The sequence below is a fragment of the Panthera leo genome, chromosome B3 (genome assembly GCF_018350215.1).
Source record: "Panthera leo isolate Ple1 chromosome B3, P.leo_Ple1_pat1.1, whole genome shotgun sequence".
Classification (NCBI taxonomy): domain Eukaryota; kingdom Metazoa; phylum Chordata; class Mammalia; order Carnivora; family Felidae; genus Panthera; species Panthera leo.
Window position 1 is genome coordinate 111,649,141 of NC_056684.1, and position 1,153,433 is coordinate 112,802,573.

The 1,153,433-nt window shown below is 37.0% G+C and overlaps 7 protein-coding genes, 3 long non-coding RNA genes, 1 other non-coding gene and 1 pseudogene across 36 annotated transcripts; 7 read left to right on the forward strand and 5 right to left on the reverse strand.

Annotated features, from left to right (window-relative positions):
• Nucleotides 1–32,467: 32,467 nt before the first annotated feature.
• LOC122221369 lies at nucleotides 32,468–112,045 on the reverse strand. The gene is made up of 5 exons (XR_006203171.1): nucleotides 111,976–112,045; nucleotides 97,626–97,693; nucleotides 45,079–45,203; nucleotides 35,062–35,113; nucleotides 32,468–32,700 (listed from the first exon to the last, which is right to left on the reverse strand). It is a non-coding gene; the product is annotated as an uncharacterized LOC122221369 (long non-coding RNA).
• Nucleotides 112,046–293,414: 181,369 nt separating this feature from the next.
• CCDC196 (coiled-coil domain containing 196) lies at nucleotides 293,415–308,265 on the forward strand. 8 transcript variants are annotated; one of them, XR_006203172.1, is made up of 11 exons: nucleotides 293,415–293,478; nucleotides 295,288–295,491; nucleotides 295,590–295,742; nucleotides 297,016–297,112; nucleotides 297,806–297,856; nucleotides 299,772–299,873; nucleotides 300,080–300,163; nucleotides 300,664–300,742; nucleotides 301,127–301,268; nucleotides 307,826–307,884; nucleotides 308,066–308,094. XR_006203172.1 is itself a non-coding variant. In XM_042940652.1 (10 exons), exons 2-10 carry the CDS (start codon nucleotides 295,442–295,444, stop codon nucleotides 308,183–308,185), a joined length of 795 nt encoding a protein of 264 aa, XP_042796586.1. In that variant the 5' UTR covers nucleotides 293,415–293,478; nucleotides 295,288–295,441; the 3' UTR covers nucleotides 308,186–308,265. The 8 variants fall into 8 exon arrangements, 5 of the variants coding, with proteins under 5 accessions (XP_042796586.1, XP_042796587.1, XP_042796589.1 ...); XR_006203173.1 differs by having other exon boundaries at nucleotides 300,683–300,742; XR_006203174.1 differs by lacking the exon at nucleotides 301,127–301,268 and having other exon boundaries at nucleotides 300,683–300,742; nucleotides 308,066–308,106.
• Nucleotides 308,266–325,024: 16,759 nt separating this feature from the next.
• GPHN (gephyrin) lies at nucleotides 325,025–936,949 on the forward strand. Of its 3 annotated transcripts, XM_042943540.1 has the most exons (24): nucleotides 325,025–325,625; nucleotides 476,777–476,855; nucleotides 582,679–582,736; nucleotides 615,429–615,521; nucleotides 653,627–653,721; nucleotides 697,632–697,698; nucleotides 703,607–703,879; nucleotides 726,773–726,907; nucleotides 741,601–741,657; nucleotides 750,378–750,419; nucleotides 781,194–781,236; nucleotides 826,167–826,304; nucleotides 845,882–845,974; nucleotides 855,595–855,650; nucleotides 860,890–861,009; nucleotides 862,791–862,849; nucleotides 863,909–864,062; nucleotides 880,213–880,334; nucleotides 903,960–904,047; nucleotides 915,439–915,512; nucleotides 919,989–920,053; nucleotides 923,599–923,702; nucleotides 934,757–934,853; nucleotides 935,954–936,949. In XM_042943540.1, the coding sequence occupies exons 1-24, from the start codon at nucleotides 325,562–325,564 to the stop codon at nucleotides 936,085–936,087; spliced, it is 2,310 nt and encodes a 769-aa protein (XP_042799474.1). In that variant the 5' UTR covers nucleotides 325,025–325,561; the 3' UTR covers nucleotides 936,088–936,949. The 3 variants fall into 3 exon arrangements, with proteins under 3 accessions (XP_042799474.1, XP_042799473.1, XP_042799475.1); XM_042943539.1 differs by lacking the exons at nucleotides 741,601–741,657; nucleotides 750,378–750,419 and adding an exon at nucleotides 705,212–705,319; XM_042943541.1 differs by lacking the exons at nucleotides 741,601–741,657; nucleotides 750,378–750,419.
• On the forward strand, nucleotides 496,594–515,464 carry LOC122221355 (annotated as a pseudogene).
• Nucleotides 936,950–944,139: 7,190 nt separating the features above from the next.
• FAM71D (family with sequence similarity 71 member D) lies at nucleotides 944,140–978,512 on the forward strand. Of its 10 annotated transcripts, none has more exons than XR_006203909.1 (10): nucleotides 944,140–944,298; nucleotides 953,777–953,864; nucleotides 957,044–957,206; nucleotides 959,514–959,713; nucleotides 960,637–961,171; nucleotides 964,224–964,474; nucleotides 972,970–972,998; nucleotides 974,560–974,658; nucleotides 976,566–976,643; nucleotides 978,394–978,512. XR_006203909.1 is itself a non-coding variant. In XM_042943546.1 (10 exons), exons 4-10 carry the CDS (start codon nucleotides 957,048–957,050, stop codon nucleotides 978,414–978,416), a joined length of 1,296 nt encoding a protein of 431 aa, XP_042799480.1. In that variant the 5' UTR covers nucleotides 944,140–944,298; nucleotides 953,777–953,864; nucleotides 954,032–954,082; nucleotides 957,040–957,047; the 3' UTR covers nucleotides 978,417–978,512. The 10 variants fall into 10 exon arrangements, 6 of the variants coding, with proteins under 6 accessions (XP_042799480.1, XP_042799478.1, XP_042799479.1 ...); XM_042943546.1 differs by lacking the exon at nucleotides 976,566–976,643 and adding an exon at nucleotides 954,032–954,082 and having other exon boundaries at nucleotides 957,040–957,206; XM_042943544.1 differs by lacking the exon at nucleotides 976,566–976,643 and adding an exon at nucleotides 954,032–954,082.
• Nucleotides 978,513–985,867: 7,355 nt separating this feature from the next.
• On the forward strand, nucleotides 985,868–1,085,792 carry PALS1 (protein associated with LIN7 1, MAGUK family member). 6 transcript variants are annotated; one of them, XM_042943555.1, is made up of 15 exons: nucleotides 985,868–985,932; nucleotides 1,023,243–1,023,530; nucleotides 1,036,696–1,036,904; nucleotides 1,044,278–1,044,355; nucleotides 1,045,443–1,045,589; nucleotides 1,047,083–1,047,244; nucleotides 1,048,918–1,048,995; nucleotides 1,059,646–1,059,829; nucleotides 1,063,502–1,063,573; nucleotides 1,063,925–1,063,996; nucleotides 1,066,193–1,066,360; nucleotides 1,067,279–1,067,481; nucleotides 1,068,745–1,068,855; nucleotides 1,075,605–1,075,777; nucleotides 1,085,316–1,085,792. In XM_042943555.1, exons 2-15 carry the CDS (start codon nucleotides 1,023,266–1,023,268, stop codon nucleotides 1,085,368–1,085,370), a joined length of 1,977 nt encoding a protein of 658 aa, XP_042799489.1. In that variant the 5' UTR covers nucleotides 985,868–985,932; nucleotides 1,023,243–1,023,265; the 3' UTR covers nucleotides 1,085,371–1,085,792. The 6 variants fall into 6 exon arrangements, with proteins under 6 accessions (XP_042799489.1, XP_042799483.1, XP_042799488.1 ...); XM_042943549.1 differs by having other exon boundaries at nucleotides 985,876–985,932; nucleotides 1,023,001–1,023,530; XM_042943551.1 differs by lacking the exon at nucleotides 985,868–985,932 and adding an exon at nucleotides 985,976–986,054 and having other exon boundaries at nucleotides 1,023,001–1,023,530.
• LOC122222849 lies at nucleotides 1,058,890–1,067,867 on the reverse strand. Its single transcript, XR_006203915.1, has 3 exons — nucleotides 1,067,827–1,067,867; nucleotides 1,067,261–1,067,365; nucleotides 1,058,890–1,059,779 (listed from the first exon to the last, which is right to left on the reverse strand). It is a non-coding gene; the product is annotated as an uncharacterized LOC122222849 (long non-coding RNA).
• On the reverse strand, nucleotides 1,068,791–1,079,459 carry LOC122222848. Of its 2 annotated transcripts, none has more exons than XR_006203913.1 (3): nucleotides 1,079,376–1,079,459; nucleotides 1,069,214–1,069,335; nucleotides 1,068,791–1,068,877 (listed from the first exon to the last, which is right to left on the reverse strand). It is a non-coding gene; the product is annotated as an uncharacterized LOC122222848 (long non-coding RNA). The 2 variants fall into 2 exon arrangements; XR_006203914.1 differs by lacking the exon at nucleotides 1,079,376–1,079,459 and adding an exon at nucleotides 1,071,479–1,071,558.
• On the forward strand, nucleotides 1,070,311–1,070,417 carry LOC122223258. The gene has a single exon (XR_006204144.1). It is a non-coding gene; the product is annotated as a U6 spliceosomal RNA (small nuclear RNA).
• On the reverse strand, nucleotides 1,080,261–1,102,011 carry ATP6V1D (ATPase H+ transporting V1 subunit D). The gene is made up of 9 exons (XM_042943559.1): nucleotides 1,101,801–1,102,011; nucleotides 1,097,056–1,097,173; nucleotides 1,088,019–1,088,098; nucleotides 1,086,162–1,086,229; nucleotides 1,085,184–1,085,228; nucleotides 1,083,952–1,084,055; nucleotides 1,083,293–1,083,359; nucleotides 1,081,874–1,081,952; nucleotides 1,080,261–1,080,927 (listed from the first exon to the last, which is right to left on the reverse strand). The coding sequence occupies exons 1-9, from the start codon at nucleotides 1,101,839–1,101,841 to the stop codon at nucleotides 1,080,786–1,080,788; spliced, it is 744 nt and encodes a 247-aa protein (XP_042799493.1). The 5' UTR covers nucleotides 1,101,842–1,102,011; the 3' UTR covers nucleotides 1,080,261–1,080,785.
• A 147-nt stretch (nucleotides 1,102,012–1,102,158) lies between these two features.
• EIF2S1 (eukaryotic translation initiation factor 2 subunit alpha) lies at nucleotides 1,102,159–1,121,851 on the forward strand. Its single transcript, XM_042943558.1, has 8 exons — nucleotides 1,102,159–1,102,611; nucleotides 1,106,559–1,106,800; nucleotides 1,110,860–1,110,939; nucleotides 1,113,799–1,113,950; nucleotides 1,117,567–1,117,673; nucleotides 1,119,017–1,119,114; nucleotides 1,120,018–1,120,161; nucleotides 1,121,302–1,121,851. The coding sequence occupies exons 2-8, from the start codon at nucleotides 1,106,560–1,106,562 to the stop codon at nucleotides 1,121,425–1,121,427; spliced, it is 948 nt and encodes a 315-aa protein (XP_042799492.1). The 5' UTR covers nucleotides 1,102,159–1,102,611; nucleotide 1,106,559; the 3' UTR covers nucleotides 1,121,428–1,121,851.
• A 2,312-nt stretch (nucleotides 1,121,852–1,124,163) lies between these two features.
• PLEK2 (pleckstrin 2) lies at nucleotides 1,124,164–1,143,739 on the reverse strand. Of its 2 annotated transcripts, XM_042943557.1 has the most exons (10): nucleotides 1,143,716–1,143,739; nucleotides 1,134,193–1,134,357; nucleotides 1,133,697–1,133,751; nucleotides 1,130,570–1,130,751; nucleotides 1,129,223–1,129,314; nucleotides 1,128,777–1,128,964; nucleotides 1,128,442–1,128,543; nucleotides 1,126,942–1,127,025; nucleotides 1,125,975–1,126,053; nucleotides 1,124,165–1,125,272 (listed from the first exon to the last, which is right to left on the reverse strand). In XM_042943557.1, exons 2-10 carry the CDS (start codon nucleotides 1,134,237–1,134,239, stop codon nucleotides 1,125,145–1,125,147), a joined length of 957 nt encoding a protein of 318 aa, XP_042799491.1. In that variant the 5' UTR covers nucleotides 1,134,240–1,134,357; nucleotides 1,143,716–1,143,739; the 3' UTR covers nucleotides 1,124,165–1,125,144. The 2 variants fall into 2 exon arrangements, with proteins under 2 accessions (XP_042799490.1, XP_042799491.1); XM_042943556.1 differs by lacking the exons at nucleotides 1,133,697–1,133,751; nucleotides 1,143,716–1,143,739 and adding an exon at nucleotides 1,143,210–1,143,279 and having other exon boundaries at nucleotides 1,124,164–1,125,272.
• Between the last annotated feature and the right edge of the window lie 9,694 nt (nucleotides 1,143,740–1,153,433).

A 1,153,433-nucleotide genomic window follows, 5' to 3' on the forward strand; every position in this document is an offset into this window, starting at 1 on the left:
ACAGGATTTTGAAGAGATATGCGCACCCTCATATTTACTGCAGCATTATTCACAATAGTCAAGATATTAAAACAACCTAAATGCCCATCAGTGCATGAAGGGATTACAAAGACGTGGTAAATAGATACAATGGAATATCGTTCAACCATGAAAAAGGAAGGTATCTTGCTGCTTGCGGCAACATGGATAGACCTTGAGCACATTGTGAAATAATGTCAGATAAGTCAGAAAGAGAAAGACAAGTACTATATGATACCAGTTTTGTGTGGAATCTAAGAAAGTCAAATTCAGGAAAAAACAGAGAGCAAAATGATAGTTACCAGGGGAGGGGGGTGGGGGAATAAAATTGATATTGTTGAAGGGTACAAACTTGCAATGAATAGTAAATTAGCCATAGAGATCTAATGGACAGTATAACAAATACAGATAACGATATGGTATTATAATTATGTAATGTGATAAATATTGCTATAACAAGAATCATATTACCGCACCCAGGGCTGGCTCCGCTTCTCCCCAGGTGCGTGAACAGGGAGCTGGCCCCAGTCTGAAAAAAGCCCTGCAGGAAAAAACCCCTCTGACCTCAGCCGCAGCAATTTCTTACTTGACACATCTCCAAAGGTAAGGGAATTAAAAGCAAAAATGAACTACTGGGACCTCATCAAGACAAAAAGCTTCTGCACTGCAAAGGAAACAATCAGCAAAACTAAAAGGCAACTGATGGAATGGGAAAAGGTATTTGCAAATGACATATTGGACAAAGGGTTAGTATCCAAAATCTATAAAGAACACACCAAACTCCACACACGAAAAACAAATAATCCAGTGAAGAAATGGGCAGAAGACTTGAGTAGACATTTCTCTAAAGAAGACATCCAGATGGCCAACAGACACATGAAAAGATGCTCAATGTCATTTCCTTGTCAGGGAAATACAAATCAAAACCACACTGAGATATCAACTCACACCAGTCAGAGTGGCTAAAATGAACATCTCAGGAAACAACAGATGCTGAAGAAAATGTGGAGAAGTGGGAACCCTCTTGCACTGTTGGTGGGAATGCAAACTGGTGCAGCCGTTCTGAAAACAGTGTGGAGATTCCTCAAAAAGTTAAAAATAGATCTACCCTATGACCCAGCAATAGCACTGTTAGGAATTTACCCAAGGGATAGAGGACTGCTGATGCATAGGGGCACTTGTACTCCAATGTTTATAGCAGCACTTTCAACAATAGCCAAATTATGGAAAGAGCCTAAATGTCTATCAACTGATGAATGCATAAAGAAGTTGTGGTTTATATATACAATGGAATACTACATGGCAATGAGAAAGAATAAAATATGGCCTTTTGTAGCAACGTGGATGGAACTGGAGAGTGTTATGCTAAGTGAAATAAGTCAGGCAGAGAAAGACAGATACCGTATGTTTTCACTCTTATGTGGATCTGGAGAAACTTAACAGAAGATCATGGGGGAGGGGAAGGGGAAAAAGAAAAAAGTTACAGAGAGGGGAGGAGGCAAACCATAAGAGACTCTTAAAAACTGAGAACAAACTGAGGGTTGATGGGGGGTGGGAGGGAAAGGAGGGTGGGTGATGGGCATTGAGGAGGGCACCTGTTGGGATGAGCACTGGGTGTTGTATGGAAACCAACTTGACAATAAATTTCATATTAAAAAAAAGAATCATATTAAAATATAGAAATAAAGTAAACGTTGTACAGCTTAAATTTATACAATGGTATATGTCAAAGTACGAAAGAAAGAAAGAAAGAAAGAAAGAAAGAAAGAAAGAAAGAAAGAAGAAAGAAAGAGAGAATGAAGGAAAGAATGAAAGAAAGAATGAAAGCAAGCAAGCCTTTTTCAAAAAAACAATGCCCAGGTACAATGTAGTGTGTGTGTGTGTGTGTGTGTGTGTGTGCGTGCTTCCTCTCTATACTCTGCTGACACAACACTGAAGTTAGCAGTTAGTGAGTTTCTGGTGCCCACATAGGTGGGTGTCTGGAAACATTGGTCTTTCTTTGCCCCTTGCCACTTCTTTGTCATTTGGTGGGGAGCAGGGAACTAGTAAAATCTAGCTTAATGGAGGCAATAATGGGAGTGTTGAGAACAAACTCACCATAACTGAGGGAGAATTATGCACTAATGAGCTAAACTCAATGCTGGGGCCTGATGTCAGAAGTGGTAGTGGTTCTTGGTGATGTACAACAATTACCATGAGAATCTGTCCTGAATCACGTGCCTGCCTTGTGATAGAGAGGCTGTATAAGTGAACCTACTCTGAGGAATCTGCATAACTGAGAAAAAATATTTCTTCAGAGAAAGGATAAAAGATCCTTGGCCTTGAATCCTGTAGAACTATCGGAGTTTGAGTGTGTAGTATTTATATTCATCCAGTCCTGCTAGCTATTAATAAATGGGAGCCAGATATGTACAAATGTAAGAAGCAACTCTGGGTTTCTAAACCTATTTGAGGAAAATAAATTTGGAAAATATTGAGATTCCAGCAGCAAGAAGAGGGACTCAGAGCCATGAAGATTTGGATCTTACTGTGACTACATCTGTATTCTCAAGCTGACAAAGCCAGAGATACCTGGGATATGCAGGCCTGCCACTCTTGCCCACCACAACAAATATTTTCTCTCTGTAAGGTATTGATTTCTCATGTCTTTGTTGATTTCTTTTTCCTATCTAAAGTCAATCCTTCTACATGTGACTACTAGAGACTAGATCCCAAACTCTTCATTTACCCAAAGATTTTGCTACAGCAATTCTCTTCCTTCTCTTACATCATCAGTTTTTCTTCTCCCATTGTGTCATCACCATGAGCGTACAAGCATGCTATTATTTCTGTTACCTTTAAAACAAACAAACAAACAAACAAACAAACAAACATTCTTTTAATCTTACTTTCCCCACTAGCTCCAGCCCCATTTCTTTGCTCTCCTTTACATCAAACTCCTCAAAAGTGTTATGTATACTAGTTAAGCACTCTCCTCCCATTCTGTCTTGAATAATCAGGTTCTTGCTCCCCAAATTGCTCTTATCAAGGTTACTGGTTACTTACACATTCCTAAGTCTAATGACTTTTAGCTCTTATCTCACTTATCTACCAGCAGCACTTGGCATGATTTGTCATGCCTTCCTTCTGGACTCACTGTTCACTGGCTTCCTGGAAAAAACACTGTCTCTTTCTTACTCCTCCTACCTCAGTGGCTTCACTTACAACTTCCTTTGCTCTTTTTTCTTTTCCCCCAAACTTTTAATGTTGGTATCAGTCTTTTCTCTATGACTCTCATTCCCTTGATGATCTGATCCAATCATTGTTTTAGACCCCAAGCTTATGTCTTCAAACAGACCTTTCTTCTTTAGTCTAGGCTCATATATCCAACTGTCCACTGGAAACCACTAAATTTTCGCTTGACATATCCAAAGCTTAACCCCCAAACTTTACCCCCGAACCTATTTCATGTGCATCCTTTCCTATCTCAGTTGATGGCAACTCTATTTTTCCAGTTACCCGACACAAAAACTTTGAGTTCATTATTGGATCCAGTGTTTTCCTCACACTCTTCATATAAAATATGTCTGAAATTCCTATATTTCAACATATATGTAGAATTTGACCACTCCTTACTACTTCCTTTTCTACCACACTGGTCTGGACCACCATTCTCTTTCTTCTGGATGACCATAACAATCCCTTAGCAGCTCTCCCTGTTTCTATTTGTGGCCTCTCTCAGTCTGTTTTCAACCTAATAGAGTAATCCTTTTTAAAAGTGAGCAAGTTGTTTAACATTTGAAAATCCATCAATGTGATTTATCAGTTTAACAGAATGAGAAAAACCACAGGATATTTTCAATAGATGGCAAAAAAAGCATTTGATAAAATTCAAAACCAGTTTTTGATTTTAAAAAAATGTCTCAGTAACCTAGGAATAGAAAGGAACTTCCTTAAAATATCTATAAAACCAAGAGTATCTTCAAAAACAAACAAAAAACCCTGCAACTAACACCATACTCAATGGTGTTATACTGAAATTTTTTCTCCCCTGAAGTCAGAAATAAGATAAGGATGTCCACTATCACCATTTCTTTCCAGCACAGTACTGGAGGCCCTAGCCAGTGCACTGAAGCAAGAATAAGATATATAAGGTTTATTGATTAGAAAGGAATAAGTAAGACTCTTTAATTCAAGGATGACATAATAGTATGTTAAAATTACAGAAGAATCTATAAACTATTAGAATTAATAAGTGAATTGGCAAGATTTCATTCCTTTTTATGACTGAATAACATATACATATACATACTCCTAACTATAGAGAACAAACTGATAGTTACCAGAGGGGGATGTAGGTGAGGGGTTGGGTGACAATGGTCAAGGGGATTAAGAGTACACATGATGAGCACTGAGTAATATATGGAATTATTGAATCACTATATTGTACATCTACAACTGATATAACACTGCTTATTAACTACACTGGAATTAAAATAAAATAAGAATAATTTAAAAATAGTCAAAGTCATAGAAAAAAAGAATTAATAAGTGAATTGAACAAGGTTGCTAGTTACGAAGTGAATATACAAACAATTAATTATATTTCTGTATACTTGCAAAAAACAATTGGACAAGTAAGTGAAAAAATACCATTTATAACAGTATCAAAATGATCGAACACCTAATAAAAATATAACAAACGATATGCAAGATCTCTGCACTAAATACCACTGAATATTGCTGAAAGAAATCAAAGATCTAAATCAAGAGATAAATATTACATGTATATTAATGGAAGACTCAGTATTGTTACAATGCCAGTTTTTGCCAAATTGATCTATAGGTTGAATTCATTCCCAATCAAAATCATAGCGAGATTGTTTTCTGGAAACTGAAAAAGTCATTCTAAAATTTATGAAAATACAAAGAACCTAAAAAGCAAAGATAATGTTGAAGAACAATAACCAAGTTGGAAAATCGCACACTATTAAATTTTAAGACTTATGAAGGTACAGCAATTAGGGCAGTGTGGAATGAGTGTAAATGTAGACAAATAGATCAACAGAAAAAGATCAGAAAAGACCCACATCTATGTGGTGATTACTTGATTTACCGAAGGGAAAAAAAAGCCAGTGCAATTCAATGGAAAAATAATTGTCTTTCCAAAAACGGATGCTGCAGCCCCCAGATACCTGGTGAAAAAAAATTAACTCTAACATCTACCTCACACCATACACATAAAATAATTCAAAGTAGATCACATACCTAAAAGTGAAATCCAGACCATAGTGTAAAAGGAAAAACACGATGAATTAGATTTTAGTAAAATTAAGAATGTTTGCTGATCAAATCTCATTCACTAAGAAAGTTTACAGGCAAGGGACGCCTGAGTGCCTCAGTAGGTTCAGTGTCCGACTTCCGCTCAGGTCATGATCTCATGGTTTGTGGGTTCCAGCCCTGAGTCGGGCTCTGCGCTGACAGCTTCTAGCCTGGAGACTGCTTCTGATTCTGTATCTTCCTCTCTCACTGCCCCTCCCCTGCTCACGCTCTGTCTCTCTCTGTCTCTCAAAAATAAATAAATATTAAAAATTTTTTTTTTAAAAAGAAAGTTTACAGGCAAGCTACAGACTGGAAGGAGATATTGACAATACAAATACCTAAGGTCTTGTATTCAAACTATATAAAAGAATTCTAAAAAACAATAAGAAAACAAACTTTTTTTTAATGAATAAAATGCTCAGGGGGTGCCTGGGTGGCTCGGTTGATCAAGCGTCTGACTTCGGCTTGAGTCATGATCTCACGGTTCATGGATTTGAGCCTTGTGTTGGGTTCACTGCTGTCAGTACAGAGCCCACTTCAGATTCTCTGCCCCTCCCACCCAAACTCTTTTGCTCAGAAATAAATAAACATTAAAGAATAAATAAGTAATTAAATAAGTAAATAAGTATGTAATAAATAAATAAATAAAATGCTCTAACAGGCACTTTATAAAAGGTGAATTCAAATGGACAGTAAGTATAGGAAAAAGATACTCAATAATAGTACTCATTAGGAAATTGGACACTCCCATGCCCACCAGAATGGTTAAAATTTTAAAACTGACAGTGAAAGTTTTGGTGAGTATGTGGAGCGACTGGAACTCTTACACATTACAGGGGAGAGTGAAATCATTTCAACGGTATCGGAGATATCTGCTAAAGTTAAATACTTGCCTACCCCATGCAATTGTACTCCCGGATGCAATAACTCTTAGATATGTATCTAAGAGATATAAATGTATGTGTCTACATACAGAAGAATGTTGACAGTAACCAAAAATTAAAAACAAAGCAAATGTGAACAGGAGAATTGATAAATTGTGTTATATCCATATAATGAAATACATCAATTAAAAATAACAAACTTCTACTACTCCCAACCCATCAATGAATCTCACAAACAAAATGGTAAACTAAAATAGCCAGACACAGAGACTACATACTGTAAGATTCTATTATAGGAAATTCAAGAACAGGCAAAATAAATCTGTGCTAATAGAGGTCAGAAGAGTGGCTACCTTAAATGGTGGCGGGGGGCGGCGTTTATGGATTTGGAAGTTGACAAAAGAACCTGGGTACTAGAAATATTTTATATCTTGATCTGGATGGTTGTTACAAAACTATATATACATGAAAATATTCATGTAGCTGCACTTTACTATAAATTATACCTCAAAAATACATTATGTAACTGAAATATTTACTGGTTAAATGATATTATATCTGGATTTAGAAAGGAAGGGAAGTGAATAGAGGTATTTATTATTTTTTAATGTAATTTATTGTCAAGCTAGCTAACATACAGTGTATACAGTGTGCTTTTGGATTCATCACTTACATACAACACTCAGTGCTCCTCCCAACAAGTGCCCTCCTCAATACCCATCACCCATTTTCCCCTCTCCCCTGCCCCCCTCATCAACCCTCAGTTTGTTCTCTGTATTTAAGAGCTCCTGGGGTGCCTGGTTGGCTCAGTCGGTTGAGCGTCCGACTTCAGCTCAGGTCACGATCTCACGGTTAGTGAGTTCGAGCCCCGCGTCAGGCTCTGGGCTGATGGCTCAGAGTCTGGAGCCTGCTTCCGATTCTGTGTCTCCCTCTCTCTCTGCCCCTCCCCCATTCATGCTCTGTCTCTCTGTCTCAAAAATAAATAAACATTAAAAAAAAAATTTAAGAGCTCTTTATGGTTTGCCTCCTTGGTCAAAACTGTTTGTCACCTTCCCTTCCCCCATGGTCTTCGTTAAGTTTCTCAAGTTCCACATATGAGTGAGAATATATGATATCCATCTTTCTCTGATTGACTTATTTCACTTAGCATAACACTCTCTAGTTCCATTCACATTGCTACAAAAGGCCATATTTCATTCTTTCTCATTGCCAGGTAGTATTCCATTGTACATATAAACCACAACTTCTTTATCCATTCGTCAGTTGATGGACATTTAGGCTCTTTCCATAATTTGGTTATTGTTGAAAGTGCTGCTATAAACATTGGGGTACAAGTGCCCCTATGCATCAGCACTCCAGTATTCCTTGGGTAAATTCCTAGCGGTGCTATTGCTGGGTCATAGGGTAGACCTATTTTTAACTTTTTGAGGAACCTCCACACTGTTTTCAGAGCAGCTGCACCAGTTTGCATTCCCACCAACAGTGCAAGAGGGTTCCCATTTCTCCACATCCTCTCCAGAATCTAGTCTCCTGAGTTGTTCATTTTAGCCACTCTGACTGGTGTGAGGTGATATCTCAGTGTGGTTTTGATTTGTATTTCCCTGATGAGGAGTGACATTGAGCATCTTTTCATGTGTCTGTTGGTCATCCGGATGTCTTCTTTAGAGAAGTGTCTATTCATGCTCATTTCTTTAAAAAAATTTTTTTTAAATGTTTTATTTATTTTTGAGACAGAGAGAGACAAAGCATGAGCAGGGGAGGGGCAGAGAGAGAGGGAGATATAGAATCTGAAGCAGGTTACAGGCTCTGAGCTGTCAGCACAGAGCCCAACGCAGGGCTCGAACCCACAAACTGTGAGATCATGACCTGAGCCGAAGTTGGACACTTAACCAACTGAGCCACCCAGGTGCCCCTCTTCTTCCCATTTCTTCACTGGATTGTTTTTTGGGTGTTGAGTTTGGTAAGTTATTTACAGATTTTGGATACTAACCCTTTACCTGATATGTCATTTGCAAATATCTTCTCCCAGTGAATGGGGGTATTTAAAAGATTGACAAGTTGGTAATTTTATAATTGAGTGATGGCTACAGAGGGTTTATTATACTATTCTGCCTGCTTTTGTTTAAAATTTCCATAATAAAAAGTTTAAAACAAACAAAAGATCAATGAAAAAATAAGTCAGATCTTGTCATCTCTCCCCTTATAATCTTGCCTTGATTTCCATCTTATGCAGAGTAAAATGCCAATGTCTTCATAAATGGCTACAAGGCCCACCCATATGCTTGTTGTCCTTATAGCCTCTGCTACTACTGTGACCTCATTCACTCATCCCATTAACACTGGCATCTCTCAGGGCCTTTGTTTAGACTGTGCTCTCTGCCTAGAATGCTCTTTCTCCACACATCTAAAACTCCTTCAATCTTTGCTCAAATGTCATCTCAGTTAGACCATACTAACCACCATATTTAAAATTGTAACCCACTTCCTTGGTATTCTGTACCTTCTTTACTCTGACATACGTTCCCCCTTTCCCTTTAAAGAACTAATACCTTTCCAACACACTGCATAATTTCCTTATTTATTTTATTATTCCATACCTACCTTCCTCTCTATCCTAAAATACTCTCTATCTTAAAATACTAGCTCCTCAAAAACATGTATCTTTGCCTGTTTTACTCACCAAAGTATCCCAAGCATTTAAAATAGTAACAAAGCCCCCAAAGAGTACCTGGTACATAATATGTGCTCAATAAATGCTTGTTTAATGAATCAACGAATGAAAAACAGTGCAATAAAAGAAGGCTGATTCTGTCTTGACTTCCCATGCATCCTAATTACAGAAAAAGAAGGGGCTACCCATGCCACCATAATTGCTTCTGGACCATGTAAGAGTTGTGTTTTTGTTAAAATGACAGATGTCAATCTTCGGTGGTATAATAAATGCTAAGCAATGTACCTGTTATTCTCATTGTCCTGCTTATTTTAATGTGGAAGATCTTCAGAGCCCTCGAGGGGGAAGATCTAGGAGCCTGTCTTAGTTAGTTTGGGCTGCTATCACAAAGTAGCACTGACTGAGTGGCTTATAAACAATTTATTTCTCACAGTTCTAGAGGCTGGAAGTCCAAGATCAGGGTGCCAGCATGGTCAGCTAAGCCTCTCTTCTGGGTCATCCTCACATCATGGAAGGAGCAAGGGATCTCTCTGGGGTCTCTCTTAGAAGGGCACTAATTCCACTCATGAGGCTCCATTCTGATAACCTAATCACCTCCCAAAGCCCCATCTCCTAATACCATCATCTTGGGGGGGTAGGATTTCAACATATGAATTTGGGGGGACATATTCTGACCATAGCTGAACCTGGCTGACTTGGCTTCCTCAGCTCCAGTCAGTTTGACTGGACACAGTCACAGGACACAGGAGAAGCCATGCCACTGGCAGACCAGGACAAATCTGACCAGTCACCTTTCATCTTTCAAGAATTGGGACCATGAAACAAGAAACCAGTCAGTGCAGTAGATACTTGACTTAATAGATTGGGTCCTGCACAGGCAGAGAGTATGGCATTTGAGGAACAAGAGAACAGACTCTGTCCTGACTCTAGTCCCACTTAGAGTCCCTGTTCCCACATGGTCCAACAGGACTCTCTCCTGGCCTTGGATGCCTCACTAAATTCTTAAAATAAACCCTCTTTACTCAAGTTTCAGTGATTCTGTGTTCATTGAAAAGGCATCCTCAGACCAAGGTACCCAAGCTCTGATATGCCTGATCCTTGGGGGCATTCAAATGAAGGCAGATCCAGCCAGCCTCCCCTTCCATCAGTGCATCCCAGAACACTGGTCCAACATGACTAGTACAGATTCCTGGGCTGAATTCTCAGAAATATGGATTCATATGTAAATGGTAGGATATAAGGACTGATAATATGTGTTGTTAAGACCTCCCTAAAATATTCTAATTTGCAAAACAGTTGAGAAATCACTATAGGCTGCCAATTCCACATACAGACCCTTAACTCATTTCTACAGTGTGCACGTAGTTCTTTTTATAATTTTGGACAAAGTTTGCACTGCAAATACAATAAGGCAGATCTTAGTACATACACCTGTATCATCTCCTACCCTCATTTAAGATATATTAAAGGTACAAAACCCAATCCTGATAACCCTTAGGTTTCCCTGAGAAGTGAGCTCCCTTTTCTGGCAGCATTACCATATACAAGTTCACATAAATGAAAAAGAGTGAAGCTCCTCCCCCAGTAAGCAGCCACCCCGGTTCTTGTTTCCCAGAGGTCGCTGAGTCCTACATCAGGGTCACACTGACAGAGGGGTGGATGGGGTGGGACACAAGTAAATTTTATGACCTGTAATAACAGTCCCAGTGATGCAGCAGAGATAAAAGCGCTAATCAAATTTCATGCTTCAAGGGGTGAGCTGATTACTGCTGGGCAAAGAGGGGATTTATTCCCAGTGGTTCTGACAGGCACAGGGGGCCAGGTGCACTCTGAGATGACTCAGAAACTACTGACCACTTCCAAAAAGGAGGACCCATGAGTCAGGCAGTCTAATGCCGACTGGCTGGGTTTCTGTGGTTTCACAGATCCATCACAGAGGGATGCCATAAGAGAATCTTCACAAGCAAAAAAATTTACAGAGAAAAAGGGACAGAAAGAACTGCAGTGTGAAATGCACCTGGAGAAAACCTAAAGAACTTGTATACCAGGTTATGGTCCAACCTAGGAAGAAAGGAGAATCCCGATGACCTCTGTCTTTTCTGTTTGGTGTCTTAACTTCTGTAAGAATCAGTTTCACCCTCTGTGCCATCCAGATAATGATAGTACCATCTCTTGAGGTGGTTGTGAGAATGAAGGTGGGAAAGATTGGATTATGGGATAGGATTACAGGTAGTACCCCAAAACTATTAAGCTGACAACTGGGAGACACCAGAGCACAGGCCATGGCTGCAAGACAGCATTTCTTCTGCCTAAGAGCTCTGTGTAGTTAAGATCTTTGGCTCTGGAACAGAGGCATACAGACAGACTAAAAGTCTAATGTTTTTGGTAAAGCCAAAGAAACCATAAACCCAGTAATTATTCAACTCCTAGGGCAATTCTCAGGCCTCAGAACTGGCACCAACAGAATGGAGGCTATCAACACTGTTTAACATCCAAAACCTTTGTGCTTATCTAGAATACGGTCACAGACGACAACCAACTAGGAAGATCCTTCCAGGAGCAAACCTTGGCATTGAGTGGTGACCCAAGCACTGGGATAACAGTCATAATTCTTTCCTGTTCTCAGGACTTTTGCAGCCCTTAAGGAACCTCTCAATTGGAACTGAGATGAGGCTAAGCTACACTTCCAAATGCACCCTGCAAGTCCACTCCAGGATGCTGGATATCAAACCAGTCCCCTCGCAGATAGGCTGGTCTCTCTTTCCTCTTCCACATTCCTTCCACTTGTTCTTCAGATCTTAGATAAAATCAGCCCACCTCTACCCAGAGTATTCTTTAACCATTCATGCCACAGAACTTTCCTTCTTTCAGGATTCCTTATAACTCTTTTTACTAAGCATCAGTTTTATGCATAGCGATAATCTCTATCCTAACTAAAACAAACAAATATAAAGGTAATATATTCCAAAAGAAAGAACTCTGGCTTTGGGAACAGGCCCTGGTTTCATCTTTGTTAACTGAGTGAGTTGTGGAAAGTTCCTTGCCTTCTCTGACTCGGGGTTCTCATCAGTTAAATGCAGATAATCATACTTTGTAGGGTAATTTCAAAGAGTATAGTATACTTTGTAGGGTAATTTCAAAAGACATATGTAAATCACCTGGCATACAGTGGGCATTTAGTACTTGTATCACTTACTTCTATTAAGTAATTATTATTATCATTTACTTTTTCATGTGTTCCAGGTTCATATATATAATTAAAATTTAAGCTATTTAAGGATAGAGTTGAGCCTTGCACATTTTCATATTCTTCATAGGTTGATGTCCACAATAAGTGTCATGAAATATTTCTTATAAGGACTAAAGTAACTTTTGAAGTAAGGCCATTTTCTTCCCTTTGGTGTTTGCAAAGTACTAGCCTACAGAGATAGAAGCTAAGTTTGTGTCCATAGCAAATGCAGTGTCCTTTTTCTAATAGTTTTGGAAGCAGATGATCAGTGGAGCAACTGGAGATTTCAGTTGAGGATCCAGACCCAAACATCCAGATATTGAGAATCCAGGGATAGAGTTTACGTGGCAAGAAGAAAAATGTAGTAAAAATAGAAATATGGGATAGAAGTCCTGCTATTTCCCAATGGAAGTGATATGAGAGTGGGTGGAATCTGGATAATAGGTTCAAGAATCAGAGACCCAGGGCGCCTGGGTGGCTCAGTCAGTTAAGTGTCCGACTTCGGCTCAGGTCATGACCTCATGCCTCGTGAGTTCGTCAGGCTCTGTGCTAACAATTCAGAGCCTGGAGCCTGCTTCGGATTCTGTGTCTCCCTTTCTGTCTGCCCCTCCCCTGCTCACACTCTGCGTGTGTCTCTCTCTCTCTCAAAAATAAATAAACATTAAAAAAAAAAAAAAAAAGAATCAGAGACCCATAAGAAGGCCTTTATAACAGAATCAGGTCTTCTAACTCAGACTCCAAGTTTTACGTGTTATCTGTAGAGTCAGGCATCAATTCTGGTCTGATTCCAGGCTATGCAGGAACCAGGAGCCACCTGACTGAGATGTGTTCCCAAAGCTCCCTTCAGGCAGATAATAACACACCTCTCTCTTTAAAACTAAACAAGAAAAAATGTTTTCCAAAGAATATACTCTGATTTATTTTTTATATTCTCCAAGAGCAATCATGTTCTCTTTATATATTCCTTAAAAAAGGCAGAGAAAATCTTCTAGAACATAAACATAAAGAAAGGGACTGCCACTAGTGGGTGGTGGCTAGAAATCAGGCAACTTGATCATTCCACATTTGCATCCCAGAAAAAAAAATACAACCACCTTCCATTCACCATCAACTTCCACGTGATCCTTGCATCATTCCCTTCTTGCTCTCTCAGTGGCTTAATGATCTTTCTTGAAAGACTTCTGTGTGTTCCACAGGAAAACATGCCTTTCCAGGTCAAGTCTAGCTCTCCCATGTCTGGGGTGGTCTCCCTGATTCACCACTGGAGCTCCTCACATTTCCCCACCTTGACTTCCTCCTTTGCCATCAGGCATTGCACCACCATCTGCCTTGGAAAAGCTTCATAACTCAGGATGACAATATAAAAACCATTAAGCCTACATACATCAGCAAAACTGCCTCACTGCTGTCTCTGCTGCAGGTTATAAAGATATGTCACAACACACACAGGCCCCTCGAGCACTGGACTTGATGTGTTGTGCTCAGAAGACCACTTCTAAGACCAAAGCCATTTTTCACTCAAGGACTCTGTCAAAGGGGGGCTCCAAATGCTGCACAAATGCTGATAGTGATAGCTCTGGGGTATTACCCAGGCATGGCCCATTACTCAGATATCAAAGCTGGTGATCAGATCAAAATATATACTCATTCATACACATTACACTGAAACATGAATATCAATTCCTCTTACTCCTGACAGGGGAAAACCCACCACCTACTGTTTAAGAATCCACTCACTAGGTGAATGGAAGAAATGATCAGGGTGGTAAAAATCCAAGATCTCTAAATCAAGTCTAATAATCCCCCAATTTCTATAGCTAGGAAAAATTTCTGCACCCTCATAGAGAAGAGATTTTTCCTTAGTGCCCATAAAATATGAGCTCTACTGAGACTACCAAATTTCAATGGCTCTTGGTCTAGAAGCTGCCTTCTGAGACTCCTCAGCTTCCCCTTCTCAGTCCCACATCCCAACTTTGACCTCTAGGCAGATTAGCAAAAGTTGATGGGTGACAGTGTCAAAAACCCAGCGATGATTTAAAAGCAAGTGACAAAGTCAAAAACACACATATCAACCTTCACAAATGTGTATGACATTTGCCCAGAAATCTGTTTTCTGTGGCACTATGACTGAAGGCTATAAGATGGTGCAATCTTGTCTCTTGTCCCTCTCTAGAGGCTTCGTAACATCTTGATTGTGAAATGTTATATAGCTGTACAAACTCAACTTCAAGACCTTAATTTAATGTACACTGGAGTTTGTTTAGAATTAGGCTCTCCTTCATTTTCATATCAGATCCTTACCAGTTTACTTGTTTTTTATAGCATTCCCATTTTTTTAATTTTATTTTTATTTTTTATCTAATTATATAATTCATATAATTTTGTATAATTTATATAATTGGCTAACATACAGTGAGTAAAGTGTGCTCTTGGTTTTGGGGGTAGATTCCCATGATTCATCGCTTACATACAACACCCAGTGCTCATCCTAACAAGTGCCCTCCTCAATGCCCATCACCCATTTTCCCCTCTCCTCCATCCCTCCATCCACCCTCAGTTTGTTCTCTTTATTTAAGAGTCTCTTATGGTTTGCCTCCCTCCCTCTCTGTTTGTAACTATTTTTCCCCCTTCCCTTCCCCCATTGTCTTCTGTTAAGTTTCTCAAGTTCCACATGTGAGTGAAAACAAGATATCTGTCTTTCTCTGACTGACTTATTTCACTTAGCATAGTACCTTCCAGCTCCATCCACGTTGCTGCAAATGGCATGATTTCATTCTTTCTCATTGCCAAGTAGTATTCCATTGTATATATAAACCACATCTTCTTTATCCATTCATCAGTCGATGGACATTTAGGCTCTTGCAGCTGCTCTGGAAAACAGTGGGGAGGTTCCTCAAAAAATTAAAAATAGAACTACCCTACAACCCGGCAATAGCACTACTAGGAATTTACCCAAAGGATACAGGAGTGCTGATTCATAGGGGCACATGTACCCCACTGTTTATAGCAGCGCTTTCAACAATAGCCAAATTATAGATCCCTACCAGTTTAAACTTCTCACAGCACCATCCATCCAAATCAACACTGTCTGATGCAACTTTTGCAATGATGGAAATGTTTTGTCCAATAAAGAAGCAACTAGCCACATGTGGCTATGGAGTACCTGAGTGTAAATACTCTCACTATGGCCAATTTCCAGTTACCAGTCTGGAGTCCCTGAACATGCAGTCAGGAATGGATATGCACAATTAGCTTCATGAGGTGGTATGGGCCAGCTCCAGAACACCATGGGGCGGACCACCAGTGAGCCAGGGGCTACTGGGATGTGGCTTGCCCAGGGAATGGAGGGCACTCTCCACAGTGCAAGACGTGTGTGTGAGAGGTCCCCAGTGATGACCATGTCTACAGAGCCCAGGAGAAAGAAGGAGTTTGACTATTTTCCATACAGAGAGCAAAAATTACCCAGTCAAGGCAGAGCTTACCTTTCCTCTTACATCTGTTCTCTCCTCTCTATCCCTTCACCCTTGCAGGGTATAAAAGCAGTTGGGGAGGCTGTGAGCTTAAATTTAAACCTGGATGATATCTCTTGGGCCTAAAGAAACTGTCTCATTGTCATCAAAATCCAGCCTGATGACCAGGGGAGAGTTTCATAACTTTCACATCAAAGTCAACAACTGTCCCTCTTGAAAACCCCTTCCTTCAATGTCTTTGCATGAAGCTTTTCCTTCCAGATCTCCTATGGTGAAACAAATAAAGGAAACAAGAATGTAGGTATCTCCTGCTATGACATGAGATAAACATGAATCCATATCCATTCTTTTCCTCCAGTCACAGATGCTTACTCTAGACATTTTTCCTTATCTGCCAGCTATGTACATTTAGGGCATGCATGTTGTCTCGTCTAAATCCTGTGCAGAAGACAATCACCAAGTTGAGGACTTAGGAAGAAGAGCAAGATTTGCTAATGTTTGGTGAGCACCCAAAGGTGCCAATCTGGAGATAATGGCACAATTTGGTCTGAAAAGCAGCCTTTTTCTCCCTGCCTGAAGGCAGAGGCAACAGAAGGTGCCATGCAGAATGCTGCTGCTTCCTCCTGCGCGTTCATGGCAGGTACCACCTTGAACCCTCTACTTTCTCCCTCTAGCTTTCTGATTTTAAGCAGAAACTCAAATGATTCTTCACCCTTTCTGGGTCTTGGAACTATTTAAGAATTGCCAAAGTACTGGGATCCCCAGAATCAGAGTCAGTAGACCCGATTCTAGGGATTTGAGGCTCAGAAGCCCTGTTTGAAGGCAGGTACTCTGGCGCTTGTGCCCTCCGAGAGCACCACCCTGAGTGATCCTCATCCCCCCAGCACCTTCCCACTTTCTCCAGCTGGCCAGGTTTCAGCATAAGACTGCTTGCCCATTGAACTGACACCATGAACTTCTCAACAGTAGTTTCCTGGGTCTAGAGAAAACAGCCAGATTCCTTTAAGCAAATCGTGTCTTTGTTATTGATTTTCTCAACTTGAAGGCTTGAGAATCCCTGATTAGATCATAAACTGCTGCATCAGCCATCCGCTGCTTCAGTCTCTTGAACACAACTTCAATTTCTCTGGGGCACTTCAGCTCAAATGCAGCAAGTTCTGGATGTATATACATTGTGTTTTCACTCATTTAAACACTAACATTTATTGAGCATATATTAAGAGCCAGGCACTAGTCTAGGGACGGGATATAGCATGAACAAAACAGGTCTCATCTTAATTTATCCTTTTCCCAAAGGGCAATTCTAACTATTGTTTCTTTCAAAACAATGTGAAAACTGAACCAAAATTCAACTAAGTATTTTGCCCAAGCAAGGAGAGGCAAAGACAAGATGTAACAACATACAGTTTGACTAAACTACTTTAGATTCAACATCTAAAAACAAAATTAGACCATGCAACACCACTGAATTGTGAACAGATGTCTCACAAAAAAATTATTCTGGAAATGTGCATATATTTAAGTAAACCTGAAGGTTAACTGTGGTGGCCAAAAGGCTTGAAGTCAGCATGAATATAATCAGAGGGTGCTGACGACTTGGTTAACCAGAGATGGTTTGGCGATCCTAGAAAAATGTAGAATGTGTGTAGTTGGCAATGCAGGGCTAAAGCTTACTAGAGTTGAATAGGCAGCCAAAGGACAGACAAGCTAAAAGTTATTTAAAAGTATGTTTTATATATATCTATATATCTATATCTATATCTATAGATATATATAAAACACAGATATAGATATAGATATATAGATATCTCTCTCTCTCTCTATATATATATATAGATATATAGATATAGATATAGATATATAGATATATATATCACACATATGATATTTAAACTCATTATGGACAGAAGAGATTATAGTCCTAAGGGAATAGCTGGAGAAAGTAGAGTGAGTACTAAAAGGACATACTATTCTTTTTTTTTCTTTTTAATTTTTTTTAACGTTTATTTATTTTTGAGACAGAGAGAGAGACAGAGCATGAACGGGGGAGGGGCAGAGAGAGAGGGAGACACAGAATCGGAAGCAGGCTCCAGGCTCTGAGCTGTCGCACAGAGCCCGACGCGGGGCTCGAACCCACGGACCGCGAGGTCATGACCTGAGCTGAGGTCAGACGGTTAACCGACTGAGCCACCCAGGCGCCCCAAGGACATACTATTCTTAAGAAAATATTTTAAAATAGCAGTTTACTATATCCATAGCTTCCAAAGATCCCAGTTAGTGCTAATAGACATTCAAATGAAATTTGAGACTGGGAATATATGAGACCAGTAGTCTCTACACAGGGGCGAGTCCATATTTTGCAGCGTCTGATGGTTCTACAATTTGGGTGATCGTAAAAAAAAAATTCTAATACCAAATTAGGTCCAGAGCCCTGGAAAGGACCCTAAAGCTTCAACCACATTAACTTCACAGCAAATCCATCTCTACCCAAGTGAATATGAGAAACACATACTTCCTTAGTGTTAGGATCACAGTGACTGAGATAAGATTGGAAGCCCAATTTGGAGAATTTTGTAATCAGAGAACAATTACTTAAAGGTGCTTTGATAAGGAGACGCAAGATAATAGTGAAGGTGGTGTGAAGGGAGGCTTTTGGCGATCCAAACCACTGAAATAGACATCCAATGTAAATTTAAACGAGATACTGATTTTTCCTATCAATTTGTCGACTTAAAATAAAAATCATACTGTTAAATCAGCCTCAAGAGAGCACGTACAGCATCTACATATGATTTACAAAAAGACCCCACCTAGGCAGACAAGGTGAAAAGACAAGTCCCCTTTGATCAGGTAGAGCCCCCATAGGTGAATGGTATAACAATCAATGGAGCTTTGGGGCAAGGTAAAAAACCAATTCTTTTCGCTATGTGGTACCCCACTTGCAGGATGCCGGGCTGGGCAAAGGAAATGCAGACTGGATTTCAGCCCTAATTCAACCTCTCAGCTGGGCACCTTTGTGCAGTGTTCCAACTATACAACGAAACATGGCAGTCCAGTATCTAGAGAAATAGTGATTTTAACAGTATGCCTAAAAAGACTTAAAAATGTGTACTTCTCTAGCTCAGGAATGTCTACTTCTTGGAATTTATCTTAAGAAAATTATCAGTAAATAGGACAACAATTTATGTAAAATCAAGCATGTAGATGTAGTATTTATTTGTATAGCAAAAAGTTGCAAACAGCCTGTATATCCAGTAATAGAAAACTGGTTAACTAACTTGTGATTTCACCTTACAAGAGAATACTGACCATCCATTAAATGACTTTTCATCACAGGAGGAAATATTCTTGACACAATTAAAAAGCAAGAAAGGAAACTATGCAGATTTTTAAAATTTGTGTGTCTCTTTAAAAAAGACTACAAAGTTTTCCAAACATTAAAAAGTAGTTACGTATGGGTAGTGGGATTACAGGTGATCTTTATTTTCTTCTTCACATTTTTCCATTATTAAAAAAAATTATTTTACTTTGCAAATGTCATCATAACCCTCACTGCAAACACACATCTTTAAATGGTATCCAGATTTGCAGGGCAGAGACAAAGTGGGAGAAGGGAATAAATGTTGCCTTGACCTCACGGATGTATTGTCTGAGCCTCATTGATTTCCACCTCTCATTGAGTCCCTGCCCCAGGTTGCCTGGCTGCACTTGGCTTCATTGTCCTCTCTGACTTACTGTGATGGGGGTTCATCAAAGGAACATGATGTGTCCCTATGACTGTCACCACCTTTCAAAGCCCTAGGAGTGTGCCTGTGTGCTTGAGCATTATGACATAACAGCTTAGGGTCACTAAAGATACTTGCCCATAGAAGGGGAAGGTATTGTGAACCAGGCTGGAGCAGCTAATTGACTTAGCTATTTGCTTCCAGATTTATAAGACACCACTGCTGAGTAATTAAACTTACTGAGCTATTTCCACAAGATATTAACTTTATGTAATCCTCACTAAACATAAATTGAGAGCTGGGTTTGGATTTTGTTTTGCTGTTTTCCATTTTGGAATCAGTAATTAAAGATTATTCAATTATGATAATGTGTTTCTTTTAGGGATGGTCTTTGTAGCTGAAGCCTGCTGAATACCATGCAGCTTGGAAGATAATGATTTTAAAAACTCTCCTGTAAAGTTCCAAGTGGAGGAGACATGCTTTCTCACTTTTTATAGGCTAGTTGTTCTCTAAACTTCATGCCAGAACCATCTTTAACACAAGGCAGATGTTCTCCCCAGGGTTAAATAAAGATGGACAGGGTTAGGCAGTGCGTGTTAATGACTTGGAGCCCAGGCACACCTGGCACCCTGGGGATCACGTTAGTACATTGTGGGCAGCAAGGGGAAAGGGCTCCAGGTCTAAGTCATGGCATAGAGTGGCCAGAAAGAAGAGCTTAGGGCTCTAGGCTGGCCCACAAATCTCTAAGGTCAACAGGAAAGGCCCCACTCAGGCTATGCTGGCAGGTAGGGCTGCACAGCTTGGACTGGTTGCTTCTCTGCAAACCAGCTCTTGCCCAGGCTTCCCCAGCAGATGTTTACTGAGAGCTAGATGTTGATGCGCATGTAATCAACACTCCTGGTGAGCATGTAGTCAGCACTCCTTCCTGTGAGCACCTATCAGCCACTAGAGCAGAAGGCACATCCAGGTACAAAAGACCAACAAGTAGGCTCCTGGCTCAGCTCCTGGCTCAGCGGGATGCAGATCTCTCTCCTTGGTCCAACCTGTCTCTCTGGCGACCAGGCAGAAATAGTAGAGGCTTCTGAATAAGGCTAAACTTAGGTTTTAAGTCTTTCTAACTTGGCCAAGTTTGTTTTGCTAAATCTCGTTTCCTCTTCTGCAAGGTAGGGATGATATCTGTAAAGTCAGCGTGACACCATGACACTGGATAGAAGTGTGTAACATGGTTACTGACAGGTAACTGACACCCCAGGGCTGGCAGGTTATCCATTTCCTTCCACAGCTCCCAGTGCCTCACAGCCTCAGTGCCTCCTCTCATTCAATCCATTATACCAGTGGCTACACTTTAGAGTCACCTAGAAAACTTGTAAAAACTACAAATGCTTGAGCCCTATATTAATTATCTATTGCTGTGTAGCAAATCACTCCAAGCTTAGAGGCTTAAAAATCATAAATGTAGTGGGGCGCCTGGGTAGCTCAGGTGGTTAAGCGTTTGACTTTGGCTCAGGTCATGATCTTGTGGTTGGTGAGTTCAAGCTCTGGATCAGGCTCTGTGCTGACAGCTCAGAGCCTGGAGCCTGCTTTGGATTCTGTGTCTCCCTCTCTCTCTGCCCCTCCCCTGCTCATGTGCACTTGCACATTCTCCCTCTCTCAAAAATAAACATTTAAAAAAATTTTTTTAAATCATAAATGTAGTATCTCACGGTTTCTGTAGGTCTGGAATCTGGACACAGCTTAGCCAGGTGGTTCTGGTTCTGGTTTAGAGTCTCTCATGGTGCTGTAATCAAGGTGCCAGCTGGGGCTGCAGTGACCTGGGGGTTGGCCTAGGAAGGAGAATACACCTCTAAATTTGGCCACATGGCTGTTGGCCAAAGTTCTTCACCCCCTTCCATGGGGCTACTCATCACATGACATTTTGGCTCTCCCCAACGCAAGTGATCTGAGAGAGGCAGAAAGCAATGCCACACTGTCTTCTAGGACCTGGTCTACAAGTCACATACTTTCACTTCCATCTTGTTCTGTTCATCAGAAGAAAGCCACAAAGTCCTGCCCACATTCCGTGGGAGGGAATACCCGGGGAAAGGATCACGGTTGGCAGTCGTGTTGGCTGGCCACCACAGGTCCCAATCCCAGATTTCAACATAAGTGGTTTGGGACTCAAGCATCTTTTTTTTTCCTCTTAACTCTCTAGGTAACTCCAATATACCACCAAGGTCAAAGACCACATTCTATACAGTCTCTCCTAAGTTACCTTCTCTCTGGCACAACATGGTCAATTTAATCCCTCCCCTCAGTATGTCCTTAATTGTCTCATTACCTCCTGCTGCTAAATTCTCTCAAGTCCTACACAATCAAGCCAGAAGCAGGGCCCTTCAGAAAGCAGATAGCAGTAGCAGAGAAGTCAACGTCCAGATAAGAAAATAGCATCCAAATTAACATGATATCAACACTGGAAGGCCTTTGAGTTCTGGAGCAAGTAGTTAGGCAAGGAGCCAGGCTAAGTCAGAAATCAGGAACGGTGAAGGGGCTGTGCATGCAGCCAGCAGGCCAGGAGACAGTGACATGTGACCAAAGCAAAGGGACTCTCTCCCCCACCAGCCAAAGCAGTCTGCTGGCTCAGCCCTAGCTGCCTTACTGCTCTTTACTCTCATGAAAGCCAATTCCAAAACATCTCCCTCAAGTGCCACAGGTGATGCCAGCCAGAAGCAGCCTGGAGTGTGAATCCCAAAGAGAACAGACAGTCCCAGCTTCCTGGCAGAGGCAGTTCCCCTAACACAAGCAGCCCTCAACCCCTCTTCCAGTAAGCAAGCTTTCCTGGCTCATTATAATGTTGGCATTGCCATCCACAGATGAAAGTCGCCTACAACAAAAATAAACATGAAATGATTATGACATCCACATCAGTGGGGAGTGAGGTGTCCATCATCACAGATGGCTTATTCATCTTTGTGTAATGAAACCCAAATTGTAATTGTATATTTCCAGCCTGTTCTCTCTCTCTGCTAAGTAAAGAGGTATCTTTGTCTCTCTGATCAATTGCTGCCTGCTCTGGCCCCCTGGTCCTCTGTTCTTTTGTAGCACAGAACCGGGAGGAGAGGGAGGAATGGAAGGAAGAGGGATGAGAGCCAGGGCTTGGGGAGGGCTAAGCAGGAGTAGCTCTGAAGAGAGATGGGGAGTGTTTGCAGTATGGGAGGGAAACGGATGAAAGAGAAAAGAGTTGAAAAAAAGAAACATTTCCCAGGATTAAGTCCTTGAAAAATGTCCAAAAATAGCTATTTTTTTTTTTTTTAGTTTATTTATTGATTTTGAGACAGAGAGAGCACACACAAGTGAGTGCAGGAACAGGGGAGAGGCAGAGAGAGAGGGAGAGAGAGAGAATCCCAAGCAGGCTCCATGCTGCCAGCGCAGAGCCCAACCCAGGGCTCAAACTTACAAACTGTGAGATGATGACCAGAGCCGAAATCAAGAGTTTACACTTAACCAACGGAGCCACCCAGGTGCCCCAAGATTAGCAATTAAAAAAGACTTAGTTATTTGGAAATTTCTTTTTAATTGGTGGACTATGATTTTTGATCATGATCATGTTTTGAGATTGGACCATGAAGGCCCCCGCTTGAATGAGATTACATTAGTATCCATATAGAAGTGAAGAGATATGGAGAGGTCATGGCACAACACTTAGGCACTGTGACTGACCTGGGGGTGTAGACAGGGGGCCACATCACACACAACATTTTGTGCCTTCCCACTGTATCCTGTGAACAGTGGGGAGCCAGCCAAGAATTACAAACAAAGGAGTCACAGGATTGGGTCTGGGTGTGCAGGTGATGGGATGCAGGCCAACTGGTTAGCAGGTGTCAGTCCAGGTGAGAAATGATAAAGGCCTGTGCTAAGATAGTAGTTGGCGGGGGGTGGGGGACAGGGGGTACGGGGAGGAAGAACTAGATATGAGGGACACTTAAGTGATGAAATCAGTCAGACTTAGTGCTTTAGTAGTTCTTTGATGGGAAAGGGAGCCAGGGGTACTCTGGAGAAGGAGAAGTCAAGGCTGACCCTAAGGGTCCAGCTTTGGTGTCTGGGGTAGGAGGTCATGACAGACTTCATGAACATAGAGAATTCAGAAGGGGAGCAAGCACTGAACTCTGGCTATAGGCAAGATGGACGGGAAAGGACCTGATCACACACAGTGATGATACATTATTCTTATGGCTCTCATTACTAGTAGTCTTCAGCTTTTACAACAGGTGTCTCTCAAACTTTACGGAGATGTAATATTTATCTAACTTTTTTTTTCAATTACTAGGTTCTGCTATTCTAGGTACTAGGGATACCTCCATCACCCACAGCTCCCAGATATAATCCTGGGACTCCTTTGTTTGAAACTCTTCACTGGCTCCCCACTGTTTACAGGCTACAGTTCAAAGGCATAAAAGGTTATTTGTGATGTAGCCTCCTGTCTACCCCCCAGTTCAGTCATGGTGCCTACGTGGAGTGCTGTGAACTCTCCATACCTTTCCACCTTTGTGCATTTACTCGGGCTCTTTGTGCCATTGGATTGCCATTCTGTCCCCACAACGTGCATCCCAAGCCCGCGTCTGGAGGGCATCTACTGTGTCTGTACTGCATCAGTTCAATTATCACCCATCCTGGACGCAATTAATTCCCTCTTTATTTTCCCCACTGTGCCCCATAGATAATTCCATCCCAGTGTTTATAACCTCGATGCACCTATTATTTTGAATATCTGCCTCACTCAATGAGGTTGAAAGCTTCTTAAGGGCAGGACCTTACCCTGATAGTATGTAATAACTATAGTGTTATTGTCATGAATATGGACGTGACCATTTCTTGAGCACCTAGTATGTGGCAGAGCCAGTGCTCTTTGTAACACCATGCTGCCTTTTTCTTTTTGTCATTTTTATTGCCAATGCCTAGCAAAGTATAGCACATTGGGAGGCACTCAGTAAACATTTTTAAACAAATGAATGGGCATCTATTTTTTGAGAAAAAGCAACAGGAAGTTTGAGTTTGTCTTGTTATTTCTCTTCTCTGGCACATATGAGGCCTATAAGCTGCTATCCTACTTCTAACCCCCAAAAGTAAGTTTGCAGGAATAAATAAATAAAGCAAATGTAACTAAACTTTAATATACATTTATATGCTTGTTTTTATATGAAAATTTCTAGGTCAATAACAGATGATTAGGGAATTACTTTTAACAGTATTTCAATGAGAGGGAGGAAATACAAATGTGAATATGAACTTTTAATCAAGTATAATCTATTATATAAATGTACCAACCTCGTAATTATTTCTTCATTTTTTGTGTGTGATTTGATCCCTGAAGTTTTGGGCACCGTTGCAAGTTCTTCATGGTGCAATTCTTAATAATAATAAGTCTGAGGGGCACCTGGGTGGCTCAGTCAGTTAAACGTCTGACTTTGGCTCAGGTCATGATCTCACAGTCTGTGAGTTCAAGCCCCATGTCAAGCTCTGTGCTGATGGCTCAGAGCCTGGAGGCTTCTTCAGATTCTGTGTCTCCCCCTCTCTCTGCCCATCTCCTGCTCATGCTCTGTCTCTCAATAATAAATAAACATTAAAAAAACTTTTTAAAATAATTTTAAGTCTGATTTATGGGCATATGAAGCTTTATTTTACTATTTTCTCTATTTTTGAGTCTGTTTGAAAGTTATTGTTGTAAAAAGATGGAAACTTTTTTTTTTCTTTTTTTACATTTATTCATTTTTGAGAGACAGAGAGAGACTGAGCACGAGTGGAGGAGGGGCAGAGAGAGAGGGGGACACAGAATCCGAAGTAGGCTCCAGGCTCTAAGCTGTCAGCACAGAGCCCGGCCCGGGGCTTGAACTTACAAACCGTGAGATCATGACCTGAGCCGAAGTCAGACACTTAACCAACTGAGCCAACCAGGCACCCCTGGAAGCTTTTGTGAATGCAGCATTGTTTTAGGATCTCTCCTTAGTAGATTCAACAGTAAGTTCATAGTGGTTCCCTTTTCCTCCACTAAGCCCTCCCTTTTCCTAATAAGCAAGCAGACCACTCTCAGAGAGGTCGCTTTGGTGAGTGAGTGCTAGATCAACTGTGACACATTATGTATTTTATCTGGTGAAATCACTCCAACATGTGCAATGAATTCGCTTGATCTGATTTGCCTGGGTGATGTATGCAGCAGTGATTCAGGCCTAAACAGTCACCTGGAGAGGCAATCCTTCTTCAGGGGACAGCCCAGGGAATATGAGATGTGGTCAGTGACAAGCATGATGACAGCCAGATTTATCTGTCAGTTGGGGGCATGGTTAGTGATGTTCCTCAGCTTCAGGACAGGCTCCAGACTAAGCAGCAAGGCTGCTCAAAGTCTGCAGCCTGGAGCAAATAAGGATTTTCCTTAGTCTCTGAAAAACCTCAGCCAGACCTCTGAGTCTGGGAGAGTTACAGCTTAAAGCCCAGCAAGGCATTAACCAAGCTGTCATGGGAAGAGTAGATGTGCAAATAAATTTGATAAAGCCTCAAACTTTCCAAATTCTCAAGGGAGCAAAATTGGGTTCAGATTATTTTGTTAAGCTTTTAATGAGAGGCAGAAAACTAACATGGAAATAAAAATAAGTTTTAGAGTCAGATATAGATTCTGATACCAGAAAAGCCACCACTGGTTTGTAACCGTAAGACTGTTGAAGCAGCCCGAGTTTCCACTGTCTTAGGTAAAAGATAGTGATAATATCACAGAAATAATATATGTAAAGAACCAGCATGATGCCTGGAACATAGTTAGTTCTTAACAACTGATAGATGTATTGTCCTGGAAGATTTTTGACTGCAAGATTCCTAGAGGCACACAAGAGAGAAAATAAGTGTTGGTTTTATAGATTAGAAAGAACACACCGAGGAGAGCAAGAAAATCATAAATTATGTGAAGCCAGGTGAAGAAGAGATCAGAGAAATTACTGGGCAGCCAACAGGAAGAGGAAAATAGGGACAGCTAAGTTGTTTTTTTTTTTTTTTTTATGTAGATCTCAGTTTTTCAGGACTTGCTTCTGGTTTTACACGACATTAAATTATTAAAATTGAGCCAAAGTCTCCTGAACATTCAAAATCATGCTGTGTTGGTTTGGAAGCTTTTAGCACTGACACATGCCATTCCCACAGAGACGCACAAGCACTGGGACAGTGTTGGCCTGAATGGACCACAATGCCCACTGTTCATAAAAAGAAGCAGAAAGACAGTAGCTTAAGGGCTGCTAAACCAAGCCATTCAGTTACACTCCCTCCATTTCCCCCATCTCCATAAAAACTTTATAATTCATTAATTTTGTGGGATTTCAGGATCCCAAGTCTGTAATTCTTGGTTAGTGCTGTCCCATATGCTCTCATAGAGAAGATGAGCAGAGCAAACATGGTTCCCAGCTACACATCAGTGGGGACCCTGGGCTCAAACCTAGAGATGCAGCTTCAACTTGGATGTTTAACATCTGCCTGATTTATGGTCCCTTGATTTACGAAGAGAGCTGGTAAAAGCTGTCAGGGAGCATTTTGATGCCACTTGTGTTCATTTTCAGCAATAAATTTTAATGGTGTTGCAAGAGCAAATGTATCAGACAGCCAGAGTCTATTATGGTGTAAGGCCAGCAGCATCCTGGGAAAATCACAATATATATGGGATGCAAAATCTACCTTTAAGTATCATTTGGGGCATATTTTTAAAGACACAAAAATTAGGAATATAGGCATTCAGGTTCCCACAGCCATACTAATAGAGCCACATGATTGTCTAACCATCAGGTTGGGTATGGCATCGAGTAGGGCAGACATGTGTCATAATTAGACCCAAAAGTCATTCAGCCATCTGCAGTGTGGAATTGTCAACCCTAATGGTCTGATTATACTTTGTGTTTGTACTATGACATTTTACATGGCTTGTGCATTTTCTCCTAACTTGTTAAATAGTGTTATAGTAATTTACATCTCTCCCTTTCTCTCTTTGCCCTGGGTCTTTCCTAGTTCAGGAAACTTCACTTATTTTCACCCCAAAGCTTCACACAATTCTTCCTCGCATCAGTCACTCCCCCAGCCAATCTCTCCTATAACTTATGTCCATCAATCCTTCTAAAGCTCCATTCTACTCATATCATATTCATTCTCTTCATATCATTTCTTTGGTGCTCAAAAACCACCAATGGACTTTCACATCTTTTAAAACACAGTCGTGACACATTTCACAACTAATGGGCTATATGGATCTGGTCTTCAGAGGGACCTTCCCCAGCTCCCCAACTGTAGTTGTTTTTTTGTCTCCCTCATTTGACATTAAAGTCTCTGACAGCAGAGATAGCGCCGGAATATAATAGGTTCTCATTAAATATTTGCTGAATTCCTAAATGAATGAATCTGCTCACACATAGTGTCTGACAATATGAACTACTAAAAGTTCTCCTGGAAAATAATCTGCAAATATCAACCTTCATTAAAATATTAATAATTTTTGACCTTGAAATAATATTTGTGAGAATATGTTCTAAGGCAACCATTCAATGGGAAAATGATGTCTACAAGCAATATGAGGTATTGCTTATAATAATGAAATGTCAGAATGAATTTAAAGCAATACAAGGATAGTTAAGTAAATTAAGGTAAATCCATTCAAATGAATATTAATATTATAAAGTCAATAAAAATTACTATGAAAACTAGTCAGTGACATGAACCATTTTTATTTTCTGTGTCTTCTTTGAAAAATATTGAAAATTAAAACTGTATCTATCTAGTTTGAGCCACTTACCTAACAAGGATGGTAAAAAAAAAAAAAATACTTAGAAGTAAAAATGGTAGTACTATAGAAAAAAATTTCTTTCTTTGGATTTCAGTTAGTGTTATAGTGCAAGTAAAAAGATCGTCTTCCTGCCTAACAAAGGAGCACTTTAATGCCTCCCTAGATCCTATGGAATAAAATCCAGATCCAGCCTAGCATTCCACACATTGAACACTCTATTTTTTTATTTTATTTTATTTTATTTTATTTTATTTTATTTTATTTTATTTATTTTGAATAGTCTCTTTTTAAATCTATATTTATAGGCTTATTTCTTTTTCATTTTTGCTGGTGAGCTGTAATATATACAAAAAGCACAGAAATCAAAATGGGGTAGCTCAATGATCCTCCACGAAGTGAGGTTCCATGTGACCACCGCCTCCAGTAAGAAGAGAACATTCAGAATTCCCTCCTAATCCCTATCCTTAGCACCTCACAAGGGAAACTACCGTCTTGACTTTTATTGTAACCATTCCTGTGCTTGCTTCCGCAGCACATACATTGTAACCATTCCTTTTGTTTCTTTATAGTTTTATCACATGAACATTATCCCTGAGTATCATATTACAATTTGCTTTGAACTAATTTAAATGGTATCATATATTTAAAATTGTTGGCTTCTTTTCATTCAATATTATATTGCTTATGCATTTTGCTATGTATGGCTATATTTTGTTCATTTTATTGACTGTCTGGCATTACATCACATGACTACACAGCATTCATTTATCCATTCTCTTGTTGATGGATATTAGGGTTCTTTTCGATTTGAGATGATCATAAATAATGATAAATAATGTAATACCTGCACACATTTCTTGGAACTCAGGTGTATATATTGCTGTTGATATATACATAGGAGTGGAACTGCTGGATCTTAATGTATGTGTATTTATAATGTAAGTACATAATGTTCAATTTCCTAAAGTATTTGTGCCAATTTCCATTCCCACCTGCAATGTATAGGAATTTGGATTGTTCCATATCCTTTCCAAAACTTAATATTATCAGTCTTAGGTTTTAGCCTATTCTAATTAGTATGAAGTGTTATCTCATTGTGGTTTAATTTTGCATTTCCCATGATTAATTAAATTTTTTATATGTTCATTGCTTATTCAAATATTCTCTTTTATAAAATACCTGTTCAGATCACTTGCCCATTTTTCCATTGGGTTTGTCTGTTATTTTCTTATGGTTTTATAGAAGTTACTTGTATATTCTAGATGTAAGTTCCTTATTACATGTGTTGCAAATATCTTCACCACTGTGTTGTTTGCCTTTTAATGCTCTTAATTATATCTATTGAAGAACAGAGATTTTTAATTCCAGTAAAGTCCAATTTGTCACTTCTCCTTTATGATTATATGTTTACTGTCCTGTTTGGAGAGCCTTTTCCCATCCAGAGGTCCTATTTTATAGAAGTTTCATTTTTGGCTACTGATGTTTAGATCTACAGTCTACAACGAGGAAATAATTTGGAGGTAGGTTTTGTGATGGAGCTGTTTCTTTTCTTTTGCCTCATTCTGCTCTTCCCCACCATTTCGTATAGCCTGTCTTTCATTCTACATACTGTGCTCTCACCTTCTTCCCCAACTCTACCTGCCTTTTCTATCACTAGCTGTCTAGGCTCTACCCACCCACCAAGATCTAGCTGATATGCAATCCCAACCCCAGTGCCGAGTGCCCAGAATTATTTCTATGCTCACTATCTCTCCCACCACATACTCCCAAAGCATGTTTTCAGAATCTTTTATTTATCTTTTAACATACCTGTACACTGAAGACATGTAAAAATGATGTATCATCAGTAAATCTAATCAAATTTTGTAAACAGTAAGTTCCCTAAGAAAAGTATCTATTTCATTTTTGAATCATCCATGAATAATAAAGACTTGATATTTCCTACCAACCAGGAGCAAGGAGCCTCAAACAGATTCAAATTAATCAGGGGAAATAAAGGAATGTGATCGTTCTTTCATCAGAGCTGTGGGTTAAGAGGCACACCCCCTCAGTGGTCTTATTTTGCCCTTAGAATGTTTTAAGGGCCCACCAAAAACCAAAAGTTCTTCAACTGCAAGATTCAGTGTGGTTAAGGGGATGCCTAGAATGGCAGAGTTTGTAGAAGGTGTCCAAATACCTGCTAACTGATAACTGATAAAATGCTAGAAGGTATTTCAAGAAACAAAGAACCAGTCAATTTTTTGAGATAGCAAATCTGGATTATTGAGGAGGCGTTTCTTTACATTTATTCGACAAGTATTTATTTAGCATGTTCTAGGCACATGTGTAGCTGCTATGTATATAGCAGAAAATAAAACAGACCAAGTCCCAGCCATCTTATAGCTGGCAACCTAGTGAAGAGAAACAGATACCAAACTAATGAAATATAGGCATTGATATGTGCTATGATGCAAAGAAAGCAGGGAGAGGAACTAGAGGGGAAGGCAGAATAGGGGTTACTGTTTCAACCGGGGAGCCAGAGATTTAGATGACATGGCCAAATGGCTAAAGTGAAGAGCAGGCATAGCAGGCAGGATTTCCATCCCCATGGTCTCCATCCCTACTGTCATTCTCCTGAGTATGTTACTGTCTTGTGTTATATGGCAAAGGGACTAATTAAGAGTACTAATTAATTGACCTTAGAATACTGAGATTATCCAGGAATATGGGGGTCAATCCAATGTCATGTCCTGAGTCCTTGAAAGCAAAAAGCAAGAGTAGAAAGGAAGTCAGTGTGTTTCAAAGCGGGTGGATACAGCACACACTGTCACTGGCTTGAAGATGGAGGGGTCACGTGAGAACGACTGTGGGATGGACTGTCGGCTGCCTCTGGAAGCGGAGAGGCAGAGGGATGGAGACCTCAGTCTTGCAGCCACAAGCAGCCAAATTCTGGCACCAACCCAAATAAGCATGGAAGTGGATTCTTTCCCTGAACCTCCGGAAAAGAGCCCAGCAGCTGATACCTTGACTTCAACTTTGGGAGAGCCCAAGCAGAACACCCAGCCCCATCATGCCAGACTTCTGGCCAGAGAAATGAGAGATAATGAGTGGGGGGTTATTTTAAGATGCTAAATTTGTGGTGATCTGTTACTCCTGCAGCAATAGCGAATGATTACAATGGGTCATCTACTCTCAGGGAACCACAAGGTACTGGCCCTGAGCTGGGAACACACTTGGCATGTGCTAAGAACAGCTCAGCCAGTGTGGCTGGAGCAGGGTGATGCAGAGTGGTGCGAGATGAGGTCAAAGACACAGTGAGAGCTGGACCACGAGGGACCTGATGGCTTTTACATTTTTACAGGAAGCTATTGGAGAGGTTTGGGCAGGAGAATGATGTAATAAGATTTACAGTTTAAAAGGATTTTAAAAGGATAACTCTTGCTGTCATGTAGTAATTCACTACAGGAAGGAAAGTATAGATGTAGGAACCATCAGGAATCTATTGTCCTAGTAGATGAGAGATCATTATGTCTGGGAGGTGAGATGAAGTTAAATACCAAATATATTTGAAGATACAGCCACCATGATTAGCTGGTGGGGTGGAGGTGGAGTAAGAGAGGGTGAGATGTGGGGATGCGAGGAGGTAGTTGGATGCATAGGTCCAGAGACACGTACAAGGAACTGACAGCAGATAGAGGTGATTTAAAGCCAGGAGACTGGAGATTTCTTAGAGAGCGAACATAATTAGAAAAGGGGACTTCTCTTGAGTCAGGCCATCTTTAGAAATCTGGAAGAGGCCTGGCAAGCAACAGAGGTGTGAGGAAAATCAGAAGGGTGGTGTCCCAGGAGCAGGAGGATGTGAGAAGCGAGGGGTGACTGGTGTCACGCACTGCCAGGAGGAGAGGAGAGAAGGACAGGACTGAACCAGTGGATTTGCACAGTAAGGTTGCTGGTGACCTTAATCAGGCTGGTTTTGTAGAGTAGTGAGGATAAAAGACCATTTGGGGCCATCTCAAGGGGAAATGGAAGAAATGGAGAGAGTGAGTACAGACACCTTTTTTTTTTAAACCTTTTACTGCAGAGAGGAACAGAGAAATGAGGCTTTAGCAGGAGAGAAATACAGGGTCAAGAGAGGATAACTTTTCTCTAAGCTGGGAGTTATTATAGCATGTGTTTGATGTTGATGGGAATGACCTGGTGGAGAACAGGGATTCCTGCAGGAGTAAAATGCCAGAATAGGGATCCAGGCCCTGGGAAAGGAGACAGCAAGGATGAGTTCAGAGGTCAGCAGGTTGGAACATACACTGGGGGGATGTGGGTGTGTCCTATGGAAATAACAGTAACCACCAGGAACACACACATGGCATTCGACACTTTACAGAGAAGTGCCCCTTCATCGCCTCACGGAGATAGTTTTATTTCACGCACAAAGACAATTGTATCTCAAAGAAGGTAAGTAACTTGTGTCTGGTCACCCATTGGTAGGGTCAGAGTCAGATGGCAGGTTTTTGGGACCAGCTTCAGAGAGAGAACCAATCATGGAAGTTTTGGTCAGTTGATTTTCTCAGTCCATGGGGGTGATTCCTGCTTAGGACAACTGGAGATTACCTGAAGTAAGTCAGGCCTGCATGGCAGGTAGAGCTGTGAAAAATCAAGGTGAAAGATATCTTGTTGTCTTGTGAACTGAAGAGGTAAGACAACATATATTAGCCAGGCTAGAGGTATGTAGAAAAGACAGATAAAACGAGGAAGAAAAAGCTAGAAAATTCTAATAAGGACAAGATTTTATACCTGAACATTATCTATTTGTATAGGGTTTGTTTCCAGAGATCTCACCCACTCTAACAAAGTCTCTGGTGCTTGGGCTCCAAATGTTACCTCGATCATGTTGCAATGGTTCCAAGGCCCCCACCCATGCTGAAACTTGGCTACCATCGCCATTTTATATGGGATGCTTACATATGCCCACAGAACAGTCTGTCAGCTTTGGAATTCCTGCTTCTGCCTTGCTCTTTTCAGGCTCCAGTCCCTACTTGTGCATAGCCACAACAATGCTGTGTCCCTCCCCATGGCTTCTACCACTTGTGTCCACTGCAGGATGCCCTAGTTGGGCCAGGGACTGGCTTCTCTTCCTGGCCTTGGGTAGGTGATTGGTGTAGGGTCCTGTGCAGAATCAGGGAGAACATCTTACTGCCCAACCTGGGCCACATTCCTTGTGGTGGTGTGGGGCCCAGAGCTTCGGTGTTTCATAACCTTCTGTGAGTCCCTGGCTTCACCCCTAACTCTGTCTTCCACAGAGACAGTTTTTCCATTTTTGACCTCATTTTCCATTTTTGAGTCAAGCCCAGGTCAAAGGAATGAACAAGGAATGGATGCTACACCTTTTCACCACCTGTTCTTCTTTCCTTCTCATCACCAGCCCCCAACCCAAACCCCTCCTTTCTTACCATTTGAATCAAGGTTATCAACATCTGGGGAAGAAGTAGAGGCACTCTGCATGCCAACAACTCTGAACCCCACATCAGCTCCAATCTGCTTCCTCTGTCCTCTCCCTTGCTAACCAAGGGCTGACCGGCTGCAGGTGCCTCTTCAGAGTGAGAGAACAGGAGGGGAAGAAGGGAGAGCCTAGTGATTGGTGGAGAATATCTCACCATCCTCTTCAAGCCTCTTCTATGAGGGGGCCAAAGATTTCCCTAGGTCTGTTTATGCAGAACCAGTGAACAAAGAAAAACAGGTTCCACTGGGCTCTCTGTACCTTACTAGGGAGCAGATTGCTGATACTGACTTCCTTTTAGGCTGTAGGGTGTAAGGGCAAGGATTATGTTTTGTTCAACCTGGCAGAGTGCTTCAGACAGACAGACAGACAGACAGACAGAAACACTCAAGTAAACTGCACACAACTTGAGGGCAACAAATGTGCCTGATACTTTTGTTACTCCCACAGAGCCCCAGGAATATTAGTCTCCTATTAAAATCTCATCATATGGGGTGATGAGCCAAGGTGGCTCAGTCGGTTAAGTGTCCGATTCTTGACTTCAGCTCAGTCACAACCTCACAGTTTTGTGGGTTTGAGCCCTGCATCAGACTCTGCACACTGACAGCCCAGAGCCTGCTTGGGATTCTCTCTCTCCCTCTCTCTCTGCCCCTCCCCCACTCACACTCTGTCTCTCTTAAAATAAACTTTAATAAATAAACAAATAAATAAATAAAATAAATGCTCATCATATGCCTACTGACTACATTGAGAAGCAATTCAAGTATCAGGCCAAGAGTGCAGGCATGGGAAACAGAAGAGCTGGCTTCCGGTTCTGGCTCTGCTCTATGACCCTGAGCAAATCCCTCCACCTCCTTGACCCCCATTTTTCATCTTTCTGAATAAAGAACACCACTGGCATGTCACAGGACTCCGTGAGATGAAATAGTGCATGTGGAATTCCTGACTACACTAGACTTGAAGTACTGGACAAAGAGAAGGCATTCTTACACTGCTCTTTCCTCTCTCCTACCACAAGGCACACAAGCACATTGTAGAAAACCTTGAAATCGATGAGCCAGACCCTTCCGCGTAGAGGGGACACGTCTACGGTTTCAAGGCTGTTAGCAAAACAACAAAGAAAAACACAGAAAGAGGAAGCCACTTCTATGCACTCTGGAAGACAGACAAGGGGCGCTTAGTAGAGAAGCTCAGGAACCCAGACAGAAAACTCATCCCCAAGTCCAGGGTCACTCGGTGACCCAGAGTCAGGGCTAACTGGGCAGCAAATGAGTGGCAACAAGAGACTTTAAGGAGACATTGGCAGTTTCTACTTTTCCTGCAACCAGATATGTTGGAAATAAAGCCTCATTTGGGGTCTCCCCCAAGTTAATGAGACTGAGCTCACAGTTCATTGACTTGCTTCACAGAATTTATTTTATGAGTCTCTCTAATCCACACTTTTCCTCTTCGCTTTGGGACTCAACCAAGGGAAACTTGAGAAATCCCACTGGCTTATTTATACTTACCATGAGGCCTCAGACGCAGCGTGCATTCAATCAACAGAATTATTATTCCATCCTAAGAGAGAAAACATTATTTTGGAGATGATTTTAATTCACATACGTATACACACACATGCCCACATATACACTCACGTGTGTGTGTGTGTGTGTGTGTGTGTGTGTGCATGTGTTTGTCTGTCTGTCTGTCTGTCTGCCTGTCTGAATGCTCAAGTTACAGTTGTAAATTTCCCCCAGGTACTGGGCTTCCTGTTAAACCTAGAATCCAGATGAATTTTACAGGGGAAGTCTCTCCCCAACTGAAGTCAAAATTTCTCCAACTGGCTCAGGAGAGAAAGAGAAAGATCTTGAACAACTGTTCTTTTTCAAGACTATGTCCCCAAGCAAAAACCAGACCTCAGAGGGAACACCTACATCCACACTCAGGGAAAGGGGTCCTAGGCCTGGGTTTTCAGCCACAGTGAAGATTCTGATGTCCCAAATGTCGTGTGGGAGGCGTGGATGATGGACATGTGCATTGATGACCAAGGTCGTCCCCTACCCTCTGCCCCACTTGGGACATAGAGCTTCAAGAACGGCTGACATTAAATTTCCTCCTGGCTCAGTGAAACAGGGACTTAGGGTCAAATTAGGTAAATCAGAGATTATAAAAGTAAGAATTGTGCACTCTGAGTTTATGGATAAGATCCATTATCAATTCTGATGGGAAAATGATTTATTACCTAAATGAACACAGTTGGTTTGCTAGATTCAATCTTTGCAAAACAGTGTCTATGGAGCAAAATCAAAGTGGTTTTTTAGAAAGGAGAGAGTCCTTGGCAGCAAAGACATTGGAAATTGAGTTTGTGCCATAATCTACGGGCACACAGCACTCTCTCCTCACTGGCCTTCCTTGCTGTTTCCTGGACACCCATGAGAGAACCTGCCTGGGCATACTGCTCTCAGGCTTTTGGGGGCAGAGCTGACTTGCTCTGCTTCAGATCAGCTTTTCATCATGTCAGTTACTTCATCACCTGCCCAGGAAAGCAATCTAAAAAGGGTGTGCCCAACTAGAAAGACAGGGTAAGCAGAGTGCATATTTAGTCAGGGTCTTTGGGCTGTGAAGAACAGAGGCCCATTCATGTTAGTTTGCATTTTGGGAATCATAAGGACATGCATGAGAGCAGAGGGGTGCCATGAAATCTAGAAACATCTGCATACCAGGCCTCGAGCAAATACAGGAACCTACTTCAGACATTCTCAGCCAAGGAATTTTATCAATCCCTACTGTGAACTCCACCGCTAACATTCACAAAGGTCCCTTCTAACTCTGCTTCTGTGTCCCCAGGAGCCACGTCAGCCTCTGCTCTAGCAACTCCCCTCTACCTCCTAACTTGTATGCTCATGGTCAGTACGTCCTCCTGGACTCTTCTATATCATACCTGTGTCCTGCCTTCTCTCAAGGCGCTGGTCTATCTCTGCTTCTCCTACAAACTAACCAATTCTGTCCCTAATTCCAGTCCGGATTTCTAAGGAAGACTCATGATATCCCTGTTTGGCAGAGCTTCCATGTCATGTGATGTCAGAGGCCACCAGCAGCCAGGCTATGGATTTCCTAATCCACACATCAGACACCTTCTACTGGCCTGATTGGTTTAAGCCACAGCAGTGAGGTTCCACTACAGAGACCTCAGCCACTATTTGCATAATCACAAAGCAGTGCATGAGAATTTCTTACTATGAGGCTGCGGTCATGGCAGGCTTTTCGAAACTTAGCCTATTTGGAACAATTAGGATGTCAGAGAGCCATTGTCAATTAGCTGAGCGTAGTTTTGTGTTATCTCTTGGGTTGTATTAAATAAACCGTTTTTTAAACCCTAATTTACAGAAGCTCGTCTTCTCCATTTTAAGCAAGTTCACCATAGACATTTGACCAACTTTCCATTTTATTTTTTTTAATGTTTATTTATTTTTGAGAGAGAGAGAGAGAGAGAGCATGAGCAGGGGTGGGGGACAGGGCGGAGGCAGAGAGAGGGGAACATAGGATCTGAAGTGGGCTCTGTGCAGACAGCAGTAAGCCCGATGTGGGGCTTGAACTCATGAATGGCGAGATTATGAGCTGAGCTGAAGTTGGACACTTAACTGACTGAGCCACCCAGGTACCCAACCCACTTTCTACTTTAAAATAGAAGATACAGGCAGGCAGAAAAGGGGGCTTAGATGCCTGACAAGAGTCCCAGTTCAAGGGCCTCCTATTCAGCATGTCAGGAGCTTCTCAGTGTCCCTCAATGGGGACATGGCTCCTCCCTCATAACAAAGGCTCATGTTTCTAGGACAGTTCTGAAAAAAACCCACCCAAGAAGGACTGTCTTTGCCACTCATTTCATTCCACTGTCTCATCCACCGGCAAACAGAGCAAGGACCTGGGTCTGAAGCTGTCACCTGCCTTAACACAAGATACGTGCCCCAACAGGCATCCTCTGGCACCCCACTCTCGGGTGCTGGCTCAGCAGAGCAGGTCATCTTGGTCACTGGCAGCTGAGAGGTTGCCTCTGTGGCCTCTAGGGGCCTGTGGATGGGAACTGCTGCCTCCAACCCCATGTCCCCAGCAAGGGCCACTTGAGTGGAGCGTAAAGAGGCTGCTGCAATCAAACAAGCCAGCAAAACGAGCGCACTCGTGCTCGGTGGTGCATCAGGAAATTGGCCTTCTTTGCTTTTAACAGGTCATTTCTCCAGCAGTGTTATGATTACCAAAGACAATCAGGGCAGTTGGAAACCTGGAATATTTGTACCCTTTATTCTGTTTGGGCCTCAAGCACCAAACATATTAAGTCCATGCCCTGGAGGGCCCCTCCCCTTCAGAGAAAATGTTTAGTAATTGAAAGGCACTCATTAATTGTTTCCAATTCCCCAGTCAATATTCTAACAATTAACATGATTATTTACTACTTAGTGATGTGCTGAAGATATTACAGTCTTTCTTCTACCTCCTTCTGTTTTCCATCAGGAATGAGTAGCAACATTCAACTATTCATAATATCTGCTGGCAGTCAGTATAGTTTTAAATAATATACATATACATCTATTTTTTTGTGGTGCCATCAACTTTTGGCAGTATTTCTTGACCACCACCTACCACTCTGAGGATCTTACTGTTCCTAACCTACTTCTCTTGTTTTCTTACCCATACTTCTGTTGTTATCCATATTTGCTTTTACATCAAACTATGTAAATTGTGTTTACAGGGTGAGTCTAAAGTTAACAAGCCAATAAGTACCTTTTTTGTTGTAATTACTATCTAAATATTAATCACTACAGAGCCAAATGGTATCATATAATTATTTTTCTTTCTCTGTAGGTAAAATATCATGACCCTTGGGACATTTGGAAAAGAATGTTGTTAGTGTCAAGGTCAAATAGATGATTTGTCCTGACACTCAGCCAATGCTCCAATTAGGTCACAATATAATAAACATTTACATGTCACCCATGACTTTGTTATAAAACTATTTTTTCCAAGATATCTAATTGCCTTTTGTTTTTCTTGTTGAAAGAAGATAATAAACTGTTAAAATATCCTCAATTTTTTTCTGCCTCTCAATGTTAGTGTTTCATGGAATCCCTATTTTATCCAAAGACAACCTCCAAGGGCCTTCTCTCCCTGCAGATCAGTTGTTCTCCAGGCCTGATGCAGTTGCCATGCTAGGACTTTCCTTTACCACACTGTCCAGTTAGAACACTCTTCCTTACTCATGGCTTTCTTTCTCCCTGCTTTTGCTAGACTTACTCCCTTATTTTGCCAAGTAGATATTTTCTGAGTCCCTGTGTATCTAAAAAGGTATTTCACTGCCCTACCCACCCCACCCCCACACACTTGATTGACAGTTTGGTAGGATGCAAAATTCTAGATCAAATTAAACACAGTTCAAAATAATTTTCCCTTAGAACTTCGTGGCATGAACTTACCATCCAGTGTTGTTGATGCCACTGATTTTTGTTTCAAAGCAGGCTAATTGATTTGCTAGTTTGCTTCACCCTGAAAACTTTGAGGGTCTTCTCTTTATTCTGACCTTTCTGAGTTTGGTCAAATTATTTATGTGTGGATCTTTTTCCTTTTATACTGCTCAGCAGTTGATGAGCCCTGTCAGACTGAAGACTTGTACTTGTCTTCAACTCTTAGAAATTTTCCTCACGATTAAAAAAAAAAAATACCACCCTGTATTTTATAGTTTAAATTCTGGAACTACTACTGGTCATGTGTTGAATTCTGGATTGATTTTTCCTTTTCATTTTTTTCCCCTCATGTTTTCTGCCTACCTTTTAGCTCTATAGTTTGGAATATTGCTTTGTTTTTATTGTGAACACTTGCTACTAATTTTTAAAGTTTTTAGCATGATTTTTTTACTACAAGAGTTCATTCTTTGACCATTTATTATATTATTCACCCTATTCTTGTCTTGGATACAATGTCTTCTCAGTTGTCTATGAAGGCATAATCGGATTTTTTAAAGTTATCGTTTCCTGAAATAGCTCCTCCAGAGTCCATTATAATTATTTTGGTCCTTCTTTTACATACTGCTCTTCTTCCTCTTGTTTACTACTCATTCATATTCTACAATAAGAAACAAGGCTGATTATTCTAAGTAGTTGGTGATAAAATGAAGGAAAATTTCAGATTTTCATGTTTGTGGGCCCTACTCTCAGGTTCCTAAGGAAGCTACACTCTAGCATTTACTAAGGTCAAAGTTACTTGGCAAAAATTCAAAGCATGGGGTCTATTTATGCCCCCAGAACACATTATACATCTTCTTTTGTTTTAAAAAAAAAAACAATAATAACCAGAAAGAAGCATTCCAAACATAAAGATAAGAAAAAATTTTAAAAACTGCTTGATTCCCATGATATTAAAGTCATACAACCTCGAACATATTAAAAACACAAGATAAAGTCTGCAACTTTCTGGAATGTCCTTCATCATGGTGGTTGGTAACTCTTTTAAATATTTTTTAAGTTTATTTATTTATTTTGAGAGTGAGCTTGGGCAGGGAAGGGGCAGAGATAGAAAGAATCCCAAAGAGGATCCACACTGTCAGCACAGAGCCCAACACGGGACTCAAACTCAAAAACCATGAAATCATGATCTGAGCCAAAATCAAGAGTCAGATGTTTAACCAATGGAGTCACCCAGGTGCCCTGGTGATTTTTAACTCTTTATGTGAAAGGAAAACAAACAAACAAAAAAAACCTCTGTACCAAATGTTCTTTCCCTCAAGCACTGTCTTCCTTATGAAGATTGTGTATCCTAGGCAGCTGTCCTAACTTGGGCTCAAGTAAACTCTTTTCTTTTTCCTTCAAAATTAAAAAAAAAATTTAAACATTTATTTATTTGTGAGAGATAGAAAGAGTCAGAGCATGAGTGGGATAGGGGCAGAGAGAGAGAGGGAGACAGAATCCGAAGCAGGCTCCAGGCTCTGAGCTGTCAGCACAGAGCCCGACACAGGGCTCAAACTCACGAACCGTGGGATCATGACCTGAGCTGAAGTCGGATGCTTAATGAACTGAGGCACCCAGGCGCCCCTTTCCTTAAAAATTTTTAAAAAGTCTTCTTCATTTTGCATTGATATTGGTATGATTTCTTTCTGCTACTTTATAGGACTATATAATTATTTTCCCAACAGACCTCTGTCCTGAATTGTAAGGCTGATGGTAACTGTTGTGTATCTGAATAGGATATATTTAATAGAAGGCTTTTCTTTAGGGTGATCAGTGAGGAATAAGCTACCTAAATTCCAGAAGAAAAAATGCTTGGTTCTGGGGCAGCAATAATCCCCAAGAGTCCTCACTCTCTGTAGGTTGCTTGTTCTCTTTATTTAGAGAAAGAGCAGAGTTCTCAGTTTGGGTTTGTTTTGCTTTTTGTTTAAGTTTTTGTTTATTTGCTTTTTAGTCTTGGTGCAAATTCAAGCTACTAGTTGTTCTATAAAGGGAGGCCAAAGAGAAGGGGAGTAGGGGGTGGACTTCTCTCAGCTTCAATCAGTCCTTCTCTCTGCAGCTCCCTCTCACCACTGCCCTCCATATGTATTAACTCAGAGTCCAGAACCTCTTCAAGGTTTTATGGGATCAGCTTCCACCTCTCCTCAAGCCCCGTGGTAGCTTTCTCTGCTTCACTCACCAATCAACACATTCCAATCTTCCCTATTCCGAGAATTTCTTGAAATCATTTATTTATTCACCAGTGATTTCTCCTTCCACACTCTTTACCATCATAAATCTATTCCTTTTTGTGTTTCTCTAAATCCTGAATTTCAGCTGGGACTCAGGGAATAAAGGGAGTCCATGAGTGAGTAGTTTTCACACCCTAAATCAGAAGCCCCCAACCCTTCCTTTGGGTGTTTAGACAAGGGGAGAGGGGAGCAGTATTTCCCCTCCCCCAGAGCCAGAGCAGGGGCATCAGTGGACATTGCCCATGGAGGACAGTTGTACCAAACAGAATGGCTCTCTCACAAGAGTCATGAGCCACAGAGGCTATGTGTCAGCAGGGCAAAGAGGACAGACTAGAAGCCCTTGAGAGACAATGGTGAGTCAATTGTCTGAATCAGACAACTGTGAGTCTGTGAGTCAATTGTCTGCAGAATCTGATAAATAATTAGGGGTCACTTTAAGAGGGTAGAAAAGAAGGGGTTAATTTCTAAAACTGGGCAAGCAGAAGTTCATTTCAACATATGTTGGGGATAAGAAAGGAAGTGTGTAACCTTATATTATAGCCTGAGTTGCTCTTTATAAATTTGCTTCCACAGAAGTGTTAGTAAAGTTCAAGTAAAGATCAATTTTTTACAATATAGAAGTTCACCTCCAGGGACAATTTTTGTTTGGCACAAGTAATTTGCCTGTTATATAATGTTTGACCCAAAGTGAGGCTAGGATCTTAATATTTATTAAGATTCTAATACATGTTATGAATGTTACATATCTTATTTCATTCAATACTCACAAGAACTCCATGAGATTCACTCATTCCTTCAATCAAGTAAATTTAATGAGAAGCCTACGTATGTATGTCCTGTGCTTGGATGGGGAGTACAATGGTGTATGAAAACCATTGTATCATTGGCCACCACCACTGGCTCACTGTGTTTCCAGTCTAGTGGAGGATGCATACTTAATTAAATAATTACCTAGTTATAAATGTAAAATTATAACTACAAGTTCTATAAAGTACTATGTGATGTCTATCAGAATGCACAAATGAGAAACCTGACCTTTAATGAGAGAGGACCAAGCAAGGCATCTCTAAGAAAATGACACTTGATCTGAAAACAAACAAACAAACAAACAAACAAAACAGAGTTAACCAGTTGAAAAGGAGGAAGAGGCTATTCTGAGTAGAATACATAACATGCAAAGGCGCTGGGGTGGAGCGAACATGGCATTTTTAGGTGTATGAAAGAAGAACCATTTGGCAACCACTCTAGTAATAATTATTTCATGCAGTAATCATCATTGGATTCTAATATCAGATGAAATGTTTGATAAGGAACAGGTCTACCTAGTCTCAAAGTATCTCTCATAAGATTTTTTTATTACAAAGGGAAAAATAGTAACATTTCAATGGAGGAACTTGATAGACATCACTTTAACTAAATGACCAAAGTTAATATCACATCAGCAGTAACAGAATACACTGATATCACATGCCTCCTGACATAATGCACTAAGAACACTAAGCGACTTCTATGATATTCCTCCCCCAAATGTATAACCTGTATCTAATTATGAGGAACCATCAGGTAACCCAAAATGAGAGACATTCTAAAGCAGGACTCTAAAAACACCAGTGTCATAAAAGACAAAGAGAGACTGAGGAAGTATTCCAGATTAAGGAGTTGGAAGAGAAATGGAATTTATGTAGAATGTGTGATCTTGAATACTTGAGAAGAAAACATTATTTGCTTTAGCTATAAGTGACATTAATGGGATAACTAGTGAAATTTGAAAGAGGTTTGTAAATTAGAAAACAGGATGATATTTAATTTTTTTTGATGCCCTAAAAAGTACAGAAGAATATAGAAAGAATGATAAATATAGTAAAATGTAACATTAGAGGAATATGCATGAAGGGTAAACAAGAATTCTTTGTACTATTTTTGCAGTCTTACTTTAAGTCTGAAATTATGTCAGCGTAAAAGATTAAAACAACAGGGGCACCTGGCTGGCTTAGTAGAGCAGGCAACTCTTGATCTTGGGGCTGTGAGTTCAAGCCCCATGTTAGGCCTAGAGCTTACTTAAAAAAAAAAAGTTAAAACAGCAAAAATATGTGACAGGAGACCCTGACAAGTGGAGCTCAATGAACAAAGAATGTGAGACCACATGCAGTCCTTGATAATTGTGTTAAGATGTTGGTCTTTATCCTGAAAGTGATGGGAAGCCACTGAAAGGCATAGGCAGGTAAATGATATGATCACATCAGCATTTTGTAAAGATCAATCTGGTTTCAGGGCAGAGGAGGAGACTGTAGAGGACCAGAATAATTCATTATAGGGAGGTCAGTTAGATGGGAATGTCATGGTAAAGTGCAACAGAGTGGTGGCAGTGGGCTGGAACACAGCGGGATGGATTAAAGAGCTACTTGGTGGTTGACACTGACAGTGGTTGGGATGGGTTGGAAGCAGGAGAGCAGGGTGAGCAGAGAGGGTGGGAGGAACTGAAATGAACTCCCCGGTTTCTGGTTTACACAATTGGATCGGTGACAGAGACCTTCTCTCAGATCGGGAAGATGGGAAGACCGGGTTCAGGGAAGTCAGGAGTTTAGTTGTGGGTGTGTTGAGGTTCAGTTCCCTCTGGGACACCTAGGTACAGCTGTCAGGCAGGCAGCTGCACCTATACAGGTTTGGAATGGAGGGTAAGGATGAGGCTGAGCTCCCTGAGAGAGCAGGGAGCAGGTACAGAGAGGAGAGTGAGCAGGGCCGGGGGTGGGGGCGCGCCTTGAACACCTCTGTCTGGTGTATCTGTCTGTGTTCTTTCCCTCTTCCATAGGTGACAAATAAGTCTTACAACTGGTAAGTGACAGAAGAAGGACTGAAGTGGAGTCTGACTTCCAACCTGTGCCTTCCCCAGTAAGTTCTCAAAAAAGTGCAAGATGTAGCCTTGCTTTTGGTCTTTTTCCAATTTTATGTAAAATCAGCCTGAAGAAATCAAAATGTGCTAAGAAAGAGGCGACACGGAAGAAGAGATTTCCATACCCTCCTGTGTCTGGATGCCCAGTTAACAAGGTTGTTGTTTTTTGTTTGTTTGTTTTGCTTTGTTTTGTTTGTTTGTTTTTTTCACCACTTAGGAAAAATAAAAAGCCAGGATTTCCCGAACAGGTTTCAAAGTTTGCTTCAAGTTTACCTTCAGAAGCACATTGGAAAGGTGTTCTCCTTTTTAAGTGAATCCTTTGGTGTAAAGAGTAAGAAAAATCTATCCCAGCTTTGGGCACACATTTTGGTGGCTAGGCTTCACTGAGATGCTTCCTCCCTGAACTTTAACATTTGTCTCTTGTCAACATGTAAGAAATGGAGAGAATTGGAGCCAGAAGCAGCCAGCTTAGCTAGGACCCAACATAAACCTGTAGTAATCCTACTTCTTCCTCTACTTCCTCATCTCAGGCCACAGCTGTATAGTTGGAGTGAGGAATTTCACGTATTATTTAGAGATTTCGTGTGTTACCCAGAAATTTCATGTCTAGGATTCCATTGACCTTTTCTCAGTAAAGCAAAGCAAACTCACAACTGTCCTTTGGACATCTCACGAGGAAGTCTATGATAACTCCTGATTTATGAGGTTGGCTGCCAGTGAATCCCTAGGATGGGATGGTGGAATGTGAGAGACCAGCCCTAGAACCCAGTGAACAGAAGTGTCTAGAGTGACGGACTAAAGATAAGAAGCACAATGATATGAGGCACTGAGATAAGTCAGAAGCCCACCTGGGTTTTTAGACAGTTTTTAACCTTCATAAGAACGTTCCCACATCTATTTGATCTTTCACTGTGCTTTACCAACAGCAAGTACCTGCATATCCATACTTTAGTGTAGTTCTGACCCGAGGTCCAGGACATCTTGCCTAAACTCACAGTTATCTTCTGAAGGAGCAGTGTATTTCTTCGACAAGCAGATAAATCCAGTGTTCATATATGCTGTTAACATAAGGGGAAGCTGGGTGAAAGGTAGACAGAAACTCCATGTACCACTTTTGTGACTTTTCTGTATGTCTAAAATTATTCCAAAATAAAAAGTTTTTTTTAAAAGATGGCATTCCACTATATTCTGGTTTCTATCATTTCTGATGAAAGGAGAATGACAATTCACATCATTTTTCTTCTGTTATGTCACTTTTATGATACGTCATTTCTCTGGCTGTTTTCAATATTTTTTCTTTATTTTTGGTGTTAGGAATTTGTCTTTGATGCACCTCGGCATAACCTTTTTGTATTTAACCTTGGTGTCCCTCTTCTTTCTGGGACTGTGCTTATATAGATTTCACAGTGAGATTTCTTTCTTTTAACTTATTGCAAAAATATTTTCCTTCATTGACAATATTTATAATGGCCATTTATCTTTAAATCTTTGTATGCTAACTCCAAGGATTGATCTGAAATTTCTCTGGGTTTTATTCTGTTTTCTCTCTTTTAAGACTGGGGAACATTTCTTGGTTCTTCACATGTCCAGTAATTTTGAATTGAATTAACCTTGTTAGTGCTATATTGTAGGGATATTGGATTCATTTTTTATTCCTTCAAAGAATGCTGATGTTTTGTTTTAGTGGTCAGTGAAATTGAGTGGACTTAAACTGTGAACTCTGTCTCTTGGACTCAAATCTCACATCTGAGGCACTGGCTTTCTCTGTGGTGCTTGGAGTGCGTCCCTGACGTGCATGGCTCATAGACCAACCACAAACTTGGGCAGAGTTTATACACAGAATTTGGGGCTCCTATGCTCTCCTTTCTCACTCTCCAGTCATTGTGGATCTGTGTCCTCTGATTCTTTGGGACAGAAAGACAGAAGGACAGATCTTGTATCAGAGTTTTGTCATCTCATACACACTAACTTCAGTCTGCCATCAGGCTAAAAGTTATTAAAATGGGGATTTCCTCCTTATTTGTCCCTTCTTGAAGGTTTTACCTCCCCTCAGACTTTGCCTTGCCCCCTTCTAGAAGATTGTAGTTATTTTCTGTGGGATGGTGGGATCCAGTAGGAGCCTAATCAGGCATGCTCTTGGTTGCTGCTTCCTGATTGATTCTTGTCTCTCTAGGCCAGTGCCACTTACTACTTAGCAAATGCATCAAAGAGAAGCAACTCAGACTCTTGGGCTGATTTCTCTGCACTTCCCTTTGCAGCAACATCTTCAAGCCCTTGCTTACTCAGTACCCTTGAACTTCAACTATCATTTCTCAAGCACCATAACACAGCTGAAAACTGCTCAACCTCTCTCTCTTCACAGGTGCCTTTTCTCTTACCCTCAGTCCCTCTTCCCAGACCACTCAGAAATTGGCAAATGCCCCAGTTAAAAATTAGCACAGATTGTCCAGCTTACCTTGATGAGTTTCCCTTCTCTCCTGGCCATCCTGTCCTGGCTGCTTTAGTAGCCACCCTCCCCCCCCCCCCCCCCACCCAAGTCTCAAACATGGAATTTTGTTTTGTTATTATTCATGTTTTCTGGTTACTCACAACAGTAGGTTTGGTCTTCCATGTGCTAGCTTGCCAGGAATGGAAATGGAACGTGAGCATCCAAGTTTTTAAAATTAACCTACATGATTCACGTAAGCGTATGGCAACAATAAGGCAATTTGGGTAAAATATTTATATAAGGCAAAAGTAGTTGTAAAAGTCAGAGTTTTAAAGGTGTAATTCAAGTCAGTGAACTCCATGAAGCATAGTGGATAAGAGCATTTGCTTTGCAGTAGCCAGATCTTCACTCAAATCCTACTCTGCTGGCTCCTAGACAAATTACTTAAGTTCAGGTTTTTCACCTATAAAAGGCAGATAATAGTTCTTACCTCCTCCTAACTAATAGTAGTACCTTAATAGTAATTATGAGAGAACGAAATGAATTACTATTTATAAAACCCTTAGTATAAATATCCATGAGGTATAGATACACTATATATATCCATACACACACACACACACACACACACACACACACACACACACAAGAATACATACTTAGATAGATAGAGGATAGACAAATAGAACAGTAATGCAAACAATACAAAATTGTATGGATGAAAAAGAAGAGAATGCAAAAGCCACAGTATATTATGTATGTATTAGTTTCCTATTGCTGTTATAATGCATTACCACAAACTCAGTGGCTTAAAAAATGCAAATTTATTATCTTACAGTTCTGCAAGTCAGAAGTCCAAAATAGGTTGACAGAACTGTGTTCCTTCTAAAAGCTCTGGGAGAAAACCCCTGCTTTGCCTTTTTTAGATTCTGGAGGCTACCTGTATTCTCTGACATGGGGTCCCACACCCACTTCTGGATGTTGGCCTCCACTTCTGTTGTTGCAGCTCCTTCTCTGACTCTGACACACTTTCTTCCCTCTTCTAAGGGCCTGTGTGATTACACTGGACCCACCCATATACTCCAGGATAATCTTTTTTTTTTTTTTTTAGAAGAGAATGTTTTTTTAAATTTTTTTTTTAATGTTTATTTATTTTTGAGAGAGAGACAGAATGCGAGTGGGTTGGGGCAGAGAGAGAGGGAGACACAGAATCCGAAGCAGGCTCCAGGCTCCAAGCTATCAGCACAGAGCCTGACGCGGGGCTTGAACTCATGAGCTGTGAGATCATCGCCTGAGCTGAAGTCAGATGTTCAACCGACGGAACCACCCAGGCGCCCCACAAGGATAATCTTCTCATCTCGAGATCCTTAATTTAAGGACATCTGCAAAATTCCTATTATCATGTAAGGAAACATACTCACAAATTTTGGGGACTAGCATGTGGAAATTTGGGGAGGGGAACATTATTCCACAATATACTACAATGTACCACTGCTATGAATTTAATGCCATTCTTCTTACAACTGAGCTAAGAGTAATCAGATACACTGGCTTTTAGATGACTTTGAGCATCTACTTAAGTTTCATCTTTATCATTGTTAATATGGTCTAAAATCCTTTTAAAAATGGCTTTTTAAACTTCAAGGTAGCTACACATCAGATTCTGAATTGCAAGAGGCAATCATGTCTTAGAGCCATCATTTCAGATATCATTCCTATCAGTTACCCAGGCTTTGCTCTTGACTGAATGGTTTTGAAAGAATTCCTATTGTCCTGCAAGTGTTGGAGAGATGATAAAATAAGAATCATTTGGCCATTACCTCCCTACTTTTTCTAAAAGTGCTGGATAGCTCATTTTTTTCCAGGTAATTTTTTTTTCTCGGACAGACATCTTGGGGTCAAGCAATCAACCACTCTGGTAATTATGCTATTATCTTTTCCTTGCTAGTCTATCCCCCTTTCTATGCTACCCTCTTCCTTCTATACATGCATCCTCTTCCCCAGGGGTCCCATTAGCCCTTTGCCCACTTGAAACACCATTGTAACAGCTATCTTCCTTTACCATCATTATCCAAGGACTTATAGCCTCTTCCTTTATAATATAAGTGCACTGGACAGGTAAACTAACCGTTGTAACCATCTGTCACAAAATCAGAGTGGATTAATTCAATAAATGCTATATCACCCTCATATCACATTCCAATGCAGGTTGGTAGGATGTGTGGGGGAGCCCTATGTTTTACACAGTTATTCAGGCACCCAGGCTCCTTCCACCTTGAGGACTTATGCTCCTCTGACTCTGTGGAGATAATAGTTGGAGAAAGAGAGAGAAGGTTCACACATGGGAGGGTTTCATGGACCAGTTCTAGAAGTGGCATATGTCACTTCTGCCCCACATCTGACTAGTCAGACTCTAGTCATTTGGCCACACATAATTAATTGCAAGAGAGTCTGGGAAAAGAGTCCCCAGGAGGGAAAGAAAAATATTTGGTGAACAAGTAGCCAGTTTATACAACAACAAATATTATACTATGTTGTATAGTAGAATATATGACAGAGGATATCATATAATGATATCAATGATATAAATATTGTATATCATCTATATTCCTGGGTAGATTTTGATATCTTTTAGGATAAAGAGTTTATATCACTTTTTCTGCAGCAGTATCTAACACAGTAGTTGCCCAATAAATGTTTGATGAATGAATCATAGTGTATTGAAGCTAAGAGTCCATGGAGATTTTCTAATCTAAACCCTTCATTTTAAATGTGACGAATCAGAAATCTAGAGATGCTAAGCACTTTGCCCATGTTCACTGGCAGGGCCGGGACCCATTTATCTCACATCCCAGATCAAATGAGACAATCTTTTAAACCAACTTATCTTGTTTCCCAGACCAAATGAGACTCTCTTTTTAACCGACTTATCAGAACTCACACATCTAAACAAGTATTATTTGCCCCTAAGAACTCTCCTTGGGAGTTTTTATACCAGTCAAATACTATTGCCATTTGAAAAATTTATGGAGCTTCTTCGTAGGAATTACTTTCATAGCCTATGACATTTTCTTTAGAATTCCATTAATAGTAGCTGATAAATATTCATCCTTTAAGGATACATTTTATTTTGAGAAACCCAAGTTGTTTGGAGCCCATTTTTATAGATAAAGGTAAGTAGAGGTGATCTGGTCATGTGATACTGGAAAATAAATACAGGTCTTGACCCCAAAAATGGTAAAAGACTGTGTGCCATTTTGTGACAGGCTCTCCTGTATGATTTGCCAACGAGCTTGGAGAGAACTGCAGAAGAGGAGATGTGTGGGCATTTTGAGCAATGGCATCATTGTTGAAAGCAGTGCATGGAGTCCTAAGGCGATGAGTGTGAACAGAACAGTGGCCTGAAATGTACATTCTAATTTGTGTGACACGCCCCCCCCATGTCAGAAATACCTGTGTTGCCAAATGCCCATGTTAACTCTTCTAGCACCTTTAATATTCTACTAGGAAACTTAGATAATTTTTAGTCCATCCTAGATCCTTATTCAGAAATCTGCCACAAGATGTGAGGAGAAAGGATTGATAGAAGAATGGGGATGGGCACCTGGATGGCTCAGTCTGTTAGGCACCTGACTCTTGATTTTTGGCTCAGGTCATGATCTAGTGGTTCGTGGGTTTGAGTCCTATGTCAGGCTCAGACCTGGTGGTGCAGACCCTGCTTGAGATTCTCTCTCTCTCTCTCTCTCTCAAAGTAAATAAATAAACTTAAAAAAAAAAAAAAAAGAAGAATGGGGGAAATGATTTCTAGATAAAACAGAAGTTGGTAACCTGATCCACTCTTGTCATGGGAAATACTCAGAAAAATATAAAAACAAAAGACTGCAAAATGCTAGCAAGTTGACTATGCACTCCAGTCAACCCTCCAGTTCAGGAGCTGAGAGGATTCTAAAAGCAGTCACATGCCCAGGGAAGATGTAAGAAGGAAACTGTTGCCCTCTCCATCAATGAGCCCCAGATCAGAGAGAACTTTCCTCCTTAGGGATGATAAACAAACAACCAAGAAGTAACAGGACCTTCAAGGAGAGTTTGCAACACAAAATAGAGCCCTGCTCCAGTGAAAAGCATCCAGGGCTCTGCCTCAATTACACTACGTTAAGCTGGGGAAGAAGGAAGTCAGAGTTCAGAATCGTTGCTTTTGTTTTGTGCACTATATAAAAATGTTAGCATCAGTCTTATTCCTTTCCACTCACACCTGCCTTGTTTTGAGTAGCTTCCCAGCATTTCCCTGAATGATCCAATTTAAAGACTTTTTCAGTTGCATAATTACACTCTTTTGGTAAATTTTGAGCAAGGGCCTGCGCGGAACAGAACTGTTGGGTGCGTACTTCCGGGGCAAGTGCTGTTACAGTAAAGGGGATCTTTTCTAAAGTAAACATTCATTTTGGGAAATAGAAACAGGCGAACAGGTGGCCGTGACATAATTATCCAACAATTCAACAAAGACCCCAACCTAGAAAGTCTTCCGCTGGCCTCCTCCGCCCACACAACCACACATAACAAGAAAGCACCATGGTTCCATGTCCCGGCCACCGTTTCCTCAGGCTGAGCTCTAATGTCTCTTGGAAGCGGTGCTGACGAGAAAAGGGAGGCATGGGCATACGCCGATGGACAGCCTGTCCAACCACAACCCCATGGCCCGACCTGTCCTTCTGCCTCACCCCAACAGCTGATCCTCTTGAAACATGTTTCCCCTTAGACCTTTAGATCATACCTAGCTGAGGAAGTGCTGAGCCTGGCTGCACACTCCTGAAAGGGCAGTAAGTCACAGACACCACGACTGGGCCTTTCACTTTTCACCTCCCCGAAATCACCTCCAGATTAAATGGTCCTCAGTGAACAGTCAAAAGCTGACTCCTCTATCTGCCGGTCCTGTGGCTCCACCTGGGATGAGGGGCCCAGCTGTGCTCTTTTCTGCCTCTCACATCTTCAGAAGTAACAAAGCCTCAGCAGTTGGAAGTTAGCTGTCAATGTTGCTGATGAGGCAGCAGGAAAATTAGAAACCATTTCCCAGCCGATAGCTGTGTTGGACCCAACAAATGCTAACTGGAGCAAAAAGTTGTGGCTGCACACTTAAGTTAGCAGCCAGGACCAAGGCTTGAGGAGCCGGCACATTGACTGAGAAAGGGGCATTTTAAAATAGTCATTATGTTGCCCCAAACTCCTACTTTAAAGGAGGCTTCTCTGATAATTGAGGGTTGTTTAAAATCTGATCTCCTCTGTTAAAACAAAACAAACAACTTAGAAATGCATCAAGCAGATTCCCTAGAGACCAATATAACCCAGAAAATGTAATAATGCAAAGCCTAGGCAGCTGAGTTTTTATTTGTGCCTAGCTTCAGAAAGCCAGACCCCTAAGGGTTCTGAACCCAAGGTTCATTTATTCTTAATAAGCTCAGTTCCAGGGGTGCTGTCAGCCTCCAGCTAATGACACCACCACCAGCAGCTGGGGTAGCTGGATTCCAAAGAAGAGGGAGAATCTAATTGAGATAAGAAATATAAGCATGACTCATGTCAGCATTCGTTAATGTCCAGACCCCACATCTTCTGGTTTTTGTTTTTTTGTTTTTTTTTTTTTTTTTTTTTTAACGTTTATTTTTGAGACAGAGAGAGACAGAGCATGAACGGGGGAGGGTCACAGAGAGAGGGAGACACAGAATCTGAAGCAGGCTCCAGGCTCTGAGCCGTCGGCACAGAGCCCGACGCGGGGCTCGAACTCACGGACCGTGAGATCATGACCTGAGCCAAAGTCGGCCGCTTAACCGACTGAGCCACCCAGGCGCCCCCACATCTTCTGTTTTTAACAGCTCATTCAGCAGGAATTCTCCAGCTCCCTAAGAGAGAGCACTTCTTGGTGCTAATCAAGATCGCACTGGAGACAGAGGCAGCAATGGGCCTCTCAGTCCCCCGTCCACCGATCTAGTCCCATAGCTGCTTGGAAAAGCTGGTCACCAAACACAGAGGGGGTCTGTCCAGGGTTACACTCCAAACTGGCTGTCTCCTGGTCACGAGAGTCTTCAACCTAGATAATACATCATGAACTCACATTTCATTCCCTTCCCAGGGATGTGTTTCCTTCCTAATGTATCCAATGCTGCTAGAGCCTTGTGGAATGAAGGATCTGGGGGAACAACTTAGATGTTACTCTAGTCAGCTTGGTCTTGGAAAGCAACTGTCCTAACACAGGCCTTACTCAGATCACCTTCCCTGGGCTGCCAGACTCAGTAACTCGAGTGATCCTCCCTATCCTCTTGGTCAGCCCGATCGGTAAGAAAAGCAAGGCATTTCCAAAATTGTGTCAGCAAAGGAACAAAGAGAAGTTAACTGGCCCACAAGGGAATTGTTCTAGATTGGCCTGGGTTGTGTTTCCCTAACAGAACATGAAGAAGGGTTTCCTATCTGAGGATATGCTAAAACAGACAGAGGGATATTCTTGGTAGAAATACCAGGATAGAAATGCTAAATCTAGGAGGCTTCTCTGATTTCTGTTCCCACCTATGTTCAGTCTAGTCCAAGTTCAGAGCTATATGCTCCAGGAAGACCTGGAGTTTTGCTTTTCATTGATCTCGGGATTTTGTAGCTTGACTCACAGATTCAAATCTCTTGTTTGGACATCTCCTTGGGTCTGGGTCTGCAGAACCACTGCCTATCCAACATGTCCACTTAAACATTTCAAATGATCATTGAATTTAACCCAGCCTCAGTGAAATTTGTGATATTTTCTCCAAACCAGGCTCTCTTCCTATGACATCTCCATGGGTATCCCCATCAGCCTCAGAGTAAATTTAGACAGAAATGAGCACTTGTCTTTGGCATATTCCTCTCCATCACCAGCCTTCACATCCGATTGATCATGGAGTCCTGTCTAGTTATTTCCCAAATGACTCTCAAATATGCCCCCCTCTCCATCTCTCCAGCCACTCTCTCTCTAGCCCAAGAATCTCTCTCTCCCAGTCTTCTGCCAATGACTCCTCTTTGGTCTTCCTACTTTCACCCTTGCCCCTCTGCCTGCAATTCTCCACACAGTATCCAGAATGACCTCATCGTAATACAAATCTGATATGACATTACCATATTTATATCATCCACTTGCTTCCCATGGTTCTCAGGACAAACGTAAAATCCCTAGCATGGCTTGTAAGACTTTCCATAGCCCAGCTCCTACCTCCCTTTCCAGCACCTCTTTCTGCTCTCTAAACACATCAGCTTTTCTTCAGTTCCTCACGGGTGCCATGAGGTACCCTACCGCAAGAGCTTTACACTTAGAGCTCACTCTCCCTGAAGTGCTCTTCTCCTTCTGCTTCATGGCCACTTCTTGAGGGACTCCTCTCTGACCTCCTGACCAGGGCAGTTCTCCTGTTACATGCTGTCATGAGTCTCATGTACCTTCCTTTCAAAGCCTTACCACAGTTATTTGTTGTTGTTGTTTTTGTTTGTATGATTTTTTTTCTTTTAAATACAATTTATTGTCAAATTGGTTTCCATAAGACACCCGGTGCTCATCCCACCAAGTGCCCTCTTCCATGCCCATCACCCACCTTCCCCTCTCCCCCACACCATCAATCCTCAGTTTGTTCCCAGTCCTTAAGAGTCTCTTATGGTTTGTTTGTATGATTAGTTGATTAATGTCTCTCTCTTCCAGCTTGCTGTAAGCTCTGTGAAGTCCATTTCTGCTCATTAGGTGTCTCCTATACAATGATGCATAGTTGTTACTCAAAAATCATTGAAGAAATTTATTAAATTAAGTGCCAGGAGGCAATAAAATAATGTCTAAAGAATCTTGAAGGAAAAATGTTATGACTTTTTTCCTTGCTTTAAGTTTTAATTTTACTTGCTTTAAAAAATTAAAATCTTACAGTTAACGCTAACAGGGTCTTTGACCACTAACCACACACACACACACACACACACACACAGTCAAAATACCCATTCCTTACTTAGCAGAGATTTTAAACGTGGATAGGTTGTCATTCACTAGGAAGACAAAACATTTCCAGATATACAAGCACTAAAAATATTATCACTCATATATCCTCAAAAAAAAAGCTTTTAGAAAATTATTTTACCCAAGGAAAAATAAAAATTATGACAACAAAAGATTCATGGGTCATCTCTACATAGTTTAGACTGAGAGTTGTATTGTATGTTTTAAGATAAGGTCTGTGGTCAGAGGCAAGCTTTCCTTACAATGTTTCAAATTATTTTTAAAAAACAATGTTTCAAATTATTTTTAAAAAACAATGTTTCAAATTATTTTTCTCTGTTTCCATACCTTCCAGTATGCCAGGAAACTGGGTCTTGAGCCATATCTCTCATTCCCCAGTGATTGCTAATTCTGTTTGATAACATCAGAAAACAATAATAATGCTGTTCTAGTCCTTGCTAATTATGATCAAACTCCATGTGGATAGGATGCTGTCCCAGGAGAATTGCTAGAAAAAAATATCTTTTTTCATTTCTCCACAAAAGCATAGCTGTAGGAAGAACATATTGTTCATTTTATTGCCAAGGAAATTGAGATAAGATTAGCTACTTTAAAACTCATACAGTTTTTTTTAAGTGGTAAAGAATAACAAGCCAGATGCTCTCTGTTATTGCACTTTCTTTTTTATCATTTTCATCCAGTATCTACGAAGGTATCTATGTTATTGGTGCTTAAGAGTAGATATACAAATGAACTATGTTGTAAAATACATATAAAAATAAATACACCAAAATGTTAACAACTGTTATATCTGAATTTAATTATTCATTTAAGTAAATATTCCTTGAGGCCATACTGTATGACAGGTACACAGGATGGAACAATGGACAAAACAAAGATTAGTCAAATTTTATGTATCTTATCTATAATTTTTACTTTATAATAACTTATACTTTCTACAAGTTTGAACATTTATCATACTTTTAGGTTCATTACCATTAAGCTATATGTAATATTCCTTTGTAATATTCTTAAACCTGTCTTCCTTGGCACAAAAACAGACACATAGACCAATGGAATAGAATAGAAACCCCAGAACTAGACCCACAAACGTATGGCCAACTCATCTTTGACAAAGCAGGAAAGAACATCCAATGGAAAAAAGACAGTCTCTTTAACAAATGGTGCTGGGAGAACTGGACAGCAACATGCAGAAGGTTGAAACTAGACCACTTTCTCACACCATTCACAAAAATAAACTCAAAATGGATAAAGGACCTGAATGTGAGACAGGAAACCATCAAAACCCTAGAGGAGAAAGCAGGAAAAGACCTCTCTGACCTCAGCCGTAGCAATCTCTTACTGGACACATCCCCAAAGGCAAGGGAATTAAAAGCAAAAGTGAATTACTGGGACCTTATGAAGATAAAAAGCTTCTGCACAGCAAAGGAAACAACCAACAAAACTAAAAGGCAACCAACGGAATGAGAAAAGATATTTGCAAATGACATATCGGACAAAGGGCTAGTATCCAAAATCTATAAAGAGCTCACCAAACTCCACACCCGAAAAACAAATAACCCAGTGAAGAAATGGGCAGAAAACATGAATAGACATTTCTCTAAAGAAGATATCCGGATGGCCAACAGGCACATGAAAAGATGCTCAACGTCGCTCCTCATCAGGGAAATACAAATCAAAACCACACTCAGATATCACCTCACGCCAGTCAGAGTGGCCAAAATGAACAAATCAGGAGACTATAGATGCTGGCGAGGATGCGGACAAACGGGAACCCTCTTGCACTGTTGGTGGGAATGCAAATTGGTGCAGCCACTCTGGAAAGCAGTGTGGAGGTTCCTCAGAAAATTAAAAATAGACCTACCCTATGACCCAGCAATAGCACTGCTAGGAATTTACCCAAGGGATACAGGAGTACTGATGCATAGGGGCACTTGTACCCCAATGTTTATAGCAGCACTCTCAACAATAGCCAAATTATGGAAAGAGCCTAAATGTCCATCAACTGATGAATGGATAAAGAAACTGTGGTTTCTATACACAATGGAGTACTACATGGCAATGAGAAAGAACGAAATATGGCCCTTTGTATTGGATGGAACATGGAGAGTGTGATGCTAAGTGAAATAAGCCATACAGAGAAAGACAGATACCATATGGTTTCACTCTTATGTGGATCCTGAGAAACTTAACAGAAACCATGGGGGAGGGGAAGGAGAAAAAAAAAAAAAAAGAGGTTAGAGTGGGAGAGAGCCAAAGCATAAGAGACTGTTAAAAACTGAGAACAAACTGATGGTTGATGGGGGGTGGGAGGGAGGGGAGGGTGGGTGATGGGTATTGAGGAGGGCACCTTTTGGGATGAGCACTGGGTGTTGTATGGAAACCAATTTGACAATAAATTTCATATATTGAAAAAAAAAAAAAAAGAAGAGAGGGAAGGAGGGAGGAAAGGAAAAAAAAATTACAGCAAGACATTGTTTTCAACAAAACTATCAGCTCCTTGGAAGTGACCAGGGACTAAATTTTGTATGGCATTGCTTTTGAATCTTTTACAGCAGTGGGCACAAGGTAAGCATCCAACAATACATGCCTGCAAATATACAAGATATATGGGAGATTTTTGTTTGTTTTCAAACAAAGGGGGAAAAAAAACTTCCTAAGCTATTTAAAAGAAAAAACGTATTTCTCACAAAGTTGCACAATCTACAGCATAAGGGGGTCACATTTTTTCCAATGAGCTGGTTCCATTTTATGCTATACAGCTTCATCAGCTGGCTGTTATTCTGCCAAACTCAGGCAACTCAAAGGTCAAGCTGTTGAGGGGAGACCTTCAGGAGCTGGAACAATTAATAAAAGATGTGAATGACTTTAAAAAAAAAAAAAAACCTGTCTTCTTCAGTTTTGTTCTTGTTTCATTCTTGATATTATTACTTTGTGGCTTCTGCCTTTTTTTTCCTTAAGTATTCCTGCCAGAGATTTGTCAATTTTTTAAAGCTTTTCAAAGAAAAACTCTCAGTTTTGTTGATCACGCTAGTGTAACTCTTTTTCCTAGATCAATAATTTGTCTTTTGTTGGTAATTTTCTTTTGTCTGTGTTTTAAGAAGTTTATTCTATTCTTTTTAACTTCATAATTTTGATGCTAAGCTTATTTATTTCCAGGCTTCTCTTCTAATATGAGCATAATCAGCTATACATCTCCCTGTAAGTACCACATATATTTGACTATAAATTTCCCTCTGAGAACCACTAACTAGCGCACATTTTAATATGTAGTCATTCTTTGTTGTTCAGTTCTAAATGCAAAAGAATCCTGTAAGTAATACCTACAATCTGTACGATGCTAGCAGTTTGCAACGGCTACAACCTGTCACAGTCTATACCGGATCTAAATTTTCCCATAATTCCCAAACAAGAGGCCATGGAGTACTAATTAGCATTGAGAGCATTATGAATAAGTACTAATCTGAGCATAAACTCTTGTCTTTAAGGTCTGAATACAAAGACTGGCCAAACAGGCCAAGACCACATAGTAGTTTTTTCCCCATGAGGGTGTCAATCCATTAACTTGGTAAACAACCTGATCTTATTTTATCTCATCCTGAATTAAAATTCTTCCCCAAGTATCCTTGGGAAGTCATTTTCCTGACTGTAGATCATGTAAACATCTATACATCTGTTTACGTGTACAAGTCCTTAATAACAATTTAGCTAGTACTCAATTCAGTTCCTGCTTTTTGCTTGTTTTTTCAATATTGTTCAATTCCCGTTACTTCTGACATATGGATTATTTAGAAGTGTCAAAGGTGACAAATGTGGTTTTAAGTTAGTTATTTATTTATTTATTTATTTATTTATTTATTTATGTATTTATTTTTTGGTTTCTAATTTCTAGAATGCTAATTTCTAGAATTAGCATTTCTAGAATGCTAATTTGTTAGCATTGCAGTCATTGAATATGATCTGAGTAATACCAAGTCTTTAAAATTTGTAAAAACTTGCTTAATGACCTAGAATAAATTTTTATAAATGTTCATGAAAACTTAATAGAAATGTATCTTTCCAAGCTGTTGGATGAAGAGCTCTACATGCCTATTAAAACAGTGTTGTTATTTGTATTGTTCAAACCCTCTATGTTCATATTGATCTCTTCTTTTATCTGCTTGATCTATCAATTATTGAGAAGTGTGTATTAAAATCTCCCACTTTGAGGGGCGCCTGGGTGGCGCAGTCGGTTAAGCATCCGACTTCAGCCAGGTCACGATCTCGCGGTCCGTGAGTTCGAGCCCCGCGTCGGGCTCTGCGCTGATGGCTCGGAGCCTGGAGCCTGCTTCGGATTCTGTGTCTCCCTCTCTTTCTTCCCCTCCCCTGCTCATGCTGTGTCTCTCTCTGTCTCAAAAATAAATAAAAACATTTAAAAAAATAAAATAAAAAAAAAATAAAATCTCCCACTTTGATTGCAGATTTGTCTATTCCTCCTTGGAGTTTCAGCAATTAAAAACTATGTAATTAGGTGCATCCAAGATTAAAACTGTTGTATCTTCCTGGTGAATTGAAACTTTAGTATTTAGACACCTTCTTTATCTCTAGTAAAGCATTTTGCCTTAAAGTCTATTTGTCTGACAATAATATAATAACATAATAATATAATATATCATATATAATAATAATAATAATAATAATAATAATAATAATAATATAACACTGGTTTTCTTTTGGTGACTATTTGCATATATTTTTTCTCATGCCTTTACTCTCAACCCTTGTATGTTCTTTTTTTTTTTAAGTTTATTTATTTCTTTTGAGGGAGAGAGAGAGCATAAACCGGGGGGGGGGGGGGGGGGGGTAGAAAGAGAAGGAGAGAGAGAATCCCAAGCAGGCTCCATGCTGTCAGTGCAGAGCCCAAAGTGGAGACACTGGTATGCTCTTCTATTTTGGTGCATTTCAGAAAAAGTCATTGGATGGATATTTTTAATTCAGTGTGAAAAGCTTTGTCTTTTAACCAAGGAGTTGAACTTTTTTTGTTTATGAGTACCAAAAAATTTAGATTCATTTCCAACATCTTATTTTGTGCTTTCTATTCATTCTTCTTATTCTAGTCTTCTTCTCTTTGATTGAATTTTACCACATTTCCATTTCATTTTTCCCCTCTAGTAGTTTGTAAATTGTACCTTTTATTCTATTCCTTTAGTGCTCACACTGGACAGATTAATTAAATATGTGTTTTAACATAAAATCTAAAATTAGTTATTTTGAATCCTTTTTAACAATACTCAAATATTAAAACATTAATTCTTCCCTCCTACCCTCCCTCCCTCTCTCATATGCACTCATCATGAATTAATGAATTGTATGCAATTCTTACATAGAATTCGAGTTTTCTTTTGATATTTCAGCTTCTCAAGTTAGAAATTATTGTTGGGGTGCCTGGGTGGCTCAGTCGGTTAAGCATCCAACTTCAGCCCAGGTCATGATCTCACAGCTTGTGAGTTCAAGCCCTGAGTCAGGCTCTGTGCTGACAGCTCAGAGCCTGGAGCCTGCTTAGGATTCTGTTTCTCTCTCCCTCGCTCCCTCCCCACTCACTCGTGTGTGCTCGCTCTCTCTCTCTCTCTCTCTCTCTCTCAAAATAAATAAACTTAAAGCAAAATTATTGTTGGGGTGCCTGGGTGGCTCAGTTGGTTGAGCGTCCAACTTTAGCTCAGGTCATGATCTCACAGCTTGTGAGTTCAAGCCCCTCATCAGGCTCTGTGCTGACAGCTCAGAGCCTGGAGCCTGCTTCAGATTCTGTGTCTCCCTCTCTCTCTTTGCCCCCCCCCCCCACTCGCACTCTCTCTCTCTCAAAAATAAATAAACATTTAAAAAAAAATTTAAAGAAATTATTGTCATGACTTTACAAATGTTTGCTTATATTTATAAATATAAATTACGATTTTATTTCCTCATCATTCCTTCTTGAATCTCAAACCTTCCTTCCAGAACAATTTTATTTTTATTTGAAGCACAATGTTTAGGAATTCTTTTAGTGAGAATCTGTGGGCAGTAAATCATTTGTTTCAGTTAGCCAGAAAATGACCTTATTTACCTTCTTTTTGGAAGATCGTTTCATTCAGTGTACAATATGAGATTGCTTATTATTTTCTCTTGGCTCTTCAAAGATTTTCCACTTCTGTCTGGATTCTACTGTTGCTCTTGAAAGTCAGTTGTGCCTTCTCTGTAGGCAATCTATCTCTTCTCTCACTGTTTTTAAGATCTTTTCTTTGACTATTGTGTTCTGCCCTATTATAACATCAGATGCACGTCAGTGCAGACACAGTGATATGTGTAAGTGTGGGTTTTCTTTTCATTATTATGCCTGTGATCCTCTGAGTGTAATGTCTCTAGGATTGATGCCCTCTATTAATTCTGAAATATTCTCAGCTTTTATACATTCTAATATTGTCTCTCCTCCATTCTTTCCTTTCTTTCTTTTTTTATTTTAGAGAGAGAGAGTGCAAGCAGAGGAGAGGGGAAGAAGGAGAAAGAGAAAGAATCTTAGGCTCCACGCTCAGTATGGAACCCAAGGTGGGGCTTGATCCCATGACCCTGGGATCATGACCTGAGCCAAAATCAAGAGTCAGACACTCAGCCGACTGAGCCACCCAGGCACCTGTCTCCTCCATGCTTTCAACTCTCTCCTTCTGAGACTCTGATTAGACTTATATTGGAACTTCTCTTTCTATTATCCATTTCCCTTAACTTCTCTTTTATATTTGCCATCTTCATGTCTCCCTGCAATGAATTCTAGAAAATTTATTTGGATCTTTCAGCTTACTAAACCTCAACTCAACTGTGTAAGTCTGCTGTTTAACCAATACATTTATTTTCTAATTTTCATCATTATATTTGTCGGGCAAGTATTACCTTAAGGTCACTACAGATAAGGTCACTACAAGAAATGAAAAGTACCAACCAATATCCCTGATGAATATAGATGGAAAAATTCTAGCAAACAAAATCTATTAGGACATTAAAAAATCATGCAAGTGAGATTATTCATCAAGTGAGATTATTCATCCCTAAGATTTAAGGATGGTTCAAAATATGCAAATCAATAAATGTGATATAATCCACTAATAGAATGAAAAAAAAATCATATGATCATCTCAATAGATGCAGAAAAAGCATTTGACAAAATTCAATATCCATTCATGATAAAAAAAATCTCTCAACAAATTGCATATAGAAGGAACATATCTAAACATAATAAAGTCCATATAAAACAAGCACACAACTAACATCATACTCAGGACAAGACAAGGGTAGCTATTCTCACCATTCCTGTTCAACAGAGTACTGTACTTCTTTCCACCTAGATAAGTGAAGTAAGAAAAAGAAATAAAAGGCATCCAAACTGGAAAGGAAGAAGCAAAATTCTCTCTTTGAAAATTACATGATATTGGGCGCCTGGGTGGCTCAGTTGGTTAAGTGACCAACTTCAGCTCAGGTCATGATCTCACAGCTCATGAGTTCAAGCCCTGTGTCGGGCTCTGTGCTGACAGCTCCGAGCCTGGAGCCTGCTTCAGATTCTGTGTCTCCCTCTCTCTCTGCCCCTCCCCTCCTTGCACTCTGTCTCTGTCTCTCTCTCTCAAAAATAAATAAACATTGAAAAAATTTTTAAATAAACTTACATGATATTATATCTGGAAAGCCCTAAAAACTCTACTAGAAACTGCTAGCACTAATAAACAAATTTAATAAAGTTGCAGTATCTGAAATCAACATACAAAAACCAGTTGTGTCTCTATACACTAATAAAATACTAACTGAAAAAGAAATAAAGAAAGCAATCTCATTTATAGTAGCATTAAAAACAATAAAATACTTAGGAACAAATCTATACACTGAAAATTATAAGACATTGATGAAAGAAATTGAAGGAGATACATATAAATGGAAAGATGTGCTATATTCATGTATCAAAAGAATTAATATTGTTAAAATGTGCATACTACTCAAAGCCTTGCATTGATTCAATGCAATCTCTATCAAAATTCCAACAATATTTTTTACATAAATAGAAAAAACAGTCCTAAAATTTGTATAAAACCACAAAAGACCAAAAGCCAAAGCAATCTTGAGAAAGAACAAAGCTATTGGCATTACACTTCCTGATTTCAAACTATATAAATTTTACTTTATACTTTAAAGTTTATTATATAATCAAATTAGTACTATACTGGCATAAAAAAAAACCCAGATTGACCAGTGGCGTAGAATCAAAAGCCCAGATATAGTGGTGCCTGGGTGGCTCAGTTGGTTAAGTGTCTGAGTCTTCATTTCGGCTCAGGTCATGATCTCATGGTTTATGAGTTCGAGCCCCACATCGGGGGCTGTCAGCACAGAACCTGCCTGGGATTCTCCCTGTCTCCCTGTCTCCCTTTCTCTCCGCCACCCCCAATGCTCACATGTGCATTCTCTCTCGTGCGCGCTCTCTCTCAATACATAAATACGTAAACTTAAAATTAAAAAAAGAATCAAAAGCCCAGAGATAAACCCATACACATATAGTCAACCAATATTTGACAAGGGAGTCAAGAATACTCAATGGGAAAAACATAGTCTCTTCAATATACAATATTGGTAAAACTGGATATTTACATGCAAAAGAATGAAACTTGATCCCTATCTTACACCATTCACAAAAAATTAACTTGAAATGGATTAAAGGCTTAAGTGTAACACCTGAAATCATGAAACTTCTAGAAGAAAACATAGGGTGTAAATTCCTTGACATCAGTCATGGCAATGATTTTTTGGATTGACACCGCAAGAAGCACAAGGTATAAAAGCAAAAATCAACATGTGGGACTACACCTCACTAAAATGCTTCTGCACAGCAAAAGAAATGATTAACAAAATGAAAAGACAACCTACAGAATGGAAGAAAATATTTATAACTCATATATCTGATAAATGGTTAATATCCAAAATTGATAAGGAACTCATATAACTCAATAGCAAAAGAAAAAAAGTAAGAGAAGAAAGGATACAATTTAAAAATAAGCAAAGGACTACAATAGACATTTTTCCAAAGATAATATTCAAATGGCCAACAGGCACAGGCAAAGGTGCTCATCATTACTGATCATTGGGGAAATAGAAGTCAAAGCCACAAGCAGATATTACTTTACAACTGTTAGAATGGTTGTTATCAAAATACAACAGATGAGAAGTGCTGGTGAACAGAGAACTCTGTGCATTGTTGGTGAGAATGTAGTTTGGTATAGCCATTATGGAAAACAATATGAAGGTTCCTCAAAACTTAAAAATTAAAAGAACTACCGTGTGATCCAGCAATCCCATTTCTGTGTATAGATCCAGAGGAAGTGAAATCACTATCTTGAAGAGAGCTGCACTCCCATGTTAACTGCAGCATTATTTATAGTGGTCAAGACATGGAAATAACCTAAGTGTCCACTGACAGATGAGTGGATAAAGAAACTCTGTGTGTGTGCGCATGCATGCATATGTGTATATACATACACAACACAGTGGAATGTTATTTAGTGGTAAAAAAAAGGAAGAAATCCTGCCATTTGCAACAACGTGGATAAATTTTAACGTCATTATGCTAAATAGGTCAGACATAGAAAGGCAAATGCAAATGATCTCACTTAGATATGGAATCTAAAATAATAACTGTAAAAAACCTCATAGAAGCAGATGAAAAAAAAAAAAAAAGGAACATATTTGTGGTTGCCAGGGATGGAGAGTTGGGGGTGGGGCATAGTTGAAGGTGGCCAAAGGGTACAAACTTCCAGTTATAAGATAAGTTCTGGGGATCTAATGACAGCATGATGATATCACACTACTGTATTGTATACTTGAAAATTGCCAAGAGGGTAAATCTAAAGAGTTTTCATCCCCTTCCTCCACACACACACACACATAGATGCTAACTATGTGAGGTGACAGATGTGTTAATTAACCTTATTGTGGTAATCATGTGGAAATATATTCTAACATCACATTGTATACCTTAAACTTACTCGATGTTACATTACAATTATATCTCAATAAAGCTAGGGGAAAAAGCATACCCCATGTTGCTCCATATTGACATGGGGCTAGCTAGAACTTTATGATTTTTCCTGAGCAATTCGCCATGTACTTATGTATTTCTGAACATTGAAAGGGTCTGATTGGTATATATTTACCCACTATCTATCTTTCTTTCTGCTCACCTGACTCCCTCCTCACTTGCTCCCCTACTATTACCTGTCATTGGCTGGTTCCCTTTGGTCTGTTCCTTAGACCTGCCACTCAGTTCAGGGGGTCCTTATCTTCATATTAAATGTGTAGGGCCTAACACAGTGCCTGAGCCATAGAAGACCTTCAATAAATGCCTGGTGGAGGGTAGAAGGGCCATCCCATGGTTATATGAACAATGGCCTTTGGTGGTACAAATGGAAGACTGTTTCCCCTTCATATACATACACAAAAATTCCCCAGTGAAACTAGGCATAAAGACTCACACTCGATCATTACAGGAACTTGCTTTTTAATTTTTTTTAATTTATTATTATTTTTTAATTTTTATTTTTTTAAATATAATTTATTGACAAATTGGTTTCCATACAACACCCAGTGCTCAGCTCAACAAATGCCCTCCTCAATGCCCATCACTCACTTTCCCCTCTCCCTCACCCCCCATCAACCCTCAGTTTGTTCTCGGTATCCAAGAGTCTCTTATGGTTTGTCTCCCTCCCTCTTCATTTGTAACTTTTTTTTCCCCCTTTCCTTCCCCCATGGTCTTCTGTTAAGTTTCTCAAGATCCCCCTATGAGTGAAAATATATGGTATCTGTCTTTCTCTGACTGACTTATTTCACTTAGCATAATACCTTCAAGTTCCATCCACGTTGCTACAAAAAGCCATATTTCATTCTTTCTCATTGCCAAGTAGTATTCCATTGTATATATAAACCACATCGTCTTTATCCATTCATCAGTTGATGGACATCTAGGCTCTTTCCATAATTTGGCTATTGTTGAAAATGCTGCTATAAACATTGGAGTACATGTGCTCCTATGCATCAGCAGTCCTCTATCCCTTGGGTAAATTCCTAGCAGTGCTATTGCTGGGTCATAGGGTAGATCTATTTTTAATTTTTTTTTTTTTGAGGAACCTCCACACTGTTTTCCAGAGTGGCTGCACCAGTTTGCTTTCCCACCAACAGTGCAAGAAGGTTCCCTTTCTCCACATCCTCGCCAGCATCTGTTGTTTCCTGAATTGTTCATTTTAGCTACTCTGACTGGTGTGAGGTGGTATCTCAGTGTGGTTTTGATTTGTATTTCCCTGATGAGGAGTGACATTGAGCATCATCTCAAGTGTCTGTTAGCCATCTGGATGTCTTCTTTAGAAAAGTATCTATTCATGTCTTTTGCCCTTTTCTTCACTGGATTATTTGTTTTTCGGGTGTGTTGTTTGGTGAGTTCTTTATAGGTTTCAGATACTAGCCCTTTATCTGATATGTCATTTGCAAATATCTTCTCCCATTCCATCAGTTGCCTTTTAGTTTTGATTGTTTCCTTTGCAGTGCAGAAGCTTTTTATCTTGATGAGGTCCCAATAGTTCATTTTTGCTTTTAATTCCCTTGCCTTTGGAGATGTGTCGAGAAAGAAATTGCTGAGGCTGAGGTCAAAGAGGTTTTTCCCTGCTTTCTCCTCTAGGGTTTTGATGGTCTCCTGTCTCACATTCAGGTCCTTTATCCATTTTGAGTAGGAACCTGCTTTTTTAAAAATTCCTGTTGTTTAGAACTTTATTAAAAACAAAATGCAAGAAGTCCAGTAGCCCTGATCGGAGCAACAAATCAATTTGTTTTCACTCATGGCTGCTTTACCGTTAATGACTTAAGCTAATTAGACAGACAACTGAGAGAGAATTATGAACCTGAATTCAATTCACGACAGTCCAAACAAGTGCTTGAGACTGTTTTCTGGGCAGTGGGAGAAAGCAGAAATCAGCCAGTTAAAGCCTAAAGGCAGATTCAGGTAGAGTAACAGGCAGGAGGGAACGGTCTTAACCTGGAGGGCCTGCATCTGTCTAGAAAGTTGTTTGAGCTTCAAGTGACACAAAATACACAAAAGTCTTGATGAATTAAAAAGCCGTAAGCAAATCTTGGGGGTTATTATTATTGCATAAGAAAATGTTTGTGAACTGCAGGCAAGACTATCAGCTCGTTCAGGATTCAGGCTGGAGCTGGCCCTGTTCAGCTATGGGTAGAGGGAAAGAAGGGTGTGTTTGAGAGGCTTCAGACTTTGCTGATCCAGGCTGCCATGTTCCTGGTTAGCAACGGACAGAAATAGACTGCTTGTGTAAATTACATCATGGGGCATGACTCTGATAAATTCCACAAGTACTTTCAGGGAAGGATATTGAGTCAGTTGGGTTGTGTTTCCTTCACCCTGGGGAGTTTCCTCTGAGAAACCTGAGCACCAAGCAGCTGAATCCCCAGGAATCCACCCCCACAACCTCTTGCCCTTCTCCTTCCTTTTAAACACATTTTAAGAAGCAATACTCCAGCAGTCAGCCCTTCAGAAGGGCCCAAGGACAGCTCCACTTTGAAATGCTAAGCCAGCACACCAGGGTAGGGGGGACACTTTAGGCACAAAACCTGCCCCTTTAGCAGACTTGCTCTGGGAATTCTCCTCTCAGCCTCACAGTCTCCCTCCCTTAAAACTCTTAGCTAAATTTTAGGACAAAACCAAAACAGACGATTCCTTAATATCCAATGCTTTATTTGTTCAACATGAATATAGGGGTTTAGCGTAGTTTGAAGGAATTCAACAAAGAGGCTTGCATTGGTATCCATCCATTTGATGGACTGAATCCCAATTTGAGTTCAAAAACAGTTGGGGGATAAGGACCATGAGGGCAAACAGAATGAGAGGTCCAACCTTCTAAATAATCAGTCTTTGCTTGGAGACACATATTCAGGCGATTCTAAACAAGAATTTCAAATTCTGAACATTGAAAATTTTGTAAAGGTCCTTTTCCCCTTGTCTGCAAAAACTGCATCCCTGTTGCCATAAGCCTCTCTCCGAAGGACAAGAACAGACCAGACGTATTTTAGTGGAAGAAGGAACCACCCAAAAACAGAAGTTAAAAAGATATGTATGGAGATGAAAGATAGCAGGCTGGCAAGGATGACAGCTTTGTGACGGCCCAGGCTCCTTCCTCACACTACTTATCCTTCTACACACTTGTCCTTGTCCTGCAGCTGAACCTCCATCACCGATGTTGTCATAACTCAAAGAAAGCCCAAGGACTTTTGTTTGGCTTTCAAGTGCCTCCTGGGCTCAGTCTTGTACCTATTTTTCTAGCCTCTTCTCACATGGACTCTGGAACCAGACCACCTGGTGCTGAATCCTACCTCTGTCATTTACTAGTGGGTGACCTTGGGCAAGTCCCTCAGTGTCTCTGTGCCTCAGAAGAATATATTTCACAAGTGCTATCCTGATCCAGTTTTGAGATCATTGCTAAAAACTTTCAATTCCCCTTTGCAGACAGTTTGCTAAACCCACACCCCCACCGTTTTCCTTACGAGGCTCTAAGACTCTGGGGATTAAACATACATACCCAACTGCCATGAGGCAGTGATATCAAATGTCGAAAGACAGCCCCTTCTTCCTTGCACTTGGAGAATCATTAAAAGTACCCAATCCACCAAAGTCCTGTGAAACATAGCTGACTTCACCTGACCTGCCATATACAAGCCACCTACTACGGTTCGGTTTGCTGTTCCCTTCCCCCAGGTAATACACCCCCCCCTTCCCCCCCACCGCCATGTGGCTCTATGTGGCGGCATTCTTTCTTTGGGAGCTGTAAATAATAAAGAGTTCTGCCTTTTATCTTTCTAGGGATCATTGTCTTATGTTCTGCCTTTATCAGAGTCTAACAAATATTAGGTTAAATATTTGTTACTGAAACACTCAGTTTCCTCATCTATAAAATGAATATAACTAGTATTTTTGGTTATAATTACCTCATGGCAATGTTATGAGAATCAAAGGATTTATTATTTGTAAAGCCCTAGGAGGTTTTATCGTACTAGTGAGTAGAGGTTTAACCAGTACTTGTCAGATAAAGGAAAGAAGTGGTCAAATCTAACTACAGGAGGCTGCCTGGATTTGGTATCCATATTCCATCTCCGTGACTTTATCTCAACTTCTGCTTCCTGCAAGATGACTATTTTTTCTCATCCATGCTTTTTTTTTGTCCAAATATTTCCTATTCTTTAAGTCCTGCTTTAAATGCCATATCTTTTATATCAGTTGGGTTGTGCTCCTCTTGCTCTGCATAGTTTATTCTAAGAAACCTGAGCACCAAACAGGTGAGTCTCCAGCAATCCAATCCACCTTCCTTTTAAGGATATCTTAAGAAGCAATTGCACCAACAAGGATGAACCTTCATTCCCACAACCAAAGTAACCTGTCCCTCCATTTCACTCTGGTAGCATCCAGTTCTTAGTTGTATAAAAGCAAAGACCTTTAAAGCTGGAAGAAAGCCAAGTGTCAACACATGTCAGGTAGAAGCTCGATCTACAACATTCCCAACATGTGGCCTTCCAGCCTCTCAGCTCAAGAAGTTCAGGCATTTGATGGGGTGCTTGAGTGGTTCAGTCAGTTCAGCATCCAACTTCAGCTCAGGTCATGATCTCCTGGTTCATGGGTTTGAGCCCTGCGTCAGGTTCTGTGCTGATAGCTCACAGCCTGGAGCCTGCTTCAGATTCTGTGTCTCCCTCCCTGTCTGCATCTCCCCTGATCGTGTTCTGTCTATCTCTGTCTCTCAAAAGTGAATTTTAAAAAAAGAGAAAAAAAAAAGAACTTCAGGCATTTGAGTCTGGCCTTTTGTAGCTCTGACTATGGAGGAAGTCTGGCTCTCCAGAACATCACCCAATCCCTTCGGAAACTTCAGGAGGTCTAATGCTTTGCTCTTCTCTTTTCCCAGATCTTGGTTCTACCTTCACTCATACAGTTCTAGAGTACAGGTTGCAAAATGTCAGCTTATGGTGCCAAATCTATGTTTCATTTATCCTAGGTAGAGATTTTCTTCTTTATACTTCACAGTACTTGTAACATTAATTGCCAGTATTTAAAACCAGAAAGATTTTATATAAACCTCTGGATTTCTGGCTCCTTTTTAAAAATTGAAAGATTTGGTCATGTTGAACCTGCAATTCCAAGAAGCAATAATCACCTGGGGCTGAATAGGAGCTGCCTCTAAGAAGGGTCATGTGCCCTTCACAGTTCTTGCCTGACCTAGGGCACTTCAGGTTACCTGCATGTTTCCTATGGAAATCTGAGTTTGCAACTCTTCTGCATAGCTGTACAATTTTCCCAGCATCTTTTATTGAAAAGACTGTCTTTTCGTCATTATATATATTTTGCCGCCTTTGTCATAGATTAATTGATCATAAAAGTGTGGGGGTTTTCTGGGCTTTCTATTCTGTTTCATTGATCTATGTGAATTTTTTGCGCCTAGCACCACACTGTTTTGATTACTAGATGCTATTACTATATGATTACTTTGAAGTGTAGGTAGAAATCTGGAATTATGATAAATCCAGCTTTGTTCTTTCTCAAGATTGCTTTGGCTATTTGGAGTCTTTTGTGGTTTCACATGAATTTTAGGATTATCCATTCTAGTTCTGTAAAAAGTACCATTGATATTTTGATAGGGATTGTATTGAATCTGTGGATTACTTTGGTTAACAGAAGGGAAGGGGTTGGGTGATGGGTGAAATAGGTGAAGGCAATTAAAAGGTACAAACTTCCAGTTATAAAATAAATAATCACAGGGACAAAAAGTACTGAATAGGGAATACAGTCAATAACATTGAGTAACTTTGTATGGTGGCAGATGTTAACTACACGTATTATGGTGAGTGATATGTAATGCATAGAATTGTTGAATCACTATGTTGTACACCTGAAACTTATATAACATTGTATGTCAACTATACTGCAATTAAAAGGAAGGAAGGAAGGAAGGAAGGAAGGAAGGAAGGAAGGAAGGAAGGAAAAAAGAAAGAAACCCCTGATCTTGAGAGTCTGGCTAGTATACACCACATCTACTTACACATTCAATCTAAACCGTAATCCTGGGAGTGTTACATGTGTGAGAAGAACATGTTTCTTCTTCCTTTGTTGCTAAAAATGTTGCATTCAAAATGGAGAAAACTGCAAGGACACTGTTGAAACTTCTAAGTTCTAGGAACTGGGGGTAATGTTTTGATGGAGCCATAAAGAAGAACCCAGAAATACTCAAGCCCTGCCCAGGTGATCATCCTAAACCCTTCCTTGCCCTGTCCAGCCCCTCTTCAGGGATCTCACAACTACACAGTATTAAGTGGAAAAATAGGACAATGGGATTAGAGACGTAGGTTGTAGGGGAATTGTAATAAAAATCTCATCTTCATGTTGTCTCCTATCTGCGTTACAATTAAACAAATGTAATGAATTTTGTGCTTTAGCCAGAAACACATGCAGATTAAGCTTTCTGGAACAGAGTCTAATTGCATTAGAAAGAAAGATGAGGATGTAATTTGGAAGATAGTAAAAAAAAAAAAAAAAGATTTGAACTCAAGGGGGAAAATAAACTATTCACAAACTTAAAATGGGAGTTGGGGGAAACCAGTGACTTCACAAGACACCAGAGCAAAGCATCTGAGAACATGACCTCTAGAATCACCCTTCTGGATCAGACACAACACTTCAAATATTCCATTGCTACAAATTCCACATACAGTTATGGGTGCAAATCCTGATGCTCTGACATACTCATTTTGAGAATTTGAATACGACTTCTCTAAGCCTTGATTTCTTCATTTATGATATTACCACCTAATAGGGCAGTTGTGAAGGTCTTACACACTGTATCTAGCCATTTGCACTCAATAAATATTGGCTGGTAATTATAATTATTATTGCTAGTGTTATCAGGAACTGTAGCACTGTTTGCATCAAAGGGAGTTGCTTTTTTCTTATCTTACAATTTAAAGCTATATTTTCATCTATTCTCTGCATCAACAAGTTCACAATCATAACATCAGGGTCTCTCTATTTGTACTCTGACCTTTCCCTCAACTGACCTGTTACGTAGATCTGTTTACTGTTGATGGTCCAAGATCGTTGTTTCAGCCACGTGTCTGCTGAGCTTCTGCTATCTATCTATTTAGAAAATAAAAGGTGGGAGATAAAGACCTAAATGTTTGGGGTTTTTAGGAATGGGAAGGAGTGGCCCTAAAGTGTATGGAGGACACCCACTCCAAGGTGGATCTCCATTGCATCTGCCTGTGTGAGCATCTTTTCCAATGTGGTTTGAGAATGTTCCTATATTAAACACCGTTGCTTTGTCAAAAAAAAAAAGGTCTTTTGAAGTTTCTTTTTTGAAGTTTTTTAAGCTCTTTGAATCTATCTCTCTAAGGACTTCTGAGAAATAGTATAGGACGTTCTAGTCTGGCTTCAGAATAAAGAACTTTTTTGAGGTCAGCTATAAAGCACTGTTACTCTTAATGTAATGCTTGCACTGCATTTTTAATGTCTGTCCTGTTAAACATACCGTATGAGCACCAGTCTTAAAAAGAATATCCTTGCTCTTCAGTGGGGTTCTGTTAGCATAGTTCACTGAGAACAGAATCACTTACTTGGAGCTGGAAATGATCCTAGAGACTACAGATTTAATAATTTTTAAAAGTAAGACCCAGTGAGGTCATGGAAAGTAAGATCCACCTATCTTATCAAGGGCAAAGCCTAGAACCAAATTTCCTCATTTGGGGCTCAAGGCTCTTTCCGGTATACACATCCAGATAGAGGATGATCACAATTTCCCATTCTCACCAAATACCCATTTACTTCCAGTTTGCTCACAAGTTCCTTGGAGGCAACCCTTGGCCATAACTGCCAAAGCTCTGTGGTGGCAAGAGGAGTCCAGTGACTTCTCCAGGCAGCAACTACTCTTTTCCCTTTGTTACACTGGCACTGGTATTTCCAGAGAGTCAACAGTTCTCCAGTCCCACATTATTCCTCAAAATGTAAATGGACAATTTGTATTGTGACCCCCACAAGGAAGGTTAAAAGACCTGATGGCCTATTTTCCCTGGTCTCTTCAGGGTGCTAATCAGCAAACAGCCTTTGAACTGCAACGGTTTGGATCCCCACAGGCCTCTGCCACCAGCTGTGGCTATAGATGCTTTGAAGTAAAGAAAACTACCTGATTTTTCATCTAAAAAGCAGGAATCCCCAGAAATAGGGAGCCTTTTTCCTGAGGAGACTGTGCTCCTGATTGTCTTCTGAGAGGAAATAGAGAAGCTCTCTCACTGAGAGAAGAACAAAAAAAATGGAGAGGGACAATAACCAAAAAAACAAAACAAACAAACAAAAAACTTGAGAAATTGATACTAAGAGGCACAGGAGAAAAGAGAGGAAGAAAACAGCCACATAAAAACAGCAAGAAATGAGAAAGCTGAAAAGGAGAATTGGGAGCCAGTGAGGCTCATGTGGAAGAAAGAGCATCAGGGACAAAGATGACAGCTGTTCCATACAATCACCCATCAGTAACATCATGGATGTGAAGTATAGCAAACTAGATCACCTCAAAACATGGAACTTCAGCATAAGGATTATACTGAATGAAGGCAATTGAGAGGAAACAGATATAAGAAAAGTTCTCTGTCCTCCCACTATTTGTCTAAAAGCAGGACACATTTTGTAAAAGGGTCGGCCCTCCCCTCTCTACCAAGAAGGATGGACGTTAGTCACCAGAGAGAACTCTATGCCTTTATCAGCCCACACATGGCACCAGAGGAATCTACATAACAAACTTTGCTAACTAGCCATTATCTTCCATTAGTTTCCTTATATATTTACCTTCACACAATTTGTCACCCTCAAAACTCAAGGTCCTTTCTTTTCTTTGTCCCTTCTCTAAAAATATGTTGTTCTTTGGTTAAGATGCTTTATAAGCCCAAGTTCTAACCACTCCTTTGAGTTACTCATTACTAAGTGTTCCCATGTTTATTGGGATCAATGCAGATGCCAATAATCTTCTGCTTGTTTTTCTCTTGTTAATCTGTCCTTTGTCAGTCTAAATTTACAAGGCCCCAGCCAATGAAGCTAACATGGTGCTACAGACTGAAAGTTCGTGTTCCCCACAAAATTCATATGTTGAAACCTAGCCCGGAGTGCATTGGTATTAGGAAGTGGAGGCCTTTGTGTGGTGATTAGCATATGAGGGTGGAGCCTCATGAATGGGATTAGTGCCTCTATAAAGAGACCGTAGAGAGATCTCTCACCCTTCTGCCATGTGAGGACACAGCAAAAGGCAGCCATCACCAGACACTGAATCTCCTATTGCGTTGATCTTAAACTTCCCAGCCTCCAGAACTGTGGGAAATATTTTTGTTCTCATAAGCCACCCAGACTATGGTATTCTCTTACAGCAGCCTGAATGAACTAGGACAGATGGGTAAAGAGAGAAAGAGTTTTTCTCTTCCTACGGGTCACATTAGCAAGAGATGATGGTCCAGCCTTCAAGACAGAGAGGAGTTGCTCATCTAGACTTTCATGGTTCGACAGTTCATACCACTTCCCCAGATGAGGAGGGATGGATAGTGCAAGACATGTAGGTTTGGTTCTAGATAACTAAATAATAACATTCAGTGAATCATCATTAAACTCCCACCCAAATATCAAATGTCATTTGAGACATGTGGGGGGATGCTAGGCTAATGCTATTGAACCTGTTCTCAAAGAAAAGCCAACTATATGTATCCCTGATCCATTCATAGAAAGCAGCAGCAAGGATCACAGAATAGAAATTTGGATGTAGAGGACTTCAGTGACACACATCAATGGGATTGAGTTGTTATGTTCCCAAAGTAAAGGGCAAAGTACTCCACATAACAGGCAAGGCTTTCCAGAGCATTACCTAGGAATGTATGGCTCACACATCTGGGCCTGTTTCCCTATCAAAAAGAATAGACAATCTAAGAGAAAAAGCACAAAAGCATAACCCTCCTGGATCAAACACAACACTTCAAATATTTCATTGGTACAAATTCCACCTACATCACAAATGCCTCTAGCTGTCAGATTTTCAGATTCAATTTTACTCCTTAAATAAATAGATAGATAGATAGATAGATAGATAAAGTTCCTTCCATGTATAAACTCAAGTTCCTGGATTTTTCTTTCCAAACAATTTTGCAAGCCTGGGGGATTTTATGAACTTGGAACTCTGGTTCCTAATCATGCCAGTAGCAGATTGGGTTTTTATATTTAAGGTCAATATTTTGCAGCCTTGCCATTACACTTGTAATTAGCTGCATATACCTAATCTAATTGTCTTTAAAATCTTAAATAAAAGTTTATCTATGGTACTAAGTGAAGAAATTCTTGTTAGGATTCCCATTTGAAACTCACTAAGGGATAAAGTATAGTATGGCAGATATAGACTGGCTGTCCCCAAACCACTGGGAGATCCCTCCCCCCTTGCTCTCCTCTGAGAAAGAGTACAAAAAGCCAGAATACTCCTCTTCCCAGTCTCCCTTACAGGGGGGTAGCCATATAATCCCTGAGGGAGTTTTTCCTTCCCAAATATGAAGAGAAAATCTCAAAAGGAGATTTTCTTTCTACCTGAAACTCAGAAAGAACTGCCTGGAGGCACAGCAGCCATCTCGAACCCATGGAGATGAAACTAAGGGTGGAAAGCAGGAGATAGGAGACTGGGTTTAATGCCTCTATAAACCACTGCACCAGCTTAGGACTTCTTATCTACACGTCTCTTAGTACATGAGAAAAATAAATACCTTGCTGGTTTAAGCCACAGTAGGGTAAAGTGAAAAAAACATTGAAAGACTTTAAAATGGACCAATTGTCTTCAAAGGAAAACTAGGCATTGTCTAATGCTCTCTTCCAGGTTATCTGATTCTATGGGGTCTCTGCACATTTCAGTGTCGTTGAGCTATTTTACAACTCTGTAAATTACATGGAACTGCCAGAAATGCAAATGATTTTTGTCCATAAACATGCAAATGAATCTTGTCTGGCAGAGGTGTGACTGATCTCCCACAGTTTTGCTCTCCTAAGCAAATTCATTTTGGTATTCCCGATTGCCTACATATGTCTCCACTTTTTGGACTTTACTTTGAATTGATTGTAATATCTTACTAATGTCCTCCTTAAGTAATTAGAGTTCAATACAATCATTGGCATGTGTTTATTTGTATGAAAGTCATACTTTTACCTTTTTAAAAAAGACATATGCTTTACCAGGTGTTTTATATTACTTGCAGCCTTACTAAACCAATCTAAACTGATGCATATACTTAGCATGACCATACCCAAGTAACCTAGTACCTAGGTGAGAGCTGAAGCCACCACCACCACCACCACAGAAAAGCAGAGCCAGAGAAATAACTCATTCTCGTAGACTCTGATCAAACCTGTGTTATCTGGACTCACCACACATGGTAATTATCCTATTCATCACTCCCCACAGCAGAGAATGAGCAGGGGCAGTTGTTCAAAAAGAGTTGACATTCCCTGCAAATTCCTGAGGTATTTTGGCAGGAGAGGAAATTGGCTGTAAGAAGGTCTGGAAGAGCCTGTGTGGTTTTTACTAATCTTGTAGGCCCTGGCAATTGAAAGTTTGATTTCCAGGTGAGTGTGTACATACTAGGAAAGGAACAATTACTCCTGTTCCGTCCATCCTTCCTCTACCCACAGCCAAAGAGCCCATAAGGGAGAAGAAAGGTTAATCAGGGTTCAGTCTTTCTGGTCTCTGACATACAAAAAAATGTTAAAGTGCTCTTCTCCTTCTCCTCTGTATTATTTGTCTGGTCCTCTATGGCCTCAGAATGTGTCATATCTTTCCTTGATGGAAATTCCTTGAGGGCTGGGGCATGTCTTCATGATGGATCTCATAAAGCATCCAGCACACTGGGGGCATTTCATTTGAATAAAGAGCATACTGGCAATTGGAATAAGAAATTAACATTTTTCTTTCTCCCAGGGATTCCTCTGCAACAGTCCCTGGAGATGCTCTAAGTTACATCCTAATAAGCATGGGGACATTTTGCATGAGATTATTAGACCATGTCATATTCCATCTGACCTTCAGGAGGCTCTGTGGGAAATTGAATTCTACTGTCTGTGTTTAAAGATGTACTCTCTTGTGTATTAGCATGTTAAAAGTTGGTGGCGGGCCAGAAAGCACATTCTAGAGACTTGAGTAAACAAGGGACCAGAGTTTGAAACAGAATATCTTAACATTTGAAAGATCATATTCTAACAATGATGCAGTTTAAGCCTAGGCATACTTGATCTAAAGGACAATCAAAAAAACTCCCTTGGGATAAAGAATGCTTAAAAGCTGTCCTTCCACAAAGATGTGGATTCTAAAATAACCCTCAACTGACTGGGTCTGAAGTATTTTCCTTGGAAAGTAAACTAGGCATTTATGATGCTAGTATTTGAGTGATTTAAATGGTCAGGGACAGGGCTTTGGAGTCAAACAGACCTGGGTTGTTGTCACATTGAATCAGATACATAGGGAGCTTGACACAAGATGCCTGGCACATGGCAGGAGTAGGTGGTCACATCGATGAGGCCAGCGGAAGTGTACCTGGCTTACCTGACCTCACCTTTGAGGGCCTGTGGCCTGGATTTAGCCAGTGAAGTTAATCATATGAAAGACAAGAGAGGCTACTAAGACAAAAGGTACTGGAATCAATTAGAAATACAAGGAGTGTAAGAACTTTGCCTTATATACACTGTGTCTCCAGTGCCCAGAGAGGGCCAGGCACATAGAAAGAGGTCAGTAGATATTTGTTAACTCCATGAAAGATCCAACAGGTCCAGCTCCCTCCCAGGGCTTCTGAGCACTCCAGGGAGACAAGGATTCTGGTCTCTCTGTGTTGTCACTCCTGCCCTCTGAGCTCCAGTCCGCTCTGGCCCAAACCCTCTCCTGAGTCTTGCTTGCCATGTGTGGACATATGGACACTGGCCCCCTTTCTCTTTTAGTCCCCCTAACATTGCTGGTATAGGTTAGTGTGTGAAGTCCACTTTTCTCAATGGCAGACAAAGACCGTAGCACTGTTCGGAACGCGCTCCCTTGGGAGTCAGGTGGACATCACTGCTCCTCCACCCTGTGTACCATTCCTGCCACAGCAGACACATTTTGGACCAGGCTTTCCCAAGCTCTGACATCCCATTGGGAGCTTGGACTGGTTCTCCCATCTCTGTTCTCCCTGGAGAGACTCCCAGTGTTGGCTCCACACTGACAGATTGGGGTGGCAGAGGTGGGTGGGGGTGCTCAATAATTCTGCCTGACAAAGCAGCTAGACCCCTTTTGTCATAATCTCTTTCTTTTAAACTACACCAAAATCTTGTCTTTCAGAATCAAAAAGGCTGTCTGCCAGTTTCTGAAAATAATCATTCCTCTCTTTTTTTGTCTCCCCTAATATACTCTTACCCCACCCCAACCCCAAGTTGAGGGGCAAACACTTTCAACTCTCTTAATTTTTTTTCTGGTATTTACTTCCATATTTTTTAACATAATGCTTACATGGTTATTTCTTGATTTGTTAATTGTAGACATTATTAATTGACTTCTATACCAGACTCCATAAACCTATGCCGGATAATCCAATAGAAGGAAATTTAATATAGAATATTAGTTAGAAAGTGTTAGAATTGCTGAAAAAGCAGAGATCAATAATTCTCGTTCCTGCCTCCCCCAGGACTAGAGGGGCAAGGAGAAGGAGGTGTTCTTGGGTGCCCAACAGAAGGGGGAACCGCTGCGGCTACCCGGCAGATTATGTAAGTATTATTCACTGTTGAGTCAGTACTATAATCACATTTTCTTTCTCATACAATTTTTTTGCTTTTCTTGAAATAATTTCATTTGTTGTGATTTGCTTAGTTTACTATATAACCAGTGCTAGGTGTTCCCAAACACTTAACAGCCTACGAAACCTCTCAATGCTCTCCTCCACTTGGTCCAACACAGTTGAAGGGGTTTGGAACATGCCACCCCAAAATATGCTACTTTGGCATATTGATAATTTTGAGCCAAAGGTACTTGAGAAACAGCAGATGAAGGAAAGGCTCTCCCAGCTCCCTTTATCTACCTAACAGCAGATCATAAAATTCCCCATAACAAATGTGCCCTTCCTATACCAGGAAGAGAAGAAAAATCCTATCATGAGAGTCTGGGAGTTGATGCCAGAATGCACCTGCACAAACAAACCTACTAAAGTAACCCATGATCCCCCCCCCCCATATATTCCCTAGTCACTGTCCCACAATTTACTGCCCTTAGCCCAAGCCCCCTTGTCTTGCCACATCTCCATAATTTATCATTATTTATGTAAAAAGGTAAATAAAGCTTTTGGGCCTAATGGCTCCTTTGGGTCTTCATTTACCTTTTGAAATCTCTCAGATGCACATAAAAATATTAAATAAATTTGTATGTTTTTTTTTTTTCCTGTTACTCTGTCTTATGTTAGTTTCAGTCTTTGGCCAGCCACAGAACCTAAGGAGGCAGGAGGAGGTCTGCCTCCTCTGCGTAGACAAGCCAACAGTTCCATGTACTTTCCCTGAAGAATCTCCCTCCCATCCCCCTGCTCCTGCCTGGGCCTGGAACATAGCTGTCACCCCAGTATCTCCCATCACTGTCCTGCACAGAGGACTCCATAGCTTCCTCTTTCTTGGCTTACTCTCTTACTGTGTAAAACATATCCTCTACAGAAGACAAAAAGTACCACTTTTGAGTCATGGCTATCTGAAAACACATTTACCCTATCCTTACTCCAGATTAAATTCTAAGTTGAAAGTTGTTTCTCCCATAGTATTTTAAAGGCATCACTCTACTTTCTTGTAATCTTCACAGTTGCTTTTGAGTTCAGTCCCATTCTGGTTTCTGACCTCTGTTTCTCTCTCGGATGTCTTAGGATTTTCTCTTTATCTCTAATGTTCTATGACCACACAGTAATGTCCTTGGTTGGGGTCTTTTGTATTCATTCATTGTATTGGTTAATCCAAGGATCTTTTGATTCCAGACCAGAAATCAGCTAACTTTTTCTGTAAAGAACAAGATACTAAATATTTTAAGTTTTGTGGAACATATGGTCTCTGTCACAACTTCTCAACTCTTTCATTGTAGCAAAGCAGCCATGGACAACATGTAAACAAAGAAGCATAGCTGTGTTACAATAAAACTTTATATATAAAACATGGCAACAGGCCAGATTTGATCCATGGACCATTGTTTGCCAACCCCTGCTCTAGATTCTACATACTCACGGCCCTCAGTTTGGGGGACATGTTTTTGTGTTATTTCTTTAATAATATCATCCCCTCCATTTTCTCTATCCTCCCTTTTTTAGATCTTCTATTAGTTAGGTGCTGGTCTTTTTAAACTGAGTCTCTAATATTCTCATTTTTTCTTTCTTATTGCCCACATCTGTCTTTTTGTTTTCTAAGATCTTTCTTGTTCTCTGATTCTTTTTTGTCATTGTTGTTCTGATTGTTTTTCTTTCATTCTTTCTTAAAAAACAGTAGCTGACTTTTGTTTTGTAGGTGAAATATCTTTGTCTTTCTAAGAACGAAGAGTTTATTTTTTAATTTTTTTCTGCTCTGGGCAATTTCTTTGTCTCCTCTGAGCATGCCCCTCTCCAACATTCCCCCCATTTTGGGGGAGGGAGAACTAATTCTGCTTCTTTTTTATTGTTGGATGCTCTCCTCACACTTCTGCTGATTCTTACCTATCCATTCATTTTTTTTTTTAATTTTTAATGTTTATTTATTTTTGACAGAGAGACAGAGAGAGACAGAGCATGCGTGGGGGAGGGGCAGAAAGCGAGGGAGACACAGAATCTGAAGCAGGCTCCAGGCTCTGAACTGTCAACACAGAGCCCGACGCGGGGCTTGAACTCACAGCCCGCAAGATCATGACCTGAGCCGAAGTCGGACGCTCAACCAACTGAGCCACCCAGGCGCCCCCCCCCCCACTCATTCATATTTAAAATAAGGTGGAGGGGCTCCTGGGTGACCCATTCAGTTGAGCATTTGATTTTTCATATTGGTTCAAGTTGTGATTTAGCAGTCATGGGATTGAGCTCCATGCTGGACTCTGCGCTGAGTGTGGAACCTGCTTGGGATTTTCTCTCCCCCTTTCTCTCTGTCCCTCCCCCCCACAAAATAAATGAACTTTTAAAAAAGTAAGATGGAATAAAGTAATGGGAGAATAAAAGTTACCAAAAAGTAATAGCTACCAAAACATAGTTTCCATTAGCTCTCATCAGACCAGGACGGCAGATTTTGTTCACTATAAATCCTGAACAAAATATTAAAAAAAACAGCTATCAGAAGGCATTGAAGAGTGACCCAAAGTAGCCAGATGTTGGAGAAGAGTTAACACCGGGTCATTTCTCACTCTGTTTACAGCTTCTAGCCTGAGAACAAGTTCCATGGAGTGGCAGGCAAAATGGTAAAAATTCTAATAGAGACCCCCAGGCTTACTGGCTTAAAGAATCAGAGTCCCAGGCAATGATAAAGTAAGGGACAATCTGGAAAGGAGAGATTCAGACAGCAGAAGCCCCAAACTTTGTGTACAAACTCCCACGTGTCTCTGGCTGCTGCCCATGTGCAGGCAGACCCTAAGCAGCTCAGCTGAGGCTGAAACACAGGACTGTGAATTCACCTGCTGCCCAACATGGGAAAAATCGAGTCTTCAGTCTGAGTTCGCGTAAGTTCACTTCGGGATAATCTTTTCAAATAAACAATTAAGTAGTTAGAAGAAACAAATATAGATAGAAGTGATACGAAGTTCGGAATGTGTAGGCCAGGCTTATGAACTTCTAAGGTTTAAGGGGGTCCTCAAACATGAGGATCTGTAAGCATTTCTTGTTCAGTTTCCCCAGAGAAGCAGCAGCCTGTCCCATGAGGGCCTGGTGGTCAGCATTTGAAGGGCAGGACAGGGAGGGTGGCTGGAGGGCCCCCTCATTCAGAATGTGGGCATGTCATTGACTCCCATATTCATCCTGTATGTTACCTCCATCACCCATGGTGCACGATGCTCTTGAGACCTGAGCCTCTCCAGCATCAGTTTCTAAAGGGAGAAGGTGTGAGCCTTGGAGAGGAAGGTTTGGTTATCACCTCTCTGCAGGAACTGGGGAGGGACCTTGGGCTCCAACACAACTTAGGCAGATTTTTAATCAACCCTTTGGCTCAGCCCATGTATCAGGCTCCTTGCACCTGTCTGGGGCTATGGGGTTGCTTCTCCTCTACAGGCACCGAAGCCATAGCTGTCCGCTCTCTGGGGGGCCAGTCACCATTCTTTCATGTGCTTTCTCTGCTTCAAGAATGCACTGATATCTTTCCTAGTTTCCCACGTTTCCTCTATCCTGTGCTTCATAACATTTTATTCTATGGGAGTCACTTTAGGGAGCTCTCAGGAGGAAGAAGAGCTGCCAGCCTGGGCCCATCTGCCATGTTTAGTCCGGAGGAACTAGCATTTGGGAATATGCTGAGCACCCAGCACCTACCATCCCGGCATCGGGTGGCCCAGGACAGAACGTGACAAGAGTCTGACCAGCCCAGCAATGACTGCCCTGGAAAGGCAGGCACAGACAGAGGGAGATTTAAAGAACCACCTTCAGGGGTCCAGAGCTGTCCTTTATATCTGTTTGAAGGAGGTAGCAGCAGGGGCTCGGGTTTTCAGCTCTAAAGTGTCTGATTTGTAGGCAAAGGAAAAGGAAACATAACCCATTTTCCTGGCAGGTTGTCGATGGATTAAAGCCGAGAGTGTCCTAATGTTCTAGCTGAACCTGCCCTCCTTTCCTGGCGTCCGCGTGATTTATGCCAGGGCCTCTCTCAGGTGACAGCTGCCTCTCTGTTCACCTGGGCAGAGCTTCTGGCTGCTTCCAGACTCCTTCTGAGGAAAGACAAAACAGCGTTTTTCACAGAACATGAGGGGCCACCTTGGGTCCAAATTTCTTTCCCAATTAAACTGCTAGAGAGAAAGCCGGCAGCCTCCCTCCCATCTGGATCTTTGGCAGTTTTCACAGATCTGGAAATGGAGCCAAACCTGCCTCACAGGTGTGTGAAGGCACAGAGATCTGCCAGGAACTGGGGCTGGCATATAGTGGGCAGCAAACCCAGACAGTGAGACGAGTGTTGGCTGGAACTGACAGCAGGAGTGAACTCCTGTGCTCACCTCTTCTTCCCCACAGACACACCACAGTGTCTGGTGTGCATAGTACAAGCTCAATAAAATTTTTTTTAAATAGGACAGTGAATAAGAAGAGATTAAGTACCCAACCAAGTCCACCCAGCCGGTACCTGAGGGGAACTGGAAGCCAGGGCTGTCTGACTCCCACACTCCACCCATATCTGACCCAATCCCAACCTGGATGAGCCTCCCCACGGCTTCCTTAGCTAGCCAATTGTGAAGAGTTTTTCTACAACTTGAGCAGACTGACTGCGATGAATCGATACTCTTGGATCAAAGACTGCCACCTTCCATCTTCAGGAAGACTGCCTTCCGACAGTAAAAGAAATCAATCCCTTCTGTAGTTACCTTACCCGGTCCCTGGAGAGGATAAGGTGGCAGCCCCTGCCCAGATTCAGGTATTTCATCCAGCAGAAGACAGGGAGAGCATCTGCCTGGAGGCCTCAGGTGGGGCCTCCAGGGCACTTTCTGGAAGAAACAGAAACTGGAAGCCACTGAAGGATGGAAAACCCCTCCAGACATGAGCTGTGCCCACTCCAGCCTCTATGTGCCTGCAATTCTACCGGATGTCTTCATGTCATGATCAACAAACCACCCGACATGATGCCCCTGTGAGGGACATCTCTCATTCTGTCCTCACTTGGGAGCCAGAGAGGACCTTCCTTCCCTCAGCAACCCATCTCTACTTTCCCTGACAACGAACAACAGCCGCCAGCCCCAAGCAACCCAAGCAACGCTTGGAAACCTTTGGAAGTGGGGAGAAGAGCATTAGTCAGTAACATCCTTTCAAAAGAAAGGCTGGAAATCGCCTTCTCTTCAGCATCAGAAAAGATTCGTCTACCTCTCTTGTCCCTTTCCTTCCTACTCTTTCTCCTGCTGGCAGGCCATGTCTAATTGCTCCCAGGGAAAGGTCTCTTTATCATTAATCCGTTAAAGCACAGGATTGTTCTTCTGCTATTTCAGATGCCTGGAAAGCCTGACTCTAACTTTGTGGGGGGGGGGGGGAATTCCCAAGGAGCAAAGTAATCATGCAATACAGACATAAAATAGGATTTATAGGGGGAAAGCTTACAAGCAGAAAAGCAGCTGAGCACATGTAACCCCTGGACTTCTCACCATCCCACGGCTCATGCCAAGTATAGACAGTCCACATGCTCCACACAAAATTCCCATCAAAGGGGCCCATCCCTAGAATGCTCTGTGCATTTGGAGGGGGCAGGGAATAGCTTTGTGACTGTAGCACAAGCAAAGCTCCCTGGTGACCTTGTAAGGGATGGGACCTTGATGCCCAGTGGCCTGTCCATCTGTTGAGTTTATTCACAACCGCTGAACCAGCACCTGCCAAATTGCCAGGAAGAGGAGAGAATGAGCTTCTGGGCCATCTATATTTGTCTCTGAAATCTTCGACTGGACACAGGGCCCAGGCACTACCAGTCTCCCAACAAAGGGTCACTCAAAAGATGAAAATGATCTCTTTCAAAATCAAGGGGCAGCAGAGTCCCTCTCAGCTGCAACTGGGGAGCAAAGTCTTCAGCTTCCCTCATGGCCCACCTCTCTGCTCCATCCCTGTTTTTAGCACATCTGCCATCTGTGTCCCACCTCCTCCCTGGAAAGGAACTCAGTAACTTATTAAAATCTTACAATTAGCTGTGATATGTATCTTTTGCATAGCACCTTAGTGTCCATTCTCATTTTCCATGCACAGTAATTATTTAATATATGCCTGGCAGGTACCAAGCACTACATGAAAGGTGGGAGTCCCTAGAAGAATAGAACTTAAATGTCGCCCAAGTGTCCATTCCCTGTATGTCCCGAATTATCTAGGTCACCCTTCCCTTCAGTTTGAAAAATGAAATGAATTGACTGTCCTTCCCTCACTCCATTACACTGTAGGGTTTCTATGTGTTTCTGAAAGGGCTCATGTGCTCACGATCATCCCTCTATCTGACTTCCCTTCACCACTAAAGTCTCGGTCTCCTCTGAGAGCTTCCCTCTCCAAGCCACTGCTCCCTCAGTGCTCCCAGTCCCATTCTCACAAGATTGTTTGGCAGTACTTTCCCATTAGAACAAAGTCCAAGAGATAGTCCACAATTTTCTTTAGGACAAATTTTCCCCTCATTGAATACTGCTCATTGATACAAATAGGCCATTGGGAATCACTGGGATGTAGAGACTTGCATTGCAGTGGCATTTGCTATATGGGACTGCACCCATGTTTGAAATTTTCCATTGGCTTCAAATTGAATTTCTTTCCCCTGACCTTACAGAGAGTGAAACGCAATTGCCACAAAACATCATGACAATTTTTAATGATGTGGAGCTATCCACCTCCTCCTCCAAAAAAAAAAAAAAAAACAACCTGTCGTAGGGTTCCAGGAAAATCTGGTGAAGACAGAAATTTATCTGGCATGTGCAATATTAGGAAAATGTACTGGCCTCATGATGCACGTTGGCATCTCAGAAATAGCCAGTATAACATCTCAAGCCTACCTCACAGTAGTAAATTTTGTCCCCAAATATATATGGGTCAGGTTCTTCCCCACATATTTTTGGTAATTCCCACCTCATTCCACATTTCCCCAACTTCCAAAACAACATTCTATAAAAAGCAGTAGCTGTGTTATTAAAAAAGATAGAAGAACAAGGCTTCAGATGCAGTTTGTACTTGATTCAAGAGTGCTTGTCTTCAGGCATAGTATCTGATGTTGTTATTGAAAAGTTCTTGGTCTCTTATGAGAATCTGTTGCCCACAGGAAAGGTCCTCAAAATGTTCACAAGCATTACCAACGTGCTGGATACCAAGGTTATCATTATATGTCCTTCCCACCACACATACACACACATACACACACACACACACACACACACACACACACACACACATACACACACACACTCCAATAAATTGTCCAACAAATGCCAAGTTCACACAAATCCTAAGAATCATATTTCAGACAATCTAGTACACTGAAGTCACAAAATGAGTCTATAAAACTCTCTAAGTAATCTACAGGGCAATGCAGAAAGTCACTGGGGCAAGGAATTGCCTACCCCAAAAGCATTTATGCAAAGGAAATAAAAGGAAAGAGAATTATGGGCCAAAGCATGTATAAAACGTGTACTCAATTTGCTCCTGAAGCTTGGCATTTAGTATAATTTACCTGAATTAAGTTTGAGCATCTCACCTTTTAAGACGCTACAACCCATGTCACCTAACTTTGAGACGGCCAACTACCCCTGAGTTCAGTCACCATCAAGAGCCTGATCATAAGAATCCAGCTCGTGCTGGCGGATAGCACGTGAGCAACTGCCAGTGTATGAGTCTGTGTGCGTGGGGTGCCTTCAAATCCATTTCAATTGGGCAGCTGCTTATCAAGACTTTTCCCCAGAAACCGATTTAGCCTAATGATTGTGAGTAGCAATGACTTTTGCTTAATTAGTACAGTAATCAGTGCAAATTCCCCCTAAATGGTAGAGACCCATTTGGCAGGTGCCAAGTGATATTTAAGCAGGTGCTAAATAGGTGTGAAAGCCCCAGTTCTGGTCTTTCCCAGCTAGTTGCCAAATACATAAAGATGAAATGGGGTTCTAAGTATGCCTGGATGGATGAGTTGTCTAAAACTTCCCTCTAATTGCTGGTAAGAGCCACCCTATCATCATCCCTTCCCCCAGTGAATCTTTGTGAAGGCAGAGACAAGACCAGAAGCAGAATAGAGCAAAAATAAAGTCAGTAACACTTTGTTGTCTCTGCCTCTGATTCCCAGTGCCTCCTCTTTCCCAGCCCCCACTCAGAATTCCTTTCCTGGTCATGTGTCCTAACTTCTGTACTTAACAGTGGAGCTGCTCCCATGTACCAAACAAGCCCAGGGCTACATCCCAGTCTGTACTGGGCAGTGAATTTGTATCCCTGACTGAAGGAGGGAGTGAAGACAAACCTTAAAGAGAAAGGATGTTCCACATATAGTCAGGTGTGTACGTGTGATTGACCCAAAAACTGTTCTCTTCATTATTAGGAAAAGTAACTTTTATGGAGTGCTAGACATAAGCCAGACATAAGCCCATGGGTTTACTACTTAATGCTTCCCAACACCCAGTCCACCCCATGCTAAGACAACCTTGCATGGCATTTGGCTGCTGGCTATTGGTCCATGGGTGGGAGTGTGTCCTAAGAGGGTCCAGACAGATGGGATGGAAGTGCATGTATTCAACTCTGGGGAAGAGCTTTTTCTCTCCTGGCACTGGATGTGAGCAAGAAAGTATGTTGCCCTAGTTGCTGTTGATGACCCTCTTGTCAACACAAAAGGAGCCAGTCTGACAACAAAGCTGACAGTCAGAAGAGGACAGAGACCAGAGAACTGGAGGAAAGTTGAACTTGGTCCCAATTACATTCTATCTGGAGTCCTCTTTACCTCTGGACTTCTCCCTATGTGAGCCAATAAATTCCTTCATTGTTTAAGCACATTTGAGCTGACTTTTCTGTTATTTGCTGCTGAAAGCATCCTAATTAAAACTCCAACACTCTGGGGAAGGAATTGTAATATCCATTTTACAGCTGAAGGACCTAAGTGCATTGGGGTTAAGTAACTTGGCCAAAGAATTGGTTGAATCAGGGTTCAAACTCAGGACTGCCTGGTATCTGGGTTGTCCAAATCATCTCCCCAGGAGTAAGAGGAGCCCGAGAATACCCTCAGGAGTGGCACTTCCCTGTGATGGTTGATTTTACCTGTCAACCTGACTGGTCAAGGGGTGCCCAGATACTTGACTAAACTTCATTTCTGGATGTCTGTGAGGATGTTCCAGATGAGATCAGCATGTGAATTGGTGGGCTCAGTAAAGCAGATTGCCCTCCCCACTGTGGGTGGGCATCATTCAATCCAACGAGGGACTGAACAGAACAAAAAACTGATGAAGGGAGAATTTGTCCCTTTCTGTCTGTCTGTCGTCTTCTACCCTCAGACTGGGATTTACACCATCAGCTCCACTGGTTCTCAGGCTTTCAGATTTGAACTGAACTATACTACTGGCTTTCCTAGGATATATCCCTAGGATGTATATGTCCTGTTAATTCTGTTTCTCTGGAGAACCCTGACTAACATAATTTCTCACAGTTATTATTTTTAAATAGGTAAATGATTTACTTGGAGCCAAGCTTGGAAAGTCAGATGAGCGGTCAGACAAAGAAATGACATCCTTGAGTAAAGTTAGGGGACCTTTCCTGTGTGGCTGAAAACAGTCCTGAAGGAAGACTTTCCAGTACTTTTAATGGTAGTATTGTCGTGAGAAGACAAAAATCTCCCAAGATGGCTACTTTGAAGGACTTGCTTGTTTAGATGCACATATTCTGGTATGTTTAAGAAATCATGGAGAAATCATTATCATTATCATAATCCTATCTCCCTCACATTCAAGGGCTAGGCTTGAATCTCTGGAAACATCTGAATCCTCCCTTTCTCTCTACCTTTACTCACACATGAAGTCCAGAACAGTCTCATCCCATCAATCCATCTTGGGAATTCATCTTTTCCTTTCCACTCACCTCTACTTTCACCACAATCCCCTTTCTCATTTTTCTCCTCACACAGCAGCCACTTCACCGTTGGCCTATTGTGATAGCTCCTCTACCTCCAGACTTTCCGCTCTGACCTCCTCACCTCCCCAAACAACTCCCATTATTCCAGCCTCTAAAAAGGCTCAGAAACCTGCCATGTAGCATTGTACAAAAAAATGAAGGCTTTGTCAGACAGACATGGGGCCAAATCTTGGTTGTGCTGTTAACTAGCTCTGTGACTTTGTAGAAGTTACTTAACTCTATTCAGCCTCATTTTTTTTTTTTTTTGTCTTTAAATGTAAGTAATAATAAGCAGCTCACTAGATTGTGTTAAAGTGTATAATGGGCAATGAATACTTACTGATTTAAAGAGAGTAGGTGAGATGGCATATTAAACATCAATGGCAGGACCAGGTAACTATTAGACATTCAACACTGGCACCAGTCATCATTCATATTGTATTTACCATCCGTAATCACCATACCATATATGGTGACTGTCGCAGGAATCTAATTTCTTGGCTTGGCATTTAAGCTTTACCTGGATTCCTAGGCTTATGTTTCTGCCCTCTCTTACATCAACACTTCACTCCAGTCATATTTTGTTTGTTGTCTTCTAAATATAATTCATGCATTCCTAGCTCTAAATACTAGTTCCCTCTGTTACCCCTCCCAGAGTATTCTTCCCATGCACTGCTACTCATCTAAATAGTATCCCTCATTAAAGGTCTTTAAATCACCCTATCTCCTAAGTCATCTCTGACTGTACCAGACCAGAGCAATTTCCCCATCCACTAAGCTTTTTCTCCACGACAAGCATCCACCACTTAGCCTAAGCGTGTCTTCCCAACTTGAGTACAAACCACTTGCGGGCATAGAGCGAGCTCACCCTATACCTCTTGGATCCACAGTGCTTAGCAAAGATTCCAGCACATAGTAGGAACCAAATAAATCTTAACCATTATCATTAACCACTACAATGCAGTGAGGCTACAACAACTTTTTTTAAAAATCATTACCTGATGCTATCAAGTAGGTATCAAGCAAAAATCTTCTATCCCAGATTTTTGAGTTTCTGGGTATGGGCATACATTTCCTAAGTTAGAATTATGATTCCATGAGCAGTTCATGTAAGTAGACCTTGAGAGAATTGGTATCCATAGAAGTTTGTCTTAGCATCACTTCTTCCACCTTCACATCTCTCTCTCTCTCTCTCTCAATATAGATATATTGATGTAGATATATATAGAGAGAGGTTTCAGTCATTCACAGGTGACAGTCCTGGAACCTTTGGGTGTATCAGTAACAGCAGAGCTGGCTCCTGTTTATTGACGATAAATCAGTATGGAGCAAAACTGCTGGGTTTCCACTCCAGGGAAAGGGCCACAGGAAAAATAAATTAATAAAGGTGAAAATACTTTGTCCACTGTAAAACAGTAGCCTATGGATGAGTATTACAATTGTCATCACCATTGTTATCACCTCCTGATAATACTTAAATCACAGGAATTCTCTTATGGGCAAGAGTTGGTCTTCTACTTCTTGGAATCCCCCCTACCACCTAAACTGAGTTTATTTTATTTTTTTAATTTTTTAAATTTTTTTTTAACGTTTATTGATTTTTGAGACAGAGAGAGACAGAGCATGAACGGGGGAGGGTCAGAGAGAGAGGGAGACACAGAATCTGAAACAGGCTCCAGGCTCTGAGCTGTCAGCACAGAGCCCAATGCGGGGCTCGAACTCACGGGCCGCGAGATCATGACCTGAGCCGAAGTCGGCCGCTTAACCAACTGAGCCACCCAGGCGCCCCAACTGAGTTTATTTTAAAATAGCTCACACTCTAGCACTTCTTTATTCGTAGTGAACAACTAGAAAAAAAAAAACTTTGAAAAGTTTCGTTTATTAATAATACTCTCATGGAAAAAAATATATGAGAGCTTAGCTGTGAGTGAATAAATGTGTGTGTTATCAATGACCCAAATTTCTCTAGAAATACCTGGAAGGGACCCCCCCCCCCCCTCCTCTGACAGTGTCATTAACAAGCTGTGTGCACTCCTTGTCTCCATCCATGGAGCTCCCCACCGTTGTGCAGGAATCTGGGATCTAGGACGAGCAGTTCCACCAAGCACAGATTTTAATGAGGGACTCTGCAATGGGACACCATAGCTGCTGCTGCTTTCTACATTACTAGGGGCTGCTGATTGACACCACGGAGGCTTGCCAAGGTCTTGGGGCATGTGAAAGGGAGCGGGAGCTCTGTGCAGAGACTTTTTACATGTCGCTGACAGCCAGTGGGCGCAAGCTACACAAACACAGTTCCAGGCCACACAAAGTTTGCAAAAATTAAACTTATCTGGGTAGACAATACAAAATTAAACTTAATTTCATTCAGCTGCATGCTATTGCATTTCAGGAAAACAACAACAACAACAACAAAACCTGTTTGTTCATCCAAACCTCTCTTCCCCCAAGCCAAAATTCTTCTAAATAAACTAACCAGATCCAAGATTTGGAGTCAGAAGTTCAGGGTTTAAATCCCAGCTCTGTATCTTACTTATTAGTTGTGTGGTCATCAGGAAATCACTTAAATTCTAGAGCTGTCGGTTTCTTCATTTATCATGAGAACAATAAAAGTCATCTTTCAAAAATTTAATTCTCCAAGAGAAGCTGTGAGAATTCAATGAGATAATGTTATCTTAGGTCAGGTCTTCCAGAAGTAGAACCCAAGACAGGATTCCTAGGCAGGTGAGTCAGCACAAAATGCTCCCAGGAGAAACAGGCAAGGCAGTGGAAAGTCGAACAGGAAGAGGAAGAAACCAAGCTGGGGTGCAATTTCAGGCAAAGTTCCATCGACAGTTACCTCTGTCTGATCCTACGAGCAAACTCAGGAGTATAAAGTATGCATGCGCTTGTCCCAACTGGACCTTAAACTCTGTGTGTGGGAGGAGAGGCACTCCAGGGGCTGGGAGCAGTCTTCAGAGAAGGGAAGCAGGGGCGGCCTGATGGGAACAAACTTGCACCAAAGCTGGGAGAAAAGTTTATATGTACTGATAGCGAAAAGGAGTCAAGAGCAGACCCCTGCCTGGCACACAGTGTGGATGGATCTCAACCTACCAGTGGCAAAAGGTGCCTTATCTATTTCAGCTCACAAGATGGAATATTCTATGCAACTAAATATCTAGAAGCCTGAAGGATTTTCTGAACTCTTGGCCCTGCCCAAAAGCTGCACATCCAAAGCTCTAGAGAGCCTCAAAACGGCTTCTTGGGAAACGATCAATATTTCTTCCTCATTGCCAGCCAGGCTGTAAGTGAGAAACCAAGATGAGGTTGACATTACAATAATGAACAGGAAGCAATTCAGGGGAAATGAACTCAATTCTTCTTGAACTTTTGGAGATTTTTGGCAGAAGATGGAAAGGGGTCAGGAAATGATTCCAACCTTGTTAATAGACAAACCCCCAGAGTTGACTCTTGGGACAAATTTCACAAATCCTTAGCAAAGTCCTCTCCAGCCACACTCCTGAGGCCAAATCAGCTTCAAACAACACCTAGGAAAGGCTCATCAGGCATCCCCCCACGGACATCTCACTCCATTGTCAGCATTTCCTGTGGGGCATTTAATCTTTAAGGGACAGGAAGAGCCAAAACTGCAAAAATGAAAGAAGCTTAGATACAACTTTTGATTTCATCAATCTCTGAAATCAGAATACCCCCCCAACCCCAGGGATCCTGGCATTTTCTCTCTCATGAGGCACTAAATTCGGAGACTTAGCGAGCTGATGAAAATGTGACCCCTCCTGCCTGAATGAATGACTTTCCAACCATGTTAGTTGTTTCTTTCTCCAGGCAGAGTCACGTGACAATGCCAAAACTATTCAGTCTTCCTGGAGACGAACAAAGAGAGAAGGCTGAAGCAGAACCCTGAAGCTCCACTTACAGCCCCATATTATTATTCTGGTTAACAGGTATTTATGGAGTTGCCACTGTACCCTGGGCTCCCTACTACATGCCAGGGGGCAAAACAAAGCTGGTTGAGGTGGGTCCTGCACTAAGTTCACTAGGGAGACCTGCACTGCACTGGTCCCTCCGTCCCTGGAGAGCTTACTGTCTTTGGATGCAATGTGTTTCAAGGAGGGGTGGCCTGAGGGAGGAATCCCAGAGCTGAGGAGGAGAGCAAGGATGGAGAAAATCAGAGGGATTCTGAGCAGGGTTAGAAGACAGCAGGCATGGACGAGTGAACCATGAAGCAGCAGCAGCAGCAGCAGCAGCAGCAGCAGCAAAAATTCTTAGAGCAAAACGATTTCTCTCAGCATTCTTACCTCTAACCTCTTACTCAGCATTCTTACTAGAGAAATATCTGCCTTTGGGGGAGCACTTGGGAAAAGAGCTTCTGAGCTTCATTCCCTCCCCTCCTCACTCCCCCACAAGGCAGAAGAAGAGTCTCACCCAAGAGGCAAACCACACCCCAAGCCCCTAAGGACGATCACAAAGATGGCTCACGATAAATGTGGAAGCAGATAAAAAGGAGAGACTGAAAGAGCAACTGAAACAAGAACTATGTCAAGTCAAGAATCAAGGTGTAAAGGTGGGGAGGGGGTAGCAGAAATGGTGGTGACAACGCGTCCAAGATTTCTCAGGGCTGTGCTGGTTGTGCCTGTGGTCCTGACTTCATTCTTAATCATAGCCCCGTGACTCTCAGTATTGTCCCTGTTTGGACAATAAGTGATACAGTCACAATAAAGGAAATGGGATCAAGCACCTAGAAGGGAGAGTAGTGTGTTTTGATAGAAAAACATCTACTCCTCAGACAAAAGAAGAAGGAAAAGATGGAGATTTACAAATGAGAAGTTAATACAAGTGACCAAAAGAACAGATAATTATATGAACCCAAGAAGCTAGGTTACATTATTTCCAAGGCCTCTTCCTAAGCTCTATAATTCTATGATCCGCCCCCCCTTCAACCAATAAGGGATGAGAGGAATATTGGGGGCTTAAATGGGTTGCTTGTTTGATAGAGTTACCAAGAGATAATTATCTTCTGATTTCCTCTACCTCGTATCTCATCTGCAGGCTTCTAACTCCTGCCTACCCCCTTGGGGGAAAAAACCCAAACACCCTAAATGAAGGCGTTTTAATCTCTGAGAAATGACTTGGAACCCAATTAATTGTACAGAAGGTTGTGTGAAAATTTAGTGAGAGGAAGTGGTCTTTCTTTCATGGAAGTGGGAAGTGGTCAACTTTCAAGGAGTCAAGACAAATAGAGACCAAACAATAAGAATTTATTGGCACATCTTTAGTACTGCCAAGAGGATGATGTGTCCTTTTTATGAGCTTGTACTTAACAAAAAACTTTTAAATTATAACTTGTGGATTTACCTACACAGAGGGAAGGAGCCAAGCAGTCAATTCAGATTAACATACACATAAATACATATTTACTCCACACCACCCCAATAGTTATATATTCTCATTAGAAGCAAGTAACTGGGGTTTTCTACTTATACATCAAGCTCATGTGAGTTTGGTGAGTGTGAGTCAATTTCCTTAGCCTGGCTTTCTCAGAACACACTCATGTTTCTGAAACCAAAAAGCTAAATAGGTGACTCCAGCTGGGCAAGGTCCCATGAGGTCCCAAATGAGCTGCCAGCCCACTTCTCTTTTGGATAACTCTGTCTATTCTTTCTTCAACATTAATACCTAGGAACTTGGAACAGCTATGAAGCCTCTGGGGTCCCTCTGCTGTGGGTAATGACTGAATAACTCAAGGAGGCTCTGTGGTGGGACCGGAGCTCTGATTCTTCCTCTCTGCATCCCTGGAGTATCAATGGACTCATCCTGGATTGTTCATCTAAGTCGTCTCTTAGCTCCATTCTCTTTGGGACCAACTTCCCAGAGTATACAGACCAGCAACTCTACCCTCCAGGATGCTTTCTATCCTTGAAGAGCCTCCTCAGGCCAATATAAGTTTTCATCAAAGCAGTATGAACTTCTTTCTTAATTTCTTGTCTTTGCCAACCCACCTGACTTAGCTATTCTCCAACCCCAGCCAGGCAGATGTGGCCACCCCCTGTTCTCACCAGTACTCAGGTCCTTCTCCTACGGTATTTTCTCTCTTCCTTCCAGACCCAGCCTTTTTCATAAACTGGTTCACTTTTCTAACCTCCAAGAGTTCTCTAATCATCAGACCAAACATCTAGCACCTGCTGACACCCCAGCATCAAGAAAGAAGCTAGAATAAAGGAATTGAGCACAGTCAGGGAAGCCTAGAGCCCAGGACATAATCTAGTTGGAGCTGTGTCATTTGAGGCCACCTACGAGCCAATGGCCACTTTAGATTTTTAGCCATGCTGAAAGTGATGTTTTATTAAGGAGAAGAACATTTTCAATAATACACTGGCATGGGATGCTGTTAGTGCAGAAAGCAGGCAGGAAATGCCTACTCGTTAGTATGCCTCTGCGTCGCTGCATCTTTCAAGCTTGATTAATACTTAATGTGATTGTCTTTGAAATCTGTCACTGCTTGGCAGTGATCAGATGAGTACCAGTGACAGAAGCACAAATATTTGTATTAGGGCTATGCCGTCTGCTAGGGTTGTATGATTAATAAATTTTGCCTGGTCACCCACAGAGATTTTGTTTTCTAATTTAACTGCAGTGGTATTAACCAAAAATGCTGGAACGAGTGTGGGGGAAAGAAAAGAGAGGAAGGGCAGGTTGTTAATAGCTTTGGGGTTTCTCCTTTAATTATTGAAAGGGTAGCCCATTGCTTAAAGGAACTGGCTGACAAATTTAAAAGTCCTCAAAATCCTGCTGGAACCAGAGCAGACACTCTTGAAACCTGAATTTCATCAAGGCAGATATAGCCTGAAGAGAGGAGAATGTGCCAAAGAAATGCTTTAAAATTAAAAAGCGGGTGGGGAGGGTGGGCACAGAGAGAGACAGAGATTTTACCCCAGGGAGGACAATAAGACTCACCCCTTTTTTTTTAATTTCAGAGAAAATGCACACAAAATACCAGATGCTGTAACTTCAACAATTCAAATACAGCCACACTAAATATTTCCGAGCCAGAAAGAATGTTCTGAAAGGAGACGGAAGAGAGAAATGCCCAGGCTCACACTGTCTTGAGAACAGCTGTGAAGTGATTATTACCAAAGGCTCTGCCTGCTCCAGGCAGATCCTAAGATCTGCCTTTAACTCCTCAGTGGTCACAACATAGTCACATGGGACACCATGTTCTAGTTTTTCTGATTTCAGGTGGGAGGAAAGGCCCTCGGGTATTTCTCCAGGCCTTTCTGACTATGTGATCAAGCCAACTCTTCAGAATTGCAGCATCCTGCGGGGTGGGATTGGGGGGCTCCAAGCATGGGTTTCAGTCACTCAGACCGGGGTTTGAATCATTATCTCTGTCACTTTATTAAGTATGTGATATAGGGCAAGTTACTTAACCTTTCTGGGCTCAGGTCTGCTGCTGGCTTACCTGGATACTCACCTCTATGACACACACAATCATCTTTCAAGTTGTAGTACAAGGACATTGATCCAAACAAATGAAGACAGCAGTCCCTACAGGATACAATACTAACGGAAGGTGTCTAGTTCAATCATCACTATATTATTGCCATCATCATCATTAATTAGGAGTCTGCTGTGTGCTAGTTTTATAAAAGATGACTAGCCACCTGTGTCCTATAGAATAAGACCAATAAATTGCTGGCAAGGCCAAATTACTCTATGCCAAAAGCCAAATAATACACAAGGTAGGGAGAATGTAGAAGGGAGAAACCCACAGAGGAGAGGGATTTGGGCTCAATGGCCAACTCTGAAAGTTGACAATTGTATGAAAGGAAGCTAACCCAGAATACATGGCTAAGCCTGCAGAGTTTTCCATTTTTATTGAGATGTAACTGACATATAACATTGTGTAAGTTTAAGGTGCACAAGGTGATGATGTGATACACACATATATTGAATGTGAAAATGATTACGACAATAAGGTTAGTTAACACATCTATCACCTCACTTTTGTGGGAGGTGGGGTGAGTAGTGAGAATTAAGACCTACTCTCTCAGCAACTTTCAAGTACACAGTACAGTATTGTTAACCATTATCACTATGCTGTTCATTAGATCCCCAGAACTGCTTCATCTTATAACTCAAAGTTTGTATCCTTTGACTCATTTCCTCCACCCTCCATGACCACAACCTGGAAACCATGAATCTACTCTCTGTGTCTATGAGTTTAGTTCTTTTTAGATTCTACAAGAAGGAGATTATATATATATATATTATAAATTATATTATATATTATATATTATATATATTCAATATATTATATATTATATATAAATTATATTATATATAAATTATATATATTATATTTATATTATATTATATAAAATATATATATAATTTTCTTATATTATATTATATTATATAAAAAATATATATATATAATTTTCTTTGTTCATTCATCCATCAGTGGGCACATAGTCAGTTTCCATGTCTTCACTATTGTAAATAATGCTGCAATAAACATGGGAACACAAGTATCTCTTCAAGATGGCGATTTCACTTCCTTTGGATATGTACCCAAAAGTGGGATGGCTGGATCATTCTGCTGCCTTGAAATAGTCAGTGACAGACCCACAAAAGAATCACACCCACCACCTATCTCTACATTGAAAATTCAAATTTTGAACATGAAGCCCCAACATATATAAATGCAAATGTAATTACATACACGTAGATTCAGATATGTTCTAACCATCTGAGCCTTCAGCCCCTTCAGTAAGGAGTGTTCATTCAAGGATGAACCAGCCAGACCCAATCCTGGCGCTCACAGTGCCCACAGGCTAGTGGGAGAAAACCACAAGAAACAGACCTTGTCAGCAGAATGTTGGAAGTTTGCCCTTGGGCACTTAGCGCAGCCTAGCAAGGAAGAGAGAGCAATGCCTCCAGGAGCACACCTAAACCTGGTCGTGAAGCATGAGGAGGAATCAGGGATCCAAGGACAGTGATCAATTGAATGACTACAAATTTGTTTCCATGTAGCCTTCCAAAAAACACATAGTGTAAAGGGGAGCACTGGTTAATGGAACCAGAAAAACTGAGGATTAAAACCTAAAAAGAATACAAAAAGGCATTTGTAACATGTCTTGACCTATGAATAATTAATTTGGAATTACACTAAATCTAAAAGCCAAAAGCTTGGCATCCCATTCCTACCTTGCCAGCCAAATCCCTGAGGAACAGAAAGCAGAGCATTTACGGCTTCTTGAACTCCATGATCCGATCTATAAAATGAAGTGGCAACAGATCACTTACTAACTGTAGAAAATACTTTAATCATTAAACATGCAGAAATCCCTTGTAAATGTAAAAACATGCTATTTTGAAGCTTCCAGATCTAATCTCATTCCTTGTCTAAGTATCAATTAGCAGAGTTTTAACTACCCCAGTGAGCTAGGACTAATTTTCAAGGGCAGAAACTGAGACACCAGAGTGGCAAGAGCCTATCTCCTTTGGCACTGCTGAAGCCTGTCTTAGTATCAAGTCCTCCACCCATCCATACTGCTACTGCCCCATGGGTTCTGCCTTAGGCCCTCTTCTCCACTCTACCCTCTTCCTGGTGACCTCAGCACTCCCATGAAGGTTCTGGGAGCTCCCATATCTTTACCTGTAACCTTGACCTCTTTTATGAGCTCCCTGCCTATGTATACAACTGCCTCCTGACCATTGCGCCATTGGATGTCCCAACTGAAATGTCCAATCTGAACATATTATTTTCCCTTGATAAACCTGACCCTCTTCCTGGGTTTCTTAGATGGTAGGACTATCTACCAGATTCCCTCAGCCAGAATTAGGGAGTTATTCACGCCTCCCATTTCTCATCCATCAATCACCCAGGACAATAGACTTCATCTGCTAACCAGCTCTCAAACCTCAAATCTCCCACATCTCTCCATCCCTATGGCCACTACCCCACTGAGCTTTCCTGAAATAGTGTTCTTCCCTTCCAATCCATTTTAAAATGAAACATTATCATGGCATTCTCTTCCTTAAAATCTTTCATGGTTTTCTACTGCCTTTAGTATACAATCCAAACACCTTACCATGGCTTATACGGTGCTTTGGGACCCGGCTCTGCCTATATCTCCAGCTTCGTTTCCCACCTTCTCCCTGTTCACCCTCTATGTCCCAGGCATGCTGAATTCTTTCTGTTCTGTAAATGTACTGTGCCCTTTCTCACTACCAGCTTTCATATATAGTTCCTCTGCTTGGAATACTCCTCCTTCTTTACTTGGCTAATTCCTACTTATTTTTCAAACAATCTTCCTCCAGGAACTCTTTCCTCGACCTCTAAATTAACTGGTTAGCCCTGCAATAATATTCCCAATTCCATCTGTACTAGACAAGAAAATATGGGCTACACTTTGGCAACAATAGACTCTAACAGCTTAGTGACTTAGTAACATTTTATTTTTTAGCACTTAATTTGGAAATAATTTCAAACTTACAAAAAGTTGCAAAACTAAAAACAGTACAAGGGACATCCATATACCTTTTACCCAAATTTGCCTGTTGTTAACATTTTACCCCCATTTACATCTGTATTTAAGGGTAAGTTACATAACATATGGCTCTTGTCCCTAAATACTTCAGTGTATATTTCCTAACAATAGAAAGGTCTCTTACATAACTACAGTACAACTGTCATCTTCACAGGTTTAGACTAATACAAAACTTTTAAAAATCTAATCTAATATTTGCATTTTAACTTTGTCAGTTGATCTAATAATATTCTTTGTAGCATTTTCCCCTTTCCCCATTCATTCTAGAGGTAGATACTGCATTTGTTAGTTGCCTCCTTTAATTTAGAATATTTCCAGAGTCTTTCTTTGTCTTTTATGACACTGACATTAAAAGTCTATTTCTCATTCACATCACATGTCTGAAGCAGACTGGCCTACACTCCTCCATCTTATAGCTATGTTCTCTGGAATATGAGGCCTCCAAAGTTATCAAGGTAAGAGTGAGCATGGAGAGAGTGTACCCTGGATGAAAGTGACACATCACTTCCACTCACATGGCTTTGGTGACAATCACACAATGCTATCAAATGCAAGGGGCTGAGAAATGTAGAAATGTAGATAGATGAGTGAGGGCTAACAGTCTCTGCCAGGCTTCCTACACTTCTGCTATCATGAAACTTATCCTGTCCCATTGTAAATGCACATGGAATTATCACACACAGATTTTTGATATGTCATAGCAGAGTTTGCCTTTGTCGCTGCCATCTCCCCAGTACCTAGTTAATGCCTGGAACATAGTCAGGGCTTGTTAAATATGTGTTGAATGAATGAATGCCCACCTTTGCTCAGTTTACATATCGTTTCAAATTTCATTCACCCTCTGGGCATTGAGGAGGCACCTGTTGGGACGAGAACCTGTTGGGTGTTGTATGGAAACCAATTTGACAATAAATTTCATATTAAAAAAAAAAACAACACAAATTTCATTCACCCTCAAGAACCATAACAACTTTAGAAAGCTCAGAATAGAATCTACACATTGAGTGTGGTCAAAGAATTTTCCCTAAATTCCCAGGTCAGTTCTAGAAACAAAACACAAGCCTTACTAGTGATCATAAATAAAGCCAGGAAATAGTTAATAGCTACTTAATTGTGATTTAGAAATTGTTTCTTCAATAGCCACAAATTCTAAGATACAGCACCTCCTGCTGGAGAGGATATATAAATTAAAGAGAAGCAAATATTCCATTTAAGTCATATAAATGTTGGTCCCATCTCCAAATGAGATCTCTCTGAAGCCTTTAGCAAGTTGTTAGAGAAGATTCTCTGTCTCTTCCTTAAAGACCTTGGACAAAACTTAATGCATATATGGAGGTCACTAAGAATAGTATGTAAGACCTTAAAAACCTACAGCCCACAGGGGTACTCATTCAATATCACAAAACTGGCAAGTGACAAGGCCAACATTAGAACTGAGATTTCTGATTCTATTGTTTATGCTAACCTTCCCTCTCCTTCCCTCTTATCAACACCCTCCCACCCTTCCCCCACCCCCAGTAATCTGGTCAAGTCCTAGCTCTGCAAAACTGTTGCCACCTCATGTCAGTTGTTTCTGTCTCATCATCCAAATTCATCACTCAGTTAATGTTTTGCCCCCACAGTGCTTATATTCAGACTCAGGCTTAGAAATTTCTACTTGTATTTGGGAAAGGCTACTTCTATGTCTGTTTCTCACCTATAGCTCTGGGAGATAGGTCTCTGTTTCTTTCACTTACATTTTCCCCAAGCTGGCATGTTAATTGGCCGAAATTGTTACAGATCTGATGGTATCTTACACTGTTCCATGGTTTCTAGTCAGAAATCTAAGCTTTGAACTACCCTGAAATTGGAGCTGGGACATCGAAGCAGATGTGATATGGCAGGCAAAGGCTAAGGAAATATATGCATCATCCTGGCTCCGGTAATGGTGGCTTTCATCATATTTCTCTCCTTTAACACAGCACAGTTAGCTCTTTTGTAAAGGCTTTACCTTGAACATCTCTTACTAATTAAGCCCATTCCTTCCTGGCAGTCTCTTTGTACTGCAAATGGGATTCAGCACTGGCTGCTGTGTGATTTGCAGCCACAAGAGTTACAAAGGTGCAGGGTGCCCAGAGAGCACTCTGGAAGAGGTGGGAGAGCAGGGGAGGGGGTGAGGGGAGTGATAAATGGGCTATTTGTTCTAAGTAAAAATTGCATATCCCCTGCTGGACTTTCCTACTATGCCCTGAATTGTTTTATTACCTAGCACTGAAAAGAGCCATGAAATAAGTACTAGACATGTAGAAAAACCTACTTTAAAGGATTAGTTCATTTGGCAAATAATATGAAACAGTACTTTGTTCAGGTTTCCATTCTCTTAGCCAGCATACATATAGTGATTACTTCATGCCAGGTGTTTTTTAAGTAGTTAATGTATACTAATTCTTAAATCTTTACATAAGCATCCTAAAGTAGATGCCATTATTATGTCCATTTTACAGATGGGGAAACTGAGGCAGTGGGCTCTTGAGTGTAGCCAGGTCTTACAATACTAAATGGCAGAGCTAGGATTTGAACTTGGTTGTTTGACTTCAGAGTCAATGTGCCCTAAACTCCATACCAAAACTTCACAGAGAAAAGAAAACTGTCGCTAAATTTCCTCACTTGGTTAGTGTTCTATGAGGCTAATAGTATCTATCCACCTTGCCAGTTGGATAGGATTCATGGCAATGGCTATAAAGCTCCTATGACAGAAAGCCACAGCGTGTACTCCATAACAGTATCTATTATCTTTGTCATTCTTGATACATCAGCAGGGACTCCACAATAGTTCCTTATGTAAACAGAATCATCATGTAAAAGTGTACTCATTAAACCCAAGCCCAGAGACACTGAACAGTTTTCGGTATTGAAAATCTGACCTCAAGTAAACAAATGTCATAGATCCAAATACCTAGCAGAACTTTCCTGAAATCTCCTCTCTCTCCCTGTGGCTCTTTGGGCTCTGATCAGTCCCCAGGGCCGGTCTCAGCCTGAGGAGTCTTTGGGCAGCCAGGTCAAGTCCAGGCCCTCTGGGCCAGAGGGCCCACTCAGGGTGTTGGTTCAGGGGCCCCCCTGGAGTATACTTCGTTCCAGAGTTCAGTCCCAGAAGCCCTCCAGGCTCCCAAGAGCTCTCCAGTTTGGGTGTGGCCTAGGCTAACCACTTGGAGAAGGTCCAGAATGAAAGAGCTCCCCTGGGGTGGAGGAAGAGGCAGATGAAAAAAAGAAAATATTCCATGGCCCTCAGAGTTTCCCAGGCCCAGATTAGTAAACCTTGCACCAAGCAGAAGCCTAGTGGAGCTCAAAAGTGCCTTTCAGCAGCCCTGCAAACTTCTGTCCTGGAAGAAAAAAAGCCATAAAACGCACAGCTTCCTGCCAGGGCCTTGTGACCACAACAGGTTTCCAGCCTCAGGATGGAAGCCCAGAGGAAATACAGGCTGAGACAAGGGAGATTAAAGGGAGTGTAGCCCCTTGGAAGCTCAGCCACAGGGAGGATGTCCCTGAAGAACAGTGGAAGAGGGTCATACAAGGGTGTCTGTCCTGCCTGTGGCCCACTGAGGCAGAGGGTGAACCTCAGAAGTTCCGGAGAGCCCCATTCTCTCAACATGGGAGGTCGAGGAGTGGTGCTGCAGCTGGTGCTTTGAGAGGCGGACTTGAAAGGGGCAATCCCGGTGTGCGGTTTTGTCAGAATAGGATCAAAACCATCACTAGAGAAAGAATATTGCTCATGAAAGGACAGGAGCCTTTCTTGTCTACTCAGAAGACTGAAAGAAAATGCATCTGCTCAGCTGCTGAACTTGGCTTGAAAGGCACAGAAAAACCTGTATGAACGAGGGAAACTAACAATACCTCTGCTCAGGGCAAGGATTTGTGGTAATATTAAAACTTCAATTTGAAGAAATTGTTAAAATCCCCAGACATGAAATTAATATAATTAGGTAATAGCTCCTGAACTTAGATCTTTCAGCAAGCTGCGAGAGGGAAAAGGCAGCTAGACCCGACCTCATTAAAAACTAAATGAACAAACGCCAGCTTCCAAAAAAAAAAAAAAAAGCTAAGGGGGGAAAAAAAACCCCACGCAGGGAGTGAAGCTCAGGAAGAGGCAGATGCAGAGGGTTCCAGGTCTACACTGGGGGTCAGGAAACCCGGGTCTGCGTCCCTCTGGCTGCTGCATGACCTTGCACAAATGGCTCAAGAGCATGAATCAGAATCCTCTGAATGGCTGCTTAACATGCAGATTGCTGGGCCCCACCCCCAGAGTTTCAGAGTCCCTAGGGGTCAGGTGAGAGCTGACTGAGAACCTGCATTTCCAGAAAGTTCCTGGGGAGGCTGATGCTGCTGGTCTGAGGGTCATACTTCCAGACCCACTAGGCCTACCTGGACCTTAGTTTCCCAGTCAATAAAATGAAACAGGAAACCAGGTGATCTCTAAGGCCTGGTCTAAAATTTGTGAGATGAACGACATGAGAAGGCAGGGTGGTGGTAAGAGAATTACTCTACACAACTGAGAATGGCTTATGCGCTGTGTGGACTCCCGGGATAGGACACACAGATGTGCTGCCAGAGGAACCACACAGAAGCTGACTGACCGCAGACACTGATTGACTGTAGACCCTCCAACAGGGCAGGGCTGGGAGCTATGCATCCCAAGGCTGCAGCAGCAAATGCTTTCTCCCCACCTGCTAGAAAATGGAAAAAGTGAGTAGCACAAGAAACACCAGAAATACCTCATTAAAATGATGCAACTTTAGTAAGAGTCCCAGTCAATTTTTGAAGGGACAGCCACAAGTGACTAAGGAAAGATATTTTATTTTGGGATTCCAAGGACAAGAGAACTATTTGAAAAGATATACATTATCCTATTTTAAAGGCAAAGTCAATTGTCAGGCTTTGTCACCCTTGACCACTTTCCTATGTTTCTGTATGAACATACTAGCTTTTGGTAGGAAAAATAAAACAACTAAAAAAAAATTACACTAAACTCCAGAGCTCACTCAAGGGTCTAAGAGCCCTGTGTTCATTTCATACTTGTTAGTTTATGTAAGTAAATAAAGCAATAAACTTTGAGTCTTCGATATTCCTTGACTACTCTGGTCTATTCCCCCTACATTTATGAATAAATATATATCTCTTGCAACCCTAACATGTACATACAGTGTGTAAAACTGATATGGCTAAGGACTACTAACCAAATTCATGGAAATAGATTTTTATTCATATTAACAATTAGTTGAATTTTTATATATGCATTATATATATATATATATATATATATATATATATATATATATATATATATGTAATTTAACCTATGTAAGTGTTTTGGAAAAATTTATATAATTTAACATATAATATTTATATACTATCTCTTCCACAATGTCTCCCGCATCCCAAAAAATTAGTTGCATTTAGCAAAACAATCTTGCTTTCAGATGAGAGCCTTATTTAATAATCAATATATATATCAATATGTGTATATTCAATTACTTCTGTGGTTAATAATATGACTTTGGAGTAAAGCCACCCTAAGTTTGAATTTGGACTCCACCATTTGGTGGCTAAGAGATGTTGGGCAAGTAACTTAACCTACAAGGAAAATGGAGGAAATAAATGCCTCATAGGGTTATATGAGGATTCTATGAGTTAATGTATAATAAAGCGCCACATTTATAAAATGTTAGCTAGTCTTATAAAACAATGTGACATGTTTTTTCATTAAAATGTTTAATAAATTATGTATGGGAGCTTTAATGAATATTAAATTAACATAATCAGTTTTTAACTTTAAAATTAGGTCTCTATTTCCAAGGTTAACTTCAAAAATACTGTGGAACCTGCCAGATATATGCCAAGAGGAGAGACGTTGATCAATGTGGTAACCTAGCAAGCAGTAACCATGTCCTAAGGGAAACAGAATCATTTAATGAATTTGCTAGTTGGTCTTTCCTAGTTAGATTTGTAGCTCTGAATTATAGCCAACATTCCATATTTGAAAGACTCTTTTTTGCCCATATCTCTGACCTTAACTACTAGTTCTTTATATTCCCTTACCATCATTTTCTGCATGACCTGCCACTGCCTATTTGCTATTTCTGCACACATCCCTCTTCTCTATTATCTTCCTGGCATCATCCAGTCACACTTGCAGATTGCTCAAGGCAATGAATTCACCTACTGTGTGCAAAGTAGGCAAAAAAGACCCAGGCTTTGCTTAAGCTGCAGTTCTTATCTAAGGTCTCCAATTTTAGGCTTGGTCAATAATAAGTTATGTTTATTTACTTTTTAAAAATTTTTAATATTTATTTATTTATTTATTTATTTAAATGTTTATTATTTTTGAGAGAGAGAGACAGCAAGCAGGAAAGGGGCAGAGAGAGATGGAGACACAGAATCTAAAGCAAACTCCAGGCTCTGAGCTGTCAGCACAGAGCCTGACGCGGGGCTCGAATTCACAGACCACGAGATCATGACGTGATCTGTAGTCGACAGCCCAACCGACTGAGCCACCCAGGCACCCCAATGTTTATTTATTTTTGAGATAGAGAAAGAGTGCAAGCATGGGAAGGGTAGGGAGAGAGGGAGACAGAATCCAAAGCCGGCTCCCGGCTCTGAGCTGGCAGCACAGAGTCCAACACAGGGCTCAAAGTGAGATCATGGCCTGAGCTGAAGTCAGACGCTTAACTGAGCCACCCAGGCACCCCTAAATTATGTTTATTAAATCAGCAAGCATCTAGAGAACAGACAAGACTCCGGGCTGAGCACTCGGGGTGGAAGAGGTGCCTATCTGGGGGCAAAAGCATGATTTTAGGGTCTAACAGGAGACATTATATCTAAATGCACATAACTATCACAGGTAGAAAGCAGAATGCAAATGAGTATCAGAAAGAGCTCCAAATGAACACATGCAGTTCAGAAGACAAAATCCTTCCTATTAGGAGAGGTCTGGGAGGGCAGCGTGGAGAAAAGGATGTTGAGAAGTTTTGAAGTTTTGTATTTCTCTAGAACAGCGGAAGTTGAGAGAGGAAATTCCAGGATGACAGGATGATATTTATAAAGATATTGACATATAAAGGTGGGGTTTCCTTTGGCCACAGTAACATCGGAAGTGTAAGGGAATGGACAACAATCATTAATATTGACCAAATTTGCTGAGCCGCTGCTGGATTTTATTTTTGCACTTTATGTACTTTTGTCCATTATTTTATTGAATCTTCATAACAACCTTATGAGGTAAATATTAATGGAAACTTTCCTATCCCTAGAAACAATAGTAGGACCAGGCAAAAATAGTTGAGCTACTTGTTCCTGAAATACTTACTCCTGGAAGATAAGACTGTGAAGTCCCTAAAAGAGCTCACTTTGGGACCTCTGCCTCAGTGCCCACTAATCCAGAGCTGTTGTTCTAAACTGAAATTCCAACCTCTTCCGCTCTTCAAGACCCACTTACAGTCCTACAGTCCAGGCTCTAAAACCCTGTACATATCTTCTTCTGACTTATTCCATCTGAGACACTACAGACTTTGGAAAATGGTGATCCCACCTTTACTGAATTTAGTAAACTGAGCTGTGCTTGATCAATGGAGTTTTTAGCTGTCTTTTGAGGAGTTAACTATTGATAGACTAATATTATATCCCCCATTTTATAGGTAAAAAGCTGAGGCACAGAAAGGTGAACTAACTTGTTCAGTGTTTCAAAATTAAGTGGCAGAGCTGGAGTAAAACACAGATATTTCTGATGCTGAAGTTAGCTCCTAACCAGACAGTGGAGGCTATAACTGGTAACTTGAGAGTTTGGATATTTTCAGTACTCAAAGAAATGTTCCAAGGATTCTCCTCCTAAAGCCTCCCTGCTCTCTGCCCTGCTTAGGAATGCCCTCTACAACATGACTAGCAAGGGGCCATGTAGCTTCTGTTTCAACATTTTCAGATATAGGTCTTGCTGACTCAGAAGATAGCCCCTTTCATGACTCAACAGAAGTAAGCACTCTTTAGCACTGGGCATTTATAAAAAAAAAAAAAAAGAAGCCCACTTATTAGGAGCATGGACCTACCCCATATTCCTTCACCTGTGTCCCAAGAGTAGAAGATGCTCCAGTGCCCTTCTCCTTGCTATGCAGTGGGCTATGGTGTTATGACTTTAATCACTCCATCTAAACCATGGTTCAACTTAGCAGGCCCCTTGACTTTCATTCTGGAGTACCCACGGGAGTAGAGTTGGGCCTTCAGACACAACCACAACACTTCCAGTTAGAGCTCAGGGCTCACACATTTATGCAGAATTTCCAAACTTCTGTTCATCAGAGCACAGACAACCTCTCACTGATCCTTTTCCCCAAGGCTATTTCTTCAGAAGTAGGAGCAGAGTAGGGACTGGGGAAGTATACAGGACAGTATAATTCATTAACTTATTTCCTCTAAAACTCAGGCAGAGGATTTAGGATCTAGTTTCTATTTGGTCACTTCTTTTTTAAATGTAATAAGTAAGAACATCCTTCTGGCTGAGTGGTACTGACTGGTACAAAGTTAACTTTTAATACATGAACAATTCTGAGCTGAAATATAATTAGAAACTCTTAGCTTCTATCTTTTCTTGAGGGGATAAACATATACAGAGGAGATTTATCACACGGAGGACCATATCTCATTTGTCTTTTTTCATTCCAAACTCAAGTTTAGAAAAGTAGCCAGGGAATTTAAAAAATTCACTACTTTAAAGATACCAGCTTAGTGCCCAAATTCATATCAACCACAAATTTGAGCATCAAGTCTTCCACCAAAATCAGTGATTTTTTAAAGGAAAGGTGAGAGCAATAACAGGTTCCTGGAACATCTTTATAAACCTTTTTTCAAATTTAAGTGAATTCATTTAATAACTTAATACACCAAACCATACCATCATCCAGACCACACTGTTCCAACTTCTCCATAAGAATTTTGTTCAAACTGATCAAAATGCTAGCTGAACTACAGATAAACTGAACCTCTATCTACCATTGATCTTCATCTCTAATGACTGGGGTTTTTTTTTATTTTTTTAACGTTTATTTATTTCTGAGACAGAGAGAGACAGAGCATGAGCGTGGGAGGGGCAGAGAGAGAGGGAGACACAGAATCTGAAGCAGACTCCAGGCTCTGAGCTGTCAGCACAGAGCCCGATGCAGGGCTCAAACTCACAAACTATGAGATCATGACGTGAGCTGAAGTCGGTCGCTCAACCGACTGAGCCACCCAGGTGTCCCATCTAATGACTGTTAAAAGAGGAAAAAACAAGACCAATCTAAGATGATTTGTTCAGAGCAAACCCAGGTTCATCTCATCTACTTACTAATAAGTTTAAAATTTTTTTAAGATATAGATATCAAACTCACTAGACTACAGAATATAGAACTTCCTACCTTCTTTTTTTTTAATTCAGAAGTCTACCTATCTTCAATCCCTCAGCACCTTTCCAAATCACTACCATGCCTTAAAAAGTCAGCCAATTACTCAGCAGTTATAGCTATATCTTCTCAGCTTCCTGGAATGAAATTCACCGTGGCCCAAAGATTTGAGCTCTTTCAGAAACTACATATACTCTCGTTATATTCTCCCAAGTCTTGTGCTTCAACACTTTCCTTAATAATTCCCAACTAGAATTGTTTTTCCTTTCTAAGAAATTAATATTTCCCTCCTCTATACACATAGAACAGTTTATTGGTACTTCCATCCCAGAACTTCTTCCCTGTCCTAGTCCATAGCTCATTATAAGCAGCTTAAATGCAGGGACAAGATATTATTCATTTCTGGGTCCCTTCAGTGCCTATCACAGTGTGAATAGGAGCCCCATCAATGTTGAGTTGTTGCTGAATGGAGCCTATGAAAATGACATTCTGGGGGCACCTGGGTGGCTCAGTTGGTTGAGCGTCCGACTTCAGCTCAGGTCATGATTTAACAGTTTGTGAGTTTGAGTCCTGCATCGGGCTCTGTGCTGATAGCTCAGAGCCTGGAGCCTGCTTTGGATTCTGTGTCTCCCTCTCTCTCTTCCCCTCCCCCACTCACACTCTGTCTCTCTCTCAAAATTAAACAAACATTAAGAAATGTTTTAGAAAAAGAAAATGACATTCTGAAAAAGTAGTTCAGGATGATTAATCTGGCTGTGGCATGTGGGAGACATGGGGAAATGTGGAAAATAGAAGCAAGGAAATCACTTAAGGGTGATAGTATCTTAGGATGAGATTAGAAGGGACTGAATTAGGGTGGTGGCAATGGAAATGGAAGTAGAGAACCAATACAAGAGAAAACTTAGAGAGAGAATAGGCATGATCCGCCAAGTGATTGAAAGTGGGATGAATAAGTGTGGCCAAATGACTAGCTGATGGCCAAAAATTTATGTTTCCCTAAGGTATTGTCAAGAAGCAACTGCCCAGCCAGGTACTGCATTTCTCTACACACCTTATGCCTAGATGGGGCCACACAAGTAGTTTTTGCCATTCAAATGTAAAAGGAAATGATGGCATGTTGCTTAGGTCTCAAAGCAGGTGAAAAACCTTCATGATCTTTTGCCTCATCTACCACCCAGAAGGAGAATTCCAAGGTCCTGGAAGAGGAAGGAGATATTCTTGAAGAAGCCTGTGTCCTTGAATAACCATGTGGTTCTCAGTTCTCTACCAACTGAGAACTGAAAACACTGATAGTGTACTTTACATGAGTGAAAAATAAATTGCTATTGTGTTAAGCCACTGAGTTTTTAGTTTATCTCTTATAGCAGCTAGTGTTATCTTAATTAAAATAGAAAGGGGCAGGAAAAGTTTTGGATGCTTTGAGATCTCTGGTGGTAACCAGTACTTTGGAAAATGGTGGCATTGTCTTAATACAATAAGAGGTATCAAGAGGAGAACCATTTAAGAGGGAAACATCAATACCCAGTTGAATGATGTCATGTAAGGAAAGTGCCAAAGCAAAGTCAGAAGGCTCAGCTTTAGACTCATCTGTTTCCCTTAAAAAGTATGCCCTGGGAGGCTCAGTTGGTTAAACGTCTGTCTGACTCTTAGTTTCAGCTCAGGTCATGATCTCACGGTTCATGAGATCGAGCCCTGCATTGGGCTCTGCACTGTCAGTGCTTGGGATTCTCTTTCTCTCTCTGCTCCTCCCTTGCTTGTGTGTGTGTGTGTGTGCATTCTCTCTCTCTCTCTCTCTCTCTCTCTCTCTCTCTCTCTCTCCCCCCCCCAAAATAAATAAATAAACTTCAAGAAAAATATGAAATTAAAAAAATTTTTTAAAGTATGTCCTTAAGTCCTCTTTTCTGCCTCAATTTCCTCATGCAGAGGCTAATATATGGAGACAGGTCTTATAAACAAGAGTTAATGCCATGTAAAATGGCACTATTATACTCTTATCACCCCCTTTTAAAAGTACAAAGAACCTTAGAGATTGTCTGAGAAAACCACTAAATCTCAGATAGCGGTTACTATAACTGGGCACTGCATTAACTTACACCATTTTCATGACATAGATACTATTATTACCATCACCAATTTATAGATGAAAAAATTTGAAACACAGGTTAAGTAATTTTCCCATGGTCATACCCCCGGTAAGTGAAGTAGAGATCAAAACTCAAGCAGCCTGGCTCTCAAAATCTGTGCTCTTAACCACCACAAGATGTCCTCTCTAGGTACAGCTTCTTCATTTTAAGTGTGAAAACTCAGGTCATGTCACACAGGTGGTTATGCACCAAATATAGACTACAGTGACAGAGAAGGCAATTTTCTCCCCAGGAAAATTCTAGTTTCTCATAAAAGGCTGCTTCTGCAGAAAATCACTGAGCTGAGAATGCATAAATTACTAAAGAAACTGAACCAGATATTTGAGTAGAATTTATGTTGATAGGAGAAAAAAACAAAATGAGCCTTATCCTTGCCATATCTTTCAAATATGGAACAGGAAGAATAAGCAGATGGATTTATGCAAATGTTCTGCAGGCAAAGTTCTCTTATGGTTCTAAGACATATCAAGGTCCCTAGAGGAGTGAACCCCAATCCCTTGAACCTCTTCCAAAGCAGTGCAGAGAAATGGCCCCAAGGTGACCATGAGGCCAGACCAAGCTCAACTGTGCTTCTGAGAGCACTTAGGGTAGTCCAAATCTGGGGAGCTGCCAGGATAGCCCACAACACATCACAACCCTCCTTGGGTCTCCTGAGATAGCTCACCCCTGAAGAACCTGAACATCCAAGCCAAATGCCTCACAGGGGTTGATGCCAACTGAAACTGTTTCCCGACAAAGTCACCTGTGAACAAGATGCCATCTGAAGTCTCCACAAGAAAGAAGGGCTTCTCCTGGTGTGAGACCATTCACACCTGCTTACCTCCATATCAGAGAAAATCTCAAGTATCTGAAAGCCCCAGGGGCAATATGCATCTACCTTGGGACCAGCAGACCCACATGTCTTACTCATTCCTACTAATTCTCTTTATGTAATGTCACATTCTCTTAAGACACAGATGGAACATCTCAGATGAATTTCCAGATGGCTAATCTGCCCCTTTCCATTTCCCACACTTAGAGAGACACCAGTCCAGTGGCTGCTACAGAACTGCAAAGACACTTGTGAGTATGTTTATCACCCCATATGGACTGTTTATTTCTAACCATGCATTGACCTTGAATTATTTAGGAAGACCCCAAAACCAAGACACATTGACAAAGATCTTAGTTGTGAACATCATCACATGACACGATAAAACCAAGAAGAAACATCAGGAAATGAGAAGATAAAACCAAGAAGAAAAATCATTAAAAAAGAGAAGGCAAAGTAGGGGGGCTGGGAGTCTGTAGATGATGAAAAGAGAGAGGCCAATTCCCACATAGACTTTTTCTTTCCAGTCCCAAAGCCAGGGCTCTTGAAATTCAGATATACCTGCCCTTTCAGATGCAAAAAGGCTGGAAAATAGTTATTCCATACCTTTGGATGTCATCTACTTACAAACCCTCTCCCATGTTTTACCTATTTGGTCCTCACAGCAGCACGTTTTATGAGAACTGTGGCCAATTTGTTTTAAGTAATTTTCTCAAGGTCACAGAGTTCTGAACAAAACATGTCTACAAATTCCAGCCCTGGCCTCTTTGTCCCACCCTGTGCTCCCTCTTGCATCACAATGTGAATTCTGAAAGAATACAGGTTCTACCATCAACCAGCTGTATAATCAAGGATGAATTACAACTTCTTTATGGCTCAGTGTCTTCACTTGGAAAATGAAGTTACACTAGAATGGATGGTCTACAGTTCTGAAAGTCTAGGAACACAGAAGTCTACATCCATGAATTTTAACAAATCACTATTTTTTAATTGCCAGTTATGACTTATTAATGGATCATGAAATTAATTTAGTGGGTAGCCAACATTCCCTCTTTTTCTAAAAAATGAAATGGAATGGAAAAGGTTTGAATGGAGTAAGGTGGGGTTTGGTAGGAAAAAATGGAGTGGGACAGGACAGAAAAAAATGTCAGCAGGCATTGAACCGATGGTGAATGTTGTTTGTAAAACTGGGTATGTAAACTAAGTCACAACAAAATTTATTTCTTACTATATGACACAGTCAAAAATGATTAAAACTTAGATTTAAATTATAAATTCACATGATAATTATAAAAACAGCTTTACTATATTCCTCAAATATGTACACACTTTTTTTTTTGTGGTTCATTTTGGCTCTGGTTTGACTTTCTCTTTCCCCTTTGGCATCTTTTCCCCTGGACCAGGAGTTCTCATCCCCTCTCTCCCTTTCTCACTTGCTCAGCACCCACCCTCCTTGGGGAGGCTTCTAGCTGCTGCTGGAAAGGAAAGTTCCAAAGGAAAGGAAGGCATCAAGGTGTCAGATAGAATTGCAGGTTCTGCTAAGCTCAGGACATCTGGTTTCCTGAAAGGGGGAAACACAAAGGATGAAGACAGTCTAGTTGGGAAGATACTGAAGGCCCTGGAGATTCTGGACAATAGTGTCATTGTCTGGGAGGGACGGGGCTACAATTAACTACATCTCTGGCTCTTCTGCCCCTTCTTTGCAGGGAGGCAATTAATACAAATGTGTCCCGAGTCTTCACATAAAGGTGTTTCAGAAAGGGCTTATGTGAAGGGAGGCAGAAGTTGTATCTGCTTTCCCAAGGCTGGCTGCCCAAGAGAAATTGTCTAAATTTATATAAGAAATGAAAATTTGGGGAGGGAATTGAAGACAAGGGCTTCCAGTCTATTGCTCAAAAACATTCTCCCCCAAAAAGGATTTCCCCCTCTAGTTCAAGTTTAAGCAGGTGAGACAGGAGCTCCGTGGGGCTGGATTGGAGTTCTATGACCCTGGAGCCTTCCACAGGATATTTCCAATCACTAGCCTTTCCTGGAGCCTCTCAGGTATAAAAATTCTGGTTTCCTGTGTAATTCGAAATTTGAAGTCAAGGTCAGGAGCTAGAGAATAAAACCCCCTGTGCTAGCAGATTCTTAGTCATCCAATGTCTGAGATGAAGGTCAGAAAAAACATTTGAAAGAGACCTTTAATTCTAAATCATCTGGGTGGAAACTCAAGATGTGATATCCTAATTCTTCCTATCAGTCTGGTCTCAAGGACAGTTTGGTTTGCAATAATGTCCAGGAAATTATTAATAATGAGAAAACATCATTCCTAGAAGCCACAGTCTATTAAAGGGATGTGAAAGGTAAGTGAGATCTCATAGGTTCTGCACAAATATTCTCTTTTGGTCTTTTAATGACAACATCAGTGTTTCCTTCAAGGGGTTGCAGATGGAGGTGAGATGAGGGTGGCCCTAGTATCTAATTGGCTCCCTGTGCTGAGCTCTGAGCAGAGGATCACAGTGTCCATTTCACATCTGTCTGGCAATGATGCCTTGTCAAGTGCCACTGTGTTAAGCAGCCCCTGTGGCTTTATAAAACAGTTGACCTGCTATTGACCTGTTCTGTGTCACTGGAGCTCAAGAGCAGTCTCTTTGGTTAAATACTTATGGGCCCCATGATAGATTATAATAAAGATTATAAAGGCACAGCCAAGCTTAATGGCTCCCAACTGGCCCACAGTACAAGGAGCAGTTCCTGTTAGAGGAGCGTGGGTGAGCTCCTTCAGGGAGACCAGGTCAGCAACAATGACTCCAAAGTTGCTCCATGACAACCCCTTCCCAACTCCTAGCCCTCCAAAGAAAAACAAATGGTCCATCAGGGCCAACTCTACATTTTTTTCAGAAAACAAACCTTTCCTTAATTAATTCCCAGACCCAAAGGTGGCTGTTACAAATTTCCACAGGTAAAACCTCATTTTTATCATCCAAAATGACTTGCCAGGAATTATCATTCTTTTTTTTTTTTTTTTAATCATTCTATGCTTGCAACTGGGCAAGGGAGGTTAAGCATCACTGCTGCCCTGGACATAGTCAAATAAGTTAAGCACTTGTAGACAAGAGAACCAAAGCTCTAAAGAGACATTTAGATTGGATTAAATCAACATCCAACATCACATGTAGGATAGGAAGTTCACCAAAGATGATAGGAGAGGCCCCTGGTGGTGTACATTTGGACAAGGTAGGAAAGGTTGCTAATATTTTTAAGTGCCTACTATGTATCACACATGTGTTAGGTATTATATATCTTTCATGCCATTTAACCTTTATCAGACCCTTAGAGGGAAGGTATTATTTCTCCTTTTAACAAATGAGAGAAGTGATGCTTAGTGAGCTTTAGTTTTGGTTTGGTTTGGCTTTTTTTGTTTTTGTTTTTGTTTTCCCAGCTTTATTAAGGTATAATTGACAATTAAAAACTGTATACATTCAATGTGTACAACTTGACGATTTGTTATATGTATGCATTGTGAAATACCACAATCCAACTAATTAGCATACCAATCACCTCACATAGTTACCATTTTCTTTTTGTGTCTGGTATTAGTGAGTTTTAAGTAACTTTCTTCAATATCAATTTCCTTTGGTATGTGAAGATTAAATGAGATTATGCAGGTATGTTCTTATAACTCTTGATATAATGCTCAGTATATGCTATTTTGTGAGTGCCTAGGTTTTTCACAGCTTGAGAAGTCTGTGACTATTATCATTAGCTCTTAGGAAGAGACCTAATGGGATGGTCAAGACAGAAGCCTGGGTCTTGAAACTAAGCCCCAGAGACCCAGAGACCTAATGGAACAGTCAAGACAGGAGCCTGGGTCTTGGAACTAAGCCCCATTGCTCTCTCCAGCATGTTTTTTTTTTTGTCTGTTTGTTTATACTAATCTTTGAAATATTATGAAGTGGCTCACAGGAAACAGATGCATATTTAACATTCAGGATCAAGAAGAATAAGAATAGGACACAGGCCAGGAACACAAAGATGGAGACCATCAGGAGCTGGGCAGCCACTGTAGCCAAACCTTGATTTACTGAGAACTGAGTTTTCTGGGCACCAACGCAGAGGGAGATGTGATGAGTTACCCATGTTTTTTTGTTCAGGAGGAAGGAAGTATGCCAATTCCTTAGAGGAAATAAAGTGTGTCCTTAAATTTTTCACTAAAATCTATTTCTCACATGAAGCATCATATTAGAAGCACCGCATGGATAATGTCCTCACCAACCTAAAATGCAGTCACAACTTCATTGTGGCTCTTGTAATTTCTCTTAGTCAAAGCCAGCAGGGTAACAAAGCACAGCTCAGGGAAAGCAGCCTGCTGAAAGTCAAGCAAGATGGTCTGATTGCATCTTTCCTATGGTCTGTTCTGATCAAAGAATGACAAACAGAACATCTGAAGAAATTAAGGGACTTGTCAACATTCCTTCATAAAGACTACTTTCTTAATGGGAAATACTAGAGGGCTCACTCATGATCTGTCTCACTCTCCAACTCTCCCTCTTCTAAAGAATCTGCTGCACCTCACTGCACTAAACACAGGTGCTTAGAACAGGGCAGGCATTTCATCAGATGGCCAGACACTTGTGAGACCTGGCTTAAAAGATAAGCAGAACCAAGCAGATTGTTCCCCAGGAATTTGGATACAAAGCCCCATTTGGAATCAGGAATGTTCTAAGGGCAGGAGTGGGAGAGAACGTGATGGCTAAGTACTAAGGCTGAGCAGGAAGGAAGTAGATAGCATATGTATTCAGGGAAAGCTAGCTGGTAAAGAGTAAGGACAAAGCACATCTACACAGAGAGACCATGCAACTCCTGAAAGAGGGACTGTGATCATGGACTTTCCCCAAAGGCTGCCCTGGATCCAAAACCACCTCCCATTTCCAGACCTGGTCATGATGAGAATCTTATTTTTGAATTCCTGGGAGAGCCCTCAATTCTTATAATAAACTCTATTTTTCTTGGGTGAGGTTGAATGGGTCTTTGTTCCTTGCAAATAAGTGAGCCTAAAAAGAACACAGGCTTATAGTAAGAGCTGAACAACAGACAGTATAACATTCCAGTCTCTAGATTGCAGGCACAGTGGTGTTGATCCAATACACAGGAGATCAAGAGCAGGTGGTATAATACACAGAAACTTGGATGATTCCAAAGGCATTATGCTGGGTGAAAAAAGCCAGTCACAAAAGGTCACACACTATATGACTCCATTTAGATGTCACTCCTGACAAGACAAAATGATAGTGATGGAGAACAGGTCAGTGGTTCCCAGGGGCAGCGAGAGGGGAGAGTGTGACTATAAAGGGATAGCATAAAGGAGTTTTGGGGGTGACAAAGCTGGTCCATATTCTAATTGTAGCAGTGACTACACAAATCTATACTTCAGTTTTAAAACAGAGAACTATAAAAAGAAAAGGAAAAAGGAAGAAATGAATGAAGATAGGAAGGAAGGAAGGAAGGAAGGAAGGAAGGAAGGAAGGCAGGCAGAAAGGGAGGGTGTCTCTTGAGTAAACCAACAGAAACTCAGTCACTAAACAGAAACTCAGACAGATCAGAAGGCGAGCCAACTCTCAGTAAAATTGTCTTGGCATAGGCTGTCCCCATGCTCTTAGCCTTATGTTTTTATCCCTCAATACCTCCTTGTCTTTCTTCTGGCTGGCACTGCCTTCATAGCAAAGTCAAGTCAAAGAAATGAGCAATGATGATGGAATTTCAGGTATCAGCCAAGAGATGAGGGAGGTTGTGATAGCTAGAATCAGAAGGTCTTGCTATCTTCACACTGTAAACACAGAAAATCCTCTATTCTTCCAGCAGATGATCTTGTATAGGAAGAAGCACGATAACCTAGAAGCAGCACTAAAACTTCTGAGAGATAAAGAAAGAAAAATCCCTAAGCAGAAAACAAACTGAATATGAGGATAGGGAGAATTAAGGCAAAAGCAGCTTTTGTTCTAATCAGGATGATTAGGTCTAAGATTTGAAGTTGGAGATGTGAGAAGAGAGCAAATGTCTTTACCTGCTCTGGCTTAAGCTACTTAGGGCTTCCCAGTGAGGCAAGAGAGTGCCCTCCACATGGTCCAGCACAGTTTCCTGGTCTTGGCCAACAATGGCATCTTGCTTTGCATCCATTCCCCAAATGTTTATTTCCTTCAGAAACTTTTCAGGGAAGGGTAGCTCAGTCAGCAGAGTATGGACACTCCTGGGTTCCCTGACCAAGTAGCATCAAAATACTATCACAACCTTACCCCAATGTGTTATTTCTAACAATGGTGTCTGTTGCTCTCGAGACCTGGTGTTTAGCATACAGCAAGTAACACACATTTATTGAGTGAGTGAGTGAGTGAGTGAAAAAGAGGCAAATAGAAAGAGAATGGGAGCAAAGGAGAGGGGGGAGGGGAGAAGGAGAAACATGCGTACCCTAAGGCTCACTCCCTCAGGGAACATGCTGTATGAACATGACAGTCACTCAGTCAACACACATTTATTGAGTGCTATGCTGGAAATCTTCCTTTCACCTCCACAGATGGACTCTCTACCTTTGTCCACCTGCTGTGAACTCCAGGAGGCCAAATGTATATAGGCTGCACCAACAGTGCGCCCTTGCGTGCAGGTGGTTTCAGTCACTGGGGAGCACCTGCAGGAGATGAAGGAGGGAGGAGAGTAAGATCAGAGAACTGATTTCCTGGCTCCCTCTCTAAGGGGTTGCCATGGGCAGGCTGCAGCCCTAGATTAAAATGGCTGTTCACACAGATTTTGGTGTCCCCGGTGTCAACTGTCCCTCTCTCACCTTCAGACTTGGGGTGGTAATGACTCCCCACAGCTTCTTAACTCAGGGTGCTACACTATATCTTCTGGTTTCCTACCTCCTACTCACACCTTTGTAAATAATCATTTTAGTAAACTTGGAGTTATTTCTATCTGGGAGCACCAATTGCTTTCTGCCAGTTCCCTGACTGATACAAGCACCACCTATGTGCCAGGCACTGTGCGAATCTCCTGGGATACAAGTATGGATTAGACACAGCTCCTCCAGGAGTTTGTGATGCAGTAGGCAACAGACGCATAACAGCAAATTCTAATGCAGACTCCAGTGTGCAATGAGGGAGCTATGCACAGGGTAGTGCTTTCCAAGCCAATTTCTGAAAATTAAGCTGAGATCTGCCTCTCAGCAAAGCAGTGGAGAGCTCCCACTGTGCACTGCAGAAAATCCAGAGATAATGCTTCCAAGAGCTCATCTTGTCGGTTTTTTACTGATCCCTGGAAGAGTAAGGAATGACTTGTTTGAGACTTTCAATTTGTAGTTGCAGAAACAAAAGCGAAGTTTAACATGGAATCTTGCTATTCAATCAAATCTATAAATACAGAGAACAAATTGATGGCTGCCAGTGGGGGGATGGGCAGAATAGGTGAAAAGACTTCCAGTTATGGAATGAATAAGTCATGGGAGTTAAAAGCACAACACTGGGAATATAGTCAATGATATTGTAAAAGCGTTGTATGGTGACAGATGGTAGCTACATTTGTGAGCATAGCATAAGGTATAGAGAAGTTAAATAACTACGTTGTACACCCAAAACTAATGTGATGTTGTGTGCCAACAGTACTCAAATGAAAAAATAATGAGAAAGAAAGAAAGAAAGAAAGAAAGAAAGAAAGAGGAAGGAATAAAGGAAAGAAGGAAGGAAAGAAGGAAGCAAGGAAGGAAGAAAGGAGGGAGGGAGGAAGGAGGGAAGGAAGAAGGGAAGGAAAAGAAAGAAACCTAGTTGTATAACTAACTGACAGGATTCTTCAGATTCTCCCACTAGCTAACCACAGCCCTTTGAATCAGTTATTAGTTTCTGTAAGTGATTTTTTTTGCTAATTTCTTCACTTTTTGACATAAGAAATATCATAGTACTTTTTTGGTAAACAAATGGGGTTTTATTTTTCTCATCGGACAAGAAGGTTTGAGATGGGCTGTTGCTGATCTTATTTCAGTGGCTCAACAGTGCTATTGAGGATCTGGATTCCTTCTGTTTCTGTTCCACCAATGGTAGCATTGTTAGCTTTTCCTCCTCATGTGCCTCTTGGTCACAAGGTGACAGCCATACTCCAGGCATCGTAGGCAAGTTCAAGGAGAGAAGAAGGCCATAAGTAAGCTCTCCTCTCCTGCCTGTACCTCTTATCAGGAAAGCAGAGCATTTTCAGATACCAAAGCAGACTTTCCCTTGCATCTTACTGGCCAGGAATAGCTCACGTGATCACCTCCAGCTATAAGCAGTGCTGGGAAATTTGGTATCTGGCTTTCATTTTTGTGCTTGGTTGTCCTCTTTTCCTGTTTCAATCATTACCAAGTTCATTTTTTTCCTTCTCTTTTGCACCTAGCACAGTCTCCTTTTACTTGTTCAGGAAGTCACCCTTTTAGCTCACTAGAGATACTACTACATGCTATTTTCTCTGAACATACTATCCAGAGGAAAAACTTGTACTGGCAGCTCCCAGTTGTCTTTTAACTTTCCTCTTTATTGGGAGATATGGTATTTCCTGACCAATAGCAAAAACTTTAGCTGTAATAACTCTGCGGAATAAAAGAAAACCTGTGTTGGTGTATGCCAAATAGTAAAGATCAGATCCTGGCAGATCTAAAATGGAACTTGAACAGGATCTTCAGATAAGTTGCAACAAAGACTATCATGTCATAATTTTTTAAAGAGGGTTGGAAGGTAATGCTTCAGGTCAGACAGGACTCAAAAACAATGGCAAAGAAGAGTGAGAAAACCACATGCACCAAGGCTGACCATCCACCAGCCATCGGCCATCTGCTGTGGTCATTATCCTCCCAGCCACAATGGCAGAAATGTCAAAAGCAGGGGCTCTGGAGCCACGCCATGATCTTTGGCAAGTTCCTTAAGCAAGCTTCCTCAGAACTGATAATAGTATGGGGCGCCTGGGTGGTTCAGTTGGTTAAGTGTCCAACCTCAGCTCAGGTCATGATCTCATGGTTTGTGGGTTCAAGCCCTGCCTTGGGCTCTGTGCTGACAGTTCAGAGCCCAGAGCCTGCTTAGGATTCTTTGTCTCCTTCTCTCTCTGCCTCTCTCCCCTTCATGCTCTGTCTCTGTCTCTCAAAAATGAATACATGCTAAGAAAAAAATTTTTTAAAAGAAATGATAATAGGATCTACCTCATATTGGTGTGAAGATGAAATGAAATACACCTATAAAACATTTAACAGTATCTGGTTCAATATATCATGTTCCTCCCTCCCCAATGCATGCACAAGCACACACACACACACACACACACACACACACACACACACACCATTGTTACAAAGTTATTCTAGGGGGTCAGGTGGAACGCTTACATTGTCCACTGCACATAAGTATTCAAAAGTACTAGTTCTCATGAGGATATGCCTGACAATGAGCCACCCCTGCTCCTCAGGAGGAGAGTCAAACTGAATGAATTAGAAGACATTCTCCATGAGAAGATTTACATCAGTAAGACAGGGAGCAGTAAATAAAGGCAACAGATTAGTGCAATATTACTAAATCCCATCATTTAAGTTCCCGCCTGGCAGATTTAATAAATGAGATCTATCTCTTCTTGGTGGATGCACTAGCATAAGTACCATCTAAATCAGTTCTGCAGAGAATCAAGTGACCTGATGGATATATATCTTTTAGCTCAATAGCAGAAATGCATGGAGGATTTGGAGGGATTTGTGCCAGGAATCAGAGAATGTAATGTTTGTCTTGAATTAACTAATTTTTGTAACCAATGGACTGTGAGTGATATTCTCTTGCCAAAGTAGATTTGTGATCTGCCTGAAGTACCAACTATGTTCCAATTTATACAGTAAATCTATTTGGTAATATGAGGTGTTGCAGCAATTTTAACACATCAGTAAAGATGGAAATCAATTTATTTTCCTTAGTATTTGACAACAAGTTTTGTAAATAAAATAAGAAAATAAGGGGGTTTCTGGGACCAGGCCAGCATTTTGTTTCAACCTTTTCTACTTTGTGGCTGCTGGTTGAGGGCAGTTTTTTCCCCCTAGAGATATCGCTCTGACCCAAGACCAAGCCCACTCCCCTGGGGCCACAAACCTCTTCAGTTGCTAGGAAGAGTGAGCACTTCTTCAGGACAGGCCCACTGCTGGGTTGATGGGCAGGAAGTGACCTTTAAAAGTGTGTCAGGGGTGCCTGGGTGGCTCAGTTAGCTGAGTGTCTGACTCTTGATTTCAGGTCAGGTCATGATTTCACATGATCCATGCTTGGGACTCTCTCTCTCTCTCTCTCTCTCTCTCTCCCTTTCTCTCTCTCTCTCTCTGCCCGTCCCCCACTTGCTCTCTCTCTCTTTCTCTCTCTCAAAATAAACTTAAAAAAAATAAATGAAAGTGTTTTGGGTATTGCCACACACCCTATCTCACCTGGCAAAGGAGATTAGGCAGATATTGGCATCCCTACTTTACAAATAAGGAAACTGAGGCTCAAATACAAGGGATCTGCTGAGGACGAAGGTGAGACTCAAATTCTAGGTCTTTTGACAATAAATCCTGATTTTTGTTTATGAATCCACAAAGTAATTTAATGGTTTAATCTCTATGTAAACCTTCTCCTGTCTCCTGAGAAGATGAGGACATGAGGTCACGGAGACAGGTAGGAGGTCGTGAAGGCAAAGGAAGGGGACCTCAGACAGAGTGGCAACATGTGCAAAAGCAGAGAGGGCTGGGTAAGACTTCCAGTCTCTGCATCAGATGGGGAAAGCTAGAAAGAGAAATCCTCCTACACTTACAAAAAATCATTTTACAAGGCCAGACAAATAGCACATGCAACACTTTTCTTGAGACCATTAAGGAGTTCAGGTGATAGGACTACCAACTAACCTAAAACTTGAGGAACAGGCACCTGCAAGGAGAGATGAGTCATGAGCTCTTGCTTACTTCGGGCTGCTGGAGATTGAAGAACTTAGTAAAACTGTCAGCAAGCTGGCAGAGGCCAAGGATGAGCTAGCAAAAGTATTTAGAACCCATTGAAGGAAGTGGATCTACAGGAAATTCATGCCCACTTGCAGTTTCTTCTTCATAGATCTCACTGGGCATTCATAGAAAAGTCCAGCATGCATCCTAAGAAAGGGACCCTTGTGCTACAGGCATATAGGAAGGAAATGGCAGCTTCTGCAGGAAATACAAGAAACCTAACCCAGATCCTACTGCTCTCTCTCCCCCCAACAGAACAAAAGCTTTAAACCATTAGTGGGTTAGTGGGCGAGCTACACACACTATCACCCTTAGGGCATGGAAGAAAACCAACTACAGCTGAAGGAGGAAAACAGAAAAGAACCCTCTATTCCAGGGTGAGGTGGGAATACCTGCTGAGCCAGAACTACCTCTGGGAGGGGCAGAAGCACTGAAAGCACCCTGGTCCTGGGGCCCAGGAATATAAGACCTGTGTGAGACTGTCCAATTAAGTGGACAAGGAACACCTCTCCACTCCCCACCACTTCCCATGACTAGGCTAACAAGCAGCAAATGACAAATAACAACCGAATATTGATGAGAGACTTATACAAATGTGGAGAGGGGCACATCTCAAAGAGAATATTAAAACCTGAGGATGGAGAAAACGTTAAGAAAAACCTTCTGACAAACTAGCCCCCATTCTAAACACCAGGCAATGCCACAGGCATTTTAAACCCATAGTGCACTGCGGCTAACCATGGCAACAACAAAACCCAACCCAATTAATTAGCAGAAGGAAAGATGTGCTCATTCCAGGCACAAAAAAAAATTTACAGATCATACTATGTTGTCTGCTATCTAAATGGTCACCTTCTAAAAAAAAAGAGAGAGAGAACAACTAGATATATCATATTAAAAATGCTTAAAACACAAGACAAATTTTTAAAATCTTTAAGAGAGCCAGGGGAAAAAGATACATTATATACAAGGGAACAAAGATAAGGTTTACAGGAGACTTCTTGTCAGAAACCAAGTAAACTAGAAGACAATGGAGTGACATATTTAAAGTGCTAAAAGGAAAAAAAAAACAGCAAAATAACAGCAAAAACATCTTTCAAAAATGAAGAAGAAATACTTTCGCAAAAAAATAAAAACTAGGAGAATTCATTGCCGGTAGGACTGCACTATCAGAAACATCAATGGAAAATTTTCAGGCAATATGGTACTAGACAGAAACACGGATCCACACAAAGAAATGACAAGTACTTGAAATGGAATAAATGAATGTAAAGATAAAATTCATTTTTTCTTATTTTTAATGGCTCTAAAAGCAGCGGATTGTCTAACATAAAGAGTACCAATGCATTGTGTTTATATCATGTGCAAAATAAAATATACAACAAAAATAGCACCTAGAAAATGAAAGAAAATAGTATATTGGGAATATACTGTTTAAGTTATAATGTTATTTGAAGAAGGGCTCTAAGTAAATACAGGTGTATTAAGCTATACATTGCAAATATATTGGCAGTCACTAAAAAATTAGAAAGGAAATGTATAGAGAATAAGCCAATGGTAGTGATAAAATGGAATCATAGAATATATTTAATTCCCAAGGTAAAAAAAAAGGAATTTTTTTTTCATTTTAGAGAGAGAGAGAGAGAGAGAGAGAGAGACTCTTAAGCAGGCTCCATGCTCAGTGCAGAACCCGATATAGGGCTTGATCCCATGACCTTGGGATAGTGACCTGAGCCAAAATCAAGAGTCAGATGCTCAACTGACTGAGCTACCCAGACACCCCAGAGAGGAAAAGTTTTTTAAACAGATGGAAAAAATTGAAAACAACTAACTATCTAGATGGTAGATTTTAAAGCAACGGTATCATATGGTTTCACTCTTATGTGGATCCTGAGAAACGTAACAGAAACCCATGGGGGAGGGGAAGGAAAAAAAAAAGAGGTTAGAGTGGGAGAGAGCCAAAGCATAAGAGACTGTTAAAAACTGAGAACAAACTGAGGGTTGATGGGGGGTGAGAGGGAGGGGAGGGTGGGTGATGGGTATTGAGGAGGGCACCTTTTGGGATGAGCACTGGGTGTTGTATGGAAACCAATTTGACAATAAATTTCATGAAAAAAAAAAATAAAGCAATGGTATCAGTAGCCACACTAATTAGAAATGGTCTAAATTCACCAATTAAAATGCAGACATTGGCCAATTGTACAAAAAAGCAAGACCAACTATAAGCAAAAAATAGTCAAACTGAAGGAAGAAATAAACTCACAATTATAATTGGAGGCTTCAACACTCCTCTATCAGTGATTAATAAAATAAGAAGATAGAAAAATCAGTAAGAACCAGCACTGTCAACCAGCTTAAGCTAATTGGCATTTCTAGAATGCTTCACTTAACAAAAGTAGAAAACATTCTTTTCAAATTAACATAGACTATTCACTAAGACGGACCATGTTCTGGACCACAAAACAAACCTTAACAAATTTTAAGGAAGATAAGTCATACAAAATATGTTCTGTAACCATAGTGGTATTAGACTAAAATTTGTGAAATAAGGGTCCCCAACAGAGTTTAACTAGAAACTTGGGACACCAGGTTGGGAGGAGTGTCAGTGAGCTTCTATGCATCCATTGCACATGCAAATACAGGCAAAAGCTTTACAATTCACCTGAAGTTAATACACATAGTAGGAAAACTATTTTTGGTTGTCACATTCCTTCCCACCTAATGGGAAATACCTATATTTGCTTTGACTTGAGATGTATATACAAAGAAAGGCCGCGAAATATAGGCTGATATCTGGGAATCCAAATCTAGGGCCTACTGCTCCTCATGCCCTGCTCTTTCCCTTTCTCTATCAGATCACAAGGTGTAAGCAACACAGTGTGACAATTTAGCCCTCAGGCGTAAGGACCTAGAGAGCAAGACTCAATACTTACTCCACTGCTCACTAGCTACGTAATTGTGGGTATATTACTTAATCTCTCTGAACTTCATTTGCTCATCTATCAAGTGGAGAGTAGCAACTGTGTCTATCTCAGTTTTTGTGAAACTTAAATGGAGATGATATATGAAAGTACTTAGCACAGGGTATATAGACCATAGTAAGCTCTCAATAAGGATAGCTAATGCCATTATCATCCATTATCATTATTCCTAGGGAAGAAATTCTCCAGGGAAGCTTTCCATAGGGCCAAAGCATTTGTACTGTTTAGAGATTATTTAAACTTAGGAACTGGCAAGAGGCATAAAATCTATAGGTATGAAGAAATTAAATCGGCTGTGCTCTCCTGTCTTCTTCCTGGGAAAGTCAGGGAAATAAAATGGAGCCAAAATTTTGGGCTGCCCTTATATAGAGTCTCTCTTAGGAAGACCCTGTCTCATCCCAAACTCTCTAAGTTGTTTTCCCTACCTGATTGTTGGTGCTTGGAATTCCTTTAACTGGAACCAAACACTGTCGTTTCACAGAAATTTGACTTAAATATATATAGTGCCAGGATGGGTGATACATTGTATTATATTCTTATTAGGGTAGAAAAGCATGTTTTATATAAGAGGAAAGAAGGCTTTGTTTACATGAAGAATGGGGAATTAGGAGGTCCTCACTGAAAGGGAAGATGGTGCATTCTAAAGACCCTCCTGAACCCAAAGAAAAAAGGCAAACAAATAAAACCAGAAGGATCTCAGGGGACACAGAGACCAGAAATCTACAAACATCAGGCCTTAGATCCATTTGTTAGAATCACTTAAAGCATTTGTTAGACATACTGACTCCTAAGCTCCACCCTAGACCTACTGAATCTGAACCGGTTGGGGCAGGATGATAGGATTTTAACAAGTGGGAAGAGCCAGATATAGGAATCATGCATCAATACCAACTTTTTACTTTACAGAGGATGAAACTTGAACCTAGGATAATGCAGTAAGCTTGTCCAGGGTCATTTCACAGCTGTCTTCAATAAGCTTGGCTCAGTTCTAACTTTGGGAATGAGAAAGCAATGTGAGCACACAATGCTAGTCACTGTCCTGCCTGCCCATAATGGTCCACCCAAGCATTCAACATGTGGACAGCATTGTCTTCCTGTAATCCCAGTGTCTCTATGCTACTACCCATGGTGACACCTCTATCAGGAGGGCTGAGCTAAGCCCAAGCTCTTCTGTAAGTTCAGCTTCTTGATTACACCCTCAACTTGTCTCCCCACATTGAAACTGTCAAAAGTGGAAATGTCACATTTGGTCAATAGCTGGCTGTCATGATTGGAGCTGTACACACTAACAAGAGGAAGTCGCAAGAGGCCAAAAATGAATCTAAAGGGAACAAAGTGACCTCTAACCAACAAGAAAACACAGACCAAAAAATGGAGAAAATCGATGAGGTGAAAATGGTCTGCTCAGGAAAATCAATAAGGTGCAAATCAGCTGCATTCAGCCCTGTGGCCTTGCACCTGACTCCGACCCCAAAGTTGAACCAAATCATTTCTGCTTCCCTAAGACAGCTCTTTACTCCTACCTCAACCTCCTCCTCCCAGCATCTGCCTATTTACCCAAATGTATATTTCTCCCTGAAATGCCCTAAATTTTGTCACCACATGAAAAGGCCCTTTCTCCATCCTCCCATGTCCATCACTCTTGCCTAGGACCTCAACATTTCACATCCAGATTATTTCCAGAACCTGCTCCCGCTGCCTTCATTCTGTCCCTGTTACACCTGGCATGCAAACCTCAAAATAACCTGCCTCCTATTTTTCCCTTATATGAATCCTCTGCCAACCAAGCACGTCTCCTCTTTATCCCTCCCTGAAACTTGAAGCTTTTGTTCAGACTGGTCTTGAGAAGACCTGTTCTCTTCTCTCCCTAAATATTCAGATCTTCCACCCACTTTGGGTTTGGACAAAGTGTCTCTGGCTCTATCAGGCCTTCCTGGAACACCACCAGCTCCCAAAGATCTCCTCCTTCTCTCAGCACCCATGGAACTTTCCATCTGAAGATGTGCCCTCATTTCTACATTAAGCACATGCCTGCTTTCACTGTTACAATGCTGGGGGTTGGGGGTGAGCTGTGTCATCCCTACAATATTCTAACTCCTGGAGGAAGGCAGCAAAGAGTGGAAGGCACAGTGGGATGAGAGCTGGGGGTTGGTGCCTCTAGTCATGAAGGGCCTTGGGCAAGTGATCAAACCTCTCCAGCTTTTCTATAACATGAGATGGTTGTATGGGAGATGTCTAAGTCTCCTCATTCTAACATTCTAGAATTCTAAGGCATGGATTATCTCTTTTTTGATATCCACCATAACACTTATTAGCTCTTTGCTTTTCATTTTCTTTAACCTCTTAAGATTCTCTTGCCTCATTTGTTAAATGGGATTGATAATACCTTCTTCACAGAATCTTTGAGGGGATCAAGTAAGATACTTGCACCAAGAAGGGTTTTATAAATTTTGTTATTATTGTTAAAGAAATACAAGGAGCACATTAAATATCTGTTGAATAGACGAATAAAAAGAACCTTTTAAAAAGAACAACTATTGTTTGAGGCACACACACACACACACACACACACATGCACACACACACACATAACATTTAATGCTCTTCAAATAATAAAGCATGTTATCTTTCCCTTTAAAACAGAAAGTATTTTCCTTTCCTTTCCCTGAGCTAGAAATCCCGTGTATAACTGCCCTTCTGCATTTGTGTCGAAATCAGAAGCTCAAAGCTATTTCTGCAGCCCACTGTGCTACACAGTGTGTCCCAGGTAGGCCATGGAAATGTCCTTGCCTACCCACGATGGCACTCCTGAAAGACAAAGAGCCTGCCCCTCCTGAATAGAAAGGAAGCAGGTGGACCAAATGTTCCTTTTAGAGAAGCTATAGTCACTCTAACCTGAGACATGAAGATGATAGTCCTAGAGAATAAAATGAGGAGAGGCTGCAATTCAGAAGCCCTTGGTCCCTGGCTGATAGAGTGTTAAAGGTCAGTGAGCTCATTGAATGAATCTTGTTCGTTCTCAGAGCAGATCCACTTGATGATGTTTCTCTCTGAGTCAGAAGGTAGAGAAATCTCACCCACGTGGTGCTCAGACGGACAAATCCAAAGCAGAGGTCTCAGACAGACCCCTGAGAATGAATGATCACACCCTGAGCTAGCCACCTGGGAGGGAGAGTCTCAGCTCAGCCAATTGGAGGGTCTCAGGAAGAACCATGACGAGGCCAGAGCCCCCAGTGACCAAAAGGCAAGATAGTTCTGCCATAAAATACTCAGGGAAATGGAGTTAGGCTGCCTGGAGCAGATTAGGAAGCCAGAATACACGCATTCCAGAATTCAAGCAACCCAGACAATATTTAAAGAGTGTGATAACGCCCTTCTAGGAAACATAACAACTTATTAAGTCCATAGATAAAAGAGCTTCACACAATAAAAACATTTTTACAACTGCCTAAGATTCCAAATTTTAAAGTATTGCTTCAAGGGCCACCAAAAAAAAAGAAAGAAAGAAAAGAAAAAGAAAAAAGAAAAAACTAATATGCTTCCTTTCCTTTGATGGAATTTCACTGGGGCCAGAAGGCAGGTTTGAATGTAAGATGTACAGGGAGATTGAAAAAGAAATGAACATTTTCGAAAATGCATTACTCAGTAACCAGATTATAGATGAACAACTAGTCAAAACCAATACGTAAATGAACTGTCACACTATTTCTATAATCTTACAAATGCTCAGTATGCACCCCCTCATTCCATAGGACACACATCAGTCCTGAAGTCTAATCCATTTCAGACCTTCTGTAGGTGGATGGTTGAAATGGCAGCCACAATGCCTTCCTTCTGGCTCACAGGGAAGGAGGAACAGACACAAGATTCTTGCAGTCTCTGCCAGAAATCAGATGGTGTGGTATCTGGGGATCAGGTTAACCACTGTTCAACTGGGTTTTTTTTTAATTACCATGTGTTTTTGTAGGGTATGTGTATGATATCAAACATATAAAGAACATTTGGGAATTTGACCAAAATTATGTGGTGACAAGGAAGATAATGCTGAAAGTATATGCAGCCTATCAAGGTGAAGTCTGCAGGAAAACAAGTGAGAAGGAGAAAAAAATGTTGTAAGGGAAGTCCCATAGCATAAAAGGATTAAAATTAGGGCCAAAATAATGGAAACATGTCATTGCCCTTCCTCTTACCAGCTGTAAGATCTCACATAAGTCCTTCATGTTCTGTCAGCCTCAGCTTCATCATCTAAAAAATTGAGAAAACAGTAAATGACCCTTGTGAAATCAAAACATTTAGTTTTTTTTTTCTTTCAGGACCTCAAGGAACAAAGTATGAAGACAAATCAGTGACAGACCCATAATCCTGACATTGAACAGATTTCTGAATCTGTTTTGAAGACTTGTCGTTTGTGTCAGTATTTTGTGGTCTCAAGGTGGCCCACATGGTACTGGGCCAGTACCTTGAATCCCTGCTGAGCCAGGAAGGACCCACAGTACAGTGAAAAACCAACATAGAACTTCTGCCATGGAAACTGGGGCTGAATACATGGGTACTCATGTCTTTGGCTAGTAAGGTACATGTGCAAGAATTCATTTTTATTCTTATACAGAAAACTCCATGGCCTGGTCCTCTGAATGTTTTTCATATTCCAAAAGGAAGAAGATTAACTCAATAGGTTAATCCTGCTTCCGTAACAGAAACACCCTCAACAGGGTACTATGTTATGTTCTGCCACAGTCTCTGAGTTCACACACGCATGAGCCAGTGTGTATGTATGCATGCAAGTCAACTGCAGTAGAAGTACCTTGGGTCTAGAAGGATCCTGACTCTCTGAAGGAGAAAAGCCAAAGTGACAAGCTCACTCCTAGTGCCTAAGACGATTCCATTCCTGACCAATAATGATGGTCTTTGAGTCAGCCTCAAAAGTGTTTTCAGCAAGCCCGGTATCCCTGCCCTCCCCTCAGTGTCCAGTCCCTCTGTTGTGCCAAGGCTGCCAGCCAAAGGACCAATTAGTGCCAACTGTGATGTCAACACTTGCCTGGTGAGTCCCACATCCAGCCACATCTTCTTAACGAAGCTATGAGCTATTTAATTAGGAGCTGCTCTGACAAATTCCGTCCTTGTCACATCAGCAATAGATTGGAACACAAGGGAGAACATTTCCATTGAACCCGTGCCACAGCATTTGCTCTGTAAATTGAGACGAGTGGGATGCATTCACCTTGCTGATGCACAGAAATAAGAGGTAATGCAGTTTCTCACCAGATCATGTGGGAAGGTACAAAGACACAGCCATTCACAAAACAGGGAATGTCTGTTTTTTTGCCCTGAGTTGTTTGCTCAACATCTCTTCTTTAGGAGACATGTGTGTGCTGTCTTTAAGGATATTGCCTTTAGAGTCACTGGGACCTGAGTTTTTATTTCTGCTCTGGACTTTATGAACCACCTGACCTTGGGCTAGATTCTTCATTTCCCTGAGGCTCAGTTTTCCTAACTGTCAAATGGGAATAATTATGCTGTAACAACTCTGAAGTTGTTATAATGATTAAAACAAACAAACAAACAAACAAAAATGAATATAAACCACTAAGCACAAGAACTAAATATTTAATCAAAGATACTTCTTCTTACTGGTACATCTCAGTGCCCTGTGTTCTAAATTAAAAGATGAACTCGGGGTGCCTGGGTGGCTCAGTCGGTTAAGTGTCCGACTTCAGCTCAGGTCATGATCTCTCGGTTTGTGGGTTAGAGCCCCGCATCAGGCTCTGTGCTGACAGCTCAGAGCCAGAGGTCTGCTTCGGATTCTGTGTCTCCCTCTCTCTCTGCCCCTCCCCTGCTCATGGTCTGTCTCTCTCTGTCTCTCAATAATAAATACACGTTTAAAAAAAAAAAAAAAAAGATGAACTCTACACTGTGATAAGTATAGCATTGTCTCTATGTTCCTCTCCACTATTTACACTCCAGACCCTTCTCTCTTCCAACCCAGTCACTTCACCAGTCCTTATATAATGTAGGTTTCAGCCACCTCAACACCTGCATTGGCCTCCTCTATAAATCCAGTTTGTAGGTAATTTTCAAAAAGAATGGCTCTCAGGGTGCCTGGGTGGCTCAGTCGGTTGAGCATCCGACTTCCACTCAGGTCATGATCTCACAGTTCATGACTTGGAGCCCCAAGTCGGGCTCTGAGCTGGCAGCTCGGAGCCTGGAGCCTGCTTCAGATTCTGTGTCCCTCTCTCTCTCCGCCCCACCCCTGTTTGTGCTCTATCTTTCAAAAATGAATAAACATTAAAAAAAAGTATGGCTCTCAAGTCTGAACCCCAAGCTTACTATTACAAAGTACAATGGAATGGAACTTTTATTTCCTTTGAACTGGATAACTTGCTTGCTAATTCAGTCTTAAGTCCCATTAACTTTTTGGCAGCCTTTCCACACGAGGATGGGAAAGGGCCTTTCTAGCCCAAGGGCCAAGAAAAGGTGATTTACTTGGAGGGAACCACCTAACTCCACCCATTTAAGTCCTTATTAAATGGAGAAGAAATGAGATCTTGAGTTATATTATTGATTTGTGATTATTACATTCTTTGAAAAGGTTAAGGTGCATACCACAAAATATAAAACAGTAATCTGCATCTTTACTGCTGATATTTCAAGAAAGAGATTTGGAAATTTTGGAAGGCAAACATTCCACTAGAGTCTTGGGAGACAAAAAGGGTATTTGGGATGGACTCTGACAATCAAGGAAAATAAAGAAAAAGAGTAAAATTGATCCACAATTTCACAGTTTCTCCTATCCAGTTCAAAAGAAAATGTAGGCCTTTTCAAAAGCTAAAACTACCTTTAAAAACCAAGTATGATAGACTTCTTTCTTTTTTTAAGCCAATATTTTTAAACACTGCCCTTTTACCCTTGAAACCAACACTCCTCCTCCCTGAAGATGGCCAGCCAGGGCACATTGCCCATCAGCAGAGAAGGGACATTCCAGCAAGAAGGCCTGCAATTATCATGTGATCAAAGCACAAGAAATTAACTGGGAGCAAGATCCATTTAGAATTTGTTTTTCCTCATTCAATTTGTAGCCAGGTCAATAATGATTTTTTTTTTTTAATCTGGCAGGGATTTCCATGTCCCATGCCATCCAAATGTATCTGGCACATCTGCAAAGCCATTACTTCCCTCCAGAGCCAGGCAGAGAAAAAAGAAGGAAGAGTGGCTTCACCAGGCTGAGTTTTGTAGTTCACCAGGCTGAGAACAATAGTAACCTGTGGCAGAAACAGAACCTTATGATAACAAGGATGGGAAGTCAAAACTTTCATACACTAACAAAGGGGCATTTTCACTGACAAGTAAGAGGAAAACAAGAGTTCCTTAACTCTTGCATGAAGAGATCAAACCAAGAAAGAAAGTAAAATCATCTGTCCCCTCAACCTGTACGCGGAACCAGAAATAGAGAGGTCCAAGTACTCTAGGCCAGGATCTCTCTTTAGGAGATATAACAGGCAGGCAAAGAATGAATGATACAGAGAGACAGGCTGAGGGAGCAGATATGGAGAAATGAGACAAAGAAGATATGATTCAAGGAAGGCAAAGGAGAAAAAGTGAGGGGGAGAGAGAAATGTAGGAGGCCCCAACTGAGGGGGAAAGAAAAGTGGCAAAAGGAAATGAAATCAATAGCAGGATGAAAGAGAAAAGGCATTTGATGGGCAAGAAATAATGGGAATCAAAATGAAAGGGAAAGGGAAGCAGAGTAATGAATGCGGGGTGGGCTGCAGAGACCCTGAGAACTGGATAAGACACTGAAGCTGTGTTCTTTATGCATTTCTTCGGGGGACTTAACAATTGCAAAGCATAGTCCACAGTGATTAATGTTTGCTCTCCAAGCACTGACATGGGGGTCAGGCCAGTCTTGATCCAGATCTTTGAACCTGACACTTAACTTTTTGAGTTTCAGTTTGTGCACCTGCAAAACGGGGGTAATAACCTGCTTCATTGGATTGTTGTGAAGATTAAATAAAGTATATAAAATCCCACCACAATATATGATTCATAATGGATGCCTAATGAGTGTTAGTTTTCCCTCTTTCCCCATATTAGGCATTCTATACTAGTCTTTTTTTATCATTAATAATGCACTGTCTCCCCACCCCACCCTGTGGATCTGGCATTTGACTGTTTAAGTTCTTTAAGGGCAGAACCTGTGTCTGGTTCACCAGAGAAACCTCAGCATCTTGCACAGTATTGGCACAAATCCAATAGAAGCAAGAGAAGAAACAGGAAGGGATAAGAGATAAACATAACTATTCTATGGCATTGATGTTCTAGCATTGCTCCAGTTGAAACATATGGGTCCATAATCAGACTTCATGAACATTTTTGGGTTTATAAAACTATCTCACATCATATACAGAAGAACAGAATTCACCCAATTCCCCAAATATCATTTCTTCTATGATTTCATCCATCTAGAAGACAGCCAGCATTCTAGAAAGAAATTATAGTAATTGAGACTGGCAAATGTTTCCTTAGAATCTTGAAAACATTCCCATCTGTTGCATAGAGGAGGCATGTTTTCCAAACCGACTTCTGAATGAATCATAAGCTGCAGCAGCTGTGAGAATGGGCCTCCCAAACTTCCAACTGCAAGAAATGTAACTGACCAAGGGCCCCAAGCTTCTGCTGGCTCTGACACCCATTAAAATTTGTCATGCTATGGTGCCAAGGCCACTCTTCCCACTGGCTGCTCCCAGGCAATGACTCAGCACAGCAAGGAGTCTAAGGCTGTCTCTCCTGGGAGACATGAGTGACTTTGGCCCAAGGACTTCCCTGGAGCTTTGCCAAACATCCTCTAGAACTTACCTTAACCCTCTCAGCAGTCTGAGGTGCTTCCACCCAACATTTATTTCCTCTCTCCTTCACTCAAGGCCAGGCTTGCACCCTGATCTGATGGCTCTGGCAGACTCTTGCCTCCCTCTCACTTTCTCTGACATTTTGCTAGACATTCCCTTAATAAAATCCTGTCTTGGCATCTCCTTTCTGGAGGACCTGAACTGTCACATGAGCCATCCTAAGCATGTCAATGAACAGGGAGGGAGACACGAAAGAGGTAGGGACAAGAGGATCATTACAAGACCATCCAGAGCAGTCTTCTTACATAAGCAATGGAACCATATCATATATATATATATATATATATATATGTATATATACAGTCTAATGAGATTGCAGTCATGAGAGAGGAGGAAGTCCCAGAAGAACCAGGAAGGACTAAGAGATATACATGACTACTCTAGATTTTAAGTTCGCAAGAGTGTTCTAATTCAAATATTCTGGACCACCACCAGACCCTGTCTTGGAGCATGTAAAACATGTTCACATCAGAAACAGAAGAATAGAATTCACCCCAGTTCCTAAATATCATGTATACATATATACACGTGTGTGTGTACGTGTGTGTGTGTGTTTATTTAGGAGCAGCAACATTTAAAGAAGGACATTTTGCATTGTTAATCTTTGTAAAAAAAAAACAACAATCTCCATTCTTGAATAGATAAAATAATTAAAATGTTTTAAAGCTTTCTTCTCCTGCCTGTATTCAGGCAAAATTTTCTTTCCTTTTGATGAGTTTTTATTCTTAAGAGTTCAGTTCTTTTGTTTAAACTGTAATTGAATCAAAGTTTTCCTTGATTATTTCTAGTGTACTCTTTGTTAGAATAGATAATAGATGATAGTCAGATAGATGTATAGATAGATAGATAGACCTCACAATTTTAGAAGTCTAGTCTGTAATCTTCACATCAGTATAATTCAAGACTGTAACATTAGACCCTCTCATAATGCTGAGCATATAGACAGCACTTGAAAAAATTTTGTTGATAAAGTCTTAACCTTGATCCTCATGAAGGCTGATTTCATACAAACAACTCCCAAAAGATTCTCTTTGCATTTCTTTCCCAGCATTTGCTAACCCCTTAAACAAGGCATATCTAGAAGGACTGAATTTAAAGCTGACTGGCACAATCCAGATCATGTGAAGTATGGAAAGGGATTGTCAAATGCCCACATGGGAACTTCAGTTAGTTACTGGTTAACCCTAAATAAAGTCCATCCAAATACAGTGATTCAAAGTCCTTTGCAACCACCCTTGGAGATCATTAAAATGTGAAATGTTCAAGGATACCCAACACTCTCTGAGCAGTCTGAGAGGTTCTGGGATTGCTCCTGCACCATTGTTTTGGCTCCAGAAGATAAACCTGGAAGCAGAAATTGCTTGCTACCCAACTGACATTCAGATTCATTGAGTTTACATACCCAGGGTTCCCTTGGCCAATAGGGTTCAACTCTAAATGAAACAAGAACTTGGAGTCTGGCCAAAATGATCCCATGACCTAATTATTAATACCTTTCCAACATAACCTTGATGATCATATAGGCTGAGAATACCATTTTTCAGTAGCCTAGATTTTGAAAAAGAACAAATATTTTTGAAGAACAAAGATAAACCTTGATATGATGAGTTTGTTTCTTTTGTTGTGATTTTTTTTCTTTGTCTCTCCCACCGTTTTTCCTACCACTCTGGATCCTACCCTTAGCCAACCAGGCACAACTATGAAGTAGGAAAATTTTGACCCTCATGAATTCATTAAAAAATTGCTTATTGAGAACATACTGTATTTCAGTCCTAAAGTTATATTCTGAGAAGACCATGATGAAAAAAATCAGCATACTTTCTGCCATCATTAGGGCTTTAAGTTTGGGAGGGATATGGCCAATAATAAAGTAACTCCACAAATCAATACCTAATTTTAAACTATTAAGTGTGCTACAAAGAGCAGGATGCTATGGAGAATCCCAGAGAAAGTAACAGAGGGAGTAAGTTGTGAAACATGAGGAAGCGTTGACTCAGAAGAGAGGAGTAGACCGGGTAGAAGGAATATCTCCAGGCAAGTGGAAAAGCAGGAAGAAACACAGAGCATTTCAAGAACTAGAAGAAGGCTACAATGGCTGAGCCCCAAGCCCCTAGTGCAGTGAGATGAGACCACAGAAGGAGGCCACAGCCAGACCAGCAGGCCCTCACACATGCCACAGCTCTGAAGATTTTCTCTCCTTAGACTTTTTCTAATCCCCTCGCCCCAGAGCCCTGTGTCCTCAGAGTTTTCTCAAGCTGGGATCTGACTCTGCTTTGCACACTCTCCTCATGCATTTCAATATCCTCTCTCACCTGTTTTCTTCCCCATGAAAACACCCAGGCTTTCATCCTGGGCCAGCCTGCAATAACACAATTGTAGAGACCCTGTCCCTTCCTGCTATTAGCGCTGCCTGAATTGCCCTGCTGCTTTTTCAGTGTGAGTGTCTTGTTTCTTTTTCTCTCTTTTAGCTCAGATTTATGCTCATATCCTCTCCACTTTGTTGCTGTATAAAAACCTGCCTAGAGCCCACTCTATAGTCCTTCACAAAGATGTTAGACATTAAAAGAGAAAGCAAGGCCTATCTGCTTTAACCAACAACAAGGAGTCCCAGTCACGGTTTCCAGATCTTTCATGGTGGGAAGACACTGTGGGCACCACATTGCTGGGACTCCTTTAACCTACACATAAGCAGCCACTATTTTTCCCAAATTGTACATATCTAGCTTCTAGAAGAAATATATGAGAGAAGGTCATTCACAGCTGTGTTCAATAAACCCGTGGTTCTCAACTGGAGGTGGGGATTATTTTGGCTCCCAGGAGACTTACAGCAATGTCTGAAGACTTTGTTGATTGTCACGTTGGAGTTGGCAGGTGACGGTACCAGCAGCTAGAAGCTGAGGATGCTGCTAACATCCTGAACATCCTCCAATGCACAGAACAACCCCCACAACAAAGAATTATTTGGCCCAAAATGTTAATAATGCTGAGATTGAAAAACCCTACAATAAACTTCTCCAACTTTGAAGTGACAGTTCAAGGTCTATACCTCCTATCCCAGATTAATATCATTAATTTGCTATAATTAACATCATTCAGTGGCTAACCACCTCCACAATGCATTCACATAATTACTAGCTATATTTGTATGTATTTTTGTTGATTGCACTTTCCTCCTTCTTGTCTCTCCAACTTAGATGTTTCGGGCCTTGAAATAGATGATACTTTAATATACTTGGTGCACATAGTAACGCAGCAAGACCTGAGCAGCTGGCATCCAGCAACGTTGTCCTGTGTTGGAAGAGAAGATTAGATTGTTGAAAAGTACCAGGTTTCCCTTTTGCTTTGCATATTCTCTTTAGGTAGGGGACCACTGCAGTGGAACCCAGGGCTGCCCTGTGTAGAGGCAGACAAGGATCTTTAATATTCAAGATAGGAGTGAACACGTTATAGTGACAAAAATATATCACTGCTGTCACCCTCCTTTCATGAGGACACCAGTTATGTCAGATCAGGGCCCCACTCTTATGATTTCATTTAACTCTAATTACTTCCTTAAAGGCCCCATCTCCAAATACAGTCACATTGGGGGTCAGGGCTTCAACGTGTGAATGAGGAGGCACACAATTCAGTCTATAACAGTGGGCAAGTTTGGTGGCAGGCCAGTCAGAGAGGTGAAAGGTACAGCAGAAATCCAAGAAGAAAATGATGAGGCCTGCACTGAGTTAGTGGGCATAGGGATGAAGAAAAGGGGAAGTATCTGAAAAACAGAAAGTTGGTAGGACTGATGAGACATAGTAACTGGTTAATTGTGGAATGACTTCAGTAACTGAGTACGAGATAATCATGTGCTGAGGTGGAGGAAAAGCAGAATGTGGGAAAAAAATGAAGAGCTCAGTTCTTCACTCTTGGTGTTGAGGTTTCTGGGGGATATACCAATGGAGAGATTAAACATGTGGTAGGATGTTTAATCCTACCTGGATTAGGATCCAGCCTAATCAGGCCTGGATCAGGAAAGAAATGTAGGCTGAAAAATAAGATTTGGGAATTGCCGGCATGGGTAGGGGCTGGCTGAGAACATGAGAATGGATGAAATCACCTAAGAAAAGTAAGTAGAGTGAAAAGAAAAGGTGGCCAAAATCCAAACCTCAGAAAGAAACCATTTAAAGAGTGGGTGGAATAAAAGTTGCTTGTGAAGGTGCCGGAGAAAAAAGAACTAGGAAAGTAATTGAAAAATCAAGAGCATTTGAGGTCACGGAAGCCGGGGAGGAGAGTTCAGGAAAGGCCTGGTCAGCAGGGCCAAATGCCACCCAAACATGAACAGTGTGACTTAAAAATGGATGCAGCAGGCAGATAGGAGGGCCCCCCATGGGAAGAGATCTAGCACTGCACAAGAGGCAGGAGCCACGCTTGGGGGTTGGAATGGGGGCACAAGAAGGGGTGACATTGAGTAAATTAATCCTGTCAATTTACCGTGTGAAGGAAATGACAAGGGAAGAATGCAAACAAAGGGGAATGTAGAAGCAAATTAAGGACCTGTTGTTCACATAAGAGGCTTAAACACATTTATGTGCTGAAGGGGATGTGCCAGTAAACAGTAGATTGGAAATACAACCAAGTGTAGAACACTGAGGGCATAAGGATTCCAAGGAAGCAGGGAGTGCAATTCAGGGTCCAGATGGAAGGAACACATCGGGCATAAGAACCTTTTGAATGGATAGATTATAGCCCTGAAGTCAAAAAACTCAACATGCCAAGGCTCCTACTTCTCCCTCTCCCATCTTCATGTTACCACTTCTGCTTTACTAGAGCCTTTGCCCTGTTCAGACATCTCCTTATTTTTCAGGACAAACACATTTTTCCAGTTGGGCTATCATAAGCTAGCCATCTGGGACTTAACACAGTCCCAGGGGCCTAGTAGTTTCAATAAATATTTGTTGAATAAAAACCTAGGGGTGGGGCCTTAGCTTGTTCAATGCAGACCTTGTACCTTCTCATGGTCACCAGACAATGGACCATAAAGAAAAGGCAGACCTACTTTCAGGGAAGGTGTCTGGGAAAGATTCATTATTCATTCTACAAACATTAACTGAGTGCATGGTACTGCCTTTAGCCACCGAACAGATGGCCCAAGGCAGCTGATTCATAAGGACTCCTCCAAACTGGAGGATTCCCTTCTCCCCACAAATGACAACTCAGTGGCATCTACACGCACCCATCTGCCACAAACTGGAGCCCAAATATTCTCTCTGAATCCCTGGCATTGAGAAGCAGATCACTATCAATTTTTCTTTCTGTCAACAGGAGCTGAGGAATAATTATGTCCAATTGACATAAGCAACTCCAATTGCCTTCAGAATTTGGCCTGAAGCCCAATTATATTTCTCTAGCTTGTGCCACAGTATATGAACAGTACAATTTGTCTTATTTCTTTCTCCCACTTTTTAGAATATTCAGGAAAATTTGGCTCACTGAACCCAACCAAGCATGTTCTTTAAGAATAATTTTGAGCACGATCCATAAGCCAAGTTAATATGATATATATTCTGAGAGAAATTCAGTTGAAAGCATCTAGATATATTATTTTTAAATTATATGCACATGAGTAAAGTATATTTCACACAAATAATTTTAAAATGCTGTTGCTAGGTTGAATATAAATTAAGGTTGTAAATGTGTACATTCAGGGGTGCGCATGTGCACGCACACACACACAGTCTCAAATTCACCCCTGAGCTGTTTTGTAAAAATTATTTTCTAAGCTGGTTGTTTGAAATTTAGATTGTACATTTCCACAGAAAATGCCATGAATGCTGGGCAGCTTCCCAGGGTTATCTCTAAAAACCAACTTTACTTATAATTAGATGAACTAGGTAGGACTGGTCTGATTCTTGGGAACAGTGAAGTGCCTATGTGTTCAATAGGGAAGGAAAAAGAGGTCAGGGGACCATTGGATAGGAAAAGAAAATCAGCTCCAGCTAAAATTTTGCATTCTCCCCTCTCCAAGCGCCCCCCCACCCCACCCCTGCATGCTGCACTAAGTCTTATGTTCTGGAATCCTTTTCCCAAGCTCAGACCTTCACTTGATGTCTAAGTCTCCATGTACCAACTGTGCTTATCCCTGCCCATCACCAAAATCTGTATTCCCTCAGAAGCACAAATCTTACCCCATGAACAGACCAGCCCTGCCCAAGCACTTGTCCTCAGGAACCCACTGGTGATACCAAGACCAAAGGAGGGTTTGTTTGGCTCATTCAGTATAGGCTTGCTGAGTCTTGTTTTCTTTTTTTTTTCAAACTGCATTAAGTACTAATATTCTAAAATCAAGAGTAGAGAACAGATACTACTAACACTCACCAATATCCACTTATCTTCTTCTGAGCACACTTCCCAGCCCCTTTGTAGTCGGCAGGGCCACATGACTGCCTCGGGCCAACGGACTATAAGCAAAAAGGGCATGTGTCTTTGAGGCTGAGGCAGGGAAAAGCTCCTGTGTGTGTCCCAGTCTTTCTGTTTCTCTGTGTGTTAGTTTCCTAGGGCTGCTATAACAACATACCAAAAACCAAGTGGGTTAAACAACAGAAATTACCGTCTCAGAGTTCTGGAGGTCTAGAAGCTTGAGATCAAGGGATTGGCCAGGCCATACTCTCTCCAAAGGCCCTAGGGAAGGATCTGTTCCAGGACTCCATCTTTGCCTCTGCCAGTGCCTTGGCTTGAGACCACATGACTCCACATCCTTACATGGCATTCTCCCTGTGTCTGTGTCTCTGTGTCCAAAATTTCCCATTTTTAGAAGCACAACAGCCATATCGGATTGGGGCCTACCTGATGACCTCACTTCAACATGATTACTTCTGTAAAGACCCTGTCTCTAAATAAGGTAACATTCTCAGGTTAAACCTCCAACATATCTTTTTAAGGGGATTAGGTTCAGCCCATAATACAACACAATTCAACCCACTAGGAACATGGAGACCTGGTGTTGACATAGCAGAGCCTGGATTGCTGCCTCCCAGACTCTGAGAGGACTTCACATGAGGAAGAAATAAATTTTTGTTAAGCCACTGGAATTTGGGGGTTGTTTGCTATCACAGCATAGGCCAGCCTAACCACCTAATGATGCAGGAATATTTCATGTAAAAATCCAGATTTCTTCCCTGGAAGATCTAGCCTTCTAGATTTACACCTCAGTGGCAACCACCAGCAGGCAACTGAAGAGTAGCAGTTTCCCTCAGACTGAACCAAATACTGCTCCCCAGGCCTCAGTTCACTACAACCCCCACTACTCCCTATCATCACCCCTCAACCACTTTCCCTTCCATGTGTGTTCTTGTTTTCCTTAATCTCCATGCTTTATATGATTATATTACCTGCCTAGCCTCTTTAAGCTTGTGAACCCACCAAGTCTACTCCGCACTGGTCCTCTTGTTCATGGCTGTCTCCTTATTTCCCTTTCTGAACTTTTAAATTATAATTTGTGTGTGTGTTCTCAGTAGCTCCATAGATAGCTACAGGTTATATTGGTGGAGTAAGTCCCTTCTAGCTCAGAGTTCATAATTACCTATTTGCCTGTTCACTTTTAATGTAGAGGCATATTATCATCTGTTTATCAATGAAGAAACTTAAGAGTAACAAATTAGGTGATATACCCACTGTCCCAGAATGGGAGATTGGTGAAGACAGAGTTTGCAGTCCCTAAGACTGAAAAGCTGTGTTCTTTCGAACCTCTGGGTCTCCATTTCCTCACAGAAAAGTGAAGCTATTAGACAAGAAGTAGGAGTTTCCAAATTTAAGTTTAGTTGTGGAAGTTTTATTCTAGTCAAAGCTCGACATGGAGCAGCCACAAGTAGGTAAGTGGCTCTGGCTGACCTAGAGGTGAACTCCCAAGTCAGATAAGTGACATGTTGAGACCAGCATATGTTTTGACCAAGAAACATTTTAACTCAGGAGAAAATACAATCAATTAAACTTCTGACTTTAAAAAAATAATTTCCAGTTTTCTCTTTTAATTACCAAATGTAGTAGATATATCCACATCAAAAAGATATATCCACATCCTAATCCCAGAATTTATGAATATTACCTTATATGGTAAAAGACTGAATGTTGCCTTATTTGGAAAAAGGATCTTTGCAGATATAATTAAGTTACTTAAATTATGGAGCTTGAGATGAGGATGTGATTCTGGATTATCTGGGTGGACCCTAAATCCCATGACAACTATCTTTATAAGAAACAGAAGACACAGACACAGACAGGAAAAGACCATATGAAAACATAGGCAGAGATTGGATTTCTGCAGTCACACACCAAGAAATACCCAGATCCATCTTCTGGAAAGGAAAGATTCAGGGAAAGATTCTCCCCTAGAGACTTCAGAAGAAGCACAGCCCTGCTGACACTTGATTTTGGATTTATGGCCTCCAGAACCATGAGAGAATAAATTTCTGTTATTTTAAGCTGCCAAGTATGTGGGAATTTGTTACAGCAGCCAGGAAACTAATACATCAAGTAATGTGGAAAACTAGTAAGTCCATACTACACCTGAGCTTTACCATACTGCCAACACCATTCCATGGTGGAAAAGTAGAGATGAGATCAAGTTGAAGGATATAGTGAGGGTGGATGAGGTTCAGAGACAGAGTGAGGCTCAAGAATTCTCTGAGTATTTCTTACACCTTGGCTGGCCTGTGTCTTGAATTCATTCTTCCATCAGAGTTAAAGACACTTTGTGTTCAGCTATTTAGCCCTTTATTCTCAGCTGCAGACAGCACAGGAAATTGCCAGTTATATTTCTAGCGGTTCTCTCAGAACTTTTGATAATATACGTTTTCATTTCATAGTATTTCTATGTAATGCTGGTTTGTGGAGATAAGCCTCATGGTCCTTAGAACCTATCCCAGTTTAATCAGACTTCTAAGAAATATCTTCAATATTTTTCTGAGTAAAAATAATAAATATGCATAAAAACTCAAACAATAGGTCAGTGAATAAAATAGAAAATGAAAATCACTATAACAGGAATAGGGGCTAGGGTAGAATAAAAACCAAGAGTAGCTATTGCACACATTATTGATGATAACAACCCATGATTTTATGGTTTATAGGGTCATTTTGTGCAGCCATGCCATGCCATGATATCTACGTCAAAATGATTGAGCCAAGATGAATGTTGTATCAAGACAGCCTTATCAAAGTGCCCTGCTTCTCGCATTGAACTATATATTCTCCCTGTCCTTACAACACCCAGAAAGTCCTGTAAGAGATTTCCAGAAACTCCTAAGAGGTCTTTGTGCCACAGTTTGAAAAATGTTGGGTGAGATGCTCTTAAAGTGTCTCTCAGCTATAACATTCAATAAATGTGTGTAGATGTGGATGTGCTTAATAGGCAGTCATAAAATAACACAATACAACAGTTATTGGAATGGATACCCATAAACCAGTAAATGCCTGCCAGCAATCAGATGACTAGTAGTTTCTGCCTCTATTGATACTTGTGATTGCAACTTAATGATGTTTTTACTTAACTGATGGCAGCTGTCTCCATGAGAAGCTATTAGCACATTAGGTCTTTATTAAGACTGGCAAAGTAATAAATAATGTTTGTGACTTCTCCTTTGTTCACAAGGTTAATTGTTGTTTAATAATATTCCCATGATGTGTTAAGAGCTCCCAAGGAATTATGTATGTAAACCACTTAGCTAAAAAAAGAAGTCTTAACAATCTACTAATTTTCAAGTTGTTGATAGACTCGAGACATACCTGGTGGTAAAGTACTGGGTATTATCACGATCGCCCAGGATTTTTCATTTATTCTAATTTTTTTTGTTTAAATCAACAAATATTTATCTAGCAAAATACTAAGCTGCAAACTCTGGGAGGTACAAAGAAATATAAGAAACCACCAATGTTCTCAAGAAATGTTTGATGTGGTCGAGGAAGAAACTATACACATGATAAGTCCATTATTCAAATGAGCTATAGTAAGAGAAAACTAGTTCAGCTTGTCTATAATATATAATCTTTTTATACATTGCTGGATTTTGGTGTGCTAAAATTTGTTTAGAAAAATTTTTAAGTCTGTGCCATTTGTTCAAGCCACTGTTACCTGGTTACTTTGCTACTCACTGCCAAACACATCCTAACTTACCTATGCGTGCTGCCTTAGATTCCACTCTCCTCTAAGCAGGAAAGAAACGGAGAGATAATTAATTTTGATCTCTCTATCCTACCAAAGAGGAGGGCAGAGCCCAAAGAGATGAAGGGATTGGCCCAAATAATGTGGTGGCAGCAAAGCCTGGACCAACCAGGACTCAGGTCACCCAATTGCTCATTTCCTGAGGCCTTAAACAATGGTCTCAGCTGTGCCAATTCTGCCCTTCACAGTTTGCCCAGTTTGGACATATCATCTCAAATCTCAGCACAGAAATTAGACACACAGGCAGAAAGGAAAGAAATATGGTGATAGTGTTGCTTGATGGTAGTGGTAAAAGCAGTGGTGATGATGAATGAGAGGAAGGAGATGAGGATAAAAGAGCAATTTAGTGAGAGCTTAAGATGGACTACGTGCTTTACAAACACATCTATTGTAACCTTTACAGTGTCTCTCCAAGGTAGTGACTAAAAGTATTCTAACTCGACAGGTGAGGAAACAGTGGCATTAAACCTCTGAGGTTGTGCAGTAAGTGGCTGCTAATGAATGTGAAATCCCAGACTGGGTTGACGTCAGAGCCCAGATGCTAAACCACAACACATGTATCACAATGGGCTATGTGACTTCTAGAGAAGCTGCCCAACCTAGGAGTCTGAGAGGGACCAAACAGGGTCATGGGATAGTCCTTCCGGGTGGTGGCTGAGAGAGCTCTGAGAAAAGCTGATTGCTAAAGCAGCCCCAAATGGCATTTCTGTGTTCTTGCCCTCCGTGGTACATTCAGTTACCAAGACAATCATCTCAAATAGGAATTCCAACGAAGCTCAGAGCAAGTTAATTAGCCGTGCTGCAGACACATTAAAACTCTGGGAGCAGTTACCATAGTAGGTAACCTTGCATGTTTTACAAAGTGTGGCATTTTCATTTCAGCTCATGTTGAATAATGAATAATTTTCCCTGCCCCCTGCTAGACAGTGAACGATGAGAAGCGCTTTGGTAATTCAGTGATATTGAATAAATCTGATGGTAGAATATCCATAACTTTCCCTAGGCCACCATCCCCTTATTCTGTCTCTCCCTTTTCCCCTCTCCCTCCCCAACAAATCCTATCCCAGACCTTGAGAGAAGATGGTTGCTGAGGCAGCACCTGCCAGGCTTCCTGTGTGGGAATGTGGATGGGAGGGTATGGGGGGCTACCAGGCATTCCTGGCAACCCAGATGGGGTGGTACTACCCAGAAGTCTCTGTTCTGCCTATCCTGAACCCATCTTGCCTGTCCAAGGAAGACAATTGCAACAGCCTGTGTCATTCTCCAGCACCTATGTTATCTGTCTTTTAAAAAGTTCTATGTTTAGTTGCTTTTAATTTTATTTCTCTCCACTGAATGTAAACACCATGATAGTAGAGACTTTGTTTTGGGGAGATGGAACCTAGAACAGTGCCGAGAACATAGGAGGAATGCAATAATATTAGCTAAATGGATGAATGAGTACCAGAAGCATTTGCCAGTAATGTCAATTTTACTGAAGATTTCCTGGGGAGGCAGAGGAAAGAATGAAACCCCATCCCATGTAGCAAGACTTTACCCAGTTGCCTACTGGACATCTTTCTTCTGATGTACTTTACCCACCCAGCCTCCACAAATGCCCTTCAACTGTCCCAACAATCTAGGAGATACCTGCCATCAAAACAAAGCCCAGAGTTTGTATGCATGCTCCCCACCTCCATCTCAGAAATCAGTTCATCTAAAGACAAAACAATCCAACCATCAAGAGAGAACTGACTAAATAAATTATGGTACATTCATAAAACAGGATACTATGCAGCCATTACAAAGAGTTTGGCCAATGATAGATAGATAGATAGAACAAATAATAACTAAGAAATATTATTTAATGAAAAAAGCAAGACATTGGACCACATGTATAGTATGATTATATATGTGAAAGAGAGAGAGAAATACATATATATTAATATTGACTTAATAGATCTTTGGAAAGACAAAAAAAAGCCAATGGTTTTAGTCTGGAACAGAACTAAGAAATTATGTGGAAGGAGACTTTTTTAAGGGTTTTTTTGGTACTGTTTTAAGTTTTAGTTTTTGGAGTGTTGCTTTTTGTGTTTTTTCTTTTGGAGTGTTTTAATTTTTTATGTACAGCAAATAAACATAATTATAAACTAAAGGAAAGAAAGAGTACACTCTTGATTATTGAAATGAACTATATTCAGGGGATACAAAGAAAAAAACCGTTCAGCTTGGTTATAATATATAGTCTTCTTTACACATTCCTGGATTTAGTTTGCTAAAATTTGTTTAGAAAAATTTTTTAAGTCTATGCCATTTGTTTAAACCACTGTTACTTGGTTATGTGGCCAAGGAGACCATCAATCAATTTCATCATGCCCCTGAAAGAATTCACCCAACCAAATAGGAATATCATGCTCTGGGGATGTCTGCTGAGAACATAGACTTGAATCTTCACTCTTCCATTCTCTGCAAGAATAAAGTCTTAACGTACATAATGCACCTGTTGGATCCCAAGGCCAAAGAAACTCATTGAACTGACAACTTATATGCATTTGCTTCAGAGATGCTATTTAAGTATAACTATGGGGTTGGTCTACCCAGAACTTTTAACTCCCTCAGCCATTCTTTCCATGGAAAATAATTTTTTAAATCAGAATAAATTAGCTTTGTGATAACAATAGAACATATGAGTGTTTAGAAACATGTTGTATTTATAAAAAAAAAAACAACTTTCCAATCACCTCAGCTTGGCTTTCTGGAATGTATTCCTCACTGAATTATTTATTATCTGCTGGTCTTTTTGCCTGTATCCACCACTTGCTAATATGTCCTATACAGGTCAATTGTCCTATATAGGTCTAATATGTCCTATATAGTTCAATTGTTGGAGTAAGAGAGAAAACAAGAGCAAGGATTTTCTGGGTTTTTTTTTTTTTGTGTGAACCCCATGAGAGAAATCCTACCTGCCCTTTGATGTGTACTGTAAACTCTCTTAAGGGGTGAGGGTGTCGGCTCTTTGCCAGGGAGAACCCATGGCAGTTCACAACCACATTTAGTGGCTGAACAAACCATGCTCCAGAGCCACTGAGAGACAGTAGGGAATTAAGTCAGAATCTAAGAAACATTCAGTCTAGGCGATCTTCACCTCCCATGGATTCTTCCAATCCTATGTCTATGTCTATGCCAGTACCTACACCTATACCCATGCTTATACATATACCTCACCTGTACCAAGATATCTATACCCTTTCTCTTTGACTGAGTTAGACAAAGACTGAGTGAGACCGAGCATAGATAAGGAAAGGGAAGGCTGGTGAATTTCATTCTTGAAAGAAGAAGGGGAAACCCTTCTCTTAGTGATTCTGTACTTTTTGGTACCATCAAGGAGATCATGGTAGAAAGAGCAGTTCCTTTTTGATTATCAAGGAACAAACAGGATTGGATTTTATACTTTCAAGTCAACTAAAGAGAGGGGTTGTGGCAAGGGTTGAAGAGCAAGCCCCACACTATCAAATCCTGGGTAAGTCAGATGATATTTCCAGTGCAAATGAAGATGATATAAGCATAGCAAAGAACCCTAGGTTCATATATTCATAACTTTCTGTTTTGCATCTTCCTGGAATTAAAGAAAAATTGCTAATGTGATCAGCAAATTCCTAGATCACTGACAATTGTAGAGGATAAATGAACACAGTGGCATTTTAATTTAGGGGCTGATTAGCTAATAAAAGAAGAGCCATTTAGAACTGGATGATCCATATTTCTAGCCTTAGAGTTTCACTCATCTAATTTAAGGCCTTGACAACCACTTACAAATCACTGAAGACAGAGCCGATTTTAAACCCTTACCAGTCATTCACACCTAAATGTGAATTAATCTATTTTATATCTCCCCTTAAGAATAATTTTCAACAGGAGGAAGAGGAACAGAACATGGTCCCAAGTGTTTGAAGGAGTTGGAAAGGATACCACTATCAAATGGAGTAACTGGAAGAAAAAGATGGGGAGGACAGAATCATCACCAAAGACAAATTTCAGTACTTTTCTTAAGGAGCAGAGCTCAAGCACAAGAGAGCTTTGTTACCTCACGCGCCTCCATGATGTGTCCAGCGGCAGAGAACATGGTGGTTTCCTGGCATCTCCTGATTCATATGTTATGTACAGAGGAGCCTCATCCAAGGGTATCTGTCAGCTGCCTGAGCTATGGTTGTTCTTGGACCATTCCTGTAACAAGCAGCAGAATAGCATAACCTTATTCTGAAGTTTCATAGGAACCATTCTCTGCTTAGAGGGTATCACCTCTGCCTGGCCATTCCATCTCCTTCATAACCACAGCCATATGCACCTTGAACACCCTCATTATACAATAAACATAGAACTCATAATGGTTTATGAATTCATCTGTGTGGTCTAGTATTGAAAACTTGAGAAATTTTAAACATGGCTTTATTAAGAAAGTTATTTGACTAGATTCTAGGTGGTTCCCATAGCCAGAGACCTAACACATAGGGAAAACTGAACCTCACTGTTGGGGGTTAAATTGTGTCCCCCACAATTCACATATTGAAGTCTTAAACCTAGTACTAGAATGTGGCTGCATTTAGAAACACTATTTGCAGATGATCAAGTTAAAATAAAGTCATTAGGGTGGGCCCTAAGCCAATATGACAGTCTCCTTATAAAAAGGACAAATTTGGACATAAACACACACACATGCACACAGGAAGAATGCCACATGAACATGAAGGTAGAGATCAGGATGATACATCTGTAAGCCAAGAAACAACAAAAATTACCAGCAAGCCATCAGAAGCTCAGGGAGAGACATGGAACAGATTATCCCTCAGAGCTCTCAGAAGAAGCCAACCCTGCCAACATCTTAATGTCAGACTTCTAACCACCAGAACTGTTTAAACTACCCAGTCTGTTGTACTTTGTTATAGCAGCCCAAGCAAACTTCAGTAATTACAGTAAACTTCAAAGCCATGGCTCAAGATCCCTTGGCTTAATGCTAATAGCTAAAAATGTCCCTTTCTCTACTTTGCCTAATATCCAGGAATCATTCTTCAGTAAAATAGCTCTAAACTGAGATGGGTCTTGAGTTTCCAATTGGGTATGGGGGTGGAGGTAGGTGGGGAACTGGTTTTAGTCTTGGTTCACTATTTGCATGACACTGAACAAGTTATTTTCAATCCCTATGTCACAATTACCTGATTGTCATATGAGGAGGTTAAATAAAATTCTGGCGGCAAATAGATTTCATCTCCTGTGTCTATTCTAAGTGACTTGTGGCAGCAACCTAGAGTACTGTCTTGACCACTTGATGTGGATCAATTCTCGGCATCCCTGAGCCTGACCCACCAGCTCTGCTCATCTCATCAGATGAGAATCAGGTAATTTAGCAAGTTATAGCCATCCCTTTCATATACTGTTCCAATGGCTCTAGGTAAGACTCTTCACAATCCTGTAGAGCAAGTACTTCAGCTTTGGGAATCACTCCTTGCCTTGCCATGCAGATGCCCTAAGTAGAAAGAGTACAATGAATGATCAGCAATGTCTGCTGCAAACATGAGATGGGGAATTTGCCTCTCCCTCATGTACTTGCCATTCTTGGACTACATGGTCTCTGAGACCTTCCAAATTTAAAAACCTTAAAATTTCTTTCTCCACTGATCTAGGGCTTCTTATTATCCCTCATCATCACTTTTAGTTGTTGCTGCTATTTTATGCTACTCTCTTGAACCATCTGTTCTTTCTCTTTTTTCTCTCATATCTCTTTGCCAATTGTTATGGTTAATTTTGTGTGTCAACTTGACTGATTCTAAGGGAATGCCCAGATAGCTAGCAAAACATTATTTCTGGGTGTGTCTGTGAGAGTATTTCTGGAAGACGGTACCATTTGAATAGGTAAACTGAATAAAGTAGATTGTCTTCATCAGTGTAGGTGGGCATCATCATATAAAGGGCATGAGTAGAACAAAAAACAGAGGAAAAATAAATTTGCTCTCTGGTTGAGCCAAGACATCCATCTTCTCCTGTCCTTGGACATTGGTGCTTATTGTTCTCAGGCCTTTGGATTCCAACCAGGACTTACACCATTGGCTTTCCTGGTTCTCAGGGCTTTTGGCTCTAAATGAATTACACCACCAGAATTCTTGGTTCTTCAGCTTGCAGGAGGCAGATCATGGGATCTCTTGACTTCTGTAATCATGTAAGTCACTTTCTATAATAAATAGAAGATAGGTAGATAGATGATAGATAGGTAGGTAGGTGGATAGATAGATATGAGGACATATGTATATATCCAATTGATTTTGTTTCTCTGGAGAACCCTATGATACACCAACCTTTTTCTGCTCTCTTCTCCTGTGCTTTACAGCATTGGTGGTGACAGAATTATCTATTATAATCATTACCAGCCAATGAAAATGCACATTTCCTTCTAGCTGGATAAAATGACCAATCACAAGACCAAAGACAAGACATTGTGTATGACCTTTTCAACTTAAGCTCTTGGCTATTTTCCCTCAATGCTTATAGTAGTCTTTTTTTTTTTTTTTAAGTCTCCTAAGGGTTTATGGTAGTCCTGGAGGTTATGAGTGCTGGATGCTAATAAACTGGAGCAGTGTTGTGACATGACAGAAAGCCTTCGAACACTCGATAATTGACAAGACAAAGCCACAGCCACAATGTCTGAAGAGGAAGCTATTGCATTACAGCAAACGAAGCCCTATCTTTACCTACAGCTTTCCATACATCATCCTGTTTGATCTTCACAATCTTGTGATGCAGGCAGGGCAAAAACTCTGTTATTCCCACATTACATTTAGGGCTCAAAATCAGACTCAGTGACTTAATTGCATAGAATTAAAACATTTCAGGTTGTGTCCTCTCACCAATCACGCAACAAATTATTTAATCTCACTCATAGGGATATTATCATATATGAGTAGATCCTCTTTAATAACCATCAAGATCCACCAAATAAATAGGGTTAAATTTGGCTGAGATTGCACTGATTAAAAACCACATTTAATGAGGCTTTAAACTATGTCCAAACAGCTTTTCCCCAAAGCAGCAGAATGGCTTCTCTCTGACACATTCTCCCTTTTGAATGAACCAGTTTGCTATATAATTTCATGCCTCACTCAAAGCTCTGATTGCCTCATCAGGTGTGAATCAGATAAATTAAAGAAATATCTAAATTCATTTTGCACATGGTTCCAAGTTAATAGGCTCAGAGTGAGGGCCAGTATTTTACTCCACATTTATCCCACAAGAGTAATGGGCTTTGGGGTCACTGTTTTCCTTACTATGAATGCTCCTTTCACTATAGTCTAGATGCCATCAGTGTGTCTAGTAGTCAGACTCACCATAAATATACGAACACATGCCCAAGTGTTTCCACAGAGAAGCAACCAAGCTTTAATGTTTTCTAGGAAAGTGAGGAAATTCTAGTGTATCGTATGTTCTATATTACTGCCACTTTTTCCAATCCCTGAATCTGGACTTTCCTGAAATACTGGCAAATAGAAGCAACAGGTTCCCCTTTAGCCTAAATTTTCCTCTGAACCAGAGTCTAAAGAACATTATACTGAGAGCTCAAAATAGAAAAGGCTTGCTGTGAAAAAGTACATATCTCTAGGAGGAGAAATCAGCATCTCCTCTGCCTCCTGGTACTGGTGTGGCATCCAGTGTTAGAGGAGTTCTGTGGGGGCGAGCAATGAAAACTCACCTCAGGAGGTGCAGCTGTGTCTAGGTTTAGAGCAAGAACTAAAGGTTTGCTCCCCGAAGAGCTAGTAAGTATTGGGAAGAAGTAGGAATAAAACTATCCTTCTTTGCTCTTGACAGGTATTACCCAAGCCATTTGCCAAAAGGACAGAACACAGGTTTCAAATAAGTCTTTCAGGTTGAGATAGCATGGAGCTCATTACCAGATTAGAGATTGAAAGCCACCAGGGTGATGGCTGTGGGGTGGGCCTCCCAAAGTCCTGAATCACTCTTCCCAGGGCTGTCCACCCACACTGCTTCAGGAATATGGTCATCTGTCAAGTATCTCTGGTATATCTGCAAAGCTCAAATACTCAGGTAATTTTTAGGCCTTATTTTATCAGACTTTTCAACAGATATGTGATTATTCTCTACCTCTTTAAATCTTCTTTTTCCTGCTTCTCTGACACTACACTGTCATAGATTTTCTCCAATCCCTCTGGCAACCTCTCCGTAGTGCTTCCCTCATACCTCCTGCTCTCACTTCCAAATGTTGGCGTTCCCAAAGCGCATTCCCAGTCCCTATTCTTTATTCTTTTCTCTATCCAGACTTCCTTTTAGGTGTCATATCCATTTCACCCTATTTAGTGGTATCTGCATATGACTGTTACTAAAATTTTTCTCCAGACATTCCTCTTCCAGACTTCTGGACTTGTTTACCCAGCTGCTTTTCTGTTATCTTACTGTGGATGTTTCAAAAGCATAACTGAAGCCTTGATTCAAAAAAGGTCTCACATGTGCCCCTATGAATCAGCACTCCTGTACCTTTTGGATAAATTCCTAGTAGCACTATTGCTGGGTCATAGGGTAGTTCTATTTTTAATTTTTTGAGGAACCTCCACACTGTTTACCAGAGTGGCTGCACCAGTTTGCATTCCTACCAACAGTGCAAGAGGGTTCCCTTTTCTCCACATCCTCACCAGCATCTGTTGTTTCCTAAGTTGTTAATTTTAGCCACTCTGACTGGTGTGAGGTAGTATCTCATTGTGGTTTTTGTTTGTATTTCCCTGATGATGAGTGAAGTTGAATATCTTTTCATGTGGCCATCTGGATGTTTTCTTTGGAAAAGTGTCTCTTCATGTCTTCTGCCCATTTCTTCACTGGATTATTTGCTTTTTGGGTGTTGAGTTTGGTAAGTTCTTTGTAGATCTCAAATACTAACCCTTTATCTGATATGTCATTTGCAAATATCTTCTCCCATTCCATCCGTTGGCTTTTAGTTTTGTTGATTGTCTCCTTTGCAGTGCAGAAGCTTTTTATCTTGATGAAGCCCCAATAGTTCATTTTTGCTTTTAATTCCCTTGCCTTTGGAGATGTGTTGAGCAAGAAATTGCTGCAGCTGAGGTCAAAGAGGTTGTTACCTGATTTCTCCTCTAGTTTTGATGGTTTCCTGTCTTACATTTAGGTCTTTCCTCCATTTTGAGTTTATTTTTGTGTATGATGTAAGAAAGTGGTCTAGTTTATAGCAGCACTTTCAAATTATGGAAATAGCCAAATTATGGAAAGAGCCTAAGTGTCCATCAACTGATGAATGGATAAAGAAGATGTGATTTATGTAGATAATGGAATACTACTTGGCAATGAGAAAGAATGAAATCATGCCATTTGCAGTAACATGGATGGAACTGGAAGGTATTATTCTAAATGAAATAAGTCAGTCAGAGAAAGACAGATATCATATATTTTCACTCATGTGGATCTTGAGAAACTTAACAGAAGACCACGGGGAAGGGAAGGGGGAAAATAGTTACCAACAGAGGGAGGGAGGCAAACAATAATAAACTCTTAAATACAGAGGTAGCAGCCAAGATGGCAGAAGAGCATGGAATTTTTTTGTGTGTCTCGCATCCATGAAATACAGCCAGATCAATACTAAACCATCCTGCACATCTAGAAAACTGATTTGAGGATTAACACAACAATCTGCACAACCTGAACCACAGAATTCAGCAGGTACGCAGCGTGGAAAGGTGAACTGGGAAGAGAGAAGCTGTGGAGGGCAGAGAGCTGTTTTTACTTGTGGAGAGAGGACAGAGACGGGGGGGGGGGGGGCGGATTGGAGGGGAAGTACAGGAAAAGCACCCCCCCAAAAAAAACACCTGGAGAGAAAGTAGAAAAGTGGAAACAGCCACAGGGACTGAACTAAAAAGGGATAAAGGAGAAAGGAGAGGGTTTAACTTCCATTAAGACTCTATAAACAGGGGGAACGCAGAGTCTGAAACTCCACAGGATGATACCTGGTGGTGCTCTGGTGAGAAGGGCAAATCCCCAGGAGCAGAGTGAAATCTGGGCATCTTCAGCCACACAGGAAGAGGCGGTTTCCCTGCTGGGAGGACATCTGGTATAGGCTGTGTGGCTCCCCCCAAAGGCAAAGGTCCCAGTGGACCCAGGAGAACAACCACATTCACTGGTGCTGGAACAAGGTCGTTGAGGGTGAAGCCTGGTGCCAGATGTGTGTTGTGATTTTCCATAATCCCTGAAATGTTGCTGCTACACGATCACATGAACTTTTTCTGGGGTGGGCTGGTACCCAGCTGCAGTCTCTGGGCATCGGCAGCAGCACAGTCACACACGTTCCTGGGTGCAGCCGGCACCCAGCCACTGCTTGGTGAGATCATCCTGCAGAGGGGCAGAACAGGTCAAAGACGCAGTCCCTCAGAAATAAGAGGTCAGGAAAAACAGCGGTATCTGAGATAAAACTTAGGAGGGAGGTGCTGCCTGAGGCTTGGTCACAGACAGTGTAAAAGTGGGGAATGGATGGAAGCCAAAGACAAAGGACAGGTGTGCGATTGCTGATTGGGGAGAACAGATTTCCAATACTAGAGACTAGGTAGCTGGGTGACGCCATTTTCACCACTCCCATGCATGCGCATACGCACCTACCAGCGCCACAACAATCCACCCCAGTAGGCTAGCAGCGCCATCTAGTGGAGAACCAAGTCGTTACATTAAGCCCCGCCCAACTGGGTCAACCTCGCTCTTCAAGAACACAAGTCTCACCGCCTGCTTAGTTTCTGGACTAGAAAGCACTTCATAGTCTGACTTCTAGGGGAAAACAAAGTAATATCAGTTGTATTTCAATCTGTTAGCTGGTCCATCTATTCAATTTTCTTTTTTTTTTCTTTTTCACTTCTTTTCTTTTTCTTGAATACAGAAAGAGAAAAAAATCAGTTTTATTTTCACTTTTTATTAAAAATATTTTTCTTTAATTTTTTTTACTTTATTTTATTCTTTTTTGTTAATTTTTTCAAATTCTATTTTACTTTCATCATTTTATTTTAGTCTACTTCAGTGTATGCACTTTTTCAAATTTTTGAACAATTTCCTTTTTTCCTTTTTCTTTTTTCTCTTTTTCATTTCTTTTCTTTTTCTTGAATAAAGAAAGAGAAAAACTTCATTTTTACTTTCAATTTCTATTAAAATATTTTCTTTATTTTTTTACTATATTTTTTACTTTTATGTAATTTTTTTCAAATTCTATTTTACGTCCATCACTTTATTTTAGTCTACTTCAGTGTATTCACTTTTTCAAATTTTCAAATGATTTTTCTTTTTTCTTCTTTTTTCTCTTGTTTCTTTTCTTTTTCTTGAATACAGAAAGAGAAAAAATTCATTTTTATTTTCAATTTTTATTAAAAATATTTTTCTTTAATTGTTTTCTACCATATTCTTTACCTTTATGTAAATTTTTTCAAGTTCTATTTTACTTCCATCATTTCATTTTAGTCTACTTCAGTGTATTTGTTTTTTTCAAATTCTCAAATGATTTCCTTCCCCCCCCCCCCCCCTTTTCTCTAATCTATCAAACCACTTTCAATACCCAGATGAAAACACACCTAGGATCTACCATCATTTATTCGGTTTTGGGTGTGTGTGTGTGTGTGTGTGTGTGTGTGTGTTTAATTTTTTAATTTTAACATTTTATTAATTTTAATTTTTTTTAGTTTTAATTTTTCTACCTCATTAATTCCTTTTCTCCCTTCAAAATGATGAAACGAAGGGATTCACCCCAAAAGAAAGAACACAGAGAAATGACAGCCAGGGATTTAATCAACACAGATACAAGCGTTTGAACCAGAATTTAGAATAACGATAATAAGAATACTAGCTGAAGTCAAAAATAGACTAGAATCCTTTTCTGTGGAGATAAAAGAAGTAAAAACTAGTCAGGATGAAACAGAAAATGCTATAACTGAGCTGCAATCATGGATGGATGCCATGGAGGCAAGGATGGATGAGGCAGAACACAGAATCAGTAATATAGAGACAAACTTAAAGAGAATAATGGAGCAGAAAAAAGGAGGGAGATTAAGGCAAAAGAGCATGATTTAAGAATTAGAGAAATCAGTGACTCATTAAAAAGGAACGACATCAGAATCATAGGGGTCCCAGAAGAGGAAGAGAGAGAAATAGCGGTAGAAGGGTCATGTGAGCAAATCATAGAAGAAAATTTTCCTAACCTGGGGAAAGACACAGACATCAAAATCCAGGAAGCACAGAGGACCCCCATTAGAATCAACAAAAACCAACCATCAATAAGGCACAACATAGTCAAATTCAGAAAATACTCAGGCAAGGAGAGAATCATGAAAGCAGCAAGGGAAAAAAAGTCCCTAACCTACAAGGGAAGACAGATCAGGTTTGCAGCAGACCTATCCACAGAAACTTGGCAGGCCAAAAAGGAGTGGCAGGATGTATTCAATGTGCTGAATCAGGTTTGCAGCAGACCTATCCACAGAAACTTGACAGGTCAGAAAGGAGTGGCAGAATATATTAAACGTGCTGAATCAGAAAAATATGCAGCCAAGAATTCTTTATCCAGCAAGTCTGTCATTCAAAATAGAAGGAGAGATTAAAAGTTTCCCAGACAAACAAAAATTAAAGGAGTTTGTGACCACTAAACCAGCCCTGCAAGAAATTTTAAGAGGGACTCTCTGAGGGGAGAAAAGATGAAAATATACATACACACATGCATACATACATACCAAAAGCAACAAAGATTAGAAAGGACCAGAAAACACCACCAGAAACTCCAACTCTACAAGCATCATAATGGCAATAAATTCATATCTTTCAGTACTCACTGTAAATGTCAATGGACTAAATGTTCCAATTAAAAGACATAGGGTAACAGAATGGGTAAGAAAACAAGATCCATCTATAAACTGTTTACAAGAGACCCACTTTAGACCTAAAGACACCTTCAGATTGAAAGTAAGGGGATGAAGAACCATCTATCATGCTAATGGTCAACAAAAGAAAGCCAGAGTAGCCATACTTATATCAGACAATCTAGACTTTAAAATAAAGACTGTATCAAGAGATGAGGAAGGGCATTATATCATAATCAAGGGGTAAAACCACCAAGAAGACCTAACAATTGTAAACATTTATGCACCAAATGTGAAAGCACCCAAATATATAAATCAAATAATCACAAACATAAAGAAACTCATTGATAATAATACCATAATAATAGGAGACTTCAACACCCCACTCACAGCAATAAACAGATCATCTAATTAAAATATTAACAAGGAAACAATGGCTTTGAATGACACACTGGACCAGATGGACTTAACAGATATATTCAGAACATTTCATCTGAAAGCAAAAAATATACATTCTTCTCCAGTGCACATGGAATATTCTCCAGAATAGACCATATATTGGGACACAAATAAGCCCTCAGCAACTACAAAAAGTCGAGATCATACCATGCATATTTTCAGACCACAATGCTATGAAACTCGAAATCAACCACAAGAAAAAATTTGGAAAGGTAACAAATACTTGGAGACTAAAAAACATACTACTAAAGAATGAATGGGCTAACCAAGAAGTTAAAGAGGAAATTAAAGAGTTCATGGAAGTCAATGAAAATAATAACACCACAACCCAAAACCTCTGGGACCCAGCAAAAGCAGTCATAAGAGGAAAGTACCAGGCCTTCCTAAAGAAGAAAGAAACATCTCAGATACACAACCTAACCTTACGCCTTAAAGAGCTGGACAAAGAACAGCAAATACAGCAGAAAACCAGCAGAAGACAAGACATAATAAAGATTAGAGCAGAAATTAATGCTATCAAAACCAAAAAAACAGCAGAACAGATCAATGAAACCAGAAGCTGGTTCTTTGAAAGAATTAACAAAATTGATAAACCACTAGCCAGTTTGATCAAAAAGAAAAAGGAAAGGACCCAAATAAATAAGATCAACAATGAAAGAGGAGAGATCACAACCGACACAGCAGAAATACAAACAATAATAAGAGAATATTATGAGCAATTATATGCCAATAAAATAGGTAATCTGGAAGAAATGGACAAATTCCTAGAAACATATACACTACCAAAACTGAAACAGGAAGAAATAGAAAATTTGAACAGACCCATAAGCAGTAAGGAAATCAAATTAGTAATCAAAAATCTCCCAAAAAACAAGAGTCCAGGGCCAGATGGATTTCCAGGGGAATTCTGCCAACATTTAAGGAAGAGTTAACACCTATTCTCTTGAAGCTGTTCCAAAAAAATAGAAATGGAAGGAAAACTTCCAAACTCTTTATATGAAGCCAGCATTACCTTGATTCCAAAACCAGACAGAGACCTGACTAGAAAGGAGAACTATAGACCAATTTCCCTGATGAACATGGATACAAAAATCCTCAACAAGATATTAGCAAAAACGCTCAACAAGATATCTTCAAAGATATCCTCAAGATACACCCAAAAACAAATAATCCAGTGACAAAATGGGCAACAGATCCAACAATACATTAAAAAAATTATTCACCACGACCAAGTGGGATTTATACCTGGGATGCAGGGCTGGTTGAATATCTGCAAGACAATTAACATGACTCATCACATCAATAAAAGCAAGGACAAGAACCATATGATCCTCTCAATAGATGCAGAGAAAGCATTTGACAAAATACAGCATCCTTTCTTGATAAAAACCCTCAAGAAACTAAGGATAGAAGGAGCATACCTCAAGATCATAAAAGCCATATATGAAAGACCCAACGTTAATATCATCCTCAATGGGGAAAAACTGAGAGCTTTCCCCCTAAGGTCAGGAACAACACAGGGATGTCCATTCTTGCCACCATGTCCATTCTTGTTATTTAACGTAGTATTGGAAGTCTTAGCCTCAGCAATCAGACAACACAAAGAAATAAAAGGCATCCAAGTCAGCCAGGAGGAGGCCAAACTTTCACTCTTCACAGATGACATGATACTCTATATGGAAAACCCAAAAGATTCCACCAAAAACTGCTAGAACAGATCTATGAATTCAGCAAAATTGCAGGATACAAAATCAATGCACAGAAATTGGTTGCATTCATATACACCAACAATGAAGCAACAGAAAGAGAAATCAAGGAATTGGTCCCATTTACAATTGTACCAAAAAACATAAAATACCCAGGAATAAATCTAACCAAAAAGGTGAAAAATCTATATACTGAAAACTATAGAAAGCTTATGAAAGAAATTGAAGAAGACACAAAAAAATGGAAAAAGATTCCATGCTCCTGGATAGGAAGAACAAATATTGTTAAAATGTCGGTACTACCCAAAGCAATCTACATATTCAATGCAATCCCTATCAAAATAACACCAGCATTCTTCACAGAACTAGAACAAACAATCCTAAAATTTGTATGGAACCAGAAAAGACCCCGAATAGCCAAAGAAATCTTTAAAAAGAAAACCAAAGCAGGAGGCATCACAATCCTGGACTTCAAGCTATACTACAAAGCTGTAATCATCAATACAGTATGGTACTGGTACAAGAACAGACACTTGGATTAATTTAACAGAATAGAGACCCCAGAAATGGATGGCCAACTAATCTTTGACAAAGCAGGAAAGAATATCCAATGGAATAAAGGCCGTCTCTTCAGCAAGTGGTGCTGGGAAAACTGGACAGCAACATGCAGAAGAATGAACCTGGACCACTTTCTTACAACATACACAAATATAAACTCTAAATGGATGAGACCTAAATGTAAAACAGGAAGCCATCAAAATCCTCGAGGAGAAAGCAGGCAAAAACCTCCTTGACCTTGTCCATAGCAACTTCTTACTCAACACGTCTCCAGAGGAAAGGGAAACAAAAGCAAAAATGAACTACTGGGACCTCATCAAAAAAAAAAAAAATTATGCGCAGAGAAGGAAACAATCAACAAAACTAAAAGGCAACCGACAGAATAGGAGAAGATATTTGCAGATTATATATCAGATAAAGGGTTAGTATCCGAAATCTATAAAGAAGTTATCAAACTCTACACCCAAAAACAAATAATCCAGTGATGAAATGGGCAAAAGACATGACCAGGCACTTTTCCAAAGAAGACATCCAGATGGCCAACCAACACATGAAAAAATGCTCAACATCACTCATCATCAGGGAAATACAAATCAAAACCACAATGAGATACTACCTTACACCTGTCAGAATGGCTAACATTAACAACTCAGGCAACAATAGATGTTAGCAAGGATGTGGAGAGAGAGGATCTCTTTCGCACTTCTGGTGAGAATGCAAACTGGTGCAGCCACTCTGGAAAACAGTATGGAGGTTCCTCAAAAAATTAAAAATAGAACTACCCTATAAGCCAGCAATTGTACTACTAGGTATTTATCCAAGGGATACAGGTACACTGTTTTGAAAGGGCACATGAACCCCAACATTTGTTGGCTTGGTTTTTGGTTTGTTTGGCTGTCAACAATAGCCAAAGTATGGAAAGAGCCCAAATGTCCATTGATGGATGGATGCATAAAGATGTGATATATGTGTACAATGGAGTAATACTCAGCTATAAAGGAATGAAATCTTGCCATTTGCAGCTACATGGATGGAACTAAAGAGTATTATGCTAAGCAAAATTAGTCAGAGAAAGACAAATATCATGACTTCACTCATATGAGGACTTTAAGACACAGAACAGATGAACAAAGGGAAGGGAAGCAAAAATAATATAAAACAGGGAGGGGAACAAAACAAAAGAGACTCTTAAATAAGGAGAACAAACAGAGGATTACTGGAGAGGTTGTGGGAGGGGGGATGGACTAAATGGGTAAGGGGCATTAAGGAATCTACTCCTGAAATCATTGTTGCACTATGTGCTAACTTGGATGTAAATTTAAAAGAGAGAGAGAGAGAGAGAGAGAGAGAAAGAGAGACTCTTAAATACAGAGAATAATCTGAGGGTTGATGGGGGACTGGGGGAGAGGAGAAAATGGGTGATGGGCATTGAGGAGGGCACTTGTTGGGATGAGCACTGGGTGTTGTATGTAAGCAATGAACCGTGGGAATTGACCCCAAAAACCAAGAGCACACTTTACACACTGTATGTTAGCCAATTTGACAATATATTTTTAAAAAAAGAAAAAGAAAGGTCTGACACTTCTCGTACAGATTTTGATCAAAAAGGACAGTCACCAGTGACAGGAGAATCACTTCTGGTAATAACAGGCCAGCTAAGTCAGTCCAGCTTTCCCACTGAGAACAACTAGAAAATCTGGGAATATAGTTCCACATCTGTTTGAGGGCACCAGAGAATGAACATGGCAATGAAAATTATGAGGCCAAGACCCGAGAAAAGGTGGAAAGCCAGAGAAATAAGCACAGCTTTAGGGACCATTTTTCCCCTAGAGAGATCTTCCAAGGCATGTAGAGGTGGCAGAGAGGCAGAGAAACTGAATAAAGCTTTCAACAAACTTCTAAGGCAAGGAGACAAAAAAGAGAATTTGGGGCCTTTCAAGGAAAGAACACCTGTAATCTCCCCAGGGTTTGGTTTGGGACCCTGCGTTCATCAGGGTTCCAGGGTTCTCCAGAGAAACAGAAAATAGGATGTATGTATATGTGTATATGTACATGTGAGAGATAGCTTGAGAGGGAGAGAGGAATTTATTTTAAGGAATTGGCTCATGTGATTGTGGAGGCTGGCAAGTCCGAAATCTGCACTGCGAGCTGGCTGGCTAGAGATTTAGGGAACAGTTGATGTTGCAGTTTGAGTCCAAAGGCAATCTGGAGGCAGACTTCCTTCTTCCTCAGAGGACTCCAGTCTTTTGTTTTGTTTTGTTTTTAAGGCCTTCAACTGATTGAGTGAGTACCACCCACATTGTGGAAGATAATCTGCTTTATCCAAAGTCTACTGATTTTTTTAAAAAATGGCTTTATAAATGTCTACAGTTGATCTCATCTAAAAAAAAAAAATACCTTTACATTGACTTCTAGACTGGTGTTCGACCACATACTATGGCCTAGCCAAGTTGACTCATAAAGTTAAGCATCATAGATTACATACCACTGCTGATCCAAAAACCACACATTGATTAACAGTAGTCTTCAGATTTTCACATTATTTGGTATAAGGACAAAGTACTAATTTATATTAGACTTTGGAAAACCAAGATGTATAATATAATCTCTAAGATAACCAATATAAAAAAGAATAAAACAATGTTTAACTTGAGATAATAGAAAGTAATCCAAAAAAAAAAAAGGAGAGATAACCAAATAAAAATTAAATGGTAAAATGATAGATATAGGCCCAGGTATATCAGAAATTATCTCCTATGTAAATGAACTAATATTTCAATTAACAATTAAAGGATGTATTTGAAAAAAAACTATACACTGCTTAAAGAAATACATTTGAATATAATACAGAATGGCTAAAGGCAAGATGATAAAATATATATATATATATATATATTCACACACCATGAAACCACTAACCAAAAAAAATCTATGGTAGCTATACTGCTATCAATTAAATAATACTTCAGGACAAGAAACATTATCAGATTTAAAGAAGACCATTGCATAATAAAAATGTCAATATACCAGGAAGATACAACAATCCCACATTTGCTTATACCTTACAACATAGCTTCAAAACATATACAGCAAAAAATATACAAAGAGAAATGTTCAAATCCACTATTCTAGTGGAAGATTTTAACTGATTTCTCATAACTAGAAATCAGTAAGGGGTGCCTGGTTGTCTCAGTCGATTAAGGTTAAGGATCCAACTCTTGGTTTTAGCTCAGGTCATGATCTCACGGTCATGAGATCCAAGCGCTCATGGGGCTCCGTGTTGAGTATAGAACCTGCTTGGGATTCTCTCTTTCTCTTTCTCTCTCTGTCCCTCTCCTGCTTGTGTGCAAATGTGCTCTCTCTCTCTCTCAAAATAAATAAATAGACATTTAAAAAATCAGTAAGGATACAGATGATCTAAACAACACAAATATAATAAACGTTTCCTGGTGGACATATATATAGAACAATACACCTAGTGACTACAGAATATATATTCTTTCCAAGAACACACAGCACATTTACCAAAACTGCCATATTCAGAGCCCTATGGCAAATCTGAACATATTTCAAAAAATCAAAATCACGTCAGAGTATGTTCTTCACTTTTAATGGGATTAAGCTGAATAATTGGAAAATACATATCAAGAAAACTAAGAAGTAAACTGCTAAATACCTATGGTCCAAAGAAAAAAATCACAAAGGAAATTATAGAACCAATATTAACCCAATAATTTAAAAAACACATATTTAAACCATGATTATATGAAATTTATAGCCTTAAAAGAATATAGCAAAAAAGAAAGAGGCTAGGGGACCTGGCTGGCTCAGCTGGTAGAGCACGCAACTCTTGATCTCAGGGTTGTGAGTTCAAGCCCCATGTTGGATGCAGAGATTACTTAAAATTAAGATCTTTAAAAAAGCAGAAAAGAAGGAAGCTGAAAATCAATGCACTAAGTATCCCCTTTAAGAAGTTAGAAAAAGAATAGAAAGTTCATTCCAAAGAAACAAGAAGGAAGGAAATAATAAAGATAGGAGCTTACATTAATGAAAAAGAAAACATATATGATAAAAGGATAATCAAAGAAAATAGTAGTTTTGTTTAAAAGATTAATATAGTGATAAACTCTCCCCAAAAAGGCACAAATAATCAATGTCAGAAATGAAAAAAGGAAAGGGATATCACTATACATTCCACAAACATTGAACAGATAATAAAAAATATTATTTTTTTAAAAACTACATGCCAATAAATTTGAAAATTTAAATGAATTAGACATAATCCATAAAACATGCATACAATTTAGCAAAACCAAATTTAATTTTTAAATTAATTCATACTTAAAAACTTTCCAACACAGAAAATTATAGGCCTAAATGGCTTCACTGTGAATTCTACAAAATATTTCAAGAAAAACTAATGCCAATTTTCCCATATGTTCTTCCACAGGAGACAAAAGGAAAGATCTCTTTAACTCATTGTTTAAGACCAGCATAATCCTGATATAAAAACTGGAATTACAAGGACATTACAAGAAAGGAACATTAGAGGTCCATCTCTCTTATGACATTGATCTTTTTAAATTCTAAACAAATTCTAGGAAATACAACCTAGCATTGTGAAAAAAAAAATTATACAGCACAATCAAACCAAAGTTATTTCAAAAATGCAATTGGCTTAACAGTAAAAAAAATCATTCAATGCAATCTGCTTCATTAATAAAATAAAGGAGATGAATTCTATGATCATCTCAGTAGATGCAGAAAAAGCAACTCATAAAATGCAAAATACATTTAAAAAAATCTTGTAGCACACTGAAAATAGAAAGTAACATCCTTCGTTTGATAAAGGGTGTTTACAAAACACCTAAAATAAAACTGAAGTTCTTAATTATCTGCTCCAAATCTACTCTTCTCCTGGTCTTCGCCACCTCACCTCAGTAAAATGACACCTTTATCCATCCATTTGCTAAAGCTGAATACCTGATTTAGAGTTCAGTCTCTCTGTCTCCAACCAGCCTCACACTCAATCCATTTGCAATGTTTTGATTCTACTTCCAAATATTTCCAGAGTTCATCCACTGTTTTCCATCTCTTTCATTACTACTCTGGGCTACCGCCATCTCTCACCTGCATTACTACCATAGACTTATAATAGATCTCCCAATTTCTATGCTTACCCCCTCCAAAGCATTATCCAAAACCACTTAGCAGACAAAGTGATAATCTTAAGACATTAATCATATAATATCACTGCCTGTTTAACAACTCCCCAATGTCCTTGGCGGGGGGGTAGGGGGAGGGAGGAGAGTCCCAAATTCTAATGCTATTTTCCCTTCGCCCACTACATCATAGTGGCCTCTTTCAGTTCTTTGAATCTGCCAAGCTAGTCCTCTCCCCAGCACTGCTTCTGTATGTGCAAGTTTCTTTTTCCCCCTTCGCAATGGCCAACTCTTACTCGATCTACAGGATTTTACTTAAATGATACCTCTGCACACTTTCTCACTGCCCTATCCTTCCCTTTCTCAGAACTCTATACTTTTCCTTCAGAATTCCTATCAGAAATCTACATTATCTTATACTTTTACTTTTTAAACTCCTGTCTTCTTGACTATGCTGTATACTCCACAAAGGCAAGAGTCATGACTCTTTTGTTGTTTTCTGTTTCATCTTTATCTGTCCTGATGTCTAGTAATAATAAACATTCAACAAATCATTGTTGAGATAACAAATGAATGAATACTTCATATATTCCAAATATATTAAAAGTGTATACAGCTGTTTTAGATTCCTTCCAGCATGCACATTTTGAGCCACCATTGTTAGTAGGTGTGACTATAAGCAGTTTCAGGCATATAACCTTGAGCTTTTAGACAAACCTTGAAGCAAATGAGCACTGTGTTTCTCTTAGACCCATGCAATTAATTCTAGCTCCTAAAAACTCTTATCTCCTGTCATTAAGGTTTGCTACACATGGATCTTATGGGAAGTTATTACAAATGGGCATAAAAGCAACTAAAGGCAACATATTAAGAGTTAAACATTTTTATTCAGCTACAAATAGTTTTCTGGCTGAGCAGACTTCAAAGTCAAGTTAAAAACCTTCATTTTCGTGGTAAGCAAATAATGTTCCTAAAATAAAACAAATTGCCCAGCCAGTAATATTTATTTACAAATGCCCTTTGACCACCTTCTAGAAATGCTAAATGATGGTAAAATTTCAAAAGGCAGCAGTACAACCAACGCAATCTTTTTGTTAAAAATATTATCACCTTAAGGTGATAATCCCAGCAAAACAATCTTTATTAGTGTTGCAACCCATCTCTAACTCCAGAGTGATGCAAGATTAATTTGGTTATGCCTTTGTATTTCATTTGTTCTACCTGCAAAAAGTGGTTGCTATGCTATGCGAAAATAGAATCTGTAGAAGCCCTACGTTGCTAATAAACTTTAATGATGGGATCAACTCCCTTAATATCCCAGAAAGAGAAGAAATAAGATTTTCATTTTTATTCATAGAAATAATTTATTTCTTTCAATGAAATAAATCATTTATTTCATTGAAAGACATGGCCAGACTTTGTGCCATGATTAGAACCAGTTCTTTCTGGGATTAAACTGAAATCAAAATCACCAGCTAATAATCTGATACCAAAAGGTAGTTAACTCACAAAGGGGAGGAGAAACACCCACTGTCTAAACCCTTACTTAAAGAAAGAGTCTAAGTAATTAAAAAGAGTCTAAGTAATTATCAAGCTGTGGACCCAAGATCATTTAAGGGCTACTGGTAAGGGCAACAAGGGCTTTGTTGGTGGTGAGTTCAAACTCCAGCTCTTTCGCATACAAGTTGGGTGACCCTAGGCAAGTTACCAAACATCACAAAGCTTCTATTTATCCAATTATAGAAAGAGGATAACAATGCCCCCTCAAAAGTTTCCTGTGAGAAATTAAAGATTATCCACAGAAAGTACTTGGCACACAGTAGGAGTTCAATAAATGGTATTTAGTGGAATAGACATTGGCCTTTTTTTTTTCTATTCCTCCTTTGGTAAAAATAGATGAAGAAAAGGAGAATGGGAACTAGCAAAAAAAAATTTTCTTAAATACTAACATTCCTCCCGGGGATGTTTAATATTGCAAGGAAACCTAAAACCCATCGAAAAAGGAATGTGAACTAGATAGAAACATAATTGGTCTCCAGGACTTTGTTATCTCATGTCCCCAAATTAACATTATCTAATAAACTGACACCAAATTTGTATTACATTGAGAATAATTTTTGGAATCCCATGGGTGAGAGATAGTAAGGAAGGGAGGAGAGGAAGAAAATGGGAGAAAAAGGGAAGGGAAGACACAGAAAGAAAGAGAAGAAAGACAGAAAGAAACCAACCAGCTCCATCCAGATTCAAGTTTGCTTATAAGCAGAAGGATATGAGACTCTCTTCTTCCCTCTGCTATATTCCTCATGAAGGCAAAGACCACAGCCACTCTGTTCACTTCTATATACCCAGTAGCTAGCACAGTGCCTGGAACATCATAGATATTTAATAAATAATTGTAGAGTGTGCAAATGAATAAATGAATGAGTGCTGCATATGTCCCTGGAGTCATTCATCCTGCAACCAAGAACTTGAAAACACAAAGGACTGATTTTATGCATTGACTCTAGGTATTTGGAAATGGAATTCCAGATATAGGTGTCCCCAGGTTTGTACCTAGTAGTTGTTTCTTAACCATCTCTCTGGCCCTGCAGAATGGCCTTTTCAAATAAAGATTCGAGGATCTTGCAGGGTGGCCTCAATTTCAGCTCTCACTCTGCCAGTGTTCTCAGTTGCCTTATATTACAATTTCTGGCGCTAGATATTAAAATTCAGAAAGAACTGTTTAGAGATTCTAGGTTGTACACACAAAAAAAATCAAAGATAGAGCTGAGCAGTTAGAAATCAGTCAATACAGTGTCTGCTCTTATTACCGAGAGATGCTTAATCTCATTATTCAGTTTCGGGAGAGAACAGGAGGCACATAGTGAAATTCAATACAGACAAAATATATAGCTTCAAGTTAGCAACAGATAAGGTAATGTTGCAATTACCAATTTCAACATAAGTTTATCTGTCAATAATTACAGCTATTTAATCAAAACATTATAAGAATATTTTTTGGTATATTGTGTATTAACATTTCTTATTCTATTAAAAATGAGTCAAATGCCCCCATCAAATATATAAAGGCTACATAAATTTCACCTGGTTGATATGAACCACTAGATTTATGTTTTGAGACATTTTCTAAAACAATTCATAGGAACCTACTGCTACCATAACACAGAGCTGTGAGGATTAAATTTAATTGTGTATGTAGAAGTGCTTTATAAATATTTGGCGTATGTATGGTGACATTGTTTCTTGCTCAGCCTGTTATCATGTAATGTGTAATGAAGTCACTTTCCATCCCTACCTGCCTTTCTGGTAGAGGCAAGATTTTTCTTCTCTTTCCTTTTTAAACTAATGAGACTGTGAAAAAGCAATCTAAACCTCTCAGAAGCCACCATATTTCAGAAATGAAGTGATTTATGGGTAGTAATTACATTACAAAAAGTTTATACATCGTTTGGGCATCATTCAGGGAAAAAGGTATAGTATGTTACTGCCATTATTAAACCCCAAAGACTCATTGATCAAGAATATAAAGATCAGCCACTTGTTTTGTTAAGTAATTAACTTAACTCTTCCCCATAGCTCCCATTCAGCCTTAGAATGATCCCGTTTCTCATTGGTAATGAGGGTCCCCAACAATATATTGAAAAGGGCTACTGAAAGGTGATACCAGTTAATTGCCAAAAGTAATTGTCATTTGTAATCACATTATTATCTAATTTGCTGCCACTAGATCATTAAAGTGCCAATTATGCATCTCTGCTTTAATGTATTAATAAAAACGGCAATCATTCATTTACTGCCTTTATAATTCCTGAGATAATTATACAACAGGCTGAAGATATATTTCTTCTCTGACTCAGCAAACTCTGCTGCCATATTGAAGGCTCCAAAGGTTAGGAAATTAACATACCAAAACTGACTGTAAGAGGTAAAACCAAACTTTCTCAGTCACTTCCTTCAAAGTGCCATAGGGCTGTTCATTCCATGGAATGGTGTGGTAAGGAAGAGCTTGCCTCAGTAAAATGGTCTGTTCCCTTTTTCTCCATTATTTCCCAAAGGAAAATATGAGTCAAGGAGAAAGAAAACCTTGTTCAGGAACAAGAAGGTGCTTTTCAGTTTGGTTTATAGGCCATGTTCTCTTGAGTGGGCATGTGGTTCAGGACAGGTTGCATTTCTAGGCCACAAAGGAAGATTTTTCATCTTGGAAAGTCTCATCTTGCCTGAGGAGACATTTAAGCATCTCTGCAGCACAGAGAAGGAGGCCAGGGGGGGTCAAGTGATAGTCTAGAGACTATGTGTTCAGGGTTTGGTTACATTATTGTGCTTGCAATTCTGTCAATTCCCACATCATAAGCCTGTATCATAAACAGATACAAAAATCCATTCTGCAGATAAATAGAAATCATTTAAGGAGTCTCAATTTTGGATTATCTGTCCTAACTTTTAATATAAATAATTGAGCTTCAACTCGGTTCAAGTGTCAATCTTTCTTATCAAAAAAGTTACGAGAAAAATAAGTTCTGCTGTCGCATGTCTTTTTGTCCACTCTTCTCTGTATTTGCCACATTTGAGACTGCAGTAGTCGCATTAAGTGCTCCCTGGAGCTACATATAGCAGGATTCTTCAAGATATTGTGGAAGCCACTGCCTTCTCCCAAAAAGGATTCTGTCCAAGTGCTTCTCCAGATGTCAGAGTCCCACTGACATCCCTTTATTCATTCCATACATTGTTCTGGTGCAGAGGTCATCAAACTACAGTGGCAGGCGAATCCAGCCCACCCTCTGTTTTTGTAAATGAAGTTTTACTGAAACATAACCATGCCCATTTGTTTACATATTGTCTCAGTCCCTTTCACTCGACAACAGAGTTGAATAGTTGCAACAGAGGTTGCATGACTCACAGAACCTAAAATATTTACTATCTGAAACTTTACAGAAAAATTGCCAATCCCTGTTCTACTGGGGTTTTTTCATTGTCTGTTACAGAATCTCCTTCCTTACAAATGATGATCTTTGCTCTTACCTTGCTTGATGTTTCACTTTTCTTTTTTCTGGATTATTCTTCTAAATGATAACATCTTTTTCAACTTCTGAAATTTAACTCTCTGTTGCACTTCATCCACCTACTCCTCTGTGATTTTGATAACAGTTCCCCCAAGGAACTGTTGCTCAAAGATGCATGACAATTTCTCCTCTTGATCTATAGCCTGATAAGGAATCACCCTCTAAGTGGATCTAAAAAGATGATTCGTTCCATCAAATGTCCCAAGTAGACATTTGATGAAGGTCCTTGCTATGCATCAGGCATTGATGCTGATAATAAGGCACTGATTCCATAAATAAAACACAGCCTTGACCTACCTAGAAACTCACAGTCTGGCAGGAAAGCCCTCATACACTACACTTGGAATTGTTGTTTATTTTAACACTTTCTTAGTTTACATGCCAAGAACTGTGTTAAGGGCTTTACATATATTAACTCATTTAATCTTCACAATAATCCTATGAGGAAGATGCTATTACTATCATTTTAAAGATTAAGAAAAAAAACTCAGGCATGAATAAAGGAATAGACATAAGTTAGGATCATAGCAAAAGTTTAGTGACTAAGGTCACACATTTATTAGCAAATTTACACATTTAGTAGCAAAGCTGGAGGGCTCCTGGGTGGGTCAGGTGGTTGAGCATTAGAGTCTTGATTGGGGCTCAGGTCATGATCTCATGGTTAGTGGGATTGAGCCCCACATTGGGCTCTGTGTTGACAACGTGGAGCCTTCTTGGGATTCTCTCTCTCCCTCTCTCACTGCCCTTCCCCCACTTGCACATGTGCACTTTCTCTCTCTCTCTCTCTCTCTCTCTCTCAAAATAAAATAAATAAATATTTTTTAACAATTTAGCAAACCTGGGATTTGAACCCAAGCAGTTTGGCTCCAGAATCAAAACTCTTACCAATTTGTCAATACTAGCTTTTGTCTTTCCTTTCTGTGACCTGAGAAAAGACACTGCTTGCACATGGGACATCCCTGAATTCCCTGTCACATAACATGCAGTGGATCTGAGTTACACTGTGCAGATACATACTCACTCCCCAGAATCAACCTGCTTCACTTTGTGGGGAGATAGGTGGGTGCTGGCACATTCATACTCCCAGCCATCTGGGGACACCCTATTTCTCAGATAATGATTATCTTATCAGACTAGAGCCTTTCAAAAAAGAAAAAAGGTGGTTTTAACTCCCCTGTAGTGGGAGGGGAGAAACTATCATCTTATAGCAAAACTGAAGGCAGCTATTTCTGACTACCAGGGAGAGGCAAATTCCCCTTCAGGGGAGACAATTCTTTACTTTAGGAAAAATATTTTGCTCTATCTTAATAGGGTACTTTTATTTGGAACTTAGTTTGGGTTTATTTTTTAATTTTTGCAATTATTGTAAAAAGCCCCTGAGCACAGATGGAGAGGAGTTTGTGACAACAAAGAGAGTTGAACTGCTCTACATAATCGAGTGAAGAAAAAAATGTTTAAGCTTATTTATTTATTATTTATTTTGGGAGAAGAGAGACCCCAAGCCAGGGAAGGGCAGCGGGAGGGAGGGAGAGAGAGAGAAAGAAAGAGATAGACAGAGGGAGGGAGAATCCCAAGTGGTCTCTGTGCTAATAGCTAATAGCACAGAGCCTGGCATGGGACTTGATCTCACAGACTGAGAGACCATGACCTCAGTGGATATCAAGAGTCAGATGCTTAACCAACTGAGCTACCCAGGCACCCCTAAGTGAAGAAAATTTTAAGGGCACCCCAAAGAAAGAAGATAAGAAGCTTGGGATATATGAAAATGGAAGAAGTATAAAAAGTAAATATAAAAAACACCTAAAGAGAGAAGGAGGCCCCCAAAAATGTCCATGTGGTGGGGACATAGTTAGAGAAAATTGGCCAGGAGAAATCCTCTGTATGAAGACAATTAGTGGCCTTTAGGACTGCAATGCCTGATACCAAGTTTAAAGTTCATTGCTGTGCTGTGTGATCCTGGGAAGGGTGGCAACTCCAGAGGAGATGGGGGAGGGGACATTGTGGGAGCAATATTGGTCATAAAAACAGCCACCTAATAAAAAGCACAGTCACAACTAGAAAGGAAAAAGTAAACCTATCCCTATTCACAGATGCTATGAAAATAGCTGTATATGCTATATAGAAAATCCTAAGGAATCCACAATAAAACTATCTGAACTAATAAAAAAATCTCAACAAGTTTGCGAGACATAAGATCAATACATAAAACTCAATTGTATTTCTATACACTAGCAATGAACAATCCAAAGATGAAATTAAGGAAATGATTCCATTTTCAGGAACATCAAAACAAATTAAATACCTAGGAATAAGTTTAACAAAAAAAAGTGTAAGACCTATATACTAAAACCAACATACCATTATGGAGAAAATTAAAGACTTAAATGGAAAAACTTCCTATGTGCTTGGATAAGGACACTTAATATTGCTAAGATGATGGGTTGCCTGGATGGTTCAGTCAGTTAAGCATCAGACTTTGGCTCAGGTCATGATCATATGGTTCGTGAGTTCAAGCCCCACATCAAGCTGGGTTCTGTGCTGACACCTCAGAGCCTGGAGCCTGCTCTGGATTCTGTGTCTCCCTCTCTGCCCCTCCCTCGCTTGTTCTCACTCTCTCTCTCCTTCTCTCTCTCTCTCTCAAAAATAAACATTAAATATATATATTTACTTAAGATGACAATTTGCCCCAAATTGATCCAGATTCAATGCAATCCCTTAAAAAAAAAAAAAAAAGTCCTTCTGCCTTTTTCACAGAAATTGACAAGCTGATCCTAAATTCATTTAGAAATTCCAGAGACTCGGGGTGCCTGGGTGGCTCAGTCCGACTTAGCTCAGGTCATGATCTCACATTCCGTGAGTTTGAGCCCTGCGTCGGGCTCTGTGCTGACAGCTCAGAGCCTGGAGCCTGTTTCAGATTCCGTGTCTCCCTCTCTCTCTCTGCCCCTCCCCTGCTCACACTCTGTCTCTGAAAAATGAATAAACCTTAAAAGAAAGAAAGAAAGAAAAAAAGAAAGAAAGAAAGAAAGAAAGAAAGAAAGAAAGAAAGAAAGAAGAAAGAAAGAAATTCCAGAGACTCACAATAGCCAAAGCAATTTTGAAAAATAACAAAGTTGGAAGACTTGTACTTCCTAATCTCAAAACTCACTACAAAGCTACAGTAATCAAGACAGTGTGCCTGCTGACTTAAGGATAGACATATAGAACAATAGAATAGAATCAAGAGACCAGAAATAAACTCATATACCTATGGTCAATTGATTTTCAATAGGGGAGAGGGTTAAATAGGGGAGAATAATCATTAAGCAAATGGTACTAACACATGCAAAAGAATGAATTTGGATCCTATCTTACACCATACACAAAAATTCACTTCAAATGGACCAAAGACCCAAATGTAATACCCAAAACTACAAAACTCTTGAAAGAAAACATAGGTATACATATTTATGATTTGGGATAAGGCAATGGTTTCTTAGACACAACACCAAAACAGCAAGCAAGAAAAGGAAAAATAGAGACATCAAATTTCATTAAAATTAAAAACTTTCATGCTTCAAAGATCAGCATCAAGAAAGTGAAAGATAAACCACCAGAACGGGAGAAAAATTTTGCAAATCGTGTATATGACAAGGGAGTTATATAAAGAATAAATTTTTTTTAAATGCTTATAACTCAGCAATGAAAAGCCAATGCAGTTGAAAAATGGTCAAAGAATTTTGACATTTCTTCAAAAAAAAATACACAAATGACTAACCAGACCATGAAAAGATGTCCAACAACATTGGTCATTAGGGAAAAAAAAATAGAAATGACAATGGTACAATTCATACCTACTAGGATAGTAATAATTAAAAAGATGAACAGTAGAGAGTGCTAGGGCAGATGTAGAGAAACTGGAACCTTCATATATGGCTAGTGGGAATTTAAAATGGTGCAGCCATTTTAGAGAACACTATAACAGTTCCTTAAAAGTTTGAACACAAAGGTACGGTATGATCTTGCAATTCTATCCTACATATATGTCCAAGAGAGTTGGAATCATATGTCCACGAATATGATTGCTCATGAATGTTCATAGCAGCGCTATTGATTTTATCCAAAAAGTAGAAATAACCAAATATCCATCAGCTAATGGATAAATAAAATGTGATATATCCAAACAATGGAATATTATCCATCAATAAGAAGGAATAAAGTACTAATACATGTTACAATATGGATGAACCTTAAAACCTTATGCTGAGTTAAAGAAGCCAGGTACAAAAGGCCACACATTGTGTGATTCCATCTATGTGAAATTTCCAGAGCAGGCAAACCCATAGGGACAGAAAGTGGAATGGTGATTCCCAGAGGCTGGGGGCAGTGGGTGATGAGAAATGATTGCTAATGAATATGAAATTTCCTTTTTAGAAGAATTAAGATGTTTTGGAATTATAGTGATGGTTGCACAACTTTGTGAAATACTAAAACCACTGAATTGTACAACTTTAAAAGCATGAATTATATGATATGCAAATTATGCCTAATGTTTTTTAAAAACCTCCTTTTCAGCAAATACAATCAAAAGAAGGTGACCTTGAAAAGGGAAGGAAATAGTTGGCAGAGGAGGACATCCCCTCATTCCTAGAGAAAGACCATAGAAAAAGAGTATATTCCCTCTCTCTCTCTCTCTCTCTCTCTCTCTGTCTTTTTAATTCAAGAGAATTAAATGTGGTTTCTAAGGCATTCATGTTTGAAGTAATGCACCAAATAGCAATTTCATCTAATCTAGAAAGTGGTTTCAGACAGTTCTGATTGAAAAGAAAGGGAAAAGAGATTTCCAAACTGACGTGCTGTGGGCAGATGTTTTTTGCTTTTTAAAGTGGCAGGAATTCAAAGGAAGTGTGTGTAGGATTCTCTGGCTGCAGTAAAGGCTTCAATCTCAGAAGACTAGGAACGTTCTCTGAAAAGCAAGCTGAGAGTGAACTTGTGGCCTGAAAGCCAGCCCCAGCTGGGCGCCACCCCAGTGCAAGGAGTGAGGGCACACAGCAGGGCAGGCCAGGAGATCTGTAGCAGAATTAACTGGGCCCTTACCCCAACACAACCTTCTAAGGGGCCTGTGCTGGGGCTTGTGGGTTCAGGGCTGCTTCAGGCCACACAGGTCTCTCCATGAGACTATGACCAAGCCCATTTCTGTGACCTGGTTGGTAACTTGAACAAATGGAAGAAAAAAAGTGCTCCTCCAAGTTCTGTCCCTCAACCCCCTAGTTTGTATTCTCTTTTTACTCGAATTTGTTTTCCATAATGTAATAAACACCTGCATTCGTCAAAATTGGCTGTTAACCTTATAAGATCAGTCAAGGCCCCATGAGACTTGGGACTTAATTCTTCCTGGAGGGTCACGTGGATACTGGAGGAGCAGGGAGCTAAAGGAAGAAGGTTGTGGCCAATGGGGCAGAGGTAGAATATGTGGGATATCCTAGAAGACCTGAGAAGCATCCCATGGTAAAACCCAACCACTCACTCTACTGCTACCCAAGGCGCAGACTAAAGACCTCTTTCCCCATAAAGACAAAGTAGGAGGTAGCTAGCACACAGGCAAAACACCAGCACCGCCCAGGATCTGAAAGCCCATCAGGAGAAAAGTAGTATCACCTCTTCCTGCCTCATCATCAGGGAACAGCAACATTCACCATGGACAGCCCAGAGCACGGACCCTTCTCTGCAGCTCAGCCAGAAACAGTGGGGCCCCTGTCTCTAGTTTCCTCTGCAGAAGAGACCAGCCACCATTCAACAAGAAGTGAAGGGGTCTACCATGCAGGTTCCAGCCCCCTATACCTGGGCATCTCCAAAACCACCTCCTGTTAATGTTGTGGGCTTTAGCTGCAGTTCTGAAATTGGATGGCCCCAAATTCAAATTTCACCTCTTCTACTAACAAGCGAAGTGATCTTGAATAAGTTATCTTTCAAAAACATCTAAGAAAAATTGTTAGGTTTGGAGCTGAGGGAATTAAGCCAAAGGTATAAACTTGAACGTTTATTGGAAGTAATTAAAGCTGTGGCTTAGTTGAGATGGCCCAGAGAGACGACAGAATGGTTAGAAGGCTCAGGACTGTCAGGGAAAATTATCAAAACCTTGGTAATGGACAACAGAGGTGACTGGGCTCTACACATTGTCTAGTGGACCCTCCAGGGATTATCTTATTTTGTGGAGCTGTGCACGTTTGATTGCCTTCCTATTGGCAGGCTATTTTACAACCCTCTTAAGGGTAGAAGTTAATTTGTAGAAAACTGATAGTAATGCAAATGATTGTTGTCCATAGCACTGTGACGAATTTTGTCCCAATAGAGATACAATTGATTTTTACTCTGTAGAAGGATGACCCCAAGCATTATATTTTATTGTTCTATAGAATATTAACCATCTTGAATCCATTAGCAGATTCATTTCAGCATTCCTGAATATATATGCATGTGTTCTTCAACTTCTCCTTTGACCTGATTTTAATACCTTAGTGGTTTCTTTATTAATTAATCATTACATAAAAGCTTTGATGTGTTCTCTTACATTTGTGTGAGAGCCCTGGATTTCACCTTTTTGAAAATGATGCTTTCGCAGGACCAAGCCCTTAAGGAAAGCCAACAGATGGTGGAGGGGCATGACCTTGCAAAGGAAGGAAAGAAAACATAGCCAACGAAGCAAGGAAAGAAACAGGAGTGTCTGGGCACAAAAGTCAAGGTAAGACAAGTGTTCTGAAAACAGGGAGTGAGCAACTAAATCCAAGGGGCATTTAATTAATTTTCATCTTACTTAACTACCCAGTTGCATTCAACCCCCAGCCCTCCTTACTGCCTCTCTGCACCACTAGTCCCTCCCACAGATGTGAAGCAACCTTTTCTAAACCACACAAAGCACAGGACGTCTTGTTACTCCCTTCTCCTGAGACCAGAGACCTACTCGTCTGACATTTATATAACCAAGGGAGCCTACTCAAGCGTTCTTTGTAGAGTGAGGAACATTTACTTCAAGGTGATTTTCTGTTCCCAACTTGACTGAATCACATAGCACAAAAAAAAAAAAAAAAGAAAGAAAGAAAGAAAAGAAAGAGAAGGAAAAAAAACAATTTAACCTATCCTCGCACCTCTTTAAATAAAGTGTGTATACCTTACACATCCTTAAAGGTTGTCCCACCACACTAGCATCCTTGGAAGACAATCCGTTGGCAAATTTGATCCCTCCCTTCATTTCAACCACAGACGGGAGCACTGAAAAGAATTATGTGGCTGTGTCTGAACACATATAAGTTGCCCAGCTGCTACTTCTTACGTGACCTTGGGATCTCAGTAAGCCCCAATTTCCCCCTCTTTTTCCCTGCTCTGACTTCCAGATAGATTGCATTTACCACAGCAACAATCTTCCCTGTCATTTTCCAATTCCAACAACCTGTAAAAGGCAGGAGCAAGATGTAGAAAAATCATTGAAACCCAACCAATAGTTTTTAAAAAGCAACCAGCACTGTGTCCCACACTTCCCCCCACCCATGTTCTCTAACCTTAAAAAAGCAAAAGCCACAAGGAGCAGCTTGAAGATGGTCTCATTTTTCTCATCCCCATTTGTCCAGGTTGCAGGAAAATCCCCCAACTGCCAGCAGGCATCGTTACTTTTCATTTGTTAAGCACCCAATGGATGGATCAGCCTTTAGTATTGGGTGCCCTACTGCACCACCTGCTATGATCTCTCCAGGTGTGCCCGCAAATGACACATAGCTAACGAGCCTGAAGATTTTCCTGCTCATCTGAAGGGCACTTTAAGAAATTACCCAAGTGTCTAGAATTAGAGGTGGCTGCAGTCACTGGCATCCCAGATGGTACCACTTTTCAGCATTACAGATTCTAAGGGAGGGGGAACCTGACAGCACAGTAGATCTCCCCCTCCAACGTCTACCTTCTCACTTGCTTCCCAAAGGTAAGATGTCAAAGATGCCCTAGTGGTCATTTTCAAACTTTAGAGTTCTTGGTACCTATTCATATGGCACTTATGAGGGCAAGCCAGTGATACCTCTGGTAAATTTCAACAGTTCCCATTCTTGAACTGTACCAAATGTTGGGTAATTCTACTGAGTAGCCACTAGATGGCAGGCTTCAACCTCCTAAAGGCTCTCCAACATTTCCAGTCTTTGCTGCCTGCAGGGTTCGGGGGACACTGGAATGACAAGCTGTGGGCAGAGGCGTCTTGTCTCTTCCATTTATTAATATTCCTAAGCACAGCTTGAGAAGCTCTCACTTCAATTTAGAGAGCTTATTTGTTTGGGCATTCATTTGGTTTAAGAAGAATAATTCACTAATCATGTGTCAGGTGACATGCTTTTACATTTTAGCTCCTGTCTTTATAGAAAAAATGTCTACCTGAAAGATTCATGACAAGAGGATGTGCATATGTGAAGAATATTCACCTGCATGTTAACAGAGCACCAGGGGTTCCAGGGAATAAAGAATTTACCCACTGGCAAAATAAATGTAGATCTATATTACTGGAGCACACATACACAATCAGAATGAAAAATCATATTAGCAATAGCTTACAAATACCGTTTCAAGTTCCAACCATAATTATAACATTCACTATCAATCCTACTTGTTCTTTCTGACTTTTAATGACTCAGTCACCTACTCAAAGATGAGAAAATAAAGGTGCAAGAATCTGCATTTTAAGGTGTCAGTCACAGCTTCAAAAAGCAGAAAAGAGAAAATCTGTTCCAACTTGTTTGGAAAGAGAGAATTATGCACTTGTACCCATGGGGAATCTCCCAGTTGGGGAGAGGGCTGCTGGGGAGGGAAGGCAGGGAACAAATGAGGACAGGGATCCACACTGGGGACAGTGGTTATACAAACAGAAATAATCTAGGTTCTCTTGGAAAAAATGAGGAGGTAATTTAGTTGCAGCTGGATCAGGAAGATTTCAGAGCAATGAGAATCAGGTAAGGGCAGCAGAGACAGTTAATAGAGGACATTTTAGACTCACAATAAAGAAATAATTTCCTTAGGGCCTTAAAAATAACAATAGCTTCCAGAAGGTAGTTAGCATGCAGACTTGGAGATTACTTCTGCTCATTCTGTTCATAAAGACACACACATGGGTCCATCCACAAGCGCCAGTAATTAGATTCCACCACTCTCTGTCCCAAGCAGTCTTGCACAGTGACCATTAACCCCCTGCCTCAGAGGTGGGAGAAGTGATCTGAGAACACTGTCTGCACAGGCCAGGGCTCGTAATGACAGCAGCTGTTACCCTTCCTCTAAGCGTGTGTCTGCCTCTGGGAGGGCCAGTGCACTTGGCACATTAAAGAGCATTTATAAACAGTAGGTTAGAAGAGCTCAGGGGAAGAAGAAGAAGCATGTAATGAGTGATGGTTATTAATGACCATTATTATCTTTGTCCTGACCTAAGAACTATTCCTCCAAGAGTGTTTACTTAGCATGCAGGACTGGAACTGAGTCAAACATGAGGTGCCCTGAAACTCTGCTATTAATCTACCAATTTTTATACAGAGAGGAGATTGCTTCATGAAGTGAAGTTCTCCTCTTAAAAAATAATACATATAAATGAAAATTTTAGAGCCCCCCATGTTCCACCAGAAGAGAAACGGATCGATTCTCTGTGTGGTGAGTCACGTAATAGGGGGCATTCGGGCAGGTTTAACATGAATAAGGTATTGATTTCCCCTTGTTACTTGATTCAACTTTATTCCTTTTGGATTGCCAAAGGCCTCTGTGATGGCAGAGGCTGCAGTCCAGGGGGCAATTGGGAGCTGTATTTTCTGGTCCTTTATTTATTCATTAAACTTTCGCACTAACAACATCTGAGTAAAAGAGAGGATTCAGTTAAAGCCAAAAAATATGTCTAATTCTTTCCACATTTAATAAAGAGAGTGACCAGTTTACTGTAGAGGCACTAAGAAACCGGGTGGGTGGGCCATTCTCAGTATGATTCATGATATCTGGGGGTGGGGGCATTGGTTTATCTTTTTACTTATTTACTTTTTACTTTTTACTTATGAAATTTTTTTCATAATCCATTTGTACAGTCCTGTTAATATTTTACATTATACAAAATGATTTTGAGGCAAAGTGAACATCTTCTTTTGCATACCTACCCACTCTCCCAATCCATGCATTTCCTGTTGGTAATACTGTAAGTACTTAGATAATGTATCTATCCAGGATTTTCTGTGCATTTGCATCTATAAACACATAGTAGTTTTGTTTCCACAGAAATGGAATCACGCCATATGTATTGTTCTAGAATATAATGTCTTGGAAATCTTTCCATGTGAGGGTAAAGAGCACTCCCTCACACTTTTTAATATCTGCATGGTATTCCCTAATTTTGATACTGTTTCACTTATTCAATCTTTCCACTGATGGGCTTTCAGAATGTTTCCAGTTTCTTTTTTTTTTTTTTTTTTTTAATGTTTGAGAGAGAGAGAACACAAGCAGGGGAGGGGCAGAGAGAGAGAGGGAGAGAGAGAATCCACATAGTGCAGAGCCTGACACAGGGCTTGAACTCATGAACCATGAGATCATGACCTGAGCCAAAATCAAGAGTCGGACACTTAACCAACTAAGCCACTCAGGTGCCCCCGAATGTTTCTAGTTTCTAGTTGCTGAGTAATGCTACAGAGCTCACACAACTTGGCCTCACAGAAGGTCCCTTGACACATGGGCAGCCAGATGAGAGGCAAAGTGGTTAGGCTAGGTCTGGGATGGCAGAAGTGTGTCCTAGGACCACCACCTCCCTGCTCTGGTAGCCCATGGCCCTAGAGATAAGCTTAGGACAGCATCTGAAAGGTGCCTCCATCCCTGCCTGAACCTACCTCACCCCCATGTTGTTCAGGCAAGTGTAGATGAGACTGAAAATGAGCTGGCAGAACTGGCTAAGCCCTCAGTTAAGATGCAAATGTTGAAGCTGAGTAAACTGGTTGGATCCAATGACCTGATACCAGACGGAATGTGAGGAGCAAACATGTCAGCAATGGACACAGAACATTTAAAGTCAACACAACAAAGACAGAGACATATCAGCAGACTACAGAGAAGATGGACATCTCTACCTCAGGCCACAACCTAGAGAGAAGGGCAGGAAAGGAGAAAACAATCTGAATTTCCCCTGTCTTTGTTCAAAAGAGACTGTGTTCAGCTGAAGGTTCCCAAATTTGCTTGAATTGACAAGATCAAGTTTATCACCATTACTGAAAAAGATTTGAATATTATGTTAGTTTGCTAGGGCTGCTGTAACAGAGCACTACAAACTGAATGGCTAAAACAGCAGAAATTTACTCTCTGACAATTCTTTAAATTCTTAACACTTGAAATCCGAGATCAAGGTCTTAACATGATTGCTTCTTCTGAGGGCCGAGTAAAAAGCCATCCCATGCCTCACCCTAGATTCTGGTAGTTTGCTGGCAATCTTGGCCTTCCATGGCTTATCGAAGCATCACTTTGACCTCTGCCTCTTTCTTCACATGTTGTTCTCCCTGTGTGTATGTCTGTGTCCAAATTTCCCCTTGGTGTAAGGACACTTATCATATTGGATTACAGCCATTCCCAGCAATGGCACTTGAAATTGATGACCTCTCTAATCTAAAGACTCCATCTCCAAATAAGGTCATATTCTTAGGTACTGGGAGTTAGAACTCCAACATATCTTTCTGGGGGGAGGGGGACAAAATTTAAACCATAACAAGTGTTAAGTTCAGTTAAAGAGAAATAAAGCTCTACTTTTGCTCACTTGAATCACTTGATTGAAATGTGAACCCTCAAAACTATTTCACTTGCATCAAGAAATAGGAGAACTAAGGGAGATGTCTGTCCTTGAAGATGCTTGACCTACAACTTAGAAAATGTTTTCTCACAAGTTTGTCTCTAAATTTCACAGAATTTACAGATAATCCCCTGAAAATCCATTGTCTCACCCCTGCGGAAGAAAGACCCTCAAGTCTCTGGAAAAGACCCCACTGGCCACCAAGTCTATCAGAGAATCAGCCCTAGGAGGCAGCAGGTGAAGTTACCATGTGGTGGGTCCTGAACTGCACCAGAAGAGATACTTAAGACCAACCCAGGTCATCCAGGCAGAGCGTAGATGCCTAGGGCAGGAAGGAGGAGAGAAGCCAGGAAGCTCAGGTGATGGCTCCCTTGGGCATGCAGGCTTCCCAGGACCTTTCTCATGATTCACTTTCCTGTTCATCCCAGGAAGAACCAGACAGTGGCCTCAGGAGGTGGACTTTAGGCATGAGCCCCAAGGGGTGGCCCAGGTGTCCATGCCAGCATTTTGAATGGTCAGCTAGAAAGCAGGCAGGATTTATCCCAGACTCAGAGAGGAAGAGACTTGTCAGAAGCCAATTCACTCTCAACTAGTTAATACCTAAAGTGAGGTTAGCAACTTGGCAGCAGCAAGCATTATGTGGAGCTTCTGAACCTGCCATTCTCTCTTGACAGTTTCTATTAAGACATCCAGTTAGGGAGTTGGTTATGGAGCTTTGTTGGAGACTGTTGTTTTCTCGTGTATGTCAGAGGTTGACTGTTCTTTGTGGAGGGGAGGTTGGGGAGGGGGGTTGTCGGCACAGCACGTGGTGGGACTGCCAGAGACTGCAGCATGCCATTGTACCTGAGAGGGAGCTTAAAAAACCTCTGTGACAAAAGCCACAAAAAACCCAGAGACACACCACAGGGAGTTGGTGAGTGGCTCACACCTAACTGATAGATTGGATTTACTCCAAAAAGCACAAATAGCATATCATGTACACCACAGGCTGGAAGTGTGAGAAAAGCAGACTCAAATGATAGCTGATGAAATGCGGTAAACAAATACCAGCTCCCTCACTCCAACTGGAAGAGCTCTCGATCTCTTTTCTGTGCTGGCTATAGGGTTCCCCAGGAGCATAAACTCCAGTCGCCCACATGGGTGCTTATAACACTCCTTTGCTGGTTGCCTCCCTTCCCCCTTCCTCTATGGGTGTTTCCTGGCATCACTTCCCAAATATACTCTTGGTCCCCAAATCCTTGTCTCTGGGAAGACCCAATCAGGACAAACACTTGCTCAGTTGGGTTGTTCCTATTTCACCAAGATGTAAATCAAGGTCTGAACATGGATTTGCTGAAAAACTTACCCTGTTCAGCACAGTATGGGCTGAAGGGACACGCCATGTAAGCAGAAGACAACCTCTGGGACAACGGCAAGTGAGAAGGTATGAAGAAAAGTAAATGTCACTGAGAAAGACAGGGTGGCTGTGGAGGAGCTCTTTTTTTCCTCCTATGTCTGCAGCACATCTTAAAATAAGAACTTATGCCCTCTCGCCATCTTCTCCATTTTCTTTCTCTCTCATCTACTGATACAGCAAAGTGTCCTGAGCACATGACTAGCTCTCGCTGGCCCTCTTTTGGATCCAGCCTGTCCAAGGACTGAACAATGACTTAAAGTCTACCTTTACCCCTGTGGAATTTAGCTTCCCTGGCTGTGATGGGGCCATATGTTCAATTCAGACAAGACTATGAAGTCCATGGCGCCCTGACATCCAAGCCCCGTCCTCCCGGGACTGGCATAAGGCAGGTGCAACTGAGCCCTGTGGACTCCTATGCCTACTTCTCAACTGGTTCAAAATCCAGAGGACAGATGACATGAGTAATTGGCACGTTTAAATACCAATAGTCACCAAATATGCTACTCTCATGATGGAACATCAGGAAGATGACACTTTCCCTTGCTTTGTTGGCAGAAAGAGTGTTTCACTGGTTCATTTTGTGGACAAAAGGTCAAATGATCAACCTGGGAACAAATTGGCAGCAGCAGGTGGCAGAAGTCACACAGCCCAATTCCAGCTGCAAACATCTGGCTTCATTCTGACTCATTTATGGAAGATTAGTTCTCTTTACCTCTTCAAACCAGCTGCTCTGGAAAACAGATCTGCCTGTTTTAGTGGCACAGAAAAGACTCATGTCCTTAGCCAAGTCACTTCACCTCTCAGGGCCACAAAGAACTGCTCTCTTTTCTCCTGCCTTCTTCCCAAGTTTCACATTGCTTGATCTCCTTGAACAAATATGTTCTCCTCTGCCATATCTTTGCCTCCCCCTTGGTCCCGTGCTGCAGCCAGACTCCAAGGTGTCTCATACCCAAACCCATCTCCAGTGACACTAGGAGTCCTAACACCTCTTCCAGCTTTAGGACTCCATGGTTCTGTGTGCCCAGAATCCCCCATACATAGAACTTCCTAACACTTCAATTCCCCCAGCCTGGGAATCACTGCCCCACCCTACCTGGAAGTTGTGTAACTAACTGTAAATAATCTCCTGAGAATCCACTGCAGAGGTGATACCCTCAAGACTCCAAGGAAAAACCCACTGACCACAAATTCCACTGGAGAAGAGACCCTAGGAGAACACAGGGTAAGGTATCATGTGGTGGGTCTTGCACTGCAAAGAACAGGGAGCCATGCACTGTGTCACCCAGGCATGGGATAGAGAGGCAGAGGCAAAGGTGGAGGCAGGCTGATGTTCTCCAGGTAGACTCTACTTCTGTACTCAGCAGAAAGTCATTTTTAAATGAGAATATGGAGTAAGAAGGATGTTCCATCACAGTGAGATCATGTGAAACAACTATTTCTAAGCCCCAGGCATTGACCTACATAACCCAAGTGAGGCTGATTTGTGTTAACACCAAGGGAGCTAGACAGTCATGGGGAGTTCACTGTAATAGGATTTGATCAGAAAAATGTTCTCCCTCCTCCTGGACTCTCGTCTATAACCTGACACTCCAGGAAGGCCACCAGGCTTTCCACTGGGGCAGACCATGAGGGAGGGCCTACACCAGAGCAGAAAGATCAGAATAACTGGAGAAATTCTGGGCTAGGAGAAAGGACACCAACCAGTTTCCCTTCCTCTGTGAAACAGACACAATTCAGATCAACACAGCAGATGTTTTACCTCCAAAGTAAACATCTGAAGTATCATTTTTGTTCTTCAGTACAAATGCCTTTTCACAGTGATATCCCCCTGGCCTGGGATCTTTGACTCCTCTGCTACACTTTCCACCAGGTAGGGCATTGAAACTCAGTTCTATACTTAGACTATCATTCTCTGCCTCAAGTGTAGTTATTTGGGCTCAGATCTCACCTCTGGCCAGTGGTGAGAACCCGGGGCTGGGAGTGAGGAACCCTGGTTTGGTCTCAGCACTGAAAAGCTACAGATCAAGGGAAAATCTTTTACCTGTTTTAAATCCCATTTCCCCACTTTAGAAAATAGATGGATAAACCAAGAAATCTCTAAGGTTCCTTCCATCTCCTAAAATATCTCTCCTTTTATTCAATTTAAAGATACACAATGGTTTCATTGCTTGTATAGGCCATATTCAGGAAGGGGGTAAGAGAGGCAGATGGTTGAGAATAACACCTTTTCAAGACACCATTAAAAAGTAATTTATATTTCAAGACTCCCATTCTGTCTTTTTGGAAAGCCTGAAAGAAACTCCTTTTATCCGGTTGCCAGACAACCTTTCTTTGAGGCTTTCGTTTCCCTTTTTTTTTTAAAAGAAATATAAATCTGGCTTTGGATACCTGGTTAAGAGCGAGAGCTGACTTTAGGTGTCCCTCAGCAAGAACATGAATTATGGTTGCCTACCAGTAATGTGACTGAAACTAAAAGAATTTAAGGAAAATGCTTTAAGACAGCTGATGAAACTAAAAATGGCTTGTAGATACTGGAGGCTCGAAAAAGCTATAGAAAAGATTGATAATTAAATAGTATATTGTATTTCAAGATTCTCTATTTTGCAAAAATGTCTTTCCCAAGTAGTATTTTATCTTCACATTAGCCTTTTGAGGAAGAAGAATAGATAGTTCCTTTTTTAACTGACGAGCAACTACACCCAAAAGAATAAATGACTTGTCTTAATTTTCCTGTCTAACTAATGACAGAGCCCAGGTTTCCAGCCTCTAGCTTGGCCCTTGACTTCTGGATGAGTATCTACAGAAGACAAAGAAAGGTTATTTTCCTCAATCAGCTTCCCTCAGACCAGCAACCCAAGAAGGGCCAAGACAGAGAAAAATGAGAAAACAGCAGGTAGGTCAGGCAGTGAAATTCTAGGCAGGAAAATCCAGGGTTACTTTTGTAGGGGGCAGGAAGAATCACACTTCTCTTATCTCAAGTCCCCACCCAGCCCCTGGGCAACCAGGGTGCCCCCACTTGTCAGGAGTCAGTACAAAGTTTTAGAAGGAAACAGAAAGAAAAAGATTCTAAAATTAAGGTAACAGCCAAACTCGACAGAGCTAATTGTTTTGTTTCAGGTTCCCAGCACCACCCTGCCAGTCTGCAGAAATAAAGACTACTTGTCATAAAGCAATATATTTATTTATCTGTCTGCTTTCCTATCTGACTGTGCATCCACTGAAGGCACAGACTGATGAATCATTCAATTAGGTTTAATTTGGCAGTAAGAAACCACGCCCCCTTAATCTGTAAGGTTATGTGCCTGATATATTTGGTCAAGAATGTTAGAAGCTTAAAAGCACTGAAACGAAAGTCTGGAGGTAGTGGTTTAAATATTGCATACCTACTAGAGTTAGAGACTCATTCTTTCACTTAGTTGTGGCAACTAAAATCATAGTGAAAAATTCTCAAGAGATTTTCTCTGCCAAGACCAGTTGTTGTCAAAATCAAATGCCAATTTTGTTTACCATCATAAGATTAAGAGTGGGGACTTCAGAAGTATGTCAGGGTTATATTATTGTATTGTTAAAATAACTAGTGTTATTCCTAAGTGGTATTGCTATCATGTAGATTCCTTCCAAATACAGTAGCTATTGTTGTATCTTAAGTAAATAAATTAACAAATAAATAATTCATTGGTCATGAGAATTTTAAGGAAATTTTATGTAACTCACCATAAAAGATATGTAAAAGGTAATGAATAAGAATACCGAACTACTTACTATCAAGACTTAAGTGGCTTGATGCTTTCATGAGTTGTACTTCACACAAACGTTAAAAATGAGAAAATATCTTATAAAGACAAATAATTATACAATAAATGGTATTAAAATATAGGGGGGAAAATAATGAAAGAATGCTGGAACGAGGGAGGCAGTCACCCAGAGCAGAAGCAGAGGAAGCCATTGTTAGCAGCTTCCTATGGTGCTAGAGCACCTGAGGGTCTGGGTGTCCTGAGGCTACTCAAACCTAATCCCTTCATACCTGGAGCTTGCATCACTATTCAAGAATGTTTGCAAACAGTTCATGCCTTTGATAGGAAATATTTCTGGGTACCCATCATCCTTTTGGTTCTTAAATCAGACTCAGCATCAGCAAGGCCACACCCAGAAGTAGAAGTGAGGGGAGATGGGAGGGCCAGAAGTAAAGGCAAGTATTCCATTTTTCCTGAATAATACTCTTGCTTCCAGTTCCCCAGCAGTTGAGACAGTCCATTTGCCTGTCATGTCTCATTCCTGGTGTTCTCCAGTGTCTATATAATGTCTAGTTCACGGTTTACACTTTACATGCATTTTTTAATTGACTACCATAATTGTCTCTTAGCTCGGTTTCCATCTAAACACCTTTTTTCTCCCATTCTAACTGCACAAATATGAGCTTTGGAGACCTTCATTAACTTGAATGTTGACCTCGCTAATAGTGGCATAACTCAGGTCTACAAGCATTGATTCAATCTCTTTTTCTATTATACCACATAACTCCTCTCCTAAAAACCCACAGTTCTGTGTGGCTTACTTGGCACATCAAATTTAGGTGTTTCTTCTGCTCAGCTTTCTCACTCAAATGCCTCCTATCTTTTCCCATCTTTATCCCCCATTCACAGATTCTCTTTGCTAATCAGGCATTCCTGCCGGTTATCTCCTCATTCTTGCCTTCTCAGAAACCCTTGGCCAATCTTTAAAGTATTCCCCTGTCTCCTTCTACAAATGCATGTCTCTTTTCCTTCCTTGGAAACGTGTATCAGACCACACCTTTTCCAGGAAGCCCACCTAAACTAGTACTACTTCACTCCATTCCACTCTGACTATTCCCCCATCAGCATTCCTGAAGTGCTTATCTTCTCTTCAGGTTCATACCGGCTGACACACAGCAGGCACTGAATAAAAAGTTGTTGAGTAAATGAATAGATTCTATTGATTCAGCCTCTGAGCCATCTCTCAGATATGTCCCTTCCTCTCTATTTCCACTGTCACAGTCCCACAAATGGCTCTCACCATTGTTCCCATGGACCATCAAAATAGTCTTCTAAGAGCTTTCTTTCCCTTCCCTTCTTCATCTATTCAGACTCCACAGTGCCATCGGTGTGAACTTTCTGGAAGCAATCTGATCACATCTCCTATTCTTGATCCTATTCTGATCACATCTCCAAAGCCTTGGGGATAAAAATCAAAAGATCTTAGCAGCACTTTCAAGACTCTTCACAATCAAGTATCAAATAATTCCTCTGGTCTCCTTTACTTTCCACTATTGACATGTCCATGTTTGAGTTAACCCTTCAGTGCAGTGTGTACATCTTGTCAGTGCTGCCACTTTTGCCGGAGGCCTCCTCCCCTCTTCTCTACCTGACAATCTTTTGTTTATGTTTTGGAGCCTATCACAGATATCAGCACCACAGCCTGGATGGCTGCCCCACCCAACCTTGGGACTAGCCCTGCTCTCCTCTGGATCCCCACCAATTTCATCTGGGGGTGGGGTGGGGAAGGGCAGGGCGCACTGAGCATAGTGCCCTATAATTGCTAGTTTGTGAACCTCTTGAAAGCAAGACCAAATGTTCCTATTTTTTCCATCCACAGCCCCATTAGAGAGTGCTTAGCTCCTAGGATGTTCTTAGTATTGTTGATAAATGAACAAAGCATTTTGTTCACACCGCGTTAATTTGCATTCACTTGGAACCATACACTTTTAGAGCTGAAAGGGATATTAGAAAATATCTCTTCTAACCTGCTTATTTTTCACACGAAGAAACTTCAGCCTATAAGGATTTAAGTAATTTGCCTAAGATCATGAAGAGGCAGCAAGGGGCATCGACCCTGCTCATCTGCAGGTGATTTATACCATCTTCTGCTTATTGTACATATGAAGTCATGATGCCAAAAGACAGAGTAAGTGCCCCTAGTGAGGGAAAGCATCTTTTTTCTTTTGCATTTTCAGGAGGGCTATTTACTCTCATTTGAATTCAACAAATGTGACTGAATGACATTTACAGACCTGAAGCTCTGCTACACAATTGTGCAATTATCCCTTGATATCATCTTGGAGCACATTTTAGTGAATCTATTCCGTTGCCTTGAAATTTCAAAAATTCTTCAGATCTTTGGGGCACCTGAGTGGCTCAGTCTATTAAGTATCCTCCTCTTGATTTTGACCCACGTCATGATCTCACGGTTGTGGGAATGAACCCCGCATCGGGCTCTAAGCTGAAGGTGGAGCCTGCTTGGGATTCTCTCTCTCTCTCTCTCTCTCTCTCTCTCTCTCTCTGTCTCTCCCCCACTCGTACTTTCTCTCTCTCTCAAAATAAATAAACATAAAAAATAAAAATAAATAAAAATTCTTCAGATCCATTGAAATTCTTCAAAACCCCTCTTAAGATGATGTATATTAAAAGATTTAAGTTAAATAATTATGGCTACTGACTTCGTCTAATACTCAAGATCAAATTACAAAGTTCCCAATTTATTCAATTAATCTAGACAAACACCAATGTCCAGCTCTTCCTATTTAGATGTCGCTATCACAATACAATGCTGAGGACAATTTTCACTTGTCAAATGGGAAAAAGGTGATAATAGTGACGATCATGGTAATAACAGACATGTGGAAAGCCAAAGGAAATGACACTGTCAGTCAATGGGAAAATAGGACACTCAGATCCTTCTATCTTTTCAATATTCTCCTATACTCTAACACAAAGAGAAACGCTCCTTTTCAGAAAAAAAAAATTAGATGAATTCATACTTTACTCTTTTCAGCTATGGAAAGCAATGTGCTCTCTGAATTCATCACTACCTCCTATCTGTTGACACTATCAGTCATGAGTCTGTAGCCTTCTAACAACAGCGAGAGAGCAGCTTAAAAGGTTCCAAGAAATTTGTGCAAGTAAATACACAACAAAGATTTTTCAATCATTTGCCATAGAAAGGGAACTGCCCACTTTAGAGAGGTTTAGCAGCTTTTAACAGTACATTCGTACACTAATGTATGCACAGCCTGTAAGCGAGGAGGTTATCTTTATGCTCTTACTAACACACTCCATCTCCACTCCTTTGTCCTGCCTACAGTTAAAACAGGCTTCAATAGTCACATTACTGTCATTTTGTGCTATCTCAAAGTTAAATCATAATGAGCTTTGAGATTGTTAGTTGTTTCTCTCTTGTTTCTGCAGAAATGCAGGCTCCTTTTCCATTTTGGAGGATCTAAGCCTCCAGGTTTCTATGATTGCCTCTCACGCCTTCTCTCTTCTTTTATTCTCTTCCCTTCTTTGGCTCAAAAAGCAAACTCATTACCAAACCAAATGTATAAGCCTCCCACACAGAATCTGGAGGAGAAAGACATCCCATTTAATTCAGAGGAGCCATTTCCAAGGCTAGCTGTGGTCCACGGCTTCACCGGCATACAGGACATGGCAGGTATAACCTGACTAAATACAGGACTGTCTATTCGGGGACTGCATCTGAACAAAGTCACTGACCCGGAAAAGCAGCTACTTTTCCACTGGAGTACCCCAATCCCAAACAGTCTACAATTTAAAAATTAAAATGAGTATAATAATAACAATAGTAATAATAACAAACTCTTATATAAGCATTAATATGTGCCAGGTACTCATCAAAGCACTTAACATGTACTATCTCACTTAATCCTCACAACCCTGTGAGGTAGATGCTCTCATTAACTTTGTTTTACAGACAAGTAAAGTGAGGCTCAGAAAGGTTAGTAACTTGCCCAAGGTCACACAGCTAGAGGGCAGTAGATGCAGACTCCACTTTATATGCTCTGGTTCTGAGTTCCTGCTCTTTGCACTATGCTATGCTGCCTCAAATTATAGGATAAATGTATCCATTAATAAGATTCCTCTCATCAAAAGTGTCATAGAATCCACCTGGAAACCCAGAATTTTATAATAAAGATAATAAAAGTAACAAGAACAATAAAGGTAACAAGAAACATTTACTGAGGGCTTACCATGTGCCACATACAGGTGTTATCATTATTTCTCATTTTGGGGGTTAGGTAGTTGCCCCAAAATCCAAGAGCTTAGTAACTGTAAGTCAGGAACTGAACAGATGCACCCTGACTCCTAAGTCATCTTGGTCTATTTCTCCATCTTACTTCCACAAACATGAGGAACATGAGGCACAGAGGGGTGTAGTATGTTATGCAATAAAATAACCTGATTTAACTATTTTCAGAGGTAGTTTTTGAAAAGCTCACACCAAACTCCAAGTCTTCTGATCTCTCAGCCATGTGCTTCTTAAGGTAGCTGCCCCTCCTATGTTCCTTTTCAGTGAATGCCACCCCTCCATCACAGAAGTCCAAGTTCAACACCTAAAATCATTCCTAGCTCCTCTGTGATGCTCAGCCCTGCAGCCAATGTGTCATTATAGCCCATTGAGTCTGCCACCAAACTCTTCTTGAATCTATACCCTTTGCCTATGGGATAAAGTCTACTGCTTCCTAGAGCCACCTAAGGCCCTTCACCATCTCACCTCAACTTTCTTTGCCAATATCGCACCACCACCACGACTGACCCTCACACACATACACTGTGCATTGTTCTGTAGTCATGCTAAGCCACATAAAAGCCATGCTTCTTCACACCAATAGCTTTTGCAAACACTGTTCTCTTTGCAGGCAATACCCTTTCCCAAACTCTCCATTTTGTAAATTTCTATAAACCTTTAAAGCCTTCTTTGTTTAATCAGGGAGTCAGTCACTGTTTCCTTGGTACTCCCATGTCATTTTTATAGTATTTATCAGTCTGTGTTGTCATGTCTTATCAAACTATAAAATCTAGGAGGGTGAGAATTTTGTCTTCAATGACTTTGCATCTCTAACACCTAGTACCATGTTGCCTCATACTAATGATTTAATAACAGAAATTTGAATTAAATTGAACTTCTCCCACACAACAGCTAACCCTATAGGTCTACTCAAAGTGGGATCCAACATTTAGGCTCTATGTGACTAGTATTTGAATAATATTTTAAATGAATCTCCTTTGTGTTTGGTGATTATTTACAATAATGTGGAACTTACTTTCCTTTCCCACCTAACCAATATAACGAAAGTCAACTCTACCAATCTTCTAAAATCTGTGGGAGTTCAGAGATACAAAAAATTTTGCAACCACGTGTTATTTATTTAGGCATGCCCAACATGGAGATACTATATTAAGGTAATTTTACCCTCTTGGCATAAAACAGATAATCCATGAAAAATCAGAGTCACATTGAGTAGTATAAAGAAAAAAATGTAAAATTCTTTTTCAACAATTATAATGGAAGTATAAATACTCCAGTATGAAAGTTTAAATTGGCCTTGGAATTCCAAATAAATTAATACATACATTAAAAAAAAACGGGATGTATTTCCTTATCAGTTTACAGAAGATAAATAGCAGAAGGAGTTGATAGTGTTTCACATTTAGAGATGTTAAGGCCCTAAACATTTTTTTAACTCATCTTTCCTCCCAATTCTGGGTGTCAAGATCATATAGCTACCTATTCATTTTATTTTATTTTATTTTATTTTATTTTATTTTATTTTAATATTTAATTACTTTTGAGAGACAGAGAGAGACAGAGCACAAGCAGGGGAGAGGCAGAGAGAGAGGGAGACCAGAATCCAGAGCAGGTTCCAGGCTCTGACCTGTCTGCACAGAGCCCAACATGGGCTCGAACTCAGAAGCCATGAAATCATGACCTGAACCAAAGTCAAACGCTTAACCAACTGAGCCACCCAGGTGCCCCTGCAGTAATCGTTTATGAGGGCTTACTGTGTGACAGACAAAATGCTAAGCATTTATTTGAATTATCTCAGCCCTCATATCAGTACCATGAAGTGGGTGTTATCCTGTTTCCTCAACTGAGCTCTTCTTCTTTTTTTTTTTTTTTTTACATTTTAACATCTCTAAAATGGGTGAATTTTGCAATCACTGTTGTGTCACAGTTTGATTAGAAGCATTTTTTCTTCCTTAGTTGTATATAAAATAATGGTGGCATCCTAGATCTAAGAAAATACACTTTCAGCCCCATTTCTACAGGTGAGGAAACTTAAACTCAGAGAAGGAGCTTGTCTAAGATCAAAAAGCTAGTGAATGGCAGGGCCAGGATTTGAACCCAGACAGTTTAACGCTAAACTCACATGCTCATGCTCAACTATCCACAGTACCACCTTGACGTAATCTGCACTCACAGAATCTGACTTGCCAGTGTGGTAACGGATGTTCTACGTTGGCCCTAGAAGACAGCAGTCTCTTTGGTTGCCAGGGCCACTGGGAAGAATGATGTATGATGAGTGAATGAAAAATCGAGTTTCCCTTAACAAGTGGCCTTTGATTTCTCTGGGGCTCCTGCAGTGATACAAAGCATCTATCAGTAGGAAAGGCCTGTGGGAAATGCTCATTCTTCCTAGAAGCTGAAGTTGGGTTGCAACATCCTCTAGGGGTGCCCTGGGGTCATCCCCCTGTTCTGCATCTCCCTCTTACACAGGCAGCGGTGTGAGAACTCACCTCTGATTAGATCGTCACCTGCTGTGAACTTATTCTATTTCCTAACATAAAGCCTGATTTTTCTCTAAATTGTGAAAACCCTTCTAAGACCGTAATTAAGTTTCCATTATTGGTTGTATTCTAAAAAACAAGTTTGGCAAGGCTTAGACTTGACAATAACAACATAGATATGTATTTTTCATTAATGAGAATCAGAATGAAGTTGTATGCAAGAATTGGAATGTGTCAGCTGCTGAGAGAGAGAGACAGTTGATTTGGAGAGCAGTGTGACTAATTAGGTTTTCTTTTGTGAAGGAATTAGTTTGTATTGATTCATTTATGTCTGATGTAACTCAGTAGTCCTCCCCTTGCTGGGGGGCGGGGTGGGGTATGCCTGCCTGGACTAGTAAGTGATAAGAAGCTGGCAGAGCAGCTCCGCTATTTGGGGCTGTGTGTACCTCTCAGCTGAATCAACTGTGCAGGGCCAGGATGACCAGGTCACCCTCATGGGTGTCCATTCCCTGCTTAGACACAGGCCAACCCTGTAAACTATCCCTGCTGGCTGGATATGAAAGCCCTAGCACCAGGTTGCCCTGGAAAATCACTAGACAGAGCCCAGACTCTAAGCGATAGGAGCTTTTACTTTCTTGTTTCAATAAACCAAACAAAACAGGGACCTGTCCTATTTCTCATGCAGGAAAAAGCTCACTCCCCCTCTGTATTCAGGCCTTTACTATCATTTCCATCTCATGTGGGATAGTCTCTCTAGTGAACTTGGCACTAGAGTTAATGGATCAAACAAACAAACAAACAAACAAACAATACCATGCAGGCAAAGCATCCAGGGCAACTTTCAGCAGGGATAGTATTTTTCAGAGAGAAAGTACTATGAATTTCAGATACGGTTTTGTAACTAGCTAGCTATAGGTGCTTGGTCAAGTGACTGAACTTCTCTGGGCCAATGTTTCTTTATTTGTGAAATTTCCTATATAAAATTACACCAGTAAATTTATCATCCCCAGAGCCCATGCAGAGCATTTCTCCCAAGAGACTAATAGTTTGCACTAAGTTATCCACATTCTTTTGCCCAGAAACCTGTCTCCAATACACACCAATACCAATACATAGACAGCAGTCTGAATTTCTACAGCCATAAAAATCCTTTATTTAAAAAAAAAAAATGGGGCGCCTGGGTGGCTCAGTGAGTTAAACATCCGACTTTGGCTCAGGTCACGCTCTCACGGTTTGTGAGTTTGAGCCCCACATCAGGCTCCACATTGACAGCTCAGAGCCTGCTCTATCACCCTCTCTCTCTCTCTCTGCCCCTCCACCACTCATGCTCACTCTCTCTCACTCTCTCTCTCTCTACGTCTCTCAAAAAATAAATAAATAATTTTTTTTAAAAGGCAGGCCTGGAGAGATTAGGTATAGTCGCATGTAAGTAGTGGAAGTAAGATCAGCCAAGCCAGGTCTGCCCCAATCCCAGATTCACCTCATAGCCTGGAGGCGATGGACCTGGGAGGGAGGGGTTCATGAAATAGTGAATCCCCCAGGACAGAAGAATGGAAACCATATTTGGGCATCCCATGGGATTTGTGGAGAAATGGGGAGACATTTAGAGAAACTACCAGACACAGAAAGTGTAAACTTTCTAGTGCCAGATCATGTGGTAGACCAGGGGCAGCTTAAGGAAGCTGTCCTGGGAATGGAATGTCCAAAGAAGGCCAACCCTAGGTTGAAGTAACCAGAATGGCAGAGCATAGGAAAGGCTCTCAGTTCAGGTTCAAGTGAGCACCAAAAGAACAAATTCATGCCAACACTCAGGGAGCAGTCTTAGGACTCAAACAGAAAGGCCTCTGTCATCTCACTGACTACCACTCTGCTCTTGGCCATTGTAATTTCAAATAAGTAAGGATCTGTATCAATTAAAGTTCTTTGGTTGCAAACAACATAAACTGATTCAAGCTACTTTGAACAATAAAAAAGAAATTTGGGGAAGCACATGGGCAAATCCACAAAAATTAAAGAAAAGCTGAACCTTAGACATTAGAACAGTCAGAAATAAGAATAGCCGGGCAATCTCAATAGCAAGATTGTTGGATGGTTACCTCAGGTCACTCCTCCAACCACTTCCCATCCTTGGGTCAATCTGCTTAAGATTTAAATTCCTGAAGAGAGTATCTGATTGGCCTACTTTTTCATGTGCTACGTGCACACAGGCACAAGTGCACCCAGGCATGCACATATGAAGAGAGAACCAATTTTAATTGGAAGTCTTAGCAAGTGTCACTTGCATTGTGGGAGGAGTCATTATTACCAGCAGGCAGAAACAGCAGATGTCCACTGAAGGGTTGTCCTGCAACAAGTCTAAGGGGGCAGATTCCTTTCTGGGAACTACCTGGAAAGTTTGCAGGAGCTACAGGTTATTCAGAGCTGAAAAGAAACCCATGCAAGCAAGTAAGTGCTCAGGAATGAGAGAGGCTCATGAATCAGATATTCAGAACAGGACGGATAGATATCAAGCCTGGACAGTGTGACAAAATTTCACCTCAGTCAAAATTATCTTAAATATTGTTTGTTTTCGTGAGGTTCATCCAGAACCTGAGTTAGCCTGGTGCCTCCAGAGAGAGAAATACAGTGAATATGAGCTGTTTAGGAGTTGGGTAATTGAAAATAACAGTAAGCCTTGCCAATGATAAGATAAAAAGCTGAACAATTAGTTCTGTCCTTGGAGGGTAGGTGGGTCCACAGCCAAACAGGACTGGAAGTATCTCTAGGAGCCTCTGGTTGTGCCCCAAACACAGTAACAGTTTCAAACACACACACACACACACACACACACACACACACACACACACACCGCACCAGGGGTAAAACCAGGGAATAGATGTTGTTGCCTTCGGTCTCTCCCTACCTCTCTTCAAGGACTTAGATTAGTGTCTTTGGCTTTCAAACTGTCCTCCATTCTTCTTTTATATATTAACAAATTCACACACAATGTGGTACACTTTTGCATTTTAAAATCTATTATCTTTTAGTCCCACTATGGAATAAAATATATTAAAACATCATGAAAAGAGCTTTACTTAGTGTCAGGAGACTTGGGTTCATGAATCTAGGCGGGACACACATTAAGCTGGTCTCATTTTCACTCCCCATTACCACAGGCAACGTGCAGGGCAAGGAACAGTGTTTGCTCATCTTTCCCTCTCCTGGGCCATTCTCCTCCCTTAGGTTCAATACTGGTCCTAAGTTGCTCTACCTTACAACTAAATCACATCCATCTTTCACATCTGGCCCAAGTGAAGGCAGTGAGACATGAAAGAAAGGATCAAATTGCCCCAGTTCAAACCCCAGCTCTACCAGTGATGAACTGGAAACCCTTAGACAAATTACTTCTCTGATGTTCTGTTTCATGATCTGTAAAATGAAAGTAATTGTACATCTCTTTCAAGAAGATCATGAAATAGTTTATGTAGAAAGAAACGCCCACAATAGGCACCTGACAGCTATTATCATTACTTCTTCCATAAAGCCTTCCCTGACCGGCCCTTTCCAGAGCATATTCTTGTTTTTCTCCATACCTTTGGTGCAAATTCCCTGTATCATTTAGATAGTCATCAAGTGCTCTGAGATGTTAAAATGGTACCTTTCTTCTAACACCTATATCAAAAATGTCCTCAATATACTCTTTCTTTTTTAAGTTTATTTATTTATTTTGAGAAAGAGAGGACATGAGTGGGGGAGGGGCAGAGAGAGAGGTAGAAAGAGAATCCCAAGCAGGTTCCATGCTGTCAGCACGAAGCCCGACTCAGGGGTCTCAAACTCACAAACACGGAGATCATGACCTAAGCTGAACTCAAGAGTCAGACACTTAACCGACTGACCACCCAGGGTCCCTCCCCAATGCCCTTTTAAAAACAAAACAAAACAAAAAACCACCACCACCAACAACAACAAAATACACCTTATTTGACAACGTATGATCTCGTGTACTCCTTTTCCAGGAAATGTCCTACTAACTCAACTCCCCATCATCATTAAGTCCTATGACTTAGCAGCATGAATAAGATATTCAAAAAAAGACTATTTTGAGTAAGAAGTTTATAACTATATCCAAATATATCCAAATCTGTGCTCATTTTCCTTTCCAATTTAACCCAGAAATGTTTTTCATGCAGATATGCTTAATTTCTGAACCTCAGAACGAGCCCTTATTTCCCTACCCTTAGAGCTAGTCACTTCTTTTTCCTGCTATTAATCCTACCTGCACCATCCACAGCCTGGCAGTCTTTGTCCTAGTTGTTCACGTCATCCTCTCTGTCTCAGTTGTGCTCAGCATCAGGATCTGTTAACCTAGGAAAAACACAGACGTGGGTGGGAATAAGAGCCAGGCTTTGTTAGAAACTCTGCCCACTCTTCCCCTTTCACACCTCCCCAGGCACCATAGCCCTCTAAGGAGCTACTGAATTTGGGTCTCATGTCTTTCAATTTCATCAAAAGTCCAGCAACAGCTGCTTCATTTGAGTAAAAGTTCAGAGAATGAGAAAGTTGAGAGCACTAATATCAATTCAGCAAGCTCAAGCCAGAGACACAATCTAGCTTTAGTGGAAGAGATAAAAGGGCATGGCTGATGGCTTCCCTGGGTGGGAGAGAAATAAAGTCTGAAGGCTGTTTTTGCTGAGTGTGCTGGTTGTCAGGTGTCTGCAAACAAATCCCTAAAAATTGAGCAAGATCAAAGGACTCATCAAAGACCCATTCATCAAAGCTGGAACTCCACGCAGTCTGGGTTACAAACCATGTCTTCTATCCACACCCAAGAGAATCTGCACAGGAGATAGCCTTCAGCCCTGCTTATTGGTGTAAATCAAATAATACTGAAAATGGGGAAGGGAGAAAAAGATAAATGCCAGGAAAATCAAGGTCTCTAAGAATTTTATGGCCTTTTGAGACTCTTAAGAAAATCTCTACCTCCTTATTCCTTCTTTTCCTAGCAAGACTCTTGCTAGCACCAAAAACAGATTTATAGTTCTTACTATTTGTAAGAGGTAACACATTGAATGCCAACAACGACAATGTACGATGTACAACTAAATCCAAACACTGTTCTGTGGGCTTACATTCAGAAGAGAGAAACCACTGAAATATCAATGAGAAAAAAGACACAAATGGCCCTCAGGAGCAAGCAAATGTGAGTGTATTTACAGATATTTTCTTACTTTCCCCACCAGCTGTGGGAGAGTATGAACTCTGTACCCAAGAGAGTGCCTTGCTTGTAGTAGGCACACGAAGAATTGGAAGAATTGCACTTTGTTTTAGCTACTTTTGAATGTTGGGTGTAAACAGACAGAGTTTGCCCTGGTCACAGATGATAAACAAATAGGCAGAAAGGAAATGCCAGAAGCTACTCCTATTCATGAGGAAGGACAAAACCATGAATGGCAAACAAACTTCACGCTGCATTTTCTTGCAAAGCAGAATGCGTGCTATGAAGGATCAGGTTGCATACAGACGCATAGAAGATTCAGTATTGCAATTAAAGTTCATGGCTTTTTCCATATCGTCTCCAAGGCCAAGTGCCAAGTGGAAAGGAACAATAGATGAAATGTTTCTCCCTAAAAGATCTTGGTGAAACAACAGATGATGACTTTTATAGACTCAAGGTTATGAACCCAGATGTATTTTCCAGTTAGAACAGAAAAATAGAAATCAGTTTTGGACATTGCCAAGCATTGTGATGCCATTGCCAGATAAGTCTTGTCTTAATTTTAAAAGCATTTGAGAAATGGGATGCTTCTCTACAGTGTGGTTTCCTAGAACTTTTCATAGAACAAAACCAAATGTTGCAGAATTTGAAAGAACCAAAAAATCATACAGTCCAATTAAGGTTTCAAGTGAGAACTGTGTTCTCTCAAATGAAGTCTTTTCGTGAGGAACCAGGATCCTCATCTCCTACAATATTTGGGTCTTGGCTACTATTATCCTTGCTCTCCCATGTGGTTTCTGACCCTTTTCCAGGAAGTAACAGCTGAATGCAAAATTAGGATGAGAGTTTACTGTGGGGGCAGTCACACCTGGAAGACTGTTCCAGGGGGTAGTCCCTCCAGGAAATAAATCCACACACTTCAGTGACAACAGTGGGAAATGTTTTCAACAGACTTGCTACCTGGCCACCATTGGGGTAGGCTGGGGGTGTCACTGCCTGTCAGAGACAGAGCTTTTACTTTGGTTTCTTAGGAAAATAGTACATGCCCTTTCTGCTTCCCACTGAGAGTGAATTATTCTTGCCTGTGCTCAAGCAGAGAGAGGCTGACTGGGCTGGGAGCACTCAGCTACAGCCTATTAAACTGAAGTTGCCTTTAAAGTTGGTTAATGACAAGAAAAACTGTGTTTCCATCTATGTATATATCCAAGCTCAGACACAGGAGAAAAAACTTTGTGTGGAAAAATGCCTTCATTTTACAAATCTGAATGTTCCTGACTTGACATCTAAAAACTCTTAAAAATAAAAACATCTTGAAAATTATTAAATCTATATTCTATGATAATTCAAATGCACGCCTGCTTGCTCACACACCCACAAACAAAATGACTTTCCTGAAGGTCAAACTCCACACAATAAAGTTAGGCAAAGAAGACAATATACCTTTCCTCCCTCTCTTTATCATTATCATGGGTGGTTAGCATTTACACGGCACTGTGCTCTTGGCTGTTTTTTATAAGCATTCCTATCAGCTGGCCCTCGGCAGTAACCTTCCTTTAGAAGTCAGGTCAGAGAATGCTAGTTTGCAAATGAGACACAGAAGCCGAAGTATTTGCCTAGCATGTCAGATCAAGAAACAATGTCTGAGTACAGCCATCATATTCCCAATCCCAGGTGTGAATCACCTAGGTCGTTTATTCCAAAAAAATTTTCAGGCCAAATTTGTAGCAATTTTATTACTCGATTTCTGATATCTTTCTCTTTATTCTCTATTGCAATCAGCTTTAGGTACTTCTAAGACAAATTTTCTGATATAAAATAACATTAATATAAAAAGACTACATACTTGGAATTACCCTCCTATCTCTCAGTCTTACAAAGCCTGGTTTTGTTCTTTATTTGTTTTAATGTTCAAAGACTATATCCATCCCTTAATTGTCCAAGTCAACTGACCTAATTATTGCTGTCATAGTTTTAACCACTGTTTAAGTATGTTGAATAACCAAGAGTTGGTAATTGTATATGTCCCTGTCACAGTTTTAAAAGACAAAAGAACAATTTCAACTTTCAATAATTTCTTATTAGCTTTCAATGGAAAGTAGAAACAGTGAAGAAAATGCAAAGCAAACTCAACATCATGTGCCATGATTGGTCAACTGTAACACACCATACAAATCTCTGTTGATGTTGATGATGAAGGGAATGGGGCAGGGAGGAGAAGAAGGAGGCAATTGTCATTTCCATAAAGAAGTACCAAGCGTCATTTCTGGTCCTTAGTTTCAATCACATAGACAATCAGCATTGGCTAATTCCAAACTGGTTTTGAAAAGGTTAGAGTTACAACATGGCTGGTAGCCTGATCTGGAAGTCTAAATTTCTGATGGAATATAAGCTGACCACATAACACATTTATTTTGTCGGAGTGATAGGATCTCAGTCACTTACCTAGTTTTTGATCTTGGAACTTATCAAATGGCAGATAGATACATAATGCCATAAAATCAAACTGGAAATAACCTGGGACTAACGTGTTCTTTTCTCAAGCAAAGGACGCTAAAAACATTTGGTTCCTTTTCAAAACCAGAACATTCAATAACCTGCAGTGATTTTAACTAGGTACAAAATGTGATCATTTTGAACTCAGATTCTAATCCATTAAAGATTTCCTATTTGAAATTCTACAGCAACCATAAAAATAAGCACTAACATATATTTTGGGCCTACAGAAAATCATACAATAAACTACAAATAGCTAACTCTGGTTTCTTTGTGTTATTCCCGGGTATATCTGCACAGATAGGCTGTAAGTAGCATGAATGGGGTACCTTCATCCCATTCAGATGCCTTCCTTTCTGGTGCAACACCCATCCTACCATTACCTCCAAGTATTTCCTTAACTCATGCTGCTATCTCCCCTGTATGCACCACCACCACTGCTCATGGTCTTTGCTATCTAGCTCAAGTCAGTGACTCTGAATTATTTGAAAACTGATCAACCAGCCACTTCTGAAACATTGGTAGTAAGGCTGTGTAGTATGCTGCAAGGGCCACAGTCTCTGGAGCCAGACTGCCTGGGTTCAATCTCCCTTTGCCAGTTTCTTTTTCTTTTTTAATGTTTATTTCTTCATTTTGAGAAAGGGTGTGTGTGTGAGCAGGGGAGAGGCAGAGAGAGGGAGAAAGCACAGAGCCCAACGTGGGGTTCATTCTCACAAACCAAACCATGAGACCATGACCTGAGCTGAAATCAAGAGTTGGATGCTTACTTGACTGAGCCACCCACATGGCCCTCACCTTTGCCAGTTTCTAGCTATTTAACCTTGGGTAAGTTATTAAACTCTGTGTCTCAGTTTCCTCTGTAAAACAGGCATGATAAAATTGCCTCCCCACAGGCTGTTACAAGAATTGAATGCATGAATATATATAAAATGTGTGGAGTATTACCTAGAATACAGTAAGATTTATACAAATTTCATTGTTAAGGGCAAATTTTGAAAAACCTCACTGTTGTCCTATTATAGTCTGAAAAAACCTCTGCCTCTCTCTGGTCTGACTGGTAGTTCTCTCAACACCCTGTGTCCCTGACAATTCTCTAACCCTCCTTACACACTACAGATAGGACAACAGTCACCAGGCCCTCTAGTGCAAGCACTCCCTGGATTCTACCCATCCACCTGTCACTCATATATCACCCAACCAATCCCTTAGGCCACCACCACTCACTCACAAGTGTCCCCGTAATGGTTAGAGATCCAGGTGAAATTTTGTTGGACAATAAAGGAATAGGATTGTTAATGTCAGTAAGAGAACTAAAGCAATGCTTCTTGTCCGTATCCTGCTTGAATACTCCAGAGAGGAAATACCCTAGAACTAGACCTGCCATGTTTACTATTTATTCCTGGCTGCTATCTTCCTTCTGGCTCCTTCTAAGGAAAGAACACAAGCAGCAAATGTGATGTGAGCACCCTCAGAAACAGGCTCTTTTCCCAGAAATACTTCCCCGTCAGCTCCTTCCATTGGAGGATTCCACATAGACATCCTACCCTCTCCTCCACCTTGGCAGAAACATCCATCCAGTTCTTCTCTAGCCAAACCCTGCTATTTACTTAGCTGCTGGATCTCCACTATTCCCTTTAAGGCTTTTACCTTCTCTGAAAAGCCCTAAATGGGCCCACTTCTTCCCAACATTTCCTGCAGGTAGAAATTTAAAGCCACATAGGAGTGGGAAGAAGCAGTTGCCAGCAGAGAAATTCTCTTGGGCAAGGTGGATTCTCACTTCACCTTACATTTCTGACCAGCCTGTTTCTGAGGGTGCTCACATCACATTTGCTGGGTGTGCTCTTTCCTTACAAGGAGCCAGAAGGAAGATAGCAGCCGGGAATAGTAAACATGGCAGGTCTAGTTTGAAAACTGACTTCAAGATGACGTTTTTTTGTTTTTTTCCAATGGCAAAGATTGGAGACCAGATACCAGCATGCAAAGTGCTAGCCCTTTACCACTTATAAAAAATTTAGTAACAGGGGCGCCTGGGTAGCTTAGTCGGTTGAGCGTCCGACTTTGGCTCAGGTCATGGTCTCGCAGTTTGTGGGCTCGAGCTCCACGTCAGGCTCTGTGCTGAAGCTCAGAGCCTGGAGCCTGCTTCAGATTCTGTGTCTCCCGGTCTCTCTGCCCTTCCCCCACTCACACTCTGTCTCTCACTCCTTCAAAAATAAATAAACATTAAAAAAATTTTCTTAATTTAATAACAGGCTGCAAACCAATAACCTATCCTATAATATAGAATAGATTATGTTCTACCATGAGGAGGAAGTAGTAAATTATTATGTTTGACAATAAGATCTTGGGACCCTCTAAGATCCACAAAGTACCACACTGTAATTGTTTTTTTAATGTTGTGACTTCACAGCAATTACATATTCAAAAAAATAATGTAAGCATTGCCACATACCGAATGTCTATATTCCTCCTAAATTCATATGTTTAAACCTAAGCCCTAATGTGATGCTGTTTAGAAATGGGGCCTTTAGGTGGTGATTAAGTCATGAGGGTGGAGACCTCATGGATGGGATTAGTTCCCTTATAAAAAAGGCTCCAGAGAGCTACCTCACCCTTCTGCCATGTGAGGGCACAGCACAAAGAAGTCAGCCCTCACTAGAAACTAAATCTATTGGAGCCCTGATCTTGGACTTTTCAGCCTTCAGAACCATGAGAAATAAATGTTTGTTGTTTATAAGCCATTCAGTCTATGGTATTTTGTTACAGCAAGCCAAAAGGACTAAGACAAGCATATTCTAAATCACAGGCTTCTAATATCTCAAAATCCACTAAAGATTGAGAAATCCGCAAAAACAGTTCACTCTTGAACAAAACATATGGAAAAATGTATAAAGTAAATTCTAAGTTAATAGATACAGATAAGCCAAGATGAAAGTGTCTTTGAATTTGTTCTCACAATCTTTCTATGAAAATTCTCAAATTTTTTTTGACAGTGTCACTTTCCTGAGTTCTATCCATAATTTTTATGGGAAAGACATGTTTCCCAACTCAGCCAACTTAGGTGATTCTGATAAGAACCAATTTTCAAGGTCTTACCTCTCTTATTTTTTTTTAATTTTATTTTTTTTAATTCACATCCAAATTAGTTAGCATAGTGCAACAATGATTTCAGGAGTAGATTCCTTAGTGCCCCTTACCCATTTAGCCCATCCCCCCTCCCATAACCCCTCCAGTAACCTTCTGTTTGTTCTCCATATTTGTCTCTTATGTTTTGTCCACCTCCCTGTTTTTATATTTTTTTTGTTTCCTTTCCATTATGTTCATCTGTTTTGTCTCTTAAAGTCCTCATATGAGTGAAGTCACATGATTTTTGTCTTTCTCTGACTAATTTCCCTTAGCATAATACCCTCCAGTTCCATCCACGTAGTTGCAAATGGCAAGATTTCATTCTTTTTGATTGCTGAGTAATACTCCATTGGGTGTGTATGTATGTGTATGTATGTGTGTGTGTATGTGTATATATACACATACACACACACATACATACACATATATACCACATCTTCTTTATCCATTCATCCATCAATGGACATTTGGGCTCTTTCCATACTTTGGCTATTATTGATAGTGCTGCTATAAACATTGGGGTGCATATGTCCCTTCGAAATAGCACACCTGTATCCCTTGGATAAATACCTAGTAGTGTAATTGCTGAGTCATAGGGTAGTTCTATTTTTAGTTTTTTGAGGAACTTCCACACTGTTTTCCAGCGTGGCTACACCACCAGCTTGCATTCCCAACCTCTTTGTTTTATTGAGCTGAACTGAGCCTGATAACCCAGACTCAGGTAGTTACTCCACCTATAATCTACCTTGTAAGCCCTCTGAGATTCAGCTTCCCTCTTGTGAAATGGAGATGATGATAGGAAATAAAAGCTCTTTGCAAACTCTAAGGTAATACCTATATTCTAACACAATGCATCATTCCAGGGGCATGTATATTTTCTGAAAAGGCTGCAAGAGCAAATACTCAACTTTTTGTACTTACTTTTGGTTTGAGGCTCCCCAATCCTGAGCCCTTAAATTATTTTAGTGAAAGATGCATCCCTCTTTCTGCTCAAATCCGTATAAATAATGGAAGGTTTTTAGTGATTTCTCAAGAGAAGGAACAGCTATTCCCACTTACACATTTTGCAAAGCTGAAAAGTTAAGCTGACAAAAAGAAAGATGTCTAGGTTATAAGTGGAATTAAGATACAGAACAAAAAGAAAGGTGATGGTTTCTTTCACCACAACCACCAAAAAATAAATCTCTTCTCTTTTATTCATTAATTTACTCAATCATTTGTTCAACAAATATGAGCAATCATGGTCAGAAGCACTATTCCTGGCCCCAGATAGCCAGCAGTGACAAAATCAAGGCCCTGCTCTCATGGAGTTTACACTCTACTTGTGGGAAAGGGTGGAAACAGACAATAAATAAACTTGCCAAGTGGTGCTAAGTAGTATGAAGGAAGCTTAAGGAACAGAGTGAAGGGAAGGAAAAATTCTTCTCTAGCCTCCAGGTCTTCCAGCTAGACTAAGAATTAAATTTACATGAGACAGATTAACAGGAAAAAAAGCCAAAATTTTATTATGTGTGCATGGAGGCCCAGTACTGAAATTGAGACCTAAAGAAATAACCAAAGTGGGCAGTTTTTATACTCTTTAGGCACAGGGACAATAAATCTGTGAGGAATTGACAAGACAAAAAAAAAAAAAAAAAAAAAAAGCTTAACTTTGGGAGCTTCAATTAGTAAGAAATTCTAAACAGAATTTGGTGTGGAGTAGTAAAGCAGTAAAAAGTAACAAGGGTTGTTTATACAGCCTTCTGGGGTCTAAACTTCCCATATCCAGTGATAAGGATGTCTACCTCCTGGTACAGAGAAGGTGCCTTTCACATGGAGATTAACTTCTTGCTCTCAGAGAGACAGAGGGGGGTCTGAGTGTCCTTGCATAGGCTGTCTTTCAAGTAACTTTTACTTAAAATAATCAATACACCAAAGTGGCACATTTGGGGGCGAGCTGCCCATGGCCCTTACAAGAGCATGATGGAGGGAGAATGTGTCCAATGGGGTGGTTGTTATGCCTTTCTCATCAGGTGACATTGCAGCTGAAGCTGGAATAGAGGAAGGTGGCCAGTCATTCAGATACACAGGGACAGCATATCCCAACCAGGGGAACAGTAATGAAACCCTAGAGGCTAGAGTGTGCTTTACTGCCCAGCTGCTTGTACTCACTGACCCTTGTCCCACATTTTTCTTTAAGCTCTTCTTTCCAGCTTATCTCTTAACTCGGGAGCGGGCGGGGGGTGGGGAGGGAAGGAAAGTGAAATCACTCCTCCAGGGATACCAGCTTCCCTGACAAGACCACCAGCAGCCCAGACAACCCAGACCAGTTTGAGCTTAACCTCAGACTCACACCTGCACAGAAGGACCATGGAGTGGCCTCTAGAATGACCAACAACTACCTTTACATCATTATACTATTAAAACCTCAGGGGCACCTGGGTGGCTCAGTCGGTTAAGCGGCCGACTTCGGCCCAGGTCACGATCTCGCAGTCCGTGAGTTCGAGCCCCGCGTCAGGCTCTGTGCTGACAGCTCAGAGCCTGGAGCCTATTTCAGATTCTGTGTCTCCCTCTCTCTCTGACCCTCCCCCGTTCATGCTCTGTCTCTCTCTGTCTCACAAATAAACGTTAAAAAAAAAAAAATTAAAAAAACAAAACAAAACAAAAAAAAACCTCAGCCCAAGAAGGAGCACGAGCCTCCTCTACATAACATACAATGCGTGTATAGCCATGTTTCCTTCAGACTCATGCAATACCTTGTGCCCGCCTCTATCTGCAATGCCAAGGCTTCCCTATGTAAAATTCATCCTAACCCTAAGTAAAGTGAACACATCCACCCTTGCTTGGAGGAGTCACAGCTTTGGAAGCCATTCCCCGTGATCTCCTTATATGCTGCAAATAAAGTTTTCTTTGTGCAATCACTCAACCTGGTGCAGTTTCTGACTCACGAAGAAGCAAACTCATGTTGGTTTGGTTACAGGAGCAAGGGTGCCGGTGATGGCCCATGAGGTCAGAGAGGTGCAGAGGGACAGATGGTATGCAGTCTGCAGGTCATGGTAAGGATTTTGCATTCTACTCAGAGAAGAGAAGACATTATAGGTTTTAGTGCAGAGGAGTGATATGATCTGGTTTATGTTTTTAACAAATTTCTCTGTGGAGTGTATATTGGGTTAGAAGGCTGCTGGGATCCGCATGGTAGCAGTGCAGGTGGCAGAAGTGAGAATTCTGATTATATTCTGAAGATAACTGTCTCTGGGGGTTGCTAATGGATGGGATGTGCAGCAAGTGAGAAAAGGGGGTCAAAGACCAGTACATCAACTGGAAGAATAGATGCCATTGTCTGAGAGGGGGAAGTCTACAAGAGGAGTAACTTTGATGGGAGGAAGGAGAATCAAGATTTGTTTTGAACATCGTAAGCTTGAGCTGCCTGTTAGAAATCTAAGTGGAGATATTGGGGCTATTAAATATCCAAGATTCAGTTTTGCCATTTATAAGAAGTTCAGGAGAGCCATTTGGGCTAGAGAGAGAAATTTGGGAGTCATTAGCATAAGTTTGCCAGATTTAGAAAATAAAGTTACAGGACTAAATATTATTGGTTATGTATCTAAAATTCAAATTTAACTGGGAATCCTGTATTTTATCTGTCATCCCTGTGGGTGGGGCTAGCTGAGATCACAAAGAAGGTTAGTGTGAAAAGAGGAGAGAGAAGTGGCCCAAGGATTGGGCCCTGGGGCACTGTGATGTTAAAAGATCAGAAAGAGGAGCAGGAGCCATCGAAGGGACCAGAAGGAAAACCAGAAAGTATGGTGTTCTAGAAACCAAGAGAAGAAAGCGTCATAAAAAGGAAAGAGTGATCACCTGTTCCAGTTGCAACTAATATCACTGGATTTGACAATGCAGACGGCAGGGGGGAAGAAATGTTAGACTGGGTTTCAGGAAAAAAAAAATGGGAAAAGATACACAGTGAGAACAAGAACATACACAATTACTTTTTGTAATGGGGAGCATAAAAATGGGCAACAGCTGGAGGATAATTAGGGGTCCAAGGAGGTATTTTTTAAAGATGAGGTAGTGGTCAGCAGCCATGACAGCTGAGTGAAGTGGCATCCTGTCCCCAGAGTGGAGTTAAAAAGAAAAACACAGGCCCAAAATGGCATTACTTTGGCCAGGCCAAGTCACCAAACCAGGCCTTAATACCTAACCTAATTGCAGCTTTTATCTTCCCCTCAGAAATGTAGTCTTAACCTGCCAATCGGAAAGTAGCAAGGAGATAATCTATCACAAGGGCCTTCTCCATTCCCCCCCCCCACAACCAAAAAAGGAAGAATGAGGTAATCTGCATAATAAGACTTTCTGCCCTTCCCCCTGAGGGAAGGTGATCTTGCCTGAAACAATACTTTCTTTTCTTTTGCCTATAACTCTTGCCCCACCAACCTTCTTATAAAAACCTTCCATTTTGTGCAACTTCTGAGAGCTTCCCTCTGTTTGCTAGATGGGATAATGCCCCATTCATGAATCATTTAATAAACCTAATTAGATCTTCAAATTTACTCAGTTGAATTTTGTTTTTTAACAGTAGCTATGCACTTGACACTGAGAAGCTGGTACTTGCCTAGTATTCAGGCACAGAGCTTTGGCACCTAGGTTGGTGGGGAAGAGCCACAACGGGTCCTGGATCAGGAATATCCAAGATGTGCTTAGTGTGACACCATATTTAACTTTATCCCCCCCAAAATGCTACTATCTCTGGGGTGGGAAGTGCTTCTACATGTCAATCCTTTGCCCTGGGGATTTGGGGTACACCTCGTGTGGCTCAGCACCAAGGATGTTACTACCTATGACTTCTGGAAAATCAGACATGTGAAACAGTGGTTTATCTTATTTTCAGCAAACATAGGTCTCGTTTCTGGATAGAAACAGACATTTTGCAACTGAAATTGCAAATATTTCTACTGTTCAGATGCTTAGGGCTTCAGAGAGCCAACACAAGATGGCAGGCATGTCCTTGCAGTATTCAGTGACAGGGCAGAGAACGTGACCCAATTGAAGGTGCAGCTGGGGGAGACTGGAAGTCCAACAGAAGAAGGTAGCAGGGCTGGCAGCCATTCACCAGTCAGCCAGATGTCTCCCAGAATCACAGGCCCTCATACTCCAGCAGTGTGAGATGAGAGGCACCAGTGAGTCTACTGACCTGGACTGACCGCCAATCTGGCACTGTATACCTGGCCCCTGTATACTCACAGGTGATAAATCCTTTCAGTACTGAGAACTACAATTCAACCATTTGGAGAAGCAGAAGTGTTCAGATTCCTTAGGTGATATGTTGAGTTTATTAATGCATTAAGCAGCTTCACATTTAAGGATTGTATATTATCTCCCTGGTACTTTGTTAGGAGTGGGAAAGTCTAAGCCATACCACTCCTAAACTAATTTTAACATTATCTGTATCAAAGTTACATGACTTCCTAAGTTCACTAGGAATTGGTGGCCCATAAACATTCATTTATTCCTCCACAAAACCTGATAACTCCTGTTTCTGCTTTATGTTAGAGTCTTTCCATTTTCAAATATGACAATTAACAAGTTTACTTTAGCATATGTTATAGAATGTCTACTTACTGTGTCACTAATTTTGAGCTTTGAAAAAAATGCTTTATGCTCCACTAAAAGAAAAGATCCAGTTTCATGTTCGTACCTTTTCACATAATGTTTTCCCTCATTAAAATGACCAGACAGGGGCACATGGGTGGCTGTCGGTTGAGTGTCAGACTCTTGATTTTGGCCCAGGGTCCTGGGATCAAGCCCCACATTGGACTCTGTGCTGAGGGTAAAGTCTGCTTAAGATTCTCTCTCTCCCTCTGCCCCTCTGTCCACCTCATGTGCTCTCCCTCTCTCTCTAAAATAAAAAATACAATACAATACAATACAATACAATACAATACAATACAATACAATAAAATGACCGGACAGAAATTTGTTTATAAAGCTTACAATTAATGCCTCTATTGAAAATTTTTTAAGGATGAGATATTGTAGAACCCTTGTATGCTGATGGTAATGATTAAGTAAGGAGAAGGAGACTGATCATGCAAGAGAGAATACAAAATTGCAGAAGTGTTGCCCTTGAGTAAGCAGCAAGGTTGGGGAATATGCAAAATCTAGCACACACGTGCAAGGACTGCCCTACAGGGGTACAGGGATAGTTTGCCCCCTACATCAACAGCTGAAGGCTGGCTTGTGAGCACAGATGCACCTAGGTTATGAGTTTTGGTGATGAAAGCATGAGGAATTTCTTTTCTGGTTGCTTGTATCCTCTCAGTGAAATAAACAATCAGGTCATGAGCTGAGAGTGAGGAGTAGGGAGGGGCGTTGGAGGTTGGAGGGGAGAGGAGAAAGGATCAGATGATGGTCGAGGAGAGAGGGAATGAATTCAGGGAAATGCTTCAAGATTGGCTGGCTACCTGATCCACTTTAGGTTTGTGGTAATTAATTCAGAGTAGGGTGATGGAGGCAGAAAGGGGCAGGGGAATTAAATATGTACACAAGGGAATTAAATCATGCAGTAAAGACTTGAGGGGAGGTAATGATCAGCAAGAAGGTGATGGGGTCAATGGATTGGAGGAGAGGTGGAACAGCTACTAGAGCCCAAGGACTGGAGGGAATGAGCTGGAAAAATAGGAAATGGTGTAGGATATCAGAAGGTTTGAAACTGAGATTATGAAGGGGTGTTTTTCCATAAACATTCCCACTGCCTGCCATTGTTTCTAAGTTTCAATAAAAGTCAGTTTGATGTTGCCTAAGAATAGTGCATGCAAGCCAATGAATGTGGTTCAGAAACTTCCCCCTCCTTCCCCTTGCTTCCTCTCCCTCTCCACCTTGGCTGCCCTCCCTCCCCAACCCCCAATAATTCTGAAATGGAATAAAACTACTCAAATGTGAATTTAACCAAAACAGGTTAAAACTGATGCCTGATGAAAGAGCATCTTTCCATCACACTAAAGATGTAGAGAAAACATAAAAAGAACATGTTGCTGACAGAAGCTGAGAGGAAGAACACAAGAAATAGTTGTCTCTGACATTTAAGCAAGCCCAATGCTGGGTGGTTTTAGATTTATATGACTGATAAATAATACAAGATTCCCTGTAGAGGACAAATCCAAGTGAAAAATAACCAATTGAGAAAAGAGGTATGTGGTTAGTAAACTCAACAAGAAAAGGCTGAGCTATTCTGAAATCCAAGATATCAAATGATGATTTTTCACTTGCAAAATTGTATCATCGGCATTAGGAAAGAAAAATTTAAATTACCTTTTATGGTTAATCCTGGATTGTTCTTTTACTTAGAACATTTTTTGCCTATTTTTCAAAACCTTTCTATTTTCCTTCTCATTCAAACATTACGGCAAAATTCTTCTCAGCATCCTGGCATCTGGCATTTCCAAGCAGTGGAGTGTTTCTTCGAGAAGGGAGGTGGGGCACGAATTACTATGCTTTTCCCTGGGAGTAATGTGATTTCAAAAGTGAAAAAAAAAAATTCCATCCACTTTTTTTTACACTGAAATTAAATATTTTGACATTCATATTTAGCAGAAAAATGCAAATGATTAATAAAATATAAAAAGATGTTCAATATCACCAACATTTATTTAACTCATATAGTGTTCATTATGTGCCAGGCACTGCTCTAAGCAGTAACCAGGTACTATTCTAAATTTTTACAAATATTAACTCAATTTATCCCAATAATAGTCTTATTTGGCAGGCACTATTATTTTTCCTATTGTCAATGGGAATAATGAAACTGAGTCACAGGGAAGTTGCTAAGGTCACATAGGTAGTAGGCAACACAATCAGGCAGCTGGACTAGAGATCCATGCCTTTAGACACTATGCCACGTGATCTTGCTGGGAAAATGCAAGTTTAATCAAGATGCCATTTTCTATCCAGCAGATTGGCAAAAAAAATTTTTTTAATTGGTAACATCAAATGCTGGTAAGAATGTAGGCAAATGACAATCAAATATTGTTATACCCTTCTTAGAGGGCAATCTGGCAGTATTCACTAAAAGTCTGCAGGACACAAAACTCTTCTATATAACATTCCACTTTGAGGACTTTGGCCAACAGAAATAAAAACATCAGTTTTTATAGTATTCCATATTCCATATGCTATGCAGCTATTATATATGATTTCACTCTATTGATCCACAGAAAGCTGCAGTAATGTGTACAGAAAGATCCTACCTTCTTGTTAAGTATTTTTATGAGCATATTTAACAGTCGCCTCAGGAAGGAAGATAGGGAAGAGAGGATTATTAACTTTTTCTACATATATTTCTGAATTATTGGAAATTTTATATAAGCTAGTATTGCCTCTGCAATTTAAAATCTAAGTTAGAAATAATTATGAATGTAAATGTGATTATCAGCCTACATGTTTTATATTTTCAACCCCACAAAGGAAATTATATAAATAATACAGCTTTTCCATTCAGATGTGAAAGACTCAGAGTCATATTTACGGATACCTCTTATGTCCAGGCATTGTACATACTTCTCAGAAATTACAGAATAGACATTAGTTTTCTTTAATGGGCATTTGTAGCAATAGAAAGCAAAAGGAATAGTTTGCTCATTCTTTGTCTAATAGTATAACTAGCCTGTGGAGAGTAATATCATTTTAAAAATCAGTGTATGATCGACAATCTCCATTTCTATTCCTTCCGTTTCACACTCAGGTTGGAGAGAGAACCCACATTTAAGAGGGAAATGGAGGGGCTGGGGTGTTGAAAGTTTTTAAATTCTTTTCTTAAAGAATTTAAGGGAATTAGACAGACATTTCTTGGGCTTTACTTCCTTCTGTCCATGCTGTACGCTGTGTGGGACTTGAAGCGGTAAAGTTGGAATCTGGAATAGTGGCTGGAAATGGTCAGGGCACAAGGACTACAATAAGGATTCTGCCAGCGTCTTTTGATTTCTGGTTGTGTGAACCACAGGCCCTTCCTGGCTGGTGAAATTTGAAGTGCTGCTGCCATCTGCAGGGGTTCCCCATTGTCATATGTGAGTAGAGTCACAAGTGCATCAGATCCAGTCTCCTAACCCTCTGCAGGAGTTCTGAGTCGCAGCTAGTAAACAGACACCCCAGGTGCCTGCTAAAATGAAGGTAATTTGTCATAAAACTTAAGATGGTTACCCAATAAGGCAGCTTTTCAGTGCGTATGTTTAATGTTATAGAATAGTGAATTTGTCCCTTTAAGAGGAAATATGCATTAAGATGTAGGGTCCAAGAGAGAATGTGACTGAGAAGTAAGCCACATCTTTTAAAAAAAATGGAGGAGGGGAGTAAGTTATAGCATTTTAGATGCACCTGGTGTCTCTGAAGACCATCAAGTCAATCTCCCTGAGGACTACAGGCTCAGTTTCCACTGCTAACAACAAGTTTGGAGAACGTTTGGTCAAGAACCTGGGCTTCCATTTTTACCTGTTCTATTGAGTGGTTTGTTCACTAATTCTGAGCCTATCTCTCTCCTCTGGTTTCTTAACTTATGGATAATTGATAGGAAACGCCAACTGCCTACTAGCATGAAACTCCAATACTTCTTTCCCAGAAATAATTCTACTTCACTACGATGTGAAGAAAAATTAATTAAGCCCTAAAATGAAAGTAGATCCATTATACAGTCTTTCTTCATGATGGTTCGAGGTGTCTGCAAATGGTCTGGCAAGTCCAGGAGAACATGAATATCCCTGGTGGCTCCAATGGGGGCAGTGGCCCAATCTTCAGGTCATTATACCACAATACTGTCTGCCAATTCTGAGATACTGAAGTTTTCATACAGCTCACTTCGCACTTTTATTGTTTCCTCATCATTTTAAGCAATCCTAAGCTCTCATGGAAAGTCAAAACGTACCTTATAGAGTCCACTTTTGCCTTTGGTTGACATTATTAAAAGCAGAGAGTAAATTCCTTTCAATTTACCTTTAGAAAAATTTCACATCATTTTAGGAGACATCCAAGTTCCCCTTCACCACAAATCTGGCAGTTAAAAAATGTGTACAGAAAGAGAGGATTATAACACAAAGCTAGCACCCTAATAGATGTTAGATCATCAGCTTGACACTTCAGAAACTTTGCTGTATCTGGAGAAATGTCCTTGTCTTACGAAATTTTGCCGTGGAGTTATTGATTTCTGTGGCAAATACTTTGTAAGGGCTCATTCGTATGCTCAGTATTCTGCCAGGCACTTTTTATATGTTACCCCTTCATTCTTCACGATGATTCTGTGAAGGTCATACATTCCCATTTAGCAGATAAGGAAACTGGGATACGATAGTTCAACTAACTTGCCTAGAGAGATGTAGGATTGGAGGCCGAATGTGCCTTACTTTTTACGCCTATGCTGTTTGCGCGATCGCATCACAAAAGCAGGATTTGCTGAGCTTTTTCCTGCACACTACGATTATGAAACAGTCATTCAATGAACATTTGACTCTTTGCTACATTCAAGGCATTGTGAATTTTATTAATATAGCACTAAGAGGAAAAAATAAGTCATGCCTAAAATTAGACCATAAAACAAGCAAAAGTTATAAAAATGGAAACTATGACTCAAAGCATATTGAGCTATTTGTGTTCACTGCCACTGGGGGCATTGCTGACTTCCGAGTAGAAGAACAAGAGATCAGATTACACACAGGAGAAATCTTATAACCTTAAGATAATTTTGAACCCATCCCCGACACCACATAGGAAAAAGAAAATTGGGGTTAAAACTTAAGACATATCAAAATATACCTAAGCATGATTTGGCAGCTGGGCCAAGCTAAAGATTACAATTTTTATTTCTACTTTCCTTCCTATCCCTATTACATCTGACCACTCAAGCCTTGAAATGAAAAAACAAATGATCCCCTGCAAAATTTACCCCATCTTGTTTTATGGGTTATGTTGTTACTATTTCTGAATCTCAGTGCCTATAGCATTAATTCAATGTTAGGGCAAATCTGGCCACGTTCAATTTCACTGCACTCGCTACTCTGTCTGTTCTTCCTACAGAGCTCTAAATGTCCCAGAGTCAGGATTTAAACAGTGAAGCCACCATCTCAGCCTGGTGCCCTCAGAAGCCTCTGGTGCCATGATGCAGATGCTTACAGCTTAATGAACCACTGTTTAGTGTGCTGCTAAATGAGGTTGCAAAGAGTGAACCACCCCTAATGCATCAGCCTTTCACTTGAGGAAAGGGGTTCTTCTCATCACTTACCAGACTTCACCTGAAGGGCAAATGCACCGCCAGATCTTCACATTTGGGTAAACTGAGAGCGCTTAAAGAAGCAGATCTGACTCTGCCTGCTGATCTGATTTTCTGCTCTAACAGTCATCATTAATATTAATGCTAAATTGGAAGAAGAGACATAGAGGTCCTCAGGCAGAAAGTCAGCACAAAAGGCTAAATGTGAATTATCCAGGATGCTTGGGCCACACTTAGTGCTAATAATGATGAAAACTTTACAGACAAATGCTACCCAGATTCAGCCTAAAAGCAGCGATATCACTGGTCCTGTAATGAAAGGTACTACAAACGAAAAGTTGAGAAAATCATTTGGATTTCTGTCTGGGGATGTACCCCATACTCAAAGAGAGCTTCTAGCCTAGAGCTGATAAGGACATTTGTCTTGATATAAACTACCCCAGACATTATTATGAGTGTTCACTTTTTCCTACCACCTCAACCTCAATATGTCTAGAATATCATCTATGGCACCTGTAGCCTCCTCCTAAGATCACTCGATACTTCAACTATCCCAGTGTCTCTAGCTTCAAACAGTAGAATCTCCCACAGCCCCTCTCTTGCCTCTACATTCAATGTCTTCAGGTCATTCTTAGTGAGGTTCATCTCACCATCTTTCCATCTGCCTTTCCCCTTGTCCAGACTCTCATTGTTGCACTTCCCACACGACTTAACCCTGAAGGGTAGCAGAAAATGCCACCTCAAATCTGTCACTTTGGTATATCGATTTTTTTGAGATGCAGGCACTAGAAAACCAGCAGATGCAAGGAGAGACTCACTCTAAACTCCTGTCATCCTCCAAAAGGAACTCACTTATCATCAATCCTCTCCCCAGGAGTTATAGCAACCAGGGAAGATGGACTCTTACCACAGGAGAGGAGACTAAAGTTCACACCACACCCAGACAAACTTTGTCACAAACTATCATACCTTCCATCTATTCTTCTAAAGGCCCATTCATCTCCCTTTACTCTCCCCTAAGAGACCTCCAACCCCCACCCTGCTTTCCCTTTTAAGATGTTGTGTAGTCCTGGAGTCTAAGCCACCTTGGGGAGTCACTCAGTTTTCCCTTCATGTGTACATGAGGTGAACATGGTAATAGGCTTCTATCTGTTTTTCTCCTGTAAATCTGCCTTTTATTGCAGGCATCTCAGGTAGGAACCCAAAAGGGTAGAGAGAAAATTATTTCCATCCCCTATGACCTCTGGCCAGACTCCTGGCCCTTGCAACATCCTTCACCCTTGCAGCAGAGATTAATTTTCCTGATGTGCCACACTCCCCCATGCAAACCCAAGCAGCTCCCAAGTCTTCAGAGTAAAGTTCTGACTCCTCAGCTCCATGATCATCCCAGCATGGGATTCAAATACTTCCCTTTTGTGCCCACTCTGCTTCAATCAGACCAGCCTCTCCTCTTCCCTGTAACAGGCTACATGCACTATGATTTTAGCCACCCTGTCTGCCTCTTCTATCATATAAATCCTACTTCTTTTTTTATAAAAATTCAGGTTACATGAATCACCACCACCTTCCCTGTAGGCCTCCCCAGTTTATCTTTCTGTGTTCTTTTCTTCTCTATTTCTTCCACTTTTCACTCTCTGTTCTTTTCACTATTTCTTTATTTATACCACTATTTCCCAGCTAATTCCTGCAGAGATTACTGAGTATGTCATTCATTTACCATTTTCCATAATAATAGTAGGTAACACTTATAGTGCTTACTAATTCCAGGCTCTGTATAGTGCTTTACATATATGAAGCTATTTAAAACTCACAACAACCCTATGAGGCAGGTGCTGTTATTATCCCCATTTTACAAGTCAGACACTGAGAGCTTACACAACTTACCCAAGGTTTTAGGCTAAAGAACTACACTGCCAGGATGTTGACCCAGGCAATCAAGTTCTAGAAACGGTTTTCTACCTTCTTATAGATAATCTTTTATTATTCATTAATTTTTTACATCTGCTGTTATGTTCCCAACCAGATTCTTGAGGAGAAGAGTTAGTTCTTTACAGTTTGCTGACCTCATCTGCCTTAAAGCAGTCTTAAATTATTTCTGGAAATAAAAGGTGGAATGTAAACAAATAAGTTTTCTTACACACCAGTCTCTCTGAAAAATCTATGACCAAACCTTATAAAGACCTCTGTAATCTTCTTTGAATCATGTATGAGTCTGAAAAATCCAACTGTATAGAATGTATGAATTGTATTTAACAAGGACTATAAAGTGAAGTCATACCCCACCTCCTCATGAACACACCAATTTCTAATATATTAAAAAGTATTTTCACAGGGGAAACAATTCCCAAGAAAATAATTCCCAAATGCATTAAATACAAAATAATTGTGGAAGAAATTTTGCGGAGTGTAGTCAGACTACTGAAATGCTGCTTGCAATGTCATCCTGAAAGAAGTTTGTGCAGCACTTAGATCCTTAGAATTTGTCATTCTAAATGTAGAATTGCTTATGAGGTCAGAACCATCACATTGATATTGTCCAAGCACCTCACATAATCATACCCATATTAGGTCTTTAAAAATTCTCTGGATTTGTTCCTTAACTTTGGGGTTATCTTACTGTCACTGATTGCTTTTCTTGTATTTCCCTGAAATATATCACTTTCTCCAAACTAATGGATTCCCCTCCTCAGCCCTTCTATCTCAAGCAGCTTCTCTTTGTTCGTCTTTTTCTGGGCCATTACCTTGTCTACTAGAGTTAGCCTGTAATATCATATTTGCCAGCAGGGGCTGCCATTTGCCACAGGATTTGCTAATTTTCAAAATTCCCTAGATCTGAGACTCCAGATTGTATAAAATAGTACAGTGCCTAATTTATCAACTTGGCAGGTTTGAAATGCTATAAAATCAGTTACTTAAAATGAGTGATGCTTGTAATGTGCTGCACAGTTTTAATGAGCAGAGCGCCACTGCTCCATTAAGACAACGGGAGACCACATTGGGAAACAAGCAGCAACAATGTGAGGTTAAGAGAATAGCAGGAAAACCTGCTTCTTGCCCACAAGATCCCAGTGGGGACAATATGTTCAATAAACAATTGACTTTCTCATTGGCAAACAAAAGGGACTATTCTTAGTGTCTTTCATCATCTGTCCATCCTCTCCCTTTCCATACAAGGTCAGCCCTATGTTACCTCTTATAAAAATTATACCAATAGCCTTATATCCTTTCTCCTGCCCCAGACTCTTCCAACTAAAAACTATTCGGTGAAGTGCTGGAATAGTCTTTCTAAAATGATACTTTCTTAAAAATTGTGATGTCCATAATCAAGGCAAGCCCTCCTCAAAGTGACATACCACACCTTATAAGCCAGTCTGAAGTTATCTGTCCAATGGTACTTTCTACTCCCTGATTCTCCACTTTGACAAGACAGGGGCTTTTATTCTTCCCCACAGATTAAGCTCATTTCCATCTTGATACGTTTGTGCCTGTTAATCCACTAATCCACACACCTGAAATGCCCTCCTTCTTCTCTTAACTCCTTAGTCAACACTATTGCTATATTAATTTCCCAGGAGTGATTAAATGCATGGAATATTGCTAGTTAACATAATTCCTTCTCCCAGCATCCCTGGGAGCACCTGAAATATAAGACAAGCACTCTACACCAGAGCAATATTAATGAAATACAATACTGTAACACTTGCATACAGCATTAAGTGAGCAGACAACATACAGATAACTCCTAGGGGACCTCAGCCAGCACAAGCTCTTCCATTTGCCCATGGTGATTTTGCATTCTCAGCTGAAATGTGATTTTGAAGGAGCCTCCTCACCTTCACAGGACTTGTTTTGACTGCATGAGTAAATTCTCTGGGAGAACCCACTGCTGTATTTTAAGTACCATCTTTCCTCTCTGCCCATAATTTCTTACTCTCCTGCCTTCCTGAAAGTCATGTTATTGTCTGCCCAGACCACTCTGGACTTAAGACACACAAATCATGACATCTGCTGAGATCACCAGAAGAAAGGCTGGCACCATAATGTTCCCCTTTTCAATATTTTCCTATGTTGGCCAGAGTCACTTCTTAACCACAGTCAGTCCTCCAAGGGCTTCTCTGCCCACTCAGTCAGCTAACAAACGTCATTTCTATAATACACCTCTAATTTACTGTTTGGGGATGAAATATGGTCTATTTAGAATCAGAAATCAAAGGTTTATGAATTTTTTTTAATTTATTTTAGAGAGAGAGAGTACGAGTGGGGGAGGGGGCAGGGGGACAGAACGAGAGAATCTTAAGCAGGTTCCATGCTCAGCACAGAGCCCGACATGGGGCTCGATCCCATGACCTGAGCCAAAATCAAGAGTCAGACACTCAACCGACTGGGCTACCCAGGCACCCCCAGAAATCAAAGGTTTAGATTCACATTCTGGCTCTGTTACTTTCTAGCTGATATATTTGAACCTCTTACCTCAGAGGTGAAATGGAAATGATAATTTCTACAAGTCAAGAAGTGAGCTCAAAGGAAAGAACATACGTCGAAGCACATTGAACACTATATAGCGCTATACACAAGTAAAATGTCATATCTTTATGCATTAACTCAGTAGGAGTCCCAAACATAGTTCACCCCATGAGGCAGAGACAATAAGAACAAAGCTAAAAATCCTGGCAGGAAGGAGGAGCTCTCCAGTTCATTTTTTCTTAGCATCAATAAGCTATAGAAATAAGAATTTGTCTACCATCTCTATCTGAATGCCATCTAGTGGACATAAAGTTCTTGTAATAACAGGAGAACTACAATTACAGGTGATGGTTCCTAAGGCATGAGCCACTGCCAGCATTGTCAATACACAAGGTAAGTCTTAGCCTTAACGGGGGACAAATTAAGGACCACCTATGATGTACAATGTAAAAAATTCTGAATAAGGCCCTGGTTCTTAGTGACTCTCCCCTTAACCCCTAAATCCCCCAAAATTTCATCATTAGAGCTTCATTTTTTCAAGCATTGGAGGGTGTTTAGTCTTCAAACATCCTTTATTACAATTAAAAGACCTATGAGCAATAACCCTTTCAATATTTTTCAGCTCACACCTTAGCAGAGTTTAGTTGAAGGTAAAGAAGAAGTAAAGTCTAGAAGAAGTAAAGTAGAGAAGTAAAGGTTGTACTAGAAATCAAGAAGGGCAGGGAAGAGTTGAGGCCTTGGAGAGTCATGAGTGTCAAAAAGGAGACCAGAGGGACCAAAGATAAACTCCATACTCACCCTACTTTTGCTTTAGCCAGGCCTTGTTAATGCATGTTGTTTGCTTGATTTTTTTTTTTCTTTTTGTATCCTGCAGCTTACAATTAGCCTCAATGAATGACGAAGCCTACAGTCAAGCAAAAGTGGAAAGAATATATATATTTTAAGATTTAAATATATCTCTGAAGCCACCTCTGCACACAGTCAGGCCAGGAAGGGAGGATGGTGGGGGCAGGCAAGAGGGAGACCCGCCTTGTTGTTTGAGTCCAAAGCTTATGGGGCTTCCCACCGACAGCCCTCGTTTGGCAGCATGGCACTGGAGGTGTGCCTCTTTGGACACATATTGGAGTCCTGCTTAGCTGTGTCTGCTCCTCCTCAACATGCTTCCTTTTCTATCTGCAGTATTTAGAAAGATGAGAGACAACGCTGAGAAGAACACAAAGGCTTTTGCAAACCGTCTCTGACTTCATATCCAAAGCTGTCGCTATCGGGGTTGGATTTAGCAACTTGGCATTCGTTTCATAGGACCACCCCTGTTGGTGGCCATCTGGAGTCTTTTGGAGAATTTTTAAAGAGGCACGCTGCTTGGAGAGCATTTTGTAGTAGAGAAAGCACTGGTGTTCAATTCAGGAAGCCTCTGTTTGAACCCACCCAGCAGCAGCTAAGTGACCTTGGGCAACCCAGCGCACTTCCTTGAACCTCTGTTTCTTCGTCAGTTAAGTGAATTGACAATTCCTTGCAAGATTTAATAGTCTAGGGCAGAGCTTCCCAAAGTGTGGTCTCTACACCAGCAGCATCAGCATCACCTGGAAACTTAGTAGAAATGCATACTCTTATCCCCCACCTAGGCCTCCTGAAACAGAAAGACTGGGAGTCGAGTCCAGCAATCTGTGTTTAAGAAACCCTCCAGGTAATTCTGACATGCAGTCAACTGTGAGAACCACTGCTATAGGGTTCTATTATTCTCCTTCCCTTTCCTCTCTAGGTGTGCCTGGGCAACACTGATTTGCAGTTGGTCAAAGTGTATTGGAGGCCAAGGGAAGCATTCACTTGCATAAGTAGGTTGACCAGGCAGCTGAAGAGGTCCCAATCAGGGAGTGGACAGGGATGAAAGGGGAGAGCCTTTCATCACTTACCCAGACCCTTCCATGGACAAAGTTCCAGAGAACTCTGAGACCATCTACAAAACAGACATCTTTTTGGCCATGTTCTTGCAGCACATTTCGACAACGTCAAAAGTAGCAAGAGCAAAAACAGTTTTTGTTAACGATGCCAACCTCTCTTTTGATTATTTTTGTCTCTAATCCCTGTAGATACATGTCATTAGTGCCGAGAAAGGAAAATTACTTTCTTCATTTTAGTTTTTTTGTTTTTCCCTCTACCTTTTCTGACAGCTTTTCTTTTCCTCTAAGTTATCAGGGACAACCTGCAAGTGTTGTGCTGGGTTCCACCAGGGAATTGTGGTTTCCTAGCAACAGCCAGGGCCTGCTGGGCCATTCTCTGAGTCACCAGCTCCGGGCAGCTCCTGATAAGCGGTGCTGCTTGCAGAGGAATGCTCTATGGACCCTACACGGGAGCCTGCCTGCACATGCCTCCTTCACAGGAGAACAGAATCTATAGAGAATAGACCATCAATAGGACCTAAAGAATGGCATAAACATGGCACTCTTTTTTCTGAGCTAAATGGATCTTGCTTCTTGATTATTCTATGGGGTGCTGAAGAAGGAAAGAAAAGGAGGAGGGAAGTAAGAGCAGAGAGAGAAAGAAAGGAAGGGAGGGAGGGAGGACAGAAGAAATTTTTTCAATGAACATCTCTGAGCATCTGCAATGTATCCTGTAGCTACATACTGGAGATGCAAAATCAAATAAGATGTAGTCCTTGACCTCAGAAAGCTTATGGTCTCACAGGGGAGACAGTTCAGTATGCCGTCCTGATAGATGTAATACAGAAGACTACTATTTCTAGGAGACTGAGTATAACTGCAGGGTCTCACAAGTCATAAGACCTCTCTCAATTTTGTAATGTTTCCATTTCCCTGTAAAAGTATTCTTGAGATTTTCAAATGTATTAGGATTAACTCACATGCAGTATGGCTCTTACAATGTGTTTACTCTCTGTATCTGTGATTGTATTAACTTTCTTATTCTTAATGTTATGCATTTGGGTCTTTCCTCATTTTTGTGTGTGTTTGTTAAATCCAAGAGTTTGTCTCTTTTGTTGATCTTTTTGAAATAGGCTCTTGGTAAATTTATTGATTCTACTTTTCTTTTTAAATGTATTGATTTCTGTTTGTGTTTTTATTGATTCCTTTCTCTCACTTTCCTAAAGTTATATTTGTTTTTTTTATGTTCTCTTGAGTTGAAGCCATAATTGAATCCATTTATTTTCATTTTTCTTGTTTATTAATAAAAGCACTTAAAGCTGTGAATATCTCTGATTTCAGGTTTGGCTGCTGCCATATGTCTTAATATGAGCTCTTGTTGAATGTGCTTATTTACTTTTGTCTGCTTGATCTATCACAAGGACTAAAGTCCCCTCTATGATTATGGTTCTCACTGTATTTCTAAGAGGGTATTTATAAGAGGTTTTGATATATATATTTGATGCCATGCTGTTTAGCACTTAGTTTCAACAATTCCTTCATATTTGTTATGGATTGCACCCGTCAGCAATAAAAAAGAAAGAAAGAAAGAAAGAAAGAAAGAAAGAAAGAAAGAAAGAAAGAAAGAAAGAAAGAAAGAAAGAAAACAAAAGAAAGGAAAGGAAGGAAGGAAAGAAGGAAAACACTTCATCTCATTTAACGGCCTGAGCCTTGAATTCTGCAACATCTGATATTATTTTTGTCATCCCTGATTTACTTTTATCATCTATACCTTCCTTTACTTTAACATAGAAGGGTGTCTCGTATTTTGACTCGGTGTGCTTGGTCCTGGGCCTGTTTTCCCTCCAGTTTATTTCTCTTTCTCTTACTCAGCTCTGCATCACAGTGTGGATCCTATAGACTGTCAGCTGGCTCCCAGCTGCATTTGGCCAATAGTAGAAACCAGTGGGAAAAAGAGATAAGCAACGTATTCCTCCCCCACTGCCTCTCATGTGTTGTTTTCTGCAATAGCTCCAGTTCCCCTCTGGCTCCAGTTCCTGCTGAATGGGTCTGTCCTGGTTCTAGCTTCCACCAAGTGACCCTAGTAATTCTGCCTTCTCCCTTTGTCTTCTAACCAAGAGTGGATAGGAGCTTCCTGAGGTTGCTAATCTCTGGGTTGCCTCACTGTCCCCTATTTAACTTTACTCTTCTATCTACTCTGTAACCAATTTTTTTTTTTTTTTGCATTAAATTCCTTCTCTGGTAAATATTTAGAGTGGTTTCTATTTTCTTGAATGAGCTTTGATATACCCATTCTTTATTTTAGTATTAAATTTAACCTATTCATTTTTGCAGCAAATATTGTGGTTGACTTCCTAACACCCATTCCAAATCCCTTTGTCCTTGCCTTCTTCTGGTATAAAGGCTACAAAGCTCTCCTGCAGCAAGCAAAACCATGTGGTACAATGAGACATAAATAGAATATACTGAAGATTTAAGGGAAAGTCTTATTTTCCTCCAAATACCTATATTTGGTATTTAGTACAGGCGTTGCCCATTCTTTCTCTAGCCCTTCTTTATTCCTGTCTGGACAGGATTTGAGGGCTGGAGCTTTAGCAGCCATTGTGAAACTATCAGGAAAAACAAATAGAAACAGAGTGAACTGAGCCCTGACACCCTTGAGCCACGGAACATATATCAGCAACCTTCACAATTCCTGTTACAAAAGAAAACGAAGGGGCGCCTGGGTGGCTCAGTTGGTTAAGCATCCGACTTCAGCTCAGGTCACGACCTCATGGTTTGTGGGTTTGTCTCTGTCTCTCTCAAAAATAAATAAACATTAAAAAAAGAAAAGAAAAATGATTATTTGCTGAAACTATTAATTACAGGATTTTCTGTCATTCTCAGTAGGATGCAACTTCTAACTCAATATTTCCCAGAAGAATGTAATTGGCATTTGGGGCTAGCCAATTCTTTTTGTGTAGGTGTAGACTTGCAAATCGCAAAATATTTAGCATGCTTGGCCCCAGATGCTAAAAGCCTGTAACACTAGTCAAGTATTATGCAAATCAAAGTCTTCTGTCATACATTTCCAAATACCTTTGGAAGTGATAGAGTTGCATCCTCTCCAAAAACAAAACAAAACAAAACAAAACAATGCACATACACATCACACACATAAAGCTTTCTGTCATTTTTTAAATCATTACAGAAGTTACATGGATCCACTCCCTCCCCATGCCCCCCACCCCCCACTAGAAACTCATCAGTCTTCTGATGGAATCATTGTTGTAAGGATATGAGGTTAGATACTTATTACACTTTTGGGGGAGTGTGAAAGATTTTTAAAATAAAGTACAAGAATATTATAACAAACACCCATCCACTTTTGAGAATTAACAAATGTTAACATTCTGTCACTTTGCTTCAGACTTTTTTGAATAAGAGAAGTAAAAACATTATGAAATTGAAGTCCTTTATTCCAATCCACAATCTCAATCTCAAAACTCCCCTGCTCTTCTTCCCCAGAGATAATGACTATTGTGAATTTGGCACATTTCCACTTAGTCCTTGCTTCTCACTGTCTATGTAAGCATACACAATTTGTAGTAATGTGGGTGTAGCTTTGAGGACTTGTTAAATGTACACGAATGCTAGCATGCTATCCATACCATTCTGGAATTTGCTCTTTGACTAAATTTAAGTTTTTGATATTTAGTTAAAACACAAATGTAGTTCACTAATTTTATGTGATGTATATTATTCAATTGTATGAGTTGATCACAGTACATTTATCTATTCCATTTTGATGGACTTTTAGGTTGCTTTTAATTTTTCACTATTAAAAACAATACCTAATGAACATCCTTGCAGGAGTTCATGGGGGGTATATTTACAAGAGCTTCCTTGGGGTATGTGCCTAGTAGTGGAACAGCTAAATCCTAGAGTGTGCACATCTTCAACTTTGCTTGATATTTCCAAATTCTCCAAAGCATTACTACTAAAGTCCCACCAATAGAGTAAGAGAGTTCCTGTTTCCTCATATGCTCACCAACATTTGGTATGTCAGAGTATTGATCTTTGGCAATTAGATGGATGGATGGGAATTGGTATGTCTTGTTATTTTAATTTGCAATTTTCCTAATTATTCGTTAGATGAAGCATCTTTTGGGGAGGGGACATTTGCCCTTTATTTTCTTCAAGTTGCTGTAAGTTGTGTTTGTGTTTCATCTTTCTCTCCAATAGTCTTTTTACTATTGATGCATGGGAGTTATAAATTCTGAGTTTAGAGATTTAGCAGACTTTTCATTCATTTGCTAAGTACCTACAATATACCAGACACTATTCTAAGCCTGGGGATAAATAGTAAACAAATCAGACAAAATTCATATACTCACAGAGCTATTTATTTCCTCCTTTTTCCTCCACATTCCCAAGTTTTTATCTAAATAAGCTATGTTTTTGGATCCACATTATTATCATTTGTAATATCTTTGCTAAATTTCATATGTTAACAGCAATTATTTAAACACTGATAGCAAATTTTACTGGTTTCATCTCTTGCAAAAAGTTCTATGATGCTGTGGCTTCGTCCAATTTGGATTCCTTATTTTGATTTTTTTTTCTTGAATTGCTATAGGACTTCTTCTCAGGAAGAAGCTATAGGAGTTTTCTCAGGAAGAGGAATATTTTATGAGTTCTTGAATGTCTGAGAATAGATTTTTCTATTGCCCTCACATATAAACCAAATAAGAAACTCTTGCATAATAATATTTTCCCTCAAAACTCGACATATGTTATTCCCTGTCTTTCAACAATTAGTATCATGGAAAAGTAGTATACTGACATTCTTCTTTTCCCTTTCTAGATAATTTGTTTTGTTTTGTTTGTTGCTTTACCTAACTGCAAGAAGGAACCTGCATTGAGTTCTATCTCAGTGTGGGAGTCTGAACACTAAGTTTGCCTGATTCTTGGTAGATACTTTCAGTCTAAAACTGAAATTTTTTCGTATTTTTTTCCTATTATTTCTTTATTGTTACCATTTCTCTAATTGCTCTCTCCTTTTGGTATTTTTATTATACCTATGTTGGATTTGTTGGATTTATCCCCTGTACATCGTTCCTTTATATGCTTTATGGTTAAATTTGTACATTTTCCTCTGCATTCTAGGAGAATTTCTCAACCTGATCATTTAATTCACCAATTTACTTCAGGATTCAATTTTCTCTATGCTCCCTTTATTTAACATTTAAATTTAAGGATTATATTTCTGATCTTATGGCAATATTTTCTAACCTCAGATTGTTCAGTTTTCATAAACAGAGTGTCCTCTCCAATCTTGTACTGAAATATTAAAAGGAACTGGTGATTCACCTAAGTCTTTTCTTTTTCTGGTTTCTTGGAATAAGTCCATTCAGAGGTGTCTGATTGCTCTGACTGGTCTCCCTTGTTTGAATAATTTGAATAATTGTTGAATAATTTCTCAGCCCCAGTGGTTTTTCCCTGTTTACCCATTCTTGTCACTCTTTGATTGCCTCATGCTCTCTTTTGTCTTGCCTCCAGATCTTTGCATGTGATGCAAAATCTCTGAATGAAACTCTCATTCTAGCATAATGTCTGGCACATAGTAAGTGTTCAACAAAAATTTGAATTTAACAAATGAATGTCTACATTTTTCCTGTTTGGGGATTTGAAAAATGGCTTATCAGAAACTGTACAGATCCCAAACTATTCAGTTTCAGACAAAGGAGGAAGGGGAATTTTCCTATTTTTGTAGCTTTATTTTTATAAGACTGGCAGTCTAGGTTATACCCAGAAGTTAGAAAAGAGCATATGCAAGAGAATTCATTTGCTTAGTCCATCATGCTTAGCACATGCTTTTCTGTGTTTGGTGTGATCCCCAAGTCAACCCTTTCTCCCATCAGCACAGCTTCCTCAGGACAAACCTGGTCTGATGATGCCTCCACTTTACTTGACATGGCAGATCATAGCAAGGGTGGAGTCAAGCTCCAATTTCCCGAGGTCATTTATAGGGTTCACATGTAACCCACATATTTTTGAGTCCCTCTTGGTCTGAGCTTGGTGATTATCTGGGACTCTGCTGAGGGAGTCTACTCACTTACTTTCCAGGTGAGTCTTTCCTTTATTGCATCTGGGTCAATACTTCCCTAAATCCATTTTTAAAGTTTTCAGTCAAGCTCATATTCGTTTCCTAAGGCTGTCGTAACAAATTGTCACAAACTGGGTGACTTAAAATAATAGAAGCTTATTCTCTCACAGTTCTGGAGGCTAGAAGTCCGAAATTAAGGTTTTGACAGGGTCATGATCCCTCTGAAGGCTCTAGGGAAGAAGCCTTCCTTGCCTCCCTCTAGCTTCTGCCTGTTGCCAGAAATCCTTGGCATTCCTTGGCTGGCAACTGTACTGCTCAAGTCTCTGCCTCCATCATTCCATGACCTTCTTTCCTGCATATTCTGTTCCAAATATCCCTCTTCTTATAAATGCACAATCATTGGATTAGAGCCCACCCTAATCCATTATAACTTCATCTTAGTTTGACCACATCTAAAAAGACCCTCTTTTCAAATACAGTCTCATTTGTAAGTGCTGAGGGTTAGGGCTGGAACAGATCATTTTGAGGGATACAACTAAACTCCCAACAAAGCGTTTAAAAACAATTCATAAAATAAGAGCCTCTCATTACCATACAGTAAAGCCTAAATCTAGTTCTATATAAACAGTATTTTATAGAAATTTCTTAAAATTTCTGGCCTCAGTATGCTTCATTTTCTGTTTTCTAGCTCTGCTATGAATGTTTTCTAATATTTCTTTGGTCATTTCAAATGGAATTTGGGAGGAAAGGAGAGTTAGATGTGCAGATTCAAATTAGTATCTTAAAGTGAAATAATGTGATCTCACAAACTTTATCAACATTCATTTATTGATAACTATTAAGTGATATTAGTAATGAGAACTAGGAAGTATAGCAGTGCGATGGCTTTCAGCTATTAGGGAAATACAGACAAAATGACCAATGACATCAAAACCTCTACTCTGATAGCATCCTGAGCAATGGCTCAAGGCAAAATCCTTCCCTCAACTAAAGAGTAGTTTTCCTCCAAAGATCATGCTCAGGTGCCTAACTTAGAAATATCTAAGGGTGTTTCTCAAAAATTTTCTAATGTCAGTAGAAATGGAAAGATAATGCGCAGTGACATTTTCTCATTCTTCTTGCTGAAACAAGAAGGGAAGCCCCGAGGCACAGGTTGAACTTTGGGAGCCCTGCAGAGTGGACATCATTGATGAGACAGATGACTGGAGGTGGAGAGAGATGAGGCCCCTTCTCTGTGCCCACACCTGACCAGGCACTACTGGTAGACTAATTCATTTAATCTTTGCACGAGTCTGGAAGGTGAGTAGTATTAATTCTGTTTTTACAGCTGAAGGACCAGGTTCAAAGGGATTAATGTGCCAAGGTCATATAAGTTAAGTGGCAGAAACAAGGGAAAAGGGATGGGTTGTTAATGTGGAAGTAAATGCTGGGTGGAACAGTGAGGCGGGGATCACATACCTTAGACACAGCTTTGAAATCAGACACACTGCTTCCAGTCTTGCCTCTGCTGAGTACCAATGAACTGAGCAACTTTGAGCAGGTCACTTATCTTCTCTTAGCCTAAGCCAACTCATACACAAAATGGGAATAATGTCTACCTTGATGGGGTTACACGAGACAAAATATGTGATACCCGTTTCCAAAGAATATATGTTCTCTTCTCCCACTTTTTCCAACTTAGAAAGGAAATGCCCCCAAGGGAATTCTAACTTGTCTAACTTTGTTGTATTAACAATATGTTTTCTTTTCCTTTTAAAATGCTTTCACATGCATTATCCTACTTGATCTTGGTTAGGAAAGTCTAACACCCATTCTACTGCCCTGCCAAGTGAAGAAACAGTCACAGAAACATTGAGAAATCCTCCCAAGGTCACAGAGCTCCAGCTGGGCTGGAGATCACCTGACTTCTAGTTACAGCTCTACCTAATGGTGCAGTCCCACAGCATCACATTTGCTGAATTACAAACTGCTGTAGCTGTACATCAAAGCCAAAAGCTATAATAAGGTGCTATAACAGCAATTTCAGGTTGAGTTTCTATTGACCTGTTAGCTGCCCACCCTGACTGAGGCATCCGCTATCTCACCCATTCTGTGTACAATGTGGGGCTTCAATAAAGAGCCAGGTGGGGACCATCCATCAGTGTCATCTGCTGTATCTGGAGGTCCTTTGGGAGGCAGGAGTGGGGGAGAAGCAATACTGTCCATAGTCTGAGAGCTGGGTAGCAGGTTCACATAACATTTATATTGCTATGCCATGGGGACTCAGCCACCTAACTCTACCTTTTAGATACAGCCTTATCTAGGAAATAGAAATAAAGATCCCTGTCCCTTAACCCTTCAAATAGTATGAAAAATGATTGTAAATTATCATAAATAATATGGAGTAAATAAAAGTTATCTGAAAGGCTTTCTATCTATCATTATTTACCTTCCACTTTCAGATTTCTACATCTACTACATACCTCTACTACATACACACACACACACACACACACACACACACACACACACACACAGAGTCTACCTCAGGTTCAAGTTGCTGGTGTATATTTATTTTGACTTTCACAGAAAACAAGGCAAATGTTAAATCTTTCTCCCCATTGGGATCCAAATCAATAATTTTTGAGAGTCTTAACACTAGGAGACAAGATCCAGAGTAATGCTCAGTTAAAATGCTGCACAACCAGCCTCATTTCCATTGCAATATCTTAAGCTCCTGATTGTTAAACCTTCTGTGGTGGGAATCCTTTGCTTACTATTCCCCTCATGTGCAGTCTGCACGATTAGCTGCTCAAACGTGAGCCATGCCTTATGCCAAGGTGATCTCAGGCTATTGCACACATTAGGCAGACTTTGCATATAAGTGGAATAAATCTCAATGACCCTAAAATCTTTCCCTCATAATCAGTTTTCTTTCCTATAACTGCATCCCTCTGAGGACTGTCTGGGGTTTTACTGCAACAAATAAGTTAATGTAGGAGAGGAAACAGATGGGCTTGCTGCATTCTGGGATTTTTATAAAGCAACTCATTTTGGAAAGTGTAAGTGAGATTTTGCCTACAAATTCCCCAAAGACATGAATAAAGAATGGGATTTTGGATCCCAAAATAACAAGGAAGGACAATAATTATGGTTTCAACCCACAAGTGGCCTGAGAACCCAATCAGCAGCACTGAGGTTCCAAATGCTAATTCCAGGATGGTTGCTAACTCACTTCATGATCTTGCACACGTCAGTTAACAGTTCCACATTGAGTTAGAGTTTTCATTTGCCTCACAGATTTGATATAAGAAATATCCATTCTAAGTGAACATGTTACCCTTTATGAGCCACTAAAGAGTTGTGTACTGTATCTTAAAGAAAAGTTCAAGGCTCAGTTCAATTTAAAAATAGTGAATTGTCATCAACTGACCACTTCCATGATTCAGGACTATTCACGGTGGTATGCTGGGGGGTGAGGTGGGATTAGATAGGAGAGGAGAACTATCAAAAGTACCAGACCGGGGCTCCTGGGTAGCTCAGTTGGTTGAGTGCCCAACTTCAGCTCAGGTCATCTCACAGTGTGTGAGTTTAAGCCTGGTGTCAGGCTCTGTGCTGACAGCTCAGAGCCTGAAGCCTGCTTCAGATTCTGTATCTCCCTCTCTCTTTGCCCCACCCCCCCCCCCCACTCATGCCATCTCTCTGTCTCTGTCTCACTCTCTCTCAAAAATAAATAAACATTAAGAAAAAAAAAGTACCAGACAATCCCTTCTTTTCTGAGAACTGTGCTGCAATGAGCCTCTGCATGGCTGTACCATGTGACCCCATTCTGCTCCCACACTCTACTGCCCACCTCATCCTGAGCCACATTGAACAGAGTAGAAACCTGCCCCAAAGGGAACCCATCCCAAAATGGAGATGGGGTAACCAGAAGCTTCTTGTGGAAATTTGAAACTGAAAGGCAATGGGCTTCACCATACACTGCTGGTAGGAATGTGAAATGATGCGGCCACTGTGGAAAGCAGTATAGAACTTCCTCAAAAAGTTGAACATGGAATTTCTGTAGGCCCCAGCAATTCTACTCATCAGGAGAATTGAAAACATGTTTCCACCAAAACTTGTATACAAATGTTCATAGCAGCAGTATTGATAATAGTCAAAAAGTAGAAACAACCCAAATGTCCATCAGCAGCATTATTCTAAGTGAAAGAAACCAGATGCAAAAGGCCATATATTATATGATGGCATTTATATGCAATGTCCAGAATAGGCGAATCCATGGAGACAGAAAGTAAACTAGTGGTTGGTAGAGAATGGAGAGAGGGGACTAGCTGGGACTAGCTTTGGGACTAGCTCCTAATAGGTATGGGGTTTCTTTCTGAGGTGATGGAAATGTTCTGGAATTAGATAGCAGTGATGGTTGTACAACATAAAGAATATACTGAAAACCACTGAAATGTACACTGTTAAATGATGAATCTTACATTATATGCACTTGTTTAAAAAATACTTATTCCACTCATCACCCCACCAAGAACTTAGAAGCACTTTCTATGTTTCCTAGGGTATCACATGAAAATGGAAATACTCTCAAGTACAAAATACCTGATTTTGCCAAAGGAAAAAAAAAGTTCATTTTTACTTAGTTGGCACACTTGAAAAACCATGAGGCCCAAGCATAGCAGGAACTTAGAGTAACAAACATCTCACCCAATGAACAGAAGGCATGGAGGGCATAGCAAATGCTGTGCTCACCTGACCCCTTAATCAGTATCTGAAGGAAGACCCCTCTTCCGAGCAACTGCAAACTACCCCGAGAGCTCCTCTCAAGTTTTCTTCCTCCATCCTGCCTACTCTGAGGGTATCCTTATTTCCCACTAAAGGCCTAAATGGTAAATGCTGGGGAGGACACTCGGTCAAATATAGTAGAGAAGGTTGGGCCATTCCAAAGCCTGTCTTTCTTTTTTTGAAATCAGCTACATAAGAATTTAGCTTTTCTCCCAAAGTATAAAATAATGTGATATATGATAGGAGACAGCCTTGGTGAACACCCTTCCTAATAGCATCCATGAAAATTAACTTTCATTGATTTGCTATTAAAATTCTACATCCATAACTACTTTGTATAATGATTTACTGGGTAAGGCTGATTTTGAGTCATGAGCTGGCAGGTGCATAGGTACAAATATAGCAGAGAATGCAATCCTTTTAAGGATGCTGGGAGGTGCCTAAACTCAGCATCACTGTTAACCCCAATGCTCCTGAAGATTGGAATCTCTACGTCTTCCAGAGATGCAGCTTATAGAAACTAGTGCTTGCAAAATCAGGATCTTGCCTGTGAGGTCATTGGACCTTGGCCTAAATCTAATTTGAATAATTACATTTTGTTCCACCCTGAGTCAGGAGAGGCCCCTGATTAATAATCAGCATTTGGTACATGCCAGTGAAGTGTTTGCTGCTATAAATAGGCAGAGTTAACAATCTAATTAACTATAGGAACTGGCAAGATGAACACTCCATTCAGGGAGAAAGATAGATGACAATATTTTTAAAGTCTGTGAGCACTGAGCCATCCCTGACCCTAATCCATTAGCAGTTACTGTCAAAGGTCACTCTGTTAACCCTCATTTAAAAAAACAAAACAAAACAAAACAAAAAAACCCAAAACCTTCCAAAAGCTGCCCCCCTGCGTGGAGGCAGGCATTTCAGCAATAAATGTTCTATAATGATATGAAAGAAACTTGAGGCACCTAAAGATAAAATGTGGCTGGAGAAGCATGTCACTGTCATTTTATTTATTTATTTATTTATTTATTTATTTATTTATTTATTTATTTTTAGTTTATTTATTTTGAGTGAGAGAGAGAGAGAGAATGCACAAGTAGGGGAGAGAGAGAATCCCAAGCAGGCTCTGAGCCTGATGCAGGGCTTGAATCACGAACCATGAGATCATGACCTGAGCCAAAACCAAGAGTCAGACACTCAACCAACTGAGCCATTCACCCAGCTGCCCCTGTCATTCCACAACTTCTACCCACTGACAGTCCACAGCCATTGGACTTGCTGTCCTCAGTGATCAGGCTCCTACCTCTGATGGCCAGGCAGGAACAATTATGCCATTGTCTTCTGCACATTAGTATTTGGCTCTTGTAGAATTTCTTTGAGGCTTTCTTCTACCCGGTTGTAATAAAATCAAATCCAGTGTAGGGTCTCCTGGGAAAAGAGTGTGTTCTATTAAACGATTTATAATCTGAAGTTCACAGTCTGATTTCCATCTGGGAGTATCCAAATTTGGTCTACTATTGAATTAAAATGAGCATTTTACTGACAGTAGCATTTCTATCTTTTTTTTTTCTCTCATATTTTATTAATGATGCTGTGCTTCCCTGACTTGTTCTGATCCCCAACAGAGGATACCTGAGCCCTAGAGTACCAAGCCAGCTAAGCTGTGATCTCACTGTTGAGCCAATCTCTGGAATTTACAGAGGGTCTTAAAGATAGGATCTGGGTCGTTCACACATTATCTAAATGTAGATAGCATCCTAGTAGCCTTAGCCCAAGGCCTGGGGTCCATCTCCATATTTGACCTTAGATTTTATATTTCTCTCCGTTCTTACTATCAGACCTCTCTACTGGGTGGTGCTTATCTATTGTGTTGGGCCTCTGCCTTCACTGCTATGTCAAATGCCGTCAAGGGTGTCCTAATGACAAAATCTCATTTCCATCATTGTTGAAGCATCTGCTACCACCCAATATCTTTTACATCCCATCTTTACATTCTGTCTAATTCTCTCTTTCCTTAGCTCAATTAACATTCTTTTTGGTTTCCTTCAATCTTGGTGATAGGTTTGCCAGATTTAGCAAATAAAACGATAGGACATCCAGTTAACTTTGATCTCAGATAAATATGCATGGGACATATTTATACTGAAATGTTCTTTGTTGTTTATCTGAAATTCAAATCTAACTGAGCATCCTGTATTTTATCTGGCAACTCTACTTGGTGATGATATTTCTCTGCCACTTTCTCTCTGGGCTTTAGTCTTTGTTCTTATTATTTCCTTTATCTTCACTTACCCTTCTCTGAATTTATCTATTCTATGAGGCTCAACCATCATATCACTTCTGATCACCTCTCTCCTTCCTCTGAACTCCTTAAATATATCCAGCATCTTAATACGCTTTCTTGTCACATATATCTCTTCTATTATCTTAAATTATTATTTGAATTTTTCATGTGTTTATTATTTATCTCTGACACCTGGTTTTAAATTCTTGGAGGTCAGAATTCTTCTCTGTATCCCAAGGCCTGGAGCATAGCTTCCATGGCTGGGCTGTCAACAAATGTGTAAAATTTCTGGCCTTTGGCTTCTACTCATCAAATTAATCCTTTTCATTTTTATGTGAGGCTGCCTGGAAATCTTACCACTATGTTTCCTTAGTCTGTTCACTCTCCCACTCTCCTGGGCTGTCACATCTCTTCATAATTCCAGCTCTTCCCCCTCACTCCTAGCTGATGGCCTTGCTTTCTACAATGCAGAAAAAAGATAAGCATTCAAAGAAAACTTCCACATGCTCTCCCGTGTAACAAACAACCACTGGTGTGTGTGCCCATATAGCCTTCCTTCCCTCCTGTGACACTGAATCTGTTCTCTGCTCCTTTCCAAAGCTAACTCCTCCCTTGTTCAGTGCATCTCATCTCCCCCACTGACTCAAGGACATCACCTCAGCAATGCCCCCTTCTCTCCCCTGCATAATCAAAGTGCTCCTTTATATAGGGTCATTACCATTAGCATGCACTAGTATTTTCCCTCTTAGCAAGCAAACAAACAAACCTCTCTCCCTTGACATCAAATTACTCTCCAGCTACCACAATACTTTTCTGCCCCCTTTCCAGCAAAACTCTTCCAATGGGTCTATATTTTTGTCTCCACTTCCTCTCCCATCATTTTGTCCTGAAACCACTGCAATAAGGATTTGGTTCCACTTACACATAAACTGTTTTGTCAAGGTTACCTATTAATTGCTTCCAAATTATCATATTAAATGAAAGCAACTTAGTTTCACCTAACTCAACCAGGCAGCAGTATGTGAATTGAGTTCACTGCTTTAGCAATTGTCCCTCTCTTTTCTGTGTAATTGGTTTTAAAATGTTCTTGAAACAGCACCTTCCCTCAGCTTTCCTATCACCCCTCCCTTTTGGTTTTCCTCCCACCTGACTGGCTGGACCTCTTCCCTCAACTCCAGACTCATTTGTGTATACAACATCTCTACTTAGAAGTTTACAATGAAACTCAAATTAAAATGTCCAAAACTAAACTGGTTTCCCCACTCTTGCTCCAAAACTGTTTCTCCCACAGAATTCACTATCTTTTTTTTTCAGTGTTTATTTTTTTTTTTATTTTTTTTTTAACATTTATTTATTTTTGAGACAGAGAGAGACAGAGCGTGAATGGGGGAGGGTCAGAGAGAGAGGGAGACACAGAATCGGAAACAAGCTCCAGGCTCTGAGCTGTCAGCACAGAGCCCAATGCGGGGCTCGAACTCACAGACTGCAAGATCATGACCTGAGCTGAAGTTGGACCCTTAACCGACTGAGCCACCCAGGCACCCCTTCATTGTTTATTTTTAAGAGACAGAGTGAGTGGCTGAAGGGGAAAAAGACAGGGAGACACAGAATTCGAAGTAGGGTACAGGCTCTGAGCTGTCAGCACAGAGCCCAATGCAGGGTTCAAACTCATGAACTGTGAGATCATGACCTGAGCCAAAGTCAGATGCTTAACCAACTGAGCCACCCAGGCACCCCAGAATTCACCATCTTAATAATTCTGAAATCCATTCTCATTGGATTTCAGTTTGCTCATATCAAAAAACTTGGAGTCATCCTTGACACATCACTGTCTCCCACATTCCACATCCAATCAACTACAACATTCTGTGATGTCTACCCTCAAAATATTTTCAGATGTGGGCCATTCTCACTACCTCCACCTCTTGCCTACAGTATTTCCCTTGGTAAACATTCATCAAAATTTTTGTGTGCATAAATGAATGAATGGAACTGTATATTGTATACTTTAATACATTAACCTTCTCCCAGCCGCAGTGTTCTAAAAGAACTGCATGTTTGGGGCGCCTGAGTGGCGCAGTCTGTTAAGTGTCTAGCTTCAGCTCAGGTCATGATCTCCTGGTTCATGGGTTCAAGCCCCATGTTGGGATCTGTGCTGACAGCTCAGAGCCTGGAGCCTGCTTCAGATTCTGTGTCTCCCTCTCTCTCTGCCCCTCCCCCCGCTCATGTGCTGCCTCTTTCTCTGTCAGAAATAAACAAACTTTAAAAATAAAATGAAATGAACTGAAATAAAAGAAAAGAACTGCATGTTTAAGTGTCCAAAAATAAAGGTTTAGTCATTCCTTTATTCATTCAATGAATATATATTGGCCATTCACTACGAACCAAGTGTTTTCCTAAGCACTACCGAGTGCAGCGTATAGGGTAGAGAACAAAAAACTCTGTCCCTGGTATTTACTTCCTTTGGCAAGTAAACAGCTTCCCTAAATTTTGCATTGATCTGCAACATGAGATCAAAAACTTATCCACCTTGTAGGGTGATTGGGAAGAACAAATAAGTAATGTTTTTACCTGCTTGTGCTTTGTAAGCATCCTAGTGCTATGTAAATGGAAATCCTTACTGATCCTTATAACAACTTTATGAAGCAGGTAGGGCAGTTTTTTTTATAATCATCCTATTTCCTTAATTAAAAAAAATTATAAAACCTCAGTGATTTTCTTCCAAATCAGAGCTGGTTAGAAGTGGAGCTAGAGCTGTATCTCAGGTCTTCTGGCCTGTGATCTAGCTCTATGTTCATAGTACTCTTCCTTCCAGACAATTCATGTTGTGGGGATTAATGGAATTATGTTTACAAAATCCTTCAAAAGTCTTTGGCAAAGGGTCTAGAGAAGTATCTGCATTCATTTCCTAGGGCTGCCGTACCTATCACAAATTCAGTGGCTTTAAACAACAGAAATGTATTCTCTCACAGTTCTGGACTGAAATCAAGGTGTCAGCAGGCCATACTTCCTCTGAAGGCTCCAGGGAAGAATCTTGCCACCATGTTTGCCTGCAATCTTAGGCTTTCCTGGGTTTGTAGAAGCATCACTCCAGTCTCTTCCTCCATGGTCACATGACTTTCACCCTAACTGTATGTTTGATTCCAAATTCCCTCTTTTCATAAGGACACCAGTCTTTGGATTAGGGCCCACCCTAATTCAGCAGGATTTCATCATAACTTGATTACATCTGCAAATGTAAGCAATATTACATTTTCAAATAAGGCCACTTACTTACCCTTGTACTAGGGGTTAAGATTTGAACATCTTTTGGGGGAACACGATTCAACCTACAACAGTACTTCAAGGGCCTAGAAACGTCTTTCAAAGAGGAACTTAACATCATTGGAAGGTATGCATGCCCAAAGACAGTCCAGCTGTGCATGGATCAGACACACGCCGGCGTTTCTCTTACAACTGACAAACAAACACAAAGAGAATCAACCTAAAGGCATAAAATTATTATCCTGGTGGGAAGGGGTTTGGCAAAATGCCCTTGTTTTTCTGAGAGGAGGATTGATTCATAAAGTAATCTACCTTAATCAGCATTATATAATCCCACAAAAGGACATACAATGAAAGCAATGAGGCAAGGAGGGCAGAGCTCAGGGAGAAATCTTGCCCTACATTGTTACACGGTACCATTGCGCAGCTGGCACACCTTTCAGCCTCCTCTGCCTCTAGCACCTTGCCCAGCAACTAACCCAGTTTAGTCAAACCTTCCAATGTTAAGGGAGGTTCTATATTTAGACAATGTTCCCTGCCTGAGGATGAACTGGACTGACTCCGGTGTCACACCTTAACATAGTTCTGTTCCTGCCCTTTGTGTTTTTGGGGGAACAAGCAGCCTTCTCTGACATATAACCTTAGGGTATTTTTAAGGCTAGAGAGACCCTGGAAGCTCCTTTAATTTAACTCTTTCTTTTCACAGCATTCAAGTGCAGACTTTGGATCCACTACCTGGGTTTGAATCAGAGTCCCAACTACCTCTAGATGTGTGCCTTTACACCCGTTCCTTAATTTCTCTGTGCCTCATTTTTCTCATCTGTAAAATGCAGGAAATTGTAGTAGTATTTACCTGAACAGGCTATTGGACGGATAAACAGGTCTATGTAAAATACTTAAAGCAGTGCCTGGCACATGGTAACTACAAAAGAAATTTTAACCATTACTATTTTTATTGTTTCAGACAAGCACACTAAGGCTCAGAGATGTAATGTGAGCTGCCCAGGTTGCCCAGCAATCTAGTACATAGTCAAGGCTGGAATCGGTCTGCTGGGGCAATACTCTCTTATTTGGTCCACAGTTAGCACACTTCAAGGAGCTCCTCTGAGATGGATGATAAAGGTAGAAACCACACCTCAGCAGCTCTATGGCTCTGACTTTAATTTGTCTCCTGGATTACCTGTTTGTCACTGTGAAAATCAGGAGAAGGGCCTAAGGGGATGAGATAATAACAGTAATAGCAAATTAGGATGTAAGGCTGTGAGATTAAAGGCAAGGAAAACACTCCGTGACCATTACAGTAGTCCAGCTGATAAATAAATGGGAAGGGAAGAAAGAATGGGAAAATGAAGTTTATTTAAAAATCATAATAAACTAAGTTTATCACCAACAAAAGTACAAATGAAAAAATGAGTGTCTTCCTGGAGAAAACCATGATGGTAGATTCCAGGCAAGTGAGGCTGGTTTGGTAAAAGCATGTGATCACTTCGGCCAGTTAGCAGTTGGAGAGGTACCCAGGTGGAATCATATCCGGTTTCAGTAACTGTTTGAATTATTTGAGGAATGCAAGGGGGAAACTATAGGAGTTTTCCCTCACTCTGCATCCAAACAACTGAGGGCTGACAAGCCAAGAAAACACCCGGATCTTCACAGCATAGGAAAGCCTTCCATGACACCAAAAAGCAGGGTATCTTGGGGAAAGGGACAGATGAACTTTCCTCAGGAAAAGAAAACTAATATTTTTTTAAAAATCTCTGAGCTCCAGACATGTCAATTCATCTAATCAAATTATAGGGCCCTGCGTCAGATCTCAAATGGTAAAGGGATGAAGCGAGCTTATTCCCACCTTACAGGGAGGAGGAAGTATTGATAGAAACTGGAAGATAATTGGATGTAGAGTTAAAAGGAAAATGTTGCCTTGAGGATGAAGCCCAGATGGAGGGCACTTTCCTGAGTTTGGAATTAACAAAAGCACTCCCATGTTCACTCCTCATTTTTCCACAGTACCTTAAAAGACTGGTAATTACAATAGCAAGTATTTGTTTTTCATACCTACTCTCTTATTTAATCTTTGAAATGTCCCTAGTAGGTAAAATTATTCTTGTCTTTATTTTACATATAAAAGAATCAGGATCCGAACATCACAAAACTCTGGTTTTCTGATAACACATTACAAGAATTTCAAGTCTGTCAGGGTGATGACCTTGTGGAAAAGGAGAACCAAACATGACAATAACTGAGGAAGCCAAAATTCAGACCCTTTGGCTTCAAAATGCCATATCCAACTAGCATGACCAGGAGAACATTGTAACTTCACTCTGTTCATAGTTTGTCTAGGTTTGGAGCCCTCAGAATGTGGGCCTTTGGAAAATCCTGGAGCAAATTCATCCATCCATCCATCCATCCATCCATCCATTCATCCATCCAACCATCCACTCATTTACACATTAAAGATTTTTTTGAGTGTCTCCTATGGCCAATCTGGTCCTGTTCAAAATGCTGGAGATACAGTCAAGGACAACACAGACAAGGTCCTAGTGCTTTGGTGCCTAAATGGGGAGACAGATAATGAACAAGTAAAGAAGATATCTTCAGACAGTGCTATAAAAAAGTAAATCTGAGGTAACTGGTACAGGGGTTCTAAGTGGGTATTCAGCATCATGAGTTGGGTGGGTCAGGGAATACCTCCTCATCTACACAGCTTCTGAAAGTCTTGTGCAGGAAAGTTGTCAGCTTTGCTGAGACTGGGGCAAAGCACCTTCCAGGCAAAGAGAAGAGCAGATACAAGACCTGAGGCCATCTTAAGTCAAAGCTAAAGGAGCATAGTAGGAGATGAGGCTGGAGAGGTAGGCAGGGAAAGTCTATGTAGGCATGCTCAGAAGTTTAGATTTTATTCCAATTTCAAAGGAAAACCAGTATAGGGTTTTAGGCAAAAGAGTGATGGTATTTAATTTATGTTTTTAAAAGATTCTTCTAGCTGCCATGTGTAGAATAGATCAAAAGGCAGCATGAGTGACAGCTGGGAGATCAGTTAGGAGAATATTCTATAGCCTACAACGAGAGATGATGTGGCATGGATTAGGGTAAAGGCAGTGGAAATGGAGAGAAGTGGGCAGATATGGTATGTCCCATATTTTGAGCAGAAAGCTAATGGACTAGATGCAGAGAGTGGACTAAAAAAGGGACTCAGGCAAGGATAATTCATAGAGCTAAGTTCTTGATGTGTATTCTGGTGAAAGAGAACATCTTTAAGCCTAGGCCATGAATATAATAAATCAAGGCAACTGAGGCAATACACAGAATTAGGAAAAACTCAGGCTTTGGCGGCAAAACTATATTCAACTTCTGGTTTCACCACTAATAACTGTGTAACACTGGACAAATTTCCCTACGTCTTTGAGCATACATTTCCTCATCTATAGAATGGTCATAATAGTGCCTACGTCCTAAAATCATTACTAAATAATTTATGGAAAACACTTAACACAATAGTAGCATACATTAAGTGCTCAATAAATGTTAGACTACCATTTTTACCCTTTATCATTAAGAACTATTTACAGGGAAACCAAGTGTCACTTTTTTGTTCTGCTCTGTGCTTACCTTCTGGGTCTCTTGCTTTTTATCACGCACCTAATCACACCATCCTCTTGGATCTGAAAGTAGTATCTCTTTGAGTTGGTGACACAAAAGAAAGGCACCTGATCACTCATTCTCTGGGTTTTCACCTCATGCCAACAGGCACAAGGTTTCTGAGTCTTCTCAGGCATCCTTGCCAGGCATATCTGGCAGGTTGGACATTTTCACAGGCCACCCCTGGCCAACTCTCCTCAAGCCAACTAGGATTTCCTTGAATATACTTGGCATACTCAGAAGCACAACACAAGTCTTAACACTACATAATACATTCCGAAGCTTGATTATTCATGAATGGAGGCATATTGCGATATAGTTGCATTAGTCATCTGCCTAGACCGGCATCTTAAAAACACTTTTTTCACCATGACCTATAGTTAGAAATACATCATGACCCAGTAAACAGTGTGTGATGGAAACAAACCATCATGAAACAGCCTTTATTTTGCCACACATGGTGCATTCTGAATATTTCCTGTTTTGTACCCCTGCCCCCTCCCCCCCCCCCCCCCCCACACACACCACCTTTTGTTTAAAATTCTGGTCACAATCCATTAAATGATTTCATGACCTATTAATGGGTCATGACTCACAGTTTGAAAAACTGTGCTGGAAGGTCACAGCAAAATCGTTTTATACCTGAGTATATATTTATTTCTCTAAACCTCCTTTCTCAGAAAGTTTCTGTTTCTCTAGCCTCACCCTGTGTAGTTTGCTATGATTTGCATGTGTTTGAACTCTCTACATCTGTAAAAGGCATTCATTGCTTGTAATTTTTCAAAGGGTGCTTCTAACTCAAGAGTTAGCCCATCTGTTAAGACCTATTTATTGCTTTTTAAAAGAAAAAAATTAAAGGCAAATTAGGAATTCCAGGCTTACACTAACCAGGATTTTTTTTTCCTTTTGTAAAAGCCTTCCATCTGTCTGCCCTCTTTTGGACACAACTCAAATAGGAGCATGCATCTCATCAAATCAAATGTGGGTGCTGTCAAAAAGCTGCCAAAATATCGTGCCAGTTGCTTAATTTTCTTAAAGAGAATTAAAATCAGATTTAACATAATGAGTTGTTTGTTTTGTTGCTTTTCTTTCCGTCCATTGTAGAAACATGGAGCTCAATTTACTGCATTTAAGTTTATGCGGTAGCCTTCCAGGGACAGTCCCAAGGTACACTAAGATAAATCTGGAGAACACAGTTCCACTGGGGCAGATCAGTGGTGGAGAAACAAACCTTTGTGGGGGTTGGGTACCAAGAGCTTTAACTCTGAACCCATTTAGACCCAGGGTAAGGATAATTACCCCACCTGAGTTGTTTTTCTCTTTCTCACTGGGCCTAATTCAGAGGAGCCAAATACCTTCAAAATCCATTCTCAGCAAGTCATTTAATTTTTTTTAATGTAAGCTCTACACCCCACGTGGGGTTGAACTCATGACACCCAAGATCAAGAGTCACATGCTTTACCAACTGAGTCAACTAGGTGCCCCTAGTCATTTAATCTTTAACCAGTTCTCTTTCATGACCTAACCTTGAGATTAAAAATAATAGCTCTCAGGGCTCCTGGAGGGCTCAGTCAGTTGAGCATCCAACTCCTGATTTTGGCTCAGATCATGATCTCACAGTTTGTGAAATTGAGCCCTACACAGGGATCTGTGCTGACAGTGTGGGGCCTGCTCGAGATTCCCTCTCTCCCTCTCTCTGCCCCTCCCCTACTTGTGCTCTCTCTCTCTCTCTCTCTCTCAATAAATACACATTAAAATAATAATAATAATAATAATAATAATAATAATAATAATATCTATCTACTCCTCCAAAGATCTTCTAAGAATATGCAGGAACTAAAGAGTTATGTATAAGTAGATAAAGGGACCAAACAGTTACTGCTCAGTTATCAGATGACAGAGCCTGAGGTCTCTTGGAGAGCCCTCCCTCCCTCCACAAGTCAGTGGTCTTAGGACTGTGGCCTCAGGACACTGCCTACCACTACCAAAGGATGTCACACCTGAAGGGGAGGCTAAAGCCACGCAACTGTTAGGAGCAAAGACTCTGAAGTCAAGCGACCCTTATGTTCAGTTTCTGGCTTTACTATTTAGATCAAATCACCAATCTCTCTAAACCTCAGTTTTCTCCTTGTTGGGGGATTAAATGAGAATAAATCATATGGAGCACTTAGCACACTCTCTAGCAAAAAACAAAGGCCACAAATGGTTGATGCTATTATTATTGGTTTTGTTATTGTTATGAAAAAAAGGAACTTACTCCAGTATCTTGTAGGTATAGAGCAATCAAAATATAAAGAAGTCTATAAAAAAGAAGGAAGGTGGCCTGCTTCAGATGAATATGACGATGAAACCAAATGCTTGTATTTGAAAAACAATGACACAGTACAAAATAAAACACTGATGAAGATGAAGAAGTAAAGCTGGGAAAAAAATGTTTAACGGGGTATTTAGGAAGAATTACTTTTCAGAATCAGGGGTTGGGCCCTATTTAATCCTGCATATATCTTCTTACCTAATCATAGAGGTTTATTAAAGCAGAAGCTTATTTTTCAATTTCCCTTCATGTCATTTTCATCTCTACGTGTCATCTTCTCATTCTGAAGAATCCTCTACAGGAAAGCTAATCTTTGTTTATGCAAAATATGTTTGTTATGGACTCTATCCCATCTCCACTAATTCTTTATTATTGTCCTGTGATGTTAAATCACCTTCTGCCATTCTAATCAATGTACCCCATGAATTTTCAAGTTTGAAGAGCTTGATAGAGTGAAAATAACTGTGGCAACATTTTGGATGGGTTTTAGCAGCATTTCTTTGTTTATAGCATTTAGCATAATCTATTTATTTATCTTCCCATTTCATGGAATAAGAATCTTGTCTCCAGTTTTCAGTTCTGTTCAATGACTCTCCTCATAACATCTAACAGAGTTCTTTTTAATGCATGACTTCTAAAATACATCTCCTGGGGCGCCTGGGTAGGGCTCAGTGGGCTAAATATCTGACTCTTAGCTCAGCTCACATCTTGATCTCAGGATTGTGTGTTCAAGCCCTGCATTGGGCTCTGCCCTGGGCATGAAGCCTACTTAAAAAAAAAAAAAAAAAAAAAAAAGTCTCCTAACTACCTAGGCAAGGAGATCTTTCCAACCTAACTCAATTCACTTCTAAGGTACATGTATTTGTGGAAAATGAAATATGTTTAGCTGTACTTCCCAGGTGATTTATTTTATTATTCCAGAAAGTCTTTATCCTTATTTCTGATTGATCAGCATTTGGCTATGGTCCCTCAGACTCTCCATCAAGTAACTAATGACCAATAAACAGAATGTGCCAAGGAAATCATAATTTAAAGAAATCCTGATTTTTAAGAAAATGAGTTTGTAAAGTGAGTATTACTTTATAATGTAAATAAGTTTCCAATTTACCCAGGCTTACATTGAGATTTCTGTACAGCACTTTTCTTAAAGGGGAACCTTAAGATTGTATTGTAAAGGAAAAACAAACCCATATTAAAATCCCAGAAATGTTTCTTCTGTGCAGTCTTGAGCAAGGTATTTATTTAGCTTCTCAGAACCTCAGTTTCCTTATCTGTTAATGGTGGTGATAATATCCACCTTAAGTGTTGTAAGGATTAAAAACGGTAATATTCCTGGTACACAGTAGGCACTTAATAAAGTCTAGCTAGTATTATAACCAGAGTTTCTAATAGAAAATAAAAGATAGAGGAAGCTGAAGAATAAGTCAAACTGGAAAATTATTTTTAAATAGAGTAATCAGGAAGAACTACTCTCATGAATCGATTGAATGTCCCTTTAGTGCTAAGTCATTCATACTAAGCAGCCATCCACTGTCTGTCCACTGGTGTGGCCCTTTGGGAGAAACCCTAAATGCTTAGACTTTTGCCTTTGCCACCATGCTGATTTCCTTCTGTGTCATTTATTAATCAACCTTGCTTGATTTGCCCAAGCATGATGGGTCTGGTCCTTTACTGGAGGCTAGAGCTGACATTTGTTAATGTGATGGCCAAGCAGGATTAAATGAGATAATGCAGGGCTAGCATCTTAAGTGCTCCTTTAATATTGTTACTATTTCCTAACTGGTAAAAGTGGCTAGACAACATGACCCCTGAATTCTATTTTATTTTTAAATATTTCATGACTTCAACCCAAAAGACACTAACATGATTCGCTGAAAACGATGCAGTCTTATCTACAATTGCAAAATATGAAGTGCTCTTAAAACTGAAAGTTTTTTTCATTACTCATTCATCTGCAAATCTAACCTGAATGGCTAGGAGGCTATTTATAGTTCTTACATATTTCACTGCAGAAATATTCATTCATTTGATTACAGGGTACAGGCCCTGCTGTCTGTGTTATATAATATATACAGATTGTGTAATTCCTTTACAGTGGCCTGCAAATACTGTAATCCAGGATCATATCTGGGAATCCTGAGATTTACCATCACCAGCTCTTTTTCTACAGAGAGCTCAGCACAGTACCTTGCCTAAGGCAACCTTCTCCATTCAACTGATTAAATTCTTGTGAAGTATGTTTCTGCCTTACAATTCTTCCTGCAAATCAGGTTTCAGTCATTTGACTCCACAAAGGTATAGATGGGAAAGAAAAAGGAACCAAAATCAAATCAGTAATTTTGCCTAATTATCAGCTGTGAAGAAAATTTTTGATTAAGAAAGAAACTATTGAAATTTTTAGTAAAAAATGAGACTTAGTTATCATGTGGAGATTTCACATGGTATCACATCCTTCTAAGACTATAGCACCAGTATCAAAAGACATTTAGCTAAGTGTTTTCCAAAGATCTTCCACATATTATTTTCCCCAAAGTACCGATTATAGAAAATATTATACCCATTTTTACAAATGAGAAAACTGAAACCCAGCATACTTTTCTTTTTTTTTTTTTTAACGTTTATTTATTTTTGAGACAGAGAGACAGAGCATGAACGGGGGAGGGGGCAGAGAGAGAGGGAGACACAGAATCGGAAGCAGGCTCCAGGCTCTGAGCCATCAGCCCAGAGCCCGATGCGGGGCTCGAACTCACGGACCGCGAGATCGTGACCTGAGCTGAAGTCGGCCGCTTAACCGACTGAGCCACCCAGGCGCCCTGCAGCATACTTTTCTAATTACTATGCATAACATCAACAACAAAGATGTTTTTGTGTAAAAACTAGTAAGTACACCCTATATACTTAACACCAATTTTCAGAAATAAAAGTCATCTCCAGACCTTGAGGTACCAAAAATGCACCTCAGAATTTAATTATTCCAGGAATAGCCCCTTCCAGCCATTGTCTTATAAAATTTCAAAAACCTTCAATCCTGTTTCTAATTGTCCATCCATACAGTGACTTTAAGTCACACCAGAGGAATTCTTTTTGCATATAAATATTTCATTGTTCCAGCATATTTGTTGTAAAGATTATATTTTCTAGTTATTGCCTTGGCATTTTTGTCAAGAATCAGTTGACCATATATATATTAAGATATATTTTAGACCCTGTTCTGTTGGCCTATTTTCTACCTTTAGGCCAAAATCACATTATCTTGATCATTTTACAGTAAGTCTTAAAATCACATACCATAAGTCCTCCAACTTTGTTCTTTATTTCCAAAATTGATTTGTCTATATTAAGTCTTTTGTGTTTCCATATAAATTTTAGCATCAGCTTATCTATTTCTACAAAAAAGAAGACTGCTAGGATTTCGACATCTTAAGGACAGCGAGTTATGCAATTAATGAACATGGTATAGCTCTCCATTTATATAGGTCTTTAATTTCCCACAATAATATGTATGTTTTCAATATACAGCTCTAGGATGTTTTATTAAATTTATTCCTAAATATTACATACTTTTGATGCTATTGAAAGTGGTATTTTTTATTGAAATTTCCAGTTGTTGCAAGTACTATCGATCTCATTTTTTGCAGTACTTGTTTTATGAAGTTACCAAAAACACTAAATTAGTGAATCCTGAACCTTTGCTCCTAGGGGAAATACAGGATTAGGCTCTTGTGAATCTCTTTTCACAACATTGTCATCAAATGATCAAAACATAGCCTTGTTTTTTTGTCTATTTCTGTTTAAAGACACCTTATTTAATATATATTGTAGTCTCATTAATGTTGAACTCACAGTTGACAGCACTGAAACTCATGCCTGAATGAACCAAACCAAGTCAGGCACATCACAGCTTTCTTGCACTTTGGAACATTATTCAGCATTTCAGCACTATACTTGGGTATAGCACACTCATCAATACTTTGAAATAGCATACTCATCAACAAAAAGCACAAAATGCAAAAAAAAAAAAAAAAGTGACACTGGCATGCAAAAAGGATACTTGTTAATGATATGAGATCTGAAACAAGAAAGCAGAGCACCACTTTGTTCAAGTGTATCTGAGAATATGAGTGTTGGGTAACTCAAATTTTTCTCTGCTCTTGTACATGTGCACAAATGACATGAAAGGACTGTAAGCATTGATTTGGGCATTACAAATAAATTTGAGTAAGCAAATTTGCAAATATAAAATCCACAAATAATGAATTTTATATATAAATATAACTGATTTCTCAAGTTGGTTACACAATTGATATTTACCTCCTATCCTGTGACTGTTAAACTCATTTATAAGTTCCAGTAGTTTTTTAGAGGTTCTTTAGGATTTTCCACATTGAAAACCATGTAAAGTCTTCCATATCCTTACTAATTTTCTCTCTCCGTTTACCATCATCTCTGAGAGAGGAATATTGAAATATGATTATAATTATGATTTCTATTTCTCCTTTAATTTCCATCAGTTTTGGCATTATGTATTTTGAGCGTCTGTTATTATATGCATTCATATTTAGAATTGTTATGTTCTCTTGATAAATTGACCCATTTATCATTACCCATGGTAATATTCCTTTTTCTGAAATTTACTTTATGATATCAATATAATCACTCCAACTTTCTTTAAATTAGTATTTGTATAGTATATCTTTACCCTTTTATTTTTAATTTATCTGTATATTTAGAATTCAAAACTGGTTTCCTATAGATAACGTAAAATTGGGACTTGATTTTTAATAATCCCTGCCTTTTACTTGGGTTGTTTAGGCTTTTTACATCTAATGTGATTTCGATGTGGTTGGCTTTATAGCTAACATCTTGTTATTTGTTTTCTATTTTCCTCTCCTGTCTTCTGTTGGAATAATTGAATATCGTTTATGGTTCCATTTTATCTTCATTTTTGGCCTATTGGCTATACTTTTTGGTCTTGCAGATTGCTTTAGGGTTTGTCAAGAGAAGAGGAGACCACTGATGTGATGTGGGTTAGTCAAGAAAGAATTCTTGAGAAGTTTTCAATACAAAATAGTGTTTTTACTAAAGCACAGGGACAAGACCCATGGGCAGAAAGAGCTACACTGTGATTGTGAGGAGCATTTGATCATATACTTTTAAGTAGAGGAGTAGAAATAGTTTCTAAAGGGATTTTCATATGTTAAAGAAGACTTACAGGATCCTGGGGATCTGGCTATTGGCAAGCTAAGGTTGCTTTTTTGCCTCTGGCAAAACATTAACATTAAGGCAGTTGTGAATTCCTTGAGGAATGTCTTACTTTGCCTGTCTCAGGTATTTATCAATGGGCTATCAGTTGTAAGGAAATTTAATTTTATCTACATTTCTTTTGCCTTTGTTCTCCTCATCAACTACCACTTAATACTTGAAATAAAAAAGCAATAGAAAAGAAGAGCTATGCTGATCAGGCAGAGTATCTCAGAGCAAAGCAGATTACTGATTTTTATATTTGGTTTTGGAAATGTGGAGTTCAGGAATTGATGGACTTTGAGAGGTGTAAGTGAAAGTGTGATGACTCAGGTAAAATGACTGTTGACTGGTTGACACTCAGTGGCATGTTTATGGAAGTGAGTGCATCCTGGATTGATTCACTTCAGTAGTGAAGGGCTGTCACTGATCTGCTGACTTGCAAAGGCATGTTCACTGATGTGAGTTGTTGGTTGGTTAAACAGCTTCAAAGGCAGTTCTAGTGGCTACTTTTCACCATCGCCAAAGCCTGAACATCTTATTCTCAGATTTAAAACCTACATCTGTAACTTATTATAGTCTAGTTTCAAATAATATTATACCACTTCATGTATATTGTGGGAATCTTACCACAATATGCTTCAATTTCTCCCCTTTCATCCATTGTGCTATGCTGGCATATTTTATCTTTACATTTATTATTAATCCCAAGATACATTGTTATTATTTTTAAATAATCATCTTTTGAATTTTTTAATAATAAAAGAAATTTTTTATATCTTCTTATATATTTGCCATTTCCAGTTCCTTTCATTCTTCTCTATAGATCCAAATTTTCATCTAGTTTTATTTTCCATCTGTTTAAAGAGCTTCCTTTTACATTTCTTGCAGTATAGGCTGCTGGTGATAAATTCTACTTTTGCTTTTCTGTTTTAAGAAAATGTCTTTTTTTTGCTTTTATTTTTTGAAAAATATTTTTGTTGGTTATGTAATCTTAGTGTGTGTGTGTGTGTGTGTGTGTGTGTGTGTGTAGTGTGTGTGTATATACACACATACACATGTATATATTTTTTTCCCCTTCCATACTATAAAGACATCAGTCCATTGTCTTTCATGGTTTTTAGCAAGAAGTCTATTATCCTTTCTTTGTCCCTCTTTATGAACTATGTCTTTTGTCTCTAGCTGCTTTAATATTTTGTCTTCATTATTGGATTTCAGCAATTTTATTATGATACGTTTTGTGTGGTTTTCTTCTGTTTCTTCTACTTGAGGTACATTGAACTTCCTAGATCTGTGGGCTTATAGTGTTCATCAAATTTGGAAATTTTTTTACTATTATTTCCTCAAATATTTTTCTGTCTCTCCTTGTTTTCTCCTTCTGGGGCTTCAATTGCATGTGCATTAGACTACCTGATAGTGTCCCACAAAGCACTGATTTACTTGTCATTGATTTTTTTTCCTCCGTTTCATTTTAGATAGTTTGTACTGTGACATCTTTAAATTCATTGATCATTTTTTCTGCAGAGTTATAATTAACCATTAATTCCATTCGATTATTTTTCATTTCTGATATATATTTTTTTATTTTTCGAAGTTCAATTGGGATGTTTTTGTATCTTCCCTTTCTTCATTTTTTTATTTCCTCTCCTTTCTCAAACATATGGAAACAGGAGTTTTAATGTCTCTCAGATAATTCCATCTTATCTGTCATTTCTAGATATGCTTCTATTGATTTTTCTCCTAATTATAGATGATATCTTGCTTCTTTGGATGCTTGATAATTTTTCATAGATGTGGAACATCTTTAGTTGTATACTGTCATGTGCTAGATTTTGTTGTATTCCTTTATTGCTAAACTTTGTTCTGGAATGCAGTTCAATTAATTATAATAAGTTTGATCACTTCAAAGTTTCCTCTTATACTTTGTTAGTGTAGATTTAGGGCAGCCTTTAATCTGAGATTAATTTGGCCAGCTAGTGAGAACACCAACAATTCCCCCCCTGTAAAATCTACCTACTTTCCAGGGTTCTTCCTAAAACCTCAGGTAATTTTCTCACATGCATGAGCAGATAATTACTTAGACAAAGACTCAAAGAATTCCTTCGACAGATTTGCAAAGATCTCTGTCTATGAAATTCTCCCCTGGCCCTTATTTTTATCTGAAAATTCTAGCCATCTAGGTCTGCTTAAATTTCAAACTGTCTCCTCAATTCAACATGATGGCTAGTGTCTGTTTGGGGTCCCCTTTCCTGTATTGCCATCTGGAAACTCTCTCCAGATAAGCTATTATGATTGTAGGGCTCACCTCATTTGTTCCCTTGTCTCAGGAATCATTGTTCTGTGCTGTCTGTTTACCATCATCTGAACCCCATTGTTGCATCTATTTTGCCCAGGTTTATAGTTGTTTAAAGAAGGTGAATAAATATGGTCCTAGTTACTCCATCATAGCCACAAGTTCCCTAAGGGGTTCTTTTAGTGTGAGACGTTTCAGAGACATATGAAAAGATTAATTAAAAATAAATGGGGTGTCTGGGTGGCTCAGTCGGTTGAGCGACTGACTTCGGCTCAGGTCATGATCTCATGGTTTGGGAGTTTGAGCCCCGCGTTGGACTCTGTGCTGACAGCTCAGAGCCTGGAGCCTGCTTTGGATTCTGTGTCTCCCTCTCTCTCTGCCCCTCCCTCACTCATGCTCTGTCTCTCTCTGTCTCAGAAATAAATAAACATAAAAAAATTTTTTAAGAATAATTGAGGGGCGCCTGAGTGGCTCAGTCAGTTGAGCGCCCGACTTCAGCTCAGGTCATGAATTCATGGTTCATGAGTTTGAGCCCCTTATTGAGCTCTGTGCTGACAGCTCAGAACCTGGAACTTGCTTCAGATTCCATGTGTCTCTCTTTCTGTTCCTCCCCCGCTCACACTCTGCCTGTCTCTCTCTCAAAAATAAATAAAGAATTAAAAAATAAAAATAAATAATTGAACTGCTTTTTTTGAAAACAGGTGTTTTGTTTTGTCAGGTTAATAAACAACTGAGACATAAGTTAATATTTGATCATGCACAGCAGTTAAGTGCATGGACTCTGGAATCATGTTGCCTCAGTCTCAGGGCTGTCATCTACAAGCTGTATGAGACGGGTCCATGTACTCATTCCCTCTTTCCCTTTGTTTCCCTATCTGTGGAAGGAAAGTGATAATACTACCTATTCCATGGGGTTTTAGTGAATATCAAGTGAGCCATATGTATATAAGGCACTACAGCCATTATCTATTGCTGTATAATAAACTTGTATAACAAAATACTCTAAAATTTTGTGGCTTAAAACAAAAACAACTTATTTAGCTCACAATTGCGTAGGTAACAATTTCGTCTGGGCTTTTCTGGGGTTCAGTTCTTTGTTGGCTCTGATGATGGGGATAAGTGGACCACATGTCCCTTTTCCTCCCACATGGTAGCCTGGGTTTATTCACACAATTGTTCAGGATTCTAAGAGCAGCAACACTGCAAGTTTCATTACTCAAGCATTTTCCAAGTCTCTCCCTTAGTCACATTTTCTATTTTTCCATTTACCAATATAAGCCATACGGCCTAGCCCAGAGTCAGTGTAGGAGGGCATCATCAGTGGTATGGATACAGAGAAGGGACAAAATTATGGCCATTTTTTGCAATCTATCATAGGCACTGAGCAACATCGTGACTGTTTAGTACTTGCACACTATTTTTTCTTTATTTTATTGTAATACAAACTCAACGGGCATATAGTAGTTATTATTTATAAGTGATAGACAGTAATAAGAACCAGGTAGCTGAGGTGTTAACTATTAACTCTATCTCATCAGTATATTGTTACAGCTAAAATAAATGTGCTTGTCTTGGCTCAGCTGATCTTTTCACTCTGCTTCTGTGCAATCATTACAACTTCAGGGGACATCTCTTGTCTCCAATCCCACAATTACGTTCTGCTGCAAAATTCCTTCTCTCTGCACTCTTCAGTGAGAACAGTTGTATAAATCACCCAGAATGTTGGCAAGAAAAGAGCAACTTCTGGGCTGAGTGCTTTTTGAAAAAAGTCTTCCCTGCTACCCAGAAGTCATTTACATAGGTTAATTCCTGGAGTTTAAAATCCACAGTACCCCTTTGCTGTAGCAACTGTGAAACTGTCTTTTTTACAGCATCACAGAGGGGTTACTGGTTAAGCATTTTATGCACACATATGTGGGCACTTGACAACAGAAATACTATTTATTGTTCCTGTGCACTTAAGACTGAAGAACTCTCTCTCTCTCTCTCTCTCTCTGGATATGTTGCTCTCCTGACACCAAATGCCACAATTACTGTCCCAATGAAGTATTACCTGAATTGTCCTGTATCAAGCACCCATCTGCAATTCGTTGCTCAATCATTCTCTGGTCCTACACTCCTAAGCTTGATTCAATCATAGATAGTATGTGCATATCCCACAAGTCTTCATTGAACCTCAGTAACCTACAGGTCATCCACTTCTCTGTGGCAGGATGACTCATTGAGATATTAATGTTAACTTTGTTCTTGCTGCAGTAGGAGAATACATAGAATAAAAGGGAAAGTTTCCTTACCCTACCTCCCTTCCAAGAATAATCATGTCTCTGTGATCAGCCTCCTTTGCCCTGTGGGAATTATTTTAGTAGATTTTTGTGCTTCAGAAGAGACCCTGAAAGTAACTCTCCACTCACTCCCCCAACCTCATACCCAGATCTGTGTTTAGGAGGAAGCTAGTGCTTGGAAAACAGGGATTAATGGCCTGAACTCTGGTGAAAGAGATACCGGTAGAGCAGAAATTTGGGGAAGAGGAAGGGAGACATTTTTTGTTTCAGGTATAGATAGAAGACTTAGACCTCACTCCCATGCAGTGGCCCACAAGTTGTCAACATGGATGGCCCATGATGTGACAACACATGGATACCAGGTACCATGGCCTTTGGAACCATGACCAAGTTTGGTGCAAGAGAGTGTTCATATTTATATGGACCAAAGTGGCTTGGAGAATGAACATCTTAGCAGCAACTATGAGAGAATAAAGACTGAGGCCCTCTGTCCAAGTTTCCTATATTGTGTAAGTTCTGATAGGGAAACAGACCTGTCGCCTCTCCCCTGACCCATGTGCCTGCAGTCAGGTTTCCTGCTAGCTCTGGTATGACCAAGTCAGAACAAAAAGCAGGTGTCACCTTTTTCACACCCTAGTCCAGGTGCAAAATTACACTGATTTACTTGTAAAAATAAAATCTTTATCAACAAGTTCCTAGGAGCTAATCTTCTAAGCTAATTTCCATCCTTGCATTTTTTTTTGGATTTCAAGCTAGTCACCAGAAATACCAGGGATAATAAGATACAGGAGTTGGTAGGAGTCTCATGTGTCAGTGCTAAAATCCCTTCTGGATCTGGTGCACGATAACTAGCTGACTGGCACCAGTAAGTCTGTTAGCAGGTGTGAGATAAAGAGGATTCAAATCCTACCATGGCCCAAAAAGCAATTACACAGAAATGTTGCTGCAGGACTTAACACTAAAAACTCTCCATCCTTTCTAGTTGGCTCTATCCACTAGTCCAAAGGCAATTTCCTCCCAAACTTTCAGCATTATAGATTCCCTCTTTCCCCTTGAACCTGAAAATCCAGCTGTGTTCTCTCGCCTCTGACATCAGCATTACTGGCTTTGATACAGCCAACCATCTGGTTGATGAGGCATGAGGCAGAATGGAATCCAGCTCACTATTCCCTGCTGTTTCCACATGAACACTACAAACTCACTGGCGTCAACATGGATGGTGAGCTATGACTCAGACTCACAAGGGATTATCATATTAAACACTATGGGCCATAATTTCTGACGACCATCATTGACATTTGCAGGTTGAGATTGAGGTGGCTGTTTTTGTGGATATCACAGAATTTTGAGGGGATATTTTTAAGTCAGGTGGTCTCTCCCAAGAAGTTTACGAGATGATGTGAAATCTTCAGTATAGGCAGTAGCATAGACATTTAGAATATTGAGAAAGGGAGTTAACATTTTTAGCTATTTCATTGTTTCAAGTATGTAATGTATCTGTTCATTTACTGTTTGAATTCATACTTCTAAAGCTGCTCTTTATTTTTTTTCCTACTTCATTTCAACACATTATCTGTAAGTAGAAAAGTTCTACCCATCAGTGTTAACCATTTTCTTCACCTCCCACCCACAAAACCTCACTCCCTCAGCTTTCCTGTCATTTCTAAATTGGAGAATTTTAAAGGGGAAAAGAAACACAACAACAATCACAAAAGGAGGAGTAGGAGGAGTGCCTGACTGGCTCAGTTGGTTCAGTGTCCGACTCGCTTTTGGCTCAGGTCACTATCTCACAATTTGTGAGTTCGAGCCCCACGTCGAGCTCCGCACTGCAGGTGTGAAGCCTGCTTGGGATTCTCTCTCTCTCCCTGATTCTGCCCCTCCCCCTGCTCTCACTCTCTCTCAAAATAAATGAATAAAATTAAAAAAAAAAAAAAAAAAGGAATGAGGACCCTGGGTGGCTCAGTCGGTTGAGCTTCCAACTTCGGCTCGGGTCATGATCTCATGGTTCAGTTCATGAGTTTGAGCTCCATATCAGGCTTGCTGCTATCAGCACAGAGCCTGCTTTGGATCCTCTGTCTCCCTCTCTCTCTGCCTCTCCTCTGCTGGCGTTCTCTCTCTCAAAAAGAAATAAAACACTTTTTTAAGTAAAAATAAAATTAAAGAAGGAATAAGAGTAATAAGAGGCAGTATGATGATAGGAACAGATTTTATAATCAGAGACTTGAATTTAGTCATCATTCTGCTACTTAATAAATGAGTGATCTTGTGCAACATCATTTGAACTCTCTGCACCTCAATTTCTAATCTGTAAATTAGGAAAATATTAGTAAATAAGGTAGGGTGTGGTCTGTGTAAACTAGCGGGCCTTTATAGATACTATTTATTAAAGGAAAAGTGAGAAAAAGATTTTGAACTTCATATTAGACCAAAAGTAGAACCACTAAAATGAAAGCTGCTAAGGAAAACTAGTTTCTCCTTCTCATTTTCCCCTTGAGCACTGAAATAGGGACTATCCTTGTTTGGTTTAGTGCTTTCATTATGGAGATGAATTCTCGGAATAGATTTTCCCTGGCAGAATGAGAATCTCCCTCCTCTCTCTCTTTCTCTCTCTCTCCCCCCTCCCCCACCCCCTGCCTCAGGGAATAGAAATTTAGGATTTAGAAAGGAATACCAAGCCTTCCACTTATATATCTGCCTGTGTCCTCTGGACTGTCCAGTCACCCTTCTCCAGCTCTCCTTTTAAACTGAAATGTAAAAAGCAAAATGCCATCTACAGCCTTGCTCAATGTGACTGTGCAAACCTATTCCATTCTTATTTTGTATTCAGGACACACACGCTCCTCCTCCTGTAGTATTTGCTGATATACTTTGCACTCCAGCTGCTGCAATATTTAAATCAGTGATTCAGTACACAGACCACACGATGTGCCACTACACTCCAACAAGCAAGGTCTGTCTCTCCATGGGGACAGAGGATCTAAGCATCTGTCATTCTCCTCCTGTCGCTTATAATTAACCACACACCCCTTTACACACATAAATATTTATGTGCAAAAATAAAACTCCCTGGTGCTTTAAACCAATCTTTCTTCTCCTTGGTGAGCTTCAGATGTTGCCAAAATGAATTTTTTACTTAATTCAGGACTCTATAAGAAACTCTTTGGTGTGAAGAACTTACAACACATAATTATATTCCCAGAAAATAATTTTAAAACCTCAGGGTTAGAAGTAGATACATGTGTCCTTCTAGAATGTAAGCTCCATGAGGGAGCAATCTTTGTTCATTTCACAGATATATCTCAAGTGTTTAGAACAGTCCCTGTTACATAGTGTGAACTTGAGAAATATTTTTTGAATGTTGAATAAATGAATGCACACTGACCCCAACTATTAAACATGACTCTGTTGTTTAATATGAAGAGTTTAGATATAGAACTTCTGGGTGAACATAGTAGAACCTGAAAATACTATGATACTAAGGGAGAATAAACCAGCATGAGAAATAATGATGAGATGTAAAAGTTCAACAAGTAATTCATTCACTTAACAAATGATCATTAATGATTGTCAAGCATCATCACCTTAAAGTCCTTAAAGTGATGATAAAAAATAGTCATCCTCAACTTCAAGGAACTCGGCTTGTGTGTGATTCTCAAAAGATGGTCCATGGATCTCTTATCAGTATCTGTTAAAATTGCAGAATCTCCGGTCACAACCCAAACTTACTGAATCAGAATCACCAAGGACAATCTGAGAAATCTGTATTTTCACCTTGCTAGCCAGGTACTTATGAACACTAATGTTTGAGAAGCTGGTCTACTGGAATTCATGTTATTTGGCCATTTCTTGGCAGATAGTTGGTCTCTGCTACCATTCAAGTAATGCTTACATTGTCACAGCCAAACACTCTTATTGAACTGATAGAATAGTAATATTAAAATAAATGATGATTTTTGACTTGTTTTTTAGCATCCTGTTGATTCAAGTCTACAAAACAGTCCTCTTTTAAACTAATCCTTACAGGGACTAGTGATTTGAGATGAATTTAAAAGATTAATATTTAGTATATGTAGACTTTCAGAAAAAGCCTAACCAAATTCCTTGCATGTCCATGAGTTCCTAAACTTCTTCAAATAGTATTTGAAACTTGCCTCAGGCCTCATCAATTTCAAATATCCCAGCACCTCCATTAACCTGTCCTGCTCAGCACTAACTCCAGCACTAACACCTGCACACTTCCTTGAAAAGAATAATTAGGTCCTTAGTGCCCAAGGTGTAGTCAGAATCAACTACCATCTGGCTCAGGATGGTACGGCCTTAACATTCTGAATGTTTAGCTTTAATTATGTGTTTGTGCAATTTAATGCATCTTTCTGTGGACTACTGACATAGCTCATTTTTCAACAACTTTGCTGACCCCCTATGGATTGTAAAATTCATTTCTTCGTTCTTCTTTCCCATCAGAATATCTCCTCTGACCTGAATTCCACAAGAAGAACCTTTCCCATCTTTTATTTTGCTATTGTCTTACGTGCTTCTACTCTTTTAACTCTGTGATTTCAACCAGCTTGTGAACCTTGTCCTGTATGGATCCTGCTGCCTCTACTAACCCTTCTCTCTGTTTGAACATTCTTGCCAACTCTTCTTTAATTCTTCACCAATTCTTTTTGAAATGATTTGTAAAAGTTTAATATTTAACTATTTTCCTTGTTCTATGCCTCAGAGCTGTGTTTACCATTTCACTAAGCAGAGAGTACAAACTGAGAGTTTGATCACATACTAATGTTATTATTCACACATTTTTTTATGCTCTTTTTCTCTGTGGAAAAGGTATATTAAATTCAATGCAGGCCAGAAAAAAAATGAAAATGCTTTGGGAATTGCAAACATTGGTCACTGAGCTAGCTGCAAACACCTCCTTAACATTTTGGGGAAAAAAAAAAAACAGATTAAGAGTGATTTGAGATAACACCATTTAATGTCTTAACATTAAACTGCATATTTACTGTTAATCAAAACAATTTTTTCAACTCAAAGTGATGGTACTTAGTGTTCTGTTAATTATGCAAGGAGCTAATCAATTTGTCCCTTAAATGGATGTTCAACTGATTAAGAGAAGCTAATCATCAGTTATGAAATCCATACGGCACAGATGAGTCAGGGATAAAATGCTTTTTGCTAACTTGGGGCCAATAATTCTGTCTCCTTAAATTACCTCTTATTTCAGTTGGAAGAGGTTATTTTCTTTCCTTAAATGTGTAAGAGTTATACTTTTATCTGTAGATTGAAAATTAAAGCCTAGGTTAGCCTATAGTTTAGGAGTCAAACCAAGGACCATGCTATATAGTAGTTCAATTTCTTATGTAATCCCTAAAGGTCAATAATTAGGCAAAGGAATTATAATTTAATGTTAAGAATTGCTATGAATAAAATAAGGTTATTTATAAATTTAACTCCTTTCAATGTCATAAAGAGGACTTAGGTATGTTGTTTGGTACCCTAAAAAGATCATTTTATCTGATAATATTCATCCATTCAACAAATAGTTATTGAGCATATATTAAATGTCTGGTCTAGACACCAAAAAAATGTAAGTAAGGGCATATAAGACACAGTTACTGACTTTAAAAGGCCAAAAAGAAACAAAGATGCATTAAATTGCACAAACACATAATTAAGAAAAAAATTATAACTATGTATCATGATGGAGACCAACTAGACTTACTGAGGTAATCATTTTGCTATATACATAAATATCAGATCATTATGTTTTACACTTGAAACAAATATAATGGTATATGTCAGTTGTACCTCAATAAAATAAAAAATTTTAAACTATCATGATAGATAATAAGATACATTTTTACTAGTCAGAGTCACTCAAAATTAAACAAGTTAAAAAGATAGAGAAGCAGAGTCATATAGCAACATGCTATAGTTTATGCATCAGAGATTGGACAAAAGTTACCAATGTCAGAAAAAAATGACTCAATGACTCTAAATTCAGTGGACTGGCAGTGAGGATGACTGCCCTCTAATTCTTAGCTTGTAGCTATCACTAATGTCCTGTTTGACTTTGGGAGTACTTAAATTTTCTCTGTATTTAAAATTTCTCATCTGCAAAAGAGCAGTAATAGAGGTAATGTAGTAGTAGAGGTCAATTTCCGATCATTTGGAGGAAAACCAAGACATCCTCAAGGCCTTCTGTACTTGGAATCCAAATGCAAAGTGCATTAGTCGATCAATCATTCAGTCAGTAAGTATCTATTGATTATCTACTGAGTGCTCTCCAGGGTGCCAGGCCCTATGGGGGACACACAGAAAAGGGAATAAAATTATCATTTTCTTTATTAACTGTCAACAATGTTGGGTAGAAAACAATTAATATGCAATAATAATGAGGAAGGAAATGAATTAATTAATACTTAATGGTTGGCTACTATATGCCAGACACTGTTACGCTTTTTAGACTGTAAGGCTTTTTTTGCATGTTATGTTATTTGAAAAGTGAGCAAGTGCATATAATCAAAAGCTAGACTATAGTCCTTTAAGAGCTATAGAGTGTTGGATTATAGAGATATCAATGAAGCTACATTTAGGGATGGCTGCACTGAAGTTAGAGAATGTGAACTGAGCCAAAGTTGAACTGTTTTGGAGCAGATGAAGTTGAATATAAAGCAACACATTCTAGAGGGAAAAGATCAAGCCCAAAAGAGGCAAGGGACAGAGCAAGCTGATCATGGTGCATTTATGGGCATATGCTTTCACTAAAACAGAGGTCTTACAGATGTACAATGGGAAGGTAGAGCTGGGCTTTGAAGTCCTCATTTAAAATTTACAGGAATGTCAATTTGGAAGAAAGCGTGTAGGAAAAAAGAAAATATTTGAAATAGGAAGAGGATGAAATTTCTAGAGTAGGGAACTCATGATAAAAGAGGTTGAAGAGAGATGGGTCTGAGTATAGTATATTGATTAGGTTTTAGGGTGCAGCAACTGGACCATTAGATCAGCTCCTTCTGACCCCATAATTCTGATTTCTGCAACACCCAGATCACAGATTTTTCTCTTATCATTTGTAGAATAACATGTCCCTTAGAGATTTTAGATCTGCCATTTGATTTCCTGAACCTGCAGTGACAGATGGCTTATGCAATATAAAGTGCTAATCCTACTTTGTCCAACTTGAGATTTGTCATGCAGAGATTTTCTCGAAAAGAGAACAGTTGTTTATTTGCCCAACCTTTATTTCTCCATTGTCTTCCATCTACCTTTTGGTTCAGGGTTGAGTTGAAACAAAGTCAGCAAAATAATGCCATTAATCCTTTTCCTTCCTTCAATTTCTGGGAACAGTGAGTGCCTGGCAAAGGTGAAATAGGGCCATGAGTCTTGCAGGGTCTTCAAAGCTTTTCCTAGGATAAGAAGTTTGAGACCAAAGACAGAAAGAATCAAAATGAGAGCTGCTATCGCAACTTCCTTCTCTGCACAACTGTTGGAGAGAGATGGAAAAAGGGAGAAGGAGTCAATGGAAAAAAGAAAAGTGGAGACAAAGTGGGTGCTATGAGGTCATGATCTCAACTCAGAAGGAAACCTATTTTCAAATCTAGGAGAGGAGCCATGGGGCCAGTTCAAGACACACACTTGGTTCTGCCATTGCCTACAGCATCTAAGTAGATCCCTGGGTAGCACCCCTGGCAAAAGCTTTTGCCTTCTTCCTTCTTCCTCTGTCCCCCTTCTATTTTTCCATCCCACAACCCTATTCCTCCACCAGAAACCTGTCCTTTTTTATCCAGACCCACTGCAACTGTTCAAAGGCCAAAAGATGGGAGTTCTTGTGGCTCCACACAGGAAGGGCTATAACATATCATTTTTACAGAGAGTACATTTTTTCAAGTTACATTTCAGGCCTGCATATGTATTATGTGTGGATGTATATATGTCTGTCTGTCTGTCTGTCTACCTATCTATATCAGCTATCTAAATATATATTAACCAGATATGTTTCTATAAGCAGGGCCATGGGGGTCTTGATTTCCAGGCCTATCTGGAACCTCACAAATGTCCCTTACTGCCATATTTTGCCCCTTCCTTTTTATCCCTATCCCTTTCACCTTGACTTTGCTCTCCTCACTATCTTCTCCTCTTTTCCCACTCATGGCAGAAAAACACACAAAGCAAGGAAAAATATGGGGACTTCCCTGAAGAAATATTGTCTCTAATAGAGGAGATGTTCTAGAAGGTGGAGTGTGCAGGGCAAACCCCCAAAAAGCACACACTTTTTTCTTCATTAGTTTTGTCCATGGCCTAAAGACTTCCTTCTTCCTACACTGGGATGTGAAATTGGGTCACTTTAAAGAGGGCACTACTCATCAAGGTTCAAGGTATCATTGCGCTGCAGCCCTCATGCTCCTTTCTTGCCTCTCATCAGAGCTGCAGTAGGGATGAAGTAACCTCACCTCTACCAGAAGAGCTAATCACTCTCAGGCCTAAGCTTGGGGCACTGAACACAAGACAGAAATGTTGAGATGCCCCTCTGTGCTGGAGAGTTAGAGGAAAAGATCGTCTAGTCTAGAATCTGGATGGAACTTTCTGAATCTGTTCAAGATTCTGCTTTTTTGAATTCTGATATCAGGCATACACCATCATTTCTACTTGTTCTCCTCCTTCCCTCTCTCTGCACTCTCCCTTACACACACACACACACACACACACACACACACACCCTCTTTATTCTGTTTTACAGCAAAGAAGTCCTATCTAGTTCCCTGTATTTTCCTCTATTTCAATTGCATGTAAAAACATTAGCAATGATTCTAAAGCCATAAAGTTTATGATTTGGAAATAGTATACTCCAATTAGGTAACAGTGCACAGAGCATCTGTACACTGTTTCAGACAAAGTTCTGAATCCTCCATTTCCACAGTGCCCTAACCCCACTCTGTGGTCAATTTCATAATAGGAAATGGCTGTTTTAATAAATATTATTCAAGTTCATCAAGTTCACCCATTCTGAACTGGTCTCCAGATTGCTTGTCCGTCCCTAGCTTTTTTTTTTTTTTTTAATTTTTTTTTTTTAACGTTTATTTATTTTTGAGACAGAGAGAGACACAGCATGAACGGGGGTGGGGCAGAGAGAGAGGGAGACACAGAATCGGAAGCAAGCTCCAGGCTCTGAGCCATCAGCCCAGAGCCCGACGCGGGGCTCAAACTCACTGACTGCAAGATCGTGACCTGAGCTGAAGTCGGACGCTTAACCAACTGAGCCACCCAGGCGCCCCCGTCCCTAGCTTTTCAATCATGAGTGCCCTGAAGTAATAATTCTCCATTAGCTAATCAATGAGCTTCCTTGTGGGAGCTTTGACATATATCTGAGTATTAAATAGAGGAATGGGATGGAGTAGACACCAACATTGATTTTTTTATATGCTAAGCACCGTAGCAGACACTCACAAATTTAAATCTTAACCTGGTTGTGATAAGCTGAAAACAGAACAGGACACTTAGAGCCAAGGATTTAATAGTTTAAAAATATACTGGTTCCATTTGTTCTACAAGTCTGACAAAGATATATTTCCATGCTTTTTCTTCTAATGCAGTAATATAGTATCTTACCTGTTATATTAAATAATCTCATTCTTTTTAACCTATTTAAAATTCATTTTTAAAATTAAAAAACTTTTTGATCCCTCTTGCTCAGAATGTTTCAGACACATGCTGCTACATCAGACACATTGTACACCCACATTAATCAAAGCATAGAGAAATGATTACTAAAGATGTGAGATTGATAACACCGTCTCTTTAGACATCCAGAGCAAATACCATACCACACAGAAGATAATATTAAACCCACACCCCATCTGTCCTCCCTCAACCTCTCAACAGACCCCTACTAGAAGTTCTTATTTGTAAGCCAAATAAGCCACCACTCAAGATGAGAGAATTTTTTAAAATCTTGTTTACAAGCAGATCTACTTTTGAGTGTTTTGAGTAAACAAACCAAACAAGCAAAAAGAATAATCAACGGCAGATATGTTTGTAGAAACTGCCCAGTGGAAAAGCAAGGAGAATAGAAGTCATCCTTCCCTTGAAAGCCATATTGGTCTCCACCAGCAGTGATGTTGCCATTCACTTTTATGGAGCTCATTCGTATCAAGGCTCAGCAGTGTTTTTGGTTTTTTTTTTTTCTTTAATTTTCTTGAAAGCTCATTACTTATTCATTCAAGAAATATTTATTTATTATCTAGTATGTCCCATACAAATTCAAAGTATTGGGGATATAAGATTCCTCTTCTCTTGGAGCTTATGTTCTAGGGCAGTACTATATGATACAACTTTCTGCAGTGATGAAGATGTTCTAAATCTATGCTGTCTAATATGGTAGCCACTAGCTACATGTGATTATTGAGAACTTGAAATGCGGCTATCATCATTTAGAAACAATATTTAAACCTTGTTTTAAATTTGTTTTAGTGTTTTTATTTATTTTTGAGAGCAAGACAGAGCATGACCAAGGGAGGGGCAGAGAGAGAGGAAGACACAGAATCTGAAGCAAGCTCCAAGCTCTGAGTTGTCAGCACAGAGGCCGAAGTGAAGCTCAAACTCATGAACCGTGAGATCATGACCTGAGCTGAAGTCAGACGCTCAACAGACTGAGCCACCCAGATGCCCCAAAAATAATATTTTAAAATTTATTTAATTTTAGTTTAAATTTATATTTAAATAGTCACATGTGGCTAGTGGCTACTATATTAGTACAGGTTAGTGATTTCAAGTGGGAGGTGTGTGCGTGCGTGTGTGTGTGTGTGTGTGTGTGTGTATTGAGAGGGCAGAGACACACATGAATACATACACGAATAACAAAGCAGACAATTAAAATCACACAATTAACATAGGGTGATGCTATATGGAGAGTTTGAGAGGCTACTTTAGAAATGATGGTTGAGGGAGGAGCCAAGATGGTGGAACAGCATGGAAGCTTTTTGTGTGTCTCGCGTCCATGAAATACAGCCAGACCGACACTGAACCATCCTACACACCTAGAAAACCAATTGGAAGATTAACACAACAATCTGCACAACCTGAACCACAGAATTCAGCAGGTACGTGACACGAAGAGCTGAACTTGGGGAGCAAGAAGCCCCAAAAGGTAGGGAACCTCTTTTGTGGGCAGAGAGGATGGAGACTGGGGAGGGGGGAAAGCATATGGGAAAAAGCACCCCTCCCCAAAAGCAGCTGGAGAGAAAGTGGAAAATTGGAAACAGCCGCAGGGGCTAAACTAAAAAGAGAGAAAGGAGAAAGGAGAAGGTTTAAATTCCATTAAGGCTGTAAACAAGGGGAGCGCAAAGGCTGCAACTCTGCAGCTCGATACCTGGAGGTGCTCTGGTGGGAAGGGTGAATCCCCAGGAACAGAATGGGGGCAGCGAGGTCCTCGGGCCACATGGGGAAAAACGGTTCCACTGCTGGAAGGACATTTGGTAGAGACTGTTGAAGCCACCTGGTTCCAGCAGACCACAGAAGGCAGCCACATTCGCTGGTGCTGGGGCAAGGTTGTTGAGGGTAAAGCCTGGTGCCAGATGTGTGTTGTGATTTTCCATAAACCCTGAAAAGCTGCTGCGCCACTATCTCGCGAACTTTTTGCGGGGCGGGTGGCACCTGGCCACAGTCTCGGGGCACCGGCAATAGCAGGGTCCAGTGGGCGTTCCTGGGTGCAGCTGACATTCGGCCATTGCTCATTCGGCCATTGCTCGGTGAGACCATTCCGCAGAGGAGCGGAGCAGGTCAAAGCCGCAGTCCTTCAGAAGTAAGGGGCCGGGGAAGACAACCGCATTTGAGGCAAAACTCGGGAGAGAGGTACTGCCTGGGGCCTGGTCACGGAGAGTGGAAAAGCGGGGAGTGCACGAGAACCGAAGACGGAGGATCGGTGCACAATTGCTGATCCAGGAGAACAGACTGGGTGGCTGGGTGGTGCCATATTTCACCACTCCCGCGCATGCTCTTGCGCACCGACGAGCACCGCAAGAATCCACCCCAATAGGCTAGCAGCGCCATCTAGGGGAGAACAGAGCTGTTACAGCGAGCCCTGCCCAACTGGGCCAACTTCGCTCTTCAAGATCACAAACCTCACTGCCAGCTTAATTTGTGGACTATAAAGAGCTACATGGACTGACCTCTAGGGGAAAATGAAGCAATTTCAGTCCTACTTCAATCTGTTAGCAGGTTCATCTATTCAATTTTCTTTTCTCTCTCTTTTTCCTTTTTCTCTTTTACAATTCTTTCTCTTGAATACAGAAAGAGAAAAAACTCATTTTTATTTTCAATTTTTATTAAAAATATCTGTCTTGAATTTTTATTACTATATTTTTTACTTTTGTGTAAATTTTTTCAAATTCTACTTTAGTTCCATCATTTAATTTTAGTCTACTTCAGTGTACTCACCTTTTCAAATTTTCAATTTCCTTTTTGTTCTTTCTTTTTCTTTTCTTCTCTTTTTCGTTTCTTTTCTTTTTCTTGAATGCACAAAGAGAAAAACTTCATTTTTACTTTCAATTTCTTTTTAAAATATTTTTATTTAATTTTTATTACTATATTTTTGCTTTTATGTAAATTTTTTCAAATTCTATCTTACTCCCATCATTTTATTTCAGTCTACTACAATGTATTTACTTTTTCAAATTTTCAACGATTTCTTTTTTTGTCTTTTCTTTTTTTATCTTTTTTCTCTTTTTCGTTTCTTTTCTTTTTTCTTAAATACAGAAAATGAAAAAATTCATATTTTTTCTTTTTAATTTTTATTAAAAATAATTTTATATAATTTTTTTCTACTATATTCTCTACTTTTGTGTATTTTAGTCTACTTTAGTGTATTCATTTTCTCAAATTCTCAAACGATTTCTTTTTCTTTCTCTCCCCCCACTTTTTTTTTGTTTCTCTAATCTGTCAAACCACTTTCTACACCCAGACCAAAACATACCTATGATCTAGCATCATCTATTCGATTTGTGTGTGTGTGTGTGTGTGTTTTTAATTTTTAATTTTAATATTTTTTTAATTTTAATTTTTTAAATTTCAATTTTTCTACCTCATTAATTCCTTTTCTCCCTTCAAAATGACAAAACTAAGGAATTCGCCCCAAAAGAAAGAGCACAAAGAAACGACAGCCAGGGATTTAACCAACAAAGACACGAGCAAGATGTCTGAACCAGAATTTAGAATCACGATAATAAGAATACTAGCTGGAGTTGAAAATAGATTAGAATCCCTTTCTGCAGAGATAAAAGAAGTAAAAAATAGCCAGAATGAAATTAAAAATGCTATAACTGAGCTGCAATCACGGATGGATGCAGCAGCGGCAAGGATGGACGAGGCAGGACAGAGAATCAGCGATATAGAGGACAAACTTACAGAGAATAATGAAGCAGAAAAAAAGAAGGAGATTAAAGCAAAAGAGCATGATTTAAGAATTGGAGAAATCAGTGACTCATTAAAAAGGAACGACATCAGGGGTGCCTGGGTGGCTCAGTCAGTTAAGCATCCGACTTCGGCTCAGGTCATGATCTCACAGTTCGTGAGTCCAAGCCCCACGTTGGGCTCTGTGCTGACAGCTCAGAGCCTAGAGCCTGTTTCAGATTCTGTGTCTCCCTCTCTCTCTCTGACCCTCCCCCGTTCATGCTCTGTCTCTCTCTGTCTCAAAAATAAATAAACGTTAAAAAAAAACATTAAAAAAAAAAAAGGAACGACATCAGAATCATAGGGGTCCCAGAGGAGGAAGAGAGAGAAATAGGGGTAGAAGGGTTATGTGAGCAAATCATAGTGGAAAACTTTCCTAACCTGGGAAAGACACAGACATCAAAATCCAGGAAGCACAGAGGATTCCCATTAGATTCAACAAAAACTGACCATCAACAAGGCATATCATAGTCAAATTCAGAAAATACTCAGGCAAGGAGAGAATCATGAAAGCAGCAAGGGAAAAAAAGTTCCTAACCTACAAAGGAAGACAGATCAGGTTTGCAGCAGACCTATCCACAGAAACTTGGCAGGCCACAAAGGAGTGATGGGATATATTCAGTGTGCTGAATCAGAAAAATATGCAGCCAAGAATTCTTTATCCAGCAAGTCTGTCATTCAAAATAGAAGGAGAGATTAAAAGTTTCCCAGACAAACAAAAATTAAAGGAGTTTGTGGCCACTAAACCAGCCCTGCAAGAAATTTTAAGGGGGACTCTCTGAGGGGAGAAAAGATGAAAATATACATACATACATGCATACATACATACCAAAAGCAACAAAGATTAGAAAGGACCAGAGAACACCACCAGAAACTCCAACTCTACAAGCGTCATAATGGCAATAAATTCATATCTTTCAGACTCACTCTAAACGTCAATGGACTCAATGCTCCAATCAAAAGACATAGGGTAACAGAATGGATAAGAAAACAAGATCCATCTATATGCTGTTTACAAGAGACCCACTTTCGACAAAGACACCTACAGATTGAAAATAAGGGGATGGAGAACCATCTATCATGCTAATGGTCAACAAAAGAAAGCTGGAGTAGCCATACTTATATCAGACAATCTATACTTTAAAATAAAGACTGTATCAAGAGATGAGGAAAGGCATTATATCATAATCAAGGGGTCTATAGACCAAGAAGACCAACATAAAGAAACTCATTGATAGTAATACCATAATAGTAGGAGATGTTAACACCCCACTCACAGCAATGGACAGATCATCTAATCAAAAAATCAACAAGGAAACAATGGCTTTGAATGACACATTGGACCAGATGCACTTAACAGATATATTCAGAACATTTCATCCTAAAGCAGCGGAATATCCATTCTTCTCCAGTGCACATGGAACGTTCTCCAGAATAGACCATATATTGGGACACAAATAAGCCCTCAGCAACTACAAAAAGTTGAGATCATACCATGCATATTTTCAGACCACAATGCTATGAAACTCGAAATCAAACACAAGAAAAAATTTGGAAAGGTAACAAATACTTGGAGACTGAAGAACATCCTACTGAAGAATGAATGGACTAACCAAGCAGTTAAAGAAGAAATTAAAAAGTATATGGAAGTCAATGAAAATGATAGCACCACAACCCAAAACCTGTAGGATGCAGCAAAGGCAGTCATAGGAGGGAAGTATATAGCAATCCAGGCCTTCCTAAAGAAGGAAGAAAGATCTCAGATACACAACCTAACCTTACGCCTTAAGGAGCTGGAAAAAGAACAGCAAATAAAACCCAAAACCAGCAGAACACAGGAAATAATAAAGATTAGAGCAGAAATTAATGCTATCAAAACCAAAAACAAACAAACAAATGAAAAAAAAAAACAGTAGTACAGATCAATGAAACCACAAGCTGGTTCTTTGAAAGAATTAACAAAATTGATAAACCACTAGCCAGTTTGATCAAGAAGAAAAAGGAAAGGACCCAAATAAGTAAAATCAAGAATGAAAGGGAAAAATCACAACCAACACAACAGAAATAAAAACAATAATAAGAGAATATTATGAGCAATTATATGCCAATAAATTGGGCAATCTGGAAGAAATGGACAAATTCCTAGAAACATATACACTACCAAAACTGAAACAGGAAGAAATAGAAAATTTGAACAGACCCACATCCAGTAAGGGAATCGAATTAGTAATAACAAATCTCCCAAAAAACAAGAGTCCAGGGCCAGATGGCTTTCCAGGGGAATTCTTCCAAACATTTAAAGAAGAGTTAACACCTATTCTCTTGAAACTGTTCCAAAAAATAGAAATCCAAACTCTTTCTATGAAGCCAGCATTACCCTGATTCCAAAACCAGACAGAGACCCCACTAAAAAGGAGAACTATAGACCAATTTCCCTGATGAACATGGATGCAAAAATCCTCAACAAGATCTCAGCCAACCGGATCCATCAATACATTAAAAAAATCATTCACCACAACTAAGTGGGATTTATACCTGGGATACAGGGCTGGTTCAATATCTGCAAAACAATTAATGTGATTCATCACATCAATAAAACAAAGGACAAGAACTACATGATCCTCTCAATAGATGCAGAGAAAGCATTTGACAAAATACAGCATCCTTTCTTGATAAAAACCCTCAAGAAACTAGGTATAGAAGGATCATATCTCCAGATGATAAAAGCCATATACGAGCAATCCAACGTTAATATCATCCTCAATGGGGAAAAACTAAGAGCTTTCCCCCTAAGGTCAGGAACAAGACAGGGATGTCCACTCTCACCACTGTTATTTGACATAGTATTGGAAGTCTTAGCATCTGCAATCAGACAACACAAAGAAATAAAAAGCATCCAAATCAGCCAGGAGGAGGTCAAACTTTCACTCTTCACAGATGACATGATACTCTATATGGAAAACCCAAAAGATTCCACCAAAAAACTGCTAGAACTGATTTATGAATTCAGCAAAATTGCAGGATACAAAATCAATGCACAGAAATCGGTTGCATTCGTATACACCAACAATGAAGCAACAGAAAGAGAAATTAAGGAATCGATCCCATTTACAGTTGCACCAAAAGACATAAGATACCTAGGAATAAATCTTACCAAAGAGGTGAAAAATCTATACACTGAAAACTATAGAAAGCTTATGAAAGAAATTGAAGAAGACACAAAGAAATGAAAAAAGATTCCATGCTCCTGTATAGGAAGAACAAATATTGTTAAAATGTCAGTACTACCCAAAGCAATCTACATATTCAACGCGATCCCTATCAAAGTAACACCAGCATTCTTCACAGAGCTAGAACAAATAATCCTAAAATTTGTGTGGAACCAGAAAAGACCCCAAATAGCCAAAGCAATCTTGAAAAAGAAAACCAAAGCAGGAGGCATCACAATCCCGGACTTCAAGCTATACTACAAAGTTGTAATCATCAAGACAGTATGGTACTGGCACAAGAACAGACACTCAGATCCATGGAATAGAATAGAGAACCCAGAAAGGATCCACAAAAGTATGGGCAACTAATCTTTGACAAAGCAGGAAAGAATATCCAATGGAATAAAGACAGTCTCTTCAGCAAGTGGTGCTGGGAAAACTGGACAGCGACATGCAGAAGAATGAACCTGGACCACTTTCTTACACCATACACAAAAATAAACTCAAAGTGGATGAAAGACCTCAATGTAAGACAGGAAGCCATCAAAATCCTCGAAGAGAAAGCAGGCAAAAACCTCTTTGATCTTGGCTGCAGCAATTTCTTACTCAACACGTCTCTGGAGGCAAGGGAAACAAAAGCAAAAATGAACTACTGAGACCTCATCAAAATAAAAAGCTTCTGCACAATGAAGGAAACAATCAGCAAAACTAAAAGGCAACTGACAGAATGGGAGAAGATATTTGCAAATGACATATCAGATAAAGGGTTAGTATCGAAAATCTACAAAAACTTATCAAACTCAACACCCAAAAAACAAATAATCCAGTGAAGAAATGGGCAAAAGACATGAATAGACTCTTCTCCAAAGAAGACATCCAGATAGCCAACCGACACATGAAAAAATGCTCAACATCACTCATCATCAGGGAAATACAAATCAAAACCGCAATGAGATACCACCTTACACCTGTCAGAATGGCCAACATTAACAACTCAGGCAACAATAGATGTTGGCGAGGATGCGGAGAAAGAGGATCTCTTTTGCATTGTCGGTGGCAATGCAAGCTGATGTAGCCACTCTGGAAAACAGTATGGAGGTTTCTCAAAAAACTAAAAATAGAACTACCCTATGACCCAGCAATTGCACTAGTAGGCATTTATCCAACGGATACAGGTGTGCTGTTTGGAAGGGACATATGTGCCTCCATGTTTATAGCAGCACTATCAATAATAGCCACAGAATGGAAAGAGCCCAAATGTCCATCGATGGATGAATGGATAAAGAAAATGTGATATATATATACAATGGAGTATTACTCGGCAATCAAAAAGAATGAAATCTTGCCATTTGCAACTACGTGGATGGAACTGGAGGGTATCATGCTAAGTGAAATTAGTCAGAGAAAGACAAAAGTCATATGACTTCACTCATATGAGGACTTTAAGAGGCAAAACAGATGAACATAAGAGAAGGGAAACAAAAATCATATAAAAACAGGGAGGGGGACAAAACAAAAGAGACTCATAAATACGGAGAACAAACTGAGGGTTGCTGGAGGGGATGTTGGAGGGGGGATGGGCTAAATGGGTAAGGGGCATTAAGGAATCTACTCCTGAAATCATTGCTTCACTATATACTAACTAATTTGGATGTAAATTTTAAAAAATAAAAAATTAAGTTAAATTACAAAAAAAAAAAAAGAAATGATGGTTGAGCTGGGAATCTCTGATAGGGTGACATTTTAGCTGAGAGCTGAACGATAAGAAGATTCCAAGCAAAGATCAGGGATAAGCATTCCCACGTAAAGGGAACAGCTAGTGAAAAGCCCTGAAGCGGGAACAAGCTTGATATTCTAACACCAAGGACAGAGAGAGACCAGTGTGACTGGAGGGTAGAGGGCAAGGGGAGAGCAATCAAGTTGAAGCTGGAGAGGTATAAATGCACCTGTATTAGTTTCCTAAAGCTGTCATAACAAAATACCACAAACTTGATGGCTTAAAAAAACAAATTATATTCTCACACAGTTTTGGAGGCAAAGGGGGTCTGAAATCAAGGTGTCAGCAGGACCTACTTCCTCCAAAGACTCTAGGTTCTAGGGGAGAATATTTCCTTACCTCTTCTTAGTTTCTGGTGTCTCTCAGCAATTCTGAGTATTCTTGTGGAGAATGTAGAGTATCACATTGTCTTATCACTCCAATCTCTGTCTTTGTCCTCATGTGGTCTTCCTCAGTATGTCCTCTCTCTGCGCCCTTTCTTCTTCTTATAAGGACACCAGCCATTGGATTTGGGGCACACCCTAATCCAGTATGACCTCATCTTAATTTCATCTGCAAAACCCTATTTCCAAATAAGGTCACATTCTAAGTTTCCAGGTACACGTGAATTTGGGGGAGGACACCCTTTCACCCACAACACCACTGATTTTTCAGACTTTGAAAGCTAAATTAAGGAGTTTGGCTTTTATTCTAAAGGTAATGAGATGCCACTGGGGGATATGGAGTAAGAGGGTGACTATATGACTTATGATTTTAAAAAATCATTCTGGCTATAAGAAGATTAGATTTTGGAGAAGTAACAGGGGAAGAATAGAGACTAGAAAAGAAAACATTGCAGGAGCCCAGACATGAGATAACAATAGCCTGGAGAAGGTAGTGCTGGTAGAAATGGAAGAAGTGGGAAGATTGGAGATATGTCTTGGAGGTAAAGGGGATAGAATTGATTGATTAGGTATGGAAATGAGAGGGAAAGAAGAATCAAGGAAACTCTTAGATTTGCGTTTTGAGTGGTGTTGCCATTTACATGCCAGGGCAGAGTAGGAATGAGGCAGGTCCTCTTTGGTGATGTTAAGTTTGAGATACCTTTTAGACAGTCATGTTGAGAGAGAAGCTGGGCAATTCACACAAAACTGCAATTCTTAGGAGGTCTCAAGTCTGGAGACGTAAGTTTGGAGTTTCAGGTGAAGAAACTAAGACACAGAGAAGCTAAGGAAGTTACCCAGATCACACAGCTAGTAAGCGGCAGAGCTAGGATTGGAAACTGGGTATTCTGGCTCCAGAACCCATAATTTTAACCACTGTGCTATATTACTTGATAATACTTAAAAGGAACTGAGGATTTTGAAGAAGGAAGGAGGAAGCAGCAGCAACAGGGGCAAGGAAAACATCTTTTCCAGCTGATAATTGTACCTGAATATAAACACAATCCTCTTTTAGTCATTCAAGGGTGCTTTGAGGAACTCTTTAATTTCAATGTGTACATATCTCTGGCCATTTTATTTATTTATTTTTTTTAACGTTTATTCATTTTTGAGAGACCGAGCGCAAACAGGGGAGGGGCAGAGAGAGAGAGGGAGACACAGAATCCAAAGCAGGCTCCAGGCTCTGAGTTGTCAGCACAGAGCCAGATGTGGGGCTCGAACTCACTGATCGTGAGATCATGACCTGAGCCAAAGTCAGATGCTTAACTGACTGAGCCACCCAGGCACCCCTATCTTCAGCCATTTTAAAGGAGGTGACAGTGTTATGAGAGCCCATGTTTTGTGAAGAACATGTTGACTTGGACGTTTTCAGATATTTATTTAGAATAAAATATGTATGGGGGCACCTGGGTGGCTCAGTTGGTTAAGCGTCCAACTTTGGCTCAGGTCATGATCTCGGGGTTCGTGAGTTCGAGCCCCTCATCAGGTTCTGTGCTGATGGATCAGAGCCTGGAGCCTACTTCAGATTCTGTGTCTCCCTCTTTCTCTACCCCTCCCCACCCCACCTTCTCTCTCAGAAATAAAATAAACATTAAAAAATAAAAATAAAAACAATATATACTGTGTGAAAATCAAAACCTAACCAGCATTACTTCCTGGAAAAGACAATTACTGTATCTTCCTTGTTGTGTCTGTGTATCCCTGATTGGCTTTCAACGTAATTGGAATATAAAGAATACATCCAATGAGAATTCTGCAATGTCCTGATCAAGTACAATCATACAAAAAGAATTGGTTATTTATACCAACTATCAGAATTTAGTAATTAAACTGCAGCAATAGTTGATGCACTTATAATTAATATAGATCAATTTTTTAAATGACTTATTGCATGACTAGTGACAAATACTAAAATATTTAAGTTTATCATCATTGTACTTACTACCAAAAGAGAATGTGGCATTGGTGGAGAATTCTAACTTCTGAAAAAGAGAAAAGTAGGAGATTTTAGAAAGATGTAGTGTGCATCGTGGACTTTTATTTGGGGACTTTCCTAGCTTGTCTGCCTAAGCAGCCAGCATATTGGACAGGAGGCAAGAATGCACAGTTGTTAAAGGCATACAAGGTTCTGTGCTCTGCCACATACTAGATATGAGACCCTGGGAAAGTCATTTAACTTCTCTTGCCTCTATTCTTACCTACTTCTCTGAGTTATGGTAGGAATAGAGTGAGATAATACACAGAAATTGCTTATAGCACTGTTTGGCACATAATAAATACAATTTTCAATTGTCTTACCCTGTCTTTCTGGCCTGAGCTTGAATTAATTGTCTAAGCGTGAGGTCGCAAATATGTGTTCTGTATTTCTAAACGAGTTCATCTAGACTCCGTTCAGAAGCTCCCCCAGTATGAGAGGGTTCACCCTATGGCCTGACTTTTCTCTCTTCCTTATCTCTGCTCTTGGGAGCTAACTGTTCCCTCCGGAAAATTATTCAAAATCCCTATCGTCAACCAGGAAATTCCACTTCTAGAATTTGCTAAATTTCCCCTGAAAAAGAATTAAGAATTTATGCTCAGATTTAGCTGCCATGTTGTTAATACCAGTGAAGAAATGAATTCAGAAAAACAGTGAACAACAACAGAGGATTGTGTGGACATACTGTGGAGTACCACACACACAACAGAATTTTAAGCAACTCTAAAAAGAATATTGTATAAAAATAGTGAATGACAGGAATGGAGTTCATAACATAAATACTTTTTAATTTTTAGAAAGCAAGCTATAATGCAGCATGTATTATCTGGTACTATTGTTTTTAATGTAGAAATAAATATAAGCATAGACAATGTCTGGAAAGTTTTGCGGTCACCAAAATGTAGTGCCTCACATACTCCTCCCACTAACGTTGGAATGGTCTACTAGCAAGTCTGGATAACCAGCCATTCTCGTGTAAACTTAGCCTAACCCTTCTCTTGCTAAACAGAGGCTGGGAGAAGAAAGGAGATGCATTGGCTTATAACTCGAAGGTGGTAATAGCACTCTGCACCTGTCTAATTCTCCTCCCTTTTTTTTAATGTTTATTTGTTGAGAGAGAGACAGAGACAAGGAGAGAGAGACAAAGACAAGGAGAGAGACAGCATGAACAGGGGAGGGCAGAGAAAGAGGGAGACACAGAATCCGAAGCAAGCTCTAGGCTATCAGCATAGAGCATGACATGGGGATCAAACACACAAACCATGAGATCATGACGTAAGCTGAAGTCGGATGCTTAACTGACTGAGCCACCCAGGTGCTCCTAATTCTCCCCTTTATACCTCTCAGTTTTATAGGTTTTCACTTGGGGGTTTCTCTCGTGACAGTGTCCACAGGTAGCTAAAGGAGTCATGGATGACAACAGAAGCAAAGCATTGTTCTATTTCCTGGGTAAGACTTTGCCCATGTCACTGCTTTGGCTCTGGGGCCATTGTCCTAGCCCTGACCTAGACCATTCAAATCATTATGATCACTTAGGGACTTAAAATTATTTAAATAATGAATGATCAAAATTAATTTCCCTGTCTTTTATCATTATTGGCAATATTTTTGAAAAATATTATGTCCACTTTATTATGATACTTTTAATTATGAAATACATGAATTTCTCATCCTTTTTTTAACCATAATAATTGAGAGTGCTTGTTTTAACTTCAGAAATGGAAGGGACTGCTACGTGTTAAGGTAATCAATATTTAAGGTCATTAAATCTTCTTACAATACATTCAGATGCTCATTCCACAGCCTGTGGTAGGAGATTTGTGATTAACCATAAAATTTAGTAGTAAAAGTGTCAGCTTCACGTATTTTAATGAAGATGCTGTAATATTTGTTCCAATTTTTGAGATCACTTTCAGTCCTTGGCATTTGGAAGCAAAGAAGAGCCCTTTCAATGAACACTGCATTTTTTCCAAGGTTCAATGTTTCCATCACTTGAAACTCTAGGCATAAACTAGGCAGTAATTTGTAAATTACTAGGGCACCTGGGTGGCTCAGTTAGTTAAGTGTCTGAGTCAGTTTTGGCTCAGGTCATGATCTCATGGTTCAAGAATTCAAGCCCCGCATCAGGCTCTGTGCTGACAGAGCGCCACCCGCTTGGGATTCTCTCTCTCCCTCTCTCTCTGCCCTTCCCCAGCTCATGCTCTCTCTGCCTCTCAAAATAGATAAATAAACTTTATAAAAAAATATAAATTACTAAGATCAAATTTTAAAAACTAAGATCAAACCATATGAAATTGCCAATTTTGACAAAAGACAGTTTCATATGGTTCATCCTCATATGGAAATAAACATATATAAATGATTTTTAAATAAAACCTAAAACTATTTTTAAAACCTAAAACTATTTTTAAACAATTGTTTTTGGGGTGCCTGGGTGGCTCAGTTGGTAAGCGTCCAACTTCAGCTCAGGTCATGATCTCACGGTCCATGAGTTCGAGCCCCATGTCGGTCTCTGTGCTGACAGCTCAGAGCCTGGAGCCTGCTTCAGATTCTGTGTCTCCCTCTCTCTGCTCCTCTCCCACTCACACTGTCTCAAAAATAAATAAACATTAAAAAAAATTTTTTTAAACAATTGTTTTTACTCAGATGTATTAGTTACAGCAATAGGTTTTTATGTTGTTTGTTTTTAATCTGCAATTTACCAAGTTTTATAATCACACTGGTTCAATTTATGTTCTAAAGGAACTGGGAACCCGGAAACATTAAGTATAAATTATGTAACTTGCTCTAGAGAGTAAACAGGTTAAATGGGCAACTAAGAAAAGAGGCCCAGAGCTGAAATAATCTTTTTATCCATTCAACAAATATTTGTTGAATGCATACTAAGTGCCAGGCACTATGCCAAGTGCTGAGGAATACCAGTGAGCAATATCCTCCTGGAAATTGTGGTCCAGCTTTTTACCTAATTCTATGTAAATATTCTCATGAATATATTTCTGGTTTAGATTTTATGGGACAATTAACTCCAATTTATACGGTTTGTTTCACACAAATAAAATATTATTTTCTATTTTGTGTAAAATTATGACACCAAAAATATTATTTTTTGCAATGCATGAGTTTATATTCTTACTTATGTCCCATTGTGACCTCTGATATGTTTTATTTTTAATTAAAATACATGTGAAATACATGTAACATGTAACATAAAATGTGCTATTTTAGTGATTCTGATAATATGTTTTTTGTCATTATATGGGTAAGCAAAGTGTTAAGTTTGTGTGTACTTAATACTGTGGATCTATGTGCATTGGACACTATAAATCTGTCTAATGAAGTAGCAAAAGTTCAAAAAGTAGAAAACCAAATCAAGAAGACCAGCGTACCCGTTGGGAAACTTGGGAATCAGAACGTGGTTATCGACTTGGCAGCAAGTACTTGATTACTATCTCCCAAACAGATTTGATCTCATTATAACATGATGATGAAAAATCACCACAAACTCATAAAATATAATAGGCATCTGGATTAAAGCAGACAGTAAAATATGGTTTCAAAGAAAATGTAACTTCTGTTAGACTGAAGCAAAATTTTATCCATATCACAAATATGCATAATATAGGCTGAAGATCATGAAAGAGTCAACATGTATTAATGTTTACATTACATTGGTAAAATAGTCAATTTTGACTCCGTATTAACGAATAAATTGAGCACCTTGTCAGTTACCCTTCAGGTGACATATGCAACTTCCTTTGTTCTTAGGATTGTCCACCATTTCTTATAGACAGATACTGCACAATAAGAAGAACAGAAATGTACTCAGTATTTTCCTTACATTTATTTTTGAAATGCATTTTTGAAGAAATATTGCTAACACCAGGCTTTAGGGTTTTGTTTTGTTTTGTTTTTGCTGAACCTATTAATATCTTAGGACAGTTTGGGAACATTATTCTATATGCCATGCAAAGCTATGCAGATTAATAAAAAGGATTTTGGCCATTTGTGGCACCTCACCTTATTTTTTTTTTTAATTATATGAACACTGAGAGTATCTTGCCATCTATGTGGCTATGAGTGATCTCCTCCACTTCTTATAGATTGGGACACTGAATAGAAAGCTCAAATGACCAGTTAATTAATTCAGGGTTTTCCTTCTTTAGATTATCAACTCTAAGAGACAAGGATAAACTATTTATTTATATCCCTATTGATTTATATCCCTAAATCACCTATCACAGTACATAGCATTTAATTTCCATCTGTGGAAAAGAGGCAGGATGGCCTAGTCAAACATACCTGGATTCAAATTCTAACTCTACCTCTTACCAGCTAAACAACCATGGGAAAATTTGTTAATCTCAGAATTATTAATCCTGTATTAAATGATGATGGTAACTTGTTCCACAATTACTATGAAAATTAAGTGAGGTAATAAATATCATGTATCCAGTACAAAGCATGGGCACATGATAAAGACTCAATGAATGTTAGATCCTTCCCCTTACTTCATATATTCTTCATACCGGGGTGAATCCTGGAACTAATTATCAAGTGAAGTCCCCCCTTCCCCTTCCCCTTTCAGTACCTAAAAATATTGCCACTAGTGGTGGGTTGCTTTTTTAGTGGAGGTACTACTTCCGGAGGTTCGAGTTCCCTCTTTTGTCAGTATAGACACTTTGAAAAACTTGGTGACCTTTGAGGTTTCTTTCAGCTCAGGAGTTCTTTCAGCTCATCATTCCCCTCCTCTCCTCTCTACCAAATTTCAACTTAACCTGATAAACTAGGCATCAGGGAAAACCGACTTCATATTGCCCAAGGCTTCCAGAGGCAATTTTCTGGGCACAAGCAATTAGCTGCCCTAGGCAAAATTGCACAGTAGACAAAGCTTTCCTCCTCCCTCTCCTGCAGTACCCACCCCCATACCTGCAGGGTTCCTCAGCTGCCTTCAGCCTGCCAGAGCACTCACACCCACCTACAATTCTGACTTTACCCAAGCCTCAAAAATTTTCCCCCTCTCTCTCCATATATAATCTTCTATTCTGTTTTGGGGGGTTAAGCTCAGCTAGGTCATACGAGGTAATCTAATCTAAAATTTTCTGACTGACACCTGCATTTTAAAGAATGTGTTAGCATAAATAGTGAAATATTTATGGGGTATTTCTAAACCCTTGAACTTTAAAATGTCCTTTGCTTACTCTGGGCTACTAGATCTTTCTCTACCAGTTTTATCTTTTCAAAAGATTAGAGGTCATTTCTTATACCTTTGCTTCTGAAATATTATCAATCCCTGTGATAAATTCATCAATGCCAGTAGAGTTCTTAGATAATGTGCATGTGATGGTGTTTTGTTTTTTCTTTTTTTCATATTTACTCTTTCACTCTGTAGTGCCTCACTACCCGTCCTCCATCTATGTAAATCGGGTCTCAAACCAGTGGCCTAGGATTTCTCTAGGGCTCTGGATATGTGCTGCTTTTGGTTATTTCATTGGGCCTATAATAGATACTAAAGCACATATTATTCTTAGCCAGCAACACAAGCAGTTTAGCACTTCTCTAGCCTACGTCACATATTTGTGTTAACTGTCCCAAGGCACTTGAGTTTGTGAGCCCCTACTCATCCCTTAAGACCTCCCATCCAAAAGTCATCTTTTCTATGAAACTTTGAGAACCAATCTTTTGCACACTTACAGCAAGTTAGTTGCCCGTTGTTCTGAGGAGCACCTAGTCTTACACACAGGGCTCCGAATAGAATGGTTGACTGCAAATGCAAAGTAATGGAGTAGGTCTCAGGGCAGAGACTACAGACTGGGGCAGCCAGGAAGCAAGAGCTGTTATGAGATTGACTGGGTTTTATGGGTGTGCCCTTAAATTGCCCAGTTTAGGATGGTAACTCCTTTACATCTAGGAATGTCTAACACAGCCTTGTACCTTCTAGTGCCTCCTAAGGCAGTATTTTCCCTTATATACACAGTGTCAATATTTACATAAACTTCATTCCCATTATGCAACATCATTTCCGCTCCCCCTCTCCCCCCACCCCCACATGTAAACTGAGCTGTTTGGTTCATTTGGACTACAGCCAGGACCCACTCCTTTGTTGTCTTTTCCCTCCTCATGAGCAAAATAAGCAAAGGCAACTCATCTTGCCCTCAATTCCCTCCATTATCATGACTGCCACAAGAGGTTGAACATAATGACAGCAATCATCATTAATAAAAAGGCATAAATTTAGTGTTTGGATCTTTGCTGTGAGCCTACCATGTAGGATCATTCTTCTGGTATTTTGGTAACTGAACCTCCCTGGACTGAAGGTTGAAAGGAGAATATTATTCTAAATCTTATTCCTTTGCAAACAGCATAATGGCAAGATTCCAGCATAATAATACTGGACATTTACATAATGCCCTTTTTCACGGGCATTCATAGCATTTTGCAAAATTTCTTATGTGTCTTTTTCGATATTAGGTAAGAAGAGAGGAGGGGCGCCTGGGTGGCTCGGTCGGTTAAGCGTCCGACTTGGGCTCAGGTCATGATCTCACAGTCCGTGAGTTCGAGCCCCGCGTCGGGCTCTGTGCTGACTGCTCAGAGCTTGGAGCCTGTTTCAGATTCTGTGTCTCCCTCTCTCTCTCTGCCCCTCCCCTGTTCACGCTCTGTCTCTCTCTGTCTCAAAAATAAACGTTAAAAAAAATTAAAAAAAAAAAAAAAAAAAGAGAGGAGGAGATGATTGATTCTAGTTGGGGAAAGTGAGATAGGTAAAGTCTGAATCAAAGAAAGAAAGAAGGAAAGACGGAAAGAAAGAAAGAAAGAAAGAAAGAAAGAAAGAAAGAAAGAAAGAAAAAGAAAGAAAGAAGGAGGAAGAGAGAGAAAAGAAAGATATCATAAAAGTGGATTCCTACTTCTGAACCTAATGTTTGCTCTTTCCACTGTCCTTCTGATAGCAAAGCGTTTTTCCTTGCCTTGATTCTGCTGTCCAATAGCATCAAGTGAATATTGAAATGCAAAAGAACATTAAAATGGCCTTTAAAATGGGATTCAGTCAAAAGACATGTTTAGGATGTCAGGGTTTATTAAAAATGGATTCCTAATAAACCTGTTTTTAAAAGTTAAGAAACCGATATCAAAGCAAAATTAGGGGAAAATATTAAATGACCACAAAATGAGCTGCATGCTTCTGTTTCCTATTGATAGAAGATATAGGAAATTGTTAGCTAAAAAAAGACCAGACTATCCTTAAATAACCTAGAGGCAAGCAGTAATAAATTGTAATTCATCTGATAAATTTCTCAAAACAAAAATACATCCAGCTTGGACTCACTAGGGATTTTCAGAATACTAGATTTAGAAGAGAAAAAAAAGTACTTTGAAAAAGAAAAGTGGGAAAGGGCGGGGAGTAATATATAGAGTGATTAAAGTCTGAGTCTGATGTTTAAAAAGGCAGTAAAAAGAAGTAGTGATATAATAATAGCCCCAGGGATTTAAAAAAGAATTTCCTCAAATATATCTGAGGGATAAGAAATACTGGAGAGAAAATAGGCCCATTAATAAATGACAAATGAGATGAAATGAGATTTTGAAACAGTTGAGCTACTGAACTGCTTTTTTTTTTTTAATAGATCTTTTAACAAGAAAACAAAAAAGGAGCTAAGGACAGAGAAGGAACAAGGCTTGTCAGCAGAATGCTGATAAATAACAAGCAAAGGAATTCAGTCCTTGCAAAAACTAAGGATTTTCCAAATCAGCAGACTTGGGGGATATGCCTTCTACTGGGGATGAGAAGGAACTGAGTAATTTATATTCTGAACCACATTTTCCCTTGCATCTTCATCTGGCTGAGATGATCAAACCATATCATGAACCCCAGAAACTGCTTTAACTTCAATCACCTGCCATTGCATCCTCACCCCTAACATCCTCAGATAATCTCATGTGCTTTCACAAACATCATCCCCTAGCGCCAAGCACTATACCAGGTACTATGAATACAAAGAATGAAACATTAGCACCTTTTCTAAATCCTCTTTTCTTTTTCCCTTAAATCGTGTCTAATCCTTTACCTTGGGCCCCTCAGTTTCTGTTCAGGAAACCCACCAGTTCTTTTCAACAAGCACAGGTATAGGCGCACACAGTTACCTTGAAGCATACAAGTTAATATATTTTTCCTTTACATGACATTTACCTATCTTCTTTCCTAAATTAAAGACCTCGAAATTAAATTCCCATGACCTTAAACACAAGCCAATCATTTCCCTGAAGTTTTCAGAAGGTCAATCAACATTCTTCTAAGAAAACATGAGCAACTTTAACTGAAAAAATAATTAATGCATATGGTTAACATTTCAAACTGTCAAAGGATGGATATACAATTAAAAGTAAGTATTCCTCTCATCTTAAATCACCATTCCCCTTTCCTAGAATCACTATTGAATTATTTATGTGGTCTCTCATATACTTTCCATGTACAAACATAGGTTTATGAATATCTTTTTTCTTTTTTTGAAGAAAACATAAACAAGAGCTGATTTTAAATCCTGTTCTGCATTTTTCTTTCTTTTTTTTTTTTTTAAGTTGACACTGTATTTTGGACAACTTTCCATATCAGCACATGGAGATCTTTAGAATAGCTACATAAAAAAAATAGCTACATAATATAGTATTTTATTGCACAGATTGCTATAATTTACTTAACAAGTCTCCTATATTGCACATATTGATTGCTTCCTCTCTTTTGCTATTACAATGAGCTGTGCTATTTATGCATCTGAACAAAGGAGATAATAATATACTTTTGTGCAGAGTTAATGCAAAAATTAAATGAGATTTATGTGAAAGCATCTAGAATGCCTGGCACATGTTAGATATTTTTGGTACATGTTAGCTAAATAAATGAATTGAATGAGGGCCCAAATAAACTAACAGTGCTTCCAATTTTGTTTCATGTCTGATGTCTCCACCCCTAGAATGAAAGCCTCATGAAAGTAGGGATCAATCTTGTCTGTCTTCTTTCACTGCTGAATCCCTAGAGCCTAGAAAGTGCCTGCATACAGTAAATGTTGAAATGTATAATTGGTTAATTAATGACTAAATATCATCAGTCATCATTCTTAGTTTACTCTGACCCCCCATTTTAATTTCAAGGTAAAAGGGCCTATTTAAGATAAAAGAGCAGGCCTCTTTCAAGTGACGTTATTCATAATTTGATTCTGAGAAAAGTCAAAGAGCAAGGCCTCTCCCAGATGGGTGTGGAACCCGGGCAACTCAGCCTGTCCTGCCTGTCCAAGCTAATCTCACTTGAAAGGAGGCTGCATGGTCAGCAAGTTTCATAAACCTCTTGGGATATCATTAAAGGCAGAAATTTTGAAAGCGATTTTAATTATATTCAGAAAGTAGGAATAGGTGTAATACCTACATGGCCCTCCCTCCAAGCGTAAGACCGGCGGTGGCTACCCTATCTACCCTAAGGATGAGCTTGTTAAAGACAACCATCATTTGTGAAATAATCACTATTTTCAAATAAAGATCACAGTACAGTCAAGGATTTCTTTATAATAACATTACACTCATTAGCATTGCCTTCTTAGTTTGGAGAGAATTAGAGACATGTCTCTTAACCCTAGGTGCACCATGGGAATATGTTCCATAAGGGAATGTCATCTTTCCTACGCGTTGCATGAGGGAAAAAAGTTGGCAAACACTGGTCTAAACTAGGGTTTTCAGGTCAGGTTTCTAGAGCCTGTGGTTGCATATCTGGGATAACCAAGGTCTTAAACTTGAGGGTGACCGTATAACTGAAATAAATTGTGTTGGGCCTCACTTGGCTCATTCTCAACTTGTTCTCTTATTAGGAGACACACAGTTGGGAAATCACACAGTAATTATTAGCACTATAATCTCTTCACTCTTCATTTCTTGAGTGGAGAAATATGCACCCCAGCGTAGAGAGTGCATTCTGAATGCAGAGCAAGAATCTTTTAAGTCCTTTCTTTGCCTATTGTTGCCTCTCTCAGCCTCACACCAACACAGTTGCTCCTGAAAAAATTCACTCTCAATCACCACCTTCTCCCAACCTCAAACATCCAGCCCGAGGGTCTATCTCTTATCCCCCATCTCCCTGATGGCATTAACCATTAATCTGCTTACTCAGATGTATGCTCTGGGTGCAGTTTTCCCTTCTGGACTTCAGTGCTGATTAAGACAGATACCCTTCATTATCAGAAGTATCTGCAAGTAACATGAAGGTTTTTGTTTGTTCTGTTTTTTATTTTGTTATTATTTTTTCTAAGTATAGACGTTTCAATATTTTCTTTTTCTCCATACTTTCTATTAAGTTAGCATGTATTGATTTTATAAGAAAAAAGTCTTTAATTTTAAAAGTTTCTACACGCGTATTAGAGAAACTTTGGAAAATCCAGAAAATAAAGGACAAACAATCACTGAGAACACCTTGGTTTTAGTGCATCTTCTTCAGTCTTCTCTAAATGACACACAGACACAAACACATACTATACTGTTCTCTATTATTTGATTTTGTGTTTTGAGTATTTTCTCTTTTTATTAAATATCTTTCAAAATATGATCTTAATGGTTCCTTTGCATTTTTATTGTATGGACATATTATAATGTATTCACCCATTCTCCAGTTGTTAGAAATTTGGATTGTTTCCAATTTTTTTACTACTTTATAATAAATGGTCATTAATCTTTTATATATGATATTTCCTTAAAATGGATCAATAAAAATTAGAATTCCTGAGCCAAATCCTATATACATTTCCTAAAATTTTGTGAAAAATTCCAACTGTACCCCAAAATAGAGAGACTGGTATAATGAACTCACCTGTATGTATCACCACATGCTCAACATTATATCAAAATTATGCAACATCTTTATGTTTGCAGTTATTGATATGCAGGATACTGCCTAATTGCTTTCCAAAAACGTACCAGTTTTCATGCACACCAGCACTGTGAAGCCCCCACAAGTACTCCAACCAGTACTGAGTGTTTTCAATATCTAATCTCTGCTGGCTACTTTGGTCAGCTATTTCAAACCTAAGTTGTCAGAATCTGCCATTCCATTGCCCCACTGTCCATTCCAGATCCTCTGTGAATTCCTTTTATCCCACAATATAGTTTCTGTCTTTCAAGATGGTCTGCCTCTCCTCAATCCAGCAGAGGAGCTCAGGCTTCAGCTGACAGTCCTTCAGCCTCTGGAGAATGGACGTGGCAGCAGCTCCCTCTCTGCGCGAGTATTCTTGGTGAACCCGGGGCAGCACAGGCCCAGCTGATCATCCTATTACTTGTCGGGACTTACTGTGAGTAATGATTGAAGGTTGTTGGCAGCTTTTAATCTCATGCTAACAGCTTCCATATGTCAGCCTTCTTTAAGGTCTGCATCTTTGCTGAGTAGACTAAAATTTAGAATATATATATATATATATATATATATATTTAAACATGGCTTTTTATATGCATTATCAAAGCTAGGTTGGTCTATTTATAGATAAATTGAATATCTCAGCAGCTTAGTATTTTTATTTGAGGCTAGATGTTCATAGGCAAAGAATTATTTATTATTATTACTATTATTATTGTATAAGTAATATAATGGCTCTATGGTGTACTGGAAAGATTACTAAGATGGGAATAAAGAGTCAAAATGTAGGCTTGACTCTGTTATTAACTAGTTATGTAATGCTAGGTTAGTTTTAAAATCACTCAAGATTTAATTTTGCCTTCTTAAATTTTCTAAAATCCCTTCCAGTTCTAAAACTCCACAACTTAAAAATGTCTTGATATAATCTATTACCCATTTTCTATTAAAAATGCACTTTAAAAGATGATAAATAGGGGCGCCTGGCTGGCTCAGTCAGTGGAGCAACTCTTGATCTCTGGGTTGTAAATTCAAGCCCATGTCGACTGTAGAGACTGCTTAAAAATAAAATCTTACCAAAAATAAATAAATAAATAAATAAAAAGATGATAAATAGCTTAGTAGCTGTTATTATATTACCTGTGAGGAGTAAGGTAAGTTGCCCAGTGGTGGGCAGCTGATAAATGTTTAACAACCAGTTCTCGAGGGGAAAAAGCCCTGATAAATATCGTTGGCCTAGTTCCTTCCATAGTATAAATACTCCCACCATAGGTTATTTAAAGCTACCAACTCCAAGCCACTGAGAGTAGAATTGGGAAGAGATAGACACAATTGTCTCACAAGCCTGTGTGAGCTGGTTCTGACACACCACTAGCCCTGCATTTATGTGGTATTCCAGGTAGAATCCTTTACACTGCAAGTAACAGAAAATCTTGTTATCCATGGTTTAAACAATAGGGCACTTAATTTTTTCATGTGACAAGAAGTCTGAAGGTAAGTGGTTCAAAAGTCATTTCAGCAGCTCTACCACATCAGGGGGCTGGGTTCCTTTCTTTGTAATTCTCTTGGCCTTCCGCCTCCTTGTAAAATGCCTACAGTACCTCCGAATTTTCTGCCCTAAGAGGACAGTGTCCAAAGTAGGAAAGGAAAGATAGAACGTAAATATACTTTTTTCTTTCTTTTTTTTTTTCCTCCTTTTATTAGAGAAGAAACATTCTGCCTGGAAACCCCAGCAGTCTTCCCCTTATGTTTCCCTAGCCAGGACTGACTCTATGTCCATTCTTAGACCTATCACTGGCAAAGAGGATCTGAATTGTCATGACTGCTTCAGACCAACTGTGATTCCAACCCTGGCCTAGACACAAGGCAGAAAGAGGAAGTAGCACTGATATAGGCAGGCAACAGTGTCTGCTACGTATGAAAGGGTTTCAAGCTGAAAAATGCTGATACTTTTAACTATCAAGTTCAATTCAATTTGGTAAATATTGAATCTGTTCAATGAGCAAGAGAAAGAACGTATCTGTCCCTCTTTCACCATGATCATATGCCCAAGAGTGGTTTTATAGAGGACTTCCTAGGTGCACCTGGGTGGCTCAGTCGGTTGAGTATCTGACTCCGGCTCAGGTCATGATCTCGCGGTTCCTGAGTTTGAGTCCTGCAAAACGCTGCTTGAATTATCTGTATTTAAATGCCTCTTTAAAAATGATAATTTAAGTACAGGAAAAAAAACAAACAAAAACAAAAACAAAAAATCTTAGCCCAGAAAAAAAAATGGATGGATTTATCTTGAATTGAGGTTCCAAATTGGTACTCTAGAAGCCAAATGAAATCCACAGATATGTTGTTTGGTCCATGCAGCATTTAAAAGTCAAGAGATCAAGGGGCACCTGGGAGGCTCAGTTGGTTGAGCATCCTACTTCTTGATTACGGCTGAGGTCATTATCCCAGGATCATGGGATCGAGGCCTGCGTTAGGCTCTCACTGAGCATGGATCTTGCTTAGGATTCTGTCTCTTTCTCCCCCTCTGCCCCTCTCCCCTGCTCTCTCTCTTAAAAAAAAATGTCAAGAGGTCACATAAAAATAGAGATTTCTACTTTCTTTTGGGGTCAATAATTGGCAGAAATGTGTTTGAATTTTTGTCTTGAGCTGAGTGGTGGCCCCCCACCCCACTATAGACTGGGCCTCTGCTGCCCTTTCTCCCCCTCTCCCTGCCAAGGCTTATACCTGAGGTACCTTATGGCCAAAAACATACATTTTTTTCTAAATTATGGAAAGAGACTCATAACAGCCCTTGCAAAAAGTAAGAATGTTATCCTGTTTGTTTCATTTGACTCTAATCCTGAGGCTGGGCAGGTCTATAATAGGATTTTTAGAATATATGACAAATAAATGATTCTTGTATACATACATACATACATACATACATAGACTACATATTTCTATCTTCTACCCTCTACTAAACATTATTTTCAAGGACAGTCAAAAAATTTAAGGTATCTTTGGAAGAACATTGGCATCTTTATAGATACCAGCCCATAGGATCTGGACCTCCCTTAAGGTGAATTCTGTGAGCCTTGGATCTCCTTATTAGACTTTTCCATTTTAAGAGATTCTACTTTTCCTATTTGCAACATACTACAATCCCCACATGGAACTGAAGCCTGGGTACTCTACCAGCCCCCCAAGTCCACCTAGTCTGTCCTAACTTCCATTTATCCAGTTGTGCACCTGAAAACCCAATATGCCTTACAAATGAGTACACCCAACATGTAACAGTAAATTCCATCAATCCATTCTCTACATCCACAAGCAAACTTCCTTTACAGATGGATGCACACACACACATACACACATGCACACACATAAACACAAAGATGAATAAAACTAGAAAATGCTTTTGGTTCCAAATATTTTATCCATATATTTAACAAATACATAGAAACAGAATAATTTTGCCAATTTGTTTCCTTATTTATACTTCTCTAGAAAGGATTTGGAGGTAATTTATTAAAATCATAAAAAAGAGGTGGTTCAGTCAGTTAAGTGTCTTGACTTCGGCCTAGGTCATGATCTCACTGTTCCCTAGTCTGAGCACTGCATTGGACTCTGTGCTGACAGCTCAGAGCCTGGAGCCTGTTTTAGGTTCTGTGTCTCCCTCTCTCTCTCTGCCCCTCCCCCAGTCATGCTCTGTCTCTATCTCTCAAAAATAAATAAACATTAAAAAAATTAAAATCATTTAAAAAAAAGAAAAACTTATTAAAAAATCAAGACCAAGAAAATTTTAATTAGGTTAGAAGGTCATAAGCAGAGGTTAGGATCCAAATGTCCAAGGTCACAAAATTATCTGAGATTCTTAGCAAACCAAAAGAAAAGAAAAACAAAACTAGTTTACTGATATATCTCTAAGAAAAATTCATGCCAGTATTTTCCTAAAGAAGCAACACTTTCTTTAGTACCAAATTCTGAAAGAAATTTATGGTTTGTAGTCACCTGTGGGAAGTGCTGGTGACTGGGAGAGGTGGTGATGGAATGATGTCTTGGGTGATTTTCTTTACAAATGCAGGTAGCCTTCATAAAATTTTCTCAGGACATCTCAAGCAAAAGGTGAAGGTGTGACACAAAATATGACTCAGAGGAGGCAGTTCTACAGATGGCCCAGGGAAAAAAAAAAAAAAAACAAACTCAAGTAAGCAGCTTTCTGCTGATGCACTGTGATCAGAGAAGAAAGCTTGAAGTGATATTTCTCAAAGGTCAGTCCACAGACCACACATCAGAATCACCTAGGAGTGCTTATTAAAACCATATGTTTTGCAGATCTACAGAGTAGCAATCTCTGGGGGTGAGCCTGGAAATCTGCAGATTTTACGAGTTTCCCGGGGGATTCTTAAATACATCAGAGCCTAGAACCAACTGCAAGAGTGCTGGTCTTTAATTCTTTTTTTTTTTGCTTGTATGTTCTAAAAGAATTTTCACACGTTTTATATCATTTCACATGTTTTTAGGTTGGATTCTAAAATTTATTATTTTAAGTTAAATAGCTACAAAAAACATTTCTGGTGTATTGACATACTGACATTTTCAAATAAATCTTTTATATCACTTTAAAATGTATGCAATTAATCTTAAAAACCCATATCCAATAACATCTAAAAGTGTGAATAAGCCCTTCTTTAGCAGTCAAAATTTTTATATTTTTCTCCTTTTTTTCTTTGAACTCACATTTCCATCCCATTTCCCCACAGAATTTTTTATTCAAATGCAACATATTGTATGCTTGGAAGACTTTTTTTATCACCTTATCATACTTCTCTGCAAAATATGTATGTAACATTGAAATTTTATTTTTTATTTCCTGTGACCTTAAGGGTCTAAATGTTAACATTTCTTTAGAGTTGCATTAGCGTTATAATTATTAGCAGTACACAATTTTTGTCATAAATGTTTTTTAAGTATAAAAAGTTATTTTGGAAATGCTTGTATTAATTGATGGGTAGACTGTCCCCTCCCCCGATTTAGTTCACATATTTACAGGTGAATATTATTTTATCTATATTTTACCTATATTATTCTAGTCTAGAATAATATAGACTTCAGCATCAATTTTATTTATATTATTTACTTTATATACAATACTGAGAAAACTTGTTTACACAAATAAATAGATAGGAATGAAAGGTATTTTGTTACAACAGTGTCACTGAAATCTTTGAACTCTTTCTGAATGATAAGCCAAAACCCATATAGTAATTTATCATCAAATCTCATTTGTAATAAATTTAAGCTGACAATTTTATTAGGTCATCCTTCAATTTTGTTGAAAGCAAAGAATGGGAAACCACCTGACCTGCAAAATAATTTGTAATCCAGTCATTAACAATCTTTCCCTCTCTTTAACCCCAACACCAGCATTTTGAACTGTGGTTAGTTTAATGCCCTAGAAGTTTTTAAACCCATCCCCTGAGCAAATCTCTAAAGTAAGATAAACAAGTCGCTGAAGTAAGACTTCAGATGGTTGAAAGGTATTTCGTTTTAACAAAGGGGAAAAATGTGATTAAGGAAAGGAAGATGGGGAAAGTGGCCAAGGGGCATTTGCAGGCAAATCCATTTTAGTGAAGAGTGCTTGTGGAAATTGAGGATCCAGCAAAAGACTCACTGAAAACCAACCTCATTTCCACCTTTCCTGAAATGCTTTTGTGAAAGTTCACCTGCCTCAGTGTGAAGACCATTGTACTAAGTATCTGGACACACTGAGAAAATGCATTACTTTCAAAAAGACCTCAACTGTAACACAGGGAATTCAAGACTCCTGAAATATAACTCAATCCTCAAAACTACCCGGATTCACTCCAAATGTAGATGCTACCTAGCTTGGGACAGCTATAAAGAGGTAAAACAGACAACAAAGTGGTCCTAACAAACAGCACAAGGAGAGGTGGGTGATCTTTAAGAACCTAATGTCTATGATTTTTCCAGCACTTCTCTACTTATTGGAAATCTTATAATGTCTTCAAGGTTGAACTGGCTCTGGGTCAGAAAGGACCAGAAGGTCTTCATGTTTCCTCCCTCAGGAATTTTGTGGCCACAACCAAAACTGAGGGAGGGGAGAATAGAAAAACTTCTTTGTCTCGTGCACACTCTTACTTTTTTTCCCCCTTAATATGAAAATAATTGCCTCTATTATTGGAAACCTGGCTTAATTAGACTAATCTGATTCTTTACTGGTAAAACTAACACTAAAATGTTACTGCTCTGAGTTCTCTAATTATAGAGCATTCACGCTTTTTCTTAACAGATACTAAAATCAAATGCTATAATGTTGGATGAGGTCATTGTAAATAGCTTGTTATAAGGCCTATTTTGAGGTACCATATGAATTTCAGTGGATATTATGCAGTGACAAAGAAACACAATGTTTACTGCAGAAAAAAAATATGATTTGCTACTATAATTTATCTAAACATTGGTGAGGTCCTACAAGTTATTTCATAAGAAGTATGTTCGCTGACCATAACCTCCTGTTCCTCTACCTTAGACCCCTTAAACTCAACCGCTCCCTGGTTTCTCCTCTTAACCACCCGCTCTTCAGTTTCTTCCCTGCACAGTCTGAATACCATGATCAACTCTCTCTTTTATGGATACTCTTACCAGACTGCTCAGCCCCCTTACTCCTTGAACTTCTGCTTATATATTCTGCCAAATCGCAGCTCAGAGTCAACCAACCATCTGTTCTTCCTACTATTGCTTCTATCTTGCCAAGTACTGCTGGAGAAATTGTATAACTGCTGATTCATGCCATGACAATCTGCAACTCCCAAACTCACCTTGACCTTTAGCACTACTTGGCGATCCTTTCACTCTTGCCTGGTTGGCTTCCTTTTCCATGGTGCAGGTGCTATTCCAAACCTCAAGTCATTGCTCTTCCCAAGTTTCCTACCATGCTTCCTCAATCAACAGATGATTTAACTTTCTACTGCAGGAAAAATCAGTGTTCAACTTCCCTCCTTTCAATTTCTAATGGTCATCTATAGCTTCACCCTCCCTACCTCTGTCCCAGAGTTAATGTAGTCTATCAATTATCCATTCAATACTAGTTTTTGATTTTAAGCTCTTTTAATGTATACATTATTACAAGACAAATATTCTTCTTGAAGTCAGATTACAAGTTGGAGAAATGGGCATCGGAATGTTAGGGAATAAAATGTGCTGATTGGCCACTGAAAAGAACATATTCTGATGTCAGAATAGCAAATGTTCTTCCCTGTTCAATCATTTGCAAGCAAGGACACAAAGGAAGGTGAGTTGGATGCTGCCTGTCCATTAAGTGTTTTAAAATTCTAACATTATTCTGCCAACCAAACATTAAGACATGAAATTTAAAGAGGCTCTGCTTTAGTATCAATGCCATTATTGTTCTCTACTATTTGATACCACCTACATCTACAGTCTAAAAAAACTATTAGTAATTAGTCCACTTAGTTCCTTCTTTTAGCTAGTTTGTTCACCCTCATTAAATCCAAACTTTTCATGGGAATTCTTAAGACAACCAGTGTGAATTACATTGTGCTTCATCTGATATGACTGTTCTAATTTAATGTCATATTATACTAGCTATCATATAAAACGTACAAGTGGCACATATTTGCTTTAGAAAATGTATTTGTAGAGACTGCCTAAGAAGGTTTGCTGTAGAAGATCCTGATAGGAAATATTTATCAGATCCAACCAGGGGCAGATCCAGGTTTTTTGGGACCCTGAAGTATACATAACTTGGAGATTTCCCTCTTTCTAAAAAAAGAATACAAAATTATGGATATAAAATGAGGTATGGAGCCTTTGAGAGAAGTTTGTAAAGATAAAGGGCTCTGAAGTTTAAGTTTCATCAGCCTCATATAAATCAGCCTTTTTTGTACTTTGTATTGCTTAGGGCATTAAACAATCCCCAAACCCATAACAACCAAAAACACATGAAAAAGTAAACACCTGACATGAGCCAGGAACTTCATATAATATTATATTTAATTCTCACTCAAACCTTTTGCCATTCTCATTTTTACAAAAATGGGACCCGAGGCTCAGAGAATTTGGTAACTTGCTCACAGTCAGCTCACTTCTCACAGTGAAGCCAAGATTCAAACCAAGATCGACGAACTGAATCTTGCGTTATTTCCACTACAATATCCTGCCTTTAAGGTTTCCCAAAACACAAAGAGGTTAAGTTACTCTGGAGGATGCCCATAGAAGATGCCCAGAAATGCTCAGTCAATACTTGAAATTGACATGACTTAATTCATATTTGAGAACATCACTAAAAATATTGCCCTAAAGCTGTGTTTAAAGGGCTTGAAGAAAAAAATAAAAAATAAAAAAAAATAAATAAAGGGCTTGAAGAAACAAATGTGTGACTCTTTGGGTTATTTTCTGCTCACTAAGTTACATAGATGAAGACAGAAAATCTTAGTCTAGGAGAAATGTGGTTCTAGCAAGGGAAGAAAAATGGAGGCCGAATCAGAATCTGGAAGTAAGTGTAAATTTGCAGTCTCTCAGGAAAAAGCCTGGCTGTGGAAGGACATACCGATAGTATGGATTTTTCACAAATTATGTCTCTTGCTATGTGTCCAGTATTATTCTCTCTTGCCCTGTAGTATATCAAGTTTTGAAGATAGGAAAATAATGATAGTTAGCTCATATATTGCTCACTATTATATCCATAGCTTATATTTGCCAGTTTGGCCTTTATTTTTCAAAAATGTCTCTTAGAGGTTTTTCTCTTCTCCTAAGAACCTCAGAAGGTAGATGCTCTGTATTTATATTTTCCTTACTCACAGAATCTGGACAGTATGTAGTAGACATTTAATGGAGGTTACTTGGCATGGAAGGTGGTGTTAGTGAGTTATTTTTGACCAGCCACTGTTTTCTAGGAATTCCATAATATAGATGTGTTCTGATTCTCTGCCCCATTCAATCAAAGACTTCAGGATAAAACTTTGGGCATTGGTTAAACCTAAGGAAAGAATTGATCAGATGTATCTAACAGTATTTTCAGTCAACAAGCTGTCTCTGATGTTGGAGTTACTTAAAAGACCTGTTGATTCTGTGGTCTTAGGGCCATTGTGACTCAAGCTGCAGCTAAAACCAGTCCAATGCAACAGACGTTTCAAGAACAGCAGCAGAAAAATGATGACCTAACTGAATGGAACAAGAAGGCACGTATTTTCAAGAAGACATCTCTATTCTTAGAGTAGAAATTTCCCTTCAAGATGACAAGTGGTTCAAACCCTTCAGGATCTTACTTGCCCTCAAAAGTAAGGTGAGCCTTGAACAGATGCCAAGTGGTAACTATCCAGAAGGGAAAGGAGAGTCTCTATTATTAACCTAGGCTAAAGACAGATATTATTCTTCCCACAGATGTTCCAAAATAGATGACAACTACTTGAAGGAATTGAATGAGGACTTAAAGCTAAGGAAGCAGGAACTGCTAGAGATCCTAAAACCTCTTGAAGATAAGAACAATCTCTTATTTCAGAAGTTGATGTCTAACTTGGAAGAAAAACAGAGAAGGTAAGGGCTCCCTACTCAGGATTTCCTAGAGGGGAAAAAGCTGGAGAACTTTAATCCGTAGGATTAACAATGATTATTTACATTTTTAAAAAGGTTTAGACATTTAGCTATAATAGATAAAGAATTTGTAACCACAAATCAGTGGCAAGTAATCTTTTATTTACTTTTAGTAAAATTACATATGACTCAGCCCTCATCTCAAGGAGCTACAGTTATCACCCTTCTTCCCTAGGATGCCCACCCGAGAAACAGAGAAGAGCCTTTAGTATCGTCAGTCTACCATGGTTACACTGATAGCTCCTTATACATGTTTGTGGAATCACTTTAGGGTAGATGACTCTGCTCTTCCCATGCAAAGCAGGGAAACAGAAAAATTTTCTGGGCCTAGGAGTCTTCTGGAGGTCTGGCCTCTTTAATATGCCAGGCAGATAAGGTCTCAACTCTTAACTAGAGCACTCACTGTTCTTGGGACCCACCAACTTTGTTTCCTTTCCAGTCTCAAAGAATCTCACCTTAATGGATCTACCTTCATTCTCTACCCTTACAGTAAGCATCTCAGGGAGCCCCGACTTTTGGAGAGCAAAAGCCAGGCAGAAAGTTGTGATCAAGCACCAGCTGCTTACAATGCAGAAATAAACGTCTCTCAGGGCAAGAGAACACAAAGGCTTGCTTCGCTGCTTATAATTAAGGAGGAAAAAGTACCATAAACATAAGCATAAATTAATGTTTTTAAAGAATAGAGAGTCTTTGACTCACTTGGTATTGATTCAGATTTTGTTAGAAACTTCTTGATGGCTTGGATTCTCTGAGAGCTACCATAAGGATATAAGTGGTTTCCCCAACTAACTCAAATGTCTTTCACATGGAGAAACAATACCAACAGAGATGGGGTAGGACATAATTCTTGGATTTATGCTGAAGACAACAGATTCTATGAACTCCTTCTTCACAGGGGTAAAACACCCTTTCTACCCCAAAAGCCATACACCAAAATATTTTTCTGAAGGAGTAAAGAAGAGTCTCACTGGCTGTTGGAGGCCTAAGTTTTGAGCATTGTTGAACACAGAATTCATTTTAGAGCACATAGCTGAGGCCAATGTCGACTGGGAATAAAATCATCCTATAGAGAACTACTATGTCCAGAAGGAATTCTGTAATTCCTATGACTTCGGCACCCATCTCTCTCCCTTGACAGAACGCTTTCTGACTGCTTGCAGAGTATTAATACTACCCTTTAGGAAGTATTATGTTTTGGGACGTCTTTCCATTCTAGTCTACAGATCATGAGGCAGATCATGGCAGGCAAGGGGAGTGAAGAATCCTCAATCATGGAGCTCATTAAGGAAGCAGAGGAGATGAAGCAGAATCTGGTAAGAGTTTGGTGGGCATTTCAGGGAATTGCCTCCTGAACAGGGCTCAACTCAATTACTACCATCAGATGTGGAAGGAAAGACAGTTCATCTCTAGCATCTGAGGCTCCAATACTCCTATCTCCTTCATTTAGAAAGGGGTCAGATGAAACGTTGGGCAAATTCAAGACTTGGTAGCAAAAATTCTATTTCTTTTTGACTCTTAAAAACTTTTCATTTAAGGGTTAGTAATACAAGCATATTAACCCTTCACATTTCAGAAAGAATAGAAAATACCAAAGTAAAATAAAAGAAATAGTTTGCTTCAGGAGACTCATAAGAGTTTAAAAAACCAACAAGGTAAAGGATCTTAAAAATTATAAATTAGTGGTCTAAGCCCCAGAGAAACTTATGTATGATCAAAACATCTTAAGTGTTGTGTGAGGAACACGTTTCTGTTGATATCATACTATTATTACCATAATTAGAGTTATTATTAAAAATCATTATTATTTTTTTATTATCATCATCATCAAACTCATCTCTCATGTTCCTGGATTTTGAGCTAGGTCTATTTATTGCCTTCCTTTATGGTTTGTTTTATACCTGTGTCCCCATCCCTTTCCCCTCATTATTTATAATTTCTTCCAATTTCACTTTAATGACTGGACAAACACGTTTCTGTTTGTTTGGTTTCCTCCCCACCCCCAACAGGAAAGGAAAAACAAGATGCTTCGGAAGGAAATGGAGATGCTATGGAACAAGGTGTGCCTCTAAGGATCTCTTGTTAGAATTGTCTTACAGACCCTAATGCAAAGAATTTCCTTCTCCTCTGTCTCCTCTGTCTCCATTTTGTCACGTCCAGCTTCCATCCTTGCCTCCTTCCAATCCATCCTTCGCACAGCAGCCAGAGTGATATTTTTGAAATAATCAAATCACGTCGTTATTCTTATGGAAACCATTTATAGCTGCTCCTTATTGTGGCATAATGTGGCTGTTGCCTGCCTCTCTCTTCTCATAGAAGTCTTCCCCTTACTTTCTATGCAACCCACACGGGCCTCCTTATGGATTCTCAAACATGCCCAGACTCTTCCTATCTCAAGGCTTTTGCTTTACCCTGGCCTATAATACTATTTCTTTTGGTTGGCTCATATTCATGCTTCGGGTCTCTGCTTAAATGTCACCTCCTCAGGGAGGTCCTCCTTGTTCACTCTATCTAAAATAGGGCACCCCAGGGCGCCTGGGTGGCTCGGTCGGTTGGGGGTCCGACTTTGGCTCAGGTCATGATCCCGTGGTCCCTGAGTTCCAGCCCTGCGTCGGGCTCTGTGCTGACAGCTTGAAGCCTGGAGCCTGCTTCAGATTCTGTGTCTCCCTCTCTCTGGCCCTTCCTCCCTCTCTCTCTCTCTCTCTCTCAAAAATAAACATTAAAAAAAATTTTTTTTAATAAATAAATAAAATAGGGCACCCCTTCCTCACTTTCTATTATATAACTCTATTCATGTCCTCCATAGCACTTTTTATAATTAAACTTATTATTTTTATTTTATTATTATTATTATTATTATTATTAATTATGATTATACTTGTTTCTTATCTCCCTGACCCCCTCTGGAATACAAGCTCCTCCAGTTTCTTGATTGCTTTGTTCATCTCTGAATCCTTAGCATGTAGCACAATGCTTAGAACATAGTAGACAATAAATGTAAGTTGGATGGATGAATGAATGAATAAATACCTAATTCTAATTCTCCTATGATTTTGCAACAATCACGGCATTGCCTAATATATAATAGTAGGGCCTTTTGCTGGGAAACCAGGTGGGAGTGGATGTTCCTTTGTAGTCTAAGTCGTTGGGATTTGAGTGCTTTTTCACAGACTAGAAGACTAGAAGAATAGATTGTGTCTTGTGATATAAACAGTGTGTAGTGTGATCTCTGACTGCTTTTTTCATATTAACTTTCCACAAATAATCAGGATACCATCAAGTCTTGCATCTTGACCTGAGATCTGCTCCTACTTCTCAGAGGTAGCTACAAATCAGTTCTGTGAATTGTCAGTTTTAGTTCTTCTGTTTTTGAGTCCTTGTGATAAGAACTATGCCAGCACAATTCGTCTATGAAAACCCAGCTTCTTCAAAGCTCCCAAAAGATTTTAAAAGGGATGTCCCTGTATGTTAGCTTGTGACTGGCTTTCCCTACCCATAGTTTTAGACAGCAGAAAGTGGAGAGAGAAAAACAGTATGGTCAGGGGTTAAGAACATAAGCTTCAGGGTTCACAAGATCTGCTTCAAATTCCAGCTCTGTACTTTTGTAGCTGTGTGACCCTAAACAAATGACTTAGCCTCTTCAAATATCTTTTCCTCATTGGAAAAGGTAGAAGTAAAAATAGTCCTGTGAGGCTTAAATGAGAATGTTTGTAATGTAGTAGCATATTGTAAATAAGTAAAGACATGTGCAAGTAGCTTATAGTACTGATGGCTTATAATAAGGGTACAGTTAATAGGTTTTATTGTTATAAGTTACACTAAAGAGACCAAATAGAAGGACTTGTTCCATTCTGAACCCCATTTGGTAGTACACTTTTCTGGTCGAACCCTGACAGTTTCCTGACTGGCAGAAACCAAACAACCTTGACCTATATTGGTTTTCCACTTCCCTCACTAATTCCCACTAATTTAAAGCTTTGCCAAAACGTCTCTCTACAGACATTCGACACAGAAGAACTTGGTGATCAACAAAAAGCACCGCAGATAAAAAACAAAGCAGACTTGCAGGATGGGAAGGCAAGTGGACTACGTGTTACTTAGAATTTCAGGGTTGTTGATGCCACACTGCTGGAAACAGCCTGTTGACAATCAGGGCTAATTTGGGCAGGCAAATAGGCAGGATCTGGGTCTTGAGCATATGTGTGTTGGATTTACTGTTGGCTGAGACATTGTACTTCTTTCCCGGGACCTTCTCTTCCTTTAGCTCTCTTCTTTTATCCCAGGTTCCCAAAACCCCCTCCTCACCTAGGAAGACCAAGAATGAACTGGAGACATCATGTGCAGAGAAAGTGAAAGAGAAAAAGAAGGTAGTGTGATCTTTCTGAATGGTAGGGGCTTTTAGAGGTGATAGAATGGAGATTTTTAATAATGTATTAGTATGCTCCTGAAACTGATACAAGTTTTATAGGAGATGTGGTTCCTTTGGGATATTATATTTGAATCAGAGTGGCAATCCAAGTTTAGGGGAAATAACGTTAACGAGGGCAAAGTGGGAGAAACTATACCAACAATGTAACTCCACAATAACTATGTGATGTCAAAACAATAGCTAATTTGTTTTTGAACATTTATTTAGGGATATTATGCTTGTATCTAATCTTCTCACAACAAATTTATTCATAAAAATTGATTCTATTCATTTAGCTTTTAGCTTTTAGAGCATGGATTGTACCGATGAGGGCTACTAGAAGGACTGTGCAGTTGAAACCAATTTATTAGTGAATCTATGACAGCATACTTTGGCTATGAAGTCTTTGCAGCATTTTGAGAACGCTGGTTTCTGATCTCAATTTATTTTGTCACCCAGAAGCTCTTTCTTCCACCAGGAAAAGCCACAGAGGAAAATGGAATGGGTCAGGTATCAGGAACAAGCCAACATCCTTCAGGTACTAAGATCTTCCAAGGTTGGACATGGGATACAGTTTCACTCAAGTAATACAACGTCTTTTAGTTTCATAATAGTAATCCCTATGCCCTCCTCTGGATTACCAATTATCCTGCTAAAAGAAATGTTCCATGGCGAGATTGCTGTGGAAACCTATCTCCAGCTTCGCCTTGAATAACTTAAGATAAATACATTTTTTTTCCTTTAGTCTTGATTTTGTTCTATTTGAAATGGGGGTGGGGGGAATCACAAATACTTTCTGCCCAACTTTAAAGACTGAACATGATGGGATCATTTTAAACTTCTGAGTAAAAAGGTTTCAAGTAACAGGTGGTTTAGAGAAGCCAATACTATATGTGTAGCTCTGAAAAATGTTCTCCTGTAGAATGGCTTTAATGGCAAAACGATGTAGTTGAGAATTGAAGCCTTGAAGAACTACCAGAAGGCCAATGACCTGAAATTATCACTGAACTTACAGCAGAATTTGGAGCCAAAGCAAGCATATTTTACTCTTCCTGGGTCTTGAGGTAGGTAAAGTATCGGTATACATGTGGAGGTTTTATTTTATTTTACATTGAAAATTCCATTCCTTGCAAAGTGATTACCACAATGCCTGGCACACAGTAAATTAAATGTTAGTAGTGACATAATAAGTTTTATAACTATCATTATTTCTCAGAAGCTCTGATAAAGTAAGGATTCCTCTGGAGAAAATGAATTTTCTTTTGTAAAGACTAAATTACATATTATGTACTTAGTATATGTAGCTGATACATAGTTGACACCTGATAAAATTAGTTTCCTCCCTACTTCCTCCATTTTCCTAGGAATTATTGTAGTTTGATCTCATGAAGGCCAAAGAGATAGCCATTTGACAATGGGTGTGAGTTTTGCCAATTCAGATTTTTCTCTGAGATTTTCAGTGTTTCCTCCCCCCTCCCAAAGAATTTATGGCATCATTAGAGAAAACAGTATATTTTACCATAAAAAAAAAAAAAGAAAAAGAAAAGAATAGGGGCGGCTGGGTGGCTCAGTCAGTTAATTGTCCAACTTCAGCTCCAGTCATATCTCATGGTTTGTGAGTTCGAGCCCCGTGTTGGGCTCTGTCCTGACAGCTCAGAGCCTGGAGCCTGCTTCAGATTCTGTGTCTCCCTCTCAATCTCTCTACCCCTCCCCTGCTCGTGCTCTGTCTCTCTCTCTCAAAAGGGAATACACTTAAAAAAATTTTTTTAATGAAAATAAAAGAATAGCTTTTGAGGGACAGGAGAAAAGGTTCTTAAATTTTCAGGGATCTATGAATCTGAACTCTATTTTTTAATTTAAATTATTTTTATAATTTAAATTATATATTTTTTAATTAATTACATATAACATGTAATATATACAAAAGAATGTACGGAATATATGTAATTGTGAAACAAGATAATAAAATTACCCCCCATGAATATACCAGTCTACTTAAGAATGGGAAAATACTTAGTACAGATGCTCCTGTGTGGAATCTGAATTCTATTTTAAAAAAGACACATGCAGTGAGAAATCATGGTTAGGGGATGACAATGTTTTATTAGTATTGGTATCAGTATGTATATCTCTAATTTCTTCTCAATCTTATTCTATTAAGGGCTTGAACAGCTGATAAAATCACAGAGCACATAAGATTAAATAAATATATGAGTAAATCAAATCAGAGAGAAAATAAGTTGAAGCCAGGTAAATACATGAAAATACATGATGAAAGTATTATATATAGTTGGTAGAAGCAGGCTTCAAACTTGGTTCTGGATTTCCCAGAAAAAGAAACATGGGTTTACATTGTCCACAAAATAATAATAAACCAATTGCTCAGGAGAAATATAGATTTTACTAGAACTGAGACCAGAGAGAAATTTCTCTTCCATGGAGATGGGATACTCTACATATGTTATAGTAGCTAATGTCCTCAACAATATTTCTAAGGTGAATTCAGAATCTAAATTTCCTAGCCTGTTTCTTATCTTTGTTGGCACAATATAATAAAAAAAATTATCAATCTGAAATTTTTAAAAAGCAATGGGTCAGTTCAAGATGATTTGGTCCATGTGCACAGCACACTATTAGTCTGACTTGGCCCATAGATAAAATTTACAAAATCTAGATGGCTGGATCTACTACCCATCCTTTAACCTGTGTTCTACTTATATTTTTTCTTTTAACTATTGCTTGATAAGAATTGGAAAACAGAAAGCTTGAGATTTTCTTCTCCAATAAGAACCTAGAATACAATCAGAAGCAATATAAAGTCATCAAGGTATAAATTTAAAAGATGGAGGAGAAGAGGGTATGAGAAGGACAGATTCTTGTTTTACTTTAAAATTAGCTGAAGGTCATTTCAAAGGATCTTAGAGTAAGGAGTTTAAAATCTTTTAGCTCCAGATTCAAATCAAGTCAAGATTAGTAAATAGTGAAGGGTTCCATTTGATTCAATCACCCTATGGAAATTTTTTTTTTTCCTTCCTTGCAGAACGTTGAATCTTTGAACTTTGGACTAGGGCAGCCCACAGATCGTACCCTCTTTTCTCTTATCTCCTCTTTATGCTTCTGGAGAATTAAGTGATAGGGCACTAAATTTCCAGTTACTACAAATGAAAGTAGCTACAGGCATGTGTGACCCATTACTGCTCTGTCTTATTGATTGTGCATTCACTGAACACTGATTATAGGCCAGTTTCATTTTCTAACACCCACATAACACAAAATCTTTGGGTTTATTTGAGCCTAAGTGGATCTGAAATCTGAGTCCTAGATTTTGTTTATGTTGACTTCTTTGTTTGATTATTGAAAAAAGAACAAAAGAAGCATTAGTTTTCTTCGTAGAGGGATTTTTAAAGTAATTATGTTAAGATAACATTATCAACAGTGATATGATACGGTTTAGTCATGCTCAGTGTTTCCCAACTTCCCTTAGTCTATTTTTTATTCAGTATGTTCTGTTTAGATTGACTTCCTTAATTTCCTAATGCATTCCTGGAAAATAAAGTTAATATTACTGTTTTATTATTTTTTTAAGTTTATTTATTTAAGAGAGTGCATGCATGCATAGAGTGGAGGAGGCAGGGAAGGGAGAGGGGAAAGGGGAGTGACAGAGAAAGAATCCCAAGCAGACTCTTCGCTGCCAGCACGGAACCTGGCCCTACACCGAAACTACAAGCCACAAGTTTATGACCTGAGTTGTAAATCAAGAGTCCGAGGCTCAACCTACTGAACCATCTAAGCGCCCCAAAATTCCTATTTTAAGTGGAAAACCAATAATAGTTTTCCATAATAGAAAGTAAACTTAATAAGTATACTGAAAACAAGATTTTAATGTTCTAACCAGATGCTAAAGCCTGAGGTCCGTTTTATCTTTATTAGGAAGTGAGATTAGCATGGTGTAGGGAGTTTTAAAGCAAACCTGCACCAAACCGAAAATTTCTCCTTGATGCAATCGAGTTTGAAGAATTGAAAAGGGAGTAATTTTTTCACTGTGATTTATATAGCATTTAATGCTGTGTTCTAGAACCTCCTAAATTTATTTCAGTTGCCACTCAAAATCATCTCACCATCAAATTCTGGAAACAGTACTTTAATAGAAAAGCTCTGGTTTTACAGTCAGATATATGAGCCACAGGCCTTATTCTGAGGCTAAACAGTTAAATAACCCAGGCAAGTCATTTAGTTTCAGTTTTTTCTTTGCCTAAGACAGTAAAAACATATTATAGAGCATATTGAAAACATGTGGTTTTGGGTAATGCTCACAATAAAACTAGTTCAGAAAAGCCAGGCTTCTGACTCCTTCTCCAAAGTTCATCTCCTAGAATGCGCAGAAAATGCCAGTGTTAAAGCATATGATATCTCATGACCCTTCCACATCTAAAAGCTATGATTTAAATCTGAATTTATCAACTTTTTAATATGTAATCGTCCCAATGAAGACTCATACTCCTAAGGGTAATTTGTTTAGTAGTAAAGGAAACTGTTCAAAATGGGTTCACAGTTTGTAATTCTGCATTTAGCCCAGTAGGTGGCACCAATCACATCCAGGCTTCTAGTCCACAAATAGTGGTAATTCAGGAAACCTGAAATATCGTCAGAGAGATTGGCCTTCTATTACTCTTAGGACAAAATGTGCTACATTTATATATCAAATGAAAAACAAAACTATTGATGTTTTCTTCCATGCTCTGCACTGAGGTGTATTACTGGCAGCCTTGATTAGACCTTAATAAACTCCATATTCTGCTGTGCAATCCTTACCTATTATTCTATGCCTTGAACTAGAGTTCCCTCCATTCCAAATACATCCACTGTCCACTTCCTCCACAATACCTATCTAATACTGTTTCTTTCCACCACAGAAAAGTCAGGTAATTGGGACACTGAATTATAAAATGAGTTGGGCAATTGTACACGGTGTTGATTTTTTGAAGTTTAAGTCCTTAATACTGTTCCTAGATACAGTTCATTTTCCTCTAGTTCCAAAAGATTTGAATTTCACAAACCTGTCTTAAAGGATGAAGTGTCATTTTGGACACACCTCCCAGCAAATCAGGGTATAGGCCCTTCTGTTCTAGGCATTTCCAAATAGAAAAAAGGTTTCTCCCACTACTCTTGGCCAAGAATCCCTCCTCCCACACAAACCGTCCTGTGTGCTGGTTGGCTGTGTTGCAGTGGTGTGATCTATTTGGTTGGCAAGATACAATCTTGTGTTAATATTAGTTTGTTATACTTTACGCAATCCATACTTGCAAACCCTCTTGAGGCCCTGGTTATATATAGCATTACCTTTGTCAATCTAATCTGTTTGGCATTCCGCCTCGCCTAGGCTTATAGAAGAGAAAAACATTTTAGACCGAGTGAAGTCCTTATGGACATGGGTCACATGTAAAGGGATTTTCTTTCCCACCAGTGTAAAATTACAATTTGACCCAGGCTATGGAACAGTCCTTCCCCAGCCTCTGTAGAGTCAAGAGAACAGTTCGTGGTCTTTGGCAGCCATGTATCTTAGAGAGCACAGGCATGAAATAATCTTTCAATTCAGCTGAATTTTCCATCATGCCTGCTGGTAGTTTAAAGAGGAAGTTTATCTTCGGCAATAATATAACTGACGATAAGACATTTGATTCTGACAGACTTCTTTTCTCTCCTCCCCTCCACCTCCTCTCCCCACTGAACTCATACTCTTGGCATTTCCTTGAGTTCTTTTGAGAAGAGGCTGAAGGTTGGATGTGAATATTTTGCTACACTTATAAATTCAGATGAAAGCCCAGTGAGGTGGGAAATGAATACTCTCGAGACCTTATTTATTCTATAACTCTCTCTGTTCTTAAAGCAAGTCATTCTTCCTGGCTTTAACCTTTACTTCACTTTAGTATTACTCTTCCTGATGGCTGACATATACTCCAGTAAGTGCTGCCAAATAATGTTAAGCTAAAATGCTAGAAAACAGGGTCAGAAACCCACAGTTAGCTCAAATCTGGGTCCCTGATAAATATGTTTTTAGGTTTGTTTATTTATTTTAAGAAAGAGAGAGAGCGTAAGCAAGGTAGAGGCAGAGAGAGAGGGATATAGAGAGAATTCCAAGCAGGCTCCATGCTGTGAGTGCAGAACCTGACGTTGGGCTCGAACTCAGGAGCCATGAGATATTGACTGAGCCAACCTCAAAAGTCGGAAGGAAGCTTAACCAACTGAGCCAACCAGGCACCCCTAAATATGGGCTTTTTAAAGCTTTGAGGCAACTTGAACCTTTTGTGGATTTTGTTATTTTATTTTATTTTATTTTATTTTGTTTTGTTTTGTTTTGTTTTATAGAGAGGACTCACGCAAGTGGGGGAGAGGGGCAGAGGTAGAGTGAGAGAGAGAATCTTAAGTAGGCTACATGCTCAGCATGAGCCCAACTCAGGGCTCAATCCCATGACCCTGGGATCATGACCTGAGCCAAAATCAAGGGTCAGACATTTAACTTACTGAGCCACCCAGGCAACCCAACTCGAACTTTGAATGTCAAAGTTAGGTTTCTGTTATAGTAGTACTACATAGTAGTTACTATAGTTACTACTACTACCTATAGTAGGTTATGAAGTTAATTTTGAATCGAAGTCATTTTTTCACTTCCTATAAAACCCCACAGAAGTCCAGGGGAGAATAAAATTCTTTCTTCCTAAAAATAAATTTTGAAGGTTGAAAAAAATAAACTGTACCTTTATTAATATTATGATTATTTCAATGAGTGACAATAGCTTCCAAACTTTGTAATATCACACACTTAGGAAACTCAGCAGGATTATTAGGATAGGGTTGTCATATTTAGCAAATAGAGGATGTTCAGTTAAGTTTGAATAGCAGATAAATAATTAATGTTTTAGTATAAGCATGTTCCAAATATTTCATGGAACATGCTTATACTAAAAATTATTTAGTGTTTATTGAAATCCAAACTTAACTGGGTATCCTGGCAACCCTAACCTAGGACAGACTCACTACAGAGCCTACTTAAACGCCCCACAATTCTCCCCCCCCCCTTTTATTGGCTCTCTTCTTCTTCATCTCAGCCTATGCCTGTCATTCTGTCTGCCTCCTTTTTTTGTCCCCTCGCCCACCTTTATCTTTTTTGTTCTCTACTGTCCACAGTTGGCCACTTTTATGGAATATGTATCTGGGTTATCTGAAATATATATATGTATATATATATATATATATATATATATATATAATTTATCATCCCATTTCTTCATGTAAAAGTTATATTAAACATATGCTTTGTAGGCTCTCAAAATTATTTCTACTTGCATATAATCCTCAAATGATTTTCTTCCCTCCGTGGGACATGGGCCCTCAGCAGGGAAGGGTTTGCCACTTGAACTCTAAAAATACTGTTTGAAGTTATTTTCTAACACAATTACAAAATCCACATTAATGCTAATGCCAGAGTCATTCTACAGTGATGCAATGATATGTGATGTGTGATGAATGTTAGTAGCCTTACAACTCAAAATAAAACCAGGTTTTGTTTTGTTGGGTTTTTTTCCTCAAAGAAAGCTCCCATTTTCCTAATGTTTCCCACCAGGTACTGTGAACACTACAACTACCAGCAGATTAACTACCAGCAAAAACGAATCTAATGTAGTAAGAACTACTTTCATTTTCAAAATTATTTTAAAGGCTTGCATAGTGTAGATTTTTAGAATTTATTTGTTGAAGTACATTCTAATTTAATATTTTTAGGAGATTTGTAAAGTGGGTGCCAGGGCACTTGATGTTTTAACTGTTTTTTGGGTTCCCCTCACCCCGCCCTTCTATGTTGTAGAGAATTCTGGGATCAAAAACCTACACAGAACAACAAAGAGCTAAAGGAAGTCAGTTTGATGATGTAGGAGGGAGGATCTTTTTTCTGAGGTCACTGCCAGACGAAGCTCTGAAGGATTAGAAGGCTTTCACTCCGTTTGCTTTGGACAGATTTAAAGACGAGGCACAGCCATTTGTGTTAATTAAAATCTCTCAAACCTTTGTTTTAGTGCAGTTTATTCTGTCCCCACTAAATTGGGTGGAAATGCTAGTTAGATGTTTGACCTTAAGCATGTCAGGAATTTAGTCATTTAGGGATTGTAAAATGGTCCCTGATTATTTTGATAGCTTTTGATTTTGAAATGACTAGGTTCAAACCACATTGTATGTTGTTAACAAGTCCATGAAAGGCTGTTCCTCTCCACCTCTGAAATGTTTCATTCTGCACAGATCCATCACTAACATATGAGCAAAAGTACATACAAAATAAGGAAAATTATAAGCCTTACAGTTTTTTTACTCTCTTGTCTATCATGTCCAACTGTCCTAGTTTGCCTCCTAGTTATCTGCCTCCATTCTGCCTCCTCGTTATCTTTTCCTTTAATATCTCCTACCTTCCTATCTTCTACCTAACTGTTTTAGTTCAGGCCCTTTTTCCTGCCTAGATTAGCACGGCTCTTAATTGGTTTCCCCTCTCTAGTCCCTCTATTCTATCTTCCACAGCACCTGAAGCTGTCTCTTCTAAAAGAGGAATGAGCTCATGTCTCTTTCCTACTGGTTTTCCATTGACTTTAGTATAAAGTCCAAACTCCTTCATAGACCATATAATGATTTACCTTCTGCCTATGTCTCTAGTCTCCTTTTTCACTGTATCTACCTTTCTTCATATATTGAGCTCAACAGACCTATTTGCAATTCCCCTGATGTGCCATGAGGTCTATTACCTCCATGCCTTTGCATAAAGTTGATTCTTCTCTCCTTGTCTATTTGCCCATTAACATTTGTCCATAGGGCTGAGTTTGGTGCCCTTCTCCCATCCCAGCAATTCTCAATTTTAACTATTGTATTAGAATCTCCCTGGGAGCTTTTAAAAATACCAATTCACTTGGTGAGGGGCCAAGATGGTGGAACAGCATGGAAGTTTTTTTGTGTCTTACATTCATGGAATACAGCCAGATCAACACTAAACCATCCCGTACACATAGAAAACTGATTTGAGGATTAACACAACAATCTGCACAACCTGAACCACAGAATTCCACAGGTATGCAGCCCGCAGGGGTGAACTTGGGGAGAGAGAAGCCACCGAGGTCAGGGAGCTGTTTTTGCTTGTGGAGAGAGGACAGGGGTGGAGGGGGGGTTCAGGAAAAGCACCCCCCCCAAAAAAAAACACCTGGAGAGAAAGTGGAAAAGTGGAAACAGTGCAGGGACTGAACTAAAAAGGGAGAAAGGAAAAAGGAGAGGGTTCAAATTCCATTAAGCTCTATAAACAGGGGGAGTGTAGAGTCTGAAATGCCACAGCTCAATACCTGGTGGTGCCCTGGTGAGAAGGGCGAATCCCCAGGAGCAGAGTGAAGTTGAGGGTCTTTGGGCCACACAGGGAGAGGCCGTTCCCCTGCTGGGAGGACATCTGGTAGAGGCTGTGTGGCTCCCCCAAAGGCCCCAGTGGACCCGGGAGAAAAACCACATTCACGGGTGCTGGAACAAGGTCATTGGGAGTGAAGCCTGGTGCCAGCTGTGTGGTGTGATTTTCCATAATCTCTGAAACATGGCTGCCACATGATCGCGTGAACTTTTTCTGGGGTAGGCTAGCACTCAGCTGCAGTCTCTGGGCATCAGCAGCAGCATGGTCCCTTGAACGTTCCTGGGAGCAGCCGGCACCCAGTCATTGCTGGGTGAGACCCTCCCACAGAGGAGCAGAACGGGTCAAAGCTGCAGTCCCTCAGAAGTAAGGGGTTGGGAAACACAGCTGCATCTGAGATAAAACTCAGGAGGGAGGTGCTACCTGGGGCTTGGTCACAGACAGCGTAAAAGCGGGGAGTGGATGGAAGCCGAGGACAAAGGACGGGTGAGCGATTACTGGTCGGGGAGAGCACACAGTTCGATACTAGAGACTGGGTAGCTGGGTGATGCCATTTTCACTGTTCCCCTGCATGCGCATAGGCACCTACGAGCACCGCAACACTCCACCCCAGTAGGCTAGCAACGCCATCTAGTGGAGAATGGAGATGTTACACTAAGCCCTGCCCAACTGGGCCAACCTCACTCTTCAGGAACACAAATCCGCTTGTTTAGCTGAAGGACTATAAAGCTCTTCATAGTTTGACTTCTAGGGGAAAATGAAGTAATTTCAATCATATTTCAGTGTGTTCATTGGTCCATCTTTTCAATTTTCTTTTTTTTCTCTTTTTTTGTTTCTTTTCTTTTTCTTGAATACAGAAAGAGTAAAAATTTATTTTTATTTTCAATTTTTATTAAAAATATTTTTCTTTGTTTTTTACACTATATGGTTTACATTTTTGTGAATTTTTCAAATTCTATTTTGCTTCCATAATTTCAGTTTTAAAAGATTGTTTATTTAATTTATTTTTTAATTTACATCCAAGTTGGTTACCATATAGTGCAACAATGATTTCAGGATTAGATTCCTTAATGCCCCTTACCCATTTAGCCCATCCGCCCTCCAACAACCCTTCCAGTAACCCTCTGTTTGTTCTCCATATTTAAGAGTCTCTTATGTTAGGTCCCCCTCCCTGTTTTCATATTATTTATGTTTTCCTTCCCTTATGTTCATCTGTTTTGTATCTTAAAGTCCTCATATGAGTGAAGTCATATGATATTTGTGTTTCTCTAATTTCGCTTAGCATAATATGACTAGTTCCATCCACATAGTTGTAAAAGATTTCAAGATGGAAAGATTTCATTCCTTTTGTCCATCATTTCATTTTATTGTTTCATTGTATTCATTTTTTTTTCAAATTTTCAAATGTTTTCCTTCCCCCTGCTTTTTTCGCCTTTTTTTTTTTTTTTTTTTTTTTTTTGGTTTTCAACAACAAGACCAAACACACCTACAATCTAGCATCATTTATTTGATTTGTGTGTGTGTGTGTTTTTAATTTTTTAATTTTAATTTTTGTTACCGTATTAATTCATTTTCTTCCTTCAAAATGACAAAATGAAGGAATTCACCCCAAAAGAAAGAGCAGGAAGAAATGACAGCCAGGGACTTAATCAACACAGATACCAGCAAGATGTCTGAATGAGAATTTAGAATCACAATAATAAGAATACTAGCTGGGGTTGAAAATAGATTAGAATCCCTTTCTGCAGAGATAAAAGAAGTAAAAGCTAGTCAGGATGAAATAAGAAATGCTACAACTGAACTGCAATGTCGAAAGGATGCCATGGCAGATGTTAAGGATGGATAAGGCAGAGCAGCAAATCAGCAATATAGAGGACAAACTTGTGAAGAATAATGAAGCAGAAAAAAAGAGGGAGACTAAGCCAAAAGAGCACGATTGAAGAATTAGAGAAATCAGTGACTCACTAAAAAGGAAGAACATCAGAATCATAGGAGTCCCAGAAGATGAAGAGAAAGAAAAAAAGGTAGAAGTGTTATGTGAGCAAATCATAGCAGAAAACTTTCCTAACCTGGGGAAAGACACAGACATCAAAATCCAGGAAGCACAGAGGACTCCCATAAGATTAAAAAAACTGACCATCAACAAAGCATATGATAGTCATATTCATAAAATACTCAGACAAGGAAAGAATCATGAAAGCAGCAAGGGAAAAAGAGTCCTTAACCTACAAGGGAAGACAGATCAGGTTTGCAGCAGACCTATGCACAGAAACTTTGCAGGCCAGAAGGGAGTGGCAGGATATATTTAATGTGCTGAAGTGGAAAAATATGCAGCCAAGAATACTTTATCCAGCAAGGCTGTCATTCAAAATAGAAGGAGAGATAAAGAGTTCCCCCAGACAAACAAAAACTAAAGGTGTTCCTGACAACTAAACCAGTCCTGCAAGAAATTTTAAGGGGAACTCTCTCTGAGGGTAGAAAAAAATGAAGAAAAAAAGAAAAAAGGCCAAAAGCAACAAAGACTAGAAAGGGCCAGGGAACACCACCAGAAACTCTAACTCTACAAGCAACATAATGGCAATAAATTTATATTTTTCAGTACTCACTCTAAACATCAGTGGACTCAATGCTCCAATCAAAAGACATAGGGTAACAGAATAGATAAGAACAAGATCAATCTATATGCTGTTTACAAGAGACCCACTATAGACCTAAAGGCACCTTCAGATTTAAAGTAAGGGGATGGAGAACCATTTATCATACTAATGGTTGACAAAAGAAAGCTGGGGTAGCCATACTTATACCAGACAATGTAGACTTTAAAATAAAGACTGTATCAAGAGATGAAAAATGGTATTATATCATAAAGGGTCTTTCCACCAAGAAGACTTAACAATTGTAAACATTTATGTGTCAAATGTAAAAGCACCCAAATATATAAATCAATTAATTACAAACATAAGGAAACTCATTGATAATAATACCTTAATAGTAGGGGACTTCAACATCCCACTTACAACAATGAATAGATCGTCAAAACAGAAAATCAACAAGGAAACAATGGCTTTGAATGACACACTGGACCGGATGGACTTAACAGATATATTCAGAACATTTCACCCTAAAGCAGCAGAATACACATTCTTCTCCAGCACACATGGAATGTTTCTAGAACAGATCACATACTGGGACACAAAAAAGCCCTCAACATGTACAAAAAGATCGAGATCATACCATGCATATTTTCAGACCACAACACTATGAAACTCGAAATCAACCACAAGAAAAAATGTGGGAAGATAACAAATACCTGGAGACTAAAGAACATCTTACCAAAGAGTGAATGGGCTAACCAAGAAGTTAAAGAGGAAATTGAAAAGTACATGGAAGCCAATGAAAATGATAACAATACAACCCAAAACCTCTGGGATGCAGCAAAGGCTATCACAAGAGGGAAGTATATAGCAATCCAGGCCTTCCTAAAGAAAGAAGAAAGGTCTCAGATACACAACATAATCTTATACCTAAAAGAGCTGGAAAAAGAACAGCAAATAAAACCCAAAACCAGCAGAAGACTGGAAATAATAAGGATTAGAGTAGAAATCAATGCTATCAAAACCAAAAAAAAAAAAAACCAAAAAAAAAACAAAAAAAAAAACAAAAAAAAACCAAAAACCAACCCCAAACAAACAAACAAACAAACAAGAACAACAACAAAAGAACAGATCAATGAAACCAGAAGCTGGTTCTTTGAAAGAATTAACAAAATTGATAAACCACTAGCCAGTTTGATCAAAAAGGAAAAAGGAAAGAACCCAAATAAATAAAATCAAGAATGAAAGAGGAGAGATCACAACCAACACAGCAGAAATACAAACAATAATAAGAGAATATTATGAGCAATTATACGCCAATAAAATGGGCAATATGGAAGAAATAGACAAATTCCTAGAAACATATACACTACCAAAACTGAAATAGGAAGACATACAATTTTGAACAGACCCATAACCAGTAAAGAACTCAAATTAGTAGTCAAAAATCTCCCAAAAAAACAAGAGTCCAGGGCCAGATGACTTTCCAGGGGAATTCTACCAAACATTTAAAGAAGAGTTAACACCTATTCTCTTGAAGTTGTTACAAAAAATAGAAATGGAAGGAAAACTTCCAAACTCTTTCTCTGAAGCCAGCATTACCTTGATTCCAAAACCAGACAAAGACCCCACTAAAAAAGAACTATAGACCAATTTCCCTGATGAACATGGATGCGAAAATCCTCAACAATATATTAGCCAAACAGATCCAACAATACATTTAAAATAAATTATTCACCACGACCAAGTGGGATTTATACCTGGGATGCAGGGCTGGTTCGATATACACAAAAGAATCAATGTGATTCATCACATCAATAAAAGAAAGGACAAGAACCATATGATCCTCTCAATAGATGCAGAGAAAGCATTTGACAAAATACAGCATCTTTTCTTGATAAAACCCTCAAGAAAGTAAGGACAGAAGGATCATACCTTGAGATCATAAAAGCCATATATGAAAGACCCAATGCTAATACCCTCAATGGGGAAAAATTGAGAGCTTTCCCCCTAAGGTCAGGAACAAGACAGGGATGTCCACTCTCACCACTGTTATTTGACATAGTATTGGAAGTAGCCTCAGCAATCAGACAACACAAAGAAATAAAAGGCATCCAAATAGGCAAGGAGGTCAAACTTTCACTTGTTACAGATGACATGATACTCTATATGGAAAACCCAAAAGATTCCACCAAAAAACTGCTAGAACTGATCCATGAATTCAGCAAAGTTGCAGGATATAAAATCAATGCACAGAAATTGGTTGCATTCCTATACACCAACAATGAAGCAACAGAAAGAGAAATCAAGGAATCGATCTCATTTACAATTGCACCAAAAACCATAAAATACCCAGGAATAAATCTAACCAAAGAGGTGAAAAATCTATACACTGAAAACTATAGAAAGCTTATGAAAGAAATGGAAGAGGACACAAAAAAATGGAAAAAGATTCCGTGGTCCTGGATAAGAAGAACAAATATTGTTAAAATGTCAATAGTACCCAAAGCAATCTACATATTCAATGTAATACCTATCAAATAACACCATCATTCTCTACAGAACTAGAACAAATAATCCTAAAATTTGTATGGAACCAGAAAAGACCTTGAATAGCCAGCGCAATCTTGAAAAAGAAAACCAAAGCTGGAAGCATCATAATCCCACACTTCAAGCTGTATTACAAAGCTGTAATCATTAAGAGAGTATGGTACTGGCACAGGAACAGACAAATCAATGGAACAGAATAGAGAACTCAGAAATGGACCCACAAACATATGGCCAACTAATCTTTGACAAAGCAGGAAAGAATGTCCAATGGATTAAAGACAGTCTCTTCAGCAAGTGGTGCTGGGAATACTGGACAGCGACATGCAGAAGAATGAACCTGGACTACTTTCTTATATATATATATATACACACACACAAATATATGTATACACACACACACACACACACACACACATACACAATGGAGTATTACTCGGCAATCAAAAAGAAAGAAATCTTGCCATTTGCAACTACATGGATGGAACTAGAGAGTATTATGCTAAGCGAAATTAGTCAGAGAAAGACAAATATCCTATGACTTCACTCATATGAGGATTTTAAGACAAAGAACAGATGAACTCAAGGGAAGGGAAGCAAAAATAATATAAAAATAGGGAGGGGGACAAAACAAGAGACTCTTAAATATGGAGAACACACAGAGTGCTATTGGAGGGATTATGGGAGGAGGGGATAGGCTAAGTGGATAAGGGGCATTAAGGAATCTACTCCTGAATCATTGTTGCACTATATGCTAACTAACTTGGATGTAAATTTAAAAAATAAATTTAAAATAAATTTAATATTAATATTTAAAAAACCCAATTCACTGGACCCCTCTGTTAGACAATTAAGTCATGATCTTTCAAAGATAGGGCAAGAGCATCCGTATTTTTTTTAATTTTTATTTATTTATTTATTTATTCATTCATTCATTTATTTATTTAAATATGAAATTTATTGTCAATTGGTTTCCATACAACACCCAGTGCTCATCCCAACAGGTGCCCTCCTCAATGCCCATTACCCACCCTCCCCTCCCTCCCACCCCCCACCCCCAGAGCATCTGTATTTTTTAAAAGTTCCTTTGGAAATTCTTATGCGAAACTGGGTTTGAGAATCACTGTTCCAGGTCTTTTTGCCTTTATCATAACATTTAATGAATTATATTGGAAGTGTTTGTTTCTCCAACTATCTCTCTCTCTCACCAGATTGTGAACTCTTTGAGGCCCAGGACTATGTCTTGTTTATCTTTTCATTTTGACCACCTAACACAGTACCTGAGAGTAGATAGAAGCTCAGATATTGCATAATGCCTCAGACAGTTAATTGTAAAGTCCCAGGTCTCTTGATACCTTGTCTTGTGTCATTTTGGATCATACTGCTGTCCAAGATTTTCAGATCTTTTGTTTACACTAAGTGGTCATTAATTTCCAGAATCCTGTCAATAGGGAGAAAGTTTATTTGTTACAAAACATGTCTTAGTCTGTAGGAATCCCTTGTTATATTCTGGTATGAGCAAAGTAAGCCGTCTGATTAAAAATTTTCTTTCCCCCAAGGTTAATTTAAATCTGTAAAGGTGTATTTAAAAATGTGATTTTGGGGGCACCTGGGTGGCTCAGTCAGGTAAGCGTCCAACTTTGGCTGAGGTCATGACACATGACATGATCATGATCTCATGGTTTGTGAATTTGAGCCCTATTTAGGGCTCTGTGCTGACTGTGGGGAGCCTGACTGAGATTTTCTCTCTCGCTCTCTCTGCCCCTCTCCCAGTTGCTCTCTCTTTCTTTCAAAATAAATAAATAAACTTTTAAAAAAATTTAATTTTAGACTTGAAAATGTTTATATGTAATCACAGAATTTGGGTATTAGAAGGAACTTTAAATGAGTATGATGTTCCTTCATTTTATAGAAGAGGAAACTGGAGTTCAGCTTTGTTGAAAGAGTGTCCAAAGTCCCACAGTTAATTGGGGATGTTAACAGTTAGGATAGTTACCAGAGCTCAGGTTTTCTTAGTACCAGTTCATATTCCAATCTAATTCATATCTTTCCTCTCTTGACCACATAAATAACAGGTTCGGCAACCCAGAGATAGTTTCATGTTCTCCCAACTGAGTAAAATGAATATGTAATCCATATTCTGTTTCAAGAAAGCCACCTCTGTACTTATCTAGTCCTTGTATGCTTCAGCAGTCCTGAGAGACTTCCCAAGTCAATTGGATTAGACAGAGCAATGAGAGCTGAAGTCAAGAATATAAAATCTGACTGTACACTGACTACTTAAATAAGTAATTTAATTTCAGGGTCTTAGATTCCCAATTTTAAAATTGGATTAAAAGAGCACCATTCAAATGTTTTAAAAATCATATGCACATTTTTTGTTTGTCATTCAATAGGTTTAGATGAGTATCTGACCTTTCCCCCCTTTTTTCTTCATTAACTAAGGCATGAAATAAACTAGTTGTTGGGAAAGATTTATCCCTTCTTACACAATGAATCATTTGCCATCACCAAAGTGTCAAAATTGTATGTTTACTATCAGTCACACTTACCACCTTTCCTTCAAATCCTCCAAATTTTTCAGTTTCTTCAAAACACAAAACGGAAATATCAAAGCCTTTTATCTTACTTTGTAAAACTTCACATTGGCCTCTGATTTGCACTTCTATGGCAGTACAAAGTTATCATTTGGGTTGGCTGGATATTTGTGAGTATCTGCATTTTGATAAATCCAGAATATAGATCTTACCTTTGTAGGTACAAATTTATTTGATCAACTTACCCAACAGATCAGCAGCTCATCCAAACTCCTCAAACTCCCAAGAGAATCACTGATAAATGCAATCAATTTAAATTACAATGATGGCTGGGGCGCCTGGGTGGCGCAGTCGGTTAAGCGTCCGACTTCAGCCAGGTCACGATCTCGCGGCCCGTGAGTTCGAGCCCCGCGTCAGGCTCTGGGCTGATGGCTCGGAGCCTGGAGCCTGTTTCCGATTCTGTGTCTCCCTCTCTCTCTGCCCCTCCCCCGTTCATGCTGTGTCTCTCTCTGTCCCAAAAATAAATAAAAAACGTTGAAAAAAAAAATAAATTACAATGATGGCTATACCTTCCAAGGTGGTTGGAATATGTCTATATTTAGGGCATTCCCATTTAAGAATTAAGTTATTAGGGAAACTGAATTAGCAATCAGAAAGTATTGATGGAATTGAAACATTATTACAGTTTTATGTACACTCATAATATTTCAGCTATGTTTCTCTGAGAATAAAACCTCTGATTCTTGACTGTACTTGGGAGATACTTCTCAGTTTTAACCTCAGCTGAGGAAAACTTTGTCCCGTTAGTAATACATTTACAAACCATAATGTTGGATAGTACTATTTTTGTAGCTTATTTATTTTACCTTGACTTTTGAGCTATTCAGGGAATATTTGCTAACATTTCACTTCCAAAAGTTGCCTTTTTGCAATGACCACAAAGTGATTAGAAATGCTTGTTACACTTCTTTCCTAAATGAAATAAGGCCAACAACAGGATGATACTTTCATCTTTAGTCTAGAATTGCAATCATCAAAAGGACATGTGGCAGTATGCAAGCATATTGCCTTACACTTTTAGATCCAGGTAGAAAATCCAGCTTTAGTATGGTCTATGGTCACTTGACTATGGTCGCCTTGTGTGGTGTCTTCTTTTATAGGCAGAGGTTTCTGAAATCTGTCACATGCCAAGGCAAATTTCTAACAGCCCCTCTGGCACATTGGGAGGGGCTTGTATTGTTCACAATTCAAAGTCTCTATTACTTCATATGTTCTGTATTTAATCATCAACTATTAGGAGTTGTAAAAGAACCAGTTTCCATGTTAGAAAAGGATACTTGCTCTGTAACCAATCAATCCCACAGCAGGAGATCCACAGAAATATAAATGTGAAATGTAATTACTATATGGTAAAAATGAGTGGTCATCAGCTCTACTTCCTTCACATATTCACTTATGCTTTATAACATTTCAAACTTTAAGAATCATTTTAAGCCAAAACACTGTTTAAATATTCCTATATATCACATTTCCTCCAATTATTAGTCAATCTAGGATAGAATGAGGTTATTTAGGCTAACAAAATAATTTTCTTTCTTTTTAAAAATAATTTTCTCATTAAATGTGGTATGTATATACAATGGAGTATTACTCAGCAATCAAAAAGAATGAAATCTTGCCACTTGCAACTACGTGGATGGAACTGGAGGGTATTATGCTAAGTGAGATTAGTCAGTCAGAGAAAGACAAAAATCATATGACTTCACTCATATGAGGACTTTAAGAGACAAAACAGATGAACAAAAGGGAAGGGAAACAAAAATAATATATAAACAGGGAGGGGGACAAAGCAAAAGAGACTCATAAATAATGGAGAACAAACAGGGTTGCTGGAGGGTATGGAATCTACTGAAATCATTGCCTCACTATATGCTAACTAATTTGGATGTAAATTTTTAAAAATAAAAAATAAAGTTAAATCACAAAGTTAAAAATAATAATAATTTTCTTATTGTATATTGCTTTTATAGAGACAAATATATTTACCTAGAATAGCTGGGCTTTAAGCTAAGTTTGATATCATGGAAACCAATTAATTATAATAATTTAGGAAAAGCATGATGTTTTTCGTTTTTTTAAAAGTATAAAATTTAAACTCAAACCATGTCAGTTTTCAAGCTTCGGACTATTTTTTCTTGGCTTGTGTATACTGAATCCTAAAACCTGAAGGCCTTATAGACAGAGTGCTTTTGAGAAATCAAGTAGTTTCTAGGAACCTAATGTTACTTTTGATTTAACAATCTCTCTTTCCTTTCTCTTACCTGATAATTCCTTCTTCTTCTTCTAGCAAATACTGTCCTCCTCTTCTATAGTCTACCCTTTATTTGAATTAAGGAAGGAGAAAAAGCAGTGTTTTCTGTAGAAATCTGACTTTTCCCCTCCTTGTTTCCTTCTTTTATAGATAAGCAGACATAAATAAGTGATGATTGTGTGTAAGTTGTCATGACATACCAGGAAAAGCTTCTCTATCTTCTGAATGATAACAGGAGATAATGTGGGTGGTATTAAACATACAAATTAGTGTCCTCAGAAAAGAATAAAATCTATAGTAACGGTGGAGAGAGATAGGAGTCTGTAAGAAGAGTTGAACTAACTGTGAACCTATCGAGGCACTAGCCTTACCTATGGTACCTTGATCCCCCCTCCCTTGGTCTTAGCCATTTGGTAGGGGTCAGCTGATCCTCATCCTCTGGGTGAGTACATAACTGAGGCCTAACCAATCGGGTTAACTTGCTTTAGTGTAAGTACTTTGGGGGTGGGGATATGACCTAGTTCTATGGTTCTCAAGATTTTTGGTTTTAGGACCCCTTTACACCCTTAAAAATTATTGAGGACTCCAAAGAACTTTTAAGTAGGTTACATGTATAAATATTTACCATATTAAAACAATTTTTAAATATAGAAATATACAAACACATTTCATTAGCTGTCAGGGTGATGATATCATTGCATATCATGTAGCCTCTGGAAAAATTCCACTGTATCTAAAGAGAAAATGAGATTGGAAAGACAAATAATGCCTTGGTATTAAGTATGAAAATCTTTTTGACCTTAAAGACCCTCCAAAAGGGTCCTGGGTTCTCCAGGTGTCCCCAGAAAAACTTGATAACTACCGATCTAAATTATTGCTTACAAAAGACAATACCAATTTTGCCACTACATAGGAAGAGCCAATATGAGAAGTAAGTCAACAAAGGAGAAAGCATAGCTGAAAGATGGCATTTTTATGACATGGTTTCAGATTCTGAATCTAGCCAACCCTGAAGCTATATACATGTATGGAATTCATAACTGCATGAGCCTTTTGACTTAAACTAGGATCAGTCACTTGTAGCCAAAATGTTCTTATACATTTGGAGTAAGAAAAATATGAAGGACCTAGGCACAAAAGTATTCAAGCAGAAATCTGGGCAGCAGAAATACAATATCAAAAGCCCAAGGAAAAGTTCGAATTTGTTTTTATAAACATGGAAGACATTGGAAAACAGTGTCCTAATTGTTCTCGAATAAGCCCCATCAAACTCCATGGACACAGTTGTCCATGGACATGATAAATGGCTCACCTTCACTTCACTAAAAAATAACAAAGGCATCAAAAAAAGCAAAATGTCAATTTCATTAGTAGGAGTGTATAAACTTATCTCACCTGACTTTGGAAAATTCTAACTAGAATTTTTGTACTGGGTTGAATAGTTTCCCCCCAATTTCACATCCACCCAGAATCTCACAATGTGACCTATTTGGAAATAGGGTCTTTGCAGATGTAATTTGTTAAGTTGGGGTCATACTGGATGATAGTGGGCCCTAAATCCAATGACTGATATCCTTACAATAAGGGCAAGTGAAAATAAATATAGGCAAGAAAGCCATGGTGGCAAAGACTGGAATGATGCAGCTACAAGCCAAGGAATGCCAAGGACTGCCAGCAACCACTAGAAGCTAGAAAGAGGCAGGGAAGAATTTTTGTTTTTAAATAGTATTTATTTATTTTTGAAAGAGAGAATGAGCAGACGAGGGTCAGAGAGAGAGGGACAGAGGATCTCAAGTGGGCTCTGTGCTGACAGCAGAGAAGCCGATGTGGGGCTTGAACTCACGAATTGTGAGATCACCACCTGAGCCGAAGTCAGACACTCAACTGACTGAGGCACCCAGGCGCCCCCCCCCCCTTTTTTTGTTATAGAAGCATATTTATTGATATGGAAAGATAATCACACTATACAGTTAGAGAAAAATCAATCAGGAGAGAAAATGGCTTTGCTTTGATTTTAACTTCTGGGCTCCAGAACTTTAAGAAAATAAATTTCTATTGTTTTAAGCCACCCAGTTCATGGTACTTAGTTATGACATCCTAACTTAGGAACTAATACACTGCCTAACTCAGCCCGTCTAAAATTCATCTTGACTATAATCAAGCATCCTTTGGGGAAAATAATAGGTTAAAATCAACCAGAGTTTCACCTTGTACCAATTTTTGTTGTTGCTGTGCTAAATACATACAACAAAATTTACTAGTTTAATCATTTTAAAATGTGCAATTCAATGGCATTAAAAAAATTCAATTATGTTGCACCCATTTTTAATTGACTGTTTTTTTTTAAATGTTTATTTATTTTTGACAGAGACAGATACAGAATGCGAGTGGGTTAGGGGCAGAAAGAGAAGGGAGACACAGAAGCAGAAGCAGGCTCCAGGCTCCGAGCTGTCAGCACAGAGCCCGACATGGGGCTCGAACCCATGAGCTGTGAGATCATGCCCTGAGCGGAAATCGGACGTGCAACCGACTGAGCCACCCAGGTGCCCCTAATTGACTGTTTTAATTGTGGTCATTAGCCTATCAGGAAAGAGGGCAAGAATCGAATAAGCCTTACAAGGAGAATAATCCATTGCCAAATTTGTTCTTTCTCATATCTAACATCAATGAGGAGAGTCTGACCCCAGAAAAGCCAGTAAGCTTTTGCCTTATACTGAAATTGTAATTAACTATAGGAAAACTCAAGTACCAGGAGGGCTAAGTGTAAACACACTTTAAGTGTTACACTAAATGGAAACACAACTTTTATTCATTTAGTAACTCATTTGTCTTTCATCTTCAAAATGAAAATCATTATGAAAGTCAGATGCTTATCTTTTGTTAATTTTTAGTAAATGTAAACCCCTGTTGTTTTCATTACTAAAACCTTAATAGAGACAGTGAATCCTTGGGCCCTTCTAATTCTTTAGATACAAACTTTTTTTCACTTTTTGTTTCCCCTTTCCCCTCAGTATATTCCTGAGACATCTGTCAAAATTTGGAAATGCTACTCTCTTCTTACCAGAAAATTTTTTTGTTATAGCGCTTGTTTCCAGGGTGAACTTTGAAGAAATGCCATACTATATAGCAAGAGTAAAAAAGCATGTGCATACTGCAATGTTCATTCAATAAGCAGCAGTAAAAGAAAAGTCACATTAGGGACACCTGAGTAAGGATGTCTGTCAGTTAAGCCTCGGACCTCAACTCAGGACAAGATCTCGCGGTTCACGGGTTCAAGACCTGTGTCGGGCTCTGTGCTCACAGCTGGGACCCTGAAGCCTGCTTTGGATTCTATGTCTCCCTCCCTTTCTGCCCCCTCCCCTGCTTGCGCTCTGCCTTTCTCTCTCTCAAAAATAAACATTGCAGGGTGCCCCAGTGGCTCAGTCGGTAGAGCATCTGACTTCGGCTCAGGTCATGAACACATGGTTTGTGGGTCGGAGCCCTGTGTTGGGGCTCTGTGCTGACAGCTCAGAACCTGGAGTCTGCTTTGGATTCTCTCTCCCTCTCTCTCTGCCCCTCCTCCGCTTACACTCTGCCTCTCTCTCTTTCTCTCAAAAATAAATAAAGATAAAAAAAACATTAAAAAAGTCACATTAGACAGTAAAGTCAGTGAGTTCTTCCTGTGCAAATTTTGTTACAGTTTGCTAAATTTAGCAGAGATGAATACACTTGAGGAAAACTGTTGGAAGACAAGCACATATTATAGTTGTCTAGTTTAGTTCTATTAATACTAGTTTTTTTCAGCAATTTTAGTAGTTTCAGCAAACAAACCTCCATATATGTTAGGGTTAATTAAATTTTAATGAATTTCACCCTTATTACTTTTATAGATACAGGAAGTCCCTTGTTTTCTGTTATTTATTGTGAAAGGAAAATACCAGTTTCTTTCCACAGATAATTATAGAATATTCTAAGTTCAGAGGGTGCTTATTTAGTCTGCAACCTTAAAAACCCCAAACTTAGTTTAAGGTCATAGAACCTATTAGTAGGCAGGGTTAGAATTTCTCTAAAAATTCAAGACATTTTACAACTATTTCAAATTTGAGGGAGCCGTGGGGAATAAAGATTGCAAAGGCAAAAGATTGCAATATAGACTGCAAAGGCAGCAACGTAACCATTTTCTTGGAGGTATTTTCACATATATCTCTCTCACTTGAAACTAGTTTAGAATCTGTTGGCCACCAGGCTCTATGGTGATAGATTATTAAAGTGGCTTTATGATCTGCCTTCCATTTTTTATCTACCATAAAAAATACTAGCAATGCACATACTCAAAAGAAATTTTACTATTTTATCTCACCTCAGTTTCATCCATCATCTACTTTGTATTCCCATTACTTAAAATGAAATACAAAACAATAGGAATCTTCAGTTAGAGGATAAGTCCATGTTTCAATGGCACAAAAAAACATAACCATCAAATTGAGATTTTAATTGCGTACAAACGTTGATTATACATTTTTGACAATTTGCTTTTCATTCTTACGCTCCCCAAGTTTTTTATCATGGCTGAGAACATTAGGGAAAAAAAAAATGTGTGTATTATTTTTTTAATTCCCAAATTGAAAAGGCTAGAAAACAACAACAAGAAGCCAAGGTGAAATTGCCAAAGGTGATTAGTAATACATTTATGAAAGGTACATGAAAATAAGTGACAACAAAAACTATTTTTATGGTAATCTCACATCCTACAAATGATGAAATGAAACTCAATTGTCACGGCCTGGCTTCTACTTCCAATCTTTCGATCGTGGTTCAGGGGCGAGGAACACGTTGTTCTCATTCTCTGAGATTGGTGCTTTTCATCTAAAAGCAGAGACCGTGGTGGTGATGGAGCGTAAGGCCACGAAACCACGGGACACCGGGAGGAAGAAAAGCCAGGTATCCCCATTCAGGATGCTCTGCTTCGCTTGTGAGGACCGTCCTGTGGGTACACACTTGGAAACGGGATCCTAAAGCAGAGAAGAAATGGAAATCCTCCGGCAGGGCGAGCCGACTGACGAAGCAAGCGGGAAGGTGAGGCGGGACAGGATAACTCCTTCACTACGGCGGGCTCTCGGTTTCAGTGGCCACCGTTCTGCCACCCACGTAGCTTTCTAAGCCACTTGCAGGTTTCCTGGCGCTTTCATGGGGTCGAGCGGCTGCACGAAGAAGCCCCGTATGCTGAGTCCTTTTCTCCTCCCCTTGGGAGAGCGGCTCCGCGGCCCGGAGAGCTGGCCCGCGGCTAACGACGACGCGCTGGCTCGGCAGGGGATTGCTTCTGTCTGGGGCTCGGCTGAGGCGGCGTTCGCGTCCCGCGCGCACCCGCTCCGCGTTCTCCAGCCAATCCGCCGCTACTCGCGCGCCCAGGAGCGTTCCTCCGTCCTTCTCGGGCTGGGCCGCCTCCTTCCCGCTCCCAGTACTCTGCAACCCGAGCTCTCACACCTCCCCTCACTCTCCACGAGTTCCACGCCTCGCGGAGTAGCTCCGCCCCTGTCCCCGAGTCCGCCCCCGCAACCCTCCGAGCGTGTGCACTCCTTTCCCTTCACTCTCCTGCTATCTAGCCGGTCTCGGGCTCGCTCTCCGCAGAGCGGTCTGGGTCTCAGCGGCCTCGTCGGACGCCTCCGCGCGCTCTCCCCCTGCGGCCCGCCCCCCGACCCCTCTACCGCAGCTAGCCTCCTCCGACCTGGACGCGGAGTCGCGCGCTCTGACTCCGCCCCCCCCACCGCGGACTCGCGCACTCCCGGCCGGGCCTCTCCCCCGCGCAGGCCGCGGAGCGCCCGGCCGCCTCCCCCTCCTTGCCCGGTCGCCGCGAGCTCCCCGGGCGCTCTCGCTCTCGCGCTCTCCGAGGCGAGCGCGCTCCCGGCCCGCGCGCTCCGGGCTCCGGCTTCTCCCGGCTCCTGTCAGTGCGGTGACTGCGCTGGGAAACATGGCGACCGAGGGAATGATCCTCACTAACCACGACCATCAAATCCGTGTCGGAGTCCTCACAGGTAACCGGGGGAGGAGGTCCGGGGCCGTCGCGGCCGCTGTCCCCGACTAGTCTCAGGCTTCTCGTCTGTGGTGACTCTTCTCTGCGGCCTCGGGAGGAGGGAAGACTGAGGAGGGGGACGGGGGGGCGCGTTTTACAACCGCTGAGAGCCGCCGGAGGTTGGGGTGTTCCCGCGGGCTCCCCAGGAACTGGGGCCGGCCCGTGGGACATCAGGCCCCAGTGCCTTCGCAGCCGAAGTCCCCGGCCCCCGGGGACTGAGGGGCTGGTGCGGCGGGCGCTGCGGGGCTCCTTGCTGCCGGTGCAGGCGGCGGGATCCCGGCTCCGCAGCCTGAAGCACGCCGCTCTGACTGGCCGGCGCGCTTCCTCCGCCAGTGCTCGTCTTAGAGAGGGGGGATTCCCGTTTCCACCCCCTCCCTCCCCTCCCCCCTCCGCTGGCGGCCCGGCGCTGCTGTAGCTGTGCTTGCCCCGGGCACCGGCCGGACACCACACTGGGGAATATCAGGCGAAACTCTGCTCTGCCTCAGGCTACCCGTCGCCAGTCGGGCATCCCCTCAACCACCCGTGGGACACCCCTTGTCTGTCCCGAGAGGTGGGGGATCGCTTGCACCCAGACCTCGGAAAGTGTCTGCATTCCGCCTTCCCCAGCAAAGGGCCCTCTCTCTGCCCGCCTCTTGGTTTTCTTAGAGGGACGGGCTGCACCCTGCGGCCGGGGCTTTTTATTTGAGAGGGTAGGATTCCCCGACTTGGGCTTCTCTGTCCCCCTCCTTTCTGGGAACCCCCCTCTCCGGTTGGTCCCAAGGCTTGTGAGCAGCGCACTTTTCCTGGGTCTCGTTTCCCTCCCTCGCAGAAGCTGTGTGTGCTCTGCATGTCTGATTCCGTTGCGTTGTATTTGGGTAATATCCCTCAGTTCGGCGGTAGGCAGTTGCTGCAGGGCATGACTTCCGAGATGAATAGCAAGCCAATTTGTTGGGGGTTCTGCTGTGGTTCTGTAATTGGCAAGGTTTGTGTGTAATTCAGTGGCGAAGTGGGGGTTAAAGAACTATATTTGGAATCTGAGGGCTTAGTTTGGAGTGAAGGAAATCCAAGGCACACTTGCTGTGATTTTGGAAAAAGAAGAGATGTAGACGGGAATCCTTGTGTCTCCCTAGTCCCCCGCCCCTCACTTCTTATTTTTTTTTTTTTTCTCTTGTCAAATTCTGACAGGTTGAGACGGTGCTCGAGAAGGGACTAAATTGAATGAGACTTGCTTTTATTAGGTAGAAAAAAAAAATCTCTGTCGGTAGATATTGAGTGGTAAGCTTATTTGGCTGCTGAGTTTTATGAAAAGGAGATATCGGTGGCACCCCTTCCTCTCTTTTAAGTAAAAGGGTTGCCTTGCCGTGGTATTCTTTCCAGATGTTAATGCTGGTTGGTTGAATTCTCCTAATGGAAAGCCCCTGGGATAGAGAAACTAGTGTAAGCCAGTTGAGGGGAAGGGACCCCCCCGCCAAAGCAGATGATGCGCTGTTCTCTTCTTTTGGTGCTGAAACTGTTGCCTTGTGTGAAGATTCAGTTGTATCAGAATTCTTAGAGTTGACACTGCTGATTTTCAAAGAATCTAATCACGGGTGTAAAAATGTACAGCCTCTATCAGCCTTCAACTTGCTCTTTACAGTCCAGCCGGTTTTGAAAAATGATAGAGTAGTAAGAGTGAAGCTTAATAGAATCCAAAGTATTTCAGCTGTCCATGGAAACGAAAGGTCAAAGCTGTTTTCAAGTTAAACCATAGCGTTAAAAAAAAAAAAACAAAACGTATTTTTTTGTTGTTGTTAATTTAAGCTTTCCCTAATAGTTTTATTTAGTGAATCTTCTTACCTGGGTAAAGTGACACAGTAGATAGGTGTACAGAATGCTTTGAAAGATAACAGCCCTTATCTCTATCCCTACAGTACAATAGGGATAATACTGGTATGGAAACAACTAAAGAAACAATGTATGTAATTATTGTGCTACTATTTAAATAAATTACGGTGTGTTTGAGGGCTAAATGTAAAAGGAATTCCATTCCCAGATGAATTAGGAGCAAATGTGACTATCTGAAGGGAGAATTTGGTTCATTTACTAAAGGTAAGAAGAAACTGGCATTTCAAAGGGGAGTTGAAAGTCAGTGGCAACCTTATAAATGAATATATTGTGAGGATGAGGTTCTTGAGCAGAATAAAAATGAAATGCAAAGACCTTGAAAAGCTTAGGTGGAATAGGTAGGTGGCACAGGCAAGATGTCAAGGAGAAAACTTTGGCAGTGGAATTAACAGTAATCTGGAGAAGCTGTCTCATGAAAATGAGGTACAGTAGTTTAGGGGGAAAAGTCTAGGGTCAAGAATAAGGATATAGCTGAAGGAACGAAAAAGAAGTTTCAGAATTGGAAGAAATGGTAATGGAGGACAATAGTATGCGATGATAAAATGGACATGTGAAGTCAGAAATAACTTATGTTTTTACTTGAAAAGTTATACTCAACTTCGACAGAGCCTGGAAACAGAAGAATCAGAGGAAAGAACACAAGTTCTCAGTCTGCAAATAGAGGATTTTTATTACAGACAGCTTAAAATTTGTGGTCTTGATATTCCATGTGATTTTGTGCAAGAAAAAACCCTACAAAAATGAACCTATGTTGTGTGATTTTGTGTCTTATATAACTTAAAGTTTTGCAGTTTTACTGTGTAAAAGTTTTCTTTATTGAACTTAGTACTATGACTTCATACTTAAGAAAAATTGAATTAAGAGGCCACACTTAAAACTGTGATTTTTATGAGTTATAATTTGTGGCTCTCTTAAAGGCGGAGAGCTTGTTTTAGAAAATATCTTCTACATGCTTCATGATAATGATGTTAAGTATTTTATCTATTTTAAAGAGGTGATTGAAAGTATTGTCTACCTATGCACACATTTTACAATGTGTTTGTATTTTGGTGAAATTGTGTTGTCATTTCTCAAGTCTTTAATTGACTTTCATTGTGACATTTTTTTATTATCTGTTAAAATCATATGTATACTTTGAAACTTCTCATCCTCTGTATTTTTTTTAGTCTTCATCTTGGCTATGAATTTTGCAAATAGATGTAGTATGCAGTCTGTTGAAATTCTCATCAAATATTAGAGTTTTGAAACAGTGGTAGGAAAATATTTAGCAGAGGCATTTCTTTTTGCTTAATGGTCTTGAATCATTTTGGACTTGAAAATTAGATTATAATAATGAGTGTGACATGGCTATTTTAGTTATGCTGATTATTATCAGGAAAATGGGAACATTTAGGTACATAAAAATTGGTTATCACGGAAACATTTTAGGTTTATAGCAAACTCATTATATATTAATGTGTCACTTTTCACCTACTTTTTTCTATTTCTAAATAAACTCTTTATCCAGGGAGCACACTAGTTCTCTGTTAAAGCTTCACAGAAACATCAGGAAACTAATGAATGCATGCATTTATATAATATAGAGAATGAGAATAGAGATCTGTAATCAGTTGAAGATATTAGAACAAATATAAGACTAGATAATAGAGATTAAAAACTACTTGTAAAGTAGAACACCAAATATATTACATATAGGCAGTATTTTAGTCGTTCATAAATAAAGTCATTCAAAATATTTAACAGATTCTAAACCGAGGAGATTATAATCATGTAAGTCTAGAATTGTTGAAGCATTTATTTCATTCCTCAAGTTTATCCTTGTATATTTTCTGTAAAGCTTATTTATTGATGTTTATATATCTTTGTTTTGAGAATCGGTGTTGTCATTAACTAGGCAAATTAGTATTGCAAACTAAACTTAAATTCTACCGAATGGAATTTTGTGTTCAGGCAAACATACCAATATTGATCTGTATGACCATTGTTAAAAAGAATCCTATTCCTCAAACTTGGTCATTCTTCCACGAATTTTTGGTTGAAATCAACGTATTAGAGAATTAAATGTTTAGCTAAAGTAGGAAATCATTAATTTCTAACGAATATACTATCATCACTGGCTAACAACCTTATAAGCTAGCAGTACCTATGTTGTTATATATTAAGAGTTTTAAGTATATTAAAATCGTGTATGACTATTTGACATTAACTGAGGTGTGGAGAATCAGCAGTATGTTGCTGGGGAAGAAACAATGAATAAGAGTCTAATTTTATTCTTACTGGTGATACATTCGTATTTAAGGTGAATAAAGTACTTTGTGAAACACTCAGTAAAATAGACAAAACTTATACTTTCCTCCTGTAAATAGGATTGAAGAACAAGGAAACATATTTGGAATTTGAGCTGTTAAAAAAAAGATCCTAAAAAAGAAGCAATAAAACCACAAGAGATTTTTTTCCTTCACATCTGGGCAGAGAAGATAAATACCACAGAAGAAGAAAAGATTATTTAACCTGCTCAAAAGTATTTGGGACTGTAGTTAGTATGGATAGCATGCAGTCTTGTTTAATTTTTGAGCAACCACCCCAAAAGCAAAAGTCTAATGAAGTATCTTCATGTAGAAGTTCTATCCAGGTTGTTCAATGAATTCATAAGTGAATTTGTGTTCAATATATTAATTTTAATTAAACTTTCTTAAATTTTATAATTAAACAATCCAGTTATTTTTACAGTTTTTCCAGTAAGTATGCATTTTGAAAGAATGGAATTAAACTTACTATATGCTTTAAAAAAAATTCCTAATTTGAAAAATAAGGGGGCAAGGAAATGAGATGTGGTAAAAAGGGGCATTATACAATTTGTGTCCTGCTTTTCATATTGGGTACATGATATTGTGTCAAGGGATACTCTTTAAGGATTCTAAGTCTTAGAATCAATTTTAGTCTTACTAAGTCTTAGTATCAATTTTACTTGACAATGTATAATTTAAACCGCTTTAAGTATGTGTAAATTAGGAACAGAATGTAGAATTCACATGAATTGTTAAGATAAAATTAGAAACTTCAAAGAAATTTCAAGTCAACCCATTTTATAGCTCCAGACCTCATCAATCTTCTCTGTTATTGGTCCTTTGACACCAAAAATTTAAGGAGCACTGGGTCATGGGAAGAACACTAGAAGACTGGCTTTCTGATGCTAGATTGGCCAGTAAAGTTTTGTAATATTACTTAACTCTTAGCTTTTCTTACCACTAACCAGAAGGAGTCATTCTCTAAGATCACTTTAAACTCTCATGGCAATGTTTCTATACTTTAGCATCTTGAACAACTGGAAAGAGAAATATTGGATATCAGACTTAGTTAATATTTTTTGTCTCCATAATGAAAATCATGATGGGAGGGGTTAGAAAAATGCAAGAGAATAAGAAACAGAAGAAAAGATAAAATTTTAGAGGTTAAGTCCTGTCAGTATAAACTGAAGGAAAAATATTTAGATTTTTTTTCATTTGGAAATTTTTGTGTTGGGGCACCTGGGTGGCTCGGTTGAACTTCAGACTCTTGATTTCTGCCACATGTCATGATCAATCTCATGACTCGTGAGATTGAGCCCCACGTTGTAGGACTCTGCCGATAGTGTGGAGCCTGCTTGGTTTTCTCTCTCTTCCTCTCTCTCTGCCTCTCCCCCTCTCATGCTCTGTCTCTCTCAAAGTAAATAAACATTGAAAAATTTTTGTGACATTGATAATCCTCTGTTATCAGTAGTTTCAGTCTTATACTTAATTTCAGACTTAGCTCAAGCATTACTTCCTCAACAAAATCCTAGAAATTATTCTCTACAATGATGTCTTTGTTTTCCTGCAGTATTTATAAATGTTGTCTATACCCTGTAATCATGTATATGTGGGAGGCTACAAGGTATAGTTTTAAAAAAAGACAAAAGTACTTTAGAGTCAAACAAACTTAGATTTCAGACCCAGATTTGGTCTTTATTTTGGGAAGTCATTTAATCTCTCTGAATTTCAGTTTCCCTCTCCAAAATGAGGATGGCAATACTTATTTCACAGAGTTGTAAGAACTGAGATAATGTATGTGAAAATGCCTACCATGTATGTCTAACTTGGAGTGTATATTTAATAATCTTCCTTTTCTCATCATATGTTGCTTTGATGCAGTTTGGTAATGTCTTCATGTATAAACATCTTAGTCAAAGTAGGTTTTAAAGTTCTTAAAACAGAAGATTGTGTGCTTTACATCTTTTGTGTCCTTTTGTTGTAGCACCTACTAATGAAGTAATGGCGTAGGAGATGTATAATAAAAAAATTGGGTGGTGTGACATTTATATAGTGGCTTAGGAAGCAGCTACCCAAAAACACTTAGGTTAACCAGAACTTCACTGTTGCTAGTAAGAAGACGGTTCAGGGGTTTAGTATTTTTCTATATATTGCTAGTAAGAGGATGATATTAATAATGTGTATTTGAAACATTTTTATACTATCAGGTTTGATATCTTAGTTGCTTCTTAGTTGATGGGCAAGTCTTATGAGGATTACTTTAGAGTAATTTTATAGTAATTTTTAAAAATGTCATCTTAAAAAACGAAAAATTTATAGGTTGAAGAAATTCTGAAAATGTTATTTTGAAGGTCAGTTCTGATGGTCAAAATAGCATAAAATAGGAATCAAAAGTTCTACGTCTTCTATGACTTTCAAGACACTTAACTGCATTTTACCTCTGTTTCCTTAGCTTTGAGTGGGGGTAATTGTGCTTACTTAATAGAGTTAATGTGGCGAACAAAGGAAATAATGTATTCAGTATTCAACATCTATGTGCTAGGGTCTGTGCTAAAGTGAGGGATACAATAGTGAATGAGACAAATACAGTCCTAGTCCTCTTGGAGCTTCTATTTTAGCATTAATAGGAACACGCTATTTAGTCAACTTGGATATTGACAAATTCATGCTTCATTTATGTTGCATTTCAAGGAATAAAGTGCTTCTATATTTTCTTTTTGATGTAGATTACTTAAGTATAAACATCAAAACTTTTCGTGTAAAGCCATCTGTGACACAAATTTTTAAACCATTACATATTTCCTACTTTCTAACAGAAGATGTTGAACATAATTTATTTTTGTTCAATCAGGTTTAAGTAATTATAGCTAACAATTATCAGGCCTATATACATGGTATAAACATGTTCAATTTGTTCTAAGCATTTGGCGCATGTTATTTAATCCTTATGGCCTTTATAAGTTGCCCTTCACCTTCTAGTTTCTAATCTATACCCTTGGGAAGCACACAAACTACCTTGCTAAGAATTAAATATGGTAGCATATCCATTTAGACTTGCAGGTCTAAAGAATGATTGTTTTCACTTTTGGGTTGAGGGCATTAGAGAAGGAATGGTTATTACTATAAGACTAAAAGAAATTTACATATTTCTTTGTACTTTGACATTTCAGGATCACGGCTAATTGTGTCTGCCTGATGCTGAAAATGTTAATAAAAATGCAGAAACTCATGAAAGGAAGAGACCAGCTTGAGTGCTAAGTGGAAATGTACTGTTAAGTTCTTTTTTTTTTTTTTTTTTTTTTTTTACAAACAGTAAGAAAAAAGTATACTTAGAATTAATGATCTTTAAAGTCTAATTCAGGTTAAGAACTTTTGGATATCTTGGACACAAGAAATTGAATAGGGTAAATACTATTTTCAGACACAAAAAGGATGAAACATTAAAAATGTGATCACCTTTCCTCCCTTCCACTTAAGAGTCAATAGTGAATTTTGATCCTAATGCAAATTTAAAAAATTATGCTATGATAGCATTGATGTCTCCATGATAGTAGTTACATTTGAATTTAGTTGCAAATGGGATAGCTTCTGAATACTTAGCATGTTGTTAATGAATTTTAAAAACTTATGGAGTATGTTTGTGTTATTGTAAAATATGTAACAGTTCAGAAAGGTAAAGTGTAAAATTAAGCCCTACCACTCTACTTTCCCAGTCTCTTTCTCTCTAGTGTTAATCATTTTTAAGATTTTTAATTTTGGGGTGCCTGAGTGGCTCAGTTGGTTAAGCATCTGACTTCAGCTCAGGTCATGATCTCATGGTTCATGAGTTCAAGCCCCCCATGGGAATCTCTACTGTCAGTGCAGAGCCTGCTTCAGATCCTCTGTCTCCCCCTCTCTGCCCCTCCCCCACTCACTCGCTCTCAAAAATAAACATTTAAAAATAAGAAAAAGATTTTTATTTTTGTTCTTCTGTATACAAGCATATGTTTATTACATCAGAGTTTGCAAATTGGCAGACCAATGGCCATAACTGACCAATACACATGATTCATTAGGCCCCGGCTGTGTTTTTACAAAAAAAGTGTGTTTCTAATATTTTAAAAATATATTTCATATAAACCCATATTTTTAACTTTTTAAGATTCAGCAACATGGCAACCTCTTTTTCATATGACAATAATTGGTTAAGTGGTTGTCCCCTGGAAATAGAGCATGTGTTCTCCAGTTTCTCTCAATTCCCACTGAACCTATTTATATTCTTTACCTAGCTCTGTCATTTGAATTTGTGATCTTTGCTCATACGTAGTATTCTGCACCTACCACCCTTTCCAGCATGTCTTGGACATGTTTTCATATTAGTGAAAATAATAATAGTTAACTTTTTTGAGAGCTTACCAAATGTAAAATGCTTTTTAGAGCCTGTCATAGAGCCTATTAATTTAATCCTCATAATAGTATCACTGTTTTACAGTTGAGGAAATTATAGCAGAGAAAGATTAAGTAATTTGCTCAAATTATTTTGATGGGCAAAATTTAAAGGCCAAGCTGCAAGTCAAACCCATGTAGTCTCTTCCTAGAGTGTAAGCTCTTAACACATTATACTTCTTGGCATGTAACAATTAGTTCATATAGATATAAATTTTTCTTTTTATGCTGTATTTAATCATCACTCATAGGTTATTCTGTATTTAATCATCAATCCTCAATTGATGAACCTTGAGATTTCTAATTTTTCACTGTGACAAATGTTGTAGACAGTAACATTGTACATTTATCATTGCATATTTGTGAGTTTTTTTAAATGTGAGATTAATTACTCTAGACTTTTTGGGTCATTGGTATATGAATTTTAAAATTTTGATAGAAATTAGAAACTTGCCTTCCAAAAATAATGTACTAATTATAATTAATATTCTCCTCTTCATTTGGTATGATCTTTTTTGTTACTTAACTGGTTCTTTTGAGATCTCTTTCTTGAATTACATATGTGGATTAGTACCCTTTTACTGCAAATGACAGGTACCTAGCTCAAAATTAAGTGAAAATGGGAAGTTACTAATTTACGTAGCTATGTAGGAGTATAGAGGAAGAATTGATTTTAGGATTTCAAGCAGTGTGATCAGGGAATTAATATAATCATGAACTCTTACTCTTCATTTCAGTGCTTTGTTTTCCTGAGTATGATGCAAGTTGCTCCTTTGTCCTTCTTTGAACCAATCATTATGACTAGGAGAGTGAGTACTTTTTTTCCCTAAGAATATAGTCTATTACATCTTTTCCTTTTTCTCCTGCTTTCTCCTTTTCCTCTTTCTCCTGCTTCTTCCATGAAAAGGGTTCTCTGGCAGATAGTTATAAATTCAAACTGGAGCAAGTTAAGTTGTGAGAATTAGTGGGCTAAACTCAGGACCCCTTAATATCAATAGTGGCTAATTGATTTGTCAGTTAACTATGACTGACTTCCACTTCTTCATGCTGTGTTTAAGAATGCTTATGTAATGACATTTTAGAATAGTAATATACGTGTAATAGTAAGATTTTACTGGTTTTTACAACAGCCTTTTTACGTTACTTTATTTTACACTTATGATCAGTTATAGGTCTTTAGTCTTTTTTTCCTATGAACAATCTCTCCCAGTGTTTTCTAAATTTTGTTCTAGCAACACTTCTCTGGGAGATATTACAATAGGTATGGTGTGAAGAGGTTTTTCTTTTCTTTTTTTTTTTTAATTTTTTTTAATGTTTATTCATTTTTGAGAGACAGAGAGAGACAGATAGGAGTGGGGAATGGGCAGAGAGAGAGGGAGACACAGAATCTGAAGCAGGTTCCAGGCTCTGGGCTGTCAGCACAGAGCCCGACGCGGGGCTTGAACTTACGAACTACGAGATCATGAACTGAGCCGAAGTCTGACGCTCAACTGACTGAGCCGCCCAGGCGCCCCAAGAGGTTTTTATTTTCAAATAAATTTGAAAAAAAGTGCTGTATAACATCCCTTTTTTTGGAGATTCATAGTATATTAAAGCATATTAGCATATTAAAGACATGAGTGATATTATGGTTGTGGATCCTGTTGAACTTTAGTGTTTCTAAAACTTTTTGAGAATGGAACACTTTCTCAAGGCACACCAGAATTCAATACTTCTTTGGGAAATTGTGTTTTTTTCCCCCTATAAATGGTCTTCTGGAAGTCCGTGTAAGACCCTTATATTTATTCTTTTAGCTTTTTGCTGTAGAAATAGTGGTTACCTATAATAATCTCCACCATGAAGATTCTTTTAGTTTGGATTTGTGTATATATATATATATATATATATATATATATATGTATGTATATATACGTGTGTATATACACACACACACACACACACACACACACACATATTCAATTGCTTACCAATTCCCATTTCTTTTTTTTTGTATTAAAATATTGACTGAATATATTATTCAGAAAATCTGTGATAGCGAAAACTAGAAAGAGCAATCTTGTTTTGTTATTATTATTACATGAGAGAGAACATTGGATCAAATTGTTTCGGATTTTTCCAGTGGGAGTTTGGTATCATTATCTGTGAAGTGTGAAGTTGAAGAGATGCTCTCTAAAATCTCCTTCAGCTCTAAAATCTTATTAATCTCAAACTCAGAACATGCCTCATATTTACCATTCTATTATTGCTTGTATTCATGTTATGTACAATCTGTTACTGACAGCACAATTATTGATCTGAAATGCCTTCCTTACTTCAAATAGGAAAAATTGCTAGACATCGACACTGACATTCATACCAAATATAAATGGAAATAAATGTCTGTTACTTCCACTGCATAATATGTGCAATTTATTTCCTTCAATATCACATGCTACAGAGTTCAAATCACAAAGTGCTTAAGATTTGGAATAAACATTACATACATGTAAGTGTAATAACTGTCAAGCTTAGAAGAATTAACATGATTTGTGTGATTTGGATGTATTGAAGTATTACATTTTTCTTCTTTAATTAACAGATATATATCAAGATCTGGAAAGCCAAGATTAGTACTCCTCCCCTGCAAAAAGTTGTAAATATTTCGCTTACATATTTAAAATAAAGCTGTTGTAAAAATAAGACCTATAATTCTAATGAACACTATTGTTTTAGGATCACACAGATACTTGGAATAGTGGGTTCTGGATTAGACCACCTGGGTTTATACCTAAATTAAATGAAGTTAAATTTTTAGAGTTACTTAACTTTTCTAAGCTATGGTTTTCTCATCTGAAAAATGGGGAGTAATACCAATGCCCTCCCTAGAGGGTTGTTGTGATAAGTGAGATAACTGTAAACATTTAATGAACGTGCCCACATAATAAGTACTCATTAAATGTTTGTTTATTGTAATAACTTTGAATGTAATTACCTTTATAAACATGGTAATGGAAATCCATAAATATAACTGCTATTATTATTATTATTTTATTATTATTTTTAAGTAAGCGCTTTGTGTGATGTGAGGCTTGACTCATGACCCTGAGATTAAGAGTTGCATGCTCTACTGACTGAGCCAGTCTGCTACCCCACTAATACATCTTTTAGATAACTGATCTAGTCATGGTTTATCTTCATGCTGTTTTTCCACTATTTCGTATTATCTTCTTTTAGGAGCAGCATTAAAGATTATTATTATACTGGGGTTGTCTTGATCTAAATTCTTATTTTCTATCTTAAATTTTGGGCTGTTAGGGTAAGAAGATGGTATTTGTAGTGTAATAACTAATGACAATTTGAGATTTTTGATATATACATTTAAAGTAAAGTATAGATGGGAAACTGTTTCTGATATTCTTTAAGTCTTATTAAGATCTGTGGAGAAAACTGCCTCTACCTATGTGGGTAATTTAATGGAGTTCTATTCTATAGTAAAGAAAGTAGAAAAGTTTTAAATATTATACAAATGATGCAGTAATACAGGGTGGTAAAGCAATAGTAAAATAAAACTACATAGATGATTGTTGATTTGTAGAAGAGAGATTTTTAATTGGTAGATGAGGAAAAGAGTAAGCCCCAGGGATAAGGAGCCAAGACTTGGGCCTGATTGTGCTTGGATTGAAGTAACAATTAGTTGGGGTATAAGGCAAAGGAATATTATGTATAAAAAGGGGGAAATGCTTATGAAATATCAGATGCCAAAAGAAAATCTGTAGAATTTACAGCATTGTGCAGATCGGTCTGTGAAGTATTATTAGGTGGAAAAAAACCCTGTCAACTATACATTGTGGTGAAACATTCATGCTTTTCTGATTTTTAATGCAATTCAGAAGTGGGTCATATCTAATATATGAGAAACTTGAAATGGAGATCCCCTACCCGCATAGTAGGAACTGATAAGCAAAATAATTATGGATCTGATTTTATTACTCTGTTGTTTTCCTGCCCATGATTAATATATTAGTCTGACTGTAGTCTGACTTGTTAACAAACAATACAGACCAGTTCAATATTGTCTTAGTCCTTTTGGGTTGCTCTAATAAAGTACCATAGACTGGGTGGCTTATAAACAACAGAAATTTATTTTTCATGTTTCTAGAGGCTGGCAAATCTTAGATCAAGGTACCAGCAGCTGATCTGATGTCCAGTGAGGGTCCACTTCCTGGTTGATAGACAGCTATCTTCTCTTTGTCTTCTCACATGGCAAAAGTGGGAGGGGAAGTCCCTGGGTCTCTTTTTTAAGGGCACTAATTCCATCCTTATGACCCCATCACCTCCCAAAGGCCTCACCTTCAAACATCATCCCACTGATTTTAACATAATGAATTTTCGGAGGACACAAACATTCAGCATGTGGCAAGCATGTGATTTGCTTCACATTATGTGAGGCTAAAACCACTAAATATTTATAGTGTCATCCATCCTTTGAGTATGAGGAGTTAGTTGTAAAGTAGGTTTACATTTTAAGTCATTTATATGTTAAAAACACTTGCCAAGTACTGTATGATAGAATTTACCAAACTTTTTCTGTAAAAGGCCAGATAGTAAATATTTTGGGCTTTCTGGACTATATGATTTCTGTCACAGCTATTCAGGTCTGCCTTTGTAGCATGAAAGTAGTCATAAACAATATGTAAATGCATGAGCACAACTGTATTCCAATAAAACTTTATTTATAAAAATGGATTGTGGGCCAGAGTTGGCACAAGAGCCATAGTTTGCTAAACCATGCTCCAAGACATAGTCTGTGTTAGAAAAGTATAATTCCAAATTACTTGTATGTGAATTGAACTTTTATGTTAGTTAAAATTTGCATTTATAAACCATCACAAAACTTAGTGGCTTAAAACTACAGTTTAATGCCTCTCACATTTCTACAAGTTAACTCAGTGGTTCTGCTGTAGGTGGCATTAGTTGGGGTTCTGGTATAGCTGCAGTCGTCTGGAGGCTTAAATGGGACTGTTGTCCAGGGCCTTGGTTCTCCTACATGTGGATTTATCCACATGGCTGATTCATTAGCCTCATGGTGTGATGGCTGGGTTCCAAGAAGCATTCCAAGAGCAAGCATTATGAGAGGGAGGAAGCAGAAGCTGCCAGCCCAATTAAGGAATAGGCCTGAAACTGGCACAGCTTCATTTTCACCATTTTTTATTGGTCACAGCACTAGCCCAGAGTCACCGTGGGAAGAGACTAGGAATACTAGGAAGAGTGGTTAGTTGGGGGTCGTCAAAGTAACTGTCTATCGCAGAATTGTTCAAATTGAACTAGCTTTAGTAAAGAGGAAATTTGTTATAAGAATAATGGGGTGTCTAATCTCATAAAACCTAAGTATAGGATGAAGCCTTAGGAATATTGGATCTAGGGTTTGAAGGTCCTCAGGACTGTTTTTCATTTTTGCTTTGTTCTGTAAGTTTTATTTTGTTTCACCACAGATTTGCCTTTTTCACAATGGAAAAAACAGTGCCATCAACAGTTTCTATATTATTTATATCTTCCCATTTCAGCCATCCAGAGAAGGACTGACTTTATTTTCACAGTTGTGTTTCTAAAATTTTTGAGGAAGAACTTTGTCCTGGACCAGTCATTTGTGATCAAAGGATAGAGGTTATGCTGTACCAACCATGTGGACAGGAGCAGGGTCAGTTAACAGAAAAATGATGCTGAATATGTAATCCTAAAATAGTTTACTTATTTCTTCCCTAACCATCTGTTTATTAAGATAAAATAATTTCATAAATAATTTGTTTCCCCACTGCAGGACTAACTTACTTCTTTCTTCAGCTATCTGCCTACAGATATTTCATTTTTTGGAGAGTAGACTAAAGTAAGGACTGGGATTAGTTCAGTATCTTGAATATTCATAATAATCTCTTACTGCTTTGAGTAGGGGACAGCAGCATTTAGTATATACTATCTCACTTTGCCACTGTTAATATAGAATCAAATATGAAAGTTATCTTACTGTGCTGTTACTCATTGATTTCCAGGATTGATTTGGCTGATCTAGCTGGCTAAGTGAGTATATTTTTCCTTTGGAAAGGGTCTACTTACATACATGAAAGCAAGTAACTGTAAGGGATACCTGGTTGGCTCATTCAGTTAAGTGTCCGACTTCAGCTCAGGTCGTGATCTCGTGGTCCCTGAGTTCAAACCCCGTGTCAGGCTCTGCACTAACAGCTCAGAGCATGGAGCTGGCTTTGGATTCTGTGTCTCCCTCTCCTTCTACCCCTCCTTTGCTTGCACTCTCTCTCTCGAAAATAAATAAACATTAAAAAACAAGTAAGTATAAGACAGAGTGAAGAGCCATAATAGAAGTATAAGCAACATACTGTGGGTGCACAGAGGAAGGAACAATGAATTTAGAGTGAATGGCTGTAGGAGGGATGGTATTTTATTTTATTTTATTTTATTTTATTTTATTTTTTATTTTATTATTTTATTTTTATTTTTATTTTTTATTTTATTTTAATTTAATTTAATTTAATTTTATTTTTTTATTTTATTTTATTTTATTTTATTTTATTTTTATTTCTATAATTTATTTTTTATAATTTGCATCCAAGTTAGCATATGGAGGAGGGATGGTATTTTAGAGAAGGTAGTGTTTGAGTGGGGCCTGGAAGAATGAATAACCCATCCTGGGAAAAGCAAGGAAAGTTAATCTGGCTGTCAGGTTTTTTTGGCTGCTGAAGGGGTGGCACTAGAATGTCTTGGCTAAAGTAGATGAACTTAAATATAGGTATAGGAAATTCAGTATGAACAGCTGCATGACTTATCTGATTTAACCTTCCTTAATTAGAATTACAAGAGCTAACTTGGTTTTGCTACATTCAGGCCTTAGGTGACTGTGTGGTAGTTTGAAGTTTAAGAATTAGATTTTTTTTTTAAATTTTTTTTTTAACATTTATTTATTTTTGAGACAGAGAGAGACAGAGCATGAACAGGGGAGGGGCAGAGAGAGAGGGAGACACAGAATCTGAAACAGGCTCCAGGCTCTGAGCTGTCAGCACAGAGCTGGACACGGGGCTCGAACTCACGGACCGCGAGATTGTGACCTGAGCCGAAGTCGGACGCTCAACCGACCAAGCCACCCAGGTGCCCCAAGAATTAGATTTTTTAATTAAGTAGTTTATCTCAAAGACTCAGATTTTTAGATACAGAACTTTAAGGATTATCTGGGCAAACCCATTCTACTAGGTAAAGAAACTAAGACCCAGTTAAATGACTTATTTAGGGTTACATGATAAAGTATGGGGCTAAAACCCAGGGCACCTTACTCGTAGTCTTGGGTATTAAAAACATTATACAGTGTATCCTTTGTAGTAAGATGATTTACCCCAGTATACACCCATTTGAATTTCCTGCTGTAACATTTTTAAAATGTGAGATATAACATGCATACAGTAAAATGCACAAATGTTAATTGCACAGCATGATGAATTTTTCATGTATATAGACTCTTGTAAGTACCACCCAAGATCAAGATATGGAGCATTTCCAGCACTCCAGAATCTTCCTTCATGCCTTTTCCTAGTCAATATCCATTTCCCATGCCACGCCCAAGTAATCACTATTCTGATTCTTGTTCTCAGGGATTACTTTTGCCTATTCTTGAACTTTGTATAAATAGAATGACTTCTGTCACTCATCATTATGTCTATGATATTCATCCATGTTGTGTGTAGCAGTTGTTCATTTTATTGCTATGTAGTATTCCACTGAATGAATGGATCATTATTCTTCTGTTAATAGACATTTGAATTATTGCTAGTTTTGACTATTGTTAATAAAGCTATTATGAATATGATTTTGTATGTCTTTTGATGAGTAAATTGCCTCATAGGTGTAGAATTGCTGGGTTGTCATTTCCCAAAAAAGTTTTACCATTTTCTATCCCCACCAGCAAAGGAAGATAGTTTCAGTGTTCTGCATTCTTGTCAAAATTTGGTGTTGTCAATCTTTTTACTTTTAGCTGTCCTGGTCAGTGTATAGTGGCTTCTGATTTACATTTCCCAGATGAGTAATGATGTTGAGCACCTTTTAATATATTGAGATATATTAAATATTTAATATTTTAAATACATTTTTTAATAGGGCTGTCTTACAGATTTGTAGGAATTCTTTATAATTCTGAATGTAAGTATTTTGGGCATATATGTGGCAAATATCTCCTTCCAGTCTGGCTAGTCTTTTCATTCTCTTAATAGTGTCTTTTAATAAATAAAATTCTTAGTATTAATGAAGTTTCATTTATTAAAATTTATGTGTAGTGGGTTTTTTGTGTGTGTGTGTGCATGTATAAGATATCTTTGCTTACTATAAGATGATGAACATATTCTCCAAAATTTTCTTCTAGAAGCTTTATTGCTTTCCCCTATACTGGAACTTTTTTGGTGCATTTCAGATTAATTTGTATGAATGAGGCAAGGTAGAAATCAATAGCTTTTTTTTTTTTTTTTTTAACAGCCTATGGATATCCATTTGCTCCTACTCGATTGTAGGGTACCTTTGATATAAATCAGACGGCTCTGTTTCTAGAGTGTATATTGTGTTCCACTGGTCTGTTTGTGTATCTTCACACCAGTATTATCCTGTCTTAGTTACTAGGAATTTATACTGAGTCTTGATACCTGGTGGTATAGGTTTTCCAATTTTTTTTCTCCTTCAGTGTTTTTCCTTTTGAGGGGAGCTATACTTCATATACTAATACTAAATACATATGCATCTAGAATCATTACAATACAAAAATCGATTGGTATTACATTTGGGATTGCATTGAAGCTATACATCAATTTGGACAGAATTGGCATCTTTAACAGTATAGAATCTTCCATTCTATAAACCTGTAAACATGGATGGATATCTATCTGTTTACTTGGATAATTTTTAAAAAAATGTTTTATTTTGGAGAGACAGAGCATGAGCTGGGGAGGGGCAGAGAGAGAGGGAGACATAGAATCCAAAGAAGGCTCCAGGCTCTGAGCCGTCAGCACAGAGCCCAACACAGGACTCGAACTCACGAAGTGTGAGATCATGACCTGAGCCGAAGTTGGACGCTTAACTGACTGAGCCACCCAGGTGACCCTTTATTTACTTGGATCTTTAAGTTCTCTCAGCAGTGTTTTATGATATTCAGATAATTCTATTTTATTTTTTTAATCTATTTTTTTTTTTTTTTTTTTTTTTTTTTTTTTGAGAGAGAGAGAGAGAGTGTGTGTGTGGGAGGGGTAGGGGCAGAGAGAGAAGGAGACACAGAATCCAAAGCAGGCACCAGTCTCCAAGCTGTCAGCCCAGAGCTCAATGTGGGGCTTGAACTCCAGAATCATGAGATCATGACCTGAGCCGAGCTTAACCGACTGAGCCATCCAGGTACCCCTTTGGTATTCAGTTTAGATGTCTCATACATCTTTGGTTTATGGCTAGATATTTGATGTTTCAAAGATGCTGTTGTAAATGATATAGTTTATTTAAATTTCATTTTCCAATTGTTTCATATTAATACATAGAAATACCACTGATTTTCTGTATTTTCATCTGTAAACCACAACCTTCCTAATCACTTTAATATTTCATAGTGTGTAGATTTTTTTTTTTGTATTTTCTATGCAGCAATATCATCTGGGAGTAATGATATTACTTACTCCTTTCCAATCTTTGTACATTTTTTCTTTGTTCCTTATTGCAGTGGCCAAGACTTTCAGAACAATGGTAATAGAAATAGTGATAGTTTTATTCCTAAACTTAGGGGAGAAAATATTTAGTATTTCAATATCAATTATTTTGTTGGCTGTAGGTTTTTGTAGGTATCTTTATCAGATTAAAGAAGTTCCCATGCATTTCTAGTTCTCTGAATCATTAATGGCTGTAAGTTTTATCAAATGGTTTTCTGCTTTTATTGAGATAATCTGGTTTGTGTTTTTAAGTATATAATATGATGAATTACACTGATTGATTTCAGTGTTAAACTATCCTGTTACTCCTAGGATAAATCCAACTTTGTCATGATGTATAATTGGATTCAATTTGTTAATATTTTATTTAGGATTTTTACATCTATTGATAAGAAATATTAGCCTATATTTTCCTTTCTTGTAAAATTTTTGTCAGGTTTTGATATGAAGATTTGCTGACCTCATAAAAACTATTGGGAAGTGTTCTTTTTGTCTCCCTTTTCAGTCCTCAGAAGGAGTTTGTGTTAGATTGGTATATTTCATCTGTACTAGGAAAGAATGTTTATTCTGAAGTTTGTTGATGTTAGTGTTAATTGAGTTGTTGATGTTAGTGTTAATTGAGTTCTTCAAATCTTTTAAAGACTTTTTTTCCCTGTTTTTATCAGTATGACGAAAGAATCTTAAAATCACCAACTATGATCGTATCTCTTTTCCTTTCAGTTTTTTTCAGCCTTTCCTTTATATATTCTGGAACTCTTATTAGGTATATAAAAAGTTAGAATTGTTACAATTTATGGTTGAACCATTATGTCATTATGAAATGTCCTTCTTTATCTCTAGTAGTATTTCTTGCTTTGAGGTCTACTTTGAACTTCTGTTAACATAGTCACTCAGTATTTTCATCAGTAATTCTGTGGTTTACTTTTTTCCTTCCTTTTATTTCAACCTATCTTATTCTTATATTTCAGACACTTATATTTAAGTGTCTTTTGGAAATAGCATATTATTCAGTCATGTTTGTTTAATCCAGTTTGACAGTCTGTGTTTTAACTGGAATGTTTATTCTGTTTATATTTAATGTAATTACTAATAATTGGATAGAAATCTATCATTTTTCTTGTTCTTTTCTATCTCATATTCTTTCTTTTTTTGTTCTTTAAAATTTTTCTATTTTTTGATTTGCCAAGTTTTCTAAATTTCATTTTTATTAGCTTTTTGTTTAGAGCTTCCATAATTATAATTTTTTAGTTATCATAGAGATTTTAATATTTTATTAGTATCCGTACTTTTACCACTTGTTGAACAATGGAAAACTTAACACAGTTTAATTTCATTTACTCCTTCTCTGCTGTTTGTTTATATGTTTTACTTCAACGTGTGTTATAAACCACATAGACATTTTTTAAACAATCAGTGTTCTTTTGTATTTATCCATATATATACCCTTTCTAGTGCCCTTCATTTACTTTTGGAGTTCTTTGCTACCATCTGGGATAATTTCCCTTTTCCCTGAAGAAATTCCTTTAATATTTCATCTAGTGCTGATCTGCTAAATGCAGATTTTCTTAGCTTTTGTCTGTGAATGTCTCTATTTTGACTTTTTGAAGAAAAATTTTCCTCATGCTGAATTCTAGGTTGGTATCTTTTATTCTTTCAACACTACAAATACTCCTTTTCTGGCTACCATAATTTTTGTTGAAAGTCAGCCATCAGTCTTATTGTTGCTCCTTTAAAAGTAATGTGCATTTTTTGACTGCTTTAACAAATTTTTTTTTTTGTAGTTTATAACAGTTTGTGTACTGTCTAAGCATGATTTTATTTGCATTCATCTTTTGCAGGAAAAATTTCAAATAAATATTTTAAGTGTTGTTTCCACCCTAATCTCTCTCCTCTCTCCTCAACTTGTTAGATGTTTTGTCATCATTAGATGTCATATGTCTGTTCTGCCTATTCTTTTCTTTCTATGAGTTAGGTATTTCTACTGTTTTTTGTTTTTTTTTTTTTTGTTTTTTTTTTAAGGATATTTATTTATTTTGAGAGAGAGAGAGAGAGAATGCAGGAGAGGGGCAGAGAGAGGTAAAGAGAATCCCAAGCAGGCTCTGCACTGTTAGCACAGAGCCTGATGCAGGAATTGATCCTATGAACTGTGAGATCATGACCTGAGCCAATATCAAGAGTCAGATGCCTAACTGATTGAGCCACCCAGGCGCCCCATCTACTAACTTGTTTTTTAAGCTTACTAGTTCTCTCGTTTGCTGTGCCCAGACAAATATTAAATCCATCAGTGAATTTAAGTTAATTTATCTTATTTTTTCAATTCTAAGAAGTCTGTATGATTCTTTTTTAATAGATTTCCATTTTTTTTTGTTGACTGTCTTCATACTTTTATATATTTTGTCTACTTTTTTCTGTTTATGAACATATTAATAATTGCTTGAAGTCTTTGCTTATTCCACTACCTGCATCATTTCTGACTGCTTCTGTTTTCTGCTTTTTGTCTTGATTACAGGTCATATTTTCTTGTCTCTTCACATATGTTGTTAAGGAAGGAAAAAATATACCATGAATAATAATGAAAAGTAGAGTAGTTATATGAATAGATGTTCATTTTTTTAAAGTTGTATAGTAAACAATATATAATTTAACTAGATAGAGGCTGAAAAAAATCTCTTCCTCCAGAGATGGTTTTCCTTTTCTTTTCTTTTTTTTTTTTCCATTTTTTATTTTTTAAAATTTTCATCCAAATTAGCATATAGTTCAACAATGATTTCAGGAGTAGATTCCTTAGTGCCCCATTTAGCCCATCCCCTCTCCCACAACCCCTCCAGTAACCCTCAGTTTGTTCTCCATATTTGAGTCTCTTCTGTTTTGTCCCTCTCCCTGTTTTTATATTATTTTTGTTTCCCTTCCCTTATGTTCATCTGTTTTGTCTCTTAAAGTCCTCATATGAGTGAAAGCATATGATTTTTGTCTTTCTCTGACTGACCCATTTCACTCGCATAATATCCTCCATTTCCATCCACGTAGTTGCAAATGGCAAGATTTCATTCTTTTTGATTGCCAAGTAATATTCCGTTGTATGTATATGTGTGTGTGTGTGTGTGTGTGTGTGTGTGTGTATACATGTATACATACACACCACATCTTCATCCATTCATCCATCAATGGACATTTGGGCTCTTTCCATACTTTGGCTATTGTTGATAGTGCTGCTATAAACATGGGGGTGCATGTGTCCCTTCGAAATAGCACGCCTGTATCCCGTGGATAAATGTCTAGTAGTGCAATTGCTGGGTTGTAGGCTAGTTCTATTTTTAGTTTTTTGAGGAACCTCCATACTGTTTTCCAGAGTGGCTGCACCAGCTTGCATTCTCAGAGATGGTTTTCCTTTTCAACTGTTGAGCCAATTGGCTGTGGTGCTGACACTACAGTTTAATTAAGAATTGAACTAAATTTAATTAGGGTCAGTCTGGATTGAAGTTTTAGTAAGATTTAGTTAGTCATGTCTCTTTTGCCAATCTTGAGCTACTAGGTTTTTGACTGAGAAACTGTCAGGTTGTTTCTTTACCATCTAGAAGATTACAGGAGATTCAAGTCTGTTCTTTGGAAGTTTTGAGGTTGGACTTTTCATCTCTTGCTTCACACTGCTTCAAATTCAGGCAAATATTGAAAACCTGCTTATGGTTATTTCCCTTTTCTAGCAGGTTTTCTGCTAAGTACCATGAGACTGAGGGAGATTTCACTCTGCCATTCTAGCTCATTCTCCCAGCGTCCTGCATCACCATAGAACTCAGCAAATATCCCTTTTAGCCTTGCATTTGGCACTTTCTAATTTTTAGTCCACCACTCTAAAAAGCTCTGCTGCTTTCTGTTTTTACCAGTCCTTCTGCCTGGATCAATCTCCATTCTCAGTCAGTGCCCAGAATGTTTAAATGCTCCTGGGAAAGAAATAGCAGGTGATTGTCAACTCAGCTAGCAAGGGCTCTTCTCTTTTGGAATTTTAGTTTATCTACTTCTTACTTCATAAGCTCTCTGATATCTTAAGAATAGGATTTCATGGGGCACCTGGGTGGCTCAGTTGGTTAAGTGGCCGACTTCAGCTCAGGTCATGATCTCACGGTCCGTGAGTTCGAGCCCCGCGTCGGGCTCTGTGCTGACAGCTCAGAGCCTGGAGCCTGTTTCAGATTCTGTGTCTCCCTCTCTCTGACCCTCCCCCGTTCATGTTCTGTCTCTCTCTGTCTCAAAAATAAATAAACGTTAAAAAAAAATTAAAAAAAAAAAAAAAAAGAATAGGATTTCATGGGGCACCTGGGTGGCTCAGTCGGTTAAGCGGCCGACTTCGGCTCAGGTCATGATCTCACAGTCTGTGAGTTTGAGCCCCGCGTCGGGCTCTGTGCTAACAGCTCAGAACCTGGAGCCTGTTTCAGATTCTGTGTCTCCCTCTCTCTGACCCTCCCCCGTTCATGCTCTGTCTCTCTCTGTCTCAAAAATAAATAAACGTTAAAAAAAAAAATAAAAAAAAAAGAATAGGATTTCATTCATTTTTTGCTTTCGAGATATCACAGTAACTGATGTCTTTAAAGATTGAAGCAGTGAACTGTATTTTTTTCTGGTTATAAAAGTAATACATGCTGTATTAACTTTTGCTGAGTTAGGCTGCATAACAGATTACAATACTTCAGTATTTCATTGGCTTACAACAGCAAAGGTTTGTTTTGCTCTTGCTACGTGTTAGCTAAGGCTGGCAGTAGCTTTGCTCTTGCTTCATGTGTCTTATGATTCTGAGATCCAGGCTGGAGAACAACTTCTATTTGGGACATGCTGTTCTTATAACAGGGAAAAAAAGAAAGAAATCTGGCCGAAATACACAGTGGCTCTTGAAACTTCTGGTTGGATGTTTGTTTATATGTCATTGGCCAAAGCAAATCAATAGCCAAAGTCAATGGGGCAGAGATGTTTACTTCTCTATAAGAGTACTGTCAGCTACTTAGGAACAGGTGGAGAGGATTATCTTTTTGAAGGAAGGTGGAAAGAATAATTACAAATTATAATAAAATTTACCACACATACAAACTGAAAATAAATACAGAGATGTGTAGTATTTCTAGTAGAATTCTACCTTCTGCCCTCTAAGGTCATCAGTGATGATACTTTGGTGTATATTCAGGATTGAAACCTTACTGTTATGCTAATCTGATAGTTCTTTGAAAATGATAATCTTGACATAAATTAGAAATAAGATTTTGTCTTTTTAACTATTTACTCATAATTACAGAAGAGCCCTTAAACTGGTTACATTTAGTTCTTCCTTTGCCAGGTAGTCCCCGACTTACTATAATTAATTTTCAATTTACTTATTTATTACTTTCAATTTACTTCAATTTATAATATTTCAGTTTCTAAATATAAAACATCTTTAACCAAAGTTTGGGTCTGATCCATGACATGTAGTATCATCAGTTTCTTACTCTCTGAGAGAAGATAAAATTCAGAATTGTGGAATTATGTAAAGGGTATATTTTTTAAGGGAAAGAGTGCTAGAAATAATAAAAGTTAACAAAAAATTCTTGGTCCAGCTCAACTATTTCTACCTAATATATTTCACAGTAAGTTTAAAATGGGTCAAACAGACACCCTGTTAGAATGAGACTACCCATGAAGAAGGTTAGGTTTATTTAGTCATTTATAGATATTTTCATATTGAGAGCAATTTTTAGTGCTTCAGATTTTCATGAAGGGGTTTCATTGGCAGGGACAAGTGCAAGTAACTTTATACAAATTGGGGAGGACAAGACTCATGTGTGCATTTGGACTCTGAAAGGCTCTTAGCATTTGGGCCATAGAAGAAGAGGTGAAAGAGGGCTGGGAAAAATGGTGTAATGTGTAATTTTGCCTTAGGTCCAACCCAATGGAGTTTGGCATGCCAATGAAAATTAAATTTACAAGACAGGTTGGTGTTGTTGGTACCATGGAAGAGTGACTTGAATGAGGCACATTTGGATTCAGATTCTTTTCTAGTTGTGTGACTAAAATGCTGTGTGATTTGGGCAGTTTATTTAAGTTGTATTTATAAAATAGAAATAATAATTGATTTATTGATCCAATCTTTAAATTGTCCCTCTGTTCCTTCAGTCATCACTTCCTCTTTTATCTAACTTAAATTTTATAGGTTTTTTATTATCTGTAGCATGCATTCTCAGCTCCCTGGCATTTACCCCTTAACTTTCTTGTCTGACTCTAAGTTGGTCATACTCAGAAAAAGTATAACCCAGGTGGCATTCAGTCTTCTTTTAAATTCAATCTGTACCTGTGGACCTCTATGTCTAGAGGAAAATGCAAAATCGTGCTGACGAGTTTTGTTTTTTTATTTTTTAATGTTTATTTATTTTTGAGACAGAGAAAGACAGAGCATGAAGGGGGAGGGTCAGAGAGAGAGGGAGACACAGACTCTGAAACAGGCTCCAGGCTCTGAGCTGTCAGCACAGAGCATGACACGGGGCTCGAACTCACAGACCGTGAGATCATGACCTGAGCCGAAGTTGGAAGCTCAACCGACTGAGCCACCCAGGTGCCCCAGTTTTACTTTAAATTAATGGTCATAAACATCAAGTGAGTCCTTTATATTATCTGGCATTCATACTATATTTTCCTAGGGCATTTATTTTTTTATTCTCTTACATGGCTTATTTCATGTTTTCTCTCATCAGACTTCCTGACAGTATCTTTTCCCCAATCTTGTCCTCAGCTGATGATTTTGCTTATGTCACTGAAAAAAAATTGAAGCAATCAGAAGGGAACTTGCACGGACTCCTTTTATCACATCCATCTACCTACCAAAATATCTAATTCCTATACTCTATATTCTCACCTATTACTTTCAACTTTTCTAAAGCCAGTATCTCTGTTGTGCATTATATTCATTTATTTATGCATCCTCAATAATATTGTTTCATCAATTCTCTACTCTCACTAAAGTTTTCTCAGTACTGCATCACTGCCATAAAAAGACAAAAGATGTTTTATTTTTATAACATCTTTTATTTGGCCGTCCTTCCCTTACCAGGTAATACTTTATTTGCTCTCCATTTACAACAAACTACTTGAAAGAGTTGTCCATGCTCACTGTGTCCAATTACATTTTTTTCTATTTCCTTTTAAATCCAGTACAGTTATTTTTTATCATTGCATTGAAACTACTCTCAATAAAGTTACCAATAACTTTTATATTGCCAAATCTCAAGTTAATTTCTCAATACACATCTCCCTTGATTTAGCAGCAGCATTTGATAACAGTTGATTATTGTCTCTTGCCTATCCCTTCTTGGCTTCCAGGAAATTATACTTTAAAAGATCTTTCTTCCTGTATCATTTTTCCTTCTTCTCAGTCTCTTAAAAGTTGGGGTATCTGTCTTTGGTTCTCTTCTCTGTCTACACTCACTCCCTTGTGACCATGGCTCTAAATACCAACTATATACTGACAACTGCCAAATTTATATTTATATCTCCATTTAAGACCCCTCTCTTGAATTCCACACTTCTATATCTATATGTCTGTCAAGTAGGGGATATATATTTGTGTATATACTACTTGACATTGCCATTTGGATGTCTAATTAACATTGTGTAATTAATATGTCTCTATCCAAATTATTGATTTCCTGCTCAAAACTTGCTCTTGCCACAATATTTTTCAGCTCTGTAAATGTCTACTACATTTTTTCCAGTTGGAGCCACCATTGATTTCTTCTCTTTCTTACTCCCACAACCAATTTGTAATCAAAAGCTTGTCAATCCATACTTTGAAAATATGAAAATGTATTTAAAATACATCAATTTCTTACTATTTCCACTGCTATTACCCTGGTCCAAATCATTTTATCTCACCTGGATTACTGCAGTAATCTGGTAATTTGTCTCTCCATTGCACTTTTACACTCCCTCTTATAGTCTTTTCTTAACACAGTAGCCAAGTGATCCCCTTCCAAAAGTAAGTAAAATGTTTCACTTCCCTGCTCAGAGTTGTCTCCTGGCTCCCAGGAACCACAGGACCAACTTCCTTAAATGCCACTTTCTCAAACTCTCTTTTTCACATATATTCCTCCCTTGTATACTCCTAATTTCCCTTACCTGCTCTATTTTTTTTCTATAGCATTTATTGCCATTTAACATATTTTTTAATTTACATGTTGAGATGTTTATTGTCTTTTCCCTTTGTTAGAATAAGCTTCACTAGGGCCGGGATCTTCATCTATTTGTTTTATTTACTGACACATTCTTAGTAACTGAAACAGTGCCTAGCATGTAATAAGTGCCCAGTAAATATTTTTTGAGTGAAATAAGAATGCCTGTTCCTCAAGATTGTATAGATATTAACTGTGACAGTATACTTGAAGTCCAGACGATAACAGGCAAGCTATACATGCTTAGTAGTTTTGTTATTTTTCTTCCCGTTTCTTAGTTACTCAGGAAGTGTTGGGAGTTCTGTGTTTATTTCATTATCCCTGATGTAGTCTTTGCATCTGAACCAGCTTTTCCTCATTCTTCTTTATGTTCTCTCCCTCTTTCTAACAGAGAAGGGGGAAGGAGTTAAAATTAAAGGAGTAGAAATATAGAGGAGGAAAAAGATCTCTCAGCTTCTTGTAGGTGGAAAAAAATTTATCAGACATCAGACTACTACTTTTAATGATGTTTCTCCCATTTTAGGAAATATCTTCTTTTTCTCCATATATTATTTTCTGGTTCACAGTTCCTGGCGTGTAGTTGATGCTCGACAAATTTTTGGGTTACCATGTTAGTTTGGTTCAGTGGAATTTACTTTTCCAAACATAGAAGATCTAAAAGGAGCAAAAGAGTCTGAGAACTAATTCAGAACAGTGAGTAAAAACTGATACAATCTTATGCTACTACATTGGCCAAGGGGAGAAAATATAATTATGCGATGAATCAGACATAGACAGGTGTTGGCAACAACAAGGTGTTGAAAAAGAGTATAGCTCCTTATTTTATGAAACATATTTTTGTTGTTGTTGTTTTATTCTTACAAACCTTTTTGTTATCCCAGTGTTATAAATGTGGAAACTGAGGTTCAGAGTGGTGATATATCCTGTACAAAGTCAAACAGTAAGTATCAGAGTTGGTGCTCAAAATTAAGTCTTCTCAATAACTAACTTCATGCTCATTCTAGTAAGATAGGGAAAGTAAGGAATAAATACTAAAAATTAAAATATTAAAACAATATTTTGAGGTGTTTATCCTAGTTTTATATTCTGGTTTTGCATGTTATGAGTCACATCACATTCTTTCTGAGTGTGATAACCTTTTACAGAGTGATGCTTATGAGACTTAAATGGAAGAATGTTGTAAAAATGTTGTGCTTATTGGTGTTCTTATTCCCTCATAGTGTGGCAAACCACAGCTAGACTGGGTTATAGGAAATGGTCTGAGTAGAGACAAGTAAGAATTTAATTGTATCAAGCCCCTAGGAAGATATCAGCAGAGACAAGTAAGAAAAAAATGGGACTGGTGAATCTAAAGAAAATTAGTTAAATATTAAAATGAATGAAAGTAAATGAGATGGGAGAAAGAAAGAATTTCAGAATGAGCAGGGGAAAGAGATGAAATGAGCTCCTAATTTAATGAGAAAGAGAAGTAGCTGTGAATTTTCTCCTTGATGTTACAGCATAATGAGAGATTCTCATACTGAAAGAGGGCTTAGAGTCCACCATTTTATCGGTAAGGAAGTGGAGGAGGCTCATAGAAGTTAAGTAAATTGCTCAGAGATGTAACAAGTGGGAGAATCGACATATAAGCCCCAATCCAGGGCTTTTTCTATGTAACAAGAGAACATCATCATCATCATCATCATCACTAACCCATATGTTTACTATATATCAGGCTCTGTACTGAGCACTTTTATATATGTTTAACTCAGTTAAAGTTAATAAGCTGATGAGATAGTGTGACCTGTTTTCCCAATGTTACATATGTGGAAACTAAGGCACAGAGAATTGGAGTGATATGTCACATAGATTACTGGTGGAGCTGGAATTTCAGCCTGGGTAGTCTGGCTTGTACATGTTGTTAACCCCACTACATTATATTACACTACAACTTTATTTCAATGAAGTAAATGACTTAGGGGTGCCTAGGTGGCTCAATCAGTTAAGCGTCTGACTTTGGCTCAGGTCATGATCTCGCGGTTCATAGGGCTCTGTGCTGACAGCTCAGAGCCTGGAGCCTGCTTTGGATTCTGTGTCTCTCTCTGTCCCTCCCCTGCTCATGCTGCATCTCTCTCTGTCTCTCAAAAAATAAACAAACATTAAAAAAATAAAAATAAAAAATAAAGAACTTAAAGGTAACCTAGTTTTTGAATGAGGGAGTTTAAAAAAGGGATTTCAAAATCTCACATTCAGTGATAGCTACTTAATAGACTTAGTAAAGTGGAATCCTTGTTTGTACTTTTCAAAAGAATGCTGAATTATTCAGGTATCTAGTTTTTAAGTTACCATATTCAGTTAATATAAAGCTGTTAACTTGTGATTTTTGATTTATTTATGACCAGCTGATGCCAATTTTAAATGTTTTAGTGTAACTGAAAGGAAGATGGCATTGAAATATCTTTTCCAGTGAATCCTTTGAAGTTACTCACCTTTCTAAAACAAGCGTTATCAATTTGAATTAATGTAAAAGATATATCACTGAAAAATTTATTCATACAAAATAATGCTAAGGTAAGATATTTCCAAGTGTGCTAATATTAATAAGTCATCCAGTCAACTTTGGTAGCATTTTGAGAAGTCCTTAAGTTATATTAACTTAGGTTTAAAAATATATAGTTTTTTTTTGTTTTTTGTTTGTTTTTTTTTTAATGTCATTTTAGGCAACCCCATTTAGGCTTTTTCATAGTGATTGTTTCAGTAGTAAGGATACGTAATATGCCATTTCCATGACCCTCTTGTCTTTTAAAGAAATTCTCATTATCTTGGCTTCTAAGTTTCTTTGGTGGTTATTTGGTACCTATTTTACAGTTCTCTGCATCCTGTGTACTTCACATGTTCCAATGACCATCAACTCATTGGTTTCACTGTTAGTAAACTGCCTCTTTTCTGTGTCTTTTCTTTATTAAACATACTGTGGTAAATTGCAAAAATGGGCACAGTTTTTGGATTCTCCTTCCATTGTGAGGGCCTTTTGTCTCACCCTTGTGTTACTTTTTTTGGCCAAATGAATAAGGTTAAGGGCTATTTTGCAGGTCCTGATCCTACATCTCAAGAGATCTTGCAGCTTTCTCTTGTTTTTTGGAGTTTTCCCACTCCTGCTCTGTAGAAGCCTGAATTAGCTTCTAGTATGTTAAGATACATATATGACCCAGTCACCTCTGTTGCCCCAATTGACAACTTATCCGTATATCTTCCACATAATCACCAACACAAGAATATTTCTGTTTCCTTGGAAAGTTACCTCACATTTAACCTTTCCTACATCTCTCTGTTGATGTCTCATTTTCCACTTGACTCGCCCTTCTTCCTTGTTCCAACTTCCAGTGTAAGACCTTACAACAGTATGATTCCATTTTATTGCCCCTTTTTGGATGTAATTTTTGTTATATATTTTACTTCTATGTATGTTATAAACTTCACCTTACAGTGTTGTATTTTGCCTTGAATAGTTATTTGACTTTTAAGCAAAATGAGAAGAAAGAAAACATAGTCTTTGTATTTTACCAACTTATTTACCATTTCTGGTGTTCTTTGTTCCTTCCTGTAAGTCTAAGTATCCATTTGGTATCCTTTCTCTTTGGCCTATAGGACATGCTTTAGTATTTCATATTGTGTATATAGGCTGGCAAGGAATCTCTCAGTTTTTATTTAGCTGAAAATGCCTACCTCATTTTTGAAGAATATTTTTGCTGAATACAAAATTTTACGTGCTTCTACCCTCCCCCCTCCTCACCCTCATACTTTAAAGACATCATTTTAGGGACGCTTGTGTGGCTCAGTCAGTTAAGCATCCAACTTCAGTTCAGGTCATGATCTCACAGCTTGTGAGTTCAAGCCCCGCTTCAGGCTCTGCTGACAGTTTAGAGCCTGGAGCCTGCTTCAGATTCAGTGTCTGTCTTTCTTCCCCGCCCCCATTTAATACATTATATTAAATGTATATAAATAAACATCTAAAAAATTAAAAAAAAAAAGACACCGTTGTATTGCCTTCTGATCTCCAATGAGAAGTTAGTAGTCATCCTTGTTTGTCTTATACATGAAGTCTTTTTTCCTTCTTTTTTCCATCTCTGACTGCATTCGATCGGTATTTTTCTTTATCTTTGGTTTTTATCAGTGTGACTATGATATGCCCAGATGTGGTTCTCTTTGTATTTATTCCTCTTGGGATTGGCTACACTGCTTGAAACTTGGTGTTTTTCTTCATATGTGGGAAGTTCTAGGCCATTATTTTTTAAATATTTCTTCTGCCCCAGTCTCATTCTTTTTTCCTCTAGCAACACAATTACACATATTTTAGATCATCTCATATTGGTTCTCAGGTCCCTGAAGGTTTATTCATTTTTCTTCAGTCCCTTTTCTCTCTGCAAAGTTGAATAATTTTAATTGATTGGTTTTCAAATTCACTTTCTTTTACCATCTCCAGTATATTGTTAAATGCTTCCACTAAAGTTTTAATTTCAAATAGAGTACTTTTAAGAACTCATTTGGTTCTTTTTCATAGTTTATATTTAATTTCTCATTTAATCTAAATTACTGGTTTTCAATATGAATTTTAATTTCTTGGCTTCTTTATCTTCCTTTTTAATTTTATTAAAAAGCCTTGTTATTTCATCTTGATTGTGAAATGGTATTAGATATAATTTAGTACAAATTAAAAGTCTTAGGCTACTTATCTAAAAGTTTACATTTTAGGATATTTTATTTTCCTGGACTTTCTGGGTTTTTAATGTTTGAAAACCACATGGACTTAGGATTTATGCTAGGATGGATGTGTAATCAAGGGTAGAGATGAGGACAGAAATAAACTTAAGGCCAGGTTCTGTAGGATGGCCAATTCAACAATGGGACTAATGACATTTTAAATTAAGTACAGAACCTGTTAGGTGATTGGATTTTATGTATGCTTTGCTCTTATACTGTAAATTATATAGTCAGGGAATCAGACTTTCAGAGCCACAACAGACTTTAGAAATGATCCTAATTACCTCATTTTCATTCTGTTAAAATGAGTGTGTAAGGACTTCATTCCTACTAAGTTGAATTTTTCTAGTGCAAATTATGGCAAGAATAGAATCATACATACATGGTACAATATAAAGGTTTTGATAGTTCTCAGCCAATATATGACAGATAATATATTTTTATTAATGTTTTTATGTAAGTATAATTAATATAGTGTTCTATTAGTTTTAGTTGTACAATATAGTGATTCAACAGTTCCATTCATCACCTGATGCTCATCACAACAAGTGCACTCCATAGTCTCCATCATCTATTTAACCCATACCCCCACCCACTTCCCTTCTGGTAACCATCAGTTTCTTCACTATAGTTTTTTTTTTTTTTTTTTTTTTTTTTTTCAATTCCCGTTAGTTAACATACAGTGTAATATTAGTTTCAGGTATACAATAAAGTGATTGAACACTTCCATACACCACCTAGTGCTCATCACAACAAGTGCGCTCCTTAATCCTCATCACCTTTTCTCTATGGTTAAGAATGTGTTGTTTGGTTTGCTTCCCTCTCTTTTTCCCCCCTTTGCTTGTTTGTTTTGTTTGTTAAATTCCACATATGAGTGAAATCATATGGTATTTGTCTTTCTTTGACTTACTTATTTCACTTAGTATAATACTATCTAGCTCCATCCATGTCATTGCAAATGTCAAGGTCTCATTATTATGGCTGAGTAATATTTCAGTGTGTGTGTATAAATATATACCACATCTTCTTTATCCATTCATGAATTGACGGACACTTGGACTGTTTCCATAATTTGGCTATTGTAGATTAGATAATGCTGCTATAAACATTGGGAATACATGTATCCCTTTGAGTTAGTGTTTTTGTATTCTTTGGGTAAATATCTAGTTGTGTGATTGCTGGATCATAGGGTAGTTCTATTTTTCACTTTTTGAGGAACTTCCATACTGTTTTTCCAGAGTGGCCACACTAGCTTGCATTCCCACCAGTAATGCAAGGGTTTCCCTTTTCTCCACGTCCTTGCTATCACCTGTTGTTTTTTGTGTTGTTGATTTTAGCCATTCTGACAGGTGTGAGGTGGTATCTCATTGTAGTTTTGTGTGTATTTCCCTGATGGTAAGTGATGTTGAGCATCTTTTCATAGTGTCTGTTGGCCATCTGTGTGTCTTCTTTGGAAAAATGTCTATTCATTTGTGACAGGTAATGTTAATGTATAGATTTAAAATATTGGAACAAAAGTGGATTCAGAATTTGAAGGATAAACAAGTTACTAGTTTAAAAACAGAAAACAAAAAACAGAAAATGGTAGTAGCATGAGCACTCAGTGATTATTTATTGTGTCACAAAATAAAATCTCTGTAGCAGATCCTGAACATATGGTAGATTACATGGAATGGTATATTACACATATGGTATATCAAATATATATGTACATCTATGTACACACATTTGTTTAAGTTCTATCAAGTTCTATATTACCAAGTGATAATTTTCATTTTCCTTCCTAAATTGATTGATATAGTATTCATAAATATTTATCAAAAGGGGAATGAAGTGGCTATTTTATAAATGTCTCTATTGTTTATCACTCTGTCTCCCTAGCATCTATGACAGTGTCTGGCATAAAGCAGATGCTTAATAAATATTTATTGAACAAGTAAATGAATCATCCTGTTTTTTAAAAGAATCATTCTTTTGAAAGAGTGCACAGAGAGATGGATTCCATTTTATATTGACTGTACTACCAAATGCATCATAAAAAGTTTAAGAATAAACTTACACAAAATCTTCTGAAATAGAGTTGTTATCCTAAAAAAATAGGGTTTGTCTTAGTATTTGGGATTTCTCCCGAGTTTGCTTTTTTTTTTTTTTTTTTTGATGTTTATTTATTTTGAGTGGGGAGGGAGGAGCAGAGAGAGAGAGAGGGAGAGAGTGAATCCTAAGCAGGCTCCTAACTGTCAGCTCAGAGCCCAGTGTGGGGCTCGATCATATGAATCGTGAGATCATGATCTGAGCTGAAATCAAGAGTCAGACAATTAACCTACTGAGCCACCCAGGTGCCCTTCCTGAGTCTGCTTTGATGAACGTGAACTTACCGGTTAATGAATGGGTAACTACTACAACATTTTTATGTGATGAGTATCTAAAATTATTGTAAGACTTTTTTTCAAACCCTTACTTTTCAGTGGTTTCTATTCATTTTGGCATTTAATCACATTCTACCTTATATTTGTTATTTAAGTGTTTCATGTATATGAATATTATCCAACTAGATTGCGTACTTCCTAAGTATGGGGACCCTCTTTTACACAATTATTTGCCATATGGCATAATATTATTCATGTATAGTTGATAGTCAGTATATATTGAATGATTTAAGAGGAGGTTGCAGAGCACAAGTATTAATTTTTGAGACTCTGTTGGCCTTTAAGCCTAGACTCTAAAGTGATTGCTTTTCCACCCGCATATCTTTCTGAGGGATATCGCTTCTATAATACTGGCCTCTGCATAAGAAGTATACCCAGGCAGGTGTGCATTTTCTATCTCTTGATACTGTTCTTTCCAACCATAGCCATTTGGACTTAGGAGAGGGAACCAGGTTTAAGAGAACTCCAGTAAATAGAGTGACCGGCAATCTTTTTATCTTTTTGTGTATAAAAATGATTTCATCTAATCTGATTGGAACTAGGAAAATGAATGATTTAGCAGAACAGCTGAACTAAGATTTCATTAGGTTGAATTAGCTTATGTTAAGTTGAATCTTTTACCAGCTGAATTCATAGGAAGCAGGAAAGAGAAAGGATAGAAGGTAAAGTAGCTTATTATTAGATCAGAGCAACAGCTATATGAATACTGAAGTACTATGAGACATAAACTGGCTTCACATGAATTAGCTGTTTTAAATCCATACAATAGGAACATAAGTATTTGAAGGCTTACACTTAAAACGGGCATGATATTTTGATGTAAAATATTTACATGTCTGTTTTATGAATTATTTTTGTGATCTTGTTTTAGGCTTTGTTAGGATTGAGCTATTTCACTTTTGTTCTTATTTGATGTTGGGGCCTTTAGTCCTAAACCCAGGCCATTCTGAAGTCTCAGCTCAAAGGCCAGGTTATTTTATCAAGGTCCTTTTAAATTGCCAGGCCTTAAATTGTAATCTCTTCAGTTGTGAGGTTACTGAAATCTCAGCTCAGATCTTTAACTTCCCAGCTGTCCTTTTCTTTTGGCATTCTTAGAGTTTTGCCTTATATATATGCAGTTTAGGAGTAAGTCAACAACTTGAGGGGAATAATATCTTTGCAGGTTTTTGGGCTCCTTCTCTGCAATTCCTTTAAAGCCTTAGTCTCAGTAGTATTTTGACAGTAGTTTTATTTTTTCCTCCCTCATCCTTCTTTCCAGAGACTAGGGTTGTAGTGTAAGTTCAAGCAGTGAGTCTAGCTGTGGTCTTTGCTAGAGCTAGCAAACTTTAGTTCCTATTACCCTACAGGAACTGAAAATCTGCTACTGCTTTCTTCTGTACAAAGGAGCTCAATAGGTTTGTAGCTTTAGCTCTGCTCACCACTTTACATTTTTATTTTATTTCTGGACCACAAGATAGCAATGTGGGGAATAAATATAAATATTTAAATACTATTTATGTAATTATTAAAATATGTAAATATAGATTTAATTCTTAATTTTTTTTTAAGTTCAGTTATTTTTTAAAGTTTATTTTGGGGGAGAGAGAGAATGAGCATGGGTACACGCACTGGGGAGGGGTGGGGAGAGAGGGAAAGAGAGAATATCCTGAGCAGAGCCTGATGCAGGGCTCAAACTCATCAACTATGAGATCATGACCTGAGTTGAAGTTGGCCACTTAACCAACTGAGCCACCCAGGCCCCCTAATTTTATTTTAATTCTAATGTAGTTAACATACAGCATAATATTAGTTTCATGTGTGCAAGATAGTGATTCAGCAATTCCAGATATTACTCAGTGCTCATCAAGATAAGTGTGCACTTAATTCCCTTCACTTATTGCATCCCCCTTCCTTTTTTGGCATAGTTGTATGAATTTTAACACATGTATAGGTGCAGGTCTCCATGACCATAAAATAATCCCAATGAAACCAAAACTTCTCATGTGCTATTTCATTTTAGTTATGCCTTCCTTTACTTATAACCTCTGGCAACCACTGTTTTGTTCTTCATCACTGTAGTTTTATCTTTTTAAGAATGTTGTATCAGTGGAATTATACATTATTTAGCCTTAGGTGAGACTGGTTTCCTTCATTCTGCATAATGTTTTTGAGATTCAACCAAGTTGCATGTATCAATAGTTCATTCCTTTTTATTGCTGAGTAGTATTTTGTTGTACAAATGTGCCACAGTTCATCCACTCACCAGTTGAAGGACAGTTAGGACATCTGGGTGTTTTTGTTTTTGTTTTTTGTTTTTGTTTTTTTTTTTTGGAGCATTTGAGCAGAGCTGCTGTAAACATTCATGTACAGGTTTTTGTGTGAACATATGTTTTCGTTTCTCTAGGGTAAATACCTAGATTGCTGGGATTGCTGGGTCCTATGGTAAGTGTATGTTTAACTTTTAAGAAACTGCCAAACTGCTTTCTTGAGTAGCTGTGCCATTTTGCATCCCCCAACAATGTGTGAGAATTCTAATTGCTCCACATACTTGCTAGCATTTGTTATTGTATTTTTATTTTAGTCATTCTAGTAGGTATGTACTGATACCTCATTGTGATTTGCATTTCTCTATTGGTTAATGATGTTGAACATATTTACATGTGCTTATTTGCCATCCATATATCCTATTTGGTGAAATGTCTGTTCAGGTCTTTTGCCCATTTTTTAGTTGAATTGTTGTTGTTTTTTAAGGCTAGCTAAATATCTCCCCATCCCCATCCCCCATCCCCCTCAGTTTTCTTCTTTTCTCTTTTGTCATTACCATGTGTTTGGAGCTGTTATAGGGTCAGTCTAAATATAAACTCACTATGCCATCTTGATAGGAAGTTCAAGGCAGGATATTTTTGAAGTCAGAATTATTTATGTGAAAGGATTGCAAAAAACAATAGAAATGGAAGGGCATAATTAGAAAGATTTAAATAATCCCACTAGATATTCCTTTTTAGGTATGTATTCTGATGTAGAAAATGAAATGAAACTAGTTTATATTCAGAGCAACTGATTTTGAGAGATTAGCCTAACTTTGGGCCCCAAATTATAAATGCCTCCATTTAAAAACTAGTTTTAAAAACCTAATTATACAGTCTTATATTAAATGAGTTCATTTAATTTAATTCTTATATTATTGAGTTCATTGAAGATTTACAGACATGTTTTCTTTCATTGCCGTTTTAAATCGATGATCCTTCATGGCAATTGTAATAGCATCTTTGGGTACTAGAATATACAAAGACTTCTACTTCAAGCATTTGTTACATGTTCTAATTAAAAAAACAAATTGATAATGTTTATTGAGTACTAAGATTTTAAAATATTTTCCCAAGCTTTGTCAAGAACGTAATGATAAAATGATGGCTTAATAGAAAGCAACTTGTAATTACCACTTTTAAATAAAAGGCAAGGCAACACTGATTTAAGTGAACAAAGACTGAGATGTTTGGCATTTATAAATAGAAATGACTGCTTATATAAATTACATCTTTAGAAATTTGTCTATAATTATATTGGCAGAATTATGTTTTCTAAGGGAAATATTCTAGGAGAAAGAAGATACTTTTTTTAACATTAAGTCATAAGGTAGAACATGCTATGTGGTTTTTGAAGGTACTGTGTAATTTTATTCTTAAAGCTTCCATGTTTTTCTCATAAACCAAAGTATTAAATTACAAGAAAGGTAGTTGTGGTTTCACTGTCATTATTTATATGTTCCCTTCTGAACCCACTGGATTCTGTGATTTAAGTGTGTTTAAACAAGGCTGTCGTCAAAAATCATCTTGACTGTTAAAAAGTGTGTGCTAATATATTTTCCAAGGGATAGTTTTCTTCCCCTTCTAGAGGTTTCCAGGACAATCTTATTGTTCCCATTCGTTCTGTCTGCCTTCCATTCATTTTGTGTAACACAGGATTCAATATTAATAATACAAGATATTTGTAGCATCCTCTGTCAGATATGTTGTATAAGAAAACACCCCAAAACTTAGGAATCTAAAACAATAACAATTTATTTATAACAGTTCTGTTGGTAGCCTGGTCAGTTATGCTGGCTTCACCTGGACTTAGTCTGGTCATCTGGTTGCATGTAGCTGATAGATCATCAGGGCACCAGGCTCAGCTAGAGTGACTGGAATGCCTGGGTTTCTCATTTCATGTGATGTTTCATTTTCAGGGAGGCCAGTTCAGGTTTTTTCACCTCATACTGGTACATATTAGTAGGAGAAAGTCCTATGCACAAACCCAAATCAAGCTTCTGATTGATTCATGTTTGCTAGTGTTCCATTGGTCAAAACAAGTCACATGACCATATCTAGAGTCAGTGAGGAAAGGGACAACCAAGGATAGATATAGGAAGTGAGATTTATTGAGGGACATTAATGTAACAATTCACCACAAACACAAATGTTCACAGCACTTTTAGGATTTAACATATTATGCCTTGTAACTTTATGTTTCCTTATAATTAGCTTTAGTGGGAATCTCTGTTGCTATAAAACTTTACTTAGCATATAATACTAGAAGAGTTTTATGAAAAAGGACCGGGTATTGGGTAAGAATACAAAAACTGAAATTAAAAATTTCTGGTTTACATAGATCTGCTAATATTTGAATAATATTTTCTATTAGCTATTATCTTAATGATGAATATCTCAAAATATCCACCTGGCTCTGCCCATGCTATATTCATAGTGGCTTAAATAAAATAGATTATGTATCTTTTTATTCTTTGAGAATCTGAACAAGTAGCCTTTTTTTTTTTTTTTAATTTCAAGTTTTTGTTTAAATTCTAGTTGGTTAATATATATGGTAAAATTGGTTTTGGTTGTGGAGTTTGGTGATTCATCACTTATATGTGGCATCCAGTGCTCATCACTAGTGCTGTCCTTGATGCTCATCACCCATTTGACCCACCCACCATCCACTTCCCTCCATCAACCCTGAGTTTTTGTTCTCTATAGTTAGGAGTCTCTTTGGGTTTGCCTCCCTCTTTTTTTTTTCTTTCCCTTCCCCTATGTTTGTCTATTTTATTTCTTAGATTCCACAAATGAGTGAAATTGTGTGGTATTTGTCTTTCTCTGTCTGACTTATTTTGCTTAACATAATACACTCTGGCTCTATCCGCGTTGTTGCAAATGGCAAGATTTGATTCTTTTTAATGGCTGAGTAATATTACATTGTATGTATACCGTATCTTCTTTATCCATTCTTCATTCAGTGGCCATTTGGACTGTTTCCACAGTTTGGCTGTTTTCGATAGTGCTGCTGTAAATATCAGGGAGCATATATGCCTCTTTGGTTCAGTATTTTTGTCTCCTTTGGGTTAATACCTAGTGTTGCAGTTGCTAGGTCATAGGGTATTTCGAATTTTGACTTTTTGAGGAACCTCTGTACTGTTTTCCACAGTGGCTGCACCAGTTTGTATTCCTACCCACAGTATACACGGGTTCTCCTTTCTCCGCATACTTGCCAACATCTGTTTTTTCCTGTGTTGTTAATTGAACAAGTAGCTTTTTAAAGGCAATATTGAGTTTATTTATTTTAATTCTTCAGAATGTAGGAATTTCAAAGCCTAAGAGATAACAGTATCATTTTATCTGTATAAATGTCTTTTTTTTTTTTTTTAAAGATTGCTTTTAAATTTTTTTTTTTTTACATTTCTTTTTGAGAGACAGAGACAGCATGAGCAGGGAAGGGGCAGAGAGAGAGGGAGACACAGAATCAGAAGCAGGCTACAGGCTCCGAGCTTTCAACACAGAGCCCGATGCGGGGCTCGAACTCACAAACCGTGAAATATGACCTGAGCTGAAGTCAGACGCTTAACTGACTGAGCCACCCAGGCACTCCTGTATAAATGTCTTAAAAATATTTTTGATAAATTAATTTGCCCAGACATGTGTTTTAAGACAAACTTGCTCCCAATTAGATAAAACACATATGTCTGGGAACCAAGAGTAGAAGTGGGGCTGCCCATTGACACCTGGGCTCTGTTGCATTCAAGATTTTAGAATCCAAGTGGGCAGTGCTCCTATAGGGCTATAATGGTTCTATTAAAATTAAAGCTGAGACTTGATACCTGGCCACTTGCAGCTCTAGATACTACTGGACAAAGAGGCAAGGGGGAGGGGGGTCTGGTGGTTGTTAATAGGTTGTTAGAAGTTATTGATTTTGGCTATCAGGGGCATGTAAGGTTGTTGCTATGTAATGCAGACAAGGAGAAGTATGGATGGAACCTAAGTTATTTATCTGCCAAGCTGCAAAAAGTTAATGAAGACAACTACATCGTTATATGGGAAGGGCCCCCAAAACCAAACCCTGGCCAACTAAGATGCTGTCTGAAAGGAAAGGGAAGATGAAGTAGGGAGTGAGAAAAGAAAGTCACATGCACCACATATCGTAAATATCTTGTGAAAAATTATAGATGTGACTGCTGTTGTTTTGTATTTACTTCTTTATTTTGCCATGTATTTCACTTAATCTCCCTTTCTTTCACACTATTGTGTATTGTGTTATGTTGGTGGTTTGCTTTACAGTTTAGACCGTAGTTACATTATATAAAGATAGGATTATATCATCACTAGAGGAGGAATAAAATATCACAAAGAATAAAATATTCAATTTGGAGCTGACTGCAGAGACTATTGAGACATTGGGTCATTTCCCTTTGGGAAGATGAGTACATTTTCTATTCTGTGATGGGTCATTGTTTTTAGGCAAGAGGATTTATTTTATTTAATTTTTAAAATTTTTATTTATTTTTGATAGAGCACGAGTGGGGGAGGGACAGAGAAAGGGAGACACAGAATCTGAAGCAGGCTCCAGGCTCTGAGCTATCAGCACAGACCTCAACATGGGGCTTGAACCCATGGACTGCAAGACCATGACCTGAGCTGAAGTCGGACTCCTAACTGAGTTACCCAGACACTGTAGGAGGATTTATTTTAATGTAGAGATTTTTTTTTTAATTTAAAAAAAAAATTATTTATTTTTGAGAGAGAGTGAGCAGGGGAGGGACAGAGAGGGAGGGAGAGAGAATCCCAAGCAGGCTCCGCACTGTCAGCACAGAGCCCTATATGGGGCTTGAACCCACAAACCATGAAATCATGACCCGAGCCGAAACCAAGAGTCAGACACCTAACCAACTGAGCCACCCAGGCACCCCTAGATTTTTGTTTTAACATAAAGGACGAGTGGTGCATATGGATGTTAGGAAAGCAAAGTGGTAGACAGCAGTGAGTCTTGCCATTTTGTTGGCTGTCCAACATCTGAATCTTCTTTCCATTTCAAACCTTGTTCACCAATGAATCAGTTTTGGTGGGGACAGAGTTCTGCCTACCCTTGTTAGAGTCACGGGACATACATTCCATTTCTTACTTGGCAGCAAGGAGTGAGCACATGACCTAGCTTTGTCCCAACACAAACTCTACTGGAACTTTGAATCTGGAGAGTTATGCAGTGATGCAGGAAACAAAGATTATTTCCTGGGGTGGTAGTAAGTGTCCAGGGGCTAATGTCCAACTGTCCCAGTACTAGTGCAGGAGGTTTTCACAGCATAATCTTAATCAGTATTTCTGAGCCAAGACTCTTCTGCTTATATTTCCTTGATTCCTTACCATTTTCCAAATCTGGTTCTCCATATTTCTTAGATTCAGTAGGTTAGCTGTTAATTTCCTTTCTGTTTAAATATGCCAGAATCAGCTTCTGTCATCCACAACAGGATCTCTGAACAGTGTAAAACAAAAAAGTACCCATCACAGGGCTTTGTAGATGCACACTTAATGGTGATGTCTTTGCCTTCTTCCTTTCCTTCTTGCTCCCTTCCCAGTTGCATTAAAAGATCTTTAGACACCTATTTCTCTTCACTACCCTCCCTCACCTCCCCCCGAAAGGGTGCTTAGTATGTTGCCTTATACAAAGAGTAGTTAATGTTGACTTATGCCTAACCTGCACACTTAGCAAAGTAGAATTCATCACTAATTCCTCAAAGGTTCTAGATAGCATGTATGAAAATACAAAAATGCCCTGGCAAGCGAACTGAAAACATAATTGGTGATACAGTTTTGGCTAGCTTCTTTGGTTACAGCATTTATAATGCTTAAATGGTAGGAAGAGTTCAATATGTTTACTTTTACCTAACAAACAATATGGGAGTTCCTTCTTGAAATTTGCTTGGGCCATAAATTTCTAGGAATGACTGATTAAAAGTGGTACTCCTACACACAAAAGAGGAGAAAAATAATAAACTGTGGTAAATTTTAACAAAAAAAAAATGTGTGCTACTTCAGAATTATGTGTGGATTAAATCCCTTAAAACAGAGTTATTTTTTTCAGTTATTTGAGTTATAAATATATCTAGTAGTTGTGGAATTCCATATTTTGATTTGGGATTTCCTCTTGCCCTTGATTTTCATTTTGGTTTGAAAATGTTTCTTTGATCTGGCTGGAATTTATAGTAAATGGCACTGATTACTGTCTGCCAGAGATTTGATAGTCTTAACATATTCATTATTTTAGGAGTAGTTTAGTAATTCATTTGAAAAATTATTTAAAATTATTTTCTGTTTAAATCTTGAAAAAGTGACATTTTTCCCACTTAAATCCTTCAAACCAAAGTTAGGTAGGTTTCCAGTTGAGGAGTTTAGTAATCTTTATCATGATGTATTAACAAGTATCACTGTAGAAGACTGATGGTTTATTAGCTTCATGAAGAACTATAGCATTCTGATAGTATATACTCTCAGAATTTATTTTAGGAAATGACATAAATACCTTGTTATAATTGATCTTTTTTACAATATTTTGTATATAATCATCAGACCCATATATTTTTTATATCGTAGACTTTAAAGAAATCTTTGTTTTTTCCAGCCTTGAAATGTGGTTCTTCTGTTAAGGGCTTTGGTACACATTTGAAGTCATTCTTCTTTTATTTTTTATTTATTTATTAAAATTTTTTTAATGTTTATTCTTGAGAGAAAGAGCATGAGTAGAGGAGGGCAGAGAGAGAGAGGGAGACACAGATCTGAAGCAGGCTCCAGGCTCTGAGCTGTCAGTACAGAGCCTGACTTGGGGTTTGAACCCATGAACTGCGAGCTCATGACCTGAGCTGAGGTTGGACGCTTAACTGACTGAGCCACCCAGGTGCTCCAAGTCATTCTTCTTTTAATTGTTCATATCATTTAGTATAGAATTCACTGTTATAAATGGAATTAATAATGCAATGCTATTATTAATATAATCTTGAATTAATAGATATTTCTATACTCTGTTTAATCCTGAGATTTCTTGAGTCTAAGATAGCATTGACTATAATTGCTGTTTTGACTTATTTCATAACCATTGCTTTATAGAATCATGTTATGGATGGAGAAATTGGTGTCCATATGACAAAGAAATAGTTTACCCAGGGTCAGACAGATATTTAGTTGTCAGACTAACTGGAATATAAATTATCTTATTTTTAGTCTAGTGTTTTTGTCTATATGTATGTTTGTGTCTTATTTCGTGTGTGTGTATTGTTTATAAAATTGGGCTGAGTAAATTGAAGTTAATATCTTAATTTGTAAACCTAGTTACTTGCAGAATATGTACTGCATTAATTTTCTATTTCTAGAACATATTGTTATTTCTATAACAAATTACCATAAACTAGGTAGCTTAAGCAATACAAATTTGTTATCTTATAATTTTGTAGAATCTCCTTGGGCTAACACCAGGGTGTCAACAGTGCTGCCTTCTTTTCTGTAGGCTGTAGAGGAGAATGCGATGATACCTTGCCCTTTTTGCTGCTGGCTTTCTTTGGCTTGTGGGTACCTCTTTTCATTTTCAAAGCCAGTAATACTGGGTCTAGTCCTTCTGACATTGCCATCTGTTCTGTTCTCTTTCTTTGAAAACAACTGAGAAAGGTTCTTTTTTTTTTTTTTTTTAAAAGACTCAAGGTATTATTATAGTGGGCCAAACCAGATAATCCAGGATAATCTATCTCATGGCCCATAATCTTAATTACATTTGCAAACGCCCTTTTGCCATGTAAGATAATAAAATCTGGGGATTAAGATGTTAACAGCTTTTAATAAGGAGGCACATAAATAATTTTTTATTCTTAAGGGATTTTATTGATTTAAATATATAATCTGTGAAGAACTTTTTATTAAACAGTATGTAAAGCTCTAGACTTCTTTAAGAATTACAATCATTTAATCATAAAACTCATAAACTTAAGTTTCTTTAATGCTAGAAATGTAATTGTAAAGAATAGTATAGGATGTAATATCTGGCACAGGTAATTTTGTACACAACAAATTAAGATGGAATTTAAACCTCATACTGCATGTATAGGGTTTGCAATTTAGTGGGTTTATTATATATGTATCTAATTCTTTGTTGATGGTTTCACTTTTGTTTCAAAGGCAGAGAAATAAAAAGTTCTTTCTGTATTCTGAATACTAGACTTCATTTAAATGACCTTGCTGCTTTTCATTTAGTTCTCTAAATTTTTCATCTGACACTTTTTAATGCTCATTTGAAAGTTCAGCTAGACCTTAGTATAGGACCAACCTCTTTCTAGTTTAAAGGAAATGTTCATTACTAAGTTAGTAATGAAACTAGCTGCTATATTCTTATTTTTACATATCAGTTTCAGTATATTTGTTTCTGTTTATGATAACCAAATACTTTTTTCAGTACTTTGGTTCTAGTATTAGGTATCCTGTCTAATTCATTGCCATCTCTTTTTAGAGAAAGGACATTTGCTCCTAAAACCTAGACCCTATGGCTGTTTATTTATTTTGCCAACTCATCTTGGTAATTTTGTTTGACTGCTTGCATTTCTGTTCACTGGACATGTGTATGACTTTCTGATACCAAGTACTGGTAATTTCTAGTCTGAGTTTTCTTGCCCACTGACAAGCCCTTGGTTCTGCTATTCAGTTTAAGTGAGACCATAGCAAGTTTTTATTATCTTAAATGTTTTACATACTGACATGGTAGATACACAATAGGTACTTGATGAATAAAATAATTGCATCTTCCATTTGAAGCATTCAGAGGGCATGAACATATATTCTAAATGATTTCCTAATGATTTCTGAAGTCCTGTTCATCCTTAAACCTCCAGGGATATAGATAGCTATTTCTATGTAAATGTGGCTCCTTATTAAATTACAAGGAGATTTAAACCTTCCATTGGACTCAAAAATAACTATGCTTAGCATTTACCATAGTGGGTCCTACATTTTTGGATTTCATGGACTAGTAAAATGTATTAAAAAAGTGTGGAAGATGGACAAAGAAGTGACAACTTTTTATTTTTCTAAGAGCATAATAAAATACAACTGTTATTAGCTGTTGCTGTTGTATCATAAATATCAAAAAAGTGGGAAGGACAAAAATCATTGAATAAAAAAGGCCTCTAAATTCAGTAAAGTTAGCTTTATAGAAAAACTTAATACATTATCATTCAGTTGTTTCAATTTACTGAGAATGACTAAAATTCATTTAAAAAAATTGATCTTGGGTACCACTAATGTAGTTCTAGCCTTTTATTTTATTTAGGTGGGGCTCGAGACTCTGTAGGTGGCTTTTTTTAAATCCTAAAGCTAGCCAGTGGTTGAAAGTAGGAGGAATTTAGAAGTAGTAGTATTTTTCTTAAGGTGACTTCTTTTGATCACAAATCCAACATTTTGGTGTGGTAAATAGCAATTTATCCTTTCTGCCCACGGCTATACTCCATTTCCTACAAAAATACCACATTCTCTCCACTTAAAGGGTATTTAGTACTATCTAATCCTGTTTTCCATGCCCTTGAACCTTAATTTTGTTGTTGTGGCAACCTAACACTTCTTTTCTCATGGTCTACTTAGTACTTTATTTATGATTATTTGTATTTGAAAAATTAAAATATATACACATGATATATTCAGCATATTATATTTGTTTAAAATGAAAGATATTTCTTGACCTCAACCCCTTGTCTTTTTCTTTAAAGGTAATCACTATAAATTTCTAGTGTAACCTTTTTAAAAAACATTTTATACATGTACTGGTAGCTGGCTTTATTTAGATATGTCTTCTAATGTATACAGCTATTAAAACAGACACATATGGGTTTACACTAATGGTACATTTTTAGCCTTATTTCAGGTTTTACTTTGGCCTCACTGTTGTGTTTTGTTTTGTTTTTGTATTTAAGAGCACATGTTTAATTTATGCTCTCTCTCATTTTTTTTTTTTTTTTTTTTTTTTTTTTAGTATACTTGTACTTGAAATTCTTCCTGGTACAAGTAAGGATAGAAAAAGAAATAGTACTTTGTTTTATTTTTAGTATGCTACAATTAAATCTAGATTGATAATTATAAGTTACTTCTTTACAAGTGTTAATATAATTGTAAGCCAAGAATTTTTTAACACTGGAAAGTATTAGAAAATGTTATTCCTTGCCGTGGATATCATTAAATCTTTTCCTCGAATTTTATGGCAAAGTTTTTGTAATTAGTAAAGTTTGCTATGTCTAGTTAGTGTTTATGTTGGATGATTCATCTATAAAATGGGAGGAAGATAAGGGGGTTACGTGTGTATGTCAGATTTTGTTTAATTTACAAAGGTGGTATTAAAAGAAATTACCACAAGGAAAGGGTTATTGTATGCCACTATTTATGCCCATTCATAAAAATTCAGTTTATTATAGCAGTCACAGTTTAATGGATTTGGTAGAACCTGTGATGGTAAATATATTGTCCATTCCATTTGCTGATCTTTTATGGCTGAGTGTTGTGTACTTCTTTAATTGCACTTCTCTTTCATACTGAAAAATACTATTGTTTTGGGCAAATTATTGAACTGTGGGCTGAGAGTCCTTCTCTTTGATGACAGTGGACATCTTTCAGAAAAAAGTGGTGCTTTGAACATCATAAGTTAGTTTTACCTGGACTTGACACATTTCTTAGTGAATGTGGTGTCTTGACAAAAGAAATCTGCTAAACTGGTGTAGGATACATGCATTTTTTTGGTCATGCTGTTTCTTATTGTGTTTAACTTAGATATGCCGTTTATATAATAAAAGGTACTTCTTAGAAGCAACTAGTAAGTAACCCAATAATGCTGGGTGTTTGACCTTTCAAAATTAAGTAACTTTATGTGAAAACCTTCTCGTATAACGAACAAGATAAACCTAATGATTATACAACCCATAATTCTGAAAGAGTTGGTTGCATTGTGTGATTCACAAATTTGGAAAACTATTTCTCACTTTTAGGCCTTGCTTGATGTACTTTACATATAAACTTAAATGTATGAGTATAAATATGTTTGCCAAGGTTATTTAGCTTGAAAACTGGTTGTCAAATTTCTTTTGTTTTCTGAAGTTCTGATTTGTCTCCATACCATACCAAAAATCAATGTTGTAATGATGGTAGTAATGACTATTAATATGTTTAAAGTGACATGTAGTTTGAGTTTGCTATATCCAAAGTTAGGAAGGAATTTCTGCTTTGTAGGGTATGGGAAACTGTTAGTTTATTATCAGGGAATAGTATTTAAATAATACTAGTTTTTTTGTTTTTGCTTTTGAGCCTAAACTTTCTAAAAAATTTTTTTTAACGAGCTAGCAAGTTTGGTTATTGTATTCATCAACTAAGAACTGAGTAAACTTGGGTTTCAGTTCCAACTCTGCCATTTATTTAGTTGTATGACCTTGGGAAAAACCCTGTGGCATTAGTTTTTTTTACTTTTTAAATAGTGGAGTTGAATTCCTAGTTTATGTCTGAAATCCAGTCTGCTTCTAAAATATTTGGTGACATTTTATGATTCCCACCCCCGCCCCGGCCAAAATATTTTGACTTGTACTTAAATATACCTCTTTCTATACATAAATATCATTTAGGACTCAGAAATTGGTAGGGTGCAAGTTTTAAATCAGACAGAATCTTATTAATAATCCTTTTGCTTCAAGAAACAAGAAAAATCTCAATCTGACCTTATACCTAAAGGAACTAGAAAAAGAAGAATGAAGTCAAAAATTAGTAGAAGGAAGGGAATAACAAAGATCAGAGTGAAAGTAAATGAAATAGAGACTAAAAAAACCCAATAGAACAGGTAAATGAAACTAAGAGCTGGTTCTTTGAAAAGATAAACAAAATTGATAAACCTTTAGCCAGACTCATCAAGGAAAAGGTGAAAGGCTCAAATGAAACCAAAAATGAAAGAGAAGTAATAATGCATTCCACAGATACACAAGGGATTATAGTAGACTACTATGAAAAATTATATGCCAGCAAATTGGACAACCTAGAAGTGGTTAAATTCCTAGAAACACGCAATTTTCTAAAACTGAGGAGGAAATAGAAAATTTGAACAGATCTATTACTAGTAACAAAATTGAATTGATAATCAATAACCTCCCAACAGACATGGTCTAGGACCAGATGGCTTCACAGATTAATTCTACCAAACAGCTAATTCTACCTATTCTTCTCAAATTGTTGTAAAAACTACAAGAGGAAGGAAACCTTCCAAGTTTATGAGTCCAGCATTATCCTCATACCAAAACCAAAGACACTAAATAAAGAAAACTATAGGCCAATATCTCTGAAGAACATAGATGCAAAAATACTTAAAATATTGGCAAACAAAATTCAACATTACAAGAATTATTCATGATGATCAAGTAGGATTTATTCCAGCAGTGCAGAGACGGTTCAAAATCCACACATCAATGTGATACCTCCCATTAAGGAAATGAAGGATAAGAGCTGTACAATCATCTTCATAAATTAAGGAAAAGCATTTGATGAAATTCAACATCCATTCAGGATAAAAACTCTCAACAAAGTGGCATAGGGGCACCTGGGTGGCTCAGTATGTTAAGTGTCTGACTCTCGATTTTGGTTCAGGTGATGATCTCGTGGTTTGTGAGATCAAGCCCTGCATTGGGCTCTGCACTGACAGTGCAAAGCCTGCTTGGGATTCTCTCTCTCCTTCTCTCTCTGCCCCTCCATCCCCTGTCAGAATAAATAAATAAGCATTTTAAAAAAAGCACCATGGATTTAGAGGGAATATATCTCAACATAATAAAGGCCTTATATAACAAACCCACAGCTAACATCATACTTAATGGTGAAAAGCTGAAAGCTTTCCCTTCAAAAAAAATGTTTAATATTTATTCATTTCTGAGACAGAGCGTGAATGGGAGAGGGGCAGAGAGAGAGAAGGAGACACAGAATCTGAAACATGCTTCGGGCTCTGAGCTATCAGCACAGAACCCAAGGCAGGGCTCAAACTCGGAAACGATGAGATCATGACCTAGGCTAAAGTCGTACACTTAACCCACTGAGCCACCCAGGCGCCCCTGAAAGCTTTTCCTTTCAGATCAGGAACAAGACAAGGATGTATATTCTCACTGCTATTATGCAACATAGTACTGGAAGTCCTAGCCATAGCAATCAAAGAAGAAAAATAAAAAGCATCCAAATTGGTAAGGAGTAAGTAAAACTGCCACTCTTTGCATGTGACATATTATATATAGAAAAGCAAAAAAGACTCCACCAAAAAACTGTTAGAACTAATAACTGAATTTAGTAAAGTTGCAAGGCTCTGTATTAATGTACAGAAGTCTGTTGCATTTTTGTTTTTAGAAATCTGTTGCATTTTTATACACCAATAACAAAGTAGCAAAAAGAGAAATTAAGGAAATAATCCCATTTATAATTGCACCAAAAAGAATAAAGTACCTAGGAATAAATTTAACCAAGAAAGACCTGTAAAGTGAAAACAAAGCAATGTTGATGAAAGAAATCAAAGATAGACTTGAAAAAAAAGAAAGATGTACCATGCTTCTGGATTGAAAGAATTAATATTGTCAAAATGTCCAAACTATACAAAGCAATATACCTATTCAGAGCAATGCCTATCAAAATAACAACAGGATTTTTTACAGAAGTAGAACAAATAACCCTAAAAGATGTATGGAACCACAATAGACTTTGAATAGCCAAAGCAGTCTTGAGAAAAAAAAAAACAAAAACAAAGCTAGAGGTATTACAATCTCAGATTTCTTTTTTTTTCTTTTTCTTTTTTTTTTTTTTTTTAACGTTTATTGATTTTTGAGACAGAGACAGAGCATGAACAGGGGTGGGTCAGAGAGAGAGAGGGAGACACAGAATATGAAACAGGCTCCAGGCTCTGAGCTGTCAGCACAGAGCCTGATGTGGGGCTCAAACCCACAAACTGTGAGATCATGACCTGAGCTGCAGTCGGACACTTAACTGACTGAGCCACCCAGGCGCCCCTACAATCTCAGATTTCAAACTAAACTACAAAGCTGTAGTATGGTACTGATGCAAAAATAGATACGTATATCAATGGAATAGAATTGGGAATTTAAATATATACATGCTTATATGGTCAATTGATCTATGACAGAGGAGTCAAGAATACACAATGGGAAAAAGACAGTCTTTTCAGTAAATGGTGCTGGGAAAACTGGGCAGCTACATGCAAAAACATGAAACTGGGCTAGTTTCTTCTACCATATACAAAAATAAACTCAAAAATGGATTAAACACCTACATGTAAGACCTGAGACCATCAAACTCCTAAAAGAAAGCATAGGTAATCTCTTGGACATTGGCCTTAACATATTTATGAATATGTTTCCTCAGGCAGGGGAAACAAGCAAAAACAAACTTTTGGGACCACACCAAAAGAAAACGCTTTTGCACAGTAAAGAAAGCCATCAGTAAAATAAAAAGGCAGCCTACAGAATGGGAGAGGATATTTGCAAATGATAAATCCAATAAGGTGTTAATATACAAGATATGTAAAGTGCTACCACTCAATACCACAAAAACCCAATTCAATTAAAAAATGGGCAGAAAACCTGAATACACTTTTTTTCCAAAAAATACATGCCAATGGCCAATAGACACATAAAAAGATACTCAGTAATCATCAGGGAAATTCTAATCAAAACCACAATGAAATAACACCTTACCCCCAGACAGAATGGCGAATTTCAGAAAGACAAGAAATAACAAGTGTTGGTGAGGATGTGGAGAAAAAGGAACTCTTATGCACTGTTGGTGGGAGTATAAATTGGTGTAGCCACTGTAGAAAACAGTATGGGACATTACTCAAGAAATTAAAAATAGAAATACTATATGGTCTAGTGATTCCAGTTCTGGGTGTTTCTCTAAGTAAACAAAAACACTAATTTGGAAGGATATGCACCCCTCTGTTCATTGCAGTATTATTTACAATGAGTTGGATATGGAAGTAGCTGAAGTGTCCATGAATAGAGGAATGCATAAAGATGTGTCATGCACACAGTCTCTCTTCCCCCCACCACACACACATACATACGATGGAATATTATTCAGCCATAAAAAAGAATGAGATCTTGCCATTTGTGACAACATGGATTGTCCTCGTGGGTATTAGGCTAAATGAAGTAAGTCAGAGAAAGACAACTACCATACTATTTCACTTATTTGTGGATTCTGAAAAACAAAACAGAGAAACAACCAAAAGATGGAAATTCACTGGTAAATACAGAGGACGAATTGGTAGTTTCGAGAGGGGAAGGGAGTGGGGGTATGAGCAAAATAAGTGAACAGGATTAAGAGGTACAAATTTCCAGTTATGAAATAAATAAGTTACAGAGATGAAAATTGCAGCATAGGGAATATAGTCAATAATATTGTAACAATGTCATATGATGACAGATGGTAATTATGCTTACTGTGTTGAGCGTTGCATAATGTATAGAAATGTGGAATCACTGTTTTATGTACTTGAAACTAATATAACATTCTATGTCAACTATACTTCAATAATAAAAATTAAAAAACAATCATTTTGTTGACTGCAATATGTGACCTAATGAAGGAATTAAAGAAAACGGGGTTCTAGACTAATGTGGGAATAATTCTTTGTGAGTGTGTGTGTGTTTGGTGGTGGTGGTGGTGTGTGTGTGTGTCTGTTTGTGGTTGAACGTATGTATGTATGGGTTCATGTAAGTGTACATACACTCTCCTACTATTGTGATGTTAACATTAAGTCTCGATTTTAGGCAGGTGTTTTGAACCTGGATATTGAGATTAAGGCCTTTACAAGTATATCTGTTCCTTTTTCAGTTGTAATGCTGAGACCAGCATGTATTCCTACTTTTCCTCTAAGGGTAGACCAACCCCGCACCCCTCACCATGTTTTCTTCTCACAGCTGTAGTGTTTCCAGGAAGGTGTGGTTTTGATGCACCTCTTCCTGAATATTGAAGATTTTGCTCAGGGGAGATAACCAAATAGTTGTAGTCAAAGTTTCTGACCTGGGTTGAATAGAATTGCATTAGTGCCCTCCAGTACAGGTTTGCTGCAGATTAAGGTTTTGTTTTGTAAGGGAGGTAAGCTAGATGGTTCCAGGTGGAGTGGCAGCATTGTTTACTGTTCTCCTTTAGCCAGCAATGGGGAGCTTATTCAGAATTCTCCCTCAGCTTTTCTGTGTTCCCAGTCAGGTTCCAGGAGGAAGAGTGTGCAAGAAGGAATGTGTAAAGGAAAAACACTCCTGTATGTGTCCTCGACTTTCAACATTCTGCTTGGCTCAGAACACTCAACTTTACAACACTTGTGGATTTTCCACATACCCAACAGTTCTATGACATCATCTGGGTGTCCTGCAATTTAACTCAATTCTGACATTATCTACCTGGAGTTAGCATCAGATCCCACCAGTTAGGGGTTTAGTCCTATAAGACTTCTCCCTCCCAACTTCAGATGCTGTTCTCAAGTCCAGGTTGTTAAATTACCTAAGTTCAGGTTGTTACCTACACTTCTGACCAAAGTCGCAGAAATCAGAGATTCCCATCTTCCTCTTTGGATTCAATTAGTTTGCTAGAGTGGCTCACAGAACTCAGGAGAACAGATTACTTATTAGATTACTGGTTTATTATAAAAAGATATTTTTCAGGAACAGCCAGATGGAAGAGTTGCATAGGCCAAATTATGTGGGAAGAGCCAAGGGGTTTCCTTGCTCTCTCCAGATGCTACCCTCTCAGCATTTCCACATGTTCACCAACATGTAAGTGAAGGATATTGGGGTTAATCTCTAATCAGTTGGTTGGTTTTCCTGACAACCGGTCCCCATCCTTAGGTTATCATGTGGCTTTTCAAAAGTCACCTCATTAACATAAACTCAGGTGTAGTTGAAATGCACTTGTTATGAATAACAGAAGATACCTTTATCCCTCCTATCACTTTGGAAATTACAAGGGTTTTAGGAACTCTGCTAGGAAAAGGGAAGAAGAACAAATTTATATTTCTTATTATAAATCAGGATGTCACAGTGTACATACAACCTTCTCCCCACCCCCATCCTCCTGTTTGTGGCCCCCAGGATTTTACACTCTCTTGATAGCTCCTGGTCAGCCTTTACTAGTTTAATTTTCTTGGTAGTTTATATAGTGTTCAGTGGCAACTGTCCTGGGTTAGGAAAGGCTCATGTCTTATTTTACTCTCTAGGTGACTGATGACTGTCTTTTGAAGAAAGACCTGTGGCCTTAGTTCTCTGATGGGCTCAGGAGGAGTTGATAATTTGGTGTTGTAACAGTTTTTTGTTGTTGTCTGGTTTTTTGTTTTTTTTTTTTTTTTGTATTAGTGTGAGTGACACTTTTTCTAGCTCTTTACACCTTCTGTCTTGAACTGGAAATCCTTTTGCTTTTTTGTTTTTTAAAGTTTATTATTTTGAGAGAGAGAGAGAGAGCAGGGGCGGTGCAGAGAGAGAGAGGGAGAGAGAGAATCCCAAGTAGGCTTCGCACCATCAGCACCCACCCTGATGCAGGGCTCGAACTCATAAACTGTGAGATCATGACCTGAGATCAAGAGTCGGACACTCAACTGACTTCACCACCCCGGTGCTCCCTTGTGCTTTTAAAAAAAAGTTGGTTTCGTGTTGCTGTTCTCTATGAACTCATTGTCTTTTTTTCCCTTTGAGTCATAAAAATATTTATATAAAGCTAAAGTTTTTGTATACTCCCATCTATATTCAGTTTTTTATTGTTATGGGTCATGTTTTCCAAAGTCTTTGAATTTCCAAGTAATTTTTATTGTACAATTATATATTGTATAGTTTTAATTGTGTATTATATCATATAATGTATGTTCTTTTGTCAGTTTGATCTTTTCGAAATTTTGTTACACACGTCTAGAGTAAATGTACTAAGTAGTAGCCTTTCTGGGATCTTCTTTGAATGTCTGGAGCGTTCAGTGAATTTACTGTGGCTGGTCAGGACTCCTAAATAGTGCAGCACTAGGATTTCTGAAATATCAGTAACACAGGCTTCCTAGTACTATAGTGTGCAGATTTCATAGACTCTCACTCTGTGCATGCAATAGAATTTGTCAGAGCTGTAGACCTTATTGTATATTCTGGAGTTCCTTTTCTGTAAAACTGCCTACTTTTTGGTAAACTGCTCTGCAAATTCCATCTACATTAGGGTCCCTAAACTCTTTATCTGCATCTTTAGCTCATTGTGCTCTGCTTGGGCTCTACCTCCCTGAAGGGTAGTTTGGACCATGTTTCCAGGCAGAAAGCCTTGGCTGTTGTGGGGCTTATTTACTGTGTATTTTCCTTACTTCTCTTAGGGATCTCTGTCTTGGGCTCTTTTGTCTAACATCTGAAAATAGATATTGTTCTATCCGTTGCTTCAGTTTTATAGTTGGATATGGTGAAAGAGGTGATCAGATACCAGTTACTCTGTCATGGAAACAAGTGGAAGTTCTGTTATTATTATTTTTTCCGTTGAGTAAATTTTATGTGCCAGTCATCATAAACTCTTCCATTTAAACTCTTTATATCTCATTTAGCCCTTGTTTAATTTTTATGAAAACCATATTTTATTATAATTATTTGTAACAACTAATAATTATTTATCACCATTTTACATATGAAAAATCTAGAGAGGGTCAGCAATCTCCTAGTGGAATAAATCCTAGTAATTAAGTGGTATAGACGTATACTAATTAAATAGTGTAAGCATGTCTCTGTGTCTTGTTATGTAAAATTATTGGATTTTTAAACTGTATTAAAAATTTAGCTATTTTTAAAATTTATTATTTGATTTTGAGAGTTGATACCCAATCAGTTACAGTAGAGGTTGGCACAGTTTTTTGTTCAGAGCCACATGATAAATATTTTAGACTTGAGGATCATACAGACTCTTGATACTCAGCTCTGCTATCATGGCTCAACAGTAGGCAGAGGCAATTCATAAACAAATTGGTATGGCTGTGTTTCAGTAAAACTTTATTAAAACAGAAGACCAGTTTGTGGGGCCATAGTTTGCTGACTGCTGAATTAGATTGAGGGTTCCTGTGGTTTTGATCTTTGGCATTTTCATGTTTTCTTTTCTTTTACATTATTGTTCAGAAAACTTGGCATTTAGTGATAAAGATCATCTCCAAACTTGTTTTAAAATAAAAAGCAAGAAAGTGCTTAAGTGATGAATTGCTTCATCTCTGTAGCCAAGTCCTAATTCCTATATGTTGTCCTCTCTGAAATAGGATGTATATTTTTTCTGAGAGTTGAACTTCTACTTTAAGTAGATGGATTCCTTGGTAACAGTTAAATTATAGGCAGCAGGCTATTTTCGCAGTTGCTATATCCTTAGTGGCTAGCATGATACCTGGCATATAGTAGATAGTCATCAAAAGGTTTTGAATGAATTGTTGTAAAACAAAAAAATACATTCTTATATTTTATTGTAAAGAATGTCAATGAGGAAGAAAGTTGTGTAATCAGGATAACCTAGTATTTTAGCGTTTTAATTACATATTAAATTAAAAAATAATTACGCACTGTTCAAATTGTTAGGCAAAACAATTTAAATGAAGGTGGTTTGCTTCTTTATGAAAGTAAGATTATAATAATCCTTTTTGACATATTTAATAGGAAGTTAAATTAATGCATGTTAGCATATAAAACCCATTGTCATGGGTTTATGGAGAGAAAAGCAGTTACTTAGAATGGCAACTTAGAATATGTCCATATAAAAGAACCTAAGGAAGGAAAGCCAAGAAAATGAAAGTGAAATGAATGGTCAGAGTTGTTAGAAGAAAGTAAGAAGGGACTGTATTGGGGTCAGAGTTCAGAAAGAGGGAGTAGTGTGTGGAGGAAACAAAGCAAAACCTGAAAACTGACAAAAAAACGGGCAAATAATATAAAAAATATACTTGGAATGTAAGTTCTAGTAGTGTGTTCTGAGAAGACTAGAAACACGATTCTAATAAACCTATGAAGTTTTTCAGAACCAATCTACACAAAAGTGACTGAAATTGATTACTCAGAAGAATGAAAACAAATAGTTGTTTAGTTCTAGAATGTTTGGCAGAGGTGAAAAGAGATATAAAAATGAGCTCAGTTTCATAGGTGATTTTGGAGAATGGATAAATATTTTGATGTCAATAAAAGAACTAGAAAAAATGATGAATTAGGAAATAAAACCAGAATCTTCTGCTTTTAAGTGTCTTTCTTTACTAATTTAAAATAAAAATTTCAATATTCTTTGCTCATAATCCATCAGAACTTTGACTTGTAAAACCTCTAAAGCAGTTACTTTCAATGCTGTATTTAAGCCACTTTTAATTAGCAGTTTTATTCCAACTTGTGTTTGGACTACTGAATTATTTTTTGGCCTATTAAACTCTTTATTCTGTGGGTTAATGTTGAATCATTTTTTCTAGGAACTGACAGTTTCAGGGATGCTAGAACTGCCTTCTCTGGTCTAGTTGTACTTTGATTTTTTTAAATTACAATGAGATGAAAATTTCAGTACACTAGGAAACATAAACCTATCAAAAGGGTTTCTCCCACACTTTATTTCTTGTCCAATGGAGTGCAAATAATACCTGTACTTTTCCGTATCTCCACTTGAAGGTAGGGCTCTTCAATTGTTTAAAAAGTCCTTGTACTCAGAACTAGTTTAGTTAGCTGAAAAATTGTAGTTGGGCAATAGAAGTTTTACCTCCAAACTTTGTTCAGGCCTCCATACATACCAGCACATGAGTGTTCTAGAAAAAATGTAAGTGTTCTGATCCTTCATATTACTTTCTCTATGGCAGAAATTGTGAGGTTCAGTCACAGCTTCTTTTTTGCCTTGCTTGGAAAACTAGTGACAGGTTTGTCCTTAATTTGTTTATGGGGACAAACATATCAAACGTGAAAAATGGCAATAGATCTTTAAACAGGGAATTTGCATAAGTTATTCATTTTCTCTCAGGGAAAAAAATGTAATGCATCTTGTGAGAAAGGGTACAGTGACTTTTTATACCTTGTCTAGGTATAAGGGTTATGATTTGTTTTCATTTGTTTTCACAAGGACAAATTGTTACATGATGGCATAAGGAATCTTAGATTCCATTTGGAGTTGATTATTTCTTATAATAATGTCATCTTTATTTGATTGCTGTGGTATGGTAGGAAAATGGGATTGGTACTAGATACCTATATTTAACTTTAGGATTCACATTCCTTCAAACAAGAGGCATCTTCTTTTAGCCTAATTTCCTTATCAAGAAAATGAAGTTTTCTTCAAGATTACCAGAGTTGTTTTGAACATTAATAGCTGGTATGGCAAAAATTTGCGAATCATATTGCTATACAAATGTAAATGCATTTTCTTTTAAAACTCTTAAAATTACTGAAGCTTTAAAGTCAAGAAAAAGAGTATGACAGTTCATGGAAATGAATAGTTATCATCTGACCAAAAATTAATCAATTAGAAGTATTATTTGTTAATTAATGTAAAACTAGAGAGCTAAAATATTTTAAAAAGAATAATTTTGTCTAAATTTTTAGAATGTGAATAAGAGGACCTAACAATTTGTTTTCTTCCATTCATTTGGCAAAGGAAAAATGATTAAGAAAGAAGAAATGTTTCTCTTAATTTTTACAGTTACAATTATATAACTTCTGATTAAGACTTGGTCCAAACTGTGTAGTCTGAGAGGGACAGAACACTAATATAAGTTGTTAAATCACCTTATGACTAATAGGTTAACAGTTTTACAATTAAAAGTGTGTCTTATGTTTGAAAGCATAAGGTAAATTTTGCCTGGAAATTGTAACACATGTTCTTACCTATAATTTATTGATGTTTAATTGTAGACAACTAGGCTTTGTTCCTTTTAAGTATACGATATATGACCATTGGATGTATGAATCTAAGGTTTTATTTTGTTTTTTTCGTGTTTAAAAAAATTTTTGTAATGTCTGTTTATTTTTGAAAGAGAACGCATGCATGTGCACAGAGGAGGGGCAGAGAGAGAGGGAGACACAGAATCCAAAGCAGGTACCAGGCTTTGAGCTCTCAGCACAGAGGCTGATGCGGGGCTTAAACCCACAAACTGTAAGATCATGACCTGAGCCAAAGTTGGACACTGAACCGACTGAGACATCAGCTACCCCCTGGTTTTGTTTTGTTTTAATAGAAGATAAGGAAGGCACTGCTTTTGTTCTCTTTCTGTCTGTTTCATCAGTTACCAAAAGTCCACTCTTCTAGTCCAGATACAACTTTATTTAAACTAAATGCTGTGGGCAATAAGCTTAGGAATTTCCTGAGCTTGTGCTTATGGTTTAACAAGGCATAAAGAAATAGGAAGCCACAGGACAAAAGCATCCAAGATTAGGTAAACAAGATTAGGTAAACAGGGCAAAGCACCCCCAGTATAGAACAAAGGTATAGGAATAGGAAACCTCAGAATAAAAGCATCCAAGATTACATAAACAAGATTAGGTGTTCAGGGTGGAAATGCTCCCCTAAAATTTAGTACAGTAGCAGAAAGCTGCTTTCACAGGCAGGAAGGACAAAACAGGCAAACAGGACTATGGACCAAAGCAGGGAAAAGTTGCTGGGACCGGAGCTAATTAGTAAAAGAAAGGTGCCTTGTTGACTCTGAGGTACGTGCTCTGTTTTATCCCCTAGGCAAGTTTAGGTAAACCAGAAGTGGTGCCTCGTGTCTGCTGTAAACAACCATTTGTCCGGCATCAAGATTTTGTTTTGTATTGACCCAAATCCGTAACACCACATATCTTCAAAACCCCCTTTCCCTCACACCCATGAGTTAATGTTCATGGTTTCATTGTCTCTTTGTGCACGTCCATCATGCTTGTAAGCCTTCTGATACTAATAAAAACAGAGCAGGGACCCTTACTTGGGCTCTTGTCTCCTCCCGGACATTAGCCTCTCTCGCATTTTAATCCTGCATCCTCTCTCTTGCTGGACGAGAGAAAACTCCAGACCCAGAGTCTATGACAAAATGCCACAAAGTGAGTATTGCCAATGCAAGAAAAATAGCATATACTGAACTCTGATATGCCATTTTTAGTACTGAGTGCCAAAGGCTAAGCAAGGGCTTGAAGCCAACAATACAGTAATAAAGTGTTAGGACTTAGAAGGGTTTTAGAGGTTATTAATTCTAACTCCTCTTTTCAAATTCTGGTGTTTGGATAAATTAGCCATTTGAGACTTGATTTACTTTCATATAATTTGATAATAGACTTGTTGAACCTTAATGTGAATGTTAGGATTATACTAATGTAAAAAAATATTATAAAATGTTAATGATTATTAACAACTTATTAACGATTGTTAACAATTATTACTATTGTGATCAAACTTATTCCCATATTTTCAAAAATCAACTAAAAGCACTAACAAAAGATATATATAAAAATACAAAACATAAGTAATGCTTAAAGTGAAAAATTTGATGCTAAACCCCTGCCTTTGTGTGTGGACTAACAGATACTAATTTATACTTTTGTGTTTTTAATTTTATTTTTGATATTTTAACACACTGCTACATGAATAATCAGATTTAAAATAGGTAAGGAGATACTTGAAAACATGAAACTAAAAGGTTGTGTCAGATCTGCAAAATTCTTTCAAGACTTTCAGGATAAAAGGAAGCAATGTAAGAAAACAAAAGCAAAAAGAATATACATCTTTCTGTTTCCTATTTATTTTAGGATCTTTTTTTTTTTTTTTTTTTTTTTTTTTTTTAAGAGAGAAATATTGAGAGAGACAGACAGAACATGAGAGGGGCAGGAGAGAGAATCTTAAGCAGGTTCCATGCGCAGCATGGAGCTGGACACAGGATTCCATCCCATGACCCTAGGATCATGACTTGAGGTAAAATAGACAATCAACTGAGCCACCCAGGTGCACCAGGATCTTCTATTTTATTTTTATACCATCCATTTCTCACTTCAAAAGATGATGATTCTTGTCTTCATTAGGAGTGGTAATAATTTTAACATCTACTGAACTCCTATCATCTTATATTATTTTTTTTAAGGTCTCCCTCTATCCTCTACCTTTAACTTTCATATTACTGGGAATTTAGTTAATTCATTTTCTTGCCTTAAAGAACCTTAAACTTTAAGTATTTTTGACATTTGACTATCAGTAACCTACTTTAAAAACTCTCTGGAGAAAGAGATTACACCATTTCACTGTAATCCATTCAGGTATTTAATAGTCCTCCTCGAAGAGATACTTCCATTTAATCAGGTAGGCATACTAGAGATGTAAATCCTTGTGTCTTGAGTATTTTCTTAATTCTGCAGCCGACTTTAGAAGATAGCTAGGCAGTTTTATGAAGGAATAAAGATACTAAGGAATGGTATTATGTCTTTGACATATAGTAGGCAACTAGTAAATATTTTTTTGTCTACTTTTTTCCCAGTCTTTGTTGTAAGTGTTCCTAAACTACTCTCACTGTTAACTTAATGTAAGTCTTTTAACCCCATTTGACTGAGCCTCTTGAGGGAAATAATTTTTTCTTCATCATCTGTAAGATCTTTGATAATCAGACCTAGTAATGGGAGGTAATTAGTTTTTGTTTGTTTGTCTTCTGAACTGGAGATATTTTGAGTTTTAGTAACCAACTTATGAGTGTTATAGACTCCTAAATATTTTGTAGCATAAAGCTGAGGACATCACATTTTGTGACAAATGACAAGGTTTCTCTTGGCAACACAGAGCTGTTGACAGTTAAGAAGTCTGGGACTTAATAGACACTTAGCCTCTTTGGAACCTTGTACAATAGATTTGGCTGTAGATGCTGACTTTGGAAATTAAACTGAATAGGTAAAAGAGTAACCAAAAGGTGTGGCACTCTAGGTTGTCTTCACAATAATGTTGTTGATACTAACTTTTCAAGTGGAGCTAGTGTAAATCAGGCAGGGCATATCAGGAAATTCAGTTATAGGTAATCATCATGAACAGATGTAATATCTTGGAGCCAAATTTTGCTATTCAGCAGAGGCCTGGAACATGGCTTCAGATCCCCAGATACAGAACTGGTAAGAAAATAGAGAAGCAGATACTGAAGCAAATTCCAACCCTGGAATCTTGAACATATTGGGTGAGGGAAAGCTGAGACGCCAGAGCAGACATGAGAGCCTAGAGGTGGTATTTGATTTGTTTAGTAGCCTACGGTACTTGGGATGGTAATATTGCTTTGGCAGTAGTGGGTCTATGTCAGTACTTGGTCTGGAAGGGTGACTAGTGCTAAGCCCTAACAGATAAGTAGATAACTCTATTTAATAATGAATTGCTTTCATCTGGAATCTTCCAAGGGCCCGACTCTTCAGATATGGAGCAAGAAAATGAGAGAAGTGTGGGATGCAAAACTTGATAGATCTAGGAGGATTACCTTGATGCCTGTTAAAATCTCCAGGGATTTGTTTGTTTCTTGGACTGTGAGGTCCTATAGTACATTGCAGGTGCTCAGAAGATACTTGTTGAATGATAACTAAATGAAGATGGTCATTCAGATATTGTAGTGCCATTAATACAACCTAGTTTAAGTATGTGGATTATTTCCCTTTTATGATTATGGGAATAATAAACTCATTACTTCAGAACTCAAATACACAATTTCCAGATTAAATTATCAGTCTGGGTAATAGGTTATAGGTGTCACTTAAAAAAAAATTTTTTTTTTGTTTTTTAACGTCTATTCATTTTTTGAGAGCACAAGCAGGGGAGGGGGCAGAGAGAGGGGGAGACACAGAATCTGAAGCAGGCTCCAGGCTCTGAGCTGTCAGCACAGAGCCCGATGTGGGGCTTGAACTCATGAAACGCGAGATCATGACCTGAGCTGAAGTTGGATGCTTAACCTACTGAGCCACCCAGGGGCCCCTAGGTGTCACTTCTGTTGCTTTTGTTCACTATATACCCCACTCAGTAAATAATTATTGAATATATTTTTTGCTGAATATTATGTTTCGTGATCAACTTTATTTTGTGTCTTTTTTATGTAGATATTTTTCAAGGGTCACTATGAGTATCTTCATGTACTATGCACTGAGAGATCTATAAAGTGTTAAGATGTACTCTCTGCCAGCAAGAAGCTTAAATTAGGGTAGCTAACTCAGAAAGGTAGGTAAGTATGCCTTTCAGTAAATGAAGAGTGCAATGATGTTTAAGAAGAAAATATTTATAACTATACATTGAAAACTGGATAATGACAGCCTAGTTAGTATTTTGAAAACATATTCTCTAATATTCTCTTAGTTTTAACGAGGAACTGTTAAAGAACTGTTATTTCACATTTTTATCAGCTGGAAGAGAACCAATTTATTTTTCAAGTGAGGTGTTACTAGATAATTCATTGATATTTCCAAAAGAAAATTTATAGAATTCTAGTTAAGCTGCAGTAGGAAAGAAAGACATGTTCTGTAAATTATTAACCATATTTAAGGAGGAGCAGAGAGAAAGGGTAATGGAGGATTTGAAGCTCCACTATGCTGACAGCAGAGAGCCTGATGCAGGGCTTGAACTTAGGAACCATGAGATCATGACCTGAGTCGAACTTGGACACTTAACTGACTGAACCAGCCAGGTGTCCAAGAGCACACTTATTTTGATGAGCACTGAGTAATATATGGAACTGTTGAATCTATTGTACACTTAATACTAAGATAACTCTGTTAACTACACTATAATTAAAATACAAAAGAAGTGAACAAACCAAAAATCATGTCATGCCAGTTGGATTATAATAAAAATCCAAGTGAATTCAAATTAAAGTGGATAATGTAGAATTTTTGAACTGTGTTCTATTTTTAAGAATGGATGAGAGAACAAAAGTTCTTATTAAATTAACAAAAAAAACTTAAGTCACATTTGCAAACAAAATCACTTTATTTTTCATACATAGTAGTGTTGCTAGTTCATTTTTTAAGCTTATCTGCTATGGATGCTAACTCTACTTTAGTCCTCAAATTTACATCTTTTTTTTTTTTTTTTTCCTGTGGACTAGAAAAGGCCTTACATTTTCTAAGTTTTGAACTAAATTTTTAGTTCAAGTGTTACTTGTGTTCTGTGTTTTTATTGCTACTCTTCTTACAGTCTTGAACATATACTTGTAATGAATTCAGGAATGAAGGTGGGGAGTTGGGAGGAAGCCAGTAGAGTCAACAAATGTTTGAGATTCCAGGCTTGGGACAATTCTTTCGTGATAAAATTTAGAAAATTCTCACTAAGGCAGATTTTGGACACAGCCACCTTCTTAAGAGGATCCTTTGCTTTACTTTTATTACCCTTTAACCTGGAGAATCTTAAACATGTAGTAGAATTCTGACTGGAAATCTTTGCTAGCCTAAGATTTCTCCTACTTCTTATGGAGCATTTTTGAGCATCTTATTTCTCTGAATGTATATGACCCTTCCCTTCTTCCTTCCTTCCAATCTAATGTCCTTCTGACCTTAAATAAAACGTCACCAGATTTCACTTTCCTTAAGCAATTCATTTGACTTCTACCTTCATAGAGTTCTTAGGATGAGAACTAAGAAATCTCAGTGTCACTAAAAACAAGTCTGAATATTAGGCTAGTCATGAAGTCTTTGGTCCTTAATGTTCATATCTTTAATTGAGTAAGTTGGACTAGTAGGTGATCTTATGAGTCTTTACAGCTCCAAGAATGTAACAATTCTAAGTAAATTGCCTGGTTCGATGACATGTTTTTTCAGTTTACTGAAACATGTGATGAAGTGCCTGTCTACTGTGTACCAGTTATAGGACTAGGTGCTCTAGAAATTAAATATAAGATCATTTCTTATTGATAGAATTTTAAGCTCTTGTGGGGATTATCAGAGAGAAATATAAATTATGAAACAACATGGTGTGGTGTAGTGTTTTTCAAAATGTGTCACATTCAGATGCTTGGTATGATGTTAGAGATGTTACAGATAAAGCATTAAGTAACATTAAATTTCTTTTAAAAAGTTTTTCCCTTTTTAATTCTCTTTCAGTCCTTTTCACTATCTTAAACATAAGCCTTTAACACCTGGAACACTTAGTATTCTCCCTTTTCAACAAAGAGGGGCTGAGGCTCAGAACATTCTGTGGGCAACATTCTCTATTAGAGTTTAATGAAATATCTATTTACTGTCATCCTTTCTTTATGGCTAGTCATACCTTTTTCTCAGTGTGACAGTGACATAAAGGTTTTATTTGTAAGTTTTTGTTTAAAAAGTGAGTTGATTAAAAATGCTAACATTGGAAAAAGCTGGTATATTGTTTTAAGAATTGCCGAAATTAGTGATGTCTTCCTTCTTTTCCCTGGACTGTTTTATTATAAGTCACAAAAAATTAGAAATTTTAGGAGAGATGGGTCAAAGATACTGTTTAGTCTTTGTTATTGCGGTGTCTTAACAATATGTATGTGCTCTACTTTCAGTCTGTTGGGTCAAAGTGGGACTCTTCACTTTTCCAAAGGGTGTTGGTTTCAGACATGATATTGTTCCTTCTGTGACTAGGGGCAGAGGAGTACAGAAGAATTGTATGTAATTTTTGCTGGGACACACATTGTGGGTCCTATGGTAAAATTTAGTTATACTTTTGTCCATAGTGAAATCTCACTAGTCTTGTGGAGATGGGGATAATCCCTTTAGTTCTTTCCTTTGCTTTATCTGGTAATCAATCAAATGGAGACTTGACTTCTCTCTCTCAAAAATCTTAGAATGAGATTGGTCAAAACAGAACAGAATTTCTTAATACCAGAAGGAAGATTTGCATGTATTATTCATTTTTCCTTAGTGTAGATGTACAGGTACTATTTAGACCTTGATTGGCAAATCTTGGCCATAATTGAATAATACCCTGGGTTATTTGAAAAAGGAACAATTGTATCATGGCACATTCTAGGGATTTCTAGGCTCCCTGTATTGATTTACATGAGTATGCTCCATAATTATACACACATAACCGAAGTATGAGAAGCACTGGTGTGGTGCAAAATGCATGGAACCTGTAGTTAGGATAACTTGGATTTTCTCTGGCTCTACTAGTAACTACTGAGTATCCTTACCTAAGACCCTTAAATTCTGTTTTATTGTCCTTATCATTAAAGCAGAAGGGTATACTTGATTTTGGATGGATTACAAATTTTGTAAAGTCCCTTCATCTCTAATTTTATTTATTTATTAAAAATTTTTTTAATGTTTATTTTTAAGAGAGAGAGAGCACACAGGTGGGGGAGAGGCAGAGAGAGAGGGAGACACAGAATCTGAAGTAAGCTCCAGGCCCCAAGCTGTCAGCACAGAGCCCAGTGTGGGATTCGAACCCCTGTGATATCATGACCTGAGCTAAAGTCGAATGCTCAACTGACTGAGCCACCCACGTGCCCCTCTAATTTTATAATAACCCAGTATATACCCTGTTTTAGTCCCTTGCTACTTGAAGTTTGGTCTGTGTACTAGTAACAGCATCATCTGAAAGTTTGTTAGAAATGTAGTCTCATACTTTAACCCTAGACCTACTGAATCAGATTTTTCCAGATTTCCTGGGTGACTACATCAGAATGAAAGTTTGAGAGGCACTGCTTTAGACTGCTTCTTTATTTCATTTGTCACTTGAATGTCCAATCGCTTATCAGAACAAAGGGGAAAGTATATTAGAAGGCATAGGAATTGGTTTGAAAAAAGGGAATTGTGGTGATTCATGTCCCTCAAGATTAGCATAACTGAAGAACAATTAAACCTAATAATGCTATTTCAAATTATGAATTATTTAAATGGTGAGAACTCATTTTTAGAAAAGGGGGATTTTAAAATCATTTACCTCTTTAAGTCGTTTAATACATGAGAGAAAGATGATAGCTAGCATTTATTAAGAATATATACTAGTCTTTATTACATGGATATAGTCTGTTGGCAGCACTAAGGGATTGACATTAGGGTATTTTAGCTTTTCCTGTTATTTCCACCACTAATTTCCACCCCCACCAAATCCCCCAAATAAACTTAGGTTGTGTATAGTATGTTTGCCATGGAAATTTAAGATAAATCTCTTAGATTTCTGTGCTTGTAGGCAGATTGCTATCCTGAAGCCCTTATATAGATATCACTGGTATTGTTAAACATATTTTCACAATGGAAAAACAGGTTGTAGAGAGGTTTAGTAAATTGACTAAGGTCTCTCAATTAATAACTGGCTGAGCCATGATTGATATATCTTTGGATGATTGAGTTCAGTTCTCCTTCTGTTTATACCATACCATTTCTCACTTGAAAAAAGAAAAGTTCAGATTTATTACAAAATAGCTAAAGACTGAACATTTCCTATAGAAAAGAATTATGCTTCCTTTAAAAACCTTTAGAAGAGGATCCTGGGAAGATGGCAGCGTAGGAAAACGATGGGCTCACCGCGCGTCCTGCTGATCACTTAGATTCCACTTACACCTGCCTAAATAACCCAGAAAACTGCCAGAAGACTAGCAGAATGGAGTCTCCAGAGCCAAGCGCAGACGAAAGGCCCACGGAAGAGGGTCCCCTCCCGAAGCAGATCTCCGAAGGAAAAGCCAGCTGAGCCTGCCCCTCCTGCCCCGGTGCACCTTGCCGATCCACCCCAGCTAATACGCCACATCCCCAGCACCACAAGCCTGGCAGTGTGCAAGTAGCCCAGATGGGCCACGACACCCCACAGTGAATCCCGCCCCTAGGAGAGGGGAAGAGAAGGCGCACACCAGTCTGACTGTGGCCCCAGCAGCGGTGGGCTGGGGGGCAGACATCAGGTCTGACTGCGGCCCCGCCCACCAACACAAGTTATTCAAGACACCACAGGGGAAGTGCCCCACAGTCCCGCACGACTCCAGGTTCTATCCAAAATGACGAAACAGAAGAGCCTCTCAGAAAAATGTCCAGGAAATAACAACAGCTAACGAACTGATCAAGAATGATTTAAACAATATAACAGAAAGTGAATTTAGAATGATAGTCATAAAATTAATCGCTGGGCTTGAAAACAGTATAAAGGACAGCAGAAAATCTCTTGCTACAGAGATCAAGGGACTCAGGAACAGCCAGGTAGAGGTAAAAAATGCTATCAATGAGTTGCAAAATAAAATGGAGACAACTACGGCTTGGATTGAAGAGGCAGAGGAGAGAATAGGTGAACTAGAAGATAAAATTATGGAAAAAGAAGAAGCTGAGAAAAAAGATAAAAAAATCCAGGAGTATGAGGGGAAAATTACAGAACTAAGTGATGCACTAAAGAGAAATAATGTACGCATAATTGGTATTCCAGAGGAGGAAGAGAGAGGGAAAGGTGCTGAAGGTGTACTTGAAGAAATAATAGCTGGGAACTTCCCGGATCTGGGGAAGGAAAAAGGCATTGAAATCCAAGAGGCACAGAGAACTCCCTTCAGACGTAACTTGAATCGATCTTCTGCACGACATATCATAGTGAAACTGGCAAAATACAAGGATAAAGAGAAAATTCTGAAAGCAGCTAGAGATAAACGTGCTCTAACATATAAGGGGAGACCTATAAGACTCATGACCGATCTGTCTGACACTTGGCAGGCCAGAAAGGAATGGCAGGAGATCTTCAATGTGATGAACAGAAAAAAAAAATATGCAGCCGAGAATCCTTTATCCAGCAAGTCTGTCATTTAGAATAGAAGGAGAGATAAAGGTCTTCCCAAACAAACAAAAACTGAAGGAATTCGTCACCACTAAACCAGCCCTACAAGAGATCCTAAGGGGGATCCTGTGAGACAAAGTACCAGAGACATGGCTACAAGCATGAAACCTACGGACATCACAATGACTCTAAACCCGTATCTTTCTATAATAACACTGAATGTAAATGGACTAAATGCGCCCAAAAGACATGGGGCATCAGAATGGATAAAAAAACAAGACCCATCTATTTGCTGTCTACAAGAGACTCATTTTAGACCTGAGGACACCTTTAGATTGAGAGTGAGGGGATGGAGAACTATTTATCATGCCACTAGAAGTCAAAAGAAAGCTGGAGTAGCCATACTTGTATCAGACAAACTAGACTTTAAATTAAAGGCCGTAACAAGAGATGAAGAAGGGCATTATACAATAATCACAGGGTCTATCCATCAGGAAGAGCTAACAATTATAAATGTCTATGTGCCGAATACAGGAGCCCCCAAATATGTAAAACAATTACTCACAAACATAAGCAACCTTATTGATAAGAATGTGGTCATTGCAGGGGACTTTAACACTCCACTTACAGAAATGGATAGATCATCTAGACACACGGTCAATAAAGAAACAAGGGCCCTGAATGATACACTGGATCAGATGGACTTGACAGATGTATTTAGAACTCTGCATTCCAAAGCAACAGAATATACTTTCTTCTCGAGTGCACATGGAACATTCTCCAAGATAGATCACATACTGGGTCATAAAACAGCCCTTCATAAGTATACAGTAATTGAAATCATACCATGCATACTTTCAGACCACAATGCTATGAAGCTTGAAATCAACCACAGGAAAAAGTCTGGAAAACCTCCAAAAGCATGGAGGTTAAAGAACACCCTACTAACGAATGAGTGGGTCAACCAGGCAATTAGAGAAGAAATTAAAACATATATGGAAACAAATGAAAATGAAAATACAACAATCCAAACGCTTTGGGATGCAGCGAAGGCAGTCCTGAGAGGAAAATACATTGCAATCCAGGCCTATCTCAAGAAACAAGAAAAATCCCAAACACAAAATCTAACAGCACACCTAAAGGAAATGGAAGCAGAACAGCAAAGACACCCCAAACCCAGCAGAAGAAGAGAAATAATAAAGATCAGAGCAGAAATAAACAATATAGAATCTAAAAAAACTGTAGAGCAGATCAACGAAACCAAGAGTTGGTTTTTTGAAAAAATAAACAAAATTGATAAACCTCTAGCCAGGCTTCTCAAAAAGAAAAGGGAGATGACCCAAATAGATAAAATCATGAATGAAAATGGAATGATTACAACCAATCCCTCAGAGATACAAACAATTATCAGGGAATACTATGAAAAATTATATGCCAACAAACTGCACAACCTGGAAGAAATGGACAAATTCCTAAACACCCACATGCTTCCAAAACTCAATCAGGAGGAAATAGAAAGCTTGAACAGACCCATAACCAGCGAAGAAATTGAATCAGTCATCAAAAATCTCCCAGCAAATAAGAGTCCAGGACCAGATGGCTTCCCAGGGGAGTTCTACCAGATGTTTAAAGCAGAGATAATACCTATCCTTCTCAAGCTATTCCAAGAAATAGAAAGGGAAGGAAAACTTCCAGACTCATTCTATGAAGCCAGTATTACTTTGATTCCTAAACCAGACAAAGACTCATTAAAAAAAGAGAACTACAGGCCAATATCCCTGATGAATATGGATGCAGAAATTCTCAATAAGATACTAGCAAATCGAATTCAACAGCATATAAAAAGAATTATTCACCATGATCAAGTGGGATTCATTCCTGGGATGCAGGGCTGGTTCAACATTCGCAAATCAATCAATGTGATACATCACATTAATAAAAGGAAAGATAAGAACCATATGATCCTGTCAATCGATGCAGAAAAGGCCTTTGACAAAATTCAGCAACGTTTCTTAATAAAAACCCTCGACAAAGTTGGGATAGAAGGAACATACTTAAACATCATAAAAGCCATTTATGAAAAGCCCACAGCTAACATCATCCTGAATGGGGAAAAACTGAGAGCTTTTTCCCTGAGATCAGGAACACGACAGGGATGCCCACTCTCACCACTGTTGTTTAACATAGTGTTGGAAGTGCTAGCATCAGCAATCAGACAACAAAAGGAAATCAAAGGCATCCAAATTGGCAAAGATGAAGTCAAGCTTTCGCTTTTTGCAGATGACATGATATTATACATGGAAAATCTGATAGACTCCACCAGAAGTCTGCTAGAACTGATACATGAATTCAGCAAAGTTGCAGGATACAAAGTCAATGTATAGAAATCAGTTGCATTCTTATACACTAACAATGAAGCAACAGAAAGACAAATAAAGAAACTGATCCCATTCACATGCACCAAGAAGCATAAAATATCTAGGAATAAATCTAACCAAAGATGTAAAAGATCTGTATGCTGAAAACTATGAAATATGAAAGCTTATGAAGGAAATTGAAGAAGATATAAAGAAATGGTAAAACATTCCATGCTCATGGATTGGAAGAATAAATATTGTCAAAATATCAATACTACCCAAAGCTATCTACACATTCAATGCAATCCCAATCAAAATTGAACCAGCATTCTTCTTGAAACTAGAACAAGCAATCCTAAAATTCATATGGAACCACAAAAGGCCCCGAATAGCCAAAGTAATTTTGAAGAAGAAGACCAAAGCAGGAGGCATCACAATCCCAGACTTTAGCCTCTACTACAAAGCTGTAATCATCAAGACAGCATGGTATTGGCACAAAAACAGACACATAGACCAATGGAATAGAATAGAAACCCCAGAACTAGACCCACAAACGTATGGCCAACTCATCTTTGACAAAGCAGGAAAGAACATCCAACGGAAAAAAGACAGTCTCTGTAACAAATGGTGCTGGGAGAACTGGACAGCAACATGCAGAAGGTTGAAACTAGACCACTTTCTCACACCATTCACAAAAATAAACTCAAAATGGATAAAGGACCTGAATGTGAGACAGGAAACCATCAAAACCCTAGAGGAGAAAGCAGGAAAAGACCTCTCTGACCTCAGCCGTAGCAATCTCTTACTCGACACATCCCCAAAGGCAAGGGAATTAAAAGCAAAAATGAATTACTGGGACCTTATGAAGATAAAAAGCTTCTGCACAGCAAAGGAAACAACCAACAAAACTAAAAGGCAACCAACGGAATTGATTGGGAAAAGATATTTGCAAATGACATATCGGACAAAGGGCTAGTATCCAAAATCTATAAAGAGCTCACCAAACTCCACACCCGAAAAACAAATAACCCAGTGAAGACATGGGCAGAAAACATGAATAGACACTTCTCTAAAGAAGACATCCGGATGGCCAACAGGCACATGAAAAGATGTTCAACGTTGCTCATCAGGGAAATACAAATCAAAACCACACTCAGATATCACCTCACGCCAGTCAGAGTGGCCAAAATGAACAAATCAGGAGACTATAGATGCTGGAGAGGATGTGGAGAAACGGGAACCCTCTTGCACTGTTGGTGGGAATGCAAATTGGTGCAGCCACTCTGGAAAACAGTGTGGAGGTTCCTCAAAAAATTAAAAATAGACCTACCCTATGACCTAGCAATAGCACTGCTAGGAATTTATCCAACGGATACAGGAGTACTGATGCATGGGGGCACTTGTACCCCAATGTTTATAGCAGCACTCTCAAGAATAGCCAAATTATGGAAAGAGCCGAAATGTCCATGAGAAAAAATGAAATATTGGCCTTTTGTAGCAAAGTGGATGGAACTGGAGAGTGTGATGCTAAGTGAAATAAGCCATACAGAGAAAGACAGATACATATGGTTTCACTCTTATGTGGATCCTAAGAAACTTAACAGAAACCCATGGGGGAAGGGAAGGAAAAAAAAAAAAAAAAGAGGTTAGAGTGGGAGAGAGCCAAAGCATAAGAGACTGTTTAAAACTGAGAACAAACTGAGGGTTGATGGAGGGTTGAGGAGGGCACCTTTTGGGATGAGCACTGGGTGTTGTATGGAAACCAATTTGACAATAAACTTCATATATTGAAAAAAAAATAAAAATAAAAAAACAAAAACAAAAAAAATAAAAACCTTTAGAAGGATTTCATAATCTTTTGTAAAACACAGATGACTTGCAAAATTTTAATTTTTTTGTAACTTTTAGAGACACAGGTAATCGGATAAGTATACTTGTGTTATGGGTCAGAGTTCAGTCAAGGAAACAGCCACTATGATTGTTATGAAATCATGAATTTATTATGGCTGTATTAAACCTTATACAGTTATGGGAGCAACTGGAAAGTAAGAATCCTAAAGGAAGAGTTGGAAGTATAGAGAAAAGGCACCAGTCACTTCTGCAGAGACACTATTGTGGGGTGGAGCTTACAAGGGAATATGGGAAACCAGGCATTTGAAATCTTTATAGGGAGTTCACGAAGAATTAACTAGTGGATAAGTCTGTAGAAGGCTGTTGCCTCTGTTCACCACATCTAACCATGTTGATCTTCAGATGGCTGCTGCTTGATTTCCCCCTTCCATGTCTCATGCACATTACTCTGGATTACCTTGGAACTAATCAGAGAAGGGGATTCTGGGGAAACATAGTTCTGGCTTATCCAAGTGGATATTATAAAACCACCACAATATGACTTATGACTTAAGACTAAAAAAAATGCTAAGCAATTGGTTGATGTATATATTTACTATTAGTAAGGAATATATTGACACAAAAAGAATACACATATTCTTTTCATTAATCATTCATTGTGGGGTTTTGGGTGAAATATCAGGACTTTGGGGACTTTGGATTCCAATCATATTTTGGACTTTTGGCCAAGTTGCTTAATTGTAGTCATGTTCTCTTCTATAAAAACAAAGAGCCAGCTTTATTTGGTAAATATTAGGAAAATGGAAATTCCTATACTTTTCCTCAACATTTTATTATGAAAATATTCTGACATAGCAAAGGTGAAATAATTATACTTTGAATATCCACTTAGGAACCACCTAGATTTTGCTGTTAATATTTAACCAACTGAGCAACCCAGGCATCCCTACTGGTGTTAATATTATTTATTCATTCACTCATTTTTATTTTTTTAATGTTTATTTCGAGAGAGAGAGAGCATACAAGCCAGGGAGGGGCAGAGAGCGAGAGAGAGAGAGCGAGAATCCAAGCAGGCTCCTTGCTCAAACTCATGAACCATGAGGCCAGCTCGGGCTTGAATTCAGGAACCATGAGATCATAACCTGAGCTGAAATCAAGAGTCAGATGTTTAACCAACTGAGTCACCGAGGCACCCCCCATTTATTTATTTTTGGAGCAGGGGAGAGGGGCAGAGAGAGAGAGAGAGAGAGAGAAGACTATTAAGCAGGGTCCACACTCAGTGTGGAGCCTGATGCAGGGTTTGGTCCCACGACCCTGGGATCATTACCTGAGTCGAAATCAAGAGTGGTAAGCTCAACTGACTGAGCCAGCCAGGTACCCCAATATTTTATTATTCATGCTTCATCATACATATCTTAACCACCTGTCTGTTCTACATTCCATCTATTAATGCATTTTATTTTTGGTGCAAAGTAAATTTCAGACATTGGTATAGTTCTCCCTAAATACTTCAGCATGCATATTATTAATTAGTATTCAGTATTGATTTACACTTTTTTATTTTGATTGAAAATTTGCATATAGTGAAATAAAAAGTCTACTTTTCCTGAGTTTTGACAAGTGCATGTAACTATTGTAATCAAAATCCATATTTCTATAGACTGAATATTTGCATTCCCCTAAAACTCATATGTTGAGACTTAATCCTTAATGTGATGGTATTTGGAAGTGGGGTCTTTGGGAGGTGATAAGGTCATGAGGGTGGAGCCCTCATGAATGAAATTAAGTGCCATAACAAAAGAGATTCCAGAAAGCTCTCTTGTGCCTTCCACCATGTGGGGACACAGTAAAAAAATGGCAGTCTGTGAGCTAGGAAGTGGGTTTTGCCAGATGCCAAATCTACTAGTGATTTGGTCTTGGACTTCTCAGCCTCTAGAATTGTGGGAAATACATTTCTGGTGTTTATAAGCCACCCAGTCTATAGTATTTTTCTTATAGCAGCTCAGCCTAAGACATATCATGCCCTTTTTAACATGCCAAATAGTCCATTCATGCTCCTTCCCTGTCAGCACTAACTGCTACCCTCAAGAGGCAACCACTATTATTTCTACTGTAGATTAGCTTTGTCTGTGCTTGAATTTCATTCATGTGGAATAATGCAGAATAGTTTTCATGTGAAGCTTCTCTCAGCTTAATGATTTTGAAATTCATTCATGTTTTTGTATATGTCACTAATTTTTGTTCTTTTTATTTCTGAATAATATCCCATTGCATGTGATATCAGTTTTTCTGTTTCATTAATGGACACCTGCTATGTTTCCAGATTCTAGCTTTATGAACATTCTTGTACAGTTCTTTCTGTGAAGGTATGTTTTTATTTCTTTTGTGTAGTTAGGAATGGAATTCCTGGAACAAAGTGATTGTACCATTCCCACCAATGATGTATAAAAGTTCCTGTTGTTCCATAATCTTGCCAACAGTTTTTGTAATTTTCACCATTCTAGTGGGTGTGTAGTAGTAATTCATTGTAGTTTTAACTTGCATTTTTCTTATGATTAATGAAATTGAATACTTTTTCATGTGTTTACTAGTCATTTATCTTTTATAAAATGCCTGCTTAATAATTTTCAAAAAATAGCTAACTGGATTCAACAACACATTAAAAGGATTGTGTACTATGACCAAGTAAGATTTATCCCTAGAATGCAAAGATGGTTTAACATATGCAAATCAATAAAGGTGGTAGACCACCTTAATAGACTGAAAGGTAAAAATCATATGATCATCTCAATAGATGCAGAAAAAGCACTTGACAGGGTTCAACATCTTTTCTTTGTTAAAAACCATCAATAAATTGGGTAAAGAAGGAACATACTTTAACATAATAAAGACCGTATATGGCAGACCTGCAACTAATATCATACCCAACCATGAAAGATGGAAAGCTTGATGGAAAGCTTTTCCCCTAAGATCAGGAATAAGGCATGGGTACCCACTGTTACCACTCTTATTTAAGGTAGTACTGTGTGTTAGAACGTTTATGTAAGACAAAGAAATATGCAATTCAGAAAGGGAGAAGTAAAATAGTTTTATTTGCAGGCAATATGATCTTATATATAGAAAAATCCTAAAGACTTAAATAAAAACCTGTTGAAATAACAAATTCAGTAAATTTTCAAGATATAAATTCAACATAAATAAATCAGTGCCATTTCTATACACAGACAACAAGATATCTGAAAAAGAAATAAAGACTATTCCATTCACAATAGCATCAAAAACAATAAAATACTTAGGTGTAAATTTAACCAAGGAAGTAAAAGTATGTACAATGAAAACTGTAAGAGTTTGATGAAAGAAATGGAAAGATATCCTATGTTCATAGATTGGAATAATAGTTAAAATATCCATACTTCCCAAACCCACCTATAAATTCAATGTATTCCCTATTGAAATTCCAGTGGAATTTTTCACAGAAATAGAAAAAAATCCTAAAATACATATGAAACCACACAAGACCCCAGATGGCCAAAGCAATCCTGAGAAAGAAGAGAAAGCTAAAGATACCACATTTCCTGATTTCAACTGTACTACAAAGCTATAATATTAAAACAGTGTCATACTGACATAAAAATAGATATATAGACCAATGGGACAGAATAGGGAGCCCCAAACTAACTCCCTGCATATATGGTCCACTGATATTTCACAGGGGAGCCAAGAACACTCAGTGGGAAAGGATAGTCTCTTCAATAAATGATGCTGGGAAAACTAGATAACCACATGCAGAAAAATGAAATTGGACCCATGTCTTAACACCACTCACTAAAATTAACTTGAAATGGATTAAAAACCTAAACATAAGACCTGATTCTGTAAAACTCCTAGAAGAAAGCATATAGAAGAAGCTCATATTATAATACATGGATGTATCAAATCAACATGTTGTACACCTTAAACTTACAGTGTTATGTGTCAATTATATCTCAGTAAAAATAAAAAAAAAAAAGTTTTAATGAAATTATTAAATATTTGGAAATTTAAATAAAGTTGGGTTGTTTGTTTATATTTGGGTTATAGGAGCTCTATGTATATATACCCTGGAAGATAAATCCTTTGATATGGTTTACATGTATTATCTCATAGCCTCTGGCTTGCTAATTCTTTTTCTTAGTGGTGTCTTTTGATAAACTGATTTTTTTTTTTTTTTTACTTTGATGATCTAAATCAACTGTTTCTTTTATGCTTATTGCTTTTTATGATCTAAGAAAAATGTCTCCATCTGTAAGGCACAAATATATGTTTTCTTGTAAGTGTTTTATGCCTATATTTCAAATTACTTTTTGTGTATGATGTGAGGTAGAAGAAGTCCCTATACCCCATACTGCATTGGATCAGTGAATGGAAATCACTATGGATTATATTTTACCCAAGTCTACCAGGTTTTATTTTCCCAAATATGACAACAGGGGTAATCGAGGTGTTATATGTTTAATGTGTTTCTAGAATTAAAAAAAATAGATTTGAGAGTGTAAGTGATCACAAATTATATGACAAGGTCTTTATAGCTGCCTCTAAGGTGACATTACAAAATCAGAACCACTCTGGAAAGGGAAATCCACAGGTCATAAGTGATTTTATAAGAGAAAGGGCTGATAATGATAAATGACCTAATGCAGTTCTGGTATAAAAATACTAGTTGGTTTGAAGGGCTCCATTCTAATCTGCTGTCACATACAGATGGAATGCCTGCTATTAATGTGACCAATTATAATTATGTGTTGAGATGTACTTTTCTTATATACTTAATTTTTTATTTTATTTTTATTTTTAAAAATTTTATTTAAATTCTAGTTAACATATACTGTAATATTATTTTTAGGAGTAGAATTTAGTGATTCATCACTTGCATATAACAGCCAGTGCTCAACAGAAGTGCCTTCCTTAATATCCATCACCCATTTCAGCTCATTCCTCACCATCCCCTGCCCTCCATCAACATTCAGTTCTTTATAGTTAAGAGTCTTTTATAGTTTACTTTCCTCTCTTTTTTTTCCTTTCCCCTGTGTTCATCCATTTTGTTTTTTAAATTCTGCATGTAAGTGAAATCATATGGTATTTGTCTAGCTCCATCCACGTTGTTGCAAATAGCAAGACTTCATTCTTTTTTATGGCTGAGTAATATTCTATCGTACATATATAACATATCTTCTTTATCCATTCATCATTTGATGGACATTTGGGCTCTTTCCATAATTTGGCTATTGTAGGTAATGCTGCTATGAACATTGATGTGTATGTGTCCTTTTGAATCAGTATCTTTGTATCATTTGTGTAAATACCTAGTAGTGCAATTGCTGGTTGGTAGGATAGTTTTCTTTTTAACTTTTTGAGGAACCTCCATACTGTTTTCCAGAGTGGCTGCACCAGTTTGCATTCCCACCAACAGTGTAAGATGATTCCTCTTTCTCCACATCCTCGCCAACATCTGTTTACTTAGTTGTTGATTTTAACCATTCTGACTGGTGTGAGGTGGTGTCTCATTATGGTTTTGATTTGTATTTCCCTGATTATGAATGATACTGAACATCTTTTCATGTGTCTTTTGGCTGTCTGGATGAGTTCTTTGGAAAAATGTCTATTCATCTCTTCTGCCCTTTTTCTTTTTTTCTTTTTGAGAGGGTGTGTGCACTAGCAAGTGAGGGAGGGGCAGAGGAAGAGGGGGAGAGAGACTCTTAAGCAGCCTCCATGTCCAGCATGGAGCTCAAGACACGGCTCCATCCCACGACCACGATCATGACTTCAGCCGAAATCAAGAGTCGGTTGCTTAACCGACTGAGCCACCCATGCACCCCATCTTCTGTCCATTTCTTAATGCGATTATTTGTTTTTTGGGTGTTGAGTTTGATAAGTTCTTTATATATTTTGGACTCCAACCACTTATCTGATATGTCATTTGCAAATACCTTCTCTCATTCCGTAGGCTGCCTTATGGTTTTGTTGATTGTTGATTGTTTCACTGGGCAGAAGTTGCTTTTTATCTTGATGAAGTACCAGTAGTTCATTTTTTACTTTTGTTTTCCTTGCCTCTGCAGATGTGTCTGGTAAGAAGTTGCCATGGCCAGGGTCAAAGAGTTTGCTGCCTGTGTTCTCTAGGATTTTGATGGTTCCCTGTCTCACATTTAGGTCTTTCCATTTTGAATTTATTTTTGTGTATGGTGTAAGAAAGTAGTCCAATTTCATTGGTTTGCATATAACTGTCCAATTTTCCCAACACCATTTGTTGAAGAGACTGTCTTCTTTCCTTGGATTTTCTTTCCTGCTTTGTTGAAGATTAGTGGCCATGCATTTATGGATCCATTTCTGAATTTTCTATTCTGTTCCATTGATCTATGTGTCTGTTTTTGTGCCAGTACCATACTGTCTTGAAGACTGCAGCTTTGTAATATAGCTTGAAGTCTGGAATTGTGATGCCTCCAGCTTTTCTTTTCTTTTTCAAGATTGCTTTGGCTATCCAGGGTCTTTTGTGGTTCCATACAAATTGTAGGATATTTTGTTTTAGTTCTGTGAAGAATGCTGGTGGTATTTTGATAGGGATTGCATTAAATATGTAGATTGTTTTGGGTAGTATGGACATTTAACAATACCTGTTCTTCCATTCCATGAACATGGAATGTTTTTCCATTTTTCTTTTGGCTCTGCTCTAACTCTGTCCACAACTTGACATATTGTATTTTGATTTTCATTTAGTTCTGTGTATTTTTCTTAGTTACTTTGAGACTTCTTTGACCCCTGAGTTATTTAGGAGTATGTTGTTTTATTTCCATGATTTGGAGATTTTTTTTTTTTTTGTTCTTATGTTACTGATTTCAAGTTTGACTCAATTGTAGTCAGAGAGCATACTTTGTATGATTTCAGTTCTTTTAATTTGTGGGGTTTGGTTTATAATCCAGAATATGGTCTATCTTGATTGTTCCTAGGGAACTTGAAAAAAATGTTTATTCTGCTGTTTTAAATGGAGTTTATAAATGTCATTTAGATCCTGTTGCCTGGTAATATAATTTAGTTCTTTTGTGTCTTTGCTGACTTTTTGTGTGATAGTTCTAACATATGCTGCAAATGGAATGCTGACGTGATCAAATATCATTGTGGCTATGTTCATCTCTCCTTTCAGTTCTTAGTTTTTGTTTTATGTATTTTGAAGCTCTGTCCTTTAGTTCATACCATTTAGGATTCCTGTGTCTTCGTGGTCAGTTGACCCTGTTATCATTTTTTAGGATCCCACTTTGTCACTAGTAATTATTGTAGATATAAAGTCTGCTTTATCTGATAATAATACATCCACTTTTGACTTTTTTATTGTTAATGTTTGCAGAATATATGTTTTTATATCCTTTTGTTTTAACCTACTTATGTTGTTATGCTTGAAATGAGTTTCTTATAGACAGCATGTAGTTAGGTTGTGTTTTTTTTTTTTATCTACTTTGTTAATTTGTCTTTATTTTTTATTTTATTTTTTTGTGGCTGTGTATTTAGAGTGTTTGAAGTAATTATTGATATGTAAGGGCTCAAGTCTGCCATTTCATTATTTATTTTTGATCCCTTTTTTTCAATGTTTTATTTCTGTTTTCATGGCTTACTTATGGATTACTTGAACAATTTTTAGAATTTAATTTTAATGATTGTGTCCTTTACTCTATCTCTTTGTATACTTTTCTTAATGGTTGTTAGGGGTATTACAATAAACATATATAATTCATCATAGTCACCATTTTACCATTTCAAGTAAAGTGTGGAAAACTGTCTTTTGTTTAGGTCACTTTGCCTTTATGTTTATATTTAAAATATAGTTCTTGTAAGTATTTCCTTTACTTAATTGAGCACACTAGATGATGTTATAATTTTTGCTTCTATCATCAAATATGATTTTAAAAATTCATAAGGATAGTTTATTATATTTATCTTTATTACCTTCCATTTCATTGGTGTCTTTTCCTCTCTGAACTTCTGAGACTTCTTTTATTATTTTCTGTTAGAGAACTTACTTTAGCTATTCTTTAAAGTATGTGTGATACCAGAAGGGAGGTCGGAAGGAATGAGTGAAATAGGTGATGAGGTATTAAGGTTGTACTTGTTGGGATGGGCACTGAGTGGAATTGTTGGATGGAATTGTTGAATTGTTGAATTCCAATATGGAATTGTTGAATCATTACATTGTACACCTGAAACTAATACAACCCTGTATGTTAACTGCACTGGAATTAAAATAAAATTAAAATTATTTTTAAAATGTTATGTGTACTATTGTGTAATTTGAGACTTTTTTTAATATCCCATTTATGAAGGTTATTTTTGCTGAATATAGAATTTGTGGTTGATGGTTTTTTTCTTTAAGTATTTGGAAAATGTTACACTGCTTTTTCAGGCTTCCATGATGTCAGGTGAGAAATCCACTGTCATGGGTACTATTCCCCTATAAGTAGTGTATTGTTTCTTTCTAATTTCTTTTAAAGTTTTTTCCTTTGACTTTCATTTTTAGAAGTTTAGTTATGATATGGCTTGGCGTGGATTTTTGGGGGGCTATCCTGATATGACTTGGCATGGAATTTTGGGAGGTTAGCTCTCTATGTTTGTGTCTTTATTAAACAGACGTAATTTGTTAACAGCCATTTGTTAACCCTTATTTCTGTAAATTCTTTTTAGCTCTATTCTCTCTCTCTTCTGGCTCTCTAGTAATAGGAATTTAGATCTTTTGATATTGTTCTATGGTTTCCTCAGTTTCTGTGTTGTGTGTGTGTGTGTGTGTGTGTGTGTGTTTTAGAGTCTGTTGCTCTATTGTTCAGAGAGCTTAATTTCTGTTGTCCTATCTTAAGTTCACTAATTCTTTCCATTCTGATGTTCATTTTATTATCAACTCTATCCAATGAGTTTTAAATTTTGGTTATTATATATTTGAGTTCTATAATTTTTATTTGGTTCTTTATGTCTTACATTTAGTGAGATTTTTCAGAGTATTTGTAATTGCTTTTTGAAGCATTTTTATGATAACTAGTTTAAAAATCTAGTTCTAACATCTCATTCCTGTGTTTGTGGATTTTCTTTTATCATTAGTTTTGATTTTTCTTGATCTTGGTGTGAGCAGTGTTTTTTTGGTTGCAATCTGCAAATGGGAGATACTGTTATTGATTATATTTGTCATATTTTAGCAAGTAGTCACACTGTATCAGTTTATTGTATAGGTCTTGGTCTACTTTTAGGGGCTGTAGTTCCAGTGATAATTTAGTGCTGAGAGCTTTTGTAGTGCTGTTAAGGTCTTCTTTCACCTGGTATTGGTAGGAATCCCATTTGGTCCTTAATGCTGACATCCTCAAGTGTGAAATGAATGTCCTTGGTCTGGTTCTGCTAGGTCAGGGGTGAGATGTCAGCACTTCAGGAACAGAAAGCTTTTTTCCTTGGCCTCCTGCTGCTGGAAGGACTCCCCTGCCACCCCAGTTGATGCTATTAGTAGGATGGAAGATACTCCTTAATCTACCTGAGCTGCCTTTGTGCCTTTGAGTGTGGGGTCAGATGACACTAAGCCTGGTGTGCCTTTTCTTTCTTTCTTTTTAAAAAAAAAAAATTTTTTTTTTTAATGTTTGTTTTTGAGAGAGAGAGAGAGAGAGAGACAGAGTGTGAGTGGGGAGGGACAGAGCGAGAGGGAGACACAGAATCTGAAGCAGATTGCGGGCTCTGAGCTCTCAGCACAGAGCCTAACATGGGGCTCAAACTCATGAACCATGAGATCATGACCTGAGCCAAAGTCAGACACTTAACCGACTGAGCCACCCAGGAGCCCTGGAGTGCCTCTTCTTTAATTGGGTGGTGAATTGGGCAATGTTGAGCTGCTGTGTTGTTATTCAAATCCTGGGGTCCCTAGCTGGTTGCCTTCCTTTTTCCCATCTTTCAGAGGTCTCCTATGACAGTCTGGTGTTATTTCCGGGGTTTTTCATTGTTCTTTGCATGGAGGAGAATGGAGAGATGAGTCTATCACATTGTTCCTCACACTGAAAATCCTAATGCTTTTTTTAAAAATAAAGAAATGATAAAAGTACTATACATGAGGATTTAAGAGGTATTATTTAATGAATGTATGTTTAGCAGTATTGGCCATGAGATTTCATTTTTCCACTTTTTAAAATTTCCTTTTGTTTTTAACCAAGTGCAGAAGTGTTTTTGTTTTTGTTTTTTTTTTAGCTGCAAAGAATCAAAAACAAACTCAATTTTTGTGTAGCACCATTTTAGCCATGTTATAGAGAGAGTAACATTAAAGCAAATTATTCTGAAATCAGACAAACATTTAGCTGTTAATTTATTTCTGCATCTTATATTCTGTATCTTGTCAGCCATCTGTATATTTCTCTTGTACCTTATTATAGAACCTGAAGTGTGTTTGATACTGGATTAGCAAAAAACTCCAAAGTGGACCTAATAAAAGATATTGGTAATGTTATAATTGAAGAATAAAACCTCTTATTAATATATTCATTGAGTGAGATGCCATTTGTTTCTGGGAAGCAACAAAAGTTTTTGACAAGTAGAATGAAAGTAATGTGATGACATGGTAACAATGTCTTTTGGTATTATCTGTTGATTTTGTGTTGAGTAGATTTTCTACTTGAATAAATATAAAGGTAACTTTTCTATTGGTTTGTTTATGTTTATTTTTAAAGTACAGAATTCAGTGATATATAGTATATTGACAAAGTGGAAAAATTACCACTGTCTGCCTCTGGAACATTTTTATCACCCCATAAATCTTGTACCTAGTAGCAGTCACTCCCATTTCCCCCTTCCACTCACTCCCTAGCAACCACTAATCTATTTTCTCTCTGTATTGTTTGACTGTTCTGGACACTGCATATAAAAGAAATCATACATGGTTTTTGTTTTGTTTTGTTTTTTCTTTTGTATCTGGCTTCTTTCATTTAGCATCATAATTTTAGGACTTATCCATGTTGTAGCATATATCAATACTTCATTTCTTTTAATTGCCAAATAACATTACATTTTATGAATATACCCCTTTGGTTTATCCATTGATCAGTTGATAGACATTTGGGTTTCTACTTTTTGGGTATTATAAACAGTGCTGGTATGAACAGTGATATACAAGTTTTTCTATGGACACATGATTTCATTTCTCATGAGTAAATACCTAATAGTAGAGTTGCTGTGTCATATTATAACTTTATGTTTAACTCTTTAAGGAACTGCCAAACATTCCGAAGTAGCTGCATCATTTGACATTTTCACCAGTGATGTATGTGGGTCCTAATTTCTCTGTGTCCTCATAAAAACTTGCTATATTTGTCTTTTTTATTTTATTTATCCTTTGGTATCTCATTGTGGTTTTGATTTGTATTTCCCTAATGATGAACAATGTGTAGCATCATGTCATGTGCTTCTTGGCCATTTTTATATCCTTTTGGAGAAATGTCTATACAGATCCTCTGCTCACTTTTTTTTAAATAGACTTTGTTTTTTAGAGCAACTTTATGCTCACAGCAAAATTGAGAAGGTACAGAGATTTCCTATATTTCTTCTGCCCCTACATATGCATAGCTTCCTCCATTATCAAAATTCTGCACCAGAATGGTACATTTGTTACAATTGATGAACCCATATATACACATCATTATCATCCAAAGTCCATAGTTTATGTTAGGATTCACTCTTGGTATAGCACGTTCTATGGGTTTTGACAAATGTATCTACCATTATTCAATCATAGAGTAGTTTCACTGTCCTAAAAATCCTGTATGCTCTGCCTATTCATTATTTCTTCCTCTAATCTCTGGCAATCAGTGATCCTTTCACTGTCACCATAGTTTTGCCTTTTCCAGAGCGTCAGGTAATTGGAATCATAGAGGGGATGGCTTTTTCAGTTGGCTTCTTTCACCTTTTAATATGCATTTTAGGTTCTCCATGTCTTTTCATGGGTTGGTAGGTCCTTTACTTTAGCACTAAGTAAAATTCCATTATCTGGATGTGCCACAGTTTATTTGTCCCTTCACCTGCTGAAGATATCTTGGTTGCATCAAAGTTTTGACAATTATGAATAAAGCTAATATAAACATTGACATGTAGATTTCTGTGTGGATATAAGTTTTCAACTCATTTGGCTAAAAACTAGTGAGCACAATTGCTGGATTGTATGGTAAGAGTATTTTAAGAAACTACTAAACTGACTTCCAAACTGGCTGTGCTATTTTGCATTCCCACCAGTAATGAATGAGAGTTCCTGTTGTTCCATATCCTTGTCAACATTTGGTAGTGTCATTGTTTTAGATTTTGGCCATTCTAATAGGTGTGTGGTAGTGTCTCTGTTTTGTTTCAGTTGGCAGTTCCCTAATGACGTATAATGATGAACATATTTTCACATGCCTCTAAATCTTTTTGGTGAGGTGTCCAGTAAGGTCTTTTGCCCATATTTGAATGAGTTAGATTTCTTTCTTATTTTTGAGTTTTAAAAGTTCTTTATGTATTTTGGATAAAAGTCCTTTATATGTCTTTTGCAAATATTTTCTCCCAGGCTGTGACTTGTCTTCTCATACACTTGACAGTGTGTTTTGCAGAGCAGAAGTTTTTTATCTTAATGAAGTCCAACTTATTAATTTTTTTTCCTTTCATGGATCATGCCTTTCATGTTGTATGTTAAAAGTCATTGCCACATTCAAAGTCGTTTAGATTTACTCTTCTGTTATAAGAGTTTTATAGTTCTGTGGTTTACATTTAGATATACAATCAAGTTAATCCTCTGCTATTCTTAAATTGGGTTGCCTTTTTTGTTGTTGAGTTGTAAGAATTCATATCCCTAATCACACACACAATTTGCAAAAATCTTCTTTCAGTCTATAGGTTGTCTTTATTTTCTTGAGGTTGTCTTTTGAAACGTAATTTAAAAATTTTTTGATGATATCCTGTTTATATATGTTTTTATAGCTTATACTTCTATTTAAGTAACCATTTCCTCACACAAAGTCAAAAAGGTTTACTCCTATGTTTTCTTCTAACAGTTTGGAGCCTTATCTACCTATAATTTGGTGTGTGATCCATTTAGAGTTAATTTTTGTATATAATATGAGGTAGGGGTCCAACTTCATTCTTTGGCTTATGGATATCTAGTTGTCATAGTATGATTTGTTGAAGAGAGTATTGTTTCCCTATTGAATGGTTTGGCAGCATTTGATCGTGACATGGTAACAGAATGTATAGATGTATTGATTTATTTCTGAACTCTCAATTCTTTTTTTTTTTTAATATTCATTAAATTTTTTTAATGTTTATTTTTGAGAGAGAGAGAGAGTGCGAGTGGGCATGAGTAGGGGAAGGGGCCGAGAGAGAGGGAGACACAGAATCTTAAGCAGGCTCCAGTCTCTGAGCTGTCAACACAGAGCCTGACACAGGGCTCAAACCCACGAACCATGAGATCATGACCTGAGCTGAAGTCAGATGCTTAGCCAACTGAGCCACAACAGTTGCCCCTTAAATATTCATTTTTGAGAGAGAGAAAGACCGTGAGTGGGGGAGGGTTAGAGAGAGAGGGACAGAGGATTGGAAGTAGGTTCTGTGCTGACAGCAGCAAACCTGATGTGGAGTTCAAACTCACAAACTCTGAGATCATGACCTGAGCTGAAGTCGGTCACAACCAACTGAGCCACCCAAGCACCCCTGAACTATCAATTCTGTTCCCTATGTCTTTATGTTTATTCTTATGCCAGTAACACACTGTTTGATTATAATAGCTTTCTAGTATGTTTGAAATTAGAAAGTATGAGACCTCCAACTTTGTTCATCTTTTTTTTTTTTTTTTTTTTAATTTTTTAAGTTTATTTATTTTGAGAGGGAGTGAGCAGGGGAGCAGCTGAGAGAGGAAAAGAGAATCCCAAGCAGGCTCCACACTGTCAGTGCAGAGCCCGATGTGGGGCTTGAACCCAAGAACAGTGAGCCCATGAGCAGAGCTGAAACCAAGAGTCAGACGCTTAACTGACTGAGCCACCCCAGTGCCCCAACTTTGTTCATGTTTTTAAAGATTGTTTTTGACAATTCAGGGTCTTTGCAATTCTGTTTGAACTTTAGGATCAGTTTTTACATTTCTGTAATGAAGGCCTTTGGGATTTTGATAGGGATTGCATTGCATCCCTAGAACATTTGTGTTATATTACCATTTTAACAATAGCGATTCTTCCAATTCATGATCATGCAGTATCTTTCCATGTATCTACATCTTATTTAATTTCTTTAAAAAATGTTTTGTAGTTTTTAGTGTATAATTATTATATTTAAAGAAAATTTCCTAAGTATTTTTTTGATACTATTAATATAATTGTTTATTAAATCTCATTTTTGAATTGTTCATTGCTAGTGTATAGAAATACAATAGAATTTTGTATATTGATCTTGTATCCAGTAATCTTGATGAACTTGTTATTTCTAAAAACTTTATTGTGTATTCCTTTATATTTTCTGTGTAAATGATCATGTTTCTGCAAATATAGTTAGTAGTAGTTTTTCCTTTCCAGTAGAGATGCCTTTTATTTATTATTATTATTATTTTTTGAGCCTACTTGCTGTGGCTCAAACTTCTAGTGCAATGTTTAATATAGGTGGTTAAAAGGCATTCTTGTTCTTGCAGAGAAAGCTTTAATCCTTTTATTGTTGAGAATAATGTAACTATATTTTTTATAAACGCCATTTTTCATTTTGGGTATGTTCCTTTATATTCTTAGTTTGTTGAATTTGTTTATCATAAAAGAGTTTTGGATTTTGTGAAATGCTTTTATTGCATCAATATGATGATTGTGTCTTTTAAAAATTAATGTGGCTTATTATATTAGATTTGATTTTTAGCTACATTTATTTATCCTTTTCAGCTTGAGTTTTCTATAGTATTTCATTCTTTAATAAAAAAAAAAATTTTGTTTTTAACACTTGTGAGCTGGCACTGTCCTGAACCTGCATTCTCTATTTTTGTTCAGTTTTAAAATTCTTTTATGTATACCTTAAAGTAGACATTATAACTGTTGTTTTATATTGTTTACCTTTACCCATATATTAATCAAGTTATTTGATCACCATGTTCACTCACTTCTTAACAGCTTTTAAGGAAATATTCCCTCTTGTTTGGCATGCGTCATTAAGAAATTCTTTTTGAAAGCTTGACAAACTCCTTTATTATTTATCTGAAAATGTCTTTGTTTTGGCTTGCTCTTGGGGAGTAATTTCCCCTTTCTCTCAAGGTATACCATTACCATTTAGGTGAGTAGTTATTTTCTCTTAGCATTTTGAAGGTATTATCTTCCAGCTTCATTTGAGCTATTGAGCAGTCATCTATCAATCTAAATGTCATTTCTTTGTAAGTGATCTATCCTTTTACTTGGGTAGTTTTTAACACCTCTTTCTCTTCTTGTACTTCAGTTTCAGTATAATATATCTGGATTATATTATATATAGTATGGATTTCTGTTTATTTTCATTTGTTTCTTGTATCTGTGGATTCAAGTCCTTGATCTATTGTGGAAAACTATTAACCATATATATACATTTGATTGTTATTTCTTTTTCATTCTTTCTAGCCTTTCATTATTGTGCCAAGTTCTAAGCTAAATAATTTGCTTATATTGTCTCATTTAATTCTCACAAGTGCACTTTTTACATATGAGAATACGGAAACTCTGAGAAAGACATTAATTAACTTGCTCATGGTTATCTGCTTAGTGAACCTAACAGTCTTGTTTTGAGTGATTGTTCTTTTTTTTAAGTTTATTTATTTTGAGAGAGAGAGAGAGAGAGGGAGGAAGGAAGGGAGGGAGGGGGGATAGAGAGAGAGGGAGAGAGAGAGAATCCCAAGCAGGCTGTGTCCTGTTTCACAGAGCCCCATGTGGAGCTCCATCTCTTGAACTGTGAGATCATGACCTGAGCTGAAATCAAGAGTCGGACGCTCAACTGACTATGCCACCCAGGCACCCCTGGATGATTGCTCTTAACCAAAGAATACAGTGCCCTCTTCCCTACCACCACCCCTAAAAGCCAAAAGCAAAATAACGAAATGGAAAGAAACTCAGTGGTTATCTCATCTAACCCTGTAGGTTATGTAGTCTTTAAACACTGTAGTAGTTTAAGAGAGAAGGCCATTAATATAATTTTGAATACATTGAAATTAAGAAACTTTGGAGGCATATATCTGTGATAGTTAGCTTACTCTCAGTTATAACAAACATATCCTTGGTTCATTTTGTGCATTTTCTTTCTTTACCTAGAAGAAGTGACTTTCAGTTGATAGTGGTATTAGGGAGTTTAATCTCCCAGAGGTGTTCATTGCTATCTTGTTATTATTGTTTTTAAGCTCTTTCATTGAATCGAAGTAGGAAAAGATTGAGCCCATGTCGGGCTCTGTGCTTGTCAGCACAGATCCTGTGTGGGATTCTCTCTCTCCCTCTCTCCATGCCCTTCCCCACTCAAAATAAATAAATAAATATACAATTATAAAAATAAAGAAACTGCATGATTTCTTATTAGGGAAAAAGGAGAAACACTAATTGAAAGTAACTGGTTTTTCTACAGTAAGACTGCAAAGAGTGGGTGTTTTGTGGCAGTTAAAAAAAATCAAATACTGTTAAGAATTTTTAAAATATAGAAGCTTTTTATCCTCTCATATAAGACTTTTGTATTATACTCATCATCATTTTCAGCTACATTTCATTAAACCATACCTTTCAGCTGCATCATAAAAACCAGAAAATTAAGAGTTTTTTGGGCTCTATTTCAAATGTAATATTTTAATTTGAATAGGCAAAATTATAATTACTTTCTTAGAGTTGGGCTGTTATTGAATTGATTTATAATAGTATATACATAATATAAGTCTATTAGAGTATAAGCTAGTTGGGGCAAACATTGTGGCTTTTAATTGTCTACATTCCTAATGCCTACCAAAGTTCCTGTTACATAGGAAACCCATAGGAAATGTTTTATTTACTAAATGACTACTCCAAAACCCTTTGTGACTGATATAATTACAAGTGACACATAACTAGATATGTGAATATTAGTCATGTTTGTTCATATTAAAGGATTCAGTTTTATAAAGTTATATAGATTTTTATAAAATCTTAATCTTAGTGAAGGAACTTTAGAGATTATTTAGTCCAATTCCATGTTAATGCCTATAGTAATTAATTAATAAATACTGATTTTGGATAAAATGATTTGATTTTTGTAAAAGGTAGAATTCAAGGTAGAAAGAGAAATTACTACCAAAATAAAGAAAATAGAATTTTAATGTAACTTACAAGCTTCTTGAACTCACATATTTTGGGGAGAGAAGTAGAAGACAAAATTTAAGCATCACAAAGGCTTCAATCAAAGGCCAATAAAATTGAGCATTTTGAAATAGGAGTTATAGATAGTTTAGCATTTGTTATTAGTCAAGTTTTTTTGTCTCCCAAGAAATTAATTTTTAATCTAATGTTCAATACTGATTCTTTCTTTTACACATAGCAGCTTTATGAAGCTGAAATGGGGATTATTTAGCATGTATTTCATTAAAGAAAATTGAAGAAATTTTCTTCTTAAGCATGGGATCACATTGTCAGTGCCCTCTGTAGGCTATGAAATCCTAGTGGTAGGAAATATATATGTGGGTAAATGTTAAAAGAATAACATTTCTAATTTCCAAAAAATCTAAACTTTTTTTTTTTTTTTTTTTTTTTTTGTAGAGAGGGAGAGAGAGAATTTTAAGCAGTCTTCACACCCAGCACAGAGCTGACACAGGGCTCCATTCCACAAACCATGAGATCATGACCTGAGCTGAAATCAAGAGTCAGACGCTTAACCTGCTGAACCACCCAGGGGCCCCAATAATCTAACCTTTTAATAATAAAATAATAAAATTTGGGAACTGCAAAAACACAAAGAAGAAAATAAAAAATTTCTGCATCCCTTCCATTTATAAATAATCATAACATTTTGCTGTAATTCCTTCAGTTTTGTTTTCTCTCTGCTTATATGTGCACGTATGTAAATATTTTACAAACCTTGGATCATACTGTAAGAAGTCTTTTCTTCATTGCCTTTTCCAACTTTATGAATATTTTCCCCATGCCATTTAAATGGTTATACAATTTTCTGTTGAATGCCCGTATCATAAAATATGACTAATCTCCAACAGTTGGCCATTAGTTATATACGATTATATCATGAGTAGTGTTATGCTGAGCATCATTTTGTGTAAATTTTTCTACATGATTACTATTTTTTAGGATAAAGAGAATGGGATTTTAAGTCATATATTGATTGTGGTACTTGCACAATCAGCTGTACTTTTATCTTGCAGCTATACTTCTGCAGCTATACTTCTATTTTATCTTAAATATTACCAAATTATATCTTTAAATAAATATTTATCTTGGTGATAAGATTTAATGCAAGGTTTAATGTAAAGAAGGAAGCTTGTATTTCTTCATAACTAAAAATTTGATTACATATGTTATCATTAATGTTAAGATTCCCTGAGGAGAATATTCTAGTACAGAGGAACAGAAGCTGTACAGTCAGCTGTACATTGCCCACTGTGATAAAATATGACTCTGTGCTACCTTTTAAATATATTATTTGTCATGGCCTTAGAGTATAAACAATTGGGTTTATAGTATTAGTCTATGTGTCAGACTAAGCACCTTAATTAGATTATCTCATTTAATTTTTACAGTGTTGTATGAACTATAGTATTTTTTTAAACATTTTTTTTAATGTTTGTTTATTTTTGAGAGACAGAGACAGAGTACGAGTGGGGGAGAGGTGGAGGGAGGTAGATAAAGAATCCAAAGCAGGCTGCAGACTCTGAGTTCTTAACACAGAGCCTGACATGGGGCTCAAACCCACGAACCGTGAGATCATGACCTGAGCCAAAGTTGGATGCTTAACCAGCTGAGCCACCCAGGTGCCCTAGTATTTTATTTTATAAATGAGGAATTCTGATTGTTAGAAATTTTGCCAGAGTTCATACAAAGTATAAGGGGTAAAACCTCTATTGGAATGTAGGAACTCTGGCTCTAATATCTGCATTTGTAAACATGTACAATGGGAATGTATGTTGCTTAATACTACTCTCTTCCTTACTCTTAAAGTTTATTTTCTGATGTTTATCTCCTTTCATGGATTATCTTCATTAGCAAAAGGTGACAAGTTTACTATGTGTAATATATATATGCATACACATGTGTGTATGTATTCAGATGTGAATATATACCTGCAAGCACAATTTAATATTAAACTTTTGATATTAAAATAATGGGGCACCTGGGTGGCTCAGTCAGTTACATGTCTGACTTCGGCTCAGGTCATGATCTTGCGGTTCGTGAGTTCGAGCCCCGTGTCAGGCTCTGTGCCTGGAGCCTGCTTCAGATTTTGTGTCTGCCCTTCCCCTGCTAATGCTCTGTCTCTCTCTGTCTCTCAATAATAAATAAACATTAAAAAACTTAAAAAAATACTAAAATAGTTACTTTGTAGATTCTAGGTTATAGAATGATATTTATTGAATGAAATCTTGTTTCTGGCTATAATTGAAGTATAATTAAAATACAAATTTAGGGGCACCTGGGTGGCTCAGTGGGTTAGGTGTCTGACTGTTGGTTTCAACTGAGGTCATAATCTCACAGTTTGTAAGTTTGAGCCCCACATCGGGCTCTGCACTGAGGTGTGTGGAGCCTGCTTGGGATTCTCTCTCTCTCTCTGCCCCCCTACCCTGCTAGTGCTCGGGCGTGCATGCGCGCTCTCTCTCTCTCTCTCTCTCTCTCAAAATAAATAAACTTTTTAACAATACAAATTGAGCTGTCTCTCTCTCTAAAACTATTTTAGTAAAACAGATTTTGTTATTTCTTCATAAGATTAATATGCAACTGTATTATACTAGAAGTATTTATGTGTAATCTAAAATTATTCTTTAAAGACAGTATTTTTATTATTGTTAAGATGGACAATAATTTGTCCTTATAAAGCCTTTCAAAGAATAAAAGCTTTAATTGTGAATTTATCTTGAGTAGAAATATTCCAGATAAGAAACTAATATAGTTCAGGGATATATGTAGGGTAGTTTTTACTAGTAATTTAGTAATGTGTTTCTTTTTTTTTCTTCTTTAGCAGTTACAAGAAGGGCAGTGGTGATTTCTCTTGACTAAGGTTTATTCCTTTGAATATAAAACATTATTTTCAGGACTACAGCCATAGGTTTTGGTGGTGGTGGTAGGGTTTTGATAGACATTTGCTGGATAAGATGCTCTTGACACCAGTATAAATCCATTTTGTTTTAACATTTCTATAAGGGCAACAGAGTATAGAAAATATACTCATTGCTATTTGGAGTACATTGTGACAAATCTGGAATCTTTGCTTATGCTTTTATGTAGTTCCATAACAAGGTTATTTTTAAAACAGCATATAAAACTGAAATTCCAACATTAATTGGATTGACACTTTTAGTTGTAATTTAACACCTCCAGTTGTAAATCTTGAGGAAATTGGCATTAGACTTCAACATATCCTGTTTTCGGTAGGTTAGTGTTCTCAGTATTATATCGTATTGAAGAAAAGGAAAAGTATTTAGTGTTCAAATCTCTTCAGGGCTACATAACTTGATCATTGCTCTCTTGAAAATCTTAGCCATCAATTACCAATTCAAATGTCTGTGCCCTTGGCTCTGTAATCTCCCTGGCATTGTTGTGTTAGAGCATTGTTATCTTTTACAGGGACATTGTAATGCTTCCACACTATCCTTCACATTACTGCTAGATTAAAATTTCTACAGGTTAGCTCTGATCCTGCCATTGCCAAACTTCAGTGTACAGAATGATTTCCAGTTGCCCGGTGTGTTTTCTTTGGCCTAACATTCCAGTCATGTTTTGGTGATTTCATCTTCTGTCTAGTTTTTCAGGTTTATCTCCCATTCTTTTTTTTTTTAATTCCCATTATTCATTTCTTGGCATTACACTAAGCCAAAATGTTCCTTAAATAGTCCAACGTTAATAGTACTTTTACAATTTTGTTTACACTGTTTTCTTTTTCTGAAATGGCCTCTCCTTCATATTCAAAATCTATCAAATATTCTCAGTTCTAATGACTTTTCCATGAAGGCCTTCAAACCAAGTTTCACTTTGTTTCTTTTTTATAAAGCTCATTTTCTCTCTTGTAGTTCCTCTACATATTTGTTACTCCTTCTATTTTTTAACTTTTCATTTTGGAAAATTTAAGGAATACAAAGTAAACAGTATGATGTACCCTCATGTGCCCATCACCCAGATACAGCAGGTATCATTATGACATTCTTGTTTCATTTATATCTCCCTCTACTGTCCAACGTCTGCTCAGTTATTGTTAATTCTTTGAGGTAAAATTTACATACATTAAAATTCGTAAGTGTTAGCCCTATAGTGTTGGCAATTAAGCACACACATGAACTTCCCTTTACTTCCATAATACAGAATATTTCTGTCTCTAGAAAGTTTTTCATGCTTCTTTCCAGTCAGTCTTCCTACTCTGAGGGAAGCACTGTGTAATTTTTTTCACCATATATTTGTATCTTTCTTATTCTTCCAGTGTAAATGGAATTATGCATGCTCTTTGTGTAAGGCTTCATTTGCTCAGCATAATGTTTCTGATATTTATCCCTTGTTATTGCTTGTTATTCCCATTTTATTTCTGAGTACTATTGCCTTGTATGATTATTCTACAATTTATCTGTTTAGTTAATGGACATTTGTGGTTATTTTCAGTTTTTTGGCTACTGTCAATACAGCTGCTGTGGATATTTGCATATGTCTTTTTGTGGATACAGTTGATTCTCATTATATGCATTAGTTATGTTCTCTAAAGTCACTGTGAACATTGAATTAGCTAATACAGAACCATTTCTTCTAGAGGAAATATAAGATTAGGTTCCTTTGAGCCTCTGGTCAGTGTATTTTTGTCAAATGATCAAAAAGTAACCTTATTTCATGTGTGTTTCTGTTTAAAGCCACCTTATTCAATATATATATTGTTGATTAACACTGAATTCATGTCCAACAGCACTACACCTCATGTATATACATGAAGCTTATCTAAAATGTATTTTTCCTTAAGGCATATCATAGCCTTCTAGCACTTTGGAATATAGTAGACTTGGATTGCGAGTAACTTGTTTTGCAAGACAAGCAAACATCTCTAATAAATTTTAACTTGTTAACAAGTGATGTTTTGTAATACGAGTAGTACGTGATGCTGAATGTCACGTGGTCACAGTTGAGCCAATGGTTCTTTTCTCTCTCTCTCTCTCTCTCTCTCTCTCGCTATGGAATTGTGGGTGATTATCTGCCATGCTTGGATGCTTGATCTCAGGTCGCAGTGTTTGGCGGCAATCGATTTTTCAGAACACAGGAAGGTGCCCACAACCGGCACTTGTGTGTTTTTTGTCATTTCAAAGCACCTATGGACAGTTCTTTGCTTTTCCATACAGGAGTAAGTTTAGGAATGCTTTGCTTCATTCTAGGTCAGGCTGCCTGCAGATATAGACCCTTTCCTCTGCTGCCTTATTGCCAGTTACATTAAATACAATATACGACAAGAATTTATTAATACCGTAATGTAGTCAACATCCATGTGAGTGTATACGATGGCCCCCGTGCAGAAAAAAATTGAAAAGAAAGGCAGTAAGAAGAAGGAGATGATTACAGTGGAAGTTAAGAAGGAAATAATATTTCATGAGAAATATGAACAATGTATGTGAGTGGCTGAAATTGGAAGATTTTGTAAGAAGTCTACATTGACCATTTGCACAATATTAAAGTAGAAGAAATCAGAGGGCTAGATGCAGCAAAAGGAGTCACGAGAATATCAAAGCAATGGCTACATGTTCTGGAAGATGTAGAAAAGTTGCTTCTGGTTTGGATAAATTAGAAGTAAGTAGCAGGTGATACTGTGACCAAGAACTTTATCTGTGAGAAGGCAAAGGCCTCATACACCAACCGTGTAAGTAAACTGCCAGGTACGTCAACAGAAAACAAAGAAGGATTCAAGGCAAGTAGGGGATGGTTTGATAACTTTAAGAGGAGAAGTGGCATCCATACTGTTGTGAAGCACAGAGAGGCTGAGAGTTCAGATGCTAAGGCAGCTGAGGCGTTTGCTGCCGAGTTCCAGTAGCTCGTGGTTTCTGAGTGTTACCTGTTGGAGTAAGTTTTTAACTGTAATGAAGACAGGGATTTTCTGGAAAGAGATGCCAAAGAGAACCTACATTACAGGAGAAGATAATGAAATGCCAGGTCACAAGCCCACGAAAGACCATCTCACCCTCTTGTTTTGTGCTAATGCAAGCAGGGATTTCAAAGTCAAACCCCTGCTCATGTATCATTCTGAGAATCCGCAAGCCCTCAAGAAACGCAAGGTACAGAGGAGCCAGTTAAACATTATGTGGAGGTCCAACAGCAAGGCTTGGGTCACTTGTATCTTGTTTGTTGAGTGGATCAACGAGGTTTTTGGTCCTGCCACTTAAAGCTTTGCTGGTTATGAATAATGCTCCTGCTCATCCTCCAGCCTTTGAGGATGACTTACTGGAGGAATTTGAGTTCATTAAGGTCAATTTCCTTCCTCCCAACACCACACCAACCCTCCATCCCATGGATCAGCAGGTCATTTCGAACTTTAAAAAACTTTATACCAAAGCACTATTTCAGCAATGCTTTGAGGTGACCTAAGGAACAAACCTTACTCTCCAAGAGTTTTAGAAAAATCATTTCCACATTGTGAACTGCTTCAAGATTATTGATAAAAGCTAGGATGGGGTCACCAAGAGAACCTTTAATTCTGCTTGGAGAAAACTGTGGCCTGATTGTGTTTTTGGACATGACTTAGAGGGGCTTGCTTATGAACAGGCGCCGCCAGTTGTCTGAAATTGTGTCCTTGGGGAAGACCATGGGAGGTGAATGAGGATGCCATTCAAGAACTGGTGGAGGAACATGGCCAGGAGCTGACAACTGACAAACTGATGGATCTGCATTGTGAGCAACAGCAAGTGGTTATGGAGGAGATCTCCTGTGCAGAGGAGGAGAAAAAATGGTGAAGTGGAGGAATCCCTCACTTCACATGAGATTAGGGAGTTGTGTAAAATGTGGGAAACTGCAAAATTTTATAAAAAACACCACCGAATAAGGCTGTAGTAGCGCGAGTGATTAATCTGGTTAATGACAATGCAATGTCACATTTCCACAAAATCCTCAAAAGGAGGCAAAAGCAAATGTCACTGGATAGGTTCCTTGTTAAAGTTGCATGAAGGAAAAAGATTCCATCAAGCCAACAGATAGCAGTAATTCCATTAGTGAGAGTGAAAATTGTCCTACATGATAACCCTCTTCTCTCTCATCTCCCTCACACTAGCCATGAAGGTTTTCAAAGGTAAGTACAGGTTAATTTGTTTATTTTTCTTTATATTTTGTATTTTCTTTATTATTTTGTATTACATTACAGTATTGTGATCATTTTTATATGAATATTTTTGGGTTGTGGAATGAATCATCTGAGTTTCCATTATTTCTTATGGGGAAATTCTCTTTGATATACAGTGCTTTGGATTACAAGCATGTTTCTGGAATGAATTATGCTCGCAAACCAAGGTTTTACTGTAGTTGATAGCAGTTCAGTACTGTAATAGGGGCCATTCTAAACAGAAGTATCCCCAACACAAAGCACAATAACACAAAAAACATGGCACTAAAGAAACTACAACAGGGATACTCATTTACAATATGAGATTTAAAACAGGGCAGTGTGTTACCTTATTCAACTTCAGATGAGAATGTTGAGCAACTAAAAATTTTCTTTATTGTGCATGTCCATAAATTATTGTGAAATATTGCCAATATTATTGGGTTACAAATGAATTTTAGTGAGTAGGCAAATTCACAAACATGGATTCTTTGAATACTGAAGATTGTATGTTTTCATTGGTCATGGATACATATAAACAGAATTATTGGTCAAATAGTATTTTTAACTTTATATGATACTCCCAAACCTTTTTCCAAAGTAGTTGTATGATTTTTAATTCCCAACAGCAATGAATAAAAGTTCTAGTTGTTTCATGTGCTCACAAGTATCTGGTATTATCATTACTTAATTTTAATTATTGTATTGCTCATTTAATATTTACCGGCTGTAATTATTTGTGTCCTGTCTTTTCCTCCATCTCCCTACTGAAAGCTTTTTTTTTTTTTAATGTTTATTTATTTTTGAGAGTGCACAAGTTGGGGAGAGGCAGAGGGACAGAGATGGACAGAGCATCCAAAGCAGGCTCTGTGCTGACAGCAGCAAGCCCAGTGTGGGCTCAAACTCAAGAATCTTGAGATATGACATGAGCTGAAGTCAGACGCTCAACTGACTGAGCCACCCAGGCACCCCAAAGCTTTTTGATGACAGCATATAATTCACCTTTGTTTTTGCCACTCTGATATTTTTGAGAGGTTCTATATAGCCTTGTTGCTAAGTGTGCAAACGTTGGACCCAGCTCGCCTACGTTCAAAGCTCAGCTCTTCACCAATTAAAAGTTTTTGAGATCTTGACAATAAGAATAACATAGTAGTAAATGAACTTTTCATGATTAATTAATTGGGTTTCCCAACAAACAATTAAATTTAGAAATCAAGCTTCTTTTGGGTTGATCAACTTGTCCCAGATCAAACAAGTAGGAAGTAGTAGAAAACGATTTCAACCTAGGCTTAACTAATGCCAAAGCCTATATGCTCTTAACTACCATACAACATAGTACTGCCACCTGAATCCCACTTTAAAACCTACTGTATGTCATTAAATTTATTTACTATTCTTAAGATGTAAAGGAATGAAGATACATCTTTAAATATTGAGCTTTGTGATTCATGAATTTGATGTTTCTTTCCATTTAGTTATTTTAATTTTTTCTGAATAAAAGTGCATAATTTTCAATCTGGAGATTTTACATATCTTTCATTAGACATAATGAAATGAAAGGTTATGAATGGTTATGTGATATCTTTTGATGCTTTTGTAAGTGGTATCATTTTGAAAATCTTCATTTCTAATTGTTTGTTGCTATTAATTTTTTACGTTAACCTTATACCCTTTAATTTTGCTAAATTCACTTGTTAATTCTCATGGTTTGGGTATTTTTTGCATATATTCTTTATTGTACTGCCTAGCACCACCTGTTCATTTTTGTATAGAAATAATTGTGGATATTTTTGTTTCATTCCTAATTTGAAAGGGGAAGTTTTTAACAATTCACCATTAAGTGTAATGTTTGCTTTAGGGTTTTTGTAGGTATCCTTTGTAGATACCAGATAAGGAAGTTTCCTTCTATTAGTAGTGGACTCAGAGTAGTTAACATGAATGGATGTTGAATTTAATTAATTTTTTTGTTACAAATATGAGGTGTTAATATGTTTTTCTCCTCTAAAAGAAAAAATATTAAATAAATTGTCTGCATTGGCTTTTAAAATACTAAACCAACTTTATATTCCAATAAACTTGACTGGTATGTATTTTGTAATCACTGGATTTAATGTGCTAATATTGTGTTGAGGATTTTTGTATATATGATTATGAGTGAGGTTGTCTTATAATTTTTTTTTTGTTTAATGTTATCAGGGTTATATTGGAAGGGCTCACTCTTTTTTCTGGAAGAGTTTACATAAGACTGGTAGTTCTTTCTTTCTGTTCTTTATTACTCTTGTTTTTCTTGTGTTGTTGCAGTGGCTGGGATCTCAGCTGTTCACAGTATTGAACAGAAGTGGTCAGAGTGAATATCCTTCCTTTGTTGCCAGTTATTAGTGGGAACACCTTCAGTACACCTTCAGTACTTAAGCATTTTAAGCTTTTGGTTTTATTTATTTTTACTAGATGCCCTATACTAGATTGAGGAAGTTTACTTGTATCCTTAGCTTAAAGAGAGTTAAAATTTTTTTTAAATGTTTATTAATTTTGAGAGAGAGAGCATGGGCAGGGGGTGAGGGGCAGAGAGACAAGGAGAGAGAATCCTAAGCAGACTCCACACTGTCAGTGCAGAGTCAATGTGGGGTTCAGACTCACGAAATGTGAGATCACAACCTGAGCCGAGATTAAGAATTTGACACTTAACTGAATGAGCCACCCAGGCGCTTGTGATTTTTTTAAATCATGAATTTGGGTTGAATTTTTTCAAATGCTTTTTCAGTATCTATTGGGAAGGTTCTATTGTTTTATGCATTGGTCTGTGTAGAGGTTTTAAAATGTTAATCCAATTTTGCATTTGTGGGATAAACCCAACTTGGTCTTGAAGTATTAGCCTTTTTATATATTTCTGTGTTCCATTTTCTACTTTTTAAAAAGGATTTTTGCATCTACACTCATGATAGGTACTGGTCTGGGTTTGTAATTTTGTTTACTTGTGAAATCCTTGATCATTTTGGTCAGGATTATGCTGGCCTCATAAAATAAATTAAGTTAAATATCTGATAGAATTTTTCAATAAAATCATCAGAATCTGGGATTGGAGGATATCTATATCTATATCTACCTATATCTATCTATCTATCTATATATGTATACACACACACACACACACATACACACACATATATACACACACATATATTTTAAAGATAGGGTTAGGAGGTGGAGGTTTCTTAATTAGGGAAAATACCATTCTAATTTTATGTTTTTTCTTATGTGAATCTTGGTAAGTTGTAGTTTTTCAAGGAATCATCCATTTTATCTAAATTTTGAAATATATTAGCAAGCAATAGGTCATAATATCCCCTTATACTTTTAATGTCTGTATAATCTTTTATGATGTATATCAGATCTTTTAATCTTGATATGGTCGGGGGGGGTGTGTGTGTGTGTTTCTGTCTTGCCACAAACTTATCAATTTTATTAAGGTTTTCAAAGACCCAATTATTGATGTGATTTTTCTCTATTGTTTGTCTATTTTTTATTTTAATGATTTCTATTCTTTATCATTTCCTTTTACTCAGTTTACTTTGGAATTGGTTACCTCTCCCTGCCTTCCTTCCCCCACCCACCCCAACCTGGCCCAAGATTCTTAAGGTAGAAACTTAGATCTTTGATTTTAAACTTTCTTCTTTTATAATATGGGCTTTTAAAACTGTAATTTTCCCTACAAAATGCTTTATCGGCCTCTTGAAATTTTTGATGTGTTGGGTTTTGTTATTTGTTTGAAGTATTTTTTGTTTTCTCTTGTGATTTCTTCTATGGCATATGGTTATTAAGAAATACATTTCCTAAATTTCCTATTGCTTGTGAAATTTTCTCGTTGTTTTTATTGAGTTTTTACGGTAATGTTCTTGAGGTCAGAAAACATACTTTGTATAATTGCAGTCTTTTAGAATTTATTGAGACATAGTTCAGCACAAGATCTGTTTGGCAAATGTTTGTGTACCCGTAAGTATCTGTTTTTCTTGTGTGTCATGCCTTGTAATTTTTTTTCTTTAAAAAAAATTTTTTTAAACATTTATTCATTTTTGAGAGGCAGAGAGAGACATAGCGTGAGCAGGGGAGGGGCAAAGAGAGAAAGACACACACAGAATCCGAAGCAGGCTCCAGGCCCTAAATTGTCAGCATAGAGCCCGATGTGGGGGTTGAACCCACAAACCATGAGATCATGACCTGAACTGAAGTCAGATGCTTAACTGACAGAGCCACCCAGGCGCCCCATTTTTTTTTTTCTTTTTTAGTTTCAGGTATACAATGTAATGATTTAACAATTCTATATATTAGTGCTCATCAAGATTAGTGTACTCTTAATTTCCTTTATCTATCTTAATTTCCTTTATATTAGCACCCATTCTTCTACCCACCTACCATCTGGCAACCACCAGTTTGTTCTCTATATTTGAGTCTGGTGTTTTGTTTTTGTTTTTGTCTCTGTTCATTTGTTTCTTAAATTTCACATGAGTGAAATCATCAGTACGTGTCTTTTTAAACTGACTGATTTATTTCACTTAGCATTATACCTTCTAGGTCCATCCATGTTGTTGCATACAGTAAGATCTCATTCTTTTTAATGGCCAACTAATACTTCAGTGTGTGTGTGTGTGTGTGTGTGTGTGTGTGTCTTAATAAAACCTTATCTTCTTTCTCTGTTCATCTGTCACTGGACACTTGGTTTGCTTATATTGTCTATTGTAAATAATGTTGCACATAGGGGTGCATATATCTTTTCAAATTAGTGTTTTTATTTTCTTTGGGTAAATACCCAGTGGTGGAATTACTGGACCATATGGTACTTCTATTTTTAATTTTTTGAGGTACCTCCATACTGTTTTCTACAGAGATTACACCAATTTGCATTCCCACCAACAAGTACAAGGGTTTCTTTTTCTCCACATCCTTTCAAACACTTGTTATTTCTTGTATTTTTCATTTTAGTCATTCTGACAGGTATAAAGTGATATCTCTTTGTAGTTTTGATTAGCATTTCCTTAATGATGAATGATGTTGAACATATTGTCATGTGTCTGTTGGCCATCTATATGTTGTCTTTGGAAAAATTGTCTGTTCAGGTCTTCTGCCCATTTTTAATTGGATTATTTGTGGTTTTTTCATGTTGAATTGTATAAGTTCTTTATATATTTTGGATATTAACTCCTTATCAGATACATCATTTGCAAATATCTTCTCTCATTCAGTAGGTTGCCTTCTTGTTTTATTGATGGTTTTCTTTGATGTACAAAAGCTTTTTATTTCTGTAGAGACCCAAAAGTTTATTTTTCTTTGTTTCTCTTGCCTAAGGAGACATATCCATAAATATGTCACTAAGACTGATGTCCTAGAGATTATTACCTTTGTTTGCTCTTAGCAGTTTTCTGGTCTCAGGTCTCACATTTAGGTCTTTAATCCATTTTGAATTAATTTTTCTGTATGGTGTAAGAAAGTGGTCTGATTTCATTCTTTGGCATGTAGCTGTCCCATTTTCCCAGCACCATTTATTAAAGAGACTATCTTTTCCCCATTATATATTCTTGCCTCCTTTGTTGTAGATTAATTGATCATGTAAGTGTGGGTTTATTTCTGGGCTCTCTATTGTTGCGTTGATTTATGTCTGTTTTTGTGTTAGCACTGTACTGTTTTGATTACTATAGCTTTGTCATGTGTCTTGAAATCTGGGATTGTGATACCTCTGGCTTTGTTCTTCTTTCTCAAGATTGCTTTGGCTGTTATTAATGTTTATGTGAAAGAAGTTGATAATGTTCAAATCTTCTATATACTTGCTGATTAATTTTTTTACTTGTTCTATTACTGATTAAATTAGATTAAAATATCTAATGTATCTAATGGTTATAGATTAATAAATTCTTTCAGCTCTGTCAATTCTTTATTCACCTATTTGGAGATTTGTTGCAATATGTTATGTCTATTAGACAAATTGACCTTTTTAACCATTAAGAAAATCCCTTTATTCTCTTTGTTTTTAAACATTCTTTGTTTGATACTGATATAACCATACTAGTTTTATTATTATTATTATAGTTAAATACATGTAACATGAAAGTTACCTTCTTAACCATTTTTAAGTGTGCAGTTCAGTGATTTTAAATACGTTCAGAGTTGTGCCACCATCACCACCATCCATTCCTATAACTATTTTTATCTTGTAAAATGGAAACTCTATACCTATTTAACAAGAATTCTCCATCGTCCCCTTTAAGTCTCCATATTTTTTCCAATTTTTACTTTCTACCTGTTTGTTTCTATCTTTGGAAAATTATATTTTTAAATAAATAACATACAGTTGGGTCTTGCTATTTTTCCCTTGGCTTGATACTTTCTTCTAATTTTGGTGTTGATTCCATTTATTTTTTTATTCTTTTAAAGTTTTATTTATTTTCAGAGAGTGCTAGAGCAAGTGTGAGCAGAGAAGGGGCAGAGAGAGAGAGAGAGAGGGAGAGAGAGAGAATCCCAAGCAGGCTCCACACTGTCAGCACAGAGCCCGATACGGAGCTCAACCCCATGAACTGTGAGATGATGACCTAAGCTGACATCAAGAGTTGGCCACTTAACTGACTGAGCCACCCAGGCGCCCCTCCATTTATTTTTAAAACAGCTTTATTGAGGCATAATTGACATACAATAAACTGTACATTTAAAATACATGGTTTTAGGGGTGCCTGGGTGCCTCAGTCGGTTGAGCACCTGACTTCCCCTCAGGTCATGATATCACGGTTCATGGGTTAGAGTGCTGTGTAGGGCTCTGTGCTGATAGCTCAGAGCCTGGAGGCTGCTTTAGATGGTGTGTCTCCCCCTCTCTCTGCCCCTCCCCTGCTCGCACTTTGTCTCTTTCTTTCTCCAAAATAAATAATGAAAAACATTAAAAAATTTAGATACATGATTTTGTACATTTTGATGAATATATTTATTGTGAAACTGTCACCGTAATCAGGAGGGTATATCTATACATTATCCTCCAAGAATTACAAGAAGTTGCCATGTTCTCCTTTGTAATCTTTTTCTTCTGCTCCACTCTACCTCCATTGATCTCTGAGCTGTTTTCTATCACAATGATTTGTTTCCTTTACCTAGAATTTTATATAAATGGAATCATATAGTATATTGTCAGGTTTCTTACTCCTTTCACTCAGCACAGTTATTTTGAAGTTGCTCTTATTAATATCCCTTTTTATTGCCTACTCATATTCCTTTGTATGGATATACTAGAAAATGTTTACCTATTTACCTCCTCATAGACACTTTGTTGTTTCTGATTTTAGGTTATTACAAATAAAGCTGCTATAAATGTACATATATAAGTGTTAGTATGGACATATTTTTTTATTCATTTGGGTAAATTTACAGGAGTGGAATGGCTGGATCATTTGGTAGATATGTGTTTAACTTTTTTATTTTTAATTTTAGAGAGAGAAAGCATGTGCACGAGCAGGGGGGAGGGGTAGAAGGAGAAAGAGAATCTTAAGCAGGCACCTTGTTCAGTGTGGAGCCCAACATGGGGCTCTATCCCACGACCCTGGGATAATGACCTGAGCCAAAATCAAGAGTCAGACACTCAACTGACTCAGCCACCCAGACACCCTGGTATATGTTTAGCTTTTAGGAAACTACCAAGTTGTTTTACAGTATAGTTGTTTCCACTAGCAGTGTGTTAATTCCATCACCAGTTGCTTCATATTCTCACCTATATATGGTCAGTCTTTTTAATTTTACCTGTTCTAATAGGTATTTAGTTGTATGTGGTTTTAATTTGCATTTCCTTAGCGACTAATAATAATAATGTTTAACATCTTTTTAAGTGGGATTTTTTGGCTTTATTCTTTATTTAATTATTTATTTTTACCATACATATATCTTCTTTGGTGAAATGTTCAAATCTTTTGTTTATTGAGTTTTTCTTTTTCATTGAGATTTGAGCAAATATTTGAAGGCAAGTCAGATATATATTTTGCAAATATTTACTCACAGTCTGTGACTTTTCATTTTTTACTAGTGTCTTTCGAAGAGCAGAAATTTTAAATTATGATTAATAGCATAACTTTTTTATTTAATTTTTTTCTTTTTTTAAATGTTTATTGTTAGAGAAAATGTGAGTCGGGGAGTGGGGGAGAGCGAGAGAGAGAGAGAGAGAGAGAGAGAAAGAGAGAGAGAATCTGAAGCAGCCTCAGGTTCTGAGCTGTCAGTACAGAGCCCAACATGGGGCTCAAACCCATGAACGATGAGATCATGACCTGAGCTGAGTCAGACATTTTAACTGACTGAGCCACCCAGGTGCCCCAATAGCATAACTTTTAAAAGACACATATGAGAACATCTTTGTTTTCTCAGAGTCAATGAAGAGTTCTGAGATATCATACCATAAGCGTAAGCCGTAAAAGAAAAATACATAAGTTAGACTTCATCAAAACCAAAAACTGTTGTATTGTAAAAGACTCTGTTAAAAGGATGGAAAGAAAAACTATAGATTGGAGAAAATATTTGCAAAACTCGTATCTGACAAAGACTGACAGAGAAGGAGAGGAAGAACTCAAATTTTTATGGCACTGTTGAATACAGGTGCTCAAGTCACCAGTTTCTTTAGTCCCATGTGAGGAGGGAAAGCTGGGTGCCAGAGGTGCTGAAGTACCAAAGTTTGTAGGGAAAAGATGCAGTGATATGCAGGTTCTCTGAACTTGGGTGCTTTTCAGATATCAGAAGTTATATGCGAGAGTAAGTAATTGTGGTCTAGCCCCAAACCTTAAGTGAGCAGCCAAAAGAGAGAAAAAGCCTGCTGCTTTCTAGTGTCCCTACTGTCTTTTTCCTCTCTTACTGCATTTTGCCCTTGTGTTCTCCCTGGCAATATCATAATCATATATCATAATTTATGCTATAGTTCCTGATGTGTGCCTGTTAGACATCTTGGTCATATTCTGGTAGGAGAAAAAGTACCTGAGTTCAACTGATAGATTTTTTTAAAATTTTTTTTAATGTTTATTTATTTTTGAGACAGAGCATGAACAGGGGAGGGGCAGAGAGAGAGGGAGACACAGAATCTGAAACAGGCTCCAGGCTCCGAGCTGTCAGCACAGAGCCCGACGCGGGGCTCGAACTCACGGACTGCGAGATCATGACCTGAGCTGAAGTTGGACGCCCAACCGACCAAGCCACCCAGGCGCCCCTCAACTGATAGATTTAAACAAAGTTCGCAGTAGGGAAGTAATGTTAAACTGACCTTGTGGGTAAATCCCGTGGATTTATCATGTACAGTTTACCTGAAGTGTTTAGGCCTGGTTCACTGATGGTTCAGCTAAGTGTCCACAGGGTGGCAGCCACCCTCCAGCTCCAAGGACAACTCTAGAGGACTAATCGTGGTAAGGATTGATTCACACAATAGGCTGAATTGAAAGTTGTTTTCTTTGCCTTAGACTATGGGTTGGCAAACTTCAGCCTGTGTGCCAAATCTGGTTGTAGCCTATATTTATACTGCTTTTAATCTGGAAATTGTTTTTACATTTTTTAAACATTAGGAATAAAAAGAATACATGCTGGAGACTGTATGTGGCTTACAAAGCTTAAAATATTTACTGTTTGCCCTTTTTAAGAAAGGCCAAGTCCTGCCTTAACAGTACTCTGAAGGATCAAGTAAGTTCTGTTTTTCCTGAGTGTTGGGCTATTGTCAAAGGCCTCACTTGGGTAAAATTAGAGAATAGCAGATTAAAGGCACATCCTTCATGTGGGCTACAAACTGAGGAAACAAATCATAGCTGCTCTTTGGAAGGTCTTGGTCACTCATGTTGATGCTTAGAGTCAGGAGCTGTTTTTAAATGAGATTGACTGGAATCAAATGGCTGATCAGACCCACACTCCCAGATCACCACCCTGGCCACTTAGATCCATCATTGTACTGGTTATGGCAGTATACCCACCATCATAGACCGGGTCAACAATAGAGTAAGTACTGTATGCTTATGATGTGGAAGCTGTCACTTCTTGCCAAACCTATTACTCCTGATAGAAGTCTTCCCCTTTTTATCATGGTGAAGGACCATTTGACTCCATCTTGGGTCTACTGTTGGTGCTTCATTCCATCTTGAGTCTACTCCTGGTGCCTCATATAACTTTTTCAGTTAATGGTAGTGTTGTCCAGGCAGATGTTGTTACCAGTCAGGCCATCACTGACTGGCCATACCATTGTGGCCCCTGAAACTAATGTGACATGTATTTTGGCCTTCTGAACTATTTATATTCTGACAATGGTGTTCTTTTTGTCACAAAGGCCAAACTCAGTGGGCCAATAGTCAAACTATTTGATGGAAGTTCCATGTCTTATACCATCCACAGGTATCTGAATTGGCCTTGAGCACTGGATTGGCCTCCTCTAACATCAGCTCAGGAAGATTTCTAACTCTGTTCTTAACTGCTTCTGGTATACATACCTTGGTAAGGCAATTTGATGCTAAATTTGGTCATCCTCAGAAAGAGATCATCTCTTGACTGCTTCCTTACTAATGATAAGGGCTAAAGGGATAGGAGATTATGTAGATCTATTCTGAAAATATGGGATTTTTGCTCTGACCATTCCTGGGTATGATGCTTCTTTCTTTTTCTGGCTAGTTTGGTTGGTTACATCCTCAGTGTGTCAGCTTAGCCAGAAAGGGGAAAGTTGGCTAGCAAGTACAGACTCTCTTTGTGGCCAGGGTTCTAGAGATTTTAGTCATCATGCTAGCCCAGCCTTATCTTTAAATAGTCATTTAGATGTTTCTAGTTCTTCTAATCCCCATCTTCCTGCTACAGTTACTCTACCAAGGATGAAAGTAGCTCTTCTCTTCTTCCATTTTCTGGATTTTAGTTCTTTTAGGTTTCTTTGCCTCTTAGTTCTGTGACAGGTTTTTTTTTTTTTTAATGTTTTTGTTACTATTATTTAGCAAGTAGTTATTTTTTAAGATTAGAGTGACATTCTCTTGTGACTATAATTTAGGTAGAAGTCCCTAGGGAACAGCTTTTAAATGATATTATAAAGCACAGAAAGCACTTCGGTGTGAGATATACAGGAATCATTCAATAAATAGCTTTTATTTATTTGTATTTTGCTATCCCTCATGTTACTTTATCTCAAAGGAATAGATTATGCAAATTTCTTTTATTTTAATCCTCTCTGTGATTCAAACATTGTAGCTAGGCAGAATCAGGGAAGTAACTATGGAACAATAATTATTTAAAATCAGATAGAGGAAGTGAATATCAATTAAAATTATTTTTTCTTGGGTTTTCTCTTTCGAATCAAGGAGTTGCATTGGTATTCAGTATTAAATGGAAAGATGTGTCACAAAGATTCAGAGTAAAAGAAAACACGCGTTTTGTTACTTAAAAATGCATTGTAGCTGCTGCTGGTAAGATATGGCAACATTTTAATAGAGTACAAGGTAATATTATAGAATGGAAATCAGAGAGCACATTACCAAGTTTTTTGATACTTCAGGAGGAAACTCAAAGGCACAGAAATTTGACTTTATGTGGAATGTCAGCATGTTAAGAGTTAATTCCTCAGACAACACATCTAATCAGAACTTCAGTACTTATGTGATATTCATGTGCAGTTTTTGCTAGAATATATTTTAAAATTCATGCTAACCTATTTGATTATTACCCACATGGATATTAAACATTATAAATAAAACCTTTTGGATCCCAAATTTATTAATCTATGAATAATTAATAACAAATTTGATTCTCTGCTTCAGGTTAGATTTACAGCGTACCTTATTTGTGGTGTTTATCTTCTTGAAAGTTTTGCTACTTCTGATTAATGAAGGAGTTTCTTCTTTGACCTGCCTGAAGTAAAGAAAAGCAGTATCTATTAACTTGACTTGATCTCCATTCAAGTAAGATATCTAAGAAAACATCTGTCTGATAAACCTGGGCATGTGACGATTTTCCATTTGGAGTAACATTCTGTTATCAATCTCAATGATTATTTCAAAACACACATTCTAGGATCATTAGCAAGTTCTCCTAAAGAAACATTGACCCTTCTTTGGTTATGAAAATTATAGATTTTTAAAGGTAAATAAGGCATATATTGTTTAGTACTATACATTAAGCTTGTTATCAGATATCATCAATTTAACACACAGATTTAAAAGCACTCTGAATTTGAATAGCATGTTAAACATTGTTGAAACAACTGTTATGGCATAGTTGACATTGCCCATGTATGTACAAATTTGGCAATAGCTTTTAATAGTCTTACTTCAGTTGAGTTATATACATTATTGGCACCACACATTTTCAATTTAACTGCCATTTAAAATGTCTTTTAATGTTGTTTCCTTTGAGACTAATTTAGCTGCTGGTGATTCAGAAAATCTGATCAGTGTGTTTTTTCAGAAACAAAATTCTGAAAAAAGCCTTGTGCAATGTTCATGGGAATGTAACGTGTAGCCACCATGGAAAACAGCATGCATGTTCCTCAAAAGACTAAAAATAGAAATATACAATCCAGGTATTTACCCAAGGAAAATGAAAACACTAGTTAAAAAAGATCTATACATCCTTGTCTTTATTGCTGTATTATTTACACTAGCCAAGATATGGAAGCAACTTGTGTTCTTTGATAGACTAACAGATAAAGAAGATGTGGTATATGTGCACAATGGAATACTGCTTAGCCATAATAAAGAATGAGATCTTGCTATTTGCAGCAACATGGATGGATCTAGAGGGTATTATGCTAAGTGAATTATGTCAGACAGAGACAGATGCCATGTGATTTCACTTTTATGTGGAATCCAAAAAGTGAACAAACAACAACAAATGAAAAAAATAGACTCATAAATATAGAGAACAAACTAGTGTCTGCCAGAGGGGAGGACAATTGGAGGCATAGGCAAATAGGTGACAGAGATTGAGAGGTACAAATTTCATTATAAAATAAATGTTACAGGTGTAAAAAGTACAGCATAAGGAGTTAGTCAATAATATTGTAACAGCTTTGTCTGGTGACAGATGGTAGCTACATTTATCATGATAAGCATTTTGTAATATATAAAATTGTTGAATCGTTATGTTGTACACCTGAAACTAATATAATGTCTATAATATTGTACTTTGGTTAAAAAGTAAAAAAAAAAAAAAAAAAGTCTGAAAAAATGGCCATTTTCTTGCTCCAAACTGCAAAACATTTTCAGTTTTAGATTTAGAGCACCACTTACAATGACCAGACAATGACTTATTTTCATTTCTACACCATCCATTTCCTTCCTATCACCTGTGTACGCTTACCTTCAGTTTTTGTTCCACTTTACAAGCCACATCCAATACATTTTAGCACAAAATCATAAAAGATGAAAAAAAAGTATCACATGTGCTTTTAGCAAAATGGGATGACCCAGGTTTTTGTTGCAAAACATAGTGATGGAGTCCTTCCTGTTGGACTAACTGGATGAGAATATGATTATTTGCTTTTTGTTCTCAGAAATTATTTTCTCAATTATTCTTGAGAAAATGCATCTAGCATAGTGTGTCATCTGAAGATTGTTAGAATTTGCTTGTAAGATCAACTTTAGCATCAACATCGGTTTACAGTACTGCTGTACAGGCATTCATTTTGACTTGGCTGGTAATCGTGAAAGTCTCCTTTGCCAAGTTTTGTATCTTTTCCATTAGGGGCAGAAAATAAAAAGTTCTGAATTCTCAGTTGTGTTCAATGAAAGCTAAAAGCAGACCACAAGTATGGGTTCCTGGCCTTTTATATTTTTTGAAAAATGATGCAACACTTTGGGCAACTTGGTAAGAAAAGTAAAGGATGATGCAGTAGTGACTATTGATTAAACTATTGCATCGCCTTTTTAGTTAATTGCATTAGTCTTCCATTTTGTTATTAATTTAATTTTTTAAGGATAGTTGGAAATGGACTGATGAAAGGACTGATGAAAATGATGAAATAATTCAAAGAAATTCAAAATAGAGGAAAAATAAGAACTCTGTGATACCAATATTCATCTTAGATTTATAAAGGGACCCAACAGATCTATATGGTAATCACAAAGTTAAAATGATTTTTTTAAATACAAATCTGGTTATTCAATATATAGTGTAATAATGATTTTAGGAATAGAATTTAGTGATTCATCACTTACATATAACACCCAGTGTTCATCCCAACAAGCACCTCCTTAATGCCTCTTGTCCATTTAGCCCATCTCCTCACCCAACACCCTGCCAACAACCCTCAGTTTGTTCTCTGTATTTAAGAGTTTCTTATGGTTTGTCTCCCTCTGTTTTTATGTTATTTTCTTCCTTTCCCTTATGTTCACCTGTTTTGTTTCTTAAATTTCACATGAGTAAAATCATATATTTGTCTTTCTCTGACTTATTTTGCTTAGCATAATACACTGTAGTTCCATCCATGTTGTTGCAAATGGCAAGATTTCATTCTTTTGGGTTGCCGAGTAATATTACATTACACACACACACACACACACACACACACACACACGCACCACATCTTCTTTATCCATTCATCCATCGATGGGCATTTGGGCTCTTTCCATACTTTGGCTATTGTTGATAGTGCTGCTATTATGTGCCCCTTCGAATCAGCACTCCTGTATCCTTTGGATAAATACCTAATAGTGCAATTGCTGGGTTGTAGGGTAGTTCTCTTTTTAATTTTTTGAGAAACTACTGTTTTCCAGAGTGTCTTCACCAGTTTGCATTCCCACCAGCAGTGCAAAAGGGTTCCTCTCTTTCTCCGCATCCTTGCCAACATCTGTTGTTGCCTGAGTTGTTAATTTTAGCCATTCTGACAGGTGTGAGGTGCTATCTTGTGGTTTTTGATTGGTATTTCCCTGATGATGACTAATGTTGTGCATACTTCCATGTGTCTGTTAGTCATCTGGATGTCTTCTTTGGAAAAGTGTCTATTTATCTATTTTGCCTATTTCTTCACTGCATTATTTCTTTTTTGGGTGGTGACTTTGATAAGTTCTTTATATATTTTGGATTCCAGCCCTTTATTTGGTATGTCATTTGCAAATATCTTCTCTCATTCCATTGGTTGCCTTTAGTTTTGGTGATTGTTTCCTTTGCTGTGTAGAAGCTTTTTATCTTGATGAGGTCCCAATAATTCATGTTGGCTTTTGTTTCCCTTGCCTCTGGAGACATATCAAGTATGCACTTGCTGTGGCCGAGGTCAAAGAGATTGTTGCCTGTTTTCTCCTTGAGGATTTTGATGGCTTCCTGTCTTATGTTTAGGTCTTTCATCCATTTTGAGTTTATTTTGGTGTATGGTGTAAGAAAGTGGTCCAGGTTCATTCTTCTGTGTGTTGTCCAGTTTTCCCAAAAGAGACTGTCTTTATTCCATTGGGTATTCTTTCCTGCTTTGTCAAAGATTGGTTGGCCATACATATATGAATCCATTTCTGGGTTCTCTGTTCCACTGATCTATGTGTCTGTTTTTGTGTCAGTACCAGACTGTCGTAATGATTACAGCTTTGTAAAACAGCTTGAAGTTGGGAATTGTGATACCTCCAGCTTTGGTTTTCTTTTTCAGGTTTGCTTTGGCTATTCAAGGTCTTTTCTGGTTCTGTACAAATTTTAGGATTGTTTGTGCTAGCTCTGTAGAGAATGCTCTTGTTATTTTGATAGGGAATGCTTGGAATATGTAGATTGTTTTGGGTGGTATTGACATTCAAAAAATATTTTTTAATGTATATATATTTTTGAGAGAGAGAGAGAGAGAGAGTGAGAGCACGCACGCGAGCGAGCATGAGCAAGCAGGGGAGGGGCAGAGAGAGAAGGAGACACAGAATCCACGGCAGGTTCCAGGCTCTGAGCCGTCAGAACAGAGCCTGATGTGGGGCTCGAACTCATGAACTGTGAGATCATGACCTGAACTGAAGCCAGAGGCTTAACTGACTGAGCAACCAGGTGCCCCATCAACATCTTAACATTTGTTCTTCCAGTCCATGAGCATGAAATGTTTTTTCCAGTTTTTTGTGTCTTCTTCAGTTTCTTTCATAAGCTTTCTGTAGTTTCCCATGGATAGATTTTTCACCTGTTTGGCTAGGTTTATTCCTAGGTATTTTATGGGTTTTGGTGAAATTATAAATGGATTGATTCCTTGATTTCTCTTTCTGCTGCCTTATTGTTGGTATATACAAATGCAATTGATTTCTATACATTGATTTTATATCCTGCGACTTTGCTGAAATCATGTATCAGTTCTAGCATTTTCTTTTGGTGGAGTCTTTTGGGTTTTCCACATGGAGTGTCATGTCATCTGCAAGGAGCGAAAGTTTGACTTCCTCCTTGCTAGTTTGGATGCCATTTATTTCTTTGTGTTGTCTGACTGCTGAGGCTAAGACTTCCAACAGTATGTTGAATAACATTGGTGAGAGTGGACATCCTTGTTGTGTTCCTGACCTTAGGAGAAAAGCTCTCATTTTTTTCCCATTGAGGATGATATTAGCAGTGGGTCTTTTATATATGGCCTTTATGATCTTGAGGTCTGATCCACCTATCCCTACTTTCTTGAGAGTACTTATCAAGAAATGATGCTGTATTTTGTCAAATGCTTTTTCACCATTTATTGAGAGTATCATGTGTTTCTTATCCTTTCTTTTATTAGCGTGATGCATCACATTGATTGACTTAGGATATTGAATCAGCCATGCATGCATCCTAGGACTAAATCCCACTGATTGTAAATAATCCCTTTAATGTATTGTTGGATCCAGTTTGTTAGTATCTTGTTGAGGATTTTTACATCCATGTTCATCAGGGAAATTTGTAGTTCTCCTTTTGGGTGGGGTCTTTGTCTGGTTTTGGAATTAAGGCAATGCTGGCCTCCTACAATGATTTTGGAAGTTTTCCTTCTGTTTCTACTTTTTGGAACAGCTTCAACTAAATAGGTATTAACTCTTCTTTAAATGTTTGGTAGAATTCCTGTGGGAAGCCATTTGGCCCTGGACTCTTGTTTGTTCAGAGATTTTTTATTACTAATTCAATTTTTCTTTACTGGTTATGGGTCTGTCCAAATTTTCTATTTCTTTCTGTTACAGATTTTGTAGTTTATATATTTCTAGGAATTTGTCATTTCTTCCAGATTGACAATTTGTCGGCATATAATTGCTCATAAAATTCCCTTATTATTGTTTGTATTTCTGTGGTTTTGGTTGTCATCTCTCCTGTTTCATTCATATGTTTATTTGGGTCCTTTCCTCTTTCTTTTTGATCAAACTGGCTAGGGATTTATCAATTTTGTTAATTCTCTCAACGAACCAGCCCTGGTTTCATTGATCTATTGGATGGATGGATGGATGGATGGATGGAAGGATGCATCGATGGATATCATTGATTTTTGTTCTAATCTTTATTATTTCCCTTCTCCTGCTGGTTTGGGATTTTTTGTTGTTCTTTTTCCAGCTCTTTTAGGTGTAATGTTAGGTTGTGTATCTGAGACCTTTCTTCCTTCTTTAGAAAGGCCTGGATTGCTACATACTTTCCTCTTATGACCACCTTTGCTGCATCCCAGAGATTTTGGCCTGTGTGGTTTCATTTTGATTGGCCTCCATGTAAATTTTTAATTTCCTCTTTAATTTCTTGGTTAACCCATTAATTCTTTAGTAGGGTGCTCTTTAATCTCCAAGTATTCATGGTCTTTTCACATTTTTTCTTGTGGTTGATTTTGAGTTTCATAGCGTTGGGGTTTGAAAATAGGCAATGTACGATCTTGATCTTTTGTACTTGGGCTGATTTGTGACTCATAGAGAGAGAGAGAGAGAGGGAGGGAGAGAATATATATCTATAGATATAGATATCTAGGTATCTATATATATATATAGATATCTAGATATCTATATCTATAGATATCTATAGATATAGATATCTATAGGTATCTATATATAGAGAGAGATTGCATGTGTATGCAATCTGATATTGTATATATCAATTTATTATTTCAGCTTATATTGATATATAAATATTTTCTCAAGATGATGATAAAAAAGGGGTGCTTGGGTGGCTCAGTTGGTTAAGCATCTGGTTTCGGCTCAGGTCATGATCTTGTGGTTCGTGAGTTCAAACCTTGTGTCAGGCTCTTTGCTGACAGCTTGGAGCCTGGAGCCTGCTTCGGATTCTGTGTCTACCTGTCTTTCTGCTCTCCCCTGTTCACACTCTGTCTCTGTCTGTCTCAAAAATAAACAAAAGATGATAAAAAGGAAAGATGGGAACACATTATAGAAAGCTTCATATGACAACAAAGGATTGGATTTTACTTAAAACCACTGTTTACCATTGGGGCAATTTTATATTTAAGAGTAAGTAGTACTTTTCATATTTTTCTTTAGATGGGTAACTCAGAGTCTCTTGGAGGTTAAGAAATGGTCTTTTAGAAGAAAAGATTAAATATAGCGTTTTAATGAGGTATTAGGGATAACATGGATTGGAACAAAGTATTGGTGATGAGATAAAATGCCTAGGTGGAATGGATCTTATTATTTTGTTTATTCCTAGTTAATATGTATGATAATCTTTTTTGTAAAAGAAATTGGGAAGGTATCTATAGTAATTGTTTTCCTTGGTCATATTAAAAATTAGTATAAAATTAGTTACTTTAGACATTTTTTTTTGTCCTATGGAATTTTTAAAAGTGTACCACTATCTTATTATTATACTGTAAAATGTCAGCAGTGCTGCTGGAATGTGTGTAAAGATTATTCAGTGACTAAGTTTGACTTTGCACGTCATTTTGCACTTAATATAGGCTTTCAAGTAATATTTGATGATGTAAAAAGCTAAGTGTTGAGGCTTTGCTTCTGAGTGGAATGGAGTAATGGGGGAATCAAATTAGCTTTCTTTGTCTATAACAAGTAGAAAAACAAGATAGAGACATCACCATTCTGTAGCTTAGTTTATCTCAGAAACATATTCCATTTCTCAGTTGCAGTTGTGGTAAAGTTCAGTCTAGCTCGGTTTTGTCCTAATCGTATTGGCAATTACATAAAATATAAATAGACTAACATTACAGTTGAAATACTAATCTTGTCAGACTGTGTAAAACAAAACCGAACCCAATTGTATACTGCATTCAAGAACCACATCTTAAATATAAAGAACAAGGAGGATGACATAAAAGGATAGAAGATAGATTGCCATGCAATCACTTAAAGGAAATCTAATGTAGCTCTACTAATGTCAGACAAAGTAGACTTTAAGATCAAGACTAGGTATAAGATAGATGTTTACAATGACAAAAGGGTCCGTATATCAGGAAATTATCATAATCATGGATCTATATGTACATAATGAGTTAGTTTTAAACTATATAAAGAAATATTTGTATAAACAGAATAACTGGACAAATCCCAGTTATACTGGGGGAATTTTTGATACTCCTCTCAATAGCTGATAGAAGTGGGTGACCCCAAAATAAAGGAAATTGAGTAATCAGTGACCTAGTTAACAACTCTGGAATAGGTAACTGGAAAATGATAGAATTTACATTCTTTTGAAATTCATATAAAACATTAACCAAAATTGACCATATGGATCATATAGATTTATAGCTATAAAGATTAGTGTAATTTCAGTTAAAATGTCAGGTAAGTTTTTTGTGTTTTTGAAAATTAATGATCTAGTCTAAAATTTGTTTGGAAATTCACAGAACTAAGGTAGTCAAGGGAATCTTAAGGAGTAACAAAATCAGTGCAAGACTCTAGTACCAGACATTAAGACTTAGTATAACACTAGAATTATTAAGGCTGTGGTATTGGTGCAAGGATAAATCAATGGAACAGAATAGAGTATCCATTTTTGTAAAGAGTATAATGGCCTCCAGACATGTCCAACCCAATCCCTGGGACCTGTAATATATCATATTACCTAGCCAAAGGAACTTTTCAAATGTAATTAAGGCTAGAGATAATAAGATAGATGATCCTGAGTTATCTTGTGTGTTTCCAGTCTAATTGTAGGAGTCCTCGAAAGCAGAGAGAGAATTTACTCTTGACTGAAAGCAGAAGAGACATGCAATAGAAGGGGCATTCAGAGAGATTTCAAGTGTCAGAAGGATCCTATGCACTATTATTAATGACACTGTTATTTAGGCATGTATAAGGGCTAGAGAAGCCTCTAGTTGCAAAGAGCAAAGCCTCTAGCTGAAAAGAGGAATCCCCAGCTACAGCCAGCAAGGAAACAGAACGCTGGTCCTGACACTGAAGGACCTGGATTCTGTGAACTTCAATGAGCTTGGAAGTGGAGTCTTTCCAGAGCTTCATAATGAGAGCTGACAGACCCTTCGATTTTGGTTTTGTGAAACCTGGAGCAGAAAAATCAGGCAAACCAATTCAGTCTGAGTTGTGAGATAGTAAATTTGTGTTGTCTTAAGCTGCTTACTTAAATTGTGTAATTTGTTATAGTACAACAGAAAATTATTAACATCCATGAAAAGATTTACACAAATACTATCATCTGATTTATAAGAAAGATAACATTGCAATACAATGGGGAAAATAATTTTTTTCTCTTAGGGTATTCTTACAGGAAAGAAGATCATCGACCTCTTCAAATCATACACGAAGATCGATTTCAGATACATCGATAGATTGAACTGTGAAAGATAAGAAATAAAGCTTGTAGATGAAATCATGAGAGAATATCTTCATGACCCTGGGTTAGGCAAGGATTTCTTAAACAGTAACCAGTAAAATTGATAAATTGGATCACATTATAAGTCAGAACTTTAGGAACGATAGTATAAAAGAAACAGAATAAAAGAAGATATTTGTAATACATGTATTCAACAAAAGACTCATCTATAACAACCGAATTTACAAAATGATCAAAAGAACTGGAAAGATATTTCACAAACAGTATGTGGTCAATAGGAACATATAAAGTTGTTCAATATCAGTAATCATTAGATAAATGTGAGTTAAAACTACCACAAAATATCTTTACACTTCACCAGAGTGTCTGGATGAAAAGGTGACATGTCCAAGAGTTAGTGAGGAAGTTATACAATCAGATAACTAATACACAAATAGGTACTACCAGTTTGGGAAGCTGAACAGTGCCTACCGATCCTGAACATACATATTTCCTATGCCCCAAGAATTACACTCATAGGTATGTATCTAACAGAAATATTTGCTTATGTTCACCAAAAGACTTGTGCTGGAGTATTTATAGCAGTACTATTTGTAACATCCTAAATTGGAAACAACCCAGATGTCTATATAATAAATGGATAAATCATTGTATAATTTTATACCATGGAATACTATATAATGAGAATGAACAACATAAAATTAAATTGAAAAACAAAGAAGAATCTCATAAACATAAAGTTCAGCAAAGGGCACCAGATACAAAAAGAATGATTTATGTAAAGGTATGATTTATGTAAAGTTCAGAAACAGGCAAAACTAGTGTATAGTTTTAGAAGTCAGATAGTAATTCCTACTATTGTGGGTGGAGTAGTGACTGGAAGAAAGCATGAAGGGAGTTTTGTTTTTTTTAGGAAAATAAAGATTTACACACTACTTTCAAGCCTTATCTATGTTTATTTGATATTAGAGGAAGTGGCTTTTTTACTCCTTTTCTATATAATAATCATGGTTTATTTCCTGTTTCATTTTTATCATTTAATGGTACTGATTTTTACAGTTTTATTTTGAGTCTTATACCTGTGCCAAAGCACGGAGATAGGAATGTACATGAACAGTCAATGTAACCAATTGAGGTTTATTCAAAAGTGATGGCTTAATTCTACTGTGATTAAAATTTCTTGTTTTATGTTTATTCATTTTTGAGAGGCAGAGTAGAGTTGGGGAGGAGCAGAGAGAGAGGGAGACACAGAATCCAAAGCAGCCTCCAGGCTATGACCTGTTAGTACAGAGCCCAATGCAGGACTGGAAACCACAAATCATGAGATCATGACCTGAGCCTAAGTCAGACGCTTAACCAGCTGAGCCACCCTGAGTGGCACCCTCAGGTGCCACTCTGAGATTTTAATTGCATCTTTTAATTTTTTTTTTTGACTTCGTGTATACTCATTGGACTTTACCTCTAAAGCTGTCTGTACTTTATTGAAATTTGGATTTCTGTACTTAATTACTTAGATTTTTGATTAGTTCTGTAAAATTCCCAGTAAAACTTGAGCTATATTTGTGAGTTTGGGAAGAAGTGATTACAAGTATATATTAAGGTTCTGAAAAAATCTGTATAGTGCAGGAACCATCCTTTTTAAATTTGTGTAAGTCTATCTAAATTACAGTGTAAGAGGGTGATTTGGTATACTTTTTTAGATATTTATGATATTTTCTAAGACTGATTTTGTTCTCTGCCCACATTGGTATTTTTTCTGATTGCTTTGATAATTATATAAACCTTCAACAATGCCACCTGCCATCAAAAATGCTTCACTTTTTGGGGCGCCTGGGTGGCTTGGTCGGTTGAGCGTCCGACTTTGGCTCAGATCATGATCTCACGGTCCGTGAGTTCGAGCCCCGCGTCGGGCTCTGTGCTGACAGCTCAGAGCCTGGAGCCTGTTTCGGATTCTGTGTCTCCCTCTCTCTCTGCCCCTCCCCTGTTCATGCTCTGTCTCTGTCTCAAAAAAAAAAATAAACGTTAAAAAAAAAAATTAAAAAAAAATGCTTCCATTTTGTTTCATCCTTTTAAGGGAATTTATCACTAAGCCAAAGCAGAAATAATAGTAGTAATTATAGCAATAGAAGTAATAGCAGCATACATTTATAATGTGTCAAGCAATGTTCTAATTACTTTATATGTACTGATTTATTTAATGTAACAGTTCTGAAAGAAGTGCTATTCTTCATTTTATTTTTTTATTTTTTATTAAAAAAAATTTTAAGTTTATTCTTGAGACAGAGAGAGACAGAGCATGAATGGGGGATGGTCAGAGAGAGAGGGAGACACAGAATCTGAAGCAGGCTCCAGGCTCTGAGCTGTCAGCACAGAGCCCGACTCGGGGCTCGAACTCACGGACCTTGAGATCATGACCTGAGCCGAAGTCGGACGCTTAACCGGCTGAGCCACCCAGGTGCCCCTCTTAGCTTCATTTTAAACATGAAAAGTTCAAGGAATAGTGAGGTTAACTATCTTGCTGAAGGTCACATCTATTAAATAGATGCACTTGGGTCAAATCCTCTTTGTCTAAGGTCAGAGTCTGGGTTCTTAACCTCTATACCAGCACAAGACAGATAAGGAGATTGTAAAAACTGAAAATCAGTTACTAAGTAAACAAATTAAGGTTTTACAAGTTTTTCAAAATTGTAAAATGGTTAGTGATTGTTCTTAAATAATAGTGATTAATTCTGAAGTGGAGATTTTTGTAATTTTATATAAATTTATATTTGTATATATTTAGATATTATATTTATAAACATAAATGTATAATTTAAGATACTAATTTAAACTTTTCATTAAGACATGAAAATGTTTACTATACTTATTTCATGTTTGGAAAGGTTTCTGTATTTATCTTTTCTTTGCTGAAAGATACGAAAAAAATAATTCATGATCTGTCCTAAGCAAGAGTGGCTGGTTGTTCTATTCCTCTGTGTAGTAGTATATCTTCATGTGATGAAGTTGATACAGAATTTTTAACTTGCTCCTTGGGAATTCCTGAATATTTTAGGAACTTCATAAAAGTATTCTGGAAGCAAGCATTAAATGGAGAAGTTGGTGCTTAAAAACCTATGAAGCAAATGAAAACTAGAAAAGACAGTTGAAATGAATGATAAGATTAGAATTTAGATGAGAATTATGCTCATCTAAAACATATTTGTTTGATTCCATTTGTCTGAGTTTTTCTGAATTGCTTATAATATATCCCAATAACATCACAGTCTCTTTCCTGGATGGTACATCTTTTTAAAAAATATTTTTGTTTATTTTAATTCCACTACAGTTTAACATACAGTGTTATATTAGTTTTAGGCATACAATATAGTGACTCAGCAATTCCATACATCAACCAGTGATCAAAACAAGTACACTCCTTAATCCCTGTCACCTATTTCACCCATCCTCCCATGCACCTCCCTTCTGGTAACCATCAGTTTTGTTCTCTATCACTAACAGTCTGGTCTATTTCTTGGTTTGTCTTTCTCTCTCTTTTTTCCCTTGCTCATTTGGTTCTTAAATTCCACATGAGTGAAATCCTATGGCAGTTGTCTTTTTCCTTTTTTTAAAATTGTATTTAAACCCAGGTTACTTAACATATAGTGTAATAATGATTTTCAGAGTAGAGTTTAGTGATTCATCACTTGCGTGTAACACCCAGTGTTCATCCCAACAAATGCCCTCCTTAATGCCCATCACCCATTTAGCCCATCCTCCCACCATCACCCCTCCAGCAACCTGTTTGTTCTCTGTACTTAAGGGTCTTTTGTGGTTTGCCTCCCTCTCTGTTTTTATCTTATTTTTCCTTCCTCTCTGTTCATCTGTTTTGTTTCTTAAATTTGTTTCTTAAATTCCACGTAAGAGTGAGATATGATATTTATCTTTCTCTGACTTATTTTGCTTAGCATAATACAATCTAGCTCCATCCTCGTTGTTGCAAATGGCAAGATTTCATTCTTTTTGATCACTAAGTAATATTCCATTTTTTTGTACACACACCACATCTTCTTTATCCATTCATTAGTTGATAGACATTTGGGCTCTTTCCATAATTTGGCTATTGGTGATAGTACTACTATAAGCATTTGGGTGCATGTGCCCCTTGAATCGACATTTTTGTATCTTTGGATACATACCTAGTAGTGCAATTGCTGAGTTGTAAGTTAATTATATTTTTAATTTTTTGAGGAATCTCCATAATGTTTTCCAGAGTGGCTGCACCAGTTTTCATTCCCACCAACAGTGCAAAAGGGTTCCCCTTTTTCCACATCTTTGTCAACATCTGTTGTTGCCTGAGTTAATTATAGCCATTCTGACAGGTGTGAGGTGGTATCTCATTGTGGTTTTGATTTGTATTTCCCTGATAATGAGTGATGTTGAGCATTTTTTCATGTGTCTGTTAGCCATCTGGATGTCTTCTTTCAAAAAGTGTCTGTTCTTCTGTCCATTTCTTCAAGCTGTATTACAAAGCTGTAATCATCAGGACAGTATGGTACTGGCACAAAAACAGACACATAGATCAACGAAACAGAATAGAGAACCTAGAAATGGACCCACAAACGTATGGCCAACTAATCTTTGACAAAGCAGGAAAGAATATCCAATGGAAAAAAGACAGTCTCTTCAGCAAATGGTGTTGGGAAAACTGAACCACTTTCTTACACCGTACACAAAAATAAACTCAAAAGGGATGAAATAAGTAAATGCAAGACAGGAAACCACCAAAACCCTAGAGGATAAAACAGGTAACAACCTCTTTGACCTCGGCCACAGTAACTTCTTATCAGACATGTCTCTGGCAGCAAGGGAAACAAGGCAAGAATGAACTTTTGGGATCTTATCAAGTTAAAAAGGGTTTGCACAGCAAAGGAGACAATCAGCAAAACTAAGAGGCAGCTGAGGCAATGGGAGAAGATATTTGCAAATGACATATTGGATAAAGGATTAGTATCCAAAATCTGTGAAGAACTTATAAAACTCAACACCAAAAAAATAGTTATTTGTCTTTTTCTGACAGACTTATTTCACTTAGCAATATTCTCTAGCTCAATCCATTTTGTTGCAAATGGCAATAAATTTCACTCTTTATGGCAGAATAATATTCCATTCCGTGTATATGTGTTTGCATGTGTGTATGTGTTTGCATTTTTGTGTGTGTATGTGTGTGTATCCCATATCTTCTTTATTTATTCATCTGTATTGATGGACACTTGGGTTGCTTCCATAATTTGGCCATTGTAAGTAATGCTGCTATAAACAAAAAGGTGCATGTATGTATCCCTTTGAGTTAATGTTTTTGTATTTTTTGTGTAAATACCCATTAGTGTGATTATTGGATCATATGGTAGTTATATTTTTAACTTTTGGAGGAAACTCCATACTATATTCCACAGTGGCTGTACACTTTGCATTCCCACCAACAGTGCATGAAGGGTTCCTTTTTTTCACATCCTCATCAATCCTTGTTGTTTCTTGTGTTTTTGATTTTAGCCATTCTGACAGGTGTGAGGTAATACCACATTGTAGTTTTGATTTGCATTTCCATGATGACAAGTGATGGTGACCATCTTTTCATGTGCCTGTTGGCCGTCTATATGTCTTCTTTGTCATATCTTCTGCCCATTTTGAAATTGCATTATTTGTTTTTTGGTTGTGGAGTTTTTAAGTTTTTTTATATTTTGAGTACTAACTCTTTATTGGATATGTCATTTGCAAATATATTTTCCCGTTCTGTTGGTTGCCTTTTAATTTTGCTGATTGTTTCCTTTGCTGTGCAGAGCTTTTTATTTTGGTGTAGTCCCAAATGTTTATTTTTGCTTTTATTTCCCTTGCCTCAGGAGACATATCTAGAAAATGCTGCTATTGCTGATGTCAGAGACCTTACTACCTGTGCTTTTATAGGATTTTGATGGTTTCCTATCTGACATTTAGGTCTTTAATCCATTTTGAGTTTATTTTTGTGTGTGGTATAAGAAATAGTCCAGTTTCATCTTTTTGCACGTAGCTAACCAGTTTTCCCATTACCATTTATTGAACATACTTTTTCCCATTGGATGTTCTTTCCTGCTTTGTCAAAGATTAATTGACCATATAATTGGGGTTTGTTTCTGGATTTCCTATTCTGTTCCATTCATCCCTGTGCCTCCTTTGTGCCAGTACCATACTATTTTGATTACTATAGCTTTGTAATATAGCTTGAAGTCTGGAATTGTGATGCCTACTGCTTTTGTTTTCCAAAATTGCTTTGGCTATTTGGAGTCATTTGTGGTACTGGATGAATTTTAGAATTGTTCTAGTTCTGTGAAAAATGCTTTGGTATTTTGATAGGGATTGCATTAAATCTGTATATTGCTTTGGGTAGTGTAGTCATTTTAATAATACTAATTCTTCCAACCCCTGAGCATGGAATGTCTTTCCATTTCTTTGTGTCACTTCAGTTGCTTTCATCAATGTTTTATTTTAGTTGTCAGAGTGCAGGTCTTTCACCTCTTTGGTTCGATTTATTCCTAGCTATCTTATTATTTTTGTTGCAATTGTGAATGGGATTGATTCCTTAATTTCTTTCTGCTGCTTATCAGCGTATAGAAAGCAACAGATTTCTGTATGCTGATTTTGTATTCTGCCACTTTACTGAATTCATTTATCAGTTTTAGGAGTTTTTTGGTGAAGTCTTTATGGTTTTCTATATACAATATCATGTCATCTGCAGGTAGTGAAAGTTTTACTTCTTCCTTACCAATCTGGATGCCTTTTTTATTTCTTTTTGTTGTCTGACTGCTGTGGCTAGGACTTCCATGACTATGTCGAATAAAAGTCACGAGAACTGACATCCTTGTCTTGTTCCTGATCTTAGAGGAAAAGTTCTCAGTGTTTCCCCATTGAGCATGATGTTAGCTGTGGGGTTTTCATATAAGGCCTTTTGTATGTTGAGGTATGTTCCCTATAAACCTCCTTTGTTGAGAATTTTTATCATGACTGGGTGTTGTGCTTTGTCAAGTGTTTTCTCTGTGTCCACTGAAATGATCATATGGTTTTGACCCTTTCTCTCACAGATGTGATATATCACATCGATTGATTTGTGAATATTGAACCACCCTTGCATCCCGGGAATAAATCCCACTTGATCATGGTGAATGATTTTTTTGGTGGATTGTTGGATACAGTTTGCCAATACTGTATTCTGTTGAGGATTTCTGCATCTGTGTTCATCAGAGATATTGGCCTACAGTTCTCTTTGTTTTCGGTGATGTCTTTATCTGGTTTTGGTATCAGGGTAATGCTGGCCTCATCGAATAAACTTGGTAGTCTTCCTTCCTCTTCTGTTTTTTGGAGAAGTTTGAAAATAACAGATATCAACTCTTCTTAAAACGTTTTATAGAATTTGCCTGTGAAGCTGTCACCTGTGGTCCTGGATTTTTAATCATGGGGAGTTTTTTGATTATTGATTCAGTTCATTGCAGGTAGTCAGTGTGTTCAAACTTTATATTTCTTCCTGCTTCAGTTTTGGTAGGTTATATGCTTCTAGGAATTTTCCCATTTCTTCTAGATTGTCCAATTTGGTAATATATAATTTTCCATAGTATTCTCTTACAGTCCTTTGTATATCTGTGTTGTTGGTTGTTATTACTGCTCTTTCATATGATTTTATTTGAGTCCTTTCTCCCGCACTCTCTCTCTTTTTCTTTTGCTGAGTTTGGCTAGAGGTTTATGAATTTTGTTGATCTTTTCAAAGAACTTGCTCCCGGTTTCATGGTGTGTCTGTTGTGTTTTTAGTTTCAGTATCATTTATTTCTCCTCTTATCTGTATTATTTCCTTCTTTCTACTAGTTTTGGGTTTTGTTTGCTCTTTGTCTAGCTCCTGTGAGTGTAAGTTTAGGTTGTTTATTTGAGATTTTCCTGCTTCAAGAGGTAGGCCTATATAAACTTCCCTCTTGGAACTGCTTTGGCTGCATCTCAGAGGTTTTTGGACCATGGTGTTTTCATTTTTGTTTGTTTCTATGTACGTTTTGATTTCTTCTTTGATTTATTTGACTGATTCATTGTTTAGTAGCGTGTTATTTAACCTCCACCTCCACGTATTTGTGCTCTTTCCAGATTTTTTTTCTCTTGGTTGATTTCTAGTTTCATACAACTGTGGTCAGAACAGATGCAAGCATGACTTCAATCTTTCCAAATTTGTTGAAGCTTGTTTTGTGGTCTAATATGTGATCTGTTCTGAAGACTGTTTCATGTGCACTTGAATGTGTATTCTGTTTTAGGATGGAATATTATCTGCTGAATCCAGCTGGTAGTGTGTCATTCAAAGACACTATTTCCTCATTGGTTTTCTGTTTGGATGATCTGTCCATTGATGTAAGTGGGATGTTAAAGTCTCCTACTATTATTTGTTAAAGTCTCCAACTAGTTCCTTTATGTGTGTTATAAGCTGTTTTATGTAATTGGGTGCTTCCATGTTGGGTTCATAAATATTTCCAGTTGTTTTATCTTCTTGTTGGATTGACCCCTTTCTTATTATATAGTGTCCTTCTTTATCTCTTGTCACAGTGTTTGTTTTAAAGTCTCTTATGTCTGATATAAGCATTGCTACCCTGGTTTTCTTTTCACATCCATAAATATTTCTCCATTTCCTCACTTTCAATCTGCAGGTGTTTTTGGTCTGAAATGAGTCCTTTTTAGGTAGCATGTATGTTGATCTTGTTTTTTTATACATTTCATCTTCCTCTGTTTTTTGATTGGAGTGTGTAGTCCATTTACAATTAAAGTAATTATTTATAAGTATGTATTCATTAAGATTTGTTACTTGTTTCATGGTGATTTTTGTAGTTTGTCTCTGATCTTCTCTTTCATGGTTTGTTGGGGTTTTTTTGGTTGGTCTTTGTGCGGTTTTTTTGGTTGTTGTTATATACTTGAGTTCCTTTCTCTTTATTCTTTTCATGTTTATTAGTGGTGTTTGATATGTGGGTACAACTAGGTTTGTTTATAACATCTTCTGCATATAGCAGTCCTCATTAAGTTGATGGTTGCTTAAATTCAAACCCTTTATTTAGCTCTAGCCCCCCATATTTTAGGTATATGGTGTCATATTTTATATTCTTTTTTGGCATCAATCCTTTGGCCAGTTTTTTACAGAAATACTTATTTTTACTGCTTTTGTCTTTTTAAATTTTCATACTCTCACTAATGGTCTTTCCTTTCCACTCAGAAACTCCCCTTTAACTTTTCTTGTAGGGCTAGCGGCTTGTAGTCATTAACTTCTTTAGTTTTTGTTTGAGAAACTCTTTATTTCTCCTTTTATTCTGAATTATAGCCTTAGTATATAGAGAATTCTTAGCTGTAGGTTTTTGTCTTTCAGCACTTTGAATATATCATATCACTTCCTTCTGGCCTGACAAGTTTCTGCTTAAAAGTCCATGACAGCCTCATGGGGTTTCCCTTGTATTTTAATGTTTTTATTTTTCTTGCTGATATAAAATTCTTTTCCACTACTGTTTGCCATTTTGATTACTGTGTGTCTTCTTGTGGACTTCTTTGGTTGATTTTGTTGGGGATCTCTCTGTTTCGTGGATTTGGGTAACTGTTTCCTTCTGTAGATTTGGGAAATTCAGCTATTATTTCTGCAAGTAAATTTCTTCCCCCTTCTCTCTCTCTTCTTCTGTGATACCTCTAATGCAAATTTTACTATGCTTGATGGAGTCACTGATTTCCTTAAGTCTATTGTTGGTTTTCTTAATCCCCCCCCCCCTCACATTTTCAGTGTGGGTAGTTTCCATTACTCTGTCTTCCAGTTCATTAATTCATTCCTCAGCTTCTTCTGGCCTGATACTTTTTCCATCAACTGTATTCTTAATTTCAAGTATTTTGTTCTTCATCTCTGTTTCCTTTTTAACTCTGTGTTAAGTGTCTCACTGATGTCCTCTTCTCTTTTCTCAAATCCAATGAATATCTTTATGATCATTATTTTAAGTTCTCTATCAGGTATGTTACTTATGTCTATTTAGCTTAGGTCTCTTGCTGTGGTTTTGTCTTGTTCTTTTATTTGCGGCATATTCTTCTGTTTACTCATTTTGACTAAGTGTCTGTTTTTATGTGTTAGGAAAGTATTTTGGGTTTATATTAGTATTGAATTATAGTTTTAATTTGCATTCCCCTAATGACTAACGATGTTGACCCACCACCTGTCTCTTCTCCTCCTCCTCCAGTAAGACCTGTGAGCTTATTGGTCATTTTTGTAGCTTCATTTGTGAAGCCTGTGTTCATATATTTTATTTATTTTTCATTTGTAAGTGTTCCTTCTGTATTCTGGATAGCTGTTCCTCATCAGATATATACTTTGTTGATATTTTCTCACAATTTTTGATTTGCCTATTCATTTTCTTCATGGTATCATTTTGATGACCAGTTTTAAATTTTGATGGTCTATTTTATCAACTTTTTTTCCTGTGACTATACTTTTCTTTGTACAGTGTAAAATCATTGCCTATTTCAAAGTTGAAAAGATGTTTTAACATGGTTTCTTATAGAAGCCTTATGTTGAGATCTATGACTTACCATCACCATTGTTATTTTTAATCTAAGGTTTAATTAATGGTCATATATTACTTTTATTTGTCTAGATTCTTTAGTCCAATAGAACAGTTCTGGGGCGCCTGGGTGATTCAGTCATTTAAGAGCCCAACTTCAGCTCAGGTCATGATCTCACAGTTCATGAGTTTGAGCCCCGCGTTGGGCTCTCTGCTGACAGCTCAGAGCCTGGAGCTGGCTTCAGATTTTGTATCACCCTCTGTCTCTGTGCTTCTCCCCTGCTCATGCTCTGTCTCCCTCTCTCAAAAATAAATATTAAAAAAATTTTTTTAATTAAGAAAAATAAAATGGAACTGTTCTTCACTTTTTTTTTTGATTATTGAAGTATAATTGGCATACATCATTATTTTAGTTTCAGGAATAAAGCATTAATTTGACAATTCAATACATTACTCAGTGCTCACCAAAATAAGTGTAGTCACCATCTGTCACTATACAACATTATTGCAACATTATTGACTATATTCATGTGCTGTACTGTTCATCTCTGTGACTTATACCTGGAAATTTGTTCCTCTTAATCCCCTTTATCTAGTTTGCTCATCTCCCACCCACCTCCTTCCTCTCTGGCAACTGCCAGTTTGTTCTCTGTATTTAAGGGTCTCTTTGTTTGTTTTGGGTTTTTGTTGTTGTTGTTGCACATATAATGAGACGGATGGTATTTGGCTTTCTCTAACTTACTTTTTTTCATTTTTTTGATTGTTTCAAGTTTTTATTTAAATTCCAGTTACTTAACATGTAGTGTAATATTAATTTTAGGTGTTGAATTTAGTGATTCATCACTTACATATTAACACTCAGTGCTCATAGGAACAAGTGCCCTCCTTAATACCCATCACACATTTAACCTGTCCACCTGCCCATCTCCCCTCCAATAACCCTTAGTTTTTGTGTACAGTTAGGACTGTTTTATGGTTTGCCTCTTTCTTTTTTTTCTCTGTATATTCTTCTGTTTTTTTTCTTAAGTTCCATATATGAGTGAAATCAAACGGTATTTGTCTTTCTCTGACTGACTTATTTCCCCCAGTATTATATCTTCCAACTCCATTCACATCACTTCAAATGGCAAGATTTCATTCTTCACCACATGTTCTTTATCCATTCATCATTCGTTGGACATTTGGGGTTTTTCCATAATTTTGCTGTTGTTGATTGGAGTATGTGTCCTTTCGAATCAGTATTTTTGTATGCTTTGGTTAAATGCCTGGTAGTGCAATTGCTGGATCATAGAGTGGTTCTATTTTTAACTTTTTTAGGAACCTCGATACTGTTTTCCAGAGTGGTTGTAACTGTTTGCATTCCCACCAACAGTGTAAGGGATGTTCCCCTTACTCTGCATTGTTGCCAACATTTGTTGTTTTCTGAATTGTCACTTTTAACCATTCTGAAAGATGTGAGGTGATATCTCATTGTAGTTTTGATTTGTATATCCCTGATAATGAGTGGTGCTGAGCATCTTTTCTTGTGTCTGCTAGCCATCCGGATGTTTGGGGAAAATGGCTCTTCATGTGTTCTTCCTATGTCTTAACTGGATTATTTGTTTTATGGGTATTGAGTTTGGTAAGTTTTGTATATATTTTGAATATTAATATTAACCCTTTATCAGATATGTCATCTGCAAATATCTTCTCCCAATCCGTTACAAGTTATTCATGAATTATTCGTGGGGTAATGTTTTGAGAATGTCAGTTCCTTTACAACATTTTATCCAATGTTTTAACATCCACTGACAATTCTTTCCTACATCTGTTATTACTCTGGAGGTTGTTAACTGATAATTGTCTAATTCTATTATTATTTCTACAGGTATTATTCACATTCCCCTATAAAGGAGAGATTTTTGTTTTGCCCAGTCTCTCCTTTGTTTCTTTTTTTAAGTTAGATATTTCATACTCTGTTATATCATTGTTCATTCTGATGTTTAAATAATTCCAAATTTGTCATTGGGCAGTTCTTCACATTGGCTCCTGTATCATTTTGACATGTTCTCTGTTGTGCTTGACCACTTTTAAACTTTTTATCACAAGATGATATTTCAGTTTCATTTAATGTTTCTTTCTTTGCTTTGTGTTGTTTTTCTGCCCTAGACCTGGAATTAGACATACCCTCCAGGGTGCTAGATGTCCTCATTGTTACTGTGTGTCATGAACTCTTGGCCTTTTCAGTAGACACAGCTTGAAAAAAAAAAATTTAAATTAAAAAGTATGAGCATCATGAATTCCTACTGAAACCTAAAATACAATCCATAATCTCATGGTTTTTCTCTTGTTACCCTCTTCTGTATTTGCATCTCCTTTCTTCCATAGAGAATCCTGGGTCTTATTTTTCTTTAGTGCTGTTAGGTTATTAATTTGAGTTATGGTTGGGTTAATCTGGTGCATATATTTTTATTTTTTCATCTTCATTTATTTTAACATTTTGAATATACAACATGAATATGGTTCAAATATAAAAATTATATCAAAAAGTATACTTAGAGACCTCTCAATCCTTTCCCTATCCATTCTACCCTGTTCTTTTACTCTGTAGGGATCCAATTTCATTTTTTGGTGAATCTTTCATGTTTCTTCTTTACAGAGGTAGATAACTTATATAGTCTCTAAATTTACCTTCTTTCTTATTTGAAAATAGCATCAATAATGTTATGCAATTTGCTTATTTCACATATTAATATTAATTTCACATATTAATATCCTGGAAATTATCAATCACTTACAGAGATCTTTTATGTATTTTACAGTTATATAATATTACATTGTGTGGAAGTGTGATAATTATTCTACCCAATATTTTATGTATGAGTATTTATGAACATTCAGTGTTTTCTGCTCCCAGTTTGTTGCTTTCACAAATAAGTGAATAATCTTATATAAACTTTTTTTCTTCTCTATTGTTCAAAATGCATCTTCTGTGTAAATTCCCAGAAGTGGAATTCTTGAGTCAAAAAGCAAATGCTTATAAACTTTTCTTATATATGCTTAAATCCTCCATTACAAGAGTTGTAACATTCTGCCCTGCCCCCAGCAATGAAGGAGAGTAAGTTCTTTCCCCACATCCTATTGAGCAAAGTAACATTGCCAAGCATTAGAATTTTTGCCAGTTTGATAGGTGAATGATAGTATCTCAATTTAGGTTTAATTTGCATTTATCTTTTGTAAGTAAAGTTGAACATTGTTTCATATGTTAAGGTGCTATTTGAATATCTTGTTTTAAATGTTTATTTTTGAGAGAGAGAGAGAGGGTGGGGGAGCAGCAGAGAGAGAGGGGGACAAAGGATCTGAAGGCCTCTGTGCTAACAGCAGAGAGCCCAATGTAGGGCTCCATCTCATGAACCATGTAATCATGACCTGAGCCAAAATCAGATGCTCAACTGACTGAGCCATGCAGGCACCCCTTAATATCTTTTATTCTGAACACTCTGGTCAGTTTTTTAGTTGTTTTTTTTTTTTCATTTTTGATTTTTAAGTATAACTTATACATTAGGGATATTAGCACTTACTGTATAACATGTGTTTAGAATAATATTTTCTAATTTGTTATTTGTCTTTTGAATCCATTCTTGGAGTACTTTGGCTTCACAAAACTTCTTTTTTTTAACTAGTTGAATATACTCATCTTTTATTACTTCTGGATTTTCAATTATCTTTATAAACTTCTTCTGATACCCAGGTCATAAAGGAATTCATCTTTGTATTTTTTACCAGCTTTATTTATATATAATGTACGTATCATAAAATTCTTCCATGTAAAGTGTATTTTAATACATTCAGTGGTTTGTAGCATACTCAGTGTTCAGTATATAACAAAGTCATAATACCATCAATACTGTCAATTTTAGAGTATCTTCACACTCCAGAGAAAAACCCTGTGCTCATTAATAGTAACTCCTTATTTTCTCTCCTCTCCTAAGCCATAGTCCATTATGGATCTACATTCTGTCTGTGTATATTTGTCTGCTCTAGACATTGCATATAAAAGGAATCAGTGTAATATGTGGCCTTTCTTTGTCAGGCTTCTTTCATTTAGTATAGTCTTGTTCAGAGTTTATCCATGTTGTGTGATTTATCAGTACTTTATTTCTCTTTATTGCCATATAATAACTCCTTTATTAGCATTGCATGCTTTGTTTATCCAGTCATCATTTGATGAACATTGAAGTTGTTTCTTTTTTTGCCATTTTGAATAATACTGCTATGAATATTTGCATAGATGTTTTTGCATGTACATATGTACACGTTTTCACTTCTGTTGTGTATATACATGGGTGTGAAATTATTGAGGTATACAGTCACAGTCTAACTTTTTTGAGGAACTGCTGATTTGTTTTCCAAAGTGGCTGCATGTTTTAATTTTCCACCAGCAATGTATGAGGGTTTCAAATTCTCTGCATTCTCACTGACACTTACCTGATTTTTCAATTGTAGCCATTCTGTTTGGTGTAAAGTTTTATCTCATTTTGATTTTCATTTTCATTTTCTTAATGACTAATGATGTTGGACAGCTTTTCTGTATTATTGACTCATCATCCTTTAGTCATTGTTTAATTTGGTTGTCTTTCAAACATTTTTTTATTTTAAATTCTAGTATAGTTAACATACATTGTTATATTACTTTCAGTTGTACGATAGAGTGATTCAACAATTCCGTACATCACTTGGGCTGTCTTTTTATTGTTGAATTGTAAGAATCTTTATATATCCTGGATACTGCTTTATCAGATAGATGATTTACAAATATTGTCTCACATTCTGTGGGTTTGTCCTTTCATTTTCTTAGTGTTCTTACCAGCAAAAATTATTAATTTTTATGATATCCATTTTTTTCTATTCTTTTGTTGCTTTTGATATCATACCAAAGAAGCCATTACTTAATCCAAAGTCACAAAGATTTACTCTTGTGTTGTCTTTCAGGACATGAAACATGAGTTTTAGCCTCATATGTTAAGGTTTTTTTAAATCCATTTTGAATTAATTTTAGTATGTGGTTTAAAGTAGTATTCCACCTTTTTGCATGTGGATATCTAGTCGTCACATCAACATTTGTTGAAAAGACTCTTCTTTCCTCTATGGAGTTGTGTTGGCACCTTTACTGAAAATTAATTGACCTTAACTGTCAGGGTTTATTTCTGTACTTTCAATTTAATTCTGTTGATCTATATGTCTGTATGCCAGTACCATATTGACTTGATTTACCATAGCATTGTAATAACTTTTGAAAATGTAATGTGTGAGTCTGCCAAGTTTTTTATTTCTCAAGTGTGTGACTGTTGAGGATCCCTCTAATGTCTATATGATCAGTTTGACAGTTTGTGCAAAATAGCCTACTGAGATTTTAGTAAGATATGTTGAATATATAGATCAAGAGGAGTAATGCTATCTTAATAATTAAATCTTCTAACTCAGGAAAATAGGGTGTTTATTTAGATATTTTTAAGTGATATTTTTTAGTTTTCAATATGTAAGTCTTACACTTGTTTTGTTAAATTTACTTGGAAGTATTCATTCTTTTGATGCTATTTTAAATGGAATTGTTTTCTTCATTTTATTTTCAAATTGTTTATTGATGGTATATAAAAATGTAATAGACTTTTTAAATTAAAATTTTTATTTTGGGATAATTGTAGATTCACATTTCATTATAAGATTTAATACAGAGAGATCCTCTGTAACCTCTATCCAGTTTCTCCAAAAGGTAATATTTTACAAATTAGTACAATGTGATAACCAAGACGTTGATGTTGATCCAGTGAAGATATTTAGAATTTCTATCAACACGGTGATCCCTCATGTTGCCCATTTATAAAACACCCACATATCTCCTACTATTACCCCACTGGAACCCTAGCAACCACTAATTTGTTCTTCATTTTTACGATATTGTTACTGCAAGAAAGTTATATAAATGGAATCCTACTGCATGTAATGTTATGGGTTACTTTATTTTCTATGGATTCATCGAAATTGTGGTATATATTTGTAGTTTGTTCCTTTGTATAACAAAGTAATATTCTTTGGTATGATAGTGTCATGGTTTAATGTTCACTCATTGAAGGACATCTGAGATGTTTCCAGTTTGGGCCAAATACAAAGCTGCTATAAACATTCCACTATAGTTGAATGGAAACCAATTTGACATTAAACTTCATATATTGAAAAAAAAAACATTCCAATATAAGTTTTGGTGTGAACATAGTTTTCATTCCTCTGGCATAAATGCTTAAGAGTACAGTTTCTAGGTTGCATGAATATTGCATGCTTTTTTTTTTAATGTTTATTTTAAGAGAGTCTGAGTGGAGGAGGGGCAGAGAAAGAGGAAGAATCCAAAGCAGGCTCTGGGCTCTGAGCTGTCAGCACAGAGCCCGATGCAGGACTCAAACTCATGAACTGCTTGATCATGATCTGAGCCAAAGTTGGATGCTTAATCGAATGAGCCACCCAGGCACTTCTGCACACTTAGTTTTTAAAGTAATTGCCAAACTGTATTGCTGAATAGCTATACCCTTGTGCATTCCCACTAGCTAGGAATGAGTTATCCAGTTCCTTTACAACCTAAGATTTTCTTTTTTTTCCTTTCTAAAATTTTTATAGTTTTACATTTCACATTTTAGTCCATGATCCATTTTGAGTTAATTTTTATATAAGGTGTAAAACAGGTGGAGGTTACAGTTTTGCCTAAGGATGTCCACTTGCTTCAGCACCATTTGTACGGGTCTGTCTTTTATTGAATTGCTTTTGCACTTTTGTCAAAACTGAGTTGAGCATATTTATGTGAGTCTATTTCTGGGTTCTCTGATCTGATTCAATGATCCATGTGTATATCCTTTTGCTAATACCACACAGTCATGATAACTGTTATCTGTATAAGTCTTGAAATTTAGAAGAATGATTTCTCACATTAGGTGCTTTTTTAAAAATAGCTTTAGCTGTTCTAGTTCATTTGCCTTTCCATATCAATTTTAGAATAATAATACCTGTATTTCCATAAAATGTGACAGACTTTGAGTCTGGAGTTCTCTCTTGTCCAGTAAGAGAGTGGATGCAGAATTGAATACAAGAGAGGCTAATGTCCAGGAGGAGACAAGAGCCCTGAGTAAGGGTCCTTGCTCCGTATTTATTAGGATTGGAAGGCTTAAATGCATGATGGATGTGCAGAAAGAGACAATAAAACAGTAATCATTAACTCATATGTGTGAGAGAAAAGGGGTTTCAAAGATATGCGGTGTTAGGGGGTAGGGTGAATACAAATCAAAGTCCCAGAGCCGAGCAGACAGCCATTTACTGTCTGTTTATCTTAACTTTTCTAGGGGCTAAGACAAATAGAGCATGCTACCTCAGGGTTCACAAGGCATTTTTCTTGCTAATTAGCTCTGGGTGTTTCCGCCCTGGCGGTGGCGTTCTACCTCTACCTGTTCTCCAACACTTTTGTCCTGTGGAAGTGGCTTTCCACTCTGTGCTTTCTTCTGTGCTGGGTGCTTTTGTCCTGTGGTGGCTTTCTGCCCTAAGCCTTGTTAATCCATTGGTGAAAGCTCAGAGGATTCTTAAACTTATTCCCCACAACAAAACTCACCGAGATTTTAAAAAGAAGCATGCTAAATCTGTGTATCAATTTGGGAAGAATTGTCATCTTTACTGTGTTCAGTCTTCAAATCCATGAACATCATATGGTTTTCCATTTATTGGGTCTTATATTTCTTTCACCAGTAGTTTGTAATTTTCAGTATAGAAGTTTTATACATGACTTGTTGTATATGCATATGAGTATTTAATTTTCTTTTGAATAGTTGCCAATGGTATTATGTTCTTAACTTCACCATTCATGTTTTCATGGCTAGTTATAGAAATAGACTTTTGTGTATTGATCTTCTATCCCAAGATCTCGATGAACTCATTTATCAGTTTTAGTGGTATTTTGTAGATTTTCTATTTTGCCAGTCATGTCATCTACAGTAATGGACAGTTTACTTCCTTCTTTCCAGTCTTTTATTTCCTTTTATTTCCTTCTTTCACTGGCTAAATCTTCCATTATTTCATTGAATAAGAGTGAAGAGAGTCAACATCTTTGTTTTGTTCCTGACCTCCAGTGGAAAGCGTTCAGTCTTTTTACTGTTAAGAATGGAGTTAGCTGAAGATTGTTTATAAGTGCTGTTTATCAAGTTGAGGAATTTTCCTTTATTGCTTTTTTATTTTTGAGAATTTTTGCATAGAGGAGTATTGAACAACACTTTTTCTGCTTCAGTTGTGTGATCATGTGATTGTACTTGTTTAGCCTGTTTATATGTTGGATTACATTGGTTGTTTTTCAAATGTTGAACCAGCCTTGTGACCCTGGAATGAACCCCATTTGGTCGTGGTGTACAATTACATTTTTATATTGCTGAATTCTATTTGCCAACATTTTTTAAGGGTCTTTTTTTTTTTTAAGTTTATTTAATTTGAGAGAGAAAGAGCAGGGGAAGGGCAGAGAAAGAGGGATAGAGAGAATCCCAAGGAGGCTTTGCACTGTTAGTACAGAGCCTGACATGGGGCTCAGACTCATGAACTGCAAGATCATGACCAGAGCCAAAATCAAGAGTCAGATGCTTAACCAACTGAGCCACCCAGGCACCCCTTGTTTTTTTTTTTTAAATATGAAACTTACTGTCAAATTGGCTTCCATACAACACCCAGTGCTCATCCCAACAGGTGCCTCCCTCAGTGCCAACACCCACTTTCCCCTCCCTCCCACCCCCCATCAACCCTCAAGTTTATTCTCAGTTTTTAAGAGTCTCTTATGGTTTGCCTCCCTCCCTTTTTTTTTTCCTTCCCCTCCCCCATGGGTTCCTGTTAAGTTTCTTAGGATCCACATAAGAGTGAAAACATATGGTATCTGTCTTTCTCTGTATGGCTTATTTCACTTAGCATAACACTCTACAGTTCATCCACATTGCTACAAAAGGCCATATTTCATTCTTTCTCACTGCCAAGTAGTATTCCATTGTGTATATAAACCACAATTTTTTTATCCATTCATCAGTTGATGGACATTTAGGCTCTTTCCATAATTTGGCTATTATTGAAAGCACTGCTATAAACATTGGGGTACCAGTGCCCCCATGCATCAGCACTCCTGTATCCCTTGGGGAAATTCCTAGCAGTGCTATTGCTAGGTCATAGGGTAGGTCTATTTTTAATTTTTTGAGGAACCTCCACACTGTTTTCAGAGTGGCTTCACCAGTTGCATTCCCACCAACAGTGCAAGAGGGTTCCCATTTCTCCACATCCTCTCCATCATCTACAGTCTCCTGATTTGTTCATTTTGGCCACTCTGGCGTGAGGTGATATCTCAGTGTGGTTTTGATTTGTATTTCTCTGATGAGGAATGACAATGAGCATCTTTTCATGTGTCTGTTGGCCACCTGGGTGCCTTTTTTGGAAAAGTGTCTGTTCATGTTTTCTGCCCATTTCTTCACTGGATTATTTGTTTCTCGGGTGTGGAGTTTGGTGAGCTCATTATAGATTTTGGATACTAGCCCCTTGTCCGATATGTCATTTTGCAAATATCTTTTCCATTCCATTGGTTGCCTTTTAGTTTTGTTGATTGTTTCCTTTGTAGTACAGAAACTTTTTATCTTGATGAGGTCCCAATAGTTCATGTTTGCTTTTAATTTCCTTGCCTTTGGAGATGTGTCAAGTAAGAAATTGCTGTGGCTGAGGTCAGAGAGGTTTTTTTCCTCCTTTCTCCTCTAGGGTTTTGATGGTTTCCTGTCTCACATTCAGGTTGTTTATCCATTTTGGTTTTATTTTTGTGTATGGTGTAAGAAAGTGGTCTAGTTTCATTCTTCTGAATGTTGTTGTCCAGTTTTCCCAGCACCATTTGTTAAAGAGAATGTTTTTGTTTTTTTTTTTTTTTACCAGTGGATACTCTTTGCTGCTTTGTCAAAGATTAGTTGGCCATACATTTGTGGGTCCGATTCTGGGTTCTATGGTCTATTCCATTGGTCTATGTGTCTGTTTTTGTGCCAATACCATGGTGTATTGATGATTACAGCTTCGTAGTAGAGGCTAAAATCTGGGATTGTGATGCTTTCCGTTTTGGTTTTCTTATTCAATATTACTTTGGCTATTCGGGGTCGTCTGTGGTTCCATACAAATTTTAGAATTGCTTGTTCTAGCTTCAAGAAGAATGCTGGTGCAATTTTGATTGGGATTTCATTGAATGTGTAGATTGCTTTGGGTACTTTGACATTTTAACAATATTTATTCTTCCAATCCATGAGAATGGAAAATTTTTCCATTTCTTTGTGTTTTCTTCAGTTTTCTTCATAAGCTTTCTATAGTTTTCAGCATACAGATCTTTTCCATCTTTGGTTAGGTTTGTTCCTAGGTATTTTATGGTTCTTGGTGCAGTTGTGAATGGGATCAGTTTCTTTATTTCTTTCTCTTGCTTCATTATTGGTGTATAAAAATGCAACCGATTTCTGTACATTGATTTTGTACCCTGTGACTTTGCTGAGGTCATGTATCAGTTCTAGCAGACTTTTGGTGGAATCTGTAGTTTTCCATGTAGAGTATCATGTCGTCTGTGAAAAGTGAAAGTTTGACTTCATCTTTTCCAATTTTGATGCCTTTGATTTCATTTAATTGTCTGATGATGCTAGGACTTCCAACACTATGTTAAACAACAGTGGTGAGCGTGGACATCCCTGTCGTGTTTCTGGTCTCAGGGGGAAAGCTCTTAGTTTTCCCCATTGGTGATGATATTAGCTGTGGGCTTTTCATAAATGGCTTTTACGATGTTTAAATATGTTATTTCTATCCCGACTGTCTTGAGGGTTTTTATTCAAAAAGGATGCTGAATTTTGTCAAATGCTTTTTCTGCAGCTATTGACAGGATCATATGGTTCTTATCTTTTCTTTTATTAATATAATGAATCATATTGATTGATTTGCGAATATTGAACCAGCCCTGCAGGCCAGGAATGAATCGCACTTGATCATGGTGAATAATTCTTTTTATATGCTGATGATTTTGATTTGCTAGTATCTTGTTGATAATTTTTGCATCCATATTCATCAGGGTTATTGGCCTGTAGTTCTCTTTTTTTGGTGGGTCTCTATCTGGTTTGGGAATCAAAGTAATGCTAGCTTCATAGAATGAGTCTGTAAGTTTTCCTTTCATTTCTATTTTTTCGAACAGCTTGAGAAAGAGTATTCACTTTGCTTTAAACGTCCAGTAGAATTCTCCAGGGAAGTCCTCTGGTCCAGGACTCTTATTTGTTGGGAGATTTTTGATAACTGATACTATTTCTTCACTAGTTATGGGTCTGTTTAAATTTTCTGTTTCTTCCCATTTGAGTTTTGGTAGTGTGTGGATGTTTAGGAATTTGTCCATTTCTTCCAGGTTGTCCATTTTGTTGGTATATAATTTTTCATAGTATTCCCTGATAATTGCTTGCATTTCTGAGGGATTGGTTGTAATAAATCCATTTTCACTCATGATTTTATGTATTTGAGTCCTCTCTCTCTCTTTCTTTCTTTCTTTTTTTTTTTTTTTTTTTTGAGAAGCCTGGCTAGAGGTTTATCAATTTTATTTTTTCAAAAAACCAACTCTTGGTTTCATTGATCTGTTTTTTTTGGATTCTATATCGTTTATTTCTGCTCTGATCTTTATTATTTCTCTTCTTCTTCTGGCTTTGGGGTGTCTTTGCTGTTCTACTTCTAGTTCTTTTAGGTATGCTATTAGATTTTGTATTTTGGATTTTTCTTGTTTCTTGAGATAGGCCTGGATTGTAATGTATTTTCCTCTTAGGATTCCCTTTGCTGCATCCCAAAGGGTTTGGATTGTTGTATTTTCATCTTCATTTGTTTCCATATATTTTTAAATTTTTCTCTAATTGCCTGGTTGACTCATTCATTCTTTAGTAGGGTATTCTTTAACCTCCATGCTTTTGGAGGTTTTCCAGACTTTTTCCTGTGGTTGATTTCAAGTTTCATAGCATTGTGATCTGAAAGTGTGTATGGTATGATCTCAATTCTGTTATATTTATTGAGGGATGTTTTGTGGCCCAGTATGTGATCTATCTTGGAGAATGTTCCATGTGCACTCAAGAAGAAAGTATATTTTGCTGCTTTGGAATGTAGAGCTCTAAATATATCTGTCAAGTCCATCTGGTCCAATGTATTGTTCAGGGCCATTGTTTCTTTACCGATTGTCTGTCTAGATGATTTGTCCATTGCTGTAAGTGGAGTATTAAAGTCCACATTCTTACCACATTCTTATAAGTAAGATTGCTTATGTTTGTGATTGTTTTATATATTTGGGTGCTACCGAATTTAGTGCATAGAAATTTATAATTGTGTAGCTCTTCCTGATGGATAGACCCTGTAATTATCATATAATGCCTTCCTTCATCTCTTATTCAGACTTTAATTTAAAGTCTAGTTTGTATAAGTTTGGCTACTCCAGCTTTCTTTTGACTTCCAGTAGCATGATAGCCAGTTCTCCATCCCCTCACTTTCAATCTGAAGGTGTCCACAGGTCTAAAATGAGTCTCCTGTAGACAGTAAATAGATGGATCTTGGGTTTTTTTTTTGTTTGTTTTTTATTCATTGTGATACCCTATGTCTTTTGATTGGAACAGTTAGTCCATTTATATTCAGTGTTATTATTGAAAGATGGGTTTAGAGTCATTGTGTTATCTGTAGGTTTCATGCTTGCAGTGATGTCTCTGGTACTTTGTGGTCCTTGGAACATTTCACTGACAGAGTCCCCTTTGGGATCTCTTGTAGTGCTGGTTTAGTGGTAATGAATTTCTTCAGTTTTTGTTTGTTTGGGAAAACCTTCATTTCTCCTTCTATTCTGAATGACAGGCTTGCCAGTTAAAGGATTCTTGGCTGCATATTTTTCCTGTTCATCGCATTGAAGATTTCCTGCCTTTCCTTTCTGGCCTGCCAAGTTTCAGTAGATAGGTCTGCTGCTACCCTTTTGTTTCTACCTTTGTTAAGGCCCGTTTTTCCCTAGCTGCTTTCAGAATTCTCTCTTTATCCTTGTATTTTGCCATTTTCACTATGATATGTCATGCAGAATATCGATTCTAGTTATGTTTGAAGGGAGTTCTCTGTGCCTCTTGGATTTCAGTGACTGTTTCTTTCCCTAGATTGGGAAAGTTCTCAGCTATGATTTGTTCAAGTATACCTTCAGCCCCTTTCTCTCGCTCTCTTCTTCTTCTGGAAATCCAATATATATATGGATATTGTTCAGTTTGCTTGAATCACTTAGTTCTCTAATTCTCCTCTCATGATCCTGGATTTTTTTTTTTTTTTAATTTTTTTTTTCCCAACGTTTTTTATTTATTTTTGGGACAGAGAGAGACAGAGCATGAACGGAGGAGGGGCAGAGAGAGAGGGAGACACAGAATCGGAAACAGGCTCCAGGCTCCGAGCCATCAGCCCAGAGCCTGATGCGGGGCTCGAACTCACGGACCGCGAGATCGTGACCTGGCTGAAGTCGGACGCTTAACCGACTGCGCCACCCAGGCGCCCCGATCCTGGATTTTTTAAAATCTTTCTCAGCTTCCCCTTTTTCCATAATTTCATCTTCCAGTTCACTTATTTTCTCCTCTGTCTCTTCAGTCCACACTGTGGCTGCCTCCATTTTATTTGCACCTCATTTATAGCATTTTTACATTCATCACGACTATGTTTTAGTCCCTTGATGTCTGTAGCAATAGATTCTCTGCTGTCTTCTATGCATTTTCAAGCCCAGTGATTAATTTTATGACTGTTATTCTAAGTTCTTGTTCAGTTATGTTGCTTATATCTATTTCGATCAATTCTTTAGCTGTTACTTCTTCCTGATATTTCTTTTGAGGAGAATTCTTCTGTTTCATCATTTTGGCTAGTTTTCTGTCCATTTTGAATTTTTAAAGCTTGTTATGTGCTCTGCACCTGTGAGCACTGCTATATTTATAAAGGGGGCTCATATACTGTCCATGGCCTGGCCCTTCAGGAGGTGTTTTTTGGAAAGTGTTATTTGCTGTCATTGTGACTTTGGTTATTTTATTTCCCTACTCATAGTTATGTTTTGGACCTTCCACCGGGTGTGCTTTGATTTGTTCCTTGAAGTAGCTCTGGAAAGGAAAACAGACAAACAGGAAACAAAAACATGCAAACACACAAACAAATAAACAAAAACAAAAAAACTAAAAGCTAAAAACAATCCAAAAGCAAAAAAATCAGAAACACCAGCTAGAAGCAAAGAACAGGGTGGATGTGGTGCTGATGGAAGAGCACATACAAAGAGAAATGACAAGGGTGGAGAAAAAGAAAAAATAAACATTGACCAGGCAGAGAGACTAAAAGGCTTAATCAAGAGAGAGAGAGAGAGAGAGAGAGAGAGGAAAATAAGGAAGGGAAAAAGAAATTTAGATAAAGTTACTGAGAGAAACTATACTGCTTGATTATTCCAAAGAGAGAGAGAAAGGAATATAAAGAAGGAGGTGTAGAGCATGTATCAAGAGAATGGATTAAATGTGTCTGTTCAAACAAACCAATAACCAGAGTAACCAGCCTAGTGGAGGGAGAGTTAAGAAGCAAAATGGAATGGACAATATATCCATATAACAAGAATTGTCCTAGAATTAATCCAGGCAATTCATCAGCGCTGGTCTGGAGGAGGGGTCTGTTTCGGCATTGTCTATCCCGCTCCAGAAGACATGCAGTTACCCAGGACTGAGGGGCGTGGTTTGGTATAGGCTGGTCTCGCCTCCACTGTGGGTCCCATGGACCAATCCCTGAGGCCCCACCTTGGTGGTGGTGAGGAGGAAAATGGCCACCCCTCAGTCACTTCTCCATTACCCGTTGGGCCAGATCACTCCTTTGGAGCCATCCTCACTGTGTCGTGGCGCAGATGAAGCTGTCTCACTCCCCCGACTCCTTAACTCCCGCTCCATGAGTCCGGGTACTTGGGAAGCACCTCCCGATATGTAGTCCCTGCTGGTTTTGTCCTATGCCACAGTACTTCAGGGGAGGGGACCAGTTCCTGCTGTGGACTGCGCCCCTGATCTACCACCAAACCCAGAGTTTGGTCCCCTCCTCCCCAGGTGTGCACAGGACAGCTTGCCCCAGTTCGAAAATGGGATCTGCAGTTAGAAATCCTCTAACCTGTAGTTAGAGATGGGACCCCTCTCCGTCCTGGTCCGAAGTTTTTTTCTGTTGTCCAGATATAGGCCTACACTTCCCCAGCTGCTCTTTCTCTTCCCTTTGTCTCTCTGCAGAAGGGGATTCCTCCCCTCCATGTCTATGTTGCCCATTTTATTTTCCCCAGTTTGCAACCACCCACCTATGGCCCATCAGGTTGTCCCAGTTTCTCCCTGGTAGACTCAGTGTCTTTTCCTCTCAGACTCTGGGTTCAAAGTCCTTTGGCTTCAGCCCTTCTTTGTTTGAGAGATGTGGGAAGTACCGATCTCCCTACTTCTCCACCATGTTGGTCCCTCTCCCAGTGTTTATTTATTTTTGAGAGAGAGATAGAGCACAAGCATGGGGGTGGGGGGGGGCAGGGAGAGAGGAAAACACAGAATCTGAAACAGGTTCCAGGCTTTGAGCTGTCAGCACAGACCCTGACCCTGGGGCTCGAACCCACCAACTGTGAAATCATGACCTGAGCCGAAGTCAGATGCTTAACCGACTGAGCCACCCAGGTGCCCCAAAATTATTTAAAATTAAAGAAATGATAGTTGTGAAATGATTATAGTATAATATCTTTTGCAAAAAAGCATTGTTTTGGCTTATAATTTTGGGTTGAATACATTAAGAAAATTACCAAAATTCAATCACTATTATTTATTGTAGTTTGTTGTTCATTTACATCATTCAGTTTGTTTGGTAATAGTACTTTGTGCTTAGTTTACCTTTTTTTTTTTTTTTTTTTTAAGAAGAATTCAGGGAAATTTTAGTGGGTAGGAAATCATAGGACTTAGGCATGGAAGAAAATTTAGAGTAGTGTCTCAGGATTGATAATTGGTTATAGGAAAATCTGTTTTGAAATGAGTCTGCTTAAAATAAGGATCAGAATTTGGTGTAAAGTATGGATCAGAATACTAATATTCATATAGAATTGAAAGGAATTATGAGTCACCAAAAATATCTTGAAAAAGAAAAAACAAAGTTGGTGAACTCACAGCTCCCAATTTAATAACTCACTACAAACCATAGTAATCAGAACAGTGTGATATCGGCATAAGAGAAGACAAATAGATCAAAAAAATATAATGTACTCCAGAATAGCCCATATGTGTATAGGTAATTGATTTTTCAAAGAGAGCCAATATCATTCAATAGGGAAAGAACTGCCTCTTGAACAAATGGTGCTTGAACAACTAGGTAAATACTTGTTTGTCAAAGAAAGAAGTCAGACTCTTACCCTCACACAATGTACAAACATTAGCCCAAAATGGATAAAAGACCTAAAGAGTTGAAAGTATAAAATACTTAACAAGAAAGCATATGGGAAATTCCTCATGATCGTGGATTTGGTAATGGTTTCTTAAATATGACACCAAATAAAAAATAGACAAATTGAAATTCATCAAAATTGAAAACTTTTGTACATTCGAGGACACTATCAAGAGGACATAATGACAACCCACAGAATGGGATAAAAAACTTGCAAATCATACATGTGATAAGGGTCTAGTATCCAGAGTATATAAATACATCTTACAAGTCAACAACAGAAAGATCAACCACTGAATTTAAAAGTATACAAAGGGCTTGAATAGACATTTTTCCCAAGAAGATATACAAATAGCCATTAGCACATGGAAAGATGCTCAACACCATTTATCATTAGGAAAATGTAATCACAACCACAATGAGATGATACTTTACACCCCACTATTATGACTGAGTTAAAATGACTGTAATGGCTGGTGGTGAAATGGGACCCTCTTACATTGCTGGTGGAATGTAAAATAGTGCAAGTGCTTTGGAAAACAATTTTATAGTTCTTCAAACAAATTAAACATGAAATTATCATCTGATCAGCAATTCAGTTTCTTGATATATACCCCCCAAAATTGAAAACAAGTGCAAAATAAGTACTTGTATATACATGCTCATTCAGCACTATTCACAATAGCCAAAAAGTGGAATCAGCCCAAATGGCCAAAAGGGTGATTGGATAGACAAAAGTGGTACTTACATATCATGGAAGTAGGTGGAATATTATCCAGCCAATGGAATATTATCTAACCATTCAGAGGAATGAAGTAATGCAACATGCTACAGCATAGGTGAAGCTTGAAAATATTATGCTACATGAAATAATCTAGACACAAAAAAAATCACATATGCTTCCATTTGTATGAAATATCCAGAATAATTAAATCCACAGGGATAGAAAGTAGATTGGTGGTTGCCAGGGATTAGGGGAAGGGAGGAATAGGGACTTGCTGCTTAATGGGTAGCAGGTTTTCTCTTAGGATGATGAAAATGATTTTGGAAATAGAGGTAGTGGTTGCAAAACATTGTGAATGTACTAAATGTCACTGAACGTTACACTTTAAAATGGTTAATTTTGAAAAATAAATAGTTAATTTTGTATTATATGAATTTCACCTTAATAACTAAAACAAAATAGATTTATCTTGAAAAATATGGGGCATCTGGGTGGCTCAATTGGTTAAGTGCTGGAGTTCAGCTTCAGGTCAGGTCATGATGTCACGGTTCGTGGGTTTGAGACCCATGTAAGGCTCTGTGCTGACAGCTCGGAGCCTGGAGCCTGCTTCAAATTCTGTGTCTCCCTCTCGCTCTGCCCCTCTCCCACTCACACTCTGTCTGTCTCTCTCTCTCTCTCTCAAAAATAAATAAATGTTAAAAAAATTAAAAAAAAAAATGTGACTAAGATTTATGCAGTCTCATTTTTCTTATGTCAGCTGTTAATTACATATGTTTCGAATAAACAACATGCTGAATTTTTGGTGGTATTTTAAAATCATAACATATTGACGTTTTCCACTAAACATTAACTTTCACACTATGATTATAGAAGGGGACAATTTTTAGAAAGGTATGTGGTGTTTCCAAGAACCAGATCTTAAGTTTTTGATACTCAAGTATTTATTTTTTGAAGCACTTATATCAATATCTTTATCTTATTCTGTGATTGTAAACTATTGTTGAATTTGTTCAGTCTAACTTTGAATAAATTAATTAGAATCTCTAGATAGTATAAACTTACATTTTATTTTAATTTTCAGTTGTTTTCACAGAGCCATTTCTTTGGGATTTTATTTCACTTGGGTATTTTGAAACTATGGAATGAATGAGTTTTAAATTGGATCTGTTTTTACTGTCAACTTAGCAATTTTCAAGTGGTACCTTATTTTCACATTCTTAAACATGGACAATACAATAGGTTAAATAAATACTGAATTCTTACCAAGCTGTATTTTAAACAAGAATTTTTGGTGATAGAAATACTTTTGTTATAGGAAAATTCTTCCTGACGAGAACAAGATAGAATATAAATGTCATCCTGAAAGAAAGAAATGACTAGATCTTTCACACTATAGCTTCTAGTAATCAGATGGAATAATCCATAATAGTAGGACTCAGAAAATACATTATAAAGATTTTATCAAAGATCATATTGATTATACATAATACTTGTAAGTAGGAAAATGAACATGAAGTGTTCAGCACATAATGTCAACTATTACTTTGATTGTAAATCATAAAAAAATGACTATATACAAAAATAACGCATTTATAATTAGCCGAGAACCTCGTTAGGATCCATTTCATAAATATTTCTAAGTATATACTGAGTTTGAATGCTGACTCTTGCTGACCGTAGGCAAACTGTGATTCTCACCTATAAAATACTGATGAGTAGAACTAATACTCTTCTGAGGTGTGTGTATGTATGTGTTTCAGCCTCTATAAAAATTTCTTCAGCATTTTTTTAAAATATAAATACAGCTCTTTAGCTTAAAGTGGAAATGGATGTCCTTGATCTGAGATACCTCCATAAAACCCATGAGATATGACACGTGGTTAACTAACCACTTAACTAGATGATCCGTAATGTTTTATTCTACTTTAAAAGCCGTAATTCTTTAATGCTTTGGGTTGAAATTTAGTGTCTTATAATGAATTTTAGTTGTATAACTTTTATGTGTTTTGAAGTTATGGAAATGTAGGAGAATCCAGAATATGTGAGTGATTGGCAAGAACTATGGTCTCTATATGGTATAGTGGTTAAGAGTAGAAGGTCTAGAGTTACAGCATCTAGATTTTCCCAGTACTTCTATTTATTAGCTATATGATTGATAGGATGTTTAATCTCCCCATGCTTCACTATCTTCATCTGTAAAATAGTAACACAGATAGGCTTATCACTGGATGATAAAGAAGATTAAGTGAAATAATAAATATGAAATTCTTAACATATAACAAGTACCAATTATTTTCTTGATTATAGATCCAAAAGTTTAACATTTTCAGGGAAAAATGCATATGATTGGACAAGAACTCTGCTAGAGTCCATTTTACAAATATTTCTTTCTTTAAAAAAAAAATGTTTATTTTGAGAGAGAGAGAGAGAGAGTGAGTGAGCAGAGGAGGGGCAGAGAGAGAGAGGAACACAGAGAATCCCAAGCAGAATCTGCACTGACAGCACAGAGCCCAATGCGGAGCTAGAACTGCAAGATCATGACCTGAGCCAAAATCAAGAGTTGATTTCCCAGGCGCTCCAATTTTACGAGTATTTCTAATTTTTCTTTGTGTCCTTCCAAGTTAATTATTGTATCAATTTAAAACAGATTGAAGTTCAAGTTTATAATTTTCATGTTAGTACCATAAAGTTTGACCACGTTTCTATTATAATTTCTTCCATTTTATCTGATATTTGTGATGACATGTTGAAAACATTTTATTAGTCTGTGGAATGAAGAGTGTAGTAGTTCCTGTAATCATATACTGTGGGAAAAGAAAGAGTAAATTATGGTGATCCAAAATGATTGATTTTAATGTGTTTACATACAAAAAAATCATGTTCATTTTCTTCTTAAAAAGTACTATATTCTTATTTACAATTAAAAAAACAAAATTTGTTGTGTTGGTAAAAAATAAAACTTTAAATATGATATACGTTGTTCGGCACCTAAAGTTTTAGAATTTTTGTTAACAGACTATTTTAGGTTTCTTCCTCTGTTTTTAACTTAAAATTTGGATGGGACATGAATTTTAGAAAAGTCCCTTTAGCAAAAACTCATTTCACAGGTAGCTGACTAGCAGGCCTTTAAAGGAGCAAAGGTTTATTCCATTTTAATTAAGCCTCCAAAACTTTCAGGCTCTTGAAGTTTATAAATAAGCTCTCATATTTGCCAAATTAGGCAAGAAACTTTATGAGAACAAATTTTATGATATATTATGGCTTCAATTTTAGTTCAGCTCAGCAGGAAACCACTTTCTTTACACTGTGTCAACATTTTATTTTTTTCCTTTGGCTCTATTCAGGCAATGGTGTAATAAAGAGCATTTGTATTAAAATTACAAAAAGGAAATTTGTAAATCAACAGGTTGATCAGTGTCTGTTAAATATGGAATGAAAATTATATATTAATGAAAATCATTTCACTCGTGGCAGAAAAAAAAGTGGGGAATATCTTTTTGGATTTAATAAAAAAATCCAAACTTTTTTCAACTTCAAATATTTTTAAAGCATCAATGTTTATAGGTATTATCATTAAATTCAGAGAGAGATACATATGTATAATTTTCAGGGACTTATAAAAAAGGGAATATAAAATCCAAATAAAATATTAGGTACTGAATCTTTGAAAGGAATCAAGCGAATGTCATATTATCTTTGATCCTTCTGTAGGTTAGAAATGACTAAGTTATATATAATAAAATTGTTAAATTGAAATAGAAAATAATACTTAATATTTATGCTACAAATACAAAAATATAAGTAAAGTTTTATTTTGCCTTTAATTTGGGGATGGATATTTTATCAAGGTATATACTTTTAGATTTCCAGTTTTCCCTCAGGATATTAATATCTTTCCATTGTCTTCTGGATTCCATAGTTTATGTTGAATAATCAGCTGCAAGGTTTATTGTTTTTTCCCTTGAAAGTGATGGGTCCTTTCTCTCCTCTTGGCTGTTTTTAAGATTTTCTTACCATCTTTTATTTTCAGTAGTTTGACTGCTGGGTGTTGTGTTATTTTACTTTTTCCAACGTGGGGTTTGATGTTCCTCCTGAGTCAGTGAATTAGTGTGTTGTATCAGTTTTGGAATATTCTCAGCTGTTTTCTGAAAATATTGCTTTGCCCTATTCTCGCAACCAAAGCTGGAGTCATATACTCAACAACAATTACATTGGGCTGTTTGATTTCCACATGTTTCTTTTCCTCTGATCTTTTCTCGTTCCCCCTCCCCCCATTGCTTCTGTTTGGATATTTTCTACTGATCTCTTCATGTTCACAAATCCCGTGTTTTCTGTGTTGAGTCAGCTCAACCACTGATTTCTTAATTTCAGATATTGTGTTTTTCAATTCTAAAATTACTATTTAATTCTTTTTCATAGATTTTAATTCTTTGCTGAAATTTTACTTCTTTCATCAAGTGTGAATATTTTTCCGTATCTTCAACTTCTGTTAAATAGGTTTTTTTGAAAGTTTAAGTTTTTGTAAAGTCCTTATCTTCTGATTCTGTATCATCTGTGTGTCACTGTAGACACACACACACAGACACACACACACATATAATTTTTTCTTTTTGTTATTGGTCACATTTTGTAATTTCTGTAATATACCAAATACTATTTATTATAAGATCATAGAAATTAATGTAAATGTTATTTAGTGTTAAGTGCCAATCACTTTAACTCAACTTCAAATTGAGATGGATAGAGTGAAAACTTTAGATATATACTTAGTCTACCTCGGGTTTTAAATGTCTTTAAGGGCAAAACCTGTTGTGTGCCATATTTCCGATGTGACTTTGTACTTAAGTACTGTGAAATTATGAGAAATTTTACTTTATCTTTTGAGTTCTGTCCCCTTTTCACCCCCTCCCCACATCCCATCTCCTACCTTGCTTGTGGTTGAGAGTAAATTATTCTTAGGGGAGATCTGAAGTGGTAGGCTCCACCTACTGTAATATGACTTTGACTCCTAATCACCACAGTACTATAGAAAACATTATTTGCCCTCTGACCCATTTTTTCCTCCTCATTCCAAGTCATCTTGTGCAGTCCTGGCTCTCAGCAAATCTCCAGCAGAAAACTGTCTATGTTTTAGAGTTCCAATGGATTTCAGTCTGTCATGCCAGCCTATGAACCATCAACAACTATGCTGGTTTCTCTTTTCCCTAGTAGTGTTCCTCTTTCTGACTCTTAGGTTATAAGTGGCAAATCTTCCTAGAAATGAAAATAATTAGGAAGCTTGACTCACCTAAGAAGTGATACCACTTTTCTCCTCATTTATCCTTATTAGTTCACATTGTTGTCTAATATCTTTAAAAATATAACTTGGAGGGACAACTTACCTTTTTTCCCCCTAGTTATTGTGGAATCAGTGATTTGCCACTATATGCTGGTAATTTAGTCTTATAAAAGTAAGAACAAAATTTAGACCTATGTGTTTAGTCTTTTCTGTGTTGTATTTTTTTATTATTTTAATTTTTAAATTTTTTTTAAACCCCAGTTAGTTAAAATACAGTGTAATAATGATTTCTGGAGTAGAATTTAGTGATTCATCACTTACATAGAACACCCAGTGCTCATCTCAACAAGTGCCCTCTTTATTGCCCATCATCCATTTAGCCCATCCCCCCACCTAACACCCCACCAGCAACCCTCAGTTTGTTCTCTGTATTTAAGAGTTTATGATTTGCCTCTCTGTTTTTATCTTATTTTTCCTTCCCTTCTGTGTTCATCTGTTTTGTTTCTTAAATTCCACATATGAGTGAAATCATATGATATTTATCTTTCTCTGACTTATTCCACTCAATATATACTCCAGTTCCATCCATGTTGTTGCAAATGGCAAGATTTCATTTTCTTTGATTGCTGAGTAATATTTCATTTGTGTGTGTGTGTTTGTGTGTGTGTGTGTATACACCCACATATATATAAAACATCTTTATCCATTTGTTAGTTGATGGACATTTGGGTTCTTTCCATAATTTGGCTATTGTTGATAGTGCTTCTATAAACGTTGAGGTGCATGTGCCCCTTGAATCAGCACTTTTGTATTCTTTGGATAAATGCCTAGTAGGGTAATTGCTGGGTCATAAGGTAATTCTATGTTTAATTTTTTGAGGAATCTCCATACTGTTTTCCAGACTGGCCCTAGCTGTATGTGTTATATTTATATAAAGTTTGTATGCTTAGATTATTGGTTTGTTATTGAATATTAATATTTGTTGCAAAATCTACTAGGTCCAGAAATTGATCAACATTACTGTTTGGAAAAATGCCATCCAGAGAGCCAGTTTTAATTTAAAATTCCGTTTTGTCAGTAGTAATTGAAATAAAATGTAAACAAAAATTAATTTTCTTTTTCTCTCTCCCTCTCTTGTTTAGTGAGTGATAGTTGCTTCAGGAATCTTGCAGAAGATCGCAGTGGGATAAATCTCAAAGATCTCGTACAAGATCCTTCTTTGTGAGTATTTCGTTTTCATTACTAAGCATAATTGAAAACTTCATGGTTGGTGTGACTTTTTTCAAAAGAACTGCAACTAAGAACTGATTTGAGGTTGAGTAGTTTTTCTTTTCTTTTTTTTTTTAAAGTTTATTTATTTATTTTGAGAGTAAGAGAGGGGCAGAGAGAGGGAGAGAGAGAATCCCAAGCAGTCTCTGCACTGACAGATCATTGCAGGGCTGTCTCACAAGTTGTGAGATTATGACCTGAGCTGAAATCAAGAGTCAGATGCTTAACCAACTGAGCTACCCAGGCACACCAACTTTTTCTTTTCTAACAATTTGAGTTACATATAGTGGAGTACATCCAATAGTTTCAGTAGAAGTGAAGATATAGAATAGTTTCTTTTTAGAAATAGGTAGTAGAAGAAGACACAGCATTATGATTAACAGTGGACTTTCAAGCAGTCTTACTAACGGTTGATCATATCTTGCCAGTGTGGCAGTAGCTACTGAGCAGGGAAATGATGCGTAATTTATTTGCTGGAGAAGGTGCAATTGAATTTGGTCACATTAATTTTAAGTTCATAATCATTTATAATACTTGTAAGAACAATTAAAAATATAAAATAATTATTTATAAATAATATATTTGAATATTTAGAATATATTTATAATATTTTATATTAGAAAGCTTTATAAGGAAATAATTTTTGAAGAGTTTTATAGGTTTCAATTTTTAATGTTCTTACTAGTGTCTATTTTTTATGAATTTTTGTAATTTTATATTTACTATAAAATATGCATATTATCTTCTGTATGAACATACCTAGATGATCTTACCTCTGGATAAGATCACCTTTTATTTAAAAAAAATAAAGACTAGTTAAGCCTTTGGCAATAGAGAAAAGAAAATGGAATGCTGGCAGGTGCTTTTTTTAATGATGTGTAATGCATTCAGCAAAATATATTGTAACAGGAAATCAGTCATTCACATCACATATAATCTATATTCCCACAAGTTTTACTAGTAATTCATTGAGTATTTTGTGATGAATGAAACACAAGCATGTGTTGAATCTGAAGGATATTGATTCTTTAATGATTTTCCAGTTATTTAAAAAAATACAGTCATAAGACACAGAATCTTGAAAATGACTGAATCTTGAAGTTTATAATGTAATGAATTTACAAATGAGTTTCCAGACTCAAGTCTCTCAGTTGTTTCCTATTATTCTGTTTCTCTTTTCCTTACTCAAAAGGAATCCATATTCTTTCTCCATGATTTTTATTCCAGTGAAGACTGACATTTGTCCTTTCAGTCTATAAATATTTAATCAAGAATATAACTATTTTATGTGGCTGTAAATATTCTGAGTAAATTAATGTTGATAACGTTTATTTGCATGAAGAGTTCTGTTTTCCATATGGATATGGGAGGAAACTTTATAATTTTTCTGAAAGATTTCATCCATTTGAATGAATAATTTAAATTGTTCCATTATTGTACTATTTGTAAGGCATATTTTTGGTCACAGTAGTAGCATTTGTGTAATGTAGTCTTTGTGGAAAAGATGTGTTCCTGTAGACTTCAATAATATAAAAGCCATGGAGAATTATACTTGAATAATTGATTATAACAATGAGTTATAGCGTTCTGAGAGAATTTGATACTTCTTCCCAGAGTACAGAATGATATTCATCATGCACTAAATTTTACGTTCAATCTTAGTATTCTTAGAAGAATTTATCTCAGATTACTACTGTATGGGCTGAACAAAATTATTCTAAGTCTCTGGTTTTAAATAGCATATATCTTAATTTAGCATCATTCTTTTAACTTGGCATTAGTCTTGAATGTAAGAATTTAGTGAGAATTTGTTCTTGCCTTTGCCACTTGGATTTGGAAAGAACTTTTTTTATGAAGAATTGTCAAAATGTACTATTAATGAGTCAATTCATATTTTAGAGACATATTTGTTCCTTAGCAAAGCTCTTTAAGGAAGGAAGTGTCCTGTGTAGAAAAATGATGTATTTTTTTCAGTTGTTACTATGGGAAATATTTTATTCTGAGTTATCATTCTATAGCAGTATTCACTTAATAGGTACCTCATGGGTAAGGATTTTTCTTTTTGTTAAAGCCATTTACTTCTCTTCTGTCCTAAACTCCTGACAGAAGTCTTTACTATTTGTTCATTGATTCATGTACACTACATAGTTCTATAGAAGTTGAATTGTTTATGTTGCATCATTGAGTTGAAAATATGTGGAAATGTTTTTACAAAACCTCCTCCTTATAAAAATAGTTTGATGAGACCTCCACACTAGTATAAGGTTTGTTAAAATTGCATACATATGTGATTTTAATAAATGCTCCAAATAAAAAATATTACAGTATGATATGTGTATTTAATGAGTGCTTTATGTATTTACCTATTTGGTAGACTTATGACTTACCTACTTGAGCTGCTGATGCTGAAAGTAGGTGATGTGCAAAGAATAATTAAGTCTTCCAATCACTAAGGCTGTTATAAGGAAAACAGAAGAAAGAAAGAAGGAAAAATTAAGCTGAAGAGAACCCATGGTGTCTGGTTAATATTGACACATGGAGCAGTATGTAGTTTGTCGTAATTGGATAAATGAGCAAGTATGGAATTTCTGTGGACAAAGCACAAATATCAAATCAAATCAAGTGTGTGTGTGTGTGTGTGTGTGTGTGTGTGTGTGTGTCTATAAATGGATGAGTGAAGTTTTAAGGGTTTACTGCTTCAGAGGAGAATGAAAAGGCAGAAAAGGAAGTGACAAAGTATGAAGTACTTTCAAAGTATGAAAGTATGCTAAATCATACTTTCAAATCCGTGTCAGGGCAGTGGAATAATGTGATAGGTCCTCTGTAATTTATCTAGGCTGTGTATAATACACTCCCCAAGATTTTGCTTCCATTGTATAGTAAAACTAATTATTGGACTTGAATGAACTGAGTGAGCTATGATACAAGAACATGATGGTGGGATGCTCTGGGAGAAAAAGTTGAGAAGGTTGTGAATCCCTAAGAAAAACTTTCTGGACTTATTACTAACTTCTGATCTGCTTTAATAATGAGAACAGAATGTAACTTTTGGCAAAATTGAAGTAAAGGGGATGGATACTTGAGAAATTCTCTTTTTGATAGTTATTCTGAGAATATTTGTTTCTATCAGTCTTGCAGGGGTTAAATATAAGACCAAGTAGAAGAACTTGACATTCTTTTCTAATGAATGTGTTTAAGTATTTGTTTGAAGTAGTAACTTTCCTGCATGTCGAATTTTGAAATAAACAATTTAACTGTTTTAATAGCTCATCTTATATTTAGGATTATAGGTGTTTTAAGATGGATTTCTTAACTCTGTGTGTATAATGTATTGAGTTGTGTTATAAGACCTCTTGTTTTAGTTGGGGTCTCTCAATGGCACATTGAAAAGCATTGTCAAATTTAAGTTGACGTTTCAACATATTAGAAACATATCCAATGTGATATACTTTTAATATATATAAGAAGTTATTCTTAGCATGATATAATTAATTTTTGTTTCAAGTGGAGGGATGCATGCTATTTACATTATAAAAAATCATTTATGCTACTTGCAATCTATGCTAGAGATATGACATTACATGCAAATGAAACACTGCATATAATGTTCTTTAAGTTATGTTTAGTTGTATTCTTTATAGAGGTAACTCAAAAATACTTTTAAATCTCTATTGACTATGTGCTGAAGATGAAAGATAAAACATATTACCATATTTATACCTTAGATTTCCTATTACTTAATTATAATCTATTTAACACAAATAATTATTTGAACTCAGATTCATTTATAGAAATTATTAAAGCTGTTTAAGAATCACAAGAGGAAAAATAACTTAAGAATGAAAAGGGCTAACAGAATTGGACATCTGTTTGTAAATTCATTGTGTTGATGGTGATTATGTTTGTGGGTATGGTGGGTATGTGTTGTTTTATTTAATTTGAAGAAGCTTTTAAAAATTTAGGACCATCCTATGTGTGTTATGTAAGGTAATTATAGGAACAGTTGTTTAATTCATAGCAGAATTGGCCATCTCGTGACACTATAAATATGATTCATAATGTAGGATAGTAATAATTTTCCTTACAAATAGGGAAAGTTTATATTCTTTGAGAATTTTGCACAACATGACAAATATGTCAGTCTTTGGGTTTTTTTTTTTTTTCTTTAAGGTACTCAGAGTATATTTTCAATTGTTTCAGTAATACCAAGATTTTGAAAAAAAGATATTACCAATTTATAATCTCTTATGATTAATAAAAAAGGATGATTCAGTAGAATAGACCTTAATTCTGAATTCTGGGTAAATTATATTATGAATGAATAAATACCTTTTCTTATCAATGTTCTAGGTTATTTCTTTTAATTGTCACGAAATAAACATAATATTTACCATCCCAACCAATTTTAAATGTAAAGGTCAGTAATGTTAAATATATACACACTGTTATACAACCAATCCTAGAAGTTTTTCATCCTTCAGAACTGCAACTCTATACTACCATTAAACAATAACTCCCCATCCCCCCAACCCCCAGCCTCTGGCAACTCATGTTGTACTTTCTGTTCCTATGATTTTGACTATTGTAGAAATCTCATATAAGTGGAATCATGCAATATTTGTCTTTTTGTGACTGGCTTATTTCACTTGACATAATAATCCCAAGGGAATTCTACCATGTTGTAGCATGTGTCAGAGTTTCCTTCCTTTTTAAGGAAGAATAATATTCCATTGGATATATGTACACCACATTTTGTTCATGTTCATCCATCAGTGAACACAGGGTTGCTTCTATCTTTTGTTTATTGTGGATAATACTGCTATGAACATAGATGTGCAAATTATCTCTTTAAGATTCTGCTTTCAATTCTTTGGTTGTATACCCAGGAGCAGAGTTGCTGTATCATATGGTAATTCTGTGTTTAATTTTTGAAGAACTGCCATACTGTTTTTTTCCATAGCGACTGCACCATTTTATATTCTCACCAACAGTGTACAAGGGTTCCAATTTCTCTACTTCCTCACCAACACCCATTATTTTCTGTTTGTTCTGTTTTGTTGTTGTTGTTGATAGTACCATCCTAATGGGTGTGAGGTGATATGTTCTTGGTATTTTTTTAATTTTTTTTTTTAACATTTATTTATTTTTGAGAGACAGAGAGAGAGCATGAGTGGGAGAGGGGCAGAGAGAGAGAAGGAGACACAGAATCTGAAGCAGGCTGCAGGCTCTGAGCAAGCTGTCAGCACAGAGCCTGATGCGAGGCTCGAACCCACAAACTGTGAGATCATGACCTGCGCTGAAGTCGGATGCTCAACCGACTGAGCCACCCAGGTGCCCCTGTTCTTGGTATTTTTAATTGAACTTCATTCCTTTACATTTTGTCTTTTTAATGATTTCAGTGTAACTCATTTAGACATTAAAGAAAAATGTTTGTTGTGATACTCTGGTATATTGTGCAGTAAACTGTATAAAACTATTTTACTTCCTTTCATTATCATAATGAAGATTATAAAGTGTAAATATGTAATTTCATAACAATAGCATTTTAATGAATTCATTTCCCTTATTTTGTATTGTATCACTTGCCTTGTATTACTGCAATTCCTGTTACACCTCATCTGTAAGGATTACTTTTATGTAAAAAAAAAAAATTTTTTTTTTAGTTAAATGATACCAGATTGGAAATGCAGTATACTAATTAAAAAATAATAACAATGTGCTAGTAAAAATGTATTTTGATATTATAGATTATTAGTGGTTAATGATGGCATTTCATAGATAAAATTGAATAAAATAGTTGTATCTGATTATAAATTCCTTAGACATGAAAATTTTATTTATTTTAATGTACTTCTTTACAAATCTTACCATCAGGTGAAAACGTCTTTTCATGGTTCTGAAACATAACTTTATCCCCCTGAGTATGTTTGACTTCACACTACAATCTGACTGAGTGATATTTTGGTCCTTTGGATCATGGCATTAAATGTGAAGGAAAAGCAGGATTGCCGTCTGGAAAGCAATCATATCTAAATATAGCCTGTACTTATCTGCTGGTGTTAAGACAGGTTGCTATGGTGAACTGAATTTCTTAAAAATGCCAGTCAGCAGAGGATAAACAGTAGTTTTTGAAGTGGTTATTTTCCATAGAGCTGTACATTCTCATACCGCATGTTCAGATAAATGAATTTAGTTAATGTTTTTTATGGTCTATTTGCTAAATTTAAGTTTTAGAGTGTCTTTGAGACCTTTAATTTTATTAAACAAAATACAAGAATCTTTATAATGTTATCCTTTGTTTCTCTGATGATAAATTGATTTGACATGAAGATGGATTTTTTAATGGCAGCTGTTTAAACATTATTGATCATTCATTTTGTTCTGCTTCCAACAGTTCTGCTAAATCTAAGACAGCTACCAAAGTTGTCTTTGTAATATTACCTCTAAATGTAAGTTTTTATCATTTTTAATCAGGTTCTTTTTTGGGTTATCTATTTATTGGTTTATACAGTATATATTGGAACAATACAGGTTAATTTAGGTTGGTACTATAGTATTATAGTACTATGTTCTGTGTCAGAACTGCACATCCAAAGACTTTGGATTTTACTTTCCTTTTAGAAGACTTTCTCTCATTTCTGTCCTTCCATACATTCCTGAGAATGTATATTTTGTGTGGATTTATTTGTTTTAGAATTTAATAGAAAAGCACTAGTAGATGCTTGTATTAAGTTCTTCAGAACTAGGTTTAACAGACATTGTTTTTGTAGTCAAGGACCATATGATTGAGGATGGACGATATTTGAGTTGAGTTGGCCACCTAAGGCGTATGGTGACCAATACAGTATTAGAGTTTTTAAATGAAATAATGCATCATTTTAATAAGTGGGCTCTTTTATTTTTATAGTACAGAAACCTGAATCAAACTAGCTTAAAATGGAAAATGGGATTTTATTGGCTTAAAGTGTACTTCTCATGGAATCTTGAAAGCCTAGAAACCAGATCAGGTGTGGAAACCCCAAAGAATAGATTGAGGGAGTTTGTGCAAATGAGTTTGTTTCTTATCCTCTGCCATCATCTATTCTGGTCTTTCTTGGCATTAGTCTCACTTATGACAGTCAGACTTTCTCCATGAAACCAGGAAGATGGCTGCTACTCTAATTTCCTTGCTTCTAGCTCCATGCTGTCTCCTTACTTCCAGCTCTGAAATGTAAAATCTCATGGAAGAGTTCTGAACTCGTTACTCTGGTTAATTTGGTCATTTGACATCAGCCAGTCACTGTTGCAGTCTGTCTTGGTTGATCAGTCATAGGACAGATACTTGTGGCCAGAATGATGGGATACTCAAATTAAATTTCTCTCAGAAAAAGGGAGTAGGTAAACTAAGAGAGATCTACTGTATTCATTTTCAGTTGTTAATTTAAAGAAGAATGTATACATTGTCAAAAATTGTTAATTCTTTAAAATAGAACATTTTGTTTACCTGCACAAAGTATCTCAATTAGATACTGGTAGTGTATCTGCAATAATTTTAAAGGATATGGTTCAATTAATTGATAATAGTTCCATATTTGCTGATATTATTAACTATTTATATCATATGCACAAATGTGAAATGACTCAGGTGAATTTATTACTTTAGTTACAACTGGCTAGACAGCAGGTGGAATAGTGACAGGTTGTTTCTGTTTTTTCATACTTTCTTCTTTCTTAAATAGAAGAATTTCACCACTATAAATCAAAAAGGAAAAGAGTCAAAGATTCTCATTTACCATTCCATTATAATATCTTAACTCAGGAGTGTCATTATAGAGGCATATAAAAGTTTAATGGAACAGTGATGAAGTATTTCAAGGAGAGGTGATCCTTGAAATGAAGCATTTGTTTAAAAAGAAAAAGTGAAGGAAAGAAGGAAGGTAGGGAGATGGAGAGGCAGGAAGAGACTAGGGGACTGAGAAAGAGAAGAAAGAAAGAAAAAGAGGGCAGAGAGAGAGAGAAAGGGGAAAGACTGATTATGAGAAAGAATGGAAACTGTGTATGTTATCCTGTTTAGAAATGCAGTTTGGGTTAAGTGGATGAGAGTCTAGAAGGTTAAAACTAATGATTAAAACAAAGTTTTGATATCCATGTATTTAATTTATCCAGAATACATCGACACATCTGACATTAATGGTCAGAGTGAACAAATGGATGATTGCACTGTCTACTTATATTACTTTTATATTGCTGTGTGATAAATTACCACAAACTTGCTGGCTTAAAAAAAAACCCACACATTTATTATCTCACAGCACCATGAGTCAGGATTTTGAACAGAGTTTAGCTGGATCCTGTCCTCAGGGTTTCCAAAGATTGTAACCTAGGAATTGATTGGGTTGCATTTTCATTTGGAGGCTTGACTAGGGAAGAATTGCTCCAAACTAATTCAGGTTGTTGGCAGAATTCACATCCTTGTTTTATACGGCTGAATGCTCTGCTTTTTTCTGGGTGTTGACTATTTTCCATCCACAGCTCCCATCATCTTTGCCAAATAAGGTTGCCTAACAGTGATATAGTGTCACCTTTCCAATATTCTTTTGGTTAGAAGGAAGTCCCAAGTTCCACCCATGCAGGGGAGGGGATTACACAAAAGTATGAATACCAGGAGATGGAATCAGTGGAGATCACCTTAGGTTCACACTACTTTTGAAATTTTCTTTCCTACATGGAGTCATATTCAATAAGTTTAATTCTGTTAATGTAGACATATAAAAACCAAAACTCAACTGATTTGTGATTTATGTCAGCTCATAGAACTGCATAGTGATAGGCCGCCTGACAACCAGATATTGTGCTCTTTCAACTTCCAGCTTTAGTTTTTACTGTTTTGGTTTTGTTATCAGTTAAAATTTTTTTTTCTGTTTTATTGAGAGAAAATTGACACATAGTCTGTAATTTTAAGGTGTGTAGCACAATGACTTGACTTGGCATTTGACTTTAATTTGTGTTCTAAGTTTACAAAATATATGACTACATCTTGGCACTGACATTAAAATATTTGAAAATATTTTTTCTGCATGGTCTGTAGGTATATAATTTTTGACCATTTAATTGTTCTCTCACAATTAAGTTTTCTATCATCTGTATATCTATTTTTCTCCTCAATTTTGCTTTGGAGGAGGAGGAACAGAACTTTTGTTTCTCTTGGTTTGGACTTAGGTTGGCCAAATCTGAGGAGCAAGACTATAGAGACTAAAAGTGAGACTGAGAGTGAGGTTTAACACCTACAAAGGAAAAGCATCAATGGAATAATGGCAATTGAGTCCACTGTATGACCTCCTCTGTGAGTTTTTCAGTGGGAGATTGCTGGCTGTGGGATGGGAAGACAATCAAATAGGGAGGTCAAGAAGCTTGCTAATAAAAAGTCGGCATAAGTATGTTACCCTAATGGGTTTCCATATCTGCTTGTGACTCAGCCCAAATTAGGAAGAAAATGACAAAAGGAAAACTAGGAGATATGAGTTGTTTCTTCTTTTTTTTTTTTTAAACATTTTTTTTTAACGTTTATTTATTTTTGAGACAGAGAGACAGAGCTTGAATGGGGGAGGGTTAGAGAGAGAGGGAGACACAGAATCCGAAACAGGCTCTGGGCTCTGTGGGGCTCAAACTCACGGACCACAAGATCATGACCTGAGCTGAAGTCAGACGCTTAACCGATTGAGCCACCCAGGCACCCGGAGTCGTTTCTTTTAGAGATCTTTTGAGATTATTCTTTGAGAGATTACAGAGAATCAAATTACCTCTACCCAGCTGGGAAATTTTCCCTAATACTGGACTTTGGGCAGCAATTTCAAGGAGGCCAGCCCTTGCTGCCTTTTCTACTCTTACTTAAACAGCATAGTAAATTATAAGTACGCTAGTATTTTTTTGCCCTTCGAGAGAAATTAAAGTTTAGAGAAAGTCTAATTATTTATTATTTATTTTTTAATTAAAAAAATTTTTTTAAGTTTATTTATTTTGAGAGAAACAGAGATAGCATGCGTGGGGGAGGGGCAGAGAGAGAGGGAGGGAGAGAATCCCAAACAGGCTTCCTGCTGCCAGCACCGAGCCCCATCCAAAGCAGGCTCCAGGCTCTTAGCTATCAGCACAGAGCCCAATATGGGCCTCGAACCCACAAACCATGAAATCATGACCTGAACCACCCAGGCAACCCTGAACACAGTGTTTTAGATTTGACCTGGCTGTCACTGAGGAGATCAGACTTGCTGAAATCATGTTTGTTATACTTCCTCTAATTCTTTGTGAATATACTTTAACTTTCTTGGGGAGGTGGGGGGCAAAGTAGGTAGGAAACCTAATTAGATACATGACTTCCGTTTCTTAGGGATCTTTTTAACTTTTAAAGAGCTTAAATTTCACTCAAGGTGTAAATCACATACCATACAATTCACCCATTTAAATAATAACCTAGGTGGTTTTTAGTATATTCCAGAATTGTGTAGGCATTATCACTATCAAATTTTTAGAATATTTTCATCTCCTCAGAAACCACTCCCCATTCTCCCTTTCCTAGACAACTATTAATCTACTTGTTGTCTCTATATAGTTGCCTGTTTGGGATATTTTGCATGAATGAATAAGTATGTTCTTTGTGACTGGATTTTTTCACTAAGCGTAGTATTTTTCAAGTTCATCCACCTTATAGCATATATCATTATTTTTATTGCCAGGTAATATTCCATTGTATGGATATATCATATTTTGTTTATCCATTTATCAGTTCATAGGCTTTGGGGTTTTCCCACTTTTTGCTTTTATGAATAATATTGTTATAAACATTCATGTGAAGTTTTTGTTTCGAAGTATGTTTTCTGTTTGATATATAGCAAGGTATGGAATTGCTAGTTCATATGGTAACTTCATGTTTAATATTTTAAAGAAGTGTCAAAATGTTTTCTGAAGTAGTTGGCCTCCCTTATCCCTCAATTTTTTTAAAAGTGGCAAAATATACATAATAAAATTTTCCATCTTAATAATTTTTAAGTGAGTAGTTCAGTAGTATTAAGTACATTCATATTGTGGTCAGTTAACATCATCTATCTCCATAATGTTTTCATCTTTTCCAAATGAAACTTTGTACTCATTAAACAATAATTCCCATTCTGTGCTTCCCTCCAATTCTTAGGAATTGCTGTTGGCAACCAGTAGTCTACTTTCCATCTCTATGAATTTGGCTACTCCAGAAACTTCCTATAAGTAGAATCATACAATATTTGTTCTTTTATGATTGGCTTATTTCACTTAGTATAATGTCTTCAGAGTTCATTCATGTCATAACATATGTCAAAATTTTATTTCTTTTTAGGTCAAGTAATATTCCATTGTATGCATATATCACATTTATTGATTCATCTGTCAGTGCACACTTGGGTTATTTCCACATTTTAACTGTTATGAATAATGGTGCTATGAACATTGGTATACAAATATCTCTTCAAGATCTTGGTTTTAATTCTTTTGTATATATAACCAGCAGTGAAAATGGATGATACTTTGATAATTCTATTTTTAATGTTTTGAGGAACTGCCATACTATTTTCCACAGTGGGTGTATCATTTAAAATTTGCCCAAATAGCACACATGGGTTCCAGTTTCTCCACATTCCCTCTACACTTGTTATTTTCCTTTTTTGATTGTAGCCATCCAAATGGATGTGAGGTGGTATCTCATTGATTTGATTTGCATTTCCCTATTAGTGATTAGTGATGTTAAACATCTTTTCATGTGCTTCTTCATCATTTGTGTATCTTCTTTGGAGAAGTATCTGTTCAAGTCCTTTGCCCACTTTTTTTTTTTTTTAATTTTTTTTTTTCAACGTTTTTTATTTATTTTTGGGACAGAGAGAGACAGAGCATGAACGGGGGAGGGGCAGAGAGAGAGGGAGACACAGAATCGGAAACAGGCTCCAGGCTCCGAGCCATCAGCCCAGAGCCTGACGCGGGGCTCGAACTCACAGACCGCGAGATCGTGACCTGGCTAAAGTTGGACGCTTAACCGACTGCGCCACCCAGGCGCCCCTCCTTTGCCCACTTTTGAATTGGGTTGTTTATTTGTAGGTGAGTTTTAGACATTCTTTGTATATTCTGGATATTAATCCCTTATTAGATATATGATTTGAAAATATTTTCTTCCATTCTGTGTGTTGCCGTTAAATTCTTTTGACATCATCTTTTGATACAGAATTGTTTAAAAAACAATTTTAGCTCTATTTCCTCCCTTATTTTTACAGTTATTACACATATTTCCTCTACATGTGTTTTGCCATCCCAACATTATAGGTGACCTTTGAACAACATGAGGGTTAGGGATGCTGAACACATGTGCAGTCAAAAATCCATTTTGCTCGCACTCTCAACAATAGCCAAATTATGGAAAGAGCCTAAATGTCCATCAACTGATGAATGGATAAAAAAAATTGTGGTTTATATACACAATGGAGTACTATGTGCCAATGAGAAAGAATGAAATATGGCCCTTTGTAGCAACATGGATGGAACTGGAGAGTGTGATGCTAAGTGAAATAAGCCATACAGAGAAAGACAGATACCATATGGTTTCACTCTTATGTGGATCCTGAGAAGCTTAACAGAAACCCATGGGGGAGGGGAAGGGAAAAAAAAAAAAAGAGGTTAGAGTGGGAGAGAGCCAAAGCATAAGAGACTCTTAAAAACTGAGAACAAACTGAGGGTTGATGGGGGGTGGGAGGGAGGGGAGGGTGGGTGATGGGTATTGAGGAGGGCACCTTTTGGGATGAGCACTGGGTGTTGTATGGAAACCAATTTGACAATAAACTTCATATATTGAAAAAAAATCCACTTTGCTCAAAAACTTTACTAATAGTCTGTTGTTTACCAGAAGCCTTTCTGACAACATAGTCAATTAACATATATTTGATATGTTATATGTATTATATACCATATTCTTACAATAAAGTAAGCTAGGGAAAAGGAAATAAAATCATAAGGAAGAGAAAATACATTTATAGTACCTTCCTTCCTTCCTTCTTTCCTTCCTTTCTTCCTTCCTTCCTTCCTCCCTCCCTCCCTCCCTCCCTCCCTCCCTCCCTCTCTCTGTCTGTCTTTATTATTTAGAGAGAGAGAGAGAAAAAAAAATGAACCAGTAGAGGAGGGGCAGAGAGAGAGGGAGACAGAGGATCTGAAGTGGACTTCTTGCTGAGAGCAGAGAGCCTGATATGGGGCTCAAACCCATGAACCATGAGATCATGACCTTAGCCAAAGTTGGACACTTAACTGACTGAGCCACCCAGACTCCCTGGTAGTTCTATTTTTAATATTTTGAGCAAACTCCATACTGTTCTCTCTAGTGGTTGCACCAATTTATATTCCTACTAAAAGTGCACATGGGTTTCCTTTTCTCCAGATCTTCACTAACACTTGTTACCTCTTTTTGATGGCAGCCATTCTAACAGGTGTGAGATGATATCTCACTGAGGTTGTGATTTGCATTTCCCTGATGTTTAGTGATGTTTAGCATATTGTCATGTACCCATTGGCAATTTGTATGTTGTCTTTGGAAAAGTTATCTATTCAGTTCCCTTGTCTATGTATTAATTGGATTTTTTTTTTTTTTTTTTTTTTTTTTTTTTTTTTTTTTTTTTTTTTTTTTTGCTATTTTGAAGTAATAGGACTTCTTTATATTTTGGATATTAACCCCTTATCACATAGATATATGGTTTGCAAATATTTTCTCTCATTTCATACATTTCCTTTTCATTTTGTTCATGGTTACATTTGCTGTACAGAAGCTTTCAGTTTGATCTAGTCCCACTTATTTATTTTTTCTTTTGTTGCCTGTGCTTTTGGTGTCAAGTCTAAACAAAAAATCATTGTCATGACTGATGTGAAGGAACTTACTGCCTTTATATTCAAGTCTTTAATCCGTTTTGAGTTAATTTTTCTGTATATGTAAGATAGTGTGATCCAGTTTCTTTCTTATGCATGTTGCTGTCCAATTTTCCCAACACCATTTGTTAAAGAGACTGTCCTTTCCCCGTTGTATATTTCTGGCCCCTTTGTTGTAAATTAATTGACCATATATGCATGAATTCATTTCTGGGTTGTCTGTTCTGTTCTTTTGATTTATGTGACTGTTTTATACTGTTTTAATTACTAAAGCTTTTTAGTATAGTTTGAGATGAGGGACCATGATGCCTCCAGCTTTGTTCTTCTTTCTCAGTTTCATTTGGCTCTTCAAGGTCTTTTGTGGTTCCATACAAATGTTAGGATTGTTAATTCTATTTCTGTGAAAAATGCCATTAATTTTGATAGGGATTGATTGCATTGTATCTGTAGATTGCTTTGCTTAGTATGGATGGTATAACTATATAGTCTTTTAATCCGTGAGCATGGAATATCTCTCCATTTATTTTTGTTTTCAGTTTCTTTCATTAATGTCATAGTTTTCAGTATACAGGTCTTTTATCTCTTTCATTTAATTTATTCCTAGGTATTTTCTTCTTTGTGATGCAATTATAAATAGGATTGCTCTCTTAATTCCTCATTCTGATAGCTTACAATTACTAAACAGAAATGCAATATATTGTGTATTGATTTTTTTTATCCTGCAACTTTACTGATTTTGTTTTAATTTTAACAGCTTTTTGGTGAAGTCTTTGGGGTTTTCTATAATATGTCATCTGCAAGTAGTAACAATTTTATGACTGCAAGTAGTTACAGTTTTACTTGTTTCTTTCCAATTTGGATGCTTTTCATTTCTTTTCCTTGCTTAATTGCTCTGGCTACTATATCTAACAGTCTGTTGAATGAAAGTAGTGAGTGAGGGCATATTTTTATTTTTTGTTTCTGATTCTAAAAGAAAAGCTTTTACCTTTTCACTATTGAGTTTGACACTAGCTGTTATAAATGGCCTTTATTATGTTGAGGTACATTCCCTTTATATCTGCTTTGTTGAGAGTTTTTATCATAAATGAAGGTCGAATTTTGTCAGATGCATCTTCTGCATCTATTGAAATGATCGTATTATTTTTATCCTTATTTTGTTAATGTGGTGTATCACGTTGACTAATTTGTAGATGTTGAACCACCTTTCATCCCTGAAGTCAGTCCCCACCTGATCATGGTATCGGATCCTTTTTAATGTATTTTTTAATTTGATTTGCTAATATTTGGTTGAGGACTTTTGCATATATGCTAATCAGAGATTTTAGCCTGTTCTTTTCTTGTGACATTCTTGTCTAGTTTTGGTATTGTGATATCGTTGGCCTTGAGAAATGAGTTTGAAAGTGTTCCCTCCTCTTCTGCTTTTTGGAAGAATTTGAAAGGATTGATACTAATTATTCTTTGAACATTGGGTAGAATTTGTCAATGAAGCCATCTTGTCCTGCACTTTTGCTTTTTGGGATGATTTTGATTACTGATTCAATGTCCTTCCTTATACTTGGTCTGTTAATAATGAAGTTTTGGGGTGATGGTGGAGTGGTCCAGTGCCGATGGCCAAGAAAGAATTCTTGAAGATGTCTTTGGGGCAAAAAGGTGATTTCATTAAAGCCTGGGGACAGGACCCATGGGCAGGAAGAATTGCAGCGGGGTTGTGACAGGTAGCTTATTATATACCCTTAGGTTGGGAGGGGGTCAGGAATAGAATAGTCTCCAAGGTATTTTGGAAGCAAGGTTTCCAGGACCTTGAAGGGCTAGCTGTTGCTAGGGAAGCACCACTTATTACCATTTAATAGAACCTCAGTCATGAGACCCTTCAGATATATATATTGGGGAGGCCATAAGCTTGGAGTATGATTGCCAGAATATATCTTGGGGCAGTTGAAATACAGGAAGTAGACTTATAGAATCCTTGAGGTTGGGATAATGTTAAGACAAGGTTCCCTTTTGCCCTTAGCAAAGTGTCATCCTTGAGGCAGCTGAGGTGCTAGAGGAGGTCACTCTGCAGGTTTTAAGGACTTGTCAGTGGGCTGTAGGCAGTAAGGGAATTTAATTTTTCATTTGCCTTAGTTTCCCACGTTACCATGGCAAGCACTTAAACCCCTTTCCTTTCTTCTTGGGTAGGTAGAAGTGTCTGAGGAGTATCACACATATTCCACTGGGCAGGGGTGGGGAGGGCTGGGATGTGCCAGCCTGTATTTTGCCCTCAGCTTTTCCCAAGCTCCCTCATCAGTTAAGATTTCTGTTTAATCATGATTTAGTCTTGGTAGTTTGTGTTTCTAAGAATTAATCCATTTCTTCTAGTGATTTCAATTCACTGAAAAATTTCAAAAGCTGAGATTTTGGTGCTCTCTCTTGAGTACTTTGATGCAAGATTTTCAACTGTTTATGGAAAACATGCACTCAAATTTAGATGATAATTATAAAAGTACTTAATAACATTGTAAGGTACTTAACTTGATTTGTAAAATAAAGCTTAAGCTAGTTTGTTCTCTTTTAGTTTAGAAGCATCTCAAAGCTTCATACCTTTATTTAGCAAACAGCCCAACAGACTGTTTACCCTTCTTACCTGTCTTTTCACCTTCCTTCTTTGCCTTCAAACAATGGGAGTTAACAGAATTAGAGAAAAAGGAGAGAAAAGCCTGCAATGGTGTTCAATATCTTGGTTGAAGTTTTGGAAATATTTTGAAAGGGCATACAGTAAGTGAAATGTTACTTCGTTATATATCTGAAAATTCTTCTATCAGTATAACACCTCCTGCCTGGAGTTCATAAGAATTGAGCCACATTCAGACAGTATCAACCTTTCCTTGGGAATTTATTTACAAAGGAAAATAACTCACTTTAAAACAAATAGGTATTTTGTATGTTTAATGTTTTTAATTGGCTACAAAACATAAGAAAATATAGAGATTATAAGACTAAGTCTATGGCCTTAATTTACTGTCTTGGGGAGGAGAAACTTTTCCGCTATCCTCTTAATTTAATCCTTGGTTGCCTGCAAATTAAAATTACAAAGAAATAAACTTAATCACATATGTGTATACCAGAGTTCACAAAGAAATGTGACTCAAACATGTATTAGAATTTGGGCCTTATATACCATCTTAATAGGGAAATGGAAGGAGAAGAAGAGCACTTTTAGGGAAACAAGTCACTTTTTAGAAGGGCAGGAAAAAGATCACTAATGATATGATAAATGACTTTGGACAGATAAACGTGTCTTTAGGAAAACAGATGAGAGATATGATAGTTTTATGGTTGTGTCTCTGTTGGTGTGCTGTTTACTTTTCATCTGAGGAGATTAGAGTTCTTCCCTGGGAGGGTATTTATGACAATTGAGTTCTTTTGGAATGCTCTACTTTTAGGTAAAGAAATAATTTCAGATACTCAAATGCCTTTAGTTCAAAATAATTTTTGTGTAACAGTGTCATATTATGGATCCTTTCAAATGAGTCTGAGAGATTGCCAGATTTTCTTGGATTTGCCTGCTCTTCATTATTAGAAGAAAGCTAGAGTATTATCATATTATATATTTTTAAATGTTAAATAAACAGATCTACATAAGTAGTTTTCATGTAACAGTATGGTGCTGTTCTTACTGTAAACTACATACATGGTCAGCCTGTTTTTCTTCCAGTAGAATTTAGTAGAAAAGTCCCTATCACCAATACTTTATGCTGAGAAAGCCTTTCTAATGATTTTAAGTTAGTGAAAGCTGAACATGTGAAGGACTTTTAATAATCTTTTAGACACAGAGATCAAAACATAAAGTAATTTATAAAATGGATCCAAACATAGGAACAGAATACAGACTTATAATGTGTCATGAGATTATCACTTTAATGATGTGATTTGATGTGGGGTTCAGGAGCAAATGGTCAAGAAAGAAATCTTGAGATATTTTCGGTGCAAAAAAAAAGGTGGTTTTATTAAAGCATGGTGAATGTGGGTCCTGAGAAACTTAACAGAAGACCATGGGGGAGGGGAGGGGAAAAAAAAGTTAGGGAGGGAGGCAAACCATAAGAGACTCTTAAAAACTGAGAATAAATTGAGGGCTGATGGGGGGTGGCAGGGAGGGGAAGGTGGTTAAAAAAAAAACAGCAAAACAAAAAAATCATGGTTGCAGGACTGGTGGGCAGAAAGAGCTGCACTGGAATTGTGAGGAGTGATTGATTATACTGATTGATTATATACTTTTAAGTTGGGAAGGGTAGAGACAAAGGAAGTTTCCAAAAGGATTTTCATATGCTAAAGAAGACTTACAGGATCTTGGAGGTCTAGTTGTTGTCAAGGTAAGGTTGTTTTTTCCTCTAGCAAGGCATTAACATTAAGAGGTTGGAAGTTCATGGCCTAATGCCATACTCTGCCTATCTCAAGTATTTGTCAATGGGCTGCCAAATGGCTGTCAAAGTTATAAGGAAATTTAATTTTATCTACATTTCCTTTTGCCTTTGTTCTCCACAGCATTCTCCCCTGAACAATTTTAACCCTTAAATCTTTAAGGTTGTTGAGGGTGGAAGGTTTTATCTTTTGTAACTTCTTCCTGCTGAACAGGGGCATAGAGATGTCCCTACCTATGGGCCAACATTGATCAGTTGGAGGAATTTATATATAGGAATTAACAAAGGCAGAGGCAGCCGAACTCAGGGTAGCATAAATGAGCTCCCTTGAGTAGAAAGGATCATCTGTTGGCAGTGAAGGAGTCTTGGCACCAGGCAGGGAAACTCCAGAAAAGACAATAAAATAGACAGAATTATTATGAGAAAAAGAAGCCCAATAAAAAAGGCCTTTGATAGTCGACCAAAACCTTCCTCCAGTCCAGGAGTTTAACCAATCACTAAAAGAAAAATATAAGTTAATGGTTGCAGCAAATTACAAACCCTATGTCTTGAGTCTCAAGTGCTTAAAATCTAATATCTACAAAGATGGGTTATCAAAACAGATTTTTGCTCTATAATCACGCTCATTTTTATTAAAGATAACCAAATGAAGACTAACTCATTTGAAAAACCAAATTTTAACAAATTTGGCCTAATTATTTACATAAGCTTAGCAAGAACAGTGATTGATCTTGTAGCTCTTTTAAAATCTGCTTTGCTGAACTATAAGAGACTCTTAAATACAGAGAACAAACTGAGGGTTGCTGGAGGGGAGTTTGGTGGGGAGATGGGCCAAATGGGTCATGGGCATTAAGGAGGACACTTGCTGAGATGAGCACTGGGTGTTATGTGTAAGTGATGAATCACTAAATTCAACTCCTGAAACCATTATTATACTATATGTTAACTAACTTGGATTTAAATTAAAAAGGAAGGAAGGAAGGACAGAAGGAAGGTAAGAAAGAAAGGAAGAAAAGGAAGGAAGGGAAAGAAAGAGAAAGAAAGATCAATCAATCAATCAGTCTGCTTTCCTGGAACTTTTATAAGGAATCTGAATTGAACTTTTATTTTTTAATTTTTTTTAAACTTTTTAACATTTATTTATTATTGAGAGACAGACAGAGCATGAGCTTGGGAGGGGAAGAGAGAGGAGGAGACACAGAATCTGAAGCTGGCTCCAAGTTTTGAGCTGTTAGCACAGAGCCCGATGCAGGGCTTGAACTCAAAAACTGCAAGATCGTGATCTGAGCTGAAGTCGGACGTTTAACCAACTGAGCCACCCAGGTGCCCCTCGATTGAACTTTTAGTAGCCTCTCTAGGCCAGAAGCCAAGCCAAGTGCTTGCCATCAGACATGTCTGCAATACCTGTAGATGTGGGCAAATTCCTCTTCCGGAGGTCCCCAAAATACCAAGGTTCCTGCGTCCAACAAGAAGTGACATTCTTTACTCACCTGGTAAGGCTGTTGGGAACTCTATAATCAAGGTTATTATCAGGTCAGCATTTCCAAGGGGCTCTTTTGGCTTCATTCTTCATACAGTCAACCTTAGTTCCTTAAAACTGTATGGTCATATCTGAGTCTATGCATGTCTCTCAAATATGACATTCTAGTCAAAGCCTTGATAAAATAACCAATATTTTCAATGGTGTCCTGTTACAAGAACAGATTCTTACTGAACTTATACAAGTAACTATGATTGCCAAGATGAAAGAAAGAGTATTCACTGAGAGTGTCGGTATTTCAGAGGGTTCAGGTAGAGGGTTTAAATGCTTCAAGCTGTTCATAAAGGAATGTTTTTTCATATTTATGTGGTCATGGATATTTTAAGAGAATGTTTCCCTAAACTGGAAGAGCAAACATTAGAGAATCAGGTTTCAAATAAGAGTCACAAAAACTGTAATCATCTTCCTCAGTTGATTCAGTTCCATGTTACTAATTCTTGTTCAGTTTGAATGCAGCTTTTAATTAGTTCCAGAATTCTTAACAATTTTAGTTTTATGATTTTAAAGATAACAAAAACCTGTATCATCAGAAGCCCTTTTTTATGAATCTCCTTTAAGGTGAAATACATTTTGCAAGAGAATAAAAACTCAAGAGTTGAGTTGAGATGACTCATTACCCATGTTTGGTGCCAAAATGGTATGATTTGATCTGGGATCTGGAAATGAATGGTCAAGAAAGAATTCTTTAGACATTTTTGGTGAAAAGGTGGTTTTATTAATGCACAGGGACAGGACCTATGGGCACAAAGAGCTGCACTGGGATTGTGAGGAGCGATTGATTATATACTTTTCAGTTGGAAGGGGTAGAGACAAAGGAAGTTTCCAAAAGGATTCTGATGTGGTAAAGAAGACATACAGGATTCTGGAGGTCTAGCTAAGGTTGTTTTTTTTTCCTCTAACAAGGCATTAACATTAAGATGGTTGGGAGTTCCTGGAGGAAAGCCATACTCTTCTGTCTCAAGTATTTGTCAGTGGGCTGCAAATTATACAGAGATTTAATTTTATCTACATTTCCTTGTTTTGTTTTGTTTTTAGAATTTTTGGTAAATATATGACCCCTTTATTTAATTTTTTAATTTTTTTTTAAATATAATTTATTATCAAGTTAGCTAACATGCAGTGTATACAGTGTGCTCTTCAGTTTGGGAGTAGATTCCCATAATTCATCACTTACATACAACACCCAGTGCTCATTCCAACAAGTGCCCTCCTTAATGCCCTTCACCCATTTCCCCTCTCTTCCTGCTGTCCCCCTATCAATCCTCAATTTGTTCTCTGTATTTAAGAGTCTCTTATGGTTTGCCTCCCTCTTTGTTTGACCTATTTTTTCCTCTTCCCTTCCCCCATGGTCTTCTGTTAAGTTTCTCCAGTTCTACATATGAGTGAGAACAAATGATATCTGTCTTTCTCTGCCTACTTATTTCACTTAGTGTTAATACCCTCTGTGTATTACCCTCCATCCATGTTGTTGCAAATGGCAAGATTTCATTCTTATTGCCAAGTACTGTTCCATTGTATATATAAGCCACATCTTTATCCATTCATCAGTTGATGGACATTTGAGCTCTTTCCATAACATGGCTATTGTTGAAAGAGCTACTATAAACTTTGGGGTTCATGTGCACCTATGAATCAGCACTCCTATATCCTTTGGATTAATTCCCAGTAGTGCTATTGCTGGGTAGTAGGGTAATTCTATTTTTAATTTTTTGAGGAATCTCCACACTGTTTTCCAGAGCAGCTGCACCAGTTTGCATTCCCACCAACAGTGCAAGAGGATTCCCATTTCTCCAAATCCTCGCCAACATCTGTTTCCCGAGTTGCTAATTTTAGCCACTCTGACCGGTGTGAGGTAGTATCTCAGTGTGGTTTTGATTTGTATTTCCCTGATGATGAGCAATGTTGAGCATCTTTTCATGTGTCTGTTGGCCATCTGGGTGTCTTTTTTGGAAAAGTATCTGTTCGTATCTTTTGCCCATTTCTTCACTGGATTATTTGTTTTTCAGGTGTTGGGTTTGGTAAGTTCTTTATAAATTTTGGATACTAACCCTTTATCTGATATTTCATGTGCAAATATATTCTCGGTTGCCTTTTAGTTGATTGTTTCTTTTGCAGTGCAGAAGCTTTTTATCTTGATGAGGTCCCAATAGTTCATTTTGGCTTTTGTTTCCCTTGCCTTTGGAGACGTGTCGAATAAGAAGTTGCTGCAGCTGAGGTCGAAGAGGTTGTTGCCTGTTTTCTCCTCTAGGGTTTTGATGGTTTCCTGTCTCACGTTTAGGTCTTTAATCTCTTTTGAGTTTATTTTGTGTATGGTGTAAGAAAGTGGTCCAGTTTCATTCTTCTGCATGTTGCTGTCCAGTTCTCCCAGAACCATTTGCTAAAGAGACTGTCTTTTTTCCATTGGATACTCTTTCCTGCTTTGTCAAAGATTAGTTGGCCATACGCTTGTGGATCCAATTCTGGGTTCTCTATTCCATTTCATTGGTCTGTGTCTGTTTTTGTGGCAGTAGGAACTCTGTCTGGTTTGGGAATCAAGGTAATGCTGGCTTCATAGAGTCTGAAGCTTTCTTCCCATTTCTATTTTTTGGAGCACCTTGAGAAGAATAAGTATTAACTCTGCTTTAAATGTCTTGTAGAATTCCTCTGGGAAGCCATCTGGCCCAGGACTCTTACTTGTTGGGAGATTTTTGATAACTGATTCAATTTGTTTGCTAGTTAAGGGTCTGTTCAAATTTTCTATTTCTTCCCATTTGAGTTTTGTTAGTGTGTGGGTGTCTAGGAATTTGTCCATTTCTTCCAGGTTGTCCAGTTTGTTGGCATATAATTTTTCATAATATTCTCTAATAATTGTTTGTATTTCTATGGTGTTGGTTGTGATCTATCCTCTTTCATTTATGATTTGTCTATTTGGGTTCTCTGTCTTTTCTTTTTGAGAAGTCTGGTAGGGGTTTATCAATTTGGTTTATTTTTTCAAAAAACCATCTTTTAGATTCATTGATCTGTCCTGGTTTTTTTTTTTTTTTTTTTTTTTTGGATTCTCTATTGTTTATTTCTGCTCCAATCTTTATTATTTCTCTTATTTTTCTGGCTTTGGGGTTTCTTTGCTGTTTTGCTTCTCGTTCTTTTAGGTGTGCAGTTAGGTTTTGTATTTCAGATTTTTCTTGTTTCTTGAGATAGGCATGGATTGCAATGTATTTTCCTCTTAGGATTGCCTTTGCTGCATCCCAAAGGGTTTTCATTTTCATTTGTGTGTTTTCATTTTCATTTGCTTCCATTCATTTTTAAATTTCTTCTTTAATTTCCTGGTTGACCCATTCATTCTTTAGTAGGGTGTTCTTTAACCTCCATGCTTTTGGAAGCTTTCTAATATTTTCTTGTGGTTGATTGCAAATTTCATAGTGTTGTGCTCTGAAAATATGCATGGTATGATCTCAATTCTTTTATATTTATTGAGGGCTATTTTGTGACCAGGTATGTGATCTATCTTGGAGAATGTTCCGTGTGCACTTGAGAAGAATGTATTCTGCTGCTTTTGGATGAAAAGTTCTGAATATATATGTCAAGTCCATCTGGTCCAGTGTATCCTTCAAGGCCATTGTTTCTTTATTGATTTTCTGCCTAGATGATCTGTCTGTTGTTGTAAATGGAGTATTAAAGTCCCCTGCATTAGTGTATTCTTATCAATAAGATTGCTTATGTTTGTAACTAATTGATTAATGTATTTGGGTGCTTCTAAGTTGGGGACATAAACATTTACAATTGTTAGCTCTTCTTGATGGATAGACTCCATAATTATGACATAATGCCCTTCTTCATCTGTTATTATAGCCTTTAGTTTAAAATCTAGTTTGTCTGATGTAAGTATGGCAACTCTAGCTTTCATTTGACTTCCCATAGCATGATAGATGGTTCTCCATCCCCTCAATTTCAATCTGAAGGTGTCCTCAGGTCTTAAATGAGTCTTTTGTAGACAGCATATAGATGGATCTTGTTTTTGTATCCATTCTGATAGCCTATGTCTTTTGATTGGGGCGTTTAGTCCATTTACATTCAGAGTGATTATTAAAAGATACAGATTTGTGTCATTGTGTTATCTGTAGGTTTTATGCTTGTGGTGATATCTCTGGTCCTTTGTATTCTTTGGAGCATTCCACTGACAGAGTCCCCCTTAGGATCTCTTGCATGGCTGGTTTAGTGGTCATGAACTCTATTTTTTGTTTGTCTGGGAAAGCCTTTATCTCTCCTTCTATTCTGAATGACAGCTTTGCTGGATAAAGAATTCTTGGCTGCATATTTTTCCTAGTCAGCACATTGAATGTTTCCTGCCATTCCCTTTGGGCCTGCCAGGTTTCAGTGGACAGGTCTGTTACTACCCTTATGCATCTACCCTTGTCAGTTAAGGTCCGTTTGTCCCTAGCTGCTTTCAGAATTCTCTTTATCATTGTATTTTGTGAGTTTCACTATTAGGTGCCATGGTGAAGACCTATTCTTGTTGAATCTGAAGGGAGTTCTCTGTCTGGATTTAATGTCTGCTTCCTTCCCCGGATTAGGGTAATTCTCAGCTATAATTTCTTCAAGTAAACCTTCTGCCCCTTTCTCTCTTCTTCTGAAACTCCTATGATACGGATATTATTACATTTCATTGAATCACTTAGTTCTCTAATTCTCCCCTCATGGTCTAGTATTTTCTTATGTCTCTTTTTCTCAGCTTCATAATTTTATCTTCTATTTCACTTATTCTCCCCCTCTGCTTCCTCCATCTTTTCTGTCACTGTATCTAGTTTATTTTGTTCCTCATTTACAGCATTTCTTAATTCATCATGACTGTTTCTTAGTTTCTTGATCTACAGCAATAGATTTTCTGCTGCCTTCTATGCTTTTTGCAAGCCCAGCTATTAGTCTCATGACTATTATTCTAAATTCTTGATTAGATATATTGTTTATATCTCTTTTGAGCAATTCTTTGTCATTTCTTCCTGAAATTTCTTTTGTGGGGAATTCTTCCATTTCACTATTTTTGCTAGTTTTCTGTCCTTTATGTGTTTTAAAAGCTTGTTATGTGTCCTGTACCAGCAAGCACTACTATATCAAAGAGGGGTCATATGCTGTCCAAGGCCTGGCCCTTCAGGAGGTGTTTTTGGAGTGTGCTGTGTGCTCTCTTTTGTTGTGACTCTGGTTGCTTTATCTCCCTACTCGTAGTGGTGGTTTGGACCTTCCATCAGGTATCCTTTGATTTGTTCATTGAGGTAACCTGGAAAAAATTTAAAAAGAGGGGTGGTTATGGAAGAAGCCTATCCCATACAAAGAGAAATGATAGGAGTGGGGATAAAGAAAAGAATCAGAGAAACTATACAGCTTAATCGAGAGAGAGAGAGAGAGAGAGAGAGAGAGAGAGAGAGGAAAATAAGAAGGAGATACAGAAGTGGTATAAAAAGAATAGGTTAAAAATGTCTGCTTAAACAAACCAACAACCAGAATAGAGAAGGGAAAAAATAAGAGGAAGAAAAGGAAGAAAATATATATATATATATGTATTTACAAAATAGGAATTGACCAGGAATCAGATCAGAAAACGCAAAACTGCTGGGTTCCTTGGAACTGGTGGCTGTGTTGGTCTGGAGGAGGGGCTGTCTGTTTCCATCATTGTCAAGCTTGCTTGGGTAGATAGACAGTTACCAGGCACAGAGGAGTGCAGTTTGCTGTAGGCAGGTCCTTCTCCACTGTAGGCCTGCAGTCCCTTCCCTGAACCTCCATCTTGTTGGTGATGGGAAAAAAAATGGTGACACCCCAATGTCTTCTCCCCGAACCGGGTGTTCCAGACCACTTTTTTTCAGGCCTTCCTCATAATGCCATGTGGGCGCAAGTGGGCTGGTTTGTCCTGCTTCACAGTCTCCTGGGGCACCCAGGTGCTACACTGGGATTCAAAACCAGATGTCTTAAAGGATCTGTGCTCCACACGCCCTGGTTCCAGGGTAGTGTCACTCTATACAGCCAGCCAACACAGAGCCTCTGGGTGGCAGGCACCTGCATGGTCTTTTGTCCTTAAAGCCGCTAATACCTTCTTCCCACAGCACTTAAGGAAGGGGACTGCTTTTTCCTACTGTGCCTCTGAACTAGCTACTGTGCCCGGGGCTGGCTCCACTCCCCTCCACCCGCCCCGTGCTTGTACTGGGCAACAGGCCCTGTTCCACAGAAATCCCCGCAACTCTGGATCAAGTTAGAATTAGTTCTTTCTCTGCTTTTTCCATTCCCCAGTCCATGGTTTTTCTCTTGTCCAAATACAATCCTATACTTCCTTCCATAGCCTCTCTTTCTCTTCCTGATGTCTCTCCACAGAGGGGGATCCCTCCCCTCCATGCCTACCCTATCTGTTTCATCTCTCCCAATTCACAATTACACACCTATGGCCTGCCAGGTTGTCCCTCTGGGCCCCTGGAGATGTTTCTATCACTCTGTAGTCTGGATTCTTGGAATTGTAAATCTTCTGGCCTCAATACTGCTGTTTGAAGAATGATGGAACTTCGGGTCCCCCTACTTCTCTTCCCTGTTGACTCTTCCCTATGTTTTCCTTTGCTTTTGTTCTCCACATCATTTGTTTATTTCTCAACTAATTTGTATAGGAAGATATTATATAATGCCTCATTGTATCAGTAAAGTTCATGTTGTGGCCCTATTGTCTGAACGTCTTCCTACAGATTTAGATTAATGAAAGATTAGCAGGATTTTGTAAACAACTATTCTTTAAAATATAAAAGAAAATAACAATAAAAACAGGAGTGAAAGCACTTGAGGGGAGGAACTTCATCAGTTACATTCAGTTTGTTTCTTCATTGCTTGTCAGTCTCTCATACTTAGTAATTTTCTTAAATAAGAATACCTAATTTAAAATTTTGGCTTTCCCACTTACATGTCATCAGAAAGTATAAAGTATTTTAAAGAGAGTGTATCTCCTTTTCAACAGAGCCTTCATTTAGGAGAGAGTATTTGAGTGTCAATATCCAGAGATAAGCTGCATTACAGGGGCACCCTTGTGGCTATAAAAAAAGAATATGAATTGTTTGGGGAACAATGAATGTTCAGAGCATTATGTGTATAAAGGAAAGTAATGGGAAGCTATGTTGGAGGAAGAGACTTGAATGACAAAGGGAAGGAAAGTTTGAGCAAGAAATGCATGTTTACAGTATTCATTATAAGGATCATTAACTGACAGTAGTGTGCATGCTCCCGGACTGGTTCTGGGAGCACATGGAGATTATGAATGCTATTGTACATACTTTACATACTACTCCCATAAGTCATCATTCGTTCTAAGTTATTCAAATTTCAAAAGTTCATTGATATTTTTATATTAAGCTGTTGAAATACTAGAATTGCTTCTACAAATGCCATATAATTTCTAGTTATCAATCGTATAGTATCTTGCTCCTCTTTGTTTATAATTCCCAGAATGTGTTCAGGGATTTGGAATCTTAGAAGTCTATTTTCCAAAATACTTTCTGTGTCATATGAGTTATGTTAAAGTGAATCTAATCTTAGTCTGTGCATCATCACCTTTCAGAAGCTGCAAGTTAACCAGGTCGTGATATATCTTTTTTACACATATATGGATATAAAAATAGCACTACATGTATAAAATTTCTTTTTTATGAGCTTGAGAAATATTATTTCTCTCTGTATTTTATACTCACATTATTTAAACTCCCTACGTTGTATTTTCTCCCTTTGTTTTATGCTGCTTTTATTTTCTGTAGCCAATTTAATCAGATCTGATGCCTTGCCCACAAGTAGAATATCTGTTAAGGGAATGAACAGGGGGTGCCTGGGTAGCTCAGTTGGTTATGTGTGTGACTCTTGATTTCAGCTCAGGTCATGATCTCAAGGTTCCTGGGATCAAGCCCTGCCTTGGGCTCTGAGCTGATAGTGTGGAGCCTGCTAGAGATTCTATTCTCTCTCCCTCTATTTCTGCCCCTCCTCTGCTGGCATTCGTGCTCTCTCTCTCTCTCTCTCTCAAAATAAATAAGCATTAATTTTTTTTTTAAAGGGAATGAATGAGTTCTGGTGGAGTAGTATCTGGTAAAATAATTGACATAAAAAAAGCAGTATAGCACAACAGTTAAGAGCTTGATAACTTGGATTGAAATAGTGTGCTTTTCACTTAGCATTGCTTTTTTAACCCCTGAGCCTCAGTTTCCATACCTTCAAAATTGGGTACTAATCTTACCCACTATATAGGATTATTGTGAGGACAAAATGAGATAATAAGTGAAAGCTCTTAGAATAGATTTTGCTAAGTGGAAAGTGTTGAATAGATGCTATCTCTCAATCATTACTTTTTTAACTTGAGTTACTTATGTTATCTGAGAAAGCAATAAAGATAATTTACTAGAATAGTTCTCAAACTTTATTGGGCAAATTTTATTGTACAAATGGTAAGAATTTATTAAATTGTATATTACTAGGTAATAGGTGAGAGATTCTGATTTATGAGAATAGGGGTAACCCCCCAAAATTTGCAATTTTAGGAAGCATCAAAGGTAAGCCTGTTATAGGATATGTTTTCAGAAATTTTCCTTGAATTTCAGAAAATGTTAACAGTTTCACTACTGTGGTAAAAAAATCAATGTATTGGATATTGCTACTCGCCATGTAAGCCACACAATTTTAGAAACAAATGTGGCATTTCTAAATTTTTTTTAATGTTTATTTATTTTTGAGAGAGAGAGAGAACATGTGAGTGGGTAAGGGGCAGAGAGAGAGGGAGACACAGAATCAGAAGCAGGCTCTAGGCTCTTATCTGTCAGCATAGAGCCTGACTCAGGGCTTGAACCCACAGACCGTGAGATCATGACCTGAGCTGAAGTCGAATGCTTAACCAGCTGAGCCACCCAGGTGCCCCACTGCAGGTTTTTTAAGAGAAATTATTTCATTTTATAATATTCAGCATAGAATCACAGGATGGTTATGCAGTTCATACATGGCACTTAATAGATCAGTAAAGTCCTTCTGATAACTAAGTATCAAAATTGCTACTTTACTTTAATATTTATAATGTACCATGTTCATAAATCTGGTGCTTCGCATCGCAATTACTATTATTGTAATCAGCTCTAAATCAGCTCTTTCAACTGAAAGACATACAAGTAACAGCTACTGCTAATAAGTCCTTTTAAAATTAGAAAGTGTAAATTATCAAGTAGTGCCACAAATTAAACACTTCTTTGGAAGACACATCAAATATGCCTTGTTATTCACTGTTAAATTAATAAAAAGACACTATTCTTAAACATGTACTACAGTGCTTTCTTTTTAGCTTTATGCCAGAAAAAATTTGGAATAATTAACACTCCCAAGCTCTCAGGAGGCTATCTGTCAGTAGAAGTGTAACAGCAGAAGTAAAAGAATTTTGAAATTCATAAAAGGCAGAGCTTAATTAAATTCACAACAAATTCTAATTAGAAGATGGTAGTGTTGTAAAGTTGAGTTCCGGTGAATACTTAGTATATTTTTTACTATTAGTGATGAGTAAATCAACCCAGTAATGAATCCCTTTTTATATTTTCCTACACCTAATTGCACTTGCTAGACAATCTTTTTTCAAAGATACTATGAAATCTCTTAATTTTTATTGGTTGGTAAATGAACAAAGTGCTAGTTGACAATATGATGATTTTGTGTTATAACTAGTTTGCATTTATATAGTGTATTTCTCTTACGAGTGAGGTCGGATATTTCATAAAAGGTTTTATCAGAAAATCCCTATGAACAAAACAGAAATTCATATACTTAAGAGACAAATCCTTACTTGCTCACAAACCACTAGAAACAATATATTGATCCATCTTTAAAAATATGTACAAATATCTGATTTATGTGTAGAAAGTTGCAGTTTTAAAAACCAAAAAAAGTTGAATAAATTATATAATATAAAAATTATGAAAATATTCTGTAATGTAATTTATGGTGGCAGAAATCTGAAAGTAATTGCCTAGGGGAGAGGAAGTTTACTGAAAAAGGGTCATGTTGAAACTTTCTGGGGTGATGAGAATATCCTGTATCTTGTTTGGATGGCAGTGTCATAAGTATATAAAATTGTCAAAACTTATCAAACACAACACCCAAGGTCTTTGCATTTTATTGTATGATAACCTCATATGAGCATTTGAGTAGGGGTATAATATGATTAAATTTGCATTTAAAATCAATTTAGCAATGTTGAAGAAAATGGAATGTATGGAAAATAAAAGTTATGTCTTCTGTAGGCCCTAATAGTTAATGGTTTCTCAGAAAGAAAAGTGGCAATTATCTTTGTTTTGTTTTTGTTTTGTTTTTGTATAGAACAAGAGAGTCTTAGGAAATTTTTTTCTTATCTGCTGTAATCCTGGTGTGATCTCCCACCAAGATTGTAAAAGCATTGGAAGCCTTTTGAATTTTTGTTGGGACTGTAATTCATGAAAGCCCACCAGCTAGCTGTCGCCAAGACTGTCATGTGCTATATCACTCCTGGTGAAGTTAATTAAAAAAAAAAAAACTTTATGTAATATTGATAAGCATATTGATTGCTGCAGCAAAGAAGGATGAACGCCAGAAGAACTGGGATGCTGTTTTAGAGGGACTTAATAGGGATTTATCATAGGAGTTAGGCTTGTGCCTAAATGTGGTTCCCTTGCACTCAGTCTCCTCAATGCAGAGTCTGCTCGGCTCCACCTGGATTTCTTCTATTCCAGCAACCTGGTTATTCTCTCAAGACTTTCAACTGGAGATGATCAGAAGCCCATCTCTCTGGGATCACCGTCCTTCACTGCCTGAGTTTCACTGTTTGAATACCATAGTTTTATATATTTTGCCTGAATTTTTTTAGTTGTTTTAGGCAGTACAGAAAATCCAGTCTCTGTTATGCCATCTTAGTCAGAAGTCAAAATTCTGGAATTGTTTTTAAAAGAAAATATTGGGGGAGGATAATGTGTGGGCAGACAAAAAAAAAAAAATGTTAGTATGCCAAGGCTTATTTGGAAGACATGAAAGGCCACAAAGCTTAAATGACAGAACAAAAGTAATATTAAAATATTCACAAGTAGTTTTGTAAAACTAGTTTCAGGAATAGATTTTGATCTGTGGAAAGAGATGCATTTTAGCTAAGTTGTACTCAGTAATATTGATTAATATGCACTAAATAATTATTCCAAGGTTTAGAAAAAGTGCAGGGCTCAACAGGTGCACCCATCCATTAGTAATTGTGGTTACTTAATAATGAAAGTAAAATATTATTTTTCTTTACATTTTTGTGGTTTTAAAATATAGCTAGTAAGTTGTTAGGACATAAAAATGTGTTGTTTAGAACTTCTTAATAAACAGAACTCTATTTCTTTTGACTTGGGAATGTCATAAAAGATGATTGAGACACTAAGGGCATCCTGAACTGAGAAAGTTTGGGACTCTGTCATGTAGCCAATTTTTGTTTTTTTTTAATTGCTTCAAGTGTGATTTCAGTCATTTTTGATGGCATTTTCCTGGAGATCTTGTCTTTGGCAGTCAGTATAGATACGTTTTTGTTGGTAACTGATGTATAGAGTACTATGGAAGTACAGAGAATGAGAAGTATTATTTTCTGGGTGCTTACTGTGCTGTAGGCATTATTTTTTAATCTCATCTAACACTTGGCAACAATCCTGAGTTGAGTGTTATTCCCATTTAATAGGTAAGGAACCAAAGATCAAAGAAATTAATTATTTTGCTGAAGGCTACACATCTAAATGGGTGAAACTTGCATTTAAATCCAGTTCCAAAGCTTGTGCAGTTTTCATTGTGGAGGTCACATGATTTTCCTATTTATGGCAACCCTGTAATGAAGGCTTCTTGAAGTGATACTGAAGGTATTATTTTCAACTTAGGGAAGTTAATTAGATGGAGGATCAAGGGAACAAAAATTACTATGTGTTAGATTTGAGGATTGGAAGTAAACACTAAAGATTAGATTTTTATGTTAATTCTTAGTCCCTATTGTACATGCTGGCTTTTTTTGCATCATTTGATGGATTATTAGATTTTTTAGTATTTTCAGTAACCTTATTTCCATAGTAGACAATAGTGAGAATTGTTATAGTGTACACATAGTTATGTTTAGTCATCTACAGTTTATAGTCCATAGAAGTCTCATTATACAGAGTTAGTTTTTCACTGTGAATTTTTCATTTTGAATGTGTTCTTACCTTTGTGCTTCTAGAACATAAAGACATTTCTTGATCCAATAAAAGGCCTTTTATTATTTGTTATTCATTATCTCCTTCTGGAACTTTTACAGTATTTGGAATTATGTCAACCATTCTCCATATCTCTTTACCTCTGTTTTGAGTTTTCTATATTTTTGCCTCTTTTTGTTGCAGTCTGTGTCATTTCTTAAGACTTGTCTTCCAGTTTATAAATTCTCTTTTCAACTATGTCTAATCTCCTTCCATCTTCTTTTTCACCAAATCCTAAAATATTATTAGATGTTTTATTCATGGATGTCCTGGCTGGTTATTTTCAAATCTGCTTAGATAGATTTCTTATATTTAGTGCTTTCTGTAGGCACATTAAGTACATTAATGTTCTTTATCTCATAATTCTAATACAGTATTTTCAGGTCAGATTCTGTAGTTTGATTTTTCTACATATACTTCCTATGGTAGTTTTTTGTTTGTTTTGGAGACTTTTGAATGTGTGAATTCATCCCTTTGCAGGAAATGTGATTCTCCCATGCATGTGGAGGTAGTACCAACTCTGGAACTACCAGATTTTTGAGTGGTATGAATTTAGGCCATAAACCTACATAAGTGTTGGTTTGTGGTTATTAATTCTCAAAGGAGTCTTTTTTTCTCCTTTCATATCTTTCTATTCTACCTAGTTCCCAGGAGACAGGCATATATATCTGTAACCTCCCTGTTTGGGGTTTTGTTTATATTATGTTTATTTGTTTATTTTTCATAGTTTATGATTTACAGAGTCTTGAATGCGGATTTTAAATAATATGACTTCACATCCAGATTGAGCTCTAAATTCTGGGCCCTTAAAAATAGGACTCTTAATGACCAAACTGTAGGCCACACATCAGCAGATGCCACCAAGGTTCAGCAAATACTAGCCTTAGAATTCTTAACTATCTGGATTTCTGCCCCCTTTTTTCTTATAGTCTTTTATAAATTCTTTAGTTTTCAGTGAGCCCAGCCACTGAATAAATAAGCTTTTAAATAAGTTTTTAAAAACATATTTTACTCAACTTTATTAGATATGCTATACAAGGGGGGGAGTTAACTAAATATCTTGGTCTGTCATTGTACATAAAGACAGCTCATTTGATTTTCTGTAATCTGTACTCATGGGAGTCTTCAGAAGCAAGTTACAAACTTTAGAACTCTTTCATGTGGATTTGCTGTTAACTTTACACAGAGGTGGAATTAGATAGAACTCTTTTCCCTGGCCATATATAACCAAGTTACTCTTGATTTTCCAAGGAACATTTAAAATCACAAAATATGTATGAAAAGGTATACTGATATGGTAGTGGTGTTAGGAAACCAGTTGTTACCTATTTTATATTCATTCTTGAATTTTATCTCAAAACAGTAACATGAAATTAAAGTTAGAAATTGAAGCAATGTTAATTCAAAACTCTTTTCTGTTTTATTTTAAACTGTTAAACTAAAACAGATATTCTTCCTACCCCAAAATAGTTACATTAAGAACAGTCTGTTGTCAACAGAAGTCATTCTATTATAGTTATTCTATTATAAAGGGTATCGTTTCTATTTAAAATGCTAAGCTACAAATATTTAGCCTTTTGAGCCATCTGCTCTGCTAAATACCCATAAGTATTTTAGACTAAAATCTGAAAAATGGAAATACTTCAAAACCTTTACATTGTTGACTTTTGATTTTGTACAGCATGTCTTATTTTGAGTAGAAATAGAATGATGTAGAAAGTTTACTTGCAAAATATTCCATTATCCTCATTAAAAAAAATAGAGTTTTAAACTCTCGTATAGAAAGGACCCTCTATATCTGGATGAAATTATTTTGTTAAAAATACCTAATTCTTTAAATAAATATAAACAAAAACTCTACTCAGTATATTTATTCCAACAATAAATATATTTGGCTCCTTAAATTTAGAGTTCTGTTAGGTAAATTTATGTTTAAAATCATTACCTTGATTAAGAATCTTCTGTTACAAATGTTTAGGAAAGTTTGCTCCCCACCTTGTAATGAAATTTTAATAATTGTCTTTATAACTCCAGGAAATTAATTAATGTCTTCAATTAGCCATTTTTATGAGTTACATGTTTTATTGAATACTTTATATTTCCTTTTTTTTTTAAGTTTATTTCTTATGAAAGAAGGAGAGTGCACAAAGGAGGGTCAGAGAAAGGAGAGGGAGAGAGAGAATCCCATGCTGGCTCTGCACTGTCAATGCATTGCCTCACGTGGGGCTCAATCTCAGGAACCATGAGATCATGACATGAGCTGCAATCAAAAGTCAGATGTTTAACTGAGTCACCTATGTGCCCCTATATTTCCTTTTTTAAAAAAAATTTTTTTTAAATATTTTTTTGAGAGAGAGAGAGAGAGAGAGAGAGACAATGTGAGCAGGGGAGGGGCAGAGAGAGAGGGAGACAGAATCTGAAGCAGGCTCCAGGCTCTGAGCTGTCAGCACAGAGCCCGACATGGGGCTCGAACTCACGAGCTGTGAGATCATGCCCTGACCCGAAGTCGGACGCTTAACCGACTGAGCCACCCGGGTGCCCCTATTTCCTTTTTAAATAGCATTCTATTAAACTGTTAAACATGTGGAGAAAGCTTAGTCACCCTTACACTCCCTCCACCATCACTCATACAAAAACACTCAACTCCCATTCCCAGAGGACTGGAAACAGGGAAGAATGAAGCATTACAGCTGGACAAAACAGGAGTTGAAGAAAATTGCGTGAGAAGTAACTATGAACTGATTTTAGAATGAATTTATAATTCAAATTCAAATATCACTTGTACAAAAAACCTTAAATATGTGAATTTTGTTTATTGTAGGCCATGACTTCAGGTGCTTCTGAGCACCTGACAGAAAGAAATGTAAATTCTCTGGTGAATATACTTTACTTTTAAATTAAAAGAAATACCACAAATTATTTCCCAATGAATCTGAAAAGCCCAATGAATATGAATATGAAAGGAAATAAGGTGCCATGAATGAGAATTAGCAGAAACATTAGACAGGTTTGTGCCATTTCATTGTGATTTCTATTCCATTTGGACATGATTGAATATGCCACTGAATCTGTATAATACTTACTGCAGAAATTCATTGTGCGTGTGTGTGTGTGTGTATGCGTATGTTTATAATGTCCCAGTCCCTATTAGGATTCATTTCTGGAAGCACTGGTAGTAAGAACCAAGAGCCATGGCCTGAGGTTGAAGAAATATGTGGTGGAGTTCAAGCCATGCTTGTATTCTTGGTTGGAAGTTTCCTTTCAGGACTTTGAAAATGCCATGCTACTCTCTTCTGTCCTACAAAGTTTCTAATAAAAATCAGCTGAGGAAATCGTATGTGAGTTCTCTCATATGTAACAAGTTGATTTTCTTTTGCTGCTTTTAAGATTTTCTTTATATCTTTAATTTTTTAAGTGTTTATTTTAATTCTAGTTAGTTAACATATAGTGTAGTATTAGTTTCAGGTGTAAAATATAGTGATTCAACATTTCTATATAATACCTGGTGCTCATCACAAAGGTACTCCTTAATCTCATCACCTATTTTACCCATCCCCCCACCCACCTTCCCTTTGGTAACCATCAGTTTGCTCTTTATAATTAAAAATTTATTTCTTAGTTTATCTCTCTCCCTATTTTGCCCTTTGCTCATTTGTTTTGTTTCTTACGTTTTACATATGAGTGAGATCATATGGTATTTATCTTTCTCTGACTGACTTATTTTGCTTAGCATAATACTCTCTGGCTCCATCACATTGTTTCAAATGGCAAGAGTTCATTCTTTTTGATGGCCGAGTAATATTTCATTGTATGGATATGCTACATCTTCTTTGTCCATTCATCAGTCAATGGACACTTGGGCTAGTTCCATAATTTGACTATTATAGATCATGCTGCTATAAAGATCAGGCTACACATATCCCTTTGAATCAATATTTTTGTATCCTTTGGGGAAATACCTAGTAGTGCGATTGCTAGATCATAGGGTAGTTCTATTTTTAACTTTTTGAAGAACCTTCATACTGTTACTACAGTGGCTGCACCAGTTTGCATTCCCACCAGCAATGCAAGAGGGTTCCTCTTTGTATCCTTGCCAACACCTGTTGTTTCTTGTGTTATGACTTTAGCCATTCTGACAGGTATGAGGTGGTACTTCATTGTAGTTTTGATTTGCATTTCCCTGATGATGAGTGATGTCAAGCATCTTTTCATGTGTCTGTTGGCCATTGATATATCTTCTTTGGAATAATATCTATTCATGTCTTCTGACCATGTTTTAATTGGATTATTAGTTTTTTGGATGTTGAATTTTGTAAGTCCTTTATATATTTTGGATACTAACCCTTTATCTGATATGCAGATTGCAAATATCTTCTCCCATTCCGTAGGTTGCCTTTTAGTTTTGTTGATTGTTTCCTCCACTGTACAGAAGCTTTGTATTTTAATGAAGTTCCAATAGTTTATTTTTGCTTTTGTTTCCCTTGCCTCAGGGGATATATCTACAAAGAAGTTGCTATAGCCGACTAACCAAAGAGGATATTGCCTGTGTTCTTTTCTAGGATTTTTATGGTTTCAAGTCTCACATTTAGGTCTTTAATCCATTTTGAGTTTATATTTGTGTATGGTGTAAGAAAGTGGTCCAGTTTCATTCTTTCTTCATTTGTGTTGCTCTCCAGTTTAGCCAACACGATTTGTTGAGACTGTCTTTTTCTCATTGGATATTCCTTCCTGCTTTGTCAAAGATTAATTGACCATATAGATGTGGGTTCATTTATAAGTTTTCTATGTTGTTTAATTGATCTGTGTGTCTGTTTTTGTGCCAATACCATACCAGTCCCTAAGAGGCTACATTAATCATGTTTTTTTCCTAAATCAGTATTTTAGATGTAGAATTGATAAAGCAGATATTGAACCTGAAATTAACTATCATTAGCTATAGATTTAAAGAGTATTTTAGATTTGTCACATGTAATGTATTACTGATGTTTTGAATTGTAATATGCTAAAATTTAAGTGAAATGATGAGTTTGGAATTGGTGACTTTGGCTAAGAACATTCGTCATGGCCTGCAATAGTTACCACCATTTCCAAGGGCCATTTTCCTTAGTATCACTTCTCCACTATACTTTATGGTATCTACTACTCAGAATGTAGCCCCCCATATTTCTGACTTAAGGAATTTCTTAATATAAGGACACTTCTGTTTCATAGAACAAGATATGGATATTCTAACTTCTATTTTGTAAGGGAAAACTTGTGATAAATGTAGACAATATGATGAGTTATTGAGAGATCTCACCTCTTTTATTCTTGAAATAAGCATATGTAAAGCTCTTCCTGTTCACAGGCGTATTTCTAGGTTTTGGAGTAGGAAAAAATTGTTCCTGATCTTAAAAAACTTTATGTGGAAAGGTATAAAGCCATGATAATAAAATGGATCAAATAAAATAAATGCCAAAATATAAACAATACAAGATATTATACATCCACATTTAACTGATGTCCCCTTAATCAATTCACTAGCTTAACCTGTCTTCTCAATTGCTTATGTAAAACACACTGACAGATGTTCAAAATACAGTAGACCCTTGAACAACATGGGAGTTAGGAGCACTGACCCATTCGATTGAAAATCTGCATGCAACTTTTGACTCATCCTACATTTGCTAATAGACTACTGTTAACCAGAAGCCTTAATGATAACATAGTTGATTAACATGTATTTTCTATGTTATATGTATTATATGCTATATTCTTACAACAAAGTAAGCTACAGAAATGAAAATCTTACTAAGAAAATCATAAGGAAGGAAGCCAGAGCTGCTATGTGGGACTCTAGCTATCACCAGCCAATACCATATGCACATCCTGGGAAGTCTGGCACTATGCTCATTCCATGCATGAGTTGTCAGCCAAGGACATCAAGGGGAGCATAATTAAACTGAACAAGCACCGGGACTTCATGTGTATCATCACCTTTGTGGCCTCACAATGAGTCAAAACAGATATAAATTATACTCAGCTGGTTGCCCTGCACACCCTATAGTCTAAGTGATGTTTATAGATCTTGGTCTTCTCTTGCAAGTAGTTCAGGAGGCAAAAACCAGGTAGTACTGTAGAGACCATCAATTTGCTGCTGGGTATAACATCACACTTCGTATGTACAACATGTATGTGAATGGAGACAATGACCACCTGCTAGAAGTGTATGAAAGTACAGCCCAAGGGGAGAAGAATCCTAGAACATGTCACCAAGTGGAACTTCAAGTTCTCTTGATAAGAACAGCTGTGTTGTTAAGTGGTATGGTCTCATGGAAGAGCCTCTGGTAATAGAGAAGGACTTGCCCTCCCACTTCTTGCTCTACAAGTGTGCACCCCCCACCAAAGCGCACCAACACCACCTGGAGTGTTCCACCTGGCAACCATGAGGGTTTGCCTGAAAACTAGCCTGAGCTTCCTGCTGGAGGAAGGTCACTTACCCTGCCTGGTGGCTTAGTGCCCCCCTCACCCCTAGGTCTCTTGTGGGAATACACAAGACAAATAGGGAAATGCAAATTCCCAATACAAATAAGAAATTAGGAAGAGAAAATACGTTTACAATAATGTAAGTAAAAAGTTGTTATTTAAGTGGATCCACATAGTTTAAACCCATGTTGTTCAAGGATCAACTGTATACTAAACATTTGCCATTAGAGTGCTAGGCTACTCTCTAGAATAATTCCCAGCAGTTGACATTTATACTTCTAAGAATCAGTTGTATTTATCCAAAACCATTTTATGCCAGTAGATCTTTTCATTGTAATTGCTGAGTTAAATGTTAAAAGTTTTTAAATAAGTGAAAAATTTATTTCTGTTTCTATAAACTTGGGGAAGATTATAAAGTTGAGTTACTAAATATTGTTTTTAAATTAGATATGGTTAGATTATATATGAGGTAAAATCAGAAATCTATTCTAATGATTGTTTCAAAAGAACTTATAATTACTTAGTCTAGGTGTGGCTAATGAAAGAAACCTTGTGCTACCTCCAATCAGAAGGCCCATACTCAGGGCAGATCCTAGTTCCATATCAAAATATTGGTCAATAGATAATCATTTATATGTTTTAAGGTAAAATAAACCATGTAATTTATTGTTTTTATGATTCCTCACCTTAACTAATTTTATTGGTTAGTCAACTAGCACACCCATGTTGAAATAGCTTTCATAGTCAATGAAACAAATAATGAATTCTGTATTTTCTAATGACTTTTGCTTCATTGTTGTATGAAGGATCATCAGAAAAGAGTTTGGCTATTAAAGAAGTGTGAGACTTTTCTTTACCAGTCCTGTCATTTTTCTTTTCTTCCCCTTAGTTTATGTCTGCTTAGTCCATATGCCTTTCTATTCACTGAATGCTAGTACTTTTTGTGGCCAGTTTGGCAATTACTTCCTATAATAATAGTAATCATTAACATATACATATAACAAGAACATCTACTTTGTTCGTTTTGTTATAGACAATTTATGGCAAGTTAAAAAATATGCCCAGTATTATCTCTTAAATTTGATATCTAGTCTACATTTTATCTAACAAGATAACAAAAGCATCATGTTCAAGTAGAATACTGGAATAAAAGCCAAGAGATATGATTTCTGTGCCTCTATGCAGTGTTATCTGGGATAATCTTGGACAAGGCACTTATATTTTTTATTTTAAAATGGAGAATTAAACTAAATTACTTCAGAAATCTTTTTTTTATAAAGCTTAAATAAAATAACCCAAACAAATCCAATATACTTTTTATAGATTATGAGATTTTTCAGAAGGGATTTCTTGGTTGGGTTTCACTTTTTTGACACTATTGTGATACTAAAATCAGACATAATAGCTGTTTTCTGAATCTGCAAATATAAAAAGGACTAACACAAAGGTGATGGCTATAGTTTCATTGGTCCAGAAGGAAGGAAATTAATTTGGGAGGAGTAGAGAAGTGCTTTTTATTTCTCTTTTTTTTCATTGTTTTCATTTTTTTCTTTCTTTTTTTTTTTTAAACAGAGGTAACAAAGGGGCATTAGGGTGGCTCAGTCGGTTAGGTATCCTAATTGACTTCCACTCAGGTCATGATCTTGTGGTTCAGGAGTTTGAACCCCACCTTGGGCTCTGTGCGGATTGGAGCCTGGAACCTGCTTCAGATTCTGTGTCTCCCTCTCTCTCTGCCCCTTCCCTGCTTGTGCTCTGTCTCTCTTTCAAAAATATATAAGCATTAAAAAAAATTAACAGAGGTAACACATTGGCTTATAATAAAGTCAGTGTACACTTTTTTTGGTAGGAACAAAATAAAGTTTAACATGTCTCAGTAAAATTCTAAAAGTCATTGACCTTTTTATATTTTATCTATGTGGAAAATCTGATGATTAAGTCCACAATTTAATGAATTTGAGGTAGACTGAACATGTTCTAAGACTTCATCATTTTGATCCTTCTGTATTACTTCCCCATGTTACTATTACTCCTAATTGTGCAACATAGCTTTGGCTAGATTCCAGCAAGCCAGGCGAGCTGAAACAGTTGTCCTAAAAATAAAATTTTTGTGGTTGTGGCGAGTCATTTGTCTGATTTTCTAATTTGGTTGAATTTGGATCATAATTCATTATGTGTTACTTTGATATCAATGTCAGATAAATAGCAGAAGAACAGTAGATAATATTGAAAATTTTGTGGCACTCACATTTTGGTCATGAACTTCTGAAGGCTCCTAAAAGAAGCATTGTCCTATAGTAGATTTGTCTTATAACACCTATCCTTTCATTTTTTTTTTTTCATACTAGAAATGCACTCTGGTTAGAGGAGAGATTAGGGCACCTTCCGCCTTTTGCAAACATGTGGGTGTTTATGAATCACAATTTGAGAACTAGAGGTCTATAGCAGTGTTTTTGTAAGTATGCTCTTGTACTGTCTGCATCAAAATCACCTAGAAAGCTTGTTTAAAATGGGTATTTCTGGCCTTCATCTAAAGCCTTTTGAATCAGAATCTCCAGGAATGAGATTCAGGAAATCTAGATTTTAACAAGCTCTCATGTGGCTCATATGCCCACTTAATGTAGAGTATCTTGCCTTAAGTATATTTTGTATCTTGAAATATTATCTAATGATTATAGTATATGCATATACAGTTGACAGGTGTTTGAATTGTGTGGGTTTGTTTCTTTTTTGATTAAATTAAATTTAACTTAATATATTTTTTAAAGTTTATTTATTTTGAGAGAGAGAGAGAATGAGTTGGGGAGAGGGGCAGAGAGGAGGAGAGAGAGAGAGAATCCTAAACAGGTTCCATGCTCAGCATGCAGCCTGATGCGGGCCTTGATCCCATGACCCTAGGACCATGACCTGAGTTGAAATCAAGAGTCAGACACTCAACCGACTGAACCACCCAGGTGTCCCTGTGCAGGTTCCCTCATATTTAGCTTTTTTTTCAGTGAATATTTGGAAATATTTTGGATATTTGTGACAATTTAGAAAAAGTTACAAACTGTGTAGCTTAGAAATATTGAAAATTTTAAAGAAAGTTGGGTGTGGGGCGCTTGGGTGGTTCAGTCAGTTAAGCATCCAACTTTAGCTCAGGTCATGATCTCATGGTCCGTGAGTTTGAGCCCTGCATCGGTATCTGTGCTGGCAGCTCAGAGCCTGGAGCCTGCTTTGGATTCTGTGTCTCCCACTCTCTCTGCCCCTTCCCCACTCACGCTCTGTCTCTCTCACTCTCAAGATGAATAAATGTTAAAAATAAAAAAAGAAAAACATGTTTCACAAGTATGTAAAATATATAGACAATAGTTTCTTTTATAATATACTACCGTAAGTATATTATTATTATACTAATCTATTATTAACTTTTTATTAAAACTTATCAATACTTATACACACACTTACAGACTGTACATGGCAATATTTGTAGTTGAGAGAAATATAGACAAACGTAAAGTTGCAGTATTAAATAAATCATAATTGCACATAACCACTACATACTGTAGTACTGTAATAGTTTCATCACCACCTCATTGCTATGGCGGTGACCTCAAGTATTGTGAGTTTCCGCTTAAAGTACCATGTGATGCTAACCATCTAGAGAGCTTACCCAATGAAAGGCTTATCACACTAAAAAGTGGTCTCTTGTAGTTCTCACATATTTTTATTTTTTATTTTTATATGTAGAGAGAAAGAGTGTCAGCAGGGGAGGGGGGGGTGGGTAGAGAGAAAGAGAGAGAGAAGCCCCAAGCAGGCTCCATGCTCAGCGTCAAGGTAATGGGATAACAGGAGAAGCAGCTTCTTCCAACCAAAAGGCATCAGACAAGTTCCCAGGTGCCATTAAGAAAATCATTTGAGGAGAAAGCATATTTGCCTGAACAGGCTTTTATTGAAGACAAAATTGTGCTATTTTGGAAAAAAAAAAAAAATGTCACAAAGGACATTTGTTAGTAAGGTAGAGAAGTGAGCACCAGGATTTAAGGCAGGAAGAGATAGGCTAATTCTGTTCTGTGCAACTGCAGTTCAGTTTATGATCTGGACTGCCCTTATCTCTAAAGCTGCCAACCCCCAAGCCTTGAGGGAAAAGATAAACACCAGCTGCCAGTCTTTTGGTTGTTATCCAAGAAGGCCTAGATAACAAGAACTCTTATTCTGGATTAGTTCCATCAATGCTTTGTCACTGAAATCAGGAAACATCTTTCTAGTAAGGGACTGCTTTTTTAAAGTGCTTTTGATACTGGACAATGCCCCCTGGTGACCCAGAACCCCATGAATTCAGCTACAAAAGATGTTGAAGTGGTCTCTTTGCCCCCAAATATGACGTCTCTAATTTAGCCTCTGTATCAGGGGGTCATAATGACCTTTAAATGTTATTACACAGTACTGTATGTAAAGAATTGTCCACACCATGGAAGAGAACCCTGATAGAACATCACGAAAGTCTGGAAGAATTATACCATTGAAGATGCCATCATTGGTACAGAAGAAGTTGTGGAAGCCATCAAGCCTGAAACCATAAATTCCTCCTAAGAAAACTCTCCAGATGTTGTGCATAACTTCACAGGATTTACGATAGAGCTAATCAAGGAAATAATGAAAGAGAATGTGGATATGGGGGAAAAGGCAGGTTGTGAAGGGTTTCAAAATGTAGATCTTGAAGAAACCCAAGAGCTAATAGACAACACACCAGAGAAATTAACAGAAGATGACTTGATAAGTGCTTCCAAAACAGTGTCAGATCATGAGGAACAAGACGTAGAAGAAGTGCCAGAAAATAAAATGACTTTAGACAATCTAGCAGAAGGGTTCAGATTATTCAAGACTGACTTTGACTTCTTTAATGACACGGACTTTGGTATGAGCACTGAAACTAAAGCAAATGGTGGATGAAGGATCAGTACTATATAGAAACATTTTTCGATAAATGAAAAAGCAAAAATGTTGGACAGAAATGATAATGTATTTCCATAAAGTTACACTATTCAGTGTATCTTCTTCTCCCACCTCCTCTACTTTTTCCACCTCTGCCATCCCCAAGATAGCATGGCCAACCTCTCATCTTCCTCCCTCTCCTCAGCCTACTCAATGTGAAGACAAGGGTGAAGACGTTTATGATGATCCACTTTCACTTAATGAATAATAAATAATCATCATGGTGTAGAGTCAATAAACTTATCTGTTGTGTATGCAAGTGTCTTCATGTGAAAGTCTAATAACTATACAGCAAGAATTATATGAGATACTTTTGTGTCATTATAATCCTCATCATTGCCTAAGTATTCATCATGTACAACACTGTGTGCAAGTCTTATATGGAAGTAGATGGCCTATCCTTATTTAGGCATTAAGTGAGTGATTTTTAATACTGCATAAAATTATGATGTGTTCTTTTACTGTTTTATGACTTTGCTTCCAAAGAATTACATTACCGTATAATATGCCTATCTCACATAATTGGAGAAACTGTACATCAGCCTATCATAGGTAAGTGTTTTTTTAAAAAAAACTAATGTTTCCAATATCATGAATATGACTAATACTGTATGCCATAAAATTTTTATAACCATTCATTAGTGTATAGACTAGGCTGCCATAAGCAGTCATATTTGATTACACTAAGATACCACAAAGCAATCATATTGCTGCTTCTTTGTTTTCAATGCAGGAATCATTATACCTGTAAATAAATAGGAATTTCTTTTTCACATTATCTTTTCATTTTATTAAAGTTTATTTATTTATTTTGAAAGAGCGAGAGAGAGCTCATGCACAAGCAAAGGAGAGGCAGAGAGAGAGGGAAAGAGAGAATCCCAAGCAAGCTCCTTGCCGACAGCCACATTGAGGGGCTCTAACTCAGGAACCATGTGATCATAATCTGAGCTGAAATCAAGAGTTGGTGCTTAACTGATTGAGTCACCCAGGAACCCCTTATCTTTTCATTTTTGATGTTTAGTGTGAGTAATACAACATCTACAGTGCCTTTTATCCTATCATATTGCTGTAGGTACTGATATGATACATCTTGCAAACAGATGCAAACTTATGGTATTGATAAATACAGTATAGTACTGTAAATGTATTTTCTCTTCCTTATGATGTTTGTAATAACATTTTCTTTTGTCTAGGTTACTTTATTGTAAGAATACAGTAGTATATACTACATATAACATACAAAATATGTGTTTATTGACTATGTTATCAGTAAGGCTTCTAGTCAACAGTAGGCTATAAATAGTTAAGTTTGTGGGGAGTCAGAAGTTATACATGGATATTTGTGTTGCAGGGCAGGTCAGCACCCCTAATCCTGCATTGGTCAAGGGTAAGCAATAATTTATACATAAATGTACACAGAAAAACTGGAAATGCATGCTAACAATTTTTACAGATGGGATGTTCAATCAAAAAAACTTTGGAGAACATTGAGATATACACCATTCAGTATGGTAGCCGACTAGCCACATGTTGCTGTTGAGTAGTTGGAAAGTGGCTAGTCTAGACTGGGATCTAATTATAAAATACACATCAGATTTTAACAACTTATATGGATGTAAAATATCTCCTTAATAATTATTTAATTGACCACTTGTTGAGATGATATATTTTGTTATATGGAATCAAGTAAAATATATTAAAATTAATTTTACCCATTTCTCTTTACTTTTTTTTTCCAATGTGGCTTCTAGAAAGTTTAAAATTATGGGGCGCCTGGGTGGCTCAGTTGGTTAAGCGGCTGACTTTGGCTCAGGTCATGATCTTGCGGTTCGTGGGTTCGAGACCCACATCAGTCTCTGTATGACAGCTCATAGCCTGGAACCTGCTTCAGATTCTGTCTCCCCTCTCTCTCTGCCGCTCCCCCCCTCACGCTCTGTCTCCATCTCTCAAAAACTGAATAAACATTAAATTTTTTTATTAGAAAAAGAAAGTTTAAAATTATAGTGTGGTTATTAGCATAGATTTCTATTGGACTGCACTGGTCTACAGCTTACAAACATTGACTAGGGAATTAGAGGCTCTTAATTTCTTCACAGTTCTTATTTATTCCTTTACTCATCTGAATAATGAAGATGGTAGATATTTTATTTATAATTAGTATATAGCTAAAGTCTAAACCGACAATTGTTATGTCATTGGGAGAGATTAAGAGATTAACATATATTAATGAGATTAATGGGAAGATCAGTGTCAATTTTAGGAGCCTGCTAAGAAATTCTTAGGAGCTACTGAACTTAAGTATCTCTTTTCTCCGTCTATAAGTATAACTGCAAAATCATTACCAACCAATTGGACCTTAAATTTGGAGTTTTACCAAATATTTGTGATATTGTCAAATTAAAGTCTTAGAGGATTACTTAACACTTGAATAATCTGACTGTAATAACATCCCTGAATAATTGCTTTTAAAAAAATTATAGTTCAATAGTTCTGTGGGAGTTTTAAATATAATATTTGTCTAAATTTAATATCATGTGTCACTGTTGTGTCTGATCAGTGGGGTTTACTGATATGTCACAAATTTAGATGAATTCATATATAAGTTAACTTTTTACTTGGATACAGGCACAACCTAAGTTTTTAAAAAGTGATTTTATTGGTTTTACCAATTATATGTTTTATATCTTCATGCATTTTTGGTAGGGATATACTTTTAAAAGAAAAGTACTGGGTTTGTCTTAATTTCCTGCTGAATCTCAAATTGTAAAATTTCTTACAGTAATCATGAATGAGCTTATAAAATGAGAAGTTAATTTCTGTTGTCTATTCAAGATGTAGTCCTTGGTCCAGTGTCTTTGACATCATCTAGGACTTCTTTTTTTTTTTTTTTAATTTTTTAAATGTTTATTTATTTTTTAGAGAGACAGAGACGGAACGCGAGTGGGTTAGGAGCAGAGAGAGAGGGAGGCACAGAATCTGAAGCAGGCTCCAGGCTCCAAGCTGTCAGCACAGAGCCCAACCTGGGGCTCAAACTCACGAGCCGTGAGATCATGACCTGAGCCGAAGTCAGTCGCTCAACCGACTGAGCCACCCAGGCGCCCCAGATCATCTAGGACTTCTTAAGTAACGCAGTATTTAAGGTCCCACACTAGATCTACTCCATCAGAATTCAAATGTTTAAGTGTAAGATGTGCTGGTGTTGGTTGTCACCTGCATGTCTAGATTTCTGCTTAGACTGCCATCTAGTGACAGGTTTACAAAATTTATGCAACTAAGAAATCTATTTTTCTGTTTTTCTTCTCAAAGTAGTAAAATAATTTATATATTAAAAAACCATAAATTTAAAAGGAAGATATTACTTTTTCCACATGTAGTCCTATACCAGTTCCCTAGAGACACTTTTAACTATTTCAGATTTTAGTTGTTTTCATATTTACCATCATAACTAAAAATGACAGTCTGATTCCTTTTTCTAAGTCTTCAAATGTAAAGAATATTTATGGACTTCCTGCTCTAAAAGGTGAGGAATTGACTCACATCATCACATCTTTCCCTGTCCCCCCTTTTGATACTTATGTCGATTTAGTTCTTTGATGGGATTAGTTTTTTACTTCACCTAATATGCATCCATTTCTTTCAATGTAAAGTTTAAACACCCTCTCTTTACTTCACTTTCTATACACTGAGGAAATCAATATCCCATTTTTTTCTTTATTTTTCTTCTTTTGTTTCCCAGATTCTGTCAACTTTGCCATTACTTTCATATTGTGAAAATCTCTACCCTTTATATTACTTTTTTAAAAAAATTAAACATTTTTAAAATTTACATCCAAGTCAGTTAGCATATAGTGCAACAGTGATTTCAGGAGTAGATTCCTTAATACTCCTTACCCATTTAACCCGTCTCCCCCCACCCCACCCCTCCAGCAACCCTCTGTTTATTCTCTATGTTTAAGAGTCCTTTATGTTTTGTCCCCCTCCTTGTTTTTATATTATTTTTGCTTCCCTTCCCTTATGTTCATCTGTTTTTTATCTTAAAGTCCTCATATGAGTGAAGTCATATAATATTTGTCTTTCTCTTGTCTCTTGTCTTTGGAGTTGCAAATGGCAAGATTTCATTATTTTTGATTGCCGAGTGATACTCCAGCGTGTGTGTGTGTGTGTGTGTGTGTGTGTGTGTGTGTGTGTGTGTGTATACACACCACATCTTCTTTATCCATTCATCCATTGATGGACATTAGGACTCTTTCCATACTTTGGCTATTGTTGATAGCACTGCTATAAACATTGGGGTGCATGTGCCCCTTGAAAACAGTACACCTGTATCCCTTGGATGAATACCTAGTAGTGCAATTTCTGGGTCGTAGGGTAGTTCTATTTTTAATTTTTTGAGGAACCTCCATAGTGGTTTTGATTTGTATTTCCCTGATGATGAGTGAATTGAGCATTTTTTCGTGTCAGTTGGCCATCTGGATGTCTTCTTTGGAGAAGTGTCTATTCATGTCTTTTGCCCATTTCTTCACTGGATTATTTGTTTTTTGGGTGTTGATTTTGATAAGTTCTTTATATATTTTGGATACTAACCCTTTATCTGATATGCTATTTGCAAATATCTTCTCCCATTACATCAGTTGCCTTTTAAGCTGCCTTTTAGTTTTGCTTACATTACTTTTTAGAGCCATATTAAATCATTCATTGCATACATTTTGGCTGATTGCTTTTGAAGTAACAGATACCTTATTAGGTGGTGTGGACGCTGTGGTGAACATTTAACTACGTAATATCTGCCTTCATGGGGCTTATAATCTAGTCTTCCATGCTTTGTTAAGCATTGATTCTAAAAATTGTAATCTAATAAATTGTATGTAAATGTTTATAATTTTTACATATTCTTCATTGCAGAACCAGGTGATATAACAAGCTTAATAGATAAGGAATTGTAATACTACGTCCCCTAACCCTCTGCTACTCAAAGAAGAATGTCAAGATTAAATGCATTCTCTCTTCCTATACTCCATGAGTTCAAAATAATGACTCATTTGTATTTGTTTTATATTTGGATTGTGACTTTTTAATAGTTTTTTTAGAGGCTTCTAATTGCCTTCCCCCCCCCCCCCATAGTGTATGCTGTTACCCTATCATTAAGTTTCTCATTTTCTCATGTATTACTCTGGTGCACATTTTCATCTTTATCCTCCCAGAACACTCTGATTTTGTCCAGAGACCGTTTGCTCTCTAGACCTACTACACAGCTATTGCCATTTGCTTTATTTTCATTACACTCCTGAGACAGCTGTTGATTCTTGAATTCAGTTTTAGTCTTAGTGGATTATATCTTCAAGGTAGTACTTAATAAATGAATTAATGTATGTAGGAGGTAAAGTATCTGAGTTCCGGTATCATTGAAAAAAGGTTTTATTTTCCCTATTCTTAGCTGATACTATGGTTGGTTGTAGAATTCCAGATTCGAAATCAATTGCCCTCAAAACTTTAAAGCAATTCTCCATTGTTGTCTAGTGTTGCTGGATTTCTTATTTTCCTTCTCTTAACCATTTATTTTTCTAACTCTGAGAGATCTTTTCTTATCTGAAATTTTATAAAATTGCATTTAATAACATGTTTAGTTATGGCTCTTTTTTTGTTCATCCTGTTTGGCACTTGATAAGTCATTTCAATTGAAAGATTTGTCTTTCTGCTTTTGGAAATTTTCCTCTTTTGTTGAATTGTTTTCACTTGCTATGTATTTCTCTTCTTTTTCTAGAACTCCTACTCAACAGATGTAGTATTATCTTTTCTATGCATTCTGTAGTTGCTGGCTTGCCTTTACTCTGTTTTCAATGTTTCCATCTCTTTAGGAGTGTTATTGGCCTATAATTCATCTTTGTCTACTTTTCCTGCCTGGTTTTTGTTTTCATATCAAGGTTTTACTGCTTATAATTAAATGAATTTGAGATTGTTTTATTTCCTTACTTCCTTGTTATTTTTGTCATTGTACACTTGTATAACACTAAAAGCATTCATTCTGTGAAAGTTGGGCCTTATGCTTTGTTAAGATATTTAACTACTGATTCAGTTTTGAATGGTGTTAGTACTACTGAGACTCTCTCTTTCATCTTGAGTATGTTGTAAAAGGTTATTGTGGAGTACCTGGGTGGCTCAGTCAGTTAAGTGTTTGACTGTTGATCTTGGCGTTGGCCATGATCTCACAGTTTGTGAGATCAAGCCCCACATTGGGCTGTGTGCTGACAGCACAGAGCCTGCTTGGGACTCTCTCCCTCTCTCTCTACCCCTCCCCTGCTCACTCGTGCTCTCTCTCAAAATAAATAAATACAATTTAAAAAATAAAAGGTTACATTGTTACTGGAATGTGTCCACTTTGTTACTGTTCAAATTTATTATGCTAAAATTGTTCATACTAACCCCTTGTGTTTTGAAAGCTGGCTAGATTGGTAGTTCTGTTTCTTTTTTATTACAAATATTACTTATTTGTATCTTTTCAAAGTTTTTTTTTGGTGTGTTGGGTATTTCATCAGAGTTTGTCTATTAGTCTTTGAAGGATCATAGTTTTTTACTTTAACTGATCTTTCTCTGTTCTATATTTTTTATTAAATTTTGCTTTTATATTTTATCATCTCTTCTACTTTCAATTTATTCTTTTTTATTTATTAAATTTCACATTAGTCTTCTTAATTTTCTTCCATTCTCTTTTCTATTGCACAGTTTTATAACTTTGAATTTCAGCTTACAGAATTTGATATGCAGCCTTTCCATTAGTTTTGTTTTTGTTTAGTCACAAGACTTATTAGAAGAATGTGTTTATATTTCCAAATATATGTGACTTTTGTGTTTATCATATTATTGTTGACTTGTATTTAATAATACTGTGTTTTGAGAACTTAGTTTGTATCCTTCTGATTCTTTGAAATTTGTGGAGCCTGTTTTATATACCCAGCACCTAACGTTAATGGTTGGTACCTAAAGGCATTTAACATCTGTTTAGTGAATTAACTAAATCCTTTAAGGATGAATCACATAATATGTCATCTTTTTCTTTTTGAAATCTTATTGTTGAAGGAGATTGGTTGCTAATCTTAGCTGTACATGTAGTACATTTTTTCTTTTTTTCATCATCTACTTCATATGTCATAACATATAAGGAGATATGTAGTTTAAATAATATCCAGAAAGTTGGGTTAATATGCCAGAAAATTAGAAGAGTACCTTGAGATTTCACTGGCCAGCTTTGACCCAGGGGAATAAATACAGTTTTAGTGAAAATGATATTTCTGTGTATTTCTCAGATATGCCCATTGTGTATACCATTTATTAAGCCTGAAGTTTCAATATAATACTCAGAGTGTGCTTTATATCTCACTCAAATAAAGTATTTGAGGTTGCAAATGAGCAAGTACTACAGTCACATACTTTTGCCAAAAAGCCATAGCCAAAAATGTTACTTTCTCCTTCTTTGAGGGCCAAGATATTATCCCAAGCATTTTTTAGGAAGAATACTATACACACAAATCAGTTAATCTTATATGAGTGGCCAATCTGTCCCCCATCTTGAAGAATGTTATTAATTTCTGTTCTTACATATTATTATCTCCTTTTTTCTACTTTCTTTGAATTTATTCTATTCTTTTTTATGTCTTCAGTTGCACTTAAGCTCCTTAATTTTCATCATGGCTTTCATTAATTCAAACAGTGAATTAAATGGTCAAATCCAAAGTTATAAGGCAAGAAAGTCTGCCTCACCCACAATTCCTTGCCTTATAACTGGATTTGATGAGCTCACTTGCTGTTACTAATGCAATGAGACTCCATGTATTTGCTTTCTCTCTTACATATCCACCATCCACTGAGAACCTACTGTGACAGTTTGTCTCAAGAGAACAAGAAACTCTAAGGACAGCCACCCCTCAGCCAAGCCCTCTCTGAATCAGATAACATGCCAGTTAGCCACATATTCGTGAATGAATCCAGTTGAGCCCAGCCTAGAAAAGGTATTATTCAGCCAGACCACAGATTTAGGGGAAACAATAATTTATGCTTGGTTTAAGCCTCTGAGTTTTAAGGTGACTATTGTATATTATATTTTATATTATATTATATTATATTATATTATATTATATATTGTATAATATAAGCAATAGCTGATACAAATATGTCTGTTCTGCTGAAAAAATGTTTTAAGGCAAGTTCTATTCTGATTTTTTCTTATATCATTAATTGATAATGGAAACAAAAGATACATCTCTATCTGTTGGTCCAACAGGAAAATAGACTATTACATTATTGGTGTTATTCATTAGACCATGTTAGCAGAAGCAATCATACCAAGGTAAAAAACTAAACTAGCATTATGTTTTTAAAAATGTTATCAAAATATACTTTACATAAAATTGACCCATTTTTTAAAAATCTATGTAATTCACTAGTTTTCAGTATTTTTAGAGTTTTGCAACAGTCACCACAATCTAATTTTGAACTTTCCTGTCACCCCCAAAGAAATCTTTGTGCCTATTACCAGACACTTCTCTCCTCACCTCCCCAGTCCTATTCTATGCAACCACAGATCTACTTCTTATCTGTAGAGATTTGCCTATTCTGGACTTTTTATATGAATTGAACTATACAACATGTGGAGTTTTTTGTGCGTGATTTTTTTTTTCATTTAGCATGTTTTGAGGTTAATTTATGTTGCAACATGTATCAATACTTAGGTTCTTTTTATTCCTGAATGGTATTCTATTATATGGACGTACAAGGTTTATTTCATCAGTTAATGGAAATTTGGGTTATTTCCATTTGGGGCTCTTATTAATAAGGTTGCTATTTGTATGGACGTATGTTTTCATTTCTCTTAGGTAAATACCTAGGAGTAGAGTTGTTGGGTCGTGGTACCTCTATGTTTAATAGTTTTGAGGAACTGTTTTCCAAAGTCATTGAACCATTTTACGTTCTCACCAAAAATTTATGAGGGAAAACTAGTAGCAATTTTAATTGTATTCAATATTTATTTGTGCTCTTAGAGAGTTTAATGTCATAACAGAGTGATAATAACTATTTCTGATTACTATCTTTTATATATAAACTGTTCTAGGTTTTAAAACCAAGAATAATAACATCCAGAATAATAACACCCTTTGTAACTACAGTTGTTTTTCCTTCTACTTGTAATTCAAGTATTCATGACAGTTTGGCTTCCTTTTTTCTTTTTCTCTTGATATAGAATTGTTTTCTTAGTCTAATCTGATCTATCTCTATAGTATGAGTATATATATAATGGATATGTGTATATAATGGAATGGATAAATTACAACTGTAGATTCCATTATTAAGGTGAACCTTATATCTTCCTTTTGGGAAATTGGATATATTTGGTTGGCAGTTGGTACCTGAGAACTAGGATTGGGGTCTTCAGTGTAAAATCAAAAAAGCTCTTTCTCTCAGCTCACTCCATGCCAGGTTGCAGGGGCTTTCTTGCAACCCTTCTCCACGTCCATACAGCTACTACTCTTACATTGTAGTTACTGCTAATTCCCTTTATGTCTTTATTGCTGGGTGTAATGGCTTACCATCATTGCTAGCTGTGTGGTATTACCCTATTGCTTGGTGGTTTCCCTGAGCCTAGTTTATAACTTTATTAAACTCTCTTCCTTTACTGAGTTTGAATATGCCATCTATTTCCTGCCAGTGCCTTTAATTAATAAGAGCACAATCGAAACCTTTAAGATAATCTGATGATTGGGTAATGTTTCTTCCATAGTTTAGGAAATTGACTGGTCTGATTTATCTAACTTGTATATTATTTAACATGTAATGAGATGATAATGGAAACTCTCAATATGTTTAGTATAGTATATGGTTGATAGTTTTCATTGGAAGTTCTCATATTGTTCCATAAGGTACAGAATGTGATGCCAATAAGACTTTAATTTAAAATTGATAACTTAAAATTTTGCTAAATGTATTTCTCTGTACATTGACTAGTATGTATAACTTATGCAATAGTATAAGAAATGTGTGAGATGGGCCTTTTAAAATATGGTCTTAAATCTTTTCATGGTTTTTAAAAGTAATAAAATAATATAAATAAGATCTTATTTTCTACCACAAATCTATAAAATTGTTTAAGAACTACATGTTATTTTATACAGTAATTTTGTTTTACCGAGACTCATTTTGTGTCCATGGAGAAATTAAATTACAATAATTTATTTCCTTCATTAAAAAATTAAAATATATTTGACCTTTGAGGACTGTCATATTTAGAGAAGTTGTCATATCTCAGGTGTAGCTGTGGCAAAGTGCACTTTCCTATGAATCAATTATAAAATCTAAGTGGATGTTTTTATATCTGTTTTTCTTGTATTTTTTTGTAGAAATGTTTGAAATACATTATCAGTCAATGTAAGGAAACATTTAGCCATATTTGGACAGTATATTGACCTATAGCGCTATATGAAGAAAGCCTGCAGCCAAATAATGCATTTGTCACTGGAGGTTAAGTAAAAAAAAAATGTAACTGGTAATTTTGTAGTCTTTCAATTTTAGTAGAAATTAGAAATCTTTGTCTCTGATTTTGTCTAAAACAATGCTATTGGTTTGTGACATCAATTTCTAAGAATATGAAGTTATAGAGGTATAGAATATCAGGGAGAGTTTCATGCAAGTAGGGTACTTTTAAAATTTCAATGATATTTCCCAGTAGAGATTAAATGTAGTAATTAGCTTGATATTACTGACTATATTTGCTCAATATAAATCTATTACAATAAAACTGAATCATAAGGGTTTTAAATGAGGTTTGCTGCTAAACTAAACTTTCAACACTGATCTAGCTTTGGGCAACTTTTCAAGCCTGTCTCAGTGCTTGAAGCCTCATGAAAGTGATCAAGTGGCTCATGAATAGTAGACATTTTTCTAAGAAGCTATTCAAGGTACCCTCCTGTTATTGGCATAGTTTCCATGTATTCCTAGCTCTTTGGGTAGTAGGCTTTATAGAGCTGTTTGACTGTTATTTTCTGGTGATCTTTTTCAGATCTCTTTCTGTGTGAATTACGATTCTGCAAAATGTTACATTTGTATATGGCTAGAATCGTTTAGTCACATTATGGAATATAAAAAATTTCTGTGACCTGTGAGCATTATCAACCAATGTAGAGATACAGAATATATCTCTACCCAAATTAACGTACTTTTCTTTCTTACATGTTAAGTGTGAGTCAAGAATATAAAGGTACTAATTTAAATACTGTGTACTGTTAGGCTCTAAAACAGGTAAAAGGAAAAGGGTAGTTAAAAAGAGAGTCTACTAGAATGTTTGGGCTGGTGAATGAGCCAAAGTAATACATGCCAGAGTTTACCTCTTCATACCAACTTATCACAATTAGAATTAATTTTTCTTTGTACAATTATCTGTTTAATGTCTCCCCTTTATTATAAATTGTATGAGCACAAAGATTGTCTAATTTTCTCCTTTATCTCCTGTCATAGCACATTGTCTGGCATATAGTAGTAGTTGCTCAAAAAAGTATATTTATGATTTTGAATGTTTAACTCACAAGTTAACTTAAAAATATTTGTAGAGTTTGTCAATTTACTCTGCATATGATATGAATGTTCATTGCATATTGACATGGAAATATCTAATAGCTACCAGTTACTTAGTTTTATTTAAAATTTACAAAATGGCTTCACACTTTTTTATTATTTGTTGTCGTAGTAACCCTGTGAGGTAGATGATGGTATTATTTCTGTTTTATAACCATGCAATACGGAGTTTAGAAAGAGTAGATTATTTGCTGCGAGGACACAAAGATTTATAACTGACAGATCCTAAACTTGAACCATTTGTTTTTATTATCTCTTAGATTCTTATGTTTACTTTTATCATATACCCAGTTCTTCATTAACTATGGGATGGTTGCAAAATTAATACATATAATTATCATTAGGATATACAAATAAGTAAATGAGTACCTTTGATTATTTCACATGTTCTGAGAATAGTAGTCATCACTGATAATGAACATGAAATTTCATAAATCTAGGTTGTGTTTATTTAAATCCGAATCACATAAAACAAGACAGAACAGCAATATTTCCAAATTGTGCAAAGCAGGAATAGAAATATATGGCAATTAATGAAGAAATAGCATATAGTGGTCTTTGAATTACCTAAAATAGTTATTTTTCTTGTCTATACATGCTTGAGTTCAACTCATTAAATTTCCTCTCATTTTTTTAAAAACCAGTATAATCAGCAGTAATACAAAGGGTGAAAGGAAATAAAAACCAAGTGGACACAAGATATGTTAGTTGAGAGTGAGTGTGTGTGACATGGGTGTGGAGAATCTAGCAAAAGCCATACTATATGAAAAAATAAAATTTAGTGGTATATTTTATTTGAACTGAAAGAATCTCTAAGAACTAGAGATATTCACTCTAAGATCATCTTTTTTGGAAGATTATGTAAACATTATCATGAATATTGAATAATAAAGTATGCAGTAGTGAGTATACCTATGTAAAAGGATCCATATGCATATGTGTGTGTATTTACATACACAATTGTTTTTATATGCCTAGAGGAGCATCATAGAGGAAACTAGTATATCAAGGTAAGGAAGAATTTTTACTATACTTTTCCTAACTTTGGAATTTTTTACCATATGAACAATTATTTATTCCCAAAAAAATAAAAAATAATGATTGCTTAAACAACAGGTTAATTTTCTTTTTTTTTAATATGAAATTTATTGTCAAATTGGTTTCCATACAACACCCAGTGCTCATCCCAACAGGTGCCCTCCTCAATGCCCATCACCCACTTCCCCTTCCTCCCACCCCCCATCAACCCTCAGTTTATTCTGTTTTTAAGGGTCTCTCTTATGGTTTGCCTCCCTTTCCCCCCCTTCCCCTCCCCCATGGTCTTCTGTTAAGTTTTTCAGGATCCACATAAGAGTGAAAACATACAGTATCTGTCTTTCTCTGTATGACTTATTTCACTTAACATAACACTCTCCAGTTCCATCCACATTGCTACAAAAGGCCATATTTCATTCTTTCTCATTGCCAAGTATTATTCCATTGTATATATAAAGCACAACTTCTTTATCCATTCATCAGTTGTTGGACATTTAGGCTCTTTCCATAATTTGGTTGAAAGTGCTGCTAAAAACATTGGGGTACAAGTGCCCCTATGCATCAGCACTCCTGTATCCCTTGATATTCCTCTATTGAATTCTTCAGTTAGTGTATTTTTTCAACTTTAGGATTTGTTTGTTTTTGTGTTAGTTTTTGTCAAACTTCTAATTTTGTTCATGTATTGTCTTCTTCATTGTCTGTTTTCTTATAGTTAACTAAACTTTTGTGAGACGATTATTCTGAATTCTTTATCTCATAGTTCATAGATCTCTATTTCTTTAGGGTCAGTTATTGGAGCTTTATTAGTTTCCTTTGGTGATATCTTCATTTTTCATGATCCTTGATTCCTTACATTGGTGTCTGCACTTTTGACTAATGGGACTTCTCTTCCAGAGCTCACAGATTTTGCTTTGTTAGCAATGGTTCATCAGTCAGCTTAGTTTGGGTTTCTGGGTACATTTACAGATAATGTCATTGGGCAATTATGCCTGCTACTGTGGTTTATTTTGAGGGAAGATGCCTCCTTGAGCTTGAGGACATGGATGGGGCTGAGGCTGTGCCATTGTCTGAGAGCAATGGGGTAGGACTTCTGGCTTGGCTTCTTACCTAATTGAGGCTATAGAATGTACTGCACTATTGCATGAATTCACTGGCCAGGTTTTCTAGATTATGGAAACTGAGTACTGTAATCTTTAGTATATGGGCTTATGAATTAGATTCCATGCCCAGGCAGGCCAGTGCCCATGGCCTATACAAATTGTTTGGGGGCCCAAATCAGTCCTGACTGTGAACTGAATTCCAGACAGGGGAAGCCATGGGTTTTGCTCTCAGCTCAAGTGTCTTTGGGCTTTTGAATTGGTTAAACAGTTTTCATGTGTTCTCGTTGGTTTCCTTGGTCAGATGGGCTGAAGGCTGTATTCAACAATGAGCCAGACCGGGAATTAGATATTTTTGCCTGGACCCAAGGGGAGAAGCAGTTTAAAAACAGGTGAAAATCTTTTTTAAAAAAATGTTGTTTATTTTTGAGAGGCACAGCATGAGCAGGGGAGGGGCAGAGAGAGAGGGAGACACAGAATCTGAAGCAGGCTCCAAGCTCTGAGGTGTCAGCACAGAGTCTGATGCAGGACTCGAACCCATGGACCGTGAGATCATGACCTGAGCCAAAGTCAGACTCTAAACTGAGCACCTAGGCACCCCCCCACCTTTTTTTTTTAATGTTTATTTACTTTTGAGAGAGAAAGAGTGTGTGTGCAGGGAGGGGCAAAAAGAGAGGGGGACAGACGACCCTAAGTGGTCTCCACACTGAGAACAGAGAGCCCAGTGCAGGTCTCTAACACGCAAACCAAGATCGTGACCTGAGCCGAAGTTGGATGATTACCTGACTGAGCCACCCACGGATCCCTAAAACAGGTGAAGTTTTGTTTGTTGTCTTAACTGAAGCCATTCTGCCCTCTAAGTTCCCTGGCCAAACAGGGCCGTTTGCTTTTCTTTACAAACTATCAACTCTGCCCTTTTCTTGGCTTGAGCACTGCTGGGTCACACAGCTTTCCGGCTTTGTCATCAGCCTTCTAGTCAGATGGGGTTGGAAGACACTTTCTACAGGGGAGCTATGTCCCAGCCCCCTTGCCTGAGCAGGAGTGGGAGGAGCTGCTCTAGGCTAGCTGCAATTTCTGAAATAGGCTCTCTGGTTGGGAGGGGCTGGGATCTGTCCTCAACCTTAGCTATGAATTAATTCTTCTGTGTTTGAGTATCATGGCAGGTACCCCTCACCCAATATTGCATTCTAGTTTGTACAAACTGTTTTCATCTTAGTCAGAAGTCCATACTGTGTTCCAGTGCTTCCATAATTTATCATCCATATATGTGTGTGTTTATATGTATATTATAAATATATATTAATATATAAATATTAATATATAAATTAATATATAAATATATATATAAAATCTCCTTACTTTCTACTAGATTTCAGCACAGTTTTCCTTATTTTGCTGCCTCTGTCTTCTATGTGTACAATTCTGATTTCTACCTTCTTTGCTTTTGTTCATAATTTCCTATTTTTCAGAATTATCATCTGCTTTCTCTTCATCTACTCATATGTGATAGGGACATAAATATATTCTCACAACATGTTATACCTTTAATACCTTTCAACTCCCTTTCTGGATAACTGTTAGAGTGGCATATTGAAGAAGCCAAAAGTGGATATACTAGATTCTTTCACATCATAAAGAGGTGACCAGAGAAGGAGGAATTGAAAGGATAAAGAAAGGTTAAGGTAAGAGGGGAGTTTTGAATGAGTTTAGAGAGAAAGTAGGGAAATTGCAATTAGATGAGATATAAGACCTTTGTTTGAGAAATGGACAAAAAGCTTTTGAGACATTTGGTTAAGTGTAGGGAGTATGCATGTAATTTTCTTGTTCACATGTTTTATATTTAAAACAGCTTTTCCTCATATTTTCCCATATATGTCATATAAGATAACATATTTTCACATATATATCTAATATGAGAAAATGTGAGGGATGATATATAAAATGTGATGTGAAAATGCTGGGGTTTGGGAGTGAATGGTTAAGAAAGAATTCCTGAGGCATCTTTGGTGCAAAAAAGTGGTTTTATTAAAGCACAGGGACAGGACCTGTGGGCAAAAAGAGCTGCAATGGGGTTATGAGGAGTGACTAATTATATACTTTTAAGTTGGGAGGGGATGGTGGATAATGTGAGTCTCTCAGGAATTTGGAAGCAAGGTTTCCAGAACTTTGAGGGACTAGCTGTTGCTAGGAAAAGGTCATTTACTACTTTCTTGTAAAACCTTAGTCATGAGACCCTTCAGATGTATATCAGTGGGCCATATGCTTGGAGGTTGATTGTTAACATATCTGGAGGAGGAGGGTGGGTAGAGATAAAGAAATTTTCAAAGGAATTTTTATATGTTAAAGGGGACACAGGATCCTGGAGGTCAGGCTAATGTTAAACTAAGGTGGCCTTTTGCCCTTAGCAAAGTATTAATATCTAGGCAGTTGAATTCCTAGAGGAAGGAAGGCCACTCTGCCTGTCTCAGAGACCTGTCAATAGGCTGTCAAGTTGTAAGGCAATTTAATTTTTTTCTTTTGCCGTTGTTCTCCACATTAAAATATATATTGTTACCATAGGTTATATATTATATTTAAATAAATATATACATTTATATTATGTGACATGTATCTATATTATATGGCATATATGCTATACATATATATACTATTCATATATATACATATGCTATATTTATTTATTTATATGTGTTTTACTTTTTCATCAAGATTATAACCTTCTTCAAGCCAAACCCATCAATTTGTATTCTACACATTACCCTGAATATTGCTAAAGTGAGTTTCCACTGCATATTCCCTTAATCTTTGTATTCTGCCCATTGAATATTTCTCAATTAAAAACCTGTTGCTTATTTATTTCATATAACAAATGACTATTCTGTAGTTTCACATGCTAGGCAGTTAAATGAATACAACGCCATGTGCCCAGAAAATTACTTTAAAACCAAGCCTTCAGAAATGAATTATATATGAGCATCTTGAAGTAGAAACTTATTAAAGTTCTTTATTTGAATTTTAGTTTTAACAGCAGGAAAATGCATAACTATAAATCACACGTAAAAGCGAATAAGTTTTGAATTTTTGTTTTTAAATCTATTACAAGGAAATAAAACGATTCCTAAAGAGTAAAATAGTTAAGAGGAGAATGTTTGTACTGCAGGAATGCTGTCGGTTGACAACACCTACCTTTTCCTTTCCAAATAACAGCTGGACATTGTGGCGCTGTTGCAGGTTTATTTTTGCAGTTGTAGCAGATGGTTACCATTATTCTTACTTAAAACAGTAAAAGAGAAGATTAGACATGAGTGGTAATATTATTGAATGATACCCTTATAGGTTTTTGTTTCAGTGAAGACTAGTGAAAACATAAGATTTCTAAATTTTTTTTTAACGTTTATTTATTTTTGAGACAGAGAGAGACAGAGCATGAATGGGGGAGGGTCAGAGAGAGAGGGAGACACAGAATCTGAAGCAGGCTCCAGGCTCTGAGCTGTCAGCACAGAGCCCAACGCGGGGCTCAAACTCACGGACCGCGAGATCATGACCTGAGCCGAAGTCGACCGCTCAAACCAACTGAGCCACCCAGGCACCCCGAGACTTCTGACTAATGAGGGGAAAAGTCCATTTCTATTGTGTTATATAATTTAAATGTCTGGGGCCAGATAAACAATATCCTTTCTTAAATAGTGTTTTTGAAAGAATCTTAGTAACTCTCTGAGATTGCTTACAGTTTTAACTATAGAAACTCATTTTTCATTTTCCAAATTAAATTTTCTCTTTCTTGTTGGTGTAATTTTCTTTTTTTTAATTGTCTTTTTCTCTCTCTTTAGTACTTTGGAGAAGTTTAGGTTGGTGTTAGTTTTTCTAGCTTTTTGAGTAGGTCACTGTGTCAATCAAGATTCAATCAGAAAAATAAGAATCACTCTACCTTTTATTTATTTATTTAAAATTAATTTTTAAGTTTCTTTATTTTGAGAGAGAGCACATGAGCAGGGGAGAGGTAGAGAGAGGGAAAGAGAGAGAGAGAGAGAGAGAGAGAGAATCCCAAGCTTTAAGTGCAGAGATTGATGTATGGCTCAAACTCACAAACCGTGGGATCATGACCTGAGCCAAAGCTAGGAGTCAAATGCTTAACCAACTGGTGCCCCCATTCTACTTTTTTAAAGCAGAAAGGGATTTACTTCAGGGAATTAGCAGTTTCTAAAACTTGTGGAAAGGCTAGAGGAATGAAGGTCAAGTAAGACCTTTGCTGGACTTCAGTTTTACTGCTCACATTTAGAGATTCCGGAAGTTGAAGCAACTTAAAGAATTGTATACATATGATTATGGCTGCCTCCAGTTCCAAATGGGTAATATGTAGGAAAACACCTAGAAGGAAAATGATACTGAGTTAGTAGCAGAAAATCTGGTATTGGTGTAAAATATAGAAGGAGCATATGGTTAAAGTAAGCTCTATAAATTCTGTGAAAGGCATAGGCTAACATTTTTTTTTTTTTTAATGCGTCAATTTCTATGTGGGTATTTGTCACCTTTTTCTTACTAAGCCTGTAAGTACTGACTGTGTTGAAAGTCATCAGCTTCTTGCTGTCTTCTGTTACTGAATTTTTTTAAAGCAAGAAGTTATAGAAGATAAGCCAAATATGCCACATTTAAAAGTATGGAACTATTGAATGTCCATGAAAAGGAAAACTTTTTTCGCAGGTAACAAATTCAATTATTAGTAGAGTAAAAATAAAGGAGAATTTCATCAGATTCTTATGTTACATTCAAAATTACTATCTTGTCTGTCAACATTGTTTCCTGCTGGACTACAGAAAGAAAAAGGTAGTTTTGTACATAATTTAGAAAAGTGCAAGTATTCACAATTTCAAAAAAAATCATTAATTATGAAGGCAAAGTAACCATCCTATATCAGTTATAGTATGAGTTAGTGACACATAAACCTTTCCATAGAAATCCTAGAATTCCTCTTGTAGGGTATTTACTATCTTTATATTTTAACCTCAGGTAAGATTCTCTATAGGAATAAAGATTTATCTCATTTCATTGCTGCATGCCTGATAATTCTAAGTATTCAAGTGCTATAAAGATAAATGCCTAAGCAGTGTTTCTGCGCATTAATAGCGACCAACAATTTAATTAATCATGATAATGAGGGAAGAGAGAACAAGAAATGGGCTACAACTTCTTTTAGTCAGATTGTGAACATATTACCAAAATCCAAGTTCAGCTGCCAATACTAAAGAGACTAGTTTTCATTAAAAAGGAACTTGAGGGGCGCCTGGGTGGCTCAGTCGGTTAAGCATCCGACTTCAGCTCAAGTCATGACCTCACAGCTCGTGAGTTTGAGCCTCACGTCTGGCTCTGTGCTGACAGCTCAGAGCCTAGAGCCTGCTTCAGATTCTGTGTCTCCCTCTCTCTCTGCCCTTCCCTCGTTCACACTCTATCAAAAATATATAAATACAAAATTTAAAAAAAAAAAAAAAGGAATTTGAGCTTTATTCAGGAGGCTGGCCATCTGGGAGCAAGGCAGACTCTTGTCCAAAAGCCAACTTCAAGGTTTCTGCTTGGCCCAGAGAATTTTTACAGGGGTTAGGGCAATTTATCAGGTAAGGGAGTGTAGTAGTGTGTGACATTTCTTGATTATGTGCAGACGGATGGTGTCAGCTACAGACATTATCGTGGTACTTGGAGGTTGTGCAGAAGGGTCTGGTTCCTCAGTGCCGAGGGTGGTGCCAAAGAGCCTGGTGACATGTAGAAGTGCTCTGTTCTTTGTAGGAAGGAATGCATAATCTATAGATATACAGAGAAAGGTTTTGTTAATCTCACTGGCTAAGAGTACTTACTAAAGCCTAAAGAATACTAGGTAGGCTGGAGGGTCCAAGGCAGCTTCAAACAGAACCAAACATTGAGAAAAGCATTAGAACTCCAAGGTGCTTTTGACCATGAAGGGCAAAACAATGACATTATTTGTGAATTTGAAAACCTAATTTGCATTTCTAATTATCTGGATATTAATTAGTTTGTCTTTTACTGGAAGTCAACACCCATTTATTTGCCCATTGAAAAAGATTGCAGATAAAAATGCCTTTTCTTCAAAACCACAATATGTCTTGATTCTAAAGATGCCAAAATCGATCTAAAAGGGAATTTCAAAATTTATTTCTACTCTGAAATTTTGTTATAACAAAAAGCTATGAAAATCATTAATCCTTATTAAAATGGGAGCAAATAAGAATAGTAATAGACACTAGCTTTTCTACCCTCACTTATTTGTTCTCAATATAGTAAGTCTGGGGGCACCTGGGTGGCTCAGCTGGTTAAGCGAGCGACTTCGGCTCAGGTCATGATCTCAAGGTTCATGAGTTCGAGCCCCACGTCGGGCTCTGTGCTGACAGCTCAGAGCCTGGAGCCTGCTTCAGATTCTGTGTCTCCCTCTCTCTCTGCCCCTCCACTGCTTGTCTGTCTCAAAAATAAATAAACATTCAAAAAATATATATAGTAAGTCTGCCTCAGGACTATTTTCTTTGATACTTTTATATTAAGCATATATTATATTAAATTTTACCTGTATAATAAGAAAGATCTGTTGATGGAATATGCTCCTATTGAATGAAAGAGGTGAAATTTATGCTTGCCAACCTAAAAAAGTTGGTTTAGGAGACCCAAATTAGATGAGGGTGTCAAAGTATTTCTTAACCTCTATCTGCCATATCAAATAATACTTTCATTAATCCTTCCTGAATAGTTTTACATCAAATTGACAAGTAAATGTTTCCATTTGCTTCAGGTCCTAAATCAGTAGTTACAAACGCACGTGCCTACAGGTGTATATTAGAGTGGCTCTTCGCAATATTACTTTCTGTGAAGTTGGGAATATTCTATCTGTATTGTCCAGCACTGTAACCACTAACTTTATGTGGCTATTGAGCACTTAAAATGGGCTAGTATAACTGAGGAGTAAAAAATATTTTAATAAAGGTAAATAACCATGTGTAGCTAATAACACTAGATACAACACAAACGCAAAATTTCATTGATTTAAACCCAAGAGAAGTTTTATTTACTTTTTATGTAATAATCCAATGTGAATATTTCTGTATGCCTGGGGCACATCTTACTTCATCATCTTGTGGCTTCATCATCTGTTAAGGTCTTGGAGACATTTGTTTCCAGATGGCAAAGGGGAGAAAAGCACACTTCTTAAAATCTTGGCCTGAAAGTCAGATCACTCTGCTGACAGTAAGAACTAGTCATGTGGCCACATCTGGAGCCAAGTAACTGAAAAAATGTGGTCCCTGACCAGGCAACCACTATCCAGCAATAAACTTGACACTGGTAGGAGACACACATATTTTTGATAGTTCTGCCATAAAAGACCAGGCAAGTAACATACAAAAATGAAATGGGCCAGATCAATGCATATGCATTAACTGTAAGAGGTGGGGGCAAAGCTATGGCATGCCCTAAACATAGAGAAGTTACTATTCTTCACCAGCCAGTGTTGCCCTCTTTTAAGGTGGAACCTATGTTGTCAGATCATTTAGGGTTTGGGGGTTTAGAGGTTTTTAAAATGAAAATCTGAAACCTATGTTTTTATGTGAAATATCACTTGTTTTAAAAGTTTATGAATAAAACTGCTACCAACATTTATGTACAAGTATTTCTATGAGTATTATGTATAATTTTTAAGAGCTTGCCAACTTATTTTCCTGAATTTCTGTAACATCCCACCAACATATATGAGAGTTCCCGTTGCTCCACATTCAGAACTTGGTATTGTTGGTATTATTTTATGTTATTTTATAATTTTAATTTTTATTTGAGGGAGCGAATGAGCATGCATAACCGGGGGAGATGGGTAAAGAGAGAAAGAGAATCTTAAGCAGGCTCCATGCTCAGCCTGGAGCCCAACACCAGGCTCCATCCCATGACCCTGGGATCCTGACCTGAGCTGAAAACAAGAGTCAGCTCAACCAACTAAGCCACCCAGGAGCCCCAGTATTTTTTTATTTTAGCCATTCTGGTAGGTATGTAGTAGTATCTCAAAATTGTTTTAATTTTTTAAAAAATTTTTATTTAAATTCCAGTTAGTTAACATACAGTGTAATATTAGTTTCACATGTATGGTATAGCGATTCAACACTTGCATACAACACCCAGTACTCATCACTACAAGTGAATGGTTTTAATTTCAATTTCTTATTGGCTAATGGTGTTGAACATCTCTTCATTTGCTTATCTGCCATCTGTAAATCATTGTCGATCAAGTGTTTATTCAAATCTTTTGTCCATTTTTGAATAGGTTGTTTGCTTTCTTACTGTTGAGTTTTGAGAGTTCTTTACATATCCTTTGTGGAGATATATACAAGCCTTTTGTTGGATGTGTGATTTGCTAATATTTGTTTCCAATCTGTAATTTGTCTTTTCATTTTCTTCAGTGTCTTTCACAGAGCAAAAGTTCTCAATTTTCATGAACCGTTTGAGTAACTGCTATGGAGGCCCCAAAGATTTTTTTCCTGTGTTTTCTTAAAAATTGTTGATTTTACATTTAGATACAAGATCAATATGAGTTCATTTTTGTGTGAGGTTTAGATCAAGATTCATTTGATGGCATATTGATATCTAATTGTTCCAACACAACTTGTAAAGAACTAAAAGAGCTGTTTTCTAGGCCTCCAGGAGGGAATAAGCAAAGGAAAAGATATTTCTTCAATATTCTCACTATGAGATTTCCTATAGGGCTTCATCTTCCCCATTGGATAACAAGTTCATTTGCTTTAATGTGTTGACAGTCTTTGAAAATTGCCTAATTTTAATCAAGAACATATTCATTTACTAAATGCTTACTATAGCAAATTCTAACTACACTATTCCTTTACCATATCATTAGATTAAGAGTGTAAGGCTGTAACCAAATGCCTAGAGTTTATCTCCTAGCCAACATGGGAATAAGCCCAATGAAAATAGAATTTAGAAACAAATGGGTTTAATATTCTAAATGTGTAAACTATATCGTCATTTTGGTCATTACATGCGTGATTGTACTAACACAAATTTGCTTTAAAATCTCCCTAAAATCACTCAAAAATCAATAAACCAACAAATATTTATTAAACACTTATTTTGTAGGATTTGTTAGGTTCTGCAGAAGGTAAAAAACATAATACATAGCTTTATGTTCTCAGAAATTGTACACTCAAGTTGACATATAGTAAAACTTGGAGTTACAAAATCAAATGTCCTCAGTTGCAACACAAGTATTATAAAAATGCCAAGTGTTGTTATAAGACAACAGGGAGAGTTAGGACCTATGTTAGCCTAGAGAGCCCAGTCACTGATTAGAGGAATGCACATAAACAAACATACATATGTCGAAAGAAATTACCTTAAAACATTGAATTAACATGGCCCATGAGTTTACAACACAACCTCTAATATTGCAGATTAACCTTTAGGTGTCTGAAGGGACTCTAAACTTGAAAGGAGTGCCTTCACAAAAAGATATCCGCAAGTGCAGACACAGCTTTCTTTGCTGAAAAAGCAGATTTTTCAAATTACTCATTAGGCTTGTTTCTAGTTAGTGGGTATGCATGTATATATAGGTATGTGCATGTATATTTCCTATAGCGAACATAGCCCCTTTTTTCTCTTTTACATTTTCTAATAGGTCATTATTAGTGTTTTGATTTTTGTTTATTAATCTCATGTCCACCCAATATATTGAACTCTTATTTGTTCTGATAAGGCCTGAAGTATGGATTGAATTAAAACTGAAGGTACTGTGATTTCCAGACTTGTTCCTGTTTTAGTGAAAATGTTTCTAATATTTCACCATTTAGTACTATGTTACTTTTGATTTCTTATATATCCCCTTTATCAGGTTGAGGAATTTTCCTTCTATTCCTAGTTTATTTGAAGCTTTAGTTTTTGTTTATTTGAATCAGGAGCGAATTAGAATGTTATCAAGTACTTTTTCAATATCTATTGAGGGGCGTCTGTGTGGTTCAGTCAGTTAAGTGTCCGACTTTTGGTTTGGGCTCAGATCATGATCTCACAGTTTGTGAGTTCCAGCCGGCTGTGGGCCTCTGTGCTGACAGTGCAGAGCCTGCTTGGGATCGTCTCCCTCTCTCTCGACCCCTCCCCGGCTTGCTCTCTCTCTCAAAAATACATAAATAAACATTAAAAACAATGTTTACTAAAAACATCAGTATCTATTGAGATGGTCTTCTGTTTTTTCATTTATATTGAACCCTATTCCAGAGATAAACCTTACTTGGACATTATATGGTTTTATTTTAATACACTGCTACAGTCTATTAAGATTTTTGCATCTACATTTTTAAAAGATATTAACCTAGTTTTGGCATCAAATTAATGCTAGTTTATCAAATATTTTTAATGCTGTACAATTGTTTGTATAAGATAGACACTATCTATTGATTCACTGTGTTATGAGACTCATGAACTGAGCCGAAATCGAGACTTGGACACTTAGACACTTAACCAACTGAGCCACCCAGGTGTACCTTGTCTGCCTTTTAAGTCTCTTCTTGGTGGTTGGCCCTTTTTTTTTTTTTTTACTTTTAAACATCATCTTATTTCAATTTTTATAATTCATGTTCTCTTAGGAAATCTTCCTTTAGCATTTTCAAATTTGTGAGCATAATATTGCATACAGAATTATAGAATAGATTCATATATTCTTTTTCTTTGAAAATTCAAAAGAAATTTATTTCTTTGAATAATTCTCTTTCTTTGAAAGAATTCATATATTCTTTCTTTGATTCATATATTCTTTTTCTCTAAATTCTTTGAATTCAAAGAATTTTGATAATTTGATAAATTGATAAAATTTGATAATTTGACAAAAATTGCATAATTTTTAGACATTTAGGTTGTTTCCAATTGATTAGGTAATAACTCAAGTTCATATGATAACTAGAAATAAAACCCAGCAGACTTGATTTCTAAGTAAGTACTCTTATCATTATAGTATTTTATACTATCTGTTTTGTATAAATCCATAAGAAAATACATGTAATTGAAAGTCATTTTTGTATTCAGAAAGTCATATAACAGTTGGACTATCAAAATGGAGAAAATAAATTACAGTTAAGCAAAATAAAACCGTGTAAAAAACCTGGAGTTAGAGTTTTAGTTTTTAATCATTTAAAATAAAAATTATGTAATTTTTACTCATTTTAAGACAATCATATCTTAGTAAGCCCTGTATTTATTATAGTCATAAGTAAAACTGTTCCAGTTTTTCTTACTTTGAATAATAATTATATTCTGTAGCATTTAGACTTTATAAAGTATATTCATATGTACTATTTAATTTGTTACTGGCAAAAAATTTATGAGGGAGAAAGTTGGTCATAATTTTGCCTATTTTATTGATAAAATCTGGCTCTTTGGGAGATTAAGCAGTTTACCTAAAGTCTTATAACTCTTTGTCAGAAATAAAGCTATTATCAAGCTAAGGTTTTTTAATTCTCTATCTGGTGTTTTGCAGATCTATGTGAAATACACTTTCCAAACTTTCTTAAACTGTTAGGTGCAAAATATTTAGTCTTCTTTAAAAAAGAAAATCTGACTGTTCTTCTTTAATTTTCCCTACTGCTCTTTAGTCTGTTTTTTTCTTCTAAATCAGATTCTTATTATCACATACATAAATTATTACAATTATCCCTTTTCTGATGTTTCTGTCACCTCATGCTACAATACTGCTTCCAAAGTAATCTTCCAATTATGGTTAATTGTATGTGTCAACTTGATTGGCCTATGGAATGCCTAGATATCTGGTAAAACATTATTTCTGGGTGTGTCTATGAGGGTATTTTGGGCAGAGATTAGCATTTGATTCAGTAGACTGAGTAAAAACTATCCCCCTCACCAATATGGACAGGCATCATCTAATCCACTGGGTGCCAGAAAGAACAAAAACGCCAACAAAGGGCAAATTATCTCTCTGCTTTTGATCTTTAAGATCAATATGTACAAATTGGACCATTTATCTTCTGCCCTTGGACACTGGCTCCCTGGTTCTCAGACTTTCAGACTTGGACTGAATTATAACCACCTGCTTTCCTGGTTTTCCAGCTTGCAGATGGCTGATTGTTGGACTTCTTGGCCTCCATGACAATGTGACCCAATTCTTAATATCTTCAGTCTGCATCTACGTCTATATCTATATTTGTATCCACGTTTATATCTGTATATATATTTGTATCTATATCTCTATTTCTGTATCTATTTACATGAATATCCATATCTAATTATTCTGTTTCTCTGGAGAACTCTAATATACTTTTTTTAATTGTTGAATTCAGTTGCAAGACTACTTTTATTTTTTTATTTATTTAAATCCAAGTTAGTTAACATATAGTGTAATAATGATTTCAGGAGTAGAATTTAGTGACTCAAACTTACATAGAACACCCAGTTGTCTATCTTAACAAGTGCCCTTCTTAATGCTCATCACCCATTTAGCCCATCGCCCCCACCCAACATCCCTCTAGCAACCCTCAGTTTGTTCTCTGTATTTAAGAGTCTCTTATGGTTTGCTTCCCTCTGTTTTTATCTTATTTTATTTTTCCTTCCTTCCCCTATGTTCATCTGTTTTGTTTCTTAAATTCCACATATGAGTGAAATCATATAGTATTTGCCTTTCTCTGACTGACTTATTTCACTTAGCATAATACACTCTAGTTCATCCAAGTTGTTACAAATGGCAAGATTTGCCGAGTAATATTCTAGTGTGTCTGTGTGTGTGTGTGTATGCATACACACACATACACACCATATCTTCTTCAGTCATCAGTCGATGGACATTTGGGCTGTTTCCATAATTTGGCTATTGTTGATAGTGCTGCTATAAACATTGGGGTGAATGTGCCCCCATTTGAATCAGTACTTTTGTATCCTTTCAATAAATACCTCGTAGTACACTTGCATGGTCATAGGTTAGTTCTATTTTTAACTTTTTGAGCTACCTCCATACTGTTTTCCAGAGTGACTGCACTAGTTTGCATTCCCACCAGCAGTGCAAAAGGGTTCCTCTTTCTCCTCATTTTTGCCAACATCTGTTGTTTCCTCAGTTGTTAATTTTAGCCATTCAGACTGGTGTGAGGTGGTATCTCATTGTGGTGTTTATTTCCCTGATAATAAGGGATGTTGAGCATCTTTTCATGTGTCTGTTAGCCATCTGAATGTCTTCTTTGGAAAAGTGTCTATTTATGTCTTTTGGCCATTTCTTCACTTGATTATTTGTTTTTTGGGTGTTGTTTGGTAAGTTCTTTATAGATCTTGGATATGAATCCTTTATCCAATGTCATTTGCAAATGACATTCTTCTCCCATTCTGTCAGTTGCCTTTTAGTTTTGCTGATTGTTTCCTTCACTGTGCAGAAGCTCTTTATCTTGATGAGGTCCCAATAGTTCATTTTGGCTTTTGTTTCCTTTGCCTCCAGGTACATGTCAAGTAAAAAGTTGCTGCGTGCAAAGTCAAAGAGGTTGTTGCCTGTTTTCTCCTCTAGGATTTTGATGACTTCCTGTCTTTCCTTTAGGTCTTTCATCCATTTTGAGTTTATTTTTGTGCATGGCATAAGAAAGTGGTTCAGGTTCATTCTTCATGTCACTGTCCAGTTTTCCCAATACTATTTGCTGAAGAGCCTTTTTTTCCATTGGATAGTCTTTCCTGCTTTGTGAAAGATTAGTTGGCCATATGTTTGCGGGTCTATTTCTTAGTTCTCTATTCTGTTCCATTGATCTATGTGTCTGTTTTTGTGCCAGTACCATACTGTCTTGATGATTACAGTTTTGTAAAACAGCTTGAAGTCTGGAATTGTGATTCCTCCAGGTTTGGTTTTCTTTTTCAGGATTGCTTTGGCTATTGGGGTCTTTTCTTGTTCCATACAAATTTTAGGATTGTTTGTACTAGCTCTGTGAAGAATGCTGGTGTTATTTTGATAGGGATTACATTGAATATGTAGATTGCTTTGGGCAGTATTGACATTTTAACAATATTTGTTCTTCCAATCTATGAGCATGGAATGTTTTTCCGTTTGTGTCTTTTTCAATTTCTTTCATAAGCTTTCTATAGTTTTTAGTGTATAGATCTTTTACCTCTTTGGTTAGGTTTATTTCTAGGTATTTGACTAACACACTAATGAAATCTTTCGTATGTTATTTCACTCATCAGAGAAATGTCATTTGCTCCTCAGTGACTTTATAATAACAGCATTATTCAGCCTAACATTTAAGACTTCCTTGGCCCTGCCCCCTGTCTTTCCAACTCTAGACTACTTCATTTGAACATCCAACTTGTGCTATAGGTAATCAGTGTAGATCTTTACTATCTTAACTCACTATACTTTTCACATGAAGTACTTTTTTCCTTTATCTTTATCTAAATTTAATCCCCTTTAGGCCATAAATAAATTCCATTTTCTTTGTCAGGTCATAAGTAGCCACTCTAGCCCACTCTGATTTTTATATTCTGTACTCTACTATTTGATCATTATTATTATCTGTATCATTCATTTTAAGCTTAATTACATGTTGCTGTACTTAATTATATCACATTTTTCTAACTGTATTGTCAGTTCTTGATAGACATGGATGATGACTTAAACTTTGTGCTCTAAATTTTTTTCTTTATATTCTTTTCAGCACATAGCACAACACTTTGCTGTGACATTATAGGTGCTTATTAAATTATTTGAGTTAATAAACAAAACTGTATATTTATTGTTACTGTTAAATTCGTATGTTGGAAAGCTCTGTATCAGAAGCCATGAAAAATATATTGTGAATTCTTCTAAAAAAATGTTTTCTCATTTTCTAGTTAGTTCTTCATTCCTTTAATGCAGCATTTCTCAGTTTTAGCACTGTTCACATTTTGGAACAAATAATTGTTGTGAGAAGCCTTACTGTGCATTGTAGGATGCTAAGCAGTATTACTGGCCTCTACACACTGCATGCTAGTAGCATCATCCATGCTGTCACTAATTAAAATGTGTGCAGACATTGCCAAATGACCCATGGGAGCAAAATTGCTGGCAGTTACAAACTATTCTGGTGGTTTTAGCAGATTTTTTTTTTCAACAGAACATAAGTATGTAGATAAAGCAATTAAATTATAATCTTATTAAAAGTACCTTTGGTTCTTTTTTAGTGTTTTATTGAATTCCCATGCTATTGCAAGTTCATGTTGTTGGGCTATAAAGAATGCTATAGAGATATGCTCCTTCAGTGCTATTCAAATTTATAACTTCAGTAGCTTATAATGTCTAAGGTAAATTGTCAGAATGTTGAATTAGGTTTGGCAGGAAGCCTAGTTGAACCACTTAGTAGGGAACAGGGAAGACTTAGTTATAGGAGTAAAAAAGAAGAGAATGAACAAGGTATATCTTTAATTATTCATCTTTCTCAATGTAAAAACATCTTCATATTTATTTAAGAGTTATATATAAAGTGCCTTATGTATGCATATAAGAATGCTAAACACTCAATAATATATCTTTTAAAAAAGGTAAGAACTGTTCCTGCTTTCTAATAATTTATAATGCAATGTGAAAAGAAAACACACACGCACACACACACATCAGAAACAATAACAAAACAAGACAGCATGTGTGATTACATGACAAATGAATTGAGATAACCACTTCCTATTAAAAGCCTGTAGAAAAAGAATATCATTTTGTTTTAGAACAGTCCTTTTCCAAGCAGTTTTCACTAGAAGCATCTTGCCTTTGCGCTTTCTCTAAAAATCATGGTATCTTTGTATTGTTATACGCCTCTTTCAGATTTTTACCAGAGTTGATTTCATAGACCTGAAGTTGAGATATTCTCCATCCACATTTCCCTCTACCTTCAAATTTCCCGTCAGTAATATGGGGTAATGTAATACTATGAGTTCCACTAACCTCTCTTCAATTCACTTGCAAATAAAAATAAACTGTTTTACTGCTGACAGTCATGATAAGCAAACCTTTTTTCCTGCTAGTCCTTTTGTTGATAGTGTTAGTGTGTGAGAAGGAAGAATTGATAATGTTTGAGGTGAGGAGAACAGAAAAGTTTGAAAGATAATTGCTGGCTAGAGGTAAAAATAAAAACAGTGAAAAGATCAGCTACAACTTAGCTTCACTGAATCCTCTACTCTTACTCCAGGCAAACATTAGAAGAGCAATCCGGTTTTTCCACCGTAGAAACAACCTCCTTAGTTTGTTGGGTTTTTCTTTAAAACTTAAGTCTTATTTTTCATTGAAGTAATCTTTCGTGTTTAAAAAAATCAAATGATGCAAAATAGCTCATACAATAATAAAAACTAGTAATCTGGGTTTTCCCCCTGCTGCTTCCATAACCAAACACTTTCTTTTAGTTTTGATACTTATATATATGTTTCATACCATGTCCTTTGTGGTATCAGTTTTAGACACTGTATGTTGACTTCTATATTAGTTTTTTATGGCTACCACAACAAATTATCACAAACTTAATGGCTTAAAATAACACAAATTTGTTGTCTTGCAATTCAGTACTTCAGAAATCCTATTCAGGATCTCATTTAAGTTAAGATCAAGATGTAGTTGGCAAGGCTGTCTTCCTTTCTGGAGGCTTTAGGTAAGAATCTGTTTCCTTGTTTTTTCCAGCATCTAGTGGCCACCTTCTTTCCTGGGCTCATAGCTCCCCTCCCCACCTCAAAGTGAACAGTGAGGCACCCTCTTCACAGTGCTATCTCTCTGATTCTCTCTTCTACTTTTAAGACTCTTGTAATTACGTTGGGAACACCAAGATAATCCTAAATAAACTTCCTATTTTAGTTCCTGTTTTAAAATTCCAGCAAGTAAGAGACAAATAACCAGGAAGTAAATAAAAGTCAGTGAGATAAGAGCAATTGTAACGTTATATTATATATCTTGACTCTACTATTCAGGTATGGTCCACACAGTTCAAGGGTCTATATGCAGCATTTCCTGGAGATGATTCTTTAACTTGGGATTTTGAGAATGACTGAACCTACACTGTAATGAAAAAGCAATCAAATTTATTACCTGTGTACATACAGTTATCTTTTTACAATGAAATATATATCTCAGTAATTAATTTCAGTTGATATGCAGTAGTTCTTCACATTAATCTTTCTCATTCAAGCAATGATGAGACTCCTATTCCAGCAGTAATGGAGTAACTTGTATTGGGTAGCCCTTTCACTGAAAACAACAACGAAAACTGAATAAAACATCCAAAACAATGGTTTGAAGGAATTGGAGAACAACCAATTTACATACTACTTAGAGTATGATATTTGAGAGAATAGAAGCACTGGTGAGCTCCACATTCATCCTGGCTTTTCCCTGAGGGCATTTTTCTGTTCCTGGTGTAGAATATGAGCACCCCAGTGGAAAATGAGTCTTAACTGTCATTAGCCAACTTTAACCAACTCCTAAGATCTATATGTACATTTTGAAATTCCAGGAGATTCATCAAAAAGCAATCTATAAGCCTGAAGAGGTTAGCAGAGATTTCAGCAGCTGCATGGGCCTGAAGGAAAGGTTCAATTTAAGCCCTGCCAACATGGGAGAGCCTTGGTAAACAATACAGACTTAGCTGAGACCCCAGAAGGACCACATTTTAGGAGAAGACACAATACTAAAATATATCAACCCCAACAAAGACTAAAATCACTGGTACTCAGTCTGCCTGACAGAAGAAAACTGTTATAACCTTTTTTAAGGAAGATTAACAGCATCCAGAGCCTACAATATTTCTCAACCTTAATGTCAGTCATCTCATTAGAAATTTATCATGTGCAAACACCTCCAAGTAATTAAAACCAAGAGAAAAAACAGACCCACAGGTGATTATGACACCGAAATTATCAGATATTTTAAAATAACTGCAATTAATATCTTCATAAAAATAAAAGATGGAAAAATCTAAAACCTTGTTTTTGGTTTTTTTTTTTAAGAGTCAAATGGAAAGTATAGAAGTGAAAGGTGCTTTAAATGAAATGAAGAATTGATTAGATATGTATAATGGAAGATTAAGCGCAGAAAAAGAAAATAAATGAACAATGAGAGAGTTCAGTTGACAATAGCCACATTGGAACACACAAAAAACAAAGCTCAAACCAAAATAGATCCTAAGACACATATAGCACATGGTAAAAATGTCTAGCATTTAAAGAGAGAATGATATTGAAGCAATATTTTAAAAAATACTGAGAATTTTATAAAAATTGAAAGCATTTGCACATTCAAGAACCAAAAAAATTTTCTATGTACACACATATGTACACATACAGCTAGGCATATTGTATCAAGCTGCTGAAAACAAAGACAAATAGAAAATTTCATTAATTTTGCTTTCTGCTCAGCCAGCCTTTCAGAATAATGAATGACTTTAGCAACTGTACTTTTCCTGTTTTCTGCCATTTTAGGAAAGCTCAGGAAGCCTGTCAGTAGCTTCCAACATAGTTAGCTTCTCAATCTTGATTCTAATCTTCTTCTCCAACTCCATTATTCTTTATAATAGAGTCACAGCATACAAGCTTTTAACTTATGAATATCAAATCATATGTTCAAAAAGAAAAGAATTATTTAAATATTTTGGATGTTCAGTAGGCATTGTACTCAATGTGTTTATCCCTTGGAGTGAGTATGAGACAAGAGACTTGAATTTATAATCCATTTAGCTGGTTCGATGTCACTACTTACAATTTGAGCATCTGGCCAAACTGACTAAATTTCTGGTATCTAAAAACACAGGGGTGCCTGGGTGGCTCAGTCAGTAAGGCATCCGACTTTAGCTCTGGTCATGGTCTTGAAGTCCATAGGTTTGAGCCCTGCATCAGGCTCTGTGCTGACAGCTCAGAGCCTGGAGCCTGCTTTGGATTCTGTGTCTTCCTCTCTCTCTGCCCCTCCCCCACTCACACTGTGTTTCTGAAAAATAAATAAACATTTAAAACATTTTTAAAATAAGAATTTGGGGGGCCTGGGTGGCTCAGCTGGTTGGCATCTGACTTCTGCCTGCAGGTCATGATCCCACACTTTGTGGGTTCAGTCCCAATGTCAGGCTCTGTGCTGACAGCTTGGAGCCTGGAACCTGCTTCAGATTCTGTGCTTCCCTCTCTCTCTGCCCCTCCCCTGCTTTCTCTCTGTCTCCCAAAAATAAATAAAGATAGATAGATAGATAGATAGATAAATAAAGTAAGTAAAAATAAAAACACATATTGTTGATACAACACAGCCTCTAAAACTCAAACCAGTTAATTCATTGTTGGCACAAAGAAACAATAGTCTGTTCTGATTCTGAAAGGGAAACTATGTCTGTTAGAGTTATAATATTGAGGAAGACAGTATATAAATTTCCAATGTTGAGTAGTTGTAATGGTCTTTCAAGTGCATTGTTGACCCATTTTTTGCCTTCTGTACTGATTTAAAGTAATGTGATTTACATAGTTTAAATCTTTATACCCTCAGGATATTAACTTTTGGAATTTTTTTCTGACCACATCATCTTTGGTTCTTCCTCCAATTTTGTTATTCTCAGAAAAATGTTCTGTCTTATCATGATTGCCAGTTCCTTTATTCTTTACAACTTCTTCAGTTTTTATACTGGCTTTGTTATCCGCCCAAACCCCGGGATCAGCCATTTTAACAGTACATTTAGTGGCACAGTGGGCCTCCTTCCCAAGGATTTTTTCATTTTCATATTTCTACTCACTAGCTTAGGCTGTTTTTCCCTAGTACGCTCAATTTCTAGTCTGGACTATGAAGTTCTGGAGAGATTATCATTCTATAGATTTCCATTGCTGATTCACCTTCCACCCTGCCCCCCCATAAAGGAAAAAAGAGAAGAATAAATTCTGGGATCAAGCATACAAAAATAGAATTTATCAGTAACTTCTGTGTTTTTAAAAGAAGGAAAATTTATCTGGTAAAAGGAAGAGATAGGCATGTGTTAAAAGTTCGGGCAAAAGTGGAAATTTAGAATAATTGCTATCATATACACAGAATGGCCATTGAGCAGCAATTATATCTAAGCTGCAGTTAACTAGCATAAATTGATAATGAATAAATTCTACCACTGTTTATTGTGTGTTTCCTGGTAGCATATAACAATATTTGTACATAGTAGGTGCTCAAAGGATTATTAAATAGAAATACTTGTCAATAATATATCTGAGATTGACTAGAGAAGAGATACTTACATAGATCAGGAACATATTTAATTGTTTTACCAAATAAGGCATTATAAATTGATAATAAAGTTTTAAAACAGTATAAATAAGGGTACACAAATGATGAAAATTGTTCATTAATTTAGAATATGGATCTAGTTGAGGAATTTGGAGATAATTCAGAGAAGAACCACAAGAATATTCAAGGATTTAGAAAATCAAATTTATAAGAATTTTCTTTACTGGAAAATTTTAAGTTACTAAAGAGAAAGCTGAGTAATGACTTGGCCATCTAGCGCACAGACTTGATATATATAGAAATGTGACTATATGTTTGGTATATATACTAAAAGGAGAACAAAAGAATATCAATATGAATTGCAAAATGAGTGATTTTTATTATTCTACAGGAAAAAGTACACAAAATGGGGCATTGGAATATAGTTCTATAGGAGATTGTGTAATCTTCTATGTTATTGAAAATTAAAATAGATTTTATTTTAAAAACACATTTATTTCTCACCTATTCTATATATCAGGCCAAGTTTTGTAATATAGAAACAGTCTCTGACTTTTGCAGTAAGTTTTAAAGAGGGGCATATTACATTGATAAAAGGGTCAATCCATCAGAAAGAATTAACAAGCACAAACACACATCCATCTAAGAGTCTCAGAGTACAAGAAGCAAAAAGTGACAATTGGAAGGACAAATAGACTGTTCAACAATAACAGCTAGAGAGTTCAATACCCCACTTTTAGTAATGAGTAGAACAACTATGCAGAACAGTACATTATACTATTAGATTTATAAAGTAAAACAATAGAAATAGGTACACAGTATAGATAGAAAAGAGGTGTTGATGTTTAACCATACAAGAGGGAAGGACTAATGAAGGGGTGAGAGAGAGGAATGTCCAAAATAATTTTCCAGAAAATTTGACTTTTCACTTAGGTTTTAAAAGACATATAGCTGTCTGCCAGAAGGATCAATCAGAGAACACTGTACAGAAAGGTGTGGATATGTGAAAAGATACGGATCTTTGGGCATCTATATGTGATTTTAAATTGTTTGAAATTTAGTAAGTGCATTGTGGTGGAGTAAGGGAAGCAGTAATACTGGGAGATGAGGCTGAAGAGGTGTTAGGCTGTCTCAAGACAGCGAAGAATATAGATAATGTATAGGTATTTATTGACAGTATTTTAAGAAAATTACTGAGCATCTATGAAATGTACATAAATTGAGTTAAGAAACCAAATTTTAATTCTTATTGTTCCTTTGCTTCCTGAAGAATATGCTAGTTATGATCTTATTTCTGGTATATTTTGGAAAATTAATTAATTAATTATCTATTTAAGAGGTGGGGAGAGACAGAGGGGGGGGGAGAGAGAGAGAGAGAGAGAGAGAGAGAGAGAGAGAGAGAATGAATCCCAAGCAGGCTCTGCGCTGAGTTTCAGGCTCAATCCCATGACCCTGGGATCATGACCTGAGCTGAAATAGTTGGCCGCTCAACTGTCTGAACCACCCAGGCACCCTGAAAAATAATTTTTTTAATTAATTTATTTTTGAGAGGCAGAGAAGGGGAGTACACCTGGGGGAGGGCAGAAAGAGAGAGAGGGAGACACAGAATCCAAAGTAGGCTCCAGGCTCTGAGTTGTCAGTGCACAGCCTGACATGGGGTTCCAAATCACTAACTGTAAGGTCATGACCTGAGCCAAAGTCGGTCACTTAACTGACTGAGCCACCTAGGCGCCCCCAAAATAATTAAAATATTTGATCCCATGTAGGGTTTTCTTTATGTATTACCTTTAGTATTGATTAAACCTGTAAACCCTGAAAGCTGTTCTGCAGAGAATTAGAGCAAAAATTTATTCCAGCCTTTCTTCTACAGTGCATTAAGTCCTATGCAGTTATCACATCTTTCTAGGGTTAATAGTAACTAAGATGTATGTATTTGTTAATTCTGCATTGTTATCTTATATTCTATAAAACACTGGTATTCCAAAAACATTAATAAAAGTTTAAAACAGAAGGAATAAAAGGATTCTCAGACTCTCAGTTCCTTTGCCACCTTTCATCCAGTGCTGTCATTCATTCTTCTTGAGTCACTGGATCTAGTGGTCATACCCTAAACTATTACATTGCTAACAATTACAACCCTTCTATAATTTTTACTTCAGTCATCCCTCTCTCTAGTCACCACTTCTTTCTCTAACTCCTTCTTGTAACTCAACTGCAGTTGATCTCAGTGGGACCTCTGATTCATTGACTTTTGATTAGCTCTTTATCCCTTTCATTTCCCTCTTTACCCAGCTTATATCCTATGGTCAATCTTTACAATTACTCCCTTCAACACATCTTTAATTTTCCTGTCCCTCTCTTGTTTCATTGAGTTTGTTTAGCTGAATAATAGTGACCCAAAATGAATTCCTGGAACTCTAAATGTTACCTTATAATGAAAGCATGTATTTGCAGTTTATGATTAAGTTAAGGATTTTGAAATGGGAAATTTTTTTGGATTATCAGGGTGAGCTCTAAATCCAATCACAAGTGTCCTTATTAGAGACAGAAAAATTTCATACAGGCAAAAAGAGAAGACATACAGAGGAGAAGGCAATGTGAACAGGAAACAGATTATAGTTATGGGCCACAAACCAAGGCATAGAAGCTGCAAGAGGCAAGGAGCAGATTGTCCCCTAGAACCTTTGTAGAGAATGTGGCCCTGTTGACACCTTGACTTCAGTGATTATTTTCAGTCAGCACTAGTGATTTCAGATTTCTCTCCTACAGACCTATGAGAGAATACATTGTTTTCAGCTACCAAGTTTGTGGTGATTTGTTACAATAGCCATAAGAAACAATACACTTGGGTAAACCATAAAGTTGATTAAATCCCAACTTTCCATCTATTTTGGATCTGCTTCCATGCAGCTGGAGATAAACATATAACCAAATGACTCCTTTGTGCTTAAATTCATGATCATTAACTTCATATTGGTCTATCACGTAGCGTTATGATTTATTTCTCTAGCCCAGGAGTTGGCATACTTTTTCTGTAAAGGGCCAGGTAATAAGATTTTTATACTGTGACCCATATGGTCTCTGTCATAACTATTCAACTCTGCTATTATAGCACAAAAGTAGCCATACACATAATACATAAACAGATGAATGTGGCTGTGTTCCATAAAGCTGTATTTAGAAAAACAGACAGCAGACCAGATTTTCCTAAGCCCTGTACTAATACATTTTCTCTTTCACCATATTAGATGGTAGTTGTACCTTTCTGTATGTCTTCAAATCTCCCAACACCTCCTCCTCAGTCTCCTCCTCTTTATTTATGACCTTGCTTCTTGTGTCATGGAGAAAAGATCAAAAGAGAATTTCCCTATGTTCTTATTACAACTATATACCTTCCTGCATCTGAATTCAAACAATTTGTCTTTTCATGTGTTATCAGTGATGAATATACGTGAAAGAACCATGCGGACTTATAAGCAAAGGTCAAGTCATACATTTGTGTTCTAAATCCTATCCCTTTTTATCCATCCGAAGATATAGTTACCAACATTTTCCAGTCTCCTGAATTTTTACTTTTCTCTTTTCACTTGACTTTTCTTATCAGCATAAAAACGTGCTGTTATTTTCCTATCCTTTAAAAGTATATTTGCTTAAAGATATCTCCTTCTGATTATTGACCTATTTACCTTTTTCCCTTTGTAATAAAGCTTCCCTTTATAGTATGGAATATTTCTCTACTCCCTATCTACAATTCCTCTCCTCCCATTTTTTTTCTCATTTTTAAACCTTACCATGTAAAAATTGAAACATACATAAAAGAGAGAATAGTATAATAAACCCCCCGTACCATTACACTGCTTCAACATTTAATCATTCATAGCCAAACTTATTTCATCTCTACTTCCACTCTCCCCATACACTACTGAATTATTTCCAAGGAAATTTCTGTTATCAAATAATTATATCCACAGATATTTCAGTACGTGTCTCTCAAAGGCAGAAACACTTTCGTTTTTTTAAATGACAATAATACCGTTATCATACCTTAAAAACTCAATGTTAATAGCAAATACCCAGTATATGTTCAGGTGTTCCTGATTTGTCTTATAATTCTTTTTCATTTTTACTTTTCATTTTTCAGGCTCAGTATCCAAACAAACTTGTTTTGACTTGATGTATTTCTTAAATATTTTTTAATCTATAAGTTACCCCTTTTTCACCCTTTCCCCCAAAATTATTTGTTAAAAAGTCCAGTTTTTCCAACATCATTTGTTGAAGAGCCTATCCTTTACCCATTGTGTATTCTTGGTACCTTTGTCAAGAGCAGTTGACAGTTTATGTGTGGGTTTATTTCTGGATGCTATTCTTTTCCATTGGTGTATATGTCTGTCTTTATGCCAGTACTGTATTGTTTTAATTGCTGTAGCTTTGTAATATATTTTGAAATCAGAAAGTGTTCTTTGTCAAAATTGTTTTGAGTATTTGAGGTCTTCTATGGTTTTATATTAATTTTAAGATTTGTTTATTTCCATTAAAAATGCCATTGGAATTTTGATAAGGATTGCACTGAATCTGTTGATGGCTTTGGGAAATATGGACAGGTTTTTTGGTTTTTTTCATTTTCTCTTTTTTTTATAGAAAACTTTCAGACATTTATTACTTTTATATTGGTATCTGGAAACTGAGTTCTCTGAAGTTTATTAGGATTTGATCCTTGTTAATTTTTTTCCCAGATTCATTGCATTCAGAAGCTCTGTCTCCATTATAAATACCTTGGTAATTATTAAAAATAAAGTCTTCACAAAAGGCCTTCTTCCTAAGTTCATTACACATAAAATGTTGCTCCAAATTATGTCTGTGATAACTTTTGAACGGTGAGGTGGGATAAAGACTCTCCTATGTTTATAAAAATTAGGTGACTTTGGAACAAGAAGGGATTATTTGTTGTAGAAGAATAATGAACCCTCAGAAAAGGACTTTTCAAACTGATTACAATTACAATTTTTATATTCATTTTTAAATTTCTAATTTTCAGAAATGTTTGAAGTGATTTAAATCATTGGTTTCTGCATGGAATAGATGACTTTCCAGATTTTCCAAATTTCTTTTCAGAGAATATGTATGTTTAAAAAATGGAGTTGATTCTTTCTGTTTATAAGACATTGTTCTGCAAACCTAACTGGAGTTTTCCCCAAAATGTTTTATATTCTCTATCTCTTTTGGCAGTAAGGATTCAATTAAGGGTAATTGTCTCAGTTTAGTTATATCCATAATAACATTCTTTCTGCCCTTCACTTCCTTCCATCACCTTCTCAGTCTTTCATGAACTGTGAATTCTCAAAGCCAAGCTTCCATATCTTCCCAATAGCACTTTATGGAATAACTCTTCTTTGCTTGTCTTTGTCAACAATCCCAGGGTGTCATAAGAAGACGTAACTGGATGTAAGGCTACTGTCTCCTTTCTCTTCACATTTCAGGGTTCCTCTTTTGTTCCAAAAGGATGACCAGGTCTGGCTTTGACACAATGAGACCCAAGAGGAGTTTTCCATAGTTCTCTAACATCACATTCCTGTACAATTCCCGCTGAATGTGGTTCAGGCATCCCCACTCCTCCTGAGAGAATTCTTTGACCACATCACTGAAGGTCAGCAGTCCCTGAAAGCTGTCTATTTCCTCTTCTTTAACCTAATCCTCTAGATTTCTTTCTCAGAAGATGTTTGAGAGTAGTATGGACATTTTTTAACAATGTTAAGTCTTCTAGTCCATGAACACAGGATGTCTCTCCATTTATTTGTGTCTTTTAAATATCTTTTAGTAATGTTCTCATAGTTTTCAGTATACAAGTCTTTTGCCTCCTTCATTAAGTTTATTTCTAAGTATTTTTTTCTTTTTTGTTGCTATTGTAAATGGGATTTTTTTCCTTATTTGGGGGTAGTTAGTGCATAGAATGCAGTTGAATTTTGTATATTACTTTGATAATATGCAACTTTACTGAATTTATTCATTAGTTTCTTGCAGTTTTTTTGGTGTTGTATTGATGGTTTTCTATGCACAAGGTCATGTGATCTGAAAGCAGAGAAAATGATACATTTTTCTCTCTAATTTCTATGCCTTTTATTTATTTTTCTTGCCTTATTTCTCTGGTTAGGAATTCTAGTGGTATGTTTAATAGAAGAGGTGAGAGTGAGCATCTTTGTCTTATTCCTGATTGTAGAGGAAAAGTTTGAGTATGAGTTAGCTGTGGACTTTCATGTATGGCTTTATTATGATGAGCTGCATTCTTTCTATACCTAATGTGTTGAAATTTTTTATCATAGGAGTGTTGGATTTTATCAAGTGCTTTTTCTACATCTGTTGAGATGATCATGTGATTTTTGTCCTTTGTTCTGAAAATGTAGCGTATCACATTAATTGACTTGGATATATTGAACCATTCTTGCATCCAAGGGATAAATTACACTTGGTCATGGTGTCTGACCTTTTAATGTGCTGCTGAATTTGGTTTACTATTATTTTATTGAGGATTTTTACATCTGTGTTCATCAGGGTTATTGACCTATAGTTTTTGGTCTTTTGTAGTGTCTTTTTTGGCTTTGATGTCAGTGTAGTCCTGGCATCATAAAATATGTTTGGAAGTGTGCCCTATCCTTCAGTTGTGTGGGGTTTTTTGGTTTGTTTTGTTTTTTGTTGTTGGTTTTTGTTTTTTGTTTTTTTTAGTTTAAAAAGGATTAGTGTCAAATTTTTTAACAAGAATTTTTTAAATTTAAATTCAAGTTAGTTAACCTATAGTGTAGCATTGGTTTCAGGAGTAGATTTTAGTGATTTATTACTTACATATAATACCCAGTTGTCCATCTTAACAAATGCCCTCCTTAATGCCTCTCGCCCATTTAGTCAATGCCCCACCAACCTCCCCTTCAGCAACCCTCAGTTCTCTATATTTAGGAGTCTCGTATGGTTTGCCTCCTCTGTTTTTATCTTATTTCATTTTTCCTTCCCTTCCCCTATGTTCATCTATTTTGTTTCTTAAATTCCACATATGAATGAAATCAGATGATATTTGTCTTTCACTGACTTACTTTGCTTAGCATTATACACTCTAGTTCCATCCATGTTGTTCCAAATGGCAAGATTTCATTCTTTTTGGTTGCTGAGTAATACTCTGTTGTACGTATATACCACATCTTCTTTATCCATTCGTCAGTTGATGGACTTTTGGGCTGTTTCCATAATGTGGCTATTGTTGATAGTGCTGCTATAAACATTGGGGTGAATGTGCTCCATTTGAATCAGTATTTTTGTATCCTTTCGATAAATACCTAGTAGTACACTTGCGTGGTCATAGGTTAGTTCTATTTTTAACTTTTTGAGCTACCTCCACACTCTTTTCCAGAGTGACTGCACTAGTTTGCATTCCTATCAGCAGTGCAAATGGGTTCCCCTTTCTCCTTATTTTTGCCAACATCTGTTGTTTCCTCAGTTGTCAATTTTAGCCATTCAGACTGGTGTGAAGTGGTATCTCATTGTGGTTTTTATTTGTATTTCCCTAATAATAAGGGATGTTGAACATCTTTTCATGTGTCTGTTAGCCATCTGAATGTCTTCTTTGGAAAAGTGTCTATTTAGGTCTTTTGACCATTTCTTCACTGGATTATTTGTTTTTTGGGTGTTGAGTTTGGTAAGTTCTTTATAGATTTTGGATACTAACCCTTTATCTGATATGTTATTTACAAATATCTTCTCCTATTCTGTTGGTTACCTTTTAGTTTTGCTGATTGTTTCCTTCACTATGCAGAAAGTTTTTATCTTAATGAGGTCCCAATAGTTCATTTTGGCTTTTGTTTCCCTTGCCTCTGGAAACATGTCAAGTAAGAAGTTGCTGCACCCAAGGTCAAAGAGGTTGTTGCCTGTTTTCTCTTCAAGGATTTTGATGGTTTCCTGTCTTACCTTTAGGTCTTTCATCCATTTTGAGTTTATTTTTGTGCATGGCGTAAGAAAGTGGTCCAGGTTCATTCTTCATGTCGCTGTCCACTTTTCCCAACACCATTTGCTGAAGAGACTTTTTTTCCATTGGATATTCTTTCCTGTTTTGTCAAAGATTAGTCGGCCATGCATTTGTGGGTCCATATCTGTGTTCTCTGTTTCTCCCATTGATTTGTATGTCTGTTTTTGTGCCAGTACCATACTGTCTTAATGAATCAAGCTTTGTAAAACAACTTGAAGTCTGTGATATCTCCAGCTTTGATTTTCTTTTTCAACATTACTTGCTTATTTGGGGTCTTTTCTGGTTCCATACAAATTTTAGAATTCTTTGTACTTGTTCAACCCCAACTTATAATCTTACAATTATGGTTTTAAAGTCTAGTTCAGACATCTTACTTATATCTGTATTGACTAAATCCCTGGCCATCATTTCTTGCTGTTCTTTTTTTTGGGGTGAATTCCCCCATCTTTTCATTTTTGAGGAAGAAAAAAAATTAATAAAAAATTTCAAATTAAAACATTAAAAAATATAAAATAGAATAAATGAAATTAATAAAAAATTTGCTCTTTCCAAGGGAGAAAAAAAAACAACATAAAAACAGAAGCAAAGAAAACAAACATGAACAATCAAAAACACACCCAAATGAGTCTAGACCGAATTTCCTCTAAATCTGAAACTTTGCAGCATACTATGATCCATAGACTAAGCGGGTGGAAAGGATTTGTGCTGGTCTTCTTGGGTAGGGGCCTGCTTCTCTGTTTCTCAGGCCAACTTGCCCTACTAGAGATGTGCCAGGAGGATGCAGGTAGTCAGGCCTTGGTGTAAAGGTTCCATTCTCCCCTTGGTGGTGCTGCTTAGTTCATGGGGGTCCATCAGTGCAGGTGTGCTAGTAGTAAAAATGGCTTCACCCCTCTCTCTAGTCTCTAGAGCAGAAATTTCATGGCCTCAGAGATGCACAATCAGTCACCCTTCCTTTGTCTCAGCCTTTCCTTCACTCCCTGCCTTTACTCTGTGTCCAGGCTGTCTGCCTGCCAGGCAGTGCCTCCTTCCATAGCTTTATCTCAAATAGGGCTGTTTGAAAACCCCAGACACCCCCATGGTTCATACCTGCACTGATCCTCTGGGGGATGGTCTTGTGAAGCAATGGCCAGCTACCAACTTGTCCCAGAAAACATTTGTGCAACTATGCAGTGGCAGAGACTTTGAGTATGGTAAATGGCAACACATAACTGGTACCAGGGTTTGCTGCCCTCAGCCAGCATCTTTGTTCCTGTACCAATAAACATGGCAGCTCTCTGGGGCCTGCCAGGACTTTTGCCCACAGGCCATCTAGCCTCTACCAAATGCACTCTTAAGCAGAGAAACCACTCTCCCCATGTGGCATAGGGGCCCCTCAGACTGCACTGCCCATTCCTGGAATTTGCCAGGCTTCCTCATCAGAGCATCTCCAGGCACTGAGCTCAAAAGTTCAGACAAGACTGTGCTCCGCTGTTTACAACAAACTGGCCGTATTGAAACCCACTCCTTTTTCCAGTGGTTTTGTGGAACAGATTTCTTCTTCAGTCCTCTGCGAGTGGTTTCACTCTTTCTCTCTAGCTCTTTTCAGGGAGAGTGCTTTTCTTGCACAATCCCAGCATGCTGCACTCTGTCCCCCCTTTCTCTTTCTCTCTTTGTCCTCTCTGCTCAAAAACAGCTCCCTATCCTCTGGCACTGCAAGTTTTCTCCCCCCAAATCACCCCTCTTCACTGCATACCTGCCAAGATCTGTCGCTCAAATTTTGCAGATTGTTGTGTTAATCCTCAAATCAACTTTCTAGGTGTTCAGAATGATTTGATGTTGATCTAGGGACGAGAAAAGCTCAGGGCGCCTCTACTACTCTTCCATCTTAACTCCTCCTCTAGTGTTAATTATTTTTTAAAGGTTTGGTAGAATTCACCAGTGAAGTCATCTGGTCTGGGCTTTTTTTCTTAGGAGATTTTTCACTTATGATTCAATCAGCATAGGTCTGTTCAGGTTTTCTAATCTTCATGATTCAGATTTGGTAGACTGTACCTTTCTAGGAATTTATGTGTTTCTTCTATATTACCCAATTTGTTGGCATATAAATGTACCTAATAGTTTCTTATGTTTCTTTTTGTTTCTGTAGCATCAGTGATAATGTCTTTTCTTAAATTTTTATTTTACTTGAGTCTTCTGTCTCTTTTTAGTCTGGCTAAGAGTTTGTCAGTTCTAGTTTGTCTAGTTCTGTGAAGAATGCTGTTGGTATTTTGATAGGGATTGCACTGAATGTGTACATTGCTTTCAGTAATATAGACATTTTAATTATTCTTCCAGTCTATGAGCATGAAATGTTTATTTATTTTTGTGAGAGAGAGAGAGAGAGAGCAAGAGAGTGAGCGAGCACACAAGCAGGGGAGGGACAGAGAGAGAGAGAGGGAGACACAGAATCCGAAGGAGGCTCCAGGCTCCAAGCTATCAGCACAGACCATGACTCGGGGCTCGAACCCATAGACCATAAGACCATGAGACCATGAGACCATGACCTGAGCCAAAGTCATTCAACTGACTGAGCAACACAAGAGCCCTTAGACATTTTTATAATATGAATTTAATTTTTTGTACCTATATATTTTTTCCTTTAAAAAAAATCAGGTAGCAGAATGGACTGTCTGGAGCCAAGCGTAGACGCCCATGGTTGAGGGTAGGAAGGGCAGAGAGGCACTGCACGCTACACTGACTGGTGGGAGGGAGCCGGGGCGGTGGAGGGGCAGCCCGCCCAGCAAGGGAGAGCCCCCGGGTCTGGCTTGCAAAAGCGGAGGGGCTGGACTGTGTGAGTTCTGACAGCCAGAGGGACTTAACATCTGGAATGTTATAAGTTAACAGCTCTGCTCGGAGAGCGGGAGGGCGAGAGGACAACAGGAGGGAGAGGTGTTGAGCCCCAGAAGACAGAGTTCAGCTTGACAGGGAACAAAGGCGCTGGCATTCCTCTCCCATCCCCTAGCCGAAATCCCAAAGGGAACCAGTTTCTGTCACCGTAGTTGCTTGCACTGTGCAAACACCAATGCTGTGCTTCTGTGGATCAATCCCTCTGATGGGTCTGCCTGCCCCCCTCCCGGTGCTGCAGGGCCCCTCCCTCAGGGGACCACCCACAGCAAAGTGAGCCAAGCCTGCCCTTCCCACACCTGTGCACCTTGCAGATCCACCCTGGCTAATACGCCAGATCCCATAGAAGCAGCACCACAAGCCTGGCAGTGTGCAAGTAGCCCTACCACTCCACGGTGAGTTCTGCCCCTGGGAGAGGGGAAGATAAGGTACACACCAGTCTGACTGTGGCCCCAGCGGTGGGCTGGGGGCAGACATCAAGTCTGACTGCGGCCCCGCCCACCGAAACAAGTTACTCCAGACAGCACAGGGGAAGTGCCCTGTAGTTCCGCCCCACTCTAGAGACTATCCAAAATGACGTAATGGAAGAATTATCCTCAAAAGAAACTCCAGGAAGTAGCGACAACTAACAAATTGATCAAAAATGCTTTAAGCAATATAATGGAACAAGAATTTAGAATAATAGTCATAAAATTAATCACTGGGCTTGAAACAAGTATAGAGGACAGCAGAGAATCTATTGCTACAGAGATCAAGGGACTAAGAAACAGTCGGGAGGAGCTAAAAAATGCTACAAATGAGGTGCAAAATAAAATACGGGCGACCACAGCTCAGATTGAACAGGCAGAGGAGAGAATATGTGAATTAGAAGATAAAATTATGGAAAAAGAGGAAGCTGAGAAAAAGATAAAAAAATCCAGGAGTATGAGGGAAAAATTAGAGAACCAAGTGATGCAATGAAATGCAACAATATCCATATAATAGGGATTCCAGAGGAGGAAGGGAGAGACAAAGGGGCTGAAGGTGTACTTGAACAAATCATAGCTGAGAACTTCCCTGATCTGGGGAAGGAAAAAGGCATTGAAATCCAAGAGGCACAGAGAACTCCCTTCAGATGTAACTTGAATTGATCTTCTGTACAACATATCGTAGTGAAACTGGCAAAATACAAGGATAAAGAGAAAATTCTGAAAGCAGCTAGGGAAAAATGCACTCTAACATACAAAGGGAAACCGGTAAGACTAGTGACAGATCTATCTACTGAAACTTGGCAGGCCAGACAGGAATGCAAGGAAATCTTCAATGTGATGAACAGAAAAAAAAATATGCAGCCAAGAATCCTTTATCCAGCAAGTTTGTCATTCAGAATAGAAAGAAAGATAAAGGTCTTCCCAAACAAACAACAACTGAAGGAATTCATCACCACTAAACCAGCCCTACAAGACATCCTAAGGGGGATTCTGTGAGTGAAATGTTGCAAGGACTACAAAGTACCAGAGACATCACTACAAGCATGAAACCTACAGATCACAATGACTCTAAACCCATATCTTTCAAATAACACTGAATGCAAATGGACTAAATGTTCCAAGCAAAAGACATAGAGTATCAGAATGGATAAAAATCAAAACCCATCTATTTGCTGTCTACAAGAGACTCATTTTAGACCTGGGGACACCATCAGGTTGAAAGTGAGGGGATGGAGAACTAGCTTTCATGCTACTGGAAGTCAAAAGAAAGCTGGAGTAGCCATATTTATATCAGACAAACTAGACTATAAATTAAAGGCTGTAACGAGATGAACAAGGGCATTATATAATATTACAGGGTCTATCCATCAGGAAGAGCTAATAATTCTGAATGTCTATGCGCTGAATACGGGAGCCCCCAAATATATAAAAACAATCACAAACATAAGCAACCTTATTGATAAGAATGTGGTAATTGCAGGGACTTTAATACTCCACTTACAACAATGGATAGATCATCTAGACACAGATTCAATAAAGAAACAAGGGCCCTGAATGATACATTGGATCAGATGGACTTGACAGATACATTTAGAACTCTGCATCCCAAAGCAACAGAATATACTTTCTTCTCGAGTGCACATGGAACATTCTCCAAGATAGATCACATAATGGGTCATAAAACAGCCCTTCATAAGTATACAAGAATTGAGATCATACCATGCACACTTTCGGACCACAATGCTATGAAGCTTGAAATCAACCACAGGAAAAAGTCTGGAAAACCTCCAAAGCATGGAGGTTAAAGAACACCCTACTAAAGAATGAATGGGCCAACCAGGCAATTAGAGAAGAAATTTAAAAAAATACATGGAAACAAATGAAAATGAAAATACAACAATCCAAACCTTGTGGGATGCAGCAAAGGCAGTCCTGAGAGGAAAATACATTGCAATGCAGGCCTATCTCAAGAAACAAGAAAAATCCCAAACACAAAATCTAACAGCACACCTAAAGGAAATGGAAGCAGAACAGCAAAGACACCCCAAACCCAGCAGAAGAAGAGAAATAATAAAGATCAGAGCAGAAATAAACAATATAGAATCTAAAAAAACTGTAGAGCAGATCAATGAAACCAAGAGTTGGTTTTTTGAAAAAATAAACAAAATTGATAAACCACTAGACAGGCTTCTCAAAAAGAAAAGGGAGATGACCCAAATAGATAAAATCATGAATGAAAATGGAATTATTACAGCCAATACCCCAGAAATACAAGCAATTATCAGAGAATACTATGAAAAATTATATGCCCACAGACTGGACAACCTGGAAGAAATGAACAAATTCCTAAACATCCACACACTACCAAAACTCAAACGGGAAGAAACAGAAAATTTAAACGGATCCATAACTAGGGAAGAAATAGTATCAGTTATCAAATCTCCCAACAAATAAGAGTCCTGGACCAGAGGACTTCCCTGGAGAATTCTACTGGACATTTAAAGCAGAGTTAATACCTATCTTTCTCAACTGTTCCAAAAAATAGAAATGAAAGGAAAACTTACAGACTCATTCTGTGAAGCTAGCATTACTTTGATTCCCAAATCAGACAGAGACCCAGCAAAAAAAGAGAACTACAGGCCAATATCCCTGATGAATATGGATGCAAAAATTCTCAATAAGATACTAGCAAATCGAATTCAACAGCATATTAAAAGAATTATGCCCCATGATCAAGTGGGATTCATTCCTGGGATGCAGGGCTAGTTCAACATTCGCAAATCAATCAATGTGATACATCACATTAATAAAAGGAAAGATAAGAACCATATGATCCTGTCAATAGCTGCAGAAAAAGCATTTGACAAAATTTAGCACCCTTTCTTAATAATAATCCTCGAAAAAGTCGAGATAGAAGGAACATACTTAAACATCATAAAAGCCATTAATGAAAAACCCACAGCTAATATCATCATCAATGGGGAAAAACTGAGAGCTTTCTCCCTGAGTTCAGGAACACGACAGGGATGTCCACTCTCACTGCTGTTGTTTAACATAGTGTTGGAAGTGCTAGCATCAGTAATTAGACAACAAAAGGAAATCAAAGGCATCCAAATTGGCAATGATGAAGTCAAGCTTTCACTTTTTGCGGATGACATAATATTACACGTGGAAAACCTGATAGACTGCACCAAAAATCTGCTAGAACTGATACATGAATTCAGCAAAGTCACGGGATACAAAATCAATTTACAGAAATCAGTTGCATTCCTATACACTAATAATGAAGCATCAGAAAGACAAATAAAGAAACTGATCCCATTCACAATTGCACCAAGAAGCATAAAATACCTAGGAATAAACCTAACCAAAAATGTAAAAGATCAGTATGCTGAAAACTATAGAAACCTTATGGAGGAAATTGAAGAAGATATAAAGAAATGGAAAAACATTCCATGCTCATGGATTGGAAGTATAAATATTGTTAAAATGTCAATACTACCCAAAGCTATGTACACATTCAATGCAATCCCAATCAAAATTGCACCAGCATTCTTCTCGGAGCTAGAACAAGCAATCCTAAAATTTGTATGGAACCACAAAAGACCCTGAATAGCCAAAGTAATTTTGAAGAAGAAGACTAAAGCGGGAGGCATCACAATCCCAGACTTTAGCCTCTACTACAAAGCTATAATCATCAAGACAGCATGGTAGTGGCACAAAAACAGACACATAGACCAATGGAATAGAATAGAAACCCCAGAACTAGACCCACAAACGTATGGCCAACTCATCTTTGACAAAGCAGGAAAGAACATCCAATGGAAAAAAGACAGTCTCTTTAACAAATGGTGCTGGGAGAACTGGACAGCAACATGCAGAAGGTTGAAACTAGACCACTTTCTCACACCATTCACAAAAATAAACTCAAAATGGATAAAGGACCTGAATGTGAGACAGGAAACCATCAAAACCCTATAGGAGAAAGCAGGAAAAAACCTCTCTGACCTCAGCCGCAGCAACTTCTTACTTGACACATCCCCAAAGGCAAAGGAATTAAAAGCAAAAGTGAACTATTGGGACCTCATGAAGATAAAAAGCTCTGCACTGCCAAGGAAACAATCAACAAAACTAAAAGGCAACCAACAGAATGGGAAAAGATATTTGCAAATGACATATCGGACAAAGGGCTAGTATCCAAAATCTATAAAGAGCTCACCAAACTCCACACCCAAAAAGCAAATAATCCAGTGAAGAAATGGGCAGAAAACATGAATAGACACTTCTCTAAAGAAGACATCCGGATGGCCAACAGGCACCTGAAAAGATGCTCAATGTCACTCCTCATCAGGGAAATACAAATCAAAACCATACTCAGATATAACCTCACGCCAGTCAGAGTGGCTAAAAGGAGCAAATCAGGAGACTATAGATGCTGGCGAGGATGTGGATAAACCGGAACCCTCTTCCGCTGTTGGTGGGAATGCAAACTGGTGCAGCCGCTCTGGAAAACAGTGTGGAGGTTCCTCAAAAAATTAAAAATAGGTCTACCCTATGACCCAGCAATAGCACTGCTAGGAATTTCCCCAGGGGATACAGGAGTGCTGATGCATAGAGGCACTTGTGCCCCAATGTTTATAGCAGCACTTTCAACAATAGCCAAATTATGGAAAGAGCCTAAATGTCCATCAACTGATGAATGGATAAAGAAATTGTGGTTTATATACACAATGGAATACTACTTGGCAATGAGAAAGAATGAAATATGGCCTTTTGTAGCAACGTGGATGGAACTGGAGAGTGTTATACTAAGTGAAATAAGTCATAAAGAGAAAGACAGATACCATATGTTTTCACTCTTATGTGGATCCTGAGAAACTTAACAAAAGACCATGGGGGAGGGGGAGAAAAAAAGAAAAAAAAAAAAGAGGTTAGAGAGGGAGGGAGCCAAAACATAAGAGACTCTTAAAAATTGAAAACAAACTGAGGGTTGATGGGGGGGTGGGAGGGAGGGGAGGGTGGGTGATGGGTATTGAGGAGGGCACCTGTTGGGATGAGCACTGGGTGTTGTATGGAAACCAATTTGACAATAAATTTCATATTTTAAAAAAATGAAAAAAAAGTCAGGTATTCCAGATGTACCATACAATGAGATATTTAGTCAATTATTTGATACTCACATGGGAATTTTCAAAGTTATTGAACACAATTTTACCTAACCTAACTTTTATTTCTATCTGCTTGATTTAATATTTGCTTTACATAGTTATGTTATTGTTCAAATAAGAGCAGACCAGAGTTCCTTCCTTTGTGCTGTTAGCATGCATCCACTTTCCAGGTTGGTTTTTGTCTTCCTCTATTTGACAGCATATTGAGAAATTTAGCTGTATTTCAAAATGACACAAAGTATACTTCTTTAGAGTCTATGAAAATTTGAAAGATGGTTTGCTTCTATACTGTTGTATTTCCAGATCTGCTCAGATATTACACCTTTTTCTTAAAGCATGCCTTTTCTCTGAATGTCACTGAAATTGTGATATTAAAACCTAAAACTTCTTCCCCTAATGGAATAAAATTTAGAGAACTGTTGATTTATGGGGCTTCTCTCCCAAGAAACCATAATTTGAAAGATTGATGCATATAGTAGCATTTTACATTATGTGTGACTGATTATAGTTAGACCTAGACACTGTTTAATACTTTCCTTTTTAGAGGAGTGTGGGTTTTTTTGTGTTTTTTAATTAAAAAATTGCACTTTATTTGAGGCACCTGGTGATTTTATATTTATATTATTTATATTTATTTGAGGCATATGGTGATTTATAGCATTTAAGATAACTTTAAGAAATCAAAAAGTATTATGAGAAAGAAAAAATTGTTGAATGAAACATTTATGACAAATCAGTGGCAGAAATATAATTGAATGAAGGGACATCCAGTTTCTTGATTTGATAATTTTACCATTTTTTGTCTTAACACTGTAAATCTTAAAATAAACCAGTGATAAGCCACATTATTAGGAGATATAATTTCCTGTAACAATTTTAGATTTGAATTTTAATTAGAGCTGGTGCTAGGACTTTATTGAGTACCACAGGGCCTTAAGCATAGGATAAAAATAGACTAAAATAACCACTTGTGGAATTTGTTGGATATGCGTGTATGTTACATAAGTCTAGTAGTCTCCTTTTATATCTGATAGAAGTTTTCTAATGGGATCATAATCTTTAGCATCATTTAGATAACATGATCGCCCTGGGAGGAAAAAAGATTAACCTTACTTAATGTTTAAGTGACATCTGATAACTTCTAAAATAGAGAGAACCAAGCCCTATGCACAGATATTTTTAGAATATTGTCTACGTAAGGCTAATTCATTAATATTAACGTATGAAGCAATAGTTTGGCTTCTTATAAAATCACTGAACATTTCCTACTTCTTCTGTCAAGTTGAAAGCTCTGAGAGTAGAATACTGCTCAAACTAAGACATCTAAGAATTATTTTATAAAAGAAGTCAGTTTACACCACATTGTGTGTACCAAAAATGTATGATAAAAATTATTAAAATGGAGATACTGCTTTTAACAAAGGATTCCCTGAAGAGTGTGGTTAACATTTTCATCATTCATTAATTTACTGAACATTTTTACCAAGCTTTAAGTGACCACTGTGTGTCAGTTACAAAACTAACTCAAAATGTAATCTGTACCTTCCTAATCTAATGGGAAATATAGGTCTCTGGGTAAATAATAAATATAACAACAACAACAACAACAACAATAAATCCCAGAATGCAGGTAAGAGTAAGGTACTACTTATAGTAGAAAAAGAGCATATCTCTGATTCTAGAATCTAGATAAATCCTGTAAAAGTGATATTTTGCTCCTGAAGGATGATTAGGAGTTTCAGGGATGCAGAAGGGCTTTCAGCTTAGGGGTAATACAAAGACAAAGAGGCAAGGGAATGCCTAATGCATTAATGAAACTACTGATAATTGTGCATGGCTAGAATGAAGAGGCTGTGAGAGTGTAACAGGAAATGAGAAAAAAAAAGGAGTCAAACATTGGGTTACAAAGGGAGTTGTTTCATCAAACTTAAGATATTAAATATAAAATAAGGATGCAACATGACAAAAATTACATTTTAGAAAGGTCTGACTGGTGCATCTATGATAAGAATACTGTTAAAACTGTGGTTAGAAATTATAAACTCTTAAATAACAATCTGGAAGTAGAGGAATAAGTATTTTCAAGATAAATTAAGCTAAGTAGAAATATGACTCAGTTACTAATTGTTGTAGGGGCTAAGAGGAAGACATCCAAGAATATTTCCACAATTCTGACATGGACTTCTGGATGAAGTAATATTTACTACAGCAAAAATTGGGGAAAAGTAAAGGAGAAGCAGATTTTAGGTAGGGACAGAAAATTAAAATATTTCAGAGCAACTCTGAATTACCTTTAAACATCACTATTACCAATAAATTTGGACCTTTTTTTTTTTTTTCTGGAATGGTTTCACTTATGGCAATAACCACTATCTACATATTTCTTTATTTTATTACATAGGTAGTAGACTATTTCATTCAGAAAAGTCATATAATTAAAACTTTTAAAAGAAATCTGTATTAAGAAAATTAATGAATTATCATACTTAATACTTAAAGTAAGTTAGGAAAGCCAGGCATAGTTATGCTTCAATAGGCAATTGTTGACAACATACAAAAAGAGATATGGAACACTTTACATAATAAAGCAAATGTTAGGCTACCAAAAGGTGTCTCAGTAAATTTAAAAAGATTAAAATCATATAAAGTATCTTCTCTGACCACAATGGGATGAAGCTAGAAATTAACAAAGGGGGGAAACTAGAAAATTGACAGTATATGAAAATTAAGTAATTCATTCTTAACCAGTGGTTCAAAAAGTAGTCATTAGTAAAATATTTTGAGACAGATAAAAACAAAACACAACATACCAGATTTCATGAGATGCTGTGAAAGCACTGTTCAGAGGGATATTTATAGCTAGAAATGCCATCATTAGAAAGGAAGAAATATCTTCAATGAATGAGCTAACTTTATACCTTGAAGAACTGGAAAAGAAGTGACAACTAAACCCCAAACTAGCAAACACAGTTGTGACAACAACATAAGAGTGGGAGGAGGATAGAGGTATAGAGTAGCAGAGGTTTTTTTTTTTTTTATGCTATTGAAGTTATCAATTCAACCAGATGGTTATAAATTTAGGAAGTTAAATATATTCCTCATGAAAGCCACGAAGAAAATATCTAAAAGATACATAACAGAAAATGACAAAGGAATCAAAATACAGTAAAACCTTGGTTTCCAAACATAATTTGTTGTGGAGACATGCTTGTATATCAAAGCAAATTTCAAGAACCATTGCCTCAGTTGTGATCATGTGACATTCAGTATCATATACTACTCATAAGACATCACTCATTTATTAATTTGAAATTTATTAGAAATGTTTGCTCATCTTGCAGAACACTCACAGAACATGTTATTTGCAATCAAGCTTTTACTGTAATTCATTACAAAGAAAAAGAAAAAAATCAGCTAAACACAAGATAAGACAATAATGCAAGGATAGAAAGAGGGAAAAAGAAAAGGGAGAAAGGAAGAAAATGATAAGGATTTGGATGGAGACAAATGAAATACAGAAGAATAGAAAACCAACAGAGAAAATGAAACCAAAAGTTTGTTCTTTGAAAAGATTAAGAAAATCTTAGCTAGATTGACTAAGAAAAAAGAGAAGATACAAAAGCTAGTCAGAGATGAAGGTGGGAATATTACTACCAACTTTCAAAAATAAAAGGATTATAAAGAATACTGTGAACAATTGTATGCCCACAAATGGATGACCTAGATGAATAGACAGATTCCAAGAAACATGTGAATTACCTCAACTGACAGAAGAAATAGGAAATATCAGCAGATCTATAACAAATAAAGAGATTGAACAGTAATCAAAAACCTCCCAACAAAGAAACATCTAGGACCAGATGGCTTCATTTGTGAATGAAACCAAACACTTAAAGAAGAATTAACACCAGTGCTTCTCGACATCTTCCAAAAAATTCAAGAGGATAGAACATCTGTAATGAGGCCAGCATAACCTTGATACGAAAGCCAGAAAAAGACATCACATCATATGTATCCATTATGAATACATATAGGTACAAAAAATACTAGGAAACTGAATTCAACAACATATCAAAAGGATTATACACCATGACCAAATAAGATTATCACAAGAATTCAAGAATAGTTCAATATAATAAAATCACTGTAATACAATACATTAAAGAATGGAAAAAAAAAAAAAAACCCACATCATCATCTCATTTGACACAAAATGCATTTAACAAAAATTTAAAATCTAACACCCTTTTTTGATGAAAATACTTTGAAAACTAGGAGTAGAAGGGCACTTCCTTAACATGACAAAAGACATGAAAAACACATCTAACATGCTCAGTGGTGAAAAACGGAAAAACTTTTCTTTTAAATCCAGGAACAAGACAAGAGTGTTTATTTTCACCACTGATATTGAACACTGCATTGGAAGTTCTAGCCAAAGCAATTAGACATGGAAAAGAAATAAAAGACATCCATACTGTTCAGGAAAATGTAAATCTATTGCTATTCACAGTTAACTCTGATTCTATATATAGAATATCCTATGGAATGCAAAAAAAAGTTATAGCCAACAAAAGAGCCCACTAAAATTGCAGGGTAGAAGAACACAAAAATTATGCAGTTCTATATACCAGCATAAACAATCTGAAAAGGAAATTAAAAGCAATTCCTTTTAAAATGCCGTCTGAAAAGTAAAATGTCTAGGAATAAATTTAACCTAGGAAATAAAAGACTCGTGCAGTGAAAAATTACAAAAGCTGCTGAAAAAAACTGAAGATTAGCTAAAGAAATGAAAAGTCATCCCATGTTCATGGATTGGAGGACTTCATATTATTAAGATGTCAGTACTAGTCAATGTGATCTACAGATTCAGTGTAAACCCTATCAAAATTCAAACAGCCTTTTATAAATAGAAATGAGAAAACCATACCTGAAATTATGAAATTACAAGGGGCCACAAACAGCCAAAACAATTATATAAAAGAAGAACAAAATTGGAGAATGTTTCCCAATTTCAAAACTCACTACAAAGGTTACCAAAATCAAAACAGTGTGGCACTGTTATAAAATAGACCTATAGACCAGTGGAATAGAATTGAGGAACCAGAACTAAATCCATACATCTATGGGAAATTGATTTTAGACAAGGATGCTAAGTCAAAGTTGTAACAACAGCTTTGGGAAAGAAAAGTCTCTTTAACAAATACTGCTAGAACAGCTGGATGATCTTGGATTTGGCAACGGATGTTTGTTTTTCATCATGTTAAGTGTACTCTTTAATCCCCATCACCTATTTCACCACCACCCCCAACCTCCCCTCTAGTAAACCTCAGTTCTCGATGGTTAAGAGTCTATTTCTTGGTTTATCTCTTTTTTCTCCTTTGTTCATTTATTTTAGTTCTTAAATTCTACACTTGAGTGAGATCATATGGTATTTGTCTTTCTCTGACTTATTTCTCTTAGCAGTATATTCTCTAGCTCTATTTATGCTGTTGTGAATGGCATTCTTTTTTATGGCTGAATAATATTCCATTGTATATATAACACATCTTTATCCATTTATCTTCGATGGACATGTGGGCTGCTTCCATAATTTGGCTGTTGTAAATAATGCTTCAGTAAACATAGGGATGCATGTATCCTTTTGAATTACTGTTTCTGTGATAATGGATTTTTATATACGATACCAATAACATTAGCAACGACAACAAAAAAAAAAAGATAAATTGGACTTAACCAAAATTAAAAGCCTTAGTACATCAACAGACATTATCAAGATAGAAAATGAACTGGGTGTTGTATGGAAACCAATTTGACAATAAATTTCATATTAAAAAAAAAGAAAATGAAAGAGATAAAATATTTGGAAATCATATATTAGATAGCATTTAATATCCAGAATATGTAAAGAACTACAACTAAATAACAAAAAGACAACCCAATGTGAATGAAAATGGCCAGAGGACCTGAATAGAGATACTTCTCCAAAGAAGATAAACAAATGGCCAGCAAACATCTGAAAAGATGCTCTACATCACTAGTTGTTATGGAAATACAAGTCAAAACTACAAAGAATTACCAGTTTATACTTATTAGGGTGGCCATTAAAAAAAAACACACACACACTGGGGCGCCTGGGTGGTTCAGTCGGTTGAGTGTCCGACTTCGGCTCAGGTCATGATCTCACAGTCTGTGAGTTCAAGCCCTGCGTTGGGCTCTGTGCTGACAGCTCAGAGCCTGGAGCCTGCTTCGGATTCTGTGTCTCCCTCTCTCTCTGCCCTTCCCCCGCTCATGCTTTGTCTCTCTCTGTCTCTCTCTCTGTCTCTCTCTCTCTCTCTGTCAAAAATAAATAAACATTTGAAAAATAAATTAAAAAAACACACAACGATAAAAATAACAAGTGTTGGTAAGCATGAATTAGAACCCTCACACATTGCTGGTGGTGACGTAAAATGGTATAGCCACTGTGAAAAACTGTTTGGCAGTGCTTGAGTGCTAAACTTAGAGTTACCATATGACTGAGCATTTCCACCTCCTAGGTATATACCTAAAAGAATTAAAAAGAGAGACTCAGATACTTATATTCCAATGTTGGTTGCAGCATTATTCATAATAACAAAAAAATGGGAACAATTTTAAGTGTTCACTAACAGATGAATAGATAAAATGTAGTGTATATGCATCATGAGATATTATTCAGTCATTAAAAGGAATAAAGTGGTACTTGATACATGCTACAATGTGGATGCAGCTTGAAAACACTATGCGGAGTGAAATTAGCCACACACAAAAGGACAGATATTTTATGATTCCACTTATATGAGGTTCTTAAAGTAGTCGAATTCATAAAGAAAAAATCTGGAGAAAATGGGACATCAATTACTTAATAGTTATAGATTTTCTGCTTATGTGATAGAAAGCTTGGAAATAGTAATGACAGTTGCATATCACTGTGAATGTAATTGACATCACTGAATCATACATGTTAAAATGCAAATTTATTACATGTATTTTCCATGGCAAAATAAAAAGGAAAACAAAAACCAGTTGACCATAAATGTGACTTTAATTTATGGACTTTTAGTTGTACTCTGTTGCTATATGTCTGTCCTTATACCAGTACCACTTTGTATTGATTCCTGTAGCCTTCTAGTAACTTGAAATCAGCAAGTGGGAATCCTCGAACTTTCTTCTTTTCGTGATTGACTATTGTGTGTCTCTTGAATTTTCATATGAGTTTTACAATCTTCTTATGAATTTTAGAACTCGGTTCTTAAGCCAAGCTCTGCCATTACTAGTTCTGGGAATTTCAAAAAAATTGCTTGTCTCATTTTTTTCATAATCATCATAGGTTATAGGAGTTAAATGAGAAAATACATGTAAATACATGTAAATGCTCAATATACTAATACTAGTAGTATTGGTACTATTATTACCTCTGTCACTGTCAGTGTAATACCATTTTTATATATTGACTAGAGTAAATTAGAACTCTACTAGTGTGTAGTCTTTCTTCAACAATGAGAAGTGTATTGTAATGGAAAGAACATGAAAATTGGAAAGATTCTGCCTTGAGTGCAGTAACAATGGAATATTGATAGTATGTTAAATTTATAAGTATTTTAAATCTGGCTATGTTTCTTGATGCCACAAAAATAGAAATGTATCTTCAGTAATCAGTTCATGGGACAAAATTGATGGTGAAGTTACCGTAATTTGGTTTTAGTTGTGGAATAGGAAAAAAAGATAGTTTGAAGTAAGTTTATTCTTGAAATTTCTTTTTTTTTATTTTTAAAATTTTTTAATGTTTTTATTTATTTTTGAGACAGAGAGAGAGCATTAGCAGGGGAGGTGCAGAGAGAGAGGGAGACACAATCTGAAGCAGGCTTCAGGCTCTGAGCTCTCAGCACAAAGCCCAACGTGGGGCTCAAACTCATGGAGTGTGAGATCATGACCTGAGCTGAAGTCGGACACTTACCGACTGAGCCACCCAGGCACCCCCTGAACTTTCTTTGTTTAAACTCACTTATGACTCAGTTTTTTTGTTTGTTTGTTTCTTTTTTTTTTTTCATTACTTCTAGATTGTTTCTTTTTATGAGATTTTTTTTTCCTGATGTTGTATCAGCTTAAATTTTTTTTTACTCTATGTTATGTATAATACAGGGGCCCTCCAAGTCTCCTTTGTTTTAGAATACAATTATCCTACTGTTTTGTCAGCATACTATTCATATGCATATTATTTGTATCTCCCATATCCATTTTAATCCAAGTAGGTTCATATTAAATCATATTTTACTTGCCTTTTTTTAACAGTTAAAACCAGAGATGGCTGGGTGGCTCAGTCAGTTGAATATCCAACCCTTGATTTCAACTCAGTCCATGATCATAGGGTCATGGGATCAAGCCCCTCATAAGGCTCTTTGCTGAGCATGGAGCTTAAGATTCTCTCTCTCCCTCTGCCCCTCTTCCCCACTCACTCACTCACTCAATCTCTCTCTCTCTCTCTCTCTCTCTCTCTCTCTCTCTCTCTGTCTCTCTCTCAAATAAAAAATAAATTAATTAAATTAAAACATTTAAGACCATTATGATTGAGGGGTGCCTGGGTGGTTCAGTCGGTTAAGCGTCCAACTCTTGCTTTCAGCTCAGGTCATGATCTCACAGTTTGTGAGTTCAAGCCTCATGTTGGGCTCTGTGCTGACAGTGTGGAGCCTACTTGGGATTTCTCTCTTCTTTCTCTCTGTCCTTCCCCAGCTTGTTCTCTCTCTCTGTCTCAATATATAAATAAACTTAAAAAAAAAAAAAAAGACCATTATAATTGATTTGAGCTGATGTAGGAATACTAATCTGGAAGTTTACCTTCCCTAGGTTGGGATTTCAGGAAAGGCAGTATTTGAGTACTGTTAGTCAACATTAATCAAGAGAAAATGAGTTGTTTATTGAAGTTTATCATAGCAACTTTTAAATTTTTCTTCCAGAAGTCAACTGTTATCAACACTGCATCTTTGAATCATAATTGTACTAACAAATCAAAAGTATTTCTGTAATAGCCATTTATTTAAAAGTTGTTGTAGGCTGCTTGTGTTATTATCAGTTTATTTTACAATGATAGGTATTTTTTTAAAAACTCTTTTTTTGAAATAATTTCAAACTTTCAACTTCTGCCTAGTTCTATTGGGACACTTTACTGCTTTATATTGCAGATACTTGTTTACTCAATCTGCTTCCATACAAGACTGTGATTTCTTTGCATCCTCATTCCCTTGGTTGTATCTATTACATAACATAAACTCAAAGAATAAAATTATTAACCCATTATTTGCAAGACTCTAAATTGAAGTCCTTGAGTTTTCAATAGTTTTTTTGCTCTAATTTCTTCATTGATATCCCAACAATCTCAACTGTTAATTTAAAAACTTAAATAATTGACAGTGAAAACATTTTTTAAATGCCTACTTCAAACATCTTACAGATGGTTATATAGGGGCATCTGGGTGGCTCAGTCACTTGAGTGTCTGACTCTTGATTTCAGCTGAGGTCATAATCCCAGGGTTTTGGGATTGAGCCCCAGATCAGGCTCTATGCTGAGCATGGAGCCTGCTTGAGATTCATTTTCTGTCTCTTCTCTCTCTCTCTCTCTCTCTCTCTCTCTCTCTCTCCCTCCCTCCCTCCCTCTCCTTGCTCCTCGCTCATCTCTCTCTTCTCTCTCCTCTCTCCTCTCTCCTCTCTCCTCTCTCCTCTCTCCTCTCTCCTCTCTCCTCTCTCCTCTCTCCTCTCTCCTCTCTCTCTTCTCCCCCTGTGCCCCTGTCCCTGACTCACATTCTCTCTAAAAAAAATTTAAAAATGGTTATATAATTTTTCATTTTAGTAGCTATGTTCTCTTGCTAGTTACTTATTATGGTCTTCTTTGGTATATCACTTATATATATTGTATAATATGAATTAAGTTAAATGTCATGAGTGTTTTCATCATTCAGTTGTGGCACTTTAAATCTAGGAAGTAATTCTCAAATCAAGATATGAACCCTATTTCCATTAGCAAGTATAAATAGTAATATTAAAGAGTTTAAATGTAGACTTTTCAATAAAATTCATTTGGCCAGATAAAGTTATTTTTTAATGGAAACCAGAATGTCATTTTTATACGTTTATTTATTTATTTTGAGAGAGAAAGAGAGTACATAAGCAAGCACGCATGAGTGGAGGAGGGGCAGAGAGAAAGAGAAAAAGAGAATTCCAAGCAAGCTCCATGCTGTCAGCACAGAGCCTGACTTGAGGCTTAAACCCATGAAGCATGAGATCATGAGCTCAGCCAAACTCAAGAGTTAGACACTTAATCACCAGCAGCCCCAAAAATGTCATTTATTAATTTACTTTTGAGACAGGAGATGATATCCTAAAGTATCTAAAGTGTGTAAATGCCTTATTTGTGATTCTCTCTTTTCTAAAATTGAGATACTTATAAAGTCAAATAAGTAATCAGAAAGTTCCTTTTTAAGCACTGAATCTGAGTAATGATAGGTAAATAATCTTGGAGTTTAAGAACTTAGAGTTCCTATTTGATGGATATATGATAATCGCCAAGAAATGCAAGCTATCTTTAATTTAAAAATTTTAGTAGTGACTTTTTAAAAACTGAAAAGAAGTAGATGGTGTTAACTTTAATAACATAATTTAACTCAATATATCCATCATATTGTTTTAAAATGTACTCAGTTGTTTTAAATTAGTCTTTTTTGTATCAAGTATTTGAAATCTGTTATATATTTTACAATTAATGTGCATCTCAGTTGCCTCCTTCAATTGTGAAAATTACTGGATCACTCTGTGTCTCAATTTCCCCATTTTTACAATGATAACAGTTATAAGAATTAGATGATACATCACATGCCTGGCAAATGATAACCATTACATAAATCTTAGCTACTTTCCAAAAAAAAAAAATTTCAAACAGGTGAACATGGCATATAATAACCTCACTCCCTCAAGACAAAGATTATATTTTAGGAATTAAATTGTAATCCTCAAAACACTCATCTCTTTCCTTTGGACAATGCTGGACACACCTCTCTGACTCTTGTTTAAATTATTTTTTTTAATGTTTATTTTTGAGAAAGTAAAAGCGCTAGTGGGAGAGGGGCAGAGAGAGAGGGAGACACAGGGCTCCATGCTAACACCAAAGATCCAAGATGTTGGGCTCCTACCCATGAGCCATGATATCATGTCCTGAGCCGAAGTCAGATGCTTTACCAACTGAGTCACCCAGGCACTCCATACATTATTTTTAAAAAGAAGCAAAATCATTATTGGTTCATTAATTGTGACTCATGTACAACACTAAGATATTAATAACAAGGAAAACTGTGATGGGAAATCTGGGAAATAAATCTCTTTACTTTCTACTCAGTGTTTTTTGTAAATTCAGAAGTACTCTAAAAAGTAAATTCTGTTAATTAAAAACAAACCAATAAGGAAACTACTGTGTCTGCTATTAGTGCTTCATACATCTTAGTTGTGACAGAATCCGTCAGTAAAAGTGGTAGCATCATTAAAAGTATTAATGAGAGAAGTTTACTTATAGTTAAAAATATAACTTAATATTTCCTCTTTTTGTAGTCATTCATTATCTACCACTTTTTAAGTAATATATGGAAAACCTAAGCATAAAATGTTGTTTTTACGTCATGGTTACTGGGGTGGGCAATGGGCAATTACTGGTGGCATTTTGATGCTAATGGAAGAAATAGTCCATATATTTTTTACACTATTGCTGGTTTTGAGAATATTTTCTTTTCCTAATTTCAGGTTGGGTGGGACTATATCAGCATACAAGATAGTACCAGATGAAATAGAAGAAATCAAGGTATAGTATGGCATTTTTCACCTCTACAAAGACTTAATATCTTGACAGGTCAGGGAAGTGGGGGGAAGGATTGCTTTTTCTTTGTACTATTGAATCTTTGGGTATGTTAGGATATCATTTATTTCACAGTTATTCTATTTTAATTAATATATATATATATCAGATAGATTTCAATTACCATTATCAATGCATTTCTATGAAAAATATTTGGAAAATCAAAAAAGAACCCTTTCCTATAAACTACGTTAAAAATCTACTTAAGAAACACTGTATAAAAGCATTAGAATGCATAACAGATTATCTTTCTATTTTGTTTTAATTTATTTTCCCTGTAAGCTTTCACTAACTATAAATAGTACCAGTCTTCTAGAAAATATTTCCTGGTTCCATTGAAAACACAGTATGCAAACTGCGACTTAAAATTTGTAGTACATTAAATGAAAAATTGATCTTATTCTTTGAAAATCACATCATTATTGCATTCTTCTGTTTTTAACATTTTACTAAGTCCTATGGATTATTAGTCTTCTAGCATAACATGTGGCATAACATGCTCTGTAAAAGCAATTTACAATCCAATAAGAATTGAACTTACTATCTGTTACATAAATAAAATTTAACAACTGAGTAGCAATAGTCAAGGGTAACAGTACTGAGTTAAATTCTTAACAATGACATGTAAAGATCTCAACAAATCATTAAGCTTGATTTAATCAAACTTTCCAAAATTGAGTTCAATAAACTCAAATCTTAGTAAATTATTTTTTAATTTGCTTGCATTATTTTTAAATCCGTTAATGTAATTGGTCTCTATTAAATAATATACTATTAGTTATAACATGTCAGGTGTTCTGTATAGCCAATATCAGGAACTAATTCAATAATTACATTCTAGCATAAAAAAGTGTCAAATGACTCATTCGAACTTGATATAAATTCATAAAATAGTTTGGTTTGGAGGAACCTTAGGTCTAATCCAGCTTATGTTACTGAAAGAGGAGATATAAGGAATAAATTTGAGAGAAAAGAGGAATAATTTTGGACTTAATAATTTGAAATCTCTCTCAGATAACCAAATACTCATTAAATCACTGGATAAATCAGCCTGAAATTCAGAAGGAAGATAATTTTATCTTTCTGTTGATAATGGGATTTGTCCTTATCCAAGAATTGCTTGAGGCCATGCTAGTAAATGGAATCACCTAAAAGGATATATGAGGTAATAACAGTGAACCAAAACTGTTGACCCATTTAAGAGCTAGAGGATTCATGTATTTTTTATTAGCTTAATTAATTAGCAAAAACATTGCCAATTTTTTAATATTTTCCTCTAAAGAAGTAATTTTTCATTGTATTTTTTGAAATTTTAGAGTTATAGGAGTTATCCCTCAAGAAATTCCTTCAAAAAAACATAATTCATGGATGACATTAATATATGATTTTTTAAATTAATTGATGGCATTATATCTAAAACAGCTTCAGAGAGTTTGAGGCTTGAGGCATAAAAACATATGAAATTGCTTCCTGCTTTTTAAGGTGTCAGAAGAAAACCTTTTATAAAATATTTCATCAACTTTTATTTGATGGCACCAGTAGCATTTTCAACTGAAATCAGATATAATCTTTTTTGTTTGAATTGCAGGAAATGTGAAATACCTAGTTGTAATGTTCATTTTAGTTGGCAAATAACAGAGTAATTTTAAATATCTAAATAGTACAATTGCATTTAAATTTGAAATATATCCACAATATAACATGTATAAGTAAATATATATGTGTATGTTTATTAGTAAATTATAATTGATTAATGAGGGGCACCTGGGTGGCTCAATTGGTTGAGCGTCCGATTTCTGCTCAGGTCGTGATCTCCTTTGCCCGCGAGTTCGAGCCCCACTTTGAGCTCTGTGCTGACAGCTCAGAGCCTGGGCCTGCTTCAGATTCTGTGTCTCCCTCTCTGTCTGCCCCTCCTCCCACTCATGTTCTGTCTCTCTCTCTCGGTGTCAAAAATAAATAAACATTAAAATATAATTGATTAATGAAACAATTCAATTTTTATAAGGTATGGTAATCTTTCACAATTTTTCTAGCACCAGAAATTATTATTTAGTTCATGCATAGTTTGAATTAAGCATGTATTTATTAATTACAATATATCACCTCATAGTCAATGGATGCTTGGCCAAAGGCTTAAGGGATAAAGTGCAAATACATTCCTGGCCCAGTTATGCCCATGTGTTCCACTCAATACCCTGAGTTTTTATTGTTTTCCATTCCTTGCTTTTATTTAGTTTTCCTTTATATACATCCCTAAATATTATAATATATTTGTATTTCTCTTTGAATTTTAAATGAATTATTTTGTGCCTTACTTTTTTGGTTCAACACTATGAGATTTATTCATAGTGTTTTCTTTCGCTAAGATTTTGGAGGGTTTTGTTTTTGTTCTTTTTGTTTTTGTTTTTTTGCTGTAAAATACTCCATTGTACCACAAATTATTGAGACTTCCCCTTCGCAGTGGGCATTCAGCTTGCTTCCATTTGGAGCTATTATGAGATATGATGTTATAAAATTCTTATAAAAGCATCCTGTGTAAAGTTTGTCTGAGGTATATACTAAGGAATGGAATTTCTGGGTTTTAAGTAATGTGTATTTTCAGCTTTTCTATATGAAGTCAAACTGTTTTCTAAGGTAATTATACCAGTTATACTACCACCTTGGGTGTATTTATTTTAAATAGAAATATTTAAATATTCTTTAACTGTAATTTATATCGGTATAAATTTTTATATATGGGATGACTAAACTTACAAAATATTTTCAAATATATTTTTATTTTCCCAGCCCAATTTATTGCAAAAGCCATCTTGTCCACTACTTGTTTGAGTTGCCTCATTTATCATATACTAAATTTTCATATGCCTGGGTACATACATATACATACACAAGTCTGTCTTTTCCTGAACTTTTGTTTCATCCATCTATTTACCAGTTTCACTGCTAGCACCACACTGTTGTGGTTATAGTGCTTTTAAAACATAATAGGAAATGTTTGTGGATGGGGAGGGGTGTTTGTTATTCTGTTGGTTCATGTATTAATTACTCCAGATAATATTACCGTAAGTTTATCAAATTTCAAAGGTATTCCTACTGACGAGACTTCTGGTTCTAGCCAAGATATAGTAGCCCTATTCTTCCCAGATGTTTTCTTTTATAACTAAAAACCCCTGGACATTACAAAATAAACAAGCATAGAAAGACTCTCAAGGGTAGGAAGAAGAAATCAGACTTTATAAGGACTTCAGGACTTGAGGAATGACACAGCAGTGAGTTAGCTGGGTTTCCTTTTTGCCTCCTATTTAAACTGAACAGAACACTGATGAAGCCTCTAACCTGGAAATACCCACAGGTACAGACAAAACAACAAAAAACTACAAAGGTCTGTCTCCTCAAGCCAAAGGACCCAGGACAAGGGTGGACTAACAGAACAAAACCCTTTGTTAATACTCAGCCTACTCCAGCCAAACACTAGTGGGGAAACTACTTAGTTCCCCCATGGTTTTAGCAGAGCCAAGCAGGAAGCTGATCTTCCTCACCCCCTGCTACCCCTAAAAGCAGATGGCAAAGCTTTGAATTTCTCCCCTGGTAGTGTTTGTTGGCAGGGCTGAGACGTTCAGTCTTCCACATGACAGAACAGATAGTGCTCTGATTTACCTGCCAGTATATTGTAGGTGAGGCCAAGTGGGTAGTTGATTTTCCATCAGCCCAGCGGAAACAGGCTGTGTTCTGCTTCCTACAGCAGGGTATTGTTAGTGGAGTCCAATGATGAGCCAAGTCTCCACCCCCACCCAGCAGCAATAAGACTAAAGAGACAGCACAAGGTGGAACTACTCATCACTCTGCTTTACCTTCCCTTTCCTGTGTCACTGAGGCCTATAAGAGAAATGTAACTCCATCCCTGTCTGCATCAATAAGACTGAATGAGATGGAAATAATTGATACTTCATTCTCAGTACAAGTTAATCTTCTACTCGCCCTTTTGGTATCAGCAGGGCCCAGCAGGGAGCTGAACATATAACTCTACTTTCAGTAATGTGGAGGAAGGTGATGCCCCACTTTGGCCAGAAAGGTTTCAGCAGGGCCAAGAGAGGACCTAAACTTCTACCCTACTGTCTTTAATGAAGCAGTATGAAGCAGTGCCTCAATTTTGCCAGAGAGGTGTCAGTGGGACCCAGCAAGAAGCTGAACATATATATTCATATAGCCCTCATACCACGCTACAACAAAGAGACATCTGCTTAAAAAAAAAAAAAAAGATTAAATAAGATGTAGAGTCTCATAATTTCCAGAATGCCCTGGGTATAGTAAAAAAATCACTCATCATACCAAGAGCAGGAAAAATCACAACCTCAGTGGAAAAAAATAGTCAATAGACACCAACACAAAGATGAATCAGACCTTAGAATTATCTGACAAAGATTTCAAAGCATTTATCATAAAAATGCTTCAACAAGCAATTACTAATTTTCTTGAAACAAATAAAATAGAAATGACAAAAAGGAACAAAATGTTAATTACGGAACTGAAAAGTACAATCACTAATATGAATGGCTGATTGGAGGAGGGAGGCAGGGAGCAGTTGTGCCAGAAGGAAGTGGAACATTTTTCAAGTGCTGAAAGAAAGAACTAACAATCACAAACTCCATATACAGTGAAGTTATTCTTCAGAAATGAAAGGGAAATAAGGACACAGTCAGACAAAAGAAAACTTAAGGAATTTGTCACTAGATAAAGTACCCTGTAAAAATGGCTAAATAAAATCTCTAAAGAGAATTAGAAAAGAAATGAAAAAAAGGAAATGAAAAAACTTAAAAAAGAGAGGAAAAGGAAATGACAGAAAAAGGCTTGCAATTTTTAAAAAAGGAAAGAACAGCCGAATGGATAAATATAGCAAGCTATCTTATAGTTTTCTTAAATCATATGTGAAGATTGAAGCAAAAATTTTAAAACTATATGATGTGCACAGTGCATGTAGAGTAAATGAATACAATCATATTTAAATGTGGGAAGGTAAAGGGAGACTAAGTGGAAGTAAATTTTGTGCATTTCATTTCAAATGATAAATGTCAATACCAGTAAATTGAGATAAGTTATATTTGTTTATTATAACATACAAAACATCCACTCAAACCAACCACTAAAAAGCAATGTACAAAACACTGTACTCAAATACACTGTAAATTAAGATAGAATCTTAAAGTTTGTTCAAGTAATCCCCAATAAGGTATGAGAAAGAAGACAAATAATAAAATGGCACATTTTGGTACTAAGATGTAATTACCTTAAATATAAATAATTTAAATATACCAATGAAAAAGGTAGAAATTGATATATGGATTTCTAGAAATCCAATATATGTTATCCTCAAGAAATTCATTTGAAAAACAATGACATAGGTAGGTTGAAAATAAAAAGTTAGAAAAAGATATACCATGAATGCATTAATTTTTACAGAAGAGGAAATTTCTAAAGTCCATAATCCATGTTTCTTTCTCAAAAAAAAACTAGAAAAAGATAAGCCAAATATTGTCAAAGCAAGAAGACAGAAAATACTCAAGAATTCTTAACAGTGAAATGGAAAACAGTAAAACAATGGAGAAAAATCAACAGAATAAAGAGTTCTTTTAAAAGCTCAATAAAGTTGATACACAGTGGACTAACAAAGATAAAACTGATACCAGGATTGAACAAAGACTACCACTACAAATCTTCCATCAATTAAGTGGATAATTAGAGAATACTGTGAAAAACTTTATACTTATAAATTGGGCATCTTAGCAGAAATAGACCACTTCCTCAAAACCCACAAACTACCAACATGAAGAAAGATGAATAGACAATCTTTGTAGTCTTACAACCATTAATGAAATGAAATTCACAATGAAAAATCTAAAAAAGAAATATCCAGGTCAAGATATTTCACTGGAGAGCTTTACCAAATATTAAAGAAGAATTGACATCAATTTTAGTCTTTTCCAGAAAATAGAAGGGGAGGAAATACTTCCCACCTTATTTTATGAGGCTAGTATTTTCCTGATAACAAAATCAGGAAAACAGTGCAAAAAATGAACTACAGACCAATATCTATCATGAACTTAAAATCTACCAAATATTAGCAAACAAATCCAATAATGTATAAAAAAATTATAGATCACTACCAAATGAGATTTATTTGAGGTATGCAAAACTTGTTCAACACTGGAAAAGCAATCAATCTAATCCACCATATCAACAAGCTAAAGAAAGATTATATGATTATATATATTGATGCAAAAAAAAGTGATAAAATGTAAAATCCATTCCTGATAAAAACTTTCAGCAAACTAAGAGTAGAGGGAAACTTCTGAACTTGATAAATAGCATCTACAAAAAAACTTACCACTTAACAACATACTTAATGGTGAAAAAAAAAAAAAATGCTCTCCTCCTGGAACAAAAAGCAAAGTTGTCAACTCTCGCTACTTTTTTCAACTGAGTATTAGAAGTTCTAAGCAGCACAATAAGGCAAGAAAAGTATTAAAAGGGACAAAGATTGGAAAGTAAGAAACAACACTCTCTTTTAGCAAATTGTATGATTGTCTACATAGAAAAAGGTATCTACAGAAAAATTCCTACAACTGTAATAAGTCAATTCAGTTAATTTGAGGAATGTAAGATCAACAGTCACACACACACAAAAACCCCAATCAACACACATATGTTAATCTGTATGCTGAAAACTACAAAACGTTAACAAAATAAAGGGACACTTAAAGAAATGGACAGACATGCCATGTTCATGGGTTGGGAGACTGAACACACTAAAGATGTCATTTCTCCCCATATTGATATACAGGTTTATGCAATTCCTATCAAAAACCCAACAAGGTTTTTTTGTAGACATACAATTATATAAGTTTATTCTAAAATTATACAGAAAAACCTAGGTCCTAGAACAGTTAAAATAATTTTGCAAAAGGACGAAGTGGAAGGACTAGCTCTATCCAATGGTAAAGTTTACTGTTAGTTACAGTAATCAAGACAGTGTAGTGTTGGCCGAAAAAAAAATACATGAAACAGAATAGACAACCCATAAGTAGACTAACACAAATATGTTCAACAGATTTTTAATAAATCTGCAAAACCAGTTCAATGAATAACCTTTTCAAGAAATGATGCTGGAACAATTGGAATCCATAACTGCTCCCCACCCTCCAAAAAAACACCTCAACCTAAATCTCACACCTTATACAAAAATTAACTCAATTTTAGCCTTTCTGACAGGGTTGAGGTAATATCTCATTATGGTTTTGATTTGTATTTCCCTGAAGATGAGTGGTGTTGAGTATCTTTTCATGTGTCTGTTAGCCATCTGTATGTAGTCTTTGGAAAAATATCTATCCCTGTCTTCTGCCCATTTTTTAACTGGATTATTTGTTTCTTTGGTGTTGACTTTTATAATTTCTTTATATATTTTAGATACCATCCATTTATCAGATATGTCATTTGCAAATATCTTCTCCCATTGTGCAGGTTGCCTTTTAGTTTTATTGTTTCCTTTGCTGTGCAGAAGCTTTTCATCTTGATGAAGTGCTACTAGTTCATTTTGCTTTTGTTTCCCTTGCCTTAGGAGACATGTATAGTAAGAAGTTGCTACAGCTGATGTCAAAGAGGTTACTGCCTGTTTTCTCCTCTAGGATGTTTATGGATTCCTGTCTCCCATTTAGTAATGTCTTGATTACTACAGCTTTGCTTTTCTTTTTCAAGATTGCTTTGGCGATTCAGGGTCTTTTGTGGTTCCATACATGTTTTAGGATTGTTTGGTGTAGCTTTGTGAAAAATGCTGTTGGTATTTTGATAGGGATTGCATTAAATGTGAAGATTGCTTTGGATAGTACAGACATCTTAACAATATTTGTTCTTCCAGTCAACGAGCATGGGATATTTTTCCATTTCTTTGTGACTTGTTCAGTTTCTTTCATCAGTTTCTTCTGTTTGTCAGTTTGAAGGTCTTTCACTTCTTCGGGTAAATTTATTCCTAGGTATTTTATTCTTTTGACTGGAACTGTATGGGAATTCTTTTCTTGATTTCTCTTTGTGATAATTCATTATTAGAGTTTAGGAATTTAACAGATTTTTACATAATAATTTCATATCCTATGGCTTTACCGAATTTTTTCTAATAATTTTTTGGTGCAGTATTTAGGGTTTCTATCTATATAGTACTATGTCATATGAAAATAGTGATAGTTCTGCTTCTTTTCAATTTGGGTGCCTTTTATTTCTTTTCTTACCTAATTGCTATGGCTAAGACTTCTAATACTATATTGAATAAAACTGGTGAGAGTGGACATCTTTCTCTTGATCTTAGATAAAATGTTTTCAGCTTTTCACTGTTGAGTATGATATTAGCTATGAGTGTGACCTATATGGCCTTTATTATGTTGAGGTATGTTCCCTTTATACCCACTTTGTTCAAGAGTTTTCATCATAACTGAAGATTGTATTTTATTAAATGCTTTTTCTACATCTATTGAGATGATCTTATGATTTTTATCTTTCATTTTGTTAATGTGCTGATAATGTTGATTGATTTGTGAATATTGAATTATTCTTGCATCCCTTGAATAAAGCCTTCTTGATCGTGGTGTATGATCTTTTTAATGCATTTCTGAATTCAGTTTGCTAATACTTTGTTGAAGATTTTTGCATTTCTGTTTATCAAGGATATTGGGATATATATATACATATACATATACATATACATATACATATACATATACATACATATATATATATATATATTTTTTTTTTTTTGGGTAGTGTCCTTGTCTGGTTTTTGTGTCAGGGTAATTACTCCCAGCCTTGTAAAATGAGTTTGGAAGGTTTTCTTCCTGTTCAGTTTTTTGAAGGTGTTTGAGAAAGATAGATATTAAATCATTTTTGAATGTTTGATAGAATTCACTAGTGAAACTATATGGTCTTAAACTTTTATTTGGGGGGATGTTTTTGACTACTGATTCAATCTCCTTTCTAGTAATTACTTTATTTATGTTTTCTTTTTCTTGCTGATTCAGTCTTACAAGATTGTATATATGTAGGCATTTATCATTTTTATCCAGTTTGTTGGCATGTAATTTTTTGCAGTAGTCTCTTATGATCCTGTCTGGTTCTGCAGTATCAGTTGTAACTTCTCTTCTTCATTTCTGATTTTATTTATTTGAGCCCACTCTCTTTTGAGTGAATCTAGCTAAAATTTTATCAGTTTTTTTTATCTTTTCAAAAAAACACCTCTTAATTTCATTGATCTTTTCTATTGTCTTTTTAGTCTTCATTTATCTCAATCTGATATATATTATATCCTTACTCCTACTACCTTTGGGCTTGGTTTGTTCTTCTTTATTTAGTTTATGTGTAAATTTAGATTGTTTGAGATTTTTCTTGTTTTCTCAGGTAGGATTGTATTGCTATATTAAGGTCTCTCTTACAACTGGTTTTGCTGCATGCAGTAGATTTTGGTATTTAATATTTATGTTTTCATTTTTCTAGGTTTTTTTCATTTCTTTTGATTTCTTTGATGATCCATTGGTTGTTTAGTACTATGTTGTTTAATCTCCATGTATTTATGATTTTTCTCCAAGTTCCTTCTTGTAATTGATTTCTGGTTTCATATCATTCTGGGAGGAAAAGATGCTTTGTATGATTTCAGTCTTCTTGAATTTATTGAGATTTGTTTTCTGACCTAACATGTAGAGTATACTGGAGAATGTTTTATGTGCACTTGAGAAGATTGTGTATTTGCTACTTTTAGATGGAGCGTTCTATATATAACCATTAAGTCCATCTGATCTATGTTGTTTAAGGCTGATGCTTCCTTATGATTTTCTGTCGGGGTGACTTGTCTATAGAGATAAGTAGGGTGTTAAAAGTCCTCTACTATTATCGCATTGCTGTTGATTTCCCCCTTTAGGTCTGCTAATAATGCTATATTATTTTGGTGCTTCTGTGCTGGGTGCTTATATATTTATAAATGTTATATCTACTTGCTGCATTATCACTATGTAATGCCCTTCTTTGTCTTTTAAAATTTAAATGTTTTTTAAAATTTAAATTTTTTTTTAAATTTAAAATTAAAATTTTAAATGTCTATTTAAAATCTATTTTGTCTGAAATAAATATAGCTACATTATTTTCATTTGCATTTTCATAAAATATCTTTTTCCATCCCTTCACTTTCAGTCAGTGTGTGTCCTTACTTCTGAAAGGAGTGTCTTGTAGGAAGAAGTATGTACATGAGTCTATTTTTTGTCCATTCAGTCACTCTTTGTCTTTTGATGGGAGCATTTAGTCCATTTACACTTAATTATTGATAGATGTATACTTAATGCCAGTTTATTCATTGTCTTCTGGCTGTTTTTGTAGTTCCTCTCTGTTTCTTCTTTCTTTTGGTATGTTGTCTTTCTTTAGTGTTATGTTTAGATTTATTTTATATTATCTTTTGTGTATTTACTATAAAGTTTTGCTTTGTGGTTACTGTGAGGTTCACATATAACATCCTATGAATAGAACTGTCTATTTAGCAACTTAAATTTGAACACATTATAAAACTACATTTTTACAACTTCCCCCTATGTTTTATGGTTCTGAGGTTACATTTTAGCTCTTTATCTCTTAACTAATTATTGCAGTTTAATTTTACTACATTTGTTTTTTAGCCGTCATAGTAACTTCATTAGTGAATTATCTACCATCTTTGCTATATAGTTACCTTTTCTGGTGAGATTTGTACTTTCATATGTTTCTTGTTATTATTTAGTGCCATTTCTTTTCCTTTTAAAAAAGTCCCTTTAATCTTTCTTGTAAGGCCAGTGTATTGGTGATGAACTCCTTTAGCTTTTGCTTATCTGAAAAATTCTTTATCTCCCCTTCAATTCTGAATGATAATCTTGCAAGGTGGAGGTTTCTTAGTTGGAATTTTTCCTGTCAGGACTTCGAATACATCATGCCACTTTCTTCTGGCCTGCAAAATTTTGCCTGCAAAAATTGCTGATAGCTTTATTGGGTGTCCCCTGTATTTAAGCTGCTTTTCTCTTGCTGCTTTTAAGATTCTCTCTTTATCTTTAACTTTTATATTTTAATATTTCTTGGTGTGGATCTCTTTGGGTCCTTTTTTTTTTTTAACTCTCTGGACTTACTGGACATGGATGTCTGTTTCCTTCTCCACATTAGAGAAGTTTTCAGCAACTATTTCTTCAAATCTGTATTCTGCCCCTTTCTCTCTTTCTCTCTGTTCTCTTTCACAAATGTTATTATGCTTAATGTTGTTGTACCAGTCTCTTAAGTTATCTTCATTTTATAAAATTCCTTTTTCTTTTGTTCTTCTTTGCCTGGTTGAGTGCTAATGCTTTGTCTTCCAGCTCACTAATCCTTTCTTCATTTCATTCAGTTGGCTGTTGAGTTCCTCTTATGTATTTTTCACTTCAGTTACTATATTCTTCAGTTCTGTGTCTTCTGTTTGCTGCTTTCATATATTTTTATTATATAGGTCTTTATTAAAGTTTTCACTATGCCCTTCCATTCTTCTCCTGAGAGTTAAGTGAGCATCTTTGTGACTATTATTTTGATTTCTTTATTAGATAATTTATCTCTATATCATTAAGGCCTTTTCTTGAGATTTTGTATTGTTCTCATGTTTGGAAAATATTTTTCTGTTCATTTTGCTTACCTCTCTGTTTCTATGTATTAGGCAAAACAGCTACGTTCTCTCAGTCTTGAAGGTATGGCCTTGTGTAGATGATGAGCCTTTTCATTCACCCTTGCACTTGTTCTTGGTTATCTTTTGAACCTTTGTGATTGTCTAAATATACTGGTTTATTTTTTATATGCCCTCATTGTTGAGGATCTTTCAATACCTGTCAGTGTTCCAAGAGGAGGAATCGCATTTAGCACCTAGTTTCAGGCAAAGCAGAAGCCAGACCCTCAAGCAGCAGCTTTTAAAGCATGCAATATATACAGTCTGGGAGAGCCACAATAATAAACTCTGCTCACCTCCATACCAAAAGATCTGGAGGTGTACTCTGAGCAACTGTTGCAACAATCAGGGTAATTGTAGAGCTCCTTTCTGAGAAATCTCCTCAAACTGTAGTGAGACTGGGGGCTACACAGGATGGTGTCTCCTTGTTTACACTCCTTGAAAGTGCCTTCATAGCTCATAGATGTGTGGGAAACCTGGAGCCTGTCCTTTAGGCTAAACATTCAATATAAGTATATAGGCCTTTTTCACAAGAAGATGGGGGTATGTTTCAATCTGTTGTCTGTGGAGTGCTCTAGGGATGTTTTCTTGTTGAGAACTGTTTTTCTAATTGCTGTTGTGCCTCTGAGCTCAGGAACACCAACCCCCTTGACTACCAGGGCCAGATGAACAAGGGGCATTTCCTTTGTGCTTTGTGTGCACCCACTGGCTTTAGCAGGGCAGTTGAGAGTATAAGATATGGGGCACACACTCCAGCTTCTGAAAAGCAGTGGGAAAATATCTTGACTGAGTATGCCTGTGGCCTTCGGCAGTGCTGCAGGAGAGTGCCCTATCTGTGCATACACCATGGCCCTGGGTTGGCGGTGGGAGAGTGACATGACCATTTACTCATCAACCTGCTGGGGTATGAGCGAGTGTTGCCACCACCTGTGATCATTGACTTTGTTAGTAAGGGGGCCAGAGAATGCTGTGACCATTCACACTTTTCACACTTGCCTGCCTCAGTCAGGAAGTGGGGGATCACTGCAACCCCTGTGGTAGGCAGTGGAAGGGTGCCACATCTGAGTGCACCTACCTATGCTAACAGGGTAGGTTTTAGAGTGCACAAATGGCATTTGCCCATGCCTTAGTCTCCAGAGAGAATCCCAACTGTCCTTTGCCTCAGAATACCCCCAGATCAGCAAGGCCTGATTGTTCACATATAATGTAGGTACTTTTCAAGTTGGTGCTTTTATGCTGGATCCTGGGTAAGTGAGACTATACACAAGCCCATTAAAAAGAGAATTTCCATTTCCTATAGCCAGTTAAGTACCTTGATATCTGCCCTTTTGGTGTTCTAAGCAGATGTTTTGGGGAACTCATCTTTCTGGTGCAGATCCCAAGAGTTGTGGTGCCTGATGTGGGGCACCAGCCCCTTACTCCTCTGAGAGAAATACCAGACTGACGAGATCCCTCCTTTTGTGTGTCACCATACCTGTGGTGGGATTTTTAGCCAGATCATGTCTCTGCCTCTCCTACCTGTCTGAGTGTTGTCCTTTTACCCTTTGTTGTGGAGAAGCAGTTCATCTAGTTTTCAGAATCTTTAGGTGATTCATATGTAGCTGTAGGTTTGGTATGTCCATGGGAGAGGTGACTTCATGATCTTCATATGCTACCATCTTGGTCTGGCTTCTTTCCAGCATGTTCATTTTTTAACTTAGATTGCAAGACGTGCAAAGAATAGGAGATTGTGAAACAAAGCAGACAACTGCCTGTGAGAAGCTGTAGATATTGAATTTAACAGATTTCTAAATATGCTAAAAAAAAAAAAAAGAAAACTTATAGGAAACCATACTGAAAGAAAAAAAGCCATGATGACAATATTTCATCAAATAGAGACTATCAATAGAAATATAAAGTTTATTTTTTAAAAGGCTAAGGCAAATTCTAGAACTGCAAGTATAATAACTGAAACGGAGGATTCTCCAGTGGGGTTTGCGCAACAATAGCACTGAGTTGGCAGAAGAAAGAATCAGCAGACTTAAAGATAGATCAGTAGGGATTATACAAGCTGAAGACCAGAGAGAAAAAAGAATGAAGAAAAATGAACAGTCTCAGAGAACTGCAGAACATCATTAAGCATACCAGCATATAGGTAACGGGAATAAAAGAACAGAAAAGAGCACCAAAAAAAACCTTACAAGAAATAATGGCTGAAAACTTGCCAAATTTGGTTACAAACATTATACATCCAAGAAACTCCTTCAATTCCAGATAGGATAAACTCAAAGATATCCACACCTAGACACATGATTTTAGTCAGTGTAAGCTGCTATAGCATAGTACCATAGACTGGGTGGCTCATAAACAGTAGAATGTTTTTTCTCGCATTTCTGGAGGCTGGAAGTCTGAAATCAGTATGCCAGCATGGTCAGGTTCTTGTGAGGACCCTCAGTGGGTTGCAGACAGCTGACTTATAGTATCCTCACATGCCACACAAAAAAAAGCTAGTTAGTTCCCTGGCCTCTTCTTCTAAGGGCACTAGTCTCATTCGTAAAGACTCCACCCTCATGACCTAATCACCTCCTAAAGGACCCACTTGCAAATACCATCACATTGGGATTATGGTTTCAAATTATGAATTTTTGTAGGACACAAACATTTATTTCACACCATATATCATGGTGAAAGTGCTAAAAGACAAAAACTTTTAAAGCAATATAAACAAAATGACTCATCACATACAAGTGAGCCCCAATAAAATTAACATCTGACTTATCATCAATAAAAGAAGGCAGAAGGCAGTAGGATGACATATTCAAATTAGTGAAAGAAAAAAACTGTCAACAAACCAAGATGTTATATCCAGGGAAACTATCTCTTACAATTGAAGATGAAAGAAACACATTCCCAGAGGAACAAAAACTGTGAGAGGATTTGTTGCTAGCAGATCCATCTTATAAGAAATACTAAAGAAAATTCTTCAGGCTTAAAAAGCAAGTGACCATGGACAGCAATTTAAATCCATACACTCAATAAAAGAGCACTGGTAAAAGTAATTATGTATTTATAAAAGACAGTATAAATACGTATTTCTTGTCCTTTCCTCTCAACTAATTATTTGTAATTATTTTAATGTTTATTTATTTTTGAGAGAGAGAGCGTGAACAGGGGAGGGTCAGAGAGAGAGGGAGACACAGAATCCAAAGTAGCCTCCAAGCTCTGAGCTATCAGCACAGAGCCCTATGTGGGGCTCAAACCCATTAACCATGAGATCGTGACCTGAGCCAAAGTCAGGTGCTTAACTGACTGAGCCACCCAGGCACCCCTCAACTAATTTTAAGAGCAGTTGTATAAAAGAATACATAGGTAACTTTTGTTGAGTCTATAATGTAGAAATGTAATATATTTGACAATAACAGCACAAAGAAAGTGGTTTGAAGCAAAGCTGCACTGAAGTAAGTATTTAATACCAAATGGTATCTCAAATCCACAAGAACAAAATTGAAGAATCAAAAATAACAAATAAGAATGTTAATACAACAAACTCTTGTCTACATGTACTTGTCCACTTTCTTTTCTCAGCTTTTCTAATAGACATAAACTATGCAACATATTAATTATACCAGTGTATTGTTGGATTTTATATATGTATGTGTATGTATATCTTTTTGTTCACACAAAAATATATGGGGCGGGGGGCGCACCTGGGTGGCTCAGTCAGTTAAGCATCTGACTTTGGCTCAGGTCATGGTCTCACAGTTTGTGAGTTTGAGCCCCGGATCAGGCTCTGTGCTGACAGCTCAGAGCCTGGAGCCTGCTTTGGATTCTGTGTCTCCTTTCTCTCTCTGCCCACTCTCTTGCTTGCATACATGCGCTCTCTCTCTCTCTCTCTCAAAAATAAATAAACGGTAAAAAAAAAAAAAATTAAAAAATATATATATGGGTAACATGGATAAGAATAATAGCACAAAAAAGAAGAGACAACAGAACTGTATAGAAGTAATGTTTCTGTGCTACTATAAATCAGAAGTTGATTTGGTAAGATATGCAGTGTAAACCCTAGAACAACCACTAAGAAAATAGCTCCAAAAATAAATCATTAAAAAAAATCATTAAAGGAATTAAAATGTCACATTGGAATATATTGATTTCATGCAAAAGAAAAGAGTAAGGGGGTAATAGAAGAATAAATAAGAGATAAGAGACACATAGAATGCATAAAGTAAAATGGCAGATGTATATACAGCTATATCAATAATATTAAGTGTGAATGGATTTATTAATCCAGTCAAAAGGCATATACTGTCAAACTATTAAATTATTAAAGACCCAACTATAATACTATGTACACCAGACATGTTATATATTGAAAGGTGCCATAGAGGTTAAAATTAAAAGGATAGCAAACATATGTCATGCAAATAACAACCCAAAGGAATGGCAGAATTAAATTCTTTTGTTAGTTAGAATACATTTTTAAAGAGATGCTTTCCCTTATCTACTATATAGTTATGCAGTGATACAGTTTATACCGAAAAAGCAGGTTAAGTGCTTGATTCTTTCCCTTCCTATGATTTCAGTTTTTTAAAATTTTCTGAAGCTTGCTTTGTGGTCCAATGTATTGTCTATTTTGGTAATTGTTACCTTTGCGTTGAAAAAGTCTGTACCTTCTGTAGTGATTGGGTTTCACGTTGTATATAAATAACTATGATGGAGATTTGTGTATTTCTCCTGTTAATTCTGTCAAATTCTGCCTTATATTTTTTGTAGCTATGTTACTGGTTGTTTATAAAATATTTTTTGTATTTGCTTATTGAATTGATTCTTTTATCAATGTAAAATATTCTTCATCTAACATTTCTTGCCTCTTAGCTCTACTTGGTTTGCTATAATATTGCTACAACTTTACTTTGGGTGATGTTCGCATGACATTTCTTTTTCTATCAGGTATTTATGTCTCCTTTCTTGTTACTTTATTTAAAATGTAAATGTCTCTTATAAGCATCTTTGTATTTTTTTCTGAAACATCTTTTTTTCGCTTACAGCATATATACGATTTACATTTATTATAATTATTAATATTGTACTTATTGTTTGTTTCCTATTTGTCTCATCAGTTTGTCTCCTCTCCTTGTCTTCTTTTAGATTAATAGAGTAGCTTTTAATCAGTTTTTTCTTTTATTAATTTTTTAGTTATATATAGTTTGATTGTAGTTTGGTATTTTGTTGGGTTTTTGTTTTGTTTTCTGCTAGTTTTGTGTGTGTGTGTATGCATATGTGTGTGATTTATCCCAGGGCTCATTACAACATGCATATGTTACTTTTTTTTTAATACTAATCATTATTTTTGTCATTTCTAATAGTAATTTGGAAGATTTCTAAACATTGCTTTTGACTATTGTTTCTTCCCATTCTGTCTTTCTTCTCTTTCCGGGGTTTAATTATACATGCTTTAGACCTCGTGAGTATGTATCACATATGTGTTTTGTCCTATTCTGTTTATTAATTCTTTCTGTGTATCATTTTGTACCTTTTTTGTTGATTTGTCTTTAATATTCTTGCATTCTGCTGCATTTTTTCTTTTTACCTGAGTTTACATTCTTTAATCCTGATAAACCTGCCCATTTAGATCTGAGTTCCAGATATTGTAATTTATGTGCTAGTGCATCCATTTAATTTTTTTATAGATTCCAATTTCTGCTGAAATTATCTATTGTTTCCTTTCTTTTTTTAAAAAAATACTTTATTTTCTTGAATGTATTAATTTTAGATTATTTTAAATTTTTTTTTTTCAACGTTTTTTATTTATTTTTGGGACAGAGAGAGACAGAGCATGAACGGGGGAGGGGCAGAGAGAGAGGGAGACACAGAATCGGAAACAGGCTCCAGGCTCCGAGCCATCAGCCCAGAGCCTGACGCGGGGCTCGAACTCACGGACCGCAAGATCATGACCTGGCTGAAGTCGGACGCTTAACCGACTGCGCCACCCAGGCGCCCCAATTTTAGATTATTTTAAAGATGGCTACACACTCCCCTTGCATCTGTTGTGGGATTTTTCATCTTTTTTTTTTTTTATCTTAGTATTAGATTCTATTTTCTTGCATGCCAAGTAATTTTTATAAATTTATATGTTAAAGGATCATATTGTTTGTAGATGATTTATCACCCATCATAGAATGTCTCCCTTTCTCCTGATAGACAGAAAGTATGAGAAACTGATCAATCCAGTCTAATCAGGAATTGATGTGGATTAGAACTGGGTTGAGAATAGTTGGTTTACATCCCTTTATTCCTGAACAATAACAGCAGATTTAGCTCTGCTGGTCATAGTTTGCAGCCTAGCTGTCTTGCCTGCAGCCTAACTAATATGTGCCTCAAAAACTGGCAAACATCCTGAAGGGAAAACTGGCATTGTTCCATGGTTAGTCTTATGTCCCTAACAGGTCTTGGTTTTTTAAGCACTATGAAGATTTTACTCTGTCTTTAATAAGCTTGTTGTCTAGCTTTACAGCCTTGTGTACAGCACCACAATCTACAGTTGTTTTAAGGAGAAAAGCTGCCATGGGCTCAAGTATATTCAAATTTCTAATTCCTAAATGTCTAAAAGTTTTCTGGTTTATTTTCCTCCCATTAGAGACTCTTTGCCTAGAAAAGCTGATTGTCAGCCCTATGACCTCAATCATCAAATACCCTCAGTGGGGATGGGTTGGCGGATGGATGGGAAAAGCTAGAGAGTATCAGTTTAACTCAGGAATGTTTCCACATTTCTGGAATTGTATTTATCCAATTTATTGTTTCTGTTTCTCCTGTGTCTTTAAAAGTAGGAATTTGTAATTATCTGATTGTGTTTACTTATTATTATATAAGTATTGACCTGCTGTGACCTACTGCATTCTACCCCAAAGCAGAACTCCTTTATTATATTTTTTGAACTCACTATTGCTAGGATACAGAAAAGCTGTTTGTTTTATGTATAAATCCTTTAATTATTTATGAAACACTTTTATTATATCTAGTAGTTTATCAGTCGATTAAGCTTTGGTAAAGTGAAATTATAAAGTAAAATCCTTTTGCCTGGATTCTGGTCTGTTTGTTTAATGTTTGATGAATGAAGCACTGTTGCAAGTGCTTTAAAAATGCTAACTGTGGGCGCCTGGGGGGCTCAGTCAGTTAAGCCTCTGACTTCAGCTTAGCTCAGGTCATGATCTCATGGTTCGTGAGTTCGAGCCCCACTATGGGCTCTGTGCTGACAGCTCAGAGTCTGGAGCCTGCTTGGAATTCTGTGTCTCCCTCTCTCTGCCCATCCCCCACTCTCTCTCGCACCCACATGCGCGCGCTCTCTCTCTCTCTCTCTCTCTCTCTCTCTCAAAAATAAACATTAAAAAAAAATTTAAATGCTAACTTGTTTTAATTTTCATGACAAACATGAGGTGGGTATTATTCATTTTTTTTGGTGCATATATGTATGCACACCCAATAGATATCCACCTAATAGACTAGATATGACCTGGAAATACTGGTACATAGAGTATGGAAATGAATAATTTTACTAGATTCTGCAAATAGTTTTCCCAGGTAGATGTTTACTTTTACAGTAACATCATTTTATGAGAACTCCTGTTTGCTTCACATTATCATCAACATTTAGTATTATCAGTCTTTTTTCATTTTAATCATTTCATAATAGTAATACCAAAATTTGTTTTCAATTTGTATTTCCCCAATGACTAATGATATTGAACATCTTTTTATATATTTACTGGCCATTTGAATATCTTCTTTTATGAAGTGACTGTTCATGTCTTCCACTTTTAAAATATTAGGTTAACTGTATTTTTATTATTTATTAATAGGTATTCCTTAGATGTTCCTTTGTTTGATGTATCGCACATTATCTCTGCTGCTTCCCTGTTTTCTTAAAAATGTCTTTGATGAATAGAAATACCTTAATTTTAATATAGGTTAGCTTGCCAATCTTTTCACTTACAGTTAATGAATAATTATTTGTTGTTTAAATGATCCTGAAGACATTCATCGTCTAGAAGAGACTATTTTATTATAAAATGTAATTTCTTTTTTTTTTTATTTTTTTAACGTTTTTTATTTATTTTTGAGACAGAGAGAGACAGAGCATGAACGGGGGAGGGGCAGAGAGAGAGGGAGACACAGAATCGGAAGCAGGCTCCAGGCTCTGAGCCATCAGCCCAGAGCCCGACGCGGGGCTCGAACTCATGGACCGTGAGATCATGACCTGAGCTGAAGTCGGACGCTTAACCGACTGAGCCACCCAGGCGCCCCTATAAAATGTAATTTCTATATTAAATATATGTATAAAAGTTTTTTGTAGTACGGAGGAGACAATGACTAACTCTGGCTACGGGGACAAGAAATTCATGGAGAATATTATGGAAGGGGCTTCTAAAACAAAACAAAACAAAATATTAACAAAGACACTAAACATGAGTAAACAGTGTTTTGGGGAAGTGCAAATTGGCTGAAGTCAAGGGGTTGTTAATAATTGCAGAAAATGAGGCTAAAGTTAGGTTGGAGTCACACTGTAAATGATTTGGATGCCTTAGGGAGGGGAGCTTCTAGAAATTTTGAAGCAAAGACATTTCCAGATTTATTTCAGAGGATGTATTGTCCTTACCAAAATGAATTTGAAGGGGGAATAGAGGCAGAACACTTAGCTTTATACCAATCTGGATGAATGATGATAAAGACAAGGTTCAAGTCAGTAGCAATAGTAATGGAAAATATGGGAGGTATGTCACAATGTTAATAAAACAGGCTCTGCATCTAAATTGGATTGTGACCTTGTGTGTATTTTAACCGTTCTGTGTTTTCCTAGAAATAAAAGCCTACCTTTGTTGAATTACAAGACCTACCTACTATTGTTGTGAGAAGTAAATGTTTGTTTAGCCAAGTACCTAATATATAGTAATCACATGACAGCTGTGTGACATGATCTAAATAGAGTTGAGAAATGAGGAATAGAAATAGAGATTAATTCAGGTATTTAGCTTAGACAACTTCATGAAAAATAATGCCAATCCCTGAACTAAGAAATTTGGAGGAACAGTTCTATTTGGAGGGAATAATGAATGTTGGTGGTATTTGTGTATTTATTTATTTTTTTGCTTATTTATTTATTATTTTAGAAATCAAGTATATATGCATGTATGTATGTATTTATATTCTCAAGTTATCTAACATACAGTGTAGTCTTGGCTTCAGAATTAGATTCCCATGATTATTCTCTTACATACAATACCCAGTGCTCTTCCCAACAAGTGGCCTCCTCAATGCCCATCATCCATTTTCCCCTCTCCCATCAATCTTCAGTTCTCTGTATTTAAGAGTCTCTTATGGTGTACCTCCCTCTCTGTTTTTATCTTATTTTTCCTTCCCTTCCCCTATGGTCATCTGTTAAGTTTCTTAGATCCCATATATAAGTGAAATCATATGGTATCTGTCTTTCTCTGATTATTTTGCTTAGCATAATACCCTCCAGTTCTATCCACATTGCTGCAAATGACAAGAGTTCATTCTTTTACATCCCTGAGTACTATTCCAGTGTGTGTGTGTGTGTGTGTGTACACACATACCACATCTTCTTTATTCATCAGTTGATGGACATTTGGGCTCTTTCCATACATTGGCTATTGTTGATAGTACAGCAAAAAACATTGGAGTGTATGTGCCCCTTCAAATCAGCATTTTTGTATCCTTTGGATAAATTCCTAGTAGTGCTATTGCTGGGTCATAGAGTAGTTCTATTTTTAATTTTTTGAGGGACCTCCATACTGTTTTCCAGAGTGGCTGCCCCAGTTTGCATTCCCTTTCTCCTCATCCTCGCCAACATCTGTTGTTGCCTGAGTTGTTAATTTTAGCCATTCTGACTGATGTGAGGTAGTATCTCTTTGTGGTTTTGGTTTGTATTTCCCTGATGATGAGCAATGTTGAGCATCTTGTCATGTGTCTGTTAGCCATCTGGATGTCTTCTTTGGAAAAGTGTCTATTTATGTCTTCTGCCTATTTCTTCACTGTTTCACTGGATTATTTAGTTTTTGGGTGTTGAGTTTGGTAAGTTATTTATAGATTTTGGATACTAACCCGTTATTGGATGTCATTTGCAAATATCTTCTCCCATTCCATCAGTTGCCTTTTAGTTTTGTTGATTGTTTCCTTTGCTGTGTAGAAACTTTTTATGTTGATAAAGTCCCAAAAGTTAATTTTTGCTTTTATTTCCTTTGCCTTTGGAGACATGTCAAGTAAGAAATGGCTATGGCTGAGGTCAAAGAGGTTGCTGCCTATGTTCTCCTCTAGGATTTAATGGTTTCGTGTCTCAAATTTTAGGTCTTTCTTCCATTTTGAATTTATTTTTGTGTATGGTGTAAGAAAGTGGTCCAGTTTCATTCTTCTGCATATTGCCATCCAGATTTCCTAATATCATTTGTTGAAGGGACTTTTTTCCATTGGATACTCTTCCCTGCTTTGTCGAAAATATGTGGACATACATTTGTGGGTCCATTTCTGGGTTCTCTATTTCATTGGTCTTTGTGTCTGTTTTTGTGTCAATACCATACTGTCTTGATGATTACAGCTTTGTAATACACGTTAAGGTCTCGGATTGAGATGCCTCCAGCTTTGGTTTTCTTTTTCAACATTACTTTCGCTATTCGGGGTCTTTTGTGGTTGCTTACAAATTTTAGGATTGTTTATTCTAGCTCTATGAAGAATGCTGGTGCTATTTTGGGATTGCAGTGAATGTGTAGATTGCTTTGGATAGTATCGACATTTTAACAATATTTATTCTTCCAGTCCATGAGTGTGGAATGGTTTTCCATTTCTTTGTGTCTTCTTCAATTTCTTTCATAAGTTTTCTATAGTTTTCAGCATACGGATCTTTTACTTTGGATAGGTTTATTCCTAGCTATTTTATGGTTCTTGGTGCAATTGTATTTGGGATTGATTCCTTGATGTCTCTTTCTGTTGCTTTATTATTGGTGTATAGAAATGCATATAGGATGTTGATTTTATATCCTGGACTTTGCTGAATTCATCTATCAAGTCTAGCAGTTTTTTGGTGGAGTCTTTCAGAGTTTCCATGTAGAGTATCTTGTCATCTGCAAGGAGTGAAAGTTTGACTTCTTCTTTGTCAATTTGGATGCCTTTTATTTCACTTTGTTGTCTTGATTGCTGAGGTTAGGACTTCCAACACTTTGTTAAACAACAGTGGTAAGAGTGGACATCCCTGTCATGTTCCTAATCTCAGGGGGAGTGTTCTCAATTTTTTTTTCCGTTGAGGATATTAGCTATGGGCCTTTCATTTATGGCTTTTATGATGTTTAAGTATGTTCCTTCTCTCCCGGCTTTCTTGAGGGTTTTTATTAAGAAAGCATGCTGTATTCTGTCAAATATTTTTTCTGCATCTTTGACAGGATCATATGGTTCTTATCCTTTCTTATATTAATGTGCTGTGTCACACTGATTGATTTGTGAATACTGAACTGGACCTGCAGCCCAGGAATGAATCCCACTTGATCATGGTGAATAATTCTTTTAATATGCTATTGAATTTTATTTGCTCATATCTTGTTAAGAATTTTTGCACCCATGTTCATCAGGGATATTGGCCTGTAATTCTTCTTTTAGTGCAGTCTTTGGTTTGGGAATCAAGGTAATGGTGGCTTCATAGAATGAGTCCAGAAGGTTTCCTTTCATTTCTATTTTTTGGAACAGCTGTAGAAAGATAGGTATTAACTCTACTTTAAATGTCTGGTGGAGGGGCGCCTGGGTGGCTCAGTCGGTTAAACGTCCAACTTTGGCTCAGAACCAACTTCGGCTCAGGTCATGATATGATTCATGAGTTCGAGCCCCGCATTGGGCTCTGTGCTCACAACTCAGAGCCTGCAGCCTGCTTCGGATTCTGTGATCTCCCCAAATTCGCATACATGCACCTCTGTCCCACCAAGCTGTCTGTCTCTACCTGTGAAGATCTTTCTGTCACTCCGCAGGTTGATTTCCTAGGTGTTTTAAGTGTTCTGACCTCAATACAGCTGTGTTTGAGGGATGAAGGAAATCCCAGTCCACGTACATCTCCACCATCTTCACTCCTCCGCTACTGGTCTTTAAAGCATATAAGATCCTGTATCAGGAAATTTATTCACTCCCCTAACCAAATAATTTAGTGCTTTTGTTTGATTTCACTGTTGGTGGTTTTCATCTCTCTTTTTTCTTACTGGTACTATTCATGTCATTGAGAGTTCCTTTTCCTATGCTGTCTTCTCACAGTAAGAGAACGTCAGAGGAATGATGGAAAAAATACATAGTTTTCAAGTATAATAAATTTTGTATTAATACAGGTTTTCTCTCTACTACATTTCTGAGCATTTAGTCCATGCCCCTCCTTTTTTTTTCACCCACAACTTATGATTACCCATTGTATAACGTGGAATCATAATTTTCCTGATGACATTAGGACAATTTGATCTCTAGTTCTTGGCCCTCTTTGAAAAGATAGTTTAAGCCTACCTGTATTTTTGCTATTTTTTGCTGCCTATAAATAGATCAATGTTCTATTGTTCCTCTTACTAATTATTATGTAATAATTTATACAAAAATATTGGCTAAAATTCCACCAGAATACTATACTTTCTTTAACCTTACAAAAATGAATTTCCTCTATTTTTTTACTAATAGACATTAAAATTACATTGTAACACCTTAAGGATTTTTTTCCACTAATATTCTAACAAAAAACTGAACCACGGTGACAGTTATTACTGAGTCACTGTAAATCAGACCTTTTATATTCCACAAAGCACTAAATATCAATGAATGCAACTATTTCCAGATGGTTTTTGTTAAGGAGATTTTTAAGTAGAATTAAATTAATTATACAATATATGTTATCCATGCCTAATTATTTATCTGGTTTAACTCAGCCTGGAATAAAATGTTCAAAGATAAAGCCATATCATATACAAAACTTTGTCACAATTATATTACCGATATTTGAGAGAAGGTGATAGAATTTTGACAGAAATTTTTCTATTTCCTTTTCATTGTATAATTTCAACATGAAGATATATGCTCACATCACATTCTCACACTGGTATATACAGAAGCTGGTAATAAATAATATGGTTTGACCAATATCTTTGCTTCCTTAAGAAGTTTCATAATGTGCATGAATGTACACATGTGTGCATACAAACAGACATTTATTTTTTAAGTTTTTATTCTGTACCCAGAATGATAGTAGATGCTTTTCATGTTCTTGTTTACGTTATTGTTTTTAACAGTGACCCAAGTTTCAAAGAGTTTTAGTATCTTGTCTATGGAACCAAAGGTAGTTAGTCAACTGGAACTGGAAGAACAGACACCCAGGTCTGTCTTGCCCCAATCTTGTTCCCTTTCTGTTACCTTCTTCTACCCCAGTGCCTCACAGCTAGAAAATTTATAAAGGTAAACGTTGTTGTTTATAGATGAGAAAAACTAAAAGCAGAGTAAATATCAGTAGGGTTTTCAAATTAAAATATGCAGACTGTTGTGTAGACTTAGAATTCATTATAGTGAGCTTACTCATGACGTGTTGTCGAAATGAAAAAAAAAAAAAACAAGTTAAAAATACCTGTGTGTGCATTGTGCATCTCTGTAAATGCATGTGTGTTTATTTATTTATAGAAATTTGTGTGAAAGGATGATTCACATAAATTTAAAATGGGCTATCTCTGCTAAATTTTTAATGACTTTCAATTCATTATACCTTTTATGTTGATTGAGTTATTTTTGTCTTTTTAATAAGCATGTTTTTTAGAATTATAAAAAAATCACAAAGAATATTCTCGTGGGGCCAAAAAATTAAAAATGGAATAAAAAATAGGAATAGGTTGAAATATAAAACATTTTTTTCACCAAATATCATTTCTAGAACCTACTTTACAATTATAAAACAGATGATATATTTAATCAAATTTCTTTCACATAGCCACTCATTTTGTTTTCATATTGCCTATTCTACAACAGTGAGTAGAATGGCTTTAAATGCCAAACTCATAGAGGTGGTACTAAATTTTATTGATAAATAAAATACCTAGTGCTTTAAGGGGAAGCTCTAGTCCAGTATAGCTCAGTAGCTCCTATCGAAAGACTCATCTGTTATCACAAATAGCAGTTATAAACTCTGAACTAAACAAAAAATAACCATCTGAAAACACTGGGTAGCAACCAAATGCAAGAAGATTCTGTCATTTGGAAGAAGGCTCTTGTTGAATACCCCATTTGTATAACTTTTATCCTGACAGTAGGTCCCGGTCTGGCGTATTTGGCAGCTAAAACCTACAAGCTTACTGGCTAGAAGAACAGAGTTTGGGACAAGCACAGATGCTTTAAACTGATGGAGGGGTGGGGATATCTTGGAAGGGAGAGAGCCAAAGAGAAGATCTTCAAATTCTATAAATAAGCCCCTTAGGTCTCTGGCTGACCTCTGAACCATGATAGTGCTGGGTAAACTACAAACACTGCAATTGGGACTAAAGGAACTTAACTGAATTTTGAATTGCCATCACTGTAGAGCAGACAGAGATTGCAGTTGAGTCTACCCAAGTCATCTGCTTACTAAAATAAAAACAAATCAACATTCCTCAAAGCAATATAACAAAACCTAGTGTTTCTTCAACATATCATTCAGCATGTCCAGAATACAGTCCAGAATTATTTAACGCATAAAGAAACAAAATGTGATCCATTCTCAAAAAAGATAATCAACTGACACGAACCCCAAGATGGCCCAGTTATTTCAATTAACAACGATTTTTAAAGCAGCTCTATAATCAGGCTCAAGGAGTAAAGGAAAATATGCTTGTAATGAATGAAGAGATATAAAATCTTTGCAGAAAAAATAGAAACAAAAAGAACCAAGTGAAAATTGTAGAACTGAAAAATACAATTGCTTTAAAGAGTTTTGAAAGTACCTTTTTATCTTTAATTTCAGGGTCCCACATGAACCAGTTTAAGATTAATGACAGTGCAATCATGTAATAAATGTATAGTTATTAAATAAAACTTTAAAGCATGTTGGATTAGCTTTTAAACCAGTAAGATTCATGCCTAGTTATTTGTGTTTGGAAAGTTTTGGTATTGTTTATTAGTGGAACTATACTGTAGGAATTATATGTAGAATAAGGGGAAAATGAAAATATTAATAATTGTTATTCAAAAAATAATCTTTGGGTACAGGATAGTGACCATACTAATGGTAATGTACTGTTTTTCCTTGGCAAATTTCTTAAGAAAGATTATCTATTGATTTAGAATTAATAATGGACAGTAGAATAGCTAGTTTTGGAGTTCAAAGCTCCCATTCCTCCATAGAAACACTGTGAAACAAACAGAAATTGTTAAAACCAACTTTTTCAGCACTCCATTTCAGAAAATAAAGTTTTATAATAACCAAGCCAACCCTGAATTAAGAATATTGATTTGTTTGGGGTGATAAAAGTTTTCAAAAATAGATAGTGGTGCCAATTGCACTATATTGTGAATGTAATGTGTAATGTCACTGAACTGTACGCTTAAAAATGGTTAAGATACAAGTTTTATTATATAACTTTTTTACCATGATAAACATTGTTTGAAAAAAAAATGCATGATGTACTGGTAAATGTTACAACATGTATGAAACTTGAAAACGTTATGCTAAGTAAAAGAAGCCAGTTACAAAAGACCACATATTGTATGAATTCAATTTTGTGAATATCTAGAATAGGCAAATCCATAGAGACAGAAAGTAAATTTGTGGTTTCCTGGGCCCTCTCAGAGGTGTAGTGACTGCTAATATTTACCAGGTTTCTAATATTGCATTTCTCACATTTGGTGGATTCCTGAGGATTCCTATCAGAGTCATAGTCATAATGTGCTTGATTTATTATTCTATGGCTTTAATTACTTATTCCCAATTCTTCAGAGGTCCAGTCAATCTTGGACCAAGTGTTATGTCAGTAGAACCATCACCATTTATTCAGGTCACCTATTATATTAATCACTGAAGAATATCAATATGCATAAAATTTGGCTCTTAAGTTCAGGGAAGGCCTTAGGGAAAATAGAATAAAAAGGCCAAAAGAGTATCTCTTCAATCCATTTAGCTCTGTAAATCATTTAATTATTCTGTTTTACAGAATCTTCCCTTTTAAAATATTTCAATTTTTGGCCTCTCAGAGTTAGTGATAAAAGGAGTACCATGAACCCTGACTCTACTTGGGTCTTCTAAGGTGATTAAAGTGGTGAAGAAGCTCACACTTAGGCCACTGTAACTCTGGCATAAATAATGTTGAAAAAATAACAAAAGAAACCATTTATTTACCAGTTACTATGTGTTAAGTACTCTGCCAAGTGTTTAATTTGCACCAGTGAGATTCCATCAATAGGAGCAAATCCTTGGTATTCTGTGAAGGAATTGAGTTTAGGTCCTCATCACAATACATTGTTCACATGCTATTGTGATGAGTACAAAATGTGGACCTGAGTTACACACTTCATTCAGAACAATATACTAGAGATACTTAAGCACAAAATAATTATTTTTGAATAAGTAGGCATGTGATGTAGTTACATCTACTTATTCCTATTTATTTCAAAAGTGAGAGGATTAATATATTGTTATCTAGTAAAGCTGAGAAAATTGTATTGATAAAAAGCATTTATAAAGTACAGAAAAAGCATTATCTGGAATAATAGTAATCTGCTATTCAAAACCATTTGACACAATAACTTGAGGATCTTTGCATTAATTAAGGTAAACAATAAATAGAACTCCAATCATTCACATTCTCTAAAATAACTTTATAAGCAGTACACACAGTATTTGAATAATATAGTATTTGATGTTTAAATGAATAGAATTAAACTGAAATTGGTTTAAAGATTAAGCTGTCAGTCCACTTGAGTAAAAGAGAAGCCCTGTTTCTCAGGAGGAAAATTATAAAATTAGCCTGAAAAGGCATTCTGGGTTGACACTTTTGGTGGTGTGAGAATAACAAAGAGTAACTTGAAATGCAACAAAATCCTGATTTGGGGATCTTCTCTAGATAGGAAGTGTTCTAAGGATTATATAAACATGACATGTACATTTTAAGAACATATGTTATAAATACATGTAATGTTTATATAAATGCAAATATAAAATAAGAATGTATGAAAAATAATGCATGGATACTCCTTGGATGAAAACACCTATTTACCTTGTTTCTACAATCCCCAGATATCCCAGGAACCCTTATACTTCTCATTTAAGTAATCACTTGCTAAGTGTGTTACTCTAGTAAATGATAACTATTGTTTGAGTTTGTTTTTTGAAGGTTTTGGTGAAAGCTTCAACTACATTAACAAATATTTGGGAAATAGGTTGATATTGTCTTAATGGAAAAAAATAGGTTTGGGGGAAGGTTTTAAAGAAATCTATTTTTAGAATGCTAATTTTAAAGTGATTTGGAGTAGATTCTCAAAGCCAGAAAGGACCAGAGAGGGAGATTTCTAGTTCAGATAACATAATTGAAGATGAGATAACAGACAAGGGATGGGAGAATCTGCCTAGAAAAATAAGTGAGAAGTTAAGCTAATTTAGTAGACAATTTTGGGGAAAAGACATGAAAGAAGATCTTAGGAAAATTTTCCTAAAATATAAAAGCATGCTTAAGTTAAGATACTTAGATAACTTAAAACTGCTTGCATTATGTTATTTTGTTAATGGAAATGGTATTTCTGTCATTTATGAAAACTAATAACTGCACACTTAAAAACTAGGAAACAATATCCCTATCCATTTAAAAATGTTCCCTTAGAAAAGTTTTAGTGGATTTTTGAACACATTTGTTAAATATATTTTAATTTTTTTTGATGTTTATTTAATTTTGAGAGAAGACAGAACTCAAGTGGGGGAGGGGCAGAGAGAGAGGGTGAGGCGCAGAATCTGAAGCAGTCTCCATGCTCTGAGCTGTCAGCACAGAGCCCAATGTGAGGCTCAAACTCAAGATCTGTGAGATCATGACCTGAGCTGAAGTCAGACGCTTAACCAACTGAGCCACACAGTCGCCCCAAAACAAAAGCTATTTTAAATATTATGTCATCTTTAAATATCTTTTTGTGTGGCATGCTGAATATTTTTTAGCATAACATTCAGAATTTGCTTTACGTATACAGATATATGATCAGAATTTTGGAGATCACTTTTATAGAGGAGGAGGCATGTAAACAAGTAAATTTCAGTAAAATATGAAGAGTGCTATCCCAAAGGGATGCCTGGTAATACAAGGAATAAATTGCCTGGAGGAGTCAGTGGAGACTACTGACATGTCCTAAAGCTGTGTCTCATTAAGTATAGATAGGAATTTCTTAGGTGGTTATATCAGATTCTTTAATAAACCAAAGAAAATATAACATTTCTCAAATGGTTTTATATTGGTGAGGTCTACTTAATTCAGTGATTCATGTTTCCATCAATAAATGTAGAGAAAAGAAAAAATATCTATTGTAATAGATGAGTATGAGACTCTAGGTAGATGTCCGAATGGTGGCTCTATTGTCCCATTTTTCTCTTTTGGGGGTTCTCTAGTCTTGGGCAAGAGAAAAATATTGCTTAAAATCTCTGTAATGATGGTTTTCATTCTGGTCACGGTAAAGAAAATGTTATATATTCATAAATACCTGTAATATCTGTAAAACAGTTTTCTTAAGATGATCATACCTCTTTCATAGCACTAACCATGATATGTTGATGTGCCATATTGTTCATACCTCTGAGATCTTTGACATCAAGGCCATTTGTCTTACATTTTTTTTCATTCTCACATTTTCCTGGCCCATACTAGGCATTGTTATGTTTCTTAAACTGAATGATTAAAATTGAGTCTTCATGGCAATTTATTTAAACCTAATTCACATCAGGTTTACTTTCAAAGCTGTTTTGAAGATTCTTGTAAAGGATGTGTAGACTTATGACTAATAAAATACAATAAAATATAAATTGAAAACAGCAGGAGGATGCAAAGATGCTAACTAGGAAAGTAATTTTATATGTACTGTATTGTTCCATTGAAACCACCACAAGACTTTGTGTCTTACAACAATGATTTATTATTTCTCACAAATCTGTGGGTTTGCTGGGCTTAGCTGAGTGTATCTTTTTCTGGTCTTACTTGGGGGTCATTCATGTGGCTGAAATAATTGGTCGACTCAACTGAGGCTCACTTAGGTGTCTCACTCAGATGGCCTCACTCGGGTGTCTGGGCCCTTGGTGCTTTCTATTCTGCTAAGCTTTCTCTCTACATGTTTTCTCTTCATTCCATTATTTAGACTGGACTTCCTTTCATGGTAAGAGAAGTTTACCAAAAGAGTGAAGGTAGAGGATTTGAGGCCTTTTGAGACCTAACCTTCAGAACTCATATACCATAATTTCTGCCCTGATCAGAGGTACAAGTCTGGCCCAGATGCAGAATTGGTGAAAATAGACTCTACCTCTTGACAGGAGGATTTATAAAGAATATGTGGTTATATTTAACCTACCACAGTATAGAATATGTATAGTTGTTGAGTATAAAATTTATTTCTGAGCTGGCTGAAAATTGAGGAAAAAATGAGACATTAAGGTTCTGGCTATCTAAATAAAGAACAAATACCAGAAAGTTCAATTTGTAAAATTCTTTTATTTTTTAATAATACATACAGATTTTAAAGAATTTGAAAATTCAAAAGAAAATAAAAAGGAATTAAAATGTACTTCACATCTATCCAGAAATAACCATTATTAAAGTTGTAAAACATTTCATCTATCAATGCCTATGTTATAGATAGAAGAATGGATAGATGTTTAACTGAAAGTGAAAGAAACAGCTATGCAAAACCAGGATAGTACTCTCAAGCTAATACAGAGGCATTTTATTTCGTTTAAATAGAAAAAAAAGTGAATGTCAGAGCATAAGAGATACTACATGCTAAACAGAGATCTTTCTCTAACGTTTAAAAATAAGGAAAATTATTAAGTTACAGTCCTATTTTTTACCCTTTTTTAATTTTTTTTAACTTTTTTAATGTTTATTTTGAGAGAGAGACAGAGAGTGAGCAGGGGAGGGACAGAGAAGGGGGGAGACACAGAATCCAAAGTAGGCTCCAGGCTCTGAGCTGCCAGCACAGAGCCCAACGCAGGGCTTGAACCCACAAACTGTCAGATTGTGACCTGGGCCCAAAGTTGGATGCTTAACCGACTGAGCCACCCAGGCACCCCTACTCTCTTCTTAAACCTTAGACACAGTTGGTTGAACCACTGCTCAGAAAGATCAGGATATTAGCACTATTATATTACCTATCCTCTTCATACCTCCAAGTGTCTGGTTATTATATAGTTATAAAAACAAAATCTTGATCGAACAATATCCAACCTTCACACCAAACTTATTTCACAAACCATTGCAGATATGTGGAAAGAAAGATAAAGTTATTCCAGACTATCAGATCTGAACAGACTTAAACAGAGAAAAATGGAAAAATCAAAAAACCAGAGTCCATTTATAATGTTTATTGGAATGCTCTGTTTTTCCCTCTGAGATTTTATCAAATATCCAACATTAGGCTTTTTTATAAGCTCTTAATTTCTGATATTTCCTGTGTTTCATTTTTTCTTCATTTATTTTAAAAATTTGATGCTTCCTTTATTTTTATACTGCATAAAATAAATACAGAAATAGCAATGTGTTTTGATCAATAGTAAATATGTTCCATGAACTGTGCTTCAGAATTTCGTGTTGATTGCTGAGCTAAATGTGTGTTTCTTCACGGGTATATAAAGTATTTGAGTATGTGGATGTTTTGAGTGGGCAGGTAAGTTCTTCTGCATGTGACAATACTATTGTTTTCTTTCAGGAAACCCTGATAGATTGGTGTGATGAAAAGGAACTTAATTTGATATTAACAACTGGAGGAACAGGGTTTGCACCACGAGATGTCACTCCAGAGGTGAGATAGTCTGTACCTTTCTTTTTTCAAGGAGTAGGCTATTCATTTTATTTTTCATCTTTTTTTACTATGTTTTATATTACTTTTATAATGTTGCTAGGCAGAACAGAAGACTTGTGGTTCTAAGAATGTAAAAACTGTTCTGTGGAAGCATTGTTATATAAAAAATGTTTTTTGACTACTTTTCTTTGGACTTATACTAGACATGATATAAAATGAGGAAGATTGAACTGGTCCAGAAAGTAATTTTGCATTTGTTCAGTGGACTGTGATATAAGCTGAACTTCAGACATATTGCCAAAGGAGGTGATAGCAGAACTCTGATTCTTAGCATGGCATCTGGTCTAATGTGTTTTATTAATGTAATTCAAAATGTATCTGATATCTCTGTTCTTCAGATACCCTTGTCATTGGTCTCAAAGCACAGGAAATTGTGATAGAATACATATACCAAATTTATAGTACTTTCGAAGAGAAAGGGTTCCATATTCCATAATTTTAATATGAATTTAAATGCAGAATTTAATAAGCCAAAGCAGAATTAATATCTAGGCTTTATGCCACAAGAATCACCTTACACCTTTGCATAAGTAGAAAAATTAAGGGAGAAAATGAAGAGTAGGCAGTGCTCAGTGATACAGTAGAAAGAGTCTTTTTTCTTTTTAAGGAAGCCATAAACCTCAGAGTCATATGCAAACTTATATCACCACTTGTGATATTGTTTTCTTTACCTCCCAAAAAAATGTTTGCTGACTGAATTTCAACTTAATATTAAGTACGTCCTTCTATTTTCAAACCAGAATACAATTTTATCTACTGTTTACTTAACAGCAAGATACTTTTACTCTGCATCTATTAAATATTTACTGTCCTTCTTACTCTACTGTAGTGGTTTTCAAACTTTAGCCTGCACCACAGTCAAGCTGAGGATTTATCAAAACAGATTATTGGACCCACCCACAGAGTTTCTGATTTAGTAAATCTGCAGTGGGTCCCAAGAATTTGTATTTCTAACAAGGTGATGCAGATGTTGCTGGTCTACAGACCATACTTTCAGACTTTGAAAACCACTGTTCTAGGATATGAAAATGGACATTTTTTTAAACAAAGTGTAAAATATTTACTGTTCTATGTAAAAATCATGACAGAATTTTTTGGATATTATTCTAATTTTAGACTTATAAATATAAAATGGTTTGCTTTTAAAGCAATCAGAATAGAGTTATATTGGGAAGTTGTTAATTTCAAGTGCTCAGAAAAGAAATCATTCTTACATAATTAGTTTAGCTTCTGAATCTTATGGGGAAATGGTCCTTTGGCCAATTTTTACATTTCTTTTAAACTGTGAGACTAACTTAAAAAGTACAATTGAAGGGAAACCATCTCCTATAGAGGTGTGTCTGTGTTTTGTTTGTAAGAAAATTGCATACATATGTGAAGACCTTGATTTTTGGAGTTTGTTGTGTTAAGTATTTGAAGTAAATGGCCTTGGGTTTATATGTCCCTGTTATTTGTGTGATGGTTTGAGATTTTCATACTATTTATTTTTATTACAGAAAAAAAACAGAAAAAAGTTACTATAGAATTTATATCAGATAACAACATTGTTTTTAATTGGGAGGGAATGCTTTGCACACAAAGTTAAGTATTTTGTTTTCTGTGGAGTGTCAAGTTAATACCAAAATGCTAGGTTGAAAATGTAAACCTTTGAATTTTGGCTCTGCTACTAACAGGGTGACCATAGACTAATTACTGAACTACTCTGTGCCTCAGTTTCCTATAAAGTGAGGTAAACGAAAGTACCTACCTACTGGGAGATGTGAGGATCCAGTGAGAACTATTTCTGGCATTTTAGTAAGTGCTGTATATGCAAGGATTAACTTATAAGGGTTAATTTTTTAATTATTATTATTAGTTGCTACCTAAACACTAAGTGGACAAATTTGGTAGTATTTTTTTGTATGTAACTACCAAAAGGACGAAAACAGTGTTATGGTAGATTTAAAGTGTATCGATGAAATCTTTATAATCTTGTTAAATTATTTTTTGAATTTTGATATAGTAAGCTTCATATTTTATCTTTCTCATCTTCATGTGAAATAGAGGTTTAAAATTCTACCATTTTAATATCTGTCTATCCCATCCATTTTTTTTAGTGCCATTAATTGACAAGAGTCTCTTTCCCTGACCTTGTATGTCTCATTATATCTGAAATTAAGAAACCTTTATCCCTAAATGAAGTCTTTTTTTTTTTAACATTTATTTATTTTTGAGACAGAGAGAGAGAGCATGAACAGGGGAGGGTCAGAGAAAGAGGGAGACACAGAATCTGAAACAGGCTCCAGGCTCTGAGCTGTCAGCACAGAGCCGGACGCAAGGCTCGAACCCAGGGACCGCGAGATCATGACCTGAGCCGAAGTCAGACGCTTAACCGACTGAGCCACCCAGGCGCCCCTTAAATGAAGTCTTTTAGTTAACTGAAAATCTTAGAGATGTTTTTTAAATATATTTTTAATATTTATTTATTTTGAGAGAGAGAGAGAGCGCGCATGTGCACACACATGCATGCGTGACCAGGAGAGGCGCTGAGAGAGAGGGAGAGAGACTCATAGCTGACAGCTGTCAGCACAGAACCCACATCAGGTCTCAATCTCACAAACCGTCAGACCATGACCTGAGCTAAAATCAAGAGTCAGTTTCTTAACGAAGTGAGTCATCCAGGTGCCCCTTAGAGGTGCTCTTAAATTCTTATATGTGCCTATAACAACTACCTGTGTAGAACTGTATTAGGGTGGTTTTTTTTTAATGAGTTAAAAATATACATAAATAAGTCTTTTTGATATCTTTTTTTTGAGAGTAGGTAACTTAGCTGATTGTAAATATCTTGATTCTTAATAGGTTCACTTTACTACATATCTTTTTTACATATACGTATGGTATGATTATCTACAGCAAAGTCCTTAGAACTGTTATGCCTTTGAAAAATAAACAAACATGAAAGCAATGTAAGGCCAACCAGAAATAATTCTACTGATTTCCCATTTTCTCTACACACTTTAATACTTGCCATTCTTCTGATATCTAAAATACAACACAGGGATATCTTCTAGGAATCCATAAATATAATTTGAGTTCTGTCATAATACAGTTATTTGTCTTTAACATGTCTTAGATAGTTGTGCCTGAAAAATGAAGTAACTATTTCTAGACTACATTTAACTATGTACAGTTTACAGTTGCAAAACTTTTTAAATAGTGAGAAGTTATAGAAAACACAAATATTAATTATTAAGGTAAAATAATAAAACTTCTCTATTAAGGTACTAATGTTTTATAGTCGGTAATTGACAATTGGCTTAATCTACAAACACAAAGGACAAGTGTTTGTGGAATATGTGTGTTAGGGAAAAAACTGGATTCCTCCAAAACTGGATAAATGAAATAAAGCAATCTAAACTTAGTGTCAGTGGGTATGAACCCAAGAGAACATGAAGTTTATAGACTTGGGTTTCTTTCCAAGTATATTAAAAGAAAAGTGGAATAGCAAGTTCAGTAAAGTATGTCCTGTTTCCTTTGTTCATATATAGAAATAAGAATTGATTTTCCTAAATTATGAGATTGTTTCTATTTTTAGGCCCTGTGGCTTAGAATATGATTCATCTGATATTTACATGCCGGCTGACCTGCTCCCTGCCTCTAATAAATATGAGATACTATCAAAGCTTATATATAATAGCGTAATAATCTACTCCCTTCAACTTTTTAGACTTTTATTTTGATATGAAAATCTTCATTTTTTAAGAATAATTTTTATTTTCTCTGATCTGACAAAGGTTGGATAATCTGTTGGCATTGGTGAATGCTAGTAATTATAAAATTCCATAGAACTTAAGAATTCAGGGTTGCCTGGGTGACTCAGTCAGTTAAAGCGTCAACCCTTGGTTTTGGCTCAGGTCATGATCTCACGGTTTGTGAGTTTCAGCCCCACATTAGACTCTGCGCTGGTAGCATGGAACCTGCTTGGGATTCTCTCCCTCACCCCCTCCCTCTCACTCTCCTTCTCTCTCTGCCACTCCCCCACTTGTGAGCATGAGTACATGCTCTTCCCCCACTCACTAAATAAATAAACATTTTTTAAAAGAACATAAGAATTCATTACTGTGTAAAGTATTATCTCATCATGTCCCATTATCAGTTGAAAACAACTTATGTCCAAAATAGAAATTGTTATTTATTTTTATTTTTTTTATTATTATTTTTTTGAAATTGTTATTTAAAGAATCTTATTATTCGTAAAAAGTATAATTAAGGACATATTACTGAGGTCAAGCCCTTTTTTACACATAAATTCTAGAAGAGAATAAAAGATCGAGAAGCACTAAAAAATGTGTATGTATAATTAACAAGCAATTTTTGATGACATGTTATGGTAAATTAGAAAATGTTAAATTATTTAATATAATTTAAGTATATATAAATATATATATTTAAACAGAAGCCCAGCATACATCTTAGTTCTCATTCATTCATCACTTTTTATTTTTAATCCTTAATATGTATGCATTGCCATACTTGCTGGGTGCTGGAGTTAAAAAATGAATAAGGCATGGTCCTTATTCTTAAGAATTCTAAATATGTTACAGGAGTCAGCAAATGAGGCATATAGGCCAAATCCAGCCTGCCTTTTTGTTTTGGTTTGATTTGGTTTGGTTTTTGTATGTGGCTTGTAAGCTAAGAATGGATTTTGTATTTTTAAATGGCTGAAAAAATCAAAAGGAGAATAGTATTTTGTGGCACATGAAAATTATTTGAAGTTTAAGTTTCAGTGTCCTTTATAAATGAAGTTTTTTTGGAACACAGCTACGCTCATTCCTTTGTGTATTGCTTGTGGCTACAGCAACAGAGTTAAAATTTGCAACCAAAACCTTATAGCCTGCAAAGCCTGAAATATTTACCATCTGACCTTTTGCAGAAAAAGTTTGTTGACCCCTGGTCTATTGGATGACAATGTCTTCTTTACTCACATATTTTAGGAACTTTGTTAAAAATTGATTTTTATCTTTTTCTCTTTAGTAATCTGAAATGATAACTGGGTTTCATTTCTTAAATGTTTAATTTTAGAAGGAGCAAAGAAAAATGCTTTTCTGCCATAATGAAGTATATTGCCACATTGTCTCAATATACAGTATAACATAAGTAAAAGATCCCTTATTCTAAAAGTATATAAAATTTTGAACTTCTAAACTGATCAAAGTAATGGATTTATTATACATTAAATAAAATCTCACTCTTAAAAATTTTCGAACTGTTGTTCTTAGCAGTACCTTCTAACAAGTGTCCTGATATAATTGGGCATGATGAAATAATCAAGCAAAAGGAGAAATAGCAAAAATTTCAGGAAACTGTAAATTTTGATATAAGGGATATTCATTTAAAAGGATTCTTATGGTTCATTATGGAATTGAAGAAGCATCTGACAAAATGACCAATGCTAAAGGGAACAGAATACTGAAAATTTGGTACAAAGGATGTTTTTCTAGGAAAAGGTTATGAATTCTAGAAGGCATATTCTGTTTATAGTCTATAGTATTTATATTTTTTTGGAACAAATTACTATCTAATCCTTTCTACAAATATTTTCCATTTAAGTTATTGGAAATTTTTTCACAAAAATCTCAAATCAAAGAAAATTTTTTTTATTTTATAAAATTTGTTTTATAATCAATTTGTCAGAATTCATGTATTTCATCATTTTAGGTGTGAGTGTATTGTAAGCCAGGTATCATTTTATGCAGTCATTAGCCATTTTTCTTTCTTGATTATAATGCTTCAAAAATAACAATACTCTGTAAGTAAAATGAAGGAGACATCCTTGACCTGAGTTACTGACTATATACATTAATGATTCTCAATTTGTGACTTGTGAAAATCAGTGAGAACTGACATTTAACAGCTTCACCTAAAACTTAACATCAGACATTTTGACAGAAAAATTCCTGTATTATACCAAAAAATATCATATCTAATAATTTCTGTTTTCGAAAGAAAATTTAATCACTAACACAGGTTGATTAAATTATATCGTTTTCAAGTATATATGATACTCTTCAGGAAACATGGATTCTTTCCCTGGAAAAATATCATATACTGATATTCTAAAACTCTATGAATATTAGGGTTTATTTTGTAGTGCTATGATTGTTTTTTACTAAAATAAAATACCTGTCGTATGTGCTAAAGCTAAATATAACTGTATTGAACTAGGATTTTTTTGAACTAAAATTGTTCTGTATCAATAGGGTAACTGAACAATATGAAATTGATAAAGCAGAATATCAGAAACCCTTGCACTTGAAACATTTCAAACTAGATTGAATAAAATATATCACTCTTCTGTGGTCAGATATGGCTGTAATTTATGCCATTTTAATCTCTTCCTTTAATTTTTATGAAATAGCCCAGGACATAAGAAATATGTTTCCATGTCTTTGTCTTAACATGTTGGGATACACTAACACCATAGAGTCAGATAGACCTGAATTTAAATCCCAACTCTACCACTGTGAAATTAAGGCAAATTAACATGTTCAAACTTCACTTTTTTCATTTACTAAATTAGCTAATGCCTACCTCTCAAGGTTGTTGTTTCTAGTGGTTGAGATAATAAAGGTAGCCAATAATAATAACTAACATTTATATATAGCACTTACTATGTGTTAGCAGCTGTTTTAAGCATATGTTAATTAATTTAGTCTTCAAAATAACCATACGAGGTATGTGGTTTACATCTATTTTATAGGTGGAGAAACTGAGACACAGATCAATTAATTGACTTGTCCAGGGTTATCCAAACTAGTGACAATAATGCATGTAAAATGATCTAGTATAAAACCTGGCACCTTTGTAGATGTTTGGTAAATGTTTATTTTTTTTCTTACCTTTTTCTTCCTCATTTAATTAATATTATCTATTACTTCCAATTAGATTTGACACCCCCAAATATTTCTCCTACTAACCCTTGTACCTCAGGTATCTATTGTTAGCTACTAACATATCTCATGGATAGTCTAAAAAATAAAGATATCAGTCAACATTTCCCCACTACTACTTTCAGGCATGAGACAAAGGAATAAGATTAAGAATTTTTATAGTGTAAATGATATGAGGAATGTGGAGTATTAGTGCAGTTGCATTAAGTACCTCTTTATATCCTACCTGAACCTGTTTATTTTCTTTAGGTCCCTAATTCCTCTGTAGTTTAAACTTCTTGGAATTTGGCTTGGAAAAGCTGAGATATATGAGATTCAGGGTAGCTTTTTCATAATAGCTCACTTTATTCTGGGGTTTATAATTATTTTGCAGTATCCATTAAAAAGCAGTATATGTCTCAGAGCATAGGCACATTTAGGAGCTACCAGTTTGCTAAAAATTAAAGCGTTTATAGTTTTTCTTAGTTTAACAAGTATTATTTTAACAAGTAATAGTTTAACAAGTATTTATCAAGCACCTTGAGCTTCACTGAGTGAGTGCTAATGTACATGCACTCCCCAAATAGTCACCTGACAAATCAAGACACTATAAATCTAGTATCAGAAATGTTCAGCCAGAAGATTTCTTTAAAGAGGACGATTAAGAGAAAGCTAATTAATCAGTAAAAATTTTGTACAAGTAGAATTTAAGCTAAAATTGAAGGAGAGAAATAGGATTCAGATTAGGAAAGAAGAGGACATTACTAATGGGAGTAAAGAAGAAAGGGAAATGTGCGATCAAACTACAGAGAAAGATAAAATTAAGAAAATCTTCCTGGCTAGAGAAGAGGATTCATTTTACATAGAAGGATGGATAAACTAGACTTATGTTATTTTAATCTCTTTCTTAGAACATCTAGAGTAGCACCATCTGTAGAGATTAAAAACAGCAACTGTCCTTATGCCAAGATTCCTTAGAAGCCAGAATTCATAAGTCTACTATGAAGCAGTACACACAGTAAAATCATGACATCAAGGCTCTCTAAAAGTAGACCCTTTTGAGATGTCATTTATTCAAATACAGATCAACACATTCCTCAGTAGGACTAACTTCATTCTTTTTGAAGATTTTTGTTAATGTTTTTGTTTAGTTGTAAGTCCTAATTTAATTCACAGACCTAGTGACTATACGCACCATTATTTATAGATAAAATTGAAACTGCTGTGAAGCACCAAGTTCCAGTTTTTTTATTTATTGTTTGGAAACCATTTCAGTCAATGTTTACCTTACAATCAACACAATCAAGGGATATTTTCTTATCATGGATTTCATCAGTAATTTGTCTCAAGTTAGCTTAGTGTTTTATATAAAACTATAAACTATATAAAAAATAGGTAAATCATGGTATCTCAGAGTTTGAGGAGAATTCAAAGGCCATTGTGTTCAAAGTCCTAGTACCCTTTCCATCATTCCCAACCTTTGTCTGAACATCTCAATCACTACTTCTTCCATCTGGGAGTTTGTTGGTTTTGCAATTCTAATTGTTTGAAAGTCCAAACATGTCACACTGAAACCTGGCACCTTATAATTTCCTAATCAATGTTTGCAATTCTTTTCTGCAATGTACTAAAGAAGGTAAATTCCTTTTTACATGATAATTCTAATATTTGAAGGTAAATGTTACATTTTCCTCTTAAGTCCACATTCTTTTGTAGATTTTCTTTGCATTCATTTGTTTCCATTAGATACAAACTTTCCCAAGACATTCAACCTCTATTTCACTTAGACATTATAAGGAAAAACTCCTTGGTATAATTGTACTAGGGGAAAGGTAAAGGTACAAAATTCAATCATTTAGATAAGGTAATTAAGGCAATAAGTGACATTGAATTTAAAGCTATTATGTTGAAAGTCTCCTAGTCCACATAAAATCAATACAGAGGGAAAAACACATTGCTCCTCAAGGTCAGAATTTTAGAATTTTGAGCATAAAACAAAAACAAAAATTTCATATATGAAGAACCCATATATAAAATGCTGTCTTCATTCCCTTGAGTATATTTCTTAATTGCATGCCTACTCTGTATCAGAATATGTACCCAGCTTTTGGGGGCCCTTATGAAGCAGAGAGATGCTATCAATAAAACATACAAATAAATACAAATATATTTATTATGGAAAATTCTGTATCTAATTAGAGCTCTTACTAGAAAAGCAGTGTTGCCCACATAACCATTTGTGAGGCAGCATAACATAGTAGTTAAGAGCACAGACTACTTGAGTTTGAATCCTAGATCTACCTTTTACTAGTATATGACCTTATACAACTTACTTACTTTCCTATAGAAAGAATAAAACTACTTCCTTATAGGATAGTTATATTATGTGAATTAACATAAGTAAAACACGAAAAAATATTTATTTGCTACATAAATATTTGCTGTTATCACCTACAATATAAAGAGCTGTAGCTTAAAAATAAGTAGATGATGGTTGATTAAATATTGAAAGAATTTTTCTCCAGGGAAAAAAATTAAGCAAGACAGGACGTAAAATATACACTGATGTAACTGTGGGAAAGGAAAGAAATAGAGATGACATGCTAAATGTTGATTTTTACCTTGAATTTATCAGAGTGATAAAATCTTGAAATCATCTTTCTAACTTATCATTACAAGGCTACTGTCATAAAATGGCAGATGCTGGCATACCAGAATACTTTAGTTTTACAAAATATATACTAAGACCATGACAAAAAAAAATCATTCAATATTTTACAAATATAAAATGCCCAAAGCATATTTATCTAGAGATATAGTTACAGGAAAGAAGTTTTTAGGATATCCCTTTCTTCATTGTCTGGTCAAGAATATAGATTCATCTCTCTGTGTTAGACCTCCATTTAGACTTAATGTTGCTTTTCACGCAAAATGTAATAAAATGACAACAAATGAATTTACACCTGTGAAGTCCTCTGAGCTTCTTGGAAACATACCATTGACATACCAACATATTGCCTACCATAAAAAGAAACTGTTAGGGAGTCAGAAAGTGGACTCAGATAACAAATAAACTATTTGGAATGACTCTAATAATTTTACCAGTATTGTTTTCTTGTATTAGAACTTGGAAAGAACATGGCTGCTATTAAAGAGTAGAGGACAAACGCCCAGTGGAAGGAGTAATCATTTCAGATAAGCATTAATGATTGACACATAAGTGAGAATTTAGGGGAAGAATCCAAATTCCTTTAAAAAATGCTGAGAAGAAAGAAGCAGTAACGCTATTGAAAGTTTGGGTTTTGAAAATGAACTGTTGTCAGTTTCACAAAGATAACAATCCAAAAGAAGCAGTTGATTGTGCAGCAACGACCAATTGATATAAGAGGACATAAATTATACTTCTTTATGAAGATTAAAGGTAGCATAGTAGTGGTGGATGTCATTGTTATAATTTAAGTGTTTCCCCCTCACCTTTTTCACCCCTTTCCGTAAGTTTGGTTGCAGCATATACTATAATATACTTGCATGTCATAATCCTTAGGGTGAAACTTTATGTAAGGAAAGATGAGTCAGGTGATTAGGAGGTGATTTTGAATAGAGTTTTGCAAATTTTTAAAATACTTTTCGACAAAATGTAGACATTTGAACCAATGAGAAAATAACTATTAGTTTTGAATATTGTATAAATCCAATGGAGTCTTATTATAATGTGTTTCTCGCTTGTAATGATTTAAGACTACAGTTATTTAGGAGACCCCATTATAACGAGGTCAGTTCAGTATGACCCCCATTGATGAGGTTCAAAAGAGATTCACATCATGACAATGTCCCACTATAGTTAATCAGGGTATGTTAAACAGGGTATTAGTTAATTATGTGATACTTTGATATGAGCTCTATTTGTGGGCCCTATTTACTTTCTTGTTCCCTTCCTTTTCGCCATTTTTAAGTCTTACTTATACTATGCTCTATCCCTTAAGATGAGGCTGCTTTATTGTGGGATAGATAGATGAATGACTATTAATAGTCATTAATGTTATTTAATAACATTTAGAAGAATGAGAAGGTTACTTTTATATATGTGAAAGCAAATCCTAGTATAAATGTGTCTTCCCTCCTAGGTGTATCTTGGGCAACAGCAGCAACAGTATTTAACAACAAATGCTCTAGTTTAGTGTTGCTCAAAATTTAGTTATTACTCTTTGCCTTCTAAGTATAAAATACCTTTGGACAGCGGTCAGCAAATGTATTCTTTAGAGGTCCAGACAATAAATACTTTAGGCTTTGTGGGTTCTTTGTTCTCTGTCATAACTACTCAACTCTGCCAGCCCTGTAGCACAAAAGCCATCATAAGACAGTATAAATGAATGCACCTCATTGTGCCCCAGTAAAAATTTATTTATGGATACTGAAATTGGATTTCATATAATTTTCTCATGTCATGATATAAATATTATTATTCTAATTTTTTTTCAATTATTTAAAAATTCAAAGATGACTCTTAGATTGCAGGCAATGCAAAAAACAGGCAGTTAGCAGGATTTGTCCCATTGGCTATGATTTGCCAACCCCTAAAGTGTGCTAGAATCTCCTCTGTTAATCAAAGGTTCATAGTATCTGAGCTTTCAGAAGAATGCTCTGAGAATTTAAGACAGAGAACAGAGATGCCCCACAAGAAATTAACACTTTGTAGATTCAATTATATCTTGAGTGTCTGCTGTATATGTGCCAGACATTGTTCAAGATGCTGGGGATACAGCAGTAAACAAGGAAGTCATAAGTTTCTGCCTTTACGAAATTTACATTTTAGTGGGTGACACAAATATAAGTAAACAAGTAAGATGTGTAATATTAGAGATGATATTAAGTACTGTGGATAAAAATAAACCAAGAAAGGTGAATAGGTAGCACAGCACAGGCAGGAAAGAGAGCTGTAATTTTAAAAAGGCCGTCAAGGAAGGCCTTATTGGTAAGGTGACATTTGAGCAAAGACATAAATGAGCAGAGACACTACATGATTGGACTTATATTTTAATAGGGAAATAATTTAGGAGACTATTGAAATAATCCAGGTGAAAAATGATAGTGACTTAGACCAATAATAGAGGTGAAGGTAGTGAGAAATACATTACTGATATATTTTGAAGATAGAGATAACAGATAAAATAAGAGAAAGAGAGAAGTCAAGTATAATATCCAAGATTTTGACTTGGGCATTTGGAAAGATGGAGTTGCCATTTACTGAAATGGAGAAGGCTGTGGGAAGGGTAGATTTGATGAGGAACGTCAGTTTTAATTTGGTCATGGAAATGAACTATCCAAGTGGAGATGTTAAGTTGGCAGAGAAGTCTAGACTGGAGATACTATTTTTTTAAAGTCATCAGCATCTTGAGGGACTTAAAATCTGTGACAGTTGATGAGATCACCAATGTATTTACTGGTATTACTATTTATTTACTGGTATTACTGCCCTTGATTTTTTTCCTCATCCACTTTCAAAGAGGTAGGTAGTTTCTAGTAACCTATCCCCTCTTCCTATTCACAACTAGCAGGGATCCCATTGAATCAGAAAGTTGACCTACACAGAAAGTATCGTTAGTTGGCCATCCTCAAATTTTGCCATGGTATAAACATGGGAGTGAGTTTTCCCAAGTACCTCCTTGCTGGAAACTGTTTGCACTGGAGGTAAGTGTGAAAGGGGAGGTTGTGGGAAATGATGGGGTGAGGGCTTCCTAAACCTTTCCCAAACCTCAGAAATTGCTTGATTTTGAGGAATGGAGAAGGTTCAGGCTGGTTCTTATTTCCCTGAACCAGTTCATACAGCCCTAAATTTGACCTGCTTTCCTCAAACTGGGAGTCAGAAATCCCTTTTCTCTTCTGTTTTTCTGCTGCAGAAATTCCCAACATTCCCATTTTGTGGGCTCCAGAAAGGGGTAAGCGAAGACTTCAATCCCAGCCAATCATTTCCAGATTAATAATTTTTAGTGTTTTGGTTTTTTTTTTATCATCATAAAGAATGCTTGGACCCATTTTTCCCATCCATTTAATTTCCTTGTGGATTGTTATGTATCTATGTTCTAGGATCATTCTGTATCCCTGGGCAATAGAGTTCAGATTCATCTGCTATTTCCATTTGTGTGCTGTTCTCTTGTGGATTCTCATATGCAGTTTATTGATGAGTGTTTCCTAGATGGAAGAAACCCAATTCAGGAGACTGGCTTTACTCTCAATTTCATCTTTTCCTGAATGGTGTTTTTGTTCCCTGCTGAGAGCTTTTCCTACCCTACACAACTGCTTCTGATGATCTGTCATTGCTTCTCTGCTGTTCTGTCTTATTGCTTTGACTGCCTTTGATTTTTGCCTCTACTTTTTGCCCCACTTTTATGCATCTGCTGAATGATTTGCATTCTTCACTTAATGGTACTTTGTCTATCAGGAAATGGCCTGATACTGCCATATCCATCTGCTATTTTAGCATTTTAGACTACCCAGCATTGTCTATCTGCTCTCCTACCATTCTCCGATATCATGGCCTTCCAAGTGCTACGCTATCTGCCTGCTTGATCTTGTCCTGCCCAATTTATGCCTGTGATATTATAAGTAGGTTCAGATTGTTTAGCACTTCTGCTAACTATCTCCACTTGTCTTGTGCCACTAAGTTGGACTGCTGACTGAGGTTGCTTGACTACTGTCTCCTTTACCTATTTGCTGCCATGGCTGCTTCACTAATTAACTAAAGACATTGCATTCATCTCCTATGTAATCAGACTTGCAACTTGCTGATCGGCTCATATTACTTCCTTTATACTTTTCTGCATCTGGTAAATCACTGGCGTTGTTCCTCTGTTGTCTTGTAACCCTGATCAGATTTTATTTCCAAAAAAAGTGTTGCCTACGTATTGTCCAAACATATCTTAGAAATAGGAAAATGCTTCACTATTTAACAGTCCAATCCAGTTTACTCCTAAACTGACTTTTAAACTCACTATCACCATCCTTTCTGCCTTTTTATACAACTCCACATTCTTTCCCTTATTTAACAATAGATTTTTTTTCAAATAATTTATCATCTTTGCCTCAGTTGACTTTGATATCATATATTGTATACTTTTGTTTCTTGTATATAGGATCTTTCAGTGATTTTCCATATATTAAATTTATTTCATAATTTATTTTCCATGATTTTTCTGGGGCTTCATGAGGATGAGTTACTCCTATTAATTTTTCCTTTTTAGTAAGATACAAGAATTTTTTGAAACTTAAAAGTGTCATCTCTAAAAATAATAAATTTAGTTATGATTCTTTGTAGTTAAAGTAGCTTTCCACTGCTCCATTTTTTCCTCTGAGAATATCATTTTTCAGCCACCCCATAATTTATGTAATATCACTTCTTTAGAGATTCTTTTGATGCATTTATCTTTCCCTCCTTTTAAACTATATTTTCTTGTGTGTGGGTAAACTTTAAATTGAATTTCCCCATTATTTGCTAAGTACTTGGCATCTAAGAAGAACTTGAAATACAAAATTATCTGCACTGTGAAGCTTGATGTCTTATTTACTCATATTTAAATGAAAAACAAGACCAAACAAGAAGTGGAGAAGAATTTTGGTGAAATTTGCAAACAATTCAAGAGTCTGAGGAGATTAGAAGTGGGGTGTATATGTATGTATGCAAGTGTGTGTGTGTGTGTGTGTGTGTGTGTGTGTGTGTACACACGCGCATGTGGTGTGTATGTAGATTTTAAGTGTTCTTTATATGTATCCACAACATCATTGTGCTTGAAGTGTGAAATATTCTGAGTCTCCATATTAAATTTTATTTCATTTTTATGAAAAAGAAATGGAAAGGAAAAGGCAAAAGCTAAAAAGAGAGTGATAAATTTAGAGAATATAGAAAAAGGGTATGGACACTTGTTTTTTTCTTTTACTTTAACAATAGAGATAAAACTAGTATCAAGAAAAAGGCTGCTGTAAGAAAGTCAAGAAAATCATTTCAATAGCTTTTTATTTTTTTTATTTTAGCAAAATACGCATCACATGACATTTACTGTTTTTACCATTTTTAAGTGTACAGTTCAGTGGCATTAATACATTTTGTATAGCCATTACCACTATCTGTTTCCAGAATTTTTCATCATCCAAAACAGAAACTCTCTATACCCATTAAACAGTAACTCCCCATTCCTTACTCCCCCTGTTTTAATATCTGTCTCTGAATTTGTCTATTCTAGGTGCCTCATATAAGTAGAATCATACTATTTTTGTCCTTCTGTGTTTGACTTATTTCACTAAACATCGTATTTTCAAGGTTCATCCATGTGGTAGCATATACCCATTCATTCCTTTTTAAGACTAATAATATCCCATTTATGTATATACTGCAATGTGTTTATCCATTCATCTGTTGACAGACAACACTTGAGTTGTTTCTTGGCTATTATGCATATTACTGCTATGAACATTGGTGTGCAATGTCTGTTTTTCTTTCCATTCTTTGGGTATTTACCTAGAGGTGAACTCCCTAGCTTTTAATATTCTTGTCTAAGAGGAAATTAAAGACCTCAGGGGAACTATATAAGTAACATGAAAGATGGATAAGTCCAAGATACTGCATTAGGAGCAAAAAATTATAAACTTTTAGAAGGACACAGAATGCCAAGTGAGATTTAGAAGACCTTACGTTCTAAGAATGAAAGGGAGAATGAAATTGGACAGATGTTGGATGTTTGAAGGACAAAAAAAATCATTCTGAACAATGTTGAAAAAAAAAATAAACCATCTTGGGGCACCTGGGTGGCTCAGTCAGTTAAGCCAACACTTCTGCTCAGGTCATGATCTCGCAGTTAGTGGGTTCAAGCCCTGCTTCAGGCTCTGTGCTGACTGGAGCCTGGAGAGCCTGCTTCCAATTCTGTGTCTCCTCTCTCTGCCCCTCCCCCACTCTCACCCTTTCTCTGTCTCTTTCAAAAATAAACATCAAAAAAAATATACCAATTTTAGGACAGATGATGGCATGTCTTTGAAATGGAATAATGCAGACTTGTAAAGAAGTAGGTATTTAAATGAAGATAACTGGATTTGAGATGAGAGAGCTAGGTTAAGTTTAGAGGAACCAGCAATAGGATTAGGAATTCATTTTGAATTCAGTGGTACTCAGTTCTGGACACACAGTTTTCTCCCTATAGAGATTTTACTAAAAAGATTGCTAGGCCCAACCCCACCAAAGATTCTGACTCATTAGGCTGGAGATAATGGTTTAGGCACTATGTATATGCATGTGTGTGTGTTTAATCCACTGGTAAAACACAGTGTGAGTTAAATTGAACTCTGTACCATAGTGTCCTAGACCTTACAGGAGTTACAAAAGTTGGGAAGAATTGGTCCTTGTCTTCAAGGAGTTTAAAACTGGAGTAGTTTAGTAAGCAAAAAAATTGATTTTGGAAGGAAGACTTTCAATCCATTATGTGATAATGTTTTCACTTTGTTAACTCAACAATTTTTTGGTGATTTTACATACTTTGTCTTGCTTTTCTCAACCAGGGTTTCTCATCTAAACTATCAAACACAGAAAATGATTTGTGTGACTTCTCAATCCTCCCAAGGGTGGTACATGAATTAGTTCTATTCTATAAGCATAGGAGAAAAGTTAATTCATTACTTCCAATAATTCTCTCAGAACCTATTTTAAACAGACTTGTTCTATGCTATGTAGTCTGTTAGAAGTACATAACACAAAGATAAGGCCCAAGAGAGGGAAAGAGACATTTAACAAAACAATGAATTTCTAACATCATTTCAAAATTTTGTTATTTTCTTCTAGTTCTTCAGGGAAAACGTTCAAAATCAGAGTAATTGTATATAAGGAAATTCTAAGCATCTGTGATTCAGGAATAAGAGTATGTTCTATAATTAATGCCTCATCACAACTGGAAGACTCTGGTAATAGTTTAAATGCCAATAAGAATCTCTTTAAAAACCTGAAGCATTCAGTGGCAGATTAGTGATTCATTGGTAACTGTTAATAAACAGCATTATCTAAACCCAATGTTACTAATTTTGTAGTGGAAGAATAGAAAGTGGTTAGAGAAAAATTGATAACTAATGTTCAGGAGGTTGTTCTTGAATGTTATTGCAAGCACAATGAGGTATTCTCCAGCTGTATATCAATATTGAAAATGTTTGGGAATTTAATTTATACTCACTGTCAACTAAACCTCACTTGAATTCCTGGTGTCAGAATTTCAGTCCTATTCATTAGTTTTTATTATGAATTTGGTTAATTAGCCGTTTGAATTAGGAATTTATTTGTTCTCCCTATATTGATGGGTGCCTTCATACTTGAGAGCAGTAAGCTTCATTCCTACTGCTCACTAATTCACAATGATTGCTTTAAAGGAATCTCTTTAAAGTGCTATGCCTACTTATGTCCTACTAAAGTTGTTTATCTTACCAGCATAGCTGAGGGAGGGTCAAAGTTCTCATGTCAGTAGAGAAGCACTAAAATAGAAATTACATCCAGAATTAACTTGTTTTCTAAAAAAAAAATGAATAATTTTAAAAGATTTTGCTTTACTTGTGTTTATTCTGGAAAACATTTTTTTGTGAAAAATAAAGATTATGCAGAAATTTTAAGGTATAAGATCTGAGATAAAGGAAAATATAAGAGTAACATTTTATTAAACTTATTTTATTAGTAATAAATATACTTCTTCTTTTGATCTCTGAAATCCTGTTTTTATTTTGAGAAAAGCTAAACTGAAAGTTGTATAATGTGTTTCTTTTTTATGAAAGTTAACTTGAAAAGACAGTGTTGCTAACACACTCTTATCCTATAGGACTCAAGTCTTTTGTACATTGAATAACAAAATCCTCTAAATTTCCTTGCAATCAGGAGATTCTTTGTAGGCAACCACGCCTAATAAACAAGTTGTCATTCTTTCCTTTTCACTCCTGAAGAACAGTGGAAGATATTCAGGACCTTACAAGGAAGTTGTAACTTCCTGATACAAACATTTTGTGGAGGTAGTTTTACTCCTTCAGTTTTGAATATAGACAATAACAATAGCAGGCACTAATAACTAGTCTCTACATCCCCTCATCTCTTTTTCTCCTTTTTGCTCTCTGTCCATCAGATATTTCAGTGTTGCTGGAAAAAATTAACCCAGTACACCTGTGGTACAAGAGGTCCTATGGAGTGAGAGATATCATTGAGGGAAAGTTAATTGCCTCAGCTCTGGAAGCTATTGGATGCAAAGATCCTTTGTGTATGTTTAATAGTATTTAATTTCATGAATATCAAAATCAATACTTGAAAAGTTCACTGGTTAGATATTTGGATATTTACAAAATACAAACCACTCCCAAACATTTTGTATTTGTCTCTGAATACTTTTTAGATTTCTTGTAATATTTAGTTTTTATGAAGAAATAGAGTTTATATTCTATTCATATCAGCAGCATAAAAACATCTCAGGTGTTCAAGAATCAGTTTTTCTTTGGTTTGTTCCTAGCTATATTATAGGAGTAAATGTGTATTTACTTTGCAGTTAGAAGTAATAATCCCATTATAGACATCTTAAACAAATATTCTGAAAGTATCTTTTGTAAGTTAAATTTATATTTTCTCATTCTCAACTTAATGCCTTCTGATCAAAATTAAGATCATTCTTGTGAGGAGATAGAGGCAAAAAGCCTTTTCAGATATCTTGCTTCTCATTATGGTTAGTTACTAAAAACTAAAACCCAAGACCATCTGCAGAAAGCTCTTATGTTATTAACAAGAAAATCTGTCTTCAAATGTTCATACTTCACAGCGTCAGAATATTAGGAACACAGTATTTTGCATGTAATAGGTGTTCAGTAAGAGCATAAAATGATGACTTTTTATTGTGACACAGTAATAAAGATGAGATTGTAAAGTATTATAGATGAGATTAAAGATGAGAAGAGTATATGGTCATTTAGGGGAAGGAAAAGGTAAGGATTTTTAAATACTCACCTTGTATTTAAGTATTACTTAAATACAAGTACAAATTAAGTAATACTTATATTAATAGCCTTAAAAGAAACAACACCTATCTTTTTCTGAGTATAGATTTCTGATTATATGGGTTTTTTTTCTAAAAAAATAATTTGGGAAATATAGGAAAGCAAAATGAAGTAAATGAAAATCACCAATAATTGATACATAATTATTATCTGGGACTAATTCATTAGTTTTCGTATTGAGAACCCATCATAGATACAGGTTTATATCTTGGGTTTCTAGTTGTTATCTTAGCTACTAAAATTTACCGTGTACTTACTACGTTCCAAGCATTGTGATAAGCACTTTATGTAATGTCTTATTTAATACTAACAGCAAACCTACAGAATAAGTACTACTTTAGAGGTGAAAAAATTAGTTTTAGAAAGGTTAAATCATGAAATAACCCACATCACAGAGCTAGTAGAAGGTGATAGAATTAGAATTTCATCTAGATAGTCTTGACACCATAGCCCTTGCTTTTTAACCACTCTTTTTTTTATATAAATTAAGCTTTTTTTCCATTTAACAACTGTTTTACAAAAAAAAAATGAGATTTGCCAATCACTACAGAGTATAAGCAAGCTATAATTAATTTCATTTCCTTGTTATTAACCATTTAGGCTCTTTTTATTTCATATCATAGACATTCTCTTTATAAATAAATTGTCAAAAACATCTCTGATTATAACTTTAGAAATATTTCCTTCAAATAGAATAACTGATTCAGAATTAATTCTCATAATACATAACTGCCAAACTGACCTCAGGAATATATGTATAAATTTATATATTCATACTACCAGTTTTTGGAATTAAACATTCATTATTTCTAATCTTAACGGCTTGATGGATGAAAATTATTTGGCTTTATTGGCATATTGTAGACTAACAATGAATTAAACAATTTTCTTGTATTTGTCTAGTTTTTTCTTCTTTTGTAAATTGCCTGTTTTTGTTTTCTTTGGCTCAGTAGCCAATTCTTGAAAGTTGATTCTAATTACAAAGAGATGTTTAAGAAATTGGTTGTCAGGAAATAATTTTGGCATAATGAGATTCATATTTTAACTATATCATTTTGACTATATCATAAATCTAAACCAGTTTAGGGGCTCCTGAGTGGCTTTGTCGGTTTAGCATCTAACTCTTGATTTCGGCTCAGGTCATGATCCCAGGGTTGTGGGATCAAGCCCCGCATCAGGCCCCACAATGAGCATGGAGCACGCTTAAGATTATTTCTCTCTTTCTATCTCTCTCTCTCCCTGCACCCCCCCCCCCCCCCCCGTCCCTCTCTCTCCCTCTCTCCCTTTGCTCTTCTCTGCCCCTAGTGCTCTCTCTCTCTCTCTAAAATAAAAACTATATATACATAAAAATCAGTTTATTTTCTCTTTTCTCAAGCTCCATTAACATAATAGTACTCATTTATTTCATTACTTACCCTCTACAGCAGAGGTCAAGTTCAAAAAATATCCTGAATCAAAGGCATGCAGTTAATAAAGTACGAATGCATTATTTTCTATCAAGCTAGTTATGTGCATAATGAGGTTTTTTTTCTTCCATAGCTGATGCACAGTGGTTTATTTTATAACTATTCTTTTCTTACGGGATGCCAATGTTAAATATTGTGTGGATAGAAAATTATTGAAACAATATTCCAGAATTAATGATCCATTCATAGATCTAAATCTTAACAAAATAATTTATCATTAGGACATTGAATATACATAGCTACTTTAGCAGTCATGTTTTTTAAATACCAAATATACAATCCTATTTATACATTTTTTTTTTTTTTTTTTTGCTCGGCAAACTCATTTTTCTACATACGAATTCCAAAAGAAACAATACTCTTGCATGCAATTAATGTGAATTACCATTTGATTATCTAGACATTTAAAGCATTTATAGACTTTTTCAGATAGGTAGAGCTTAATTCTCTCCATTGCTCAAAAGAGCCTTTTCTTTTTTTAGTTGCCCCTCACATGCAAATCATTTCATGCCCAAAGCTTTTTGGTAAGTGAATCGTTTAACACTTGGCTTGAGTTTTTCCACAGAAACATTTATTTATGTAAGTGTTTCTCAACCTGGGGATTTTTTGGTGCCTGAGGAACATTTGGCAATGCCTGGTGACATTTTTGGTTGTTATAACTGAAAGGATGCTACTGACATTAGGTGAATAGAGGTCAGGGATGCTGCTAAATATCCTACCTATGCCCTGAACAGCCCTTACAACAAAAAATTTTCTGTCCTGAATTGTAATAGTGCAGAAATTGAGAAATCCTCATTTAATAATAATATTGAGTATTCACTGACTGCCAGGCACTGTGCTTGGGGTTGGGGACACATGTATAGAAAATTATGATCTTAGCACTGAGGGAAGTTACTAGTTAGGTTGAGGATGGTTAGGAAAGGGAAAGAATTGGGTAAATAAACTATAACATGATCATCAGTATAGTAATGGTGTGTTTGTGATATATTAGGAGCAGGATAAAGTTCACCTGAGGGACTTAGGGAAATTTTCAAAGAAATAATATTGGAACTGTTGTTTTTATTGTTCTTATTGTTTGTCTCTTCACTTAAATTTCCAAAAAGCACACAAAAAGTATAGCTAACAGCTTAATGAATTTTTAAGAAATGAACATACCTGTCTGACCAGCATCCAGATCAAGAAACCGGATTATCAGTATCCCAGATTGACCCCCCTTTTGTGTCCCTTTCAGTAACAGCCCAACCCTCAAGAGTAATTACAGTTTTGACTTTTAACATCATTATTTTTGTTTTTTAGTAAACTTTATGCAAATGAAATCTTATACTGTGTTATCATTTGTGTCTGTATTCTTTTGCTCAACATTATGTTTATAAACTTGATACATGTAGTTGTTTGTTCATTATCACTACATACAGTAATTGTTTTTATGACTATGCCAATATATATTAAACAACCGTAAAGACACAATTGCTGAGATCTTAAGTCTGCCAGTAGATCAGTCTGACTGCAGAAAGGGATGTGAAGGGGAAGTGGCAAGAGAGAGCCTGGGGAGGTAGGTAAGGCCAAATGATGGACGCTGTCTGTGTCTTATAAAAGGCATTTGGGTTTTTTTCTAGTAGAAAATAAAGATTGTTTTGAAAGATGTTAAACAGCAATGAATGTAGTGAGATTTACATTTTACAAAGACTGCTTTTGGTAGAATAGAGAATGAGTTAAATGGGCATAAACTTAGCTATAACATTAATCAGGAGGTTATTAAAATATTCAAAGAAAAGATGCTGAGTAGCTAAATGAAGACAAGGGTAGATAGGGATAGATTACTTTCTGAGGATAAAATTAATAGCACTTTTTGACTAACTGGGTATAGAATTTGCAAAGGATAGTTTCCTGAGCCAACTTCCAAAATCCTATGTGTGTTACTGAGATATAAAATATGTACAGTGAAGAAAAATGACAGAATTCAATGTCAGCAATTAAAATTGAATTCAAAATAACATCCAAGTTTATCTATAGTATTCAAACTTGTAGAAAAACATTATTAGTTGAAAATGAATACATTGACAAAATCTTCATGGAAAATCCATAGGGAAATTGGTAACAGTCTAGACCAAGTCTAAACTAAAGGTAGTAGCTTTTATTTTTCATTTTAATTTCAAATTTATGACTTTTTTCTGTTGTTCCAGAATTTCACTATTTTTATTTTATTTTTATCTCTCACTAAATTTATACATTTAGTCATGAAGCAGGTGGGTTTTGTCTCAGGAAGAAAAAAATGAGACAAGTGCGTGTGTGTTGGTGCATACACCAAAAGCAAGAGTTGAGAAAGGAAGAAAGTAAAATATTGTATTGATATGAATTAGAAAGAAACTATCTAAAGTGGAGTTAACAGAGTTCCCAGTCATTATTTCTAGGTCTGAGATTACTGTCTTTTACTTTTTTTGTACATGCATCCCTAAAGAGAATAAAGGCAGTGAGTCAGAGAGCTTCCCATTGTCACCAGGCAATAGTATTACTTCAAAGAGGTATTTATTGCAGAGACAGTGGTTAAGATAGTTGTCTCTTTGTGACCCAGAGAAGAGATATGATTATTCATTTAGAAAACTCAAGAATCAATTCAAAGGGTATTAGAATCAAGAAGAGTTCAGCATGGTGGTTAAATAAAGGGTATTTTCCTTTATAAAAATCTATATGCCAGTATTACTTAAGCTAGAATCAACCATTAGAAAAAGTAATGGGAAAAGATCTCATTTGTAATAGCAGAAAAAAGTAAACTTCATAATACCCAAGAATAAACTAAAAAAATTTGCCAGACCTGAATAAAGAAAACTTTATTAAAGGACATAAAATATAGCTTGAATGACTTGGAAGTTATGCCATATTCTTAGATGCAAATATTTTTGTGAAATTGTCAATTTACCTTAAATTGAGATAAATGAGATATAATTCCCAATGGATTTTGGGGGGAATATAGCTTGTGATTTTTTTTCTTAAGTAAAACAATGAGAGAGCCTTACTCAGATGTAAAAACATGATATAAGGCGCAGTGATTAAAATATCTGGTATGTTACAAGAAAATAAAGTCAGAGATAAATGCCACCAAATGATATTTTATTAACATACCTATGTGTAAAATTGAATTTAACATTTTATATATGTGACATTTCAAGACATTTGAGGAAAGAAGGATCAGCCAGTAAAAGATGTTGAGAAAATTGGCTCTCCATTTTGGTGGACGTTGATCATACAACACAAAATTAAACTATAGTTAATTAAATAAAAACATTTAATTAAACATTAAGAACTATAAGTTTATGATTTAAAAATTAAGAGATTATTTTTATTATCTTTAGGCAAGAGAAACCTTTCTAGGTAAGACATAAAACAAAGAAAATACAATAAAAACATTGATAGAAACCCCCGCTGTTAATAAGCATTGGAAAACTTTTAATGAAAATGCCAACTAAGCAAAAACTTGTTACAAATGTTAAATGTTAAAAATTAATATTTGCAAGAGATTTAACTGCTAAAGTTTAATATTTTAAATATGTAAAAATTTCTTAATAATTCAACAGCAAGAACATGGACACCAATATAGAATAACAGGCAAAAGATATATTCAGGCAGTTTGCAATGGGAAAGAAGCAAATTGCTTTTAAATATGTGTTCATTATAACTGGTAAGAAATGTAAAATTTGAAAATATTGTATTGCTTTGTACACATCATTTAAATAACTATTTAAGATAAAGATTGCCTGGAAGTGTCAAGGCTTGGGTGAAAAGACCTTTGTTCAGAGTATAAATTGGTACCACTTTTCTATAGGGCAATCTGCAGTGTATCAAACATTTCAGTGTAATGGTGTAAAAGACATTCATTTGATAGGGAATAACAACAGTTTACAAATAGGGTACAGCCTAGAATAATTGTTGTTTTAGTACTTAAAAAGCCTTCCCACTCTAGAAAAACTTGACCCAGTACAAAGAAATAACCTGTGAGGCATACTATGTGAAATGACGTAAACAGTGTCAGTCGTTAGATTCATTGTGTCCCCCAAAATACCATGAGTTGAAGGTCAAAGCAGCAGAGAGCAGGAAGCATAACTGTAGGAAGCCTGGACTTTGCAAAGGGAGGAGAAGCCCTGAGGACAGATGGCTATACTACTGTGCTGTTGGTGAGACACTTAGGCTTGGACAAAAACCCTGTGTAAAATTAAGCCTGGAATTCCCTAAGACTGTGAGATCCTTGTGGGAGGCTAAAGTGGAACCAGTCAGTGATTAAACATACTCTCTAATGAAAGGTAGAAGCAGAAATAAATCTTCTCCAAAGGAAATTTTCCCCAGTTTGGGTCAGCCATACTCTAACAGATTAAGATCAAGTAATGAATATCAACAAAACCATTAATCAATAGGTGGACTGAAAAATGTGACAACTACTAGAACTGTCCAATACAAAATATAATATAGCTAAGAATTTGGTGACTATTATCATTCATTTTTCACGCTGGGAAACTTTTGTTTAGGACTAATGCTAGACCAGACAGGATGCAGACACAACAGAAGTATATCAAACTGTCCCTGACAAGCCAGGGTGTATGTTTAACCTACTGATGAAATCTTCAAAAGAACAAAGATGCACAAAGATAAAGACATTGCAAGAGATCATTATTTTTGAATAAGCAATTTCGGAGAAAATAGGACTCCTAGAAATGAGAAAATATACATTAAAATTTTTAAATCTGTAAAAAGATGAAACAGCAGATTAGACCAGCAGAAGAGAGTATTAGCATACTGAAACATGTATCTGAGGAAATTACCTCATATTGGAATAACTACATAGAGACAAAATGTTATGTAAATATGAGACATAAGGTATGGAGGAAGAAGTGAGAAGGTCCAAACCACATTACACCAAAGCCCCAAAAGGAAAGAATGGAGGAAAGGCAATGATTCAAGAGGTAATGGCTGTAAATTTACTGAACTGCTGAAAAAACATGAAACCACACATCCTCAAGATATGGTGTAAATTGAGAAGGATAAATAAAATAAATATGTAAAAGTGAAACTTCTAAACCAAAATAAAAGAGAAGATCTTAAAAGTAGCCATAAATAAAAGATCACTTATAGGAATGACAGTAGGCTTTTAAACAACATTGGAATAAGACAGTAAAATAATATCTTCAAAGTATTGAAAAAGTTATTTTGTAAATTACTTTATACAAGTTTTCATTTTGTATTGTAAATATGTGAAGTGTCTACTCTGAGGTTCATAATATAAGACAGAAACTTGTTCTAAAATGTTGCCTGAGAAGACACTTAAGACTGTATTCATTAGGACAATATATCAAATCCTAGGATGCCATGTACCTATTAAATTTATGTGTTACATGAAAAGTTCTAAAGTGTTTTCTTGAATGAAGATATTACATTTCAAAACTGAATTACACATTGTATTATTTTCTTTTCTAATGTATTCAGTATTGTCAATTTTTCTACTGCACATGCCTTTACACTTCTATGTTTTGGGGAACAACTTCTTAAAATCTTTTATCACATAATGAAATTAGCATATATTTAACATAAAAATAATATTAAAAGCTTTGCTCCTCCCACATAATAATTTTACTTCTCATTTGTAATAATTTCACTGTTCTACTTAACTGAAAAACTGAAACCAACCTATAGAATGATCTTAATATACCGAGATTGAAAACTCACTCATTTTTGAGTCTCAGGTTGCAGTTATCTACAGTTTAACCAAAAGCAGTGTCCTTTTATCTTTAAAGATTTACGCCCAAGAGACTCTTAAAAACTGAGAACAAACTGAGGGTTGATGGGGGGTGGGAGGGAGGGGAGAGTAGGTGATGGGTATTGAATAGGGCATCTTTTGGGATGAGCACTGGGTGTTGTATGGAAACCAATTTGACAATAAATTTCATATATTAAAATAAATAAATAAATAAATAAATAAATAAATAAATAAATAAATAAATAATAAAACAATTCTAGATACAAAATAAAATAAAATATAGATTTATGCCCATAGTCATACCTAATATCATATTACACTCAAAACATTATAGTGTCTCATATTGTTCTGAGGTAGCACTTAAGTAATTCTGAGCTTGCTTTTCAGTTATGATAATAAACCTTATTATTTGTCCCTTGCCTTAAATAATCTTTACTGCTTTTCACAGATAATAGATATCTTTGATATCTATTATCTTTGATATCTATTATTACTTAGCTTTCTGACCTATCTCTCAATGACACAAGAACATCTCAGATTTAATCTCCTTTTTTATAAATAACTTTTAAGAGTAGACCTACATTTGCCCTGATTGATTTAGGCCAGGTTTATTTTGAGATGCTGAAAATGAATACTATATCATAATTTTATTCTTTTTTTCCTGATTCCTTCCAAGTTTAAACAACTACTGTTTCTCTTTGATGTTTTCTTTTCATTGCTGCTGATCAGAGCCAGGTCAGGAAGATTAAGGAAAATATTCCTTACATAAACCCATCATTTTGTAATATAAAAAGCTTAAAAAGATACAGAATTTGACACAGCTGCGTTATCTGAAAATTATTGAGAGAAAATTACAAAATGTCTCGTAGCTTCTGGGCAACTTGCATTATGGGAAAAAAAAACTCCTGGGAAACCAGGACATGACAGAATCCAGTCTTGCCGTTCTCCACATCCCCACCTATTTCTTTGTTTTCTGTCCTTTCCCTAGAGGCAAATTCTGTCAGGTATTGAAGTCTACCTTTCCTATTGCAGATTCGAGCAAAATGCCAGTTTTCACCTGCCCCACTTAATGTTCCTGCGTTGGGCATCCTCTGCTCTTGGACAGTTTTTTATGTGAGGAGAGGACCTGAATAAACCTCCTAATTGTCTTAATGTAAAATAATAGTGCTTGGTTACCAAATCCTTCAGGTTTGTTTTAAAAACCTGAATTTAATTTTTTTTTAAAAAGCCTGAATTTTTTATATCCTTTGTTGGTTGATTCTTGTGAATTTGGTTTGGCTCTTGCATACCCTGAGCCACACTTAGGGTACAATTCCTAGAGCGTATCATTGGACTAGAGCATCAAGGTAGCATTGACAGAGGAAAGGTTATAAATGAACAGCCTCAGGAGTGTGTGTATGTTGGTATGTGTGTCGTGTGTCTGTTAATAGGATAATCCTTTCTTCCCATTCTGACTAGATGACGGGCTTTGTTTAGTGCCAGTAGATATAACCAACTTCTTCCTCACGTCTACCAGCTGCCCTAATAAAGTCAGCTATTCAGTTTCCTATGGCCCTAACTTGACAACTTCAATCCCAATCCTTAGGACATGTATACATGTGTACACACACCCATATGCGTTATTCTCAGCTTACGAAGTGTAATTATTTTGCCCAGTGGTCAACTCTATTTGACTTCTCTTAAATCTCAATCTTTAAAGAGGCCACACCACACAGGCTTCACTTGGATAGCGAACTACCTTATTCTAAGTACGATAGTATGAATGTTCTGAAAGTCTCAGTCCTCAGAGCTTAAATTACAGATCCTGATTCATAGATATCAGCCCCATATTCCATACCAAAAAAAAAAAAAAAAAGTGTGTGTGTGTGTGTGCATGTGTGTATAAAAATTATGATTCCTTGGAGGAATCTCATTGAAAAAAAATATTTCTTTTATATACACATATTTGAAATTAGAGTATATATAAGAACTGTAATTTTCAAGATTTTTTTTCTATTTATGATCTTTTTTGCATTCCTGTGTTTATACTTTTTCAGTGACAAAGGATAGCTGCACTGCTTTTTACAACAGTTTTTAAAAATTAAGCCTCTGATCATTTTTAAGTTCTTGTTAAGAGATTTTTCTTCCAATATAATAAACATAAAGACCTTCTTTCATTTAACTTATGTCAATTTTATTTAGTAAATAATGTGTTCTTCCTTTTATAGTTCTCCTAGGTTGTAACTCACTAAATTACTTTTATCCATTCTTGTATTTGTAGAGGCTCTTAAAAAGTAAACTTTTCTACTGTGAAGTATAATAATGGTTGATTTAAAATGAGTATGTTAAGGAGCACCTGGGTGGCTCAGTTGATTTAACACCTGACTATTGATTGCAGCTTAGGTTATGATCCCAGGGTCGTGGAATCAAGCCCTGCGTCAGGCTCCATGCATGGAGCCTGCTTGGAATTCTCTCTCTCACTCCCTCTGCCCCTCTCCCCTGTCGCACTCTCTCTAAAATAAATAAATAGATAGATAATAAAATGAGTATGTTTAGACCCCTGTGTTTAAGATGAGCAGCAGAGCATTAACTTGAAGTGAATGGAACATTGCCTCTTTGTGTTACTCTATTTTACACCATCCTGAGTCTTACTCCTGTCCTGACAGCTACTGTTTTTACAGCTTTAAGTTTTAGTGTGTGATCGTTGGTGAAATTTAAGTTAATAAAATTTACTGACATAGTTTTTCATCTTTGCTTAGGTACATAATTACATTACTGTTTTCTATTGGACTTGGGTGAAAACATAAATCAGGAGATGTTGTTAGTTCTTTTTCCTTCAAAGGATATTTTCAGTCTTTGCACATTCTTTTCCCAAAGATTTATGGTAGTGTCCAAGGCTATCTTTCTGGTAATTGGTGTCCTCAAAACCACTGCTCTGAGAATTCTTCATTAAGGTTTTTTATTTTTTAATTTTTTTAATGTGTATTTATTTTTGGCAGAGAGAGACAGAGCATGAGTGGGAGAGGGGCAGAGAGAGAGGGAGACACAGAATCCGAAGCAGGCTGCAGGCTCTGAGCTGTCAGCACAGAGCCCGACGCCAGGCTCGAACTCACAGATCACGAGATCATGACCTGAGCTGAAGTCGGACACTCAACCGACTGAACCATCCAGGCACCTCAGTTTTTCATTAAGTTTTAAAGATTGTTGCTGGCATGTTGCATTTGTCAGACATCTTATGATCATTCAAACACATTACAAACAGACATATTCATCTCCTAGCTTCTGTTCTACACTGTTTCTGATAGAACTGTTCAGTTTTCACAATTGCTTTGACTATAGCAACAACTTATACAACATAGATGACTTCAGATTTGTGTCTTAGTACAAATAATTGTATCCAACATTTGTTAAGCACTTGGTATGTATTAGGAATGATACTAAGTATTTTATATGTTTTTATTGTATTTAAGCAAAGGAAAAAAATCCTAAATCTGAATAGGGTGCAATGTCTTATAAACTGAAAGCATATAATAATGATTAATGGATTAAGTTCAGAATTGGAGTCTACAGGTATGAGTTCCTTTCTGAGGTTTTCTACTGATTTACCCTGTGGCTTTGGATTAGTTATAGAATTTTACCAAAAGAGAAGTAATAAATCTCTTCTGTATTATGTAATATAGGAATATGTTAACTATTTAAATAGAGAATATCTGTAGGAGTTTTGTAAAAGCACATAAATAAAAACTTCTGATGTGAATATTTCTACTATTGAATTATGTGGTTAAATGATATTCACGTTTAACTCTCCAATGTAGTAGAGAAATAAGCTTTTTTCAGAGCATTATAAATTAAATGTAGAGTATGTTATCATAACTAGCATTATATTGTGACATCCTTTTAGTTAGCTAAAAATACTTTATAGTGTTAATACTTTAGTTTTATAAGAAGAGTAACAAACATCATGACCCCTTTTTAAAAATGGAAAACTGAGAGATAAATTTCCAGAGGCATAAAAATAAAAACATAAGCTGATATTCACTTATTATGTGAATAATGAAGGACTCTTAGGTTATAGGTGATGAATAAAAAGTGAGACGATCATAAAATGAGAGGTTAGTAGCTTTAAAATCAATCTTTAGATGAGCAAACCTGTAGAGCAGGTTGTTTAATTCAAGCTCTAGCATGCCATAGGCTCCAATTACTTACATGTACACATTTTTCTCTCATATTTACTAATGGAACTTAGCTAAGTTTATCTCAAAATAGCAGAAATATTGGATTACTCTGTTTTTAGGAAGGACTTACTCATTTTCTTCTTTCCCAGTTGGCTTCTAATTTTAAAATTGAGGGTGGTATGAGATGACAAAATACAACACTTTATAATGATAATTAAAACAGAAAGGAACTGTTTTTACCTGTTTTCGCTCTCTTCTCAGCAGTTCTTCCACTCATCCCAGTTCCTTGACTTCACCTATGTCTTGTTCCTCTCACTTTATCCCATGTGACTATTTTTGTGAGAACCTAATTTTGTAGAAAGAGAACTTTAAACATGATAATTATGTGTTCGTAATGTAGATACTTTATAAAGAGTCCACAGTGAGAATTATCATGCCTTAGGGCAAAAGAGCAAAGTTTGAGACTGTCTAAAATCAATTGGCAGTGAGCCATTTGCAAACAGTACATATAGGTCTAAAGTAGGAGCTTGTTTCTTTTATTCTCAATTAAGATGTGTAAGGATAGCCTAAAGTTACACTGTGTTATAAATATTAAAACTTGCACTGCTTTAGGGATACCAAGTAATTATGTGTGATCATTAGTAAAGTGGAAATTCAATGTATAGATTTTTTTTAGGCAGCTGTTATGTTTCTGTTTAAATTGTACACTTCTAACCACATTAAAAAAGCAAACAAACAAACAAAAAACAACTCCAGAGTAGGTGGAATACAGAGACTGGGCTATATTCTCACCTGTTGAGTAACCAGACAGCCCCCTTATAGTACAATTTTAAATTGTATCATCTTTCAACTTCATTTTTCTTCAGATTTGAGAAACAGGATATTTTCCCTTATGTACACAATCAGCTTTTGAAAAGGAGCATGAATGAGTAACATTTTTTTTTCTATATAGATTGAAAGACATATGTACTATGTATCTACCATAAAGAACTTTATTTTCTTGGGCCCCTGGGTGGCTCAGTCGGTTGAGTGTCCGACTTCGGCTCAGGTCATGATCTCATGGTTGGTGGCTTCGAGCCCAGCATCAGGCTCTGTGCTGACAGCTCAGAGCCTGGAGCCTGCTTCGGATTCTGTCTCCCTCTCTCTCTGACCCTCCCCTGCTCATTCTCTCTTTCTCTCTCTCTCTCTCAAAAATAAACATTAAAAAAAATTTTTTAATTTAAAAAAATTTATTGTCTTTTACATAATGCCAAAAGTGAATAAATGTATATTACAGATATAAAAATACTAATAATCCATAGAAGTATCACTAGTCTTTCACCTTTTCCTGCAATGAGATGTGAAGTAGTGCTATTTATATAAGTGGAATATGAAGATAAGTATTCTCATGAAAATCTCTTATAAAAATAATTTTATCATCTGAGTTCCCTGATTTTTGTTTGATAATTTGATTATCAAGTTAATGTTTAGATAAAGGAGGAAATTAATGTGAAAAAATAACTCACTGTGGAAAGAGAAAAGTAAAGTTAAGAAGTATTTGCTATATACTCTCAAATTGGTTAACAACTTGGTTGGGATCTAAATGTTAGCAAACAAGGTGAGATTTTTTCATAAAATAATACTTGGAAATTTTTTAATTACCCATGATGAAGACTGTCTCAGTAGCCCAGAAACTGATTTTTACTCTAATGTTAAAATAAATCCTTTTGTTGAGCTAGATAAACTGGTTAGCTTGCTTTAGGGAGCCATGTTATAAGAAATACTTATCTTTAAACCTTGGTGATATGTTAACTTGGTGACACTTCATGAGAACTGAGTTGAACTGTGGGGCTGTTGGCATCTTATACTCACTTCATTGGGATGGAAGATGACATTGCTGTGGTACTTAAATTTTTACTCTTGTGTGCTTTTTGTCTCCTTTGATCTTTCATCATACTCAGATCTTACTTAAACATTGTACAACTTTAACTGAAAAACAAAATGAGAGTATCTCCACTCTTCTAGGAGTGGAAGAAAATGTAAATATTTAAGAAGTCTAAAAACTCTGAGTTAAAGAAGTATATAAATAAGATCGTTTCTTCCAAATAAAACTCAGATAAGTACCTTCATTCCCTGGTTGCAGCTTCTCCTTTGTAACAGTAGCCTTTAACCATTTAGTCACATGTTATGATACACTGATGTGTTATGATTGGTTGAAAGGTATTTGCAACTAATAAAAAATTAAACTATGCAAGTGAATATCTTAATCAATTAGAATAAATTCAAGGCTGCCTTTAGAATAATGTCCCTCTTCTCTCTCTGCCCCTCCCCCGTTCATGCTCTGTCTCTCTCTCTCTCTGTCCCAAAAATAAATAAAACGTTAAAAAAAAAATTTAAAAAAGGGGCGCCTGGGTGGCGCAGTCGGTTAAGCGTCCGACTTCAGCCAGGTCACGATCTCGCGGTCCGTGAGTTCGAGCCCCGCGTCAGGCTCTGGGCTGATGGCTCGGAGCCTGGAGCCTGTTTCCGATTCTGTGTCTCCCTCTCTCTCTGCCCCTCCCCCGTTCATGCTCTGTCTCTCTCTCTCTCTGTCCCAAAAATAAATAAAACGTTAGAATAATGTCCCTCTTGCTTCCATTATGCTCTGTCTCTTAAATGAAAGGAGAAAGGAGTAGATTTGTAGCTGGTGCTCCTTCTTGACTATCTAGGAGTTAGTCGTGTACAAGTTTTATCCATCATGTGTAGTCTTAAGGAAAAAAAATATATTAAAGATAGCTTCTGTGTGCCATATGATACTTACAGAGGCAGACTCTGAATTGTTAGTTTATTATAACCCTTTTTTAAAGTGTAAAATAAAATTAATGTGTTTACCCTTTAATTGATAAAGTAGGGTAAATTTAATTGGCTGTCATTAAACTGCCTATTTATTACCTAATTTATCTCCTCAGTAGGTCTATATTTTGCTCTGATGAAGGCTCCTCATATTTATTTCAGTCTACTTTACAAAGTTGAATACAAGGTGAGCATGAAAATTAGATCAGGTGGTACACATTATCATTAATCTACCGCATTCCTTCCATCTGTAACGTGTTTTTCAAAGTTGGTCCTTTGACCAGCATCACAAGCATAACCAGAAACTAGTTAGAAATGCAGATTTTGAGGTGCCAACACTTGGTTTCGTTCGGCTCAGGTCATGATGTCATGGTTCATGGGTCCAAGCTGCACATAGGGCTTCGCGCTGTCTCTCTCTCAAAATAAATAAATAAACGTTAAAAAAAAAAAAAAGAGTTTTAAAGATACTCTTTGTTATTTAAGACTATTTAATCAGCAGAGGGCACTGCAGTAATTCTTAGGAAATTTTGTTAAATCTATATAGTCAAATTACAGTCATATAGATATTAATACATAGGTTATGCTCTGTTGATAAAAATATGTCTAGAAAAATAAAGAAAAGCACTATATTAAGTGGTTTTTCACAGTCACCATGAGTATAAGGAATTTCTGCACATTTACATTTAGCTAATATGTGTCCTGTACATATTTAAACCACATGGCCCGTTAGCAATAACATTTTTTGATATTGTTTTTCCTGTGAAATTAAAATGGATCTGAATTTCATTGGCAAGTTCTCGGGGCTATAAAATTATTGTTTATAACACCCTTTTTTTGCAACTTGAACAGTCTATGAAGCACTTTCTGACTTTAATGTGTCTTAAAAGTGTCTTTGATAAAAAGATCACAATAAGTGGTTTTCCCTAGGTGGTTTCATAGTTTAGAAAGCATTTAGCAACTTTCATAGTTTAGAAAGTATTAAGAAGTTAAATATGAAATGTTTTATTTAAAGAGAGTGGCTAAATCCAATTAAACCTCATTATTTTGGACTCCACTAGTTCAGAAAAGGTTATATGTGAAGTAGGAATATAAACTTCTCCTATTGCTCAAGGAAACAAAGATAATGTATAAGAAAGTTAGAAACAATTTAATTAAAAAATTTCAAACTTTTAATGGCATTCTTTTTTGCCATTCATTATGAATAGCCTATTGATAATGAATGCTTGTTACTTACTCATTAACAGGCACAGATAAAGCTACACTTATTAAAACCATTCTTCTGTTTCTATGATCTACTAATTTAGACAGAATTTTCCCATTTCCTCTAAATTAAGTTTTATTCCATTGCTCTTTACCACCTTCTTGTACCTTTTCATTTATGGTTTATAGATGTTTTTACCCAGCTCTTGCCCTCTTGTCCACCTTCCAACTCCCACTTCATTTGGCTGCTTGTTCCTTTTAGATCCAGTGTTTCAGTATTCTGCTCCCTGCCTCCCACTTGCCAGTGTTCTTACATTTAGGTTCTTGCTCTCCATTCTCTTTCCCCTCATCTTTGCTTCTCAACCACTGTTTCTAGGTTTCATTTCTGGATTTTTGTGTGTTTCCTATTTTCTAACTGGTATAATCAATCAAAACTGCAAGGAAGTAAGGTGGATTAGAAAGAAGAGGCACAAAGAGAATTACCATGTATTGAATGCCTATTCTATGCTAGGTTATTGACTTGTATCATTTAGTTCTCCTAAGATGTAGGTATGTTTCATTATTATCTCCATTTTATTCATAAGTACACTGAAGCTCCAAGAGGTTAAATATTTTGTTCTAATTCACAGAGCAACTATGTGATAAAGCTGGGTTTCAAACCTATATTGGTTCATTTATTCATTCTTTTATTCAACAAATATTTATTGAGTACACATACTATATGTTGAGCACTGTCCTAGTTGCTGCAGTACATCCAGCTCTTACTCTCATGAACTGTAACTGTTGTGGCATTGTCTGACTTCACAGATGGTGATCTTTCTGCTATACTAAACAGCTTTAGAGGAAGAGAAAATACAAAAGGAAATAGAAGGGCTCTAATGTTTTATGGAAAAGATAATATTTGATATAGATGTAAAAAAAGGACTGTTCTGTGTGTTATTTAGAAATATCTTGTGTGTATGTATGCATATATATGTGTGTGTATATATATACGCATCCTTCAAAGTATTCAGAAATTGATATTGTTATCATTCTTTTCATTGGTTTCATTTTTGTTCAACAAGAGAATGATAAAAAATGTATATATCCAATCAAAAATGCTGTTTTGTGTTTAGTCCTAGAAAGAGTGTGACACTTCTGCACTCACCACTGTAGACACCAGTGCCTTTTAGTGGCATCACCAAAGTATCTATTTTTCTTTTATGTTCTAAAACAAGCAAAATTTGTGTCTGGAGGCCCAGATTATCTAGACGATTTCACCATTAATTGTCCTCCCTAAATTACATTTAGAAAAAGATGAAGACCTCTGTGTAAAGAATACGTTTATTCATCCATCCATTCATCATCCATATATTTATTAATACTCTGAAAAGATATTTAGGATGGTTTGCCCAAATACATGAAACAAAAATAGACCTTTTAATAGAATAAATGTGGGAAAATAAAGAAAGGAAAAATAAGATGAAATTAGGTTGTGTTCCCTACTAAAAAGGATACACAGATTTGACTCTTCTCAAGGGTAACTGATTCATAAGCATCATAATTAAAAACAAACAAACAAACAAAAAATGGTAGCCCAGGGGAGTACCCATTCCTAAGTATGACACTTGAGAGAAAGTTTCTCATATAGCTCCTCCTAAAGAGGATCACAGTGCAAAGTGGTATACGATGGCCTTAAATACTTCCTAATATAAATACGAGTTTCACTGAGCCATTTCATTGGATCCAGTTGCATATAGTAAAACAATTCTTAGAAAAGTGAGAAGAGGCATTGTAGGTAGACCACTGTGGTCCAGCCAAATCCAGTGGTTTATTTTAGAGAATCTATAAAAATTAGTGAATTACATCTCTTGTAGATAGTTCTCATTTACAATTTGTCAATCAGGTTTTTCATGTGGTAGGTGATGGTGAATTTACACACTCTTAGAAGTTTGTTTTATTCACTACTGTAACATCAATTCTAGAATACTACCTAGGGCATATTAGATGCTTAATAAATATTTGTTGCGTGGATGGATAAATGTTTTTGAGGTATCTGTTTAAGTGAAAGACTTCTCAGCTATTTTAATATTTTCTTCCTTTGTCCTTAAATAACGTATGCTACTATACTTTGGAGTACATCATCTTTATATGGATCCCAAATTCATTAAATGTTGAACACTGTTTATGTGACTTTTTCAAGCAGATGATGAAGTAAATGTTAGCCCTGTCCAAAGAATTCTTTTAAGATTGTTCTCAGTAATATGACATACTTGATTTTTAAGACTCTAAGATTTACAGTCTCTAAGTAAAGGTTACAAACATCAATAAAGCAGTTTATCACATGGAAATAGTGTTTCTTATCAGGAGACCTCAGAATCATACTAGAAAGCTGAGTTTGGAAAACCAAGGATAGATTCTGGATAATGCTAGCTTGGCATTATTTTAGCTATATATTTAAATAAAAGTAATTAACTCCCAAACTTAGGAATTTAAGAATTTCCTTTTCTCCTGCCTGCTGGCCCTCTATTTTTAAGGCAGGTTTTATTGAAAGACATTATGGTAGTGTTAATTTTCCTTTAAAATTTCTGCCATTGTTAGATATCACATTATGCTGGGATTCAGTGGACTAGTAGATCACATCAATTCTGGTAATGCTTTATTCTATATAATTATAAGGGATTAAATAACTTTGTGCAACTTAGAAGTTTATTTATAACATCAACCAGCATCTAACACATACCTGATACAGTTCAATTATTTTGCCAAGTCCTCGACCTAAATTTTGCCAGAGCTACAATCTGATTTAGTACTGTCCCTCTACTTCTAATAAAATATTTAAAAAATAATCTTTCTCTATATTCCTCCATAATTTATCTTTTATTTCATTTGCCTTTCTTCTTCTGTACTGGAATAGTTTATTTTGCAAACTTTATTCCTGTATTGCTCCCAATTACTATAAATTACTTCATATGTAGAAACAGGATTAAGAATACATTTAGTCATTTATTTCACTCCCAACTTTGAGCGTTAAACATATCTTTACCATCACAATATGATAAATATGTATCTACTCTGACCTTTAGAAAGTGAAATTTTCCTGTCTAATTCACTTCAGGTTTAACTACACAGTCTTAAAAATGCCCTATCTTAAAACATCTATTGTATAGTTAAAACCTATCACTCCATTAATTGTTTTTAAAAATACTAAGATAATTTATATTGAAAATATGAAAGATGGTAAATTTAGTTTTTCTTCTACCCAAAACATGAGAAAGTTAACTTGGTACTTCCTGAGTTCCTTTTAATTGTATCATAAAATCATAGAGCTAGGACAGAAACAAAATGATCTCAGGTTTTAGGGATTAATTATTTCATGTGTAATAGACAAAGAAAAATACCCAGATTTCTTGCACTGTGAAAATCATTGAGCTATTATAACAATCTGAGATTTCATTTTAAAATTTAGGTTTTTAGATGAGACTTGCATCAAATACCTCTGAATTATAAGAAATAAGAAAGGTCTGCTAATATATAAAAGTTCCCTGGATGTCCTGGTTGTCAGCTTTTATTCAGAGGTCCCAAAGAACTGAGTCTCAATAAATACAATGTTTGGGAAACTACAAAGTATGGTTTATAGAAAGCATGATTTATAATTATTTTTAAGTTAACTTTACTACTCTGCATTCCTTCCTTTTGGCTTATTTCACTCAGTTTGCTATTTAATCTTTAATTACAGGCCACAAAAGAAGTAATAGAACGGGAAGCGCCAGGGATGGCCCTGGCAATGCTGATGGGATCACTTAATGTTACACCTCTGGGCATGCTCTCTAGGTAAGAAAGTCACCAACATGTTGCAAAGAAAATTAATTCCATACCACTAATCACTACAATAGTCTAATTAATATAAGAAACTTTAGCCAATAACACTTAAATTTGCTCCCTTTTTCCCCCCAGAGTTAAGAGTCTTAGTATCCTGTCTAGATAAATCTTAACCAGTTTCCTTCAAGTTTTTTTTTTTCACATATTATCTTTAAACTTTTAGAAAATATTAGATTATGCTAAAAGTTGTCAATCCTGACCCAGAGAAGAGTGCAGTTTATCAAGATGTAAAATTATTTTTGTATGTGATTATTTGTAATCATCAATTAATATTCATTAATTGTCATTAAATGCTAATTTAATAACAGTAAACAGAATTTTTTTTTCAGTAAGTTATTCTCATATGTTAGAAATTTTTAAATAGGCATATTTATGTGTGGTCATAAAAAGCTAAATTAATATTATTAGTGTTTTAAGTTAGTATATTTAAAACTGTGCCTTTGTTGACATAGATGTTGACATCCTTTCTCTCTGATGTTTTAGTTATTTGTTATTGTTTTAGTAACTTAGATTAAAATCTTCTTTAATGAGGACAGCATACATCATTTAAGTTAAAGACAGAAGTATCAACTTAGTGAGAACCTGTTGACTTAATGACCATTGATTAATAGACAGTTGATCTCTGAGCAATCTAAAAATACACGACAACATTATAATTTAGGGATTCATAATCATCATGTATAGCCATTTATTCATCCTGTGTACAATATGAATACAAAACTAAATATATCTATATAACTGTAACACATGGAATATGAATCATAATGTCCTTTCTGTTACTTAGACAGGGTTTATATCCCATTAATGGCAGTTACTTGAAGCACAGCTACAGGGAAATGTGAATGGGTCATTAGTTACTATATTCTCTTTGCTGTCACATGTACTATAACATTTAATTTCAGTAAGAGCAAAAAAGAATTATAGTAGCATGTAGAAATTGTAAATTTAAAAGTCCATGCTGATCTTTAAGGAATTTGCATTGATTCTTTTAAGCTGTTCTTTTTTTAACCATATCTACATTTCTGAGGTCAAGGGTCACATTTGATCCCTTTTCTCTGTGGAATTAAGCAGTGGCCTTTGGACATAAAAGAACATTTTGTTGGCATACAAGGAATATGGTCAAGAAAAAATTAAACTTCATCTCTTGTTGATTCTTTTATAATAAAAATCTAATTGAGCAGAAATAATAATGCTCTATTTGCCAAGCCCTGTATTAACCATTAGGGATACTAAGGATAGAAAGAAAAATAAGGCATAATCCTCACCTTAAGGATCCCAGAGTTTACTTGGAGAACTTGTTCTTTGCAACTGTTAAGGTAACTCTTTAAGTTCAATATAGCTTTTTTTATCCAGTATAGAAATATCACTTTCCGTCTTATTGAAAGATTTTTCTGGATTAATTCCTCTTCTACCTTCTGAATCCACATAATTCCTGAGCACTGGACTATTGAGTGAGTAGAAATTTAATCAGCAGGAGGTGATTCTAAGTACTTTGGAATAAGCCTATCGTCTTTTTGCTGAAGGCTTTGAAAATTAAAATAACTACACAGGATGGTAACAGATTCTACTTGCTTTTCTTTCTGTTCATTGCTTATTTAATGGAGAGTTTATTTACAAGTTTAAAACAGAGATAGTAGTCTGTGTGTATCATGCATAAAAAATTGTGGAATATTTTCCTAACTGTTCATTTTTTGTGAGCAAGGCCTTTTTTCAAGGCCTTTTAAAAATATTACTGTCTTAAAACAGCCATGATTATATTGATGTTTCCTTTCTTATATCATTGTTACCTTGTATGTACTTTGGGCTTTGTACATGCTTCTGTTATAGCACATGCTATATTGTAATTATATACTTATTTGACTGTATTACCTAATTTGTATAAAATCCTTAAGAACAGGAGCTTTATCACATTCATTTTTACATCCTCAGACCCCAAAACAACTTCTGACACATAGTGAGTACTCAAAGAATGTTTATTATTATGATTATTGTTGATAAATCAGTGTTTCATGCTCATTCTATATAATTTTTTTCAAGGTAAAGTAATACAAGTTGTTGCCTTGCCTTCCTATTTTTTTATCTCTAGAAAACAGCATTAAATAAAAATAATTTTTTAAATTTCTAAATCTGCTTAAAATGGTTTTTATCTATTTGATTAACTAAATAAACTCAAGTTATACAACTTGTAACTTATAACAACTTAGTTACAAGATAGTATCAAGTAATAGTTAAGAGCATCATCTCTGAAGCCAGACTGCTTGGGTTCAGTTCTGACTCTACTACTTACTAGCTACTTAACATCTTTTTTGTTTTCATTTTCTCATGTGTATATGAACATGTTAATAGTAACAACCTTTTTGGATTGAATCCATATAAAGTGCTTAGAACAACAACTGATTCATAATAAGTCTTATTTAAGTGTTGACCACTGCTATGGTGTTTTATTGGTTGAGAGCATGACAACGCCTTCAGTAGCTTTTCTTCATAGTAGTTATTTCATCTAGAAATATCTTCGTTCTACCTTCATTCTTGAAGGATATTTTCACTAGATGTAGAATTCTGGATCAACAGTTATTTTCTTTCAGCACTATAAAAAAAACATTATTCCACTGTCTTCTGGCTCTATGTTTCCTACCAAAACTTAAGTGATTCAGAGAAAGCAATGCTAACTAACAGGGAAAGCTATAGCTGTAAAAGCTTACATTTTTAAAAAAAAAGGAAGATCTCAAAAACAACTACATAACATTACAACTTAACTAGAAAAAGAACAAATTAAACCCAAAGCTAGCAGAAGGAAGAAAATAATAAAGATTAAGACAGAGATAAATAAAATAGAAAATGTAATGACAATATAGAAATCAACTAAACCAAATATTGACTCTTTGAAAAGATGGACAAAATTGAAAATTTTTAGCTTATATTGGCTAAGAAAAAAAAAGAGACAAGACTCAAATTACTAAACTCAGAAACAAAAATGGGGACATTACTACCAATTCTATAGAAATAAGTACTATAAGAAAGTACTATTAACCATTGTATGCCAGTAAATTGGATAACCTAGATGAAATGGACAAATTCCTATAAACACAAACGCTATGCAGATTGAATCAGAAAAAAATAGAAAATCCAAATAGATCTGTAACAAGTTAGATTGAATCAGTAATCAAGAACCTATCTACATATAAAATGGCTGTATCAGATGTCTTCACTGGAGAATTCTACCAAACATTTAAATGTGTTTTTCTCCTTTATCCTACAACTGTGGTATATTACCTTCATTGCTTTTCATATGCTGAACCATCCTTGCATTCTAGGGATAAATTCCACTTGGTCATGGTGTATAACCCTTTTAATATACTGCTGAATTTGTTTTGCTAGTATTTGTTGAAGATCTTTACATCAATGTTCATAAGGGACACTGACACTATTTACCATCTTATCTTGTTGTTCTTTGTTGGGCTTTGATATTAAGGCAATGCTGGCCTCATAGAATTAGTTAGGAAGTCCCTTTTCTTCTGTTTTTTGGAAGAGTTTGAGGAGGAATGGTGTCTTTTTTTCCTTAAATGTTTGGTGGAATTATTTAAGATAATTGTAGATTGGCATGCAACTGTAAGAAATACTGCTTAGAAATGCCATGCACCTTTATCAGGTTTTCCCCAATGGGAACAATTTGTAAAACTAGCACAAAATTAAAATCAGCATATTAACATTGATGCAGTGAAGATAAAGAACAATTCCATCACCACAAGGATTCTCCCATTGTCTTTCTTTTGCCATACCTACCTATCTCCTACCCAGCCTTTCTGTCCAAATCTTTGACAACCACTAATCTTTCCTCCATTTCTCTATTTTGCCATCTTGAGAATTTAACTAAGTAGAATCATGTAGTATGTAACATTTTGATTGTTTTTTTCTGTTCAGCATAATTCCCTAGAGACTCAAACAATTGTTACATGAATCAACAGTCCACTGGTTTTTATTGCTGAGTATTATTCCCTGGAATTGATGTATCATAGTTTGTTCTACCATTTTTCTATTGAAGGACATCTGGGTCATTTCCAGGTTTGGCTTTTATGAACAAAGTTACTCTGAATTTTGTTTACAGGTCTTATTAACAGAATTTTCTGTTTTTCTGGGATAAATACCCAGAATACAGTTGCTGGGTCATATAGCAGTTATGTGTTTACTTTTATGATAAACTGCCAAATTATTATCCACAATAACTGTACCATTTTATATCCCCACCAACAGTGTATGAGTGATTTGTTACATTTACATTATGGTTTCCTTTTGGTAGTGTACATCCTGTGTGTTTGGCAAATGTATACTGACATATATTCATCTTTATGGTATCATAAAGAGAATTTCACTGTCCTAAAAATCCTTTGTGCTCTGCCTATTCATCCCTCTTTCCTTTTCAGTACCTGGCAACCACTGACCTTTTTCCTATCTCCATTGTTTTGACTTTTCCAGTATGTCATCTAGCTGGAATCATATAGTATGTAGCCTCTCTAGATTAGCTTCTTTTGCTAAATAATAGCATTTAAGCTTCCTTTGTGTCTTTTCATGACTTAATAGCTCATTTCTTTTTAACACTGAGTGATATTCCATTGTCTGGATGTACCATTTATTTATCCATTCACTTACTGAAGGTCATCTGGTTGCTTCCAAGTTTTGGCAGTTATGAACAAAGCTGCTGTAAACATCCATGTGCAGATTTTTGTGTGAAATTTTGGTGAATAAATTTATAGTGAATAAATTTTCAACTACTTTGGGTAAATATCAAAGAGCAGAATTGCTGGATTGTCTGAGAAACTGTGATGTCTTCCAAAGTGGTTACATCATTTTTCATTCCCACCAGCAATGAATGCAATTTCCTGTTGTTCTGTGTCCTCAACAGTATTTGGTGTTGTCAGAGTTCAGAATTTCAGCCATTCTTTTTTTTCTTTTTTTTCTTTTTTAAGATTTTTTTTAGGTAATCTCTGCACACAATGTGGGACTCAAACCCACAACCCCGAGATCAAGAGTGGCATGCTCCACTAACTGAGCCAGCCAGGTTCCCCAAGTTTTGGCCATTCTAATACATGTGTAGTATTATCTAATTATTGCTTTAATTTGCATTTCTCTGATGATATATGATGTTGAACATTTTTTCGTATGAATATTTACCATCTGTATATCTTCTGTAATGAGTTGTCCGTTAAGGTCTTTGGCCCATTTTTGGGGTTGTTTGTTTTATTATTGTTGAGTTTAAAGGTTTCTTTGTACATTTTGATTAATATTTCTTTATCAGATGTGTCCTTTGCAAATATTTTTTCATTCTCTGACTTGTCTTTTCTAGACATTGTTTTTCATAGTGCAGAATTTTTAATTTTAATGAAGTCCAGTTTACCAATTATTTCCTTTATGGATTGTACCCCTAGCATTGTATCTAAAAAGGAATCATACCCAACTCATCTATGTTTTCTCCTGTGTTATCCTGTAGTTCTCTAGTTTTGTATTTTCCATTTTGTTCTATGATCCATTTTGAGTTAATTTTTGAGAAAGATGTAAAGTCTATGTGTGGATTCATTTTTTTCACATGTACATGTCCAGTTGTTCCATGTACATGTCCAGTCTATTTATTGAAAAGACTATCTTTGCTCCACTGTATTGCTTTTGCTCCTTTATGAAAGATCAATTTACTATATTTATGTGTTTCTACATTTCTGGGTTCTCTATTCTGTTCCATTCATCTATTTGCTGTTCCTTCACCAGTACCACACTAGCTATAACTTTATAGAAGGGAATCACAGTCCATATGTATAAGTCTCCTAACTTTATTCTGCTTCAATATTGTATTGACTATTTGGGATCCTTTGTCTCTCCATAGAGAATGTAGAATCAGTCTGTAAATATCCATAAAACAACTTGCTGGGATTTTTATTTAGATTGCCATTGAATCTATAGATCAAACTGCGAAGAACTGACATCCTGATGATATTTACTTTTCTTATGTATAAACATGGAATAGGAACTTTATTTAATTCTTCATTGATTTCATTCAGTCTGATAGCTTTTGTTAGATGTATATAAGTTTTTCATTTGGGGGGCTGCTAATGTAACTGATATATTTTTCATTTCAGTTTCAGTTGTTTATTGCTGATATATAGGAAAATGATTGACTTTTGTATTTTAACTTTGTATTCTGTAACCTTGCCATAATACTTCTTAGTTCCAGAAGTTTTTTTCTTGACTCTTCCGGATGTTTTACTTAGATGACCATGTCATATATAAAGAAAGGTAGTTTTGTTTCTTCCTTCCCAATTTGAATACCTTTATTTCCTTTTCTTGTCCTATTGCAGTAGCTAAAAATGTCCAGTATAGTGTTGAAAAGGAGTGGTGAGAGAGGATATCATACTTGATCTTACTAAGCAAGCTTTGAATTTTCACCATTGAGAAATGTATTGGATGTATGTTTTTGTGGATATTTTTTATCAAATTGAGGATGTTTCCCTCATGCCCCTCTATTCCAGCTTACTGGGTTTTTATCACAGTGGGTGTAGGATTTTGTCAAATGTTTGTTCTGCATCTATTGATATGCTCATGTGACTTTTCTCTTTTTTGCCTGTTGATGTGATTGATGGATTATATTAATTGATTTTGAAATGGTGAACCTGCCTTGCATACTTGGGATTAATCCTACTTGGTCATGGTGTATATTTTTTTTTTAACATTGTTGGATTCAATTTGCTAATATTTTGTTGAGGATTTTTGCAGATATTGTGTATAGGTTTTTTCTTCTAATGTCTTTGCTTGGCTGGTGTTAGGCTAATACTAGCTAGCCTCATAGAATGAGTTTGGAAGTATTCCCTCTGTCTCTATCTTCTTTAAAAGATTGTAGAGAATTGGGGTAATTTCTTTCTTAAAGGTTTGGTAGAATGCACTATTGAATATATCCAAACCTGGTGCCTCCTGTTTAGAAGATTTTTTTTTTTAATGTTCATTTATTTTTGAGAGAGACAGAGACAGAACACGAGTGGGTTAGGGGCAGAGAGAGAGGGAGACACAGAATCCAAAGAAGGCTCCAGGCTCCGAGCTGTCAGCACAGAGCCCAACACAGGGCTTGAACTCACAAACTGTGAGATCATGATCTGAGCTGAAGTCGGACGCTCAACCAACTGAGCCACCCAGGCACCCCTAGAAGATTATTAATTAGTGATTCAATTTCTTTAATAGAATAGGCCTATCTAGATTGTCTGTTTCTTCTTATGTGAATTTTAGCAGATTGCATCTTTAATATAATGATTCATTTCATCCAGGTTATCAAATTTATGAGTGTGGAGTTGTTGTAAGTATTATTATCTTTTTAATGTGCATAGAAACTATAGTGATACCCTCTTTTATTTCTAATATTAATAATTTGTGTATTCTCTCTCTTTTTTTTTTTTTTTTTTAACTTAGCATGGCTAGAGGCTTATTGGTTTTATTTATCATTTCAAAGAACTGGTTTTGGTTTTGGAGATTTTCTCTGTTGATTGCCAGTTTTCAGTTTCACTGATTTCTGCTCTAATTTTTGTTATTTCTCTTCTGCTTACTCTGAATTATTTTGCTTTTATTCTATTTTCTTTTTCTTAATTTTTTTTAAATGTTCATTTATTTTTGAGAAAGAGTGAGACAGAGTGTGAGTGGGGGAGGTTCAGAGAGAGGGAAACAGAATCTGAAGCAGGCTCCAGGCTCTGAGCTGTCAACATGGACCCCGACATGGGTCTCGAACCCACAAGCCATAAGGTTATGACCTGAGCCAAAGTCAGACGCTTTATCCACTGAGCCACCCAGGCGCCCCCCAGGCGCCCCAGGCGCCTCTATTTTTCTATTTTTCTATTTTTCTTAAGGTGTAAATTCAGGTGATTGATTTAAGATCTTTATTTTTAGTGTTCAAGGCTATAAATTTCCTTCTAAACCCTGCTTTCTCTGCATTTCAAAGTTTGAAATTTCTCTCTCTCTCCCTATTTTTTTTTTTTTACTTTTCATCTTTGTGTCTTATTTTATAACTAGAAATTTGTATTTCTTAATTCTCTTCAGCTATTTTGCCAATTCCCTTACTCCCTTTCATTTTTGTTTAGTTCAAAATATTTCAAAATTTCTCTTGGATATTTCTCCCTTGAAGTGTTATTTCTTTTCTTTTCTTTTCTTTTCTTTTCTTTTCTTTTCTTTTCTTTTCTTTTCTTTTTTTGGCTCAAGCATTATTTCAAAGTGTGCTGTTTAATTCCACTGTGGTCTGAGAGTAGACACTGTAGAATTTCTATCCTTTTTAAATTTGTTAAGGTGTGTTTCATGGCCCAGAAAGTGGTCTACCTTGGTGAATGTCTCACATGAGCTTGAGAAGAATGTGTATTCTGTCATTGTTGGATGAAGTAGTCTATAGATGTCGATTATACCCAGTGTTTGATGGAGTTGTTGAGTTTAGGTATGTCTTTACTGATTTTCTGCCTGTTGTATGTGTCCATTTCTGAAATGGGGGTGTTGAAGTCTGCAACTATGATAGTGGGCTTAATTTCTTCTCTTTGTAGTTTTTAGTCTTTGCCTCACATAGTTTGATGCTCTGTTGTTAGGTGACCGCTTGTTAAAAACATGTTTTTTTGGAGAACTGACCCCTTTATCATTATAAATGTCCTTCTTTAGCACTGGCAACTGTCCTGGCTTTGAAGTCTGCTCTGTCTCAAACTAATATAGTTACTCCTGCTTTATTATTATTATTATTATTATTATTATTATTATTATTATTATTATAAATGTTAGCATGATAGGTTTTTCTATATATATCCATTTACTTTTAATCTATATTTATATGTTTAAAGGGGGTCTCTTGTAAACAACATATAGTGGGGTTGTGTTTTTAATCCACTCTGACAATCTCTGTCTTTTATTTTTGCATTTAGACCATCGACATTCAAAGTGATTATTAATATAGTTGGATTAATGTCTCCCATATTCAATACTGTTTTCTATTTGTTGCCATTCTTTGTTCCTATTTTTATCTTTCACTTTTTCTGCCATTTGTTTGTTTTAATTGAGCCTTATATATGATTCTGTTTTTTCTCCTTTCTTAGCATATCAATTATACTTCTTGTTTTACTTTTTTTAGTGGTTGCCCTAGAGTTTACAATATACACTTAAAACTAACCAAGTCCACTTTCAAATGGAATACCTTATAATTACACCTTGTAATAACAAAATTATCCTAATTCCTTCCTTCCTCCCATCCTTTGTATAACTGCTGTCATTCATTTCACTTATATACATAAGGATACATATACACATAAAATATATACATAAGCATATATAATGAATATACTGTTGATCTTATCATTTTGAACAAACTATTATATGTTAGATCAATTAAGAAAAATAAGTTTTTATTTTACTTTGATTATTCCTTCTTTTATGCTCTGTGTAGGGACATATATCATTTACCTTTTCTCTAAACAACTTCTTTTAACATTTCTTGCAAGGCAGATCTACTGTCAACAAATACCTTCAATTTTTATTTGAGAAGCCTTTATTTCTCCTGCACTGCTAAAAGGATAACTTCACAGTGTACAGAATTCTAAGTTGGTTGTTCTTTTCTCTCAACACTTTAAATATTTCTCTCCACTTTCATCTTGCTTGCATGGTTTCTGAGCAAAAGTCAGGTTAATTCTTATCTTTGTTTCTCTTTACATAAAGGTTTTGTTTTTCCTCTGACTTTTAGGATTCTTTCTCTTTGATTTTCTATAGTTTGAAATTATATGTGTAGGTATAGTTTGAGGGTTTTTTTTGTTTTTTGTTTTTGCATTTATCCTATTTGGAGTTCTCTGACTATTTTGGTGTCTGACATTAATTTGGGGGAAATTCTCAAGCATGTTTTAAGTATTTCTTCTTTTCTTCTTCTAGTATTCCCATTACACACGTGTTATACCTTCTTTAGTTGTCCCACAGTTCTTGGATATTTTGTTTTGTTTTCAGTCTGTGTTCTTTTTACTTTGCAGTTTCAAAAGTTCTATTAATATATCCTCTAGTTCAGAAATTGTTTTCTCAGCTATGAGCCCATCAAAGGCATTCATCATTACTGTTCATTTTTTTTTTTTATGCCTAGCATTTCTTTTTCATTCTTTCTTTGGATTCTATCTTTCTGCTTACATTGCCCATCTGTTCTTGCATGCTATCTACTTTATCCATTATAGCCCTTCACATATTAATCTTATTTTAAATTCCTGGTCTGATAATTCCAACATCCTTGCCATACCTGGTTCTGATGTTTGCTCTTTCACTTAAAAATTGTGTTTTTACCTTTTAGTTAGTATGCCTTGTAATTTTTTTCTTGGTAGCCAGCCATTGTGTACTAGGTAAAAGGAACTTGTTTGGTTTCTTTAGATTATTTTTTAAGGTTTTATTTAAATTCCAGTTAATATACAGTGAAATACTTGTTTCAATTGTACAATTTAGTGATTCAACACTTAAATACAATACCTGGAGCTCATCACAAGTGCCTTCCTTAATTCCCATCACCCATTTAACCCATTCCCCTACCCACCTCCTCTCTGGTAACCATCATTTTGCTCTCTATAGTTAAGAATCTGTTTCTTGGTTTGCCTTTCTCTTTTTCTCCCTCAGACTCATTTGTTTTGTTTCTTACGTTCCTCATATGAGTGAAATCATATGGTATTTTTCTCTGACATTTCACTTAGCATGATACTCTAGTTCCATCCATATCATTGCAAAGGTCAAGATGGCATTCTTTTTAATGGCTGAGTAATATTTGTGTGTGTGTGTGTGTGTGTGTGTGTGTGTGTGTGTGTGTGTAAACACATCTTTTTTATCCTTTCATCAATCATTGGACATTTGGGCTGTGTCTATAATTTGGCTAATTTGTAGATAACGATGGTATAAACATTGCAGGGGTATGTATCCTTTTAAATTAGTATTTTTGTATTCTTTGCATAAATAACGTAGTAGTGATTCCTGGATCATAATGTAGTTCTATTTTTAACTTTTTGAGGAACCTCCATATTGTTTCCCAGAGTGGCTGCACCAATTTGCATTCCCACCAACAATACAAGAGGTTGCCCCATTTTTCACATAAAAGGAACTGTTTTAAATAGGCCTTTAGTAATATGGTGATGAAATTTGGGATGAGGGAAAGTGTTCTGTATCCCTACATCAGGTCTCTGTACTTTAGTGAACCATTGCCTCTGGACTTTGTACCTCACAAGTGTTTGTAGTTTTTTTCTCACCACCACCCCCCAACCTTAGGTGGGACAGCATGGCTAGAGGGAGCAGGAGTGGGGTATATTGTGTCTTCCAGGTCAATTAGTCTCTGATAATATCCCAGCAGATTATGCTCTGGTTAACTAGTTACCTCTGAAGGCACGCCTTGTTAAGAAGAACAGAGTGCTAACAGTGTTTCAGAATGGTTCCTTTCTTCTCCCCTTGCTGGAAGCACAAGGATTTTTCTTCAGTATCTACTAGAGGAACCTGGTTATGCTCCTGGAGGTAAATCTCACAATATTTTGGAGGGTCCCCTATGACTAGGTCCTCCTAGAATTTTTAACTTCCACTTGTCCATACTGAGCATCCAGCAATTCATTAATAACAACTCAGGTTTTCCCACCTCAGCACTATTTCTTGCAGCTGTTTCCCTTGCAATTCTCTGCTGTGGTAAGCCAGAACTTCCTGTATTTGCTTGTTGGCCTCTCCAGTCATGGAGACAGCAGTTTGCCCTGCGTCTCCCCTCTCTTACAGATTCAAAAAGAGTTGATTTTTCAGTCTGTTCAGGCTTTTCTTGTTAGTAGGATGGAGTGACAATTTTCAAGCTTCTAACGTGAAGTACTGGACACAAGAAATCTGTAAACAGTATTTTTTTTTAATTTTTTTAATTTAAGTATAGTTGACATGCAATATTACATCACTTTCAAGTATACAATATAATGATTCGACAACTTTATACATTATTCTATGCTCATCACAAGTGTAGCTACCATCTGTTACCATACAACAATTATGTATACCTATACTGTACCTTTCATCTCTGGGACTTATTCATTGCAATAGCTTGAAACTTGTACCTCCCAATCCCCTTCACCCATTTCATTCATCCCCCTGCTCTGCTACCCTCTGGCAACCACCAGTTTGTTCTTTGTAGAAATATAATTTGTATACTGATCTTATGTACTGCAGCCTTGATTAAATACTAGTGCGATCTAAGAGGGTATTTTTTGTTTTGTTTTGTTTTAAGAGTCTTTCATCATGTCATCTGTAAATAGGAGGGAGCAGTTTTATTGCTTCCTTTCTGATCTGCCTGCCTTGATTCTTTCTTTTCTCTTGCCAGTTGTACTGACTAGAATTTCCACCACTGTGTTCAGTAGCCATGATGAGAATGGGCATCCTTGACTTTTTCCTGATCTTACAGGAAAAGCTTTCAGTCCTTCATCAATTAGTATAATGTGATTTGTAGGCTTTTTTATAAAAGCTTTAAAGTCTGAGAAAGTTTGTCTCTATTCCAAATTTTTCTGAAGAGTTGTTACCATGAATGAATATTGATACGCTTTTGTACATAAATTAATAAATTATGTGATCTATTTTTTCTGTCTGTATGGTAGATTATATTGATTGACCTCTTTACATATAGAACCAGTCTTGCATTCTTAGAATAATCTCCATTAGGTTATGTCATATCATTTTTTTCCATTCTTTTTATATATTACTGAAATATGTTTGCTAATATTTTGGTAAGAATTTTTACATATATATTCATAAAAGATACTATTCTACAGGTTTTTTTACTCTATCTGTATTTACTTATCAAAGTATATTAGCTTCATAAAAAGTAGTAAATAAAGCGTTCCTCCTTCTTTTCTCTGGAAGAGTTTGTTTATGTAGAATTTATATTAATTTCTCTTTGAATACTTTGTTTGTAAAATTTACCAGTGAAACCATATGGCCTGGAGATTTATTTTTCTAGAGTGTTTTCACTGTAGATTCAATTTCCCTAAAAGTTATAAAGCTACTCAAATTATTTTATTTTTGATTGAATGTGGCATTTTGTACTTTTCATGGAATTCTCCCATTTCATCTAAGTTTTATGTATGTAGTACTTTCCTAGTATCTCCTTATTGTTATGTGTTTGTCTTCATTGTCTGTACTAATATTTTTATTTCATTTGTATATTGGTAATTTGTCTTCTTTTTCTTTCTCAGTCTTGCTTAAGATATTTCAGTTTTATTGATTATTTTAAAGATTGGGATTTTTGTTTCATTGGTTTTTTCTATTATTTTTCCATATTCAAATTTCATTGGTCTCTGCTCTTTATGATTTCATTGTTTATCTTATTTTGGGTTTATTTTGCTGTATACAGTCCTTAAGGTGGGAGCTTATATTGATTTGAGACTTACCTCCTTTTTAATGTATTAGAAACACTGTTTTAGGTGAATCCCACAAATTCTGATATGTTGTCTCTTCATTTTTAATCACTGCAGTATTTTTTTTTCATTCCTTTAAGACTTCTTTGCTCCATTGGTTACCTAGAAATTTATAAACTTGGTTTAGGTTCAAAGTGTATGGGAATTTTCCTATTATCTTTCTGTTATTGATTTCTAATTTCATTCTGTTATCAGAAAACACATTGTATGATTTCAATTATTTTAAACTTGTTGAGGTTTATTTTTATGGTTTTGGATATGATCTCTCATGGTAAATGTTCCATAAGCACTGGAGAAGAATATAGATTGTTTGGTCAGGTGGACTATTCTATGTCAATTAGATCCTGATAATTGATGGTGCCTTTGAGTTTTTCTGTATCGTTATTGGTTTTTCATCTAGTTCTTCTATCACAATATCTAAAAAAGAACTTGCATCCAAAATAAAGAACTCGTAGTTATTTACCCAAATGATTTGAAAACTTTATGCCCATGAAAAACCTGCATGTGAACATTGATAAGATAATTGCTAAAAACTGTAATCAACCAAGATGTACTTAAGTAGGTAAATGTATAAGCAAACTGTGTTGCATCCATACAATGGAATATTATTCAATGATAAAACAAAATGAGCTATCAAACCACAAAAAAGACGTGGAGGAATCTTAAATGCATATGCTAAGTTAAAAAAAAAAAAGCCAATTTGAAAATGATACATACCATAGGATTCCGCTTTTGTGACATTTTGGAAAAAGTAAAACAGTATAGACAGTGAAGTGATCAGTGACTGCCAGGGATTTGTGGAAAGAGGAACATAGATGAATAGATGAATCACAGCCAATTTTGAGGGCAATAACACTATTCTGTATGATACTATAGGGTGAAACATGGAAACATATGTTATGCATTTGTCAAAACTCACAGAACTTTACGTTACAAAGAATGCTTAATATATGCAGAATTTTTTTAAAAACAGCATTTAGGCAGTTGGCATATCCCAGAAAATAATGCAGACTCTGAGAAGAGAAACTAAATATATTAAAAATATAGGAAACAGGGACGCCTGGGTGGCTCAGTCGGTTGAGCGTCCAACTTCCGCTCGGGTCATGATCTCGCAGTCCATGAGTTTGGGCCCCGCGTCAGGCTCCATGCTGACAGCTCAGAGCCTGGAACCTGCTTCAAATTCTGGGTCTCCCTCTCTCTCTGCCCCTCCCCTACTCATTCTCTCTCTCTTTCTATCTCTCTCTCTCTCTCTCTCTCTCTCTCTCTCTCTGTCAAAAATAAAGAAACTTTTTTTTTTTTTAATATAGGAAACAATCTCACTGAAGGGGCTGGAGGGAAAAGATGCTGACCTAAATATAGTAGTCCCCCTTTATCCACAGGGATACATTCCATGATCCCCAATAGGTGCCTGAAATCACAGATAGTGCTAGACCCTATATGTATACTATGTTTTTTCCTATACATACTTAACTATGATAAAATTTACTTTATTAATTAGGCACAGTAAGAGGTTAACAACAATAACTAATAATAAAATAGAACAATAGTAACATACTGTAGTAAAAGTTATGTAAATGTGGTCTTCCTCTCAAAGTATCTTATTGTACTCTATTCACGCTTCTTGTGGTGATGTGAGATGATACATGCGTATGTAATGTGATGACGTAAGGTGAATTACATAGGCAGTGTGACATAGTGTTCTATTGACCTTCCAATGATATGTTAGAAAGAGGACCATCCGCTTCCAGACTGCTGTTGATCATGGGTAACTGAAGCTATAGAAAGTGAAATTGCGGAAGGGAGGGGGCAGGGATACTACTGTACCTTTGGATATAAGTGGTGTTTGTAAGGCTAAAGGTAAAGGAATTGCACATAAGCATTTTATTCTAGTTGATAGTTCTATCCCTTGCACACTTGAGTTAACAATTCTGATGTTACTATATATGTTTGCTGATATTACTATATATGTTCACTATATATGTTTCAACAATTAAGTAAATGGATGGTGAATGGTGGGAACTGCATTTCTCATTGATACAGTAGAAAATCACATATTTACAATGGGAGGAGGCTAGAATGATCCATGTGTTCAGAGTTGGAGACATCAGTGTGGATTTATGTTTATTTAATATAAATGGTATACAAATGGCATGTATATAGAAATATTTGTAGATATGTGTACGTACATGGTTAGCATACATACATATTCCTTTGCTCTCTCAGCAGAAAGGGTCCAAAAGAAACAATACCTCAGCTTACCTAATGCTCAGGTATGCTAAAAACAAGCATACCTAATGCTCAGATCTTGATTTCTAATACTGTTTACCAATAAAAGGAATTTCTTCTCAGACAAATGGCTGGTTCCAGGACTGGGCAAGAAATATACAAGATAAGCCTAGAGCACCTTTTAGTGCTCAAAAGTAAAGAAATGCTCAAAAAAGCAAACAAAAAAACCCCACACTTTTGGATGTATGTCAAAGGCATATAGGAGCCAACTGACAAAGCTCCCAGTGGCCAAAGTTTCGTGAAACAGTTTAAGCAACAAAATGTAGTTGTACTTTATTATAACCCAAGGTGTAAATATCCATGAGTCCACACTGATCTAAATGAATAATTGAATAAATTAACACTGAGGAAAAAGAGAGAAGTCTTTCATGTAGATTTCCAAGTTATTCATGTATATGTTTTACCCTCAAAGAGGGTGCATGTGGACTGTACAAAATGACTTCCTTCCTAAGAGTACAGTATGGAAAGGAAAGGAAAAAAGTACTGTGGAGAAATCTGACAGATACCTCAGGTGATCAAAGTCAGTAACATTCATGTATCATGGTATGATTTTGTGTCTTTGATATGATGTGATGAAAATAGCGCTTTACTTCATGCTCTTCCTCCCCAAATCCCACAACTCTAGTCTTATGAGAAAAATATCAGAAAACTTGAGTAATGGGGCACCCTACAAAATACCTAAACAATACTTCTCAAAACTGTCAAGGTCATTAAAGCCAAGGAAAATCTGGAAAGCTGTCACAGCCAAGAGGAACATCACAAGACTTGAAAACTAAATGTTGTAATAGGGTAATCTGGATGGGATCCTAGAACATAAAAAGGACAAGAGGAAATATGAATAATGTATGGACTTTAATTGTAATATACCAATATTGGTTCATTAAGTCTAACAAAATGTACCATACTAATGTAAGATGTTAAAAGATAGGGGAAACTGGGAACAGGGTATATGTGAACTCTATATTTTATCTTCTCAACTTTTCAGTAAATCTAAAGTTGTTCAAAAAAAATCCTTATTTAAAAAACAGTTTGGCTCATTTTAGAGCCATATTCTATACAACTTTCAAGGAATAGGTAATTCCAATCTTACATAAACTTTTCTTTGGAATAATAGAAATGTAAACATTTCCTAATTCATGTTGTAAGACTACAATAATCTTAACCAAAACCAGAAAAGAATAGTCAAAAAAAATGAAAAATATGGGTAATATCATGGTGAACATAGATGAAAAGCACTTCAAAAATAAAATATTAAACACCAAATCCAGCAATATGTAAAAAACAATACATCAAGACCAAGATTGATTTATTTCTAAGATAAAAAGATGGTTCAACATTAGATAACTGATTAACATGAAACACCACGTTAACAAATTAATGAGGAAAAAACATATAGTCTTCTTATTTGATTCATAAAAAGCATTCAGTAAAATTCAACACCCATCTATGATTAACAGCTCTCAGCAAGCTAGGATAAGAAGGAAAGTTCCTTAACCTGATCAAGCACATATAGTTAATAGATGCTGTTAGTCTTCTCTTTAAAGTTAGCAATAAGACAAAGAGTCCTGTCATGACTATCATAACTATACATCAACTGCTATCCTATAAATCCAAAATGTATTTTTTAATACAGCCATTTGCAAGGTTTATTTTATTTCGTGATGTGGAGATTATAACTTTAGCTCAATTTTCTGAACTTGTTACATAAAGTGGATTTATTAATTGCATAAATGATAACATTGTATTAGATGCTATACAAAAGGTCCATACCTGCCCTCTAGAAATTTACAAGTCTTGGACACCCTGCACAAACGGATGAAGAGACATAAATAACAGAGCAAAACTAAAAGGCCAGTATATAAATGAACAGTAAGGTGCTTATACAGCATTCTAGCACATTTGTAAAAGTGGAGAAACAAGGATAAAGCTGGTGAACAGAAAATTTAGGGAAAATCAGGATATCCTTGTCCAAACCGATCAAGATAAGACATGTAATTACTTTCTAGTAACTCAATTGGATACTTCTTAGGGGAAGTGGTATTACCCAAACTGTTTATAGGACAAAGATCAATTGAATGGTGGCTAGAATGAAAGGCTAGTCCAGTATGGTATTGTTTTGAAAAAAACCTTTACAAGTTGAGGCAACTTTACCCTAACCTTTTTTTATATCACATTGAAGGACTTTTACAGTGAATACCCTTATAGATTCTACCTGAATTCTGCTATTAACATTTTACTGTAGTTGCTTTTTCATTTATCATCTATTCATTCAAACAACATTTTAAAAAAACTGTCAACATCAAGGCTCGTCAGAATAGGCAGCAGTACTAGTGTTGGAAGTGTAAATTGGTACAGACATTATGGAAAATGATTTGTTTTCATATAGTAATGATGTACATCTGCTTATTCCTATGATTCATAAACCACATCTACCAATATACCCTAGAAAGGTAGCTTACACTTTTTGACCATGAGCCACAGTAAGAAATATACTTCACATTGTAATCCAGTACCCACATACATATGTGTGTGTGTGTCTCTATGTAGATATATATACATATATACATATATGTATACATATACATGCACATATATGTATATAGAAGTTACAAAACGTTTAGGAAACAATAATCCTAACTACAAGGAAGTCATTCTGATATTTTCTGTTCTATTTTTTTTTTTTTGGCATACTACTTATAACTATTTAAGTTAGTTTACTACCCTATTAATTGGCATTGACCTGCAAGTTGAAGAACATGCCTTTAAAGAAAGCCTCGCGCATAGGTACGAAGAAAAATGTAAAGGAACGTTTTCTAATAGCTGCTTTTTTTCATAATACCAACAAATAGAAGTAAAAGATGCCCATAAGCAGAAGAATAGATAAATAAATTGTGGTATAATTATAATAGAATACTGTACATCAGTGAAAATGAACTAAAGCTATCTGTGTATGTCAGCATGAAAGAACATCACAAACACAATGTTGAATGAGAAAACCAAGTTATATTAGAATATATACAGTATTATTCCACTTCTATAAATTTCAAAAACATGCTAAACTGAATAGAACAATATATTTAGATAAACATCTGTGCAAAAGTATTTTTTAAGTAAATGAGTGACTGATATATGCTCCAACATGGATGAACCCTGAAAACATGCTGAGTAAAAGAAGCCAGTCACAAACGGCCACATGTTGTGTGATTCCATTTACGTGAAACGTTCAGGATATGCAAATATACAGAGACAGGAAGTAGATTATGGGTTGTTTAGGGCTGGAGATTGGGAGAAAATGTGGACTGCTAATGGGTATGGGAGTTTGGGGGGTAAGTTGATAAAAATGTTTTAAAGTTGATTCTGATGATGGTTGCACAACTCTGTGAAATACTTTAAAATTTTTTAAATTTTGCACTACGTGGGTAAGGTGTATAGAATGTGGATTCTGTCTCGATAAAGTTTTTATAAAAATAAGGAAGGGGGTGCCTGGGTGGCTCAGTCGGCTAAGCATCTGACTTCAGCTCAGGTCATGATCTCGTTCATGGTTCATGGGTTCAAGCTCTGCATCAGGATCTGTGCTGACAGATCAGAACCTGGAGGATGCTTCAAATTCTGTGTCCCTCTCTCTTTCTCTCTCTCTCTACCTCTCCTCTGCTCATTTACACATGCACGCTGTCTCAAAAATAAACATTCAAAAAAAAAGTAAAGAAATGGTTTTAAGAGTCAGGAAAAGAGTTACTTGGGAAAAAGGAGACAAGATCAGTATAAAACACACAGTGGTCTTTGAAGATATAAATAATAATCTCAACCTAGATTTTAGGTACATGGGTGACTTATTATTATCTACATTTTATATATGCATTATAAATTTTTGTGTATTTAATACTTAATAAACTTTTAATTTTAAGGGAAACAATTATTTTGTAATATTCTTTATATATCCATGCCTTTATATATCCAAGTTTAACATGAAATATCAAAATTTTGGTATGAATCTTGACTAGGACCAGTTTTCATTGAAATATATCCTATTTTAGTGGGAGGAGCCAAAATGGCGGAACACCACGGAAGTTTTTTTTGTGTCTTGCGTCCATGAAATATAGTCAGATCAACACTAAACCATCTTGCACACCTAGAAAACTGATTTGAGGATTAACACAACAATCTGCACAACCAAGCCACAGATATCAGCAGGAATTCACCTCAAGAAAGAGCAGGAAGAAACGACAGCCAGGGATTTAATCAACACAGATACAAGCAAGATGTCTGAACCAGAATTTAGAATCACGATAATAAGAATACTAGCTGGAGTCGAAAATAGATTAGAATCCCCCTCTGCAGATATAAAAGAGGTAAAAACTAATCAGGATGGAACAAAAAATGCTATAACTGAGCTGCAATCTCAAATGGATGCCACGGCAGCAAGGATGGATGAGGCAGAACGGCAAATAAGCGATATAGAGGACAAAATATGGAGAATAATGCGGCAGAAAAAAAGAGGGAGACTAAGGCAAAAGAGCACAATTTAAGACTTAGAGAAATCAGTGACTCATTAAAAAGGAATGACTTCAGAATCATGGGTTTCCCAAAAAATGAAGAGAGAGAAAAAGGGGTAGAAGGGTTATGTGAGCAAATCATAGCAGAAAACTTTCCTAACCTATGGAAAGACACAGACATCAAATACCAGGAAGTACAGAGGACTCCCATAAGATTCAACAAAAACCGACCATCAACAAGGCATATCATAGTCAAATTCACAAAATACTCAGGCAAGGAAAGAATCATGAAAGCAGCAAGGGAAAAAAAAAAGTCCTTAACCTACAAGGGAAGACAGATGAGGTTTGCAGCAGACCTATGCACAGAAACTTGGCAGGCCAGAAAGGAGTGGCAGGATATATTCAGTGTGCTGAATTGGAAAAATATGTAGCCAAGAATTCTTTATCCAGCAAGGCTGTCATTCAAAATAAAAGGAGAGATTTTAAAAAGTTTTTCAGACAAACAAAAATTAAAGGAGTTCCTGACAACTAAACCAGTCCTGCAAGAAATTTTAAGGGTGACTCTCTGAGGGGAGAAAAAAATGAAAAAAAAAAAAAAAAGACCCAAAACAACAAAGACTAGAAAGGGCCAGAGAACACCACCAGAAACTCTAACTCTACAAGCAACATAATGGCAATAAATTCATATCTTTCGGTACTCACTCTAAACATCAATGGACTCAATGCTCCAATCAAAAGACATAGGGTAATAGAATGGATAAGAACAAGATCCATCTATATGCTGTTTACAAGAGACCCACTATAGACCTAAAGACACCTTCAGATTGAAAGTAAGGGAATGGAGAACCATCTATCATGCTAATGGTCAACAAAAGAAAACTGGAATAGCCATACTTATACCAGACAATCTAGACTTTAAAGACTGTACCAAGAGATGCAGAAGGGCATTATATCATATTCAAGGGGTCTAACCACCAAGAAGACCTAACAATTGTAAACATTTATGCACCAAATGTGGAAGCACCCAGATATATAAATCAATCACAAACAAAAAGAAACTCATCAATAGTAATACCATAATGATAGGAGACTTCAACACCCCACTCACAGCAATGGACAGATCATCTAATCAAAAAATCAACAAGGAAACAATGGCTTTGAATGACACACTGGACCAGATGGACTTAACAGATATATTCAGAACATTTCATCCTAAAGCAGTGGAATATACATTCTTCTCCAGTGCACATGGAACATACAAAAAGATCAAAATCATACCGTGCATATTTTCAGACCACAGTGCTATGAAACTTGATATCAACCATAAGAAAAAATTTGCAAAGATAGCAAATATTTGGAAAGTAAAGAACATCCTACTAAAGAATGAATGGGCTAACCAAGAAGTTAAAGAGGAAATTGAAAAGTACATGGAAGCCAATGAAAATGATAACACCACAGCCCAAAACCTCTGGGACGCAGCAAAGGCATTCATAAGAGGGAGGTATATAGCAATCCAGGCCTTTCTAAAGAAGGAAGTAAGATCTCAGATATACCTTACACCTTATACCTTAAAGAGCTGGAAAAAGAACAGCAAATAAAACCCAAAAACAGCAGAAGACTGGAAACAATAGATATTAGAGTAGAAATCAATGCTATCAAAACAAAGAAACAAACAAAAAACAGCAGTAACAGATCAATGAAACAGAAGCTGGTTCTTTGAAACAGTTAACAAAATTGATGATAAGCCCCTAGCCAGTTTGATCAAAAAGAAAAAGGAAAGGACCCAAGTAAATAAAATCAAGAATGAAAGAGCAGAGATCACAACCAACAAAGCAGAAATACAAATAATAATAAGAGAATATTATGAGCAATTATACACCAATAAAATGGGCAATCTGGAAGAAATGGACAAATTCCTAGAAACATATACACTACCAAAACTGAAACAGGAAGACATAGAAAATTTGAACAGACCCACATCCAGTAAGGAAATCAAATTAGTAATAAAAAAATCTCCCAAAAAACAAGGGTCCAGGGCCACATGGCTTTCCAGGGGAATTCTACCAAACATTTAAGGAAGAGTTAACATCTATTCTCTTGAAGTTGTTACAAAAAATAGAAATGGAAGGAAAACTTCCAAACTCTTTCTATGAAACCAGCATTACCTTGATTCCAAAACCAGACAAAAACCCCACTAAAAAGGAGAACCATAGACCAATTTCCCTGATGAACATGGATGCAAAAATCCACAACAAGATATTAGCCAACCAGATCCAACAGTACATTAAAAAAATTATTCACTACGACTAAGTGGGATTTATACCTGGGATGCAGGGCTGGTTCAATATCCACAAAACAATCTATGTGTTTCATCACAGGACAAGAGCCACATGATCCTCTCAATAGATGCAGAGAAAGCAATTGACAAAATACAGCATCCTTTCTTGATAAAAACCCTCAAGAAAGTAGGGATACAAGGATCATACCTTGAGATCATAAAAGCCACATATGAAAGACCCAATACTAATATCCTCAATGGGGAAAAACTGAGAGCTTTCTTCCTAAGGTCAGGGACAAGACAGGGATGTCCACTCTCACCACTGTTATTCGACATAGTTTTGGAAGTCCTAGCCTCAGCAATCAGACTACACAAAGAAATAAAAGGCATCCAAATCGGCCAGGAGGAGACCAAACTTTCAGTCTTCTCAGATGACGTGATACTCTATATGGAAAACCCAAAAGATACCACCAAAAAACTGCTAGAACTGATCCATGAATTCAGCAAAGTGGCAGGATATGAAATCAATGCTCAGAAATCAGTTGCATTCCTATACACCAACAATGTAGCAACAGGAGGAGAAATCAAGGAATCGATCCCATTTACAATTGCACCAAAACCCATAAAATACCTAGGGATAAATCTAACCAAAGAGGTGAAAAATCTATACACTGAAAACTGTAGAAAGCTTATGGAGGAAATTGAAGAAGACACAAAAAAATGGAAAAAGATTCCGTGGTCCTGGATAGGAAGAACAAATATTGTTAAAACTACCCAAAGCAATCTACATGTTCAATCCAGTATCTATCAAAATAATACCAGCATTCTTCACAGAGCTATAACAAACAATCCTAAAATTTGTATGGATCCAGAAAAGACCCTGAATAGCCAAAGCAATCTTGAAAAAGAAAACCAAAGCAGGAGGCATCACAATCCCAGACTTCAAGCTGTATTACAAAGCTGTAATCATCAAGACAGTATGGTACTGGCACAAGAACTGACACTCAGATCAATAGAACAGAAAAGAGAACGCAGGGGCGCCTGGGTGGCGCAGTCGGTTAAGCGTCCGACTTCAGCCAGGTCACGATCTCGCGGTCCGTGAGTTCGAGCCCCGCGTCGGGCTCTGTGCTGACAGCTCGGAGCCTGGAGCCTGTTTCCGATTCTGTGTCTCCCTCTCTCTCTGCCCCTCCCCCGTTCATGCTCTGTCTCTCTCTGTCCCAAAAATAAATTAAAAAAACGTTGAAAAAAAAAAAATTTAAAAAAAAAGAAAAGAGAACGCAGAAATGGACCCACAAATATATGGCCAACTAATCTTTGACAAAGCAAGAAAGACTATCCAATGGGATAAAGACAGCAAGTGGTGCTGGAAAAGCTGGACAGCTCCATGCAGAAAAATGAACCAGGACCACTTTCTTACACCATACACAAAAATAAAATCAAAATGGATGAAAGACCTCAATGTAAGACAGGAAGGCATCAAAATCCTAGAGGAGAAAGCAGGCAAAATCCCTCCTTGGCCTCGGCAGCAACAACTTCTTAACACGTCTCTGGAGGCAAGGGAAACAAAAGCAAAAATGAACTATTGGGACCTCATAAAATAAAAATTTCTGCAAAGTGAAGGAAACAATCAGCAAAACTAAAAGCTAACCAACAGAATGGGAGAAGATATTTGCAAATGACGTATCAGATAAAGGGTTAGTATCCAAAATCTATAAAGAACTTAACAAACTCAACACCCAAAAAACAAAGAATCCAGTGAAGAAATGGGCAAAAGACATGAATAGACACTTCTCCAAAGAAGACATCCAGATGGCCAACCGACACATGAAAAAATGCTCAACATCACTCACCATCAGGGAAATACAAATCAAAACCACAATGAGATACCACCTCACACCTGTCAGAATGGCTAACATTAACTCAGACAACAACAGATATTGGTGAAGATGCAGAGAAAGAGGATCTCTTTTGCACTACTGGTGGGAATGCAAACTGGTGCAGCTACTCTGGAAAACAGTATTGAGGTTCCTCAAAAAATTAAGAATAGAACTACCCTACAACCCTGCAAGTGCACTACTAGGTATTTATCCAAGAGATATAGGTGTGCTGTTTCAAAGGGGCACAGGCACCCCAATGTTTATAGCCATACTATCAACAATAGGCAAAGTATGGAAAGAGCCCAAATGTCCATCAATGGATGAATGGATAAAGAAGATGTGGTATATATACAATGGAGTATTACGCAGCAATCAAAAAGAATGAAATCTTGCCATTTGCAACTACGTGGTTGAAACTAGAGGGTTTTATGCTAAGTGAAATTAGTCAGAGAAAGACAAATATCATATGACTTCACTCATATGAGGACTTTAAGATACAAAACAGATGAACATAAGGGAAGTGAAACAAAAATAATACAAAAACAGGGAGGGGGACAAAAACATAAAAAGGGGTTGTGGGAAGGGGGATGGGCTAAATGGGTAAGGGGCATTAAGGAATCTTTGCCTAAAATCATGGTTGCACTATATGCTAACTAACTTGGATGTAAATTTTAAAAATTAATAAAAAGTTAAAAATATATCTCTCATTTTAAAAATTTGTCCTTTGTGTATTTAAATTTCAAAAAATATATATTTTAGAATACAAGTTAGTTTCATATTCTCTGTAAATCAGAATATACTTAAATATAACATGTCCATTTTGTACATCAGTATTGCAACCATCCTAATTCATCTCCTATTATTCCAACATTCTCTCAACAGGTTTCTTTGCTTCCTGTTTCCCACCCATCAAATCAGTTTTTCAAATTGCAGCCCAGAGATATCCTTTGAAAACAAAAATATCAACATATTATTCTTCTTCTCAAAACTTAAGTGAAATGTCATTTTCCTATGAATACAAATTGATTTCTTTAAGATTATTTTCCAGGGCCTATATAAACTATCTCTGCTAACTGCCTTTTTAGCAGCATTTCCCACCTACTGTTTTAATTTGGGCTGCTATAACAAAGTATCATAGACTGGGTGGCTTCTAAACAGAATCTTATTTCTCCCAATTCTAGATGCTTTAAATCTGAGAGTAGAATGCCAGCATGGTTAGGTTCTGATGAGAGCCTCTTCCAGGTTGTAGAATTCTGACTTATGTTTGTATCCTTATGTGGCAATGGGTCAACAGTGAGAGAGCTCTTTGGAGTCCCTTTTTTAAAGGCACTAATCTCATTTATGATGGCTTCACCCTCATGACCTCAGTACCTCCCAAAGGCTTTATCTCCTTATACCATCACAATTGGGGTTAGGATTTCAACATACAAATTTTTGGGGAGAGACCCATTTACTCTGTTCTACCCATTTGTCCTCATTGTTGTTACCACACACATCAGGTTCTCTTGCTAGCTTCTGAGTCCTTTTTACATACCATTTCCTCTGCCTGGAATGTTCTTCCCAGACTGCCTCTAAACCTGTTTTTCAGGTAGCAGCTTAAATTTTTTTTTCTTCCCTAATCACCATTACCCTTTCTCACCTAAGACTAAAATGCCTTCCTACCATTTCCATAGTTTTTCATGTACCCGTAGCACCTATTTAATTATCTTAACATTTACTGATATTTTCCTATAAATCTGTAAACTCCCCTAAGGCAAGATTATTTACTCATTCTTGTAACCCCATTGCTTAACACTGCCTTGCCTATGGTAAGCACTCAATACTTGCTGAATAAATAAATGAATTCACTCTAGTAACCATACTGTTTATATATTGGAAGGTGTTTTAAGTAATAAAAATAACAAATTATCCCACAATTAATTGGAAAATAAGTTCAGGTTTTTTATTCTTGTATTTTGTTTTTGTTTTTTGCCTTGGTAGCTCTCCACTAGATGGATTTATATTGAAATTAATGATAATTCAATCTGTTACTGAGGGTAATGCACTAACTGAGTTAATTTGATTTTAAATATATTCCTTATTTTAAAAAACTACTTCTGTCTTACCACTTAATATTGAATATGTCTGGCTGTTTATGCCTTTTCTAATTTGATATGTTTGAAGAAGACAAAACCAGAACAATCTTTCAAAGGATACAAACAAAAATCCTTACCTTATTTATATTTCTTTTTCTGATGTTTATTTCATAAGTAAATTTAAGAAAATATATCTCAACTTTTTGTTGAATAACATGTTGCTATCTTAACTCTAGTGCTGACAAAAATAATAATTTTATCTTCTGTATCATATGTAGAAATATCTAAAAATTAGAACTAAAGAGTAAGTAGTTTCTTTCAAAGATGTCAGAAATTTATGTTTACATATTAAAAACTGAAAGGTAATATATAATGCCTACCTCATGGATGTTCTGAGTAGAAAATAAAATTACTAGTATAGTATATGACAGATAAAAAGTACTAGTTAAATATTAGATGTTAAGTTACTTACAAGTCATCTTAACATCTTTTCCATATTTTTAATGGCAAAAGAAAAAGTTAGTTCTCTGCACCCTCCCTTCCCTCAAAAGAGAAAAGAGAAAAAACAGTAGAAAAGGAAGTAAGATATTCTCTAGAAAAAACAAGGTACTGTATAAGGTACTGAAACAGATACATCACAGAATATGAAGCAAAAAAAATCATTGAACTTTTATCATACTTTTTTCTTTATATCTTCTATCATTCCCTTTCATGTTATCTTAGACTATCATTTTTGACATAGTCTTTGATAATATTAAAAAGAATCTATCAGTGGTCCCCATTGTGTTAAGTATACATTCTAGAGGGATGTGTAGGTGGCTCAGTCAGTTGAGCATCTGACTCTAGAGGTCATGATCCCAGGGTCATGGGATCAAGCCTCATGTTCAGCTCCTGGCCAAGCATAGAGCCTGCTTAAGATTCTCTCTCTCTCTACCTCTGCCCTTCTCCCCCACTCATTCTCTCCCTCTCTCTGAAATAAAATGGAATGAAATGAAAGATAAAAAGAATACATTCTTGGAGCCCCTGGGTGGCTCAGTCAGTTAGGCGTCCAACTTCAGCTCAGATCATGATCTCGTGGTTTGTGAGTTCAAGCCCTGTATTGGGCTCTGGGCTGACAGCTCAGAGCCTGGAGCCTGCTTCAGATTCTGTGTCTCCTTCTCTCTCTGCCCCTTGCCCATTCATACTCTCACTCTCTCCCAAAATAAACAAACATTTAAAAAACTTTTTAATTATGGAAACCAATTTGACAATAAATTTCATATATTAAAAAAAACTTTTTAATAAATAAAATGCAAGAAAAAGGAATACATTCTAGAGACTGAGAAGTGGGAGGATCCTAAGTTCACCTCATCCCATGGATACACCTAGATAACAGCCATGTCAATGTAACAAACCCAGAAAACGAGACAGGCAGAACAGACTCTCCACAGGTAGCTGTAAAGAAGAGGCCACATGAAAAAAACAATAGGAAGAGTAGAGACCTGGGCAACTATGGTATGGAACCAAACTAACCTATGAGACTAACCACATCAGGAGGAATACCACAAGCATGGAAAAGGAAGAACAAACTACACTAGGCACCCCAGATACAGGTGACCTGCCCTGGGAAGATGAGTCCCCATAACATTTGGCTTTGAAAACCAGTGGGGCTTAACTTCATGAGTTTTACAGCCAGTGGACTTAACACTAGGAACTTTAAAAATCAGCAGCTTGGCTCTGGGAGAGCCAGAGGTGATAGGAAATTGAATCCTCACCCTTAAAGAGAACAGTATAGCAAACAACCCACTGAAATCAGTGTAGAAGCAGCAGTTTGAAAAGCTCCTGTGGACTGCTCCATCCAACCCACCCTACTCATCAGGGGTCTCTCCAAAGTGGCACCTAACATGTTTCATTCTGCGAGCAGCCCCAGCAGTGGCCAGCACCACTCTAAAGTGACTAAGTAGTTCTTGCCCTGGGGAGTAGGGAAGATAACCATACATACAGGTTAACTGCAGCCCAACAGTGGGCTGGGGTCAGACATCTTATCTGATTGCCAGCTTCACCCACCAATTAAAACCTCACTGGGAAGGGTGCCTCGGTGGCTCAATCAGTTAAGCACCCGACTTCGACTCAGGTCATGATCTCAAAGTTGGCAAGTTCGAGCCCCACGTCAGGCTCTGTGATGACAGTTCAGAGCCTGGATTCTGCTTTGGATTCTGTGTCTCCCTCTTTTTCTGCCCTTCCCCCACTCATGCTGTGCCTCTGTCTTCTCTCAAAAATAAATAAATATTTAAAAAATTTAAAAAACCTCACAGGGAGTAGCAAAGAAAGAACCCTGTAGTTCAGTGTGACTGCAACCCCAGCAGACAGACGGGGGGCAGGCGTCTGGTATGACTGCAGGCCCCTCCCACCAAAGAGTCTCTTGGGGAACAACGCAGGGAGAGTGCCCTGCAATCTGGTGTGATCACATTTCTGGCAAACAGACTGAGGGAGGCATCTGATCTAGCCAAACTTCAAGCCCAAGTCAGCCCCAGACTGACCCCTTAACTGCACAGAGACCAAACTCTGCCCACCACAAGCACAGAGGGCCATGGAAGCCAACTGGCCTGAAGGCAGACATGGCTCAGCCACAACAGTGGAATGCAAGCAACACACATAGGAGACAGCCCTGAAGCAACACGTTCTTGTGAACAGGGGACATTGCACTACAAACACTACAAGACTTCTTGATCAGGAAATGTTGACTTTCCTAATATGTAGGATAAAAATCACAAAGTTGGACAAAATGAGGAGAAAGAAGAATGTGTCCCAAATTGAAGAACAAGACAAAATCACAGCAAAGGAGCTAAATGAAATGAAGATAAGTAATATGCCTTATAAAGAATTCAATATAATAGTTACAAACATACTTACTGGACTTGAGAAAACAGTGAGAGGATCTCAGTGAGACCTTCAACAAAGAGATAGAAAATATATAAAATAACCAGAGATGAAGAACTCAATAACTGAAATAAAAAATACACAAGAGGGAGTAAATAGTAGATAAACAGAAGCAGAGGAACAGATTGGCAAGTTGGAAGACAGAGTAATGTAAAGCAAGCAAGCTGAACAGCAAATACAAAAAATAATAAAAATTGAGAATAGATTAAGGAAACTCAGTGATAGTATCAAGTGTTAATAATATTTTCATTATAGGGATTTCAGTAAGAGGAGAGAGAAAAGGGAGCATAAAATTTATTTGAAAAAGTAGTAGCTGAAAACATCCCTAGTCTGAGGAAACAGACATTCAGATCCAGGAGGCAAAATCAAGCCCCTTACAAAATCAACCCAAGGAGTCTATACCAGGACACATAATAATTAAAATGGCAAAAAGTATGACAAAAATAGAATTTTTAAAGTAGCAACAGAAAAGAAAACAGTTATATACAAGAGAAACTCTGTAAACCTATTAGTGATTTTTTTTTTAAGCAGAAACTCTGCAGACCAAAAGGGAGTGGCATTGATATGTTCAAAGTGTTGAAAGGAAAAAATCTGCAACCAGAATATCCAGCAAGCTTCTCAATCCAAATAGACGGAGCTTTAAAGAGTTTTCCAGACTAACCAAAGTTAAAGAATTCCTCACCATTAAACTACCCTTACAAGAAATGTTAAAGGGAATTCTTTGAGTGGAAAGAAAAAGCCATAATCAGGATTTAAAAAATTATGAAAAGAAAAAATTTCACAGGTACATACAAACATGATTAAAGTAGTACATCGATCACTTATAAAACCAGTACAGAGGTTAAAGTGCAACAATAATAAAAATCAATTGTATCTATAAAAATCAGTCAAGGTATTTGCAAGATAAAAGCATGGAAAGTATGACATCATATACATGAAAACTTGGGGAGAGAATAAAACTTTGGTTCTTCAGGATAGTGTCAAACTTAGGCACCATCATCCTAATATAGACTGCTGTATGCGTAGGATGTTATATATAATCCTGGTGGAAATCACAAATCAAAAGCCTGTAGTAGATACACAAAAAATAAAGAGAAAGGAATCCAAGCATATCATTACAGAAATCATAAACCACAAGGAAAGAGGGCAAGAGAAGAAAAGAACAAAGAACTACAAAAACAACCATAAAGGAAGTAACAAAGTGGCAATAAGTATGCACCTATCAATAATTACTTTGAATTTAAATGGAATAAATGCTCCAAAGACATGGGGTGACTGAATGCGTAAAAAGCAAGTCTCATTTATAAGCTGCCTACAAGAGACTCATTTCACACCTAAAGACACCTGCAGATTCAAAGTGAAGGAATGGAAAAACATTTATTATGCAAATAAAAGTGAAAAGAAAGCTGACATAGCAATACTTATCTTGTACAAAATAGATTTTAAAACAAAGACTGTAATAGGAGTCAAAAAAAGGACACTACATATGCACAAAGGGAGCAATCCAACAAAAAGCTATAACAATTGTAAATATTTATGCACCCAATGTAGAAGCATCCAAATACATAAAGCAACTATTAACAGGCATGAAGAAAGAAATTGACAATAATACAATAATAGTAGGAGAATTCAACACCCTACTTACATCAGTAGATAGATCATCCAGACAGAAAATTAACTGGGAAACAGTGGCTTTGAATGACACATTGTACCAGATGGATCTAACAGATGTATTCAAAACTTCCCATCCAAAAACAGCAAAATACACACTCTTTTCAAGTGTGCATGGAACATTATCCAGAATAGATCACATGATTAGGCCACAAAACAGGTCTAAACAAAATCAAAATGACTGAAATCATATCATGCATCCTTTCTGACCACAACAATGTAAAACTAGAAGTGAAAAAATTTGGAAAGAATACAAATACATTGAAGATAAAAAAAAAAAAGTGCTATTAAACAGTGAATGGGTCCACCAGGAAATCAAAAAAATCTATGGAGACAATTGAAAATGAAAACATACTGGTCCAAAATCTTTGGGAGGCAGCAAAAGCTGTTCTAAGAGAGAAGATTATAACAATACAATTATATTATAATTCTATTAACAATTATATATAGTATTATACATATATAAAATATAATTATATGTGTATATATATATATATATATACTATAATTACATACATATGTATATGTATATGTATATGGCAATGCTTGGCAATGCTTGCCTCATAGAATGAATTTGGAAGTTTCCCTTCCTGTATTTTTTGGAATAGTTTGAGAAAAGTAGGTATTAACTCTTTTTTTTAAGCATTTGCTAGAATTCCCCTGTGAAGTCATCTGGTACTGGACTTTTGTTTGTTGCAAGTTTTTTTAACAATACAATAATTATAACAATCTTGAGGCCTACCTCAAGAAGGAGCAAAAATCTCAAATAAACAACCTAAGCTTACACCTAAAAGAGCTAGATGAAGAATAAATAAAACCCAAAGCCATTATAAGAAAGGAAATAATAAGGATTAGATCAGAAATAAATGAAATAGAAATTTAAAAAAAACATAACAGATCAATGAAACCGAGAGCTGGTTCTTTGAAAAAAATCAACAAAATTGCTAAACCTTTAGTCAGAATTATCAAAAGAGAGAGAGAGGACTCAAAAAATAAAATTAGAAATGAAAGAGAAGAAATAACAGCCAATTCCACAGAAATACAAATGATTATGACAGAATATTACAAAAAATTATATACCAACAAATTGGACAACCTGGAGGAAAAGCAAATTTCCTAAAAACATGTATGTAACTTCCCAAAATGGAATCAGGAAGAAGTACAAAATTTAAACAGACCGGTTACTAGCAATGAAATTGAATCAGTAATCAAAAAATTCCCAAGGGCTCCACAGTTGCTCAGTCAGTTAAGCATCTGACTCTTGATTTTGTGACAGGTCATGATCTCATGGGTCATGGGTTTGAGCCCCAAAGTCAGGCCCCACGCTGACAACATGGAGCCTTCTTGAGATACTCCCTCTCTCCCTCTCTCTCTCTCTCTCTCTCTCTCTCTCTCTCCCTCCCTCCCTCCCTCCCTCCCTCTCTCTCTCTCTCTCTCTCTCCCTCTCCCTCTCTCCCTCCCTCCCTCTCTCTCTCTCTCTCTCTCTCTCCCTCCCTCCCTCTTCCCCCCCCCCCAGTCCCCTCTTGCACTCGCTGTCTCAAAATAAATAGGTAAACTTAAAAAAAAAAAAATCACAACAAACAAGTCCAGGACCAGATGGCTTCACAGGTGAGTTCTAGCAAACACTGAAAAAAGAGTTAATACCTATTTTTCTCAAACTATTCCAAAAAATAGAGGAAAAGAAACTTCCAAATTCATTCTATGAAGCAAGCATTGCCCTAATAACCAAACCAGAGAAAGACACCACAAAAAAGGAAAACTATAGGTCAATATCTGCAACGAACATACATGCAAAAATCCTCAACAAATTATTAGCAAACCAAATCCAACAATATATTTAAAAAGTCATTTGCCATGATTAAGTGGAATTTATTCCAGGGATACAAGGGTGGTTCAATATTCTCAAATCAATCAAAATGATACATCACATTAACCAGAGAAAGGATATAAAACAATATAATCATTTCAATAGATGCAGAAAAAGCATTTCACAAAATATAACATCCTTTCATGAAAAAACTCTCAATCAAATATATTTATAGGGAACATGCCTCAACATAATAAAGGTAATACATGAAAACCCACAACTAAAATCATACTCAGTGGTGAAAAACTGAGAGCTTTTCTTCTAACATCAGGAATAAGACAAGGATGTCCATTCTCACCACTTTTAATCAATATAATACTGAGAGTCCTAGCCACAGCAAATACACAAGATAAAGAAATGAAAGACATCCAGGCTGATAAGGAAGAAGTAAAACTTTCACTATTTGCAGATGTCATGATACTATATATAGAAAACTCTAAAGACTCCACCAAAAAACTACTAGAATTGATGAATGCAATAAATCTCAAGATACAAAATTAATATACAAAAATCTGTTGGATTTCTATCCACCAATAATGAAGTAACAGAAAGAAATTAAGAAAATAATCCCACTTACAATTGCACCAAAAAAATAAGATGCTTAGGAATGAACCTAACCAAAGACATAAAAGACCTGTAATTGGAAAAAGTATAAAACCTTGATGAAAAAAATTGAAGATGATACAAATGGAAAAAGTATTACATGCTTATGGGTTGGGAGAACCAATAGTGTTAAGATGTCGATACCACCCAAAGCAATCTCAGATTTAATGCAATCCATCAAAATTCCAGCAACATTTTTCACAAAGCCCGAACAAATAATCTTCTAATTTATATGTAATTACAAAAGACTCTGAACGTAGCCCAAGCAGTCTTGAAAAAGAAGTACAAAACTGGAGGTCTCACAATCCCAGATTTCAATACATGCTGAAGAACTGTAGGAATCCAAACAGTATGGTTCTGGGACAAAATAGACAAATAGATCAATGGAACAGAATAAAGAGCCCAGAAATGAACCCATGATTTTATGGTCAATTGGTCTATGAGAAAGGAGGCAAAAATATACAATGGGTGAAAGAGTCTTTTCAATAAGTGATGTTGGAAAAACTGAACAGCTAGACTGAAAAGAATGAAACTGGACCACTTTCTTACATGATACACAAAAATAAACTCAAAATGGATTAGAGACCTAATGTAGGACCTATAACCATAAAATTCCTACAAGAAAACATAGGTAGTAATCTCTTTGACACCTGCTATCGAAACATTTTTCTAGATCTGTCTTCTTTGGCAAGGGAAACAAATGGCAGGGGCGCCTGGGTGGCTCAGTCGGTTAAGCGTCCGACTTCAGCTCAGGTCACGATCTCGCGGTCCGTGAGTTCGAGCCCCGCGTCGGGCTCTGGGCTGATGGCTCAGAGCCTGGAGCCTGCTTCCGATTCTGTGTCTCCCTCTCTCTCTGCCCCTCCCCCGTTCATGCTCTGTCTCTCTCTGTCTCAAAAATAAATAAACGTTAAAAAAAAAAAAAAAAAAAAAAAAAACAAATGGCAAAATTAAACTGTTGGGACTACACCAAAATAAAAAGCTCTTGCAAAGCCAAGGAAACCAACAAAACAAAAAGACAACCTAATAAATGCAAGAAGATATTTGCTAATTACATATATGATAAAGGGTTAGCACCCAAAATATATAAAGAAGCTATGCAACTGAACACCAAAAAATAATCCAATTAAATATAGGCAGAACATGAACAGACTTTTTTCCAAAGAAAACATACAGAGAGACAACATACACATGAAAAGATACTCAATATCACTAATCATCAGAAATGCAAATCAAGACCACAGTGAGATACCCACCTCACTCCTGTTCAGAATAACTAAAATAAAAAACAAGAATTAACAAGTGCTGGCAAGGATGTAGAGAGAAAGGAATCCTCATGCACTGTTGGTGGGAATACAAGCTGGTGTAGCCACTATGGAAAATAATACGAGGTTCCTCAAAAAATTAAAAATAGAATTACCATATATGATCCAGTAATTTCACTACTGGGTATTTGCCCAAAAAAATTAAAACAAAAATTGAAGGATATATGCATCTTTATATTTACTGCAGCATCATTTATAATTGCTGAGATATGGAAGGCACCCAGTGTCCATCCATAGATGAATAGATAAAGTAGATGTGGTATATCTATAGAATGGAATACTATTCAGCCATAAAAAGAATGAAATCTTGTCATTTGAAACAACATGAGTGGATCTAGAGGACATAATGCTAAGTGAAATAACTCATGTAAAGACAAATACCATATGATTTCACTCATATGTGGACTTTATGAAACAAACAGAAAAAAGACTTAAAGAGAATAAATTGGTAGTTGCCAGATGGGTGGTGGGTGAGGAGATGGATGCAGTGGGTAAAGGTGATTAAGATTACAGTTATCATAATGAGCACTGAGAAATGTATAGATTTGTTGAATCATTATATTCTACACCTGAAACTAATATAACACTGTATGTTAACTATACTGGAATTGAAATTAAAAATTTAATAATTAAAAAAAAGGTCTACATCTTTACAGGGAATTCATGACCTTCTTCATCTAATCCCAATGTACTTTTTAAGGGAAAAGTGGCCAGTATTTATTGATTATCCATAATATACTAGACACTATACATTATATTTCAAAGATTATATTAATCCTTACAATCACTCAGGTTTTGAAAACTAAGCATTAGAGAGGCTATGTAACTAAGCCAGGATTACGTTAATAGTAAAGAGTAGATCAATAGCATTAAGGAAAGGAGAGGGGCAATATGAGAGATTTTACATGTCTAGCAAATTACCAAATGATGCTATGTTCTCGTGCAGAGACTACATTTTGGAAATACTAATTTATCAGACCATGACATCTGTCCATTGGTACTTCTTACCTCACATTAGTCTTTTGAGTAGACTGTGCTCTCCCTAGATGAAAGACTTAATATACCCAAAATGTACTTGGTTCTTTTTTGTCTCTGTGCTTTTACCTTGTATTTCTTCTCTATCTAAACTACCCTATTTTTCTTACCCTTCCCCCATTTTTTCCTACCTATTGAAATATTTTCCTTTAGAAAATCACTCAAATGTTACCTCTTCCATGAAGACTTACCTCATCCTCACCAAAAAGTTTACAACTCTTATTTTGAACTTACAGCACTTTTTGTCAATTTGTGTCATTACCTACTATCTTATAGTTGTTTATGTGCTTTAATGTTTTGTATTACATTTGTAAATTCCCTAAGGAAGAGAGTTGCATTTATCTCATAATACTTAGTGCGAGTCCTTAGTTTCCTAATATGCCTTAGTTGGAATATACTAAGACTATAGTACTTGTATTTTTGAAAATTATTAAATAAGATAGTGTTTGTGAAAATAAACAAAAGAGGTATATAAAGTTAAAATATTTTCTTTTTGCCATGACTCTGGACATTCTATAGATGAAAAACTACATCCCAAAATTAATTTTTAGATATTGAAAGAAACTGATGGACTTTTTGAAAAAGTGGCAAAATAAAAGTCCAAAAAGATTAAGAGAAAGTAACAGATATAGTCTCTCATGAATATATACTAAGGTTTTTAATTATATACACAATACATGCATAACACACACACAGAAAAGTAGTAATCTAGATATTATAACTTTTCTACATACATACAATACTGACTGGAGTTTTTATTTATACATTTATTAGCACTACTATTTAAGATGTCATCCGAGAGTAGATGAAGTATTTTTGGAAATATAATAGGCCTGGGCTTGTTTACCAAAAAGTTGGAATAAAAAGAATTAACTGAATTTGTATTTGCCAATAACCTTGTGGTGAAGGGACTTAATACTTGGAACATTCTTAAACATTCTTGGAAAATAGAGTTACATTCTTATAATTGGAAATTAAATTCCAAGTTCCATAGTACTTTATAAATTACAAATATATTGAAATACATTATTGTCAGGATAAATTCATTGCCATTATCCTTAGAAAAGGAATCTACATTAACACAGATGGGATGAACTTGCTGTATAAAATTACAAAGATCCCAGGGGCATGTATCAGTCAAATTCTCTGTACCTTAAAGATAAAACCTCATAAAAACAATTAATGATAGAGAGATAGATGATTTAACTGATAAAGAGATCAAAATAATGGTCCTAAAGATAGTCACCAAGGTCTGGAGAATAATGTCTGAACAAAGTGAGAATTTCAAAAGAGAGAATATAGGAGGTACCACACAAAAATCACATAGCTGAAGAATACATAACTAAAACAATCAGTAGTGGAATTTAACAACACTAGATGAAGCAGAAGAATCAGCAAACTTGAAGACTGGGCAATGGAATTCAGTCAGAGGAGAAAAAAAAAAATTGAAGATAGTTTAAGACACTTTTGGGACAGCATCAAGCAGACTAGTATTCACAATGTAAAGATCCCAGATGGAGAAAAGGGAAAGAAGTGGAAAGCTTATTTGAAGTAATAATGGCTGAAAATGTCCCTAAGCTAAGGAAGGAAATAGACATCCAGACTCGAGAAGCCCAAGAGTTCCAAATTGGATGAATCCAAATAGACCCGCTGAAAGACATAAAAGCAGCAAGAGAAAAAAAAACTTTTTTTATATACAAGGGATCCTTAGAAAATATCAGTAGATTTTTTTTCAGCAGAAACTTTGCAGGTCAGAATGGAGTGACAAAAAATATTCAAGTGCTGAAAGAAAAAAAAAAAAAGCCTGCCAAACAAGAATCCTCTACCAAACAATGTTGTCCTTCAGAATTGAAGGAGAGAGAAAGAGTTTTCCTTATGAGCAAAAGCTGAAGAATTCAGCACTACTAGACTGGCCTTACAAGAAGTGTTAAAGGGATTTCTTTTAGCTGAAACAAAAGGGTAATATTTAGTAACAGGAAAACAAATGAAAGTGTAAATCTCACTGGTAAAAATAAATATATAGTTGAATTTAGAATAATGTTTTAATGGTGATGGATTGATCACTTATATATCTAATGTGAAAGTTAAAAGACAGAAGTATTGGGGTGCCTGGGTGGCTCAGTCATTTAAGCCTCCAGTTCTCGATCTCCGCTCAGGTCATGATCTCACGGTTGGTGAGGGCTCTGCACTGACAATGGGGAGCCTGCTTGGGATTCTCTCTCTCCTTTTCTCTCTGCCTGTCCCCTGCTCACTCTATGTCTCTCAAAAAAAAAAAAAAAAAAAAACGGCAAAAGTATTAAAAAATAACTATAACTATAGTAACTTATTAATGGATATGCAAGTTAAAGAGATGTAAATTGTGACACCAAAAATAGAAGTAGTGCAGGGTGTAAAAATGTAGAGCGTTAGAATGTTTTCAAACTTAAGTTATTATCTACTTCAAATCAGCTGTTATAAATATTTTTTATGTAAGCCTCATGGTAACCACAAAGCAAAAACCTATAGGAGACACACAAAAGATAAAGAGAAAGGGATTGAAACACACCACTACAGAAAGCCATCAGATCACAAAGAAAGGAAGCAAAAGAAGAAACAAAGGTATTACAAAACAGCCAGAAAACAACAGAATTACAGTCAGTCCCTACCTATTAATAATTACTTTAAATGGACTGAATTCTCCAATTAAAACATAGAGTGGCGAATGGATTAATGAAAACAAGACCCCACTATATTCTGCCAACAGGAGTCTCACTTCAGATGTAAGGACACACACAGAATGCAAGTGAAAGGATGGAAAAAGATATTTTCAAATGGAAAACAAAAGAAAGCTGAGATAATTATGCTTATACAAAACAGATTTCAAGAAAAACGCAAAAGAAGGTCATTGTATAATAATAAAGGGATCAATCCAACAAGAGGATACAACATTTGCTAAAACTTATGCACCAAAGAATGGAGTATCTAAATATATAAAGCAAAAATTAACAAACTTTAAAGGAAAATTAGAGAGCAATGCAATAATGGTAGGAGTCTTCAGTACCCTGTGCTTTCATCAATGATTAGATCACCCATACAGAAAATCAGTAAGGAAACATTACACTTAATGACACTTTAGACCAAATGGACTTAATAGACATTTTCAGAACTTTCCTTCCAAAAGCTGCAGGATACACATTTTTCTCAAACACACTTGGTCCATTCTCCATGATCATATATTAAACCACAGTACAAATCTTAATAAATTTAAGATTAAAATCATATCAAGCGTCTTTTTTATTCATAATTGTATAAAATTAGAAATTACAAGAAGAAAAATGGAAAAATCACAAATATATGGAGATTCAACTACATGCTACTGAACAAGTGGTTCAAAGAAGAAACCAAAACAAAATCAAGAAATATCTTGGGAGAAATGAAAATGGAAAGGTAGCATTCTAAAACTTGCGAGATGAAGCAAAAGCAATTCTAAAAGGGAAGTTCATAGCAATAATTTCCTACTTTAGATCTCAACTAAACTTTATACCTCAAGGATCTAAAACAGAAAATTTTAAGCCCATAATTAGAAGGATGGAAATAAAGAACAGCAGAAATAAAAGATCTAGAGAATTAAAACAACAAAAATACCAATGATATTAAGAGCTGATACTTAGAAAAGATTTAAAAAATTGGATTCACCAAAAATATAATAATAAAAAGGTGACTCAACTAAATAAAACCATTTATAAAAGAGGAAATGTTAGAACTGATGTTACACAAATACAAAGATCAGAAGAGACTATGGTGATTAATTGTATGCCAACAAATTGGACAACCTACAAAATAAGGATAAATTCTTAGAAACATACAGTCTACCATGACTTAATCATGAAATATAAAATCTGAACAGACCAATTACTAATAGGGAGATTGAATCAGTAATTTGAAACCTTGTAACAGATCAATGGCCATATGGCTTCACTGGTGAATTTTATCAAACAGAGAAGAATTAATACCAAACCTTCTCAGACTCTTCCAAAAATAGAAGAGGAAAGAATACTTCCAAATTCATTTTATAAAAGCAGCATTACCCTGATACCAAAACCAGAGAAGAAAATTACAAGAGAAGAAAAATACAGGTCAGTATCCCTAATGATCATAGATGCAAAAATCCTCAACAAAATATTAACAAACTGAGTACAACAATAAAAGGACCATGATGAAGTAGGATTTTTTCCCAGTGTTTCAATGATGGTTTAACATCCATCAATCAATTGATGTGATAGACCACATTGACAAAATAAAGGATAAAAATCATATAATACTTGGGACACCTGGGTGGCACAGATGGTTAAGCGTCCACCTTTGGCTCAGGTCATGATCTCTCGGTTTGAGGGTTCGAGTTCCATGTCAGGCTCTTTGCTGACAGCTCAGTCTGCTTTGATTCTGTGTCTCCCTCTCTCTCTCTCTCTGTCCCTCTCCTGCTCACTCTCTGTTTCTCTCTAAAATATAAATAAACATTAAAAAATCATACAATCCTCTCAACAGATGCAGAAAAAGCATTTGACAAAATGTAATATCCATTCATGATGGAAATTCTGAACAACATGGATATAGAGGAGATGTATCTGAATATAATAACACAGGTGATAAGCCCACAGCTAACATCATACTCAATGGTAAAAAACTGGAAGCTTTCCATCTAAGACTTGGAACAAGACAAGGATGCCTACCTTACCACTTTTATTTAACAAAATACTGGAAGTCCTAACCAGAGCAATTAGAAAGGAAAAAGATAAGTCACCCAAATCAGAAAAGAAGTGAAACTGTCTGTTTGCAGATGACATGTTATTATATATAATAAACCCTAAAGGCTACACCAAAAAAAAAAAAAATGTTAAAACTAAGAAACAAATTAGTAAAGTTGCAGGCTACAAAATCAATATGTATAAATCAGTTGCATTTCTATACACTAATGAACTATTAGAGAAATTAAGAAAACAATCTCATTTACAATTGCGTCAAAAAGAATAAGATACCTAGGAATAAAATTAACGAAGGAAGTGAAAGTCCTATACACTGAAAACTACACGACATTGATGAAAGAAATTGAAGACACAAATAAATGGAAAGATATTTCATGATCATGGATTGAAATAATATTGTTACAATGTCCGTATTCCCAAAACAATCTATCTATTCAGTGCAATTCCTATCAAAATTCCAGTGACATTTTTTACAGAAATAGAACAATCATTCTTAATGGAAATGCAGAAAACCCCAAATATTGAAAGCATCTTGAGAAATGTGAACAAAGCTAGAGTCATCACACTTCCTAATCAACTGTATTACAAAGCTATAGTAATCAAAACAATATATCAAAAGCATAGAAACAGACATAGATCAGCTGAACAAAATATAGTACCCATAAAAAAAACCCATGCATATGTAGTCCATTAATTTAGGATGAAGGAGCCAAGAAAATACAATGGGGAAAGGATAGTGTCTTTAATAAATGGTGGGAAAACTGGACAGTTACATGAAAAAGAATGACAATAGGACTACTATCCTATCTTAAACCATACACAAAAATCAACTCAATATAAAGTCTTGAATGTAAGACCTGAAACCATAAAACTCCTAGAATAAAACAGTGGATAAGCTTCTATACATCATTCTTAGGCAGTGCTTTTTTGAATTTGACTCCAAAAGCAAAGGCAACAAAAGCAAAAATAAATGGGTCTACATCAACCTAAAAACCTATACAATAAAGGAAGTCATCAACAGAATGAAAAGGCAACCTATGGAACAGAAGAAAATATTCACAAATTATATATCCAATAAGGTGTTAATAATATCCAAAATATATAAAGAACTCATAGAACTTAGTACAAAAAAATCCAATTAAAAAATGGGCAAGGATGCTCAGTTGGTCAAGCATCTGACTCTTGATTTCAGCTCAGGTCATGATTCCAGGGTTGTGGGATCCAGCCCTTCATCAGGCTCCATGCTGAATGTGGAGCGTGCTTGGGATTCTCTCTATCTCCCTCTCCCTCTGCCTCTCTCCCCCACTTGTGCTTGCTCTCTCACTCTCCCTCTCTGTCAAAAAAAAAAAAAAAAAAAAAAAAAAAAATTTTAATGGGCAAAGGATCTGAATAAACATTTTTCCAAATAAGATCTAAATGGCCAACAGTTACATGAAAAGATACAAAGAATTGGAAATCAAAACTGCAATGCAATACCACTTTACTCACCTGCTAGAATGGCTATTATCAAACAAGATGAGATAACAAGATGTGCAGAAAAGGGAATGCTGTGTACTGTTGGTGGGAATGTAAATTGGTTCAGTCACTATGGAAAAGAGTATGGCAGTTGCTCAAAAAATTAAAAATAGAACTACCATATGATCTAGCAGTTCCATCTGGGTATTTATCCAAAGGAAAGGAAATCACTATCTTGAAAAGATGTCTGCACTCCCATGTTCATTGTAGCATTACTTACAGTAGCCAAGACCTAGAACAACCTGTGTCTATTGACAGATGAATGGATGAAGAAACTGTGGTATGTATATGCAATGGAATATTATTGAACGTAAAAATGAAAGAAATCCTGCTGCTTGCAGCAACATAGTTGGACCTGAGTACATTATGTCAAGGGAAATAAATCAGATGAAGAAAGACAAATAACTGTATTATCTTACATATATGTGGAATCTAAAAATAACCAAACTCATAAATACAGAGAACAGATTGGTGGTTGCCTGAGGCAGGCATTGCACAATGGGTGAAATGGAGGAAGGTAGTCAAAGACACAAACTTCCAATTATAAGATAAATGTAAGGGATGTAATGTTAGCATGGTGACTATAGTAAATACTGCTATATTGTATATTTGAAAGTTTCTAAGAAAGTAGATTGTAAGAGTTCTCATTACAAGAAAAAAATAGTAACTGTGTAGTGATGGTTGTTAATTAAGCTTATTGTATAATCCTTTCCCAATATATATACATACCACATCATTTTTGTACACCTAAAACTAATACAATGCTATTTGTCAATTATATTTCAATTAAAAGAATAGGGAAAATTTAAAGTAAATAGCCATCATCTCTTGTCTTTGTGAACAGGACTCAAGAAAAAAAAAACAATAAAACATAAGACAAATTTAGGTTATTTCAGAGAGTGAAAGTAGTTAATAATCTCATTCATAGGAACAAGTTTTGGGAAAAGACTGTTATATGACTTAAAAATCTTAGTTTTAAAATTTTAGAAATAGACCAATCCCTTTGTTTTCAGCTGATGAAAATTAGATGTTACCAGGTGAAAGTAACACAGCCAGTTATTGAAAAAGCATGATTCCAACTCTCATATGAAATCCAGGCCTTCAACTCTTGATTCCTGTCTTCCAGTGCTTTTCCATTGTTTATGTTTCTTATCTAACCACCTAGTTTAAAAGTGGCTTGGAAATTTACAGTAATCTTGAAAGACCTTTCTGCTTTCAGTTGCCCTTGTTTTTCAATGGATCTGTTAGCAGCTGAGCTCTCCAAACTCTCCCCACTGCCATTCATTTGTGAGAGACCTTATTTTACTTTAAAATTTACACTTTGCTAAGAAGCGATAGCTCAAATTTAAGTCTCCCTCAACTCTTGAGTGCTTTTTGTTTTAGACTTTTGAAAATATTACTGTGCTAGACATTTTTACATTTATCTCATTGAAATCTTAGAACTGTATGAGATACAAAGAAGCTAGAGAAAGACGATATTTTGGCCATTACTTCTTTAAATTGGCTAATATATTCTGATTTTATGTCAGTACATCTTTACAATCTAACACACTAGCTATTGTGAAAACCTCAGCCAGAATGCCTAATTTGTGTAACAATTGGTGAATCTCTAGCTGTAGTAATTTCATTCTAAAACAGTTGTTGCCATGTGAAATACAATGTTTGATCTCTGTTGTTGAATGTATTTAAACCAACCATTCATTGCAATTTAGTATTCATCCAGTTTCTCTTTCCTTTCAGGCCCGTATGTGGAATCAGAGGTAAAACTCTCATAATTAACCTGCCAGGTAGCAAGAAAGGATCTCAGGTAAGCCACCTTGAGATTTATATGGTTTAGTATAAAGTTTTAGCCAACTGCAAATTAGTCAACCAAAAAGCTGGAGCACTCCACAAGGCTGCCCTCACTTCTGACACCAGTTGCAACCTAGCATATTCCCAAAGCCACCCTCACTTTCGATAATTCACTAGAAAGACTCACAGAACTCACTGAAAGATGTTATGCTGGTGGATATAATTTATGACAGGGAAAGGATACAAATTAAAGTTAACCAAGAGTAAAAGAGAAGGACTAAATGCACACCTTCTATAATCCTCTCCCTGTAGAGTCATGAAAGCATTATTCTTTTGGCATCAGTGTACGGCAGCACAGGGAGCATTGCCAATCAGGGAGCCGCCAAGCCTTTGGTGTTCAGAGTTTTACTGGGGCTCATCACATTCTGCCAATATGGCTGGCCTTTAGTCTCTAGCCCTTTCCAAAGTTATGCTGATTCCTTTAGCCCCCACCACTTTCCAGAGGCAAAACTGATACCCAAATGCCCAAAGCACCCATCATAAATCACATTGTTAAATCTGTCTGGTGGCCAAAGCTCCAAGGCAAGCAAAGACTCCTATCACATCCCAAAAACTGAGAACAAAGGCCACACTCTCTTGAGATAAGGTTAAGTCCTCATTACACAAGCTTCCCCTGGCCTTTGGCTGAGGCTGTCTTATAGAAAATGATTGTATTTATCTGGCTGGGCATCTATATTTACTATAGCATTTATATTACAGATGCAACAACAGTATCAGTATGAATATGTCTAAAATTTGAAGAAGCCAGTATGAGAGATGAATTTGAGAAACAGCTAATCTATCCTCTAAAGCCATGACACACATTTTCATATTTTTGTACTAATATACTAAGTTTTCTACCTCAATCTGCTACTATTTGTATTATGTGATACTTTGAACAGAACTATTTACCACAGAAATTAGCTGACTTTTTCAAGCCAATCATTTTTCCATTGGTATTATATTTTGAGGGGGATTTAACCCAATTTCCCATTATATATGATCATCAGTATCAGTATTCTAATCTTTCTAGCAACACCAGTTTTATAACATTTCACAGTAGGGTGGTAGATATAACCTGAAATATGAGCCAGAAGATACTGGCACACTACTGGAGTCCTACACAGATATTAACAACCTAGTCCATCATCGTATCATATGACCAAAATGTCTCCCAGAACTATGCTACTCAGGTTTACAGGCTTATCAGGTTCCCAGAGCAGGAGTAGTCTCAGCAACATAGGGCTTTACCCCTTCTGGCATCTATTACAACTGAGCTAAGAAACAGTATCCTCTTGTTCTAAGGATTTTGAGACACCAATATAATATTGGATCTCTTTCATTGCATAACCCATGTACTCATTCCTTTACCTCCAGTTACCATTCCTCCTTCTCTCCATTTATACTCGGACTTTTCCTATGAAAATCTTTGAATGAGACAGTTGATTTGGCCACTGTGCTGGTCCAAATTGCCACCAGTAATACTTATTTAGCAAGTGCCACCTGCTTAGTCCTTTTCCATTCATATTAGGTAGGGTTACGTAGTAGGTACAGAACTAGTGAGCCATCGCACACACCAGGCAATGTAACTGCATCCATTTTCAATCCCAATTTGTCCAGATGGAGTCAGGCATAATCTACCTCATCAGGCCCTTAGGAACTGTGACATAAAGACTTAAAGATACAGTTTCTGCTTAGGAATCATCCTGCTTCTGGCACGCACAGTTGCAGCCCTGCTCCTGTCACCACAGCATCAGGTAGAAAAAAAGAAAGTTGATCTGATATGATAAAAGAAAAAGTATAGTCCTAAAGAAAAAATATAGTCTTACCAACATCACCCCCCAACCCTCTCTTCCCCAGAAAGGTAGAGGACTGTATTTAGTGGGGACCCTCCCTTGGCCTCCCTCATGTTGAATGTGACCACACACTAATGAGAGTACGTAAGCCATGCTCTTCCTTTTTTAGACAACAAATGTTTCCATTGCCCATTCAAATTTTCTATCAAATCATTGCTCTGAATATGAAAGTGTGTACCTTGGTCTAAAGAAATGTGACTCTACAGTCATTGGTACAATATTTTCTGCCCTAGTCCTTTCATAGTACACTGAGCATTTGTATCTACCATTGGGTAAGCAAAGCCCAGTCCCGAGTAAATGTCTATTCCTGTTAGGACTCATTTGTAGCCTCCAGAGACTAGCAACATCAGTCCAACTTGCTAGCTATGTGTAGGACCTTCCCCTATGGAATCTGCCATATAGCTTTCTGCTGTCTTTTTTGTTAGCAGACAGAACATTTCTTGTTGGCATTTTGTGCCTCAGAGGGTACAAGAGAAATTTATCAATTCAGCCCATCTCTGCATTGTTGCAGCCCCCCATTGTCCATTCATCTCATGGGCCCAGGTGCCATGTCAAGCGTGCATGCTCGGATATCTGCTCACGAGTTCCAGTTAACTTCCCATTCTGAAAGGGGGTTTTTCTGATGGGGATTAACGTATTCTACTTTAATATACCCCTTCTATTCCCGGAGTAATTTCCATGTCCTATACAGGCATCCCTTTGATAGACCAATTTTCCATTGCCCTTCTGCCTAACCATATGACCAAGCTCCTGGACACTTCCTATGAGTTGGTAAAAACCCAAACATAGGGGCAAACACCATGCAGTTCAGCCCATCGAGCTGATTTGTTTTTACCTTCTTCAATCAGAGTGGCGGCCTTCCAAACAGGATGCTGTCCCTTCACCTTGGAATTGCCATCCATAAACCAAGCAGCTCTTTGTTGATCAGTAGAAAGCTGTTTATAGGGCACCGCCCAAGTGGCCCAAGTGGCCATAGGATCCAGCAGCTCCTCAGGTGGTTCCGAAGTCGGCCCTAGGTGAAAAGAGGCTACCTGCTCGTGAGTACCTCCTTGCATTCTCCTGGTAGCATGATCCTATATGCACCATTTCCATTTTATTATGGAACTCTCCTGGGCATTGCCTTCCCATTAGAGCATTTCTCTACTATTACCTAAAACATTACGGATATTTCAGGTTTCAAGATAATTTTATGTTCTTCAGTCATAGGGTAGTCTCAATTATAAATCCAATAGCAAGCTAGTAAATGCCCCTCAAATGGCAATTTTCTGGTCCCAAATCCCAGCAGTTGTTTTTAGGTGGCATTCACAGGTTTTTGCTATAGACCTAGTTTGCACTCCACCAGGCCCCTGGACACTTCCTATCAGTTGGTAAAAACCCAAACATAGGGGCAAACATGCAGTTCAGCCCATCAAGCTGATTTGTTTTTCCCTTCTTCAATTAATAACCTGTGTTGACTCAGGCAATCTTACTTGTTCCCACTTGACATGTACAATCTATGTTAGTGGAAGAGTGGATTTATATGCTTTGTTTTACAGTACTAGGTAGGGGAAGAATTATCCAGTCAAACATAATATTCATCCCCATAATACATTCCAGTGAAGGAGACTGACCACTTCATATAAAGTACACTGTTCAGACATTCTAATTTTCATCCCAACTTTCACCATAATTCCATCAACTGTTGTATCTCTGTATAATTCCCGTCTAACTGTATCCCCTCATTAGAACTTCAACAGGTGTTAGAATCACAGTACGTGAGTAGTGCCATGTCAAGGAATCCTAGAAAAGGATCTCCCTCCCATGACCATTTTATCCATTTGTGTGTATATGGCCTTGGATCTCTAGGCCTGGGTTGGACCAAGGGATTCAGACTCTTTGGTCTAGACTTTTATTGATTAGATTTGGGACCCTCACTTAAGGTGATTCAAGGTGAGGTTTCTTTTAGTTATCTATGCCTTCTAGCTTTTAAAATTCCTTCAAACTAGGGTAAATTTAGATTTGTTTAGGACCCTTTAATGTTGGGAGACCAGTGCTCCCCATCTGTCTGCTCAACCCATAATGGTGCTACATTAAGACCTTTCTTTTGCCTCCAACAGTACTCACTTTATTCATCCATTTCTTAATAATCATTTAAGTATTTCTACCCTGACAGGACAAGTCCCTTGTGTCTCCCATTTCTCTTTTCCCCATTCTCTAATGAATAAATCTAACTTCATTACTATTTATTCCTTCAGCGTAACATTTTTCTTTGGAAGCAGCTCAGGGGCTAGCAGCTATATGTCAGATAAGCCAGAATCTAAGCTTGGTGCAACCTTAGGATCCACCCCTACGTTCTCCATTTTGTTTTAGTTAGTACAGATAACAATAGCCAAGAGATTGTATATTTACCTTGTTAATCTATGCATCCAATACAACTCCTTAAAAGTTGCATCTTTCATTTCAAAATTCCATTGCTAACTTTTATCTCCAATAACTAATCATAGCACAGTTACAATTGCATACTGTGCATGATCCTGTGTTTATCCAGGCTCTAAAGATTCATCATCCCCACCCTCTTCCGTTCTCTTCCCAGATCATGCTTCATGATCACATGAGTCAAGATCTTTCTACTGAGTTTCATTTCTAACACCAACTGTAAGGAGTTTGGGCCAACTGCAAAAGTTAGCCAGCTATAAATGTGGAGCACTCCACGAGACTCCCCTCACTTCTGGCACCATAAAACTACCCTCAATTTTAATAATTCACTAGAAGCACTCACAGAACTCATTGAAAGCTGCTAAACTCAAAGTTATGGTGTATTACAGGGAAAGAATACAGATTGAAATCAACCAAGAGAAGTAGCATATAGGGCAAACTCTGAGAGGTTCCTCAAATGAGGAACTTCTGTTCATCCTCTCCCATGGAGTCAGGGATAGCATTACCTCTTCTTGGCCATAATATGAGACAGTACACACAGAATATCACTAAGTAGGCACACTCACCTTTGTCTTTGATGTCCAGAGTTTTTACTGGGACTTGATCACATATTACCCATATGGTTGACCTTTAGTCTAACCCTTCCCAGAGGAAAAACTGTCTTTAGTCTCCAGTTTCTTCCAGAGGCCAAACTGACCCCATGTTTCCCTAAATCCTCATAATAATCCACATTATTAGATTGTCCAGTGGGCAGATCACCCAGGCAATCAGCGACATTCCTTTTAGGTGAGACCAGGAACTAGAGTTCACCTCCCAAAAGCTGAGAGTAAAGGCCAGACCTCTCGTTAGTCAAGGTTAAATTCTTTGCCATATAATCTTTATCTCTAAGGTGATTGAACCATACAAAGAGATGTCAAAAGATTAGGCACCCTTACAGATATTCCCATAACCCTCTGTAAATTTTAAGACATTTCTTTATATCTTAGATTTTAAGGTAAGTTATTTTAAAAGAGAAAAACCTCTGTCCAGATACATTCCCCAGACATATCTGGCCCTATGTTCTGGTTTTAAAGTTCTACCTATTCTCTTTTGGTGATACATTACAGGTAACAGTGGACACTTGAGCAGGAGACTATAGTGATTTTTATGCAGTGCTCTGTACAAACTCATATCTATTTTTCAATATTGCACAATGTTGCCTAGCTGTATTTTATGATGGTAGTCAGAACGTTAGCTCTCCAAATAAATTAAGTCAGTCCTCAATTGGTTTGTTAATTCTGGTACTCTGCTCTAACTAGAAAGGTGAAAACTGTTTCCTGCCTTTCTCATAATGCCTCTTTAAGACCCAAAGTTGTATAGAAATTTTACTGTAAGAAAAATGTACTCTAGGCTTATACATTACTGTAGTTCTACAGCTTACAGAGAATACTTCAATATATACAGTGTTTACTTCATATTTCATATTACAAAGACAGTACCTTAAATATGATTTATTCTTAAGACTGACAGAAAGAAACATAGATCCAAAATCACAAATAAATGTGATTGCTACCATTTTATATGCCTGTAAAGGTGTTTTATCTTCATTTTTTTTTTTCTTCCTCTTGTATACAGGAATGCTTTCAGTTTATACTGCCAGCTCTACCTCATGCCATTGACCTTTTACGTGATGCCATTGTAAAAGTAAAGGAAGTGCATGATGAACTTGAAGATTTACCTTCCCCACCACCTCCTCTTTCCCCTCCTCCCACAACTAGCCCCCATAAGCAGACAGAAGACAAAGGGGTTCAATGTGAGGAAGAGGAAGAAGAGAAGAAAGACAGTGGTGTTGCTTCAACAGAGGATAGTTCTTCATCACATATAACTGCAGCAGCAATTGCTGCCAAGGTAAGCCCGCTGACAAAGACCCAAAGATCTAAAGGAACCACAGGTAAATGTACTGATTTCATCCCTCTTTCCGTCCCATTTTTTTCATAAGTTCAGTACATCTTCAAGGCATCCTTAAAAAAGAACTAAGGTATTTATGACACTTCACAGCTATGTTCCCTCCATAATGTAGATAGACTCGTTGAAAGCACTGAAGTTTGTTCTCAGTTGTGAGGCATTAAAAATATTGCTGTTACCTATTGAAGTATAGCTGTAATGATAAACAATGTGACATTTTAAGAACTCTCCAGAAATGTCATTTTTGTGATCATATTAAATATATAATATTTTTATATTTAAAACATCAAATATTCACAAATTCATAAAGGAGCAGCAAACTGAAGGTAAGAGACCTTAGATAATTTTAAAATTAGTTGAGAAAGGTTAATAAAGATTTTTTTAAAGACAGAGTTTTTCAGCAATTAACACTTATTTAAATATTTCTTGACCCAAATTACCCAAGTACTACAGAGAGGAAATAAGATACAATGTATTTGCATTTTTTACTTAATAAAGTAATATTATTAGAATAGTACCAAAGTATTACAGATTCTCTGTGGGCAATTCTGGTAGTAAATAGAGTACCATGTGGTACTTGGATAAATTTAGTCACCTTAGTCATAGAACATCATCTACATTATTATTCATATTTAGTATAATCCACCCAATATGCTTTAAAATCTTCAGAAAGTAACATATCACTTCTGAGAATAATGATTGTTCATTGAAAGCATAAAGATTAAAAACCTAATCTTACTATATGAAGTAATTCCTAAAGTTTCAAGAGTCATCCAGGTATTTTGGTTATGAACATAACTTGAGGGGATTTTTGACAACACATAAATTGTAAAGGATCGTAGAGATCTTTTTAAGGTATCCTTTTACACCACCAGTAAGTGGTTCTTTCACTGAAGACCAAATGACTTTGTCTCCACATCTATTCAGTGGTCCATTAAGTCTTTACTTAAGACTAGTAAGTAGTTATGTTGTATGTGATTTTTGCTTTGTTTTGTTTCATTTTGTTTTTATGGAACTGATTAAATAGGTACATTTTTAAATCATTGTATCTTCTCTTTTACTCTTAATTAAAAGAGTAAAAAGTGCCGTCAATTTCCATCTTAAGAAAAAGCTTACAACATTTGAAGTCTAAGCTGATATTGTCATTCTACATTTGAGAATTTTTGGCATTTCATTGTTTCATTTGTTTTCACCTTTTCCTTTCCAGTCATTTTGCTTGTATAGTTTCATGTTTTCCTGTCACTGTACTCATAGTTGTTATGTGTTGTGCATTAGAAGCATCCATTCTACACCAGTCCAGCTGTTATCATGGCACACGGTGAGCAGCCCATTCCTGGTCTCATCAATTATTCCCATCATGCAACAGACAGTACAGATGAACGGGTAAGACAATAGGCTTTTGCGTTAATGATTTTGCAAGCATACGGCCTACCTCCTATCCTTGGAGATAGGTATAACATTTTATGGAAGATGTGTTTTATTCTGAAGGATCTTCAGCATACTTTTTTCTAAAAGTGTAAGTGCCACTGAGCATATTCCATCAAGGAATTTAATAGAGTTTCTCCTATACCTAAAATACTCTAATATCATTAAGATTCTGTCATATGTGACAAAGAGCATTTATCACACAACCCCAAGAAATTCATTGCTCAGAAATTATTATTTTCCTTTAGTAATTTTATCAAATACCTTTAAATAAATTACCTGGCTCAATTAAGATAAGCCATTAAAAGGATCACTTTAAGTCTTAAAAATCCAAACAAATTGGTCAAACTAATATTTAATTAACCTCGCTTTTTGCCTCATGATTTTTCTCCTGATTTTCTTTTCCTTCATTATGTTCTCATTAATACCATTTAGAGATGTGAGTCTTGATACAATTTCTGAGATTACTAATCTTCAAATAAAAGCTTAGAAGGATACATTATCACTTGTTTTAGTCACTGTCTATACGATAGTTTGTAAAAAGCTCCAGGCCAGAAAAGATTAAACTGTTAAGTATAGCTAACTATTAAAAAAAAAATTAAAATAAAAACCTTAAAAATTTTTTAAAAAATAAATAAATACAGTATAACTAAACAGTAATAATTTAGACCATGGATGTTCAAAAAAAATCTATCTCAGTCACTAATATGGATATAAAATGAGAGGGGGGAAAAACGAAGAAAATAAAAAGTAATAAAGTGAAATTTGGCTTAAAATCCTTAGGGAGATCCAATTAAAAATGGACAGAAAACATGAACAGACATTTATGGAACATTATTCAGCCATGAAAAAGAATGAAATCTTGCCATTTGCAGTGATGTGGATGGAGCTATAAAGTATAATCCTGAGTGAAATAAGTCAGAGAAAGACAAATACCATGTGATTTCACTCTCATGTGAAATTCAGGAAACAAAACAAATGAACAAAAGAAAAAATAGAATTCTGTTGGCATTCGGGATTTACCTGTGGTTGTGACAAAAAGATACCTGTGGGCTTAAGCAAGTGCTTGAAAGTGTACTCCTCCAGCAGTGTGGTTTATCTGGTCCTATTAGTTGAATTCATTGGGCATATTGGTGGATGATCTCTCAAACTGTTAAAGAAGGGGCCTCCGGGTGGCTTAGTCAGTTAAGCGTCTGACTTCAGCTCAGGTCATGATTTTGCAGTTCATGAGTTCAAGCCCCACATTGGGCTCCGTGCTGACAGCTGGGAGCCTGGAGCCTCCTTTGGATTCTGTGTCTCCCTCTCTCTCTGCCCCTCCCGGCTCATGCTCTGTCTCTCTCTCAAAAATGAATAAACATTTTTAAAAACAATTTTTAATTTAAAACTTTTTAAAAAATATTTATTCTTGAGAGATAGAGAGAGACAGAGCATGAGCAAGGGAGGGGTAAAAAGAGAGAGACACACAAAATCTGAAGCAGGCTCCAGGCTCCGAGCTGTCAGCACAGATCTGATGCAGGGCTGGAACCCATGGACCTCCAGATCATGACCTGAGCCGTGGTTGGATGCCTAACCAACTGAGCAACCTAGGCTTCCCTTAATTTAAAACTGTCAATGAATAATTTTTAAAGTTAAAATCATAACTTTATTACAAATACTAAATGAATACATATCAATGGTGTTATTTCATTAATTAATTATTGAAGGAACCAGAAAGGTATTACAACTGGTTCACAGGAAAACTCAAAGGACACAAATATGTAAACATTAAGAACTAAATGAATGTAAATGAAATTTACAAATAGATGCAACACTTTAGTTGTTATCTGCAAAGCAGCCCATTGCACTTCTCTTGTATAAAAGAATCATTTGGACAAAAACCAGTTACATTACTATTTTCTGCAAGTTTGAGTTATAAGATAGCTGAAAGACTGGACAGTGAACATAATCCAGAATGGTCCACTACACAGGACACCTAATATTTTTGTCCATTTTAAAGTATTTCACAATTTTTCTTGACCTGTGAAGGGAATACAAAGATGCATGGATGTTTACAAAAGAAAATAAAATTTTTACTCAAGACGTCCATGGATCTAATGTGCTTCTTTAAAAATGACTGTTGATTTTCTCAAAATTTCAATTAAAAACACCAACAAGTGCTTATAACACTGCTGTTGTTTGTAAAGGGGTGACTTGTTAGGATGCCAATTGTTTTTTTCTAACATTGACCTTTGAGTAATATTGTGACCCAATTATGTATCTATGTGTTAGGAATAAGTAATGATTATTTGGGCTAATGTATGTTTTTATAAGTTTTACATTAAGCTAACTATTATTATCATAAAATAAGTAGAAAGCTATATTAAAATAAACTACAAAGACCTTTTTCATATTTGGGAAGCAATATGCATTGTGCTTTATGAAACAGCATGAATTTTGGCATCATATATTTTCAGATCCATCGGTTAGTAGCTCTATGACATTGGGTGTAGTGCTTCTCCTTTCTAAGCCCCAGTCTTCTCTAAAATAGGAAGAACAATGATATTAACATCATGATTACTTAATGACTAAGTTGTGAATATTCAAATAGGAAAATGGATATAAAAGCACTTAATTCAGTGTCTGAATAAAAGTAAGCATTCATTATTTTAGGGAGTCAACCACCTCACTGATACCAACTCAGCTTTCAGATGCTACTTACACATTTCTCTCTTCATACCTCCTCTTTCCTTTGCCCAGTTGAACAATCCTTTCTTTTTCCTTCTTATTCTACCTTTAGATATCATTTAAGGCCTAATAAGTGGTTCTTATATTTTTATAGGTGGTGACCTCCTTTGGAAATGTGATTACTGTGGCCTCCCCTCTCCAAGGGGCTATGCACACAAATGTTGAGCTTAGTTGCAAGGCCTATCCCTTAGATTAAGTATTCTTGTGCCACAACAAACAACAGGTGTTGGTGAGGGTGTGGAAAAAGGGGAACCCTCTTGCACTGTTGGTGAGAGTGTGAACTAGTACAGCTACTCTGGAAAACAGTATGGAGGTTCCTCAAAAAGTTAAAAATAGAACTACCCTACAATCCATCAGTCTCACTACTCAGTATTTACCCAAAGATATAAAACTGCTGATTTGAAGGGATACATTCACTCCAATGTTTATAGCAGCATTATCTACAATAGCCACACTATGGAAACAGCTGAAATGTCCAATGACTGATGAATGGATAAAGTCGATGTGATATGTATGTGTGTATATATATTATGTGAAGCAAAACAAGTCAGAAAAAGACAAGTTTCATATGATTTCACTTGTAGAATTTAAGAAACAAAACAAACAAGCAAAGGGGAGGAAAAAGAAAGATGCAAACCAAGAACAGGCTCTTAAAACTATAGAGAACAAACTGATGTGAGTGGAGCAATGGGTTACATAGGTGAGGGGATGAAGGAGTGCATTTGTGATGAACACCGGTTGCTATATGGAACTGTTGAATCACTGTCTTGTACACCTGAAATTAATATTACACTGTATGTTAACTAATGAATTTAAATAAAAACTTAATAAAAATAAATAAAAATTCTAAAAAATTCTTGTGCCGGCTAAAGTCCAGCCTCTTCCCTAAAGCTTTTCATAGATCTAATCTATATTTATCTTTCCTTTCCTTTTGTATTACGTTCACTCACCAAATATTTATCTCGACACTAATATGCATATATCACTCTGTTGGATGCTGTGAGTTTTTACATGATTATATATGATTTGGGCCCTGCCCTTGAGGAACTCACAGTATAGTACAAGAGAATATATTCTTAAATGAACTAGTTTTATAAGTATATCATAACTGTTTAGTGTTCTCATGAGGTACAAAACTAGTCCAAATTTTATTCTAGAAAATTCTATGAGATTTATCAGTGGCTATTTTGAAACTACTTGGCATGATGAATTCCCAGAGAACAATCTGGTCTAATCCACCATCATCTTTCATCTCAAGTTATTTCAGTGGCTAGTCTCATCAGTTCCACCTTTGCCTCTCTTCAGTTTACTCTTCCTCTCAAAGCCAAGTCCACTTTTTAAAGCATGAAGTAAATCATGTCACTTTTCTACTGGTAACTTTCAATGGATTCTTGTTCCATACAGAATAAAACTAAAACTCCTTGACTTGTTCTGCTAGATTCTACTTGATCTGGCTCTCTCCAACTTTTCTAGGCCTTTCTCTTAGCATTCTTCTCCCTTTCCTCATTGCTCACTAAGCTTCATCAAGCTTTTTCTTGCCTTGGGGAATGTTCTGTCTCCACTACCTAAAACGTTCTTAACCCCACTCTTTGCCTGGCTGACTTCTATTTATTCTTTATGTTTCATTGTAAGTATCTCTTTCTCATAGAAAGACCTGATCTGCCTCCTCCAGTCTAAATTATTCTTACAGTTACTTTCTCTTATAGCATCTAATACTTTTCCTTTATAGCACTTATCACAATTTACAATTGTGTACTTATTCATGTGTTTGATACCTGTATATGTAGTCTCTAAGGTCCATAAGGACAAGTATCACATCTCTTAGTTTATATGATTGATCTATACAACATACAGCACAGCTTGGAACATATTATACACTGTATAAATATTTGTTAAATATGTTCCATGAGACTGTCCATTAACTAAGTTTACAAGACAGATATAAAAAAACCAAGATATGGTTATCAATGCCCATGATGTGTAAGGACTCTTCCATGAAACAGATAATCAGCATATTCTTTCCCTGTAGTAAGCCAATATATTAAGTGACTATAGTAATGATGATGAGATAACTTTTTTTAAATTATTTTAATGTTTATTTTTTGAGAGAGAAAGATAGAGGTTGAGCAGGGGAGGGGCAGAGAGAGAGGTAGACACAGAATCCGAAGCAGGCTCCAGGCTCTGAGCTGTTGGCACAGAGCCTGATGCGGGGCTTGAACTCACGAACTGTGAGTGAGATCATGACCTGAGCTGACGTCAGACGCTTAACCAACTGAGCCACCCAGGCGCCCCAAGAAGGTAATTTTTTAATGCTATGTAGCAGATAGTATTTTAAGTGGTTTATATAAACTATCAGAAATTGATACTTAAATGCAGGTATCAGCAAGATAATACTTTTTATTTTCTTGGAACACAAGTTCATATGGCAAAACAAATTTTCATACAGACTCTGATTAATACCATTGAGAACAACAAAAATTCTGAATAATTTCAAACAACATGAGAATAATTTTAATAAGTATAAATAGTCCTTATAAAGAAATAAAATCATGAAGATTTAAAATTTTACATTTATAAAAAAATATGTTATAGTCGACCTCATGTTCACTAGACAAAATCATAAAGTGTGGCTTTTCTTTGTAAATATGAATCATAATTCTTTTGTATTTTTTGTCATTAATTTTAATCTAAATGCAGGTCTTCACATTTATTCTTGTTAAATTTTGTTTTGCTACATGTATCTGATCAACCTAGCCTAAGAAGATCTTTTTTTAAATCGGTATCTGCCATATTACCTGTATTTTCTAGCTCCGTTACCGGCATATATGTTAATCATGCTTTCATTGAAGTTACTGATAGAACTTTTTTTAGGATAGGCCATTTTGCATGCTAACAGAAACCCTACTGGTTATTTGTATGTGTATATGTTAACCAGCTAACATATATGTCTCTTCTAGCCATCAAAACCCACTTTCTTTGTCTGTCTTGTCCACAGGAATTTTATGAATGACTTGTCAAATGCCTTACTGAACAGGATACACTAATTTGATAGTTCTGTGCCTTAGTAAAATTTTTATAACACTTAATCATAGCCACTAAAATAACATTATCAGAAGCTCTAGAAAGATACATGATATATATTTTCTGAAAATCTATTTTGTATTCATATGTAATCTATTTTTACTATAAATTCAGATCTTATATTGCATATTTGGATGTCTAGTTGGATTTTTAGAAAATACAACCTACCCAGAGCTCCTGGCTGGCTCAGGCACAGAAGCATGCAACCCTTGATCTCAGGGTTGTGAGTTTGAGCCCCATGTTGGGTATAGAGGTTACTAAAAGAATAAATAAAAACTTTAAAAACAACAAAAAAAGGAAAATACAGCCTACCTTGAAGGTCTTTAAACAGAAGTTACCAGGAAAGGAGGGTACACATGATGGAGCTAACCACCAAGCTGGACAGTGACTCTAAAAGCACTGCTACAGAGATTGACAAATTGTAGCTATGGAAGCCGTAACCCTTCATACATGCCTGCTTTGGGAAAAACTAGCTCCAATTATTATAAATTTGCTCACTGCCTACCCAAAATTAAATCCAAACATCTTCCTATTGATTAGTTTTCTAACTTTTCTGTAAATTTAAACATTTTTTCAATACAAAATTTTAAGTGGTAAAAATAATGATTCAAGGGGCATTGTATACTCACTTATGAATTTCCTTGACATCAAAATACAAGTTTATGTGTTTATTCTATTAGTATTCTTACTGGCACTTTAAAAGACCACAGAGTTCAAAAAGAGAAGTGATACTTCGGTTACATGTTCTGAGTTTGATATTGTAACTCCATTTTTTCTTTTACAAGTATTCACCCAGTCAAATTAATAGACCAGAAAAACAACATAGATTGAAAGAATTAGCACGGTTCCTTAAAAAAAACTATGCATTCTCATTACAATTTCCCTTAAAGGGGAAAATTCTGTTGTTTAATAATTGACATTCAAAATTACATAGCATACCTGCAAAAGGTTTGAGATCAACTGGGACTAATTGTTTCCTCCATGCTCTCAGTTGCATAAGACAATAAGAATACAAATTATTCTCTAAAAGTGAAGGAATGTTATTTCCTTTGGAAGTGATTTGCCATTTCTTTTTCTCATTTGTGCTGACTTAACCCACTATAAATTCTGCTTACTCTAGGTGGATCCTCACTACTCCTTGGCAAGCCTTGGGTTCATCTCTTATTGACTCCTTCATACACATTGATGAATTGCAATTTTCAGAGCTTAACCTTTTTTCACCTCCTCCTTTTCCCCATTCTCTTCTCTTGCTTCTTGTTTTATTAAAATAAAGACCATCAAGGCTAAACATCTGTCCCTCTGCTTAAATTATTTTTTCTGAGTTAATTCTTCATTCTATTCCTTCTGTCTCAAAGAGAGCTTATAATTCTTAAAAGTTAGTGGCTGCTTCTACTTCTTTATTATTAAGGAAATAATTATTATCAAGACATTATTAAGTATGCAAGACATTGTGTTCATTTTTTTACTTCTCCCTAACTGTTGACTGTGTAGACCAGGTCTTAATTTTGAAATAATCCCTTTCGTGGATTTTATTAGTAAAAAATCTATAATTGTACAAAATACATGAATACATTCTTATTAAAAATGAAAAATGAAAAAAATAAAAATTAAACAGATGATTAACACCCATTTGAACTATCCCCTCATCTTTTTATTTGCTTTCATGCTGCCCCAGAAGTAATCACTTTTTTTAAAAATCAGAGGGTTACCTTTCAAAACTTTTTTATACTTTTCTATACAAACATAGTAAATACAATCCTAGTAGTTTCTAAGTGGTGTGTGTGTGTGTGTGTGTGTGTGTGTGTGTGTGTGTGTGTGTTAAATTGAGAAAGGAAGAGAGAAACTTGACAAACTGCTTCTAAAATACATATAGAATAAATGCAAAGGCCAAAAATAACCAAGATACTCTTGAATAAGGAAAAGAACCAAGTGGAAAGTCCTGCCTTATTAATATCAAGATTTAAAATGATGTAATTAAAGTACTGCATCATTGGTGTAAAATTTAACAGACCATTGGAACAGAATTTAAGCCCCCCCAAACACCAACACACATATGGGCACATATGATAGTTTGTACTACATACTAGTGGAAAAAGTCTTTTTTCAATAAATGATGCTGCCACAATAGGCTGTCTGTGTCAAAAAAAAAAAAAAAAAATGTTGTTCACCTATCTCATAAAGTATACAAAAATCAATTCTAAGATTACTGGAGACCTAAATATGAAAGGCAAAACTATAAAACTTGTAGAATGTTATAGGACAACACTTTTTTTTATGCTGGATTAGGGAAGGATTCCTTTTAAAAATACTTGAAATAAAATTCACATAACATAAAATTCACCATTTTGACCATTTGAAAGTGTATAGTTCACTGACTTTTAGTACATTCACAGTGTTGTGCAACCATCAGCTCTATTTAATTCCAGGATATTTTATCACTTCCCCCCCATAAATCCCATACCAATTAAGCAGTCACTCCCCATAACTTCTTTCCCCACCTCTGGCAACTACTAATTTGCTTTCTATCTCTATGGGTTTGACTACTCTGGACATTACATACAAACGGAATCATATAATATGTGGCTTTTTATGTCTGGCTGGTTTTGCTTAACATCATGTTTTCAACGTTCATCTATGTTGTTGCATATATTAGCACTCCTTTTTATGGCTGCACAATATTCCATTATGTAGATATACTACATGTTATGTAGCCATTGATCAATTGATGGACATTTGGGTTGGTTCCACCTTTTGGTTATTAAAATAATGTTGGTATGAACATATGTGTACAAGTTTTTGTTTGAACACCACTTTTCAATTCTCTTGCATGTACACCTAGGAATAGAATTGTTGAGTCATGTGATAATTCTGTTTAACTTTTTGAGGAACCACACAAACTGTTGTCTACTGAGATCTATCATTTTACATACCCAGCAGTGGTGGATGAGGTTTCTAGTTGTACTACATGCTCAACAACGTTTGTTATTTTCCTTAAAGAAAAAAAAAAAAAAAAAAAACTATAGCCATTGAGTGGGTGTGAAGTGGTATTTCATTGTGGTTTGGATTTGCATTTCTCTAATGACTAATGATGATGAGCAGCTTTTATTGTTGTTTATTGGCCATTTGTATATCTTTTTAGAAGACTGGTCTATTCAAGTCTTTTGCCTCTTTTAAAAAATGAGGTTGTTTTTAAAGACATCTGGGTGGCTCAGTCCATTAAGCTTCTGACTCCATGATCCGCGGTTTGTGTGTTTGAACTCCCCCGTGGGGCTCTGCACTGATGGTGTGGATCCTGCTTGGGATTCTGTCTTTCCCTCTCTCTGCCCCTCCCTGTTCATGCTCTCTGTCTCAAAATAAATAAATAAAAACTAAAAAAATGAGGTTGTTTTTAAATGGATTGTCTTCTGTTGTTGAGTTGTAAGTGTTCTTTACATATTTTGGGTACTAGACCGTTAGCAGATCATTTGCAAATGTTTCCTCCCATTCTATAGATCATCTTTTCTACTTTTATCAGTAATGCCCTTTTATACAAAGAAGTTTTTAATTTTGATGAAATCTTTTGTAAATTTTCTTTGTTTCCAATACTTTTGATAGCATATCTAAGAATCTATTACCAAATAGAAGGTAATGAATACTTATTCCTATGTTTTCTTCTAAGCATGTTTGTCATTTTAGCTCTTATATTTAGGGCTTTCATTGATTTTGAAATAATTTTTGTATGTGGTATGAGATAAGGATCCAACTTCATTTTTTTGAATGTGGATATCCAGTTGTTCTGACACAATTTATTGAAAAAACTATTCTTTCTATTAACCTTAAATGTAACAGGGTTTATTTCTGAACTCTGAATTCTATGCCATTGATTTATATGTTTATCCTTATGCCAGGATTACACTGTTTTGAATACTGTACCTTTTAAGTAAGTTTTCAAATGAGAAAGTGTGCATCCTCCAACTTTCTTTTTCAAGATTATTTTGGCTACAGGGAGACCTTAAGTTTCCATATGAATTTTGAGATGGGTTTTTCTATTTTTGCAAAAAAAAAAATCTGTTGGGATTTTGTAGGGTTCATATTGAATCTGGGGATCCCTTAAGGTAATATTGCCATGTTTACAATATACATCTTTCCATTTCTTTATGTCTTTTTTTTTTGTAATTTTCAGTGTACAAGTCCTGCACCTCCTTAATTAAATTTATTCCTTAATTATTTATTCCCTTTGATGCTATTGTAAATGAGATTTCTTTTATTGAAATTTTAAAAAATTTTTCAGTGTTAGTGTACAAAAATACAACCAATTTTTGTGAGTTCCTCATGTATCCTGCAACTTTGCTGAATTTATTGGCTTTAATAGTTCTTTCTGTGGGTTAAAGGATTTTGTATGTATAACATTATGCCCTCTATGAAGAAGTTTTATTTCTTCTTCCCAATTTGGATAGCTTTTATTTCTTTTCTTGTCTAATTTCCCTGGCTAGAACTTCCAGTACAATGTTGAAAAGAAGTGGTGAATGAAGACATCCTTCATCTTGATCTTAGGAGGAAGCTTTCAGTCTTTTATCTAAAAGTAGGATATTAACTATGGGTTTTTCATAGATGCCCTTTATCAGATTGGGGAAGTTGCCTTCTATTTATATCTATTTTTCTGAATGTTTTTATCATGAAAGGGTGTTCAGTTTTGTCAAATGCTTTCTCTACATCAATTGAGATTATCTTGTGGATTTTTTTCCTTATTCTATTAATGTGTTGTAGTATACTGATTATATTTCTAATGTTGAACCACACTTGCACTTATGGAATAAATACCACTTGGTCATGGTATGTAATCATTTTAATATGCTGTTGGATTCAGTTTCTAGTGTCTTATTTAAGAGTTTACATCTATATTCATAAAGAATATTGGTCTATAGTATTATTTTCCTGTGATGTCTTCATTTGTCTTTGATATCAAGGTAATTGTGGCCCTGTGAAATGATTTGAGAAGTGTTTCCTCCTCTTCAGTTTTGTGGAAGAGTTTGTAAAGAATTTGTGTTAATTAGTTTTTAAACATTTGATAAAACTCTTTAGTAAGGCCATCTGGCCCTGAGTTTTTCCTTATTGGAAGTTTTTTTTAATTATTAACTCATACTTGTTATATGTCTACTCCAGATTTTCTACTTCGTGTATCAGTTTTCATAATTTCTATGTTTCTAAGAATTTTTTCATTTCATCTGGGTTATCTAATTGTTGGCATACAATTATTTATAGTATTATAATTCTTTTTATTTCCTTGTGATTAATAGTAATGTCCCCACATTCATTCCTGCTTTTAGTAATATGAATTTTCTTTTTTTTCTTAGTCTAGATTAAAATTTGTCAATTCTGTTGTTCTTTCCAAAGAACGAACTTTGGTTTTGTTGATTATTTCACTGTCTTTTTGTTCTCTATTTTATTTATCTTTACTATACTTATTATTAGTTCTTCTCTTTAGGTTTAGTTTGCTCTCTTTTTAGTTCTTTAAGGTGTAAGGTTAGAGTATTGATTTGAAATCTTTATTTTTAAAGTAGATGTTTGCAACTATAAATTTCTCTCTGAGCACTACTGTTGCTGTACTCATAAGTTTTGGTATGTTGTGTCTTCATTTTCATTTATGTGAAAATATTGTAATTTCCTTTGTGATTTTTTCCTCGACTCATAGTTAAGAATGTGTTTAAATTGGGGGCACCTGGGTGGCTCAGTTGGTTAAGTGTCCCTCTCTTGGTTTCTGCTCAGGTCATGATCTCTCAGTTTGTAAGTTAGAGCACCCCATCAGGCTCTGTGCTGACAGTGCAGAGCCTGCTTGGGATTCCGTGTCTCTCTGTCTCTCTCTCCCCCTCTCCCCCCACCTCTCTCCCTCTCCCCCCACCCCACTCTCTCCTCCCACCCTACTCTCTCCCCCTCCCCCTCTTATGCACAGTCTCCCGCTCCCTCTCAAAATAAATACAGTTAAAAAAAGAATGTTTAATTTCCACATATTTGTAAATTTCCCAATTTATTTCTATATTGGTTTCTACTTACTTTTCATTATGGTTAGAGAAGATACATTGTATGATTTCAGTATTTAATGAGACATATTTTGTGGCTTAACATTTAGTCTACTTGGAAAATGTTCCTTGTTCACTTGAGAAAAAATGTGTATTTTACTGTTATCAGATAGATTTTTTCCTCTGTATTGTTGCTGATTTATAACGTTGGTCAAATCTTCTGTTTTACTTGTTGCATCTTCTGATGAGTTGTTCTAACCATTTATTGAAAGTGGAACATTGAAGTCTCTCAGTATTATTGTTAAACTTTTTCACCAATACTATTAGTTTTTGCTTCATATACTTTGGGGCTCTCATTAGGTGTGGATATGTTTATAATTCTTATATTTTATGATGAATTGACCTTTTTTATCATTATTTCACGTTTTTGTCTCTTGTAACAGTTTTTATCTTAAAGTCCATTTTGTCTGATATTATTATAGCCATTCTAGCTGTGTTTTTTCTTTTTTTTTTTTCATTCTAGCTCTCTTTTGGTTACCATTTGCATAAGATAAATTTTCCCATTCTTTTACCTTCAACCTATTTGTGTCTTTGGATCTAAAATATGTACTGTACTTAGATAATGTTTTTTTAATCCATTCTGTTAGTCTCTACCTTTTATTTGGGTAGTTTAATCCACTTACATTTAACATAATTACTGATAAGGTAAGGTGTTTTGTTTTTTTTTTTCCAGTTTGTTGTTTTCTATATATCTTATTATTTTTATGCCTCATTTTTTTCATTACTTCCTTCATTTTTGAATAATGGTATTTTCTAGGGGCACCTGGGTGGCTCAGTTGGTCAAGCGTCCAGCTTCAGCTCAGGTCATGATCTCACAGTTCATGAGTTCAATCCCCACATCAGGCTCTGTGCTGACAGCTCCTAGTCTGGAGCCTGCTTCAGATTCTGTGTCTCCTTCTGTCTGCCTTTCCCTCACTCTCTCTGTCTCTCTCTCTCTCTCTCTCTCTCTCTGTCTCAAAAATAAACATTAAAAATAAGTTACTGGATATTTTCTAGTGTGTCATTTTGATTTTTCTCTCATTTCTTTTGGCAAATATTCTTTTAGTTATCTTTTCAGTGGTTGCTCTGGGGGTTAAATTAGCATCTTACTTTGTAACAGTCTAATTTGCATTAATACCAAATGAGCTTAAATATTATGCAAAAACTTTGTCCCATCTCCCTCACTTATGTTATTTTCACAAAATATATATTTATACCTTGTGTGTACACCAACACAAATTTATAATTATTGTCTTATATAGTTTTATTTTTAAATGGTATTAGATTTACCAAAATATGTATTAATACTTTTATGTCTACCTTGTAGAGTACCAGTTTATTTATTTCTCCATGTGAATCCCAAGGTACTATCTAATGTACTTTCATTTCAGCCTAAAGGACTCCTTTTAGCATTTCTTGTAGGGAAGGTCTACTAGTATTGAACTCTGTTTTTGTTTATCTGAGAATATTTTGATTTCCTTTTCATTTTGAATTATATTTTTGCCAGATATAAAATTTCTGGTTGACCATTTTCTTTCAGCATTTTGAATATGTTAATTTGCTACCTATTGACCCTTATTGTTTTTGCTGAGAAATCAGCTGTTAATCTTTTGGGGGATCTCTCATATGAATTGCTTCTCTCTTGCTGCTTTCAAAATTCTTTATCTTTTACTTTCAACAATTTGTTATGTGTCTTGGTATAAATCTCTTTAACTTGGAATTGTTGAATGTCCTGGGTATATAGATTTGTGTCTTTCATCACATTTGGAAAGTTTTCAGTCATTACTTCCTCCAATATTTTCTCTGCCTCTTTCTTCTTCTGGGACTCCCATTACGCATATCATTGCTCTTTGTCATAATTATAGGTTTTGGTTTGTTGATTAACTTTTCTTGTCAAGTTTTATTATTTATTGTGTGTGGTTACTGAAGTCTCTGTTCCATTAGCTTTTTGATCAGCTAGTGATTCAACAGAGATTTCCCTAAATGTCTGGGATAAATATATACTGAAAAAGAAAAATCTCTCATTCTTTGCATTTGGACTCTGTATATGTGTCAGGGCATGCCTTCAGCACTCAGCCAGTTTACAATTTTGACTTAGCCTTCATTTCCTGCTTGTGCAGAGTCTGAAGTTTGACAAGAGGTGAAATATTAGGTGAAGTCTTCTGAGGGTGTGGCCAACCCTGGGCATAAATATGACCTCTAGATTCCCAGGAATATGTGGGAGTTTTTCAAAGTCCTTATGCCTGAAAGCATTTCATTACATTGCCTTTCCTCCCAAGTTTTTGTTAGTCTATTCTTTGTCCCAACTGTTATCCTTTGCCCAGACAGCAGTAGTTAATATATTTGTCTTTACATTTTTGGGCAGTACCACCAGCTGGTTAGCTGTAGGAGCCCTGGGAGAGTTTGAGGTTAGGAGAAATAAAAGCAAGCCCTAAATGCCCTTCAGTGAACTAACTGACATGTTGAAACAAAGAACTGTAATTCTTAAGAATAAGGTTTATTCTCCCTCCAGTACTAAGAACCTTATGAGGAATGTGAGCTGTGTCTTCAAGTCTACCACTGAGCTATTTAGTGGAGGAATTGGTTTTTTGTTGTTGTTTTTTATTTTTGATTTTTTTTCTTGATTAAGTATTCACCTGGTTGCTATAAACTTTTAGTTTTTAGATTTGGGGTAAAGTTGATTCTGACAGTTTTTGCTAGTTTATTCCTCTCTTTCATGGTGTGATAGAATTTTCACATTTCCTACTCTGCCATTTCCACTGGATTCCTTTTAAGACACAAAGACCACTAACTATAAAGGAAACTATTAGTATATTTGGCTAAATTAAAATATTCTATTAATCATAAGACATGATTAAGTAAGACAACAAGCTATAAAATAGAAATAGATGTTTTCAGCATACAAAACTGATAAAGAACTAGTTATCCAGAATAAATACAGACATCTAACAATTAATTTAAAAAGGACAACCCAATAAGGGAATATTTGAGCAAAAGACTTGAAGAGGGTCTTTACCAAAAAGAACATCTAAATGCCTGATAAACATATAAAATAATGCTTTTTCTCATTAATAGGGAAAGGAAAATCAAGCCCTCAAAAACATATTATTACTACTACCAGATTTGAAAAAAAAATTGCTAGTATGGACAATACTAGGTAGAGATAAGTTGTGGAGTAGGAGGAACTATCACCATTTTCTTTTGATAGACATATAAATTGCCTTAACCAATTTGGAAATTTGTAAAAGAGGGTATGCCTACCCTAAAGCCAGCAATTCTGTTTCTGAATGTGTGTGTGTGTGTGTGTGTGTGTGTTTGAGTGTGTATCCTAAAATTAATATATGTAGAAATCATGATACATGCTAGAATACTCAAAGTAGCATTGTTCATAGTGTCTCCAAAACGGAGACAGTACAAATGCCCATCAACTGAGTAATCCATGTTCACTGCCTCCTTTTCCTTACCTCCAGTTTTTGTTTTTGTTTTTGTTTTTGTTTTTGTTTTACCTCTTATAGTTGGGTAGCTGTCTTCATCAAATAATGAAATAGCTATCTCTCAGGGCGTTTGGGTGGCATGGTCAGTTAAGCATCCGATTCTTGATTTCAGCTTGAGTCATGATCTCATGGTTGGTTTGAGCCTGTCATTAGGCTCTGAACTGACAGCACGGAGCCTGCTTGGGATTCTCTCTTACCCTCTCTCTCTCTGCCCCTCTCCCCATCAGCTGCGCTCTCTCTCTCTCTCTCTCTCCCTCTGTCTCTTTCTCTCTGTCCATCTCTCTCTCAAAATAAATAAACTTAAAAAAAAAAAAAGAAAGAAAGAACTGCCTCTCAGGCAACTAATAACTACTCCTGCAAAGAATTTCGAAGTTTATCTTTTGCCTAAGTTTCTTTTGAGATAGGTGGAAAATTTATTTCTAGGCTACATAATGAAATCGTGAGTTTATGGTTGCCAGTTATAACTGGATCCACGTTATTGATAATTCCTTTCCCAAATCCTTAGTTATCCTCCCTGCTAATTCATCAACATATATATCCAGATATTTATGAAAGTTATCTTTGCCACTTATATTTCCCCATTTTTCTCATTAATGGATTTTCACTTCAAGCATGAAAGGAAAAAATAATAGTGAATGTGTCTCCTCTTTTCTTACAAATTACCCCACTTTATCATTCCACTTGCTTCCTCAACTCACTTCTACTCTTTTTACTCTACTGGTAACTTCTTTAATTGCTGGATCTAATGACATTTTTTAAAGTTTTTATTTAAATTCCAGTTACCTAACATACAGTGTAATATTAGTTTCAGGTGTATAGGTAGTGATTCAATACTTCCATACAACATCCAGTGCTCATCACAGCAAGTGCACCCCTTAATCTCCATCATGTATTTTACTCATCACCACACCCAATTCCCCTCTGGTAACAATCAGTTTGTTCTCTATAGTTAAGAGTCTGTTTCTTGGTTTGCCTCTCTTTCTTTTTTTTTTTTTTTTCTTTTTTTCCCATTTACTCATTTGTTTTGTTTGTTTCTTAAATTCCACATATGAATGAAATCATATGGGATTTGCCTTTCTCTGACTGACTTATTTCGCTTAGCATAATACTCCCTAGCTCCATCTACATCATTAGAAATGGCAAGATTTAATTCTTTTTTATGTATGTAAATGTATACACACACACACACACACACACACACACACACACACACACACACACACACACATATATATATACCACATCTTTTTTATCCATTCATCAGTTGATGGACACTTGGGCTGTTTCCATAGTTTGGCTGTTGTAGGTAATGCTGCTGTAAACATCAGGATTCATGTGTCCTTTTGAATTAGTATTTTTGTATTCTTTGGGTAAATATCTAGTAGTGCAATCACTGGATGGTAGGGTAGTTCTATTTTTAACTTTTTGAGGAACCTCCATACTTTGCCAGAGTGGCTGCACCAGTTTGCATTCCCACCGACAGTGCAAGAGGGTTCCTCTTTCTCCATATCCTTACCAACACCATTGTTTCTTGTGTTAGTGATTTTAACCATTCTGACAGGTATGAGGTAATATTTCATTGTAGTTTTGATTTGCATTTCCCTGATGATCAGTGATGTTGAGCATCTTTTCATGTGTCTATTGGCCATCTGTATCTTTTTTGAGAAGATGTCTTTTCATGTCTTCTGCCTGTTTTTTAATTGGATTATTTACTTTTTGGGTATTAAGTTTTATAATTCTTTATACATTTTGGATACTAACCCTTTATTGGATATTTAATTTATAAATATCATGTCCTATTCTGTCAGTTGCCTTTAGTTTTGCTGTAGTCCCAGTAGTTTATTTTTGTTTTTGTTTCCCTTGCTTCAGGAGATATATCTACAAAGAAGTTGCTACAGCCCATGTCAAAGAGGTCACTGCCTGTGTCCTCTTCTAGGATTTTTATGATTTCAAGTCTCATTGAATGTTCTTTTCTGTTTTGTAAAATATTAATCGACCATATAATTGTGGGTTCATTTTTGGGTTTTCTGTTCTGTTCTACTGATTTATTTGTCTATTTTTTGTGCCAGTACCATACTGTTTTGGTCACTACAGCTTTGTAATATAACTTGAAGTCTGGAATTGTGATGCCTCCAGCTTTGTTTTCCTTTTTCAAGGTTGCTTTTTGGCTATCCGGGATCTTTTATGATTCCATACCAATTTTAGGATTGTTTTTTCTAGCTGTGTGAAAAATGCTGGTGATATTTTGATAGGGATTGCATTAAACATGTAGATTGCTTTGGATAGTAGAGACGTTTTAACAATACTTGTTCTTCCATTTCATGAAGATGGACTGTTTTTCCATTTCTTTGTGTCATTTCCAGTTTCTTTCATCAGTGTTTTATAGTTTTCAGAGTATAGGTCTTTCACATCTTCAGTTAAGCTTATTCCTAGGTATCTTACTGTTTTTGGTGCCATTGTAAATTTAATTGATTACTTGTTTCTTTCTCTACTGCTTCATTATGTGTATATAGAAATGCATCAGATTTCTGTAGACTGATTTTTATCCTGAACCTTTATTAAATTCATTTATAAGTTCTCACAGTTTTTTGGTGGAGTCTTTCAGGCTCTCCGTGGCTTTTTTCCAACTCTCATCCTACTCATATTATAATAGTTGATATCTTTTAACATCTCCTTGAAAGTTTCTTCTCTCTTCCCTTCCCTTATGTTCACACTGTCTTGATTTTCCTTTTAAGTGTCTAACAATTTCTTAAAGATTTGAAAACCAAATAATTTATCTTCCAAACTGAAATACTTTTGAAAATGAAAAATTTGGTATTTAATATTGAGCCAGTATGATAGATACAAATCCTGATTGCTCAAGGAAAAATAGGATGTACTATTATTTCATTTACAGATTCTTTTTTTTTCCTCAATTTTTTCTTCTGTTATCCATCTTCTGAGTTCCATAATATGGATCTTACCTAGAATTATCAGCCATCATCTTTTGTTCTTTTACATACTGTCCTTGGATGATCTGAAACATTTGCATGGCTGAAACTACCACCTCCATTGATAATTACCAAAGTATATATCTTTTTTTTATGTTTATTTATTTTTGAGAGAGAGACAGAATACAAGTTGGGGGGGGGGGGGTGGGTGGGCAGAGAGAGAGGGAGACACAGAATCTGAAGCAGGCTCCAGGCTCCAAGCTGTCAGCACAGAGTCCAACATGGAGCTCGAACTCACAAACCATGACATTGTGACCTGAGCCAAAATCAGATGTTTGGCTGAGCCACCCAGGTGCCCCTCCCAAAGTATATATCTAATCCTTAACTTTTTCCTGAGCTCTAGACTCATATTTCTTTTTTTTTATTTTATTTTTTATTTTTTTAAATTTACAACCAAATTAGTTAGCATATAGTGAAACAATGATTTCAGGAGTAGATTCCTTAATGCCCCTTACCCATTTAGCCCATCACCCCTCCCACAACTCTTCCAGTAACGCTCAGTTTGTTCTCTGTATTTATGAGTCTCTTCTGTTTTGTTCCCCTCCCTGTTTTCATATTATTTTTGTTTCCCTTCCCTTATGTTCATCTGTTTTGTCTCTTAAAGTCCTCATATGAGTGAAGTCATATGATTTTTATCTTTCTCTGACAAATTTCACTTAGCATAATACCCTCCAGTTCCATCCACGTAGTTGCAAATGGCAAGATTTCATTCTTTTTGATCGCCAAGTAATATTCCATTGTATGTATTTACCACATCTTCTGTATCCATTCATCCATTGGTGGGTATTTGGGCTCTTTCCATGCTTTGGCTATTGTTGATAGTGCTGCTATAAACGTGGGGGTGCATGTGTCCCTTTGAAACAGCACACCTGTATCTCTTGGATAAATGCCTAGTAGTGTAATTGCTGGGTCATAGGATAGTTCTATTTTTAGTTTTCTGAGGAACCTCCACACTGTTTTCCAGAGTGGCTGCACCAGCTTGCATTGCCACCAACAATGCAAAAGAGATCCTCTTTCTCCGCATCCTCGCCAACATCTGTTGCCTGAGTTTTTAATGTTAGCCATTCCAACTCATATTTCTAATAGCTCATTGGGTATCTCCAGACTATTAACCCCAAAGTATGTCCTTCAAATTTAAAGTTATCTTTTCCCTGAAATATCCTGCTGTTCTGTTTACATTCACACACACACACACACACACACACACAGAGATGTGTAGTATATGTATACTTGTATGTGTGAGTCTGGCAATCTATATATCATACATACATCCTACTTTGAGCATATGCTTTCTTAGGTATTGAGCATACAATAGTAGCAAAAGCACAGTTTCATCATGACAGTGCATTCTAGTGTGTGAGATAGACATCTAAATGTAGTATACATATAAATATAGTATAAATGTGGAAATTGCTATGAAGTAGAGAAACATGGTGTCAAGTGAAGTACAATAGGAGCCTTCTTTGACTTTCTATCCAATACTTGGACTTTTTTATTAGACATAAGTGGCAACATATAGCTCTTTTAAACCAGGCTATCCACCATTTCTTTAAAATATTTATCACAATTCAGTACTCAAATGTATTAGGTAGAGCAGTTTTTCTTCTCAGAATTCCCATTGCCTTCACCCTAGTTACGGGAATATTCTTTATAAATCACATAAAATGTTAGGCCCTAACATGGTAGCAGTACCATCAGTAATGAGGATGTTGGTATGGAAACTGAATAAAAGAGCTTCTATGGAAATTGTATTATGTCCTTTGTGAGAAACAAATGATACATAAGAACAGCAGTACCTTCCCAGTCATAAAGTCTGGCTGCTGCTTCCTTGTTTTCACATAGTAAGTGATACTTGCTGATTGAATATTAGTTAATTATTTATCCTTTTATCACATATATATCCCCTCTTATGCACAAAACTTGAAAGTGATCAAGTTCTCATTTTGAGATTAGAAAACATAAACCCATTAGTACTAGCCCAGAACAAAATTATGCATGCTGCAAAATAATAATTTTATAATCAACATAATTAGTAATTTTTAAAATAATCCATGTTGTTTATATATTTTTAGAATAGTGACGCTCAGTTACATCAGTATCACGTTGATAGGTGTAATATCAATAATAATAAACATTGAGTATTTACTACTTACAAGTGCTAGATAATTTATATACAGTATCTTATTTAACCCTCAATAGTAATCCAGTGAGGTAGATGCTATCATTAGCTTCATTTTTTTTAGATAAAGGAAATGGTGATTTAAAAATTATAGCCGTCAGTGTCCCAGCAGAAGTCATAGCATAGTTAAAAGGATAATTGAGAAGAGTTTAATGAACTTTTGCCTACAAAAGTTTGGGCAGGTTATAGGGAAAGCAACAAGACACAATGCAGTGTCCCAGTGTTCCCTGGGACTAGTAATACTGGGAACCATTAATACTCTAGTCCTAATGGGGCAAAGACAGGGAACTCCTACTGGAATCCAGAAAAGAGCTGTAAGCAAGGGTCATCTGACAGGGGCTGTGACTTAGCCAGCCTGCGGTGACCAGGTAGAAAGGAGCCAGGGGAATAAAGACCAGATCTTAATCTCCTCTAATGCTTTAGTTTCCTGGCAGTGCCTCCCACTGGCTGAATGCAACTAGAAACTAGACAGTACAGACTGGCTTGTTGATTTTATCTATACAGGTCAATTTAGAGCAGAGAGGATGAAGAAGGGTGGAGAATATGAAAGGAAAATGGAAAATATCTAGGAATTAAATAACTATTACGTGGCAGAGCCAGTATATGAATGCCAAACACTTTACTCCGTAACCATAATGCTAAACTGCTTCTCATAAAAAAGTTCCATGAAATATTATTTGGCCAGGGAAAATATTTTAAATCTGAAGGTTTCTGTCCTATCACAAATTGTTGGATAGAAACCTACATCCAAACTCACGGACAGGCATTTATACCTAACAGTAAGTGACACCAAATATATGAGAGCTAGGCAGCAAATAATGCCACAGAAAAAAAGTTAGGTGTTGATACTGATTTCAATGTTGTTGGTGTTTTCAGAATATTAAGCCATCCTTGTTTTTCTTGTTCAGATTCCAGACTCCATCATTTCTCGTGGTGTTCAGGTGCTCCCACGAGACACAGCCTCCCTCAGCACTACTCCTTCAGAATCGCCTCGTGCTCAGGCTACATCTCGCCTTTCTACAGCTTCCTGCCCAACACCAAAAGTAAGTACAGTTCCTTGGCACCTTTCACCTATTCTACTATCTGAGTGTGGGAAACTTAACCAATATTTCCCTCTGTTTGTCAAGGTTGGATTGCATGCAAGATAATGCAATGAAAAATTAGTGGACTATAAGATAATTACCACTTACAGTTTTACAGATTGGGCATATTAGGCCAATAGTAAGATAATAGAAATTTCATGTAAAATGTCTACTCCTACATTTACAGCTACAGATATCACTTTCTGTAGCTCCTGTTTCTTTGCTCTAGACTTGTTATTTTTTAGCATACTCATCAGTATAGATGTGAAGTTACTTGTTTATGCAAAGGGTGAATTCATTTCTATAACAAGCAAAATTAACAAAATAATGTCACCAAAGGGTTTTTTTTTTAACTTGTCCAAGCTAGGGTAGCTCCCTGCTCTAGTATCATGCAAATTTTTTCAAACATATTCAACTTGGAATGTTGCTGCCTAATATTTGGAAACAAATCTAAATTGATTAGAAAGAAAGTTTTAATGCCAACCTTTGGGGGAGGGAGGAAGTTTTTAGTATTTATTTTTTTACAATTTTTCCCAAGTACTGAATCATGTGTTGGAGGAAAAAAGAATTAGACATTTATTTGCTGCCTCACATCTCCATGTATATGATAAATTAAGTAGCAGACGTAATTATGGCTATTACTGCTTTCTTCTGGAATGTCCCTTTCCTGGTTAAGTTAGTCATTTGTGCTTTCAAGATTTCAATATGATGGATCCAATATTGGCATCAAAAGATTAACAGTAACATTCCTTCTTAACTGATAAGATATGGTGTTCAAGATCAAATTTTCACTAAATTTATTCAAGAGATATGCAGGTAATTTTTCAAACTATGGCTTTCTCTGTCATCAGATTTACCACTTATATAGCTCTCTTCCTCAATTCCAACTTTTTCCTGAGTTTTAAGAATGTTACAACTGGACTTAACTAGAAGTGATCTCAAGCCATTCTTCATATGTGTAGTACGGTTGCTTTTACATTCCATGGTACAACCTTCTCAGCAAAGTCCTCACAGTGTTATTACTGTTGTATATCATTGTTTTTAGACTTGTGTCAAATACAACCAATATTAATTTATAGTTTAAAAAAATTATGGCTCTAAATCTTTAATGAAGACAAAATGTAAGAACATTCTAGACATAAAATGTATGTTAATGCCATTCAGGTGCCAGTCAGCTTACATCTTCCACTGAATGAAAACATGGAGTTCTAAGACTTGAATTGCAAAGAAGCGTCTCATTCATGACTTTCAAAAATTTTTAACAAAATAATTTATTGTTTGCATTAAATCTCAATTATATAAGCTATACTCGTTTATGAAGTCTAGAAAATAATGCTAAAACTTAAGTCCACTATAAATGTTTAGTCAAATGTTAAGACCTAAATGTTGGGAATGCAGAACTGTTCAAGATGCAGTATTCTTTTCCTTAATAATATACTATGAACATTTATAAATATTTTAAGCTAAATTCAGTTATACATAGTAGTTCTTGAGCCTTTTTAAAACTTTATAATTATATCCTAATTACAAAGAGAACATTAAATACAATTTTAAAATAATTTGGCATTCCAAACTTACTAAAGTGAAATCCTAAAAATAAAAAAGTCAAATTAATCTATTGAAAGTCTCAAATTATAAGACTGTTTAATTAAAATCTAAACTAAATATTCTTATATTTGCTTTTATATCAGTGACATATAGTCACTGCACCCATGGAGTTTACAGTTTAATTAATGTATATTAAAATAAATATTAAGATAAATGTAAATTATTCTGATAATCATAATTTTACTGTAACTTAATAATTATAAATTGAAATTCTTGCTAAGCAAAATGAAGTTACATTGATAGAAAATAATAGGAGGGAAACCTTACTTAACTAGGATTATCAGAGAAGACGTCTCTAAGGGGAACATTTCACCAGGGACAAAAAGGATATATAAAAACAAAACAAAATTCAGCAATAATGACCATTTTAAAGGTGGCTGTCACCAGCCAATTATCACCAATCAGGAACTCTCAGACTAAAACATCCTTAGTACATGAAAGTCTTAATTCAGTGACTTCAAAATCCAACTTCAGCTATTAGTTCTATGTATTTTAAATAATGACTTTTTGTCTTTGCCTACTGAGTCAAATTACAAGGCCATAGGTTTTAGCACATAAATCTAGGTGAATTGTTTATTTTAGCATAGAATATTTAGGGCAGAAAAGTCAGAAAGCCGGGCTTCTCATTTAAGATGTGGGTAAATGATGCTATTAACTATATTAAGGAATAATAAGAGAAGAAACACATTTTGAAGGTAAAAGGAATTAATACATTTGGTTTTGAACGTCTTCAATCTGAGATATATATGAGACATCCCATGAATCACAGCTAGCATAAAATTAGAACACTAGTGAGTTTGACATTGTTACTGTTACTGTTACTGCATCTTGGTGCTGATACTTATAATTTAGTACCTAATAGTGTTCACTAAACCTCATAGAAATCCCTCTTCTATGTTTCAGATTAGACGTGCAGTCTGTCATGTGCAGAAATATATGTGCAAATACATTTTCTTTACATGAGAAATATAGTATAGTCTTGAATGATCAGCAGTAGAAAAAACACTTGATAGTAGAAGATATAGATTCAAATGCTCAGCTTTTCTGAGCTTTGGATCTGTGATTAAATGTAATCTTTGCCTCCCCAACCGGGTTTATTAATTTATTAAATGAGTCTTTTCCTGGTTCTGGGGAAGCAGTGGTGAGCAACTAGATATTGTTCTTACCATTACAAACAGACAAACAGGCAATTACAAATTATAATAAAGTATAAGTGGTATGATTTATCACCAGAGGACAGAATACTTTGGGAATAACCATCAGAAGCACTTAACCTAGTCTTTGTAAAAATGTAAAACAGCTAAATAAACAAATTATGATTAAAAGCTAGTAGTTCCAACCTTTCTGTCTGTAGCTTTTTATCAGCTGGTCAGTATTTAAGCTAAAGGACTTATGTGTGCATCTGTTTTCTTTTAGATCAACAACTATAATATCAAACATTATTTTAGGTTCATATTTTATATGTTTACTACAATATATAATACAATATCATATCATAGATGATCCTTTTATTTTTTTTAATTATCAGCTGTATTGAGGACAAGATCTATAAAACATACCAGACAAGATCTATACCATTTGGATTTACCTTTTGGTATATACCAAAAGGTATACCATATACCATTTGGATTTCCTTGTTAGTACAAAGTCTAGTAAAGATAACCATGAATTATCTTTTCTAAACAATTCTTTATTAAATGGCATTGTCTCCAACAAATATTTTTTTGCTGAAATGAGATAATATTTTATTGTATGTGGGGAAAAAATTATTTCTCTTTTTTATCAGTTATTTTGTTTTAATTAAATCTGTCTGAAATGACAAATGATTTTTACTCCACTTGCTTTATGACACTGTGAAGTATCTTGTAAGAACAAACGAGATTTTAATCTTTCATTGCCCTAAGTAAAACAGTGGCTTAGCCAAAAATGTCAAATGGTATGTAGATTCTATTTCAATAGTAGTGGGCAATATTTAGAAGACTTAAATTTTAACATGGTGGTTGTCTCCCAAAAAATGGTTTGCTAAAAGAAAAATTCTATAACAGAAAAATTCTCTTGTAAAGTAAACATGACTCACAATTTATATGAATACTGATTTTTCCATTATAAAAGTTAGTAGCATCTCTGTTTGAAATCAAGAAGCATGAGGTAAAGAATAATGACCAGAGCAAAAAAGGGGGGAAAAAATCCAAACTTTCAATCAGTTCACCATCCCAGTAGATGTTGTTAAAATAGGGAATAATTTTTAAAGACCAATTTAAGTATCTTTTTGTTGCCTAAGCATCTGAAGTTTGACTTTAAAAAATAAGAGTAGTCTATTGTTACATATCCCCTGTACCTTAGAGATTAGAATAGAATTTTGTGCCCAGACTAACAAACAAGTTTTTTTTTTTCCTCTCAGGAAGAAAATACAAATACTATCTATCTAAAACTAAAGTTTATGAAATGACTAAAAAGTATATGTATTGAAATAACCTTAATATTAAGGGTGTGTTCATTTAATACACTAATGCCTAATCTTCTATTCAAACAAAATGCAGAATTATGATTTCACTATAGGTTTCTGTTATTTTCCTTTGAGCAAATGAATTTAGATTCTTCTGGATAAAGAATAAATGATTTTCTTCATTCACAGTGTCAATGTGTATGTCTGAAAGGCAGTATGATTTCCTTTACATATAAAAATGGCATTATTGATCTAGTATCAGGTCTAGTATCCATATTCCCTCTGAGATTTTTTCTTACTCATATTAGTTTGTACAAATGATTCCACATTGTCACTATTTTCCTTTGTGAACACCAGCATGATTATGTGATATGGTTAGTTCATTGGTTCGAAACCTGAGGCTCCCAAGTCTGGAGAATCTTGTGAAGTTGTGAAAATTCTAGCCAAGATAAAAACACTAAGTGGAACCCACAGATTATTTTCTACTATTTTGAAGAGCTAAACAAAATCAGTAAGACTACTTTAAATACTAAATTTCTTTGCTTTTGTCTGAAATTACATCAACATTGGTATATCAACATCTGTTCAATTGTTAATGACAAATAGAAATTTATGGGTTCTATATGTCGAGTCAACAAGTGCCAAAGTGTTTGGAAAGCACAGAATTAGTGACATCAAAAGTACATCCTCTGGGCATAAACATAGAAGTTTTCTTTTGTACAAAGTTAATTGCCCTATCTGGGGAATACTAAGCAAATAATTGTCTCAACATTATGGTCAAATCTGGCAATTCTCAAATTTAATGGTCTCAGGAACTCTTTATATACTTATAAATTTTTAAGGACCCAAAATAGCTTATGTGGGTTATATCTAGCAATATTTACTGTTCTAGAAATTAAAACTGAGAAATTTTTAAATGTTTATTTATTTGCTTCAAAATAATAATAAAGCCTTTATATGTTAACATAAACAACATTGTTATGAAAAAATATTTTCCAAAACAAAAAATATTGAAAAACATGGCATTGTTTTACATTTTTCAAATATATTTTGATGTCTGGTTTAAGAGAAGACAACTGAACTCTTATACCTGCTTCTGTACTTCAGTCTGTTGTGATATGTTTTGGTTGAAATATGAAGAAACAAATTCAGCTTCACACATTTATGTAGTCAGAAAAAAAAAGAACGAGCATTTTCACATAATTGTAGATCTTCTTTTGGTGGACACTACACCAAAAATTTACAATTGATAGTTTATTAAAAGTTAGTTGAAGTCTGAAATCTAAAACCCTGTTGAGGACTCTGCCATACTCTGCTATATTAAAATCAGTTGGGCCATCTTGAACTTTGAATGAATCTTATACTTGGACATGGTTTTGGAATGTATTTATTGGTCACTTAGAAAATATAAGTTCTTCCAAATGTTGACATATTTCATTATATTATACCAAAAAATTATCTTCATTGATATAAACGCCAGACTTCTCAAAAAAAGTTTTGGAAGCGTTGGAAGCTCTCAAGCTCATGGTGATATATGTTTTCTACAATTCTAATTTTATTTAAAAGCTAGAATGTTATTCTTGGCAAAAAGCAACAAATCCTGTCTTGTTTTCCTTGAATTGACAGGCTCATTTCATTCAGTTTTGAGAAAATGTCTACCAAACATCTAAGTCTGGATAATCATAGTCTGTCTGTCATTCTTTCATTCCTTCAAGTAAAAACAGTGTTCTATGCAAAACCTGGCTAGTTCAGCTTGCACCTCAATTGCAGAAGTGCTTTTTCTTGAGACAATGTTCATCCTTTGGTATGCAGTGGAAGTATTTTATGCATATTTTCCATTTTGTCATACTCAAGGGACAAGTTTTAAATTAGTATTTACTGTTTTATTGAGGACAATGTTAAATGAAACTAGCTCTTCTTTTTTGAAACTGTTAGTTTGGTTTTTTGTTTTTTTTGTTTTTTTTTTTTTGACTATTAGTACATGGTAGTGAATAATACGATGACTATTCATACTGTTTGGATCCACCGCCTTGATTTGCACTAAAGTGCCAACCCACCATTGCTTTTGTACCATCAGTGCAAATGTCAATATAGTGAAAAAGGAAATTAATATTAAAATAATTTGACCTTTTAGACCCTGAAAGGGTCTCAAGGACCTTTGTGGGTCCATGGACTGTATTTAAAAGGACTAGTAGAGTAAAATAAGTAACCTGCCTTACGTTTCTTGAAAATATCCTAGGTCAAAATTATGTATGTTGAATCTCATTTTCCATGAAGACAGTGTTACGGTGATATTCTCAGTTCAGAGATTATATCCTTTATGTAAATGACCACGAGTACCATGCTTAAGTATTATAAATGATTCACCCTGATACTATGATCCAGATTAATTCTAGGGCAGGGAACAGAGTTCCTCCTACCTAACTGAAAACGAGAGAAGACTTTAAGAGTCTTTTGAAGACACATAACCCAGTTGTAATTTCCAGCTAATTCTGTTCATTTCCAATGTGATACTACTTCTGTATTTGGTAGCAACTGATTTATCCCCAGGATATCCTGTCCTAATAAATACATAGAGAGCTCTCTTTCAAGTCATAGCATAGCTATTGGAAGATAATTTTATTAGGGATATAATTGAGGATGGCCCATTTTTTTTAATTAGCTTGGAACATTTAAACTTGATGAGATTTCTAAATAAAAATACAAATTTTCAGCTTTTCCTTAAAAAATCAGATCAACATTACTGGGCTAATACTGACATATATAAATACTAGCTTGGTATTCTTTATACCCACCAAGCTGTTTTATTTATTTGCATTAAATCCCTCGCTTCTATAGACATAACTAATTTCCACTCTCATTCATTATTGCCTACTTTGTCCTTTGTAACAACATGTGTGTTTTGCTCTTTATTCTGATTTGATAGCAAAACAGATTTTTGAGACTCCAAATAAAGGATGGTTCTCTTATATTCTTTTCTAATGAGAAAGGTACTACCCAATATGGTAAAGTATTTCATATTTTGATAAAACTGAAATTGGATGATAACAGTATATTTTAGCTATAAATTTTGAATTTATAAATTATTTTTAATAGTTATTCTATGACATTCTGCTAAGTATCCAGGATTAGATGTTGATTTCTATTTCTTCATTCATCTGATTGTCTCCTCTGCCTTTATATATAATAGAAATTAAAAGTGGAATTCATCCCATCCTTGCCTAATTATTGAATGTTCACAAAATATGTTCATCACTGAAGTTTAGTATAACTTAACTGTGAAATGTATAATTGCCATCCTGAAATCTGAACTTGCAAATGAATTTTGATTAGTTAGCTTAAAAGATACAACTACCCAGAAATTATTAGCTACAGAGTTAACAGTTTTATAGCTCAGGTAGTCTAAAGTGGCATTTTTTTTTATTTAAAAAAAGTAATATGTATATGCTCATTTTACAGGGGAAAAAAAGAATTCCTGTATAACTACCCTTAGTAAATAGCAACTTCTAATTTTGCTATATATTCTGTTCTTTTTTTCTATAAATTCAAATATTTTATATAAATGGAGAATAATGGGAAGGCCGTGATTAAGAGCTCAGGTTCTGGGGTCTGAGAGGCCTGGTGAGGAATGTCGGCTTTATTACTTACTAGATGTGTGACTTTCAGAAAGTTTCTTTACCTCTATACCCTTAGCTGTTATTATTAAACTATATAATATTTTAACCTATCCCATTCATTTAGTAATATGAACATCTTTCTATGTCATGAACTTCTTACTTTTTTAAAAATTATCTTCTGCAATATTATTACTAATTTGGTATTCTGTTTCACACTAAATGTTAGCTGTTATTATTAAACTATATAATATTTTAACCTATCCCATTCATTTAGTAATATGAACATCTTTCTATGTCATGAACTTCTTTACATTTTTAAAAATTATCTTCTGCAATATTATTGCTTATTTGGTATTCTGTTTCAGGGATGTAGCAGTTTTTTTGCCAACTACTATTTGGATATATTAGGTGTTAACTATTTCCCAGTTTAAAAAAAATAGTGTAATAATTTTCTAGAAGTTAAATGTTTTAGTTTTCTCTTAGTTAAACATAGCAACTTGTATTAATTCTACCTTTAAAAGTATATGCAGAATTCATAAGTCTTGATTCCTATAATTTATATAGATACCCAAAAGAGATTACTTTTGCATATTCATAAATTCAGTTTAATGATATTATGGAAGAAGCAAGTTTAGCATTTTCATTTGACTGATTTCCTGGCAGACATTTAAAAATTATGGATCCAAAGCTGTTTGAAAAATTAACAACATTGAGTATGTAGAAGTATTGCACCTATGAGGCGCTATCAACCCTAGTCTGCCACTTTATAACTTTTGAGAACTTAGTAGACTTCAGTTTCTATTTCTGTAACATCCTGGTATTAAATTAAGTAGTCTCTAAAATCACCTGTAGGCCTATAATCCCATTCCTCTGAAATAAGTTTCTGTACTAACTGAATAAATATTATCACTCTATTTACCCTTCTTGTTCATAATATATTAATATCTAAGTAATATAAAATAATTTACATTTATTAATTCCAGCTTTTGCATTCCATGCTACTATGTAAAGTTGGAGATTATCAACTGAAAATGTTCTAACCTCATTTCAGATCTTTCTTACTCAGATCAAGCTCATCTATTTGAAATGGAATATTGGTTTCTTTTGGTATCCACTAGAGTTCTATTCAAGTTATAGGAAGATAGGACAGTAAGATCTGTAGAAATACAAGAAATAGTGAAATTAAGAACACCAACCATTCAGTTTAATTTAAAAGTTTTAATTTCTATAAATTGATTTTTAATGGTTTAGGGCATGTTTTGCACAAAAAGCAGCTGAACAAAATTACGTGTCTCACTTATGACTTTAATACAGAGCATATCCCAAACTAAAATAGTCTCTAGATCTTTTTATTGTAAAAAGATATATATTCTAAAACTGATCATGTATTTTCTCACCCACAACTTCAGGATTATCTGCTCTCCCTACTCATTCGGTTTTTATTAACGACGGAACAATACGTTAATTCAGAAAATTATTCAATGAATATTTTTAGTGCATATTATGTCAAAATTATGCTAGGTGTTGGGAATATGGTGTAAAGCAGTATAAAGACTTACTGACCCTGCCCTCAAGGACCTTATAGTGGAGCTGAAAATGAAAAAAAAAAAAAAATTACAAGAAATCTATCAGATAAAGAGTTGATAGATAGTATTCCTATTCACACTAGTAGGAATATAAATTTGTGTAACCTTCAAGTGAACAACTATATATACATATATATATATATATATATATATATATATATATATATATACACACACACGTATATATAGCCTTAAATTTTTTCTTACATTATAAAAAAAAAAATTTTCTTACATTATAATCAATCATAGTTACCAGAAGTTTATCCAGTGGAAATTATCAAAGAAGCCATCAAAGACTTATGTACAAAATTATTTATCATAACATTATTCATATTCATGAAAACTTAGAACCAACATTAATGTCTATGATTAAATAACTTATAGTACATACATATATCAGTTATTTATATAACCTAAAAAATCATATCTTTTAGAATAATGACATAGGAAAATGCTCAAAAAAAAAACATATGGCTAGAAAAATTAGTAAACAGTACTGCTCAGGGACAGAATTACAAGTTATTTTATAACATATATGTTGTTTTCAACCAGAAAAGTAAAAATGTTTGTTTGGTTATTTAAATAAAATCTGGTGATAAGAGAGATGTCTTGCTTAGTTTCAGATTTATAAAAAGTATTCATAAAACCAACTATTTATTTGTTTATACCAGAGCATTTTTATATCTAGGCTAAGCCATTCTATTCTTAATCTTGCTGGGTAGAAAATTGTATCATATTTCAGTGTAAGTTTGAAAATAAATTTTTTTGTTTCATATACAAATAATAAATAATTCTTAATAACAGGCACTGTACTATTTAAAAGTTATTTCGAAGTGCGTAATAACTCTTTTATACCACACCATTGATGGCTTTATAATTTCTTTCAGAGAGATAAAAAATTTGGAAAAAACATGAATTGCATTATGCTCTGGCAGGAAATAACTTGCTTAATAATCTAATTTTGTATAGATTGTTTTGGAATCAAAGCTATTATAGAAACTTAAAGATCAAAATTTAAATCCATAATAAACTATAAATAAATCATTTCAAATGTTAATATACCATAAGAAATCAGATCCTTGAAAATAAAGGATATCCTAAGGATAAAAATTTTTTTAGGGAAGAGGTTGGTGGATCTGTGTCTTGCTAACAAGATTCTGATTTTTGATTTCTCATTTCTTCATTAACCTTTGCAGCCTCTTATTGGTTTAATTTATAACCATATTGCTTTTCTCCAGAAATGCATTGAAGTATTTCTTTTTCCTTGACACATAATTATAACTTATCTTACTTACATTTCTTCCTTCCCTCTTTTTTACTTTACCACAGTAAATCACATATGAAACCAAATTGTTTTATGATGAAACAACAGAGCTGAAATGCAGTGAATTGAACTATTAACTAGATCCTAAAAAATATTTCTTTACAAGAGTGTGTTTACATTTTGAGCTCTAAAGTAAAACATTTTTAAAAATTTCCAAATCATAACTACCAGAAACAATCTATAACTGTACCAATATATACTGAGTGGTATTGGTTAAAAGATAATTTCTAAGACAGAAGTTTTATTTCCTCTCAATGATACCCATACTTTAAAAAGTAGCAAAATAAAGTAGGGTTAGAAATATTTGTTTCTCGGGGTAGTTCTGAACGTAAATTAGGTAATTCTAAAAATACAGCACTTCAGTTACTAGGACAAAAAAAAAGGAAATATGTTTAATCTATGCAGTTTTAATTCAAGTCAATATAAAATATATCATGAGAAAAAGAGGGAAGAACTACATTAGGCATTCCATAAAAAGTCCATAAAAGTCTAAGTCCATAAAAGTCTAAGTTTAATGAAAAGACCTGAGAAAGAATTTAAGAGTAGCTGAGCTTTTTTTAATTGATGTGTCTTCAGAAAGCCCCTAACCTCCCTAAATCGGAGTTCAAACCCAGAAAATATAAAATCTTTTCTCAAATTTTTTCACAAATCTATAGTAACTAAAGAGAAGTGTGAATACATACACCCAGGGATACGGGCATATAACAATACGGTTTTTACAAGCCTAAAATGTCTTTCAAGTTTTATATTTTATTTTAAAAATTAATATAAAGTTGGGTTTCTTTGCTGAAATCTACATATTTGCTTTAATACAAATATAACATTTACAACTACTTATTGTTGGCAAGAGAGGTAAAGGTGGGATGGGGTAATTTTCTATCTTGTTAACAGTGGAAATGATCTTACAGTGAACTCAGGTTTGGAGAATTGGACTAAATCAAAGGTAATCAACAACCCATATTGTATTAGCATCCAGACAGTTTCTTCTGTTGCATGATATTTCTAGAATTCAAACTCATAAAAAAAGGTAAATACAAATAGCAGAGTCATTTCACTGCTTTTACACGCCACATCCTGGTAATTGATCCTTGTGGATAGATTCCTCAGTAATTAATCTCTGAAGAAAGATTCCCAGAAGTTTGCAAAAGAGGTGATACATTGCAATATTTTCAGACTATTTTCAATAGATATTTTGTTAAATACATTCTATCTGAGAGGCTCAATAGAAAATTGAAATGTTTTTGATCCTCTGATTTATATCTTTTGAAATCTCAGTGAAACGCTTATAAAAAGGTTTTCTTCAGGGTAGAAAAATTATTAGGGATAACATTTTTTGTTTTACTACTTTTTAATTTTTAATATGTATACACTAATAATATCAACCAATCATAATCCCCACAATTCTTTCCATCCAATTGTGAAACTTCATTTATGTTGCAGTGATCCTATATATAATATAAATATTTGCAGTTTACTCCTCTTAGTTACTACTGATGCAAAATGTTTAGCCTCGTAGGCAAATATACGTAAAATTAGCTAATGATGTGAGGCTCTTACAATTATCGTGAAGACTAAAGTAATTTATTTCATCCAAATGATAATCTTTTGTGATTACTTTTAAATTATTATCAAAGAAAAATGGCAGTCAGGCATTTGGATTAGCTATGAATTTCTTTCATTTATACTACTCCAGCAACTGATGATCAAGGGTTGACTAGAATAAATGAGAGTATTAAACTTTAAGATCTATTGATGTGACTTTTCTCTAGTTCTCAAATTTTAGTTTATGAGACATACTTTTAAAAATTCTTTCTGAAGTTTTTCAGTATTAGCTATTATACCTGGTTCAGTAGCCACAAAAATAATCACATGACACTTGAATTACAACCACTCTGGCTTTGATAATAACCACATTGGTTTTCTGAAGTCTTCCTCTTGTGATAGTCTAAATTTACAAAGTCAGACTTATATACAGAAAATTGATGTCAAGCATTGACAGTTGAGCTGTCTACTCCCCAAAATCTTTGTTTAAATTGGTATTATAGTCTATTTTTTACATTTAGAGTTCACGGGTGGCTATCCTTTCTTATAACTCATTAAGTTTTGGTAATTGCACTTGCATTTGGAACTGAAATGGTTGAGGAAAAATTTCTTCCATAAATAAATACAGTAACATAAAATTTCTTCCATCAATGGAGAAACAGATACAAGTCAGGCAGAGGCATATATATACATACACATCTTCTTATAAGCATCAATTGTTTTCCAGCCCTTTTATTTCCACGCCTATAAAGGGAATACAACCTTAAACTAGAAGTCAGGAACTGTGGGTATTGTTCCTAGATTTGTTATTAACAAATAACCTTGAAGAAGATACTTCATGTTGCCGGAATTGATGTAATTTTAAGCCTTCTAGAAATAAAACACTGTATAGAAAATGGTATTCACTTGTTACTGGGTAACAGTTCTGAAAGTCTTCATAGCTTCTAAAAGTGTTCAGAAAGCAGCATGGGGCATTAGAATTTATATTTTTATAGGAAATTACCTAGTTTATAATCAAGATATTGTGAGTCTCCACTTAAAATGGGAAACAGCTTTTGGTATAAAGATATTCTCTAAGACCAAAGAAAATAGCACAAGAGAAGGACTAGATATTATAAGTACCCTGCCCATTCAGAAGCCCTCTCTTACAGTGTTGCCATTCTAATTAGTATTCATTGTTTCTAATTTTGAGAATTCTGTTTGACCAAGAAGAATGAGCATTGGTGATTATCTTTTGTGTATAATCTTTAGTTAATGCTGAAGCATTAGTAAAAACTATATCAAGTAAAACCAAAAGTTGATATAATTCTTATGTACCATGATGCTTTTTTGCAAAATGAAAATTCCATTTTCTCAGTATTATTCCTTCCATATGCTATCAGTGGTGTCCTAAAAGGGGTAAAACAATCTACAGCCTGACTCCAGGAAATAGAATTTTATAGCATGGTCAGGTGTCTTATTTTTCCTGAAGACTTTAACACTTGGAACCTGGCATCACATCGATGCTTCCTCTACCATCTCCCAAAACAAACACACACACACACACACACACACACACACACACACACACACACACACACACGAGCATCTAGCCAGCATAGCTAACTTGACCTATGTTGGTCTGAATGGAGACCATCATTCTGCACGCATAGGAACCCATAGTGTAAAAACACTTGGTCTGAAGCTTCCTCACCCTTCATCTCTACTTTTTTTTGTTTATCTTCCTCTCTAACCAATTAGTTCTTGTTACAGCTCTATAAAAAAGCAAAAAAAAAAAAAAAAAATTCTAATTTGTACCTCATCAAATGAAACACTTTGTGTTGAGAATCTTCCTTTTCTCATTTAAAGTGAAACCAGTTTTTAAAATGGCAGTTTTAGTTTTCTCTATCTTATCCAAGAGGAAAATTTAACTGAAATAACAGACAGTTTTGAGGGAGCGGATGTATTTAACATTGGTCTGGCATTAAAATTTTCTGGTTGGGCAGCACAATTGTTTAATTGGGAATCTCAGTTACAGCTGAACAACCTCAGCACTTGGGTCAGCAAGCAGAGGAGCGTCACTCTGTCACCTACCAAGAATGGTGCTTGTTAGAACTGATCTTTCCAGTTAGGGAACACTCATGTTTCTAGTCATACCATTGATGTTTCTGATATTATAATGGAATAAACACTATAACCCTTAAAGAGACAAAGTTCTCTGCATAGGTATATTTGTAATTTTTTGTTTTTCGTAAACCAAATGCAAATGTAACACTACTCCAGAAACTGCTACATCAGAAGTCCCCAAGATAACCAAAAGTAAGTGCCCGTTTCCTAATCTCAGGAATAGTGCTATAATAAAGACTGAATTCTAGTAACCAGCCTATTTGCAGAGCATGTCATATAGCCTCTGGGTTAGTTAACTCCTTGGCATCCTAAGAGGTACCTCGAAGAGTCGATTGATGTTTTGCATGTATTACTAATGTGTAGAAAATTTTTTAAGTTCACTTTTTCTTTATTCTGTCTTTTTTACCCATCTTCCCTCATTGTAGCAAATTAGACGGCCGGATGAAAGCAAAGGAGTTGCTAGTAGAGTTGGATCCCTCAAAGTAAATATGTTTCTAACATTTTTTTGGCAAGATTTCGTCTATAGCCTACACTTCTTCCTTTTTGGAGGGTGGTGGGAGGAAGGGGGCTTTTTCCATTTTTCACCATCCCATTTTTTTATTTTAATATTTTTATTGGCTGTTGGGTCATTTTTTTTGTTTGTTTCAGCTGCACATAGAGCAACCAGCTGAAGGCAAGCTGCCAAATAACTAGCTTTGAATGGCACCACAAACAAGAGAAAGGGCAACTGTCTCATTACAGGTGCCTATAATTTGGGGTTCTAGAGTAAACCGTTCCTCTGATTGATGTCACTGACTATGTGTTAAGTTCCTCTTACACAGAGAACTAATATTTATTTTCAGAATATTATCTCCCCTTTTTGCTTTTTTTTATAAAAAGTAACTAAATTTTATTTTAGTGTCATTACCATTTGTAGTTCATACCAGAAAAATAACTATTATGAGATAGTAACATTTGTTATATATAATGAATCTTAAGAATTAGAAAAGGAATTTATATGATGCTGGTGTAATGGGCTCATGTATAGCTAATAGTATTTAAACACTTTTAATCCCATTTGGTTTTTTTTTCAATTAAAAAATTTATATAACAATCAGTGGAAACTAATATATATCCAAATGTTTGCCCATTTGTGTATGTAATCTGCTAATACACAGCTTAAAGATTTCTGATCTGATGGTCCCATTTGCTAGTTCTTAAATATCTATTTGGTCAATATATCTTGGGCACTCGATACTCTAACATTCAATCACAATGAAAAGGTAAGCCAGTTATCACCCTTTAGCAACAAAGACATAGTAATTGATCACTTTTAATGCTGCCACCATAAATGCAAGGTAGAAAATTTGCTGAATTTTAAAAATGTGCAGAGGAATTTCCCCCCAAATTAACCACTACTTGTATCTCTCAGTCCCATTTGTACTAACGGCATTAGTAACTGTTAATCAAAATGACAGACAGTTCACTGCATTGGGATGTCTCAAAATTCAATTAACTACCTTAAGGCCTAATATTAAGTCAATTCAAAATTTTATACACCTCCCCTTCATTTTCATTTAACAATTTATGAAGCACTAATTTCTGCACTCCTTCTTCTCCTTGCCTCTTCTGCCTTCTTAATTTTACTTTTTTTGTTGTCGTTTATTTATTTGTGTGTGTGCACACACATGAGTGCACATGGATGAAGGTGTGTCTGTATGTTTGTGTCCTTTATTCCAGACAAGCCATCTTCTCTGTTTCTGACACTGCTGTATACTGGGTAGTGATTTGTTGTGGGGGGTTTTTTGTTTGGTTGGTTGGGTTTTTTTATGTTTTTTTCACTAAGGATAACGAGAGGGGATGGGAAGTGTTGATTATATGCCTGTTTCAAAATCAAGGAAGGTTAAAATTATTCAGTAAAAAAAATACAAGTTTATGCATCCCAATGATACATCAGTAGCATTCCTCACTGTCTCTTGTGAGGTATCATATTTTACCTTTGTCTTTAAGGGAAGATAAGTCCACTATTGTTTAGCCTAATGGATTATGAGTCAGATTCAAGCGAAAAGGTACAGTGTGACATAACTTTTTAGAAATTATTGATAGTGAAATAAAGATAAAATGGCATCTGTAAGTGCAACACCATCTGCTATAAATTGGATTGTGTGTGCAAGTGTGTGTGTGTTTAATTATCTCTAAATTCAGCTTTTGGCTGTATAGAACTTCAAGTTATAATTGTGTGCTTATTATTTTTAAGTGTATGTACAGTATGATTATGTATATACACATATATATGTATAAGAAAAAAAGATACATGTTAGGGTTCAATCAATTTACTTTAATATGTATTCATTCAGCCTTAAATCAAAAAATGTGTTTGGGAAAGAAAGACAAATTTCATAATTTTTAAGTATTTTTATTCCACATTTCTACCAAATAGAAAATTTTAAAGTGAATCTCTAAGGAATTATAAGGATAGTTATAGTATTTATTTATTTATTCTAACACTTTGGGGAGAAAAGATGCTATAATTAAAATAAAACATTGGCTTCCTAGTCACAGGTTATTGAACATGTATTCTTCTGTTATACAAAGATCTTTAACGTTTTGAAATGTTTGCCAAAGGCAGTGAGAAATGTATAATGCTGTGATCTTATTTTTAAAAGGAAAAAGGAAAACTGAAAAGAGAACAAGTTGCTTTTTCAATTCATTTTCTGATGTTTACATGTAGCTCCATCGAAAGCTGGAGGAGCTCAGAGATCACCTAGAAGGCAATGTGAAAGGATACTCTCTCAGAGTAAATGTACGATTTCACTCGGTGATTTTTTTTTTTCCTAAACTTCTGCTGACTGGTAATTCCAAATCTGATTGGTTTGTCCTCTCATCTCCATCTTTTTTACTTTCTGTCTCTTTTCTCCCTATCTCTCTCTTCCTTTTCTAGCTGCAGCTTCATGCTCACGTTTATGAAATAAAGATTAAATTGGCAGGGTAGAGGACACGCAAGTCACACTAACACTGAAGTTGATTTAATAATTTTTTGGCTCCAATGCAAAATAAAAATTCTTTTCACAGTTTATGTTTCTTACACAATTGTATAATTTTCTGAGACTTTTTATGAGACTTCATTTGGAGCTTTTCCATTGACTGTGTTCTGCCCCTTGTGGGATATGTCAGCAGGATTGTAAATTATTGGCTGGATCCAAGTGCTAGATCCTTAATAATTCAATTTCAGTTATCAAGGAAAATGATCAATGTTAGAATATCATCATAGGTAATCTAGCAAGTAGACACATTTTCTTCTGAATTAATAGGCTTCTCTTAACTTGGACTCTTTGGGAATAGCTATGATAAAATTTTTTTGTTTAAAAATAAAAAAAATTAAGCAGTAAATATCTTCACTGTCATGTAACATCTTACAAATACTTGAGATAAAGGCTATTATACCCAAGACAGCACTCTGAAGGAGAACAGTACCTTATAGCTACTCAATACTATACATGTATCAGATAGATAATACTAACAGTAGTATTTTTTTGTGACCCATAGTTCAGACTCAGAATGCTTGGTCCTTCTCCTAAATATATCTTTTCAAAAAAAAAATGGAAATAAAATCTCTAAAATGGTTTATGATGTAAAATATGGCAGAAAAAAAGCTAAATTAGTGCAGTAAATAATTTCTGGCTCAATTTAACTCTGACATCCCATTCCTAGTGCTTTTTAAGAAGTTTCTATCAATCCTAGCCTGGCCTGGATCCACTTCTCCCAAGATTATTGTCATACTTTTAATCCATATTGCTGTAATAGTTTTCTTATAAAGAATAGAATAAACAATAATAGTGATATTATAATTCTCTGATATCTCGGCTTGTTTTTAATTATATACTATACATAGTTAAGTATATCTCTATATTAAATTTCTGATTACTAAACCTCAAACTTGTTTTTATTAATACTAATTGTTAAATTCTGATTGCTAAATTAAGTTGATGTAGCAGTTAATGCAAGTATCTCATTTTTCTACTTTCTTGTGAGTCAGTCGTTCTTTTCTATCCATATTCTTAGAAGTTGAAAGATTATCCATAATCACTCCCAGAATTTATTCCACTGTCTTAAAAAAAAAAAAAGAATTTTATGATTAAATCAGTCTGAACATACCTAGATATTCTTCTAGAAAGCCCTAAAAAAAATTCTGATTAATTAATTAATGTATTTAGTGTCATACTCTTTGTAACCAATCATGAGAAGTGATTTTCTTTTTCAGTCAAACCAAGACTAGATAGTTGAGACTTGCTAAGGCCTGTATAGAAGGGAGTTAGTGTTAGATTAGGGTTAAATTAAAAATTTTGGCTTCAAAAACTGAGTTATATCATGCCACTTTTCAGTTTCTTTTTTTCAACACCTATACTGCATAGTACAGTATATAATGACTAACCCCAATGTCTTCATCTTTTGTTATATTTCACTGGGTCACACTTTGTTCTGATTACCTTTTTTTTTTCTAATAAGATTGAATATGAGGTATAGCATTCTAAGATTCCCATTAACTAGAAAAGTATCTGGAGGAAAACTATCAAAAGTCAAATTGTAGCTTCTGTAGACAGTTCAGTTTAGAGAAGATGCATTTCAAAGAGCTGAATGTTTAGTTTCTCTCCTCCCCTTTAATCCCATTATCCCAGAATGCCTTACAATAAGCCTTGCCTGTTAAAAATTGTTGCTTAGAAGCAGAATAAAGCTATTCTCAGTTGCATAGGTTATATAAACAGATTTTGTTTCTAAAATGAGATAAATTGGCATATAATGACCATTCCATTTTTTGAAAATTTATTTTAGGCGTCTGTACACAAGAGCAAGTATGTAGGTGCCTTTCAATTCATTGAAACATTTATAAATAGTTCAGTAAGATGAAAGATTAGAACTATGTTTGTACTTAAATATTTTATTATTACTTGGGAAAATGAGACATCATTCAAATCTTTGGGATAAGGATTTAATTAAATCATTAACGCTTCAATTTATATCTTCTATGTGTTATATTTTAGAGAGAAAAGATTCCTGCATCCTTACTTATTACAGATAATCAATGATTATCTGTAAGGTAGAATATTCTAAGATGTAATTTTTGGAATAATTTTAAAATTTATTTATCATATGAAAATGTACTTCTTTATCATACATTGACACTTCTATAGCAAAAAGTAGGATGTGTTAGGTTCTGGAATTATAAATGTATCATCATTTTCTGTATGTAGTACAAAGTGGAAGTATTCAGAACCCTAAATCAGTTTTTAGTAACTTTTAATAATAATAAAACTATAATCACATGGCTTTACAAATTATCATCTTGTAAACAAAGTCTGTCTGATTTAATGATTGCAAGTTACTACAAATCCTTAGACTAATAATGTGTTGAGAATAATGACTGAAAAATCCCACATAAAGGAAAAAATTACCTTTACATTTAATCAAATACAGGAATCTAGTAGGAAGAACATTAAAAGTAATGCTTAAAGTTGAAAAACTGTGTAAACAGAGTTGAGAATTGGAAAACATAAGATGATACAAACTAATACTTTACAAAATTAAGTCAAAGTGAGTTTACAAAGTTGAATTAGTTAAAGAGTGATGGAACCCTGAAAAGCTTGAGTGTTAAAATATTCAGAGAAAAAGAAGATAAATGTTCATGAAATAAAAACTAGTAGAAAGAAAAGAAAGGAGAGAAGTAAAAATACCAAAACCACAAATTTTATATTTTCTCAGTGTATGCAATGTGATGGTAAATTTCTACTGAGCTGCAAACATACAGATAGGTTTTAGGTAACCAAATATGTTAGTTTTTTAAAGGCTTTGACAAACAATCAAAGGGAAAATGATTTATGAAGACAGATTATTGGCACATAAGTGACCTAGGAATTTGGTTATGAAGTAAAAAGAATATGATAATTACAAGTACTTACTATGCTAATATAAATAAAGACAAGGTATTATTTGAGGTGGAAAAAGTTAAGGGAGGAGTTATCACTTAAAATAAGACTATGTTTTTAGTAAGTTTAAGAAAACTATCTGAATCAAGTCAGAAAGGAATAAGTCTTTTGAAGAATGATTTTCTGAATGCTGAAATAAGATTTATAGGAAATGGGACTAATATAAATAATGGATTAGATAGTTGTGATTTTATAGATTTTTTAAGATCAATATTTTATTCCAGTCTTTGTTCTTATATTTTTGATAAATTATTTGGGAGGGGTTTTTTTTGCATTTTTATATTCATGAAATTAATGCCATCACTCACGGGTCAGCAAACTGTAGCTTCTGGGCCCAAATCCTTTTCTCTCTTGTGGGCCCACAAGCTAGGAATGATTTTTTTCCATTTTTAAATGATGGGGGGGAAATCAAAAGACTGTCATTTCATGACATGTAAAAATCATACGTGTGTCCAAAACATATAAGTGTCCAAAAATAAAGTTTTATTGAAACACAGCCATATTCATTCATGTGCATATAATCTGTGGTTGCTTTTACAGTACAAAAGCAGAGGTGAACAGTTGCAGCAAAGACCATATGGCACAGAAAGTCAGAAATGTTTACTATATGACTATTTATAGAAAAAGTTTGCCAAGACCTGCTGTAACCAGCTAGTGTGTCAAAATGACAAGGACATAGAAATGATTATAATAGAGTCTTTGTAAACTTCATTTTAGAGCTTGAGGAAAGGAGAGCTGCTCATTTTTCTGGGGATGGTTTCAGATTATTCTGCCCAGAATAATATCTGTCTAAAAGAGTTGATACCCTGATCTTCCACCTTTACTTTTTTATTCTTCTGTTTGCCACTGTTTTCTCTAACTACTCTTTTTCACACCACATCACACACACACACACAACGTAAACCCCCCATGAAATTAACATTAAACCTTGCAAATATAGATTATAAATTCCTCTTGTTTGAGGAGGCCTCTACAGAGATTTAGGGTAGAAAGATATGTTCCAATCTTGCTCTCAAACTTTTTTAAAAGGCATTTTTAGAGTGTTTTTGCTTACTCTGCTTTTTTTCTGTTTTTACTTCATTATGTTTCATTAAAGATCTTTCCCCTGGAGACCAACTTTTGGTTTCTCCTATTTAAATGTACCTAAAATCATCCTGTCTATAGGAAATTTTGTGCAACTGATAAAGACACCCTGACATGATCAACTATGTCATATCTTAATATATGGCACTTAACTATCTAAAAGGCATCTGCATTAAGTCAGCCAACTTTGAAGAAAGGAAGAACAGCTAGAACATTGATTAGTCCTTAAATATTCAGTAGCTTTTAAAGGAGTAAACATCAGTTTGTTTGTTAACTCTATTTTCTTAGGCAAATTTTATTATCTTTGGTTCTTACATGAAGAATATTTTTATTTGAGGTTCCTAATAAGTCTTCCTTGTTTGATGTGTTGGCACTTACTCAAAATATTAATATCTATTTATTTACTATTTAATTTATAATAATTATGTAACATCTTGAGCATCTTAGTAGATGATGTATGTCTTATAAATATGACCAGACTACAATAATGGCAAAGATGACAGTAAATCAACTTCAGGATTATCTCTTTGGAAAACATACTAATTTTGCTACCTTTCACTTTTGGTATTTAATGTGTAAAGTTAACTAATACAATTCTGAGATTTCACTTCTACTGAATAACAAAAATCTATCTGTGTTTAGAACAAAAATGTTCTTATCTAATACTTATAAAATCACCTACAGTAGCCTAAGACATCATGGAAGCGGGAATGACACACTGTGACGTGTTTAATGCTTATTGCAAATTGCTCTTCCCAGAATTGACTTTAATACACAAATAAGGTACTAATAAAAGATCTCCTTGACAAATAAATTTCCCTAGTAACAGAAAATGGGGAACTGAGGGGGGCAGGGGGAGATAAGACTCCAACTGTTTATGAAAGATAAAGTTTTTCAGTTTTATGGATATAGTTATGGAGATAGAATAAACATGCAGTTTTCTTAGAACTAGCACCTTGCTGAAGATGTGTATGTGTAATTAGATGTGTATGTGGTTGGAAAAAAAGATTCAATTTCTTAAGATGTCTATAATGACCATATTTCAGAAAATACCTCAAAGTAATCCGTTAAGTGGCAGTGATAACATTTGATCACAAATCTTTATGATGGTAAATGTAAAATCTTCTCAACATTATTTCACACAGTTCAGTTTTTTTTAACATAGAAGAAAAAGAGTTTGTATGTTCATTTATTCATTAAACACTTACTGAGCATCTACTACATTCTTCTGTTCTGGGTGCTAGAAATACAATTAAAGAACAAATCAGATAATAAGAGCATTTCTGATTCCTCCACTATGTCATCTTCTGTACTTTCATTTCCCCACCCTAAGTTTGCGTTTTGGAACTTAATGAAGAATTTGTAACTCAAAACTGCATACTTAATAATTTAGCTCACGTGGCATTGTACAACCTAATGAAAGAAGAGGCCAGAGAATTGACCATAGCAGTGTGACAACCTAGAAAGTAAGAACAGGGCAGAAAATTATCAGCTCAAATCATGAAGATTAAACATGGTTTTGAGTATAAAATAGCTATTTTAAAAGATCAATGAAACATTCTGACAAAAGGTCTAGATAAGAATTTGTGTTTCAGTTTTTATGTTTTTATGGTGTTTTATTGATATATATATATTAATATATCACATGGACATATATATGAATGTTCAGTAATACTGTGAATGGAATAATAGGAACAGCACATGAGAGTCAGAATACTGAGCTGGCTTTGGTGCCCTCTTTAAAAAACAATATGAAGATGTACAATAGAGCCCTCATTCTATAAATAACGTCACATGTAGTTTGCCAATGTTAATAAACCAATGAAGATCAGTGTAGTACCTTTGGAGAAAAATGACCAGTGTTCTGCTTTCCAATTAACCTTAAATGAACATCTCAGCAAAATCATACCAGATCTGATCAGAGGGAGTCATCTCTGTCACGGACTTTTTTCTTTTTTTTTTTAAGCCAGGTATTTTTATATCACAAGATTCTCCTCAAATAGCTTGACCCTTGAGATTTCAAACTCAAGTGTTTGCTTATAAGGCTATCTTGTTACCTGACAAATGTGTTCGTGATGGAGCCATCTAATCTTCTGAGACCCTTACTATGCTATCACTTCCTCTTTAACAGTGTTTTCTTTTCCCCACTGCAAAACCAGGCTCGGCTTCCCTCGTGCTCATCTACTTATAGTGTATCTGAGGTATACTTTGCACGTGTTATCTTACATGGTCAACAACATGCTCGCCCTCACCATTTTTCTTATTTTATTTTCCTTTTGCCTTAATTTATTTTGCCTTGCACTTTGCACTTGGCTGAAAGGGATGAGGGTACCAAAAGGGAAAAGTTAGCTGTTTTAGGAGGAAATTTCAATATTTTTATACTTTACTGTTTTCTAAGTTAACTTTTTTTTTAGCAGTCACTGTATCATGTTGAAATGGTTAAAGTCTGAACAGCCAACTTGATTGTTACCACCACCTTAATTCCATAAAAATTTCTTTGAGCCAGGTAATTTGTTATTAAACTAATATTGGCTAAAGACAAAGATTTTGGTTTTCAGGCCTGTCTAGTCTATCTGGTAGCTGAAGATTTACATTAAATAAGTGACAATCTTGTCCCATTAACCATAGACACAGCATCCCAAATTGTCTATTAAATGAAAAGTTAATATGATTCCCCAATTTTTGTATAAAATGGAAGATTTATTCCTGTTTAAAAACTGATTAGGTTACTCAGGAAAATAGTTTCCTTGATACTTATATTTTCATAAGATTCTTATAATCTGGAAGATTAATTTTGTAATCACTCATGAGATTCGTGCTCTTTTAACAAAATATTTTACATGACATTTGAGCTATGTTTTTTTTGCCTTTTTGGGGTCTAATTTCTTATTCTTACTGTGTAAAACCATAGTGTACATGTGTTTCTGTTTTTGTGAAACAGATTCATTGAAATATTAATAGATTTTGAATATCCTTTCCAAAGCAGAGGCACTGTTGAGTAGCTGAGAGAAAAGAGAATTTGTGCCTCAAGATGGCTAGTAAATAAAAGAACTTTAATACCCTATGAATTTTAAGATCTTAATTTTTTATCTTATAGACAAAACACATTTCTACATGTAGTTTTTGCAGACCACGGTAGCTACCATGGGCAGGCCAGTATTGTTAGCTTTATTCTGTTTGCAGAAATACTGTCTCAGAATATCATGCAAAAAACCCAGAAAAATGGCACCATCTGAAATACCAGGTTGTGTTTGCAGAACCACAGGCAAGATAACATCTTTTTACTTTAAAATTTTAAAAATTTAAAAAATAAATAAATAAAAGCCTTGAAAGGAAGAGCATGACTAAACCCACAAGGGTTTAGCCTCACAAGGTTGAATTTATTGAATCAACAGAATTATAATCATCTTCTGTAATTTTTTTCTTTTGAATGTTACAGCTATTTTAGATTTTTCTTTTAAAACTGATTTTATGGAGAATGAATTTCTTCTTGAAATATGTATCTGTAGGAAAAGGAAAGTAATGAAAGGCAGATGAATGACTTGTGATATCAGCAGACTGTTGAAAGGCAAGATTGATATCATCTCATCACCACATTTTCCATAGGTCTTTTCTTAATCCCCAGGATTATGATTCCCAGTGTAAAAAATATATAACCCATTTCTTTCTGACACTTCATCCAGGCAATTCTCCATTTCCCATGAGAGTGTATAAGAAGTCTACCATTGGCATCATCTTCAAACACAGCCTACAGCATCCATCAGGGTATTACTTTCTCTGTGACAGCATGTTTGCAGGAGGGTTCTCAGGTTGGAATGTGGAACTGGCTTCTGGGGGGATGGGATTGGGTATGCTGTAGCATTTGCTCCCTAGCACTCTGCTCTTAAATGAACTCTGGCTTTATCTGGATTTGTTACTTTCATTGTGACACATTAGCTTTATTTATTTGTCATAAAATGTGTTTCTCTTTTGTCATTTGTGGTAGGGTTTTTTTGTTACCAGTGCCATACCTCTGTGGACTCCATAGGTGGTGATTATGTTTAATTTATGATGCTGTAAAGACCAATATCTTGAAGAACTCCTTAGGGAATACAGAATAACCTTCCATAATTTTTTCTATTTCATCTTAAATTGGTAAATGATTGTTTTATAAAATTTTAGACTTTGACTCTTATTAATTAGAATTTCAAGAAATGTCCTCATGTGTCATTTTTTCGTATGGAGGCCTCTTGATGGAACTGTTGTTTAAGTGCATTTTTTTATTTTATAGCATCACTATGGAGGTAGCCAAACTTTCCATGGCTCAATATCTTCTTTCCCTCATTTACATCATCTTCACTGACCTTCACTATTAAAGAAATAAATTCTCCAGTACCTATTGCAGCACGTTGGCTTAATCAATTTCATGTCACTGTCTTCTGTGACATTCATAAGACCAAAAAATAAGCTTTGTTCAAAAAGGAATCTATCCATGAATTGTCCAAGAACAAGATAATTGCTAACCTTACCTGCTACTGCTCAGCAAATGTTACTCCATGTAGTTGATTGCCCCTTCGTGAAAAATACAATTCTCTTACTATGTGACAAGCTCTGTGGTTGACATCTCATTTATCTTATTTCAATTAGTCTTCACTATAGATATTTAAAGAAGATACTGTCATCATCCTCATTATACAAACCAGGAAAATGAGTTCAAAGAGGTTAGATATCTTGCCTAAAGTCATAAAGCTTCCAAGTGAGTGTCAGAAAATTGTTTTTCCTAAATACCATGCTTTCTGCTGCTGTTCAGGAGTTATTAAAAGTTGGCTGTAGGTGGCCTTCAGTAGTCTTACATTTTCATGGACTATATTTACCTGGTTCAGGTTGATCACATAGTTTGGATCCTTGTGAGAGGATATAAATGTATCTATTAGATGCAAACTTTAATTCCAGGAAATATTAGAAAGACATGCCTTTTATAATTATTCTTATTTTTCTTATATATAGTCATTCAGTAAATATTTATTGAGCACTTACTATTCCTTATTTAAATGTAATTATAATCTGCTAGCTCTGTCTTGACCTTAGAATTGGCCTCACATTTGGAATGCATAGAATATCATGAATGTAATGAGATCGGTGTCACAGGTTGTGTACACTATTGTTCATCCCCTCAAGCCAAGTAAAAAAAAGAGAATTCACCTTCCATATTTCCAGCTAATCTCAGCTTTCTTTCGACAGTGTTCCAGCAATGTTCATTTTTTAAAATCTTTTGAAAACATTGCTTCAGAATTCACTTAGTTTAGAAGAAAGCCAGCATGAGTACTATCTCCTTGTAGTAACAGTGCTCTTTCTGGCTTACTTGAAAAGTTGTAATATACACTAGATGTAAATTTTTTATGATTTATAACAATAAACAAAAAAATAATCATTGAACCCTTTAAAACCTTGTATCTAATGTCTTAGATTTCCCAGTAGCAAGGTTGATTTAAATAATTAGAAATTTTGAAGTTAAATTGATTTTTACTGTTGAGTGGACAGAGACTGAAATTTAATTTTATTTTTATTTAATGCTTAAGAGCTTTTAGCTACCTAAAGAAATGGTGACATTTTCAAATTGTAACTTGCAAAACAGTTGCCCTTTGAACCCATCACACTTTTAGAACACCAGTTCTGATCTAAACAAACCTTGGCTGACTGACAATTTGGAGCTTCTGAAATGGAAACTTCAGTTGAATTGCAAATAGTAGATCTACATATTCAAGGAAGGAAGGAAAGATGGAAGGGAAGAAAGAAAACTAGATTTTTAACACTGTAATATTTCCTCTTTAAAAGAAAAAAATAGAGCCATTTTTGAACTACCAGTAGCACTACAAACTATTTACCTTGGATGAAACTAATAAAATAAAGATTCTACACTGTGAAATGATCACCTAAGATTTTCTACTTCACAAAATCTCACTTAGAAAATTTTTAATATTAAATGTATTATTTATTTCAGTATAGTTTTCTCTGGTGTTTTACTCTTTCCGGTCACTCTTGCATTCATTGTTTTCATTCTCTTTGTTTATAATAGTTGGGAATTTGGAGATAGTGTGAAGAAATCTGTTAGGAATAGTATCTTTTAAAAACACTAAAACTGCTGCTTACCAGAATATATAAATTGTTTGAATAAAAATAAGAAAATACCTCTCTCTTACATCCAAATAAGGGACCAGCCATAAAGATAATGGGAACGCACATTTGACTGGAATATTTGATAAGCCCAGCTAATCAAAACATTCTTATAAAAGAACTGAAAAGAATTGATTGACATATTTTCAAAAAAAAGATGATGGGTACTTCTGTCTACTTGGGCATAACACTTTTAAATTTCCGTAACAAAAAGATTTTTAAACTGTTGTAGTTGACTGTGAATTTCTGCTTATCCTCATACACTGCCTCATCTATTCTGATCATTTGAAATACAAAAGAGGTGATCACTGGAACAATGGCATGAGAATTTTAAAGTTTAAGATGAGGAAATATTAATGCATGGATAACAAGTTTAGGAAGCTTTTGATGTAAGTATTTTATAGGCTATGTATTTCTTTGAGAGAGAATTATTCTCCTTTTAATTCTTACTTGTAATATGTACAATAAACTTTGTAGCCAGATCTACTTTCAAATCTGGTTTTAGTAAAATAATGAATTTGGCAAGTCATATAGGAGGCATTCAAAAATATTTAGGAAATGGTGAATGAATTCTTAAATCAGCCAACTTATCTAAACCTTATAAAGTTTCTATATCCGGGTTTCAATTGATAATTTATGTAAAATCTAGTAGAGTATCAGGGACATAGTAAGCACTGATTTCTTTTTCTTCTTAGATGTGTAAGTTCTAATCACCTCAGACTTGGATTTAGGACATTAGCCAAACAATTGGATTCTCTCTGTTAGTCCTTCTTTCTTCTTAGGTCAGACTAACCTTCCTAAGCACTACCTTAATTCCCATCAGTTCTCTAATCAAAAAAGCTATAGTAGCCTACCCCTGAGCTGTTGTATCAAGAGTAAATGCCTTTCTTCCTCTCTCCCAACATCCTTTATAATTTTTATATAGGATAAAATTATAAATTTTATAATTTATATAATTATAATCCACTGTTTATCTAACATTATTTTCTAGTGCCCAACTTCTCCCAGTTTGCCCAGGACTCCTAGTTTAGAATTGAAAGTACCACATCCTAGGACTATTTTGTTTTAAAACTGAAAGTTCTGTATTCCAGGAACCCCCTCAGTCCCTGGCAAACAAGGACAATTGGCCATTTATTCTCTATCATGTACCTACCACTTCAGTCAAGGGATACCTTCTTGTTATATTCCTTCTTTCTTATTGGCCATTATTTGTGCTATTTTGTCTTTCTGAAATGCCCTTATCTACTTAATAGCTCCAGTATACCTTCCTCCAGAAAACCACCTCTACCAACTCCTACATACCCTAATCATCTTCTGAAGGGAATTTCAATTGTGCTTATAGACAGCATTACTCTATATTGCTTTTCCTTCTGCCTGTTTGATTGTTTTTACCTCTGTTCCTTATGTGTTGATGATCAACGTGATTTACTCTCAGATTCTTGTTTTTTAAAATTATTTTTAAGCTTATTTATTTATTTTGAGAGAGAGAATGTGCACAGGCAAGGAACAGAGAGAGATGGAGAAGGAGAATCACAGGCAGGCTCCACACTGTCAGCGCAGAGCCCAACATGGGCTTCAGTTTCACAAACTGTGAGATCATGACCAGAGTCAAGATCAAGAGTCAGATGCTTAACTGACTGAGCCACCCAGGCACCCCTCAGATTCTCATTTTATTTCTCACTATATATCTACACTGACCAGCATGATAGCCAGTTTAAATTCACTAAAATTAATTAAATTTAAAATTTAGCTTCTTATTTGCAGTCGCCACATTTCAAGCGCTCAGTAGTCACATGTGGCTAGTGGCTACCTTTTTAGAAAGCACAGATATACATTTTTATCACCACAGAAGTTCTCATAATCAACCATTGTTATTATGATCATCACCATTTATCATCATTATTACTTCTGTTTCTACTTATAGCATTAACTTTGGTCAGGGATAATTCTAGGAGCTTCACATATTTTACTGTCATATATCACTGTCACAATATAGTAACTACCTTGGCATCAACTATCTACAGCCCACATCTCTCTCCAGAGTTATAAGCACCTTGAACATGACTCAGCCCCCAATTTTGTTCCTTCATCCACTATTTGAATATATGATACTACCCAATTACTCAAACTGGAAACTCAAGAGTTATTTTATATCCTTTATGACCATTCAGAACCTAAGTCCTATAGATTCAGGGTTTTTTGTATCTCTAGAACCTATGCCCTTCTCTCCAGCAATACTTTCAGTGATTTAGTTGGATTTCTCATCTGGATTACTAGATTAATCTCCAAACCAGTTTCTCTACCCTCATCATTTATTCCATGACCATCTCTAATCATTACATTGCTCACCAGAATGAACTTGTTAAAATGTTAATGTAGTCATGTCATTCCCCTGCTTAAAATCTTTCAGTGGCTCTCCATAACCCTTAGGAATTGGCCCTTACCTCATCAACAATCCTCTTACCACCTCCTGTCATGGTTGAAATTAGCTTCAGCCATACTTTTTGCCATTTCTCAGTTGCCAGGGTCCCTCATATCTGTGAATTACACTTGCCTTTTTCTCTGATTTCCTTGCCTTTTTTTCAGCTAACCAAAGTGTAATTGTCCCTTAAAATTCTGCTCCTATATCCCAGCTCCAGAAAGTTTTTCCTGATAATCTCCCCTCAACTCCTACCTCCATCTGAGTTAGGAGCATCTCATGCATATCCACATAGTGATATGTACTAACTTCTATTACTGCATTTATCATGAGGTATTATAATTAATATGTTTACTTAACTGACTTTATCTATTGCATTGTGAGCTCATGGAGACCAGAAACTGCTTTTTTGTTTGAAACCTGTAATTCAGAGGCTAGGTCAATTTGGGACAAACAGTAGGTATTCAGTAAATGTGGGTTGAGTGAATGATTGAATGAATGACATTGAATTACCCCCTAATGGGTATATTTAGAATAGTATTCACTCTATTATTAGTTTATGAAACTTGGTTGAGTAAAGACATTGACTTAGCTTCTTTTAGGTTTTACTCCTTCCCCCATCTAGCATACAGTGAGTATTTAATATACACATATTGACCAGATCTTGAGTTAGAACCCAGTTTCAAATATCCCATTATATATGTGTCATATATAAAGATTTGCATGCATTTTTCTAATTTCTAAAAGCATATGGTAATCACAGTCAGTACTTCTAAAACATTTTCATTCTACTCTGCCTGACTGTTTCTACAGTATACTCTGATAGCCATTTTTTAAACAAATAAATAACAGGGTTAGCAGCCTAATTTTTCTTGAATGTGGGCTCAAACAATATCAGTTACTCCAGTCTCTACAATTCTAAATCCTTATTGACCTTGGATGTAATGGGAGTGAAGAGAATCTCAAACTGTAGAATTAACTTTCTCACCCTGTTGTTGAAACCTAAGTTTACCGAGAGCAGGACAGCTTTATTCTCTGTGACCCCAATCAGTCTCCTTGACATCCTGTTTGAAAAACACTGAGAACTAAAGTCTATGAAAAATCATGCTCTCATAAATTCAGATAGGAATTTGTATGGGAATCAGAACTGGTACATAAAAAAAATATAGAAACCTGAGGTTTATTGTTAAGCCAGTAGTAAGTATTCCTTAGTTAGCTTTAAACAAAAATGAAGTCAGAATCTAGTGTTATTGATTGGCAAATAAGTTGTACATAGGCCTCTGATTAAAGCTTTATCTATTACCAACACACAAAGGGAGTATTGGCTGGCATTTTAAGTCAAAAGAAGGACCAACATATAAATTTCCAGGGGCCATTTTTGTTTTTATTGCTCTCTATCCAATAGTAAGGGGAATTGACATAAAAGTGAATTTTACTTTTCCCTAGGCTGATGCCTAGCATTCTTTTTCTTCATGTGCCTTATGTACCACAGGCCAGCATTTTGTCTGTTTCTCTTCTCTTTTAATTAACCCACTTGTCTCTTCTACATGGGAGGTAATCCAATGCATGCTGGCACAGCTTCCTATAAATTACATAGGTTTAATGAATTCTAAGTAGCTCATGGTCATACCCTGCTTTGGTTCATACTGATACATTTACAGACAGGTTTGGTTTACCACCAATCCCCTAATTTTTAAACATTAAGATAAACATCTTCTTGACTACCAGCAATATAAATTTTCTTTGCTTGTTCACACAAATATGCATTTGGGTACAATGAAATGAGGAACCTAGATTTCAGCAAATGTAATTATCAATTTTATCTGGCCCTTTTTTCCCCTTTTCTTTTTTTTTTTTTTTTTTTTTTTTAAATTTATTTATTTTTGGGACAGAGAGAGACAGAGCATGAACGGGGGAGGGGCAGAGAGAGAGGGAGACACAGAACCAGAAACAGGCTCCAGGCTCCGAGCCATCAGCCCAGAGCCTGACGCGGGGCTCGAACTCACGGACCGCGCGAGATCGTGACCTGGCTGAAGTCGGACGCTTAACCGACTGCGCCACCCAGGCGCCCCTTTTTTCCCCTTTTCAAAAGCACTACTAGGTATTTACCCAAAGAATACAAAAATACTAATTCAGAGGGATACCTGCACCTCGATATTTATAGCAGCATTATCTACAATAGCCAAATTATGGAAACAGGTCCCTACATCTTGGAGATAAGGATGCTCCTTTCCTCAGGGTATAGGGAGGGCAATGCTTATGACCTGTTTCGAGAATGAAGTGCAGGGCAAGGACAGAGAGACCCTCTTGCTTCTGCCATTTTCTCAAACTTACTCAGTTTAAAATATTTAACATGCCAAGATGCCATATTTTGAGGTAGCATGTCCTGAACCCCATCATCATATCCATCATCATATTGTCCTTGAATTCCATTATATGTCATACTCTACTGTCATTTACCAACTTATAAGTAGAGCAAAGTAGTTTCACATGAAAATAACTAAAAATGTTGACCAGATTTCTAGACTAGTGTTCAAAACTGAAATAGCACTGTAGTTTAACTGAATTGGGAGTCAAATAGACATATATGATTTTCTTAAAAATTACTCTTTTTTAATTTTTTTAAGTTTATTTATTTTGAAAGAAAGAGACCACAAGCAAAGGAGGGGAAGAGAGGAGAGACAGAATCCCAAACAGGCTCCCTGTCATCGAAACAAAGCCTGATGCCATGCAGGCTCGAACTCACAAGCTGTGAGATCATGACCTGAGCTGAGATCAAGAGTCGGACACTTAACCAGCTATGCCACCCAGGCACCCCTAGACATATGTGATTAAATGTAGGAATCTATGTACTATTTGTAACATTATTTCTTGGGGAAATGCATTTTAACCTCTAACAGAATCCAGCCTACTGAAAGGCATTTTTATTCTGACAAACTCTAAATGGCAACAGAATCTTTCATCCTCTTTCTTTCCTCCAACAGCTCAAATGGGATATCTTGCTTAGAATATTCACTTACTAGGGGAAGATGTAGGAAGAGGGAAACTTGCAATTTGGGTCAATGGCTTCTTGACAGCATCATCAATCAATGTCTGTTGAGGATGTTTATATCAGGGGTTTATGCCTATATGGTTAAATTTCAATAAGCTTTCTATTATGTGGTATTATTTCTTTTTTTTAATGTTTATTCATATTTTGAGAGAGCGTGAGTGGGGGAGGGGCAGAGAGAAAGGGAGACAGAATCTGAAGAAGGCTCCAGGCTCTGAACTGACAGCACAGAGCCCGATGCGGGGCTTGAACTCACAGACCATGAGATCATGACCTGGGCTGAATTAGGACGCTTAAACAACTGAGCCACCCAGGCGCCCTGTTATTATTTCTACTATATGTTTCTAGTGAATGCTGATATTTCTGACTTATTAAATGCCTTTTTTGTCCTTATTACCTTGTAAACACCGTAGAGGTCTTTGAGCCAACTTAGCAAAGTAAAATAAATATGTGACTGTGAATTAGAAGAGGTGACTTCTGTTACCTGGTCTATCCATGAGAAAGCTAAGTCATCATGAATGTAGCCAACAAGATTCTCAATACTGTTAAAATATTAATGGTATAATTTTAAAGGAATTGGGTCTTGATCATGCTGTGTGCATTTTGCTTTCTACTTGAAAGTTCAGAGTGCCAAATAAATACAAGTAAAAAAAAAAAAAAACATGCTTTGAGCTTAAAAGTCTATAACAGATTTTGATGTCTTGAGTGATTGTAAAAATTGAAATTGATATGGTTGTTATTTGTATTTGGTTCTTTATACTTTCAGTTTTGCTGACACTACCAATAAGTCATGATTAGTCATCAAGTATCTACTAAGCATCTACAATACCAAGTAGACATTACCGTATTAGGTATATAGAGAATGTAGAAAAAATTATAGGGCCTCACTTAAGGATTTTACAAATTGGTATATTGTCTATTTTTTAATCATATTTATGTATTCAGACTGTGATGTTGAAGAATATTACTAGAAGCAGTGCTGTTGGCTCTGAAAATTAAAGCTATTCAATATTAGCATTAAAGAAAAGTCTATGGGAAAATCATCATTCTTCAGTCCTTTGTTCACAAAATAGTCATGGGGGGAGTATTTTAAAACTCACCAAATTATTGTTCAGTCCCAAAACAGAACTTGCTTAGGGTAGTTTTTCCTAGAATAGATTTGAGTTATTGGGACCTTATTGTATAACTTTAAAAGTGCCATAATATTTCTTTAGGCCACATTTTTATCTAGATAGAGATTGTGTCAGTTATTCTAAGTCGGTGGTAGTTTCATTTAATTTATTTGCCAAGTACAGACCCTTTTGGAAAAGAGGGACAAAGGCAAAGCATGATATTACTCTTTATTAACATTACTTATTGGAGAAGAATGCAAATTTCCACCTTTTAACTGCTCTCCTTTGCTCTGCTAAGTTATCTAACACACTTGAGTGATATAGGAGACCCTGAAAGAAAGAGGACTCCAGTAAGCATCATAGGTTAGAATGAACAACATATGCAAAGGTGATATTGTTTATGTAAAGTAATTTTATGTATTTTTTGAAGTCCGCTCAGTTGAATATAAGGGCATATTTTAATCAAACTAATAGTCTTTACCATGTATTTTTAGCCACCTGCTTGTGTTTATCTAATAAATTCTTCCTACGCTATTTAACAATTGCAGCTATCATTTTCCAAAATAGATTAATGTATAATATTTACAGGCTTAATAATCCTGTGTGTGCTATGTTTATTATTCAAGAGGTTTTTTAATAATATCATTTTATCTTTTCACAGCATCTCTCTAAGAATATTTATTTTATTCTCATTTTTAACAAAAATTACAGAGTTAAAAATTATAGAGAGTTGAGGGCTTTTCTATAAGATATACCCTATCATCATCAATATGCTAAGTTAGAAAAAAAATGGGGAATATATGGTACCATCCTTTCTATTGGCTTTGAAAAGCTCACCTTGTATAGTTACATATATATAATGTCAGTATTTGATAGGTATGCTCATTTTTATCATACTGACCAACTTCTCTTCAGCTTGAATATTTCGGGAACCCAGATTCATGTTTAGGTTCAGTGAGGAATTTTATATCGGGGGGGGAAATATCAACGCATTGGATGATTAATTGAAGCTACATACATCCTTTGAAATACATGTGCTTGCATTATTTGTGAATCTACTACCCTTTAAGATACTTTTGACTTAATTTTCATGTGACTTTTATTACTATAGAAAGTGAAGAATTATGAAAAATAGATTATTATGTAAAATATAATAATATTTTAAAACAAAACAGAGCTAGCTACGTGTTATGCATAGGAAAACCAATGTTGCATATATCCCTTGGAATTGAGAGGGGACAAGAAAAGAAGTAGCTATGTTGGTACTCAAATGTTTTGCATTTTAAGGGGGAAAAAAAATGAAAACAAGAGGAAGGGGGTTAAAAAAGAAAGGGATTGATGGAGAAAGAAAACAAGCCCTGGTTTTTCATTCCCTTTTCTGCTTCAGTATTTAAAGAAGAGGTGATTTATTCTGACTTTCCCATATTAAATAGTTCAGTGCATAAGTAGCAACTTACAAAAGAAGGGTGAATTCAAAAAGACCTTAAGGATATTTTTGGATTCATATTCCATGAAACCCTGAAAGGAATTTAGATTCATATGGACTTTCATAATTTCATGAAAACATAGTTTTCAATTGTGTTAGCAATTTTCCTTGTGTTATTTCTAAATCTTCCTTAGGATCAGAAAAGAAAGGTCTATTTTTGAAATTTTGTCCATGGCATTCTGTACTCAATATTGCCTAGAATCATAAAAATCAGCTTGCTGCTTTTTTTTTTCCTCTTTGGCAACTTGCTATTATCCCAGCACACAGCAATTAAATCTAATTCTGTTTGGGCTACCATGCCTAACTGTTCTTGTTAAGAAGCATGGCATGAACTGATGCATGGCTCTTTGAGAAGGCCGCTGTGTGTATCTGCATTGAAAGAAAAGTTCTTATAGCAAACTAACCTTTTGAACTCAGTATTGAAGTTGCAGTAATTAATGATGAACTGTGCAGTGCTTGACAGAGAAGGGAGTTCCCCAGGAATAAAAGTGGGAACGGTGGCAGAAAATGGTCTCCTGCAGTCAGATGCTGCTAAATTAGTCACAGGTGCTTCTCAGTTGTTAGAGGTAGACACCCCTTTAAGAATATACATGAGTGGGAGAGTAAGGAAAGGGAAAAAAAAAGATGCCACTGGGACATGCAAGAGGTTGCTACGAGGAAACATTGAATCGATCTTCAATCTCAAATATTTGGCTCAGAGTCAGAAGTACTTTGGGTCCAAGTAAGACTGATTTTAATTGTCTTACCATCAGATTTCACAGACTAATCATCCAGCTTTAAATATATCAAATATGTATCCATGACAATTCCGTATCCCTCATATCCATGACAATTCCAAAATCTTTAAACAAACTTTATAATTGCCTTCAATATTTTAAATGGGAACATTGGTTTAATGATCAAGTGATCAGCACCTTTCATTAGTTCCATTAACCATTATCTTGTTTCATATGTGAATGTTTTACTTACCAGAAAATAAACTGGATGCTATTTTTCCAATGGGAAAAATGTTTTTCTTTTTTACTTTCAAATAACAGTTTCATCTCAAAAAGGTGGGAAACAAGTGAATGGTCCTGAAATTGGGCATTTAATCTTTATATTCCTAAATTATTTTTGTGGGCATAAATTATTAAGTTTTGCTTAATTTACATCAGGATGTTCCCAATGAAAATTATTGTTAGTACAGCAATTGAACCATACAGCTATCAATTATTCCAACCTTTGATATATAAGTTAATGAAGTTTAAACAAACAAAAAGTGTTGTATGAGCAGAAAGCTCAGAAGCATCTAAGTGCCTTCCTTTAGCTCATTTCCGTTTCTTTATGCATAGCAAGTTTATCTTTAATCTCCCCAAGTCATCTGTTTTAGAGCCATGTAACACAGTTCAAGAGTTAGAGGACAAGTCAAAATAATCTTGGGTTATTCACTCAACCTCTGCTGACACCATATAGCAAGGGTCTCTATAACCTCACTATTATATGTCAGTGATAGTAGTATTTCTAAAGTGTTCTTGGGCATGTAAGTACCACTTTTTCAGTCCATCTGTATCATTATATTGTCACTTACAATTAATTGACAGTTAACTTGTAATTTATTAACTAACTTTCAAACATAACTGAACTCTGTTTCAAAGGCTTGGTCTGAAATGTTCCCCAGCTAGAGCTATCTACTTGGACTTTGCTTTACTGAATCATTTATCCTGGTAGATGTAGTCATACTGTGTCATTGCTTTAAGTTATGTTGGAAATCACTTTGGCTTCATTTTAAGCATCCCATCCACAAAGAGAAATTCTGCTCTTGCGATTAGTCATGATGTGATTCTGTCTTCTCTTACATGCACATACACCTTTTAAAATGTTATAAGCTATGCCTTTTGACTATGGCCTATTGACTTTAAAAGACAATTTGAGATCAGGAATGATATTGGTGTTTTTAAGGTCTACCATGTGTTTTGTTTTTTGTTTTTTGTTTTTTTTTTTTTTCTTTTTTTTTTATTTTTTTTTATTTTTTAATATATGAAATTTACTGTCAAATTGGTTTCCATACAACACCCAGTGCTCATCCCAAAAGGTGCCCTCCTCAATACCCATCACCCACCCTGCCCTCCCTCCCACCCCCCATCAACCCTCAGTTTGTTCTCAGTTTTTAACAGTCTCTTATGCTTTGGCTCTCTCCCACTCTAACCTCTTTTTTTTTTTTTTTTTTTTCCTTCCCCTCCCCCATGGGTTTCTGTTATGTTTCTCAGGATCCACATAAGAGTATACCATGTGTTTTGAAGGTTAAAGTAAGAAGTGTGAAGAGAATAATCTATAAGAATCCCCATTCTGTTATTTATTACCTCGTTTACATTCACCTACTTTCTTAGTGCAGTTCCCTACACTCCACTTTTTTCTGTGTGTCTTTTCCTTTTCCGTGTGTGTGTGTGTGTGTGTGTGTGTGTGTGTGTGTGTTAACAGAAACTACCTGTCTTCTTTATCTCTAGTTATTTCTTGTTTTCCTTTCCCTTTTCAATGAATAATAACCCAACCCATCTCAGCCACTGAGAAGGAGTATCAACCTTAATAATTTCTGTTAAAGTGAATGTTTATCTCAGTTTGCTGTAAAGGAACAAAATGGGATAAGTGTAGCTGCTTTAGTGTTTGAATATGGTGACCCAAACATATACTGTGCCCAAATTCTAAGCCAACTAATTCACAGGAGTATGAGAGAGATAATCTGGATGAAACTAGCATAAATGAATTAGGTATAACATTTCTACTGTAAAATTTCTAAGTCATACAGTGACCCTGTGAAAAAACTGTTTATAAAAAGAATATATGTACCTTTTTCACCTTAGTTGCATTAAAACATAATACTAATGAGTTCAGGGTTACAGATTTGTAAAGCCAGTTGCTTCACAGCCGTTCTATCATTATAGACTATAAACTAATCCTAAATATATTATTGCAGATATGTATGCAGGGGAGGACTGAAGAAGGATGTGTTGATGGTTCAAAATAAATCTATCAACAATTGAATGAGACTGATTTTAACAAAAATTATAATGGTCAGTCTATATTATACTAACAGTTTTGAATTTTAGAAGTTTTTTTAAAAATCAAGTGTCTCATTTTCAACATCAGTTTGTATTTTTCTTTCATTTTCAATAGCTTCTGTCTTGTTTTTCATATGTTCAGTGAAGAACATAGATAAGAAAAGAGAAAAAAATCACTCTTGAACTCCCCCATGTTAATTGTTAAAATGTAACAGAAATAATAAGTGAATTGAAGAAAAGAGAAAGTAGGAGTTTCCTTAGAGTTATAGAGTAAATAAAAAATAAAGAAGCATATATAGAAGGAGTAATTATCATTGAAGGATTCCTTATGTGGAAAAAATGTAAGAATAGCTAGTGTATAAGAGATTTAAGAGTTGGAAAGCTCTGCTGAATGAGTTTCTGCAGAGTTTGACTTCATTCTATTCCTCATTTAACAGCTGAGCAATTCAGGGCACAGCAAAGCTACCTGAAGCAGCCCTGAAAGGATAGAGGGAGTAAGTTGGTTAATAGTTAAACTGTCAAGGACAGCAGTTACAGTTTAGCAACATTCTCAGTTAATGTATACTTAGTGGAGGAAAAAATAATGAAAGTATATGACTTGTAAACATTGGCACTGTGTTTGTTCTTAGACTAAAGAGGGCAAAAGAGTATCCAGATGATCCCAAATTCCAAATTTGAGAAGTCTACACTAAAAGGTTTATGGGTATTGGCAGCTTCATGTAAGTGTCCTTTGGTGAATCAGTTCCCTTTTATCTTTTCTTTTATAGTTCTCATTTTTTAATGAAATATTTCCAATATACAAAAATAAATAAATAAAAAACACCCATATACTGACCACCTAGATTTAGCAAATGTTCATGTTCATGTAATTTCTTTAGATCTTTTAACATGTTTTTCTATTAAGGAATTGTGACAAAGCTCAAGTTCCCTTTGCTTAGAATTTTCATTATATAAGAACAATACATTATATGATAGAAAATTAGAAATATATGAGAAATATATTCTTTCCACATATATGGCATATATTAACCCTGCATTGGAATGGTACTACATTTCTCATCATCCCTTTTGCTCCTGTGACAAACTGATATGTTCCTGCTTATATTTTTTTAAAAAACACTGATTTAGTAGCATGATTTCAGTGATTTTTGGTATGTGCTAGTGGAGATAAAAATACACACACATACATGTACTATATGTATATGTATTGTTGAGAAGGAAAAATTTTTCTCTGACCTTCAAAGTTTCTTTTGGCTTGTCTAAGAATTAAATTGAAATGAGACAGATTAACAGGAGAAAAATTTAATTTTGTACATAAGAGAATTTCACATACTCAAGAGGTTCAAAGTCAAGTCAGAAATGTAAAATGAGGTATTTATGCTACCCTGAGCTAAGGAATGGGATAAGGGCTTGGGCTTCAAAAGGAAGGAAGGCAATTCACGGGGCAGTAAGAAGAAAAAGACCAGATGTTTGGTGATTAGATGTTTGTCCTGCCATAGATATAGGTCACTCAGATAAAATTTATGTAATGTAAAAACTCTCATTCTGAGAAAGACCCCCAATTTAAATTCTTCTAGGTAGTTACAGGAGAGGCAGAAGTTTCTCTTAAGCCCACTGCGTCTTGATTGCCTTCAGCTCAAAATAGTCCATGTCTAAGTGGCACACTTTGAGGATATTTGTTCAAAGGATATTTGAACTCCTTCAGTAAGCTGTTTATATACTAGGTATGTGTGTATATATGCATGTGTGTGTGTGTGTGTGTGTGTATACATACACACACACATATATGATCATTTTCCTGTTTATTTTGCTGAGACAATAAATAAACTGGACAAAAGTAGGAGCTAAATCTCAAAAACTGCTCTTATGGACCCCAACCAAACCATAATACCATAGATCTATACTAGGAATATATAGGAAATCAAAAGGAACCAAACAGGAATGCAAAAGTAACAAAAAGAACTAACACTGAACCGAAACACCCCCTGGCATGATTAATAACATTGTTCTGTTCCAAATTAAGCCCAATGTGATTTGGACATGAGTATTGATGATTGTTAAGCATAGAAGTTTTTTTATAACTCAGCTTTCTTTAGTTTGCCCATGTGATACATTTTTTTAATAAACTTTGAAAATGCTTCAACACTTCTAATTAATTATAAATCCACTGTCTGAAGAATACTAACAAGTATTGTAGCTATCACAGATTAATAACAATATGGTATCACAAGAGCTTTTATGCAGAAATTTATAGTAAAACTTCAATCAAAAAAGTATTCTCTTTTATCGGAGATAACTTCATTGATTTTTATGAAATATCAAATTATTTTGAAAAGGCATTTTTATATACCACTTAGCTGGAACCCTAAGTCTAAACACATACCATGTCTCTTTTCATTACCAATCCTTGGCCTTTCTGACAAATTACAACACTCTTCTTTGGTCAGTTCCAGACTAAGAAGGATTGACGACAATAGTTCCAGTAGCTGACTTTTGATAGTTGGTATCATAATCATCATAGTCATTATCATTCTCACCTCTATTATTATCATCAGAGATAACATATTTATCCTTTATTAAATGTCAGGTATAGATCAAATGTTCTACCTGCATTAGTTTGTTTATTTAATTTTCAAAATAGTCCAATGAGGTGGAAACTCAATAAAGCACAAGCCTTTGCATACTACTAGCTTTTCCCTCAATCTGGGCAGTTCTTCTCTTTGATCTTCCTCTGGGTATCTCAGATCTTAACTCAAATGACACCTATTCAGAGAAATCTTTCTTGTCCACTCTATCTAAAATAGCTTTACCCACAGGGCCCCTGGATGGCTCAGTTGGTTAAGCGTCCAACTCTTGATTTCAGCTCAGGTCATGATCTCATGTACATGAGACCAAGCCCCATATCAGTCTCTGTACTGACAGTGCAGAGTCTGCTTGGGATTTTCTCTCTCTTTCTCTCTCTGCCCCTTCCCCATTTTCTCTCTCTCATTCTTTCTCAAAACTAAATAAATTTTCAAAAAATAAAATAAAACAGTTTTACCCTATCAGTCCCTTTACTATCTTTTATTTTCTTCATAAGCATTTATTGCTAGCTGAAACTGTCTTACTCATTTACATGTTAAACAGTTTAAGTATTTATTATCTGTCTACTCCTATTAGAATATAAGTTCCATGGTACCAAGGTCCCTGTCAATCTTATTGATGTTTTACCCCACACCTAGATCTAAGCCTGGCATTGGGTAGGTGCTCAAGAAGTATTTTTTCAGTAAATGAATGTTATCATTATCCTGATTTTTGTAACATGTGAAAACCAATGCTTAAACAGTTGAGTAATTTATCCAAGGTCTGTAGTTAGCATAACTTTATATTTTTTGTCTACTTCAAGAAGGATTCATTGCATATGCAAGTCTCTAACTTTAGCAGATCAAATTAGCACATGTTCCTGGACCTACAGCTATCAAGCTTAATTTGAAATAAAGATTGGCACACATCTAAAATAATCTTGCCTATCCTCTTCATCCTGAGAATGAGTTAAATAAATGTGAACTTACACTAGTATGAGGGAGTAGAACCAGGAATGTATATAGAGCAAATGCAAATTTTGCAAGGTAATGGAATACCTCAAAATACTGATAAACCTAAATTTAACAATGTTCTAAGAATATCCCCTTTTCTTCAAAAATTTTTACACATGGCTATTTAGCTTTTTCTATTTAAAAAAGTCTAAAAGGAAACTTCAATCAGAAAATATAATGCTTAATTACATAGTAATTCATGGCCAATATATTTACATTGAATTTCTTTTATTTTAATGGGTTGTTTTCTTTCCCTCAAGAATTTTTCATGATTGAATCTTGACCAAATAAAGTTCGTTTTCAAGCTGAGTTTTCACTAAACGGATAAAAAAGAAACTACAAAAAATTTTTGTGTATTAAGCCTTGGAAATTATATTTTAAATCAGACACTTAAAAGGTATAATGTATATCTCATGTAAATTTATTCCATTTTTAATACGGTAAACCACTGTTTTAATATAATAGTCAAGACAAAATCTACAGTCCATTTGAAAGTGACTACAGAAGGTATTTCATACAATCTTAAAAACCAAAGGTATACACTAGGGAACAAACTCAAAAATAAGCTAGAATTCAGTTAATAGACAAATTCTATTAATAGGTACTCCCAAGCCATAAATTTCTCAGGTAAAATTGTGAAAGACTTTGAAATAGACAAGACTTATTTTTGGCTGTCTTGTCTAGGGCACCCTTCTGGATCGTCTTCTCCCTTCTTTGAGCTATTGTACAACACTAAATTGTAATATGTAAATAGTCATGGAAGTTATTCTAATCCATAGGAATAAACATCGTGTGTATTTGGAGATTCAAATGATTTTTGTTCAATTGATCTGAAAGTTCATGTCAACATTCCTGATGGCCCATGTGTGTGAGGTATTTTTAATTCTTTTTTGAACCAATGGGAACATTTTTCTGGTTCTCTTACTAACAGTTAGATAGAAATCTTTGACATATGTTCATTTTATATTTGTATGAGAGTCACGAGTTTACCTTTTTTTAAAAAAAAATTAACTTATAACACAGTTATCCCTTCTTTATAAGCTAAACATTTAATTTTAATGGCAGTGGATTTTCTGCTTTTCCATTTGATTTAGCCCAGACATCCAAAACTTGAGAATTCAGAGAAAATGCAAAGGGCATGTGTAATGTAAGCAAGAGTCTAATAATATCAAACTACATCTGTAAACTGTTTATTACTTGGTTAGGTCATAACAGGCTTGATTAACATAGTATATACCACACATGGTTACAGTATAAGGCTTTAGAAAATTTAGTTCTTATCTCCAGTCCTCAAAGGAACATCCTAAACATTTTCTAACCCACTGCTGTTTTACTAATATAGTATAGAAATGTCTTTGCCTTTGTATATCTTCCATGTGCCTTATGTGTACTAGTTAAACATTTAGAAAAATAAAAACTGCAGTACAACAGCCTTTGAGAAAGGAAAACTATATAGCCAATTCTTATATGGTGTATTATACTCAGTAGGAGCAGTAGTAGTTGTCATTTTTTAATGAATAAGTAAATGATATGACATAACATTTAAGAATGTGTTAGGGGAAGAAAATAATTTTCCATCTACCTTTCTGAGTCCTTGGCTAAGACCTTTTGTAACAAAAGACAGATTAACAAGAGATAAACAAAAAGAAGTTTATTAAAATGTATACCTCATATATATCTGAGAGTAACTCCCCAAGATAGCCTAAACCACCAACTTAAATACCATCTTTAGCCAAAGACAAAATTAAGTGGAGGCAGACAGGCCATTTATGGGGAGGTTACCAGAAAAAACACAGTAAATAAGAGTAAGGTTTATTAAACAGATTTGTATCTATGTCGTTTCCATTGATAATATTCTCTTCAGGTACAGAGAGGGAGACAATCTTATATATTTCTTTTATAAATATGAATTTCCTTTACCAAAGGAACTTCCACTCTCTTTTCAGGACTTCTTGTGTCTAGTGTTTCTCAAAATAATCAGCTCAAAAAATCTTTATACCAAAAAGGTACATTTTGGAGGGGCATATTCTGCTCCTCCTTATGTGCCACCCCAAAATATAGCATATTGATTATTTTGAGTTAAAGTAACTTAAGAAACAGCCAGTTCAAGAAGGATACTCTAACCCTCCTTTGTCCCCCTGAAAGCAGAAATAAATCTCCCATGTGAAAGGACCCTCCCTGTACTGGAAGTGTTGAAGGCATCCTTATCACCAGAAATAGGGAATTTAGCTCCGAGAAAGCTATATAAACAAACCTGGTTACTTCACTAATTTACTCCCCAAACCCCAAACCCCTTTGTCCTGTCAATTCTTCACAGATTTATTCTTTTTCTATCTCAAAGGTACAAAAGCTGATTGTTTTGGTCACTTCTTTGAGCCTTATGTCTCTGGGGCTTCTGTACATACAAAATTAAATTTGTTTTTCTCCTGTTAATCTGTCTTATGCCAATTTAATTATTCCACCTGCCAAAGAACCTAGAAAAGAAGAAGGGAAAACGTTTCCTTGCCTACAGCATATTCTGCTACCCTTAAATGAACACCAAGGAGAATATTAAATCTAGTTAAAAACTCCGTATTCTTAAAACTCATGTTTAATGAAAGCCAATGTGACTTTCTTCCAGAAGTGCCAGAAAATGATAATAATTACAAATGCTTAATAATTCAGAGTTTTATATTATTAACTATATTCGTCTTTTAGGCTCTAGTTCATAAACCCGTAAAGTTCATGGTTTTTTTTTAAACTTTCTATTCAGATACTTGAAGTAATCTTACTTGATCTTATTTTTGAGAGCAACTGTTGTTGCTCTTGTTAGCAAAAGAAATTAGCTAACATTCTGAATTACAGGTCCAGAGTATCATCCAAACAACAGTAACAACAAACACAGTAATAACTAACACCTATATACCATTCACACTGAGCCAGATACTCTTCTACTCAAACACTTGACACATATTGTCTCACTTTCTTCATAAAAATCCTATGAGATAGGTATTGCTGTTATTTTATATATTAGAAAACAAAGACCTGAAAGAGATTGTAACTTACCTACTGTTATACAACTAATAATGGTAGAGCCAAGATTCAAATCCAGGCAGGCTGTCTCCAGAGTGCTACTCCCCAAACTCCCTTTCACCATACCAGTTTTCCTTCACTCCTGCATCCACCTGCCTATTCTGAGTGGTTCTTATTGCTACGAGAAATAGTCAAGAGCAAAAGACAATGAAAATTCAAGGTCTGATTAGGAATGCACTGATTGCCACTGGTAGGCTAGAAAGATACGGTCATTTACTGGTGTACAGAGAAATGAATTTGGAAGTCAGGAAGGCTAAGTTTCATTACTACTTTACTGTTTGATCTAAAGCCAGTAACAACCCCTGCTTTGTCATCTCTAGAGTGAAGACAAGTTACACTATAAAGTAATTAATTATTCATCTAAAGATTGAGAAATGGTGTCAAGAATAATCTGAAATCCCTACCAGTCAAAAACTAGTTTATTCAGTTTAGTCTGAATAAATATATTCAGATGATTAGATAGTATATATCCCTTATATTTATCTGATTCAATGTCAAAATTCTCAGAACAAACATCAACTCAAAAATATTGTTGGTACCAAAGAGAGACCAGCCTGAGATTTAGAATTTTCTTAAAATCATTGTGAGTGACTCAATTTAGAATTAAAGCTTTATTGATAATACATTAAGGATATTCACCATTGATATCTGAATTTGTATTCTGTTGAGTTATGGTGATAACCAGTTCTGTTCTTAGTTATGTTCTGCATATCATACTATTCTCTTTGAGAATAAGGAACTCACCAAGTTACCTATAAAGCAGCATAAATAGGCTTTTGATTTTAAGTGTTAATTATAATTCATTTCACCAACTGTGTAACCTGCTATAGTTCCAGCTTCTTTTAGAAGAAGTCAATACTGGGAAAGAAAAATTCTTCACATTTACCTAGAAATTAAGAAAGCTCAGTGGAATTTAAGATAATAATAATTCATGTAACAGTGGGGAAACAGTTACAAATAGTCCTCTGGAAAAGATTGTAAAATTGTATTGCTTACAGATACTGTGTGCCTGAAAAGGCTTATGTTATACATAGATAATAGCTTTGTTGCTCTTATCTGTGTTCACCACATGACTAAAAGTTCAAAAAATAATTAGTTGTGGATAAATACGTGTGTGTGTGTGTGTGTGTGTGTGTGTGTGTGCGTGTGTGTGTGTGAGTGTGTGTGTGGAAGTTCACGTTTTGTTAGGGAGTTTTAAATGTGATGACTTTTAATGATTATTCCATGTAATTAAATATCTAAACCAATGGGAAAAGAGCAAGTGAAGCAGAAACTTTTTATAAGCCTGAGCTCATAACTTTTTGATAACCATATTTCTTTTTGTTTCTTAGATGGGCTATTAAATGGGCAATTGGTTAATTTCATTACCAATTTTATATAATTGTTCTCAAAAAAAGAAAAACTTCTTTTATATATGATTTGCCAAAGAGCAGCAGATGGATGTAGGAGAGATTTCTTAGAGCAACAAAATCCTAGAGATAAAAGGAAGCTTGGAAATTGTCTATTTCAAAATTTTTTAACCTTTTTTTCTCCTATGGAGCCATTTGGAAATCTGGTAAAGCCTACAGACTTCTTTTCAGAAAGTACTTTTAAATATATAAAATAAAATATGTACAATTACAAAGACTAATGAAATTAAAATCATAGAAATATCTATAAAAAACAAATTGTGTAATAATACTGCCTCTTTCAAAATGCACTAAATAACAAAATCTAGCAGCAAGTCATTACACTACTGTAATTTGAAATCTTGGTCAATATGAACAATATTTTAAGACATCCATAATAATTTGAAGTAATAGATCCTGCTAATATTACTGTGGTTTGTCTCCTAAGCTCATAATGAAAGAAATTAATAAAATTTAATTAGGTTGGTGAATATAAAAATTTTAATTTTTTTCTCCATCCCAGTAAATGAACTCCTTACTTTTATCCACAGGTTCTCTCAAGGGCTCCTATCATCCTCAGTTGAAACCCCTGGAAACATTCTCATTTTGCAGATGAGGGAACTAAGTCCCATAGAATTAAGATAGCTTGAGTAAAATCATACAACACAGCATTAGATTAATCCTTGCAAAGGTAACTTCAGACTTTAACTCAGCCTTTTTCTGAAATTTTAGTCTAGAAATTGGCAATTATAGTCTGTCATTTGTCACTGACGCATGGCATGATATGGAGCAAATTCTTTATTGTCATTGTACCTCAGATTCTACCTAAGTAAATGTAAGTGACTTGAAATCTACATAAGGATAATAATAATGACTTAGACTTGTATTGTTCTTTTTCATTTATAATAGTTTTCACTTTCACAAACAATATCCTACTTACTTTTCCCCATTTTATGGATAAGAAAATTAAAACTCCAAGATGTTAAATGTCATGTCTGAGGTCACACAGCTAAGAATAGAAAAAACCAACATCAGAAACCATACCACTAGACTCCAGAGTATCATGCTGCCTTTCATGTCATAAAGCAAAACTCTGAGTTCCTCAGTTGAATATGTGTTGTGGTAATATAAATCTAATTAAATACAAATGAATTGTCATTAGGTTCAGATGAGCCAAATACTTGTACCCTAATTTATCCAGATAAAGTGATGAATGAATGGAACTATGGAAAGAGCTTTTCTAAACCAATTCTCCATTTTTGATATAAGAATTGAGATGGTAAAGAAATAGAATTTTAAAAGTCTGAGATTGTAGAGTTGTTGGCTTAATGTTGTTTAAATCAAACCTTTCTTTCCTTCTGTTTCTGGGTAGGCTGAAGAGGCAAGTAATCTAAGTACATGCCAATGAGGTCCTTTTTTCTGTCCTCTTAAGTTTTATTTTTATGAGTAAATGGTATTCAAAGAAGTTTGTTCTTTCAGAGGCAAACTGCTCTTAAATAAGTTAAGTAGGGTAGAAAAGTCAAAGTCAAAGAGCCAAACTACATCAAACATCTCTATCATCGCTGTCATTCTAGTGACCTCACCATATGAGATATAGAATGTCCTTTTCTCTTAGAAAATAAGGAGTCTGCTTAACCTGACCTAAAATTTTTGGTGTAGAATAACCGTTATTGGACTCCAAATGTCACTGTTTGATTAACCTTAAATAATATTAATAATGTGTTTTCCAAATTCTGAAGATCATTCTGTAGGGAACTCAGATATGTCTTAGCTATAATCCACATGCTTTCTTATATTACATTTCTTAATATGAGCCCACCCAGCTAAGTAAAAATCATTCTTAAGATAGTACAGGAGTGACTGTGATCATACTTGTACTATAAAAAATAAATTTTAATGTGCTGAGTTTGAAAAAAAACTATGATTACTACAAAATAAACATTAAGAATTAGCAAATGTTTACTCTGTACAGAGCACTATATTTGACATAGTAGGAAATATAAAGAGAATTAAAGCCATATCCTTTCCCTCCAAGAACCTGTAGTACATTTGGGGACCCACATCAATAATTGGAATATAAATAACTATGGTAACTCATAATATAAGTTCAGATAAGAGGCTTTAAGAATTTAGGTAAACCTAAAACTAGAATCTGGTGATTGATGGTTGTGCAACCATGGGGATTTATTACAATTCATCAAACTGTATACGTAAGATGGGTGAATTTTATGGTAGGTAAATTGTATTTCAATAAAGAAATTAAAAGAGTTTAGGGTGGGACACTTAGCTGGCTCAATAGGTAGAGCATATGACTCTTGATCTCTGGGTCTTGAGCTCAAACCCCACATTGGATGTGGAGCCTACTTAAAAATAAATAAATAAAAATTTGAAAAGAAAGAACTTAGGGAAAGAAGAAATAACTTCTGATTAAAGAACTTTTGGAATAGTTTTTGCAGCTGGCACATTTTAAGCTAGATCTTAAAGGACAAGTAGTATTTGGATCAGAAAATAAGCAAAAGGTATTCCAGACAGAATAAATAGCTCATTTAGTCTAAAAGCTCAAGAGTACAAGAAATATTCTAGAGGAGCTAGTTCAGACTTTCCTGCAAGCCTTAGATTTTACATATTCTTTATAAAAGTTTTATATATAACTTATATATATAAAACTTGCTTTCCTACCAATATGTATGGCCATATGGCTATGACATTTCCAAAGTTTTGGTCAATCTCTCTTGGAAAGCGTATAACTGTACATGGGTTTTATTTCTTTTGGGGGTTCAGAAAGAAGACTTTGCCTCCATTTTAGCTAATGATCAAGTTACAATAAGGAGGATATAATTATAATTATTTTACAACTGTCAGTTCCTCCACTGATCATAACATCATAACTGACATTTGTTTCTATCTTTATAGCTTAAAATCCTTGATACATGTCTTATTTCCTTTGAGCCCTTTAACAATCTTTATTTCCCCCGCAAGGAAATGGAGATTCAAGGAGGGCCTAGAGCCTAAAATAATAAAGACATGCTAAAGGGAAGGTCAGGATATTCTGGTTTGCTAAGAATAGATGAGGGAGAGGAAATGGTAATATAAGTAAATAATCTTTGCATTATTAAAACTCTAACTGAATTTCATGTCACATATGAATAAAAAAATAGATGAAGTTAACTATTGTTATCAATAATAGGAAAGCAAAGTTGAAGTTTTTTCTAAGGAGCTGATATACCCTATTGACAGGAACAACCCATGTTAAAATAAGTTTTGACAGTAGAGAAGAGTACATAGGAAATTTAGTAACAGTTTCTAAATAGGTAGTCTTTGTTGTGGTTTGTCTTTTAAAATGTAAGAAGATTAAAATTTAAATTATCTTTCTACACCATTGCCATAGAATTTCTCAAATTACATAAGTAAGCAGATATACAGAAGCTTAATTTCTAATTTAAAATGTGACTGCTGACCAGTAAAATGATGCTAAAAATAGAAAGATAGGGCTTTCTTAATGTCCATCAAAGACAACTTCTTTAGTTCTCGACTTTGACCCCATATGACCAACCGCTCAGAATTTTTCAGTATGAACCATATTGTATAGATTTATTCCTAATATTTGCAAGGAGAAAGAATACATATTAGCCTGGTGAGCAGCAAAATTGAGGCAGTTTTTATGTAACCTGAGTTGTGCTAACCTGCAATCAAATGTAATCTCCATTTTAATATTTATACATCTTTATATTGTTATGAGTCTATTCTTAACATGGGCTTTATTTTATTTGTTTCTCTCCTCCCTCACTTCTGTGAAATGCAGAAGGGAAAGGATGTTTGTTATTCACACATTGTACCCCACTAACTGGTGTTACACATCTGGCTTCCACTGGAGAGCCCCTGACATCGCAGGGAACGGTGATCAAAATTCCACACACTAGCTTCAAGCTGGGGGCTCATAGCTACTGCAGCATTGAAGGGGGTCTTTTCCTGGCTTCTTTAAAATAAGCATGGTGATGGGATGGTTTAAGGGAAGAACACCTCTCAAATCACATGACCACTGCTGCGCTTCCGTGTGTCCTGCTTTCTTCATAACAGCTTGGCACTACATTTTTTCCCTGTATCTTAATGGTTTTGTGTGTGTACGAGTGGGATGGGGTGGGGAGACTTGTCAGTGGATGGTTATCCATTATGCATGCATCTTTCAGTGTTAGAGTGATGTGCCTTCCCTTATGTGTCACAGATTATAGTCTCACAGATTAAATATTCTGTGTTCCTGAGAGATTGGACTGTCTCTCTTATTGGTGTGAGATTCATGTGTTTTGATGTTTACCCCCTCAATTGTTCTTCATGCTGCATTAAACATAAGTTGAAATGTTCTCCCATAAGAGTTAGCTTTTCATGTTGGGCTGAAAAAGTCTTCATTTCTGTGTAGCAATTCATGTTATTATAACCTATGGCTTTCAATTGTACCTCCCATAATGAAGAGCTGACTTTAAACACTGTGCTATTCTTGTTATGACCTAAGCATAAGGTAAGTCACTTCTCTAACTGTATTTAAAGATTGTGGTTGTTTGTTAAAATTTTCTCAGCTTTGTTTAAAGCATTTTCACTTTTTTTCTTTACCATTATTACATGCTCTCCCCCCCTTTTGTTTTCTGTTTCATGGCTTAAGATTTCTACTGTACAATGTGATCTTCAGCAAAAATTATATTATACATGTAAACACATGTTGAAATGAATTAAATGAATTATTTAATGTCTGAAAGCAGTCTTGATTAGTAAATGAATACCTATGTTTTCAGTAAGTCTCTTGTGTTTTTCTTTTCCTCCATTGACTGTAATTAATAAATGCTGTTTCTAGACATTATTTTAGTTTAATTCCAGTTCAAAGGGGGTTAATTTTCAACACCATAAAGTTAGATGTTAATTGTAATAAAATAACATAATCCAATAAAATAAAGTAATAGATAATCGAACACCATACCTTTCATTTTTAATCCCCAATAAATTTGGTATTAGGTCAAAATGTCAATTTTATTTTGTTTTTCAGACTTCCCTTTGTTTTTTGTTTTTTGTTTTTTGTTTTTTGTTTTTCCATTGACTAAAAAGCCAGTGTAAGATTTTAAAAAAAAAAAAAGCGAACTGTAAAACTTGGGACAAACCTGTGCTACCTTCTTTCTAATCCATATATATGAGAATAAGAACAGTAATCGTTTCTTGATTTTATTTTTTCAAGTAAATCCCATTACATTGTGAGTTAGGTAAAAATCTTCATATTGAGATTTTTAAAAATTAGATAAATATTGTAAAGGTGACCAGTTTCATGGTATAAGAGAGAGGGGCATCACTTTTGCATATATATTTTTAATATCTTAAAATTATTTTTCTCATTTTTTAATATATACTCAAGATCACCAAAGTAAAGAAGTTCATGTAATCATTGATTTTAAGTGATTTTCCTCAAATCTAGGTCAAATAGCCAGTGTAATGTAAATGAGAAAACATTGGTTACACTGCTGTTGGCAATTTGTGAACCAAAATGAATACTCACATTCCAGAAACTGAATTATTTTTTATCACCCAAACTTCTGCAAAATATATAGTTACGAACTCAGGTGCCACAAAACAAGACTTTGGGTTTCATTATTAAATTCATGCTATGAACATTTTTTTTAATTTTTTAGCCACCTAAAGTAGGAAGAGGGTTTTTTGTTGTTGTTGCTGTTTTGGTTTGGTTCAGCTTTTTGGTAAAGCTAGCTAGTTCTTCACCACCATTTCCATTTAGACATTATCTAAATCTGTTGAAACATTTGACGAGACAATTTGAACTACTCATCTGAAATGCTCTGTTCATTATAAATCTCTTGTTTCTATCCACACACTAGCTCCACTCTAAATTGGAAGGGCTTAAAGATGAACTCTGGAGGAATAGAGGCTACGACTTAAGAGTAACTATTACTGATCAAAGGAGCTGCTTTCCATTCGCAAACATTGCTTTGCGCTATGGGTTTGGGCTCCTTCTGTTTCTACATCTTGTTGAAGACTTTCTTGACTTCCATTTGACTTCCTTGAACTCTGTTTTTGTCTTTCAGCGTTATCCCCTTTTTTTTCCTTCTCTCTCCCAGATTTTTCTCTCACTCTATTAGCTTTCTCTTGTGTTCCCTGAACTGCTTTTAAAAATGTAGTTTAACTCTTTATTAAGCTTGTCTATTAATTTGTCTATTAGTGTTTGTTTCTTTTCTCCTTTAAGGCTGTAGTGGTATAGTTACACCTATTTTCATTCCATGGTGTACAAACTTGCTTGTTTATTTTGCAGCAAGTTCATTAGAGATTCTTACTCTCTTAGTATGAATTTTCAATAAGAAATAGCAGAACATTTTGCATTCACATATTGGCTCCTTCTATAAACCCATACTTTCTTTTCTCTTGTCTAGACTTATTTCCCCAAACCTCTCTTTCTTCTTTTTCTTTTTCTCACTCTCATGTCTTTCTCCCTGTATTTTTAAGTAGTCATTAATTATTTTCCTTTCCCATTTGGTCCATAATTGTTTTTCAATAGAACTTCTGAGTAAAAGAATGTAAGAATATTATCTCCCAGATTAGCTTCTTCATTCTAGTGTAGCTTATAACTAACTAAACAATCTGGGCCAAAAGGGAATAACTTTAACATCTGGAATTATTTTTCCCTTTTTTCCCCTTTTTTTGGTGTGTGTGTGTGTGTGTGTTTTTCTTGTGTGTATGTTTGTGATTTTTTTTATTGTTGTTGTTTCTTTAAACATTAACAATTGTTCTTTTCAGGGAAGGACAACCATAACCCACCCTAAGTTGCAACATTTCTTTCATAAGTTGTTTCATTACAATAGTAGATTGTGTTAAGCAATAGAAATTAATTTGTTGTATATATATAGATTTGGGGCAAGCTGCTGGGGAGTGGGAAAAAAGAGGTGTGCAGTTTAAATACAGTTTCCTCAGATATTAACAAACATGTATGCCATCCAATGTGGCTTTTGAATTCAACACTTTTGTAACATTTAAAAGAATGTTCTGCTTGGACATCAACTTTTTGCACCAAAGCATAAGGGTTTCTGATTGATAAACTTTATTCACACCTAAGAACTGGTAAATAAATGAGTTCAGTTTTATTGATTCCCAACAAAGGCATCTTTCATAGCCAATATTATAACCAATTATTATAATCAGTAAGTAACAAAAGTCATTGGAATCACACATTAATATTATATATGAGGATTTCTCTGTTTTCCCCTTATCAATGTGTACAACTAAAGTTACTACAATGGAATATTTTATTACAACTTTATTACCTGTATTGCATTATTAGTCTAGTCAAGAGTTATCACAGTGCCTTAAGATTAGGGGTCTGTATTCACACCCGAATACGTTGTAACATTTTTTTCCATATACTAATTTCAGTACACATCAATAAAAAATTGCCTTTGGTTTTGCCTCTGTGCCATTTATAATGTTGTACCCCCAGTTTTTTTCAGAAGTCTGCTCTTTCTTTACAGTAAGAAAAAGACAAAAAATAGGAAACAAATGTAATATATTTTTACTACTATGTTTTGATATCTGAGATACATTGAGCCTTTGCTCCTAAACCTCAGGAGCTTGCCCATTAAGTATGCATACATATCTGGCTATCTGTGTTTTGAGCCCTAAATTACTGAGTTTATGCTCTCTTTGCAGGTCCAGTCCAGGTGCAGCAGCAAGGAGAACATTCTCAGAGCCAGTAAGTATGCCATCATTTCCGATGGACTATAAGACTGTGGTTCAACAGGAAGGAGAGCTTTAAAATGTTTTGGTGAAAGAATGAAAAAGAGCATTTTGGGTCAGTTTATATAAATGTTAGGGTTTTTACCTCTTAAGAATATTATCAATATGTTAATGAATATTGCCTTCATTCCAGTTAGTTCTGGAAGCCTACACCAGAATTTTGATAGCACTTATAACTAAGATTGTAATGAGTTCCTCAATGATTCTGCGATTAGAACCCTCTTTAACTGCCCCACTGCCAAAAATCATTTGAAAATAGACTAACTGAAAATAATAATATAAATCCACTATAAGCATCTAACTTTAAAAAAAAAACAAGTGACTCTTAAGAGGAGTTGTAATCATCTTGTAAATACAAATTCATTCCTGAAATATCCTACTTTCACAAGCAGCATGTTTTCAAACATAGTGCCATGAAACAAGGATGAAGAAACCTTAATTTTATTTTTTTTGTTTGATCACTAATAACATTAACTTGAAAGTCCTTTAACTTTGTGTATTATTCATGTTTCTATCTTATAAAAAGGAACTGTAAATAGCTTTTCCTTACCTGTATCCTTGAAATGATATAACATGGGGAGGTTGTGCCTTAAAAGTTTGGGGATCCTAAGAGAAAAGTACTATATAAATGCTAATAATTTAATATTGTTCTCTGTCACTTAAAATTAATGACATCATCCTATCTTCTCCCTGATCTTTATCAAGAAATGAAGTTCAGGTGGGCCATACGTAACTAAATGGGTCTCTTGCATACCTACACCACTGGGAATTTTAGTAAACAGGATGATTTTCCAGTAGAATATCTGTATTTTTTTTAACTGTTACAAAAGTAATTGGAGAACTTCAAATAGATAAAAATGCATGTTTTGTTTTATTTTCTTTAGTGTAACTTTTTCCCATTTCTGTGTTGTGAATCTGTTATGTTAGCTTGAAACCATTGAGCTGGTAAGCAAGCACACTGCAATTACTTGCCCAGGACTTTTATATTAAAGTTGTATAAAAATAAATTGAAGCAAACAGATTTTACTGGTATACCACTGTAAGTTTCCACAACATTTGACAGACAAGTGACTTGAGGGAGGCTCTTCAATATAAGAAATGTAACATTCTGTAATCCCTTGCTAAGACCTAAGGTTGAGAGAAACCTGAGTCAGGGGAGTGATGATATAATATTCACTAAAATGAAACTATGCAGATAAATGAGCTTTTAAAATGACATTTCTGATGATTACTGTATGATTTCTATTTATTGTTGATCCCAAGATGATGATGGATCATTGATAGTGATTATGATGGTTAGGAACAAAAATAATTTCTTACTGACAACAGATTTCTTTGAATCTTCTTACACCTTTATCATGGATTTTTGTGTTGTTAGAACGTCTTTCATTTCAGTTATGTTCTTACTGGCTTATAGACTATTAATCACTTTGGATGGACGTCACAGTGGTCCAGGTTTTCCTGATCATGTTTTCTTAGGATGTCATAGTCATGTACATGGTCCATATAGCCATTTAGATCCATATAGAGACCCCATCCAACATTGTAACCTATCTATAAGTTTAAGGTCTTTGCTTTCAACACCACTTTAGTAACTCGTAGTCATGCTCATAGCCACACCCAAGGCTCTTTCATCACCATGAGCTGTTCTACCTCTGAACTTTTTTTATTTTTTTTAAATTTTTTTTAACGTTTATTCATTTTTTGATAGAGAAAGACAGAGCGTGAGTGGGGGAGGGGCAGAGAGAGAGGAAGACACAAAATCCGAAGCAGGCTCCAGGCTCTGAACTGACAGCACAGAACCCAACACAGCACTCAAACCCACGGACCATGAGATCATGACCTGAGCTGAAGTCGGACACTTAACCGACTGAGCCACCCAGGCACCCCCTCTACCTCTGAACTTCTTAACTTCAATATCTAATTGCTTATTTAGTCTGCTTTAATCACCCTTAGTTTCATCCTTTGCCTTGTACTACTATATTGCAGTCATATAGACCTAATTAGCAGTTCCTCATTCTCCCACTGCTGTGTTCTGCCTCTATTCTTTTAGGAGTACTCTTTCCCCCACTGCATAAAGTATCCATTCCCCTTGTTTTCCTAGGAAATATTTTTTTTTAGATTTATTTATTTATTTTGAGAGGGGGAGCACAAGAAAGGGAGGGGCAGAGAGCTAGGATGAGTGAGAATCCCAAGGGAGAATCCCCAGCTAACAGCACAGAGCCTGATTACCAGCCCCACAGGGCTCAGTCCCACGAACTGCAAGATCATGACCCTAGCCAAAATCAAGAGTGAGACACTTAACCAACTGAGCCACCCAGGCGTCCCCTAGAAAACTCTTATTTATCCTTCAAGACTCCGTTCAAGTGTGAGCTCCTCGGAGTTCTCTCTCAGCAAGGTAACTATCATCATTTTTTCATTTATTTACTGAGTTGCCTACTCTTATGGAAAACATTTCCAAAATATTGTCAAGGGTGAAGAAAACTATACAAGTATACCTCAGAGATATTACAGATTTGGTCCCAGACCACTTACAATAAAGTGAGTATCGCAAAAAAGCAAGTCACATGTATTTTTTTTTGTTTCCCAGTGCATAAAAAGTTTACATTATACTGTAGTCTAGTAAATATGCAGTAGCCTTACATATAAAAAAAAATGTATACACCTTAATTTAAAAATACCTTATTGCTAAAAAATGCTAACCATTCTCTGAAATTTCAGTGAGTTTTAATCACTGATCACAGATCACCATAACAAATATAATAATGACGAAAAAGTGTGAAATATTGAGAGAATTGCCAAAGTGTAACACAGAGACATGAAGTGAGCAAATGTTGGAAAAATGGCACCAATAGACTTGCTTGATGCAGGGTTGCCGTATACCTTCAACTTGTTAAAAACCAAAAACAAAATAAAACAAAACACAGTATCTGCAAAGCACCTTAATGTGAAATACAATAAAACAAGATATGCCTGTAATCAACTTCTTTGTTAGCATACATAGAAATTTGTCAAAGCAAAACATCATCAACAGATCCTAGAAAAAAGAACAGAGTTATAACTTAACTTCTAAGATTAAAAGTTGGAGTTTTTCTAGAATTATCCAAGGAGGAGTTAACGTTGGTAATGTTTTTCTAAGTAAGAACTTTCCTTTGGCGCCTCAAAAATGTCATCAAAACAACCTGTTGATAATAAACCTGAGTTTATTCTTCCTGTGGTCTTTTAAGGTTTGCAGCGTAATTCCACCTTGACGGGAGTGTCCACACACACACACAACACCAAGCACTTTTCAGACACCAGCAGGATGTCCAAGAATTCAACTCAATTCTGACACCATCTACTCAAAAATAGCATCATATTCCACAGGTTAAGGATTCAGTCCTACAAGACTGCTGTCCATATTCCACTTCAGATGCCATTTTCAAGCCCCAGGCTGTTAACATGTGCTTCTGACCAACTGGCTATAGATTGAAAGTTCCAGTGACCTCCTCCTTAGGTTTCATTAATTTTCTAGAGTGGCTTGCAGAACTCAGGGGAGCACTTACTTTCATTTATCAGTTTACTAAAAGATACGATAAAGGCTACAAATCAAAAGCCAGATAAAGAGAAACATAAGGCAACGTCCAGAACAAAGGAGCTTCTGTCCTTGTGGAGCTTGGTGCCTGGCTCTGAGGCACATGGAAGCATGCTAGCTCCCCAGGTGTGGAAGCTCTCTGTAAAAGAAGGACCCAGAAGCTCTTCTTCTTGGGTTTTTATGACGACTTCATTACATAGTCATGATTGACTAATTCATTGGCCACTAGCTGATTCAACCTCAGAGGCTGGGGGAGTAGGACTGAAAGTTCCAACCCTTTTTTTTTTTTTTTTTAATGTTTATTTATTTATTTTGGGAGACAGAGCAGGGAAGGGCAGAGAGAGAGGAGAGAGAGAATTTCAGGCAGGCTCCGCACTGTCAGCATAGATCCTTATGCAGGGCCCAAAATCACGAACCATGAAATCATGACCTGAGCCAAAATCAAGAGTCAAATGCTCAACCAAATAAGCCACCCAGGTGCCCCTGAAAGTTCCAGCCCTTTAATCACATGAAAAATCACTTGGTCCTCCTGGAAACGAGCCCCTGCCTTAGGATGGGGTCTAAAAGTCACCATGATTAATAATAAGATACTCATTTCATCCTAAGGCTCTGAGGTATTCTCAAGAACTGTGGATGAAGACCAAATATATCTGAGGAATATATTTTGGTCTTCTGAATGAACAAATATATATTTCTTATAAATTTTATATCACATACGATACGGGAGAATACCACTTCAACAAAATCATAGTCTCAACTAATACTTTCTCAGAAAGGGAAGGACAAACTCAGGATACCTAGGAGATTTTTTATTTAAAGCAGATCTTTTAATGTAAAGCTTGATTAAAATTAAATAAGGATTGTTATATAATCATCTCAGAATCATGGACATAGCAAGGCAAGGGATTCTGAGAGTCTTGGTATGTAAATTGTCTTTTGATAATTTCTATTTTTTAGAGTTTATTTATTTATTTTGAGAGAGAGAGAGATAGAACAATGGGGGAAGAACAGAGAGGGAGAGAGAGAGAATCTCAAGCAGACTATTTAAAAAGTTCTAGAATGAGTAATGAAGTTACTTGTAACTTCTGTCTTTTAGGGGAGATTTTTCTGGAATAGTGAAGTTATGTTAATAAAGACAATGGAATAGTAGTTATGCTAATAAAGACAGAAAGTTGTGTACTTATAGATGATTTCAGGTATCAAGGTTATCCTTGTGGTCAGTCTTCAGCCTGATGTCTGAGGGTGTCATCAGTCAGTCAATCCAGACCTTTACTAAGAAATCACAATAGTAGTCAACTGTCTAGAGAAGTTGTCTCAATCTTCATAGGTGTCAAGTTCTCTTATGTTGACTGTTGTTATTGGATGATCATTTATTGAGCCATCTGATGAGACAGCAGTTGTATAGCAGCACTTAGGACTGGGGAGATCACGTATCTGAACCCAGCTACACAAAGGTGAGACTTATGATCAGAGTTTGTAGTCCTTTTTCTCAGCCAGGAGATAAAAAATTAAGCCACAACAACTATATACCCAACAAAGTAGATAACCTAAAATATATGAAAAAATTATTAGAAACAACCAGCCTTTGAATCATGAAATAGAAAATCTGAACAGACTGATTGCTAGTGAGGAGATTGAATCAGTAATCAAAAATCTCCCAATAACCTGAATGTGAGACAGGAAACCATCAAAACCTTAGAGGAGAAAGCAGGAAAAGACCTCTCTGACCTCAGCCGTAGCAATCTCTTACTCGGCACATCCCCAAAGGCAAGGGAATTAAAAGCAAAAGTGAATTACTGGGACCTTATGAAGATAAAAAGCTTCTGCACAGCAAAGGAAACAACCAACAAAACTAAAAGGCAACCAACGGAATGGGAAAAGATATTTGCAAATGACACATCGGACAAAGGGCTAGTATCCAAAATCTATAAAGAGCTCATCAAACTCCACACCCGAAAAACAAATAACCCAGTGAAGAAATGGGCAGAAAACATGAATAGACACTTCTCTAAAGAAGACATCCGGATGGCCAACAGGCACATGAAAAGATGTTCAACGTCGCTCCTTATCAGGGAAATACAAATCAAAACCACACTCAGATACCACCTCACGCCAGTCAGAGTGGCCAAAATGAAGAAATCAGGAGACTATAGATGCTGGAGAGGATGTGGAGAAACAGGAACCCTCTTGCACTGTTGGTGGGAATGCAAATTGGTGCAGCCGCTCTGGAAAGCAGTGTGGAGGTTCCTCAGAAAATTAAAAATAGACCTACCCTATGACCCAGCAATAGCACTGCTAAGAATTTATCCAAGGGATACAGGAGTACTGATGCATAGGGGCACCTGTACCCCAATGTTTATAGCGGCACTCTCAACAATAGCCAAATTATGGAAAGAGCCTAAATGTCCATCAACTGATGAATGGATAAAGAAATTGTGGTTTATATACACAATGGAATACTACGTGGCAATGAGAAAAAATGAAATCTGGCCTTTTGTAGCAACGTGGATGGAACTGGAGAGTGTGATGCTAAGTGAAATAAGCCATACAGAGAAAGACAGATACCATATGGTTTCACTCTTATGTGGATCCTGAGAAACATAACAGAAACCCATGGGGGAGGGGAAGGAAAAAAAAAAAAAAAAAAAAGAGGTTAGAGTGGGAGAGAGCCAAAGCATAAGAGACTGTTAAAAACTGAGAACAAACTGAGGGTTGATGAGGGGTGGGAGGGAGGGCAGGGTGGGTGATGGGTATTGAGGAGGGCACCTTTTGGGATGAGCACTGGGTGTTGTATGGAAACCAATTTGACAGTAAATTTCATATATTAAAAAATAAAAAAAAAAAAAAATCTCCCAATAAAGAAAAACCAGGGGCACCTGGATGGCTTAGTCAGTTAAGCATCCGATTTTGGCTCAGGTCATGATCTCCGGTTTATGGGTTTGAGCCCCGTGTCGGGCTCTGTGCTGACAGCTCAGAGCCTGGAGCCTGCTTCACATTCTGTGTCTCCCTCTCTCTCTGCCCTTCCCCAGCTTGGAGACTGCCTCCTCTCTCTCTCTCTCTCAAAAATAAATAAACACTAAAAAAAAATTAATAAAAAAAAAAAAAAGGAATAACCGGGACCAGATGGCTTCCCTGGTGAATTTTACCAAACCTTTAAAGTAGAATTAACGCCAATCCTTCTCAAACTCTTACAAAAAATTTTAGAAAAGGGAACACTCCCAAACTCATTTTATAAGGCCAGCATCACTCTAATACCAAAGCCAGGCAAAGACAACACAACAAAAGAAAACTACAAGCCAATAGTCTTGATGAATATAAATTTAGAAATTCTCAATAAAATACTAGCAAACTGAATTCAGCAGCACATTAAAAGAATCATTCACAGGACTCCTGGGTGGCTGTCAGTTGAGCATCTTGGTTTCAGCTTGGGTCATGGTTTTATGGTTTGTGAGTTACAGCCCCAAGTCGGGCTCTGCTCTGGCAGTGTGGAACCTGCAGACTCTCTCTCCTTCTCTCTCTCCCCTTCCCCTACCTGCACTATCCTTCCCTCCCTCCCTCCCTCCCTCCTTCCCTCTCTCTCTCTCTCTTTCAATAAATTAAAAAAAATCATTCACTGCGATCAAGTGGGATTTATCCCTGGAATGCAAGGATAATTCAATACACACAAATACATAAATGTGATGCATTAATAGAATGAAAGAAAAAACATAATCATCTAATAGACAGAAAAAGCATTTGACAAAATTCAACATCCATTCATGATAACCTCAACATAATAAAGGTCATACATGACAGGCCCACAGCTAACATCATACTCAGTGGTAAAATGTTGAAAATTTTTCCTCTAAGATCAGGAGCAAGACAAGGGTACCCACTCTTTCCACCCTTATTCAACATAGTACTGGAAGTCCTAAAGAGAGCAATCAGGCAAAAGAAATAGAAGGCATCAGAATTAGAGAAGAAGTAAAACTGTCTATATTTGCAGATGACATGATTTTATCCTTAGGAAATCCTAAAGACTCCACCAAAACCTGTTAGAACTAATCAATGAATTCAGTAAAGTTGTAAGATAAAAAATTAACTTACAAAAATCAGTAGCATTTCTATACAATAACAATGAAATTATCTGAAAAATAAAGAAAGAAAATAATCCCATTTATACTAGCATCCAAAACAATAAAATACTTAGGATACATTGATAAAAGAAATTGAAGAAGATACAAATAAATAGAAAGCTATCCCGTGGTCATGGATTGGAAGAGCTAATATTATTAAAATGCCCATACTACCCATAGCAATCTGTTGATTCAGTGCAATCCCTATCAAGGTTCCAACAGCATTTTTTACACAGTAGAAAACAAAATATCCTAAAATTTATGTGGAACCACAAAAGACCCCAAGTAGACAAATCTACCCTGAGAAAGAAGAACAAAGAGAGAGCATCACTCCCTGATTCTAAGCTCTATTATAAAGGTATAGTAATCAAAATAGTGTGGTACTGTCATAAAAACATATACATAGACCAGTGAAACAGAAACAGCCTAGAAATAAACCCATACATATATAGCCAACTAATACTTGACAAGGGCATCAAGAATAGTCAATGGAGGGGCGCCTGGGTGGCTCAGTCGGTTGAGCGTCCGGCTGCGGCTCAGGTCACGATCTCACAGTTTGTGGGTTCGAGCCCCACGTCGGGCTCTGGGCTGACAGCTTACAGCCTGGAGGCTGCTTCGAATTCTGTGTCTCCCCCTCTCTCTGCTCCTCCCCCACTCATGCTCTGACTCTCTCTCTCCTTCAAAAATAAATAAAAACATTAAAAAAAATAGTCAATGGAGAAAAGATAGACTCTTATGATAAATGGTGCAGGGGAAAATTGGATATGCAAATGTAAAAAGAATGAAACTTGACACCTGTCTTAACGGCACTTAAAGAATTAACTCAAAACGGATTAAAGACTTAAATATAAGACCTGAAACCATGAAATTCCATGAAGAAAACATGGGAAAAAAGCTCCTTTACATGGGTCTTGGCAATGATTTTTTTGGATATAACACCTAAAGGACAACAAAATTAAAAAAAAATTTTTTTAAATAGGGTATCAAACTAAAAATCCTCTGCAGAGTGAAAGAAATGATCGGCAAAATGAAAAAACAATATAAGGAATGGGGAAAAAATTGCAAACCATATATCTGATAAGAGGTTAATATCCAAAATATATAAAGAACTCATGCAATTCAATACAAAATAACAATAATAATAATAATCCAATTTTTTAACTGAGCAAAAGACCTGAACAAACATTTTTCCAAAGATATACAAGTGGCCAACAGGTACTTGAAAAGCACCCAACACTTCGTAATCATAAGGGAAATTTTCAAAACCACAAGGAGATATCACCTCATGCCTGTTACAATGGTTGTCATCAAAAAGATAAGACATAACAAATGCTGGAGAGGATGTGGAGAAAAGAGGACCCTTGTACTGTTGGTAGGATTGTAAATTGGTACAGCCACTATGAAAAAACACTATGGAGGATTTTGACTCTTAAATCAAGACCCACTTTTCCCACCTCTTTTAAAAATTAAGTTATCCAACAGTCTTTTTCTGAGAAAAGAAACAGCTGTGCTGACAGCTCAGAGCCTGAAGCCTGCTTCAGATTCTGTGTCTCCCTCTCTCTCTGCCCCTCCCCTGCTCATGCTCCCTGTCTGTCTGTCTGTCTGTCTGTCTCTCTCTCTCTCTCTCTCTCTCTGTCAAAAATAAATAAACATTAAAAAAAATTTAAGTTTGGTTACAAAAGCTAGTTCCCGGGGCACCCAGGTGGCTCAGTCAGTTACAGCTCTGACTCTTGATTCCTGCTCAGGTCATGATCTCATTGTTCATGAGATCAAGTTCCACATTAGGCTCTGTGCTGTCACACAGAGCCTGCTTGGGATTCTCTCTCCCTCTCCCTCTCTGTCTCTCTCTCCCTCTGCCCCTCCCCTGCTCACGCTCACTCTTTCAAAATAAATAAATAAACTTATTAAAAAAATAAAAACTAATTCCCACCAAAAAAATCCCTGAGAACCTTTTCGTCTAGGTATGATCTAAGAGGGGATTTTAGATTTCCATCTCTCTAGCCTATTAGATACTTTGTCATCTGAAAAAGTCACCTAATAGTTGAGTCCAGTTATCCAGGATAGCAATGGATTCATTACAAGGAAGTAGAACCAAAAAAATCTAGGTGGCTACCAAAGAAAGATGTGTACAAAACTAGTTTGATTGTATGCTTTAGCTAGTTTACAAGTAAATAATAGCTGGGTACTAGACACATACCAATGAATAATTAAAAATGCAAAAAGCAATATTAAGAATAGGGCAATATAGATGACATGGTTAAAAGAAGCCTTAAACTAGGAGGGCAGGGAGGGGCACACAGGATGGGGAATAACAATGAAAATAAAGAACCAAAGAATGCATATTAAAGCATGGTAGTCAGTTGTGTTTGTTCTATGGATCTTGGGTAGAAGCTCTCTATATCTCGTGGTCACAGGCCTTAGTTAGAAGATGTCTCTTTCAGAGGACTATCTGCCTCTAGAGGGTTCCTAAAAACACCCCAGCTTTTCCACAAATTCAAGAATGGATTATTTCTGAGACATGAATACAAAAATCAAACCTTTGGAGTTGCATTGCTGTGCTCATTGCTAACAGTACCTTATAAGGTCATCCAGTGGGGTACCAGAGCTGTCTTTCTCTGATGTCCCTTCCAAAAGACCATGTCTCTGGATTTTAGGTCGTGCAAGGATTGTTTAGAAGAGTATTGAGGAAAGACAGTTCATACTTGTTTATGAGACTTGGACAGCAGGAATAATCCCATGCAATAATTAGCTCTATCTGCTTCTCAGTGTGGAATTTAGAATCAAAGGTGATCTTCCTACATGTATGGACTGGCCTATTACTAATTCATGTGGGGGAGTTCATGAACCCCAGAAAGACTTGATCTCATTGGCATTAAAGATAATACCTTAGACCATGGAAGTACAAGAGTCTTCTAAGAGCTTAGCTTATTTAATTTTCAAAATTATATTTCTTCTCTCTACCTTTCCTAAAGATTGGGGGTGAGACTGACAATAACATATTTAAGTAAGTGGCAAGGCTTTACAAAACTCTTTAGTAATAGACCCAGTAAAATGGATGCCTCCATTACTAGAGAGGTCATGGAGCCTGTGACCCTAGGCTGGGAACACAAGAAAATTTTGCTACTGGTAGAGTTGTAGTTGATGGTCAAGGAAAGACTTCAAACATCCCAAGAACAAGCAAAGAATGATCAAGGCGTATTCAAAACCCACTATAGAGACTAGTGTTATATAATCTATTTAGAGGTGTTTAAGGAGGCCCTGAGGTTTGGGCTTTTGTCCATGTTCCACCTTTAGTTTTACCAGGATTATGTTGGTGGCAAATGAAATATAGTAAAGCTTTCCCATCGATGTAAAGTATGTACATTGGCAAATTTGTTCTTTCACTGGTATGTAATTTCATGTAAAATTTTTACAAGATTCCATTGAGGTCTTTCAGTGCTACTAAAATAGCCAATAGTCAATTTACATTGAGAATTCTCCTAGTACCTCTTTTCTGATTTCAGAGCTGGCTTTTAAACCAAACAGTTGGTCCCTTGGGGTATTCTGAGTTCTATAATCTTAGTGAAGGCTGTCTGTCAGTCTGGCATGATTAATAATCAAAACATTTCCTTAGCCTCTATATTATCTCCTTCTGTTTGAGCTCCTATTTTGTATTATCCACTTCCTCAAAAAGCATTAGAGCATTTAAAAGTTCTATAATTTGCTAGCCATTCTTAATTAGGATTCCTGCTGAGGTCAAAAACCCACCTTATTTCCAAAGCATTTCAAAATCATGGAATAACCCAAAAGCATATCTACTATTAGTGCATATATTAACCCTGTTATCTTTAAGTAATGGAAATCTCCGCTGTGCTCACAAGAGTTCTACCACCTGGACAGATTTGCCTCTGGCAAAGAATCATTCTTATTCTAGGGATGAAGTTTTATGACAATTAGGTAGGAAGTTATTGAAGAGCTCATTTTAACTCACAGAAGCCCTGCTCACGTTTGGCACCCAAGGAAGAGGTTCAGTTTCTGAGAACTTGGTTAAGTCTTATTTTGGCATGGCAGTTTGAGAAAAGTTGAGAACTTATTGCCTGCAATAAGTCAGTGAGACTCAGGAATCCTTTTAATTATCTCTTAATTACTGTCATGGGAAAGTTTTATAAAGTCCTTACTCTGTCGGGAGTAGGAAATTTACTTCCTTGAAACAAAGCATATTCTAGCTAATGACCTTATAGACAAAATTGTAATTTCTCTTTGGAAACTTTATTTTCTTTGTGCGTTAAAACCGAAAGTAGATAGATGGAATCAGTCTTAGAAGTCACTCCATCTTTAGAACACAACAAAAAGTTATCCACATATTGAATAAAAGTACAATCCCAGGGAAATAGAGTCCTTTAGGTCCTGGTTGAAAATTTGTGAAAAGTAGGAGAGTATTTCAGGAAACCTTTGGAACTTAACAGTCTAGGTATATTGTTGATTTTCTTAGGAGAAGGCAAACAAATATTGACTATTTTGACCTAAACGGTCATTAAAGAAAACAAAACATAAACCTACACCATCAAATATGCAGCCTCAGGAGGCAGTGAAGATAAAAGAGGTTTAGGGATGGGTTCTATGTGAAAAAGGGAAATGACTGTTTTATTATAGGCCTGACATACTAAACAAATCCATATCTCTACCCACTGGGCTTTTTGATTGGAAGGATAGAAGTGTTACAAGAATAAGGACAAAATATGTCGAATCTTTTCTCTATTTACTTTCACCTACCAATTTTAGTGCTTCTTTAGATTTGGGTTTAAGAGAGCATTTTGTACTTTGGAGTAGAGGTGTGGATGGCTGGTTTGAATCTTAATATATTCAGCCCCAGTAATTCTCGCTATATTAGTTGAATTTTTGCCCACAAAGTGAAAAAGTTCTGGCATTTCCTTGAGATTTTCAATTTGGGGTTGATGTAGACACAAAGGTACTGCAAATCAATACCCAAATTAGCTATAATCTCATTGCACAAAGGGGAGTCCTTGGGGCACCTGGGTGGCTCATTAGGTTAAGCATCCAACTTCATCTCAGGTCATGATCTCGCAGTTCACAACTTCGAGCCCCACATTGGGCTCTGTGCTGACAGCTCAGAGCCTGCAGCCTGCTTCAGATTCTGTGTCTCCCTCTCTCTCTGCCTCTACCCCGCTTGTGTGCGTTCTCTCTCCCCCTCTCTCTCTGTCTCAAAAATAAGTAAACATTTTTTAAAAAGACATAGGGAAGTCCTAAGGGATTTCAAGGAAGAGACCATCAGGAGAATATTTAATCTAGCAATTTCATTTATACAGTACACTCCTATCAAGTTAGCAGGTATGATATCACAGAGGAGGGAAGTATATTCCTCTGTTAAATATCTAAGGCATACAGTTATGAATGGAACTATCAGAGGATTATTAGAGATGCGCACCAGTACATAGTTTTTTACTTCCAGTGGAGAGATCATGTAACAGTGATAGAGTTTAAGGTTGATACTATATGCCCTGTATCAATAACAAAAAATTTTATAAGGTTGCCCTTGAGAATTTAGAGAAATTTGTCCCTGGGAATTTAAGGGTAGAACAAAAAACTGGGCACTTGATTCTCCCTCAGAGCACCTTCATTAACTTACTTCATTTTTTTTCCCTTTAGTTTCTTAACTAAGATAAAATAGTTCTTTTTTTCAACATCCTTTTTATATATAGTATCTATAAGTATCTTTATCAAAAGATTCCTCCTTTCAGGATTTAAAAACCCTGATAGGAGCATCTACTTGTTTTTATCTGTAAAGCCATCCATTAATTGAGTTTTTTGTTGTTATTGCTCTAAGACTCAAAATACTCAGCAGGATGCTAGAAGTCTGGCAATGGTATTATTTTCCATATTAGTGTTTGCTTACATACAAAATCCTCTATTTTTGTCTTAAGACAGTTTACAAAAAAAAAACTAGGAGAGAGTTAGGAGTCACATCTACTTTAAGGTCTACTCCTGAGTGCTATCTAAAGGTGTTAAAGAGCCTCTCCCTGAAATCTCCAATGTTCTCATCCTTTCTTTGCCTATAAGACTACATCAGAGCCCAAACTACTTTCTTAGGAAAGACTTTGTAAATAACCTTCAAAAGACCTTGAGCAACTTCTATAGCTTTTCTAAACCCCTCTGGTTTCTTATGCAAGTCGGGTTCTTCCTTTTCTGCCTTTCCTATGGAATTTTTTTGCATCTCAAGCTTCTACTAGATATGAACTAAATGTTTTAGATCTGGAAGCCCTGGATTATAAACTTTTAGAATTATTCTTTCTCTGCAAATTTCATTCTATCCTTTCTAGGCTTTGGAAAATCATTGATAATTCTCAGCTCAGAGGAAGAACAGGGCTTAAAATCAACCCTAGGGGGCATTTTTCTGTTCTGAAGGAAGTTCAAGAGGTAACTGAGCTTTGGAAGTTCTGGCCAGCCAAAAGGAAAGGGGAGTGGAGCAGAGGGAGAGATGAGGCAGAGGGGAATGAGGCAGTATAGGATGAAGAAAGAGAAATAGTAGGATAAAATCCACGAAGTTCAAGATGTGATTTTGGAGGATCTAAAAAAGACATTGTTTAAAGTTTTTCACACTTTTATTTTACCTTGGCCAAGGAATTTCTTGGAGCCAATTTTTGAATCTTAATTTCTTTTGGATATTTCCTCATATAATAAAAAAAAATCCAGCCCATTGGATGTTTGGGATTTTGTTCCTTTTTTGTTATATAGCATCTCTCAAATTATTTTATTTTTTCTCCAAATTTTTATTTAAATTCTAATTAGTTAACATATAGTGTAATATTGGTTTCAGGAGTAGAATTTAGTGATTCATCACTTACATATGGCACCCAGTGCTCATCATAACAAGTGCCCTCCTTAGTAGCCATCAATTATTTAGCCCATTCCCCACCTACCTCCCTCCATCAACCCTCAGTTTGTTCTGTATCATTAAGAGTCTCTTATGGTTTGCTTTCCTCTCTCTTTTTTTTTTCTCTTTCCCATATGTTCATCTGGGGTTTTTTTTCCCTAAATTCCACATAAGTGAAATCATACAGTATTTGTCTTTCTCTGACTGACTCATTTCACTTAACATAATACACTCTAGTTCCATCCACATTGTTACAAATGACAAGATTTCGTTCGTTTTCAAACAATTTTGTCTAAATTGAAAGTTCCCCAAAGTGGCCACTGTAACTCTAAATTATCCTTGGTGAAATTAAAGATAAGTGCAAAACTTCAGGTTATAGCATAACTACATGTAAGAAGTAGGAGTCTGTCCTGAAGGAACATAGATTTAGATTTAGATTTAGACTAAGACGGGGTGCCTGGGTGGCTCAGTTGGTTAAGCGTCCGACTTCAGCTCAGGTCACGATCTCGCGGTCCGTGAGTTCAAGCCCCGCGTCGGGCTCTGGGCTGATGGCTCAGAGCCTGGAGCCTGCTTCCGATTCTGTGTCTCCCTCTCTCTCTGCCCCTCCCCCGTTCATGCTCTGTCTCTCTCTGTCTCAAAAATAAATAAATGTTAAAAAAAAAATTTCTATAGATTTAGACTAAGACAAACTTGAAAACCTGTGAATAATCCAGCCAAGAATGTTGCTGGGCACCTCATGTGCCAGGCTTCCAAAATCTAATGGCTGTGCTGTCCCACTACAAACTGACATATTTATAGTTCCAGAACATGGAAAGGTTTGATGGAGACCTTTCTCCAAAAACCAGACTGTCACTAATAAAACAAGAACATGGAAACTTCTCTGACATTGATGAGTGACCCAGGGCAAAGTTTATCTAAAGGTCACAACTTTAAGAAGAAACCTGAACCTCGCAATTCTGAAGGCCAGTAAGAAAAAATAGACTTACCGGGACTATGTCCATCTTTTTCCAATGAATTGTCCCTTTACAGAGGTATAACAACAAAAAATAAATAAGTGAATGAATGAATGAATGAATGAATGACTAGAATAGACAGATAGTAATGTGATAAGTCACATTTCCACCAAGGATAAAAGCTCTTTTATATATCTGGTCTGATTATCAAAGAAGTCCTAAAATTGCTTTCTTATTCCTCGGAGACAAAATTAACTTAGCAATTGGAGAGCTGAAAGAAGAATCAAGAGTTCAAACTAATGTGAGACTTCCTTATCTCATTGTAGTAATTGGAGACACTCCCATTCTCTAAAGCTGGAGGCTCAGAGGGCCTCAGAGGAGCTTGCTGTTATCAAATCAAGAGTCTTGGGCTTTGTTAAGAAGGTTCGTCTTGACTAGGTCTCTCTGTGGCTTCTATGTTTGTTAAATGCTAGCTCCCCACAAATAAGTTTTTGTAATAAAAGAGAACACCGTTAGTAGCATTTCAGCATGAGTTCAACTTTGAGGTATTTTAGGATGTTTTGAAACTAGGTTTAAGTTGAGTTTTTCATTGTGGCAGTTTGATTAGAATTGGGTAAAATCATGATAAAATAGGTTAGGATTGGTGGACATAGCAAGGCAAGGATTTTGTGTGTGTGGTGTGATTTTTTTTTTTTTTAAATTTTGGCCATATTCTGCAGAACATTTGCATTTAAACAAAATTAAAACCTGAGCAAAACTCAAGTTGAACAAAGAGCCAGTGCTAACTCCAGGAGATCCACAGGATTAAAGACAACATATTAAAATTGTGATTTGGAAAAAAAAAAAAAAAATTAAAAAAAAAAAAAGGGGGGGCGTCTGGGTGGCTCAGTCGGTTGAGCGGCCGACTTCAGCTCAGGTCACGATCTCGCGGTCCGTGAGTTCGAGCCCCGCGTCGGGCTCTGTGCTGACAGCTCGGAGCCTGGAGCCTGTTTCGGATTCTGTGTCTCCTTCTCTCTGACCCTCCCCCGTTCATGCTCTGTCTCTCTCTGTCTCAAAAATAAATAAACGTTAAAAAAAAAAATTTAAAAAAAAAAATTGTGATTTGAACACATTGATTTTTGGTGTATTAGCTCGTTTAACTACTACCTTAACACGTCAACATGCATACACAGGAAGTAGAGAAGGCTTGTGTTAACCACAACCTAACCAACTACACAGAGATAAGGAGTTATATTTTTCATGCCAAATCTGAAATGACTGAAACAGTTCATTTCATTTTATTCTTACTCATATTCCACTGGAGTCAGATATGAAGTACCATCTTCTCTTCTAAGAATGAAGTCTTCATGTTTCAGATGCTATCTAAACTATTGTAGGAATACAGGGTATGTAATTTCTCTAATTAATAGGTTTATTTAGTTTCTGGAACATCAAATGACTTACCATGGCTCCCAAAGTCCAAACAGAGCCAGTCATCAGTGTCCTTTCTTTCAATTTTTTTTAAAATTAAGGTGAAATTCACATTAAATAAAATAAAGCTTTTTTTTTTTTTTTTTTTAAGACAGAGAAAGAGAAGGGTAGGAGCAGAGGGAGAGATAGAACTTTAAGCAGGCTACATGCTCAGCACAGAGCCTAACACAGGGCTCAATTTCATGACCTAAGCCAAAACTGAGTTGGACATTTAACCAACTGAGCCACCCAGGGCCCCAAAAATAAAGCATTTCAAAGTAAACAACTCAGTAGTATTTAGTACATTTACAATGTTGTACAATCCCCACCTCTATGTAGTTCCAAAACCTTTTCATCACCCCAAAAGGAAATCCCATACCCATTAAGCAGTTACTCTCTACTCCCTACTGCCCCCAGCCCCTGGCAACTACTAATCTTGCTTTTTTCTCTGAAGATTTGTCTATTCTGGATGTTTTATATAAATGGAATCATACAATTCCATATAAATATGTGAAGATTTTGTCTAGCTTCTTTTGCTTAGCTTAATATTTTTGAGGTTCATCCATGTTGTAGCAAAAATCAGTATTTCATTCCTTCTTGGAAGGAGTAAAATTCCTGCATAAAATTCCATTGTGTAGTTAATACATTTTGTTTATGCATCTGTCAGTTGGTGAACATTTGAATGTTTCATCTTTTGGCTTTTGTGAACAATGCTGCTTTGAACATGCCTGTACATGTATTTATTCTAGTATCTGTTTTCAGTTCTATTCGTATATACCTAGAAGGTGGAATTGCTGGTCAGATGGTAATTTATGTTTTAACATTCTGAGGAATTGCCAAACTATTTGCCACAATGGCTAAACCATTCTACATTCTCAACAGCAGTATCCAAGGATCCCAATTTTTCCATATCCTTGCCAAAACTTACTTTATTTTTTTTTTTACAGCCATTCTAGTAGGAGGAAAGCAGTATCTCATTGTGATTTGCATTTCCCTAATGAGTAAAAATGTGGAGCATCTTTTCATATACTTGTTTGCCATTTGTATCTTCTTTGGAGAAATACCTGTTCAAGTTCTTTACCCAATTTTTAATTGATTAGTTTGTCTTTTTGCTGTTGATTATAAAAGTTCTTCATGTATTCTGGGTACTAGATCTTCATCAGATATATCATTTGCATATATTTTCTCCCATTCTCTAGGTTGTCTTTTCACTTATTGGTAATGTCCTTTGCACAAAATTTTTTTAATTTTGATGAAATTCAATTTATCTAAGTTTTCTTTTGTTGTATATGCTGTTGGTATCCTATCTAAGAAATCATTGCCAAATCCAAGGTCATGATGCTTTACTCCTATGTTTTCTTTTAATATGGTTTTAGCTATTATATTTAGGTCATTGATTCATTTAATTTTTCGTATATAGTGTGAGGTAGGGATCCAACTTCATTCTTTTGCATGCAGATATTCAGTTGTCCCTGTGCCATTTATTGAAGACACTGTTCTTTCTCCTATTGAATGGTCTTGGCACCCTTGTCAAAAATCAGTTTACCATAGATACATCAATTTATTTCTGGACTCTTAATTCTATTCCATTGATCTATATTTCTATCCTTATACTGGTCTTACACAGTTTTGATTACTGTAGCTTTGTAGTAAGTTTTTAAATTGAGAATTGAGAGCCCTCCAACTTTGTTCTTCTTTTTCAAATTGTTTTAACTCTTAGAGTCCGTTACACATGAATTTGAAGATTGACTTTTCCGTTTCTGAAAAAAAGAAAAAAGCCATCAGGATTTTGATAGGTATAACAGTGAATCTGTAGATTGTTTTGGGTAGTATTGCCATTTTACAATACTAAGTCTTCTGATCTGTCTTCCTTTAGATCTTAATGTGAGGCTCACTTTTTATATCTCAGGTGTTTGTACATTTTCACAATGAAGTAGCTATGACATGTAAGTATCTGGTAGAGATTCCACGCCCAATCACAAAGTAACCTATGTATTTCATAACTGAAGGAATTTGTTTTTAATTTTCTAAGTTTATTTATTTATTTTGAGGGAGAAAGAAAGAGAGAATACGAGCAGGGGAGGGGCAGAGAGAGAGAATCCCAAGCAGGCTCCACACTGTCAGTGCGGAGCCCAATGCAGGGTTTGAACTCACAAACTGTGAGATCATGACCTGAGCCAAAACTAAGAGTCAGACACTTCTGACTGAGACACCCAGGTGCCCCTGGAGGAATTTTTATTACACAAATATCATTTGTATTTTCTTGCCTCAGAAGTGAAACCAGCATATCAGTGTCAAACTTGGAACTACTGTGATCTACTGTGCCAAACACCAGGTGCTCCTTACCCCACGGCTGCCCCTCCTCCCATATCTCCAGCCACACCTGAGGGCCAGGCCACTTGACAGTCCTGAAACAGGCCAGTTCCCCAAAGCCAGCAGTGGAGGCCAGGACCCTGTGCCCACAGCATGCCTCACTCCATGGGAAGGGCCTTTGTACCACAGCAATATGCAAGCCACCTCCAGTGCAAGGGTTTGAGGGTGAGAGTTTAAAAAGGTCTTGCTATGTCAGGTATCTTTGATGCTATTTAAGAATTCATGGATCTTTCAAGAAGTTCCTAGAATGAATACTAAAGTATTTGTAAGTTTTATCTTCCCAGGTAAGAGTTTTCTGGATTAATAAAGTTGTGTTGGTGAAGACCTAGAATAGTAAAATCATGTCAATTCTGACTCTAATGTAATAGACAACAGTAGTTATGTAGGCACAAATATCCCTAGAATACGGAATAATTTATCTGCATCCTAACTAGGTGCCTAAAAGAAAACATCCTTTTTCATTTAACTATGTATAAAATTGTATGCTAATATCTGGAGATTCTTATTTGAATGAATTATAAAATAAGTAAAATATAGGCTCCAGGTTTTGGGTTATATAAAAACAGAACTGACTTTCTCCTTTGAATGAATTAAGAAATTTTACTTCTTCAGCAGCAAGAAACTAGAATCATGATTCAGTTGAAACACTTCTGAAGTAAGGGATTTCCCATGGCTCGGTTTCAGAACTGACTCAGCAATTCTCTCCTTTTCAAATAACTCTTTTCCAGGTTGTTTTGCCAGTTCTCAAAGACTAGCACATTTATCCTAGATTTCTAATGGACTTTTAATTTTAAAATAATTTTATCTTAAGGACATGTTTACTTGAAGACATTACTATTTTATTGGAGACACTCATTATATAATAGAACAGGGTTCAATGGGATGCAGATGAAATGAGTATCATCAAAATCCTTACCAGAACTATTAAGTGAAAAATTTTAGGTATTTATCTGCAGCTCCTAACTTTCTATGTGGCTTGCTTTTTCTACTTTATGTGTAAAAGTTTGCTAGCGTTATTCTAATCAACTGAACTTTATTATTTTTAGGGTTCCTCCTACTCATCTTAATACTCAAGCAAGGGTTTCAGAAATTAGATTTAATTTAAAATATTATATAATACATGATTTTCTATTAATAACCCCACTTATCACATACTTTCAATACCCATACACAAATGTCAGATATTCCATTTTTGCCGTCATCATTTTAATGATAATGATCTTAAATATCTTTAAGAAACCTATCAGCACACTCACCATCAAATTTGCCAAATATTACCTGTAATGTAAAGAGGGCTCATTAAAATCCCTTAGTTTTTAAAATATTATAGGTCTCAATTGTTAATTCTAATTTAAGGAAACAATAAAACAATTTTCAGTAAGCAAGATCTGTGATGGAATAAGCTTGTGCCCTCTAAACTGATACGCTGCTCAAATTCAGGCTTATGCATAAACAGAGCAAATGGTAACCCTTTGAATATATTTTGAGGTACACTGAAAAATCTACAGGTCTCAAACACTTGTCTCCACTGGCTCATCTTCTAAAAGAAAACAGGCTGTAGAGTTAAACTACTTATGTTCTAACATTAATTTCTCCACTTGCATGAACTTGCGTAAGTGCTCAGTGTCTTGGTGCCTCCGTTTCCTCATCTGTAGAATGAGGACACTAACTGTATCTACCCCATGGGTTGTTATGAGGATTAAATAGTGAAATGCTTGGTACACAATAATCACTCAAATGTTAGCTGCTATTGTTACTACTACTAGCACTACTAGTATTAATGTTATTATTATAATAATTATTCTTTGGAATGAAGGCATTGTCTCAAAAAACTACCTCAATGAAAATCCTGTTTGGGGTAACGGATTAAGCCTTTAGAATCCATCAATTTTAGGTAAATTTATCAGATAATTTGACTGCCACCCCTGAGGGCCTAGTTCTAAGAAAGAAGGGGAAAGCCTAGAGGACGCAGGTCAGGGTTGGGTACCACTTTTAATCACTCTCTCCTTGAAACAATTATCTTCCTTGACATTGTTCTCTCCTTTTATTTTTTTTATTTGTGTTTTCTATTTTTCCTTAATTTTTCCCTAACATAATTTTTCCTTAATATATCCTTAATATTTTTTTTCAATTTCTTTTTTAAGTTTTTATTTAAATTCCAGTTAGTTAACATACAGTGTAATATTAGTTTCAGGTGTACAATATAGTGATTCAGCAATTTCATACAGTACCCGGTACTCATCATAACAAGTGCACTCCTTAATCCCCATCACCTATTTAACCCATCCCCCCATCTACCTCCCTTCCGATAACCATCAGTTCTCTATAGTTAATTTAAGTCTGTTTTGTGGATTTTCCTTTCTCTTTTTCTCTTCCTTTGCTTATTTGTTTTGTTTCTTAAATTCCACACATGAATGAAATCATATGGTATTTGTCTTTCTGTGACAGATTTATTTCACATAGCATAATATTCTATCTCCATCTATGTCATTGCAAATGGTGTTCCCTCTTTTAAACTGTTTCCTCTTTCTCTAGCTTCTTTGAAGGCTCCTACTTTTGGCTCGGTCATTAAATATCGGTTATTTTTCAGAGTTCTCCCTTAGACTTTGCATTCACACTGTATTCTATATGGGTAAGGTCATCCACCTACAAAGCTTCAGTAAACGTAGGTCTTTTCCCTAAACTTCACACTGATATTTCTTTTTTTTTTAACTTTTTTAAAATGTTTATTCATTTTTGAAAGACAGAGACACAGTGTGAGCAGGGGAGGGGCAGACAGAGAGGGAGACACAGAATCCAAAGCAGGCTCCAGGCTCTGAGCTGTCAGCACAGAGCCAGACGTGGGGCTCGAATCCACACACTGTGAGATCATGACCTGAGCTGAAGTCAGATGCTCAACCGACTGAGCCACTCAGGCAACCCCACACTGATATTTCTAATCATCTACTGTAAATTTCTTGTTGGATATTCCAGAAGTATCTCATACTCAACATGACCAAAGTTAAATTTATCATCTCAATGCTCTTCTTCACAATATCTGAAAGAATCCACCTACTTGTCCAAATGAAACCTCTTTACAGTGTTTTTTTATCCCTTTTTCTACAACCATTTTTTATCTTTCTGAATGCAAATCTAAACCTTTCATACTCCTTTAATGATTTCACCATTGAATAGCTTCTTATTTGTTCTTAAAGTTCTAACTCCTTAAAATTGCTTACAATCTAGCTTCTGCTTACCTCTAGTTTTACTTCTGCCACTTCCATCTTGAATTCAGTGCTGCAATTTTCAATTTCCCCAAATGTTTTTCTTCTATCTTTCCTCTTAGATAACTCCTGCTTATCCTCCGTTTCCTCCAAAAGGCTTTTGGTCAACTTCCAAAGCTGAGCAAAGTACCCCTCCTGTGTTCTCCTCTAGTGCTCTGCAGTTCTCTTGCTTTATTGCAAGCCCATTACAGTATACTGCTTTTCTCCCTTTTCAACTATTTCCTCAACTCCATCCTAAGCTCCTTGCAGTAATTGATCTATCTTGTTCACTCATACTGTTCCCAGAATCTATGACAATGACTGTCTCTCAATAAACGAGTCGAATGGGTGAGTAAATAAATGAAAGGAAAACCTTGGGCAAGCAGAGTAGGGAAATGATAGCAGAGCTTCCAGAATAAGACAAGAGAATGGAAACAGTGAAGGAAAATGATCAACATAAGCAAGAACATTACTTTTTTTTTTTGTTACCAATGCTATTTTTTCCTTAACTCCTCCTTCTGTTCAAATTATTTCAAGTTTTTATTCCAGCCCTTCTTTCATTCATCCTCACTAGTGTCACCAGATTCAGGACCTATAACCTAGAGTATATTATCATACGTTTTGGTTCCAGTCTTATGCTTTTCAATCTGTCCTGAGTAGATAAGTCTTCTAGTTAAATTTCTTGCACCTTGCTATTAAAAACCATGGAGTTTTGTTTTTTTCTTTATGAGAAAAAATTCTTAAAGGGCACCTCGATGGCTCAGTCGGTTAAGCGTCCAACTTTGGCTCAGGTCACAATCTCGCGGTTCATGGGTCCAAGCCCCACGTCAGGCTCTATGCTGACAGCTCAGAGCCCAGAGCCTGCTTCAGATTTTGTCTCCCTCTTTCTCTGCCCCTCCCCTGCTTGTGCTCTGTCTCTCTCTCTTTCTCTCAAAAAATGGATAAACATAAAACAAATTCTTTAAGAGAATTATAAAATAGTCCTTGAAGAAGTATGTTAATTTCTTGTAGTTCTTATTTTTAGAAGAATTTTCCTAATTCTCTCCTGCTGTGATCTTATTCCTTACCCTCTTGATTGGCACTTACTGGACCAGACAACTGCTTATCATCACTTATTTAGTTTCTCTTTACGTAAGTAAAGATAATTAGAAGTTCACTTCCATAAATATTTATTGAGGTACTATTTATAAGCACTGCCCTTCTCAACTTCCTCATCTAATCTAAGTAAATCAACTGTTTCTTTCATATATCTTCATGTAGCTTATTTACCAAGTTCTCAAAATTTTTCTTTTTTATGAAACCTAATACATTCATAAGTAGTGTTTGCCTTCAATTTAAATTTGATCTTACTTGTTTTATTTTATATGAAAAATTATGACTCATTTATTACTTTTAATCATTTTTTTAGCCTCTTCATCGTCAATATTTTATCTCATATAGCTAAAAACACTGTTAATGAATCATGGAATAGGAAGTCCGACCCTTCTTTTCTCCACAGAGACACTAACTTAACAACAATATATGGACCAAAATACCTTTGTGAGAATTGCACAAACCAGTTAAGAAATTGCAATGCCCCAGGTGAGCGCAAAGCTAAGAACAAGCCAAGAAAAGCTGCATTAAAATGGGAAAGACTCTAAGCCAGCACAGCTTATTTTGATCATCAGAAAACACCCAACTTGTAGCCTCTCACTGGAAGGAGAAGGAGAGTGAAGTGTGGAATGTATATCCAATGTTTCAACTTTTGAAGACTGCCCAAGGAACTGGTTTGTCTCATCTGACTTAGAGTGCTGATAAAACCAGCATAGTTTGGGTGCCTTGGGGCCACGGAAAGTAAGTGAGAACAAGGGTAACTTGCAGTGACACTAGAGAGCCTAAAATAATGCAGAGGCTGGCATAGCTCAGTGTGGTGGGGAGAAAGCATGCAACTCCCAGCTCATCCTCTGGGAAGAAGGGAAAAGAGTGTAGCATGCATGCAGCAGTTCAGTTTGTGGGGGAGGGTGCTATGCAAAGGATCTGTTTCTGTCTCTTCTGACTTAGGGTACTTGAGCTGACACACTTTGGATGCTAAGAGCCCACTGAGATTAAAGGAGAGCAGTTGACTTGCTGCTGCAGCACCAGAGAGACTGCAGTGCTGCAGGCAAACACCAGAGGGAGTAAGATTATGGGCTCCTGAAAAAGAAACCTGCAAACCTCTGATTAGGAAGTTACATACACAGCCAAGAGAAATCACAAAACCCTCATATTCTGTAGCTGGGCTGTTTGGTGAATGTCTTCCTCTGTACAAAGCCATTCTATAAAGACTGGGAGATGTGGCTGTTTTTCCAAATGGATAAAACTCAGGAAAAAAATCACAAGGTACATGAAGAAACAGAGGAACATGATTCAATCACATTAACAACATAAATCTCCAAAAACCAACCCCAAAGAAACAGACATCTATGAACTTCCTAACAGAGAATTCAAAGTAATTTTCTTGAAGCTAAATGAGCTGCAAGAGAATACAGATACACAACTATGCAAAATCAGGAGAACAATGCATGAACAAAATGAGAATATCAACAAAGACATAGAAATAATTAAAAAACAACCAAGCAGAAATTATGGAATGAAGAATAACTAATTTGAAAATTTCACTAGAGGGGTGCCGGGTGGCTCAGTTGGTTAAGCATCGGACTCTTGATTTCCGCTCAGGTTATGATCTCGCAGTTTGTGATATTGAGCCCCACTTCAGGCTCTGCACTTACTGCCTGGAGTTTGGCATTGTCTCTCTCCTTCTCTCTCTGCCCCTCCTCTGCTTGCTCTCTTTCTCTCAAAATAAATTTTAAAACTTTGAAAAAAAAATTTCAGTAGAAGCATTCAGTAGCAGACTAAATCAAGCAAAAGGAAGAACTTGAAGAAATATCATTTGAAATTATCAATTCAGAGGAACAAAGTGAAAATAAATGAAGACAGGTGAAGAAAGCCTAAGGAATTTATAGGGCAACATCAAGCAAACCAATATATGCATCATGAGACTTACAGAAGGAGAAAAGTGAAAGGGAGAGCTTATATGAAGAAAAAATGTCTGTAAGCCTCCAAAGAGGCTTACATTAAGGCACATGACAAACTGCCAAAAGTTAAAGATAACTAAAAAATCTTGAAAGTAACGAGAGCAACTCATAATGTTTAAAGAAGTTTTTATACGATTATCAGTGGCTTTCTTAGCAAAAACTTTATGGGCCAGAAAGGAGTAGGATGATATATCCAAAGTCCTGAGAGGAGAAAAACAGCCAACCAAGACTACTGTTTCCAGCAAAGCTGTCCTTCAGAAATTAAAGAGAAATAAGGACTTTTACAGATAAGCAAAATCTGAGGAGTTTATCACCACTAGACCTGCCTTACAAGGTCTTTGTTTCAGTTTGCAGTAAATTGAAATAAAAGGACAAATTGCAAATTGAAACAAAAGGATGCTAGACAGCAACACAAATGCATATTGAAATATAAAATTCACCAGCAAAGGTAAATATATAAACAAATACAAAAATCTGTAATATTGTAATGGTGGTATGTAAAGCACTTTTAATTTTGGTGTAGAGTTTAAAAGATAAAATCACAAAAAACTATAAGACTATGTTAATGGATACACATTTGTATTTGTGATTTGTAACATCAATTAACATAAAGTATGAATGGGAAGACATAAAAGAGTAGAGTTTTTGTATATGACTGAAGTATTATCAGCGTGAAATAGATTGTTGTAACTCTAAGATGTTTTATGTGAGTTTCATAGAAACCACACACACACAAAATATAAAATATACACAGAAAGAAATGAGAAGAGAATCAAAAGTCTATACAAAAAAAATCAATGAAACACAAAGAAAAGCAGCAAGAGTAGAAAAGAGGGACAAAATAACCATAAGACAGACAAAATGTTTTCAATTGTGATAGTCAGTCCTTCCCTATCAGTACTAACTTTAAAAATAAATGGATTAAACTCCCCCATCAAAAGACGTAGGGTGGCTGAATGGATTTAAAAAATAAGATACAACTATATACTTTTTACAAGGGATTTACCTTATATATAAATATACACATAGGCAAAAAGTAAAAGTATGGAAAAAGTTATTCCATATAAATGGTAGCCAAAAGAGAGCAGGAGTGGCCATACTTGTATCAGGCAAAATAGAGTTTAAGTCAAGAACTGTTATAAGAAACATTATATAATGATAAAAAGGTCAATTTCATACAATGAAAGATGTAACAATTATAAATATATAAGCACCTAACATTAGAGTACCCAGATATACAAAGCAAACATGGACAGAGTTGAAGCAAGAAATAGAAAGTAACACAATAATAGTAGGATTCAATATTCTACTTTTAATAATGTATAGAATAACCAAACAGAAAATCAATAAGGGAACAGAGGACTTGAACATTATAAAATGATTTGACCTAATAGATACGTACAGAACACTGTACCCATCAACAGCAGAATACATATTCTTCTCATACATATTCAGAGAACATTCTCCAGGACAGATCAAATATTAGACCACACACAGACACAAAAAAAGCCTTAACAATTTAAAACTTACAGGATGCAACAAAAGCAACAACACAGGGAAGTTTATAACATAAATGCCTATACTAAAAGAGAAGAAAGACCTCATTAGCAACTGAACTGTACATTTCAAAGAACTTGAAAAAAAAGAACTAAACCCCAAGTTAGAAGAAGGAAAAAAAATAATAAATATTAGAGCAGAAATAAATGAAATAAATGGGGCACCTGAGTGGCTCAGTCATTTAAGCATCCATCTCTTAATTTTGGCTCACTTCATCAGCTCATGGTTTGTGAGATTGAGCCAGTGTCATGCTCTTTGCTGACAGCATGGAGCATGCTTTGGATTCTCTCTCTCTGCTTCTTCCCCACTTGTGTTCTCTGTCTCTCTCACTTTCTCTCTCAATAAATAAACATTTTTTAAAAAAGAAGTAAATGAAATAGAGAATAGAAAAATAATAGAAGAAATTAACAAAACAGTTGTTTTTTTTTAAACATTAGTTAATTTGACAAACTCTTAGCCAAACTGAGAAAAAGAGAAAAGACTCATTTACTAAAATTAGAAATGAAAAACAAGACATTACAACTGATGCCACAAAAATAAAAAAACATTATGAGACTACTTTGAACAATTACATTCCAACTAATTGGATAACCTAGAAGAAATGGATAAATTTCTAGAAACATACAACCTACCAAAACTGAATCATGCAAAAACAGAAAATCCAAACAGACCTAATAACTAGTAAGGAGATTGAATCAGTAACCAAAAGCTTCCCAGCAAAAAGACCAGAACCAGATGACTTCACTGTAGAATTCTACCAAGCAATTAAACAAGAATTAATGCCAGTTCTTCTCAGATTCTTCCAAAATATTGAAAAAGAGGGGACATTTCTGAAGCTATCATTACCCTGAGCCAAAGATATTATGAGAAAACTACAAACCAGTATCTCTTCTGAACATAGATGCAAAAATCCTAGGCAAAACACTAGAAAACCAAATTCAACAGCACAGTAAAAGACTATACACTGTGAACAAGTGAGGTTCATACTTGGGGTACAAGGATGATTCAACATACAAAAGTCAATCAATATACACCAAATTCATAGAACAAAGAGCAAAAACCACATGATCATTGATAGATGTAGAAAAAGCATTTGACAAAATTCAACATCCTTTCATGAGGAAAACACTCACCAGATAGGAATACAAGGAAATTACCTCAACATAATAAAAGCTATATATGAAAAGCCTGCAGGTACCATTATACTCAGCAGTAAAAAATTGAAAGCTTTTGCTTTAAGATCAAGAACAAGGACAGGTGCTGGGTGGCTCAGTTGGTTAGGCATCTGACTTCAGCTCAGGTCATGATCTAGTCTGTGAGTTCAAGCCTCACGTTGGGGCTCTATGCTGAAAGCTTAGAGCCTGGAGCCTGCTTTGGATTCTGTGTCTCCCTCTCTCTGTCCCTCCCCTCCTCACGCTGTTTCTGTATCTCAAAAATGAATGAACATTAAAAAAAAAATTCTTTTTTAAAAGAACAAGGCAGGAGTAGCTGCTTTCACCACTTCTATTCAATATGGTACTGGAAGTTCTAGCCAGAGCAGTTAGGGAAGAAAAGCAAATAAAGACATCCAAACTGGAAAGGAAGAAATAAAATGATCTCTGTTCACAAATGACACAATCTTATATGTAGAAAACCTGAATTATGCGTGTGTGTGTGTGTGTGCGCGCGCGCACACACACACACACACACACACACACACAACTGTTAGAATTAAAGAATTCAACAAAGTTCCAGTATACAAACTCAGAAATCCAAAATCAGTTGTGTTTCTATATGCTAACAATGAACAGCCCAAAAGGAATTAAGAAAACAACCCCATTTCAGTATCATCAATAAAGTAAAATACTTAGGAATAAACTAAACAAGGAAACAAAAGACATGTACACTGAAACTATAAAATATTGGTGAAGGAATTTTAAAAGACACAAATAAATGGAAAAACATCCATTACTCATGGTTTGGAAAACTTAATGTTGTTAAAATATCCATACTACCCAAAGCAATCTAATGATTCAGTGCAATCCCTATCAAAATTCCAATGACATTTTTGTCAGAAATAGAAAAACCATTCTTTCAGTGAAAAAATCTGGGGTGCCTGGGTGACTCAGTCAGTTATCACTTTAAAAAATAAAGAGAAGGGACGCCTGGGTGACTCGATCAAGTATCTGACTTTGGCTCAGGTCATGATCTTACAGTTCACGAGTTCAAGCCCCAAGTTGGGCTCTGTGCTGACAGCTCAGAGCCTGGAGCCTACTTTAGATTCTGTTTCTCCCTCTCTCTCTCTCTCTCTGTTCTTCCCCTGCTCATGCTCGCTTTCTCTCTCTCTCTCTCAAAAATAAACATTAAAAATATTTTTTAATAAAAAAAAATTCACTGAAAAAAATCAAAAGATTTTTTAAAATTTATTTATTTGGGGGGGGGCACATGTGAGTAAGAAAGGGGCAGAGAGATAGAGAATCCCAAGCAGGCTCCGTGCTGTCAGCACAGAGCCCAACATGGGGCTCAATCTCACGAACCATAATACCATTACCTGAGCTGAAATCAAGAGTCCAGTGCTTAACTGACTGAGCCACCCAGGCAACCCAAAGGATTTTAAATAGCCAAAACAGTCTTGAGAAAAAACAAAGCTGCAGGCTTCACATTTTCTGATTTCAAAACATATTATAAAAATACATTAATCAAAATAGTGTGGTTCTGACATAAGACAAACATATAGACCAATGAAACAAAACAGACAGCCCAGATATAAACTGTCATGTATATGGTCAAATGATCTTTTGCAAGGGTGCTAAAACTACACAACGGAAAAAAGGATAGTTTCTTCAATGAGCAGTGTTGGGAAAACTAGATGTCCTCTTGCAAAAAAAAAAATAGAGATTGACACTTAATCTTATACCATGTTCCAAAATTATCTCAAAATGGATTGAAGACTTAAGCATAAGACCTGAAACTATAAAATTAGAACACATAAGGGGGAAATCTTCATGATATTTTAATGGACAATCAGAGGACACAACACAAACACCAGCAACGAAAGCAAAAATAGGCAAATGGGACTACATTAAACATTAAAACTTCTTCACAGCAAAGTACACAATCAACAGAATGGAAAAGCAACCTATAAAATGGGACAAAATAGTTCTACACCATTTATCAGGACTTAATATCTGGAATATAGAAGGAATTCCTACAATTCAACAAAAACTACAAAAATCAATTAAAAAGTGAGCAAAGCATTTGAATATACATTTTTCCAAAGAAGATATGTAAATGCCCCATGCATGCGACAGGATGCTCAACATCACTAATCATAAGGGAAATGCAAATCAAAACTGCCACCATCAAAACAACAGAAATAAGTGTTGGTAAGGATGTGGAAAACTTGGAACCCTCGTGTACTATTAATAATGGGATGGTAAAACGGCACAACTACTATGAAAAACTTTAAGGAAATTCCTCAAAAATTAACAATAAAACTGCCATATGATCCAGCAATCCCACTTCTGAGTATATATCAAAAAGAATTTAAAACAGTATCTCAAAGAAATATTTGCATATCCATGTCCATTGCAGCATTATTCATGATAGCTTCTAAAGCCTAAATATCCATCAGCAGATGAATGAATATATGCATACGGTGGAATATTACTCAGCCTTTAAAAAAAATCCTGTCATATGCTCCAACATGAATAAAACTTGATACATTATGCTAAATGAAGTAAGCCTGTCACAAAAGGCAAATACTGCATAACTCAACTTATCTGAGATAGCTAAAATAATCAAAATCCTAGAAACAGAAAATAGAATGGTGGTTGCCAGAGGCTGGAAGGAGGTGGGGCATTTGTTCCGTAGGTACAGAGTTTCAGTCACACAAGATGAAAAACCTTTCTCTCCCAAACTCCAAACTCCTTTTGTTGTTACATACTGGAATCACCACCTGATATTCTGCTGGCATCTCACACTTCCCTCATCAGAAACCAAATTTAGTACCCTTCAAGTTGTCTCTTTGTTGCTATCTTAATGTCACTCCCACTTGGTGTCATAACCAAACTTGAAATCTCACCACAATATTTACCTCTCCTTCCCAAAGCACAGTCATAGAACTATTTGTTAATGACTCTTCTAAATATTATTTTTCCAATTCCCATTATATTAGTTCAGGCCTTCTTCGTCTATAGCCTCTAGGATCGTAATAGCGCACTTACTGCTCTTCCTTCCAATCTGCTATCAGTCAAGTATTACATTTTTATGTATCACTTCTCTATTAAAAATCTTGACTAACTCTCCATTTCCTACAGTACTAAGCCTCTTCAAATCCTGTCTGCAACTGAAATGACCAGCCTTATGCCTTATGGGGAGGATACTTCATCCTCTCCACCTCCAACCTCATTAAGTGTTGCCTCATTCTCTGAAAGTACTTTCAAATCTCAATTATTTTGTTCATTCTGTTTCAGATGTTGCTCACTTTTTCTTATTGTTTAAAGCTCAGTTGTCACCTCCTTGTGGAACTTTACCATGTGTACCATCAGAATTAGTTTTTCCTTTTTCTGCATTATCATACATAGTTTTTTGTTTTAACATTAAAACATAAGCATGTACTTGTTATTTTGTTTTTGGTGGGGTGTTTTTTTCATTTTCCTTAAAATGCAGTCTGACTTCTGTGTTCATGCGACTGAGAAATAGGAATCTCATCTTACTTACCTCAGCATTACTGCCTAATGTTTCATAAAGTACCTTACATGGAGAGAGTATTCAATTTATATTTAGTAAATGAAGTAATATTTAGTAATGAAGTTGAAGGAAAGAAAGTCCCCTTAGTATGATATAGGAAAAAGCGCACCAAACTAAAAATCTGGACATCTGGTCTTTTCATTTTTTTTTTTTTTTTCATTTTTTTTTTTTACATTTATTTATTTTTGAGACACAGAGAGAGACAAACCACAAGCAGGGGAAGGGCAAAGGGAGAATGAGACACGGAATCCAAAGCAGGCTCCAGGCTCTAAGCTGTCAGCACAGAGCCCCTCCCCACCCCACCCCCGTCCCGCCCCCCCCACAGAGCTCCAGCTCACAAACTGTGAGATCATACCTGAGCCAAAGTCAGATGCTTAACTAACTGAGCCACCCAGGCACCCCTGGTCTTTTCATTTTGATGTACTATCTATTTAGACATATACCATTGAGCTAATTTTTCAACCTTTCTATGGTAGAATTTGTAGTCCACAAGAAATCTTTATAGGTGTCACTCTTATGCTTATAAACTTCAAAGTGTTGGCTTACATGATAATGTTATGTAAATTGTTTCCAATTGGCTTATTTGGTAAAGTTCAAACTCCAAAGCCTAGCATTCAAGGGCCACCATGGTCTGGTTTTAGTTACTTTTCCAGCCTCAACCCCCTCTGGTCCCCATTAGGAATCCAGTGCTCTACAATATTTATCTCTACATTTTTCTCTAATCATATTGTGTCCAGTCTCACCTTGGCTGCTGTATCACTTAGTCCTGGCAGGAGTCAAATGACACACTCAAACAAGATAATGGAGAATTTAATAAAGGAACTAGTTACAACAGAGTAGCCAGGGTTAAGGAAAAGCAAGATAAGTTGAAGAACTTAGGGGGCTAGCAACAGCACGAAATTGTTACTACCCTTAAGCCTCAAGAAGTCAGGGAAGGGAGCAATTGTCTAAAATAAGTCTTTGAGGCATGTCTCACAGAACTAATGGTTTTTATTAAAGGAACATAACCACTGCCAACCAGCAGACAGGAGGCCAAAGGAATAAATATCTTGTCTAAACTGTTTTTCTCTCTATTCTCCTGCTAATGCTTTCCATTGGCTGAACTCAAGCAGAAGCCACAGGTATAAGGATTCTATTGGTCCTATCCATAAACACTAGCCTATTGGGGCACACAGAGCAGGGTAGAGAAAAGTGGAGAGGGTTGTGTGAGAACAAAAGTAGCTGCTTTTTTCAAAATGTTCTTTCCAGCTGAATTTAAATCTATTTATCTCGGATGATAACTCTATTAAAATGTTAATGCAAGTATCTAACATTTATGAAAAACTTACCATGCTCCAGGCATTGTGGCACACAGATGGAGGAGGAGGGTGCAGTTTGAAGAGGAGGAAGGGACTAAGGGAAATAAGAGGCTGGAGAAGCTATCAAATCATGACCTCCAACTGGCCATATAGTTTTTGCAGATGAACCTCCTAATTGCCATGCTAATGGGACTTTAATGGACTTTATTGTAAAGGTCAATAAAGGAATTTAACATGGAATGACAAGATCGAATTTGAAATTTTGAAAGAACATTTACCACTATGTGAAGAATGGATTGATTCCGGGTGAGATCAGAAGCAGGAATCTGATGAGAGCTTGAATTAAAGCTGGAGCAATAGAAATAGAAAAAATAATACAGGATTTTTTGAAACACTAAGGAATCACAATTGACAGGATTGGGAACTACATGTGGCAGGTAAGGAAGTAAAAAATGACCCCCAATTTTTAACTTGGGCAATATGTGAATTACAAGATTTTATATTGATATGACCCATACTTTATCTTCATAGTCTTAACAAATAAGTATGTGTTTGCTAGTTGGACTGGAAGGAGAAGAGCAGTTGAGACAGATGTGTCAGAAGAAAATCATGCTGTGTACTAGAAATTAATTAAGTTTGCTGTTGCTAGTATATGTAAGAGCAAAGAGAGATGAAGTTGAAGAGAAAGGACAAATCATGAAAGGCCTAGAATTACTCTAGGTCATCTGAACTGTTACCCTACGGCAGTAGGAAGCTTTTTTTAAGTCTTTATTTTAATTCCAGTATAGTTAATATACAGTGTTTTATTAGTTTCAGATATACATGTAGGAAGATTTTTTGATGGTTAAAAATACAATTAAATGATGTTGAGAAATTTCCCTAGAACCCCAGACTTTGGACCGTGACTTTGGAAGATATTGGCTAGGTTTGGCTAAGAAAATAATTATTTCAAATTTAAAAGCATTTATTAAATATTTTTAAGCGATGTAAGATTATTGTCAAGACTCTGAATAATACAAAAAAGTAGGGAAAAAAATCAGTCTCATCCTACTACTTAAAGATAACTACTACTAACATATAATTATTTTATTTTCTTCCAGTATACACATTGGATTGTATATTAATTGGGTTGTATAGTAATTCACCGTTATAATTGTACTGTAATTTATACTTTTTTAAAAAAACTATAGCCCTTGTATCAGCAGAATTAGTTGTGAATTAACTCCTTTTTTAGGCCTATGGAAAGATGAGGACAATATCAAGTGCCCAATAAATTTAGAATAAACTATATAATTTCTGCTTATGTACAAAATACCTTAAGAACTATTTCTATTTTCACCAATGACACTGACTCTTCATATTTGCCTCTGTGATCACCTGTTCTAAGATTTTCTTTCTCAACTATACAAATTGACATCTACCACATGCCTAACGATCACATTGAGTAATGTCTACTTCTTACAAAAGATATTAGCCAAAATTTACTTTTTTATTAGTCTGTCATTGAAATTAATAAATAGAATAGGTATTCTGGAAGTTGTAGCCTTATGTGCTCACACCTAATAATATGAGAAACAACACCATGTAGAGAAGATTCACTAAGGGAAATGTGGCTTTTATGAGCTGGTAAAACTCCTCTAGCTACAAAAATGACTCTGAACTTCTCTTGGTTCTTTTTCCCAGGGCATTATAGAGACTAGTTAGTTAATGCTTAGAAAAAGGCTTTAAAAGATACTTGTTAGACTCCACTTTTAGAGATATAATAGCTGTGATTTCTAAAGAAAAATTACTTCTTCTCTACCATTGTCTAAAGAATGTTTAACCTACTGAAGAAAACAATTCTAATTTTGCATTTTTTTAAATGTTTGTTTATTTTTGAGAAGGAGAGAGAGCACAAGCAGGGGAAGGGCAGAGAGAGAGAGGGAGACAGAGGACCCAAAGCAGGCTCTGCCCTGACAGCAGATAGCCTGATGCAGGGCTGGAACTCCCAAACCATGAGATCAATGACCTGAGCCGAAGTCAGATGCTTAACCGACTGAGCCACCCAGGCACCCCTAATTTTGCATTTTAATACTAGTGTCATTTATGAAAACATTCTAAATGGAAACTAACAAATATATATTTAAATTTATATATATATATATATATATATATACATATATATATATATATATATACACACACATACATACATACATACACACATGTCGACCTCAAATGGCCCATGGACCTAGGGCGGTGAAGGAACTGAGAAAAAGAGACCACAGTGTAGCGAGGCACAGGAGACCCCGAGCCAACAGCCCGAGGTACTGAGGTTTATGGTACACTTTCATATATACATTTTCAGGAAAAACAGGTCAGCAATGATTAACAACAGAAGCTTAGCAAAGCATGTCAACAATGTACATCTGATTCAGCTATCATACATATCTTGCATACAAGAGCAGTCTTGCAGATACCTATGTTCCGATAAGAGTCTTCACAACAGAAGCAAAGACAAAGAAGGGAGTGAATGCACTGTGCTATATACAGCTGGCTTCCTTTCAGGAACATCCCTATCTGCGTACTAAAGAACAGACCACATTTCCCAAAGGCAATTCACTCAAGTCCTTTCAGGTTATTTTTAACCTTACGATCTCAAGTTTTCTCAGAGATCTTGGAGCCTGCATCAATATGCACCTATGGTCATTGTGGTGTTCTGTTTGCCACATACAACACACATACATACACATATATGTGCACACACACACACATATACATACATATATTTATAACTCTGAAATTATATCCTGACAGCCTCTTACTTTGGGGAATAAGAGAATTCTCAGCTTTTTGGCTATTTAGGTTTAAAAAGGGGATCCTAGCAGCCTAACAAAGCAAGCTGGAGTTCAGAGACCCAAAAGGGCACAAAGCCAGAAATCAAACAGCAGGACAAGAATGAACCAAGGAATTTCAAACCAAATAATATACAAGCTCTGAGGTTTGTATTCCTGAACCAGAATGACAGCAAAGCAAAGGGTAATTACTAATTGTGTAAGCAAAGAAGAGAAAGGTGATGAAACAGGGGTGCAGGAAAGGGAAAGATTGTATCTGAAAGCTGGTCTTTTGCCATAGTAGCTATAATCAGGACCTACAATTTTTAATGTATATACACCACTAGTACTGCTAGTAAGGGATCAACCTAAGGGTCATGATTTGAGTCCTTTCTCAAGAGCCCCCAGTCCTTAGGAACACTACAGTGGAAAATTCCTGTTGATCATTTGCAGCCACCTCAACTCAAAAGACTTTACTTGCCTTTGTTGGGTGTGTTAACACTTGACTGATACTTATAGTTTTTTAAAAATGATTTTATCCTTTTTTCATGTTGCTTTACCTAACCTATTTTATCATTATATCTTCTAATACCATTTTTTTCATTTCATCTCTTTTTCCCCTGTACATTCAGCTAAGTTTATCTGTTTACTTTTAATATCTATTTAACTTATTTGTATGTGACAAATTAAAAAAAAAAAAAAAGAGCCAAAGGAAGACAGCTATAAAGACAGTTTATACCTGATCATGGGAAATAAATTATTTTTCCTCCTTTTGGCCTTATAATTTTTCTATAGATAAACCTCCTGATCTAAAAATAACCTATAAGGGTTAATTATTTAGGTAGTACACTGAACAAAGCTAATTTTCTATTTCCCTGACTACTTGACCACAGGTAAAATATTTTTTTATTCTCCTTTTTCATTTCCCTACAGCATTGAGCCTTTTACCACTTTTAAACAAAAAGGTAAAGAGAAGAAAAACCCAGTTTCAGCTTATTATTAAAAAATGTGTGGGGGTGCCTGGGTAACTCAGTTGGTTAAGCGTCAGACTCTTGATTTTGACTCAGGTCATGATCTCACAGTTCATGAAATCAAGCCCCACATGGGTGTCCTCTGCACTGGGAGCACAGAGCCTGCTTAGGATTCTCTTCTCTCTCTCTCTCTCTCTCTCTCTCTCTCTCTCTCCTCTCCCCAGTGCATGTGCATGTATTCTCTCTCTCAAACTTAAAAAAAAAATTTTTTAATGTTTGCAACCATTTTTTTAAGTTTATTTATTTATTTGAGAAAGACAGAGATAGCACAAATGAGGGAGGGGCAGAGAGAAATGGAGAGAGAGAGAATCCCAAGCAAGCTCTGCACTGCCAGCATAGAGCCTGACATGGAGCTTAAACCCACAAAACCATGAGACCATAAGCCCACAAAACCGTGAGATCATGACCTGAGATGAAACCAAAAGTCAGATGCTTAACCAACTAAGCCACCCCGGTGCCCCTGCAATCATTTTTTTAAATAGACAGTTCTAGTAAACAGAACATTGAAATTACTGACCAGAATAATGTTTGAAATTACATGTAGTGTTTATCTCTCAGCCCATATTCTTTGTCAAGCTGTATAGTCTAGTGATTAAAATCAAGCCTTTAGGAACTCATTCAACAAAAATGTTCTACATGACCACTGTGTGCACAGCATCCTTGAGCTTTGACATTAAGACACGTTTTCCTTTCTCAAAGAGCTGAAAATCTAGTTAAGAAAATAGACTTGTATATAAATAAGTATAATTACTGTGAGATATGAGATATGTAGTTAATATAGTAGGTAATGAGAATCCTAAGAGCATTTAATAGTGCCTCAGTGCAGGAAGAAAACATGGAATGGTTATGTGTTGCTTCACAAAGGAAAGACTATTGAAAAAGTTTTTTTTTTTTTAAATAATTTCAAACTTCAGAAAAGTTGCCAAAATAGTACAAAGAATTCTTGTATATCTTTCACCCAAAGTCTCCCAATGTTAGCATTTTGCCATATTTGCTTTATCATTTCTCTCTATATGTTAATTTTTTTTTTTTCTGGAATTGCTTGTGAGTAAATTACAAGCATGATGCCTCTTTATCCCTAATACTTCAAATATATATTTCCTTTATAAATTAAAAAAGGAGAAAAGAAAGAAAAAAAAATTCTCTTACATAACCACAGTGCAATTATCAAAATCAGGAAATGAACCTTGCCACAATGCTGTTATGTAATCTTATTCAAATTACATTTTGCAAATTTTTCTAATAATGTTCTTGATAGCAAAAGGAAAAAAACATTTTCTTCTTCTGATCTGGGATCCAATCCAGAATCATGCATTACTTTTAGCTACTATGTGCCTTTAGGCTCCTTTATCTGGAGCAATTCCTCTTTTTTTTTTTTTTTTTTCCCCATGACCTTAACATTTTTCAAGAGTATAGGTCATTATTTTGTAAAATGTTCCTCAAATTTAGACTTTTTGGATGTTTCTTGATGGTCTGATTCAGATTAAGCATTTTTGATAGAAATAGCTTATATGTGATGTTGTACCCTTCTCCATGCACCATATCAAGAGGTTCATGATATCATTTTGTTCCATTACTGGTAATATTAATTTTGATCACTTGGTTAAGATGCTGTCTTCCAGGTTTTTCCACTACAAAACTACTATTTTACTTTGTAGTTAGTAGAATATTGTGGGGTTATATAGTGAAACTATATAAGTTCATTGTTTTTCTTCAGATTTTTACCTTCAGTTTTACTATCCATTGATGATTTTAACCTGAACCAATTCTTGCTATGATAGTTGCCAAGTGTTGACTTTCTAATTCCAAAATTTCTTCATTTATCAGTTGGCATTCTGTTGTAAGAAAGAATTTTATTTCATTATTTCTTTATTTATATTAGTGTTTGTTCATAGAATCTTATTTTTATTTTATTAAAGGGGTTATGTAATCTGTTACTATCCTAATCTACTTTGATGCTTAAATTGTCCCAGTTTTGGCCAAAGAGAGTCTCTTCCAGTTGACTGCAAGATCCTTTTGACATGTTCCATCATTATTTGATTACTTCCTTACTGAAGAGAGTTGTGAAGGAAGAATAATAATTTCTTAGGAAAACAAGATAAGAGAAAATGCATTCTAGGCAGAACAAACATCATATGCTAAGGCAGGAAAATATGAAATAGTATGGTATATTCCAATATCTGCAATATCATCAATTTCCTAATGAAGTAGTGAATGAATGATGAGACTGAAAAGGAAGCCAGGAAGCACTTTGTATACTATTCTAAGGAATTTGATTTTATCCTGTGGGTGATAGTGAACCATAGATAGAGATTAAAGAGCAAACATTTCCCTGTTTCATAATCTTGATGCATAGAAATCCCAGGAGTATTTTCTTTTAATATTTCTTATATTGTCCTAGAAATTAACACAATCCTTTCAGCCATGTTTTCTAGATTTTGTCAGAAATGCTATGAGGCTCATTATCTTGGATAAATAAGTAGAAAGATGTTTAAGACTATTAAATTGAAAAAAGTATGAGAGATTATTTTCAGATATACAAAATGCTATATCATTTTAAGCCTATGAACTCTACCATCGCCAGTGCTTCCTTGGGCTTTGAACTTGATCTCTGTTAATTTGAGAGAGAGATATATATGAAAGAGTAAATGCTTACATATCTAAACCTCAAATTCCTCAAATTACCAAAGGTCCTAGCTATTTAACCTGAACAAACTATCATTTTCACTCTTTAGGTTTCCTAGGAAAGATATTTATTATTTTAGGTGGTTTGCTTCTCTGAAAGCTCCAGAAAGTAGAAAAATAATGAATTCAAGCTGCAAGTACTATGATAAATAAAGGCAGTGTTATTAATAGGGCAGAACAAATCTATTCCTTGAGATTTTCTGTATATCCAAAGAATGAATAATGATTTATACTTTAGGCAGTTTGGGGAACTCTCTTATTTTTGTCTTGAGGGATAAAGTTTCCTCTTGAAGTTTTTAATTTAATCAAGAAGAACCTTCATAAATACCTTTTTTCTGTTATATTGTATCATTTGAAAACATCTTTTCATCATTTACTTCTAATTTAAAGAAGTATTTTCAAACCAGGATGAAACATTGTATATTAAGAATTGTCAGATTAAAAATAATGCATTTGAAGTGGGAAAAATAATTTCATTGGTATAAAATTGGTATAGCTTCATTTCAAGATAGCCATGCTATAAGAAAACGGTTACTGCTACATGACAAAGATCTTGAGTTACTCTACTCAGTAGAAAGGAATCCATTTGTACTTTCTGTGCCATTTTGAAGGCCTCATACATCATAGACATTGCAATTAGTATTTAAACATATCTTTGATGATGGCAATCCTGAATGAACCCATACTGTTTTTACACTGTCTGTGTTATGTAGTCTTGCTGCATAGAAGACAGGAAATCCCAGTGACATTTTGAGGACTTTTACTTTCAAAGTCAACCCCATGACTGGACTTATGCACTAGAAAATATAAGAGAGACGAGTTAAGTTTCACTTATAGAAACCTAGATTTATAAGGGAAACCTCAAGGTGGTCAATCTTTGCCAATTTAGAATTGCTTTAATCTTATAAGTCTACTTGAGAAAATTAAGCCCATCGCAGAAGAATGCTATCAATTTAGATGTTATAGTAATTCAACCTGTTATTCTCTGCTCAGTTCAGACAGCTACTAGTGGAGGGGATGTCTAGATTTCATTTCCCTATCCTTGCCCCACTCCCATATAAAGATCCCATATCCTACAGCACTTAGTAGTTTATTTTTGTCAAAATAGCCATGCTGCCTACCAATTATCAGTGATAACCATACATTTATAAGTTAAATAGATATTCCCTTGAACACTATAATCTTCTCTATAGGACACGTATTTTTGCATGTTAGTTTTGTAGCATACATGAGTTGAATGGAGCTGATCCCCTCACAGATTCTCTTTGTGACCACTGGTATTTATTTGTAATGTAGCTATCAGAATATATTTGTGGCTATGAAATATTTTATTTTTGTTTTATAGGAAAAACTCTATCCAAATTTTCTCTCAATTTTTGGATATTTTCTTTATCCAAAATTCAAGCTGCCTTTTATTTTAACCTTCTTACTTTAACAAAAAATTATTCTTTCCTTCCTTTCCTACTTCTGCCGAACTGGATTTTATGGACCATTCAATGAAATTTGGCTACCAGACTATATAACCCATCGGGCCTTCAAGAGATAAAAGTACATACTTTTTTTTCTTCCATCAGATTTCTGTGCTGGGCTCAGAATCAAGAAGAGTATCAGAATGTGGAGGAAAGCAGTTCTTGATTCTTTTTCCTGTGTGATTTAGTTCTTCAATGGCCCAGGACAAATATAACTGCTTTGGGATTGTAACTTGCAAAATAAGAGAAGTCAGAGATAACTATTCTTAAATTTTCTGAAGCTTTCACTTTGAAGTTTCTTGCAAGTCACTGCTGTCAACATCAGAAAATAGTTAAAATTGTGTTTCTCTAAAAAATGGAAACAAACCACAAATTTAGTAACATACAGGGTATACCTTCAAGGAGTTTACAATTGACTAATGTAACTAAGACAAATGTTTAAATGTCTATAATATAAGATGGAGAGTTATAGGTACCCTTAAAAAATATACAAATAAGATACAAAATTATTTTAAAGATTTTGGGAGAGATTTTTTAGGCTGGTAGATATCTACACTGCCATTTTCAATTAAAGAGAGACAGAAAACTACCAATCTCTGTAGTTAGAGTGGTTTCCTACCTTCCTGCTCTTTTTTTTTTTTTTATTTACCATCTTTCATTTCTGCTGAGCTATAATGTTCCTCATGGCAGAGTGTATGTCACTCTATGTATCCCAATTCCCTAACATACCTGGCTCATAAAATGCATTCAATAAATATTTGTTGAATGGATGTGTATATCACTGATAATCAAACTAACTTTCTAATAAGAAAAATTCTATTACAAAGCATATGCAAGAAATAAACTGTACAGTTAAAAAGTACAGTTTTCTCTTCAGAAACTAAACATTTTAAAAGGATAACTTTTATAAGGTTAGACACAATTTGCACCGTATAGAAAGTAAAATATATTTTAGAAAATATCAGACTTGAGACCTATAAACCTGAATAAAAAACAGAAACACCTAGCTCTGTCCTCTTCTCCAATTACACTGGTTGTGACAATATGCTTTTATGATATGTAATTGCAAGGTTGAGACTTCAGTGAAAATGACTAATAAATTTATGTTTCTGTTGTAAGTAAATGATAAATCATATCATACATTATCCTTTGTTAGTGTTCACCTACTTAAATTTTGAGTAGAAAATGTTATTCATGTTTAGTACTAAATCTCTAAGGTCCTTCAAGCTTTGAAAATTTTGTAATTTTATGATTACCCATGGGAGAGAAATGTCATAAGTATAAGCATCTATATAGGTCTTTTTCTTTGAGTACTTGTACAATATCATATCTTAGAATGGAAACTCTTTGAGGCAGTACCTTTAAGTTAATTCAGTGAAGACGTCTGAAGCAGCTTCTGGGGTTGGGGTAGGAGTATTAAACTTAATAAATTACAATGAGTAGAAACTTACTACTAAGGAATATATACAGTCATTATAAAGTAGATTAAAGAAATAAAAGCTTATTTGTCTTGAATATCAAAAGCCTGAAGGCAGATAGTTCAGGGCTTGTTCAGCAGCTCAATATTGTCATCAGAGATGCAGGCTCTTTTTTCTTCTCAGGTTTCCATTCTTACTGTGTGTGTTTCCATCCTCATGGTTAAAAAATGGCTATGCCAAGTCCTGGTATCTGGCCATGTTCCAAGCAGAAAGAAGAAAGAAGGGCAAAAGCTTTCTCCTCTTAAAGCTTTATCTCTTTATCTTTTTATTCACCATAGGAAGCCTGCCCCCAGCTTTCAACATCTTACTGACCAGAATTATGTCATATGGTCACTCTCAGCTGCAGAGTGGCTAAGGAAGAATGGAGTTGTAGATAGCAGACAGGATAGCCAAGCAACTGTGTTTGTAGCTACTCCTTTTCCTGTAGACGGTCTGTTTACCGTCTGGGCTATATACCGTTAGGGTTCTAAAGAAAGGCCAACCTATTTATGCATGAAGATATAGTGATCTAAGAAGTCCCTTTTTGTCATTAAATGATTCATTGATTTAACAAATATTTATTTTTATTGTTGAGTATGTCCCAAATACTCTTCTAGATATTGGAGATAACAACAGTTAACAAAAAAGGCAATGGAAATTACGTTCTACATAGATAAAGCTATAAAAAAATAAATATAAGTGTATATATGATACAAATTATAGATATGTGGATATGAATATATATATGTGTGTATATATACACACACACGAGGAAAAGTAAAGTGGGGTAAAAAGAATAGAAAGTGATGGTAGGTAATATTCTATATAGGGCATTTCACAAAGGCCTCTCTGATGACCTGAAATAAACAAAGGATGGATGGAGCCATAATATCTGCGGAAGAATGTCCAAGTAGACAAAACAGCAAGTGCAAAGACCCTGAGGAAAGATGTATTTTACATTCTCAAGGACAAGCAAGGAATCACTATGGCTACAGCACAGTGATCAAGAGAGGAAATGACAGGAGTTGAAGACAGTGGAGGGCCATAATATGTTGGGCTCCATAGGCCATAGCAAAGATTTTATTCTGAGTGAAATGGAAAGTCGTTGGAGAGTTATGAGCAGAGATTAGCACCATCCAATTTAAAATGTAAAAGGATCACTATAACTACTGTGTGGAGAATACATTATAGCGGAACAAGGATAGAAGCAGGGAGGCCAGTTAGGGGGCTATTCAGTTTCCCAGGAAATAAGTGATGGTTTCAACTATTGTAGTAATTATGGCGATGGTAAGTAATGGTCAGATTCTAGATATATTTCAACAGTAGTTTAGATTTGGTTCTGATGAAAAGGTTTGGGATTAGTAACTGGAAGAATGGAGTTCCTATTTTCTGAGATGGAAATAGCAAGAGAATAAGACATTGTAAGGATAAAATAGAAGGGTGGGTAATCAAGAGTTTCATTTTGGACATGTTAGCTTTGAATTGCCTGTTACACATCCAAGTGCATGTTGGATGATTTACACTCTTATCCACCAGCTGTTTGGATGACATATAAATCTAGAGTTGAAGGTAGAGGTTAGGATTGGAGATATAAATGAGGAGTTTTAGTGTGTAGGTGATATTAATGCCATGAAGGGGAGTGAATAAGGAGTGAGTAGCTAAAAAATAATCTTTTTCTGTGACTTTTCTGAAAATAGAAAATTTCCTATGAAATCCTAAATAAATTTGAATTTGAGTATTTCATTTTACTAACTAGCTCATTAATTAATTCAGTGTTTGCTGTGTGGTTAAGGACATAGACTCTGAAGCCAGACTTCCTGGGTTTGAATTCTGGCTCTGCTTGTTGCTAGGTCTGTGATTTAGGCCAAGATATGTAAACCTCTTTATCCTCATCTGTAAATAAAGATAATAATGGCTCCCCATAAGATTGTTGTGAAGATTAATTAGAACAGTGCCACAATGTATAGTAAGCACTCAAAAGGATTATGCAGTAACATCATTAAATTTCACCAAGTTTTGACAAATAATGTAACATTGCTGACTTGATTTAATGTTCCACCAAAGCAGGCTATATTTTGGAAGCAGGAGAAAATTTCTCACCTTGTAATCTTCATTTACAGACATGAAAATGAGAACTGATGATACTTATAAGACATTTCCACTTTTTAATCAGTGTTTCAGCATCATAGTCTTAGTTAATTATCTTCCTGTTTAGGTCACAGTGCTGTCGATATCACCAAGGTGGCTAGAAGACACCGCATGTCTCCTTTTCCTCTAACATCTATGGACAAAGCCTTTATCACAGTCCTGGAGATGACTCCGGTGCTTGGGACAGAAATCATCAACTACCGAGGTACTGTTATATTCGCCCATTGCCTTTTCTTTTCATTTTTTTCCAAGTAAGATTCATATAATGTTAATACATGGTTTTCCTGAAAGAGAAAGGTTATTAACCATTATCACAATTACTATCATCATTCTTTTTGCTTTTTTGCTTCTTATTTCTCGTCAACTCTAAGATCAATATTAATGGTATACAGAGTAAAGCACCCATAAAACTTCCTTTTCATTAAAAAAGAAGGAAAACAATCAACTATGTTTACCCTGTTTGTCAAAATACCAATACTCTAAATTAAAGAAACAGTTATCAGCACTGAGTGAGGAAAATAGTTAACTTTGAGTCTGCCTGATGTCCTTCTGTCAGAAATGAGAGATAATAAATGTGTCTCCTAACCATGTTTTCTTCTGTGGAAAACATCTTTTTAAATGTAAAGTATAAAAAATATATTAATTTATTCATGGATCACTGAACAACCAGTCTGACCTCAGTTTTTCTGCTTCATCCATCTTCTCATTTTCAATGAGAGCATATAAGCTCTTAGTTTAATAGCACATAGAGACCAGCCTGTGAAAAGACAATGAAAAGGTAGTATTCCCCAGTGTTTTCAGTTTTTAATCAACCATTTCCCTTTCTAAATATTCAGATAGAAGTTTTAGTGCAATTTGAATTAAATACAGTTTCTTAATTGTTTTTTTATGCAGATAAACACAAAAGGATTGATTTTACAAATAAAGGACTTCATTCATAGATCATAAAATATTCAAACTTCAATGAACATTAGAGAGCATCTATACAAACACCATAATTTTTCTGCAAGGAAACTCAGATTCAGACCAGCAGAAAAGGAATAGGACTAAAGTTCAAGACTTAAATTCATCTTTTTACTACATGATAGTGCTCTTCTTTCAGTATTAAAATATAAAAAATAATGATAGAAAACATTAAAAATTCTGTTTAAATTAAAAGGTCTGTGGAGCACCTACCTCACTTGGGAGAGCATGTGACTCTTGATCCCAGGGTTATTAGTTCAAACCCCATGTGGGGTGTAGAGAGTACTTCAATAAATAAAACTTTTTTAAAAAAGGTCAGCTTTTCCGGGCACCTGGGTGGCTCAGTCGGTTAAGCGTCTGACTTCGGCTCAGGTCATGATTTCACGGTTTGTGGTTCGAGCCCCACATCAGGCTCTGTGCTGACAGCTCAGAGCCTGGAGCCTGCTTCAGATCCTGTGTTTCCCTCTCTCTCTGCCCACCCCCCCCCCCCCCCCCCGCTCATGATCTGTCTCACTCTCTCTCTCAAAAATAAATAAACATTAAAAATATTTAATAAAAAGAATGGTCAGGGTTTTTATCACAGTCCTGGAGATGACTCCGGTGCTTGGGACAGAAATCATCAACTACCGAGGTACTGTATATCATCAGGCCGAGACCTTTTCTTTTATTTCTGTTTTACTCATTAAAGGAAGTAAAGACTTAAAAACTGTCTAGAGTGCAAAATTAACAACTAGCTCTATGATTTCAGAAATCAATTTTAGTGAAATAGGTTTCTTTATATTATTAAAAGCAAAATATTCAGATATTTTTATATCAACATCAAGACATTTTCAGAAAATGTAAATATAAACTTAAGCTGGAAAAAAGTTTAATACTTTACCTATTATAAAAATAAGTTAACTATCACTGGCTTGTTATAATTTTAGGAGAGTTTCCCTTAACATCACTCCTTAGGATAATCTCACTGTGTATGCCAAATCACATTTAAACAAATTCTAGTCATTCTAAGGAGAAAACAGAACTGAAAATGACCCATTTTTATTTTTCTTTTAGGAAAAAAAATGCTGTTGCATGGATTCTCTTTCCCTTCATGTGCTTGTTTCCTCTTCATTTATACATTAAATCAGTTGTCACTCATAAGGAAGCAGACTCTTCATGGATGGTTAACTTCCTTGTCAAGTGTTTCCAACCATGATGATAAAAAATAATAGGGAGGTTTGCATTCAACCTTTGAGTTGGATCAAACTCAATTTTTAATGCAAAAGAGCATTGTAATTAAACTTCCTAGGCATTTTAGTTAGGTGTTTAAACAACAATACTATATATAGAAACATATTCAGTTTGTTCAACATATATTTACTAAACATCTGCTAAATGTCAGGTACTATGTTAGGTCCTGGATATACAAAGATAAAAAAAACAAAACTCCTGCCCCATGGATCTCACTGTAGTATAGGAGAGAGACAGATAAATAATGTGGTACTTGTCTCTTTTATTTGCTCTTACAGGCTTGCCTTCCCTTTTCAATTCCTTAAATATAAACGTTCTTTGGAGTTTTTGTCTTTGACCCTTTTCAGATCTTACACATTTACCTAGGATAACCTGATGAGTGTCACTATTATGCGATTTCTAGGTCTAGATCACTTCCCAGAGCTTGCCTGACCTCCAGACTCGTACATCAAATGAATACCTGCTGCTCATAAATATAATATGACCAATACTAAACTTATTTTCTTTACCCCCACATGTTTCTTCTACATCCTCTGGAATCCATCCCTTGTTCTCCATCCCCACTGCTGTTGATTTAGATTAGGTCTTTATTATTAATGTCCAAGGTTATTGTAATTGATTCGCCTAACCCAGTTAGCATCCTTCCAATCCAGTCTCCAATTTGATGCTAAAGTACAGACATACCTCAGAGATATTGCAGGTGTTCCAGACCACTACAAAATAAAGTGAATATTGTAATAAAGCAAGAAAGTAAAATGAATTTTTCAATTTTCCATTGTATATAAAAAATTGTCTATGCTATATGAATTCTATTAAATGTGCAATAGCATGTCAAATGTACATGCATTTTTTTAAGTTTTTATTTAAAATTTAGTTAACATATAGTATAATATTGGTTTCAAGAGTACAGTTTGGTGATTTGTCACTTACATATAATACCCAGTGCTCATCTCAACCAGCGCCCTCCTTGATATCCATCACCCATCTAGCCCGTACCCCCGCCCACCTTCCCTCAAGAAACCCTCAATTTCTTATCTGTAGTTAAGAGTCTTTTATGGTTTGCCTCCCTCTTTTCCCACTGCCCTATGTTCATCTATTTTGTTTTTTAAATTCCACATATGAATGAAATCATATGGTATTTGTCATTTTCTGACTTACTTATTTCACTTAACATAATACATTGTATCTCCATGCACATCATTGCAAATGGCAAGATTTCATTCTTTTTGATGGCTGAGTAATATTCCTCTGTGTGTGTGTTTCCACAATTTGGCTATTATTGATAATGCTGCTATAAACATCAGGGTACATGTGCTCCTTCGAATCAGTATATTTATATCCTTTGGGTAAATACCTAGTAGTGTAATTTCTGTGTCATTGGGTAGTTCTATTTTTGACCTTTTTTTGAAGTGTATTTATTTATTTTGATAGAGAGCATGAGCAGGGAAGGGGCAGAGAGAGAAAAAGAGAGAAGATTCCAAGCAGGCTCCTCACTCTCAGCACAAAGCGCAACACAGGGCTTGAACCCATGAACCATAAGATCATGACCTGAGCCGAAATCAAGAGTTGGAAACTTAACCAACTGAGCCACCCAGGCGCCCCCTATTTTTAACTTTTTGAGGAACCTCCATGCTGTTTTCCAAAGTGGTTACATCACTTTGCATTCCTACCAACAGTGTAAGAGGGTTCCCCTTTCTCCACATCCTTGCCAACATCTGTTGTTTCCTGTGTTGTTAATTTTAGCCATTCTGACAGGTGTGAGTTGGTATCTTATCATGGTCTTGATTTATATTTCCCTGATGATGAGTGATGTTGAGCATTTTTTCATGTGTCCGTTAACCATTGGTATGTCTTCTTTGGAAAAATGTCTATTCATATCTTCTTCCCATTTCTTAACTGGATTATTTGTTTCTTGGGTGTTCAGTTTGATAAGTTCTTTATAAATATTGGATAGTTACCCTTCATCAGATCTATCATTTGCAAATATCTTCTCCCATTCAGTTGGTTGCCTTTTAGTTTTGTTGATTATTTCCTTCGCTGTGCAAAACTTTTTATCTTGATGAAGTCCCAATAGTTCATGTTTGCTTTTGTTTCCCTTGCCTCCAGAAACATGTCTAGTAAGAAGTTGTTGCAGCCAATGTCAAAGAGGTTGTTGTCTGTGTTCTCCTCTAGGATTTTGATTGTTTCCCATCTCACATTTAGGTATTTCATCCATTTTGGAGGAATGTGCATACCTTAAATAAAAAATACTGCTTGGGGGGCACCTGGGTGGCTCAGTTGATTAAGCATTCGACTTCATCTCAGGTCATGATCTCACAGTTCACAACTTCGAGCCCCACATTGGGCTCTGTGTTGACAGCTCAGAGCCTGGAGCCTGCTTCAGATTCTGTATCTCTCTCTCTCTCTCTCTCTCTCTCTCTCTCTCTCTTCCCCTCCTCTGCTCATGCTCTGTCTCTCTCTCTCTCTCTCATAAATAAATAAATATTTAAAAAAATTTTTAATACTGCTGGGGTGCCTGGATGTCTCAGTCCTTTGAGTGTCCAACTCTTGATTCTGTTCATGTCATGATCGTAGGGTCATGGGACTGAACCCCACATAAGATTCTCTCTCTCTATCTATCTCTATCTCTGTCTCTATCTCTCTCTCTGCCCGTTTCTCCTTCTGCCCCTCTCCCCTGCTCATGTTCTCTCTCTCTCAATTTAAAATCAACTTTCTCTCTCTCTCAATTTAAAAAAAATACTGCTGAAGTATGCTAATCATCATCTGAGCTTTCAGCAAGTCATAATCTTTTTGCTGGTAGAGGGTCTCATCTTAATGTTGATGGGTACTGACTGATCAGGATGGTGGTTGCTGAAGGTTATGGTGGCTGTGGCAATTTCTTAAAATAAGACAACAATGAAGTTTTTTGCATCAATGGATTCTTCCTTTCATGAACAATTTGGCTGTAGCGTATGATGCTCTTTGATAGCATTTTTCCCACAGTAGAATTTCTTTCAAAACTGGAGTCAATCCTCTCAAATGTTGCACTGCTTTATCAACTAAGTTTAGGTAATATTCTAAATCTTTTGTTGTCATTTCAACAACATTCACAGCATCTTCACCAGGAGTAGACTCCATCTCAGAAAAGCACTTTCTTTGCTCATGCATAAGAAGCATTCCTCATCAGTTAAAGTTTTATCTTAAGATCTCAACAAATCAGTCTCATTTCCAGACTCCACTTCTGATTCTAGTTCTGCTATTTCCACCACATCTGCAGTTACTTCTTCCACTGAAGTCTCAAACCCCTCAAAGTCATCCGTGAGGTTTGGAATCAACTTCTTCCAAACTCCTGTTAATGTTAATACTTTGACCTTTTCCCATGAATCACAAATGTTATTAATGGTATTAAGAATGACAAATCCTTTCCAGAAGGTTTTCAATTAACTTTGCCCAGATCCATCAGAGGAATCATTATCTATGGCAGCTATAACCTTATGAAATGTATTTCTTAAATAATAAGACTTGAACATCAAAATTACCCCTTGATCCATGGGCTGAAGAATGGATGTTGTGTTAGCAGTCCCTAAAACAACATTAATCTCATTATACATCTCCATAAGAGCTCTTGGGTGACCAGGTACATTGTCAGTGAGCAGTAATATTTGAAAGGAATCTTTTTTTTCTGAACAGTAGCTCATAACAATGGGCTTAAAATATTCATATTATGCCATGTTATAAACCACTGTGCTGTCATCCAGGCTTTGTTGTTCCATTAATAGAGCACAAGCAGAGTAGATTTAGCATAATTCTTAACGGACGTAGGATTTTTGTAATGCTTACTGAGCATTGGCCTCAACTTAAAGTCACCAGCTGCATTATTCCCTGACAAAAGAGTCGACCTGTCCTTTGAAACTTTGAAGCCAGACATTGACCTCTCTCCTCTCTAACTATGAAAGTCCTAGATGGCATCTCCTTCCAATAGAAGGCTGTTTAGTCTACATTGAAAATATGTTGTTAGGTGCAGCCACCTTCATGAATTATCTTAGCTAGGTCTTCTGGAGAACTTGCTGCAGCTTCTACATCAGCACTTGCCGCCTTACCTTGCACTTTCATGTTGTAGAGATGGCTTCTTTCTTTAAACCTCATTAGCTGACCTTTGCTAGCTTAAACTTTCCTTCTGCAGTTTCCTCATCTCTCTCAGTGTTACAGATGTGAAAAGAGTTAGGGCCTTGCTCTGGATTAGGTTTGAACCTAAGGGAATGTTGTAGCTGATTTGATCTTCTATCCAGAACCTTCATAGTTCATTTTTATTTCAGGTAGATGCATCTCTAACTATTGAATTTCATCCACTGATCACTGAGTAGGAAAAGTATGGGGACTAGGGCAGGGGAGACTGAAAGGCCTCCACAATTCTCTGAAATCCTAAATATTTTGCCTGTGAAAATTCTCCTACACCTACAATTATAGAAGCCCATAGAGGAGAGCCCATGATTCCTAAGAAATGTTCAGAACCGTTGAATCTGTGAAGCAATTTGAAACTGTAACATCTCTAAAAAAATTTTTTTTATGTCTGAGAAGATTCAACAATAATTCCAGAAAACTAAGGATAAATCATATACAGAAATGCTGGAAGTGATTGCTGTCAAGGTCAAAGACATAGGGTAACTCTATGAAGGAATTTTAGAGTATAATACATGAAATACTTATAATGTTATAGAAAGAAGGTAATTTGGAAATCAAGTAGTCTCTCTTACTTTAAAGATAAGGGAAATTAAGACCAAAGAAGTATAATAATGTTCTTAAAGTTGGACACATAGTTATGTTTGAAACCTAGGATAACCTAGGATTCTTGACTCGTAGTCTGCTGTTCATTCCACTATAGCATACTACATCTCAAATCAATATGAAAATTATTCTTCTAAAATAAGTGCCTACATGTGCATTTATGTGCAAAGTATTGTTCATTTGTTTTAACCTTTTTGGACTACAGATGAATTTTCTGTTGTCTGTGGCCTATTCTTTAACATATCTACTATTTTCAGTTCCTATCTGCAAGCAAGGCCTTTAAAGAGCAAGTGCTCCACTGATTATAAATACCTTCCTTTGGTTTCTTGGCATACCTGGTGTAACAATGGATGATAGTATTTGTAAGACTACCACATATGATTCATCCTCTTTGCTTGTAAAATGCATGGCGTTTGGAGCGCCTGGGTGGCTCAGTCGGTTATGCATCCAACTTTGGGTCAGGTCATGATCTCACAGTTCATGAATTCCAGCCCTGCATCAGGCTCTGTGCTGACAGCTCAAAACCTAGAGCCTGCTTCAGATTCTGTGCTCCTTCTCTCTCTGCCCCAGATTCTGTGCTCCTTCTCTCTCTGCGCCCCCCTCTCAAAAATAAATCGACATTTAAGAAAAAAAAATTTTAATAAAATAGAAGGAATGATGTGAATAAATTACAACTTTACATTTGCTACAGTACCAGCCCCTTACTGTAAAGCAGATTTAAATATTCTGGCATCATTCCTTGTAATTCCCAATCTCTTTCACTTAATGATGGAAAAACTTGAGCTTTCAAGAGAAAGAAGTCTGCTTTCTTAGGAGCATTATTTTAGATTACATTACCTAGACATTCTTATTTAAAATTACATTACCAAAGATTTTAGCATCTCTGACTTGGGTTCTTTGTTTTTCCATAAATGACTTAAGCAATTCTAGTCAAGGAACCTGTAAGCTTTTCTGCTGGAACTAGTTTGAGACAGTAAAGTATCTTTTTTATAATGCTGACCACAGCAGAGGGACTGCTCCCTGTCTCTAACATAGTAGTTAGATAACTGCATATCTTCAGGCAGTGATCTAACGCTGAAATTCACTGCCCTCTTGAAGAAATTCAGAAGCCCCTAATTCCAAGTGGTAGGAGGTTCTCACCAAAGTGGTTCAGACATCATGCTAGGAATTCATTAATTCCTCCTGACAGTTCAGAGGCTGTCAGAAAATAAGGAAAAAGGAAGCAAGATATACTGCAAGTAGCTTTGCCATCAAACATACTCTGTACCTTGCTTTGCTTTTTAAGTAGCTGAGAGACCTTGGGCAAGCTACATAACCTTTCAGAATCTTATTTCCCTCATACATAAAAATAGAAATAATATCCACCCAATAAGGTCATTGTGGTGTCCTGTTAAAGGAAAGAATATGTATAAATCATCTAGTTTTCACTAAGCTGTCATATTTGCAATTTAGTAACTGATTTTCTTCCCTTCCTTCTACGTGTTGGAATTCTAAAATCATAGCCTTAGGATAAGCACATTGTAAATTACGAAGTCAAAGCTAGAATTCCTTGGTTCAGCTGCAGTTGTTGATCCACGTTAACAATCTCTGGATCCCTATGCATTTTGTTGTAACTTGTTTTATATTTTCCACTCACCCAGGTCTTTCAGGCCTGTGCTTCCTACCTAATTAGAAAATTAAACAGTAGTTTTCACTGTTTTTCTGCTAATTTCTGGTTGAGCTTTATAAAATTAAAGCAAAGAATTGAGATAGTTATATTTTAAAAAGTTTGAGAAAGATATATTTTTATTACCCAAATTACTACCTCATTTCTACCTCCACCTAGTAAGGTCTTCACCTAGGATGATCCTGTTTACCTGCAGATATCTTTCTGGGAATTGGTCTGTGCTGGCATTTGCTGTAGGTTTTTTCATTAATGTGGCTGCTTGAATTCATTCATAATTCCTTTCGGTTTGTCTCATCTTTTTAGACTCTTTAGTCCATAAACTTCATTACACTTCTAAAATGTGTACATCTCATTAAATCCTTCTATTTATGCTTCTGATTGCATCATTCCCTTTATACTTCTCCCTGCATTCCTCAAATATGAACATCCTTATCTATGTATTTGTGAAGTGTGTGTGCATATATGTGTTTATACGCACGTAAGCACAACATCCCGAGAATATGCTCTTTTTCATATCCAAAGATTATGATTATATTACCCATCTGTTCTCTGTATTTGTGCGTTCAGGTACTATTTTCCTCCAATATTGTGGGTATAACACACATGGGCTGTTATCACAGGAGTCACAAGGCCCCTTTGTTTGGGGGAGTTATTTTTGTGGTTATATAATTGAGTAAAATTAACTCCCATAGGAATAAGACCTATAACATTGGCCTAATTATCCCTATGTTGCAACCAGGTAGACTTATCTTCCTATTTCATACTTTCTTCTATGCATACCATCATATATTTCCATACATGTATCCTCTTTTTTAAAATAAAGCGTATCATAAATAATATCTCATTTTAGCAATTTCGATAGAAAATAATGTATATTTAATCAAAAAAGTAAGGAGTTTTAATGATGTTTAAGTTAATTTACGCAGCTCTATTGAATATATCTGAGGTTAAAACAAGATAAAGTCTTTAAATATGATTCTTAGTTTTCCATTCTTTATGGACACCTCATTATCCTTTCACATTTTAAGTATGTATGTATGCTTTATTTGACATAATTTACTTATCAGTCTTTATGTAAGTAAGTATGTATGCTTTATTTGACATAATTTACTTATCAGTCTTTTTATTCAGTATCTATTTTGAAGTGCCATAGTCTATGTTAAAACCGTAAAGTTATGACTGGTGCAGCCACTCTGGAAAACACTGTGGAGGTTCCTCAAAAAATATTAACTACCCTCCAACCTAGCAATAGCACTACTAGGAATTTATCCAAAGGATACTGGAGTGCTGATTCATAGGGGCACATGTACCCCAGTGTTTATAGCAGTGCTTTCAACAATAGCCAAATTATGGAAAGAGCCTAAATGTCCATCAACTGATGAATGGATAAAGATGTGGTTTATATATACAATGGAATACTACTTGGCAATGAGAAAGAATGAAATCATGCCATTTGCAGCAACATGGATGGAACTGGAAGGTGTTATGCTAAGTCAAATAAGTCAGTCAGAGAAAGACAGATATCATATGTTTTCACTCATATGTGGATCCTGAGAAACTTAACAGAAGACCATGGGGGAGGGGAAGGAGAAAAAATAGTTAACAAACAGGGAGGGAGGGAGGCAAACCATGAGACTCTTAAATACAGAGAACAAACTGATGGTGGATGGGGGGGGATGAGGGAGAGGGGGAAATGGCTGATGGGCATTGAGGAAGGAACTTGTTGGGATGACCACTGGGTGTTGTGTGTAAACGATGAACCACGGGAATCTACCCCCAAAACCAAGAGCATATTTTACACACTGTATGTTAGCCATTTGATAATAAATTATATTAAAAAAAAAGAAAATGGTATATTCCAAAAAAAAAAAAAAAACCATTATGATTCAGAATACAAGCAATGGCAAAATGTTTCCATTAAAATGGAATAAAATTAGAATTTTTTAATGTTTATTTATTTTTGAGAGAGAGAAAGAGAGCCAAAGTCAGATATTTAACTGACTGAGCCACCCAGACACCCCAAGCCACCAGTAATTTTTGAAAGTCAATATCTAGTTGGTAATTTTATTATTTATTTCTTCTTGCATTCCATCTAGGAGCTTTATTTTATCATGTATTTTTTTATTTTTATAAAATACTTCTTGCATATTTTGCCTTTCTTTTTTTAATGAATTTTTCTTTAAATGTTTATTATGAGGGAAAGAACACACAGGAGCGCATGCCAGTGGGGGAGGGGCAGAGAGAGAGAGAGAGAGAGAGAGAGAGAGGGAGAGAGAGAATCCCAAGCAGGCTCCATGCTTAGCATGGAGCCTGAGGCAGGTCTGGATCTCACAACAATGAGATCATGACCTGAGCCAAAATCAAGAGTGGGACACTTAACCAAGTGAGCCATCCAGGCACCCCCTTTCTTTTAATAACCATGGCAATATCCTGATAGAGGACCAATGTTGAAAAAATTAGAAATAATTTTTAGTATAGTAGGATATGTATATCCTACTATATAGTATAGTTTTGAACTATATAGTATAGTTCAAAATTATGGAAATTAGAGTAAAAAAATTCTTTTTTCCTGTGGAGCACTTGACAATTTCTAGGACAGTGATTGAGAAATTACCAATAAAGAAAAGTTTAAATAGTTCAAACTATACAAAAAACATTTTGTTTATTTACTTGTACCAAATCCTAACCATCAAATTCACCCCTTGGACTTAAGTGCTACCCATTTACCAGTGACACCCTATTTATTTGACCTGGGTGTGGCAAAGTTTCCATGATTAAGTACTAAAAGAAGTGAGCACTTACTCTCAACTGAAACATTTTCTGTGCCTTAAGAACATTTTATATATATTTTTTAAGTACTTCTCCTAAACTTTTTTATTTTAGTCAAGTTAAATGCTTTTTACAGTTACACAGTTGTTATTTTTAAAACTTAATATTTTACATATAGAAATGAATATAGGTGACACAGATGTGGGTTATCATACTCACTAATAAAATAGATATCATGAAACCACAATACAACTTAAGAATTAATTTGTTACCAATTGCATTGCATCTTTTTTTATTGCTAAATCATGACAATCATTTCTGGTAATCGTAACACTTGCATTTATTCCAAATTCTGTAACTTTGCACAAAGCTTATTTTTATTTTATGACATAAGAACCATAACGTAATATTTGTCCTTACTCATTGCTTTGGCAGGTAATGAGCATCCCTAGATGAAAAGATACAAATACACAACATAATGCCCCTTTGAACAAGCTATATATTTTTAAAGCATAGAGATTTTCATTGTACTACTCCATAACCATGACTTCTGGAGTAACTAGAGAGTAATTAATGTACTTGTTTTCATCATAGGGATATTCACCTCTCAATCATTCACTCTTTTTCAGTTTATACATGAAACTTTCACATAAATGAAGACTATAATGCATAAATGAGATCTATAGTGTACCAAAATGTTGTCTAGTCTTTCAAATATATAGTGAATATATGGAGAATAAATTATATTGGGATAGCTTGGAGGGGATCCACCATGTTAAATATTTAGTATCTGTTAAATAATCAAGAACCCTTCTGTACATATTCTTTACTTCATTTTAAGGTTTTTTTTTTAATGCTGTAACAACTCAAATCTTCATATGCTTCACCTTTCCTCTTAATCCCTAGCCTTAACTAATATCTAATATTGTTCCTACCAATAAAAATAAGGTAAAAACAGAGAGGGAGGCAAACCATAAAAGACTCTTAAATACAGAGAACAAACTGAAGGTTGCTGGAGGGGTATTGGGTGGAGAGAGGGGAAAATGAGTGATGGGCATTAAGGAGGGCACTTGTTGGGATGCACACTGGATGTTATGTGTAAGTGATGAATCCCTGAATTCTCCTGAAGCCATTACTACACTATATGTTAACTAACTTGGATTTAAATAAAAATTTAAAAATAAATAAATAAATAATATTGTTCCTACCAACAGTCATTTGGCCTGAGTAAGCATATGGTATCAAACCTGCCTTCTCAACTGTTTTGGTGACTACAATGGATAGCCATTAAGTCAAAAGTATCCTTCAGTAGCCTCTCACTAGATTGGATGGGATGGTGGTTTTTAAATGTTGCAGTATCAGTGCTGTCACAATGAACTTAAGTAAGCTTTTGAGGAATTTATAATCAATAGCAAACTGATTTATATCCATGTTTTACAAGAGGAAGTCTTAGACAATATATTTTCTTTTCAGCCTTCTGTTATCTGCCACATTCTTCCTATACTCCTGATTCATAAAACTGATAGTTTTATGATATGAATCATGATCTTTATGATAAGTTCTATGAATATGATAGATCTTAGCCAAAATGAGGACAAGGAATCAATTTCCCAGACCACTGAACTCAGAGTTTCCCCTTGACTTCCTCCACAGCCTTCTTAGAACTAACAACACAGTGAACTTTACAGCTGTGAAATCATTTCAATAAGTGACTTTGAAAAATTAAGATGCTTTTCCTTCTTATATCCAAAAGTCATTTGGGTATCCTAACATCTTAATTTAGACACCTAAATTTAGACATCTAAATTTAGATTTATATATATATATATAAATTTATATATAAATTTATATATATATATATATATATATATACACATATATATATACATATATATGTGTGTGTGTGTGTGTGTATATATATATATATATATATATATAAAATCTGGGCCAGAATAAATGTCCATCCAAACAAATTAAATATACTACTTTTACCATTTAGATAATACATTTGGATTCAATGCTTACAAATCATACTCAACTTTATAAATAGCTCTCTGTTTTGATTTCCTTCTATATATGTCCATTGTCAACCATTTGAATCTGTAAAGACTCTTTCTGAAGATATTTTTAGGCCAGTCATCCCGTGTAAAAAAGCTAGCACTCCAAAGAGTAGAGAATTTGTTAATGACTACTATTATTTGGGAAGCTGACTTGTACATAAGTATCTTGCTGACTACATAAAAATTCTATCACCTTATAACCAAGCATACTACACAAAACAGTGTAAATCATCAACTAATCTTCTCCATTCCTTTCTTCTTATCAACCTCTTGATTACTTAATTGTATATATGGACAAGGGTTCCCAGTGATACATAGCCCTACCTTTAAAATTTTTGATCTCCACAGAATCTAGAAATTTGCATTTGTTATCATCTTCATCTTTATCAAATTTTATATGTTCTTTATTATATAGAACTTAGAGAATACTGTGTGGGGGGAATGGTAGAACAGAATGGATATTATGTCCTCCAATTCTGAATATACAGGACCATAACTTCTTGGCACACCACCTAACTTTCTACAACTGAAATGCTCACTGCAGATTGTGAAGGTTGTAAACTCCCACCACCAAATATTCCTAAGAAAGCATATTAGTTATATTAATTATATATTGGGGAAACTGTTTTGCTTATTATAAATGGAGTTCTCATTGGACTGGAGAGAATGGGAAAAAGGAATTTTGCTCAGGTCTTCCTGAAATCGTATATTTTGCACAGCTTCAGCTGCTCACTGTGGCTTCTTTACCAAATGATAAACTTAAAACAGTCATAATACCTACTTGAGAAGTTACTCCTGCCTGGTTCCAATTCAAGTTTGAAGGCTGAGACTCCTTTTCTAACATCACAAGCCCAAAGTTTATTCAACATTAATACTTGGGCTCCACCTATGGGCAAAGAGAAGGGACGATTTAACATGTAGGTAAGTGTATGTAAGAATATCCCATGTGATTTGCAGCACTACTGTATACTCTTTAAGTTCCCAAATAGATCATCTGGTCACATAATGAGTGAAGTCTAATATTGACTGATTGAAAAAGCTATCAATTATTTAGTCCTGAACCCTCCTGAGAGATGTGGATAGAGTTTCTTTTGTAGCTGAGAGGTGTATCTGATATATATTCCTTCTGTTCTCTCGTATCTTCTGCCAGCTGGTAGCGTAGACCATTTTTCAATCAACTGCCTATTCTTCTCCCAATCCTTTCCCTTGCCCTAGGTTTTTAGACAAAAATTTGAGGTAATGCATGTTTTTCTCTTTGAAGAAATTTACTCTCTGTTGTTAATTTGATACCAACTCCAAAATCAGAACAAATCCAGTAGGGATCGAATTTACCTTAATTAAAGATAGTAACCTCTGTATTTAGCATGAGTCCAAAATAAAAAGATGGTTAATTATATATGTTATTATACCCTTAACTAAATATGAAGCAGTTCTTTCTTTCCAGATGAAATGTTTTATTTTTCTTTCCATGATTCTTGAAGGTCTCTAAAGACCAGATGGTATATGTATGCTACAAATAGTGACTTTTCTTGGCTCTTCTAAATATAGTTACATGTTCAAATGAGGTAAATATTCTTATTTTTAAAAACATCTATTATCCTTGCCCTTTATTGAGATATAACTCATATGTTATATAATTCACCCACTTAAAGTATATAGTTCAAGGGTTTTTAGTATATTCATAGAGAGGTACAACCATCACCACAGTCAATTTTAGAACACTTTCATCATGTCAAAAAAAACCCCATCCTCGTTAGCTTCCTCCTCTTCCCTTGTCACCCCCATCCAGCCCTAAGCAACTACTAGTCTACTTGCTACTATAGGTTTACCTATTCTGAACATTTTATATAATGGGATCATATAATATGTGGTCTTTTGTAACTGGGTTCTTCTACTTAGTATTTTCAAGATCTATCCATGTTGTAGTATGTATCAGTACTTCATTCCTTTTTTTATTGTAGTAAAAAACATTAACATAAAATTTACCATCTTAACCATTATTAATTGTATAATTCTGTGACATTAGGTATATTCACACTGTTGTGAAACATATCTCCAGAACTTTTTCATACTAGATACCTAAGCCTCTATACCCATTAAATCACTCTACTTTTCCCCCTCATCTCAGCCCCTGGTAACCACCATTCTACTTTCTGTTTCTAAGAATTTGACTACTTTATACCTCATATAAGTGGAATAATGTAGTTGTCTTTTTGTGGCTGATTTATTTTACTTTGCATAATGTCTTCAAGGTCAGTCCATGTTGTATCATGTCACAGTGTATAGAGATATACACCACATTTTGTTTATCCATTCATCCATTGATGGACATTCGGGCTGCTTCTACCTCTTGACTGTTATGAATATTGCTACTATGAATATGGGTGTGAAAATATCTCTTTGAGACCCTGCTTTAAATTCTTTTGGATACATACTCAGAAGGAGAATTGATGGATCATATAGTAGTTCTATTTTTAATTTTTTGAGAAACATTCTTATGGTTTTCCATGGTGGTTGCACTATTTTACAATCCTACCAAGAGTATATGAGGGTTCCAATTTCTCCACATTCTCATCAACACTTGTTATTTTGGGGTTTTTTTTTTATAGTAGCCATCCTAATAGGTGTGAGGTGATATCTCATTCTGGTTTTGATTTGCATTTCTCTGATGATTAGTGATGTTTAGCATCTTTTCATATGCTTGCTGACTATTTGTATACCATTTTTGGGGAAACATCTCAAGTTTTTTGCCCATTTTTAGTTGGGTTACTTGATCTTTTTGTTGCTGAGTTATAAGAGTTCTTTATATATTCAGGACATTAGCCATTTATCAGATTTGCAAATATATTCTTCCATTCCATCAATTACCTTTTCACTGTGTTGATTATGTCTTTTAACACACAGAAGTTTTTTTTCCGATATAATCTTTTTTTAAGTTTTTTATTTTAATTCCAGTATAGTTAACATAGAGTATTATGTTAGTTTCAGGTATACAATATAGTGATTCAACAGTGCCATGTATTATGCAGTGCTCATCCTGGTAAGTGTACTCTTTAATCCCCATCACCTATTTCACCCATCCCCCCATCTACCTCCCCTCTGGTGACCTTCAGTTTGTTCTCTATAGTTAAGAGTCTGTTTCCTGGTTTGTCTCTCTTTTTTTTCCCCTTTGTTCATTTGTTTTGTTGCTTAAATTCCACATATGAGTGAAATCACATATTATTTGTCTTTTTCCAACTGACTTATTTCACTTAGCATTACACTCTCTAGCTCCATCCATATTGTTGAAAATGGCAATATGTCATTCTTTTTATGGCTGAATAATATTCCATTGTATGTATGTATACACACACACACACACACACACACACACACATATATATATATACCACATCTTCTTTATCCGTTCATCATTCAGTGGACATGTGAGCTGCTTCCATAATTTGGCTATTATAAATAATGCTGCAATACACATAGGGGTGCATGTATCCCTTGGAAATAGTTTTTGTATTTTGGGGGGTAAATACCCAGTAGTGATGCACAAAAGTTTTTAAGTTTGATGTAACTCCATTTGTCTATGTTTGCTTTAGTTGCCTATGCCTTTGGTGTCATACTCAAGAAATCATTGCCAAAACCAAGAAATAGACTCTTAACTATAGAGAACAAACTATAGTTACCAGAAGGGAAGTGGGCGGGGGGAATGGGTTAAATAGGTGAAAGGGAGGGGCGCCTGGGTGGCTCAGTTGGTTAAGCGTCGACCTTTGGCTCAGGTCATGATCTCACAGTTCGAGATCGAGTTCGTGAGTTCGAGCCCCGCATCGGGCTCTGTGCTGACCAATCAGAGCCTGCAGCCTGCTTCGAATTCTATGTCTCCCTCTCCCTCTCTGCCCCTCCCCAACTTGCACTCTGTGTGTCTCTCTCTCAAAAATAAATGAACATTAAAAAAATTATAAAAAATAAAATTTTAAAAATTAGGTGAAAGGGTCGACTTGTCATGAGCTCCAGGTGATGAATGGGTTGAATCACTATACTGTACACTTGAAACTAATATTAACACTGTATGTTAACTGACTGGAATTTAAATAAAAGCTTCTTAAAAATGTGAGTCCCACTTAGATTGTTGGGGGAAATGTTTCAATATAAAATCAGAAAATGTTTGAAAAATATAAAACATTTTATGTATTCATCACCATTATTAAAAAAACCATTGCCAAACCCAATGTCATAAAGCTTTTCGTCCATCTTTTCTTCTAAGAGTGATATAGTTTTAGGTTTTATATGTAGTTCTTTAATCCATTTTGAGTTAATTTTTATATATAGTGGAAGATAAGGGTCTGTTCTATTCCATTTGAATTAGTTAAGGCTCTCCAGAGAAACAAAACTGATAGGATATATATATTTATATATACATATACATATATACATATATATATACATATACATATATGTGTGTGTGTGTATATATGGGGGGGGAGGGAGAGGGATTTATTATGAGGAATTGGCTCACATGATTATGGATGCTGAGAAGTCTCAGGATATGCCATCTGCAAGCTGGAGACCCAGGAGAACCGGTTATTTTGTAACTGGAAGTTTATACTTCTTAATCTCCTTGTACTATCTTTGAATATTAACTATTACCTTTACTGAGCTATTCATAATCCCAGCAAAGTCATTCTCTTAGAATCTGAGCTAGTATATAACTTACATTTTCATGAACTACCCTAGGCCAGATTAGTTCCAGGCAAGGAGCCACCCCAGGAAGTTTATTGTGATCCTGTCAAATGCCATGGGGCTCACCATCAGGTTCATTTGGTAGTTTATAATGTATAAGTGAATACAAACTAGACTCTCTGGTTTCACCACTTCCTTGGTCTTACTAAATATAGGTCAGTAGCTTCAGGATATGTCCAGAATAGCTACAACCTTCTAGGAATATCTGAAGCTAAAAATGGCTAAGAATTTTCCCCTTCCAATTCATCTATCACCTCCCTAAAAGGAAAGAGTTAATATCACTGTCACTGTAGATCAGAATACAAAATGAAAAATCTCTCTATACTTATTTCTAGATCCTGGGATCTGGAAATCAGAGGCCCTACAAAGCCAAAAACAAAAAACAAACAAAGACACCCATTCAGCTCTGGAAGCAATGGAGTTTTCTAAATTATACAAACATCTCCTGTAAATCAAGTCCTGTATTACTTACGGTCTCTAGGGACAAGCTTGATGTGTTCCCTTCCCCTCTTCTTCCATTTCCACTTCCTATTATTCCTTTGCTTCTTTGAAATAATAAGACAGATTCTGACTAGAAGATTTAAGGAATTGGTCATGACTCTTGAAACTCTTATTTTTGTTGGCACTGGTTCAAATTCCTAAGCTCTAGCTAAAAATGATTATTATCCAGAGTGGTTTGAGTAGTCATTTCACAAGACAGTTTACTGTCCCTCTGCTTAGAGTCAATAATTTTTTAGGTTAATAAAGCCAAAATCAAAGGCTAAAATTCCTTTTCTTTACTTTTCTTAAGAAAAAGAAAAACTTGCTTAATGTAAAAACAGCATATGATCATTGTAGAAAACTTGGAAATTTTCAGAAAAGTATAGCAAAGGGAATAAAAATCATACATAATTCTAAACATACTAAAATAACAAATGCATTACATTTTCATATATGCCTTTCTCTTTTTCTGTTGACATGTACACATCTATGTTAACAGAGTTAAGATTATATACTACATGTATAGTTCTGCATGTGTTTTAAACATATGTCATAAAAATTTTCCTGGTCAGTGAATATTCTTCATAAATATTACTTTAGTTTGCATAATATTTTATCATAAAAATAGACCATTGTGTATTTAAATTTCTATATTATTGACCTTTTTATTTCTTTCCTTTTCTTACTAATATAAGCAACTGAAATAAATACGTGCATAAACATTTATCTGTTTTCTTAGGATAGATTTCTAGAAGTGAAATTACTGGGTAAATGAATAGAAAATGTTTAAGAATTGGGTTTTTAAAGAAAATCATCTTTGGGTAGTTAAAGGATTAATGACACATCAAACTCAATACATCTTTGATGACTGTGTAGCCGCTCATATTCAGATAATCTCTGCAAGCATAACTATTAATTGACTGAATCTAATCTTTCATTTCAGACATAAGGATACATCTTTTCCTTCTGTCTCCAACTCCTTGGGATAGAAATCAGGAGGTCTAACTGAGCCCATATACAAGCCTTGTCAGACAGGCACACATACCTACCTTGTTTATGACTGCCTGTTTAACCGATTACTCTCAACATCCATATTTTTCTTATATTCTCTTTTTTCAGATGGAATGGGGCGAGTCCTTGCTCAAGATGTGTATGCAAAAGACAACCTACCCCCCTTTCCAGCATCAGTAAAAGATGGCTATGCTGTCCGAGGTAAATATTTTGGGGTTTTTGAGTATCATCATACACTGTATTTTTTTTCCTTCAGATTTTTGACTCAGCCTAGGCACCCAGGGAGTTTTACATTTGTTTCCCCCTTGGTTATCAAAATAATTTAATCACAGATAATAATCTGGATTAAAACTTTTCAGTGAAAGTATTATAATTACCTGAAAATGCTTGTTGACAAATAAATATGTAGAGATTGATTGAAACTCTATACTATAATTTATTCTTCTGACCTCTACACATACTGGTAGCAGACAGTCCTGGTCTAGAAGTTTTCCAGATGTTTTCTAGTTGAAAACTATGTGGTCCAAGAAAGAAGAGCAGATTTCCAGCACAGAGATAATGTGGGGTGGTCTTTTCTTCTGCTTGAAACCCAGAGATCATTAAGGGCTTCTTAAAAAGCAAGCACGGTTCCCTGGAAGAACTGGATTTCAACGCTCTGAAATCTTACATAGTACCAGCAATTTATACCTTTGGAGTTGCCTGAGATTGCATAAAGGTTAAAAGCAAAATACTAAATAGCAGTTGCCTGCTTAAAGTCTAATCTAAGAACCCAAAATGAAAATGCAAGTGAATTACTTAGAAACTATTATTGGTTATTAACTCAAGGCTGATATCATTGAAGAAATGTCTAAAAACATTTCCCAGTTGATTAGAGCTGTGAAGACAGGTTCCTTTTTAATGGTCCTTTATGAAGTCTCTTACTTGTTTGTTGTTGTTGCTTTTACTCCATCTAGCCATTAAAAAAATTTCCTCTTTTTTATAATTAAATATATTAATCTCCTCCAAGTTCCATCACTATCTCTTAGCAGTATCTTTTTGTGTTGGAGACAACATAGCAAATGGTTAAGGTTATGGGCTTCGAAAAGCAAAGTCAGAGTTAATCTGGTTTCAAGTACCAATTCTATCTATGTAACTTTGAGCAAATTACCTAAACTTTTTGAGCTTCAGTTTTCTCCATGATGATAATTATAAAAATACTTACCCCCAACAAGTTGTTGTGAGAATTAAATGAGACCCTAGAAAGCCTTAGTAAAGTATCTGGCACCAAAAACAAGCACACAATAATTGTTTTTTTAAACGTTTGATAATGGTAACTATTATTATCACTATCATTAGTATAAACACATTTCCTTAGATCATCTCTGGAGAGAAAGGTAACATTTATCTGAATTGTTCTCATATTCTACGTAAATAAAGTGGTGGAGAGATTAATTCCTACTAGTGTATTCCTTCACAGGAATACTATCTTAGATGTACCTCATTCAGCTTGATCCCACTAAAGGAGAGTATTTCTGAGAACCTGAATAACAAATCCCTGGCAGCTCTTAGGACTTTTTTTCTTCCAAATGTATTCCTTCTACAGTGCTTATTATAATGAATATTGTCCAGAAAGAAAATTAGTTCAATCTTCTGATAGCCTCATTGGCTCTTGTTGCTTCTTATTCTCCAACTAAACTGTCAGTTCTGTTTTGAATTTATAATTGGTAGCCATATAGGATTACTGTAAAATGACAGGGAATTCTTACTTCCAGAGTAGAACAAACAACTATAGCAGATGAAATACCAAAGGGATAAGAAAGTATTTTTTACATTCTTGATAATATAATATAGAAGAAAGTGAGAAAATAAATTATTGGAGGCAGAATTATTCTCAAACAGAATGTTGTTCTGTGATTTTTACATGAGTTAGCAACAGCTCAATAAAAAGAAATTATGCTCTTAGCTTTTCTAGTTGCCAGAAAGAGTGATTAGCCCACATGAGCCTCAAAAGAGCCTTTCTGCTGCTTTAGAACCTACCAAAGAAATTTTACTTAAAATTTCCTTTCGGTATCTTATTTTTTCTTTTGATTTGAAGTGGTGGTGTTTTTAGTTATTTCACATGCACACACACACACACACACACACACACACACGTGTGCGCACACACACACACACACACACACATACAAACCATCTAAAATAACATCTCACAATATATAAGGTTTAACAAACTATCATGCTTGTGATTCATTATGTGTTTCTTGTGAAGTGTTGGTAGTGTAGCTATCTCTAAGGTACAGAATATGTAACAGAGACATAATACATAACAGATAACCATTGTGGATAAGGTTCAATCTCAAACTAAGAGTGTTTGATGTGTCTATGTATATATACCAACATCATAATTAAGGCAACAGAAGACATCAGTGAACAAAGAGGCATGGTCCTAGTTTCTGTGTTAGAACACTCCCCACAGGCAGTGTTTGGTAAAGAATATCCTTGAGGCTATTGTTGTGGCTCTCTACCACTCTACTTCGTGTACCTTCTTCTCTCCACCCCTGTCTTCCTTTACTCCCGTTCCTGTCTCCCCACTCCCTTTATTCTCCCTTTTTTCTTCTCCTCTGCCTTTGCCTTAGGCCTTCCAGTAATACCCAGTGGCACCAGTGAGCATTGCTAACCCTGTAGGTGTAAAGAGGTTGCTAACTTGCTCTGGATCACTAAGCATTAGCCAGTATCCTTCAGAAACATGTGGCATAAAACTCCAAACCAGTTGGAGGATCACTTGCTTTAAGGTATGTGGGTTGAAAATCAAGACAGTAAAAAATGACTAAGCAAATAACAAATAGGGACAACTTTTTTTTAAAAAAAAAGAAAGAATAGGGGCGCCTGGGTGGCTCAGTCAGCTGAGCGTCCGACTTCAGCTCAGGTCACGATCTCACGGCCAGTGAGTTCGAGCCCCGCGTCGGGCTCTGTGCTGACAGCTCAGAGCCTGGAGCCTGTTTCGGATTCTGTGTCTCCCTCTCTTTCTGATCCACCCAGTTCATGCTCTATCTCTCTCTGTCTCAAAAATAAATAAACGTTAAAAAAAATTTTTTAAAAAAAGAAACTGAAACAAAGAACTTAAAAAAAAAAAAAAGAATAAAGTTTAAAGATTGCAAGAATCAAGGGATGATAATATAACAGGAAGACAAGTAACATGATAAACCTAAAACTGTATTCAGGATGGAGTGAGTAATTGTCGTCGTCGTCGTCGTCGTCGTCATCGTCGTCATTGTTGTTAAAGAGAAAGGGAGAGATTTATTTTGGGCTCAGGCAGAAGGGGAAGGTGCCAGGCTCAAGCCTTAATAATCACCCCAAGAATGGGGTGAATTTGAAAGATAAAAGCAGAGAAAAGAAAATGAAAGTAGCATGTTACCAATTAGGATTGATCTGGTATTTTTATTCGTATTTTTGAAGAGCTGTTTCTCTCTTCACACTAATTAAGCTAATCATCTTGATGCATTTCTGCCTTCCTGTAGAGATGCCGATGCCTGTGTTCTCAGTTTTCTTGTAGATGTTCGTGAAGGCAGAAGTACCTCAGAATACCATGTTCAGCTTTCTTGAAAATTTTCAATTTGAAAGGCTTATCCCTTCAGAACTTGTTTTACAGAGATGATTTAGAAAAAGGCAAAAGAAAGAACAAGCCACTAATTATTTTAAGAATCATGTGTAACAAACAATTCTGGAAGGATATGAAAAATTTTTGCCATTTGGGTAAAGTAAATTTGAAAGGTTTTTTTTTTCTTTTTTACATCCTGATTGAAATACATGCATATGAAAAATACAGAAAATTAAAAAGAACATTTTAAAATTACCCTTTATGTCACTGCCTACCCAGCCACCATTAACACTTCACTGTACTTCCAGTGGGTTAAAATGCATACGAAAATTCAGTATAACCTTTTTGATTCAGAGCTAGTCTTGTTCTTTCGGGAAAGCCATGTTCTAAGGTTTCTATTTCTCCCACCTAAATCTCTGGCCACAGCTGGTTTTCCATTTAATAACTTACTGCTTTCCACTATACATCACTCTGGATAAAGAGGGCCTTATGATATGGGAGTATTACTCAAGTGAGCAGACAGATACTCAGATTAATTAATTTTAGTCAGTTCCAAAAAGCCTAAAATACTATATTTAAGGATATAGTATCTCTTTTCCCAATACTAGCAATAAATGAGCATTTTTGTTTCCAGGAAGATGATGGTAAAGAATATAAAATCTTTTCTCACTCACCTGTCCTACCCTTAACTTCCTGCTTTCCCTAAGAAAAAGCCACAGATTTAAAATTCCAAACAACTCACTTGATTTAATCCTTCAGTATGATTGCAAAAAGTATTAATCTTGCTGTGCTAGTCTTGTCACCTTCCCTTGCCCCCCAGCACTTTCTATAATCTTAATTTTAGTATATACATAAATGCTATTATCCTGTTGCCTATCATCCAGTCTTAGTGTGGTTCCATAATCAGTGTCTTAATCCCTCTGCCTTATTTGTCTGTAAACGATATTTCCTAGGACCTCTGAACATATGCTATCTCTATAGCCTCAGTTTATTCAGCCCTAACATGAAAAGGTTGAAACTCTTTATTATTGAAAATTAATGAATAGCTATAAAGTGTTTCAAGAGGCTTAAAGAGAGTTCACATATGGCTGGAAAATGAAAATGAAGGATTGTTCTATAGCACATGGCTCGGGAAGATCATATTCTATACATTGCCACAATGAATAGTTAACTAATGGTATCCATTTTTAAATGATATCATTGAAAATCTTCAAATAAACAGGTGAAGAAGACTAAAAGTGTTTTCTGGACATTAAAAAAGGAAGGTGGTGGGGCGCCTGGGTGGCTCAATCTGTTGAGCGTCCGACTTCAGCTCAGGTCGCGATCTCGGGGTCCGTGAGTTCGAGCCCCGTGTCAGACTCTGGGCTGATGGCTCAGAGCCTGGAGTCTGCTTCCGATTCTGTGTCTCCCTCTCTCTCTGCCCCTCCCCCGTTCATACTCTGTCTCTCTCTGTCTCAAAAATAAATAAATGTAAAAAAAAAAAATTTAAAAAGGAAGGTAGAAGTGGAAACAACGTCAGGATCTAGCACTGAAGTATTATGAATCAGTTGTATAATACATTTGCTTTTAGGATTTGATTTATGTTACTTTTATCACTTCCTTCAAATTAAATTCTACAGTTACAAAAAAGAAAAATAACTTACTAACAGAAAAGTCTGAATATAGAGGGGCGGAGTTCTAAACCTCTCCAGAAATCCTTGGAATCCATGCATGTTTTGCTAATGGCATATTGTGGCTTGCTTACTTAGTTACAAGCTTTAGGATCACATGCCAGCAGACCTCCACTTCTGCTCCTTCCCACCCAAGCTTATAGAATTCATCTTGAAAATGGCACCTTTTTTCACCTGTCTCTTTAATAGATATTTTGAAATAAATATCAGCAAGTTAGATCAATCATTATTTTTGTCTGTATAAGAAATAGTGAGCCTTCATGATAATATAAAATCAGGATTTCTGTTGTACTTCACTAGTTTTTATTCCTTACATTTTCTCTAAGTCTGAATTTGTCTATATTCAGTTCAGTCTTAGAGTGCCCTGCTCCTCAAAAAGGTAGTTCAGGAATGAGCACTAATCGCATCAGCTTGTTAGAAATGTAGAACCTCAAGCCCTGTCCCAGACCTACTAAATCAGAAATCTGTATTCTAACAAGATCTGCAGGTGATTTGTGCACACTTGACGGGTTGAGAAGCACTCTTATAAAAGAAATAATAAAAGCAACTGCTCTCTTGCCACCAAGAACCTTCTATAATGTGGTTTGAGCCTTCTTTAGCTAGCAATATAGAGACATGTTTCCCAGATAGAAATTTTCAGGGCAAGGTGAAGAACATAGTTTAAGTGAGCACGTATTCTCTGCACAGTCAGTGCACCTTTCCTGCAGCTTAGAATCATTTAAAGCCTCTTTCAGTTGTTGGCCTTCTTAACACTCTATTGCAGGCTCATTATTCAGTGACATTTATTTGGAGCATTTGTGTACAACATTGATATAAGGCATTTTCAGTGTAGGTGTATTTGCACATGTGGAGGAACAGAAGACAGGAAGAAAGTTGAAGAGCAGAGCGTTTCAAAAATATAAAAGAAGTGATCCCTGTCTCTTAGAAGCTCATAATCTCACTGAAGAAATAAAGTATACACATTTATGAAATTATTCAAGAAAATTTTGAGAACATAATTCTAATATATACAAATCAGTTTACAAACTTTCTCCCTAAGTATTATGGAAATGCCAAATTCATTTCTTTATTCTTTTAACAAATATTTATTGAAAATCAGTGATGAGCTAGGCACTATGCTAGACAGAATAGCAACATAATCTAAGTTATTATATAAAATTAAGCAGAGCAGTCTTTTTAAACATTCTAAATAGATGGTGAACATTGACTCACATTTGAAAACTGTAAAAATGGACCAGCAGAAAATGGAAGGCATCCAAAATACAGAATTTTGGATTTTTTTTTTTGAGAGAGAGAGAGTGCACGTGCCAACTGAGCCACCCAGGTGCCCCCAAAATACAGCATTTTGTGTTGAAAAATATTATTTGTTCATTTATGCATGCATCTTTCTAAAAAGATTTTTAGAATCCATACTCGTTCATTTATTGAACATTTTTAGTACTTCACATATTGAAAATTTATTGAATACCTATTATGCAGCAAGTGTTAGGGATTCCCCTGAGACAAATGAGCAAATAACTGCAAATAATTAGGAAGCCATAAATTAGAGTTATTTAGGGAATACACTGGGGAAACAAAAGAGAAAGTAGCTGACTTGAAGGAAGAGGAGTCAAATATGATTTCATAGAGAGGGTGACACTTGAGCTGAGTCTTAAAGACTAAGAAGTCTTTAATCAGAAAGCACAGGTAGGAAAAGGACACTCCAAGCAATGGAAGTAGCATGTATTAATGGAGTTAAAGTAGGAGTCATCTTGGTACTCTCAGGGAGCTACAATTCTAGAAGTTGAGAGTGGCTAGAGTGTAAGATCTAAGGAGGGTATGAACCAGAGACCTTTGCACACAGGTGAAGATCTTTAGATGGAGCATTTCCACTCATTTCCCCCTCCCCTTCACACACACACACACACACACACACACACACACACACACACACACACACCCCTTCTGCCTACTTACCTTTCACTCATCCTTCATATTCACACCAGAAATCCTTTTATCAGGGTGGCTTTCCCTGACTCTCTCGTATAGTTCACTTTCATTGCATGCTCTCATAAAACCATGTTCCTTTCCTTTAGAATGATTTTCTTAATTTGCATTTATACATTTATTAATGTGACTATCTGATTAGTATCTGTCTCCTCCATTACATCAGTGGTTTAACTACACCCATAGAAAGACACATATTAAATACATTATGCACAAATATATAACATATGTAACATACAATGCATATAAATGTACATATGCACACATATATAAACAAAATTATGTTTCATGAAACAGTATGATTCATCTTACCATGTGCAATGAAGTATATTTCTATTCATTCTGATTTTTAAAATTATTTACAAATGCGGGCACCTGGATGGCTCAGTCAGCTAAGTGTCTGACTTCAGCTCAGGTCATGATCTCACAGCTTGTGAGTTCGAGCCCCACATTAGGCTCTATGCTCTCAGCGCAGAACCTGCTTCAGTTCCTGTCTCCCCCTCTCTCTGCCCCACTCCAGCTTATGCTTTCTCTCTCTCTCTCAAAAATAAATAAAAACATCAAAAAGATTATTTACAAATTTATTTTACAGCCCACCTCCACATTTGATTTGAACATTGCCGTAAATTGGCATTCCATTAGAATAGAAGCCATGTCTGGTTTTACTCCATTCTGTTCCACCACCGAATATGACACTTAGGGCATAGAATATACTCAGTAGTAATTCAATGAATGAATGAAAGGAATAAATGGCTTTAAAATATATTGTTTTTAAAGTATGATTATCCCGATGTTTTCAACAAGAAAACTGAAGTTTAGAGAAAGGCTTAATAATTTGCTGAAAGTCCTGAGGCTAATAATAGGCAGAACTAGGATTCAGATGCAGCTTTGTTTTACTCTAAAACACCATTAACTTCCCCTTGTGAAAGAGGGGAAAAGAGAAAATGTCTAGGTTGCTTATGATAGGTTGCAAGCTAGGAATATCTCTAGTAGAAAAATACTTTAAAATAAATTTATTCACCCTTGAGATGTAGTTAGTGTGGAATTCTGAAAGATAATTGACTTTTTAATTTTCTTCAATAAGAAAATCAAAATTCACTTTAAGATACTGTAAAAATAAATTAGGGGATAGATGAAATAAGATTGCTAAAATGATAATTGTGGAAGCAATGATTCTATGTCTGTTTTATGTCTATTTTAAATTGTTCATTTAAAAAAAATTTTAAACACAAAAGCAGTATAAGAATAGCATTGCAGAAAAGCTGTTCATGTTTTTCAAATGAACACTGAAAATACAATAGGATTCTAAAAAGCACAAGAAAGCCAAGAGTTTATTAACTAAGATAGTCTATAAAGCACAAGATACAACATCTACTACATTAAGAAAAAGTTAATTCTTGTTCCTCTCTACATCAGGTTAACCAAAGCCATGCCAAAAAAAAAAAAAAGTGATTCATTATAAACAGTATTATATATAAGCCTTTAGAAAAATACCACTTTGTAGTCACATAAAAAAAGTGAATTTCATATGTCCTTTTTAAAAGAAATACTTTTTATTATTAGCAGGATTGCAAATATAATTAAAATATTCATATAGAAAGTGTTAACTTTTCTGTGTGTCAGCAAATGTAATGCAGAACTGCCTATATATCATGATTTAGAAATAGCATTTTGGCACATTATAAAAAAAAACTGTGGGGTGCCTGGGTGGCCCAGTCAGTTAAGCATCTGACTCTTGGTTTCAGCTCAGGTCATGATCTCATGGTTTGTGAGTGCAAGCCCTGCATCAGGCCCCATGCTGACAGAGCAGACCTTGCTAGGGATTCTGTCTCTCCCTCTCACTCTCTCTGCCCCTCCCATGTGTGTTCTCTCTCTCTCTCTCTCTCTCTCTCTCTCTCTCTCTCTCTCTCTCTCTCTCTTTCTCAAAATAAATAAATAAACTTTAAAAAAATACTGTATTGGGAATTAAGGGACTGTGATTTAGTCCTGGCTCTACCACTAACCAAAACTTGTTCAACCTAAGTCTCTTCATTCTGTGACTCATTTCCTTCAAATGTTAGATGAAAAAAAAGAATATATGTTCTTTCTACTTGGCTGGATTACTATGAAAATCAGACCAGTGATAAATAAGAAAATAAGAAATAGTTTAAAATTTTTAGAAAATGGAGAAATAGGAATGTAAATAGTAATATATCTGTATAGATAGGTGTATCCACTAATGTACACATACATCACACATACACACCTATAGAAAAGGTGGTATTTATTTAGGAGGATAGGCTAGAAGAAATAGTTCTATTCAAAAAGCACAAGTATGGAAATTATGGAGCAACAGGGTGACCATCTCCCATGACATCAAGAAAGGACATGATTAGGATCACTTCTACTGGTACTTGTGAGTGGTGGATACCAAAGATCAAACCAGTAGTAACAAAGATATTGTCTGGTCTAGGAGATCAGAAAAATATTATACTTTCCTGAAGCCTTACCTGATCATTTGAGTCAAATTTTAGAATTCCAACACTAGGCCCTTATTCCTTGCTTTAGGACAATTTTGATGTTTGTTCTTGGTTCTGTTCACCTAACAGCTGCCGATGGCCCAGGAGATCGTTTCATCATTGGGGAATCCCAAGCTGGTGAACAGGTGAGATTCACAGGTCTGAAAAGCCCTGAAGATTTCAGTTTCATGGACTTTTAGCATCGAATTTTAAGCTACCATCATTGTAATGGAAATCTTAGATGTGGATTAGACAGGTTATCAAAGAAGTTAAAGGATGGTTCCCATGAGAAAGAGACAAAAGAATTATTTTTTAACTGAAAGACGTCTATTACTCTGTGTCTAATAATATATATTGTTGGTACGTTTCACCGACATGCCCCACATTTTCCAGTCCTGTGATTGGATAATTCTTCCTGTATAAACATTAATGTTGTGAATAGAACTACAGTTTCTAGGTGATCTTCTTAGACTTTTCTCCAACTTGTGTTACCAACAAGGAAAATTAGAAGCAGCAAATTATTTAACTTCTCTACCTAATCATTTAAATTAGTTTTTCTCATTAGGGAGCTAGCCAGTGTACAGGTATACGTGTATGTCTTTTAAGAAAAGGAAGCACTAATGGGTCATAATGAATTACAATAGAAGTCCTCTATTTAATGCTTCTGAGACCAGTAATTGACCATTTAATTGGAAATAAGTGGAAAATGATTGTATATTTTTAAATAAACAAAAATTTAACTGAAATAAATGAACATTTACTTGTCAATAATTTGATGGAAAGCCAAGACTTTTCTTGTAATAAGTATCTGCTATTTGAATTTCTCTCTGGTCTTTCTTACATAAATCACACCCCAAAGTACTCTATGTGATTTCCAGTTTTGATCTTTAAAATGGGAAAAAATTCAAGGACATTTGCAAATTATCTAAGTATAGAATCCTTTTAGGTTTTTATTATATTTTTACAATTTTTAAAAGCTACTTCACCCACACCTAATCTGACAGTTGTTTTTAAGCAAAAATTTTTAATTGAGTTTTAACAGAGGTTTAACTTAATTTTTATAGGAAAAAACTCTTTTCACACTCATATATCATTGATTTGCATAATATTTAATTAAACTGCGTATTTCAGTAGCAACTACTAGTAGCCACAAACTGGCACAAACAAGTATGGAAAGAAACTCATTTGAACTGTAAAGCAGTAGTTTATAATTATACAAGAGTCGAACAGCCTCAAACTTAAATAGTGCTGTAAGCATCATTATGTTTAAGAGGAAATAGAGAGCATATGTTAATCTAGTGAGTTTCTGAGGTTGGTTAAAAGAGTTCCTACCTTATTAAGTAGAACCAGAAGAAGACCAATGTACTTTTTTCCTCTACTACTACCAAGCAGTTATAAGGACTATATAAAAAATAAAGGAGGAAATGAATGATGAATGAATGAATGAATGAATGAGTGAATATGGCAGTTTGGACAAAAGCTATGTTTCATGCCTTTTCTTCCTTTGCCTATTATGTGCTCCCATATGTACTGAAAATAGGGAGAAATTGAGGAAATATATAGAAGGATGGTACCAGTGGTGATGACCCTAGCCTCCTCATCCCTACATTCAAGCATTGAGGAGAAATGTGTACAGATCTCTGAAGCCAAGCCTGGCACTATAGTGATTAGAAGCTGTACACAGGCTGGTTTCAGTCCCCATGACTGTTTTCCTGGCAAAAAGAACAGCTAGGCCTGGATCCCTTTTTTATAATTGACTGTTATTGTGACCTCAGAATTTGACTTCGATATATATTTTATTCAGTGTTGGGTGTCTAAAGCATCCACTTTTATAACAAAGGCACAAAGTACCAATTATTCTAGGTCTCTGATCTTCAATTGAGTCTATTCAACATTTATCAAACATACCTACTATGTATACCAAGCACTGTGTTAGGTTCTAGGTATATGAGGTAGATTAAGATATGATTGCAACTCTTAAGGAGTTTACATCCAGGGAGGAGACAGAATATAAATTAAATACAATATAATATGTTAAGTGCTAAACTAATGCTATCAGTCATGTACTGTGGAGCATAATAGAGAGGTTGAGCATTTCATCCTAGGAGGATTAAGAAAATAACATTGGAGCTGGACCTAAGAGAGTTTTTCAAAAACGGAAATGAGAAAAGGACATTCCAGGCCAAGAGAATATTATAAATCAAGACACAGAGGTATTTTTAAAAATTGCATGGAGTGCTTAGGGAACTACAAATAGTTTGTGGTAGTCACAGCCTAGTATAAATACATAGGTAATAAATACATAGGTAACAGATTAATAAGGGTCTTGCGGACATCTTAAACTTTATTTACTAGTTAAGACTTCCAACTGGTACTAGAGAACTAGGAACACAAGAAAAGTCATGATACTTAAAAGTTGCTAACTTCTTGTAAGGTTGATGGAAAAAAAGATGAAAACTATGAGAAAGTGAGGTTTTTCTTCAAATTACCTGTGATGTCCTTTATCTATAAGGTGTTATACAAACTTTGTAGCAATCTCAGAGATCTTATAAGAGCCAAATTACTCACTTTTTGAAAGTACATACACTTGAGAATTGGGTGCCATTGCATACAAAGAGACAGTGATTTACAAAATTCTTTCTTGGTGTACCAAAATACTTGACCTTAAATCAAACTTATAGTTTGTTTTGGTGCTACTGATTAGCATTAGACACTTTCAAAGAAAATATTACATGATTATGAAGTGCTGTCATTGGGCAAATCTCAAAAAACTCAATACCTCCATTAAGGAAAAATTGGGGTTTTAACATTTTTACTTTATATAAAACATAAGACATACCAATACAAATAAAGAGCAAGTTACTCTTAAAGAATTGTTAATCTTAATCTAAAGGAAGTACTTCACATATTCCTGGAGTTTTTCAACCAATTACATTCAATTGAGTTTTGTATGTCTACTCTAGGGTGGTTATATAAAAATATTTATATACCCAATAATATCTTTTACATTGGATCTCATATAAGTGAGCTGGTAGGAAGTCTTCACTAATCTTAGAGAGGAGCCAAATTTTTTATTTAATAACCACCCAAAAACACCTCTTAAGAAGTGGCTTCTTGGTTTAAGCCAAGAAGTAGAGAAAATTACAGGTACAATCACATTAAAACTTAAAGTAAATTTACAGAATATGGTACATTGAGCCTGAATAAATTAAGGCAGGGATTCATGCTAACACATTACAGCCTAAGAAGCAACTGCCCTGAAACTCACTTTAGGATTCACTTTCTACCTTCACCAAAAAGGCACTTTCAGCAAAAGGAAGACCTGGTTAGGCCTGTATTAAATATCTTTGTTCCCCAGGCTTTTAAGATAGTTTTAGCATTAGTATATGTCATATCAAAATTTTAATGCTTTTAATCAAAAATCATTTGCACTGCAAAATGGTCATATGTAGTAGATTAAGAGATGTCCCAGACAATAAATAATATTGAATTTATTGAATATGGGAAATAATATAGAATATGGGAGAAAAGCACAGAGAACACTGGAGTTATAAGCCAAGAAGGATGGAATACTTCATGTAGTTGTCAGCTACTGAGATCATACGGAGTTCATTCATTCATTCTAGAAATATTTATTCATAACCAACTTTGTGCTAGACACTTTCTAGGGTTTGGTATGATAGAGCAGTAAATATTTGTGTAAAATGGGTGATTAATGGGACTATACCCAAGAAATAGAAGTTAAAGGAAACAAAGGAATGTTAAGCACTTGGGTGCTACAACAGTGACACTCCATTACCAACCACCTCTAAGTCTGAAGGGGCAAAGAGAAAGAATGGTGCCTGGATCAAGGGAGATTGATAGCTACGGGATAGGGCCACCCATTAGAAGCTGTAGCCGTCAATAGTAAAGACAATATAGCCATCACCAAACTGCAGCCCAGCAGGGAAAGAGCAAGGGGAATAAAAACCCTACTTTTCTCTTTCTCCTACCCTCTAATCTCTTGTTGGCCACTCCTATTGGCTGAACCTAACCAGAAGCGAGAGTGATGAGAACCTGGTTGAAATAGTCCATAGAGGTCAGCCTTCTGGGCCATTGCACAAGATCAAGAAGGATGATGTAATCAGAGAGGCAAACAAAAAATAAATCCCTGTCTTTGTAGGATTTATATTCTAGAATGTAATAATGCACTTAACACTGTACTTTGCATAGATTGAAAGGTTTAATAATTTTAGCTATTGGTGGTATTGTTTGCAGCAATAATATTCTTGAAAGATTTTTAAGACTGTTCTAATAAGTAAATTTCTGGTTTTACTTTGTACATCCAGTAGAGGGATATTTTCCCTTAACCATTCCCTAATTTTTTTTTAATGTGGTAGAAAATATGTATAGAAATGTGTTAGAAATATGTATAACATAAAATGTACCATTGTAACCACTTTTAAGTGTACAGTTCAGTAGTGTTCAGAATATTCACATTGTTGTGACTTAAGATTTTAAGTGTTTATGAAGCAGATATCATTAGAAAAATCTCTTTCTTATTGAGAAGTTAACATCATGTCAGAATTTTCTTTTAGGGGAAATTTGAAGCATTCCTTTTCCCAACTGTGACCTAAGTCATGGTTTATGACAAGTGACTCTTCTGGGGCCAAATCAAACCTATCAAATGGATCTTATAAAAATATGCTTTGCTCTATGCTGAGAGAAGTTTGCAGGGCAAGTTCTGCAATCAATCTCTTGTACCTTCTATATGATAGTTCAAACAATGAAAATCTTGGATATAATGTTTAACCCAAATCATTACAGACAGTGAAACCATTTTTGAATTACTTAATTACATTTCCTAGACTTTTACTATTAAAAGGTGAACTAATATGGTTTAGAACTATTTTCAAGAGAAATAATTGAAATGATTTTTCTGGCTTGCCTTTATTAAATCAAAAAGTTTAGTTAATAACTAAATATTATTTCTTAAATATCAGAACTTCAGTAAATGACCAACATGCTAGTTTTTCATATTTGTCTTTCATAAAATCACATCGCATGGTATTTTTTTTTCTTATAGACACTCAAATCACTTACGTACAAGTATTAAGAAAATTCACATTACTTAAGTTAGACACAATACTGGCAAATGTAAGTGGCAGTTCTTCAAAAGGAAAACAGGACATCAAGAAAGACCTCTAATGGTCACTACCTTAAATCAAGTTAAATCCTGTTTGGTGTAAACGTACCTGTTTGTGGGTAGTTTTTGTTACATGGGATCAAAATGAGTAAGAGTATAAGATTTTCCTTTTATGAATTGTTTCTAAAAATATTACATCTCCTGCAGACTTTTGCTTTGCAACAGCAAATCCATTCTTTCTTACATGTTTGTATTTCCAGCCGACTCAGACAGTAATGCCAGGACAAGTCATGCGGGTTACAACAGGTGCTCCAATCCCCTGCGGTGCTGATGCAGTAGTACAAGTAGAAGATACCGAACTAATCAGGGAATCCGATGATGTACGTCATCACCAGGTCTTACGGCTCTGTTCCTATGGCAACATTATAAATCATGCCCGTTTTCTGCAGTGTTTATAAGATTAATCCAGGCTTTTTTGGTAATGTTAGGATCTTACACTGTAGTGTATAGATCTCCAGTAAATAGAAGTTGCCTTAGATTTGAAAAGCTTTTGTTACAGGAAATGTTTTTAGGATCATTACCATGATTACAACAGAATTTGAACCACATTTGATCCAAGAAATTTCACATGCAAACAAGGAAAGAAACTACCTCAAGATAGAAGAGCAGAGATACTAACTGTTGACATACCTTATAGCTGAGAAATTTGCTCATCAAGATTAGCTTTGGGGCACCTGGGTGGCTCAGTTGGTTAAGTGTCCAACTCTTCGTATCAGCTCAGATCATGGTCTCATGGTTGGTGAGACTGAGCCCCACATCAGGCTCTGTGCTGTCAGATTCTTGGATTCTCTCTCCCTGTCTCTCTTTGCCCCTCCCCTGCTTACGTTCTCTCTCTCTCTCTCTCTCTCTCTCTCTCTCTCTCTCTGTCTCTCAAAATAAATAAACATTAAAAAAAAACAAGACTAGCTTCTGGAAAAACAAGACTAGCTTCTGATAAAATGTGAAGGAGAATTTAATGAAAAAGAATTTAACAGAGAAATTCTTGAATATTACACTAAGCCAACCATTTGAACCTAATAACCCATCAACTATGGTTTTCTGTAATTCAGGAAACTCTTTGTCATCAAATGATAGCTGAAAATATTAAATATATGTCAGTGCCCCCTCTTTTGCCTACAATAAAGGACCCTGGGATTTTTTTTTTTTTTTTTTTTTTTTGGTCTAAGCAGGCCTTCATCTCACTGAAACTAGTGGCAATTATTAGAACCAGAGGATCAGCCACTAATAAAAGAATAGTTTCAACTGAGGTTTTAATGATTGGCTATCTTGTTTTTTGAAGAAGTTTAAGATATTTTATATCTTAAAAGGTAGAGCTAAAAATAAATAGTATTCTTCTGGGCTGGGCATATAGAAAAATTTGGGCATGCTGAGAGACAAACACTTTTCTTGATCTGGGATTTTCTTTTTAATCACTTTCCCACATGAAAGGCTTATAAAATTCAACTCTTGGCATACAGATCACATTGCTTGCTATTAAAACTGTCCAACAGATTTATTGGCATCAGGGAAGCCAGCAGAGCATTGAAATCCAGACCATACATATCCACAAACTCTGCCACATGACAAGACACAATTCCAGTATCACAATATTATTCACAGCCCCAAAATGTAAAATTAATGATCACCATTAATTTACAGAAACCTACTGCCAGGCAAACTGTAAGCCCTTCACTGAAATTTCTCCAGATATTTGGAAAACTTGGCATAGTATTGAACCCATGATTTATGGGAACAGAAGAAACAGGTTATTTCCACACATATTCACTGTATCTATTAGGGTAGCCATATAGGTATGTCTTTTGTTCTCCCTTGAGAATGCTGCTTACAATGTAAGATCCAATATTTTAATTGATACATTTTTTAAAAGCATGAAAATTATGAAAAAAAAGCCTTTATATCTTGGCATCAAACCTAATTTTTTAGGACCCTGTGGTAGACATTTATCATGTTCAAATGTTTAGCAAATAGTTCTCCATTTCTTTATCTTTGTATGTATCCTGGACCTATCTGATGATAAAAGCATCTGAGTAGCTAAATTCTGTTGACGAGAAATTCTGTTAGATCGTTCTGTTTGAAATTACATGACTTGTTCTCATTATAGGGCACTGAGGAACTTGAAGTACGAATTCTGGTGCAAGCTCGGCCAGGCCAAGATATCAGGTAAGTTCATAACATATAGAATGCGTAGCCCACTTTTGTTTCTACATGATCATGAACTTGAGAGAGCATGGCTGTTATAAACCCACAGTTCAGTTAATTAGCCATTAGCATTCAGGGATTTTAACAAGTAGTAAAATGAATTTTCTTAATTCTACATCTCATGTCTGCTCTGCCTGCTTTTTCATAAATGTGGTAAAGGCAAATGAAATAGTCAAAACAACATGTGAACAAAGTAAAGTCATGAGCCCACTTAATCCACAGTTAATCCTACTTCCAGATAATCCAGAGTCACCCAACTGTACCCCTAGACAATCCAGAATTTGGTATCAACACAGGTAATCCCAGAGCTGAGTTTTTATGCAATTAGATGGTAGTCCCTCCTCTAATGACTATCAATAATAATAATCTGCTACTCTTTATATACAAAGAGGAGATTACTGTCTTACCATAAATAGTGCATATACTTTAAATTATTTTTCTTACTTTGGAATATGTTTGCCCTGATCCTGTCAATACTAATTTGCTCAAATGTCTTCATAACAAAGTGACAATTCTCACATCCCTCTGGCAGGAAGCCAAGTTGAATGGACTTCTGCAGGCACAGACCTGGGTCAGCCTAAATTGTCCGAATAGAAATTATCTCTGTGGTAACCTCATTAGTGTTATTCTCCTCACCTCAAAGCTAACAAGATATGGACTCTTACCATTAATGCCACTAGATATTTTCATATAAATTCTTACCTTACATCAAAGAAAGTTTTCAGTTGGCATTTTTGGCTGTAATGTGGTAGAAAGTAATTTGTAAAACAGTTTTCGAATGTGAAGTAATACTGTTTAGCAGTAATAGATAGAAATCCTATTTCTCTCTTCTATTGCGTGATTTAAGTTTTTTATTTAAAAAGCCTTGAGTTTTTAGAATCTTTTATTTTATTGTTCTGTTCCTGCCTCATCTCTTGACTTTTTTCTCCTCTTGAGTGTGTCCTCCTTCTCTGACACTAAAGTTAGTTGAAAAAATACTATTCTTAGTCATATTGCTTATGGTTCTGCTTTGACTTTCAGACCCATCGGCCATGACATTAAAAGAGGGGAATGCGTTTTGGCCAAAGGAACCCATATGGGCCCCTCAGAGATTGGTCTTCTGGCAACTGTAGGCGTCACAGAGGTTGAAGTTAATAAGTTTCCAGTTGTTGCAGTCATGTCAACAGGGAATGAGGTAAAAAAAAAAAAGGGGGGGGGGGATGAGAGGGTAATTGGGCCTTCAGATAGAAGTATTTTTGAACTCTTCGTTGTAAATAGGACATTGTGGATTATAGATTTTACCACATTCCTACATTACAGGGAAATAAATTAGCTTCAGAATAATTCAAGTACAGAAGAAAGAGGAGGAGTAGAAATTACATATTGAGAAATGCTCCCTTCCATTATTAGAATGAAATGTTACAACCAATGGCTTTTCCACACATTCAGTATATATAAACAAAGAATTTTGACTGCTAGCTATAGATACTCAACTGTGCACATTTAGTGCCCAGTCTGTTAGGACAATGCATTGTGCCCACCCACCTGCCGAGATGATGGGCCACTTCTGTGTGGGAAATAATCAATGAATTGGAACACAGTGGTTAGCCCTTCTTGCTGGAAGTTCCATGTGATTCTTAATCGCCAGGAAAGATTTGATAACCTTTCTTTCTTTTTTTCTAAAGATAGCTTCTCTAGTGGCCTGCTTCTCAGAATATGTCAAGTGTCATTTCAGCCCTAATTCAGGATGGGGAATTTAGTCAGTCTTTCTCTGAGAACTCTTGAAAAATTGCCTCTTCCATGTTTTGCTTAGGTTATACAAAAATTCAGCTGGAGGATCTAATGAAACTGGGAATATTGAAAAATGGGTGTGCTGGTAATTCAAAGCCTAAGAGCAGAATCAAAAACTACAGAGATTTATTTCGACTTTACACCTTATTATTTTTAAAAAGATTAACAGGATTTCCTTTTTCTCTCTTAATCTCCTATTTTTGTTCTGAAAATAAGCCATTTATTTGTGCCATTGTTTTTAATTTCTTAAAGTCTTAAAAATGAATATTTTTCAAAGGTCTTTCCATTACCCTTATAGCTCTTTTGGAAAGGGCAAAAGAAAGGAATAGAATATTTGTTTTGCTAATGGAGAGATGAACCCATATTCTACACCCTGTATAGCTGCACTGGTCATTCCTTAAAATGATTGATTGACCCAAAACAAACATTCTTTTTTTTTTTTTTTTTAAGTTTATTTATATTTTGAGAGAGAGAGAGAGAGAGTGAGTGACGGAGGGGCAGAGAGAGGGAGAGAGAGAATCCCAAGCAGGCTCCACGCTGTCAGCATGAAACCAAATGTGGGCTCAGTCTCATGAACCATGAGTTCATGACCTGAGCCAAAATCAAGAGTCAGACGCTTAACTGACTGAGCCACCAAGGCATCCCCCAAAACAAACATTCTTTTCGAGTGGTCTACATAGTAATGTTTTTAATATCCCTAGGACTAACTGACCCTATGTTTAGCATCAGAAAGAAATTTCTGTTAAACTGGCTTATTTAATGAACTATTCTTATTTGTGATTTATGTATATGCTTTGTGTATCTCAGTGAGTTCAGGGGGGTTGGGAAAGCTAAAGATAATGAGCAAATTCATAAGTAACTAGTTATTAGGCAACTTTGTTTAAGCTATATTTCTTGTATTCCTCCTAATGTTTTTGTAGGGCTGGACAGCATTCTCAATTATCCCCCAGAATACATTGGTAGTACTTAAAAAAAAAAGTACTATCACACATTCTATATTAAAACTATTTACTAGTGATAAAGAAAAGTGATGGGGTAAGAATAGAGATGATACTTACATCATGGAATCTAAGGAAGAATTTGTAGTCCCAGCTCCCTGCCTCCATAGGCTTGATTATCTTTGGAGAGGCTTTGATAGGTACTATATGACTCCATTCCCCTACTTTCTCTGGCCTGCTGTACTTACTGTGGTTTTCCAAGGGACTAATGTATCTAAATTCTATAAATCTCTGGTTCCATATAGCTTAACATTCCTTCCCTATTTCCATCCAAGGTTAGCCATTCTTGTGACTCTCTGTGATTATATAATTTATTTCAACATATGTTTATTGACTGCCTCTATACCAGGCACTAGAATGGAAACTGGGGGTAAAAGATGAATAAAGTATAGTATCTCTTCTAAAGGCTTGAGGTCTTTGATAGAAATAATGGGAAAAAATATTAATTTTCAGATAGGCCAAAGGAAATTATACTTGTCTATTAATGTGGCAAGTCTATAATTTTATCAGTCACAGTACACACTCCTCTTAAGTACTAACTTCCCCTGATATGTGGGGCTTCATATATGTCCACTTTTTAATCCAGTGTGGTATATAGGTAAGTGGAACAGTGGCCTGAGGCAACCCAAAGAATGCCATACAAGATGTCTGTCTTTAAAACCTGCCCAGTATTTTACGAGTACATGTGTTTGTTCTGGATAAGGGAATTATTTCAAAATTGAAGAGGTACAGTTATGAACTATAACTAATACAGAACAGCCAATGTAAACATTTGGTGGTTTCAACAAATTATGTATTTTAACATTTAGGTAATACCATCCAGTAATTATGTAATCATGGCATACACTTCCAGCCTCGTTCAATAAATATTCATTAAGCATCTATTACATGCTGGAATGCCCATCAGGGATTATCTTAACTAAATATCAGACTTATATAAGATGTGAATACACTGTATCATGAACCAGTTTATTTAAAAGGATTTTGAACAGGAAACTCTGTCCAGCAAGGCTGCACCAGACTTTCATCTTTGGTGAAACTAGTCCTCTTAATCATCTACACAGCCATCCAAGAGCTATTCTCTTTTTTCAAGTGACATTCAGGTACAATGGAACAAGAATTATACTAAAAGAATATGGGAGCCACCAACATAGAAGCATATCCTGCATGGGAATCAGTATTTCCTATAACAGTCTTAGGCAGCTACCAGGGTCCCTACAAGGAAAATGTCCAGATACAAGTGTCACCACATTCACAAAAGCCCAAAGATGTTACTTTCCACTAGGGATTTATAATTCATTTATAGTTCCTTCTAGTCCATATGCATGTTACCAATCAGAGACCATTTTTGCCATAAGAATTGCTGCCTGGTAACAAGCTGACATTTCATCTGTATCAAATTTCCAGGAGAACAGAGCTAGAAAGTTAACCCAAGGTCAAATTTGTCCTTAGAGATGGAAAAAGGTTTTGTTAATTCTTTACCCTCGCATAAGAGGATGCATTATCTGTGGCAAATTAGAAAATAATAATGAAACTAACTACAAGTCGTTCTTCTTTTTATTATCACCATACACTGGCAATTCTAAACAATGTCAGTGGTAAAATATTCTTCTCCACTGGGGCAAACCATTTCCACCACCCCTCCCTATTTAGTATACTATACCATACTGATGCTAGGCGCTGTTCTGACTGCTCAGGATATAGCAGCAAACAAGAAAGACAAATCCCTGTTCTTACAAAATTTATATTCTAATGGAGGTGGGGTAGAGGTGGATAGTCAATGAACAAGTAGTCGTCAATGGTTTTACAAAGAAAAATAAAGAATGGTAGATAAAGACTGGTAGTAGAAGAGGTATATGCCAGCTATTATCTGTTGAAACCTACCCTACATCTGCCCTTTCATGCTCTCCCCTATACAATAAGGCTAGAAGCCTGAAAACCCAATTTCCCGGGCTCTCTACTGGTTTTGCATTTGGGATGTATTGACACAATATTAGAAGTTGGAAGGAAGTTAGCAGAAGTATAAGCTCCTCAACCTTCAGTAACATCACTTTCCCCCAGTAGCCCTAGAGACAATGGTGACTTCCTGCAGTTACTAATCTTTGGAAACACACTTTTTTCCTTTTGTTTCTCCAACCCTCCCAACACATTTGTACCCAATTCTTAGTAGTAAGTCCTTTCTTCTCCCACTCCCCTGCATTTGAAATACCTAGAGGATTTGGTTTTCCTTTCCAGATCTGACTGATAGAGTCTTCTATTTTATATAGGGTAATCAGGTCTCACTGATGAGGCAAAATTAGAGTGGAAATCTGCAGGTATTAAGGGTGTGTGCCATAAGGGGAATTGAATTCCAAGCAGAGGGAACAACAGACAGAAAAGTTCTGAGGTAGGGTGTATGCTCATCATGTTTGAGGAACAGCAAGGAGGTCAATGTGGCTGAAGTACGAGGAAAAGGAGTAAAGTAAAAGGAGATGAGGTTGGAAAGATAACAGAAATAAGACCATTTCATTCTAAATAGTCAGTTTTGAGGAAGGAAAAGATAACATGAAACCTAACATTTCCTAAATTTTTAAATGTTTACTCTGATATCAACATCACATGGCATATAGAAAAGGGAGACTGGTTAGAAAGATATGTAATATCCAGGAAATGGGGAAATATTTGGTAGGAAATAATCAGATCCAGCAAATACTTTGAAGATTAAGCCAACAGGTTTTGCTATTAATTCAAAGTAGAACTATATAAGAGAAAGTGAGGAGTCAAGATAAACTCCAAAGTTTTGACCTGAGCGTTTCTAGAGATAGTTATCACTTACCCATGTGAGAAAGATTGGGCAGCAGAAATCAGGGCTTTTGTTTTTGACAAGTTAAGTTTGAGATACTTTTTAGAAATCCTGGTAGAAATATTGAGTAGGCAGTTGAACGTACTGTCTGGAGCTTAGGGGAAAGATTAAAGCTAAAGATACCATATTTGGAAATTATCAGCATATACACAGTATTTAAAATCATGAGACTAGATAATAAAGTCACATAGGAAATGAATATAAATAGGAGATAGGAGATACAAATTTTACACTTAGGAGACAGCTATATCTTCCTTCTCTTTCCTCAACCTTTATACTGCCCAGTTTTGTTTTTCTTTTGTTTTGTTTTTATACTTTCCAATTTTATTTCTAATGTTGACTCTTTATGCTATCATCTCTTTGTTCCTCAAATACATTCTGATCCCCTTAAAACTATAGATGGTGACCTAAAGGCCTTTACACTGGACATCAGTCAGCCCACTGCCAATTAGTTCAGGAAGTCAAGACTGAATGCATGTTAACTAGTTACTCAAGTAGAAGCAATAATTATTTCTTTAGTAGGTGCTGGCTCTTCGAGTTCGAAGGGTACTCTTTCAGTCATTTTCAATCATATTCCATAACTTACATTTATTCATTTAATATCCCTTCTCTCTCTCTCTCTCTCACTCACTCTCTATCACATACACACAAACACACGCACACACACGTGTGCGCACGTGCACACACACAGAATTAAATCTATTCATCTCCACTATGTGTTTGCTTATTCTATTCCATCTTTTATCATTTTCTTGGCCACCATCAAAAACAGATGCCTGTACAAACAAGCTCTCTAAAATGTAAAGTCTCTGTAAAATCTCCATATACTACTCTTTGGGGCCCTCCACAAGCAGCTGCTGTTAGAAAAGTATATTTAACTTCACTAATAAGAGAAGGAACAAGAAGTTGAGTATCTCCTGTGACCAGTACCACTATGTGCTTTATGATTAAAGCAACATCACGAGGGTAGTATAATTATCCTTCATTTTAAGTAAGAGAAAATTAAAGCTCAAAAACAAAGCAATTTTCCCAACATAATCTATTTTGTGTAAGGATAGAGGTTGATTTTACAACTCAGTCTTCTGGTTGTAATGACTTTTTTTCTTCCCTATGCCACAATGCTTCCCACGGGAATCTCCTTAAATTTCATATCTCCAGGTTTTAATGGCAGCCCTGAAACCTATCAGGTTAAGTAGTTTTTACTGTCATTAGTGTCTTCTAGCTATACTGTACTTACTCTCCAGATTAAAGACTATGACTTAACCACTTTAAAGTTGCTCTCACTATCTTCAGATAGCCTCACTCCTTTAATCTGTTCCTTTGCTTTCTACGCTGGTACCTAAACTGGTTGACTCTATCCTCTACTGTCTCCATTTTTGCTCCCAAGCAGAGAAACATTACTGAAAAAATTAATAGAACTGTGATTACCCAGCCTACAACAAATTTCTGCCACTTAATGTCAACCTGGTACTTAAAGTTGCTTGGTAATCCTGATGTCACGGTCTTCTTGATTTCCTAGCACATTCCCCTGTGGATAGTTCACTCATACATTCTGTACCCTCTTTATACCTCAGTAATAGTCCTTCTTTCTCACTCTTGGCGTCTTTAATGGAAAAATGAAACTAAGAAATATGTGTCAAACTGAACTAGATGAGGGCTCCCTCATCTTTTCTTTAAAAATTTTCCCCATTCCTTTAGCTATCTTTCTTTCCTCCAATCTAAAAGGAAATTGTATTTCTTTCTAAGAACAATTCCTCTACTTCTACCTTTAAATTCATTCTTTCTCACCTTCCTCATAACTTTCTAAATTATTTTTTTCTATGTCTTTGATTACTTTCTCTTTAATGGCTCATCTTCCTTCTATATCCAAATATACAGTGATTACCACTCTCATAAGAAAACCTATACTTAAACACCCTATTGCCTCCTTGAACTACTGCATTGTTCCCCTCCTACTGACTACTAGGTTTGTGCAAAGAGAGATCTGCACTCATTGCATTTTCTTCTTCGCTATCCACTTAAAAACAAAAACAAAACAAAACAAAAAAAATCCCAAATCTATTTAGTGCCCCATTAGCACAGAAACTGATTTCCTGAAGACAGTAATAACTCCTAATCTCCAAATCCTGCTCTGATATTTATCCTCCCTAACCTATCTATACTATTTAGTATCAGTGACATTCTTCACTTACCACTTTGAAACTGTCTCTTATATTCTGTGATTCCATCCTGTTTGATGCCCCGACTACCACTTCTGTTGTTCCTTATCTTTCTCCCATTCGTTGAATGGAGTATTCTTTCCCAAAATTCTGTTCCACTGCTGTGTCTTCCCACTCTCTAAATTCTCCCTTAGAGTTTTTCTCTCATTTGGATACATGCAGGTAATTTCCCATATCTATAGCCTCAATCCTGACCTCTTTTTGTAAATTCAAGCCTTCATTTTTAACTTTCTTTGGATATTTCTACCTGATGTTCCACTATTACCTAATCTCACTCACCATCTTTCCCTTTCTACCACCATAAAGAGTGGAATACTTCCTTCCAGATTTGCCTTTTTTTTGTTGAAGGCATCACTATTTCCTGGAACCCTTTTTGCCAAGGCCATCAGTGACATTTAAATTTTTTTTTCATCTTTAATTGTGGTAAAATACACCTAACATAAAATTTACAATCTTAATCATTTTTAAGTGTATATTTCAGTAGTGTTAAATACATTCATATTGTTGTTCAACCAGTCTCCAGAACTATCTGAAATTCTGTACTCATTAAACAGCAGTTCCTCATTTCCCCCTCCCTCCAGACTCTGGCAACTACCATTCTACTTTATGTCTCTATGAATTTCATTACTCTAAGTACCTCCTGTAAGTGGAATCACACAGAATTTGCCTTTTTGTGTCTGGCTTAATTCACTTAGCAAAATATCTTCAAGGTTCGTCCATGTTATAGCATGTGTCAGAATTTCCTTCCTTTTGACAATTGAATATTTCATTATATATATGTGTATGTATGTGTGTGTATATATTTATATAAAAATTATATATATATAACATATATAAATTTATATAAAAATTCTATGTATATAAATACACACACACACACCCCACCTTTTGTTTATCTAGTCAGCCATCATGGGCACTTGGGTTGTTTCCACCTTTTGGCTATTGTGAATGATGCTGCTATGAATAGGGGTGTGCAAATATTTCTTCGAGACCCTACTTTCAATTTTTTGGGTGTACGCTATCTTTTTAACATAAGGAGATTAGGTGTAGTGACAGCTTACTTATAGGAAAACTAGAAAATACAAATAAGCATTGATTCACTACTTACTATATATGAGCTCCTACTATGTGCCAAGTACTATTTTAGTTGCCAGAATACAGTAGTTAACAAAAAAACACAGTGGTCCCCGTCCTCATGAAGATTGCATTCTAGTGTAGTGCAAAAAGGGAAAGAAACCACTGCTAACATTTTGATATATAGTCATTCAGTTTCTGTGCTTATATAAATATATATTTATTTGTAAAAATGAGACAGTGCCATAAATACTATTTTATTTTCTGGGTTTTATTTTTTCAGTTAAATAGCATATCACAAATCTTTCAATGGCAGTGATATGTGTCCATAATGCATCAATGTCTATAAAGAGTTCTGTTATATGTATCATAATTAATCAGTTCCCTATTGTTAGATATATAATTTGTTGACCATTTTTTACCATTGAAATAAACAATGCTGTGATGAACATATTTATTTGCATCTACCAAAAAAAAGAGAGATACACTCAAAAATAATAGAGGTGAATCAAAATGGAATTGTTAAAAATATTTAATCCAGAGGAAGACAAAGAAAAGAAAGAAGAAAAGAAAAGAAAATGGAGGGGGGAATGAAGGAAAAAAGAAACAAAAAAAGAAGCAACAAATAGAAAACAATATAAAATGGCAGACGTAAGCTCTAACATATCAATAATTACATTAAATATAAGTGGTCTACTTTATTTGTAATCCCCAAAACTGGAAACAGGAATAAAAAGCCATGAACTATTGCCACATGCATCAACTTGGATGGACCTCAGTGGTATTATGCTGGGTAGAAGGAAAAAATCAATCTTAAAAGGTTACGTATTATAGGATTCCATTTATATAACATTCTTAAAATGATAAAATTATAAAGATGGAAAATGTATTAGGGATGTATTAGGGATGGACAGGAGGGAGAATATGACTATAAAGGGTTAGCATGAGGAATATCTTCGAGGTGAAGAAATGGTTCTGCATCTTGATTTGAGGTAGCAGGTCATGCAAATCTACATATGTGGCAAAGTGGCAAAGAAGTATACATATTCCTTATACCAATGTCAGTTCCCTGGTTTTAATATTATTCTATAGTTATATAAAATGTTACTATTGGGGAAACTGGGGACCTCTCTGTACTATTTTTATAACTTTCTGCAAATATATAATTACAGCTCTTTTTGAGCTGGAGTTAAAAACAATTTAAACTAAAATAGTTTGTGTTCTGTGTTAGCATGTGACACAATATATCTGTTTTGGAAGTCCTGATTTCAATTTCATTTCTCAGTTTCCCCCACTCCTGGTCACTTTCAGCCTAAATTAGACCATTATCTTCTGGAGATGTGATCAGTCCAGTTTGTATCACTTTTTGATGGGCCATTATTGTGTATTAGGTTTTCTGAAGTAGTCATTTTGATTTATGTGAGCATCATGTCTTCATGTTCTATTTATTGCATGACAATTTGTTAAACCGTATAGCTTAGCAGGTGCAGTAGCATTTAAAGCTCCAGAGATTACACATCTGGCCACTGCCACGTAGATTAACATTAAGGCAAATATAAAAGTTTGCCAGGTACTTCAAAGCCACAATTCTAGATTTCTAAATTTCAATGTAAAAATATGTCAAATACTTTAGCATCCTTCCTTTTATCAGGAGAAAGGAGCAAATCTTTGTATTACCTAGTAGCCATCCAGGAAAGTAAAACCTTGTTTTAAAGGTGTGAAAGACATCTGAACAGTTTTATCCTGAATATGGGAAAGGCAAAACCAAGAAGAGTTGTCAGAGGAGAAAAGATATTAATAAAAGTCAAAATAAAAACAAGAAATAATTGCAAACAGTATTTTTAAAATCACCAATAAGTGACCATGATTATTAGAAGCTTTTGTTTGAAGTGATTTAAGAGTATGCCACAACTCAAAGACTTAACAAAATATTTTGGTTATAAAAAGGGACCTTTGTTATCTGGGCACAAGATAACTTGGCCATCTTTAACAGAAAGAAAACCCAAATTATAATATGATTTGCAATAAAAAATTCACAGGCTTTTTTTCCTTATGAAGAAACCCATGTCATATGACCAACTTTGTCAATATTTTTCATACATATTATCCTTTCTGTGAATTCATTATTTATAATTATTACTCCCAAGCTATAAAAGTAATTTTCCTTTAGACCTTCTATACTTACTGTGTAATACCCCCAAATATTTTTCACTGTCATCCCTCATATTTTGGCACAATCAGATCATTTTTGCCTGAAGAAAAATATTCTGTTTTTTTCCCTAAAAACTAAACATATTCACTACCTTGCACAAGCATTCCTCTGCCTTTGTATATCCTTTTTAACCTGTTAATGATGGTTACTCTAACCTGTTAATGATGTATGTAATAAGAGCATGAGTATGTTAAAGATTACATTGCCTGCAATGTAATATCCAAAATACCCAAATTATGGAAAGAGCCTAAATGTCCATCAACTGATGAATGGATAAAGAAATTGTGGTTTGTATACCCAATGGAATACTACTTGGCAATGAGAAAGAATGAAATATGGCCTTTTGTAGCAATGTGGATGGAACTGGAGAGTGTGATGCTAAGTGAAATAAGCCATACAAGAGAAAGACAGATACTCTATGTTTTCACTCTTATATGGATCTTGAGAAACTTAACAGAAGACCATGGGGGAGGGGAAGGAAAAAAAAGTTAGAAAGGGAGGGAGGCAAACCATAAGAGACTTTTAAAAACTGAGAATAAACTGAGGGTTGATGGGGTGTGGGAGGGAGGAGGAAGTGGGTTGTGGGCATTGAGGAGGGCACCTGCTGGGATGAGCACTGGGTAATGTATAGAAACCAATTTGACAATAAATTTCATATTAAAAAAAATGATTTATCAATTGCTCAAATTAATACTTGTTAAGATCTTAAAGTTAACAAGGATCTGGCAATTAAAATTTAATTCAGGGACACCTGGGTGGCTCAGTTGGTTGAGCATCCAGCTTTGGCTCAGGTCATGACCTCGTGGTTTGTGGGTTCAAGCCCTATGTCGGGCTTTGTGCTAATGGCACAGAGCCTGCTTTGGATTCTCTGTCTCCTTCTCTCTCTCTGCCTCTCCCCTGCTCATATGCACTCCCTCTCTCTCTCAAAAATAAATGAATATTTTTTAATTTTTTAATAAAATAAAATTTAATTTCATATAAGATCTTATGATTTAATAGAAGCCTTACAAGAATTCATCCTGTAGAATGAAAAATATATTTTTCCTAAACCCTTCTAATTTCTCAAGTTCTCAATTTTGTTACCCCTGAAACAAAAGACAGATTAACAAGAGAAAAAGCATATACATTTTTTTAAGTTTTTTGTGACAGAAGAGCCTTCATAAGAAAATGAAGACCTGAAGAAACAGTCAAACCTGAGCATTTTTATATTAGGCTTGATGAGGAGTGGAAAGTCATGGAAAAATATGATAGGACAAAGGGTTTGAGGAAAGTGTAGTAAACTGAGGGAAACTTAGCAAGGCTTCTTGTTCATTTGGATTCCTCTGTGTCCCTTCATCTTCAGAGATAAGGATGCTCCTTTCCTCCAGGCATAGGGAGGGTACCTCTCACATGAAGGTTTTATGACCTGTGTAATGGGGAAGTCCTTCTTGCACATGCCATTTCTCAAATTCCTTCAGCTTGAAATATCCACTGTACCAGTTGCCATATTTTGGGGTAGCATGCCTTGAACCTCATCAGCCTCTTTTCACAGAGACATGCCATATCACCATTCTCAGATTTAGATGAACACAGTGTTGCTATTTTGTAGCAAAACTAGGAAAGGAAATTTAGAAAATTAAAATTAAACTAGAATATATTTCTAGTATCATTTCTTACATGCTGGTAAAGTCAGGAAGAAAACACAGGACAATTTTTGAAGCAAGATTATCAACTCTGCCTAATTCGTGCAAAGAGTCATCACGGTAGAAATAGAATGTGGACTTTTTTCAAATACAATTTGTAAACCTCAGTATTTAAAAACCAAATTCTTAAAATACTCCTTAAGTTATGTTTGAAAGCTCTAAATGCCCTTTTTTTCTTTCTGAGGCAATTAGGTTTTTTTGTTTGTTTGTTTGTTTGTTTGTTTTCCCCAGAGTTTAATCAGAAGCTATTTAAAATACGAACATCTCCATTAGAGTTTATAATCTGACTTTTTCTCTCAATGTGTTACATCTGTTTACGTGGACAATCTGAGTATTTCTAAGGTGTGTCCATAATTACTAGAATTGGTTTTTGATCAATTAATAAAGTATTCTAGAAAAAGGAAAAAGAAAAGTAGGGATGTATAAGGGAGCTGTTTGCAATGGATATGGAGTTAGTGACCACTAGAGAAGCCTGATTATCTTCCCTTTGCAAAGAAGGGAGAAGTCTTATGCAGACAAGCCCATTTCAAAACATAGAAAAGGGAAAGTGAGTCGTTATAATCAATCTCAGGCCCTTTGACAATTCAATCAAGACCATAAGATTAAATCTCCGAAGAATAGAAACAAAGAAGGATGTCTCTTGAAATAAACTAAGTGATTTCTCTTTTAGAAAGGAGACAGAGAACCTCCTCATGAGGGTTTAACAAAAGAATTTTAAATTTTGTACATTTTTATTTAAACTTCCTTTTGAAACTTTGCATAACAATAAAAATGCTAATCATTGAATATTCAGAATTGTATTTCCCTTTTGTTCTCAACATGCTTTCAAGTGGATAAATGTGGTCATGTCATATGTACTTCAAAGTGACCACTGGAATTCCAAATTGTTCTTTATGAATTTATGCTTTTTTGAAAGATAAATGCAAGAAAAATAAAACAAGCCAGAGTTACGCCAGGAAGTACAAGAATTTTATTATTAGATGAACCCATGAATTGGAAAAATATTGCTTATATATTATACCTGAAGTCCTTAGCACTAAGGTTGAATCCCTAACAGCTGACCCTAAAAATCAGCAGGAATAGTTAGAGATCTCTCCCAAAGCCAATTTCTCAAACATAAACAAAGAAAAGCTCTTACAGACACACAAGAATTTAGCCAAACAAGCTACATCTTGTTTGTTGACAAGCAAGATGATTAGTATCAAATCAATGCTTTAACACATCTTCACAAGAAAAACAAAAATTTGTACAAATTTGATCAAATAACCAAAAAGTCCTGGGAACCTTATTCTCACAACAAACAAAATAAATATCAGCTAGCTTTGGGAGCTCAACAAAAAAGGATCAGACCTTAAGGAAGTGCTGGACTTACCATCATAAGCAAAGAATCTCTGGAGCAAAGAGACTCAAGAGACCTCAGTGAAGTTCAATGTAACCGATATAAGAATACTCGTAGGAAGGGGTCTTGTCTAAGTCTTGGTGGGACCTCTAGGACTATCAAAGTCTTGATATAACAACCACCAGGGAAATTTGTTGATCATACAAAGCTGTATAAAAATTTCTGAGCAAGGGAGAGCATCACCATGGAAGAATCCCAGTAGTGCCAGAAATGGAGGATATTACAGAAGGATATATACAGGACTTTGAGAACTGAGGTTGGTCATGAGAACTGGGGGTGGTTTTAAGGTCGAAATTAGCAAGTAAGGTCTAGGCAGAGACTGGTCAGATTTTATAAAATAGGTGAGTTGCTGAAATGGTCTCATCTTTGGAGCACATGAGTCCATCTGGAGTTATCATGGTCTCAATTTGTCCATGGTCTTGGAGTATATAAGTCTAAACAAGTTTATGTTAAAACAATTTGACTTAAGATAGTTGTTTGAGTTACTTATCATGGTTTGGTACAGTTTCTCTGTTATACAAATAATAGTACAATTTTGCAAGTTGATGTTTCTGTTTCTCAGAAGGAAAGAGTTTGTATGTATGATAGCCAATTATAATGATTTGTAGACATTTAGACATTGAATATCTGAAATGAAGGGGTGGGGCACCTGGGTAAGAGAATGACTAAAACCATAGGGTCAAGGAAGATATGTTATTAGGATGTTCTTAAGAACTGTGATCTTTGGGAAGATAGTGAACTACAAAGGGAAATAAAAAGAATCAAAGTTTAAATGTTTGAAAGACAGTAGCACCACTAGTAACAGAAATAGGAAATTGAAATTTAATATATGGTAGACAGGAAAGTAACAAGGTAGGGAGATAATGGGTTATGTGTTGTTTTACTTTGTTTTTTTTTTTTTTTTCTTTTGTATTTTAACTGTGGCAGGTTTCAGGCATCATTTCAAAGATGACCAGAAGTATAAGATAACCAAAAAATAAGATTAAGTTTTAAAAGGAAATATTGTGAATTTGTTCTAGTATATTCAGCCTTAATCTCCCATTCAGTTCTGTTTTTCTTTGAAAATACATGAAATGCACTGTAAATCCCACACACTCATTTAACTAAGTATTATTTTATCATGTCAGCTTTACAGATAAATGACTAGTTCTCCAATGATCTCTAATTGTTCTGTTATTTCTAGAACTGTTTACAGCAAAACAACACCCTAAAAACAGGGCTCTTGTTTAGTTGGTCAGTACCCTTTTGTGAAAAAAAAAAAAATTATATAACCACACAGTTTCTTTCTGAAGCAACTTGTCTGATTAATGGAGTTAAAGAACTGTAAGCCTTGGCCTTTATAAAATTATAATGACTTCAATAACTGTGTGTTAATTAAGATCAGAAAATTAATCTATATTAGCACTGCAATAGCAATTTTCTAAGCTCTGCCAGACTAAGGATGAAAGTGGGTTGCAATGTCACATGGCATCTGATTAAGTTAAATTAATGCAGTATTTGAAGGGAAGACTCCCAGGTGACACTGAATAAGATGATCAGTTTTTCTCTAGCTATTTTAAGGGAACAGTTGGTTGCAAAGCTACTACTTTTCAACATAAAGCCAAATGTCCTGCCACATGGTATCACTGATGAGTCAGATGGAAGATTGAAGGGGCTTGGGGTTATTGTTTGGGAGAACTGAGATATGAAGCTCTAGGTATTGGCCATATTAACAGCCTAAGTATCTAAAATGTGCAGACTTGCCTTCAACTTCCTAAGGTTATAGTCCAGATTTTTTCACCTCCAAGATGTACTTTTTATTCATTTTGTATTTCTGGATTCAAAATACATCTTAAAATTGATGTGTAAATTAAAGTTGTACGTTGGTGTGTCTGCATGTGTTAAGGACCCCTCCTCTTAAGTATGTTATAATCTGATCTAAATCTGTATTTACATTATAAGCTAATTCCGTCTACACTAGCATCTAGGAGTAAAATATGAAAATAGTTGGGGTAAAATAGGTGCTCTTTAAATGTCATTTTTCATGAAGGAAGATAATCATATTTATTATGTATTTACCCACATTAACTGAGTGTTCATTACTTCAATAAATCCTAACCACTTTTTTTTTAACGTTTATTTATTTTTGAGGCAAAGAGAGACAGAGCATGAACGGGGGAGGGTCAGAGAGAGGGAGACACAGAATCCGAAGCAGGCTCCAGGCTCTCAGCTCAGAGCCTGACGTGGGTCTCGAACTCACGGACCGCAAGATCATGACCTGAGCTGAAGTCGGATATTTAACCGACTGAGCCACACAGGCACCCCAGTCCTAACTACTTTTAAAGGCAATTATTATTACTATATGTTATAAGTAAGAGCACTAAGGCATAATGTGTTTAGGTAACTTGAATTTGAATGTCTGAATCCCAAACTCTTCCCACTATATACCACACTGCCTCACTGAAACATCCTAACATAGAATAAGTTTCCAATAATTTTTTTCATAGACATAATGGGAGATATTAAATCTCTAAAGGGTGATTCAATTCAGAGTCATAGGATAATTGTGCATATTTCTAGTTAAGTATTACTTGTTTAATTTTGCTACTAAAGAGACGAGATACTTGTCTCCCTCTCCTTCAGTAAGTTTAACTTCTTTGATATTGTTGATCCCGCTTCAGAGATCAAAAGCTTGAAAAAAAATATAAAAAATCATTTTCTTCAGACTTGAAAATATCATGTCACAAAGTCTCTACCTCAGATGTTCTCAGTGAAAGACAAACTAGAAAAGAATATTGGGAGGGAAAAAGAAAGTTGTTTTCTTTAGTTTGCCCCTATGAGCAACCACTGGGAAGGCCAATCTCTACACACCACTATTGTCAAATTGTAGCCAAAGCAGGTGTGATATCTGGCCTGCTATTTAGTCACCATTTAAATTTCTGAATGCTTTTTAATTCTGGAGGGACATTTTTTCCAACCTCCTATACTCTCTATCCAGGGACCCTTTGGGTGTGTACCTTCTATGTGCCAGATACTGTTGTAGGTGTTAGATATGCTAACCCCTGTGTCCTACATCTACTTCTTTTCCATTAACCATAAGCAACATTATCCTAAGAGAATAATTTGTGGTGGTTTTTTTGGCTTTGTAGCTGCTAAATCCTGAAGATGACCTCTTACCAGGAAAGATTCGAGACAGCAATCGTTCAACCCTCTTAGCAACAATTCAGGAACATGGTTACCCCACAATCAACTTGGGAATTGTGGGAGACAAGTAAGTATTGGATTTTATTTGGAAGTTGTTTTTGTACAAATTTTAATTTTGGGAGTACTAACTAGGTGGGGTTGTTGCTAAAGAGACAAATTTAATACAATAATTTTCAATAATCTCATTCTCCAGAAGCCAAAAAATTATGGACATGTCTATGTCCTTTAGGGACAGACATTTTCCTAGAATGCCTATTACAACAGGAGAAATACTTTTTGCTCTCCTGTGGGTATGTTAAGTTTACAGGGGTCTTTTTTGATAGTGTTGGCTTTATTCTAATGGAATTAACGGTGATGGTATTATTCCTATTCACCCACACTTGTTTCAAGAAAGACAGGGAAGACCCGGGTAAGAAGATAAAAAAGAATGTCAAAATTAGCACTAACTGCTCCTTTGTAGTTTAAGTACAGTTTTTTCTAGGACTTTTATATTGATTTTTGTAGCCTTATGTAACCCAAGTTTCTCCAGGCTTCATTCACCCATCTGTAACTAGAGTCTGTGACTAGAACTGCCCATCTCTAAGAGCAATTACCCCATATGCTAAATTAACTCAGCCCTCTGCTAAATTCCCCCAAGGATTTCTGTACCTTCCAACCTGTGATCAAGATCACGTCTTTTTCTGAGCACCCCACTACCACGCAGCACTGCCATGCAGCCCTCTCTCATCAGGATTTCCAGTTCACAAGAGACTTGCCTGCTTTTTTTAGTAATATTCAGACATCAACCTGGTAGAGACAAAGCTCAGAGACAAATCTAAGTGATAGATAGCATGATGTATCTGTCACCCATAATTGCCCCTTTCTTTCTTGTAACCACCTTGTCACTGAGAAAAGCTCATTATATCTGGATCTTTCTTCCCCAGGACAAGGTAAGAATTTCCCAGCAAATGTGCTTTTGAAGAGGCACCACCTTACCATTTCACAGAGTATGCTCTGACACTTACACCCCAGCTTAAGCTCAAACTGGACACAACACAATCCAAACCTTGAACATAGCATCTTGCTGATAGCATGAAAGGGAGTAGTTTTATGTTCTTTTACCTTTCAAAGTGCTCTCCTTTCCTCATAGTTTTTTTTCTTTCTCTGAGGATATTGGAATACAGAGTCTGTTAGACATGTTTTCAAATGTCATTGTTTTTAAAATCTTCACCTTTGTATTTACTTGGATGCTTAGTTTTAGAGATGCCCATAGCTGAGTAACCAGCCAACTTAGAACCCATGCTGGTGAAGACAGTTACTTAATATCACTTTGACCCAGGCTCCCTAGCCCTTGGGAAAGAGTAGAAATAACCCACTGAAAAAAAAAAGGGGCCGGGGGGTTGGGGGGCAGCAGGAGGACGAGTAGTTATGTGAATATGGGCCTGACCATTAACCTGTCCTTTTTTTTTTTTTTAACTTTTTTAAAAGTTTATTTATTTATTTTGAGAGAGAGTGAGTATGCTGGAGGGTAGAGAGAGAGAATCCTAAGCATGCTTCACACTATCAGTGCTCAGAGCCAGATGCAGGGCTCCAACTCACAAACCCGTGAGATCATGACCTGAGCCAAAATCAGGAGTCAGATGCTTAAACAACTGAGCCACCCAGGCATCCCTGACCTGTCCTTTCATATAAACTTCAAGCACCCAAAAGTTATCCTGACGCAGGTACACCTTTACAAAAGACAAAAATTAACTTCCCAAAAGAGATCAGAGGAACCCAAGAGTTCCAAAAGCACAGAGTAGGTCCAGAAACTCTAGGGGCCAACTCACCAGATTGTTTAGGATTTGTTTCCCACCTACAACTGGCTCTGGCCTTGCCTTCAAGGGCATTAATGGGCTGTAAGAAATATTATAAGGTAAAGGAAGCACTTTTGTGTGTGTGTCATTTTTACCTTGAGCTTTTCTGGACTATAATTCTGTCCACTCCTCCTATTTTTGCACTTTTGTATATAAAAACAATTGCTTACTTGATATACTATTTTTGCTGCCATTACACCATTGAAGGCCTCATATGTTGATATGCTAATATTTAATTGTCTCAGGCCCACACTGTTGAGTTATGGTAGATATTTACTAATAATGTTGGTTTCATATGTTAACTCCAAAATGTTCCTTGAAAACAATATAAAGAACAATAAAAGTATAAGCAAGATATAGGCAGTTCTGAGAATATACATATCTCTAGTGCATATCCTTTTCTCAAATGAAAATATGTTCCAGAAAACTGAGAACAATGTTTTTAAAATACAACAATGCAAAGCTAGGCTTTCTCAGTCTTAGAGTGCTATATTAAAGAGGCCCAGAGTAAATGGTTAGAATGCAGAGGTGGAATGTGGGTGGAAAGAATTTATAACTGTTCTAATGGAAATGTGTGCTGGGAATTTAGCAAAGGAAACAAGGTACATTTAATCTGCAGCCTGTTGATACTCTGTGAAGGCTGCCTCCCTCTTCATTCTTCTCGTTCCTATGTAGCCCTTTGCTAATGAAAGCAAATGTTATACAGAAGCCTCTCTGTGAAGCTCTCCAGGGAAAGAGGGTCATGGGAGAAACTACACTTTCTTTAAAGCAAGGAGAGAAACAGCTCAAGAATGTCAGCAAGCCCAGAACCCCTGCTCAGTTGTGACAGATAAGAGTAGGGAGTAAGAGCTCTATTCTTATATTTAAAATATGGTTGGAGTCTGGTTTTTAAATTCTATGATTCTACTTCTCAGCTCTTATTCTTATCACCAACCATAATTATAATGATAAATGTTGAAATTGTAGACTAAGACTCTATGATTAAATTAGGCTTAATGTTTCCTCTGTTTATTGTACATGTTATTTAAAAAGAGGATATAGTGAAAATTTGGGGAAAGGTGCTTCAAATACCTGATAGTTAGCAACTGTATTTTAAAAGCATTCACTTATAAATATTTTGTGTGTATTAAAATATATTCCATAAGACAATTTCTCACAGCATGTGTAACACAAGACTGTTGGAGTTCCTAGCAGTTTTTTAAAAAGACAAATTTGAAACAGAGATGTTAAATGAACTTGCCCAGCATTATGCAAGTTACTGGCAGAGGTGAAAATGGAATTTAAGTCTTGAAATTATCAATCTGCAATTCTTTGCTATCATTATGAAGACAAGATAATAACTACATATGTCAGAAAGGAATCATAACTATGCGCTACAGTGGTCAGAGTTTTTTGGGTTTTTTTTTATAAAGGTGCAATGTTAGCTAAAACATGAAGGATGAATAGAATTTGTATAGTTAGAAACAGAGTGTGTTAATCAAGTAGGAAACATGGAATGAATAAAAAGTACAGAAGTAGAAAATAAAATACAGAAGTAGAAATAAACAGCGAGCTACTCAAAGTCAGGCCAGAATGATTAGAACAGGAGGTTTAGGTAGAAGGATAATGGAGGTGAATTTGGTAGAAATTTGAAGCCAGACTTTGAAAGGCTTTGCAATCCAAGCAGAAACTACCCAATTCATTTAAATTTGAAGCTTTAAAAAAAAAAAAAAAGCGAAATTGACATCATAACCATTATTTTACAAAGATAATTTGACCAAGGCATTTCACATGGGCTAAAGTTGGAGATGGACTAGTTATAAGAACAATACAATTTATTTATTCATTGTTCAGTCAGTCAGGAAGTATTGGTTGTGTACCTGTGAGAATCACCTAGAGATCTTATTTAAAATGCTGATTCTGGGGCACCTGGGTGGCTCAGTCAGTTAAGCGTTCAACTCTTGATTTTGGCTCAGGTCATGATCTTGTGGTTCATGAGATGGAGCCCACTGCATTGACAGTGCAGAGCCTGCTTGGGATTCTCTGTCTCCCTCTCTCTACCCCTCTCTCTCTGTTTCTCTCTCTCTCTCTCTCTCTCTCTCTCTCTCTCTCACTCAGATAAATAAGCTTTTTTTTTTAGATGCTGATTCTGATTTACCAGTTGTGGGGTGGGCCAAGATTTTGCATTTCTAACAAACTCCCAAGGACACCAAGCTGTTGGTCCGTGGATCACAGGAAATAACAAGGATTTTTGTCAATTTAATCATGCATCTACTATGAATCTTAAGACCAAGGCTATTGAAGATACAAAGCTTAAACAGACCTAGATCTTGCCTTTGAAATTACATGTACTAGAAATGTACTAGAATTTAGAGATTAGTAATAAAAATGTTTTATGAAGTTCCAGAGCTTAAACTCACATTTGGAAGTAGAATTTCTTTAAGAGATTAAATCAAAAGACATTGTGAAGGTTATTACATATAACAGAAGAGTGTCAATGTTGATTTGTCTTCATGTGGATTACAAAGCCTCATCAAAATGGTATGTGACTATAAACACAAATAAAATGCTTGCAAAACCCAGCTATTAGGTCTGTCTACCACAGTTTTACATTCCTCTCTAGCAGTACACCATTTCCACTTCTTCATGTTTTATTTGTAGTTTATCTTTTCTTGATTTTTGTAGCTCCTCTTCCTATGTTCATTCCCTAAATTTAGGAGTCCCCATTGCTCCCTCTTGGCTTTCTGTCCTGATTCCTTATGCCAATGACTCCCAAACTTCATCTCTGTCTTGAGCTCCATGCCTAGATCCACTTACTTCCTAGGTGCATCTTCTTTAAGTTCAATGGGCATTGGGGCGCCTGGGTGGCTCGGTCGGTTAAGCGTCTGACTTCGGCTCAGGTCACGATCTCACGGTCCGTGAGTTTGAGCCCCGCGTTGGGCTCTGTGCTGACAGCTCAGAGCCTGGAGCCTGTTTCAGATTCTGTGTCTCCCTCTCTCTCTGCCCCTCCCCTGTTCATGCTCTGTGTCTCTCTGTCTCAAAAATAAATAAACGTTAAAAAAAAAAATTTTTAAAAAAAATTCAATGGGCATTGCAAACTCAACCTGTCCAAAAAGCAGTTCACCATCCCCTCACCTCACTCACCGCCTCTCCCCACGACTGCCCTGTTCCATTTCCTTTCATTCTTCTATCTCAGTGACTGCCTCACCACCTACCCAGTCACCCAAGCCAGAAGAAACCTGAGCACGTCATCATAGGTCCTCTCTTTCACTCACCCCTGTATTTAAGTCGTAGAGATTTTCCCTTCTTGATATTTCTTCTCTGCATTCTCATCCCTTCATCCGTACTGTCCTGGCTTAGTTGAGGGCTCCATTTATTTTTTGTCTAGACATATGAGACTGCCATCTTAACTGGTGTCCATTCCTTAAGTCTTCTTCTCCTCTAACTCACCCTCGATTCTGCTACCAATATGACCTTTCTAAGGTGTGTATTCTATACCTGTGGCAGAATGGGGGCTTTATTATATATGGATAAGCACACCCTAATAATTCAACAAACTTTTATGAGGGGTTACTGTGTCAGGTATTGTACCAGTCCTTGGTACTACAGAGATGAATGATACAGTTATTAGTAAGAATACAAAGGAGTTTTCAATTCTGATCCTTTCCTCTCTTCCCTTCCCACCCAATATACATCCATTTTCTCCAGACTCCTTACTGCAAACATGTCAGTCTTCATTGAGTACCCATCATATATAAATAGCACTGTACTACGTTCTCTCACTTATGTGTCTTATTTAAGCCTCTTGAAACAACAGAGCCAGATAAGTGTCTGTTATCCCCATTTTGGAGATAATAGTACTGAAACTTAAAAAAATTGAACTGTTCAGAGTTACGCAGCTAGTAAAAGGCAGAGTAAGGAGTTCAACCCAGGCCTGTCTTAACTCCGGGGTCCTTTCTAGAACCTTTTGCTCTGCCATGCTACCCTTTTAATTGGAGTTAGCATCTGTATTTCATTAATATTAAGGTTAATAAACTAAATAGGCTATATCTATTTTAATGAATAAAACCCCTTAGTAAATAGTAGCTGTGAACATTTCAAAAGCCAGAGGGGAAAATTTAGTTTAAATTGTGAATTACATATTAACTGTGTAGTTATGAATGAATTTTAAAGACTTGAGTTGCAGAATCCAAATCTTTAGATGATATAGATGATATAGAAATGAGGAAAATGACAGGAGGATTTATTACAGTCTTCCTTTTATAATTTCTTCCTTTACCTTTCTTCTCACAGCTGCTGGGGCTGCATTTGCGATATTTATTATGTTTGGATAATTTGTTACACCAAGTTCATAGTATCTTTCGTGGGGGTGGGAGATAAAGGAGAAAGGAAAAGAGACCATACACACAGTGTGAATGTATAATACTTTGGTAGTCAGCCCTACATTTATTCAACTTACAAATAACCTAGATTCCCAAACAGCCAGCCTTATTCTTTCCTTTTTCCTACTCACCGTATAAAGAGTCTCTGTCACTACATTAAAAGAAGGGAAGGGAGAAAAAGCATTTTGAGAAGTAAGGGGGAAGGCCAGGAACAACAAGAACAATTTAGTGGTACCGTTAATCTCCTTGCTGCCTGACCCTCACAATGTAGCCTATTTAGGAGAGATGTTTGTTAAGCCCAGATATCCCACATACTGGCTGAATGTGTTCTATTCACTTTGCTATACTTTCTGATAATATAATATTTAAAGATACAATTGTGTTAAAAAGTATTCTACTTGAAAGTTTGCATATTAATGTGAATACATTTAAACCAGACATCCAACATCTGAGTAAATCTGCTGTCCTGAATGAACAGGAGTAAATCACTTAGAACTTGGAGTTCTTTGAGGCAGTGGGAAAACTGTACGGAAACAGAACCTTAGCATAGCAAGATACTAGGGGCCCAGCAAGAAGTGCATTGGCCGCAGGAAATGACTAAAGAAAGGTAGGTGGGAAGATGTCATAAGCAAATGCTTTATATTTCAACATTGTTTCTTCAGTCTTCCATCTTGCTTCCACGGTTCAGGCTAGTACTGCAGGGTAATTCCGCAATATACGAGTAACATTATGAGCTAAATTAAGGTTTGTTTGTTTACCCTAGAATCATACCCACCATGTGTAGTACTTATAGATGTTTATATAGAAAGGTGTTCTAGGTTACAAACAACCAATTTTACATAACCTGTCAGTTACAAATTAGCTGTGCAAAAAAGACTTACCTGAAGCTAGCAGCTTTGTACTAACTGCATGGTATCTTTTAATGCTGTCTACAGAGATGTAATTAGTAGTAAGACATTAAAAGACTTTAGATATGGGTTAACATGATCATCTTCTATTCCTGGTCCAATTCTATTATGCACCTCTTGGGCCATTGTTCTAGAGGTTCTAGTGTACATTTTTAATGTAACTTTTTAATCTTAGAATAAACAAATGTTCATTGAAGAAAATTTAGAAAATATAGGTTCATCAAAAAAAAGCAAAGAAAGGAAATTAACATATAATCCCGTTACCCAGTATTACTCTCCTTTTATTCTTCAATTCTATGTGTGTATAGAGTTTATATGTGTGAGTGTAAGAAAACAAAGAAATCATACTCTTAGTATAACTTTTCATTTTTCCACAATGTACCATAAACATCTGTCTGATTACATAGTTCTCTGCTATATCACTTAAATGCCTATATATTATTCTCTAGTATAAAGTTTAATATTACTTATTTATACAATCCCTTATTGTTAGGCATTAGGTTGTTTCTAATCTTTCTCATTTGCAAGTAAATGATGAACACCTCTATAACTAAATCTTGGCATATACCCACAATTATTTGCGAGTGTCTTTAAATTTTTATTTTATTCATTTTGTGACCATTTGTTGAGTGTCTGCCGTATCCAAAACTATGTTGATGGCAGAGGTAAAATGGTAAATAACTGCTGTCCTCAACTGCTGGTAGGCATGTAAAACAAGTTGTTCATGACTGTATCCTCAGCAATTAGAACAGTGCCAGCACATGGTAACTATTCAATAAGTGCCAGGAAGTAACAGAAAAAGAAAGAGAGGGACCACTGAGTATGGACCTGAATATGAAACTAGTCAAGTCTAGAGGTTTCTAATTGGCACAAATTGGTATGAGTCTATAGGGATAAACTACTTCTAAGCTCCATCCTGTTTCTACCTTGAATATGGTATAGTAGATGTCCTGGTTTTCTTTTTCCCATGGCTGGTTCAATGACTTCTTAGCCCCCTTTTGTCCTCTAGGCAGCATGAACTACTACTATTTCCCTACTGTGGGGGAAGAGTCGGAGACAAATGAGGAAGTTTGGATAGGTAAATGAGTATGGTACACCATATTTGCCAGCCAAGATAATTGTGGGCAGACTTGGTTAAGATAGTCATCATTTGGGCACATATGTTTTTCTTTGTTTTTCCTTTCCCTCACTTTCCTGATAAAATTTCTCAGAGAAATTGCTGTTTTATGTGGCTTATACAGAGTGGAAAAAGGATTTGTTCATAGTTAGCCAGGGATATTTTCTTTCCCAGCAGGAAGCTCCATGAAGGAGTGTCTTGGTACCCCCTGTGTACACAGCACTAAGTAGGAATACATCTCCTAGATCAGGTAGCCCTGCCGTCTTTTCCTATATTACCGTTTCTTTCCATGGAACCTAGAAACTATGCAACTGTCCAGAAGAATCTTACAGGGTCCCTTCACAGTGAGTCCAAAAACCTAGCCATAGGAACAGGCAAGAAAGTATGGCACTGACAACAGAATTCCGTTACTAACTGAGACACATCCCCCAAAAACGCACAATGTAAAGCTTTGTGGCTGAGATAATTCGTTTTATATTTCTGAAGAAAAAGAAATATAAACTGGGAGGGGAGCAGAATTCCAAATGGATTTGGGAAGCCTCTAATTTAAAAAGTTGGGGAGCTGTTTCCTTGGGCTTAAATAGATGGATGTTATACATTTACCTCTTCAATGAAATAAGCAGTAATCATGATCCAAATATACAGAATCCCCTTGGGAAATTTTTTTTAGATAAAGTTCAGCATTAATTGAGTTTATATAATGTCTAAGACTGATTTTAACTATTCAGCTGTTTATATTTTTACAGCAGCTTTAAAACAGCTTGGTAATGTAGCTTGTAACTGCTGACTTAGCCCTTCTAGCCTTTCAAGGCCTGCAGGGCTGAGAAATTCCCATAATTAAGAAAAGGGTTCCCCCTTCTGGAAAATTGCCATCACAGTAGCCTGCCCCACTCAAATCATACTGGGCTTTCTAGGCTCTGTCATAGATTGGTGTGCGGGATTTGAATTGCCTGCTCCTGTTGTTGCCAATTTGTGAAGCTGCCTCTTCACATTAGAGCATGAAACAGAAGGAACAAGCACTGAGACAGCAAATTGGATTCTTAAAAAACTAGCACATTTAGGAGGAATTATCAAGATAGAGTTAACAGTACAGTGATTATTTGGGCAAAGCCTGTTGCCTTACATCTTACAATTTGTGAACAAAACATATCCTAACATCTTGGTGTTTACCTAATGTTCTAAAAGTAGAAATTTCTATCAAGGAGAATTTTTAGTTTTTTTTTTAAATATGAAATTTATTGTCAGATTGGTTTCCATACAACACCCAGTGCTCATCCCAACAAGTGCCCTCCTCAGTACCCCTCACCCACCCTCCTCTCCCTCCCACCCCCCATCAACCCTCAGTTTGTTCTCAGTTTTTAAGAGTCTCTTATGTTTTGGCTCCCTCCGTCTCTAACCTTTTTTTTTTTTCTTTCCCCTCCCCCATTGTCTTCTGTTAAGTTTCTCAGGATCCACACAGGAGTGAAAACATATGGTATCTGTCTTTCTCTGTATGACTTATTTCACTTAACATCACACTCTCCGGTTCCATCCACGTTGCTACAAAAGGCCATATTTCATTCTTTCTCATTGCCAAGTAGTATTCCATTGTGTATATAAACCACAGTTTCTTTATCCATTCATCAGTTGATGGACATTTAGGCTCTTTCTGTAATTTGGCTATAGTTGAGAGTGCTGCTATAAACATTGGGGTACAAGTGCCCCTATGTATCAGCACTCCTGTATCCCTTGGGTAAATTCCTAGCGGTGCTATTGCTGGGTCATAGGGTAGGTCTATTTTTAATTTTCTGAGGAACCTCCACACTGTTTTCCAGAGTGGCCGCACCAGTTTGCATTCCCACCAACAGTGCAAGAGGGTTCCCGTTTCTCCACATCCTCGCCAGCATCTATAGTCTCCTGATTTGTTCATTTTGGCCACTCTGACTGGCGTGAGGTGATATCTGAGTGTGGTTTTGATTTGTATTTCCCTGATGAGGAGTGACATTGAGCATCTTTTCATGTGCTTGTTGGCCCTCTGGATGTCTTCTTTAGAGAAATGTCTATTCATGTCTTCTGCCCATTTCTTCACTGGATTATTTGTTTTTCGGGTATGGAGTTTGGTGAGTTCTTTATAGATTTTGGATACTAGCCCTTTGTCCGATATGTCATTTGCAAATATCTTTTCCCATTCCGTTGGTTGCCTTTTAATTTTGTTGATTGTTTCCTTGGCAGTGCAGAAGCTTTTTATCTTCATGAGGTCCCAATAGCTCATTTTTGCTTTTAACTCCCTTGCCCTTGGGAATGTGTCAAGTAAGAAATTGCTGCGGCTGAGGTCAGAGAGGTCTCTTCCTGCTTTCTCCTCTAGGGTTTTGATGATTTCCTGTCTCACATTCAGGTCCTTTATCCATTTTGAGTTTGTTTTTGTGAATGGTGTAAGAAAGTGGTCTAGTTTCAATCTTCTGCATGTTGCTGTCCAGTTCTCCCAGCACCATTTGTTAAAGAGACTGTCTTTTTTCCATTGGATATTCTTTCCTGCTTTGTCAAAGATTAGTTGGCCTTACGTTTGTGGGTCTAGTTCTGGGGTTTCTATTCTATTCCATTGGTCTATGTGTCTGTTTTTGTGCCAATACCATGCTGTCTTGATGATTACAGCTTTGTAGTAGAGGCTAAAGTCTGGGATTGGAATGCCTCCTGCTTTGGTCTTCTTCTTCAAAATTAATTTGGCTATTCAGGGCCTTTTGTGGTTCCATACAAATTTTAGGATTGCTTGTTCTAGCTCCGAGAAGAATGCTGGTGCAATTTTGATTGGGATTGCATGGAATGTGTAGATAGCTTTGGGTAGTATTGACATTTTAACAATATTTATTCTTTCAATCCATGAGCACAGAATGTTTTTCCATTTCTTTATATCTTCTTCCATTTCCTTCATAAGCTTTCTATAGTTTTCAGCATACAGATCTTTTACATCTTTGGTTAGGTTTATTCCTAGGTATTTTATGCTTCTTGGTGCAATTGTGAATGGGATCGGTTTCTTTGTCTTTCTGTTGCTTCATTATTAGTGTATAAGAATGCAACTGATTTCTGTACATTGATTTTGTATCCTGTGACTTTGCTGAATTCATTTATCAGTTCTAGCAGACTTTTGGTGGAGTCTATCAGATTTTCCATGTATAATATCATGTCATCTGCAAAAAGTGAAAGCTTGACTTCATCTTTGCCAATTTGGATGCCTTTGATTTCCTTTTGTTTTCTGATTGCTGATGCTAGCACTTCCAACACTATGTTAAACAACAGCAGTGAGAGTGGACATATCAAGGAGAATTTAGATCCAAATAATTAGTTCTTGTCATCTTTATAAACTGCCTTTCTTCCCTTGTGAAATAAATACCTTTTGGGGCACCTGGATGGCTCCGTAAGTTGAGCGTCCGACTCCAGCTCAGGTCATAATCTCATGGTTTGTGAGTTAGAGCCTGGCATTGGGCTTGCTGCTGTCAGCTCAGAGTCTGCTTCGGATCCTCTGTCCCCTTCTTTATCTGCCCCTCCTCTGCTCATGTGCTCTCTCAAAAGTAAATAAACATTTTTTAAAAAGAAACAAATACCCTTTCCTGCTCAAAATGCAAAGTTTTAATTTTGAATCAATATAATTTATTTTCTGATAGATTTCTAAATAGATTTGCTTATTAAGAGAGGACTCTCATTTTCTATTGGCCAACCAAAAATGTGCTTTCTACTTTAACATGTGTGCTTTTTTTAATAAATGAAAGCACATTCTTTTGTTTTTAAGTTTATATGTTTATTTTTCCGGGAAAGCGTGAAGGGGAGACAGAGAATCCCACACAGGCTCCACACTATCACTTGCAGAGCCCTACAAAGGGCTAGAACTCCCAAATCCTGAGATCATGACCTGAGCCAAAATCAAGAGTGGGATGCTTAACCAACCTAGCCACCCAGGCACCCCAACAGATGGGTTTAACAACAAGAGATTATTCCCACTCCCAGGGACAGACTTTTTTGGTGGCTGTTATAGTTGCCTTTCTTAACCCTTAAGAGTTGCTGTTATAGTTGATGTTGCCAATTCTTCTAAACATAACTTCTGGGTATTACTGTACGTTTAGAAATGTTTTTCTTACTTGTCCCCCATAGAAAGTAATATCTTCTAGAAAGCCTTTCTGGATTCTCCCATGCCAATTCTGAAAATTCTGTACCACTCAACATTTATACCATTTTACCTTATATGTAATTTCACTTTAATTATGTATTTGAATTCCATCAATGATATTAATTTCATTGCCTAGTTTATTTTCCTAAATTTTTGTCATATGTTTTCTGCACTTGCTTATAAACTTAAAGGCAGGGACCATGCTTTCTTCTGTGTTTACATGACTTTATAGTGCCTAAACACCCAGTGGGACTGAAGAAGGACTAAATGATGGCTAAATGTAGTATGGAATGTGATTCAATACATGAAGTAGATACCCAGAAAATACTTGCAGTTGAGGAATTTATCCTTGACCTCTGACAAAATTAGTCTATGGTTAGTTTATGTTCAGAACTGTTTTCTTGTTATCTTGGTATGATCAGTTGCCATTATTCCTTAATCTCTAAATCCTACAATTTTTCTCCTTTTTCTACTGTCATCCTCACTCATTTTAAAATGATACAACTCACAGTTGGTGTAACAGATGAAACAGGAAACTAATTAGCAGCTGTTGTCCATCTGTGTGTTTATATTAAATATTTTAAAATAAAACTGCATTTGCATTCTGAATGCTCTAAAATCCATAAAATCTAAACTTGGGTAAAGGCTCTGTCTTGGTTTTGAATTTTATGGTAGACTTCATCATAAAACAAAACAAAAAAATTTTTTTATGTCAGAATCAGGATTGTAGTCATTTAGTGGCAGCTGGGTGGCTCAGTCGGTGGAGCATCTGACTCGATCTCTGAGTCTTGAGTTCAGGTTCCATGTTCGGCGTGGAGCCTACTTTATAAACAAACAAATAAATAAGGATTATAGTAATTTAAGGCAGACACAGATTTTAAAAAGCAAAAAAAGTCTGAAGTGAAAATGGTCTCCCAAAGCCCTCTGAAATCTGAAAAGATGTTATAGTCAAAAGATATTATACCTTCTAGACATATTCTTTCACAGAAATTGAAGTACGTAAAGTATTGAGAAAGCTACATGCATTCCCTGATAGATTTATTTTGAGATATGCTTTACCTTTCTGTTAAGTTTAAGCTTTTTTAATGTCTGATTAAGTTGGAATTCTGGGGAGAGTACTCTTATTATTATTATTGGTAGCCATTCCCCAAGCTGAAAGTGAATGTCATAGCTTTGGGAAGAAAAATGCTTTTACTTTGTTTACTCAAGTCAAATAGTTAAATGCTCCTGATGTTCAAAAAGTGAGAGGAAAAAAGTATGATCTGCAAGATGAGTCTTACATGGCAATGCTGGAGTCAGTTTCTCCCTCTATGCTTCAGTCTCTATGTGAAAGGAAAATAGTCGTTGTGTTTATACTAATTTCAGTTATTTCCAGAGAATCACAGTATCTTAGAATTGAAAGGAACTTCTGATGTTAGCCAGTTCAGACTTTCACCTAGTGAAGATGTTAGAGAAAATTTCTGACAGCTAGCCATCAGGTTTTTGTTTGCCACTTTTAGTGAGAAAGATCTTCATTCTTTTGTTGAATGGCTGCTGTGGCAAGCCAAAGTCTTCACCCCTGTTTCTTCCATCCATTAGTCCTAATTCTGCCCTCTGGAGCAATACCAAATAAATTTACTCCCTCTTCTATATGACAACCTTTCAAAGAAGGCACTATTTATGATTATATAAATGCGAAGTAGTATCTTCTCTTCCATCTGCAGACAGTATTACTATATTACGTTATAGTTGCACACTCTTCATTCCCAAAGCTATTATAGAGAGATTGAGTTGAAGCCAGGGTTAATTTGGTTTATTTATTGAGTGCCTACAATGTACAGGTCAGGGCAACCAAGAAGCCTAGATAACATGAGAGACCTTGTCTTGTGAGACAGCTACACATTATCATATCAAATTTATAAATTTGCCTCTTATCACAATTTATTGCCTCTCTATGCGTTTTAGTTCTTTTAACTTAAATTCCACTTCAACATTAATATGCCACTCTTGCTTTTTTGCTTATTTACACTTGGCTGGTGTCTCTTTACCCTACTGTTGATTTCCAGTCTTTCCTCTTTCACTGTACCCTTTGTGAATGACATTCAAATGGGATTTGACCTTTAAAAAAAAAAAAAAAGGCTCAATCTCGTACCAGCCTTAAGTCACTATAAGCCTAATCCTGGCATAAAGTTTATTTTGCTTTACCATGAAGTTTGCTATAAATTATTCCTTTGATATTTTTTCTCCCATCTTACTTTATGTTTACAGTTCATCCAACTTTGTTATTTCTTCCTTGTCCTTTTTCCTGTTATTGGTTTCATCCAGGTGCTATTTTTCCCTTTTGCCCCCTTACTACTTTAGAAGGTATGCTAGACTTTACCATTCCCCTCGTGCTTTCCTTCCAATTTCTGATACTCATAATCAAATATGCATTTCTCCACTATTATATTTTTTAAAAGGTGCTAACTATAGCCTTCTTCCAAGACATTCCCATTTCCTCTATGTCCCTACATCAGTGAACTTTTAATTCCCCATCTCCTCCCACCCGTAAACTTTGAGATATTGCTGAGAAAATGCTTTGAATTCTAGATGAGGATTAAGTTGTCTTTTGTAGTAAGTCTGTACACCTTCTGGGGAATCCATATCTAGTATATACATTATAATTTCCCAGTTTATTTGATCATTATTCATTTAGATTTAGCTATATATACAGTTTTATAAATGTGTTAATATATGTATTTCAAAAATGCTTCTTACCCTCCTTGTCTTCCCCTGTCTTGAGATTTCTGATCTGATCCATTTTTTTTTCATTTAGAGTCATTATTCCAAAACATTACTGGTTGATTTATTATCTGAATCTTTGCATTTTCACAAATATGATTCTTCTATCCTTATAGGTCAATGGTGTCTGACTGGGTATAGGATTTAGAGCTTGCAGGCCTTTTTTCTCAGAGTATATTTATGGTAATCTATGGTTTTGCAGTTTGGGTATTGTAGGTAAGAAGTCCAAAGCTAATATTATTTTCCTTTGTTAATAACCCCCATGTTTCTGTCTGACAGCTGGTAAGATTTTCTGTTTTATCCTTGAAATTACAAAATTGTACCAAGACATTCTTAGGTTTATATTTTTTGGCAATCTTGTCTTGAACTCAGTACATTTTTTTAAATTTCCAAGACCTTTTCAAATAAATGAAATTTTCTTCCTTCATTGGTTCCTTTTTTCTTTTGGAATTCCTATTGGTAATCTACAGTCTCTTGCTCTGTCTTCCAATTTTCTTATTATTTCCTGCACTGACTTCCCTCCCTTTGTATTTTTGTACATTCCTTTGAGGTTTTTCTGCCACTTGGGCTTTCAGGCCACTGACAGAGTTTGCACCAGGCACTATCTCCACCTTCATCTACTAAATTTTAAAATTTGAAAATCATGTTTTCCATTCCAAAACATCCTTTTCATGTTGTAAGTCTATCTCCATTAGTGCTTTGTTTGTTGTTATCGCTGCTAAAATTATTCATTTCCCCCAGCAGCTTTACTTCAGTAGCATCTGTCCTAAATATTGTGCTTATCCTACCCCCCTCCAGCTGCTGGCCTCTTAGATTGCTGGTATTTTCCTTTGCCTACTGAGAGTTTTATTCTCAGCCCGCAGGAGGCTGCTAGGGTAGTGTGGCCATTAGGTGAACATGGTTGTAGTGGGAAAAAGGATCACAAGTGGTAAAAGGCACAGAAATCACAGCTCATGAATTGCAGAGCACCAATGGCAAGCTGCCAGTGTTCTAGTGAAATGCAAAAAGAAAGAGAGAAAGGAAGGAAAGAATGATACGTTTGTGCTTAAACTATATTCCACTTAGCTTCAAGTAATTTAAATCAATGAATGTTAGAAATAGAAAGAATGTGGTCGAAATGTTCTTATTTTACAGGTAAGGATAATGAGACCCCAAAAAGTGATGTTTGTTTTTCAGAGTCATCTTAATTAGCAGTAGAGACAAAACTGGGTTCTAGACCTTCAATTAATAGTTCAATTTTCTGTCACATAGTCCTTCATTTTTTAGCTTTTTGTTCTAAATCAGCTCTCTTGTAGAATGCTTTTATATAATATTGGTACTCTAAGAGAACAGTGGGTAGTTACTTAATAATTCAAGTGAAAATGGATAGAAAGTGCTAGTAAATCCAGACTAATGCTAGTATTAGATTTATCTTCAAAGAAATTATTATTAATCACCATTCAAATCTAATTAAAACTGCAGTTGTTAATGAAGAAATAAATGATATCACAATATTCCTTTAAGATGTGCTGCACTTTGAGAAAAGGAGAGCTACTGGTATATACCTAGGAAACATAATCTGCTTAATCCAGTATCCCCTCCAGTAGCAATGCTGAGAAGATAGTTCAAATTTTAAAAGTACAAATTGTTGGGTTTTTATCATCTCTATTTAACATATACAAATAAGATTTATATATTTAGGTTAGAATAATAAACAGTTTTTATCTGAAGGCACACTGTATATAACAAAATATATTTCACTATGTGAATATTACTGTAGTTTAAAAGAACAGTAGAATGAACATAGGGTAACCTTGAACCTTTCACCACCTCTGTGAACCCCAGGGCCCTCTCTCCCTGTGCCTACTCATAGAATGATGAAATTAACACATAGCTGTGAAAGTGCCTAGTTCTTTTTTTTTTTTTAAGTTTATTTATTTTTGAGAGAGAGTGTGTGTGCACAGGAGGGGCAGAGTGTGAAAGAGAGAGAGAGAGAGAGAGAGAGAGAGAGAGACAGAGGATCCAAAGTGGGCTCTGCACTGACAGTAGAGAGCCCAATGCGGGACTCAAACCCACAAACCATGAGATCGTGACCTGAGCTGAAGTCAGATGCTTAACCTAATGAGCCACCCAGGCACCCAAAAGCACATAGTTCTTTTACAACATACATGTTATTGTCATTACTTTTATTTCTTAAATACCAAATTATCTAATATGTACAAAGTAATGTCATATGAAAAACACATGTGAGATATATACAGTCATATTAAAGGATCAGATTATAATGTTTTAGTTTTACTCTCCCATCTTTCAGAAAATTATATACCATGCTCTTTCTAACACAACTGAGAAAATCATGAATTGTTTTTATTCTACTGTAATATCCACAATTATAATACTTGTTACCTATTCCTTTTATCATTCAGATAATTGCCTAGTCTTAGAAAGCAAATCTGTTTTTATTTCTTAAAAGTAAAAAGGTGACAGAGAGGGAATATGAAATAAATGAAAAATATCAGCATTTGTCAAATCTGAGAGATGAATACATGGGTGTTATGCTATTATCTTATATTGGAAATATGTTGTCATTTAAAATATAATATGAGAGGCGCCTGGGTGGCTCGGTCAGTCAAGCATCCAGCTCTTGATTTCAGCTCAGGTCATGATCCCAGGGTCATGGGAGCAAGTCCCACATCAGGCTCTGTGCTGAGCATGGAGCCTGCTTGAGATTCTCTGTCAAAGTAAGTTAATTAACTAATTAATTAATTTAACAGTATATATCATAAAAAAGAGAGCAAATGTCTGACTTGTAAACAAGCCCATAAAGTCATGTTTAGTCAAAATCTTACCTAGTTTCCATCTAAATATAGGATTAAGAATCACATTTATTTCATTCCCCAGAATTATACTAACATGTCCCCACATGTACTTTTCTAGTTAGCATAGGCAGATTCTCACTTTTTTGCCTTAACATCCTCTATTTGGTGCTTTTGCACAAGGGCCCATTCTCATGAGAATTTTCCTCATATGACATTTCATACTCCTGAAAAAACTGGACAGTCAGTCTGGTTAGTCAGTAGGATGGAATAAACACATAATGAGGATCCAGAGGTTTTAGTTCTAGCTTTGCCGCTTATTGCTGTCTACCTTTAAAACACTACTTTGCTCTGAATATTACTTTCCTTTTCTGTAGAATGGGCATGATAATACCTGTCCAATCCACCTCACAGACTGATTGTGAAGTAATAAGTGGAGTTATAGTATACAACATAAATGAAGTCATAGATCCTCTGTTTTCGTACATTTGTACCTGTCCCTCTAGTAAGCTGTGATCTCTTACTAGATCCCAGGCACAGAAGTATGCAACAGAAAGTAGAGTCAAAGAAAGGGGCAGAAGGAGAAAGAGAAGAGAAAGACCTAAAGAATGCACCCAGCTGTGATACTGAACACAATGAACCGCCCCCCCTCCGCCCCGCAAAGGCCTTTCCAACCTTAAGATTCACAGGAATACACGAGATATTCTTTGAAACATAATAAATTATAGTAAGGACTTGGCATAAAATCCCTCTTAGTTTATTTCTGCAAATTAAAATTTTTCATGTGGAGAGTTGATGACTCTGCAGTTTTATAAAATAGGGGGAAAAAATCTCCCCCAGATAATATAAAAACAATGATTAAGAAAAAATTCACTGAAAAGTGTTTTTATTTGCATCATCAGCTGGCCTATCCCAGGACCTTTATCCACATACAAAGATTAATCCATGAAGATGTGCATGTCACTGCTGCTTTGTTTCCAAGGACTTTACTATAATCCTCTAGAGCTGACATGTTATAAATTACCTATTATAAAATTGGTGAAAATTATATTAACACAAAATTGTATTTTGTTGATGATATTCATTGTCCATTCACCAGAAGCACATTCTACATCAACCTGTGTTTATATTCTTTCCATTTACTCCTTTTTCCAACCATTTGACTCACCCTAATGATAAAGGGTCCGAGAGCTCTAGGCATGCAATAATCAGGAACCCAACATGTGTATATCTTATAGTATTTTAACACAACTAGATAAGTTCCTATCTTTTTCCCTAACACAAAATGAAAAAGATTGATGAAAAACCTGTACAAAATACTTAATTCAAAAATACTTTAGGGGCACCTGGGTGGCCCTGGGTGGTCAGTTAAGCGTCTGAATTCGCCTCAGGTCATGATCTCGCAGTTCATGAGTTCAAGCCCCGCATCAGACTGTCTCTTGTCAGTGCAGAGCCCACTTTGGATACTCTGTCTCCCTCTCTGTCTGCCCATTCCTTGTTCACACTCTCTTTCTCTCAAAAATAAATGAACATTTAAAATAATTCTTTAAATACATCCATTATTGAATATAATTCTTCCAAGAAGTTTGCCCAATGTGTTTAACTTTGAAAGGGATTTTTTTAAGTTTTTTAAGTGTTTTACACATAGATCCTAACTTTATTAAATATCTGGGTACCTTTTCGGCTGCATAAGTAATTAAGTGGATGATTTTAAAGAGTCCTATGTTTGTAGTTTGAACCTCATGTGAGCCATTTTTCAAACTTCTATTTTTGTGTTTTCTCCTTGGGAGCTTGCTTCCCAAAGCCAAACAACCCCCAGTACCTTCATTGACAGACCAGTGCTTGAAGAGGAGAATTTTATCCAGATCCAGTAAGAGAACATTAGATGAAACTATTTAGGCCGGAACCAGGCCTGGCTTGCTATTGAGCCATTTAGACTTTTCACATGTAGTTCTGAATGTATCTGAGGCCCAAACTATGATTTTCTTCTGTTTTAGTCATGAATATTCTCCTATACTGTCAAACATGCTAAAGTTGAACTCTGCCAGATTGTTAGGTGTGTTTATATGATAAGCTTCTGTCAGTAGTGCAGCAATAATAACAACAACTAACCTTTCTTTTAAAACTTAATTTGGACTGCATACTATTCCATAAACTGTTTTATATGTATTATGTCACTTAATCCTCATAACAACCCTATACTATCTCTACTTTGTAGAAGGAAAGCTGAAGCACAGAGAAGTTAGGCAACTTGTCCAAGGTTCTCCATCTAACAGGTAGTAGCCCCAGGATTTAAACTCAGGCATCTGACTTTAGAGCATACTCTTGATCTCTGTGCTATACCACCTCCCAGTTGGCTTATCTCTTATAGAGCCTTAGAGAACTGAAGGTAGCCTCTCAGATGAATCTCAAGCTCCTCTCCTTACCTCTGTCACCCCTGGAAAAAGAGTGAAATGATGTTCTAGTTACAAATCTTCTACTTCTCTTCCACCCCCTTTACCTCCTCTTTCCCTCCCTCCCCCATCAAATAGTGCATTAAGGTAAAGGGACATGAAAAAACTTCACTACCAAGAGAAATTTGGGGAAATATATGCTATCTCACCGAGCTACCATTTGATTTCAAGTTAACAAAAAAACATGAGGCTAGCTTAAGCAAAGGAGGGGTTTATGGAGCAAAGGAAACAATCAACAAAACTAAAAGGCAACCAACAGAATGGGAAAAAAATATTTGCAAATGACATACCGGACAAAGAGCTAGTACCCAAAATCTATAAAGAGCTCACCAAACTCCACACCCAAAAAACAAATAATCCAGTGAAGAAATGGGCAGAAAACATGAATAGACACTTCTCTAAAGAAGACATCCAGATGGCCAACAGGCACATGAAAAGATGCTCAACATCGCTCCTCATCAGGGAAATAAAAATAAAAACCACACTCAGATATCACCTCACGCCAGTCAGAGTGGCCAAAATGAACAAATCAGGAGACTATAGATGCTGGAGAGGATGTGGAGAAACGGGAACCCTCTTGCACTGTTGGTGGGAATGCAAACTGGTGCAGCCACTCTGGAAAACAATGTGGAGGTTCCTCAAAAAATTAAAAATAGACCTACCCTATGACCCAGCAGTAGCACTGCTAGGAATTTACCCAGCGGATACAGGAATACTGATGCATAGGGTCACTTGTACCCCAATGTTTATAGCAGCACTCTCAACAATAGCCAAATTGTAGAAAGAGCCTAAAAGCCCATCAACTGATGAATGGATAAAGAAATTGTGGTTTATATACACAATGGAGTACTACGTGGCAATGAGAAAGAATGAAATATGGCCCTTTGTAGCAACGTGGATGGAACTGGAGAGTGTGATGCTAAGTGAAATAAGTCATACAGAGAAGGACAGATACCATGTTTTCACTCTTATGTGGATCCTGAGAAACTTAACAGAAACCCATGGGGGAGGGGAAGGAAAAAAAGAAAAAAAAAGAGGTTAGAGTGGGAGAGAGAGCCAAAGCATAAGAGACTCTAAAAAAACTGAGAACAAACTGAGGGTTGATGGGGGGTGGGAGGGAGGGGAGGGTAGGTGATGAGCATTGAAGAGGGCATCTTTTGGGATGAGCACTGGGTGTTGTATGGAAACTAATTTGACAATAAATTTCATATAATAAAAAAAAGGAGGGGTTTATGGGAAGATGTAGGGCTATCTCATGGAACCCAGGAGCAAAATAGGCCTCAACTAGAACTAGAACTAGAACTAGAAAAGCAGAAGCTAGGATTGCTCCCTTTTTCGATGTACGTGTTGAATGTCCAGGGGAGAGAAAGAGAACATCCCCTCTGCACAGGTAAGAAGTTCTCAGAAAACAAGGGTATTGCTAGACAGATATTCCTCAAAAGCCTCCCTTCCTGCACTCTGTCATTTAAAGAGGAATGCATGTGCAGTGCTTTATAGTTTCAGATGGTAACTAGATAGTTCTTTTTAGCTCACCCTTGCCTTCCTATCTGCCCATAAGCCCTCATGCCTGGCACTTTGTTTGATTTCTTGCTTCATCAATCTCAAAGTATGCCTTTGTAACCCTTCTAACATCCAGAGGATAGACTCTTGATTTTGCTCCACCTCTTCTTCCCAGGCCTTTGACCTGTGCAAGCAATGGTCCTGTATATTTGTCTTTTCAGTTGACTATCAGGAATCTGCCTAGTTTCAATTCCTGATGTTCATCCTGTCCTTTTACCCTCTTAGAATATTTCATACAGTCTCTGCCTTCCTAGTTTTTTCTCCCACCCTTTTTTCCCCAATAAATACCTACTGCCTCTTCATATTTCTAGGGACCCCCCCCCACCACCACCCTTTTCTTGTTAGATGAAGTCCCAATTTTTGACCTTAAGGGCCCTCCAAAATACTATCCTATCCCAGTCATTCTACATCCTTGCCTTGCCTTGCCTTGCCTTGCCTTGCCTTGCCTTGCCTTGCCTTGCCTTGCCTTGCCTTGCCTTGCCTTGCCTTCCCTTCCCTTCCCTTCCCTTCCCTTCCCTTCCCTTCCCTTCCCTTCCCTTCCCTTTCCTTCCCTTCCCTTCCCTTCTCTTCCCTTCCCTTTCCTTCCTTGTAGTTGTCAAGGCTAGAAACTTGGGTTCAGCCCTGACCTCTCCTTCTTCCCCCTCTCCCGTATCCAATACTAAGTTCTAAATATCTCTGGAGTATATAATTTCTCTCAGTCTCCATCACAACCTGCTCCCCAAGCTGACACCCCATGTCCTGATCACTGCAGAAGCCTCCTGACTGCCCTTGCCCATGCTAGTTCCCCCAGACTCCTACAGAATTCAGTTTCTAAATCTCAAACCTGCTTATGTCATTGTCCTATTTAATATGTTAAAGATGTTCCATTGTGCAGAGGATAAAGGTAAATTTCTCGTGGTCAACAGGCCCTTCATAGTCTGACTCTGATGGTTTGATATGTCAACTTGACAGGGCCATCAGGTGCCCAGACATTTGGCCAAACATTATTCTAGGTGTGCCTGTGAGGGTGTTTCTGGATGAGACCAACATTTGAATCAGTAACTAAGGCAGGTTGCCCTTTCTGATGTTGCTAGGTCTCATCCAATCAACTGAAGACCTGAATAGAAGAAAGACTGAGTAAGAGGGAAATCCTCCTGCCCAATTGTCTGAGCTGAGACCCTGGTCTTTCCTGCTTTCAGACTCAAATGGAAAATAGATAAACTTACATGACTGTTCTAGACAGTTTATTTTCTCCATATTAATCCCCAGTGAGGCTGCATTGCAGGCTGATATTCTTTTTTATAAAGCCTTTTCTCATTCCTTCCACCTGTAAACATCCAGCCCATTTCTCAAGGTCTAACTAACTTGAGTCATATCCCCTCTAAAGAGTCTTGTGTGACCTCTCCAATATCTAGGGTCACGCACTGTCCTGATTTGCCTGGGATTTCCTACGACATGTGACTTTCAGTACTAAATCTGGGATTATCCTAGGCAAACTGAGATGGTTAGACAGCCTACCAACACCTCAATGTCTCTTCCTTGTTAGAACAAAAAGTCCTGTGAAATTATCAGTAGCCACAATTTCTGCACTTATGATGTCCTTTCTCTGCAGTAAGACTTAGGCTCCTATTGGACAGAGACCTTTTTGATTGTCACTTCATACATAGTATAATGCTATACCCATGTTAATGCCTACCCAGTGAATAAAGTGGTTTAGTTTTAAGTTGGCACTCATATGTAAAATCTTGTCCATATGATTAACTTATTTGTCTTTATTTCTTTCCAGCCCAGATGACTTACTCAATGCCTTGAATGAGGGTATCAGTCGTGCTGATGTCATCATCACATCAGGGGGTGTATCCATGGGGGAAAAGGTATGAAAAAATGGGATTCATGAAAATTTATCTGCTGTAATGTCCTTGCATATGGTTTATTAACTATAGTCTGGTACATATCTGTTACCCATAACCAGACCTGCACAAATCTGGAAATCCCTAGGGCTTCAGAAATTTCTGGGCATTCTAAAAGGGATGCAGTATGGGTAGATCAGGAGCAACTTGGAGAATCCCACAGCATGCAAAATGGTTCCGATGTTCCCCTGTAGATTTCTGTTTCTTTGCTCGCTCAACTTTGCTATAACATTACGACTTCCTTTATGCATGATATTTAACCCCAAGATAAAGCTCCAAGATCCTGTCCTCCCCTGCCACATATTCCAAACCTGATAACCCTTAGCTTCCCAGAGGGAAGAAAGATAGAATTAGGCATTCCATTGCCCCTTTTGACAAATAATAAGGCTCATAATCATAATAAATGAAGGAAATAAAATGCAAACATATATATATAAGCATATATAGGATTTTATAAGACTAAGTATATTTGCATAAAATATATGCTTAGTCTTTTAAAAATCCCAATTCCAGTGTCCCAGTATCATTAAATTTATATATCTTAATGAAATGTGTTGGTTCATGACGATTATTGGGACTACTGAATAATGTTATAAAAGCAAAATATACTTTACTACAGTAACCAACCTGATGTTTTGGCTCAAAAATATTTCAGAACACAAAATGTTTTTACTGGCCTATAATCCCTTTCCATCTTTTATTTTTTCATATTAATGACTAAACTGAAAAATTATAAAAATATTGTCAGAATGGCAGTTTTTACTAAAATTCAGATTTTCCAAGAGCATAATTAATTTTTGGCTAGATCTTATATATATGATTGTTCTTGGTCTCTGCCCTCTCTAGCTATAAAACTGCCTAAATTTATAACCTTACTCTTTAGCAGAATTCAGTTGTGTGAATAGAGAATGTCTACCTTTCATTCACAACTAGTTTTAGAGTGTTTACAAACAGCCCTTAAGTGGCCAAAAACCATAGAAGAAAAATAGAGAATCTCAGTCTAAGACAACCATCTCAGATTACATCCAAGAATGAAAGTGTTGAAGTGTGGGTAGGTATTCTCCTTATAGCAGACAGATGGCTAGGTTAGTCTTAGTGTCTCACAGAAGTCCTTAGCCCCAGGTGGAGCAAATTGCTGCAGACCTCTTTTGAGATCACAAAGGCCAGGGCTGAAGTCTGCATTGTGATAGAGCTATAAGAAATAATTTTCAGCCTGTCTGTTTTCATTACCATCAAACTCCCTGTGGTAACACAAGAGCAAACCCTGAAGTTAAGAGTACTTAATGTTAGGGCACCTGGGTGTCTCAGTCGGTTAAGTGTCCAACTTTGGCAGGTCATGGTCTCATGGTTTGTGAGTTAGAGCCCCGCATCGTGCTCTGTGCTGACAGCTCAGAGCTTGGAGCCTACTTTGCATTCTGTGTCCCTCTCTCTCTTTCTGCCCCAGCCCTGCTTGTGCTCTCTCTTTTTCTTTCAAAAATGAATAAACATTAAAAACAAAAATTTTTTAAAAGAGTACTTAATGTTAAATTTGTTTCCAGGGAGTATTCCATGTATAATTTATCTTGGTTGCAAATGAGCTTAATTATAGAACAATACCTGTTTGAAAAACCTGAAGTTTGTCTTTTCCAATATTTCTGAAAGCAACTAGCTTGTAACATACATAGGTTTGGCAATTGTGACTCAACTCTGGTAAGGACAGAACACTTCTCAACCTTAACCTTCTTTATTAGTGCTCACAAATATGTGATTTTTCCTAGGGACTTAAAAATAAAGAAGCAATATAGTAAAGCACATTGGTTTTATTTATTTTACTATCTGTATGGTAAAATACACTAAACCTTTAGTTTACTAGGGAAGAGATTTTAGGAACTAGGCATCCCGTAGTATTCCATGGGAGCTAATAATTGTCCTTTCTTCCTCCTTGAGTGGGAATGAGACAAAAAAGGAACTGGGAAGAAAGACATAAAGCCTAAGTGCTGCAGACTCCTGCCAACCTTCTAGTTGCCAAAAAAGAATTTCAGTTGTACTCAGTGGCAGGAGGAAGGAAAAGCATAAGAAACAGAATATCTGCTTCAGCCCAAGGGCTAAGCCTGAAAACCAGTCGCTGAAAAGGCAGGGAGGTCAAGGAAAGATCCAAAAAGCATTATGTAACAAGCATGAATCTTGTGTGCAGAAACTCAGGTATGCAAGAAATTTATTTACTTGATTCAACTTAAATCCTACTATGAGCACCTATGCTACAGAACAGGCAAGAAATTTTATGAAGCCATTATGGAACTCACCCACTCAAGGATTGTGCCAAGAAACCGTAAAGGGCTTAAGAGGCCAACAGCAGATCAGGAAGACACGTGTGGTCACCAGTCTGCACCGGATACACCTAGAGCATCTCTCTAGTGCCATTAGGTCTCAGTTATTTGCTCCTTTGGGACTTGCTAGACACACTGGGATCATGGGGAGGCTGGGAGCCTTAGGGCAAGGGGAAGGAGCTCCTAATGCTTGTGAGACCCACAGACCTCAATCCTCTTCTCAGCCAAGAAAAAATGGCTCTTCCACAGTTGCTTCCCTCAAAATCTTTTCCTACTTCCACCTCCCTCTGCCCCCAAGTGTTTACTTTTGTAAAATACTGACAATTTCAAGTACATAGTATCTGCTTTTTGCTATGAAAACTAAAGAATTATATGCATTACTATGCAGAGTACTATACAGTCAGTTAAGCCTCCAAATCTTGGTTTTGGCTCATGTCATGATCTCACAGTTCGTGAGACTGAGCCTGCGTCAGGCTCCACACTGTCAGCACAGAACCTGCTTGGGATTCTCTTTCCCTCACTTTCTGCCCCTCCCCCATACTTGCTGTCTCTTTCTCTCTCTCTCAAAATAAATTAATAAACATTTTTAAAAGAATGATTACATTACTATAAATTTTTCACAACCTACAGGATTGTAAAATAGCTCAAAGACAAGGAAAGGCACAGATAACCAAGGAGGATACACTACACTGGACACCCAGTAATTTTTTTTTTTTTTTTTGTCTATTTGAAAGTCTCTTAATTTTTTCCTGACAGTGTCTCCCTCCTATCTCATATGATCAAAATAAGCATAAAGATCATTATTGATCACCAAAAAAGGCTGGTCTCAAAGGCTTGCCCTGATTATTTAACAGCAAAAGCGTTCATTAACCATATAGGCCTTCTTGACTTTGTTTTGCAAATCTAGAGCCATACAGCAATAGACTATTAAAATTAATCAGTATTCCAAACAAATAAATACAATAAAATTTCACTTATTGTTTATTTCAGTCCTGTGTCATTCTTGTTCTGCTATATTTGGGTTAGCAGTCCGCTTTCATGAAGCCATCTGTTTCTATTCTAAAGAGTCCTGGGACTCCTGACAGAGTCTACTGGTACTATATAAAAGTTATCTCAGCTGTATCACCTCAGGTGCCTGTACCCAAGAGACTATTCTTTGAAGTGTCAGTAGTTCAAATTACCTATCCATGGTCCTTTTCCCTAGTGCTCTGAATCTGTCTTTGTTGCAGGTACAAAAAAAGCAGAGCCTTTAAGCAAGCATTAGAGTAAAACAGAAACTTTCCAAAGATGACAGACACTTTATGGCTGTACTTAATTTGTTGCTGTAACTAATAATTTCAGAATAGAAGATAAGTAAAATTCTCCATTGAGATACAGTATGTAACTATTTCATAAAAGTTTTTATGTGTTCCCGCTGAGAGTGCAAACATATATGGGCAGTAAGGCATTGCCAAATCTCTACACAATTTCTAAACTATTTATATGAACTTCCACATATATGGATCTAACCTTGGGCACACTGAGCATGTCTTCTCAGATATGACAGCAACTCCCCACCCATGAACCTCTTACAATGGTAACATATCGAAGAAACCTAAATCTTTCTAACATATCTTTTTATAAGATGAAAGAAGAAATCTTTGTGATTTTCTAGGGACCCTCTAGGAAATTTCAGAGACAGTTTTAGATGTAAAAGATATTCTGAAATTTTTACCTTTTACTAAATTTAGATCTCATCTTTACAAGGCAAAATCAAAAGAGCTGTCAAAAAAGAATTGAGTCCTCAATTAAGATAGGATCATGAGGGACGCCTGGGTGGCTCAGTTGATTAAGTGTCCAACTTTGGCTCAGGTCATAATCTCACGGTTCGTGAGTTCAAGCCCTGCGGCAGGGTCTATGCTGACAGCTCAAAGCCTTGAACCTGCTTTGGATTCTGTGTGTCTCTCTCTGCTCCACATCCCCCCTCCCCAATCACTCTCTGTCTCTATCTCTCTCTCAAAAATAAATAAACATTTAAAAAAATTTTTTAAGATAGGATCATGAATACCTGAGAAACAATACTAGTTGCCTAATTTTTCAAAGCAACAATAAAATATTTGGAAATAAACATAGAAAGTAGCATGATCGTAAAAAATCTTAGCTCATTCATAAATGAGGAAACTTCATTTTTTATTTTTTATTTCTTTTTAAAAAAGGCAAAATAAACATAAAGCACAAAAGGAAGATTACACAAAAAGAATAACCTTTAGTTTCATGGGGAAAACATTAATCACTAAACTAAAGAAATAAGCTCATCAAACTTGAATGAACTTACTAAAATTTTAAAATAGTTCTCAGCTTCATTTCAGACACAGGTATTATAAACCAAGGCAAATAAAAGTGTCTTTCAAAGTTTTGCCCTTTATCATGTTATTTTATATTTTGCAACAAACCGCCACTTTACTTTAGAACAAAGAACAAGGGTCCCTTGACCCTTTAAGTGGGTCTGCAAGGTCAGAACTATTCCTAAGACTTTATCTGAACTTATTATTCTTTTTTCTCTCATAAATGTACAGTGAGTTTTTCCAGTGGCTGTATATTGTGTAATATCTCATCAGACTCAACACAGAAACAAGTAAGAGGATCCAACTGACTTCTATTAAGCCAAATGTTAAAGGAATTGTCAAAATTATAGAACAATGCATAAAAAATAAGTTACTTATATAAACACAACATGACCATATCATTGCTGTTTCCAAATGAACCAACATTTTTTTTAATATTTTAGTTTTAGTTTCTAATACAGTAACTATCAATAGGCATAACCTACATAAACAAAAGCTCTAGGGATCCATATAAATTTTAATAAGAGCGTGTAAAGTGTCCTGAGATCAAATATTTTGAGGGCTGGCTGGACTTTAAAAAAAAAAAATACTCTTTTTTCCTTGAAAAACAAAAGAACACACATCGTTATACTTCTCTGTCATTACTGTTACTAGCATAATTATAACCACCCATATTTCATCAAAATGTTTAAGGAAATAACTAATTTTTTCTTTCACAGTGAAAACTAGATAATTGAGAAATCATATGTAGGCATTTGAGAAGACTAGCAAAGTTCATAAACACACAGAATATAACTTTCTACAGCCACATGCGTCCTTTCTGTACTTTCCTGATGTAGTACAGATGAACAAACATATTAATTAACATGACCTAAAGATATAGCTTCTCCCTAGCATATAAAAGTAAGAAGCAAAGTATATTAACTTTCAAACAAAAGTGTGGATGGTACCCAACTTATGGTAGTTCAACTTAATGAATTTTCAACTTTACAATGGTGCAAAAGTGATGCACATTAGTAGAAACCAGACTTCAAATTTTGAATTTTGATCTTTTCCCAGCCTAGCGATATGCAGGGCAATTCTCTGTCGTGATTCTGGGCAGCCACAGCAAGTCGCAGCTCACAGTCAGCCACAATCCCAAGGGTAAACAACTGATAAACTTACAACCATCCTGTACCCACACAACCATCCTCTTTTTCACTTTCAGTATAGTATTCAATAAATGACATAAGGTATTCAGCACTGTATTATGAAACAGGCTTTACAGAAGGGTTCTGTAATGTAAATGTTCCGAGCACACTTAAGGTAGCTTAGGCTAAGCTGTCATGTTCGGTGGGTTAGCTTTATTAAATGTATTTTCAACTTATGATATTTTCAACTTACAGCAGGTTCAGGAGGTAACTCCATCATGAGTGAAGGAAGACCTGTATATTAAATTATGCTTAGTTATCAATGACCCAGGATTGTGTCTTACTTAGAAATCATCCGGGTGTCTGATGATTATTCATTGATTAAGTTAATTTAATATCAGTTCAATAAGATTTTAAGTTACTTAAAGATCTTGAAAATTATTCTCAAGCTGACATACTACAAACATAATTACTATTGAAATTTAAAGTTTGTCAGGATAAAGAGTCAATTATATTGTACCCAATATTACATTTTTCACATTCTTAAAATATATAGGAATAGCATTAGCTTATTTGATGAATAAACCTATGTAAGTTTAGGAAAAAAAAACCCAAGCAAAATAAAAAATATTTGCCTAATTATACTTCACACTGATAAATAAGAAAAAGAACATTGGTGGGTTTTCTTAATAACTAAAACTTATCTCATTTGCTAAAGATTTACCTTAACTTGTAATCTTTGATTCTTAAAATTATAAGAATACCTTTTAATGTAGCTGATTTAAAATACGTTAAATTTTCTTCTAGCCTGATAATTTTAGGAATATTCTATTTATATAAGCAGTTATTTATCTAAGTCCATCAGAACAGAGCACCTTCTAATTTAAGAGACAATATAATTGTTTTGGTATGTTTTTCTTCTTCCTCCTGGTAAAGCAAACTTTACTGTGGCCCTAAGATGGGGGCTCTTCTCTCTAGATCCTGCTAAAACTGGAGGGTTGGGGATGAGAGGCTCTTGGATTGCCCCTTCCAACACCTCCATCACATTCAGACTCAGATGAATAATAATCTTGTTTATCATCAGTTTTCTACAGCTTAAATTTCCTCAAGATTTCAGTTTAATTCCAGTTAGTTAACACAGAGTGTTGTATTAGTTTCAGGTGTACAATGTAGTAATTCATCATTTCCGTACATCATCCTGTGCTCATCATAAGTGCACTCCTAAATCCCTATCACCTATTTCACCCATTCCCTCCTCCTCCCCTCTGGGAACCATCAGTTTGGTCTCTATAATTAAGAGTCTCTCTCTCTCTCTCTCTCTCCCCCCCCTTCTGTCTCCCTCCCTCTCTCCCTCCCTCCATCCCTCTCTCTCTCCCCCACTCAATCCCTCCCATTTTTCCCCTTTGTTGTTTGTTTTGCTTCTTAAATTCCACATATGAGTGAAATCATGTTATTTGTCTTTCTCTGACTTATTTTGCTTAGCATTATACTGTCTAGCTCCATTCATGTTGTTGCAAATGACAAGATTCCGTTCTTTTTATAGCTGAATAATATTCCATTTCTAAAGCTTAATTTTTGTAAAATAGCTCAAAGATGATGAAACACACAAATAAGCCAGAAGTTTGTGCTACACTGGACATCCAATAATCTTTGTTGCCCATTTTAAAGTCTTTTGCAACTTGTCTAATGTTGTTTGTTCTTACCTGAGTTGTGGAAAAGGCCTTGCTTCTTCATCCATTCATTTTTCTTCTTCCTATCTGACTCCGGCTTTCAGAATATCAGACAGAGATCCTTGCTGCTTCTATAGGTAGACAAAAACTTAAAAATAATGATGATTCTCAGCCTTTATGGCTATGTCTGGTACAAGCTGTCCCTCTGTCACAGCAAGATTAAGCATTCCTTCATGTTCACAAAGAATGAAAAGGGACATTTTTAACAACAGAGAGGTTTTTTGTTTTCAAGAAAAATAAAATACTTCCATTCATTTAGCAAATATGTAATGAGCATATCTGCTTTCTAAAACTCTGTATCATAACCTTTAAAGCCTACAGGTATAGCTTCTGCCTGTCTCTCCAACCTCATCTTATGCCTCTTTCCTACTCATTGTCTTTTTAGTTCTAGGCACATTCTTTACTGCTTTAGAAGCTTTAGTATGTACTTCCCTCTGCCTGGAAGTATGGCTGAATCCTTCATATGGCTGAATCCTCATCCTCACCACCTCTTTTAAAATGGCCTTTCCTTATCTGCTACCCCACCCAATTATTCTCTATCCTAGTACCTGTTTATTTCTTTCATAGCATGTACCCACACGTTATAATTATTTTATTTGTTGCTTTACTTATTTTAGTCTGTCTTCACCAGTAAAACACAACAGAACATCTTTGTGTCCTGTTTATTCTTCTTCACCATTATATCTCTAGCACATATAGAATCCCTGATATATAATAGGCACTCAAAAATATTTGTCAAACTAAGAAATGAGTGAATGAAAGGCATGTGCTATTCACTAGGGGTTTGTTATATATACACAGGGTTTCTATGCTTACAAACTGTATAGTCCAGTAAAGGATATATACCAATTATCAGGCAATTGCAGTATAACCTATGTGTGTGATATCAGAAGGACATAGTGTTATAACAGCACATAAGGTCTGGAGATTTATGCTCCTACTATAATACAGTGGCTTATTTGAACCAAGCTTCCCACCAAGAACAACTATAAAAGCTATATAAATTTTTAAAATTTTTTAAATAAAAAAAAGAGAAGAAAAAGCAGGTGTCTGAAGAGAACAACGGAGGTATCCAGGATTTAAGGCACCAAGATCTCAGAGAAAAGCGAAGGACAGAGAAGTAACACTAGAATTCTCTGCCACATTTTTCCTCAAAGCATTTACTAATTCCTAAGCCAGAGGGATGGGGGGAGGTGTAATGGTAGAAGAGGCCAAGAAGCCAACCATAACAGAGTAGGTAAGAGGCTAAGAAAATAAACAGAATTTTAGCAGTCTTAGCCGTTCAGGGCCTGCAGTGGGGAGGGGCCCTGGCAAATATCTCAGGCTCTTAGTTTAAACCTTTGAAGTGCTCTAGGAATAAGGACAAATAGGAAATATACCAGCCTTAGCAAAGACTGGAATTTTTTAGTCAGAAATATTGTGTAGGTGTGGAAATGCAGAAAGGACTAAAGAACAAAAAGAAGTGTTAATATGTGGGTAAATGTAAATGACTATTGATTGCATAAAATAATAATGTCTTATGAAGTTAAAATTGGTTTGTATATAAATATTATATATTAAATCATAAATGTAGAGTATATGTTTGTATAATATATATAGAAATATATATAATAGTTATATATATACACACATACATACACTAAATATATACATACTAAATATTATATATACTAAATATTTATATAGAACATATGGTACATCATAGCACAAAAAGCAGAGAGGAATAAATGTAGTTACCATATTTTAAGTCTCATGCATTGTCTGGGAAGTAATAAAAATATCAAATTATAGTATACTATAATAAGTCAAGGATGCATATTATAATCTCTAAAATAACCACTAAAATAGGGGACGCCTGGGTGGGTCAGTCAGTTAAGCATCCAACTTTGGCTTAGGTCATTATCTTGTGGTTTGTGACTTCGAGCCCCTCATCAGGCTGTGCTGACAGCTCAGAGCCTGGAGCCTGCTTTGGATTGTGTCTCCCTCCCTCTCTGTCTGCCCCTCCCCTGCTTGCACTCTGTCTCTCAAAAATGAATAAACATTAAAAAAAATTAAAATAACCACTAAAATAATAATAAAAAAACTAGTAACTAACAAGCTAATTGAAGAGAAAGAAATTAAAATAACAAAAAGTGGTGAATTCAAAAGAAGAAAAGATGAAATAAAAACAGAAGTAACAAATAGTAGGGTGATAGTCTTAAACCCAAATGTAGCAGAAATTATATTAAATGTAAATGGACTAGATCCTCCGATTAAAAATTGTCATCCTGGATTATGAAAAGACAATAAATTGTATCATGGTAATAAAGGGCCCACCTTAAACGGAAAGATACAGCAAATTGAAAGAAAAGATTAGAAAAAAATTGCAATAAAAGATAGCTGGTGTGGCTGTATTAATATCAGAGAAAATTAAGGTAAGCAGGATTGTAGATTATTGGGAGGGACATTTCATATATTTAAATGGATCAGTTCATCAGAAAAATATAATAATTCTAAATTTGTATGTAACAACATAGCCTCAAAATAAACATAAACAATCTTTTGTCCAAATCTAGCCTTGGGAATGAAGGGGAGGCTGAGAAGATAAGTGAAACTGAGATAAGCTGTGGAGAGAGGAAGGTAGAAAGAAAGAGTATTCTAGACAGAAGTAAGAACATTTTCAAAGAATGGAGGCAAGAAAGTTTCAAACTGGAGAAAGAGAGATTGAGGAATGGGGTTGGATGGGAGGAGGATTGCCTGATGAGAGCAATGAATGATAAAAGGGGGTTAGAAAATACAAGAATCATAGATATGATATTAAAAAGATGAGACTCTTTCATGGAAACCAGAAAGTTTTGAAGTATTATATGGTGACTTGATCAGATTTGTTTTCAGATCTCTCTTACTACTGTGGGGGGAATGAATTGGAGGAGGGCAAGACTATTGCCAAGGACACATATTTCAGTAATCCAGGTGAGATGATGTTGGCTGAGGCTGTGGAGATAGAAGGGAACAGATTTTTAAAATAAAGTATCCTAAGCCTGTACAATATTTAAATTTTAGTAAGTGACTAGACTTACTCTTAGATTAATGAATAGGAAACTCAGCAATAGAGCTAGAGGTTGAGAAATTTTAAAGACTGCAGTTTGTTTTCTTTATGTCTACAAAACCAACCGCATGGCAGTGTTGCCTTTCATTTTCAAAGGTCAGGTTTTGTCAAACCACTGTGGATTGGTTGTAACTTTAAGCTGGTTGTGTTTTTGTTGGCAGAATATACATTTGGAACAATTAAACTCCCTTTACTCTCTGTTTTAGAGCTCCCTCCCTATTTTTTATTTTAGTTGACTTACTTAGATTTGGCAGTCTGTGGGCAAATGTCCAAGTCTTTCCTCAAGGAATGTGTGCATTATTTTAAGTCCATTAAGTAAAATAATATAGTATACATACATGTGGTTTCCCTGCCCCAGCACAACTTCTTAAGCTTCTTATTTGCTAACATCCTTTCTCAGACATAAAATTCTATATTAAAAGAGAAACAGTAACCCATCAAGTAACGATTTATATGCTAATGTGGTTATTTCGTTTATTATCTAATTGTACTAGAATGTATTTTTTATGAAAGCAGGGACATTGTCTCTTTTGCTCAAGCCCATATCCCCCTTGCCCAGATTAGTACTCAGCATATACCAGGTACTCAATATTGAAGAATAAATGAATGACAAGAATGAAGAGATGAAGGAATATTTGTCTTAAGTAAATCAAATTCACTAAAATAAGGTGTTTCTTTTCATTTCAATCTTATAAATTCATTTTATTTTCATTTGAAGTTTTGAAAGTCTGATATTAGAATGTTTGAAAGTAAAGTGATTATTTTTCATATTTGCAGGACTATCTCAAGCAGGTGCTGGACATTGATCTTCATGCTCAGATCCATTTTGGCAGGGTTTTTATGAAACCAGGGTATGAAAATAATCTTGTTATCTCATATATGGGGTTGGCTTGGCTTGCTTTGACTAACAAAGTTTTAAATGTTTTCTTTTTACATTTTCTATTATGGATTATTTATTCTAATAAAAGAAATAGTATTAGAATTCCTTGCATCAGTGTAGCGCCTACCTGAAATGGGAATTCATCTTCTTTATGAGTCACTGGGTTTATTATAAACAAAGCAAAGCAATTTTCCAAACCTTTTCTCTGTAGTTCCCATGTCTAGTTCCTTCTTTCTCTTTTTCTCTTTCTCCCCATACTGCTGCTTTCTTTCCTTTCAAAAACATTTTAGTATGAAAATTCTCAAAATGCACAAAAATAAGGAGTACAGTGAAACCCCCGTGTACTCATCACCTAGCTTCAGTAACTATCACCATTTTCCCAGACTGTTTTATCAATCCTCCCTTCCCTTTTTGAGAGGACAGAAGGCTAGATTGTTTGTTGGGTTGTTTGTTTGTTTGTTTTTGGGTTTTTTTGTTTTTTTATTGCTTTAAAGCCAATTCTACAATGTCATTTTGGTATACATCTCAAATAATAATAACGATAACAGTAGCATTCTCTTGTGTAATCACAGTGGTATTCTTACCTAACAAAATAAATAAGAGTATCTTAATATCATCTAATACCCTGATCATATTCAAAATTCTCCCAAATGTTAAGAAAAAGAATGTCTTTGGGGAGCCTTGATGGCTCAGTTGGTTGAACATCCAACTCCTGATTTTGGCTCAGGTTATGATCCCAGGGTTGTGGGATTAAGCCCCATATCGGGCTCTGTGCTGAGTGTAGAGCCTGCTTAAGATTCGCGCTCTCTCTCTCTCTCTCTCTTTCTCTCCCTTTCTCCCATTCTCCCTTTCTCTGCCCCTGTCCCCAGCTCGTATTCTCTCTCTGTCTCTCAAAATAAAACAAATAAATTAAAAAAAAGAGAGAATGCCTTCTTACATGCTTTATTTGAATTAGAATTCATCAGTTCCACAAGCTGTATTTGGTTATTAAATCTATATTGAATAAGAACATTTACCTCTACCCTCCTTTTTTCATGCCACTGACTTGCTGAAGAAACTGAATCATTTGTCCTAACAAATGGATTTGGCTAATGGCTCCGTTGTGGTGGTGGTGAACTTGTTCTGCTCTTTCCAGTATATTGTATGGACTAGAAGTTAGATCTAAAAGCTTGATTAGATTCAGATTCAATTTTTCTTCCCTTTGCAAAAATACTTCATAAGTACTCTTTCATACTGCTTCTTACCACCTCCTGGGAAAAAGAAAAATAACCACATACCAAGATCTGGCACATCTCCTAAAGCTAATAACTCCCTAAGGAAGGGCTGATGGAGGTTCTGTAATCAGTTATAAATCCTCAAAGAATGCCAAACAATGGTGTTGATGAAAATGTGTGGCCATGTCTTTAAGCAATAGTTTGCCTGTTCAGACCTGTTACTCTATAAACTTTTCCTTCCCCATTCAAAGGCTTCAGTGTAGAGGTGAGCATTCAAATTCTAGCACACCTCCATGCTGTCAGGGACAACAGTAATTATGCTTTCGTTTCAGAATTATACACTGATGGGTATTCATGTGAACCCTAAGAGAGAGTAGAGGTGAGACATCAGTTGTTAGGAGTGAGCTATGGGAACATCATAAATTTCAGAAGCCTTTTTTAAGTATAAAGGCATCCCTCCTCAACTCCCCGATTTATTGGGTACCTCTCATCAGGTCTAGGATTAGGCTTTATCACCATGATTTTACCATTTAAGTATGAAGTTAAGATTAACCCTAAAGTCTTCTCCACAATTTGATAGAATGTAAAATTCCTGGCATTATATATCTGTAGTTGCCCCAATATGGCTACTGCTAACAGAGTCCTTTTATTATTGAGACTATTGAATTTGAATCATTCTCATTAAGAATATTTTGTCTTAAGTAAATATTATTATGTTGTGAGTGCACAGGCATTTTTTCCCATTCCTGTAGGCAGTACTAATTTGATTAGAATACAGAGGACATCCCAAAAGCATGTCAGTGTGCTTCTTAGTAACCTCAAAAATTGAATTGACTGTTCTTTATGTAGTGAGAAAGAAGCTGATATTAGTTGCCCTCACCTCTAGAGGAGAATTATTTGTAATATCTATTATTTAAGTCAATCTCAGCACCTGTAATGTATAATTTTGGTACTATTTTATTTTCAGTTTATTTTTTTACCACTTCAACTTAACGCTCTCATCAGTTCCTAATGTTTATTCTCCTCCCTTAAAGTCATAACACTCTGCGACCTCAGTCATTGTATAAATGCTGTTACATTCTGATCTCAAGAGGAGAACTGAACAATAGGTGCTGAGTTAGAAGGAAATGGCTTACCAGAACTTAAACAAAAGCTTCACAGTCTTGTAATAGGACACTCATGATAGCAGTGCATGATAAAATGTTTTGTTGTAATGGAATGTTTTTTAAATGAGTACCTTTAGAGAAATCACAGTACCTGTCTGCAAGATGTAAAAGATAATTTAAATTGGCTTTAAATATAATAGAAGGAAAGTATTATGCATTCCCTCCTCACTCTTATTATGTGTGTTAGTTTGCTATAATAAAATAGTTTAGAAGTTTAAGTGGGCTTCCTTTTACTTGGCCAGAATTTATACTTGTCTAAAGATAAGAATTTAAAAGTAATTGCTCCTTAATAGTAGAACAAGAAGTATAAAAAGCTCAAGAACAATTTAGCTTTGTTCTTCCCACATACAGTACATTAAGAATGTAATTAACCTCTTTCATTTTAGACACAGAGATATTCAAAAAGACATTTGAAGTATTACCAATCAGGACTACCAGTCACAATTCTATGGGTCGTCTACAGTGAACATAGCTGTTGTCAGGAGTGTATCTTGGAAATTATTTTCATCACATAGTAACAGTCATTGCCAAATAACCTATTCATAAATTGGTATGATAATGTAATCTAGTTTTTCTAAAATACAGCCAAGAATCAGGAAATAAGCAAAAAGGGCCTCAGAGTAGCCAAAAATAGATGTTACATAGTACACATACTAACACTTCACAGCAGACCCTCTGAGAGCCTTGTCCAATTATGAGCCATAAAATTAAAAGAATCTTGGCTCAAATCTTTGTTTTCCCATTTAGTAGCTAAGTGATTTGAGCCAAATTTCTTAATCTCTGAGTCTTAGTTTCCTCATCTATAAAATGGGATGATACCTGTTACTTCATGGGATTGTTGTGAAAGTTAAATGAAATAATGGATGTAATGCATAGATGTTTCTTTCAAAATAATAACATTACTATTATTATTATCATTCTGACAATATAATTATTACTAATCCTCTCTGGTTCCTAAACCTAAAGCCAGCTTTAAGGGACAAGATGACGGAGCCTAGCATGAAGGGGAGCCACAGAAAAAAACTAAGGGAAAAGAGACAAGAACCTCAGTGTGTGGGATGAAGTTATGGTTTATAGGTGAAAACAATGCACAATATACCCTTGTGACCCTACATCACTGTAGGATAGCAGAGTAGAATAAGTTAATAATGATAGTTGTGAATCATCAAAAAAATGTTAATGTTCATCATATTATTGCAAAAGCTAATAATGAGTGATCCATTTTTGAAAGACAAAGTTGCAAAAATAATAAAAATGATTTAGGTACTGAAAGAGATAATTTTTCAACTATATGGAAATTTTAACATTCCCTAATGATTCTACATTACTCAAGTTTCATTAATATAAGGAAATCTTAGCTAAAAGTTTAAAGCATAAACATAAAGCATAATCAATAGAAAAAAATATCACTATTCTTGACTGCCTGTCCACTCTATGCCACTTACACTCAGCCCTCTCCCACACCCCCATGATCAGGATTCATGTCAGAATCTTGAGGAAGTATAATTTATAAATATTTTTAAATTAATACTGCTTTAGTTTTGTTCTAGTCATGGTATTTTATTTATTTTGACATTTCAAAAAAATCCCTTCATAAAAAGCCAGTGTTGTGTTTATTGCTGAGTATAGTTTTAAATGGTTGAGGAGTACTCATCTTGAACAACAGGCAGTTATCTGATAGACTATCACCAGCTAGTCTTGCAGTAATAAGAATGATTGTTGTAGATCTCCAGCAAAATAGTATGGACGTTATCAACTAGAAGGGTAGAGAAACTCCAGGATTTGAGATACACTTCTCTGGCACTAGCAGGACATGGGAAAAAAAAAAAAAAAGCTACAGAAAACCAGGAAGTTTGGTTACTTGAAAATAAAGATGCTAAAAATAAATTAATGTAAATGCTTTTGAAACAATTCGTGGTATAAAGGTTTAAAGAAGAGTCAACAGAAAAGTATTTTTATATGATAAATACTCTATATGGAAATCCACATAGCAAGAAAACTGGAGTACTTAATTTACTTGTCACATTACTTAGCAGTCCCTAACAAATGATCTCTTTCATTCTCTAGCCTGCCAACAACATTTGCAACTTTGGATATTGATGGTGTAAGAAAAATAATCTTTGCACTACCAGGTAAGAATAATTGAAACAGTTTCTTCTGCTTTTCCTATAAAAATGATCAAAATCATTTTGAAACCCAGGTGACCAGTTCCTTATCAGAGCACTCCATTTGGAGTCTGAAAGACCTGGGCTTAAGACCCAGCTTTACTTACTGTATGACCTTGGGCAAATCACTTAAACTTTTTAAAGCTGTTTCTTCATCTATACAATGGGCTAAAGCCTACTTTGTCTGATTGGTGTAAAAGTCAAATTAGATAGTATCTTGCAAATTATATCCCAAACCCTAAAATGGTAGCCAAGTGTTAACTGTCACTAGATCTATCTGGGGTACCTGCTTTTCCTTATAAAAAATTGGTCTAAGTTAGCAGTCTAATCACCTCCCATAGCTAGAAGTATTGTGTTTATAAGTCCAAAGGGCCTTGAATCACCCATGAAAGTAAATGGTAAACAAACAAACCAAAAAAAAAAATACAAAACTGGCTTTTGTTCTTGCCAGGTTTGGACTGGGATGGGGCAGGCAACATGGAATGAGGGGTTTCTCAGCCAAACCCCAGGCATCATCAGTCTGACCATATCACTGTCCCCATCCTCGCTCCCGTGTGAACAGAAACTCACATGTTCAGACAGTAGAAAAAGCGAAGTGGTTCCGTTTATAAAGACTTTCAGAGTCAGTTTTTTATTGATTTTTGGCTTGCAGTTAAAGCCATGCTTTTAAAGTCATTACCAATCTTGATAAATTCTAAAGCAGTTTAGAGGTTTTGTGTATCTACTTGTTATTTTTTCCAGCTTTTAAAATTATCCTCTGATCTGTAGCAGCGTCCTATTCTCTATGTTTTCGGACAGATTCCTTCAGAAAATAACCTGCTTATTCCTTTCAGATGCACAAATCTGGTGACTTTGGGATACTTATCTGCTTTTGATAGTAAATAAATCTCAAAATAGAGTATAAGGAAAGGAAGACAGGCAGAAAATTTTGAAAAGCATTTTTTGGAGTTTTGAATTTTGAAAGCATTTCTAAAGCTCCTATCTATAAGCATAAAAGATTAGGTTTATATCCTACAGGAAATGTTAAGAGAGAAGACTGGTAAGTAAAGTAGTCCTCAAATGTATCTGTAGTAAAAACTCCTTAGGGCCTTTAAGGTATGTATGCTCAGATCCTCTGGAAAAATGTGATTCTCTTCCTAGCTTCATTTTGCCTAGAAAAGACTGTTACTTTGTCTACAGAAGACAGGACTTGCCCTATAGGCAAAGAATTATACTGGGAGCCTACTTTGCCTTTACTTATGAACTATTGTTCATCTGCCAAAGAAGTTATAATTAAATAACCTATTTTCAAATTGCTACTTTCATTTGAAATTTTCTCTGCCCAGCCTCAGTGAACCAAAAGAGGGCAGCAACAACCCAGATGTTCAGATTGTGGAATCAGTAAAGTGGTTCCTTTTAAAAGGATTTTAAAATTCATGATTGTATTTCTGCTTTTCTGAAGGCTGCACATTTAAAACTGTTACTAATCTTGATAACTTTGTTTGTTTGTTTGTTTGTTTGTTTGTTTTGAAGAGAGAGAGAGACAGCATGAGCAGGAGAGAAGGAGGAGTAGAGAGAGAGGGAGACACAGAATCTGAAACAGGCTCCAGGCTACAAGCTGTCAGCACAGTGCCCAGTGTGGCTCAAACTCACAAACTGTGAGATATTGACCTGAACCAAAGTTGAACATTTAACCAACTGAGCCACCAGGAGCTCCTAATCTTGATAACTTTTAAAGCAGTTTAAAAGATTGATGTATCTACTTGCCATTTTTTTTAACTTTTTAAAATTACTGTAATAACATATGTTCACTATAAAAACATTAGAAAATACAGGTAAGCGTTAAGAAATGTTATTGGTAATCCCTTCCCCCTACACACAAAATAACCACTATTTGCAATTGTTTGCGATCCATTTTCAATTAGAGTAATTTTATAAAGCAGCAGCATTACAAGAATGCCGTCATCGTTGCTGAACAATAGCTTTTTGCTTTTTTCTTTTTTTTTGCTTTCCCAGAAACATGTTCATCTGTGTATTTTGAGACAGGTGAAAAGCAATTAATTCTCATTAAGAGTCTGCTGTGCTGTTGGGCAAGACAACTCATTTTTCTATTGAAATTATTACTATTACTCATTACTTTTTACAGCTTAAAAAAATCTATTCTTAACTACTTTTGTGGGTAGAAGAAAATTAAAGGTATGGTTTTAGCTAATAATAGGCTAAACCATTGCCTTTTACTTTGATGATGCAATTAGCAGCACAAGCCAGGCCAAGGGAAACAAAAAATCTAATAGTCGATCCCAAGCCCTCCGCATACATATACATGCTCGATACCACTGGATTAATGTATTAGTAAAATTGGAATTTTAGACCCAGGAGGGATACTGAGAGGCATGTAGTCCAAACCTTTCATTTTGGGAAGAGTAAAATTAGATTCAGAAAGGTTTGGAACTCACTCGGGCCGCTCAGTTTATTTAGTTAACAGTACCACACAAGAAACGAAATCTGTGATTCTCAGCACAGTCATTTTTTTCATTGCCCACCTTTCTTTCCTTCGAAGGGCATGACCCACCCAGATTTCTTCTTGGAGAGGTACAACTGAATTCTTCAAGTTTTGTTTATAGTTTTAAAAGAACTTGGTATTTCTATTAGTCTGCCCAGACTGCCATAACAGACTATCACAGACCAAATGGCTTAAACAACAGAAATTTATTTTCTCACAGTTCTGGAGACTGGAAGTCTAAGATCAAGATGCCAGCAAGGCTGGTTTCTGTTGAGTCTTTCTTCCTGGCTTGCAGATGGCCAACTTCTCACTGTGTCCTCACATGCCTTTTTTTCTGTGTACATGTGTTCCTGGTGTTTCTCCCTCTTTTTATACGGACACCAGTCTTGTTGGATTAGGACCTCATCCTTATGACCTCATTTAACTTTGATTACCTCTTTAAAGGCCCTATTATCTATAAATACAGTCATATTGGGTGTTAAGACTTCAACATATGAATTTGCAAGGGACACAATTCAGCCTATAACAGTATTCCTCTTCAAGTCCTTCGCAGCTTAAATTGTTTAGTTTTATTTTTTTAATTTAAAGAGATTTCTGGGTAGAGGGGGGTTATGGATACATTTCTTTGTGCTTAACGTATTTTCTAAATGTTTTTGTACGGAGCATGTATTACTGTGGCAATTTTAAAATATTTTAAAAATAGCAGGTACAATCTGCTTTAAAAGTTACAAAGATTAGTAATGACTTTCAATGTATAGTTCCCAGGAAATTGGAAATAAAAACTGTGTTAAACAGTTTCTGGGAATCAGAAGTTTCTGTATTTCACTGGTAGACAAATGTTTATACCTTCTGTGGTATTTGGTTGACTGTAGCTCTATTCTGGCATCCTTCAGGATTTAAGGTGATTTAGAAGATTAGGAGTTAGTGGTTAGTCACTTCACTCTTTATGATGCCTGAAGGTATAGACAATCGTAATTTTTTGGCAAATTTTTATACGTGTACTATAAATAACTGCTTGGTTGACTTTCAGGGAATCCTGTGTCAGCTGTGGTCACCTGCAACCTCTTTGTTGTGCCTGCACTGAGAAAGATGCAGGGCATCTTGGATCCTCGGCCAACCATCATCAAAGCCAGGGTAATGTTTTCTAAATGACAAGGAACCAAAACTGAAGCCTAATAACAATTAAGGATATGATTTTCCAACTGCCCAAAATAAACATCCAGAATTTTGTAGTCGTTGTGAGGGAAAACGTAGTTATATTCTCCCCATCATGACAGAAATGGAGGGGAAAGGGTCCCATTTATTCCCAGCCCACATTATTCCACAACTTCTAAAGTAAATAATTTTTTCTGGCAGAATCCATATGGAAGTGGATATGTAATGATAAAATGGCAAATAGAATGAGACTGGCACTACCCTAAAATAAACCTATATGGAAGGAGGGACAAGAATTCCCTTTCAGCTGTGTAAAGTCACACAGCCAACTATTTATCTGCTCACTTTTTCCGCAACCTCTCTGATAAATTTTAAACAATTTGGAAAAAGACAGTCAAAGGACTAGAAGGAGACTAGTGAGTTAAAATAAAACGTTGACCACATTTTTAGGAAAAGGACAACTAAGGCTGAGAAATTATACTTGGTTAAAAGGCCACTTAGAAATTAGAGTCCCCTTCTCCACCAACACTAACTTCAGTTTGATTTACTACTACTCAACTAATTATGTAACACAATTTCTATATAACTAATAATTAATTCTCTTGGCAATGTGACCTACAGTATCAAACCATTGCTTTTTTTAAAACCTTGATTGAGATACAATTGACATACAAAAAATTACATATATATAACATACATATTTTGACGAGACAACATACGCATATGCCCATATCATCACCACAGTCAAGGTACTAACATATTTATCACCTCCATAAACTTTCTGTGTTCTTTTGTGGTTTTATTTGTTTGATTTGTGGTATGAACATTTAACATGAGAACTATCCTCTTAACATATTTTAAAGTGAAGAACACCATGTTGTCAACTATAGGTACTGTGTAGTACAACAGATCTCTAGAACTTACTCACTTTGTATAAGAGAAAATTTATACCCATTGAAAATCAATTCCCCATGGCCCACTCCCCTCAGCCTCTGACAATCACCATTCTATTCTCTGCTTCTATGACTATTTTTTTTTATAAAGAGCTTTTTTTTAAGTTTATTTATTTATTTATTTATTTATTTATTTATTTATTTATTTATTTATTTATTTTGAGAGAGAGAGAGAGAGAGAGCACATGAGTGGAAGAGCAGCAGAAAGAGGGAGAGAATCCCGACCAGGCTCCACACTGTCAGCGCAGAGCCCAATGTGGGGCTCCATCCCACTAACCGTGAAATCAAGAGTCAGATGCTTAACTGACTGAGCCATGCAGGTGCCCCTGTGACTGACTATAATACCTCAAATAAGTGGAATCACTCAGTATTTATCCTTCTGTGACTGGTTTATTTCACTTAGCATAATGTACTCTAGGTTTATCATATTGCCACAAATGGTAGGAATATCTTTCTTTTTTAAAACTAAATAATATTTCATTGTATTAATATAGCACATTCTCCTTCTCCATTCATCTATCAATAAACATTTGAGTTGTTTACATATCTTGGCTATTACGAATAATGTTACAGTAAACATGAGAGTGCAGATGTCTCTGAAATCCTGATTTCAGTTCTTTAGGATATATACCCAGAAGTAGAACTGCTCAATCATATGTTCTATTTTCAACTTGGGGGGGGGGGGGACCTCACACTGTCTTCCACAGTGGCTGAACCATTCTACATTCCTACCAACATTATATCCAGATTCCAGTTTCTCCACATTGTCGCCAATACTTATCTTTTGTGTTGTTGTTGTTGTTGTTGTTTTAATAGCTATCCTAACAGTTGTGAGATGGTATGTCATTGTGGTTTTGATATGCATTTACGTATCTTCTTTAGAGAACTGTCTATTCAAGTCCTTTGCCCATTTTTAAATCAGGTTATTTGTCTTTTTGCTATTGACTGGTAAGAGACTCATATATTTTGAATATTAACCCTTTATTATATAGATGGTTTGAAACATTTTCTCCCTTTTCATAAGTTGCCTTTCCATAGTGTTGTTTCCTTTGCTGTGCAGAAGCTTTTTAGTTTGATATATACTGGATATGTATTTTTTATACATAAAATACTGGATATGTATTTTTTATTTTGACAATTATGGATAATTGTCTATTTTTTATTTTGTGGCTTGCGCTTTTGGTGTCGAATACAAGAAATCATTGCCAAGACCAATATCAAAGAGCTTTTCCTGTATGTTTTCTTGTATTTTTACTGTTTTGGGTTTTAAATATAAGTCCTTTATCCATTTTGAGTTAATGTTTGTGTATTGTGTAAAAAAGGAGTCCAAACTTAATCTTCTGCATATATATATCCATTTTTCCAATACTTAAACTGTTATTTTTTGAGAGCTTTGAAATAAATTCCAATATGACAGAATGTTATGATTAGTTGACAGGAAGAACACAAGGCATAGAGGAGGAAGAAGGAATATTTATAAAATATTATTGTGAGAATATATTGGATAAAACATTAAGGAAACCTAAGCTTCAGGTATTCTTTCTTTTTAATTTTTTTAATGTTTATTTTTTATTTTTGAGAATGAGAGAGAGAGACAGAGTGCAAGCAGAGGAGGGGCAGAGAGGGAGACACAGAATCCGAAGCAGGCTCCAGGCTCCAAGCTATCAGCACAGAGCCTGACATGGGGCTTGAACTCACAGACTGAGAGATCATGACCTGAGCCAAAGTTAGATGCTTAAACCAAATGAGCCACCCAGGTGTCCCTAAACTTCAAATATTCTTAACATTGACCTTTTAAATATTGAGATTTTGTAGGCCAGCATATGAAGAGATATCCTCCTTTTCCTAAAATTTTAGTAAAAGGTCAACTATATATTCTGAAAACAGATTATCGGGGGATTTTCCAATAATCATGGTGGTGGTCTTATTTTAAATTTAATGGAAAAAGAAGAAAAACAGCCATCAGTAAACAAAAAGTATTCTGATCAAATCAGAAGGTCAGAGTCATAAAGCTTAGACATCTAAACCAATAATATGAATTTGCTCACCATTTTCATATTTGCTAAATTTAGAAAATAAGAAAAATCTGCATTGTTATAAGAGAGAAAAAGAGGATTTCTCTTTGACTTTGCAAAGTTCTTATGAATCCTTTCATTTATTTCTCATCTTAACATTCATTATCTCTTCTCTAAAACTGACATTGTGGCAGCTATCCTTTCTGACAACAGTGATGAGCTAGAGCTCTACAATCACACTGATGCATGGTACATTGTTCACACTGCTGCTCACTCCTGTCAACTCATGGAATTGAGAATTAGTCTAAGAATCAGTCAAACTCCCTTCTCCCACAGAGCAGTGTCACTGGGACTGTCAGATGGGTCATCAGTGTCCTTGGCTGTTTACTTCTTTTGGTTTTAACTCCTAAAATCACCCCCACACCTTTCCTGACATAACTGTCACTTTTAGAACATAACTTTATTCACTTCCTTGAAACATGGTAAAGCCTCTTGTCTGTGTTTTCTGACCATCCAATATGCAGCTTACAGACACCACTTACTACTGTTCTCCAAAATGGCCACCAAAATCACAGCCTCTCCCAATCCTTACTGCTTTCAGAAAGCGAGGTAGTTATTAAATGCTGGTGTCGGTAACTCGTAGTGCTGGTTCTGAGATAGCTGTCCTGCGGTTAGGGCAATGCTGCATTATTTTGAAAGGTCAACAGAAAAAATGTCATCCTTTTGTATCAGTGCATTCTGACATCAATTTAGAACACTTGCACTATAACCTGGGTCAGTTATGGTTGAAGTTGAAATACTTCTGGCTTTCAGTAGGCAATTAAAAACGTAACCTTAATTCACTGAATTATTAACCTAATGCTTCTACAAACAGATATCCTTTTGTGTTTCCTTAACACATTCCCTTAATATCCCATCAAAGTGCCCTCTACTGCCCCTTGTTCTCAACTCGTTTCTCTAGAAATATACCTTACACAACTCCTATTAGTATTAACAGCCCATCTCAGGCAATGATTAAGAGAAGGGAAAGGGAAAATATTTTCATCTCCCATGGGATTAGGCCAGCATGTGCTGGGAGAGTATGGACATGTTGAACTCTACTGGGTTATTCCAATTTTCCCATCTTATCTCTTCTCTTGAGCATTATTGTCTTCCTGCTATGAGAACTTCATGAATGCTTTCTGGCTGATGTCATAAACAGTAAAATACAAAGCATTTTAACAAAATGTTTATTTTGTTGGAAAATTACTAAGGTGTTTGCAGCTGTAGAGAGAAATATGATTACTTATTGTGACAAGATCAGTCATTGATCATTAAAAATGTTATTGGATGCCTGTTATATCATAATATTATGTCCTATAGATTAAAAATGGATATGGAAAATTATAGGACTTTCCATGATTTATAAGAGATGTAAATCAGTTTTAACGTATTAGGAAATGAAAAATATATAAATGAAAATATAATTTATAGAAATTTTGGAAAAGTTAATTTGAAACTGATCCATAGCAGCATGTGCAAGCATTTTAAAGTTACATGATAAATTTTAGATAAATGATTTACAGGGTAAATAAACTCAAGGATCTCTGTGGTAGACTAATGAAATCAGCACCTCATAACTTTTATAGCACTTACCAAAAAAGTTAACGTAAAGCTGCCTGAACCACTCTTTGGAAGCTTTGACCAGATTGGAGCAAAGTCCAGGCCCCCAGCATCAACCAGGGCTTTGAGCATGTTATCTTAGGCCCCCGCCCAAGTAGAATCCCCTTTGGTCATCTGTTTTCTCACAAATTCTTTTCTCCAATCTGTACAGTCCTGCATCCCAACCTATTCCCTTGAACCTTCTGGAGCTTTCACTTTTTCCTCATTCAGGTCTTTGGCAAGTGGCTCATAGTCTACCTCTCTAGCTCACCTCTTACCATCAATTGCTTTATTTCTACAATTCTAAATATCTTTATTTCTACTTCAGCAAGTCACGTATACATCCTTTTCCAATACCCTAAAGTACTTCATCTCAAAATCACCAACTCTGGTGTACAATTTAGGAACAAGGGCAAGTTACTATCAGTCTTTGTAAAAAGGGTATAAACACTCCTTTCACCCCTACCCTTAAGTCCTTAAGCCACACTGGCTTTGTCACTTTCCTCATCCAACCTAAGTCCTGTGGTGTACCACATCAACTTTTTTTTTTCCTCTTCCTTCCATGATAGCCCACTCTAAAAATCCACAAACTTGGATCAACCCTTCCTTCTTTATCTTTCACTTTTATTCCTAGGCCACAACTAGAGAAGAGTCTACAGCTGTCACATTAGCACTTCTAATTTACAAACCTCAGCAGGGGCCCAGATTCCCTTCATGATCCTTTTATATCCTATGGATCAGCTTATTCCATTCCTTACAGCAGCCTTCCAAATCTTCACCATTCTCCTAAAGCTGCTTCCACCATCCATATCCTTTGACTTTTGTAACCAAATAAGCCTGGCTTTGAATGATGGCTCCAACATTTACTAGATTATAATCCTTGACATATTTAATGGTTTCCTTTCTTCTAATCTTGCTTCCTCTTAAACCCCTGTTCTAACTCTAATCATGTAAGCATCTCCAACTAAAATGCTTCCATGCTTCACATGATCCCAGGGTTAAATCCAAACTGCTCATGTGAACGTAGGAGACCCTTCACCCCACGGCCTTTTTCCCTCTCCAGCTTCATCTGTTTCTCATCCTGAACTCTCACCATAGTAGGCTATTTACTGCTTCCAAAATGGACATGAGATCCCCTGCCTATGCCTGTGATTATTCCCCTTCCTAGAAGGTTCTTCCCTAACCACCACCATCTCCTTTCTCAGTTTTCAAGACTTCTTAGTCATAAGACTCAGAAATCACATCCCTGTGAAGCCTTTCTTGGTGTCCCTAAGAAGGGTTGACTACTTAGCTTCTTTGTGCCATTTTAATACCTTGTTGACAGCTCTGGAAATAACGTTATTGCACTGGATTTGCAAATAATTATTTACCCTGAGAAATTTTTTAGGTCACTTCTCTATAAGATGGACAGGACAAAGAGGAAGAACAAAATATTCTCACCTTTTCTTTATTAATAATTTTTTTTTTAGGTTTAAGTTCATTTAGGTTCACCGCAAAATTAAATGGAGAGTACATAGAATTCCCATATACCCACTGTCCTCACACATGTACAACCTCTCCTGCTATTGACATCTACACCAAAGTGGTACATTTGTTACAACTGATGAACCAACTGACACATCATTATCACCCAAGGTTATCAAGGATTCACTCTTAGTGTTGTATATTCATTGGGTCTTGACAAATGTATAATTTCATGTATCTACCATTGTCCTTTCATACAGAGTAGTTTCTGTGCTCTCCCTATTCATCCCTCCCTCTGTGCTATAATCTTGATCTTTTTACTATCTCCATAGTTTTATCTTTTCCAGAATCATGCAGCCTTTTGAGATTAACTCCTTTCACTTAGTAATAGGCATATAAGTTTCCTCCTTGACTGGTGTACCACCATTTATTTGTCAATCCACCTACTGAAGGACACCTTGATTATTTACAGATTTTGGCAATTATGGATAAAGCTGATACAGACATCTATGTGCAGGTTTTTGTATGGACATAAATTTTCCCTTTACTTGGGTAAATAGCAAGGAGCACGATTGCTGAACTGTATGCTAAGAGTATGTTTAATTTTGGTAAGAAACTGCCAAACCATCTTCCAAAGTTGCTGTACCATTTTGCATTCCCACCAATAGTGATTAAGAGTTCCCATTCCTCCACATTCTCACCAGGATTTGGTGTGGCCAGAGTTTTGCATTTTGACCTTTGGTAGGTGTGTAATGATATTTCATTGTTTTGGTTTGCACTTCCCTAATGACATATGATGTTGAATATCTTTCAATGTTTACTGGCCATCTGTATATCTTCTTTGATGAGATATCTGTTCAGGCCTTTTGCCCATTTTTTAATCGAGTTGTTTGTTAATGAATTTTAAGAATTTTTTGTATAATTTGGAAAGCAGACATCCATCAGATGTCTTTTACAAATATTTTTTCCCAGTTTGTGGCTTATTTCCTCATTCTTTTGACCTTTTTTTTCCTCTAATTTTCTCCCTTAGACATTTACATGTAGAACATATATGATACTATACCACATAATACAGTTTTACCTCTTTTTTAATGTTTATTTATTTATTTAGAGAGAGAGACCGCATGCACACAAGCAAAGGGAAGGGGCAGAGAGAGAAGGAGAGAGAGACTCCCAAGCAGGTTCCATGGTGTCAGTGCAGAGCCCAACACAGGGCTCGATCCCACAAACTGAGATCATGACCTGAGCTGAAGTCAAGAGTGGGACACTTAACCTACTGAGCCACCCAGGTGCCCCCAGTTTTATCTCTTGGGTGACTACTGCATGTCAGAAAAATATTTGAAAAGAAACAGAGGAAATAGTCTTAGTCCATAGCCCACTCTAGTTTTGAATGAATAGAAGTCCTCAAAGGTGAAACATCAGGAGTGTCTTGGGAGCCCAGTCAGTTAAGCATCTGACTCTTGATTTCGGCTCAGATCATGATCTCATGGATCATGGGATCAAGCCCCGCATTGTGTTCTGCACTGACAGCACAGAGTCTGCTTGGGATTCTCTGTCTCTATCTTGCTCTCTCTGCACCTCTCCCATTCATGCTCTCTCTCTCTCTCCTTCAAAATAAATAAATAAACATTTTTTTTTTAAAAAGTGAAGCATCAACTTTTTCACCCAAAAAAAATGTGTTTTGTGTTTCCTCATGGTACATCATTCATGTAAGCACTGACACTCATAGTAAATAAGTCATTTCTTAAGCTATGTGATATAATATGCCAGAACTATAATATCAGTACAGCTAAATATATTCATTAATAAAGTATTCTGCATTTTCATAAAATACCGTAAAAATCTAGTCGGTTTCATCTCAGCAAAAGGAACAGCTGTTTGTAAGGCTACAAAAAAAATTGTATTCACCTCAATCTGATGCAATTGATTCTTGTTCTTTAAATTAACATAAATTTCTTCCTTTAAAACAAACAACCCCATTTTGTAGATAAACAAACAAGTATAGAAAAGCAAAATAATTTCCTAACATAGCATGCCAGTTAATGGTACACCTGGGAGTAGAAGGCAGAGGTCAGATATCACCCCATTCTAGTATTTGTTCTCTCGTACTATCATGAGCCAATCAGTGCCTTTGCCAGGTGAAAACCTGCTCAGACACCTAACAAATAACCCAGCCACGGGAATAGTCTTGTAGTTTAATTCTGGAGAACCCCCATACACAGATTGAAAGAGAGAGACACATTTTTGCCCTCAGCTAAGCACACAATAATTCAGGAATAATGGCAAGTTACCCGTCAGTAGATATGAAATAGAGTATAAACATAAGCAATATCAACTGAAAGAGTTTAGTATGATTTAGCCAAGGAAAAACACTTCAGCATTGAATTTTATTCTGGATTCCAAAGGAAAAGCAGAGACTGTCAGAGTGAATAATTAGAATGTTTAAAAAACAGAGTAACCAGAATAGATTGGTGATAGATTTACCTGAATCAAAATTTCTAGGATATTCTTTTTTATTATTATTAAATATAATTTATTGTCAAATTGATTTCCTTATAACACCCAGTGCTCATCCCAACAGGTGCCCTCCTCAATGCCCATCACCCACTTTCCCCTCTCCCCTGGCTCCCCATCAACCCTCAGTTTGTTCTCAGTATTTAAGAGTCTCTTAGAGTTTGCCTCCCTACCTCTCTGTAACTTTATTTTTTTCCCCTTCCCCTCCCCCCATGGTCTTCTGTTAAGTTTCTCAGGATCCACATATGAGTGAAAACATATGGTATCTGTCTTTCTCTGCCTGACTTATTTCACTTAGCATAATACCCTCCAGTTCCATCCACATTGCTGCAAATGGCATGATTTCATTCTTTCTCATTGCCAAATAGTATTCCATTGTATATATAAACCACATCTTCTTTATCCATTCGTCAGTTGATGGACATTTAGACTCTTTCCATAATTTAGCTATTGTTGAAAGTGCTGCTATAAGCATCGGGGTACAAGTGCCCCTATGCATCAGCACTCCTGTATCCCTTGGGGAAATTCCTAGCAGTGCTATTTCTGGGTCATAGGGTAGATCAATTTTTAATTTTTTGAGGAACCTCCACACTGTTTTCCAGAGCGGCTGTACTAGTTTGCATTCCCACCAACAGTGCAGGAGGGTCCCTGTTTCTCCACATCCTCGCCAGCTTCTAGAATCTCCTGATTTGTTCATTTTAGCCACTCTGACCGGCGTGAGGTGGTATCTCAGTGTGGTTTTGATTTGTATTTCCCTGATGAGGAGTGACGTTGAGCATCTTTTCATGTGTCTGTTGGCCATCTGGATGTCTTCTTTGGGAAAGTGTCTATTCATGTCTTCTGCCCATTTCTTCACTGGATTATTTGTTTTTCAGGTGTGGAGTTTGGTGAGTTCTTTATAGATTTTAGATATTAGCCTTTTATCTGATATGTCATTTGCAAATATCTTTTCCCATTCCGTTGGTTGCCTTTTTGTTTTGTTGATTATTTCCTTTACAGTGCAGAAGCTTTTTATCTTGATGAGGTCCCAATAGTTCATTTTTGCTTTTAATTCCCTTGCCTTTGGAGATGTGTTGAGTAAGAAATTGCTGTGGCTGAGGTCAAAGAGGTTTTTTCCTGCTTTCTCCTCTAGGGTTTTGATGGTTTCCTGTGATCACATACTGGGTCACAAAACAGCCCACAATAAATATAAAAGAATTGAGATCATACCATGCACACTTTCAGATCACAATGCTATGAAACTTGAAATCAACCACAGGAAAAAGTCTGGAAAACCTCCAAAAGCATGGAGGTTAAAGAACATCCTACTAAAGAATGAATGGGTCCACCAGCCAATTAGAAAAGAAATTAAAAAATATATGGAAACAAATGAAAATGAAAATACAAAAATTTCTAGGATATTCAAGCTGTAATTGAATCATTTGATCTAAGCAATACCTGTTCTAGTTGAATAAAAGGTTTCTCTTCCATTTTAAGGTAGAGTAACTTCAATGATTATTGTGCTAATGGAAAATGTTAATCCTCATACACTGGAACAAGTCTTATATTCACCAAAATTGAACTAATCTTTGATAGGCTATCGTCCATAATTATACACTATATAAACTTGTTCAAGGAGTACTCTCTTAGGTACCTACTACCAAGACATTATCACTTTGATTTATCAGATTTCAGGATGAATTTAATGAAATAGATTTTTTTAATGGCTCTAGGTTAAAGGTTGATTAGTCATTCTACATTGCATGTGTAAACTGAAGTTGCTATATTAGAAAGGTTTTCATCCTTAATGGAAAGATATGAAAGATGCCATTCCATAATTCTTTTATTACCAGTGATGTGGCTAAACAAAAATGGTATAACTTTTAGTAGAGACTACTTTTATTTGCCTGAAAGAGATTGTATGGTCAGTATTGGGACATGGGGAATATTCAGGAGTAAAAGAAAGTATCCCTTTTATGTTAAAGATAGGTCTATGAATTGGTAGCTGAAGAGTGCGTCAGTAAATATTTATTAGATGGACAGACGGGTGGATGGATGGACGGATGGATGGATGGATGGATGGGCATACATATAAATAGATATTTAGCTTGTTTCTTTAGGTCTATTTCTTTTATTTTCGGTGGTAAAATATCTGCTTTGATTTCTCAATTCATAGGTCAGAGGTACCTGTGCTATCAACCCATAAAATTAGACTTCAAAAATAGACCTTCTCTTTTTCATCTGCCCTTTTCCCCACTGTGAATACCAACTTCTTAGTCTTCTCTTTTCACTGGAACAACCCAACTTCTGGACTTCTGTATTAAGAACATAAGGTGGTAGAGGTGGGAACAGCAGAACCAAGATATTTTCCATGTCTACTTTATTCTTTGCACAATTTCCACCACCCTGTAGTTTTAAGGGATGATCAGGTGATCAAGTTTGTTTTCATTTACTCTATATTCTATAGCTTTCATGTGATGTAAAACTGGATCCTCGCCCAGAATACCATCGCTGTATATTGACTTGGCATCACCAAGAACCACTGCCTTGGGCACAGAGCACAGGTTAGTCATTCACACCTGTGGGTATGTCTATCCATGTATCTCATTAAAACACAAAATTTATGCATAACCCCCTCCTTGGGTACACCTAATTTAGTAATTGTTGTACATTTTCCTTTTTGAAAGATTAGATGAGTTAAATTATTCCCTAATGGTATAGCATAAGAAGAAAATAAGAGTAAAAACAAAATTTTACTTATTCCATGGAGCCATATTTTCTAGATAAACACACATTTAGAATTATGGAAGATTTTTGTCTATTTGTTCAACCTCTAAATTCTGAGCACAACTTTGGTTGTACTATGACTATGCTACTCTGAAATGTGAGATTAAAGTTCAATTATAATGTGATTCTCTGTAGCCTCTACTATACCTTAAATATTGGTAAATTTTAAGCACTGAGAAATCAATATTGATAACTCAAGTATTCTATAGTTACCACCTCTAGACTTTAAACTTTTATCCCCAAGTATTCTAGTCATAGTTATATAACTTCTGATGTGTCTCCAGAAAACTGTATTACCCTCTAAACAAAGGTCCTATCAAGTGCAAACATCAGTTAACAGAGGGAATAAGTACATAGGCAGTGTCTCCCCCAGACTTACGTTCAAATTGGCCACCAACTAGTTAGTAGGACTGTAGGCAAATTACCTAACCTCTTTTGAGTCTTGTGCAAATTAAATAAGATAGTTAAGTAAAATGCCCACCACACTGTCTGGTACTTAATAAATACTAAAAAAAAGTGGTAGCCACTGCTATTATTATCTTGTTTTAAATAAGTTTTAAAAGCCTCTCTTTTCAGACACACATAACATTTTTTAGCCTGAACTGAGAAATTCTATGGCGTTTTGCATAATGCTATAAAATCCTATTTTATTCTTTTTAGGCAATAATTTCTACTGTTTATTTTTAGAGTTTAGTGAGAAGGTAGTAGGATACAGTAGCAAGGCCACCTGGAAAAGGGACTGGGAAGTCCGATCTTCCCTCTTCCTCTTGAAGACCTGTGTTTCTGTTCGTGGGTGTTTATTTTGAAAAGAACCGCAAGGGCTCCAAATGTACACAGTGTGCTGCTTATGCTGCTGTAATGAGATATTTCTTTCTAGGTAATCAGATGAGCAGCCGTCTGATGAGCATGCGCAGCGCCAATGGCTTGTTGATGCTACCTCCAAAGACAGAGCAGTACGTGGAACTCCACAAGGGCGAGGTGGTGGATGTCATGGTCATTGGACGGCTATGATGGTCCCAGAGGGAGAAAGCTTTGATGCATGTCCACATATCATTGACTGTATCCTGTAATATGCAACGGCACAGCTAGTTTTTCTGATCTGGATAAAAGTTGATCTGTATAGTCAACATCTTGAACTATATTTCAAAAGAATTTAAATACCTTTTAAAGAAAAAACACCTAAAAATAAATCTTAACAGACAACTCTATTCTGATTATATCAAAGCAAATTTTTTCTTTCTTGCAAATTGCTTTGTGTGTTCAATGCTAGGTCTGATAGCGATAGCTTTTAGTAGACAGCAGTAGGTGCCTGCAGAACTTGTGTTTTTCTCATCTTTAAAATACAACTAATTATGCTCTTAATCAAGGCTGTCTGCTTATTTATACTAGCGTAGGCAACACTTGGATTTCCCTTCTTAGTATGCTTCATAACCGCTTTTCAGAGAGCTTTTGCTTGTTCTTTATCATGTATCGTGTTTATGTGCACAGTGCCAACAGAAGAGTGACCGGGTGGAGGCCCAGCCCTGCTGCAGGGAGCACCCTCACCTGCAGAGCGCCCGGGAGGCGCCTCACCCCGCTAGCCTCGTGGCACAGTACTCTGGGGCGGTAACTGGATACCTTTTATTTGAATAAACAAACTGGGGGAAAAATGCTTCCTTAAGTGCTGACAGCCTTTTTAACCAATACATTTAAAATTGTACAGAACAAAAAATAAAATCAAAGACTGATCTTGTACAGATATTAGTGTTACCAGCATTCATGTGGAAATCAAGAGCAAAGAAAAAATAATGTTAAACAACTCTGTACCATAACATTTTCTGTAATGATACTGAAACTTAATGAATAAAAAAAATCCTTGATCATTATTTAAAAATCTATTGTGTTGGCGTGTTATTAAAAAACAGAAGATTGTCATGCCATTCTGATGGGATTCTGCTTGGATAAAAGGAATAGTTAAGATAATGTGGCAAGGGTAAGTGGTGTAAAGGTGATTGAAATGTAGTATAATATATTCTGGGGAGCCTGGGTGGCTCGGTCGGTTAAACATCTGACTTCAGCTCAGGTCATGATCTCACGGTTCGTGGGTTTGCGCCCCACCTCAGGCTCTGTGCTGACAGCTTTGAGGCTGGAGCCTGCTTCGGATACTGTGTCTCCCTCTCTCCACCCCTCCCCTGTTCATGCTCTCTCTCTCTCTCTCTCAAAAATAAGTAAACATTAAAAAACTTTTTTAAAAATATATTCTGCATTTTATTATATAGCGTTGTGATCTACAGCATTGTGAAAATACAAATTAGAAAGTACAAGACAACCTATAGTCAGTCTGGTCTTTCCAGTCATGGATAGAGAATAGCAAGCAAATTTGGAGGGAAGAAATTTGATACTGAGGAAAAGAAACTAATTTCTTATTAGAGATGCAATAAAAACAAATTTTAGACATCTACAGTTATTTGGAATGGAGGAAAAACAAGAACTAATGAACCACAGTATTGCAGATGAGTAACTGGAAATTTTTTCATGTTAGGAAGGAAGTGAGAAATGGGAAAATTCTGTGCTACACATGGAAAATATACAAATAAAATATACTTTATCCACTTGGCTCCTGTAGTAAAAACTTAAAGGCACTTTCTAACTGGTGATAACAAGGGACATTAAATATCCTGTAGGGTATACATAGCAAAGCAAACAACAAAAATTGGGCTACTAGTGAATAAGGTCCCAAATGATGATGGTGAATAAAGCCAAGTAGTAAACAAGGAAAATTTGATATTGATATCTGATATTTCCCGAGTTGAAAATAAAATGATCTGTTTTAAATCTTTTGTATTTTCAGTTAAAGAACATAAGATTAATCACTAGAAGTTAAGTGAAAGATCATGTAAAGTATTCTTTGCCTACATTCATTCATTCATTGAGCATCTACTATATGCTTGGGTACAAGGTACATCCTGCTACTATTTACAAGGATAAAAGGAATAACAGCTGACACTATACTGCATCAAGGGAAATAACAAAACCGTACAAGGAACTATAAGATTTAATATGGTTGATATTTGATAATATATGTGATAAATGTGATAAATGCTATAATTCAGATTTAAAGAATTGGAGGAGTTCAAATGAGAACCTCATACAAGGTTAACATTTCAAGGGGCAGGGTGGCATTTTGGTGGATCTTGAAGGAAGGGTAGAATTTTAATGATGATGATGATGCAAGAGGAAAGGTATTGCAGAAATAGAATTATGGACAATTGATAATAATCATTTTTATTATAGAATGGAAGTTCCACAGCGCAAAGATTTTTGTTTATTTTGTTCACTGGTATTATCCCCAGGTCCTTAGAAGAGTTCCTGACATATATACACATGTGTAAATATCAGTAAATATTTGTTCAGTGAAACACAGAATACAGAACTTAGTATGTGCCAGGCAAAATTTCTAAGCACTTTTCATATGTTTAATTTTCACAACAACAGAATTAGTGTTATTATTTATTATTTCTATTTATAGATGAGGAAACTGAGGCACAAAGAAGTTAAGAAACTTGTCCAAGGTCACATAACTAGTTAGAGAAAGAGCTAGGATTTGAACTTAGCAATCTGCCTTCAGAGTCCATACTCTCTTTTTTTTTTCTTTTTCTTTTTCTTTCTTTCTTTCTTTCTTTCTTTTTTTTTTTTTTTTTTTTTTTTGAGAGAGAGAGAAAGAGAGAGAGAGAGAGAGAGAGAGAGAGAGAGAGAGAATCTTAAGCAGGCTCCACGCCCAGCCTGGACCTCGATGCTGGGCTCCATCTCACACCCTGGGATCATGACCTGAGCCAAAATCAAGAATTTAACACTTAACCAACTGAGCCACCCAGGTGTCCCCAGAGTCCATACTCTTAAACACCAAGTTACAGAAACAAAACTGATACATTTGTAAGACCAAAAAAGTACGTGTTTGAGGCCAAACTATGAAGTTCTTGAAAACTTGAAAACCAGGTTAGGGAGTCTAGATCTATTCTAGAGATAATCAAACTGTTAGAGACTCCTGATCAGGGAAGTGTTCGGATCAGAACTGTCTTTTTAGGGAAAATGGCCTGGCAGCATTGAGGAGGACAGATTGGATTGAGGAGAAACTGGAATGAGACACCAGTTAAGAAGTGATCTGGTGGTGAGGGGTGATGACAGCCTTAACCTTAGTGGTGGAAGTGATGGTGATGGGGAGATCACAACAGATCAATGTACCTCTGAACATAAAGAATGGAAAGAATTTTGTTACTGATCTCAAGTTTTGGAAGGGAAGTTAGTAGGAGTAAGAGATGAATCAAAGTCCTACATCTTGGCTGAGAAAATGTTAAACCATTAGCAAAAAGAAGAAGAATTTTTGGGAGGAGATGATGAGTTTGGATACGTATTTGAGATGGTAGAGGAATACTAAGGTAGATATGTCCTGTTGGCGTTTGAAAGCATAGGTTAGGAGTTCACAAAAGAGATACTGTCTGGGTGTAATCTTGGGGATCGTTCACATGGCAGTGGTATTTGAAACATAAGGGTGGTTGGGAAAGATTAACAGGAGAAGAGGAGAGGGCCTTGAGGAGCTCCTTAGTTTAAAGAGTTGGACCGAAAAGACCATGAGTGGAATGAAAAAAAAGAGCAGTTTGCTGAAGAGAAGGAACCAAGTAGTGCAGTATCCCAAAAACCAAGGAGAGTTTCAAGAAGGAAGGATAATCAACTGTTAAAAACAAAAATGTCAAGCATGAAGGCTCAAAAAGATTTGCTGATTAGGCAATCATTTGTGAGCTGCAAGAGTGCAATTTGAATAGTGGGTTGAGGACAAAAGCCAGATTGCAAAATAGGCACTGTGAATATGAATTATTTGGAATTTGTACATGAGAAAAGATAGATACTTGGATGGTAGCTTGAACTGATAACCAGGCGGAAGAAAGATTTTTGTTTGTGAGTTTTGAGAAAGGAGGAAAACAATAGTGAGCATATTAAAAATGCAAAAGTAAGGTTCCAGATGGAGAAAGAAAAGGAAGAAAGGGCTGGATTTAAGGATGCTTGGGGTCCAATTAACCTGGAGTAGAAATGGAACATTTTTTCCTTCTGAGTTAGAAAAGAGGGAAAAAAAAATGAGTGTATTTGAAGTAGATACAAGAGAAATTTAATTTAAAATTTAAGATTCAATGAAATGGTTCTACTTGGCACAGTGGGAATCAATGTCATTTAATCTATTTGCATTTATTTGATCTAAGTTATTTTAGAATTACACATGTATGATGTGTTACCCTTTTTTGTCTTAGTTGATACTTAAATAAAAGACTATAGATGATGTCTTCAGATTCTTGCTTATAACTATATGGAAGTCAAGCAGTTCTTTTTTAACCTACTTTTTTGGTTCTATGTTTTAGTTGTCTCAAACTATATCACACAATGAGAAAAAGAACATAAGCACATTAAGTGCACCAAGTAAATGCTATTAAGTGATGTTGCATGTACAACAAGTGGATTCTTCGGATGGCTTTCATTTTTTAAATTATTTGCTAATGAGAAAACTTTGTGGATCTGACCCACAACCAATTCCTGATCTTCATGAAACTCTATATAATAAGGTAAGTCTTTATCATTCCCAAATACAGAAAGTGGACATTTGTGTAAGTACAAAATTCAAATCAAATAAACTATGCATCTTGTTATACCAATGATGATGGATCTGAATCAAATAATGCATTGCATTCTAACATGCTTATAACAAGCATTAAGCTGGACTCTAACAGAGAACTACATTGTTACAATGTTCATCAATAACTTGGCCTAGAGACAAAAGGCTAAAGAGTTGCTTGATTTTAGCCATTTTGTATGGTCAGTTACCAATATTTCTCCTGTAGTACTTTTGCAATAACTCAATAATTTATTTAACAAGGCTTTATTAAGTCCCTGCAGTGTTCCAGCCTCCATGCTTGGCACTGAGGATACAGTGATGAGTGAGACAAAGACTCTGACATCCAAGTAGAGGAGATAGATTTTGAGAAAGAAAAAAAATTATTTGAAATACAGATTATGAAAAGTCTATGAAGAAAATCCAATATGTTAGAGATTAACTGGGTAGAGGCCTAAATCATATTTGGTGGCTGTGTCAGGGTGCAGCCATTAATAAAAAAGGGAGAAATCACACTATGAAACTTTAATGTAGGAATAAGTTAAATAGGTGTTAGAGACCTGGAAAAGCGCAAAGGAAACATTAAGATGTCAGAGGAATAACTACAGGAAGCAACTATGACAACTGGGTCTGAGTGGCAGAAGGAAGAGTTTAGAGTAATCAGAATCTAGAAGCTCAGAAGTCAGAGCCTTTGGAGCTAGGACTCAACCTTTTAAGGAGTGGGCACTGCCCAGCTGCTTATTCTGAGTTGGGAAAAACGGAGGCTAGAACCGGTTGCTGTTGCCAGGGCGACACTGACAGAAACAAGCAGGAAACAGGAAGGACCACCAGTTCCTTCTTCCTTCCCTCTGCTTTCCAAGCTCCCTGCAGTCTAATGCAACCTCTTACTGAACCTAACAGGAAGCCAGCTGGCAAAAAACTGCAGAGTTCCAGCCCCAGCACCACAGTGCAGAATGCAATGGTAGATTTGGAGCTGAGAGACGATCACTGGTCAAGTGATGGAGAAGGGTTCTCTAAACAAGTGACTTTTGAGCTCAGATCTAAAGAATGAAAATAAGCCCCACATGTTAATAATTAAGAGAATAGCATTTCAGAGGAAAGGGCTTAAAGAATACAACATCAGAAAGGAGTCAGAGTATGATGAGGGATGGGAGTGTAGTCTGAGATATAATTCGAGGGAACTGAGGCCAGGATGGAGCCAGATCATGCCCACAAATATGCAGGCTGTTGGGTGTAATACTAAATACACACACACACCTTATAATGCAAATCTGCTAAGAGCATTGGGAAGCCGCTAAAGGTTTAGGTGGGAAAAAAAAAAAAAGTCTATTATTTGCTAAATACCCATTGAATACAAGGCACCATACTTGACAAGGATTCTTGCAAACAAGGAACTCATTCTCTACCTTCTAGCCTGTTCCTCTGTCTGCATTTTGATTTCTGGTCTACCCAGTTTCCCAACCAGAAACCTCTGAGTCATTCCTTCTTCTCACTCCCCACGTCCAATTCGTCACCACATTCTGTCAACTCTACCAATAGTTATGAAGTAACCCTCTCTTTTCTATTCTCACTGCTACTACCTCGGTCTTTCCTCTGCCCCAAGAACTGCCCTCCCCATATCCAGCCTTCACACTGCTGCTAGAGTGATCAATCCAGAACACAAATATCCTAAGGCTAAGACTCTTCGTTTGAAAACTACTTCAGCAGATGAGGTCCAAGAACCCAGTTAGGGCATTCAGAGCCTTCCGGAACCCAGCCCCTGCCTCCTCCAATTTCACTTTTCCCCCCTCCAACTTTATGTAACACCAGACAATTTGCAGTTACCCCTTCAAACCATGTCATTTTATGCCTCAGTGCCTTTGCACAGGATGGCTACTCTTTCAAGGCTTAGTTTGGGCATTAACTCCTCCAGGAACCCTTCCTTAAATCTCCAAACTAGACTAAGTGCCCCTCACCTATGCTCCTACTTATCACTGGATCTCATTGGAATAGTCTGCTTATATGGCCCCTCCCCCAGTTGATGGTAAGTTCCTTGAGGGCAAAGATGTTCCTCTTTGTAACCCCAGCATGCATGGTGCCCTGTAAGTGGTAGGTACTCATTACTGAACAGACCAACAGAATTGACCTTATATAGCACTCAGCAGGGGGCCAGAGCCAGAACCTGACAGGAAAATTTCATATCCCAAGCTTAGAACATGCAACAGAGAAGAGCCCATAAAGGTATGAGTTAGTGAACACATCTCATGAAGGGACAAGGACAGAAGCTAATTGGTCATGGACCTCACTTTGACAAAGCACCTCAAATGCTGACTTGTGGCATCATCTCCAAATAAAGTTACACATATGGTTTTATATTCTATGCATGTTTTAAAAACATTAATATTTTAAAGGTAAATGTTTAAAATATTCCATGATTATTTCCCTCTTTTGCTATTCTTCACTTTTTAATATACCAATAGCCAAAAAAAAAAAAAAAAAAAAAAATGGAAGTGAGATAATACCAAAGACTTTCATCAGAATTAACATGGACCTGGAAAAAGATGAGATCATATTTATTGAAAAATGTTTCCTGGCCCTGAGGCAGGAAGAACAGGAACATGGCAAGTGGTGATCATGCAATAACTGGGCTGAATGAAGAAATAGGTGACTAGAAATCTAGTCCATAGTACTCATATGACTACAGGAAGAGTTTTCCAACCGGAAGAGGACATTCAGGATAGAAGACAGGAAAAGGAGTATCCAAAGCAAAGGTAACAGGAAGCCCTTTGAGTCTGTGCGTGGAGAGACTGCCCTTGTCTGCAGACTGAACCAGTTACATGTGGAGAGCTATCACCAGAACTGATGCCTTTTTTTTTTTTAATTGGGAACTCTTTTTTTTTTTTTTTAATGTTTCTTTATTTTGAGATAGAGACAGCACGGTGGGGGAGGAGCAGAGAGAGAGGGAGGGAGAGAATCCCAAGCAGGCTCCACATATGTGCAGAGCCCGATATGTCTAGAATACACCAGACGCTGGAAGCATGAAGACGCCTCTGCCCTCTAAGAATGCTACATTCTTTTGAAGCTTTTCTTTACAGAAGCTCAAAGTGATTTAACTATGTTGAAGTTTCAGAAAATTGGGATGTAAGGAAATTGATGAATTATCAATTGAATGGTAAACAGTATAAAGCGTCTTCAACTTTCTCAGCATGGTATCTTTTCCATGGTGATTCTACTGCTAAGTTGACTTTTTTCTGCAAAGAAGCCTCTGTAAACTTCACAGACAACCAGAAGTACCGCTCCCCAGCTGCCAGTGGGAATGCTGGCCACACTTGATCTCAGCGGCTGACGTTCAGGGCTGCTCCTTCCCAGGGCTCTTCTCTTACTTCAGAGACTATGTCAACACATTGTGATGCAGGAGCAATAGAACAATGCCCAGAGCAGCCTGGCCTCCTCTGCTTCTTTTACTAAGTGGTTAGTTGCCTGCCTGGTAGACATAAACACCTTCTGACAAAGAAATGTGAAAAGAGTTGGAAACCTGCTGTTTGGAGACTATTCTGCTACTAGACATCCAAGAGATCTCCAGAGATCTATTTCAGCCTCACATCTATGTAAGTACAATTTCAGTGCGAACCTGAGGAAGAAGGAAATGGATAGTACTTGAATGAATTCAAGTACTTCAAGGGCAAAAATGTCTATTTTCTTTCCATCTTCCTCTTTTCCTTCTAGTTTCATGTCTTATACTGCAACCAGAACAGCAGGAAAGCTCAGAGACTTAACTCTAGCTACTGAATTTTTCTTAAAAATAATTTCATTGAGAATTTGCATTAAAATGAAAGCAAGTTTTCTAATTGTTTTTAAATTTTGGTTTTCTGGGCCGCCTGGGTAGCTCAGTCTATTAAGTGTCCCACTCTTGGTTTCGGCTCAGGTCATGATCTCACGGCTTCGTGAGTTCAAGCCCTGCGTGGGGCTCTGTGCTGACAGTACGGAGCCTGCTTGGGATTCTCTCTCTGCCCCTCCCCCACTTGCTCTGTCTCTCTCAAAATAAATAAATAAACTTTGAAATTAATTAATTAATTAATTTTGGTTTTCCAAACCATTACCCCAATCTTCTTTCATTGAGTGAGAATTGAATGAACTTTTGGAAAGACAGTCACTTTTCATTATTCAAATGGGAGAGAAGATCCAGAATACAGGGCTTTCCTGTTCAAAGCTGAACGATTAGCTGGGGGCCCCATGGGGAGAATGGGGTCCACAACAGTCCAACCTTCTCAAAGGTGTGACCAGATCTGCAACATAGAATTGTGATGCAGCAATCCTAAAAATATGTTTACTAGTGTGTTAAGAATGTTTAAAAAAAAACTGTCTAAGCAGATGTTATGCTTCAAAGTGCTATGAAGAACCAACCTGAAAGCACAAGTACCCCAGAGAACAAGTAATGGGTAAACACTGCCATTTAAGAGCTTTTATGTAATTACAGATGAGAAATAACGCACAAAGAAGAAAAGGCAAGATAATCTAGGTGGTCAGTATAAGGGCGTTCACTATAGAATTCTTTTTGTTTGGTTTTGTTTATTCTTCAGAGAGCCAGAGAGAGAGCATGAGCAGGGGAGGTGCAGAGAGGAGGGAGACAGAGGATCTGAAGCAGGCTCTGCACTGACAGCAGCGAGCCCGACTCAGGGCTTGAACTAAAGAACCATGAGATCATGACCTGAGCCGAAGTTGGGACACTCAACCGACTGTGCCACCCAGGCACCTCTCACTATAGAATTCTTAAAACTTTGCTATAGGTTGGAAAATTTTTTATAATAGACTACCAGTGGGAAAAGATCAAATGGGAATGATAAATAGCAAACAGTTATAGACACCCTTCCAAATTAAGTGATCAGAAAAGGCCCTGAAAACATTTCCATGTTGGCTCCCAGACTCCTGCTCCCTCCCTTTCCCAATTTCCATTAAAGTCAAACTGTCACCAGTCCACAAAATTCACAGTGACTTCACTCATTCCTGGGAAAATCAAGACATTCCACCACTGCCCACAGGTGAATATACTTCATATCCACACTATTCTTAGCCCTAATAGGGCCTTGGTCATCTTGAAACATTACCCAGAGAAGGAAGCCTGGTGTGGGAAGTCTGGAGCAAAGCTGAAGTTCCATCCCTGGAATATATACAGCTCATTGCCTCTCTGTGTTTCATGTCCCCATTAAACTGCTGGCATTGGTTTCTGATTTGTAATCCAATTTAATATGGAATCTCTCTACCTTTTCTTTTTACTAAAAGTAGCCAACAGTGCTTTTTCAAATGACAGTCATATTGTAATTCTCCAGAAAAACGCAACCTTTTGTAACTATCTCCTGAATTAATCTTCATCCGGTTAAAGCCAAAAGAGAGAAAAGAGGATGGTGGGGGGGGGGCACTAATTAAAAGAAATAACAAAGAATGTAAAGAATCTGCTTGTGACAGGATAAGTTAGGGTCCATCTCAAATACAATTAGATTCCTTCACGCTCTGTAACACAGTTAAAACCCTTATACACGCTCTCCCCGTACAATACTTGCTTAATTAGATGTAGAAAACATTTATTGAGCCTAGGGAAAGGCATAAATTATCACAAAAACATAAACTGTGATTGTGAAAATGAATACACAATCCTTGTAGAACAAGTTATAACAAAAGATTCTGTGTATATGTGAAATGAAGCCAGGTTCCCCTGATGCCCTATAGCAAGTCTGCTTTGTTTCTCTGCTCTATTTCACACATTCATTCAAAACCTATTTATTGTAATTCTATAACATATACATTCACTGGCCCTTTGATGTGATCAACCTTTTTTAATACTAAAATTTACTTTTTATTTATGAGTTTTATACTGCAGACCTTTATTGTACATGTAATGTTAATAAAGCAAGATAGTATGAACTTCCATAAAGAATTTGCATAAATAAGCCTTGCTTTATTTTTAAAATATTTATGTAGAATCTACAAATGGTGTACTCATTAATATGAGTAACACTGTTGCAAATTTCACTTGCAACATCTCTTTGCTCAGATTTCTCATCATAATGATTGTGGTCATATCATTCTCTAAACTGCAGTGGTCACAGGGCAACGCAAGAGAAGCATAAATGCATAGGAATTTATACTTCGTTATCTACATTTATCCTTATTAAAAATGTATCCATGGAGGGGCGCCTGGGTGGCTCAGTCGGTTAAGCATCCGCCTTCAGCTCAGGTCATGATCTCACAGTTTGTGAGTTCGAGCCCCGCATCAAGCTCTGTGCTGACAGCTCAGAGCCTGGAGCCTGCTTTGGATTCTGTCTCCTTCTCTCTCTGCCCCTCCCCCACTTGTGCTCTGTCTCTCTCTCAAAAACAAATAAGTGTAAAACTTTCTGAGGGGAAAAAAATGTATCCATGGAAATAATGGAAATGTTCTAAAGTGAGATTATGGTGATGGCTGTACAATTCTGTAAATACACTAAAAATCATTGAAATGAGTGAAGTTGATACTATGTAAATTATATCTCAATATCTCAATAAAGCTATATTAGAAACTGATCCATAAGTAAAATTATTAAGAGAACAAAAATATCTGGAAGAGCCCAGCCCACACAAATTAGAATTATTTTGAATCATCGTAATTAATAACAATATCTCAGTAAGGGTTGCTAATTGGATAAGAGGGCTGGGGGCTATGAGCTATCAGGCTGTTCTGGTCTTCCCACAGGAAAGTACAGCAGAGCACAGGGAATTATCAGAGTGAGGGCCATGAATTATCTACTGCTTTTTAAGAGAAACTCATTTCTCAAGCATCAGCTTAGCCACTGGGCACAATTAATTTTGGTACATCTTACAGAAGATTGTGATGTTCCAAATAGGTCCACACCATGATTGGTAACTCCTGCTTTTAAAATATTTAATGTTATAGGAAAATATTAATATGTATTATATGTAACACACAATGTATATGTCTAACATACAACATTGTGTATTTTACATATTATATAAATATATATTTATAAAACTAAAAAGATATATATACCAAAACTGTAGTACTATCTCCAGATATTGAGAGTAAACCTACTAAATAGGGTCTTCTTTAAATTTTTTGAATGTCTATTTATTTTTAAGAGAGAGACAGAGTGTGAACAGGGCAGAGAAAGAGGGAGACACAAAATCCAAAGCAGGCTCCAGGCTCTGAGCTGTCAGCACAGAGCCCGACACAGGGCTTGAACTCGCGAACATGAGATCGTGACCTGAGCTGAAGTCGGACGCTTAACCGACAGAGTCACCCAAGCGCCCCTAAATAGTTAATTTAACAGTTGATGATTATGCTTTGGGATCTTTGACAAAATGTGTGGTGGTGTGTGTGGTTAGCCAAAATTGGTTTCATAGAACAATTCATATGTCTCAAGAACAGTGCAGTCTCAGCTCATGACCAGGATAATGGGAGAGGTGTGGGCAGGGTTTGTGGTGGACAGATTGGTAATCTCGAATGACAATTACAACAAAACCAATTAAAATTCACACATTTATTTTTACCATCTAAACACATGATCCAAAAGTGTCAAAACAATTCTGGAACAAATGTTTAGAAACGAACACCACACAGGTGAAGATAAAAGATTCTGTTCCGTTTTCAGCTCCTTAGCTGATCTCCTCTTTGTTCCAGAGTTCAAAAGGGATGAGAAGGGCAAGGCCCAGTGTGGCTGCAAATTCACTGCAAATTCCTTCTCTGTGTCCCTAATTTCACAATTACACTTGCACCCTCAGGTTCTGGCATCAAAGGGATCCTGGGGACCACATAAATGACTGCTGGAAGGGGCATTCCCTAGTCCTAGTGACCACAGAGAATCCACAGATTATCGTGAATTTGCTAACCGTAGACATTGCAGGTTGTCACTTTTCTTAGAGTGATTTTTTTTTTTTAATGTGCACTTTGTCACTCACTTCTGGATGAGCAGAAGTTGACTACTGCATTTCATCAGATCTAAGATCCATCAATTATTATATCCATTACGTTATGGACCACGGAGAAAGAAAAAAAAATGCTGCTAATTACACAATTAAATGCTTTCTCATTACTTAGAAGTTTTCCACACAACGTCTGTCATACTCTATTCTGTCATCCTCTGTGCATTTCTTAAAAGAGTGCTCCACTCCAGTCTCTGGGAACTTCTTCCTAAACTCTGACAGGTCTTCTGCAAGTTTTATACTGGAACTTTCTTGACCACATCAGAAGGTATCAACAAACTGATTTCAGATTATCATTAGAAACACATTTTATTTTTATCCAAGTATAAATTAATATACAGTGTTATATTTCAGGTGTACAATATAATGATTCAACAATTCTATACATTTCTCAGTGTTCATCAAGATAAGTGTATTCTTGGGATGCCTGGATGGCTCAGTCAGTTAAGCACCTGACTTGATTTCAACTCCGGTCATGAGCTCACAGTTTGTGAAATCGAGCCCCGTGTCAGGCTCTGTGCTGACAGTTCAGAGCCTGCTCAGGATTCTCTCTCTGCCTCTCTTTCTGCACCTACCCCGCGCACACTCTCTCTCTCTCTCATAAATAAATAAACTTAAAAAAAAAAAAAAAAAAGAGGGGCAACTGAGTGGCTCAGTTGGTTGAGTGTCCAGCTTCAGCTCAGGTCATGATCTCACGGTTGGTGAGTTCAAGCCCCGCGTCAGGCTCTATGCTGACAGCTCAGAGCCTGGAGCCTGTTTCAGATTCTGTGTCCCCCTCTTTCTGCTCCTCCCCTGCTCGCATGCTGTCTCGCTCTCTCAAAAATAAAGATTTTTTTAAAAAAATTAAAACAAAAAGGTAAGTGTATTCTTAATCCCCATCACCTATTTCATCCATCCCCCTATTCACCTCACTCTGGCAACCACCAGGTCTCCATATTTAAGAATCTGCTTTTTTGTTTTCTTTGTCTGTTTTGCTTCTTAAATTATTCCACATATAAGCATATGGTATTTGTCTTTCTCTAGTGACTTATTTCATTTAGCATTATACCCTCTAGGTCCATCCATGTTGTTGCAAAGGGCAAGATCTCATTCTTTTTTATGGCTGAGTAATATTCTATTGTATATATACATATACATCTTTATTCATTCATCTATCATTGGGCACTTGGGTTGCTTCCACAACTTGACTTTTGTAAAAAATGCTGCAATAAACATAAAGGTGCATATGCCTTTTTGAATTACTGTTTTTGTTTTCTTTGGGTAAAAATACTCATTAGTGGAATCAAATGGTAATTCTATTTTTAATTTTTTGACGAATCTCCATACTGTTTTTCACAGTGCCTGTACCAATTTGCATTCACACCAACAGTGCATGTGGGTTCCTTTTTCTCCATATTCTCACCAACGCTTGTTATTTCTTGTCTTTTTTATTTTAGCCATTTTGACACATGTACAGTTATATCTCCTTATAGTTTTAATTTATATTTCTCTGATGATTACTGATGTTGAGCATCTTTTCACGTGTTTGTTGGCCATCTGAATGTCTTTGGAAAAACGTTTATTCAAGTCCTTTGCCCATTTTTTAATTGGGTTTTTTGTGTGTGTGTGTGTTGAGGTGTATAAATTCTTTAAATATTTTAGGTATTAACATCTTATTGGATATATCATTTGCAAATAAATTCTTCCATTCAGCAGGTTGCCTTGTTTTGTTGATTTGGGGTGGGGAGGGAGGGGTTGGTTTGGGTTTGTGTTTGTTTTTATTTTTGTTTTTGTTTGTTTGTTTGTTTGTTTTTTGCTTTTTGTTTTGGTGTAGTCCTGATAGTTTAACTTTGCTTTTGTTTCCCTTGCCAGAGGAGACATATCTGGAAAAGTATTTCTACAGCTGATGTCAAAGAAATTACTTCCTATTTTTTAAAGTAATTTTATAGTTTCAGGTTCACATTTAGGTTTTTAATCTATTTTGCGTTTATTTTTGTATATGGCATAAAGATGTAGTCCAGATTCATTCTTTTACATGTAGTATCCAGTTTTCCTCATACCATTTGTTAAAAAGACTATCTTTTTCCCACTGTATATTGTAGATTAATTGACCATAAAAGTATGGGTTTATTTCTGGACTCTCAGTTCTGTTTCATTGATCTATGTGTCTATTTTTGTGCCAGTACCATACGATTTCAATTACTACTAGCTTTGCAGTGTATCTTGAAATCCGGGATTTATTGCCTCCAGCTTTGTTCTTTTTCAACGTAGTTTTGGCTATTTGGGGTCTTTTGTGCTTCCACACAAATTTTAGGATTATTCCGGTTCTATGAAAAATATTGGTATCTTGATAGGGATTGCATTAAATATGTAGATTGTTTTGGACATTGTGGACATTTTATCAATATTCATTCTTCCAATCCATGAGCGGGGAATGCCTTTCCATTTGATTGTGTCATCTTCAGTTTCTTTCATCCATTTTATACTTTTCAGAGAACAAATCTTTCACCTCTTGGGTTAAGTTTACCTCAGTATTTTATTCTTTTTGGTGCAATTATAAATGGGATTGTTCTCTTAAATTCTTTCTGTTACTTCATTATTAGTGTATAGAAATGCAACAGACTTCTGTCTGTACCCTTCAACTTTACTGAATTCATTTATCAGGTCTGGTAGTTTTTGGAGTTTTGGAGTAGTTTTTGGAGTCTTTGGAGTTTTGTATTTATAGTCTCATGTCATCTGCAAGTAGTGAAAATTTTACTTCTTCCTTACCAATGTGGATGCTTTTTATTTCTTTTTCTTGTCTGATTGCTGTGGGAAGGACTTTCAGTATTATGTTGAATAAAAGTGGTAACAGTGGACATCCTTGTCTTATTCCTGATCTTAGAGGAAAAGCTCTCAGTTTTTCACCATTAATTATGAAATTAACTGGGGTTCTTCATATATCGCCTTCATTATGCTGAGGTATGTTCCTTCTAAATGTACTTTGTTGAGGGTTTTTATCATGAATGGATGTTGTACTTTGTCAAATGCTATTTCTGCATCTTTTGAAATGATCATATGGTTTTTATCCTATCTCTTATTGATGTGATGTATCACACTGATTGATTTGTGAATATTGAACAACACTTACATCCCGGGAATAAACACCACTTGATCATGGTGAATAATTTTAATGTGTTGTTGGATTTGGTTTACTAATATTTTGTTAAGGATTTTTGTATCTATGTTCATCTGAGGTATTGGCCTGTAGCTTTATTCTTTTTTGTAGTATCTTTGGTTGGTTTTCAGGGTGATGCTGGCCTCATAAAATGAATTTGGAAGTTTTCCTTCCTTTTCTATTTTTTGGGTAAGCTTGAGAAGAATACATTTTAACTCTCCTTTAAATGTTTGGTGGAATTTGCCTGTGAAGACATTTGGCCCTGAACTTTGTTGGGACTTTTTTGATTACTGATTCAATTTCATTGCTAGTAATTGGTCTGTTCCTCTATTGCTTTAGGATTCAGTTAGGCAAGATGATATGTTTCTAGGAACTTAACCTTTTCTTCTAGATTTTCCAATTTGTTGGCATACAATTTTTCATAATATTCTGTTATAATATTTTGTATTTCTGTGCTGTTAGTTATTCTTTCTCCTCCATCTCTGATTTTATTTGAGTCTTCTCTCTTTTTTTTTTCTTGATGAGTCTGACTAAATTTTTATCAACTTTGTTGACCTTTCCCAAGAACCAGCTCCTGGCTTCATTGTTCTATTGATTTTTTAGTCTCTATTTCATTTATTTCTGCTCTAATACTTATTATTTCCTTCCTTCTATTGGCTTTGGCTTTGTTTGTTGTTCTTTTTCTAGCTGTAAATGTAAGGTTAGGTTGTTTATTTGAGATTTTTCTTGCTTCTTGAGGTAGACCTATACAATCTTCCCTCTTAGATCAGTTTTTGCAAAATTTCAAAGATTTTGGACTATTGTGTTTTCATTTTCATTTGTCCCGAAGTATCTTTTGATTTAGAAACATATTTAAATGACAATTAAATGCAACCCATGTAGTACAATAAATGTACATAATTTAACATGAATAACCATAATTAAATTTGCGCATATGCAGCCAAATAACAACCACCATGCAATTCCCTCCCCCCACCACCACCACCACCAGCTGAGTGATCACAAGGAACATTCCATTTCAGAGTTAAGCTGAGGAAAAATGTTTCCTAGAATGAATGAAACTTGGGAAATATGAAACTATAAGTGAGCAAGAGGGAACCCAGGGCAGCAAATGCTGAGTAAATTATACTTTTTGACAGAGGGGCAGGTGTCAGTAGACCAATATAAGCTCTCAGGTGCTCACTATGTGACAGCCATGGTGTTCAGTGTTTCCTATACATCACTCTATTGAGTTAAGTAGTTTTATCATCATTTTATAGATGAGAAATTTGAGCTCAGAGATGTTAAGTAACATGCCCAAGGCCACAAAAGTAGGCGACAGAGCCCGAGTATGAACGTGGATGTGTCTGACTCCAGAATCCTTTACAGTCCCAGTTATACCAATTTCCACACTGGCCTATGGCATTGAGTTCTGTAGTTATTATTGTTGTGGTTTACCTTGTCCAGGTATTCCTAAAGGGGTTATTTAAATCAGAATTTTACAGAGAGAAAAAAGTATTGTCTGTAGTGACTGCAAGCACAATATGGAGAACGATACACAAGTGACAAAATAGTGAGCTGGAAAGTTAGTAATATAGGCTACTCTGGCTTTTTATGGGAAGAAAATAACTCGGGTTTCTTATGACCCTCCATTGTACAATAGTTATTTGAGTCTATATTACTTCCTTTGTCACATTATCAAATATCTTACTTGCTTTAAGAGCCCAGGATTTTACCATTTGGCAATTTCAGGTCAACCATGAGCTATGAACTTGTGACTGTCTGGTTCCACTCACCAAAAGACTATGATTAGAATCATTGACAACAGCTCAGCTCAGATATAAACAGCAGCCCTCTGAGCACTTCACCCACCTTGCTTCGTTAGGAAAACTCTTTCTAAGGCATGGACCTCTCAGGTATGAAATAAAAGTAAGGATTTGTACTGAAATTTTCCTCCTTTGTATGCACTTTATTTTCTATTTTTGTTTCCTTCACAAAAGACTTCACCATGAAAAGGAGGAAGCCCAGACTGAAATGAGTTAAAACCTTCGTCTTGGAGAGAGGATTGTGGCTTGGCCCTGAGTTAAGGTGAGATATGTTGATGCATACTAATGAGACCATATTAAGCTCTACATCGTCACACACTCTCCTTCCCTTTCTCTCTCCATTCTGTCTCCTTTCCTCTCCTTTCCAAGCTCTCTTTGCCTCTTTTCCTCTTCTGGAAACTCAGTGGACCAAGAATGCTACTTTTCTAGATCTCAAGAGGGAGACACATGAAGAGAGAGTTTGAGCTGAGAAAGATAAGTGTAAGAAATCACAGCTGTTCTTGAAAATGGAGGGTGAACAACTGCTGTGATTTTGCTTGTCACCCTGACCCAAAGGGTTGCTGACCTTTGTCTTCTTTCCTCCATTATACCTTGCTTTCATCCAAAAATGCTCTTTTGTAATGATTTCTTGTCATGTTCCAGAAGATCCCCCATATATTTAGGCCCCAAAGAATCCAGTTGATGTTTTGATCACTTGCTGTGTCCTCTGTCTCTGTTAAGGCAGTTTCACTGTCTTTCAACAAAGTGATGATAGTATAAATGCTTTGTGCTGTTGGGTAAGTCATGAAAGAGAAAAAACGTAGATGACAATGAGACTTTAGGTGCTTTTTTCCTACCATCCAATCACTATAAGGGTCCTTCCACTGTTGTTGCAAAGGTCTTTTCTAAGAAACCGTGGCTAAATAAAGCCTTTTTGTACTCTAACCCTCAGAACCTGTCCATCTTCTCTAGATCTTCTTTTACACCCCCCATCCTCTTCTCTATACCTTTTACTTCCTCTTTCCTTGTAGTATTATTTCCATTAATATCTTTAAAACATCACAAACATACAGAAATATTGCAAGTACACTACAAAGGTCTTTTTTTTCCTGAATCTTTTAAGAGTAATTTGCCAACTTGATGCCCTATTACCTCCAAATACTTCAGTTTGTGTTTCTTACCATCAAGGGTATTCTCCAGAGCCAAAATTTAACCATCAAAATCAGAACATGAATGTTGCATATTACCATCATCTAATCCTGAGACCCCATTCAAATTTTACCAGTTGTCCCAATAATGGGCTGCCTAGCCAGTTAAGAATCACGATTGCATTTAGTTATCATGTCTCTTTAGTCTCCTTCTGTCTGAAAAAGTTTCTTAGTCTTTTCTTTGACTTTGACTTGCATTGATATTTTTTAAGATCACAGGCCAATTATTTTGTCAAATATCCCTCTAACTGGCTCTGTCTGATATTTCCTAATGGTTGGATTTGGGTCATGCATCTTTGGGAGGAATATCACAAGGGAATGCTCCGTGCCCTCATTGCATCCTATAAGATAATGCACCATTTTGATTTGTCCCGTTACTGATGTTGTTCATTCACCACTCCACTATGATGGTGTCTGCACGGCTTCCTCAATGTAAAGTTACTTTTTCCTCCTTGAAAATTAGTAAGTATGCTGGTGGAAGGTACTTTGAGCTATGTAAATTTCTGTTCCTCACCAAACTTGTAATTTATTCATTTATTTATATCAGTATAGATTCTCAAGTTTTCCTATTTTATTTGACCAATTCCCCTGTATATAACCAATTACCCTCCTCCTCTACCATCCTCTCTCCTGCTCAGACACCCTCCTCACCATGCTAGGCTCTGATTTCTTACACTGTACTCCCCTTATCCTGACAACAGAGGTGTTCTTGCCTCCTTTGGGTTCTGAGCCAAGGCTCCCCACTCCCCCAAGTACAGATTCCTGCCTCTCTTTGTCCCAGCTAATGGATTGAAGACAAAATTGTTCAGGAATAAAAGGGAATAGGAAGAAGGACGTCTTCTGTATTCTTTGGTGCTCCCTCTTTTTCCTCTTTTCCATCCGTCCTGACCTATCCTGACCCCTCTCACTCTTGCCAACTCTTGCTAAGTCCTTGCTTTCCAAGCACTCAAGGCAAAATTGAACCATGGACAGTGGCATAAGCTCCTCCAGTCAGACTATGAGGGTTTGAATCCTGGTATGGGGACTTAGTTCCCATCCTCTCTATTTTAGATGGTGGTGGTGGTGGTGGTGGTGGTGGTTTTATCTCTTTCCCCTTTTTATCCCCTTAATGCTGTTTCTTTCTTTCTCATTCTTTTTTCATTTTGGCTTCACTCTAGACTGTTTTACTTCCTTGCTTTTCCAGACTCTTTTTACTTTCCCCGTGTTCATGTACAGATGTGTTGAAGGGAGGCATTGAGTTGCCACCAGCAGAAGGTCTGATGGGGAATTCCCATGCCCACACTCATATGCTTAATGGGATGTCATGTAGCAGTGGTGTCTGCATCCCATGACCCTGGCTGGGACAGCAGCAAGACACATTCACTACTTACCCCTTCACTTGAGCAAAAGGGAAAAAAAGAGTCTCTGAGGAAGGACTGAGGTGGAACTATACACCTGAGGCAGAACACATAAGCAGCTTGCTGGTTAAGGAACCTTCCTCTAACTGGCAGGGAATTTGTGAAAAGGGAAGGGTGATCTTTTGAAAATACGAACAGAATTACATTCTGAGACCATGTTCCCTTCCTGGAATTCTGTCATTTCTGGTAGATAAGAGGTGAAATCCAATGATGTATAGCCATTTTTCTTTGTTGAAGTAGTTTCTGGGGAGAGAGCCAGAACGAGAGACCAGAGGAGATAGACAACAGTCATTGGTTAGAAATCCTCATCCAAGAGCTAAGGATCAGTCAAGGGTGAATGGTCAGGAAAAGACGTTCTCAGTGTAGTGTAGTTTTGATACAGTTCTCACAAAAAAGGATTTGAGAACTCTTCATGATGGCAGGAGCAGTGGTACTATTAATTAGGAAGACAGAACATAATGGTTTGGGGGATGTGGTGTGTGTGTTTCAAGGCCTCCTAGAGAGGTTCTTTCCCTTTCCTAACTTTCCCAAATAAGTGTTGCCAGCCCCATTCCCCGGGCATTTTCTGTTACATGGATCTTTTCTAGAGTCTTGAGAACTCAAATCATCCAGTATCCTTTTTTTTCTTTTTTTAAGTTGCTTATTCTTCCTATAGAGTGTAAGCTGCATGGGGACAGGGATCTTCTCAATCGTGTTCAGATGTATCACCAATGCCCAAAGCAGTGACTGGCATATCATAGATGTTGATAAAATTTGTTGAATTAATAAGTAAGTGAGGCAACTTCATCATATTAAATTTTCTCTGTATCTGTTCATTGTATTCCCATCCCCCCGACTCTCTGATGTTTGTGAGTAAGCACCATGAAGAAGAACAATAGGAACTCTACCACAAGGATCAATAAGCAAGATGCCATCTCCGTCCCACCCTTCCAAGATGCAGGAGATCTTCAAAATATGTTGGATGGAGGAGAGTATGCCCCTTTTGTATCTCCTCCCATATTAGAGAGCAGTTTTATCCAGGTAAATCATATTTGAGCCCTGAATTAAGTTCCAATAACTTCAGTAATTAATTTTCTCAAAGAAACTGAAAAGATTGGGAGGAGAATTATTTTAAATGTGATAAAGGACTGCATGAGACAGTTAAAGGGAATAGTTTTGGAACTTTAACCAACCTAAAATAATTATAATGTTAAAGGAAAATTCACTTCAATTTTTCCCAGCAAACTCTCACCCGGGAATTCTGTTCTAACTCTACCATAATTGTCATTCTATCATGTCTTCCCAAAATGACATGAAGGAATTACAATGAATTCAAACATCTCGCCACAGGAAAGCATTCAGATGGCTCCTTTCTTAGATTTAGAAGACATTTTAAAGAATAAAATGTATGACATGACTGAGTATTAAAATGAATTTTGGTTGGGATGAGCACTGGGTATTGTATGTAAGCGATGAACCACGGGAATCTACCCCCAAAACCAAGAGCTCACTTCCTCCTGCACCCTTTTCCAATAACCTTTCACAAGCTCTAATGAACACTGGGAGAGGTAGTTAGCACCCTGTAGACCAGACACACCCCATATCATAACTGGGTAAGTTATTCCCTTCGACATACACAACCTCTCAAGGTTAGTATGTTTTGGCAGCAAGTTGCCACAGGTTATGCCTCAAATTTAAACAAAAAAGAACAATGATCTCAAAGTAAAAGAGCACAGCTCCCTTGCATGGAGTCATCGAGGACCCTGGTCCTCTCCTTTTGCTCTATTACCCTCAGGTTGGCTCCCCTCAGGACATTACATGCAAACAGGATGGTGACAGCTGCCAGAAACAGACGAAATGCTCTCATCCTAGCAACTTTCTGTGAGGGCTGAGAAACTGTTCCCAGAGCCACCAGGAGGCCCCCACTGTGTCTCATTGGCCAGGAGGGGGTCACATGCCCCTGCTGAAAGCAAGCATTGGCAAGGGGATGAAATCACCATGACCAGTTTAGGTTTATCAGTATTTAACCCCAGAGCTGGAGCACCATCCCTGAGGGGCAAATACTGGATGAATTCTGAATGCTGTTAATCAGGCATGGCTTTGAGTAGGTCCATAGTGTGGGCTACAACCTTTTTCTGAGTATATCTGTTTTTAAGTGATTTTTTTTTTTTTTTTTTTTTTTTTTTTTTTTTTTGAGAATGTACAACTGAGAAACCAAGTGTTGCCCCTCTTTGGCTTCCTTCACATCCCTGTCTAGCCACTTTTCAGTCTTCTCATCTTCCAACTGGCAGAGATTTTTACTGGCCAAGATTCTTTGATTTGGGGATTTTTGCACATGCTATTCCTCTGCCTGGAAAGTTCTCCTGTCCAGCCAGTTTATCTCATATTGTTCAGGTCTCAGCGAGAGGTCTCTTCCTCTGGGAGATTTCTCTGACCCTGTGTCCAGGGTGTGCTGGAGCAGCTAAGTGTTCTGGAAGTTTGCAAGTCTACTGTTTAACACAGCCATTATTAAAAATTAGATTGTATAAACTTATATACTCAAACCTCATCATTCCTATTATTTTACTACATTTTACTATTATTTATGCTCTTGAGGTTATGGATATAAAAATTTGGCAAAGGTCAGTGAAGACTTGTGTGAGAATCAATTGACTATATTGAATTTAAAATGAAGAAAATTGTAAATATCATTGTTTGTAAATTGTGCTACTCATCTTCTATAGCAGTAAAATATGTAATTATCATATGCATATCTTCCAAGAGATAGTTGTTACACATTTACCAGCACACCACTGCCTGTATCTCCTCTTAAATCAAGTCTCCTGTTATATGCTTCACAGCACAGCACCCTGACCTTGTACTTGGGAATACTTCTTGCAATAATGATTAGTGACATGTTTGCTTAATGTTCACCTTCCCTGACAGAACCCCATGGCCCAGGGACTGTGTCCGTCCATTCGCTGTGATATTTCTTTTATTTTGAAAAAATGTTTTAATGTTTATTCATTTTTGAGAGACAGAGAGACAGAACATGAGCAGGGAAGGGGCAGAGAGAGAGGGAGACACAGAGTCTGAAGCAGGTTCCAGGCTCTGAGCTGTCAGCAGAGCCTGATGTGGGGCTCGAATTCATGAACCACAAGATCATGACCTGAGCTGAAGTTGGACGCTCAACCAACTGAGCTACCTAGGCATCCCACACTGTGATATTTCTAAGATTTCACATCAACAAGTGATTGAACAAATGCATCATGGTTCATTTCTCCATTATTTTCTGCACTGCTCAGGTAAGCCAGGTTGTTGTGGCCATATACTTTATCACAAAACTCCTCTTCCTGTTCTCTACCTTAGGTTAATAGGAGAGGTGAATCCATTTACCTTCACAACCGAGCCAACTGGGTGACTGTAGGCATCTGCTCTTCCAGTAGCACCCACAAGACCCCCAATGTGATGCTTCTGGCACATCTGACACCTGAAGCCCAGAAAGATACAGAACCCCTATTTCAAAGTCTCCTGACATCTCCTTCTCCAGAGAACCTGGTGCTCACCAGGTGAGTTACAAAGGGAAGAGGTTAAGGATCTCTCAGAAAACATGCTTTACCCCTGAGAAACTGAAAATAGAAACACCAATGATATTTGCTCCAAGGGAGCATCTCACTTGCACTGTGCGACACATGATAGAGTCGTGTCCTCAAAGTCTGGGAAAATAGCTTATGACAAGCTGGCAGTCAAACAGGTAGTTAATTTTTAAAAACTAAACCTAAGTAACAGGAACTGAAGATTCATAATAAACTGCCTCTCTAGGGCATGTCCTTCTTTGCCCAGCATCTCAGCCTCCATCAGAATTAGCTCTGGTCTTGGGGCACCTGTGTGGCTCAGTCTGTTGAGCGTCCAACTTCGGCTCAGGTCATGAGCTTGCAGATCGTGACTTCCAGGTCCTCATCGGCCTTGCTGCTGTCAGTGCAGAACTTCGGATCCTCTGTCCCGCTCTCTCTGCCCCTCCCCAACTTGCACTCTCCCAAAAATAAATAATTTAAAAAAAAAAAAAGGATTAGCTCTAGTCTTGTCTCAAGCCACTAACTTGCTGTATGACCTAGAGCAATCACTCAACTTCTCTCTCAGCTTTCCAGGATTAACTAAGTAGGACAACTTCTCAAGATAAATAGTTGATACTCTGATTTTTTAAGCTCATCAGAGTCTTAGGAGTATGCTTTGAGCGAGATGGCCCTCAGGAGCCTGGTTACATGTACTAAAAATCAAAGTTTTAAGCCTCAAAAGCTAAGGACCAGACCTGGGAACATGGTGGCCACAAGAAGGTACTGTTCAACCTTGTGCCTGCCCCAAACCAGGCCCGTCTGGGAGACAAGCCTGTTTCCCTGAACCTCACTGTCACAACTGCTATGCAACATAAAAGGAAAGGCCTTTTGACAGGTCTCCAATCAGGCCTCCAGATGACATTTGTGTTTGTTCGCAGGTTTCTCCCTCTACAGTTTGTGACTCTTTCTGTGCACGATGCTGAGAATATGTGCCTCAAAGTAAAGCTGGTCAGTGGTCGAGCCTACTACCTGCAGCTCTGTGCCCCTGCATGTAAACAGGACACCCTATTTTGTCAATGGGTGGAACTCATCTCCCTCTTGAATCAGGAGAAAGCCAAAGCTTCCAAACTGTCAGAAGTCTCAAGCCTCTCGGAAATCACCAATAGCACAGATATCACAGGTTCAGTGGACATCATGGATATTGCAGCATTTGCAGCCATACAGACCCCGCACATGTACACATGTTCAGACCCTGTAAATGCCATAGAAAGCATTGATTTCTCAGAATTCACAGATGTCACCGATGTCACAGACATCACAGATGTTCCAGAAAATGAGGTCACAGAGGCCCCAGATATAAAAATTGTCACAGAAGTCACAGAAGTCACGGATGTCTGTGATGTCCCAAACAACTCGGAGGTTACAGTGGTGTTTGAAAACGATGACATACTAAGGGCCAAGCAAGAGGAAAAGGTATGTGACATGGAAGACTCATTCTTAATAATCAAGAACAGGAGTAATAACCAAGATTGCCCTTCTTGGTTAGCTCCTTGACATTGATTATCAAAATGCTGTGAAATGTGCTGAGTAATTTTAATGAGATAGTATCCCTGAGCCCCAGTATAAAGGAGTTGTAAGACATATCCTGAAAGAGGCGTGACCATGCTTACCATCAGATTTAACCCAGTATCAGAAAGCTGTGGTGGGATGGAAAGAACTTTGGGACCAGGGTCAGAAGACTTGGGTTGGAAACTTGCCCTGCTGCGTATCTGTTTGACCAATCCATTGAAGCTGTGTGAGCCTCAGTTTCCTCATCTCCAAAGCGAGGATACTGATATGTAAGGGCTATTTTAAAGTTTAAATGTATATAAAAGTACACACTACATTGAAGGATGGGGTGAAATTTCAGTGGGTAAAAGTGAGGGTGGAAATAGAAAAATAAAATACCAAAAGAAGTAAGTTGCTTTAGAAAAAGCCAGAAAGTGAAAAACCACAGAGCCATATCCAAGAACAATTAGTTCAGTTTGGCTGGAGCATAATATATACGGAAAATATTGGGATATAGGATTCGAAAGTTGTCTGCAAACCTTGAATGCCAAATTAAGAAGCGTGGACTTTGCTCTTTGGGCAAACTTTAACTGTAAAAAACCTCTGTGTGAGGGAGTGAAGGAGCTGTGTTTTTAGAAAGGTTAATCTGACGGTAACATGGAATGTAGATAAAGAGAGAAGTTTGAGGACTACTGAGGAAAATCTCCATGGGGCCGACAAGAGAAAAGTCATAAAGGGCAAGGATAAATATTTTACAGAAGAAGCAACTGCAATAAATATCGTGGAGAAAATTTAACCTCACTAGTAATCAAAGGAATGCAAACTTGGGGGAAAAATAACCTATAAAACTGTTAATTAAAAAAATAAAAATAGGGGCACTGGGTGGCTCAGTCAGTTAAGCATCCAACTTTGGCTCAGGTCATGATCTCGCAGTCCATGAGTTCGAGCCCCGTGTCAGGCTCTGTGCTGACAGCTGGGAGCCTGGAGCCTGCTTTGATTCTGTGTCTCCTTCTCTTTCTGCCCCTCCCCTCTCACACTCTGCCTCTCTGTCTCTCTCAAAAATAAATAAACATCGGGGTGCCTGGGTGGCTCAGTCGGTTAAGCAGCCGACTTCGGCTCAGGTCATGATCTCGCGGTCCATGAGTTCAAGCCCCGCGTCGGGCTCTGTGCTGACAGCTCAGAGCCTGGAGCCCGTTTCAGATTCTGTGTCTCCCTCTCTCTGACCCTCCCCTGTTCATGCTCTGTCTCTCTCTGTCTCAAAAATAAATAAACGTTAAAAAAGAAATAAATTAATTAAATAAATAAATAAATAAACATTAAAAAAAATTTTTTTAAAGAAGAAGAAAAATAGTCAGTGTTAGTAAAGATGTGGTCAACTTGGAATTCTTATAGGTTTGTGGTAGGGATGAGAATTGGCCCAAACCTTCTTGAAATCATTATGAATCAAGAACCTAAAAATATTTATACCCTTTGATTCAGTGACTCCATTTCTAGGAATCTTTCTTAAGGAATTAATCAGAAATAAGAATGAGGATTTAGCTGTAAAGATGTTAATTATACTATATCTATACCATGTTGGTAAAAATGAAACAACGAAAATTTGAAAGTAACCTAAATATCCACCACAGGGGAATTGCTAAACTAATGTAAATCTACGAAAGACAGGTGCCTTCTTTATTTTTTTCAGGAGCAACGACAGTATCAGGCAAGACCATAGACAGTCAGTAAATATCTATTAAATGAATGACTACTCTGTAGTTATTAAAATTGTTGGAAAAATTTTTCTTGCAGAAATTTTCATGATTGGGAAAAGTTGAGTGAAAAGTGAGTATGATTCCTATTACATGAAAATACATTTCATGCTCACAAACAATAGAAGGTGAGAAAGTCATACTGTTAACAGCAGTTTATTTCTAGATTCTGGGATTAATATTTTCCTCTTTACACTTTTCTGAATTTTCTATTTCCTACAATAGAAATAATTTTTAATTCAAAAAATTCAAGCAGTTTTACACAATTTTTAATGACATGAGGAGAATGCTTTTAATAAAATCATTAGAATATAGAACTGAAATGTTATCACAAAGAAGACACTTACAAAATAAATAAATGGGCACAAAGACTAAATGACATGTGCCATAGGAGTAGTTATTTCTGGCCAGTGGCCTTAAGCAGACAATAATATTCTCCCTTTCACTTTATATCTTCCAGGATTTTCTAAATATTCTACAGTAAGTATGTGTTACGGAAAAAACGTGTTTTCTTTAAGGAAGAAGAGTATTGTATTATTTTCGAGGGAAGTCAGAAGAGGCGATGGACTAGGCGGTGCTGATGGGAGGAGGAGGGTGCAGGTATGAGGGATGTCAGACAGACGGAGTCCTTAGGACCCACTGACCAATTCCTCTGAGGCCCGAGACAGATTCTGAGGAAGACAGTGAGTGGTGAGGAGAGGTGATGCATTAATAGAAACCAAGAAATCAAGACAACAGGAGAGATTTTATAGTATTAGTTCTAGGTATTGGTTCTAAGTCTTTCAAGAAATAAATGCTTTTGTCTTATTGTGAACCTCCCAACTCATGTCACCTGGTAAATGCTCTTAAATAAAGAGCAACATTAGATTGGAGAGCAGGTGGCAAGGCATTTCTAGACAACCTTCCATGCCCCGACAATTCAAAAAGAGGAAATGCTGTAATTAAATATTAGTTTTCTTGTGCGAGGTGACAGTGGTGTGCCTGACCACAAGAGCTTCTGAATGGGCTGTGTCAGGTCCCACACTAGAAGCCTCTGATGCCCGCCTGGCCTCCTCAGTGGCCACACAACACCAAGCGTCATTCCCTCATTACTGCGCCCAGGCACTCGAGGGCACTCAGTTAATACGAATGATATGATTACTGTATTAGATATTGCTCCAGAAATCATCTATTTCTGTGTGACACCGTTCTGTTACCTGATTTGCTGCTGTTTATTATTTTCAAAGGAAAAAATGGAAAACATTCTGAAACCTGGGTGTCTACGAGATACAAAAATTAAGAATGAATGCAAAGAATCCTCAAAACATGTCACCATCTCAAATGTAACACTGACTTTCGAAGGTGAACGATGTTTTCATTCTACTTTGACTCCAGAAGAAAGTGACATAAATTCATTCAAAAGGATGAGCATTATTAGACCATCTGAAATAAGGACAACTGATTTTAGCAACACAGCTCTCAAGGCTGAGGAATCCAGGTATGTGAGGCAGGGAAATGTCAGGGATGCTAAGACGTGAAGTAATGTAAGTGTGTGCTTTAAGGTCCCCGCAACTCTGGCCCTTGCTACTGAACAGTCTCAGCTGTAAATACAATGTAATTGAATGATGCCATCGTTAACTCTCAATTATCCACTGAGCCTGGGTGGCTCAGTCAGTTAAGCATCCAACTTCGGCTCAGGTCATGATCTCACGGCTTGTGAGTTCAAGGCCCACAATGGGCTCTGTGCTGACAGCTCAGAGCCTGGAGCCTGCTTCAGATTCGGTGTCTCCCTCTCTCTTTGGCCCTCCCTTGCTCATACTCTATCTCTCTCTTTCTCTCTCTCTCTCTCTCTCTTTCTCTCTCAAAAATAAATAAAAATTTAGGGGCGCCTGGATGGCTCAGTCGGTTGAGCTTCTGACTTCGGCTTGGGTCATGATCTCGCGGTTTGTGAGTTCGAGCCCTGCATTGGGCCCTGTGCTGACAGCTCAGAGCCTGGAACCTCCTTTGGATTCTGTGTCTCCTTCCCTCTCTGCCCATCCCCCACTTGTGCTCTGTCTCTCTCTGCCTCTCAAGAATAAAAATAAATAAATGTATAAAAAATTTTTTTAAAGTAAATAAAATTTTTTAAAAAACTAAATTATCCACATTCAGTTTAACCTTGTCAAATTTTTATTTCCCTATCAACTTCTCACACCCTTCAGTTCACATTTGAGTCTATCTGGTATCAACTGTGTGTGGCTGAAGAATACAGGATAGAATCAGTGTCCACAGTTTGGAGTTAGACTATGGGAACTCTTTCTTTCATCTTTATACTTCTATTTTCTCCTCTATGTATTTCTCATGCTTTTGTACATTTCCAACTAGTAAGTTAATAACCTGAAAAAAATATTTTCATAATTTTAATACACAGTTGCAAGCTGAATGTGAGGGAACACTGATGTATTCTAAAGATAAAAGTTAATCCAATCATTTCAGAGTAACTACTAAAAAGAAACCAAAGAAAAACACAGAGGTCTAAATGCTTACAATAGCAAGACTGAAAATAGGGAATGTAATGAACTATGTCTAAATTCTTTTTTGTTTGTTTTTATCTTGAGAGAGAGATAGGGAACAAGCAGGGGAGGGGCAGGGAGAGAGGGAGACAGAATCCCAAGCAGACTTTGCACTGTCAGTGCAAAGCCTGATGTGGGGCTTGAACCCACAAACTTGGAGATTGTGACCTGAGTCAAGGGTTGGACACACTCAAGTGACTGAGCCACCCAGGCGCTCCTGTCTAAATTCTTTTTAAATATAAAAAAGGAGCAAGGGAAAACAAAAACAAACCAAAAATAAATAAATAAATAAACGAGAAAAATTATTAGTAATGTGACATTCCACAGGGTTTGGCTGGTTCTTCAAAAAGAATGACAAAACAGGCAAACCATTGGACAACTTTTTTTTAATAATAAAATTAGAAATTTAGAGGTCATCATCAACTAACAAGAACAATAGTAAAATGTTATTGAGAAATATTACATACAGCTTTTCTTTAATAGCTTTGAAACCCTAAGTTAAATAAATGACTTTAACAAAAATACAAAGAGGCAAAACTGGCATAGTCACAACTTGAGAACATAGAACAACGTCACCCAGGAGCTCCCACGAAAGAGAAAAACATAGTTGTGACTTTTACTGGACAGGGTTTTAGATACTCTAAGAATTATCTCTATTTAATGTAAAATTCTCTTTTAAATATAGAAAAATTATGTTATGTTCTCCTAATTTTTTGAAGCAAATAATTTGTTTGGATTATAAAGACTGACAAGAAATAAAATTCTAGATTAATCCCTACTTAAGACAATAAATGTTAAATTCATAGAATCTTAGCGGGCAAAATGTAGCAAGCGCTTAACATGAAATTAAGGAAATATAAGTCATTATTTAAAGGAAGAGCAGGGGTGCCTGGGTGGCTTAGTCGGCTAAGCGTCCGACTTTGGCTCAGGTCACGATCTCACTGTCCGTGAGTTTGAGCCCTGCGTCGGGCTCTGTGCTGACAGCTCAGAGCCTGGAGCCTGCTTCAGATTCTGTGTCTCCCTCTGTCTCTAGCATTGTCTCAAAAAATAAACATTAAAAAAAAATTTTTTTTTAAATAATTATTCCCAACCAGAGACAGCATTGTGGGGTTTTTTCTAATGTTTAATTTTTTTTAGAGAGAGAGAGGGGGGGGGGGGGAGAGAGAGAGAGAAAGGCAGAGTGCAAGCTGGGGAGGGGCAGATAGAAAGGGAGACAGAATCTGAAGCAGGTTCCAGGCTCCAAGCTGTCAGCACAGAGCGGGGCTCGAACTGAGGAACCCGCAAGATCGTGATCTGAGCTGAAGTTGGATGCTTAACCAACTAAGCCACCCAGGCGCCCCAAGAAATTTAATGAAGAAATTGTTTTTAATGAAAAATTATAGAAGTGTTCTACTTAAAACTTAGAATAAATTGAAGATGTTCCTTATTAACATTTCTATGTAATATAATTTAAGGGAGTCTAGCAATTGCAATAGGACAAAGAAATATGATTAATAAATGAGATTTTTAAAAATCACTCTTTGCAAATAGAAATTTATATTTAGAAAACTTGACAATCATCAAAAATACTAGTTTGTAAACAACTTTAGGATAGTCACAGATTAGAAGATAAACTCACAAAATATCATTTGTTTCATGATTTTTATTAACAAACCAAAAATACATTGACAAAAGAGAATGTATTTTTCAAAAGCAGCAATAAAAATTAAATATTTAGTGAGAGTGATAAGAGACCTGTATACATGGAATTACAAAACTCTAGTGGCAGAAACCAAAGACACTTCAATAAGGAAAAATAAGCTTTCTATCTGGGTAGGTATATTTAAGACAACAAACATGACAAAGCCTAAATTAATTTATAAATTTAATATAATACCAATTATCTCAATAGGCTATCTCATAGAAATTATAATATAAAAAGTATGTGGAAAAGAGAAGAGTAAGAATCTCAAGGAAACTTGGGGCTGGAATATATCGAGGGATTCAGTTGTATAAAATCTTAAGCTGTATTATAATTAAATGGCCATCAGAAAGTTTAGGATATAGACATTAAGACAATAAAACTGAGTCAAACTGATAGAGGTTCAAAAAAAAACATGAAAAAAAGCAAAACTCTACAAAATGTCAGAGATTTATGCTGTACCACAAAAAAATTTTCAGATGGGAAAAGAGTAAAATATTTTTTAAAAATTTTAATGTTTACTTATTTTTGATAGAGAGAGAGAGTGAGCAGGGGAGGGGCAGAGAGAGACGGAGACACAGAATCCGAAGCAGGCTCCAGGCTCTGGGGGCTCAAACTCACCAACTGTGAGATCATGACCTGAGCTGAAGTTGGACGCTCAACTGACTGGGCCCCCAGGTACTCCAAAAGAATAAAATATTTTAAAACTAAAATAAGCTAGAAGAAAATGGAACAGTTGAAATTGCCTCAATTGCATAAGAAACATCACTTCTTGTCCTTTGAAGCAACAGAAGAAATTTTCAATGGCAAAGTTTGGTTCATTCTTTCAAAAATATTTACTGAGCACTTTCTTTGTGCTAGGAACTGGGGATACAGCTGTGAATATAAGTTATAGGATGTTTCATTCTAGTGGATCTAGATAATACACAAATAAAATACATTATGCCAGCTGGAATGTGCTGTGATAAATACAAAAATAGAGGGGTGCCTGTGTGGCTCAGTCAGGTTAAGTGTATGACTCTTGATCTCAGCTCAGGTCATGATCTCACAGAGAGATCATGGTTTGTGAGACTGAGTCCCTGTGCTGACAGCTGGGAGCCTGCTTGAGATTCTCTCTCTTCCTCTCTCTCTCTGCCCCTCCCCCACTCACGCTCTCTCTCAAAATAAATAAATAAACATTAAAAAACAAAATAAAACGGGGTACCTGGATGGTTCAGTCGGCTGAGCTTCTGATTTCTGTCAAGTCATAATTTCACGGTCCGTGAGGTTGAGCCCCACATTGGTTTGCTGCTATCAGCACCAAGCCCACTTTGGATCCTTTGTCCTCTCTCTGCTCCTATCCCACTTGCACGTGCATGTGCGTGTGCTCTCTCTCTCTCTCTCTCTCTCAAAATAAACATTAAAAAAAAGCTTCAAAAATAAACCCCAAAACAAAAATAGGATAACAGAATAGAGGGTGATTTGAGGAGGAGGAAGGATATCTTATAGTGGTCTGGAAGCTTTTCTGAGGAAGGACAGAGATCTGAAAGCAAGGTGGGGCTCTGAAAGAATAGAGTTCAGGTTGATTGATTGCAAAACAATTATAAATATCTGCCAAAAAAATCATTTTAATAAATACATAACAATACAATGGAAAAAGAATAATAATAAATAATCTATAAAGGTTTTACCTTCCATATATATAAGTAGCTGATGGAAATTTGTGAAGGATCCAATTAACAAATGGTTTAAAGTTATGAATAGAACATTTACTCCAGAAGACAAATAAACACTTAGTGAGGGATCAATCTCACTAATAATTAAAGAAATACAAGTTAAGCATTTACCATTTGGCTTTTGATTAGATGTTAACTACATCTAATATTGATGGGGACACTGTAAATGGTGGGAACTTTCTACAGAGGGATTTGGCAATTCACACTACAAATAGTTATACCCCTTGACTTAAAGGAACATGTAGCAAAGAAGTAATTTGAAACAGAAAATAATTTAATTGAACATACTGTTTTGTAATTAAAACCTGAAAGCAATCCAAACAACCCCTGGCAGAAGAATAGCTAACCAGGAAATAGTATGTTAATTTAGTGAAACAGCAGGTCCCCATTAGGAAAAGAATCAGAAAATTTCAATAAAAAGACCTATATGACTATAAGGAACTGCAAACTGGAAGTGTGAAATTCTGAAAAATGTATATACAATGGTATTTTATTTCTGCAGACAGGATGATAAGAAACCACAGTGTTTGGACATAGTTGGTGATTAAAGGAATTAATATTTGTTGTAGCTTTTGATAGATGTTTCCATTAAACTTTTATTGTACAATTAATTACATGTATAATTTAAAAATCAAAACTGATGCTAGGATGCATTAATTGGAAGACACAGCAGCTAGACAATGACCTTTGCAGTCAGACAACCCTGGGTTCAAATTCTGCCTCCTCTAGGGCAAGTTAAATTAGTTTTTTCAGGTCTCAGTTTCCTTATTTGTAAAATGAAAATAACACTAACCATGTAGTTGTTACAGGGATTAAATAAACTGATATTAAAAACTTCACAATGCCAGGCGCTTGGTAATTACTCAAAAAAAAAAAAAAAGAATAGATTAAAAGAGGGAGGAAGGTAGGGAGGAAGGAAGAGAGAAAGGGAGAGATGGAAGGGAGGATTCAGATTCTAGATTAGACTGAACATAAATCTAACATAGCTTTGACTTACATTGAATACAGTAGAAAGATGATACTATACCTCTGAAGTAATCTTTCTACTATACTATCCAAAAACTGAACCCAGGGTGGGGAGGGGGGCACAAAACTTAAATATTTTTTAATGCAGGAAAGAAATCAAGGCTATTTAAATTGAGGAAGAAAATGGGAACAGGTGACAATTACCATCTTCAGCATATGAGGAAGTCCAAATTTAAAGGCTAAATTTAAAAAAGTGGATTTAAACTGAAAATTATTTTAACTAAACAGTTTACAAATAAAACTTTATTATGTAGTAAAACAATATAGCAGACAATCAACCAATCTATAAAAAAAGCATTAATGCATATTACTGATTGGATATTAATAAACAACGGAACTAATTTCTGGAGGTTGTAGAATCTTTCTCCTTGGAATCTTCTCAAAAACAAGCATCAGGCCATTTGTCCTGGATAGAGTTCAGACATTCTTCTGCAAGGGGTCAAGACTTGTTCGTGTTTCTTATGTAATTTTAATCTACTGCTACAGTGAATGACAGAAAGCATGGTGAAGTCGAATATAAGTACATCCTGAGGACTCCTTAAAGGAGTGGAACGGAATGGAAACAGTAAATGCACCTGAGTGTGTTGCAGCATTCTTAGAAATAGAGCAATAAAAGTATGGAACGATCTCAGGACACATTAGATGCCCAGTAAATTGTCATTATTAACACTAATAATTCATTTCATTTCCAATAGTGTAGATAAAAGAAATTTGGCTATTCTGGCTCAAAAAAGCACAACACCAAAAACCTTTACTCAAAAATATCTTAAGCAACTGAGGATTAATTACTCAAAGCTGGCTTTCTTTTTAACCTTTTTTCCTGGCCAAGGAGGGGTCAAGGAAAGCAAAGGAATAAGGGTGATCCTTAGGAGAACCACACATCTTGAAATCATCTGGCTCTGTGCTGACAGTGCAGAGCCTGCTTGGGATTCTCTCTCTCTCTCTCTCTCTCTCTCTCTCTCTCTCCCTCTCTCTCCCCGTCTCTCTCTCTCTCCCCGTCTCTCTCTCTCTGCCCCTCCTCTACTCTCTCCCTCTTTCTCTCAAAACATAAAAAAACTAAAAAATAAATAAATAAAACTAAAATATTAAAAAGTATAAGGATAACTTAAATTTTTAGGATGTAAAATGTTCTGTAGGTGCAAAGATTTGTTTAACTATTATGATCACTATTAGAAACAATGAGAAAATGAATCCCTATATAAATGGCAAAAATCATAGAATTTAACAGATAAAAAGGATCGTGAAGGTTAACAAATCCCAATTTCTTCAAGGTTCTGCCTTTCAGTCTCTCAGCTTCCTCTCTCTGCTGACTGTACTGGGGACAAAGAAAGAAAAACAAAGCAAAAAACAAATGTGGGTTCCAAGTAATCCTCTTAACCCCAATTTAATCAAGTATGGGTTCTTTTTTTATTGCCTATTTGCATCTGGAACATAATTACTAGCCAGAGCCTAATTTGAGAATGTTCATTATGAATGAAAGGTGTAATATCCTAGAACAGAATAGAATTCAGTTTATTCCTGGAACATTTGTAAAATTAAGTCAAGACACTGAAAGTGATAAGTAAGTTCTATCTAGTTTTCATCTCCAAGACCATGGATTTCAGTGACATTTTTATAACTGCGTACTTTGGGAAAATGAAAAAAAAATTAAATAATGAGCTTGTTGAATATTTTGCCCTCAGATGTATTAGTTTTAAAATGTAAACTGAGCAGTTTCGATCTGGATGAATGAAAGACTATGGAGACTTCTATAACATTACCTTAGGATTTACTTTATAGAGCATTTCTATTTCTATTCCTTCTTATACCTTGACAATATTGCTACTGTGACTCTTTCCTTTGTTTTAAAGAGGATAATATCAGGCTTCATTTTAATTTTGCACCAATTTTTTAAAGTACATTTACTTAATATTTCTCAGTCTCAAAAACTTTTATCATTAAGCTCAACCTTTATTTAAATCACCGACCTATTTGGTGAAGGCTACAAGAGAATTTATTTGCAAATGCCTTAGAAAATGACTAATTTACCTTTATTTCAGAAAGATCCATTGTAGACCTCCAACTGGATGTATTTGCCAGACCTCTTAAAATGGATCATAATTATGTCTTTATACATTTATCTGGGAAGCTATTATCTGAGGGTAATTATTCTTCCCAAATGCTTTTTTTTTTTTTTTACTCAAACAGCCATGCTTCCAAAATATTTATTGAAAATGTAGCCAAGAAACAAAGATTTGGTGAAAATTTGTTTTAGCATGCTAATGAGGTTAAGAAAACAAGTATTTTAATTATTGTTATTAATTTTAAAAATCAGGAATGCAGAAAGCTTCTTTGTCCAAAGACATCCAAAAGCTTAGTTATCCAAAGGCATTTCCGAAAGTGAAATGGTCTGAACACCTGACAGATAGTTTTCTATTTTATCCAGTAAGCTAAGTAAACTAACCAAGTACTAACTTAGGCAAATACTTGAGCATGTCATTTGCCTGCAAGATTCCCAAGCGCTGTCACCTCCATCAGGGCCATAGAGATTGTGATGAAGCCAGAAGAGGTGGGCACCTTCTAACCCCAGGCATCCATCTATTCCAGAATTTCTCCCATGTCTCTATGAGGGCCTATATTCCCAACACAATAGACTCTATGGAAGCCCCTGAGCAGCAGCGATTAGCTTCTCTCTGCCTCAGCCCCAAATGAGTTTTCCAACGCTGGAGAGGCAGCAGGATAGGGATGCCCACAGCCTCACCGAGTGACAGGTGATAGAGAAAATAAAAATAGATTATGTGTCATTATATACTATTCACTTTTATGGCTTTTACAGGTTGGATAGCTTGCATGTTGACAGAATTTTAGGTAATTTTACTCTAATATGTGTTAATAATGTAATACCCTAGCTTGCTACACATGTTTCATTACCACCTACAAAGCATTTAGGAAAGGCCAGTTACCTCCTACTTAGTAATTCTTTTCTAAATATTTGTGGTTACACTGGCAAAATTTTGAAATGTGCTGTTTATTTTTGCAGGAGCATGAGAACTGATTCAGGCACTTCAGGTATGGAACAAATTCCACTACATTTCTTTGTGATCTCTGGTATCCAGTAGTCAACCTTGGGTCCTGGAAGAAAGTAGTTATGAGCAAAGGAATCCAGCTAGATGTTTTGATGTGTCCCCTTTGCTCCATTCTGAGAGTCCCACCATGCAGGAACTATTCTTCAAAGCCTGTCCTCATGCTATCTTGCAAGTGGTAGGCATCACTGCACTTTTTCTGTGCTGGTAGAGTCAGTTTCCCAGTTCCCTGAATCCAGCTCACTGAGCATGAACCACTCCCAGGCTGCTCAGCAGGCAGAACCCAAACAATAGGGTCTTGTATCCTTGCTGGTTTGGAAGGAAAGTGGTCTACCACTAAATTTCTTGGTAAATCTACAATTGTATAGTCCTTACTTGTATCTGGGGCTCCGCTTTGCTGTCGGGTGATACTATTTAATATTTTATTCAGCAGTTGTTTCTTTACATACTCTCGTGTCTGAGGATCTTTTAACTTCTTAGCAACAAGTTTTTAACATGGGGGTTGTCATATGGCACCAGTGGAGATCTGTCCCCTTGCTTGCTGCTGACCCACTTCTAAGTTACTGTTTAAGTTGAGGGGTGGATAGGCCTCAGCTCCAGTCATGCACATAAAAGAACATCATGGAGAGAAAAAAAAATACTTCTGCTTTAAAATCCAAGAATCCGTGAAGGCATTCTCAGTCACATTTGCAAGAGTCCTACAAAGAAGAGCAAACAACTAGAGGATAGTGTTTATATAAATGGGATTTTTGTCTGTAGACCTTACCACTGAGCTTTGGTGTCCAAAAGTACCAGATGAACTTCACTGAGATGTGAAGTTCCAATCTACAGTATTGAACCTGGGAACATTGTAGGGAAATGCCATTGTAGTTTATAAGAAAAATGCAAAATCTCCTTTGCAATATATAGAATTTTCACCTACCAATTTTTCCTTAAGTTGTATTTCAAAACGAAATCACAGTAAATTTATAGAAATTCTAGAGATGTCCAATAGCCAGATATTTTTGTCTTACTTTCTAAAAGCAAGGATAAATCTTGCAGCAGCCTTATTACTGATAATTAGTATGTTAGCATATGATTAGCACATAATTAGTACAATCACACATACAACATACATTCTGAAGCACTAGTTATTTATGCATTGGGAATTTATAATTAATGTAGGATATTGATACATTTATTTTCATTCCATATGTGACTGATTCTTTCACCTGTCTTCTGGCACAGGCTTAGTTTTGTTGAACTGAAGAAGCATTTGATCCTTATCTATTATATATGAGGCACCGTGGCAGACTCTGAGAGAGATTAAAAATACATAATAGGACATCACCTGGCCTCAAGAGATGAGCCCAAGTAACATAAAGTAAAATGTTATAGGTGCTTTCAGAGAAAAATGGAGAATATAGTTTTAGCTCAAGAGAGAAAATCATGAAAGAGTCTATGAAGGAAGCAGTCTTTGAGTTAGGAAAAGGGAAATAAGAATATCCTGGGTACAGGATACAGTAAGAGCAAAATTGAAGAATAAGTGTTGGGCATATTCAATTTAGGAATAGTGAGAGATGCAGCTGGAAAGCAAAGCAGGATCCAGATTATGGAAGTCTTGGGTCATCTAAGGAGTCTCGATAGTACAGACCTCCTTTTGGCAGGTAAGAGCCACTGAAAGACAAATAACGAAACGAGTGTTATGTTTTAGAACGATTACTCTGACTGCAATCTCTAAGAGAGCTGCAGCAGGCTACAGGTAGGAAATCATTATAATGGTCCAGGGTGAAATGTGTCAGTCTTGAACCTAGGGGGCGGGGAAAGGATGTGAATATGCAGTTAACAAGATTTATTGGGCTGACTACTTGTGGGGACAAGAGAAAAAAACAAAAACAAAAAAAACAACAACTGAGGATGACAGAGTTTGAGAGGCAACTTAACTAGGAGGTAATGAGTCCATGAAACAAGCTGGGAAAATGAATTACAGGAAATCTGGAAGGCAATGATGAAGAAACCAGCTATTAAATACTGCATCTGGAATCAAAAGCCCTAGGTTTGAGTTCTAACTGCACTTCCTCTGTTCCACGGATGTGTCATTTAATGTCTCTGGACCTAATGCTTCTTCAGCTGCCAAATATGTGTGCATATGGGTGAGGAATTGAAGAGGGCATGGTTAGCTGTCCCAAGACCCTTTCAGCTGTTATGACTTTATAAGCTGACATGTTTATGGTCTTGGTGGCCCATCTTTGTAAATTTAGCAGGCAGCTTAAAATGGGGCTCTGAGAATCAGGAGCTAAGCAAAGGTAGAGCAAACATGCAGTGACGTTTGTCACACTCAGCTTGTTAAATCATGAGGATGGTACAATATACAAATTTGGCTTGCAGTTTTCACAAAGTATTAATTATTTTTCCTGGTTTTTTTTTCATGTACTTTCTTATTCTTTCCACTTTTCTCTCCTGTCTTCCCATTTTTCCTTACTTAGGCTTGCATAGTATTTTGATTTTCCCTCTGCTTAGCATTTCTTTCCCCCTTTTTACAGTCCTCTAAATCACTTCTTTTTCCCCTTTCATACCCTTACTCACACTTAACACTTTTTACCCCAAGAAGAGCAAGGATTAGTAGAATCTTAATCCCTTGTTCCATTGAATTTAGACTAAATGTAGACTAAAAATGAGTCTGTGAATCTGATTTCTATTCTAGGCAGTAGCCAGAATAGTAACTGCTCCCCACTGCAATAAAACAAAACCCTGGTCCTATTAACCTGGTCAGATTCACATTCACCCAACTCCAGGCAATGCTACCTGAGGACCATGGTCTCTTATTCATGTCTCAAACCACTCAGCAGTTTGACAAAAGGACACTTTTTCTCCTTTCTGAGTAAGGCTTTGGGTAAAGTGGACTCTGAATGTACTGTTTTCATGAAAAGGCTGCAGGAAAGAGCCTAGGCTAACACTCTCTCTCAGGATCTGGGTCCATCTGTCCCTTTTCTTGACTTTTAATTTCTTACCTATCTAGGTTTTACTCACTTTAGCTCTGTTGATCTCTTTACGGTGAGCCCAAACTTAGGCTTACCTTTGATCCTATAGTATTTTCCCAAGATGGAAAGCAATCAGACAAAGGATAGACATCCAAGAAATAGAGAAGGAAAAACTGCTACCAAACACTGGGAATTTCCTCCCCATTTATATCCATCTTTCTTTTCCACTTTCCTCTTAACTATTGCAAATCAAATTCCTTGCAATCTTAAGCAGCCATGTTCATTCTGTTTATGAAACCCAGTCTAAAAAAGAGAAAGGATGGGAGGACCCTAACAAGGAAACTGTGAAATTTAACAATGGGGTCCATTGGGAAAAATAAAGACATTTTTAAATTTAAGACCAAATTGAGTTCTCTCTCCTGTGCTTTTCTCTCTTGCTTTTGGCTTTTTTTCTTTCTTCTTCACTTCCCCTCTCTAATGATCTCTATTTCACTTTCCTCACTATTTTTCTTTTCGCCCTCTGGCTCCCTCCTCTCATGTCAAATCTTTTACTTCCCTCAAACTTGTGCCTCATCTGTCTCCCCCTTTCTCAGGGGAATGGATGTGAGGAAAGGAAAGTAAAACAGAAAAAGAAAAGGCCAATGGAAAAAAACATGTAAGACAACCTAAAGGTAATTTTTTACAATTATAAGTTGCTATAGATGATAAAGGACAGACATGACACTTTCACAAAAAGTTGTCAATAAATTGAATCTTTTGACATTGAATCTTATTGCTTCTATTGTAGTAACAATAGAGGTGGAATGGAATGTTGAGGGTTCATTGTAGTTTCTGCTCTAGAATCCTTCAAGTGTCAAAATGTAATGTCGCACAGGGATTAGGGGAGCTTCAGGTGAGGCACTAGAAGAATATTACTTGCTGCTGCTTTTACAAGTGATTCCATCATTCTCATCCCTACTCTTTCTCTTTGTTCCCTCCTCAAACTCTTTTCCAACCTTGGCAGGAACCACATGGCCATATCTCATCTGGGCTCTGATGTTGGAATTGAGGTGCCCACCCTTCTTTCCACTCTTCTGTGTCACTCTGCCACCACAGTCAGCTTAGCATTTGGGCACTTATTAATAGGAACTCACCCAGATGCACACCATGGGCCAGACGTAATGCACCAGAGGAAAACAGCGTAGCCAAAAGATAAAAGCCCATGCGCAATACCCCCTGGCCTCTCTGCACACTCCTTCGTCTAGGCCTGTTCTTTCATCATTTCTTTCCTCCCATAAGTGTGCTCTTAATATTGTTCTATGGTGGTGGTGGACAGTAAAGGAGGCACTCAGGGTGATGTGTGTTGGTACCTAGGGAGGGTCCCAACCCCTGTCATTTCTCAATATATTACAGCATTTAGAAAGAGAAATTCATTTAAAGATAACTCAATATTCTACAATGATCCCATCTTTTGACTGATATTTTCTATAATGATGAAATTTCAAACCCTAGGGTCTTATGAAGAGAGATCTGCAAATGCAAAGAAGGGCAAAAATAGTAATATACATACCATATTTAAATCTTGGCTTCCAAAATTTAAAAAGTGGCTCCCAGATATTTAAACTGTGAACTGCTGATATATAAGAAAAAGTAGATGATTAAAAAAATTTTTTTTAATTTTTTTTTTTTTTTTTTTTGAGAGAGAGAGAGAGAGAGGGAGAGAGACAAAGCATGAGCAGGGAGGGGCAGAAAGAGAAGGAGACACAGAATCTGAAGCAGGCTCCAGGCTCTGAGATGTCAGCACAGAGTCCACATGGGGCTCAAACTCATGAGCTGTGAGATCATGACTTGAGCTGAAGTCAGACGCTTAACCGACTGATCCACCCAGGTGCCCCAGATGTTTTTTTTTAATGGTGAAAAATTTTGGGTACTAATCAAGACTTCATATTATCACAACTGAAAAAGTATGAAAGTTACTTGGCCCCTTATTTATAGTGAGCATATATTATGTGTATGTAAATATATATATATGACTTATTTTAGGACTCAGACTAGGACAGATCAAGGACTTGCAAATAATTCAATGACACATCTATAAATTTTAAAGACTAAAGCCCATAATCTTAATCTTGGCATCTTGATTTATTAGATTCTTATATGAGTAGAAACAACCTTTAAAAATAAAAAATTTAAGAAATTATAAGAGGTTCCTTTAACATCACGTCAACCTCTAGATTTAAAAAATGAGATCTTATCTGTCCAAAGGATCTTTACTGTTAGATTAAGAAGAGAAGCTATATTAAAAATGCAATTTTACTTATTTCAATCACTTATTTTACTTATATTTAGTTTTTTAATGTTTTACACTTAACAGTAATAACTTTAAAAATATTTTGTGTTTTAGACCTTTGAATTGAACTGACTTTTCCATCTTTTTGGCAGATAAATACAAACTACTAAACTAAAAAATAAGAACAACTCAAGAAATAATAACCAACAGAAGAGAAAAACAAGGCAGTGTCTTCCATGTGGCAGAAATAAAGGCTACTACTAATCAATCATTAAGTATTTAAATCCATGCCAATCTAATTTCTTACATCTTGATTATTATAATAGGGGATATCAGTTTTAAAGGAAAGTAGAGAAACATACAGAACTATTAAGATTTTCAAATTATAAACTCAATTTTTATCTATAGGGCTTCTTTGCTTTGGAGTTATTGGTTAAATTTGTTATTCTCTTTGGTTTTACTTTTCTCACTTGGACATTAGCCCAACTCTGTGTTGTTTCTAACATTAAGCACTATGAGGTCCTTGAAGGGGGACCATGGTCTTTAAGTCTTTGTGTTCTAAGTGTTGAGCACATGGCCTGAGAGACAGTATTTGCTGAATCAATGAGTGCCACTTCCAAACAGGTTTTTTAAAACTCCTATACTTAAAAAAAAGAAAAAAGTTTATTTATTTTGAGAGAGAGAGAGAGAGAGTGCACACGCACAAATACACAACAGGGGAGGGGCACAGGAGAGGGCAAAAGAATCCCAAGCAGGCTCCATGCTATCAGCACAGGGCCCAATGTGGGGCTCAGTCGCATGAACCATGAGATCATGACCTGAGCTGAAATCAAGAGCTGGACGCTTAACCAGCTGAGTCATCCAGGCACCCCTAAAACTCCTATGCTTTTAAATATAGAAAAAGAATTACATACAGTCCTTATCCAAAGAATAGTTTGGATTTTTAAAAGCCACCACTTACTCCTTTTCAAAAAGCTGCCAGTCATTCTACAATGTGCTTTGCATGCTTTCTCAATCTTCACAATCTAAAGGGGTATTATTACTTTTCTCTTTTACAGATAGGTGGTGAAAGTGGAGCTTACCCAAGTTACTTGTTCAAAATCATGTAGCTAGGGAAAAAAGATACATACATAGAAGATCTCTCTCTCTCTCTCTCTCTCAAATTTCACACAAATTGTACTGGTATTTCTACTGTGTCCTGAGTTGCAACGAGGAATATGTCTCACCTCCATTTTCTCCTTCTTGTCCCACAGACAAATCTCTAGAACTATATGGTCCAGTATGGTAGCAACTGGGTCTATGTGGCCACTGAGCACTTGAAATGTGGCTAGTGCAACTGAGAAACTTAATTTTAAATTTCTTTTAATTGTAATTAAATTTAAATTTAAAAGCTGAAGCAGCATAGAATATTTTTTCATTAAACATAAATTTATTGTTTTGGTACGGCTACATTTTTTCACTTTAACTGTTGAAAATTTAGCACCTGAATTGAGATATATTTTCAGTATATGATATACATCAGATTTTGAAGACTTAGTACAAAAAAAATAAGAAAATATCTCAATAATTATATTCATTATGTGTTTAAACTACAGTATTTTGGATATATCAGGTTAAAACTTATAAATTAATTTCATGTTTCCTTTTACTTTCTTCATTAGCTACTAAATAATATCTCACAAAATTACATATGTGCTAACATTACATTTCTATTGGACAGGAAAATCCTCTTTCCATTCCCCTCGGCCCACAATCCCAGGGAATTACTCCTCCTCTTATCTTTGCTCCAGAGGTAAAAGGCATTTCTTTCCCATTTCCACAATCAAGAATGAAATAGAAGGGGTGCCTGGGTGGCTCAGTCAGTTGAGCATCTGACTTCGGCTCACGTCATGGTCTGACCAACGCGGGTTGGAGCCCCGCGTAAAGCTCTGTGTTGACAGCTCAGAGCCTGGATCCTGCTTCAGATTCTGCGTCTCTCTCTCCTTCTATGAGTTCATGACCTGAGCCGAAATCAAGAGTCAGATGCTCAATCAACTGAGTCACCCAGGTGCCCCTAAATGTTTTCATTTAAATGAACCACTTTCCTTGTACCATTTGCAATTAACCACGCCCCCCCCCCCAACTCCCATCCCAGCCTACTCTCACCCCTTACAACCACTGAATGGATTTTACCTTCTAAAGATTTGGATTTTTTGATGAGGAAAAAAGTTTGTAAATCCCAGATATCTGTTTCCACTGAGTTTTTGCAAATTCCTAGTTAGAATTACCTCCTTTATCTGATCTGTAATTTCCATCAGAAACTGTTCCTCTGACTGACTTCCTTGACCCTGTCTCATGGCAGGGGTATGTCTGCTTTGAACTGACACATCCATTAAAGAATCACACATATAATAAGACCTTATAATCACTTAGATGTTAGAAAAAAGATATCTAAGCTTGTCAGAGACTTCTGTCAGTTCAGGAATAAAAGTGAAGTGCAACTAATTTTGACTTTTGAAGGAGCTTTCTGCCTTCTAATTCTCAGCTGTATTAATTAAATGAGGGATTATTGGGGCGCCTGGGTGGCTCGGTCAGTTAAGCGTCCGACTTCGGCTCGGGTCATGATCTCACAGTCGTGAGTTCGAGTCCCACGTCGGGCTCTGTGCTGACAGCTCAGAGCCTGTAGCCTGTTTCAGATTCTGTGTCTCCCTCTCTCTCTGCCCCTCCCCTGTTCATGCTCTGTCTTTGTCTCAAAAATAAATAAACGTTTAAAAAATAAATAAATGAGGGATTATTATAGTAGTTAAAATCAACCATGAAGCATAGGAGGAGGTGGTAAAGAGCAAATAGTTTTCTTTTCCTTTTTCTTTTTGCATTTGCCATACTCTCTCCCTTCTTCACCACACAGAGGACCACTTAGGAACAAAAACAATCATCTTTAGACAGAAGTTATTCCTAAAAAAGTTCTGACATGTTAAATTTGTAATGCTCATTAGAAATTCTAACGGCAATGTTGAGCCAACAGTTGAATACATGATTCTGGAGTTTGCAGCAGAAGTTCAGACTAGAGATCAATTTAAAATTGACAGTGTAGGGTCACCTGGGTGGCCCAGTCAGTTAAGTGTCTGACTTTGGCTCAGGTCATGATCTCAAAGTTTCTGAGTTTGAGCCCTGCATCAGGCACCGTGGAGCCTGCTTGGGATTCTCTCTCTCTCTCTCTCTCTCTCTCTCTCTCTCTCCATCTCTCTCTCCACCCCTCCCTCTCTTTCTCTCTCAACATAAATAAACTTAAAAAAAAATTGACAGTGTATAGGTGGAATTTAAAGCCATGATACCAGATGAAATCATGTAGGGAGTGAACGATGAAGAATATGATAAGAAAAAGGACAAATGATTAATGCATTCAGTGTAGAACGCTGTTATAAGCACTTTACATATATATTCAGTCTTTACAACCACTGTAGTAGGTAGCTACTTTCATGATCCTTAATTTATAAATGAGGAAACTGAATCTCGGAGAAATTATTTTCTTTTGATCAAACGGTCAGCAAGTGGTAGAGCTGGGATTGAAAGCCAGGCAGAGAGGAAGTAAACACTGAATGTTAGAATCTTGGGACACTCCAATTTTAAGCATTCAGGGAGATAAAGAACCAGCAAAGGAGATGAGGAGGAGGTTCCAGTGGGTAGGAAGAGAAGCTCTTTTCAAGAGCCCAGAGGATAAAATGGAGAAAATGCTCAGTGGCATCCAATGCTGCTGGCAAGTCAAAGAAGATGAGAACCAAACATTAACCTTTGCATTTAACAAAGTGGCTCTAATTAATGACTTTGACAAAGGTTATTTTGAAGCAGTGGTGGAGTTAAAGCTCAGAGTCAGTCCAAGAGAGGATAAAAGAGGCATTTAAGTTCAACTCTGGAGTTCAGCACAGATAACATCCCATTCCCAGTCATAGATATTCACATATAGATATGAATTAAAGCAGCAGCGAAGATTTGTTGTACAGACAAAATAGAGATTTGATTGGGAGCTTAGTGAGGAAAAGATATGGGAAATTTTTATAGCTATTTTCAAGGAGAACAAACTTGATTTCCTTTCTCTTGGCATTAAGTCTTGATCTTTCCTTCATTTAAAAAATTTCCAAGGGGTTGGCTCAGTCGGTTAAGTGTCTCATTCTTGATTTCCGCTCAGGTCAAGATCTCATGGTTCGTGGGTTTGAGCCTCATATGGGGCTCTGTGCTGACGGTGCAGAGCCTGTTTGGGATTTCTCTATCCCTCTCTCTCTCTCAAAATAAATAAATTAAAATAAATTTTTTCAAAGCTCCGGATTTGTCTACCTCCTCTCTTCAAAATAAAATTTTTCCAGGACCATGTTTTATGTGTCTACTCATCCCCAGCCTGGCACAGAACCATCCAAGTAAGGTACAAATGAAAGTGTGATAAATGACTCACATCCTAAATACTGAATATCTTACCCTGACGTTATGGTTGATACTTGTTGTTCCCATAATAAGCCCATACTTTTCTTTGCGTACTTCACCTATTTAAATTGATAAACGTTTTTTACTCATCTTTTTAAAGTCATGTACAAGACCTTGGTTTTTCTATTATTGAAGGTATTTTCATAATAGTTTATTCTCTATTCCTTTCTTTGTCACCCATCATTACATAGTATAAGACTTTACCTTTGAGTCCACAGAACACTTTATTTTCATTTACCATACTTTCCTAATGTATTTTATCTATATGGGATTGTCTTGTCCCTCTCCCAAGCTGCCTGTTAATTCCTCCCGGATGAGAACTGTCACATTTTAATTCCTTACAGTACAGCAAGTATCAGCATATATTTTTTGAATTAATGTGTGAATAGTAAAGCTATTTGAGTTGAATGATACTGACCTGTACTAAATAATACTGCCGCTAACCTTAGACAGTGGGACCTCTCATTCCGCATGGCAACAACTGCATAATGCTTTTAGCTTAGAGACATAATTTTTTTAGCTAGATGAAAGGTGAAGAAACACATCAAAATAATAACTAAACACAAGGAAATTCAAAAACTTCAGGGCTTGTTGGTTTGCTTTCTTTAACTTTTTAAATATTTATTTTTGAGAGAGAACAGAGAGAGTGTGCACGCAAATTCACGGGGTGGCAGGGAGGGGCAGAGAGAGAGAGGGAGATACAGAATCCAAAGCAGGCTCCAGGCTCCAAGCTGTCAGCACAGAACCTGACGTGGGGCTCCAATCCACAGACCATGAGATCATGACCTGAGCTGAAGTCAGATGCTTAACCAACTGAGCCACCCAGGCACCCCTGTTGGTTTGCTTTTTTTTGGCTATTTTATACTTTTTAAATATATGTAGTTAATAATGAACTCACCTACTAATTGCTTATTTCATAACATACATGAATCAATGAGTATTCTTTTAGTTTACATATTTCTGATCTCTGGTTCATACAATTATAGAGATTAGGCTGCTAACTCAGTTATGGAAACAGCTTTAACTAGTGCCTAGAGGTAAGAAAACCAGAGGGATATTGATTATAACCTTTAGTTAAGGATTTCCCATATAATGGTGAATGGTAGAATCTTGAAAACTGAGATTTCAGATCTGTTGCAAATGTCTGAAATGAATTATTAACATATTTCCTCAAGACTTTAATGAAATAAAATAGTATAACATTATATTATATAAACATATAATAGAGGCTGTTGGCAGATGCCAAAATAAGGAAGGCAGAAGGGTATTTGCTGCCGTTACTTTCCACTGTACACTTGACTTTACAGTTTGCCTTTTACTACTTCACCCAAAATACTTAGTTACAAATTTGCCAGAGTGATTCGGTGGGTGAACTTCCCTATGACAAGAATGAATGACTCTTTTGAGGTTTTAAACCACAGATTACCCATTTCATTCTTTTTTAAGGATGAATACTATATTTTCTAACCCCCTAAGCCATCCATGTTACATTCCATATACAGAGGCTACCAGAATTTTAAATCTAAAACCAAACAAACAAAACCCGGAAACAAGAAACATATTACAGATGAGAAAATTTAGGCCCAGGAATCTTGTCATGTATCCCAGAAGTAGTTATCATCAAATCACAGAACTAGTTATCATCAAAACTACAACTCAAATAGAATCACCTTACCTCCACTTTCTATACCTTTTCTTCTTCTTCTTCTTCTTCTTCTTCTTCTTCTTCTTCTTCTTCACACAAGGATAGTAATTTGAATGATTTGGGGATTCTGGGAATGTAATATTTAGCAGAGAATACATTTTTTTTTTAATCTGCCATTGGGTCCACCCTCTTTTAAAACGAAAATACCTTTAGGAAGTAAAAATAATATTTGGAAAGCACTTTAGAAAGGTATTTCCCCATATTTTGAGATCAGTAGCTTCTCTCTCACACAGATAGTGATCGCCATTCTATTAGGGTGGGGTCCTGTGACAGAGGAGTCCAAGCAGCTGGTGAAGCAAGGCTAGGTAGCTGGAGGGTTCATTTGGGCGGTGGTGTTTTGTAAACCTGCTTGGGGCCAGGCAATTGGAAGATATGGGTAAAGAGTGACTATCTTCCTAAGGGGCCATTTCTCTGAACAGGTAGATCAGTGGTTCTTAACTGTAGGTGATTTTGCCACCAGGGGACCTTTGGCAACGTCTAGAGACATTTTGCTGGTCACCAATGGGGGTAGTGGTACTACTGGCACCCAATAGGGAGAGACCAGGGATGCTGCTAAACATCCTACAATGCACCGAACAGCCCCCATGACAAATTAGCTGGTCCAAATTCAGTAGCGCTAAGAATGGGAAACCCTGTGCCAGAGGAAGAAAAACTCATCGAGGAGCTTAGAGGAAGCTTCTTGAATTATTATTTACTTTACGCATTTAAGAGAAAATAGGTTACATACACGCCTTTTTTAATTTCCTTTTTGGATGTAGGAGTCCTGGAGACTTTTTGTGGATTTCCTTGCACTGCATACGGGGTGGCCCAGGTAACTAAGTGCATTCACTTGAGTTTTGCGAAACAGCTGTGGCCCTTCTTCCTTTCCGTTTTTCAGAACTCGGTCCTAGCTGCTAGCTTTTTGGAGTTTTCTGCCGTAACAGAGAATTCTGTGGGACGCTACACATATCCAGGTGTTTAAGTATGTCATGGTTCTTTAAACAAATGTTAGATTGTGTGACGTGCCTCACAGAACACTGGAGTTGCCTCAACGGGAATCAGATCTTCAGGAGCTGACTGACGGGCAGTCAGGGAGACTAAGGTCAAGGGCTCTCCCGACTACAGCCCGCGTCGGACTAAGTCTCAGGGAAATCTCACGTCCCCACACGGCCCGGCCGGGCGGCTCAACCTCAAAGCGGTTGCCTCCCGCGGACGAGCAAAAAGCAGCTCGCGTCTCACTTAGAGGCGCGCAAGTGCGCGCGACCCACGGCTCGGGGCTGCGGGGCGGACCAACGAGTGGGCCCTCCCTCCACGCCGGCGCGGGATTGGGCGAACCGCGCCAGCCTCCCGGCCTAGCAGCGGGCGGGGCGCGCCGAGGAGGGAACTGGGATAGGCGCGCCCGCTGCGCCAGCGTCCCGGGGGCGCGTGCGCGGTCTCGCGGCGGCCGCGGGGGCCGGTCTCGCGCGGTCTCGAGGCGGAGTTGCTGGCGGCGGTGGCGGCGGTGACGGCGGCGACTGGCGGTGGGGCGCAGGCGGGGTCTAAGGATTGTGAGGTGGGGAATCGGGAGTTTCTGGGTTCTTTATCCGGTATTTTAAGTGCCGCAGGGGAGCTGTCGTTTGTGCAGTGTGTGGGAGCGGCCGGGGCGGGAGGATCGCCGGCCGCCGTGGCGCAGAGGTAAGAGGACCAGCGGCGGCTCTGTGTGGAGATCTTAATCAACAGGTCCCCGGGAGCGCGTCGGGGGAGGGGCGGCGGGGCTTGTCCCCTCCCCCACCCGCCGCTCGCACTGCCCGGGCGGGACCGGCGGCTGCTCTGCTGGCGTCTCCAGGCGGCGGGAGCCGCGGGCTGGCGGCGCAGGGCGTGAGCCCAACCTTTGTCCCCCGGGGGGAACGCTGGCAGGCCCTGCCCGCTCCCTCTGCCTTGGCGTGGGACCACCCTGGCGGGGGCTCCTGCCTGCTCGGCCCGAAACGCCGGGGCACAGCAGGGAGTCCCCTCTTCTCTGCGCCCCCGCTCCCGAGTTCGCGACTCCTGGGACTCCCCCTAAAGCGGGAAGGGGAGATCGGCGGGGCGAACACTTTCCTTTAGAAGACGGAATGTAGTCAGCGTTCCTCTGCCTGACTCAGCTCCTGGTATTCGGCTGCTCTTTGCGTTCTTTAAACAAATAAACAGTTCCTACTTCCTTGTGTCCACTTTTAAAGAAAACCCTAATCTCGTTAATGGTTTCTGATAATTTACTTCAAGTTTGCAAGGTGAACTTTGAAGCCTGTAAATTGTTGTAACCTTCATTTAATGAAAGACGCTTTAAATAATCTTTGGTGCAAATTATGTAACTTCCTAATAATAATAACAACTCACCTTCTGTTTAGTTGATTGGCATACAGTAATGTGTACGGAATTTAGGTTTCGGTCGGAAGGTTTTTCTTGGCAGTGGCGCTAAAATTAAAATCTGATAGCTAGGTTTTTAGAAGTATGTAAGTGTGTGTTTCATCTCCGTGCTTGTTTAGAATTGTAAGAATTTAGATTTGGAAAGCCCATAGAACAGGACTTTTGAAATACTGATTTTCCTGACGAGGTAAAAGGTGTTAATATTTCTGATTTTTAAAAAAGTAATCTCATGCTTTAATAATAGTATCCTAATTATGCCTTTGGAATATACCAGAAGTTAATAACCTATTAAATTCTGCAGTAGGAGCAAATGACATGTGGTTATTGGTGTCTTTGATGTTTAAATATTGGTGGTAATGAAATTGTTAAGTAAGCTTTTTTTGAATTATGAACTACTGTGTGTGTGCGTGTGTGGTTTTTTTTTTTTCTTTTTTCACTAGTTCCCTGTGGACATGGCATAATAAACTTTAAAAGGCTCTTTAAACTATTGTAGTAGGCTGAAGCTATTAAATTATAATGTAAGATCTTTATAGATGAACAGGCAAAAATACGAAAAGCAATTCATTATTTTATCTTTTTTAAAAAAATAATTTTTATCATGTATCTAAATGACTTTTGTAGACAGACCTGAACTTGACAAGTAAAGGTGGACTCATTAATAATATTAACTTGATTTAGAATATTAAAATGGGAGAATTTTATCTGAGGGTGACCCAAGTCAGTATGGTGGGTTTTGCGGTTTATATGCTCTTTCTAAATTATGATCTTGATTAAAAAGTTCATCACAAACCAGGAAATTTGGTCCATTTTATGTATCAATATACTAAGATGTTCTGTTTCTCTGATAGTTTCTGATTTCAGGGTGTCTGAGAAAAAATAGTTTCTCAACATAGATTCTTTATAATTCTTGATTATATATTTATTGAATCATAGAATTCTTGAGTTGGAAATAATCTTAGTGTTGTATAGCTTAACGTCTTCATTTTCTAGGAAAAGGAAAGTGAGGTTTATAGAGTTAAGGAGTCCATAGTTTGACTGCTTATTAGTGGCAAAGTTGAGACTAAATGCTGAATACTTGTCTCCAGATTCCAAGTACAGTGCTCTTTTCACTATATACTATTGTTAGATAAACAAACCAGTAAACTATTCTTCTCAAAATCGTATATGTTGCTAGCACGATTGAATCTTCCTGCATTTCTTTTCTTTTTTTAAATAACCACTGAATGCAATTACTTCACTGCTTTCAGTTTTTCAATTATTTTGTTTTCAGATTTTCAGTATTTTAAACAATGTTTAGTGAATATCTTTGTGCATGTTCCCTCACGCACATGTATGAGGGTTTCCCTAGAAAGTATACCTACCTGTAGGTGGAATTGCTGGGCCATAGGTTGATGCGCATTTTCAGCTTTGCTAGCTGCTATCACATTATCCTCTAAAGTTGTAACAATTTGCATTACTGCCAACAATGTACACGTCATCCTTGCCCGCACTTGGAATTGTTAGGTGGCATGGTCAGATAATTAATTTTATGCCAATCTGATAAATGATGTTTTGTTTTCTTTGTTTTAAAAAGATTTTAACTTTATTTTTAATTTACATGAAATGAAATTAATGCTTTTTCTTGGACATTTGTTTTGACAAATGCATAGAGCTGTGTGACTACCAAAATCGGGTACAGATCCAGCACCCAAAATTCCCTTAAGCTGCTCTTCTGTAATCAACCCTTCTTTCACCTGTAACCCTTGGCAATTAATGACCTGTTGTCTTCCCCTGGAGTGTGTCTTTTCTAGACTATCATATAAATGGAATCAATTAGTATTTATTTAGCCTTTTGAGTCTTGTTTCTTTCATTTAGCATAATACAGGTGGGTATTCATTCATGTTGTGAGGCTATCAGCAGTTCCTTCTGTTTTACTGCTGAATGTAGTATTCCATTGTATGGATTTACCACAGTTAGCTTATTTGCCAGTTGAAGGATATTTGAGTTAGTTTTTTAAATTAAAAAGATTTTTTTAACCATGAAAAAGCTGCTATAAATCTCTAGGAACAGTTTTTGTGTGAACATAAGTCTTCCTTTCTGGGTCATATGGTAAGTGTGTGTTTAAACTTAAAAACCGGTGTGTGGTAGGCAGAATAATGGCCCACAAAGATAGCTTAATCCCTAGAACCTGTGAATAAATTAGGTTACGTGGTAAAGGCAAAATAAAGTTGCAGTGGAATTAAGGTTGCTAATCAGTTGACTTTAAAATTGGGAGGTTATCCTGGATTGTCTAGGTAGATCCGATGTATCATGAAAGTGCTTTTTAAAAGGGAAAGAGAGAAGCAGTATAGTAAGAAAAAAAAAAAGATGTAAAACAGAAGCAGCACCAGAGGGATAGATGAAGAGTTCTTGGTTTTGAGGATGGAGAGAGGAGTCAGTGATAAACTAAAGGAATGTGGTCTTTAGAAGTTGGAAAAGGCTAGGAAATGGATTAACAGAACACAGCTTTGCCAGCATTCTTGATTATAGCCCAGGGAGACCTATCTCAGATTTTTAACGAAAAGAACTGGAAAATAATAAATTTGTGTTGTTTTAAACCACTAAGTCTTTGGTAATTTGTTACACAGCATACTTTTCCAAAGAGCCTGAACCACTTTGTATTCCTACCAGCAATGTGTGAAGAATGTTCCAGTTACTTTACATCCTCATCACTATGTATGGTCAGATTTTTTACCTTTACATTCTGATAGGTTTGTAGCCTTATCTCATTGTGGTTTTTATTTGCATTTTCTTGTGACTAATATGTTGAACATCTTTTCATATGCTTATTTACCATCTGTGTATCTTCTGGTGAAGCAAAATCTTTTGCCCATTTTAAAATTGTATTTTCTTGGGCACATGGGTGGCTCAGTTGGTTGAGCATCTGATTTCAGCTCAGGTTGTGATCTCTCAGTTCGTGAGTTCCAGCCCCACATCGGGCTCACTGTTGTCAGCCCGTCAACGCAGAGCCGGCTTCAGATCCGCTGTTCCCCTCTGGCCCTATCCTGATTGCACTGTCCCCAAATTGGATTTTCTTAATGATGAGTTTTGAGTTTTTCATGGTCCTTTGTCAAACAGGTGATTTGCAGTGATTTTCTGCCAGTTTGTGGCTTGCCTTTTCCATTCTCATAACCGTGCTTTTTGAAAACAGGTTTTACATTTTGATGAAGTGCAAAGTATCAGTATTTGTGTGTGTGTATGTGTATCTCCTGGCATTATATATAAGCACTCTGTCTAACCCAACGTCACAAAGGTTTTTCCTGTTTACAAGTTTTATAGTTTTATGTATATTAAATTTAGATCTGTTTTCCTTTTTGAGTTAATTTTTACATAAAGAGAATTTAGGGTTGAGTTTCATTTATTTGTCCAGTTGTTCCATGACCATTTGTTGAAAAGACTATATCCTTTCTCCATTGAATTGCCTTTGTCTCTTGGTCAAAAAACATTTGACTACATTTTTATGGGCCTATTTCTAGACTCTTGTGTTTCATTGATCTGTTTGTCTATCCTTTACCAATATCACAAAGTCTTGATTACTATAGTTTTAAAACAAATCTTGAAATCAGGTAATGTGAGTTCTTCCATATTTATTCATTTTTAAAAATTGTTTTAGTTATTTTAGTTCTTTTGCCTTTCCATATAAATGTTAGGATCCTCTTGTTAATATCCACACAAAAAAAAATGCTAGGATTTTGATTGGGATTGTGTTTTATAGATAAACAAGGATGATTGACATCTTAACAAAATTGAGTTTTTCCAGTAAGAACATAGTATTTTTCTCCATTTACCTAGGTCTTCCTTTCATGTATGTTTTGTAGTTTTCAACATATAAATCCTGTAGGTACTTGATTAAATCTATACTTAAGTATTTCAATTTTTTGGTCCTATTATAAATGATTTTTTAAAAAAGCATGGGTTCTAATTGACCATTGCTAGTATATAGAAATATAATAGATTTTTTTTGTATTGACTTTGTACCCTCAGTTTTTACCAGACTCGTTCATTAGTTCTAGGGGTGTTTGTTTGTTTTTTGGTGGATTTCCTGGGGTTTTCTAAGTAGACAGTCATGTCATCTGTGAATAAAGAACTGTTTCTTTCTAATCTGATGCCTTTTCTTTTTTTGATTTATTGCACTTACTGCACATCTCACATTCTAATGAGATGTTTGAATAGGAGTGATGAAAGGAAACATCTTTGCTTTGTTTACAGTCTTAAAGGGAGATCATTCAGTCTTTCACCTTTAAATATGATGTTAGCTGTAGATAATTTCATAGATTCTCTAAATCAAGTTAAGGCAATTTTCCCTGAGGTTGCCTGGGGTTTTTTCATGAGTAGATGTTGAATTTTGTCAAATGCCTTTTCTGTATCTGTTGACGTAATCATGTGGGTATCTTTTCTGAAATCTGTTAATATGGTGACTTACACTAAGCAATTTTCAAATGTTGAACTAGCCTTGCATATTTCTAGGAAAGCTCTGGAGTTGTTTCAAATAAAAGTAATTTTGGGTTATTTTTCTTTGACTTGTATACATTAGCATTTATTCTTAACAATGAAGAAGGAAACTGAATATAAGATTTTGTGAGAGGGGTGCCTGGGTGGCTCAGTCAGTTGAGTGTCGGACTTCGGCTCAGGTCATGATCTCGCGGTCTGTGAGTTCAAGCCCCATGTCCGGGCTCTGTGCTGACAGCTCAGAGCCTGGAGCCTGCTTCAGATTCTGTGTCTCCCTCTCTCTCTGCCCTTCCCCCGCTCATGCTCTGTCTCTCTCTCTCTCTCTCTCTCTCTCTCTCTGTCAAAAATAAATAAACATTAAAAAAAATTTTTTTTTAATTTTGTGAGTGAAGTGTTGTTTTTTTTAAACGTATATTTATTTTTGGGAGAGCAAGACAGAGACAGTGCGAGCAGGGATGGGGCAGAGAGAGAGGGAGACACAGAATCTGAAGCAGGCTCTGGGCTCTGGAGCTCTAACCCATGAACCATGAGATCATGACCTGAGCTGAAGTTGGACGCTTAACCAGTTGAGCCACACAGGTGCCCTGCGAGTAAAGTGTTTATAAAGGCAGAGGAGTCAAGATATTCTTTAATAGTTATGTATATTTTACATGTTGGTAGGACTTAAGTTTTCTTGGTCTATACTGGAGTTTGTACACTGTAGTTTACCACTGCAGGACTCTTGTCTAAAATTACTAAATGAAGGAAGAAAATATTATTTGTATCATTGTAATCAAATACTTCTCATGCTAATTTAGGAAAGCTGTTTAAATTTATTTGAATGCTGAAGTAAATTTGGAATGAAGATGAAATTATTTAATTAGAAGATTTTTACTTGGAATAAAAGCAATGGGAATTTTAATTTTTTTTTTTTAATGTTTGTTTATTTTTGAGAGACAGAGCGTGTGAGCAGGGGAAGGACAGAGAGAGGGAGACACAGAATCTGAAGTAGGCTCCAGTCTCTGAGCTGTCAGCACAGAGCCTGACGCGGGCTCAAACTCATGATCCATTAGATCATGACCTAAGCTGAAGTCAGATGCTCAACCGACTGAGCCACCCAGGCACCCCAAAAGCAATGGGAATTTTAAAAAACAACAAAAACCCAGCCTCTTTCCTCACATCAGAAAATCAACCACAGACCTTTGAGAAATCACATAAATGTTTGTCTTAGTGTAGAATGAATTTAGTGATGTATTAAATCAAAAATATGAAGTGAAATATAAGTTACCTGTAAGAAAAAGGCTCTTTTTTGCTGTACTGAAGATGTTCCTTCATGCAGATTTTGGGACATGGTAAAAAGATGCATGTTCATTTTAACATTTGGAATTGTGAAGTTTTTCCTCCATCAGTTCAAACTAAACCTTCATTATGAAAATAAAGTTTCAGTAATTTCATAATCAAGCTGTTTAGTTTCAACATTTTTATAAGTTTGGGCTTATATGATTTAATCATAAAATTCAAGCATTGTGGCCTCTGTCTCATATAATTTTAAAGTTTTCTTTTTAGTTTACTAGTTGTCCCAAGACCCTGAACATTGAAGTTTTGAGGCCTCTGAGGTTCTTGGCAATTTTGATCCTCTAAGGCAAGGGTTGACAACTTTCTGTAAAGGGCCAAGATAGTAAATACTTAAGCTTTGGGGGCCATATCATTTCTATTGCAAGTACTCAACTCTGCTGTTACAGTGTAAAGGCAGCCAAAGAAGTGAATGTTCCAGTAAAACTTTATTTATAAAAACAGGGTTTGCCTGACTTGACCTGTGGTTTTAGTTTGCCTACTTTTGTTTTGGGCAAAAAGTCAGCAGGAGAAATGAAAATAATTGTAGTAATGTAGTTGTAAGAGCATTAGGATGAGCTTAGTTGGGAAATTAGTCCATGCTGTAATTCCCAGCCAGGCTCTCACTTTCCTCGTCTGTAACATGTAGCTGCCTCAGAAAATGATTAAAAAGATTAAAATAAGGTATTGAAGGCCCTGAGCAAAATATTCTGACAGGTGGTAGATACTTAGTATTTGCCTCTCCTCCTCCAATTTTGTTGCTGTGTAATGCTTTGTGATCAACAGATATTAAATAATTAAGGAGATTCAGGTTTTTTACAGTTTGTAGTATACCTAAAGTTATTCCAAATATTAGAAATTATTAGAATAAGGATTAGAAATAATTGTGTTTATGTTTATAGCTAAATTGCTTTGAATTATGTTTTTTTTTTTTAATGTTTATTTTTGAGAGAGAGCACGAGCAGGGGAGGGGCAGGGAGAGAGGGAGAAAGAGGATCCGAAGCGGGCTCTGTGTTGACAGCAGAGAGCCTGACATGGGACTTGAAACACGAACTGTGAGATCATGACCTGAGCCAAGGTAGGATGCTCAAACTGACTGAACCACCCAGGTGGTCCGACATTAGATTGTTTTAAGAGAACTTATTAGTTGTTCAAAATTGGAAGCAGGATCATGGAATTAACTCAATAGTATGCAAGTGACTTTAAGGATTGAGTTTATAATGTTTAAGAATTACAAATTTATTTAAATATATCATAGTTTATTTAACGATATTACTTTATTGTTGGTGGACCTATGAGTTGTTTCTAGTTTTTGGTTGCTATGAATAATATTATGAGTGTTCTGTACATTCATCATGGTGTATATAAGTACATGTGTTTCTCTAGGGCTGTGCTCTCCAGTATCCAGTATGGCAGTCACTAGCCGCATGTGACTAAATGTAAATTGACTGAAATTAAAAATTCAGTTCCTCTGTTGCAGGAGCAACATTTCAAGTGCTCAGTAGCCATATATGGCCAGTGGCTATGTTATTATTTGCACAGTGTAGATGTAGAATTTTTCCATTATTATAGAAAGTTCTATTGGACAATGATGTTCCCAAGTATATAATTAGGAATGAAATTATTGGATGATAAGGTATAGATGTTGTCAGTTTATTAGATAATGCCAAACTTTTTCAGTGTGATTCATTTTGTTAATACATACTTCTAGCAGCAAACTATTGAGTTTCCTTAAATTGCCTTACTGAAATTGTATAAATTCCACTTTATTAATACTGGACATGTAAATTTAACTATTATTAATGTTTTATGAATCCGATGGTTCTTTGGACCCTTCACCTGTAACACACACACACACTATTGGGCGTAGAGTATTAGGGGATTCATGGAAATTAGGTCGTGAACCCCAGATTCAAACCTCTAACTCACGTGATTCATCTAAGGACTATATAGATATCCTACAGATATTTTTCAAAAAAATTTTTTTTCCTTTCTAAGTTTGTTTATTTATTTATTGGGGGCAGACAGAGAATCCCAAACAGGCTCACTGTTGTAAGTGCAGAGCCTGACATGGGCTCAATTTTACAAACCTTGAGATCATGACCTGAGCCAAAATCAAGAGTCTGATGCTTAACTGACTGAGCCAGTCGCCCCTACAGATGTTTTTCAGAATAATGATTCAGTTTAAAAGTAATCAACAGATACTTAAGAGTTTATGAAAGGAAATTTGATAATTCTTTGTAGGTATCTGGAAGGGACAGTGTTCCTTTTATACCTTACCATTTGGACATAATACCTTATCCTTTTACACTTAAACTTTATAGTAAAAGTAGTAATTCATTTGGCTAAATCACAGTACTTTTTGCTTTCCCCTAACTCTTACCTAGAACAGTATCTCTTGCCCCATCTCTTAATGTGTTATATAGTATGTTTATCCTTTGTGTATATTTTAAGTATTAACAGCTACATTGTAAGGTTTTTATTAGTATTCTCCCTTTTACAAATGAGGAAACAGAGGCTCAGAGAGATTAACTGTCTTATCCAAAGTCTTATTGTGAGTGATAGCAAGGATTTGAATTCAGTTTATTTGACTCCAGAGACCTTGGATTTTTCTACTTTGCCTGTATTTTAGTCTGCCTTAAGACTTATTTTAACAGTGTCTTTTTGGTATGATGAAAATCTTTTTGAGGAATGCCATGTTTGATTTAGTGTTTGTACTTGAATTAAAGTGAAGAACCGTGAAACTGTAAATTGTAAGCTCCTTAAGGATTAGGAGCTATTGTCTTTATCTTGATATCTCACTGCTTAATATGGCCCATAGTAGATGCATGTTACCAGTTGGCACTTTTATTATTTGTTTAAATTTTAGCCTTGCTTGTGAGTTTAGTAAATATCAGAGACTGTTCTAACCTAGTCACCCCCTGGAACTTGATAGAATTTGAGATTCAAAACGCAATTCCGTGTATCCTGTGTTGGCCATAAATGTATTTAATGGCGGTGTCTAACTTTCACATAGTCTTGATTAACTTTCTATAAAGATATAAACAGATAAATTTGCTAATGGCTTTTTCTTGCTTTTCCAAGGGCCTTTACTGTGTAAAGGCATTACAGTGTAGTTACAGTCCTTGCATAGATTAAGTACTCAGGCTATAGAGTCAGAGTTATGCTGCGATACCTTCTTGTCTTGTGTGTGACTCTGGGTATGTTAACTTATCAAAGTCTGACTCCTTATTTGCAGAATGGAATTGTATCAGTGCCCAATTCAGAGGGTGGTAGGGGAGGACAAACCTTTTTCTATCCTCTTAGGTTCACTGTGACAAAAGACAGATTAACAGGAAAAGTGGCTTATTACTAACTGTGCATATGGAGATCCTCATAGAAAAGAATTGAAGTCCCAAAGAAACAGTGAGGCTGAGCAATAAATTGTGGAAAAGTGACAAGACAGAGGAAAAGAGGTTTAGGCCTTTAAGGAATATAAATTGTGGGAAGGTAAGTATGTGGGGAAAACTAATGGAAGATAAAGTTTATTTTAGTAAGGTTTGTTATACAGATTGAAGTTGGTGCCTTCTCCATTGATGAGAGTAACTTCCCAGGATTGAGTCCTCTTCCTTGTACCTTTACAAAGGGAAGTTTCTGCCTGCTTTTTATTTTTATTTTTAAACGTTTATTTATTTTTGAGACAGAGACAGAGCATGAACAGGGGAGGGGCAGAGAGAGAGGGAGACACAGAATCTGAAGCAGGCTCCAGGCTCTGAGCTGTCAGCACAGAGCCCGACGCGGGGCTCGAACTCACGGACTGTGAGATCATGACCTGAGCCGAAGTTGGACGCTTAACCGACCGAGGCACCCAGGCACCCAGGCACCCCTCTGCCTGCTTTTTAACCAGATAAGGGGAGGGCATTGAATTTTTTTCCCCCTGTGTGTACTGTCTTTTTTTCCTTATTTTTTTTTTTTTTTTTAAAGAGAACTGGCACAGAGGAGCTGGGGAGAGGGGCTGAGAGAGACTCTTAAGCAGCTCCACACCCAGCATAGAGCCTGTGGGCTTGATCTCACAACCAAGAGATCTTGACCTGAGCCAAAATCAAGAGTCTGACACTTAACCAACTGAGCCACCCAAGCACCCCAATTTTTTGTTTTTTGAGAAAGCGTGTGAGTGGGGGAGGGGCAGAGGGAGAGGAAGAGAGAACTTTTTTTTTGTTTGTTTATTTATTTACTTAGAGAGAGGGAGAGAGAATGGGAGAGGAGCAGAGAGGAGAGAGAGAGTCCCAGGCAGGCTCTACACTGACAGTGTAGAGCCCAAAGTGGGGCTCAAACTCAAGAACTGTGAGATCATGACCTGAGCCGAATTCCAGAGTCGGCTGCTTAACTGACTGAGCCACCCAGGGGCCAATTAATTTAAATTTTGTTAACATATAGTGCGATATTGGTTTCAGGAATAGAATTCAGTGATTCATCACTTACATACAACACCCAGTGCTCATCACAACAAGTGCTGTCCTTAGTACCCATCTAGCCCATCTCCCACCCACTTTCCCTCCATCAACCCATGGTGCTCTATCATTAAAAGTCTCTTGTGGTTTGTTTCTCTCTGTTTTCTTCCCCCTTTCCCATATGTTGATTTGTTGTTTCTTAAATTTCGCATGAGTGAGATCATATGGTATTTGTCTTTCTCTGATTGACTTAGTTCACTTAGCATAATACATTCTAGCTCCATCTACGTCATTGCAAATGGCAAGATTTCATTCTTTTTGATGGCTGAGTAATATCCATTGTATATATATTCCACATTATCTCTTCATCAGTTGATGTATATTTGGGCTCTGTCTATAGTTTGGCTATTGTTGATAATGCTGTTATAAATATTGGGGTGCATGTACCCCTTTGAGTCTGTATTTTTGTATCCTTTGAGTAAATACCTAATAGTGGAATTGCTGGATTAAAGGGTAGTTCTATTTTTAGCTTTTTGAGGAACCTCCATACTGTTCTCCGGAGTGGCCACACCAGTTTACATTCCTACCAACAGTGCAAGATTGTTCCCCTTTCTCTGCATCCTTGCCAGCACCTGTTGTTTCTCGTGTTGTTAATTTTAGCCATTCTGACAGGTGTGAGGTGGTATCTCATCATGGTTTTAATTTGTATTTCCCTGATGATGAATGATGTTGAGCGTCTTTTCATATGTCTGTTAGCCATCTGTATTCTTTGGAAAAGTGTTCATGTCTTTTGCCTATTCATTGGATTATTATTTTGGGGGGGAGTAATTGAGTTTGATAAGTTCTTTATAGATTTTGCATACTAACCCTTGACCAGGTATGTTATTTGCAAATGTCTTCTCCCATTCTGTAGGCTGCCTTTTAGTTTTGTTGATTGTTTCCTTCACTATCAGAAGCTTTTTTTTTTTTTTTTTTTTTTTAATTTACATCCAAATTAGCCTATAGTGCAACAGTGATTTCAGGAGTAGATTCCTTAATGCCCCTTTAGCCCATCCCCCCTCCCACAACCCCTCCAGTAACCCTCTGTTTGTTCTCCATATTTAAGAGTCTCTTATGTTTTGTCCTCCTCCCTGTTTTTATATTATTTTTATTTCTCTTCCCTTATGTTCATCTGTTTTGTCTCTTAAAGTCCTCATATGAGTGAAGTTATGATATTTGTCTTTCTCTAATTTCGCTTAGCATAATACCCTCCAGTTACATCCATGCAGTTGCAAATGGCAAGATTTCATTCTTTTTGATTGCCGAGTAATACTCCATTGTATATATATGTACATGTACCACATCTTCTTTATCTATTCATCCATTGATGGACATTTGGGCTCTTTCCATACCTTGGCTATTGTTGATAGTACTGCTATAAACATCGGAGTGCATATGTCCCTTCGAAACAACACACCTGTATCCATTGGATAAATACCTAGTAGTGCACTTGTTGGGTTGTAGGGTAGTTCTATTTTTAATTTTTTGAGGAACCTCCACACTGTTTTCCATAGTGGCTGCACTAGCTTGCATTCCTAGCAGCAATGCAAAAGAGATCTTCTTTCTCTGCATCCTCCACAACATCTGTTGTTGCCTGAGTTGTTAATGTTAGGCATTCTGACAGGTGTGAGGTGGTATCTCATTGTGGTTTTGATTTGTATTTCCCTGATGATGAGTGACGTTGAGCATTTTTTCATGTGTTGGCCATCTGGATGTCTTCTTTGGAGAAGTGTCTATTCGTGTCTTTTGCCCATTTCTTCACTGGGTTATTTGTTTTTTGGGTGTTGAGTTTGGTAAGTTCTTTATAGATTTTGTATACTAACGCTTTATTTGATATGTCCTTTTCAAATATCTTCTCCCATTGTGTCAATTGCCTTTTAGCTTTGCTGATTGTTTCCTTCGCTGTGCAGAAGCTTTTTATTTTTTCGGGGTTTTTTTTTTTTTTTTTTGGGGACAGAGAGAGCGAGCATGAACAGGGGAGGGGCAGAGAGAGAGGGAGACACAGAATCGGAAACAGGCTCCAGGCTCCGAGCCATCAGCCCAGAGCCTGACGCGGGGCTCGAACTCACGGACCGCGAGATCGTGACCTGGCTGAAGTCGGACGCTTAACCGGCTGCGCCACCCAGGCGCCCCCAGAAGCTTTTTATTTTGATTAGGTCCCAGTAGTTCATTTTTGCATTTGTTTCCCTTGCCTCCAGAGATGTGTTAAGTAAGAAGTTGCTACGGCCAAGATCAGAGAGGTTTTTGCCTGCTTTCTCGAGGATTTTAATGGCTTCCTGTCTTACATTTAGGTCTTTCATCCATTTTGAGTTTATTTTTGTGTATGGTGTAAGAAAGTGGTCCAGGTTCTTTCTTCTGCATGTCGCTGTCCAGTTTTCCCAGCACTAACTTGCTGAAGAGACTGCCTTTTATTCCATTGGATAGTCTTTCCTGATTTGTCAAAGATTAGTTGGCCATACATTTGTGGGTCCATTTCTGGGTTCTCTATTCTGTTCCATCGATCTGAGTGTCTGTTTTTGTGCCAGTAGCATACTGTCTTGGTATTACAGCTTTGTAGTGTAGCTTGAAGTCCGGGATTGTGATGCCTCCTGCTTTGGTTTTATTTTTCAAGATTGCTTTGGCTGTTCGGGGTCTTTTCTGGTTCCATACAAATTTTAGGATTGTTTGTTCTAGCTCTGTGAAGAATGCTGGCGTTATTTTGATAGGGATTGCATTGAATATGTAGATTGCTTTGGGTAGTATCGACATTTTAACAATATTTGTTCTTCCTGTCCAGGAGCGTGGAATCTTTTTCCATTTTTTTGTGTCTTCTTCAATTTCTTTCATAAGCTTTCTATAGTTTTCAGTGTATAGATTTTTCGCCTCTTTGGTTGATTTTATTTCTAGGTATTTTATGTGTTTTGTTGCAATTGTAAATGGGATCGATTCCTTGATTTCTCTTTCTGTTGCTTCATTGTTGGTGAATAGGAATGCAACCGGTATCTGTGCATTGATTTTATATCCTGCAACTTTGCCTAATTCATGGATCAGTTCTAGCAGTTTTTTGGTGGATGTCAGAAGCTTTTTATCTTGATGAAGTCCCAATGGTTTGTTTGCTTTTGTTTCCCTTGCCTTCATGTCGAGTAAGAAGTTGCTCTGGCCGAGGTCAAAGAGGTTGCTGCCTGTGTTCTCCTCATCCAGGGTTTTGATGGGTTTTGATGGTTTCCTGTCTCACATCCATTTTGAATTTATTTTTGTGTATGGTAAGAAAGTGGCCCAGTTTCATTCTTCTGCATGTTGCCATCCAGTTTTCCCATACCATTTGTTGAAGAGACTGTCTTTTTTCCGTGGGGTATTCTTTCCTGCTTTGTTGAAGATTAGTTGACCATACAGTTGTGGGTCCATATCTGGGTTTTCTGTTATGTTCCATTAATCTGTTTTTGTGCCATTGCCATACTGTCTTGCTGATTACAGCTGTGTAATATAGCTTGAAATCTGGAATCAAGATGCCTCCAGTTTTGTTTTTCTGTTTCAGGATTGCTTTGACTATTTGGGGCCTTTTGTGGTTCCATACAAATTTTAGGATTGTTGGTCTCGCTCTGCAAAAAACGATGGTGCTATTTTGAAAGGAATTGCGTTAAATATGTAGATTGCTTTGGGTGGTATAGATACTTTAACAGTGTCCTTCCAGTTCATGAGCATGGAATGCTTTTCCATTTCTTTATGTTCTCTTAAACTTCTTTCATAAGTATTTTATAGTTTTCAGAGTATAGATCTTTTACCTCTTTAGTTAGGTTTATTCCTAGGTATCTTATTGTTTTTGGTGCAATTGCAAATGGGATCGATTACTTGATTTCTTTTTCTGCTGCTTTGTTACTGATGGATAGCAGTGCAACAGATTTCTTCATGTTGGTTTTATATCCTGAGACTTTGCTGAATTCATGTATTAGTTCTAGCAGATTTTTGGTGGAGTCTTCTGGTTTTCTACGTGGAGTATCATGTCGTTGACAAATAGTGAAAATTTGACTTCTTCCTCGCCAATTTGGATGCCTTTTATTTTTGTTGTCTGATTGCTGAAGTTAAGACTTTCAGTACTATGTTAAATATTAATGTTGAGAGTGGACATTTTTGTCTTGTTCCTGACCATAGGGGAAAGGTTCTCTGTTTTTCCCCATTGAGGACGATATTAGCTGGGGGCCTTTCATACATGGCCTTTGTGATGTTGAGGTATGTTCCATCCATCCCTACTTTGTTGAGTGTTTTTGTCAAGAACGGATGCTGTATTTTGTCAATTGTTTTTTCTGCATCTTTTCACATGATCATATAGTTCTTATCCTTTCTTTTATTAATGTGGTGTATCACGTTGATTGATGAATGAATATTGAAACAGTTCTCCAGCCCAGGAATAAATCCCACTTGATCATGGTGAATAATTGTTTTAATGTACTGTTGAATTCAGTTTGCTAATAGCTTGTTGAGAATTTTTGCATCCATGTTCATCAGGGATATTGGCCTGTAATTCTCTTTAGTGGGGTCTTTGTCTGGTTTTGGAATTAAGGTAATGCTGGCTTTGTAGAATGAGTTTGGAAGTTTTCCTTCTATTTCTGTTTTTTGGAACAGTTTGAGAAGAATAGGTATTCTTCTTTAAATGTCTGGTAGAATTCCCCTGGGAAGCCATCTAGCCCAGAACTTTTGTTTGTTCTGAGATTTTTGATTACTAATTACGTTTCTTTGCTGGTTATGGGTCTGTTCAAAATTTCTATTTCTTCTTGTTTCAGTTTTGGTAATTTGTGAGTTTCTAGGAATTTTTCCATTTCTTCAGATTGCCCAGTTTGTTGGCATATAATTTTTCATGGTATTCTTTTATAATTGCGTGTATTTCTGTGGTGTTGGTTCTGATCTCTCCTCTTTCATTTGTGATTTTATTTATTTGTGCCTTTTCTTTTTGTTAAATCTGGCTAGGGGTTTATCAGTTTTGTTAGTTCTTTTAAAGAACCCGCTCTTAGTTTCGTTGATCTGTTCTACTGGATTTTTGTTTGTTTCTATATCATTTATTTCTGCTCTAAACTTTATTATTTCCCTTCTCCTGGCTTTAGGTCTTATTTGCTGTTCCTTTTCTGGCTTCTTTAGGTATAAGGTTAGGTTGTGTTTTGGGGACCTTTTTTACTTCTTAAGATAGGCCTGAATTGCAGTATACTTCCCTTTTAGGACTGGCTTTGCTGCATCCCAGAAGTTTTAGATTGGCATGTTTTCATTTTCATTTGCTTCTTTGTATTGTTTTATTTTTTCTTTACTTTTCTGGTTAACACATTATTCTTTAATGGGATGTTCAAAACCTTCATGTATGTGAGCTTTCCAAATTTTTCTTGTGGTTGACTTTAAGTTTCATAGTGTTGTAGTCTGAAAATATGCACGGTATGATCTCAGTCTTTTTGTACTTGTCGAGGACTGATTTGTGACTCAGTATATGATGATATGAGTATATGAGAATGTTCCATGTGCACTTGAAAAGAATGTGTATTCTGCTTTAGGATGAAATGTTATGAACATATCTGTTAAGTCCATCTGGTCCAGTGTGTAATTCAAAGCCATTTGTTTCCTTGTTGATTTTCTGCTTAGGTGATCTGTACATTGCTGTAAGTAGGGTGTTAAAGTCCCCTATTATTTTTGTATTAGTATCAGTGAGTTTCTTTTTGTTTGTTATTAACTGATTTATATATTTGCATGCTGCCAAGTTGTGGGCATAATGTTTATAATTGTTAAATCTTCCTGATGGATAGACCCCTTAATTATAAGGCCCTTCTTCATCTCTTGTTACAGGCTTTGTTTTAAAATCTAGTTTGTCTGATATAAGTATGGCTACTCCAGCTTGCTTTTGATGTCCATTAACATGATAGATGGTTTTCCATCCTCTCACTTTCGATCTGCAGATGTCTTTTGGTCTAAAATGAGTTGCAAGGTGCCTGGGTGGTTCAGTCAATTAAGCATCCGAATTCAGCTCGAGTCATGATCTCATAGTTTGTGAGTTTGAGCTCCGCATCAGGCTCTGTGCTGACAGTTTGGAGGCTGCGTGGAATTCTGTCTCTCCGCCCCTCCTCCACTGGCACGTGTGTGCTTTCTCTCTCTCTCTCAAATAAGTAAACTTGAAATAAAATGAAATAAGTCTCTTGTAGGCAGCATATAGATGGATCTTTTTTTAAAATCCATTCGGATACTGTATGGTTTTTAAAAATATTTATTTATTTTTGAGACAGAGAGAGAGAGAGTGCACATGTATGAGTGGGGGAGGTGCAGGCAGAGAGGGGGATACAGGATCCAAAGCGGGCTCTGAGCTGACAACAGAGAGCCTGATGCGGGCTCGAACTCCGGAACCATGAGATCATAACCTGAGCCAAAGTCAGACACTCAACCAACTGAGCTACCTGGGTGCCGTCCCACCCCCGTATGTCTTTTTTTTTTTTTTTGGAGCATTTAGTCCATTTACATTCAGAGTAATTATTGAAAGATACGAATTTAGTACCCTTGTGTTACCTGTACAGTTGGTGTTTCTGGTTATGTTCTCTGGTCCTTTTTAGTCTTTGTTGCTTTTGGTCTTTTTTTCTCCCCACCTCCACTCAAAGAGTCCCCTTCAAAATTTGTTGTAGCACTTGAAGAAACAAAACAAACATACATAGGGGAAGGGGAGGAAAAATAAGCCAAAAACAGCGAGGGAGGCAAACTGGAAGAGACCTTTTTTTTTTTCTCCCTTGCTTGCTTGCTTATTTATTTATTTATTTATTTAAATTCAAGTTAGTTAACATACAGTGTAGTATTGGTTTCAGGAATAGAACCCACTGATTCTTCACTTACATATAACGCCCAGGGAAGAGACTCTTAAGTATAGAGAACAAACTCAGGGTTGCTGGAGGGGTGTTGGGTAGGAGGATGGGCTAAATGAGTGATGGGCATTAATGGTGGCACTTGTTGGGATGAGCACTGGATATTGTGTGTAAGTGATCAATCACCAAATTCTACTCCTAAAACCATTATTATACTATATGTTAACTAACTTGGGTTAAAAAAAAAAACAAAACTTCTTGTAGGGCAACTCCTTTAGTTTTTGTCTGGGAAACTCTTTATTTGTCCTTCTATTTTGAATGACAGCCTTGCTGAATAGAGTATTCTTGGCAGCATATTTTTCATGTTCATGTTGAACATATCTTGCCACTGCTTTCTGGCCTGCCAAGTTTCTGTGGACTGTCTTCCCTTGTAGGTTAAGGACTTTTTCCCTTGCTGCTTTCAAGATTCTTTCCTTGTCTTTGTATTTTGTGAATTTAACTGATATGCCTTGGTGATGGTCGGTTTTTGTTGAATCTAATGGGAGTTCTCTGTGCTTCTTGGATTTGATGTCCATGTCCTTACTCAGATTAGGAAAGTTATCAGCTATAATTTGCTCATATAACCTTCTGCCCCTTTTTCTCTCCCTTTATCTTCTGGGACTCCTATGATACAAATATTATTATGTTTTGATAAGTCACTGAGTTCCCTAAGTCTGCCTTCATGATCCCTGACCTGTGTTTCCCTCTTTTCAGCTTCATTATTTTCTGTAATTTTATCTTTAGTATTACTAATTTGCTCCTCTGCCTCATTCATCCTTGTTTTTATGGCTGCCATATGGGTTTGCATCTCGGTTAAACATTTTTAATTTCGGCCCAACTAGATTTTAGTTCTCTTATCTCTGTAGAAAGGGATTCTCTGGTATCTTCTATGCTTTTTCCAAGCCCAGCTAGTGTCCTTATAATCGTTGTTTTAAATTCCAGTTCAGAGATCTTACTTGTATCTTCATTGACTAAATCCCTGGCTGTCGTTTCTCCTGTGTTTTGTTTGTTTTTTTGAGGTGAATTCCTCTGTCTTGGCATTTTGGAGGAAGAAAAAAATAATAGTAATAGAATGAACTAAAAATTTAAAAATCAAATAAAGGAAGTTGTGTTTTGGTCTGCTTGTTAAGAGAAGCTTGATAGAGGGGCACCTGGGTGGTTCAGTCAGTTGAGCATCTAACTCTTGGTTTTGGGTCGGGTCATGGTCTTGCAGTTCATGGGATAAAGCCCCATTTTGGGCACTGTGCTGACAACACAGAGCCTGTTTGGGATTCTCTTTCTCCCTCTCTCTCTGCCCTTCATTGGCTTGTGCATGCACACTCTCTCTCTGAAAGTAAACATTTTTTTAAAAAGAGAAGCTTGATAGAAGAGAAAAAAATTAAGACTAATCAAATAAAATAATAGATTTTGCTTTTGTATGCAAGAAACAAAAGAGAAGAAAAACAACAACAATAATTAACAAGCAAACAAATCAACCCAGATGAAGCTAGATCCAGTTTCCCCTAGAGCTGAAACTTTGCAGCAGTCTATGATCAGTTGACTAAGCTCCTCATAGGAATTTGTGCTGGTCTTCTTGGGGAGGGGCCTGCTGCTCTTGTTTTCAGGCCAACTTGCTCTAGTGAAGATGTGCCTGGAGGGCTCAGTGGGGCAGGGCTTGGTATAACAGCTCCTTTCTCCACTTGGTGGTGCTCTGTAGCTCACTGGAGTCAATCAGTGTTGGTGGGCTAATGGTGAAAATGGCTTCACCTGTTTTCTAGTCTCCAGAGTCGGAAGTTCATCCCCTAACAGATGAGTGACCAGTCATCCCTCCCGTGTCGCCCCCACCGCCCCCAAATCAGCTTCTCGCCTTCCCCCTGTCTGTATCTGAGCTGTCCACCTACAAGGTGGTGCCTCTCTCCAGAGTTTTATCTAAGGAGTGGCTGTGTTTCAAAACCCCACACATCAGAGACCCCCACGTTTTTGACCCACTATGATCTTCTTGGGGAGGGTCTCACTGTGCTGTGTCCAGGGCCGGCTTATCCCAGGACACACGGAGAGAGAATCCTAAGCAGACTCTATGCCCAGCATGAAGCTGGCAAGAGTCCTGACCATGAAATCATGACCTGAGCCAAAATCAAGAGTCAGTCATTCAGCCAACTCAGCCACCCAGCCACCCCTGCTGTTTCTTAATTGCCTTTAGCTCAAAAAATCCTTATGCTAAAGTGTCACATTTTGGGGTGGCATAGTGTAATACACTTCAGAGCTTTATTTTGAGGATTAACTGAGCTGCTGTATCAAGAATGAGTAGCATAGTGCCTTTATTAAGCACTTTATAAATGTTAGATAAGAGATTATAAACCTGTGACATTCACATGGAATAGCAATGAACTGCATTACATTTTAATAAATACTTTTAGTGGATCATGTGATTAACAATTGCTTAATTAATTAATTGCTTAATTTGATTAAGCAATTTTATAGGAATTGTGTGAATTGGTTGTTATAGACTGAGTCGGTGATGAAAAATTGTAATTGTGTGTTGAAGTAAAGTTCTTTTCATCTCTGAATTAATAGTGCAAATCAGTGGGGGAAATAATTGTTACCTTATATATAAACAACTCACATATGTAGTGAGGTAAGTTTTACTCAATTTTATCAGTTTCTCTTATTGACTGAAGCATTACTCTAGGGTGTTTTCCCCTAGGTTGTTTTTACTGTACACTTTTAAATAGGCATTCACAGAATTGAGTTTCATTACCACGATTTAAAGTCTTCTATTTAGATAAAGCATTTGTTTAATTTTACAAATATCAACGTGCTTGTGTTAATATTTTGTTTACTTTTTTCCTTGTGTAATGGATGCCTTTCATACCTGTCTCTTCTATTCTTTCCCATTTATACAGATTTTTCTTAGAATGCTCTTCTTCTGCAAGTAATTCTTATAGGATTTTCTGCCATTGTAGTATAGCACTTACTAAGTAACATTGCAGTTGTATAGGGTTTTGTTTATTTGCTTATCTGATTATCATACTAGATTTTAAGTTTCTTAAGGATAAGGAGACTGCCTTAGCAGTCTTTTTCTTGCCAGCAACTATTCAAGCTTTTATGCCAAGTGGGTACTTACGTTGTTGGATAAAAGTGTACTTTATAAATAACTGTTTTTAACTGCAGAATTTGCAGTACAGTAATCTTTAAAATTAACCTTTTGTTGTTATTACTCATGTTGCATAGTATTTCCCTTATGTTTCTTGCCTTCTAATACTATCTGGTCAAAATCAGAATTTGCAGTACTATAGTACTAAAAGTTCAGTGGATTCTAAACTTGGTGACATTTGTATCCTCATCAGTCTTTTGTCTTAGATTCTTCTTTCCTATTCTGTTGATATAACCCTAGTTCTGGTCCTGAAAAATACTGTGTTCCTTCTTTAGTCAGATTTGTAGATAGCAGTAGATAGGAATAGTTGTTACTAATTTTGCTTAATATCCTTTTTTTAAGTTTGTTTTTGTTTTTTTAAGTTTATTTATTTATTTTGAGAGAGAGAGAAAAAGCGTGCATGTGAGCTAGGGAAGGGCAGAGAGAGGGAGACAGAGGATCCAAAACAGGCTCTGTGCTGTTAGCAAGAAGCTTGACATGGGGCTCGATCCCACAAACTGTGAGATCATGACCTGAGCTGAAATCCAGAGGTGGACTGCTTAACCAGAGCCACCCAGGTGCCCCAATTTTGCTTAATATTCTTGTCCTAATAGCTCAGAAATGGTTATTTGGTAGTTCTTTAATGACAGGGCAAACTATTCTCTTTTTTTTTTATGGCCAGTTGTTGAATTGCATACCAATGAGCCATGTAGGTCTAGGTAATCATCTACTAATTTGCTGACCTTTAGAGTGTATTATTTTCTTGTAAGCTATAAATCACTTGAGGTCAAAAGTTGGAGTCTCTTACAATGCATTTTTACAGACCTGAAACTTGTGATACATGTGTTCCGGGGAAGGCAGTTGACTAAAGGATTGACACTCAAGATTAAAGGGAATGGAGAAAATCTATATGGGATAGGTATAGAAATAATGTATCTAGAAAGCAAAGGAATAGTCATGAGAGTTTGATTAATTGGGATTCTTTAAGAGTTTGTCATTGTGCATTATTAACATGATGAAAGAATCAGTGCTATCAAAATTGTGAACCTGACTTCTGTATTTTAAAGTGTAGGTGGTCCCATTTGGAAGTTTTTCTTATTATTGCTCTTACTCTTTTTGTTGTTATTGATGTTAAATGTTTATCTATTTTGAGAGAGAGAGAGAGAGGAAGAGAGAGAATCCCAAGCAGGCTCTGCATGCAGAGCCCAATGTGGGGCTCAATCTCACAAACCTCGAGATCATAACTTGAGTGGAAACCAAGAGCCAGACACTTAACTGTCCAAGCCACTGAGGTACCCCTTATTGCTCTTATTCTTATGGTTTCCTCTCATTTTTAGGTAAAGATGTTATATAGTCATTACTGTGTGGTAGAGGCAGTTCTGAGTATGAGTCTTGCTCGTATTGATGGTTTAAGTTCTTTATTTAGGAATTTTTTTCTTTTAGGAATTCTTATTTTATTGTTTATGAAATTGTTTAGGGCCTTTGGGATAATATTTTTATTACTTCTTTTTGTGAAAAGATTCCAGAACTCTTGAAAGGGCTTTGTTGGTGCTGTAAACTTTTATAGACTTCAAGAAAGTAGTTGTAATTAAAAGTTTCTGTAGTTTTTTTTTTTCTTTCAAAAAGGTAATATCTTTGTGTTTTTCCTCCAAATTATAAAAGTAACACATTTATTTTGGTCAGCATTTTGTAAGTTATCCAAATAGTACAGAAGTACAAGTAGAAAGTAAAACCTGAGAGGTCTGTTATCTTTACTTTTCAGAGATATTAAGTGAAAACGGTATTGTGTATATTCTTCTATATTTTTTGTTAATAACTTTATAAACATCTTTTATTTTTTCTTGTAAGTTTTTATTTATTTGTTTTGAGAGAGTGTGTGGGAGGGGCAGAGAGAGAGGGAGAGAGAGAGAATCCCAAGCAGGCTCTGCACTGTCAGCATGGAGCCTGATGCGGGGCTCAAACTCCTGAACCAGATCATGACCTGAACCGAAATCAAGAGTCAGATGCCCAACTGACTGAGCCACTCACGTGCCCACATAAACATCTTTTATGTGCATTTGTAAAAATGGTATGAAATGTAAACACCATTCTGAAGCTATCTTTATTCACTTGCTTTTGTTCCATGTCAGTTCATACAGAGCTTCAATCTCTAGCAGCCACATTAAATTTTTTTTTAATTAAAAAAAAAATTTTAAAAGGAACAATTAGTGGCAATATAATAATATATTTTATTTAACATAATGTATAAAATATTACCATTTCCACATATATTAAAAATAATGAGATGTTTTACATCCATTTTTTTTCCATATGGAGTCTTTGAAATTCAGTGTGTATTTTACACTGATGGCACATCTCGATTAGAATGATAAATTTTCAGGGGTGCCTGGTGGCTCAGTTGGTTAAACATCTGACTTTGGCTCAGGTCATGATCTCACAGTTTGTGGGTTCGAGCCCTACATCAGGCTCTGTGCTGACAGCTCAGTGCCTGGAGCCTGCTTTGGATTCTGTGTCTCCTCTCTCTCTGCCCCTCCCTTGCTTACACCCTGTCTCTCAGAAATAAACATTTAGAAAAATTTATAGAATGATAAATTTTCATTGGAAATACTTGATCTATATTTAGGTTTTATTATATTTATAGTTGAAAACATAGATTAACATACCCAGATTATTCCAAACATACTTTATAGGATGAATTTCTAGAAAAAGTATTAATAGATCATAGGATTATTTAAAAATTAAAAAAAAATTTTTTTTAACGTACATTCAATTTTGAGAGACAGAGCATGAGTGGGGGAGGGGCAGAGAGAGAGAGAGAGAGGGAGACACAGAATCCAAAGCAGGCTCCACGCTCTGAGCTATCAGCACAAAGCTGGATTTGGGGCTCAAACCCACGAACTGTGAAATCCTGACCCAAGCCGAAGTTGAACACTTAACCAGCTGAGCCACCCAGGTGCTCCTGGTTTATTTAAAATTTTTGGTAGACTTTGCAAAATTGTTCTTCATAATATTGTACTGGCTTATAGAGTCAGCAGTATACAATGTCTGTTTTCCTATGTTTCCAACACTGAAGATGATTGGTTACTCACACAGGAACTTTTTACCAAGGTAAATATTTTTACATATTTATACTACTTGTTTTTCTTCCTACTTGTTGGAAGAAAAGGGTCACTCACTATAAATGTTTCCTTGCAGAGAACAACAAAAAGCAGACTCAGAAGTCATAAAAAGCTGTGAGGAATTAAGATTGGGTGCAAGGATGCAAAAGAATAACACAAAGAAGATTTAATCTGCTCTAGTACCAAGTAAATCAAGGTCTTAAAAAATTTACCCCCACGTGCCCTTTCTTAGGAAGCTTTTGGAAGTCTCTCAAGGAGAAGGGAGTAGATGAAGAAAGAGGAGAGAGGTGAGGAAAATTTCTTAGAATATGGATACATGAATGAAGATGACTTAGAGAATAAATTCAGATTGGAGCATGTTTTTGTCAGATCCCATGCAGAAAACAGATGACAAAATCAACCTGAGTAATGGAAGAGAGTTTTAATGAAGGGACTATTTAAAAGATGTGGGGTGAATTAAGGGAACCAAGAAGTATCCCAGCGTTAGCAACAGCCGGCTGCCTACTAAGCTTAGGGAGTAGTTACAGGAATTTACTAGAGCTGCTACTGTAAGTCGAGGAGCCACCTAGTGGGAACTGTGGCCTTAGAGGAACATAACCCCTGCCATATCACAGGAGAAAGGTGAGGGTATAAAGAACCCAATCCTCTCTCCTCCCTCCCAATGGGTACTTCGCCCTAGCTGAGCCCACTGGAAGCCAGAAGATAAGAAAACATGGTAATGCAGTCTGTAGAGGTCAGCCTTCTTAGACCTGGAGTAGATGGAGAAGGATGAGTGAATCTGGGCAAAAAGAAAAATATCCAGCTTAGAGCTAGAGAATGAAGGGCTCCAGGAAGGAGATGACTATAAAACAAGCAAGAAAGAAACTAATAGGTTACCTGATTTATTTGAATGTGTACATTAAAGAGTAAATTGATTCTTTTACCAGAACGCATGGAAATGTATTAGGGATTTAAAAAGGAAAATATAACTTATGGAGAGAAGAAAATATATAAATAAATGCTACAGCAGGGACATAGATTAAGTACCCTAGAAGTGTAGGTTGTGGATTTGAGCAGGCAGGAATAAGGAAAATTTCATAAGACTCTTAATGGTAGAGGAAAATTTTAACAGATAAGGAGTTGAACAGGAGGATTTTTTTTCCCCCTGGATGTAAGAAATAATATGTAAAAAGCTGTGGAGGTGGGAAATTGCAGGGCTTGTATTAGAAATAGCAGGTAGTTTTGGAAGATAAGGGAGGGAGAAATAGAGTGGGAAAGGTATTTTAGAACTAATTCAAGGGAGCCATGTGAATGACAGGCTAAGGAACTTGAAATGGGTTCTCCAGAAGTTGTTAAAGTACCCTGGAGTCAAAAAATTCAGTTTGAGGCCCAACTGTGCCATTTAGCTTTTGACATTGGACAATTTAATGTCTTTACTAAGCTAAGTTACAAAATTTGGCAAGAAGATGGTTGTGAGGGTAAAATGAAATAATGCAGGCTAGGTGTTTAGCACAGTGACTGAATGATACACAGTAAACGCTTGGTAAACAGTAGCTTAAGAGAAGGGAATGGCAACAAAAAAACTTTTGAAAAGGGACACTCATGATAATAGGTGTGCTTCAGGAGAATTTATTTAGTACAGTTGACCCTTGGACAACACAGGTTTGAACTGCATGGGTCCACTTACTTAGAGGGTTTTCTTCTTTTCCTTAAATACAGTACAGCCCTATAAATGTATTATCTTATTATGATTTTCTTAGTAACACTTTCTTTTCTTTAGTTTACTTTAGAGCTAGAGAATATAGTATATAATACATATGACATACAAAATACTTGGTAATCAACTGTTTATATTATCAGTAAGGTTTCCTGTCAACAGTAGGCTGTTAGTAGTTTATGACTCCTAACCCCCATGTTATTCAAGGGTCAACTGTGTAAAGTGAGTGGCAACTAGAAAGACCAAGATTGGGGTGACTTAAGTTCATAGAATAACCCACAAAAGAGATAATGTGAATATGATTTAAGGTAGTGGTATGAGAATGGAGAAGCTAAGGGTATATGTGTGAGATATTATGGAAGGAGAATTGATGTGTTGGTGTAATTAATTATTAACATATTTAGGGATATTACAGTTATGATTCTTAGTACTTAAATTTGCACCCAGGGACAGCTAATTTATCTGACAAGACTAATCTGTCAAGTCTGTCTTATTTTTATGGTATTCATTTTTCAAGCTATAAATTAATATTAAAAAGTTTGTCACGGTAGGACATGTGGCTCAGTTTGGCAGCACATACTGAAATTGGAGCAATACAGAGTAGAGAATAACATTTTTTAAATGTCACTAGGAAACTGAAGTGTTTGTAGCTTAATTTTAGTTTTCAAATGAGGAGAGAAGTTTCTATGAATTTTTACCATTTCTCTACTTGACGACCTCTCCTCTGCTGAGTGTTTAGAAACTTTGAGCAATAGATGTCATGCTACCACAGTCTGGTACTTGTAGTCTGTTAACATATAAGCGAAATTAATTACTGCATTAAAATTTGTTTTATGAAGCAGTCAGTTGAAAAGATGAATTCTCTCCAATCATATTTTAAATGTGAAAGAATGGTGTAATTATGTGAGTTTTGTTTGTTTGTTTTTTTTTTTTTTTTTTTAATTATGTGAGTTTTGAATGAAGTATGTAGTCAGTGCTTAGTATCATCTTATAGAGATGTAACTAACAATGGACTGTGGATCCACACAAGAGTTCACTGATGTGGATTTTAGTTCCTGTTCTGTTACTTGTAGCTCTGTGACTTAACTTGTTGTGCCTCTACATCTTCTGGAAAATGTGTAGATATCCAACCTGCTTACCTTTCAGGCAAATTGGAGCTCAAATGAGATAATGTACTTGAATTTATTATGGAAATTGAAAAGCTTTACAAATGTAAGGTATGAATATGTAAATTACTTATAAATTTTCATCTCTAGCTTGTCCTCTTTGGTTTCCCTGTCTAGCATTAACAACCAGCCAAAAATGCCCTTTTAAAATGGAATTTATCTGGTGCCTGGGTGACTCGGTTAAACGTCTGACTCTTGGTTTCATCTCAGGTCATGATCTCAGTTTGTGAGATCGAGCCCCACATCAGGCTCTGTGCTGACAGTGTGGAGCCTGCTTGGGATTCTCTCTCTGCCCCTCCTCCCCTCCTCTCATAAATAAATAAACTTTTAAAAAAAGTAAAATGGAATTTATCATCTTTCCAGTTCTCCCTATCTTCCTCCTCTCCCTCTCAAGGAGAAAAACCTTATTCTCTGAGTTCTTCTATTTTAAGGTCCCATAATTTTTCCCGGGTTCAATTGTCATGCTCAGTATTTTAGAATTATATCTGGCTCCTGGTCTCCAAATCCTACCAGATCGTCCTTTGTAATAACTGTTGTTTGAAGTTATCCCTTTTTCATTCCTTCTGCTACTTCCTTTATCCTCCCATGCATCAAGTATTAAAACATTATCTCTGTTGGCTCTTCTACTTACATCTCCCCTGGTCAACTCTGGTTGTTACAGTGTAGATGTAACTTTCTAAAGAGCCCATTTTTGCTTTTTTTTTTTTTTTTTTTTAAACTCAGAAACCCATAGTTTCCCATTGCTTACAGGAGAAAATGCAAACAGTTTAGCTTAGCATTGAGAGTCAACTCTGGCTTTATCTTCTATCTCTTACACTGGCTCTGTTCCTTATCAAGACTGTTCTTGTTCTCCAACTAGGCCATATATATTCTTGATTGGTAGCAATATGCTGAAAAGCCATAATGTTGCAAGTAATTTTATCCCACATGTTTAAAAATCCATTTCTGGTCATTTTAGAAATGTTATAAATTACCTTTTGTCCTAATAATTTTTTTAGAAACTTTCCTAACCTTTTGGACTCATTTAATCTTTTATTACCAAGTTGTTGAAGGTGATAATGGGGAGTTCAAGTAACCAACCATTTGATATCTTTGATACTGTTTGGCTTTTAACCAATTCCTGCTGTGAATTCGCCATCTTAAATGTCTCCAAAGACCTTCAACTTTGTGTTTGATGTAAGCAAATGGAGAATTTTCTCACTGGATTAAAAAAGAAAGTTGTCAGTAATAATTTCTGAGTTAATACTTTGCATGAATAGCCCAAATATATTTGAATTTTAATTTGTATTTACTTAGTGTTACATATAGCTAAAACTCCTCTGTGAAGACAGTGTATGGACCATTAATTCATTCTGCAGGATTTTTTATATAATGTCAGTTTGTGAATCGTTTTGAATACACAATGTATATGAATATACATTGGTCTTTAATTATTTTGAGTTTCTTTCCAAATGTTCTTTTTTCTAAAAAAAGTTGTTTGTTTTTTTTTTTTGTTTTGTTTTGTTTTTTGAGAGAGCATGCACAAACAGGGAAGAGGTAGAGAGAGAGGGAGAGACAGAATGTCAAGCAGGCTCCATGCTGTCAGCACAGAGCCCGACGTGAGGCCCAAACCCACAAACTGCGAGATCATGACCTGAACTGAAATCCAGAGTCAGACACTTAACTGAGCCACCCAGGCGCCCCTCCAAATGTTCATTTTTGCCACTTGTATATCTTCTTTGGTGAAGTGGTCAAGTCTCTTGCACTATTTTTAAAATTTGGATTATTTGATATGAGGGGTTATAAGTATTTATAGTGGATGTAAATAATTTGCAAATATTTCTTCCTCTTTCTAGGATACCTTTTCATTTTCTGAACAGTATCTTCTAGTGGGATATTTTGGGGTGGCACATTTTCCACCCTTCAGTGGATTCTAAAAACCATGTAGAATCCACTGATCTTGGCAACTGACTAGATAATAGGGCTTGAAAAAGATAAAAATCTTGGAGATAGTGGTATAACTAACAGCAGTAGGGAAGAAGTTGAAGTCATTTAGGATATATTGAAATTGAGATTCCTGGTGATATTCGTGTACAAATGTACTTTCTGTTCCCTCAACTTAGAACCCTTTATTTCTGGATCTTCCCACAGCTGACTCATTTTTTTGTCATTCAGGTCTCAGTGCAAATATCACCTCCTAAAATAGGCCTTCCCTGGCCATCTTATCTAATGTTGCAACCCCTTCTAAACATCACACTGTTTATTATATTACTGTTTCACTTTCTTTTTAGCTCTTTACCTGGAGTCATCTTACCATATATTTGCTCCTTATTACCTATCACTCTGCCAGAAAGAAAGCTCCATTAGGACAGGATCCTCTCCTGTCTTGGTCCAGTGTAGCATAAAAGTTTCCCTCTCTGAATTAACTGTGGTTCCTGACTTGTCATATTCCTTTGGATCTTTTTGGATCCTTCACTTCCCATTCTTTCAGAGTCATAAGCTATTCTTAATATTTAAAGTTGATTCAGGGGTGCCTGGGTGGCTCAGTCGATTAAGTGTCCGACTTCAGCTCAGGTCATGATCTTATGGTTCTTGAGTTCAAGCCTTGCATCAGGAGTGGAACCTGCTTGGAATTCTCTCTCTCCCTCTCTCTGCCCCTTTCCCACTTGCACACTCTCTCTTGCTCTCTCAAAATAAATAAGTAGGGGCGCCTGGGTGGCTCAGTTAAGCGTCTGACTTCAGCTCAGGTCACGATCTCGCGGTCCGCGAGTTCGAGCCCCACGTCAGGCTCTGGGCTGATGGCTCAGAGCCTGGATCCTGCTTCCGATTCTGTGTTTCCCTCTCTCTCTGCCCCTCCCCCGTTCATGCTGCGTCTCTGTTTCAAAAATAAATAAACGTTAAGAAAAAAAATTAAAAAAATAAATAAGTAAACTAAAAAAGAAGTAAAAATTAAGAAAGTAAAAATAAAATTGATCCAGAAGTTATAGTTAAAGAAAAATATAAATTGCATTTTTGTTTGAGCCTTAACCTAGAGGTCAGAAGGTTATCATTAATAATCTGTAAAGGGTCTTATCAGTTATGTTTACCTCTTTCTTCTCACTGATTTCAGGTAATTTGTATTGACTTTAATTGATGACCAGTAAATATAGGAGGATTTACATTTTTACTACTTCATACCAAGAAATCCTAGCCATCTGCAAACAGAATTAGATATCTTAATGAGTTAACATTTCTCAGTCTCTCCCTCTAAAAAACACTGCAGACCTTTACACTTCATTGTCCTCTGTTTTACAGAGTAAGAAAGTTAGCTTGAGTTCTGTGAAAAAACAGAGAAGAAAAGCTAAGAGGATAGTAGACTAGTGCTTTCCAATTTGCATAATGTAAGTTCTTTTCACTATTCTTGGCTTGAATCTTCTGTTAGCTGACAAAGCTGTTTCTATGGAAACAAATAGTCCAACTTCTTAGAATGTTAGAGGAATGCTGATCACTTAAAATGAGACTTCCCAGCTGCTAGTCAAAGGGCATTACTTGTGGGAGTAGGGGAGGAAGGATGAATTGAGAAAAAAAAAAATTTTTTTTTTTGTTTTGAGTTCTGGACACTAGTGTAGACAACCATCTTCATATTCCCCAGCTGTCACACAAATGTTTCTCTTAGTGTGGAGTTTTCAGTGGGCCTCCATCCCTGAGGCTATTTCAGGCCTCCCAATCTTAATGATTTGTAATTATTTGAAGCTTATTTAGCTTCCTTTTACTCCCTTCTCCTATAGCCAACTCGCGTAAGCAAAGCTCTTTTTCCCCTGCTGGTTTGAAGTTAGCATTGAAACAGCTTTGGCCTGCCAACCTGAAAGTTCATTTTCTTGTTTTTTGGACTATGTAAAGATTTTTAACTTTTTCTTTTCTTTCTTTTTTCTTTTTTCTTTCATGAGCAGGGGTGTGAGCTGGGAGTCTGATGAGGATTTGAAATGTGGGCTTTTGAGGCATTTTAAAAACAATTTATGGGGCACCTGGGTGGTTCAGTCAGTTAAGCGTCTGACTTTGGCTCAGGTCATGATCTCACCTTTCATGAGTTTGAGTCCAGCATCAGGCTCACTGTTGTTGGCACAGAGCCCGCTTCATATCCTCTGTCCCCCTCGCTTCCATTCCTTCCCTCTCTCTCAAAAATAAAATAAAATGTTAAAAAAGTAAATAAAAATAAAAATAATTTACAACTAGAAGATTGAGAAGAGAGGAATACTCTAAGGGCCAGGAATTTGTAACTACATTATCTGCATAAGGTGGTCTTTTATTTACATATAAGGAGGTAATTCTTTAGTTCAGTTATTTACCAGCTTCTCAATTGTCAAAGGACTTTCTCTTTTTCTTTCTCGTGTGTGTGTGTGTGTGTGTGTGTGTGTGTGTGTGTGTGTGTGTGTGTGTTTTGGAGAGGGAGAGTATTAATTCCTTTGGACTGCCACATTTTATTGTGTGTGTATGTGTATTTTGGAGGGGGAGAATATAATTCCTTTGGGTTGTCACATTTTATTGATGTGTATTGACTACATATATGAGTTGGAGTATTCACAGTTTGTTTGAGAATTATGATCTTGATGCTAGAACCGTAGGATGTAGCATAATGTTTCTTTGATTCTGGAATAACTTTTGAAACATTCATGGCCCTCATGAATTAACTTGTGAGCATTACAAAGTCTTTTGGAGTGTTGTTTGATGAGATCATTATTTAATTGAGGTGGTCTAGAAAGGTTTCTTAAAGGAAATGGGGGTTGAGGTAGATCATGAAGGCAGGAGATGAAAGGAGAAGCATATCCTATTTCTTATTTCATAAGGCACTTGGGCAGGAAGAAAAAAGATAAGGGATAGGCATAAAAAGGAAGCTAACTTAGAAGGTTTATGCAGGAAAAGTAGTGAAAGATAGTTAGAAAGTTTGGATTTACCTTGTGAGTTGGGACTCTGTTCTGTAGGCAATATGAAAGCCATCAGAGGTATTGAACAGAGGAGTGATTTGTTCAAATACTGAAATAAGCATTTATTCCTTATTAGATATCCCTTACTAGGTGAATAAGACAGTGCAATCACCTTGAAATTAATGTGTCCAAAACTAAACCCATATTACTCTTCAATTTCTGTCCTCTTCTATCTAATTCTTCTCCTGTATTCTCCATCTTAATGATATTTGCCACCTACTAACTCAAAGATAGTTGTCCTGGAGTCAACACTGCTTGGGTTCCTATTCTGAAGCCTTCCTGTTTGCTTGGCCCCTATGCTGGGCAATATCATGGATCTAGAGATGAGTCAGTGTGACCTTGAAATGCTTCTAGTCTGATGGGGCAGACAGAGATACAAATAGCTGTAGTCTAGTTTGATCAGAGATGTGATAGGAATTGTGGGATTCCAGAGCAGGCATATAACCAGTTTGGGGAGGCCTAGAAATTTGGACGAGGATGTATTTGAGACTTTTGAAAGGAGACTAGGCAGGGCACCTGGGTGGCTCAGTTTGTTAAACATCTGACTTAGGCTCAGGTCATGATCTCACAGTTCCTGGGTTCAAGCTCTGCATCAGACTCTGTGCTGACAGCTCAGAGCCTGGATCCTGCTTCAGGCTCTGTGCCCCTCCCCTGCTCGCACCCTGTCTCTCTCTCTCTCTCTCAAAAATAAATTTAAAAAAATTAAAAAATATTAAAAGGAGAGTAGGAAAGGATTAGATCCTAAGTAGTCTGATTCTGGAGCGTGTTTTCCTAACCATTATGTTGTCTTGGGTAACTGGGTAGGTATAATGGCATTAATTAAAATTGAGAGTAGAAGAGGAGGATTAAAGAGAATATGAGGGGATTAAAGGGAAAGAATGAGTATAACTCTGGACGCATTAATTTCTAGATCCCTGAGGACCTTTTGGTAGATAGGCTAATGGTCAGGAATCCTATCTGTATAACTGTATGTAGTACCTAGCCAAGAATAAATGCTTATTTATATTTATGTATGAATCACTCTTTTCTAAATCTTTGATGGCTTTCTTACTGTCTTGAGAATTAAGGACTTTATTTAAGACCTTCCTTAAGTTGGACCCAAGCAAACTTTCTAGCCACTATTCTCTTGTACAAGCTGACTGCTTTAGTTCAACTAGCCTTATTTGTACTTTTCCCACACCTTTTATCTTCCAGTCTTTTTGTTCATATGGCCTCTTTTTTATTTCTCCATTTTATCTTCAAGACCTACTTCCTCATCTACAAAATAGGCATATTTGGAACTGTATTTAGAGTAGTAATGAGGATTACTAAATGAATGAATACTGGGTAAAGTGTTTGCAATATTCTCCAGCATGTAAGTGCTCAGTAAATGTTAAAGTTGTAATTGTTACTACTACTACTGCTACTGCTATTGCTACTGTTGCTATTACTACTTCTTTCTTCTCCTCTTCTCTTTCTTGACTCTTTTGGCTATATGAGATAAAGACGCCAATTTTTAGCAATTCTATAACCTATATATTTTTTTTAATATAACTTTTCTTCATCACTTTCTTAATTCAGTACCCCATTTCTCACAGTTGCCTTCAAACTGGTCTCATTACCACCCTTCAGTCTTGTACACTTCTACCAGAGTGATATTTCTGAAAAAGCGAATGTGATCATTTCAGCTCTGCTTTAAATCCTATAATAGTTCTTACTACTTTAAAGATAAAGATCAAAGTCTTTAGCTCTTAAATTCTCTGTCTGGCCCCCTGCTTGCCTTTGCAGTTTTATCATTACTCATGTATGATATGCTCTCATTGTCACATCCAGACTATTGCATTCTGTTTTCTGCAAGTGCCATATTTTCATACTCTTCATTCTTATTGGTCATGTGATTCCCTCTGCTTGGAACAGACTCTTCTTTTAAAGATTTTTTTTTTATGTTTATTTTTGAGAGAGAGCACGTGAGTAGAGGAGGGGCAGAGAGAGAAGGAGACAAAGAATTCAAAGCAGGCTCCAGACTCTGAGCACAGAGCTTGTGGGGCTTGAACCCACAAACTGCAAGATCATGACCTGAACCGAAGTTGGACGCTCCACCAACTGAGCCACACAGGCACCCCTGGAACAGACTCTTCTATCTGGCCAGTTTTTTGTTGCTCTTTGAAATGTTGCTCAAAGAAATGTATCCTTATGTTTTGCGTATTGGCTGTGACTCCTTACCATATACTAAGTTTTAGAGTCTGTGGTCTGTGCGGTCCTCTGAATTTCTGACATTGTTACTTGAACAGCTATTTACTGGGCATTCTCTTTATGATATGCGTTGTGGTAAGCACTAGGGAGTATAAAAATAAGACCAGACTCCTGTCTTTAATGAATTTAGAATCTAATGAGGAGAAACAAACTGGGGAAGAATAATCATTCATTTTCTTTGCTCTCTCTCCCAGTAGAATGAACACTCCAAGGGAAATGACCAAAATGGAATTTTAAATGGATTAATATCAGGTTGCAGAAATTTTTCTAAGAGTAAAAGATTAGATTGAGAAAGACAAGTATGCTAATAGTCCAAGCATGAAAACCCTGACCCAGATCACCTGGCCCAGTCTCTCTTGCATGAGCTATAATCACCCCCTCCCTGATGATCTGTTATGGTGAATATGGACACAGCCTTACAATTTTTATGCTAAGAGTTGTAATTTCAGATCATAATTTTGTAGAATACCATTAAGGCAAAAATTACATTATTCATTATTAAATTTGATTTTTAATATCCAGTAAATATTATAATTAGAGGACGAGTTCAGACTTTTATTTTTCTGGAAATATGCGTACTCCTAGATTTTTAAAATCAAAATTAAGTATAGCACTACAGTAACTCCCACATAAATTTCTGCTTAGGTGTAATGAGAACTTAAATAAGCTGAATTTGCATTACATATAGTCAATATATAAAACTTAAGAATAGCCTAATGTGGGGTGCCTGGGTGGCTCAGTTGGTTAGGCATCTGATTTTTGATTTTGGCTCCTGTCATGATCTCATGATTCATGGGTTTGAGCCCTACATTGGGCTCTGTGCTGAGAGCACGGAGCCTGCTCGGGATTCTTTCTCTTCCTTTCTCTCTGTCTGTGCCCTGGTCATGCTTTCTCTGTCTCAAAATAAATAAATACATAAGGAAATAAAATAGCCTAACGTAATTCTGATAGTTCTCATTTTAATGAAAAAGAAGACAATCTAATTATAAGATGTTTATATGTAAGTCACATAATTATAAAGAGAGAAGTTAAAATTTGGATATAAGACAGAAAAGTCTACCAAAATTCTTGTGAAAATGTAATTCTGGTGACTTATGTAGCTTGCATCTGTTCTCCTGCTTGTTGGTCTAGTGGTTTACCTCATAGTCTAGGTAGGTTTAAGAAGTCTGTGACAAGGTGTTTGTTGGACAGAAGAAGATTGGCTGGCATTTAGGAATATTATCTGAAAACTCTGCTTTTGCTGAGTCGGCATGTCCTCTAACCAGTCTATTTAATGAAGTGATGTTCAACTCAAGGAGGAAGCAGATTTATTATTGTAAATATTTTTAAAATCTTGAGCAGAGAAGACTAATTAGATTTAATGTGTGGGTTTACACATATATAAACCGTCTGCCTATTTATGCCTAAGAAATAGCTTGATGAAAAGCCAGTGTCATCCATGAAATATTTTTCTTGTCTAAAGTGTGTTGAAGGAGGGGCACCTGGGTGACTCAGTTGGTTGAGTGTCCGACTCTTGATTGCAGCCCAGGTAATGATTCCAGGGTCATGGGATCAAATCACCCTGTGTCAGTCTCTGCACTGAGCGTGGAGCCTGCTTAAGATTCTCTTTCTCCCTTTGCCCCTCTCCCCAGCTCCAGCTATCTCTCTCTCTCTAAAAATAAAAAATAAAAATAAAAAATATGTTGAAGGATTTTTAAAATAAGAGAATCAAATTAATACTAAGAATTAGTATACATATATATATCCTTTAGTTTTAAAACTTACATACACTATCTCATTTAAAACTCAGAATAATCCTATGAATAAATTTTCCAAAGGAATCTAAGGTTCAGAGAGAGAAACTGACTAGTCTTAAGTCTTAAAGTTAGAGGAAGTGGCAGAGTCAATTAAAATTCAGTTTTCTGGTCTATAAGTCCTGTATCTTCTTCTTTTTTTTTTAATCTTTATTTATTTTTGAGAGAGAGTGCGAGTGAGAGGAACAGAGAGACGGAGACACAGAATCTGAAGCAGGCTCCCGGCTCTGAGCTGTCAGCAAAGAGCCTGACGTGGGGCTTGAACCCATGAACTATGAGATCATGATCTGAGCCAAAGTCAGACGCTCAACTGACTGAGCCACCCAGGTGCCCCAAAGTCCTATATATTCTTATTTGCTGTACAGTGTGACTTTAAAGTTTTTTTGAGCAGTGACAGATACTACCATTTTCTCTGAATGAATCTTTGTAAAAAATTAACTTTTAATTCTTTTTTTAATGTTGACTGGTTGTGACTACTGATAACCCACATATATTTTTTCACTTAGTGTGGTTTTATCCTATAGATGCCTTAGCTGCTAATTAAAAGTTTCTTTTTCATTAGGTATCTCCTGCATCTCATGAACTCCTAAAAGTTAATTGTCCTCCATAATACTGCCTTAATCTCAAGTGAGCCACTAATATCGTTTGCTATATGCCAGTTTCTTTAGCAGTTAACTAGGAAGTTATTTCAATCTTGTGTATTAATTGAGTATAAAGTACTGTACAAAGATGTACAGTATAGTATATAGTATAGTACAACTATACAGAGATGACTAAAACATCTTTATACCTTAAGCAACCTATTCTCTACTACACTAGTACCTAAAACTTTCTTACTTTCCCGCTTTGCTAAATTTTGCAATACATGATTTTCCTCAGCTATAAAAAATGGTATGCTTCAAATTCCTGGGAGAGGATTTTTTTAAATATTTGATTTCCTCAGCATTATCTGTAAAATGAAAAGAAAGTATTTAATATGTATAGCCAAATGTACACTTATGAGCTACTGTATTGTGCATAGATTGGAAGTGTGCTGTGTAAAATCTGTTTTTATATTGTAACTCTTACACTTTTTTCCCCCCATTTTTCCCCTTAGATTTCCTTCATGGATACATTTCATAGCATTATTATGTGATGTGAGAAGTTTTTTGTTTTTTGTTTTTTTTGAAGTAACATGGATTTTATACTACAGAATCAAGAGATTGGCTTTATAGGAGAAATTGATTTATAAAAAGTGGTACAGGTTTTTATAGATAACCATGACAACATCCCATATGAATGGGCATGTTACTGAGGAATCAGACAGCGAAGTAAAAAATGTTGATCTTGCATCACCAGAGGAACATCAGAAGCATCGAGAGATGGCTGTTGACTGCCCCGGAGATTTGGGCACCAGGATGATGCCAGTACGTCGAAGTGCACAATTGGAACGTATTCGGCAACAACAGGAAGACATGAGGCGTAGGCGAGAGGAAGAAGGGAAAAAACAAGAACTTGACCTTAATTCTTCCATGAGACTTAAGAAACTAGCCCAAATTCCTCCAAAGACTGGAATAGATAACCCTATATTTGATACAGAGGAAGGAATTGTCTTAGAAAGTCCTCATTATGCTGTGAAAATATTAGGTAAGTAAATACAGCAGAATTATGGAAAATGTTTTACTTTGTTTCTCTTGCCTTAACATAAATGTGTACAGGAAGAAAGAGGGATTGTTTACTTTTAGTTACATAGAGCTAAAGCACATGGCTTAAACATTCAGTCACTGCAACATGGTTTTTAGATACAATCTTCGAATTAAAAATTTCTACATGTAGCCTAACATAGCCTTGAAACTCCTTTTATTTCAAACTTTTATGTCAAAATTACTGAAAAGCAGTTTTCAGATTTTGAATTTCTGATTTCCTTATAGTTTGTAAAATAGTAATAAAATTAACATCTGTAGCTTATAATCTATTTGATTTTCTTTAATGACTGCCAGTAAGAAGAACTGGAGCTGTTCAGATGGCATCATACACATAAAACATGGTCAGAATTTCCAAATTCCATTCTGTGAAAAAACCAAAAAACTAATGGTATGAGATATTAATAGAGGTAAACAAAACAGAATTCTGTGACCAAATAAATTTTGACAACAGTGGGTTAAATAAATTAAACCTCTTATTATAGGACTTTCTTTAGATCCTTTAGAGTACTAATAGGCATTCTGAATCTACAAGAGAGATTGACATCAGATGTATGTTTCCAAACTTAGAATATGTGATCATTGAACTTACTGCCCTCCCTTCCTGCACACCAATCCCATTATTTTTTATTAAAATATTCTGGTATGTATTCTCTATGATTCGGAGAATATTTACATTGAGAATATATTGGGAATATACATTTACATTGTATTACATTGTAATATATCCAGCCTAAGCCTGAATTGGTTTTTCCTTTTTTTGTTTAAATTTCTTTAAGATTAAAGTATTTGTCCATTTGCTTTAGGTAGATCAGGCATAATTGTGCATCTAATAGGTAATATTCATGTAATCTCAGTAAAGAAACAAATACATGTGGGGCACCCGGGTGTCTCAGTCGGTTGAGCGTCCGACTTCGGCTCAGGTCATGATCTCACGGTTCTTGGGTTCAAGCCCCGCGTTGGGCTCTGTGCTGATAGCTCGGAGCCTGGAGCCTGCTTCAGATTCTGTGTCTCCCTCTCTCTCTGACCCTCCCCTGCTTGCACTCTGTCTCTCTCAAAAATAGATAGATATTTAAAAAAATTTACAAAAAAAAAAAATAAACCCACTGTTTCACATATTTTAAAGTAGTTCAAAATGTAGTACCAGGTATCTGTAATTCAGTTCTTGACTAGGAGAAAATATTTAACATTTTGAGAAATAAGTAGTAAATTTAATGTTAATAGACTCAACACAAATGTGTTAATTCTAGGAAACATGAAAAGTTAGTGTAAGTTATAGAGTTATTGCTATTTAGTTAAAGTTTCAGTTTTTGAATATATTAAATTTTAATTTTTCATTTTAAAATGAAGTGTAATAGCTTTGTACCAAACATTTTTTCCTGTGCATAATTTGCTAACTCATCAAACTACAACAGAAGTACTCCCTTAAAGTTTTATGTGTCTCCCTGCCAATATTTTGATTAATAAACACATGCCAGGAGGCACCTTCTCAGCCTTTTTCAGCCAGAAACAACCACCTTGTTTTAAATGAGGGAAGGATGGGACAACCAGTTTATTTCTTTGAGAGGGAACCCTCAGTTTCCAGTGATACATCATCATTTATCTGTGAGTAGAGAAAATACTATTTTCAGAATTGAACAACTAATTTATATCTTTGAGAGGGAGCCCTCAGTTTCCAGTGACACATCATCATTTATCTGTGAGTAGAGAAAATACTATTTTAAGAATTGAAAACATGATTGGAAAAGTTGATAACTTAGTTGTCTGATAGTGGTTTTTAATGAAAGGATTTATAAATTAGACACTGTGTAATAATAAAAGTGCAGGGATGGAATTAATAGAAAATATTCCAAAAGGATGAACTGAATTTTCTTGTTTAGAAGCAGTCAGAATCTTACTGAAAATTAGAAAATAGTGCTGTGGGAATTTAATTTCAAATAAATGATCAATATTAATATTATAAATTATAAGAATTTTGATATATTAGGGAAGATTTCCTTAAGATTGAGATGAGCTATTAAAACTTGCTTTGCTACAGATAAAATCTGATTGTTCTCTTCATAAGCAAAACAAACTACTTTGTGAGAGAAATCCTGAGAAAATAACAGAAAGCAGGTTAGAGTAGAATGAAGTACAGTAGAATCATTTTCAGATACCTGTAATTTACAGGTGCCACTAGTTTTTTTTTTGTTTTTGTATTCACATAGAAGTAATTTTTGGCCAAGGTTGTAGACAAGTAAATACAGTAGAATATTTAGAGGGAATAAAGTCATCTATCACATATGAAGAGACCTTAGGAAAGGCACACCCACACACCCAAACACACCCATGGTGAGCTGTTTTGTGGTTAATAAGGAGACCCTTGAGATTTGTGAAGAGGGGCTAATTCACACCAAATGTTGTTAGTATGAAGATAAAAGATACGCCAAGGGTCAGAAAACTAAGGATGAGTAAAATATTTCATTATATTAATAATAGCATGTTTCAGTTTTGATTAGTATCTGCATATTTTTGCCACATGTCTGAATATTCAGCTATGAAGCCAATAGTATTCCTGTATTTGTTGTTACAAAGTAAAATATCTCTTCTACATTTCTTTCTGATGTTATTTGGCTTCTGACTGACCATGGGATATACTAGAACTTTGTTAGATTGTGATAAGCTTTTTTAAAGATTAGCTTTTAGCAACATTTACTTAAAGCCAACAAACAAACTTCCAGTGCCAATAAACCTTGAGTTCAACCTACTTCTGAGAAGCTAATTATTATTAAATTTTTGCTCAGCTGCGGTAGATATTACCAAGCTCTTTTAGCCATTCTTTGAGGAACTTTTTTTTTCTTTGAGTGACATGATTAGACTTATTGGTACTAGATTTAATGTTTAACATGTTGGGTCTATTTGAACCCAACACATTCTCATGTGTTCAGATTGCTAAAATTAGAGCTAATCTAACCATATAGAATAGAAAATTCATTAGGATATGTGGATAGACATGTAATGTTTGGTGGTTAAATAAGCATCATTCTACTGAAAAATAATTAACTGTTACCAGTCTTTGATACAATGCATCAAAAACTTCATTTTACCTATTAAGTGGCACCTGGGTGGCTCAGTTGGTTAAGTGTCCGACTCTTGATTTCAGCTCAGGTCATGATCTCACAGTTTGTGGGATTGAGCCCTGTATCAGGCTCCACATTGACAGTGTGGAGCCTGCTTGGGATTCTCTACCTCTCTGCCCCTTTCCTGCCCCTATGTGCACACTCGTGCTCTCTCTCTCCCAAATAAATAAAACTTTTAAAAAATTAGTAGATTTTAGCTTTTTCTCCTCTTACAAAGACTTGTATCATTATGTCATGATATGTTCACATCACTGAGTATTGGAAAGGGGTGTCTGGAGTAAGATGTAGAGTTTAATACTTATCTTCATTTAATTGCTGTTGACACTAGACAGGTTACTTTTCTGAGCCTCCACTACAGTTTCTGGATTTTCTTGAGGACCAAGTGAAAAAATGTAAATACATATGTGGCACACTGAAGGTTTGACTGAAATTTAACTTTGTCTTTTTAATTCAAGTTAGTTAGCATACAGTGTAGCATTGGTTTCAGGAGTAGAACCCAGTGATTCATCTCAACAAGTACCCTCCATAATGCCCATCACCCATTTAGCCCATCTCCCCATCCACCTCCCCTCCAGCAACCCTCAGTTTGTTCTCTGTATTTAAGAGTCTCTTTTGATTTGCCTCCCTAAAACTTAACTTGTGTAAGAATTAGAAGCCACCAGAGATCCTTTAACTTTCTAGTCTGTGAAATTAATTTGTTGATCTTAACTGGTAAATTTTCATTTTATTTTTTAAAATAACAAATTTATTAAGATACTCATATACCATAAAGTTCACTCTTTTAAACTGTGTAATTCCTGAGTTTTTAGTATATTCACAAAATTGTGCAACCATCACCACTGTCTAATTTCAGAGTGTTTCCATAATCGCCAAAAAGAAACTGTACCCATTAGCGGTCACTCCCTAGTCTTCTCCCAACAGCCCTAATCTACTTTCTGTCTGTAGATTTGTTTATTCTGGAAATTTCCTATAACTCAGTCATATAATATGTCGCCTTTTGTGACTAGCTTATTTTTACATAGCATAATATTTTCAGGATTCATCATGTTATAACACAAACTAGTACTTCATTCCTTTTTAATGGCTGGATAATAGTCCATTGTATGGATATATGCCACATTTTGTTTATCCATTCATCTGATGATGGAACGGGTTGTTTCCACCTTTTGGCTGTTGTGAATAGTGTTATGAATATTCCTGTACAAGTTTCTGTTTGAACACCTGGTTTTAATTCTTGGTATACACCTAGGAGTGGAATTGCTGGGTTATATGGTAATTCTGTGTTCAAGTTATTGAGGAACTGCCTTACCTTCCACAGTATCTGCACTGTTTTACATTCTCACCAGCAGTGTATTGAGGGTTCCAGTTTAAGCTACATCATTGCTTCTGTTTGTATTATGTGTCTTTTAATTCTAGCCATCCTATCAATCAGTAATTTTTAAAGAACTAGAATAAAATAGAAAATATTAAAGTATATTTCACATGAGTATTTATAAATCTTATATTTCAAATAGGTATGAATATGCTGGGTTGAAATCAAATATGTACACTTTTTAATGGATTGGCAGCAAAGTTTGAGAAATACTATCCTAGTCAAACCCACCCATTTTATAGAAAGGCCCATAGACTTGAGATGGCTTGTCCAGTGACATATAATGCAGCTAATAAGTGATCTAGCAGTAACTAGGACCCACGTATTCTCATCCCACATCTGGGGCTTCAGTAACAGTTTTTCATTGTCTTACCGTATTTAGGGGTAAAATTTTTGCTGTGCTCTCTTAACTATTTTTGGCCTATATACTTAACTGGTATTTGTTTTTAATTTGTAACCCAATTTGTTAATGAATATTGTTCAGGATCTTTCATGAGCTTCTGATTATTTTTTAATTTTTTTTAATGTTTACTTATTTTTGAGAGAGAGCAAGCGAGCAGGAGTCAGGGAGGGGCAGAGAGAGAGAGAGGGAGACACAGAATCTGAAGCAGGCTCCAGGCTCTGAGCTGTCTGCACAGAGCCCGATGCACATCTCAAACTCACGCACTGCGAGATAAGACCTGAGCCAAAGTCAGACGCTTAACCTACTGAGCCACCCAGGCGCCCCTGATTATTTTTTAAAAAGTTAATTTTGACTGGGGCGCCTGGGTGTCTTAGTTGGTTAAGTGTCAGACTTTGGCTCAGATCATGAACTTGCTGCTCGTGCGTTCGAGCCCTGTGTTGTCAGGCTCTGTGCTGACAGCTCAGAGCCTGGAGCCTGCTTCAGATTCTGTCTTCCTCTCTCTCTGCCCCTTCCCTGCTCGCGTGTGCTCTCTCTGTTTCTCTCTCTCAATAAATAAACATTTAAAAAAATTATTTTGACTTAGTCCACTGACAACCAGAATTCAAAGATCTGAACTTTGTATTCTTAAATTTGGAAAGAAAAAAGAAGTCTACCTCTATTTAAGCAAAGATTTCCTGAATGAATGTTCTAATTTTGATTCAGCGATAGATATACTGCAGCTGATACAGTTTCCTCCTACTCAGAAATATTAAGGTCTTCATCTGAATATTCAGTTTGTACAGTTTAGGAGAAAAGAAATCTTAAAAAGTTTCAGAAAAAAGTCAAAAAGTTGGTTGAAATCTAGAAATTTCTGAGGATAGGTTAAAAGAATCTGTATTACTTAAGCAATGACATGTAAGAATCTTAATGCTAGAATAGATCTCTAGAAACTGTTTTTATGTGGGGTAAATGATAGCATAAGTAAAAATAAGCAGAGCTAATCCAGGGTTATCACCATTACTTCAAAACTTCTCCAGAGATGGAGATTCCTTAGCTTCTTTGGGTAATTTTATTGTTTACCCTTAAAGCCAAAAAGTTCTCCCATATGGCTGCCTAGAGTCTTGGTGTTCAAAGATAGAATTTCAGTTAGAGCAACTCTGGGTGATTGCTTTCTGTTGCCTATTTTAAATCTTCACTCTTTCACATTTTAGGCTACTAGCAGAGGACTGAGGGGAAAGGAGAGGGTTCAGGGGGTGAATTTGTGGATTTATGTGTATGTTTGTATTTATCTGATTAATTTTATTCCAATGCCAAATGTAAGTAATTTTTCTTTTAGATAAATTAACATAAATTTTTGATTTATGTTAATCTTAACATAAATAATTGATTTAAGTGTTACAAGAAACATTAGAGAACATGATGGAAACTTAAAACAATTTCTACTAAACATCAAGTGAGAAGAAATAGATCTAACTGTGGGACAAAGAATTTAAGTTAGATAAAGAACTTTCTTGTAGGGAAGCTGTAGCAGACTAGAATTTATCATCAAACCCAGATTTCCTATACCTGCCTTTGCCTTCTCCTCTGCAGTATCCCCTTTTCTGTCCTCCCTCTATCCTGCCTTATTGTGGTTATCTCTCTGCTACAGTATTCTCTTCTTTGTCCACTCCCCACTCTGCACCGATGTCATTCTTTCTCACTAACCCTGTGATTCTCCATTTATCTATTTTTCTGTCCATGCGGCTTCTCCTTGTGTTTCCCCTTTGTCTGTCTCGCTGTTTATGGGAGTGGGGGAGGGAGTCTCTGTTCTCTGGATTCTGTCCTCTCTTTATTGTTTATCTTCATTGATAATTACAGAAGAGGGTACATATTTGACAAATGATTTAGTTGCATCCAATTGGATTTTTAAAATTCCTTCTGGTATTGTACAGAATGTTGAAGAACTTAGGTGGCTTTTTATTTGCTTTAAGTAAACATACAGCTTCCACCAGACAATGGAACATTTCTTTAACTGTATAGAAAATTAACTGTTCTTGAATGATATGTATTTGTAAAGTGCTTTTAAAGATGTACAATAGAGGAACAAAGGGTTTTTTTTAACCTACAATTAACTACTGTGACCTTTGAAATTAAGAATTTTTATATGAAGACTTAAAATGTGAATATGTGTCAAAGTGAGAATCCCTGAGTTGATGTTACCCACAATAATTTTTCATTAGACGTAATCTTTAATATCAAAGACCCTTTGTCAAAATTGCATTGAGAATTTTCTAGTAAAGAACTGAGTAAAGACCGTGAACCCATTTCATTTATCATGATCCATATTTTAAGACTAAAGCTGTAGGTATTTGTTGCTTCCTATGTGATTTTAAAACTTACTGGACAGAGGCAGCATCATTTTTAATGTCTTTTAAATTGATAAACTTTAAAAAAAAACCGACTGATTTCATCATTGGGTTCTATTACTTATTATTTTCTCTTAAATATTCATTTGTTTCAACTGTGTGTAGTTTTAGTCCATATCTTCTTGTCAATCTACATATATTTAATGAAGTTTAAAAACTCCCTGAGTGCTAATTTAAGCTGTTCTACTTGTTCACTAAACATTTTTAATGGAAACTTGGATTGGAAGGATAAGAGTACTTTGAGCAGCTTTCCTGCATAATATTATAAAAGTAGCATTTGTAGGGCAAGTAAAACACATGCATTATATGCATTATATGTATGAACATTCACAAAGAGTTAACTAGAGGAAATTCCTTCTAAAGATACATGGTAAGATAGCTAAAATGTATGAGCTCCTCTGATTACTGACCTATGTGCATTACATGCTGCTGTATTGGGCAAAAAGACATTTCAGGACAGTTGTTCCAAAACAGATAACATAATCAAGCCCTAGAATCTAGGGAAAAAATTATCTTTTTTTATTTCTTTGGTGTGGCAGAAAAAGTACTGCCTTAGAAATTGAAGAAATGGGGGCTCCTGGTTTGGCTCAGGTCATGATCTCGCAGTCTGTGAGTTCAAGCCCCGTGTTGGGCTCTGTGCTTGACAGCTCAGAGCCTGAAGCCTACTTTGGTTTCTGTGTCTCTGTCTCTTTCTGCCCCTTGCGCTCTCTCTCCCTCTCTCTCTCTCCAAAATAAACATTAAAAAAAATTTTTTTTTAAGTTGAAGAAATGGATTCTTTATCTGGGTGCCATTTTTTACTGTATGGCTTTATATCCTCCAGAGATTTGATCTGAATTATATATGTCTCTAGTTGGGGGTTTGGGGGTTGTTTTTTTAAATTGGGAAATATTTCTGAGGGTTTTTATGAGAGTTAAATCAAATAATGTATATGTACATAATTTGATATTCTGTATCTTACTATTCACTAATGGCAATGACTAATATGGGCCGAATACATATTTGTAGGTTTTCAAAAAATGGTTGACGATGTTTAATTTTAAAAGCTGAGGTTAAGTGCAGGTGATCTCAATTCAGTCTGGCAACATTCATAATGTAATAAGTCTAGAGATAGTTCCTAAGAAAAGATAATTTCAATGAAGACAGTTTTTACTAAACAAAAATGTGACTAGGACTTCAAAGAGGTGAGTGAAGTTGTAAAGAATGAAAAATAACAAGTTTAAATTGGTCTTGATGTTAGCCTAATAATCTTGAACCTTAGGCCTAGTTAAGTTTTTTAATATTTCTAGCATTGATAAGATCCTTAGGTTCTCCCACAACATATTACTTAATGTAGGTAGCTACTAGGTCTTTTAGCCTGTTTGGGACTCTGTTGTATTATGCTTTATAGCTTTCTTCTTCCTATAGACCTTACCTTGGTCCCTGACCTTCTGAGTGAAAGACATTTCCAGTTTGACTGAGAAGTGTTATTTTTCTCTTGGATTTTAAACTCTCCTAGGTGGTCTTTGTGGCTTTAGAACTCAATATGCACAAATTGGCCAGATTTCATCTTTCTCTGAACCTGCATTCCTTACGCTATCCATTTTGGACTAACCACAAAATTTCCTATTTCCACAAAATTTCCTATCTGAGCAGTGTCTCAACTGTTAACTTCTCTCCTGAAATAAGGTCATTGATTTTAAGTTGCATCTCTCATTAAGCCATTCCTAGTTTGAGGTACTCTACCTTACTTCCTCTATTTTTTCTTTATGGCATATGACTACAGTATCTTATTTTATACTTACAGTATTCTAAATAAGAATTATATGCTGTGTTTACAGTAGAAGCAAGAAGAGGGCAACAAAAGAAACCAGTTCCCAATGAAGCAATAGAATAACTATAAAAAACAGACACAAAACTCAATATAGCAATCAAGGTCATTTAGTATAGAAGAAAATAGGTTTGACTACCTTAGTACCAAGTATATCATGTCTTAAAATATTATAGTAACTGAGGTTAATAAAGCCTTTAAATCTGTGGTTCTTAACCAGAAGGGTACATTATAATAAACTTAATACATATGTATTTATATTTATACTTCGTATATCATTAAAAAAGACACAGATTCTGATTGTGTTTGAGGTAGAACTCAGGACAAAAATTTATACATTCTTTTAGTAATTCTCATAAATATCCTCAATTAAAATTATTGTTTTGTTAAAGCAAGAAAAGATAGTTACATTCAGTAAGTTCTGCATAAGACTTAAGATACTTATATAATCAGTGTCATTCCAGTCATTAAGGAAAAAAACCTCTAATAGAAAAATAGGCAAAAGAGAAGCAGAAAAAAGATGAAAGAAGAAATACAAATGGCTGTTAACCTTGTGAAAATATATTCAATCTCACTACTAGGCTAAGAAATATATTTTTTCCTAACCAGGTCATCAACAATGAAAAAATTAATCCTTATAATTTGGTCTTTTGTAGGAATGAGCACACAAGTTAATTGCTGGTAGGAGTATTAGTAACAGTCTGGAGGGCAATTTGTCAATATGTATCAAAGTTTTAAATGTTTTCTGATCAGTAATTTTATTTTACGAATTCTAAAGAAATTGGAAAATATCAGATTGCAAAACATTTACTCTGTGACCTATACAGTTAGATCAGGATTTTTTTGGTAATTTTTATTTATTTTTGAGAGACAGTGTGTGAGTGGGAGAGGGGCAGAGAGAAAGGAAGACACAGAATCTGAAGCAGGCTCCAGGCTCGGAGCTGTCAGCACACAGTTCTGAGCCATGAGATCATGAGCCGTGAGATCATGATGCTTAACCAACTGAGCCACCCAGGTGCCCCAGATTTAAAAGAAAAAAAAAAAAAAAAAAAAAAAGTCTGAAAGGCAGTATAACAAATTAACACCAGTAATTCTAGCTGGAAGATACAACAATAGAGTTTTGTTTGTTTGTTTGTTTGTTTTTTACAATGTCAGTATTGTTTATGGGTGACTTTGGTACACAAAAGAGATTAATGCAAAAGCTCCTTTGCCTTTAAAAGTTTAAATATCTTGGGGTTGAAAAGACAATAGATGGTTATCTTTTGGGCTGAATAAAGTTGCGTATTGATTTCAGGGAGCAGTGAGATCTGAAGCCCTTGATTTTTCTCATTGCCCCAACAGCCAGTCGGAGCTCTTAATTACTAAAATTTTAAAACAGGAATTTCATTATCCACCCAGTGAAATCTAAGATAGTCTCCCAAGTATCTTAACTACTTTGTTGGTTTTGTAATTCTTTTTCCTTTTTAATTAAATGTTTTCCTGTTTTGCTCTAAAGATAGTTTAAGCCTATTGAATTCTTTATGCTCTTAGAAATTCTTTATTCTCTTAGTAATTCCATGGTGACCTCTTTGAATTTGGTCGAATCTGACAGTCCATAACCTTTTTCTGCACCCCCCAGCTTTATTGAAGTATATTTGATGAGTAAAATTGTATTTATCCAAAGTGTACAATGTGATAATTTGATGTATACATGGTTAATTAACACATCCATCACCTCAGTTACTGTGTGTAGTATGAGAATGCTTAAGACCTACTCAACAAATTTCAAGTACACAATACAGTATTATTGACATAGTCATCATATAGATCCTCAGAACTTATTCACCTTAAAACCAAGTTTGTGCTCTGACCAACATCTCCCAGTTCCCTTTACCTGTATTCTTTCTGTCTACTGTTAAAGATACCATCTTAAAGGGGCACATGAATAGCTCATTTGGTTAAGTGTCCAACTTCAGCTCAGGTCATGATCTCACAACTCATGGTTTCGAGCCCCACATTGGGCTCTGTGTGGACAGCTCAAAGCCTAGAGCCTGCTTCAGATTCTAGGTCTCCTTCTCTCTCTGCCCTTCCCCTTCTCGAGCTCTGTCCCTCTCTCAAAAATAAATGCACATGAAAAAAAAAAAAAGATGCCATCTTAGCTATGGTTAAATTCTAGCTGTTTATTAAGTTTTATTTAGCTCTGGGTCACAGCTTCTTAGCCTATCTGATTGACAGTTTTGAGTCTCCAGTTTTATCCCCCCATTATTTGCTGCTTTAGATTATTTGCTATTTTAGATTACTAAAGAGCATATCTGTTTATTTTATAAGGACTAAACCTGTTTTGATTGGGGGGAAAAGATAAGGAGCCTCAGGAATCAGCTGAAGAACTATTTGAATCTATGAAAAAACTTAACTGTTAAGTAGTAGGTTATAAGATACATGTATAAGAAGTAGTAGCTTTACTGCAAACCTTACATGAAGAAAACTAACAAAAAAGACTTAAGCTGAGAGGGTTTTTCCCATGTGACTGAGTATGAGACAGGTAGTATCCACTGTAAGTTTTTCCCAGACTTGTATACAGGTTTAGTTTCAGTCGGAATCTCAATAGGACTTTTCTTTTTTGCAGAAATGGGAGACACTGGGAAGTACCTTGAAAAATGATTCTGTAACTCATTTTGAATGGTTAAAAGACATTTTTGAAAAAGTAACGAGCAAGTACTTGTATTATCAATATGAGGAAAGACTGTAATGCTACTATAATAAGATATTGTGGTTCTGATTAGACCAGTGGACTAGACACAGATCATTATATGTAAGAATTTGGTGGTGTCATACATCAGTGGAACAGGAAGGATTATTCAGTAGATGGTATTACAATAATTGTTAACCACTTGGAAGAAAAAAATTGAAGTTAAAGTTTCCCCTCAAATTTCTACCAAGTAAATTTCAGATAGGTCAAAGTTCATTATGAAGTAGAAACCAAAAGAAATACAGGCAGATATTTAATGACCTGGGAGAAGGAGTTTGTAAGTATAGAAACAGTGAAATAATTTTTCTGTAGTAAAGGCTACCATACATACAGCTAACAAATGAAAAAATTAAACTGTTGCCAACAAATGTGACAAAGTGTATACAAACACATGCATACATCTACCTTATTGGGGGGCAGGGAAAAGACAACTTGTGGTTCTTAACCATTTTGGGATAACTCCCTCCCAGAAAAATACATGTGCTGTATATGCACACTAACAGGCATGCACACACATAATATGTGCCCACAGCTTTCAATATAATTTTAGGAGACTCATGTTCACAAAAGTTTTATGAATCACAAAGAAGTGCCTGGTAAATGTTACTAAATCTCACCCTCTCCATTAAATAAATTGATTTTATAGAACTGTAATGTTGAATATTGGGCAAAATATTGCTAATGGGATGTAAATTAAATTAGTAAAACTTCCCTGGAAAGCTGTTTGGTCTTTAAAAGGTCAGAATCTCACTTAAAAATTCTATTTCTAGGAGTTATTTTAGGAAAACATCAGAATTTCAGGCAAATTTGGATTCAGCAATCGTTATGTACTGAAATGCTTATTACGTATAGTAGCAAAAAATTGGAGGGAAGCAACCTGAATGCTTAACTTTAGTGTAATGGAGCAATTATATATAATGTTTTTAAAAGACTGGTGATGTAGGAAAATAATTAAAAAGTGCTGTTTAAAAAGGAAATGATTTAAGATGTTAAAGTTTCTAGATGATGGGACTATTGGTTTTAAATTTATTTATTCATGTCTGTATTCCTACTCATTTATTTTTGTCATATGTATTAGTTTTATACTTAAAACACTTTTGAAAAAATGTTATTCTATTTTGTATAATTTGTAGAGTTCTGCTTAAAAATGACAGTGAATTAACTCAAAAATATATGCAAGGAAATTTGAGAACTTTTTTTGAGAAATTGTTATTGGTTCAAGAAAGTTTATCTTAAAATATGTTGAATTAAAACAGAAACAATTAATTTTTGGATACTTTTCCTTCTCCTACTAGAAGTGGAAGACTTGTTTTCTTCACTTAAACATATCCAACATACTTTGGTAGATTCTCAGAGCCAGGAGGATATCTCACTGCTTTTACAACTCGTACAAAATAAAGATTTCCAGAATGCATTTAAGATACACAACGCTGTCACAGTACACATGAACAAGGCCAGTCCTCCTTTTCCTCTTATCTCCAATGCACAAGATCTTGCACAAGAGGTATGTATTCTGAACATCTGCTTGACATATACAAGCTAATTGTTAGCGATAGTAAGGCAGTATTATTGGAAAATACTGATGTGAATATAAGGCTTGTTTGAATTAATTACTACTGATCACATGTTACTAATTTATTGTGTTAGGAAAAATTTGCCAAATGCATTTTATCCTGAAAAAATACATACTTAGTTCAGAGTCAGAGCTCTGTTTCATGAAAAGAAGTTCTAGTTTTATATATAAAATTATATTTACATAGTGAGAGAAGTATTTGTCTAAATTACTAAAGGGAAGTGTTTTAGTACTTTTATAAATGTATAGTTTTAAGCATTATACATTATAAACTGAGATGAGTACTAATGAGATAAAATTCTGTCTGATAATCAGGTGTCATAAATATATAACTTCTGAAATTTGTTGCTTGTAGATACTTTGAAGTTTTTCCTCTTTAAAAACTATAGAAGCTCCAAAATGATTGAATTTTGATGTACAGTGAGACATTCTCTGTTAACATGCTGACTTTGAAGTTCTAGTTTCTACTGTTTGTTGGTGTTGATGTTCAGTGTTAATGTATTCTGCAAACATCTTTTGAACTGAAGGTTTTAGGGGCACCTGGGTGGCTCAGTCAGTTAAGTGTCTGACTTGATTTCAGCTCAGGTCATGATACCATGGTTGTGTGATCTAGCCCCATGTCAGACTCCACACTTGAGCGTGGAGCCTGCTTAAGATTTTCTCTCTGTCTAGAAATAAAATAATAAATTGAAGGTTTTAAAAAGATATAAATAAGTCATTTCCTGTTTTGGGGGGTAGAATTCTGTCATTATAGGATTTTAGGTTATTTTGATATTATGAAAACTAATAATTCTGGAAGCCCATCAAGTAAATCTATTTGATTAAACCCAGACACTAGACAGAAAATGGGCTCTGGGGAAGAGTAGTACTTTCAGAACTACAGACCTATAAAATACCTTAGGAGGCATTTTTTTTCAGATGAGCACAGAATGTATTTTATTTATTTAGGTGCATACAGTGGACAAGAGTAACTGAGAGAAGTCTATTATTACCCAGGGCAGGAGAGTATGACCTAAGGTCCTGTTCCTAGAGAGGAAGTTTTCTGTCCATTCGAATTTAAAAGAGCTAGTTGAAACTCATTCTTTGTGCTCATCTTTCATTATTGAAATTAAATATGAAATTAAAATTTAAAATTTTTAATTAAAAAATTATCTCTGCGGTTTTACTTATTATAGTTTAAATGGTTTTTCTGAAAATTACTTTCCTTGCAGAGATCAAAATAACCGACATTACTTTGATTTTATTTACTCACAAATACAGCGTAACTTTCATTGTATAGGTTTGGGAGGAATGCATGATAAATAATTATAATCATTCTTTTCTCTGTCTTATTGGGCCTTTGTTTGTTGAATGGAACAATGGGTGGGAAAGAGAATGAAATAAGCAGGAGAGATCAGAATTGTTCCAATTAAAGAAAGTGACACAGACAACAGAAAGGGTGAAAAGAAATAGGAATAAAAGAGGCATACATAGCTTAAAAAGTTTTAGGAGTTGAGTGAGACAAAGAACTAGAAGTGGCTTAAAGAGTAAATGCTTTGGGAGAGAAAGGGTTGAAAGGACTTTAAAAAATTAATCTGAAAATTAGTTTTAAGATAGCTAACGTATTTACATGATTCATAGTTCTAAAAGTGCCATAGCAAGGAGACTTTCTGAACGTTTACTTTCACATCCTTACAGTATCTTCAGTAACACTTGAGATTGTGTTGCTTTGGTGGTGGTAAGATATGTGGGTGATAGTTATCTTGGACTGAGACTGTTCTTAAAATGAGTACAAACTGATGAATCTAGTCAGTGTGTCACAATGTGTGTGGTTGTACTGCAGTGTAAATAACTTTCCTGTAGCTGTGCGTGCACAACCCTGTGACAGCCCTGGCTTAGAGTGCATAACATTTAAAAAAAGTATATACTCAGAGCTCATCAAAGAAAAGTCTTAAATCTGAAAACAAAATTCTAAAAGTTAAATGGACTCATTCATTGCCTTTATTTTACAGCTGGAAAAATGTTAGCAGTCACCTAATTCAACCCTTCTGTTTTATATTTCTGGATATTGATAGTGAGGTCAGGTGAGGTTTTGTGAATGGCATAAGACTAATAACTAGGCTGTTCATACATCCAATACCTAATGTTCTGCTTTTTAGCATTCGTAATTCCAACTATTTTAATATGCAGTATTTAAAAGAAGAGGTTACTTCATGCTTTAGTTGTATCACTTTTAAATGAAAATTTAAGTAAAAAAATTCAAGGAATATAGTGAAAGAATGTCTTAAAACATTAGGAAGTGTTCTCTGTTTTTATAGCTCTTTAAAATAGTACTTTTATAGTTTTTTGTGTGTCAGTTAAACACTGAATATTTTATAACAGATAATAAAATTTATATATTGAATCAAGATTAAATCTTTGAAAATATAGGAAATGTATTAATAACCCCACAACAAGTATTTTTGTCATTAAAGTGCTTTTATCAAGAAAAGGTTGAAAACTTGGGTTTCATTTAATGAACTTTTTGCTTAGTCCAGTAAAAATGTAAGACAACAGACTAGGAAATAGTATTTTATTTGATTTTGAGATATTGAGATATATACATGTGTATACATGTATAAATATATATATGACAAAAACTTGAATCCAAAAGAACTCTCACAAATTAATAAAAAGACTGTTCTTTTTTTTTTTTTTTTTTTTAAGTGGGCAAAGGACTTGAACAGACACAGAAAGAAAAAAATCCAAATGGTCAATAAGTATGAAAAGGTGTTCAGATCATTCCTATCAGAGAAATACAAATTAAAACAAAATGAGATACCACTACAGAGACACCAGAATGACTTAAAAAAACAAAAAACAAAAAAACAGGCAATATCAAATGTTTGTGAGCTTGTGAAGCAGCCGAAACTCTCATAGAGTATAAATTGGTACTACCACTTTGGAAAATGTTTGGCAATATCTACTAAAGCTTAACGTACCTATATATTATGAACCAGCAACTCCACTTCTGGTTACATACCTGAGAAAACTGAAAACGTATCCACACAAAGGCTTAGGTACAAATACTGTTTTAGCATTCAGATAATAACTGGAATCAACCCAGATGTCCATTGACCAGTTAAAGTTGAGTTAGGCTATCACTGAGGAAGAACAGTGAATCAATTACAACCTAATGAGAAGTACTGTGATGGCAGTATGAGTAAGGTACCAAGAGCATGTGATAGATGTACCTGATTCAAGGGGCAGTGATGGGAGGAAGCAAAAATTTTGAAGAAAATTTAAGTTGCTGAATCTTGAAGGATGATTGGGAATTTACCAGGAAGTCCAAGAAAGAGGAAAAGCCATTCCATTGGCAAAGGGTACAAAGATCATAGTGACTGAGAAAGTTTCTGGCATATTTGTTCAACAATGAGTAAAGGGTAGGATATAGTCTTAAAATTGGAGTCCAGATCCTGAAGGCCAGAAAGCCATATTAATAAGTTTAAATTTAACTTATAATGGATCCATGTTGGTAAATATTTTTAAATAATTAACTTACACAAATAGATGACAGGAGAAAACCATAGGATCAACTTGATGATGCAGAAAAGATACCTGAAAATAAATTCAGTACCTTTCCCTTGGTGGTGAAAATTCTTAGAAAGCCAGGTACATTTTGTTAAGTTGATAAATAATATCAAATCAATGGGGAGCATCTTGCCTAATGGTGAAATACCCACCACATTGCTTTTTAAGCTTGGAACAGGACAATCTACAGACTCTCACCTCTAGTACTAACATTTTTCTGGAGGGACTAGCTACTACAACGAAAAAGTAAAAACATAATAGTATATGTAATAGTGAAATATAAAGTGGGAGAACAGGGAAACTATGAATTTGTTTCTAATTTCAATAGGTTGAATTAGTTACTTTCAGAAGCAAAAACATTGGTTTATTTGATATTCAACATGATGCCTATTAAAATATGGATATAATTTGTACACATGCAAACATCCTTTTCAAACATGCATGTGAGAGATATTGGAAAAAGTAAATTATTAAGAAGCCTATCTTTAAGTGGTGAGAGATAGGTAATTTTTTTATTTTGATATTTATGTTTCCCAAATTTAATATGAAAAAGTCACTGTAAAGAAAAGTTTAAAGCAAAAAACTTAGAAATTGTGTAAGGTCAAGAATGGAGGCATAAAGTATGGAGGCTATATGTAATTGTCCAGCTGTAAGATTTTGAGTAGCAGTTGAACATGAAGTGAAGAAATATTTAAATAGAAAACTAATAGGACCTATTGTTCCTATATGGAGACTAAAGGTAAAGGAGACATCAAGGAAGACTTCCTGTCCTCTTTTATTGAATTTGTCAAAACATTGAATGCAGTTTGCCAGCCATTCTGTGAATAGCCAAACAAAGCTGAAAAAGATGAGTTCCATCTATAATGAGCTCAGTCTAGTCCCATCAACAATTTTAAATCAAGTTTGTTCAGACTTATGAGTACATGTTATCTAAGCAAATTCAGGTCGCTGGGACAGCTGGCATCATAGGGACCATTCACGGTCATCATAGGGAGACAGCCTGATACATGCAGGGAGGAAGCAGCAGTTTGGGGCTGGACCAAAAAAGGTTATAGCATGAGGAGTGCCAGGTGATAGGGCTGGAGAAGAGGCAGAAATCAGATGATGCTAAGAATAACACTAAGGAGCTTGGACATGATCTTGTAAGTGACAGCCAACAAAAACTAAAATGTTTATATTTCTGTTTTAGAATTGAAAAAGATATTTAATGACATAGAAAAATGTTTTTATAATTAATATCAAGTAAAAGTAGTTATTAAATGCTGCTATAAAATTATATAAATAGTATGATCTTATTTCAGTAAAACTAAGCATAAAGGAGATACACAGATTTTCCCATAGTTTTGGGGTTTATGGACATATTTTTTTGGTAACCAACTTTATTGAGCTATAATTTACATATGCTTAAAATGGGTACATTTATTGTATAGTTCAGTATGCTTTGACACATGATATACACCTGTGTAATCTATCACTGTGGTCGTTACAGAAGCATCCGTGACTTTCGCTAAGCTCCCTCATGGCCCTTTACAGACAGTAACACCTCCTTCCCACTTCCCGGGCCCTAGGCCTTCACTGATCAGTTTTGTTTTTATTTACTAATTTGCCTTTTCTGAACATTTCATATAAATGGAATAAGATCATATGTAGTCTTTTGTGTCTGACTTCTTTTTCATATTTATCCATGTGTTGCATTTATCAGTATTTGTAACGTCTTGCTGAGTAGTAGTATTCCATTGTATGAATATCCCGCAATTTGTTTAACCACTCACCTGTTGATATTTGAGTTGTTTCCTGTTTGTCATTCTGGCAAATGTGTAATGGTATCTCATTTTAGTTTGTATTAACATATAGTGGGCATTTTTTTATAGGCTGTTTCCCTATCTTTTGTAAAATAGCTTGTCAGAGTTTTTTTTACCACTTAAAAAATCAGATTGTTGATCTGAGTTGTAAGAATTTTTTTTTAAGTTTATTTATTTTTGAGAGAGCACGAGCAGGGGAGGGGGCAGAGAGAGGAGGAAAAAGAGAATCTCAAGCAGGCTGTGCACTGTCAGTGCAGAGCCCAACACAGGGCTTGATCCCGTGAACCATGAAATGAGATCATGACCCTAGCTGAAGTCAAGAGTCAGACGCTTAAGCAACTGAGCCACACAGGCATCCCAGGAATTACATTATTTAAATGGAAGGAACAGTAGATTTAAAATTAGAGACTGGGTTTTAGTACAAGAAAATAGAGAATCCTTTGCCAAGTTACACGAAAGAAAAAAATACCAGTAACATCAGGAAAGAAAAAAGCATGAATGCAAACATAGGAGATTAAAAAATTATAATACAGTTACAGCTTTATGGTGTTAAATGTCCAAGTGCTATGAAGTGGATGATTCTTTTAAGGAAATATAAATTGCCAAAGTGATTTAAGGACAGATAACCCAAAAAAGTAGACAAGTAACTATCAATAAAATATAGTTAAAATTAAGAAATCAGAAATCCACCTTTAAAAAATCACCATGCTCGGGTGATTTTATGTACAAGCTCTATCAAAACATTAAGAAACATAATTCTTGTGTTAAACTGTTTTAATACTTAAGTGTAGGAACATTAATATAGAAATCTTAAAATATGAATAACTCACATCTAGAAATGTATTAAAATAGTAATTTATTATTAAAACCTTGGATTGTAACTTGTTCTGTGAGTGTCTTGCAAGCCAAGCAATCATTTCTAATAAATTTTAACTTGATAAACGGCAGTCTCTTGCAATATGAGTAATAATGTGATGCCAAACATTACATGATCACAACTGAGCCGATGGTTCTTGAAATTTGCTTTGATACATGAGTGCTTTGGATTACAAGCGGGTTTCCTGAGTGAATTGTGCTCACAGACCAAGGTTTTACTGTGTGCCCAGGTACTGTGCTAAGCAGTTTATATGGATTATCTCAAACTTTGAATGGTAGGTGCCATTTTACAGGTAAGGAAACAAAGGCTAAAAGAAACTCATCATAATTAAGTGTTTCTCCTATGAATGCAAGAATTGCTCCACCTCGAGACTTTTTTAATTACCTGTGCCTGTGGTATTGTAGTTGTTCCATTACTCTCATGTAAGCTTATCTCGTTAGTCTGTAACTCTTTAAAGTATCATCTCTGGTTTAAAATATATAAACATATGATTTTAAAACTACAAAATAGCAAGTAACTGTTAAGATAGTTTTTCTTCCCTTATGTAATCATTTTTAGTCTATTTTATAGTACATTGATAGAAACTTCCAAGAAGCAAACAGTTTGGGACACCTGGGTGACTCAGTGGGTTGAGTGGCTGTCTGACTCTTGAATTCGGCTCAGGTCATGATCCCAAGGTCATAGGATTAAGCCCCACATCAGGCTCCACACTGAGAATGGAGCCTGCTTAAAATTCTCTCCCTCTGCCCCTCTCTCCTGCTTGTACTCTCTCTCTAAAATTAAAGATTTAAAAAATAAAAAAAAAAAAAACAAATAGTTCATTCATAGTCATAAATACCAAAATCTTTAGTGTATTTTTTTAAATAAAAAACACTGTTAACAATGATAGCAAGATGGAAAACTCTGAGAAAAAACACATTCCTTTTTTCTCTTATAATTCTTTGTAGTGCTTTCCTTTCTTATAAGTAGATTTTACTGATTTAAATTGTATCTTTTTTTTTTTTTTTTTTTTAAGACTTGTATAGATGCTGGTGATGTTTCCTGTAACCTAGGAAAAATAATCTTTTGTTTCTTAGGTACAAACTGTTTTGAAGCCAATCCACCAGAAGGAAGGACAAGAATTAACTGCTTTGCTGAATGCTCCACATATTCAGGTAGAAAATGAACAGAACCATATGTATGTATATATATATGTGATTTTTCTAGCATTCAAAATCTCTTTGAATCAAAATCTCTTAGGGCTAGAAAGAACCTCAAACATTATCTGTCCAGCCTGTTTTATTTACACCTCCCGCTGCAAAATAAATTACTATGTTGAAATATATATATAGATATATAATATAGATATAGATATTTATTTATATAGTTACTTGTTTTTTGGATTATCTATTTTTATATTTAAAATTAACCACATTAGTTTTGAAACAACTTTATATTTTTCACAAAAATTCTTCCCTTTTGGGAGTACCTGGGTGGGGGTGGCTCATTCAGTTAAGCATCCGGCTCCTGATTTTATCTCAGGTCATGATCTCATGGTTTCTGATTTTGAGCCCCGCGTCAGGCTCTGCACTGACAGTCGGAAGCCTCCTTGGGATTCTCTCTTTCTTCCTCCCTCTTTGCCCCTCCCCTGGTCATGTTCTCTCTGAAAAATAAAGATTTAAAAAAATTCTTCCCCTTTTTTGGTTATATTTTTCCATAAATTTTAATTTTCTATGGTGTTGGTCCATTAAATTGATTTTGTTTTTATGAAGTTTAATAAGCATTTTTTAAATTTTATTTTTTAATGTTTATTCTTGAGAGAGGGAGAGACAGCGTTAATGGGGGGAGGGGGAGAGAGAGAGGAAGACACAGAATCTGAAGCAGGCTACAGGCTCTGAGCTGTCAGCACAGAGCCTGCCATGGGACTTGAACTCACACACTGCAAGATCACGACCTGAGCTAAAGTTGGATGCTTAACCAACTGAGCCACCTGGCTGCCCCTGAAGTTTAATAAGCATTTTAGACTTTGATAACCCATCCGAGAGTTACCCTGTTACACTTAACACATCTTTATTTTTAGCTATAAAAGACACAGGGTTGCATATGTACTTCAGTTAGAAACTTTGGAAACAGATCTGAATAAATAATTATAGCACCTCTTTTAAAGGTTTAAATGAGAATATTAATCTACATGATTAGGTTAAAAATCTCTCTACAGAAATCATGCTGCTACTGTAAATGCTGTGGATTTCTTTGAAACAGGCACTTTTATTGGCCCATGATAAGGTTGCTGAGCAGGAAATGCAGCTAGAGCCCATTTCAGATGAGAGAATTTATGAAAGCATTGGCCAGTATGGAAGAGAAACCGTAAAAATAGTTCGTATCGAAAAGGCTCGAGATATTCCGCTGGTAAGTGTTCCACATCTGTGATCTGAGAGCCTTTCTACATAGAAATCTTCTATATGGCAGATAATTGAAGACCCCTTTACATTTCTGGTAGTTTTTCTTTTTTGAGGTTGACTTGCTGGAGTTCTTTTATGTTCTTGCTCTTGCTCATGTTCCTTATTCAGTTGAGAAAAATTTGTTCATGTTTTCTTACCTATGATTTGATGAAAATAATAGCTTGTAAAATAATTGTTGAGGAACAAAGAAGGGACAAATTATCTGCTTCATTTATTCTCCCAGCTTTTTAAAAAAACAATAATTAGAAATTGTGATATTTTCATTCCATTAAATCTCTTGAAATACAGTTACTTATATTTTCCACATATACTTAGAAATATGTATTCTTTAATGTTAATATTAATGTTTTAATTTTTTTGTTTTTTAATGTTGTCATGTAAAACTTTTTTTTCGATCTCTTTTCTAAATCTGTCATTGTCTCAATTTTCTTTTGTTTTCAGAGAAACAATGTCTCAAATTACATCTTGAATAGTGTGGTACATAAGTTAGGGACTGTATCTTATGGGCAGTTATGTAATTAGATTTTTTCCCCCCACAGAAAAAGAAATTGGGAAAGTTACAAGAAAATTTTAAGTGTTTAGGAGAGGGGCACCTGGGCGGCTCAGTCATTTAAGCATCTGACTTCAGCTCAGGTCATGATCTCACAGTTCCTGGGTTTGAGCCCTGAGTAGGGCTCTGTGCTAACAGCTCAGAGCCTGGAGCCTGCTTCAAATTCTGGGTCTCCCTCTCTCTCTGTGCCTCCCTTGCTTGTCCTCTGTCTATCTCTTCCAAAACTAAACATTAAAAAAACATTTTTTTTTTAAAGTTTAGGAGAAAAATGTTACGAACTCTGTCTGCTTTTAAGCTTTTAATCCATATTTCATATTTCCATTTTTTGAGCATATGTATTTCAGTTGTGCTTTCAGTTTATGTAATGAATGCTAATGTTTGATACATTTAAATGTGAATTGGTTGCAGCTATAATATATAATGTTTGAATAATCAAGCAGATTATTATTCATCCCTTAATCATATTTTGAATTTTAAAAAAGGACTTTATAGTTACAAGTCATGTTCACAAAGTACATCTAAATATAGTATAACCATGAATAGTATCCAGAATCTAGAGAACAAATTTGATTATAGGTCTTCACGTTGTTTTTAAGTGCATATTTCTGTTATTGTATACTTCAGAAGTCTGCTTGATTCTAATGAATACATAGTGTGTCTGAAACAAAATGTAAGGAAAATGATGAACTTTCAAAGCTAATTACCATGGTTACTCTAGTTGTGTAAGTTAGGTTGTTTTGGTTTTTTTTTTCAAGATAACTGAAAGCTAGTATTGTTGAATAGAAACAAAATTTAATGAAGAAATGTTTAACAATAGAAAGAAAATTAATGAAGAAATGTTTAACAAAAAAGTTCATTTCTATTTCAAAATTACATACTGCCTTTTTTAGGGTGCTACAGTTCGTAATGAGATGGATTCTGTCATCATTAGTCGGATAGTAAAAGGAGGTGCTGCAGAGAAAAGTGGTTTATTACATGAAGGAGATGAAGTTCTGGAGATTAATGGCATTGAAATTCGAGGGAAAGATGTCAATGAGGTTTTTGACTTGTTGGTAAGTTAATACAGGAGAATAACTGTTAGGTGGACACCTGGGTGGCTCACCCAGCTCACCCAGTGTCCGACTTCGGCTTAGATCATGATCTCACGGTTTGTGAGCCCGAGCCCCATGTCGGGCTCTGTGCTGACAGCTCAGAGCCTGGAGCCTGCTTCAGATTCTGTGTCTCCCTCTCTCTCTGCTCCTCCCCCTCTCATGCTGTCTCCTAAAAATAAATAAATGTTAAAAAATAAAAAGAACTGTTAGATTCTTAAAAGCTGTTTTCTTTGTAATTAGACTTCAAAATACAATATTTTAAAAATATTAAAAATTCTTAGACAATTTCTAACTGAATTTTCACATGATATAATTATTTCTGTAATACTTATTAGTAGAGTTTCATTTTGGGGTGGTTTCCACTGATTTTTTTTTTTTTAAGCTTTATTACTACTATGTATATTGCCTCTGAAATCACAATATAACTAATTCTTCAACATATATTTATTGAGTGCCTACCATGTGCTAGCCAGTAGGAAAATAGTGATAAAACAAAGTCCATACCCTTATCATTTTTAAGTTCTTTTTTTTTTTTTTAATTCTCTTCAACTGATTGCTGTTTCTTTAATGATATTAGGTAATAGTAATGGTATAGATGTACACTGCCCAACATAATAACCACTAGCTCCTGGTGCTAGTTATTTAGATTTAAGTAAAATTTTAAATTACATTCCTCATTCATATTTGCTGCATTTCAGGTGTTCAAGAGTAGTATATAGCTAATGGCTTCCGTATTAGAACGTTGTAGAAAGTTCTTTTGGACAGTGCTGGTATAATCAGGAAGCCATTTCATAGTCTGTCTTTGAGGGCAGTTTGATCACTTTGTATATATCCACAAACCAGACTTCTATTCTTATTTATTTAATATCAGTTGTTACAATAGAATCTGTCTTATCTACTGATGTTTGTTGAAGAATCTATAAAATGTCCTTATTTTCACCCAAACTCATTCATTGCTTTGGTAGAGCAGTGTCAGTGGTCATTGTTTTTAGGCCTTGTTTTATTGGCTCTTGTCTCTATGTTGAACACAGAGATAGCTCCTTGCTATCTCTGGACCAGAATTTGTGATTACTGTTCAGGTTGGAGGTATCTGAACAAGGCAGTCAGTGGTGTACTGGGAAATAATAGTTACCTGACAGTAAAACTCCATACAGTTAAAAAATAAAATGAATGACAGAGACCATGTATCTGGGAAGTGAGAATATGTGTATATTTGCATCATTTTTCTAATCCTGGTCACAATTACTATTTCAAGTTATACTTTATTAAAATTGATGTGTGCCAGAGTAGATAACCTAGAATTGTTATAGCACTGTGGTATCTTTCAATCCTTCACTGTGCAATCTTTCTAAGCTTACACCAAATGTAATACAAAAACCAAAGACTTATGAGCTAAGTGACTTTCTCTGGTGGACCAGAATTGCAGAATGTCCCATTCCTGAGTAGCTTATTATAATGGAGTTCATGAAAGGCCCAATTTGTGCTTCCTTATGAAACAGCATTCATCTTTACCAACTTTTTAGAAAGTGTTCTAGGGGATCCAGAATAGTCCAGTTTAGGGAATATTGCTTATAAGGTCATAGAATGATTTTTGTAAGTGACAGTTTTTAAATAACCTAATCTTTCTGTTGCAGTCTGATATGCATGGTACTCTGACATTTGTTCTGATTCCCAGTCAACAGATCAAGCCTCCTCCAGCCAAGGAAACAGTAGTAAGTGATTTTTTTATGTCCCATTATTTATTTTCTGGTGGCTACTGTTTACTTTTTTATTTAATTGACAAACTTTTTTTTTTTTAGAGTACTTTATGTTCACAGCAAAATTGAACACCAAGTACAGAGTTCTCACATATCTCTTGCCCCAACACACACATAATTATCTCCACTGTCAGCATCCTGTACCAGGTAGAACACTTGTTATGTTGATGAATCGATGGTTTCATTATTTCTCAAAGACCATAGTTAACATCAGGATTCACTTTTGGTGTTGTACATCCTATGGGTTTGACAAGTGTATAGTTCATATGTATCCATCATTTTATCATACAGAATAGTTTGCCCTAAAAATTGTCTTGCTCTGCCTAATTGGCACTTCCTAACCCCAGTCCATGGCAACCACTGATCTCCATAGTTTTGCCTTTTCCATAATGTCATATAGGAGGAATCAAACAGTAGGTAGCCACTTCAGATTGGCTGTTTTCATGAGTGATAAGCATCCATGTCTTTTCTTAGCTTTTGGTAGCTCTTTTTATTTATTTATTTTTTTTAAGTGCCAAATAATGTTCCATTGTCTGGTTATACGGTAGCTTATCCACTTACCTACTGAAGGCTGTCTTGCTTGTTTCTAGGTTTTGGTGGTTATCAGTAAAGCTGCTATAAACATCCCTGTGCAGGTTTTTTGGGGGTTTTTTTTGGGTTTTTTTTTTTTTTTGGTTTTTGGTTTTTAATTTATTTATTGTTTAATTTATATCCAAGTTAGCATATGGTGCAACAATGATTTCAGGAGTAGATTCCTTAATGCCCCTTACCCATTTAAACATCCCCTCTCCCACAACCCCTCCAGCAACCCTCTGTTTGTTCTCTATATTTCAGTCTTTTATGTTTTGTCCTCTTCCCTGTTTTTATATTCTTTTTGCTTCCCTTCCCTTCCCTTATGTTCATCTGTTTGGTATCTTAAATTCCTCATATGAGTGAAGTCATATGATACTTGTCTTTCTCTGACTGATTTCACTTAGCATAATACCCTCTTGTTCCATCCATGTAGTCCTATGCAGGTTTTTTTGTGTGGATATGTTTTTGTCTCATTTGGTATACTAAGGAATTGAAAACTTATGTCCACACAAAAACTTGTACATATATGTTTACTTTTGAGTCTTAGAAATGTCTCTTTAATTATTTCTTAACACTCAAGTAAAAGGTAAATTCAGCAGTTCTTATTTAAATAAACATAAATATTAATATTTCAAAGTTAGTAAACTCTGAAAAGTAAAAAATAAAACATAGTTTTCTTGCAGAATTTTTATGACTTGCAACTTCTTTTTCTGGCATTATAGGTGGTTTATTTAACTTAAACATACTTAGTGTAGGAGGAAAAAGTGCTTTTTCAAAGTATGTACAGCTTTAATTTTAGAATATCTATTGCTCTTTATGTTAAACGTTTATTCAACTGCTATGGTAAAAGACAAACTTCATACAACCTAACAGTTCCACTCATAGATATATATCCAAAAGAATTGAAAACACATCCTCAAAAAAACTTGTATGTGAATGTTCATGGCAGCATTATTTTATTAACCACAAAGTAGAAACAGCCCAAATGTCTGCTACCTGATGAATGGAAAATGAAATATGGTCCATTTTCAGAAAGGAATATTATTTGGCAGTAAAAAGGAATAAAGTACTGATACTTGCTATAACATGGGTGAACTTGAAAAAATTAGGCTAGATGAAAGAAGCCAGTCACAAAAGGCCATATATTGGTTCATTTATATGCAATGTCCAGAATAGGTAAATTTGTAGAGACAGGAGGTAGTAGATTCTTAGGTGTAGGAATGGAGAGTTAGGAGAGCATGGGAGTGATTCGTAATCAGTATGAGGTTTCCTTTGGAGGTGATAAAAAAATGTTACAAAATTGTTCATGGTTGTACAACTCTGAATTAATAAAAAGTATCCAATTGTGTACAGTAGTGACTTTTATAATGTATGAGTTATTTCTCAGTAAAGCTGTTCGGAAATTTACAGACTTCAAAATGCTGAGTTGATGTAGAAGGCTGATGTGTATTGCATCTGTTATTATTAACTTCTTCAAAAGCATAATGGTTTGAAAGAACACAGTTTCATTTTTTTGTCAATATTTCATCACAGTTATGGGGCACCTGGGTGGCTCGGTTGGGCGACTGACTTCGGCTCAGGTCATGATCTCACAGTTCGTGAGTTCGAGCCCCGCGTCAGGCTCTGTGCTGACAGCTCAGAGCCTGGAGCCTGTTTCAGATTCTGTGTGTTCCCTCTCTTTACCCCTCCCCTGCTCACACTCTCTGTCTCTCTGTCTCTCGATAATAAATAAACATTAAATTTAAAAAAAAAATTCATCACAGTTATGCTTCATATTTTGGCTATCATTCCATGTTTTCCCTTCATTCCTTATGGAACATATTGAAGTTGATGTTGCATCTGCAAGCTTCCTTCTGTTTAAAGTGCTTTGTAGGAAGAAAAATGAGGAAATAGTTTGTCCCTGAATTCCATTAGCCTCATTCTCTATGCCTTTTTCCCTGTAAACAAGGCCTTAATTTCAAAAGTAGCTCTGCAATCTGAGTAGACTTCACAGAGGAGGGTTAGAATATGCATTTACTTATCTGGGCTTTAAAAAAAATAATAAAGGGACAGAGAGAAAGGAAAAGATGGAAGGTTTATCCATTTTAAAATACAGTATTTTGGGGGTGACTAGCTGGCTCAGTCCGTAGAGTATGTGGACCTTGATCTCAGGATTGTGAGTTTAAGCCCCACATTGATTCAGCATTTGATGGTAGAGATGCTTTTCATCGATGAGTTTCTTTATGTTTGTGATTCATTGATTTATATATTTGGGTGCTTCCATATTTGGCACATAAATGTTTACAATTGTTAGGTCTTCTTGGTGGATAGACCCCTTAATTATGATATACATGCCCTTCTTCATCTCTTGATACAGTCTATTTTTAAAGTCTAGGTTGTCTGGTAGAAGTATGGCTATTCCGGCTTTCTTTTGTTTACCATTAGCGTGATAGATGGTTCTCCATCCCCTTACTTTCAATCTGTAGGTGTCTTTAGGTTAGAGATGCTTTTCAAAATGAAAAGATGATGTACGGTATTTTTTTTTCCTTCATTTCCTTCTTAAATTGTGAAGAACTCTCAAAATTGCCATATCTCTTGGAAAGTTTTTATCAAACCTAACTGGCTGAAAATGAATTACTGTTATTAAAGCTTGCACAAAGAAAACAGTGATAGGAAATTATAATTTTAGTTATTGGAGAATATGCAGAATAATTATCTGTGAGATTGCTGAATTTAAGAAATTAAAACAATTTATTGACCACTGTTATGGTACAAGTCAGGATCTATTAAGAGCAGCAAAAGGTATCTTTCTGATGTATGTTTTGTGATGTTTGAAGAAATGTGTGTTTAAGAGAAAATGGGAGTTATCTGCCAACCCCACTATATTTACTTGCTGAATTATGACGTCACAGACGGCAGGAGTCAGCTCTATCAGAAGTACTGCTTTATTTAGGTTTCTTTTGCATCACACATAGCAACCAGTGGCTGCTCTGTCAGTCACAGAGGGCAAGAGTCTTGGCACCTTTGTAGTTCACTTCTGGGTGATGGGCACATTTGTCCCAGGAAAAAGCATCATTCATTCATTCATTTATTTTTTAATGTTTGTTTATTTTTGAGAAAGAGTGCAAGCTGGAGAGGGAAGCGAGAGGGAGACACAGAATTCAAAGCACACTCCAGGCTCTGAGCTGTCAGCACAGAGCCTGACACAGGGCTCAAACTCATGAACCATGAGATCGTGTCATGAGCCGAAGTCAGACACTTAACCGACCGAGCCACCCAGGTGCCCCAACATAACATCATTTAAATGGCAGTTTCCTTCTGTCTGCATTGACTTGAAAAAAAAAAGTTGGAGTTCTCAGACAAGTGTGCAAAACTCTAGATTATTCTACCATATAATTGAAATAATATGGAAGGAAGAAATAAAATATTTGAACATGAAGGCACTTTTTTCATGTAGTCCAGTGCTCTGATCTAACAGAAATAAATTGAAATGTGAGGGGTCACAATGCTTATTAGTGATGGAATATGTACTAGAAAATTCAGAGATTATTGATTATCCAATAAATATTAGCTATTATTGTGATTAGTTACTCAGTACCAGGTATGGTACTAATTGTTTTTTATAGGTTTTACCTCATTTAATGCCCACAGCATCCCTGTAAAAATACAGGTATTTTTATTTAACCCCTTCAACAGGCATTGAAACTAGAACTTAGGTCAAGTTAATTGCCCAAGCCCACTATTAATAAGTGACTAAGGACTAAATCTTATGCTTATTCCAGAAATTATGCTTTTAACAGTGTATAGTATAACAGGTAATGTCCCACAAAGCCACTAAATATTGCATTACTGTTTATTATCAATCTAAAGAAAATAATTAGAATACCATGATAGAAAAGTGTAACTATAGATGAATTAACATCTTAGTAGCTGGGACGCCTAGGTGGCTCAGTTGGTTAAGCATCCAACTCTTGATTTTGGCCCAGGTCATGATCTCATGGTTTGTGAGTTCGAGCCCTACGTCAGGCTCTGCAATGATAGCACGGAACGGAGCCTGCTTGGGATTCTCTCTCGCTTGCTCGCTCGCTGCTCTTCCCCTCTTCGTGTGTGCTCTCTCTCTTTCTGTCTCAAAAGTAAATAAACCTTAAAAAAAAAAAACTTTTTAGTAGCTATATAAATAATGATACTGGATTCTGAGTACAATAAAAGCATACTAAAGACATTAGTGTTTTAAATTGCCATAGGGTCTCTTTTGCCTACAGAAGACTTACTGCTTTAAGAAGACTGGGAGCATGACTGAAGTCTTCATTTGTGGGGATTGGGATGGGAGGATAGGAGAGAGATGTGGTTTAAGGGGAATTTTTAGGCTTAGGAAAGGAGAATGCTAAAAATCACAGGTCAGGGATACAATACACAGAATTTGCCACTAGCCAAATGGTATTAATAATTGAAATCTATTCTTAGGGGTCCCCAGTTTTTTCCTTACAGTGAAAATCTTGTTTTTGTGTACTAGGCACTATGCTAAGCAGTGAGTTGATAATAATTAACATGATATAAAATAGCTATAGCTTGTAGTAAATGATAAAATGGAAATAAGCAGCCTCAGGAAAGTCCTCTGGGTGGAGGCAACATGAGGCTGAGACCTGCAAGAAGAGATGAAGCTAGGCCTATTAATTGCCAGAAGACCTTTCTATTTGGAAACCCTTGGAGGTGGAGGAAAGTGGGGGAGTGGAAAGGTGGGGAGAGGATTCAAAGAGATGAAGCTGGAGAGGTAGGTAGGACCAGGTCAAGTAGATCTCTGTGGCCACAGCAGGGAATTTGGATATAAAATCTAGTATCATGATCTGATTTGTATTTAAAAAAAAAAAACATTTCTTGGGTGCCTGGGTGGCTCAGTCGGTTAAGTGTCCAACTTCGGCTCAGGTCATGATCTCACAGCTTGTGATTTTGAGCCCCATGTCAAGCTCTGTGCTGACAGCTCAGAGCCTGGAGCCTGCTTCAGATTCTGTCTCCCTCTCTCTTTCTGCCCCTCCCCTGCTCGTGCTCTGTCTCTGGCTCTCTCAAAAATAAACATTAAAACATATATTTAAATAAATAAATAAGAATAAAAAATTAAAAAATTAAAAAACAATTTTTGGGGTGCCTGGGTGACTCTCGGTTAAGTGGCCTACATCAGCTCAGGTCATGATCTCATGGTTTGTGACTTTGAGGTCCATGTCAGGCTTTCTTCTGTCGGTGCAGAGCCCACTTCAGATCCTCTGTTCCGCTCTCTTTTTGCCCCTACCCCCACTCATGCTCACTCTCAAAAATAAATACACATAAAAAAAATCATCTGGCCGCTGTGTGGAAATTGGATTAGTAGAGCCAGTAAGGGAAGCAAGGAGACTTAGGAAACTGAAATCATTATAAAGTATGATGATGGCTTAAACTAGGATGATAGCAGTGGCAATAGAGAAAATAGATCAGGTTGTGTTCTAGAAGTAGAGATGGCAAGACCTTGTAAAGAATGCAGAGAGTAAAAGAGGAAGCAAGGATGCTTGAATAACCCACTGAGTGGATAGTGGTGCTGCTTACTAAGGGGAAGTCTGGAGGAAATAGATTTGGGGAGAAAAATGAAGAGGTCCATTTTCCAGGTTGAAGGGCATTCATGCGGACATACTGAGTACATAGAATTGAATGTATCAGTCTGTAATTCTAAGGAGAGATCTGGGCTACAGTTGTATTTACTGTGGGGAGAGCAGGTCAGGGGAGCAGTCTGTTTATATGTATTATGTGTTTGCAAGAAATTCTACAGTTTAAAAAAAAATGATTAAGGATGTTCAGTTTTTAAAGAGTTGAGAACTGCCTTTGTCAAATGTATTTACTTTTCTGTTAAGAAGTATAAAATGTATTCTCTAATTTTCATCTTAATTTTTTCTCTCCTTTGGAAGAGGATCTGGAATTTTATAATGCAGTAAGATTTTTATGAATACTGGGGCGCCTGGGTGACTCAATTGGTTAAGCGTCCGACTTCAGCTCAGGTCATGATCTCACGGCTTGTGAGTTAGAGCCCTACATCGGGCTCTGTGCTGACAGCTCAGAGCCTGGAGTCTTCTTTGGATTCTGTGTCTCCTTCTCTCTCTGCCTCTCCCCCGTTCATGCTCTCGCTCTTGCTCTCTCTGTCTCTCTCTCAAGAATAAACATTTTTAAAAAATTTAAGATTTTTATGAAATTTCAGTGTATATTAGATGGACATCCCTTTTCAAGTTAGGGCAATTGCTGTGTTAAGTTTGCTGTTATTCTAAGGTTCATATTTCTGTCTCCCTTCTACTGAACAACTTCTGGATGTCCCACAGATACCCAAAACTTCTCATATAAAATATGGAAGCAGACAAAGATAATCCTTGAGTGGGCATCGGGAGGAGGAATCTAGGATTGGAGGAGGAATTTGGAAACTGTTATAACACACTGGAAAGGCTTTTCTTGATGCTGCCCTTAATTTTACAGTGTGAGCAAGGGGTAGAGTTTAGGCCAAAGCTAAAGGAAGATAGATAGACTTTCATTCTTTTCCACAAATAATTTCAAAACTTCAAGATAAATCTATAATAAGAAATACAGAAATAAAAATTACAAAGAAAAATTATTTTGGAGCATGGACTCCCTTAGGAAAGATGTAAATAAATTGATGAATTGTTATCTCTTTACCATATCCCCATCATTAGGACTTCGAATGTGAATAGTTTACAGGTACTATGAAAAGGCCCAGAGAAAAATGTTGGGCTGGAAGGTAATTGTATATAAACACAAGATTTTGTTTTGTTTTGAAACCAAACAATATTTTGATCATGAGATACGTTGTACTGACATTGCAGCATTGTTAAACCCTGGAGTCTTCTAGAAGGGTCAGCATCTCTCCATTTTAAAAAGGCTTTGTTTTCCTTTGTATGGTAAAAAAAAAAATAGCCACTAAAGGAGCTGGAGAGGAAAAATGGATGGAGATACCTTCTAGCACTGATAAGAGTTGATTGGTAGAATATATGGATAGAAGTCACATAAAGTATGACAAGGCAATGCTCAGACTTTAACTCAACCAAATGGTCAAGCTCTGTTGTGAAAAAACTTTGCTTTTTTTTTTTTTTTTTTGCTTTGCTCTTAATTTTAGGGTACATTGTATACAGCTCTAGATAAGCAAAGCATTTCCCCTCTGTACTCTTCCTCAGCCTACACAAAGAGAGGCCCCATTCCAAACCAGCTAAATCTGAATGGTCAAGGGGTGACCCCAAGGCAGGAGTAGAGTGAAAAGCATCTCTGGCTGATTTTGTTGGACTTTGGCAAAGGTCGTTGAACTAGATACAGCCTCCACAGTGGTCTAATTAGTTTCCCTTAGGGTAGTAGTTCCCTAAGATTTTAGGGTACATTTCTTTCTTTCTTCCTCTCTTTCTTTCATTCATTCATTCATTTATTTTTAAATGCTTATTTATTTATTTTTGAGAGAGACAGCACACAAGTGGGGGAAGGGCAGAGAAAGAGGGAGACAGAATCTGAAACAGGCTCCAGGCTCTGAGCTGTCAGCGCAGAGCCCAACACAGGGCCCGAATCACAAACTATGAGATCATGACCTGAGCTGATGTTGGATGCTTAACCGAATGAGCCGCCCAGGCACTAGGGTATGTTTTAAATGGCATGTGTGTAACAGTTATCCGAGGAACCTAGTTAAAATGCAGAGTCGAAGTCAGAGATGTGGCATAAGAATTTAGTATTTTGATAAACATTCTAGGCAAGTGATCTTAGCAGAACACTTTGAAAACATGATCTGTATTGCTTTCAGAAAGCTATTTGATAAAATCGTCAGTCAGGTGACCAAATTAGTCTGATCTCCTAGATGTCTAAAATAAAAGCCTGATAACAAAAATCTCTCTACCTCCTTAAATAATCCCTGTGATTCCATAATTAGATTCCTAAGACTCTTTGGCTAAAAAGGCAACAATTTAAGCAGATTTTGGAAGATTGGTTGACAGGGACTTCTAGATTATCCTACATTTTATGCCAAGGTTATAAATTGTATGTATAATCTCTTTAATCCAAGTCTCAACTGTGTTTTGATTCTCTGCTACTTTTGTATAACTTTCTAAAATTTATTTTTGGTTTTACCTGGCAGAGTTTTCAAGGTGTTAAAACTCTGTTTTCACATTAACAGTAAGGCTCTTTAGGGCACTCTCTAGCTGGAATGAAGCAGAACACAGTCCAAATGAAAGAGGTCTCTTAACCATATTTAATCCAAGAGTGTGTACGTTGTGATTCCATTTGTATGAAGCAAAATACCGGGAAAACTAATCTATGCTTCTAGAAATCAGGATGATGTTTGCCCTTGGAGGACATAGAGTGGTTAGTGACTGAAAGGTACAGGAGTCAGGGCTTCTCACGTGCTGGTGATATTCTCGTTCTTGATTTGCATGCTGGTTATACAGGTATGTTTCATTTGTGGAATTCATTGAGCCATACATTTATGACTTTGTGTACTATTTGAACTTACGGAGTACATCCATGAAAAGATAACCCCAAAAAAAGCAGACTAGCTATGTAAGTTCTGCATTTTTAACTGGATCATTTGCTTTATTTCAGTATTGCCAGTTTTATATTGGGAGTTGGATTTTCTCATTTCCTATATATAGTAGTTAGTAAAATATTTTTCTGAAATTATGAAAATATTTAAGACACCCTCAAGCATAATTTCTGAAAGAGGCTGTTACTTTCATGAGGATTCTTGGTTATGCCTTATGGAGGGAGATGGATTAGATATATAGAGATATATTTTTATCACTTATAAAGTGTTTTATCAAATTTCATATATCCATCATCATTGAAAATACTCAATTTTGTGTTTTAGGAGCTGAAAAAAGATACTGTACTTTCATAAAACAATTCTTGAAGCAGACCAGTATTATTTTTATGATAGGTGGCCTCAATTATGGTGAGGATGTAAAAGGCAATAACAATTGGATAGAAAAGGACTCCGAATAATAAAATTCTTAAGCTGTCAATTAGTTGCTTGGCTCATTGAGCTGAAACCTGAAGTTTAACCTCTATGGGGCAGAAACACTCATTGCATATAGGTGCTGGATTTCATTAGATGAAAATGGACTTCTTACAGATTTTGGAAATGTCACATGTCACTTAACCAGGCTGGATGAAAATTATAATGGAAAGTTAAAGAGAATATTAATATTAATTCTTTTTACTTTATTAAAATTAAGACAACTTTGTTACATCTTATAGAGGTATATTGGAGGAAATAGTATAGGAATAACTTAGCTCTCAGTAAGATTCATGTGAATTCTTACCTTTAATGCTGCAAGTGTAACACATTTTTTTGATATGCAGAAAAATTGTTAGCAAAAATTATAACCATACAACTAGTTAAATTTCAAAGCCTACAAATAGAATACACAGGAATTTGTTATAAACTTGATTTAGGTTATTTTAGCAGTTTGGGGTGTGATTGTTTATGAACCTAAACAGATCCCTTTTAAAAGAAACACTGAGAGAAGTTTAAGGCACAGTCGCACTGACAGTGTATTCAAGAAGGGTAACAGCACCAGGGAAACTGACACTCTCCTGCATAAGTGACAGATGTGGTGAGGTTTAATCCACATTTCTAGATAGTAGTGGTTTAGAAATTACATACCTTACTGCAGAGTCATTGTTTTCAAAGGTCAGGAATAGAGGGGGAAATGGTCTCAGTTACATTCCTTCTGCTTCTCTCAAGCCTTTGAGGCCCCTTAGCACTTCAGGCTCAGTTAGCAGCTAACAGTGCAGTCCTGTGCATACTTTTATACAGTTTTTGTTTGTTGTTTGTACTCTAGTACATGTTTGTAATCAACAGAGTGGTGAACTTAACTGAAGAAAACAAGCCTGAGAAAATACTGCAGTTACTTAACTAAACCTCCCTTCTTTCAACTCATAATTGCTTTGCACTAATAAAATTGTAACATTTTGATTATATTTATGCTGAATATTTTGTGTTGCCATTTCATCATTACCGTTGTTTTAATTTTTACCCTTTTTATCTTTTAGATCCATGTGAAAGCTCATTTTGACTATGACCCCTCAGATGACCCTTATGTTCCATGTCGAGAGTTAGGTCTATCTTTTCAAAAAGGCGATATACTTCATGTCATCAGTCAAGAAGATCCAAATTGGTGGCAAGCCTATAGAGAAGGGGACGAAGATAATCAGCCTCTAGCTGGGCTTGTTCCAGGTAAAAAGACAATATAGTATAAAGTACATATTTAAAAGAACATTTTGGAAAGAGCCCAAATGTCCATCAATGGATGAATGGATAAAGAAGATGTGGTATGTGTGTATACACACACACACACACACACACACAAAATGGAGTATTACTCGGCAATAAAAAAGAATGAAATCTTGCCATTTGCAACTATGTGGATGGAACTAGAGGGTATTATGCTAAGCTAAATTAGAGAAAGACAAATATCTTATGACTTCACTCATGTGAGGACTTTAAGACACAGAACAGATGAACAAAGGGAAGGGAAGCAAAAATAATATAAAAACAGGGAGGGGAACAAAACATAAGAGACTTAAATATGGAGAACAAACAGAGGGTTACTGGAAGGGTTGTGGGAGGGGGGGAAGGGCTAAATGTGTAAGGGGCATTAAGGAATCTACTCCTGAAATTGTTGTACCATATGCTAACTAACTCGGATGTAAATTTTAAAAATTTTTTTAAAAATTAAAAAAAAAATCACTTTGGGGCATCTGGGTGGCTCAGTCAGTTAAGCATCTGGCTCTTGATTTTGGCTCAGTTCGTGATCTCACAGTTTGTGAGATCAAGCCCCATGTCAGGCTCTGCCACTGACAATGTGGAGCCTGCTTGGGATTCTCTCTCTCTCCCTCTCTGCCTCACCCCTGTTCACTCTTTCTAAAAACAAATAAACTTAAAAAAAAAAATATTTGAAATATAAGGCTTCACAGAGAAGAACTCGCTTTTTCATGTCCTTTAAAAACGGATGTGGTTACTTTTTCATGCAGTTGAGTCTATGTGTATAAAACCACAGAAGGCCACAAACCGTCTGCTTTAAAATCCAAAAGCTGAAAACAGATTTTGTCTATACTCAGTCATATTTCAAGGAATGAGGAATGGGCTTCTTATATTAACTTCAGGGGATGATGCTACACCCTTGATTCTTCACAGTAACAGACACGAGATGTTCCTCTAGAAATCCTGCGGTATTGAGTAGCCATCATGTTCTACTTAGTGCTCGTGCCAAATATCAATTTGATATCTTCTCATCATGCCAGCCTTAGCCCATAAATATTTAGAACTAGAGTATATTGACTGATTGTATTGAGTTTCTAAAAGTATAGAGATGCACCAAGGAGATTTCAGTGATATCATTTGTAAGGTTTTTTTTTTATAGGACAAATAAATGAACCCACCTTAGTTTGAGTTTGATGATGGTTTTGTTAGAAGACTTCTTAAGAAGTCATATTGTCTACCTTCCATTAATGTCTGCTGTCATAACAACAGTCTACATCCATATGTACTATAAAAATGTGCCATAGAAGTACATGACTGTAATGCTTTTAAACATTTTAATATGTAACTGATCAAAATTATTTTGCTCCTTATTTTTTCTAAATCTGTTAACATCAGATACTTATTTTTATTTCTTTTTTACTTTAAAATTTTAGTGCTCTAAAATTTTCCATCACCATATTTACTTGTTTTTACTAGGAATGCAGTCTGTATAGCTCCTGAAGATAACCTGGTTATCTTTAATGCTTCTTGAGTGTATCAGGCTCAGTATTAATGGTTTTGCTTTTGTTCTTATGAAATACACTGAGTTCTGCAGATTATGCCAACATAGATGGAATTTGCTTATTGATTTCCAAGAATCCTTGGCTTGAAACAAAAAAAAAAACTAGATATAAAAATTTAAAAAGTTGAACTCTAGTCCGAGTTTTTTAAGTAAAACCACTTTTATCTTTCAAAAAAAAATACATTTGATTTTAAGGTAGATCTCTGAAAACAAGATGAAAATCAAAAACTTTGAAAGCCGCCTATATTAAAATCTTAATTCTAAGAGGAAAAACTTAGAATGAAATGTTTTTCATTTATTTGTATCATTGGTAGCTGAAAGGTGGAAGTAAAAAAATGATTAAAACATATATATGTACATATGTATATGTGAAGAAAAAGGGATTGAGAAGAATAAATGCAAGGCAATACATTGAGTAGTATCTTAAATTCAAATGGTGAATGTTCACATATTATTTTGTAAAGTGACCTCCTGGAATTAATTTCTTTAATTTGAGATAATTTTAACTGATCCAGAACCAAGATCCAACATAGTACTTTCTACATAGTAAATGCTTAATGAAAGCTTTGTAAAAATTGAACTATTAAATTTTCTAACACTGGTTTATTATTTATCTTCTATTATAAGATATTATATTCTAGTAAAACATGTCCTAGGATTGGTTGATAGGCTGAAACTTAATACTTTAAACATTTGGAGGCTTATAATTATAGCTGACATACTCTCATACGATGGCAGGAAGATTTAAAAGGGAATATATTCTGCCAACTAGACTGAGTTTCATGTCTTTGTACCCTCAGCACATAGCCTGGTGTCTTCCATATGTATCACAGATTCTTTACTACATGATCTAAAATTAAACTGATCTCATTATACATTATTAGTTATTGAGAAGAAAGAGCAGTCAGTTCCATTGAAGGGAGGAAAACATAAAAAAGAGGAAATAAAATGTTATGGTTTCATAGTACCATGAAAGAGCACTGTCTTGGAGAGTAAGATAGGAATTTGAATCCTAATTCTGCTCCTTTTGAGTCTTCAGTAAATCACTTAATTTCATTGAGGTGTAGCTACCTCACCTGTAAATTCAGAAAATAATGCTTCATAAAAACATCAGTGTTATGCATAAAAATCTGTCAATTGGGGCCTGATAAGAAATCGTCACCAGAAACAAATGATATCTACTACTATTTTAGTTTACTTTATGGTGATCCTCCCCTCAGAAAAACCTTTTCCAAATGCTACTTGTTGGTTAAATTGAAAAATTAAAAAGACTCTGTTTTGGATAAAATTTTGTGTCAAATAAGTACGATCTATTCTTTGGGAGTTAACCCAGTAATCTCTAGAACATATTTATATCTTATGATTGAATCCATCCAGTTATTTCTGTGTCTAATTTTTTGTTTTTTCATTTGTTTGTATATGAGAAAGGGAAATAAATAGTAACTGGTTTGATTACTAAGAACCACTGGAAAGTGGGTAGGGAGGTAAGGGCTGGAAGGTTCTTTGAAAAGCAAATAAATGTTGATCCTCTTCACAGAAACCTTGAACCAAAGAATCAAACAGTTATAATGTAGTATAAATATCAGTAATTATTACTGAAAACAATAATGCTGAAAAGAGGCCAGTTAATACTTTTAGTCATAAAACATTACTGTGTGCTAGAATACAGAGAATACAACTTTTAAGTTTTGTTGAAAATTGCATGTTGAGGAAAAGAGTGAAAAGGAAAACTATTTGTCACAATCCATCTCTTAGACTGAGACGGAGGGGAATTCACAAGAACTTTTTAAAATACGTGTCTTACCGTTAAATAATGTACCCTCTAATTTACATTTGATCATAGTCCAACATTAGTGTTTGACATATTAGAAACATCTTATAATGTATTGTATTATTGTTGCCTGTTTGTTTCTTTTGTGGTTTATATGTTTATATTAAAAGGTTACCATAACCAAAAAAAGGAATATAAGTGAAGAGTTACTTCTGGTGTTATCCCCTTGATGAAAAAAACAAAAACCCTTCTATTCTTTTGTCTTAAATTATACTAATTTAATTATACTAATTATTTTCTTTCTGCTACTAAGGGAAAAGCTTTCAGCAGCAAAGGGAAGCTATGAAGCAAACCATAGAGGAAGATAAGGAGCCAGAAAAATCAGGTTGGACACTTAATATTTGACATTAATGAGAGGTTTCTTAGGTCTCCATCTGAACTGTTTAAATCAGTTAGAACTGTCAAGAAAGATGTATTCATGGTAAGAGTGATATGAGCAGCAAAACTGATTATCTTAGGACTCTAAATGAAGGACAAGATTTAAGTATTAAAAAGTGTCTGTGATGTGAGACTAATGGAAAATTGTAACTGTTTCCCTGAAAAATAGTTCTGTGAACAATGTAATATGTGTTTATAAATTTCAATGGAAAACTATTTCAGTTCTTCAATTTGAAATACATAGCTTTGTTCAAGGAAACAAGTACCACATTTATAGTTGTTTCTGATTATTCAACAGGAAAACTATGGTGTGCAAAGAAGAATAAAAAGAAGAGGAAAAAGGTTTTATATAATGCAAATAAAAATGATGGTGAGTTCTCCTCTAAGATATAGCTGGATTTACATCTCAAAGAGGTCTATATCTAACACTTGAAAGAAATTAAACTGCTATTTTTAGGGAGTTATACTATTAGTCCTATTTTGCTTCTTAATGTAACATATGTGCTTAAGAAAGTCATTTAGCAGAAATTATTTTCTTTTGGAATCCTATGAGTAATGCAGTGTTTTGAGTTTAGAGAAAAACTGGCATAAAAATTAAAGTACAATTTAGCATTATGTAGTGTTTGATAGATTCCTGTTTTTCCTACTTAAATTCTTTGCAAAATTAATACATGCCTCCAAATGAGTATTTTGTTTACAGTAACTCATGTCACCAAGACAACCCTTCCACAGAGCCTGCTACCTGTTGGCTGAGTCAGGCACAAAAGGAGAGTGTTTTTGTTTTGTTTTATTACTAAGATTTAAAAAAAAATTTTAAGTGTAGCTTCTCTCCACATCAAAGGCTCTAGTAACACAGGGTTTGTGTTCACAAGTGACAGCAGTCTGCTGACCTGAGTGATGGCTGTTGCCTATTAGGCACCAACTACCTTAGTTCGGCAGTTTCCACACCCAGTTTTTATAAACCCAACCTCATTTACTGCTTTTCATTACCTTCTTCATTCGTCCTTAACGTGCATTAGAATTTTCTCCCCCTGCTTTGCTTCATGTCAGAAACAAGCCAAATAATAAAGCAAAGGCACTCCTTAACTTCTTATACAATTTATAAGGCTTATTATTCTCTCAATATCTTGAGTTGTTTTTTTTTTAGGTAGCATAAATTAAACACAAAAATAAAATATTATAGGTTATTGAAAAATTCTATTTAAAAGAGATTCAGTCTACTTTAATAAAATTTTTTTTTCCAAAATAAATATCCATAATGCTAATTAAATCACTATGTAATTAAGATTTATTGAATTTTTAATCCTTTGCTCTATATTTGGGTAAGTATGTTTCTGCATCTTTTGAAACATACTAAATTGGTTCAGCTCTAATAGCTATTATAGAAAACCTGCATATCTGAAGCTTACAGATTTATAAACTAAGTCTTTATAAATAAAAATGCTGCCACAGTCTGATTGTACATGTTAGAAGGAAGAACTCAGATTTTTCAGAGTGTAAAGTATTTTGGGAAAGGCAGGAATTATATTTCTACAATAATAACTATCATTTATAATAACCATTCTATTCCAGGAGTAGTAACTATATACTTTAGATACTTTCATCCATTTAGGTCTCACAATAAATTCCTTGAGATTACAGATTAACAAACTGAAGTTCAAATATTAAAAATCTGCTTTAGTTCTTAAAGCATATATAGTTGAGCTCGAATCTAGACAGTTTGGGTTCCTACTCTGCACTCTGTGCAAAGCACTGGCAAGACTAAAATGATTGCCTGACCCCGTGGAACTTACAGCCAAGTGTGACCATATATCTGATGCTCTTTCCCCGACAGGGAGTGAGAACAGGAGTGAGAAGATAGCAGGCTGCTAGTTCTCTGCCTTTGTTCTTACCACTTGACAGCTCTGATTTCATCTGGGTTATGGGCTTTAGGAATGTTACCCCACCTTTCACAATTTATACATCTTGAATCGTGACCTCAAGTTAGTATTCCAAGTTCGGATAGCACACATAATGACCTGATTTCAAGTTATATAATCACAGAAAAGTATCCCTACTTTCTCTGATAACATTAGTTGTAGCTACTATTTGTAAATGTTTGTCAGTGCCAGGTGTTGTGCTCAGCATATATATTGTCTGATCCTTAAACCAACCCTCTAAGTGAAGTATTATCTCCATTTTACAAAAATGGCAGATAATATTCTCATTAGTTTATCCCCTGGTGCCCACCCTCTGACAGAGTATTGGCTGCAAACTAGTTATTTTACATAAGAAGGAGTGTAGTTATATTGTATTAAAACATTCAAACTATGAAGCATAAGGAGCAGTAAACACTTCCAGAAGGATCAGTATATTGTCTGATTTATTTTCGTAGTATCCTGGGAAGTATATATTCACATTGGAAAATATTCATATAATCCTACCCAGTTATTACTATCTTCATCCAAAAAGCTAAGCATTTTTAATGATAATAAAGTATCTTCTCCAATTTTTTGGAAAATTTGAGTACATTTTTATTACATGGCAATAATTCTATCTGAAGGGCTTAACTTTTTCTTTTTCAAAGATTATGACAATGAAGAGATCTTAACTTATGAGGAAATGTCACTTTATCATCAGCCAGCAAATAGGAAAAGACCTATCATTCTGATTGGTCCACAGAACTGTGGCCAGAATGAATTGCGTCAGAGGCTCATGAACAAGGAAAAAGACCGCTTTGCATCTGCGGTTCCTCGTAAGTTTGGATGCATTCTCATTTTCCTGTGCTTTTCAATTTTCTATCTTAGAACCTAACTGGAGGGAAATTTTTCATCCAGTTCATCAAAAATAGTTTTGCCCAGAAAAAAGGAACTTTGTTTTAATCAAATCTTTTGAGAATATGTAACTCAAGATAGTCATTATTGAGAAATTTCCATTTTTCCTGTGGTACTAATTATTTTCTAAATGAATTTCAATTTGCGTTTCTTACGATTCCCTATTCAATATGGAATCAGTTTCTGTTTTTTAAACTGATGCAGAAGATAGAAATGTAGACTGAATGTCTGAACACAGAAGTTCTGTTTAAAGATTTTATAGTACCTAGGGGCGCCTGGGTGGCTCAGCTGGTTAAGTGTCTGACTTCGGCTCAGGTCATGATCTTGCCCTACATCGGGCTCTATGCTGACAACTCAGAGCCTGGAGACTGCTTTGGATTCTGTGTCTCCTCTCTGCCCCTCCCCTACTCGTGCTCTGTCTCTCTCAAAAATGAATAAACGTTTAAAAATGCTGTATCTTAAAATTAAATAGTATAAGTAAATAATAAATAGGTAAGTAAGTGAATAAATATTACACAGTGCCTAATCTTATGGAAATAAACTTTAGGAAAAAAATGGTAGTGTTTAAATGCAAGAAGCAATTTAAAGTGTAAGCATAAACTGTGTTACGGCAATTAAATGTAACTATTATTAAGATACTAAAACCACATTTTTGTTCATTTCTCAGTCTAGAAATAAAACCAGTCAGTGTTAAACACATGGGCTCTTAACATTTCCTCAGTTCGTCATTTTACATTTCCTCTGTATTACAAAATTAAAATTTTTCCTGACTAGCAGAAATATCCCCCATCTTTACTCTGATCCATGCCCGTTATTTTTACCTGATTTTGTTTGCCTAGATACAACTCGGAGTAGGCGAGACCACGAAGTAGCTGGTAGAGATTACCACTTTGTTTCACGGCAAGCATTTGAGGCAGACATAGCAGCTGGAAAGTTCATTGAACATGGTGAATTTGAGAAGAATCTGTATGGAACCAGCATAGATTCTGTACGGCAAGTGATCAACTCTGGCAAAATATGTCTTTTAAGTCTTCGTACACAGGTAAATAAAGTTCTCATACTATTTTTTCCACTGGTCATCTGTTTTTTTAGTGGACAAAAGAACTTAGTCTCTACTATTTCAATTATAAACATTTGATTTAAGAAAAGTACAGGGGCGCACCTGGGTGGCTCAGTCGGATAAGTGCCCGACTTCGGCTCAGGTCATGATCTCATGGTTTGTGAGTTTGAGCCCCGCGTCGGGCTCTGTGCTGACAGCTCAGAGCCTGGAGCCTGCTTCGGATTCTGTCTCCTTCTCTCTCTGCCCCTCCCCCACTTGTGCTCTGTCTCTCTCTGTCTCAAAAATAAATGTAAAAAAACAAAAAAGAAAAGTATAAATGCGGGGCACCTCGTGGCTCAGTCAGTTAAGCGTCCAACTTCAGCTCAGGTCAGGTCATGATCTTGCGGTTGCAGTTCTTGGGTTCAAGCCCCAAATCGGGCTCTGGGTTGACAGCTTGGAGCTCAGAGCCTGGAGCCTGCTTCAGATTCTGTGTCTCCCTCTCTGCCCCTTCCCTGCTCACACTGTTGTCTCTGTCTCTCTCTGTCAAAAATAAATAAACATTAAAAACATTTTAAAGAAAGTATAAATGCTTTCACTAAATGCCTTCAGAATTCTTTAATGTTAAATTGGGTGAAAACATTTTTCAAAGAACTTACAGTAGTTAAAATGTATTGTCTTAATAATGTTATTAGATAGAAAAAGCATGTTCCTGTAATCCCTGTTTAGACAGTGTGCTTCAGTTGAGGAACACACAGTCATGCAGTGGCAAAGGCAGGGTGAAAACCACAATCTCCTAATTCAGTCTGCTTTTTCTTGGGTGTACTTTTCCAGAACTTCTTTTTATATATGTGTGTGAAATTTTTCTTTATATTCTGCTTGTATTTAGATCCCAGCACCCAATAACATTACTGCTTATTTCTACTTCCTCCAAAATGGAATTTGAATATGGTTATTTATAATCTTTATGTGATCTTATTAGAGGATATTTTAGCATCACATAGTTGTATACCTTCAGTGTCATTTTTATTTCATTATATATAAACAGGGCAAGCTAATTTGTGTGTGTGTGTTGCATAGGCACATAATATATTCTTACAGTGAATGGTAGGATCTTAAAATATTATGAATTGTTACAAAGATGTTTGGAAACATTCATAGGCAATGTTTTTTTTTTTTTTAATGATATTATTATTTGAAGTATATTACTGGGAAGCAAATAAATGATGAAAATTATTATAAAGATCCAAAATATTTTTTTTTTAATAGTCATTGAAGACTCTCCGGAATTCAGACTTGAAACCTTATATTATCTTCATTGCACCCCCTTCACAAGAGAGACTTCGTGCATTATTGGCCAAGGAAGGCAAGAATCCAAAGGTAATAATGTTGTACTGTTCCACTGAAAGTAAACATGAAAGAGTCATGACCTAATATGTCACAAATGCTTAAAAGCTACATTGGCTTGAGCTTTCAAACTGATTATTCTTTGAGCCCTGTCACTTTTCCCAAAATTTCTGTTGTTGCTTCTGGCTGGACTATGACAGCTCTCCAAAGCAGGGACTTCCCTTGTTGTTCCCCACACCGTCTCTATTGTTATCCCAAATGTGTGGTTACTCTTGGTATTCCTTAACCTTCTTTACATGGGTCCCTGTTATTTCCAATAGAGATTATGTGACCTCCCTGCTTTCTACCCCCAAAGAAAAAAGTTCTCAGCAGATTCTTAGGGATTACCCACTTTTCTTTGTTAGATACTCTGTATATGGGGGGAGCCGAGTTGGGTGCTCTTGATTTTCTCTTCTTTTTTCTCATTGAAATTTATGTTCTATTTGCCTTCTCCCTTTGGTCTTCTCAAATGACCTGAAACGGAAAAATTTTTTTTTAATTATTTTAGATGCTGGACATGGTTGAGGTAGTTCACATTTTACTAAACATTGTTAATAACAAAATTATACTGATGTACTTAATCAGAAAGCATTGACTTTGTTTAAATATGTGAAATGAAAACTGTCAAGTGACTTACTATATCAAAGTAACAAGTATTTTCCCTTGTTTTTTTGCTGATTTTTAAAAAAAATTTTTCTAATTTTTTATTTTTTAATGTTTATTTCTGAGAGAAAGTGAGTGAGCATGAGGGTGGAGGGGCAGAGAGAGACAGGGATACAGAATCCCAGGCAGGCCCCACGCTGTCAGCACAGAGCCTGACACAGGGCTCGAACCCACAAGTTGTGTGAGATCATGACCTCAGCTGAAACCAAGAGTTGGATGCTTAACCAGCTGAGCCACCCAGGTACTCCCCACCCCCCGCTTTTTTTTAATGCTTATTTTTGAGAGAGAGGATGTGTGAGTGGGGGAGGGACAAAAAGAAGGGGGACAGAAGATCCAATAGAGAGCCTGATGGGGGGCTCAAACTCAGGGAACCATGAGATAATGACCTGAACCAAAGTCAAATGCTCTACTGATGAGCCACTCAGATGCCCCAGATATCTTAAATATTTCTGTTTTACAGAGGAATCATTTAGGTCTCCTCATTTCATTTGTTCTCTCTAAATCTCCTTAAAAACCATAAACAGGGTGCCTGGGTGGCTCAGTCGTTAAGCATATGACTTGAGCTCAGGTCATGATCTCATAGTTGGTGAGTGCGAGTCCCATGTCAGATGAGCTTGTGTCCTGCTTCAGGTAAAAAACACAAGCCGCTGGCGAGCCCGCTTCTCTCTTTCTCTCTGTCTCTCCCTCTCTGCTCTTCACTCACTTGTGCCCTCTTTCAAAAAACAAACAAACCATAAACACACATCGTCACACTTTTTTATAAGATCCTTAAAAGTCACTAAAAGCGTGCTCGCTTCGGCAGCACATATAGTAAAATTGGAACGATACAGAGAAGATTAGCATGGCCCCTGCGCAAGGATGACACACAAATTCGTGAAGCATTCCATATTTTTTAGAACAAACTGAGGGTTGATGGGGGGTGGGAGGGAGGGGAGGGTGGTTGATGAGTATTGAGGAGGGCACCTTTTGGGATGAGCACTGGGTGTTGTATGGAAACCAATTTGACAATAAACTTCATATATTGAAAAAAAAAATTTTTTTTAACATTTATTAAAAAAAAAAAGTCATTAAAAGCATAACATCACTGCTTTCCTGATTCTTGGCTATACACCATAGCCACCAGCCCTCTTTCTTCCTCCCCAAGATAATATCTTTTTCTGTTCTCGGTCTGCTTATGTTTCTTATTCAATCTATACTTGAAGGTCATATTTTTCAGTGTCTTAGGCTATAGACAATCAAGGACTTTCTCATCCTACATGATGAGCGTAATTCTGGTTGCTTTCTTTAGGCAATCTGGTTAAAGTACGCTATCTGGTTAAAGTAGTGTTTCACCCTTTTTTCAGTTTTTGCAACATAATTGTTAAGTTCATTAATTAATAGAGTCAAAGTATCTGTTGTTCTTAGCACTTGGGATGATACCCAAAAAAATGAGACAAGGTCACTGGCTGTTCTTGAGGGGGTCACAATAAAGAAAACAAAACTGATACTCTATGAAACTTAGTGCCAGTAATTACTTTGGTAGACCAGAAGAAATACCATGGTTGTTTAAGAAAAAGGCTGGATATTAAGGACGAGAGTGGACTTCATCCTACTTGTTCAGCCTAATTTTTCAATTTTCTAATGTGCACACTTAACTTTTTTGTTAGTTTTTTCTTCTCCAAGGATTCAGTATTGTGCGAAGGGCTATCTGTATACCATTCCAGAACATGTTAGGCAACCTTCTTTGGGTTGGTGGTCTGGAGTGCTCTTATGGGATTATTTATCCTATTATTTATTTTGAATTAGCTATCCCAAATTGAGTAAGGTCTAGAATGATACCAATTATACATATTTTTAAATGAAGAACTTAATCAGGACCAAGATGTTTTACTAGTTTACAGTATGCTTGATTTTCTAATGAGAAATTTCTGATTTTTAAAAATTAACTTTATTGAAATTATTTTATATATTTTACCTGTATAATTCAGTGAGTTTTGGCAAAATGTATAGCTGTGTCACTGCCATGCCAGTCAAGATTTAGAACATTTTCATCACTTTAGAAAATCTCTCCTGCTTCTTTATATAAATTAAAAATAAAAAAGTTTATTATTCTGAAAGAGAAGGGGTGGGAGAGAGACAGAATCCCAAGCAGGCTTCATGCTCAGCATAGAGCCCAATGTGGGGCTCCATCCCACAACCACGAGATTTTTACTTGAGCTACCCAGGTGCCCCCATGCTTCTCTGAAGTTAATACCCCTCCATTCTTCCCTAGGCAACCACTAATTTCCTTTCTGTGACTGTGGATTTGTCTGTTCTAGCAGTTCATTTAAGTGGAACCATAGTGTATATTTAAGTTTGCATCTGGCTTTTGATTAGCATAGTGTTACTGAGATTTATCAGTGTTGCATCTAACAGTTCATACCTACATATTGCTGAGTCGTATACCATGAGCTAAATATATCACAGTTGGTTCATTCATCAGTTAAAAACCATTTGGGTTGTTTCCAATTTTGAGCTGGTGGGATTAAAGCAGCTCGAAATATTCAGTCTTTTGGTGGACGTGGATGTTTTTGGGGTTTTTTGAATTGCTGGATCAAATGGTGAGTGTATATTTTAACTGTATAAAGTTGTAAAGCTGTTTTAAAACAGTTTGGTTCCACTTGCTCCCACTTTGGTTCCATTTGCTTCACATCCTTACCAGCTTTTGCTTTTGTTGGTTTGTCAACAACTTTTGCCATTCTGATAAGTGTGAAGTATCATTAAGGTTTTCATTTGCATTTTCCTGATGACTAATGATAGTATTTTTTCATGTGGTTATTTAAGTATATTCTTTTGTGAAATGTCTTATTTTTTAAATTGGTGGTTTTATTGAGTTGTAAATTTTTTTTTATATATTCTGGAAATATTTTCTCAAAATATTTTTAATTTTAAAGAAGCACACTTTTTCATTTTTCTTTTAATGATTTTTGCATACTGTCTGAAAATATTTGCCTACTTCCAAGATTATAAAGATTTTATCCTATGTTTTCTTATAATAGCTTTCTTGTATTTGGCTTTTACTCTTAGGTCTACAATCTCTAAAATGTCTTTGTTTTAGTATGAAGTAAGGATGGTGTTGGTTTGGTGGTTTTTGTTTTTATTATTTTTTTTAATCACATGTGGATGTTCAGTTGCTCTAGCATCATTTCTTGAAAAAGACCGTACTTTTTCCCATTGAATTCAATTGGCATGCTTTTAAAAAATCACCTGGCCAAATATGTAGTGGAGAGTGGGGTGGGATTATTTCTGGACTCCATGCTGTATTTATGCTAATTACACACTGTCTTGATTACTGCAGTTTTATTAGAAGTTTCAAAAAAGTCAGAAAAAGGAATGAAGTATTCCTACATGGTGCATCATGGATGAACCTCGAAAACATTATAAGTGAGAGAAGCCAGTCACAAAAGACTACATGTTGTATGATTACATTTTATGGCAAACCTATAGGGACCTAAAGTAGATTAGTGGTTGCCTAGGGCTGGGGGTTGGGAGACAATGGAGAGTGGCTGCCTAGGGGTATGGATTTTTTGGCTGGGGTGGGAGAATGATTGAAAATATTCTAAAATTGTGCTGTTGATTGCAGAACTCTGTGACTATACTAAAAATGATTGAATCATTCATTTTAAAATGGGTGAATTATAAATTAATTGTATCTCAAGAAAAGTGTTATCAAAAAAGAAAATCCCAGATGTTTCTGTGAAATTGAAAAGATGATTTCAGGGGCACCTGGGTGGCTCAGTTGGTTAAGCATCCGACTTTGGCTCAGGTCATGATCTCACGGTTCGTGGGTTCAAGCCCTGAATTGGGCTCTGTGCTGACAGCTCAGAGCCTAGAGCCTGCTTCGGATTCTGTGTCTTCCTCTTTCTCTGCCCCTCTCCTGCTCACACTATCTCTCTCAAAAGTAAACATGAAAAAAAATTTTTTTGAAAAGATGACTTTAAAGTTTATATGGAAATTGAATAACCAAACACTTTAGAAAAAGAACAGAGAGGCCTTTGTCTTTGTTAATTTTCTTTATTGTCTGTCTCTTATTTCATTAACTTATACTTACTTTGGCTTTAATTTGCACTTGCTCTAGTTTCCTGAAGAAAACTTAGATTTTAAAATCTTTCTTTTCTAATAGGCAGTTAATAAATTTCCCTTTAAACAGTTCCTTAATGGCATCCTACAAATTTTGAGGTAATTTTTCCATTATCTTGTCAGAAATACTAATTCCCTTTGTCCTTTTCTTCTTTAATACATGGGTTATTTAGAAGAATGTAATTTTCACCAATTTGGAGATTTAAAAAAATACTTTATTGATTTGTAATTCCATTATGGTCCAAGAACATTGTAGCCTTTCAAAAATGTTTGAGCCTTATTTTTATGACCCAGCATCAGTTGTGTGTGCATGTTCCATAAATGTAATGGTTAGAATGTATAGAGGGTGGTGTATCTGATTGCCTTTTTATTCCACTTATGTTTTATCTCCTTTGGTATTTCTAGTAGTGCTTTTTATCACTCATACGATAGAAGTATTGAGCAAAAACAAGTCCACATGGACCAGTCAGGAAAGTGATGGTGTTCCTCCCTGGATGCAGAATGTAAATAATCAGTTAATCTGATTGTGCTCTGAATTCCTGCTAGAATGGGGGTCTGAGAGGGCTAAACTCCTATGCCAGTTTTTTCAGTCCAAAACTTTTTGAGTAAAAACATTTTGTTTCATCTTAGGTATAAATTGTTATTTGAAAAATAAGAGGAAATTAAAAGTACCAAATGGTAGATGCCATTTTGGCAAAGGACAAAATAATGTCTTAAATTTGATAAAGAAAAAACAGATGGATTGTTCATGTGAACCTTCGTAAGATGTAGGGTTTTACATTTCAACTCTAGCACCACAAAATTTAGATTCTGTTTTGAGTTCTGGAATGTTCTTTCAATAATACTGAGATTTGAGTAGAATAAGTTTTAGCAAGAATGTTACAGTGTATTTAGTTATCATGGTGTAGTAGAATCCCCTAGGAAACAAAGGATTCTGTGTACCACAGCCAGATGCACAACATTCCAGAATGAAAATTAGCCACACAAGAAACTGCTGCAGGACAAGCCAGAGCTGTCATATTTTTAATAGGTTTTCCTACTGTTACAGAAGTTCAACCAGTTGAATGATAGAAGTTGTTTTGCATTGAGTGTCCAATGTAGTATTGGCGTGTCTTTTATATCTGAGACATTTGGACTTGAGTTTAATTAGTTCTCTTCATTGACAAGGGGTGATCTGGGTGCTGTTTTACTTTCTTGAACACATGTGCCTGGTAATCCAGAGGATTCTGAAGAAGTTTTGCACCTAGCTTTATCTCTAAGGCTCATCTATATGAAACAGCTGTTTCCTTTACCGAGTATTTTAAAGTAGCCTACTCTGTATCATTTCTGAAACTCTTCTTAGGATACTTCTTTTGCATCTTTAAAGACCTCCTTTGTGTACTGAAAATAGAGAAGCAGTTTAAAGGCAAGTAATTCCCCCAAAACATTTATTAGATTATTAAATCTTGGGTTGACCAATGTTTTCATAGAAAGTATCCACTCTGTTGATCCTTTTCTTTTCCCTTGATGTTTATTTACCCTGCCGAACAGATATAAAGGGCAGTGGCTCTTTATAAAGCCAAGAGTAGATGGCATTTTGGGTCCTACCAGCCTTGCTTCAACCAGAAGGGTTCGCTCTATTACAAAAGTTATTTTTTAGGGAAAGTTTATAATGCCCTAAAATGCTTGAAAAGGAAGGTCTGTAGGGAATTCAAAGTAACAGTCTTTGCTCTTGAAGCCCCTAGTCTAGTGGGTAAGACAGAAATATTTGAAAACCTAACAGTAAAAACAGATTATGTTGCGTTCCAAATGATTCAGTATGAGTCCTAATTGACGCCAGAGCAAAGGAAATCACTGAGGCCAAGACAGGGTTGAGGAGCAGCTCCTGAAGTTGCATATATTGAGACAGCAGGCAATATAAGGTCATTTTTTTGTTCTTGAGTCATCTCTGACTCGTCTATTTTGTTAACGGAATTACCTCAGTTTTTGTCTTCTTTTTACAGCCTGAAGAATTGAGAGAAATCATAGAGAAGACTAGAGAGATGGAGCAGAACAATGGGCACTACTTTGACACGGCAATTGTGAATTCAGATCTTGATAAAGCCTATCAAGAATTGCTTAGGTTAATTAACAAACTCGATACTGAACCTCAGTGGGTGCCATCCACTTGGCTCAGGTGAGGGAAACATCCGTTCTGTGGCGTGATTGGACCTGATCTGGCAGCCTACCACTAGGAAGATAGCCTTGATACTTCAGCAAGACCCTGAGTACAGGTGGAAGGCCAAATAAGCTATTCTTTAATCTCAAGCTAGGGAGAAGAAAATCCCCTTAGGCAATTTGTTCATAGCGGTTATTATTCTGTATACATGGCTTCAGAGGTTCTTGGCTCCTTTGGGGATTCTAAATGGAAGCTTTCAACAGACCAGTTCCATTTTATCCATGTAAAAACTTTAATTCTGTTTTCACCTAACTAAATCTTTTCTGCCTGGCCCTAGTTCCATGAAAAACTTGTGGGACTATACCCAACGGGCCAGATCTCGCATAGTTATAAATATTGATGCTATTTAACAGTTAAAGGACTCTGTGGGAATTGGGGGGATGGGGACTGTGCACTGGGCAAGACAGTATTTGGTTAGAAGGCTGGTTTTGTCATCAGAAATCATTGCCTGGGGATTCCTAGCTGGCTCAGTTGGTGGAGCATGAGACTGTTGATCTCTGGAGCACCACACTGGGTGTAGAGATACTTTAAAAAATGTGTTTTCCTGAAAAGTAAGAAAAATGGTGCCACTTTGGTCTCAAGCTACTCTGTTAGGCTTGAATTCATTTGTGTGTCTTTTAATTCTTAAAACATTCCGTTAGAAACATCAGTTTTTTAGCTACTTTGTGGATCAGAGTTCACTGCACACTCAACAGATTCTGATCTAGTTAAACTTACACAGCATATGCTGATCTTTTTAAAACTGTCACAACTGATTCTATAACCTTGCTTTCTTTAATCTGTATAGTACAATAGAATGTATAAGTTACACTTATGAATGGCAGATGGTCATAAACTGTTGATCGTTTCTTCCTCATGATGCAAGTAGTTTTTCATATACATGAGAAGACAGCACATTCGACAGTTTTTGCATTTTTATACATGAGCACAGTAGAATTTGAGGACTATGCCATATAGGTAATAAACTGGAATTCTGTGATGAATATAGCTGCTGTACTGTATACTGATATTTAATAGATTGACAAATGGTTATTGATAACACTCAGCATTGGAATAAAATTATATTCAAGGGGAAATGCTAGAACAATTGACTTTGAGATCACAAGGAAAGGATGACCTGAAAGTCATTTGAACATTATAGGAAAAGAACTTGGGGGGGGGGGGGGGGGGGAGGGGTTAAGCGTATAGAAACAGATTTTTATCCTATCACGTTCTGCCTCTTATGACCAGAATGCAGCAGCTTGCTACACCATAAATGTTTAAGCTAATGGGATTTTCATACTATCTCTATAGCTGTAGCTTTAAATTTTAACTTCTGTAATTGGCATGGAAAGTTATTTTGTAGTCTTTTCAAGCCTTTAGGGATGGTGTGATGTGTGTCAAATGACCTCAAATGTGAATGTCTTGATTTTATTTTTATGATGACTTTAGCTACAGCATTTCCTGTTCCCAAAGCTAAACACTGGAATAACATGGAGTTGTCACTTAATTTAACATAAGCAATTGTTCTTAAGGTGTTTTTCTTGGTGTCGTGTATGTATTTGATTTCTGTGTAATTTTATTTGAACAAATGTAGATAGTTTATGTTGCCGTTCTCTGTTCAAATTTGCATGGCCTTGAAGTTGGCTGCAATGTGTCTTATGTGGAAATTCTTCCTAAGGAAAGGTTATCTTGAAAGTAACATTCCTGGGTTAAGGGAAGGAATGCCACACATACTATTTTTCAGGTCTGAAACACTCCAGCTTCGGGCAGTGAAAACCAAGGAATATTAGCACTTAACTCTTCAGTTCTCCAGTTTACCTTTCATTCCTTAGGCGAAAGTAGTCTATGGTAGACAGTGGAGTTTTTTGAGCTGCTTTTCATAAAACTGTTTTCAGCCCTAGCATCTAAAATGGTGGCAGTTTAAGTAGCTCTTGTGCCAGTTCCTAAGCCTGCAGGCTTTAAAAGCAAATCTCCTACCAAGGCACATGCCATGTCAAAGTATACTTTTTGAGGGTCAGTGAAGGCCTATATAGATCTCATTAGCACTGGTAGAGGGATAGAAATGTTCACATCCCAAACTTTTTTCAGTCCCAGTAACATGGATGTATTGTGTTGATATTCAACACAGCATCCCCCTACACAAAGTGAAAACTTAGTTGTTTTTGACTTCCTTAAAAAAACAAAAAACCTTGCTATACACCCAGTTGTCCAACTGCTCTGGCCACAGTTCATTTCCTGTCCCTTGTGGTTCTGATTGGCGACTCCAGTGTGAGAGAGGTCTTATCCACTTACAGAATGGTATCAATAGCTAAAAAAATGCATATTCAAATAAGGAAATCTCTTCCTTTGCTAAATTTTCATAAGTCACAACAACTGGAAAGGAAAACAGTACTTAACACTAATTCAGATTTGCTTTATCTGAAAAATGTAATGTCTGGATTTTTTTTTCCTTATGGCCTAAGGAATATTGATAAGGAATAATTTGAATGTAATTTTGTGAATGTGTATGGAAAATATAAACCAGGGATTTAGCCTTAATAAAAGGTAACCATTCTTGACATCTATTGTTAATCCTCCTTTGTACTCTTATCTTGTATCTGCACTCTTATTTTGAGTTGTCCTACTGCACACTGTCTTGTAAAAACAAAAGTAAAATTATATTTCAAATAAAACCATTAAGTTGTGTTTATGTCCACTATTCAAGGTTTCAACTCATGTAACCACCCTGTCTTCAACTTTTTGCCATAAAGTTCACTGGATTCTCTGGGTGAAACGTCCAATACCTTTTCATGTATTCTTAATGGCGGGGGAGTGCCCCCTATTGGTACAGATGTAGGTTCTGTCTCCTGGTTTTAAAAAATTAAAGACAGCTTAACATTGTGAACTTAATCATATAATAGGCAAATTCCACTTCTATGCAGCCAAGGATTGTAGGACATGGTTAACTCCCACCCTAGCCTCGAGTAGACCACATTCACTTCTCCCTTTTCTACTCTACCTCTCTAGATCTCCCAGAAGAAGCAAATCATACCAACAAAAAGTGTCACACATATACATACCTGCTACCCAGCTGGCTTTCCATTCTTGATCATTCCCTTCCCCTATGGATCACATCACCCCACACAAACTGTTCACAATTTCTAGTTGATCAGTATGCTAAAACTATAAAGTCATCTGAAGTTGTGTAGGGAGTTTGGCCAAGGCCAATAAAAAATGGAGTTTTAAGAAGCCATGGGAAAAATCTAGGTTCTTCTCTGGCCTCAGTGCTTTAAGGTGAACACTAATTTTACCTAAATGAAAAACTATTAAGTAACCTGGCTCTCTATAAGTACACTTCAAGCTAACTTTTGCCTCCTAGAGAGGCAGTACATACTGCTTAAGAACCAATGCCTCCATGCCAGCTCTGCTATTTGACCTGACAAAGCTTCAGTTTTCTCATCTGCAAAATGGAGACGATAGGATTTACACCTTACTCCGGTAGTGGGAGGATTAAATGTAAGCAGGTCAATGTTACCTATTTTCAAAGCTCAGGAACTCACTCACTGGTTTTCCAATCATTATCAAAGTTACTTACAGAATAAAAGCTCCGATTCAATGTAACAGGATTCCCTAAAACTCAGCTCCTCCAGCACAAGCCTTGTGTCTTACCTTTACCCAAAGTTTTAAATCTAGGGGAGGCAAAAAAGGATAGAGGTTAAAGGTATCAAAACACTAAGGGCTGACTGCCTAGATTCACTACTTCTAGCTTTTTGGCCTAGGACCAATTACTGAAGCTCCTTGTGCCTCAAAGTTTTCTTCTGTGAAAAGTGGCGTTAAAATAAGTATCTCTTTATGGTTGTTGTGACAAGATAAATAAAACACTTAAAACAGTTGGCACACAACTAAGACTATTTTATAGCAGGTATTAAATGTTTGCAAGATTACTTGGTACTTTAAAAAGCCTTGGCTGTGCTATCAGTGGACTTAAATACAATACTCATAAGCCTAGTGTTAACAATTTCAGTAAAAACTCTCCCACAGCCAGTCGCCTCAGACAGTGGGTACAAGAAAGCCTGAGTAATCATGGATGGCTCACACCAAATCAAACAGCACCAAAAACCTCAGTCTGCTTCTAACAGAGCCACTCAAATGCCTCATCTTCCTATGTGGAAGACAGCAAGTTGTTACAGTTTAGAAGATAAAAAGTTACCACCTGAGAGTAAGAAACAAGGTATTTTTTCTTAGATGAGAAAATATTAATGACCCCCCTTAACTCACTAATATTTATGAGTACCCCAAAATTCAACAGTCCTCTCAGTAAGTTTATCAGTAAAGCACTTCATATGAAGAAGGGATAAAGGGAGGCTATCCACCTCCTGCATGTCTGCAGAGAAAACGCTTTAGGTAACAATCCCATGTGCCAATCTCTGAGCAGAACGTGACTGATTTTAGCAGTAAATTTCTTAAATAAAGGAACAACTCATTTTTAAATCATTTTACTGTTTACACCATAGTCACATTAAAATTGGCAGAACTCCCATGACAGACAAGACAGAGACCTGTCATGCAAGGAAAAATAGTGAAAGTTTCATAAAGCTTGAGACAAGTACCACGGTAACACAAGGATGGCTGCAGCAATCTCAGGGAGCAGGTAGGAACAAAGGGTGCTACAGTGACAGCTGGCCTGAGGCCACTGCTATTTCCTAAGGGGAATTTCCTAATATGCTTGGTAAGCAGAGCACTTGTAACAGATGTAAACAGAATAGGGTACCATTTCTGCAGAGTAAATTCTACAGGTTCCTGGGCAAGGTCTACAAATCTCACATGATATAAATGGTTGCTGAATTAGGATTTTGCAAAGGCAGCCCCATAACCAACATCCTGGGAAATGTTACCACCAGTGAAATTCTTAGGCCAAAAAATAAATAGCCACACATACCAAACCTACACACCGTGAATTAAAATGGTGCCATGTTAGGGCTTATGAAAGAACCAGAGCAGGAAACTATTCAAACAAAAGATCCTCATCCTTCTCTTCAGCCAAAAGATTAGCAGGCTCCATCACCTCTCCAGCTGCCCTCCGCTGTTCCAAGTCCTTCTCTGATTTTTCCTTGAGAATCTTTTTCTTCTCTTGGATTTTCTTTAACCTGTAAAACAAGGAGGGGATTTTCTGAACATGGTTTCAGTTCTAAGTAGATGTGATTTCTTCTAGTTTTGTAACAATAACATCTACAAACTAGAACAAAACTTTCATTTTTAGTGATTTATAACCCATTTTTAAAGTATTTGAGGTAGAACATAGACATTTTAAGCTAGTAACAGACTTCAAAAGTTCCTATCCCAGACTGAATAAACTTTGAAATCCGCCCCTTAATAATGGAACAGCGTTTGAGCATTCAGACATTTAATAAAATTTTGGATCATTCCATCTGGATCACTACAACCCTGAATGTCACTGAAGGACAGAAACACAATAACCTCTTATAATTAAGATTATAAATCATACTCAGATGCTACTCAAGATCCAAGAAGGCCACATCCTTCCTGAATACTTGCCTTCACCTGTCTCCCACTTCTCGGAAGCTGGCACACTGACCCGTGTACTATACCTATTGAGGATCTGTTGTCCCTACAAGGCCTAACTGTTCATAACCAACTCAGGTAGATGCATCATTTCTGAGGACTATGCTAATCCTCTAATGGTGTCATTTATCTGATTACATAATGCCCCCCGGTACTTTATACTTTCTCCTGGAGCATGTTCACTATGCAATACATAAATGTTAACTGATTAATTCCAGTTTCTTTTTATGTGGGAGACACCCGATCTAAATTAGGATTTCATTTTAAAGAATAATCAAGTCTATCAATAGTTTCTCCTAAGGGCCTAACTTTCTAGAGTACCACATTTAAGTATATGCAAAACTCAGCATACATTAGTCTCCATAGCCCTATGTCAATATTAGGTCTTGCTTCTCATTTATCACAATAAAATACAGGCTGTGCTAATTCTAAAGAACGTAAGCCAACATGTCTCTGAGAAAATCTAGCCTTTGGAATATGAAAACAAAAAAATGACCAATTCCAACAAACCTATAGAACTCTTCTCGCTCTCTCTCATCCAGCTCTGTGATGATATAAGCAAGGGTACGTTCGATCCGGGGAATGATGACTAGGGTTTAAAAAAATAGATATGTGTATATATATATATGTATACATATATATGAGAACTTCAAACCTTTTTTCAAACTGCCAGTGCTCATCTGTATAATGGATACTTTTTCTAATTGTAAAATTAATGTACATTTAATACAGGAAAGTTGGAAAACAAAAAAAATAAAGTATAATCCAACCACCCTAAAATAACTACTGTAAATATTTTGGTATATACCTTTCTAGTGTCCTTTCTATAGACCAAGAACACTGAATCACAATATACACAACACTGAATATACTGGATTTATATGAATATGTAACACTGAACCACAGATGCTAGTTTAAACAAAACACCAATCCACTGTTAAAAAGTAAATCATCAGGGATACCAGGGTCAGGAGATCAAGCCCCATGTCAGGCTCCATGCTTGGCATGGAGCCTGCTTGGGATTCTCTCTCTCCCTCTGCCCCTCTTTCCAACTCGCACTCTTAAAAAAAAAAAAAAAAAAAAAAAAAAAAAAAAAAAAAAAAAAATTAAGATAAAAAGTAGATCATCAAGCAAAGAGAATGCACTAAGTTGTAGAGTTTTACAGTAGTCATAAGGTGCTATTTTACATACAATTTGCCTATCTGCTTCTAAAAACTGAACTCACTGAAGAGTTGGAATGATTTATAACCTTACCCATTTTGTTTTGCTTGCAATTCCACTGACAAAGCCTGGCACTAGCAACCAGCCAGGAAATGTGTGTGGAGTTTTGAAAAATGAGATAACCTCATCTTTAACACCAAAAGATCAAAATAAGTTCTGTGCTGTTTAAAATCTATTCCTTTCTTACCTTAAAACTGAGCATTTCTTTAATGAAAACGGAGTTCTTTGAACGGAAAGTATTGTGCCAACATTAAGTGTAGTTTTAGAATAAGAGATGGAAAAAAAAAAATGCATCAAATGGGAAAATGTTTAGGAATCAAGAAGAGCAGGACATAAAGCTTACAGGAAACGGATTTAAAGTTAAATATTTAATGTGTTCAAAAGATTACTGAATCACTGGAAAGAACTAAAGAAAACACTAGAGCTCTTGAAAAATAGTTTTGCCCTTTATTCATAACCAGGAATGAATAAAACACTTCAGAACTTTTAACTTCCCATTCCATTGTGTAACTCACCCCCAAATCATAAACATACTTCTATCAAAGCACTTAGTAACACTTTACTGCTGACTCATGGCCCTTCCCACTGTGGACAGGGGCAAGGTCTTATTCACCTTGTGATCAGTGCCGGATTCCCAGCAGTTACATAACAAATGTGGAGGTATGGACAAGTGGGTGAACAAAGAGCCTCACGGCAGCTTACACTCACCATGTTCAATGGCATTTACACGCCTGTTGGTTATCTTAATAGCTTCATCCAAAGTAACAAAGGAAGTCTAAAATAAGAGAACAAATAATGTAAGCATGAAGTCTTCCTAATCATGTCCTGTTCACTTGGCTTCCCTCAGACTGCACTTGTAGAGAACATTTGGAAACCAAGACTACTTTTCAATCTGCTCAAACAGGAAAATTCTTGTGAGATTTCCACAGAGCTAATACTATTTCTATGCTATTCTAATTTGTTCACTTCAGATTTGCCTAATGTTATAAAAGTGGCAAGGGGAAAGAATCAGGCACTATTACATAGATCTACATTAACTGGTCACAAAAGGGAAAAAATAGCTTTCATGCATAAACTAGGTTATATTTACATTTAAATCCAGTATCCACTGTTGCTGTTCTCACCTACACAAGAGTGAAACTATACCACTGCACACACATTTTGTTAGTAGTAAGAAGTAGACACAAAGGTACAGAAGCCATCATTTAAGGAATCAAAACATCCCTGGCTTTTTTTACATAAAGTCACGGAAACAGTTTAAAGCAGTAAGTGCAGGATGTGTGGATTCAAGACCTGAAGCTTCCCCTCTCGGCTCTCAGCAATCAGATATCAAACCGCAGCAGGTCTCTAGTTCTCCTGCTACTGACCTGAAGTGAAGCCAGTTCCACCAGTAATTCCACTGCTTTGGCATAATTCCTCTTTAATTTAGCCAATTGTTCCCCACCTCTGGCTAAACCAGTCAGTTCATAACCTGAAAGAACCAGTTAGACAACACTTGTAAGTAGACGTAAATAATCTTCCCGATAAATTTCCCAAAAAGAAGTCAGAAGAATACCAACCAAGAAACAAATTCACTAACCCCTGTTAAATGGAAACATTAAGTACCCATCCTACTCCCTAGGCATGCTGAACTGTGAACATGTTTGTTTTGATGTGAAGTTTTAAGCATTTAAGTTTTTATTTAAATTCAGGTTAGTTAACATACAGTGTAATATTTGTTTCAGGCATACAATACAGTGATTCAACACTTCCATATAATACCCGGTACTCATCACAAATGTACTCCTTAATCCCCATCACCATCACCTATGTAACCCATCCCCCACCCAGCTCCTCTCTGGTAACCATCAGTTTGTTCTCCAGAGTTCAGACTTAACAGTGAACACACTTTTCTCCCCAAGGAAGCTATTCTAAATATAACTACAGAAGAAGCTTTTAACCAACCTTCACACACTGTGCCCCATCCCCTTGTATCATATGGCCTGATGCCTGCCCATAGTACAGTAACTCTCCATTAACAAGTGACTCTCTAGGATGCTCCATTTCTTTATTCAAGCTGTACTAAATATCCTCTGTGAACCAATGAAAGAATAGTACCAAAAACTGTTGTTTCTATGAAGAAAAGTTGATTACTTTGAAAAGACTCAACAAAGATGTGTTACTACCCAAAAAATGCTATCAAATTAGGAAATTCTAATACAATTGTAAAAAATTGAGGCTGAGCTATAAAATCTAGGAAGATTCAGCAGAGAGTCTAAAACCTTAAAGAAATTCAAACTGGAAATTATAAGCAATGCATTATGGGTGCAGTTTATGCAGAAAGACAACACAGAAGTCTTTTTTTTTTTTTAATAGCAAATGACTGTATATTTAAGTATATCTAGGTGGAAATAAAACATTTTAAGACATTACAATGTTTTAAGACCCCTGCCATAACACTTTAACTAACCATCGTCCCAATCGTACCAGATGAGAAGGCTGCTAACACACTGGAGCCACTGAAATCAAAGAAGGTCTATCTAGCACCATTTTCCAGAAAAAAGTTTAAAGAGGAACCTGGAGAATCCAGCGACACAGACTACCCAAGTTTCACACTTACTGTCAGTTCCTTCATGGTAATGTTCAAACACTGGCAAAGTAACCCCTGTTAAATACAAAACGTGTGAATTACAAACATGCCCTTGAAGTACTGTTTCTTAATCACCACTCTTCCCCTGTGTTTCTTTTTCAGCAAATACTCAAAAGTCAAGAGACTGTCTGGAACTGGAACTGGTTTCAATAAATGAATTTAGGAACTTGCTATCTTAAGCGTTCATTCCTATTTAATAATCAAATTATCCTGAGTCCTAAGAGATCTGTCACAATTTTCTTCCTTTCAGTTTTGAGGTATACATAAAATGCAGGAAAAAAAAACCGCACATATTTTACACATACATTTTGATGCATTTAGATACCTGGGTACACCCATAATACCATCACCACAATCAAGGCAATCAACCCATCTATCACCTCCAAAAGATTTATTGTGTCCCTTTTCGTGTGTGTTAAGAACACTCAACACAAGATCTACCCTAAGTTTTTAGGTACACAACACTGCATTGTTAACTATAGGCACTATGTTGTACAGCAGATCTCTGGAACTTATTCATCTTGTGTAACTGTAACTTTATAGCTATTGAACAGCTCCCCATTTCCCCCACCCCCATCCTCTGGCAATGGTTTTAACGTGTAAAGCCAATAAACTTGTTCTAAGTAGAAGAGATTAGTTAGGACATGAAGATCTTGCTGTATGAACACATTAGTTTTTAAATGTCATTTTTTTCTTGGGGCACCTCAGTCGGTTAAGCGTCCGACTTCATCTCAGGACATGATCTTGCAGTTCATCGGTTTGAGCCCCACATCAGGCTCTATGCTGACAGCTCAGAGCCTGAAGCCTGCTCTGGACTCTCAGTCTACCCCTCTCTCTCTCTCTCTCTCTGCCCCTCTCCCACTCATGCTGTCTCAAAAATAAAAACATTAAAAAAATAAATAAATGTCATCTTTTCTTCCCAGGCATGCTAAAGGGTTGAAAAGTTACCTGCTACATTATCTTTCTTAGCTCGAATCTTCACTTGGGCTTTATTTACATTTTGAATTACTGTGGTGCTGCAGAAAGAGAAAAGGCCATGATTTAGTTGAGATTTTAGAGTGAGAAAACTACAGAGACCGATCAGGTAATTTCAACAAGGATGAGATAGCACAATTAAGTATGTTCTGAGAATGGTCTTTCCAGAAAAAGAAAAAAAAAAAAAAAAAATCACTGCTGCCAGAAGAGGGCCTCAAAGAGTAAAGAATGAACAATTTTTCAAAACATTAAGGGGGGCGGGGAGAAAAAAGTTACAGACAGGGAGGGAGGCAAACCATAAGAGACTCTTAAATACGGAGAACAAACTGAGGGTTGATGGGGGTGGGGGAGAGGGGAAAATGGGTGATGGGCATGGAGGAGGGCACTTGTTGGGATGAGCACTGGGTGTTGTATGGAAATCAATTTGACAACAAATTATATTTAATATAAAAAAATTAACCATAAGAAAATAACAAAAAATTTTAAAGTACATGGATTGACTTTTCAGTCAGGCATGTGGTGCCAGAAAGGTGATTTAAGGGCTTTTATTCAGCTAATGTAATTTAGAGAAAATTCGTTCCTTCTAACCTTCTAGATTTGGCTAAGCAGGACTTTAATTCCTTTAACCTGGAACCTAACTTCCATCTGGTTTTGTCTGACTCCCCAGTTTGTTCTTGCAGTGTTTTCACCATAACCACCCTAAAACACATTCACATTCCACTCATACTACTGATTCCCTGTCTCTGTTAGAAAAGTCAATGCAAGGTGCTGTCCCACAAACACTGGCAAAATTAAAGTCCATCTCTTCACAAAAGGCCTTCTGCCCCTGAGGCTGTAAGACCTGCCCATTAGGTAATGCTCCTGGATAACACAAACTAAGAATGGAGACACTGTGTCATTGGGTAAAGACAACAAAAATGAAAAACCCTGAAAATTTCCACCTCTGCCCCCAAATAGCCATTTGCCTTCAGGAAGGCACTGAATTTAAATGAGGAATAACAATGCTTGCCTGGTTTCCTCACAAGGTTATTTGGGGAGAATCATATAATGTAACTGGCAAAACCCCCTTTGTAAAACAAAAACATTTTATATTGTTTGTAAAGCATGTACTGATGTGATAAAGGGCATAAATTCTCTAAGGCCTTCAACAACCAATTCCATTCTCAAACTTATCCTAAGGAAGTAATTCTACAGAAACAAAAAAATATATATACATGAAGATGTTTACAGCATCTTTTCTAATACTCAAAAAATCTGAAAATCAACCCAAAAGTCCACCATTAGAAATGGTTAATAAATTATGTACATTTAGAGAAAGGTTATACAGCTATGTAAAAACCAGAAAAAAAATTCATGATACAATGTTAAATGAAAACAGACTAGGGGCGCCTGGGTGGCTCAGTCGGTTAAGTGGCCGACTTCGGCTCAGGTCACGATCTCGCGGTATGTGAGTTCAAGCCCCGCGTCGGGCTCTGTGCTGACAGCTCAGAGCCTGGAGCCTGTTTCAGATTCTGTGTCTCCCTCTCTCTGACCCTCCCCCGTTCATGCTCTGTCTCTGTCTCAAAAATAGACGTTAAAAAAAAAAATTTCTAAAAAAAAAAAAACAAACTATAAAATGTTAAGTACCCTGTGCCTCCAACTGTGTAACAGACACATGTGGATGATAATAAAGATACTAGTGTTAGGGTGACAGAGTAGAAGCAACGAACACTTGCACCCCCATCGTTTGTCTTTATTGCTTATATGGTTTTCATTAAGAACAGCTTTGAAGTGAAATTATGAACATGAAAGCACTTTGATTTTTCAAAACACCCCATTAAGTCTTCTTACCTGAAGTCCCCTGCCGTGAACTTGGCCTCTGCAAGTGAAAAGGCAGCTTCTCTCATCACTTCACCCATCAACATTTTAGTCTGGAAAAGCATAAACCAACAACTGATCCAACCAAGTTTATTACAAGGAAAAAACATCAAAATTACATTTCTTTAATAACCAGTATTTTATGCCAGGTGCGTGCCTAAAATAATGACTTGATAACAAAAATATCCAATTTTGTTTTAACAGTTTTGGTTATGGTCAGTTAATAGTGTTACAAAACCATACAGTTTATAATTAAAACATCAGAATAAAGACATTAAGAAACCGAAAACGATCTTTACTGAAGGACCAATCTTATTCCTGAATGAGTTCATGCCAATTTGCTCACTGCAATGCAGTCAAAATCTTAATGGCATAGTGGCTTTAATATAAACCTGAAATATTTAATGTTTGAGAATATTCAATAACCTTTTTTAAAAAAAAGTTAGGGCAGATGGGCAGAGTTGCCAAGTATTAAAAATGTATAGCTACACGGGTGCCTAAGTGGCTCAGTCAGTTTAGCATCCGACTTCAGCTCAGGTCATGATCTCACAATTTGTGGGTTTGAGCCCCGCAACGGGCTCTGTGCTGACACCTCAGAGCCTGGAGCCTGCTTCAGATTGTGTTCCCCTTTGTCTCTGCCCCCTCCCCGCCTTGCACTCAGTTTCTTGCTCAAAAAATAAACATTAGAAAAATTGTTTTTAACGGGGTGCCTGGGTGGCTCAGTGGGTTAAGCGTCCGACTTCGGCTCAGGTCATGATCACAAGGTTTGTGAGCTTGAGCCCCACGTCAGGCTCTGTGCTGTTAGTTCTGAGCCTGGAGCTTGCTTCAGATTCTGTGTCTCCCTCTCTCTGCCCCTCCCCCACTCATGCTCGGTCTCTCAAAAAATGAATAAACGCTAAAAAAAAAAAAAAAGAAAAAAATTTTTTTTAATTTTTTAAAAATGTATACCTACAATAAGGAAATTCATTCGATATGGGAAAAATAAGACAATGAAACAGAACAGTACTCAGAAAGAGCCGCAAGCCTATATGGGAATTTGGTAACAAAGAGACCATTCAACTGGCCACCCACTTACAAAATGATAAAGCTAAATCCCTACCTCCTCACATCTCTCTCACTCACACACACACACACACACACACACACACACTCTCTCTCTCTCTCTCTCCAGAAGTCATTAGTTTCAAAAAAAACTATAAAGCATAGAATATTTTCTTAATCTTTTTAGGCCTTTCTAAGCATTATGTATAACCCAAGTACTATGTTAAAAAGAAAAAAAAGACTTCACCAAACAAGAAATATTTTTTAAAAAGGCTAGGAGAAAATATTTTTGGCATTTTACACACTAACCAGACTACTGTAGAACTTCTACAAAAAGATATTCACCAAGAAAATCAAATTACCAGTAAACATGAAAAGAGGCTCAACCTGACAATCAAAAGTAGTGCAAATTAAAAGATACCAATTTTAGTCCCATAGATTGGTAACAAATAAAAAAGATTACTAATACACAGTTATGATGAATTTGAGAGAACAGGTGCTCTCATAATCATTTGACAGGAATGTAAATTAGTATAACAACTTGGAAAACAATTTGACAGTTATCCATCAAAAATTTAAATGAATAGATCCTTGAGATTCTAAGATTTTCCAGAGAAATGCCAGTACATATACTGTCAGAAGGTGGAGAAGGGACAGTCGAGCATCTTCCAGGCTAAGACGACACTCTGAGACCGAAACCCAATGCAAGGCACTGCAGACCATTTACAGTTTTATGCAGGGAGCGACCAACAATCCAGGCAGCTATGCAGCTATCTCTGCCAAGTCTGGATCACAAACCCCCAGCTTTTATAGAGGGGGTGGGGGGTATGGTGGGGAGATCACAAGGGAGTTACCTAAAGTGATACCCTCTGTGCACCAGCCATCTCTACCAGTTGCCAAGCGAAGTCATTGCGCAGCACGAACAAGATGGAGCACTGACAAATGGGAGTCAGTGCTGTCAGCGTTACTACACTCTACCCTCAACATCTTTACGGCCCGTATAACCTTTACACACCATTCTTCCACAATGACCCTACGGACAGGTATTGGGAGGGGACTTGCATCTCTATACCACAGCAGCAACAACAGATCTGTACGACCAAAGAAAATACTTAGAACTACAATTTCCCAGCAACGCTTTCTGCAGACCCAGCAGTCAGAGCAATTGTAAACTTCAGCGTTAAGCGGTGGCCTATGACAAGACGTTTCCAGACACAATAGAAACATTAACGATGCAAGGTTAAGGGCAGTAAGAAATGTTTTACAGGCAACAGATGTGGCAAATCTTCATTCATAAACAACAGGGTAGTGGTTTGGGCCCCATGAGCTAAGAACACCCCTGGCTTAGGTATTTTCCCTGGGAAAAGACCCCATGTATTTTGCCCCTTAGTATCATCAAAGGGTGTACCTATATTGTACAGGGGCATTTCGGTTTGCACTAACAACCCTACCTCAATACCAAGCATCAGAAATTCAGAAGCAGTTATTTGCATGTATTGGGCCCTGACCAATGCATAATAAAGGGTTAAGAATACTACTGGATGGGAGGCCGTGGCCCCAAGGGATTAGGATACCAAGCCACCTGGAGGAGGCATTCCAAGTTTATTTTCAATGAACTAAAGTCTTAACCATGTGGGAGGTCTTGTAGCAATCACAAAAGGAGGCCCTCCTCCCCAACAGACCATGGGTCTCCAGATAACACCTGCATGAGAGCTGCAAACTGCGTGGCTGTTGCTGGTGAGGTGTTCATATGTAGATGTCTGTCTTGCTATGGGCATAGCTTTAAGGAGATGAATTGCTGGTTAGTCTTGGAGACCATCCTTTCAGGGATCCACCCATGATAAAGTCTTTAATGTGCTATTAGCCCATTCATCCTTTCAATTAGGCCTGCAACAGTGAGGCTGTATGGCAGGTGGGAAGTCCATAATATACCCAGGTCTCTGCCCATTTTTGGATATCATGGCCAGTAAAATGTGTCCCTTGATCACTGAGTAGGGGGTGTTTGTACATGCTCTCCAGTTTTGTTAATCTGTTACAGTTGCAGCCTGATTAGCTCTTTTTATAGGCTAAGGCTTGTACAAGTCCTGTGCAAGTGTCCACACAGGTCTGTACATATTTGTGCCCTCCCAATACTGGCAAAGGGCTTATGTAATAGATCTGCCAGTGAGAAACAGAGTTTATAGTCCACCCAATACACCCCAGGGTGTGGCATAAGGTCCATCGCTTGAGATGGCACTGGGGGGCAGTTCTTGTCAGCAGCTTGTAGACTGAATATTTTACAGAAAAATGTAATCTCATTTCTCAGGTACTTTTGGGACCTCAGTGTCCTGATTTATGATGGACCCATTCTGCTACATCAGACAGGGTCAGCATTTTCTCCAGCTGAAGGGCTCATACCCAGACTAGAGCATTTGCCTCAGGATTGCCTGGTAGTGTGGATGGGGAGTGAGCAGGGACATATGCCATACTTGGATGGCTGTTCGATGGCTGCATTGGGCTTAGAGCATACTACCCAAACATCTTCTCACAGTTCTACTTTCCGCAGGGGTCTATTTAATACAGCCCAGCCTTCTTTGTGCCATCATTGCATCTAGGTTGTCAACCTTTACAACACTGCCCAGCTGTCAGCAGCCAAATTGATGGGCACTGGCTCATGTGTCAACACAATCCATACCATTTTCAATTCTGCCCACTGACTTTGATTAGTTCCTTCAAACCAAAGTACATCAGAATCCAGCTGGATGGCAGAGGAATGCCAAATAGGCAAGTTTCTCCAGCAACAGCCATCAGTATACTATGCACCTGCTGGAGATGAGCCTACCTCTTCCCTTACTGGGGGCGGGGAAGGAAGCATAAAGTCAGACAATTCTGAAGTTGGGCAGGGTCGATTTAAGTGACCAGCCCTAGTACCAGGTGCAGCTCATGAGAGAGGAGGTTCCTCCTCTGTAGATAAGCATGCCATTTCTGTAAGGTGCTTACCTGGGCACAGGCACTCTTAGGTTTGCTGAACATGTCTGTCCTTAGTTCATCCTCCTACCAGCAGAGAGGTTCGTACCATCACAGGCAAATCAGCACTCAGGCCTTCCATCTGCTGCAGTGCAAGATATATAACTAATACCTGTGCTTCCACGGGATTCTACCTGGCTTCTGTTTCCTTCCATAATTGAAGCCACAGAATCCTAACAGGATCCGTTTCCCATTTCATCCATCCCACAAGCCCCAACCAAACCCTTCTAGACATGAATTTACATCTAATTCACATCTAAGTCACAGCTGGCATTAATATCCCCAAGGTCTGTACTTGTTTTACTGTCATTTTTTAGGATAGCCTCTTGTTGGTTTGCACCCCAATCTCATTAGCTTCCCCTCCTAACCAAGGCATATAAAAGGTCTTAATGTCTGCCCTATCACTAGGCAGGGAATAAGTAGTCTTCAGTAACCCAGTAAACCAACAAAAAGCCTATAATTCCTTTACCGTTTTAGGGACTAGGAAGGTTTACATTTTATCAATGACCATCTGTGGCATCACTGGTCTTACACAAACTGATGATGCCCAGGAACTTTACTGATTAACCCAGTCTTTGGATTTGTTGGTATTTACCTCTCACCCTCAAGACTTCACACCTGGAATGAGGTGGCTGCTTGAGACAGGGAGGATAAATCATCATAAGTTAACATAACACTGACATGATGATAAAGCACCATCTCTTCTGAAAATATTCATTTTTCCAAATCTCTGGCTACCATCCTGTGACAAACAGAGGGACTAAGGAGATAACCTTGGGCAACACCTGGAAGGTCACTCGGGTTCCACACGAAGGGAAATTGGTCTTGGGATTCACATCCTAATGAATGCTGGAAAAGGCATTAGACAAGTCTAGCAGGTAATGATAAGTCTTAATGGATGCCATGATTTCCCCTAACAATAAGGCTGTATTAGGTATCATGGCATGGATGAGCAGAGTAATTTTACTGAGTTCCCTATAATCTACTGTCATTTGCCAGGTCCCATTAAATTTCATTATAGGCCAAACCAACTACTGAACGGGCTTTGAGCAGGCCTGATTACCTCCACCTTTTCTAATTCTTTAATGGTGGCAATAATCTCATCATGCCCCCCCTAATAAGTAGCTCATATCATTTTATGTTTATTACTCTTTAGAAACCAGCAGCTGTATAGGTGCGCATTTTGCCATGACCCACAACAAGTTTCACTACTTGGATACACAACTGAATCCACCTGTCGTTGTTAGATTCAGATTCAGCAGAACATTGATGCCCAAAATACTCAGAAATGTGGGAGATATGCACTAGAAAACAACAGGCAGGAAGTCTGCAATCTGTAAGTAAAGACTAGTTTGCAGAACTTTGATAATCTGCCCCACATAAATATCTACTGCCTTTACTTTCCCCCAAATTTCAAGGGGATTCCGTAAGTGTGCATTTAGCTCCAGTGTCTATTAGAGCTGGTAGTCTGTAAGTGCAAGACCAATAAATGGTTAATTCAACATGCAGCCTCTGTTTGCCCCCTACTGCAAGCAATGTTAGCATAATCCCTAGTCTCTAGGGGTAAGGTGTATCCACTCCCAAAATTCCTATTAGCAGAGGTGCTCTGGGGAACACACCTGGTTTTCTTGAGCTTTCCTCCAAGGGAATAAACTGCTTTCCCTTAAGCAATGTCTTCCATAGGCTTACCAAGACCAAACTGGGTTGTGTAGATTTTCTCTCCAGGACCTGTATAAAATTAGATCTTGGCAATAATTTTTGAGAGACCTTGATGGACCCCCTCTCTGCCATTTTATCATTGGCAGGATCCTTTGTTTTCCCATTTTTCAACCTATTTCCCTTATGACAGATTCTTCTGGTTTGACTTAAGTCAGCCACCATAGTAGCTACTATAGCAAATGGGTTGATTAACCAAAGGGACAAGAACAGATACTAAGTCCCATATCATGTCCCTGGGGCTGACTGTAATATAAGGTCTTCCATACCAGAGAAAAATAATTCTTTGTTTAGGCCTCTAAAATGCTAGGCATAAATGGCAGGTTTCATTCCCAGTTCACGTATAATTTCTTGCAGTTCTTGCATAGAGATCAGGGAATATCCCCTTTGCTAGGCCAAGTTTTTTTTTTTTTTATTCCCATTATATTTCAGTTTTTATTAATGTTGGCTCACAGTCACAAGTTCAGCACACTGGTATGTAATGCATTATTTATTCTCTAATTTGTTCATTACTATATATAGGATATATACATATATAATTAAAGCTGAATTGGGTCCCCATGAGGTATATGTTGAAGTCCTAACCCCGGTTAAAATGAGGCCTTTAGGCTGGAATCTAATTCAATCTGACGTCCTTTTAATAAGAACATTACAACACACAGAGAGACACCACAGAGGGAAAACCATGTGAGGACACAGCCATCTGCAAGCCAGAGACAGGCTTCAGTTAGGCCAAGTTATCTTAATACTAGCATTTATCCAGTCAAATTAGCTAAGTGCCCGTGGTTCTCACCTAGGACTGTGGCATGTATTTGTCACAAGGCAGGTTGAGCAGGGACTGAGGCCATTTTTGACGTCCCAAACCTCCACCAGAACACCATCTTCCCCAGTATCCCACAGTCCCAACACTCAAGCTGCCACCCCTTTTTCGGCCCTCCTTCTTAAAGTGGCTGACTGGCTCCACTACGTCAGGGGCAGAATATTCCCTCACAGTCGTTTCCTGAGCATGGGAATTTCTTCTGCTCATCCTCAGGCAAACAAGCAGCCTGGGGCTCTGTTCCAACCAAAGGGCATGCCTATAAATCATCTTCCCCCTCTAGGAAAACATCCTCCTCATCAGAGCCATTACCCCAGGGATCGCAGGCCTCAGGACGCCAACTGTCCTGAGACCTCACAGTTCTCCCTTTAGTGCGAGGTAGTGAGCACTCACCCTCCTCCGCCCGCCACCAACGGCCATCATTCCCAACTGCCCCACCCCCCCAACCCCGCTGCTGGATTCCTCCGGACAGAACAACCCTAGGGGAAGAACGTGCTGCTCCCACATCCTCTTACAAAGCCAATGCCACCTCTCCGGTCCGTTCCAAATCCCTCTCTACTCCCAACTCTCCCTCCATGGCACCTCACAACACACAGACCAACTGCCAAGCCACCGCCACAACTGCTATTCCACTCTCCCTCCTCCTTTTCTCCCCCTCTCCCGGTTTCAGGCAGGCTATACACCAACCCCTTGGCCATTTTCAGGGCACCCTCGCACTCACACACCCGGCCAAGTCTCCCCACGTGGCGGTGGCTAGCCAGCTCAGGCTCCCCCCACCCCTGGCCCCTAGACCAGGCTAGCTTCACTTTCAGTTTCCTGGCTGGCTTGCCGGCTGGTAGAAGATGGAGGAGGGACACTGAGAAGGCACTCAGAAAAACAATGCAAGCCTCTCAGAACCGGTTACACCCTTTTACTCACAGTAACTTACCGACAGGGAGGGATCAGGAAGCCTAACGACCCAAAGAGCTACTGTCCGCCAAGCCTGGCCCATAATCCCCTGCTTTTATAGAGCAAGGGGCATGGTGGAGTGGTTACAGGATAATTACCTAAAGTGGCACCTTCTGTGCACCAACCATCCCACTAGTTACCTAAAGTGGCGCCCTCTGTGGGCCACTTTAGGAAAGATCAGGACAAGCCTTCCCACATTCTGGTTACGGCAAACATTAACCTCCACGGAGCCTGGAACACATAGCCCCAAAGTCATAGTGCAGGCATGAACAAGATGGAGGGCCAAAGATGGAGTCAGTGTTGTCAGTACTCTTACACATACACAAAAGGATTTAAGAGTACCCTCCCCCCAAAAATAGTAAAACTACACATTCATCAACAGAAAAACGGCTAAATTCCATTGTCCATTCAATGGAGTACCATGCAGCTGCTATAAAGAAAAAGGAAAACCTATGCACTGATGTAGATAGCTGTCCAAACTCTGCCAGGGGGAGCAGCCAGGAAACGTTATTGAATTACATAACAATTGCATGTCTGTTGCTAAAAACATCATGAAAGACAGACAGGGAGACTGAAAGACTAAAAATCAAAGTGTCATGAAGAACTCCTCTGGGAAATGAAACAAGGGTAGTTAGGTAGGGGAAGAGGAATAACTTTCACTTTTTAAATATACTTCCATATTCACATAGCAATTACCCAAAAAGCAATGAATTGAAACATACTATGGGCCAGCACTGTTCTAGGGACAAGAAAGTCTCTGCTCTCAAGGAACTAACCAACCAAACAAGAAAATATGCAGTAATACATACTACAACTAAAATAAGGAAATGTGACAGAAGTAAATATGGTGGTCACTTCTGATTAGGTAATGAGGGATGGCCTCTCTGAAGAGACCAGAATGGCCAGAGGAGCAAATCACAAGAAGTTCTGAGGAAAGAACATTTCAGGCAGAAGAAACAGCTGCTGAAAAGGTCCTGGAGGAAGATGGTAGGGAGAATGTTCCAAATGAGATCAGAGAGGCAGGCAGGGGCCAGATGGGATCAAGTGGGGCTTTGCAGGCAAGAGTAATGAGTTTGAATTTTATTAAGTAATCTGAAACTTGTTACAGTGATAATGGTATTTTTACTTTTGAAAGAAAAAAAAATTAGGGGCGCCTGGGTGGCTCAGTCAGTTGGGTGTCCGACTTCAGCTCAGGTCATGATCTCACGGTTCGTGGGTTCGAGCCCCACATTGGGCTCTGCGCAGACAGGCTCAAAGCCTGGAGCCTGCTTCAGTTCTGTGTCTCCCTCTCTCTCTGCCCCTCCCCTGCTCACACTCTGTCTCTCTCTCTCAAAAATAAACACACAAAAAAAATTTTTTTAAATAATAAAAAGACAAAATTTTAAATTAAAATAACTTAAAGAAAAATTTAAATGCCAATAGCCATGCTAGATTTTCCTTAGATACCTCTAATATAACTGTTCTAAAAACAGTTCATTCTACCTCTATTATCTTCTTTAGGATCTGTCGAAATCGAAGAGTTAAGGCATCAGATTTTTTCTTCAGGAGGTTTCGACCTGTCTGTGCTCCTTTTAATCGAGCCTTCATGATGGTCTGTGCCCTATACAAACAAAGTTAGAGACATTTATTCCCACTGTTTAAAAGACATACAAATATCTCCCCAATACAGTGTTAAAATCATGCTTCATTCTTTGATGTCATGAGAATAAGAATATATAGCACTTGTGCTGACAGTTACAATTAATTGGTTTCTCAATACTGTAGATTTCCACCCTCAGCATTCCATAAATAAGAAGTTCATTTATTTAAAACAGAAACAATTCTTTAACCAATATCTGGAATTAGTTATTAAATTACGATAAAATTTATCAGGAGTTCTATCTTATAATGCCACCATAGTTAAAATATTAATTTGATTTGTAAGTTAAAATAATATCTGTGTTTCCATTACACATGTATTAAGCATTTAAAAAAAAATCTGTCCACTAATAAATATCATAATTTGAAATGCACTTACCTCAGGACCAACAATTCCACTTTGAGGAATTTATCCTACAGATTTACTCCCACATATACACAAAAATATACACAAGGTTAAGGATGAGTACTCCAGCCTTACATGTAATAGCAAAAGGGTGGATATTAGTGTCCCATAAATCATGGTTCTTCCAAGGGAATGTTATGCAGTCATAAAAAAAAATAAGAGGAAGGTAGATCTACATATGCTCCCTATTTTATATTCTCTTACTCATACAAAATAAGGGATAAATATGCTTATTTTGATACAGAGAATAGTTCTAGAAAAGATTCACAGAAACTGATAAGTTTCCTTTGGGAAATGGGACTGAGTGAAAAAAAATGGATTACTTTATACTATTATATTTATATTCCTTTTAACCTTTTGAGTTTTATACCACAACCATTTATTACTTTTTCTATTAAAAGTGTGGCACTAATGTTTTCATATCATCAGTCAAAATCCTACCAGCAATCATTTTATTAATTTGTAAATGATTCTAGGAAACAATGACACATATAAGTAAAGACTTCTGAGAAGTGGCAAACTACTGAAGTCTCCTTACCTCCTTATTCCAATCTTTTCCTATCAGAAATCCCAATACAAGTCAAGAAAGTAATAGCAGAAATTGACATTTCTGTCCTTCCTACCCTATGCCAGGTAAAATTTAATTTTTAAAAAAAAGTGGGTAATACAATTTAACAATATGTTGTATAATGTTGATAAAATGATTTGTATAAGGGGATATAATTTCATATTACCAGTGTTGTAACAAACTGCAAAGTATCATGTATTAATGGACTTTTGGGTAAATTCCTAGATTTTACTCATCTTTTACCATAGGGGAAACGTTACTGAGATAATTCTATAGCTGGAATAAACTTTAAACATTATCTTGAAAATGAGACTTAGAAAAACGAAACACTTTCTCACTCTAGGTGAAAAAAAATAAACAGACTGAAACAGATTTCTGACTCCAGTGCCTTGTCCAAGGCTCAAACCTAGTCCCACTGTATCCCAACCACATGCCACGCTGCCTATTAGAAACAGCATCACACGGGGCGGGGGATGCCTGCGTGTCTCAGTAGGTTGAGAGCCGCCAGACTTCGGCTCAGGTCATGGTCTCACCTCACGGTTCATGGGTTCGAGCCCCGCATCAGGCTCTGTGCTGACAGCTCTGAGCCTGCTTCAGATTCTGTCTCCCTCTCTCTCTCTCTGCCCCTTCTCGACTCACTCTCTCTCTCAAAAATAAATGTTAAAAAAAAATTAAAAAAAAAAAAAAGAAACAGCATCATATAAACAGTTCTCTCTTTGAAAACTATCAGTGGCTGACTTTGTACTGACTGGCCTCACTGAAGGTCTAAGCAAAGCTGGTTCAGTTTCCAGCCTGAGCTGGAGCTATCCTCCCCAATGTGTACATTTAACATATCATATTGTTGACACTAAGGACCAGAATTTGAGCTCGAAGGATTGGATCAAATTTAAGTCAAATCCCAGTACTGCAGATTCCAGCAAGTTTATTGTAAAAAAGATAATCTGGTTGATAAAACTGAATTTACCATGCTAATTTTAATTTCCTCCCAGCTAATGGCACTTCTGTGAAACAGATTTTAATTCTTGAGATTTGAAGAGTGACTTGCCCAAGGACTTACAGCCAGTATGTCATAAAACCTGTAAGATGCAAGTATCTGACACAGAAGTCACGAAAGTATTTTATATCCTAGCTCTTAAAACACATATTCTTTTATAAGTTTCAGAGCCACTTGACCATAGGAAAAATGTATGACCTTCATCTAGAATGATGACTGTTTTCAGCTGAATCAAACGCATCTGACTGCATGACAAAATACCCACTGCTAAGCCTTAGGGAAAATATTTAGAGAAGCAGTTATTTCCTGCACCTGATTTTCCTCTCAATCAGCAAGCTGAGTGCTCTTAAATAGCAGTTTTCACCTTTTGGAACCTATTAGTCTTCCTGTATAAGCCCAAAGAAGTTTATTTTCACTTTAGTCTCAAAGTAAAAACAAAACAAAAATGCTAACATTCTGACTACTATCAAAGATAAACACAGCCAGACATTAAAATGGTGAAAACAGAATTTGTTCAGTAATCACTAACAGTGGGAGAAAGAGCTGAGCTCCATTCTGATTTGTGCAGAAGTGGTTGGGTATTTCAAAGGAATAAGGGAGAGGACTAAGAGCGGCCTCAAGAAGGGTCACAGAACTGAAAAATTACCAAGGGTTAGTCAGTAAAAATGACTTTAGGCAAGCTGTGTCTACTAGCTGGCAATCATGAAGTTAGGATTCTATCCTCCCACAGAGACTGGCAGACAGAGGCCCTATCCTTCCTAATATCTATGTTTCAAAGAAATGGCTTTCAGGTCCTTGAGAAAGGGACTTCTAAGTTATAGAATAGACATATACATCTCAAAAAGTAAAGAAAGGACTCATAATTGTAAGCTACTTTTACTGAATACCTTAAGAAAGGGAAGTCAGGAGCCTATTGTCAAGTATTGGGTCGTGGCATCTGGGTGGCTCAGCTGGTTAAGCGTCCGACTTTGGCTTGGGTCATTATCTTGCAGTGCATGAGTTCGAGACCCGCATCAGGCTCTGTGCTGGCCGCTCAGAGCCTGGAATCTGCTTTGGGTTCTGTGTCTCCCTCTCTCTCTGCCCCTCCCCCTCTTGCTCTCTGTCTCTCTAAAAAAAAAAAAAAAAAAAAAAAAAGAAGAAGAAGAAAAGAAAAAAAAAGTATTGGATAGAACAAACAATAAATTCTCCTGGAAGCACTGAGCTTTCTCAGGCAGCCATGTTGATGGCCTTAGGCCATGCTAGAATTTGGTGGTCTCTCAGCACAGACATTTGGTAAGACTCAAACTCAAGTACTGGAAGTTCTGCAGATCTCACTACTTCAAAGTAGCCTTGATCCTGACCTATTTTACAGGCAGTGCCTTTCTCCACAATTGGCTTGCTTCCCACCTAATACAAATATCTACTAGAAAATCAGTAGGTAAAGGTAAAAAATAACAAAATCCCAAAACGCTTTCATTTCATTAAGAACTGCAGCCACCCTGGAAAGAAATCTAGGAGTGAGTTTGAATATAATTCTTTTATTTTAAGCATTATCAGATTCTCTAAGAAAAAGATCAAGATGAAGAAAAAGAAAAAGAACAGAACACCCCCAAAGAAATAGGACCACAATCTAAAGATCTAAATGTCAGAGGCAAACCTGATTTCCTGCTCCTTGCTGGAAAAAACAAACAAACAAGACAAAAGGAAGTGGCAGAAGAGAGAGAAAATAACAATCTATACTTTCCACACATTGTTAGGCACATTTGAGAAAACTACAAGACCTTTTACAACTGTTCAAACACAGGGCTTTTTCTCCTGCCAAAGAATTCAGACAAAAGAGAAAGGCAGGCCACAACTGGGCAGATTCCAAGGCATAGGTTCACTCAAGGAACATTTTTTGTAGACTTTCTATGGATTAATTATTAAGACACTCTTCTCCTGGAGAAAGCTCACAGTCCAGGGGGAAAGATATGTAAACAAATATCCACTTTACAGTGTGATGGGTGGTATTAACAGAGGTCTGAACACGGGGCAATGGTGATGAAGCAAAAAAAGAGTGCCTGGGAAACTCAGGGATATCTTCCAGCCGCAGGTAACATTTCATGGGATCTTAGAAAATGAGAAAAGGGATCCAAGATCGAATCTGACGTCCACGCTAGTGCAATTCGATTCAACCCCCAATTTGGCCTAGAAGCCTCTTCTATGTGCTTACCACAGTAAACTTCCCTTCTCAAAGTATTTATGAAACCTCGCTGACCTGTCCATCTCTCCGCTAAACTGTAAGCTCTCTAAGGCAAAACTGGCGACGATTCATAGTTCTATAAACCCAGTGCCCAGCTCAATAAGGGAATATGGAACGAATGGCTCGATTAATGAATAAAGACTGCGGACCTCCATAAAAACCAGCAGTTCGGACAGACTGTTCCTACGGCTTGGGATCTGTCCAGTCTGGTTCCCTCAAAGGAATATGTGAGGGGGTCATCAGGAAGCGTCGTCCCAGACTCACGAAAAGGGACGGGGTGAGCTCAGGATCTACCCAGGAAACAATGAACCTCCCTGCCAGTCCAGGGTATGGAGGGGTCGCTGCTCCGAACAGGCGTTCATGAACCTATGAATGCTGCTCGACCCGTTCTGTTACTTACATGCGCGAGGGAAAGATTTCAATTCGGTCTTTGCCCGACATTCTGACGATGATAGTTCGGTTCGAGTCTGGGCCGGGCTATCGTGGCTGCAACACCCACAGCCACACGGACCTCCTCTACGGGAGTCAGCTGGTTGTATCACCTGACCTCCTCGCGTTGCTAAGTGGCAGCCGGGATTCTTACACACGCATTCTTCACTTCCGCTTCCTGTTGGCACTTGGCAGGGGCTGTTGGGGAGGACAAAAAAAAAAAAAGACGATGCCCGGATGTTGAGGCCTCGCCCCCTCCACCCCCGAACCGCCCCTCACTTCCGGTTCGCCTCCTAGCCCCTCCCCCTCCCCCTCCCAGGAGGCTGAGTAAGGCTTTGCACGCGCGAGGTGAAAGAACAGGGGAGGAGTACACTCCTTCTCTTCCTCCCCTTTTCGTCTTTGGTCACAGCGCCACCGCATGGTTGACAGAAGCTTTGAGAGAGAGTTAATTCTTCAAGGACAAGGAATCAGAGTCCTACCAGTTCCCTGCGCCTTCAAGGTTACTTAACGAAAACGACAGATAACCGAGAAAACGTACTTTTCAGGTCCTCCTATGATCTACTTTCTTCCTTTTCTTCGGAGGACCTAGACTCTATGATCAGTGAGGAAGAGGGACCGCTGTTCTACTGGCGCATGCGCAATGCGAGGTGGTTCCGCATGCGCGGTGGGATAGAGCGAAGCGCACGCTGAGGTTCGGCTGCCGCTGCGGCTGGACTGTCTAATCTCTGCGATTAAAGAGCACGGCACGGGATCCCGGCGCGGGATTCACATACATACCTCAGGTGATTAGTCCCCCAGATCGGTTTCTTCAAGAACTCACTTTGGTTGTGTCGGTTGACTGGTAGTCGAGAGAGAGTAGGCCCTGGGCTAACACCCCTCCCTTTCCCGTTCCTGCGCGGGAAGTGTCCGACACCACCCGCCAGCGCCGGCTTGGTCGGCAGTGTTAACCGAGGTGTCATTATACGAGCGGAGGGATCTTGTGAAGGAAAGTGGGCCAAACGACTGTACACCTTCAATATACTGAAAGTGAGGGTACCTTGAGACGAGGGGGTGGCCTTGGGAAAACGCTGTGACACCCCCACCCCAGGACACTAAGAATTCCGCTCCCACCCTTTTTTTTTCCTTCCGCCCCAAGCAAATGCTACCTCTCAGTGGAAACCAGACCAGACACGTGAAGGGACCATTGGGGTGGTCCGTAACGTTGACAAGAGCTGGGTTAGAAAGATCCAAGAATAGTTTATTTGTCCGATAATTGATTTTTTTTTAAATTGATGCTCATATTACTGTATCGCTTGACTTGTGCATTTTTACAGAATGAGTCACCCTTTGCATCGAAGCTAAAACATACTGTTGAAGAGTTCACTAATCTTAGTATCGGTTTGCCGTATTTCAGCACCAATGAGAAGAGAATTACACGCTGTGACCTCACAGTTAAACATAACTAAAAAGATAAGGGAATTTTAGGGTTAAATGCGTATTCAGCCTCAGGTCCCCTTTATTATCCGCCAAACTTAGGCTACTCTGTTTCTTGGAGAAAAGTTGTAGCAGAGAAGTCCTGGTTTTTCTCCCGATTGAAGTTGTTCAAGGAAATAAAATTGTGATTATGTGTCTTTCAACAGTGTGTGAATTATATAGAGCTTTACTGTCTACTGAGTTGATCTAATGCCAAGTGACAGTTACTGATTCTAAGATCTCAAAAAGACACACAGTAATATTTGTAGGAATCAGGGCTTCCTATTTCAACTACAGTGAAATAGTTTAAAAGCTTATTTGTGTAGCACTTCTAGAAACTACCATTCAGAGAGCGTTACTGGTGACGGTGAGAGACACATTAAAATTATCGTGAATTGTCTCTGTCACATAACACACTTAACTTTGGAAAGGAATGTGGACGTCCTGTATCTATTATGGTTACTTGACCATGCACTGGTTTGAGGAGTCCTACCTACCATTTGACCAGGCACAAGGTATTTGAAATTGGCTTGGAGTTCAGTTAATACATTTTGAAAGGTGGATATTCAGCATTGAAGAACACATACCATATTGCAGTATTCTGACGTACTGAGATTCTGTGGGTTAAAGGTATTCTGGATTTACTATGCGAAGTCTTGGTTTTAGTTCCTGTTCCAGTACCTTTTAAGTATTTATCCTTGAGGAAGTCATTTAATATTTCTGTTCCTTGGTTCCCTGGAACCCTGCTTCACTGTACTCCTTTCCTAGTACCCCATATTGCAATTGATATGCTTACCAGTTTGTTTCCCACTCTATGATTAACTTCCTTAGGTAAGAATCTTTAAGTGTTAGTAGTACTTAGTACATAGTAGATACTGCAAAAATAATTGTTTAACGAACTAAGTTACAAAATACAAAAAAATTACTCCTTTGCCTTTTATCGTCATTATTTGTATAGCACAGTACACTTTGCAGATTTACATATATTTTAATCTAATTTGATACATTCCACAAACCTGCAAGGTCCATGACACAGACTAGAAACTACAGTTTAATGTGAATGCATTTCCCAAGCAACAACAGGTAGTAGGTAGGAGAGCAAGGGCTGAAACCCATGTCTAGAGCTATTTTGTACTTACTGGCTATTCTTTATGTTGAATAACATACCATCAGCTGTGTTCTTTTTTTTTTTTTTTACTTTGTATATTGTAAAGAGACTGGTACCTCCTAGAGCAGTAGCATTCATCTCTCCCATCAGGATTCTTTTACAATATTGCTTGTATTCTTTAATTATCAAATTAAGCCTTGATTCCCCAGAATTATCAGCTTTACTATTTGCATAAATTTGGTAAGTAAATGTGGTTAGCCTCTATTAAATCTCTTAAAACTGTTTCACACATTCTGTGACATCATTTACTTTGATACCCAGTTTGAGACTTTTCTAGCTCTCAAATTTTAGTGCTTTACATACAGATATTTGACAACAGCTGTCCAAAAGGAAAAAAAAAAAAAAAAAAAGCCATTTAAGAATGAAACAACCAGCTCAGCTGTTTCTTACTGGGTAATTCTGGCCATTGAATGTCTACTTCCCTTTATTTGCTAAATCCCTATTTTGTCAAGCTACAAGAGAACTACATTTTGGCCCTTTTATTAATATGCCACTTTATTTTTGTTGTTAAACAGGATAGATTGGTACTAAAAGTTTGCATTAATCTATGATCTGTGATTCAGCAATGAATATGTATATTGCATTTTTTAAAGATGCTTCTGATATATCTATCAGTAATACTGAGAGAATATATAGCCTGATGAATCAGAGCACAGACTATGGATCCAGACTTCATAGGTTCAAATTCTGACTATCAGTTGTTAGCAGTATATGACAGAACAAGTTGCTTAGCCTGTTTGAATTTCTTCATTTATAATATAGAACTAGGGGGAAAGTGGTACTCAGGCAGTAGCCAATACCTATAGGTGGTAGATGTAAAAATCAGTGGGAATCCACTGTGAAGATACATGTGGATGCAATTAGTTCTCAAACTGAACTGCAGCAGAACTCTGGTGTTCTGTGGGCTGGATGTGCCTGGTCTGTCTTTAAGATCAAGTAATGGCAGCCTTATTGCCCATTTAGGAAAAAAATAAGTAAATGAATTTTCACACATTTTTCGTAGGCCTTTAGATCCTATTACTGCCTGTTTTCTGAACTTTGACAATAGTAAATTGGTTAAGGTTAGTAGAAAAACATGAAAATCAACTGTGATTCATTTTAGAGCTTTCTTTTAAAAATATGTTCCTGTGCATGGTATAATTTCAGTCTTGTGGGTCATAAAAGGAGTGGTGCTGAAAGTAGGTTGGGTAGATCAAAGGGAATAGTTTTAAATATATTTAATGCTTGGTGGTTGGGACGCCTGGGTGGCTCAGTTGGTTGAGCATCCTTCTCTTGATTTCACTTGGGTCATGATCCCAGGGTCGTGGGATCAAGCCCTCTGTTGGGCTACGCTGAGCATGGAGCCTGCTCAGGATTTTCTGTCTCTCGCTCTCCCTCTCTTCCCCATTCTCACGCGTGTGCTCCCCCCAAAATAAATAAAAATAAATAAATATATTTAGTGCTTGGAGTTTAAGAGATGCTTGAACTTTATAGTAATGGAGTTCTATAAAGCTATTCTCAAGATTGGGTATACCTATTCGATAGAAGTTAAGTGTTTAGTTGTATTTAGTTATATTTATTTTTTTGTTAATAAATTTTTGGTCTTTGTCGTAACATGATACTGTGAGTTTGGCTAGAATAAATGATAGGGTATATTGTTTGATATATGGTGAGGGCTGTGGTTTAAGTAGTGGGAAGATTCTTCCCTTTATGTGGGTGGTAGTATATAAAGTCTTAGCTGACTTGGAGAATGAGTAGCTTTGGTTTTGTTGATAGGTTTATAGTAGTAGTGATGCTTCCCATCATTTGTTATTTCTTAAAGTGGTGGTATTTAAAATAGTGTTTCAAGGTGTACCTTTAATCCTTAAGTCTCAGAGTACTTCATAGATGGTCATTAGTTTTTATGATTCCTCTAAAACTGATGTCAGAGAATCACTCAAGCCCTACAAAAATGTGGAGCACGTAAAAATTAAAGCTTCGTTCCTGAACATCCATCTGTTTTCTGGTACCATTTAAGAAGTTTGAAGAGTTGAGAAGACTAATCATTTCTTCCAGTGGCAAGATGTGGAAAATTGACATTTATTTTGACCTTAACTGAACACTCACTTGATTCTTTTGTTTAAAATGCAGAATGCCGGGTCTAAGTTGTAGATTTTATCAACACAAATTTCCTGAGGTGGAAGATGTAGTGATGGTGAACGTAAGGTCCATTGCTGAAATGGGGGCTTATGTCAGCTTGCTGGAATACAACAATATTGAAGGCATGATTCTTCTTAGTGAGTTGTCCAGAAGGCGTATCCGTTCTATAAACAAACTCATCAGAATTGGCAGGAATGAATGTGTGGTAGTCATTAGAGTGGACAAAGAAAAAGGTAAGTGGGAAAAATATCTAAAATACATATTTTGGATTTAAAAATGCTTTATTTTAGTTTTTCTTTTTAATTGCTGGCTGCTGTAAAAACAAAACAAAAACATCTCCTTTTATGCTTAAATTCTTTTTACATACAGAGTTGTTAGAGAAGGATGCCAATTAGCCATCTAAATAAGACTTCTTAAGTTAGTAGTGGCTTAATTAGCACATCCCAGGACTAGTTTTTGTGGGTGAAATGACTTTTATTCCCAGAGGTTACAGGATCTTGGTAGTTGACTCATTTTGGCTAAACTCAGAAGAGATAGGATAAGTAAACCAGAGTACTAGTTCATTTAGATTTGTAAGATGCTTTTTTCCTGATTTAAAGCTAAATTTGCAATCAGATTATTGGATGAACATGGAAATGGGGCAAAGGTACAATGGATTTTAGGAACATTTTATATAAGCTTTGAAAAAGCAATATGCTGCAAACACACACCCAAAACCCAGTATTCTGTATCTCTTCGGTTATCAGAATGTTTGTGACTCCCCCAAAATCATGTGAGAGATTTCAGATAGTGCTGAATGTGTATTCATTTTTTTACTTGTCCCCATTTTTCTGGACTCCATGTAAATCTTCACCTTTGTGAACACATTTTTTTCTAGACACAGTGTACAATACCATTAAGTAAGTTTGGGGTTCAACTTCCTTAAAATAATTGGTTATAATTGTCTCACTATAATTTATTAGGTGTTAGTTTTACATAGTAGTTACCATCATTGCTTAAAAGACCAATCACCTTGATTGAACTTGTCTTTTTGAATACCTCAGCCATCTAGTTAATTGTGACACTTCTGCAAGTGATTGGTTTTATACATAACTGACATTTTTTTTCTCTGATTATAGTCGTAGGTGATAAACTTTAGAGACATTTTGTTATCCCTTAGGTAGTGACTACCACTTAGCATATTGATTATTATATATGTTTTGGTAGGGCTTAACTTCTAGAACCCCCTATTATTAAACTACTAAAGACAAATTATACCTTAAACTTGTGTTAAGTCTTCATATTACTGCCCCACTAGGACTTAAAATGGTGTCTTGTCTATTATTTTATTTTCTATCATAGAAAATATATACACAAGAAGGAATCAAATATATTTTCAGTTGCAATCAGAAAAAAGTGAAAAGGTATACTTAAGTACAGTAGATGTAAAAGTATTTTCATAGCAGCACTGTTTGCACAGTGTTAATTAAAAACAAGAAAAATCAAAATCATGGTTAAATAAATTGTAACATTCATGCAGCGCAACTTTGTACGGAATGAGATCTCAGTGTTCTGATATGGAAAGATCCTAGAGTAAGATACAAGCAAAGTACAGAAGATCCTGTAGAGGGCATCCACTTCTGATATTGGAGGATTAGGTTCTGTTGGACAAATGTTCCAATGTAACAGTTAAACAGTGAAAAGCTGTGAACAAATATATATATTAAAAAAAAAGAAAGTGCCTAAAGATGTTGGGAGCAACCAAAGGCAGGCCAAAACTGAAGGTAGGTCAACCCTTGGAAGAGAGGAACTGCACTGGATAAGTTTTACAGTTGTTTGTCTGAGTGCATGCCATAGGTAGCTTCCAGCAGGGCAGCTAAAATTCTAGTGGAAAGTCTGTAGTGTTTCAATGGCTTGAGAATCAGATGAGAGTTCTGGACAACCACAACATTTGGAAGGTAGTGATGAGGATTAGAGAAAGGACCAACTCAAGGAGAGCCCCTTAGTTTAAATTATAAATTCTCAAATCTCTGCCAGAACCCTGAACCAGTAACGTATAGGATGGGGTACAGCCCCATGAGGGGCAACAGGGTAAAAATCTAAACAGATTTTGGTTGCTTTCCACCTGGGGAAACAGAGCTTTAATATTTGAATTCAGACAAGTTTTGCTTACTAAAACAAAAAATCAGTATCAAGAGGAACATAAAGGAACTCAGAGTCTCTGGCACATATTATTCACGATGTCCAAAATTACTAAACGTTTCAGAAAACAGGAGAGAAAAGGCAGTCAGTCAGTGGAGACCAACCCAGAGGTGACCTTAATATTGGAGTTAACAGACAAGGATTTTAAAGCAGATGTTGTTAACTGCTCAAGAATATTAGGAAAATAAGCTTGTAATGAATGAAAAAAATGAAATCTCAGAGAAATTAGAAACTCTCACAAAGAACTAAATACAAATTCTAAAATTAAAAGTTTAATATCTAAACAACTCACTGGGCTAACAGCATAGATGGCAGAAGGCTCAAGTCAAACTTGCAGGGAGTTCATTTAAAAGAACCAATTTTGGGGCGCCTGGGTGGCTCAGTCGGTTAAGCATCCGACTTCGGCTCAGGTCATGATCTTGCAGTTTGTGAGTTGAAGCCCGGCGTCAGGCTCTGTGCTGACAGCTAGGAGCCTGGAGCCTGCTTCAGATTCTGTGTCTCCTCCTCTCTCTGCTCCTCTCCCACTTGTGCTTTGTCTCTCACTATCAAAAAATAAATAAATAGGGGCACCTGGGTGGCTCAGTCAGCTGAGCGTCTGGCTTTGGCTCAGGTCATGATCTCACGGTTGGTGAGTTCGAGCCCCGTGTCACGCTCTGGGCTGACAGCTCGGAGCCTGGAGCCTGCTTCGGATTCTGTGTCTCCCTCTCTCTCTGCTCCTCCCCTGCTCACACGCTGTCTCTCTCTCAAAAATAAAAGATTAAAATAATAATAATATGTGGCTATTTAAATAAATAAATAAATGTAAAAGAACCAATCTGAAGAACAGAGCAGGAAAAAAAAAATGTGTCAAATATTAAAAGCTCTATTCCAAAAGAAGAGAGAGAAAGAGCAGAAAATATATTTGAGGAAATAGTTGTCAAAAGTTTCCTGTATTTACTGAAAAAAACATCTACAACTTGGAGAAGCTTGGCAGACCTCAAGCAGGATAAATACTGATAAGACCACATCTAGGCATGTTAAACCATTGAAAAACAGAGATAGGGAAAATCTTGAAAGTAGCCAAAAGAAAACGACTCATGATTTACAGGGGAATAGTAATATGAATTAGTATGGTATTACTGAAAATAGTGGCTGTCTGAGCATTGAATGACTGACCATTTAAAACACTGAAAGAAAAATTGTCAACCCAGAATTCTATATTTTAAGAAAATATTCAATAGTGAAGATCAAAAATGATGACATTTTTGGGTAAATAGAAACTTAAGAGGATGTATTACCTAATAAATCTCCATTATAAGAAACAATAAAGGAAGTTGTGCAGGCCGATGAGGTGTGAGGCCTGACATAGGAAATATGTGGGTAAATGTAAAAGACTATTTTTCTCTTAAATTCTTCAGAATATATTTAAGTGCTTGTCTCGTTATATACCCATGGGATTTTAATTTATGGATGTGATTGACGACATGAAGAGGCCAGTGCTGTGGCCACATCATGCCATGTAGGGCCACCATGAGGAAGTACCAGTTTTGGTCAGGAGACAGAAGGAGCATCAAGAATACAGAAAATATAGGGGCGCCTGGGTGGCTCAGTCGGTTAAGCGTCCGACTTCGCTCAGGTCACGATCTCGCGGTATGTGAGTTCGAGCCCCGCGTCGGGCTCTGTGCTGACGGCTCAGAGCCTGGACCCTGTTTCGGATTCTGTGTCTCCCTCTCTCTCTGACCCTCCCCCGTTCATGCTCTGTCTCTCTCTGTCTCAAAAATAAATAAATGTTAAAAAAAAAAAAAAATTAAAAAAAAAAAAAAGAATACAGAAAATATAGATAATACAATTGACCTTGTGATGATGGATACCAAAAAGACAAGTATAGAGAATCTTTTGACTAACTTTCATTTGGGTAATTGAAAGTATTCCCTCTACTAAAGTGATGCAGAATATGCAATTACATGATACAAGTGCCTTCTGAAAACAGAAATCTCTCATCTTATATTTCTTATGCAGCATTTTATTGATAATAATTTTAGTGGGAAATAAGTGTAGATATGCCAACCAAACAACATGGTTGCAAAAATTTATCACAGTGCTAAGCTTTTTTTCAAACTTTTCTCATACAGGATATATTGATTTGTCAAAAAGAAGAGTTTCTCCAGAGGAAGCAATCAAATGTGAAGATAAATTCACCAAATCCAAAACTGTAAGTTTGATATTTGAGTGAAATTAGTTCACTATTTAATATATTTAATAATCAGCATGTAATATTATAGGCAGGAAAAAAAAAGCCTGAATTTTCTGTAACTGTATTTCCATTTACAACTATGAGTTGAGAAGAATAATTTGAAGTCTTAATTTCAAAAGAGTTATGACTGCAGTGTTTTATCTGGTGGTGGTACTACCTTAAGGCACTGCTTATGGTTTGCTATTCTATAATGAGTTTATTGGATGTTAGTGTGTTTAAGTTATTTTAGGTTAAATTAACTATGGGTGATTTCAGTCAGTTTGACTTACGGTAACATGTAGTTCCTGGCTTTAAACCCTGTTTGGGGATATTCGAGACAACCAGCTATTGTATGTTAAGAATAAGCAAGGGTCGGGGCATCTAGGTCACTTGGCCAGTTGAGCATCTGATTCTTGATTTCAGCTTAGGTCATGATCCCAGGGTCATGGGATCAAGCCCCAAGTTGGGCTCCATGCTGAAAGTGGAGCCTGCTTAAGATTCTCTCTCCCTCTGGCCTTCCCCCACCCCCCACTTGCACTCCCTCCCTCTCTAAAATAAAATGAAAGGGGCGCCTGGGTGGCTCAGTCAGTTAAGCATCCAGCTTCAGCTCAGGCATGATTTCATGGTTCGTGAGTTCAAGCCCCGTATTGGGCTCTGACAGCTCAGATGGAGCCTTGAGGCCGCTTCAGTTTCTGTGTCTCCCTCTCTCTCTGCCCCTCACCTGCTTGTTCTCTCTCTCTCTCTCTCCCTCCCCCCTCCCCCTCTCTCCCCCCCTCTCCCCCCTCTCCCCTCTCTCCCCCCTCTCCCCCCCTCTCCCTTTCTCCCTCTCTCCCTGTCTCCTCCCTCTCCCTCTCCCTCCCTCCCTCTCTCTCTCTCTCTCTCTCTCTCTCTCTCTCTCTCTCAAAAGAAGTAAGCATTAAAAATAAAATAAGAATAAGCAAGGGTTTGTGAATCCAGGAAAGCAAGGCAGGCAGGGGCCTGTTACTAGTTCCCCTCCCCCGCTTTGCTAGGGTTCTTTTCTGTTTCATTTTCTAATTTCTGCTGAAATTCCCTACTTCTGTGCAGTAAGCCTTAATTAAGCAAGAACAGTCATTTTTTTCATTCTTTATCTTCTGTCTATATTTTTCTCTTCTCTGGTCCCATATAGATTATCCTTTATTCTCTAGGTCTTAGGTTCTTAATGGCACTGTTCCCATTGTTTCTGTTTTCCTTTTCTTTTGTTCTCTCTCTCTTGTGTGTTTCTGTCCTTAAGGTAAAATGCCAAGAAAACAATGCTTTAAATGAAGAGATTTTTGAAATCTTGATTAACCCCAATAAATAAGAGAATACAAATCTAAACAACCAAAAGACCATTATCCAAACCTTTCCTTTTGTTTTACTGATCTGTTTACTATTACTGCAGTATGGTTTACACATTAGAAAACACAATCAGTAAAATCCCTTCTTAATAATCTGATGACCTGGGGCACCTAGGTGGCTCAGACGGTTAAGTGTCTGACTTTGGCTCAGGTCATGGTCTCCCAGTTCTGGAGTTGAAGCCCTGCGTCAGGCTCTGTACTAACAGCTTGGAGCCTGGAGCCTGCTTCGGATTCTGTGTCTCCCGCTCTTTCAGCTCTTCCCTTGTTTGTGTGCTCAAGCGCATGGTGTGTGTGTGTGTGTGTGTGTGTGTGTCTCTCTCTCTCTCAAAAATAAATAAACTTTTAAAAAACAAGTAAGTAAATTAAAAAATAATAATAATCTGAGGCCCTTGCCATTCAAAATGTAGTCTCTAGGGGCACCTGGGTGGCTCAGTCGGTTGAGTGTCTGACTTTCGCTCAGGTCATGATCTCATGGGCTCTGTGCTGACAGCTCAGAGCCTCGAGCCTGCTTCGGATTCTGTGTCTCCCTCTCTCTCTGCCCCTCCCCTGCTCATGCTCTGTCTCTCTTAGTCTCTCAATAATAAATAAACATTAAAGACATTTTTTTAAATAAAAACAAAACAAAAAAACCAAAATGTAGTTTCTGGACCAGCAGCATTGACATCACCTGACCACTTAATGCAGTATTTCAAGTCCCACTAAGTTTGATAAGCTCCACTCTAGGAAACTTTCACTTTGTTTTGTCCCCTTAGAATATTGTAAAATGAGTATGTTAGTAGATCTTATCAGGATGATAAGGTGATAGAATGAAATAGGCAATGTTAGTACCTCTCCTCACTCAATTTTCATATGTAATGTGAAAACCTCTTTTCTTGTCTTTAAGCCCTTTTATTTTTAGGAAATTAGAAAAAGGGTTTGGCAGCAGTGAGTGGGAGGTAGGTAGGATTGAAGGATAACTGTTAAAATGATAACAGAGCAGAAAAATATTAAAATCTCAATTCTGGCTCCATGCTGTCATATGGAGTAGTAATAATAGCTTGCACTTGCATAAGAGGATTTGTATAATTTATAAATTTTGTACATTTGTACAATATTTTCCATTTATAGTGTGCTGCATTTGGATATATTTGACCTGTGTGAGAGCTCACTGCTGTAAAAAGGAGAGATGTTAGTAGTTCCTTCTTCCAGAAGAGGAAACAAATTCAGAGAGGTTAATTAGTCCCAGAGTCAACTCATAGTCTGGGTCTTAGGACACTAAATTACATCCTGTTTCTACTTGTTATACCTACTTGAGTTAACTACTATTGGAAAGCCAATATTTCTCTATGAAAAAAGAACTTGTATGTTAATCTTTTGTTAAGGAATTATTGTAGTCTAATTAACCAAGGTTTTATATGCTGTCTACTGAAATATAAAAATACCTATTTTTTAATAGCTCTCTTGAATCTTTGAATTGTTGAACTCTTCATTTTGTTTCTAGGTTTACAGTATTCTTCGTCATGTTGCTGAGGTGTTAGAGTACACCAAGGACGAGCAGCTGGAGAGCCTGTTCCAGAGGACTGCCTGGGTCTTTGATGACAAATACAAGAGACCCGGATACGGTGCCTATGATGCATTTAAGCATGCAGTCTCGTAAGAACATCTTCTTGGCTGTTTCTACCTTGATACCACAGCTGTGCTAGTTCTAGCACATGGGTTGAGAGCCTGACATATAATAAAAGCACAACATCCACGTATTCTGTCCTTGCCAAATTTAGGTTAAAACATTTCAGTATAAAAGGCCCATAATATGGGCCAATCCTATATAACCAAGCATCTGTAATTTTGTACACCATAGTTTTTGTAAACCATATGGTTTCACATTATCCACTTACACGTTTTCCCCTCCTAGTTTTGTTATTCTGGTTAACTTCAGGTCCAGTGTAGATGTCTCATCTATAACAGTAACCTTATTTTCTTTACCTTAGTTCCTTTGACCTTCAGCCCATGCCACTTAAGCCAGTTTTCATGTGGCCTCACCCTGGGTCTTATTATCACCAGAATTTGCTGTGTTTCCAAAACCTGTAATTCATACATTCTGTTCTTTTAGCACAGCTTCCTGTCCTTCCAGCTCCCCCATAGTTAGCTCTACTGTGTGTCTTCCTAATTCTTTTGCCAGTCTATGATTCCAGACCTTTTTTTTCCTCCCTGTCTTTTCACCCTTTCCTGCCTTCTCTTTCTTATTCAGCATAGACATACCATGGTCCATCATTCCAACAACTTTCTTGCCAATGTCATGAGCTTTTGCCCTGTTTTTCCTTCTGTTACATCCAGCCTTGGATCGATGTTCCTGCCTTCTCTACACTTGTAGACTACTGGGTGCTGCTAGGAAAAACCACAGTCTTGCAGGTTGGTGCCACTGCATACTCATGGTCTCCAACCTCAGCTGCGCCTTCACTGCTGCCTCACATTCTCTCTGCTCTTTGTCAGTTCTTCTCCCATTCTTAGAGTGGCTATTTTAGAGCTTTTCCACACTCTCCATCAGATACCCAGTCCCCCCCCTCTTCCCTCCCTCTCAACTGGTATGTTTCACTACCTATTTTATAAAGATAATATAAGCCATTGCACAGGATCTCCTGTACTCCTTCCACTATCTCAGCAAACTTCTCCCTCCCATCCATCATTACCTCCTATGCTGGAATTCATATCCTTCCTGCTCTCAAACTAATCTTACCACCTGTGCACAGCTACTGCTCAGGGATCTCTTTTTATCCATTATTCTCTCTTTTGGGTTTTCAGCCTTTATCTTTGTTGGTTTTGCTCCATTAGTATAAAAATATGCTCTACCTTCTCCCATTTATACTAAAAGCAAACTTCTTTACTACCTTCCTCTACTTTCTCCTGTAGCAAGTATCGTATCCTTTCTAATAGCCAGACTCCTTCACTTTTGTGTACTTCCTGTCTCTCCTTCTGCACCTCCTACTCTTTCCCAAATGTTAATGCCCCACAAGCAGCCTCACCACTACACCAAGGTTAATTTCCCAGCATTTGTGCTGCCAAAGGATATTGGTCCCCTCAGCTCTCAAAATGGCCAAGTAAGACCTGGGACTGTTAGAGTCGCCAACAAGCCAACTCATCTGGGGCTCCAAATCCCTTACAGTCCCCCTGGTCCCCCCATGTGACTTTTTTCTTCATATTACGTTGTGGGAAAGGTAAGAAGAATAGTTAGAATAGCTAACATTTATATATGCCTCACAACAACCTGTGGTATAAGTGCTGTTATTATCCCAGTCTTATAGGTGAGAAAATTGAAGCAGAGATGAAATAATTTGTCCATGTGCACAGAGCTAGCAAGTGGTAGAGCCCCAATTCAGACCTAGACACTGGCTCCATATGGAGCTTATGCTATTAACCATTAAGCACTGTGGTATATTTCTTTCCTCCCTGATTTCAGTCCTGCATCCGTCAGCCAGTACATTTCATAATTTGGTGTGCTGTCATTTTCCAGTCCTGGCTTAGCTCTCTCACTTCCACCTCCAGCACCCCCTCCATTACTGCTCGGCATTGGTATATGTTGTCTTTCCTTTTCCCTAACATTCTATTGTTTCATCAGCCATGGAGTGACCACATTTAAAGATAATTCTATGCCACATGTGCTTCATATTTTTTTCTTTTAATTAAGAAATAAAATTTCTGAGATAGTTGGAAACCATATTTTACCCTTCCCAACCCATTCCCCTCATAAGTGGTAACTACTATAATTAGTATGCATCATTATTTACATTTTTATAGTTTTATTACATATATATCTGTAAAGTACATATAGAATTTTTGTATTTAAAAATATTTCTTATTCATGTAAACTGAAAAACAAAATTTATTGTCATTGCAGATCTCTGTACCTTACAGTTTTACTTATAAGGCTGTTAAGAGCAAGATTCTCGAAATTGATAGATGTGTGCCTACTTCATATTAATTTTTATACAGTATTTCGAGAATATACTTTATTCCTCTATTAAGAGATATAAGGTCACACACACACCCTTATCCCGTATTTTTGAACAGTGCTATTAAGAATATACGTGTACATTTCTCTATGTTTGGGAGTTTCTGAGGTATACATATAGCAGTAGAGTTGTTGGCTCATAGGACTGATTACACACATCTTTAAATTGACTCAGTTTTGTCAAAATATTCTCCGAATTGGTTCTACAATTTATATTTCCTCTAGCAGATGTATGAGCGTTCCTATTTCTCTTTATCCTCACCAACATTTGGTATATATCTCAGATTGTTTTCCCTTTTGCCAAACTGATAGGTGTAATAGTATCTTGTTGTGGTTTGCATTTTACTGGTTGTTGGTGAAGTTAACAGCTTTTCCTGTGCTTACTGCTGCTTCTGTGAAACATCTGTTCATCTTATTGCTCATTTTCTGATGGTTTGTCTTGTTACATTTTGTAGGCAGTATTAGCTGAATGAAAGTTCCCTCCACCCAAATTCTTTTGCTTTTCATTCCCGAACCCCTGCTGTTTAGGCCTGATGCTTGCTCATGCCATTTCTACTTTAATACTTTATAACTTTCTTACAACACTTCTACCTTTGCTTTTTAAAGTCCTACCATCCTTTTAGTCATTCAGTTTTTTCATTTGTTCATGTTCCGCAACCATGCTGGTGACTAAGACCCTGGTCCCTGCCTTGTGGCACTCAGAAGGGTCGGGTGAAATGCCACGTTAGTCCATGCAGCCCTTCCTGAGCCCACTGACTGAAAGTAATCCCTTCCTCTACTGATTCCCAAGGATGCACTTTTATTTTTAAATTTGCTTGTATGTTTTTGTTCTTTTCAGGCTCCTTGAAAAGAGACTGCTAATTACATGGAAATGCTTAATTATTGTGGGATGCCAGATGTTTTAGAAGACATTTTAAATTCCTTGTTTTAGCCAGATCTCTAAAATTTTTCTTTACATAGTAATCAGTTAGGTGTTTTCTATTTGTCATAATTGTCCTAAGTGCTTTACTTGCACTCTCATTTAATACCACAGTCCAGTGACTGGGTGGATGAGTTTTCATCCTCATTTTACAAGTTTCGAAACTGAGGTCTGGAAGGGCCCCGAAACACCATTATTAAAGTGCAGAGCTAAGATTTGAACTCAGTCTTGACACTAAAGCCTGTGCTCTTAAACATTCTGTGGTACTGTGTTTGATGTCAGTTATTAGTAAAGTAACTTTGATCTTTTATGTTTGTGTGTGTGTTTTGTTTTGCTTTAATTAGAGACCCATCTATTTTGGATAGTTTAGATTTGAATGAAGATGAACGGGGAGTACTTATTAACAATATTAATAGGCGTTTGACACCACAAGCTGTCAAAATTCGAGCAGGTAAGTGATTTTTTAAATGTTTAAAATACGTTGCATAAATTAAAAAGTTGTTAAATGATTAGACTTACCAAAGAATATTTTGCTATATCAACATCTATAAATTTTTCTAAATGTCTATTTCTTACAACAAGAAAAGTTGAAGAAATTATTTTTGCTTCTACTGAATCATAAAATGTATATATTGACACAAGGGAAAACTGTCATATATGCATTCAACTAACATTACGTTAGCCCCTTTTTTTAAAGGGGGGGTGTAATTTTGTTTTAGAAAATAACTTTAAAATATTCTAATAGTACAGTAATACCCTTTTATGCCTGCAGATTAACCACTGTTAATATAGTTTGGAGTATATTCTTTCAGACATTTTTCCTACACATATACACTGTATAGGAATATATGCTATTTACATTCATAGATTTTTTTGTTTTTTACAAAGGTGGGATCATACTATGAAAAATTTTCCTCAACTAGCATGGTTGCCTTTCCATGCAAAACATGGGACTATTTCTCATTTTTTTTTAATGGCTTGGTGTGATATTTTTAATGTTTGTTGACAGAGAGAGAGAGACAGAGACAGAGTGCGAGTAAGGCAGGGGCAGAGAGAGGGAGACACAGAATCCAAACCAGGCTCCAGGCTCTGAGCTGTCAGCACAGAGCCCGACTCAGGCCTTGAACTCATGAACTATGAGATCATGACCTGAGCTGAAGTCGGGACGCTCAACCGATTGAGCCACCCAGGCGCCCCAGCTAGGTGTGATATTTTATAGAACAGTAAAACCAGTATAAACCAGTCTTCTCTTGATGGACATTTATCTTCTGCCAGTTTTTTCACTGTGAGAAAAAAATATTACAAATTAGCATGCTTGTAACATAGACACTTACCCAGTTATATGAGTGTTCTGTTAGGCAAACTCCGAGAAGTGCAATTGCTGGGTCAGAGGGTATGCAATTTCTAAACTGTTCTAAGCAACTTGCAGTTATTGTTTTATTCAGCCTTTATCACACTCCTCCTCCTCTCCACTTGACAAATAAGGAACTGAGGCATAGAGATGTTGGAATCATGATTTTAACCCAGGCATAGGCAGAAATCAAGGTGTTTGTTGAATTTCTCTCCTTTATAGTCATCATTCAGGGGCTTGATGTGGAGAAGATATCATTTCACTGCATATTCAGATTTTATAATTATGAAAGCTAACATATAGGGTTATTTCTATACTGAAAGGATTATGAAAGCTTTCATAAGTGTTTGAGTGCTAGTGTATCTGCCACATCTCTGATTTTTAAGCCTTTCAGTACTTTTTTGCATTATTTGGTATACGTTTTTCAATTTCTGTACTTTTAGATATTGAAGTGGCTTGTTATGGTTATGAAGGCATTGATGCTGTAAAAGAAGCCCTGAGAGCAGGTTTGAATTGTTCTACAGAAACCATGCCCATCAAGGTGAGTAATGTTTTCTCTCCCCCTGCTAAAAACCAACCTAAACCAAATCAGATTCTTTTTATGATCATGTTTCATAACAGGTGTCGGGCAGAGTGGTTCTTGGTGCTGTTGTCTAACGGATGGTACTGCTACTGTCACAGTGGATAAAGATTTCTATTGGTATTTAGTGCCAGAGGGCCGGCTGTGCTAAACCTCCTTTATAATACAGAGTTGCTATGGGGCATCTGGGTGGCTCAGTCAGTTAAGCATCCAGCTTCAGCTCAGGTCATGATCTTGTGGCTCGTGAGTTTGAGCCCCGCATTGGGCTGTCTGCTGTTAGCACAGAGCTTGCTTCAGATCCTCTGTTCCCCCTCATTTTCTCTGCTCCTCCTCTGCTGGCTGTCTCTTCTCTTCTCTCAAAAATAAACAACAACAACAAAAAAATTGCTGTGCCCATAATGCCCATAGGATCTTGAAAAGGATAACATATTCTCATATTCACACATCTTTTAGGAGTTTTGGTTTGAATCTTCTAAGCAGTACAATTAACCAGATGGTTGTTATTCAGAATCTTAGATTTTCTTCTGTCAGTTTAGTTTAGAACCAAATAAGAATTTTTGTTGCTTTTAGAAACAAATTATCCATTGTTCTGATGATGGCTGTAGTTATTTTAGCCACCAAAGAGGGAGCAGTCTTAATTGTATATATTGTCTTTCAGTGGACTGTTTACATTGGATTATATCACTGTATCAACTAGTTTTTGCTGCATTAACAAACCAGCCCCAATTGCTGACTTACAGAATTAGAAATTAAGTTTTAGGGTGATTTGTTAAGGCAGCAGATTAGCAAAAAAAGTTCTCAAACATGCTGATGGTTTTGTGTTGTATTGTTATGTTCATAATTGATTTTTTTCTTCTTTCTTAGATTAATCTAATAGCTCCTCCTAGGTATGTGATGACAACAACAACCCTGGAGAGAACAGAGGGCCTCTCTGTCCTCAATCAAGCTATGGCTGTTATAAAAGAAAAGATTGAGGAAAAGAGGGGTGTCTTCAATGTCCAAATGGAGGTAAGGTCTATACTGTTCTTGCCTTGTTTTTAAAATATATAAGAAATTTAGGGGTGCCCAGCTGGCTCAGTCAGTAGAGTATGCAACTCTTGATCTTGGGGTCATGAGTTCAAATCTCACCTTGGGGTTAGAGATTACTTAGATACATACATACGGAATTTAAATCTCTAAATGATTTGCATTCTAAAATACTTAATCACTGCCTTTTAAAACATGAGATACATCTAGGATTATAATTCTGCTAAGCATAAAATAATCATTGACTCAGAGGGCCCTTAAAGGGGCTTTTTAGAAGTAAATGAGAACTGTCACTCATTTAGAAGTAAATGAGAACTAGGGGCGCCTGGGTGGCGCAGTCGGTTAAGCGTCCGACTTCAGCCAGGTCACGATCTCGCGGTCTGTGAGTTCGAGCCCCATGTCAGGCTCTGGGCTGATGGCTCGGAGCCTGGAGCCTGTTTCTGATTCTGTGTCTCCCTCTCTCTCTGCTCCTCCCCCGTTCATGCTCTGTCTCTCTCTGTCCCAAAAATAAATAAAAAACGTTGAAAAAAAAAAAAATTTAAAAAAAAAGAAGTAAATGAGAACTATGATGGTTATTCAGGAGTAAGGTCACTGATGGATGTTGGGTTTATCCCCCCAAAAGAGAAAAAAAATAGACAATAAAAAGGAGTGGTTATTGTCAGAATTTAATGTGGAAGGCTTAAAATTTGATCTAAGGATTAGGAACAAGAGTAATATTTTCTTCATCTCAACAAGAATGAAACCTAATTAGAAAAAAATGGTAAGTAATTTATTTTAAACCCAGAGGATGCATTTTTATAAGACATCTTATGGGTTTGAAAGATACAGCCACCGAGATGATTTTCATATTTTTCAGTTTTGGCTTATAAAAATGATAGAAGGGAATATTTTCTTTTAATACACATTTCTTTTCCCCATACTCTCACTCTTTTACATTTCTCCCATTATTTATCTAATGGAATTTATTAATGATGCATCAGCAATCAAGAGTGAACAGATGGCAGAGTTGGTGAAGGAAAAGTATTTTTTTAAGAGTTAAAATACTAGGCAATAAGAGTATTAAAGTTGAATTCGTATACTGTTTAACCATCTCACTTTGAAATTATGCCTCTGCTTCCACAGCCTAAAGTGGTCACAGATACAGATGAGACCGAACTTGCAAGGCAGCTTGAGAGGCTTGAGAGAGAGAATGCAGAAGTGGATGGAGACGATGATGCAGAAGAAATGGAAGCCAAAGCCGAAGATTAACTTTGTGGGAAACAGAGTCCAGTTTAAGGAACACAAAACAGCCCTTCTTGGCTGTAAACCCTAGACTGAAAGTTTTCCAGTATTGAAAACTTCAAAGCTGAATATTTTTTATTTCCAAGTATTTAAATGTTCCAACAGACCAAAATGTGAAATGCCCTCCTAAAAGTCAAAAAGTCAGCTGTTTTCACACAATAGCTCCAACATTCAGCATTTTTTAAGGGAGTGGGCCTAATTTCACTAGAGATAAATCTTTAAGAACATAAAATTGGGCTTGTGGTTTCCATTTCTGATGTCTCCAGATTGGCACCCCTTTGTAGTTCAGTGCCTCCATGAGATTTACAAGGGGGCACCCAAAGCAAATAGCCTCAACCTTTCTATATAAAATGTATCAAGCAAACATTAAATAAATTTCTGGGATATTTAACTATAGGCTTCTTCCTTCTTGTCACCAGTTAAAAGCATTATGATTACTAAGATCCTAATTCTGTTATCTTCCTTTTAGTCTAGATGTAGAAGAAACATAAGGGCAGGTGACCAAAGGATCTATACAGCGGATCCTTTCAAAGAAGGGTTTGGAGAAAATAATTTCTCAATTTTAACCACAGTTACAGTTGACTCTTAGGGAGAAAAAGCCTTAAAACACAATATAAAAATTACATAGGATGTGTGCCTTTTGCCAGTTTGAGACTGAGAATACATGGTATGAGGGAGAATTTATCACACTGGTTCTTGTTGGTGTACTAAGCTGCTCACCCTGAGTTTGTAATTTAGGGTGGTAAAGTTTTTTTTGTTTGTTTTTAAAGATGCTGCCTTAGTTATTTTGAGTATCATTGCTCAGCTTTTTTTTTTTTTTTTCTCTCCCATTAAATCATTCACTAGGTGCCACCTAGAGCTTTAGTTCTTTATAACAAATAGGGATCTGATTGAACACAATTACAATGATTTTTCTATATTTCCATCATTTGTATGTTTAAGAGCTAATTGTTTTAAAGGTATATGAATCTAAAGGTAAAGAAATGTAAAGAAATTTCATAGATAACATAGTAACTTAGATACATATCTAAGTTACTATTTGAAGTTAAGTTACAGTAGCCAGGGTGTAGAAAGTCTTGAGTTTGAAGACTGGTCTGTTTCATAGATTTAATCTCTTTGGATACTTGAGGTACTAGATGTATTCATTTTATTAATTACTCCTAAGAATAGCTATTTAAAAACGTAAAAGATTAAACCTAACCCACCTTACTTGACTGAGGACTAGACTTAATTCAATTATTAAAGGGACTAGGAAATAGAAGAGTGTGTTGGTGAAACAGTCAATGCCATTTTTGGAGGTTTGTCCCTTTATTTAATTCAGCAGTCTCTAGTAGCTTTTTAAATCCCAAAGTATAACTTCATATGGCTATTTCCACGAGATAGCCTTGATTGCCAGCTAGCATGCCATACTGGGAATATTTAGAGGAGGATCTAAATATTGGCACATGATTTTCACTTTGGTCTTTTTGAGGAGTCAAAAAACTAGTCTATAAGGCTTGTGACATCAAGAATGTCATCAAAATATAACCGATGCTCCCTAAATGTTTGCTGTAGGCAGGAGAATTGAATTTTCACCTTGTTTACTGATGTTTTTGTACTTCAAAGGCGTAACTGTTGAGAAGTACCGGTGACCTCTATGGTGAGTGATTTTATCCCATGCAAGCCTTTTGCTCAGCTCTACAACAATTTTGCAAATTTATGACCCGTCCCAGAGAAAAGGTTAATACCTCACTGATACCTTGAAGGAGAGAACTAAGTAAAAGCATACATATACCCTGCTGCCCTAACAAGATCACTTTCAAACGTGAGGACAAGCTACACACCCATCTCCAAATAACCTGAGGAACAGATTGACAAGGACAATTGACAACTTTATCCAAATCTTGCATCTCCCCACAGCGTCTTTTCATTAAAAACTGACAATTTCATCTACTCCCCATTCTGCCTTTGAGGTAAAAGCAGTTATCAGTTCACACAACTGAAAATTAGCAGTAGTTTGGGTCTCGTTTAATCATAATTGAAAGTCAAAAACAGCCGAGAAAAAGTGGGAACATTCAAAACATTTCATTTGCTGTATTTTATAGCAAAAGAAGACGGACCAGTACGTACGTGGGTCATTTTCATTTAGGGGAAACCTACAGAGACCTGCTAAGCACTAAATCACGCCAAGCATGATGATGATTACTCAGCTGCCATACTTTCAAACATTTTAGCTACTTTTGTATGAAGATCCATCAATTAAAATGGTTTGGGATTTTTAAAAATTCAAGTACTGGTACCTTGGCAACAGTTGCCCCCTGATTTGCCTCAAGGTGATGGCCATCTACTTTTTTCAATGCATGAAGATTCTGATACACCTATATAGAATGGTGCCATTGCACCAATTTGGAGTCAAGCCATCAAGCCAAATGCAGTTTAATTTAGATAAACACTTGTTGATATTCAAAGAGCAATAAAGAAACTAATTCCAGGGACATCAGACCTTGGTGAAATGCCAAATGGAAAATGGTGCTTTAAAAGGCAGTCTCTTACAATGTAAGGAATAAAATAAAACCTCATTAGCTTGGAATTCCTGATCATTCAGGTCAGGTATTTCTAGACCAGATTAAGAGGAGACAGTTCAAACTAAAAGGAAAATTTTTTCCTTAAGCACTTTGGAAATACTATTCCCCTTAAATGTAAGTTACATATCTATTCATTAAAGGAAGTCTAAGCACTTGTACTTGGCAAGAATGCTGGCAGTAGCTTGTGCCAGATTACTGTATAAACTTGAAAGTAATAAAAATGTTTTTAAAGATACTGTATGATACAGACTTTTCACTACTTCAGATTAACCCCACTGGTGAAGCTTCTTGGTACTTACATGTCTCAATGTTAACTTTAAAACAAAAATTTCATGCCTTAATTTAATTCTTTTATATCTTTCTCTGTCCTTCAGCAGCTTCTGCTCTGCATCTCTTTCTGAATGCCATTTTTCATAGAAACACTGTAACTTCACTCTTTTTTGTATGTGTGAGTAATCTCTCCCAACTGAGCCCATGATTTCTGCAGTATATATGCTTACGCAGGCTTCTTTTTCAAAGCAAATCAATATTCAATGAATGTTCAACCAAAATTTTGCCATCATCCCCATTTTAAGATGAAGCATTTTAAGATGAAGTGACAGATCACTTGACACGTTTTCATAATCTTGCATAGTAATTTACATAGGCTCGAGTATGGAAAACCTTTGAAAACCATACAACTTTGTCCAGGAAATTCTAATAGCTAAAAATATGGCAGTTTTTATTAATTCCAAGGAAGGAGTTAGTTTTTAACAGCACTTCAGAGACAGCCAACACGATATTAGCATTTTATTTAGTATTGCAACGTGGCTAGTTAGTGTTACAACAGGGAACCCTACCTTGGTGCCCGAGGAATGGCTGGCTGTGAAGATGGGTGAAAGTCAAGATGCTGACACCTAATGGTTGTTCTAGCATTTCCAGGCTGTTAACAGGAAGGTGGGGAAGGAAATAGCACCACTGCCGATTGTGATCTAAGGATCACCAGTCTCACTGCAAAGCAGTGCAAAATATACAAAGAAGCTATAAGTCTGCACACACCCATTCTCCAGGAAATCTTGTCTGTACCATCCGGTAGGAGGGAGGAAACCTTGTCCTGTTCCTTCAGGAACACGCTCCCTTGTCACGTTAGCTTTTTGATAGCTTCAATCCACTCAGCTCGCTCAGCCTTGCTGCTGGCCTGGATGTAATAGTGTGTGTCATCCTTGGTAATCACTTTGAAGAGATTCCCCTGGACATTTCCTTTAACCCCTGGGCAGAAGAAAAATCAGTGAGTATCCATGTCTGCTTTCAGCTAGAAGTCAACTGACCCAAAAACAAAAATACACATGAAGTGTTTTTCAATGCCAACGTATGTGGTTAGGGAATCCCACCCAATGCCCGCTTCCCTCTTTTCCTCCTCTCCATTCCCTGTCCTTCACCTGTGCCCTCCTGGCCTGCTCCCTGCACCAACCACAGATCTACAGTTCCGTTCACATCAAAGAATCCAGTATGCTTATGATAAAAGCAGGCACAGATTTGGGACCTGATATTAACTTGTTTCACTTCTTCGAACCTCAATTTCCATGTCCATAAAATGGGAATAATACTGTCTTAGCTGGCCATTGTGAAATTAGCATGCTAATAGACATTCAGCTGTGTTGCTAATCCTTAAACACTGTAGGCTTCTATTCTTAGGTGGCAATTTACCTGCCAGTAGGCACAGAAACTGAGGGGAAAGAATACCAGAGACAAGGATTATTTAGTTGTGTTGTTAAAAGACTAAGAACACCACCCCCCTTGCCCTTTTCCCTAATTCTGAAATTGGCTTCAAACTCACACCATTCGTCTCACTGAGAGAGCATACTCCGCTCCCATAGCTCAGCCCGTCAGCAGAGCACTGCTGACAGCACAGCAGGGGGGGATCTGAGGAGGAGCCTGAGGCCTGCAGGCCAGCGTGAAGTTGCACCTTACCAGTGGGAACGCCGTTATCCTCCAGAGCAGACACGAGGGAACCACGAAGAGAAAACCCACCCACTGGCCGGTTCTCTTCCTGCAGCGGAAAGGACTCCTGATTAGGCATAGTGTGAATGCATAAAAGGGAAAAAGGAGTTGAACTCTTGCCTGTAACCACCCTGAGGCCCGCTAAAGAAGTCAGAGAGTCATCTGGAGGAGTAGGTGAGGCTGAATTTAGACATCACACGGCCATGTGACATGCACCAGTAAGGAAATCTGGGCTTCATTTCACTGCCAGCAGTGGCAGGGCCACATTCCTCCCCTCACTCCATCGTGTGCCACTGTTAGGGCGGGAATTCCTGACTGAAGCCTGGTGATGGAGGAACTGCCCACTCTCCAATATTTCAAAAAATGAATGAAAATCCTACATCTACCAAGACAAGGCTGGACAGGCCAACTAAAAGGCCATTTTTCTTTGCTTTTGACTGGAATTAAATCAACTCATCACACAATAATTCTTACATCTGAAACTCAGAGTAGCAATCCTTTGATCAATTAGAAAAAAGAAAACAAAATTAGTAAATTATGGCCTAAACAGTACATGGTAAAAGAAACTTTCCACAACACTGGTGGGGACAAAAGGTTGAGGGGCAGGATTTCAGGGGATCTCCTCATAGAAAGGGGTAAAGAGGCTGGAAAGCACTAGTTAGGAGTCTATCAGCCCGCTCCACCCTCCCCAGCCACACAAAAAGCTTTGGAGAAACTAAAAGATGCTTTCCTCTCAAAATAATGATAACCCTCTTGCTCAGGAAACAGCGTGCTGAAGGGAATGATCAGACCGTTGAGTGCAGCTTCGATTGTGGGAGGAAAGGGAGGGAGGGATGCTGAGAGAAAGGAAGGAAGTACAGCCAGCTGCCTGCTATGCCCAGGAGAGAAGGGTCTGGAAGTATCACACACGGGTACCAAGTGAACATGTGACACTCACTTTGGAAGGGTCATAGTAATGCAGAAAAGCCGGATCCTTCCTCAGAACAAAGCGCCGCACCTTCCAGTTTTTCCTTTTGTGTCCCTGAGGCAAAGAAAGGGTTCAAGGCTCATCTGTGACAGCTCTGTCCCTCCCTCCCACCTCCATGCAGCTAATGCCAAACTTCCAAGCCAGCTGGCTCCAACAGACTACTTTCTAAGAGGAGTCTGCTGGAGACCCAGGGATTGCAGTGACTTGGACTTCCCTGCTCAGAGACACATTAGCAAAAACACTGTCACAGTTAGCCAAGTTCCCAGAACCAAAGAGGGTCACACTGAAGGAAGAGGGGAGCATGACTCAGAGCCCACTCAGCGTGTAAGGTGGACAGGGAGGCAGCAGGTGTCAGCTACACTAAGAGCTCACGGGCAAACTTGAACCCAAGGGCACCAACTTTAAGTGTCAACTTAGCAAAAAAAACAAACCTACACACAGTTGCATGTACTTATGTGCACACAAATACAGCGAAAACCACTTCAACGTTCTGCATCAGCAAAAGAAATGATCACTTTTATGTTAAAATCTAAATGTGTAAGACACTGGTGTGTGTGTAACTCTCTTTGGCTTCACCCCCTGGATCGCAAAGCTTCCTCAACCCTTTAGCCTGGAACACCCAGAGCCCCTCCCACACCTTCCTCGTGGTCTTCCAGGGCCTCACTGCCTCCCCTCACTAGACTCCTGTCAGGCCTGGGAGCGGCAGTAGAGATCTATCTGGGGTAGATAGGCAGTTGCATGCACAGTAAATAATCCAAGAGCAGATGGGGATCCTGATATGCAAGAAGCAGGTGACAAGGACAGCCATGTGCTCCAAGTAAAAATGGGCAGGGCACTGAGCAGCACGTGTGTCCATGGTACAGACATGCACATTCGCACGGTGTGTGGGAAATGCACAAACACGAGAGGTGTGCAGAGGTCACTTCACATGCTGGGATGTGGGGATTCTGTTCACAGAATAGCCTGTGTGTCAGGCACAGGTAGAAAGGCCGCATGTGTGCCTGGGACAGGGCTGCTCTCCAAACACGGTTAGCGGTAGTGACCACAGTCAGGTTTTAAACACTGACATTACACTGCAGAAAAAAAGACTTTTTTTTTTTTTTTCAAAAAGTGTATCTGGAGGGTATGCAGAGTCCCACAGAAGAAGACAGAGACCCCAGGAAGCGTCCTGGAGCTGAAGGCCAGCACTGATCCAGTAAGCAATGTCCTTCCAGACAAATGCATGAACTGGGCAGTGCTGCAGACGTTTTTTAGCATTGTGATACTGACTTGTGCATACTTTCCCCTGTGTCTGGGACACACACGCACACGTGTGTGAACGGGCACATTCATGCCTCTTGACTTGCTCCCTGCAGCCGCCACCGGCTCCTGCTTTAGCAGATTCTGCTGGTAACGAGTGCCCTTTAGCAGCTCAGCCCCTCCCACCCTTTGGGGGCATTCTGTCCATCTCCCTCTCCAAGACAAGCATACCTGCTTGGCCAGATAGCCTTGTTTTACCACTGTGCCACTCAACTCCACAGTGCTGAGGCTAATTTCTTCCTTGGAGCTTATCTTCTTCTTGTAGCTCTCAGCCTAGTGGGAAGGAGTGAACAAGGGCTCTGTTACAAAAAGGCTCCAGTTCCAGGCTCTGGGACTACCACAGGGGACAGGAAAATCCTTGGTACAGAAACCTCACTCCCCCTGAGGGTGAAGAAGTCCCCAAACCCTAGGCCTCTGGCCCATGACTGTGGATCCCCTGGTCCTCACTTGGTTACCTTCTCCTTCCCTCTGCCCCAGCGGCAAGAAGAACCCACTCCCTAACTTACGAAAGTGTACAGGGCCGTGGAGTCATCCAGGAACTGCTCGGCCAGGTCTCCAGAGCGAATGGCTCCCATGCTTCGGACGCCTACTGGCTTAAGGAAATTCTCTTCCATGAGCATGGAGGCCAGGGTCACAGCCTCCAGACGGTTAGCAGAAAAGCTGTTGGAGATGAGCCAGTCCACTAGGGAGGAGCCTGCATTGGGGCAAGGGCAGCATCAGTCAGATGACAGGCTACAGACCAGCCTCCCTGGGGGTGCTTGGCTGTGACCTCATTGACCCTAACCTCCTGGGCAGCCTTGGGTTCTACCCAAGAGCATGCGGCCATCTCAGACCAGCCCATTGGCCACAGGCAGCTCTGGCCTCAGCACAGGAAGGCAAGCATGGCTGAGTCTCAGGTCCCCACGCCCCAGGTTTCCACTGCCCAGCCCAGCCCCCAAGAGGGGATGCTCACCTATGAAGGTCTTTTTGTAGGTGCTTCCCTGTTCCATGTTGGGGCTTGGCCGGATTCCGCTGCTGCTGTCGTGCATCTTGTCCACAATGCGACTACACAGAAGGAAGGCAAAGGAGAGGGGCCCCACAGTGTGTGATACCCACATCACACCAGCAGGTAGGAGGGGGAGTCCAAGAGTGCTGCTACACGTATAAAGCAAGTGGCAAACGGTGTGATACACATCACAAAGCAAGAGGCGTTTCCATAATGCATCAGATTGGAGAGGTAGGATTTCAGGATGTTTCTTTTCTTCTTGCTCATCTAAATGCTCTCATGTCTCTACACTAGATGGGTACTACTTTTGTAGCAAAACTTAAGAGCTATTACTTTCAACTTAAAAGCAAAATAATATACAATAATGATTCTCTATGATCTGCAGAAGTCGGACCTCCTCCAGCTACTTCTCAAAGTCACCCATCACTTCAACCCACTCCTACCTCCACTGCTCCTCCTGCACTCGCCATGGTCTAGCAAGCACCCAGGCTGCACAGTCAAGATTTCAGGGACTGGCATGGAGCTTTCTGGGAGCCCAGGAATGGACTTGTGCCTTGTCTTTGATGGGTGTAACAGTTCTGCTGCCTGGGAGGCTAGGGGGTGTTTCCTGTAGATGTAACAGTTTCCATGATGGCACTCCTTTCTGATGTCCCCACTTTAGAGTATTGCCTCCACCAGTGATCTGCTTTCCTTCTGTTCTGTGAGATGATTCCCACCACCAATGGAAGATCTTTTCTCATTTTCTATTTATGCCCCTGAGTTGGAAAGCCACTGAGATGAGACCTTATTTATTCATATTTGCATCTCCTGAGCACCTAGTACAGTATATGGCATTCAAGAAGCCCTCTATAACTATTTCCTGGATGGATGGATGGATGGATGCATGCATGCATGAATGGATGGATGAATGAGGAACCTCACAGAGCAAGAATGCAGCCACTACCAGAACACACCATTCTTGCCACCAGGCTGCAAACAAGACCAGTGACTTGGTGAGTGGAGATTCCTAGGGGGCTGTGACATAGCCCCAGGCACCCCGGCTGAAATTGAAGGGAGGGTCTCAAGACATTGAGGTGGGAAAGCAGCAGAGGCCCCAAGATATTACATAGGAGCAGGGCAGGCAGGGAGGGCCACTCCCAGGCAGAAAAAATAATACAAACAGGACAGTGACAGCAGAAAACCCTGACGCACAATGGTGGCACCAGACAGGCGTGTGTAGTAACAACAGAACCCACCCCCTCCCCAGTCGCACTGACAGAAGCAGCTGCAACAAAGCCAGGCAGGGTGAGGGGCGGGGGTGGGCTGGGTACTCACTGCAGACTGATGTGAGGGGGCAGCTTGAAGGAGTTCTTCAATATGTGGAGTTGCTGGACTTTCCCCGGCTGCCCAGCGTGAATAGCCCCTGTTATCTCAAAGGCCCAGGCGTCCCTCTCCTCTCGAGAACAGGCTTCCAGGAAGTACTCAGTGGATGTTTGAGTCTTCAACTTAATGAGAAGCTGCAGGAAGAGATGGCTCGTCAGACCAACACTCAGAGGCCTGGCAGGCCAGAGAATGTTGGCCCCAAACAAAGATGACGGGGCCACAGCAAGCCCAGGACACACAGATCTGGTGGCTGCCAAACTCCCAACCCCTCAACCATGTCCCAGGGGGTGGTCTTCAAAGATTCACTTGTCAACCTGAAGCAACAGGGAGCTCATGGCTCACAAGGCAAGCTCTCCCTCTTGGACAGACTAGTTAGCGTAGGGACTGTTGCCTGGGTACTTTGCCTCCTTGCTTCTAATCACACAGACTAACCTTACCTCCCATGACAGCCCCTGTGCTGAAGTGAGAAGTGTACTGGCTTTCAAGTCCAACTGATCTGAATCCAAATCCTAGCTTAGCCACTTAGCTATGAATGCTTGGGCACATTAAGGAACCTCACCAAGGGGTGCCTGGGTGACTCAGACCGTTAAGCATCTGACTTAGGCTCAGGGCATGATCTCACGGTTTATGAGTTCAAGTCCCTCATTGAGTGAGCTCGAGTCCCACTTCGGGTAAACCATGAGCCCTGCTTCGGGTGAGCCCCACTTTTCTCTCTCTCCCTCTCCGTCCCTCTCCCCACCTCAGCCCCCGTCTCTGCCCCTCACCCACTGGGCCCTCTCCCTCTCTCAAAAAACAAAACAAAAAAGGAACCCCACCAAGCCTTAGTCTCTTTATCTGTCATATGGGGATATTAACACCTACATTGGAGGAACTGTTCCTTATGCTCCTTTTGGTCCTCTTTTCTTCAGTCATCCCCAATCTTTCACACACTTCTCATATCATATGGCTTAAACTCTTAATCAGCTCATGCTCTGTTACATGTTCTGCAGGTGGTCGCCATTCTCATAAACTATGACCCATGGAATGGAGCCGGCTGCTCCAGGAAAGCTCTGAGGGGCACAGGGTGGCACGGCTGACGGCCCGAGGTAGCTCTGGTGGCACCATAGACTCGCACTCTATGAGGTCAGCAGACAGTCTTTTTGATGTAGGCCACATCTCCTCCATTCCTTAAATGTGCATTTAGGGTTTTTTGGGTTATTTTTGGCCACTGTGGGATTCTGATGTTGACCCTATTAAATGTCATCTTAGAAGCCTACTGCTTCTTTTGGGAAAGCAGATGCATTCTATTTCATTCTGATTCTGTCTTCCAGTGCATTAATTCCCAACTTGCTTTGTTTGCAGACTCAATATCCCTCACCTCAACTAACAGTAAAAACAGTGATGAGATGAGGCTGGTTCACAGTCCCAAAGGATACCACAAATCCGTTCCTCCAAGTTAACACTAACATCAGCATCGTAGGGGAACAAATTCACCCAGCTCCCTGCACTGGCAGTCTGTAATCAACATTTTAATGAAAGAATTTCAGGAGAGACTATATAATTCCATGTGAAATCCACACATACTCTTTCATAGCTTCCCAAATTAAAAAAATAAAATAAATAAATAAATAAATAAATATATATATATATGTGTGTGTGTGTGTATACACATATATATTCACATACACGTGTATATACTTTATAACGTGTTCTTAGTGAACTTGCTGGCTCCTCTTGACCTCTTGCAGGTCAAGTACTCTTGAACTGGGAGGATGACAATCTGAGAATATTAGGGAAAATTAACATGAAGTTCACAACTCCAGTTAGCAAATTTCACTTATTTCCTTTTTCGAAAGCTTCTCTATCTCCAGCCTGTTCTACCAGCACTCTTGCTTTCCACTGTTCCTTAAAGATTGTTAAAGGGCATCAGGTTAACGAGCAACCCTACAAGGTCTGGGGTTTAATTTATTGAGAACTAGAGTCTTAACTTCACTTAGAAAACTAGGGGTTTTTCCTCTTAAAAACGTCTCCACTGTAAATGTTTCTTCTTTCTTAAACATCAATTCAACAAACATTTACTAATCATCTGCTATGTGTCCAGACATTGTGTTTGGTCTTCTGACCCACGAGGAAGAAGGTGCAGCCCCAGTCTTCCCAGGCTGGGCATCCTCCGGCAGCCCCACCTCCTCCCAACAGAATGCTACCCCACCTGACTTTTTCCCTTAATCAGTGGCACTTCCAGATTGGCAGAGGAAATTGTAGAATGACATTTCATTTTTGCAGCCTCATAGGGTAGAATGACACTCAATACCTTCCTCTCCCTTGTCCTCAACATCCAGTCAACCAGGTCCTGTTGACATGTCCTTCATAACATTTTCTTGTGTTTCCCCCTACTTTTTGCCTTATTTCATGCCTCACTATTTTAATAGCTCCCTTTGTTTTCTTATTCTTATTTCTATTTCTTATTCTAGAAAAAGTCAAAACTACAAAAGAGTACAGCAGTTAACATAATACCAGGAAACCCACCTCCCAGAATGGACTGTCACAAACGTTTTCTTATACTTAGAAGGCTTGTCAATTGGTTTAGAAAAGTCAAAGAAGAAAAACATAAGTGGTTAGATCCCTTCTTTATTGATCTAGTAACCTATTAGAATCAGAGCGTAGTTCCTCATTTTAGTCCTCCTAAGAGTGTTTCCACCAGTCCATTCTCTTACTTCAGAACCTTCAGTGACTCCCCATTACCTCCATCTGGCCCCAGCCAATCTCCCATTGCTCCCTTGGTGAACGTTCTCCTTTTGCCACACTGGCCATCGTCATCTCCAAATCTATCCCTATCTCTCCCCTCACTTTCACTCAAGACTTTCCACCTGACATTCCAGAATATCTGCCTCTCTCCTCTTTCAGATCTTTGTCAAGTCTCTATTCCTCCCAATGCTGTACCTGACTCAACAGCCTATAAATACGTCTTCCTCCTCTTCAGGAATATGGTGTTCTCTATGACTAACCATGTTTATACCAACATTTGGAACTCTGAATGTTTTTTTCGATTAACCAGTTGTTTTCATAATAAGATGACTAACTCCAGGGAAAGCACTCTTACCATTTTCTTCCTTGACTCCTCCAAGCCTAGGAAATTTCTTGGCACAAAATGGGCCCTTAAAAAAAAACGACTGATTCAGGTAATTTTTCATGGTAGGGTTGAAGCTGCGCCTGACTTTTAGAACACTCACCCCCTTAGGGGATGAAAGCCATCACATTGAACCCCAAGATAGCAATAGTTGCTCCCATTTGTGAGGTTCCTCCTAGCCTACAAGGTGCTTTGACAGACTGTTACCTTCTGCATGATTCTCAACACAATCATGGGGGATAGTGAGGTGTCACTATTTTACCCCATTTTATAGAGGAGGAACTAAGGCTCAGAGAGGCTCAATTACTTGCCCAAGGTCACACCTGTTACACAGCTCAGCAGGACTTGGATTTAGGTTTTTTCAATGATAACTCAGCTCTTCCTATTATCCACATCACCTTCACCAAAGAGGCCAGAGATGAGAGGGTCCCGGGCAGAAAGGAGCCGAGAAGCAGGGGCCTTCACTTACGGGTCGATTTTCATACTCCAGGCAGGGGCAGGTGATGGTGCAGCCATCCAGAAGGATCCGGCCCTTGGGAGGGGTCACCTTCCGACCCCCCTGGAGCTTGTAGTACAGTAGCGTGTTCTGCCGGAGGATGAACCATCGTGCTTTCCAGTTGTGGACAATGTGACCCTGAGGATGGACAGCACAGCCCTGTGGTGAGATGGCTGAGGGGACGACACTGTGTTCAGGGAGAGGTGTCCCACAGCACAGGTAGCCAGACTGTGCCGTGGGATCAACTGCCCAGAAAGGGGGACAGCATTATCTTTTTTTTTTAACTTCACTTAATTTTTTTATTCTAAAATAATTTCAATTCAGAGAAAAGCTGAAGAATAGTATTAAGAACTTGCATGATAGAATCATTTAAGAGTAAATTCTTAACATGATGCTCCAACACTTCTGAATATTTTATTGTGCATCTCCTACAAAAAAAGGGGGCGGATATTTCCAACATAACCACAATCCAACCATCAACATCAGGAAATTTCCATTAATATATTATTATCATTGATTCCACAACCCCCAGCCAAGTTTCACCAATTGCCCTAGTAATATCTTTAATAGCCAAAGAAAGGATCTAGTTCAGAATCATACGTTTTATTTTCATGTGCATGAAAAAAGCATTATCAGTCTGGATCTCTTTGTCATCTGAGTATGTAACCAAGACCTTTGGCATTGACCTTCCAGTTCCCATTTGACCTTGTTTGTGGTTATAAACCTTGAAAGAAACTACAAAGTATACTGAAGAGGAAGTCCTACTACTAGGAGACCGCTGTTGCTAACATTTTGTTTTCTTATTGTCTTTTTTCCTTAGTTTTTACTTTCTGGTTTAAAAAAAAAATCAGGACCATGTTACATATAGTTTCATTATCTAGTTTTTGTTTTGTTGAGCTTTGCTGAGCATCGTCTCACACCGATGTATTTCTTTAAAACATGTTTTTGAATGACCGCTAGGTGGATGCAATATTTACTTATCAATCTTCTATTGTTTGAACTGAGGTTGTTTCTTTTTTTCACTGTTATAAACAATTCTGCAATGAATATTCTTGCACATAAATTCTGATCTGCATCTCAGATTTTCTTTTCCTTAGCATATATTCCTAGAAAGAATGTCACTAGTCAAAGATGTAGGCAATTTGTAAAGTTGAAGCCACAAACAGTCTACCAGTGCTAAGGACCCTAATAATCTTGCTTAGCTTGGTATGGCAAGACTGAAAGACAGGGTAGTTTGGGGGTTCTCAAGTGAGTCATAGAGCCAATGGACAGGATAGTAAGGTAAAGGCAAAGAGCCTATTTCTAGAACAGACCAACAGATGAGGGAATGTCTGCTGAGGAATCAGAAAGGAATGGGTTTAGTACATACTCATGAAAGCAACTTTCATGGCATATTTCCCAGAGCAGAGCCCAATAAGAGCGAGCTTCTAACTAAGAGAGATGGGCTTTATCTGAATCAGAGACCATTTCCCTAGTTCACTCCTTTCCTTACATTTCCTAGCATTTATTAAGTTCGAAGTCTCCTCATGTTCTCCCATCTGTGGAACTGTGATTGTTGGATGTGTACTGTGCACAGTGCTGTTAGGGAACCAAAAGTTGTGGGAATTGACCGAGTGAGCACTGGGCTATGCCCAAACAATTTACTGTGGCAACTCAATAAAACTTTTAACCATGTTAATATGACAAGAATTTATTAATATGTCTAAGTGCTATTACATTGCATGGCGATCAAGCTCTTCACAGAAGATAACTTTCATAGTCAAGGTCAAGTTTACATTTTTTGCTCTCTCCCATACTTAGGATCGACATGTAACATGACGGGTGACAGCTTTTCTTGATGTGGGCAGACATGTTTCAAGAAACAAAGAAGATTTGGCTTTGACGTCTCAGCAGTTGGGGTTCTCTACTGCTCCCCACATGGCCCAGACTCGGGTCCTCTTTTTCGATGACCCCCTTCTGAGGGGCTGTTGAAGCAGCATTAGCAGTAGATTGTTGGCTCAAAAGATTGTGTACAGGGAGAATGCAATCCTAGTTGATGGAATGGGGGCTGGTGTGAGGTAGAGAAGTGAAGAAGGTAAAATAATCTTATATCTTAAAACATAGGTGTTACAGGCTAAATTATGTCACTCCTCACACACACACAAATTCATATATTAAAGCCCTAACTTTCAGTGTTGACTGTAGGTGCAGATAGGGCCCTAGAAATGTGATTAGATTAGGATGAGGTCATCAAGTGGGCCCTAATCCAATCTGACTGGGGTCCTTATAAGAAAAGGACACTCAGAGACACAGAGAGACATCAGGGAGGTATATGCACAGAAGAAAGACCATGTGAGCACATGGCAAGAAGGTGCCCATGTGCAAGCTGAAGAGAGGCCTCAGAAGAAACCAAACCTGCTGACAGTTTGACCTTTTACCCTAGCCTCCACAACTGTGAGAAAATAAATCTGTTTAGCTGTCTTATCTGTGGTATTTTGTTTCAATACTCTAGCAAACTAAAGCAACAGGGAGAGGAGAAATGGGGCTGAGGACGTTCAAGAAAGTGTCACCAACAGATGTTGAACAGAACAAACCAGTTTGGAGATACTATACTTTCCTGGACAAAATGCTACATTTCTCGGAATCCCTGGCACGAAAGGAACTGATAGGTGACCAAGTGGCTGCCACCCCTATGCATGGTTTCCCACGGGAAACAGGAATTTTTGGAGAGAACAATGTTGGAAGAATAGGTTCTTCTGACACCCAGTCCCCAGGGCTACCAGGGACAAATAGCAAACAATGTCAGCAATGATGTTTCCGCTAGAAATGTCTGCTGGTGCTGGTAGGTATTTTTGTCTAGCTACATCATCTCTGGCTTTATAGCATCCCAGCCAGGTTCTCTGGCCCTCCCAAATATTCCTGAGTTACTTAATAGTTACTATTCCTCCATGAAATCCCTTTCTGTTCAAACTCACTAGAGTGGAATGTGTTTATGAGCAACTACAGATCCTGACAGTAAGGGTGAGAGGTCTGAGGAGAAAGGCTGATGAGAAAGGATTTACTGTGTAGGTAGAAACCCTGAAGCAGCTTGTGACCCTCAAAAAAAATGTTCAAATCTTCTGACCCAATAATTCTACTTCCGGGGATGTGTGTAGAGTAAATCATCTAGGAGAGGGAAAAGGTTTTATGTATTGAGACACTTAGGATCATTGCTTATAATAAAATAATGCAAAATAATCTAACTGTGTAACAATACCATGCCCACTGTGGCTATAGGGGAGGCATTCCAATCCTAACAGATGGCAGGAAAGGTCATTGGTGGAGCCCTCAAGGTCAAACACAGCAGTCTGAGTCAACAAGAATCACAGCGCCAATGGTCTTTAACACAGGTAAAGTACTTTTACTTACATTTTTTCATACGATACCTAAAAATAACTCTAGTAGCTATTTTAGAAAATTTCTGAAGGGATACCTCAGGATTGTTAATAGTCATCTCTAAGGACTAATACTGGACATAAGGCAACAAGAATGAAAACTTATTTTTCAATTTACAGCCTTGAGTACTTTTCTAGTTTTTTTTTAATAAAAGTATGTATTATTTTTATAATGGAAAATTAATTTTAATTCAAACAAACAAAAATCCTGATGAGATGATTAGGGAAATAATTCATTCACTTATCTATTCATTCAACAATCAATGACTAACTACTACTGCACCAAGCACGGGGCTGGCAGCAGGGAGACAAAGATGAACAAGATACTGACCCAACACAGCAGAGGAGACACACAATGATGCCACTCAATGTGATAAGTTCCAGGACAGATGACTGGTGGGGTCCCCCAGGATATCCACCTTTTGGTATTCACAGCCTTATATATACTTTTTCCCCACATTGTACAAGGGCTGATCTGTGTGACCAAGAGAATGTGGCATAGTAATGATTTGTCAGGTTAGGTTAGAAAAGATGGACTCTGAGGAAAGCTAGATGCCACATCATGACCGACCCTTATGGAGAGGTGAGGAACTAAGACCTCCAGCCACTAGCCATGTGATTGAGTTTGGAATCGGACCCTTCAGTCAGCCAAGCCTTCAGGAGAATGCCACACTAGGCAATATTTTGGCTGTAACTTCATGAGAGACTTGAATCTTGCAGCTAAGCTCTTCCTGAATACATGCCCCTCAGAAATTATGTGAGACAATAAATGTTTATGGCTTTAAGATGTTAAGCTCTGGCAGGGCACCCGGCTAGCTCAGTCAGTTAAGTGTCTTGACTCTTGGTTTCAGCTCAGGTCATGATCTCAAGGTTCATGAGTTCGAGCCCTGCACTGGGCTCTGCACTGTCAGTACTGTCTCCCTCTCTCTCTGCCCCTTCCCTGCCTGTTCTTTCACTCTCAAAAATAAATTAAAAAAAAAAAAAAAAGACATTAAGGTTTGAGGCAACTATTATAGAACAATAGAGAAGTGATATAGGTCATGATGCAAACCCCGAAAAGCAGCTTAGGTGGAAGAAGAAGCTCAAAAGAGAGTGAGTGGGGTTAGGTTGGCTCCCTGAAGAGCTGCTACTGGGGCTGAGTCTTGAAGGTTGTGTAGAGTTGGTCAGGTCAGGAAGGCAGGGAAAGGAGAGCTTGAACCACTTCCACTTTTGAGAAACTCCAACTGGTTCTGTATGGATGAGGCTCAGAGGCCTGTGGGCAAAGGACAGAAGTGATGCAGGCACAGTCAGCTTCAAGTTCCATGCGGTAAAGTTTGATCTGTATACTGTGGCCAGAGGGGAGTCCTGGAAGGCTTCTAAGAAGAAGCTGCTAAGAAAGGCTTAGGTTCTCATGTTAAGAAGATCACCTTGACCACACTGTGGCAGAACAGCTGAATGAAGTGGGTCAGACTGGAGCAGGCAGTTCAGTTGGCAGATGCCATAATAATCCACAAAATGGGAAGGAGAACTCCATTATCCCTGGTCTACAGAAAAGCACGCCATGTTCAGCAGAAATAAGGAACTGGTCTAATGTCACCAGGTAAAGGGATCGAGGCCAAAACCACTGTGGTATAAGTTGAAAGATATCCCAGGCTTCCCTCTACCCAGGGAGTTTCCTCCCTCTCCAGGCTCCTTGTCTGCAAATGGCTGGCCAAGGCCAGAGGCCCACTGGACCAACCACAAGTGGCTTAGAGTCCCTAGAACCCCTTTAGGGAGAGGGAGGAGAGTCCATAGCTAGGATAACAAACCTATGACTGGGTTCAAGAGGCATGGAATATTATAGCTAGAGGCACCCTTTGAGAAAGTCCATACTACTCCCTACTTTAATGATGAAGGAACTGAGGCCCATAAAGGTCTTACCCATGACCTTACAACCCCAGAAAAGCAGAGATGGTACTTGTTACAGATTGAATTATGTTTCCCTCCCCAAAAGGTACGAAGTTTTAACCCCTGGTACCTATGCATGTGATCTCATTTGGAAATAGAGTCTTTGCAAATGTAATTAGGATACCGTGAAGTCATAAAGGATTAGGGCGGACCTAATACTAACTGGTATTCCTTATATGAAGAGGAGAATTTGGACAGTGAGATATAGAGGAAGAAGATGGTCATGGGACAGTGGAGGCAGAGATTAGAGTGATGCATCTACAAACCAAAAATGGCAAGAATTGCCTGCGTGAGATAATAGGTTTTATATTTAGGTCTCTGTCCCCGGCTCCTGGCACAGAGCTCCTGAAACCCTTGTAATTTCCTGGGTAATAGGAACGTCTTTTTTCTAACGAGGTGACTCAGGTGGGCTCCTGGATGAAGGCTGGTCACCATAAAAAAACCACAATTAGAAGCTTGGCATTTTCAGCCCCACCCCAATTCTCTTGAGAAGGGAGAATGGCTGAAAATGGAGTTAATGATCAATCATGCCTATGTGATGAAGTCTCCACAAAATCCCAAAAATACAGGGTTCAGAGAGCTTCTGGGTTGGTAAATACATGGAAGTGCTGAGCCTGGCATGCCTGGAGAGTACATAGCAGCTTCATGCTCCTTCCCACATACCTTGCCCTACCCAGGTTTTCCAACTGGCTCTTCATCTGTATCACTTATCGTATCCTTTAATAAACTGGTAAATATATTTTCCTGAGTTCTGTGAGTCACTGTAGCAAATTAACTGAAATGGAAAAGGGGGTGTATTGGAACCTCCAATCAATAGCCCATTGGTCAGTCAGAAGTGCAGCTAGTGTCTAAAGTATGGGTGGGGTGGGGTGGAGGGGGGCAGCTTTGTGGGACTGATCTCTTAACCCATGGGATATAACACTACCCCTAGGTAGATAGTGTCAGAATTGAGTTAAATGGCAGGACATGTAGCTGGTATCACAGAGAATTGCTTGGTGTTGGGGAAAACCTCTACACATTTGGTGACCAGCAGTGTCAGAAGGGAAGTGTTCTGTGTACAAGTAAAGGAAATTCACAGAATAAAGAAACAATAGGTTGTTCCCTATAAGGTTTTCCCTACATGGGAAGGAAAAATCTGCAAACGTCAAAGCAAAAGAGCCAAGGGAGGATTCTCCCCTATAGGTTTCAGAGGAAGCATGGCCCTGCTAACACCTTGATTTCAGACTTCTAGCCTGCAGAACTCCTTCCAGACTTGTTTCTTCTATGCCTATTTTTCCTTACTAATAATACCTTTTATATTTTCACTTTTTGGGTTATTAGATTATAAGCATTTTTAACATCTGCAAAACCATAATATACTTAGTCATTTGTTTATTTGTGCGGACATATAGGTAGTTTCCAGTTTTTTCACTACATAAATAATACTGTGTTCATAAAGCTTTGATGGTATTTTCTTGGGATAGAGTCCTTCCTACAAAGGACATTTTCAGGCCAAAGGGTGTTAGCATTGCCATATCATTTTCTAAGAGGGTCATCAGAGGTATGAGCTGGGCAGCAAGGCCTGAAGTGCCTCAGTGTCTTCTTAAAGGAAAAGCAATCTTGTCCGTGCTGATCTCACTTCCTTCCCCCTCACCCTCCTTTAAAGCCAGGCCAAGTGAGTGCCCTGCATTTTGCCTGGAGCTTTGCTTCTTTCTTGTCTGGGCGGGAGTGAGAGCCAGATCTATCATGCCCCTGCCCGTCAACTGCTTTCACCCTCCTGGGTGATGACTGTTTTGTACTCTGGGCTTCCAGCTCAGGCCCTGCCCCCACCCCAGGCTTTAAACCGTCCTAAATCTATGGAATCCCATGGCCCTAGCCTTGCAACTAGTCCAGTGGATGCAGAAGCTGCTGCCGGCGCCACCCAGGAGGAGGGGGGGTGGGGGGGGGCGGGGAGTTGAGATTGATCAATAGGCGGGAACTGTTAGCAGGGGCACCCAGCCAGGTCCCTCACCTTGCAGGAAAGGGTGTGGCTTCTGCTAGCTTCAGGGCCAGCCTCCAAACACCAGGCTTTGAGTTTAGCTGGAATGAGCCTTCAGTATTTTAGCCAAGCGCCTTCTGTGGGCTTTTGGGCTGGACTTGTAGACTGTTCTCACTTCCCTGCACCCTGAACTCCCTTGGCCAGCGACCCAGGACTGGGCAGCCATCCAGAAGAGAATTCACATCCTTCCTTCTAGCATTCCCGGATTCTGCATGGTGGTGGTGGTGGGGAATCTTGGGAGGAAACTCCAGCAACTGGGGGAGACCCCTACTAGGGCCAAGCTATGTGGGCAATCAAAGATGCCTATCAGATGCCCTGCCCAGCTCACACTCTCCCTCTCACCTCACAAGGTGCAGGAAAGTTCGACCAACCCCGCCACAGGTTGTCTTTCTGAGGTGCAGATGCTTCCACAGAACGAGAAAGACTAACCACAGTGGCTTGGAATTTGGTACCTGCTTGTGTCCAGCCTGACCCTTGATCCGGCATCAGCCTCCTACTAGATCTCCTGCTTGTAGTTTTGAGCAAACAACACCCCTGCCCTCCTATACAAATAATGTGTAACATAGCATGGCTACATTACCCATGGACCTGAAAGCAATCTGAGACTTCAGGGCTGCTCTGACCGCCAGGGGAGGCAATGGAAGGGGGAGCCCTGTCATCTCTCTTCATCCATCTCCCTCCCAAAGCTACAATCTCAGTAGAAGAGCCAAAAGTCTCATCCCCAGATTTTATGCCCTGCTGTTACGTTAGTATAAACCCTTAGTGTGATCAATGTTAAAAGAATTTTAAAATATTGAACTTCCTCTTGCTGCTGCTCTTTGGTTCATTTTCCACCTTGATCTGTGTGCTCTTTGTCTGTCTGAAGTCTTGTAAGCTGTGGGAAAGGCGACATGGGCCATGGGCACGAGGTCATGGGCCATGGACTGAGGATGGAGACTGCAGTCCCAGTTATTAGTCCCCTGGCTCTGGGCAAGCGGTTTCATCTTTCTGCCCCTCAGTTTCCTCATCTGTAATTCAGTGATAACAACACCCACCCTGCTGTGGACAGAATAAGATTTGGAGTCAACCTTATGGGTTTGCACCCGCTCCATCACCACTAGCACCCAGATCCTAAGCAAGCTGCTTAATTAACCTCCCCGAACCTAGTTTCTCCTTTGGGGAAAGGGAGGAAAGCGGTGCCGCACGTGTGGGACTGCGGGGGGGGGGGGGGGGGGGGGGGGGGGTGCTGAAGAACACGAGGTCCGGGACTCCTACACGCTAAGAGCTTCATTCAGAAGCCTGGGCTGCCTCCCGGCTCAGGGGTTACTGTGAGTAGTACAGGAGATGATGCGTTCGTACGTAGACGGGCGCCGCGAGCACACTTAGGTTGCTTCAGTATAGCATATTTAAATATTGTACTCTTTCCAGCTTAATACGTTGTTTTAATTAAGATACCCCTTCAGGAGTCGCCCCCCGCCTCCTACCACTAGCCAAGCTGGACTCTCCTCCTTGCCTGTGTGCCCCGGCCGCTCTGTTCTACCTGAAGCCCCCCTCCAACCCCGGCACCCGGCTGTCCCCAGGCCGCCGAGACCGCCGTCGGGCGCGGGCTGGGGACCCGGCTCCGGGAGCCGCCCTCCGGGCCAGTGTCCGCTCACCCTCTTGACGAGGAAACCCTCCTTGAGCACGCCGTCCTCCATGTCGCTACGCGCGCCAGCCGGGCCTCCGGGCGCTCCAGGTGCGCTGTCCCCGCGCCGCCCGCGCCGCCCGCTCCTCCGCGCGCCCGCGGCGCCCAGGAAGCACCTCCGACCCCGCGCGGGCGACGCCTCCCTGGCCCGCGTCCAGAGCCCGAGACCGCGGGGCCTCCCGCGCAGGAAGTCACGCCAGGTCGGGGTTTCTGACGTGGTCGCCCCCGCAAAGGCGCGCTAGGGTCTGCGGTTAGGCCTCCGGGTACAGAGTCTGCGGGCTCTGAGCGTCCCGCCCTGCTGTCGCCTCCGGGAGCCTTCCCGGTCCCGCGCTCTCCGACCGGGCGGGGTGCCCCATCCAGGTGCCCCTGAGCGCGCGCAGCGCCTCTGGCTGTCTGGTCTTTGCCCATCTTCGCCAGCCCCCAGCCTTAACCAGGTGCCTGCCTGGCTCTTAGTGTATGGCCCTCGAGTATACTTACGGAATTAAACGGCACTGAAAGGATTTGCAGGGATTCCGAGTAATCCCGAGCTCAGTGGAAATGGGGGGTGGGGGTGGGGGAGAATGGATGGAGTGGAACCAGCTGGGAACTTTATCCTGGCCCCTGGTGGGCGCAGGGCAAAGTTCCCGTTGACAAAAAAAAAAAAAAAAAAAAAAAAAAAAAAAAGGGTCACAGGTTTAAAGAAGCAGGCGCAGATTGCAGGAGCCCTCTGCCTCCAGAATATACCCACCCACCCCCAAAAAAGCTACAGCTGGGGATTACTTCATTAGGTGCAAAATTTAAGGGCATGCCGAGAACTCAGTAATCTAGATAAATTATATTTTAACGCAGTATTTTTGAAAATCAAAAATAACGCAAAAAAAAAAAATCCCAGATGAACAAAACAACAAAAATTTAAATGAGGACGGGGTCAGCCATGTCCTACCAGACCATATTGGAGTCTGCAACAAAAGGAAACATAGCAATACTGATTCTTTCTAGTAATCCTTAGGACACATTCAGCTTGTTCATTGTTTGCACTGGGTGTGAAGGGCCCCCTAAGGATTGTTCACCAGGAAGCGGAAAGGCCCTAGCTGCTTAGAAGAGAAGAAAAGTTTCTGTCAGCAGAAAGTACCCCAGGTTGCCTTTCAGAACCAGCCTGGTGCACAATTCCCAACCGGTGCCAGTGCCCCGGAAATGCCTTCTCACTGACTGACTTCAGATCTCCCCGTGAATCCAAAAGCAATGAATGTATCTTCCACTCCATTTCAAAACGCACATAGACTCAGTACCTTCTGAAGCCAGGTCTGTAGTGGTGCGAGGTTTTATTTAATGTACAACAATCCCATTAGGTGAGTTTATTATCCCTTTATTTGTTTTTTCCCAGCAAAGGAAACTGAAACTCAAAATAGTTAAATAACTTGCCCAAGGTCACACAACGTAGGATTTTAACTCCAGGGCAGTGTGGATACTACACTTACTTCTCAGTTCTTCAGCTAGAAGGAGGAGTAAAGAATCACATGAGCTCTGAAATCTTGCTGGGCTCAAACCTAGGACATGGGAGGATAGAATGGGAAATTCTTATCCTCTTTGGCTCTGGCTGTGGCCTGCTCATCTCCTTCTTCCTCTCAAATCCAGGAAAGCAGGGGATTGGCACAGACTAACACAGCCTACTAAGACTTGGAAGAGGCGGCAATACATTTGACAAGAAGTGTTCCTGAATGAGTTCACAGAGATGGAAAAGGGAATACTGGTCCTCTCTCCTGGAAGTGCCCCCTACCAGGAGGAAACTAAGGCCTCTGCATACTTAGAACCTGCTTCCTGTCCTGGGGAAGCCCCTGGTCCAGCCCACCCCGTCTGACTCACTGGACCCATGGCATGAGTCACACTCTTTCCTCACCCATCTGTAGTGGCTGAGCCACCAGCCCACCAGGGAACCACGCTGACATAAGCCCAACTCAACCATGGGGAAGAGGATGAAGACAGAGGAAGCAGACAGTGGTGAACAGCTGAGAATTGGAGAAAGGAGAGGGAAAGGTAAGGAAGCTCAGAACACAAGAGCTTATCTTACTCTTCCAGGCAGACAACTCTCCTCTCCCTCTCAAGACTTAGGCTGATGTGGAAGGATCCTTGACTCTCTCAGAAGGTCAGATAATATCTAGAATGTGTGAGTTGTAGAGAGCTATATGGTCAGTGTTTGCTTGTAGGTGATTCATGTGAAATTCCAATGTGAAATTCCATCATTAGAGAGTCATTCCTCTAGCTATAGATAAGGATCCACTGTTTAAGATACTCACAGTAGAGAACGGTAAATCATGAATCCTTACTCACAACGAATACATTGACTTAATGAGTGTATCAGAATCCAGAATCAGAATCTAATCAGAATTTTATAAATGAAGACTCCCAAAGCCCAGAGAAATAAAATGACTTGTCCAAGGCCCAACAGCCAGTTAGTGGCAATGCAAGACCAGGAAACAGGCTAACAGTACCTCAAGGTACTTCAAGTACTTCAAGGCTAGCTCTCAGCAAACGCCAAGGGCACTTTCCCTAGCAGTGTCCTGCATCAGAACAGGACTGTCTTGAGGGTATAACTACACACACTGGAAAGAGTTCTGTCTGCAAAGCCAGAAAAGACTTTAAACAATGTCTTCCATGTTTTTTCTGACCATAAATAATTTTTGTGCTCATTATAGAAAGTTTAGAAATTACAAAAATAAATAAATAAATAAATAAATAACACCACACAAATCCCATCATCCAGGCAGATAATATTTTTACATTCACGTATATTTTTATTTAAAAATTCTTGAACCTTGTCTTTTTTTCATTTATAATAGCTAATAAGCATCTTAGCAGATCATTAAAAGTAATTCAAAAACATAATTTTAATGGTTGAATAACATTTCATCCTGCCTATATCATAATGTATTTCATCATTTTCATTTAGGTTGAATTCCCTGTTTTACTGTGTAAATGATGCTATGATAAATACCTCAGTACATAAACATTCTGCCACATCCCTGATTATTTTTGGATAAATGTTGAAAGCATGCTTTTAGGTTAAAAGGTGTATTTTTAAAATTCTTGATACACATCTCCAAACTGCCTTTTAGAAACATACCACAAGATGTCTTTACCAGCAGCATATGATAATGGCAGTCTTGGGTGTCTACACCAGTATTACCTGTAGTATTTTTAGAAATCTTTGCTGATTTTATTGGGAGGAACAGAGCCCCTTCCTAGATGTGTAGGCTCTGTGTTGTCTTTATCAGGGGATGGCTAGCTGGGGGAGATCCCCCTGGAAGAGACTCGGAACTGGGAAGTGGCCAGGAAAGAGGGCAGTGAAGAGGTGCAGTGTAGGGCACCACTCACAGGAAAAGGGGGGCATGTGGGGTCTTGGGCAGCCAGGAAAGCACCCTGAAGGCATTGGGCAGAAAAAAGAGGAAGGAGAAGGGAGCTAGAAGTGAAGGCAGCAGAGAGAGCTGGTAGAGAAATTTTGCCCAATTCATGGTTTTGCTCAAAGCCATCCCAAGTTGCTCTCTTACAGCCAGAAACATATTCATTCATTCATCATTTCATTCATTCATTCACCAAGGTGGAGACTCATATTGAATATGTTCCATGTACAAAGCACAAACCACTTGCCAGGAGGAATACACAGACCCTGGCCCCAGGCCTTACACATCAGTGTAGACAAAGTACCACTTTGATTAACCATGAATATCCCCCTGGTCTGCCACAGGTGGCAGGGCAGGCCCACCAACACAAAAAGTGGTGTTCCAGAACAGTGCTGCCCACACCATCTGTGCTGAAGACCAGTGCTTTTGATTTCCCCTGAGTCGTGGACTATTGTGTGGTCCTAGTGTGCATGACTAGAACATAGCCTCCACCATAGGCAACTTACCAGAGACTTCTGCATCAACCAAACTCATCTATATTCTGTTCAATGAAACAAAACCATCCATCATGCACTTGAATGTCGTGGCAATGCCCAGCTGCCATAAAAGTTTCCAAACACTCTCCATTTCTGTTCTTAGCTTATCACAGAGCAGTACCAAACAGACCACTCATAAAATAAACCACACTTCGAGTGTGAGTTCTGGAAACTTCACATCTTATTTCAGCCATTACACGACCTTTGGCAAATTACTTATCCTCTCTGATCCTTATTTTCCTCATCCATAAAATGGGGTAAGAAAGTGCCTGTCTCACGGGGTTATTGGGCAAAATAAATGAGAATATGAAAGTAAATTGTGTAGTGCCAATGCCTGGCACACAGTAGAACACAATAAATTCCCTCAATTCCATTTCATCCCAACCTTGTGAAGTTAGTAGGAGTATTGGTTGTAAGTACCCCACAGTTATGGATAAAATACCAAAGCTGGGAAGGGGGTAGAAGAGCAGAGAGTTTATGTTTACTGTGTTCCTATTATGTGCCAAAGACTTAGCATATACTATTTTATCTAATCCTCAAAAATTCCCTGTGAATTGGGGATTATACCCATTCTGTAGATGGAAATGAAGATTCAGAGAAGTTAAATAACTTGGCCAACATCACAAAGCTAGTATATGGCTCAGTCCAGGTTAAAATCTAGACCTGTCTGATTCCAAGCCTTGTTCTTTCCACTACTTCATACTGTCTCCTTTGGCTAAAGGATGTTCTCTCTTTGGAGAAGGAATCCCATTGGCCTAAGTCAGAGGGTTACTGTGGTAAGTTGCATTCTTGTTCCCAATTATTCACTGCCTGTGGTAGGCTTCCCTGACCCTTTGACTCAGGGTGGGTCTTGTAACTTGCTTTGACCCACAGAACATCACCTGCACATCCCAGTGGAAGATTTAAGCGCCATCACCTGGTTCCACCCTTGCTCTTTCCACAAGCCCGGCATGGCCCAAATCGGGGCTGCTTCCACAACTTGGGTCCAGGAGTGCACACAACTTGGGAAAAGAACTACAGCCAATGTAAGAAGTAAGCCTTTGTTGTTGTAGACACTGAGGTTGGGGGAGGGTTGTTTGCTACCACGGTGTAACTGGTGAAAGTTCATTGATACCCACAGCTCTCCACCTCAGCTGCGTCTCAGATCCTGAAGGACACTACTGGGCAATGCCAGGACTGGGCAGCTTGGAACACCTAACATGGACGGGTGGAGTGCCCTCTCATGAACACCCTGAAACTCACCTCCCTGTTCCACTGGCAAAGCTGAAACACCTTGAGAGAGCTGTCAGTCTCTCCAGGGTGTTCAGCCAGCCTTTGGTCGGGGACAGCCCAGACTCCCTGCTTCCCCACCAGTGCCCTCCATCCTGCCTGTCCCTCAGAACCCAGCCTTTTAGGAGAAATGCTTGTGGCAGCTGTCTCCTGGACAGGAAGGGCAGGGGGTGGAGCAGGATGCATCTCATGACTCAGCTGTCTGTTCAGGGAGAACTGGACCTGTTTAATATAGATAAGGGCCCTCCCCTCCTTCTCTCCCCCCTTCCCCCCTTCTCTAAATGTCATTCCTGGAGGTTAGGCTTTCTTTTTGGCTTATTTTGTGTGTGTAAAAAAAAGGGAGGGCAACGTGGGGGAACAGGGTGCCTGGGTGGCTCAGTCGGTTAAGCATCTGACTCTTGATTTTAACTCATGTCGTGATCTCACAGTTCCTGATGGAGTCCGGCATCAGGGTCCACACTGACAGCACAGAGCCTGCTTAGTTAGGATTCTCTCTCTCTCCCTCTCCCAAAATAAATAAATACATTTTTTAAAGGGGGGGTTGGTGGTAGAACCTTGGCCTGGGAATGTCTGAGGAACCCCAGCAGGAAGGGGCTGGCTATGGTGCCATGTGCTGGCCACCGTGTATCACTATCACATCTGGTCATATTTGTTCTCCGGCCTCAGAGGCTCCCACCTGGCCAATCATCAGAATCACCTGCAGGGCCTTTAACCAGCCCCACTCAGGGCCTCCTCTCATAACAAGGCAGGTTGTGTACTGCATAAAAAGGGCAAATGGAAGCCAAAGTGCAAGCTATGCTCCACAGTCCACACATGCCCTCAACTCAGGGCTGCATTCTCTAAAGGGAGGGGGGATTTTTCTTAACCTAAAGTCTCTGTCCTCTTGCCAAGTCACATCCTAGCAAGACTGCTTCTGCCCAGAGAAGGCACCTTCTTCTATTTCATACAAAGTAGCAGGGACCTTGCCCATCCCCAGGAGATTCTGATTTGTGGATTGGAGAAGCCTCATTTAAGAAACCTGTCCTGGTGAGGAGGTGGGTCAGCTCTGGGAACCTTAGTCCTGAAAAACCCCTGAGCTTCTCAGCCCTCTTAGGGGGAAGGGCCCTCTGAATTCAAACGTGGGTGCCGACTGAAGACCAGCCCCATTGCTGACTACGACGGGGGCAGGGGGAGGGAAATCCTGTGCGTCCCCCAGGTGATGTGGCGCGAGCTGAATTCGGGTGTGCAAGTCAGTCTCCAGGCTGGTCTCCCACCTGCATTCAGGCCGGGTGGCATAAAAGCGTCCCCAGCCCCCACGCACCCAGCTCCGCCCTCGGGAGAGGCTATCAGTTGCTAGGTGGGGCGGTCTGCTCGGGAGATTAGAAGAGGGCGAAGCCTGCCCCAACAATCCCCAACACAGAGCTCTGAACCTAGACAAACTGAGAAGTAGGGGGTTGCTGCGGGCTTCGTGAGGTTAAAAATGCTAAGAGATGGCGTGAAGACTGAATTCTCAAAGTAGCAATCACTCACGCCCCTTTTGGGAGTTTCCAGTGAGGGGGAAGCTCGGGCCAGAACTTCCCAGGAATGGAGGCTGACGCTTCACCGCATTCCAAACGCGGAACCACGTGGGTTGGGCGGGGCAGGCGCCGCGCAGAGGTCAGCTGTGGAGGCCGAGGCAGACTTCCCACCAACACCTGGCCAGCGGGAGCCTTGGACGAAGAGTTTAAGGAGGTTCTCGGAGTGTGGAGGTGCAAGGTCCACCCCTGAAAGCGCGTGTCTCCTTAAATTTTGTGCTGCTTCTCCTGCTGGTCCCGCCCCAGTCCCAGCCTGAGTCTTGACCACTGCGGGTGCAACTTCTGAGTTACCTGGCTCCTCCACAGCTTTTGGGGTTGCCCGACTATGTAGAAGCCCACCTCCCACGAGCAAGGTGAATCTCCTCTCACTTGAAGATCAGAAATTGAGATCTTTCCTGTTCAATTAAGGATACGTTTCCAGTAAGTGCAGACATGGAAGAAAATAGCAGACAGTGGCTAAGATGGCAGACTGCATTTGATCTCCTTAAAGTGCAGATCCGACTCGAGAGAGCTATGCTGGGCCTGGGACTTTGCACTTGTAACTAGTCACCAGATGATGTTACTGTCCTTGGTTAGGAACCACAGGAGTTACTTAGCTCCCGTAAAGAGGAGACCTCGAACTCCGGTCTGGCTGCACAATTTGCAGGTTCCAATACAGAATGAAAAGGTGGCTCCAGTTTCAAAACTTAAGAATTTCAAGGTATCAGCAGCAGACTGTTAAAACAGTCGTGGGGCCCTATGCCACTGTTGGAGCCTCACAGGGTTGTTGAGAGGATTAAAGGTTAGCCCGTAAGGCACTTAGATATCACCTGTGCATATCCTTGATCATGTCGGTGATCATTATGCCTCAGCCCCAGACAGCCTCTCCCTGAACACATGGACTGTCAGACCTTACGTAGTCCAACCTTCCTTTTAGGGGGGAGGAAATTGAGCTTCCTGGGAAGAGTTCAAAGAATAAATGGTAGGTCAGAGGGACAACTTGTGAGGTCACGCTCAGAACTCAGACCTCTATGCCAGGGCTTTTCCTCCTGGGCTGTATTCTGTATGTGTGTGGGAGGGTGGGGGTGGGGGACAGGCAGCAGGAAGGTAACCTAGCATCTCAGAAATGCTGAGGGGAGGTTGAGACTAGATGGGTGCCGGTTGTCCCTGCAGGAACACAGTCCAAATCATTGGATCACACACCTGTTGGACTTTTGGGATGTATGTCCTGAGCTCCTTGGTAAGAACCTAGAATCCTGTGGGAATGGCACAGGTGCCCTCAACCACTGCCTCTTAAACAGATCCAGTTGCTGTGCTTTGTGGTTCTTGGTCTGCCCTTCAAAGTTTCTTTGCCTCCTCCCTTATTGCCACCTACTGCTGTCAGGGTGCTCATCTCCAGCAGCTACTCTATAAATTGCTTACAATTGCATTAAATTTAGAAACATAACCCAAGGTATTAGAACTGTGCAGAAAATAAGGATAAATGGTGTCTGAATGCTCTCGTCACATGATATGTGCTCCTCCAAAACTTCTCCAGGCTTTTGCTTTTTCACCTGATTTCTGATTCTGTGCTTTGTTTTGCATGAGTGAGGTTGCCAGATATTGAATTCTGGATGAATGAGTTATCACTGTAACAATAAGGAAACTGATAATAGAAAAATTGCAGGTTTTAAGAAGTATTGCCATTATTACTATTTTAGTCATCACTATTAGGACAGGAAAATTGACAGTGAATTTCTGAGGCCATTCTGAGAACAAGACCAGCTCTTCACTTCCTATTATAAATCAGGGGAAGCCATTTTACGGTAACAGTAGTGCCTTCTCTTTCTAGAGGCCACTCTCAAGACAGCTTCTATTGAAGACAGCGCTTTGCTCTTGACCCCTAATTGCACTTTCCAGACATGGGGATACAGTGTAGCCAGCAATGTGAAGATGGGGTAGTGAGTTATCCAGCCCTCAGATTTGTGTCTACCCCAAACCAGGGCATAGACCGTGGCTACCTCTTCCTTCCCTCTCTCCCTCTTACCCCTCCAGGTGTCTCATGATTGCTTAGGAAGCAAGAACTGGGTGAGCCTCAGGTGTCCGCCCAGTCAAGTAGACCTAAGGGCTGAGCAAGACAACTGTCCTCCAAGAATGGTCTTCCCCACTTCCCTCTCTAGCAGGATCCTGCTTCTCTCTCATACCCACCTCTGTGGCCCCTCTTCTGAAGCTCTCTCCAGCTACCCCCCAGAGTTGGGGCTCAGCCTTGTATATCACTGCATCTTGGTAGAACTAATAATAGTGATAGCTGCCATATTTGGGCCACTGTGCTAAGTCATCCATTAATGCCAACAGCCCAACGAAGTAGATGCTGTTATTTGCATTTGCAGATGATGAAATGGAAGTAACTTGCCAAACTTGTACAGGGCTGACTCCAAATTTGGGCTCAATCTTTGGGCTCAAAATGTTTACTGAATATCATATACTATGGAGACAATCTCTCAAGATGCAGACTAGAGGCCTGGGGCTCCAATGACTTCTGAGTGAAACTCATGAGTGAGTGCAAAGGAGGGAGGTGTTTGGGAGGGCAGGCATCCCTGCAGCACAATTCCAGGGAGCTGAGTCTACAGCACTGAAATGCTTTGGGGTGTCCTGGGCATTTCTCTTTGTGGCTGTGGCCCGCTCAGGACATTTGTGGCTCTTGGAAGTGGAGTCAGCTAGGAAGTCTGTCACCTATGATGCCAAGGTCTCTGGGAAGTAGGCCTGCTGGGAAAACAGTCCACGTTCCTCTCATGACCAGGAACAGCTTGAGAGACTGCCATACTTGTGAATGAGAAACCCAGGGAGGCAGACCTACTGTAGGCTCTGGAATGACCCAGTCCCCTCCTTATGTATCTTTTGTAGAGCAGACTCCCTGGTTAGCCCATTTGTTTTATCTGCCAAGTCCTTGTCTTAGCCCTTGAATCAAGGTAGCAATCAGGGTTGCATGTCCCTCTGTCCTAAGGGCTGCACACTTGTATCTTGTAGCTCTGTGTCGTCTTCTCCTTCTGCCTTAGAAGCAACACCAGGAGATCCTTTCCTCCTGGGATCCTGAGTCAGGACTAGATTCCAGGATTGTGGACCTCTTCCCTGTCCCCAGCCCTGGGTCTCACAGGTGGGGCAAGTTTGAGATCTCTGTGGTGGGTTTTCATTCTGTGACTTTACTCACCAGGTCAAGCCCTGCAAGTGGTGAGTGTCAATGAGATCATCTAGAAGGCCTGAAGGCTGGACCCATGGCCTGTCTGCTACCCATACACGTATGCATGTGCAGGCACACACACACACACACACACACACACACACACACACACACACACACGTGCACTCATGTGTGCCAAACTCCCGTTGATTCTCTAACTGCCAGTTTGTCCCAATCAGTGTCTTGGTCCAGGAGTGAGATGACAAGTAAAACAAACATACCTCCTCTTTACAAGTGGCTCCTTTCTCTAAGTTCCTGTTGTCC

What these genes read in the sequence shown, in the direction of transcription:
- GPHN (XM_042943539.1), top strand. Translation starts at nt 325,562, where the DNA reads ATGGCGACCGAGGGAATGATCCTCACTAACCACGACCATCAAATCCGT. An exon ending in CCTCTGGGCATGCTCTCTAG is followed by an intron (nt 653,722 to 697,631) that starts GTAAGAAAGTCA and finishes CTTTCCTTTCAG; the next exon opens with GCCCGTATGTGGAATCAGAG. An exon ending in GGAGAACATTCTCAGAGCCA is followed by an intron (nt 781,237 to 826,166) that starts GTAAGTATGCCA and finishes CTTCCTGTTTAG; the next exon opens with GTCACAGTGCTGTCGATATC.
- CCDC196 (XM_042940652.1), top strand. Translation starts at nt 295,442, where the DNA reads ATGACAAGTGGTTCAAACCCTTCAGGATCTTACTTGCCCTCAAAAGTA. An exon ending in TACTTGCCCTCAAAAGTAAG is followed by an intron (nt 295,492 to 295,589) that starts GTGAGCCTTGAA and finishes TTCTTCCCACAG; the next exon opens with ATGTTCCAAAATAGATGACA. An exon ending in GCAAAAACGAATCTAATGTA is followed by an intron (nt 307,885 to 308,065) that starts GTAAGAACTACT and finishes TCTATGTTGTAG; the next exon opens with AGAATTCTGGGATCAAAAAC.
- FAM71D (XM_042943546.1), top strand. Translation starts at nt 957,048, where the DNA reads ATGAAGAAGAACAATAGGAACTCTACCACAAGGATCAATAAGCAAGAT. An exon ending in GAGAACCTGGTGCTCACCAG is followed by an intron (nt 959,714 to 960,636) that starts GTGAGTTACAAA and finishes GTTTGTTCGCAG; the next exon opens with GTTTCTCCCTCTACAGTTTG. An exon ending in CTCAAGGCTGAGGAATCCAG is followed by an intron (nt 964,475 to 972,969) that starts GTATGTGAGGCA and finishes TTATTTTTGCAG; the next exon opens with GAGCATGAGAACTGATTCAG.
- EIF2S1 (XM_042943558.1), top strand. Translation starts at nt 1,106,560, where the DNA reads ATGCCGGGTCTAAGTTGTAGATTTTATCAACACAAATTTCCTGAGGTG. An exon ending in AATTCACCAAATCCAAAACT is followed by an intron (nt 1,110,940 to 1,113,798) that starts GTAAGTTTGATA and finishes TTTTGTTTCTAG; the next exon opens with GTTTACAGTATTCTTCGTCA. An exon ending in TCTTCAATGTCCAAATGGAG is followed by an intron (nt 1,120,162 to 1,121,301) that starts GTAAGGTCTATA and finishes CTGCTTCCACAG; the next exon opens with CCTAAAGTGGTCACAGATAC.
- PALS1 (XM_042943549.1), top strand. Translation starts at nt 1,023,164, where the DNA reads ATGACAACATCCCATATGAATGGGCATGTTACTGAGGAATCAGACAGC. An exon ending in TAAGGAGCCAGAAAAATCAG is followed by an intron (nt 1,063,574 to 1,063,924) that starts GTTGGACACTTA and finishes ATTATTCAACAG; the next exon opens with GAAAACTATGGTGTGCAAAG. An exon ending in AGGAAGGCAAGAATCCAAAG is followed by an intron (nt 1,068,856 to 1,075,604) that starts GTAATAATGTTG and finishes TTCTTTTTACAG; the next exon opens with CCTGAAGAATTGAGAGAAAT.
- ATP6V1D (XM_042943559.1), bottom strand. Translation starts at nt 1,101,841, where the DNA reads ATGTCGGGCAAAGACCGAATTGAAATCTTTCCCTCGCGCAT. An exon ending in TTACCATGAAGGAACTGACA is followed by an intron (nt 1,084,056 to 1,085,183) that starts GTAAGTGTGAAA and finishes TGGTTCTTTCAG; the next exon opens with GTTATGAACTGACTGGTTTA. An exon ending in GAGCGAGAAGAGTTCTATAG is followed by an intron (nt 1,080,928 to 1,081,873) that starts GTTTGTTGGAAT and finishes CTTGTTTTACAG; the next exon opens with GTTAAAGAAAATCCAAGAGA.
- PLEK2 (XM_042943556.1), bottom strand. Translation starts at nt 1,143,251, where the DNA reads ATGGAGGACGGCGTGCTCAAGGAGGGTTTCCTCGTCAAGAGG. An exon ending in AGGGTTTCCTCGTCAAGAGG is followed by an intron (nt 1,134,358 to 1,143,209) that starts GTGAGCGGACAC and finishes GTCCATCCTCAG; the next exon opens with GGTCACATTGTCCACAACTG. An exon ending in AAGGCTATCTGGCCAAGCAG is followed by an intron (nt 1,127,026 to 1,128,441) that starts GTATGCTTGTCT and finishes TCTTTGCCTCAG; the next exon opens with GGACACAAAAGGAAAAACTG.